The 875,000-nt window shown below is 43.9% G+C and overlaps 2 protein-coding genes across 2 annotated transcripts in view; one reads left to right on the top strand and one right to left on the bottom strand.

Moving 5' to 3' along the window:
* LOC141047209 (neuronal acetylcholine receptor subunit alpha-7-like) overlaps positions 1-147,736 on the top strand; it is a 373,011-nt gene extending 225,275 nt beyond the window's left edge. Inside the window, exons 8-10 of the mRNA XM_073542164.1 lie at positions 16,816-16,902; positions 121,957-122,066; positions 146,772-147,736. Of these exons, the coding sequence (XP_073398265.1) occupies positions 16,816-16,902; positions 121,957-122,066; positions 146,772-147,296 (722 nt within the window). The 3' untranslated portion in view covers positions 147,297-147,736. The remainder of the gene's footprint in view (positions 1-16,815; positions 16,903-121,956; positions 122,067-146,771) is intronic.
* Positions 147,737-207,688: 59,952 nt separating this feature from the next.
* Positions 207,689-777,958, bottom strand: DNAH6 (dynein axonemal heavy chain 6). Its single transcript, XM_073542156.1, has 77 exons — positions 777,902-777,958; positions 764,569-764,805; positions 762,696-762,872; positions 757,444-757,703; positions 748,502-748,769; positions 744,405-744,539; positions 744,193-744,316; positions 740,252-740,396; positions 738,786-738,954; positions 725,400-725,522; positions 721,812-722,012; positions 696,156-696,276; positions 672,023-672,174; positions 666,990-667,142; positions 664,883-665,134; positions 661,613-661,741; positions 653,919-654,032; positions 652,890-653,033; positions 651,182-651,394; positions 645,533-645,625; positions 642,082-642,201; positions 633,187-633,367; positions 624,161-624,257; positions 622,066-622,261; positions 620,473-620,637; positions 610,513-610,626; positions 606,852-606,977; positions 604,685-604,840; positions 603,733-603,894; positions 595,294-595,431; positions 594,127-594,294; positions 593,876-594,024; positions 593,687-593,794; positions 587,688-588,243; positions 579,791-579,913; positions 576,546-576,728; positions 544,493-544,636; positions 543,452-543,673; positions 541,122-541,269; positions 538,519-538,676; positions 521,481-521,612; positions 516,651-516,822; positions 514,873-515,019; positions 507,624-507,697; positions 498,764-498,918; positions 496,466-496,697; positions 494,570-494,722; positions 487,816-487,956; positions 473,158-473,400; positions 457,735-457,902; positions 448,897-449,132; positions 448,119-448,380; positions 437,758-437,881; positions 433,063-433,259; positions 417,757-417,960; positions 417,108-417,233; positions 409,964-410,128; positions 403,937-404,004; positions 403,097-403,277; positions 379,806-379,985; positions 376,235-376,468; positions 374,517-374,652; positions 366,361-366,503; positions 358,767-358,957; positions 358,063-358,223; positions 334,379-334,467; positions 317,408-317,554; positions 314,213-314,351; positions 312,202-312,321; positions 278,664-278,785; positions 271,967-272,096; positions 258,354-258,481; positions 234,488-234,673; positions 223,076-223,148; positions 211,852-212,003; positions 209,950-210,172; positions 207,689-209,138 (listed from the first exon to the last, which is right to left on the bottom strand). The coding sequence occupies exons 2-77, from the start codon at positions 764,797-764,799 to the stop codon at positions 209,035-209,037; spliced, it is 12,456 nt and encodes a 4,151-aa protein (XP_073398257.1). The 5' UTR covers positions 764,800-764,805; positions 777,902-777,958; the 3' UTR covers positions 207,689-209,034.
* Between the last annotated feature and the right edge of the window lie 97,042 nt (positions 777,959-875,000).

Here is an 875,000-nt window from a genome sequence, read left to right as displayed (position 1 = left end):
TACTGGGGTGGGAGGAGGAGGTTGGGAGGTAACGTGCTGGAGAGCACCGTGGCATGAATGCATTACATGCATCTGCTGGGTAGGAGAGAGCGTTTCCATGCGCTCCACAACAGACCTGAAAAAGGTGTGGTTTGGCGAAGATCTTGCTTCTGAATGCATGGTTTGCAGAAGTGTCTTCACCTCCAGAATGCTGGAGTTGATCTGCTGAAAGCCTGCGGAGATTTGCTCTGACAAGACTTTTAGACAGTTCTGGAAAGATGCATTCAGATGCAAGAACTCTGGCGCATAAGTCTTTTCCTGACCCCTCTGCCGCTGCCGCCCAGTACCCGCAGGTGTACTAGAGGTGGCAGGGGCAGAAGGGTGGGGTAAAGGGAAAGCGATCTCCTCACCAGCAGCTTCATGTAATGTAGGCGGCCATGATGCTCCTGTGCTGGTGGATGGGACAGATGGGTCGAATGTGTGGGAAGGCTGGGAAGGTGCAGATGTACCGGGGCGGTCGAAGTGTCCCTCGGTGCTGGTCTCCTCAGGGATCGCCTCAGAAGGGTCCAATCATGCAGGCTCCCGAGTGCTGCTCACCGTGCTGTGGAATAAAGAGAAAAATAAACAATTAAAATAGTGACATGGCATGGCCCTGGCTGAAAAAAAATTGTTACATCTAAACATTTTTTTTTCACATGTGGTGTGTAATATTTACCTTCTGGTGACCATTGTATCCCGGAGGAACGACAGGGCTTGTGCGTACTTGTACTTGCTCCTGTGTCCTCCAGATCCACTCGGGGCCCGCATCTCTTTATTGAACTCCTACTTGAAACGATCCCTCACAGACCACCACCGCTTCACAATTCTGTCCCCTGAAATGAGAAAGGACAAAGTGGTTAGTATACAACATCAGTGTTTCCCAAACTCCAGTCCTCATGGTCCCCAGGGGTCATGTTTTCAGGATTTCCATAGTAAATAGAAATCCTGAACACATGATCCGTGGGGACCACGAGGACTGGAGTTTGGGAAACACTGGTTTACATCAAGCAACCGGTACTGTATATACTTACGCTCTTTAATCTGGGCCCGAACATCGAGGTCCTCCCAGCGGTCCACAAGGAGCGAACAGATTTCCTCCCAGAGTCGTCGGGTAACGATCAGGTCAGCATGGCGGCGGTCAGCCATATTCCATAGCGGCTCCCTTTCTCTGACGAGATCGATGAGGTGGTCCACATCAATTCCTCCATCCTCACCGTCTGAGTCGGGAGCACGCTGTGATGGCTGTTAAAGTAAAAGAGAAAAATAGAAAAATTAGTCACCACACTTAAGACATGAAATAAAAAGTGTACCAAAATTTCACTTAAATATTATACTTACACGCTGGTGACCGCCGCGTTGCTGTCGCCGACGACCCTGGGAGGCACTGCGAGGACCTCTTGACCGAGCACCAGATTGGGAAGACTAGAGAAGAAAAGAAAAAAAATTATGTGTTTGGATGTAGGCATTTGTTTGCTGTGTGTGGTCTGCAGAACATTGTTTTCTATGTGTTGTGTGTAGTGTGATGTTGTGTTTCTGCGTTTGATGCAAAAAACTTACCAATTGTGAGCCCACTCCAGGTGTCTGTCCACCCCTTCCTTCTTCTTCTGGGAGCTCCTCTTCAGCTTGTGATTCCTGTTTTGAAATAAAAGGCAATGAATAGACATATATTACAGAGATGATGGATTTTGGAAATAAAAACTTACCGTCAAACGCTGACGATGCGAGGGAGGGCTCCCAGAAGAAGATGTGCTGTCTTCCTGCTGGCCAGACTCCATGCCTGTGGGTGGTGCTACTGCTGCTGCAAGTGCTGCCACTGCTGCTGCTGCTGCATCTCTTGGGCGGCTGTTGAATAAAGAGAAACAAAGGGCCAATGAATATCTTGATATTCCATGGCCCTAGTTTGGAGGAATGGGGGATTTGATAATTACCGTCTCTCATCTGCTGCTGGACTCCCCTCCCGTTGTTCAGCATGCTGCTCCATTTGGGGTGGTGGTGGTGCTGATGGTGCTGCTGCAGTGGTCTCCTGCCTTCTCCTGCACCTGGTTGCTGTCTTGGGTGGCATGTTAGGTGTGGCTGAGGGTCCCACTGTCATGCTTTTATATATGTGTCTTGTGGGCAGAGCTACTGAGCATGCTCAGACCCAAAAAACCGGATCCGGCCACCGGATCCGGCTGTCGCCGGATCCGGCGCATTGCGGCGCTCATAGGCTTTCATTGTGTGAAAAAGCCGGACACGCCGGATCCGGCGTGTCCGGCTTTTTCGCCGGAGACAAAAAACGTTACAGTAGCCGTTTTTTCCAGACGCCGGATTGCGACACATTGCCGGATCCGGCGAAAACCGGATGAAACGCATGGCCATCCGGCACGGTCCGGGGCTAATGCAAGTCAATGGGGGGGAAACCGGATCCGGCATTGCATTTCGCCAGATCCGGTTTTTGTCAAAAGTGCCGGATCGCGCCTGACGGCGAAAACCTGATGTGTGAAAGAGGCCTTAGGCTAGTTTCACACTTGCTTTTTTTTGCAGCGCGTTTTTCCCGCAAAAAAACGCATTAAAAAAACGCATACAAATGCATACAAACGCTGCGTTTTTTTCAAGCATTTTTATGCGCATGCAGGAAAAAACGCAGCGTTTTTGCGCGTTTGTATGCGTTTTTTGTGCGTTTGCGTTTTTTTACAGATTTTGGAAAAACCCCACAAAAATGAAAAAACAACCATTCAACAACACACAAGACCAATGGGACTTCATTGTGGGTGTGGTATGTTAATATATAGACCCTGTCTACAGTATTCTTCACATTTGCTTGATTCTTCTCGTGACCATGGATCTGCGCTGGAAGAGTTTTCACTTCAACTTGGATTTGGACATCGCGATGGCTCAGGCGTATGCAGTTGCTTGCCATGAACAAAGGAAGAGAGAGAGGCAGCGAAGACGGCGGCGTATGTGGATACATCCGATTGTTGAACTCCGGGAGAGCCGTGGGGCATACCACACCCTCTACAGCGAGCTACAGGCAAACCCGGAGAAATTTACAGATTATATCAGGATGTCCCACGAAAGTTTCATGGATTTGCTTGCTCGTGTCCAACAATCCATCCGGAGACAGGACACACAGCTCCGTCGTGCGATTCCTCCTGAGGAACGGCTACTGGTGACATTACGGTATGTTTTAAAAACGAAGGGGTGCGGTCTGATGTTTTTTTTTTAAATTTAGTATTCAAAACCTTGGGTAATTAGTTTTCGTGAATGTACTAATATTTTATTTTATAGTTTTTTAAAATAATATACATAAATATTAATTTTACTTCTTTGTCTGTTCACAGATTCCTGGCGACTGGAGAAACCCTATCTTCACTACACTTCCAGTACCGTATTGGAATCTCTACCTTGTCTGGAATTGTTGCGGACACCTGCCGGGCTCTCTGGAATGTTCTTTGCCCAGAATTTATGCCCCTGCCCACCGCTGAAAAGTGGATGGAAATTGCTGACAAATTCTGGACAGTATGCAATTTTCCCAACTGTTTGGGAGCTGTTGATGGTAAACACATACGGATCATCAAACCCCAAAGAACGGGATCTGAGTACTATAATTACAAAAAGTACTTTTCAATAGTACTCATTGCGATTGCGGATGCCGGATGTATGTTTGTAGCAGTGGACATTGGAGCATTTGGCCGTGGTAATGACTCACAGGCTTTTAAAAACTCAGACATGGGCCGGAGGTTGTATGGCAACCAATTTAATTTCCCTATGCCACGGCCTCTTCCTCACACCGAAGCTCCGCCACTGCCCTTTGTAATGGTTGGCGATGAGGCTTTTCAAATGTGCGGAAACTTACTGAAACCCTACTCCAGCCGGGACTTGGACCACACCAAAAAAATATTTAATTACAGGCTGACCAGGGCCAGAAGAACTGTCGAGTGTGCTTTTGGGATTCTTGTTTCCAGATGGCGAATTCTGGGCACGGCCATTAATCTTAAACTTGAAACAGTCGATGAGGTGGTGAAGGCCTGTGTGGTTCTACATAACTTTGTGATGGCTAAAGAGCACCCGACCTTTGAACTGGACGATGATGCTCCTAACCCATTGCCTGAATTCACTCAGCACACTCTCAGGTCATCCGTTGAAGTTGGCCAAATGAGGGACCAATTTGCGGCCTACTTTATTTCTGATGTAGGACGGGTGCACTGGCAAGATGAAATGGTGTAATGTTTTTGTTTGTTTATGGTAATAAAAAACCTTATTTGATACCATTACTGAGTGCACTATATTTTTTAAACTCCAATTAAATAAAAAACTTCCCATGTATAACTGAATTTTTTGATGTTCACACACCTGGGCAGGTAAATACACATATGAGTTAAAATGCAGCATTGCTAGTCTGCGTGAAATATATTGGAACGAGCAAAGCTGCAGGCCATGAATCAGGAAACCATTTTTTTTCAAGAGAAAATTGTGCAACTAGTTGAAAACAAAGTATGTGATTTTCTCAAAACACAACCCTCAAAACCCAACCCCAATGAAAGTCCATGGGGAATACAAGTCAGCATTGAGTGGATGAATGTAATCTGCTCCATTCCAACTTACAAGTTATTACACTAGGCCTTGAAATGACTATACTAGGCCGTGGTATTTCAAATATGAGTATAGTAGGCCTTGGGCCTACTAGTATAGTCATATGTGAAATACCACGGCCTAGTATAGTCATAACAAGGCCTACTCGATTTTTGCCAACTAGGATCTTGTTTCACGAAAAACAAACGGGTGAAACTTGACAAGTTTCAACAGTTTGTTTTTCATGAAACCAGATTCTAGTTGGTAAAAATAGAGTTATTACACTAGGCCTTGTAATGACTATACTAGGCCGTGGTATTTCAAATATGAGTATAGTAGGCCTTGGGGCTAGTAGTATAGTAATATGTGAAATACCACGGCCTAGTATAGTCATACCAAGGCCTACTCGAATTTTACCAACTAGGATCTTGTTTCACGAAAAACAAACTGGTGAAACTTGACAAGTTTCAACAGTTTTTTTTTTATCATGAAACCAGATTCTAGTTGGTGAAACTAGAGTTATTACACTAGGCCTTGTAATGACTGTACTAGGCCGTGGTATTTCAAATATGAGTATAGTAGGCCTTGGGGCTAGTAGTATAGTAATATGTGAAATACCACGGCCTAGTATAGTCATACCAAGGCCTACTCGAATTTTACCAACTAGGATCTTGTTTCACGAAAAACAAACTGGTGAAACTTGACAATTTTCAACAGTTTTTTTTTATCATGAAACCAGATTCTAGTTGGTGAAACTAGAGTTATTACACTAGGCCTTGTAATGACTATACTAGGCCGTGGTATTTCAAATATGAGTATAGTAGGCCTTGGGGCTAGTAGTATAGTAATATGTGAAATACCACGGCCTAGTATAGTCATACCAAGGCCTACTGTAATAACTCGATTTTTAACAACTAGCATCTTGTTTCACAAAAAACAAACTGGTGAAACTAGAAAGAAACTTATTTTTAAGACAAGTTTCAACAGTTTGTTTTTCATGAAACCAGATCCAAGTTGGTAAAACTCGAGTTATTACACTAGGCCTTGGTATGACTATACTAGTCCGTGTTATTTCACATATGACTATACTAGGCCTTGGGTTGGTTTTTAACATGTATTTACCCATCAGTGTGTGTGAGCGGCGCAAACAACATTAATGAAACTTAGTAATGGTGAACCACAAATGTAAATTTATTTTTTATCACAAAAATAAACCAAAAAATTATTTTTTCCGGCGTTTGGGGGCAGATGGTTTCAATTTGGGGGTGTGCAGGGAATATGCAACACTTGCAGTTGAAGACGGTGTTTGAGGGGAAGGGGCAACAAAACTTGTGGGGGAAGGTAGTCCAGTTAAGGGAATTAAACTAGGAACACTTGGAGGAGAGGAAATCTGTTCAGGTACATTAGTTGTAATGGCATGTCGCCGTAGGCTTGTGTGCCTGGACCGACTTTGGCCCAATGCCCGCCTTGATAGATTTCGCCTTGAACTAGGGGCAAATATTGAATGTAGGTCCCCCGTCTGCTGGTATGGCTGCTGCTGCTGCTGAGGTGGCGGCTGCTGCTGCTGAGGTGGCGGCTGCTGCTGAGGTGGCGGCTGCTGCTGAGGTGGCGGCTGCTGCTGAGGTGGTTGCTGCTGCTGAGGTGGTTGCTGCTGCTGCTGAGGTGGCTGCTGCTGCTGAGGTGGCTGCTGCTGCTGCTGAGGTGGCTGCTGCTGAGGTGGCTGCTGCTGCTGAGGTGGCTGCTGCTGCTGCTCTTCGTTGTCAGTGCTCGTCCTTGCAGGAGGACTGGTGGCGGCAGTGATGGTCCAGGTTTGCAGAGTGGTGGTGGCAGGGCTACTACATGTTGTTGTAGCGGCAGGGCTGTTCCATGTTTGCCTAGTGGTGGCTGAGCTCCACGCATGCATGGGAGTGGCGGTGGTGCTCCAGACAGGAGCAGCACTTGTCATGGTGGTGTCGGTGAAGTGACCAGCTGCACTCAGACTTGTGGTGGTGTAACGGTGGGTGTCCTGGCTTTGAATAGAGGTGTCCGTGCAGTGGTATGCAGCACAAGTCGGTAGTGAGGTGAAGCGAGTCAATGGTGGCACAGGTGGAAAGGACACCACTGACTGCTGACCGTACCGATTATGCTGCATAGCCTGCAAGAAAGCATTGTTGCAGGCCTGCAGCACATTCAGCTGTTGATCAGGACTAAGGTGTTCCGCCATGCCCTTTTCAATCTTACTAAAAAAATGGTGTGCTGGTCTGTTGAGGTCGGCCTCCAGACGGTCAAGGCGCTGTTCTACAGAATTGAAGCGGTGTTCAAAGTGGTTAAAACCACGTTCCATGAGTGCAAAACCGCTTTCAACTCTGTCGGACAGTGACTTGAGGCTGGAATTAAATGTCTCGCTCAAATGCATAAACTCGGGCAAGACATTCCTGTCCAAGGCCCTCTGCCGCTGGCGGGTAGTGCCCGCATAACCAGTGGCAGAGACCTGGGACAGGGGAACACCTGATGGCCCAGCTTCCTGGTCACCAGCTGTGTGTGTGGTTGACCTGCAAGGTGCTTCCTGGCTGTCGGATGGCTGGGACGGGTCAGAGGACGTCCGAGGAAGGACCGCTCCAGGGCCAGGTTGCAGGGTGCTGCTCCAGGTGCTGTGGAAGAAAGGAAAATCATTACTACCATGCCTTTACAAGAAGCATCAGCTGTGGATTAGAAAAACACAGATTAATAAAAATAAAAACCCAAAATTTATAATACTTACGATCTCGTGGCAAGGACCGGTCTTAGGAACTGCAACGCGTGATAGTGATGGTATCTAGTTCTGGTCCTTGACGCAGATCCACTGCGAACCTGGCCCTCAGCACGAACATCACTGTTGAAGCGGTCCTTGATCGAACGCCAACGTGTTCGGACTTTGTCCACTGTTGATATAAAAAAAAACAGTGCCGTCAAGGACAACAGTCACTGCGGCACAATGTAGCAATACAATACTCAAAGCAGTCACTGTAGACCCCGATGACACTGTTGGGTTTCCTGCTAGAATACACCTAGCACGAAACCCAACAGTGCCGTCAAGGACAACAGTCACTGCGGCACAATGTAGCAATACAATACTCAAAGCAGTCACTGTAGACCCCGATGACACTGTTGGGTTTCCTGCTAGAATACGCCTAGCACGAAACCCAACAGTGCCGTCAAGGACAACAGTCACTGCGGCACAATGTAGCAATACAATACTCAAAGCAGTCACTGTAGACCCCGATGACACTGTTGGGTTTCCTGCTAGAATACACCTAGCATGAAACCCAACAGTGCCGTCAAGGACAACAGTCACTGCGGCACAATGTAGCAATACAATACTCAAAGCAGTCACTGTAGACCCCGATGACACTGTTGGGTTTCCTGCTAGAATACGCCTAGCACGAAACCCAACAGTGCCGTCAAGGACAACAGTCACTGCGGCACAATGTAGCAATACAATACTCAAAGCAGTCACTGTAGACCCCGATGACACTGTTGGGTTTCCTGCTAGAATACACCTAGCACGAAACCCAACAGTGCCGTCAAGGACAACAGTCACTGCGGCACAATGTAGCAATACAATACTCAAAGCAGTCACTGTAGACCCCGATGACACTGTTGGGTTTCCTGCTAGAATACACCTAGCATGAAACCCAACAGTGCCGTCAAGGACAACAGTCACTGCGGCACAATGTAGCAATACAATACTCAAAGCAGTCACTGTAGACCCCGATGACACTGTTGGGTTTCCTGCTAGAATACGCCTAGCACGAAACCCAACAGTGCCGTCAAGGACAACAGTCACTGCGGCACAATGTAGCAATACAATACTCAAAGCAGTCACTGTAGACCCCGATGACACTGTTGGGTTTCCTGCTAGAATACACCTAGCACGAAACCCAACAGTGCCGTCAAGGACAACAGTCACTGCGGCACAATGTAGCAATACAATACTCAAAGCAGTCACTGTAGACCCCGATGACACTGTTGGGTTTCCTGCTAGAATATGCCTAGCACGAAACCCAACAGTGCCGTCAAGGACAACAGTCACTGCGGCACAATACAGAGCAGGGAAATACTCACTAAACGCCTTTTTGGAGGATGCTGTGGCGCTGTCCCAGCCATCCATCAACGCTGCGGCCACCTCATTCCATAGCCGCCGGGTCACCACAATGTCCTTGTGCAGCCGGTCACGGCTGTCCCACAACGGCGAACGCTCCTGGACCAGGCTGATGAGCTGCTCATTATCCAGGTAGACGTCTTCATCCCGTTGTGGAACCTAGACAAAACACATTCATTAGAATAATCAAATTTAAATTGAATAAAAAGTTACAAAAAAAGAAACATAAAAAAGAGTAAAAATAGAAGATAAAAAATAAAGAACATTACAAATCATTTGATACTTACATTCCGTATCACCACCGGGACTTGGCTTCGCTGCTCCTGCTCTTCGCCCTCACTAGTCCCGTCCGCAGAAGATGATGATGACGATGTCTTAAAAAAGTTGAAAAAAACGTAAGAGATTTGGAGAAGCAGCAGATATACTTACCAGATGCACGAAAATAATCACCTCACGGTCTGCTTGCGCCAATTCCTGCCGCGATGGGGAATACTCGGATTCTGAAGACATACTGCATGTAAAAATAATAAAAATCATTAGTACATACATAATTTAAAAGGACAGGCATATAATGTAATATACTCACATTCTTCGCTGATATAATGGGTTCTTGGTTGACTGTCTGCTCTTCAATCTGTCAGTGTAGTAGTGGCAGAGTTTTGGCAGGCACCTCCTTTATATAGAATTTTTTTTTTTTGACTTTAGAAGATTATAACTAGGACAACAAGTGGACACCACCAAAAAAACGCAGCGCTAAAAAAACGCTTACATGCGCATGCCAGTGCGCACGTATGCGCATCCATAGGCTATAATGGCCATTTTTAGCGCAAAACGTGCGCATACGTGCGCATGCGCTTTTTTCCAGGGCCAAAAAATGCAACATGCTGCGTCTGGAAAATACCAACGCACACCCCAAAAAAACGCAGCGCATGAAAATCGCATACATGCGCTTACCAACGCGCAGGTATGCGCACCCATGTTAAATATAGGGGAAAAAACGCATGCGCACGTATGCGTTTTTTTCCAGCGCTAAAAAACGCAAATGTGAAACCAGCCTTAGTTAGGTAAAAATAATAAAATGAAAAAAAAATGTATTTATTTCCATTTTTCCAGTAGGGTTAGAGTTGGGCTAAAGTTAGGGTTTTTCTAGGATAAGGGTTGAGGCTAGGGTTAGGGTTGGGCTAAAGTTAAGGTTGGGGCTAAAGTTAGGGTGGGGGCTAGGGTTAAGGTTGTGGTTATGGTTGGGATTATGGTTAGGGGTGTGTTAGAATTAGGTTTGTGGTTAGGGATATTGCTAGGGTTGGGATTAGGGTTAGGGGTGTGTTGGGGTTAGGGTTAGGGTTGGGATTAGGGCTAGGGGTGTGTTGGGGTTAGGGTTGGAGTTGGAGTTAGAACTGGGAGGTTCAACTGTTTAGGTACATCAGTGAGTCTCCAAACATGACATGGCGCCACCATTGATTCCAGCCAATTTTGCATTCTAAAAGTCAGTGTTCACTCCCTTCTGAGCCCTGCCATGCACCTGCCATATGAGGTATTGGCGTACTCAGGAGAAATTGCACAACAAATTTTGTGGTCCATTTTCTCCTGATACCCTTGTGAAAATAAAAAAATTGGTTCCAAAGTAATTTTTTTGTGAAAAAAGTAAAATGTTCGTTTTTTTCTTCCAGATCGCTTTAGTTCTCATAAAGCACCTAAAGGATTAATAAACTTTTTGGATGTGGTTTTGCGTTTTGGTGTCCTTTTTGGGTATTTTCTGTTATATTGAACCCCCCAAACTAACTTCAAATGTGAGGTGTTTCCTAAAAAAATGGTTTTATAAATTTTGTTGGAAAAATGAGAAAATCGCTGGTCAAATTTTAACCCTTATAACGTTCTAACAAAAAAAATGGTGTTTCTAAAATTGTGCTGGTGTAAAGTCTCTGATTTAGGCTGGTTTCACATTTGCGTTAAAACAACGCTGCTCCCTGTGTCGTTAAGCCCCGCCCCGAGCCGGCTCCCTGCCTGCCCCATCCGGGATCACCGCCTACTTTCGCATTTGCACGCATGCGATCGGCGCACCCTATCTTTAGCATAGGGTGCGCAGATCATGCGCTGCCAGTGTGAAAGTAGCGTGCTGCGCACTTTTGACGGGGCGCCGTGCGCGCCGAAATGCAACATGCTGCATTTCGGTGCGCACTGCGCACCGTCAAAGCCGGCTCGGGGCGGGGCTTAACGACGCAGGGCGCAGCGTTGTTTTAACGCAAATGTGAAACCAGCCTTAATGGTACAAAAATTAAAAGTTTGAAAATTGCAAGATTTTCGCCAAATTTCCGTTTTTTTTCACAAATAAACACAAGTTATATCAAAGAAATTTTACCACTAACATGAAGTACAATATGTCGCAAAAAAATCTCTGAATTAGTGGGATACGTTGAAGCGTTATACAGCTATAACCTCATAGAGTGACAGTGGTCAGAATTGTAAAAATTGGCTTGGTCATTAAGTACCAAATTGGCTCTGTTACTAAGGGATTAATGTGCACCTGAAACACACTGCTTTTTTGTGTAGCATCATGGGAAAGTTAGTAAGTAATAAAAATGCCTTAACTCATTCTCTCTCATTATTCTGGCATTTGGTAAATATTATTAATTATGGTAATCCTAATAGATCTAAAATGGGAAAAGTTTATTCTGATTTAATCTCAGATATTGAAAAAACATGGATATGTGTCTTTTTTATAGTGTATGTGAGCTTCTAGTTTCAACTGTATGTCCACCCCACCTAGTTATATTTTAGTACTACTCCTTCTACAAACAGCAATTATTTCAATAACTAGATTAAGGCCCGATTCTATCGCATCGGGAGGATAGTGATGTAGCGTTGACCATGTGTTGTGCGGCACTGTGAGTAGCACACCTTGAGAAGGAGATGTGGTGAACAGCCATCCCGCCCATCTCTTTAGCTGTTCACAAAAACCCGGCCCTGTTAAAAGAGGAAATAACATATCTCAGCAGCAAATATGATGCTGGACCTTGACATCCGGGTTTATATCACCAAATGAAAGAATTTTGATGATACACATCTCCCCTTTTATACTTAATGTGTGTTACAGTAATATTGAGAATTATGTGTAAATGTATCACACCTATGTTTTTATGTGGATAGGATATTTACATAGTGAGCCTCAAGAGGGCCAGTATTTCTGACGTATGTAAAGTGCTATTCAAATAATAGTACTCTATAAATAAAAAATTAATTATTATTACCTATGTAGGTATGTGTTAGCTATGTAGTTGAAATCTATGTATGTGTGCCTAAGTTTTTTTTGTTTTTTTATTTTTATTTATTTATTTTTTTAATCTATATATACCTATACCTATGTATGTTTTTATGGATTTAAATATGTCTATGACATATATGTGAAAGAGATAATTAGTGTATGATATATCTATCTGCTTAGAATATCTATATATATATAACATATATCAAGCTATGTATAGAAGTCTTAGAAGTCTATTATCTATATCTATTTAGAATGTAACTATCATTTATATATCTATATATCTATCCATTCCAGGACCAACTTAAATAGTTTAAAGTAAGACATTTTTGTAAACGACATTTCTAGTGAAGATTTTTGGGCTATTAGGTAGCAATTGTCCTTGATGTGGTGTATCCACCACTTTGACCCTAACGTTGCTGCGTTGCTTTACTCGGGAGAATGCAACATACAATTGTCCATGGGCAAATACAGGTTCGGGCAAAAAAATGCCAACTCGATTGAGGGTCTGTCCTTGGGATTTGTTAATGGTCGTAGCAAAAGCAGGTTTTAGAGGAAACTGTCGACGTTTTAATTTAAACGGTAACCCAGTTTCTGAAGGACACAAATCGATGCGTGGAATAAACACAATGTCTCCTTCAGCTGAGCCAGTAAACACTTTAGCCTGTATGATGTTGCGGAGTAAGGCAGTGACAATGAGGCGAGTGCCATTGCAGAGACCTTTCTTGGTGTTTAGGTTTCTTAATAGCATCGCAATGGTGCCAATTTTAAGTTTTAAGAGATGTGATGGCATTCCTGATGGTGTCAGAGAGTTTAAAAATTCAACTGGGTAGTTTTCACATTCCTCTGCCTCATCAGCATCGACAGAATCATCTCTTGTATATACAGTATAATCACCACTGATGCGATCCATTACTTTACAGTTCAGAAAATCTACGTCATCATTTTTTGGACATAGTATAGCATGTGATGCAGCAGTGTTGAGGCTTTGTTTCTCATTAACATCAATGCAAATATGGTCTCCAAAGATCTCGGTTACTATAGAGCCAGTGCAAAGCATGTCTGGAGGAATTTCAATGACATCCTCTCCAAGGTTATGTTCATTAGACAGCTCACCATTTCCAAGTTTAAGCAACCAAGTGCTGTATTCAGGATCAGTGGAGTGCATGTTGTTAATTAGCGGTAGTCTGGTAAAATGTTGCCAATGTTCTGAATATTTAATGCAGGAATCTACAATGTCTATTCTTGTTCCATGAGCGATGACGGGAAGACATTGTCTGAAGTCTCCTCCAAGAACAATAACTTTACCTCCAAACGGTGTTTTATTTTTTTCAGCAACATTTGTTGTCATGATGTCACGTAGAAGTCTATCTGTCACATTCAATGCATGTTTTTGGCCCATAGTGCACTCATCAATAATAAAAAGTTTTGTACTCTGTAAATGTTTTCCTGCATTTGTATCGTTTTTAATCCTGGAAACGGATGTTTCGTTGCATTGTCATTTTGAAACACGACTGCTACTTCACTGACAGTGGGATTATTGTAGCGTCGAGGGTCTTGAGTACGATCTTGTTTAATAGCCATAGTGATGTTTGGCATGACAGTTCCGTTTTGTAGAGATTTAATTTTTTCTTGTTCTTCCAAATCACATAACATTTGATAAGCTGCCACAAAAGGATTAATAGTTTGGATTTGAAGTGCAATAATGTTCATCAATGTAGGATGACATTTTTGATTTTCTTTACATCGCAAGTGTTTTTCGCTTGCGGTAGCGGTATCAAGAATGGAAAGTTGGGCAAATGCGCATTCTTGGTCATCTGAGGGATGTAGTGTTCCAGTTCTATGATAGATCTGCCCATGTATGCAGAAACAGTATGGGCCATATCCAGGAGGTGGTGAAAGATTTGCACCCATGGAGGCAAAAGCAAAGGAACTGTTAATACTTCGAATATTATCCATGAAATTTTTGCTAAATTCATTTTGCCCTTTCAGCAAACGTGTAAAGACATCAGGATATTGTAGTATGGGTACATGGACTTTACCCTTCTGACAGCAGAGCGTAAAGTTGTTATCAGAAGGTATCTCTGCAACAAAATGCAAAGCTTGGCAATGCTCACATACATGGGTCATGTCACCACAGCTGTGTTCAGTAATACTATTTTCATCATTAGTGAAAATGTGAGGTTGTAGTAGAAGTGCATGTCCAACCGGGGGGTGCGCCTAGTTTTGAGACCAATGTATATTTGTCTTGGTTGCACTTTCTGCGGGCTAACTGTTGCAGCTTGTATGTGAAGAAACTGTGCGTCGGTATTGACTAATGGTGGTATTGATAGGGCAGAAAGAGATTGCTGATTAGTTATGTCAGTGAACGGCATATAGGATGAAGTGTGGTAGTAACTTATTCCACATGCTGATGTGGAAGCATCCTGTTGTGAGTCTACTAATAATGATGAGGAAGAAGCCGTCTGTTGTCGGCGGTGATGGCGTGCAGAGGCTTCTTCAGCCAATCTAATGGATTTAGAGTTAGGGGATTCGTGTGTGAGGCGACGGCATTTATAAGCCTTAATCTTGTCAAGGCGATGCTGTTTTTCCTCAGGAGTCTCATTAGCACAGCGTTGTTTTTGACGTAGTGCTAAAGCGGCTTTCCTTTCACTGGCATTGCCATACTGTGCGTCGGTATTGACTAATGGTGGTATTGATAGGGCAGAAACAGATTGCTGATTAGTTATGTCAGTGAACGGCATATAGGATGAAGTGTGGTAGTAACTTGTTCCACATGCTGATGTGGAAGCATCCTGTTGTGAGTCTAATAATAATGATGAGGAAGAAGCCGTCTGTTGTTGGCGGTGATGGCGTGCAAAGGCTTCTTCAGCCAATCTAATGGATTTAGAGTTAGGGGATTCGTGTGTGAGGTGACAGCGTTTATAAGCCTTAATCTTGTCAAGGTGATGGTGTTTTTCCTCAGGAGTCTCATTAGCACGGCATTGTTTTTGTCGTAGTGCTAAAGCTGCTTTCCTTTCACTGGCATTGGCATACTTTTTGTTATGATTCATGTTGGCACAAGTAAAGGAGTCTATTTGGCAGTTATCTGGCAGTGAAGAAGGCGTCCTGGAGTATTTTAGTGTAAACAGATACTAATTGGCCCTGAAATTGCCCAGCAGTAGTTATGAAGTGGTAGCGGCAAATTGGCCCTGTAATTGCCCAGCAGTAGTTATGAAGTGGTAGCGGCAAATTGGCCCTGTAATTGCCCAGCAGTAGTTATGAAGTGGTAACGGCAAATTGGCCCTGTAATTGCCCAGCAGTAGTTATGAAGTGGTAGCAGCAAATTGTCCCTGTAATTGCCCAGCAGTAGGTATGAAGTGTAGCGGCAAATTGGCCCTGTAATTGCCCAGCAGTAGTTATGAAGTGGTAGCGGCAAATTTGCCCTGTAATTGCCCAGCAGTAGTTAAGAAGTGGTAGTGGCAAATTGGCCATGTAATTGCCCAGCAGTAGTTATGAAGTGGTAACGGCAAATTGGTCCTGTAATTGCCCAGCAGTAGTTATGAAGTGGTAGCGGCAAATTGGCCCTGTGATTGCCCAGCAGTAGTTATGAAGTGGTAGCGGCAAATTGGCCCTGTAATTGCCCAGCAGTAGTTATGAAGTGGTAGCGGCAAATTGGCCCTGTAATTGCCCAGCAGTAGTTATGAAGTGGTAACGGCAAATTGGCCCTGTAATTGCCCAGCAGTAGTTATGAAGTGGTAGCGGCAAATTGGCCCTGTAATTGCCCAGCAGTAGTTATGAAGTGGTAGCGGCAAATTGGCCCTGTAATTGCCCAGCAGTAGTTATGAAGTGGTAGCGGCAAATTGGCCCTGTAATTGCCCAGCAGTAGTTATGAAGTGGTAGTGGCAAATTGGCCCTGTAATTGCCCAGCAGTAGTTATGAAGTGGTAGTGGCAAATTGGCCATGTAATTGCCCAGCAGTAGTTATGAAGTGGTAGCGGCAAATTGGTCCTGTAATTGCCCAGCAGTAGTTATGAAGTGGTGGCGGCAAATTGGCCCTGTAATTGCCCAGCAGTAGTTATGAAGTGGTAACGGCAAATTGGCCCTGTAATTGCCCAGCAGTAGTTATGAAGTGTTAGCGGCAAATTGGCCCTGTAATTGCCCAGCAGTAGTTATGAAGTGGTAGCAGCAAATTGGCCCTGTAATTGCCCAGCAGTAGGTATGAAGTGGAAGCGGCAAATTGTCCCTATAATTGCCCAGCAGTAGTTATGAAGTGGTAACGGCAAATTGGCCCTGTAATTTTGTTTTTCTCATTGTTCTCATTACACTGCAAAAATAAAACCTAAAATCCTATCATTTGCTATAGACAACAAGACTGACATTACCCAGGGATCGGAGGAGTCTCTGCCGCTGCTCTCTGTGTGTGTTAATGGCTGTATGTCTTGTCGCTAGCTCTTCAGACAATCACTTACCTCAGCGGCGCTGCCAGAGTTGATGCAATAAGCCGCTCAGAGCCATTGAGCTCACTGAGCGGCTGTAGTATTGTCGACATGACTTCAGCGCTGCAACAGATATCAGTATAGACTGGACTTAGGGAGGGTGAGTAAAGCACAGTTTGTAGTTTTTAAACTACCGGTAAACAGTGGTTGTCTTGTTTATTTCTATCCTAACTATTCTAGACATTGCATACTAAGACTATTTTACTAATCTCCCCACCTTCTCACACAACCCCTACAGTTACTTTGCCATAAACTGAATTGATTGGATTTGATATAGGTTTCAAAACATGATTTTTTTTTCTATATTGTCATTGTTTTTATATTGCAACAGAAGATATCTAGAAAATATGTACTAACCAGCTCTAAACTTTCTATTTTCTACACACCCAGGAATTACCGTGCTCCTGTCACTTACAGTCTTCATGTTACTTGTGGCAGAGATCATGCCTGCGACATCAGATTCAGTCCCTCTGATAGGTAAGTCACGTGTAATGTATAAGGTATAAGGTGATCAGTCTGGAAACCTGTGCTGTCATCACTGTTCTTCACATAAAATAGTAATTGTCAAGGTTTATTTATTTTTGCACTACCATGTTAGTATTGGGAAACTTTATTTGTTTCATATGTTTGCATTTTCTTGTATAGCTATCTATGATATAGATATTTTAAAATGTGGTAATTCAATAATGGAGCTAAATAACACATTCTTTACTCTTGTTCAATAACTGTATATGCTTTGTATAGACCAACATTGTTTTTCTACTTTGTATCTGACATGGTTGATAAGACAAGGTGAATATTCTGAATAGTGTAAATTAGCTAAACATGAAATATTTCATCTTTTTGGAAAGTAGGAAGAATTTATGAATGTAGCGAAATAATAGATTTATGTACAGGTGCTACTCACAAAATTAGAATATCATCAAAAAGTTAATTTATTTAATTTCTTCAAATCCAAAAGTGAAATTCATATGTGATATAGAGTCATTACGAACAGACTGATCTATTTCAAGTGTTTATTTCTGTTAATGTTGATGATTACGGTTTACAGCCAATGAAAACTCAAAAGTCATTATCTCAGAAAATTAGAATAATTAACCAAAAACACCTGCAAAGGCTTTCTAAGCGTTTAAAAAGGTCCCTAAGTCTGTTTCAGTAAGCTCCACAATCATGGGGAAGACTGCTGACTTGACAGATGTCCAGAAGGCAGTCATTGACACAATCCACAAGGAGGGTAAGCCACAAAAGGTCATTGCTAAAGAAGCAGGCTGATCACAGAGTGCTATACCCGAGCATATTAATGTAAAATTGAGTGGAATGAAAAGTGTGGTAGAAAAAGATACTTAAGCAACCGGGATAACTGCAACCTTGAAAGGATTGTTAAGAAAACGCCAGTCAAAAATTTTTGGAAGAGATTCACAAGGAGTGGACTGCTGCTGGAGTCATTACTCCAAGAGCCACCACACACAGACGTATCCAGGATGTTAGCGTGGATGGTCTGGAGCCGGAAACTCCAGGAGTGGACCCTCTGGGCCGTGGCACCGAAGGGCCCCGGGCGAGCTGCCAGGTGGAACCGACCCCTATACAGGGACCGTTAGGAGCAGGCCCAGGGGAACGAGTACCACGGTAGCGAGAGAGGAACAATGGCCTGGGCAGAAACGGATTGTATAGACAGGAGCCGATTTTCTACCGACGACATACTGTATAGTTGAGAATCTGGGCCTGGGAGTCGCGTTGCTGCGCGAGTTCCTGCTGGAGACTGGCCAACTGGGTAGCATTCCCAGGCTCAGAGGACTGTAAGGCAGATAAACAGGACTCCATGGACTTGAGAAATAACATAATTCTTGTCTGGTTTTCCCGGAGGAACGCCAGCTCCTTTTGGATGGAAGCCGCAGTACCAGCGGGGTCCATGGCCTGATTATACTGTTAGCGTGGATGGTCTGGAGCCAGAAACTCCAGGAGTGGACCCTCTGGGCCGTGGCACCGAGGGGCCCTGGGCGAGCTGCCAGGTGGAACCGACTCCTATACAGGGACCGTTAGGAGCAGGCCCAGGGGTTCGAGTACCACGGTAGCCGGTGCCGAGAGGGATGGCTCACAGGAGACACGGGTGAGTATGTCTGAAGGGCGGTACTGGATACTAGGAATACCAGGTGTGTACACGGAAGTGCGCTAACTACAGGATAGTGCGAGACATGTACACGTGAGCACGTATGGCGTGTAGCGAGTAATACGTCCGGAGGTAAACAAAGCAGGATGCGTGCAAGGAGCACGACAGAGTACTGAATGGAGCAGCAGTTGTGCCAGGAGGTGTAATGGAGCGCAGGGACAGAGTGAGTGCCAGGAGGCATGACTGAGCAAGAGACAGAGGACAGGATACGAGAGTGTGCCAGGAGGCACAAGTGAGCATGAAGCAAGTGAGAGTTCAGAATGAGTGCTAAGAGCACAATAGAATACAAGACAGACCAGAGGACCTGAGAACAGCGCACAGCCAGGCAAGGACACAGCAGACCCAGCCAGGAAGCACAACAATAATCAGGCACCTCCCATAGAGGGAGGTCGCCTGATATACAGTTGTGGCCAAAAGTATTGACACCCCTGCAATTCTGTCAGATAATACTCAGTTTCTTCCTGAAAATGATTGCAAACACAAATTCTTTGGTATTATCTTCATTTAATTTGTCTTAAATGAAAAAACACAAAAAGAATTGTCCTAAAGCCAAATTGGATATAATTCCACACCAAACATAAAAAAGAGGGTGGACAGAAGTGTTGGCACTGTTCGAAAAATCATGTGATGCTTCTCTAATTCGTGTAATTAACAGCACCTGTAACTTACCTGTGGCACCTAACAGGTGTTGGCAATAACTAAATCACACTTGCAGCCAGTTGACATGGATTAAAGTTGACTCAACCTCTGTCCTGTGTCCTTGTGTGTACCACATTGAGCATGGAGAAAAGAAAGAAGACCAAAGAACTGCCTGAGGACTTGAGAAACCAAATTGTGAGGAAGCATGAGCAATCTCAAGGCTACAAGTCCATCTCCAAAGACCTGAATGTTCCTGTGTCTACCGTGCGCAGTGTCATCAAGAAGTTTAAAGCCCATGGCACTGTGGCTAACCTCCCTAGATGTGGACGGAAAAGAAAAATTGACAAGAGATTTCAACGCAAGATTGTGCGGATGTTGGATAAAGAACCTCGACTAACATCCAAACAAGTTCAAGCTGCCCTGCAGTCCGAGGGTACAACAGTGTCAACCCGTACTATCCATCGGCATCTGAATGAAAAGGGACTGTATGGTAGGAGACCCAGGAAGACCCCACTTCTTACCCCGAGACATAAAAAAGCCAGGCTGGAGTTTGCCAAAACTTACCTGAAAAAGCCTAAAATGTTTTGGAAGAATGTTCTCTGGTCAGATGAGACAAAAGTAGAGCTTTTTGGGCAAAGGCATCAACATAGAGTTTACAGGAGAAAAAAAGAGGCATTCAAAGAAAAGAACATGGTCCCTACAGTCAAACATGGCAGAGGTTCCCTGATGTTTTGGGGTTGCTTTGCTGCCTCTGGCACTGGACTGCTTGACCGTGTGCATGGCATTATGAAGTCTGAAGACTACCAACACATTTTGCAGCATAATGTAGGGCCCAGTGTGAGAAAGCTGGGTCTCCCTCAGAGGTCATGGGTCTTCCAGCAGGACAATGACCCAAAACACACTTCAAAAAGCACTAGAAAATGGTTTGAGAGAAAGCACTGGAGACTTCTAAGGTGGCCAGCAATGAATCCAGACCTGAATCCCATAGAACACCTGTGTAGAGATCTAAAAATGGCAGTTTGGAGAAGGCACCCTTCAAATATCAGGGACCTGGAGCAGTTTGCCCAAGAAGAATGGTCTAAAATTCCAGCAGAGCATTGTAAGAAACTCATTGATGGTTACCGGAAGCGGTTGGTCGCAGTTATTTTGGCTAAAGGTTGTGCAACCAAGTATTAGGCTGAGGGTGCCAATACTTTTGTCTGGCCCATTTTTGGAATTTTGTGTGAAAAGATCATTGTTTTGCTTTTTGCTTCATTCTCTTTTGTGTTTTTTCATTTAAGGCAAATTAAATGAAGATAATAATACCAAAGAATTTGTGTTTGCAATCATTTTCAGGAAGAAACTGAGTATTATATGACAGAATTGCAGGGGTGTCAATACTTTTGGCCACAACTGTAGATCACTCTGTTTGGCATTTTTTATCCTATTTCTATCAACAAGGAATAAAGTCAGAAAAAAAAGAGAAGGATAAGTCTTTTTTCTCTTTAGTTTTTCTCGCTTAAGAATCTAATTCTGGCTTTTGACAAACATATCAGAAAGTGCACCACGCTATGGAAATAAAATGGCAAAACAGCCCCCAATTTCTTTTAATTTTTACTAATTGCCAATTTTTTTTCAGCCCTTCAATATTAAAAAAACATACGCGTTTGATATGGCCGTAATTGTATCGACCTGGAAAATTGGTTTTATTTGGATGGTGCCTTTTAAAAGTACAACTCATCACAAAAAAACAAGACCTCATACTGATATGGGGATGGAAAAATAAAAAGTTACTGCTCTTGCAGCAAATGAGGAAAAAAATAAAAGCACAAAAATAAAAAATTACCCTGTCCTATGGGGTTAAATAAACTTCCATGCTTTCCAAATCAGATGAAATCTAAGTCCAAAAACAGTCCTGCCCTTTTCTTAAAGGTGTAGTCAGATAGCCATATTACTTGCGTAAGGATCATATCGCATTCCTCAGACTGGCCATTGGCTCTCTGGACCTGAGCGTGACAGCTCCATAGCAATACATCACGCTGTCATACTCTGTTCAGGAGAGCTGACGGCCAGCCCGAGGATTGCAATGTGATCCTCGTGTGAGTAATATGGCCATCTGACTTCACCCTTAGGCTGTGTGCAGAGCAAGATTTAAGGGGCAACGAAGAAGGCTATAATCCAATTTACTAATGTATTTAGGTATTGCTATATATTATACAGTGGGGAAAAAAGTGTTGAGGCAGTCACCAATTGTGCAAGTTCTCCCACTTAAAAAGATGAGAGAGACCTGTAATTGACATCATAGGTAGACCACAACTATGAGAGTCAAAATGAGAAAATAAATCCAAAAAAATCATCTTGTCTGATTTGGCAAGATTTATTTTTCAAATTATGGTTGAAAATAAGTACTTCATTCTGATGTTAAATACACCAGCAGTTTTGCAGAATTTAACCCAAAATCTTCCCAGCTTTGCCAATTTGGTCAAAGCTGCTTGAATCACCAAAAGTTACAAAAATTAGCGCAATTCTGCATTGCGTCAAAAAGTGGTGACTTTTGAAATGGACAGTGTTCTGGAAAAACACTTTGATTAATCATACCCTATTTGATTATGACTAAATTAATGCACACAGCTCTTTTCCTAGAGCACTTAATTATTCTTCTCCCTCTTGTGACTCAAGACTTGTCCTTTGAATATTCTTTGCGTACTTTTCCTACCCAGATGCCTTGTCTCACATGTTACATCAACCAATCATAATGTAGCAGGATTAACATTTATGTAGGATATTCAAATTCTGTATCTTCTGGCTTCTCCCACGTGGAGCTCCATTTGCCCAATATATAGGTAATCAATCTTCCTTGCAGCCTGATAGGAAACACTGTGACATGAGTAAAGAACTGTACTGGTTTAGTAGGGAAGCTGTCTCTTACATTTTCTTAAATTCTGCCAAAGATGCAGGTATAATTCCTATCCACCACAACTACCATCTCTATAAATGTTATGAGTCTTAGAACAAAAAACCCAAAAAATGGTCAAGTGACAAGTCATGAAGCCTAATGCTAGCTGATTAATAGAGAGGATATATGCCCCATGATTAGCCTGTTAAAATGCATCTTTCACATTGCACTATATAGTGGTCCTTGAAAGTTTGTGAGTTCTTAATAATTATCAGCATATATTTGATCTAAAACTACATTAAAGCTTGTGAAAGTTTGCGAATCCTTTAGAATTTTTCATATTTTTGCATAAATTTGACCTAGAACTACTTCAGGTAATCACACAAGTCCTAAAAGTAGATAAAGAGAACCAGATGAAATGAGGCAAAAATATTAGACTTTCTAATTTTTTTATTATTGAGGAAATTGATGCACAAGAAAGTCACACCAGATACTAAAAACAAAGGTTCGCATAATTTTGACAGTCACAGAAATGTGATATTTGATCATTTCCTCAATTAAAAAAATATTAAGTTTAACATTTTTGACTCATTTGTTTTATTTAGTTCTCTTTATCACTTGTGAAAATTTATTATAGCTTTAGGTCAATTTTTTGCAGAAATAAGAAAAATTCTAAAAGGTTCAGAAACTTTCAAGTACCTCTGTATAAGGCTTATTAGATGAAATATTTCATTGTTTCAAAGAGTTATGCGTTCTTTCTGGTTACTGACTTCATGATAACCTTTACGTTTTGCACCTTCTTTCCCTTTATTACTAAATAATTAGAGCATATGAAATAGTATATTTGATATACGGCGTTCTGGAAGTTGGCATTTAGGTCAGAACATACTTTGTTCATCTGTTCATTAGATTTTTTCTCTCCCATGTGAAACAAGAAGATAAAGCTTTTCATGCCCTAGAATTTAAAAGCCCTGGGGGCTAGCTGAAGCTATCTGTAAATGATTGCCTAAAACAATCCAAGCCATCTCTCTTAATTGTAGAAGGAAAATCTACGAACTGGGAATATATACGTAGTAAAGAGTTGTGACGAGAGTTGGGAATACCACAATGGTGACTTGTTACCTACAGACTCATTCATTTTTCCCACTTTCACTGTTAAATGTAAATGTGAAGAGGCCTTTTTACTACACCAGAGTGTTTCTGTAGATAATGCATTCCCAATAATAGTGTTGGGACCTGGTAAATGACATTGTATTGTATGGCAGGGCAATCAAAGAGCACTCCGATGCAATTAATTCTAAATTTACCAAGCTTCACTAAGCAGAAATGATGTACTTCACTAAGGAGCTACAGACAGGGAGAGCAGAGTATTAACTTTCATTAAGGTTCTTTAACTCTGAAGGGTTTTCTCTACATCCATACAGTCATGTTACAAATGCCGTAAAGTGGTAAAAGGATTTGTGTGCTTTGAAAAATCTTATCTCAAAGTAGGAGTCTTCTGAGACAGAAAATAATCAGCTGTTACATAGGTGAACTACTGTAAAAATTACTCATTTTTCCTGTAGCAGGAATGTTTTTATTTAGGGGTCTGTGGTCCATCAGAGCAAGGGGATGTGATAACTATAGATCTTGGTTTTAACCATTGGATTGACCTGATCTCCCTTCAACTAGACAGATCTTACCGGACTGGCACAATTCCCTCACCTTATGCCCTAATATATTATTGGAATGGGCCTTTGTAAATCAACTTAACCCCTTTACCCCCAAAGCCTGTTTACATCTTCATGACCAAGCCATATTTTCCAATTCTGACCATAGTCACTTTATGAGGTAATATCTCTGGAACCCTTTAACGGATCACACTGATTTTGAGAATTTTCTTTCGTGACATGCTGTATTTCATGATAGTGGTAAAAAATTGATATAACTTGTGTTTTATTTGTGAAAAAAAACAGAAATTTGGCGAAAGGTTGGAAAATGTTGCAATTTTTAAATCCACATTTTTTTATTTTCACAAGGGCAACATGAGAAAATGGGCCCACAAAAAATGTTGTGCAATTTCTCCTGAGCACGCTGATACCCCATATGTGGGGAAAAACTACTGTTTGGGCACACGGCAGGGCTCAGAAGGGAAGAAGCGCCATTTTACATCCATTTTTCTTTTGCAAAAGAAAGAATAGTCAGTGCCAAGTAAATTTATAGCTAGTGTATTAGGGAAACTTACGTCATAGTGTTGCAAAAGAAAAAAAAGAATCATTAGCACCAAGTAACTTTATAGGTAGAGCATTAGTGTGGTGAATGTCACCGTAATTTTTTTATACAAACGGTTTTTTTTTACATCTTCTAATTATCTTTTCATTTTTTTCTTCTAAGTGTTTCGTCTAATTTTTGGCTTTCTACTTTTTTCTCTACTTTTTCTCTCTACTTTATAATAATAGTACCCTTTACACAAGTCCCACACAATAAATGTGTAAAAACACCACTTAGGCCTGTTTCACACTTGCTTTTTTTTGCAGCGCGTTTTTCCCGCAAAAAAACGCATTGAAAAACGCATACAAAAGCATACAACTGCTGCGTTTTTTTCAAGCATTTTTATGAGCATGCATGAAAAAAACGCAGCATTTTTATGCGTTTGTATGCGTTTTTAGTGCGTTTTTACCGCGTTTGCGTTTTTTTCCAACATTAGGTGGCCCCTCACACTAACCCAAACCATGACTTTACTAACCCTAACCCTGACCCTAACCCTTAACCAAACCATACTTAACCCTAACCCTGACCCTAACCCTGACCCTAACCCTAACCCTAACCCTGACCCTAACCCTTAACCAAACCATACTTAACCCTAACCCTAACCCTGACCCTAACCCTAACCCTAACCCTAACCCTGACCCTAACCCTTAACCAAACTATACTTAACCCTAACCCTGACCCTAACCCTAACCCTAACCCTAACCCTGTCCCTAACCCTTAACCAAACCATACTTAACCCTAACCCTAACCCTGACCCTAACCCTAACCCTAACCCTGACCCTAACCCTTAACCAAACCATACTTAACCCTAACCCTAACCCTGACCCTAACCCTAACCCTAACCCTAACCCTGACCCTAACCCTTAACCAAACCATACTTAACCCTAACCCTAACCCTGACCCTAACCCTAACCCTAACCCTGACCCTAACCCTTAACCAAACCATACTTAACCCTAACCCTGACCCTAACCCTGACCCTAACCCTAACCCTAACCCTGACCCTAACCCTTAACCAAACCATACTTAACCCTAACCCTAACCCTGACCCTAACCCTAACCCTAAACCTTAACCAAACCATACTTAACCCTAACCCTGACCCTAACCCTAACCCTAACCCTAACCCTGACCCTAACCCTTAACCAAACCATACTTAACCATAACCCTAACCCTGACCCTAACCCTAACCCTAACCCTGACCCTAACCCTTAACCAAACCATACTTAACCCTAACCCTGACCCTAACCCTAACCCTAACCCTGACCCTAACCCTAACCCTAAACCCCCTTAACTAACCCTAACTCTAACCCAAACCCCTAAATTCCATGGTTAACAAAAAAAAACGCATGTGCAAAAAACGCATACATAAGCATGCCAATGCGCACATATGCGCACCCATAGACTTATATTGTGTGTCTTGCTGTAAAAAAACGCATTGCTCGTGCATGCGTTTTTTTGAGGCAAATCGGACGCACAAAAAATGCAACAAGTTGCATTTTGTGCGCCCGAGCGCATACCGCAAAAAAACGCATGCGCGGTAAAACGCGTACAAACGCATGTGTATGCGCACATAAGCGCATCCCATGCAAAGTATAGGAAAAAAAAACGCATGCGCTATTTAGCGCTAAATTACCGCGAAAAAAACGCAAATGTGAAACCAGCCTTACATCCACATCCACAGTATTCACCACAGGAGGCATACACTTTCCTTGCCTCCGAAACACATTCAGGCAGTGAGGAAGATCCCATATTCCTCTATTTCTCTTCCTCCGCCTCATCTAGGGAGCAGAGTCCCCGAGCAATATGCCTTAGGAACCAAACCACCCCTTAAGCAAGCGATCCCATATTAACTCCACCCCAAAAAAATTAACAGCCTTTTATTCTGGATTTCATTGGCAGCTCAGAAATCCTATTTGACACCAGCGTCCGCACTGAAATTGAGTTTTGCAAAACTCTTTTTCACTGAGGAAATAATAAATCTTATAGTGGCCCATACAAATTTGTATGCCCATTAATTTTTCACACAAATTCACATGTCATCATACGCCAGATGGACCCCTGTAATTGCAGCAGAAATTATGACATTTTGAAGCATTGTGCTGCATATGGACATAGTCAGAAAATAGAGCTTTGTCAATACTGGAGTACTAATATACGATACAACACACCAGTATTCCATATGGCCATGACAAAGACACGATTTGAAGCAATCCAAAAATGTTTGCAATATAGTGAAAATGCGCAGTGTCCTCCCCGAGACAATCCTAACTCTGATTGTCTATATAAAATTTGTCCAGTAGTTGAATACTTCAGCAAAAAAATTGCTAAGGTGTACAAACCCCAAAGGGACATCTGTATAGATGAATCTCTGGTTCATTTCAAAGGAAGGCTAAAATTTTGACAATACCTGCCCAGTAAGAGGTCCAGTTACAGAATTAAACTGTACAAGCTGTGTGAGAGTACCTCAGGGTACACCCACAGATTTATTGTCTGCAAAGGGAAGGACACCAAGATTGACCCCCACAAATCTCCCCCTGTCATGGGGGTGAGTGGTAAAATTGTGTGGGAATTGCTGCACTCACTGTTGGATAAGGGTTAACACCTCTACATAGGTAGCTTTTACACCAGCATCCCACCCTTCAAGAGCCTTTCTGTCAGAGGTACAGTGGCCTCTCTAAGCCACTAATTGGGCAACTGCGGAGACATGGTGACAGCAGAGACCAATGCAGCTACAACAAGCTGGTGGCCGAGTATAAGGACAAGTGGGATGTCCTTATCTTGACCAATATACACCATGACAACAGCTCCTTTATCACTGTCTGAGGTACCATAACACAAGTTTCAATGCCAGATTGCATATTTGCAGCCGGAGCGCGGTGTCATGGGTGACTTGTGGTCCCAGGAAGACCTGCTTTAGAGTGTCCAAGAACCGCGAGACACTCTGCCCAACATGATCACCACGCTCCCACGGCGGTGTGGCCCACTCCAGAGCCCTGCCCGACAAGAGGGAAATAATAAATCCCACTTTAGCCCACTCAGAGGGGAATCGTTCGGCCAGAAGCTCCAGCTGTATAGAGCACTGGCTTACGAAAACCCTACAAGAAGCACTATCACCCGAGAACTTCTCGGGCAGTGGGAGGCGGAACAAAGTTGGGGGAGGGATGGCTGTGGTCACACGGGAGAGACAGCCTCTGTGGTTGCCTGAACAGCGACCGCAGTAACATCCGCAGCTGAGGCTGAACGCTCGAGAGCCGCCAACCTGCCCTGTAGCTGCCGGATGTACTGCAGCAGTCGCTGTTCATCCGCCATTACTAGCCAGACCCTGGCACTAGGATAATGTTAGGGCTGGCGGAACGCACCAAATAATAAAGATGGTAATAAGTTGCGTTCGCAGCCTGGGGTCCACCGTGCAGGGGTGGTAACCTGCTGCTCAGTAATGGCGGACACTATATGGCGGTATACTATAAAAACACACGTGGGTTATCGTCACCTGGTGCGTACGGGGGCAGACTCTGTTGCTTCACAGAGCCGCACTACCGCTGAACATAAACGCTGGAGCCTGTTTGTGCTCACAGAGCTCGGCTAAAAGAGCGCACAGTGTATGGCCACAGAACGCTACCCCAAGGACACGGGGTTAGAGTCCCTCTAGGCCCACTGAGCGCGCGGCGTCGCTGCCACGAGCGCCGCTAAAGACGCTGGCAGTGGAGTGTGGAGCACGTGTACTGAGGCGTGCTGGATCACTGGTGAGGACCAATGTCTGACTCAAACCCTGAGCTACCTACACCTAAGCCTGGGCGCTAGCAGGCTAGGCTGCACAACACATGCGTACCAAGGGTAGGGGTTTCATAAAGAGTTAGTCACCAGATACATTCATACGTGCATACATCTCTCACACCTTATAGTCTGTAAATACTGTCTATCCTAGCACATGGGCGAGCGGCCATGCGAACCTTTTATAGCCACGGGCGTCCGGGACCTTCCTGGCTTCTCGGATGGGCCAATCCGAACACGAGCAGGACCTGAGTACGTGACCCTCGATCTCCAATGGGAGATCACTCCACGGGCATGCTCAGTGGCCCGACATGAGGACTTAGTCCCTGGAGAATCTCGCTGCTGAGCATCCTGCATTGTCATAGCTGTGTCAGAGGTGGCAGCAGCAAGCAAACCCACACAGCTGGCCTGGGCAGAGCACCGGGACCGACCGATCTGCTGAGCAGGTTCCACTGCGACCAAAGAAGAATGGGAGACCGCTGGGTGCAAGGCTCTGTATTCCTGCTGTGCAGTGGCAGGAACCCGACGCCTAACATCATCATTACTATTACTATGCATCTAGATAAATTCCTTATGGGGTCTTGTTTCTAAAATAGTAGGCAGTTTCCACTATTTAGTTACACCAGGGGTTCTCCAAACATGACATGGTGCACGGAGACCATTCCATCAAAGTCTGCGCTCCAAACTGTAACTCCTTTTCCACCACATATGGAGTATCACTGTACTCAGGGAAAAATTCCCAGCAACATAATGTTGCCTATTTTGTCCTGTTACCCTTGTGAAAATAAAAAATTGTGGCTAAAAAAAATCCTGTTGAAAAAAATGTGATTTTTTTTATTTTCTTCGTTCAACGTTACAAGTTTCTGTGAAGAACCCGGGCGTTCAAGATGCTCATCATATATCTATATAAATTGCTTTGGGGGTCTAGTTTCCAAAATAGGACCACATGTGGGGGGTTTTCCCATCAGGGGCTCTCCAAACGTGTCATGGTGCGGGCAGACCATTCCATCAAAGTCTGCACTCCTAACTGTCACTACTTTCCTTTCGAGCTCTGGCTTGCACCCAAACAGTAGTTTTCCACCACATATAGGATATTGGCGTAGTCAGGAAAAATTGCACAACATTTTTTTAGGTCCATTTTGTCCTGTTGCCCCTGAGAAAATAAAAAAATGGGGCTAAAAAAAACATTTTGGTGGAAAAAATTAGATTTTTTTTTCATGGCTCTATGTTATAAATGTATGTGACTCAAGTTCAAGGTGCTCACCATACATCTAGATAAATGAATTGGGGGGGGTCTAGTTTCCAAAATAGGATCACATGTTGAGGTTTCCTCTTTTTAGACACAACAGAGGCTCTCCAAATGCGACATGGCTTCCACTCTCAATTCCAGCCAATTTTACTCTCAAAAAGTAAAACGGTGCTCCTTCGCTTTCGAGTCGTGCCCAAAAAATGGTTTACCCCCACATATGGGGTATTGTTGTACTCACGAGAAATCGCACAACAATTATTGAGGTCCATTTTCTCGTGTTACCCTTCTTAAAAATTAAGGCTGAAAGATAATTTTTGTTGAAAAAATTTGATTTTTTTTTTATTTTCATGGCTCTATGCTATAAACTTTTGTGAAGCACCTGGGCATTCAAGGTCCTCACCACACATCTAGGAAAGTTCCTTGAGGGGTCTAGTTTCCAAAATGGAGTCACTTGTGGGGGGTTTCCACTGTTTAGGGACATCAGGGGCTTTCATAACATAAACATGTCCGCTCTCGGTTCAAGTCAATTTTTTGCATTCAAAAAGTCAAATGGTGCTCCTTCCCTTCCAAGCTTCTGTGCACCTGAACAGTAGTTTTCTCCCACATATGGGGTATCAACATACTAAAAAGTAATTGCACAATATATTTTGGGGGCCATTTTCTCATTTTATCCTTGTAAAATAAAGGGGGTCTAAATTAATTTTTCCTTTCACATTCAGTTCCTGTGTAGCATCTGAAGAGTTAATAAACTTCTCGAATGTGGCTTTGAGCACCTTGAGGGGTGCAGTTTTTAGAATGGTGTCACTTTTGGGTATTTTCTGCCATATAGTCCCCTCAAAGTAACTTCAAATGTGATGTGGTCCCTAAAAAAAATAGTTTTGATTGAAAGAGTAGAAATCACTGTTGATAGGGCATGCAACCGATGTCATGCTGATTGATAACCTGCTCCCTGCAGCATATCTGCAAGGAGTGAGCTGCCAATCAGCATGACATTGGCAGTCATGCCGCATTGAAAGAGCAGTCTGAAAGAGGAAGAGCTGCTCTATTGATGTGAAGCAGCAGAGTCACCAGGAGGAGCAGTTCATGGCTGCTCTGAGCCGGCGCCGGGCAAAACAGGACTAGTTAGCAACTACCTGCCATTCAGCTCAATAGGAAAGAAATAAAATAGTCCCAGAAAACTCATTTAACTATGACAGGACTAGTTACTGTGCAAGAAAATATCAATAACCATATGTGTCTTTTTTGGAGGGATAAAGATTATAGAGAAGACTTAAATGGGTTTCCAGGACTATTTTAATATTTTGTTATGCGGCTACGAACTGACAGACAGGTAATTGCTAAATACCTGGCTGTTATACATGGTGCCAGCTGAGAGCAATCACAGACCGCTCCTGTCGGTTATTCTGCTGCTTCACGTCAATAGAGCAGCTCTTCCTCTTCCAGGCTGCTCTGTCAATGGGGTGAGTTTGCCAAAGACACGGCCTAAGACCCTCATCTTTCTTTTTGACAAAAAAGAATCCCACAGCCACAGGGAACTTGGAGGGTCTTATATGACCTGCAGCAAGACTAGTCTGCAGGTATTCCTTTAAGACCTCCCTCTCGGGGATCGTCAGATTAAATAAACGACTCTTAGGGAGAGTAGCACCTGGGATGAACTCAATAGCGCTATCATAATCTCTATGCGGTGGTAGAGCTTGTGACTCAACTTCAGAAAATACTTTCCAGAACTCCGCAGCGATGTGTACATCATTTTGAGTGTCTAGTAATGCCTTTCAGCTTTACAAATGCTCTGGTGTTCTTTCAAAATTTCATCAATGACATTCTGAGGCCATTGATGAGTAGGAGTGTTATAGTTTATTTGGATGATATTTTGATCTACTCACCCGATCTGGAGTCGCATTGGCAGAGAGTCCGCGAGGTTCTGCAGATTCTGAGAGAAAACACACTCTTTGCTAAACTAGAGAAATGCGAGTTTGCGGTACAGAAAATTAGCTTTTTGGAGTACATTGTTTCCAGTGATGGGTTTGAGATGGACCCGGTGAAGGAATCAGGCAGTATTGGAGTGGCCTAGACCTGAATGCTTGAAGTCAATTCAGAGATTCTTGGGGTTTGCTAATTATTACAGAAAATTCATAAAGAATTTTTCTGTTATCGCCAAACCCCTTACTGATCTGACTAAGAAGGGTGTCAATACTGTCCAATGGTCTCCTGAGGCTGTTAAGGCCTTGGAGCATCTGAAGGAGAAGTTTAGCTCTGCTCCTGTTTTGATCCTGACAGACGAGACTAAGCCCTTTCTGGTAGAGGTGGATGCCTCATCAGTAGGAGTGGGGGCTGTTCTGTCTCAGGAGGGAGAGGATGGGGTATGTACGTTCTTTTCTAAGAAATTTTTGGAGGCGGAGCTCAAATACGATGTTGGGAACCGAGAATTGCTGGCTATTAAGCTTGCGTTTGAGCATTGGTGACATTTTTTGGAGGGCACTAGACAACCTATACAAGTCTTTACTGATCATAAGTGTCATGATCCAGGTTGGATCTGACAGATTAAATGCACAAAGTAACCTTTTTTTCCTTTGGCTGTGTGCCAAAGGTGGTTTTTGCCCCCCGATGGCCATTAGGGTCATTGCACTGTGGTGGTTTCACTTGTAGTTTTCCCCCCGGTGGCCATAAGGGTCATTGCACTCTGGTTACCTTAGTTTGTGCACGTGATTATGTAACAGGTGTTATTGCTCTATAAAAGAGTGATAGGTGTGTCAATCACTGTTGGTGATAGTTCCTCATTTGCAAGCAAGCCTGGGTGAAGGATGGAGCTGAAGGAGAGTCACGGGCAGCCCAGTCAGAGTGCTGGAGTAGCAGCTATGGTGTCTGCAAGGAGGGCTGGCATGGATTGGTGGTGTGTCAGCTATGGTGTCTGCAAGGAGGGCTGGCATTACTTGGTGGAGTGGCAGCTATGGTGTAGAGCTGCACTCAGGATGCTGGACCCGGTTGCTGAAAGCCGGACTAAAAATGTTGGACTCTTTGGCAGAAAAGCTGGACTCATTTGCTGGACTCTGTTTCTGGACAGCTGCACGCAGGTGTGGACTCTGTTTGCTCCAAGGCTGCACTTTGGTGCTGAGAAGAGTCCAGGACAACTCAGTCAGAGTCCTGGAGTGGCAGCTATGGTGTCAGCGAGGAGTTCGTGGAAAGCATGGTGGAGTGGCAGCTATGGTGTCAGTGAAGAATTCTTGCAAAGCTTGGTGGAGTGGCAGCTATGGTGTAGAGCTGCACTCAGTTGCTGGACTCTTTTGCTGAAGCTGCACTCAGGTGCTGGACCCCGTTGCTGGACAGCTGCACTCAGGTGCTGGACTCCGTTGCTGGACATTGCACCCAGATGTTGGACACGGTGGGAGGAAAAGATGCACACAGGTGGTGGGCTCTGTTGCTGGGAGCGTAAGCAACAGAGCAAAGCTAAGTGGTGTTCCCCTGTTTTGTCACTTTTCCTTATGTGTGTTTAGTGCAGTGGTGGGATTAGTTTCCGCACCGACCAATTCCCTAGTGAGGGCTTAGGTGCAGGGCGAGTCAGGGTTTTTAGGTTCCTGATCGGCGCCCGGTGCGGAACTGGCCTAGGGAACGCTAGGAGAATAGAGACACTGACTCAGGGGAGTGCAGGAGGTCTCCACGTCCCCGTTCCCTATCGCAGGGCCGCCTTTGTTATTGTTACCCAGGTTTTCCCTTTCCCCTGTGTCTGGTTGTATTAGTTACCAGCCTGAAGGCTGCGTCACACTGGACAATTATACGTGCCGCCTCCTGTTGTATCAGTTACCGGCCTGCTGGCCGTGTCACACAGGACGGGGCACGTGACAATAAGAATCTGATGTATCTGGATGCTGCTAAATGTTTGAATGCTTGTCAAGCTATGTGGGCATTGTTTTTTGCCCGGTTCCATTTCTCTGTGACATATATCCTTGGGACAAAGAATGTTAAAGCTGATGCTTTGTCTCAAAGTTTCTCCCCAGCGTTTAATACTGAAAAAGAGGAATCTATTCTGCAGAAAGGGGTGGTGGTGGCAGCTTTAGGTTCAGTGTTGGAAAATAGCATTCTTAAAGCCCAGGATGCGGCACCAACTAATACTCCGTATGGGAAATTATTTGTGCCTAAAGCCCTGAGGAGAGCTTTGTTTATGGAATGTCATGAGTCTTATTTGGCAGGTCATCCAGGGATTGCCGAAACTAGAAAGTTGATCAGTCGGAGCTTCTGGTGGCCGGGGTGGCTAAGAGAAATCATCAAGTGGGTGCATCAGTGTACCGTGTGTGCTAGGTCTAAGGCTTCTCATGCTCCAGCGGCAGGGTTGCTGTGACCGCTAGAGGTCCCTAGTTCCCCATGGATGCACTTTTCAATGGATTTTATCACCGACCTGCCGGTCTCTGAGGGTTTTTCTAAAGTATAGGAGTAACCCCGGCACACTAATAACATGAAAGTAAAGTCTTCTCAACGACAGTCTTTAATTGTTGTGATTTTATTGATTGTGAAAAAAAAAAAAAAAAAGGGTGGTCACTTCCGGCCTCCTCCACACCTGACTAGATTTAGGACACAAGGACGGGAGTCACGTGCTGACCCTACACATCGTGGTTACTATAGGTACCGTTCCAGCAGCTGGATTACAAAGGCAAACCTATACCACTTATACACACACCTCAAAACCAAGGATCTAGTCATATCCCTGATGAAAGCTCGAGATGTAGAGCTGAAATGTTGGATTGTAACACCACCCTTTTTTGGATTGTACCACCACCCTTTTTTTTTTTTCACAATCAATAAAATCACAACAATTAAAGACAGTCGTTGAGAAGACTTTACTTTCACGTTATTAGTGTGCCGGGGTTACTCCTATACTTTAGTCTTGTTTTTTCCCAGAGCACCTAAGTTGGGGTTTGAGCCTGTCATATCTACTTTATATGAGGGTTTTTCTGTCATGTGGGTTGTGGTGGACCGGTTTAGTAAGATATGTCATCTGGTCCCGTTCAATAAATTACCCTGCGCTTAGACTCTTGCCAGGGCATTTGTGAAAGAGATTGTCAGACTCCATGCTGTCCCCTCGGACATTGTCTCCAATAGGGAACCACAGTTTGTGGCTTGAGTTTGGTGTGCTTTTTGTGAAAGACTTAAGGTTCATTTGTCATTTTCGTCGGGTTATCATCCAGAATCCAATGGACAGACCAAGAGAAAGAACCAGTACGCTGAGCAGTTTTGAGATGTTTTGTAGCAGACAATCAGGAGATGTGGTTGGAATATCCACCATTAGTAAAGTTGAGCGAAACGGGTCGGTCAATTTCAAAAGTCGCCGACTTTCGTAAAAGTCGGGTTTCATGAAACGAAACCCGACCATAGCGTGAGGTCGGCCACGAGGTCGGCGACCAGAGCGCCAAAGTCGCGTTTCAAAAGATGCTTCCAGTGCCCTTTTTCAGCCAATGATGGAGGACGCACACTGTGGGCAACGCGATGACATAGGCAGCGGTCACCACCATCTTTGAGAAGGGCATGCAAGTGATTGTCTTGCTTTGTGTGGCGTCACTGGGGCTATAAAAGGGCGTGCACGCCGACCGCCATCTTACTTCTGCTGATCTCAGAATAGGGAGAGCTGCGGCTGCTGCTGATTCTGTAGGGAGAGCGTTAGGCAGGGAAGAAGAAGCAAAAAAACTGCTTCTGCTGCTAGCGATTTTGCCTGTACAACACACCAGTTAGTGTGCAGTGCAAGGAGAGGCTACAGTATATTTTGGTGCATCAGCTCTGTTGGTTATTAGGCTGCCTTATAAGGCTCCCTGATAGCTGCATTGCTGTTTTCACACTGCTGTGCAAACTGCTTTTTTAAAAGCAATAATACTTTTCATCCTCTTTTTTGCCCAGTTACCAAGCGTTCATTTTTCCACACTTTTGTGTGCAGCAGTCCTGCTTATTAGGCTGCCTGCTGCCATACTTGGGACTGAGAGCATCATTTTCAGCTTGCTAAAATCTCTAGGGAGATTCAAATTCTCCCCAGTCCTATATAGACATTTTATACACCATCCAATTTCAGCCTGTTATATTGAGGTGTAATCTACACTGGGCCTGAGATATTAGTTCAGTGTCCTCAAGTCTGTAGGGAGATTCAAATTCTCCTCAGTCCTATATAGACAGTTTATACACCATCCAATTTCAGCCTGTTATATTGAGGTGTAATCTACACTGGGCCTGAGATAATAGTTCAGTGCCCTCAAGTCTGAAGGGAGAGTCAAATTCTCCCCAGTCCTATATAGACATTTTATAGACCATCCAATTTCAGCCTGTTATATTGAGGTGTAATCTACACTGGGCCTGAGATATTAGTTCAGTGTCCTCAAGTCTGTAGGGAGATTCAAATTCTCCCCAATACTATATACACCTTGTACCTTGTTTTACAGTACCATATTGCTGATGGTATTTTGGGTACATTTTCCCAAAAATGAGGAAGTGTGTTGGAAGAGGCCGTTGAAGTGGGCGAGGGTTGCCAGCTGGTAATGTTGGTGTTGGTGGTGGATCTGCTGGTAGTGGCAAAAGCACAATAGCACCTAATGCAGGAGGTGTTGAGCCTGTGTCATCGTCTGGCTCCACAGAGCCTCGAAGGCTCCCTTTTCTGGGAGTAGGTAAACCGCTTTTAAAGCCAGAGCTTCAGGAACAAGTTTTGGCGTACATTGCTGACACAGCCTCCAGCTCTATCGCCTCCTCTTCTGAACTTTCAAAAAATAAAAGCACTGAGTCGTCATTGGAGGCTCATGGTCAGGAACCACACCTTTCCTTGTGTCCTTCACCCCTACCAAAAGTAAAGGATGCGGCAGGCCACAATACAGATTACTCCATGGAGCTCTTTTCACATACCATGCCTGGGTCATTAAGTCAAATCGTGAATTACCCAGTCCAAGAAGAATCTGACATGGAGTGCACTGATGCACAGCCACTGCTAGATTTATCTGCTGGTACATTCACTCAGAGCACTACTTTGTCCTCGCAGTGTACTGAGCCAGAATCTGACCCTGATGAAACTCAGGTGCCCCATCCCGCATACTACACCACCTTACATGGTGACACAGAGGAAGGTGCACATGACATTGAAGAGGAGGTGATGGATGACCCAGTTGTTGACCCAGATTGGCATCCATTGGGGGAAGAGGGTGCCGCTGCCAATAGCTCAGAAGAGGAGGAGGAGCATCCGCAGCAGGCATCGACATCGCAACTGCTGTTATTTGGCAGGCCAGGAGCAGTCCAAAAATGGGTTACAAAAACCTAAAAGAGTTGCGCGACAGCTAGGCCAGACGGTCAAATTAGCACAGCGTGCAAGGACTCAAAATGTCTTCCATAGTAGGAAGAGTGCAGTGTGGCACTTTTTTGAACAAAATCCTAATGATCAGGCAAAGGTTATCTGTAAGACGTGCGCAAAGACCTTTAGCCGAGGGAAAAATCGGAGAAATTTGAATACCAGTTGCATGCTTAGACATTTAACCACCATGCACTTGCAAGCGTGGATGGACTACCAAACCTCACGTACCACATGTGCAACTGCTCCCAATGAAGGTAGTCAGCAACGCTACATCGTTTCCCCCACTGTAAGCCCACCGGTTAGCACACCACCAGCAGCAAATGTTGAGGTGTCGTAGCAAGACCAAAGCAGTCAGGGAATCACAATGTTATTGCAACGAAAGACTGAATCTAGGCCATCAGAAAGAACACCAACCTTTAGCCGAGGGAAAAATCTGAGAAATTTGAATACCAGTTGCATGCTTAGACATTTAACCACCATGCACTTGCAAGCGTGGATGGACTACCAAACCTCACGTACCACATGTGCAACTGCTCCCAATGAAGGTAGTCAGCAACGCTACATCGTTTCCCCCACTGTAAGCCCACCGGATAGCACACCACCAGCGGCAAATGTTGAGGTGTCATTGCAAGGCCAAAGCAGTCAGGGAATCACAATGTTATTGCAATGAAAGACTGAATCTAGGCCATCAGAAAGAACACCAACTCCATCACGATCATCAACCCTCTCTCAGTCCGCCATGTCCATCGCTAGTTCCACCATATGCAGCTCTCAAGTCCTGCTCACCCTACCTTGAGACTAAGTAGGACAAGAAAGTACTCATCCTCTCATCCGTGTACACTGGGTTTGATTGCCCACATTGCCAAAGTAATCTCGTTAGAGATGATGCCCTACCGGTTGTTTGAAAGCGCAGCTTTCCGCGAACTCATGGCCTACGCAGTACCACGCTGTGACCTACCCAGTCGGCACTTCTTTTCTCGCAAAGCCATCCCAGCCCTCCACCTTCATGTGAAAGACCGCATTGTCCATGCATTCAAGCAATCAGTGAGTGGAAAGGTGCACCTCACAACAGATGCATGGTCCAGTAGGCATGGCCATGGCCGTTACGTGTCCATCACTGCGCACTGGGTTAATGTGGTGGATGCAGGGTCCACAGGGGACAGCGGTGGTGGGACAGTGCTGCCTAGCCCACGGTATAGGAAACAGTTGGGTGTAGGAGTTCAATCCGCCTCCTCCTCCTCCTCCAGAAGCGAAAGGTCATCCACAGAGCACAGTCGCACGAGCACTCCATCCGCAGCTGCCAGTGTTGCACACTCGGTGTCCCACTATCGAACAGCTAGAGGTAAGTGTCAGCAGGCTGTGTTGAAGGTGATGTGTTTGGGCGACAGACACACCGTGGATGGACTGGCCAACTACTTGCAGCGACAAACTGAGTCTTGGCTGGGCAGTCTACATCTTGAAGCAGGCAAGGTAGTTAGTGATAACGGCCGGAATTTTGTGGCAGCCATAGCCCTTTCAAAACTCAGACACATACCTTGCCTGGCTCACACCTTGAACCTGGTGGTGCAGTGCTTCCTCAATCATTATCCGGAGTTAGCAGGCCTGCTCCAGAAGGTCCGAAGACTGTGCTTGCACATCCGCCGGTCGCCCATACACTCCAGTCGTATGCAGAAGCTGCAGCGATTGCTCCAATTTCCCAAGCACTTCCTAATTATCGACGTTGCAACAAGGTGGAACTCCACCCTGCACATGATTCAGAGGCTGTGCGAACAGAGGCAGGCTGTAATGCATTTGTGGGAGGATACACGGCCAGGCACTTTGAGGGCAGACATGGAGTTGTCGGGTGTGCAGTGGTCGAAGCTGAAAGACCTCTGTAAAGTCTTTCAGTGTTTTGAGGAATGCACACGACTAGTAAGCGCAGACGACGCCATCATAAGCATGAGCATCCCACTTATGCGTCTGCTCATGCAAACTTTGACTCACATTAAGGTGCAGGCATCTGCAGCCGAGGAGGATGAGGAAGAGGAGGAGGGAAGCCTTGATGACAGTCAGCCATTGTCTGCTCCAGGACCTCTCCTGGACGAGGTGGTGGAAGAAGAGGAAGAGGAGGAGGAGGATGATGATGGGGATGATTATTTAGGGGAGGAGGATGCTTCTCGTGGGGCAAGAGAAAATGTTGGCGTGGCAAGGTCTGGTGCAGGGTTTGTGTGTGACTGGAGGGATGTGGATTTGCCAGAAAGTGCTGCCCCACCCAGCACTCGCAGTGCATCATTGACACCTGGAACATTGGCCCACATGTCAGATTATGCCTTGCAGATCCTAAAAAGGGACCCCTCGCATTGCCAAAATGATGAACGATGATGACTACTGGTTGGCCAGCATCCTGGATCCACGCTATAAAGGCAAATTCCAAAACATCATGGCACAGGATAACCTTGACCTAATATTGGCTAACAAACAAGCAACTCTGGTAAACCGTTTGTTTGAGGCATTCCCAGCACACAGCAGTGGTGATGGTTCTCCAACGAGCCGTAGGGGGCAACATGGAAGAGGTGTTCGTGGTGCACACATCAGAAGTGGTGTTGGAGACAGGGGTTTCATGACCATGTTGTGGGCTGATTTTTCAAGTCCCGCTCACACGACTGGTAATACTGCATCGATTGAAAGTGACAGGAGACAGCAGTTGTCAACTATGGTTACAAACTACTTCTCGTCCCATATTGATGTTCTCCCTCACAGGTCATTCCCCTTTGACTATTGGGCCTCTAAACTGGACGCCTGGCCTGAATTGGCCCAATATGCCTTACATGAGCTCGCTTGCCCTGCTGCTAGTGTGCTATCGGAAAGAGTCTTCAATGTTGCTGGCTCAATCCTGACACAAAAAAGGACCCGTCTGTCGACCCAAGATGTGGATCATCTAACCTTCATTAAAATGAACCATGCATGGGTTTCAAAGGATTTTGTCCCACCTTCCCCTGATCACACATAGGTTGCCAGAAAAATGGCTCGCTTTTGTCCTCCTCTTCCTCAGACTTCTCCAATTCCTCCATTTGCAGCTGCTGAATGTCCAACATCAACATATGCCATTTTTTAAACCTCCCTAACTGGGCTGTCTCCCCCCCCCATGGCTGGGGTCACCACCTAGCGCACGCAACCGTGCGAGTGCCATTGCCCTGGACAGGTGGGTGGGCCGACTCTGGGGCACCGGCACTGGCACAGGGTCCCTCATAGTGCAATCAAGTGTCTCTGATGGTGGGGGTGCACACCCGCCGTCAGACACACCGGCGTACTATGAGGGGCCCATTGCCAGTACCGACGCCCACGAGTGGGCCCCCTTGCTTGGGTAGGGCCCCAGCATTTGCAATATTTACCTCTCCCTGCTCCTCCGCTGTGTAGTCTGGGCTGTCAAATCCTTCCCTGGGACTGCCACTACAAATTTGGTGAACTGATAGATGATGGTTAAGACGTAGCTATGCCCTGTCCTGCTGGCCCGGCTCTAGCTTCTGATGATCAGTGGCTTCCATTTCTTATGGACGTCGACTCACAATGAGATGCAGTGGTGGTTTATCATCAGCTTTCACAGTTTTCCTACTCACAGACGTGTGACATTCCTGCCCACATTTTTAAATGTGCCCTCTCATGCCAATCCAATAGAATCGCCTACAGCCTGTGGCTTCTGTCTTTTGCACTCCAAAGTTACCTGACAGATCATGATAGGCAGTGAGGACCATGTCTACATCTCTCCCTGTGATCAAAATTTGATGGAGATGAGTAACGATGATGGGATCAACGGTACAGCGATACAGCAACCCTTTCTTCACAAAGAACTGTTTTCGCTGTCTCCTCACACAAAGTAATTGAGGGTCAGCATCGCCTCTGAGAATTCTCCCGGGAGTTTTTCCCCTGATTAGTAATTCCTAAATTTCTGCAATCACTCGACTTTATGTCTGTACTTTTATCCATCTCGTATCCTCTTGCGGAGAGTCTAGACTGTCTTACTGAGACAGAAATATATATGAAGATTTAAAAATACCCCAACAGTGTATACTGGTGTACACTTCAAAAACATTTCCTTTTTTCTACTTTTTAGATTGTTGTCTAATCCATACTGAGGCTGTGAGTGTCTTTGTCGGACTCAGGAAATAAACACGGAGATTTTAAATGTTTAAACTATGCTATATATACCGGTTATCCGGTGATACTGTACCCTTTCTCAACTTTCTGCTATCTTGTCGAATCCATATTGTGCCTGAGACCATCTGAGTCTTCCTCCTGATTACAGATGAGTGGTGTTTGAGTGGACTGTTGGCCAAGTTCAAATTCTAGCTGTTTTGGGCGGTGTTAGATCCGTTCGTCGAACTACAACACTTTGATTAAAATTCGGCTGCTCGAGTTTCCGTTCTAGAACGTTTCGTAAAACAAAAGCATATCGTTTTTTCACATTAATAATGGTTTTCAATGATAATAGACAGTTTTAGGGCATAGTAGTGGTGTCTGGTAGCCAGCGGTGTAGTACACCTGTGAAGGAGCTACACCGTGTGTGTCTCTGATAATTTTTTACCGCATATTGTCCTGAAAATCCTTTTGGGCCTAGTAATTGTGTCTGCTACTCAGAAGAGGAGCCCACCCGTGAACCGAGCTATGCCGCCTGTTTATGAAAGAACCAGTTTTTGACTGCATTTACACCACTTAATACTTTGGGCCTAGTAACTGTGTATGCTACTCAGCAGAGTTGGCCACCCGTGAACCAAGCTATGCCGCCTGTTTATGTAAGAACTGTGTGCTACTCAGCAGAGGAGCCCAGCTGTTAAGCAAGCTACAGCACCTGTGGTTTGACCACTAAATTTTTTCACATTCTTTCTGGAATGCCGTTTAGGCCTAATTCCGGAATTACGGTTGACCTGCACTTACTGGGAAATGCTTGTTCGCGGGGAAGAATTGTAATCCGCACCTGTAAGTGATACACGCTGGTCCTTTCATTGTAGCACGCGTGCAGCCCCGGACATGTAAGGTCATGACAGACCTGTTATTGGCCGATCTCGCATGCCAGAGCCTCGCGTGTCCCTCTGGTAAGCTGCAAAACACAAGCCACGGAGACACCATCACATGTTTCTCAACGCAAGCAATGACTAGCCAGGTCTTTCCCCGGGAAGGAACAACCACGTGAAGGGCAGTCTCCAATGAAGGAAACCACCTATGCAAAACATGGTATCCATCCACAGACAGCTGTTTCGGGGTATTGCCCCTCATCAGTGTGGAGTAGGAAACTGGCTAGTAGGAGCAATGCCTAGTAAAACACTGTGAAAAATGAGGATGAATGAACTCTTGGAGATCAACATCCAACACTGCGGAGACACCATCACATGTTTCTCAACGAAGTGATTCTAGAGCAATGCCCCCATCTCTTATGGGAAATATGCAAAAACATGCAAAACACAAGCCGCGGAGACACCATCACATGTTTCTCAACACAAGCAATGACTAGCCAGGTCTTTCCCCGGGAAGGAACAACCACGGGAAGGGCAGTCTCCAATGAAGGAAACCACCTTTGGTTGTCCTCTAGGAATCTGCATTTAAAGATCCCTTCTAAAAAGTTGGGGCCTAAGTTTGTAGGAAGTAACTCATGAAAAATAAAGCTACGTTAAACCAAGCACATCATTGTTTTTCTTGTGAAATTCTCAATAGGTTTGATGTGTCACATGGCCCTCTTCCCATTGGAAAAAATACAGTTGGATCCAAAATTTTCCGACTTCAAAATGGCCACCATGGTCACCACCCATCTTGAAAAGTTTCCCATCTCCCATATACTAATGTGCCACAAACAGGAAGCTGATAACACCAACCATTCCTATTTTATTTAGGTGTAGCCATATAAATGGCCCACCCTGTACTTTGGCAGCATAACCTGCACAGTCCAGTTTTCACAGTGGTCCAAACGCTGCCCGCAATTCTGCCGTAGAGCTCACGATTTTATGATCATGCTATCCAGTGTACAAAGCAAACATGACCCACGTGTCCAAGGTTGCTGCTCTCTGGCCTATGATTTATTCTATTAGTAGTGAAAAACAAAATGTCATGATCCTATGATAGGTTTGGGACTGATGCGCCTAGGTTTAATCATTGTGGCTGCTATCTCTGGATCTGGGAGGGCTTTTTTTTTGCCTCGGGTAGCTCAAATCCTTGTCAGTTATACTCCTGCCTTTGGCTGAGTTCTTGCCTGTTCTCATGTGTGATATCTTGGTTCTGACCCTGTCTGTTTCCCCGTTGTGTATTTGCCTTCTGATTCGGTACTGTCTGTTTGCTCGCCTGGTTTTCTGACTTCTGCGTGGCTATTGACTCTCCGTTCTGTCTGTCCCCTTGGTACCGTAATTGCCCCTCTCCGTTTCCTGAATCCTTTGACTTGGCCCTGAATACTCTCCTGCTTCTGGTGCTCTTACCCGGTGGCCGACTCACTTTACCATCCTGTGGTCTGGTCGCAGCCCGACGTGTCCCGCAAACTTCTCCGGGCATCCTGCTGTTGGCTCCACCCCGGTCCCTCCCCCTGCAGTCACGTGCCACAGGTCCTGCTCGCCGGCAGTTGTGTGCCGTCCCGTCTCTTCCCCCGGACATTGCGAGCCTCGTTTGTCTTCACTGCACAGTATGTATACGGACCGGTGGGTATCTGTTACGCAGTCCTTGACACAAAAACAAGACTGATAACACTATAAGACCATTTCAGTTAAGCACAGAATCATCTTTCAAGAAAAGATATGGCACAGTAGGTAAAAAAAGTACCTACTGTATAGGGGAGTTTATAATATTTAAAGGGAATCTGTCAACAGGGTTTTGCTACCCCAACTGAGAGATGCATGATGTAGGGGCTGACACCTTGATTCCAGCATTGTATCCCTTACTTTACTGGGTGCTGCAGTTTTGATATAACCTATGTTTTATCTTCTGCAGATCTTTCAGTTCTCTGAATGCTGAGATCTCTGTTACTCTGCCCACACCACTGATTAACAACTTCATGTGTACACTATGCATAGGCAGAAAGCTGCACATCAGTGATGAGACTGTGGTTGGACTACATGGCAGCAGAGTTACTAGTCCTTTATTGATAATCTCCTGCTGATAAAACAATGATTTTATCAAAACTACAGTAAGCAGCCCAGTAAGTGACACATTGCTAGAATCAGGTTCTCTGACTCTACATGATGCTGCTCTCAGAATAGGTGGTACATCCGGGTGTGATGTTCTCTAATTACATTGAGACTTTAACTGATATCCTTTTAGTGTTTCTGTAAAAATAATAATAATAATAATAATAATAAAAAAAAACTTTTTTATTTCTATACTGCCAATATATTCTGAAGCACTTTACAATTCAGAGAGTGAACTTGTACAAACAAAATTAGGCTTTACAGAATAACACATAACTCATCAGATACCAAGAGATGCGAGGTCTAGCTCGCAAGCTTACAATGATGAAATAGGGGAGACACGAGAGGTAAAAATAAAGGTCCGGCCTCCAATACAATAAATTTAGTAATTCAAATAACGCTGACTGAACCGGTCATCAGCCAATATGTGTACAAGTACAGATACAAATTGCTACTGAGTGCATGGAGAACAGGAAATAGCTAGTTAGATTAGTGAGTTAGCCAGTCTAAGGAAATGGGGTTTTAGGGAACGTTTAAAACTGGGAAAAAACAGGATTGTCTGCAGTAGTTAATGGCAGAAAATGGTGCTGGAGATGGGAGTGGGAGGTTTGGATCATAGGTCATGTGCAAGTGTGAATGAATGCTAATAGTTCTAAGCATTTAAAGGACACTTGTCATTTGGTTTTTCTAATTAAAATCACTCCCAAATGTTACACTCTTTTGCAATAGCTTTCTAAACCTGTCCCTATATAAATTGTCCATTTTTGCATTGTATGAAAATTGAAGGTATAATATTAAATTAAAGTAAATGAGTTAATTATCTCTTAAGTAGAGGCAGTGGTGGGTAGGTGAAGAGTCACACAGACCATCCGAGCATACATAATTCTACCATAGCCTTAATTGGGATCTGCTATTCATTTCTTTACATATCCAAAAAAATCATTTTATTTTGAGTTTATGAGCTCATTGGTGCTGCTTTCCTGAATTAAGAAGCAAAATGCATTCCTTTCATAAAACTTATTTTATTAGATATTATTCAATAAGGTGTGCATGTTCTGTAGAAAGTTTTAGCCTTCAGCACAATCACTCAGTCAATTTGGGAGAATTAACTGTTTATTTTGGACATACAGAAATTATTAGCACATCATCACAACATGAAGGGTTAAAGAAAAGATTAGAACTGATATAAACATGCCTGAGAGATGGTACAGTTTGCACTGCACCAACTGCTTTCTTCCCGGCATACAGTAGCTGCAGCTGTCGCTATAACTCCAGCACACCTTCCCAACTGCTTAGCTTCCATCATCTATATTAGCTGTAAGTGTCTTTTTCATGGGCTCACTTAGTGAAGTGGATTCTTTAAGCCAGAACTAAAGGTGAGCAACACAGATAGAAGACCTTGACGTACTGGACCAGGGCTTTCCAAATACACCTGGAGCAATGAAGACCAGTTTATGCAAGATGGCAGGTGGATCAGTTGAGATGGATGTACTAGATGCAATAGAACCAAATTTGTGAATTTTTGCGATTCTTCATCTACAAAAATGTTCCCTTTTCATGTCAGAAAAGGTGTTCTGGAGTTCAGATATTTCAGTTCTTGACACTGCGCCCTAAAACTGTTCTAACAGTCCTACTGACCCTGCTGTGTCATACTTTTCAATGAGTCTTTGTTTCAGTGTGAGAATTGCCATATCATATGAGATTTGGCAGGCATGGAGACACTTACCCACCCCTTCCTTACTCTAACACTATGTTTTCACATAGTTTTAGCCTCTAAAAAAATCCTAGTTTGAATTTTAAATTCATTGGACTGTTATAATGAGTTTATTAAGTAAGCTGCTTTTCTCTATTATTTGCTACTTTAGCTGTACTAAAGATATTTAAAACTTACAATATAGCATAACAAACAAAAGCCTTGACTATTCATCATAGAAAAAATTATTAAAAATGGCTATAAAGAAACATAGAGATTACAATGGCATATCACATAGCATTAAACTCCATTAAAATCATTATGATACAATTATTCAAAAATTGTGGTCTTAAAGGGAATCTATCACCAGTTTTTTTACCACCTAATCTGAAAGCAGCTTGATGTAGCGACAGAAACCTTGATTCAAGTAATGTTCCACTTACTTGGCTGCTTTACAGTTTTATCAGCAGGAATTTAACACTAGAGGACTAGTATACCTGCTGCCAGGTAGTCAAGCATATTCAGGAACTCCTTATAACCCCACCCCCATCGCTGATTGGCAGCTTTCTGTGTACTTTGTGCACCCACAGAAAGCTACCAATCAGTGGTGTTGGTCAAAATAACACCATGAACCTCAATTTAGGGAAATATCTCAGGACTCAATGTCTCAGTCCTTACATTATGTTGCCCTAAGATGGGGTAGCAGAAACCTGATGACAGATGCCCTTTAACTGACATGAAATAATAGAATCATAGAATGGTAGAGTTGGAAGGGACCTCTTGGGTCATCTAGTCCAATCGCCTGCTCAAAGCAGGATTCAATAAATCATTCCAGACAGATGTCTGTTCAGCCTTCCATTGTAGGAGAACTCACCACCTCTCGTGGCAGCCTGCTCCACTCATTGATCACCCTAACTGTCAAAAAGTTTTTTCTACTATGTAATCTGTATCTCCACCCATTTAGTTTCATCCTATTGCTTCTAGTCTTTCCTTGTGCAAATGAGAAGATGATTCTTCTACAATGTGACAGCCTTTGAGATATTTGTAGACAGCTATTAACTCTTCTCTCAGTCTTCTTTTTTGCAAGCTAAACATTCCCAAATCCTGTAACAGTTCCTCATAGGACATGGTTTGCAGACCGGTCACCATTCTGGTCGCTCTTCTCTGAACTTGCTCCAGTTTGTTGATGTATTTTTTAAAATGTGGTGCTCAAAACTGGACACAGTATTCCAGATGAGGTCTGACTAAAGAGGAGTAGAGGGCAATAATGACTTCACATGATCTAGACTGTATGCTTCTGTTAACACATCCTAGAATTGCATTTGCCTTTTTTGCTGCTGCATCACACTGTTGACTCATGTTCAGTTTATGATCTATTAGTATACCCAAGTCTTTTTCGTATGTGCTGTTGCTTAGCCCTATTCCTCCCATTTTGTATATGCTTTTTTCATTTTTATTGCCCAGATGTAGTACTTTGCATTTTTCCTGTTAAAAACCTTTCTGTTAGTTGCTGCCCACTGCTCCAGTTTATTTATTTATTTTTGAATCTTCTCTCTCTCTTCTCTAGTATTAGCTATCCCTCCAAGCTTTGTGTCATCAGCAAATTTAATCAGTTTACCCTCAATTCCTTCATCTAAATCAGGGGTCCTCAAACTTTTTAAACAGGGGGCCAGTTCACGGTCCCTCAGACCATTGGAGGGCCGGAATATAGTTTTTTAAAAAACTATGAACAAATTCCTAATAGGCAGCACAGGTCCCCCATAGGCAGGTAAATGTCCCCAATAGGTAGCACAGATCCCCAATAGGCAGGAAAATGTCCCCACTAGGCAGGAAAATATCCCCAATAGGTAGCACAGTTCCCCACTAGGCAGGAAAATGTCCCCACTAGGCAGAAAAATGTCCCCAATAGGTAGCACAGATCCCCACTAGGCAGAACAATGTCCCCATTAGGCAGAAAAATGTCCCCAATAGGTAGCACAGATCCCCACTAGGCAGAACAATGTCCCCAATAGGTAGCACAGGTCCCCACTAGGCAGGAAAATGTCCCCACTAGGCAGAAAAATGTCCCCAATAGGTAGCACAGATCCCCACTAGGCAGAACAATGTCCCCATTAGGCAGAAAAATGTCCCCAATAGGTAGCACAGATCCCCACTAGGCAGAACAATGTCCCCAATAGGTAGCACAGATCCCCACTAGGCAGGAAAATGTACCCATTAGGCAGGAAAATATCCCCAATAGGTAGCACAGATCCCCACTAGGCAGAACAATGTCCCCAATAGGTAGCACAGGTCCCCACTAGGCAGGAAAATGTCCCCACTAGGCAGAAAAATGTCCCCAATAGGTAGCACAGATCCCCACTAGGCAGAACAATGTCCCCATTAGGCAGAAAAATGTCCCCAATAGGTAGCACAGATCCCCACTAGGCAGAAAATTGTCCCCAATAGGTAGCACAGATCCCCACTAGGCAGGAAAATGTACCCATTAGGCAGGAAAATATCCCCAATAGGTAGCACAGATCCCCACTAGGCAGGAAAATGTCCCCACTAGGACCCGGCATTAAAAAAAAAAAAAAAAAAAAAAAGTACTCACCTATGTCCCCGCGCTGCTCTGAAGAGGCGCCCGCTCGTCTCCGTCTTCTTCCGGCACAGGCCCAGGCAGCGTGACATCATCAGACCGCGCAGGCGGCGTGATGGCAATCACGTCGTCTCTGTGCACTGTGCTGCGGGAAGGCTGCGCAACGCCTTTCCTCGGCGCCTTGTCCCGCCCGCAATTACACGGCCCGCCGGCACTGAACTGCAGTGCAGTTCATGAGCTCAAAGTCGGCCTGGCCAGGGGCCGGATAAAAGTCTTTGGAGGGCCGCATGCGGACCGTGGGCCGTAGTTTGAGGACCCCTGATCTAAATCGTTGATAAAGATGTTGAACAATACAGGGCCCAGGACAGAGCCCTGTGGTACCCCACTTGAGACATTCTTCCAACTGGATGTGCAGTCATTTACGACCACTCTTTGGATCCGATCACTAAGCCAGTTATGAATCCACCTAACAGTTGCCTTGTCCATTCCAAACTTAGTCATTTTTTCAATAATGACTCCAGTTTATTTATATCTTTTTGAATCCTCTCTCTCTTCTCTAGTAAATGGGCTTTTCATCTATTGTTTTCTATTCATCATAATTTTTTTTTCTAATGTAGGCTGGTTGTAAAATGCTTTTTTTAGTGCTTTCATGCTAATCAATCCTGCTATCTGTAGAGAGTGTTGATTTTTATAGCAGTCTGAAGGTGGATACCCCTTAACTTTGTCTAGGTTGCCATAAAGCACTGCTGACAGATTCCAAAGTAGTTGTCCTTGCTATTGTTAAAATCTTAGAACTGTCAGACAAGCCTTAAATAGAAGATTAATTTCTTTCTGAACAAGTGATATTTCTTTACAATTGGCAACATATCGGAAAAATGTCAACTGATGAGATGGGATTGCAAGTAGAATAGAGATAGAACAGAGATTTACAAAGGACATCATTTTCAGAGCAGGTGCATAGGATTGATGGATATACAGTATATATTAAATATTTTTTAGTACACTTAAAAATAATATCAATATCCTTATTAGCATAACAGTGTCATTAGAAAATTAGCTATTGTGTTATTCATGTTTTTTATGCTTAAATTTTTTTCTAAGAATTGTCTGTCTTTTTGACGTTCCATTATCTGTAATACTATGTTCATAGTTTATTTTTATCAATTAATAAAAATGCAAAGAAAATAAACAAATCAGATATTTAGATCAAATAAATATTTTTGTGACTAACCTTTGCCTTCAAAAGGGCATCAATTCTTCTAGATATACTTGCACAAAGTCACAAATTTTGTAGGATTATAGTTAGATGTCAATAAATATACCAAACAAGTAATAATCATAATTAGAATCTAAATTATAATAATAATTTCCATATTTGATAACCCAGTTATCAATTGAAACAGAAACTGTTTTGTAGAAGATTTAAAACTGTGTAAGGAATAGCCAAACTCTGGTACAAAGGTGAGGTTGTGAAAGGCAGGGCAAAAGATTTGATGTATACAGCTCACCAGTCCAAAGTATGTATGTTGTTTTCTCTGGTTCAAAGATGATCCACTTGTTCGTGCACAGATAAGCTTGTGAGGGATCAAGAAACTCCTGTCAAAGTTACAGTATAAAGCTTTTCTAATCCAGCACAGGAATTTAATTTTTAAATCCTGTGATGGATTTGAAAGCTTTTTTACGATGACGTTGTGAGACAGTTTGATATCACAGGTCATACACGAATGCAAGCCTGAGAACATCAACAAAGTCTCTCCAGGCAAAGATTTTAGATGAGACTAGGGTTTCAAGATGTGGTTTATAAACTCTTTTGAAGAAGCACCAAGAAATGGTCAACATTAAGGACAGTTGCCACAGTGATCGACCAAGAAAACTTAGTGCAACAGATAAAAGAAACTTCATGCTTACTTTCCTTGGAAATAGAATGATGACCAGCAGTGTCATCAACCAAGAATTAATGCAACAAGAAAGGAAAGAAAGACCACATAAAAATGCACGCCACCGATATATATAATAATAACAAGAAAAGCTTTATTGACAACAATATAAATTTAAAAACATGTAAAAACAAAAAGGGAATACAATCCCCCTGTTAGTCCTGAACAATACAATAATGAATTGAGTCTCATGCATATATCATCAGCATAAATAAAGGAACAAAAAAAGGAAAAACATCCACAATAAGGTGTATCCATATGATAGATGTAAATATATAATTACACCAAAGAGCACCTAATGGTGCACAATCCTGATCAAATCGCCCTAATGCTGGAGACTCAAACAATAAAATAGCCTTCAAGTGGAAAAATACCATGGATCACATGTCAATCACAGCTGAAGTGCCACATAGTCTGGTAGAATATATAGCATCCACAATACTTGAGATGAAGGTCCAGAAAAAATATATGTAGACCAGCGCACAACATGTGCAAAAAATGGTTCAATCCCATAAAGATGAATAAATAACTGCACTGAATGCTGAGCTGCGCTCATAAAACCACTTAAATGAGTGGTAATAAAATATCAAACATGCAGATATTATTCAAAAAGCCATGATAATACCAAGTGAAAACCACACTAATGTGGATCTGCATGAAAGACGCCACATAAATAAGTGGCAATAAGATATCAGGCAAAAAACGCTGTTGAAAAACAGCCAAGTATGCCCAGTGAATGGCAGCCCTCTCACGGTTAGAAGCAACAGCTCACATGTGAAACAGGTATAGTGAAATGCATGAAAGATCCATTCCAAGGCAACAGTACAGACAGTACAGTACAGATAAGTTTGGAACTATATTTCAGCAAATGGATTTGGGGATTTGGTCATGATTAATGGTGTCCTCAAAGCTGATAAATACAGGCAGAAATTATCCATTATGTGCCCAAGAAAATATACAGAAAATAAAAAGAAAAAATTAGTACATTAAAACTGATCTATTCATCAGTATCTAGTTTTAATTATTTAAAAAGCAATATAGGTGATATTTTCTCTGTTAAGGGGAGTAAAAATTATGTATACATTTGTGAAGGTAGTTAAAGAATACACATACGATCTCTGTGGAAACACTTTAGCTGGCAAAAACTAAAAGGGGAAATGTTTTCACTAGAGATGAGCGAACCATTTAAGGTTACGTCCCGATGTTGCCAAACAATTCACAGAACAATTTGCTGAACAAGTCCAAAACACATTGAATTCAAAGGGAGGCTAAACCCAACTCATAGACACCATCTTCATTGAGGCCAAAAAGCTGACAAAACAACTCAAATTAGGGACAGACACCAGGAAAAGTGGCATCAATTGACCCAGAGTACAAATAGTATAATTGGGACAGTGCTTGGTCCAGAATTTCTAGCTTAAACATTTATCAGTAACAGGTGGATGATTGACAGGTGTTGGCCTGGTGCTCTGAGAGCTCTGCCAAATTCAGGCAACACACATGAAGGAGATCTAAATTGGAAAAGTGGCATCAATTGACCCACAGTAGAAATTTGATAATGGCACAACAGCAGTCAGCCATGGGCCATGCATGAGGTATCAGGGTCTGGCCCAGCATTTACAGATTGGAAATGAAGTTTCAATGAGGACCTGCTGGTTAAGAGAGCAGTGTTAGCCTTCTTTGCTGGGAGCCTTGATAAATTATGCTATAGCTCTATTTTTATTTTGGCCATACTCAGGTGCACAAACATTAGTTTCACACTACTGGTACAAAAAATGTAAGGAAAGTAACACAGACAGTTGACTGCTCAATTGACCCATAGAAGAACCTTTCATAATTGCACAGAAGCAGTCAGCCATGGGCCATGCATGAGGTATCAGGGTCTGGGCCAGCATTTAGAGCTTTGAATTTAAATTAAGATGAGGTGGGTGAGGGACCAGTGAAAGCCTGCTGTGGTGGGAGCCTTGATACCTCATGCGACAACTCAAAATGCTTTTTTTGTTCAGCCACACTCAGGTGGCACAAATATCAGCTTCGTGGATTATTAGAAACTTTTAAGGTTAGTAAAATGGGTAGTTGTCTGAACGTAAGTGCAGGCCTGTCAGTCTGGAAGCCCTACTTCTAAAGGCAACACACATGAAGGAGACCCAACTTGGAGTCCAAACAATTATTGCCACACACCACTAAAGTGGCATCAATTTCCCCATAGTAGAAATTGTGTAATGGGGCTCTGACACCATTTCCACTACAGGCGACCCACCAGATGGAGACTCAGCTTGGAGTCTCCACATTTCAAAAAATTATTGCCACACAGCACTAAAGTGGCATCAATTTCCCTAGAGTAGAAATAGTATAATGGGTCTCTGACACCCTTTCCACTACAGTTGGAAACCCAGCTTGGAGTTTCCACATTTCAAAAAATAGTTTGTAACATCATCAGCAGAAGCAACAGCAGGCGCAGAAGTCATGACAAAGGTGTCACAGACTGCACTAACGCGAGATCGAAGCAGCACACTAAAAACTACACCATAGCCTAGTCTGGCCAGTCTGGGACTGGACTGTGGTGCAAAAGTCATTGGAGATCAGTGACTTGCTCATCTTGATGAAAGTTAGGTGGTCTACACTTTCAGGGGACAGCCAGATGCACTTATCAGTCAGGACTAGAGTTGAGCGACTTTTGGTTTTTTAGGGTCGAGTTTCGTTTCGTGAAACCCGACTTTTCCAAAAGCAAGATCGTCCGATTATAGGGAAAAGTCGGGGTCGTCCCGAAACACGAAACCCAATGTAAGTCAATGGGGAATAAAAGTCGGCAGTGAGAGGAGGACAGGAAACACACCTACAGTGCCCATTTGAATGCCAAAAGCATCAATTCTTCTTACTTAAGCTTGTCAACCTTAATTAACTTCATAATACAAGTTACGCACTGAAAAATGGGGGTTATTTGGCTAAAGTTGTGGGGGGGTAGGGCTGGCTACAGGTTTTCATGTGCCCTGGGCGAAAGAGCGCCCCTTTAACACATACCACAACTCATCATGCTCCGATACGGTAGAGAAATAGCGGTATAGTACAATGAAAAATACTTCACTTTTTACATCTCATGACGAGGCCCATCTATTTCTCCATACAGAATCATTGGTCCCATATAATGTTTGAAACAGTATATGATGAGCTCCACATAATGCTACAGTATATGTTGGTCCCCATGGATGAAGCTCCACTGTCTAATGGGCCCAAATAATGCTCCAAACATAATGGACCCCATTTCTAATGCTCTAGTGTATAATGGGCCCTGTAAATGCTGCTCCAGTGTCTGATGTCCACCTTTGGAATGTTCCAGTGTATGGTGGGCCCCATCTATCATTCTCCAGAGTATAGTGCTCCCCAAAAATTGCTGTCCCAACATTGAAAACAATCAAATAAGTCTCCTTGCTAGGGAATCCCTGTACTAGTCTGGACTCCTCGTCGTCCCCATCTTCCATCTCACTGCACAGTATTTCAACCTTGCAAGTGCTGTGATCCTGAGCAAGCAGGGGGGGCCCACTCGTTGGCGACGGCACTGGCACAGGGCCCCTGATAGTACGGTGGTGTGTCTGATGGCGGGTGGGCCGAACCTGCACTTTCATCTGCAGCTTCCTCTTTGTCACCGTGTAAGATGGAACTGTATATGGGAAGGGTAACCTGAGTTTCATCAGGGTCAGATTCAGGCCGTGTAGCGTGCGAGGGGAATGTAGTGGTCTGGGTCAATGTACCAGCAGATTCATCGAACAGTGGCTGGGCATCAGTGCACTTGTGTCGCCCCCAGGAGTACGGTCGCCACAGTGGCATTACCTTTCTCCTAGGGAGTGTGATGTCATGCTTGGGAGTAACGAAGGATCTCTCAAGCAGGTTAACTGATTGGGCGGCGTTATTCCCACGAGTCATGACCCTCCAAACAGCGTTCATGAAGGCAAAGTGTTTGTTTTACGTGGGCAGTATGGTTGCAAAGCTCAACCTTAAAGGAATGTCCAGAAGGGCACCACCAGGAGTGGAGCCTACGGTTTAATTCGACTCCACTTGGGAAACCTCAACCATGCCAGCTACAGAAAAGATGCACACATTGCAAGCTTAATTCCGTTAACGAACTAGACTCCGTCATGCCCCGCGGTCCGAGTCCGGCTTACTAGAGGGACACGTGAGGCTCTGGCACATGAGATTGGCCAATAACCTCCTCATTTGGCCTTTCGCAGCTTACTAATTCTCCAACGCATGAAGACGGAAACTCCCTCGACTTGGTCTTCTCTCGGCTTTGTGCAGTGGATGATTTTGCAAACTCCCCTCTCCCGCTCTCTGACCACAATCTTCTTTCATTCTCTATAAAGAACTGCCAGGCTACTCAGGTCACCCCCACTGTCCAGACTTATAGAAACACACAGGCCATTAACACCCAGAAACTTCTGAAGAACTTGCAGTCTTCATTGGCCCCTATCTCCTCCCTCTCATGTCCTGATTCTGCATTGAAGCATTACAATGAAACACTTCAAACTGCCCTGGATGAATTTGCACCCCCTATAAATAGAACACCACAACGCAGACGGCGACAACCCTGGCACACGGTGCAAACACGTTTCCTGCAGCGGTGCTCCAGGTGCGCCGAACGTCTGTGGAGAAAATCCAATCTACACGAAGATTTCATCCATTTTAAGTTTATGCTTAGAACATACAATACTGCCCTTCACCTCTCCAAACAAACCTATTTCAACACCCTCATCATCTCACTGTCCAATAACCCGAAACGTCTCTTTGACACTTTTCATTCTCTACTCAATCCAAGAGTACAGGCCCCAACCACTGAGCTCCTAGCTGACGATCTGGCCAATTACTTCAAAGAAAAAATTGACCAGATCCGACAGGAAATTATCTCCAAATCCCCTCATACCATGCACTGTCCTCCCTCCCCCACTGCATCTAACTCACTCTCTGATTTTGAACCAGTCACAGAAGAAGAAGTAAGCAGGCTCCTTGCATCTTCTCGCCCAACTACTTGCACCAGTGACCCATTTCCGTCACATCTCCTCCAGTCCCTTTCCCCTGCTGTCACCCCTCACCTAACTAAAATATTTAACCTCTCTCTCTCTTCTGGTATTTTTCCCTCCTCATTTAAGCATGCCATCATACATCCACTACTTAAAAAACCATCCCTCGACCAAAACTGTGCCGCTAACTATAGACCTGTCTCTAATCTTCCCTTCATCTCTAAACTCCTGGAACGCCTGGTCCACTCCCGTCTTATCCGCTATCTCTCAGAAAACTCTGTTCTCGACCCTCTCCAATCCGGTTTCCGCTCTTTACACTCCACTGAAACTGCCCTCACTAAAGTCTCTAATGATCTGCTAACAGCTAAATCAAATGGTCATTACTCCATGCTAATTCTCTTGGATCTCTCTGCAGCATTCGACACTGTGGATCATCAGCTCCTCGTCACTATGCTCCATTCCATTGGCCTCAAGGACACCGTTCTCTCCTGGTTCTCCTCCTATCTCTCCGACCGCTCCTTTACTGTTTCTTTTGCCGGTTCCTCCTCCTCTCACCTTCCCCTTACTGTTGGGGTTCCTCAAGGATCGGTTCTAGGCCCCCTCCTCTTCTCCTTGTACACTGCCCCTATTGGTCAAACAATCAGTAGATTTGGTTTCCAGTACCATCTCTATGCTGATGACACCCAATTATACGCTTCTTCTCCTGACATCACGCCAGCCTTTCTAGAAAACACTGGCGATTGTCTAAACGCTGTGTCTAATATCATGTCCTCACTATATCTGAAACTGAACCTGTCAAAGACTGAACTCCTTGTGTTTCCTCCCGCTACTAATGTACCTACACCCGACATTGCCATTTCCGTCTGTGGTTCCACTATTACTCCCCAGCAACATGCCCGCTGTCTTGGGGTCATACTTGATTCCGAGCTTTCCTTTGCCCCCCACATTCGATCACTGGCTCGCTCTTGTCATCTGCACCTCAAAAACATTTCTAGAATTCGACCTTTTCTCACTTTTGACTCTGCAAAAACTCTTACTGTTTCTCTTATTCATTCTCATCTCGACTATTGTAACTCTCTTCTAATCGGTCTCCCTCTTACAAAACTCTCCCCTCTCCAATCTGTCTTGAATGCTGCAGCCAGGATCATATTCCTCACCAATCGTTACACCGATGCCTCTACCTTGTGCCAGTCATTACACTGGCTACCCATCCACTCCAGAATTCAGTATAAACTTATTACCCTCACCCACAAAGCCCTCCATGGCTCAGCACCACCCTACATCTCCTCCCTTGTTTCAGTAAACCACCCTACCCGCGCCCTCCGTTCTGCTGATGACCTGAGGTTAGTATCCTCAATAGTCAGAACCTCCCACTCCCGTCTCCAAGACTTTACACGTGCCGCGCCAATTCTTTGGAATGCACTTCCCAGGTCAATACGATTAGTCCCCAATCCCCACAATTTTAAGCGTGTCCTGAAAACGCATTTATTCAGACTGGCCTATAGCCTCAACACATTAACCTAACCTATCCCTGTGTGGCAGAGCCAAAAATTTTACCATAACCAGGTTCCCAGCATCATGTTCCCACATGCTTTATGCATCCATTAGCCCTCTGTGTCTGTACTGTTACACACGTAACATTATGGCTGGTCCATACAATCAGGGCAACTGTTACCACCCACCTTTCGTGTCTACCTCTTTCCTCATAGACTGTAAGGTTGCGAGCAGGGCCCTCACTCCTCTTGGTATTTGTTATAATCTACTGTATGTGATTATTGTTATGCTGTAATGTCTATTGTCTGTACAAATCCCCTCTGAAATGTAAAGTGCTGCGGAATATGTCGGCGCTATAAAAATAAAATTTATTATTATTATTATTAATAACTGGTGTGTCATGCCCTTACATGTCCGTGACTGCATGTGCGCTACACTGAAAAGGCCAGCGTTTGTCGCTTACAGGTGCAGATAACCCGCTGAACAACGTTAGTGATGGGGATCTGTGATTACAATTATTACCCGCGAACGATGATTTCCCAGTAAGTGCAGGTCAACCGCAGTTCCGGAATTAGGCCTAACCGTCATTCCTGAAAAAATTAAAAACTTACGTGTGCAACCCACAGGTGCTGTAGCTTGCTTAACAGCTCGCCAGCCGTTCTCACGCCCAGTATGGATTACACGTGATTGCACAAAGGTGAGAAAGGGTACCGTATCCCCAGATAACATGTATGGATAGCATAGTGTACACATTCAAAATATATGTCTATACATCAGGAGGCAGGCTCAGACGGTGTTAGGCCCAGTATGGATTGCACGTGATTGCACAAAGGTTAGAAAGGGTACCGTATCCCCGGATAACATGTATGGATAGCGTACACATTCAAAATATATGTCTATACATCAGGAGGCAGGCTCAGACGGTGTTAGGCCCAGTATGGATTGCACGTGATTGCACAAAGGTTAGAAAGGGTACCGTATCCCCGGATAACATGTATGGATAGCGTACACATTCAAAATATATGTCTATACATCAGGAGGCAGGCTCAGACGGTGTTAGGCCCAGTATGGATTGCACGTGATTGCACAAAGGTTAGAAAGGGTACCGTATCCCCGGATAACATGTATGGATAGCGTACACATTCAAAATATATGTCTATACATCAGGTGGCAGGCTCAGACGGTGTCAGGCACAGTATGGATTTGACGGCCCAGATTACACAGCGGAGGAGCAGGGAGAGGTAAAGATTGCAAATGCTGGGGCCCTGCCCAAGCAAGGGGGCCCACTCGTGGGCGTCGGTACTGGCACTGGACCCCTCATAGTACAGCGGTGTGTATGACGGCGGGTGTGCACCACCACCATCAGAGACACTTGATTGCACTATGAGGGACCCTGTGCCAGTGCCCGCGCCCAAGAGTCGGCCTACCCACCTGTCCAGGGCAACGGCACTCGCACGGTGTCGTGCGCTAGGTGGTGACCCCGGCCATGGGGGGGGAGGCAGCACAGTTAGGGAGTTTTAGAAAGTGGCATATGTTGATGTTGGACATTCAGCTGATGCAAAAGGCGAAATAGGTGAAGTCCCAGGAAGAGGTGGACCAAAGCAAGCCATTTTTCTGTCACCCTATGTGTCATCAGGGGAAGGTGGGACAAAATCCTTGGAAACCCATGCATGGTTCATTTTAATGAAGGTTAGATCATCCACATTTTGGGTTGACAGACGGGTCCTTTTTTCTCTCAGGATTGATCCAGCTGCACTGAAGACTCTTTCCGATAGCACACTTGCAGCTGGGCAAGCGAGCTCCTGTAAGGCATATTGGGCCAATTCAGGCCAGGTGTCCAGTTTAGCGGCCCAATAGTCAAAGGGGAATGACCTGTGTGGGAGAACATCGATATGGGAAGAAAAGTAGTTTGTAACCATAGTTGACAACTGCTGTCTCCTGTCACTTTCCATCGATGCAGTATTACCAGTTGTGTGAGCGGTATTTGAAAAATCAGTCCACAACATTGTCATGAAACCCCTGTCTCCAACGCCACTTCTGCTGTGTGCACCACGAACACCTCTGCCAAGCTGCCCCCGGCCCGTACGGCTCGTGTGAGAACCATCACCGCTGCTCTGTGCTGGGAATGCCTCAAGCAACCGATTTACCAGAGTTGCTTGTTTATTAGCCAATATTAGGTCAAGGTTCTCCTGTGGCATGATGTTTTGTAATTTGCCTTTATAGCGTGGATCCAGGATGCTGGCCAACCAGTAGTCGTCATCGTTCATCATTTTGGCAATGCGGGGGTCCCTTTTTAGGATCTGCAAGGCATAATCTGACATGTGGGCCAATGTTCCCAGTGTCAATGATGCACTGCGAGTGCTGGTTGGAGGAGCACTTTCTGGCAAATCCACATCCCTCCAGTCACGCACAAACCCTGTACCAGACCTTGCCACGCCAACATTTTCACTTGCCCCACGAGATGCATCCTCCTCCCCTAAGTAATCATCCCCATCATCATCCTCCTCCTCCTCTTCTTCCTCCACCTCGTCCAGGAGAGGTCCCTGAGCAGACAATGGCTGAATGTCATCAAGGATTCCCTCCTCCTCTTCCTCCTCATCAACATTGGCTGCAGACGCCTGCTCCTTAAGGTGCGTCAAAGTTTGCATGAGCAGACGCATAAGTGGGATGCTCATGCTTAGGATGGCGTCGTCTGCGCTTACCAGCCGTGTGCATTCCTCAAAACACTGAAGGACTTTACAGAGGTCTTTCAGCTTCGACCACTGCACACCTGTCAACTCCATGTCTGCTCTCAAAGTGCCTCCCACAAATGCATTATGGCCTGCCTCTGCTCGCACAGCCGCTCCACCATGTGCAGGGTGGAGTTCCACCTTGTTGCAATGTCGATAATGAGGCGGTGGTTGGGAAGGTGGAGCAATCGCTGCAGCTTCTGCATACGAACGGAGTGTACAGGCAACCGGCGGATGTGCGCGCACAGTCTTCGCACCTTCTGGAGCAGGGCTGTTAACTCCGGATAATTTTTGAGGAAGCACTGCACCACCAGGTTCAAGGTGTGAGCCAAGCAAGGTATGTGGCTGAGTTTTGAAAGGGCTATGGCTGCCACAAAATTACGGCCGTTATCACTAACTACCTTGCCTGCCTCAAGATGTACACTGCCCAGCCATGACTCAGTTTGTCCCTTCAAGTACTCGGCCAGTACCTCGGCGGTGTGTCTGTCGCCCAAACACATCATCTGCAACACAGCCTGCTGACGCTTTCCACTAGCTGCTCGATAGGGGGACACATCGTGTGCAACAGTGGCAGCTGCAGATGGAGTGCTCGTACGACTGCGCTCTGTGGATGAGCTTTCGCTTCTGGAGGAGGAGGAGGAGGAGGGTCGAACGCCTACAGCCAACTGTTTCCTATACCGTGGGCTAGGCAGCACTGTCCCACCACCGCTGTCCCCTGTGGACCCTGCATCCACCACATTAACCCAGTGCGCAGTGATGGACACGTAACGGCCCTGGCCATGCCGACTGGACCATGCATCAGTTGTGAGGTGCACCTTTCCGCTCACTGACTGCTTGAGTGCATGGACAATGCGGTCTTTCACATGATGGTGGAGGGCTGGGATGGCTTTGCGAGAGAAGAAGTGGCGACTGGGTAGGTCATAGCGTGGTACTGCATAGGCCATGAGTTCGCGGAAAGCTGTGCTTTCCACCAACCGAAAGGGCATCATCTCAAACGAGATTAGTTTGGCAATGTGGGCGTTCAAACCCAGTGTACGCGGATGAGAGACTGAGTACTTTCTTGACCTACTCATAGTGTCTGGGAGGGTGAGCTGGACTTGAGAGCTGCATATGGTGGAAGTAGCGGTGGACAGGGCGGACTGAGAGAGGGTTGATGATGGTGATGGAGTTGTTGTTCTTTCTGATGGCCTAGAATCAGTCTTTCGTTGATATAACAGTGGGATTCCCTGACTGCTGTGGCATTGCAACGACACCTCAACATTTGCTGCTGTGCTAACCGGTGGGCTTACAGTGGGGGAAACAATGTAGCTTTGCTGACTACCTTCGTTGTGATCAGTTGCACATGTGGCACTTGAGGTTTGGTGTTGTGTCCACGCTTGCAAGTGCATGCTGGTTAAATGTCTAAGCATGCAACTGGTATTCAAATTTTTCAGATTTTTCCCTCGGCTAAAGGTCTTTGCGCACTTCTTACAGATAACCTTGGCCTGATCATGAGGATTTTGTTCAAAAAAGTGCCACACTGCACTCTTCCTACTTTGGCAGACATTTTGCGGCCTAGCACGCTGTGATCTTTTGACCCTCTGGACAAGCTGTCCAGCAACTCTTTTGATGTTTGGAACCTGTCTTTGGAGTGCTCCGGGCCTGCCAGATAACAGCTGTTGCGATGTCGATGTCTGCTGTGGATGCTCCTCATCTGAGCTATTGGAAGCAGCACCCTCTTCCCCCAATGGATGCCAATCTGGGTCAACAACTGGGTCATCCATCACCTCCTCTTCTATGTCATGTGCACCTTCCTCTGTGTCACCGTGTATGGTGGTATAGTGTGCGGGAAGGGGCACCTGAGTCTCATCAGGGTCAGAATCTGGCTCTGTACACTGCGAGGACAATGTAGTGCTCTGAGTGAATGTACCAGCAGAATCATCCATCAGCGGCTGTGCATCAGTGCACTCCATGTCAGATTCATCTTGGCCTGGGTAATTCACCATTTCACTTGATAATCCAGGCATGGTATGTGAAAACAGCTCCATGGAGTAATCAGTAGTATGGCCTGCGTCATCCTTCAATCTTGGTTGGGGTGAAGGACACAAGGAAAGGTGTGGTTCATGAACATGAGCCTCCAATGACGACTCAGTGCTTTTACTTTTTACAACTGAAGAAGAGGAGGCGATAGAGCTGGAGGCTGAGTCAGCAATGTAAGACAAAACTTTTTCCTGATGCTCTGGCTTTAAAAGCGGTTTGCCAACTCCTAGAAAACTAAGCGTTCGAGGCCTTATGTAGCCAGGCGATGACGCAGGCTCAACACCTCCTGCATTCGGTCCTATTTTGCTCTTGCCACTACCATCAGATCCACCACCAACACCATCATTACCAGCTGCCAACCCCCGCCCAATTCCACGGCCTCTTCCACCAGCCTTCCTCATTTTTGGTAGAAATGTAGACAAAATCCAACAAACTATATAGTAATGTAAAACAAGGTACAAGGTGTCTATAGGACAGGGGAGATTTTTAATTTCTGCACACACTTGTGGACACTGGTCACTTATGGATTGTGTGAGGCCCACTGAGTATCTGAGCGCTCTGTCACAGGCTCGATGGCAGAGCTGTGACCAAAGTGACTAGAGGATAAGGGAGATTTTTAATTTCTGCACACACTTGTGGACACTGGACACTTATGGATTGTGTGAGGCCCACTGAGTATCTGAGCGCTCTGTCACAGGCTCGATGGCAGAGCTGTGACCAAAGTGACTAGAGGATAAGGGAGATTTTTAATTTCTGCACACACTTGTGGACACTGGACACTTATGGATTGTATGAGGCCCACTGAGTATCTGAGCGCTCTGTCACAGGCTCGATGGCAGAGCTGTGACCAAAGTGACTAGAGGATAAGGGAGATTTTTAATTTCTGCACACACTTGTGGACACTGGACACTTATGGATTGTGTGAGGCCCACTGAGTATCTGAGCGCTCTGTCACAGGCTCGATGGCAGAGCTGTGACCAAAGTGACTAGAGGATAAGGGAGATTTTTAATTTCTGCACACACTTGTGGACACTGGACACTTATGGATTGTATGAGGCCCACTGAGTATCTGAGCGCTCTGTCACAGGCTCGATGGCAGAGCTGTGACCAAAGTGGCTAGAGGATAAGGGAGATTTTTAATTTCTGCACACACTTGTGGACACTGGACACTTATGGATTGTGTGAGGCCCACTGAGTATCTGAGCGCTCTGTCACAGGCTCGATGGCAGAGCTGTGACCAAAGTGACTAGAGGATAAGGGAGATTTTTAATTTCTGCACACACTTGTGGACACTGGACACTTATGGATTGTGTGAGGCCCACTGAGTATCTGAGCGCTCTGTCACAGGCTCGATGGCAGAGCTGTGACCAAAGTGACTAGAGAATAAGGGAGATTTTTAATTTCTGCACACACTTGTGGACACTGGACACTTATGGATTGTGTGAGGCCCACTGAGTATCTGAGCGCTCTGTCACAGGCTCGATGGCAGAGCTGTGACCAAAGTGACTAGAGGATAAGGGAGATTTTTAATTTCTGCACACACTTGTGGACACTGGACACTTATGGATTGTGTGAGGCCCACTGAATATCTGAGCGCTATGTCACAGGCAGAAATTGGCTAGTGTATCACAAACTACAAAGTGTATGTAGAATTGGGCAGAATTGGAATCTCCCTAGAGTGCAGGTCTGTAAGAACGTAACATGTCCTCGACTTATTCTCACAGAGTGACTCACTGATAGCTTCACTGTGGCTGTGATAACAGCCGTTACACGGTACTGTGTGAGGAGCGTACACCGCTGTATGGTGTGAAAAAATGCACGCTCAGTACCTCAGCAGGACAAAAAAAAAAAATTGTGATTGCTTTTAAAAAAGCAGTTTGCGGAGCAGTGGGTAAACAGCAATGCAGGAATGTCAGGAAGCCTTAGAAGGCAGCCCAACAACCAACACCACTGATACACCACTATATAGCCTCCCCTTGCACTGCACAGTGACTGGTGTGTTGTACAGGCAAAATCGCTAGCAGCAGAAGCAGTTTTTTTTTCTTCTTCTCAGCAGGACAAAAAAAAAAATTGGGATTGCTTTTAAAAAAGCAGTTTGCGGAGCAGTGGGTAAACAGCAATGCAGGAATGTCAGGAAGCCTTAGAAGGCAGCCCAACAACCAACACCACTGATACACCACTATATAGCCTCCCCTTGCACTGCACAGTGACTGGTGTGTTGTACAGGCAAAATCGCTAGCAGCAGAAGCAGTTTTTGGTGTCTTCTTCCCTACCTAACGCTCTCCCTACAAAATCAGCAGCAGCAGCAGCTCTCCCTATTCTGAGATCAGCATGAGTAACATGGCGGTCGGCGTGCACGCCCTTTTATACCCCCTGTGACGCCCACCAAAGCAAGCCAATCACTTGCATGCCCTTCTGAAAGATGGTGGTGACCTGTGCCTATGTCATCACGTTGCCCACAGTGTCCGTGGATCCTGATTGGCTGAAAAAGAGCGCAAAACAAACTTTTGAAACGCGACTTTGGCGCGTAAGTCGCCGACCTCGTGGCCGACCTCATCCTAGGGTCGGGTTTCGTTTCATGAAACCCGACTTTGCCAAAAGTCGGCGACTTTTGAATTTTTTCGACCCGTTTCGCTCAACTCTAGTCAGGACACCATCAGCTGTGCTGAAGACATATTCTGAGAGAAGGCTGACTGCTGGGCATGACAAAACCTCTAAGGTGTGATCGGCGAGCTCAGGCCACTCTTCCATTTTTGAAGCCCAAAATGCAAAATGGTCCAAATCCCCCAAATAACCCCTGACAACATTTATATTGAGCTTGAGAAACTCTTGCACCATCCTATCCAGTCATTCACAACATGTCAGACTTGTACAGCGTGACCCAGCAGCTGTGACAGAGGTAAAAAGTTCCCCCTGGTCACAGAGGCATCAACTGATGAGAGAGTACTACTCCCATCAACCTGCACCTGCTGCCACTAATAACAGCTAGAGCAGGCATGGCTGATGGGAGTATTCATCAGCTGCACCTTCGCTACAAATAAATAGGTAAATAAAAAAAAATGTGTGTTCCCCTGAATTTTTAATAACAAGCATGGCAAAAATGACAGCTGTGGGCTGCAATGCTCAGCTGTCAACTTTAGCATAGCTGGTTATCAAGAATAGAGGGGTCTCTACGCTGTTTTTTTTAAATGATTTAAATAAATAATTTAAAAAAAGACAGGGGTCCCCCCATTTTTGACAATAAGCCGAGCTAAAGCAGATAGCTGGGGGCTGGTATTCTCAGACTGGCAATGAGCTATGGATATTGGCCCACCCCTGCCTAAAAAGGGCAACCTGCAGCTGCACCTTAAAAAGCACATTAGATGCATCAATTCTGGTGCTTTGCCTGGCTTTTCCCACTGTCCCTGTGTTGGTGGCAAGAGGAGTAATATTTGTGGGGTTGATGTCACCTTTGTACTGTCAGACGACATCAAGCCCATTGACACCTATCCATTACTAATCCTATAGTCATATTATAAATAAACACACAGCAAGAATAAAGTCCTGTATTTGAAATTAAAAGACGCACAGTTTTACTTTTGTATTTAAAAATGCCAAACACAGTTATATTCAGCTTACGCCCTTTCCATTGAAATCAGAAAATAATAAACATCAATAATACTAACCTAATTCCCATTTGAAGCCCTGGTCTCCTGTAAAAAAAAAGAAAAAAACATATCCCTCACCTATCTGAAGTTCTGTCCCACTATGTAATCCATTTAGGTGATAAATGGTTTTCAACCAGGAAGGTGCCAGGATGCAACCATCCAGGCTGTAAATCACGGGAATGGGCATTAGGTGTGTATAACTGTGTTTGTTATTTTTAAATAACCTACGGGCTTGATGTCATGTGACAATACAAAGGTGTCATGAACCCCACAAATCTTACCCCACTTGCCACCTCCACAGAGAAAGTGGGAAGAGCCAGGCAAAGAGCCAGTATTGGCGCATCTTATAGGTGTGCCTTTTCTGGGGTGGCTCCGGGCTATTTTTAGGCTAGGGGGCACTTTACCAACCTGAGAATACCAACCCCCAGCTGTCTGCTTTAGCTTGGTTGGTTGTCAAAAATGGGAGGGACCCCATATTGTTTTTTTAATTATTTATTGAAATAATTAAAAAAAACATTGTGGAGACCCCTCTATTCTTGATAACAATCCATGATAAATCTGACAGCTGAGTATTGAAGCCCGCAGCTATTTACTTTTTCAACCTGCTGTACCTCTAATTTTTTAAGACAGATTGGTGGTCAAAATGAACAGTATATCCCTTGATTAATGACTTGAAGGTTTTCCAAAACTGGGTCAGTTGACAGGTACCGCAGGAGCTTTGGAAGCTGAAAACCATTACACCAAAATTTGCTCTCCAAAACTGCAGTGGTGCCCTTTCCTTTCTTGTCTTTGCATGGAAAATCATATATAGGATATTGCTGTACTCAGGAAAAAAAGTGCATAACAATTTGTGATCTCCATTTTTTCTTATTACCGTTTGCTTAAAAAAAATAATATTTTTAAATAATTTAATTTAGTATTTCATGGCTCACTGTGATAAAAAAATCTTTGAAACACATGTGGGATCAAAGTGCTCACTCTTCCTCTTAATTCATTTGTTGCACTGTATGTAATACTTACTGCTTTAGATCCGTGACTGGGGCCTTTCTACATCTTATCAGGTTGAAGGTGCTATAGCATATTGACACATCTTGGTCTAGTGCCTTTGATCATCTAACCATCCCCTGGTATACTGGCCCCAGCTGCCAAATTATACCCAACCAGCTCCCACAATCCCTCTCTCCTGACCCTGTAGTGTAGCCTATATATGTAGTAGTTGCTAAGGGGAAGCACGCAGTGTGGGGTACAGCACGCAAGCATCCCATAAGCAAAGCATCACAGAAGATAAGCATCCAGCAAAATGGCAGTTATAGATGGCAGTTAGTCAGGGCAGGAGTCAGGTAACCCACACTTTGCTCTCCCCTTTAACCATGTGCTTTATTTTTATCCTCCTGTGTTCCCTTGCCATCCACATTCACCACCCCATCCCCCCTCCATCACGACTCATACACATCAGCCCCTCTATACTTCCCTTTCCCATGTACAGCTCCCACGCACTCCTCACCTTCCTGAGAAACCTCAGCCCATCTTGCCCAAACACATCACAGAAAAAAACCACTTACAATTCCAACAACTATTTGCTCTTTATCTTCCTACTCCTACTGATTTCAGGGGACATCTCCCCTAACCCTGGTCCACCATCCCCCAACCTCAACCCCTACCCTACCTCATATCGAAACCATAATAATCTTATTAACATTACTTGCTCTCCCTCATCTACATCTTTTAATTGTGCCCTCTGGAATCCACGGTCTGCTTGTAACAAGCTTCCTTTCCTACACCACTATTTTCTGAACAACTCTCTTAATCTGTTGGCCCTCACTGAAACCTGGATTCAGGATTCTGACACTGTCTCTCCTGCTGCCATTTCCTACGGTGGCTTACAATTCTCTCACTCCCCTAGACCCACAAACAGACATGGTGGTGGAGTCGGCATACTCCTGTCCCCACAATGCACTTTCCAGGTCATCCCCCCAGTTCCATCACTCTTATTCCCTTCTTTTGAGGTCCACACCATCAGGCTCTTCCGTCCCCTCTCCCTCAGGGTAGCGGTCATATACCGGCCCCCAGGCTCACCCACCCACTTCCTTGACCACTTTTCAGCCTGGCTGCCGCACTTCATGTCCTCAGAACTACCAACCCTCATCCTGGGAGACTTCAACATCCCCATTAACAGCCCTACTTCCACATCTGCATCCCAGCTTCTATCACTAACCACCTCTCTAGGCCTCTCACAGCATTCAATCTCTGAGACACATAAGGACGGTAACACCCTTGATCTGGTCTTCTGCCGGCTCTGTTCAATCTCCCACCTAAATAACTCACCGCTTCCACTCTCTGACCACAACATTCTCTCCTTCACGCTCACAAATCCTCATCCACCCCAGCACACTCCTACCTATCACACATTCAGAAATCTACAAGCCATTAACCCTCAGACACTTTCAGATTTCCTACACTCATCACTGTCCCCAATCTCCTCTCTTTCCTGTCCTAATCTGGCTGTTCATCACTACAATGACACTCTTAAAAGCACCCTTGACCAAGTAGCTCCCCTCACCCTCAGAACCTCCAAACACAGAGTAAAACAGCCCTGGCTCACATCGCAAACTCAACTTCTCCAGCAATGCTCCAGGAGTGCTGAACGGCTATGGAGAAAAACCCGCACACCAGAAGACTTCATCCACTTCAAATTTATGTTAAGAACCTATAACGCTGCCCTTCACCTCGCCAAACAGACCTACTTCACCACCCTGATCTCCTCACTAGCCAACAACCCCAAGAAACTTTTTGACACTTTTCACTCCCTCCTCAGGCCTAAAGCACAAGCCCCTATCACAGACATTTGTGCTGATGACCTGGCCTCCCACTTTACAGAAAAAATAGATAATATCCCGCAAGAAATCTGCTCCCAACCACCAAGTGCTGTGACTCCCATCCCTTCCTGCATCTCCCCTGGCTCACTTTCCACATTTGATCCCATCATAGAAGAAGAAGTCTCCAGACTCCTCTCTTCTTCTCGTCCGACTACATGCACTACTGACCTCATGCCCTCACATCTCCTCCAGTCTCTCTCTCCAGTCGTCACAGCCCACCTAACTACAATCTTTAATCTCTCCCTCTCCTCGGGCATTTTCCCATCCTCCTTCAAACACACCATTGTTACTCCATTACTAAAGAAACCTGCTCTCGACCCATCCTGCACAAACAACTACAGACCAGTCTCCAATCTCCCCTTCATCTCTAAACTTTTGGAACGCCTAGTTTACTCCCGCCTTACCCGTTACCTCTCCTCTCACTCCCTTGTAGACCCTTCACAGTCTGGCTTCCGCCCCTTACATTCGACTGAAACTGCACTCATCAAAGTGACCAATGACCTTCTGACAGCAAAACGTAACGGTGACCACTCTCTGCTCATTCTTCTTGACCTATCTGCAGCTTTCGATACTGTTGACCACCATCTCCTACTCTCTAGGCTCCAATCACTAGGCATTAAGGACACTGCTCTCTCCTGGTTCTCTTCCTATCTCTCTGACCGCTCCTTCAGTGTTTTGTTCTCTGGCTCCATGTCATCTCCTCTTCCTCTTGCTGTTGGGGTACCTCAGGGCTCAGTCCTTGGTCCCCTTCTTTTCTCTCTCTACACAGCCCCAATTGGCCAGACCATCAGCAGATTTGGCTTTCAGTACCATCTTTATGCTGATGACACACAACTATACACATCTTCCCCCGACCTCACCCCCGCTGTACTACAGAACGCCAGTGACTGTCTGTCCGCAGTCTCCAACATCATGTCCACTCTCTATCTGAAACTCAACCTCTCTAAAACTGAACTTCTTCTGCTCCCGCCGTCTACTAACCTCCCTAAATCTGACATTTCCCTCTCCGTGGATGGTACTACAATAACACCCCGGCAGCAGGCACGCTGTCTGGGTGTTTTGTTTGACACCAATCTCTCCTTCACATCCCATATACAATCTCTTGCCCGCTCTTGCCGCTTACACCTAAAGAACATCTCTAGAATCCGCCCTTTTCTCACTATGGAAACAACAAAAACCCTCACTGTTGCATTGATCCACTCCCGCCTGGATTACTGCAATGCTCTATTAATTGGCCTCCCCGTCACTCGACTATCCCCCCTCCAGTCCATACTTAATGCAGCGGCCAGGATCGTCCATCTGGCTAATCGGTACTCGGACGCTTCCGCTCTTCGCCAGTCCTTACATTGGCTGCCCATTCATTATAGGATCCAATTCAAAGTACTTGTTCTCACCCACAAAGCTCTCCACAGTGCAGCACCCCCTTACATTTCTTCCCTCATTTCTGTCTATCGGCCTAGCCGATCGCTGCGCTCAGCGAACGACTTTCAACTAACCTCTGCACTAATCCGTACCTCCCACTCCCGACTCCAAGACTTCTCCCGTGCCGCTCCTATCCTCTGGAATGCTCTATCCCAAGAAATCAGGACTATCCACAATTTGCATAGTTTTAGGCGCTCCCTCAAAACACACTTGTTCAGAGCGGCCTATCGCGTTCACTGATCAAAGTAATTCTCTGTGTAAGTGTGCTTGTGTAGCACATTCACTATCTCCATCCATCCTTCACTCCCTCAAGATGGCTGGACCTTCATTGTAAATACAGAATTGTAAATACACACCTGTACTTTGTATCTCCCCCACCTCATTGTAGATTGTAAGCTCTCACGAGCAGGGTCATCTCATTTCGTCTTATTTTGCTTCAATTATTGTATTGTTAACGTTGTTACTTATGACTTGTGTTTTGAAACTGTTAAACTGTAAAGCGCTGCGGAATATGTTGGCGCTATATAAATAAAGATTATTGTGAACAACGACAAAGCAAAGTCCAGCAATAACGTGAGCAATCCAGGATGCTGTTAAAATTTATTTTCTTTTTATTCATAAATCCATTAAAATGCAATGGTCCAAGCAGTTCAAAACAGCAATAACGCAGGAAAGTCGTGCAGATAGGACTACGCGTTTCAGCGGTAGAATCCGCCTTCTTCACGGTCCAGAATCTAATCTGCTTTCCAAACATGGAACCTTATATACAGTGGGGAAAAAAAGTATTTAGTCAGTCAGCAATAGTGCAAGTTCCACCACTTAAAAAGATGAGAGGCGTCTGTAATTTACATCATAGGTAGACCTCAACTATGGGAGACAAACTGAGAAAAAAAAATCCAGAAAATCACATTGTCTGTTTTTTTTTCATTTTATTTGCATATTATGGTGGAAAATAAGTATTTGGTCAGAAACAAGCAATCAAGATTTCTGGCTCTCACAGACCTGTAACTTCTTCTTTAAGAGTCTCCTCTTTCCTCCACTCATTACCTGTAGTAATGGCACCTGTTTAAACTTGTTATCAGTATAAAAAGACACCTGTGCACACCCTCAAACAGTCTGACTCCAAACTCCACTATGGTGAAGACCAAAGAGCTGTCAAAGGACACCAGAAACAAAATTGTAGCCCTGCACCAGGCTGGGAAGACTGAATCTGCAATAGCCAACCAGCTTGGAGGGAAGAAATCAACTGTGGGAGCAATAATTAGAAAATGGAAGACATACAAGACCACTGATAATCTTCCTCGATCTGGTGCTCCACGCAAAATCCCACCCCGTGGGGTCAGAATGATCACAAGAACGGTGAGCAAAAATCCCAGAACCACGCGGGGGGACCTAGTGAATGAACTGCAGAGAGCTGGGACCAATGTAACAAGGCCTACCATAAGTAACACACTACGCCACCATGGACTCAGATCCTGCAGTGCCAGACGTGTCCCACTGCTTAAGCCTGTACATGTCCGGGCCCGTCTGAAGTTTGCTAGAGAGCATTTGGATGATCCAGAGGAGTTTTGGGAGAATGTCCTATGGTCTGATGAAACCAAACTGGAACTGTTTGGTAGAAACACAACTTGTCGTGTTTGGAGGAAAAAGAATACTGAGTTGCATCCATCAAACACCATACCTACTGTAAAGCATGGTGGTGGAAACATCATGCTTTGGGGCTGTTTCTCTGCAAAGGGGCCAGGACGACTGATCCGGGTACATGAAAGAATGAATGGGGCTATGTATCGTGAGATTTTGCGTGCAAACCTCCTTCCATCAGCAAGGGCATTGAAGATGAAACGTGGCTGGGTCTTTCAACATGACAATGATCCAAAGCACACCACCAGGGCAGCGAAGGAGTGGCTTCGTAAGAAGCATTTCAAGGTCCTGGAGTGGCCTAGCCAGTCTCCAGATCTCAACCCTATAGAAAACCTTTGGAGGGAGTTGAAAGTCCGTGTTGCCAAGCGAAAAGCCAAAAACATCACTGCTCTAGAGGAGATCTGCATGGAGGAATGGGCCAACATACCAACAACAGTGTGTGGCAACCTTGTGAAGACTTACAGAAAACGTTTGACCTCTGTCATTGCCAACAAAGGATATATCACAAAGTATTGAGATGAAATTTTGTTTCTGACCAAATACTTATTTTCCACCATAATATGCAAATAAAATGAAAAAAAAACAGACAATGTGATTTTCTGGATTTTTTTTTCTCAGTTTGTCTCCCATAGTTGAGGTCTACCTATGATGTAAATTACAGACGCCTCTCATCTTTTTAAGTGGTGGAACTTGCACTATTGCTGACTGACTAAATACTTTTTTTCCCCACTGTACATCCCACTCCCATCAGGGTAATTATAAACATATGTGAGAGACTTAAAAACATGTGCTATAAAAGCAGATCAAACATATAAACTATCCACATATTGATCAGTATACAACATGCATATAGATTATAAGGAAAGAATTCAACATATTGGAGAAAAGTACATTAGGAATGTCCAATAACCTGACCATAAGATTTAAGGCCCTGTGCACACAGTGCAGACTCCGTGCAGTTCCGCAGCAGATTTGGCCCTGCAGAACCGCAGCAGAAAAGCAACAGAACAGCACGTGATGCACAGTACCATTTAAGGCTATGTAAAACAAAAAAGGCTGTGCACATGCTGCAGATTTTTCTGCGCAGATCTGGTGCAGAATAAAAGAAGCAGCATATCGCTTCTCCTGTGCGGCTCTGCTGCAGCACTCCACCTGCTCCATTATAAAAATAAATAACCGCCTGGATATCATTATATCATTTAATAACCGCCTGGATATCATTATGCACTACTGATATATTTGTATTATATAATGCTGGTTAATATTATTATTCTATATTTTTGTACCACTGGGGCTATGTGCACACGGTGCCGATTCTGCTGTGGAATTTTCCGCGTAGGTTTTGCTAAATCTTTAGGTAAGATGATCTGCGTTTTGCCTGCAGATTTGTCGCAGATTTGGTGCAGTTTTTGTGCGGATTTCCCCTGCAGTTTCCGCCTGCAGATTTCTATAATGGAGCAGGTGGAGAGCTGCAGCAGAGACGCACAGGAGAAGCGATATGCTGCTTCTTTTATTCTGCACCAGATCTGCGCAGAAAAATCTGCAGCATGTGCACAGCCTTTTTTGTTTTACATAGCCTTAAATGGTACTGTGCATCACGTGCAGTTCTGTTGCTTTTCTGCTGCGGTTCTGCAGGGCCAAATCTGCTGCGGAACTGCACGGAGTCTGCACTGTGTGCACAGGGCCTTAAATCTTATGGTCAGGTTATTGGACATTCCTAATGTACTTTTCTCCAATATGTTGAATTCTTTCCTTATAATCTTTATGCATGTTGTATACTTATCAATATGTGGATAGTTTATATGTTTGATCTGCTTTTATAGCACATGTTTTTAAGTCTCTCACATATGTTTATAATTACCCTGATGGGAGTGGGATGTATATAAGGTTCCATGTTTGGAAAGCAGATTAGATTCTGGACCGTGAAGAAGGCGGGTTCTACCGCTGAAACGCGTAGTCCTATCTGCACGACTTTCCTGCGTTATTGCTGTTTTGAACTGCTTGGACCATTGCATTTTAATGGATTTATGAATAAAAAGAAAAAATTTTTTAACAGCATCCTGGATTGCTCACGTTATTGCTGGACTTTGCTTTGTCGTTGTTCACATTTGTATGGATGGACTCCTACATCCAGATCCGGGCACAACAGAGTTAACCAGGTCAGCTGAGGTTCCAGGTGGTTCACAGGAGTGAGCTGGTCTACATTGTTGGATAAATAAAGATTATTATTATTATTATTCAATGAATACCTTAAAGGATGTAGGTCACATTTTAGCGGTTTCTGCTGTTCTGGCACCACAGGTACTCTGAAAATGCGACATGGCACATACAAACTATTCCGGTAAAATTTGCATTATAAAATCCAAATGCTGCTCCTTCTCTTCTGAGCCTTGCCATGTACCCAAACAGTAGTGAAAGACCACGTAAATGATATTGCCATACTTTGGAGAAATTGTGTAACAATTACTGATGAGTGCTTGGTCTCTTATTACTGAAAAAAATAGCATATTTGTGAAAAAAGCTAAATGTTTTAATTCCACTTTTCAATAATTCCTGTGAAGCACCTAAAGGATTAAAAGCTAACACGTTGAATCCTTTAAGGGTTGTGCTTTTTAAAATAAGATGATCTGGAGGAGTAAGGGAGAGCAGGTTTCTCAAAGGAACATGATAACTGAATTGGCCACTAATAAATTAGGTTTCTGAAAGTAATTTTGTTAAAATGAACTAGACTTATGGTAAACATTAATTATTAACTACTTTCGGTGGCAGACATAAAAATTTTGAAAAAAAAAAGATCACAACTGGCCACTTTCCATTTTAGCTTTTCCCTCCCCTTTTTCCCAGAGCTATAACTTTGTTATTTTCTCTCCACATAGACATATGAGAGCTTGTTTTTTATGGGATAATTTGAACTTATGTATGACACCATTCATGCAGTCATGATCTACCGGGTACAGCTTCGACTCACCCCATGAGCCCACTCCATATACCCACTTCTGACTTGCATCATACATATACAGCAAACGACATGTGTAGAGTACAGAATCACTTGGACACGTAAGTGCAACACAAGGTTATTGTTACATAAAGTGACAGATCCCAGATACAAAAAAGTGTCCTAACTTCCCAAATAGGATCATTAGGAGTAAGGCCTCTTTCACACATCAGTTTTTTGCCGTCAGGCGCGATCCGGCTTTTTTTTGTAAAACCGGATCCGGCAAAATGCAATGCCGGATCCAGTTTTTCCCCATTGACTTGCATTAGCGCCGGATCGCGCCGGATGGCATTGCGTTTCATCCGTTTTTTGCCGGATCCGGCTACTTGTCTCATTCCGGCGTCTGGAAAAAACGGCTACTGTAACGTTTTTTGTCTCCGGCGAAAAAGCCGGAAGCGCCGGATCCGGCGCTTCCAGCTTTTTGCTACAGTGAAAGTCTATGGGCGCCGGAATGCGCCGGATCCAGAAAAAGACGGATCCAGCCACCGGATCCGTTTTTTTAAGTCTGCGCATGCTCAGATCCAATTGGCCAGCCCCCAGAAACAGATATAACCTGCTAGACGGATCCAGCAAAAAAACAGATCCGTTTCTAAAGTTCTCCAAAATTTATGCCGGATCCGTTTTTTCTAAAAATAGCCGGATCCTGCCTGACGGCAAAAAACTGATGTGTGAAAGTAGCCTAAAAAGTGCTGATAGGGCCCTTTGATGCCCATTAGCCCACCATGGAGGCTTTTGCTAGACCTATAAACATTGGGATTCAGCACAATGGAGGTGACAATAAGTTGAATATAGCTGAACTCAAAGCTTTAAAAAAATATACGATTTTAGATTTTGCTTGTTTTTTGTTGTTTTTTTTTCATGAAATGTTTGCACACCGGTCATGTCCTTGTGATGAAATAATAGGGTCATAATTTTAATGGCTCATTTACTTTACAAGAAATGCTCAAACCAGAACAAATGTAACTATAGAAAATAATGAATAACTATTAAGTACCATACATTCCAGGCGGCATCTGGTGGGCTAGCTCCTGCTGAAAAGAACATAATTGGAGATACAAAAATTAGAGACTTTTGTTATTGGAGGGTGAAAAGTTCAGCATCTGTTAGTTTTGTGTACAACACGCAAGAACATTTTCCTGTGTTTCAAACCAATTTACAAAATGTTGATGTTTTCTGCAAGTGTTAATTCGAAATTTACCTGTTATTAACATTCAGCATTTCCATTTAATTCAATTATTTTCTCCCAGTTTTAATCAAAAGAACTTTGAACTGCAAGACTATTGTAGCAATAATGAAAAGCAACATATGTCATAATTCACACTGCCCTTTATCCCCCCCCATGTCATGTCTAAGGGCTCAGACTCACATGCGAGAAACTCGGACGAGTCTCGCACGTCAATACCCAGCAGTGCCGCAGGCACGTGGATCGGAGCGCATAGCTGCATGTATTTCTATGCACCTGAACGCTCCAATCTGAGTGCCAGCGGCAGTGCCGGGTATTGACGTGCGAGACTCGTCCGAGTTTCTCGCATGTGAGTATAAGCCCTAACTATCATTTCATCAGGTAATAATTAACCTTTTTATTGTACAATTGCAATGGAAATTATTCCACTTCCATTGCAAATTATTTTTTTTTAAGCAAAATTTACAAACTTTCTGCTGTTTGCAATAAAACCAATAAAGCAAGACAAATTTTGCCTAGCTAAGCACAATTAATATTACAAGTGGTACCTCCAAATTCAGCACAAAATGAGACTTAGGGTACGTACCCAATTGCAAGAAAAACGGACGAGTGCAATCCGAGTAAAAATTGGATTGCATCCTGACCAATGTAATTCAATGAGTTATATCTCATCTGCGATTTTTTTTCTCAGCTGAAATCGGACTGAGAAAAAAATCGCAACATGCTGCAATTTGCAGCGTATCTCGGACAAGACTCACCAATGCAAGTCAATGGATGTGAGAAAAAAAATCACACAGCACTCGCACCATGCGAGTGGTGTCCGATTTTTAGGCACCAGTGTCCTTAGAAAAGCCGGCAATTCATGTGCGGTGTACAGTAAAATCACACTGATAAAAGAAACACAAACTGGAAATGGTGAGTGAAAACCTGGTGAGGTTCGTAAAGTGAAATAAAGGTGAAGAGAATAAAGTTATTTGTTAAAATGGTCTTTATTGAATATTTATTGGTACAACAACATAAGTTAAAATATAATAAAAATTAGAGCATGAGGCATGAAAACCGCAATAATACAATGAGCATATAAAATATAGAAAATCTGACTAATTACAACTCAATAAATAATCTCAGTACCACACAAGTAGCCGCAGGTGGGAAACTAATATTTTAGCAGCTAAAGGTTTTTTATATATATAAAGTGCAAAAAGTGCAAAAAATTGTGCAAAATGGTATCACAGGGAATGTATGAATTTGTGCAATATTGCAGAAGCACCGTGCAGGAAGTGGAGATGCAAAATTGTGTATAAAATATGCAAAAAAGTGCCAAAAAATGTATTATATAAAAATTATATGAGAATTAAAAATGAATATTATGCTCAAATTAGCAGAGAAAAAATAAAAATATATTTTTTTGTGAAACAATACAAAGTGCTGAAAAACTGCAGCAAAAGCAAAAGCATATATTCAGACCTGGCCACAATAATAAATTCAACCTTGGCCCAAATAAACAAATATAAACAAATTGTTTATATATAATTTTTTTATTTTGCATTTTTTTTATACATCAGCTTATCCATTGTGCTTTACTTCTTGTTATACACCATATGGATTATATTGGCATAGATTCATCCTATATGTACACATATTGTTTTTTCTATGCTTTAATTGTATGTATCTAGAGTTGAGCGAAACGGGTCGAAAAAATTCAAAAGTCGCCGACTTTTGGCAAAGTCGGGTTTCATGAAACGAAACCCGACCCTAGGATGAGGTCGGCCACGAGGTCGGCGACTTACGCGCCAAAGTCGCGTTTCAAAAGTTTGTTTTGCGCTCTTTTTCAGCCAATCAGGATCCACGGACACTGTGGGCAACGTGATGACATAGGCACGGGTCACCACCATCTTTCAGAAGGGCATGCAAGTGATTGGCTTGCTTTGGTGGGCGTCACAGGGGGTATAAAAGGGCGTGCACGCCGACCGCCATCTTACTTCTGCCGATCTTAGTATAGGGAGAGGTTGCTGCTGATTCTGTAGGGAGAGCGTTAGGCAGGGAAGAAGACAAAAAAACTGCTTCTGCTGCTAGCGATTTGGCCTGCACAACACACAAGTCACTGTGTGTGCAGTGCAAGGGGAGGCTATATTGTGGTGTATCAGTGGTGTTGGTTGTTGGGCTGCCTTCTAAGGCTTCCTGACACGCTGGCATTGCTGTTTACCCACTGCTCCGCAAACTGCTTTTTTAAAAGCAATCCAATCTCCCTTATCCTCTCGTCACTTTGGTCACAGGCAGCTGTGCCATCGAGCGTGTCACATAGCGCTCAGATATCAGTGGGCCGCACACAATCCACAAGTGTCCAGTGTCCAAAAGTGTACGCAGAGATTCAAAATCTCCATTATCCTCTCGTCACTTTGGTCACAGGCAGCTGTGCCATCGAGCGTGTCACATAGCGCTCAGATATCAGTGGGCCGCACACAATCCACAAGTGTCCAGTGTCCAAAAGTGTACGCAGAGATTCAAAATCTCCATTATCCTCTCGTCACTTTGGTCACAGGCAGCTGTGCCATCGAGCGTGTCACATAGCGCTCAGATATCAGTGGGCCGCACACAATCCACAAGTGTCCAGTGTCCAAAAGTGTACGCAGAGATTCGAAATCTCCATTATCCTCTCGTCACTTTGGTAACAGGCAGCTGTGCCATCGAGCGTGTCACATAGCGCTCAGATATCAGTGGGCCGCACACAATCCACAAGTGTCCACTGTCCACAAGTGTACGCAGAGATTCAAAATCTCCATTATCCTCTCGTCACTTTGGTCACAGGCAGCTGTGCCATCGAGCGTGTCACATAGCGCTCAGATATCAGTGGGCCGCACACAATCCACAAGTGTCCACTGTCCACAAGTGTACGCAGAGATTCAAAATCTCCATTATCCTCTCGTCACTTTGGTCACAGGCAGCTGTGCCATCGAGCGTGTCACATAGCGCTCAGATATCAGTGGGCCGCACACAATCCACAAGTGTCCACTGTCCACAAGTGTACGCAGAGATTCAAAATCTCCATTATCCTCTCGTCACTTTGGTCACAGGCAGCTGTGCCATCGAGCGTGTCACATAGCGCTCAGATATCAGTGGGCCGCACACAATCCACAAGTGTCCAGTGTCCAAAAGTGTACGCAGAGATTCAAAATCTCCATTATCCTCTCGTCACTTTGGTCACAGGCAGCTGTGCCATCGAGCGTGTCACATAGCGCTCAGATATCAGTGGGCCGCACACAATCCACAAGTGTCCACTGTCCACAAGTGTACGCAGAGATTCAAAATCTCCATTATCCTCTCGTCATTTTGGTCACAGGCAGCTGTGCCATCGAGCGTGTCACATAGCGCTCAGATATCAGTGGGCTGCACACAATACACAAGTGTCCACTGTCCACAAGTGTACGCAGAGATTCAAAATCTCCATTATCCTCTCGTCACTTTGGTCACAGGCAGCTGTGCCATCGAGCGTGTCACATAGCGCTCAGATATCAGTGGGCCGCACACAATCCACAAGTGTCCAGTGTCCAAAAGTGTACGCAGAGATTCAAAATCTCCATTATCCTCTCGTCACTTTGGTCACAGGCAGCTGTGCCATCGAGCGTGTCACATAGCGCTCAGATATCAGTGGGCTGCACACAATACACAAGTGTCCACTGTCCACAAGTGTACGCAGAGATTCAAAATCTCCATTATCCTCTCGTCACTTTGGTCACAGGCAGCTGTGCCATCGAGCGTGTCACATAGCGCTCAGATATCAGCGGGCCGCACACAATCCACAAGTGTCCAGTGTCCAAAAGTGTACGCAGAGATTCAAAATCTCCATTATCCTCTCGTCACTTTGGTCACAGGCAGCTGTGCCATCGAGCGTGTCACATAGCGCTCAGATATCAGTGGGCCACACACAATCCACAAGTGTCCACTGTCCACAAGTGTACGCAGAGATTCAAAATCTCCATTATCCTCTCGTCACTTTGGTCACAGGCAGCTGTGCCACCGAGCGTGTCACATAGCGCTCAGATATCAGTGGGCCACACACAATCCACAAGTGTCCACTGTCCACAAGTGTACGCAGAGATTCAAAATCTCCATTATCCTCTCGTCACTTTGGTCACAGGCAGCTGTGCCATCGAGCGTGTCACATAGCGCTCAGATATCAGTGGGCCGCACACAATCCACAAGTGTCCAGTGTCCAAAAGTGTACGCAGAGATTCAAAATCTCCATTATCCTCTCGTCACTTTGGTCACAGGCAGCTGTGCCATCGAGCGTGTCACATAGCGCTCAGATATCAGTGGGCCGCACACAATCCACAAGTGTCCACTGTCCACAAGTGTACGCAGAGATTCAAAATCTCCATTATCCTCTCGTCACTTTGGTCACAGGCAGCTGTGCCATCGAGCGTGTCACATAGCGCTCAGATATCAGTGGGCCGCGCACAATCCACAAGTGTCCAGTGTCCAAAAGTGTACGCAGAGATTCAAAATCTCCATTATCCTCTCGTCACTTTGGTCACAGGCAGCTGTGCCATCGAGCGTGTCACATAGCGCTCAGATATCAGTGGGCCGCACACAATCCACAAGTGTCCAGTGTCCAAAAGTGTACGCAGAGATTCAAAATCTCCATTATCCTCTCGTCACTTTGGTCACAGGCAGCTGTGCCATCGAGCGTGTCACATAGCGCTCAGATATCAGTGGGCCGCACACAATCCACAAGTGTCCAGTGTCCAAAAGTGTACGCAGAGATTCAAAATCTCCATTATCCTCTCGTCACTTTGGTCACAGGCAGCTGTGCCATCGAGCGTGTCACATAGCGCTCAGATATCAGTGGGCCGCACACAATCCACAAGTGTCCACTGTCCACAAGTGTACGCAGAGATTCAAAATCTCCATTATCCTCTCGTCACTTTGGTCACAGGCAGCTGTGCCATCGAGCGTGTCACATAGCGCTCAGATATCAGTGGGCCGCACACAATCCACAAGTGTCCAGTGTCCAAAAGTGTATGCAGAGATTCAAAATCTCCATTATCCTCTCGTCACTTTGGTCACAGGCAGCTGTGCCATCGAGCGTGTCACATAGCGCTCAGATATCAGTGGGCCGCACACAATCCACAAGTGTCCACTGTCCACAAGTGTACGCAGAGATTCAAAATCTCCATTATCCTCTCGTCACTTTGGTCACAGGCAGCTGTGCCATCGAGCGTGTCACATAGCGCTCAGATATCAGTGGGCCACACACAATCCACAAGTGTCCAGTGTCCAAAAGTGTACGCAGAGATTCAAAATCTCCATTATCCTCTCGTCACTTTGGTCACAGGCAGCTGTGCCATCGAGCGTGTCACATAGCGCTCAGATATCAGTGGGCCGCACACAATCCACAAGTGTCCAGTGTCCAAAAGTGTACGCAGAGATTCAAAATCTCCATTATCCTCTCGTCACTTTGGTCACAGGCAGCTGTGCCATCGAGCGTGTCACATAGCGCTCAGATATCAGTGGGCCGCACACAATCCACAAGTGTCCACTGTCCACAAGTGTGTGCAGAAATTCTAAAACTCCCCTGTCCTATAGACACCTTGTACCTTGTTTTACATTACTATATAGTTTGTTGGATTTTGTCTACATTTCTACCAAAAATGAGGAAGGCTGGTGGAAGAGGCCGTGGAATTGGGCGGGGGTTGGCAGCTGGTAATGATGGTGTTGGTGGTGGATCTGATGGTAGTGGCAAGAGCAAAATAGGACCAAATGCAGGAGGTGCTGACCCTGCGTCATCGTCTGTCTACATAAGGCCTCGAACGCTTAGTTTTCTAGGAGTTGGCAAACCGCTTTTAAAGGCAGAGCATCAGGAAAAAGTTTTGTCTTACATTGCTGACTCAGCCTCCAGCTCTATCTCCTCCTCTTCTTCAGTTGTAAAAAGTAAAAGCACTGAGTTGTCATTGGAGGCTCATGTTCATGAACCACACCTTTCCTTGTGTCCTTCACCCCAACCAAGATTGAAGGATGACGCAGGCCATACTACTGATTACTCCATGGAGCTGTTTTCACATACCATGCCTGGATTATCAAGTCAAATGGTGAATTACCCAGGCCAAGATGAATCTGACATGGAGTGCACTGATGCACAGCCGCTGATGGATGATTCTGCTGGTACATTCACTCAGAGCACTACATTGTCCTCGCAGTGTACAGAGCCAGATTTTGACCCTGATGAGACTCAGGTGCCCCTTCCCGCACACTATACCACCATACACGGTGACACAGAGAAAGGTGCACATGACATAGAAGAGGAGGTGATGGATGACCCAGTTGTTGACCCAGATTGGCATCCATTGGGGGAAGAGGGTGCTGCTTCCAATAGCTCAGATGAGGAGCATCCACAGCAGACATCGACATCGCAACAGCTGTTATCTGGCAGGCCCGGAGCACTCCAAAGACAGGTTCCAAACATCAAAAGAGTTGCTGGACAGCTTGTCCAGAGGGTCAAAAGATCACAGCGTGCTAGGCCGCAAAATGTCTGCCAAAGTAGCAAGAGTGCAGTGTGGCAGTTTTTTTAACAAAATCCTCATGATCAGGCCAAGGTTATCTGTAAGAAGTGCGCAAAGACCTTTAGCCGAGGGAAAAATCTGAAAAATTTGAATACCAGTTGCATGCTTAGACATTTAACCAGCATGCACTTGCAAGCGTGGACACAACACCAAACCTCAAGTGCCACATGTGCAACTGATCACAACGAAGGTAGTCAGCAACGCTACATTGTTTCCCCCACTGTAAGCACACCGGTTAGCACAGCAGCAAATGTTGAGGTGTCGTTGCAAGGCCACAGCAGTCAGGGAATCCCACTGTTATATCAACGAAAGACTGATTCTAGGCCATCAGAAAGAACACCAACTCCATCACCATCATCAACCCTCTCTCAGTCCACCCTGTCCACCGCTACTTCCACCATATGCAGCTCTCAAGTCCAGCTCACCCTCCCAGACACTATGAGTAGGTCAAGAAAGTACTCAGTCTCTCATCCGCGTACACTGGGTTTGAACGCCCACATTGCCAAACTAATCTCGTTTGAGATGATGCCCTTTCGGTTGGTGGAAAGCACAGCTTTCCGCGAACTCATGGCCTATGCAGTACCACGCTATGACCTACCCAGTCGCCACTTCTTCTCTCGCAAAGCCATCCTAGCCCTCCACCATCATGTGAAAGACCGCATTGTCCATGCACTCAAGCAGTCAGTGAGCGGAAAGGTGCACCTCACAACTGATGCATGGTCCAGTCGGCATGGCCAGGGCCGTTACGTGTCCATCACTGCGCACTGGGTTAATGTGGTGGATGCAGGGTCCACAGGGGACAGCGGTGGTGGGACAGTGCTGCCTAGCCCATGGTCTAGGAAACAGTTGGCTGTAGGCGTTCGACCCTCCTCCTCCTCCCCAGAAGCGACAGCTCGTCCACAGAGCGCAGTCGTACGAGCACTCCATCTGCAGCTGCCACTGTTGCACACGATGTGTCCCCTATCGAACAGCTAGTGGAAAGCGTCAGCAGGCTGTGTTGCAGATGATGTGTTTGGGCGACAGACACACCGCCGAGGTGCTGGCCGAGTACTTGAAGCGACAAACTGAGTCATGGCTGGGCAGTGTACATCTTGAGGCAGGCAAGGTAGTTAGTGATAACGGCCGTAATTTTGTGGCAGCCATAGCCCTTTCAAAACTCAGCCACATACCTTGCTTGGCTCACACCTTGAACCTGGTGGTGCAGTGCTTCCTCAAAAATTATCCGGAGTTAACAGCCCTGCTCCAGAAGGTGCGAAGACTGTGCGCGCACATCCGCCGGTCGCCTGTACACTCCGTTCGTATGCAGAAGCTGCAGCGATTGCGCCACCTTCCCAACCACCGCCTCATTATCGACATTGCAACAAGGTGGAACTCCACCCTGCACATGGTGGAGCGGCTGTGCGAGCAGAGGCAGGCCATAATGCATTTGTGGGAGGATACACGGCCAGGCACTTTGAGAGCAGACATGGAGTTGACAGGCGTGCAGTGGTCGAAGCTGAAAGACCTTTGTAAAGTCCTTCAGTGTTTTGAGGAATGCACACGGCTGGTAAGTGCAGACGACGCCATCCTAACCATGAGCATCCCACTTATGCGTCTGCTCATGCAAACTTTGACGCACCTTAAGGAGCAGGCGTCTGCAGCCAATGTTGATGAGGAGGAAGAGGAGGAGGGAATCCTTGATGACATTCAGCCATTGTCTGCTCAGGGACCTCTCCTGGACGAGGTGGAGGAAGAAGAGGAGGAGGAGGAGGAGGATGATGGGGATGATTACTTAGGGGAGGAGGATGCATCTCGTGGGGCAAGTGAAAATGTTGGCGTGGCAAGGTCTGGTACAGAGTTTGTGCGTGACTGGAGGGATGTGGATTTGCCAGAAAGTGCTCCTCCACCCAGCACTCGCAGTGCATCATTGACACCGGGAACATTGGCCCACATGTCAGATTATGCCTTGCGGATCCTAAAAAGGGACCCCCGCATTGCCAAAATGATGAACGATGACGACTACTGGTTGGCCAGCATCCTGGATCCACGTTATAAAGGCAAATTACAAAACATCATGCCACAGGAGAACCTTGACCTAATATTGGCTAATAAACAAGCAACTCTGGTAAATCGGTTGCTTGAGGCATTCCCAGCACACAGCAGCGGTGATGGTTCTCACACGAGCCGTACGGGCCGGGGGCAGCTTGGCAGAGGTGTTCGTGGTGCACACAGCAGAAGTGGCATTGGAGACAGGGGTTTCATGACAATGTTGTGGACTGATTTTTCAAATACCGCTCACACAACTGGTAATACTGCATCGATGGAAAGTGACAGGAGACAGCAGTTGTCAACTATGGTTACAAACTACTTTTCCTCCCATATCGATGTTCTCCCGCACAGGTCATTCCCCTTTGACTATTGGGCCGCTAAACTGGACACCTGGCCTGAATTGGCCCAATATGCCTTACAGGAGCTCGCTTGCCCAGCTGCAAGTGTGCTATCGGAAAGAGTCTTCAGTGCAGCTGGATCAATCCTGACAGAAAAAAGGACCCGTCTGTCAACCCAAAATGTGGATGATCTAACCTTCATTAAAATGAACCACGCATGGGTTTCCAAGGATTTTGTCCCACCTTCCCCTGATGACACATAGGGTGACAGAAAAATGGCTTGCTTTGGTCCACCTCTTCCTGGTACTTCACCTATTTCGCCTTTTGCATCAGTTGAATGTCCAACATCAACATATGCCACTTTCTAAAACTCCCTAACTGTGCTGCTTCCCCCCCCATGGCCGGGGTCACCACCTAGCGCACGACACCGTGCGAGTGCCGTTGCCCTGGACAGGTGGGTAGGCCGACTCTTGGGCGCGGGCACTGGCACAGGGTCCCTCATAGTGCAATCAAGTGTCTCTGACGGTGGTGGTGCACACCCGCCGTCAGACACACCGCTGTACTATGAGGGGCCCAGTGCCAGTACCGACGCCCACGAGTGGGCCCCCCTTGCTTGGCCAGGGCCCCAGCATTTGCAATCTTTACCTCTCCCTGCTCCTCCGCTGTGTAATCTGGGCCGTCAAATCCATACTGTGCCTGACACCGTCTGAGCCTGCCTCCTGATGTATAGACAAATATTTTGAATGTGTACGCTATCCATACATGTTATCCGGGGATACGTTACCCCTTCTAAACTTTGTGCAATGACGTGCAATCCATACTGGGCCTAACACCGTCTGAGCCTGCCTCATGCTGTATAGACATATATTTTGAATGTGTACGCTATCCATACATGTTATCCGGGGATACGGTACCCCTTCTAACCTTTGTGCAATGACGTGCAATCCATACTGGGCCTAACACCGTCTGAGCCTGCCTCATGCTGTATAGACATATATTTTGAATGTGTACGCTATCCATACATGTTATCCGGGGATACGGTACCCCTTCTAACCTTTGTGCAATGACGTGCAATCCATACTGGGCCTAACACCGTCTGAGCCTGCCTCATGCTGTATAGACATATATTTTGAATGTGTACGCTATCCATACATGTTATCCGGGGATACGGTACCCCTTATAACCTTTGTGCAATGACGTGCAATCCATACTGGGCCTAACACCGTCTGAGCCTGCCTCATGCTGTATAGACATATATTTTGAATGTGTACGCTATCCATACATGTTATCCAGGGATACGGTACCCTTGCTAACCTTTGTGCAATCACGTGCAATCCATACTGGGCGTGAGAACGGCTGGCGAGCTGGTAAGCAAGCTACAGCACCTGTCCAGACAAGTACAGGGATTCCCTAGCGAGGAGACTTATTTGATTGTTTTCTATGTTGGGACAGCAATTTTTGGGGAGCACTATACTCTGGAGAATGATAGATGGGGCCCACCATACACTGGAACATTCCAAAGGTGGACATCAGACACTGGAGCAGCATTTACAGGGCCCATTATACACTAGAGCATTAGAAATGGGGCCCATTATGTTTGGAGCATTATTTGGGCCCATAAGACAGTGGAGCTTCATCCATGGGGACCAACATATACTGTAGCATTATGTGGAGCTCATCATATAATGTTTCAAACATTATATGGGACCAATGATTTTGTATGGAGAAATAGATGGGCCTCGTCATGAGATGTAAAAAGTGAGGTATTTTTCATTGTACTATACCGCTATTTCTCTGCCGTATCGGAGCATGATGAGTTGTGGTATGTGTTAAAGGGGCGCTCTTTCGCCCAGGGCACATGAAAACCTGCAGCCAGCCCTCCCCCCCCACAAATTTAGCCAAATAACCCCCATTTTTCAGTGCGTAACTTGTATTATGAAGTTAATTAAGGTTGACAAGCTTAAGTAAGAAGAATTGATGCTTTTGGCATTCAAATGGGCACTGTAGGTGTGTTTCCTGTCCTCCTCTCACTGCCGACTTTTATTCCCCATTGACTTACATTGGGTTTCGTGTTTCGGGACGACCCCGACTTTTCCCTATAATCGGACGATCTTGCTCGACCCGACTTTTGGAAAAGTCGGGTTTCACGAAACGAAACGCGACCCTAAAAAAGCAAAAGTCGCTCAACTCTATATGTATCTAGTATATGTGCATTATATTGTTTTTTTTTGTCTACATATATATACTCTAACAAATTATATAGATATGGACACTCCTATTATATGCGCGTCATGTTGTTCCTTGCACTCATTTATATATTTCCATTACTGCTCCATTATTGTGATTTATTCTCTTTTTGTACACATATAGATTATATAGGCATTCATGCTTCCAACGGATTATACTGTTTTTTCTCTGTGCGCTTCATATACTTTTCTGCATGCATGATGCTATATCTCTATACATTTTCTATATTAGCTCATTTTCACTGGTGTTTGTATTCTGGGCAGTGGGTAGTGCACATAGCGGCCAGACGCGCTGGTTTGTTGCGTGGCAACAGCGTCTATCTGTGATGCAGCACGCCTCTTTGGTGAGGTTTGCTCACATGACGTCTTTTTGCCACGTCACTTCCGGTTTGCGCCGACCACGCATGCACTGCAACACTTCATACCGCGGCTTTCCCAGACTATAAATTACCTGCTCAGCTGAATTACTACCATCCCCCTGACGAAGGAGAATTCCGAAATGCGCGTCGGGGTGCGTTCTGCAGGCACACCGCTTCTCCCACCTCTTGGCACACACAGGTATCTAGCCACTTCTTCATTATCACAGTTGCTTATGTCTTCATTGGCTGATTCAGGCTTCTAATCAGAAGCGCATATGTTACATCTCTCATTGTGGCTAACTTGAATCTATTAATGTAGCTAGGTTTGAATATATGTTGTTGCTTTGCAAAAACCCTTGCAGCCTTTCTGCATTATATTATATTTTTTGCACTTTGTATTATTTGGGCCAAGGTTGCAGTTTTTTAGCACTTTGTATGTGTTGCACAAAAAAATATATTTTTATTTTTTCTCTGCTAATTTGAGCATAATATTCATTTTTAATTCTCATATAATTTTTATATAATACAATTTTTTTGGCACTTTTTTGCATATTTTATACACAATTTTGCATCTCCACTTCCTGCACGGTGCTTCTGCAATATTGCACAAATTCATACATTCCCTGTGATACCATTTTGCACAATTTTTTGCACTTTTTGCACTTTATATATATAAAAAACCTTTAGCTGCTAAAATATTAATTCCCCACATGCGGCTACTTGTGTGGTACTGAGATTATTTATTGAGTTGTCATTAGTCAGATTTTCTGTATTTTATATACTCATTGTATTATTGCGGTTTTCATGCCTCATGCACTAATTTTTATTATATTTTAACTTATGTTGTTGTACCAATAAATATTCAATAAAGACCATTTTAACAAATAACTTTATTCTCTTCACCTTTATTTCACTTCACGAACCTCACCAGGTTTTCACTCACCATTTCCAGTTTGTGTTTCTTTTATCTTACACCGGATTGTCTGCCATCCAATTGTCTGGGAGAGGGCACTTAATTTATATAGGTGTTCATTATATTAAACTATTTGAATCCTTTAATTCTATTTCAAGTGTTCCCTCCCTCTTTTAATTGAGTAAAATCACACTGATAGGTTAGAATGGAATAGAATAGATGTATACACATTGAATATATATATATATATATATCAGTGACACACATAAATATATATATATATATATATATGTCAGTGACACACACACATATATATATATATTTATATTGCATAGAGAGAGAGATAGAAGAAAAGCCGGTAATACATCTGCCGGGTTCTGTAAAATCACTGCAGGAACCGACAGAATAGAAGAAATGGTTTGCATGCAATAAAGACGAATGGAATAAGTAGATATATAGATGTCAGTGACAAATACAATTAGTACAGTGTGTGTGCAAATTACTGGACATGTATTTAATTAATAAAAGATTATTTTTCCGAAAAAAATGGCGTGGGCACACACGCAATTTTCGTAATCAGCAGAGGGTAAGCCGACGGCTGGGGGCAGATGTTTATAGCCTGGGAAGTGGGTAATACCCATGGAGCTTCCCAGGCTATTAAAATTAATATCAGCTCACAGCTGTTTATTTAGCTTTTACTGGCTATTAAAATAGGAGACCCCCCAAAAAAATTCCGTGAGGTCCCCCTATAATTAATTGCCAGCAATGGCTATGCAGACATCTGTGGGTTGATATTAATAGCCTAGGAAGGGGTCATGGATACTGCCCCCCCGGCTAAAAACATCAGCTCTCAGCCACCCCAGAAAAGACACATCTCTAAAATGTTCCAATTCTGGCACTCACCCTCCACTCTTTCCACTTGCCCTGAAGCGGTGGCAAGTGGGGTAATAGTTGTGGGGGTTGATGTCACCACTGTTGTCTTCCATGGATGTCCAGGTCTATTTGAGTTCCCAACCTCACCAGTACGCTCTTTTTTTTTTTAAAGAATATATCAAACTCTTGAGTAGGCCATGTGACGTGGTGCATGACAGAGCAGACAAGGAGAAGAGAGCAGACTGGTGAACACTTTGAAAAGACCTTTATTGGGATTGAGAGAATATTCCACCAAATCTAGATATGATTCCTTAGAGGCTGCAATGTGTCCGCAACAAAAGGAGCAAATCCGGGAGTGCCACCAGATAATCTGATGCCAAGGAAGATGCAACAGCAGTCCTTAGACTAGTTCCTAAAATCCAGCAGGGTCGAATTCCAGAGGCTGAGGTAGGAATAGCTGTTAGGTGATTCACATGGGTATCAGCAAGTGTTTGTTGTGAGTCAGCAAACCTTGGGGATTGAAGGACAAGGTACCATCAGTAGTGGGGGGCTGATAGCTTTTTCTCCATCCACAAGTAGCTTTTTACACTGAGGTTTGATGGTAAGAAGCCCGTCAGCTAAAGCAGCAGCTTGTTCTACTCTAACTGGTGGTCTCTCACGCACCCATTCCCTGATCTCAGCCGGGCATTTAGCAAAGAACTCTTTTTAGGATGACCTGGAGGATGGTCTCCTGAGTTAACCCCTTAGTGACCAGGCAAAATTTTTGAAATCTGATCACTGTCAATTTATGTGGTAATAACTCTGGAACACTTCAACATATCCCAGTGATTTTGAGAATGTTTTTTTTGTGACACATTATACTTTATGATAATGGTAACTTTATGTCGATATTTTCTGCATTTATTTATAAAAATATCAGAAATTCTACAAAAATGTCAAAAAATTAGCAATTTTCAAGCTTTAAATGGTTATCCCTTTAATCCAGATGGTCATAGCACAAAAAAAAAAAATAAATAACATTTCCCTCATGTCTGCCTTATATCGGCACAATTTGTAAAATGTTTTATTTTTTTTGCATTTTAGAAGGTTTAAAAATGTAGCAGTGATTTTTCATTTTTTCGAGGAAATTTCCAACTTATTTTTTTTTAGGGACATTAAGTTTTGAAGTGACTTTGGGGTCTTATATATTGGAAACTTCCAAAATTTATACCATTTTAAAAACTGCACCCCTCAATGTATTTAACATTGCTGTCAGGTAGTTTATTAAACATTCTGGTGCTTTTCAGGAATTAATGCAAAGTGGCTTAATGCATAACAGAAATGAAGAAATTTATTTTTACAAGCAAAATGTTGATAACTTTTAAAAATGTCACTATACCAGTCAGACTCTAAGGTCATTATTTGGCCATGAACTGCTATAGCAAACATCAGGACCACCCAATCAAGATCTCAGGGTGCTGATGGGGTTAAAGAGGAAGCCCGCCCACACTCTGTTAACCATCTAGATGCTGTAGTCATTTGCAAAAAGGGCGCATGCGCCGGCAAAACCATACCAAAGCACGGCCAGCGTACCCCATGCTAAATATAGGGTACGCTGGTCGCATGCAGCGTCATGCGCTCAGAGGAGGAGCTGACCGGAGGGGGCACGGCCGGGGCCGGCGCTTAGTGGCGGCCCTGCGCTGCGCTTGGTAACGCTAGTGTGAAACTAGCCTAAAGGGTGATAAAAGCATTGTATCTAGCCCAAAATGGTATCAATAAAAGCGGCATGCAAAAATAAGCCCTTACCCAGCCCCAGATCACTAAAAATGGAACCGCTACGTGTCTCGGAAAATGGCAATTTTTTTTTCCTTTTTTTACAAATTTTGGATTTTTTATTCACCACTTAAATAAAAAGAACCTATACAGGCTTGGAATCTACAAACTCATAATGACAGGTCAGTTTTAGTATTTAGTGAAAATGGTGAAAAACAAACAACCAAAAAAAATTGTGGAATTGCAGTTTTTGCAATTTCACTGAACTTGGAATTTTTAACCTGTTTACCAGCACATAATATGGTAAACCAATAGTGTCGTTCAAAAATGCAACTCATCCCGCAAAAAACAAGCCCTCACATGGCCATATCGACGGAAAAATAAAAAAAGTTATGGCCCTGGCAAGAAGGGGAGTGAAAAACGAAAACTCAAAAATTGAAAAACCCAAGGTGGTAGAGGGGTTAAAAAGCTTTTGAAATAATTGTCCGATTACTTTTGGTCCCTTGAATATGAGGCAGCTACTTACTAAAGAGCTGTAATTCCTAACCTTTACTCCAATTAGGATGTGAATAACCCTCAAATGGAAGCTGAGAGTCTGCATTTAAGGTCCATATCGATCATATCACCGTATCTTGAATATGTTTTGGTAAACAGCTAAAATACCAAAGCTTGTGTCACTGTCCAAATATTTCTGGACCTAATGATGACAATAGAAAGCTGTACTCAATGCAGGGAGTGTCCATCCCTTGAGAAAGGGGGACAATTCCACTGAAATGCGTCGGTATTGGCCCCTGCATATGTCCGTCATTTGTGGACCAGTGACGTCACCGCTTCACCACGCCCCCCGCTCACCACGCTACTACACGGCGGTGCCATCGGCCGAGGCTGACCGCCGTATATTGTAGCTTACTACACAGGGGGTTTTCACATGCAAATGGGAGGACACGCCCTGCATTGAGCACAGCTTTCTATTGTCATCATTATCCAACATTAACAGACAGATTACAGAGAGTGCACAGTCTACATATCAGTAAGTACCCTGTTATTTGGTTCTTTGACAGACTGCGCGTGTGTCCCTCAGCGTTCCACACTATCTAGTGTTACTAGCGCGGCAACTAATTATATACATTCATTAATTATAAATCTTGTCCACAAGAATTGCTCTCTTTAGGCTGCACAGCAGATTCTACTTGCAACTAGAGTTGAGCGATACCGTCCGATACTTCAAAGTATCGGATCGGAATGGATCGGCCGATCTTAAAAAAAAAAGTATCTGTATCGCCGATTCCGATACCGGAAGTCCCATTCAAGTCTATGGGACTTCCGGTATCGGAATAAGAAAAACCCTGTTTTTGCCTTGTACAGCCTCTCTGGGGTCTGTACGGGCCTTTCAGGGGGCTGTGCCGGCCTGCCAGGGGGTCTGTGCAGTCTCCGGTGGTCTGTGCCGGCCTGCCGGGGGGCTGTGCCGGCCTGCCGGGGGGGGCTGTGCAGGCTCCGGGGGGCTGTGCCGGCCTGCCGGTGGTCTGTGCAGGCTCGGGTGGGCTGTGCCGGCCTGCCGGTGGTCTGTGCAGGCTCCGGTGGGCTGTGCCGGCCTGCCGGGGGGCTGTGCCGGCCTGCCGGTGGTCTGTGCAGGCTCCGGTGGGCTGTGCCGGCCTGCCGGGGGGCTGTGCCGGCCTGCCGGGGGTCTGTGCAGGCTTCGGGGGTCTGTGCAGGCATCGTCCGATGGGACTACAAGTCCCATCGGGCGATGCCTGCTACCATGACAGTGATTGACACATTAGCCAATGATGGGACAGTAGTAGTCCCATCATCCGGCTAATGTGTTGAATGTAAAAAAAAAAAAAAAAAAATTACATGCTACATACATGCTACATTCATACTACATACTACATACATGCTACATTCATACTACATATATACTACATGCAACATACATACTACATATATACTACATGCATGCAACATGCATACTACATATATACTACATGCAACATACATACTACATATATACTACATGCATGCAACATGCATACTACATATATACTACATGCTACATACATACTACATATATGCTACATATATACTACATGCATGCTACATACATACTGCATGCTACATACATACTGCATGCTACATACTTACTACATGCTACATACATACTACATATATGCTACATACATACTACATATATACTACATGCATGCTACATACATACTGCATGCTACATACATACTACATGCTACATACATACCACATATATACTACATACATACTACATGCATGCTACATGCTACATACATACCACATACATACTACATACATACTACATACATACTACATGCATGCTACATACATACTACATGCTACATACATACTACATATATACTACATGCATGCTACATACATACTACATGCTACATACATACTACATATATACTACATGCATGCTACATACATACTACATGCATGCTACATACATACAACATGCTACATACATACCACATACATACTACATATATACTACATGCATGCTACATACATACTGCATGCTACATGCATGCTACATACATACTACATACATACTACATGCTACATACATACCACATATATACTACATACATACTACATACAATACATTCATACAATACATACATAGACATACAGTACATATAACATAGAGTAACATACTTACCAATACTTGTCACATTGTTCCCCGAAGCCATTGTCTTTTACGGAATAAATATTAACATAACAAACCACAAAAATACCCACGATCCGAAGCAGTCCACGAGTGTGTCCCACGACGATCTTGGGTAGAGAACGGCAGCATCAGCTGATGCTGCCGTTCTCTACGGGCTGCAGGAATCCAATGACGGAAGGTAGGTATCCTTCCACACTGTATTCCTCCGCCACTTAAAAAAAAAAAGTCCCTAGTCTCACTTTATGCCATTGCTGTGTGGGAATTTCCCACGCAGCAATGGCATAAAGTGAGACTAGGGACTTTTTTTTTTTTAAGTGGCGGAGGAATACAGTGCGGAAGGATACCTACCTTCCGTCATTGGATTCCTGCAGCCCGTAGAGAACGGCAGCATCAGCTGATGCTGCCGTTCTCTACCCAAGATCGTCGTGGGACACACTCGTGGACTGCTTCGGATCGTGGGTGAGTATTTTTGTGGTTTGTTATGTTAATATTTATTCCGTAAAAGACAATGGCTTCGGGGAACAATGTGACAAGTATTGGTAAGTATGTTACTCTATGTTATATGTACTGTATGTCTATGTATGTATTGTATGAATGTATTGTATGTAGTATATATGTGGTATGTATGTAGCATGTAGTATGTATGTAGTATGTATGTAGCATGCATGTAGCATGCAGTATGTATGTAGCATGCATATAGTATATATGTAGTATGTATGTAGCATGTAGCATGTAGTATGTATGTAGCATGCATGTAGTATGTATGTAGTATGTATGTAGTATGTATGTGATATGTATGTAGCATGTAGTATGTATGTAGCATGCATGTAGTATATATGTGTTATGTATGTAGCATGCATGTAGTATGTATGTAGTATGTATGTAGTATGTATGTAGCATGCATGTAGTATATATGTAGTATGTATGTAGCATGTAGTATGTATGTAGCATGCATGTAGTATATATGTAGTATGTATGTAGCATGTAGTATGTATGTAGCATGGAATGGACAAGGCAACTGTTAGGTGGATTCATAGCTGGCTTAGTGATCGGACCCAAAGAGTGGTCGTAAATGGCTGCACATCCAGTTGGAAGAATGTCTCAAGTGGGGTACCACAGGGCTCTGTCCTGGGCCCTGTATTGTTCAACATCTTTATCAACGATTTAGATGAAGGAATTGAGGGTAAACTAATTAAATTTGCTGATGACACAAAGCTAGGAGGGATAGCTAATACTAGAGAAGAGAGAGAGAGGATTCAAAAAGATTTAAATAAACTGGAGAAGTGGGCAGTAACTAACAGAATGGTTTTTAACAGGGAGAAATGCAAAGTACTACATCTGGGCAATAAAAATGAAAAAAGCATATATAGAATGGGAGGAATAGGGCTAAGTGACAGCACATGTGAAAAAGACTTGGGTATACTAATAGATCACAGACTGAATATGAGTCAACAGTGTGATGCAGCAGCAAAAAAGGCAAATGCAGTTCTAGGATGTATTAACAGAAGCATACAGTCTAGATCACGTGAAGTCATTATTTCCCTCTACTCCTCTTTGGTCAGACCTCATCTGGAATATTGTGTCCAGTTTTGGGCACCACATTTTAAAAAAGACATCAACAAACTGGAGCAAGTTCAGAAAAGAGCGACCAGAATGGTGACCGGTCTGCAAACCCTGTCTTATGAGGAAAGGTTGCAGGATTTGGGAATGTTTAGTTTGCAAAAGAGAAGACTGAGAGGAGACTTAATTGCTGTCTACAAATATCTAAAGGGCTGTCACATTGTAGAAGGATCAACTTTATTCTCATTTGCACAAGGAAAGACTAGAAGCAATGGGATGAAACTGAATGGGAGGAGACACAGATTAGATATTAGAAAAAACTTTTTGACAGTTAGAGTGATCAATGAGTGGAACAGGCTGCCACGAGAAGTGGTGAGTTCTCCTTCAATGGAAGTCTTCAAACAGAGGCTGGACAGACATCTGACTGGGATGATTTAGCAAATCCTGCTTTGAGCAGGGGGTTGGACCAGATGGCCCAGGAGGTCCCTTCCAACTCTACGATTCTATGATTCTATGATTCATGCATGTAGTATGTATGTAGTATGTATGTAGTATGTATGTGGTATGTATGTAGCATGTAGTATGTATGTAGCATGCATGTAGTATATATGTGTTATGTATGTAGCATGCATGTAGTATGTATGTAGTATGTATGTAGTATGTATGTAGCATGCATGTAGTATGTATGTAGTATATATGTGGTATGTATGTAGCATGCAGTATGTATGTAGCATGCATGTAGTATATATGTAGTATGTATGTAGCATGTAGTATGTATGTAGCATGCATTTAGTGTATATGTAGTATGTATGTAGCATGTAGTATGTATGTAGCATGCATGTAGTATGTATGTAGTATGTATGTAGTATTTTTTTTTTTTTTAACATTTAACACATTAGCCGGATGATGGGACTACTACTGTCCCATCATTGGCTAATGTGTCAATCACTGTCATGGTAGCAGGCATCGCCAGATGGGACTTATAGTCCCATCGGACGATGCTTGCACAGACCCCCGGACATCAGCACAGCCCCCCGGCAGGCCGGCAGGCCGGTACAGACCCCCACAGGGTGCACAGACCACCGGCAGGCCGGCACAGCCCCCCGGCAGGCCGGTACAAACCCCGGGCAGTCCACACAGCCCCCCGGCAGGCCGGCACAGCCCCCCGGCAGGCCGGTACAGACCCCGGGCAGTCCACACAGCCCCCCGGCAGGCCGGCAGAGACCCCCGGAAGGCCCGAAATGACGGCGCATCATGATGCGCACACACCGCGCATCATGATGACGTCAGGCTGTCAATCAACTTTGAACTTCCGATTCCGATGCCGACTTCCGATATTGAAAAAATATCGGAAGTCGGTATCGGAATTCCGATACAGCAAGTATCGGCCGATACCTGATACTTGCGGTATCGGAATGCTCAACACTACTTGCAACTTAAAAGCTCTCTCAGTTCAAGAAAGTACGCACAGTGACTCCCTGAGCTCTTGGGCAGAGTGCCTCTGACATGCTGCTCTGCAGTTTAAACTGTCCTGTTCTCTCCTATATCCTTCTTGCCCTCAAGTACTCTGCACAGTGTATACTCTAACAAATGTGGCAAATCTACAAATAATCATACAAAACAGGCGCACTGTTCAGATTAGCATTTTTCTCTCACAAAAGCCAGGATGATGTGGCTGCTAGGTACTCTTTAAGGCAAGGGTCATACCTGCGAGAAACTCGCACGAATCTTGCGTCTCAATACCGGGAACTGCCGCCGGCACTTGGACTGGAGCGCTCAGCTGTATAGAAAGACATGCAGCCGCACACTCCAGTCCCGAGTGCTTGCGGCAGTGCCGGGTATTGAGACGCGAGACTCATGAGAGTTTCTCACAAGTGTGGCCACGGCCTAAAAGTTAAAACAAATGTGAGCATTGTGAAGGCCTTATGACATCACAACGTCTAAAAACCTCTGTAACCTTCACTTTGTCTTTCCATGAGTGTCCTCCTTTTAATCTGACAGCACTATATGTATTAGGGCTCATACTCACTTGCGAGAGACTTGCACGATTCTCGTGCAAGTCTCTCGCATGAAAACCTGGCACTGCCGCCGGCACTCAGATCGGAGCGTGCGGCTGCATAGAAATACATGTAGCCGCACGTTCCGGTCCCAGTGCCGGCGGCAGTGCCAGGTCCTCATGCAAGAGACTCGCACGAGAATCGTGCGAGTCTCTCACAAGTGAGTATGAGCCCTTATAGTGTGTATATATGTATACAAGGACAACCCCTTCTCAATCTTATTGCTTGGCTCCGATAGAAAAAGCTTTACTCACCATCCTGTGCTGGCTCCGTTCCAGCAGTGTCTGCACTCGCGGTCCCGGGGCTTTCTTGCGCTTGCATGACACATGGCATGGACGTCATTGTCCCCGCCTTCTGTCAAATTGAACATGAATAGGAAGCCAGGGCTGCAGTTGATCTCTGACTTCCTCTTCATGTTCAATTCATACCAAGGTGAGGACAGTGATGCCAGCACTGATTGGGCTTTGGGCACCATGTGTGATGCAATCGCATGAGAACCCTGAGACCACGAGCACCGACACCGCTGGAATGGGACCAGAGCGGGAGGTGAATATAATCTTTTTTTATTTTATCGTGGCCAAACATTTAGACTGAGAAGATGTTGTCCTAGTATTGGCTAACCCCTTTAAGACCTTTTCTGCCCTAGTTTGAAGCATAAACCTGATTTGAATAGGGGAAAAGTGCCCAATCCCTAGCTGCCTGAAATTTGGTGCTTGTCAATTCCTTTCTAACTTCCTAATAAGATGACATCAATATCAAAGTCCTGGAAAACCCCTTTAAATAGTAAAATTCTATCTGCTTTCAATCAATAACTAGAAGGAACCTTGCCAGCCTTCTACATACAATTTTGAATTCAATTGAGTGAAGATATCTAATAAGGCTGCTTTTACATTGTTATCATTTCATCTATGCAGAGAAATTAGAACCCTGTATTTGATAAAGTTAGAAGTTGCTTGATGTTATCTTTTTTAAGATTTTTTTATTATCCATGCTGTTTGCCCACAGGAAACATTGATTAACTCCAGCAGGTATGGACAGCACATTTATATTACCGCATGATAAATCTTTCAACCTGAAGACATCAGCATTGGTTACACTTGTTGCACTTCATTGCTTTTAGCTAAACATAGCTCTAACTATGATTTAATTATTAAAACATGATAAAAAATGTTTTGTGACATAATCAATCCTTGTACTAAATGCATTTCTGAATGCATACTGATAATACAGTATTTCAAAGTGCAGTTATAAGAATTCTGGAAATGATATATTTACAAGATGAAAAACAACTATTAAGGAACTACACCATTTATCAGGCATGTCTTTTGGAACACTCATCATAGTTTATCCAGTGCAAGTATAAGTCACCAAACCCCAGGGCTGCCAATTGGAATTTCGAGGCCCCATACTGGCAAAACTTTTGGGGCCCCCTTGATACTCCACCCCTCAAACTGTCCACAGCCTCATCGCTCTCTCTTTGAAAAACTTCACTTCTCACCAATCACACATTAATAGTTTCCATCACCATATCACACATATAGCCAGCAGCTTTTGTTTTGGCCAAAAGATTTTTTAAGCTGCCAACACCACGACAAGGTAGATTCTTTTGGCCGAGCGCTACTCTACTCTATCCTATTAATCATTTGTTAAAATATCCAATACAATTTTAGTATTTTTTTTTATTTTTCAATTTTTAAAATGACTAATAATATCACATATAAGGGACAAATACCACCGCACCATGTCCAGATCACATGTTACTACCACATGGTGACCAATAATACCGCATGCAAGGAGCAAATACCACCACACCATTGCCAGACAACATATTACCACCTCATAGTGACCTATAATACCACATACAAGGGACAGATCTGCCATCCCATGTCCAGATCACATATTACCAATACAGTGACCTAATAATATCACATACAAGGAGAAAATACCACCACACCATGACCAGACCACAAATTACCACCACATAGTGACCAAATAACAGCACATACAAGGAACAAATACCGCCACACCATGGTGGGACAAAATATTACCACCACATACTGACAGAATAGTACAATACTGATCATTAATAAAAAAGCAATACTATCACCATAAGTGCCATTATACACAGGAGATCTGTACTTAGTATGCATTGTCTGTGTGCAGGTAATACTGTGATCACTAGTGACATTATACAGTATGAGTGTACAGGTAATACAGTGATCAACAGTGACATTATACACACAAGTGCTGTATATATTGTACAGGTTATACAATTATCAATGATATTGTACACAGGATCTCTGTATATAGTGTCAGTGTAAAGGTAATACAGTGATCACTGGTGAAATTGTACACAGGACCGCTGTATATAGTATACAGTGTATAGTTTCAGTGTACAGGTTACACACTGACTCACCAGTGATGTCTCTAGGTGAAGTCCTTCATCTTTGTTTTCCATCTTCATCCAGGACAGACTGCCATCACTTCTTCCAGCCAGGGCTCGTCTCTGCAGGAAATAACAGTTATCTAGAATACCGCTTGCAGAACACATTACTTAATTTTTTCCCAACTTCTACACTACACCAGATGAAGAAAAAAAAGTAACATAGTGTCGCTCTGACCATTAACAGGACTGCCCCCCATTTAAAACAGTATCCTCAAAAAATAAAATAAAAACATGACTGCAGTAATAATATCCCTTAATTAGCCTCTATAGTAATAATATAATATCATCCATCCTGGCCCCCATGTGGCTCATTCCTGGTTGGAGACATATGTTCTCCCATCCTGCTCTCTTGAGTATCCATTCTGCCACCATGTGATGTCCCATAATCCTGCCCCATCTGTCCCGTGATCCTGCCCCATCTGTCCCATCATCCTACCCCATCTGTCCCGTAATCCTGTCCCATCTGTCCAGTGATCCTGCCTCATCTGTCCCGTGATCCTGCCCCATTTGTCCTGTGATCCTGCCCCATCTGTCCCATGATCCTGCCCCATCTTGCCCGTGATCCTGCCCCATCTGCCCCGTTACCTGCCTCATCTGCCCAGTGATCCTGCTCTATCTGCCCTGTGATCCTGCCCCATCTGCCCCATGATCCTGCCCCATCTGTCTCCATTGTAATCATCCTGCACCATGTGTCTCCATCCTGCCCCATGTCTCCATCCCGCCCCGTGATCCTGCACCTTGTGTCTCCATACTGCCCCATGATTCTGCCCCATCTGTCTCCATCCTGCCCCCTATGTCTCCATCCTGCCCCAGTGTCTCCATTTTGGCTTCCTGTATATCCATTCTTGCCCCCTGTGTCTCCATTCTTCCTCCTGTGTCTCCATTCTTGCCCCCTGTGTCTCCATTCTTGCCCCCTGTGTCTCCCATCGTGCCCCCATGCCACTTTCAGTAAAAATTAAAAAAGGGCTATATTTTGCTAACACCTGCAGTGCATCAAGTCTGCCTAAAGCATATAGGAAAATGTGTTATGTTCTGCTAAGACCAAGGTTGAACTTTTTGGCCATAATTCCAAAAGGTATGTTGGATGCAAAGCCAGCACTGTGAGTCACCAAAAGAAAACCATACCCACAGAGAAACATGATAGGATTATGCTTTGGCAGTGGTAACTGGTGCTTTAGTCAAGGTGGAGGGAATTAGGAATAGTTTCGAATATCAGTCAGTTTTGCAACAAAACCTTCAGGCTGTTAAAAAAGCTGAAGATGGAGAGGAAATTCACCTCTCAGTACAACAATTACACTAAGCATATTACCAAATCATTAAAAAAATGGCTTTGCAAGATCAAAGTTATGGAATGGCCAAACCAAAGCCAACACCTGAATCCAAATGAAGATCTGTGGGTTGACCTAAATGATGCTTGATGCTAAACATAATATGTATATATAAACATATATAATGTATATAATAAAGAGAAAAAAGGGTGGCAATCACCATTTCTAAAATCCAATCTTTATTGTAGCAATTTAAAACATCTTCAGTAGGGGGCTAGAACAGGAAGAAAAAGTTGGCTGTTTCGTGCTCTCTTGCGTTTCTACAGATCCCTTTTTTTCTCTTTATTATATGGATCTAAGCAATTGTTCACATGGGTTGACACTCGTGAATCCGTAAGGGCGGTGTATTTGACAAGGTGATCACACGTAGTGGCTAGTTGGGCTCAGGTGTTGCAGCAGTGCGGGATTTTTTTCTCTGCAGTAATGATAATAAGGGATGTCACTGTGTAATAAATGACAGCAAATACACAATAAGGGAAGACACTAATAATGGATGGTGCAATTTATAATAAGGAAGGACTCTGTATGCAGAGTGTGAGATTTTTACTGGTAAAATACTGGAGGTGAGATATGTATCACTGAGGATGTTAGCTTCAGATATGAACATGGGAAAATGCTCTAGCACACCAACAGCTGAGAGGGGTTAATCAACCATGTTAAGGGCTGGGGTTGTTTTAGCGAACAGCTGAAGAGTGGGTAGGAGGCTGTTCACCATATCTCCACCCGAAAATGTCATCCAAAAGCTATATGTGAAGCCTTTGGGCTAATTCAGTGTTCTGAGTACTCTGGAGGAGATCTGAGATCCAGAGCTGGACTCTTGGTAAGCAGAGCTGAAACCTGATTCCTGTGGGGGCAGATTTCCGAAGTTATAAGGACTATGCTGAATGCTATTTTGTTTGTATATGACAAGAAGACGGTATATGTCTATTTTGTGTTGGACTGGTTTATGAAGCCTGCTTTAATAAACCAGTTGAAATTTAAGCGGAAAGCATTCCTGTGACTATCTTGTAAAGCAGCTGAATGAGCCGATCTACCACAAGAGGCATACCTTGGGATTAAGCACAGGTTTGGTGCAGCGAATAGGGGACACTAAATACACATGGGTGAAAAACTGGTCAATGACTGGAAGCAAAGAGGTACTGTAAATGGTACATTCTCTACATAGGATAAAGTCAGCAATGGAGTACCACAAGGATCTGTGTTAGGGTCATTTTTTTTTTAAATCTCTTTATTGATAACCTTGTAAATGGGATTAAAAGTAAAGTATTAGTATTTACTGATGATATAAAACTATGTAGGATAATAGAAACTGAGTGAGATTATTTTTTTTTTATTATGAGATTGCATAATGATCTAGATAAGATATCTGCTTTGGCAAACACATGGCAGATGAGGTTTAATGTTGATAAATGTAGAGTAATGCACCAACGCCAGAGTAATCCTATTGCAGCATTTACATTAAATGGAATCATAGTAGGGACTACAGAACAAGAGAAGGATTTGGGTATTCTGGTTACAAGTAAGCTAAGCAGCAGTACTCAATGTCAGGCAGCAGCTGCAAAAGCAAGCAAGATTTTATTGTGGAAAAAATGAGAAATAAAATCCAGTGACCCCAATGTATTACTCCTCCATAAATCACTTGTAAAGTCACATCTAGAGTATGGGGGCCAGTTTAGGGTTCCACATTCTAAAAAGAACATTCATAAGATAGATCTAGTTCAAAGATGGGTGTTAGGACACCACGGGCGCCCTTTCATGGACACCAGCGTGTGTACTTTCCCATTCGCACACTCTCAGCATCTATATGCTCCCATGATCTGCGCATGGCATGCAGGTCCTCTGAGAAAGGGCTTAGGGCACTCATGTGCACGCTCTTTGACTCTTCAAGGGCCAGCACGTGTGCAGCTAAAGTTGACCCCAGCCAATGGCAGGGACACGTCTTGCATATAAGACACTCTCCCCTATTGGGAGGCGTCTTAGCAACTTTAGGTAGTCTATGTGTCTTCTGCTAGTTAGCTGTTAGGTCCCCGTACTCCTGTCCCAGTCCACCCTGCTATACCCATACCTGTGTCCATCCTGCCTGTACCTAGTTCTGATCCTGATCCATCTGACCTCTACCTATGCCACTTACCTACCCAGTCTGAACCTGCACCTATGTATCTGCATCTGTGATCCTGTACTGTGGCCATCACATGTTCCTGTTTCAGTCCTGCTTGTGCCATACCATCCCACTAGCCAGTTACTGGTTGGTCCTGCTTCCATGTCCCACATGGGGGTCAGCTGCCATGGCTCTGAGCGTCTGTTTTAAAGTAGCACCTGGTGTTCATCTGGAGCCAAGTCTAATCCCACCATAAGGGCTTTAGCGAAGAGTCAGGTACTCTCTTAGTTACGGCCCGTCCAGGCTCTCCCTGAACCGTGACACAGTGGATCCATAACCACGTGTGTAACAGTGGGAAACTTTATTAATACATGGGATAGAAGGTCTCTGTTATGATGAGAGATTGGAAAAGTTGGGCCTATTTAGCTTAGAAAAAAAGATACCTTAAAGGAGATCTCATTTATATGTATCAATACATGTGTAGTAAATACAAAGGACAGGCACATGACTTATTCCTTCTAAAGACCTTACAAAGGACCAGGGGGCATTCATTGTGTGTAGTGGAAAGGTAATTCGGGCAGCTAAATAGGAAAGAGTTCTTTACAGTTAAAGCAGTCAGGTGGAAGAGGTAGTGATTGCAAATATTATAACAGCAAAAAAGGGCTGTTTGATTTTCTTACAACAAATAGCATTTTAAATAAGCTAAGTTTAGAGAATGTGTTTTTTTTAAACCTATATAACAATTTAACATCTAAGTAGACCTCCAATAAGACTTTTGTGCATACTGTGATATGCAGTTTGTAAAATGTGAAACTTCACATCCCAGTATAATCTTAAGGGCTCACTCGCACTAGTGTAAAATACAGCTGAGTGCTATGTGATGTTTTATCGGATAGCACTTGGACCAATGTTATACTATAGGGCAGTGTGAATCTGCTATTTTTTCTCATGTCGATTTGGCATGAGAAAAAAAAATCATAGAAAGCTGCGAGGGTATCCAATAATTGGACAATGTGCATCCATACAAGCCTGTGGGTACGTGTATTAGGCTATTTTCACACTTGCGTTTTTTTGCAGTGCGTTTTTTGCGCACACAAACGCATGAAAAAAACGCATCATGCGTTTGTGTGTGTTTTTTGCGGGTTTTGGTGCGCACCAATAGACTATAATGGGTGTTTTGCTGTAAAAAAACGCATTGCGCGCGCATGCGTTTTTTGGGGGCAAGTCGGACGCACAAAAAATGCAAGAGGATGCATTTTGTGCGCCCGAGCGCACACTACAAAAAAACGCATGCGCATACAAACGTGTACAAACGCATGTGTATGCGCACCCATGTAAAAGATAGGGGAAAAACGCATGCGTGTTTTTGCGCTAAAAAACAGCGCAAAAAAACGCAAGTGTGAAACCAGTCTTACATGTCAGTCGAGTGCAGTCCGATATCTGCTGACCCAGACAATGAAGAAGATGGAGAAATTAAATTCTCCATCTTCTCCTCTTCACCTGATCGCCGATTCTCGGATGTGAGAGAATCGAATCACACTAAGATGACACTCGGCTCAAACTCTGACATTAGCATGATGACATGACCTTTTACGTGTTTGTGTTACCCTTTTAGGCATCATCAGCGCTGGAAGTCCCAGCTTAGCATGATCACAAGTGATAGTGAGTAGTGCAGTGGTCAGAGAGATGAGGTCAGTCTAAGTATTTTTTTTACTTTTACATCTTACAATTGTTATGCTCAGGAGCTTTGAAAGATTTCCTGGTATAATAAGGGACATGAAATACGTGGAGAATAGCTTCTTTGCAAATCAAATTTGTTGGTTACAATGGTGCTAGTTTTAATTTTCCCTAATCCGCTCATCTCTAGCACTAAGTACTGCCTGTTCCGATCATCTCTTGTGCCAAATGACCATTTTAAAAATATTCTCACCCAGTCATCTTTTCATTTAAATATTGTGCTTGTTGCTCAAATTTTTAAGTTTACACTTTTAATACTCAAGAACTTCATGAACACATATATCCCTTGTTTACTTGCTTCCTAATATGTTTCACCGTTCACGGGTGCCATTATAATGAGATGTAATAATGCTACAGCTGTTCAGTGTATACCTACTGTGCATGGGAACTGTGTTCTTAAAATATTAAATCTTTCATTTTCTTTTAGATGTATTGAACCTACAGGTTTCAAAAATATACTTAAGGTACTGTCACACTTAGCAATGCACCAGCGATCCCGACAACGATACGACCCGGTCAGGATCGCTGGTGCATTGCTAAGTGGTCGCTAGTGAGCTGCCACACAGGCAGATCTCACCAGCGATGTAGCAGCAGTCGGCTATTGCTACTTACCTGTCAGACGCAGCGATGAAGACATCCTCCCGCCAGCATCCATGCATCGCTCGTTGGCGCCACAGGAAGCCCAGCAGGAAGCTGACGACGAGAAACGGCCCAGGCCGTTCTCGCGCGATCAGCAATAATCAGCGGAGGAACCGGTCGGAGGTAAGTATCACACATAGCGATATCGCTAGCGATATCGCTGCTGCGTCACAGAACCAGTGACGTTATAGCGATATTGCTAGCGATATCGCTTAGTGTGACGGGGCCTTTAGTTTCTACTTTTTTTGTTACATTTCTGAAATTGATTGTGTAAATAATTTTACTAATTTAATCCTGCAATGGGCATTGACTAAAAACTATTTTTCAACACCAGTCAGACAATATAAAGATAAAGAACAGCAGGACCAAATATTTTCTTACATAGAAAGACCGTAAGAGGTAATTGGCTTACAACTTCCTTAAGGTCTTAGGCTATATGGCTGACTTAAGCCAGCAAAACTTTAACATCATTGCACTGTAAGATTGGTAGCATTTCTATCCAGCTAAGAAAAATAATTTACCCTGCTCCCACAGTACTATCTTTTCTCAGGCCCCCCTTGGAGAGCATAGTCACCTATCATTTATAATGTCAGGGATTCTTAAAACATCCAGACATGGGAAAAATTGATGCAAGCTATTACTGTATACAGTTATACTTGTCATTGTGTTCATGTCGTGTCAAATAATCAACTAGGCTGAAAATACAGTTAATATACCATATTGGTATTCTGTACGTAACGCAAAATGAAAAAGAGACACAAGCATCCTTCATATATTCAGTCTATTATATTTTACATTTCGCAGTGCAGTGTTAAAGGGAATCTGTCACCTGGGTTTTGCTATGTAATCTGAGAGCAGCATGATGTAGAGGCATAGACTCCAATTCCAGTGATGTCACTTACTGGGAGGCTTAGTTTAGTTTTTATAAAATCACTGTTTTATCAGCAGGAGATTATCATTAGAGAACTAGTAAACTTACGTCCATGTAGTTCTCCATATTCAAGAGCTCTGTATAACCCCATCCTCACCACTGATTGGCAGCTTTCTGTGCAAAGGTAGACAGCTCAGCATTCTGAGAACGGCTATATCTGTAGTATATCAAACAGTAATTTTATCAAAATGACAGCAAGCAACATCGCTGGAATCAGGTAATCTGCCATTACATCAGGCTGCACTCAGATGAGGCAGCAAAACCCTGGTGACAGATTCCCTTTAAATGTTATATGCTTACAGCCTACTACTGTATGTGGTTAATTACATAAAGAATTTAGATAGTATACTATCAGACTTTGTTAAAATTTAGTTTGGGGACTTACCGTATTTGGGATCATCCTTTACAAATTCTGATGTAATAAAGCAGCGAACACAACATAAAAAAAAAATAATGCTCACTGATTTTGGCGGGATCGTGAGAAAAATCTGATGAACTAACAAATATTTGCCAGGCAGCTATTACATGTCTATAGCCAGCTTAACACCATAGGTTTAAAGAGGTGATAATTGGTTTGATGCAAATCGAATTTGTGTCAATTTTTTTTAGGACTTTGAATTCTAAAAATTTGCTATTTGCCTAATGCCAATAGCCTGAAATGAGCCCTGCCATTTTCCAAATTGAAGAAGATTTCATCATCCAGAGAAGGATCCCATGTCCTCATGCTCAAATGAGCAGGTTTCCCCATAATACCATGAAGCTCTCACATCACATACATCCAGAAAGCTCATTAGGGGAAAGGAAGCCAAGGAAGTTATGGATTATATCGCATCTCACAGTGACATCATCAGTTTGAGTCAGTGTTCTTCATATTCCTCCTCCACCACCATCCTAACAGATAATCCTTTGTTTCTGAACTTTCAGTTCCAACAGAGACATCTGTCTTCTCTGACCCCTAGTCCCCAATCACAGCTTAAGCTTCTAAGATATTTCACAATTTCACAACAACTTCATCCAGTTGATTTTTTGGATGAGATAGGTCAGCGTCTGAACTTCAAGGAGATGGGGCAGAGGAGGTGGATGAGATGACACAAGAGCTTAGCTGTGATTGTGTTGTTAGTTGTGGTAGGAGCACTGACAGTGGCAGCCAAGACAAAGTGTTAATGGCATTCTGACTCAAGGCAAATCTAGAGGTACAATTCAGGTATGAAGGACAGAAAGCTCAGAACATTTTGCATACTGAGACAATTGTCAGCTGAGTCATGGGTAATGATAATGATTGTGTGGTGGAAAAGACATGAGAGCCAGATATGGGTGATGAAAAGGTGATAACTTCAGAGGAAGAGAGTGATGGGTTGGTGATAAAGTGCATAGCTAACATCCAGCCAAAAGATTTTTCAAGGGTAGATCAGCTTCTGCAGAAAGCTCAGGGCCAGGTGATGCTGCCACTGCTGTTTGTGGAAGTCTACAAGCCAATGAAAGCTCTGACTGCGATCATGGGGGATGTGAGTCTCATTAACAGTCATCTTGGGTGTGGGAATTCTTTTCCACTTTGATAGCCAACCAATCTTTTGCAGGCTTTGTGTGGGCTCTGAAGGATTAAAAAAAACATGGATGTCCCAGCACAAATTTACAAGCAACTACAGGTCTCCAACAGCACATGAAGCAGCCTCAACTGCTCATATGTTAAACGTAAACTGCCAGCAATATGAGTAGGGTTCACATTCTCCTCCTCCTTTTTCTTTTGATTGTATTTCTAGTTGTTAATCTACATGATCAATCCACCTCTCATCCTAAACTTCATCCAAAAGCTCCTCAATGGACATTGCCCTAATCTCAAAAGCAACAGGGCTGTCTTGTCAGCTTAAATAAACTGGTACTCTATGTGACAGCAGACTTCTGAATCTTTACAGCATGCACACCACATTTATGACCGCATATGACTGCAGACTTCTAAATCTTTGCATCATGCACACACTGTTAGAATTCTCCAGTATTGTCGGTGAGAGCAAGTGGTCACGCATCTACAAGTATGTGAGTTGGGTACTTACAGGCACATTCTGACTATACTTACTGGGCCTCATTCGCAGACCACGGCAACATGCGAACCTCTAATGTCCTCACTAGGAACAGAGCGAGCAAAACTATCTTTCACTGGGGGCAGGAAGGATCTGAAAGGTATGGGAATGTCCGGGGAAACTCGGCAAAGACACAGTCTGTTGGTGAGTCAATCCGCAGGGGACCAAAGGATGAGGCGTTAGCAGTCAGAGCAGTCGGAGCAGTGGGGAGGCACGCAACCTTCTCCTTGTTCTCCTGTTGCCTTCCCACCAAATCTTCCCTGTCCCTGCGCTCAGCCCTTTTTATCTCCCCCACGCCTCCTGCTGTCCAGTACAAAGATCCTCCCCACTCAGAAGGATCGTCCCCTGGCAACAGTGGTGACAGTCCCAATAGTTCCGGCCCCAAAGTGTACAGGGAACAGCTGACTGTGTTCTGGCTCATCTTCTTACACATCAACAATATCATCCTTCTCATAATTATATTGGAAAAGACACAAGCATTCAAGAATGGTAGGAGAAAAAACAGCAAATTCTACATGTTCATCACAACCCTGCGGCTGTTGGGGACACTCGGGGACAATGTCACATGCAGCATGAAGTCTAGAAGGAGGAAAACAAATGGCAAATAGATATGGACATGAATATTTAGTTATCCTACGCACTGGAAGGAAACGTGACTGACTGTGAAAATGATGAATACGACAACACTGTATGTGGTCACCAATTGTCAGCGGGATTATGAAAATTGAATCAAATGGTACCTCAGTCTTGCAGGCAAGCATGACAAGCTACATGCTTGATTGCATGAAGAGATGACCGTTGGATGATCATGTTTTTAGTCTCTCACTATAAAAGCTATTTTTTTCTACAAGGCAATTCTACAGCTGAGCAGATGCTTGCAAACATCTGACCCGGACACCACTCTCTGCTCCCCACAGAGTCAACACTCCCTTGTTTGTGTCAATGCTATTGCTACAAGTAGCCAAACCAGTGTCAGTGATTAGAGTATATACAGTATGACATGATGGACCAGATATTTTTTCAGCTGCTGCACCAATTTGATGTACATCAGCAAACATTTATGGACCTACTGATCAACCAGGTTCAGTCGTACTTGTACTCTGTTTTTTCTCCAGAGGATAACCTGAGCCTTTATCCAATGGACTTTTTGGGTCAGCATATTGGATCAGTGGCAAAAAGTGTCCCATTGTACCATGAGCGCACTATTTTGTTCAGCTTGCAATTTACTTGTCAGCATATTAGACAAGTGGCAAGAACTACCACAGTGTTCCATAGGTGTCCTGTGTTGTACATTACGACAGATGATGTTGCCACGCCCAGGCAAACCAGATTATTCATTATAAGTGGAGAAAACCTTCCATTTGTCAAGTATGCTCAGTGAGGATTTTAATTCACATATAACTGATGTAAATTGTTAGATTGTCTTTAATATCTGCCTGTCTATTGTGTTCTTTACCGCTCTCCTGCCTCCAGTGCTGATGCCCCCTTATAGCTGGGCATATCCTGCTTGTACATCATGTTCTATATTGTGCTATTGATGCTGCTGCTGTCACTGCTAATAGACTGCCACATACCATGCCTGTCCATTGTTTTCTATATCTGTACTGAAAATGTTTCAATAGTTTGTTAAAAGCTACTACTTCTTCTCAGCCATATTGTCTTTGTGCATTGGGCAAGATATTTTATGATAGAAGTGTTATTGCTGCCTAAATAATGTTCAAATTTTTTTTTCATGGCTGAATTTAGTCATGGTTTCTTGATCCACTTAACCATACCTATAAGGGCATGTTTCCATGTGGCATATATGCAGCGCTTTGGATGCAGCTCCGCCCAAAGCGCTGCCCCCTTTTGTACGCGCGGTAATTCCACATGTGTTCATTGAACACATGCGGAATCACCGCCTCCTATACATAGACTGTGTTATTTATTTTGGGGAGACTGAGAGTCTCCGCAAGATAGACATACTGCGGTCTATAAAGACATGCCACATGTGCGTATACGCGGGTCTGCCACCTGCGCCTTTGAATGCATAGTGGAGATATGATTTCATAAAATCCCCTCCACTATGCTGTATCATCTGGACGCTGCAGAGTGGACACTGCGGCTGTACGCAGCGTCCAATCCGCAGCAAATACTCAACGTGGAAACATACCCTTAATGTTGAATTCACTTTGACTTTACTAAAGCGGTGCTTGCTTCAAATAGCTTGAACCGGGTTGTATGCTCTCTTAGAAGATCTCAGAGTGTAATACTTGTCATAAAGGTTTTTCAGTACTATCAATTTGAGACAAATCAATTTGCCATGAATAAAAGTTAACGAGAAAATTCAGCAAAGCTGAGAATTTGAATTTTACCATGCCCATTATCCCTAGAAAAAATCTAATCTTTCATTTAAAGAAGCTCTCCTATCAAAGTTCTTGTCTTCTTAATATATTGAAATCATCATATTATATAACACTGTGAACTTAAAATTGCTCATTTTTTCCTTATACCCAGTTAATTTTTGCCTTTTCCATTAAGTCTGTAACATCACATGATTAAAAACTGACTAGCTGAATCCTTCTAAGCTCCAGGGCTGCCACTAGGAATTTCGGGGCCCCAGACTGGCAAAATTTTCGGGCCCCCCTTGAGACTCCACAAAGGCTCCACCCATTGAACTGTACACAGTCCCACTGCTCTCTCTTGGAAAAACTTCACTTCTCACCAGTCATACATTAACAGTTCCCATCACGAGATCACACATATAGCCAGCAGCTCTTGTTTTGGCCAAAAGATTTTTTTAAGCCGCCACCATAACACGGTAGACACTTTTGGCTGAGCTCTACTCTACTGTAACCTATTAAATATTTGTTAAAATACGCAATACAGTTTAGATATATTTTTATTTATTTTTAAATTTTTAAAATGACCAATAATATCAGATACAAGGAACAAATACCACCACATCGTGTCCAGAACAAATATTACCATCACAGTGACCGAATAATATCACATACAAGGAACAAACACCACAACACCATGACCAGACCACATATTACCACCACCGTGACCGAATAATATAACATATAAGGAACAAATACCACCGCACCATGACCAGACCACATATTACCACCACAAAGTGACCAAATAATAGCACATACAAGGGACAAATACTGCAACACCATGTCCAGACCACATATTACCACCACATAGTGAATGCATGCTACAATACTGATCAGTAATAAAAAACACAATACTATCACCATAAGTGCCATTATACACAGGAGATCTATACTTAGTATGCCGTGTCTGTGTACAGGTAATACAGTGATCAATGACATTAAATACAGGAGCTCTTTATATAATGTATAAGTAATACAGTGGTCACTGGTGACATTATACACAGGACCTCTTTATATACTATACAGTGTATAGTGTCAGTGTATAGGTAACACACTGACTCACCAGTGAAGTCTCTAGTTGAAGTGCTTCATCTTTGCTTTTCATCTTTCATCCAGCACAGACCGCAATCACTACTTCCAGCCAGGACTTGTCTCTGCAAGAAATAACACAGTTACCTAGAGTTCCACTTGCAGAACACATTACTTATTTTTTCCCAACTTCTACATTACACCACATGAAGAAAAAAAGGTGACATAGTATCACTCTACACAGTAACAGAACCACCCCCATTTAAAACAGTATACTCAAAAAATAAAATAAATACATCACTGCAGTAATAATATCCCTTAATTAGCCCCTGTGGTAATAATATCCCCCATCCTGAACCCCGTGTGTCTCATTCCTTGCTTCAGCCATATGTTCTCTCATCCTGCCTTCATGAGTATCGATTCTGCCCCATATGATCTCCCCATCCTGCCCCATCTGTCTCCATCGCATCCATCCTGCCCCATGGTCCTGCATGATCTGTCTCCAATCCTGCCCCATCTGTGTCCAATCCTGCCCCATCTGTCTCCAATCCTGCCCCCAGTGTCTCCAGTGCTGCCCCCAGTGTCTCCAGTCCTGCCCCCATGTCTTTCATCCTGCCCACTGTGTCTCCAATCATGCCCCCAGTGTCTCCAATCATGCCTCATGTCTTTCATGCTGCCCCCTGTGTCTCCAATCATGCCCCGTATCTCCATTCTGTCCCGTATCTCCATTCTGCCCCCAGTGCCTCCAATCCTGCCCCCATGTCTTTCATCCTGCCCCCTGTGTCTCCAATCATGCCCCCAGTTTCTCCAATCATGCTCCCATGTCTTTCATCCTGCCCCCTGTGTCTCCAATCATGCCCCATATCTACATTCTGCCCTGTATCTCCAATCATGCCCCATATCTCCATTCTGCCCCCTATATCTCCAATCATGCCCCGTATCTCCATTCTGCGCCGTATCTCCAATCATGCCCTGTATCTCCACTCTTCCCCCTGTGTCTCCAATCATGCCCCCAGTTTTTCCAATCATGCCCCCATGTCTTTCATCCTGCTCCCTGTGTCTCCAATCATGCCCCGTATCTTCATTCTGCCCCCTGTGTCTCCAATCATGCCCTGTATCTTCATTCTGCCCCCTGTGTCTCCAATCATGCCCCGTATCTTCATTCTGCCCCGTGTCTCCAATCATGCCTTGTATCTCCATTCTGCCCCAAGTCTCCAATCATGCCCCGCATCTCCATTCTGTACCCTGTGTCTCCAATCATGCCCCCAGTGTCTGCAATCCTGCCCCCAGTGTCTCCAATCCTGCCCCCATATCTTTCATCCTGCCATGTGTCTCCAAACATGCCCTGTTGTGAATTCGCTTTCTGGCCTCCCTCTGGTTATTACTGAAGGTAGTGGAGCTGGTCAGATTGACAGAGGGGTTGCGAATTCTCTTTCTGGGATCCCTCTGGTGGTTACTGGAGGTAATGGAGCTGATCTGATTGACAGAGGCTTGCCGCCTGATAATGAGGATGACAATTGGAGATCTGGGGTTTCAGATTGGGATTCAAGACAGCTGACTCCCTCTATCCCTGCTGGTGATTTTCTTCCTGTGCTTCCTGAGGTCTGATGTCTACAGTTCTGTCCCTGCATGTTCAGCTGAGTGGTTCATTTGCTGTTCTGTTTGCATTTGATCTGGTTTGGTTTATCTCAGCTTTGTGCGGGTCAGTCAGCTCCAGCTGGGGATGTGCTGAATCACCGCCCATATGTTACTGCTTGTGCCAGTTTGTTTTGTCCCGTTAGATTGGCCTCTTTTTGCTCTGCTTTCAGAATATACCAGAGTGCTGATATAGTGGGGGCGAAGTCGTGCGACTTCAGTGTTTTTGTGCATCAGATGTGTTGGACTTTTTGCAGGGATTTTTGCGTGATTGCAGACAGTGTCTTTCCTTTCCCATCCTGTCTAGTCAGTGTGGGCCCCATCATTTGCTCAGTCTATTTTCCTGCGTTTGTGTTTTCATCTTGTCTTACCGACAATATATGTTTGGGGGATATCTATTCCTTTGGGGTCTGCTCTGGGGCAGTTTAGATTTCCCCTTTCCTGCTTTAGGCTTAGTTAGTGCTCTGAAAAGCGAAAAGAAGCCATGTCTAAAATATAACAATCTTTATTGAGATATGATTAAAAGAGTTACAGTAGATGTAAAAATATCAATGTGGTTATTAAAAGTGAGGACACTACAAAAAATCACCACATCAAGAGGTAAAACGAACAAAAATATCCAAAATGCATATATGCAGAGAATGCTTGAATAAATGCTAATAAACAAGTATTGGTGCATAGGACATGTTACTTATTTAAATAAATGCAGGTGCATTTCTCAGAAAAATAAGTTCGAAAAAAAGTGCAGATGTGCATAAATATACATGGAGAAAATTAAGGCATCATATAGTCGGCATGAACTAGTGTAAAGCAAACCAATAGCAAACCTCAATAAGCATTTTCCAAGAATACAGCAATGTAAATAAGCCAATTAGCATAAACAGGGATAGACAAATAGGGTGTCATATAGCCAGTATATGTCTGTGCAAAGTATGGCGGCAAAAGACCCTAAAAGATATTTCCAAGCAAAAGGTAGGTATAAGATAAGAAGGTATTACCTCAGGGTGCGGGCAGGAGGACCCCGACACGCGTTTCACGGCAGCTTTATCAAGGGGCGCATGGAGGAACTGTTTTATAGTCCTTTTATATGGTCTTTTGCCGTCATACTTTGCACAGACATATACTGGCTATATGACACCCTATTTGTCTACCCCTGTTTATGCTAATTGGCTTAACCTCTTAGTGACAGAGCCATTTTGCAGCTTAATGACCAGGCCAATTTTTACAATTCTGGCCACTGTTATTTTATGAGGTTATAACTCTGGAACGCTTTTACAGATCCCGCTGATTCTGAGACTATTTATGCTAATTGGTTTAACCTCTTAGTCACAGAGCCATTTTGCAGCTTAATGACCAGGCCAATTTTTACAATTCTGGCCACTGTTATTTTATGAGGTTATAACTCTGGAACGCTTTTACGGATCCTGCTGATTCTGAGACTATTTTTTCGTGACATATTTTACTTCAAGTTAGTGGTAAAATTTCTTCTATATGACTTGTGTTTATTTATGAATAAACAGAAATATGGCAAAAATTTTGAAAATGTTGCAATTTTCAAACTTTAAATTTTTATGCCCTTAAATCAGAGAGATATGTCACACAAATTTCTTAATAAATAACATTTCCCACATGTCTACTTTACATCAGCACAATTCCGGATGCAAAATTTTTTTTGTTAGGAAGTTATAAGGGTTAAAAGTTGACCAGCGATTTCTCATTTTTACAACAAAATTTACAAAACCATTTTAGGGACCGCATCATATTTAAAGTCATTTTGAGGGGTGTACATGACAGAAAATACCAAAAATGACACCATTCTAAAAACTGGACCCCTCTAGGTGCTCAAAACTACATTCAAGAAGTTTATTAACCCTTTATGTGCTTCACAGGAACTGAAGCAATGTGGAAGGAAAATATTAACATTATATATTAATATTAATTTTTATAATATTAATATTAACATTTAACTTTTTTTTGCAAAAAATTTACTTTGGAACCAATTTTTTTTATTTTCACAAGTGTTAAAAGAGAAAATGAACCACAAAATTTGTTGTGCAATTTCTCCTGAATACGCCGATACCCCATATGTGGGGGTATACCATGTTTTGGGCGCACGGCAGAGCTTGCAAGGGAAGGAGGGCCGTTTGACTTTTTCAATGCAGAATTGGCTCGAATTGAGATTGGACACCATGTTGCATTTGGAGAGCCCCTGATGTGCCTAAACAATGGAAACCCCCAACAAGTGACCCCATTTTGGAAACTAGACCCCTTAAGGAACTTATCTAGATGTGCGGTGAGCACTTTGAATCTCCAAGTGCTTCACAGAAGTTTATAACGTAGAGCCGTGAAAATAAAAAATCATTTTTTTCCACAAAAATTATCATTTGCCCTCAAATTTTTATTTTTACAAGGGTAACAGGAGAAATTATACCCCCAATGTTGTTGTGCAATTTGTCCTGAGTACGTTCATACCCCATATGTGGGGGTAAACCACTGTTTGGGCGTATGGCAGAGCTCAGAAGGGAAGGAGCACCTTTTGACTTTTTCAATGCAGAATTGGCTGGAATTGAGATTGGACACCATGTCGCGTTTGGAGAGCCCTTGATGTGCCTAAACAGTGAAACCCCCCCACAAGTGACACCATTTTGGAAACTAGACCACTTAAGGAACTTATCTAGATGTGTGATGAGCACTTTGAACCCCAAGTGCTTCACAGACGTTTATAATGCAGAGCCGTGAAAATAAAAACAATTTTTTTCCTCAAAAATGATTTTTTAGCCCACTATTTTTTATTTTCACAAGAGTAACAGGAGAAACTGGACCACAGAAGTTGTTGTGCAATTTGTCCTGAGTACGCTGATACCCTATATGTGGGGGGAACCATTGTTTGGGTGCATGGGAGAGCTCGGAAGGGAAGGAGCACTATTTTGGAATGCAGACTTTGATGGAATGTTCTGCGGGTGTCATGTAGCATTTGCAGAGCCCCTGATGTGCCTAAACAGTAGAAACCCCCTACAAGTGACCCCATTTTGGAAACTAGACCCCCCCAAGGAGCTTATCTATGTGTGGTGAGCACTTTGAACCCCCAAGTGCTTCACAGAAGTTTATAACACATTTTTTTGTTTTCCCAAGGATAACAGGAGAAATTAGACCCCCAAAGTTGGTGTGCAATTTGTCCTGAGTACGCTGATGCCCCATATGTTAGGGTAAACCAGTGATTGGGCACACGTCTGGGGTCTGAAAGGAGGGAGCATAATTTGGCTTTTTGAATGCAAAATTGGCTGGAATCAATGGTGGCGCCATGTCGCATTTGGAGACCCCCTGATGTACCTAAATAGTAGAAACCCCTCAAATCTAGCTCCAACCCTAACCCCAACATACCCCTAATCGCAACCCTAACCCTAATCCCAACCCTAACCCTAATCCCTAATCCTAATCCTAACCCTAATTCCAACCCTAACCCTAGTTACAACCCTAATTCTAACCCTAATTCTAACCCTAACCCTAATGGAAAAATGAAAATAAATATATTTTCTTTATTTCATTATATTTCCCTAAGGGGGTGATAAAGGGGGGGTTATTTTCAATTTTTTTTATTTTGATCACTGTGATAGGGTTTATCACAGTGATCAAAATGTACATTGAATGAATGAATGGAATCTGCCGGCCGGCAGATTCGGCGGGTGCACTTCGCATGCGCCCACCATTTTCTTCCTGGACCAAGATGGTGGTGCCCACCGGAGGAGGCAGGAGGGCCCGAGGTTACCGGAGGGGGGATCGGGGACCCTATTTCTCTCTCCTCTGATGTGCAATCACATCAAAGGAGAGAGATAGTGAAAGCAAAATCACGGCTTAATAACGGCGATCGCAAAAGGGGGGTCGGTAAAAACCGACCCAGTTCTTGTTCTCTGGGGTCTCGGCTACCCCCAGAGAAAATCTGACTCTGAGGGGCACTATACACTTTTTCAACAGCGCCGTTAATTAGGTACCCTTAACTACCACCGTTAAAAGGCGTATCGGCGGTCGTTAAGGGGTTAAACCATATGATGAAAATATAATATATATACAATGAATTGCATAACATGCAATGAATTTAGTTATAAGAAGTCCATGTAATAATGAGCTCAATCTATGCAAAAAATTCTGATAAATTCCTACTCACACCAATATACAGTTGTGTGAAAAAGTGTTTGCCTCTTCCTGATTTCCTATTCTTTTGCATGTTTATCACACTTAATGTTTCAGATCACCAATCAAATGTAAGTGTTAGACAAAGATAACACAAGTAAGCATAAAATGCAGTGACAAGGGAGCTGTGGTATGGTGATCAAAATAAGGACATTCCTCTTGTCCTTGTACTTGACCACCCACATATTGTCACTGCATTGGGCTCTGCTCTCGAACTTTCTCAATTAATGGCTTGAGGAGGCCTCTCTGATTTTTTTCGTACAGTGCCGCTTGCAACGGTACCTCTGGAAGAGAGGTTCTTAAAGAGTGGGATACTGGTGTAAAAGTTATCATTGTACAGTAGAAGTGATAATCCTTTTTCAGAAGTCATGGCATTAATTCCCGCGCAATTTCGAGAGGGAGGGCATTCAGGGGGATTTAACTGTTTGTCCCTCCCTTTGTAAACCCTAAACCTGTGGATGTACCCTGAGGTACTTTTGCACAGTTTGTATGGTTTAATTCCTTTCCTTGCCCTCTTACTGGTATTGTCGAAATTTTAGCCTCCCTTTGAAATGAACCAGAGATTCATCTATACAGATGTCATTTTGGGGTTGTACACCTCTGCAAATTTTCTGCTGAAGTTTTCAACTACTGGATAAATTTTATAAAGCCAATCAAAGTTGAGATCATCTGGGGTATGACACTACAAATTATTATTATAACGCAAAAAGTTTTGAATTGCTTCAAATTGTGTCCTTGTCATAGCAATACAGAATGCCAGTGTAAATAAGAGTATATCAGCACTCCAGTTTTGCCAAAGCTCTGTTTTTTTCACAATGCCCATATGCAGCATAATGCCCCAAAATGTCATAATTTCTGCTGCATTTACAGGGGGTCCATCTGGTGCACGATGACGTGGCATCTTGAGTGAAAAATTGATGGACATACAAATTTGTCTGGGCCACCATAAAATTTATTATTTCCTTGCTGAACAAGAGCTTGAAAAAGTAAATTTCAGTGAGGCCTGTAACGTCAAATTGGATTCCTGACAAGCCCGTGAAATCCAGAATAACAAACTGACAATTTCCAGGGAAGGGGGGGAGAGGAGGAGAAGTCCATATGGGATCTATTACTGAGGAAGTTACCTCAGTCCTTGGACACCTTGAAGAGTGTGGCATCTTCCTCACTGCCTGAATCTGTGTTGGAGGCAAGGAAAGTGTATGGGTCCTCTGCTGAATAATGTCTTCTTGACTAATGGGCCATTTTTACTTTATTCTTCTAACCAGTGGGGATGTTTGGGTAAGTTGTTCTTAATTTTACTATAAAAAGTTGAGAAAAAAAGTACGGCATATAAAAAAGTAGAGAAAAAAAGTAGAGCAAAGAAAGTAGACAAAAGGTAGAGAAAAAAATAAAGAAAAGAGGAAAAATTTAGAAGAAACACTTAGAAGAAAAAAATAAAAGGAGAACTCAATAGAAGTAAAAAAAAGTTTGCATTAAATTACAGTGACGTTCACTACACTAATACGTTACCTATAAAGCTACTCGGCGCTACCTTTTATTCTGCAAAGGAAAAACAGTGTCACGAACACTGCGACATCCACTCCCCTGATGCGCGAGCTATGAAGTTACTCGATGCTAACTATTCCTTTTTTTACTGCTAAAGAAAAATTTATGTCACTAACACTGGGACATACACTCCTCTAATGTGCTAGCTAAAAAGTTACTTGACGCTAACTATTATTTATTTATTTTAACCTGACATCAATAACACTGTGACTCCTGCTCCCTTAATGCACTAAGCTAATTGGCATTAACTATAACATTTTTTCTGCAAAAGAAATATTGACGTCTCTTACACCACGACGTCCGCTCCCCTAATGCACTACCTCCCTATTTATTTTTAAATCTGCTCTGTACTAACTACTATTTTTCTACAAGGAAATCGGACGTCTATAACACTATGACATATGCTACTCTACCTATAGCAAAAAAAAAAAAAGTCCCTTTGCGCAGACACTGATCAGCAGCAGTACTGAACAGAGCACTGCAGACCCACGGTGAGAGCACGTTAGTGTCGAAAAAAAAAAGTGTGCCAAAATTGAGCACAAAAACTCAAAATACAATTAGGGTGTGCACTCAGGTCATGTCGGTTTTCGTGAAAGGGTTAATATTAATACAAGCGTCAACCTGTGAGAGTGTCCTTAGTCTGTACTTGGCTAATTTTTGTGTGCAGATGTTCTATGTGACTGGCTAATCCATCATGGAACATTTATCTGCCATTTCCTATTACTCGTAATACGGACTGATCCTGAGAACATCACGTCTCCATATTGCCGATTAATGCTTATTTTAATAACCGTGTTGTAGCTATTTTTATGTTTGCCATAATCCTCACTGTCAGACTTCATTGCTCCCTGGCTTGATACTGTGCACAGAAATATCTTATGAAGTTTTGTTTCTGTATTCCAGATGACTGAAGTCATGATATTTTCTTGCATTGTTGTGACATAATAAATTGTCTGAGTGGAACAGGTTTGCTGTGCTGTATTTTCTCTATTTATGGGTGCACAATAAATTGCATACAGCAATTCACGCATCCAAAAGCCCAAACCTGCCCATCTGTCACTTCGTTGTAATAAAATATCATGTATTCAGTCAACTATCTGCCTCAATGAGAAATACGTTATTCTTATTTATTTTTGTAACTTATATACTGTCACCATATTTTGCAGCACTCTGCAGACATCATCATCCCTGTCCTCATTGGGGCTCAATATCTAAATTCCCTATCAGTATGTCTTTAAAGAGTGGGAAGAAATATTATACTATTATAATTATTACTATTAAATACTCAAATTATACTACATACGTCAGAGGTGGACACTTACAGATTGGGGCCCCTGTGCAAGAAATGTTTCTGGGACCCTCTCTCTTTTATGGCAATAAAAATAGAGAGAGACACATGTCACATAGATGCTAGGCATGGACTAGACACATACCACGAAGACACCACTCACCCACTAGGCACATGCCATATAGTTGCCAGTCATGTACTAAACATCTATCAAAAAGACACCAGTCACATTAGACTCTTGGCAGATACATGCTAGTCATGCAACAGACCCATACCACATTAGAGCAGTCACTAACCCACAGACAACATGCCACATAGATGCCAGTCATTTGCTAGATACATGTCACTTAGACACATATCACACACTAGACACATGCCACATAGATGCCAGCCACATACTAGGTATGACATATGTAATATATATGACAGTCTCAGTTAATCCTGTGAGATTTGTACTTCAGTCTTAGTGTTTCCTATGTCACTTAGGATGCATTGAGGCTGCTATATACCATATGTGATATGTGGCTATACATGTGGGAGTCTCCACAAATGTATGCAAGGAAGGTGCTGTGGCCAGATGAGAAATTGAACTTTTTGGCCACCAAGGTAAACACTAAGTCTGGCAGCAAATCAGCACAGCTCAAGTCATTTACCCCAAGAACATCATCCCCACAGTGAAAAATGGTGGTGGCAGCATCATGCTGTGGGAATGTTTTTCAGCAGTAGGGACAAGGAAAATGGTCTGAGTCAAGGGGAAAAAAGATGGTGCGAAATACAGGGACATTCTTGGGCAAAATCTGTTTTAGTCTGTGATTTGCGACTGGAACAGATGTTTACCTTCCAACAAGACAATGACACAAGGCATACTACTAAATCAACACTCCTTATTTAAGAGCAAGTGTGTAAATGTTTTGGAGTGGCCTGGTAAAAGCCCAGACCTTAATCCAATTGAGAATCGGTAGTCAAACTTGAAGATTGTTGTTCACCAGAGGAAACCATCTAACTTAAAGGAGCTGGAGTAGTTGTACCTTGAGGAATAGGCAAAAATCCCATTGGTAAGATGTGGAAAGCTCATAGAGACTTATCTAAAACCACAAAAGAAAGAGTCTGCAAAGTTCTGACTTTAGGGGGGAATAGTTAATCACACTAAAGATTTCAGCTATTTTGTCCTATTTTTTTGTTTGCTTCACAATAAACTGAAAACAACATGCTCACAGTTGTTGGCATGTTCTTTATATGAACTGATGCAAACCCTCAAAAGAAGTGAAATTCCAGGTTGTGAGGTAGAAAAACATGAAAAATGCCAAGGGCGTGAATACTTTCACAAATCACTGTATACAGCAATCTCGGTGCATCCAATATGACGTCTACAGTAGAGTTTGAATGTATCCTATGCGATGTATACAGCGGTCTCCGTGTATCTTATGTGATGTATACAGTAGATTCTCTGTGAATTCAATGTGATATAAAAAGCAGTCTGAGTGTATCCTTAGTGATGTATAAAGAATACACTGTATCCTATGTGATGTATGCAGCAGAGTCTCCGTGTATCCTATGTGATGTATGCAGCAGAGTCTCCGTGTATCCTATGTGATGTATACAGTAGAGTTTCAGTGTATCTTATACAAGGAATAAAGCAAAGTCTCCGTGTATCTTATATGATGTTTACAGCAGTCTCCGTCTATCCTATATGATGTGTACAGCAGAGCCTAAGTGAATTCTATGTGAAATAACAGATGTCTGAGTGCATTCTATGCTACCTAAAGAGCAGTCTCAATGCATCCTATGCAATGAATACAACAGAGTCTCAGTATATCCCATGTTATGCATGGACACACTGCAGAAATTTCAGGATTTCAGAAATGTCTGCTCTAACATCATCATTTCGTGGAACAATTAATCTAAAAAGAATGAGATTGGTGATAGGGGTGACTCGATGACTCGGCCAGGATGCCATAACGTCCTGACAACTCATATTAGCATTTTTCACATGAATAGGATAATTTTTGATTTAGAACTATGCCACAACAAGTAATAATACAGTTTAGCCACAATCCTCATTATTATTATTATCATTCAATTGCTCAAACAGGCATGGGTTTAGATTACTCTGCAATTTACTGTTGTCAGTTTCCCTGTAAGCAGTGTTTCGTATTTTCAGTAAATTGTCAATAACTGAACAGGTGTTTTTTTTTTCTTGCAGCTCAGTATTTTGCAAGTATTATGGTCATTGTTGGACTCTCTGTAGTAGTTACGGTGCTAGTACTACAGTTTCACCATCACGATCCTCATGCAGGAAAAATGCCTAAATGGGTAAGTGTTTCTTAAAGGGTTTTCCATGCTCCACTTTATACTCTGATGCAAAATCTGTTGTGAAATCCGTATTTAGAACAAATAAAAAAATAGACACAAAAAGCAATAACCAAGCAGACCCCATTCTAGTCAGTTTGTCCTTTCTGCCTCCGTTCACATTTATTTTGTAACAGAGCAAGCTAACAAAACTTAAAACACAGGTATAATTCGAGGCCAAACCTGTCAGGTATGAAGTTGGTTTTTTGATCATGGGCTAAAATTGTGTGATTCATTAAAAAGTAACCATCATTTTAATTTTTATTTCATAAATCAATAGTATATATTGATAGCATAAGAACATTTGTAAAATATCTTATCAGAGAAATCTGCGTCTTTCTCTGCCAGAATTGATCACTCCGCCCCTTCTATCTAAGATAGAATCCTATCGGTTTCAGCTGCCATCTCCCATCTCAGTAATGGGAAAGTTGTCTTCACTGAATACAGATTTTACTTCACAATTGAAAAATTTGAAAATCAAATGATTCATTTTGGCAAAAAAAAGATGCAGACTTCTCTGATAAGATATCTTACAAAGTTGCTTGTTTTCATATGTACTATTGATATATGAAATAGAAATTAAAACGAAGATTACACTTTAAGTAGAAGACTTTCCCTGGCCACCAGCCTCCACTGATGTATGTGTTGTCAAAGAGTACTTCAAATACTTGGGACAGCTCTAGTGCTGTGGAGCTCTTGTGCTTAGAAAAGATTTTTCCTGTGCAGAGGTGCATGTATGTGAACGTGGGCTGTTTCAGAAGCGAGAGCCGAGGTAAACTGAGCAGATACTTTACAAGTAGGAAGCCATACAGACCGCTCATTGCACAAACAGAGGGCGTGTACTCGGCAGAACTAGACTGACTTAGGCTATGTGCACACCATGCGTTTTTTAAACATTTTTGTGACATTTTTTTCCACGTGGAAATAGACCTAAAGCACAATGGAATCCTAATGCAAGCTAATTCTATAACAATCCTGAAATGTTGTGCACATGATCAGTAAATTTCTGTATTAGCAGTATGTTTTTCACTGCAGCATGTCAATTCTTTGCATTTCTGCACCCATTAACTTCAACTGAGTCAGTCAAATCCGCAGCAAAAACGTAGGCATAAAAATGTTTGCAGATTTGCGGAGTTTTTGTTTTGCATTCCTTTGGTGTTTCCCATGTGGTCATCTGTGTGACGGCCCAGGGAAACACCAGCACAGTGGTTCTTATTGGTGGCAACGCAACCACCAGTAACACCGTTGGTCAGAGCGATGTGGAATCATGCTGTCAGTTGTCAGCGTAACCCCGCAGCTGTGACTGTGACCTGTGGTAACGCTACCGCAGAATAACGGTCAGAGCACTGCGGGATCATGCTGTCAGATGTCAGCGTAACCCCGCAGCTGTGACTGTGACCTGCAGTAATGCTACCTCAAACCGTTGGTCAGAGCGCTGCGGGATCATGATGTCAGGTGTCAGCATGATCCCACAACTGTGACTGTGACCCCAGGTAACACTATCGCAGACTGTCGGTCAGAGCGCTGCGGGGTCATGCTGGCCTATGTTAGCCTGACTCTGCAGCTGTGACTGTGACCTGTGGCAATGTTGTCAGAGTTGTTCTGAAGCCACTTCTTTGTTATTTTAGCTGTGTGCTTAGGGTCATTGTATTGTTGGAAGGTGAACCTTTAGCCAAGTCTGAGGTTCAGGTGACTCTGGAAGAAATTTTCATTCAGGATATCTCTGTACTTGGCTGCATTCATGTTTCCTTCAATTGCAACCAGTCGTCCTGTCCCTGCAGCTGAAAAACACCTCATAGCATGATGTTGCAACCACCATGTTTTACTGTTAGAATTGTATTGGGCAGGTGATGAGCAGTGCCTGGTTTTCTCCACACATACAGCTTAGATTTATCACCAAAAAGTTCTATCTTCATGTCATCAGACCAGAGAATCTTATTTCTCATAGTCTGAGAGTCTTCCATGTGTTTTTTAGCAAACTGTATGCAGGCTTTCATATGTCTGGCACTGAGGAGAGGCTTGCATCGGGCCACTCTGCCATAAAGGCCTGACTAATGGAGGGCTGCAGTGATTGTTGACTTTGTGGAACTTTCTCCCATCTCCCTACTGCATCTGTGGAGCTCAGCCACAGTGATCTTGGGGTTCTTATTTACCTCTCTCACCAAGGCTTTTCTCCCACGATTGCTCAGTTTGGCTGGATGGCCAGGTCTAGGAAAACTTCTGGTGGTCCCAAACTTCTTCCATTTAAGGATTATAGAGGCCACTGTGCTCTTTGGAACCTTGAGTACTGCAGAAATTATTTTGTAACCTTGGCAAGATCTGTGCCTTGCCACAATTCTGTCTCTGAGCTCCTTGGCCAGTTCCTTTGACCTCATGACTCTCATTTGGTCTGACATGCACTGTGAGCTGTGAGGTCTTATATAGACAGGTGTGTGCCTTTACAAATCAAGTCCTATCCGTTTAATTAAACACAACTGTACTCCAATGAAGGAGTAGAACCATCTCATGGGAGGATCACAAGGAAATGGACAGCATGTGGCTTAAATATGAGTGTCTGAGCAAAGGGTCTGAATAGTTATGGCCATGTGATATTTACACCTGGCTCCTAGTAGGCCTCGGCCTGCACCATGATTGTCCCTGGGCTCCAACAACGCCAGTTGGTGCTCGGAAGTGCTGTCCACACAGAAAAAAAACACTCGTTCATGTGAAAGTGGGGTTCGGTAACGTCAGCTGATCCCCTGCTGTGTGGAGGGCAAACTGCTGCTGCCTCCAACTTGTAACTACTTCAGATTTAAACATTCTCTGATTTGGCCTCTGTCTCCACTCCGTCTCTAGTATTTCCCCTAACCTCCAACACCGCCAGTTCCTGCTCACAGTTGCCGTCCATGCATTCCACACTTGTTCCTGTGTTCCTGGTGTTCTGTAACGTGAGCTGATCCCCCAAAGTGTGTCCGGCACTGTCTCCTGCGCTGTCCACCTTCCCACTGCAAGTGGTGGGAATGTGGACAGAGCAGGAGACATTGGCAGACACACATCAGGGGATCTGCTGACATTACAGAACCCCAGGAACACGTGTGGATTGGGCAGACGGCTACTGTACGCATAAACTGGCGGTGTTGGTGGTCACGTGAAATCCTGGAAACAGAGTGGAGACAGATGCCTAATTGGAGTACGTTGACAGTCTAAAACTACCACCAAGTAGGCCTCGGCCTACACCATGATTGTCCCTGGGCTCCAACAACGCCAGTTGGTGCTAGACAGTGTCTTTGGCACGGGTACTCCCTGTTGCCCAGCCTGGTTCCAGCACGCCAGCTGTTTCCGGGTAGTGTCAAGGTCACTATGCCACCAATCCGTTGTCCTGTCGTCTTGCGGCCGGGTTAGCCGACTCTACGATGCCTGCAGTTTAAGTGACTCCTATGTGGGCTGCGGGAACTGGCACTGAAGGCTGGATCCGTAGTGCCAATCGGACATGGACCCCCTGTAGGACTGTGGGTTTCGGTAACTGCGGCCGGCTTGCGGCCTGGCTACTTTGCTTTGGATGGGTACCTTCTGCTACCCACCCGGGTTCCAGCACTGTCAGCTGGTTCTCGCCAGAGCCTTTGGCCTAGGTGCCTCCATCTCGGTATCCGAGGTCCAGCACCGTCAGCTGGTCCTTGGTAGTGCTTTTTAGCACAGGTACCTTCTGCTTAGTAATCGTGGTCCAGCACCGTCAGTTGGTCCTCGGTAGTGCCATTGGCTCTTGTTCCTTCTGCTACCCATCCGGGTTCCAGCACTGTCAGCTGGTTCTCGCCAGAACTGGCTCTGAAGGCTGGATCCGTAGTGCCAATCGGACATGGACCCCCTGTAGGACTGTGGGTTTCAGTAACTGCGGCCGGCTTGCGGCCTGGCTACTTTGCTTTGGATGGGTACCTTCTGCTACCCACCCGGGTTCCAGCACTGTCAGCTGGTTCCCGCCAGAGCCTTTGGCCTAGGTGCCTCCATCTCGGTATCTGAGGTCCAGCACCGTCAGCTGGTCCTTGGTAGTGCTTTTTAGCACAGGTACCTTCTGCTTAGTAACCGTGGTCCAGCACCGTCAGTTGGTCCTCGGTAGTGCCATTGGCTCTTGTTCCTTCTGCTACCCATCCGGGTTCCAGCACTGCCAGCTGGTTCTCGCCAGAGCCTTTGGCCTAGGTGCCTCCATCTCGGTATCCGAAGGTCCAGCACCGTCCGCTGGTCCTTGGTAGTGCTTTCTAGCACAGGTACCTCCTGCCTAGTAACCGTGGTCCAGCACCGTCAGCTGTTCCTCGGTAGTGCCATTGGCTCTTGTAGCTTTTGCTACCCATCTGGGTTCCAGCACCGTCAGCTGGTTCTCGGCAGTGTCTTTGGCACGGGTACACCCTGTTGCCCAGCCTGTTTTCAGCATGCCTGCTGTTTCCGGGTAGTGTCAAGGTCACTATGCCACCAAGCCATTGTCCTGTCGTCTTGCGGCCGGGTTAGCCGACTCTATGGTGCCTGCAGTTTAGGTGACTCCTATGTGGGCTGCGGGAACTGGCACTGAAGGCTGGATCCGAAGTGCCAATCGGACATGGACCCCCTGTAGGACTGTGGGTTTCGGTAACTGCGGCCGGCTTCCGGCCTGGCTACTTTGCTTTGGATGGGTACCTTCTGCTACCCACCCGGGTTCCAGCACTGTCAGCTGGTTCTCGCCAGAGCCTTTGGCCTAGGTGCCTCCATCTCGGTATCCGAAGGTCCAGCACCGTCCGCTGGTCCTTGGTAGTGCTTTCTAGCACAGGTACCTCCTGCCTAGTAACCGTGGTCCAGCACCGTCAGCTGTTCCTCGGTAGTGCCATTGGCTCTTGTAGCTTTTGCTACCCATCTGGGTTCCAGCACCGTCAGCTGGTTCTCGGCAGTGTCTTTGGCACGGGTACACCCTGTTGCCCAGCCTGTTTTCAGCATGCCTGCTGTTTCCGGGTAGTGTCAAGGTCACTATGCCACCAAGCCATTGTCCTGTCGTCTTGCGGCCGGGTTAGCCGACTCTATGGTGCCTGCAGTTTAGGTGACTCCTATGTGGGCTGCGGGAACTGGCACTGAAGGCTGGATCCGAAGTGCCAATCGGACATGGACCCCCTGTAGGACTGTGGGTTTCGGTAACTGCGGCCGGCTTGCGGCCTGGCTACTTTGCTTTGGATGGGTACCTTCTGCTACCCACCCGGGTTCCAGCACTGTCAGCTGGTTCTCGCCAGAGCCTTTGGCCTAGGTGCCTCCATCTCGGTATCCGATGGTCCAGCACTGTCAGCTGGTCTTTGGTAGTGCTTTCTAGCACAGGTACCTCCTGCCTAGCAACCGTGGTCCAGCACCGTCAGCTGTTCCTCGGTAGTGCCATTGGCTCTTGTAGCTTTTGCTACCCATCTGGGTTCCAGCACCGTCAGCTGGTTATCGGCAGTGTCTTTGGCACGGGAACTGGCACTGAAGGCTGGATCCGTAGTGCCAATCGGACATGGACCCCCTGTAGGACTGTGGGTTTCGGTAACTGCGGCCGGCTTGCGGCCTGGCTACTTTGCTTTGGATGGGTACCTTCTGCTACCAACCCGGGTTCCAGCACTGTCAGCTGGTTCTCGCCAGAGCCTTTGGCCTAGGTGCCTCCATCTCGGTATCCAAGGTCCAGCACCGTCAGCTGGTCCTTGGTAGTGCTTTTTAGCACAGGTACCTTCTGCTTAGTAACCGTGGTCCAGCACCGTCAGTTAGTCCTCGGTAGTGCCATTGGCTCTTGTTCCTTCTGCTACCCATCTGGGTTCCAGCACTGTCAGCTGGTTCTCGCCAGAGCCTTTGGCCTAGGTGCCTCCATCTCGGTATCCGAGGTCCAGCACCGTCAGCTGGTCCTTGGTAGTGCTTTTTAGCACAGGTACCTTCTGCTTAGTAACCGTGGTCCAGCACCATCAGTTGGTCCTCGGTAGTGCCATTGGCTCTTGTTCCTTCTGCTACCCATCTGGGTTCCAGCACTGTCAGCTGGTTCTCGCCAGAGCCTTTGGCCTAGGTGCCTCCATCTCGGTATCCGAGGTCCAGCACCGTCCGCTGGTCCTTGGTAGTGGTTTCTAGCACAGGTACCTCCTGCATTGTAACCGGGGTCCAGCACCGTCAGCTGTTCCTCAGTAGTGCCATTGGCAATTGTTCCTTCTGCTGCCACTAGGGGTTCCAGTACTGTCAGCTGGTTCTCGCCAGTTTCTCAGCCTTCTTGTACCTTCTGCTGCATTTCCAAGATCAAGCTTTTTGAAATTGTCTTTGGTAATCCTTATTGATCTCCATGACGACGACCCTCATGACGACGACCCTGAAGACCACACCAAAGAAGACCAGAAATATGACCCTAAATAATATGACCAAGAGGACAAAGAACATGAAGACAACCACCAAGATACAGAACAAAAGACAGAAGAACAAGAAGCAGAAGAACAGAAAGCAGAAGAACATTAAGCATAAGACTAAAAATCATCATAGAAGAAATCAAAATTATAAGCAGAAGAAGACTAAGCAGTAAATGGGGGTGTAATACTTAGGGGAACTCTACGTTAGAGACTGGACCCTCTGGGTCACGGATCCGGAGCCCCTGGGCCGAGCACGCCAGGTGAAGACCGACCCCTATACAGGGATCGTTAGGGGCAGGGCCACAGAGGACGGAGGCGCGACAGCCGGAACCAAGAGGGACGGCTCCACGGACAAAAGGACTGGGAAGGTGACGGTGCGAATAACGAGCAAGGACCAGTGGCACAGGGGAGGAATACTACGGGAGAAAGGCACGTGGAAGACCAAGGCGGACTGGAGACAGAGGACGGCACAGGGGATGGAAGGAAGACAGCGCCCAGGCAGACTGGGTGGAAGGGAGACACGAGACTGAGGACGACAGGGCGAAACAGGCAGAGAGAGTTTAACTACAGCAAAACTGTAGAGGCCAGAGGGTGCAGAGAATCTACACAATCATCAGGCGTCCTCCTGACAGCGAGGACGCCTGAAATACAGCACACCCCCGGAAGTGCGTCCCCTGGACCCGCCCCTCAGCGCCGCCCACCGCTGGAGAGAGGGCGTGGGAGGTGGCGTGCGCGAACCAGGAGGCGGGAGCCAGGAGCCGCCGTGAGGCCGAGTGGACGGCGGGCGCGTGACCGGACGGGAGCGCGCTGGAGAGGTAACGCTGCGGCGCGCGCCGCAGCAGCAGGGGCATCGGCGGGCATGCCCGCCGATGTGACAGTACCCCTCCCCTTACGTCCTCCCTTACTGAGATTGGCCAAAAACTTTTTCAGAATGAGAGGGGCGTTGATATTCTCCCGAGGCTCCCAGGACCTCTCCTCGGGGCCAAAACCCACCCAATCGATAAGAAAAAAGGTCTTACCCCGGACTCTTTTCATAGCCAAGATGTCCTTGACCTCGAAGACGTTGTCCGAGATCGCAGGTGAGGGAGGGACGATGGAAACTGGTTGGAACCGATTCAGGACTACGGGTTTCAAGAGCGAGACATGGAAGGCGTTGGGCACCCGGAGCGAAGCAGGCAACCTCAGTTTGTAAACCACTGCATTAATACGTCCAATCACTTCAAAAGGCCCAATGTACCGAGGACTCAGCTTGTAAGAGGGAACTCTCAGACGGATATGTCGAGTTGAAAGCCAGACCTTGTCACCCGGATGGTATGGGGGCACGTCCTTCCGTCTCTTGTCCGCATGTTTCTTGATTCGGACGTTGGCACTTTTGAGCGCGTCCCTGGTCTCTCTCCAAATCTGCGAGAATTCTTTAGCAAGAGAATCGGCTGCGGGTACTCCTGTAGAGGTGAAAAAAGGCAACGGAATACTTGGGTTCTGACCGGTTACCACAAAAAAAGGTGACTTAGTGGTAGATTCACTAGGATGATTATTGTGCGAGAATTCAGCCCAAGGTAAGAGCGCAACCCAGTCGTCCTGATGAGCGTTGGTGAAGTGACGTAGAAAGGTGGTTAACCCCTGATTAATTCGCTCCACTTGCCCGTTGGTCTGAGGATGATATGCGGAGGAGAAGTCAAGAGATGTACCCATAAGCCGGCAGAGTGCCCTCCAGAAGCGGGAGGTGAACTGGACCCCCCGATCCGACAGAATCCGCTGAGGAAGATCATGCAGCCTGAAGACCTGGTGGATGAAGATCTCAGCCAACTTCGGGGCGGACGGTAGTCCCGGTAAGGGAATAAAATGGGCCATTTTAGAAAAACGATCTGCCACGACTAAGATGGTGGTACATCCGGCTGAGCGGGGTAAGTCAGTCACGAAATCCATGGCAATCTGCTGCCAGGGAGCCTCAGGAACTGGCAACGGGTGAAGAAGACCGGCGGGCAAAGTCCTAGCCACCTTATTCTGGGCACAGATTGTGCAAGAGGCCACGTAGTCCATCACATCCTGGCGAAGCGTGGGCCACCAGTAATACCGGGACAGCAGTAAGAGAGTCTTCTTTGTCCCAACGTGTCCAGCAATTTTGGAGGAATGTCCCCAACCCAACACCTCTGTACGTCTGCTTGAAGGGACGAAGGTCTTACCGGGCGGAGGGATAGCAAAATTCACAGGAGCCACGGTGATCATCTTAGTCGGCTCGATAATATAGGATGGGACTTCATCCCTCTCTGAAGACTGCAACGACCTGGAAAGGGCATCGGCCTTGATGTTCCTATTACCCGGTCGGAAGCGAAGTTGGAAGTCAAAGCGGGAGAAATACAGGGCCCACCGGGCTTGCCGGGCATTGAGCCTTTGGGCAGACTGCAGATAAGCCAGGTTCTTGTGGTCCGTGAGGATGGTAAAGGGATGTACAGCCCCCTCGAGTAAATACCGCCATTCAGCCAAGGCCATCTTAATGGCCAGTAATTCTCGATCTCCAATGGAGTAGTTGCACTCCGCCGGTGAAAAGACTTTAGAAAAAAAACCGCAAGGGACCAGCCGTCCGGACGAAGCCTGCTGGGACAGGACCGCCCCCGCTCCAGTGGAGGAGGCATCCACTTCCAGGACAAAGGGTCTGCTGGTCACAGGCCGATGCAAAATGGGTGCTGACGAAAAGGAACGTTTCAGAGTTTGGAAGGCGTTTTCCGCTTCAGGGGACCAGGTATTGGGCTTCGTTCCCTTGCGGGTCAGGTCCGTGATGGGTTTGGTAACCGTAGAAAAGTGAGGCACAAACTGACGATAATAATTTGCGAACCCAAGAAACCGCTGGATGGCCTTAATCCCCACTGGACGGGGCCACTTGAGTACCGCACTGAGTTTTTCGGGATCCATCCTTAGACCGGAGTCGGTGACGACATATCCCAAGAAGGGTAGAGACGACTGTTCAAAAAGGCATTTCTCGATCTTGGTGTAGAGTTGGTTCTCTCGAAGGCGGTGCAAGACCAAGCGTACACTCTTGCGATGAGAGGGCAGATCGGGGGAGAAAACGAGAATGTCGTCCAGGTAGATGACTACACAGGAATAAAGTAGATCCCGGAATACCTCATTGATAAATTCTTGGAACACAGCGGGGGCATTGCAAAGGCCAAATGGCATGACTAGGTATTCATAATGCCCGTCACGGGTATTGAAGGCCGTCTTCCACTCGTCCCCAGCACGGATCCGGACCAAATTGTAAGCTCCCCGCAGGTCTAACTTCGTGAAGATCCGGGCTCCTCTCAGTCGGTCAAAAAGCTCCGGAATCAACGGAAGGGGGTAACGATTTTTGATGGTGATTTTGTTCAGACCCCGGTAATCAATGCAAGGCCGCAGTGATCCATCTTTCTTCTGGACGAAGAAAAAACCCGCGCCCGCGGGAGAGGAGGACTTTCGGATAAACCCTTTGGACAGATTTTCGTGGATATATTCCGTCATGGCAGAGGTCTCGGCTGGAGAGAGAGGGTATGTTCTACCTCTGGGAGGGACCGCTCCAGGAATCAGGTCGATGGGGCAGTCATAAGGCCGGTGAGGAGGCAGGGAATCTGCCTCTTTCTTGCAGAAAACATCAGCATAAGCGTGGTATGGCACAGGAAGACCAGGGAGGTCTGCAGATAAAACTGAGGATGGGAACGAACCAGGGTACGTAAACAGTTTACATGGCAGGCGTGCCCCCAGCGCAGGATCTCTCCGGAGCGCCAGTGGACAACTGGCTCATGCCGCCTAAGCCAAGGTAGTCCCAAGAGAATGGCGTGGGATAATTGAGGCAGGACATAAAAGGCAATCTTCTCAGAATGAAGAGCGCCAATTTGCAGGTTTACTTCAGTGGTTACCGTGGTGATGAGCCCAGGAAGAGGTTTGCCATCAACGGAGGTGATTGCTCGAGGGTTACTTAGGACGACCACGGGAATCTGGAGTCTGTCAACCTCCTCCTGGTGGATGAAGTTGCCTGCCGCGCCCGAGTCCACATACGCCTCCACGGAGCTACGCCCCCGACCTGAAATAAGCAGAGCTGAAACAGTAAGTGGAAGAGAGGGGGTAGAATCACCTAGGGGGCCCTCTCCTACCTGGCCTAGGCGGATGCGTTTCCCGGTCTCTCAGGGCAAGTGCGTATGAAGTGATTGGCCCCTCCACAATAGAGACAGAGTCCCTTGGTCATCCTCTCCTTCCGCCGTAGTTCAGACAGCTTGATGCGATCTACTTGCATAGGCTCAGGGGTGGGGTTGCTAGGGGGAGCAACGGAGCGCGGAATGGGAGCTTGGTATAATCTAAAGGACCTCTTCTCCCTGGCTGACTCTCTGGCGCGTTCCTGAAAACGCCGGTCAATACGGGTAGCCAGGGAGATGAGATCTTCCAGGGTGGTGGGAAGATCACGCCCGGCCAACTCGTCTTTGATTTTACTAGAAAGGCCTCTCCAAAACGCACCAACCAGTGCTTCATTATTCCACCCCAGCTCTGAGGACAAGGTCCGGAAACGGATGGCGTATTGCCCTACCGTAAGGGACCCCTGGCTGAGGTTAAAAAGGGCCTCTGTAGAGGAAGCATGACGTCCAGGTTCATCAAAAACCTTACGGAATGTCTCCAAAAAACACTGAATGTTGGTCACCACCGGGTCATCCCTCTCCCATAAGGGGTTCACCCAAGCCAACGCCTCCCCCTCTAGATGGGAGATGATAAAGGCCACCTTAGCACGATCCGTGGGGTACTGTTGGGGTAACAGATCGAAGTGCAATCTGCACTGATTTAAAAATCCCCTACACAATTTTGGGTCCCCACAGTACCTGGGCGGTTTACCGAGACGGGGGGGAGGACAAGGGACGGCGTCCCGGGCTTGGGAGGAAGCGGCCGCAGAGGACTGCAAAGAAAGCAGCCGATCATCCACGGACGCCATATACCCCAAAATGTGGGACTGAGCATCGCGCTGTTGTGCGAGCTCCTGCTGGAGACTGACTAAGAGGGGTGCGTGCGCTGGGTCTGCGGTTTGAAGAGCGGAGAGCCGGGAGTCCATGGACTTCATGAACGACATGATACGGGTCTGGTTCTCTCTAAGGAAAAGCAGTTCCTTTTGAGTGGCAGCCGCGGCACCGGCGGGGTCCATGGCCTGATGATACTGTAATACTTAGGGGAACTCTACGTTAGAGAGTGGACCCTCTGGGTCACGGATCCGGAGCCCCTGGGCCGAGCACGCCAGGTGAAGACCGACCCCTATACAGGGATCGTTAGGGGCAGGGCCACAGAGGACGGGAGGCGCGACAGCCGGAACCAAGAGGGACGGCTCCACGGACAAAAGGACTGGGAAGGTGACGGTGCGAATAACGAGCAAGGACCAGTGGCACAGGGGAGGAATACTACGGGAGAAAGGCACGTGGAAGACCAAGGCGGACTGGAGACAGAGGACGGCACAGGGGATGGAAGGAAGACAGCGCCCAGGCAGACTGGGTGGAAGGGAGACACGAGACTGAGGACGACAGGGCGAAACAGGCAGAGAGAGTTTAACTACAGCAAAACTGTAGAGGCCAGAGGGTGCAGAGAATCTACACAATCATCAGGCGTCCTCCTGACAGCGAGGACGCCTGAAATACAGCACACCCCCGGAAGTGCGTCCCCTGGACCCGCCCCTCAGCGCCGCCCACCGCTGGAGAGAGGGCGTGGGAGGTGGCGTGCGCGAACCAGGAGGCGGGAGCCAGGAGCCACCGTGAGGCCGAGTGGACGGCGGGCGCGTGACCGGACGGGAGCGCGCTGGAGAGGTAACGCTGCGGCGCGCGCCGCAGCAGCAGGGGCATCGGCGGGCATGCCCGCCGATGTGACAGTGGGTGAGTCCATTCCTCCTCGTGGTGCCCCTGGAAAATGCCTGCTGCTGCAGGCCAAACTGAACGCGGACAAATCCTGTTGTAAATCTTTTGTGACAGGCAGAACGTAAGGTGTAATCTTATAACTTTTATAGATAAGTACTACAGGAATGCCTGTCACCACCATAAGAAAATGAAGAAAAAGATGAAGAAATAGCATATGAAAATTAATAATAGCTGAATAAGAAGAATATGAAGAATGGAAAAAAAAATTAATGGGAAGAAGGTGAAGAAGAAGATGAATAAGGTGAAGAAAAAGTTGATGAAAAAAATGCTACTGCTGCGGATCATGAAGGAGAAAGTGTGGGAGAAGTACAAAAGAAGGTGAAGAGCATGGAAGTTGTGAAACATACATATTTGACAAAATATAAAAAAGTTAACATAGTCAATATCTTTTTAACTCCGAACATCTTGAAAAAAAAAATTGGAATTAATGCTATGCCATGTGATTTGAATAAACCACTATGCCTTTAATGTCTCCTCCACCTCCCACAGTACATTCTACATGATTCTTATTTGTTTTCAATTATGTAGAATTAGCCAACAAGGAAATAAAGGGCTTTTTTAAATTCCGATACCGGAAGTCCCATTGACTTGAATGGGACTTCCGGTATCGGAATCGGCGATACCCGATATTTTTTTCGTATCGGGCGATACCATCCGATACGATATTTTTGGGTATCGAACGGTATCGCTCAACACTAATTATAAACTTTTGTGAAGCACTTGGGGGTTCAAAGTGCTCACTATGCATCTAGATAAGTTCCTTAGGGGGTATAGTTTCCAAAATGGGGTCATTTGTGGGAGAGCTCCAATGTTTAGGTACACAGGGGCTCTCCAAACACGACATGGTGTCCGCTAACGATTAGAAGTAATTTTCATTTCAAAAAGTCAAATGTCGCTCCTTCCCTTCTGAGCCCTGCCGTGCGCCCAAACAGTGGCTCCCCCCACATATGGGGTACCAGCGTACTCAGGACAAACTGGACAACAAGTTTTGTGGTCCAATTTCTCCTGTTATCCTTGTGAAAATTAAAAATAGCGTGCTAAAAAATCATTTTTGAGGAAAAAATTTTTTTATTTTCACTGCTCTGTGTTATAAACTTTTGTGAAGCACTTGGGGATTGAAAGTGCTCACTATACATCTAGATAAGTTCCATAAGGGGTCTAGTTTCCAAAATGGGGTCACTTGTGGGGGAGCTCCAATGTTTAGGTGCACAGGGGCTCTCCAAATGCAACATGGTGTCCGATAACGATTGGAGCTAATTATTCATTCAAAAAGTCAAATGGTGCTCCTTCCCTTCCGGACCCTGCCGTACACCCAAACAGTGGTTTATGACCACATATGAGGTATCAGTGCACTCAGGAGAAGTTGCTCAACAAATTTTAGGATCCAATTTATCCTGTTGCCCATGTGAAAATGAAAAAACTGAGGCTAAAAGAAAATTTTTGTAAAAAAAAAAGTACTTTTTTTTTACAGGTCAATTTGTGAAGCACCTGGGGGTTCAAAATGATAATTATGCATCTAGATAAGTTCCTGGGGGGGTCTAGTTTCCAAAATGGGGTCACTTGTGGGGGAGTTCCAATGGTTAGGCACACAGGGGCTCTCCAAATGCGACATGGCAACCGCTAAATATTCCAGCATATTTTCCATTCAAAAAGTCAAATTAGCGCTCCTTCCCTTCTGAGCCCTGCCGTGCGCCCAAACAGTGGTTTATGACCTCATATGAGGTATCGGTGTACTCAGGAGAAATTGCCCAACAAATTTTAGGATCCATTTTATCCTGTTGCCTATGTGAAAATGAAAAAATTGTTGATAAAAGAAAATTTTTGTTGGAAAAATTAAAATGTCCATTTTTTCTTTCCACGTTGCTTTAGTACCTGTGAAACACCTGAAGGGTTAATAATCTTCTTGAATGTAGTTTTGAGTAGCTTGAGGGGTGCAGTTTTTAGAATTGTGTCACTTTTGGGTATTTTCTGCCATATGGACCCCTCAAAGTGACTTCAAATGTGAGGTGGTCCCTAAAAAAATGGTTTTGTAAATTTAGTAAAAATGAGAAATCGCTGGTCAACTTTTAACCCTTATAACTTCGTAACAAAAAAAATTTTGTTTCCAAAATTGTGCTGATGTAAAGTAGACATGTGGGAAATGTTATTTAGTAACTAAATTGTGTCACATAACTCTCTGGTTTAACAGAATAAAAATTAAAAATTTGAAAATTGTGAAATTTTCTAAATTTTCGCCAAATTTCTGATTTTTTCACAAATAAACGCAAAAATTATCAACCTAAATTTACGACTACCATGAAGCCCAATATGTCATGAAAAAACAGTCTCAGAATTGCTAGGATCCGTTGAAGCGTTCCTGAGTTATTACCTCATAAAGGGACACTGGTCAGAATTGCAAAAAATGGCCTGGTCATTAAGGTCAAAATAGGTTTGGTCATGAAGGGGTTAATGAGAAAAAAATGAACTTTTTTGAATTTACCAAATGGCTGCAATGAAACAAAGAATGAAAAATTTAAAGGGGTCTGAATACTTTCCGTACCCACTATACTTTCTCATCCATTGTACAGTACATTCATGGTAATTTGCTTCATTTTATTATAGGGGTTTCCCTTGTTGGCTCACCCACCAACATATCTTTGTGTATGTCTTGCTTGTCATATACAGTGCTCAGTATTAATGAATAAAATTTGTAAAATTTACCCTTTACCTTTTGTAAAATTTTAATCAATGTTTTGCTGAACCCAAGAACAATTTCCAAAATTTTAACAAGATTGAGTTTCATTTTTAACCCATAACATGAAAGTAAGCTTAGTTATATAATATTCATTACAAAATCTTTAGTTTTACTCAAATTAATAAATGCAAAAAATAGTAGACTCCTCATCAAGATTTATTGAATGATGGCAGCAGTGTCCTGGGGCTGCATGAGTACTTTGGGAGCTTCTTTTAATTGATGCTATTATGAATTCACAGATATATTGCTCTATATTGAAAAAGAAGGTGCTACCATCACTCCGTGCCATTGGTAGACATTCACTTTTCCAAAATAATAATGATTCAAAACACACATACATCTAAGGCCACTTTTGGATTTCTGAAGAAGAATTGGGTGAAAGTGATTCAGTGACCAAGTATGTCTCCTGATCCGAACCTAATCGAACATCTATGGGGAATACTGAAGTGGGGCATCATTCTCCATCCAGCATCCAGTCCTTAAAAGAGGTCATTACTGAAGAATGGAAAATGATGTTGAAATACAGTATGTCACCCAACTTGTTCATTCCAGGCTTCGAAGACTTGGTGCTGTCCTTAAAAATCATGGAGGTCATACAAAATACTAGATATAGTAGTCTTTGATGTGAGGTGTATTCATTTGTTCATCAACTAATTTGAGTAAAACTGAAGATTTTGTAATGAAAGTGATATTAACCTTGTTCATAACGAAATGGTTAAAAAAAATGTTCTATGAAACTCTGTCTTGTCAACAGTCTGATATTGATAGAAATTTTACTTTTCAAAGTGGGTGTACTTATTTTTGCTGAGCCTTTTAATTTACAATTAGTAAAACTGTTGTAATGCAAGACCAGCTCATTCAGAGAGGCTCTCTTTTCTTACTTATAGTGAAGGGCTCCAAGTTTGATGAAAAGCTTTTATATTTATATTCATGTGATCTGTTGAGAAATTTGGGATTTATACTTCTCACTGAAAACAAGGTAAAATATAGTATTTCCACAGTGTGGGTTTGCTTTATGCTGAGTAAAAAAGGCATTGCATTACCAAAAGAAAAAAAACATAAGAAGCTGTAACTGCAGGAGCATCATTATTCCTTAAATGCTTTACTAAGGACGAAAGTAAATACATTGGTTCTGGCAATGGATGGGCGGTAGATTGTGTTGAGCTCAGCATAAAGCAGGTAGGAAGCGACATATGCTCCATGCTTAACTATGACAGCACATCTCATAAGTTTCATGAGGCTTCAAGTGAAAGAAAATCTTGAAGAAATAGCTAATGAGCCTTGAATGATATATGGGGCTGCCTCTTGTGTGAAAAACAGAATTTGAAACATTTCTTCCTGTCACTCACTAGTTTTTATGATAAACACATTATACTGACTTTATATGCTTTATTTTAATAAGCAATGTCAAACTATGTAAATTCTGAAAATGAAAAAAAAAGTGAAAATGGGAATGTTCACATTAAGAATTTTTTCCTATGGATTTTGACATATATTTTGTGATGATGTTGTGCTATAATTGCCTACTTATAGACACCCATTAGGAAATTTGTATTGCATTGGGTTTTCTGCCTTTAATATAAAACAATTCTTCAGAAAGAGACATGAAACCTTAGTGGTTAGCCACACATGGATTAACCCCATTAAATGTTCATACAGACCTGATGCATTTGCTGCAGAAGCCTGAGGGTCACCAATGTAAATCAACTAAAATGAGTTTTCTGGTCGATTTTTTTTTTTAAATCTAACTTTTCTATTTATAATGAACAAAACAGTTATATTTTTCTACTTGAATGGATAGAGAAATATGTATATATATATATATATATATTTATATATATATATATATATTTATATATATATATATATATACACAGGGTGGTCCAAAAGTAGGTGGGCAGTATGTGTAATATGGCTATGAAGGGTGAGATTTATCAAACATGGTGTAAGGTAAAACTGAATCAGTTGCCCTTAGCAACCAATCATTCTTCACAGACTCTTTGGAAAATGAAAGTTAGAATCTGATTGATTGCTAAGGGCAACTGAGTTAAGGCCCCGTTACACATAACGATGTCCCAGCGATCCCACCAAAGATCCGACATGGATGGGATTGCTGGGACATCGTTAAGCTGATCGCTGGTGAGCTGTCACATAGACAGCCCCTCCAGCGATCAGGACCAGCGAGCAAGCTGGTTTCTAATGTAAACATTGGTTATCCAGGAGCCATGGCTCTTGGTTACCCACTGTTTACCTTGGAAACCGGGGTACATGCTGGTTTTTCAAGGTAAACATCGGGTAGCCAAGAGCCGCGGCTCCTGGATACCCATTGTTTACATTAGAAACCAGCGTCACTGATCGCTGGTCTCTCGCTGCCACGCGATGCGTGCTGGCCAGCGGGAGACCAGCGATCAAAAAATGGCCCAGGAAGATCGAGAACGATCAGCGATACTCAGCAGGTGGGCCGGTCACTGATCGAGACGCTTGCGAGATCGTGTGGCGTCACAAAATCAGCGATCTCGCTAGCGAGATCGCTGTGTGTGACGGGGCCTTTAGTTTCACAGATCCAGTTTTCAGAGATAAATCTCCCCCAAATCTGTTTTCTTTTCAGATAATTCTGATAACCCATAATGGCAAATAATTTAACCCCTTAACACCCAAGGGTGGTCTGCACGTTCATGACCGGGCCAATTTTGCAATTCTGACCACTGTCCCTTTATGAGGTAATAACTCTGAAATGCTTCCATGGATCCTGGTGATTCTGACATTGTTTTCTCGTGACATATTGTAATTAATGTTAGTGGTAAAATTTCATTGATATAACTTGCGTTTATTTGTGAAAAAAATGGAAATTTGTCAAAAATTTTGAAAATTTCGCAATTTTCCAACTTTGAATTTTTATGCCCTTAAATCACAGATATATGGCACACAAAAAACTCAACATATGTTTCACATATGTTTACTTTACATCAGCACAATTTTGGAACCAAAATTTTTTGTTGTTAGGAAGTTATAAGGGTTAAAAGTTGACCAGCGATTTCTCATTTTTGCAACACCATTTTATTTTTACGGACCACATCACATTTGAAGTCACTTTGAGGGGTCTATATGATAGAAAATACCAAAAAGTGACACCATTCTAAAAACTGCACCCCTTAAGGTGCTCTAAACCACATTCAAGAAGTTTATTAACCCTTCAGGTGCTTCACAGGAATTGTTTGAATGTTTGAAAAAAATGAACATTTAACTTTTTTTCACAAAAAAAGTACTTCAGGTCCAATTTTTTTATTTTACCAAGGGTAACAGGAGAAATTGGACTGCAAAAGTTATTGTGCAATTTCTCCTGAGTACGCTGATACCTGATATGAGGGGTGAACCACTGTTTCGGCGCATGGCAGAGCTCAGAAGGGAAGGAGCGCCGTTTGACTTTTTCAATGCAAAATTGGCTGGAATTCAGAACGGACGCCATGTCACGTTTGGAGAGCCCCTGATGTGCCTAAACAGTGGAAACCACCCACAAGTGACCCCATTTTGGAAACTAGATCCCCCAAGGAATTTATCTAGATAAGTGGTGAGAACTTTGAACCCACAAGGGCTTCACAGAAGTTTATAACGTACAGTCGTACAATTAAAAAAATCATATTTTTTCCACAAAAATGATCTTTTCACTCTAAATTTTCATTTTCCCAAGGGTAACAGGACCCTAAACGTTATTGTGCAATTCATCCTGAGTACTTTGATACCCCACATGTGGGGGTAAACCCCTATTTGGGCACATGGCAAAGCTCGGAAGGGAAGAAGCGCCATTTGACTTTTATGGCTGGAATTGAGATCGGACGCCATGTCGTGTTTGGAAACCCCTGATGTGCCAAAACAGTGGAAACCCCCCACAAATGACACCATTTTGGAAACTAGACCCCCCAAGGAACTTATCTAGATGTGTGGAGAGAACTTTGAACCTCCCAGGGCTTCACAGAAGTTTATAACGTACAGCCATAAAATTAAAAAATCAAATTTTTTCCAAAAAAATGATCTTTTCACCCCCAATTTTTATTTTCCCAAGGGTAACAGGACCCTAAAAGTTATTGTGCAATTCGTCCTGAATACGCTGATACCCCACATGTGGGGGTAAACCACTATTTGGGCGCATGGCAGAGCTCGGAAGGGAAGCAGCGCCATTTGACTTTTTTGGCTGGAATTGGGATCGGATGCCATGCCGCGTTTGGAAATCCCCTGATGTGCCTAAACAGTGGAAACCCCCCACAAATGACACCATTTTGGAAACTAGACCACCCAAGGAACTTAGCTAGATGTGTGGTAAGCACTTTGAACCCCTCAGTGCTTCACAGAAGTTTATAACGCCCGGGCGTGAAAATAAAAAAATCCTATTTTTTCCACAAATGTGATCGTTTAGTCCCCAATTTTTTTATTTTCCCAAGGGTAACAGGAGAAATTGGACCCCAAAAATTGTTGTCCAATTTGTCCTGAGTACACTGATACCTCATATGTGGGAGAAAACTACTGTATGGGCACACGTCGAGGCTCGGAAGGGAAGTAGTGACGTTTTGGAATGCAGACTTTGATGGAATGGTCTGCGAGTGTCATGTCGCGTTTGGAGAGCCTCTGACGTACCTAAACTGTTGAAACTCCCCACAAGTGACCCCATTTTGGAAACTAGACCCCCTAAGGAACTTAGGGCGTGAAAATAAAAAAATCATATTTTTTTCGACAAAAATGTCATTTTTGCCCCCAATTTTTTATTTTCCTAAAGGTAACAGGAGAAACTGGACCCCAAAAGTTGTTTTGCAATTTGTCCTGAGTAGGCTGATACCCCGTATGTGGGGGTAAAACACTGTTTGGGCACATGGCAGAGCTTGGAAGGGAAGGAGCACCATTTGACTTTTTCAACGCAGAATTGGCTGAAATTGAGATGAGACGAATCTTGCGTTTGGAGAGCACCTGAAGTACCCAAACAGTGGAAACCCCCCAATTCTAACTCCAACCCTAACTCCAACACACCCATAACCCTAATCTCAGCTCTAACCCTAGCCCTAACCCTAACCCTAGCACTAGCCCTAACCCTATCCCTAATGGGAAATGGAAATAAATACATTCTTTTTTTTAATGTTATTATTTTTCCCTAACTAAGGGGGTGATAAAGAGGGGTTTGATTTACTATTTATGGCGGGTTTTTATATTTGGCAGCTGTCACACGCTAAAAGACGCTTTTTATTGTAAAAGTAGTTTTTGCATCACCACATTTTGAGAGCTATAATTTTTCCAGATTTTGACCCACCAAGTCATATGTGGTCTTACTTTTTGCGGGACGATTTGACATTTTTATTGGTACAATTTTCGGGCAGGTAACTTTTTTGATAGCTTTTTATTCCGATTTTTGGGACGCAGGATGAACAAAAACCAGCATTTCAAGAATTTCTTTTGGGGGGTTACGGTTACACCATTTCACATATGGTAAAATTGATAAAGCGGTTTTATTCTTCGGGTCAGTATGATTACAGCAATACCTCATTTATGTCTTTTTTATGTTTTGGCGCTTTTATGCAATGAAAACAATTCTATATAAAAAATAATTATTTTTGCATTGCTTTATCTTGCGAGTTATAACTTTTTTAATTTTTTGCGGGACAAGATGACGTTTTCAGCGGTACCATGGTTATTTATATCCGTCTTTTTGATCGCGCGTTATTGCACTTTTTGTTCGGCAGTCTGATAATAAAGCATTATTTTTTGCTATGTTTTTTATTTTTATTTTTTAAGGGGTTCAATAAAGGGATTAACTAATGGGACAATTTTATAGGGTGGGTCGTTATGGATGCGGCGATACTAAATATGAATACTTTTATTGTTTTTTTTATTTCCAAAAAATGAATTTATTAGGGAATATTTTTTTTTTATTTAATTAGCGATTTTTTTAAAAATTATTATTACACTTTTTTTTTTTACTTTATTACATTGTCCCAGGGGGGATAACTGTCCATGTGTCAGATCGCTGATCTGACACATCACAGATCGCTGTGACAGATCAGCGATCTCTCACAGGCACTGCACAAGGCTTCCTCATGCCTGCGCTGTGCAGGCAGTGAGGAAGCCAGCTCACTGCAGGCCCCCAAAGGTCCCTGCCGCCATATTGGATCCGGGGACCTGCAGGGAAGGAGGCCCCCGCAGCAGCGCTGCACATCACGCTGCTGCGGGGGTCTCAGGGAAGCACGGAGGGAGCCCCCTCCCTGCCGATGCTTCCCTAAACCCCCGATACACTGCGATCGTGTTTGATCGCAGTGTGCCAGGGGTGGTCTGTGACCACCCCTGACACATAGTGCCCGGTGTCAGCTGTGATAATCAGCAGAAAAAAGAAGAGATACTTGTTGTGAGTTCATTTTCCCCTTCGTCACTGGATTCTAGTGAACTCCCTATTCTGGTGAAGGAAGGTAATGAGCCTGATTATCAGGCACCTGAGTCTAATGAGGATGACTGGCTGAGTGGAGTCACAGACTGGATATAAGGCTGCCGACGCCCTTCTGCCCTGCGGGTGATTTCTCTGTGGACTCCTAGGACACCAGTCTGATTCCTGCTCCTAAAGCTAAGTTTTCTGTTTTGGCTGTTAGCCTTTTTGTTTTGTTTTTTGTTTTCCTTGCTTTTCAGTATTCTGCCATCCCCTGCTGGGGTGAGCTGAATCTCCTTTTGCCTGTAGCTCTGTCTTCAGTATATTCCTGAGTGCTGACATAGCTTTTTGAAGCCTAGCGTCTTCAGGGCCTTTTTCACTGTCAGTTTGTTGGCTCTTGTTTTCATAGGGTTTTTCACGGATTGCAGACAGCAGCCTTCGTGTCCTTTCCTATGTAGTTAGCTTGGGCCCCTCTTTGCTCTGTCTATCTTTCTGTCTGTGTTAGTATTTTCATCTTGCTTCACCGTCATTATATGTTGGGGGCTGCCTATTGCTTTGGGGTCTGCTCTGGGGCAGTTTAGATTTCCCCTTTCTTTCTTTAGGCCTATTTAATTCTCCGGCTGTGATCGAGGGGTCTAGGACATCGTAGGAACCCCCCACGGCTACTGCTAGTTGTGTTGATAGGTTCAGGGGTCTGCAATCCGATAGCTGCCAACTTCTCTGGTTTTCTGGACTTAGCTAGCATTTCTGTTTTTGCCTCCTACGGTGACTCAATCATAACAGATACTCCAGCGATGAAACAATCCACTGATGTATTAAAAACAGTTTTTATTTGCTTCTTAAAAGCATGAAGAAACAATGTGGGTAACACAAGAGGCAGAAATATGACCAACGCGTTTCAGCAATTAAGCCTTGATCATGGTACATACATACACAAAGTCATCTAAGTTATATACTCTACCATAGAGTGCATCAGGTGGAAGGTCAATTTCAAATCACACATCAAGAAATTAACCCTTCCTGGTAAAGAAGGAACATAGATAGGAAAATTTATTTTATATAAAAATACGTTTAACAACCAGGAAAAATAATTAAAAACTAGACACTGAAAAAACATATATTAATATTGCAATTTCAGATCTTGTCTAGAATTCATACCCAATGGGACCCTAGTATTTAGTTTAAAGATCCAATAAGATTCTCTATTGAGGACTTTTCTTTTATGATCTCCTCCTCTCATGGGTCTGAACACCCTCTCTATACCTTTGAAATTAAGACACCTAGTATCTCCATTACGTATATGCTTAAAATGTTTGGAAACCGCAGAAATATTTAACGCAGTCGGACTATTAGTGTCTGATATATGTCTTCTAATACGCTTTTTTAATGGACCAGTGGTGCAACCCACATATTGTACGTTGCACTGAACACACTCGACCAAATAAATTCCACCAGTAGTATTGCAATTAATATAACTGCCAATCGAAAAACTTTTGTTAGTAACTGATGAAGAAAATATTTTTTTATTGTAGTCTGCATGTTCACAGACTTTGCAGGTTAGGCTATTTTCACACTAGCGTCGTGTGACGTACGTCGCAATGCGCCGTTTTGGAGAAAAAACGCATCCTGCAAAGTTGCCCGCAGGATGCGTTTTTTCTCCATAGAGTTGCATTAGCGACGCATTGCGACGTATGGCCACACGTCGCATCCATCGTCGACGCACAAAAAATTACATGTAACGTAATTACATGTAACATAATTACATGTTACATGTAACTTTTTTTGTGTGTCGTGTCCGCCATTTTCGACCGCGCATGCGTGGCCGAAACTCCGCCCCCTCCTCCCTGGACATTACAATGGGGCAGCGGATGCGTCGAAAAACTGCATCCACTGCCCCTGTTGTGCAAATCTTTCACAACGTGCGTCGGTACGTTGGCCCGACACATTGCGACGGGCCCGTACCGACGCAAGTGTGAAAGTAGCCTTAAATGTCCACATTTATAGAAACCTTTATGCAAAAGCCATGTGGGTTGTGTGGATGCACTCGGTTCAGGAAAAAAACTGGGCGAAGCAATGTTTCCCAGAGTTTGCGATTTTTTAGCCACAAAGCGAATATGGGATCGCTTCAGAACCTCAGACAATTTTTCATTTTCATTTAATATAAGTAAATATTTTTGTATAATTTGAATAATATTCCTATATTGAGGGCTATATTCAGTGGAAAAAGTAATAAAAGAATCATTGTCTGCGGCTTCAGATCGATCCAATAATAGATCATTTCTATTGATATTGTCCACAATCGATGTCGCTCTATTTAAATGTCGATTTGTATATCCCCTTTGTTGTAATCTACTAATAGTTTTAGTTTTTTCAGAAAAATAAATTTCATCAGAAGAACAATGTCTTTTTATCCAAATTAATTCTTCTACAGGAATATTACGTAAGATGTGTGGGGGATGGCATGATTTAGCATTCAAAATAGAGTTGCTATCCGCTGGTTTTTTTATATGGCATGAAAAAAAAATTTTTCTCCACATGATCACCTGTAATGGTAGCGTCCAAATAATTAACATGTGTCTGAGTAATTTGATGTGTGAACTTCAGATTAAATTTATTGTCATTAATTTACTTCATGAATGCTTTGGCCTCTACATCACTGCCTGTCCATATTATTATTATATCATCGAAAAAACCTTTTTTTTTTTTAAATATAGTAGGTACAAAATTCACATCCAGGAATTTCTCTTTCTCATACGTTCTGTTGCTTTTCTGTTATGTCACAATTATTTTTCATTTGCAGGGTTTTTTTTTCTGCAGACCAAAGGTGTCAGCATGGGAGGGAAATTCTCACTGTCCCCCGCCAATTTGGTTGTTGAAATTTGGAAGGAATTTTTTCCATTTTCTGAAAATAACATTTTTCATGCTGATATTTATTTTTATGGGCGTTATATTGTGAAAATTCTACCTATATCAATATTGTGGCAAAATGAGAAATTTAAATCGGGCTCCCTCACAAGTGCACAGGTGTACATGGTCTCTGTTAACGTCCATATGCCAAAAATTATAGCATACTGTAAAGTAAGAGAAAATACTTTGATCACATAAAGATAAAAACAAATATCCTATTGTCACATCAGGATTGGGAGTGTCCCATAATAATACGAAATTTAATACTAAACCTTATATATGGTCATACCAATTAATTTGTCCAGATTCTAGTGATTTGGTACCATAGACATAATAGTACTTTCATGATGATTGCTCATTAATGGTCCTTTTCTATTTCAGGTAAGGGTGATCTTACTCAACTGGTGCGCATGGTTTTTAAGAATGAGAAAACCTGGTGAAAATAGAAGACCGATCCCTTGTAAATATATATACCCAAACCACCATTCAAGTATGAGCAGTATCGAAATGAACATTGTATCTGGGCACCAATCTACAAATGGTAACATTCTCTACTGTGGCTACCACAACTTAGAGAGCCCGTGCTGTCCACCTACCAGTGACTCTGGGGTTATGTGTGGAAGAGTAACAAGCCCTTCTCTAGAAGACAGTGATCTCGTCCAGAAGAAGTGTTTAAGAGAGTGCATGCCAGAAATAGCCAAGATATTAGAGGAGGTGCAGTATATTGCCAGACGATTCCGAGATCACGATGAAGGAGAAGAGATCTGCAGTGAATGGAAGTTTGCTGCTGCCGTCATTGACCGTTTGTGTCTTGTAGCTTTCACTCTTTTTGCCATTATCTGTACAATTGCAATCTTGATGTCCGCACCAAACTTTGTAGAAGCTGTTTCCAAGGACTTTACATGATGGAAACTTAGCTAATTTTGCTGGCAGGGAAAAAAAAGTGTTTCAAAGTTATTGCTTGTTATGTCTTCAGATGTATAACAGTTGAGAAAAATAATTGTGTGTTGGTGAACAAATGCTATTGAAAATATACAGTAGAGTGCCAAGGAAATGCATGGTAGAAATTAAGTAGCAAGTTTTTGAAGGTCTTACCTCCTAATTTTGTTCCTTTTTGGTCATAGATATTTTATAATTTTCTTTTTTCAAGATTAGTTATCATTTACTGGTTCCTCAATGGCACATCATATTGCAGTTTTAAATGTGTGCAGTTTTTAACGTCATGCATATCCCACGTTATGTATGTTATGCCGTTTACCGATCAGATTAATTGATTTTATATTTTGATAGATCGGGTGTTTCTGAACGCGGCGATACCAAATGTGTGTTTGTATATATATATATATATATATATATAGCTGGTTTCACATTAGCGCTTTTTAAGCGCACGCACGGCCGGGGGTAGCTCCGCCCCCGAGCCGGCTCTCTGCCCGGCGTGCCCGCCCCTTGCTTGTAGCGCCGCCTGCTAGCGCACAGCGGCGCCTGCGATCGGTGCACCCCATCTTTAGCATAGGGTGCGCAGATCGTGCGCAGGCCGTGCGCTAGTTGCGCTTTGACCTGCGCTGCGCACTTTTGACGGTGCGCCGTGCGCGCCAAAATCAAACTTTTCGGATTTTGGCGCGCACGGCGCACCGTCAAAAGTGCGCAGCGCAGGTCAAAGCGCAACTAGCGCACGGCCTGCGCACGATCTGCGCACCCTATGCTAAAGATAGGGTGCGCCGATCGCAGGCGCCGCTGTGCGCTAGGAGGTGGCGCTACAAGCAAGGGGCGGGCACGCCGGGCAGAGAGCCGGCTCGGGGGCGGAGCTACCCCCGGCCGTGCGTGCGCTTAAAAAGCGCTAATGTGAAACCAGCCTATATTATATATACTTGAGCAAGTGGTAAATCTAAATTTAATGTCAACATATTTTACATGGTGAATCCTTATGCCAAAAGGAACAAATTTGAGGGGTAAGACTTACCAATTTGCAAAGTTCATTTTTCCTTGGCACCCTAATATACAGCCATTTAAAGAAATGGAAATCAAAAGGTGAAGATGAAAATTGTACATATGTTAGTATTAGCAATAGGTTAAGAACCGTTCGGTCATACATTATCCTATTATATATTAACTAGATGGAGGCCCGATGCTATCGCATAGGGAGGGTGGTAATGGGTGCAGGCTTTGCAGCATTGAGAATCTCTCCCCCATGTGCTTACCCATCTATCCACTCTCTCTTTCCCCATGTGCTGACGTCTCCCGTCTGTGCTCTCTTCTATGACCTGTCTACCCTATGTGCTATCCCCCTTGTCTGCTGTCTCCTTCCTGTGCTGTGTTCTCCCCTCATGTGCTGTCCCGTTTGAGCTGTCGTCCTCCTTTACTCTGTCTCTCTCACCCCTGTGTCTGACCATGTACAGAACTTACCACAGCTCCTGGGCAGGGGAGAAAGCAAAAGACAATATTGGCATTACAGCAGGAGATCGCAGAGCATACATTTTGTGAGGTAAAATATTGTTTAAAAACAGTCATTGAACTATTTAACCTCACAAAATGATTCCTGTGTGATTTCCTGCTGTAATGTCAGTATTGTCTTTTGCTTCCCTCTGCCCAGGAGATGTGGTATGTTCCGTACATGGTCAGACACAGACAATTTTTAAAATGAACTTTTGTTCATGGGAAAACCCCTTTAATGTGACCGGCTTCCTCTGCCTGTAGACAGGTCGCGCATCTGCCGCCGGGATCAGCTGAATGATTCACTGTGCCTGCACGGAATTTGCGCAGGTGCAGTGTGACGGTGTTCCGCTGGTGGTACCACACAAGAGGCTGCATGATTGTGTGAGTGTATGAGTGTGTGAGTCTGAATGTGTGAGTCTGAGTGTGTGAGTGTGAATGTGAGTGTGTGAGTGTGAATGTGATGGTGTGAGTGTGCGTGAGTTTATGAGTGTAACAATCAGAGTATGAGTCTGAGTGTGAGTGTGTGAGTGTATGAGTCTGAGTGAGTGTGAGTCTGAGTGTGAGTCTGAGTGTGTGATTGTGTGTGTGTGTGTGTGTGTGTATGAGTGTGAGTATATAAGTATTTGAGTGTAAGTGTCTGAGTGTGTGAGTCTGAGAGTGTGAATGTGAGTGTGTGAGTGAGTGAGAATGAGTGTGAGAGTGAGTGTGAGTAAGTGTGTGAGAGTGTGAGTGCGTGTGTACGGCGTATAGAGTGTGTGTGTGTGGTGCGATGGTGTTCTGCTGGTGGTACCGCGCAATAGGTTGGTATCAGCAGCAGTTTCCATATTGAGACACCCATCACTTGGCTGTCCCAATATGGCAGTTGGTGAACTTCCTCCGCTTGGAATTCTGGGATACGGTGACATCTGGACAGAACAAGAAATGAAAACATTACAAGGCAATTATATAGATTATACAAGACTATCAAAAAAAGCGAGACATAATAAAGTGATATGTGGCTCATCCTTGTTTTTATATCACAGTAAGTGTCACAATGTTTCACAATGTGCCATTACTGCAGCCAATGGAGCATATTAAATCCAAGAACCGACTGAGCCTCATTGTTACCAATATTGACATCAATAAAAATATTTTTTTTCTTGTCCTGCTCATTCTCATCAGAAACGTGAATGTCTGATCTCCCTTTCTTTGAAAACAGTGTAGGTATTTTCAGATGTGTACCTAAAAGGGATGGAGTGGTAGAAGTTGCACCCAGGTTCTGGTATCTAAGTAGGCAGAAAAATCTGATAAAGGATTTAAAATGTGATTCATTTATTAGAGAATAGGTTGCAAGATTTGGGAATGTTTAGTTTGCAGATGAGAAGACTGAGAGGAGACTTGATAGCTGTCTACAAATATCTCAAGGGCTGTCACATTGTAGAAGGATCATCTTTATTCTCGTTTGCACAAGGAAAGACTAGAAGCAACGGGATGAAACTGAATGGGAGGAGACACAGATAAGATATTAGAAAAAACTTTTTGACAGTTAAAGTGATCAATGAGTGGAACAAGCTGCCACGAGAGGTGGTGAGTTCTCCTTCAATGGAAGTCTTCAAACAGAGGCTGGACAGATATCTGTCTGGGATGATTTTGCGAATCCTTCTTTGAGCAGGGGGTTGGACCAGATGGCCCAGGAGGTCCCTTCCAACTCTACGATTCTATGATTCTATGATTAACTGGATGGAAAATATGTCCATCTATTTTACTTTGTGACTATTAGAAGATGTGATGGGTTTCAGTATTAGGCTGGGGTCACACTTAACGTATAAAAAAATCGGTGCGATGTTTGACGGCTGAGAATTGCACAGATGTCCCCCCTGAACAGTGATCTGTATGTAATCCGTTTGCAATGCGAGGATGCGATTTCCTTGCATCTAAGTATCCGTGTGACATCCGTATGGCATCTATATGACGAGATTTTATCGCAGCCTTGCAAAATGGACATATAACGGTTTCTTGGCCTGAAATTAGTTAAAAACAGAATCAGCAACTCTATTTATTGCCTCAACAACAGATGACAGCCTCCAATATTTGCATTAGAGTCTGTGCTTGTGTTATTTCTACTTTGTGTCAAACATTTCATATAGGCTTACTTTCAACACAACTAAGCGGGTTCTTTTCCATTGGATTTTGTCCCGACGTTTTGGGGAGCCTTACCCAGTGACTGTGGATCTGAGGAGGCAGAGATGAATGTGGGTACATCTGCTTTTGAGGCGACGGCTGACTACGGTCTGTATGCTTCTCTACGTAGCCATCCTGACTAGAGTTGAGCGACTTTGGTCAGATCGGGTTTCGTGAAGATGCACAAGTGTGTTTCTGCAGAGGAGCGCCTTTTACTTACATTATGGTATGTATTCATCCTCTATGTTGATGATGTATTCTCCATTTTTTTTAATGTAATGCACTCATCTGTTATGATTGGGTCACTGAGGAGGAGAGCAAGCCGCAGCCAAGCCACAGAAAACCAGAGAGGTTGGTAACTAAACGGATTGAAGACCCTTGATCCTATCCACACAACTAGCAGTAGCCGTGGAGCGTGCCTACGATGATCCTAGATGCCTCGGCACAGTCGGAGAGCTAACTAAGCCTAAAGCAAGAAAGGGGAAATCTAAACTGCCACAGAGCAGACCCCAAAGGAATAGATACCCCCCAAACATATTGTCGGTGAGACAAGATGAAAACACAAAAGCAGACAGGAAACTAGACTGAGCAAACAATGGGGCCCACACTCACTAGACAGGACAGGAAAGGAAAAACAATGTCTGCAATCACGCAAATTCTGAAAGCAGAGCAAAAATAAGCCAGTCTAATAAGGGACAAAAACAAACTGGCACAAGCAGTAACATATGGATAGCGATTCAGCACAGCCCCAGCCAGAGCTGGCTGACCCACAAAAACTGAAATAGACAAAACCAGATCAAATGTAAGCAGAATAGCAAATGAACACTTAGCTGAACATGCAGGGACTGAGCTGGAAACTAAGACCTCAGGAGGCAGAAAGAAAATCACCAGCAGGGATAGAGGGAGTCGGCTGTCTTAAATCCCAGTCTGAAGCCTCTGTTAATCAGATCAGCTCCATTACCTCCAGTAACAACCAGAGGGAGCCCAGAAACAGAACTCGCAACTAGAGATGAGCGACTTTGCCTTTCGCAAAAGTCGGGTCGAACGAAATCGTCTGATTATCGTGAAAAGTTGAAGGCCGACTGAAACACGAAACCCAATGCAAGTCAATGGGGAAGCAAAGTCGGCAGGGAGTGGAGGACAGTAAACACACCTACAGTGGCCATTTGAATGCCAAAAACATCAATTTTTATTACTGAAGCTTGTCAACCTTAATTTACTTCATAATAGCTACGCACTGAAAAATGGGGGTTATTTGGCTAAAGTTGTGGGGGGGTAGGGCTGGCTCCAGGTTTTCATGTGCCCTGGGCCAAAGAGCGCCCCTTTAACACATAGCACAACTCATGATGCTCCGATACGGCAGAGAAATAGCGGTATAGTACAATGAAAAATACTTCACTTTTAACATCTCATGACTGATATCGATTTTAAATTCTCCAATAGCTCCAAAAACGGACAGTATATTACTCCATACAGTATTATGGGCACCGCATAGTGCGCTATACAGAGTAATGAGGCCCATATATTTCTCCATACAGATTCATTGGTCCCATATAATGTTTGAAACAGTATATGATGAGCTCCACATAATGCTACAGTATATGTTGGTCCCCATGGATGAAGCTCCACTGTCTTATGGGCCCAAATAATGCTCCGTATATAATGGGCCCCATTTCTAATGCTCTAGTGTATAATGGGCCCTGTAAATGCTGCTCCAGTGTCTGATGTCCACCTTTGGAATGCTCCAGTGTATGGTGGGCCCCATATATCATTCTCCAGAGTATAGTGCTCCCAAAAAATTGGTGTCCCAACATTGAAAACAATTAAATAAGTCTCCTCGCTAGGGAATCCCTGTGCTGGTCTGGACTCCTCGTCGTCCCCATCTTCCATCTCACTGCACTTGGCTGTTTAGGCAGAGGGCGTACAGACGTGATGTCATTGCACTCCCTGATCAGAATATCACTGTCAGGACACGCGGAAGACGTCATGGCGGTGGAGCAGGGAGAGGTAAGTATTTCAACTTTGCAAGTGCTGTGATCCTGAGCAAGCAGGGGGGGCCCACTCGTTGGCAACGGCACTGGCACTGGGTACCTCATAGTACAGCGGGGTGTGGCGGTGTGTCTGACGGCGGGTGGGTGTCCACTGGCAGAGAAACTTTTGCATACTATGAGGGGCAGTATGCCAGTGCCGTTGCCCATGAGTATGCCCCTCACCTCCTCAAGGAACCTTCACTTTCATCTGCACCTTCCTCTTTGTCACCGTATAAGGTGGTATAGTATGCGGGAAGGGGAACCTGAGTTTCCTCAGGGTCAGATTCTGGCTGTGTAGAGTGTGAGGGGAATGTAGTGGTCTGGGTCAATGTACCAGCAGATTCTTCGAGCAGTGGCTGGGCATCAGTGCACTTGTGGCGTCCTCAGGAGTACGGTCGCCACAGTGGCATTACCTTCCTCCTAGAGAGTGTGATGTCATGCTTGGGAGCAACGAAGGATCTCTCTAGCAGTTAAACCAACACACAACACATTTCCCACTCCAGGCCAGCAGGGAGACCTCTGAACCTGACTGCTGAGGAGCTGCTCTCTGTGGTCGGGAGGAGGTAAGTTAGGGCGCTCTGCAGGGAAGGGGAAGTGTGTGGACGTGAGAAGGGGAGCTGGAGGATGAGCAGAGTTAAGGCTCACTCCTAGCTGGAGCACATGGTCCGGATTCCGGTCTCCGAGTTTGTAGGGACACTGACGTTCCTGCAGCAGAAACCGGAGGAAGTAGCAGCTGTAAATGCTCTGTACCCAACTAAGGCTCGGAGGCCCCAGCATCGACGTGTGGGAGCCAGAAGGAAAAGGCTACGGCTGCCTGCCATGCGAGAAAGTTCCAAAAGAGAGTCAACAGGGGGAACTTCATTGAACTCAGCACTGCGAGTACCTCAGATAAGCGCTAGAACGGAGGCCACACTACCTATCTGCAGAGAGGGAATTCGAAATTGGCTTCCAGGCTGACCAATTCCTTCTCCATCTGTACTCTGGGTCCTGGACGGCACTTATCAAGTACAGGTAAAGGAACTGCACGACTGTGTCTGTCATCTTTCTCCTGCGCCTGGCGCACGGCTCTGCTACATCCTGCACACCATCTACCAACTCTTTCATCTGCCCTGCGACTACAGCCCTACCTGTGCAGGGCTTCTACATCTTAGCTGCACCACAACATCTGTCCCAGAGAAGCGACACTGAAGCGCTGGTCAATCTAATCAGAAACCACAGGTTGCGTCACGTATCATTCACCTATAAACGTAATTCGCCCCTTTGTATGGACGCCCAGGGCCATGGAACGGGTCACCTCCACCGTGACACATCCCTGTGAGACAATGGCCTGGTACCAATTAACCCCATTGCCCTGGCTGGCCACCCACACTCCATGTCAGATTCATCTTGGACTTGGGAATTCACGATTTGACTTGATAACCCAGGCATGGTATGATAGAAAGAGCTACATGGACTAATGTGAAGTGTGGCCTGCTGCATCATTCACTTTTTGTGGGGGTGAAGGACACAAGGAAAGGGGTTCTTCCTGACCAGGAGCCAGCACTTGATGACTCAGTGCTTGCATTTTTTGAAACTTCAGAAGAGGAGGGCATATTTGCCGGAGTCTGTTTCGGCAATGTAAGCCAAAACCAGTTCCTCATGCTCCACCTTTAAAGGGAAGGTGCCATCCAAAAATTTTTTTTTCAGCAATTGAAAAAATGTAAAGAATTAATGTTTACATTTTCTTAAAAAATATCATTTGTTTTTAATTTTGCAAAATATGAAAAATAATTTTAAAAAGTTTGGCATTTCCACTTGTTAACACTAGGGGGAGCAGCTACTGAAATCTGGCACAAAAACCTATGACATCTAGGAACACAGTGAGCAGCCATTTTGATGGGGCCTGCAAAGTTACTGACTGTCTTTGAATGTAAAGTCTGGATCAGAACAGGCCATCAATCAGCAGAAATGTTTCCTGGATTTCTGTGGAGCAGACAAGCAGATGGTCCATCCATGTGTATAAAACACAGCACTCTATGTACAATCCCTGGCACTGAACAGGGCGCCCCCCACAGACCAGCACACTGCTCTCCTGAAATACTCTGTGCTGCTGTCACTCTGCTCCTTCCACCATATATCAGGCCCCTGTCGCCTCGCTTTCACACATCGCCAGGACAGGATCTGAGGAGAGGAATGGGGTCTTCGGTCACTGAGGATGGCAGGCAGCAAGGATTCTGGGAGCAGGGTGACAGCAGCACAGAGTATTTCAGGAGAGCAGTGTGCTGGTCTATTGGGGGCACAGAGGGAGATATATGGGGGAGGAGCAGGGAGACAGCAGCACAGAAATCCAGGAAACATTTCTGCTGATTGATGGCCTGTTCTGATCCAGACTTTGCATGCAAAGACCCCATTCCCCTCCTCAGATTCTGTCCTGGCGATGTGTGAAAGCGAGGCGACAGGCGCAGTCCGGAGTGACGCTGGGAAGCAGGCTGGGGGGGAATGGAGCCATACAGTAACGATAAAAATGAGACCCCTCTCTTCAGCTGCTTCACCAGCCCTCCCCTGACTGCACCTATTACCCCTGACCCGTGTGCAGGTGCAAAGCCAGAACCACCCTACAATGGGTCCCCTTTTAGCAGATCACAAATAATACCACCATATACTTCCATGTAGATCACACATAAAACCAGCAGGGTGACAGCAGCACAGAGTATTTCAGGAGAGCAGTATCACACGGGATAGGATTAGATACACGGCTCAGCAGACAGTATCACACAAGAAAGGATTAGATACACAGCTCTGCAGACAGTATCACACAAGAGAGGATTAGATACACAGCTCTGCAGTCAATATCACACAGGAGAGGATTAGATACACGGCTCAGCAGTCAGTATCACACAGGAGAGGATTAGATACACGGCTCAGCAGTCAGTATCACAGGAGAGGATTAGATACATGGCTCAGCAGTCAGTATCACACAGGAGAGGATTAGATACACGGCTCAGCAGTCAGTATCACACAGGGGAGGATTAGATACACGGCTCAGCAGGCAGTATCACACAGGGGAGGATTAGATACACGGCTCAGCAGACAGTATCACACAGGATAGGATTAGATACACGGCTCAGCAGACAGTATCACACAGGAGAGGATTAGATACACGGCTCAGCAGTCAGTATCACACAGGAGAGGATTAGATACACGGCTCAGCAGTCAGTATCACACAGGAGAGCATTAGATACACCGCTCAGCAGACTATCACACCAGACAGTATTACAGATATGCCCACACTGGTGAAACTTCCAGCCCCCCCAATTATACACTAGACTATGGGCTGTATATGTCACTGTCCTCAGACAGCCATAAAAGCTGTCATAAAAAGGAAGGTGTCAGATTACCGGAGATCACTGGGGCTGTGTGTGAGTGAGGAGGGCGGAGACAGAGCAGGAGGACAGTGGAGCAGGAAGCACAGTGCAGAAAGTCGAGCTCAGCAGAATGAGCAGATAGCACTGGGCTACAGTAAAATGGCGCCCAACCACACGTACAGCAGTGAATGGTGCAGCCCACAGGGGCGTGCCCAGTTCACTGCTAATGAGGCTGCAATGTGGGGTCGGGAACCGACCGCAGTCTCCTATGTCCAGGGATGGCCATATTTGCAGACTGTATGAGTCCTCCACAGATCTGCAAATCAATATGGCAGCGCCCAGTGGCTACATTAAAACATTATTACAAACAAGCCATAAATCCTAGTTAGTACAACATTTGCTGAAACAACATGTTTTGTTACTTACTCTTTTTTTGCAAATTATATAAAATTGCGGCACCTTCCCTTTAAAAGCGGTTAACCTACTTCCAGAAAAGGTAGCCTTCCAGGCGTTCCGGAGCCAGACCATGATGCAGGCTCAACACCTCCTGCCTTAGCTGCTATTGTGCTTTTGCCACTACCAGCAGATGCACCACCACCATCAGCACCAGCTGGCCCCCCCACGCCCACGACCGTGGCCTCTTCCACCAAACTTCAAAATTTTGCAGAAAATAGACCCAAAATAACATCAGATATATGGCACTGTTTCAGAAGCGTAAAGCTCTATTCAGTCAAAGGATAATTGTCAATCTCCCTATATATTCCATCAGTCACACAGAGACGCTCACAGGCTCAGTATGTATTAGACAAGAATATAAAAATTAGACAAAGTGTACAGTATCATCAGATAGCAGGTATATATAGTATAGTTTAAACATTCTAAATCTCCACAGATATTTGAGGAGGCACACACAGACACTCTCAGGCTCAGTATTGGATTACAACACAATCTAAAAAGCCGTAAAACGGTAATGGATCTCAAGAGTACAGCTGTATACAGTGTAGGTGTCATTGTTGTCAATCTCAGCATTTATTTCCACAGTCAGAAAATAACTCTCACTTGGTCAGTTTGGATTAGACCAGAATGTAACAAGCAGTAAATAGGAAATGTATCACAAGCATAGAGCTGTATACAGTGTTGGGATAATTTTTAAATGTACATCTAAATTGCAGGAGTAACCCATAGACACTCACATGCTCAGGATGGATCACACCACAATATAACATGAAGATCCGCAAGAAATAATCACACATGTGAGACAATGTTACAGGTGTCAATAATACACTTAGAGTGTTGGTTGGAGGAGGACTTCCTGGCAGAAAAGGTACAGTATCTCCAGATACCAGGTGTCACGGTCACGTGTGTCTGGACACAGCGAGTACCGCAAGGCGAACCCATATGACACACGTGACCCGGGATACACCGCCTTCAGTGGGGCGAATTTAAATAATAAACACGTGCAGCTGGATACACCATCTCCAACTGGCGAATTTAGACATTACACGTATATACAAGTCTGGAAACCCCGCCTCCAGTAAGGCGAATTTAAACAATAAGGGAAACCTGGAAACATTAACAATGGTGGGCCCTGCGATAGGGAATAGGGAAGTGGAGACCTCCTGAGCTCCCCTGAGCCAGTGTCCCTGCACTCCTAACGTTCCCTATGCCGATTCCGCACCGGGCACGCAACAGGAACCAAAAAACCCTAGCTCGCTCTGACCTAAACCCTCACAAGGGAATTGGTCGGTGCGGAAAGTAATCCCACCACTGCACTAAAACACACATGAGGAAAGATGACAAAACAGGGGAAACACCACTTAGCTTTGCTCTGTTGCGTACGCTCCTAGCAACAGAGCCCACCACCTGCGTACATCTTCTCCTCGACCCGGATCCATCACCATAATCGGATCCATCACCATAGTGCAGCCTTGGAGAAGAGTCCACCACCAATTGCAGCAGTCCAGTAACAGAGTCCCAATGATGAGTTCAGCTTCTGCCCAAAAAGTCAAGCATGCTTGAGTCCAGCTCTCAGCAACCAGGTCCAGCATGGTGAGTGCAACTCTCACCATCGTTGCCACTTCACCAATCCATGCAAACGCCTCCTGCTGACACCATAAACTGTGACTCCATCATGCCATGCCAGCCCTTCTTGCAGACCACATAGCTGCCACTCGTCCCCTCTGGCTGGGCTGCGCAGTACTCATGTTCAGCTCCTTCCTCACCCAGGCTTCCTTCCCAAATGACGAGCACACAATATCACCAACAGTGATTGAACCCACCTGTCTCCCTTTTATAGAGCCTAACACCTGATTTGTAATTGCGTGCACACTAACCCTAAAACTAAGGTGCGATACCACTCACCACCACCAGGCAACTTAGAATGAAACACCGCGTGTAATAATTCTAATGGCCACCGGGGGCAATCACATCACTTTGGCACCTAGCCAAAGGAAAAAAAGTTAACTTATCCACTTATCCACGCTGGATCATGACAGTACCCCCCTCCTTAATGAGGGGCCTCTGGACCCTCAAGACCACTCCTCATTAGGGAAACACCAACAGCGGAGATGCCCAGATCCTGAGTTCACCCCACCACTACCTGACACTTCAGGTTAATGACAAACGCACCGCTGGTATTGGCAATATATGTTCTGGAGGCACCACTCATCTCCACAGCAAAGACCTGGGGAACAAGTTTATGTATGAGTATGTTTGCTATGAGCTGATCAGACTCCACAACACACTTCCACAAGATGTTTTTTGGTGGCCACCCATACATGCTCGTTCACACACAGGTCCACACCTGAACGTTTATTGCACACATTTGTTAGTCATAAATTTGGTGAACTCATTCTGGACTCGACAACAGAGGCGTCCCCCATCTGTCACCACACTCACTCTCCCGCAATTCACCAAGGGACACCACCCTCCAACTCTTTCACCATGAGGTCTCCACCTCCCATGGTTGGTTAATGGCGAGGGGTAAGATTTGTCCCTACTCCCCCGCAGCACACCTGCTGCTCACACCTGGAGGAGAAGGGAACAGGAATATGGAGGAAATATACACTCGCTGGTCGCCTTCCTCCAAACGACCAGGAGGGGGCGGCCTCTTTGGTGGTATTGAAGATTTGGCGTGAGCCCCGCGGACTATCACCAGTCTGCTCACTACAGGGACATACCCCTTCACCTCGGGGAACCCCAGACAGCACCATGGGGATCACCAACTCCACCCACCTGTCTGGTTACGTCCGCCTGTATGAACAAGTCCCACTCCCCAGCAGCGACTCTAGGGGGCTTTTACCAAAGCCGCAGGGACATGGAGGAAAAATACACTCGCTGGTCGCCTTCCTCCACACGACCAGGAGGGGGCGGCTTCTTCGGTGGTATTAAAGATTTGGCGTGAGCCCCGCGGACTATCACCAGTCTGCTCACTACAGGGACGTACCCCTTCACCTCGGGGAACCCCAGACAGCACCATGGGGATCACCAACTCCACCCACCTGTCTGGTTACGTCCACCTGTATGAACAAGTCCCGCTCCCCAGCAGCGACTCTAGGGGGCTTTTGCCAGACCTGCAATTAGCCAAAGCCGCCATTTTCATTTCCTAGTTACCTGAGCAGAGGCCCCAGACCCTGATAACTGCTGCTGCAGTGGCTCTAAACACCTTGCCGCTCCCCACTCACCTCAGTGAGGCCCGGCAGCAATTACTCAGCGGTCTCCACATGGCCAAAGCTCAAAAGAGAAAAAAAATGTAGAGTTGGTGATAATGTCACGGTCACGTGTGTCTGGACGCAGCGAGTACCGCAAGGCGAACCCATGTGACGCACGTGACCCTGGATACACCGCCTCCAGTGGGGCGAATTTAAATAATAAACACGTGCAGCTGGATACACCGCCTCCAACTGGCGAATTTAGACATTACACGTATATACAAGTCTGGAAACCCCACCTCCAGTAAGGCGAATTTAAACAATAAGGGAAACCTGGAAACATTAACAATGGTGGACCCTGCGATAGGGAATAGGGAAATGGAGACCTCCTGAGCTCCCCTGAGCCAGTGTCCCTGCACTCCTAACGTTCCCTATGCCAGTTCCGCACCGGGCACGCAACAGGAACCTAAAAACCCTAGCTCGCCCTGACCTAAACCCTCACTAGGGAATTGGTCAGTGCGGAAACTAATCCCACCACTGCACTAAAACACACATGAGGAAAGATGACAAAACAGGGGAAACACCACTTAGCTTTGCTCTGTTGTGTACGCTCCTAGCAACAGAGCCCACCACCTGCATGCATCTTCTCCTCGACCCAGATCCATCACCATAATCGGATCCATCACCATAGTGCAGCCTTGGAGCAGAGTCCATTACCAATTGTAGCAGTCCGGTAACAGAGTCTCAATGATGAGTTCAGCTTCTGCCCAAAAAGTTAAGCATGCTTGAGTCTAGTTCTCAGCAACCAGGTCCAGCATGGTGAGTGCAACTCTCACCATCGTCGAGACTCCACCAAGCCATGCAAACACCTCCTGCCGACAACATAAACTGTGACTCCACCATGCCATGCCAGCCCTTCTTGCAGACCACATAGCTGCCACTCGTCCCCTCTGGCTGGGCTGCGCAGGACTCATGTTCAGCTCCTTCCTCACCCAGGCTTCCTTCCCAAATGACGAACACACAATATCACCAACAGCGATTGAACCCACCTGGCTCCCTTTTATAGAGCCTAACACCTGATTTGTAATTGCGTGCACATTAACCCTAAAACTAAGGTGGAATACCACTCACCACCACCGGGCAACTTAGAATGAAACACCACGTGTAATAATTCTAATGGCCACCGGGGGCAATCACATCACTTTGGCACCTAGCCAAAGGAAAAAAGTTCACTTATCGATTTAATCTGTCAGATCCACGCTGGATCATGACACCAGGTATATATAGCATAGTTTAAACATTAACAATGTACGTCTATATATCAGGAGTAGTGTTGAGCCACCCCGCCAGTGTTTTGGTTCGTCGCACAGGAGGCAAGTTCGTCGAATGTTCGTCGAACGTTCGACGAACACCGTCGAACCCCATTGAAAACAATGGCAGGCAAACACAATCACATACAGTACAAACACATAGAAAACAATTACAAAACACCTTAAAAGGTGTCCCAAAGCAGATAAAATGCTCAGAAGACAAAAATAACATATGGAAAAGGGCAACTACATTTAGAAAAGAGGCGGAGGAGTAAAAGGAGGAGGTGGAAGAGACACAGATATAGGCTTGTCATGCCCTTATGAAGTCAAGAAAGGCTGGAATAAAAATGTAAAATACAAACAAACAAAAAACAATTTCTGAAATCGAACACGATCATATACCGTCGGACTTCCCACCAATAAATTATGCCAACTGCCGATCGGGCGGCGTTATTCCCACGAACCTCCAAACAGCATCCATGAAGGCAAAGTGTTTGGTTTCCGGGGGCGGGTATGATTGCAAAGCTGAACCTTAAAGGAATGTCCAAAAGGGCACCACCAGGAGTGGAGCCTGTGGCTTCATTGGACTCCACCCGTGAAACCACAACCATGCCACCTAAATAAAAGATGCACACATTGAAAGCTTTGTCGATTCTGTGTGTGGTGTGGTATGTCCGTTTGTAGTTGTGCTAGCGATTTCTCAGCTTTATTCCGTTAACGAGCGAGACTCCGGCCTGCCCCCGCGGTACGCGTCAAGCTTACAAGAGGGATAAGCAAGGCTCTGGCACGCGAGATTGAGCAATAACAGGTCTATCATGCCCTTACATGCCCGGGGCTGCATGCGCGCTACACTGAAAGGACCAGCTTTTATCGCTTACAGGTGCAGATAACCCGCTGAACACCGTTAGTGATGGGAATCTGGGATTCCAATTATTCCCCGTGAACAATGATTTCCCAGTAAGTGCAGGTCAACCGCAATTCCAGAATTAGGCCTAACCGGCATTCCTGAAAAAATGAAAGAATTACGTGTCCAAACCACAGGTGCTGTAGCTTGCTTAACAGCTCGGCAGCCGTTCTCAGGCCCAGTATGGATTCGACAACATTGTAGAAAGTTGATAAAGGGTACAGTTTCACCGGATAACATGTATATATGTAGCATGGTTTACACATTAAAAACCTATGTCTATATATCAGAAGGCAGGCTTAGACGTTCTCAGGCCCAGTATGGATTAGACGTGACTGGACAAAGGTGAGAAAGGGTAACATATCACCAGATTACAGGTGTGTCTAGCATAGTTTGCACATTAAAAATATATGTCTATAGATCAGGAGGCAGACTCAGATGTTCTCAGGCCCAGTATGGATTTGACCAGCTTGTACAAAGTTGAGAAAGGGTACATTATCACTGGATAGCAGGTATATATAGCATAGTTTAAACATTTAAAATCTCTGTGTTCTCAGTATGGATTAGACAACAATCTAAAAAGTAGAAAAAAGGAAATGTATTTGAAGCGTACACCAGTATACACTTTTGGTGGTATTTTTAAAGCTTCATATATATTTCTGTCTCAGTAAGACAGTCCAGCCTCTCCGCAATAGGAAATGAGATGCATACAATTACTGACATAAAATCTAGTGATTGCAGAAATCTAGGAATTACTAGTCACGGGAAAAACTTCCGTCACAATTCTCAGAGGCGATGCTGACCCTCAATTAATTTGTGTGTGGAGACAGCGAAAACATTTCTTTGTGAAGAAAGTGTTGCTGTATCACAGTACCGTTGATCCCATCACCGTTACTCATCTCCATCAAATTTTGATCACAGGGAGATGAAAACATGGTGCTCACTGCCTATCATGATCTGTCACGTAACTTTGGAGTGCAAAAGACAGAAGCCACAGGCCGTAGGTGATTCAATGGGATTGGCAAGAAAGGGCACATTTAAAAATGTGCGCCGGAATGTCACACGTCTGTGAGTAGGAAAACTGTGAAAGCTGATGATAAACCACCACTGCATGTCATTGTGAGTCGACGTCCATAAGAAATCGAAGCCATTGATCATCTGAAGCTAGAGTCCGGCCAGCGGGACAGGGCAAAGCTACGTCTTAACCATCATCTATCAGTTCAACAAATTTGTAGTGGCAGTCCCAGTGAAGGATTTGACAGCCCAGACTACACAGCGGAGGAGCAGGGAGAGGTAAACATTGCAAATGCTGTGGCCCTGCCCAAGCATCAGCCTGTTACACCTCAAAGTAACTGGCTGATTCTGGATGGTGTAAAAAAGGTGTATAGAGGACTGGGGAGAAATGGAATCTCTCTACAGACTCAGTACACAGTTGGATTCTGTCAGGCCCTGTTTATTTTACACCTCAAAGTAACAGGCTGATTCTGGATGGTGTAAAAAAGGTGTATAGAGGACTGGGGAGAAACGGAATCTCTCTACAGACTTCAGGAAACAGTTGTATTCTGTCAGGCCCTGTGCATTTTACACCTCAAAGTAACAGGCTGATTCTGGATGGTGTAATAAAGGTGTATAGAGGACTGGGGAGAAATGGAATCTCTCTACAGACTTCAGGACACAGTTGGATTCTGTCAGGCCCTGGGTATTACACCTCAAATTAACAGGCTGATTCTGGATGGTGTAAAAGAGGTGTATAGAGCACTGGGGAGAAATGGAATCTCTCTACAGACTTTAGGACACAGTTGGATTCTGTCAGGCCCTGGGTATATTACACCTCAAATTAACAGGCTGATTCTGGATGGTGTAAAAGAGGTGTATAGAGGACTGGGGAGAAATGGAATCTCTCTACAGACTTCAGGACACAGTTGGATTCTGTCAGGCCCTGTGTATATTACACCTCAAAGTAACAGGTTGATTCTGGATGTTGTAAAAAAGGTGTATAGAGGACTGGGGAGAAATGGAATCTCTCTACAGACTTCAGGACACAGTTGGATTCTGTCAGGCCCTGTGTATTTTACACTTCAAAGTAACATGCTGATTCTGGATGGTGTAAAAAAGGTGTATAGAGGACTGGGGAGAAATGGAATCTCTCTACAGACTTCAGGACACAGTTGGATTCTGTCAGGCCCTGTGTATTTTACACCTCAAAGTAACAGGCTGATTCTGGATGGTGTTAAAAAGGTGTATGGAGGACTGGGGAGAAATGGAATCTCTCTACAGACATCAGAACACAGTTGTATTCTGTCAGGCCCTGTGTATTTTACACCTCAAAGTAACAGGCTGATTCTGGATGGTGTAAAAAAGGTGTATAGAGGACTGGGGAGAAATGGAATCTCTCTACAGACTTCAGGACACAGTTGGATTCTGTCAGGCCCTGGGTATATTACATCTCAAATTAACAGGCTGATTCTGGATGGTGTAAAAGAGGTGTATAGAGGACTGGGGAGAAATGGAATCTCTCTACAGACTTCAGGACACAGTTGCATTCTGTCAGGCCCTGTGTATTTTACACCTCAAAGTAACAGGCTGATTCTGGATGGTGCAAAAAAGGTGTAAAGAGGACTGGGGAGAAATGGAATCTCTCTACAGACTTCAGGACACAGTTGTATTCTGTCAGGCCCTGTGTATTTTACACCTCACAGTAACAGGCTGATTTTGGATGGTGTAAAAAATGTCTATAGAGGACTGGGGGGAAATGGAATCTCTCTACGGACTTCAGGACACAGTTGGATTCTGTCAGGCCCTGTGTATTTTACACCTCAAAGTGATAGGCTGATTCTGGATGGTGTAAAAAAGGTGTATAGAGGACTGGGGAGAAAAGGAATCTCTCTACAGACTTCAGGACACAGTTGGATTCTGTCAGGCCCTGGGTATTTTACAGCTCAAAGTAACAGGCTGATCCTGGATGGTGTAAAAAAGTGTATAGAGGACTGGGGAGAAATGGGATCTCTCTACAGACTTCAGGACACAGTTGTATTCTGTCAGGCCCTGGGTATAATACACCTCAAATTAACAGGCTGATTCTGGATGGTGTAAAAGAGGTGTATAGAAGACTGGGGAGAAATGGAATCTCTCTACAGAATTCAGGACACAGTTGGATTCTGTCAGGCCCTGGGTATATTACACCTCAAATTAACAGGCTGATTCTGGATGGTGTAAAAGAGGTGTATAGAGGACTGGGGAGAAATGGAATCTCTCTACAGACTTCAGGACACAGTTGGATTCTGTCAGGCCCTGTGCATTTTACACTTCAAAGTAACAGGCTTATTCTGGATGGTGTAAAAAAGGTGTACAGAGGACTGGGGAGAAATGGAATCTCTCTACAGACTTCAGGACACAGTTGGATTCTGTCAGGCCCTGTGTATTTTACACCTCAAAGTAACAGGCTGATTCTGGATGGTGTAAAAAAAGGTGTATAGAGGACTGGGGAGAAATGGAATCTCTCTACAGACTTCAGGACACAGTTGGATTCTGTCAGGCCCTGGGTATATTACACCTCAAATTAACAGGCTGATTCTGGATGGTGTAAAAGAGGTGTATAGAGGACTGGGGAGAAATGGAATCTCTCTACAGACTACAGGACACAGTTGGATTCTGTCAGGCCCTGTGTATTTTACACCTCAAAGTAACAGGCTGATTCTGGATGGTGTAAAAAAGGTGTATAGAGGACTGGGGAGAAATGGAATCTCTCTACAGACTTCAGGACACAGTTGTATTCTGTCAGGCCCTGTGTATTTTACACCTCAAAGTAACAGGCTGATTCTGGATGGTGTAAAAAAGGTGTATAGAGGACTGGGGAGAAATGGAATCTCTCTACAGACTTCAGGACACAGTTGGATTCTGTCAGGCCCTGGGTATATTACACCTCAAATTAACAGGCTGATTCTGGATGGTGTAAAAGAGGTGTATAGAGGACTGGGGAGAAATGGAATCTCTCTACAGACTACAGGACACAGTTGGATTCTGTCAGGCCCTGTGTATTTTACACCTCAAAGTAACAGGCTGATTCTGGATGGTGTAAAAAAGGTGTATAGAGGCCTGGGGAGAAATGGAATCTCTCTACAGACTTCAGGACACAGTTGTATTCTGTCAGGCCCTGTGTATTTTACACCTCAAAGTAACAGGCTGATTCTGGATGGTGTAAAAAAGGTGTATAGAGGACTGGGGAGAAATGGAATCTCTCTACAGACTTCAGGACACAGTTGGATTCTGTCAGGCCCTGGGTATATTACACCTCAAATTAACAGGCTGATTCTAGATGGTGTAAAAGAGGTGTATAGAGGACTGGGGAGAAATGGAATCTCTCGACAGACTTCAGGACACAGTTGGATTTTGTCAGACCCTGTGTATTTTACACCTCAAAGTAACAGGCTGATTCTGGATGGTGTAAAAAGGTGTACAGAGGACTGGAGAGAAATGGAATCTCTCTACAGACTTCAGGACACAGTTGTATTCTGTCAGGCCCTGTGTATTTTACACCTCAAAGTAACAGGCTGATTCTGGATGGTGCAAAAAAGGTGTAAAGAGGACTGGGGAGAAATGGAATCTCTCTACAGACTTCAGGACACAGTTGTATTCTGTCAGGCCCTGTGTATTTTACACCTCACAGTAACAGGCTGATTTTGGATGGTGTAAAAAATGTCTATAGAGGACTGGGGGGAAATGGAATCTCTCTACGGACTTCAGGACACAGTTGGATTCTGTCAGGCCCTGTGTATTTTACACCTCAAAGTGATAGGCTGATTCTGGATGGTGTAAAAAAGGTGTATAGAGGACTGGGGAGAAAAGGAATCTCTCTACAGACTTCAGGACACAGTTGGATTCTGTCAGGCCCTGGGTATTTTACAGCTCAAAGTAACAGGCTGATCCTGGATGGTGTAAAAAAGTGTATAGAGGACTGGGGAGAAATGGGATCTCTCTACAGACTTCAGGACACAGTTGTATTCTGTCAGGCCCTGGGTATAATACACCTCAAATTAACAGGCTGATTCTGGATGGTGTAAAAGAGGTGTATAGAAGACTGGGGAGAAATGGAATCTCTCTACAGAATTCAGGACACAGTTGGATTCTGTCAGGCCCTGGGTATATTACACCTCAAATTAACAGGCTGATTCTGGATGGTGTAAAAGAGGTGTATAGAGGACTGGGGAGAAATGGAATCTCTCTACAGACTTCAGGACACAGTTGGATTCTGTCAGGCCCTGTGCATTTTACACTTCAAAGTAACAGGCTTATTCTGGATGGTGTAAAAAAGGTGTATAGAGGACTGGGGAGAAATGGAATCTCTCTACAGACTTCAGGACACAGTTGGATTCTGTCAGGCCCTGTGTATTTTACACCTCAAAGTAACAGGCTGATTCTGGATGGTGTAAAAAAAGGTGTATAGAGGACTGGGGAGAAATGGAATCTCTCTACAGACTTCAGGACACAGTTGGATTCTGTCAGGCCCTGGGTATATTACACCTCAAATTAACAGGCTGATTCTGGATGGTGTAAAAGAGGTGTATAGAGGACTGGGGAGAAATGGAATCTCTCTACAGACTACAGGACACAGTTGTATTCTGTCAGGCCCTGTGTATTTTACACCTCAAAGTAACAGGCTGATTCTGGATGGTGTAAAAAAGGTGTATAGAGGACTGGGGAGAAATGGAATCTCTCTACAGACTTCAGGACACAGTTGTATTCTGTCAGGCCCTGTGTATTTTACACCTCAAAGTAACAGGCTGATTCTGGATGGTGTAAAAAAGGTGTATAGAGGACTGGGGAGAAATGGAATCTCTCTACAGACTTCAGGACACAGTTGGATTCTGTCAGGCCCTGGGTATATTACACCTCAAATTAACAGGCTGATTCTGGATGGTGTAAAAGAGGTGTATAGAGGACTGGGGAGAAATGGAATCTCTCTACAGACTACAGGACACAGTTGGATTCTGTCAGGCCCTGTGTATTTTACACCTCAAAGTAACAGGCTGATTCTGGATGGTGTAAAAAAAGGTGTATAGAGGACTGGGGAGAAATGGAATCTCTCTACAGACTTCAGGACACAGTTGTATTCTGTCAGGCCCTGTGTATTTTACACCTCAAAGTAACAGGCTGATTCTGGATGGTGTAAAAAAGGTGTATAGAGGACTGGGGAGAAATGGAATCTCTCTACAGACTTCAGGACACAGTTGGATTCTGTCAGGCCCTGGGTATATTACACCTCAAATTAACAGGCTGATTCTAGATGGTGTAAAAGAGGTGTATAGAGGACTGGGGAGAAATGGAATCTCTCTACAGACTTCAGGACACAGTTGGATTTTGTCAGACCCTGTGTATTTTACACCTCAAAGTAACAGGCTGATTCTGGATGGTGTAAAAAGGTGTACAGAGGACTGGAGAGAAATGGAATCTCTCTACAGACTTCAGGACACAGTTGTATTCTGTCAGGCCCTGTGTATTTTACACCTCAAAGTAACAGGCTGATTCTGGATGGTGTAAAAAAGGTGTATAGAGGACTGGAGAGAAATGGAATCTCTCTACAGACTTCAGGACACAGTTGGATTCTGTCAGGCCCTGGGTATATTACACCTCAAATTAACAGGCTGATTCTGGATGGTGTAAAAGAGGTATAGAGGACTGGGGAGAAATGGAATCTCTCTACAGACTTCAGGACACAGTTGGATTCTGTCTTCAGCCCTGAGTATATTACACCGCAATGTAACAAGGCAGAAATTGCCTAGTGTATGACAAACTACAAGGTGTATATAGAATTGGGTAGAATTGGAATGTCCCTAGAGTGTAGGTCTGTAGGAACGGACTAACTCCTCGGCTTTTTCTTACAGAGTCACACACAGATAGCTTCAATTTGGCCGTGATAACAGCCGGTACACGGTACTGTGTGAGGAGTGTACACCGCTGTACGGTGTGTGAAAAAATGAACGCTCAGCACCTCACCAGGACAAAAACAATAAAATTTGGATTGCTTTTAAAAAAGCAGTTTGAACACCAGTGTACACACAGCAATGCAGGGAGCCTTAAAAGGCAGCCTAATCACCACCAGCGCTGCTGCACAAAAGCAAAAATCTTCACCTTTCACTGCACACTAACTACAGTGAAAAGCGTTATCAGCAGAAGCATTTTTTTTTCTTTTTGCCTTCCTAACGCTCTCCCTACAGAATCAGCAGAAGCAGCAGCTCTCCCTATTGTGAGATCAGCATAAGTAACATGACGGTTGGCGTACACGCCCTTTTATAGCCCCTGTGACGCCACACAAAGCAAGACAATCGCTTGCATGCCCTTCTCAAAGATGGTGGTGACCGCTGCCTATGTCATCAAGTTGCCCACAATGTCCCTTCTTCCTGATTGGCTGAAAAGGGGCGCTAAAGCATCTTTTGAAACGCGACTTTGGCGCAATGGTCGCCGACCTCGTGGCCGACCTCACGCTAAGGTCGGGTTTCGTTTCATGAAACCAGACTTTGGCGAAAGTCGGCGACTTTTGAATTTTTTCGACCCGTTTTGCTCAACTCTACTTGCAACCCCTCTGTCAATTTGACCAACTCCACTACCTTCAGTAGTAACCAGAGTTAGGCCAGAAAGCGAATTCACAACAGTACCCCCCCCTTGAGGAGTCACCGAACCCTCATCCACACCACCAGGCCGATCAGGATGGGCCCAGTGAAAAGCATTAACCAATCTATCGGCATGAATGTCAGAAGCAGAGACCCATAAATTATCCTCCTGACCATAACCCTTCCATTTGACCAAGTACTGGAGTCTCCATCTAGCCAAACGAGAATCCAATATTTTCTCTACCTCATATTCCACATTGCCTTTAACCAATACAGGCGCCACCATAGGAACTACTGGCTCCACAAACCTCTTCAACAGAGATTTATGAAACACATTATGAATCTTAAACGTAACTGGAAGAGCCAATCGAAAAGAAACAGGATTAAGGATCTCCAAAATCTTATAAGGTCCAATGAATCTTGGCTTCAACTTTGGAGACGCAACCTTCAGAGGAATATTCTTTGACGACAACCAAACCATATCACCCACTTTAAACCGGGGACCAATGGTGCTATGCCGGTTGGACAACCGTTGGGCTTTTTCCTGAGAGAGGGATAACTTATCCACCACTTGGTCCTAAATCTGCTGCATTCTCTCTACCACAGTGTCCACACTTGGGCAGGTCGAAGATTCCACCTGCCCTGAAGAAAATTGAGGATGAAACCCAAAGTTACAGAAAAAGGGCGACATCAAAGTGGCAGAACTAGCTCTATTGTTTAGCGCGAATTCGGCCAAGGGCAATAATGAGACCCAGTCATCCTGTTCAGCAGATATAAAACATCTCAAATAGGACTCCAAAGTCTGGTTTGTTCTCTAAGTCTGCCCATTGGTCTGAGGATGAAATGCAGAGGAGAAAGATAACTGAATTCCCAGTTTGGAACAAAAAGCTTTCCAAAATCTGGAAACAAACTGGACTCCTCTGTCCAACACAATGTTCTCAGGAATCCCGTGCAGCCGAACCACCTGTTGTAAAAACAAGGGCACCAACTCAGAAGAAGATGGCAACTTTGGGAGTGGTACAAGATGGATCATCTTAGAAAATCTATCACAAATCACCCAGATAACAGTCATTCTCTGAGAGACAGGAAGATCGGAAATAAAATCCACTGAGATATGGGTCCATGGCCTCTTGGGCACCGGCAGGGGCATCAACAACCCACTAGAATGAGAACAGGGTTTGGACCAAGAACAAGTCCCACAGGACTGCACAAAATTCCTGACATCACGAGATAAGGCAGGCCACCAAAAAGACTGACTTACCAAATCTCTGGTACCAAAAATACCTGGATGACCAGCCAATGCGGAGCAATGAATTTCAGACATTACTCTTTTCCTCCACTAGTCAGGGACACACAATTTTCCCATAGGGCAATGTTCAGGTTTGTCCTCCTGAAATTCCTCCAGGGCATGTCTCAAATCGGGTGAGATGGCGGAAAGAACTACACCCTCATTTAGAATGGTAGTAGCTCGGTCACAATAAGAGAATCCGCAAAGAAACTCCTAGAAAGGGCGTACGCCTTAACATTCTTAGTGCCCGGAAGAAAAGAGACCATAAAATTAAAATGCGTGAAAAATAAGGCCCACCTAGCCTATCTAGGATTCAAACGTTTGGCTGATACAAGATAAATCAAATTCTTGTGGTCGGTGAGGACCACAACTTGATGTCTAGCTCCATCCAACCAATGTCTCCACTCTTCAAATGCCCATTTCATGGCCAACAATTCCCGATTCCCCACGTCATAGTTACGTTCAGATGGGGAGAATTTTCGAGAAAAGTCACAGGGATACATTTTAGAAGTCACCGGATCTTTTTGGGACAAAACGGCTCCTGCACCAATCTCAGAAGCATCTACCTCCACCTGAAATGGGAGTGAGACATAAGGTTGCCGTAGAACTGGAGCAGAAGTGAATCTCCGCTTAAGCTCCTGAAATGCCGAGACTGCCTCTGGAGACCAATTCACCACATCAGCGCCCTTTTTGGTCAGATTAGTCAGTGATTTGACAATACCAGAAAAATTACTTATACATTTACGGTAGAAATTAGCAAAACCCAAAGACTTCTGGAGAGCCTTCAAAGAAGTGGGCTGAACCCAATCATAAATGGCCTGTACCTTGGCCGGGTCCATTTTAATAGCCGACGGGGACAAAATGAATCCCAAAAATGAAATCCTCTGTACACCAAAGAGGCACTTCGATCCCTTAACATACAGGGAATTTTCTCTCAAAATCCGGAACACAGTCCGGACATGTTCCACATGAAAATCCCAATCACTGGAAAAGATCAAAATATCATCCAGATAAATGACCAAAAACTTATCCACAAAGTACCGGAAAATATCGTTCATAAAAGATTGGAAGACAGAAGGGGAATTAGTGAGCCCAAAAGGCATCACCAGGTACTCAAAATGTCCCTCCTGAGTATTAAACACCGTCTTCCATTCATCCCCGTGCTGAGGTCAAGCTTGGCAAACCAACAGGCACTTTTAACTCTGGAAAATAAATCAGAAATCAGGGGTAACGGGTACTGATATTTAACAATGATTTTGTTAAGGGAACGATAGTCAATACAAGGCCTTAATGAACAATCTTTCTTGGACACAAAAAAAACCCCCAGCACCTAAAGGTGAAGAGGATGGTCTAATATGACCCTTCTCCAATGACTCCTTGATATAAGATCGCATAGCATCATGTTCGGGTACCGATAATTTGAAAAGCCGACCCTTTGGAAATTTTTACCCGGGCATTAACTCAATTGCACAGTCATAACTCCTATGAGGAGGCAAAGACGCAGACTTACTCTCACTAAAAACATCAGAAAAATCAGCCAAATAATCAGGAATATCATGAGACTGGGGAGAGGTGGAGAAAACAGGAGTGTCACTAAGAACACACTGACAACTCCAACTCACCATAGACACAGATTTCCAAACCAAAACAGGATTATGAGTTTGCAACCAGGGAAAACCCAGAACAATAGTATCATGCAAATTGTGCAACACCAAAAATTTACAATTTTCTTGGTGGTCCGGGGCGACCCTTATTATCACCTGGGTCCAAAACTGGGGTTTATTCTCCACCAAAGGAGTAGCATCAATACCCCTCAAAGGGATAGGAGTCCGCAGGGGTATCATGGGAAAACCACAACATTTAGAAAAGTCAAAATCCATCAGATTCAAAGTTGCTCCTGAATCTACAAAAGCCTTAGCGGAAAATGTAGACAAGGAGCAGATCAGAGTAATTGCCAAAAGGAACTTAGGCTGTACACTGCCCACCACAAATGTGTGAGCAAAATGTTTTTCTCGTTTAGGGCAGACAGAAATAGTATGAGGCGTCTCCACAGAAAAAACACAGCTTATTACGCCTTCTAAACTCCTGACGTCGCGCCCTAGACAAAACCCTATCATATTGCATAGGTTCAGACGTTCGTTCAAAAGACGGCAACGCCTCTCGAGTAGTTTTACGTTCACGTAAACACCGATCAACTTGAATGGCCAATGACATAGAATCATCAAGACCAGAGGGGACAGGAAATCCCACCATAACATCTCTTACGGTTTCTGCCAAACCCGTCCGAAAGAGAGCTGCTAGGGCATCGTCATTCCATTTAGTAAGGACCGCCCACTTTCGGAATTTTTGACAATATACTGTAACTCTGCAGAATCCTGAACCTGGTTCAATGCCAATAAGGTTTTCTCAGCTTGATCAATAGCATTAGGGTCATCATACAACAACCCCAAGGCTTGAAGAAATGCGTCCACATTAGTCAGAATAGGATCTTCAGGTGTCAGAGAAAAAGCCAAATCCTGGGGATCGCCGCGCAGCAGGGAGATGACAATTTTAACCTGCTATACAGAGCTCCCCGATGAGTTAGGCTTCAAGGCAAGAAATAGTTTACAATTATTCTTAAAATTCAAAAATTTAGACCGATCCACAGAAAACACATCAGGAGTAGGAATTTTTGGTTCAACAGCAGATGATTGAGCGAGAAAGGCAGAAGTTCCCCGCACTTCAGCAGCGAGCTGCTCAACCCGATTGGACAATTGCTTAATCTCCATTAAAAAAAATCCTCCTACGGCCTCAGAGAAAAAGTGGAAAAAAATGTTTAAAAAATTCTGACTTTTTTTTTTTTTTTTTTTACAATTCTTTCCTTCTTTTGAGTACCCTAGAGTCTACGGTTAGGCTGGTGATTATGTTATGATTGGGTCACCGAGGAGTGGAGCAAGCCCAAGCCAAGCCACAGAAAACCAGAGAGGTTGGTAACTAAGCGGATTGCAGACCCCTGATCCTATCCACACAACTAGCAATAGCCGTGGAGTGTGCCTACAATGATCCTAGATGCCTCGGCACAGCCGGAGAGCTAATTAAGCCTAAAGCAAGAAATGGGAAATCTAAACTGCCACAGAGCAGACCCCAAAGGAATAGATAGCCCCCAAACATATATTGTCGATGAGACAAGCTGAAAACACAAACGCAGGCAGGAAAATAGACTGAGCAAATGATGGGGTCCACATTGACTAGACAGGACAGGAAAGGAAAGACACTGTCAGCAATCACGCAAAAAACCCTGCAAAAAAGTCCAACACATCTGATGCAAAAAATACTGAAGTCGCACGACTTCACCCACTATATCAGCACTCTGGTATATTCTGAAAGCAGAGCAAAAAGAGGCCAATCTAATAAGGGACAAAAACAAACTGGCACAAGCAGTAACATATGGATGGTGATTCAGAAACAGCCCCAGCCGGGGCTGGCTGACCCACAAAAACTGAAATAGACAAAACCAGATCAAATGTAAACAGAATAGCAAATGAACACTTAGCTGAACATGCAGGGACTGAGCTTGAAACTAAGACCTCAGGAGGCAGGAAGAAAATCACCAGCAGGGATAGAAGGAGTCGGCTGTCTTAAATCCCAGTCTGAAACCCCAGATCTCCAATCGTCGTCCTCATTATCAGGTGGCAAGCCTCTGTTAATCAGATCATCTCCATTACCTCCAGTAACAACCAGAGGGAGCCCAGAAGAGAACTCGCAACCCCTCTGTCAATTTGACCAGCTCCACTACATTCAGTAGTAACCAGAGTTAGGCCAGAAAGCGAATTCACAACACTCATCCCTTCCATTTTTTTGGTCCATGTTGCTTCATTATTTTTACTTCAACATTTGTCCTTTGACATTATATGCTGCTTTTAATGTGAGCAAAGGCATTGCATGTTGTATACTTTTTTCAAGGCAGGGCTTTTTAGCTATTGCCCATAAATTTTAGGAAGGACTACACTGGTTTATGGCGGCATGGATTTTAATTTTGTTAATGTTGTATCTTCCCTTATAGATTCCTTTCCACTGGCCTTTCCTATGTGGCACTGCATCTTGAATTCTTAATTGGCAAATCCACCATCTCAGGCATTGTCTGTTCTACGTGCTCGGAAATATGCTCCCGAGTCCCGACTACATCAATCGGTCATGCATGAGCCAAAAATGGAAGACTGGCTGTGTATAGCCATGGGTTTAAGGAAACGTGCCATTTTCCCAACTATATTGGCGCATTGGATGGAAATCACATCCGTGTGCGTAAGCCACCAAACTCAGGGTCCCAATATTTCAATTATAAACATTTTTTTTTGTGTAATGCTGTTGGCCCTGGTCAACAATGCCTACAGGTTTATAATTGTAGATATTGGGGACTATGGAAGAACTGGAGACTCCAGAGTCTTTAATTATTCCATTATGGGTTTGTGGCTGCGCAATCTATTGGACCTACCACCTCCACCTCAGCTTCCAGGTTCCAATATGGAATCTGTGCCTGTGGACATCCCACGCCCACGTCAGCTACCAGGGTACACTATGGAAGCGGTGCCTTATGTGATGGTTGCAGATGAGGCCTTTCAACTAACACACAATCTCATGAGGCCCAATTCACATACAGCCCTGGACCACCGCCGCAGGATATTTAGTTTCCGCTTATCCCACGTACTTAGACTGGTGGAGTGTGCCTTTGGTATTCTTTGTACCAAATGATGGGTCCTGCAGTCAGGCATCAAGCTAGCGAAGGAAATGTGAATGAGGTGATTAAAGCATATGTGATACTTCACAACTTCACCAGAATCCATGACTGTTCCTCATATGATGGTGATTAAGTTGCGTTGGCAAATATTGTCAGGCCTAATACACATGTAATTCTTCCATGTGGTCAGCACTCTGGACTTAAAATGTGGGATGTGTTTACAAATTCTTTCTTTTCACCAGAGGGATCTACTCCATGGCAAGACAATGCAGCTTCAATGTTGTGATTTTTGTTTTTTTGGCTGTTACTTTATTTTTAATGTTGATGTTTGCAGTGTGTGTTGTGTTTGCGTAATAATGTATGAAATAGGTAAAGCAACATATCACCTAGAACTTCATAACATTACCCAAGACTCATATTGAAGTAACTTTTTTAATTAAAAAAATATAATCTTTTTTCTGAAAAATACTATATTTTTGCCATATGGCATACTGGCCATATCAAAGTTTAATACAAAAAAGGGGGGTAAAAGGGTATGTATCAATTTAAGGGAACAAGAGTGCGCTGAATAAGTCAAAAACTGTCCTTATCCATATTTGTATCCACCTGGGGACCTCGTGCAGCAACCCCAACGCCCCCCCCAGAGGAAGCCCACGCGATCGGCGAAACCCGACTTTAGCTAAAGTCGGCTATTTTTTAATTTGACCCACCCGTTTCGCTCAACTCTACAATAAATGTATCCATCGCGCTGGTCACTTTATTTCACGCCGCTGCTATCGTTTCAGCTATCCTCTATTCTGTTTTTGAGCGCTTTCCAAATAAGTTATGGAAGCACTGTATGTTTCCGTATGCCTTTGTTTAGCATGCAATGCATGGATCTAAAACCTCTTAAATTATACGAACTTTGGACAATATTGTATATTTTACACTTTAAAGCAGGGGTGGGGAATCTTTCTTCTGCCAAGGGCCACTTGGATATTTATACCATCTTTCGGGGCTGTACAAACTCCGCCCACAAAGTACATCCTGACTTTGGCACTGGTGTCAGGACATAATCTTTCATTGCATGCCCTTCAGTGTTCAATAGTGAACACTGCATGTGTGTGCTCACAGAGCAAGAAGAAATTAATGAGCTGGTGGCAATCAAAATATAACTCCCTGTCAAAGTACTGTGGTCCCTGAGAATCTGCCCGGGGCCGGATTACAGGTCATCGAGGCCTGGGGCCTGAGGTTCCCCACCCCTGCTTTAAAGCATAGTATTACCTTACACTGCTGGCTGTTGTCCTTGCCCTCAACCAAAATGGAGTCCGGTACAGACACATGCGCGGTGAGCCCCATAGCCGTAAATGTCGCCGATGGCTCTCAGTGAAGACGTATGCGGGTCATTGACGTCACGGGGCATTTCCCCCACGTCCACTGCATTGCTCTAAGTACAGTTGTTCTAGGTTAGTAACACATTAATTAGCCTCTATATAAGGTGTACATCACACATAGATAACCACAGCCCCCCCCAAGCCCACATGAAACGCGAGTTAGGGCTGCCTTCTTTTGTACAATTTCACACAGGTTACCATGGGTATGATGACCTTGTTATGATGCATCTTTTCTTCTCCATCTTACTTGTGCACGTGGCCTTCCTTTTGCATAATCTTGCACAGGACTAAATGCTCAATGCCACTTGCATATTTTCAGTAATATTGGAGATCAATTGATGAACGTGTAGTTTATCCAGCACAGTGACCAGAAATTTATACGTTACAATTGTGAGATTTCTCTGTAAGGCCGAGGTCACACTTGCGAGCACAATGCGAGAAACTCGGCACTCGGGACCAGAGCATTCAACTGCATAGAAAGACATGCAGCCGCACACTCCGGTTCATGTGCTTCAGCAGTGCCGGGTATCGATGTGAGAGACTTGCGTGAGTTTTGTCGCATTGCACTCGCAAGTGTGATCCCGGTCTTATTTTTATGTAGATATCTGCACTGTGGACACAAGAGTTGAGCGAAACGGGTCGAAAAATTTCAAAAGTCGCCGACTTTTGGCAAAGTCGGGTTTCATGAAACGAAACCCGACCCTAGGATGAGGTCGGCCACGAGGTCGGCGACTTACGCGCCAAAGTCGCGTTTCAAAAGTTTGTTTTGCGCTCTTTTTCAGCCAATCAGGATCCACGGACACTGTGGGCAACGTGATGACATAGGCACGGGTCACCACCATCTTTCAGAACGGCATGCAAGTGATTGGCTTGCTTTGGTGGGCGTCACAGGGGGTATAAAAGGTCATGCACGCCAACCGCCATCTTACTTCTGCCGATCTTAGCATAGGGAGAGGTTGCTGCTGATTCTGTAGGGAGAGCGTTAGGCAGGGAAGAAGAAAAAAAAACTGCTTCTGCTGCTAGCGATTGTGCCTGTACAACACACCAGTCACTGTGTGTGCAGTGCAAGGGGAGGCTATATTGTGGTGTATCAGTGGTGTTGGTTGTTGGGCTGCCTTCTAAGGCTTCCTGACAGCTGCATTGCTGTTTATCCACTGCTCTGCAAACTGCTTTTTTAAAAGCAATCCCAATTTTTTTTTTTTTGTCCTGCTGAGGTACTGAGCGTGCATTTTTTCACACCATACAGCGGTGTACGCTCCTCACACAGTACCGTGTAACGGCTGTTATCACAGCCACAGTGAAGCTATCTGTGTCACTCTGTGAGAATAAGTCGAGGACATGTTCCGTTCTTACAGACCTGCACTCTAGGGAGATTCCTATTCTGCCCAATTCTACATACACCTTGTAGTTTGTGATACACTAGCCAATTTCTGCCTGTGACATAGCGCTCAGATATTCAGTGGGCCTCACACAATCCAAAAGTGTCCAGTGTCCACAAGTGTCTGCAGAAATTCAAAATCTCCCTTATCCTCTAGTCACTTTTGTCACAGCTGTGCCATCGACCCTGTGACATAGCGCTCAGATATTCAGTGGGCCTCACACAATCCAAAAGTGTCCAGTGTCCACAAGTGTCTGCAGAAATTCAAAATCTCACTTATCGTCTAGTCACTTTGGTCACAGCTGTGCCATCGAGCCTGTGACATAGCGCTCAGATATTCAGTGGGCCTCACACAATCCAAAAGTGTCCAGTGTCTGCAGAAATTCAAAATCTCACTTATCCTCTAGTCACTTTGGTCACAGCTGTGCCATCGAGCCTGTGACATAGCGCTCAGATATTCAGTGGGCCTCACACAATCCAAAAGTGTCCAGTGTCCACAAGTGTCTGCAGAAATTCAAAATCTCACTTATCCTCTAGTCACTTTGGTCACAGCTGTGCCATCGAGCCTGTGACATAGCGCTCAGATATTCAGTGGGCCTCACACAATCCAAAAGTGTCCAGTGTCTGCAGAAATTCAAAATCTCACTTATCCTCTAGTCACATTGGTCACAGCTGTGCCATCGAGCCTGTGACATAGCGCTCAGATATTCAGTGGGCCTCACACAATCCAAAAGTGTCCAGTGTCTGCAGAAATTCAAAATCTCACTTATCCTCTAGTCACTTTGGTCACAGCTGTGCCATCGAGCCTGTGACATAGCGCTCAGATATTCAGTGGGCCTCACACAATCCAAAAGTGTCCAGTGTCCACAAGTGTCTGCAGAAATTCAAAATCTCACTTATCCTCTAGTCACTTTGGTCACAGCTGTGCCATCGAGCCTGTGACATAGCGCTCAGATATTCAGTGGGCCTCACACAATCCAAAAGTGTCCAGTGTCTGCAGAAATTCAAAATCTCACTTATCCTCTAGTCACTTTGGTCACAGCTGTGCCATCGAGCCTGTGACATAGCGCTCAGATATACAGTGGGCCTCACACAATCCAAAAGTGTCCAGTGTCCACAAGTGTCTTCAGAAATTCAAAATCTCACTTATCCTCTAGTCACTTTGGTCACAGCTGTGCCATCGAGCCTGTGACATAGTGCTCAGATATTCAGTGGGCCTCACACAATCCAAAAGTGTCCAGTGTCTGCAGAAATTCAAAATCTCACTTATCCTCTAGTCACTTTGGTCACAGCTGTGCCATCGAGCCTGTGACATAGCGCTCAGATATTCAGTGGGCCTCACACAATCCAAAAGTGTCCAGTGTCTGCAGAAATTCAAAATCTCACTTATCCTCTAGTCACTCTGGTCACAGCTGTGCCATCGAGCCTGTGACATAGCGCTCAGATATTCAGTGGGCCTCACACAATCCAAAAGTGTCCAGTGTCCACAAGTGTCTGCAGAAATTCAAAATCTCACTTATCCTCTAGTCACTTTGGTCACAGCTGTGCCATCGAGCCTGTGACATAGCGCTCAGATATTCAGTGGGCCTCACACAATCCAAAAGTGTCCAGTGTCCACTAGTGTGAGCAGAAATTCAAAATCTCACTTATCCTCTAGTCACTTTGGTCACAGCTGTGCCATCGAGCCTGTCACATAGCGCTCAGATATTCAGTGGGCCTCACACAATCCAAAAGTGTCCAGTGTCCACTAGTGTCAGCAGAAATTCAAAATCTCCCCTGTCCTATAGACACCTTGTACCTTGTTTTACATTACTATATAGTTTGTTGGATTTTGTCTACATTTCTACCAAAAATGAGGAAGGCTGGTGGAAGAGGCTGTGGAATTGGGCGGGGGTTGGCAGCTGGTAATGATGGTGTTGGTGGTGGATCTGATGGTAGTGGCAAGAGCAAAATAGGACCGAATGCAGGAGGTGTTGAGCCTGCGTCATCGTCTGGCTCCATAAGGCTTCGAAGGCTTAGTTTTCTAGGAGTTGGCAAACAGCTTTTAAAGCCAGAGCATCAGGAAAAAGTTTTGTCTTACATTGCTGACTCAGCCTCCAGCTCTATCGCCTCCTCTTCTTCAGTTGTAAAAAGTAAAAGCACTGAGTCGTCATTGGAGGCTCATGTTCATGAACCACACCTTTCCTTGTGTCCTTCACCCCAACCAAGATTGAAGGATGACTCAGGCCATACTACTGATTACTCCATGGAGCTGTTTTCACATACCATGCCTGGATTATCAAGTCAAATGGTGAATTACCCAGGCCAAGATGAATCTGACATGGAGTGCACTGATGCACAGCCGCTGATGGACGATTCTGCTGGTACATTCACTCAGAGCACTACATTGTCCTCGCAGTGTACAGAGCCAGATTCTGACCCTGAGGAGACTCAGGTGCCCCTTCCCGCACACTATACCACCATACACGGTGACACAGAGGAAGGTGCACATGACATTGAAGAGGAGGTGATGGATGACCCAGTTGTTGACCCAGATTGGCATCCATTGGGGAAGAGGGTGCTGCTTCCAATAGCTCAGATGAGGAGCATCCACAGCAGACATCGACATCGCAACAGCTGTTATCTGGCAGGCCCGGGGCACTCCAAAGACAGGTTCCAAAAATCAAAAGAGTTGCTGGACAACTTGTCCAGAGGGTCAAAAGATCACAGCGTGCTAGGCCGCAAAATGTCTGCCAAAGTAGGAAGAGTGCAGTGTGGCACTTTTTTGAACAAAATCCTCATGATCAGGCCAAGGTTATCTGTAAGAAGTGCGCAAAGACCTTTAGCCGAGGGAAAAATCTGAAAAATTTGAATACCAGTTGCATGCTTAGACATTTAAGCAGCATGCACTTGCAAGCGTGGACACAACACCAAACCTCAAGTGCCACATGTGCAACTGATCACAACGAAGGTAGTCAGCAACGCTACATTGTTTCCCCCACTGTAAGCCCACCGGTTAGCGCAGCAGCAAATGTTGAGGTGTCGTTGCAAGGCCACAGCAGTCAGGGAATCCCACTGTTATATCAACGAAAGACTGATTCTAGGCCATCAGAAAGAACACCAACTCCATCACCATCATCAACCCTCTCTCAGTCCGCCCTGTCCACCGCTACTTCCACCATATGCAGCTCTCAAGTCCAGCTCACCCTCCCAGACGCTATGAGTAGGTCAAGAAAGTACTCAGTCTCTCATCCGCGTACACTGGGTTTGAACGCCCACATTGCCAAACTAATCTCGTTTGAGATGATGCCCTTTCGGTTGGTGGAAAGCGCAGCTTTCCGCAAACTCATGGCCTATGCAGTACCACGCTATGACCTACCCAGTCGCCACTTCTTCTCTCGCAAAGCCATCCCACCCCTCCACCATCATGTGAAAGACCGCATTGTCCATGCACTCAAGCAGTCAGTGAGCGGAAAGGTGCACCTCACAACTGATGCATGGTCCAGTCGGCATGGCCAGGGCCGTTACGTGTCCATCACTGCGCACTGGGTTAATGTGGTGGATGCAGGGTCCACAGGGGACAGCGGTGGTGGGACAGTGCTGCCTAGCCCACGGTATAGGAAACAGTTGGCTGTAGGCGTTCGACCCTCCTCCTCCTCCTCCTCCTCCAGAAGCGAAAGCTCGTCCACAGAGCGCAGTCGTACGAGCACTCCATCTGCAGCTGCCACTATTGCACACGAGGTGTCCGCCTATCGAGCAGCTAGTGGAAAGCGTCAGCAGGCTGTGTTGCAGATGATGTGTTTGGGCGACAGACACACCGCCGAGGTGCTGGCCGAGTACTTGAAGCGACAAACTGAGTCATGGCTGGGCAGTGTACATCTTGAGGCAGGCAAGGTAGTTAGTGATAACGGCCGTAATTTTGTGGCAGCCATAGCCCTTTCAAAACTCAGCCACATACCTTGCTTGGCTTACACCTTGAACCTGGTGGTGCAGTGCTTCCTCAAAAATTATCCGGAGTTAACAGCCCTGCTCCAGAAGGTGCGAAGACTGTGCGCGCACATCCGCTGGTCGCCTGTACACTCCGTTCGTATGCAGAAGCTGCAGCGATTGCTCCACCTTCCCAACCACCGCCTCATTATCGACATTGCAACAAGGTGGAACTCCACCCTGCACATGGTGGAGCGGCTGTGCGAGCAGAGGCAGGCCATAATGCATTTGTGGGAGGATACACGGCCAGGCACTTTGAGAGCAGACATGGAGTTGACAGGTGTGCAGTGGTCGAAGCTGAAAGACCTCTGTAAAGTCCTTCAGTGTTTTGAGGAATGCACATGGCTGGTAAGCGCAGACGACACCATCCTAAGCATGAGCATCCCACTTATGCGTCTGCTCATGCAAACTTTGACGCACCTTAAGGAGCAGGCTTCTGCAGCCAATGTTGATGAGGAGGAAGAGGAGGAGGGAATCCTTGATGACATTCAGCCATTGTCTGCTCAAGGACCTCTCCTCGACGAGGTGGAGGAAGAAGAGGAGGAGGAGGAGGAGGATGATGGGGATGATTACTTAGGGGAGGAGGATGCATCTCGTGGGGCAAGTGAAAATGTTGGCGTGGCAAGGTCTGGTACAGGGTTTGTGCGTGACTGGAGGGATGTGGATTTGCCAGAAAGTGCTCCTCCAACCAGCACTCGCAGTGCATCATTGACACCGGGAACATTGGCCCACATGTCAGATTATGCCTTGCAGATCCTAAAAAGGGACCCCCGCATTGCCAAAATGATGAACGATGACGACTACTGGTTGGCCAGCATCCTGGATCCACGCTATAAAGGCAAATTACAAAACATCATGCCACAGGAGAACCTTGACCTAATATTGGCTAATAAACAAGCAACTCTGGTAAATCGGTTGCTTGAGGCATTCCCAGCACACAGCAGCGGTGATGGTTCTCACACGAGCCGTACGGGCCGGGGTCAGCTTGGCAGAGGTGTTCGTGGTGCACACAGCAGAAGTGGCGTTGGAGACAGGGGTTTCATGACAATGTTGTGGACTGATTTTTCAAGTACCGCTCACACAACTGGTAATACTGCATCGATGGAAAGTGACAGGAGACAGCAGTTGTCAACTATGGTTACAAACTACTTTTCCTCCCATATCGATGTTCTCCCACACAGGTCATTCCCCTTTGACTATTGGGCCGCTAAACTGGACACCTGGCCTGAATTGGCACAATATGCCTTACAGGAGCTCGCTTGCCCAGCTGCAAGTGTGCTATCGGAAAGAGTCTTCAGTGCAGCTGGATCAATCCTGACAGAAAAAAGGACCCGTCTGTCAACCCAAAATGTGGATGATCTAACCTTCATTAAAATGAACCACACATGGGTTTCCAATGATTTTGTCCCACCTTCCCCTGATGACACATAGGGTGACAGAAAAATGGCTTGCTTTGGTCCACCTCTTCCTGGGACTTGACCTATTTCACCTTTTGCATCAGCTGAATGTCCAACATCAACATATGCCACTTTCTAAAACTCCCTAACTGTGCTGCCTCCCCCCCCATGGCCGGGGTCACCACCTAGCGCACGACACCGTGCGAGTGCCGTTGCCCTGGACAGGTGGGTAGGCCGACTCTTGGGCGCGGGCACTGGCACAGGGTCCCTCATAGTGCAATCAAGTGTCTCTGATGGTGGTGGTGCACACCCGCCGTCAGACACACCGCCGTACTATGAGGGGCCCAGTGCCAGTACCGACGCCCACGAGTGGGCCCCCCTTGCTTGGGCAGGGCCCCAGCATTTGCAATCTTTACCTCTCCCTTCTCCTCCGCTGTGTAGTCTGGGCCGTCAAATCCATACTGTGCCTGACACCGTTTGAGCCTGCCTCCTGATGTATAGACATATTTTTAATGTGTACGCTATCCATACATGTTATCTGGGGATACGGTACCCTTTCTCACCTTTGTGCAATCGCGTGAAATCCATACTGGGCCTAACACCGTCTGAGCCTGCCTCCTGATGTATAGACATATATTTTGAATGTGTACGCTATCCATACATGTTATCTGGGGATACGGTACCCTTTCTAACCTTTGTGCAATCACGTGCAATCCATACTGGGCCTAACACCGTCTGAGCCTGTCTCCTGATGTATAGACATATATTTTGAATGTGTACGCTATCCATACATGTTATCTGGGGATACGGTACCCTTTCTAACCTTTGTACAATCACGTGCAATCCATACTGGGCCTAACACCGTCTGAGCCTGCCTCGTGATGTATAGACATATATTTTGAATGTGTACGCTATCCATACATGTTATCTGGGGATACTGTACCCTTTCTAACCTTTGTGCAATCACGTGCAATCCATACTGGGCCTAACACCGTCTGAGCCTGCCTCCTGATGTATAGACATATATTTTGAATGTGTACGCTATCCATACATGTTATCTGGGGATACGGTACCCTTTCTAACCTTTGTACAATCACGTGCAATCCATACTGGGCCTAACACCATCTGAGCCTGCCTCCTGATGTATAGACATATATTTTGAATGTGTACGCTATCCATACATGTTATCTGGGGATACGGTACCCTTTCTAACCTTTGTGCAATCACGTGCAATCCATACTGGGCCTAACACCGTCTGAGCCTGCCTCCTGATGTATAGACATATATTTTGAATGTGTACGCTATCCATACATGTTATCTGGGGATACGGTACCCTTTCTCACCTTTGTGCAATCACGTGTAATCCATACTGGGCGTGAGAACGGCTGGCGAGCTGTTAAGCAAGCTACAGCACCTGTGGTTTGCACACGTAAGTTTTTCATTTTTTCAGGAATGACGGTTAGGCCTAATTCCGGAACTGCGGTTGACCTGCACTTACTGGGAAATCATTGTTCGCGGGTAATAATTGTAATCAGTGATCCCCATCACTAACGTTGTTCAGCGGGTTATCTGCACCTGTAAGCGACAAACGCTGGCCTTTTCAATGTAGCGCACATGCAGCCACGGACATGTAAGGGCATGACACACCAGTTATTGGCCAATCTCATGTGCCAGAGCCTCACGTGTCCCTCTAGTAAGCCGGACTCGGACCGCGGGGCATGACGGAGTCTCGTTCGTTAACGGAATTAAGCTTGCAATGTGTGCATCTGTTCTGTAGCTGGCATGGTTGAGGTTTCCCAGGTGGAGTCGAATTTAACCGTAGGCTCCACTCCTGGTGGTTCCCTTCTGGACATTCCTTTAAGGTTCAGCTTTGCAACCATACTGCCCACGTAAAACAAACACTTTGCCTTCATGAACGCTGTTTGGAGGGTCATGACTCATGGGAATGACGCCGCCCAATCAGTTAACCTGCTAGAGAGATCGTTCGTTGCTCCCAAGCATGACATCACACTCCCTAGGAAGAAGGTAATGCCACTGTGGCGACCGTACTCCTGGGGGCGACACAAGTGCACTGATGCCCAGCCACTGCTCGATGAATCTGCTGGTATATTGACCCAGACCACTACATTCTCCTCGCACGCTACACGGCCTGAATCTGACCCTGATGAAACTCAGGTTACCCTTCCCATATACAGTTCCATCTTACACGGTGACAAAGCGGAAGCTGCAGATGAAAGTGCAGGTTCGGCCCACCCGCCATCAGACACACCACCGTACTATCAGGGGCCCTGTGCCAGTGCCGTCGCCAACGAGTGGGCCCCCCCTGCTTGCTCAGGATCACAGCACTTGCAAAGTTGAAATACTGTGCAGTGAGATGGAAGATGGGGACGACGAGGAGTCCAGACAAGTACAGGGATTCCCTAGCGAGGAGACTTATTTGATTGTTTTCAATGTTGGGACAGCAATTTTTGGGGAGCACTATACTCTGGAGAATGATAGATGGGGCCCACCATACACTGGAACATTCCAAAGGTGGACATCAGACACTGGAGCAGCATTTACAGGGCCCATTATACTCTAGAGCATTAGAAATGGGGCCCATTATGTTTGGAGCATTATTTGGGCCCATAAGACAGTGGAGCTTCATCCATGGGGACCAACATATACTGTAGCATTATGTGGAGCTCATCATATACTGTTTCAAACATTATATGGGACCAATGATTCTGTATGGAGAAATAGATGGGCCTCGTCATGAGATGTAAAAAGTGAAGTATTTTTCATTGTACTATACCGCTATTTCTCTGCCGTATCAGAGCATGATGAGTTGTGGTATGTGTTACAGGGGCGCTCTTTCGCCCAGGGCACATGAAAACCTGGAGCCAGCCCTCCCCCCCCACAACTGTAGCCAAATAACCCCCATTTTTCAGTGCGTAACTTGTATTATGAAGTTAATTAAGGTTGACAAGCTTAAGTAAGAAGAATTGATGCTTTTGGCATTCAAATGAGCACTGTAGGTGTGTTTCCTGTCCTCCTCTCACTGCCGACTTTTATTCCCCATTGACTTACATTGGGTTTCGTGTTTCGGGACGACCCCGACTTTTCCCTATAATCGGACGATCTTGCTCGACCCGACTTTTGGAAAAGTCGGGTTTCACGAAACGAAACGCGACCCTAAAAAACCAAAAGTCGCTCAACTCTAGTGGACACTACAGTTTTTGTACATATTTTTAAATGCATATATAGTACTTACCTGTACCCTTTGCTCTATCGTGGAATTGCAGTATTGTGAAATCCTGTGCCATCACCATATACTGCTCTATTTTTATTATTCTTACCTTCGTTTGTTACTGCTTTTGTAACCTCCCTTTTTTCTGCAATATTTTTCTAAAAAATTCTCTGGACTTTGACTCCTAGTCTCTTATAGGTCACATATAGCAGGGCTGAAGCTCTCCTTTGTGCAGCACAGTCGATTGGATGATCACTGGTTCTAGTCTCCCATGGAGACTATTGAAGCCAGTGAAAAGTATAAAAAAAAAAATGTTTTTAAAAATATATATAAAAAATAAATAATATAAAAGTTCAAATCACTCCCCATTCAAAATAAAACAATAAAAATACACGCTGTAACATTGCAATAACAGGTGATCAAAACATCGTATCTACATCAAAATGGTATCAATATAAACTTCAGCTCGGCGGCAAGAAAAAGCCCTCACCCAGTTCCAGATCCTGAAAAATGGAAATGGTACAAGTTTCTGAAAATGGTGCCTTTTTTTGAAAATTTTGGATTTCTTTTTCAGCACTTATACAAAACAGAACCTATTCGTGTCTGATACCTGTGAGCTCGTAATGACCTGGAGAATCATAATGGCAGGTCAGTTTTAGCATTTAGTGAACATTGTAAAAAGCATAAAAAAAAACAATTGTGGAATTGCACTTTTTTTTTTGCAATTTTACCGCACTTTGAATTTTATTTCAGTACACAATATGGTAAAACCAATAATGTAGTTCAAAAGTACAACTCGTAAAAAAACAAAACAACTCACACTGCCATATTGGCAAAAAATAAAAAGGCAAAAGGCATCACCAGGTACTCAAAATGTCCCTCCTGAGTATTAAACACCGTCTTCCATTCATCCCCATGCTTGATGCGAATAAGATTATATGCCCCCCTGAGGTCAAGCTTGGTAAACCAACAGGCACTTTTAACTCTGGAAAATAAATCAGAAATCAGGGGTAACGGGTACTGATATTTAACAATGATTTTGTTAAGGGAACGATAGTCAATACAAGGCCTTAATGAACAATCTTTCTTGGACACAAAAAAAAACCCCAGCACCTAAAGGTGAAGAGGATGGTCTAATATGACCCTTCTCCAATGACTCCTTGATATAAGATCGCATAGCATCATGTTCGGGTACTGATAATTTGAAAAGCCGACCCTTTGGAAATTTTTACCTGGGCATTAACTCAATTGCACAGTCATAACTCCTATGAGGAGGCAAAGACGCAGACTTACTCTCACTAAATACATCAGAAAAATCAGCCAAATAATCAGGAATATCATGAGACTGGGGAGAGGTGGAGAAAACAGGAGTGTCACTAAGAACACACTGACAACTCCAACTCACCATAGACACAGATTTCCAAACCAAAACAGGATTATGAGTTTGCAACCAGGGAAAACCCAGAACAATAGTATCATGCAAATTGTGCAACACCAAAAATTTACAATTTTCTTGGTGGTCCGGGGCGACCCTTATTATCACCTGGGTCCAAAACTGGGGTTTATTCTCTGCCAAAGAAGTAGCATCAATACCCCTCAAAGGGATAGGAGTCCGCAGGGGTATCATGGGAAAACCACAACGTTTAGAAAAGTCAAAATCCATCAGATTCAAAGTTGCTCCTGAATCTACAAAAGCCTTAGCGGGAAATGTAGACAAGGAGCAGATCAGAGTAATTGCCAAAAGGAACTTAGGCTGTACACTGCCCACCGCAAATGTGTGAGCAAAATGTTTTTCTCGTTTAGGGCAGACAGAAATAGTATGAGGCGTCTCCACAGAAAAAACACAGCTTATTACGCTTTCTAAACTCCTGACGTCGCGCCCTAGACAAAACCCTATCATATTGCATAGGGTCAGACGTTCGTTCAAAAGACGGCAAAGCCTCTCGTGTAGTTTTACGTTCACGTAAACACCGATCAACTTGAATGGCCAATGACATAGAATCGTCAAGACCAGAGGGGACAGGAAATCCCACAATAACATCTCTTACGGTTTCTGCCAAACCCGTCCGAAAGAGAGCTGCTAGGGCATTGTCATTCCATTTAGTAAGGACCGCCCACTTTCGGAATTTTTGACAATATAACTCTGCATAATCCTGACCCTGGTTCAATGCCAATAAGGTTTTCTCAGCTTGATCAATAGCATTAGGGTCATCATACAACAACCCCAAGGCTTGAAGAAATGCGTCCACATTAGTCAGAATAGGATCTCCAGGTGTCAGAGAAAAAGCCAAATCCTGGGGATCGCCGCGCAGCAGGGAGATGACAATTTTAACCTGCTATACAGAGCTCCTCGATGTGTTAGGCTTCAAGGCAAGAAATAGTTTACAATTATTCTTAAAATTCAAAAATTTAGACCGATCCACAGAAAACACATCAGGAGTAGGAATTTTTGGTTCAACAGCAGATGATTGAGCGAGAAAGGCAGAAGTTCCCCGCACTTCAGCAGCGAGCTGCTCAACCCGATTGGACAATCGCTTAATCTCCATTAAAAAATCCTCCTACGGCCTCAGAGAAAAAGTGGAAAAAAATGTTTAAAAAATTCTGACTTTTTTTTTTTTTTTTTTTACAATTCTTTCCTTCTTTTGAGTACCCTAGAGTCTACGGTTAGGCTGGTGATTATGTTATGATTGGGTCACCGAGGAGGGGAGCAAGCCCAAGCCAAGCCACAGAAAACCAGAGAGGTTGGTAACTAAGCGGATTGCAGACCCCTGATCCTATCCACACAACTAGCAATAGCCGTGGAGTGTGCCTACAATGATCCTAGATGCCTCGGCACAGCCGGAGAGCTAAATAAGCCTAAAGCAAGAAATGGGAAATCTAAACTGCCCCAGAGCAGACCCCAAAGGAATAGATAGCCCCCAAACATATATTGTCGATGAGACAAGATGAAAACACAAACGCAGGCAGGAAAATAGACTGAGCAAATGATGGGGTCCACATTGACTAGACAGGACAGGAAAGGAAAGACACTCTCAGCAATCACGCAAAAAACCCTGCAAAAAAGTCCAACACATCTGATGCAAAAAATACTGAAGTCGCACGACTTCACCCACTATATCAGCACTCTGGTATATTCTGAAAGCAGAGCAAAAAGAGGCCAATCTAATAAGGGACAAAAACAAACTGGCACAAGCAGTAACATATGGATGGTGATTCAGAAACAGCCCCAGCCGGGGCTGGCTGACCCACAAAAACTGAAATAGACAAAACCAGATCAAATGTAAACAGAATAGCAAATGAACACTTAGCTGAACATGCAGGGACTGAGCTTGAAACTAAGACCTCAGGAGGCAGGAAGAAAATCACCAGCAGGGATAGAAGGAGTCGGCTGTCTTAAATCCCAGTCTGAAACCCCAGATCTCCAATCGTCGTCCTCATTATCAGGTGGCAAGCCTCTGTTAATCAGATCATCTCCATTACCTCCAGTAACAACCAGAGGGAGCCCAGAAGAGAACTCGCAACCCCTCTGTCAATTTGACCAGCTCCACTACATTCAGTAGTAACCAGAGGTAGGCCAGAAAGCGAATTCACAACACTCATCCCTTCCATTTTTTTGGTCCATGTTGCTTCATTATTTTTACTTCAACATTTGTCCTTTGACATTATATGCTGCTTTTAATGCGAGCAAAGGCATTGCATGTTGTATACTTTTTTCAAGGCAGGGCTTTTTAGCTATTGCCCATAAATTTTAGGAAGGACTACACTGGTTTATGGCGGCATGGATTTTAATTTTGTTAATGTTGTATCTTCCCTTATAGATTCCTTTCCACTGGCCTTTCCTATGTGGCACTGCATCTTGAATTCTTAATTGGCAAATCCACCATATCAGGCATTGTCTGTTCTACGTGCTCGGAAATATGCTCCCGAGTCCCGACTACATCAATCGGTCATGCATGAGCCAAAAATGGAAGACTGGCTGTGTATAGCCATGGGTTTAAGGAAACGTGCCATTTTCCCAACTATATTGGCGCATTGGATGGAAATCACATCCGTGTGCGTAAGCCACCAAACTCAGGGTCCCAATATTTCAATTATAAACGTTTTTTTTTGTGTAATGCTGTTGGCCCTGGTCAACAATGCCTACAGGTTTATAATTGTAGATATTGGGGACTATGGAAGAACTGGAGACTCCAGAGTCTTTAATTATTCCATTATGGGTTTGTGGCTGCGCAATCTATTGGACCTACCACCTCCACCTCAGCTTCCAGGTTCCAATATGGAATCTGTGCCTGTGGACATCCCACGCCCACGTCAGCTACCAGGGTACACTATGGAAGCGGTGCCTTATGTGATGGTTGCAGATGAGGCCTTTCAACTAACACACAATCTCATGAGGCCCAATTCACATACAGCCCTGGACCACCGCCGCAGGATATTTAATTTCCGCTTATCCCACGTACTTAGACTGGTGGAGTGTGCCTTTGGTATTCTTTGTACCAAATGATGGGTCCTGCAGTCAGGCATTCAAGCTAGCGAAGGAAATGTGAATGAGGTGATTAAAGCATATGTGATACTTCACAACTTCACCAGAATCCATGACTGTTCCTCATATGATGGTGATTAAGTTGCGTTGGCAAATATTGTCAGGCCTAATACACATGTAATTCTTCCATGTGGTCAGCACTCTGGACTTAAAATGTGGGATGTGTTTACAAATTCTTTCTTTTCACCAGAGGGATCTACTCCATGGCAAGACAATGCAGCTTCAATGTTGTGATTTTTGTTTTTTTGGCTGTTACTTTATTTTTAATGTTGATGTTTGCAGTGTGTGTTGTGTTTGCGTAATAATGTATGAAATAGGTAAAGCAACATATCACCTAGAACTTCATAACATTACCCAAGACTCATATTGAAGTAACTTTTTTAATTAAAAAAATATAATCTTTTTTCTGAAAAATACTATATTTTTGCCATATGGCATACTGGCCATATCAAAGTTTAATACAAAAAAGGGGGGTAAAAGGGTATGTATCAATTTAAGGGAACAAGAGTGCGCTGAATAAGTCAAAAACTGTCCTTATCCATATTTGTATCCACCTGGGGACCTCGTGCAGCAACCCCAACGCCCCCCCAGAGGAAGCCCACGCGAAACGCGTGTTGGGGCTGCTGCACGATACATACCCTTTTTTTACCGACCGGTCTTTATGACATCCTTGGTATAGATTGTTGGTACCCATCATAGGCTTTATTGCTTTGAATGAGCTACTTGCTATTTAATGTTATTTAATGATTTTAATGGACTATTAGGCCAGTTATTGATTTGGGTACTATTTCATGATTGATTGATATACTTTTGGGAACATCCCTATTTGGGTTGCACTTGCACTTTCTGTATTTGGCTATCATTTTCTGTTCCACCCTTCCCTAGTACTTTGGGACCTTGTGTGTTTTTACACCTGTTATTCATTAAACTGCTTTATCATTACTTATATTTATTATGTATCATGTTTCCATTATATATGTGTTTTGAATACATTTTGGATTTTATTTGTGGGACGTTTTGTACTCCCCCCCCCTTTTTTTTGTATTAAACTTGTTTTTGAGAGTGTCCCTGGCTACTTTAGCCTCCCCTATCATGATATTTAGGGTATGATGGTAGAGAATAAACATGGTTAATAAACAGCAGCAGCAGCACCTCTCCCTATTCTAAGATCGGCAGAAGTAAGATGGTGGTCGGCGGTCACGGCCTTTTATACCCACTGTGACGCCACACAAAGCCAGCCAATCATTTCAATGCCCTTCTCCAAGATGGTGGTGGCCGCTGCCCATGTCATCGCGTTGCCCACAGTGTGCGTCCTCCATCATTGGCTGAGAAAAGGCGCTGGAAGCTTTATTTGAAACGCGACTTTGGCGCTCTGCTCGGCGACCTCATGGCCGACCTCACGCTATGGTCGGGTTTCGATCGGCGAAACCCGACTTTAGCTAAAGTCGGCTATTTTTTAATTTGACCCACCCGTTTCGCTCAACTCTACAATAAATGTATCCATCGCGCTGGTCACTTTATTTCACGCCGCTGCTATCGTTTCAGCTATCCTCTATTCTGTTTTTGAGCGCTTTCCAAATAAGTTATGGAAGCACTGTATGTTTCCGTATGCCTTTGTTTAGCATGCAATGCATGGATCTAAAACCTCTTAAATTAAACGAACTTTGGACAATATTGTATATTTTACACTTTAAAGCAGGGGTGGGGAATCTTTCTTCTGCCAAGGGCCACTTGAATATTTATACCATCTTTCGGGGCTGTACAAACTCCGCCCACAAAGTACATCCTGACTTTGGCACTGGTGTCAGGACATAATCTTTCATTGCATGCCCTTCAGTGTTCAATAGTGAACACTGCATGTGTGTGCTCACAGAGCAAGAAGAAATTAATGAGCTGGTGGCAATCAAAATATAACTCCCTGTCAAAGTACTGTGGTCCCTGAGAATCTGCCCGGGGGCCGGATTACAGGTCATCGAGGCCTGGGGCCTGAGGTTCCCCACCCCTGCTTTAAAGCATAGTATTACCTTACACTGCTGCCCGTTGTCCTTACCCTCAACCAAAATGGAGTCCGGTACAGACACATGCGCGGTGAGCCCCATATCCGTAAATGTCGCCGATGGCTCTCAGTGAAGACGTATGCGGGTCATTGACGTCACGGGGCATTTCCCCCACATCCACTGCATCGCTCTAAGTACAGTTGTTCTAGGTTAGTAACACATTAATTAGCCTCTATATAAGGTGTACATCACACATAGATAACCACAGCCCCCCCCCAAGGAAGCCCACATGAAACGCGAGTTAGGGCTGCCTTCTTTTGTACAATTTCACACAGGTTACCATGGGTATGATGACCTTGTTATGATGCATCTTTTCTTCTCCATCTTACTTGTGCACGTGGCCTTCCTTTTGCATAATCTTGCACAGGACTAAATGCTCAATGCCACTTGCATATTTTCAGTAATATTGGAGATCAATTGATGAACGTGTAGTTTATCCAGCACAGTGACCAGAAATTTATACGTTACAATTGTGAGATTTCTCTGTAAGGCCGGGGTCACACTTGCGAGCACAATGCGAGAAACTCGGCACTCGGGACCAGAGCATTCAACTGCATAGAAAGACATGCAGCCGCACACTCCGGTTCATGTGCTTCAGCAGTGCCGGGTATCGATGTGAGAGACTTGCGTGAGTTTTGTCGCATTGCACTCGCAAGTGTGATCCCAGTCTTATTTTTATGTAGATATCTGCGCTGTGGACACTACAGTTTTTGTACATATTGTTCATGCATATATAGTACTTACCTGTACCCTTTGCTCTATCGTGGAATTGCAGTATTGTGAAATCCTGTGCCATCACCATATACTGCTCTATTTTTATTATTCTTACCTTCTTTTGTTACTGCTTTTGTAACCTCCCTTTTTTCTGCAATATTTTTCTAAAAAATTCTCTGGACTTTGACTCCTAGTCTCTTATAGGTCACATATAGCAGGGCTGAAGCTCTCCTTTGTGCAGCACAGTCGATTGGATGATCACCGGTTCTAGTCTCCCATGGAGACTATTGAAGCCAGTGAAAAGTATAAAAAAAAAAAAATGTTTTTGAAAATATATATAAAAAATAAATAATATAAAAGTTCAAATCACTCCCCATTCAAAATAAAACAATAAAAATACACATATTTGGTATCACCGCGTTCAGAAATGCTCCATCTACCAAACAATAAGGGTATGTGCACATGTAAACTTTTTTTTTTTTGCGTCTTTTCACGGTTTTACCAAATAAAACGCTTAAAAGAAGCATCCCATTCATTTTAATTAATTTCTGCACTCTTTATGCCTATTGATGCGTTTTTATCGCAGAAAAAAACGCAGCATGCTCATTAATTTCGCGGAAAATTCTGCATTTCTAGCTATTTTCTATGAGACTGGGACCGTTCTGGAAAAAAAACGCAAAAAAAAGTGCATTTTTTGTGCAGAAAACACGGGGAAAACGCGCGGAAAGAAACGCGCGTTTTCTGGGAAGGAGTCCGGTTTTCATGCAGAAATTTTCTGCATATGTGTGCACATAACTTTATTTAATGGAATTAATCTGATCAGTAACCAGCATAATAAAAAGCAAAAAAAAAGGTCAGAATTGCCTTTTTTTGGTCGCTGTAACATTGCAATAACAGGTGATCAAAACATCGTATCTACATCAAAATGGTATCAATATAAACATCAGCTCGGCGGCAAAAAAAGCCCTCACCCAGTTCCAGATCCTGAAAAATGGAAATGGTACAAGTTTCTGAAAATGGTGCCTTTTTTTGAAAATTTTGGATTTCTTTTTCAGCACTTATACAAAACAGAACCTATTCATGTCTGATACCTGTGAGCTCGTAATGACCTGGAGAATCATAATGGCAGGTCAATTTTAGCATTTAGTGAACATTGTAAAAAGCATAAAAAAAAACAATTGTGGAATTGCACTTTTTTTTTGCAATTTTACCGCAATTTGAATTTTATTTCAGTACACAATATGGTAAAACCAATAATGTAGTTCAAAAGTACAACTCGTAAAAAAAAAAACAACTCACACTGCCATATTGGCAAAAAATAAAAAAGTTATGGCTCTGGAAAGACAGGGAGCAAAAAACAGAAAAGCAAAAACGTAAATCACCGAGATCATGAAGGAGTTAAAAACTATCTTCAGTGAAAAGAAGAACAGGGAGTTCTGGAAGTGATGGCATGGCATACAGAGCCCGGATCTCAATATCATCGAGTCTGTCTGGGATTACATGAAGAGAGATGGATTTGCGCAAGCTTACATACATAGAAGATCTGTGGTTTGTTCTCCAAGATATTTGGAAAAACCTTTCGGTTCTTTAAAGAAAAACTGTGTGCATGTGTACCTAGGAAAATTGATGCTGTTTTGAAGGCAAAGTGCGGTCACACCAAATATTGATGTGATTTAGATTTCTCTTTTGTTCATTCACTTTACATTTTGTTAATTAATTAAAAATAAGTTATTAACACTGCTGTTTTTAAAAGCTTTCTTAAATGCAGAATATTTCCCCACTTGCCTAAAACTTTTCCATAATACTGTATAGTTAAAAAAAAATGCATGCTATATACTGAAATCATGCAATTTTCACTATGACCACTAAGCCTCATAAGAGACTGATTATCATCACAGGCAGTTACCATGAAATGTATACTGCATATTATATGTTACACACAAACAGCGTCAGTGGTGTAGAGAAGCGGCTGCTACCAAAGAATGCTAATGTGAACACTGACCTGAGATATGAATTCACAAAGAAAGTGACCCAGTATTGGTGTGACAAGAGGAACAAAGGTATGGATAAAGTAAGAGCTGAGCTGTGAGATTATCTGGTATCAAATACAGTATATATACTGCACAGATACTGTACATATATAGCAAACAAGCAGCAGAAAAATAAGTTAAAAGGCCATACAATGTGTGTAAGGCTGCTGCATTAGCATTAGACATATTCTTGATAGGCAATGCTGAAACCTCTTAATCCTTTTCCAAATCATAATCACTAGTAAAAAAAAGGGCATTTTTCCTACATAAATATTTAATTTTGGATGTCTAAATGAATTCAAAGTGCATGGTATTATAAAGCTTTTAAAACTCCATTCAATTCCCATGGCAGAGGAAGAATAAGGTCTGATATGTTACACATCCTAAAAGAGTTGTTTATCTTTAGGTATTAAAGGTACTCGCATACAAATTAGTTCTCCAAATATGCATTAAATGGTCTGTATGAAAAATAGAACATCCATCAAAAATGTCAAAAGTTTCTCACAATAGAGCAAAATATATGAACTTAATAACATTAACCCCTTACAGACATCGGGTGTAATAGTACGCCCATGTCGGTATCCCCTGCATTGAGGTGGGCTGCGGTGGTGAGCCCACATCTTTTCCGGGACATGTCAGCTGTTTTGAACAGCTGACATGTGCCCACCATAGCCGTGGCTGGAATCGCAATCCACCTGCGGCTATTAACTAGTTAAATGCCGCTGTCAAACGCTGACAGCGGCATTTAAATGGCGCTTCCTGCCATTGGGCCGGAAATATGCACACCATGACCCGCGTCATGTGATCGCGGGCCACTGGTGCGTCGCCATGACAACCCGAGGTCTCCTGGAGACCTCAATGGTTGTCTGTGCCAAATTGCTATGAGTGCCACCCAGTGGTCGGCGCTTATAGCAATCTGCTCATCGCCTCTATGTAGCTGACCTGATTGATTTGTGCCAGCTTCTAGTCTCCCATGGAGACAATTGAAGCATGGCAAAAATAAAAAAGTATTTAAAAATATTAAAAAATAAAAAAAATATAAAAGTTTAAATCACCCCCCCCTTTCGCCCCATTCAAAATAAAACAATAAAAAAAATTACACATACACATATTAGGTATCACCGCATTCAGAATAGCCTGATCTATTAATTAAAAAAAAAGGATTAACCCGATAGCTAAACAGCGTAGCGAGAAAAAAATTAAAAATGCCAGAATTGTTTTTTTTGGTCGCTGCAACATTGCATTAAAGTGCAATAACGGGCGATCAAAAGAACATATCTGCACCAAAATGGTATCACTAAAAATGTCAGCTCAGCGCATAAAAAAACACACCCTCAACCGACCTGAGATCACGAAAAATGGAGACGCTACGGATCTTGGAAAATGGCACAATTTTTTAGATAAAAAAGAAACTAGACATGTTTGGTGTCTATGAACTCATAATGACATGGAGACTCATAATGGCAGGTCAGTTTTAGCATTTAGTGAACCTACCAAAAAAAAACAGACAAAAAACAAGTGTGGGATTGCACTTTTTTTGCAATTTCACCACACTTAGAATTTTTTTCCAGTTTTCTAGTACACGACATGGTAAAACCAATGGTGTCATTCAAAACTACAACTCATCCCGCAAAAAACAAGCCCTCAAGTGGCCATATTGACGGGAAATTAAAAAGTTATGGCTCTGGGAAGAAGGGAAGCAAAAAAACAAAAACACAAAACTAAAAAAAGCTCCAGTCATGAAGGGGTTAAGACAGAAATCAAGATGGCAATAAATATATTTTATATCGTGATCAGTCTCCGAATTTCAGACAACTTATAAACTCCTTATTCTCTAAACCTATTAGGTTTTATATCTGCTGAATCTGATTTAAATCCATTTTTAGCCGGTGTGCCCATTTTTTAAAATCCATGTATCCAGGGCCAATTTTAGACAAAGTGGGGTTCTGGGCAAAGCTTTAAAGTGGGGCCCCAAATGCTAACATATTGCACCATCACACAAACATTTCAGTTGTATTTACATGCGCTGAGTTGAGGCCTTTAAATGAGCGTGATTGACAATATTGAAGTCGTTCGACACTTGTTTCCCAGCCTCCTTACAGGAAGAATGATGGGCACAGAATGATCACTAATAGCGCCCCATACATAACATGTTATCAGTAGCACATTTTCAGTTTACACTGAGCGATGTGCTGCTGAGAACAATGATTTTTGTTCCGGCAGAAACAATCCAATCAACAGATGAATAGGCAACATTTTGCTTGTTTAGCATAATGAACCCCATAGTCCTCCATATAGTGTAATGCACGCAACATAGTCCTCCACATAGTATAATACACTCCCCATAGTACTCTGTATAATATAATAGACTCCTCATAGTCCTCCATATAGTTTAATACACTCCCCATAGTCCTCCATATAGTATAATATACTCTCAAAGTCCTGTGTATAGTTTAATACACTCCTCATAGTCCTCAATATAGGATAATGCACTCCTCATAGTCCTCAACATAGCACAATGTGGCCCCATAGAGTGCACTGTTGCTCCATATAGTACAATGAGGCCCATAGAGTGTAATGCTGAATCATAGTATAATGCAGCCTCATAGAGTATAATGCAGCCCCATATAGTATAATGCAACCTCATACAGTATAATGCCATCCCCATAGAGTATAATGCAGCCCCCACAGAATACAATGCACCTCTATAAAGTATAATGCAGCCCCATATTGTATAATGCAGCACCACAGAGTTTCAATCAGCCTCATAGAGTATAATGCAGCCTCATAGAGGATAATGCAGCCCCATAGAGTATAATACAGTCCCATATATCCCTTATAGTATAATGCAGCTCCTTACAATATAATGCAGCCCCATACAGTATAATGCAGCCCCATACAGTATACTATGAAACAAAACTTAGCAGCAAAGCCACAAAAGAGGACTGAAAATACTCCAAAAATTCAAAAATACAGCTAAAAAAATGGCAGCACCGCTTACCTGCCCAGGTCTCTGAACAAATGCAGCAAACAGAATGCAGCCAACCCACGTTGCAAAGATGTCAGCAACACATGTGCAATAGAATAAATAGACAGCCACTCACAGCCTACCAATTATCGGAGGGGGTGACTGCTTAGCATATGTTTGCACAGGATAAACCTGTATAGGGTGCTGTTCACATGCAGGTAATGCATAGTGCCTGGTTCACAGCCTTTTATTCATGCCCATACTATTTAATTAGGCAGGCTAGCCAGCACTCTCTAAATGCATCCTATGTGAACACCCCTGTATGCAAGACCCAAATTGCTAGACTTGGCTGCACCCTGAAAAATAAAGTGCACAAAATACATATATTTTGGCCAAGATATGCAAGCTCACAACCCAACATCAAGGGTCCTCATGCTTGCGAGTCCTATCACTAAACTTAGCAGCAAAGCCATAAAAAAGGACTGAAAATCCTCCAAAAATTCAAAAATACAGCTGAAAAGGGGCAGTACCGCTTACGTGTCCAGGTCTTTGAACAAATGCACTACAGGATGCAGCCAACCCATGTAGTGCATTTGTTCCGAGACCTGGGCAGGTAAGCGGTGCTGCCCCTTTTCAGCTGTATTTTATAATATGAAATATCATCAAACCAGATATTATATTCAAAGACAAAGGTATATTGAGGACCCTGTGCCTAGTTGAGGGAACCTAATCACTAAATCTACATGGACACTGAAAGCATGGAGTATATAGTCAAAGATATCATTTCTTAAACAATGTTTTTATTAGAGTTTTCAAAAAAAAAACAGAAATATAAACCATACATTCAATACTGTGAATCATTTCCATATGGCATTTGAACATTGTATATCAAAGCTATACAATATAATACAATTTTCTTTCATGTATCAAAGACATGGACACTAGAGATGAATGTGAACAACAATAAACAAATCGAACCAATAGGCAAGTGTATAAGCATCGGCGGGCATCTGGAAATATGAAGTTTTGAGTATGATGTGAGTAAGGAAAAGGGAGAAGGGAGAAAAAGGGTTCAAGATATGAATACATTTTCTATTTTAGATTTACGTTCAATCCATTTATTCCATCTATCTCCAAATAATTTTATTGATAGATTATTAATCTAATGAATTTTTTCATATGTATAATGTTTATCGACCAACATAATCAATGTAACAACATCAGGTGATTTCTTGTTGTTCCAACCTTTCGCTATCAGATACACAGCAGACATGAGGATATGAGCGACCAAAAATTTTTCTTTTTTAAACCTGTAGATTCCAATGAGTAACAAGGCTAGAGCTGGGTGTGGGTGAACACGCCAATTACATATAATTGAGATTAATTGAAAAACCTTGAGCCAATATACCTTTAGAATAGGGCATCCCCAGAACACATGAAGCAAGTCAGCTTGTGATCCACATCCGCGCCAACATAGACCAGACCCCCCTCCTCCAAAGTGCCTGAGTCAATTTGGAGTGAGATAGTATCTATGGACCAGCTTATAATGAGTCTTAAGAATATTCATACATTTTGTGGCTTTTGCCGCTATTTTGAATGATGTTGTCCATTGGGGAATTTGTATTTGTTTCTGTAAAGTGGTTTCCCACTTCTCAAAGCATCCTTTATTGGAAAAGGTATATTTATTAGTTAGAGTAGTGTATAAGGGTTTTAAGGAACTCTTGTGGCTGGGAGGTGTGTTAATTAAAAAATTGTAAATAGTATGATTAATCATGACCACTCCACAGAAATTTTTCTTATACCTGTCATACTCCTCTTTGAGCAGGAGATATGTCATGTATTCAGTATTGGGGACTCCATACTTGGTTTTAACCAGTTCAAAAGGTATGACTCTATTGTTATCAAGTAAATCATCAACAAACATAATGGAGAATTTTGTCCAGCTGTCAAACAATGGTCTCAAAGAGATTCTGACAGGCGACAAAAAAGGAATTCTCAACTTTTTAGTCGAATGAGTGTAAGCATTAAATTTCCTCCTGCACATGTGTGACCAGCAAATCATAGAAGCTCTAAGTATTGGGTTCTCTATATTTGTAATCTCTTTCCTGTGCAGGAGAAAATAAGATATGTATAGTAGTGGCTCTTTGTTAGGCATCAGATTTCTCTCAATTTCTGGCCACCCCAACTCGGTCTGTCCTGTAAACCACATTTTTGATAGTTCAGCCATAGTAGCAAAATAGTATGCCTCTAGGTCTGGGAGGGCTATCCCACCATTTTCTTTGGATTTGAGCAGAGTATGTTTCCTCACCCTAGATTTTTGGTTGTTCCAAATATATTTGTTCATTTGAAAGGTGAGTTTCTGTATGGACTGCATTGAGAGAGGTAAAGGTACATTTCTATAAAAGAACAATACCTTTGGGAGGCAGAACATTTTATGCAGAACTATTCTACCCATCCATGTGGCTGGGGTCTTTGACAGTTCTCCCAACTTGAGCTCAAGAGATTGCAAAAGACATTCAGTGTTCACCTTGCCCATGTGTGTGAGATTACCTGTGAGCCATATTCCGAGATATGGTATCTTAGTACAGTCCCAATTAAAAGGGTATCTTTCTTTTAGTTGCTGTTTAATGGGTGCTGGAATGAAAAGTGACAAAACATTAGTTTTCTTTATGTTAAGCTTATAATATGAGACTGATCCGAACAGATCAATGATGTCCCAAGTCTGTTTCAGAGAGGCAACAGGGTCTGTCAATGAGAGGATGATGTCATCCGCGTAAAGATTTATTTTGTGCTCTGTATCTCCCAACTGGATACCCCTTATCTTACCCGAGTCCCTTATCATTTGAGCCAAAGGCTCCAGACTCAGAATGAAAATAATTGGGGACAGGGGGCAACCCTGTCTTGTCCCATTTGTTATAGAAAATTTTTCAGACATGGTACTATTGACCAGTACAGAGGCAGATGGCTGAGAGTAGAGAGCACGAATTCCCTTTATCATCTCCACCCCAAAGCCCATTTTCTCAAGTACTGCGAAGGCATAAGCCCAATTAACACGATCGAAAGCCTTCTCGGCATCAAGGGCTATAAATAAACTAGGAATTTTTTTCCTATTGCATAAATGTAAATGGTGCAAAACGCTTCTGGAACTATCAGAAGTTTGTCTATGTTTTACAAAACCCACCTGGTCGGGGTGTATTAGGCAAGGAATAACATTTTGCACCCTCTCCGCTAGTATTTTTGCATAAATTTTGATATCTGCGTTTAAAAGGGATATGGGTCTATAGTTTTCAATTTTTGTGGAGTCTTTTTCTGGCTTAGGAATTACCACTATTGTGGCTCTTAGCATATCTGTGTTGCATACACCTCTTGACTTTATGAAATGTGGGACAAGGTCTTTTTGAAATGTTTTGTAATATTCTATTGGGAAACTGTCAGGGCCTGGAGCTTTATTACTTTTCAAATTATTAATCACAAGAGAGACTTCACCCTCTGAGAAGGGTGTGTCAAGGAGTTCCCTCTGATCTGGAGTTAGGGATCCTAGTTTTACATTATCTAGAAAAAAATTTATCATCTCCTCTGTAGGAGGTGGACTAGCCCCATTTCCCCCTATGTTGTATAAATTAGAATAAAATTTCTCAAAGGCCATGGCTATTTCTTTTGGTTTTTCTATAGTTAGTGAATTCTGGGATATCTTTTTTATTAAATGCTTCTTATTTATAGGTTTAAATCTTTTAGCCATACTTTTTGAAGCTTTATTATAGTTTATATAAAACCCTGCTCTGTTGAACAGTCTTTTTCTCGTAGATATTTATAAGAAGGTTTCTCAATTCCAGCCTAAGAGAATATAACTCGTTGTATTTGGTAAAGTTTTTATCTGCTTTAGCTAGGCCCTCTAGTTTTGTGATTTGTTCTAATAATGTTTTTTGTTTACGCTCTTTCTTTCTTTTGTCTTGAGGCCATTTGGATCAAGTGCCCCCTGATGACACATTTATGTGCCAACCATAGAGTCTCAGGTGTGATCTCCTGGGATTTGTTCTCTTGAAAGTAATCCATCAGAGTATTTCTTATTAATGTGATATTGTCTGAGGAATCTACAACAAATTTGCTGTATCTCCAGTTGTAATGTCTTTGGTCTAGTGAGGAGATACGAAGTGTTAGCATAATAGGAGCATGGTCTGACCATGTGATGGGACCAGTTTGAAAATCTACGTATAGGTCTAGTAAAGAAAAACTAGTAAATATGTGATCTATTCTGGCATAAGATTTGTTGTGAGGGCAAAAACGAGTATATTCTTTAGAGGTGGGGTTTAATATTTTACAACTATCGTGTAAATTGGAGTCTTCCAGCAACTTCCTCAGGTTAACACTCCTGTAATATGGAGCAGAGGAAGAACAATCAGTGTCTGGGTTTACAATGCAATTGAAGTCTCCCCCCCATATAATTTGACCTTTGCTAAAGCTAGAGAGTTTTCTCTTAACTTTAAGAAAATTAATTTGTCTTACATTGGGGGTGTACACATTAACCACGGTATATTCTATACCTTCTAGAGTGAAGTTAATGGCCAGTTGTCTGCCTTTGTTGTCTTTGTGTAGATCTGAAATTACCACTGGCAGATCCTTATGAAAGGCAATGGCTACCCCAGCTTTTTTCCTTCCCTCATTATTGGAGAAAAAAATCTGAGGATATTCTGCATTTTTGAATCTTACATTATCGATCTCCAGTAGATGAGTCTCCTGTATCATTACAATATTTGCTTTTAGTCTAGTAATCTCTCTCCACAATGCAAATCTTTTAAAAGGACTGTTAAGCCCATTTACATTAAATGACAAGATTTTCAAATCCATAGTGTGTCTGAAAGTGTAAATGCAATAATTGTATCAATAGGACAGAATATTTAACCTGAGCATGAACCCAAGGGATATAGTATTTCTCCGGAAAATGTTTGCCAGTGCCTGCTTTGCCTGTGTGTAAAAACATATAACAAATTAAGAAAACAGAAATTTGTTACAAAATATAACAAGAAGGTTGAATTTCTCAAGAGAAATGATGCCTAGAGAGAAACTCTCAGCACGTGGGGGGTGTAAAAGTTCAGGCCAAGAGCCAGGGTTAGCACCTACCAAGGTCTTTATCTTTTCTTTTGTGTAGACCAGGTTGATGATAGACGTCTTGGATGCTGTGGAGAGTTGCTCCTCTCTTGATTGGAGGATGGAGTCTTCATTGGAGGAATACCTAAATCCTGGAAAAATCTGGCACAATTATCAATATTAGAGAGAGCAAAAGTAGTATTCTCCTTAATAACCAGCACTTTTGTGGGAAAGCCCCATCTGTACAGAACCCTGTGTTCCCTCAGATGAGTAGTAATAGGGTAGAAGTCTCTCCTCTTTTGCAATGTAGCTTTTGAAAAATATGCAAAGATTCTAATGTCCTCATACGGTCTTGGTAAAATAGATGACTGCTTACTTTTTTAAAATGTCCTCTTTTGTCAGGTAATAATGAAAGTAAGCAATGACATTCCGTGGGGCTCTTTCAGGGGCGTATTTGGATTTGGGGAGTCTATGAATTCGTTCCATTAGGAGGTCTCCTTTGGTGGCCCCAGGGAGCAATATATGAAGCATTTTTTGTACATAAGAATTGAGGTCTCTGTCTTTAATATTTTCAGGTATTCCTCTGAATTTGAGGTTATTTCTTCTACTTCTGTCCTCTTGTTCTATTAACTTTGATTTTAGAAAGGTAACCTCTTTTTCTAGGGCATAGTGTTCATCTATTAAGGTATTATGAGATTTAACCATTTCCTCCATTTTGGATTCTAAGTGATCCACTCTCTGGCCCAGACTATCTATGTTATTCTGGAGGTTTGTGTTATAACCGTCTATTTGTTTTTGGAATGTCTTTGCCAGAAGACAGATCATATTTTTTATGAATACTTCTGAGGCTGCATTGTTAGTAGCTTCAACTTCTGTCAGCACTTGCAGTATATTCTCAGATGCAGGATTATCTGAGGAGAATGAGTCCTCCAATTGTGGTTCTTGGTGCAGCTCAGCAGAGCTGCTGCTTAATCTGCGGCTGTTTTGTGATTCAGGGGATAGTTTCCTTGGTGACGGCGTTAAAGGGGTGTCTGATATGTTAGAAATATCAGGGCAGGAAGAGGCGCTTCTTATTGTATTCATATCATGTGCTGCAGCAGTGTGCGCTGTTTCTGCGCTGTATTTTGTATGATGCACGGGAACCTGGCGTAATATACGCAATTTGCGTACCTGTGGCGTAGTCTCGCCTGTTTCCCGGCTAGTCTCGCGATATTTTGCTTGCTTGAAATCAGTGCTGCTTTTAAGTGTAAATTTAGCGGTTCCCTTGCTAGCTGGGGTGGCGGTTTCAGCAAGGTTGGGGTCAGACTTACCCCCAGACTTGAACACGGCATGTTTCACCCTCTGTGGTGTACTCACCCACTTCACACTGCTCAGGCTGGAGCTGCAGGCAGCGGCTGCTGTGTGACGGGCGCCATCTTGACTCCTCAGCATGAGAGGAGAGCGCTCCAGTTGATTTATCTGCTCTTTTAGTGAGCGGATCCATGATCTGAGGGCACCGCTAGTGTCAGTGGAGCTTCCGCAGTCCCTCCACGCCAGTCCTGGCTTAAAAGTCGCTTTCTGTCACCTCTTGGTAGGCCGCCCTGGAGAGGAGCACAGAGCTCAGGCTTCCATACAGCTCAGATGCTGGCCACGCCCCAAAGATATAATTTCAATTAAAGTCAATTAGAACAGCGACTCAGGTAGAAAAGCATGTGCATCACATACATTATTAGGGCAGGGGGAGTGTGTAAATTCATTCATAATTGAATAAAGTTCAAATGCTTTGTGTAAACCTCATAAACAGGTGTCTGAAGAAATGCAGAGGGGTTACAGTACCACTAGATGTGTATTGTATACATAGTTAGTTTCAAAGTGTCCTGCAACCTAAATACAACACTGCATTCATAGACAAAAAGTGGGCACTCTTACCCATTGTTGCCTATATGTGGTACCACGCTGACAGCCCCAATGCACTTTGAGCGTCCATGCTAAACCTCAAATGATCCCCATCACAGGTGTGCGTGATTCCGATATTGCGTGTGGCGCATGTGTATTATTGTGTGCGCCGAAACCTACATAACTTCTGGCAGCCTTTCTGACGATGCAGGTCACGGATAACTCCTCGATGACGCCATTGACCTGCACATGTCATAAACAGGCGCCAATAGTGATGCTCAGGTGTGCCACATAAAAAAAACACATGCATAAGTTGAATCCTGTGTTCAATATCCTCCATGGAGGAACACATCCCCTAGAGGTCATATGCATAAATCAGATGCCATTTTGTGGGCATTAGGAAGGGCAAACAAACAATAATCACATCCAAATGAGTCCATTGTAGAACCAGGGCCTCATGAGGTGAAAAGGTGACATCATCCCAGAAATCTTTTTTTGATTAATACAATGACAAAAAGATGTAAATACTTACGTCCCCCCAAAAAAATTGATGAAAGTATTCAGGGAGTGATAACCAAAGACATTATATTCACAACCTTTCAAGGCTCACAAGGCCCCTTCATCAGGCTTGTACTGAGAAGAGATAGCAACATTTATATTGGAATTATACAAGGACATGAGAATGGATGATGCTTGCAAGCAGGGGGCTGTGAGGGGGGTCAAATCTGCAGCGTGCGTGCGTGTGTGTCAGAAAATGCTCTAGAAAGGTGTGATGATAAAGAAAACCATACATCATATTAATATTATCGTGACACTCATGGCCTTTATTTGATAAGGGCCTTTAACATCATGTTTGTGAGTATTTTGAATAAAAAATCCTTATTTGCCTGGAGTCTGTTGTATCTAGACTATTTTTGATTATTTAGGGACTAAATTCCAGGGATGGGATCAAAGGCTAAGGCTAAGTGCATAGCACTTGGACCAATGTTAATATATGGGGCAGCTCCCAGGATCCGTTTTTTTCTCGGCCGTATTATGCATGTGAGAAAATCACATCATCGGTTAAAGTGGCGGGAGTGGTGCGTGAATCAGCTGACACCCTGGGGGGATCGCTTGCACACCACCCTTGTGTATGGGTGATTGCGCAGACATAATAATCCATCCCTGGTCAAATAGGCTCAGGTCACATGGATGGATTATTACGTCTGATGTCAGAAAGAAGTTAAAGAAATACTTAGTCATGGACATTCGGCTTTTATACATTTATTTCTTTCCCCTATGGAACAAAAAGGGTGGTTAATGACATTCTTCCAGGAGCATTTTCATTTTCGACCTGAAAAAATTTGAACTGCAAATTGTGTTTTATTTTGCTATTTCTACTGCGATCTTTAAAGAGGACCTTATCCCCAAATGTTTCATGTTGATCTAGATACAGAATATAATAAGCACTGCAGAGCAGATTAAATTTTTTTTTTTATTTTGCCTCTCTGTTGTGGAGATATAAGCAATCAATTATTTGGTAACTACAAAGTTAATTTTCATGTTCAAGTGGGCACTACCAGAAAGATTTAACAGAGGGCGTGTACTTCTTCCTCTTTCTGACCTGACCAATGATAAGTAGGCATCAACAGACTGGGGAAAGAACACGCCCCCCCACAATTGCTTAGAACAGGCTCAGTGTGACACATGCAGAATATTAAAAAACAGTCTGCTCTCCTCACTGCAGAGTGATGACATGTGCTGGAGCATAGCAGATCTGAGTGTGGTTAATTGACAGCTTTCAGATCTAATCTCTGCAGTCAGTGTGGAGGGAGGATCAGTGCTACAGATTGAGACTCATTGAAAACATTTTCAGTACTGATCCCACATCTACCATAGTCCCTTTCTTGGCTTTAGATGAGCCTCATTTTATTGAAACAATGATTTAAAAAAAAAATAAACACTTTCAAAGAATTTTTTGTCTGGGATTAGATTAAAATCCCCTGTAAAACTCTTGTCTTTGGTCTATGAGATTTGCTGGTTCGATAGCATTCCTGTGAATGTGGATTTTCAGTAGACTCTGAACAACCTCTTAAGGCCCCCATACACATTAGAATAAAGTTGGTTGAAGCCACCAATATGAGTAGGAGCAGCTGACAGTCTATGATGATATCGTGGGAGAGAATTTCTGACATCCGATCCGCTAGTTCTCCAGGAGATAAGTTGATGCCAGAGGACTCTGGCAGCAGGTTTATCATAAAGAACACAGGAGCGAACAGTGGAGTCAAGTTCCTGTATCTGGATGACTAGGAAGTGATAGCTGTCGGCTGAACATTTATATGGTGGGGCTTTACTGTTCTACGCAACAGCTTTCAGTTAGCAATACCAAAATCTGTATTAGATTTTTGATTTTGTAAATTATAGGAATTTTAAAAGAGAAAAAAATTTAGAATAGGGATTTTAAGAGAAAAATTCAGCATTCAAGATCAAGTGCCTAAAATAATAAGGAAAAATCTTCAGAATACAGATATTTTGTTAACATACTTTATGAACATATACATCTTTATTTGGCACATTTCATTGAAAGGGCGTACATTTTTAATTTAGAAGTTATTCATTTAGCTGGCAGAGCAGCGCCGAGCCCTTTGATATCCAGTAATCGCTGTGTCTTTTTGAAGGTAGAAGCACTGTAACCACAAAATTGGTGGAGTGACCTGACAAAAGAAAATAGGAATAAGTAAGAATAAACACTTTCGCAACTGAATGAAAAAGACTTAGGGGTACTTTGCTAAAGTCACAACCTTTCCTAGCTCAACAATAACAATAAAATAAAATGAGTAGTTAAAGGGAATCTGTCAGCAGGATCACCACCCATAAGCCATCTATATGGGCATGGAGGTCAAAAGAAGCTGGATAAATTATACCTTGATAGCTGAGGTCTGATGTTTTATTCCAGAGATATCTACATTTTTCTTATATGTAAGTGAGCTGTTCCAGGTTATGGGCTGGATACTGATCTGCATAAGAATCTGCTTCCAGAGATTATTTGAAATAAAAGGAGGTGTTACCAGTGTGAGACATGTAACTAACAGAGAACAGTGGACTTACAAACACATTTTCCGCAGCTCTCACAGCTCTTCTGTATAGCAATAATACTGCAACACTGGCTTCCTGTGAGATGGCAGCTGAATCATTGAGAGGAGCCTGCAGTTGTGTCAGTTATAATCACACACAGCTCTGCAGTGAGATCAGGAGAGCAGCTATTACATATCACACTGATAAAGCCTCCTTTCCTGTAAAATAATCTCTGGAGGCAGATTCTCATGCAGATCACTGTTCGGCCCATAGATCTTAACAGCTCATTTACATATGAAAAAAACGAGGATTTCTCTGGAACGAGATATCAGATCACAACATTAACATGCTAACATAGCCATATAGACAGATTCCCTTTAAAGCTAGGCATTTACATGCAAAAATAAACTGAGCTAGGTATGGTAGGTTGCCATTTGAGATAGGCATTACCTGTGGTGGATAGTGTGCCAGCTCTGGCTCCAGTTTTATATAGAGGTGCTTGATATAATGTAGGACTGGGATAATAATTCTGCTGGGGCTCAAAGTGGATCACAGGCAGCATTGGGTTCATCTGCCTTGGCAATGCATCTTCTATTACCATATTTTCATCATCCCAGCGACTGGCATCCATGAACATCCCATGGACCAAAACACCATCTTCAGGAGTAGGTAACTGAAAAAGATATATGATTATAATTTGTTACTGATTGACATGTACTATAGCAACATGACTTATGGAGGTCTTAGCATAACTTGCTACAAAGATATATAATAATTTACGTTATTAGTGAACTACATTGAATTATATCAAATTATAAAACTGAAATGATGATGAAATTCCTAGGAGATTAGGGCTTTGAACTTGAGAAGCCTTTGTTTCTCTGAATTTCAAAGGGAATAGGAGATTAAAAATGAATATTCTGTGCAATATACTATAAAGTAATTTCCGTCCCTGAGTTTTTTGACCAGCATGTAGTGTTGTGAAAATGCAGTTAAAAATGCCAATGAAAAACTACATGTTTAATCCAATGCCACTTTTGGATCCAAGAAAAAAGTTAAATGTATGAAGGAAAAAGACACATGTGCCTCCACATTCAAAAGAAAGATATAAAGAATTTACTTAGTTATATTATCATTTATAAGCCATCTGTCAACAGGTTTTAATCTGTGAGCAGTATAACATGAGGCAATAAAGCCTGATTCCAGGGATGTATCACTTACTGGGTTGGATGGTGCAGTTTTGATAGAATCCCTGTTTTGTCTGATGTAGATAGAGCAAAACTAAGTCTTATGGGCTGTGTATAATCCTGCACACACTCCTGACTAGTAGCTTCCTTAGTATACTGTGAATTGTCAGCAGGCTGCCAATCAGTGGTGGTGTTGGGGTTAGGGCCCCGTTTCACATAGCGATCTCGCTAACGAGATCGCTGCTGAGTCACAAGTTTTGTGACACAACAGCGATCTCACCAGCGAGATCGCTGTGTGTGACAGCGATCAGCGACCGGCCCCCCTGCCGGTATCGCTGATCGCTGTAGGAAACCGCTGGACATTTCTTTTGTTGCTGGTCTCCCGCTGGCCAGCACGCATCACTGCATGTGACAGGCGGGAGACCAGTGATCTGCTGGTAACTAACGTACACATCGAGTATCCAAGGGACGTGCGTCGCTGTGCTGATCGCTGGTGAAGCTGTCTGTGTGAATCCAGCTTTACATTGATTAGCTGGCCTTCTTTGTCAGTGTGTGTCACTGTTTGTATTGAAATTACAGCACACAGCCTAATAAGTGACACATCCCTGGAATCAGGATCACTTGCCCTATATTATTCTACTCTCAGATCAAATACCTAAAATCAAACATATTCGCTTTAACAAATTACATACAGTTAGGAATAGGAATGGCATTTTTATTTCTGGGGATAAAAAGATTGAATTTATATAGACAATTTTTATTTAATTTTGAAAATTACAACTTTAAAAATATAGAATTCTAATTAATTCTGATAGTCTGTAACTCCTCAATGATGTATAAAAGATAAAGAGATTCTAAATAGAGCATCTTCTGTGTCAACAGCCGCATCTATGAATCTATTATAAAAGGTGAAATGTGGTGAATCATATTGAAAATGTAAGCAATTATTTAAACCAAAATAAAAAGAAAATCACTACTGGTCCTTGATGAGGAGCTTATAATTGTAGATAGGCTGCAATCTGTTCTATACCATGTCTGATAGAACATGCTTTTCAGAACAGACCATCTGTCATCTAATTTTCCATCCTCTCATATCATCAATTTACGTTTGGAGCGTTTTAACCGTTGTACAAAATTCTAAGAAATAGTAATAGACGTACTGTACCTCTTTATCCATGGGCAACTCCTCTCCGAACTTCACAGTTTTTATTGCTTCAATGACAGCAGCTTGGTCTCGATAACATGGGAGGACATTGTAATGGAAACTAAGTTCATCTATCGGCAAGTTATATTTCCTTGCATGATTTTGAAGGATCCCTAAAAGTTAGAAATAATGTTTAAACTCTCAAACTTGACATTAACAAGTTGAATATTTCACAAGGGCCATGTTGAATCAGTTTTTCAAGCTAAGGTAGAGTGCATGGTAAAGAGAAGGGAAGCATATAGTAAAGAGTCAACTTTTCTTGTTTTGGTTTCAAAAACTGCATCAGAACAACATGTAATAAAGTTAGAGATGATCAAATTGCTATGCTCGACCCCAGTCCATGGTCCAGGTCTTTAGTCTCTGGCCATGGGCAATTTACTTACCCTCTAGGATCCCAGGCTCAGCTCAGATTAGCTGGGCTGGCAGACATCATCTGAGTTGCGTGCAGCGCACTGGTGACGTTTCACAAGCCCACAATAATAAGTTGAGCCTGTCCTTGGCCAGAGATTACTGATCAGGACCGTGCGAAACAATCTGCTCATCTCTAGTGAAAGTTCATTTAAAAGTCTAATTTAAGTTAATCATAGTTATAGTTTGGAGAGCTAAAAAAGTAAATATTTCTCCCCAAGGATATACAGTATACAGGTGCTGGAGGTTTGTGACAATAACTTAATTCTATCTCCCATAGGAAAAAACATACATATTAAGCCAAGTCTGCGACTTTATGGGGGAATCCAGAGAGAATTGAGTGGGATACAAACATGGAAGTAATATTTCTATTTACAAATTGTCTACTCTAAGAAATGCCACTCTAAGGCAAGTCAGAAGGATGGAAAGGGTTAGTGTCTTGATGGGATATGACGAAGATGGTTACCAGGGAATGAATTTTTTATGTTAGATTTGGGGAATTGATATTAAATAAATGGGGGAAAAAAACAGTAGAGTAATAAAGTTATGATAGATATGATAGATAATGAAAAATTATACATTCTTATTAGAAGAGATTGTAAATAAATTGATGAGATTGACAAAATCATCAAACTCACACATGGAGAAATAAAGAAGGAGAGCATCAGATTCTAGCAGAGGCTAGAAGCTAGGAGATATTCAGAAATCTTAGCAGAGGTAAAACTTTAGCAGTTAGGCCGGGGTCACACTGGCGAGGAATACGGCTGAGTGAGAGGCGCTAAAAGCACGCATTAGACACGGACGAATGATTCTCTATGGGGTCACTCGCACCAGCGTATATTTCTCATCCGTATTCTACGGCCCGTGCCAATCGCTGCATGCTGCGATTGTTAGCGTACTACGGCCGCAATACGCCAATGCAAGTCTATGGGTGCGCAAAAATACGGATTACACACGGAACACACGTGTGACCTGCGAGCAATTACGCAGGTCTTTTGGCAAAGCCGGCAATTCAGTGCGCTATACAGTAAACTCACACTGACAGGTTTAATAAAGAAATGAAAGAATAGATATAGACACATAGAATACATAAATATATATATATATATATATATGCATTCTATGTGTCTATATCTATTCTTTCATTTCTTTATTAAAACTGTCATAGGGCTCCATTATATGTCCATTTTGCAAGCCTGCGAGAAAATCTCACCATACGAATGCCATACGGATTACATACGGATGCTGACATGCGCAAAATACGCGACCACACCTTGATTACGGATGACATACGGAGCACTGTTTAGGGGTCTGTCATCCGTATTACGCATGTAAAATACGGAGCGTATTTTGCGCAGGTTAGTGTGACTCCAGCCTTAAAGTTAAAATAGTTTGATCACAGCCAAATTATAAGAGAGACTGTAAAACAGTTCATGTATCAGTCATTGCAGAAGCAACCAACATCAGTAGATTAAAAGAGCTAAGATGTTTTTTTCTTTTTGTATTACAGCAATATATATGACCAATGAAGGAAATCTGCTGGTACAGGAGAACAGGGAAAACAGACTGGGATGAAAAAAAACAGGTCGGGAATAAGAATAGGATTAAGAGGGCAGGAGGTGACGTGAGACTAGAAATGAAGCTTTACAGGATGGATGTCAGAAGAGGGGTATAAATAGGCAGCCAGGGCTGTAGGTTAGTAATTTTTGATGAAACATCGGCAGCGGCTTGTTAAACTCCTGTAGTAAATTACACTGGAGAGCAATTCTTGAGAAGTATTACTGATATCTGAGAGCATACAGAAGACATAAGAAATAAAATACAATGCCCACAATACACCACAGCAGAGCATGGACACTGACCCGGCAAGATCAGAGATCCTATAGCTGGGCTGCTGACATGAAGCCTGCAAATTGTGGATGTATTTCATAACCTAATATAACTCAAGATCAATAGTTTTCAAATAAGGAAATCACATAATTACTTAATATTTTATCTGTAAGATGATGTTTAAAATTAAAGTTGAATGCATATTCAGTGACTTAATGGGTATACTGATTTGTTCTAAATGTACTTACTGTATATTACATAACACATGAGCAAAAGGATGATGATCATATAGAAAATAGAAAGTTATCTAAATAACAATAGAAAGGACAGAAGATGGTTGCCTCAGAAAAAATAAATAATAAAGTAGTTTTATACACATTTATAATGTAGGAGTCTCAGGCTAATAGGATAATTAGAAAATAGAGATGGACGAACCCAAACAGTAAAGTTTGGGGTCCGTACCAAACACCTACCATGTCAGCACAGACCCCGAACACGGACTTCACCAGGAAGTCCGTTTTACGGTTTGGGTTCGGATCCCTGAACACCGGGTGTTTCTCATGCTGTCATCTGCATGACAGCACAAGAAACACCGGTGGCTCTGATCGGAGGTAAGATTAATATTACCGGTCAGAGAGCTACGATTCTCATGCTGTCAGATGACAGCGTGAGCCTGCAGCCATGACCGGAGATAAAAAGTATACCTCCAGTCAATAGTGTTGGCTGATGGGACTACTACTCCAAACAGCCTATGCCTGCTGCCATTAATTACAGCGAGAGCAGGCGGCAGCTGATTCATCCACCGGCGCCTGCACTCTAAATAAATAATTTTTTTTAAAAAACTGCGTGGGTTCCCCTGCATTTTTGATAACCACCTAGGCAAAACTGACAGGCTGCAACCCTCAGCTTTAGCAAGGTTGGTTATCAAGAACAGAGGGGTCCCCATGCCGTTCTTTCTAATTATTTAAATAAATAATTTAAAAAAACAGCATGGGGCCCCCCCCATTTTTGACAACCAGGCAAGCTAAGGCAGACAGCTGGGGTATGGTATTCTCAGGCTGGTAAGGGGCCATAGAGCCACCCCCAGCCTAAAAAGAGCAGACAGCAGCCGCCAAAAAAAGGCGTATCTATTAGATACGACAATTCTGGCACTTTGCCTGGCTCTTCCCTCTTGCCCTGTGGCGATGGCAAATGGGGTTTTTATTTGTGGGGTTGATGTCATGATGTCACTTTTATATGGGGGTGATATCAAGACCATGGCTTAGTAATGGAGAGGCGTCTGTAATGCTAAAGTCGTACTGCAAATAAAAAAACAAAAATAAAAAACTATATCTCTCACCTGTCCATCGTTCTGTCCCACGTCATTATCCATGTCTGGGATAAACAGTTTTCAACCAGGATGGTGCCAAGATGTGACCGTTCAGGATGAAAAACACTGAAGAATGAGCTGCTGCGAGTTCAGCCTCAGTGACTAGCAGTGACTTAGATGAGGTTACTGCAGGTCACTGAGGAAGCGTTCCCAGCTGGGTCTCTGAATTGTGGTAACCTCTGTAAGATCACCACTAGTACAGTGAGAAAAAGTTTCACGGTGCAGCGATGAGTACTCACAATGAACTGCGGTGAACTCACCGCTGCACCATGAGACTTTTTCTGGGCAAATTGCCAGAATTCGCGCATCTATCAGATGCACCTTTTATGGGCGGCTGTGGACTCCTATTTTTAGGATGGAGGGAGCCAATATCCATGGCTCCTTACCAGCACACAGCTGTCTGCTTTAGCTTGGCTGGTTGTCAAAAATGGGGGAGACCCAACACCGTCTTTTTTTAAATTATTTATTTAAATATTTTTATCTTTTTTTAAAAAGGCGTGGTGACCACTCTATTCTTGATAACCAACCTTGCTAAAGCTGACAGCAGAGGGTTGCAGCCTACAGCTGTCAGTTTTGCCTGGCTGGTTATTAAAACTACAGGGGAACCCATGCTGTTTTATTTTTTTTTAATTATTTGTTTAGAGTGCAGGCCGCCTGCTCTCACTGTTATTAGCAGGCGTAGGCTGATGGGAGTAGTAGTCCCATCAGCTGATGCCAGTGACCAGAGGTAAGCTTTTTTACCTTCAGTCACAACTGTATGCTCACACTGTAATTTTACATACTTGGGAGTCACAGCTCTCTGACCTATACTAACGATTTTACTGCCCATCAGAGGCAATGTTTGCTGGGCTAACACTGGATGTTCTGGTCCCCCATTCAAGTGAATGGGGTCCGGGTTCAGGTACTGTTCCCAAAACAAACTTTTTCAACTATTCGGCCGAAGCCGCTGGACCCGAACATCCAGGGGTTTGCCCACCATTATTAGGGAATTTATACTCATTCCTTATATTTGTGAAAATGTATTTGCACTAATTTTCACAGATGCCTCCCATAATTACAAATAATATCTTTACTCTGTGCATGCTATACTATGAGTCCATGACTACCAGTCTACTGATAACAGGAACAGTGGTGTAACTAGAGCCCTATGGGCCCAGTGTAACATTTGGACCTGGCCCCCCATCCTGGTATCAACAATGGGGAAAATAAGTATTTGATACACTGCTGTTTTTTTTAAGTTTCCCCATCTACAAAAAATAGAGAGGTATGTAATTTTTATTGTAGGTACACTTTAACTGTGACAGACAGAATCTTTTAAAAACATCCATAAAATCAGATTGCATGATTTTTACATAATTAATTTTGCATTTTATTGCATGAAATAAGTATTTGATAGAATAGAAAAACAGAACTTAATATTTTGGTACAGAAACCTTTGTTTGCAATTACAGTTCTTGACCACAACACCGCAGATCCCTGCCGCTCTCTTGCCACAGCCCTTACTTTGGGACTCTGAAAAATTGTCCTCTTTCCATATACCTTGATACTCCTATTGAGAATGGTTTGAGAAAGACCTAGGTATAGGTCGAAACGTAACCGTGTAATACTCATGTTTGGAATCTGATCTCTGTTTGCGGTGTTTTTTCACTTTTCTTGATTTATTGGAAAAAAAATAAATAAAAATCATAATAATTCCTTTAATGACTCTGATGCAAGTGACATTCAATTTTGAGTGCGACTGTCTACCCGTTGACTTTTACCTGTGGTATATCCACGTTCAGTCAGCACCTCCTCCTACAGCACGAGTGCGCGTCTTTATTTTTTCTACTTGACCACATTTGCACATACTGCAGCTGGGATTTTGGCCACTGCTCCATACAGATCTTCTCCAGATCTTTCAGGTTTAGGGGCTGTTGCTGGGTAACATTGAGTTTCAGCTCCCCCTAAAGATTTTTTATTGGGTTCAGATCTGGAGACTGGCTAGGCCACTCCAGGACCTTGAAATACTTGTTAAGGAGCCACTGCTTAGTTTCCATGGCTGTAGGTTTCAGGTCATTGTTATGCTGGAAGACCCAGACATGACCCATCTTCAACACTCTTACTGAGGGAAGGAGGCTGTTGGCCAAAATTTTGCAATACATGACCCCATCCATCCTCTCTTCAATACGGAGCAGTTATACTGTCCCCTTTGCAGAAAAATAAGCACAATGTTTCCCCCTTATGCTTCATAGTTTGTACGGTGTCCTTGGGGTTGTACTCATCATTCTGCTTTCTCCGAACATTGCGAGTGGAGTTGATAACAAAATGTTCTATCTTAGTCTCACCGTCCACATGACCTTCTCCCATGCTTGCTGTGGATCATCCAGATGGTCATTAGTGAACACCAAATGGGCGTGGACATGTGCTGGCATGACCAGGGTGACCTTGCGTGCCCTGCAGGGTTTTAATCCATGACGGCATAGTGTGTTACTAACGGTAATATTTGAGACTGTGGTCCCAGCTCTCTTCAGATTATTGACCGGGTGCTCCCATGTAGGTCTGGGCAGATTCCTAAACTTTCTCAGAATCATCCTTACCCCATGAGGTGAGATCTTACATGGAGCCCCAGATCGAGGAAGATTGACAGTCATCTTGTGTTTCTTCCATTTTTTAATAATTGTGCCAACAGTTGTGTAAGGATTCCGGATGTTCCATGGAGCCTGTTTTGCCCTTGTCCAAGATTGAGTCTGGTATTTCATCCTGCCCTTGAACTTCCTGTCTGTCCTGTTATTTAAGTCCGGGTTGGGAAACACTCCTTGCCTGAGTATTTTGTGTGCTGCTGGCTTCTGACCTTCCTCCTGGCTTGCTTCTGTAGTTCCTACTGCTGCTCGTTACTCGGTGCTCTGCCTCATTACTTCCAGCTGCCTTCAGTCATTTGTGCTAATTCCTGATCCTGGCTGTGGTTACCTTTGTTTGGACGTCTAAGTGAGGAGACTGCTGTGTCCGTAAGAACCTTTGACATTATTATCAGTGTACTAATTCTTGAACTGTGTCTGTGCGGGCTGTGGTGCTGGACTTTGTGGGACTTTTTCAGCCCTAATGTAGTACACTGGAAATCCTCCTCATTGCTGAACAGCACCTGCATATTTCTGGACTGCCATGAAAGTTGCAGGACATTTTCATTATGTATAAGTGCCGGTCGCACTCTGCTTCATATAACATAGTTGCTGGACATTTTCGTTATGTATAAGTGCTAGTCGCACTCAGCTTCATTTAACGTAGTTGCTGGACATTTTCTTTTTGTGCTGTTTGCACTTCGCTATAAATTCAGGATAATCTCTGTTAGTTTATGTTGTACAACTTGCTTGTTAATACAGTTTATTTCATCACAACTTCAGTCTCAGATTCGTTCTTATCCTATGCAATCAGATTCCATAGTATCTTCATAATTGTTACAAGTTGTTGCCTTCTCACCAAGCTGCTTGACTATTGTTCTGTTGCCAATCCCAGCCTTAGGCAGGTCTACAATTTTGTCTCTGGTATCTTTAGATAGCTCTTTGGTCTTGGCCATGGTGGAGAGATTGGAATGTGATTGATTGAGTCTATGGACAGGTCTCTTTGATACAGGCAACCAGTTCAAACAGGTGCAAATAATACAAGTAATCAGTGCAAAGTAGGAGGGCTTCTTAAAGAAAAACTAAAAGGTCTGTGAGAGCCAGAATTCTTGCTGGTTGGTAGGTGAACAAATACTTATTTCATGCAATAAAATGAAATTTAATTATTTAAAAATTATAAAATGTGATTTTCTGTTTTTTACTTTTAGATTCTGTCTCTCAGTTGAAATGTACCAACGATAAAAATTACAGGCCTCGCCATTCTTTGAAGGTGGGAAAACTTGCAAAACCTGCAGTGTATCAAATATTTATTCCCCCCACTGTACATATATGTCCCTCATCCTGGCCCCCTCCTGGTATATATATGCCCTCCATCGTCATATACATGTCCCTCATCCTTGCCCCATTATGGTATACATATGTCCTCCATCCTGGTATATATGCCCCTTATCCTGGGCTCCATCCTGGTTTATATGTCCCTTATACTGGGCCCCATCCTGGTATATATATCCCACATTCTGACTGGTCTCTGCGCTGAATTTACACTTCAGCTAAATGTGAGTCCAAGGACGCATAACCACTTGATGTTTGTGCTATTGTCAGCAGACCCCTCACCATCATGTCGTGGTCATGACCTCTGCAACTGTGGTCGCTACATCCCTGGTAAGGGATGACTTTACTTTTTTGACACAACACAATGACATCTTTTTGGCAATTTTGTTTTGTTTAATGATTTTCATAATTGAGGTTTTTTTTTTAGAAATTCACTTTATACAAACACATGTATGTAATATATAAATGACTGTGGAAACTACACATTTCCCTATAAAACTACTTTCACCACCAGGTCATTAAATAAGCTACAAAGCTTTTCATAATGGAAGAATTTTATAATTTAAAAGGGTTGCTCATGAAATCAACATCTTTTCAAGAGGAAGCCAGCTTCTTACCCTAGCAATTAGCTAATATTATGTGAGGAAGACACAGTAAGCTGCATATTTCACCTTGGTGCACCAAGGGCACCAGGGAAAATGCAGCATTACATGCTGGTCTTTCAAATTATATAGATTTCTACCTATTGTATGCATGTTCTAAGTTCTATGATTTAATGGCTTTGCAGGAAATGGAAAATATAAGTTACTAAACATAACACTAAACATGATTTTAGTAGGTAGAGATTCAAAAATTACAATATTTTATAAGGATGAGAGGACCAGTGGATGTTCAGGTTCGTATGGTTAGGCCGAACTGTAATCCAAAGTTTGGTTTGGGCACCAGAACTTGATCAAAACTTGAGTCCAGACCTAAACTCCATAGAAGCCAATGGAGACCCAAATTTTGGTCCTGTAAAATGGTCGAGGCAAGGGCTAGGGGGCTGAAGAAGGAAGTTAAATGGCGGTAAGAGCAGGACAATTGTCTGCAAACAAATATGGATATGAAAATGACTTAAAATAACACAGAATAAAAAAATATTAAACTTGAACCTTGAGGCGCAAGAGGTGGATGCTGGCAGAGCGGTGTATGTGGAAGAGGCGAGGAAGGAGGTAGCCAACACTGTTTTTTTGGGTGGAGAAATTACGTAAAATGACACAGAACATAAAAAAAGTAAAAGATAACAATCGTGAACCAAGACATAGAGGTCCAAGTGGAGGAGGAGGTGGATGTGGCAGTGTAGGTGGAAGAGGCGGAGGAGGAGGTAGCCAACACTGTTTTTGTGCTTTTTGGGGGTGTTTTTTGTATTTTTTTAGGGAAATTAGTTAAATATCATATAATAAATAAAATCCAAAATAACAATCTTGAACCACGAGGACCTCCACTTGGAGGTCCAAGTGGAGAAGGTGGAAGTGAATGTTGCGGTGTAGGTAGAAAAGGCTAAGGTAGCCAACGTTTTTTTGTGGGGTTTTTTGTTTTCTTTTGGGGGTTAGGGTTGTATTTTTTAAGGAAATGACTTAAAATAACAAAGAAAAAAAAGTTAAAAACAACAATATTGAACTAGGAGGCGGAGGTCCAAGTGGAGGTGGAGGTTGAGGAGAAGGTGCAAGTTGACATGGTGATGTAGGTGGAAGTTGACATGGAGATATAGGTGGAAGAGGCACTGGAGGAAGTAATCAACACTGTTATAGTGAGATTTTTTTATTTTTTTAGGGAAATTATTTAAAATAACATGGAATAAATAAGAATCTTGAACCAGGAGGCGGAGGTCCAAATGGAGGAGAAGGTTGAAAAGGAGCTGGATGTGGTGTTGTAGGTGGAAGACACAGAGGTTTTTGTTTTTTGTTTTTTTTTTGGGGGGGGGACTGAGGGTTGTATTTTTTTTTACGGAAATTACTTAAAATAGCATAGAAATAAAAAAAAATTAAAATACCAATCTTGAACTAGGAGGTGGTAGTCCAAATGGAATAGGAGGTTGAGCAGAAAGTGGAGGTGGACGTGGCAGTGTAGATGGAAGATGCTGAGGAGATAGCCAACACTGTTTTTTATTTACTTTTAAATTTGGGAAGGCTTCAAAACATTGGCAATGGCAAATAGAACTAACAAATTGCAGTGTAGTATAACAATGGCTAGGTGTGGTTAGTATACTTCTCAAGTCAGCCAATTTAATGACTGTGAGCTTGTCCAAGATGACTTTGGACAGGTGTATGGGCCTGTCTGTGATCACAACCCCTGCCTTGCTAAACACTTATTCCGACAGTGGCCTTGCTGCAGGGCAGGCCAGCACTTATAAGGCATAAAGTGCAAGCTCAGGCCATGTGTGGGCAGACCCATCTCTCATTACATAGAGATATGTGGACATGTACACTTCCACCATGTTGTTGAATTGCTGCCTCCTGCTAATACTGGCTGTATCAGAAGGTGGTGCCGAATATTGTGGCATGCTGAGGACTTCCGCCTCCTCTCTGCCTTGTTCTTCCACTGAGCACCCCACTGTCAGGTGGGAATGCCGTCAGTAGAGAGTCTAACAGAGTGTGCTTTTATTCCCGCATTTTCTGATCTTGCTCCAATGACAAAAGTGAGGATGGTATGTTGTGCTTGTAGTGGGAATCCAACAGGGGGGGCCACCCAGTAATCAACAATGGTAACAATCCGGGCACCTCGGCGGTTGTTGCTAAGAGACAGCAGCATTTATTGGCTCATGTGCACCAGTTCACTCAATCTCTTCTACTTGTGGGGCAAAGCCAGGTGGATGGCCCAAGGAACCCCAGCCAGCGGAGTCATCAAAGAGCAGAAGAGACTGCTGCATGACTTGGGGCTCAGACTGCTTGGCTGATTTGCAAAGGAGTGAGGTGGAGGCCAGATGACCATGGTCCGCAGCTGCCAACTCTGCACTTTCAGCAGAGGACCATGTAGAAGATAATATGAACGAACTGGTGGCACACTTAGCCATCCAATCTAAAACCGCCTCTACATGTTCTGCACCAGGCTTGTATGGCACTCTGTACCAGGCTCATATGGCACTCAGCACCAGGCTGTTAGGGTACTTTACAACAGGTTGTTAGGGCAGTCTACACCAGGTTGTTAGAACACTCTGCACCAGGTTGTTAGGGCACTCTACACCAGACTGTTATGGCACTGTTCACCGGGCTGTTAAGGCACGCTGCACAAGAATGTTAGAGCACACTGCATCATGTTGTTAGGAGACGCTGCACCAGGCTGCTAGGGCACTCTGCACCAGACTGAGAATAAAAATGGTGGCACAACCCATGATCCAGCGTTTATACTTGGTATGGATGTGATGGCTCCAGAAGTGCCCACAGAAGAAAATCTTCTTGATTGGCTGCGCTGCAGCCTTTCAACAAACTTTATTCGGCACCAAAGCCAAACAGTAAGATGGAATTCATGTTCGGAATTCAGCACTGAACACCAGGTGTCTGGTACGAATCCCAAACTTTACAGTTCGGGTTCACTCAACTCTAATCTTTTACTCTGTTTTTCAGAAATGTACAAAAAGGTTTTACCTAAACTATGCCATATACAGATGTTTTACCTGTCAGGAAACCTTGAGGGAAGAAGAATCCTGAAATCCAGAATGACTTTGGCTGACCTTGGCGAATCCATGCCTATGACAAAAAAAAGTATGTCCTAAACAAATACAGCATAAATGTTCTTTAGCAGAAACTTTTTTGCCTATAAATTTTACATCACTGTATCATTTGCATTTATTTGTTTCCTCTGTAACAGGGAATAGTTAAATAACTTGAGTATTTTTATCAAAACTTTTGAAAGAGAAACGTATAAGACAGTAAGAGGGTAATTCTTAAGTTGTCTATTGAGCAGCTCATAGCTATGGTGCCTCCTTACTTCATGGTTTCCAGCAGGGCAGGCACTCCTCCTTGAGTGACAGTTCTGGTGAGAAGGGCTTTAGTATTAGTAGAACTATAAAGCACAAGTTCTGCTGTAACACATTCAGATATCAGTGGTTTGTATTGAGTCTACACTGGTATTACTGAATTTACATATAGAGATAAAAAGGCATTTGAACAAGCACACAGGAAAAGTTATAGCCCTCATTAGGAGACCTGCACTGAAACTGGTAAAAGTGGGAGCTGGTGATTTTGCAAGATTTATAACAGCAAGCAGGAACTGGAAGGTGAACATCTAACTGCTGTTTAGAAATCATTGGGCTGGAGAGAAGTCACTGGTATGTTAAGAGTTAACCTCTCTGCTAGAATGTAACTACTGCACACTCTTGGTTAGGGTTTGGGTAGGCACTAATGGCTGAGCACCTTTGAAACCAGATGTGCACCATTAAACATACAGTGAAGGAAATAATTATTTGATCCCTTGCAGATTTTGTAAGTTTGCCCACTGACAAAGACATGAACAGTCTATAATTTTAAGGGTCGGTTAATTTTAACATTGAGAGATAGAACATCAAAAATAAAATCCATAAAATCATATTGTATAAATTATATAAATTTACTTGCACTTTGCAGTGAGAAATAAGTATTTGATCCTCTATCAATCATTAAGCGTTCTGGCTCCTACAGACCAGTTAGATGCTCCTAATCAGCTCTTTACCTGCATTAAAGACAGCTGTCTTAAGCCCCCGTCACACATAACGATGTCCCAGCAATCCCACCAACGATCTGACATGGATGGGATCACTGGGACATCGTTAGACAGCCCCAGCGATCAGGACCAGCGACGCTGGACACTGGTTTCTAATGTAAACATCGGGTATCCAGGAGCCGCGGCTCCAGGATACCCGTTGTTTACCTTGGAAACCGATGTACACCCTGGTTTCCAAGGTAAACATCGGGTATCTAGGAGACGCGCGACTCATGGATACCCGCTGTTTACCTTGGAAATCAGCGTATACGCCAGTTTCCAAGGTAAACAGCGGGTATCCAGGAGCCGCGGCTCCTGGATACCCAACACTTACATTAGAAACCAGCGTCGCTGATTGCTGGTCTCTCGCTGCCACACGCAGTGATGCGTGCTGGGCAGCGGGAGACCAGCGATGGAAAAACAGCCCAGGCCGCTTGAGCATGATCAGCGATAACCGGCAGAGGGGCAGATCGCTTATCCCCGTCACACACAGCGATCTCGTCGGCGAGATCGCTGATGTGTCACAAAATCAGCGATCTCGCTAGCGAGATCGCTGTGTGTGACGGGATCCTTACATAGTCACCTTCATAAAAGACTCCTGTCCACAGACTCAATTAATCAGTCAGACTCTAACCTCTACAACAAGGGCAAGACCAAAGACCTTTCTAAGGATGTCAGGGACAAGATCATAGACCTGTTCAAAGCTGGAATGGGCTACAAAACCATACGCAAAGCGCTGAGTGAGAAGGAGACAACTGTAGGTGCTATAGTAAGAAAATGGAAGAAAAACAAAATGACTGTCAATCGACATTGATCTAGGGCATCATGCAAAATCTCACCTTGTGGGCTATCCTTGATCATGAGGAAGGTGAGAGATCAGCCTTAAACTTCACGGGGGAACTTGTTAATGATCTCAAGGAATCTGTGACCACAGTCACCAAGAAAACCATTGGTAACACATTACGCCATTAAGGTTTAAAATCCTGCAGTGCCCGCAAGGTCCCCCTGCTCAAGAAGGCACATATGCAGGCTCATCTGTAGCTTGACAATAAACACCTGGATGATTTTGTGAGTGATTGGGAGAAGGTGCTGTGGTCAGATTAGACAAAAATTGAGCTCTTTGGCATTAATTCAACTGGCCATGTTTGGAGGAAGAGAAATACTGTCTCTGACCCAAAGAACACTGTCCCCACTGTCAAGCATGGAAGTGGAAACATTATGTTTTGGGGGTATTTCTCTGCTAGGAGCACAGGACTACTTCACTGCATCAATGGGAGAATGGATGCAGCCATGTACCTTAAAATCCTTAGTGATAACCTCCTTCCCTCCACCAGGACATTAAAAATGGGTCGTGGCTGGGTCTTCCAGCAAGACAATGACCCAAAACATACAGCCAAGGCAATAAAGGAGTGGCTCAAAATGAAGCACATTAAGGTCATGGAGTGTCCTAGCCAGTCTACAGACCTTAATCCCATAGAAAACTTATGGAGGAAGTTGAAGCTCTGAGATGCCAAGCGACAGCCTCAAAATCTTAATGATTTAGAGATCATCTGCAAAGAGGAGTGGACCAAAATTCCTCCTGACATGTGCACAAACTTCATCATCAACTACAAAAAACGTTTGACTGCTGTGCTTGCCAACTAGGGTTTTGCCACCATGTATTAAGTCTTGTTTGCCAGAGGGATCAAACACTTATTTCTCACTGCAAAATGCAAATTAATTTATATAATTTATACAATGTGATTTTCTGTATTTTAGTTTTGATATTCTATCTTTCAATGTTAAAATTAACCTACCCTTAAAATTATAGACTGTTCAAATCTTTGTCAGTGGGCAAACTTACAAAGCCAACAAGGGATCAAATAATTATTTCCTTCACCGTAAAAGCTCTCATTGGAAGAAAATGACAACTAATAGAAAAAGCAAGGCACGTGCAAAATTGCTTTTTTTTCATACTGTCTGACAAAATAAATTTAATAATATGAGAATACATCTTTAATGAGTTTTTGATGTTGCAGATTATCTGCAGCAGTTCTGCCCCTGCAACTGAATCCAGAGTTTTCTGCAATGCATATCTGTCCTGCCCCCCTCACAGTGATTAGTGGGCTGCTGCTTTTGTAGATATAAAGCAGTCAGTTGTCAAGCAGTGAGAGTAGATGAGGGGGGAACTCGCCGATTATGAAATTCTTCCACCAGTTTTCTGGTATCAAAGACTTTCTAATGTCGCAACGTTTTTACACAGCTCAGAAGATGCCATGTGTTGTGAACTCAATTTCTGGTTTACCTCTGGCTTCTGGTGAGGGTGGTGGAGCTGGATGTGTTGACAGAGGAGCCGTGAGTTCTCCATCCGAGCTCCCTCTAGTGGTAACAGTAGGTAATGAAGCTGATCTAAAAGGCAGAGACCTGCCACCTGAGGAGGAGGACTGTGAGTGGACATCAAGAGTCTCTGACTGGATTTAAGACAGCCGACTCCCTAATTCTGTGCTGGTGATTTTCCTGCCCTGAGGTTCTGGTTTCCAGTTTTGTTCCTGCCTTCTCAAGCTAAGTGTGCTCTGCTATTTTTTCACATGAGATTTGGTCTAGTTTTCTCAGTTTTTGTTGTCAGCCAGCCCCTGATGGGGCTGTGCTGAATTTTCCATTCTTATGTCTCTGTTTATGCCAGTTTGCTTTTTGTCCCTGATCAGATTGGTCTCTTTTTGCTCTGTCTTCAGAATATACCAGAGTGCTGATATAGGGAATTGAAGTCTAGTGACTTCAGGGTTTTTGTTATCAGAAAGTGTTGGACATTTTTTGGTAGGGTTTTGTGCGTGATTGCAGACAGCATCTTTCCTTTCCTGTCCTTTCTAGTTAGTGTGGGCCCCATCGTTTGCTCAGCCTATTTTTCTATCTGTGTTTGTGTTTTCATCTTGTCTCACTGACAATACATGTTTGGGGGCTGTCTATTGCTTTGGGGTCTGCTCTGGGGCAGTTTTAGATTTCCCCTTTTCTTGTTTTAGGTTTATTTAGTTCTCCGGCTGTGACGAGGCATCTAGGATCATCATAGGTACGCTCCACGGCTACTGCTAGTTGTGTGGATAGGATCAGGGGTCTGCAATCCGCTTAGTTACCAACCCCTCTGGTTTTCTGTGGCTTAGCTTGTTTTTGTTTTTCCTCCTCGGTGACTCATTCATAACAGAATCACCAGCCATACCGCAGATTCTAGGGTACTCAAAAGCAGGAAAAAAAAAGTGTCAGAATTTTTTTTTTATGCATTTTTTCCTCTTTTTCTCTGGGGCCATAGTAGGATTTTTTCCTTAATGGAGATTAAGCAATTGTCTGATTGTGTGGAGCAGCTCGCTGCTGAAGTGCGGGGAATTTCTGCCTATCTCGCTCAATCACATGCGGTTGAACCCAAAATCCCTACTCCTGATGTGTTTTCTGGGGATCGGTCTAAATTTTTTAATTTTAAGAATAATTGTAAATTATTTCTTGCCTTGAAGCGGGGAGCTCTGCACAGCAGGTTAAAATTGCCATCTCCTTGCTGCGCGGCGATCCCCAGGATTGGGCGTTTTCTTTGACACCTGAAGATCCTATTCTGACAAATGTGGATACATTTTTTCAGGCCTTGGGGTTGTTGTATGATGAACCTAATGCTACTGATCAAGCTGAGAAAGCCCTATTGGCATTGAACCAGGGTCAGGATTCTGCAGAGTTATACTGTCAAAAATTCGGAAAGTGTGCGTTCCTTACTACATGGAATGATGGTGCCTTGGCAGCTCTCTTTCGCAAGGGTTTATCAGAAACTGTAAAAGATATTATGGTGGGATTTCCTGTTCCCTCTGGTCTTGACGATTCTATGTCATTAGTCATTGAAGTTGATCGGCGTTTACGTGAACGTAAAACTACACGAGAGGTGTTGCCACCTTTTGAACAAATGTCTGAACCTATGCAATGTGATAGAGCTTTGTCTAGGGTGCAACGTCAGGAGTATAGAAGGCGTAATAAGCTGTGTTTTTTCTGTGGAGATGCCTCTCATATTATTTCTGTCTGCCCTAAACGAGAGAAAGGTTTTGCACACACATTTGCTGTGTGTGGCGTACAACCTAAGTTTCTTTTGGCAATTACTCTGATCTGCTCCTTATCCACATTTTCCGCCAAGACTTTTGTGGATTCAGGAGCGGCTTTGAATCTGATGGATTTGGATTTTGCTAAATGTTGTGGTTTTCCCATGATACCTCTGCGGATGCCTATTCCTTTGAGGGGTATTGATGCTACTCCTTTGGCGGAGAATAAACCTCAGTTTTGGACCCAGGTGATAATGCAGGTCGCCCCAAACCACCAAGAAAATTGAAGATTTTTGGTACTGCATAATTTGCATGATACCATTGTTCTGGGTTTTCCCTGGTTGCAAATCCATAATCCAATTTTGGATTGGAAATCTGTGTCTGTGGTGAGTTGGGGCTGTCGGTGTGCTCTTGGTGACACTCCTGTTTTCTCCACCTCTCCCCAGTCTCATGATGTTCCTGACTATTTGGCTTATTTTTCTGATGTATTTAGTGAAAGTCTGCGTCCCTGACTCCTCATAGGAATTATGATTGTGCAATTGAGTTGAGGCCTGGGTGTAAATTTCCCAAGGGTCGGCTTTTCAACTTATCTGTACCTGAACACGAGGCTATGCGATCTTATATTAAGGAGTCATTGGAGAAGGGTCATATTAGACCATCCTCTTCACCCTTAGGTGCTGTTTTTTTTTCGTGGCTAAGAAAGATGGTTCATTAAGGCCTTGTATTGACTATCGTTCCCTTAACAAGATTACGGTTAAATATCAGTATCCGTTACCCCTGATTTCTGATTTATTCTCCAGAGTTATAGGTGCCTGCTGGTTTACTAAGCTTGACCTCAGGGGGGCGTATAATCTTATTCGCATCAAGCATGGGGATGAATGGAAGACGGCGTTTAATACTCCGGAGGGACATTTTGAGTACCTGGTGATGCCTTTTGTGCTCACTAATGCCCCTTTTGTCTTCCAATCCTTCATGAATGATATTTTCCGGGACTTTGTGGATAAGTTTTTGATCATCTGTTTGGATGATATTCTGATCTTTTCCAGTTTTCCAGGGATTGGATTCTCATGTGGAACATGTTCGAACTGTGTTTCGGATTTTGAAGGAGAATTCCCTGTATGATAAGGAATCGAAATGCCTTTTTGGTGTACAGAGGATTTCATTTTTGGGATTTATTTTGTCTCCATCAACTATTGAAATGGACCCGGCTAAGGTACAGGCCATTTATGATTGGGTTCAGCCCACTTCTTTGAAGGCTCTACAGAAGTTTTTGGGTTTTGCTAAATTTTATCGTAAATTTATAGCTAATTTTTCTGGTATTGCCAAACCTCTGACTGATCTGACCAAGAAGGGCGCTTATGTGCTGAATTGGTCTCCAGAGGCTGTTTTGGCATTTCAGGAGCTGAAGCGGAGGTTCACTTCTGCTCCGGTTTTACGGCAACCTGATGTCTCACTTCCATTTCAGGTAGAGGTAGATGCTTCGGAGATTGGTGCAGGAGCTGTTTTGTCCCAAAAAGATCCGGTGACTTCTAAAATGAATCCCTGTGCCTTCTTTTCCCGAAAGTTCTCCACATCTGAACACAACTATGATGTGGGGAATCGGGAATTGTTGGCCATGAAATGGGCATTCGAGGAGTGGAGACATTGGTTGGAGGGAGCTAGACATCAAGTTGTGGTCCTTACTGACCACAAGAATTTGATTTACATGGAGTCGGCCAAACGCTTGAATCCTAGACAGGCTAGGTGGGCCTTGTTTTTCACGCGTTTTGATTTTGTGGTCTCCTTTCTTCCGGGCACTAAGAATGTTAAGGCAGACGCCCTTTCTAGGAGTTTCTTTGCTGATTCACCTATTTTGACCAAACCTATTACCATCCTAGGTGAGGGGGTAGTTCTTTCTGCCATCTCGCCCGATTTTAGACGTGCCCTGGAAGAATTTCAGGAGGACAAACCTGAGCGTTGTCCTATGGGAAAATTGTATGTTCCTGACCAGTGGAGGAAGAGAGTGATGTCTGAAGTTCATTGCTCCGCATTGGCTGGTCATCCAGGTATTTTTGGTACCAGATATTTGGTGAGTCGGTCTTTTTGGTGGCCCGCCTTATCTCGTGATGTCAGGAATTTTGTGCAGTCTTGTGGGACTTTTTCCCGGTCTAAACCCTGTTCTCGTTCTAGTGGGTTGTTGATGCCCTTGCCAGTGCCCAAGAGGCCATGGACCCATATCTCAATGGATTTTATTTCTGATCTTCCTGTCTCTCAGAGAATGACTGTTATCTGGGTGATTTGTGATAGATTTTCTAAGATGGTCCATCTTGTACCACTCCCAAAGATGCCATCTTCCTCAGAGTTGGTGCCCTTGTTTTACAACAGGTGGTTCGGTTGCATGGGATTCCTGAGAACATTGTGTCGGACAGAGGAGTCCAGTTTGTCTCCAGATTTTGGAAAGCTTTTTGTTCCAAGCTGGGAATTCAGTTATCCTTCACCTCTGCGTTTCACCCACAGACCAATGGGCAGACTTAGAGAACAAACCAGACTTTGGAGTCTTATTTGAGATGTTTTATATCTGCTGATCAGGATGATTGGGTCTCATTTTTGCCCTTGGCCGAATTCGCCCTAAATAATAGAGCTAGTTCTGCCACATTGATCGCCCTTTTTCTGTAACTTTGGGTTTCATCCTCGATTTTCTTCAGGGCAAGTGGAATCTTCAGCCTGCCCAGGTGTTGACACTGTGGTAGAGAGAATGCAGCAGATTTGTGACCAAGTGGTGGATAAGTTGTCCCTCTCTCAAGAAAAGGCCCAGCGGTTTTCCAACCAGCATAAGACCATTGGTCCCTGGTTTAAAGTGGGTGATATGGTTTGGTTGTCGTCAAAAAATATCTCTATGAAGGTTGCGTCTCCTATGTTCAAGCCAAGATTTATTGGACCTTATAGGATTTTGGAGATTCTTAACCCGGTTTCTTTTCGATTGGCTCTTCCAGTTACATTTAAGATCCATAACGTGTTTCATAAGTCTCTGTTTAAGAGGTTTGTTGAGCCAGTGGTTCCATTGGCGGCACCTCCTGACCCTGTGTTGGTTGAGGGTAATGTGGAATATGAGGTGGAGAAAATACTGGATTCTCGTCTGGCTAGACGGATACTCCAGTATTTGGTCAAGTGGAAGGGTTATGGCCAGGAGGACAATTCTTGGGTCCCTGCCTCTGACATTCATGCCGACAGATTGGTTCGTGCTTTTCACAGGTCCCATCCTGATCGGCCCGGTGGCGTGAATGAGGGTTCAGTGACCCCTCCTCAAGGGGGGGTACTGTTGTGAACTCATTTTCTGGTTTACCTCTGGCTTCTGGTGAGGGTGGTGGAGATGGATGTGTTGACAGAGGAGTCATGAGTTCTCCATCCGGGCTCTCTCTAGTGGTAACAGTAGGTAATGAAGCTGATCTAAATGGCAGAGACCTGCCACCTGAGGAGGACTGTAAGTGGACATCAGGAGTCTCTGACTGGATTTAAGACAGCCGACTCCCTAATTCTGTGCTGGTGATTTTCCTGCCCTGAGGTTCTGGTTTCAAGTTCTGTTCCTGCTTTCTTAAGCTAAGTGTGCTCTACTATTTTTTCACATGAGATTTGGTCTGGTTTTCTCAGTTTTTGTTGTCAGCCAGCCCCTGCTGGGGCTGTGCTGAATTTTCCATTCTTATGTCTCTGTTTATGCCAGTTTGCTTTTTGTCCCTGATCAGATTGGTCTCTTTTTGCTCTGTCTCCAGAATATACCAGAGTGCTGATATAGGGAATTGAAGTCTAGTGACTTCAGGGTTTTTGTTATCAGAAAGTGTTGGACATTTTTTGGTAGGGTTTTGTGCGTGATTGCAGACAGCATCTTTCCTTTCCTGTCCTTTCTAGTTAGTGTAGGCCCCATCGTTTGCTCAGCCTATTTTTCTATTTGTGTTTGTGTTTTCATCTTGTCTCACCGACAATACATGTTTGGGGGCTGTCTATTGCTTTGGGGTCTGCTCTGGGGCAGTTTAGATTTCCCCTTTTCTTGCTTTAGGTTTATTTAGTTCTCCGGCTGTGACGAGGCATCTAGGATCATCGTAGCTACGCTCCACGGCTCCACGGGGCAGCTCGGTGGCTCAGTGGTTAGCACTGCAGCCTTGCAGCGCTGGAGTCCTGGGTTCGAATCCCACCAAGGACAACATCTGCAAGGAGTTTGTATGTTCTCCCCGTGTTTGCGTGTGTTTCCCTGGGTACTCCGGTTTCCTCCCACACTCCAAAGACATACTGATAGGGAATTTAGATTGTGAGCCCCATCGGGGACAGTGATGAAAATGTGTGCAAAACTGTAAAGCGCTGCGGAATATGTTAGCGCTATATAAAAATAAAGATTATTATTATTGCTGCTAGTTGTGTGGATAGGATCAGGGGTTTGCAATCCGCTTAGTTACCATCCCCTCTGGTTTTCTGTGGCTTAGCTTGTTTTTGTTTTTCCTCCTCGGTGACTCATTCATAACAGTAATGACTAAACTCACCCATATAATTCATCATAATTTACTCAATTTTAGAGGCAAACATTTTGCCACAAATGTAACATTTCTGGTAATGATGCCCACCAATTGTAAGGTACATCTAATTCTTTAAGTGGAATGAGTCAAAACGCAAGTCTTAAGGAGTTGAGCCCTATATGCAAGGGTTATTTTATGATTGCTCCTATTTGCCAAATGGCACATTTTTTAATGCACAACTTTGGCTAATAGGAGAGCAGATCTGAACCTCCCATTACCTAGGTTTGCCTGGTGGCAGGTCCTCTTTAAAATTACTGCATAATGCTGCATTTTGTTTAGAAATATTTAGAAACAAGAGCAATCTATGTAACCATATTGCAATTTGACAGAGAATATTACTCTAAGTGGCTTAAAACGGTGTTTGGGGGATTTCATAAAACTCAGTAAAATAACAATATTTGGGAGTCTATTAAAATAATGTTTCTGAGTGTTGACCTTGTCAACAATATCTGCAGGAAGGCAGCATGGGTTGAACATTTGTCTACATACATTCTGATGGTACAAGCTTGTTCATGGATAAAATATAAGGAGCATGTGTTTAAGAAACTTTAAAGGAGTATTACACCTTTTAAGTTAGTAGGGTTTTACTGTGGAGAGGGTTCAACAATGTTTTTATCATAGATTTTGAGTTGGGCAGTACACATGCTCGATCACTGCTCCATTCAAACTTCTCTTTGCTGCAGTCATCTAGTTTGAGGGAACAAGTGACCCAGGTCCTCCTCTAACAATAGGTAGGAGCCTGCAGCTGTGATCGGAGGTATAAAGTTTACCTCTGGTCACTGGCCTGGGCTGATGGGGATACTGTTCCCATCAGCCTATGCCTGTTACTGCTACGCTAATAACAACGATAGGATGCCGCAATCCATATCTGGGGATAGTTTTCAACCTGTACGGTGCCACGATGCGACCATCCAGGCTGAGAACCACTGATGAATGAGCTGCTGCGAGCGCAGCATCAGTGAGCAGCGGTGAACTCATCGAAGTTACCGCAGGTCACTGAGGCTGCATTCCCAGCCAGGCCAATGAACTGCGGTGACCTCCCTCCAGAGAGATCACCACTAGCACAGTGAGAAAGTCTGACGGTGCAGAGACGAGTTCATTGCAGTTCACCGGGAGAATGTCACTGCGATGAATTTGAACTACGGTGAACTCGCCTCTGCACCATGAGACTTTTTTGCCTGGCTTTGTTATCAAAAATACAGGGGAACCCACACCATTTTTTTTAACTATTTATTTAGAGTGCAGGTGCCGGCTGATGAATACTCCCATCAGCTGCAGCCTGCTCTCACTGTGATTATCAGCAGCAGTCGTCGGCTGATGGGAGCAGTAATCCCATCAGCTGATGTCAGTGACCGGAGGTAAACTTTATACCTCTGATCACATCTGCGGGCTCCCACTGTCATTTGACAGTGTGGGAATCGTGACTGTGTGACCGGTGGTAATGATTTTACCCCCGATCAGAAGCGGTGATGCCGCGCTGTCATGCACATGACAGTGTGACAAACATTGGATATTCAGCCCCCCATTCAAGTTAATGAAGTCCGAACTTTTTTTTTTTTAACTGTTGGGCCTAACCGCAGGACCCGAGCATCCAGGGGTCTGCCAGTCTCTAGTCCTAGTTAAAAAAACTGTCTGATTTCAGAAATGTGCAGAACATCCTAAACACAAGTTTTATTGTATTATTCATTTCTGGGTTCCTTTAGATCACTTAGGAAATAAACAGAGCGAGTTGAGAACAACTATGTAAAAATTTCTGGTACTCACATCAATAAATGATGTCCTCAGAAGCAGATCTTTGACCCACGATCCTAAGGGTTTCAGGGATGGATAAGCAGCATCAGCCCACAGTGTAGGAACCTGATTATTCAGAAAGCTTTTGTAAATTCTCTCCATTTCCTCAGACATAACCACAAACCCAGCAATAGCTTTATTAAGGGTCTCTAGAGAATTCTGCAGAATGAAATAAATAGGAATATTAACATGGATTCCTTGGTAAGTTAAAATCACATTACATTAATCATATATTTGAGATTCAAGCATGAGGGTCCTTTTAGACGTTTTAGTTGTTGGACGTGTATCAGATTCAGATACCTAACTCCTGATAATCACTCCTCCTCCCAAATTATGTCAGAAGGAAAAAAGGGTGATGTCAAGAGAAAGAAAGAATGTGCATGTTGAATTTTAACTCCATCAAAAACACATACACTCTCAGCTAAGCTAAATGTGCATGTATATATGAGTGGAGGGAGTCAGTAAAGATACAGTGGCTGTTAAAAATCTGTTGGCCAAGAAAGCTAACATTTTCCAGATAGACTATAAAAAACAGTGATATGTACTGTTTAGGTCCATTTTATAGACCAGAATAAAAACTAGCAGGCAGCTCCTGCACCCTGAGCTTTACATGTTGTGAGACAGTGAACGGCATTACTGTGAATGGCAGGTATGTATTGCAGAGGCTGAGGTCCTCTGTGCTGTAAGCCTGTAAGGGGTGTGTCTCATGGATTATAATGAGACTGTTGTTTGGTCACATGGTCTCTGTGTTGGAAGATCCTGGAAGAGTACAGGCTTCCTGGATAGCACATGGTGGAGACCATGTATCTGCCGAGTCTGTGATGGCTACTGCGTTGGGGAAGCTACCATCCTTCTGTGGGTCTGGAACTGGCAGGCTGCAGCAAGTCATAGTACGAGTCAGTGATCCCTCTAAGGCAGCTTCCCTGGAAGTCAGGACTGACAAGAAGTCAGCGTGTGGAAAGGAGCTCCTGGAAGGTAACCTCGGACAAGGGGGTTGTATGAAAGGCAGTTTTCGTTGCTGTAATGAAATAGACTGTACTTTATCCGGTTTATGCTGTATCTAAATAAATTGGAGAGACTGTTTAAGTGGAAAATTGCTTTTATGTGTCTTAATCACGCTGCCAAGTGAGTGTCCCCCAACACATTCAGTGAGCGCTAGCTCACAATGTCCACAAAATGATGAACCCAGTCTTATGGAGTAACTATTTTTTTTTCAGAATTATTCAACAACTTTTGTAAAGTTATGAATTTTTGTTATGTATTTCATTATCTATCACTAAAAATCACTTAAATCAGGTTGTTTTTCTTACATTTTCTCCTCTGCTACATTTGATATATCTTTACAAAATAAATCAGGAAGACCAAACATCTGGTTTTAAGTTGGAAAATTCTAATCTGGCATCCCTTTGGTTCTCAGAATGTTTTCTAATGACACACTGTACTTTACATAATAGTAAGTGTTTTCAAAGAGAAAAAAATTGCACTTTTCCTGTGTCTACCCTGAAAGCACAGTCATGCCACACAAAATTGTTAATCACTGACATTTCTCATATGTGTACTTTATATTGCTTTCATTTTGTATACTTTCATTTATGTTTTTGGGACATTAAATGCGTTGAAAGTTTAACTGCAATTTTTAATATCTTCAAAGAACTTATTTTCAGAGGCAGATTCAATTCTTAATTCAATTGCCCCATTGGTGGACAAAGATAGAACAGTGTATATTTAAACCCGACTTCCCCACAAGCTGCTTCCCCCTCCCCTCGCAGGGATGCTGATATGCCTACCACCACAGCCATTCGGCAGCTTCTCATTCCCCTGCCACACTTTTTGCTCCCAGCACCTTTGCATGTCATGTACAAGTCTCCTGGCAGCGCGCTTAAGGCGCGCATATGCTCTCTCCCACTTCGTAAAGGTGCATTGTGCGTACTCCAGGACATGTCCCCAGCCAATAGCTGGGAGACATTAGGTATATAAGGCACCCTACCCTGTAGGGAGGTGCCTGAGAAGGGTTAGTGTCTAGTTAATGTCTTGCACTTGCTACTTAGTTTTCAGATCCCCATTCCTGAGTCCATCCTGTCTGAACCTGCACCTGTACCCAGAGTCTGCCCTGTCTGAGTCCTTCCTGCCTGAACCTGCCAATCGGTTCGGCCAAAATTCTGAGCTTGTCCTATGGTTCTGAATCCGCTCCATCTGAACCAGCTAAAATATCCATTCTGGACGTGATCCTGTTCCTGCCCAACCAGCTACTCCGAGTGTATACCTTCATCCCTGTCCCTTTGGGGTCAGCTGCTGTGGTTCCGAAGTCTGTCCTAGAGTGGTACCTGGAGACCACCTGCGAGTCAAGTCTAACCACACCATCAGGGCTTCTAGAAAAGAACCACGTGGTTGCTTAGTTACACCCCTCCAGGTTTTCCCCAGTCCATGATGCACTGGGTCCACACCAACCAGTGTAACAATATACAGTCTTTTCAGTACAATAGCTCAACATAATACACAATTCCACCATCTTTGGAGGTATTAGTGGGCCCCCTTACTTTTTGGTCCCCTTTGTTACACCAATGTTAAGTCTCCGCCCCTGACCTACCCCGCAACCTCCTTGGACCCCACACACACAAATTATACTATGTAAAAAAAATGAACTTCATATAGTATTTAAATTAGTGTTACGCAAGTTGGCTAGTGCCTCTGGAGCTTCACATGATATAAAACAAAGTGGAATGAATATTTTTTAAAAACTGTTTCCATTAAAACTGTCATTTTAGCTTTATTTTTTCAAAAAAGTAAATGGAGAAAAAAAAAACCTACAATTTTGCTTGCAATTTCTTTTGATTATGGAAATATCTTTTATGTGGCTGTATACTATGGTTTGGGGACACGGCACAGCTTAAGAATGCTTTCCTATTACCATAATGCATTTGCAGAGCCCCCTGAGGTATTGGTATACAGGAAACTACCTAGAAGTGAAACAATTTTTAGAATCTATACCCCTTAACGTATTAAGTAGAATAGTGGCTATTTTGACCCCAAAAGTGTCTTCAAGAAATTAATGTGTAGCAGATGGTAAAAAGTGAAAATGTAAAATTATTTACCAATTAGGGTCTATTTTTTTCTATGTTGACGTGGTATAAGTGAGATATTAACTTTATTACATGGGTTACATTGATTAAGAAGGAATCTAAACTAATAACATTTTATTTATTTTCCTATATTTTGTGCATTTAAAATAGTTTGTAAAAAAATATATATATTTTTGGGTTTTGGGTCACCAGATTCCTTTCCAGTTGATGGATCTCTATGAGAGCTTATTTTTGCAGGCTGAGGTTTAGCTTTAATTTTTACACTTTAACCCCTTCACCCCCAAGGGTGGTTTGCACGTTCATGACCGGGCCAATTTTTACAATTCTGACCACTCTACCTTTATGAGGTCATAACTCTGGAACGCTTCCATGGATCCCGGTGATTCTGACATTGTTTTCTCGTGACATATTGTACTTCATGTTAGTGGTAAAATTTCATTCAAATAACTTGCGTTTATTTGTGAGAAAAATGGAAATTTGGCGAAAATTTTGAAAATTTCGCAATTTTCCAACTTTGAATTTTTATGCCCTTAAATCACAGAGATACGGCACACAAAAAACTTGATATCTAACATTTCCCACATGTTTACTTTACATCAGCACAATTTTGGAACCAAAATTTTTTTTTGTTAGGAAGTTATAAGGGTTAAAAGTTGACCAGCGATTTCTCATTTTTACAACACCATTTTATTTTTAGGACCACATCACATTTGAAGCCACTTTGAGGGGTCTATATGATAGAAAATACCCAAAAGTGACACCATTCTAAAAACTGCACCCCTTAAAGTGCTCAAAACCACATTCAAGAAGTTTATTAACCCTTTAGGTGCGTCACAGGAATTCTTTTGAATATTTAAAAAAAAAGGAACATCTAACTTTTTTTCATAAAAAAAATACTTCAGGTTCATTTTTTTTTATTTTACCAAGGGTAACAGGAGAAATTGGACTGCAAAAGTTATTGTGCAATTTGTCCTGAGTACGCAGATACCTGATATGTGGGGGGAACCACTGTTTCGGTGCATGGCAGAGCTCAGAATGGAAGGAGCGCCGTTTGACTTTTTCAATGCAAAATTGGCTGGAATTCAGATCGGACGCCATGTCACGTTTGGAGAGTCCCTGATGTACCTAAACAGTGGAAACCCCCTACAAGTGACCCCATTTTGGAAACTAGACCCCCCAAGGAACTTATCTAGATATGTGGTGAGAACTTTGAACCCACAAGGGCTTTACAGAAGTTTATAACGTACAGCGGTACAATTAAAAAATCATATTTTTTCCACAAAAATGATCTTTTCACCCCAATTTTTATTTTCCCAAGGGTAACAGGACCCTAAAAGTTATTGTGCAATTTGTCCTGAGTACGCTGATACCCCAACATGTGGGGGTAAACCACTATTTGGGCGCATGGCAGAGCTCGGAAGGGAAGCAGCGCCATTTGACGTTTTTGGCTGGAATTGAGATCGGACACCATGTCGCGTTTGGAAAACCCCTGATGTACCAAAACAGTGGAAACCCCCCACAAATGACACCATTTTGGAAACTAGACCCCCTAAGGAACTTATCTAGATGTGTGGTGAGAACTTTGAACCCCCATGGGCTTCACAGAAGTTTATAACATAAAGCCATACAATTAAAAAATCATATTTTTTCCACAAAAATGATCTTTTCACCCTCAATTCTTATTTTTCCAAGGGTAACAGGACTGTAAAAGTTATTGTGCAATTTGTTCTGAGTACGCTGATACCCCACATGTGGGGGTAAACCACTATTTGGGCGCATGGCAGAGCTCGGAAGGGAAGCAGCGCCATTTGACGTTTTTGGCTGGAATTGAGATCGGACACCATGTCGCGTTTGGAAAACTCCTGATGTACCAAAACAGTGGAAACCCCCCACCAATGACACCATTTTGGAAACTAGACCCCCTAAGGAACTTATCTAGATGTGTGGTGAGCACTTTGACCCCCCCAGTGCTTCACAGAAGTTTATAATGCCCGGGCGTGAAAATAAATAATTCGTATTTTTTCCACAAACATGATCTTTTAGTCACCATTTTTTTATTTTCCCAAGGGTACCAGGAGAAATTGGACCCCAAAAGTTGTTGTCCAATTTGTCCTGAGTATGCTGATACCCCATATGTGGGAGAAAACTACTGTATGGGCACACGTCGGGGCTCGGAAGGGAAGTAGTGACGTTTTGGAATGCAGACTTTGATGGAATGGTCTGCGGGTGTCATGTTGCCTTTGGAGAGCCCCTAATGTACCTAAACAGTGGAAACCCCCCATAAATGACACCTTTTTGTAAACTAGACCCCCCAAGGAACTTATCTAGATGTGTGGTGAGCACTTTGAATCCCCCAGTGCTTCACAGAAGTTTATAACGCCCGGGCGTGAAAATAAAAAATTCGTATTTTTTCCACAAACATGATCTTTTAGTCACCATTTTTTTATTTTCCCAAGGGTACCAGGAGAAATTGGACCCCAAAAGTTGTTGTCCAATTTGTCCTGAGTATGCTGATACCCCATATGTGGGAGAAAACTACTGTATGGGCACACGTCAGGGCTCGGAAGGGAAGTAGTGACATTTTGGAATGCAGACTTTGATGGAATGGTCTGCGGGTGTCATGTTGCCTTTGGAGAGCCCCTAATGTACCTAAACAGTGGAAACCCCCCACAAATGACCCCATTTTGAAAACTAGACCCACTAAGGAACTTATCTAGATGTGAGGTAAGCACTTTGAACCCCCAAGGGCTTCACTGAAGTTTATAATGCCAGGGCATGAAAATAAAAAAAATCGTATTTTTTCCAGAAACATGATCAATTAGTCCCCAATTTTTTCATTTTCCCAAGGGTAACAGGAGAAATTGGACCCCCAAAAGTTGTTGTCCAATTTGGCCTGAGTACGCTGACACCCCATATGTGGGAGAAAACTACTGTATGGACACACGTCGGGGCTCGGAAGGGAAGCAGTGACGTTTTGGAATGCAGACTTTGAAGGAATGGTCTGCGGGTGTCATGTGCGTTTGGAGAGGCCCTGATGTACCTAAACTATTGAAACTCCCCACAAGTGACCCCATTTTGGACACTAGCCCCCCACGGAACTTATCTAGATGTGTGGTGAGCACTTTGAACCCCCAAGTGCTTCACAGAAGTTTATAACACTCGGACGTGAAAATAATAAAATCATTTTTTCCACAAAAATGATATTTTTGCCCCCAATTTTTTATTTTCCTAAGGGTAGCAGGAGAAATTGGACCCCAAAAATTGTTTTGCAATTTGTCCTGAGTAGGCTGATACCCTACATGTGGGGGTAAAACACTGTTTGGGCGCATGGCATAGCTTGGAAGGGAAGGAGCACCATTTGACTTTTTCAACTCAGAATTGGCTGGAATTGAGATCAGACGCCATGTTGCATTTGGAGAGCCCCTGATGTGCCCAAACAGTGGAAACCCCCAATTATAACTCCAACCCTAACCCCAACACACCCCTAACCCTAATCTGAGCCCTAACCCTAGCCCTAGCCCTAACCCTAACCCTAACCCTAGCCCTAACCCTAACCCTAAGGCTGTGTGCACACGCTGCGGATTTTGCTGCGGTTCTGCAGCGGTTTTGGCTGCTGCGGACCCGCAGCAGTTTCTGCTGCGGTGTACAGTACCATGATTCCCTATGGGAATCAAAAACCGCAGTGCAGACGGTGCGGAATTTTCCGCGCGGATTATCTGCGGTTTTCAATCCGCAGAAAGAATTGACATGTCAATTCTTTCTGCGGATTCTCCTGCGGTTTGCCATCTCCTCTATTGAGGAGATGAAAAACCGCAGGACAAAACCGCAGAGCAATCCGCAGGTAAAACCGCAGGTCTCTTGACCTGCGGTTTCACCTGCGGATTTTAAAAAATCTGCGCGGATGAATCCGCACCTAATCCGCAGCGTGTGCTGTGTGCCTTACCCTAACGGAAAAATGGAGATAAATACTTTTTTTTAATTTTATTATTTTTCCCTACCTAAGGAGGTGATATCGGGGGGTTTGATTTACTATTTATGGCGGTTTTTATATTTGGCAGCTGTCATACGCTAAAAGACGCTTTTTATTGTAAAATAGTTTTTGCATCACCACATTTTGAGAGCTATAATTTTTCCGTATTTTGACCCACTGAGTCATGTGAGGTCTTATTTTTTGCGGGACGAGATGACGTTTTTATTGGTACCATTTTTGGGCACGTGACATTTTTTGATCGCTTTTTATTCCTATTTTTGGGACGCAGAATGAACAAAAACCAGCGTTTCATGAATTTCTTTTGGGGGGGTGCGTTTACACCGTTCCGCGTGCGGTAAAATTGATAAAGCGGTTTTATTCTTCGGGTCAGTACGGTTACAGCGATACCTCATTTAGGTCTTTTTTTCTGTTTTTGTCGGTTTTATGCAATGAAAACTATTTTATATAAAAAATAATTATTTTTGCATCGCTTTATTCTGCGAGCTATAACTTTTTTATTTTTTTGCTGATGATGCTGTGTGGTGGCTCGTTTTTTGCGGGACAAGATGACGTTTTCAGCGGTACCATGGATATTTATATGCGTCTTTTTGATCGCGCGTTATTACACTTTTTGTTTGGCGGTATGATAATAAATAATTGTTTTTTGCTTCGTTTTTTATTTTTATTTTTTAAGGGGTTCGCTAAAGGGGTTAACTAATGGGACAGTTTTATAGGGCGGTTCACTACGGACGCGGCGATGCCTAATATGTGTACTTTTATTGTTTTGTTTTTTTTATTATTTCCAAAAAATGGATTTATTGGGGGAATATTTTTTTTTTTTTTCTAATTTATTTGGCGATTTTTTTCTAAATTATTTTAACACTTTTTTTTATTTTTTTTTTTACTTTATTAAATAGTCCCAGGTGGGACATCACTGTCCTGTGACAGATCGCTGATCTGTCACATCACAGATCACTGTGACAGATCAGCGATCTGACACAGGCACTGCAAAAGGCTTCCTCATGCCTGCGCTTTGCAGGCACTGAGGAAGCCAGCTTCCTCAGACCCCCGAAGGTCCCTGTCGCCATCTTAGATTCGGGGGCCTGGAGGAAAGGAGCCCCCCGCAGCAGCGCTGCACATTGCGCTGCCGTGGGGGGCTCAGGGAAGCACGGAGGGAGCCCCCTCCCTGCCGATGCTTCCCTTTAACCCCCGGTACACCGTGATCATGTTTGATCACGGTGTGCAAGGGGTTAACGTGTCGGGGGCGGTCCGTGACCGCCCCTGACACATTGTGCCGGGTGTCAGCTGTGATAATCAGCTGACACCCGGCCGCGATCAGCGGCGCTCACCACGTGGGCGCCGCTGATCGCGGTAGACGTACTATCCCGTCCACGGTCATACGGGCCCGGGTACCGTGGACGGGATAGTACGTCGGATGTCAGGAAGGGGTTAAGGTAGATGAGTCTTTTGGTCACTTTCTACCCATCTTTTGTGAGGCATGGTGTCATAAAAATAGCGGTTCTGTTATTGTTTTTTTTAATGGTGCTCACTGGGCAGCATAAAAAGTGTCTTCATTTTACAGCTTGGGTTGGTACTGATAAGCTGATACCAAACATCCATTGTTTACTTATATTATATTACTTTTTTACAATAAAATTCATAAAAAAACATTGCTTATATGTGTTGTCATATTGTAGGAGCCATAACTTTTTATTTTTTTTGTGATCGGCTGTATGAGGGCTTATTTTTGTGTGATACATTGTAGTATTTATTGGTCTTCTTTTGGAGTTCATGAGACTTCATAGCATTTTATCCAAGTTCTTTAAATTAAATCAAAAAATTGTAAAACGGACGTTGTTTTTTTTAGTCTTTTTATCGTGTTTACAGGGTTGGAAAAATCGCATACTCAGTTTTTAGTTTAGAGTTCTGGGGCTGGTTCATGACGTCAACAGCAATTCTGGTCTTATTTTAAAGCCAGGAATCCAAGCTTTAAAAGGAGTCCTTAAAGGGGTTGTCCGGGCTTTTCACATAATCTCAGTGCATATCTGGGCTGCAAAATGTTGACAATAAGTAATTTACCTTCTGTGGCCAGTCTGCACGGTTTCCAAGATATGATCTCTTGCTTGTAAGAAAAACGTCCGGGGGGGTGTGTTCGGGCATTGAAATGAGAACTGGTCGTTTCCTCCTCAATAGTTTCACTTTCCATAGATCACTGTTCAGTGTGTGTCTGGGGGAGGAGCAGCTGCTCTCTGCACTGAGGCTGCTGGAGGGGGAGGATTTGTTACTGTGTAAGGAGGGCTAGGCTTGTTCATGTGGTCGGGGAGGGCCTGTTGCTATGGAGGGTGGGGTTGTTGCTATAGAGGGCATGTTTTTAGTAGAGTAGGAGTTAACAACCAGTTCTCATTTCAATGCCAGAACACACCCCTTGGACGTTTTTATTACAAGCAAGAGATCATATCTAGCAAACGCTGCAAACTGTCCACAGAAGGTAAATTACTTATTGTCAGCATTCTGCAGCTCAGATATGCACTGAGATTATGTGAAAAGCCCGGACAACCCCTTTAATCACATCTATATGTTCTTGGCTACTGAATTACCACCCTGCATAGATCTATAAAATAATGGAAAAATAGCAGTCCGATACTGAACTCTACTGCATATCACACCCTTACATAGGATTACACTCAATTATAAACAGTAGGTGTAATGATGCAATACTTGTTATAGTGTGCCTACAGTATGTGGAAGGACTGTACTCAAGTGACCAAATGAACAAAAGATAAAGTTGACCAACTGGGTCCCGTACAATTAGTTGATTTTCTTGGTAGCAGTGGTGCATGTTGAAATGATCATAGGTTTATGATTCAGGTCCACTTACACGTTCCACCAGGATCTACATAGTAGTCTATTCATATCCATTCCAGTTCTTCAACAATCCAACAGAGCTCTACATTATTGTAATTATTGGTTACTAAAATTCTCCAAGGCTTCTGTTTTTCAGCTGTCCATTTACCAGAATGCCTACACTGCTTAGGCCTCATTCAGAAGTCTGGATTTCATGTACGTGTTCGTTCTGTGATTTTCATGGATAGAACCTGTAATCATTATAATCTAATGCAGGGGTCTCAAATTCGGCAGGGTAAATGGGTAGCACATAAAAAAAAAATTAAGCTGGTGGGCCGCATTCCTTTCAAACTTAATACAGTCACAAACAGTCACAACTGATAGTGGTAGCTAAGGGGTTAAACGGCCGCGATTGGTGCTAATAACGATCGTGGCCATTCAAATATGTTGCCAGCTGCGATATACAGCTTACCTCAGCGGATGATAGTGTCGGCTCTGCATGTGAGCCGGCGCTATCATATCGCTGTACACGCACAGCCACAGTCACCTGCAAAATCCAGCAATGGGGGGAAAGTCACGCCTCCGCTCTCTGCACTCTGGCGTGATGTCATTACACAGCGCCAGAGAGATTTCATCACGCAGGGCCACAGCCACTACGGAGCGGCGCACTCCTCCTCTCTTCTAGTGTGAGCAGTGGCGTAACTACAAAGTTATGGGCCCTGGTGCGAACGTTCAAATGGACCCCCCCATGCCAAAATACACGCACATCTCCACTCAGCACACCTCATACACGCGCAGCTCCGCTCCGTACACTTCATACACACATGGCTCCGCTCCCTACACCTCGGTCCTCGTACACAGACGGCTAAGCTCTGTACACCTCGTCCACACGCGGCTCCGCTCCGTACACCTCGTCCACATGCGGCTCCGCTCCGTACACCTCGTCCACACGCGGCTCCACTCTGTACACCTCGTACACACGCGGCTCCGCTCCATACACCTCTTACATGGCTCCGCTCCATACATCTCGTACACACGGCTCCGCTCCATACACATCGGTCTTCATACACACACAGCTCCGCTCCGTACACCTTATAGCACACACTGCTCCTCTCCGTACGCCTCATACACACACGGCTCTGCTACATCTACCCTTTAAACCCCTCCTGACCCCACACATAAACTTACCCGTATTCAGCACCATGACAACCAGCACAGCAGAGTCCTGCATACACTGAGGCACCTGATCATGTGACCCCTGACTCCTCCCCCTCCTGTGACCTCATCCCAGGTCCTGTGCACACAGAGCAGCCATCGCACACTCATGAATGTGCGCTCTGCCTTCCCCCTTCTACCTGCCTCAAGGGGTGAGACATGTGGTGCACCGCAGGCCACAGATGACTGTCTCAGAGGCCGCATGGGGACTGTGTGTGTGTGCGCATATGTTGGAGTTTTTTTCGCGTTTTTACCGACAAAAACGCTTAACGCTTACAAGAAGCATTCCATTCATTTTAATGAATTCTGCACTTTTGTACATATTGATGCGTTTTTTTCCGCAAAAAAAACCGCATCGCGGTAAAAAATGCAGCATGCTCATTAATTTCGCAGAAAAATCCGCATTTCTAACTATTTTCTATGAGACTGGGGACGCTCTGGAAAAAAACGTGCGGAAAACGCGTGGAAAAAACGCGCATTTTCTGGGAAGGAGTCCGGTTTTCAGAATTTTCTGCATACGTGGGTACATAGCCTTAGACCTCTGATCTAATGGATCTGCTTTATTGCAGACTGTGCTCATGAAAAGATCATGGAGATGGATTTTTTTATGCATCAGAGTATCGGATGATATGTAGCAATACAAATCAGTAGGTTCATGAAAATAATGGGCAGCACATAGATGGAATCAGTGTGCATTTTGTGTGTTCTCCATGATTATCACTACAAAGGATAGGAGACGCTTTGTAATATATTGATTTATTTATCCATACATAAAACTCTGATGATAAAAACTAACACACTGACCAAACAGTGATGAAACTCAAATCCAAAAAACTTATGATGCTTGCACCATTTTTTTTCGATACATGAAAAACATCTGAAATGATGCCTTAGCAGATCTATATATATATAAAACTGAATGTATGTATGTATGTGTGTATCACCAACCAATCATGAAGCATCTTTCATTTCACCAGAGCTGTTCAAAAGAAGCTGAGCTGTGATTGGTTGCTATGAGCAACAGTTTTCCTTGCAACCAATCACTAAGCATCTCTCATTTCACAAGAGCTGGTTAAAAGAAGCCGAGCTGTGATTGGATGCTATGAGCAAGGTTTCCCACTTGACAACACCTCAGCAAACACTGACATGGTGGGAGAAATCTAGCATCCCTGGGAACATAAGCTCCCAGCCATTGTCTGCCCCCCAAAAAGGAGCAGAGAGCACATGACAAATGAATCCCCCCTCCCGTGCCCATATACACATCACACATCCTCCATCCTATAGGCACATCTTCCCTCTTAAAGGGATCATTGGTATGGAAGTCAGAGCAAATCCATCCAGTACTTTGGTTTTGACCCCAGACCTCTCTTAAAGGGATCCCTGGTATAGAAGTTAGGGCAAATCCACTCTGTGCTTTGGTACTGACCCCAGGCTCTCTTAAAGGTTTCTCCTGCATGGAAGTTAGAGCAAATCCCTCAGTGCTTTGATTCTGACCCCAGGGTTCTATTAAAGGGATCATTGGTATGCAAGTCAGGGCAAATCCACTCAGCACTCTGGTTCTGACCCAAGGCCCCTCTTAAAGGGATCATTGGTATGGAAGTGAGGGCAAATCCACTCTGCGCTTTGGTACTGACCCCAGGCCTCTCAAAGGGATCTCCGGTATGGAAGTTAGGTGTTATGAATGGGTCACCGAGGAGCATGGCAGGAACAGGCTAAGCCACTAGAACACCAGAGAGGTTGGTAACTAAGCGGATTGCAGACCCCTGATCCTATCCACACAACTAGCAGTAGCCGTGGAGTGTACCTACGATGCCCTAGACGCCTCAGCACAGCCGGAGAGCTAACTAAGCCTAAAGCAAGAAAGGTGAAGTTCTAACTGCCCCAGAGCAGACCCGAAAAGGAATAGATAGCCCCCAAACATATATTGTCAGTGAGACAAGATGAAACACAAACGCAGGCAGAAAAATAGACTGAGCAAATGATGGGGCCCAAACTGACTAGATAGGATAGGAAAGAAAAGACACTGTCTGCAATCACGCAAAAACCCTGAAAAATCCAACACGTCTGATGTACAAAAAAACACTGAAGTCACACGACTTCACCCCCACTATATCAGCACTCTGGTATAAACTGGAAGCAAAGCAAAAGAGACCAATATAACAGGGGACTGAACAAACTGACACAGGCTGTAACATATGGAGCGGTGGTTCAGCACAGCCCCCAGAGGAGCAAGGTGAACCCGCACAACAAGCAGAGAGAGACAAAACCAGATCAGATGCAAAGGATTAGCAAATGAACCACTTAGCTGAACAATGCAGGATCAGGGCAGGAGACATCAGACCTCAGAATGCACAGGAAAGCAATCACCAGCAGGGATTGAAGGAAGTCAGAAGACTTAAATACTCCAATCAGTAAACCCAGATCTCCAATCATCATTATCATCATCAGGTGGCAGACCTCTGTCAATCTGGCCAGCTCCACTACCTCCAGTAACCACCGGAGGGAGCAGGGGGAGCTTTGGCTCAGAAGTCTGAGCCAGGGAATTCACAACATTAGGGCAAATCCACTCTGCGCTTTGGTACTGACCCCAGGCCTCTCTTAAAGGGATCTCTGGTATGGAAGTTAGGGTAAATCCCTCAGTGCTCTGATTCTCACCCCAGGCTTCTATTAAAGGGATAATTGGTATGGAAGTCAGGGCAAATCCACTCAGCGCTCTGGTTCTGACGCCAGGCCTCTCTTAAAGGGATCCCTGGTATGGAAGTTAGGACTGTTCCACTCAGCGCTCTGGTTCTGACCCCAGGCTGATGATGGGATATTAGGGGTAGTAGTCCGGTGGCTCTGGCTGACGGGATGATGTGGAATATTAGGGGGAGTAGTCCAGTGGCTGTGGCTGATGGGATAATGTGGGATATTAGGGGTAGTTGTCCGGTGACTCTGGCTGGTGGGATATTAGGGATAGTAGTCTGATGGCTTTGACAGGATGATATGGGATATTAGGGGTAGTAGTCCAGTGGCTCTGGCTGATGGGAAGATGTAGGATATTAGGGGTAATAGTCTGGTAGCTCTGGCTGATGGGATGATTTAGGATATTAGGGGTAGTAGTCCAGTGGCTTTGACAGGATGATGTGGGATATTAGGGGTAGTAGTCCAGTGGCTCTGGCTGATGGGACGATGTGGGATATTAGGGGTAGTAGTCCGGTAGCTCTGGCTGATGGGATGATGTGGGATATTATAGTGAATGTGGCTATGCGGAGTGGGTGGGGCTCTACACTCAGCTTTATATATATATATATATACATATACATATATATATATATAGATAGATATAGATATAATCATTATAGGGAACTCCCATCAAAGTTTTCATCCTCTTAATATATAGCAATTATTATATTATACAGCACTGTGTACTTACGATTGCTCATGTTACCTTTCTACCCAGCTAATTCTTCTCTTTTCCAATAGGTCTAAGGGTCCTGTCACACTAAACAATGCACCAGCAATCCCGACAACGATACGACCTTGTCAGGGTCGCTGGTCCTCGCTACATGATCGCTGGTGAGATGTCAAACAGGCAGATTTCACCAGCGATCAGGACCAGCGAGGACACTGGTATCCAAGGTAAATATCGGGTAACTAAGCGAGTGCGTTGCTTAGTTACCCGCTGTGTAACTTGGATACCTGCGTGCTCGCGCTGGGAGCTGGTATCCAAGGTAAATATCGGGTAACTAAGCGCGCGCGTCACTTAGTTACTCGCTGTGTACCTTGGATACCAGCTCCCAGCGCGAGCACGCAGGTATCCAAAGGTACACAGCGGGTAACTAAGCAACGCGCCGCTTAGTTACCCGATATTTATCTTGGATACCAGCTCCCAGCATCTGCTTACAGCACTGGGAGCTCGCTGATCATTGCTCTCCCGCTGCCACATGCAGCGATGGCCCAGGACATTAGAGCACGATCAGCGATATTCAGCAGGGGGGCAGGTCGCTGATGCGTGCCACACACAGCGAGATAGCTGGCGAGATCGCTGTTGCATCACAAAATCAGCGATCTTGCTAGCGAACTCGCTGTGTGTGACGGGGCCTTCAGTGGTTACAAAGAGATTAGCTGAATCCTTCTAAGCTCTATGTAGAAACAGGAGGTCTCTTGTCCTTGCATGACTCATTCCCCTCTTCAACCCCTTAACGAGCTACTGTCTTCCCCCTGCCAGGGACTTAACAGTGATGACTTATGCACGGAAAGAGACTTCCTGTTTCTATATAGATCTTAGTAGGATTCAGCTAGTCTGCTTTAAATTACGTAATGTCATAAACCTAATGGAAAAGAGAAGAATTGGCTAGATGGAAGGGAAAAATGAGCAATTGTAACTACACAGTGCTATAGTGCCATATACCGTATTTTTCGGACCATAAGACGCACTTTTTTCCCAAAAAATTTTTGGGGAAAATGGGGGTGCATGTTATGGTCACAATATACTTACAAATCCTGTTGCGGCGGTCCTGTAGCGGCGGTCCCAATGCAGCCTCCCTGTGTTCTGTGGTGCGGTGGGGTCAGGGCTCTGTAGTGTGGTTGCAACGGGGCTCTGTGCTGCGTGGGGGGCTCCGCTGGCATTTCGTTAAAGCCCGAAAGCCCCCCGCAGCTCCGTTGCTGCAGAGCGGTGGCCTCCAGAAAGATGGCAGCCGGGAGCAGCGCATACTCAAATTCAAATCACGGCAACGAGATCTCGTCCCGAGATCTCCTCTCCCGAGATCTCGGGACAAGATCTTGTTGCGGAGATCTGAAACTGAGCAGCGGCCATCTTCCGGAGGCCCCTGGCTGCCATCTGTCCGGAGGCCACCGCGTCGCAGCAACAGAGCTGCGGGGGGCTTTCGGGCTTTAACGAAATGCAGGTGGAGCCCCCCACGCAGCACAGAGCCCCACTGCAGCCACACTACAGAGCTCCGGCACCACCGCACCACAGAGCACAGGGAGGCTGCACTGGGACCACCGCCACGGGTCCACCGTAAGAAGATTTGTAAGCATATTGTGACCAGAGCACAGCCACCCCACAGAGCACAGCCATCCCACGGACACAGCCACCCCCTAGCCACCCCACAGAGCACAGCCACCCCACAGAGCACAGCCACCCCACAGAACACAGCCACCCCACGGAATTCAGACTGTAAGACGGACCCCCATTTGACACATTATTTTTTTCCCCCTATTTTCCACCCCAAAATTTGGGGTGCGTCTTATAGTCCGAAAAATACGGTAATATGATGACTGTAAAATTTTTATGGGAGTGCTTCTTTAAAAATTACTCACAGACCCCTGATGAATCCTAGTGGTTAAAATGCATCAGAAAAAGAGCAGCCTTGACAAATGTAAAGTACAGTAAAGCCCTCCTCACCCACATAGGCCCACTATAGCCAGCATTGCATTATTATATCAGTATAATTCAGTGTGTTACTATTTATTGGCATGATATTCAGTATATTTCAGCAAAAGGCTGACAATTGTGGATTCTTTCTATAGATCTTTTTTCAGTAATTTGGCAGGATTACTTTTGGAACCATTGCAAATAATGTTGGGTAATATTAGTGAAGATTAATAAGCATTTATTTTAATAGGGGATTGTATGTGCAGGTCTTCAGGTATATACATTTTAATTACGAAAAGAAAAATACCATATATACTCATGTATAAGCCGAGATTTTCAGCCCATTTTTTTTGGCTGAAAGTCTCCCTCTCGGCTTACAAGCAAGTCATATACGAGGGTCGGCGGGGAAGGGGGAGTTGGGGGTGTCAGAGACCATACTCACCCCCTCCTGGCACGGTCTTTTCAGCCCCTGCGTCCCCCATGATCTCAGCGTCCCAGCTGTTCCTGCATTCAGCGGTCACATGGTACCGCTCATTAAACTCAAGAATATGCGCATATTTAATGAGCGGTACCACGTGACCACTGAATGCAGGAACAGCTGGGATGCCGAGATCATGCGGGAAGCAGGGACTGAAGAGACCATGCGCCAGGAAGGGGGTGAGTATGATGGGGGAGGATGGGGAGCAGAGCAATATTTACCTATTTACCAGTCCCCATTCCACCGCTGTCTCCCAGGTCCTCTGGCTGTGACATTCAGCAGAGGGCGCGATAATGTTGTCAGTGTCTCTGCTAACGTCACTGCACAGGACCCGGGAGACAGCAATGGAGTGGGGAACGGTAAATATAGCCAGTGTGGGGGCCTGAGCCAGCAGCTACACCGGCACCTGGCCCCCAGCGACGGAGAGGTGAGTATGTGCTTTTTATATATATATATATATATATATATATATATATATATCTGCAGCATATGGGGGCTATTTTATGTATGGAGCATCTACTTGGGCCACCATTAACCCTTGTGCAGCATATGGGGAGTATTTATGTATGGAGCATCTACATGGGCCACCATTAACCCTTGTGCAGCATATGGGGGGTATTTATGTATGGAGCATCTACTTGGGCCACCATTAAACCTTGTGCAGCAATATATGGGGGGTATTTATGTATGGAGCATCTACTTGGGCCACCATTAACCCTTGTGCAGCAATATATGGGTGGTATTTATGTATGGAGCATTTACTTGGGCCACCATTAACCCTTGTGCAGCAATATATGGGGGGGTATTTATGCATGGAGCATCTACTTGGAACACCATTAAACCTTGTGCAGCAATATATGCGGGGGTATTTATGTATGGAGCATCTACTTGGGACACCATTAACCCTTGTGCAGAAATATATGGGGGGTATTTATCCTTGGAGCATTTTGTTGAGCCACCATTAACCCTTGTGCAGCATTTTATGGGGGTATTTATCTATGGAGCATCTTTTTGGACCACCATTAAACCTTGTGCAGCACCACCCTCAGCTTATGCATGAGTCAATAAGTTTTCCCTTTTTTTGTGGCAAAATTAGGGGCATCGGCTTATACGCGGGTCAGCTTATACACGAGTATATACGGTAATATTTGGTGATCATACTTCATTATCGTAATTTGCCTCCTTCTCTTTCAAACACTATGCTTCAGTTCTGTTTCAATGTTTCAATTCAAGTTTCTTTCAAAACTACTAGGGGAGATGGGATTCAGTCCTAATTTTATTAAATAAATTAAGATACTACAGTTGTGTTCAAAAGTTTACATATCCTGGCAGAATTTTTGCTTTCTTGTTCTTTTTTCAGAGAATATATATGATAACACCGAAAACTTTTTCTCCACTCATGGTTAGTGATTGGGTGAAGCCATTTATTGTCAAACTACTGTGTTTTCTCTTTTTAAATAATAATGTCAACCCAAAACATCCAAATGACCCTGATCAAAAGTTTACATACCCTGGTAATTTTGGCCTGATAACATGCACAGAAGTTGACACAAATGGGTTTGAATGGCTACTAAAGGTAACATCCTCAACTGTGACCTGTGACAAATGCCAGGAAAATTGTTCAGGATGCAAAGAAAAACCCACAAATAATATCAGCTGAAATACTGGACTCTCTGAAAACTAGCGGTGTGGCTGTTTCAAGATGCACATTAATCATTAAGGAGGTACTTGAAGAAAAATGGGCTGCATGGTCGAGAAATTAATGCAAAGTGGCATAACAGGAAGGAAGAAATTGATTTTTACCACCTAGATGTTGCTGACTTTTGATCTCAGGGTGAAGAGGGAGACCCCATACTCTGTGAACCATCAAGATGCTGTAGTCATTATTGACAGCCGCATTTAAGGGGTTAAACAACTATAGTCACTACCATCACAAATCATGGCAGATGCAGCAAGTTGTCAGCTATATTGTACAGCTGACAGCTACGGGACTGTCACTTGTCGAGGGATGCTAGTCTTTTATAACGCAGGTCAGTAAAAAGACGTATTGGTGGCCACTAAGGGATTAAAATACTTGGGAGGGGCGGAGAATTTACTGGAGATACTGGAATCACACAAATTTGTAGGTAGTCCAAATATATACCCTACCCGGTCACTGGTCCATAAAATTTGGTGGACATGTAAAAGAGTGTTTGGGATGACAGACTACTCAAAGTATACTCCTATCTGGAATAACTTTAATCTGGAGGCGTTGCGGAAATTGGAGGTGCAATTGAAGACTGTTGTCCCCATTGCAGGGTAGAAAATGCAGATCTGATGCACATGTTTTGGACATGCCCGAGACTGGTGAGGCTTTGGGGGGCGGGTTGGTAGATTAATAGCAGAAGCTTTTAAAATTCAAACCACGTTTAGTGTGAAAACATGTGGATTAACGGGGAAGGTGGGAGGATCTACCCAGGTACAGTCAGCTATTGCGAAAATACTCTACCAGAATACAAAATCCATAGCCACACACTGGCTGGCAACCAGAACTCCCTGAGTAGAAGAAGTGGTCCAAGCACTCAACTCTACTATCTTAATAGAAAAAAGTGTTTTTATCAAGGGAGGGGCGGTTGGTAAATTTGGTTAAGTATGGGGAGACTGGATTAGGTTTGTGGACTGTGGTTTCGGAGGAGTTGGCTAGAGATGTCTTATTTAATTTACTGAACCTGTATATTATGACAACCAACTGTCTGGCTAGTAGGATAATGTATTTCACTGATTGTCTAAGAATAACACCTATATCAGTATGGGTATGATTTTCATCTGTCTCCTTGGCTGAGGATAAATCTACCACATCTGAAAATTATAGATCTCTATGGGATAGAAGGGATTTTTTCCGTTCCAACAGCGGAAGGAATAAGCAAAATCGAAAAATGACCATGTCTCCTCAAAAAGATAAAAAAGCAAAGACAAATTCTTTGGAGGTAATTAATTTATCATCACATGTAATTTCTGAGGCACAGAGGGAAGTATTGGGATTACGTCTTTCTTTTTCACCTTGTAATAATTTTGATTTATTTACAGCTGTAAAGGACCTTCACCTGTTCTCAAGAAAACTCGTGCTTAAGAAATTACATTCAAAATCTACCTCTGATTTAAGTTACATGAAACAGGAGGGAATTCGGACCCTGGAGGAACTTGAAATGGAATCCAATCCAGAGATTACAGGTATTTCTCCACCCTCCATTTCATCACCTTCAGCCACTTTCCCCCCCTTGTCCTTATGCCCACAGGTGGATATTTTCACCCGTTTGGTGGTAAATGACTTTAGAACTATTACCAACCAGGGAGGGACAATCTTACTCCGCCCCAACGGTTGGCGCTAAAAGAAATTAAGACCTGGAATGATGTAGTCATAAAACCGGCTGATAAGGGGGGGAATGTGGTTGTTTGGTCAGTAGAGAAATACGAACGGGAGGCTTTTAAACAATTGAGGGATAGGTAGACCTATACCCAATTGAATGAAAATCCATTACCTGGTTTTCAGAAAAAACTTTTTCCTGTGCTGGAGATTGCATTTGAAAGGGTATCATCTCCAAAAAATTACTGGATGAACTTATGGTTAAGTGGCCTATTATCCCGACCTTTTATCTTCTGCCCAAGGTCCGCAAGGATCCGGTTTGTCCTCCGGGATGTCCGATTGTCTCTGGCATAGGAGGGCTATGAGAACCTGTATGCAAATTTATTGATCACTACCTCAAAGCACAAGTTGAAATGCTGCCCTCCTATGTCAGGGATACTATGGACGTCCTAAGGAGGTTGGATGGCATTTCATTGGACTCTGATATGTTACTTGTGTTGGCTGATGTAGAATCGTTGTACACGAGCATCCACCACTAAGATGGTTTGGAGGCTGCCAGCTTCTTTTTGGAGGCTAGCAATTTGGATGCGGACATGAGGGAGCTGGTGTTGGACCTGTTGAGATTCATATTGACACATAATTTTTTACCTTCAGGGATGGATACTACATCCAGAGGCGTGGTACAGCTATGGGGGCGGTGTGTGAGCCCTCTTATGCTAATTTATTTCTTGGCTACTGGGAGAGAGAGAGCTTTCCTGAGGGTGCACATGCCTCCTCCCACATCCTGGGGTGGTATCGGGTCATTGATGACATTTTGTTTATTTGGCAGGGCACTGTCTGTGAACTTGATAAATTCATGTCGGTATTGAATCAAAACAGGTACAACATCAGACTCAGCTATGTATCTAGCAGGGAAGTTATTTCCTTTCTGGATATAGAAATTAAGATACTTACTAATGGTTACCTACAGACTAACGTGTTCCGCAAACAAACTGCAGTAAATGCGCTATTACATGCGTCTTCAGCTCATGAAAATTCCACCATCAAGGCCATCCCTAGAGGACAAATTTCTCCGGGTCAGACGTATTTGTACCTCGGATGACTTATTTGAAAAACAAGCTGTGGACCTTAGGCAGAGATTTAGAGATTGGGGATATAGTAGGAGAAATATAAAACAAGGATACCTACATGCAAAAAAAGCCGTGAGAAAGGACCTTTTGGTCTACCAGAAGAGACCTCAGAAGGATGTGGGGATTCGCTTTATCTCCATTTATAATAAGCAGTGGGATTTAATGAGAACTATAATGAGGAGACATTGGTCTGTGCTTCTGACTGATCCCATACTATCTAGACAATTGTCAAAGGGACCACTTATGACTGCACGCCGGAGCAGAAACTTGAGAGATATTCTCTGTAGTAGCCATTATGTGGGGAATACTACTAACTCCATTACAACAGGAAGTCAGAGATTTGGATTTTTTCCATGCGGTGACTGCCTGGCGTGCACCAATCATGTGAGGGCGCATAATTTTGTATCATCTGTTGGCCGGCGTGAATACGGGATTAGACATCACATCATGTGTAGAACTTCAGGCGTAATTTATTATGCCCGTTGTTCTTGTAATCTTATATATATTGGTCTGACATCTAGGGAGTTGAGGATCAGAACATGTGAACATGTTAGGGACATCTTGGCAGCACGTGAAATAGATGACATGAGCATTTTGAAGACACTCCCACGACACTTTAAGATTAGACATAATTGTAATCCTAAGGAATTAAAAATCTGGGGCATTGATCGCATTCATTTGGGGATTCGAGGTGGTGATGTCAAGCATGTTTTTGCACGCAAAGAATGCAAATGGATTATAACCCTGAATACTATGATGCCAGCAGGGCTCAATGAACAATTGAGCTTTGCTTCTTTTCTTTGAACACTTGACAGGTCCCTTGATTCTTTATGGTTTTATTTGTGTGTTTTTAGTTTTTGTGTCTTACTGTGTGTTTTTTTGTATTTTTTAGTACTTTCTCTTCTCTTTATCCTATCGAAGCCTTCTAACTGACCTATTCTGCATGGATGCAAAGATTCATCTGATGAAGCTCCAGAACTAGTTTACATTTGGTCACTGATAGTGTAGCACTATTATATAACTTTTTGATATCACAGTGATGTTTTTTAGTATATTTATTAATTACACTGTATTCTGATTGTAATCTTTATTGCACTGTATGTATGTCAAATCCAATAGTGATTTGATACCTTATGTATAGCTATACATGTTTGTCACATTATTGTCACTTTTTTCGTTGCACTTATATATATGTTTTTTTAACCACATATTTATTGTTCTGGTTCTATTATTTTTGGTGCCTCTAATAGCCCTCATACATGCAGTTTTTGTCAGGGTGTACCTTCCATACTGTGTTCCATTATTGTGAGTATACTATCCGATTATGTTAGGCAGTGTTATACATACTGTTACTTGTTCTGCAGCCTTTTTGGCTGCATGCTACGTTTTAGACACATTCTAAACACGGCCCCCCCGAGGAAGCCAACACGAAACGTGCATTGGGGCTGTGTGTTCCGGAACCCTGAGCGAGGGACTATGGGAAGAGTGGTACTGTTTACAGGGTTTAACATTGGTATATGTGCTATTATAAGGTACCCTTTTGGGAGTTCCTTAATGTGGTATGACTGACTAGTTGTTTACCTTGGTGTGTTTACATATATGCACATGCACTTTAAAACCGTATGCTATTATATAGCAGTATATGTTACTTATTAGTGTTACTTTAAACCACCTTCCCACCTCTTAATGCTGGTTCAGGGCCCGGTATATACACCCATTTGTCTGTCCCTTCCCCTATTTATGGACTTTCTCTTTCTATGTATTTGTACTTGTATATTGATATTGCAATAAAATATAAAATTTATTTTTATCTTTTGGATTTACACTCAGTTTTTTTGTTGATTATGTCTGAGCGAGTGTACCATTTGGGAATTTTCCCTGGTTCTCAGGTTATTGGATCCTATTGAGGATCACTTGTGAATTAATTACCATGCATTCTGTTCTAATTTGTAAATATACCATTCCTGTATATGTAATGTACGATGACATGTAAAATAATTATTCTGCTGTAAAATATGTTATTTGGTTTTCAATAAAAGTTTATTGATTAGAAAAAAAATGTTATTTAGTAATTACCCGTACATTGTATTTAAAGATTCTGTGAACAAGACATTTCCTATTTCTGTATAGGGGATAGGTATTTAGAGATACAGAGAGGGAAAGTCCTGTAAACTGTTTAAATATAATGTACAGATCTCATTGGGCAGCATTTCAAAGGAGCTTATAAAGAAGCTTGAATTAGTCATAGTGACATTGCATTATAGTGTTTGGAAGAGAAGGAAGTAAATAAAGTAATGAAGTATATTGCAAAAATGCATAACTATGAAAAGGCTCATTTGTTATATTAAAAAAAAAAAAACTTTAGATATTCTTTAATAATTTGATGAGAAATTTAACGTGGACTTTATCAAGTGACTCACCTTAAGAACTCTGAGAAGATTATTAAATCTGTCCACTTCTTGCCCAAGTACAGTAGTCAATGAACTTACTCGACCTTTAGAGTCTTTAGTAAACAGCATCTCAGATGCAACCTCCATGTCTAACTTGTCTGCAGAAAAATATTAGGTAAAGAGGCATAGATTAAGATGAGTAGATAGAGTTTAAAATATATATATATTATATACACAGTATTTTTTTCAGGGTGCAGTTGGGCCCAAATGGTTCTGTAAACTGTGGCCTCTGTTCACACAGGATGCATTATAGCTAGCTCTGGGCAGCCCGCCATAGGGCATCATTAATAGGCTGTGAACCAGATTCTCTGCATTCCCTGTGTGAACATTGCCACATACAGATTATATATTTTGTTGCACTGGTGTGCCACACGGCCAATCCCTGATTGAAGGCTGGCTGTTTCATTTGGTATTATTGCACCTGTGCAGTCACCATTTTACTTGGGTCCGCTGCACCTTGCTAGTGCATTTGTATTGAGGCCTAGTTATACAGTTTTTGTTTTTTCTTGAATATTGGAGGATTTTTTCCTCTTTTTGTGGCTTCCATGGCAGGATAATGCAGTGAAGTTACGCAGGTACATCAACACATTCGTCAGCCTGGTGGACTCATTGAGATCCTGAAATAGGCGAGTATACAATGTTTTTTATTTTACTTAAAACTTGTACTGTGGGGGCATCTTACAGTCATCAAACTGTAGGGGCCATAATACAGTATGGGGTCTAATTTGTGGGCCATCATATAGTGAGGGGACAGACTATTGTGGGGGCCTCATATAGTATGGGAGCTAATGTTTGGGCCCTTATACAGTTTGAGGGCTACTGTGAGGGTATTATACTGTGTTTTCGGTGAGCTTTGAGCATATTATAATTTGTATAAAGTAGCTGTGTGCCCATCATACTGTGTATAGAGGACCTGTGGACCTATCATCATACTGTGCATAGGGGAGCTGTTGGCCCATCATCTAATATATAAAGCTCAAAGTGTGTATGTATGTATGTATGTATGTATGTATGTGTGTGTGTGTGTGTGTATGTCCGGGATAGGCATCCGCACCGTCGCAGCTACAGCCACAAAATTTGGCACAGTCACACGTCTGGACCCCGAGAGCGTCCTAAGCTATGTTGTGAGGCGAAATTTTAACCCCGCACGTTCCAATTCACCAAACAATTTTGCCCCATCTACATACTGGGGAAAAAGTGTGTGCGTGTCAAGCCCCGCCCCTCATTATGATGTCATAATGATTGCCATGGCGACACTGATTCATCATAGGTTGCAAGCCCTGCCGCTCATTATGATGTCATAATGGTTGACTATGGGATGGAAGATGTGTGATGGGTATATGGGCACTGGACTATGGGATGGAGGATATGTATGACGGGTATATGGGCATGGGACTATGGCATGGCGGATATGTATGTTGGTTATATGGGCATGGGACTATGAGCTGAAGGATGTGTGATGGGTATATGGGCACTCAACTATGGGATGGCGAATATGTATGATGGTTTATGGGCATGGGACTATGGGATGGAGAATATGTATGATGGGTATATGGGCATGGGACTATGGGATGGAGGATGTGTGATGGGTATATGGGCACTCGACAATGGGATGGAGGATATGTATGAGGGACTATGGGATGGAGGATATGTATGATGGGTATATTGGCACGGGACTATGGGATAGCGGATATGTATGATGGGTATATGGGCATGGGACTATGAGATGAAGGATGTGTGATGGGTATATGGGCACTCTACTGCGGGATGGAGGATATGTATGATGGGTATATATGGGCACGGGACTATGGGATGGAGGATGTGTATGATGGGTATATGGGCACTCTACTATGGGATGGAGGATATGTATGATGGGTATATGGGCATGGGACTATGAGATGGAGGATGTGTGATGGGTATTTGGGCATGGGACTATGGGATGGATGATGTGTGATAGGTATATGGACACTCGACTATGGAATGGAGGATATGTATGATGGGTATATGGGCACGGGCCTATGGGATTGTGGATATGTATGATGGGTATATGGGCACGGGACTATGGGATGGAGGATATGTATGATGGGTATATGGGCATGGGACTATGAGATGAAGGATGTGTGATGGGTATATGGGCACTCGACTATGGGACGGCGAATATGTATGATGGGTATATGGGCACGGCACTATGAGATGAAGGATGTGTGATGGGTATATGGGCACTCGACTATGGGATGGCGAATATGTATGACGGGTATATGGGCACGGGCCTATGGGATCGTGGATATGTATGATGGGTATATGGGCACGGGACTATGGGATGGAGGATATGCATGATTGGTATATGGGCACGGCACTATGAGATGAAGGATGTGTGATGAGTATATGGGCACTCGACTATGGGATGGCGAATATGTATGATGGGTATATGGGCATGGGACTATGGGATGGAGAATATGTATGATGGGTATATGGGCACGGGACTAAGGGATGGCGGATAATTATAATTTGTTATAACTAACCACAGTTAGTTACTATGCCCGGGCAGCGCCGGGCTCTTCAGCTAGTACTGTATATAGGGGAGCTGTGGGCCAATCATACATGGTATAGGGGAGGTGTGGGCCCATTATACTGTGTACAGGGGAGTTGTGGGCCCATTATACTATGTACAGGGGAGCTGTGGGCCTATTATCTAATATATAAAGCTCAAAGTGTGTATGTATGTATGTATGTATGTATGTATGTATGTGTGTATGTGTGTATGTGTGTGTGTGTATACGTCCAGGATAGGCATCCACACCGTCGCAGCTACAGCCAGAAAATTTGGCACAGTCACACGTCTGGACCCCGAGAGCATCCTAAGCGATGCTGTGAGGCGAAATTTTAACCCCGCGTGTTCCAATTCACCAAACAATTTTGCCCCTGTCTACATAATGGGGAAAAAGTGTGTGCGCGTCAAGCCCCGCCCCTCATTATGATGTCATAATACCCCATCTACATAATGGGGAAACAGTGTGTGCGTATCAAGCCCCGCCCCTCATTATGATGTCACAATGGTTGCCATGGCGATGCTGATGTCATCAAGCCCCGCCACTCATTATGATGTCATAATGGTTGACTATGGGATGGAGGATGTGTGATGGGTATATGGGCACTGGACTGTGGGATGGAGGATATGTATGACGGGTATATGGGCACAGGCCTATGGGATGGTGGATATGTATGATGGGTATATGGGCACGGGACTATGGGATGGAGGATGTGTGATGGGTATATGGGCAATGGACTATGGGATGGAGGATATGTATGACGGGTATATGGGCACGGGACTATGGGATGGAGAATATGTATGATGGGTATATGGGCATGGGACTATGGGATGGAGGATGTGTGATGGGTATATGGGCACTGGACTATGGGATGGAGGATATGTATGATGGGTATATGGGCACGGGACTATGGGATGGCGGATATGTATGATGGGTATATGGGCACGGGACTATGGGATGGCGAATATGTATGATGGGTATATGGGCATGGGACTATGGGATGGAGAATATGTATGATGGGTATATGGGCATGGGACTATGGGATGGAGGATATGTATGATGGGTATATGGGCACGGGCCTATGGGATGGTGGATATGTATGATGGGTATATGGGCACGGGCCTATGGGATGGTGGATATGTATGATGGGTATATTTGGCACGGGACTATGGGATGGAGGATAATTATAATTTGTTATAACTAACCACAGTTAGTTACTATGCCCAGGCAGCGCCGGGCTCTTCAGCTAGTACTGTATATAGGGGAGCTGTGGGTTCATCATACAGGGTATAGTGGAGGCGTGAGTCCATCAAACTGTGTTTAGGGGAGCTGTGGGTCCATGATACTGTGTATAGGGGAGCTGTGGGCCCATTATACTGTGCATAGGGGAGTTTTAGTGTCCATTATACTGTGTACAAGTGAGCTGTTGGCCCATTATACTGTGTATAGGGGAGCTATGGGCCCATTATACTATGTATAGGAGACCTGTGGAGGATTATACTGTGTATAAGAGAGCATCATCTAATATATAAAGCTCAATGTGGGTGCGTATGTATGTATGTATGTATGTATGTATGTATGTATGTATGTGTGTGTGTGTGTGTGTGTGTGTCCGGGATTGGCATCCGCACCGTCGCATCTACAGCCACAAAATTTGGCACAGTCACACATCTGGACCCCGAGAGTGTCCTAGGCTATGTTGTGAGGTGAAATTTTAACCCCTCGTGTTCCAATTCACCAAACAATTTTGCCCCTATCTACATAATGGGGAAAAAGTGTGTGTGCATCAAGCCCCGCCCCTCATTATGATGTCACAATGGTTGTCATGGCGACGCTGATGTCATCATAGGTTGCAAGCCCCGCCGCTCACTATGATGTCATAATAGTTGACTATGGGATGGAGGATGTGTGATGGGTATATGGGCACTATGGGATGGAGGATATGTATGACGGGTATATGGGCACGGGACTATGGGATGGAGGATGTGTGATGGGTATATGGGCACTGGACTATGGGATGGAGGATATGAATGACGGGTCACATGTCTGGACCCCGAGAGCATCATAGGCTATGTTGTGAGGTGAAATTTTAACCCCCGCGTTCCAATTCACCAAACAATTTGGCCTATTATTCTTATCATTTCGATGGTGTTATCGTCCTTCTGTAAAGCTGGAAATAACACAATTGATTGCTGTGCCAACACAGACCACCCTCTGACACAGACTGCAAGGGGAGCCCAGTATCACACAGGATAGGATTAGATACACGGCTCAGCAGTCAGAATCACACAGGATAGGATTAGATACACAGCTCAGCAGTCAGTATCACACAAGAGAGGAGTAGACACATGGCTCAGCAGTCAGTATCACACAGGATAGGATTAGATACACAGCTCAACAGTCAGTATCACACAGGATAGGATTAGATACACAGCTCACCAGTCAGTATCACACAGGATAGGATTAGATACACAGCTCAGCACACAGTATCACACAGGATAGGATTAGATACACGGCTCAGCAGTCAGTGTCACACAAAGGATAGGATTAGATACACGGCAGAGCAGTCAGTAACACACAGGATAGGATTAGATACACGGCTGAGCAGTCAGTAACACACGATAGGATTAGATACACAGCTCAGCAGAAAGTATCACACAGGAGAGGATTAGGTACACAGCTCAGCAGACATTATCACACAGGATAAGGTTAGATACACAGCTCAGAAACAGGATGTGCCAAAGGAGAGGACATTTTCATTCCAAGAATTCCACTCATGCCATCTGATTTGTTTTTTTGATTTTAAACGCCTCCAGTTTCCAGTTCAACTGCTATTTGCAATGTTCATTAACAATGCTCAGGGACAGTTCTTGAAAGTAGTAGGGATCGATTTGCAATCTCCATGCTTTTCTCATGGTCAACTTTACGTGGTCTGTTCAAGACTTGGAACTGCCAAAAATCTGATCATCTTTGCACCGAAAGGAAAAAACAAAAATCTTGAATGAGTTGAAAATAAAATACTATCAATACTTGGGTAATCGTTTAGTTAATTTGTGCTGCAAATCTGTAGTGTTGAATATATGATGTGAAATGTTTTTATGTGCAATATAATCATTATAATTTGTTATAACTAACCACAGTTGGTTACTAAGCCCAGGCAACGCCGGGCTCTTCAGCTAGTGTGTATATATATATATGTATTCTATGTGTCTATGTTGTGATAAAACACTCCGGGATCGCCTTTGCTGGGGTCAAAGGTCACGTGCGTTCAGCATGAAACTCAGGCGCAGAGCTGGGATTCGGGTGTAACTGACCCTGGGTCAGGTGTATTAATGGTGAAAGCAATGCAAAAGGAAATAAAACATAAAACAAATCCTTGCCTGTCCGGCACTAACTAAACAATGGACAACCTAACTACCAACTGGCGGGCTTCTCCCGTCCAGCCAAACCACAGTTGCAGTGGGCACTGCTTTCACTCACGTGTGTGTCTCTCACACAGACAAGCTCTCTGTGTTCCCAGGCTGAGACACTCACACAACCACCTGGCATCCTTTTATATCCACCTCCCATTATTCATTAGCAAGCAGGTGCGATACTGACCAGACTAGGCCACATAGGAAAGGAATCTGGGCGAGATATACCAGCCCTCATCCACTATTCCCACATGATTCTCACATATCCCCCAACTCTGCTCAGACCTCTCCGGTCGAGCAATGACACCCACCAAACAGTGCACTCGGGACAGGGCATCTGCATTTCCCATCTGTACCCCTGGGCGGTGCTCCACCGTAAACGTGTAGGCCTGCAGGGCACGGAACCACCGGGTCACCCGGCTATTCCGCTCCTTGTTCAAGTGCATCCACTTGAGAGGGGCATGGTCCGTGATCAGCCTGAACTTTCGGCCCACCAGGTAATATTTGAGGACCTCTAGAGCCCACTTAATGGCGAGGCACTCTTTTTCTACGACTGCATACCTTTGCTCGTGTTTATTCAGCTTCCTGCTGAGATAGAGGACTGGGTGTTCCACTCCGTCCCTCACTTGTGAGAGCACTGCCCCGATACCGGTATCAGAGGCATCCGTTTGTACCACAAACTCGCTGCGGAAGTCCGGAGTCACCAGTACGGGCTGAGAGCAAAGTGCCCGTTTTAGGCTATGGAAGGCTTCTTCAGCCGCTAAACTCCATTTAATCATGACGGAGGCTTTCCCTTTTGTAAGATCTGTCAGGGGGGTAGCGATGGCTGCAAAATTGGGTATGAACCGGCGATAATAGCCGGCGATCCCCAGGAAGGCTTGCACCTGCTTCTTGTTGACAGGTTGTGGCCAGTCCTGAACCGCCTGAATCTTATCAACCTGGGGTTTAACAACACCCCTCCCAATTACATACCCCAAATACCGGGCTTCTTCTAGCCCGATGTGACATTTCTTGGGGTTCGCGGTTAGACCTGCCTCCCACAGGTCGTCAATCACAGCTTGTACTTTCTGGAGATGAGTCTCCCAGTCCAAGCTGTAAATGACAATGTCATCCAAATAGGCCGAAGCGTACTGCCTATGTGGCCTCAGGACTCGATCCATCAGTCTCTGGAAGGTCGCCGGTGCTCCGTGCAGTCCAAACGGCATATACACATACTGAAATAGACCTTCTGGAGTAGCAAATGCCATCTTTTCTCTGGCAGCCTCCGCCAGAGGGATCTGCCAATACCCCTTTGTTAGGTCTAGGGTCGTAATATACCGGGCTTTTCCTAACCGATCTATTAACTCGTCGACCCGGGGCATAGGGTAGGCATCAAATTTTGAGACCGCATTCAGTTTCCTGAAGTCATTGCAGAACCGGATGGTGCCGTCCGGTTTAGGAATTAGCACAATCGGGCTGGACCAAGCACTGTGCGATTCCTCAATGACACCTAACTCTAACATTGCCTTCACTTCTCGGGAAACGGCTTCACGGCGCGCTTCCGGGATTCGGTAGGGCTTTACGTGAACTGTGACACCAGGTTCTGTTACGATGTCATGTTTCCTTAGCGTAGTCTGCCCGGGTTTTTCTGAGAAAAACTTTTGGTTGTGAAGTAGAAACTGCCTGACCTCAGTCTTTTGCCGCTCCGAGAGAGTCTCTGCAACCCGTACCTCCGGTACGGTATGCGAGCAGACGGGACGGGCCAGCTCGGCTGACAAGGCAGACCGATCTTTCCAGGGTTTTATCAGATTTACATAATAAATCTGTTCAGGTTTCCGCTTACCTGCCTGGTATACTTTGTAGTTTACTTCACCAACTCTTTCCTTAATCTCAAAGGGGCCCTGCCACTTTGCCTGGAACTTACTGTCCACCGTGGGGACCAGGATCAACACCCTATCTCCGGGTGCAAACGTACGGATCTTGGCGCCCCTATCATAGATTCTTTTTTGGGCTCCTTGAGCCTGCATCATGTGTTCTTTGACTATAGGCATAACAGCCGCAATACTACGGTCCTGCATTTGTGTGACGTGATCTATCACCGTTTTAAACGGAGTGACCTGACCCTCCCAGGTTTCTTTTGCAACGTCTAACAGTCCGCGAGGACGTCGGGCGTACAATAACTGGAAAGGCGAGAATCCCGTGGAAGACTGGGGTACTTCCCTGATGGCAAAAAGCAAATACGGAAGTAAATAGTCCCAGTTCTTCCCATCCTTGTCTATCACCTTTCTCAGCATCTGCTTCAGAGTTTTATTGAACCGTTCGACCAACCCGTCTGTTTGAGGATGATACACGGATGTGCGTAACGGTTCGATTTGTAACAATCGGCAGAGCTCCTTCATTACCCTGGACATAAAGGGGGTCCCCTGGTCGGTGAGTATCTGTTTTGGTATACCGACCCGACTAAACACATGCACCAGTTCCTTGGCAATCGTCTTGGTGGCCGTGTTACGCAAAGGGATGGCCTCCGGGTAACGAGTGGCATAATCCAAGATGACCAGGATATGTTGGTGTCCACGTGCAGACCGTGGAAGGGGTCCAACTAAATCCATCCCAATCCTCTCAAACGGGACTTCAATAATAGGTAGGGGTACCAAAGGGCTACAGAACCGGGGCTTAGGTGCAGAGGCTTGGCAGTCAGGACAAGACTCACAATATACACGAATATCGTGATGCATGCCTGGCCAAACAAAACAGTGTAATATCCTTTCGGTGGTTTTCTGGACTCCCAGGTGACCTCCCATCACATGTCTGTGGGCCAGGTCCAGCACCTGCCGCCGGTAGGGTTTTGGCACGACTAATAGTTGCACCGTACCTTCCCCCTTTTTCTCTATCTGATAGAGTAAATCATTCTCCAGAACCATGTAAGGATATGCCAGCCTAGAGCCAGGTTCTATGGGTACCCCGTTTATCACTTTTACATTTGTCCTAGCCTGAGAAAGGGTAGGATCCTTTATTTGCTCGCTTTGGAAGTCATCTTTCTGAACTTCTAAATCCGGCAAACGGGGAGGTGGACGGCTGTCGGCCTCCTCCTCTTCCCCGGTCTCCTCCGTATCACCCGCCATGACTGAAAACGGGAACTGCAGGTCATTTCCTGCTGACTCTTCCCCCGAGTCTTCCGGGGAGACCTCTTCCAGGGGTTCGGGACCCCCACGCGCCCTGGGAGAAGAATCATGTACACGATTACCCAAGGGCATCAACTGATTCTCCGACAATTGCCAGAAGTGGGGAAAATCCCGGCCCAGGATAACATCATGCAATAACGCCGGGACGAGTCCCACTTTATGTTGCACAGACCCATAGGAAGTAGTAATGCATATGACCGTGGTGAGGTACGAACAGGTGTCTCCATGCACACACGTTACAGAAAATTTGTCTGATGGTCCAGTCGGGGCTGACACCAGACTGGCCTTCACCAGAGTCACCACACTTCCCGAGTCTAACAATGCTACCACATTTTTGCCATCAACAGTTAAATCACACAAGTGTTTTTCCGCATCCTTTTGACCGGCATTCACACTCACTACCCGTGCAACCATAGACATGCGGTTTTTAGAGTCTGTGACGTCGCACTGCATGGGTTCAGTAGTGACCGGACAGTTCGCAGCAATATGTCCCATCTCTTGGCAGCGGAAACACCTAACGGGCCCCTTGCTTAGACCATAGTTCGTTACTCTCGGCCTCGCAGTGCGGGCAGTCCCATTTTCCTCCCCCACTGTCTTAGGGATTTTTCCATCTCCCCTACTCCCTGGAACAGTCTTACCGGTTCCACGTGGAGATGATGAAGAACGAGGTGGGGTAACGTCGTCTCGGAGTCCTTCCGCCACGGAGTAACGTTCAACCAGATCCACCAGTAGGATTTCCATGGCTTACCCACTTCCTCAGGGCTGGCGGTAGAGCTCTCAGGTACTTGTCCATGACGACTCTCTGGATTATCTCTGGCGCTGTCAGCACCTCGGGTTGTAGCCACTTCTTCGTCACGTGGATCAGGTCGAACATCTGTGACCGCGGTGGTTTATCCAGCTGATAAGTCCATTGATGCACTCTCTGTGCACGGACAGCGGTCGTCACTCCCAGCCGGGCCAAGATCTCAGCTTTCAGTTTGTCACAGTCCTGCGCGGCTTCAGGCTCTAAGTCATAATAAGCCTTTTGGGCCTCACCGGAAAGAAACGGGGCAATCAGGCCGGCCCATCGTGCCTTCGGCCATTTTTCTCGCACCGCCGTCCGTTCAAACGTGGTCAGGTATGCCTCGACGTCATCTTCGGTCGTCATCTTCTGCCAGTACCGACTCACGTGAATCACTCTCGACTCGGCTTCCAGGTTAACCTCATGTAGGCTTGCCAGGCGCTGCGCCACCTGCTGGAGAAGCGAACGATCGGTAGCTGTCATGTCCACCAACTCCTTCAGCGGGGCCATCATCACCCGATTAGCTTCTTGCTGGACAGCGGTGGACTGTACCAGCGCTTTCACCACGTCCTCTATGCTCATGCTTGCAACGTGATGCCCGCATTCTCCACCACAATGTGATAAAACACTCCGGGATCGCCTTTGCTGGGGTCAAAGGTCACGTGCGTTCAGCATGAAACTCAGGCGCAGAGCTGGGATTCGGGTGTAACTGACCCTGGGTCAGGTTTATTATTTGTGAAAGCAATGCAAAAGGAAATAAAACATAAAACAAATCCTTGCCTGTCTGGCACTAACTAAACAATGGACAACCTAACTACCAACTGGCGGGCTTCTCCCGTCCAGCCAAACCACAGTTGCAGTGGGCACTGCTTTCACTCACGTGTGTGTCTCTCACACAGACAAGCTCTCTGTGTTCCCAGGCTGAGACACTCACACAACCACCTGGCATCCTTTTATATCCACCTCCCATTATTCATTAGCAAGCAGGTGCGATACTGACCAGACTAGGCCACATAGGAAAGGAATCTGGGCGAGATATAACTGCACTCATCCACTATTCCCACATGATTCTCACAATATCTATTCTTTCGTTTGCGTTTGAAAACCTGTCATAGGGCTCCATTATATGTCCATTTTGCAAGCCTGCGAGAAAATCTCGGCATATGGATGCCATATGGATTACATACGGATGCTTACATGCGCAAAATATGCGACCACACCTTGATTATGGATAACATATGGAGCACTATTTAGGGGACATTTCTCCGTATTATGCATGTAAACTACGGACCGTATTTTGCGTCGGTTAGTGTGACCCCGGCCTTATAGGTATATTTTTGAGTAAAATGTAAATTGCGCTTTTATTTTATAAACTACTGACAACATGTCTGCGAATTTCCAAGCACTAAATTTTGTATTTCTTTGCAGAAAATGAGCAATGGCCAAAAGAACAAAAAATGCAGTGCTTGCTGACCTCAAATAATGCTAAGAAAACAAGTTCATAATCATTTAGAAACAACAATACTAATGTTTTAAGTCATGAAGAGCTCAGAAATCAATATTTTGTGGAATAACCATGATTTTTAATCACAGCTTTCATGCATCTTGGCATGTTTTCCACCAGTCTTTCACACTGCTTTTGGGTGATCTTACACCACTCCTGATACAAATATTTAAGCAGTTCCTCTTTGTTTGATGGCTTGTGACTATCCATCTTCCTCTTGATTACATTCCAGAGGTTTTCAATGGAGTTCAGGTCTGGAGATTGGGCTGGTCATGACAGGGATTTGATGTGGTGGTTCTTCCACACATTGATTGACCTAGCTGTGTGGCATGGCACAGTATCTTGCTGGAAAAACCAGTCCTCAGAGTTGAGGAACATTGCCTGAGCAGAAGGAATCAACTCTTTTTCCAGGATAACCTTGTATGTGGCTTGATTTATACGTCCTTCTCAAAGATTAACCTGCCCAATTCCAGTCTCAGCATCCCCAGATCATCACCAAACCTCCACCAAATTTCACAGTGGGTGCAAGACACTGTGGCTTGTACACCTCTCCAGGTCTCCATCTAACCATTAGATGACTAGGTGTTGGGCAAAGCTGAAAATTAGACTCATCAGAGAAGATTACCTTACTTGAGTCCTCTATGGTCCAATTCTTATGGTCTTTGACAAACTTCAGCCTGGCTCTCCTTTGCTTCTCACTGAAGAAAGGCTTTTTTCTATCTTTACATGACTTGAGCCCTGCCTCTAGGAGCCTGTTATGAACTGTTCTTGCCATGCACTTCACCCCAGCTGCCATTTGCCATTCCTTTTGTAGGTCACTTGATGTCATCCTGCGGTTGCTGAGTGACATTTGAATAAGATAACAGTCATCCTGGTCAGTGGAGAGTCGTTTTCACCCTCTGCCGAACTGTAGCTTTGTTGTTCCCAATGTCTGCTGCTTGACCTCGTTGTAATGGACTCCCATCTTAGAAATTTTAAGGATGGAGACATCATGATCCTCACTATATCCCTCTGCTAGTAAAGCCAGAATTGAGCCCTTCTTTTCCTCACTCAAGACTTTTCTTTTCAACTCCTTTGGCATGGTTAAAAGTTATTTTTTCATTCCTATTACTTTGGGATATTACTAGCACTTGTTTTGCCATCCAGCTTGTCCTAATGCAAGAGGATTGTGAACATCACTGCAGGGTTTTTTTATACTTTCCTTCGGTAAATAAGATTTGGTTCAGGTGATCACCTAATCAGAAGCACATTAAGTAGAATGAGGTGCACTCTGGTTGGAATTCAACCGACACTGGAATGGAATGGCTGTCAGACAAGTAGAGAAGTTGACTTTTATAAAACTGTGCAGTGGTCTCTTAAATTTTGCCAGAGCTGTATATTTTTATCACGACAGCAGTTTTCAAAATAATAGAATTCATACCTATTTCGCAATTATTTCATTAAATTGGTTCTTCAAGAACATAGTAAAATATCTTCTTTCACGAATTTGAAAAGACAGCCCATCCTAGATATGTAAGGAGGGACCCGCAGTCTGAAGAAATTAAGAAACATAGCTCCTGAGATCTGTGACTCAACTGACAAAGGAATTGTATTGTAAATAGATATATTCTTCAGTCAGAGAAGAGCTATGACATAATAAGAAATAAATCTCACTGTCTGCGCAGGAGGCACGCAGGAGGACTAAGGTTTAGCAAAATAACATTTGTGCTCAGTCACTCGAGGAAAAGATTTTTTTGTCATGTGTGAGTTGAGACCCAGGTCTTGGGAATAGTATTTCTTTGACTGCAGTCTGTCCTGACAAGTGACTAAGTCAGGCAGTCATGTGAATTATATTACGGAGGTTATTATGACACAGTTTTTGGAGAAGACCTTTTGGAGTTTACAGTTGATAGAGTTTTGGAGAACACATATAGCATGTGTTGTACTGGATACAGTTTGAAAGACTAGCTAAATGGTAAGACAATACTTCCTAGATGCATATATCATCCATTGTACCATGATCCCAACAATTTTGAGCTTTCTTTCTTTAATTCATTCTACAACTGAGTTTTCTATATTTTTTATGATGATCCAATAATCCAGAATATAATCTGGTACCTATCAGGTCCCACTGATGTTGGTTTCAAATAATATCAGTATGAATTCATTGTGTTGAATATATCATCCAAATATTACCTGGTAACTTTGACAGGATTGAGGTAGCGAGTTCACTAACAATTTCATCATTACTTTTTCCTGCTCCTTGTGATGTAGATCTTGGTTGTACATCCAATATTGTATTAATTAAGGTGCTTGTTTCTTTGCGCTATAGAAAGATGGATATACAGGTTATCAAGAGGAGTTCTATTTTTTAACTAGAAAATATTGTCTCTCCTCATTCTAAATATTAAAATATAACACAGCTTTCCATGGCATCTGACTGTCTGTGTCAAGTGCCTATAATCTTTTTGGCATGCTTTAAATGTACACAGCTTTCCTTGGCATCTGACTGTCTGTGTGAAATGCCTATAATCTCTTTCTGGTATGCTTTAAATGTACACAGCTTTCCTTGGCATCTGACTGTCTGTGTGAAGTGCATATAATCTCTTTCTGGTATGCTTTTCTTACCTATCATTTCTTTTGCCATGATCTGTTTTATTCCTCTTGATTTTTTTATTCTAGCATATCTTTGAGTGGTCACTCCAACTTCTCCCTCTCTTTTATGACCTTTGTTTAACTCTCCACATCTAGTCTGACCATACCCACCCACCTCCTCATTCACACCTGATTGCCCTTAGCTGAAGATATATTCAGACACATGAGTCTGATCCAGCCTTTAGTCTGATCCATGCATCTTTCCAATTACACCTTTCAAAGTACATCTTTCTAAGTACAATACTTTGAATTGGACTGGAATTGACTGTAAGGTAATGGAATAGAAAACCACTACAATGGAAATGTGGCATCACTGAAACCTGGTTCACACCCTCTGACTCAGTCTTTCCAGCTGCACTTTCCTATGGCGGATTCAATCTCTCTCACACCCCTTGCCCCAGCAACAAACGTGGTGGAGGAGTTGGCTTGCTCCTGTCTGATATCTGCTCTTTACCCAAATTCCACTATCACCCTCTGCTAATCTTCCCTCGTTTGAGGTGCACTCTGTCTGCATCTACTTCCCCTCCAACCTCCAGCTGGATGTCATCTACCGCCCCGTAGAACTAGCCATCTCCACCTTCCTCAACCTTTTCACTACCTGGCTACTATATTTCTTTTCTGCTGACATCCCCACTATCCTCATGAGTGACTTCAACATCCCCATTGACACTTCCACCTCAGCTGCCTCTATAGTTTTATCACTGACTGCCTCCTTTGGCCTCACTCAATGGTCCTCTGCAGCCACTAACAAAGATGGTCACATGCTGGACCTTATCTTCTCCCGCCTCTGTTCCCTTACTAATCTCACTAACTTACCACTCCCCTTGTCTGACCACAACCTACTGACATTTTCTTCACTCTCCTATCCTAGTGTACAACCCCCACAAACTCACTCACCTTCACTGAACTCTCAAACACCTCAATTTACACTCACTCTCTGAGTCCCTTCTCCCTCTTAAAGACATAGCTTCCTTACATGACACAGATGCTGCTGCCACTTTACATAAAACCACAATAACAGCAACACTCAATTCGGCCACCCCCCTCATGCACAGCAAAACTCGTACAATTAACAGGCAACCCTGGCTGACCAGCCTGACCAAAGAACTGAGACGAGCTTCTAGGGTTGCTGAGCGGAGATGGAAGAGATCTCGTTCTGCTGAGCACTTTTTCACATACAAGCAGTCCCTCGCCAGCTTCAAGTCCACGCTCACTGCCGCAAAGCAAACTAACTTCTCATCTCCCATATCCTCCTTGTCAGAGAACCCTAAACAGCTTTTTAACACTTTCAATTCTCTACTCTGTCCCCCAGCACCTCTTCCCTCTCCTCACATTTCTCAGACTTTGCCTCTTTCTTTAAGCAGAAGATTGATAACATCAGAGAAAGCTTTGCCCCGCAGCCCCCAATGCACCTCCTCAGCCCTGTTCTTCCAAAACTAGCTTCTCCACTATGACAGAAGATCAACTCTCCACCCTTCTGTCAAGATGACATCTCACCACTTGCACGCTTGACCCACTCCCGTCCCACCTCATCCCTAACCTCACCACAGTCTTCATCCCAACCCTAACACATCTCTTCAACCTTTCACTTTCAAATGGTGTCCTCCCCTCATCCTTCAAACATGCCTCAATCACACCCATCCCCATAAAGCCCTCCCTTGACCCATCCTCTGTGTCTAGCTATGACCCAATATCGCTTCTCCCTTATGCTTCAAAACTACTGGAACAGCATGTCCATCTTGAACATTCCTCCCACTTCTCCTCTGCTCCCTCTTTGACCGGTTACAATCTGGCTTCCGACTGTATCACTCAACTGAAACTGCCCTAACTAAAGTCACCAATGACTTACTAACCGCCAAGAACAAGCAACACTACTCTGTCTTCCTTCTCCTGGACCTGTCTTCTGCCTTTGACACTTTGGACCATTCCCTCTTGTTACAGATTCTCTCATCTCTTGGCTTCACAGTTTTGGCCCCATCCTGGATCTTGTCATATCTAAAAGACCGGACATTCAGTGTCTCACTCTCCCACACCACCTCCGCACCTCGCCCCCTGTCTGTCCATGTTCCCCAAGGCTCAGTTATAGGACCCCTACTCTTCTCCATCTACACCTTCGGCCTGGGACAGCTCATAGAATCACATGGTTTGCAGTATCATCTCTACGCCAATGAAACACAGATCTACCTGTCTGGACCTGATATAACCTCCTTACTGACCAAAATCCAACGATATCTGTCTGCTATTTCATGTTTCTTTTCTGTTCGCTTTCTAAAACTGAACATGGACAAAACAGAATTCATCATCTTTCCCCCATCTCACTCTATCACTCCACCAGACCAATCCATCAGTGTCAATGTCTGCTCACTTTCCCAAGTTCTGCATGTTCGGTGCCTCGGGGTGATCCTCGACTCTGCCCTCTCTTTCAAGCCACATATCCAAGCCCCCAAGCACGTGCCTCCTCCTGCCGACTCCAACTCAAAAATATTTCCCAGATCCGTACATTCCTTGACCAAGAAACTGCAAAAATGCTCGTGCATGCCCTCATCATCACCTGCCTCGACTATTGCAACCTCCTACTCTCTGGCCTCCCCTCTTGCACCACTCCAATCTATCCTAAACTTTGCTGCACGACTAATCCACCTGTCTCCCCATTATTCCCCAGCCTCTCCTCTCTGCCAAGCCCTTCACTGGCTTCCTATTGTCCAGAGCCTCCAGTTCAAAACCCTAACTATGACATACAAAGCCATCCACAACCTGTCACCTCCATACATTTGTGATATGGTCTCCCGATACTTACCTACATGCAACCTTCAATCCTCTCAAGATCTCCTTATCTACTCCCCTCTTATCTCTTCTTCCCACAACCGCATACAAGACTTCTCCCGTGCTTCCCCCATACCCTGGAACTCTCTATCCCAACACATCAGGCTTTTGCCTACCACAGAAACCTTCAAAAGAAACCTGAGGACCCACCTCTTACGAAAAGCTTACAACCTGCAGTGATCCTCAGTCTTCTGAAAAGCCACACGACCAGCTTTACCCTCTTCTAGTAAATCCTCACCCATCTCCTATAGACTGTGAGCCCTCGCGGGCAGGGTCCTCTCTACTGTACTTGTGTGTGCCTTGTATTGTTCATGTTTATTGTACTTGTCTATGTATGCCTCTTTTTCACATGTAAAGCACCATGGAATAAATGGCACTATAAAAATGAATAATAATAATAGCACTGAGTATGCTGAAGGTTCAATCACTACAAATCTACAAATCAGTTTTTAAGAAACAATAACATAACTATCATTTTTTATCATTTTTTTTTTTATAAAAAATGAGGCCAAAGTGCAGTGAGTGTTTTATTATTGCTTCCATTGGAGAATGTAAGTAGTAGCCAGATGCTGCTAATAAAATGCCCTTGTTCATCAGCAAGAGTGACTATATAAAAGCAGAAGTTTTGGCAATCTGCTGGCCTGGAGTATTTGGACGCATATTAACACAATGCTAAGGTGGAAACCATTTGGGTGCAGGTGCAGCGTTTGTGTGAATGTGAACACGTTCTTAACAGAAAGCCTCTTCTTTCCATAAAGATTATGGCAGCCAGGCTAAACTTTGCCAAGTTATATCTGAACAAATCCCAAGTGTATGGACAGACAAGATCAAAGTGAAGTTGCTGGGCCATAACGCCACTTGCTCAGGGCTAGTTTTAGACAAAGTGTGGTCCTGGGCAAAATCTAAAAGTGAGGCTCTAAATGATAACATATTGCACCATTACACAAACATTTGGGGTGTATTTACACAAGCTGATTTCAGACTGTTAAATGAGTAGTAATTGAATATATTCAGTGTGTTATATACTGATGTGATCTGCTAACACATTGATCACTATATAATAATAATCTTTATTTTTATATAGCGCTAACATATTCCGCAGCGCTTTACAGTTTGCACACATCATCATCACTGTCCCCGATGGGGCTCACAATCTAAATTCCCTATCAGTATGTCTTTGGAGTGTGGGAGGAAACCGGAGTGCCCGGTGCACTGAGCCACCGTGCCGCCCCATATAATACACACACATCAGTATGTTAAATACACATCAGTATACAGTATATAGTTGGAACCAGCAGTTTACATAACACTATATAAAAAGACACATATGCATGTTTTTCTCATTATCTGAAATGAAATCAGAATAAACATTTCCTGTTTTAGGTCAGTTAGGATTACCATAATTATTAATATTTGCCAAATGCCAGAATAACGAGAGAGAATATTTTAAGTCCTTTTTATTACTTACTGCAAAGTCAAAAGTTTACATATACTAAGATTACTATGTCTTTAAACAATTCTGGACTGCCAATATGATGCTGTCATGTGTTTGAAAGCTTTTGATAGATTTTTTGGCAACATTTGAGTTAATTAGAGACGCATCTGTGGATTTATTTTAATGCACACCTGAAACATATTGTTTCTTTGTGTAGCATCATGAGAAAGTCTAAAGAAATCAGGCAAGATATCAGGAAGAGAATTGTGGACTTGCACAAGTCTGGCTCATCCTTGGGTACAATTTCAAGATACTTGAATGTGCCTCACTCATCTGTACAAACAATTATATGCAAGTGCAAACAAGATAGTAATGTCCAGCCATCATACCACTCAGGAAGGAGACGGGTTCTGTGTCCCAGAGATGAATGTGCTTTGGTCCGACATGTCCATTTCAACCCAAGGACAAAGGCAAAAGACCTTGTGAAGATGATGGCAGAAGCTGGTAAAATTGTGTCAATATCTACAGTGAAACGAAAACTGTATCAATGTGGGCTGAAAGGCCAATCTGCCAGGAAGAAGCCATTACTCCAAAAGTAAAATAAAAAAGCCAGAATAATGTTTGCAAATGCACACAGGACCTTAATTTTTGGAGATGTCCTGTGGTCTGATGAAACTAAAATTGAACATTTTGGGTATAATGACCATCGCTACATATGGAGCAAAAAGAGAAAAGGCTTAGAAGCCTAGGACCACGATCCCAACTGTGAAACACAGGGGTGGCACTGGCAGAATCATGTTGTCAGGTTGTTTTGCTGCAGGAGAGACTCATGCACTTCACAAAATAGATGGCATCATGAGAAAAGAAGTTTATGTGGCAATACTAAAGCAACATCTCAAGACATCAGCCAGAAAGCTGAAATTTGGTAAATGGTAAAGTGGCTTAAGGATAACAAAGTCTATGTTTTGGAGTGGCCATCACAAAGCTCTGATTTCAATCCAATTAAAAATTTATGGGCAAAGCTGAAAAGGCAGGTGTGAGCAAGGCGAACTACAAACCTGGATCAGTTACATCAGGAGGAAAGGGCCCAAATTCTGACCAACTATTGTGAGAAGCTTGTGGAAGGATATCCCAAATGTTTGACTCAAGTCATTCAGTTTAAGGGCAACCAAATACTAATGAAATGTATGTAAACTTTTGACTTTGCAGTAAGTAATAAAAATGCCTTAAAACATTCTCTTTCTCATTATTCTGGCACTTGGCAAATATTAATAACTATGGTAAAACTAAACTGATCTAAAATAGGAAAGGTTTATTCTGATTTGATGTAAGATATTGAGAAAAACATGCATATGTGTCTTTTTATACAGTGTATGTAAATTTCTGGTTTGAACTGTAACATACACACATCAGTATGTGCATTATAAGTCAACTACCATACCAGAAGGTATTAAAAACAAAGCAGCTTTGTTTAAGACATGACATACCAACAAGAGACAAAAAACGCAACGTCAAGAAACAAATGGTAAAATGATAAATGAATGCAAAATGCAAGTAACCTAATTTACTTAATAGGTGCAAAAATGGTAATGAAAATCTGCAACATCAAAAATACACCAAAACTCATTGTGGGAATGTAGCATAAGGGGTTTTGTTCAATTTTGGGGAGGACGTCATTAAGGAGTTTTTCAGTTTTTGGGGTCAATTTGGATAGTCTCCACCCAGTTTCTACTTCAAAAACTGTAAAAAAAAAAAAAAAAAAAATCCCTCAGTGTGAACATATCTTTAGAGCTGTCAGAGAAACAGTTGTGATTTCTATTGCAGTTTTTTATTACTGGCAGATTGACATACAATAGCAGCTACTGCCTATTATTTATGTTTAACAGAGTATTATGATCAAATCATAATTTTCCTTTGAGCGATAGTGGAATCCACGCTTCCCACAATTAAATTAGAGCAATTACCCATAAGCAGACAAACCTGGAAAGCTAAATTGGCATTTTCATGCATTCCAAAAATTTCCGGATCATCGGTTAAGGGCAGATTTTCTATGTAGTCCTTGTAATACTGCAGACTGTCAGCATCTGGGCTGAAATATATACCTAAAGAGAGTATAAAACACAGCTCATTAGTTTGTCAGCTCAATGTTTTAAGTATGAATAAAAATACTGGAGAGAAATCAAGGTCGTCGAATAGTGTTTATGTGCTTTGAAATTAAATATGCCAAAGCCTGAGAAAGAAAGATTTACTAGAATGCACATATCAATTAGATATAATATTAGATACCTTACAGACATTTCGAGAAGTATATGGCTTTTTTACATTACAAACATTTCAATTTCCTCCATATTTTATAGGACAGTGAAGCATAGTAATGGTATTATTCTGGTCATCCACCAATGCCTGCTTTGCATTACCAAATGTCATACAGTACCGCTCAGCTGTACCACTACAAATTTAATGTGGTTACTTGACCAATATGAATAATGCATTTAAGGAATCAGGCATTTCATTGTACTCAGGAAGGCATTTTAGTCACGTGCACCACAGAAGTCATTTGGAGTTTGTAACCCTTTCAGGTACTTAATAATTTAATGTATAATGCGTGTTACTACCACAAAAGCTAATTTTGCCTAAAGAACTTATTTAAAATTTAACAAGGTGAAAACTTCTCTTAAAAGATTGTTACAAAAAACTATTTATCCCCTATCCCCAAGACAGTGGATAATTTGCTGATTGCTGGGGTCTGATCACTAGGAACTACAGCGTTCTCAAAATTGAGGCTTTCAAACTTAAAGAATGGGACTCTACAGCCCCATCTTGAATGCACATGCCCAGCCTCCTCTCCATTCATGGTCATTGGAACTACTAAAAACAATGCTCAGCTATTTCCAGCAGTCCGGCAGTCAATGTATGCAGCAGAGGCCAAGCATGCACACATTCTCTCCATACAGGACCGCGCTACAGAAACCTGTTTTTGTGGTTCCAAAACTCCGGTCTTGGGATCACTGGATATTCCAGTGGTTCAACAAATTGTTTCCAAGCCACCAGAGTAGTAATTTAATTCTTTTGTTTATTCAAAATGCATCATCAAAGTAACGTTTTTGACAACGTCAAGCTAAATCAAAATGGCAGATAAAGGCTGAGTTCACACGTGGCGTTTTTTTTTGCGTTTTTGCGGCGGTTTTAAACACGCGATTTTGCCGCGGAAAATAAGCATCCCATGCAATCCTATGGGATTCCGCAATGCTGTGCTAATGCTGCGTTTTTTCCCGCGGCGGAATTGCTTCGCGGTAAAAAACGCAGCATGCTCATTAATTTAGCGGAATTGCAGCAATCCAGCACCCATAAGATTGCATTATTCCGCTTACTTCCCGCATGTGACTGTGCCCACCATGCGAAAAGTAAGCAGAACATTTGCGGATGGTACCCACGGCCCGGAGGAGAGGAGACTGTCCTCCGGGCTTTGGGTACCATATCCCTGTAAAAAATAGAATTAAAATAAAAAATATTGTTATTCTCATCTTCCGGCATCCCGCGCAGCCTTCCCGCCTCTCTCCATGCTTCCGGTCCCAGTAATCCATTGCGAGAATGACCGCGATGACGTCGAGATCTCGCGGGAGCGCGGCGTCTTGCGGTCATTCGCAATGACGTCGCGGGAACGCGACATCTCGCGGTCATTCATGCAAAGGATTACTGGGACCGGGAGCGTGGAGAGAGGCGGGAAGGCTGCGTGGGACACCGCAAGGTTAGAATAACAATATTTTTTTTATTATTTTTTACATTTTATCCTTTACTACTGATGCCGCATAGGCAGCATCAGTAGTAAAAAGTTGGTCACACTTGTCAAACACTGTGTTTGACGAGTGTGACCAACCTGTCAACTAGTTCTCCAAGCGATGCTCCAGATCGCTTGGAAAACGCTAGCATTCTGCAAGCTAATTACGCTTGCAAATCGCTAGCTTTTCCGTGGGAAAATCGCAGGAATTTAAAATGCGATTTTCCAGAGGAATGGAATCCATAATTCTCACGGTAACTTCCGCGAGAGTTCCGCTTCGTGTGAACGTAGCCTAAATGGTTTTGACCCCCAGCAATAAATAAGTTATACCCTATCCTATGGATAAGGGATAACTTGTTTAGGGGAATAAGCCTTTAAAACAATTATAATAGCCTAGTTTGGTAGCAATGTGGGATGAAGGTATGTCTATACAGTATTCCATTATAATCTGCTAATACAAGTTCTTACAGATCTGTCAAATTATTAAGGTGATCACAACTGTTGATAAATTGCTTGTGGAGCTGATAGCTCCCACATACACATGCATACTCAGTCTAGCCGATTATGTATGCGTTTTAATGGGTAGAGTACTGCGAGAACTCCATGCTCTAGCATCTGACATCGCCCATACAAACAGCGCTGCCTTCTTTATTTCTTCGTCCATAGTTTGCAGTCTGACACACAAGTGTATGTTTGATAAAGGTCTTTACTGACCGAAACATCATGCATGAAACAGAATATCTATAAGGACCACTGTAATAAAAGTCTCATTTTTTTCACTATACTCACCTCAGAGTGCCGGGTTCTTCTTAGAGCCTCTATATTACGGATTGGGATCCTCTCCTGGGCACCTAATCCTGACCGGAAGTGTCGAATTTCCTCTATGAGGGACTCAAACATAATATACAAGCACGCCCAATATACTCAAATAACACCCGAGCATGCTCAGATGACACGTTAATCGAGCACGTTCGCTCATGACTATTATTTACTACTCGTTGGAAGGGAATCTTGCTTATAAACACTATAGTCTGGCAGTAATTGCTCCTGATACTAGCCAGCTTCAGTTTCAATTTACTGATGCTGGGAAGGTAAGTGTGCCTTAACTGCACAATAAGAGCACAGTTCGGGCCTGCAATACGACGACGCTGGCTCGAACTGTCAGTCAATCAGGAGTGCCCTCTCCCAGCAATCAGGAAGTAGGAAGGTTGGGGAGCAATGTGCTCCTTAATACAGAAGATGGGATTAACCTAATTTTGTCTCAGAACAAACTATTAATTCAGCCTTCCTTATTATGATCATATGCTATATATAAATCAAACAATTGTGTTCATGTAAATGAAACAAGTTAAAACTTTTAATGAATAAGGAGCATCTGACAAGTGGCAAGTACCGCCATGTGCCACACCAGAAATCTTACTTCAGTCTCTTACCGGAATAAGAATGTAGAAAGATTTCTGCAGAAAAGTACTCCGCAGCTAGTCATGTATCAGATGTGTTGTGGCATCATGCCTCCGCAGTGCCAATGTTTTCACACCAGCTCCACACATTTTGACGAATCTGGGAGAAACTGGCAAGAACATGCCAACAGTCCCAAAATATGCAATTTGTCAAGCAATTTACACCACCATTCTGGTAAAATTGCTTTGATGAATTGGGTCTTAAGATTTTAAAGTATTAAATAAGATTGCGATAACTATTGGATCCCAGTAAATACCAGTAGTAGATACTAACCTACCATTTTTGCGTTCTCTATGTATTCTAGCTGGGTGATCTAATCTCTATGGCTACCACATGCCATGTCGCCTCCATTTTTTTACGTTTCCAATTACAGTTCCTAACATTATTCTCAAGATTTTTTTCAAACTATTACAACAATAACTGTTCAGAATAAGTAGTGAAATGGTCAACATTGCACAAAATACTATAATTAGTAATAATATGTTAAAAACTGATTGTAGTTCTGGCCACATATATATTTCCACCACATATGCTGTTTTATTACTTGGCAGCATATCTCCAATATTGGTGCTAGCAGATTTAGAAAATGTTGCAGTGTATAAAATTTTGAAAGGACCAATCAGAATAAGACTGAAAAACAATTGTTATAGGAAATTTGTCAGTAGGAGCAACCCTTCTAAGTCGTTTACATGGGCACGTAGGTGACAGAAAGCTGTATAAAATGATAACTTGATATTTGCGATCTTGTGTCTTATTCCAGATAAATCAACATTTTTCTTAATATATAAATGAGCTGTTAAGATCTATGGGCATGGGACTTTGCCTCCAGAGATCATCATAAATTAAGGGGACTTCACCATTGTGATGTGTAACGGCTGTTCCCTGCTCTACTAGTCTCACTACAGAGCTGTAAGTGACTGACAGCAGCATTTAAATAGAGCGATCACTGATGCGAGGGGGCACAGGCTCCCATTGTCTCCCCACAACGCAATCATGGGGGAATGATGGATTGTCATGTGAATCAATGGATCTTTTAGCTTTAAAGTTTGAGTATTATTGATAAGTCAGTATATGGTAAAAGTAAGGACAGCTAATGTTTTTGTCTATCGAAGATGTTGATCATGGCCTTACATAAAATAAGAATGCCTCTCATTTCTCCATAATTAATGCTGATACACTCCACTCAAAAAGGCTCAATTTAAAGAATTATTTGGCAAATTTGTACAAATGTCTGCTCTTTTTCTACATATATAGGTTGATAGCAGATTTACCTTTTGGTATCTATTGGATTTAATTTGTATATACGGTAGCTAAACTTGGAGTATTGTCCAGCCCATTCCCCTTTGGATAAAAGGAGTCCTGGTGGCCTTGTCTAACATACTATGCCATTATTAAGACCAGCAGTAAAGTGGAAACACATAGGATTGCAGGATTTTATTTTTTGCATTCTATGTGTGTTTGTCAAGGACCCGAGGCCGACTTGCCTGGATCCGTGCACGGGAAGGTTAGATCGCAGGGATGGACGGTATACCGGTGGGAGAAGAGAAGTGAACAACTGACCTCTCTCTAGCAGGACCTGTGACATGTGACCGCAGGGAGTGGAGCCCGGGCGGGACTGCAATACCAGGGATGGAGGACACAGCGCAATCTACCTAACAGGACCTGCGGCACATGACCGCAGGGGACGGAACCCAGGAGGAGTATCACCGGGACTCTCCGAGGCACCTAGCAGGGTGCCGGGGAAGGAAGGGCAGAGAGGGGACCGAGAGATAGACGACGACAAGGGCAATGACAGAAGCAAAGCTGGGTACAAAGTGAGGGTAAGAAAACCAGATGGACCTATACCAATATACAGGGACGAGACAAGAGAATAGCCAAAGGACGAGCCGAGGTCAATAAGCCAAGAGGGAGCAGACAGAACCGTATCACTAGACAGATGGGACGTGAGGGACAGACCGGGTCAGAAACGGGATATACACTCAGACTTAGGCACAAAGGCACAGAAACACAACGCACAGGGGTCACTTAACTCATCCAAGGGCAGGAGTATAAGTGACGAAATTGCCAGCCACCTAAGGCTATAAAAAGCCCTCCCCTAATCAGAGTGAGGCCACTAGAATTAACCCCTGACACCCAGGTCTACCATGGGATCATGACAGTGTTCATATCAATAGAGCAGACTTTTTTTTACTGATTTTGGAGTGCTGGAGTACCTCACCTTTGCACCAGATATTTGTTCCCGAATGAATGCATTCCTGAATCTATTACCAGTTGAATGAAACTGTGCTGAAATGGGTGAGATGATCGATCAATCGCTAATATTTAAAAATTCTTCAAAATGGCACACGCAGTTCATTAATCTCGTGCAAAGTCAAAAATGGTCTAAACTTATGTCTTTAACAATTTTTGCAACCTTTTGGAGTAAAAAGTCACAACTTTTTGAAAATGGCACAAAAAGTGCACCAAATTATTTGGCATACATAAAATCACTAAAGGGAGTACAAAAGTACTTTTGTGACAAATTTTGCAACATTTTGAAAAGTAAAAAATGATTCATCAGGAGTAAATATCTGGAAACCCTAAACTCTGCCCACAGTGGCGTACTGAAAAAAACACACCAAATGAACACATAAAAAAGTAACTTCAAAAAAGGTGCAAATGGAAAGAGCAAAAAATAAATAAAAGTGCAAAATGCAAAAAACAATTGGGCCCATAGTATTTGCAGATCTAATATATAAAGCTCAATGTGGGTGTGTATGCATGTGGGTGTGTGTGTGTGTGGGTGTGTGTATGTCCGGGATTGGCATCCGCACCGTCGCAGCTACAGCCACAAAATTTGGCACAGTCACACGTCTGGACCCCGAGAGCGTCATAGGCTATGTTGTGAGGCAAAATTTTAACCCCGCACGTTCCAATTCACCAAACAATTTTGCACCTATCTACATAATGGGGAAAAAAGTGTATGTATGTATTGGCATCTGCACCGTCGTAGCTACAGCCACAAAATTTTGCACAGTCACACGTCTGGACCCCAAGAGTGTCATAGGCTATGTTGTGAGGCAAAATTTTAACCCCGCACGTTCCAATTCAACAAACAATTTTGCGCCTATCTACATAATGGGGAAAAAGTGTATTTTATTATTATTATTATTATGCATTTATATAGCGTCATTTACATGTGAAAAGGGGTTAATATAGACAAGTATAGTAAACATGTGTAAGACAAGGGACACACAAGTACATAAGGAGAGGGGACCCTGCCCGCGAGGGCTCACAGTCTACAGGGATGGGTGAGGATACAGTAGGAGAGGGTAGAGCAGGTCATGCTGTGGTTCAGTAGACCGAGGATCATTGCAGGCTGTAGGCTTGTCGGAACAGGTGGGTCTTCAGGTTCTTCTTGAAGGTTTCCGTTGATGGTGAGAGTCTGATGTGTTGCGGCAGGGAGTTCCAGAGTATGGGGGAAGCATGGGAGAAGTCTTGTATGCGGTTGTGGGAAGAAGAGATAAGGGGGGAGTAGAGAAGGAGATCTTGAGATGATCGAAGGTTGCATGCAGGTAGGTACCTAGAGACCATGTCACAGATGTATGGAGAAGACAGGTTGTGGATGGCTTTGTATGTCATGGTTAGGGTTTTGAATTGGAGCCTCTGGGCGATAGGAAGCCAGTGAAGGGCCTGGCATAGGGGGGAGGCTGGGGAATAGCGGGGAGACAGGTGGATTAGTCGGGCAGCAGAGTGTAGGATGGACTGGAGCGGAGCCAGAGTGCTAGAGGGGAGGCCAGAGAGTAGGAGGTTGCAGTAGTCGAGGCGAGAGATAAGAGCATGCACTAGTGTTTTTGTGGTTTCATGGTTGAGGAATGAGTGGATCCGGGAAATATTTTTGAGTTTGAGGTGGCAGAAGGAGGCGAGGGCTTGGATATGTGGTTTGAAAGAGAGCACAGAGTCGAGGGTCACCCCAAGGCACCGAGCGTACGGGACTGGGGAAAGAGAATCAGCCGTTGACATTGATGGATAGGTCTGGTGGAGGGGTAGAGTGAGATGGGGAAAGATGATGAATTCTGTTTTGTCCATGTTCAGTTTGAGAAAGCGAGCAGAGAAGAAGGCTGAGATAGCAGACAGACATTGTGGGATTTCAGTCAGTAAGGAGGTGAGGTCGGGTCCAGATAGGTAGATCTGCGTGTCATCGGCATAGAGGTGATACTGCAAACCTTGGGATTCTATGAGCTGTCCCAAGCCGAAGGTATAGATGGAGAATAGTAGGGGTCGTAGGACAGAGCCTTGGGGAACACCGACAGACAGGGGGCGAGGTGAGGAGGTGGTGTGTGAGAGGGAGCCACTAAATGTTCGGTCTGTTAGGTATGATGAGATCCAGGATAGGGCCAGGTCTGTGATGCCAAGAGATGAGAGAGTCTGTAGCAGGAGGGAATGGTCTATGGTGTCGAAGGCAGAGGACAGGTCCAGGAGAAGGAGGACAGAGTAGTGTCGCTTGCTCTTGGCGGTTAGTAAGTCATTAGTGACTTTAGTTTCAGTTGAGTAATGCGGTCGGAAGCCAGATTGCAACCGGCCAAAGAGGGAACAGGAGGAGAGGTGGGAGGACAGTTCAAGATATACATGCTGTTCCAGTAGTTTTGAGGCGTAAGGGAGAAGAGATATTGGGTGATAGTTAGACACAGAGGATTGGTCAAGGGAGGGCTTTTTGAGGATGGGTGTGATTGAGGTATGTTTGAAGGATGAGGGAAAGACACCATTTGTAAGTGAAAGGTTAAAAAGGTGTGTTAGAGATGGGATGAGGACTGTGGCAAAGTTAGGGATGAGGTAAGACGGGAGTGGGTCGAGGGCACAAGTGGTGAGGAGTGATCTTGACAGAAGGGTGGAGAGCTGATTTTCTGTCATGGTGGAGAAGCTGGCTTTTGCAGAACAGGGCTGAGCGGCTAAGAGGGGCATTGAGGGCTGCGGGCCAAAGTTTTGTCTGATCGTGTCGATCTTCTGCTTAAAGAAGGAGGCAAAGTCTTTGGCAGAAATGAGAGGAGGGGAGGAGGTGCTGTGGGACGGAGTAGAGAATTGAAAGTGTTGAAGATCTGTGGACTTAAAGCTGGCAAGGGACTGCTTGTATGCGTTGAAGTGCTCAGTAGAATGGGTTCTCTTCCATCTCCGCTCAGCGGCCCTGGAAACCGTCTCAGTTCTTTGGTCAGGCTGGTGAGCCAGGGATGCCTGTTGATTGTTCGAGTTTTGCTCTGCTTGAGGGGGGCAGCCGAATCAAGCATTGCTGTTATTGTGGTGTTATAAAAGGTGGCAGCAGCATCTGTGTCATGAAGGGAAGCTATGTCTGTAAGAGGGAGAAAGGATTCAGAGAGTGATTGTAAATTGAGGTGTTTGAGATTCCTGCGAGGGTGAGCGAGTTTATGGAGCGAGGGTTGCGCAGTAGGGGAGGAGAGGGAGGAGAATGTCAGTAGGTGGTGGTCAGACAAGGGGAGGGGTGAGTTATTGAGATTAGTGAGGGAACAGAGTCGGGTGAAGAAAAGGGCCAGCGTGTGACCATCTTTGTGAGTGGCCGCAGAGGACCATTGAGTGAGGCCGAGGGAATCTGTGAGTCATAGAAGTTTAGAGGCAGCCGGGGTGGAAGTGTCAATGGGGATGTTGAAGTCGCCCATGATGATGGTGGGGAAGCAGAAAGGAAATGGAGTAGCCAGGTGGTGAAGTGGTCGAGAAAGGTGGAGATGGCTAGTTCTGGGGGGCGGTAGATGACAGCCAGTTGGAGGTTGGAGGGGGAATAGATGCGGACAGAGTGCACCTCGAATGAGGGAAGAGTAGCGAAGGGTGGCAAAGGAATTAGGGTAAAGGAGCAGGTATCAGACAGGAGCAAGCCAACTCCTCCACCACGTTTGTTGCTGGGGCGAGGGGTGTGAGAGAGATGGAATCTGCCATAGGAAAGCACAGCTGGAGAGGCTGTGCCAGAGGGTGTGAGTCAGGTTTCAGTGATGGCGAGGAAGGAGAGTTTTTTTTGTTGATAAAGAGGTCATGGATAAATGATAGCTTCTTGCAGACAGAGCGTGCGTTCCATAGGGCTCCAGTTAAGGGAGTGTGGGGGAGTGGGGGCTGGATGAATGGGTATGAGGTTATCATGGTTGCGAAGACGTGTAGAGGATCGTGGCAGGGTAGTAGAAGTGAGTGTAGGGAGGTGTTGATGAGCGCCGAGATTTGGGGATACATCGCCAGCAATAAGGAGTAGTAGACAGAGCATTAGAAGGTGGGAGCAGGATAGGACATGATGTGGCCGTGTGGGTCTGGAGAAAAAGGATTGTATGTGGAGAAACAGTTGTGACGAGGAGGTGAGATGGCTGGGAAGGATGGAGGGGGAAATGACAAGTTCCTTACTGGGTGGAGGGATTGCAGGAGTTAGGGAGAAATAGCGTAGTATGGGGGTGATAGTAAAAAGAAGGCAAAACATTGTTGTGGTGTTATAGTCCATTACCTTACAGTCAATTCCAGTCCAATTCAAGTCTAATTCAAAGTCCTTAGAAATTAGTACTTTGAAATTGATGGAGCCGACTACGTCTGGAGCAGACCCATGGTGGTGAATATATGTGCAGCTAAAGACAATCAGGTGTGAGTAAAGTGGGGTGTGACTGCCCAGGCCAAATGCACAGAGTTAAGCAGAGGTCATAAGAGGGGGAAGGGGTTATACAGACCACTTAGATGTGTGGCAAAGATAAAAAAATGGAGTACAATTATGGATACAAGAAGATGGGTATGCTATGCATACCATATAAAACATATAAAATACAATGCAGTTCACATAGGGCATTCAGGAGCATGAGAAAGTGGTGGAAATTCAGCAATGCATACTTTGAAATTGATGGAGCCGACTACGTCTGGAGCAGACCCATGGTGGTGAATATATGTATGTATGTATGTATTGGCATCTGCACCGTCGTAGCTACAGCCACAAAATTTTGCACAGTCACACGTCTGGACCCCGAGAGCGTCATAGGCTATGTTTTGAGGCGAAATTTTAACCCCGTGCGTTCGAATTCACAAAACAATTTTGCCCCTATCTTCATAATGGGGAAAAAGTGAAAGGAAAAGTGTTGGAGGCAAATTGACAGCTGCCAGATGTGAAGAAGGGGGACTTAAAGAATGAGAGCGATGGCGCCAAACAGTATATACCGTACAGTTGCTAAGGTGGGGCCCTGACATGGGATACTCACCACACACATATGAACACACACACAAAATGCGCCACACACTACCACGTGCTTCAACACACATACCACCCTCAGCACACATTTCACCACACATACACCAACCTCGCCACATAAAAGTCAAAGCACAAAAGTCGCCACGCAAAACTCGCCACGCTGTCCAGAGCTGTTTAAAAGATGAAAAATGAGCTGTGATTGGTTGCTATCAGCAACAGTTTTCTTTGTAGACAGTTGTGGTAACTGAGGCCTATTATTCTTATCATTTCTATGGTGTTATCGTCTATTAGATACACGGCTCAGCAGACAGTATCACACAGAATAGGATTAGATACACGGCTCAGCAGTCAGTATCACACAGGATAGGATTAGATACACGGCTCAGCAGTCAGTATCACACAGGATAGGATTAGATACACAGCTCAGCACTCAGTATCACACAGGATAGGATTAGATACACAGCTCAGCAGTCAGTATCACACAGGATAGGATTAGATACACTGCTCAGCAGTCAGTATCACACAGGATAGGATTAGATATACAGCTGAGCAGTCAGTAACACACGATAGGATTAGATACACAGCTCAGCAGAAAGTATCACACAGGATTAGATACACAGCTCGGCAGTCAGTATCACACAGGAGAGGATACTTGGGTAATCGTTTAGTTAATTTGTGTTGCAAATCTGTAGTGTTGAATATATGATGTGAAATGTTTTTATGTGCAATATAATCATTATAATTTGTTATAACTAACCACAGTTGGTTACTATGCCCAGGCAACGCCGGGCTCTTCAGCTAGTTATCCATAAAACTATACATGTAGATAGCAAAAAATTAACTGCAATATATAGAAAAAGGTTCAAGCCCTCTGGGAAAACCAAAAAGTAAAATAAAAAGAGGGTTTTAAAAAATCTAATCACCACCCTTTAATAATAATAAAAAATAAAAAAAAAAAAAGCATACTTGCTTTTGTCATATCCATGAAAGTCTGATCTATCAAAATATAAATGAACCCAAATGGTAAAAATCGTAAAAAGGAGAAATCTCAACACCAAAATTGAGTTTTTTTATGCTACACCTCTCTGAAAATTGTAATCAAAAGTAATTAAAAAATGTATCGATGATGATTTTTTTTTGCTATTTCAGCACACATTCATATTTTTCCCATTTTCAGTACGTTGGAAGGTAAATATCATGGAGTAATTTAAGCCTATAATTCATCCTGCAAAAAACAAGCCTGCAAATGGCTTTGTTGGTGGAAAGAAAAGTGTAAAAATAAAATATCTCCTGGGAGCGAATGTGTATAAAGTCTTTTCCATTGTATTTGTTGCAAAGTCTATTGCAAAAGAGGCTTTATCTACACTGTACATAACTGGAAATAGATTTAAAAAAAAAAAACCACAAAAAATAATTACTGATTGTTGACCTCAATGTTTATGACTATATCGGGAAAGCACTACATTTTAAAAGAAGAACTTTAGTAACATAGTTAGCAAGGCCGAAAAAGGACATCTATCCATCCAGTTCAGCTTATATTCCATCAGAATAAATCCCCAGATCTACGTCCTTTTAAAGAACCTAGTAACTGTAAGATACAATATTGTTATGCTCCAGGAAGACATCCAGGCCTCTCTTGAACCCCTCGACTGAGTTTGCCATTACCACGTCCTCAGGCAATGAATTCCAGATTCTCACTGCCCTAACAATAAAGAATCCTCTTCTATGTTGGTGGAAAAACCTTCTCTCCTCCAAACGCAGAGAATGTCCCCTTGTGACCGTCACCTTCCTTGGTATAAACAGATCCTTGGAGAGACATTTGTATTGTTTCCTTATATACTTATTCATGGTAATTAGATCGCTCATCAGTCATCTTTTTTCTAGACGAAATAATCCTAATTTTGATAATCTCTCTGGGTATTGTAGTTCCCACATCCCCTTTATTAATTTTGTTGCCCTCCTTTATACTCGCTCTAGTTCCAGTATATCCTTCCTAAGCACCAGTGCCCAAAACTGTACACCGTACTCCATGTGCAGTCTAACCAGGGATTTGTACAGAGGCAGTATAATGCTCTCATCATGTGTATCAGACCTCTTTTAACCCCTTCACCACCAAGGGTGGTTTGCACGTTCATGACCGGGCCAATTTTTACAATTCTGACCACTGTACCTTTATGAGGTCATAACTCTGGAACGCTTCTATGGATCCCGGTGATTCTGACATTGTTTTCTCGTGACATATTGTACTTCATGTTAGTGGTAAAATTTCATTCAAATAACTTGCGTTTATTTGTGAAAAAAATGGAAATTTGGCAAAAATTTTGAAAATTTCGCAATTTTCCAACTTTGAATTTTTATGCCCTTAAATCACAGAGATACGGCACACAAAAAACTTGATAACTAACATTTCCCACATGTTTACATCAGCACAATTTTGGAACCAAAATTTTTTTTTGTTAGGAAGTTATAAGGGTTAAAAGTTGACCAGCGATTTCTCATTTTTACAACACCATTTTAATTTTAGGACCACATCACATTTGAAGCCACTTTGAGGGGTCTATATGATAGAAAATACCCAAAAGTGACACCATTCTAAAAACTGCACCCCTTAAGGTGCTCAAAACCACATTCAAGAAGTTTATTAACCCTTTAGGTGCGTCACAGGAATTTTTTTGAATATTTAAAAAAAAATGAACATCTAACTTTTTTTCACAAAAAAAATACTTCAGGTTCAATTTTTTTTATTTTACCAAGGGTAACAGGAGAAATTGGACGGCAAAAGTTATTGTGCAATTTGTCCTGAGTACGCTGATACCTGATTTGTGGGGGGGAACGACTGTTTCGGCGCATGGCAGAGCTCAGAATGGAAGGAGCGCCGTTTGACTTTTTCAATGCAAAATTGGCTGGAATTCAGATCGGACGCCATGTCACGTTTGGAGAGTCCCTGATGTGCCTAAACAGTGGAAACCCCCCACAAATGACACCATTTTGTAAACTAGACCCCCCAAGGAACTTATCTAGATGTGTGGCGAGCACTTTGAACCCCCCAGTGCTTCACAGAAGTTTATAACGCCAGGGCGTGAAAATAAAAAATTTGTATTTTTTCCACCAACATGATCTTTTAGTCACCATTTTTTTTATTTTCCCAAGGGTAACAGGAGAAATTGGACCCAAAAGTTGTTGTCCAATTTGTCCTGAGTATGCTGACACCCCATATGTGGGAGAAAACTACTGTATGGGCACACGTCGGGGATCGGAAGGGAAGTAGTGACATTTTGGAATGCAGACATTGATGGAATGGTCTGCGGTTGTCATGTTGCCTTTGGAGAGCCCCTAATGTACCTAAACAGTGGAAACCCGCCACAAATGACCCCATTTTGAAAACTAGACCCCCTAAGGAACTTATCTAGATGTGAGGTGAGAACTTTGAACCCCCAAGGGCTTCACAGAAGTTTATAATGCCAGGGCATGAAAATAAAAAAATCGTATTTTTTCCACAAACATGATCAATTAGTCCCCAATTTTTTTATTTTCCCAAGGGTAACAGGAGAAATTGAACCCCAAAAGTTGTTGTCCAATTTGTCCTGAGTACGCTGGCACCCCATATGTGGGAGAAAACTACTGTATGGACACACGTCAGGGCTCGGAAGGGAAGTAGTGACGTTTTGGAATGCAGACTTTGATGGAATCGTCTGCGGGTGTCATGTTGCCTTTGGAGAGCCCCTAATGTACCTAAACAGTGGAAACACCCACAAATGACCCCATTTTGGAAACGAGAACCCCTAAGGAACCTATATAGATGTGTGGTGAGCACTTTGAACCCCCAAGGACTTCACAGAAGTTTATAATGCCCGGGCATGAAAATAAAAAAATCGTATTTTTTCCACAAACATGATCAATTAGTCCCCAATTTTTTCATTTTCCCAAGGGTAACAGGAGAAATTGGACCACAAACGTTGTTGTCCAATTTGTCATGAGTACGCTGACACCCCATATGTGGGAGAAAACTACTGAATGGACACACGTCGGGGCTCGGAAGGGAAGCAGTGCCATTTTGGAATGCAGACTTTGATGGAATGGTCTGCGGGTGTCATGTGCGTTTGGAGAGCCCCTGATGTACCTAAAGTATTGAAACTCCCAACAAGTGACCCCATTTTGGACACTAGACCCCCCCACGGACCTTATCTAGATGTGTGGTGAGCACTTTGAACCCCCAAGTGCTTCACAGAAGTTTATAACACTCGGATGTGAAAATAAAAAAATCATTTTTTTCCACAAAAATGATATTTTTGCCCCCAATTTTTTATTTTCCTAAGGGTAACAGGAGAAATTGGACCCCAAAAATTGTTTTGCAATTTGTCCTGAGTAGGCTGATACCCTACATGTGGGGGTAAAACACTGTTTGGGTGCATGGCAGAGCTTGGAAGGGAAGGAGCACCATATGACTTTTTCAACTCAGAATTGGCTGGAATTGAGATCAGACGCAATGTTGCATTTGGAGAGCCCCTGATGTGCCCAAACAGTGGAAACCCCCAATTCTAACTCCATCCCGAACCCCACCACACCCCTAACCCTAATCTGAGCCCTAACCCCTAGCCCTAACCCAAGCCCTAGCCCTAACCCTAACCCTAGCCCTTACCCTAACCCTAACCCTAATGGAAAAATGGAAATAAATACATTTTTTTAATTTTACTATTTTTCCCTAACTAAGGGGGTAATAACGGGGGGGTTTGATTTACTATTTATGGCGGTTTTTATGTTTGGCAGCTGTCGCACGCTAAAAGACGCTTTTTATTGTAAAAATAGTTTTTGCATCACCACATATTGAGAGCTATAATTTTTCCGTATTTTGACCCTCCGAGTCATGTGAGGTCTTATTTTTTGCGGGACGAGTTGACGTTTTTATTGGTACCATTTTCGGGCACGTGACATTTTTTGATCGCTTTTTATTCCGATTTTTGGGACGCAGAATGAACAAAAACCAGCGTTTCATGAATTTCTTTTGGGGGAGTGCGTTTAAACCGTTCCGCATGCGGTAAAATTGATAAAGCGGTTTTATTCTTCGGGTCAGTACGGTTACAGCGATACCTCATTTAGGTCGTTTTTTTATGTTTTGTCGGTTTTATGCAATGAAAACTATTTTATATAAAAAATAATTATTTTTGCATCCCTTTATTCTGCGAGCTATAACTTTTTTATTTTTTCGCTGATAATGCTGTGTGGTGGCTCGTTTTTTGCGGGACAAGATGACGTTTTCAGCGGTACCATGGATATTTATATGCGTCTTTTTGATCGCGCGTTATTACACTTTTTGTTTGGCGGTATGATAATAAATCATTATTTTTTGCTTCGTTTTTTATTTTTATTTTTTAAGGAGTTCGCTAAAGGGGTTAACTAATGGGACAGTTTTATAGGGCGGGTTGTTACGGACGCGGCGATACCTAATATGTGTACTTTTATTGTTTTGGGTTTTTTTTATTTTCAAAAAATGAATTTATTGGGGAATATTTTTTTTTTTTTTTTACTAATTTATTTGGCGATTTTTTTAAAATTATTTTTACACTTTTTTTATTTTTTTTTTACTTTATTACATAGTCCCAGGTGGGACATCGGTGATCTGTCACATCACATATCACTGTGACAGATCAGCAATCTGTCACAGGCATTGAAGAAGACTTCCTCTTGCCTGCGCTTGGCAGGCACTGAGGAAGCCAGCTTCCTCCAGGCCCCCGAAGGCCCCAGTCGCCATCTTGGATTCGGGGGCCTGGAGGAAAGGAGCCCCCCGCAGCAGCGCTGCACATTGCGCTGCCGTGGGGGGCTCAGGGAAGCACGGAGGGAGCCCCCTCCCTGCCGATGCTTCCCTTTAACTCCCGGTACACCGCGATCATGTTTGATCGCGGTGTGCAAGGGGTTAACGTGTCGGGGGCGGTCCGTGACGCCCCTGACACATAGTGCCGGGTGTCAGCTGTGATAATCAGCTGACACCCGGCCACGATCAGTGGCGCTCACCACGTGGGCGCCGCTGATCGCGGTAGACGTACTATCCCGTCCATGGGCATAGGGGCCCGGGTCCCATGGACGGGATAGTACGTCGGATGTCAGGAAGGGGTTAATGCACCCCCTGATCCTGTTTGCCTTGGCAGCCGCTGCCTGGCACTGGCTGCTCCAGGTAAGTTTATCATTAACTAGGATCCCCAAGTCCTTCTCCATGTCAAATTTACCCAGTGGTTTACCGTTCAGTGTGTAATGGTGACATTGATTCCTTCTTCCCATGTGTATAACCTTACATTTATCATTGTTAAACTGCATCTGCCACCTTTCGACCCAAGTTTCCAACTTATCCAGATCCATCTGTAGCAGAATACCATCTCTTCTTGTTTGACTGCTATATATAGTTTTGTATAATCTGCCAATATCAATATTTTACTGTGTAAATTTTCTACCAGATCGTTTATAAATATGTTGAAAAGTATAGGTCCCAGCACCAACCCCTTTGGTACCCCAATGGTCACAGCGACCCGGTTAGAGAATGTACCATTTATAACCACCCTCTGCTTTCTATCACTAAGCCAGTTACTTACCCATTTACACACATTTTCCCCCAGACCCAGCATTCTCATTTTGTGTACCAACCCCTTGTGTGGTACAGTATCAAACGCTTTGGAAAAAATCAAGATATACCATGTCCAATGACTCACCTTGGTCCAGTCTACAGCTTACCTCTTCATAAAAACTGATTAGATTGGTTTGACAGGAGCGATTCCTCATAAACCCATGCTGATATGAGTTAAACATTTCTCATATCGAGATAATCCAGACTAACATTCCTCAGAAACCCTTCAAATATTTTACCAACAATAGAGGTTAGACTTACTGGCCTATAGTTTACAGGTTCACTTTTAGAGCCCTTTTTGAATATTGGCACCACATTTGCTATGCGCCAGTACTGTGGAACAGACCCCGTCGCTGTAGAGTCTCTAAATATAAGAAATAATGGTTTGTCTATTACATTACTTAGTTCTCTTAGTACTCGTGGGTGTATGCCATCTGGACCTGGAGATTTATCTATTTTAATCAGCTGGTTTCGCACCTCTTCTTGGGTTAGATTGGTGACCCTTAATATAAGGTTTTCTTTGTCTCTTGGCATTTCACCTAGCATTTCATTTTCAACCATGAATATCATGGAGAAGAAGGTGTTTAATAAATTAGCTTTTTCCTCATCATCTACAACCATTCTTTCCTCACAATTTTTTAAGTGGCCTACACTTTCAGTTTGATTCTTTTACTATTTAATGTATATAGCTGGAGAACAGTTTGGGATTAGTTTTACTCTCCTTAGCAATGTGCTTCTCTGTTTCCTTTTTCGCAGCTTTAATTATTTTTTAGATAAAGTTTTTTTCTCCCTATAGTTTTTAGAGCTTCAATGGTGCCATCCTGCTGTAGTAGTTTAAATGCTTTCTTTTTACTGTTACTTGCTCCTCTTACGTTTTTGTTTAGCCACATTGGGTTTTTCCTATTTCTTGTCCTTTTATTCCCACAAGGTATAAACCGCTTACAGTGCCTATTTAGGATGCTCTTAAACATTTTCCATTTATTATCTCTATTTTTATTTCTGGAGACATTGTCCCAGTCAACCAGATTAAGGGCATCTTTAAGCTGGTCAAACTTTGCCTTCCTAAAATTCAGTGTTTTTGTGACTCCCTGACAAGTCCTCCTAGCGAAAGACAAGTGAAACTGTACAATATTCTGTCAGGTCTATTAGATAGTATTAGGTCTAAAAGTGCTGCTCCTCTGGTTGGATTCTGCACCAATTGTGAAAGATTATTTTTCTTGGTTATTAGTAGCAACCTGTTGCCTTTATTTGTTTCGAAGGTCTCTGTTTCGCAGTTAATATCCGGGAAGTTAAAGTCCCCCATAACAAGGACCTCATTATGGGTTCCAGCTTCATCTATCTGCCTTAGTAGTAAACTTTCCATGATTTCTGTTATATTTGGGGGTTTACAACAGACCCCAATGAGAATTTTGTTACTGTTTTTCCCTCCATGTATTTCGACCCATATGGACTCAACATCCTCATTCCCTTGCTAAACTTTGTGTTTGAAGAAGTTGGACAATTATCTCATAAGCTATGTAATGGTCTGTATGAGCTATTCCCACATTACTCCACAATCAATTAAGCAGGTAAAAGTTCTTGAGTTGATTCCAGGTGTGGCATTTGCATTTGGAAACTGTTGCTGTGAACTCACAACATGTGGTCACAGGAGCTCTCAATGTAAGAGAAACAGACCATTATTAGGCTGAAAAAAAGAAAAAATCCATCAGAGAGATAGTTGAAATGTTATGAGTGGCTAAATCAACAGTTTGATAAATTCTAGAAAAAAAAAAAAGAGTGCACTATTGAGCTTTGGAATTCAAAAAGGCATGGCAGTCCATGGAAGACAATAGTGGTGGATATACAAATATAGAGGGTTCACCACAAGGTGCAAAACATTAATCAGCCTTAAAGGGAAGGTGCCATCCCAAAAAAAATTTTCAGCAATTGAAAAAATGTAAAGAATTAATGTTTACATTTTCTTAAAAAATATTATCATTTGTTTTTAATTTTGTAAAATATGAAAAATAATTTTAAAAGGTTTGGCATTTCCACTTGTTAACACTAGGGGGAGCAGCTACTGAAATTTGGCACAAAAACCTAGTGTACAACTAGCTCACATTACTGTCCTGCAGTAATTATGGGTGTACAGTGTCCATGATGTTTGATTTTGATATATGATCATGCCCTAAAATGGACACTGTATGGGCGGAATCTGCTGACATGTGTGTGGTGTCACTCCTCTCCTCCCCTACTGGGTGCTTGCTAAGGGAAAAGAGAGGATGTCATTTAGGAACACAGTGAGCAGCCATTTTGATGGGGCCTGCAAAGTTACTGACTGTCTTTGCATGTAAAGTCTGGATCAGAACAGGCCATGAATCAGCAGAAATGTTTCCTGGATTTCTGTGGAGCAGACAAGAAGACGGTCCATCCATGTGTATAAAACACAGCGCTCTATGTACAATCCCTGGCACTGAACAGGGTGCCCCCCACAGACCAGCACACTGCTCTCCTGAAATACTCTGTGCTGCTGTCGCCCTGCTCCTTCCACCATATATCAGGCCCCTGTCACCTCGCTTTCACACATCGCCAGGACGGGATCTGAGGAGAGGAATGGGGTCTTCGGTCACCGAGGATGGCAGGCAGGAAGGATTCTGGGAGCAGGGTGACAGCTGCACAGAGTATTTCAGGAGAGCAGTGTGTTGGTCTATGGGGGGCACAGAAGGAGCTATATGGTGGAGGGAGCAGGGTGACAGCAGCACAGAGTATTTCAGGAGAGCAGTATGCTGGTCTATGGGGGGCACACAGAGAGATATATGGTAGAGGGAGCAGGGTGACAGCAGCACACAGTATTTCAGGAGAGCAGTGCGCTGGTCTATGGGGGGCACACAGAGAGATATATGGTAGAGGGAGCAGGGTGACAGCAGCACACAGTATTTCAGGAGAGCAGTGCGCTGGTCTATGGGGGGCACAGAGGGAGATATATGGGGGGGGAGCAGGGAGACAGCAGCACAGAAATCAAGGAAACATTTCTGCTGATTGATGGCCTGTTCTGATCCAGACTTTGCATGCAGAGACCCCATTCCCCTCCTCAGATCCTGTCCTGGCGATGTGTAAAAGCGAGGCGACAGGCGCAGTCCGGGGTGACGCTGGGAAGCAGGCTGGGGGGGAATGGAGCCATACAGTAACGATAAAAATGAGACCCCTCTCTTCAGCTGCTTCACCAGCCCTCCCCTGACTGCACCTATTACACCCCTGACCCGTGTGCAGGTGCTCAGCCAGAACCACCCTAGAATGGGTCCCCTTTTAGCAGATCACAAATAATACCGCCATATACTTCACACACATAATATCGCCATATAGATCATACATAATACCACCATGTAGATCACACATAAAACCAGCAGGGTGACAGCAGCATAGAGTATTTCAGGAGAGCAGTATCACACGGCAGAGAATTAGATACACGGCTCAGCAGACAGTATCACACAGGAGAGGATTAGATACACAGCTCAGCAGACGGTATCACACAGGAGAGGATTAGATACACTGTTCAGCAGTCAGTATCACACAGGAGAGGATTAGATACACGGCTCAGCAGTCAGTATCACACAGAATAGGATTAGATACATGGCTCAGCAGGCAGTATCACACAGGATAGGATTAGATACACAGCTCAGCAGACAGTATCACACAGGATAGGATTAGATACACGGTTCAGCAGTCAGTATCACACAGGAGAGGATTAGATACACGGTTCAGCAGTCAGTATCACACAGGATAGGATTAGATACACGGCTCAACAGACTGTATCACACAGGATAGGAATAGATACATGGCTCAGCAGACAGTATCACACATGAGAGGATTAGATACACGGTTCAGCAGTCAGTATCACACAGGAGAGGATTAGATACACGGCTCAGCAGTCTGTATCACACAGGAGAGGATTAGATACATGGTTCAGCAGTCAGTATCACACAGGATAGGATTAGATACACAGCTCAGCAGACAGTATCACACAGGATAGGATTAGATACACGGCTCAGCAGACAGTATCACACAGGAGAGGATTAGATACACGGTTCAGCAGACAGTATCACACAGGAGAGGATTAGATACATGGTTCAGCAGTCAGTATCACACAGGATAAGATTAGATACACAGCTCAGCAGACAGTATCACACAGGATAGGATTAGATACACGGCTCAGCAGACAATATCACACAGGATAGGATTAGATACACAGCTCAACAGACAGTATCATACAGGATAGGATTAGATACACGGCTCAGCAGTCAGTATCACACAGGAGAAGTTTAGATACACGGTTCAGCAGTCAGTATCACACAGGAGAGGATTAGATACACGGCTCAGCAGACAGTATCACACAGGAGAGGATTAGATACACAGCTCAGCAGTCAGTATCACACAGGATAGGATTAGATACACAGCTCAGCAGACAGTATCACACTGGATAGGATTAGATACACGGCTCAGCAGACAGTATCACACAGGATAGGATTAGATACACAGCTCAGCAGACAGTATCACACAGGATAGGATTAGATACATGGCTCAGCAGACAGTATCATACAGGATAGGATTAGATACACAGCTCAGCAGTCAGTATCACACAGGAGAGGATTAGATACACGGTTCAGCAGTCAGTATCACACAGGAGAGGATTAGATACACGGCTCAGCAGGCAGTATCACACAGGGGAGGATTAGATACACGGTTTAGCAGTCAGTATCACACAGGATAGGATTAGATACACAGCTCAGCAGACAGTATCACACAGGATAGGATTAGATACACGGCTCAGCAGACAATATCACACAGGATAGGATTAGATACAAAGCTCAGCAGACAGTATCATACAGGATAGGATTAGATACACGGCTCAGCAGTCAGTATCACACAGGAGAGGTTTAGATACACGGTTCAGCAGTCAGTATCACACAGGAGAGGATTAGATACACGGCTCAGCAGACAGTATCACACAGGATAGGATTAGATACACAGCTCAGCAGACAGTATCACACAGGATAGGATTAGATACATGGCTCAGCAGACAGTATCATACAGGATAGGATTAGATACACAGCTCAGCAGTCAGTATCACACAGGAGAGGATTAGATACACGGTTCAGCAGTCAGTATCACACAGGAGAGGATTAGATACACGGCTCAGCAGGCAGTATCACACAGGGGAGGATTAGATACACGGTTTAGCAGTCAGTATCACACAGGGGAGGATTAGCTACACGGCTCAGCAGTCAGTATCACACAGGAGAGGATTAGATACACAGCTCAGCAGTCAGTATCACACAAGACAGTATTACAGATATGCCCACACTGGTGAAACTTCCAGCCCCCCCACCCCAATTATACACTAGACTATGGGCTGTATATGTCACTGTCCTCCTCGGACAGCCATAAAAGCTGTCATAAAAGGGAAGGTGTCAGATTACCGGAGATCATTGGGGCTGTGTGTGAGTGAGGAGGCGGAGACAGAGCAGAAGGACAGTGGAGCAGGAAGCACAGTGCAGAAAGTGGAGCTCAGCAGATAGCACTGGGCTACAGTAAAATGGCGCCCAGCCACACCTACAGCAGTGAATGGTGCAGCCCACAGGGGCGTGCCCAGTTCTCTGCTAATGAGGCTGCATGGTGGGTCGGGAGCCGACCGCAATCTCCTATGTCCAGGGACGGCCATATTTGCAGACTGTGTGAGTCCTCCACAGATCTGCAAATCAAGATGTCAGCGCCCAGTGGCTACATTAAAACATTATTACAAACAAACCATAAATCCTGGTTAGTACAACATTTGCTGAAAAAACATGTTTTGTTACTTACTCTTTTTTTGCAAATTATATAAAATTGCAGCACCTTCCCTTTAAATATAAAAAAGCCAGATTAGACTTTGCCAAAAATCATCTAAAGAAGCCAGACCAGTTCTGGAAAAACATTCTTTGGACAGATTAAATTAAGATCAACCTTTACCAGAATGATAGGAAGAAGAAAGTTCTACAATTCTAAAACTGATATTTGGATTTTTTTACCATGTTTGCCAAATGGTAAAACTGACCTGCCATTATTATTCTCCAGGTCATTATGCATTCATAGACACCAAATATGTCTAGGTTCTTTTTTATCTAAGTGGTGAAAAAAAAATCCAAAGTTTGTTTAAAAAAGACCCGTAGCGTCTCCATTTTTCATGATCTTGGGTTGGGTGATGGCTTATTTTTTGTATGCTGAGATGACGTTTTTAATACCGTTTTGGTGCAGATACAATCTTATGATCACCCTTTATCGTTATTACATTTTAATGCAATGTCGCGGCAACCAAAAAAATGTAGTTCTGGCGTTTTGACTTTTTCTCGCTATGCTGTTTGTTGATCATGTTAATCCTTTTTTTATTGAGAGATAAAGCAATTCTGAACGCGGTGAAACCAAATATGTGTATGTTTGATTTTTTTAATTGTTTTATTTTGAATGGGGCGAAAGTTTATATTTTATATATATATTTTTAAAAAAAAAACTTTTTTTTTTTTACTTTTGACATACTTCAATAGCCTCCATGGGAGTCTAGAAGTTGCCATAACCCGATTGGCTCTGCTGCATACAGGCGATGTATGTAGCTGAATTACTCACTTGATATGAGCATCGACCACTGGGCATCGCTCATAGCAAACCAGCAGTGACAACAATAGAGGTCTCCAGGAGATCTCTGGTTGTCTTGCCAACCTATCGGTGACCCGCGATCACGTGACGGGGGTCACTGATGGGCGGATTTCTGGCCCAATGGCCTGAAGCGTACGTTAAATGCCGATGTCAGAGTAACGCTATCAGATTACAGGGCACATGTCAGCCAGCTGTTCAAAGCAGCTATAGCAGTTTGTGGTAACCTAAGACTTAACTTTTACTCTCTAATCAAATGAAACAACACATATGAAATATTTTTTAGTCCAGCTGGACTTAAAATGCAAAGACAGTACAAAAAAAGTATTCATATACCCATCAAGAAAATATGTGCCACATCCCTTACAGTGACTAACCTATAGGAAGATTATTCCTGGCAGTATAAAGTGGTAACGTATATTAACACTTGATGCAAGTCAATCAGTAAGAGAAGTACTCCTATTTGAGAGTGAGGGTGCATAATCCTACTCAATTAGATACAAATAAGAGATTGGATTACTCTCACCTGACATGAGGCTCAGGAGTCAAATAATCTAGTCCAACACAGCCCGTCACATAGTCCCATTTTCACCATGCTATGTTCAGAGTACTCAGTTCAACTCACTGACGTCAGCGCGAGTGTCGTTACAACTTTTCCCATGGCACTTGTGCTGATGTCAGTGAGTTGAACTGAGTTCATTGCCTGTGAACTTCCAGGACCTTTCTGACGGAACTGCGAGTATGAGAATTTTATTACACTCATGGTGACATTAGTCAGGACATAGGAGTTCACCGTGAGATACTGAGCAGCGGTAGCACATGCAGTGACATCAGCGCGAGCGCCATGGGAAAACTTGTAACGACACTCGCGCTAACGTCAGTGAGTTGGACTGCGTTCATTAGGCCTCTTTCACACTTCAGTTTTTTGCATCAGTTATAATCCGCCAAAAAGGCGGACAAGCGGATCCGTTCTCAACTGATGTGAACGGATGGCACAGGATCCGTTTTCAGACGGATCCTGAAAATGAAGAAATTTAAAGGAATCGCTGGCCGGGAAGGGGAGAGAGAGAGAGAGAGAGAGAGAGAGAGAGAAGAGAGAAGAGAAAAAAGAGAAGAGAAAAGAGAGAAGAGAGAGATTTTTTTTTTTTGTCCGGCACCCAGAAAGAAATTCGGGTTAAATCAGTGTTTGCAGGATCCGCCAGAGAAAAAAACGTTACAAGCTCCGTTTTGAAATTTTTGAGGATGGTGACGGACAGCAACTTTTGGCGGATCCTCACAAAAAACGGATGCAACGGACAGCAATCCGTCACAATCCGCCATTAATGCAAGTCAATGGGAAAAAAACGGATCCTCAAAAAAAATTTGAGGATCCGTTTTTTTTCAAAACCTGGCGGATTGTGACTGATTGTAAAAAACGGAAGTGTGAAAGAGGCCTTAGCTGTGAACTCCCAGGACCTTTCTGACAGCACCGCGAGCATAAGAACTTTCTTACGCTCGTGGTGACATCAATCAAGTCATAGGAGTTCACCACGAGATACTGAGCAGCGTTAGCACACGCTGCTCAGTGTCTCTGCTGGATGGCAGGCTGTATAGTCACATGATGCAGCAATGCAGCCTTCCATCTAGATGTAGCAGAGCTAAACCCATTGCGGGACATTGTGGTTTATTATTTTAATTATGTTTCAGGTGGTCATGGCTTCTGTGGACTGGCTGATGATGTGAGTATGGTTTAATTTAGATTATTTAAAGGAGTCTGTGTCATTCTTCATAGGATTAGTAATGGAGAGGCGATCTGTAGCTGCCTCTCCATTACTAAGCTGTGGGCTTGATGTCCCTAGACAATCATCCCCACAAATATGAACGCCACTTGCCACAGCCACAAGGCAAGTGGGAAGAGCCGGGCAAAGCGCCAGAATTGGCGCATCTAATAGATGCTTCTTTTCTGGGGCGGCTGCAGGCTGCTATTTTTAGGCTGGGGGGGCTATGTCCAATGGCCCCTTACCAGCCTGAGAATCTCAGCCCCCAATTGTCTGCTTTAGCTTGGCTGGTTTTCACAAATGGGGGAGTCCCAAAGCCTTTTTTTTAAATTATTTATGTAAATAATTAAAAATTATGCCATGGGGACCTCTCTATTCTTGATAACCAGCCTTGCAGAAGCTGACAACTGAGGGTTGCAGCCTGAAGCTAGCAGTTTTGTCTGGCTTGTTATCAAAACTACAGTGAACCTCATGGCATTTTTTTATAATTTATTTACAGCGCAGGTGGCTGCTGATGAATACTCAAATCAGTTGCCTCCTGCTGTCGCTGTTAACAGTTAAATACAACTTCTCAACAATGTCCCCTGCTGGTGCTGATATCAGCGCAAGGGCAGAGGACAGTGATGTGAGCTGTCTTCACTTCAGCACACAGGGCCAGGGAACAGTGCAAACAGTACTGCTGATTCCCAGGCTCCGGTATGTGTCACACTGATGATACGGGGATGTCATCTGTGTGTCATCAGAGTGCATGAGTGCGGGAGGTTTTGCGGCCTGTGCTGCTACCAAAAACACTGATGTCTGAAAGAGCCCTTGGTCATTTACCGAACTTTGACTTACTTTTGCCAATTTTTAGGAAAAAAGCTTGGGAATCCGAACACGAATCCAGAATGTGCAATGTTCGTGCTGAAATTGAAATTTCCAAATAAATTCGCTCCTCTCTTCAGGAGACGTTCTAGAAAATAGGGAACCTTGGCAAATGCTACCTGCTAAAACTGTGAGGGGAGCCAGGGCCGTAGTCGTGGCTGACAAAGACTGCTCAGACATGCCCTGGTCTCCCAACATATGCATACAATGTCCCCTTTTCAGCATACCTTCTGCTTCACCTTCTGCACCATCAGGGTCCCATCTGGGCTGCTGAAGTTCTGCTGCTGCTGGTGTTGTGACACATAAAGAGACAGAGTCCAATTCCAACTCAACAATAAAGAATGTACTTGTTCCAGTACACAGTATGTCCATTTCAGTTACAGTCACATCATAAGGTTCCACACAGTATGCATCCTTTGCTTTCCCTGGGTCTTTCCTCTTTCCTCCCAGGGTGTCCCCAGGATGTACTGACCCATTCAGTACTGCAGCATCTCTCTTGTGCAGCTTCACCAACTTTAGGAGTTCCCCTATCCGTTTCGCCCCAGACATAAGGGCATCTGCCCACGTAGTAAGCTGCCACATCTTGGTTCTGCCCTGCATTCCACTGTTGCTAAATTCTCCAGTACCCAAGTTATGGATGACTGGGCTCTATCTTAAACGTTGCGGGGTCACTGTGCTGTACTGGGCTCTAAAGCCCTACAGACCTGTCTGAGCTCCTTGGCCCTACTGAACACAATCAGGAAATGTTCCTGGCTTACCCCAAGGAGACTCCTCCTATGTTAACTATTTACCCCAAATCCCATCTAGTGGACTAACTAAGAACTGCACTTTCCCTGCACAGTTATACACACACGACAGCAATTTAGTATAAAACATTATTTACACAGTAAAACATGAGTCAACAATTTACCAGAAAGAGTGGGGGAATAATACCATCCTTGCAACCCCTTACAAAACCACCTGCAAGTCATGGGCAATAAAACAAAGTTATAGGAAAACTTTTTTTATTAGTGCGATTTTTTTAATCATTGCTAAGTGGTTGCTTTATTTGATGTTCTACATAAGAACTTTTAATAAACTTATCTAATTTGCTGTTCTCCTAGCATGAGGAAAAAAACAATTCAACCTTTAAAGCAAATATAATCATTCATGATTTTGTCAGTTAAGTTACAATATGGACATATAATGGTAGTTATGGATAAAAATTGATTAACCTGTCAAGCTTTGAAAGTCACAGAGAAGTTACTTGTATGTAGAAGGTTCGGTGTAGTGGAAGAAGTAAAGGACAAAGAAGGACATGTTGTTTACTTCTACAGATCAATTTCAAAGTGGAAGCAGTTGACTGTAATGGAGCGTAGGCTGAGAAGGGCTGACTTGGGGATGTTTGAAAAATAAACTGTGCAAACAATAATATTTTCCAAGCTATTTAAAAAAAGACATATACAACAATGGCAACATTGTAACTCGCTTATGTTATGCCTCAACAATATTGAAAAACAAAAGGTTAAATATTAACTAAACTTTCATTCTTTTTCAGTATTTTCTCAAGGTTGGAAAGTTCGGAAATCCTGCCAGTCACTTTGTTAGGAGTTTATTCTTCATTCCTGTGCAAAAATGTATGTAGTAGACTTCCAGACCCTTGCTTTTCCTCATTCAAATTGCCTGCCTTCAGCTGCATTGATATCAGAACATATTCATTTGGAGTACAGATAATGGCATTGAAAGAGTCTGTACTTGCCTCCTCCTCTGCGAGTTGTGTTTATTAAAACAATCTCCTGCAGGAGCTTTTCCCCAATATCAGTGAGATACAGTTTCTGAGCTGACTTTTTCACTGCTATCATCGGTACTTCAGTTGATATGGATACAACTAAAGGCTGGCAAATAGACTGGAATTCTTGGATTTGGAAGTCACCTACATATATTTTTTTACAAACTTCAGAACTTTCCACAGTAAAGAAAATTAATTATTAATAAAAAATAAAGTTTAATTTTGTATGTAAAATATTCTTCTTATCCAACCTAGGTCATGGAATGAGGCACCTGACTATCCCCTAGAGTTAAAGATCACCATTACCTAGAATCCTTAAAGGAGTATTGATGCTGTTTGATGTTTAAAATAAAAAATGAATTTCCCCACAGTATCTTTTGCTGTACATCAGTCTATTTTTTTGTCTGAGCTAACAATACATTAGGAGCCATCTGTTATATTTAACAGTCAGTCCTCTAAAAAGCAAAGGCAGAAGTAATGCCAGCAGATAAGTGAATTGTTGATAAGTTTAAGTCAAGAATGGGAACTTCTCATTTTGTAGTTAACAGATGGAAGGACATGTCAAATCCAGAACACTAGGGTGGAAACAAGAAGATTCATTAAGTGTCCCATTGTTTTTGGTCATGGTAAATAAGCCTGGATGACACACCAAGTCCTCTACACCCATGGACTGTCCATGATATATTACTCATAGAGGTGTGACTGATTACCGTATTTTGTGGACTATAAGATGCAATGGATCATAAGACGCACCCCATATTTTGGGGCAGAAAATAGAAAAAATATTTTTTTAAAATACAATGGTTGTGCGTCTTATAGTCTAATTTTAGGCTAGCTTACCGGGGAGGGCTTGGCAATGGTAGAGCGGGATCACAGGAGGCAGTGTTCCTGCTTTAGGAAGCCAGTGGCAGGAATGGGGAGATGCTGCAGGCCCCGGACTTAAAGGAGGGGATGTCCTGGCGGTGCAAGGCTGCAGGCCCTGGACTCTCGTAAGATGTTGGCGGTAAGCGGAATCCCCTTCTCGTTGATTTCCTGGCAATGGGCTTCAGGAAATTAGCTGCCCTAGGTGGCACATGTGGTGCAGACTGAGATTTCGAGAAACCCGGTGAGGGAGTGCGCTCTCACTGTGCACTGAGAATACAACCGATACATGCCCACTAGCACAGGGACTAGCCCAGTCTCTAAAACAGACGTCACTGATGATGCTTCATTTCAGGGTGGGGGCAGAGGTTGCAACAGCAAACGCAGCCTCTACTCCCTAATGACGATTTTTTTGAATATCCCAGCATGCACTGGGGAACAAAGTGTCACCAAACAGGAAGTAGGTACTAAAATAAATAAGGCAGTTAGATATTGTAGTGAGGGAACAATAAGGAATTTTTAATTAGAGTATATTAGAAAAGAGATTACATTGTGAAATTAAATATACATCTAGGATAAAAAAAAGTTAGATTCGGAACACCCCCTTAAACTTGCCACAAGGCAACTGACTTAGAGTAAAATATATTTAGAGCACACTATATAGAAATCTTTTGTCCTTGTCAACTTCCACTAGTTATGTAGTCAGCATGGTTAGAAAAGACCTACATCTGGGCTAGTCTAATTTTGCTGATCCCATAAAACCCATAAATAGTGCATGAGCCAGTTTGACCCAGAAAAGAAAAAATATTCTTATGACCCAACACTGCAAAGCGGCTTCACAGATACACTTGTAGCAAAGAAGACATTTTTTCTGGATATTAAAACTTTTTTTCCATACATCAAGAAAAGGTAAAGTATTGCCTTAAGAGGTGACCCTTAAACACCCATCAGCTGTTATATTCTATTTTTTGTACCAATCCGTAATTCCTGCCCTTTAGGTTGGCTACGGACATAACAATAACCAATCATAGCAATTTTATGGTTATAAATGACAACTGTTTCATGTATGATACTAAAAAAATATTGGATCCAAGCCAAGAAAATCTGCTCCAATTCTGAAATATAACGTTTGTGCTTGAAAGGCCATTACTAGTGAGTGCCACAATTGTGAAAGGTACACAGTACATTTTCCTTTGAAATGTTATTGGTATCGTGGAGAAGAATGCTTTTTGCATTTTTTTTTATAAATAATGAATCCAGCACTTTAGAATAGATAAAATCATGCAGCTTATTAACTCATTCTGGAGTAGGTGAATTTTCTCGTACACAATATGATCCAAATTTGATCAACTTTTTTGATCAGACAGTATGTCAGTTTTTACTATCAGAGTTTGGTTAGAGTTTTATCAGTTTTTCTCAAATGGGAAAGAAGTTTCTCCAGCTTTTTCTATCAGACAGTCAGCACACAAATGGTATCTGCATTTTTAGGGTAAGTGCACGCGATCAGGAATGGCAGCTTTTTGGACGCAGCACACTGGCGCTGCGTCCAAACTGCTGCCTTCTATGATACAAGCACAGTGGATGGGATTTATAGAAATCTCATGCCCACTATGCTTCTATTTGACATGGCGTAAACTCAACCACAGGGCGGGTTTACAAGCCACAGCATGTCAATTTCTGTTGAGGAGATGCCAGTCTCCGCAACAGAAATTTCCACAATAGAATTTATTGGATGCTGTAAATCCGCATTGTTCAGTGTACACAGGCGGACATACCTGCGTGATTAGAAAGCAGCGCTTTGAATGTAGCGAAAACACATTCTCCCCATAGAAGCTTTTAGAGAAAAAAAAAGCACCAAAATCGCACAAATCAGCATCATCTTTAAATGCACAGTGATCTGTAGTTTTCATTAAATTACATCCACTTTGTTTAGCCAGTCAAATGCAGCAGATTTTCTGCACGAAAAACATAGCATTAAAATTCAATATTCGCGTTACATGAGATCATGGCCTACCCCTGGCTGTCTTTGGGGGGCACCCAGCCAAGTGAAGCATAACCATGCTGCTTTACCAGTTCAGGACTTGGTCATTTTCCCCTGTTCCTGATCAGGCACATTTCTAGTTTTTTTTGTACCCGCAGTTTAAAGAGCTGTAAAAATTATTTCTCATTAGAGCTGCAAAAAATTAGCATTTTATTTACGTGATATGCTGGGTTTACAGTATTTTGCGGATTATAAGATGCACCCCAAATTTTGAGGAGAAAAATAGGAATAAAACTTTTTTTTAATAAAATGGTGGTGCTTTTTATAATCCATGCGTCTTATTGCTTACTGGGGGTGGTGGCTGCGGTGAAGCGGAGTCCCAGGGTCGCTGCTGGAGGAGGAAGGAGTGGAGCATTTCTGCAGGCCGCAGGCTGGAATGAGGTGGTGTTCGTATGTGCGGTGTGCCGCTGTGGGTGTCTGGTGCTGCTGCGGGTGTCTCCAGTGCTGAGGGTGTCTCTGGTGCTGTGGGGGCTCTGCCGACATTTTATGAAAGGCCAGAGCCCCGCAGTTCCATGGTTTCCTATGCGGTGAACTCCAGGAAAATGGCTGCTGGGGACGGCGCATGCGCAGATGGAGATCTCGGCACCAATATTTAGAGAGATGAGATTTCAGTGCTGAGATGTCATCTCCTGAGATCTTTGTGCCAAGATCTCCATCTGCACATGTGCCGCCCCTGGCAGCCATTTTCCTGGAGTCCACAGCATAGGAAACCATGGACCTGCGGGGCTCTGGCCTTTCACAAAATGTCAGCAGAGCCCCATCAGCAGCACCAGACACCCGCAGAAGCACTGGACACCTGCAGCAGCACTGGATACCCACAGCAGCAATGGACACCCGCAGCAGCAAACACCCGCAGCAGCACTGGACACCCACAGTGGCGCGTTGCACATCTGAACACCCCTTCATCCCAGCCTGCGGCCTGCAGAAATTCTCCACTCTTTCCTTCTCCAGCCGCGACACTGGGACCCCGCTCATTATAACACGCACCCCCTTTTTCCTCCCAAATTTGGGGGAAAAAGTGCATCTTATAATCCGAAAAATACGGTAATTTTTATGTTATTTTAATTCTATTTTTTTTCTTGCAGATATCAAAATTAAAGAAAATACGTGTCTGTTTTTCACATCTTTTATTTATTTTTTATAAATACATCTTAAAGTCTCTTCTTCTTTCTGTGACAGTTATTTTATATACTAGACACATTTTTTATGAGGGGTTAAGGACAAGGGCTAGTAGCAGTGGTTTGCAAAGGCAACAACTTTTCTTTATTTATTTACGGTTTTGGTGCTTTTTATTTATGTTTAATTTATTTCACACATCAACATTTAAATACTTTTTTATTATTTGATTTCCCTTGTAACTGTGGCTAGTATATTATTCCCAGTTACATGGGAAACTTAGCCTTCTGCCTGCATTGCAGTACTGATCAGGGTCTTTTAGGACCCAACAGCTCTTGCTCTCTCTACATAGAGTGACCACAAGATCAGAAGGTCTTGAAAGGGAAGTGTTAATTATACTGCTTATAAAGGGCTTATTCAGCACTATGAGTACAGCAATCAGGAAGGCAGAAACAGTAATAAACCTTCTCTGCTTTCCCAATGGTGAATCCAGATGTGTTTATCAGCGGTTCTCCAGTCCTGCGTCTAGAGGACTTCGTGCAGCTGATCTACTAAGCAGGGATATTTTAAAATCCGTGCAGACCGCCTAGACATTTAAAGTCTATCGGCGGTCCACAAGTAGTTAGCTTGATTCCTTGAAATGCACTGCCTGCATATCATTACTTATAAGTTACAATGTCTGTTTATGGTATCAGCTAAAGGTGGTCAAAAATATTAGCTTGAATTCTCCCATATACATAAAACAAAGGTGGACCGACGAATTATCGCTCACCAATAGGACGAATGGTTGTTTATCAGCAATAAAAAAAAAATCTCAGACCTTATTGGCCATGTTAAATTTTTGCCAAAGCTTTTTATTAATTGAAAAACTCCAACAAGTCCAATCAGTGTTTTGGACAGTAAAGGTCATTCATTGGTCTGGCATCGGTCCAAACAAACAACCACTAACTTCACCAAGTCAGCCGATGTTTAATCGCTACAATCAGTATCAGCCATTAGGTTGACTTTTATCTTTTGAGTATAGGGGTCTTAAGGGTCACCAGTAGGTGATGAGTCACTGTTACATTAAAGGATATAAGGATTAGAGATGCATTTGAAAAAAAATAATAAAATCTCTTACTCTAAATACTTTTCAAACATTAAAATAGCCTGATTTTATTTTTTTATCTGAATTTAAGAACTGCATCTTCTTCAGACAAGATATTTCTTGAGATACTAACTAGAAAAGCATTAATGTGTATACAGAAGAATTACTAGATTATGAAGTACAGTACATATTCACAATGCCTCTGGGAAGCTAGAAAATTTCTTTTGTCCCTTTACTACTATCAGGTTTTCAAAAAACACAAAGTATTGTTGGATAGACAGTATATGTATGAGAAATAGATATATTTTACTTACCAGAGTTAGAATAAACATAATTGTCTTCAAGAGTCTCAGGAGAAAAGAACCTTCTTAGAATTGTTCTCAAACATCTTTGGTCCCATGCATCAGTTACTCTTCCCCCATATGTTATTTCTCCTAGAAAATAAAGCATCATGCTTCAGTTAAATGCCATGTGTGAATTTCTTTGTTTAGTCTTTCAATAGTAATTTCTTGAAGCTCGACAGATGCACTATTCATATTTATGCCCAAAGGACCTGCTTGGTAACACGTACTGGCAGAGAGTGGCAAGTACACAGCATACATACATTTCAACTTTCATTCTACAGTTGTGGCCAAAAGTATTGCCACCCCTGCAATTTTGTCAGATAATACTCAGTTTCTTCCTGAAAATGATTGCAAACACAAATTCTTTGGTATTATTATCTTCATTTAATTTGTCATAAATTAAAAAACACAAAAGAGAATGAAGCAAAAAGCAAAACATTGATCATTTCACACAAAACTCCAAAAATGGGCCAGAAAAAAGTATTGGCACCCTCAGCCTAATACTTGGTTGCACAACCTTTAGCCAAAATAACTGCGACCAACCGCTTCCGGTAACCATCAATGAGTTTCTTACAATGCTCTGCTGGAATTTTAGACCATTCTTCTTTGGCAAACTCCAGGTCCCTGATATTAGAAGGGTGCCTTCTCCAAACTGCCATTTTTAGATCTCTCCACAGGTGTTCTATGGGATTCAGGTCTGGACTCAATGCTGGCCACCTTAGAAGTCTCCAGGGCTCTCTCTCAAACCATTTTCTAGTGCTTTTTGAAGTGTGTTTTGGGTCATTGTCCTGCTGGAAGACCCATGACCTCTGAGGGAGACCCAGCTTTCTCACACTGGGCCCTACATTATGCTGCAAAATTTGTTGGTAGTCTTCAGACTTCATAATGCCATGCACACGGTCAAGCAGTCCAGTGCCAGAGGCAGCAAAGCATCAGGGAACCTCCACCATGTTTGACTGTAGGGACCGTGTTTTTTTCTTTGAATGCCTCTTTTTTCTCATGTAAACTCTATGTTGATGCCTTTGCCCAAAAAGCTCTACTTTTGTCTAATCTGACCAGAGAACATTCTTCCAAAACGTTTTAGGCTTTTTCAAGTAAGTTTTGGCAAACTCCAGCCTGGCATTTTTATGTCTTGGGGTAAGAAGTGGGGTCTTCCTGGGTCTCCTACCATATAGCCGCTTTTCATTCAGACGCCGACGGATAGTATGGGTTGACACTGTTGTACCCTCGGACTGCAGGGCAGCTTGAACTTGTTTGGATGTTAGTCGAGGTTCTTTATCCAACATCCGCACAATCTTGCATTGAAATCTCTTGTCAATTTTTCTTTTCCGTCCACATCTAGGGAGGTTAGCCACAGTGCCATGGGCTTTAAACTTCTTGATGACACTGCGCACGGTAGACACAGGAACAATCAGGTCTTTGGAGATGGACTTGTAGCCTTGAGATTGCTCATGCTTCCTCACAATTTGGTTTCTCAAGTCCTCAGACAGTTCTTTGGTCTTCTTTCTTTTCTCCATGCTCAATGTGGTACACACAAGGACACAGGACAGAGGTTGAGTCAACTTTAATACATGTCAACTGGCTGCAAGAGTGATTTAGTTATTGCCAACACCTGTTAGGTGCCACAGGTAAGTTACAGGTGCTGTAAATTACACAAATTATAGAAGCATCACATGATTTTTCAAACAGTGCCAATACTTTTGTCCACCCTCTTTTTTATGTTTGGTGTGGAATTATATCCAATTTGGCTTTAGGACAATTCTTTTCGTGTTTTTTCATTTAAGACAAATTAAATGAAGATAATAATACCAAAGAATTTGTGTTTCCAATCATTTTCAGGAACAAACTGAGTATTATCTGACAAAATTGCAGGGGTGTCAATACTTTTGGCCACAACTGTATATGCAATTTTACGCTGAGTAAATATGAGAAAGTATAATTTTGCCAGAGCTGAGAAGTGGCAAGTCAAACCTACATTTACCTGTTATGTAGGTCAGGGCATCCCATGGTATTTTTCCTTCTTGACAGTATAGGTTTAGATTGAGTAAAGCGCACTCTCTGTCACTGTCAGTAAATTCATAGCAGATGTTCCATCCTAATGGTCCAAACTTCTTCCTCTCCTATGATTAAATTATAGGTACCTTTTTTAAGCATAGTAGTACAGCAGTATAGGTTTTCAGCTCAGTGTCATGGATATTTTATTTTTATTTTTGAATATTGTTCCAAGAGGTATCTATTTTGGCCTAAGACATAAACTATAATTGCAATAACTGATGTATCATATGCAACGAAAGACTAATTTTGTGCACGTTAAATAACCTTTAAAATATTCTCTCTTTTAATTTTTCCAAGCTACCATTTTACATGGCTTAAGTTTTGAATGTGCAACCATTTGTCTTTTTTTAGCTTCCTATATATGATAGATTATAGCACCTTAAAGGGACTCTGTCAGCACCGAATAACTGTTCAATGACTGGTGCTCGGTGCATCATGGTGAGGACACACATTTAAATACACCCTCCCACCTGCTTGCTTTCAAATATCTCTACCCTCTTTGATTGACAGCTCTGGCTTCATACAGCCAAAGAGAGAGGAGATAGATGGAAATGTGAGGGATGGCCAGGGCTGTAGTCGTTGGCCACCAACATCTGCAACAGTGTGCCCTGGCATCCCATCACATAAACACGCTGCCCATCATTCAGCATACCTGAAGAGCCTATCACAGCTCCATCAGGGTCCTCTGTACGTTTCTAGAGGACTTCAGTATCCACTTTAGAAATAACAGCAACAGTCGCGTTCAACCTTAAACAGAGCAACTTTACTGAGACTTGTACACAGCATATTCATACTCTTTCCAGCATCATCATCATGGTTCACAGCATACTTCTCTTCTGTCCCTTCCCTTCTCTCTCTGTCACTAAGCCCGCTTCCGGGCCGCACCATGCCGAACGGTCCCACAGCATCTTCAGTGCCCAGCATCACTCCAGTTGAGTGTTCCCTCAGCCGTTTTGCCCTGGCTCTGAGGGCATAAGCCCATTGAGATAAGCTGCCACATGTTAATAGATGTGCCCGTACTGCTTAGTCTTCACTAGCAACTGCAGAACCACTTATACGGTGCTGCCAGTACTGCTGCTGTAGGTCCCTCTGTAACAATGCTGGTCAAGGATATTATATGCTGGGCCTTTGGCTTGAGCTGTACGTTGCATGTTGCCCAGGGCTATCCAGCCCTCCTGAGCTAATGGGCATCCTCGCCCTGACTGACTCTTATCAGGAAGTCCTTCCTAACATCCCACCGTGCCCCTCCTATGTTTAGCTATCTACACACTGGTTTCCTTATGCCTACTATACTATGTACAGAACTATAGTCTCTGTGCCCCCATCTAGTAGTCAATCTGAGGTAATACTCCCCTTTAAAATTATACCCCCATCTAGTGGCTGACCCGGGGTAACTCACTTTCCCTACTTAACAGTGAATGTACAAAACAGCAGTAACACACACATATATAAGATATTATATAGTTATATACGCCATCATGAGAACAAGGCATGTTTGCACGATCCCAGCACATCTCTTACAGAAACCAAGCAGGTGGGAAGGTGTATATAAATGACCGGCCCTGCCATGATGCACCGAGCACCTGCCCTTGGTTTGAACAGTCATTCTGTGTTGACAGAGTCCATATATGGCCCTTTTCCTCTTGTCAGTTATGAACCAAATATCCAGTTGTCCATCAGCTGATTGCATGTTTTATATGGGCCTAAAAATCATTGCTCCTAGTAGGTCATCCCCCTGTGTAAATAAAAGGTGGGCTTCTGCTGTCAGCAATATTCAAACTGTATGGGGCCCAAACAATCATCCTTATACAGTTTGCATTGGCCCATGTGATAGGTGAGCCAATGCAACCAGTCAGGTCTTTGAGCTTTGTAACACTGCCATACAGGTGAGTGTTAACAGTTATACGATACCCAAGACACACCTGATGACATTCCATTTAGCATCATGGATAAAAGCATTTGCCCCCATAGCTGCTTAGGACCCCAGTAAACTTAGATCACAAGAAAAAACAAGCAAGGTCCATATATTGTAGACACAATTTGGATGCTAAAATGTTGCATTATGGCTATCAAAAGCCAGAGTTAAACTAATTAATTAACCAGAGAAGTATATACATAAATCACAAAGTCTGTCACACTGTATTTCTATGCAAAGAACATAATTACTAATGAATTGCACTTATCTGTAATTATAATAATGAGATCTAAAAGAAAAACGACAATACCACAACAAACAAAGTGATATAGAAAACTGTCATTAATTATTATTCAATGTTGGCATCACTGTTCCCATACATACATTATGTGTAATATAAACAAGTGTATGGTGGTTTTAAATAGTGTTTGACATTGCAATCGTAGATCCAAGGGCATAATAAAAGCAATTATTCTGCAGATTTTAGATACAGCTGTTGCAGCAGCCACTGTAGGAGTGCAAATAAAAAGAAAATATTTCCAAAAACTCTATTTGATCACAGTTATGCAATGCTCTACACATATTTACATGGTATTATAATATTAGTCTTAGGCTGGTTTCACATTAGCGCTTTTTAAGCGCACGCACGGCCGGGGGTAGCTCCGCCCCCGAGCCGGCTCTCTGCCCGGCGTGCCCGCCCCTTGCTTGTAGCGCCGCCTCCTAGCGCACAGCGGCGCCTGCGATCGGCGCACCCTATCTTTAGCATAGGGTGTGCAGATCGTGCGCAGGCCGTGCGCTAGTTGCGCTTTGACCTGCGCTGCGCACTTTTGACGGTGCGCCGTGCGCGCCAAAATCCGAAAAGTTTGATTTTGGCGCGCACGGCGCACCGTCAAAAGTGCGCAGCGCAGGTCAAAGCGCAACTAGCGCACGGCCTGCGCACGATCTGCGCACCCTATGCTAAAAATAGGGTGCGCCGATCGCAGGCGCCGCTGTGCGCTAGGAGGCGGCGCTACAAGCAAGGGGCGGGCACGCCGGGCAGAGAGCCGGCTCGGGGGCCATGCGTGCGCTTAAAAAGCGCTAATGTGAAACCAGCCTTACTCATATTGGAAAAAAATTATCATATACCACTATATTCATCTCAAGACCTTAACGTATCATCATCCAATGATTGCTCCGCTAGAGTAGTGAACAAAGCTGGAGACTCACCTGAATGATGGCATGGAAAAAGCAAATTCCAAAAATAACCTTCCTCCATTTCCTGACAAGTAGATGTTCTTCAAAGAACGTTGGAGTAATTTCTGTAAATGCGCGACGGATATTAGCACGGAGACCTTTCGGAGGCTCATTAGTAACCTGCAGCAAAAAGTCATTTTGTTGAAAATGTAATGACCTCTTTGTTGAACATTACATTTTAACATCTCATTGTCCTCTTGTCTGACTCAATTATCTGGAATCCATATTGCAGAATTCAGAGCCTTTCTGAGGCAATGGTGAGAAAATGTCTGATTGAAGTCAATCAAAGGTGGACCTTCTAATTTCAGCGCAACGGTGTGTTCTAAATTGCACCAGCAGCAAAAAAAATTACCCGTGGATATTGCTTAGTGCCGGTTTTTAATTCGTTTCATTTTTTTTCCACCAAAGTCTATTTGCATACTAACAGTTTCTCAGAACTAAACAATTAAAAAGCTGATATGTGTTTGACTCTAGTTACATTCTTGTTATTCTAAGTCTATCACGATTTCTGGAATTTTTTATTGTAAGTATTGCACAGGCTGTAGAACTATTCTTGCAACCAAAAATACTAAAATCCTGAAATTGTTCCAAGAAATGACGTATTTCTCCCAGGAAATTATTGCAATTGCACATGTCTTTGTTAAACACATATTTAATTATTTTGTGTGTATTGGAACAACACAAAATACTGAAAAAAGGCAAATTGGATATAATTGCAAACAAAACTCCAATTGTTCTGCTGGAAGACCCATGACCTAGGACGCAAACCCAGCTTTCTGACACTTGGCACTACATTTTGACTCAAAATCCTTTGGTAATATTCAGATTTCATGATGCCTTGCACACATTCAAGGCCCTCAGTGCCAGAGACAGAAAGACAACTCCAAAACATCTTTGAACCTCCACCATAATCGACTGTAGGCATGATGTTCTCTCATTATAGATTTCATTCTGTTTTCGGTACACAGTAGAATAATTATTATTATTCATTTATATAGCGCCATTTATTCCATGGCGCTTTACATGTGAAAAAGGGGTATACATAGACAAGTACAATAAACATGAGCAATACAAGGCACACACAAGTACAGAAGGAGAGAGGACCCTGCCCACGAGGGCTCACAGGCTACAGGGGATGGGTGAGGATACATTAGGAGAAGGTAGAGCTGGTCATGCAGTGGTTCAGTAGACTGAAGCTCACTGCAGGTTGTAGGCTTGTAGGAATAGGTGGGCCTTCAGGTTCCTTTTGAAGGTTTCTGTGGTAGGTGAAAATCTGATGTGTTGGGGTAGAGAGTTCCAGAGTGTGGGGGAAGCACGGTAGAAGTCTTGTATGCGTTGTGGGAAGAAGAGACAAGAGGGGAGTAGATAAGGAGATCTTGAGAGGTTTGAAGGTTGTGTGTAGGTAAGTACTGGGACACCATGTCACAGATGTATGGAGGAGACAGGTTGTGGATGGCTTTGTTTGTTATAGTTAGGGTTTTGAACTGGAGCCTCTGGACAATAGGAAGCCAGCGAAGGGCCTAGCAGAAAAAAGAGGCTGGGGAATAATGGGGAGACAGGTGGATTAGTCAGGCAGCAGAGTTTAGGATAGATTGGAGTGGTGCAAGAGCGCTAGAGGGGAGGCCAGAGAGTAGGAGGTTGCAGTAGTCAAGGCGGGAGATGAAGAAGGGCGTCCATGAGCATTTTTACAGTTCTTGGTCAAGGAATGTACGGATCCGTGAAATGCTTTTGAGTTGGAGTCGGCAGGAGGAGGCAAGGGCTTAGATATGTGGCTTGAAAGAGAGGGCAGAGTCGAGGATCACCCCGGGGCATCGAACATGCAGGACTGTGGAAAGTGAGCAGCCATTGACATTGATGGAAAGGTCTGGTGGAGGGATAGAGTGAGATGGGGGAAAGATGATGAATTCTTTTTTTTCCCTGTTCAGTTTTAGAAAGAGAGCATAAAAAGAAAGATGAAATAGTGGAGAGACATTGTGGGATTTTGGTCAGTAAGGAGGTGATGTCAATTCCATATAGGTAGATCTGTGTGTCATTGGCATAGAGATGATACTGCAAATCATGGGATTCTATGAGCTGCCCCAGGCCGAAGGTGTAGATGGAGAAGAGTAGGGGTCCTAGGACTGAGTCTTGGGGAACACCGACAGACAGGGGGCGAGGTGAGGAGGTGGTGTGGGAGAGGGAGACACTGAATGTCCAGTCTCTTAGATATGACGAGATCCAGGATAGGGCCAAGACTGTGATGCCAAGAGATGAGAAAATCTGTAACAGCAGGGAATGGTCTACAGTGTCAAAGGCAGAAGATAGGTCCAGGAGAAGGATGGAGTAGTGTCGCTTGCTCTTGGCGGTTAGTAGGTCTTTTTGTGACTTTAATTAGGGCAGTTTCAGTTGAGTGATGCAGTCGGAAGCCAGATTGTAAGCGGTCAAAGAGGGAGCAGGAGGAGAGGTGGGAGAACAGTTCAAGATGGACATGCTGAAAAGCCATTTAGGATTGTGAGACAGGGAGGATATGAGAGATGAGAAGTAAGTTTGTTTTGCGTCAGTGAGCATGGACTTGAAGCTGGCGAAGAACTGCTTGTATGTTACAAAGTGCTCAGCAGAACGGGATCTCTTCCACCTCTGTTCAGCAACCCTGGAAGCCCATCTCAGTTCTTTGGTCAGGCTGGTCATCCAGGGTTGCCTGTTGGTTGTACGAGTTTTGCTGTGTGTGATGGGGCAGCCAAATTGAGTGCTGCTGTTATTGTGGTGTTATATAAAGTGGCAGCAGCATCTGTGTCATGTAAGGAAGCTATGTCTGTAAGAGGGAGAGTCAGAGAATGAGTGTAAATTAAGGTGTTTGAGATTTCTGCGAGGATGAGTTTGTGGAGTGAGGATTGAGCACTAAGAGAGGAGAGGGAAGGATGTGCTTTACAAAAAGCTCTATTTAGGTCTTATCTGTCCACAAGATGCTCACCCAAAAGGATTTTACTTACTTACGTACATTTTGGCAAACTGCAGTCTAGCTTTTTATGTCTTTTGTCAGCACAGGGGTCTTCCTAGTTCTCATGACATAGTATTTGATTTAATTCTAATGTCAATGCATAGTTTGCACTGACACTGATGCACCTTGAGCCTGCAGGACAGCTTGACTTTCTTTGGAACTTGATTGGGGCTGCTTATTCACTATCTGGACTATACTGCGTTGCAACCTTTCATCAATTTTTCCCTTCCGTCCACATCCAGGGATTAGTTACAGTGCCATGGGTTATAAATTTCTTGATTATATGCTGCAAGAAGACACAAGTTACCGGCACAGCTGCGCTATTCCGGGATAATTAGACAGCTCCGATTACAGGGACTTACAGGTGCCGAGTCAGTGAAATGACCAAGGAAATGTCCAAATCCAATATACAAAGAGAGGCAAGGCACTCACCATCCCATCCAATGTCCTTTATTGTGGTTTACATTAAAACAATGCAGGGGAGCCCTCAGTGGAGCTGCACTGGACGACGGCCGTTTCGCGCAAAAAATGTGCTTCTACGGGTCCATAGAAGTGCTTTTTTGCGTGAAACGGCCTTCGTCCAGTGCTGTTCAATTGGGGGCTCCCCTGCTTTGTTTTAATGTAAACCACAATGAAGGACATTGGATGGGGCAGTAAGTGCCTTGCTTCTCTTTGTATATTGAACTTCTTGATTATATTGTGCACCGTCAACACAAACACACAATGCAAAGATTGAATCAACTTCTAACCTTTTTTTCTAGTTTTAGGTATAATTTTTATATTGCTCACACCTGTTACTTGTCACATGGTAGTTTGAAAGAGCATTGCATGCTTGAAACAAAGTTGTTACCCATATTTTTGGAAAGGTGCCAACAATTTTGTCCAGCCCATTTTTAGGGTTTTGTGTGAAATTATGTTCAATTTGCCTTATTTTCTACTTTTTTTGTTGTTGTTCCAATGCACACAAAGAAAATAAACATGTATATAACAAAACATGTGCAATTGCAATAATCTTCTGGGAGAAATACTTCATTTTTTTTTAACAATTTCAATGGTGCATGCACTTTCGGACATGCCTGTAGATTGAATGATTAAATGTAAAGCTAAAGAGCCAGATTCTTTCAGAAATATTAGAAGAGTTTGTTCATGCAGCTCAAAGGTAGATGATATGGAACCAACCTTAAATGATTCTCTGGACATATTGATGACCTATGCTTAAAGGGGTTGTCCACTACTCTGACAACACCTTATGAATCCCTATGTTCACTTCCAGGGCCGGCCCTGGTTCTCTTCGGATTCCCACGTGACAATCGTGCTTGTCTGAAGGAAGGGGAGAGAGAAACCAGGGCTGATTGGCCGCTGGGATCTTATGACATAAAAATGTCACACAATCCATGGGAGAGCCAGTGATAACACTGCTGGAACAGCGCCAGCACCAGAGAGGATTATAGGTGTTATTTTACTAGGGGGAAACAGGGATTCAGAAAGGGTTGTCCAAGTACTGGACAAGCCTTTTAAGATATCCAATCGGTGGCGGTCCGACACTTGTCACATTCATCAGTTATTAGCTTCAGTGGCATCCAGATGGAAACACTTAATGTGGCTGTTGTGTGCCTTTCCATTCAATATGTAGCTGCCCATGCCGATGATTGTTGGGGTGCAGGTGTCGGACTCCCACCAGTCTGATATTGATTACCTATCTCAAGGGTCAATATCACATTCCAGTAGAACCACTTTAACTAGGGTATCCCTTTTACTGCAGGTCTAATTGCAGTCTCAAGTGCTGTCTGTACAGTTCTTCCATCAGATCCTAATTTCTCGTGACTTGCGAGTCCAGAAGTGTCAGAATTTTTAGCTGCTGTATTTCTGCTACACATAATGGCATGCTGATTTGGTTCTGTGCTTGAAACCCATGGAAATTCATTTGTTATTTGCAAAGTTTTGAAAACACGTGTATCATTATTCTGTATACTGGCATGGGTTTATGCTGCAGAATCAACACTAAAATTGTAAGACAATTCCAGCGCTTCTAGACCCTGCTCAGTATGTAGGATGGATGAAATGTTTGCACTTTGCACTAGAAAAAAAAGTAAAAAAAAAAAAAGTTTTCAAAAAACTTTAGTTTTGAAAACCAGCGTTTTACTTTACATAAAAACACAAAAAATTAGTAAAATTTCACATCTTGGATATACGACAACCAATTAAATTTTATTGGCAAGTGATAAACAGAGGTGTAGTTCTAAAGGGTAGAGCATGTACCCTAGGTGCCAGTTTGTGTAGAGGGATAAACAATGGAGCAGTTACTTATATACTGGGTGTACTTACTTTATAAAGTAATTTCCCTTAGATTAGTTATAACTGACATAAAGCTGTAGCTGACCAGGATATTACATTTTTTAAAGGGAATGTATAAAGGTAAATTTGCAGATGGTGCTGGGCAATTGGATGGATATTAGTGAGGTTTGAATTTAGAGTCTCGATAGGTTTTTTAGAATGATAGCAATGGATTGGTTCTGGGGTACGATATCCATAAGTAAAATTCCTTCTACAGTAATAACGTCATTTCTATTTACGTTCCATTTTCAGCTGTATGACATAATGAACTCTACACTTACCCATTCTTTTTATTTTACATATACTTTGTGCGATAAATGGCAAACATCAAATCGTGAAGTCTTTATCGAATCATGAAATTACAAGTATTCAGGGAGGAAATTGTTACATGCACATTTTTGTGTGATCTAAGATGTAATCAGACAGAAAACACTATTCTGTAAAGACAAAGATGTAATCACATTCCAAAGCTGAAGCATTCAGGATTGAAAGGATTATTACGACTTTGCCTGCGCTGATGAAAGGGTCTTTAGCTGAGCTGCAGATAACATTTCGAGCCTCACTCGGCGGCATTATGCAGATGCATAAGCGATGGCAAACCTTTCAAAAATCACTCTTGCGAAAGCATTTCTCTGCTGAAACTAAATTGAGATCACAATGCTTTCCTACAAAAGGCGACTTAAAAGCTTTAGTATTATTAAGATGAGTGTCAGTGGCAAACAGGATCCAGCAATGATTTCAGATTGAATGTGCCTTAAAAGTCATGTTAGGTTTTCTTTGTATTTACTTAAATAAAAAATAAAGCCTTGAATGCATATAACAATATGAATTGATGACATGTGCACACTTACAGCAGGAAGCATTAACAACACCATAAAGGAATACTTCAGTCAATAATAGCTATGTAATGAATCGATCAGCTGGTGCTGTACCACGCCAAAGAATATAGTACTTTGGGTGATGTCCTCTTTCAAACTATTCTCCTACAAAGTGTCCCGAATGTTAGTAGAAAAAACTTTCTAATATATCATTATTAGAGCTGTGGTCCCTAATCAGCACTGACTGCTGATGTCTTCTCTACAGGTCATGGGGTAAAGTGCCTCCAAAAGCACAAAGATGGGACATCAGCACAGATGTTCCTGCTCTTGGGGGTTGTTGTCATCTCAGGTGTGTGCATGAACCATCCCATAACAGAGTTCATGGATTTACACATGCATGGCTGAAATCAGTGTGCAATCCCTGTTCTGTACTGTATGTGAGATGACATGGATATTGCTGAGCAGAGGTGCGCTAGGCCCTGTGGAAAGTTAGAACTCCAAATACATCCCCAGCAATGACTGCCCTGTGATGTAAACATACTTGACACGGAGAAGGGCAAAAATAGGACTTTGCTTCAGAAATGTATGCATTGCCTGATTTTGCAGTAGTATTGTAACCAGGGACTGTAGACAGTTTTGGATGGGAAATAGCAACCCCCTTAAAGGGAACCTGTCAGGTGATTCAAACTGCCAAAATCGTATGAATTGTAGCCTGGTTGCAAGATTGCAGCTAGGCATATTATTCTCTGAAATGATCCAGCGTTTCAGAGAAAATATACTTTCCAGGGCCACTGCAAATGATTGACTGGTCTCTTCCTATGTACACGTGGAAGAGAGCTGTCAATCATCTACAGCAACACTGGGAAGAGAAAACCAGGGATTTAAGATGTAGATGTAATTCATCTGACTCGGTTATGGAAATAGTAGGGCAGACTGGAACAGGAACAGACAGGGCCAATCTGATCAGGAGCACGGGGATCTTACAACTGAGTAGCAGTAAGTACTAGAACTAGCTAAGAACAAACATTGCTAAACCACCTCCCAGCAGGTGGCGGTGTCTTAAGGGACACTGTAGGAGAGTGTGCAACTCTTTAAGAAACAAGATGGATGCACATGCATGCCCTAAGCGCATTGCCAGGAGCTCTGCAAGACTTGCACAGATCCTGTAGACCGGGAGCAGAGCCACAGGTGAGCTGCCAGGGCAGTAAGTCGGCATCTTTGCCAGAGAAAAGAAGCAGAGGCATGTAAGAACACTGGTGCTACAATACTCCCCCCATTTATACCCCCTCTTCTTCAAACCTGCAAGGAATTTCTCCAGTAGAAGATGGGTATGAATATTCTCCTTGGATTACCATGATCTCACAATGTGACCGAAAACCTTAAAATCCACTTCTTCTTACCCTCTTAGTGGCCAAGATGCTATCTACCTTGACATCCTCCAGGCAAGCAGGTGTAGGAGTGGTACCCGGATCCTTTAAGAAGGAATTTAAGTCAAGTGGCTTATCTTCTGGCTGAATGGTTGGTGGATCCAGGCATCTCTTAACGGCATACCTTTTCATTTGTTCAGAGGGAAGTTGCCTTGAGGTCTTGTTATGGGCACAGGAGGGACAGGCTGACTCAAACTCCACACGAGATAGGTTGCAAAGTCTTTTTCTGCCCAGCATGACCAACCAATGTTAAAGAGTGACCCCTCAATAGGACTTGCCTTGTATCAGATTTCAGCACAAACAAGATTCCTGGCGGAATCTGAGTCAGGACCACCAGAGTCCACAGTTACCATCTTGAAAGGGTCGACAACAAATTGGGACTCATCACTTTGACCAGAAAAAGGGAAGGACCTAGAAAACGCATCCATCCTGACATTTCTGTCAGCTGGCAAGACTGGATGGGGAGGAATAAGACAGCCTTGATGGCAACAAAAACTGCCTCGAACAGGACACTTCTGTCGACAGAGGACACTAACAAGGGACTTTGGAGGTGTCGGATGAGAATCTGATACCAATCAACCGTGGCTTGCTGCTAGAAATTTCCCCCTCAAATGAAATCAAGACAGGCCGCCTCAGTGAAGTGGGTAGTTCCATGAGACACAGATGCGGACAGAGTCCAAGGTGGAGAGGAGTTTCTCCTGCCCAGAGCAGTCTCTCCTACAGACCCTAAGCTAGCGAGTTTTTCCAACTTTATAGGACACTAGCTGAAGAGCCCGGCACTGCCCGGGCATAGTAACTAACTACGGTTACGGTTAGTTAGTGTGCAAAGCTAAGTGTATAGCCCCACCCACGCCGCATAGCCACATTCACTATTATATCCCACATCATCCCGTCAGCCAGAGCAACCGGACTACTACCCCTAATATCCCATACCGTCCCGTCAGCCAGAGCCACCGGACTACTAATATCCCACATCATCCCATCAGCCATAGCCACCGGACTACTACCCCTAATATCCCACATCATCCTGTCACAGCCGCCAGACTACTACACCTAATATCCCACATCATCCCGTCAACCAGAGCCACTGGACAACTACCCCTAATATTCCACATCATCCCGTAACAGCCGCTGGTCTACTACCCCTAATATCCCACATCATCCCGTCAGCCATACCCACCGGACAACTACCCCTTATATACCACATCATCCCATCACAGCTGCTGGACTACTACCCCTAATATCCCACATCATCCCATCAGCCAAAGCCACCGAACTACTACCCTTAATATCCCACATCGTTATATATATAAAGCTGAGTGTAGAGCCCCATCCACTCCGCATAGCCACATTCACTATAATATCCCACATTATCCCATCAGCCAGAGCTAGCAGACTACTATCCCTAATATCCCACATCATCCCATCAAAGCCAGTAAAAGTAGAATAGTGAAATTGCACTGAAACATGGGTCACTAAGGTCAACTTGTAATTTGTCCCGCTGAGTTGCTCATGGATGTACTGCATCTGTATGCAGTATAGTATCATATTTAATTGGTTGTTATGGGAAAAGCATTACGTGTTATATGGGTATATTCAGGTGAATTATGGGGAAAGTAGCACTTTAAAAAAACTCAGCATCAGAGCACAGGAATACATCAATAATGCATAAAAATGTCTGTGAGAAAATATTAAATCCACATGACATTTAATATGTGCACTTTCCTACATTCATGTGTCACACTTAATGATACCACACGGGAGGGGGGATTCATTTCTGTCATGTACTCACTGCTCCTTTCTGGGGGGCAGACAATGGCTGGGAGCTTTTGTTCCTGTGGATGCTAGATTTCTCCCACCATGTCAGTGTCTGCTGAGGTGTTGTCAAGTGGGAAAACTTGCGCATAGCAACCAATCACAGCTCAGCTACTTTTAACCAGTTCCGGTGAAATGAGAGATGCTTAGTGATTGGTTGCAAGGAAAACTGTTGGTCATAGCAACCAATCACAGCTTAGCTTCTATTGAACAGCTCCAGTGAAATGAAAGATGCTTTGTGATTGGTTGGTGATACACACATTGAGTTTTATATATAGAGAAGTGCTGATTATATGTTCAAGGCTACCACAATAGTAGCACAATCCCTCAACAGAACGACCCATTTCTCAGCCAACTTAATGTAGTTGACCTGCATAGTTCTGCAAGGACAGTTGCCGCAGGTGGCTGAGGAAAGAGCGGCTCCTGAAAGGAAGGGACCAGACACATCAGATTCTTCTCTCACGCCACATCACTGGAGCGTTCCTGAAATCGAAGAATAATCCGTATGGCCAAGGGAAACGGGTATGTCACGACCAGCCAGTTCATCCCTAGTTTGTCTGGATAACCACTCCCAGAAGGTGGCTAGAAGGACCACGTTGCTACAGCCAAGATCAGAAGACAGGGTAAGGAACTGCATGGTGCTTTGGTCTAAGGTCAAACCTCCTTGCTGTGATCTAAGGAGAGCGGATGCAGCTGAAGTTACACAACATGGCTCATGAAAGACCTTACGGAATGCCTCCAAAACATGCAGATCTGAGATTACAGGATCCCCTCTTTCACACAAGGGGTTGAGCCACACTAAAGATGGGACACTAGAAATACCACTTTGGCCCAATCTGAAGAGAACTGGTGAGCCAGCACTTCATAGTGCAGCATGCACTTGTTAATAATTCCATGGCACTGCTTAGGATTTAAATTGAAGTGTGGCAGTGCACATGGACAAGGGCCAGCTCCCACCTCGTGAGTTGCAGACCGAGTAGTCACTGTCAGACGTTGCAGCTACTTGGATTGGAGAAAAAAAGCAACTGCCGTCAGGCCGTCTAGATGGATGTTCATCTCCTGAAAAAATTTCTCCAGGGATGGGGTGTGGGGATCTGTTGTGAATTCGCTTTCTGGCCTCCCTCTGGTTATTACTGAAGGTAGTGGAGCTGGTCAGATCGACAGAGGGGTTGCGAGTTCTCTTTCTGGGCTCCCTCTGGTGGTTACTGGACGTAATGGAGCTGATCTGATTGACAGAGGCTTCCCACCTGATAATGATGATGACGATTGGAGATCTGGGGTTTCAGATTGGGATTTAAGACAGCCGACTCCCTCTATCCCTGTTGGTGATTTGCTTCCTGTTCCTCCTGAGGTTTGATTTCTCCAGCTCTGTCCCTGCATGTTCAGCTAAGTGGTTTATTTGCTATTTTGTTTGCATTTGATCTGGTTTTGTCTATCTCTTCTTGGTGCGGGTCAGCCAGCTCCGGTTGGGGCTATGCTGAATCACCGCCCATATGTTACTGCTTGTGCCAGTTTGTTTTATCCCCTGTTAGATGGGTCTCTTTTTGCTCTGCTTTCAGAATATACCAGAGTGCTGATATAGTGGGGGGCAAAGTCGTGTGACTTCAGTGATTTTTGCATCAGTCGTGTTGGACTTTTTGCAGGGTTTTTTGCGTCACTCCAGACAGTGTCTTTCCTTTCCTGTCCTGTCTAGTCAGTGTGGGCCCCATCATTTGCTCAGTCTATTTTCCTGCCTGTGTTTGCATCTTGTCTCACCAACAATATATGTTTGGGGGCTATCTATTCCTTTGGGGTCTGCTCTGGGGCAGTTTAGATTTCCCTTTTCTTGCTTTAGGCTTAGTTAGCTCTCAGGCTGTGCCGAGGCGTCTAGGATCATCGTCGGTATGCTCCACGGCTACTGCTAGCTGTGTGGATAGGATCAGGGATCTGCAATCCGCTTAGGTACCAACCACTCTGGTTTTCTGTGGCTTAGCCTGGACCTGCTCTCCTCCTCGGTGACCCATTCATAACAGGGATCAGTGAAGTCCATCGCCTGAGTAAACTGTTATGCATGTGGTTGTGTAACCACTGTGCAACAGTCCGGGGAGAGCCTGGAGGGGCATAACTCAGCATGCACCTGACTCTTCGCTAGAGCCCCTGATGGTGGGGTTAGACTTGGCTCCAGGTGTACTCTAGGTGCTACTCCAGGATGAAGCTATGGACAGTGGCAGCTGAACCCCACAGGGACAGGGAAGACAGACTGGCCAGTAACTGGTTAGTGGGTTGGTAAGACACAAAATATACAGGGACACGGAATGGCCATAATAGTGGATGAAAGGTGCAGATTCAAACAGGGTAGATAAGGGGCACATGTACAGGACACATGAATCAGGATTGGGAATAGACACAGGAAGGGCGGACTTGGGCATGGAAATAGCAGGGCAGACTGGAACAGAAATGGATAGTGCAGATCGGATCATGAGCACGGGGACCTTACAACTGACTAGCAGGAAACACTAGAACTAACTAAACACAAACATTGCTCAGGCACCTCCCAGGAGGTGGAGGTGCCTTTACTAGTAACTGTCTCTCAACAATTGACTAAAAACACTTTAGGAGAATGTACTTGCATGTGCCCTAAATGCACTGCCAGGAGCTCAGTCAGACGTGCACACCCTGGGGAGTGGGAGAGACAGGAGACGTGGACAAGTGGCCAGGGTGGTGAGTAAGTTGGCATCCTTGCCTGGGAGGTGCAGCGGAGACACGTAAGGACACTGGCGCTACATTATACTTCAATGTATATTTTCTCTGAAACGCTGAAGCATTTCAGAGAACGATATATGTGGCTGGCATTGTGCAGTCAAACTGTGATGAATGGATATTACATTTATTTAGCTTCCATAACTGGGTGTCCATAGTCGGGTTGTGTTCCTGCTTGATCTTAATTCACATTGAGGTCGTTTTTGACACATGGAAAGGTTTTAATAATAGAGTTTACTAACTTCCCTATTTGGTACATCTTGGTGCTTGTGGAATGGCTTTTGAGCTTTTTTTTAATCAAAAACAGTGTTTACTAAGTATCCCATGTTATTTATATGCACTATTGCTTTTTTACTTACCTGCAGCAGGGTATATATTTATTTTGTTACTATCTTAGGATACGCTGCAATGCATGTTTTCTGCAGTTTAGGCAGCATGAGCTCCTTGGCAGGTTCCCGTTAGGTATTTTCTTTTAGCACAAACATACACTAAATGGCCACTCTATTAGAGACACATTTTTTTTCATGATTGCATGATTGCTAATAATGGAAATTAGACACATGAGACTAGAGTGCCGCATAAATGTGAGCAAATTTTTATGAATGAGTTTCAGTGTGAATCCACATGAAAATGAGAAAATGTAACAATGTGGGGGACTTTAAATGAAGCATGGTCATCGGCGCTAGACTAGGCGTAGTCAGTATTACAAAAAATTGCCAATCTTGTGGGAGTTTCTCTGTAAAAATGTCAAGAGTATACAGCGGATAGAATGATGAACAAAATACATCTAGTGAAAGGGAGTGCTGTGGACGCAAATAATTCATCTACATAAAGAGTCAGATTAGGATGTCAAGAATCATTCTGACAAACAGTTGGTGGACAGGCAAGCAAACTGCAACCGAATTCAACAATCATGCTTGAAATTATGTGTTTGATTGATGTGTCTGTTGTCGTTCTTTAGCATGGATGGGTTATGATAACAGTCATAGGTCCTTTGATACCTGTGGATGGACCATTGGACAGTAGGACTCACTTAAATATTGTGCCTGACCGAGTGCATTCCCTCATGGCAGCTGTTTACCCTGTACCAGGACACTTTCAGCAGGACAGTGGACCTTGCCACAAGGGTCATATAGTCATGGATTGATTCAAAGAACGAGTTTTCTGTGTTTTTCTGGCCTTTGCAGCCCTCAAATCTTAATCCTACACAGCATCTCAAGGATGAGGTATCTAAGAGAAGCTATCCTGTGCACAAGGGCCAATATTCCTACCCACTAGAATCTATGCCTCCATGAATTCCTGCAATTCTGAAGGCCAAAGAATGTCTAATTTATTACTGGATGGTCTCTATAATAAAGTGGCAGTGTACAATGCAATGTGGTAAAAGTAGCTATTGAATAACATGACTTTGTAACATATGCTGTCCTGCACCTTAACACAAAGAGTTTTTAACCTTAATAAGTGCACATCCTAATAACTGTGTGTCCCTGGGAGTGATACAAATAAAGGTATTCCATGGAGCAAGCTTTAACAGAGACTATTTTTGTAAGGTTCATTAACACAAATTCAATTTACATTTCTGGCTCCCAAGTCTGCAGCCATCCATTTTATTTTTCCACTGAGACCTGACAAAAACCTTTGAGACGAACTGTATAGTTATCAACCATAGAAAGTCTGTACATATGCTTTGTCTCTGCTATAAGATAAAATTTCGGCTAGGTGAAACATAAAACACAAAAGGTTCTGTAGACCAGGATTAATACTGCCTGGTGTGCCCCAACTGGTCAAGGTGGTATGAAGATCTTACTTATGTTATAAAGACCATTGTGACCACAGGACATAAAACTAATATTAAGCAATGTAATTGTTAACTATATTTTTCTCTGTATTACCCAAAACTTATTACAGTTGTAGGGGTTGTCAGCTTTTGACAATTCCTTTTTTATTAAATCAGAAAAATCAGCTAAATGCTAAAATTGACCTTCAGGAATTCAGCATTTATCTGTAGTCTGCAAGGAAACCTGGTAGCAAGAAACCCTCCCCTTGAAAAAAGCATGGCGTATTCACAAGCGAAACGTGCGTCGGGGTTGTTTAAAGGTCTGGTTGACTTGCTCTAAGAAATTGATAACATGTCCAATGGTTGTACTATTATGTATAATTATGATAGTTCTGTGTGAAAGTATTATGTGTGACTTTTCTAATGCCCAATCATGTGAACATGCCCTTATAACTTACCAATCTATATATACTAAAGACTGCTTTCACTGATGGTAGATGGGTGCTTATTACTCTATTTGAGGCATTGTGTCACAAATGGCTAAAAATTCACATGGTACGTTTTGCCAGTATAAACAATGATGAATTGTAATATGGCACTATAAATTTACATATTGCTGGGCATCACTACTCTGTGTCCTTATTTTGCATTTTTTATAAATGTTATGTCTTTTCTCTGTCCAATTGTGTTAATAAAGACTTTTTCTACTTTTATAAAACAAAAACACTCCTTTGTTTCTCCTTTTTTGAGCAAGGAAACCTGGCAGCAAGGAAACCTGGCAGCAAGTGTTCAATTTTCCAGCAAAACCACCACAGTGAAAATAAAGAGTAACCATATTGACCCTTAACATTATAAAGGGGTACTCCGGGGAGATAAAAAATCTTGAACTGTCCCTGCCCTCAAAATATAAAGATGAGATGCCAAGTACACTTCTATTATCTTTAGAACCCTTGCAATGCAGTGTGACAGGAACTGCTCCTCACTGCGCCCAATCCCGTCTGGGACAATACATCACACAGCAGTGTCCAGCTCCGCACTGTAATAGCAAGTTACATGTTGTGGTGGCGGCGTAGCCTGCTTCTGGCTTTTAAGAGCAGCAGCCAGCCCCCTGATGTTTCCTTCACTGCAGCACAAGTTGAGGGGGGCATGACAAAGCATGTCCTGCCCCCATGTTCTAGTAGCAGCTAGACCCCTGATAATGTCTCCTTCATGGCATGACTACTACAACAGCAGGCCATGCCCCTCACCTTGGACTGCAGACAAGTAGACATTATCAAGGGGCTTACTATGAGCCAGTTTCCTGATAATAGCTTTGTCTGCAGAGAACAGGTGATGTGGATACACCCTCTCTTCTCAGACTGGCTGTTACAGCGAGGAGCTGAACACTGGTGTGCGATATATTGTCCAAGATTGAGGGGGGCAGCATTTAGGAGCAGCTCCTTTCACACGGAATTACAAGTATTCTAAAAATAATAGAAGTGCACTGGGCATCTCATCTTTACAGTTTATGAGGACATGGACTGTACAAATTGTTTTTATCTCCATGGAGTACCCCTTTAAGGACCCGAACATATTTACTTTTTTTGCACAGTCATTTTTTATCCCCTTCTTCTAAGAGCCATAACATTTTAAGATAGTGGCTTTTTTTGTAGGATGAATTTTACTTTTGATTCACACCGTTCACTTTACAATGTAATGAACTCAAAAACTATTTATACGGTATACAGATTAAAATTACTAGGATTTCCATGCAAAGCACAAATGTGCCAGGTCCTTTTGTGTTGATGTATTTGATCTGATAGAAGGCAGGCTCAAATTCATTCATTTTGATTTTTTTTACTTAAAGGGGCTGCTATAGAGAAAACATTTATCCGATAACCACATGCTCACTGGGGTCTGGCTGCGGAGACCTCCACCGATCCTGAGAACAAGGGCCAAAGTCCCCTGTGTGAAAAAGCAGCAGTGCAACCACTCTTATTAGCAGTACGACCTATGCATGTACCTTGCCATAGGTGTGAATATTACACTTGCTCAACTACGTCTCTATTCACACAGGGACTGTGGGACCCTCATTCTCAAAATCAAAGGGGATTCCATTGGTCAGTCCTCCAGTGATCTACCATTTGTCATTTATCTTGTGGTTGTTTTTAAAGAATATTTAGAAAACAGAAAAGTGACATGAAATTAAAATGTTAGGTGTTGTGAACACGTTTGGCCTGGCTTCTGAGTTTGGGCTCCCTCTGGTGATTACTGCTGGTAATGGAGCTGGTTTAGCTGACAGAAGTCAATCACCTGAGCTGGATGATTGGAGGTCAGGTGTTACAGACTGGGGAGATTTAAGTGAACAACCTTCCCTCAGCTCTTGCTGGTGATTTGGTTTGCTTTCTGAGCATATTTTGAAGTCTGCTTGTCTCCTGCTTCATCCTGCATCTTTCAGATAAGCTATTTGTCTTCTTGAATCTTTTTTGCATTGGATCCATTTTTGCTTGTCTCTGATTTTTGCTTAGCTGGTGTGAATTCAGCCTGGTTCCCTGATGGGACCTGCGCTGGACTCTTTTCCATATGCCACAGCGCATGTTAGTCTTTTTAGTAACTAGTTCACACCAGAGTTATGATTTAGTGAGGGTGAGGTCGTGTGGCCTCAGTATTTTTGCATATCAGACGTGTTGGATTTTTCTTAGGGTTTTTGCATTTTTTTCCTGTCCTGTTCTATCTAGACAGTTTGGACCCTATCATTTGCTTACTCTATTCTCTACCTGTGTTTTGTGCTTCATCTTGTCTCACCGGCAATATATGTTCGGGGGCTATCTATTTCTTTGGGGTTCTACACAGGGGCAGTTGAGCTTTCCCATTTCTCTCTTTAGGCTTAGTTAATTCTGTGGCTGTGCCGAGGCATCTAGGGCATCGTAGGTACGTCCCACGGCTAATTCTAGTTGTGTTGTCAGTTTAGGGGTCTGCAATCCGCTAGCTACCAACCTCTCTGGTTCTCTGGTTGCCTAGTCTATTCCTCCGTTATCCTCCTTGGTTACCTAATCATAACAGTTAGGGATGACTCACCTTTACAGAATTCTGGAGAACTGTAACAGGGAAAGTTCTGCTCGGCATGGAGCTTAAAAACAATCTGAAGTTTTCATTTATGGAAACATCTGTAACAGATAGAAAGAGGAAATATAATTTTTATCGACTGAAGTTTATTATATTGTAGCATTATGGAAACAATGTAAAATCAGTCCTTTCTTGAAGTCTAAATAAAGATTTTCTAATATCTTTTCAAGCTTCTTTATTAAAAGCAAAACGACAGGGGATTGCCCTTAATGTTTATTTTGCAGTAGGGTTCAGCGTCAGTATCATTTTCCCCATGAAAAATGGAAGAACAAGGGCAGTTCCACTTGGCCTTTTCTAGGCAAAACAATATTAGATTGATTTCCGCAAGCCAAGCAGAACAAGGCAAGTGTCTCTTCAATATCTCCACATCTCAACTTCGTTAAGGTCATTGATCTTATTCAGAAGATGAAGGACAGCTAGAAAGCTAGTGAAATGGAAGTGAGAAAAGTCACAAGTCTAATTGTAAAATGATGAGGGAGCACTAAAATGCTTGAGTGCTCGGTACTCTAATGGAGCAAGTCAGGCACTTAATTCAGGCATTTCAGTGCAAAATGCGCTTCGGGTGTGATGAGTCCCCGAAACGACTGTTGAGGTAACTACATATGTGTTTTATGGTTATTTTGCTCTCCCTTAATTTGGCTTTATTAAATGGACATGTGCTCTCGGGATTTCTGGAGGAGCTGCATTCATAGCACTGGGGGTGTTTTTATATACTTTGGATATTTTCTGTAATTGTGGCAAGATTGTGTTATTTTAAAATATGACCTAGTGTTTGACTGTGGTTCTGCTAGATACCCCTATGTATATTTTTGGCAATGAAGACAGGGCTCTCTCTTTTGAATACATGACTTAGATATCTAATTATCCCCTATGTAAAATTGATTATTTTAGTGGGAGTTAACTGTTGTTAATATAATGCCTCTCTGTAGACAGAATATGAATTTGTTTGTCCCTATAAATTTGGATAATACTGAATGTCTGAATGTATATAATAATCTGAACAATTGATGTGCATACCAATTTCAGGTATGAGGAGAATATACCCATTTTAAAACTATATCCGGGTATACCCACCTAGTGTCTGTACCAGCGGTTTATACATTTCAATGATATTTTGGCCATGTGTAAAGTTTTGTTTTTTGGAGTGTTGATATATGCTTTGAGTGAGGGGCGCCGGGTGACCATATAAACATTTTGAGTGAGGGCTGCATGATGACCCCATAAGATTTTTGAGTGAGGGTCGCATGATGAACCTATAAAGATTTTGATTGTGGGACGCCTGTTGACCCTATAAAGATTTTGAGTGAGGGCTACCTGATGATCTTACTTTTCAATTGACTTTATGATCCGCTGCTGTCATCCTGTGGGGTTGAGAGCTTTGGGCTAATCCAGGCCTTGTTCATTTTTAGTGAGGGCAGCATGATGAGCCTATAACAATTTTGAGCTAGGGTCACCTGTTGACCCTATAAAGACTTTGATTGAGGGCTGCATGATGACTCTAAAAAGATTTAGAGTGAGGGCTGCCTGAATACTTTGCTGATATAGTGAAGCAGGAGGACAAGAAAAAGAAGAAACCATCCATGAACATTATACCATTTTCTGAGTGGGAGGGGTGCATGGGAAAACTAGGTACTCCTTCACCATCTTAAAAAAAGTTTTCCTCCTTGTCAGACTACCCCGTACATCTGGGCCTGGACACTGGGAGAGTCTAATGAAACTGTCCCAGACCTTTGATAGTGTTCCTCTGCCTCTATTGGACCTGGGGTGGGTCTCCCTCATCTCTCCTCCATGGTTGCCCATGGATCTATGATGTCTGTAGCAGGCATTGCCACATGGAAATTTTTTTTACTAATTGTTCAACTAGGGCCTTCTGGTATTGCATCATTTTACTAGCCCTCTCCGCTGCAGGAGGGAGAGCAGGAAAGTTCTCTTTGTAGCTTGTGTCGAGAAGGGTGATCAAAGGGTAATTAGTGTTGGCCAAAATGCATATAACGCGAGGGTCACAGGAAAGGCAGAGAGACATAAAGTCAGCCATGTGTGCCAGACTCCCAACAGGTAAGAGTTTCCTATCCCCACCAGGATGACGAGTCTCCATCTCCTCTTCCTCCTCATCCTCCACTTCAGCCCATCCACGCTGAACAGATAGGATAAAGCTGGTGTGGACAGTACCCTCAATAGTGCAGGCAACCATCTCCTGTTCCTCCTCCTCCTCAGCCCCCTCCTTCTCATTATCACCCACTCCACAATGAGAGGATGAGATGGGGCTGGGCTGGGTAGTATCATCCTGTCTACTTGCTTCCTCCATCTCCACTTGGTCCACATATAAAGCTTCCTCTTTAATTGCTCATAGACTGTAAGCTTGCGAGCAGAGCCCTCATTCCTCTTGGTATCTGGTATGATCTATGTGATTATTGTTATGCTGTAATGTCTATCATCTGTACAAGGCCCCTCTGAAATGTAAAGTGCTGCGGAATATGTCGGCGCTATAGAAATAAAATTATTATTATTATTATTAGTAATTGTGAGCAGTGAGTGTTTGAGTAGACACAGAAGCGGGATAGTTACGCTTATTATGGCATCATCGCCGCTCACCATCTTGATTGATTCCTGAAAGTGTTGGAGAACCTCACAGATCTAAAGCATCCATACCCACTTGTCGGTTGTTATGATTACCAATAAATTTAATTGGTACATATTTGCAAAACGTCCACCTAAACCATATTAAGGCCAAAATAATGGGGGGTGGATATTAATGCCACGCCAAACAACTAATATATAGCAATAAGACCAAAGTGAGTTTTATTTGGCAGAAGAAATATACACTTTATTTAGTAACTAGCTGAATAGCCCGGCACTTCCCGGGCATAGTAACTAACTACGGTTAGTTATAACAAATTATAATGAATATATATATATATATATATATATATATATATATATATATATATAAAGCTCAGTGTAGAGCCCCGCCCACTCTGCATAACCACATTCACTATAATATGCCACATCATCCCGTCACCCAGAGCTACCGGACAACAACCCCTAATATCCCACATTGTCCCATCAGCCAGAGCTACCGGACTACTACCCCTAATAACCCACATTATCCCGTCAGCCAGAGCCACCGGACTACTACCCCTAATATCCCACATCATCCCGTCAGCCAGAGCCACTGGACAATTACCACTAATATCCCACTATCCCACATCATCCCGTCAGACAGAGCCACCAGACTACTACCTCTAATATCCCACATCGTCCCATCAGCCAGAGCCACCGGACTACTACTCCTAATATTCCACATTGTCCCGTCAGCCAGAGCCACCGGACTACTACCCATAATATCCCACATCATCCCGTCAGCCAGAGCCACCTGACTACTACCTCTAATATCCCACATCATCCCGTCAGCCAGAGCCACCGGACAACTACCCCTAATATCCACATCAACCCGTCAGCCTGGTGTCAGAAACAGAGCGCTAAGTGGAACGGTCCTATCTTCCATACCGGGGATCCCTTTAAGAGAGGCTTGGTGTCAGAACCAGAGCGCTGAGTGGATTTGCCCTGACTTCCATACCAATGATCCCTTTAATAGAAGCCTGGGGTGAGAATCAGAGTGCTGAGGGATTTACCATAACTTCCATACCGGAGAGCCCTTTAAAGAGGCCTGGGGTCAGTACCAAAGCGCAGTGTGGATTTGCCCTCACTTCCATACCGGGGATCCCTTTAAGAGGGGCCTTGGGTAAGAACCAGAGCGCTGAGTGGATTTGCCCTATCTTCCATAACGGAGATCCCTTTAAGAGAGCCTGGGATCAGAACCAAAGCACTGAGTGGATTTGCCCTGACCTGACTTGCATACCAATGATCCTTTTAATAGAACCCTGAACTCTGGGGTCAGAATCAGAGTGCTGAGGGATTTGCCCTAACTTCCATATAGGAGATAACTTTAAGAGAGCCTGGGGTCAGTACCAGAGCATTTGAAGGCAATTGCCCTGACTTCCATATCGGAAATCCCTTTAAGAAAGGCCTGGGGTCAGTACCAAAGCGCAGAGTGGATTTGCCCTAAATTCCAAACCAATGATCCTTTTTGGAGAAACTGGGATCAGAACCAAAGAGCTGAGTGGAACGGTCTTAACTTCAATACCGGAGATCCCTTTAAGAGAGGCCTGGGGTCAAAACCAAAGCGCTGGATGGATTTGCTCTGACTTCCATACGAATGATCCCTTTAAGAGGGAAGATGTGCCTATATGATGGAGGATGTGTGATGTGTATATGGGCACAGAAGGGGGGATTCATTTCTGTCATGTGCTCTGTGCTCCTTTTTCGGAGGCAGACAATGGCTGGGAGCTTATGCTCCCAGGGATGCTAGATTTCTCCCACCATGTCAGTGTCTGCTGAGGTGTTGTCAAGTGGGAAAACTTGCTCATAGCAACCAATCACAGCTCAGCTTCTTTTATCCAGCTCTGGTGAAATCAGAGATGCTTAGTGATTGGTTGCAAGGAAAACTGTTGCTCATAGCAACCAATCATAGCTCAGCTTCTTTTGAGCAGTGCTGTTGAAATGAAAGATGCTTCGTGATTGGTTGGTGATACACACACACACACACACTTATTCAGTTTCATATATAGAGATAATAAAAAACACACACATATAAAACAAAAGCATGACAACCAGAAACCAATCCCTGAGTGACAAGTGTTTATAATGACAAAATGGAAAAAAGTGCAATAGGAATGTTATATGGATAAACATTGCGTCATGGACATGGCCTATAACATAGGTGTAAATATCACTATGGATATATAGTGATGCTAGCCACTTCTCACGTCCAAGCCGTGAGTCGGAGTGGTCAAGGAGTCCAAGGTCATAAGCCAGGAGGGTCCTGTCATGATCCAGACCGGGTTTTGAGTCCTGTCCTCCCCTTTTTCCGGTCTGGTCATGCCAGGGGTTAATTTTCTAAGCCTCAGTCTGGTCTCAGGTTTGCTATTTATCTCCGCTGCTTATGTAGCTGACCCCGTTTGCCCTGAATGTCCTGAATTTACTTACTGAACCCATGTCTGTTTATCCCCTCTTCCCTTCCCGACTCAGTGTTTCCCTTTTGTGTATTGACTCCCTGGTTTTGACTTGGCTTGGACCCTGACTTGTTTTGTCTCTTGTCTTTGTCATATCTGCTCCTGACTGGTACTGACCCATTTGTGACTGTGTTTGCTTATTCCTTTTGTACTGCGCTACAGTCTTATATCGACCCGGCTTGTTTGACTATTCTGCTGCCACCTGGTGGTGGCTTCGCCGCTGCATTGTGTGACGTTTTTAGGTACAAACTACGTCAGAGAGTGGACCCTCTGGATCGCGGATCCGGAGCCCCTGGGCCGAGCACACCAGGTGAAGACCGACCCCTATACAGGGATCGTTTGGGGCAGGACCACAGAGGACGGAGGCGCGACAGCCGGAACCAAGAGGGACGGCTCGACGGACAAAAGAGGACTAGGGAGACGGTGGGCTTAGATACGGCCTAGAACCGGAGGTCACAGAGGAAATGTAATACAGGGAGCGGCAGGGAGGCTGAGCCTGGACAGGCTGGAGACAGAGGGAAGGCAACACAGAAGACGGCAGGGAGGCTGAGCCTGGACAGGCTGGAGACAGAGGGAAAGCAACACAGAGGACGGCAGGGAGGCTGAGCCTGGACAGGCTGGGGACAGAGGGAAAGCAACACAGAGGACGGCAGGGAGGCTGAGCCTGGACAGGCTGGAGACAGGAGGAATGCAACACAAGGGACGGAAGGGACTACAGGAGTACTGTAGTGGCCAGAGGGTGCAGGAAGACTACACGATCATCAGGCGCCCTCCTCATAGCAAGGACGCCTGAAGTATCCTGGCACCCGGAAATGCGTTTCCTGGCCCTGCCCCTCAGCGACGCCCACCGCTGGGGGAAGAGAGCGGGAGGATGCGTGCGCGTGACCGAGGGCGGGTGCCTGGAGCCGCTGCGGAGAGGAACGCCGAGCGAGCGTGCGCGTGGACGGGAGCACACCGGTGAGAGGACGCTGCGGCGTGCGCCGCCGCTGAAGGGACATCGGCGGGTACCGCCGCCGATGTCACAGTACCCTCCCCCTTACGCCCTCCCCTTCTGAGATTGGCCAAAAAATTTTTCAGGATCAGGGGGGCATTGATGTTTTCTCAAGGCTCCCAGGACCTTTCCTCGGGGCCAAAACCCCTCCAATCAATAAGAAAAAGAGTTTTTCCCTTGACTCTTTTCATAGCTAAGATGTCTTTGACTTCAAAGACGTTGTCCGAGCCAACTGGTGAGGGAGAGGCAGTGGAAACTGGTTTGAACCGATTCAGAACTACAGGTTTCAAGAGCGAGACATGGAAGGCGTTGGGAACCCAGAGCGAAGCAGGCAACCTCAGCTTATAAGCCACTTCATTAATGCGTCCAATCACTTCAAAGGGCCCAATGTACCGAGGGCTCAATTTGTAAGAGGGGACTTTCAGACGAATATGTTTAGTTGAAAGCCAGACCTTGTCACCCGGATGGTACGTAGGCACGTCCTTCCGTCTCTTGTCCGCATGTTTCTTGATTCGGGTATTGGCACTCTTGAGCGCCTCCCTGGTCTCCCTCCAAATCTGCGAGAATTCCATGGCGAGCGAATCTGCTGCGGGCACTCCCGTAGATGTGGAAAAGGGTAGCGGAATACCTGGATTCTGACCAGTTACCACAAAAAATGGTGACTTGGCGGTAGATTCGCTGGGATGGTTATTGTACGAAAATTCAGCCCACGGTAGGAGAGCGACCCAATTGTCCTGATGGGCGTTGGAGAAGTGACGTAAGAAGGTAGTTAACGCCTGATTAATCCGCTCCACTTGCCCGTTGGTCTGAGGATGGTATGCAGAGGAAAAGTCGAGAGATGTACCCATAAGCCGGCAGAGAGCCCTCCAGAAGCGAGAGGTAAACTGGACCCCCCGATCCGACACGATCCGCTGCGGAAGACCATGCAGCCTGAAGACCTGGTGGATGAAGATCTCGGCCAATCTCGGGGCGGACGGCAGACCCGGTAAGGGAATGAAATGGGCCATCTTGGAAAAACGATCTGCTACGACTAAGATGGTGGTACATCCAGCTGAGCGGGGTAGATCAGTCACGAAGTCCATAGCAATTTGCTGCCAGGGAGCCTCTGGAACTGGTAATGGGTGAAGAAGTCCGGAGGGCAAAGCCCTAGCCACCTTGTTCTGGGCACAGGTGGTGCATGAGGCTACATAGTCCGTCACATCCTGGCGAAGAGCGGGCCACCAGTAGTACCGGGAAAGCAGCAAGAGGGTCTTCTTAGTCCCAATGTGCCCAGCAACCTTGGAGGAATGCCCCCAGCGTAGCACCTCCGAACGTCTGCTTTGAGGGATGAATGTTTTACCTGGCGGAGGAGTGGAAAAAGTCACAGGAGCCACTGGGATCACCTTAGCAGGCTCGATAATATAGGATGGATCTTCATCCTTCTCTGGTGACTGTAACGACCTGGAAAGTGCATCGGCTTTGATGTTCCTATTGCCAGGTCGGAAGTGAAGTTGAAAGTCAAAACGGGAGAAATACAGAGCCCATCTGGCTTGCCGGGCATTGAGTCTTTGGGCGGACTGCAGGTAGGCCAGATTCTTGTGGTCCGTGAGGATGGTGAAAGGGTGTACAGCCCCCTCTAGTAAGTATCGCCACTCTGCCAAGGCCATCTTAATGGCAAGTAATTCCCGGTCTCCAATGGAGTAATTGCACTCCGCAGGCGAAAAGGTTTTAGAGAAAAAAACGCAATGTACCAGACGTCCAGATGAGGCCTGCTGGGACAGGACCGCCCCAGCTGCGGTGGAGGAAGCGTCCACTTCAAGGACAAAGGGCCTGCTGGCAACCGGCCGATGTAAGATGGGTGCAGATGCAAAAGAACGTTTCAGAGCAAGGAAGGCGTCTTCAGCTTCGGGGGACCAGCTGTTGGACTTCGTTCCTTTACGGGTCAAGGCCGTGATGGGTTTGGTAAGTGCAGAAAAATGAGGCACGAATTGTCGGTAATAGTTTGCGAACCCAAGGAACCGCTGGATGGCCTTTACCCCCACTGGACGGGGCCACTTGAGTTTTTCAGGGTCCATCTTCAGACTGGAATCGGTGATGATATATCCCAAGAAGGGCAACGACGTCTGCTCAAAGAGGCATTTTTCAATCTTGGCATAGAGCCGATTCTCTCGAAGGCGACGCAAGACCAAGCGTACGCTCTTGCGATGGGAGGACAGATCGGGCGAAAAAACGAGAATGTCGTCTAAATACACCACCACACAGGAATAGAGTAGATCCCGAAACACCTCGTTAATGAATTCTTGAAATACAGCTGGCGCGTTGCAAAGACCAAACGGCATGACTAAGTATTCATAATGCCCGTCACGGGTATTGAAGGCCGTTTTCCACTCATCCCCTGCGCGGATCCGGATCAGATTGTAAGGTCCCCGCAGGTCTAACTTCGTGAAGATCTGGGCCCCTCTCAGCCGGTCAAAGAGTTCAGGAATCAACGGAAGAGGATGCCGGTTTTTAACGGTGATATTGTTTAGACCCCGGTAATCTATGCAAGGTCGCAGTGATCCGTCCTTCTTTTGGACGAAGAAAAAACCCGCACCCGCAGGAGAAGAGGACTTCCGGATAAACCCCTTGGTCAGGTTCTCTTGAATGTATTCCGTCATGGCCGTGGTCTCAGCTGGGGAAAGAGGATACGTTCTTCCTCTGGGCGGAACAGCTCCGGGAATCAGGTCGATAGGGCAGTCGTAGGCCCGATGCGGCGGCAGAGAATCCGCTTCCTTCTTGCAGAAGACATCGGCGTACGCGTGATATGGAACAGGAAGACCCGAGAGATTGTCTGACCTAGGCTAGAAATGAGGGCGAACAAGGGTCCGCAAACAGCGTGCATGACAAGCGTGCCCCCAACGCAAGATCTCCCCTGAGCGCCAGTCGACAACTGGCTCATGCCGCCTGAGCCAGGGTAACCCTAAGAGAACGGCGTGGGACAATTGAGGCAGGACATAAAAGGCAATCTTCTCGAGGTGAAGTGCACCAATTTGTAGATCAACTTCGGTGGTCACCGTGGTGATGAGTTCGGGCAGAGGTTTGCCATCGACGGAGGAGATTGCTCGCGGGTTCTTCAGGATGACCACCGGAATCTGGAGTTTGTCAACCTCTTCCTGGCAGATGAAGTTGCCCGCTGCGCCCGAGTCCACATACGCCTCCACAGATCCACGCCCCCGACCTGTAATAAGCAGAGCTGAAAGGGTAAGTGGGAGAGAGGAGGACTGATCACCTAGGAGGCCCTCTCTTACCTGGCCTAGGCGGATGCGTTTCCCGGTCTCTCAGGACAGGTGCGTACGAAGTGGTTGGCTCCACCGCAGTACAAACAGAGACCATTCGTCATCCTCTCCCTGCGCCGTTGTTCGGACAGCTTGACGTGATCTACCTGCATGGGCTCGGGAGCAGCATTAGTAGAGGGTGCAACAGAGCGCGGAATGGGGGCTTGATACAACCTAAAGGGCCTTCTCTCCCTAGCTGACTCCCTGGCACGTTCCAAAAAACGCAGATCAATACAAGTAGCCAGAGAGATGAGATCTTCCAGGGTGGTTGGAGTGTCACGCCCGGCAAGCTCGTCCTTGATTTTACTAGAAAGACCTCTCCAAAAGGCACCTACAAGGGCTTCATTATTCCACCCCAGCTCCGAGGACAGGGTCCGAAAGCGGATGGCGTATTGCCCTACCGTAAGGGATCCCTGGCGAAGGTTAAAAAGGGCCTCCGTAGAGGAAGCAAGGCGCCCGGGTTCATCAAACACCTTGCAAAATGTTTCCAAAAAACTCTGGATATTAGTAACCACCGGGTCATCCCTCTCCCACAACGGATTCACCCAAGCCAACGCCTCTCCCTCTAGATGGGACACTATAAAGGCCACCTTAGCACGGTCCGTGGGATATTGTTGGGGCAGAAGCTCAAAGTGCAGTCTGCACTGGTTTAAAAAACCCCTACACAACTTTGGGTCCCCACAATACCTGGGTGGCTTTCCAAGGCGGGGAGGTGGGGATGAGACAGCGTCCCGGGCTTGGGTAGAAGCGGCCGCAGAGGACTGCAGAGCAAGCAGCCGATCATCCACGGACGCCATATACCCCAAAATGTGAGATTGAGCATCGCGCTGCTGCGCGAGCTCCTGCTGGAGGCTGGCTAAGAGGAGCATGCCCTGGGTCAGTGGTTTGCAGGGCGGAGAGCCGGGTGTCCATGGATTTCATGAAGGACATAATTCGGGTCTGATTCTCCCTTAAGAAAAGCAGTTCTTTCTGAGTGGCAGCAGCGGCACCGGCGGGGTCCATGGCCTGATGATACTGTGACGTTTTTAGGTACAAACTACGTCAGAGAGTGAACCCTCTGGATCGCGGATCCGGAGCCCCTGGGTCGAGCACGCCAGGTGAAGACCGACCCCTATACAGGGATCGTTTGGGGCAGGACCACAGAGGACGGAGGCGCGACAGCCGGAACCAAGAGGGACGGCTCGACGGACAAAAGAGGACTAGGGAGACGGTGGGCTTAGATACGGCCTAGGACCGGATGACACAGAGGAAATGTAATACAGGGAGCGGCAGGGAGGCTGAGCCTGGACAGGCTGGAGACAGAGGGAAGGCAACACAGAAGACGGCAGGGAGGCTGAGCCTGGACAGGCTGGAGACAGAGGGAAAGCAACACAGAGGACGGCAGGGAGGCTGAGCATGGACAGGCTGGGGACAGAGGGAAAGCAACACAGAGGACGGCAGGGAGGCTGAGCCTGGACAGGCTGGAGACAGGAGGAATGCAACACGGGACGGAAGGGACTACAGGAGTACTGTAGCGGCCAGAGGGTGCAGGAGGACTACACGATCATCTGGCGCCCTCCTCATAGCGAGGACGCCTGAAGTATCCTGGCACCCAGAAATGCGTCTCCTGGCCCTGCCCCTCAGCGACGCCCACCGCTGGGGGAAGAGAGCGGGAGGATGCGTGCGCGTGACCGAGGGCGGGTGCCTGGAGCCGCTGCGGAGAGGAACGCCGAGCGGGCGCACGCGTGGACGGGAGCGCGCCGGTGAGAGGACGCTGCGGCGTGCGCCGCCGCTGAAGGGACATCGGCAGGTACTGCCGCCGATGTCAAACATTGCAGGTCTGGCCTTGCTGTGTGCAGTCCTCCCTCCACTCTATTGCCATCTAGTAGAGCTTGCATTTACCTGCATTGCAGAGGCGTGACATTATAACTAACCAAACAGTTTTTTTTCCCTGCTCTTCTTTCTATGGATCAGCTCCGTACCTTGGCGGATCAGATGTCTAGTTTGACGCAGATGATGCAGGATTTGTCTGTGGAACATAGGGCTCTGGCCACGTCTCATAACCAACTGCAGAGGGAGCTTTCTGAGATGGTTAAATCTTTTCAGGGATCTATTTCCCAATCTGTCTGTAAACACTTTGACACGGTTGATGGTTTCCTGCACTCTGAGTGCAGGCTCCCAGATACCTTCTCCGGAGAAAAGGAGAAGTTCCGTACGTTCAGGGAGAGTTGTAAGTTGCTGTTTTCTCTTAGACCCCGATCCTCTGGAAATGAGAATCAGCGGGTGGGGATAATTATTTCCTTACTTCGAGAGGGACATCAATCGTGGGCTTTCTCTTTACCTGCTACTACCCCTGAACGTATGTCTGTTGATAGGTTCTTTGAGGCCTTAGGACTTATTTTTGATGAACCTGACCGGGTCAGAGTGGCAGAGGACACTATCATGGGTCTCTTTCATGGTAAGCTCTCAGCCGAATGGTATTGCTCTAAGTTCCGTCGATGGTCCACTGAGGTGTCCTGGAACAACTATGCGCTAAGGTGTCAGTTCAAGAGGGGACTGTCGGATCACCTGAAGGATGCTCTGGCTCTACATCCACCACCCAGCTCCTTGGAGGAGACCATGACTCAGGCTAACTTTATGGACTGGAGGCTATGGGAGAGAGGTATAGTGCAGCGAGAGGTTCATTTGCTTCCTGCAACTCCTGCTGTTATGTCACCTTCTGAACCTATGGATGTGGGGCCATCAACCTCAGAGATGAGACGGCGACACAAAGAAAAATTGCGTTTCTACTGTGGAAATCCCAGACATTGGAAAAAGGACTGTCCCTCCTGCACTCCGACTAGCACGGTGTCGGGAAATGTCTAAGTCTGGGTGACTACCGAGGAGGTCACCCAGACTCTCAGGTACCTTTTCCTCATTTCATAAAATATTGTTGGAAGTGGAACTTTGTTGTTGTGGGAATTGCTTCATGCCCACTTCTGCTTTTGTGGACTGTGGGTCGTCCATGAACTTTATTGACTCTAACTTGGTGAACAAGTGCAAATTAGGCACAGTTAGGCTTGAGACTCCTATTCATATTGTGGCCATTGACAAAATACCATTAGCCAAGAACGTTATTAAATTTGTCTTGGAGGAGTTCCTCCTTAAGGTGGGTTCCTTGCACCAGGAACATATTTCATGTTTTGTTCTGGACAATCTTCCTACGGGATTGGTGTTGGGATTTACTTGGTTACAGTTACACAATCCTGTGATTGACTGGAAATCTCAGGACATTGTTAAATGGGGTCCTAATTGTGTTAAAGGTTGTCTTACCTCTGTACTGGTATAATCCGTAAATCTGGAGGGTATGCTGCAGTACCTGAAGGATTTTAAGGATGTTTTTTCTGAAAAGGAGGCCAAGGTCTTACCGCCACACCGCCCTTTTGACTGTGCTATCAATCTGATTCAGGGTGCTAATTTGCCCAAGGCCCATCTGTACAACCTTTCTGGCCCGGAGAGTACCACTATGAAAGAGTACATCTCTAAAAGTCTTCGTAAGGGTCACATCCGTCCCTCTGTCTCTCATTGGTGGCTGGATTCTTTTTTTGTAAAAAAAAAAAAAAGATGGTGGTTTGCGCCCGTGCCTCGATTTTTGGGAATTAAATAAGATCACTGTGGAAATACTTATTCCTTCCCGCTCATCCCTGATTTGTATTTGTATTACCAATCTGGGGCCAAGTGGTTTTCTAAATTGGTCCTCAGAGGAGCATATAACCTTATCCGTATGCTGGAAGGGGATAAGTGGAAAATGGCATTTCTCACCTCTGAGGGTTTGTTTGAGAATTTGGTTATGCCCTTTGGTCTCACAAATGCGCCAGTCGTCTTTCAGAATTTTATTAACCATGTATTTTCTGATTTCATTTTTTGCTTTATTGTGGCTTCCTTAGATGATATCCTGGTATTCTCATCTGACAAACTAGATCACATGAGTCATCTACATGCAATTCTCCGGAGGTTACGTGAGAACTCTTTTTTGCTAAACCTGAAAAATGTTCATTTTTCGTACAAGAGCTGTCTGTCATGTCGGACACTGTTCACACCAGGGTGTCCGGCAGACAGCGGTAATAACCTATTCCACTACAGTATGCTCAGGTACTTTGTTGGGTATTCTGTTCCAGTCGGGATAGGGTTAACCAGGTTGTCATGCTGGCTGAGGGCTTGGCCACGCCCTTGGTCTTTAAATAGTCCTTCCTGACTATGGGCGTCGCCGACTATAGCTTTTGCCTAGTGCTTGCAATACCGGTCAGCAGTGGTGGTTTTGGAGCGTCTGCTATCTGGTGCAGTATATTTCTCAGTTGTTCTTTCTCCTGTTATATATATATATATATATATATATATATTTGGTTGCCCTTGCACATTATTGTATTCCCTGGTGTATTAACGGTGTGGTGTTTCTTTTACCCCTGTCCATACTTATTTGTGGGGCCTGGTGTCTGGTCCCCTCACTGGGTGGAGGGTGGTGGGTTCAGCTTAGGGCTGGACAGGAGACAGGGACAGGGTGGAGGCCCAGGCAGGCACACCTTCAGTGTAAACCCTGGGTTGAGGGACAGACAGGGTTTTCCGTAGTCTGAGGGACACCGCAGGGGCTCCGGGGTTTTAGCCTAAAGTAACCTAGGCATACCATGACATTATAGTCGGCCCAAATACTAAAGTAAAAAGAAAAAAAAAAAAAAGAGAAAAAAAAAAAAAAAAATAGGGAATATAGGGGTCACTTACTATGGATCCTATACTTTCCCTAACCAAGCAGCTGGAGGCTCTATCCATACAGGTCACTGAACTTAGGGGGGCGGTCCAGCAACAAGGCCTGTCAGCTCCTGCAGTACCTGCTGAGGCTGCAGCCAGGGCAGCTGAACCCAAGTTTCCCCTTCCTGAACGATTTGCTGGTGATCGTGGTAAGTTCACGGTTTTTCGTGAATCATGCAAATTGTATTTCCGTATGCGTCCACATTCCTCAGGCAATGAGGCTCAACGCGTGGGCTTGGTGATTTCTTTGCTGAGTGGTGATCCACAGGCTTGGGCCTTTTCACTCCCTTCTGACTCACCGGCATTTGAGTCTGTAGATTTTTTTTTCTCTGCTCTGGGTTTGATCTATGACGATCCGGATAGATTAAACTTAGCAGAGTCTAAGATACGCTCACTACTACAGGGTGAGCGACCAGCTGAGGATTACTGCACGGAATTCCGGCGCTGGGCGGTGGACACGCAGTGGAATGACCCTGCGCTTAGAAGTCAATTTTTGCATGGGGTTTCTGGAAGGGTTAAACAGACTCTCCTAATGTACGAGACTCCCGCCTCTCTGGAGGCTGCGATGGCACTTGTAGTACGCATAGACCGCCGTCTCCGTCAGGGGGCGCTGGTTTCGTTACCTCCAGGAGGTGGGGGAGTTGCAGGTGAGGTTGCCTCGGGTGAATCCGTGGAACCCATGCAGATCGCTGGTATAGCACATTCACCGAGTAACAAGCCTAAACGTTCTTGGCACAGAAGGCAGGGGGTTTGTTTTTTTTGTGGCAAAGGAGGACATTTTATTAACGCTTGCCCCCTGGTACCTAAGAAGGGCGCGCCGGCGGAAAACTGATAGGCTCAGAGGGTTTGGAGGAGTCTAGTCTGAGCCTTTGTGTATCCTCCGTCATGGTTTCCCAGTGTATGCTCCCTGCTAGGGTAGCACTTGGGGGGCAAATGCTCTCTATTTCAGTGTTTGTTGATAGTGGCTCAGCTGCCAATCTCATTGATGAGAAGTTCTCACATACTGCGGGATTTCCGGTGGAGAAATTGCCGAACCCCATCCGGGTGGTTACCATCAATGCTTCCCCGTTCCCCAAAGTGGTGGACTCTAGGGTTGTGCGTCGCACTCTACAGTACCTGGTCCACTGGCGTGGCTATGGTCCTGAGGAGAGGACATGGGTGCCGGCCTCAGACATTCATGCTGATCGACTGGTTACTATGTTCCATCGTCGCCATCCGGACAAGCCAGGTCCTCGACATGGTGAGGTTCCGGAGGTCCCTCGTAGAAGGCGGGGTACTGTCATGTCGGACACTGTTCACACCAGGGTGTCCGGCAGACAGCGGTAATACCCTATTCCACTACAGTATGCTCAGGGACTTTGTTGGGTATTCTGTTCCAGTCGGGATAGGGTTAACCAGGTTGTCATGCTGGCTGAGGGCTTGGCCACGCCCTTGGTCTTTAAATAGTCCTTCCTGACTATGGGCGTCGCCGACTATAGCTTTTGCCTAGTGCTAGCAATACCGGTCAGCAGTGGTGGTTTTGGAGCGTCTGATATCTGGTGCAGTATATTTCTCAGTTGTTCTTTCTCCTATCTGTTATATATATATATTTGGTTGCCCTTGCACATTATTGTATTCCCTGGTGTATTAACGGTGTGGTGTTTCTTTTACCCCTGTCCATACTTATTTGTGGGGCCTGGTGTCTGGTCCCCTCACTGGGTGGAGGGTGGTGGGTTCAGCTTAGGGCTGGACAGGAGACAGGGACAGGGTGGAGGCCCAGGCAGGCACACCTTCAGTGTAAACCCTGGGTTGAGGGACAGACAGGGTTTTCCGTAGTCTGAGGGACACCGCAGGGGCCCTGGGGTTTTAGCCTAAAGTAACCTAGGCATACCATGACACTGTCCTTTTTGCGGTTCATCCTGTCTGCCAAGGGGTTTCATATGGACCATGGGAAGGTACCGGCCATTGTGGATTGGGTGCAACCCAGAGACCTGAAGGGTCTTCAGCGTTTTTCGTGGTTTGCCAATTACTACAGGAAATTCATTAAGGGGTTTTCACAGGTGACCAAACCCCTCACGGATCTGACTCGCAAGGGGGCTGATCTCAAAAAATGGTCAGCTCCAGCAGTGGCGGTGTTTTCTTCATAAAAGGAATGCTTTATGTCTGCTCCTGTCTTGATCCAGCCCGACCCGTCTGAACCATTTATTGTTTAGGTGGACACATCAGAGGTGGGGGTGGGGGCGGTGTTATCCCAGGGACCCGTCACTTTGACTAACCTGAGAACATGTGCCTTTTTCTCTAAGAAATCTCTCCTGCTGAGAGAAATTATGATGTTGGGAATCAGGAGTTATTAGCCATAAAGTTGGCTTTTGCAGAATGGAGGCACTCTTTGGAAGGGGCTGTTCATTGGATCACAGTGATCACGGACCACAAGAACCTGTCCTATATTGAGTCTGCCAAATGTTTAACTCCTACACAGGCGAGGTGGTCACGTTTTTTTCTTGCTTTCATTTTCTCATCACCTTTCGATCTGGTTCCAAAAATGTCAATGCCGATGCCTTGTCTCGTAGCTTGCATCCGATATCACCTCCCGAACCTCCTTCCTCCATTCTTCATCATGGCATGGTCGAGCCAGCATTGTCCTCAGAATTGGAGTGGGAGATTTGTGAGGCTCAGTCTCTTGCTCCTCAGTCATTGCCTGATAACAAGCTCTTCGTCCCTGTTCAGTACCATTTGAGGGTGATCCAGGAGTACCACGATTCAGCTCTTAGTGGACATCCGGGAATCTCAGCCACTAATAGAGCTATAGCTAGGTTGTTTTGGTGGTCCTCTATGGCCTCTGATGTCGCCGTGTTTGTGTCTGCTTGTGATACTTGTGCTCGTGCTAATAGTTCCCATAACCGGCCGGCCAGGGAATTGGTGCCATTGCCAATTCTGGATAGACCTTGGACTCATTTGTCCATGGACTTTATCACTGATTTCCCGCCTTCCAATGGCAAAACTGTAGTCTGGGTGGTGGTGGACAGATTCAGTAAACAGGTGCATTTTGTACCTTTGGCAAGCCTGCCTAATGCTGAAACACTATCAAGGTTGTTTGTTGAACACATGGTGCAGTTGCATGGTGTGCCTTTGAGTGTTGTTTCTAATAGAGGGGTACAATTTGTGTCCAAATTCTGGAGGGCTTTTTGTAAAAGGTTAGATATTAGTTTGGCCTTCTTCTCGGCCTATCATCCTGAAACCAACAGTAAGACGGAGAGGACCAATCAGACTCTTGAACAAATTTTGTGGTGTCTTGCCACGTCCCAGCAGGATGATTGGTGCTCTTCGTTGCCAGTGGCGGAGTTTGTATTTAATAATCAGATCAATCAGTCCACGGGCACCTCTCCGTTCTTTTGTAACTGCGGTTTTCACCCCCATTTTGATGAATTCTCTAGGCTGAATTCAGGGTGTCCTGGGGCTGATTCGGCTATTCAGCGGTTGTAGGTTTGGAGGGAGGTCCAGAGAAACATTGAGGAGGCTCAGGGCAAACAAACATTTTGCTGACAAGCGACAGTCTAAAGGGCCAGTATTTTTAGTAAGGGATAATGTATGGTTGTCTACTAAGAATATACGGTTAAGATGGATCCCAAGTTTATTGGCCCTTACGAGATCACAGAGGTTGTCAATCCAGTTGCGTTTCGCTTGCGTCTTCCTCTATCACTTCGGATCCCCAAAATGTTCCATAAGTCCCTCCTGAAGTCATTTGTGTCTCCCTCTGTTGGGTTTCCATCCCTTCCGCCACCTGTCTCTGTGACTGGTCAGACGGAGTATGAAATGGAGCGGATTGTTAAATCTCGCATAGTCCGCCGTTCACTTCAGTACTTGATTCATTGGAGGGTTTACGGTCCTGAGGAGCGATCGTGGGTCTCGGCGCGATCTGTCCATGCGGATCGATTGGTTCAGGCATTTCATTCACGTTATCCTGGTGGTCCGGTGGCCCTCCCTAGAGAAGAGGGTACTGTCATGATCCAGACCAGGTTTTGAGTCCTGTCCAGGGGTTAACTTTCTCAGCCTCAGTCTGATCTCAGGTTTGCTATTTATCTCCATTGCATCCTGCAGACCATGTCAGTTATAGTTTGTGTAGAATGTCCCTTGCCATCTGGGTTGATAGACGCTGGAGGGAGAGACATACACCAAATGTGCCCCCTGTAGTCCTTGTTAGGGAGGAGGACACATCGGTGCTGATGGACGAACGCATGCAGGTGGGAGGAGTTAGTTCCCAAACAGTGTCGCCTGTGGTTTATCGTGGTGTGGAGTAATGTTTTTACTGTGGGCAGACTGGTCATTTCTTCGGTGTCTGCTCAGCTCGCGCCACGAGGGAGGCGACCAGGGAGTGTATATTTCCTCCATTTATTCTCCTCAGTGTACCTTACCTGCTGAAGTGTTGGTTGGCGGGGTAACTGAGAGTATACCAGTGCTTGTGGACAATGGAGCAGGTGTCAATCTGGTGGATGCTCACTTTGTCCAGACCCATGGCCTGAGGTGTAGGATCCTAGCCACACCTCTAAGCGTACAGGCCATTGACTCTGTCCCACTTAGTCAGAGGAGGTTGACCCAAGTCGTGCATAATATATATCTGGTTATAGGGACTCATCATGAAGAGTCCCTGTCGTGCTACATCTTGGGGGGAATGTCATCACCTGTCGTTTTAGGCCTCCCTTGGTTGAAAAGACACAACCCGGTCATAGATAGGCGGTCGAGGGAAGTAGTCAGCTGGGATCAGTGAGGGCTGCTGCCCGAGGGCTACTGTCTCTGCTGTCTTTCTATAACTGTCCCCTTCTTCTCCAGTGGGGGCAGCAGAGGTGCTGCCAGGGAGTAGGGTCAAGTCTCAACCCTCACCACAAGTTAACCCTGAGTTTGAGTCCTTTTAGGAGGAGGGGTCAGAGAAGGGTGGTGGTTCCTTCTGAGAATTGTGGGGGTGTGAGTGTGACAACACAGGGAGATGCCTCTTGTCAGTTCTGTAAAGAGTTCACCATCTTGTGGCAAAAGTGTGCCTGGCAATAAATGTTCAGGTCCGGACCTGTGTGTGAATGAGTACGTATGGGTGTCCACCAAAAACATTTGGTGGAAGTGTGCTGCTGGGGCTTGGAGTTCTCGGGTGATCGGGCCATATCAGGTATCGGCCATTCTTGGCCCGAGGACTTACCAGCTGGAGCTACCCCCAGTAATTCCCGTACACAACTCATTCCCCAGGTCGGTACTCTGGAGATTTGTGGTGCTTCAGGAGGATACGTTGTCACTTCCATCAGTCCACGTTTGCCATAAACCTGAGTCAGGTGATGGCCAGGGTGAACTCTGGTGGAACTAGGCACCTCACCATAGGTTGCTTTCAGGTGAGGTCCAGTGTTGAGGGTCCAGAGGTCCCTCATTGAGGGTGAGGTACTGTCACGATCCATTTTTGGATCTGTGGCAGATCTGGATTCTCACATTAAAACTTTTTTCCTTTCAGGCCATCGAGGGTTAGTACCAGTTTTTCCCCCCCGGTGGCTGCTGGTGTACTGTAATTACTTGCTGCTGAATTTGCTGATGCAGGTGGTGACCACTCCTACCATCCTTTAAAAGGTCACCTAATGCATCAACTGACGGTCGGTGTAAGAGGTCATTCTACAGCGACCACACTGGGAGAAGGAGCTTACTGGGAGCGGTGGTGCCTCAGCTGTTCAAGGTGTATCTGGTGTCGTGATCCTGCTGTGCGGTGCTTTACAGCAGAAAGCTAAGTGTTGTTTGCCTTACCTTGTTTGTCATATCTACCCTTGGTGTCATATTAGTGCAGCGGTGGCACCAGTGTCCGCACTTGCCAATTCCCTACTTAGGGACAGGTGCAGGGCAAGCGAGGGCTAAGGTAACCTGCTCAGTAATGGTTTGAAACAAGCCATGTAGGGATGTCAGGAGAGACAGGACATTGCGTTAGGAGAGTGCAGGAGGTGTCTATTCCCCATTCCCTATTGCAGGGCCCACCGTTGTAATTGTCTCCCCGGTGTTCCCTTGTTTGTTTGCTGTTTGGTGACCGACCAATCATTAGGTCGTGTCGCACTGGTCAGTCACTCCATGACACACACCCATCCAAGACATGGGTCACAAGTGTCGCATTCCTTGTGTCAAGCCACTCATGACCAATAGACAATGCGAGAAGTGTCTTACCTGTGCCAAAAAGAAAGAGAACTGGACTGTTGCTCAGTGGTCAAAGGTGTTGTATTTCATTTGGAAATCAAGGTCCCAGAGTCTGGTGGAAGAGTGGAGAGGCACACAATCCAAGCTGCTTGAGGTCTAGTGTGAAGTTTCCACAGTGATGGTTTGGGGAGCAATGTCATCTGCTGGTGTAGGTCCACTGTGTTTTATCAAAACCAAAGTCAGCGCAGCCATCTACCAGGAAATTTTAGAGCACTTCTGTGACGACTCCTGGAGTGGACCCTCTGGGTCGTGACACCCACCCTCCCAGGGCGAGCTGACCTAGTGAAGACCACCCCCTATACAGGGAGTGTCAGGGGCAAGCCCCAGGGGGTGAGGCACCACGACTGCTGGCACCAGGCGGCCGGCTCACAGGAGACACGAGTGGGTGAGTGTGTCTGCAGGAACGTGTAAAGCGTGGACACGGGAACACGTGGTATACTGAGACTTCGTTCGTCCCGGTGTGAGTGAAGCAGGATGCGTGCAAGGAGCACGTCAGAGCACTGAGTCAGGCAGCAGGTGTGCCAGGAAGTGTAACAGAGTACAGGAGCAGGGTGTGTGCCAGAGAGCACAACTGAGCATAAGAGAGCGCAGGATTGGTACGTGTGCCAGGAGGCACAACAGAGTAAGAGACTGAGTACAGGATCAGAGCATGTGCCAGGAGGTACAACTGAGTATAAGACAGAGCACGGAATCAGAGTGTGTGCCAGGAGGCACAACTGAGTATAAGACAGAGCACGGAGTCAGAGTGTGTGCCAGGAGGCACAACCAAGTACAAAGCAGAGTGCAGATTCAGAGCGTGTGCCAAGAGGCACAACAGATTGCAAGGCAGGGGACCTGAATACAGCGCACAGCCAGGCAGGGACACGGCAGACCAAGCCAGGAAGCACAACAATAATCAGGCACCTCCCCTAGGGGGAGGTCATCTGATATAGCACATGACTACTACTGGTTCCGGGTCAGGACCTAGCCAGAAAGCACATGACAACTACAGGTTCCGGGTCAGGTCCTCCATTACCATAGAGAGGACCGAGCCCTATACAGCACTGACAGGAGTGCGCAAGCGCAAACGTGACATGTAGGAGGGGACCCGGGGACGAGAGCTGAGCGTGCGCACCCGACGGGACCCCCAGAGTGACCGCGGCTCCGGAAGAGATGACGTCGGGACCGAGGTCCCGCCCCCAGGTGAGCACAGCGTGACAACTTCATGCTTCCCTCTGCCAATAAGCTTCTTAGGAGATGGAAATTTCATTCTAAAGCAGGACTTGGCACCTGTCCAACACTACCAAAAGTAGTAATACCTGGTTTAAAAACAACAGTATCACTGTGCTTGATTGGCCAGCAAACTCGCCTGACCTTAACTCCATAGAGAATCTATGGAGTATTGTCAAGAGGAAGATGAGAGATACCAGACCCAATAATGCAGACAAGCTGAAGGCTGCTATCAAAGCAATCTGGGCTTCCATAACACCTCAGCAGTGCCACAGGTTGATCGCCTCCATGCCACGCCGGATTGATGCAGTAATTGATGCCAAAGGAGCCCCAAACAAGTATTGAGTGCATTTACTGAACATCCATTTCAGTAGGCCAACATTTTGGATTTTAAAATCATTTTTCAAGCTGGTGTTATAAAGTATTCTAATTTACTGAGATGACTTTTGGGTTTTTATTAGCTGTAAGCCATAATCATCAACATTAACAGAAATAAACAGTGGAAATAGATAACTCTGTTTGTAATGACTGTATATATAGTAAATGAGTTTCACTTTTTGCATTGAAGAACTGAAATACTGTATATACTCGTGTATAAGCCGAGATTTTCAGCCCATTTTTTAAGGCTGAAAATCCCCCTCTCGGCTTATACGCGAGTCATATACTGGGGGTCGGTGGGAGAGGGGGAGTGGGGGTGTCAGAGACCATACTCACCCCCTCCTGGCACGTCTCTGCAGCCCCTGCTTCTCTGTAGGTCTCCTGTGCCTGTGTTCAGGGTTGCATGGCACTGCTCAATAAAGTCATGAATATGCGCATATTCATGACTTTAATGACATTACCATGTGACCACTGAACACAGGAAGGAGACCAACAAGGGAGAAGCAGGGGCTGCAGGGAAGACGGTGCGCCAGGAGGGGGTGAGTATGATGGGGGGCAGAGCAATATTCACCTGTCCCCTTTCCACCGCCGTGCACTCTGCGCTCTGTCTCCGGGTCCTCTGGCTGTGACGTTCAGCAGAGGGCGTGATGACATAGTCAGTGCTTGCCCTCTGCTGAACGTCACTGCAGAGACACGGGAGACACAGCGGCGCTCAGCGATGGATCGGTAACCGGTAAATATCGCCAGTGCCGGGGGCCTGAGCAAGCGGCGACACCGGCACCTGGCCCCCAGCGACGAGTGGTGAGTATGTCATTTTTTCTAATTGCAGCAGCGGCAGCTGCAATATATGGGGGGTATTTATCTATGGAGCATCTTCTTGGACCACCATTAACCCTTGTGCAGCATCACCCTCGGCTTATACATGAGTCAATAAGTTTTCCCAGCTTTTGTGGCAAAATTAGAGGGGGTCAACTTATACGTGGGTCGGCTTATACACGAGTACAAACGGTGAATAAACTTATTGATGATATTCTAACTTTGTGAGAAGCACCTATATATGTTGCTTTACTGGACTGCTGTGACAGATGAATGACTGATAATGCCATCCATCAATCATCTAACAACCACAAGCTCTCATGTTAAACAAAAAAAATTTGAGAACTTACCATACAAATTTTTTTTACAGAATGACACTAGATTGTATTGAATCAGTAAACCATCACGTACAGATGACTTTTCAGCAACCATTATCATTATGGTCAGGATACCTCTATCAGTAGATCATGGAGGATGCACCATTCAAAATAGTTGTTGACCTACGCTATTCTACTCATCCTCCCTTCAAAATGATCTCTGACCAGATGTGAGCATGCCAAGAAAACTTTCCTGTAGAAGTCAGTGTGTCAAAGCCAGCCTAATGCTGCCTATGTCCTCATGGCTGCAGATAAGTGATACTGTATGTACAAAACAGGAAGCATTCTATGATTTCCATAATTTCACAACTTTTCTTTCTTGGTGTTCCAATTTCGGTGTTGAGGAGTGGAAATTGAAAAAGTGGTAAATTAAATATTGCATAAAATAAAAGTAAAAATGCCATCTCCTGATACACATCCCATATTGAAATGCCTCTGTTTCTGTGTAAAGAATAAAAATGTCTCCAAATATTGGAAATTTTAGTCAACCAGTCACATCTACCACTTCTTTAGTTGCAATGAAATTTGTGATGAGTTCAATACAACATACTTGGTTCTGTAAAGGTTTTTATAAGTTCTTCCATGGGCAACATCCATGACACAGCTAGGTGGCAATTTTGTAGAAACACCCAGTTTCCACTCTTCATAGCATCTTTTATCATTCGCTCTGCAATTGGCCCCTGTCCTTGTCCAAGAGAAATCGACTGCACCCTAGAAACAATTGAAAAACCACAAATCATTGGCACTTGTACTTTTTTGAGCAGTCTGTACAACCCATGTGAATAGCTCAGGACATTAACACTAGCTGTGTATTATACACCTAAATTATGGCCTGTTAATGTAAAATACAATTGTGTGAAAAAACCCAGGACTCTTCCTATTTCTAAAGAGTCACAAGCACTTTTAGGGAAAAGGTCACCTAGTGCATACCATAGAACTCGCTCATTCAAGGACTTGTCCAGGTTTATCGCGAAAGTCTGCAGTCACTCTATGTGACTCTGGAGCCGCCTCTTGGTGCAGACAGTCATGTGGCCGCAAGTATGCGATCTGCATACTCCCAGCCACAGTCCAACTAGACGTGCACAGCCTCACTCAATACAAGTAAACTGAATGAGACTGCACACTAGCGTTAGTGACTGCAGACTTTCGTGACAAACTTGGACAGCTCGGACAACAGGCTCCTTATAAATAATTTATAAGTGTTACTAGAATTTAGGACGCAGTCATTCAATTTTGGGATAATATGTGGTTTACCGTTCCAAGTATCCCTTTTCTTTTGCAAATCTTTGAAATGCTCCCATCGGATCAGATCCAGTGCTTAATATAAAGATTAATGGAGTAGATGGTGACATGTCTTGGTAAAGGGTAGCAAGATCCACAGGAGGATTCTCAATGAATTTCTTCCCCAGATTATTAATCACAAACTCTGTGATAGCAAAGACGACCTAAAATGTAGATATAATTACACAAAATTAAGGAAAAGCTTTAGCAATTTAATGGAGTTCTTAACAATGATACACAGTAAATCAATATTCTCAAGGCTGATATATGATATGGAGATCAGTAAATATATTGCCATAGAAAATGTTGTTAATTAAAGTTAAAAGGATTGTTCCAATTTAGCAAATTATTAGCTAGGAAAAGTGATAATCAGCTCATCGCTATGGGTTGTAAGATCAGGACTCTCAACAATTCCAAAACAGGACTCATGAAGGGAATCTGTCCCCAAGTTTATACTACACCATCTGACAGCATCATGATGTAGGGGCAGAGACCCTAATTCCAGCAATATATCACTTACTGTGAAGGATGTTGTAGTTTTATAAATTCACTTGTTTATCTACTGTAGATCTATCAGTTCTCTGAATGCTGAGCTCTGTATAACTCGCCTACATCACTGACAGATTTCTAGTTACACTGCATAAGCAGATAGCTGTCAATCAGTGGTGGGGACGGGGATATACAGAACTTATGAATTTGGAGGACTACATGGCAGCTGGTTTACTAGTCCTCTATTGATAATCTCCTGCAGATAAAACAGTGATTTCATCAAAATTACAGCAAGTAGCCCACTAAGTGACACATCACTGGAATCAGGGTCTCCATCTTCACATTATACTGTTCTCAGATTAGGTGGCAAAAACCTAGTGACAGATTCCCTCTAAGTAACTGGTTTCAACTGAGCAAAATTCACACAGGCACGCTATTCATTGTCTATGGCTCTACTGGAGCTAGCCAAGTGTCCTACGCCATTCAAAGAGGGCACTTCAGACACTCATTCACAGGACAGGTGTGGGTCACAACAGTTGGACCCCCAGTAACCAGCAAGTTATCAACTGTGGTGATAGTTTGGACACCCAGTTAAGAACTGTGAACACACTGGAGATTTATTTTCTGGAAACTGGAGACTTTGCACCATACGTGTTCTCTCTCCTGGAGCATCCGAGAGGCTACAAGAAAAAGATGCATAGGCAAATATCCTGAGCCCCTTGAAACCTGCCGAAAACTCAGAGCTTTTGAAAGATTTGAGTATAACACTGGATGCCTCTATTATTACACAGGACATCAAAATCCAACTGCACATTTCTGGGGGTAGGGAAAGAAGGGAGCAATGTTTTTCGTTAATTTTTTTAACGCCTAACTTTGCACACCATAACCATATTACTCCTTGAAGTCTGGATGTCAAAGTTTACACAAATGCTTTACATAAGGGAAAGTACAAAGTAATCTGCAGAGGACAAATGCTCCAATAGTATAATGGTAGCACAACTAAGGTGTCACAGTTGTGTCTATCAGTACAAAGTTGACTGATTCTAACAGAAGTTTGTATGCATCTCTGAATTGGAATGGCATTTAAGAGAGGTTATAGCTCAATATCTGTATAACCAGGGTGTAAGATAGCGCCTGTGCTGTTGAATGAAGGACAAGGGAAGATGAACATTTTCCCTTTTTTCCAATTGGGGAAATAAAGTTAGCTTGAACATAGCTATCCTTTTCCGAAGATTTTGAACCAAAAGTCCTAGGGGCTTTCACCAACTCTATTTGCTAAAACCCACCATACATATTACAGCAAAATCAGTTGAATGCACTGATTTTAGCAAAATCAACAATTACCTTATGTTTATTGTTACCTCCCCTCCCCTCTATCATTCTATCATTCGACAGGTGATAGTGGCATCAAGGAGGATCAGGCAGGTTGAAATTTAATGTTGAAGTGTCTAGCAGCAGTGATTTTTTTCAACTTTCCTTATTGAAAAAATATGCACACTTGGCCAAAGTGAGCAAGTTGGAGAAATAGCATTGGCCAAACAAGCTTTTAAAAGGTTATAGGTACCTTAAAAAATGATGTGTAGAGGAGCAGGTGATGTGTTGGGTCCTATCTATTTGGGATAAGGAACACGTATCTATTAATGTTAGGGGTCCAAGTATACTTTTTGCCATATCCTCCATGTATGTCCTCATATATAAGACACACACACAGTACAGACCAAAAGTTTGGACACACCTTCTCATTCAAAGAGTTTTCTTTATTTTCATGACTATGAAAATTGTAAATTCACTCTGAAGGCATCAAAACTATGAATTAACACATGTGGAATTATATAATTAACAAAAAAGTATGAAACAACTGAAAATACTGTATGTCTTATATTCTAGGTTCTTCAAAGTAGCCACCTTTTGCTTTGATTACTGCTTTGCACACTCTTGGCATTCTCTTGATGACCTTCAAGAGGTAGTCACCGGAAATGGTTTTCACTTCACTGGTGTGCCCTGTCAGGTTTAATAAGTGGGATTTCTTGCCTTATAAATGGGACTATCAGTTGTGTTGTGCAGAAGTCTGGTGGATACACAGCTGATAGTCCTACTGAATAGACTGCTAGAATTTGTATTATGGCAAGAAAAAAGCTAAGTAAAGAAAAACGAGTGGCCATCATTACTTTAAAAAATGAAGGTCAGTCAGTCCGAAAAATTGGGAAACCTTTGAAAGTGTCCTCAAGTGCAGTGGTAAAAACCATCAAGCGATACAAAGAAACTGGCTCACATGAGGACCGCCCCAGGAAAGGAAGACCAAGAGTCACCTCTGCTGCGGAGGATAAGTTCATCAGAGTCACCAGCCTCAGAAATCGCAGGTTAACAGCAGCTCAGACTAGAGACCAGATCAATGCCACACAGAGTTCTAGCAGTAGACACATCTCTACAACAACTGTTAAGAGGAGACTTTGTGCAGCAAGCCTTCATGGTAAAATAGCTGCTAGGAAACCACTGCTAAGGACAGGCAACAAGCAGAAGAGTCTTGTTTGGGCTAAAGAACACAAGGAATGGACATTAGACCAGTGGAAATCTGTGCTTTGGTCCGATGAGTCCAAATTTGCGATCTTTGGTTCCAACCACCGTGTCTTTGTGTGATGCAGAAAAGGTGAACGGATGGACTCTACATGCCTGGTTCCCACCGTGAAGCATGGAGTAGGAGGTGTGATGGTGTGGGGGTGCTTTGCTGGTGACACTGTTGGGGATTTATTCAAAACTGAAGGCATACTGAACCAGCATCTTTCAACCACAGCATCTTGCAGCGGCATGCTATTCATTCCGGTTTGCGTTTAGTTGGACCATCATTTATTTTTCAACAGGACAATGACCCCAAACACACCTCCAGGCTGTGTAAGGGCTATTTGACCAAGAAGGAGAGTGATGGGGTGCTACGCCAGATGACCTGGCCTCCACAGTCACCAGACCTGAACCCAATTGAGATGGTTTGGGGTGAGCTGGACCACAGAGTGACAGCAAAAGGGCCAACAAGTGCTAAGCATCTCTGGGAACTCCTTCAAGACTGTTGGAAGCCCATTCCGGTGACTACCTCTTGAAGCTCATCAAGAGAATGCCAAGAGTGTGCAAAGCAGTAATCAAAGCAAAAGGTGGCTACTTTGAAGAACCTAGAATATAAGACATATTTTCAGTTGTTTCACACTTTTTTGTTAATTATATAATTCCACATGTGTTAATTCATAGTTCTGATGCCTTCAGAGTGAATCTACAATTTTCATAGTCATGAAAATAAAGAAAACTCTGAATGAGGTGTGTCCAAACTTTTGGTCTGTACTGTATATATATATATATATATATATATATATGAGACAAGTATTTTCATTTTTACTCAGTATTAAATGGATGTGGAGACAGAACCTGTACTTAACATTTATCCAAGCTTACCCAATAATGCAGGATATTAAGAAAATTAAGCGAATCGATGTAAAATATTAAAAAAGGCAAGCCTTCAAATGCAAAAAAAATAATAATTCATTGCAATCATTAAAGCACCACTTTAGCGTTTTTTAGCTATTTTTCAGTGCTGGAATGGATGCTTCAAATCTAAGGTCACTACCCCTGCTCTCATACTTACCCGCCGCTGTCTTCACCTTCTATCACCGCCACTCCCGTCCATCTCCAGCAGTTTGTGTTCTGACTTGCTCTCGTTCTCATAGAATTGCATTGAGAGCTTGTGACTGTTACCTCTGACTTACGACCAGTCAGAAGCTGAAGTCACAAGGCGTTCAAAGGGTTTGAAGCAGCGCCCATAAAAAATGAAGACGCCAGTGGGTAAGTATGAGAGTAGGGGAAGGGATCTTAGATTTGAAACACAACTCCAGCACTGAAAGAAAGCAAAAATGCTGGAGTGGTGATTTAAAAGAAATATATGTTCTAAGGCTAGTTTCACACTTGCTTTTTTTTGCAGCGCGTTTTTCCCGCAAAAAAAGGCATTGAAAAAACGCATACAAAAGCATACAACTGCTGCGTTTTTTTCAAGCATTTTTATGAGCATGCATGAAAAAAACGCAGCGTTTTTATGCGTTTGTATGCGTTTTTAGTGCGTTTTTACCGCGTTTGCGTTTTTTTCCAACATTAGGTGGCCCCTCACACTAACCCAAACCATGACTTTACTAACCCTAACCCTGACCCTAACCCTAACCCTGACCCTAACCCTTAACCAAACCATACTTAACCCTAACCCTAACCCTGACCCTAACCCTTAACCAAACCATACTTAACCCTAACCCTGACCCTAACCCTGACCCTAACCCTTAACCAAACCATACTTAACCCTAACCCTGACCCTAACCCCAACCCTAACCCTGACCCTAACCCTTAACCAAACCATACTTAACCCTAACCCTGACCCTAACCCTGACCCTAACCCTTAACCAAACCATACTTAACCCTAACCCTGACCCTAACCCTGACCCTAACCCTAACCCTAACCCTGACCCTAACCCTTAACCAAACCATACTTAACCCTAACCCTAACCCTAACCCTGACCCTAACCCTTAACCAAACCATACTTAACCCTAACCCTGACCCTAACCCCAACCCTAACCCTGACCCTAACCCTTAACCAAACCATACTTAACCCTAACCCTGACCCTAACCCCAACCCTAACCCTGACCCTGACCCTAACCCTAACCCTAAACCCCTAAATTCCATGGTTAAAAAAAAAAAAACGCATGTGCAAAAAAACGCATACATGAGCATGCCAGTGCGCATGTATGCGCATCCATAGGCTATAATGGCCATTTTTAGCGCAAAACGTGCGCATATGTGCGCATGCGCTTTTTTGCAGGGCCAAAAAATGCAACATGCTGCGTCTGGAAAATCCAAACGCACACCCCAAAAAAACGCAGCGCATGAAAATCGCATACATGCGCTTACCAGCGCGCAGGTATGCACACCCATGTTAAATATAGGGGAAAAAACGCATGCGCAGGTATGCGTTTTTTTCCAGCGCTAAAAAACGCAAATGTGAAACCAGCCTCAGTTTAATAAATTACATATCTGAAAGAAAAGGTCACAATTCCACCCCTCAGTGTGTCTAGGATGCAGTTATTGATGGCACAGCCATCCAATCTGGTACAGGGGTGTGCTGAAACTGTCAGTACTTTAATTGACAGCTCAGTGTCCAGTTCGATGCAGAGGAGTGCTGAGCTGTCAGTGTTTTAATTGACAGCTTGGATGTCCAATCTGAGAATGGGAGGTGCTGGCTGTCTCCAGGTGTTTGCCAGCTACTTAGCTGTGCTGTTGCTCCCAGACCTCTGCCAGACATAGCTTAAGCTAAGTGTGGTTGGCTTTCTCTGTGCCTAGTGTTTTGCTTGATGATATTTCTTTGCCTGGCCTTGGACCTTGCTCTGACTATCCGTCTGTTTAATGCCTTTGTTATGATCTGCTATCTTCCTGATATTTTGACCTCGGACCACAACCTGACTACGCCTTTGACTCTTCCCTCTGTTTATGACATACCTTCTTGGCATTTGCCCTTGGACTTCTTAACTATCTTGACTCACAGCTTGTCAGTGAGTAGTGACTCGGAGTCAAACAATGTGTGTGAAGATAACAGATTATGGCCAAGAATCATGCCAATCTTGATGATATGTGTGTCGGAGTCAGAAGCCCTGATTTTTTATGAGGTACCTGCTAATCAATCAGAAGAGTTGGACAAGTAGTGTGCACCTCTTTATGCACCTTGTCACAATTCCTACTCTAGTCCCTGCTGGAGAAAGATTGTGGGGCAGTGAATGCCATCCCCATGTCCCACCTCAGCTCCATTTACGTTGTCAGAGTTGGGTGACAATGGCGTGAGAATGCCAATAAGTCGCAAAATTCTACAGCAGCCTTGCGCCAAAATTTTGCAACTTTTCAAAGCTTTTTATGTCAGAATACTGGCGTAAAAGCTTTGGTATATCAGGCCTTTTTTTTTTTACACAAACTTGTTAAAATATAAAGTTGTTGAAGGTGTTAGAATTTACTTCAGTTGGAATCCATATTTCTATCTGTACATAAAACTGATTGTATTTCCTTGTAGAAAAGCACAAAGGCAATTAAGAAAATGAAATAGTTCACTATTGTATAAATATTAAACACTGTTTGAAGAAGTTAAGCTTTCGAGTCTGGATATGAAATATGCTAAAATGTTCCTTCGTTTGTTTGCTTTTGTGAAAAAAAATGTTTCCAATTCTTTAATCCTGAGCCTGGCAATTAACTGGCAAATAAAGCAAGGCTTGTTATTACACAAACAAATGGCATGAAGTGCAGTAGTAGAATTTATTTCATTACAGCAGTGCAAACAACGTGCTTATTTCAGCTGAGAAAGCAGATTAGTTTCTTAACCAATAAAGTATAATGGATGACAGCAAATGTAGGGAAATACAGGGTCACAGCATAATCGTAATGAAGAACAATGCATCAACCTATGAAAGTCACATATCATGGTCATAGCTGTATTGCTGCTAAGCGCAGGCTCCAAAGCCATAATACACTGCCCAAATAGATCTACAGAGTTATAACATAGCACAGCAAAGCTCTCATTGCATGGTGGCATATAGAGTTTTTTCTGTTTATACAGAGTTTAAAAAAGTCACAATTCTGGCAATAATTGAGATCAGTCTGTGTGTTATAGGTTCACATACAGTATACTAGCAGTGTCGGACTGGGTTGCCAAGGGCCCACCAGTGACATTGACTTTTTGGGGGCCCACTTTTCACCTGCATACAAATATTCTCATTCACAAATTTACCTAAATCTCTATATAATAATAATAAACAGGTAGTTTGGTTAATGAATGTTAAAATGCTGATTTTTTTTTGGTACAGAGTGAGTCAAGTGAATTATGCCAAGTACGGCCCATATAGATCTGCACTGGGGCCCACCGGGGGATTCCCCTGTTACCCTATGGGCCAGTCTGAGCCTGTATACTAGTGACCATTAGTAGGCTTTCCCACTGACTGCCACAATGATTACAGAAAAACTTTTTCCTTTAGGTCTGACTTTCTCATTTTAGTCTACAATCAATACACACTCACCTTCTCTTCCATTACACTTTTAACAAGAATTAACTTCAGAAATAAATTGAGCTTCTCATCCCATATCCCTTGTGTTTCATTAGTAGATGCTTGTAATTTATAGCCATTCCAAGTGCTGGGGTTAATCTGAACTTCAAGTGTCCCTGTGAAATCAAGAACAAAAAATATATAAAAACGTTACTAATAGACAATAACATCAACAGAGCCAGAAAGAGAACAGTTAGACAAGCTGATAATCGGGAATGGGAATTTGTTAGAATGTTTGTTCAACAGTTATTGCTTTGTTTAAATACGCCACCATTCACCCCAAACAATGAGCAAAACATTATTTCCGCAGTTGATAGGATTGTTCATGTCGACAATAAAATCATTGTTATCGGCAGCCTGAGCCTGCAGGATAACTTGAATTTCTTTGGAACTTGATTGGGGCTGATTATCCAACTATACTGTGTTGAAATGTTTCATTAATTTTTCTTTGCCATACACATCCAAGGAGATTAGATACAGTGCCATAGGTTGTAAAATTCTTGATTATGTTGTGCATCGTGGACAAATTAATATCAAGATCTTTGGAGATGGACTGGTAACCTTGAGATTGCTGATATTTTTCAACAATTTTGGATCTCAAGTTCTCAAAGAGTTCTCTTCTCCCCTCTCTGTTCTCCATGCCTAGTTTGGCACATATAAATGTACAATGCAAAGATGGAATCAACTTCTACCCTTTTTATCTGTTTTCAGGTGTGATTTGCACATTGCCCACACCTGTTGCCTGCCACAGGTGTTGTGAGTTCATTTTTCCCCTCACCATTGAGGTCTGATGAACTCCCTCCTCTAGTGAAAGAAGGTAGTGAGACTGATTACCAAACACCTGGGCAGCTGGATGATGACTGGGTGGCTGGAATTGAGGACTGGATATAAGGCTGCCGACGCCCTTCTTCCTGGCTGGTGATTTTCCTGCTGGATTCCTGGAGACCAGTCTGATTCCTGCATCTCAAGGCTAGGTATTTCTGCTCTTCTTTGTACTCTTCAGTTTTGTTTTTGTATTGCCTTGTTTTTTGGGAGTTCTGCCATTCCCGGCCGGGGGTGAGCTGGATTCCATTTTTGTCTCAGATCTGTTGATATTTTGCTCTGTCTTCAGAATATACCTGAGTGCTGATATAGTCTTTTGAAGCCTAGCGACTTCAGGGCCTGTTTTTCCTATCAGTCGGTTGGCTCATTTTGATAGGGTTTTTGCGGATGGCAGACAGCAGCTTTCCTATCCTGTCCTATGTAGTTAGCTTGGGCCCCATCATTTGCTCAACCTATCTTTCTATCTGTGTTAGTGTTTTCATCTTGCTTCACCGTCATTATATGTTGGGGGCTGCCTATTGCTTTGGGGTCTGCTCTGGGGCAGTTTAGTTTTTCCCCTTTCTGTCTTTAGGCTATATAGTTCTCCGGCTGTGATCGAGGGGTCTAGGGCACCGTAGGAACCCCCCACGGCTACTGCTAGTTGTTGTGGATAGGTTCAGGGGTCTGCAATCCGATAGCTGCCAACCTCTTTGGTTTTTCTGGACTTAGCTGGTATTTTGTTTTTTCCTCCGTCGGTGACTCATCATAACACACAGGTGAGTTTGAACAAGCATCACATACTTGAAACAAAGTTGTTTACCCACATTTTTGGAAAGGTTTCAACAATTTTGCTCTGTCAGTTTTTGGGTTTTGTGTGAAATTATGTCCAATTTTCCTTGTTTTCTCTGTTTTTTTTCGTGTTGTTCCGGTATGCACAAAACAAATAAACATTTGCATAACAAAACATGTGTAATTGCAATAATTTTCTGGTTGGTAGAAATACTTCATTTTTTTAACAATTTCAAGGGTGCATACACTTTCGGCCATGACTGTATAAACAGGTCATGAAACGACTGCCAATCGGCTTGTATATAGCTGATTGATGATTGTTGAATGGCCGCAGTTGCCAAGAGTAAATTCAGCTAAATCCATGAAACCCATGACAGTAATATAAGCTTTGTTTTGCCTCACTTAAAACAAGTTAAATTAAAAACAGTATATAGGAGAAACACAAAGGCCATGATTCATCAAAGTATTTATGCAAGAAAACTGGAGTAAAACACTTTGAAAAGTTTCGAGCAGCTCTACCAAAATGGGCAAAACTTGGATGGGACAGGCACGACTACACCAACCTGTCAAATTCAAGAAAAGTGGCTGGGTTTCTTATGCCAGAAAGGTTACTCCAGTCCAGCCCAGAATAACATTTCTGGTGAGGCATACACCACTAGTAACCCCAGCAGAAGTCTGGCAGCAGAGTTAAATGAATTCTACTGCAGATTTGAGGCAAGCTCTACACACAGTGGCTATTCATCTCTAAGCTCCTCAGTCTGTTCATATAAAGATCATTCATTGTGCAACACCCAAGTAGTGATCTCCGAGGCAGAGGTGATACGCATCCTGAAGGGACTTAAGGTCAAAAAAGCACCTGGCCCTGATGGTGTATCTCCAATGTGTCTGAAAGTATGTGCTACCCAGCTTGCCCCTATACTGACAAATATATACAATGTGTCACTGAAAGAGTGCGTTGTACCTCAGTGTTGGAAAAATTCCACAATTATCCCTGTCCCCAAGAAAGTGGGATCCTGTGAGTTGAACGACTATAGACCAGTGGCACTCACATCTGTAGCTATGAAAGTCTTCGAAAGAATTATGATGTCCCACCTGATAAAATTCACGCAGAAGCTATGGGACCTGCTTCAGTTTGCCTATAAGGAGAATCGTTCGGCAAACGACACTGTCAATCTGGCACTGAAGTACATTTTGGATGATACAGATGAACTGCACTCATATGTCCGGATTCTTTTCATGGACTTTAGCTCAGCGTTCAATACCATTGATCCGAATTTACTTCATAAGAAAATGGTAGCTCTTGGAGTCCCTCTCAACTTATGCTTGTGGATTTATAACTTCCTGACAGCCAGGATACAGAGTGTAAAAGTTGGACCATTCACTTCGGACACCTTGGTCACAAACATCGGGGCACCTCAGGGGTGTGTTTTGTCCCCGTTACTGTTTTCTCTCTATACAAATGATTGCATCTCTTCAGCAGACTCAGTAAAAATCTTGAAATTTGCCGATGATATGACACTGATTGGTCTCATCAGGGGAAATGCTGAAGACTTGTATCGGAGTGAGGTGGAAAGAATATGTGACTGGTGTAAAGCCAATAATCTTGTACTCAACACTAAAAAAACTGCTGAGATGGTTGTGGATTTTAGGAAAGATCAACATGAGATACTTCCAATCTACATCCATGACGAAGTGGTTCTTAGGGTCACAGAGACCAAATTCCTTGGTGTTATCATCTCTCATGATCTTAAATGGGGGAAAAACATGGATGCTGTTATAAGAAAAGCACAACAGAGGATGTTCTTCCTGCGTCAGCTGAAAAGATATGGTTTGTCTAAGAATCTGCTGATCTTATTCTTTAATGCTGTCATCAGATCTGTGATTTGTTCCTCTCTGATAGTCTGGTATGGGGGAGCCACGGCACATGACAAACTCCGCTTACAAAGGACTTTCAGAACAGCAGAGAGAATTATAGGTTCCCCCCTGCCTAAAATCCAGGATCTTTATGATAAGAGTATTCGATCCCACGCATTGAAAATTTCATCTGAACCCTCTCACCCGGGACACTCCTCATTCCAACTACTCCCTTCAGGACGTCGCTTTAGAGTCCCCAAATGCAGCACCAACCGCCATATGAACAGCTTCTATCCACTCTCTGTTCAACAATTAAATCGTCATGTGTAGACTATATACTGTATCTGTCTTGTTAGATGTTACTTGTTGTATCTGTTGTTATATATTATGTTGCCTCTTTGCCACAAAGAATTCTTTGTATATATGTAATATGTACTTGGCGATAATAAATTTGATTGTTTGATTGATTGATTAAGATGCACCAAATTCATTTTATGGTGTGCGTTCCTTAATCAATTTAGCAAATCTTATTCCTGCATGCCCCTCATTTAGAATAATGTACAAAATCAGGACCCTTGCTGGTGCTCAAATAATGTTACTATTAAAAATAGGTTTCATAAGTCTTGCCTGGAAAATGTGATTTAGCCTCTGGAAGCTACAATAGGTCCCTGCCACCCATTTTCTAACTTTGGTTGTCACTATATATCTACAGTATGAAAACACTGGATCTGCCCACAAATCAGAGCAAATAAATATAAAATATGTTGAATTGTGTAGATGCTTCAAGTTGCTAGTTCAAGAAAAATAAATCGTGTAGCATGAATATTTGTAAAAAATCATTTCAATCATATTAGTAAATATTCAAAAACTACCTTGGCCATTCAAAAACTTGCTTAGAGTTAAACAGATATAAGGGGGAAGCAGTATTTTACTCAGTTTCAGTTAAACAAAAAAATGGCGAGACAGAGAGCAAGCACTCGGAACGAGAAAAATGTCCATTTACAGAAACTGACAGAGGGAAGGAAAAGACCCTAAATCTGCATATAACATTTATCAATTATGTGTACTACACATAAGTACACAGCTAAAGCTGCCAAAAGAAAGATTGTTTTGGGGATTTTTCTTGTTTTTTTTTTTTTTTTTACTGATAGCTATTTTTTTATGTTGCACTTTAGGCTTCCCATTAATTACCGAGGCTCATGTGCCTCATTTGTCTCAGTATATTTGTGAGGCATTTACTAGATAATCATCTTTTTTCTCACTAGTGGTTTAGTAATCTGTTCTCAATAATCATTCTCCCTCTTTGGTAATAAAAAGGTGTTCCCTGCGCACGGACTTCTTGGTGATCCTGTGATTGACTTGTGATTATACACAGCAGCCAATCAGAGGAAGCAGAATGAGAGCGAGGCAGTAGTCTAAACCAATGAAGAGACAGGAGGTGTGTCTCAGACTATACCAGACTCCCATTAGGCAGTGTAACTAAATTGTAGTCACAGGTAGCAGCTCTAATAGCTCTGCTATAGTGGGGCAGAGCTCAACGCAACCAAAAAAGCAGGAGAAATTGGACCCCAAAAGTTGTTTTGCAATTTGCCCTGAGTATGCTGATACCCTATATGTGGGGGTAAAACACTGTTTGGGCGCATGGCAGAGCTTGGAAGGGAAGGAGCACCATTTGACTTTTTCAACGCAGAATTGGCTGGAATTGAGATCAGACGCCATGTTGCATTTGGAGAGCCCCTGATGTGCCCAAACAGTGGAAACCCCCCAATTATAACTCCAACCCTAACCCCAACACACCCCTAACCCTAATCTCAGCCCTAGCCCTAACCCTAGCCCTAACCCTAATCCTAGCCCTAACCCTAGTCCTAACCCTAGCCCTAACCCTAATAGGAAAATGGAAATAAATACATTTTTTTTATTTAATTATTTTTCCCTAACTAAGGGGGTGATAACGGGGAGTTTGATTTACTATTTATGGCGGTTTTTATGTTTGGCAGCAGTCACAAGCTAAAAGACGCTTTTTTTTTGTAAAAAAAAGTTTTTGCATCACCACATATTGAGAGCTATAATTTTTCCGTATTATGACCCACTGAGTCATGTGACATCTTATTCTTTGTGGGACGAGTTGACGTTTTTATTGGTACCATTTTCGGGCACGTGACATTTTTTGATCGCTTTTTATTCTGATTTTTGGGACGCAGAATGAACAAAAACCAGCGTTTCAAGAATTTCTTTTGGGGGGTGCGTTTACACCGTTCCACGTGCGGTAAAATTGATAAAGCAGTTTTTTTTCTTCGGGTCAGTACGGTTACAGTGATACCTCATTTAGGTCATTTTTTTATGTTTTGGCGGTTTTATGCAATGAAAACTATTTTATATAAAAAATAATTATTTTTGCATCACTTTATTCTGCGAGCTATAACTTTTTTATTTTTTTGCGGATGACACTGTATGGTGGCTTGTTTTTTGCGAGACAAGCTGACGTTTTCAGCGGTACCATGGATATTTATATGCGTCTTTTTGATCGCGCGTTATTGCACTTTTTGTTCGGTGGTATGATAATAAATCATTATTTTTTGCTTCGTTTTTTATTTTTATTTTTTAAGGGGTTCGCTAAAGGGGTCAACTAATGGGACAGTTTTATAGGGCGGGTCGTTACGGACGCGGCGATACCAAATGTGTACTTTTATTGTTTTTTTTCAAAAAATGAATTTATTGGGGAATATTTTTTTTTTTTTACTAATTTATTTGGCGATTTTTTTAAAATTATTTTTACATTTTTTTTTTTTAACTTTATTACATTGTCCCAGTTGGGACATCACTGTCCTGTGACAGATCGGTCACATCACAGATCACTGTGACAGATCAGCGATCTGTCACAGGCATAGACGCAGACTTTCTCATGCCTGCACTTAGCAGGCACTGAGGAAGCCAGCTCCCTACAGGCCCCTGAAGGTCCCCGTCGCCATCTTGGATCCAGGGGCCTGTAGGGAAAGAGCCCCCTGCAGCAGCGCTGCACATTGCGCTGCTGTGGGAGGCTCAGGGAAGCACGGAGGGGGCCCCCTCCCTGACGATGCTTCCCTTTAACCCCCGGTACACCGCGATCATGTTTGATCGCGGTGTACAAGGGGTTAATGTGTCGGGGGCGGTCCGTGACCACCCCTGACACATTGTGCCGGGTGTTAGCTGTGATAATCAGCTGACACCCTGCCGCGATCAGCGGCGCTCACCACTTGGGCGCCGCTGATCGCCATGACGTACTATCCCGTCCCTGGGAATTAAGTCCCAGGGCACATGGACGGGATAGTAAGTCATATGGCAGAAAGGGGTTAATAGTCTGCCTCCTGTCATTTTGATAAAATCACTATTCTTTCTTTTGTAGATCTAGCATTTCTCTGAATGCCGAGCCCTGTATATAACCCCACCCATATCACTGATTGGCCGCTTTCTATGTACACTGTATATTGTCAAAAAGCTGCTAATCATTGGTGGGGTTGTACAGAGCAGGAGGACTACATGGCATGAGACAACTAGTCCTCTAATGATAATCTCCTGCTGATAAAACAGTGATTTTGTAATGTAGCGAGGGGTGGTAGCCTTGGGCAAGGTGCTTGCCTCTTCCAACCCCAACACATTACATGAAGGTCGGGGTCCTTGCAGGCCGCATGTTACCGATGACTTTGGTTGGCCAGGACCAGATGTTGACACTTCAATAAGAGAGACCTCCAGTCAAAAATAAACTTTTTAATGAACAATAACTTCGTGGGGATTATTTACAAAAGATTACTGGTATACAGCTTAATGAACATTTCCTTCACATTACGGAGCATTTTCGCACCCAGTTTCAGTTCCTTTCTCTTAACTCACTTGTTCTATGTCTTCACTGTTTCACCTACCTTCACCACAACCCAGCTCAGTACTACAGTCCAGTTACTGAGAGACCTATTATCACCCCACGGTTCTGCATCTTCTTTCCCCTCAAGGGAACTAGTTTGTCAATATGGCCGGTACTTAGCCTTGACCGGTGTTTAGCTTCTCTGCTACTAACGCCCTGGAATTCCTGTCCACAGCACTCTCCTTGCCTCATGCCCCCTGTCCCGCTACCTCTTCGAGTTATAAACTTGGGCCTCACAGCTAGGTGTCCTCTCCCAGAATTCGTCTCTTTTTGACCATACTGTACTTCTGTCAGTTTTCGATCCTCTTTACTCTGGTTCACTCTAACCACTGTCTTGGTTTCCTCTCATTTTGGGACACCCACATCATGTGGCACTGCTTACTGTCCAGACCTTAGGTCTGCTTCTGTCTCACACTGGACCCTATGTAATGTCCTGACTGGAAAATGTCTCTGTCCCTTCACCTTATTCCCTCCCACTCTGGACTAGTCCCAAACATTAACGCTAATTCTACCTGGCAAGTAGAACATAACATTATCACCAATAACGCATATCTAAATTCACACGATACACCACAACAATACTCATGTTTTTAAGGGGGAATGTTGGCAGAATGTCCATCTCCTTACAACTTTATCAAAAATACAACACTAGAAGCAGGGTCTCTGCCACTATATCATCCTGCTTTCAGACTAAAGCAAAAACCTGCAACTTAACTGTTTCCTGGTAGAATTTAGTTTTTTAAAAATGTATTATATAAAGATCTTATAATATCAGTATATTTACACTGACCTAAATGGATAAGAATAGGAGCTGATAAAATATCATCTTTTAATCCTTTGAAACATGGAAGCATCTCTTCTAGGTCACAACAACTATTCCAAAAAACGTCATGAAGCCAGGGAACATCTGGTTTAGTTGGGCGCTCCTAAAAAAAAAGAAAAAAGGTATCGTCATTTATAGTTACAAAAACATGAATTTATTAACCATAAAGAAACTGAAAACTTGGTAGACAGTGTACATTTTAGGACGCACATATAATGATGTCATCACTTTAAACCCAGACATTATTTTTTTTTCCAGCTAAAATTAATTTTCAATTTCCTAGAAAGAATATACTTCAAATCAAAACATCAAATATGGTAATTAGATCGATTTTAACTTGTTTAATAAAATTGTAACATTTTTTAAGCTCCATTATGGACATGTAAAACACATTACTTTTTGAAATGGTATACACAGCTATGAATGCAAAAAAAACACATGTAAAAAAATATAAAAATATTAGTAAAGACATTTTTCCTAGAGGCATTTATTTTGCTTCTACCTCGCTTGCTTTCTCAGTGAAGGATTAACACACTTTGTCTCTTAGAGCTTGTGCACACAACCAAATATATCGCACGAGTGCTATCCATAGCTTTCACAGGTAGCATTCATACACATATTATTGTATGGGACAGTGTACATGTCCGATTTTTTTTTCTCGGAAGTGGTCCAAGGAAAAAAATTGGTGACAAGTCCTGATTTTGATCCGAGTGTCGGATGAAAATCGGCAATGGAAGTCTATGGGTCAGTGGAAAATATCGGACCCCACTCAGATGACAACTAAGGGTGGTCCAATTTTCAAGGGCTGACATAATTGAGAAGGTGACAAAACTTTTTTTTTCTCTCCATGTCTGATCCCACTCTGATCAATGTCAGATCAACCTCTGATCCGAATCCGATCAGCGTAGCTGGACCGTTTTTATCAGATCTCAGACCTGCCCTAACTAAGAGGCAGCTCTGCTTAAGAAAAAATCTACCCCACCTGTCTGCAAAGGAGGTAAGGCAAAACCAAGTCGTCTCCAATTTGAGAAACCTATTTTGGCACCCCAGACTACCATTGGAAAGACCAAGAGAAGAAGAGTCTAATTCTTTGTTTATGGAGAATTTCTTCTTATTCCAATGGTTTCAGTGTCCTGATGAAACATACATTTGGCAAATAGCCATTCCTCCCAATCTTCCAAATACATGCACACTCGGCTTGACCAAGCATACATGTATTTTTTTGGCAGTGAATTATCTCCCACGGACACAAACACTCTTAGCATGCCTGACCTTCCTTCCCTCAATGTCTGCTGCTGGGGGAAAGTCAGAAGTCAGAACACCCAAATGCCCATTTAGTGCTCATCTGGTCTTTTATGGTTTTCCATAAAAAGTCAATTTAAAAAGAAAAAAAAAAAAAAAAAAAAAAAAAAATATATATATGTATATATATATATATATATATATATATATATATATATATATATATATTTTTTTTTTTTTTTTTTTGTGATCGCACACAGCCACAATATTTCAGAGCAAATTGTAAATGGTCTCATTATGGGTTAATGGCTTGATGTGCAAGATTAAGCTTATCCCGGGATTTACATGAACCCTTTTCAGCCTTGAGGCTATAGTTTTTGATTCCAGTTATTAAGATAAAAATACATCTATATTTATCTGCACTAAAAGCATTGAGATCCCACCTTATCTAAGCTTGCAGCCCCCCGGAGGAAGAAATTCCATTCTGATTCAGTGATTTCTTCTTTTTGTCGCATGATTTCTATACAGAGCATAAAACTGTAGATAAGTTTATGCTGTTCAAAGAGACCTCGTGAAACATTGGTGTAAGATGAGAAAAGAGTTTGGTCGAGCAAGGTTGCCAGGCGAATATCGAGATCGTTACTCTTCTCAGCAGTCTCAATTGTTGTGTTAAATAGCTGCAAAGAAAGTAAAACATGAAATACAAAACAGAACAACAAAAAAACATCAAATCTCTACTGACATCAGACAATTCCAAAGTGATTAAAAGCGATGGAGCTAATGCAGGTTAAAGTTCAGCTTTGGTTATTCAAGGAATCAGCTCTACTGCTTAAAGTTTTATTCTCCTGATATAAAAGTGAGCAGGAAGAAGCAGTAGTCCTATACAGTAACACTGTCTTCCAAAGCCGATGACAAAATCTGGGACACATTGGAGGCTCCCAACTAAAATCTGTTCCCTATCTAAAAGCTGTGATACTTTCAGGTAGCAATACAATGCTCAATGTAACTTCATATACTTGACATGTAAAAAAATTACAATCAGATTTTTACTCACTTGGATTGCATATAATATAATAACAAATATTCCCAATTTTTGACCATAAGTATTATATGTTAGATTTAAAAAAAAAAAAATGAAATAATGAATTTTATACCGCAAGACTTGTCATTAAATTCTGTCCTTCACAATTTAAACAGGTAGCCCAGGTTAATTTTTTTTCAACTATCAGTCTAAAAACCAAAAGGCTAGTAGTTGCTAACGACCACTCCTGTCAGCAATTCAGTTGCTCCACATTAACAGGGCAGCTCTTCTTCCAAGCTGCTCTGTTGATAGGGTGTGACTGCTGACATCAAACTGATTGACAGCCAGCAGTTAAACCGTGGGGAGCCGGCTGTGAATCAGCTTGACATCAGCAGTGAAGCCATGTGACATCAACAGAAGCCGCTGAATCACCGGCAAGAGCAGTCTGTCACTGATCTGTGCCGGTAGATATCAGAACCGGGCACAACAGGCAGATAATTAGTAACTACCTGCCTGTTAGTTCTTAGGCTAATTTCACACTTCCTTTTTTTTGCAGCGCGTTTTTCCCGCAAAAAAACGCATTGAAAAAACGCATACAAAAGCATACAACTGCTGCGTTTTTTTCAAGCATTTTTATGAGCATGCATGAAAAAAACGCAGCGTTTTTATGCGTTTGTATGCGTTTTTACCGCGTTTGCGTTTTTTCCAACATTAGGTGGCCCCTCACACTAACCCAAACCATGACTTTACTAACCCTAACCCTGACCCTAACCCTAACCCTGACCCTAACCCTTAACCAAACCATACTTAACCCTAATCCAAACCCTAAACCCTAACTAACCCTAACCCTGACCCTAACCCTGACCCTAACCCTAACCCTGACCCTAACCCTGACCCTAACCCTTAACCAAACCATACTTAACCCTAACCCAAACCCTAAACCCTAACTAACCCTAACCCTGACCATAAACCTAACCCTGACCCTAACCCTGACCCTAACCCTTAACCAAACCATAATTAACCCTAACCCAAACCCTAAACCCTAACTAACACTGACCCTGACCCCAACCCTAACCCTGACCCTGACCCTAACCCTAACCCTAAACCCCCTTAACTAACCCTAACTCTAACCCAAACCCCTAAATTCCATGGTTAACAAAAAAAAACGCATGTGCAAAAAAACGCATACATAAGCATGCCAATGCACCCATAGACTTATATTGGGTGTCTTGCTGTAAAAAAACGCATTGCGCGCGCATGCGTTTTTTTGAGGCAAGTCGGACGCCCAAAAAATGCAACAGGTTGCATTTTGTGCGCCCGAGCGCATACCGCAAAAAAACGCATGCGCGGAAAAACGCGTACAAACGCATGTGTATGCGCACATAAGCGCATCCCATGCAAAGTATAGGGAAAAAAACGCATGCGCTATTTAGCGCTAAAATACCGCGAAAAAAAACGCAAGTGTGAAACCAGCCTTAGCCCCATAGTAAAAAATTAAATAATTCTGGTAAACCGCTTAAAATTGCAAGGAAATTTGAGTAATTTTACAAATATTTTCCTTGACATTTTCTGTACTAATGTATTTATTCGTTAACTTGCACTGTACATTGTATTATGCTTTCTTCTCTTAATACAAAATATTATCAGTAGTCTGAAATATGTTTTACCCATGAATGTGAAGAATAGAGACTCAAAAGTGGTACAAGTGACCAAAAGCAAAGTATCTACAAATTGTAGATAGCATCTTTAAATAGGCTACTACAGGATCCCCATATCAGTGCAGGTACTCGACCACTGTCATTCAGTAGTGTCAGTGTAGCAGAACCTCACCCCTTCCCCAGTGCCGGCCAGGAATATTCTCAGGCTCACCTTTCCATGGGTTTGTTTTCTTGTTCTAGACTGTATATTCATATTACATTTGTTGCTTTTTAAATCAGGTGACAAAAAGTGCATATGTGATTTTTGTTGCTCTAATTCATATCTTCACACACTAATAAGATAACCGAAACAGGTCTTTAGATCTTATTCAGATGTCCATGAATAGTGTCACCGATGGGTGCATAGAATGACGCGCCCATATGCTAGAGTGCAGTTAATGTAGCGTCGTTGTCAGAGTTTAACAGCAGCATCTAACAGGTTAACAGTTGCGAGCGGAAATCAGCGGCTGTTCTAACAGCCTGCCAGGTATATGACATGCTAACTCTGTGAGCCCGCTACATACATACCCACTACCGACTTGCGCCGTACATGTACGGCGGATGTAGGTATGAAGCTAACAACGTAATGGATAGGACAATCTTTTCAGTTTATTTTTTTCATGAAAAATCAGTGATGAAACACTAATGGAAAAAACTGTTACACTGATGAAACTCAGATCCAAAGCATGGATGAACAACAGTCCGTGTTTTTTCATACGTGAACAATTTTGGATGTCTGAATGAGGCAAAAATGGACAACTCAGAAATTTTAATGGGAAATCTCTTTTTTAGGATAAAAGCGTGAAAAAGATTTAGAAGATATATTTTATTAAGAAATCCACACTGTAGTTCATTAATTTGCTCTACTTAGTTACTTTGGCTGGAAGAAAGCCAATTATACAAGCCAATTTTTAACAGTTTTAGAATTCACTTTCTTTAAAGCTCAGTAGTGACATAATTAGTTTAGACAGGATTATTTTAGAATATCATAATAATTTTGGGATTAGAAATTGTGATATGAAGCCAATTAGCTGCATCCTACCATGACCTGTAATGTCAACACAAGCATAGACATTTTCCCTCCAGTCCTAGAAGTAAAACTGAACCCTAATAAATGGAGCACTGTATGTATGAATATGACCACAGAGCACCCTTTCACCTATTTAGGAATCTGGAAAAACAGATAATCTGTGTATTCTGCTTTTGATCTGTTGACCGTATCATACTGTTACTGATAAAAGCCTGGCTCAATGAAGAATGCTATATGCAGAAAGCTAGAATGAATATTTAACATACTTGTTTGAAGTACTTCAATGAGAACTGATACATTGGATCTATTTCTGAGAGACTTGCAATGACAAAGTAAATGACGGATCCCTGAGTGGCAACCGTCCTGTACTTCTCCCGAGCTGTGTTTATCTTTTGTTCTGTGGCTTCGGCTTCTTCTAGTCTAGTTTTAATAGCACCTGAGGTTATCTGAAATCATATTGAGAAAAGTTACTTGAAAATAACTATTTGCAAATATGACAAAATCGCAATGTCTAATGCAACAAAATAACTGATAATTCTTGAAATAAAGAACTTTTATATTGCTGTTTATACAACCCCAAGTCTCCAATACCTGGAATGCTGTGTAACATAGAGAAAACAAGAACAAAATAATTTGGAAATCTCTGATAGCCTTATTTTAATTCAGAACAGAACATAGATCAGAAGATGAAAGTTAGATATTTTTCCACTTCATTGGAAAAAAATGAACTCATTTAGAAATTGGTAACATCACAACATTGCAAAAGTTGGGAACGAGGTAATAAAAGGCTGAAAAAGTAATTAGTACTAATGAAAAACAGCTAGAGGGTTAATTTTCAACTATACAGTTACTTTTCAGTAATACAGCTACATGACTGTATAAAAAGATACAGGAAGATATATATCTTTGTACCGTGTTAGTCAGTAGATAGAAAAATATTCAGAATTGAGAGTCCTCAGTGGTTGATACCTTTTAATGACTAACTGAAAAGATAGTAACAAATTGCAAGCTTTCGAGACTACTCAGGTCTCTTCATCAGGCAAAGCGTTTTAGTCTATGGTATTAGTCTATGTCTCATGAAGAGACCTGAGTAGTCTCGAAAGCTTGCAATTTGTTATCTTTCAATTAGCCATTAAAAGGTATCAACCACTGAGGACTCTCAATTCTGAATATTTTTGTATAAAATGAGCAAGTTAGAGAAGCAGAGTCTCCCAAACACAAGGACAGTCAAAGATAGGTTCATCAATCTGAACAGCTGCATTTAAAAGTTGTGGAATAATTTTTGAAAAATGCTGAACAGTCTGAACAGAGTTTGTATCCTGTGTTACCGAGTCAATTCAGCGGCTGCAATGGCAAAATTATTGTTTGTGGCCTCCAGATGACAAAAACATTATCAATGTATGTAAGCCATAATAGTATAATGTAATTGCTCATCATACCAATCTCATGAATAACTATCGTTTCCTCCCACCAGCCCAGGAGCAGATTAGCATATGAGGGGGCTCCTCATCACAGTGCCCCTGAGCTGGTGGATGTACTTTCCATCAAACAAATAGGTATTTTTAGTCAGGAGGAAGTCCAAACATTCCGGCACAAAATCATTATGTTTCTTGAATTGACAACCTCTACTTCTGAGATAACAGTTGATCACTTCAAGGCCCTTTCAAGGGGGAATGGATGAGTAAAATTCTTCAACATCAATACTCACAAGAATAGTATCTTGTTCTAGAATAAGTCCCTCAATTTTGTTCAAAAGGTCTGTTGCATCTTGGGTATGCGAACTCAGTGCTGTAACAAAGGGATTGAGATTTCTATCAAGGTAGACACTCAGCTTTTGAGTGAGGCCATTCACTCCAGACACAATGGGTCTGACCTTGAGTGGAGTAAAGGGCCTGTCACACTAAGAGATATCGCTAGCAATATCGCTATAACTAGTGACGTTATAGCGATATTGCTAGCGATATCGCTATGTCTGATACTTACCTACGACCAGCTCCCCCGCTGGTTATCGCTGATCACGCGAGAACAGGCTGGACTGTTTCTCGTCGTCAGCTTCCTGCGGCGCTTCCTGCTGTGACGACGAGCGACGCGTGGAGCCGGGCGGGAGGACGCATGATCTCCTAGTGTGACAGGTAAGTAGCGATCCCCGACCCCTGCGATGTCGCTGGTGAGATCTGCCTGTGTGGCAGCTCACTAGCGACCACTTAGCGATGCACCAGCGATCCTGACCGCGTCATATCGCTGGTCGGGATCGCTGGTACATCGCTAAGTGTGACAGTACCTTAAGGCCCTTAGCAGGTTGGTTCAGGTTCTTTGTGCCGCATTTTTTAAATTGCATATTGTAACACTGGACAGTTATAGACACATTGATGTCTGGTTTTGTTTTGTCTACTTTTTTCAATCACCATGATAACACCTTTTGCTTACACAATGACCAGGCTCCGGAAGTGACGGATGCAGTCCTTGGCTATCAGCGGTGTCTCGCAGTGCTCGTGCATCGGATGTAACGCATGGAGTACACAGCGCCTTGCCATCCATTGACATCACTAGCAGTGTTTCACAGCATTCTTGCACTGGATATGATGCATGCGGGTCAATGCATTTTGTGCTCCATTGACCAGTGATGCAGCAGATGTGGAAATGCTTGCATTGGACCCATAGGAGGTCTATTGATTAGGTGACCAAAAATAGAGGTATTGCCCGTGAGTGTTACTTCTATTTAAATTGATCTACTTTAGGGACATGTACCCAACAGAGGCTCTTTATACTGCCTCATACGGCTGAGACCTCCATCCTGGCTGCCATATCCCCTAGTGAGTCCCAGGAGGGATGAAATGCATTTGGAAGTGGTGATTTTTTATAATGACATCATTGTCCCAGTCTATGATATGGAAAGCTAAATGGCACCTGGAAGCTTGCAATCCCACATGAACACTGGAAGACAGATGCCAGAGGTACATTGTTTACCTACACTAGGTGAGATCATTCCAATGTTTTTCCATGGATATTGACCTACATTTGGTATATGACACTCTGCCAGGTTTCCTATGTTAGATGTCAGTGGTACTGACACAAGTAGTTATTTACAGCAAATTGGTGCTTCAGCTGGCCTATATGTGAGGAGCAAGCCTGTCTGGGTTCCTAATTAAGTGTCTTGTTATGTCTTTATATTTTAATGGTATATTAAATTTTAAGTTTTATTATCCCTTCCTTTGCTTATACTATTACATTGTTTTTGTTGGATCATTTCCCTTTGTTTTGATTTATTGGCTAAAATCAAATTGGCTACTTTCTGGAGTTAAGGCCCCGTCACACACAGCGATTTCGCAAGCGAGATCGCTGATTTTGTGACGCCACAGCGATCTCGCCAGCGAGATTGCTGTGTGTGACGGAGATCAGTGACCGACCACCCTGCCGGGTATCGCTGATCGTGCTCGATCGTCCTGGGCCATTTTTTGATCGCTGGTCTACCGCTCGCCAGCGCGCATCGCTGCGTGTGGCAGCGAGAGACCAGCGATCAGCGACGCTGGATGCTGATTTCCAATGTAAACATCGGGTATCCAGGAGCCGCGCAGCTCTTGGATACCCGCTGTTTACCTTGGAAACCAGCATGTACGCCGGTTTCCAAGGTAAACAGCGGGTATCCAAGAGCCGCACGGCTCTTAGATACCCAATGTTTACATTGGAAACCAGCTTGCTCGCTGGCCCTGATCGCTGGAGGGGCTGTCTATGTGACAGCTCACCAGCAATCAGCCTAACGATGTCCCAGCGATCCCATCCATGTCGGATCGTTGGTGGGATCGCTGGGACATCGTTATGTGTAACGGGGCCTTTAGACTTGAGCTGCAGGTAGCTGCCAAGTACTACTCTTAGGCAGTCCCTGATACTGCAGCTGCTGACTCCAGGGCTCAGGATCATAGACAGGAACTTGACATGGTAACTGGCAGCACAGGATACAAATTCTGTTCAGACTACACATGTTCTAGATTTTAGGCAGAATGGAGATTGACACGGAGTCACAGACAGGACTGAATTCGGATACAGGAACAGGCTTCAACAGTATGAACTCAGGAATACTAACCAGGACAGACACTGGTACAGGTTCAAGTACCGCTAGAACGGTTTCAGGTTCAGCTACCACTGGTGTGACACCAGTGTTTAGGTACCACCAGTGCGGTTTCAGAGTTACGTACCACAGGAGCAGTGTCAGGCTTCATGGACCACCAGGTGAGGTTTTGGGTTCAGGCCCTGACTGCACAAAGACCAGGGATTTAGGTTTAGGCCCTGGCAACACAAGGACCAGTGGTTCAGGTTCACGCACTAAATACACAAGATACCAGGATGGGGAACATGGCACCATACAGTTGCACACACAATGTAGGGAATTACAGGGGTTTTTCAAGGGTTTTTACAAGATGCCTCTCAGCTATTGGCTGAGGTCATTTTCAAAGTACAAGCGCTGCACCTGTAAAAATAGGGCAGCGCTCGCCACCAGGAAGCCTGTGCGGCGTGGACAGGAAGCAGAAGACGGGGAGGTCACCGTACAGTCAGAGAAGGGCCCCGCACGGTCAGGGCGGTCAATATGTTGGCATCACTGCATGAAGGAGGAAGAGGGATCATGCAGGGGCATCGGCATTAGTGCTACAGATGTGTTGCCATGAATTTCTAAATTATTCTTTTTTTTTCAAATTAAATAAGAAAATTTCTAACTTTTACCTTTGGATATGTGTTATATGTTCTGTTGTGAATAAAATATGGTTATAAAAGATTTTATAAATCATTGTAATTTTGATCTCTTTACACAGCATTCTAACTTTTTTAGAATTGGGATCATAGTTTATGTAAAATGGCCACTAATGTTTCAACAAACTTTGCACATATCAAAATTACAAGTAAATATATGAAGCTTTGTAGTATATTTATCAGAGAACACTACTTTTTCTCCACTTATGAGTCACTTCTTCCTGTCCCCTCCTGTCTCCTAATCTTAAAATTTACTTTGACAAACAGCTCAAATCCATATTCAAGACACGAGGGACTGTTAACACAGTGGTGTTTCAGGATACAACTAGCTATTAAAGCCAGTAGACATGGAACGGGGTGGAGTTGCGAGGAACAGAGAGAGAAAACAAGCAAAGGCAGAGACAAGCAGATAGAATTGCAATTGGTGAGTGATATATTTCTTCCCAGTGCTGGATTTACAGCTATTGTGCTCAGTACTGCTGTAAAATCTTCTAAATTTTGCTGCTGTTACTTTAAAAAGTGGCCTACAGAAAGAAGCATGAATATCTCTGTTTCTGTGTGCTGTGTCTAGGAGATACCATGGCAAGGAGTCTTCTTCCACTAGTTCAAACAGAACTGAAAATTAGAGATAAGGCCTGCAGTGGAGAGAACATTAGTGGAAAATATAGAATACAAGTCATATAATTTATAAAATCAAAATTGGAAAAACGTAAAATATATATGTGTATTGTAAGGTAGCGCTGCTATTCAAGTAGGGGATACTCGCTTAGCCGCCACAAAACCAGATCCGGCACGGGTTTTCCACAAAACAATCATAGTCCAGGCGGTTTATTCAGCATCATAGACCCACAGCAGTAAGATAAAGTTCACTTAATCAGCATAGCGTCCATGACAGAGTTCAGCTCTGTAATCCCTGTGGTCACACAGGATATGCATACACAGGCTCTTCAGCCTCAGTTATCTCATCCACGTCAGGGTTTCCTCATAGTTCCATGTTATGAGTTCATTTTCTCCTTCACCTCTGATGTCTGATGCACTCCCTCTGTTGGTGAAAGGAGGTAGTGAAAGTGATCTGGATGGGAAGAACCTGTCATCTGAACAGGTGGAGTGTGATTGGACATCCGGAATTTCTAAGTGGATATAAGGCAGCCGACGCCCTGCAGGGTGGCTGGTGATCCTTTCTGCACTGAGCTCTGGCATCCAGTTTAGTTCCTGTCTACTAAAAGCTAAGTTTTTGCTCTGCTATTTTTCCATGAGATTTTGTCTGTTTACTTAGTGTTTGTGTTCAGCCTGCCCTGGTTGGGACGGGCTGAACTCCATGTTTGTCTCTGATCAGTTGATCTCTTTGCTCTGTCTTCAGAATATACCTGAGTGCTGATATAGTGATTTTGAAGTCTAGTGACTTCAGGGCCTTTTCTATCAGACGTGTTGGACATTATTTTTGGCAGGGTTTTTTGCGTGATTGCAGCCAGCATCTTTTCTGTACTTTCCTATCTAGTTAGTTTGGCCCCATCATTTGCTCAGCCTGTCTGTCTGTGTTTGTGTTTTTCATCTGTTTTTCACCGACAATACATGTTGGGGGCTGTCTATTGCTTTGGGGTCTGCTCTGGGGCAGTTTAGATTTCCCCTTTCTTTCTTTAGGCTTATTTAGCTCTCCGGCTGTGACGAGGGGTCTAGGGCACCGTAGGAACCCCCCACGGCTACTGATAGTTGTGGTGAATAGGATCAGGGGTCTGCAATCTGCTAGCTACCAACCTCTCCGGTTTTCTGGACTTAGCTTGTGTTTTTGTTTTTTCCTCCTCCGGTGACTCATTCATAACAGAATCACCAGCCTTACCGCAGATTCTAGGGCACTCAATAGCAGGAAAGAATTGTAAAAATAAAGAAAAAAAAAAAAGTGTCAGAATTTTTTTTTTTTGTGTATATTTTTTCCTCTATTTCTCTGAGGCCGTAGGGGGAATTTTTTCTCAATGGAGATTAAGCAATTGTCTGATCGTATGGAGCAGCTCACTGCTGAAGTGCGGGGAATTTCCGCCTATCTTGCTAATTCACATGCTGCTGAACCAAAGATCCCTACTCCTGATATGTTTTTTGGGGATCGGTCTAAATTTTTGAATTTTAAGAATAATTGTAAACTATTTTTTGCCTTGAAGCCTAACTCATCGGGGAGCTCCGCGCAGCAGGTTAAAATTGTCATCTCTTTTCTGCGCCGCGATCCCCAGGATTGGGCATTTTCTTTAAAACCTAATGATCCTATTCTAACTCATGTGAACGCATTCTTTCAAGCCTTGGGGTTGTTGTATGATGAACCTAATGCTATTGATCAGGCTGAAAAGGCCCTGTTGGCATTGAGCCAGGGTCAGGATTCTGCAGAGTTGTACTGTAAAAAATTCCGAAGTGGAATGATGGTGCCTTGGCAGCTCTCTTTCGGAAGGGTTTGTCAGAAACCGTAAAAGATACTATGGTGGGATTTCCTGTTCCCTCTGGTCTTGACGATTTTATGTCATTAGCCATTCAGGTTGATCGGCGTTTGCGTGAACGCAAAACTGCACGAGAGGTGTTGCCACATGTTGAACAAATGTCTGAACCTATGCAATGTGATAGAGTTTTGTCTAGGGTGCAACGTCAGGAGTTCAGAAGGCGTAATAAGCTGTGTTTTTTTTGTGGCGATGCCTCTCATATTATTTCTGTCTGCCCTAAACGAGAGAAACGTTTTGCACACACATTTGCTGTGGGTGGTGTTCAACCTAAGTTTCTTCTGGCAATTACTCTGATCTGCTCCCTGTCCACATTTTCCGCTAAGGCTTTTGTGGATTCGGGAGCAGCTCTGAACCTGATGGACTTGGATTTTGCTAAACTTGTGGGTTTCCTATGACACCTCTGCGGATGCCTATCCCTTTGAGGGGTATTGATGCTTCTCCTTTGGCGATGAATAAACCTCAGTTTTGGACCCAGGTGGTAATGCAGGTCGCCCCAGACCATCAAGAAAATTGCAGATTTTTGGTGTTGCATAATTTGCATACCATTGTTCTGGGGTTAACTTGGTTGCAAATCCATAATCCAGTTTTGGATTGGAAATCTTTGTCTGTGGTGAGTTGGGGTTGTCGGTGTGCCCATAGTGACGCTCCTGTTTTCTCCACCTCTCCCAAGTCGCATGATGTTCCTGACTATTTGGCTGATTTTTATGATGTATTTAGTGAGAATGAGTCTGCGTCTTTGCCTCCTCATAGGCGTTATGACTGTGCAATTGAGCTGAGCCCTGGGTGTAAATTTCCCAAGGGTCGACTTTTCAATTTATCTGTACCTAAGCACGAGGCTATGCGATCCTATATTAAGGAGTCGTTGGAGAAGGGTCATATTAGACCATCCTCTTCACCCTTAGGTGCTGGGTTTTTTTCCGTGGGCAAGAAAGATGGTTCATTAAGGCCTTGTATTGACTATCGTGCCCTCAACAATATTACTGTTAAATATCAGTATCCGTTACCCCTGATTTCTGATCTATTCTCCAGAGTTAAAGGTGCTTGCTGGTTTACCAAGCTTGACCTCAGCGGGGCGTATAATCTTATTCGCATTAAGCATGGGGATGAATGGAAGACGGCGTTTAATACTCCGGAGGGACATTTTGAGTACCTGGTGATGCCTTTTGGGCTCACTAATGCCCCTTCTGTCTTCCAGTGCTTCATGAATGATATTTTCAGAGACTTTGTGGATACATTTTTGATCATCTATCTGGATGATATTTTGATCTTTTCCAGGGATTGGGACTCTCATGTGGAACATGTTCGGACTGTGTTCCGGATTTTGAGGGAGAATTCCCTGTATGTCAAGGGATCGAAATGCCTTTTCGGGGTACAGAGGATTTCATTTTTGGGATTTATTTTGTCTCCGTCAACTATTGAAATGGACCCGGCCAAGGTACAGGCCATTTATGATTGGGTTCAGCCCACTTCTTTGAAGGCCCTCCAGAAGTTTTTGGGTTTTGCTAATTTTTATCGTAAATTTATAGCTACTTTTTCTGGTATTGTCATACCATTGACTGATTTGACTAAGAAGGGTGCTGATGTGCTGAATTGGTCTCCGGAGGCTGTTTCTTCCTTTCAGGAGCTGAAGCGAAGGTTCACTTCTGCTCCGGTCTTGTGGTAACCTGATGTCTCACTCCCGTTTCAGGTAGAGGTGGATGCTTCTGAGATTGATGCAGGAGCTATTTTGTCCCAAAAAGATCCTGTAACATCTAAAATGTATCCCTGTGCTTTCTTTTCCCGAAAGTTCTCCCCATCCGAACGTAACTATGATGTGGGGAATCGGGAACTGTTAGCCATGAAATGGGAATTTGAGGAGTGGAGACATTGGTTGGAGGGAGCTAAACATCAAGTCGTGGTCCTTACTGACCACAAGAATTTGATTTACCTGGAGTCGGCCAAACGCTTGAATCCTAGACAGGCTAGGTGGGCCTTGTTTTTCACACGTTTTGATTTTGTGGTCTCTTTTCTTCCAGGCACTAGGAATGTCAAGGCAGACGCCCTCTCTAGGAGTTTCTTTGCTTATTCTCCTATTGTGACCAAGCCTGCTACCATCTTAGGTGAGGGGGTAGTTCTTTCTGCCATCTCGCCCGATTTGAGACGTGCTCTGGAAGAGTTTCAGGAGGACAAACCTGTGCGTTGTCCCGTTGGAAAATTGTATGTTCCTGACCAGTGGAGGAAGAGAGTAATGTCTGAAGTTCATAGCTCCGCATTGGCTGGTCATCCAGGTATTTTTGGTACTAGAGATTTGGTGGCCCGCCTTGTCTCGTGATGTCAGGAATTTTGTGCAGTCCTGTGGGACTTGCTCCCGGTCTAAACCTTGTTCTCTCTCTAGTGGGTTGTTGATGCCTTTGCCGGTGCCCAGGAGGCCATGGACCCATATTTCAATGGATTTTATCTCTGATATGCCTGTCTCTCAGAGAATGACTGTTATTTGGGTGATTTGTGATAGATTCTCTAAGATGGTCCATCTTGTACCACTCCCTAAGTTGCCATCTTCCTCAGAGTTGGTGCCCTTGTTTTTGCAACAGGTGGTTCGCTTGCACGGGATTTCTGAGAACATTGTATCTGACAGAGGAGTTCAGTTTCTTTCTAGATTTTGGAGGACTTTCTGTTCAAGCTGGGAATTCAGTTGTCCTTCTCCTCTGCGTTTCACCCTCAGACCAATGGGCAGACGGAGAGAACAACCCAGACTTTGGAGTCGTATTTGAGATGTTTTATTTCTGCTGATCAGGATGATTGGGTTTCATTTTTGCCCTTGGCCGAATTTGCTTTAAATAATAGAGCTAGTTCTGCCACTTTGATGTCACCTTTTTTTTGTAACTTTGGGTTTCATCCTCGATTCTCTTCAGGGCAGGTGCAGTCTTCTGCCTGCCCAGGTGTTGACACTAAGGTGGAGAGAATGCACCAGATCTGGGACCAAGTGGTGGATAAGTTGTCTCTCTCCCAGGGAAAGGCCCAGCGGTTTTCCAACCGGCATATGACCATTGGTCCCCGGTTTAAGGTGGGTGATATGGTTTAGTTGTCATCAAAGAATATCTCTATGAAGGTGGCTTCTCCAAAGTTTAAACCTAGATTTATTGGACCTTACAAGATTTTGGAGATTCTTAATCCAGTCTCGTTTCGATTGGCTCTTCCTGTTACATTCAAGATCCATAACGTGTTTCATAAGTCTCTGTTAAAGAGGTTTGTTGAGCCAGTAGTTCCTGTGGTGGCACCTACTGACCCTGTATTGGTTGAAGGTAATGTGGAATATGAGGTTGAGAAGATACTGGACTCTCGTCTGGCTAGACGGAGACTCCAGCATTTGGTTAAATGGAAGGGTTATGGCCAGGAGGATAATTCTTGGGTCTCTGCATCCGATATTCATGCCGAAAGATTGGTTTGTGCTTTTCATCTGGCCCATCCTGATCGCCCTGGTGGCGTGGATGAGGGTTCGGTGACCCATCCTCAAGGGGGAGGTACTGTTATGAGTTCATTTTCTCCTTCACCTCTGATGTCTGATGAACTCCCTCTGCTGGTGAAAGGAGGTAGTGAAAGTGATCTGGATGGGAAGAACCTGTCATCTGAACAGGTGGAGTGTGATTGGACATCCGGAATTTCTAAGTGGATATAAGGCAGCCGACGCCCTGCAGGGTGGCTGGTGATCCTTTCTGCACTGAGCTCTGGCATCCAGTTTAGTTCCTGTCTACTAAAAGCTAAGTTTTTGCTCTGCTATTTTTCCATGAGATTTTGTCTGTTTACTTAGTGTTTGTGTTCAGCCTGCCCTGGTTGGGACGGGCTGAACTCCATGTTTGTCTCTGATCAGTTGATCTCTTTGCTCTGTCTTCAGAATACTGTATACCTGAGTGCTGATATAGTGATTTTGAAGTCTAGTGACTTCAGGGCCTTTTCTATCAGACGTGTTGGACATTATTTTTGGCAGGGTTTTTTGCGTGATTGCAGCCAGCATCTTTTCTATCCTTTCCTATCTAGTTAGTTTGGCCCCATCATTTGCTCAGCCTGTCTTTCTGTCTGTGTTTGTGTTTTTCATCTGTTTTTCACCGACAATACATGTTGGGGGCTGTCTATTGCTTTGGGGTCTGCTCTGGGGCAGTTTAGATTTCCCCTTTCTTTCTTTAGGCTTATTTAGCTCTCCGGCTGTGACGAGGGGTCTAGGGCACCGTAGGAACCCCCCACGGCTACTGTTAGTTGTGGTGAATAGGATCAGGGGTCTGCAATCTGCTAGCTACCAACCTCTCCGGTTTTCTGGACTTAGCTTGTGTTTTTGTTTTTTCCTCCTCCGGTGACTCATTCATAACAGTTCCATCATCACGCTGCAGACATGCATTCCCTCCAGGGAATCATCAGGCACGTGCAGCCATTCAACACAGTGTTCCATGCTGTCAGGAAGACAGCCCCCCTCTCTCCCAGACGGGGCCTTCCAAAATGGACCAACCAGGTCCCTGCATTCACACCATGTAACATACCCTGGCCACCTTATATGGTCCGTAGCCACGCCCACCGAGTCACATGGCTATGACCTCATCATAGGTCCTTGAACCATTCTCACATACTTTACAATATCGTTCTCGACCACACCCCTGGGTGGATTTGTAGGTAACTAGTCCCGCCTGACTCACCAGCTACCTGGAGACTTCTCCCGGACACGTTGAAACAGCACCTCAGCATTATCTGTTATGATGAGTCACCGAAGGAGGAAAAAACAAAATACCAGCTAAGTCCAGAAAAACCAGAGAGGTTGGCAGCTATCGGATTGCAGACCCCTGAACCTATCCACAACAACTAGCAGTAGCCGTGGGGGGTTCCTACGGTGCCCTAGACCCCTCAATCACAGCCGGAGAACTATATAGCCTAAAGACAGAAAGAGGAAAAACTAAACTGCCCCAGAGAAGACCCCAAAGCAATAGGCAGCCCCCAACATATAATGACGGTGAAGCAAGATGAAAACACTAAAACAGATAGAAAGATAGGTTGAGCAAATGATGGGGCCCAAGCTAACTACATAGGACAGGACAGGAAAGCTGCTGTCTGCCATCCGCAAAAATCCTATCAAAATGAGCCAACCGACTGATAGGAAAAACAGGCCCTGAAGTCGCTAGGCTTCAAAAGACTATATCAGCACTCAGGTATATTCTGAAGACAGAGCAAAATATCAACAGATCAGAGACAAAAATGGAGTTCAGCTCACCCCCGGCCGGGGAAGGCAGAACTCCCTGAAAACAAGGCAAAACTAAAACAAAACTGAAGAGTACAAAAAACTTAGCTTTGAGATGCAGGAATCAGACTGGTCTGCAAGAATCCAGCAGGAAAATCACCAGCCAGGAAGAAGGGCGTTGGCAGCCTTATATCCAGTCCTCAATTCCAGCCACTCAGTCATCATCTAGCTGCCCATGTGTTTGGTAATCAGCCTCACTACCTTCCTTCACCAGAGGAGGGAGTTCATCAGACCTCAATGGTGAAGGGAAAAATGAACTCACAACAGTACCTCCCCCTTGAGGAGGGGTCACCGAACCCTCATCCATGCCACCAGGGCGATCCGGGTGAGCCCGATGAAAGGCACGCACCAATCTTTCGGCATGAATATCAGAGGCAGAGACCCAGGAATTATCCTCCTGACCATAACCCTTCCACTTAACCAAATACTGGAGTCTCCGTCTAGCCAGACGGGAATCCAATATCTTCTCTACCTCATATTCCATGTTACCTTCAACCAATATAGGGTCAGGAGGTGCCACCACAGGAACTACTGGTTCAACAAACCTCTTCAAAAAGGACTTATGAAACACATTATGAATTTTAAATGTGACAGGAAGAGCCAACCGAAAAGAGACCGGATTAATAATCTCCAAAATCTTGTGAGGTCCAATAGATCTAGGCTTAAACTTAGGAGAAGCCACCTTCATAGCGATATTTTTTGATGACAACCAAACCATATCACCCACCTTAAACTGGGGACCAACGGTACTACGCCGGTTGGAAAACCGCTGGGCCTTTTCCTGGGAGAGAGACAACTTATCCACTACTTGGTCCCAGATCTGGTGCATTCTCTCCACCACAGTGTCAACACCTGGGCAGGCAGAAGGCTCCACCTGCCCTGAAGAAAATCGAGGGTGAAAACCAAAGTTACAAAAAAAAGGTGACATCAAAGTGACAGAACTAGCTCTATTATTTAAAGCAAATTCGGCCAAGGGCAAAAATGAAACCCAATCATCCTGATCGGCAGAAATAAAACATCTCAAATACGACTCCAAAGTATGGTTTGTTCTCTCCGTCTGCCCATTGGTCTGAGGGTGAAACGCAGAGGAGAAGATCACTGAATTCCCAGCTTGGAACAGAAAGTCCTCCAAAATCTAGACACAAACTGAACTCCTCTGTCAGATACAATGTTCTCAGGAATCCCGTGCAAGCGAACCACCTGTTGCAAAAACAGGGGCACCAACTCAGAGGAAGATAGCAACTTAGGGAGTGGTACCAGATGGACCATCTTAGAGAATCTATCACAAATCACCCAAATAACAGTCATTCTCTGAGAGACAGGCATATCAGAGATAAAATCCATTGAAATATGGGTCCATGGCCTCCTGGGAACCGGCAAAGGCATCAACAACCCACTAGAGCGAGAACAAGGTTTAGACCGGGAGCAAGTCCCACAGGACTGCACAAAATTCCTGACATCATGAGACAAGGCGGGCCACCAAAAAGACCGACTCACCAGATCTCTAGTACCAAAAATACCTGGATGACCAGCCAATGCAGAGCAATGAACTTCAGACATCACTCTCTTCCTCCACTGGTCAGGAACATACAACTTTCCACTGGGACAACGCTCAGATTTGTCCTCCTGAAACTCTTCCAGAGCACGTCTCAAATCGGGCGAGATGGCAGAAAGAACTACCCCCTCGCCTAAGATGGTTGCAGGCTTAGTCACAACAGGAGAATCAGCAAGGAAACTCCTAGAGAGGGCGTCTGCCTTGACATTCTTAGTGCCCGGAAGAAAAGAGACCACAAAATCAAAACGTGTGAAAAACAAGGCCCACCTAGCCTGTCTAGGATTCAAGCGCTTGGCCGACTCCAGGTAAATCAAATTCTTGTGGTCAGTAAGGACCACGACTTGGTGTTTGGCTCCCTCCAACCAATGTCTCCACTCCTCAAATGCCCATTTCATGGCCAACAGTTCCCGATTCCCCACATCATAGTTACGTTCGGATGGGGAGAACTTTCGGGAAAAGAAAGCACAAGGATTCATTTTAGATGTCACAGGATCTTTTTGGGACAACACCGCTCCTGCACCAATCTCAGAAGCGTCCACCTCCACCTGAAACGGGAGTGAGACATCAGGTTGCCGCAAAACCGGAGCAGAAGTGAATCTTCGCTTCAGCTCCTGAAAGGAAGAAACAGCCTCTGGAGACCAATTCAGCACATCAGCACCCTTCCTAGTCAAATCCGTCAATGGCTTGGCAATACCAGAAAAATTAGCTATAAATTTCAGATAAAAATTAGCAAAACCCAAAAACTTCTGGAGGGCCTTCAAAGAAGTGGGCTGAACCCAATCATAAATGGCCTGTACCTTGGCCGGGTCCATTTCAATAGTTGACGGAGACAAAATAAATCCCAAAAATGAAATCCTCTGTACCCCAAAAAGGCATTTCGATCCCTTGACATACAGGGAATTCTCCCTCAAACTCCAGAACACAGTCCGAACATGTTCCACATGAGAGTCCCAATTCTTGGGGAAGATCAAAATATCATCCAGATAGATAATCAAAAATTTATCCACAAAGTCTCGGAATATATCGTTCATGAAGCACTGGAAGACAGAAGGGGCATTAGTGAGCCCAAAAGGCATCACCAGGTACTCAAAATGTCCCTCCGGAGTATTAAACGCCGTCTTCCATTCATCCCCATGGTTAATGCGAATAAGATTATACACCCCCCTGAGGTCAAGCTTGGTAAACCAGCAAGCACCTTTAACTCTGGAGAATAGATCAGAAATCAGGGGTAACGGATACTGATATTTAACAGTAATTTTGTTGAGGGCACGATAGTCAATACAAGGCCTTAATGAACCATCCTTTTTAGCCACAAAAAAAAAACCAGCACCTAAAGGTGAAGAGGATGGTCTAATATGACCCTTCTCCAATGCCTCCTTAATATAGGATCGCATAGCCTCGTGCTCGGGTACAGATAAATTGAAAAGCCGACCCTTGGGGAATTTACACCCCAGGTTCAGCTCAATTGCACAGTCATAACGCCTATGAGGAGGCAAAGACACAGACTCATTCTCACTAAATACACCATAAAAGTCAGCCAAATAGTCAGAAACATCATGCAACTGGGGAGAGGTGGAGAAAACAGGAGCATCACTAAGGGCACACCGACAACCCCAACTCACCACAGACAAAGATTTCCAATCCAGAACTGGATTATGAATTTGCAACCAGGGAAACCCCAGAACAATGGTATCATGCAAATTATGCAACACCAAAAATCTGCAATTTTCTTGATGGTCTGGGGCGACCTGCATTACCACCTGGGTCCAAAACTGAGGTTTATTCTTCGCCAAAGGAGTAGCATCAATACCCCTCAAAGGGATAGGCATCCGCAGAGGTGTCATAGGAAATCCACAACGTTTAGCAAAATCCAAGTCCATCAGGTTAAGAACTGCTCCTGAATCCACAAAAGCCTTGGCGGAAAATGTGGACAGGGAGCAGATCAGAGTAATTGCCAGAAGAAACTTGGGTTGAACATCACCCACAGAAAAGTGTGTGCACAACGTTTCTCTCGTTTAGGGCAGACAGAAATAATATGCGAGGCATCTCCACAAAAAAAACACAGCTTATTACGCCTTCTGAACTCCTGACGTTGCGCCCTAGACAAAACTCTATCACATTGCATAGGTTCAGACATTTGTTCAACAGGTGGCAACATCTCTCGTGTAGTTTTGCATTCATGTAACGCCGATCCACCTGAATGGCTAATGACATAGAATCGTCAAGACCAGAGGGAACAGGAAATCCCACCATAGTATCTTTTACAGTTTCTGACAAACCCTTCCGAAAGAGGGCTGCCAAGGCACCATCATTCCAGGTAGTAAGGACCGCCCACTTTCGGAACTTTTGACAGTACAACTCTGCCGAATCCCGACCCTGGCTTAATGCCAACAGGGTCTTTTCAGCCTGATCAATAGCATTAGGTTCATCATACAACAACCCCAAGGCTTGAAAAAATGTGTTCACATTATTCAGAATAGGATCATCAGGTTTCAAAGAAAACGCCCAATCCTGGGGATCGCCGCGCAGCAAAGAGATGACAATTTTAACCTGCTGCGCGGAGTTCCCCGACGAGTTAGGCTTCAAGGCAAAAAATAATTTACAATTACTCTTGAAATTCAAGAATTTAGACCGATCACCCAAAAATACATCAGGAGTAGGAATCTTTGGTTCAGCAGCATGTGAATGAGCAAGATAGGCGGAAATTCCCCGCACTTCAGCAGCGAGCTGCTCCACACGATCAGACAATTGCTTCATCTCCATTGAGAAAAATTCCCCCTACGGCCTCAGAGATATAGAGGAAAAAATATGCACACAAAAAAATAAATAAATAATTCTGACACTTTTTTTTTTTTTACAATTCTCTCCTGCTATTGAGTACCCTAGGATCTGCGGTATGGCTGGTGATTCTGTTATGATGAGTCACCGAAAAAACAAAATACCAGCTAAGTCCAGAAAAACCAGAGAGGTTGGCAGCTATCGGATTGCAGACCCCTGAACCTATCCACAACAACTAGCAGTAGCCGTGGGGGGTTCCTACGGTGCCCTAGACCCCTCGATCACAGCCGGAGAACTATATAGCCTAAAGACAGAAAGAGGAAAAACTAAACTGCCCCAGAGCAGACCCCAAAGCAATAGGCAGCCCCCAACATATAATGACGGTGAAGCAAGATGAAAACACTAACACAGATAGAAAGATAGGTTGAGCAAATGATGGGGCCCAAGCTAACTACATAGGACAGGACAGGAAAGCTGCTGTCTGCCATCCGCAAAAATCCTATCAAAATGAGCCAACCGACTGATTGGAAAAACAGGCCCTGAAGTCGCTAGGCTTCAAAAGACTATATCAGCACTCAGGTATATTCTGAAGACAGAGCAAAATATCAACAGATCAGAGACAAAAATGGAGTTCAGCTCACCCCCGGCCGGGGAAGGCAGAACTCCCTGAAAACAAGGCAAAACAAAAACAAAACTGAAGAGTACAAAGCAGAGCAGAAAAACTTAGCTTTGAGATGCAGGAATCAGACTGGTCTCCAAGAATCCAGCAGGAAAATCACCAGCCAGGAAGAAGGGCGTCGGCAGCCTTATATCCAGTCCTCAATTCCAGCCACCCAGTCATCATCTAGCTGCCCATGTGTTTGGTAATCAGCCTCACTACCTTCCTTCACCAGAGGAGGGAGTTCATCAGACCTCAATGGTGAAGGGAAAAATGAACTCACAACAATTATCACTGCTGATCAACACACACATTAGTCTCCATCTCAAGGTCACCCACCTTGAGATACACAACGGTCATTCAGTATTCTGCCATTCATCCTCTATCCTAAGACATCCACACAGCGCCCCCTAGCGGACACAGTGGTTACTACACCACATACCTCCCCCCTCTGTTCAAACTTGTGGGGTTGAACACACAACTTTACACCAGGATCTCGAGACCAGGCACTCATTACACCTTGCCCCATAGGTCGAGAGAACCATCTCCATCTGTTACACGGCCTCATTCCTACGTTAGGCCACCCCCGCCCCAGCAGTCAGAATATCGGCCCTGATCTTTGACCCGCCAGTCACGGTCTGTCTGCATCATCAGACACTGTTTAGTCACCACATTCCTCTCCCTGTCTGTTCCGTTCCCCAACCAGCTCCCCCGGTCAGTGCAGTCATAAATCTTAGTTAAGCCTGAGTCTGACTCCTCCAGCGTCTCACAGGAACTACGGTCTTTCAACTTCATCGTGCCAGTCGAACTACCACTTGCTGACATTCTTCGGCCACCTGCCATGTCACTTCTTGGAGGAACCCTTTGGGTCCTTACATCTTGGGTTGAAGGTGGCTGCCACCTGGTGTTCCGTACCTCTTTATTGATCCGTCGACGGTCCAGCCTTAGCTGCTCAATCTCTTGCAGGTACCCCACTCGATACTTCAATAGCATCCAAAAGTTTCTCAGGCTTACCACGGAGCCAACCACCATGATGGGAATCCTACCCTCTTCACTGGATATCTGGCCTTCATCATCAGGAGAGATCCTCACCCTCACCACACCGGAGATATTCACAAGGTCTTGCATTACCTTCCCGAATCTTCCAATGATTCTCCCAATCAGACCCTTGGGTACCGGAATCACATCTTTCCGCAAACCCAGCCTCTCTTTCTAACTCTAGGCGTCGAGCAGCTTTCATATTACTCTGCCTAACCAGCTGTTTGGCGTGAAGACATTGCAGATGCATTTCTTTCAGGACAGCTACCCGGTTTGATGTATCTTCTCTGTCTGAACTTATCACCAACTGCCGAGTCTCAGGCGCCCAGTGCACCTTACACGCCTTGACCGCCTCTTTGAAAGCCTCATGCACACCTGCCTCAGCACAGGCTTCTTGCATGTCTTCGGGTGCCTCGACTACAGATTTGAAGGTCGTCGTCTTTCTCTCTTCCTGGAAAGAACACTTTGGCTTTACCACGGACACTTCCCTCACTACCGTTGACTCGACCAGATGACTGTCTTCTTCAGTTCATTGCTCACCAACTTCACAAGATTTTATCTCTTCATGATCCTTTGCCACGATGGGTACTGGCAGTTCCGTCTTGTTGTCACTTGGGCCCGGCCGCTGTACCTCTTCATCCAAGCCCTTCTCCCGCAGAAGACCTCTTACAGTTTCTCTGAGCTCCACGACTTCTTTCTCGAGCTCCTCGACCCTGTGCTCGGTCGTTTGTCTCAGGACTCTTTCCCGTTTCATATGTTCTTCCATCTCTTCCCTAAGGGTCTTGTTCACGTCTTGCCACGTTGACAGGTGACCTCTGAGCTCAGAGACTTCCTTCTCTAGCCCTTCTATTCTGTGCTTCCTTTCTCTCTCAGAACCACAGTCACACCCAGAGTCTGCGTCACCCCGACCTGCCGAGCAATCCCTCCAGTTACCCATTAACCGTGCCAACACTCCAGCCATCTCATCAACCAGGTCCCTGCATTCACACCATGTGGCCTACCCTGGCCACCTTATATGGTCCGTAACCACGCCCACCGAGTCACATGGCTATGACCTCATCACAGGTCCTTGAACCATTCTCACACACTTTACAATATCGTTCTCAACCACACCCCTGAGTGGATTTGTAGGTAACTAGTTCCGCCCGACTCACCAGCTACCTGGAGACTTCTCCCAGAAACGTTGAAACAGCACCTCAGCATTTTCACTGCTGATCAACACACACAAGTCTCCATCTCAAGGCCACCCACCTTGAGATACACAACAGTCATTCAGTATTCTGCCATTCATCCTCTCTCCTAGGACATCCACACAGCGCCTCCTAGCGGACACAGTGGTTACTACACCACAGTAGGTATAAATATATACTAAAATTTATATAAATATTCTACCATAAATTATAAAATAAAATAAGAAATATAAAAAACAATACTAATTATGGTTACATATAGAAATAAAATTGTATGTCCAACCTAAAAAAGAGAACGAGTGGATGCCTCTCTAAATAGTAAACCTAAAAAACCGGAAGACGGTATCAGACCACAGAAAGAAATCGCGCATCGGGGAGTGCATCCGAACTTTGTCCGGGACTGCCACCTGTATTAGGTAACGCTCATGCTGTACATGTTTGTCTTATATTTTACCAGTGTTATCCTTAATTTATGCCTTAATAGGCTAATCACTTGGGTCAGCTGTCAGGATAGAGCTACAATAATTATTTGTATTTTGCACATTTTATTTTCACTTTTTTCTGGTATGCTAATGGTGTGTATTATTATTATTATTATTAATAATAATAATATTCTATGTGCACTTTTAATAATTAATTACTGACTCATCGGTATATATCTTTATAATATTTTAACAATTTTTTCAGCATGTAATTTAACTTAGGTTACCTATTCAAGATTAAATAATTTACTTATTCAAGGTTGAATAATTTAATTATGTGATATAATGTGATATGTTTATATTTTTTACCTTGGATTGAGTATTTATTCCCACATATATATTATATTTTATTACTCTATTGCTATTTTATTACAATTTTTTGTATTTATTTTTTGTTATTCAATTGTGTGGTGCACCTTTTTATGCACTTGTTTGTTGCCAATATCTTCAATAAAGGCATTATTTTATTAAGAAAATTCCCCCTGCCATGATATGTTTTATTTATAAATGGGTATATATATATATATATATATATATATATACACACACACACTGTATATATATAAGATTTTTTTCTGTGGTCTGATACCGTCTCCTGGTTTTTTATGTCATATAATTTGCAGATCAGGATTTATTCCTTGTACATGGCACCTTATACTGAAAAGTTCTTTGAAACAGCAGGCAATAAATAATAAATTATTATTGGCTATGTAGTCATTTTCACATACAGAACATTTTGTAAGGAGAAAGAGATTCATGAATCCACTAAAATGATATTTAAATTGTCAACACCAAATTCTGTGTTGGAAAGTTATGACATACCATATATACCGTAACAAAATAGGAATCTTTGCCAGAATTACCTATGTAAATAAAAATATTAGTGCTATTGTGCTTCACAGAATGATATTTGATGCTAAAGGGAATCTGTCAGTAAGTTGTTATGTAATCAGCAAGAGGTAGCGGTTAAAACAGAGTTCAACAATGTATCACTTATCAAGCTGTGTGCTGTTTACTGACATTGAAAGTTTTATCACTAGATTATCATTGCCAGTTCTAATGTGCACATGACTGTAAGTTCGACTTCGCCCTCTCCTTTAATAAGTAGCTCACTGTCTAATGACAATGTACATAGAGAGCCTTGTGTGGGCAGGGCTTGCTTTCTCAGCTCTGCTGCATGCTAAATCTAAAAACTCTGATTGTGTCAGGACTGTTGCACCCAGTAAACTAAGTCACACATTGTTTGATTCAGCATCTCTTTATATACTGAGCTGAGTGGCACACAATGACCAGCTTAAAAAAAAGTCTATATGAGGACACCCAGTGGTTTTGAATTGCAGCATGTCAAGGGTTTTAAAACAATCTTGTCATGACACATTGAGTTTGTATTGTAAGGAGGTGGAATCCTTACTAAAATTTACAGAAAGGTAAGTGTGGACACATCTGTATGTGCGTTTGTATATGTAGCATCCATAATCCCAGAATGATTTGATAGTTAGATGTGCTGTGTATTTAGAACCTTCACCTACAACCCAGAGACTGACTGTACCAAAAGTTATACTGGAAGCCAAATCTATCACTTCAGTAGTTCACAATAACATCATGCTTTTACTCTGACTGATGTTGCATTACTTCTGGGCACGACAGTTTACAAGCCTTGAAACGAAGATACAGTGGGGCAAAAAAGTATTTAGTCAGTCAGCAATAGTGCAAGTTCCACCACTTAAAAAGATGAGAGGCGTCTGTAATTTACATCATAGGTAGACCTCAACTATGGGAGACAAACTGAGAAAAAAAATCCAGAAAATCACATTGTCTGTTTTTTTTTTCATTTTATTTGCATATTATGGTGGAAAATAAGTATTTGGTCAGAAACAAAATTTCATCTCAATACTTTGTGATATATCCTTTGTTGGCAATGACAGAGGTCAAACGTTTTCTGTAAGTCTTCACAAGGTTGCCACACACTGTTGTTGGTATGTTGGCCCATTCCTCCATGCAGATCTCCTCTAGAGCAGTGATGTTTTTGGCTTTTCGCTTGGCAACACGGACTTTCAACTCCCTCCAAAGGTTTTCTATAGGGTTGAGATCTGGAGACTGGCTAGGCCACTCCAGGACCTTGAAATGCTTCTTACGAAGCCACTCCTTCGTTGCCCTGGCGGTGTGCTTTGGATCATTGTCATGTTGAAAGACCCAGCCACGTTTCATCATCAATGCCCTTGCTGATGGAAGGAGGTTTGCACTCAAAATCTCACGATACATGGCCCCATTCATTCTTTCATGTACCCGGATCAGTCGTCCTGGCCCCTTTGCAGAGAAACAGCCCCAAAGCATGATGTTTCCACCACCATGCTTTACAGTAGGTATGGTGTTTGATGGATGCAACTCAGTATTCTTTTTCCTCCAAACACGACAAGTTGTGTTTCTACCAAACAGTTCCAGTTTGGTTTCATCAGACCATAGGACATTCTCCCAAAACTCCTCTGGATCATCCAAATGCTCTCTAGCAAACTTCAGACGGGCCCGGACATGTACAGGCTTAAGCAGTGGGACACGTCTGGCACTGCAGGATCTGAGTCCATGGTGGCGTAGTGTGTTACTTATGGTAGGCCTTGTTACATTGGTCCCAGCTCTCTGCAGTTCATTCACTAGGTCCCCCCGCGTGGTTCTGGGATTTTTGCTCACCGTTCTTGTGATCATTCTGACCCCACGAGGTGGGATTTTGTGTGGAGCACCAGATCGAGGGAGATTATCAGTGGTCTTGTATGTCTTCCAATTTCTAATTATTGCTCCCACAGTTGATTTCTTCACTCCAAGCTGGTTGGCTATTGCAGATTCAGTCTTCCCAGCCTGGTGCAGGGCTACAATTTTGTTTCTGGTGTCCTTTGACAGCTCTTTGGTCTTCACCATAGTGGAGTTTGGAGTCAGACTGTTTGAGGGTGTGCACAGGTGTCTTTTTATACTGATAACAAGTTTAAACAGGTGCCATTACTACAGGTAATGAGTGGAGGAAAGAGGAGACTCTTAAAGAAGAAGTTACAGGTCTGTGAGAGCCAGAAATCTTGATTGCTTGTTTCTGACCAAATACTTATTTTCCACCATAATATGCAAATAAAATGAAAAAAAAACAGACAATGTGATTTTCTGGATTTTTTTTTCTCAGTTTGTCTCCCATAGTTGAGGTCTACCTATGATGTAAATTACAGACGCCTCTCATCTTTTTAAGTGGTGGAACTTGCACTATTGCTGACTGACTAAATACTTTTTTGCCCCACTGTACATTCTACACTTTCCATGCATTCTTCGAACTACACTAGAGGGGCAAAAGGCACAAAAGGAAAAATACTAAAAGGTAAAAGATGAATAAATTGGTGACCTTGGATTCCTGCAATGTATTGATAAGTTCTTCATTATCCAGGATATTTCCTTCAGATGTGAAGAGTAACTTGAGGATTCGCTCTTCTATTGCTTTCAGTTGATTTTTATCAGAATTGATTCGGATTATAAGCTGATTTCTTTGTTCCTCTAGATCTGGTCTCTCAATTCTTACTACATCACTGAAAAATACAAAACCGATTTATGGAAAGTGTTGGTGTAAGAAAGTGGGTAATGTCTTAAGGTATGCTATATCTCATGGGATCTCACGAAAACTACTCAGAACCAAGACTTACAAACTGAGCCAGGTGGACACAAGGAGTGTCTTTTACTTATTATGCAGACATGTATTCTGCTACTTGATAATATATAAGAAATGCCTATAGTAATGAAAATTATAAATTAAACACTCCTTTAAAGTTTGGACTTTTGGAAATCAAAAGCCTATTTATTTCTCTTTTCTCACTGGCTATTGACTGAATCTCAAAAACTTCCAAGTTGGATTTAGAGCTGCTCTTACTACAGGCAACAATAATTAATATACTGGCATTTTGTAAAAAAGTCACTTAAGTTTTCCATAAAGAGCAGTTGGCTAACTCTTGAGAAAACTAAACTACCGTACCCTGCAAATTAAAAAAATATATATATACATAACATTTATATTTAACCTCTGGACAGGGTTTTTAAAAACATTATTATTTAATATAATTTCCAGGGAATTTCCAATATCACTTTGTATACAGCTACACAGCATTTTGTCATTTTTAGCAAAAATCTTGGGTTTCTAAAGATAAACTGCCCTTGTTCTTTACATTTAAAGGATAAAAAAGACAAATCTAACCTGAGCAGTTGATCCTCGAGGCCAGATCTGGTCACAGTAAAATTAATTATCGTAACTTTGATGCACACCTAGACAACAAACACAGGTAAGAGAAAGCAACAGATATGGTACAGTAGTCAGAACCCAACCTTTTGTGCATTTAATTTCTTTTAAAGGGGATATTATCACAGGTATGAGATAGATGTCTGAATGATGAAGTTCTACTGCTGGGATCCCCACAAATCACTAGAATGGGGGTACTGAGCCCTCTCACTGCATGACCACATTGAGAAGTAGCACAGTCAATGAGACAGTAGAGTACAGTGCTAGGCTGCTTTGATCAGTTCCCATGTAACGAGGAGGAATGGACGTTTGGGCTTTAGTTGTAGTGATCATGGGGGTCCCAGCTTGTGCTGGTGTTAAGGGGGTGGTCTTTATCTTAAATTTATTTTTAATCCTATATGTCTGCCTATTTAATGCCATAATATAATTTCTTTTACATTAATTAAAAAGTTCCTACCATTCCCTCACTACACTATCAAACTGCTTTATTTTTATTTTTTACTTGGGATGATAATTTGTTTGAGAATCCCAGTGCATGCTTGGATACTCAAATAAGTCACCATCAGGAGGCAGATGCTGTGGTCGCTGCGCTAGTCTCTGCTCTGCTGAGCAAGTGTCAGTTGTCAATTCCGACAGATGTTCAGTAGGATGTGGTAACTGTGCACTACTATTCTTTGTGCAGAGTAACAGTGCACTCCCTCGCTGGTTCTGATGAGAAGTGACGAGGGCATTGTCAGTGTGCATTTTAAGGAGAGAACGAATGAGCAGAGAGTGTACTTAAAAGAATATTGCACAGCAATTAACAACCGACACGTGCTCAGTAGGGACTGATGATGCTTTGCTTCAGGGTGGGGGCAGAGGATGCAGCAGTGACCTCAGACTGTGCTCCCTGATGATGACTTGTTTGCGTATCACAGCATGCACTGAGATTCTCAAAGTGTCATCAAACAGGGAGTAGTAAAAAGAAAATAAAGGAGTTAGATAGCATAGTGTAGGAATGATAGGGAATATTTAATTAAAGTATATTTGAAAAGGGATTAGATTATGACATCAAATAGACATTTACAATTAAAATTAAATTTTAGCTTCGGACTACCTGTCATAATAATTGTAATGAAATCCTTTCTCTTATATATAATATTGCAAGACATTTAACCTCTTAAGAACAATATTCAGTTGAAGATTTGTGCAAACTAGATATGTGTGTTAACTTTTGTAGTTTTAAGCTAGTTTCCCTTATCAAGCTAAAAACCAAGATATTATTGTTAGCTTTTTCTTGTAATCGTAGATAACAGAATGCTTACGGTCAAGCTATATGACCATCATATGTGCTATTGTTGCAATTCTGTACTTTACACACCTTTATCTATTGCTATTTAAACTCGAACAAGTTGCATTGGGGCAGACAGGATATTGTGCTGACATCTTTGTTCTCTCCATGCTGGCATAATCAATAAATAACAAATTATCTTACAAATTCAAGTGTTGACAATTTTTAGTTGGAATAATTGGAATAAGACTAAAACCCCACTGACACCACCTGTTTAAATATCTATTGAGGACCAGCTCTTTAAAAAACATTTGAAAAGTTAAAACAAAAGCATTAAACAATACCACATATCTATCTTTAGAATTCCTAATCAGTTCTTCCCTACTTCTAATCTTGTCCCCCACCCCGTCATATCTCTGCTTTCCTGTCTGTACAGATGTATCAATAGGAACACCACATCAAGTCAGCAGACCAGTCAGTAGTGATTGGAGATGAGCAAACAACTGTTTGTAAAGTTATTTATTATTTTTCTTTTTTTTTTTTTTACAGGGGACAAGGGCTTCAATGAAATGGGGGTAAGGTGAGAATAACTGTCTTTGTATTTTTTTTCAAATAAAGGAGTCAGCGTCATCTTTCAAATAAAAGATTTTATTCTGGCTGTTTCTCTTTAACAATGTAACTATGGGGTTCGTAGTCTTTTAGACGCCTCTCCATTACTAAACTGTGGGCTTGATGTCAGTGGCCATAACACAGCTGACATTAATCCCACAAATATTACCCCCACTTGCCACCGCACCAGTGCAAGAGGGAAGAGCTGGGCAAAAAGCCAGAATTGGAGTTTAAAAAATTGGGGATGTAGCTCAGTGGTAGAGCGCATGCTTTGCATGTGTGAGGCCCTGGGTTCAATCACTGGCATCTCTATGGCCTGCATTTTTATGATTCTATAAACTTATAGACAGTTAGGGTGATCAATGAGTGGAACAGGCTGCCACGAGAGGTGGCGAGTTCTCCTTCCATGGAAGTCTTCAAATAGAGGCTGGACAGACATCTGTCTGGGATGATTTAGTGAATCCTGCTTTGAGCAGGGGGTTGGACTAGATGACCCAGAAGGTCCCTTCCAACTCTACCATTCAATGATTCTAGGCACATCTAAAGCTATTTTTAGTCTGGGAGGCAGCCAATATGCATGGCCCCTTTCCAGCCTGAGAATACAAGCCCGCAGCTGTCTGCTTTAGCTTGGCTGGTTGTCAAAAATGGAGGAGATCCCACGCCATTTTTTTTAATTATTTATTTAAATAATTTTTAAAAACGGAATGGGGACCCTTCTATTCTTGATAAGCCCGTAGTTGTCAGTTTTGCCTGCACTGGTTATCCAAATTAGAAGAGACCCCACACCATTTTTTTTTGTTTTATTGATTTATTTATAGCACAGGTGCTGGCTGATGAATACGCGCATCAACAGCGCCTGCTCTTGCTGTTTTCAGCCTGTGACCGGAGGTAACCTTTTTACTGCCAGTCACAGTTGCTGGGTCACACAGTCATCTGACAGCGTGGGAACCACAGCTCTCTGACTGGCTATAATAATCTTACCGCCAATCAGAGCCTGTGTTTGCCACGCTGTCATGTAGATGACAAACAACAGATGTTCAGGCCCCCCATTTATATGAATGGGGTACAGGTTTGGGTACCCGAACAAAACTTTTTTTAGATGTTCGGGTTTGCCCATCGCTGGTAGTGATGCTACCTTCATAGTGATGATCAACACCCCACTGCAGAGACTTATGGTTTGCATTGTCAGGATGAGTGCTATTGTGCTGAAAAGCTCGGAATAGCTAAAGTCATAATTACTTTACAATCTTTTGATGCATGACAATTTCATTAAATCTGAAGTAAATATAATAGTTAATTTCTTTTTATAAACTTTTTAGCTACATTGAACATTTGTCTACCAGCATGTAAAACACTATTGAAAAGGTCATCATATCTATTCAGAAAAGAATATTTGCTTACAAATATAACAATTTGACAGCTCAGTGGAGCAATGAATGCTTCGGGCAGCAGTAAATACCTAGAATCTTTCAAATCAATTATCTTTAATAACACAGTGACGGGATTACTATGTGCAGAAAGCAGCAATGACTTTACAGGCTTGGGACAAGAGTCATTTGCTTTTCCTTTCACTGTCTTTGTATGTTTATTTCCACAAATGCTATGCACGGCTTGTTAAAATTATTAGCATTAATATGACAGAAACATTTTGTTTGGGAAGATGATCTAAGAACATTTAATAATAGATGTTGGGGAGGGCTTGTCTAGAAATTAGAGTGGCGCCAACACTTCCTATTCAATATAACAGAGTAAATTCAAGCTAATGTTAAAACTTTTAAATTGCAATTACAATGGTCAGTTGTAGTTTATATATTAACAATGAAGTCTAAATGCACCTATTGCTTGTTCAATAAAGCACCCCATAATTGTCATGGCTTACTGAGGCTCCAGGTTAAGCGGTGCAGAGGTTAGTCTGGGAAGCCTCTCTATGGATCTGAGGAGGGTTCTTATAGCCTCATGGAGGAGCCGCCCCCTGTCGTTTATACTCCTAGCTGAGTGTGCCTGACCCTGTTCTGTCTGCGCTTCATGCCTGTCTTCGTAAGCTTGCTTGGTGTTTGATCCGGTCCTGTCACGGTTAACGCCTCTGGTATTCTGACTCTGTACCTCGCTGCCTGCTCTGTGTATGACCCCTGGCTACGTATTGACCTTTCTGTGATTATCCCTCCTGTAGCTCACTGCCCGCTCTGTGTATGACCTCCTGGCTTGCCTGACCTGAGTTCCCCTCTCCTCTACTTCAGTATTCCTGTAGCGATTATACTGCATCATCTGCAGTAGTAGGACGCTAAGCCCCGCCCCCTGCGGTCACATGATCGTAGGTTCTGTGCACACCTAGCTCTGCTTCGTTGCTCCACCTCTCGCAGGTCCTCAAGCTACTCTGCTCCTACCCATGTTAGACGCCAGGACTCCCGTGGCTGCGGGTAATAGTCCTCCACGTGCACTCTGTGTCCTTGTTACTTGAGGTGGCAGTGCTGCTGAAGCACCCCTGATAATAATGTGATAAATGTGGGGATATGCTGCAAAAGACCAAAGAGGGAATTCTGCAGAGAACAGCTGTGGATGTGAAAAGGCACTATGGCATATGGACAAGATGGTGATGTAAAGAAACCAACTACTCAATGAGAGAACATGTCACCTATAAGGTACCTGTATGTAAATGTTTACTTGTTGATACTGACTGCATCTCATCAGAACTGTGGCTCTTGTATGGAACACAGTCTGATAGCAACAACTCCAAGCATTTCCTAACTATTGTTAAGGACATACTATGAGTTATAGGTTCATGAGAAACAAATTGATATGGGCCTGACTTGACATTACTATTGATTGCTTACTAAGCTTGATGATGTATTCATATACTGATGGTGGTTCTGGCAACGTATTCATGTACTGTTGATGGAATTGGTGCTGTATTTATTACTTACAGTGGTTCTTGTAATGTATTCATATTATGATGGACATTCTGGTGATGCATTAATGTACTGATAGTGGCTCTGGTGATGCATTTATCTGCTGATTGTGGTCCTGGTGACAAATTCATGTACTGATTGGTTCTAGTGACCTATTAATTTACTGATGATGGTTCTGGTGCTGTTTTTATGTACTGTTGATGGCTCTGGTGATGTATTCATGTACTTATGATGATTTTGGTTTCATATTCATGTACTGATAATGGCTCTTGTGATGAATACAGCAACAGAACCATCATCACTACATGAATAAATCACAAGAGCCATCAACAGTACATGAATACGCCATCAGAACAACCATCACCTAATGAAGATATCACCACAACCACAATCAGTATAGAAAAATTTACTTATGATGGTTCTAGTGATGTATTCAGGTACTTATGATTTTAGCTTTATATTCATGTATTAATGATGGTTCTGGTGATGAATACAGCACCAAAACCATCATTTTGTGAATACATCACTGAAGCCATCAACAGTACATTCATATCTAACCAGAACCACTATCCATATGGAAATATGTCCTCAGAACTACCATCAGTTTTGTTGAAAACTGTATTTGTTGCATGATGGATATAAAAATCATTATATGTATCCCTTTATAATGGGGTCTGCTTAGCTTCCATTGGGGTATCTGCCACATGCTGCACACCTTAATTGAAACCAAATGACCCCCCCATTATGGTTAAGCAAAATTAGTTCCCATGACTGTTCTTGGTATTACAATTTAAAAAATAGGATGTCAGAGTTAAATATCGCTATTTTTCCCTGGCATCATGTAAATGGTCTGCAAACAATGACTGAATCCGTATCTATACCTATGAAAAAATGCTCCATGTTGAGCCTCACATCTATAGTGCACCATTTTGTTTTTACTTTGTATGGTATGGTTAGTAAGTATTCTTTGTATCGCTTCTATGGAAGAATATGGTGTCAAATAAGGCAACATTATAATTTTTACAATTTGGCCTTTTCCATCTATTTAATGCATATCTATTATAACTTTTCTCTATTATGACCTTTACTGTTACTTTAGTTATCAGAATGCAAGATTTAACCTGTAGGAAATATTGTTACAAATTAATTCACTCTTAATAGTCATCCACTGGATAAATGCATAATGGCTGTTTTACTTACCTCGGGAAGATAGTGTGGATTTGGCATTTTAGTTGTCATATAGAACTTAAAATTTTTGTCATAATCAATGTCAGAGTCTCCAAGGCGAATTAGTGTTCTTCCGCCTGACACAAACGTCTGCTTTAGAAGAATTGGCTCCAAAGCAGGATCCAAGGTTTCCTTCAACTTTAATTAAAATGTTACAATGTTAACCTCATATAACCAAACCTTTATCTTAGCCTATACATAATAACAAAATTAATTATATATATAATATATATATATATATATATATATATATATATATACTGTGTATACGTACTGTGACAAAGTCACCTATGAGTGCTGGAGGGGAGATATGTTTCACTGCGCTTAATGGCATTAGTGACATAAAACTCAGATTTTTCTCCATCACATTAAGTGCAGTGATGGAGTGCAACTAATTTTTATAATGGACTGAGTTTTATGTGGACGTCCATAGAGTGGGTGGGAGGATGTTCACCTTATATCCACCCTAGGGTGTGGTCTGGGGCTTAAGTAGCTGCCTCCAGAGGCAGTAGTTGTTCAGTGTCTGGAGAGGAAACACTCTAGAGAAGTAGTTGTGCTGGAACCAACCTTAACCGTGTGTGTCCTACTAGCGGTGAGCGAGAGGAACCCCACTCTCAGAAGAACTGTGCTTTGTGCTACCATTTTGTTTTACTTTCCAGTTTTGTCCAGAGGGCTGTATTTCTTTTACTACACCTTGGTTTATGCTACCTATAATAAGCCAAAGGAAGTTCTTAAAGAGACAGTGTTCCCGTGTCTACCTCCATGTACAGCCGAGTGAGTCAATCTACCAGAGATGGTGTTAGAAATGCATGCAGCGTTCCCAGGGAATATGTGTGATGGCTACAAGAGGTACTGCATGTCCAGGGTGAAGGAGACCACAAGCCAGCGTACAACATAAGGCAAGATTGAGGACCTGCGCAAACATCTGGCATAAGTGCAGCACCAACAGCATCATCAGCAATTAGCAGCAACAGATGGCAAAACAAGAGACCTGTACGCTGCTTACACAACAAATGCAACAGCAGCACCAGCAGCAGATTGACTTGCTCCCAGAGGCAGTTCATGGAAGTCCGGCAGGCCCTCCCCCAAAGTTCAGGTGACAACACATATGTTCGGAAGGCGGTAAGATGAGCGATGCAAAGAATTACCCCGGGTGATTACCGTATGTGGAAGCATTTTTAACTGTGTTTGAGCAGGTAGCAGAGCATGAGAAGCTACCGCCAGAGCTGTGGGTGGAGGTGCTGACTGCCTATCTAACTGGCGAGCCCCAAAAGTCTTATTATGATTTGGCATCAGAGGGTGCGCAGGGGAAAGCCAAATTAAAAGACGAGATCTCATCTCCCGGGACGACATCTCATCTGCCGAGATCTCACTATGCGCGGCCATTTTCAATTCAGCATTACAACAATGGAAGTGCGGGGGCTTTTTTCACAAAATGCCGGCGTAGCCCTTGCACTGCCAATCACCTGCAAAAGTGCTGCACTAGCCCTGGATGGATGTGCGGGGGCTCCAGGATTTCCACCAATGCCGCCGGAGCCCCCGCACCACCAATCATCTGCCAAATCGCCACCCATCAGCCTCGGATGGTGTCTCCTGGTAAGTGCATCTGGACCATAAGACGCACCCCAATTTTTCCCCAAAATTTTTGGGGAAAAAAGTGCGTCTTTTGGTCCAAAAAATACGGTATGTGGAAGCATTTTTAACTGTGTTTGAGCAGGTAGAGCATGAGAAGCTACCGCCAGAGCTGTGGGTGGAGGTGCTGACCGCCTATCTAACTGGCGAGCCCCAAAAGTCTTATTATGATTTGGCATCAGAGGGTGCGCAGGAGAAAGCCAAATTAAAAACTTAAATTTTGGCATGCACAGGAGTGACTATGTCGGTCAGAGCACAAAGAGTTCACCACTGGGCGCATTATGGGGACAAACCACCTTGACTTACTGCATCTTGTGCAAAAACTGTTGCAGCCAGAATCCTCCACTCCAGCTCAGATGGTCGAGCGGGTTGTCATGGACAGATTCATTCACTCCCTTCCTAGGCCAGTGCAGACCTGGGATGACCAGGAAGATCCCTGGAATTTTGATGAACTGGTGGGTCTAGTGGAATGGTACCAGGCGGTCGAGAGGAATCCTATACTGGGGTAGCCAGTTGGACCCTGAGTCCCAAAAGAGGGGTAGTAGTGTCACCACTGGGGGAATCCTAGGTCCCAAGGGGTCATTTAGGGGTTGTCAAGGGTTGTGGGTAAAGATTTGCTCTGTTGCAGATATCACGGTCCAGGACATATAGCCACCCAATGTCCTTTGTCCTCCAAAGAGATAGACTGCAACGTAGGGAGGCGCTGCTCATACTATGCCTATCCCACCTGCAGTATGGACCATCAACATGTAGAGTGGCCACAGGTATGTCCCGTGACAATAAATGGGGTGCTGCTGTCAGGACTCTTAGACGCACTCCCTCACCAGTTGATGCCAAGGAAACACGTGGGCGTCCGCTGTATCCACGAGGATGCCAAGGAATACCCTGCCAACAAAGTATTGATAAAAACAAGCCGGGGTACTGAGTCTCATGAGGTCGAGATAGTCAAAGTTTTGCTACATACTGTGATAATTGGAAGGGACTTCAGACTGTTCTGGGACTAGTGGGGAAAGGCGGGGATACCTAGTGACAAAGACATTAGCCAGCTCAACCCTGATAAATCCCCATCACAGTCAGAGGTAGATGAGTTCCCCTTCTGTGTCCTGGCTGGTGATGAGGATGAGACAGTGCCTAGTGAGGCTGAAATTCCTGAACTAGGGGTTTCTGGGGAAATTTTGGAACTGCTCAAAAGCGGAATCTTACCCTAAAAGGGGCATTTGAAAATGTGTCTGTGATAAATGGGTTGCCCAAGAGCCGGGAGCCGAAACCAGATTCCTGTATTGGCTCAGGAGTATAAGCCAAGACCTAGTCCATATTTTGTCCCGGACGGGCCTGCCAGGCAGATTCTGATTGACCAAGGAACACCATTCCTGTCCAAGGTAGTGAGAGAATTATGTAAAGCCCTTCAAATTATCCAGCTTAGGACATCTGTGTACCATCTGCAGATCTCTCCTTGCAACTGGACTAGTCTGCTATTTAATCTGCTATACGTGACTCTGTGTACCGTTTCATGGACCATATTTGTATATACTTTATTTTTTACTGTTTATTTCTATGATGTTGGCCATTATCTTACAGTGTCATTATTTTTGTAGTTACTGACGAAGGTCCAAAAGGGACCGAAACGTTTTGTTTACTACGCTGTGGAAACATTAAATTCTTCTCTGATCATATAAAGTTGAGTGCCGAGTTTTTGAGATAATGAACATTCAGTCCTATACCTGAGTAGGAAACTCTCTCCTTCTACGAAAAGAACTATGCCATTGTAGAAAAAGAGTGCTTGGTCATCAAGTGGGCAATCAACACCCTGAGATACTACCTGTTAGGCAGAAAGTTCAGGCTAGTCTCAGATCACGCGCCCCTGAGATGGATGAGAGAATGGAAGGGGAAGAATGTCCGTCTGACTAGATGGTTTTTAGAGATCCAGCAATTTAATTGTCATGTCAAGCACAGGCTGGGGAAGTTGCATGGGAACGTAGATGCCCTGTCCAGTCCTTGCTTAGCGAGTGAAGGTGCCAAAACCCCTGGCTTTGGGCAGAGGGGGAGGGATATATGACAAAGTCACTGACAGGGTGCTGGAGAGGAGATATGCTTCACTGCGCTTAATAGTATCAGTGATATAAACCCGAGAGATTGTCCTGCAGCACACTAAGTGCGGTGAAGGGTTAACAGCTAATTTGTATAAATAATGGGCTGAGTTTTATGTAGACATCCATAGATCAGGTGGGAGGATGTCCACCTTATCTCTGAGACTTAAATAGCTGGTCTCCAAAGGCAGAATTTGTTCAGTGTCTGGAGAGGAAACACTCCATAGAAGTGGTTGTGCTGGAACGAGCCTGAACCTTGTGTGTTCTGCTAGTAGTGAGCGGGAGGAATCCCGCTCTCAGAAGGATTATGCTTTGTGCTACCATTTTGTTTTGTTTTCCTGTTTTGCCCAAGAGGCTGTAATTGTCTTACTATATGGTGACTTATGCTGCATATAATAAATCAAAGGAAGTTCTTAAAGAGACAGTGTTCCCGGGTCTACCTCCATGTACAGCCGAGTGAGCCGATCTATACAAACTTCTTTTTTATTAATCCTATATTACCAGCAATTGAAGATGTGATGTGCTGAAAACTTTCATTTCCTGAATGTCCTGAGCAAAATTACACATTTTGGAATTGTACACACACAACTGTGAAACATGGACCATGTTTGGATCGCGATACTTGGCTTGCCCACATGTCTTCTGACTTAAGCTAAGTGCCTCATATATCCGAAAGGCAGTTAGCTTGGGTCAGGCAACGTAGTAGTTGGGCCAAAATGCCAAGCAAAGTCTGTCATGTTTCATGATATGGGGAAGCATGGACTTATGGTGATGTTTTTTTTTCCTTTTTTTTTTATTTTAGACTTTCAGCAGTTTTTTCCCTTATGAATGACAGGTGTGACTTATGTGGTACTAAACAGCACATTTTTTTATTTTATTTCTAGCTTTATAAAAATAACAGGATAAAAGAGAAATATGCAAATCATAAAAATAGTAACTGAAAGCAATGCATTTATTTGGGATCTGTATATGGGTACAAAACACACGAGTGCTTTTTTTTTGTAATAGGCATCAAAATTGACAAAGGTAGGGTTAGGGAGATAAAAACTACTGATTTTTAATGTTTGGTGAATTTGATTCAGCATATATTTTGTGAACTGGATGCATTATTTTACATATATAATGTGTTCATGCATTCCAACATATCTACATGCAGATCACACGTAGCAGTGATCTAATACCTACGGGTATACTGTGTTTACAGAAGATTGATAGGAGGACACAAATCGAGCAAGTCCCTTCAGCATGATCCTCTTCCCTCAATTAGAAATGAAGGCCATGATGTTATTATAATGTTCTATACTCATTTTGGGGAATCTTTTTTTTTTGACTGAAAGCCAATAATTTCAGCAGGTATATTATATTTTTACATATTAGCTGAGACAAAGACAGATTTATTCTCCTTTTCTTATCAAAATAAAATTTTTAGCAATTGATTTAAGTATATTTTCCCTATATCAAGGAATTTACTTTTTTAAAATTATGTTGTGGTTTTGTCATCCAAGGGGTTTACATACTTTCAAATGGAAGCTGGAGCAGCGATCAAATATAATTAAACAAATTTGCCTTGATTGTCATACAATTTTTAAATCACCCACTCTAGATTCCACAGTACCAAAGAAAGAAGTCTAAAATATCCATTAAAGGGGTTGTTCACGTGAAGCTGTAAAATACTTAAAATAACAAGCACAGCAGGTCCTCACCCTTCGCGGGTTCAGTGCCAGCTCCCATCCGCTGCCACAGTCTCAGTGTTTTGACTGTAGTGATGATGTCACGCCATCAGTCCACATCATTGTCCAATCATTGAGCTAAGCGGCTCGTGCGGTCTTCCTTGGCACAGCAAAGTTGTAGCTGTGATGCGTGCCGTTGTTATGACATCAAAGCATCCAAAACACCGAAAGTAGGGCAGTGATGGGAAGGGTGAGTACCTATTATGTTATTTATTTTTACAGTGTCAGGCGGTTGAATCTCCTGATAGGTGACAATACCTTCCAAACAATGAATCCTACAAGTATGGCAGTCTCTGTCTCAGAAACCTCATCTTGTAGGCTACAAACTTTATCCGAAAATCTACTTTAAGTTAAAGCACACAAAGAAACTAGAAATAACTTCAATGTAAAAACATTTACTACAGTAAATATCAAAAACACATGATTTATTTTGGTAAATCAATAATTCAAAATGAGGCAATTTATAAGAGTTAACAATACAATGTGAAGAATAAAGACTAATTAGCTAGAAAATAGGCAAAGGCAAGGCACAGCATACTAATTGAGATTAAGATGACCCTTGGGGATTGGCCCTTATTGCTAATTCTGTCCTGTAAGGTATGCTTATCAAGGGACTTTACTAGAATCAGGACAGTAACAAATACAGTACATTCAATTAAAAGCTCAGTGCTATTCATTTTAATTACACTGAATTGTTTTGGAAACAAGCTTTGGTTTATTGCGTTCAACTTCAGTGGTTTACAATGAGAAAAGAAGGAACCAGCATCATCACTGACATACACACCGGCATAATCTATCTGTATTTTTTAATTAGAGGCAAAACTGATGTATCTGCTAAACTTAAGGGTCGGCCACTTTACCTATATTTTCACAGACGTGTTGGAGACATGATTTGTGGCACTTATTCATATATACGTTGTACATGATCTCCCCTTGTAGTACAACCTTCCCTATATAACAGACAGGTCTCCTGTTTTCAGTTGGAGGAGGCTAATGGACAGGTCCATCAACTGACCCAAATGAATCGTTTGTAAAACTGATGCAAAAAGATGCAAGTTAAAACAAGCATATCTGTTGTTGCTTTTTTTTTGTTAACTTGGACATTGCTTTAATTAGAATTTTTTTAAAGGACACAAAAAAGAAGTTTTTTTCTAGAAAAAAGACGTAGAAAAAATAGATGCAAACATATAACAATATTTCCATAAACTGCAATGTTCTTAAAAAAATGTTTATCTGGTTTTTTTTTGTTTTTAAAAAGATGAAAAAGAGTAGCAGAATTTGAAAAAAGTAACTGAAATGAGTAAGTGAACAAACATACCGTATGTCAAAGATACCAGTTTGACATATCTTTTTCCCATTAGGTTGCATGTAATCACAAACAAATCTGTTTAATACACCTTTTTACTGAATAAACTGATTCAACCAAGTACACCACAACAAGTCTTACAAGTAATGTCATGTCGCCAACACATTAGTTAAAATAAAGAAAAATGTCAACTCCTTTAATAATATAAATTAGAAAGGTTTCTGCATATAGCACCAATATAGCCCTTAGACAGATAAACATTTTTTATTGTTTTTTTTGTTTGTTTTTGTAATTCTGGACAAACCCTTTAACAATGGACAACTATAAAGTCACATAAAAGAACATAAGATAAAAGTACTTACCTCTTCTAACAGCACAGGTAGACCAAGCCTAATAGCATTTTCCAATGTCCGAAGAAAACCAGCATCAGTCAGCTTAATTATCTTCAAGCCATTCTTGGTTTCTTTGTTTCTGATCCAACGGTTGGCCTAACATAAAGATTAGGCTTTGATTATGTTCTAGTTAAAAGTGTCCATGAGCTATTTGCTAAACCAAATGCCTGCTTTTCCCGTCTCAATGGAAATACAGCAGAAAGTGCAACATTTGATTTTTTACTATAAGAGAAAAGAATAAACCTTAGATCTAACTAATGACTTCCCTTATCAGCAATGTCAGGCTAGGGAGTAACTGACTGTGGTGTCATGGGGGAACCATCACAAACCCAAGAAAAATGTTGGCCACCATAATTACTCATAATTTCTTATATCTTACGTGTCGCTAGTTCTGAAAACCTATAGGTGTTGGAGCATACGAAATTATTTTCCCCATGAGTTCCCAAAATATCCTCAAAGTGCCTACAGGTACAGCCTGGACCCAATGATTTCTATGACTGCTGTATTCGGGATCCTAGTGACATGGGTCTCATATATAGCCATGTACAGGGACCTTAGAATAGATTGCTGCAAAACACTTTTTTTTCCCAAGGAGAGGTATGCAGTTTATATATAATACCTGATCTTGTGGATCGATCATTAGGGGCCAACGCCTTCCACGAGTAACGAGGATGCCATTTTCAGTTGAGACAAGATCTCGAGGTAAGCCATCTGTATTCCACTGTCGAATTTCATAGGCATCACCCAAAATATTTATCAGGCTGAAATTTGGACTTATAGGAATTTCAAGTTCTTGGCATTTTTTAATCCAGCACTCTATAAGCTTGATGAAAGAAGCGAATAAAATAAGGCATACTGTATATACAGTATCAGTAATAATGCTGTATTTGACATTATAAAATTCAACAATACTGTTATTAATTATAATATTATGCACGACTGTATAATTAAATTTATTTTCAGAATTGCAAGGTGGACGCATGAAGAAATCACCCAAATATTAACATTAAGGCTAAGTTCACACTAGGCGTTTTTCCTGCTTTTTTTTCTGCAGCAAAACCTGAGTGTTAGGCAGGAAAGAAGCTGCGGCAAAAACGCACCTTTTGTTGTGTTTTTTGTAGGTTTTGGTGCCTTTTTTCATCCGATTTTTTAAAATTCAATTCAGTGGGTGAAAAACGCTGAAAAAAATGGTGAAAGAAGTGATATGCTCTGTGCCTAAAAAATGCAGCAAAGCACAAAATACTGAGGACAAAAAAAACCAAGCTGTGTGCATGAGATTTCTGAAATCTCGTAGACATAGCTGGTACTGTCAAATGCAGCTGAAAATTAGCATTAAAAAGCATAACAAAAGAAACAAAAACGCCCAATGTGAACTTTATGTGATTATTATTTTTAATGAGGACCTGTCAACTGCTTAAAAAACAAGTCAAGTATCTTGTAAAAATCCCTGAGCTCCCCTAATTCTGATGCGCTTTTCCATTTTGTGCTGTGTCACTCCATAGCAGAGATATTCACATTTGTGGCTTTAGTAACACAATACTGTATGTGAAATCTCTGCTTGTAGTTCAACTGAGTGTTTCTCCAGAGTCTTCTCTGGGGACGTGCATGTTCACCAATTCTAGACACTGACAATCAGAGGGTCTAGAAGGGAGGGGTTAATAGCTGCATCTATGAGGGAGAAGTGAAAAAGCATGCACCCAGAGAAGACGCTGAAGCAATGCCCAGTTGAACTTCAAGCAGAGATTTCACATACTGCGATCTTAAAGAAACAAACATGAATATCTCTGCAATGGAGCGATGCAACACAAAATGCAAAAGAGTTCCAGAATCTGGGATTTTTACGATGTGCATTACTCATTTTTTTAACAAATGACATGTCCTCTTTAAAGCACAAAAAATTTAAAGGTGCTGTTCATTTCAAGAGGGTAAACATGTAATACAATATATAAAATACAATCATGTACAATAAACAAAGAGTGACAGACTAGTATAGAGGGGGAGAGGATCCTGACCTCACAGGCTCCTCCACTTGGACCTCCATCTCCTGCTTCAAGATTTTTTTTTTTTATCCTATGGTATTTCAAGTCATTTTCCTATCCATATTTGCTTGCAGGGCAATTGTCCTGCTTTTACTCCCAATTTGCTTCCTTTTGCAGCCCCCGAGCCCTTACTACAACCATTTTACAGCACCAAGTTCGGGTCCCCATTGACTTATATGGAGTTCAGGTCCGGGGTCAAGTGGGGGTACTCAAAACTAACTTTGAAATCAAGTTTGGCTGATCCTGACGAGCCTGAACTTCCATGAGTCTATTCATCCCTACGTATAATACCAATGCTGTTGAAACTTCCTGAGTGGAGAGAGCAGACTTATTTCTTGGCTGGGATTAAGGTTGCTGTCAAACCATCAACTTTATATCAGCATCAATTACTACAGCCATATCAATTTTGTATGTTTTACATTATTTGGATTATTTAAGATATAGGACTCCGCAAACTAGATTCAACCTGCATAAAAGAGTGTACATTATTAATAAAGTGTGATGCTATTTCTTTAGATATGACACCAGAAGAAAAGCATGATGGCCAAAGGGAAACCTAGAAAGGTAGTTATAAATTGTGTGAAGTCTGTTAGAGCCTTCAGGAATTGAGAAGAAAGCTGCAGACCTGAAGCACCGAATGAAAAACAATTAATGTCTGAAAACCTTAGTTCTGTGGACATCGCTATAACATCCCTTAAATAAGAACAAGTAAAGCATAGAACACGCGCTGTGGCTTAAATGGGTTGAATAGTTTTAAAAAATCTTCAAATATGCTTAAAATAATTTATTTAAAGTTATTAATATTCAAGCCCTATTGTCCTGAAGTTATTTTGATTCAAGCCCTATTGTCCTGATTCTAGAGCTGATCCCGCTGCAGTTTGTTCTGCCACAGAAGGGAAGCTTTCTCCTATTCACTGTGTCAGGACGTGACTGGTAATGAAGGAGGCTGGCTGACTGGCTCATGTCAATAGCTAAGCCAACTACATTCTCTGAGACAGCTAACACAGTGACAGAGAAGGGGTCTGCCTTAGCTACTGAACTGATAATAACAGCCAGTACCATTCAGGCACATGACAAGTCATGTGCCAATGCAGCAAGAGAGAAGGGGCTTGCTTTGAACCCAGAATTTTTTTTCGGAATTGGTAGTAGAGTGGGGCAGTGGGGCTGAAATTATAATAAAACCATATTAGATATATTTTCATTTTAAACACATTTTTTGGGCTGGATAACCCATTTAAAGCCATGCAAGTTTAGAAAAAAATGCCTAAGACTAAACGGTCATATTGTGTTTGGATTTTGAGTGCATACAGTACAAGAAACTTAGAGAGCCGCAAAGGTACAAGCAGCACAGACAGAAAGCCATACAAGTAGCACTGGTAGAAATCACTACAGTTCGCAGGTAGAAAGCAGTACAATACACATACAGTAGTACTGGTAGAAATCACTACAGTGCACAGGTAGAGAGCAGTACAATACACATAACACTGGTAGAAATCACTACAGTACTGTACACAGGTAGAGAGCAGTACAATACACGTAGCACAGGTAGAAATCACTACAGTTCACAGGTAGAAAGCAGTACAATACACATAGTACTGGTAGAAATCACTACAGTTCACAGGTAGAAAGCAGTACAATACACATAGTACTGGTAGAAATCACTACAGTGCACAGGTAGAAAGCAGTACAATACACGTAGCACAGGTAGAAATCACTACAGTTCACAGGTAGAAAGCAGTACAATACACATAGTACTGGTAGAAATCACTACAGTTCACAGGTAGAAAGCAGTACAATACACATAGTACTGGTAGAAATCACTACAGTTCACAGGTAGAAAGCAGTACAATACACATAGTACTGGTAGAAATCACTACAGTGCACAGGTAGAAAGCAGTACAATGCACATAACACTGGTAGAAATCACTACAGTGCACAGGTAGAAAGCAGTACAATACACATAACACTGGTAGAAATCACTACAGTGCACAGGTATGGAGCAGTAAAATACACATAACACTGGTAGAAATCAGTACAGTGCACAGGTAGAAAGCAGTACAATACACATAGTACTGGTAGAAATCACTACAGTGCACAGGTAGAAAGCAGTACAATACACATAACACTGGTAGAAATCACTACAGTGCACAGGTATGGAGGAGTAAAATACACAAAGCACTGGTAGAAATCAGTACAGTGCACAGGTAGAAAGCAGTACAATACACATAGTACTGGTAGAAATCACTACAGTGCACAGGTAGAAAGCAGTACAATACACATAACACTGGTAGAAATCAGTACAGTGCACATGTAGAGAGCAGTACAATACACATAGCACTGGTAGAAATCAGTACAGTGCACAGGTAGAGAGCAATACAATACACATAACACTGGTAGAAATCACTACAGTGCACAGGTATGGATCAGTAAAATACACATAGCACTGGTAGAAATCAGTACACTGCACAGGTAGCGAGCAGTACAATGCACATAACACTGGTAGAAATCACTACAGTGCACAGGTAGAGAGCAGTACAATACACGTAGCACAGGTAGAAATCAGTAAAATGCACAGCTAGAGAGCAGTAGGAGGAAAAATGAGACATGTCTGACTTGGAGAAACAATTTTACATTTTATAGTTAAGATTAAGAATTCTAGATATTTTCCATTTTTGTTTTAGGAATGAAAGTCTCTTTGATCTAACATAACATCAGCTTATTCTTGAATATTACGGTATGTTAAATGGCAAATGCACCTTTGATCAATAGCTTACCCTGGATCCCTCTTCTGGCACCTCCAGCAAACAGCTAGTTTTGTCAAGGAAAGCTACAGCCAGCCATGTAATTTTAAATAGAGAATGTAGTGCCTCAGGGTTGGTGCAGTGTGACCGACAGGCAGTGACCACAGGAAAGTTCAAAAACAAGGCTCTTTAATGTTCAGCTCACAAAATGGAAAACAAATTATATCCTCCAGATCGCAGCCAGGAAACAAGACAGTCTGAGACCTGTTGCCATGGGCTAAGGGATACCAGGCTTTTTGGCTCCGCTTGGCTCTGTGTTGATTCACACAGGCTGAAGCTTTGCAGAGCCACCTGCTCTGCAGTTTGCATACCAAGACTGACCCATCCAACCCTGTGGCCATAGGCCACTTGTAAGACCTGGCCGGGAGGAAGTGGACAGCCCCACTACCATCCTGTAGTCCGCTCCAAAAATAAAAGCCTATGGCAGGCTTTCTTAAATCTGTCTTGGGCAAATAGCTATTTGCCCATAACCAACATCTACATTTATTTTGCACTGCAATCACAGCTATGTCCATGACTTCAATGCACTCTCGCAGCCTCAATATGCTTCTATGTGCATCCTAGGGGACACATAGCAACCCTTGCATATAACACCGGTCACTGCCTCACAAGACAGAAGCCGCGGAGACACCATCACATGTTTCTCAACGCAAGCAATGACCAGCCAGGTCTTTCCCCGGGAAGGAACAACCACGGGAAGGGCAGTCTCCAATGAAGGAAACCACCTATGCCAAAACATGGTATCCATCCACAGACAGCTGTTTCGGGGTATTGCCCCTCATCAGTGTGGAGTAGGAAACTGGCTGGTAGGAGCAATGCCTAGTAAAAGACTGTGAAAATGAGGATGAATGAACTCATGGAGATCAACATCCAACACTGCGGAGACACCATCACGTGTTTCTCAACGCAGTGATTCTAGATTCTAAGGGATGGGGGCAGTGCTCTAGAAGTCCAACAAAGAATTTCAAATATTTATGTTTTTTTAGGCTTTATTAATGGTGTCACATAAATTTCAAATGCGCAGAAAGCTGACATAGTTGAAAGATTAATCTTCAAAATATCATTGAAGTAATAAGTCACAGTGTGGCTACTGTGGACATGATACATATTCTCACGTCCTGTAGTGATGTTTAACGCTTCATGAGCTCAGCCCAAGAGTAGAAGCCACATTGCAGAACATCAAACCTAGCCCAGGGAGATTCCAATCTGACTAGGATGGATCTCAGCCTCACTACATGCCTCACTAACCAAAAGGAGCAGAATCGCCATGTATAACTCATCCCAGTGTGGATGAAATACCAGGGAATATATTCAAGCATTTAATAAAAAATGATTGCATCTTATCGGATTAAATATGGAGATGGTGATTATTGCTGAAAGAGAGATTTCAGTAGAAACAACCCATTATACACTGGAAAATATAATTCCATGTATCACTACAACAAATTTGTGTGATGCAATATCCTTTTTACCCAAATAACTAAAAATGGAAATATAGCATACCTGTAGAGTAACAGTCTAAGGCTGGTTTCACAATAGCGTTTGATCGCGCAGCGCATCGTGCGCTATCGGGCGCACGCACAATGTTCCCCTATCTTTAACATGGTGATCGCAGGGTCTTGCGAATGTACGCATTCATCAGCGTCTAGCGTGCGCTGCGCATTTTACAGGTGTGCGCCCAGACGTGCCGAACGCTACATGTTGCATTTTTTGTTCCGCCTACATACAAATCGTGCGCGCTCGATGTGCGCCCAAAAATAGCATTACAGTCTATGTGATCGCTGACGAGCGCTTGGCACCGTGCACGTCAGCGCCTTGTGCACGCACGCGCTTTGAGTAAACAATGTCTAGACACTTGTCTAAAACTCCCCCTAAACAAGCAACATTGTTTGGGAGGAGTGTAGATAAAAGAAGGTGTCTTCAGGGTCAGACAATTACTCTACAGACAGCCTTGCAGAGAGCAGACAAAAGCCCAGAAGAGCCTTCCAAGTGTGGATTCAAGCTTCAGGAGCCAAAATGTGAGTATTCTTCAACATAATGTCTGTGTGTCCTGTACAATTTTATAATGTACTAATGTTTATTTTGTTTTCATTTCAGCATGTCTTCTTCTGGATCGGTCTATTCGCCATCTCGGCAAGAACTGTCCCAAGCTGATCATGAGGTGACAATTTTGCTGCCTTTGGGTAAGTATAGCTGCCTCTAGAAATGTGTTTTAATTTTTGATTTCTTTACAGATATCGGACACGGGCAGTGAAGATGGAGTGCGGAAGCTGTCTAAGCGGCAGCGGTCTGAGCGGGAGTAGTCTGGGTGGGAGGATTCAGAGCGGGAGCAGCGTAGTCAAGTCGTGGCGAGGAGATGCAATGTGAGTATATAATGTGCCTTTTTTTTCTGTCTTTATTTTCATCTTTTATCTTGCTTCTTCTCTGTTTCTTTTTCTATCTTTTTTTCATTCTCCAAAATTACAAACATTCTAATATATTTCTTTTTTTCTAGGTTCCACAACGGGATGACGAAGAAGTCTACATCGACAACGAGCACCTGATCCGCCTCGTTGAGGAGCGTATCCCATTGTGGGACAGCCGTGACCAGCAGTACAAAGACACAGTGGTGACCCGGCAGCTCTGGAATTAGGTGGCCGCAGCGATGATGGATGGCTGGGACAGTGCCTCTGCAGCTTCCAAAAGGGCGTTCAGTAAGTATAAAGATGCTCTGTGATACTGCATTGATTTTTTTGTCCTGATGGTGCTAGTGTTTTTTTGGCAAGATATATTCTTGCATTAAAAACACCAATGCCATGTGGCACACTGTGATTGATTTTGGTCTTCAACTGCTGCATTGATTTATGGTCCTGATGATGCTGGTGTTTTTTTGGCAAGATATATTCTTGCATTAAAAACACCAATGCCATGTGGCACACTGTGATTGATTTTGGTCTTCAACTTCTGCATTGATTTAAGGTCCTCATGGTGCTGGTGCTTTTATGGCAAGTTTTATTGTAGTGAAAAGTTCAATCTGTTGTGTGTGCTGATATTTAAGTTGCCTTAAGTGCATTTTATAATTTTATTTTGTTTTATTTTTTTCCCAACAGTGAACAAAATACGCACACGTTGGCGCTCGATGAAGGACCGCTTCAACACTGATGTTCGTGCTGAGGGACAGGTTCGGAGTGGTTCAGCGGCAAGGCACAGAAGAAAGTACCGCTACTATCGAGAGTTGGCTTTCCTAAGACCGGTCCTTGCCAGCAGAGCATAAGTTTCTTTTTTGTTTTGTTTTGTTATTACTATGTGCTTTTCAATTCAACAGGTGATGCTTCTTGTAAATACATGATACTAATGTTTTCCCTTTCTTTCCACAGCACTTGGAGCAGCACCCTGCAACCTGTCCCGGGAGCGGTTCTTCATCGATCGACCTCGGACCCGTCCCAGCCATCCGACAGCCAGGAAGCATCTTGCAGGTCAGCAACACAGACAGCTGGTGACCAGGAAGCTGGTCCATCAGGTGTTCCCCTGTCCCAGGTCTCTGTCACTGGTTATGCGGGCACTACCCACCAGCGGCAGAGGACCTCGGACAGGCCTGTCATGCCCGAGTTCATGCACTTGAGCGAGGCCTTTCAGGCCAGCCTCGAGGCGCTGTCCGCCAGAACGGAAAGCGGTTTTTCCCTGATGGAACGTGGTTTTAACCACATGGAACACCGCTTCCACTCTGTCGACCAGCGCCTTGACCGTCTGGAGGCCGACCTCAACAGACCGGTGCACCATTTTTTCAGTAAAATTGAACAGGGCATGACGGAACAACTTAGTCCTGAGCAACAGCTTAGTGTGTTACAGGCCTGCAACACTGCTTACTTGCAGGCTATGCAGCAGAATCGGTATGTTCAGCAGTCAGTGGTGTCATTTCCAACAAATCCACCGCTGACTCGCTTTACCACACTACCGACTTCTGCTGCATACCACTGCACGGCCACCTGCTTTCCGAGCGAAGCCGGACACCACTACACCATCCCAAGTCTGAGTGCTGCTGGACACTCCTCCGCCACCACCACTATGTCAAGCGCTGCTCCTGTATGGAGCACCACCACCGCCAAAGCACCACCAGCTTGGAGCCAAACCACCACAGAACCTGCTTGGGCCACTGACACCACCAGTCAACACCAAAGGAGCACCGCCAGCACTCATCAGGAAAAGAGCACCGCCAGCACTCCTCAGCAACAGAGCACCGCCAGCACTCCTCAGCAACAGAGCACCGCCAGCACTCCTCAGCAACAGAGCACCGCCAGCACTCCTCAGCAACAGAGCACCGCCAGCACTCCTCAGCAACAGAGCACCGCCAGCACTCCTCAGCAACAGAGCACTGCCAGCACTCCTCAGCAACAGTGCACCGCCAGCACTCATCAGCAAAAGAGCACCGCCAGCACTCATCAGCAAAAGAGCACCGCCAGCACTCCTCATCTAAGAAGCACTGGCAGCACTCCACATCAAAGGAGTACCACCACCACTCCTCATCAAAGGAGCACCATCACCACTCCTCATCGAAAGATAACCGCCACCAATTCTCCTCCTCAGAGTCCCCAAAGAACTTTGGCTGAGATCCCAGACAGGCAGCCTCCTGCTCGGAGCACCGACCCAACTTTCTCCCCTTCTAGGAGCACCGCCACTGCCACTTGCAGCGGCACCGACACCGCCACCACAGAGCAGCAAAGTGGGGATCCGCATTCCCCTTTTTACAGGGCAACGCCACGGTCCACCGTCACCAGGCGGTCAACAAAAGTAAGATGTTCACAGGCTGCCAGTCGGTCCGGGCAGGATATTACTGCGCCAAAGAAAAAGAAAAAAAAAAAAACTTTGTTCGTCCATTCAACCTCTCCTCCTAATGTCTCTCAACATGCCTCCTTGTCCATTCCGTAGCTCCCTTCCCCCAGTACTTTCGTCGCCCCTTCTCCTAGAACCCCTTCCTCAACTTCCAGTCATTCTTCGTCTCTCCACACACTCAAAGTATCCCAAACTTCCCCCAAACGTCATTCTTAATAAAATATTTTTTTCTTTTGTTACAAAATAAATGTTCACTTGTGCTTTCACAAAATCTGGATTGGTTACTGTGTCTATCACCAACTACACACACTGCGCCGTACACTTAGCGTTTTTGCCACCAGATATTTGTCCATTACTGACATGTTTCTTGTGTCAGTCTTGGAGATATGTGTTGTCAACGCAACAAATCTACATGACTTGTCTTTTCCACAGCAATCTCTACATTCTTGTAATATTGCATGGTTCCCCAACTCCAGTCCTCATGGGCCACCAACAGATCATGTTGTATGGAATCCTCTTTTTATTTCATTCCAACATGATCAAGGTGGACCTTGAGGACTGAAATTGGGGAACCTTGCTGTATCCAGTCTGTGCAATATTACACGAATGTAGAGAGTTACCTACTCAGGAGCATTAGTGAATTCATAATGCACAAAACACAGCATCATAAATTCACTGGTACACCTGGCTACTTGCTAATGGTATTGGGAGTGTAAAAACTGAGAATGCACACAGTACAGGTATCAAAACAGTTTTTTTTATTAACATACCAAGAACATGCAATAAAAATTTTTTACAAGATTTGCTCTTGCCATTCCACCCGTCCTACATCTGAGTTGAAGTAGGCCGCAAATTGGTCCTTCATTTGGCCAACTTCAACGGATAACCTGAGAGGGTGCTGTGTAAATTCTGGCAAAGGATTAGGAGCAACATCATCAAGATCAAAGTTCAGGTGCTCTCGAGAAATTACAAAATTATGTAGAACAACACAGGCCTTGACCACCTCATCCACTGTTTCCAGTTTAAGATTAATAGCTGTGCCAAGAATGCGCCATCTTGATACAAGTATACCAAAAGCACACTCTACTGTTCTCCTGGCCTGGTCAGCCTGTAATTAAAAATTCTTTTTTGTAGGTCCAAGTCCCGGCTGGAGTAGGGTTTGAGGAGGTTTTGGCACATCTGGAACGCTTCATCACCAACCATTACAAATGGCTGTGGCGGACCTTCAGTGTTGGGAAGAGGACGTGGCATGGGGAAATCGAAGTTGTTGCCATACAACCCCCTGCCCATGTCCGATGTCTTAAAAGCCTGGGAGTCATTCCCACGGCAAAATACACCATTGTCCACTGCAATAAACTTACAGTCTGCATCCGCAATGGCCATCAGTACAGTAGAAAAGTACTTTTTGTAGTTCCAGAACTCAGAGCCAGTTCTTTTGGGAGTGATAATCCGAATGTATTTCCCATCCACCGCTCCTAAACAGTTTGGGAAATTGCATACAGTCCAGAATCTTTCGGCGATTTCCAACCACTTTGCTGCAGTGGGCATGGGCATGAATTCGGGACAAAGAACGTTCCAGAGAGCCCGGCAGGTGTCCGCTACAATTCCAGTCAACGTGGAGATTCCAATCCGGTACTGGAATTGCAGTGACGAGAGGGTCTCTCCAGTAGCCAGGAATCTGGAACACAAAGAAAACAATAATTAATATTTGTGTATACGTAATTTTTTTACACACGTTTAATTAAAAAAACAAACAAAAAAAAAATTCTGCAGCCTTTGGTTTATGAAAACTACGTACCTTAATGTGACCAGGAGCCGTTCCTCTGGAGTAATCGCACGCTGGAGCTGCGTGTCCTGTCTCCGGATGACTTCTTTTACCCGACCAAGCAAATAGTGAAAGGTTTCTTTGGTCATCCGGGTATAATCCGTAAATTTCTCCGGGTTTGCCTGGAGCTCGCTGTAGAGGGTGTGATACGCGCCACGGCTCTCCCGGAGTTCAATAATGGGATGTATCCACATACGCCACTGCTGCCATCTTCGCTGCCTCTCTCTCTCTCCCTCTGTTCATGGCAAGCAACTGCATATGCCTGAGCCATCCTCATGTCCAGATCCAAATCAAAGTAAATGCTCTTCCAGCGCAGATCCATGTTTCTCAAGTCAAATGCAAGCAAATGTGAAGAATTCAGCTGTAAAAGGGGGCTATATAAAGAATTTCCATAAGACACGCCCACTGCTTTCCCATTGCTTGAGTGTGTTGCAAGAATTTCCCAAGGTTTTTTCTCTAGTTTATTGCGCATAAAAATTGCAAACGCATGAAAAATGCTTACAAACGCATAAAAACACTGCGATTTTTGGTCGTTATGCGCACAATAATGCTACAAAAAAACGCAGCGTTTACAAGCGTTTGTATGCGCTTTTCACGTGCGTTTCATGTGCGCTTCTAGCACAGCGCAAAAAAACACTATTGTGAAACTAGCCTTACTCCACTGTAATACATACTGTACATGTAAGCCATGTATGCCAACAGTCCTGCTTTTTGCAAAATTGTCTCAATAAAACGGTCTGCACAATCTTCGGTTTGGTGTTAAGTTACATTAAACAGATTTTTCTGGGCAATTTGGGGGTGGAACAGGGTAAAGACATAAAGAATTCAGCAATTTAGGAATTGAGATTCATATCTCAGCATCTATTGACTTGCTAATGGACTACAATTGTAGGTGCTTCCAGCACTAGGATCCAATTAACCATGAATAAAATGAAGTGTCTAATGAAATCTGTCTTTGTTGCCTAATAAAAGCAATCAGCAGTCCGCAGTGGGAGATCCCCCAGCAATTCTCTTTGATGTTCTTATGCCCCAAAAGGACATAGACAGGGGATATCTTATTGGCAAGAAATACAATCTGTTTAGTTTTGAATATAGCATAAAATATAAAAAGCTTGCAATGTTTGAAGAAGCGGACATTGTAAGTTACAGGGTTAATTTAAATGTGTGCTCTTATGCGCTATATTACTTTCAGTGGCGCACCACAAATAGCAGCAGACCATGTGACTGCTATATGGGGCCCCAAATGCATCAATGTCTACCCACACCTGATGTTGAAATTTCAATGATATCTGCAGTCTCGGGAAACAGATGCAGTGGAAAGCAATGGTCGTGCTGGAAACCATTTGTTCCCTCTACCTAGATTTAACCCCATAGCAAACTCTGATACACCTCTTAACTGCGTCAGTTAAGGGTACTTATTCCTCAGCATGCGGAGAAATAGGTGTATAGCGCCCCCCCAGCATCTGAAAATTTCTTCTGGGAAAAAAATGGTGGGTGCATGCGCAGTGCACTCTCCGAGATCTGCCAGCCGGCACCCGGCAACAATAGGACATTTCTCCTATTGGTTAATTTTGATCACTCGGATAGACCCTATCACAGTGATCAAAATAAAAAAAGAGTAAATCAAACCCCCTTTATCACCCCCTTAGTTAGGTAAAAATAATAAAGTTAAAAAAACTTATTTTTTTCCATTTTTCCACTAGGGTTAGGGTTAGGGTTACAATTGGGGTTATAGTTGGGGTTATAGCTAGAGTTAGGGTCGGGGCTAGGGTTAGGGTTATGGTTGGGGTTAGGTTTGGGCTGTGGTTAGGGTTGGGGTTAGGGTTGGGGCTAGGGTTAGGGTTGTGGTGTTGGGGTTAGAGTTATGGATAGGGTTTGGAATAGGGTTAGGGATGTGTTGTGGTTAGGGTTGTGTTAGGGTCGGAGTTATAATTGGGAGGGTTTCCACTGTTTAGGTACATCAGGGGGTCTCCAAATGCAATATGGCGCCCGCCATTGATTCCAGCCAATTTTGTGTTCAAATAGTCAAACGGTGACCTCCTCCCTTCAGAGCCCTGCCATGCCCCCAAACAGTGGCTTTCCCCCACATACGGGGTATCGTCGTACTCAGGAGAATTTGCACAATAAATTTTGTGGTTGATTTTCTCCTGATACCCTTATGAAAATAAAAAAATTAGGTTCCAAATTAATTTTTTTGAGAAAAAAGTAAAATGTTAATTTTTTCCTTTTTTCCTTCCATATTGCTTTAGTTCTCATGAAGCACCTGAAGGTTTAATAAACTTCTTGAATGTGGTTTTACACACCTTGAGGGATGCAGTTTTTAGAATGGTGTCATATTTGGGTATTTTTTGTTATATTGACCCCCCAAACTCACTTCAAATGTGAGGTGAGCGCTAAAAAAATGGTTTTGTAAATTTTGTTGGAAAAATTTTAATCATTATAATGTCCTAATAAAAAAAAAAATTACGTTTCCAAAATTGTGCTGATGTAAAGCTGACATGTGCAAAATGTTATTTATTAACTATTTTGTGTGACACCACTCTCTGATTTAAGGGCACAATAATTAAAAATTTGAAAATTGTAACATTTGGAAAATATTTGACAAATTTCCGTTTTTTTTGATAAATAAACACAAGCAAGTTATATCGAAGAAGAAATTTTACCACTAACATGAAGTACAATATGTCATGAATAAACAATCTCAAAATCAATGTGATACGTTCCAGGGCTATTATTTCATAAAGTGACAGTGGTCAGAATTGTAAAAATTGTTTTGGTCATTAAGTACAAAATTGGCTCTGTCATTAAGGGTTTAACTTGTGCGTCTGAGACACCACATAGCAGGCGCAATTCTTAGATAATGCCCGCTACATGAAACCTCATTCCACATTCTGCAGGAACTGGAGCACTGTATTGGTAGGATGGGGCCATGTGAGTATTTTAATTTTTCATTTCATTTGTCAGTACTAGCAGGGGGATGTGTCAGCATATCTTTGGGGGCATTATACTGTGTGTTGGGCACTTTAGGGGCATTATAATGTGTGGAGAAGCTGTGGGTGTCATTATACTGTGTTGTGGGCTGTGGGATCATCATACAGTGTGGGGAGGGAGGTTTGTGAGGGTCAACATACTGTGTGTGGGGATACGTGGGGGCCATCGTACTGTTTGGGTGGTTTTTAGGGCATCATATGCGTTGAGGATTGTCATACTGTGTGTGAACTATAGAGGACCGACATACTTTGTGTGGTGACTATAGGGACCATTACACCTTGTGAGAGGTCTAAGGGGGCCATCATACTGTGTGGGCAGCTGTGTAAAGGATCATACTGTCTTGGCCATCAAACTGTGTATGTAGTTTTTGGGGCCATCACATAATATGTGGTACTGTGGGGGCATCATACTGTGTGTGGGGCTGTGTTAAGTGAACTGCAAGGTAATCATAGTGTGATGGGGATTGTTAGGGCATAATAATGTAGGTGTGTAAGGGGATGTTGGGGCCATCTTACTGTGTAGGAGTGTTGAGGGGGCCAACATAGTGTGTGAGGCATGTGGGGTCTTCATACAGCATGTGGAGGGGGGAGGGCTGTGGGGGCATTATACTATGTGGGGAAACTGTAGGGATCATCACACTGTGGGTCATGTTGTGGCCATCATCAGACAGGATGAGTGTGTGTGGTGGGGATTATACTGTTTGTGGGAGTATTATGATACTGGTAGAGCATGGCTGGAATCCAATGGCCGGAGGAGCATGAACAGAGAAAGCATATGGTAGTAGATGTCCTTGGAAGTAACAAAATGAGTTGCAGGAACAATCCAGAAAGGAGTAGAAACAGTCTAGGTAAGTCAACTAAGTGGAACTAGACATGATACTCAAGTAATGTGAAAATTACATGTGGCCATATGTAGAGCCAAATAGGAAACAAGATGGCTTCCACAGGTTCAACACTGGCCATTGGAAATAAAATAGTTACCTCCTGTGCTAGAGAGTGTAACTGCCGCACAATTTATAAATGTGAATAATAGCAGCCACGTACGGTCAATCTGCAAAAAGACAACAGAATCCTGACCGAGGTTCAAGGGGTATTATAGTGTGTGTCGGGACTGTGGGAGCTAAAATACTGTGTGAGTGGATTCATGGGGCCATCATACTGTGTGTGGGCATAATACTGTGGGGAGATCATATTGTGTGAGGAGCATTTTGTGACCTTGCCTATCTACTGTGACCCTGCCTATTTGGCATTTTTTTTCTTTGAGGGGACCCAATTAGGACTTTTGCTATGGGGCCCCATGATTTCCATATATAACTCTAATTACTATACATACGAATATATTTGTGTTAAAATTTGCATTCTTACATCATTTAAATGGAAAACTGAAGGATATATAATAGTTTCATAAAGTAAAATAACTTTCTTGAGCCTATGGGTAATGAGGCAACAAAGTGTACTTACCAGTTGTCTATAGACAGCAGTAAAAGCACCAAAATAAGCAACACATGCAGCAGCAATGAAAACATTTCCAATAACATTTGAGATCTCTTCTTGAAAACTCTCAATGCTTTCTTTCCACCGAACCTGTTCATCACTTAGTGCTGCTGTCAGCTTTCCTGCTCGGTTAAGTCGTGCTTGTGTGAGGGCCATGGTTTTTGCTAAAACAAAGAATATAAGCCTTTAAATTAAAACAAATTATTTAGAAAATAGAAATACATAAATAATGAAAACATGAATTCTTATATATAATGAAAATAATTTCCTAATTTTACAAATAACTATTATCCTAAGAAAAATATTAAGATTTGAGAGTCCTCAGTGGTTGATACCTTTTAACGGCTAACTGAAAAGATGGTAACACATTGCAAGCTTTCGAGACTACTCAGGTATCGTCATCAGGCATCGACTAATACAAAATCTGAAGAATCACATATTTATACACAAGACAGCACAGAAATAACGGCAATAGATAAGACAAGTGACGTGAAGCAGAATGGTCATTATGGGAGAGGGATAAACATAAATATTGTAACAGTTCATAGATAAGGAGTGTGAAAGTTTTATTGTCCTCTGATTGGGGTCTGGTCCTGTGTTGTTAAAAACACACCACAGGTCAAAAAATGCAAGTAAAATATGCATTATGTGAAAAATGCTTTATACACCTCAGTCCTTTTGTTATTAATGTAAAATTGTGTTTTTTCCGCGCTGAAAAAAATGGATTAAGAATGCTAAGTGTGCACAAGCCCTAACTTTATTTTTGTCCCGTGATAAGACGTGAATCAAAACAATATAAGCGTTGTTCATTACATAATGTTTTCACTTAATGTCTGTAAAATACAAAGATATACAACTCACTCAGATGTATTAATATTAAATAATAAAAAGGCTATTGTCTCCAGATTTCAGCCTTGGCCTTAGGTCAATGCAGCTATATCTCCGGCTTGTGTTTAATACAAGAGAAAGCTTCTTGTGCCAGACATGTCACCAGTACTGAGTGTGAAGAACCTGCCTGACTGGCTCATTTTAATATCTAAAGCCAGACCCCTTCTCTATTTATGGATTATACCTAACACAGATAGGACCTGACTTAGATATTGAAATGAGCCAAAGTGCCAGCCCCTACCTCCATTCATGTAAATATGTAAACACAAATAATGAGGACATAATAGCTAGCCATGAAATAGCTATGATGGCTGTACCATATATATATTGAATGGCAGAAAAATGCTTAATTTACTGACAGAAATTGGTTAACAATCTCGTCCAAAAAACAACAATATATGTTATCCCCCTACACTACCTTTAAAAAGTTCTACACTATCATTATACAGTGGGGCAAAAAAGTATTTAGTCAGTCAGCAATAGTGCAAGTTCCACCACTTAAAAAGATGAGAGGCGTCTGTAATTTACATCATAGGTAGACCTCAACTATGGGAGACAAACTGAGAAAAAAAAATCCAGAAAATCACATTGTCTGTTTTTTTTCATTTTATTTGCATATTATGGTGGAAAATAAGTATTTGGTCTGAAACAAGCAATCAAGATTTCTGGCTCTCACAGACCTGTAACTTCTTCTTTAAGAGTCTCCTCTTTCCTCCACTCATTACCTGTAGTAATGGCACCTGTTTAAACTTGTTTTCAGTATAAAAAGACATCTGTGCACACCCTCAAACAGTCTGACTCCAAACTCCACTATGGTGAAGACCAAAGAGCTGTGAAAGGACACCAGAAACAAAATTGTAGCCCTGCACCAGGCTGGGAAGACTGAATCTGCAATAGCCAACCAGCTTGGAGTGAAGAAATCAACTGTGGGAGCAATAATTAGAAAATGGAAGACATACAAGACCACTGATAATCTCCCTCGATCTGGTGCTCCACGCAAAATCCCACCCCGTGGGGTCAGAATGATCACAAGAACGGTGAGCAAAAATCCCAGAACCACGCGGGGGGACCTAGTGAATGAACTGCAGAGAGCTGGGACCAATGTAACAAGGCCTACCATAAGTAACACACTACGCCACCATGGACTCAGATCCTGCAGTGCCAGACGTGTCCCACTGCTTAAGCCTGTACATGTCCGGGCCCGTCTGAAGTTTGCTAGAGAGCATTTGGATGATCCAGAGGAGTTTTGGGAGAATGTCCTATGGTCTGATGAAACCAAACTGGAACTGTTTGGTAGAAACACAACTTGTCGTGTTTGGAGGAAAAAGAATACTGAGTTGCATCCATCAAACACCATACCTACTGTAAAGCATGGTGGTGGAAACATCATGCTTTGGGGCTGTTTCTCTGCAAAGGGGCCAGGACGACTGATCCGGGTACATGAAAGAATGAATGGGGCCATGTATCGTGAGATTTTGAGTGCAAACCTCCTTCCATCAGCAAGGGCATTGATGATGAAACGTGGCTGGGTCTTTCAACATGACAATGATCCAAAGCACACCGCCAGGGCAACGAAGGAGTGGCTTCGAAAGAAGCATTTCAAGGTCCTGGAGTGGCCTAGCCAGTCTCCAGATCTCAACCCTATAGAAAACCTTTGGAGGGAGTTGAAAGTCCATGTTGCCAAGCGAAAAGCCAAAAACATCACTGCTCTAGAGGAGATCTGCATGGAGGAATGGGCCAACATACCAACAACAGTGTGTGGCAACCTTGTGAAGACTTACAGAAAACGTTTGACCTCTGTCATTGCCAACAAAGGATATATCACAAAGTATTGAGATGAAATTTTATTTCTGACCAAATACTTATTTTCCACCATAATATGCAAATAAAAGGAAAAAAAAACAGACAATGTGATTTTCTGGATTTTTTTTTCTCAGTTTGTCTCCCATAGTTGAGGTCTACCTATGATGTAAATTACAGACGCCTCTCATCTTTTTAAGTGGTGGAACTTGCACTATTGCTGACTGACTAAATACTTTTTTGCCCCACTGTATTATCATTAATGTGTGTAAAACAGAAAGATATACATTTCACTCCTGTGTCAGCCAAAGAATTAACTAAGCCTAAAGAGAGAAAAGGGAGAGCTAAACTGCCCCGGAGTAGAACCCCAAAGGAATAGATAGCCCCCGAACATATATTGCCGGTGAGACAAGATGAGGCACAAAACACAGGCAGAAAATAGAGTAAGCAAATGATGGGGCCCAAACTGTCTAGGTAGAACAGGACAGGAAAGGATACTGTCTGCAATCACGCCAAAAACCTTAAGAAAAAATCCAACACGTCTGATATGCAAAAATACTGAGGCCACACGACCTCTCCCCCACTAAATCAGAACTCTGGTGTAAACTGGACGTAAAACAAAAGATACTGATATAACAGGGGATTAGAAATACTGAAAAGACTGACATGAGCTGTGGCATATGGAACAGAGTCCAGCACAGGTCCCTGCCGGGAACAAGGCTGAACTCACACCAGCAAAGCAGGAATCAGAGGAAAGCAAAAAATGGATCAAATGCAAAAAGATTCAAGCAGACAAATAACTTATCTGAAAGATGCAGGACAAAGCAGGAGGCAAGCAGACTTCCAAAATGCTCAGGAAGATAACCAAATCACTGGCAACCACTGAGAGAAGGTTGCTCACTTAAATCTCTCCAGTCTGTAACACCTGACCTCCAATCATCCTCCTCAGGTGATTGACTCTGTCAGTCAGACCAGCTCCATTACCAGCAGCAACCATCAGAGGGAGCCCAAACTCAGAAGCCAGGTCAAAAGTGTTCACAACAAACAGGGCATATTTTGTATGGAGTATCTTATGGGGCTATCATGAACTGTATGGAGCATTATATGGGGCTCCTGATTCAATATGGATATTCAAAACATTTAACCTACTGATGTCTCAATTAATTTTACTTTTATTGGTATCTATTTTTATTTTTAAAATCTACCAGTAGCTGCTGCATTTTTCCACCCTAGGCTTATACACGAGTCAATAAGTTTTGCCAGTTTTTTGTGGCAAAATTAGGGGGGTCGGCTAATACTCGGGTCGGCTTATGCACGAGTATATAAGGTACTAATTATGTGACTTTTGGAGGCAATTGGTAACTCAGGATTTTATTTAGAGGTATCAAACTACAGGGGACCGAATACACATGAACATCACAATTTTCAGATTTCCATTTTTTATATATTTTGAAAACTTTGCACTTCACAAATACTTGCTACTTTGTGTTGGTGTATCCCATAAAATCCGTAAACACATTTACGGTAAGTTTTCAAGCACTGTATATACACAGGTAATTAACCATTACAGTGAAAGACAGAGCACGTGCAATTGATGTAGCATACTATTGTGATACACTAAGCACTGAATATCGTCATAAGGTAGTTATATAGTGATCTGTCTGTCAATGTTGCTACATCGGTAGCTGACACTAGGGTAACTTAAAATATTGGGGCATTTTAATTTCTGGAACAGTTCCATCCATTGAATGCAGATATCCAAGCACTTCCTGCAGAAACAACACAAATGAGCTACCGGTATGTGGATTGGATTTTGCAATGGTACGTGAACATGAACGTGGTTCTCCAGAATATCTGCACATTGGCATTTTCAAGAAAAATGTAAATGTACAATGTGTCAGTGTATTGTTGTTAATAGTGTTTCCTCGGTGGTGCAGTAATGCTCAAGAACAAAATGCAAATTTCATTGCTTACCAAGAGTTTCCTTTTCTCCAAGGCTTTTATCATATTGATCCTGCAGCTGCTTAATTTGCTCTTCTACGTCTTTCAATTTTCTTTGCTTTTCTCGAAGTGTGGCCATAGTAGCATCAAGCTCAGTCTAAATAAATGGAAAAACCATCTTATAAGAAATGGAAACTTACAATGTTGTACAAATGTGACTGTTCTTTAACACAAAAAAAAAACACGACACAGAAAATTAACCATTAAATGCAAATTGATATACATGAACATCATTTCAGAGGTTATTGTCTGTGGAGGAGGCTCAGTAGTTGAGTTTTTACCAAACACGACAGACACCAGCTATAAGACCCCCTTCACACATCCGATTTGTCCATATGCTGTCCATTTTTAAGGTCTGCAAATACCGGCATATGCACACCCCTTGTATGCAATGGTGGTGCGCACATGTCAGGTTTTTCACATGGATCAGGTGTCCTTGTGAAAAACCCAAGACATATCAGTTTATTATCAACAGCAGGGACATAATGCATGCTGCACACGGGCACACTGATGACACACAGATGACATCTGTGCATCATCAGCGTGACACGTACCAGCGCCAGGAAATAAGCTATACAGTTTGCGCAGGCGTCAGCTTCTGAAAGCTGCACTCATGATTGTCGCTTGGTTTCCCAGACATCAGCACAACCAGGCGACAATGATAGGAATGATATTCAGAGCCCGCTGTGCTCCCTATGACACCAACGCTCGTCACTGAAGCTGCGCTTGCAGCAGCTCATTGTGTTCTGGCTTTCAGCGTGAATGGTCACATAATTTTCATTTTGAAAATCAGATATCGCAGAGATGGATGACGACGTGAGACAGTATGGATTGTCTTCACTTTGGAAAGTTGAGGGACATGGTTGTTCATTAGTTTTGCTTTTTTACAGGGGATATGGGCTTCAATAGTTTAGGTGAAAAAGTGAGTATAACTTTCTTATTTTTAAATATTTTGTGTAAAACAGAATGTTTTGTTTTATTTCAAACTAGCTGAAGAGCCCGGCGTTGCCTGGGCATAGTAACCAACTGTGGTTAGTTATAACAAATTATAATGATTATATTGCACATAAAAACATTTCACATCATATATTCAACACAACAGATTTGCAACACAAATTAACTAAACGATTACCCAAGTATTGACAGTATTTTATTTTCAACTCATTCAAGATTTTTGGTTTTTCCTTTCAGTGCAAAGATGAACAGATTTTTGGCAGTTCCAACTCTTGAACACACCACGTAAAGTTGACCATGAGAAAAGCATGGAGATTGCAAATCGATCCCTACTACTTTCAAGGACTGTCCCTGAGCATTGTTAATGGACATTGCAAATAGCAGTTGAACTGGAAACTGGAGGTGTTTAAAATCAAAAAACAAATCAGATGGAATGAGTGGAATTCTTGGAATGAAAATGTCCTTTCCTTTGGCATATCCTGTTTCTGAGCTGTGTATATAACCCTATCCTGTGTGATAATGTCTGCTGAGCTGTGTACCTAATCCTCTCCTTTGTGATACTTTCTGCTGAGCTGTGTATCTAATCCTATTGTGTGTTACTGACTGCTCAGCTATGTATCTAATCCTATCCTGTGTGATACTGACTGCTGAGCAGTGTATCTAATCCTATCTTGTGTGATACCGTCTCCTGAACCGTGTATCTAACCCTATCCTGTGTGATACTGGCTGCTGAGCCATGTGCCTAATCCTATCATGTGAGTTACTGACTGCTCAGCCGTGTATCTAATCCTATCCTGTGTGATACTGACTGCTGAGCCATGTATCTAATCCTATCCTGTGTGATACTGACTGCTGAGCTGTGTATCTAATCCTATCCTGTGTCATACTGATTGCTGAGACATGTATCTAATCCAATCCTGTGTGATACTGGGCTCCCCCTGCAGTCTGTGTCAGAGGGTGGTCTGTGTTGGCACGGTAATAAATTGTGTTATTTCCAGCTTTACAGAAGGACGATAACACCATAGAAATGATAAGAATAATAGGCAAAATTGTTTGGTGAATTGGAACGCGTGGGGCTAAACTGACTGCTGAGCCATGTATCTAATCCTATCCTGTGTGATACTGACTGCTGAGCTGTGTATCTAATCCTATCCTGTGTCATACTGATTGCTGAGCCATGTATCTAATCCAATCCTGTGTGATACTGGGCTCCCCCTGCAGTCTGTGTCAGAGGGTGGTCTGTGTTGGCACGGTAATAAATTGTGTTATTTCCAGCTTTACAGAAGGACAATAACACCATAGAAATGATAAGAATAATAGGCAAAAATGTTTGGTGAATTGGAACGCGTGGGGCTAAATTTTTGCCTCACAACATAGACGCTGTCGGGGTCCAGCTGTGCGACTGTGCAAAATGTTGAGGCTGTAGCTGCGACGGTGCAGATGCCAATCCCGGACATACATACATACATACTCTTTTTCCCCATTATGTACCTAGGGGCAAAATTGTTTGGTGAATTGGAACATGCGGGGTTAAAATTTCACCTCAAAACAGAGCCTATGATGCTCTCGGGGTCCAGCTGTGTGACTGTGCAAAATTTTGAGGCTGTAGCTGCGACGCTGCAGATGCCAATTCCGGACATATATACATACACTTTTTCCCCATTATGTACCTAGGGGCAAAATTGTTTGGTGAATTGGAATGCGCAGGGTTAACACCTTCACTACCAAGGGTGGTTTGCACGTTAACTCCCGGGCCAATTTTTGCAATTCTGACCACTGTCCCTTTATGAGGTAATAACTCTGAAACGCTTCCATGGATCCTGGTGATTCTGACATTTTTTTCTCATGACATATTGTACTTCATGTTAGTGGTAAAATTTCATTCAAATAACTTGTGTTTATTTGTGAAAAAAACAGAAATTTGGCGAAAATTTTGAAAATTTCGCAATTTTACAAATTTGAATTTTTATGCTCTTAAACCACAGAGATATGGCACACAAAAAACTTAATAAATAACATTTCCCACATATTTACTTTACATCAGCACAATTTTGGAACCAAAATTTTTTTTTGCTAGGAAGTTATAAGGGTTAAAAGTTGACCAGCGATTTCTCATTTTTGCAACACCATTTTATTTTTACGGACCACATCACATTTGAAGCCACTTTGAGGGGTCTATATGATAGAAAATACCCAAAAGTGACTCCATTCTAAAACTGCACCCCTTAAGGTGGTGCTCAAAACCACATTCAAGAAGTTTATTAACCCTTCAGGTGCTTCACAGGAATTTTTTGAATATTTAAAAAAAAATGAACATTTAATTTTTTTTCACAAAAAAAATATTTCAGGTTCAATTTTTTTTATTTTACCAAGGGTAACAGGAGAAATTGGACTGCAAAAGTTATTGTGCAATTTTTTGCTGAGTACGCTGATACCTGATATGTGGGGGGAACCACTGTTTCGGTGCATGGCAGAGCTCAGAAGGGAAGGAGCGCCGTTTGACTTTTTCAGTGCAAAATTGGCTGGAATTCAGATCGGACGCCATGTCACATTTGGAGAGCCCCTGATGTACCTAAACAGTGGAAACCCCCTACAAGTGACCCCATTTTGGAAACTAGACCCCCCAAGGAAGTTATCTAGATGTGTGGTGAGAACTTTGAACCCCCAAGGGCTTCACAGAAGTTTATAACGTACAGCCGTACAATTAAAAAAATCATATTTTTTCCAGAAAAATGATCTTTTCACCCTCAATTCTTATTTTTCCAAGGATAACAGGACCCTAAAAGTTATTGTGCAATTTGTCCTGAGTACGCTGATACCCCATATGTGGGTGTAAACGACTATTTGGGTGCATAGCAGAGCTTGGAAGGGAAGCAGCGCCATTTGACGTTTTTGGCTGGAATTGAGATCAGACACCATGTCGCGTTTGGAAAGCCCCTGGATGTACCAAAACAGTGGCAACCCCCCACAAATGACAACATTTTGGAAACTAGACCCCCCCAAGGAACTTATCTAGATGTGTGGTGAGCACTTTGAACCCCCCAGTGCTTCACAGAAGTTTATAATGCCCGGGCGTGAAAATAAAAAAATCGTCTTTTTTCCACAAACATTATCATTTAGTCCCCAATTTTTTTATTTTCCCAAGGGTACCAGGAGAAATTGGACCCCAAAAGTTGTTGTCCAAATTGTCCTGAGTACACTGATACCTCATATGTGGGAGAAAACTACTGTATGGGCACACGTCGGGGCTCGGAAGGGAAGTAGTGACGTTTTGGAATGCAGACTTTGATGGAATGGTCTGCGGGTGTCATGTTGCCTTTGGAGAGCCCCTGATGTACCTAAACAGTGGAAACCCCTCACAAATGACACCATTTTGGAAACTAGACCCCCTCAAGGAACTTATCTAGATGTGTGGTGAGCACATTGAACCCCCAAGTGCTTCACAGAAGTTTATAACGCCCGGGCGTGAAAATAAAAAAAATCATATTTTTTTCACAAAAATGATATTTTTGCCCCCAATTTTTTATTTTCGTAAGGGCAACAGGAGAAATTGGACCCCAAAAGTTGTTTTGCAATTGGCCCTGAGTAGGCTGATACCCCATATATGGGGGTAAAACACTGTTTGGGCGCATGGTAGAGCTTGGAAGGGAAGGAGCACCATTTGACTTTTTCAGTGCAGAATTGGCTGGAATTAAGATCAGATGCCATGTTGCGTTTGGAGAGCACCTGATGTGCCCAAACAGTGGAAAACCCTCAATTCTAACTCCAACCCTAACCCCAACACACCCCTAACCCTAATCTCAGCCCTAACCTTAGCCCTAACCCTAGCCCTAACCCTAATCGGAAAATGGAAATAAATACATTTTTTTAATTTTGTTATTTTCCCTAACTAAGGGGGTGATAATGGGGGGTTTGATTTACTATTTATGGCGGTTTTTATATTTGGCAGCTGTCACACGCTAAAAGACGTTTTTTATTGTAAAAATAGTTTTTGCATCACCACATACTGAGAGCTATAATTTTTTCCATATTTTGACCCACCGAGTCATGTGAGGTCTTATTTTTTGCGGGACGAGTTGACGTTTTTATTGGTACCATTTTCGGGCATGTGACATCTTTTGATCGCTTTTTAATCCAATTTTTGGGACGCAGAATGAATAAAAACCAGCGTTTCATTAATTTCTTTTGGGGGGTGCGTTTACACCGTTTTGCGTGCAGTAAAATTGATAAAGCGGTTTTATTCTTTGGGTCAGTACGGTTACAGAGATACCTCATTTATGTCTTTTTTTATGTTTTAGCGCTTCTATGCAATGAAAACAATTTTATATAAAAAATACCGTAATTATTTTTGCATCGCTTTATTCTGCGAGCTATAACTTTTTAATTTTTTCGCTGATGATGCTGTGTGGCAGCTCGTTTTTTGCGGGATAAGATGACGTTTTCAGCTGTACCATGGATATTTATATGCGTCTTTTTGATCGTGCGTTGTTGCACTTTGTTCGGCAGTATGATAATAAATCATTATTTTTTGCTTCGTTTTTTATTTTTATTTTTTAAGGGATTTGCTAAAGGGGTTAACTAATGGGACAGTTTTATAGGGAAGGTCGTTACGGACACGGCGATACCAAATATGTGCACTTTTATTGTTTTTGTTATTATTTCCAAAAAATGAATTTATTAGGGAATATATATATATATTTTTTTTAATTTATTTAGCGATTTTTAAAAAATTATTTTTGCACTTTTTTTTTTTTTTTAACTTTATTAGGTTGTCCCAAGGGAGGACATCACTGTCCTGTGACAGATCACTGTGACAGATCAGCGATCTGTCACAGGCATAGACGCAAACTTCCTCATGCCTGCGCTTTGCAGGCACTGAGGAAGTCAGCTCCCTGCAGGCCCCCCGCAGCAGCGCTGCACATTGCGCTGCTGTGGGGGGCTCAGGGAAGTACGGAGGGAGCCCCCTCCCTGCCGATGCTTCCCTTTAACCCCCGGTACACCGCGATCGTGTTTGATCGCGTTGTGCAAGGGGTTAACGTGTCGGGGCGGTCCGTGACCGCCCCTGACACATTGTGCCGGGTGTCAGCTGTGATAATCAGCTGACACCAGGCCGCGATTAGCGGCGCTCACCACGTGAGCGCCGCTGATCGCACTAGACGTACTATTCCGTCCTTGGGACTTAGGTCCCAGGTCACATGGACGGAATAGTACGTCCATTGTAGGAAAGGGGTTAAAATTTCACCTCACAACATAGCCTATGATGCTCTCAGGGTCCAGACATATGACTGTGCAAAATTTTGTGGCTGTAGCTGCGACGGTGCAGATGCCAATCCTGGACATACACACATACATACAAACATGCACACACATTCAGCTTTATATATTAAATAAAGGATTTTATTCTGGCTGTGTTTTTTTTTTCAATACTTACTATGGGGTTAGTAATGGGGACATTTTCTAGCCCATTACTAACCCCTGGGCTTGATGTCACCTGGCAAAACAAAGGTCACATAAACTCCAATCCCTATTTGCCACTGCCATAGGGCAAGTGGGAAGAGCGAGACTGTGCCAGATTTGGCGTGTCTTATGAATGCGCCAATTCTGGGGAAGCTGAGGGGTGATAATACCCTGGGGGGGCGCAATGTCTCTGGCCCCTTCCCAGGCTATTAATATCAACCCACAGCTGTCTGTTTAGCCTTTGTTGGTTTGAATTTATAGGGAGACCTTACGTCATATTTTTTCTGGGGTCCCCTGTAAATTCATCAAGAAAGGCTAAGCAAACACCTGTGAACTGTGATTAAAAATAAAAAGAGAGAAAAAAACAGCTCACCTATATAGCAGCTTGTGGCATGTGAAAGCACGGAACCCATGTAGTCTCACGTGCAAACAATGGAAGAAAAGAAAAGCTCCAGCTTCCAAAGTGATCCAAAATTTATTATTTATAAAAAAGAGTCATGATGAAAGCAGTTCACATGAGTAATGGTAGCAGCAACGCCTTTTAAACACAAAGATGTGACCTATCTCACAGCTTTGAGAAAGGACACATCTTTGCTCATGTGAACTGCTTTTATCATGACTCTTTTTTATAAATAACTCAATAAATTTTGGATCACTTTGGAAGCTGGAGCATTTATTTTCTTCAACTGTGATTAAAAGCCTGGAAACCTTTTGGGATATTACCCCTTTTCCCAAATTATTAATGTCAGCCTCCCATCGTTGGCTTTCCCTCTAGTGGTTATGAAAATTGTGCGGGAGCTCGCACCGTTTTTTTTATTTAATTCTTTATTTTACACAGGAGGGACACAGCTGCTACTGAATATAACTTCCATCATTGTCACCTGGAGTCGCTGATCTCAGGGAAACCAAGCGACATTGATGTACCGTATATACTCGAATATAAGTCGAGTTTTTCAGCCCCCTTTTTGGGCTGAAAAAGACCCCCCTCGACTTATATTCGGGTCACGGTTCAAACTTACCTGGTCCCCGTCGTCTCCGCGGTCCCCAGTATGTGTCTGCGGTCCCCTGCAGCCTGTCAGTGTCCCGGCGGCGGCAGGTGATAGTGTTACAAGTCGCTGCGCGCCACTCTCTCCCGCCTTGCGTCTTCTGTCAGTGACGTACAGGGGGCGCGATGACGTGGATAGCACGTGCCCTCTGCCTGAGTCACTGAAGAGCCGGCAACGCTCAGGAGCAGCTGTCAGCAACGGAGGTGAGTACGTTATATAGTGTTTTTTTTTTTGTTTTTTTTTATTCCAGCAGGGGCAGCAGCAACATGATAGGATTACCGGTAATCCTATCACTTGGCCAATAAATTATCATGCATTGGGGCCACTATTACGATACTCACTGTGCAGCATTTATGGGGGGCATATGTTGTGCAGCATTACGGTACCGGTATTTGGGCCACCATTATTCACTGTGCAGCATTTATGGGGGCATATGTTGTGCAGCATTATGGTATTTGGGCCACCATTATTCACTGTGCAGCATTTATGGGGGCATATGTTGTGCAGCATTATGGTATTTGGGCCACCATTATTCACTGTGCAGCATTTATGGGGGCATATGTTGTGCAGTATTATGGTATTTGGGCCACCATTATTCACTGTGCAGCATTACTTTTATTAATATCTATTTTTATTTTTGAAATTTACCAGTATCTTCGGCAATTCCCACCCTAGGCTTATACTCGAGTCAATAAGTTTTCCCAGGTTTTTGAGGCAAGATTGGGGGGGGTTGGCTTATACTCGGATCGACTTATACTCGAGTATATACGGTAAGTTACCTTCAGCGGCCGGCACCAGGGATCAGCTCGACCCGTACTGCTTTTCCCAGGCATGTTGTACAGACACATGGTTTGCATACGGACGCCACACAGATGTGAAAGACACAGACACATGGATGTCACATGCGTATATACAGATGGTACACGGACCATGGATCTCACCAAAATTGTTTTTTACTGCACAAGAATCATCAGGACGTGTAAAAGGAGGCCTTATACAAAGCCAGCATCTGTGTTCAATAGCAGCAGTCATTGCTGAGCTCTGATTGCTGCTATTAACCATTGGAATGCTGCTTTCAATGTTTGACAGCAGCACTTAAATAGAAGACACTTATGCGAATGCCTTGGCTTCCATCGCCCCCGCACACTACATGACGTAATTGAAGGATGCTGATTGTTTACCATAGCAGCAAGCAGCTTAATAAAGGCCTCCCATAGCTGACATATTGGCACTCTTGTGAAACTCAGTGATTTTCACTATATACTGCAATACTGTGGTATATCATTATATAGTATAAGAGATCAGACTATCACAGGTTCCCCTAAGGGGACTAATAAGTAAGGTAAAAAATAAGTAAAAAAGATTATTTTCAAAATGAAAAAAATATATACAAACTTTCGAATCACCCCATTTTCCCCCATGTTATACAAATAAATTAGAGAATAAAAAATAAACGTTTTGCCACATCCAATAAAAGTCCGATCTATCAAAATATAAAATCAGTTAACCTGATCAGTAAACGCCATAGCAAGAAAAAAAGGAAAAATTCAAAACAGAAGAAATACGTTTATTTTGTTACCACTCCTCCCTAAATGTATGCAATACAAAATGATCCCCAAAACATAACTACCCAATATAGTTTTAAAAAAATGTAGAATTGCCACACAAAATACTAGCTGTCACACAGTTCAATTGATGTCCTAAAAATATTATGGGTCTCGAAAAAGGATGACAAACCAATTTTTCACTTTTTTTTTTTTTTTTTTACAAATTTTAGAATTTGTTTTCTTTGGCTAAATAAAAAAACAAATTATAAAAGGTTGATATCTCCATAATGGAACTTACCTGTAAAATAAAGTTTCAGCGTAATTTTTACCATACAATGAACACCTTAAAAGCAAAATCAGCCAAACTTCCTTATTTATTAACAATTTCACGGTACTTGGAATTATTTTCCTGCTTTCCAGTACAGTAAATGTTAAAATAAATGGTGCCATTAAAATCTACAACTCCTCATACCACCATGGTAATGAAAAAATAAAAAAAGTTATGACTCTTGGAAGGAGAAAGAAAAATTCAATAGTAAAAAGAATTAAAGTGGCTTCATCCTTACCAGTTTGAACATGTTAATCTGTTAATCTGGTCACATAACAGCATAGTGGCTGCAGATTTCAGTAAAACATCGTTTTAAATTCTCCTCTCCATTGCGAAGATATCAGATTGTAAATTTTAGGTTATGATTTATGTTAAGTCCTTAAGGGACGTTTAATAAGCAAGATCAGACTGTCTGTCTTTACATGTCTCACACAGGAAAAAACCTGCTCAAAGATATTGCTTCCTGATTATGATTGGTCAACCTCATGCAGGGGAAGACGTACACGCCCCCTGAGAAATCTCTGGTAACACCCAGTTAAACTATAGTTTTTTTATCTAAACTTTACATGTTAATGTCTTGACAATGAAGAAGACAAATTAAAAGATAAAACTACGTTTTACTCAGCTCTGTAGCCATTTTTCCATGATGTGGTCAGTTTAACAAGCTTAAACTGGCAAAAAGTCTTCTTTATTCACAAAGACATTGAATTTGTATTGTTAGGAGTCCAATTACACCCTCCCACGCAGGGGTATCTTTATGCATCATGATGTCTTTGTCATTGTAAGAATATATCTGTATGTATCTATCTTTGTGGGCAGAACCTGCATTCTAGTATGATTTTAAAACAACATATAAACATAGCTGCAAAATTATTTGTTAAGATAGGTTTGGGCAGTAGCAGAAATCATTATACAATATTTCAGAGAATCTTAATATAGTATATAAAGAAAATAACACATCAAATTTACATAGTACTATAGACCACGTATGACTAATATTACCTGGGCAGCTGCCAGTTTTTGTTTCTTCGGTTCAACTTCTTTTAGCACTCTGGAATACAGATCCATGGCTCTAACCCACATACACATGGATCGACACGCTTTAGACACTTTTTCCACCTTCTCCGGTATAAAATTAGGATTAGAAATATATCTCTGCAGTTTCAACAAAATTTGAGGCTTTATGTTTTCCTTATCATACTCCATAAGTCTTCTTAGGAAATTGGAGTCTCCCAGGAGTTGTTTTGCAGTCATCCAATCTGGCCTAAATGACGAGACATATACTTAGAAAAACAACATTTGACATATGACAATGGATTGATTAGAAAACTACAATTGTTCAAGTTTTAGTTGTGGTGACATATTTGAAATTCATGAAAACAGGTTACCATGATGTCCTAATGGGTCAGCCAATATCTGAAGGTCCCTGATCATAATGACTATGTAGGTATTAATGGGATATATAACATTGGTATATTATTCATACATTTAGTTATGGATCCCATTGCTTTATAACTAAATAAAAAATCTACTAAACGTAGAACTACTCAACTTTGAATTAAAAGGGGTATCCACTCTCAGTGACATAAATGGAGGCCTGTGTAATATAATGCATGGATATGCTAGATAGATGCTCTTCTAATTGTTGGAGGAACCACTACATAACTTGAAAATTCCCTAAAATTATATTTGAAAATTGGTTTTCTAATCATGTACAGTATTGTCGATACATTGAGTCCTCTCACATACTACATCCAAGACAACATTGCACAATACTTACTTTGAATTTAGTAGAATACATATGGCTTCCATAACAGTCATGACCATATCTGGTGGGCTAGTGAATACTCTAATTTCAGATATATCTGCTTTATCCAGGGAATCCAGTGCTTTATTTGCAGCTTCTAAAGCAGGCATTGCCTCATCAAGGTCCCTTTGGGCATCATCAGCGATTGCCTGAGTTTCCTCTGCTTTAACTTTTGCAATGGCTTCATCCTCTTTCACTATGCGCCGCACCTGCCACAAGAGAGTCCACATGGGTAAAATACCACAAAAATCTAATTATAACACATGGATCTAAAACAATTCATCTAATGAAATCCAGTTCAATGAAAAACAAAACATATTTACAGTTTTATTATTCCACTAGATCTCTACTCTCGGAAGTTTGTGATGCTAATGAGATTTGCTGTTTGCTCATCTCTCATATAAATACAATGCACAAAATATATATATATTTTGTTGAAAGAAGGAAAGGGCCACATGAAAGCTGTATGTGATATACATGCAGAATGCAAAGGGAATGAGTCTACCATAAAACACATGAATGACTTTATATAACTAAAGGCAGCGCGACATATGTCCTGAAAACAAATTGCATTTTCTTTTTAAAGATAATAAAATGTGAAAGCTTCCAAAGCAAAAATGATATTATACAAATACCAATATTGAGTGAGGTGAATGTGCAGTGCATTTAATGGAAATTTAAACTTTACATATGGTATTGACAGCCCCCATAACATGACTTGGGTGTCTGGTAGTTAGGCAGCTGCACAAATGAAAGCAACTGTTTCATGATTGTGGAATAATACAGTTGTGGCCAAAAGTATTGACACCCCTGCAATTCTGTCAGATAATACTCAGTTTCGTCTTGAAAATGATTGCAAACACAAATTCTTTGGTATTATTATCATTTAATTTGTCTTAAATGAAAAAACACAAAAGAGAATGAAGCAAGAAGCAAAACATTGATCATTTCACACAAAACTCCAAAAATGGGCCATACAAAAGTATTGGCACCCTCAGCCTAATACTTGGTTGCACAACCTTTAGCCAAAATAACTGCGACCAACCGCTTCCGGTAACCATCAATGAGTTTCTTACAATGCTCTGCTGGAATTTTAGACCATTCTTCTTTGGCAAACTGCTCCAGGTCCCTGATATTTGAAGGGTGCCTTCTCCAAACTGCCATTATTAGATCTCTCCACAGGTGTTCTATGGGATTCAGGTCTGGACTCATTGCTGGCCACCTCAGAAGTCTACAGTGCTTTCTCTCAAACCATTTTCTAGTGCTTTTTGAAGTGTGTTTTGGGTCATTGTCCTGCTGGAAGACCCATGACCTCTGAGGGAGACCCAGCTTTCTCACACTGGGCCCTACATTATGCTGTAAAATTTGTTGGTAGTCTTCAGACTTCATATGCCATGCACACGGTCAAGCAGTTCAGTGCCAGATGCAGCAAAGCAACCCCAAAACATCAGGGAACCTCCACCATGTTTGACTGTAGGGACCGTGTTCTTTTCTTTGAATGCCTATTTTATTCCCCTGTAAACTCTATGTTGATGCCTTTGCCCAAAAAGCTCTACTTTTGTCTCATATGACCAGAGAACATTCTTCCAAAACGTTTTAGGCTTTTTCAGGTAAGTTTTGGCAAACTCCAGCCTGGCTTTTTTATGTCTCGGGGTAAGAAGTGGGGTCTTCCTGGGTCTCCTACCATACAGTCCCTTTTCATTCAGACGCCGACGGATAGTACGGGTTTACACTGTTGTACCCTCGGACTGTAGGGCAGGTGGAACTTGTTTGGATGTTAGTCGAGGTTCTTTATCCAACATCCGCACAATCTTGCGTTGAAATCTCTTGTCAATTTTTCTTTTCCGTCCACATCTAGGGAGGTTAGCCACAGTGCCATGGGCACAGGAACATTCAGGTCTTTGGAGATGGACTTGTAGCCTTGAGATTGCTCCTGCTTCCTCACAATTTGGTTTCTCAAGTCCTCAGACAGTTCTTTGGTCTTCTTTCTTTTCTCCATGCTCAATGTGGTACACACAAGGACACAGGACAGAGGTTGAGTCAACTTTAATCCATGTCAACTGGCTGCAAGTGTGATTTAGTTATTGCCAACACCTGTTAGGTGCCACAGGTAAGTTACAGGTGCTGTTAATTACACAAATTAGAGAAGCATCACATGATTTTTCGAACAGTGCCAATACTTTTGTCCACCCTCTTTTTTATGTTTGGTGTGGAATTATATCCAATTTGGCCTTAGGACAATTCTTTTTGTGTTTTTTCATTTAAGACAAATTAAATGAAGATAATAATACCAAAGAATTTGTGTTTGCAATCATTTTCAGGAAGAAACTGAGTATTATCTGACAGAATTGCAGGGGTGTCAATACTTTTGGCCACAACTGTAAGGGTATATCCAGACAGCGTGGCCATGTGTTGTTAAAGGAAATCTGTTAGCAGGATTTCACCCCAAACTATTTATATTTGCATGGAGCTATTTCAAAAACAAGTCCAGCAATAACTTTACATGGCCAGTCCGATCCTCCATTACTGAAAAATAAGCATTTCAATTGATATGCAAATGAGGCTAAAGAGCTATTTAAAGATATGGAGCATTTGCCAGTCCAGCTCTACTGCCCGTTCAGTGTTGCCTCTTCCTATTTGACACAGCTACACAGGATAGATGCTATCAATCAAGCAAGGATGAGGTGGTGCTGGGTGGGGAATAGTGCATAGTTTGGCAGCCCGAACAAAGCTTGTTAAATGGCTGCAGCGCAGCCAATCAACAAGTTTTCATGTGTGGGCACATCCGGCTCAATCACAGCCATGTTAAGCATTGACATGGCTGTGATTGGCCGGCGCACACTTTGTAAAGAAAAAAAAATAAAGACATGGGGTGTACTTTATCTTGTCTGGCTATCAAAAACAGAGTGGTCCCCAAGCCGTTTTTTAAAAACTATTTAAATAAATAATTTTAAAAAATGGCGTAACCAGCCAAGCTAAAGCGGACAGATGGGGCTGGTATTCTCAGTCTGGGAAATGTCCATGGATACTGTTCCTCTCCAGCCTAAAAATAACAGCCTGCAACCACACCAGAAAGGCACCTCTATAAGTAATCGAGAGGCATCTATCAGACACGCCCATTACTAATCCTATAGTCAAATGTAATAATAACACAGACACAGGAAAAACTAATTTAATTAAAATAAACTCAGAGACTCCTTTATGTGAAATAAAAACTCCCTGACCCCCTTAAAAATCAAAGTTGTACTCACCTTTCTGTCCATAATCCATTAATGTCCATGTCCCACGATAATCAGTGATGCGACTGATCTACACGCCAGTACTGAGCCGAGCATGAGAAGCGCTGCTTGTGACCGGAAGAAACTCTCCATTACTAACCCGTGGACTTGATGTTAATGGCCATAACACAGCTGATATCAACCCCACAACTATTACACCACTTGCCACTGTGCCAGGGCAAATGGGAAGAGCCGGGCAAAGTGCCAGAATTGGCACACCAAAAAAGATGCACCTTTTCTGGGGCGGCTGCGGCCTGCTATTTGATGAGAGTAGTACTCTCATTAGCCAATGCCTGTGACCAGTGGTAACTAGTGTTGAGCATTCCGATACCGCAAGTATCGGGTATCGGCCGATACTTGCTGTATCGGAATTCCGATACCGACTTCCGATATTTTTTCAATATCGGAAGTCGGCATCGGAATTGGAAGTTCAAAGTTGATTGACAGCCTGACGTCATCATGATGCGCGGTGTGTGCGCATCATGATGCGCCGTCATTTCGGGCCTTCCGGGGGTCTCTGCCGGCCTGCCGGGGGGCTGTGTGGACTGCCCGGGGTCTGTACCGGCCTGCCGGGGGGCTGTGCCGGCCTGCCGGTGGTCTGTGCACCCTGTGGGGGTCTGTACCGGCCTGCCGGGGGGCTGTGCCGGCCTGCCGGTGGTCTGTGCACCCTGTGGGGGTCTGTACCGGCCTGCCGGGGGGCTGTGCTGGCCTGCCGGGGGGCTGTGCTGGTGTCCGGGGGTCTGTGCGTGGGAAATTCCCACACAGCAATGGCATAAAGTGAGACTAGGGACTTTTTTTTTTTTAAGTGGCGGAGGAATACAGTGCGGAAGGATACCTACCTTCCGTCATTGGATTCCTGCAGCCCGTAGAGAACGGCAGCATCAACTGATGCTGCAGTTCTCTACCAAAGATCGTCGTGGGACACACTCGTGGACTGCTTCGGATCGTGGGTGAGTATTTTTGTGGTTTGTTATGTTAATATTTATTCCGTAAAAGACAATGGCTTCGGGGAACAATGTGACAAGTATTGGTAAGTATGTTACTCTATGTTATATGTACTGTATGTCTATGTATGTATTGTATGAATGTATTGTATGTAGTATGTATGTAGTATATATGTGGTATGTATGTAGCATGTAGTATGTATGTAGTATGTATGTAGCATGTATGTAGCATGCATGTAGCATGCAGTATGTACAGTCATATGTAAAAGTTTGGGCACCCCTATTAATGTTAACCTTTTTTCTTTATAACAATTTTGGTTTTTGCAACAGGTATTTCAGTTTCATATATCTAATAACTGATGGACTCAGTTATATTTCTGGATTCAAATGAGTTTATTGTACTAACAGAAAATGTGCAATCTGCATTTAAACAAAATTTGACCGGTGCAAAAGTATGGGCACCCTTATCATTTTCTTGATTTGAACACTCCTAACTACTTTTTACTGACTTCCTGAAGCACTAAATTGGTTTTGTAACCTCATTGAGCTTTGAACTTCATAGCCAGGTGTATCAAATCATGAGAAAAGGTATTTAAAGTGGCCACTTGCAAGTAGTTCTCCTATTTGATTCTCCTATGAAGAGTGGCATCATGGGCTCCTCAAAACAACTCTCAAATGATCTGAAAACAAAGATTATTCAACATAGCTTTTCAGGGGAAGGATACAAAAAGTTGTCTCAGAGATTTAACCTGTCAGTTTCCACTGTGAGGAACATAGTAAGGAAATGGAAGAACACAGGTACAGTTCTTGTTAAGCCCAGAAGTGGCAGGCCAAGAAAAATATCAGAAAGGCAGAGAAGAAGAATGGTGAGAACAGTCAAGGACAATCCACAGACCACCTCCAAAGACCTGCAGCATCATCTTGCTGCAGATGGTGTCACTGTGCATCGGTCAACAATACAGCGCACTTTGCACAAGGAGAAGCTATATGGGAGAGTGATGCAAAAGAAGAGGTTTCTGCAAGCACGCCACAAACAGAGTCGCCTGAGGTATGCAAAAGCACATTTGGACAAGCCAGTTACATTTTGGAAGAAGGTCCTGTGGACTGATGAAACAAAGATTGAGTTGTTTGGTCATACAAAAAGGCGTTATGCATGCGCTGTATTGTTGACCGATGCACAGTGACACCATCTGCAGCAAGATGATGCTGCAGGTCTTTGGAGGTGGTCTGTGGATTGTCCTTGACTGTTCTCACCATTCTTCTTCTCTGCCTTTCTGATATTTTTCTTGGCCTGCCACTTCTGGGCTTAACAAGAACTGTACCTGTGTTCTTCCATTTCCTTACTATGTTCCTCACAGTGGAAACTGACAGGTTAAATCTCTGAGACAACTTTTTGTATCCTTCCCCTGAAAAGCTATGTTGAATAATCTTTGTTTTCAGATCATTTGAGAGTTGTTTTGAGGAGCCCATGATGCCACTCTTCATAGGAGAATCAAATAGGTGAACTACTTGCAAGTGGCCACCTTAAATACCTTTTCTCATGATTTGATACACCTGGCTATGAAGTTCAAAGCTCAATGAGGTTACAAAACCAATTTAGTGCTTCAGGAAGTCAGTAAAAAGTAGTTAGGAGTGTTCAAATCAAGAAAATGATAAGGGTGCCCATACTTTTGCACCGGTCAAATTTTGTTTAAATGCAGATTGCACATTTTCTGTTAGTACAATAAACCTCATTTGAATCCAGAAATATAACTGAGTCCATCAGTTATTAGATATATGAAACTGAAATACCTGTTGCAAAAACCAAAATTGTTATAAAGAAAAAAGGTTAACATTAATAGGGGTGCCCAAACTTTTACATATGACTGTATGTAGCATGCATTTAGTATATATGTAGTATGTATGTGGTATGTATGTAGCATGTAGTATGTATGTAGCATGCATGTAGTATGTATGTAGTATGTATGTGGTATGTATGTAGCATGTAGTATGTATGTAGCATGCATGTAGTATATATGTAGTATGTATGTAGCATGTAGTATGTATGTAGCATGCATGTAGTATGTATGTATGTAGTATGTATGTAGCATGCATTATGTATGTAGCATGTATGTAGTATGTATGTAGTATGTATGTAGTATGTATGTGGTATGTATGTAGCATGTAGTATGTATGTAGCATGCATGTAGTATATATGTAGTATGTATGTAGCATGCATTATGTATGTAGCATGCATGTAGCATGCATGTAGTATGTATGTAGTATGTATGTAGCATGTAGTATGTATGTAGCATGCATGTAGTATATATGTGTTATGTATGTAGCATGTAGCATGCATGTAGCATGCATGTAGTATGTATGTAGTATGTATGTAGTATGTATGTGGTATGTATGTAGCATGTAGCATGCATGTAGTATGTATGTAGCATGTAGTATGTATGTAGCATGCAGTATGTATGTAGCATGCATGTAGTATATATGTAGTATGTATGTAGCATATATGTAGTATGTATGTAGCATGTAGTATGTATGTAGCATGCAGTATGTATGTAGCATGCATGCAGTATGTATGTAGTATGTATGTAGCATGTATGTAGTATGTAGTATGAATGTAGTATATATGTAGTATGCATGTTGCATGCATGTAGTATATATGTAGTATGAATGTAGCATGTATGTAGTATGTAGTATGAATGTAGTATATATGTAGTATGCATGTTGTATGTATGTAGCATGTATGTAGCATGTAATTTTTTATTTTTTTTTTACATTCAACACATTAGCCGGATTATGGGACTACTACTGTCCCATCATTGGCTAATGTGTCAATCACTGTCATGGTAGCAGGCATCGCCCGATGGGACTTGTAGTCCCATCGGACGATGCCTGCACAGACCCCCGAAGCCTGCACAGACCACCGGCAGGCCGGCACAGCCCCCCGGCAGGCCGGCACAGCCCACCGGAGCCTGCACAGACCACCGGCAGGCCGGCACAGCCCCCCAGCAGGCCGGCACAGCCCCCCGGAGCCTGCACAGACCACCGGCAGGCCGGCACAGCCCCCCGGCAGGCCGGCACAGCCCACCGGAGCCTGCACAGACCACCGGCAGGCCGGCACAGCCCCCCGGCAGGCCGGCACAGCCCACCGGAGCCTGCACAGACCACCGGCAGGCCGGCACAGCCCCCCGGCAGACCGGCACAGACCACCGGAGCCTGCACAGACCCCCTGGCAGGCCGGCACAGCCCCCCGAAAGGCCCGTACAGACCCCAGAGAGGCTGTACAAGGCAAAAACAGGGTTTTTCTTATTCCGATACCGGAAGTCCCATAGACTTGAATGGGACTTCCGGTATCGGAATCGGCGATACCGATACTTTTTTTTTTTTAAGATCGGCCGATCCATTCCGATCCGATACTTTGAAGTATCGGACGGTATCGCTCAACTCTAGTGGTAACCTTTTTACCGCCAGTCACAGCTGCTGGCTCACATTCTGTCATCTACCTGGCAGTGTGGAACCGACCGCAGCACTCTGACTAATGGCAATAAACTTACTGCCGATCAGAGTCTGTGTTTCTTCCTCTGTCATACAGATGACAGTGTGGGAAATGCCGGAGGTTCGGGCCCTCCATTCATTTGATGAGGTCCAAATTCAACTTTTTTTTAATGTTTGACTGAACCCGATGGACCTGAACATCCATGGGTCCGCCCGTTACTACTTACTAATTTAAACACTAATTTCTCAGTAATGGAGGAACAGACTGGCCATATATAGGTATTGCTGGACTTGTATTTGAAAGAGCTATATACGCATAGAAATAGTTTGAGGGATGAAATCCTGCTGACAAATTCCCTTTAAAGTTGCCTCATCACCACGTCAGAAAAGCTGCATGTGTTTTTGCTGTGATTCCTGAATTTATGTATAATAGCTTGGCCCATGCAAAATTTTCGCACATTGGTCATCGGGGGCGCAGGCAATTTCAGAAAAAGCAAGCTGGTCAAATGTAAATGTATTTCATGAGCTGATGAACACAGACGGGTATTTATATATGTAGATTGGTAATACAATAAATTGTTTTGATAAGTAGAGGTCAAAAAATATTTTCCGGTTGAGATGCCACCTGCAGGTTATTGTGTCTTTCTGCAGGTTTATGAAAATGAATGTTTAAACTGTATTTAGTGATAATATAATTTCTATAACTTCTAAGCAGAATTTTCTTACGCCGTGCCCTCCTGATTCTGCATATATGTATTGGAGTATTCGGTTGTCCTTGACAACCCTTTATATGGCCTTAGGGCCTTAAATCACCGCTGTCTGATATTCTTTGTTCTGATATATTTTGCGCCTGAATAATTAACATATTACCAATGCAGTTCTTTATTTTTTTTGGCACATTCAGTAAAAAAATAAATAAAATAAAGCAAACTTATCGATCTAGTTTTAGGGAGAAAAACGTTTCACAGGTTACCTTTAAATGGCACAAAAAGCTAGAATTAAATAGTACACTATGTTCAAATACTAGGACCCAAGTCCACATATTCGTAGCCTTCACTTGGAAATAGGACATGGGAACCTTGTGATAAAGGGTCACCTACCTGATCTGCATTTTCCTGATCAACTGACAATTTCTCCATTAAGGCATCCACATCAATAGACTTCTGTTTCAGCACTGGCTCTAATGCAGATAGTTCAATCTTCATGTTATCAACCAGCTGATTAGTCTCCAGTAACTTGCTTAGTCCATTCTTTACACGGTCTCGAGCCTATTGTGCAGTAAAAAAAAGTACTAAGTAGCATAACGCATAAGCCATAGAATAAGATATCAGGTTGCTAAACATAGTAGTAAATAACTGAAGCAAAATGAATATTTATTGCCATAAGTGTGTAAAAGATATGGAGGGGAGGAGTGAGGAGCATTCGGCACAGTAGGAGACCAGGCAGTCACATGGAGATTGAGCTGCAACTTTCAGTAAATGTATTTCACTTCAGTGCAGGATTCACAGCCACAAAGCTCAGTACTGCTGTACAATGGCTTCACTGCTGCGCCTTATGATTGTGTGTTACATAAGGAAAGAAGAACATGAATAAATCTTTCCTTGTGCATGACAGACATCATAGCTGCTTATTTCCACCAACTAGAACAGAGACAACTGTAAATTAGATGCAAAGTCAGCAGAGGGATAAACTGGTGAAAACTGCAAGATACAATTCATATGGTGTCTACAAATAGTTTTATTGCTTACATGTATAACTATAGACTTTTTTTAGCTCTCATACTGAAAGTTCAAATACTAAAAGGCTACTGTAGGTATCACCTAATTTAAAAAATTACATATGATAGTGGTATTTTTAGTTAAAAAAGTTGCACTAAGTAGGTTTGCAATATGCACCGGGATTTATGCTGGATGTAAGTCCTGTGAATGCAGAAAGCTTCTTGTCCCATTGTGTACAGGACTGCTCCAACAATACTGCAGACACTGATGCGGCCTCTGAGGGACCACATCTCCCATCTAGAGGCACAGATAGTGCTTGTTACGGTTGTTGTAACGGGGGCGATGAAGACCAACCCGGACGTGGACCCTCTGGGTCATGGCTCCAGAGCCCCCGAGGGCGAGCGGACCAGGTGTGACCACCCCCTATACAGGAAGTGTTTGGGGCAGGCCCACAGAGGGTAGAACCGTGACAGCCGGAACCAAAGGGGCGACTGGGGAAAGCCTGGAGAGGATACTCAGAGAGTCAGGGCTGTAGCCGAGACGGGCCTGGGAATAACGGAGGATAGGTTGAGTAATGAACACAGCGGGTTGCACAGGCGGGAGGCTGCAATAGAGAGGGGAAACGGATAAGGACACAGACTGAGAGACAAGGCAAGAGACAGGCGATCAGAGACAAACACAGGAGACTGCGGTGGTAAGAGAAGGCAGAGAAACAGGGCGAGGGTGGACAGAGATGGCACAGCAGAGGCGCAGAGAAGAGGCACGGCCTGAGTCACAGTGAGCGCTGCAGGAGACAGCGTCACCGAAGTCGACAGTCAGGCACCTTACCTGGCCTGACGCCGATCCTAAATAGCCGGTGGACACCGCCATGTTGGGGATGGTGCCACTGCGTCATAACTCCCAGGAGTAGAGCGCCGGGATCCCCACAGCGCGCAGGCGCCCGACGCCGAGGAACACGAAAGCCAGGCGCGGGGACACGCCGGGCCACAGGAGCGCGCCGGGAGTAGCGTGCAGCCGGGACGTGACACTGCTAATATGCTTGAGTCTCTCACATCAATACCCGGCACTGCCGCCGGCACTCAGGACCGGAGTGTATGGATGCATGTATTTCTATGCAGCTGAGCGCTCTGATCTGAGTGCCGGTGGCAGTGCCGGGTACTGATGCGAGAGACTCGTGCAAATTTCTTGCAAGTGTGACCCCGGCCGTAGACTGCTTTCTGTGTGATTTTTTTTTTTCCCACTTTTCTTGCACACTTCCTGGGCACAATCCTATACTAATAAAAGTGTCCTGTTCCTCTCTGCAGCGTCTCAGCATAAGGCCCAGTTCACACTTGCGAGAAACTCGCACGAGTCTCATGTCTCAGTACCCAGCACTGCCGCCGGCACTCCGTCCGGAGCACTCAGCTGCATAGAAATACATGCAGCTACACACTCCAGTCCCGAGTGCCGGCGGCAGTGCTAGGTATTGAGACGTGAGACTCGTGCGAGTTTCTCGCAAGTGTGACCCTGGCCTATGGGAGGTTCTTCTGTGGATCTACAGCAGTGTCCATTAAGGTAGCAGTATGCACTAAAGGTGAACTATTTTCTGTATATATCCTCATTGGATTGTATTTTTTGCACTATATTAGATAAAAATATTTCTATTTGAAGAATAAATTTGTCTGGTGATTCAATTTATGAGATTTTAGAAAGTATGAGAACAGTCTTACACACCGAATTGGACATGCTGGGCTGGTTGCGGATTTTTTTTTTGTAAATGCACAGTCCCATACTACCCTTTACTCTCCCCTGCTCTATCTTCCAGAGACCATGTTCACACTTTTTGGATCTTATAAAGATTAGGTACGTTGTATGGAGAAGAACAAAAGGGATGGCACTCACCGTTCTGAAGTAGTGAATTTATTTTCAGGTAAAAAACATAGGCTCGGGAGAGATGTGTCAACTGTGGACAACGGCCGTTTCACGCCAACTGCGCTTCAACTCGTCCGTTGAAGCGCAGTTGGCGTGAAACGGCATGAAACGGCCATTGTCCACAGTTCACACATCTCTCCCGAGCCTATGTTTTTTACCTGAAAATAAATTCACTACTTCAGAACGGTGAGTGCCATCCCTTTCATTGTCAATTCTTTGTGCGGTTTCCGCTGTGGTTTCACACCTTATCATTATGAGGTGTGAAACCGCAGGCTAATCCGCAGATAAACCGCAGGACTTTTGTCCTGCGTATTTACCTGCGGATTTTCCAACAAAATCTGCACACCCTAAAAATTATGTGTGCACTTACCCTTATAGAAATCTGCAGGTGAAATCCGCACAAAAACTGCACTAAATCTGCCTTAAACTGCAGGTAAAACACAGGTCATTTTACCTGCAGATTTAGCAAAATCTGTGTGGAAAATTCCACAGCAGAATCCGTGCCGTCTGCAGGTGGCAGCTATAGGATGTGGTTTATATAAACAGCCAGCTCACTTCCGCCATGTTGTTGCTATAACTCCCATTTATTTCTATGAGAGTTACTGAAACTGCAGGATTCAGGCTCAGCTAAGTAAGCACAGTAGGAGCTCATTCACACGCAAGGTTCTGTGCACATTTTTTTTGCAGACCGCACACAAACGAAAAAACTGAGTCATGTCCTATTTTGATTCAATTTGCAGATCCAAGTGGCTCATTCAAGTGAATTTGTCCATTAGAAAAAATGGATTGCACTCAATTGCCATAATGCTGTCCATACTTTGCTCAGATTTGACATGTCTCTATGACCGACCTAAAGGCAGATTTTCGGTCAACTGTAATACCATTAACTTGGTCAAAATCAGGGGTCAGCAGCTTTCAGCTGTTGTGAAACTACAATTCCTATCATTACCAGTCACTCATGCAGCTATCAAGAGTTATTTGGAGCTGTAGTTTCACATTCCCTGTAAAGCCATGAATTGCAAATCCTTTGGCTAGGTGCAGACAACTGTGTATTATCTCTTCCAAGAAAATGGGGTCAATTAAATCACACTCTGATCAAACTCTGATCACAGTGTGATCCAATTCGCTAGGATGATGAGAAGATGGAGAAAAAAAATTCTTTTGTTCGATTGTTTCCCAGACTGATTGACTTGCATGGCCGAGTGCGATCCGAATATGGGCTCAAACTTGGTAATGCAGCGATTTGTTCCTTGGACCGGCTCGGTCCGAAAAAAAGATCTGACATGTGCACAGCCCTATAGAATATCATTGGTCCAGGTGCAATCCAATGTTTTGTCTGATCACACATGGGCTGAAAATTCACCCACGTGTAATAATCCAGAAGGTTTGATAATCTGGCGCCCGTCATAGGACAATTAATTAACACTTTTTTCATTTAGTACAAATTAACTCTATTATAAAGATGAATTATTCGCAAAATTGCCTGAATTCTTGGCCTAATTATTCAGATTTTTGCCCCTGTTTCAATTACAAACACACAGCTTGGGGAAGGGAAAACAGATGGGGCAGAATTACTCCTGGGTATAATTGGTAAGTCAGCTGTAAAAAAAGGCATTTTATACACTTCCTATAAATAAAAGATGCAAGCTGGACGCATAAATGAAAAGCTAAAAACGTGTCTAATGACTTTACTTGTCAAAGTGGAACTGATAGAAACAATAGAAATGGAAACATTTGTAGTGAAATGTATCTATACAGTTAGATGTATAACTATATATAGAGACGCTGCATTTAATGAGATAAATTAGGTAATGTTTGAAATACTGAACTGCGCTCGTGTAGTAATGTAAGAAGTATGGCCAATTAGGGATCCCTATGTGCAGAAAGAACATCTGCATATGTAATCTGCCAGTTTGCTTCAATATTAATTTGCATAAGTGGACCTAATGAAATAATTTATTTCTAAAGATAGTGAGAGTTCATCATACAGATATACTCAAACAATAACCAGACACTGATAATATTTTTTTGTCCAGTGATCGATCGCTTCCATTTCTCATATGTAAATAGACTTTTGAATTGCAGTTAATTAATTGATCATTTAAAGGGAATCTGTCACCAGATTTTTGCTACCCCATCTGAAAGCAGTATGGTATAGGGGCAGAGACCCTGATTCCAGTTATGAATCATTTACTGATTTGCTTGACTATAGTTTTGATAAAAATCACTGGTTTATCTGCTGCAGATCTACCATTCTCTGAATTCTGAGATCTGTATAATCCTGCCCACAACCACTGATTAGCAGCTTTCTGTGTACACTGTGTTTAGGCAGAAAGCTGCCAATCAGTAGAGGGGGCAAGGATATACAGAATTATGAATATGGAGGACTACGTGGCATCAGGTTTTTGCCACCTAATCTGAGCGCAGTTTCCTCATTACAGACATTTATGTTTAACTCAGAAATGTTGTACACAATTCATCAAAACTAGTGTTTCTTACACTGAACATGCGTTTAAGTGCTGCATGTATACCAACTTAAACCAAGCTCAATTTTTGTGTTTTTTCTTTGCATTTTTGCATTCTGTGCAAGCCGGGGTGTGGCCTCCCTTTCCTGAGCTGGAAATTACTTTTAAAAGCTTCCCTAGACTGGCGTCCACTGGTTGGGACCCGGTCCTTTTGTGGGCCCTTATTCACACACTGGGGTCAACTTTGACACAAGGTAAGGTTTTTAATATTAGACAGTGTGGGACCGTCCCGATCAGAGTCACCTTGTCGACGGTGGGATGGCTTTTATGCTATTTTTTTATCAAAAAGAGTATTACTAAGAACTCTGTGTTATTTAAATGCACTTTTGCTTTTTACTTATTTAGTTACAGCAGGGTTTTTGCTCATTTTGTTTTTTGTAGGTTTTGTATGTTTTATGGCCAATGGCTAATGTGAACATGCGTTTATGTGCTGCATGTATACCAACTTAAACCAAGCTTAATTTTTGTGTTTTTTCTTACATTAGTCTGGAAAATAATTTAAAAATTTTGGGGGGGTTAGATTTGCTAAAATTATATAGAAGTATACACTTCTTGAACTAGGACAGGATGAACATTTTGACAGCATGGCATCATAGCAGCATCTTTTTTTCATCCTGTCCATGCATCAGAAACTGACTTTTTCTCTATGTCTGCTATGAGCTGGAGCAGAATTATGCTATAATGACATAATATATATATAATCATAGTGAATCTCTCAAACATAGATCAGTAATCCACAACGACCTTTTAGAATAGAACCATGACCAGTGATAAAATACCAAAGTTGACAAAATTTTCAACTCTCGTACGCAAAAAAACCTGCTGGTGTCAACAGAATGTGAGTCCTCGGACGCAAATTCAGTTGAAATGTATTACCATGTCGCTGTCACAATAGACTGTTGACCTAGCAGAGGCAGACGGGTGACTTGTGTGCGCCTGTCACTGTCATGCATAGCCTGCTAGGTTGGTGACATGAGAGGATGTCGTGCAGTGCAGGGAGTGAAGGCAGGTAAGACGGATCCTTTTTTTCTCACTCTGATCCTGGGTCCAAGCTAAGGGACCTAGGGGGCACAGCTAGCGACAAGGGAGCAAGACCTCCTAGGTCCCTTGGCCGTGGCTAGGCCCCCTTGTTCTGGCTAGGCTCCCTGGACAGTACCCTTAACCTTAGCTAGGCTCATTGACCTGGCTTGGCCCCCCAGCTCTGGCTAGGCCCCAACTGCCCTGGCACTGGCTAGACCCCGAGACAGAACCCCTGGCCATGGCCATGCCCTTTAAGTCCCCTGGCTATGTCCTCTAGGTCCCTTGTCCCTGGCTGTGCCCCCTATCATAGGGCTAAATGATTTAGGGGGCACAGCCATGGCCAAGGGACAGAGGGCCAGGATGGGTTACATTATGATGTAAAGAGGGCCAAGATGAGGGACTTAAAGGGAGTCTGTCAGGTCCCCCATGCCCTCTAACTCATCTGCATTCACTAATTTAAGAGTAAACTTCCTTCCTAACCAGCCATGTATAATGTTTTTCTGTAAAAATGAGGTTCAAAAAAAGCATTTTCATTGTCGTCGTTTCCTATACCAATGAGGGCTTTGACTAGTCGAAGGGGCGTTAGTTGCCCCAGATTAGTCAGCTCGTTTTCCATGTTATCACGGCTTCAGTGGCGCACTGCACATGTCCGAAAGCAGAAGATTGCTTCTGGACACACGCAGCAGCGATGCTGCTGAAATGTGCAGTACATGTGTACGAGATTTGAAGTGGCTGGCGATGACGACAGCGCCTGCAAATTAGGTTATCGCACCCAAAGGGGTGTGATAACATGAAAAGAGGGCTGACTAGTCAGGTGCAACTAACGCCCATCGACTACTCAAAGCCCTCATTGGCATACGAAATGAGGGCAATATAAATTTTGTTAAAACCTCTTTTACAGAAAAATGTTATACAGGGCTGGTTAGGCTGAATGTTTACTCATAAATCAGTGAATGCTGCTGGGTTGGAGGCATGGGGGATGTGACAGGTTACCTTACTGTATGGGGGCCAGAATGAGCAACATACAGTACATTATTACTTTATGGTGGCAATTGGTAGACATTATTACTGCTGTAACATAATTGAATTTTTAGGAGACTGTTTTCCATGGGGGGGGAGAAAAGTGGGATCCCGTTAATATGGAGGGCGGCACTGTGCCACATTTTGTCTAGTGTATAGTGTACAAGTCATGGAAAAAGTGGGGAAAGTGCTCTGGAAGAGATCAGCTATAAATGACTGTTATTTCCTGCAGAGACAAGTCGCGTCAGGAAGAAGTGATGGCGGTCTGTGCTGATGAAGAAGAAAAGTGAAGATGAAGGACTTCACCTAGAGACATTACGGATCAGTCACTGTATCATCTGTAGATGCACACTATACACTGACACTATATACAGAGCTTCTGTGTATAAAGTCACCAGTGATCCTTGTATTACCTGTACATTGACACTATATACAGATCTCCAGTGTATAATGTCACTGGTGATCACTGTATTACCTGTACCCTATATACAGAGCTCCAGTGTATAATGTCACTGGTGTTCCTTGTATTACCTGTGCACTGGCACAATATACAGAGCTCCGGTGTATATCTGGTGATCCCTGTATTACCTGTACACTGACACTACAGTGGGGCAAAAAAGTATTTAGTCAGTCAGCAATAGTGCAAGTTCCACCACTTAAAAAGATGAGAGGCGTCTGTAATTTACATCATAGGTAGACCTCAACTATGGGAGACAAACTGAGAAAAAAAAATCCAGAAAATCACATTGTCTGTTTTGTTTTCATTTTATTTGCATATTATGGTGGAAAATAAGTATTTGGTCAGAAACAAAATTTCATCTCAATACTTTGTGATATATCCTTTGTTGGCAATGACAGAGGTCAAACGTTTTCTGTAAGTCTTCACAAGGTTGCCACACACTGTTGTTGGTATGTTGGCCCATTCCTCCATGCAGATCTCCTCTAGAGCAGTGATGTTTTTGGCTTTTCGCTTGGCAACACGGACTTTCAACTCCCTCCAAAGGTTTTCTATAGGGTTGAGATCTGGATACTGGCTAGGCCACTCCAGGACCTTGAAATGCTTCTTACGAAGCCACTCCTTCGTTGCCCTGGCGGTGTGATTTGGATCATTGTCATGTTGAAAGACCCAGCCACGTTTCATCATCAATGCCCTTGCTGATGGAAGGAGGTTTGCACTCAAAATCTCACAATACATGGCCCCATTCATTCTTTCATGTACCCGGATCAGTCATCCTGGCCCCTTTGCAGAGAAACAGCCCCAAAGCATGATGTTTCCACCACCATGCTTTACAGTAGGTATGGTGTTTGATGGATGCAACTCAGTATTCTTTTTCCTCCAAACATGACAAGTTGTGTTTCTACCAAACAGTTCCAGTTTGGTTTCATCAGACCATAGGACATTCTCCCAAAACTCCTCTGGATCATCCAAATGCTCTCTAGCAAACTTCAGACGGGCCCGGACATGTACAGGCTTAAGCAGTGGGACATGTCTGGCACTGCAGGATCTGAGTCCATGGTGGCGTAGTGTGTTACTTATGGTAGGCCTTGTTACATTGGTCCCAGCTCTCTGCAGTTCATTCACTAGGTCCCCCCGCGTGGTTCTGGGATTTTTGCTCACCGTTCTTGTGATCATTCTGACCCCACGGGGTGGGATTTTGCGTGGAGCACCAGATCGAGGGAGATTATCAGTGGTCTTGTATGTCTTCCATTTTCTAATTATTGCTCCCACAGTTGATTTCTTCACTCCAAGCTGGTTGGCTATTGCAGATTCAGTCTTCCCAGCCTGGTGCAGGGCTACAATTTTGTTTCTGGTGTCCTTTGACAGCTCTTTGGTCTTCACCATAGTGGAGTTTGGAGTCAGACTGTTTGAGGGTGTGCACAGGTGTCTTTTTATACTGATAACAAGTTTAAACAGGTGCCATTACTACAGGTAATGAGTGGAGGAAAGAGGAGACTCTTAAAGAAGAAGTTACAGGTCTGTGAGAGCCAGAAATCTAGATTGCTTGTTTCTGACCAAATACTTATTTTCCACCATAATATGCAAATAAAATGAAAAAAAAACAGACAATGTGATTTTCTGGATTTTTTTTTCTCAGTTTGTCTCCCATAGTTGAGGTCTACCTATGATGTAAATTACAGATGCCTCTCATCTTTTTAAGTGGTGGAACTTGCACTATTGCTGACTGACTAAATACTTTTTTGCCCCACTGTATATACAGTTCTCCTGTGTATAATATCACTGGTGATCCTTATATTACCTATACACTGGCACTATATACAGAGCTCCTATGAATAATGTCAACGGTGATTTCTGTATTACCTGTACACTATATACAGAGCTCCTGTGTATAATGACACTGGTTATCCCTGTATTACCTGTACCCTGACACTATATACTGTGCTCCTGTGTATACTGTCACTGATGAGTCCATGTATTACCTTTATTACCTTACACTATACACTACGTACAAAGCTCCTGTGTATAATGTCACCAGTGGTAATATTCGTGTTTTGGTTTTTATTCATGATTATTCTTTTAGTACTATTCTGTTACTATGCGGTCTGGTCATGGTGTGGTGGTATTTGTCCCTTGTATGTGGTATTATTCGATCAATATGTGGTTGTAATATGTGGTCTGGTCATGATGTGGTGGTATTTGTTCCTTGTATATGGTATTATTTGGTCACTATGGGCTGGTAATATGTGGTCTGGTCATGGTGAGGTGTTATTTGTCCCTTCTATGTGGTATTATTTGGTCACTATGTGGTGCTAATTTGAGGTCTGGTCATGGTGTGGCAGTATTTCTCTATTGTATGTGGTATTATTGGTCTTGGTTTAGGGGATTGCGTTGTGTATACAGGTCATTTGTTCTTTCTGACATTAATAATAAAAAAAAGAGTCTATTTCCAATAAAGATTAATTGCTTGGGTGATTAACTCCTCCCTGTCCTGTCTTTATTACACAGTATTTGGTCAGTATTATACAACAGTATTTGTTAATCTAAACCAGGAGTGGGTAAGTAATGCAGAAGTGGTGATGTGTTTCTATTATACTTTTCGTCTTGATTGTTCCACTCCTGATTTTAGCTTACAAATAAGTGATGCAAAATACTGAAAGTGCGAATGCAGACTAAGTTTACATGCACACCTTCAGTACTTGGTGATTTTTTTCCCCAGTTTTTTCTCAGTGATGTCAGCGGTAAACATGGAGGCTGCGCACAGTCCCCGCCTGACCAGAGGCGAACTCAGGAGAGTGGGAAAATGTTCAGAAACTTTCCCACGTTAATCAGTTCATCTCCGGTCAGCCAGGGCGCCTGCGCAGACAGGTTTTCCTTCATTCCTCCGTGGTTTACAGCAGGTCCAGTAGCATTAGCACCGCTCCTGGTTGTAAACTAATTAACCTCTTCAGATAGATTGCAGCGGGAGACATGACTGAACGGCGGCGAGGTATGGATATTGTTGCTTTTTCATTTTAATTTTTTTTTACAGGGGAATGATGGCTTCAGTTGGATTGGCTGTGTAATAAATTTGGTCAAAAACTGTGTCATTATTTCATTGACATATATTCCAATTAATGTCTGTGTGTATTTTTTAACCCTTTCATACTATTGAATTAATAATGGAGAGGTGTCTTATTGACACCTCTCCATTATTAACCCAGCTTAATGTCACCTTTCAATTGCAAGGTGACATAAACCCCTTATTAACCCATATGTCACCACTAAAGGCAGTGGGAATAGAGAGGCTAAGTGCCAGGAAACGCGCATCTTACAGCTGGTCCATACAATCAGGGCAACTGTTACCACCCACCTTTCTTGTCTACCTCTTTCCTCATAGACTGTAAGCTTGTGAGCAGGGCCCTCATTCCTCTTGGTATTTGTTATAATCTATGTGATTATTGTTATGCTGTAATGTCTATTGTCTGTACAAATCCCCTCTGAAATGTAAAGTGCTGCGGAATATGTCGGCGCTATAGAAATAAAAATTATTAAAGTATTTATTACTATCTTACAGATGCGCCTTTTCTGGGGTGGCTGGGGCAGATGTTTGTAGCCGGGGGGCAGTAACTATGGTCCCTTCCTAGGCTATTAATATCTGCCCTCAGTCACTGGCTTTCCCTCTCTTGCAGAGAAAATTGTGCGGGAGCCCACTCAATTTTTTTTTTCAAGGAATGTACCCGTTAATTTAAGACCTACATGTCCCAAATTTTACACACGCACTAATCTAATTATTAGTCAAAGACATATATAAATCTAAATGAAATGAAAAGTTTACTGTATGTAAACCATGTGTCATTTCATGTCGGGTCCTCTAATGATTTTACAGAAGCCGGCAAATTGAATTTTAACCAATTCCACCATATATCCAAAAATCTAAAAATATATATATATATATATATATATATATATATATATATATATTAGAGATCTACTATGAGTGGACAGGAATCTACTCGCTTGGCTGGTCTTTGAGGCATACGCTGGGACACTCAGGGTTAAACAGTTCATTCAGTTTATTAAACTACAGCATAAATCGCTCTTCATGAACTTAATAGCATGTAGTTTCCGGTACAATGTCCATTAAACCTTCAGCTTTTTAACATAAACACAGTCTCTTACTGACCCTGGTCAGTATCACTCACAGGTTATCAGGGAAGCGGCCGCACAGGGATCACCGTTGCAGACAGTGCCATGCTCACTAGGCCGACTAACAGTTCCAGACCCATAGCCGGGAAGTAGCTCCCCTACGCAGAGCCGTCACAGACTGTACCAGGTTCAGGGCCTTTCCATGTGCTCTTCAGGAAGTCCAGTCCCGGGCCCTTCCAACACATATGTGACGAGGTCAGCTTACTCTGAGTCGACTTCTTCTTTAAAGTGGACCCTCTGGGTTGTGGCACCCACCCACCTAGGGCGAGCTGACCTTGTGAGGAACCACCCCCTATACAGGGAGTGTCAGGGGCAAGACTAAGGGGGTGAGCCACCACGACTGCTGGAACCAGACGGCCGGCTTGAGTAGCCACTAGGTACGAGTGTCTGATGACAAAGGACGTGCAGGAAACAAAACAAGACAATACGTGAATTCAAGGTATCTTCATTAAGGCAAATGCAGTGATGGCAGGTTCTGGGAATCCAGCAGGCAAACCAGGGTACAGGCAAGGAGGCACGACAGATCCCCAGACATGGTGCGTGTTAGGGAACACGACGAGGTCCAAGGCAAGATTCCAGTCAGGGTGCGTGCTAGAGGTACACCAGGATCCAGGGCAAGGTGCAAGGCAAGGTGCGAGTGTAGGGGACGCGCCAGGTTCAACGTGCAAAGTACGGTGCATGTGTAAGGGACACGCCAGGATTCAAAGTTCAACATAACAGACAGGGTGCGTGTGTAGAGACACGCCAGAGCTCAAGGTCCAAGGCAAGGTCCTGCGCGTGCCGAGGAACACGCCAAGGTCAGGGTGCATGGCAGAGTACTGCGCATGCCAAGGGACACGGCAGGGTCAGGGTAAAAGGCAGAGTCCTGCGCGTGCCAAGGGACACGCTAGGGTCAGGTTCAAGGCAGAGTCCTGCGCGTGCAGAGGGGCACGCCAGGGTCAAGGTGCAAGGCACAGTCCTACGCGTGCAGAGGGGAACACCAGGGTCAGGGTTAAAAGCAGAGTCCTGCACATGCAAAGGGGCACGCCAGAGTGTAGGCTAGGACCTGTGCGTGCTAGAGGGCATGACAGGGTACATGGCAAGACCTGCGTGTACTTTTACAGAAACACGGGGAGGTATGCCACGGGGCAGGTGAGGGCCTGTGCATGCTAAGAGAGGAGCACGCAAACACAGTGCAGAAACAGTGTGGATGCAAGGAAGCACAGAGAGCAAGGCTGGGGCACTTGCTAGCTGGTCGGGCAGCAGCACAGACAGGCGGGTAAGACTCCAGCGAACCCAGCTGGGGCATAACAGGCGACACAGCTGTCACTGACCGACGAGCACGGCTGAGGCACAAGCAGGCGGGCACAGCTAGGGCGGGCATGGCTGAGGCACAAGCAGGAGGCTAGGAAGGCCAGGCGCATGCAAAGGGCACACGAAGAAGCAAGGCAAGGCAAAGCAAGAAACAAGGAAAGTTAGACAGGGTATGGAACAAGGAGCGGAACGTAGGCAGGAACACAGTCAGGTCAGAGCATGAACAGAGCTAGCAGCGGAGCGTAGGCCGAAGCCCAGAGCCGGGTCAAGGGAGAACCGTGAGACTAGCCATGAAATGTGCTAGAGAGCACAAAAGGTAAGAGAGGAGGAATGGTGCATGTGCCAGGAGGCACAACAGAGCACCATAGGTCAGAACAAGGAAGACCAAGCAGAAACAAGGAAGCAGAAGCAGTACATGGAAAGCATAGCATAGACAAAAAGTGGCAAAGCAGGCAAAGGCAGAGAACAAAGGAAGGACTACAAGTCCAAGCATGACAGAGACAAAACATGGCACAAAGGACAACACAAGACATGGCACAGGACAAGAGGCAGAGTACAAGCACAGAGCGTGTGCAGAGACGCACGACAGGGCAAAGTGCAGGGGCACAGAATACGGGGAGCGACCGAGCAGACCAAGCAGCCATGCAGGGAAGCAACACAATACTCAGGCCCTGACCATAGGAAGGGGCGGTCTGATATAGCACCATAGCACCTGCACTTCCGGGTCAGGACCAGGGAAGAACTTCCGGTTCAGTTCCTCCAGGGTCATAGAGAGCGTTGCTAGATCAGACTGGGCTGAACCATAGAGAAGGTCACATGATCAGGGGCTCCACAAACACTAAGAGGTTAGCTGGGTCAGACATTGCTGGAACATAGGAAAGGTCACATGATTAGGGGCTCCAGGAATACAGAGAGGATTGCAGAATCAGACAGTGCTGGAACATAGGAAAGGTCACATGATCAGGGGCTCCAGGAATACTGAGAGGATTGCAGAATCAGAGCAGGATGGTTACCTTGCAATGGCGTGCCGCCAAGAGGTAAGGCGCGCGTGCACACTGCTCCAGGCATCTTGCAGCACAACAGTCCGAGGTGCGTGTGCACACTGCTTCCAGGGATCTTGCAGCATGAGACATAACTGGCATGAGAATTTAGTGCACATGCACACTGCTCCAGGAGTCATGCGGCATACAAGACAGGCATAACGGACATGGCGGGCATGACAATATAGACCTTCCAGGCCCTTACTCACAGACCACTCTTAATTACTCTCTTACATAGGTCTAGCCACACCCAGGTACCAGCCATATGGCTAGTCAGGTGACGTGACATCACCACAGGTCCTCAAACATAAAATCATACACAGGTTTCATCTTGGGTGTTCAGAAACACATCCCCTTGGGTGGGTATGTAGGTGACTGGTCCCACCCATCTCACCTAGTCACCTGAAAGCCTCCCAATGTATAGCAAAACCCTCAGCAGTAGATCTGCTGAGCAAAACATGCAGACTTCCATCACAGGGCCACCCATCTCTGTGATACATACCGGCCATTTACAACCATGCCGTTAACTGTTTCCCTATCACAATCAAGGAGACACCTACATGCATATTGTTAGGAGCACATACAGTGCCCGCTAGCTGTAACAGGGTTACTGCATCGCAATATATATATGGGTCAATGACATATTACTGCTCAAAAAAATAAAGGGTACACATCCTAGATTTCACTGAATGACAAATTCCTGTTGAAAATCTTTATTCATTACACATGTAATGCATTGAGAGCAATACAAAATAAAACGATTATTGTAAATTAAAATTAATATCCCATGAAGTGTATGAGTATACATATATTCTATCTATTCTTTATTAACCTATCAGTGTAATTTTACAGTATAGCGCACTGAATTGCCGGCTTTTCTAAAGGACACCGATGCGTACTTCTCGGAAGTCACACTCGTGGTCTGTGTGTAATCCTTTTCTTTCCTCGCACCCATACACTTGCATTGGCGAGTCTCGGCTGAGAAACGCTGACAATTGCAGCATGCTGCGATTTCTCTCGCACGAGTAAAACGTGAGAGAAATAAACGGATTATGCGAGGTGCCCCATAGATTATCATTGGGACGAGTGCTATGTGATTTTTTTATCGCATAGCACTCGTCTGAATTTCTCGCTAGTGTAACTCCAGCCTAAGGGTCATCCTAATTCCCTAATATTGAGAAAACTTGCTGCTGCATCCTGATCACACGGATTCATTAATGGAACACTTTTAATTTCAAATACATAACAGAATTTACAACTTGTATTAAAAACTTTAATATATGATTAAAACTAAAAGAAATAATAGTGCAGTAATAAATAGAAAAAAAAGCATATTCTCAGCGTCACTTACTGAAACCAGCTGATTCCTTTTCTCACCAAGCATGGACAAGTAAAGGTTAATTAACTCTAGATATGAGGTTGGCGTTGTATAGTATCGCCTCCTTAGTTCTGCATAGTAGCGGTCGGCCATTTCCGTAATGCTCACGTGAATCTCCACACACATCTCTGAAAGTCTCTCCTTCATCTCATCCCGGCCAAGGTCAATGTTAGTGAAAAACGTTTGGGAAACTGAGAGCAGTGCTTCTCTAGGCCACTGCAAAGAAAATCAAGAGAACAGAAATCAGAAATTTCCTTTGTGATAATATTTGCTTAACTGGAGCAGAATCAATGATGTTCCTTCCCAATGAGAAACGTTTCCCATGGCCGTTTCAAATATCCATATAAAAGGAACCAAAATCAAACGCATTCCTTCAGGTCTCTTTTTTTCTTGCATTTGAAAAAATGAAACATGTATTATTTTCTGAACACAATGGATCTTGTTCTCTAGAGTATAGTAGATTTAAAGATTACTGACATTTAATTAAATTAATAGGGGTTAACACTTTATTAATTCCAATTGTGTGATTCCATTTTACAAGCAGTGAAAGCATTAGAATACAATTATTATTATAGTTGAGGTCACAGGGGGTATGTCCACAGCTGGGCTTGTAGAGGATGGTGCCCCAGCGGGGCTAGTGCTAGTTTCAACTGGATGTGTGTCCTGTGATGCACTTCCCTTTGGAAACTATTGAGGAGCAAAGAGGTATTTGCTTGTGCTGCACTGACTCTGAAAGCCACCTTCCTATGAAAGGCCTGCAGCTGTAGAGGATGACAGTAAATCGCATTCTTGGGGGTCACATGTCCACCCGCTCTTGCCACGATCACAGGAGAATCCTGACAGTGAGCAGTGCACGTTGTGAGGATTCAGAAGTCTGCAATCACAAAGAGTGACTGCAGGCATTCATCATAAACAGACAAGCCCTTCAATTATAAAACTAAACACGGCAGCATGCCAATCGTAATAGTGTGTAATATACTAACTGCCAGGATTTGGCTATGACTGCCAGTTCCAGTGATCAGTACATGACTACTCATATGTAGTTTTTACTTGCTGACTAGCTTCTCATCCTGCTTCTCTCAATGATGCAGGGTCTGTAGTACTTCACTGAACATTGAGAGAATTAAGAACAGTAGCTTGTGGGCACGTGACTTTAATTATGCTAATTATAAACAGTCACATGACAACTGCTCAAACCGCTTAAGCTATGTATAAGATTAGTAGCCAAACTGAATTTTTGCCAATGGGGGTCGTAAAATGTGAATCTGCCTCTACTATCTGTGTTTTATCAGCAGGAGATTATCACTACAGTACAACTGGCCTCTTGCATCCTCATCCAACCATATCCCCAGCACTGGTTAGCTGCTCTATGACACTATACAATGTGCACAAAAAGCTGTGATGGTGGCAGAGTTTTACACAGATCTGAGCTCTGCAGCAGAGAAAACTGCATCTCATCACTGCTGCATCCAGTAAATTAAGTGATTCCTTGATAGAATCAGGGTCTCTATTCCTACTTCATGCTCCTGTCAGATTACATAGTAAAACCTTCGGACAGATTCCCTCTAAATTTATTATGAGTTACTCACAACAAAAACAATGTTTAACAAAAGATATTTCAAGGAGACAATTTTTCCCATATTTTGAATGTGTAATTGTCTCCTTTGTTTTAATAGCAGTTCATTTTTAATGCCTCTTTTCAGACTTTTATTTTTCTTAGTAGTCTGTAATGAATCAGAAGATAGAACCTGAATTGCTGGTTTTTGTTTATTCTAGCACCTAAAAATCGAAATAGAAAGCAATCAAAAAATGTCTTGTGCCCGAAAATGGTACCAATAAAAAGTCAACTCATCCAGCAAAATACAAGCCCTAATGTGACTCTGTTGGCATAAATATGGAAAAATTATAGCTGTCTAAATATGGCGATGCAAAAACTAGTTTTTGCAATAAAAAACTTCTTATAGTGTGTGACAGCGACAGCTGCCAAATATAAAAACCCAATTTAAATCTGGTATCAATGTAATCGCAACAATAAAGTCGTCTAATCACTTACTGCACAAGGAATGGTGTAAAAAATAAATAGAACCAATTCTTCACCTGCTTTTGATTTGTTCATTCTACCTCCCAAAGATCACGGTAAGACTCGGTGCATATTTATCCAGCGCTATACGCTGAGCGCTTACACCGGGGTTTCCGTGTAACTCTCTAAAATAAGGGATTCAGTTGTAACCCCCTGCGGAAGATTCCCTATAGTAAGGCAAATGGAGGCACTGTGGATGCTGTGTGGCTGCCTGTGGTCCGGCGGTGTCCATCATTTTAGGCAAGCATAAAAGCGCGGTTGACGACAGCTTTGTGCACCTCTGAAAAGAAAGACAACTCTGGACAGAGACCAGACGGAATCCAGAGTAACTCTGTGGCCTCATTATAGTGAATGGATCCCTTTGGGGTTTCATTTGTCACGTCACTCAGAGATTTAAATGGAAACTCAAAAGTAACTGCTCAGCTTAGAGCGCTGGATAAATGTGATCCTAAATATTAAGCAAAGTGTTCCCAATTAAAGCTTCAACTCAATCCACAAAAAAAGCAAGTCCCCACTAAGGTCCGCCATCTGTCAGTGGAAATATACAGTAGGGGGCTTCCACATTACTGGAAGTACATAGGCTCTGGAAAAGCAAAATGGCACTCGTCCCACAAAAGAAATTCAGCAAATTCTGCACTCCTAAATCCAAATGCCCCCTCCCTTCTGAGCCCCAGTGTGTCTAAACCACATTTAGCGGCCACATGTTTTGGCATTTCTGTAGTGATGATGTCATGGTCACGTGTCTCAGGACGCAGATGATGCCGCAAGGCGAACCCATAACACACGTGACCCTGGATACACCGCCTCCAGTGGGGCGCATTTAAATAATAAAAACGTGCAGGTGGATACGCCGCCTCCACCTGGCGAATTTAGGTATTACACGTTATACATACAATATCTGGAAACACCGCCTCCAGTAAGGTGCATTTAAATAATAAAGGGGGGAACCTGGGTAACTTTAACAATGGTGGGCCCTGCAATAGGGAAAAGGGAATTGGAGACCTCCTGAGCTCCCCTGAGCCAGTGTCCCTGCACTCCTAACGTTCCCTATGCCGGTTTCGCACCGGGCGCCGCACGCGTACCTCAACGCCCTAGCTCGCCCTGACCCTAAACCCTCACTAGGGAACAGGTCGGTGCGGAAACTAATCCCACCACTGCACTAATAACACACATGAGGAAAGAGACAATACAGGGGAAACACCACTTAGCTTTGCTCTGTTGCGTGCGCTCCTAGCAACAGAGCCCTCCACCTGAGTGCATCTTCTCCTCCACCCGGATCCATCACCATAACAGGATCCTTCACCTTAGTGCAACCTTGGAGCAGAGTCCAACACCAGTTGCAGCTGCTTAGAACCAGAGTCCCAAGGATGAGTTCAGCTGCTGACACGAAGTCGAGCATGCTTGAGTCCAGCTCAGCGGCCAAGTCCCACATGGTGAGTGCCACTCTCCATAGTCGCCACTCCACCAGCCCATGCAGACACTTCCCGCTGACACCATCACTGCGACTCCACCACGCCATGCCAGCCCTTCGTCCAGACACCATAGCTGAAACACATCCCCCCTGGCTAAGCTGCGCAGGACTCCTCACCAGCTCCATCCTTCATCCAGGCTCTCCAAAAACAGAGTGAACACAAACTCACAATATCACAGGCAGTGATTGCACACCTCTAGCACACCTTTATAGGGTGTAACACCTGATACATGATTAAGTGCACAAAACCTAAAGTGCAATATCAAAACCACCACCGGGGACAGTCAAGACACCTTGGAACTTTCCAAAGTAAAAAAAGTTCACCCAGTGATTTAAAACTGTCAGATCACTTCAGATCATGACAGTACCCCCTCCTTAATGAGGGGCCTCTGGACCCTCAAGACCACCCCTCATTAGGGAAACACCTACAGCGGGGACGCCCAGATCCTGAGTTCACCCCACCATTACCTGACACTTCAGGTTCATGACAAACACCGCTGGTATTGGCAATACATGTTCATTTTGGAGGCACCACTCATCTCCACAGCGCCGACCTGGGGAACGAGATTATGTATGTGTATGTATGCTAAGAGCTGATCAGACTCCACAACACATTTCCAAGATGTTTTTTGGTGGCACCCATACATGCTCGTTCACACACAGGTCCGGACCTGAACGTTTATTACACACATTCATTTGTCATTTTTTGGTGAACTCACTCTGGACTTGACAACAGAGGCGTCCCCCTGTGTCACCACACTCACACCCCCACTATTCACCAAGGGACACACCCTCCAACCCTTTCACCATGAGGACTGCGCCTCCTAGGGTTGGTTAATGGCGAGGGTAGAGATTTGTCCCTACTCCCCCCGCAGCACACCTGCTGCACACACCAGGAGGAGAAGGGGACCGGGAAATGGAGGAAATATACTCTCGCTGGTAGCCTCCACACGACCAGGAGGGCGGCTTCTTCGATGGCATAGAAGATATGGCGTAAACCCCGCGGACTATCACACCAGTCAGTTCACCACAGGGGCGTACCCCTTCACCTCGGGGAATACCAGGCAGCTCCGTGGGGCACCATTCCTCCCACCTGCCTGGGTGCGCCCGCCTGCATGAACCAGTCCTGCTCCCCAGCAGCGACTCTAGGGGGTTTTAGCACCATAGCCGCAGGAATATGGAGGAAAATATATATACTCACTGGTCGCCTCCACACGACCAGGAGGGGCGGCATCGAAGATTTGGCATGAGCCCCGCGGACTACTCACCAATCTGCTCACTACAGGGACGTACCCGTTCACGTCTGGGAATACCAGGCAGCTCCGTGGGGGACCATACCTCCCACCTGCCTGGGTACCTCCCCGTGTGAGAGCAAGTCCTGCTCCCCAGCAGCGACTCTAGGGGCTTTTGCCAGACCGCCGCCGCCATTTTTTTTTCTCTGGTTATCTGAGCAGAGGCCCCAGACCCTGATAACTGCTGCTGCAGCGGCTCTAAACACCTTGCCGCTGCCCACTCACCTCAGTGAGGCCCGGCAGCAATTACTCAGCGGTCTCCACATGGCCAAAGCTCACCAGAAAAAAAAACTGTATGGCCTGTGATAATGTCATGGTTGCAGATGATGCCGCAAGGCGAACCCATAACACACGTGACCCTGGATACACCGCCTCCAGTGGGGCGCATTTAAATAATAAAAACGTGCAGGTGGATACGCCGCCTCCACCTGGCGAATTTAGGTATTACACGTTATACATACAATATCTGGAAACACCGCCTCCAGTAAGGCGCATTTAAATAATAAAGGGGGGAACCTGGGTAACTTTAACAATGGTGGGCCCTGCAATAGGGAAAAGGGAATTGGAGACCTCCTGAGCTCCCCTGAGCCAGTGTCCCTGCACTCCTAACGTTCCCTATGCCGGTTTCGCACCGGGCGCCGCACGCGTACCTCAACGCCCTAGCTCGCCCTGACCCTAAACCCTCACTAGGGAACAGGTCGGTGCGGAAACTAATCCCACAACTGCACACCTCTAGCACACCTTTATAGGGTGTAACACCTGATACATGATTAAGTGCACAAAACCTAAAGTGCAATATCAAAACCACCACCGGGGACAGTCAAGACACCTTGGAACTTTCCAAAGTAAAAAAAGTTCACCCAGTGATTTAAAACTGTCAGATCACTTCAGATCATGACAGATGAGAGGCCGTCTCTGTAGACGGGTTCGTGTCTACAGAAGCATAAGTTGGTCATAATGTACTGGTCACTAGTATGTACTGGGCACTGGTCACTACAATGGCAGTTTGCAATTTTCACTCAACAACATTCACTACTGCTTGTTTCTGGAAAACACCCATGGAGCCAAAATCGTCACTACACCTATAGAGAAATTCCCAAAGGGGTACAATTTCCAAAATGGGGTCACTTGAGGGGGGATTCTGCTTTCCTCTAACACTTAGGGGCTGTGTATATGGAGTCTGCAAACTATTCTAGGAAAATCTGACAGGATGCAAAGAGTGCTCCTTTCCTCGAGACTCAGCCTGTGGCTACACAGTACTGTACAGCCATATATACGGTATTTCTACATTCATCAGATATTGTGGGAAAAAATTTCCCAGCATGAAAATGTAAAGTTTGGGGCTAACACACAAATCTTTGTGGTAAAAATGTCAATTATTTTTTCTACACTGCCCAATGGTATAAAATTCTGTGACACACCTGTAGTGTCAATATGATCACTGCACCCCTAGATGAGTTCTTTGAGAGGTGTAGTTTGTAAAATGGGGTAACTTATGGGGGGGTCTGCTGTTCTGGCACCTCAGGGGCTCTGCCAATGTGATATGGCTCCGTCAAATCTGTGCAGCAACATCTGCAACGTGATAAGACGCGCCATCCCTTCTGTGCTTTGCACTGTGCCTCAAAAGTAGTTTTCAACCACATATGGAGTATCGGTAAACTCAGGAGAAATTGCACAACAAATGTGGAGTCTATTTTTTCCTGCTACCCTTGTGAAAATGAAAAATTTGGGGCTAAAAAACATTTTTGTGGGAAAATTTGTTATTTTCACTGCTCAATGTTATAAACTTCTGTGAGCGCGCCAAAATGCAACATGGTGCGTTCGGCGCACACCGGCGCACCTTCAAAAGTGCGCAGCGCTCGCCAAAATCCTACTAGCGCACGGCCAGCGCATGGTCTGCGCACCCTATGCTAAAGATAGGGTGTGCAGATCGCATGCAGCCGTGTGTGATAGTAGGAGGCGATGACCGGATGGGGCAGGCATGGAGCGGGCAAGGGGCGGGGCTCAGCGGCGCCGTGCGCTGCATGTAAAATGCGCGAGTGTGAAACCAGAGTTAGAATGGTGTAACTTTGGATGTTTTCTGTCATATAGGCCCCTAAAAGTCACTTCAAATGTGATGTGGTCCCTAACAAAAAAAATTATGTTTCAAAAATTTTGCTAATGTAAAGTGAGAAATGTTAGCTATTAACTATTTTATGTGACATGACTCTCTGATTTAAGGGAATAAAGATTAAAAGTTTGAAAACAGCAAAATATTCAATTTTGCCAAATTTCCAATTTTTTCACAAATAAACATAAGTCATAGCAAAGAAGTTTTACCACTATCATGAGGTACAATATGTCATGAAAAAACAGTCTCATAATCAGTGTGATCTATTGAATCGCTCCAGAGTTATGACCTCATAAACTGTCAGTGGTCAGAATTGAAAAAAATGGCCTGGCCAGGAAGGTGAAAACAGGTTTCGGGGTGAAGGGGTTAAAGGAATCTGTGTCATTCTTTCAATTAAAGGACTTTATTCAGGGTGTGAGTGTTTTTTTTGTACAATATTACTATGGGGTTAGTAATGGGGGGTGTCTTATTGATGCCTCTCCATTACTAACCTCTGGGCTTGATGTCACCTGAACATACAAAGGTGACATCAATTCCCCCAACTATCACCTCACCTTCCACTGCACCAAGGCAAGTGGGAAGCGCAAGCCCAAGTTCCAGATTTTCTGGGGTGGATGAGGACTGATGCTTTTAGTCTGGAATGGGGCCAATATCCATTGCCTCTTCCTAGCCTATTAACCCCTTTACCCCCAAGGGTGGCTTGCATGTTAATGACCGGGTCAATTTTTACAATTCTGACCACTGTCCCTTTATGAGGTATTAACTCTGGAATGCTTCCATTGATCCCAGTGATTCTGACATTGTTTTCTCGTGACATATTGTACTTCATGTTAGTGGTAAAATTTCATAGATATAACTTGCGTTTATTTGTGAAAAAAATGGAAATTTGGCAAAAATTTTGAAAATTTTGCAATTTTCCAACTTTGAATTTTTATGCCCTTAAATGACAGAGACATGGCACACAAAAAACTTAAGTAACATTTCCCATATGTTTATTTTACATCAGTACAATTTTGGAACCAACATTTTTTTTTGTTAGGAAGTTATAAGGGTTAAAAGTTGACCAGCGATTTCTCATTTTTCCAACACATTTTTTTTTTAGGAACCACATCACATTTGAAATCACTTTGAGGGGTCTATATGATAGAAAATACCTAAAAGTGACACCATTCTAAAAAGTGCACCCTTGACGGTACTCAAAACCACATTCAAGAAGTTTATTAACCCTTCAGATGCTTTACAGGAATTTTTTGAATGTTTAAAAAAAAATGAACATTTCACTTTTTTTCACACAAAAATTACTTCAGGTCCAATTTTTTTATTTTACCAAGGGTACCAGGAGAAATTGGACCACAAAAGTTATTGTGCAATTTGTCCTGAGTACGCTGATATCCCATATGTGGGGGTAAACCACTGTTTGGGTGCATGGCAGAGCTCGGAAGGGAAGGAGCGCCGTTTGACTTTTTCAGCGCAAAATTGGCTGGAAATGAGATCGGGCACAAGATGTGTTTGGAGAGCCCCTGATGTGCCTAAACAGTGGAAACCCCCCACAATTGACCCCATTTTGGAAACTAGACCCCCAAGGAACTTATCTAGATGTGTGGTGAGCAGTTTGAACCCCAAAGTGCTTCACAGAAGTTTATAACGCCCGGGCGTGAAAATAAAAAAAATCATATTTTTTCCACAAACATGATCTTTTAGTCCCCAATTTTTTATTTTCCCAAGGGTAACAGGAGAAATTGGACCCCAAAAGTTGTTGTCCAATTTGTCCTGAGCAGGCTGATACCCTGTTGTGAGTTCATTTTCCCCTCCGTCACTGAGGCCTGGTGAACTCCCTATTCTAGTGAAGGAAGGTAGTGAGCCTGATTATCAGGCACCTGGGACTAATGAAGACGATTGGCTGAGTGGAGTCTCTGACTGGATTTAAGGCAGCCTACGCCCTTTCTGCCCTGCGGGTGATTTCTCTGTGGACTCTTGGACACCAGTCTGATTCCTGCTCTCCTAAAGCTAAGTTTTCTGTTTTGCCTTTTTGCATTTAAGATTTGTTTTTGTTTTTCTTGCTTTTTGGATTCTGCCTTCCCTGCTGGAGTGTGCAGTGTTCCGTGAGCTCTGTCTTCTGAAAGTAATATCAGCTTGTTGGCTTTTGTCTCTGATAGGGTTTTGGCAGATTGCAGACAGCAGTCTTCCTATCCATTCCTATCTAGGTAGTTTTTGGGCCCCGTCTTTGCTCAGCCTGTCTTTCTGTCTGTGTAAGTGTTTTCATCTTGCTTCACCGTCATTATATGTGGGGGGCTGCCTATTGCTTTGGGGTCTGCTCTGGGGCAGTTAGATTTCCCCTTTCCTTCTTTAGGCCTATGTATCTCTCCGGCTGTGATCGAGGGGTCTAGGTCATCGTAGGAACCCCCCACGGCTACTGCTAGTTGTGTTGATAGGTTCAGGGGTCTGCAATCTGATAGATGCCAACTTCTCTGGTTTTCTGGACTTAGCTAGCATTTCTGTTTTTGCCTCCTACGGTGACTCAATCATAACAATACCCCATATGTGGGAGAAAACTACTGTATGGGCACACGTCAGGGCTCGGAAGGGAAGTAGTGATGTTTTGGAATGCAGACTTTGACGGAATGGTCTGCGGGTGTCATGTCGCGTTTGGAGAGCCCCTGATGTGCCTAAACAGTGGAAACATTATTACAAAAATTACAAACAATAAGATTAAAGTATACACTGCCTCACACCTTAGAGAAATGATCACCAAAGGGAGGTGCATCATACCAATGGGGGATTGCCCCTGGATTATCAAGCCGCATCTCCTATCTCGTTTACAAGCTAAGTACTCCATTTTTCTATCACACTCCTGATGAACCTCGGAAGAGGGGAAACGCGTCGAGTTTTGTAATCTTGGAGTTTCATTGGCTTTTATTATGGCTTTTCAATCCATTTGTTATTAGGGTATTTAACCCTTTTTGTGCTATAAGTTGCATGATTGGGTGCAACTCTATGTATATAGTTCTTTCTGGCTTGTAGTTTTGTGTGCACGTGAATGTTTTTGGTGCACTTAACCCTTGTCTAACATTCACAACTGTGCAACATGTGAGTTTGCTGTGTTTATTTATATATCTTTTGCTCTATTTAGGGCATTCTTTGGTATGGGCATATTGGTAATCACCTAGTTAGAGAGCAGACCTCTTGGCAGCTTTGTATATTATATACTATTATAACACACTTTTATACCATCTAATAAGCTCCTTCAATTTCTTTTGGTCCCAGGGGAGCTTTTCAAATATATACTTATCATAAAAAAAGAATTGGATTAGATAGCGAAAAGGAAGAAGAACACCTAATATAATAGTCTTCTCTATAGAAAGAACAGTTAATACAGCATATTGTAGGAAGAAGATTTATTGAAAGAAGCAACTAATTATTACCATCAAGCCAAGAAGATCTGTTTTACACATCCCTCCTCTTTCTCAACTACCTGCTTAACTCCTTATCACACCCCTGCCACCATAGGGCCCTATAGGGTGAGCAGGGAGAGCCGTCGTGGAGTGGGGGGGCCATCTGCGCAGGTCATAGGGCTCCAATCTCCGCTGTCAGGTAGGGATACACAGGCCAGCATAGGGATCCCTTTGGTGATCATTTCTTTAAGGTGTGATGCAGTGATAATTTAATTTTATTAATTGTTTGTAATTTTTGTAATAAAGTTTATAATTTTAGCAGCGCTACAAGAGACATTTGTGAGCCTCTTTGGTCTCTTGCCAAATATTTTTTAAAACTGTGATTAAACAGTGGAAACCCCCCACAAGTGACCCCATTTTAGAAACTAGACCCCCCCAAGGAACTTATCTAGATGTGTGGTGAGCACTTTGAATCCCCAAGTGCTTCACAGAAGTTTATAACGTAGAGCCATAAAAATAAAAAAATACTTTTTTTCCACAAAAATGATATTTTTCTCCCAATTTTTATTTTCCCAAGAGTAACAGGAGAAATTGGACCCCAAAAGTAGTTGTGTAATTTGTCCTGAGTAAGCTGATACCCCATATGTGGGGGTAAACCACTGTTTGGGCGCATGGCAGAGCTTGGAAGGGAAGGAGCACCGTTTGACTTTTTCAACGCAGAATTGGCTGGAATTAAGATCTGATGCCATGTCACGTTTGGAAAGCCCCTGATGTGCCTAAACAGTGGAAACCCTACAATTCTAACTCCAACCCTCACCCCAACACACCCCTAACCCTTATCTCAACCCTAACCCTAGCCCTTACCCTAACCCTAACGGGAAAATGGAAATAAATACATTTTTTTAATTTTATTATTTTTCCCTAACTAAGGGGGTGATAAAGGGGGGTTTGATTTACTATTTATAGCGGGTTTTTATGTTTGGCAGCTGTCACACGCTAAAAAACGCTTTTTATTGCAAAAAATAGTTTTTACATCACCACATATTGAGAGCTATAGTTTTTCCATATTTTGGCCCACAGAGTCATGTGAGGTCTTATTTTTTGCGGGACGAGTTGACGTTTTTATTGGTATCATTTTCGGGCAAGTGACATTTTTTGATCGCTTTTTATTCTGATTTTTGGGACGCAGAATGAACAAAAACCAGCATTTCATGAATTTCTTTTGGGGGAGGCATTTACACCATTCCACGTGTGGTAAAATTGATAAAGCGGTTTTATTCTTTGGGTCAGTATAATTACAGAGATACCTTATTTATTTTTTATGTTTTGGCGCTTTTATACAATAAAAACAATTTTATATAAAAAATAATTATTTTTGCATCGCTTTATGCTGAGAGCTATAACTTTTTTATTTTTTTGCTGATGATGCTGTATGGTGGCTTGTTTTTTGAGGGACAAGATGACGTTTTCAGCAGTGCCATGTTTATTTATATTCGTCTTTTTGATCGTGTGTTATTGCACTTTTTGATCGGCAGTATGATGATAAACCATTGTTTTTGCCTTTTTTAAAGGAGTTCACTAAAAGGGTTAACTAGTGGGACAGTTTTAAAGGGCGGGTCGTTACGGACGCGGCAATACTAAATATGTGTACTTTTATTGTTTTTTTTATTTACAAAAAAAATAATTTATTAGGGAATTTTTTTTATTTATTTAGGAATTTTTAAAAAATTATTTTTACACTTTTTTTTTACTTTATTACTTTGTCCCAGTGTGGGGCATTACTACATAGTGTCAGATCGCTGATCTCACACTTTGCAGAGCACTGTATCTGATTAGTGATCTGACAGGCAGTGCAGGCAGCTTCTCAGTGCCTGCTTCCAGGCACTGAGAAGCCACCTTCCTGCAGGACCCCGAAGGCCCCCATGGCCATCTTGGATCCGGGGGCCTGCAGGAAGGAGGCCGTCGAACAACTCAAGCACATCGCGTTGTTCCGAGGGGCTCAGGGAGGCACGCAGGGAGCCCCCTCCCTGCGCGATTCTTCCCTATGTCCCCAGTACACTGCGATCATGTTTGATAGCAGTGTACCGGGGGTTAATGTGCCAGGGGGCTCCCACATTTTAATAACAAGTAAAGGCTAAGTATACAGCAGTAAGCTGATATTAATAGCCTGGGAAGCTCCATGGGTATTACCTTCTTCCCAGGCAATAATAATCAGCCTCCAGACGTCGATTATCCCTCTGCTGGTTATGAAAATTATGCGGGAGCCCACAACATTTTTTTCTGAAAAATAATCATTTATTAATTAAATACATATACAGTAAATTGCACATGCACTGTACTAATTACATATATGACTGACATCTTTATATTTATTCTATGCGTATATATCTATTCTATTCTAATGCAGTAGATGAATTGCCGGCTTTCGTCGATGTATCTATTGGATAGATTGGAAGGGCGTGAGACTGTTAAAAGGGAGGCCACAAAGCAGGAGGTTGCAGTCGTCAAGGCGGGAGAAGATGAGTGCATGGAATGGGGTTTTTGCAGATTTATGATTAAGGAATGTATGGGAAATATTTTTGTGTTGTAGTCGGCAGGAAATGGAAAGGGCATGGATATGTGTTTTGAAACAGAGGTCAGAGTCCAGTGTTACACCAAAGCAGTGAGCTTAAGGGATGCCCTAATTTACGCCTTGTAGATGAGGGCTAGAAAAAGCATATGCTCCAGTGTTTCCCCGCTCATGTTGGATGTACCCTTCTCCTCTTTTAACCAGCTGTTTCACAACCCTAGAACCACACCTGTCAGTCACCTGTCAATATATTAACAATCTGCATTTATTTGTTGAGCTAGTGTGGCTGGACCACAGAATAAGCACAAAACATTTAGAAGCTGAAATCTGGACTCCTGGATGGACAACACATTTAGCACTCAGGATTTAGATGCTAAAATGTATACTGTTGGCTGGACCACACAATTTGCACAAATGATTTAGATTTTGAAATGTGGACTCCTGGCTGGACCACCCTATTAGCAGAAAGGATTTAGGCTTTGAAATGTGGCCTGGTGTCGGGACCACAATATTGGCAGAAAGGATTTAGATTCAGTAATGTGGCCTGTTGTCTGGAACACACGAGCAGCAGAAAGGATTTAGATTCTGAAATGTGGCCTGGTGTCTGGAACACATGAGTAGCACAAACTATTTAGATTCTGAAATGTGCACTCCTGGCTGCACGACACTATTAGCAAAAATGATTTAGATACTGGAAGGTTGATTTTACACAGGATCCTAGCTAGCTGAACTAACTGACAGCCAATTATCTGACTACTTGCAGCAGCAGGAACAGCCTCTCTGCACTGTTACACAGACAAGATGATGCAAAAACAACATGTCCGTTTTTTATATGGAGAGGGACATGTGGCTTTGGCAGCCAGTGACAGAAGCCCTTGTGTCTGGACGTTGTGGATGGTTTCTGCACCCTGACTGGCTGCTGGAATCTCCACACACTAAAGGGAACCTGTCACCAGGATTAACGCTGTTAAATTTCAGATATGGGGTTAATCTGCAGGTTAACTGCGTTATGATACTATCCAGCGCCTGCATGCAGCTGAATGCAGCGGGAAAAAAAATTATCTTTACTCTCCCCGCCAGCTTTCGGTATTCAGTTATAGGGGTGGGGGTGGTGCCGGTTCAGTCACTACTCTGAGTATATAGAGCGGCCCTGACTGTAACCATGCCCCTGGCACTGACTGACAACCAGCTGCAATGTAGTGCCAGTATCAGTTTAGGGACTGGGACATGGCTACAGCGGCCACTCTGCATTCTTATTACAATACCGAATGCTGGCGAGGAGAATAAAGATTCGGTTAACATAGTTATTCCTGGTGACAGGTTCCCTTTAAGTTAATAAACAAAAAAACAATAACAGTCTGTCGCTCCTCTGACCTTTCCCCACCCCATCCCCTCATCAAACATGTCCCCCTTGCTCATTATACAGCATTAGTGGAAAATGTTACTTTAATTAAGAATAAACATAAATTTTGCATGACACATGGTAATACGGGATTATCTAACATAAAGGAAGGTCAGCTATTCCAGAATCAGTTCCCACTACAGTTCTGTCCATTTACTTTATTGGGGCTAAGCTGCATTACAAAACGCAGTACATGTATAAAAGTAGCGCTGTTTTTAAGGAAAAAGAAAACAGTTTTTCTGATCTTACATAACATATTGATTGCAATGAAACAATATGATTCATAGTTATTACTACATTCTTCATGATACTAACCTGTACAAACCAGTCAATAGTGCAGCAATTGACAAGCGATGGAAACATACGACATCTTGCTCTAAAAGATTCTCCAACTGGACTCATACAGAGCACAATGTGCAGCTTTTGACGCACTCGATTTATAAAAAATTGAAATACCTAGATTGGAAAACCAGAGACAGAATCTGTATATCACAATGGAAAGTGCATATGTGTCCTATTCTGCAATATGTATGTAATAAGGAGTTGGAAAGTTGTTGTAAAGGAACATTTCAGAGTTTTATGGAGCTGAAAAAGTAGAGCTGCAGTGCTGAATGCATTAGAACAAGCTTGTAGATAATGAGAAAGTGATAAGTAATCCAGTCATAAACATATAACAGGAATACAACCAAATAAGACAGAGTTAGGAATTAACTTTTGGGAATCATGCTGCAAAACTAGTTTTTTTTTGTTTTTGTTTTTAATTTCTCATCTTCGTTGTGGATATATTAACTTGTAAAGATTAAGTTATAAGTTACGATAAATCTATGGGGGAATTAGCACAGATACCTCTCTGGGTGCATGTACTGTCCACTGCATGATCTAAGTCAACCATAAGCAGTCATGGAAAGGGGAAAAAACATCGCAGTCATCTCCTGTGAGACATCTAATGATAGACAGCATCCCTGCTCTTAGCTCTGATCTCTGCACTTACTGTGCAATATAGATCAGAGCTGCATTTCATTACTCATAATTCCACATTTCCTCTAAGAGCCGTCAGTATGGGAGTGGAGTACATAGCAGAGCTGAGTGTGATTACAAACATTTCCAGGTCTCCTCTCACTGCAGTCAGTGTTGGTGACAGGGAGTACAGCAGAGTTGAGTGTGATTACAAACACTTATAGATCTCCTCAAGAAAATCAGTAGGAGGAGGGGAAGAGCTGTTAGAGCTGTGAGAGGAGATCTGCAGTTGCAGACATTTCTGTAATCACACTCAGCTTTGCTGTATTCTCCCTCCCCTTGCACTGACTGCTTTGAAAGGAGATCTGGAAGTATTTGTAATTACATTCAGCTCTGCTTTACAGTTCTTCAGAGAAGAGGGCATGTTCTTTTTTTTCCATGCATGCACATGCCCCCAGAGAAGACTTTCTAATGTCCAGTTGGTCATATCATCAATCATAACCTTAACTTAACAAGCTAGTATCTCTGAAACCGAGATGATAAATTTAAGAAAAACTATATGTTTAATTTAGCTCTGCAGCTACTAATGTGGTCAGTTTAAAATGCTCAAACTGGCAAAGGTCCTCTTTAACATTATGGTCTCCTTCTCATTATGTTTATCTGTTAGCTACATTTTTTATTGGGGACGGATATTTAAAGGGAACCTGTCAGCAGGATTGTGCACAGTAACCTACAGACACTGTCAGGTCGGCGCCGTCATACTGATTAAAATGATTCCTTGGTTGATGAAATCTGTCTTGTGGTTGTTGTTTAATCTTTATTTTCAGTTTTGAGTTAATGATATGCTCGTACTCCGGGGCGGCCGGTGGTGGGGGCTTCATACAGTGCTCTGTTTAGGTATTCAACAGTATAGTCCCCGTCACACACAGAGAGATCGCTAGCGAGATCGCTGATTTTGTGACGCCACAGCGATCTCGACAGTGATATCTCTGTGTGTGACATGCATCAGCGACCGCACCCCCCCCCCGCCGTTTATTGCTGATCGTGCAGGAGTGTCCTGGGCCATTTTTTGATCTTTGGTCTCCTGCTGGCCAGCACGCATCGCTGCATGTGACAGCGAGAGACCAACGATCAGCGACGCTGGGAGCTGGTATCCAACGTAAACAGCGGGTATCTAAGAGCCGCGCAGCTCTTAGTTACCTGCTGTTTACCGTGGATACCAGCTTTCTCGCTGGTCCTGATCGCTGGTGAGTCTGTCTATGTGACAGCTCAGCAGCGATCAGCTATCTATGTCCCAGCAATCCCATCCACATCGGATTGTTGGTGGGATCGCTGGGACATTGAAGAATGTAACGGGCCCCTATGGCTTCTGACAGGTCACAGATCCCTCAGTGACCTGCCCCCAGTTTACATAATGAATATTATATACTGTATATCTTAAAAAAAAAAAAACTTCTGCAGGCAGGCACTGGTACCTGAGCTGCAGCATGATCACATGTGAATTATATACACATTTGTTTGATGTAATTCTGAAATTACTAAAACAATCCCTCTGCAGAAGATTTTTTTTTCTTTCCAAGATTTATATACTGTATAATATTCACTACGTAAACTAGGGGGCAGGTCACTGAGGGATCAGTGACCTGTCAGAAGCCATAATGGTGAATACCTAATCAGAGCACCACATGAAGACTCCCCCACCCCCCACAGGCCGCCCCGGAGCACGAGCATATCATTAACTGGAAACTGAAAATAAAGATTAAACAAAAACCACAAGATGGATTTCATCAACCCAGGTATCATTTTAATCAGTATAATGGCACAGACCTGACACTGTCTGTAAATTACTCAGCACAATCCTGCTGACAGGTTTACTTTAAATAGGATAAGTGATAGTAATGAGAGATGAGAGACCTGCAATTTGGCCACCGCACATCACGGACGTCACTTTTGTGATGCCTCATTTTTCCTGGAGCCTCCTGAGGAACCATATGACGGAGGGTAATAATAATAATAATACATTTTATTTCTATAGTGCCGACATATACCGCAGCACTTTACATTTCAGAGGGGACTTGTACAGACAATAGACATTACAGCATAGCAATAATCACATAGATCATAACAGATACCAAGAGGAATGAGGGACCTGCTTGCAGCTTACAATCTATGAGGAAAAAGGTAGACACGAAAGGTGGGTGGTAACAATTGCCCTGATTGTATGGACCAGCCATAATGTTAAGTGTGTAACAGTACAGACACAGAGGGCTAATGGATGCATAAAGCATGTGGGAACATGATGCGGGGAACCTGGTTATGGTAAAACTTTTGGCTGTGTGACACAGGGATAGATTAGGTTAATGTGTTGAGGTGGTAGGCTAGTCTGAATAAATGTGTTTTCAGGGCACGCTTAAAATTGTGGGGACTGGGGACTAATCGTATTGACCTGGGAAGTGCATTCCAAAGAATTGGCGCAGCACATGTATAGTCTTGGAGACGGGAGTGGGAGGTTCTGATTATTGAGGATGCTAACCTCAGGTCATCAGCAGAATGGAGGGCGTGGGTAGGGTGGTATACTGAAACAAGGGAGGAGATGTAGGGTGGTGCTGAGCCATGGAGAGCTTTGTGGGTGAGGCTAATAAGTTTGTACTGGATTCTGGAGTGGATGGGTAACCAGTGTAATGACTGGCACAAGGTAGAGGCATCGGTGTAACAATTGGAGAGGAATATGATCCTGGCTGCAGCATTCAAGACAGATTGAAGGGTAAATGCATTGAGGCTACATACTGTTCAGCGAGAAATGCAGATGAGTGAAATTGTTGTTTAGATTTCTCACTGTTTATGCCCTTGTCTAAATCATACTGTGTGAGCCCCACTTGATAGGCCCTTACTTATCTACTACTCTGGTTTGAGTTTTTAGGTTTCTAGATCATCTTGATTGATTAGTATTAAAGGGAATCTGTCACCCTATTTTTCGCCTATCAGATGCCGGCACCGACATCAGGGGCTTATCTACAGCATTCTACGGCACCTCCCATCTTCTAACGGTGATTTCTTCTTCTTTGCTGCCTGTCCTGGCTCCTGCGCACTGCAGAATTCTGCTCTGCCCTCAACAGGGCAGAGCAGTGCGCCTGTGCAGGAGCCACGACAGGCCGCAAAGAAGAAGACATCACCGTTAGAAGATGGGAGGCGACGGACCGCAACACCCATCGGACCAAGACCGGACCGCCCCCAGGTGAGTATAACCTAACTCTTTTTCTTATCTTTCATGTTATATTGGGGGCTTATCTACAGCATTACAGAATGCTGTAGATAAGCCCCTGATGTTGGTGCCGGCAGCTGATAGGCGAAAAATAGGGTGACAGATTCCCTTTAATTACGGCTAGTTAATTATTATATTGCATTTACGTAAGGGTGCCAACCTCTGCGGTTAGATAGAGCTTTACTCCAGGGCTATCTAGTGAAAGAAACAGTATATTACACATTAGCAGGGCAAGATTTTGTTTATTTACACTAGCTATGAACCCGTTCTACGCCCGGGTGGCGGGCATTTTTATTGGTATATGGTCTCCCATCCGGGTATGTGCTGCACCCCTCATCCCTATCCTGGTATGTATGGTACCCTCACCGCCCAATCCTGGTATGCATGGTATCCCCTTATTCATATACTGGTATTCATGGTTCCCTCACCCCCTAATCCTGGTATGCATGGCACCCCCCTCATCCCTATCATGGTATACATGGCACCTCCCTCATCCCTATCGTGGTATGCATGGTACCCCCTCATCCCTATCATGGTATGCATGGTGCCCTCACCCCCCAATCCTGGTATGTATGGTCCTCTCACCCCCCAATCCTGGTATGCATGGTCGCCTCACCCCCCTATCCTGGTATGCATGGTCCTTTCACCCCCCAATCCTGGTATGCATGGTCCTCTCATGCCCTAATCCTGGTATGCATGGTCCTCTCACCCCCCTATCCTGGTATGCATGGTGCCCTCACCCCCAATCTGGTATGCATGGTCCTATCACCCCCCAATCCTGGTATGCATGGTCCCCTCACCCCCCTATCCTGGTATGCATGGTCCTCTCACCCCCAATCCTGGTTTGCATGGTGCCCTCACCCACCTATCCTGGTATGCATGGTCCTCTCACCCCCCCAATCCTGGTATGCATGGTCCTCTCACCCCCCAATCCTGGTATGTATGGTCCTCTCACCCCCCTATCCTGGTATGCATGGTCCTCTCACCACCCATTCCTGGTATGCATGGTCCTCTCACCCCCCTATCTTGGTATGCATGGTCCTCTCACCCCCCTATCTTGGTATGCATGGTCCTCTCACCCCCCAATCCTGGTATGTATGGTCCTCTCACCCCCCTATCCTGGTATGCATGGTCCTCTCACCACCCATTCCTGGTATGCATGGTCCTCTCACCCCCCTATCTTGGTATGCATGGTCCTCTCACCCCCAAATCCTGGTAAGCATGGTCCTCTCATCCCCGTATCCTGGTATGAATGGCCCTCTCAACCCCCTATCCTGGTATGCATGGTCCCTTCACCCCCCTATCCTGGTATGCATTGTACCCTCACCGCCCTATCCTGGTATGCATGTTTCATCACCCCCCCCCAATCCTGGTATGCATGGTTTCCTCACCCCCACCAATCCTGGTATGCATGGTTTCCTCACCCCCCCAATCCTGGTATGCATGGTTTCCTCACCCCCCTAATCCTGGTATGCATGGTCCCCTCACCCCCCAATCCTGGTATGCATGGTCCTCTCACTCCCCTATCCTAATATGCATGGTCCCCTCACTCCCCTATCCTAATATGCATGGTCCCCTCACCCCCCCTATCCTGGTATACATGGTCTCCTCACCCCCAATCCTGGTATGCATGGTCCTCTCACCCCCCTTTCCTGGTATGCATGGTCCGCTCACCCCCCAATCCTGATATGAATGGTCCCCCTCACCCCTATTAAACTGCACACATTAAAAAAAACATTTATACTCACCTTTCTTCCCTGTGTCCAGCGCTGTCCTGTTCTGGGCGTGTTGTGGTGCCGGACAGGGCGCCTGTGCAGTCCTCGCTTTCCGCCGCCATGTTCTTGAAGACACACTGCAGTGTTTCTTCAAGAAAATGGCGGCAGTAAGCACGAACTGCGCAGGAGCCAATTCATGTCTGCAGTGGACGTGTTGTGGTGCCGGACTCGGCGCTTGCGCAGTCCTCACTTTCTGCAGTGTGTCTTCAAAAAAATGGCGGAGGTAAGCGTGGACTGCGCATGCGCCGATTCCGGCGCCACAACCCGCCCTCTCCTGTCACATCAAGGTGCAAGACCCCGCAGCAACAGCAACACCGGCTTGTTAAGGTGTTGCAGAGATCGCGGTATGCGTTCAGTGCTTACGTATACCGTGATCTCTTAGGGGGATGCGTCACTGTCTGGAGTAAGACTGCGCAGTGCGCTTGCGCAGTCCATAGAGGCTTCAGACAGAGTGACGCTATGTTATAGATATGAAAATAATTTTTCTGTGGCAATAGCTATTTATTATATTTATTTACAATATCGCAGTATCTAGTTATCTATAGCTTGGTATATAGATTTTCCTTTTTTGGTTTTTAAATCTATTAATAAAGGTTACATTTTAGAGGGTTCATTTTTATAAGCTGTCTATCACTACCACGTACTGTATATACACCTTTGTGAGCTCTCCTGAAAGGTTCTCTTTAACAATACTGTACTGTATTTATAAGTGTAAGTATGTTAATGTAATTAATCAGCGTGCCACTACATTTCTTCATTTATGTATTAGAGGTCTATTGGACCCTACTCCACCCCTATCACATACAGAGTCATACAGAGATTTGGAACAAATCATCCTGCAAGACAATAGTGGCATTCTACAGTAGATACAGTGTTGTTGACTTTTTCCGTCTAAAGTGATTGCTTTCACAGGAGAATATAATGGTATGATGCTGTATGTGGACACCATACAGTGGTACACGCAGCATGTGTGTAGAAAAGGTTGGAAAGAGATCTTCCGTATATCCAGAATGTTCCAATAAAATTACAATTGCTGGTGTGCTACTAAAAAAGCATATACATCCTATAGGTGTACCTCATCTCTGTTTCCTTCAGGTATACCAGCTTCTTTCGCTTTAGGTCTCGTTGCAGCCAATACAAACTCTAGCTCATCCTTCTCAAATAAATTAGGCACTTCACCAGAATTCAGCATGTTGTTGATGTCTTCCAGAAACTCCTCCACAACAATCTATAGAATTCAGAAATACTGGTGTACAGATAAATAACTAAAGTTGTGTTCACTACATAAGTAAGCAAATTGCTACTCGGGAATCTTGGGAAACTCAGAAACAAGCCATTTGGAGACTGTAATGGCGGCCATATGGCTGAGCAGTCACATGGGTATTTGGGCAAGGGAAGAATAGACCGGTGGGGAGCACCAAAGCAGGATACATGCATTTATCATGGAATTAGTGTCTTTAATTGTTTTATTCAATTTCCATCCCTTTGACCCAATTTTTGAAGAAATTAGAAGGCCCCATTTAAAGAAGGATTTTTTTCCTAATTCTACCTATATATGTAATGTAATATACTTACTGATTACTATTCCGTTTTCCCCTGCCACTCCAGACTTCTTCTAGGTCATATAATTTAAATTACAAATTTCCAGATGAACTGGAAGTCATCTTCACAGTTTAATTCTATGGAGCGTCAGAACAAGAATCTATAGGCTTACATTGCAGCACTGCCCCACAAATCAGTCCCCGTGCGAGTCAGAAAAGAAGATGATTGCTTACATGACCTAGAGGAGGACAAGAGCGGTACTGGAAACCAGGGAAGATGGCGATTGGTAAGTATATTATCACACCTACATTGATAGTCAGGATTATGTAAAAAAAAAAGGGAATGCTACTTTAAACAAAAACAATCACCGAGTCTGTTATTGACTGTGTTGGAATCTGTTACTCTTATTTACAATCTGATACTTCACTTCAGGTCCTCTTCATTTAAGGGCCTTTTACACATAGCGTCACCGATTTTGTGACGCAACAGCGATATCGGTAGCGATATCGCTACATGTGACACTTACCTCCGACCGGCCCCCCCACTGGCTATCGTTGAGCCGCGAGATCGTCCTGGTCCATTTCTCATCATCGGCTTCCTGCTGGCACCGACAAGCGACCCCATGGAAGCGGGAGGAAGTCGTCACCAGAGCTGCCGTCTGACAGGTAAGTAATGACCGTCGACCACCGCTACGTCGCTGGTGAGATCTGCCTGTTTGGCAGCTCACTAGCGACCATTTAGCGATGCACCAGCGATCCTGACTGGGTCGTATCATTGTCGGGATCGCTGGTGCATCGCTAAATGTAACGGGACCTTTAGATTACGAAACATTTGTCCTTTCTTATTCATGTGTATCTAGATGGCTGATACTTAGGGCCCTTTGAAACAGCATTTTCTCCTACATTCAGTGGATCCATCGGTACTAATGTCAAAACACCGCGAAAAATGGGATTTGGGTGTATTCGATGACAGGGCCATTGACCATAATGGTGCTGACGCAGTCACTGTGTATTCTGTCATGCATAATTTTCTACCGTATATGTCTAATGGAGGCAGACAGCAAGATGCAGTAGACCACGTCTTGCTGTCCGCATCCAATAGGTTTAGACGGTCAAAAGTGATGCACACCAGAGCGCACGTTGACTTCATCTCCACCATTATAGTCCATGGTCCTGTCGGCACATACACCCAAATCCCATTTTGCTGGGGGTTAGTAAGCAATAGCCAATGGGGCCACTGAAAATAGGTGAAAACACTTTCTGAAAGGGCCCTTAGCCTGGATGATGATGTGCTATAATGATCAGGGAGTTTGTGCTAGACAGCATTACATGTTACTGTCCTGGACCAAGTGTGCAGAGCATTGAAATCCTTTCAAGTCATGATTGGATGTAAAATACAGACATGTAGAATTTATTGAACTCTGTTTTACCTGTGTGTCAGTAAAAAGAAAAACCATGTCCTTGTCTTCAACTCCAGCCATTTTGTACAATTTCCTTAGGTCTTCATGGAAAGATTCATAATTGTAGCCCCGACTCAGCTCAATTTGGAAGCACTTATAGCCACATATATGGGCTGCAAGTCTAGTAAGAGACTGTTTGCCGGTTCCACCAACTCCCACCAATAGAGCATTTCCCCTTTCCTGGCGGATCATTCGAGCAATCCTATGAACAAATAGTAATATACTTTTTTTATCTATATTATATGAAGTGTTCATATATGAAATGTTGAAAAGAGATAGTTTTTGAATATAATATCAACCTATTTAGCAAGATACTGTTTTTCAGAACAATAATTAAGTTTAGGAAACTTTACTACTAAAAATGGGAATTTAAAAGGAAGTTATAAAGCTATATTCATGTTTCACCAATAAATTCACAATTTGTTTGCGTCTGTGCACAAAAATTTTTTTCCCATTCTGGTGGACATGAGAAACTGACCAGAACTGATATTGATATAGTAGGTATACAGTGGGGAAAAAAAGTATTTAGTCAGCCACCAATTGTGCAAGTTCCCTCACTTAAAAAGATGAAAGAGGCCTGTAATTGACATCATAGGTAGACCACAACTATGAAAGTCAAAAAGAGAAAACAAATCCAGATAATCACCTTGTCTGATTTGGCAATATTTATTTTTCAAATTATGGTGGAAAATAAGTATTTGGTCATTAACAAAAGTTCATCTCAATATTTTGTTATATATCCTTTGTTGGCAATGACAGAGGTCAAACGTCTTCTGTAAGTCTTCACAAGGTTGGCACACACTGTTGGTGGTATGTTGGCCCATTCCTCCATGCAGATCTCCTCTAAAGCAGTGATGTTTTGGGCCTGTCGTAGGTAACATGGACTTTCAAATCCCTCCAAAGGTTTCCTATGGGGTTGAGATCTGAAGACTGGTTAGGCCACTCCAGGACCTTCATATGCTTCTTACGAAGCCACTCCTTCGTTGCCCTGTGTTTGGGATCATTATCATGCTGAAAGAACCATCAACTTTTCATCTTCAATGCCCTTGCTGATGGAAGAAGGTTTGCACTCAAAATCTCACAATACATGGCCCCATTCATTCTTTCATCTACACGGATCAGTCATCCTAGTCCCTTTGCAGAGAAACAGCCCCAATGGATGATGTTGCCACCCCCATGTTTCATAGTAGGTATGGTGTTCTTTGGATGCAACTCAGCATTCTGTCTCCTCCAAACACGACAAGTTTTGTTTCTACCAAACAATTCTACTTTGCTTTCATCAGACCATATGACATTCTCCCAATACTATTCTGGATAATCCAAATGCTTTCTAGCAAACTTCAAATGGGCCCGGACATGTACTTGCTTAAGCAGGGGGACACATCTGGTACTGCAGGATCTGAGTCCCTGGCAGTGTAGTGTGTAACTGATGGTAGCCTTTGTTACGGTAGTCCCAGCTCTATGCAGGTTATTCACTAGATCCCCCCGTGTAGTTCTGGGATTTTTGCTCACCGTTCTTGTGAATATTTTGACGCCACGGGTTGAGATCTTGCATGGAGCCCCAGATCGAGGGAGATTATCAGTGGTCTTGAATGACTTCCATTTTCTTATTATTGCTCCCACAGTTGATTTCATCACAGCAAGCTGCTTGCCTATTGCAGATTCAATCTTCCCAGTCTGGTGCAGGGCTACAATTTTGTTTCTGGCGTCCTTCGACAGCTCTTTGGTCTTCACCATAGTGGAGTTTGGACTGTGACTGTTTGAGGTTGTGGACAGGTGTCTTTTATACTGATAACAAGTTTAAACAGGTGCCATTACTACAGGCAATGAGTGGAGGACAGAGGAGCCTCATAAAGAAGAAGTTACAGGTCTGTGAGAGCCAGAAATCTTGCATGTTTTTAGGTAACCAAATACTTATGTTGCACCATAATTTGACAAATAAATCTCACCAAATCAAACAAGGGTGATTATCTGGATTTGTTCTCTCATTTTGACTCTCATAGTTGTGGTCTACCTATGATGTCAATTAAAGGTCTCTCTCATCTTTTTAAGTGGGAGAACTTACACAATTGGGGGCAGACTAAATACTTTTTTCCCCCACTGTACAGTAAGTACAATATGCACTTTACAAATTAATATGTTCCACCGGTCAACATGAATGTACACATTTGCATAAAAAAATCTCAGTGTTGTTAATGCGTGTATTGTATTGTCTTTTCCTGATTTATCTACAAGGGATTTCCATACTGCACTATGTACAGCCTGTACCTGGAAACATGCTCTATTGCGTCCTGGAAAAATACCAGCTTTACATCTTTAGTGTTAGTCATGTTATAGTCATCAAGATAGTCCTGCAACACCGATCTAATCTTCTCCATATCCGTCAGATCCTCATAAACCCTGTCAGCCTTGTCTGCTCCAACCTAAAATCACAAATAGTATGACAATCTTTATAGTTGAAAACAGGGAAAATTTATCAGAGATAGCAAATAAAATATGTTCAATTGTTACAAATAAATTAATTTTCATAACACTAATAAATACAGGTATGCTTTTTCCATTGTTATTGTGCATTTAAAGGGAATCTGTCATCAGGTTTTTGCCACAATCTGACAGCACCACAATTTAAAGGCAGAGATCTTGACTCCAGTGACGCCTCACTTGCCAATCAGAGGTGTGGGTGGCGTTACACAGAGCTCAGCATTCAGAGAACTGCTAGATATGCAGCAGAGAAAACAGTGATCCCTTGAATTTGCATGCATTTTCCCACAACATACATTTGTCATCTATCCACTGGATAGTTTGCTGGAACCAACACCAATCACTGAAAGTGGTGTCCCAAGATTCCTGTTCCTTCTCACAGCATGACTACATTAAAGCGGTTGTCCGGTCACAGGCTACAAGTCTGCGGCTACTCTATGTGACTGTAGACATGCTGATATGCATTCTCCCGGCCACATGTTGACTATATAGGTGTGGCCTAGTCAATACAACTGTATTAAACGAAGCTGGAAAAAGTCTAGTGGTCACATGCACCGGTACCAGAGAATCCTCACAGCGTGCAGTGCACGCAATGTGTCAACAGAGAGGGGAGCAGTCTGTTAGGACCACAAATATGACCAGAAAGTCCATCAATATTATAAAAATATAAATCTTTATTTGACAAGTATGCAGAAACAGACGGTGACAGTGGGTGCAACCATTAGGAACCACAGTGCCATAAAAACACCAGGATGCCTGAACCCATATTATTGCAAAATGTCCCCATACATGTGGTCAATGACTAATAAGTAACCACCATGATATCCATTCACAGATATAGCACCCATATCCACTGGCCATAATGTCTCATCTGATGCGAACGCACTGACCCTCACGCCCCTGTATAGGACCCCTGCAAGTATGATTACTGGCCTCACTTTGGCCCATTAGGCACCATCATTCATAAGGTATTCCTTATGACAGCATCAGATGAGACATTATGGCCAGTGGATATGGGTTCTATATGTTAGGGATGGCGGAACGCACTAAATAATAAATAATAGAAAGTGCGTTCACCGCCCGGGGTCCACCGTGCAGAAAGTGTTACACTACTGCTAGGTAATGGCGGACACGCAATATGGAGGTATATCGCACGCGGGTTGAACGTCACCCAGTGTGCGCTGGGCGTACTCTGTTGATTCACAGAGGCGCCAAAGCAATAAAGTTAAACACCGAGCCTATTGGACTCACAGGTCTCAGCGGCATGCACGCACGGTAAATGGTCACAGGACTAGGGCCCAAGGCACAGGGTCAGTGTCCGTCTACACCTACCATGCGTGCGGCGTCGCTACCACAAACGCCGACAAGTGCTGCTGACTGCAGCATGGCGGCTGACACAGCCGCAATACGACAATGCCCAGGATGGGGCGCACTGTCGGACACTAGTTTTGTGGAGATATGTACTGTGGCCTGTAGCGTGCCACTGACTGGCGCTGACTCTATGACTAAGTCCCTATCCACACACGTAATATCACAGGGAGGGGGATCTTAATGAGTCATTCGCAGGTTCATGCATCCGTCATCATTCACACAGGTAGCAACTAGAGTCTATACTAGCGCATGGCCAAGCGGCCATGCGAACCTTTTATAGCCAAGACCTACTGGAAGCTTCCAGATCCCTGAAATTGACCAATCAGATCTGGAGAAGGACCTGTGCATGTGACTTCCGATCTCCAATGGGAGATCGTCTCGTGAGAATGCTCAGTGGAGCGACGGAAGGACATAGTCTCTGAAGTGACTTGCTGCTGATCAGCCTGTGCTGCTATTGCTGGCCCAGAGGTGGCAGCAACAGCCAGACCCACAGAGCTGGTCTGAACAGAGCGTCAGGAACGACGGGGCTGCTGAGCAAGTTCCTCTGCGGTCGATGGAGAATGGGAGACCGCAGGATGTGAGGCTCTGGATCCCTGCTGTGCAGTTGCAGGAACCCGACGCCTAACGTTACCCCCCCTCCTTGGGCCCCTTCCCCTCTGAGCCTCACTATGCTCAAATGCCGCGATAAGGAGTGGGGCGTGGATATTCTCCACTGGTTCCCAGGTCCGGGCCTCTGGACCATGACCCCTCCAATCCACCAAATAAATTTTTTTGCCACACACCATCCTGCGTCCCACAATAGCGTTGACCTCAAACTTGTCCGGACAAGTCTGATATCCCGGCAGATGACTCGGAAAACCGGGACATGTAAACAGGTTTGAGAAGGGACACATGGAAGACGTTCGAGATGGCCAAGTGTGGTGGAAGAGCCAGACAGAAGACCACTGAGCTGATCCGCTCAAGGATCTTGAAGGGACCAATGTATCGCGGCTAGTGTTGAGCTTTCCGATACCGCAAGTATCGGGTATCGGCCGATATTTGCCGTATCGGAATTCCGATACCGAGTACCGATACTTTTTTCGTATTGGATACCGGAATCGGAAGTCCAAAATGCAATGAGCCACTTTTGTGGCTCTGATTGGCTGCCGAAATGACATCATCATGATGCGCTGTCTGTGCGCATCATGATGCGCCGTCAGTTCGGGCCTTCGGGGGTCTGTGCCGACTGTCCGGGGGTCTGTACCGGCCTGCCGGGGGGCTGTGCCGACTGTCCGGGGGACTGTACCGGCCTGCCGGGGGGCTGTGCCGGCCTGCCGGTGGTCTGTGCCGACTGTCCGGGGGTCTGTGCAGGCTCCGGGGGTCTGTGCCGACTGCCCGGGGGTCTGTGCGGCCTGCCGGGGGTCTGTACCGGCCTGCCGGGGGGCTGTGCCGGCCTGCCGGTGGTCTGTGCAGGCTCCGGGGGTCTGTGCAGGCATCGTCCGATGGGACTACAAGTTCAATCGGGCGATGCCTGCTACCATGACAGTGATTGACACATTAGCCAATGATGGGACAGTAGTAGTCCCATCATCCGGCTAATGTGTTGAATGTAAAAAAAAAAAAAAATTACATGCTACATACATGCTACATATATACTACATGTAACATACATGCTACATACTACATACATGCTACATACATACTACATGCTACATACATGCAACATACATACTACATACATAATACATATATACTACATGCATGCAACATACATACAACATATATACTACATGCATACAACATGCATACTACATATATACTACATGTAACATACATACTACATATATACTACATGCAACATACATGCTACATACTACATACATGCTACATACATGCAACATACATACTACATACATAATACATATATACTACATGCATGCAACATACATACAACATATATACTACATGCATGCAACATGCATACTACATACTGTATATACTACATATATACTACATGTAACATACATACTACATATATACTACATGCTACATACATGCAACATACATACTACATACTTGCTACATACATACTACATACATACTACATACAACATATATACTGCATGCATGCTACATACATGCAACATACATACTACATACATGCTACATACTACATGCATACTACATACAATGGCAGTCAGCACAGACCCCCGGCAGGCCGGTACAGACCCCCGGCAGTCCGCACAGACCCCCGGGCAGTCGGCACAGACCCCCGGCAGGCCGGCACAGACCCCAGAGAGGCTGTACAAGGCAAAAATAGGGTTTTTCTTATTCCGATACCGGAAGTCCCATAGACTTGAATGGGACTTCCGGTATCGGAATCGGCGATACCCGATATTTTTTAGATCGGCCGATCCATTCCGATCCGATACTTTTAAGTATCGGATGGTGTCGCTCAACACTAATCCCGGCGCGAATTTAATGGACTCGGCCCGCAGCCTGATATTTCGGGCACAAAGCAACACAAAGTCACCAGGGGCAAAAGTTGGAGCAGGGCGCCGATGTGTGTCGGCGGACGCCCTCATTCTCTCTTTGGAGGCTCGAATAGCATCCTGGGTGCGATCCCAAATGTCGCAAGCCTCCACTACCCAGTCTGCCACCCTGGAATCAGTGGAAGACACTGGCATCGGGACGGGGACGCGCGGATGCTGGCCGTAATTAAGAAGGAACGGCGTCTGACCAGTGGAATCAGCCACTGCATTATTCAGGGCAAATTCAGCCCATGGTAGTAAGGATGCCCAGTCATCCTGCCTGGCAGAGACAAAATGTTGCAGGTACGTGACCAGAGTTTGATTGGCAATCTCAACCAACCCGGTCGTCTCGGGGTGATAGGCGGAGGACAAGTTTAGCTCGATACTGAGTAGACTGCAGAGCTCCCTCCAAAACCAAGACGCAAATTGGGGACCTCGGTCACTGACTATTTTGTCCGGCATACCGTGCAAACAAACTACATGCTTTATGAACAGTGCGGCGCAACCTCAAGTGGAAGGCAGCCGTGCAAGTGGCACCAGATGCACCATTTTAGAAAAATGATCAGTGACCACCTACAGTTGTGGCCAAAAGTATTGACACCCCTGCAATTTTGTCAGATAATACTCAGTTTCTTCCTGAAAATGATTGCAAACACAAACTCTTTGGTATTATTATCTTCATTTAATTTGTCTTAAATGAAAAAACACAAAAGAAAATGAAGCAAAAAGCAAAATATTGATCATTTCACACAAAACTCCAAAAATGGGCCAGACAAAAGTATTGGCACCCTCAGCCTAATACTTGGTTGCACAACCTTTAGCCAAAATAACTGCGACCAACCGCTTCCGGTAACCATCAATGAGTTTCTTACAATGCTCTGCTGGAATTTTAGACCATTCTTCTTTGGCAAACTGCTCCAGGTCCCTGATATTAGAAGGGTGCCTTCTCCAAACTGCCATTTTTAGATCTCTCCACAGGTGTTCTATGGGATTCAGGTCTGGACTCATTGCTGGCCACCTTAGAAGTCTCCAGTGCTTTCTCTCAAACCATTTTCTAGTGCTTTTTGAAGTGTGTTTTGGGTCATTGTCCTGCTGGAAGATCCATGACCTCTGAGGGAGACCCAGCTTTCTCACACTGGGCCCTACATTATGCTGCAAAATTTGTTGGTAGTCTTCAGACTTCATAATGCTATGCACACGGTCAAGCAGTCCAGTGCCAGAGGCAGCAAAGCAACCCCAAAACATCAGGGAACCTCCTCCATGTTTGACAGTAGGGACCGTGTTTTTTTTCTTTGAATGCCTCTTTTTTTCTCCTGTAAACTCTATGTTGATGCCTTTGCCCAAAAAGCTCTACTTTTGTCTCATCTGACCAGAGAACATTCTTCCAAAACATTTTAGGCTTTTTCAGGTAAGTTTTGGCAAACTGCTGCCTGGCTTTTTTATGTCTCGGGGTAAGAAGTGGGGTCTTCCTGGTTCTCCTACCATACAGACCCTTTTCATTCAGATGCCGACGGATAATACGGGTTGACACTGTTGTACCCTCGGAGTGCAGGGCAGCTTGAACTTGTTTGGATGTTAGTCGAGGTTCTTTATCCAAAATCCGCACAATCTTGCGTTGAAATCTCTTGTCAATTTTTCTTTTCTGTCCACATCTAGGGAGGTTAGCCACAGTGCCACGGGCTTTAAACTTCTTGTTGACACTGCGCACGGTAGACGCAGGAACATTCAGGTCTTTGGAGATGGACTTGTAGCCTTGAGATTGCTCATGCTTCCTCACAATTTGGTTTCTCAAGTCCTCAGACAGTTATTTGGCCTTCTTTCTTTTCTCCATGCTCAATGTGGTACACACAAGGACACAGGACAGAGCTTGAGTCAACTTTAATCCATGTCAACTGGCTGCAAGTGTGATTTAGTTATTGCCAACACCTGTTAGGTGCCACAGGTAAGTTACAGGTGCTGTTAATTACACAAATTAGAGAAGCATCACATGATTTTTTCGAACAGTGCCAATATTTTTGTCCACCCTCTTTTTTATGTTTGGTGTGGAATCATATCCAATTTGGCTTTAGGGCATTTCTTTTTGTTGTTTTTTCACTTAAGACAAATTAAATGAAGATAATAATACCAAATAATTTGTGTTTGCAATCATTTTCAGGAAGAAACTGAGTATTATCTGACAAAATTGCAGGGGTGTCAATACTTTTGGCCACAACTGTAGATGACCGTGCTGCCACCGGACTTGGGTAGGCCAACCACAAAGTCCATACCAACCATCTCCCAGGGACTGTCTGCCACCGGCAGGGGATACAGTAACCCCGCCAGCCTCTGACTAGAGGACCTGTTCCGAGCACACGAAACGCATGCCTGAATATATTCTTTCGTGTCTCGAGCCATGTGCGGCCACCAATAAGACCTTGCCAGGAGTTCTGTGGTTCGCTTATTGCCAAAGTGACCACCTACCCTGGACACGTGTGCACAAGCGAGAACCTCCGGCTGCAGGTGAGGAGGGACAAAGGTCTTGCCCGACGGCACTGACTCGTGAGCAACCGGGGCCACAGTCCTCAGACTCTTAGTGGGAACGATTAGCCGAGGCTCAGCCTCCTCCTCCTCCGCCGAGACCACCGAGCGAGAGAGAGCATCAGCACGGACATTCTTCTCATCGGACAGATAGTGCAAGGTGAAGCGGAAACAGGAGAAGAAGAGCGACCACCTAGCTTGATGAGAGTTCAAGCTCTGAGCCGTTTGTAAATAAACCAAGTTTTTATGGTCAGTGTACACCTGAAAGGGGAACCGAGCTCCCTCCAGGAGATGTCTCCACTTGGAAAAGGCCAATTTCATTGCCAGCAACTCCCTGTCCCCGATGGAGTAGTTTTTCTCCGCCGGTGAGAAGTTCTTAGAGAAGAAGAAGCAGGGGTGCTTCCGACCTTGAGCATTCTTCTGGAAAAGGACTGCTCCTGCACCGACGGATGAGGCATCCACCTCTAGGATAAAAGGTTTATCCACATCGGGACGACGTAGGATAGGAATGCCAGCAAAATGGGTTTTCAGATACGAGAAAGCCATGGAGACCTGTTCTGACCAAACCTTGTGATTAGCTCCCTTTTTGGTGAGGGCCACCAAAGGAGCTACCAGTGTGGAGAAGTGGGGAATGAACTGACGGTAGTAATTAACAAACCCTAAAAAGCGCTGCACCGCTTTAAGAGAATGGGGCTCCTGCCAGTCCATTACCGCCTGCAGTTTGGCAGGATCCACAGCCAACCCCTGGGCCGAGATGATATAGCCCAGGAACGGCAAGGACTCCTGCTCAAATTGGCACTTCTCCAACTTGGCGAAGAGAGAATTCGCCCGCAACCGGTCGAAGACCTTGCAGACGTCTCTCCGGTGAGTGGCAAAATATGAAGAAAAGATGAGGATGTCATCCAGATAAACCACCACCGAGGTGGAGAGCATATCGCGAAAGACGTCGTTTACGACGTCTTGGAAGACAGCAGGAGCATTACAGAGGCCGAAGGGCATGACCAGATACTCAAAGTGGCCATCTCTGGTATTAAAGGCTGTCTTCCACTCATCTCCTTCGCGTATGCGGATCAGGTTGTACGCCCCCCGTAGATCCAATTTCGTAGAGATCCGGGCCCCTCGCAACCTGTTAAACAACTCAGAGATCAAAGGAAGAGGGTATTTGTTTTTTACTGTAATGGCGTTGAGACCTCTGTAGTCAATGCAGGGGCACAACTCTCCACTCTTCTTCTGCACAAAGAAGAACCCTGCACCAGCTGGCGACACCGATTTTCTGATAAACCCTCTTGCCAGGTTCTCCCGGATATATTGTGACATGGCCTCCGTCTCCGGGAGAGATAGAGGATACCTATATTGTTTATGGGAAAAGTAATAAAACAAAAATGTAGCAAAAAAACATTTTAAAAAAATCTGTTTATTGCTATATATTTTTGGGAGAAAAGATTGAGTATAACCTGTGTTTTATACATTTAATCCTTTGCTCTTTCTGGGATTTCCAGTCCAGTGGGCGATCCTATCAGTGAGTGACTGACAGCGTTTTTTAAAAAAGTGTGCACACAGAGAAAGCTGTCAGTCACCGATAGGACCGCCCACTAGACCTGAAATCCCAGAAAGAACAGAGGATTAAGTGATTGAGCCCCCCCCCGTTTAAATGGTTAACTTAATTTTTTTTTTATGAAGCATACATATAAATTTACTCCGCTGCTCCTGCTCTATAACACGATATCTGCAGTTTAGAATGCATTTTTATGGAGAAAGGTTGTCTGATGATATATTACTTTTAACAGAACGAGTCATTTGACGATGGGTGCCAAATGTTTGCGTAGGCTGCACATATATTAGCATTTGGACACACATAAGATACAGTATATAACTATGTAGATTCATAGACAGATAGCTGCAGCACATATTTATGAATAACTTTTGCCTAGAAATTATTGAACGTGATGTACTCTGTTTGACAATACTTTAAGGGAATCAAAGAACGATAATTTTATGTTTTATTTGGCACACTTTACTGAGTGATGCAATTCCACTAGACATATGTGATTAATAGCTTGCCATAGCTGACATTTATGTGATTGTATGCAAGCAAGGCGACCAAAAGGTCTGTCATGCTGTCACTGCATGGGCTCTGTGTAAACATATATAGTGTGTCTACAGAATAGCCCCGGATGGATGTTTTCTTACTGTGCATTTCACTGCAAAGCGTACGTGATCACTGCCGGCATGAAGACAATCTGTTTTACCTTAATGAAATCACCAAAAATAATTGGCTTTGTGACAAAGTATTCTGGATCAATCTGAACTCCAAAATGTTTACCTGCAAAAAAATGAAACAATAGTAAGTTAACAATCCTTTGGTTCATGTTAGACTGTTTTCTCGCATTTTAAATACAAAGGCCCCAATAAATCAAGAGAGATGTTTTGTACCCGAGGATTGATGAAGATTGCGCTAGAGTAAGATGCGCCAGTTTTAGAGCTACGCATCTCTTAATCTCTTAGATGTTGTGCACTACAGCAAAAAATGTACCGTACTCCAATCACATTGCTGCTACCAACCGTCCAGAAATTCCCGGACAGTCTGTAAAAATAGGGCATTTTTTTGCCTTGTCAGTAAAAAAAAAATGTAAGGCAACATATCAGAATTATGGACTGTTGACATGTATCACCTATAATCATAATGATGGGTTATGGTTTTCCAATGTGTCTGTAAAAAATATTGTTTGTCTGTGACTTTTTTTTTGATAATCTGTCCAGAAAAGAAAAAAGTCAAGTTGGCTTCGCTCAATTTTCAAAAAGTCAAACAATTTTTCCTCAACTACAAGTTGCGCAGAAAACATGGGATAGTTCAGACAATTCTAGGCCAAACATCTGGCAAAAGACAAATGAATTGAAGCCTATGTCCCCGATTCGATAAGAATTGTATACGCCAGTTTTACTAAATAGGCTTTTTTGTGTCAGATTCTCTGAATTCATTAAGAGGCGTACCCCACTTAATGAATTTGGCATATCTTCTCAGTGGAATGTGCCTCTGTGTGCCTCGCCAAAAGCATAAGAAACACATCCGACATACATGAGTTTTATGGATGGGTGTAACCATGCCCTGTCCTGTCTCGTCTCCTCCCCAGTTCCGCCCATTTTGATGGAGCTACTTGAAACTGAAGTGAAAACATCAAAGGTCGCAAGCTTTTTGTGCAACCTTGCACACATTTAACTATTCAGAGAGTTTTACAATAATTTTCAGGTATAAGCACTTTCAGGTATTAGACATTGTGCATCTAACCAGGTTTTTGCGACTGTCCTATTCACCTATAATTATTATTATTATTATTATTTATTTTGATAGCACCATTAATTCCATGGTGCTGTACATGAGAAGGGGGATTACATACAAAGTTATAGATATCGTTAACAGTAAACAAATTTACAATGACAGACTGGTACAAAGGGGAGGGGACCCTGTCCTTGCGGACTTACATTCTACGGGATAGTGGAGAAGAGACAGAAGGTCGGGGGTGCAGCAGCTCTGGTGGTGATGAGGCGGCAGCTCAGGCAATGGTGAGGCGGCAAAATGGTCATTGCAGGCTGTAAGCTTTCCTGAAAAGATGGGTTTTCAGGTTCCGTTTGAAGGATCCGAGGGTGGTGGATAATCGGACGTGTTGAGGCATGGCATTCCAGAGGATAGGGGATATTCGGGAGAAATCTTGGAGGCGGTTGTGTGAGGAAGGAATAAGTGTGGAGGAGAGTAGGAGGTCTTGGGAGGATCTAAAATTACGTAAGGGAAGATATTGGGAGATTAGTTCAGAGATATAGGGAGGGGAAAGGTTGTGGATGGCTTTGTAGGTCAGTGTTAGTAGCTTGAACTGGATTCGTTGGGGAATTGGGAGCCAATGGAGGGATTTGCAGAGGGGGGAGACAGGGGAGTAGCGAGGAGAGAGGTGGATTAGTCGGGCAGCAGAATTGAGGACAGACTGGAGTGGTGCAAGAGAGTCAGCAGGGAGGCCACAGAGGAGAGTGTTGCAGTAGTCAAGGCGGGAGATGATGAGGGCATGTACAAGAGTTATAGTAGATTGAGGACTGAGGAAGGGATGGATTCTGGAAATATTTTTGAGTTGGAGGCGACAGGAGGTGGCAAGAGATTGGACGTGTGGTTTGAAGGACAGGGCAGAGTCGAGAGTTACTCCGAGGCAGCGTATTTCACGTGCTGGAGAGAGCGTGATGCCGTTTACCATAAAAGATAGATCGGGTAGGGAAGATAAAAGATGGAGGAAAGATAATGAGTTCAGTTTTGTCTACGTTGAGTTTTAGGAAGTGAGAGGTGAAAAAGGAGGATATAGCTGATAGACACTCCGGGATTCTGGAAAGCAGAGAGGTGACATCTGGGCCAGAGAGGTAGATCTGAGTGTCATCTGCATACAGGTGGTACTGGAAGCCATGGGACTTTATGAGTTGTCCTAGGCCAAAAGTATAGATGGAAAAAAGTAGGGGCCCCAGGATAGAGCCTTGGGGACTCCAACAGAGAGGGGGCGGGATGAGGAGGTAGTGTGGAAGTGGGAACTTGCAGAAATCCATGCACATGCTGCAGAAAAAGCCTATTGATTTTCAGCCATGTGATTATACACTTTTCAGTAAAAGATAAAGGCTTGGATAAGAAAAAAAGATGTTCCTCTAATACCCCTAAGTCTGATATACCTTCAAATATAAATAGCCGGTGAAATAAAACATTGGAGAAATGTTCAATACTTAAGTAAATATATTTCTAAAGGTGCTAATTGACATGAAATTTTCACAAGATGTTGGTAATCACACATCAAATCCACAAAAGCAAAGAAATCAAACCATAGATGCCCATAAATTAAGTTACAGTATGTGTGATAATGAGAAATGACACAGGGAAAAGGTATTGAACACATGAGGCGCTAAAAGCCATGGAAAGTCATGACACCAGCTGAAATCTACCAGTATTTGGAAAGCAATCCTGCCACTTAGTGAAAAATAATATCAGCTGGTTCAACTGATGGCCTATAAAAAGGTGTCCCTACTCTAACAAAAAACACCAAAGACTAGGTTAGATAAAAACACCAAAATGCAGACAGAGATGCTTACCTGCCAAGGCCACAGAACAAATGCACTAAACAAGGTGCAGTGGACCCATTGAGATGGCACAGGTGCAAAAATACCTGATGAGGCAGCCAGCCTCCAATCAGGACATGGCCGCTTGGTATCATAATGCACAAAAAAATAAAATCTGAATGTGGCAGTGTTCACACAGAAAATGCAAAGCGTCCGGCTGAACCTCTTAGTGACGCCCATACTATTTGATCAGGTGGGCCAGCCAGGGCTAAAAGATGCATACCATGTGAACAGAGGCCATAGTTTAAAGAGCCATCTGGGCCCAGCTGCACCCTGAAAAAAAATATATACAGTGGAAAAAACACATAGCGATATACTGTATGTGAGGTATTAGTTAATATTATGGCCACAATACTTAAGCTCGCAACCTCCGTCAAAGGTCCCCACTTTTGCGAGTCCCTACTCTAACCAAAAAAGACTATGTTAGATAAAAACACCAAAATGCAGGCAGAGATGCTTACCTGCCAAGGCCACAGAACAAATGCACTAAACAAGGCGCAGCGGACCCATTGAGATGGCACAGGTGCAAAAATACCTGATGAGACAGCCAGCCTCCAATCAGGACATGGCCGTTTGGTATGATAAGGCACAAAAAATAGAATCTGTATGTGGCAGTGTTCACACAGAAAATGCAAAGCGTCCGGCTGAACCTATTAGTGACGCCCATACTATTAATTAGATCAGGCGGGCCAGCCAGTGCTAAAAGATGCATACCATGTGAACAGAGGCCACAGTTTACAGAGCCATCTGGGCCCAGCTGCACCCTGAAAAAAAAATACAGTGCAAAAAACACATAGCGATATATGTGAGGTATTAGTTTATATTATGGCCACAATACTTAAGCTTGCAACCTCAGTCAAAGGTCCCCACTTTTGTGAATCCCTACTCTAACAAAAAACACCAAAAAAGACTAGGTTAGATTAAAACACCAAAATGCAGGCAGAGATGCTTACCTGCCAAGACCACAGAACAAATACACTAAACAAGGTGCAGCGGACCCATTGAGATGGCACAGGTGCAAAAATACCTATGCTTATAACTTTTTGTGCATTATCATACCAAGCGGCCATGTCCTGATTGGAGGCTGGCTGCCTCATTAGGTATTTTTGCACCTGTTCCATCTCAATGGGTCCGCTGCACCTTGTTTAGTGCATTTGTTCTGTGGCCTTGGCAGGTAAGCATCCCTGCCTGCATTTTGGTGTTTTTTTTCTATAAAAAGGTGTCTCATTACTAAGGTGTCACACAAGAAACATCTCATGATGGGTAAAACCAGTGAGCTATTGCAAGACCTTCGCCACCTTATTGTTGCAAAACATACTGATGGCATCAGTTACAGAAGAATTTCTAAACGACTGAAGGTTTTAGTGAGCACTCTTGGTCATAATCCGGAAGTGGAAAAAACATAATTTTACCATAAATCGGCCACAACCAGGTGCTCCCCGCAAGATTTCAGACAGAGAAATAAAAATAATTATCAGAGGACTTGACCAAGAACCAAGGAGCACCTGTGGAGAGCTACAGAAAGACCTGGAATAAGCAGATATAATTGTTTCAAGCAAAACACAAAGGGGGTTTTACACATAGCGATATCGCTAGCAATATCGCTAAAGCATCATCGATTTGGTGACGCAGCAGCGATATCGCTAGCGATATTGCTATGTGTGATACTTACCTCCGAACGGCTCCCCCGCTGTCTGTCGCTGATCGCGTGAGATCATGCAGCTCCATTTCTCGTCGGGCGCTTCCTGCTGGGCTTCCTGCTGGCACCGACGAGCGACGCGTGGACGCAGGCGGGAGGACGTCAGGATCGCCTCGTATGAAAGGTAAGTATTGCTGCTGCATCGCTGTGAGATCTGCCTGTTTGGCAGCTCACTAGCGACCATTTAGCGATGCACCAGCGATCCTGACCGGGTCGTATCGTTGTCGGGATCGCTGGTGCATCGCTAAATGTAAAGGGACCTTTAAGTAATGCACTCAACCTCCATGGCCTGTATGCACACTCAGCACGCAAGACTCGATTGCTGAACAAAAAGTATGTTCAAGCACATTTAAAGCTTGCTCAACAACATTTAGACAAGCTTGTGAAATCCTTGGAGAACATAGTCTTGTCAGATGAGACCAAAATAGAACTGTTTGGATGGATGCCATAATACACACCATGTTTGGATTTCAAAAGACAATGCATATCACCCCAACAACACCATACCAACAGTGAAGTCTGGAGTTGGGAACTTCATGGTGTGGGGCTCTTTTTCAGCCTTTTGGCACTGGCAACCTTCATGTAATTAAAGGAAGTATGAATGGACAAATGTACCGAGACATTCTTGATTAAAACCTGTTGCAGTCTACCAGGATGATGAAGATGAAAAGAGAGTGGACATTTCAGCAGGACAATGATCCCAAACACACAGCCAAGGAAACTCTATTGGTTTCAGAGAAAGAAAATAAAGCTGCTAGAATGGCCCAGCCAATCAAAGGACCTAAATCCAATCCAAAAGAAAATTTATGAAAGAAACTAAAGGAGGTCATAAAGGAGCCCAGAAACCAGGATTTGTTTATATGCAAAATTTGGCCAAAATCACACCTGAGCAATGCATGTGACTAGTTTCTCTATACAGGAGTAGTCTTGAAGATGTCATCACCAACAAAAAATTTGTACGAAGTATTAACTATATTTCAGTAAGCGTGTTCAATATTTTTTCCTGTGTCATATCTCTTTATTACAGATAACATAATTTATGGACATCAACGGTTTGAATGTTTTGATTACTTTGTGTGGATTCGATGGGATGCTACCATCATCTGGTGAGAATTTCATGGCAATCACACCATTAGAAATACATTTACTTAAGTATTTAACATGTCACCAATTTTTTATTTCATCTGCTGTATGTATATATATATATACATATTTTATATAATTTTTTTAATTAAAATATATTGCAAAGTTTCTTATCTTTCACTTCATGAATTAAAAAAAAAAATATATATATATCAAAACAACTTTCCATGAATGAAATGATCAAGCGAAAGATAAGAAACTTTGAAATATATCTTAATATAAAAACTTACCCCACCGCCTTCTTTCCATACATCAAACACCTCAACTTCTTGAACTGATCACTCAGGAGATTGGCTGCTCTGTTGCCTCCATACATTGCACACAGGGAAAAGATATCTTGCTCACATTTCTTTTATTTAAATTTTTAACAAATGAAAAGAGATTACAAGCAATTTAAAATTTGATCAGTTTGGGATTTTTATTATACAGGGTCTGTCATTTCTATGGATACACCTAAATAAAATGGGAATGGTTGGTGATATCAACTTCCTGTTTGTGGCATATTAGTATATGGGAGGGGGGCAACTTTTCAACATGGGTAGTGACCATGGTGGCCATTTTGGATCCAGCTTTATTTTTTCCAATATGAAGACACATCAAACGTATTGAGAATTTCACAAGAAAAACAATGGTGTGCTTGGTTTTAACATAACTTTATCCTTTCATGAGTTATTTACACGTTTATGACCACTTATAAAATGTGTTCAAAGTGCTGCCCATTGTGTTGGATTGTCAATGCAACCCTCTTCTTCCACTCTTGACACACTGATAGCAACACCGCAGAAGAAATGCTAGCATAGGCTTCCAGTATCTGTTGTTTCAGATGCTGCACATCTCATATTATTATCAGTCTTCTTGGTTTTGTTTTTCTTACATGACAAAACCTGGCATTTTAATAGGGTGTGTCAATTTCTGACTTGTATTCTGCATTTTTACCAGTTTTCCCATTCTGTGGGAAAGGCTATATCTGTACTTTAAAGTCCTCTATGAATTAGTGGGTGGAGATTAGCTGCTACGATATCTCCTACACAGAACACAGAAACAGAGGGATTCCTACATCCTTCCAAGTTTAGCACATTTAGAAATAGCAGCATGGAGGAAATATTGGAGCAAACCTGAGCTATGTTGCTGTGAATCCAGCTCTGGGATAAGTTAAATCACTCTTACTAACTGCGCACAATCTGCATGTCTTTTCATCCTCTGCTTGACTTCTCACTCTGTTCATCATTCTTCCTTTACCCTCACATCTCCACTGAGTAGAATAGGAGATGTATCTTTTCACCTCATTGTGCTGGCAGTCATTGTTTGACAAAGATGGATTTGAGCTGATGTTTTTAACAGTGGATGGTAATTTCAGGAAGAAAGAAGAGAAGATTGGGCTCATAAGTGGATAAGGAAGCAGATGTCTCTGACAAGATGTATTATAAAGTTTCTTATATTCACTTTTACTATTGATTTATGCTAAGTTTTCTTAAACAGTGATAATTTAATAAACTATGAAAGTGTGATGAAATACTCACTGGCCATCTCAGAGAGCATTGTATGGAAATAAAGTTTGTCTTCACTGTTGATTAGACGATCATGGAAGACTCTTTGACATTCATGACAAAACAATCTGAAAATCTGAGACTGATCACGTACTGACCCAGGATCACACTGAAGAATGCCTGTGAAATATGGGATTACATGAATCACTACAAAACAAGCACCAATTAAAACAAAAATAAGAAAATTATAAATAAATAGCAAAATAGTAATTCTATTGTACGTTTTTCATATGCTGCAGGTTATGGATACTTAGCTTACTTTCAATAATGTAGTCAGTACATATGTAAATCTCATGCAGCTGTATGCTTATAACTTTTCCATTAAGCTGTTGGAAGAGCTAAGGTTCATGGTATGGTAGATTATGCTTGGTGCTGTGGATCAACATTGCATATTAACTATTTCCTATTTATCAAAAATGCAAACATATGGCTCATTTTCATATTTCTCGTTATATAAACCGAATTCTATGAATTTTATTATTGCTTGAAATGGTTAGCTATACTGTACATATTAAAGAATTCTAAAATTCAACTAAGCAAATAGAAGACTATAATATTGTCCTGCTACAGACACTCATGTTCTATACATTACAGATGATAAAACAGTCTGTATATTACATATGCTACCTTAAACAAGCTAGTACAGTGGCTAGGAGAGCCATACTATGGGCAAGCTAGTACAGTGGCTAAGAGAGCCACACTATGGGCAAACTAGTACCCCACACCTTAAAAATCAGCAGATAGCAGCTCCATAGACCGCTAGATGTAAACTGTGTACAGAGTAGAACGCCACTATTTATTTGAAAAGTAACTGACCTACATGGAGAGACCACTAAATAGTGTGATTGAGCTTGTGTGATCTGCTCCAAACACAGTTTACATCTAATCACTGCAGGACCTGGTAACAACTGATGGGGGAAGAACCAGGGGTCAGACTCCCTTCCGTCAGATATTGAGGATTTGTCCTAATGTCAGGTTGCTAATATAAAAGTTCTGGAAAACTGCATTAGGCCTTATTCAGATGTCAGAGTTGCATGTACATATTGTATCTGTGGCACCCCAGGAGTTCGGTTGCCACAATGGCCTTGAATCCTTCCAGGGTAGAGTGATGTCATTCTGGAAGCAAAGAAGGAATCCCCCAGGTAGTTCCAGCATGCAACACAGTTTCTGCTCCAGGCCAGCAGAGGGAGCTCTAAACCCGACTTCTTACTAAAGTCTGAGTGTAGAGGTGGAAACACCTCTGTGACTTGGGTCTGTAGGCCAGAAACTGACCAAGTGATTTGTTTAATGGAAGCCTGACTAGGTCAGTAGAATATATGAACTGTTTTGGTTAAGGCCTACCTTTGTTTACAGGAGAAAGGCACTTGTTTAGTTTTCCTTTGGAAGACTTACGGACTTTAGCAAATCTTCCCATTTGATTAAGCCTATGCCTATCTCAACCACTACTTAGAGTGTGTGGATCCCTTCAGTATTTAAATACCGACATGTGACTGAGGTCTTAATGGTGAACAGAATTGACATAAAAGTGAAATGATGAAAAGAAATGTGGAGATTTGCTTTAAGGTTTTGTAGTTATGTTCACATAATAAAAATAGAAGCAAAAACACAATGCAGAACTTTTATACTAACTAATATATAGAGACCACTATCAGAAATTTCTATTTAATTAAAAGCTAAAACATACATTTCAGTTTTCTTAGCATCTTCAGTTAAAAAAAACAACTTTCAGTGTTAGCATCATTGTACAGTACCTTGAACACATTTTGACAAGTCACGTAAGTTAAATACATAATGGGATTTTGCAGGAGTTGGGAGAAGATCAATGCTCATTCTATGGTAAATTTCCACTGCTGCATCCACTATATTAGTTGCACTCTGCTTTACAGCTGGAGGAAAATCCATCAAAAAGCCACTTAAAATTGCCTGTTTAAAGCAGGAAAACACAAAGTGACTACTTCGTATAATCAAAACAGAAATTAGAAATGTGTTATTTTACAAGAAAGCATATAGAAGCTTCCGGTTTCCTTTGACAGAAGGCTTTTCCGCATGTCTTTATTGATATACACTATCATACATTGCTCGGTGTCTCATTTCAGAAAAAAGGTTTCTGCACAGTATAGAATTGCAGAAATACAAAATCATAAAAATCGACTACAGTTTGCTATACAGTAAAAAAAAAAAAAAAAATTATAATGTGACATACACCAGCCCAACACAGGCCAAAAGGAATGTTTTTTTCACCATTGAAAACAATGCAAATGTGCAAAAACACTGCGTATGAACATAGCCCAAGGTGTGGAGGAGCAATTTTTTCTCTTATTTATTTTGCCTTATATAGAAGTCATTATCCTGGAGAGAATGTTTTGTAATATTTTTTTCCAGTTAAATCCATTTTAACTGGGGTTTTGTATGTTTGATTGTCAGGCTGTAAAAAGGGTGCAACACAATATTGTTCCCAGCATCGACCTGGGATTAAGAGATGCTTCCAGGGGTCTTCCCCATTCTGTTCCCATGCCATTTCAGCTCTGCTTCCATCATTTTCAGCAATTTCTAGACCCCCTCCAGACCTCCGGGGAGGGGAGACACCGGAAAAATGCTTGAGTTTCCCTATGACTTCCATTATACTTGTTACTTGGGTCGAGCAAACGAGCATTACAATTTGCTTGACTCGAGTAACCAGTACCTGAGCATCTTAGTGGTCATTCATCACTACTGTGCGGTGATTGGTTGTATGGCTAACAAAGTCTGTTTTTTGACTTTGTTAAAAGAGGGCCATACAATAGATTTGACATAGAAAAATGTGTAGATGATAAATACCCCTAATACCCGATGAAGGTCTCTCTTTCTTTAAAAGCAACACTTCTATAGAAGAATCTAATCCAAAGAGGTTTTCACTGGGGTCAGGACCACGTACAGTTATCACCTGACTCCAGTGAAAATCTCTTTGGGTTACAGCTTTCTAGAAGCGTGGAGCTCTCAAAGAAAGAAGGGACATACATTGGGTATGAAAGTATAGACGTATACATATATACAAGTGCTTCTCACTAAACTAGAATATCATCAAAAAGTTAATTTATGTCAGTTCTTCAGTACAAAAAGTGAAACTCCTATTATATAGAGTCATTACACACAGAGTGATCTATTTCAAGTATTTATTATTGTTAATGTTGATGATTGGCTTGCAGCCAATGAGAACCCAAAACTCATTATCTCAGTAAATAAGAATACTTTATAACATCAGCTTAAAAAATTATTTTAAAATCCGAAATGTTGGCTTACTGAAATGCATGTTCAGTACATGCACTCAATACTTGGTCAGGGCTCCTTTTGCATCAATTACTGCATCAATGCGGCATGGCATGGAGGCGATCAGCCTGTGGCACTACTGAGGGGTTATGGAAGCCCAGGTTGCTTTGATAGCAGCCTTCAGCTCGTCTGCATACTGTTGTTTTTAAACCAGGTATTGGTACTTTTGGTAGTGTGGACAGGTGCAAGCAAGTTCCTGCTGGAGAATGAAATTTCCACCTCCAATAAGCTTGTTGGCAGAGGGAAGTATGAAGTGCTCTAAAATTTCCTGGTAGACGGCTGCGCTGACTTTGGTCTTGATAAAATACAGCCGACCTACACCAGCAGATGATATGGCTCCCCAAACCATCACTGATTGTGGAAACTTGACACTACACCTCAAGCAGCTTGGATTGTGTGCCTCTCCACTCTTCCTCCAGACTCTGGGACCTTGATTTCCAAATGAAATGCAAAATGTACTTTCATCTGAAAACAACACCATGGACCACTGAGCAACAGTCCAGTTCTTTTTCTCCTTGGCCCAGGTAAGACACTTCTGGCATTGTCTATTGGTCATGAGTGGCTTGACACAAGGAATGTGACACTTGTAGCCCATGTCCTGGATATGTCTGTGTGTGTGATGGCTCTTGAAGCAATGACTCCAGCAGCAGTCCACTCCTTGTGAATCTCCCTCAAATTTTTGAATGGCCTTTTCTTAACAATCCTTTCAAGGCTTCAGTTATCCCGGTTGATTGTGCACCTTTTTCTACCACACTTTTTCCTTCCACTCAACTTTCCTTTAATATGCTTGGATACAGCACTCTGTAAGCCATAATCATCAACATTAACAGAAATAAACACTATAAATCGATCATTGTTTGTAATGACTCTATATATTATGAGTTTCACTTTTTGTTTTGAAGAACTGAAATAAATTAGCTTTTTGATGATATTCTAATTTTGTGAGAAGCACCTGTACACAGGACACAAAAGGATATGGTCTAGCTCAACGTTGAATGTTTGAAGAGATTTTTTTTTTTTTTTTTTTTGCCTCTTCTAGATGTATGATGATATGGAGGACTGGATATGACATCTGCAGTCACAGATCGAGGAACAGGATGTTTGGGGCTCCATCTGTCAGGCTATTAATGGGAAAATATTTTAGTACAAACAATGAGCAACTCAAGACTGACCATCTGGTTTCAGGTAAACAAGAGTCGAAAGAGCCATCTGAACAAAGAAGACTTCCTTCAACTGTAAGCCAAATGAGTCATTAGTTCTGTATAGTTGATGATCCCCCTAATCCAATAAATACTCATTCCTTAATGAATTCTTATTATATGCACTTTATCATTTTGCCATTCATTTCAGTATCATTAGGAATTTGACACATTTTCCCTGATATAAAAAAACTAGAGGTAGTGGAATACAAAGCACAACGTAGAACTCTTTCCCTTATAATGTTGTCATAATCATTGGAAAGAGGTGATAAAGATTTGACATCAGACAATTTATTGATGTTTTCCACCCATAGTCTGAATATATTTTAATACCTTATTCCTATACTACTCTGGCATGCTTATTAGCACTGTCCAAAGTAATTTTTGGACCAAACTTTTCCTTTAACTGTTCTCTATCAATAACCTGCTTTCCCATTCATGTTTGACCTTGGCCTGCCTGACTCTGGCCATCCCTGAATGTGTTTTTGAATCCAATTATTTGTTAATTATTGTATGGCCCTGACCTACGCTTGTTTAGATTTACCTCCAACCTGCTCCACCAGTCAGCATCTATTATGCAGATGCTACATTTACGCCCCAATAAAAAAACAGATCTCTATATGAAGGTTAAAGGTTAAAAACCAGGGAGCCCCTGCTAAACTGAGTGAACGGAGCCAAGCCTGACCGTAGAAGCCTGCTTTGAGCTGATGGATTGTTATAGGGAGGTTTGGGAGGTTGAGTCTTATTTTAGATGGCCCATTAATTAGGTGGTCTATGTCCACTATTTTGTATGTTTTCATAAAGAAAACAATATTTCAATAGTGTGTGCAAATGTGAGTTAAAAAATAAAAAACAAAACAAATTGCAATTTTTGATTGTTCATGTTAGTTTATGAGGGATCCTATGAAATGTCATGACGAGTCCTAGCGCAAGAGTGTAGGAGAACGCTGAGTAAAGTGTATATATATGTAAATGATACAATATAAAGCTGGAATACTTTGTTACATGTGTTTATTATAGTTTGAAGGTGTTTTTTCCTTCCCCTTCCCAAGAGCTGGGTTTAGACCTACAGCCTTCCTATTGAGCTCATACATCACTCTGTTCATGCTCGTGGATAAATAAACTTTGTCTTACTGTTGTGACAAAGTCACTGGCAACGTGCTGGGGGGAGATATGTTTCATTAAGGCTATTAGCGTCAGTGATTTGAAACACAGAACTTTGCTCCAGCACACTATGTGTTGAGAAGGGTTAAACGGCCATTTCAAGGGCTGGGTTTTTGTGGACAACCATAGAATGAGTTGGAGGTTGTCTACCTTATCATCTACACCATAGGGCTAAGATAAGGTGGACAACCTCTTACTCACTCTATAGTTGTCCACAAAAACCCATCCCTTGAAATGGTCGTTTAACCCCTCTCAACATATAGTGTATTGGAGCAAAATTCTTGGTTTCAAATCACTGAAGATAATAGCTTCAATGAAACATATCTCCCCTCCAGCAATTTGCCAGTGATATTGTCACAACAGTAAGACAAAGTGTCCTTATTTATCCATGAGCACGAACAGAGTGATGTATGAGCTCAATAGGAAGGCGGTATGTCTAAACACTTTTCTGCTTAGTCCAAGAGACAGAAGCTTAGCGATTCTGTCCATTGGTTTGAGTGATCAGCGGGTCTCGTGACCCCAAACCGGGGTTACAACATACATTTACTGTTTAGCTATTCTTTAATATAAAAAATACTTGATTTAAACTATAGACATTTTCTGATGACATTGTCTTTAAAATTATTCATTACTGAGTGAAACATAAGGTGACAGGCTAAAAATACGTCTTAACTAGTAGAACTGCCCTAAACTGTGTGCAGTGAAATTACCCAATGTGCACTAGGCATCTCCATTTTGGCAATTCTCTGTGACCTTTTTTGACTTTCTCCCAATTATAGAGTTGTTAAATTTCAGCCTAGTATAAAATGTTTTCTCTTCTGGATTAAGAAAAATCCAATCTTACTGAAGCTTGTCAGCGCACATGAAATTGACATAACTACTTTTCCTGGTTATGTTGAAGGAGTCACTGACCTGAAAAATCTGTTTAAGGCTGTGCTCGGAGGGTGTTGGCAGGCACAACATGCTGAAGTGTCGTAAAAAGCGTGGAGTTACTGGATTCCGACCCCCACCTGGAGGAGCACAAGCAGCTGCAATAGTTACATCCTGAGGGAGAAGAAAATAACATCATGCACAATTTGAATCAAAAAGGACAGTGAGATACAGATGAAAGCAGCCAAAGCTAGGAAATGATACGCACATCAGAATAGAGCCACAAAATGGCAATACAATGAAGCTCTCTATTTTATTAGCAAAATGACCAGTCAGTGTAACATTACTTCCAGCTGTGAAATCTATGGACTAGAAAAGCAAAATAGGCATTTTTTGTTTTGAGAGCATAAAACATGAAATGAGTCTTTATGAATTATAAGAAGAAGGTAAGACTATAGGTACAACAAGTTATGTGTCGCAATGGTTGTACCAAAAGGAAGCTTTTACTTACTTCTTACCATAAACAGTGCCACGCTCCTCCATGGGCTGTGGCTGGTATTGCAACCCAGTTTAAAGAGTAACAGTTGTTTTAATTTTTATATCATAAATCAATAGTGCACAAGAAAAGAAGCAACTATGAAATATATCTTGTCAGAGAAATCTGCTTCTTATTCTGCCAAGACTGATCCTTAAAGGGGGTTTTACACATAGCGATATCGCTAACAATATCGCTAACAATATCGCTAAAGCATCACCGATTTGGTGACGCTGCAGCGATATCGCTAGCTATATCACTATGTGTGATACTTACCTCCGACCGGCTGCCCCGCTGTCCATCGCTGATCGCGCAGCTCCATTTCTCGTCGGGCGCTTCCTGCTGGGCTTCCTGCTGGCGCCGATGAGCGACGCGTGGACGTGGGCGGGATGACGTCAGGATCGCCGTGTCTGAAAGGGAAGTAACGACCGCTAGATCGCTACTTTGTCGCTGTGAGATCTGCCTGTGTGGCTGCTCACCAGCGACCATTTAGCGATGCACCAGCGATCCTGACAGGGTCGTATCGTTGTCGGGATCGCTGGTGCATCGCTAAATGTAAAGGGGCCTTTACTCTCAAAATTCTCAATTCTCTGATAAAATCTGTATTCCGTAAAGAGAGATTTTCCCATTACTCAGATAGGAGAAGGTGGTAGCTGTTGATAAGATTCTATGTAAATAAGAGATGTGAGGAGGAAGGAATTCTACCTCTAGCTATCCCCACCCCCATCCTTCTCCTCCCTGCAGTATACCATGAATCTTATTACTATTATTATTTATTTATATAGCACCATTGATTCCATGATGCTGTACATGAGAAGGGGTTACATACAAATTACAGATATCACTTACAGTAAACAAACATACTATGACTGACTGATACAGAGGGGAGAAGACCCTGCCCTTTCATGCTACAGGATGGTGGGGAAGGAGACAGTAGGTTGGTGGGTTGCAGCAGTTCCGGTGTTGGTTGAGGTGATATCTCCGGTAGTGGTGAGGAGGCAGCGGGGTCATTGCAGGCTGTAGGCTTTCTTGAAGAGGTGGGTTTTCAGGTTCCGTCTGTAGTTGATAGTCGGACATGTTGTGGCAAAGAATTCCAGAGGATGGGGACTATTTGGAAGAAGTCTTGGAGGCGGTTGGGTAAGGAGCGAATAAGTGTGGAGGAGAGGAGGTCTTGGGATGACCGGAGATTACGTGAGGGAAGGTTTCGGGAGATTAGTTCAGAGACATATGGGGGAGACAGGTTGTTTATGGCCTTGTAGGTCAGTATTAGTAATTTGAACTGGATACGCTGAGGGAATGGGAGCCAGTGAAGAGATTTGCAGAGGGGAGAAGCGGAGGAGTAGCGAGGAGAGAGATGAATTAGTCGGGCAGCAAAGTTAAGGATGGACTGGAGAGGTGATATGGTGTTCATAGAATCATAGAATCGTAGAGTTGGAAGGGACCTCCAGGGCCATCTTGTCCAACCCCCTGCTCAAAGCAGGATTCGCTAAATCATCCCAGTTAGATGTCTGACCAGCCTCTGTCTGAAGACTTCCATTGAAGGAGAACTCACCACTTCTCGTGGCAGCCTGTTCCACTCATTGATCACTCTAACTGTCAAAAAGTTTTTTCTAATATCTAATCTGTGTCTCCTCCCATTCAGTTTCATCCCATTGCTTCTAGTCTTTCCTTGTGCAAATGAGAATAAAGATGATCCTTCTACAATGTGACAGCCCTTGAGATATTTGTAGACAGCTATTAAGTCTCCTCTCAGTCTTCTCTTTTGCAAACTAAACATTCCCAAATCCTGCAACCTTTCCTCATAAGACAGGGTTTGCAGACCGGTCACCATTCTGGTCGCTCTTTTCTGAACTTCCTCCAGTTTGTTGATGTCCTTTTTAAAATGTGGTGCCCAAAACTGGACACAATATTCCAGATGAGGTCTGACCAAAGAGGAGTAGAGGGAAATAATGACTTCACGTAATCTAGACTGTATGCTTCTGTTAATACATCCTAGAATTGCATTTGCCTTTTTTGCTGCTGCATCACACTGTTGACTCATATTCAGTCTGTGATCTTTTAGTATACCCAAGTCTTTTTCACATGTCCTGTTCCTTAGCCCTATTCCTCCCATTCTGTATATGCTTTTTTCATTTTTATTGCCCAGATGTAGTACTTTGCATTTTCCCTGTTTAAAACCATTCTATTAGTTGCTGCCCACTGCTCCAGTTTATTTATATATTTTTGAATCCTCTCTCTCCTCTAGTATTAACTATCCCTCCTAGCTTTGTGTCATCAGCAAATTTAATCAGTTTACCCTCAATTCCTTCATCTAAATCATTGATAAAGATGTTGAACAATATAGGGCCCAGGACAGAGCCCTGTGGTACCCCACAAGACATTCTTCCAACTGGATGTGCAGCCATTTATGCCCACTCTTTGGGTCCGATCACTAAGCCAGTTATGAATCCACCTAACAGTTGCCTTGTCCATTCCATACTTAGTCATCTTTTCAATAAGGATTGTATGAGATACTTTGTCAAATGCTTTGCTGAAGTCAAGATATACTATATCTACAGCATTTCCTTGATCCACCCAATCAGTGATTCCATCATAGAAGGAAATTAAGTTAGTCTGACATGACTTATTAGTTACAAACCCATGCTGACTCTGTTTAATCACTTCATTCTTATCCAGGTACTGACATACATGTTGTTTAATAATTTGTTCAAAGATCTTTCCTGGTATAGAAGTCAGACTCACCAGCCTATAGTTGCCTGGGTCCACCTTCTTCCCCTTTTTGAAGATAGGAACAACATTTGCTCTTCTCCAGTCTTCTGGGACTTCTCCTGTTCTCCAAGAATTTTCAAAGATTATGGAGAGGGGATCAAAAATTTCTTCTGCTATCTTCAGTACTCCGGGGTGTAATTCATCTGGACCTGGAGACTTGAATTCATTTAGGTTAGCTAAGTGTTTCCTCACTATCTTTCTGTTTATAGATATCCTGGATTCTTCTATTCCCTTAATAGGACAGTGAAGAACAGTTGATGTTACATTTCCTTTCTGAGAGAAAACAGATGCAAAATAGGAATTTAAAAGTTCGGCCTTCTCAGCATCCTGTCTTACCATTTCATCATTTTCATCCTGTAAAAATCCTATAGCATCTTTGACTTTTCTTTTACTTTTGACATATCCCCAAAATCCTTTATTATTGCTTTTGACATCTCTTGCAAGCCTCAATTCATTGTCAGCTTAAGATAATCTGATTTGTGCCCTGCAGGTTCTGCAGACGGCATTATATTCTTCTTTAGATATGCCTCCCTCTTTCCATTTTATAAACATTTTTTTCTTCCTTTTCAGCATGTGCTTAAGTTCTGTGTTCATCCATCCAGGTTTCCTTAAATGCTTCCTATTCTTCCCTCTTTTCGGAATTGTTAACAATTGTGCTTTGAGAATTTCATTTTTCAAGATTTCCCATCCTTCCTGGACATTTTTGTCTTTAAGGATATCCAGCCATTGGATCCCTCCATTTCTGTTTCTGAGCAGGGAGACTATAGAAAAGAATGTTGCAGTAGACGAGGCGGGAGATGATGAAGGCATGCACAAACATTTTAGTAGATTGAGGGTTGAGGAAAGGATGGATTCTGGAAATATTTTTGATCTGGAGGCGATAGGAGGTAGAAAGAGCTTGTATGTGCGGTTTGAAGGACAGGGCAGAGTCAAGAGTTACTCCGAGGCAGTGGACTTCCAGTACTGGGGACAGTATCATCTGCCATCTCCTATCTTAGAAATGGGAAAATCTGTCTTCACTGAATACAGATCTTACCCATGAATTGAGAATTTTAAGAATGAGTCATTCTTAGCAGAGAAAGAAGCCTATTTTCATGTGTTTTCATTGATTTGTGAAATTAAAATATATTACTGCATCTCTGGTTTGTACTCTTGGTTATTCTTGAAGGAATAATTACCAATAGATCATCTAAAATATGCAAAATGTGAACTCCAATATGGCACTCTTTCCCTTCTGAGCTTTGTACTGTGCCTCAATAGTAGATTTCAACCACATCGGTATATATATTGGGTATCGCCGTACTCAGGAGAAATTGCTCAACAAATTTTGGGGTCCATTTTCTCCTGTTATAATTGTGAAAATAAAAAAATTGGGGCTAAAGTAACATTTTTGAGGAAAAAATGTGATTTTTTTTATTTTCACTGCTCTACATTATAAACTTTTGTGAAGGAGCTGGGGGGGGTTCAAGGTGCACACCACACATCTAGATACATTCCTTGAGGGGTCTGCCTTCGAAAATGGTGTCACTTGTGGAGGTTTTCCACTGTTTTGGCACATCATAAACGAGACATGACACCACATCATAAATGAGACATGACACCAACAGACCATTCCATCAAAGTCTGCATTCCAAAATGTCACTCCTTTTCTGAGCCTTGCCATGAGCCTAAACAGTATTTTACCCCCACATACGGGGTATCAGTGTACTCAGGAGAAATTGCACAACAAATTATATGTTGCAATTTCTCCTGGCACACAGGAGAACATGCAAAATTTGGGGCTAAAAAACTTTTTTGTTGGAAAATGTGATATTTTTATTTTCATGGCTCAATATTATAAACTTTTGTGAAGCACCTAGGGGTTCATGGTGCTCACTACACACCTAGATAAGTTCCTTGAGGGGTCTAGTTTCTAAAATGATGTCACTTTTGGGGGGGTATCCACTGTTTCCGGCACATCAGGGGCTCTCCAAACTCAACATAGCATCCGCTAATTATTCCAGCAATTTTAGCATTCAAAAAGTCAAATGGAGTTTCTTTCCTTCCACATTCAAATGTGATGGTGTCCTTAAAAAATGGTTTTGTAAATTTTGCTGGAAAATGAGAAATGGCTGGTCAACTTTTAACCCTTTTAACTTCCTAACAAACAAAAAAATTTTCAAAAAGTGTGCTGCTGTAAAGTAGACATGGGGGAAATTTTATTTATTAACTATTTTGTGTGATATAATTCTGATTTGAGGAAAGAAATTAAATGAAAAGTTTGAACATTTCAAAATTTTCAAAATTTGCCACATTTCAATTTTTTTCACAAATAAACACAAATCATATTGAAGAAATTTTACCACTATCTTAAAGTACAATATATAATGAAAAAAAAATCTCAGCATCAGTGGAATCTGTTGAAGCATTCCAGAGTTAGACACTGGTCAGAATTGTAAAATTTGGCCTGGTCATGAAGATGAAAACAGGCTCCGGGGTGAAGGGGTTAATAGCCATCAAAGGCGAGCTGATATTAATAGAAAAAAGCAGCCATGGATATTGGCCCCTTCCTAGACTAAAAACATCAGTTCTCAGCGGCACCAGAAAAGTAGCATCCATAAGATGCACCAATTCTGGCACTTGGCCTTGCTCTTCCCACTTGCCCTGGTGCGGTGGCAACTGGAGTGATAGTATTGGGGTTGATGTCACCTTTGTATTGTCAGGTGACATCAAGCCCAGAGGTTGGTAATGGAGAGGCTTCTATAAGATGCCCCCATTACTAACGCCACTGTCAAATTGTTAAAATATACACCCAGAATAAAGTCCTTGATTTGAAATAATGACACAGACTCCTTTAATGAATCTAAATTGACCAAAAAAGTATACTCAGCGCAACGCCCTACCCACTGAAGCCAATGTCTCCTGTAAAAGAATTAAAATAATAAATGACCATATTCCTCACCTGTCCACCGAGAATTAATTCAAATGTCCCACGACACATCTAGCTTTGCAACATCTAGATGGAAGGCAACATTGTTGCATGATGTGACTATACAGCCTGTCATCCAGCAGATACATTGAACTGCACGTGCTTGCTCAGCTCAGTGTCTTGTGGTGATGTGGTAAAGTTGAGCAGGGTTCACATTCAATAAACTCCTTTCACCTCACTGATGACACTGTTAGTGTTGAACGGAGTTCATTGGCTCTGAACTCCGATGACCTTTCTGACGGCATCGCGAGCTCAAGAACTTTCTCACGCTCGCGGTGACATCAGTGAGGTGAAAGGAGTTATAATTATATGGGGACCCTGCCTCAATTTTTTTGAAGGGTCCCCTATTTTAATAACCAGGAAAGGCTAAATATAAAGCTGTGAGCTGATATTAATAGCCTGCGAAGCTCCTTGGGTATTACTCCCTTTCCAGGCTATAAACATTTGCCCCTAGCTGTCCGCTTTCACTCTGCTGGTTAATACAATGTTGGGGTTCCGATGTCATCTTTTTCAAATATTTATTTATTAATTAATTAAATACATATATACAGTAAGCTACGCAAGCACTGTACTAATTATATATGTCACTAACATCTTCATATCTATCTATTCTATGTGTATTTATCTATTCTATGCATTCTTTTTTGACAGGTCATGTTGTCATTTTACTGCTCGCGGCTGCTGAAATGTCGGGTTTTCAAGGACATGGGTGTGTAAAAATCAGATGCCACTCGCATGGTCCAATTGCCGTGACTTTTTTTTATCACACCCATTGACTTGCATTGGCAAGTCTCGTCCGTGATATGAGGATAGTTGCAGCATGCTGCAATTTTTTTTCTCAGTCTGATTTCAGCTGAGCAAAAAACACACAGATGAGCAGGGATGCTTAGGCTACTTTCAGACTTCCGGCTTTGGAATCTGGCGGCCTGCGGTGAAAAGCTGTAGTACCGGATGCGGCTGAAAACGCAGACACCGGATGCTTCATTTGGCCGGATACGGTGGAGGAGAAATTTAAAGGAACAGATCAGCAAATCTGAGTGAATATGAGAGAGAGTGAGAAAGAGTAAGAGGGAGGGAGAGAGGGAGGGAGAGTGAGAGTGAGAGAGAGGGAGATTTTATTTTTTGCCGCCACTTGCAGGGTTAATTGACGTGGAGAGATCCGCTTGCAGGGTTAACGCGGAGAGATCCGCTTGCAGGGTTAATTGACGTGGAGAGATTTTATTTTTGCCGCCGCTTGCAGGGTTAATTGACGCCCGAGGAAATATGCCGGGCATGCGCAGTAGAGAAAACCAGTCCGGCAGAGGGAAAAAACGTTGCATGCAACGTTTTTTCACAACGCCACATCGTCACTTTTCGCCGGATCCGGGAAAAGCCGGACGTGCCGCGTGTTAATGCGGCGTCATCCGGCAACAATGTATCCCAATGGTATAAAAGCCGGATCCGGCACCACATATCGCCGGATCCGGTTTGGGAAATTTTTGCCGCAGGGTGCCGGAATCAAAAAGCCGGAAGAATGAAAGTAGCCTTAGATTAACATTGGTTTGAGTTTTTTATCGGATTGCAACCGTCCGTTTTCCTCGCAGATGAGTATGAGCCCTATCTGTTATAATTGGAAACATAAAATAATTGCCAGAATGTAGGACATATGTGGGATTATTTTCCCCTGGTTCTTCCTTGACCAAAGGAAAAGCTAAGAGTAAAAAATAAAGTAAGAGTAGAAAAGAAAAAATATAAATATTTTAATAATTGCTATTGGCCTCTGTTTCTCTTCCTCTGTGTAATAATAAAGAGGTTATCCCATAAAGACATTTAATTATCTATACACAGGATAGGGGATAAATACAGTATATGATCAAAGCCTTCTATGTGAATGTAGCATTAGTGAGCATGTGCTCTACAAAATGTTCATAAACTAAGGCTGAGTGCAGACGGAGTTTTGAGCCCTGCGGATTTTTCCGTGCAGAATGGAAGAAAACCGCAGGTCAAATGACCTGCATTTTTCCTGCGGATTTCTTCCATTTTTCACGCGGTTTTTGTGCGGTTTTCCATTGCGGTCTTCCCCCTGCGGATTTGGTAACAGGGGAGATAGAAAACCGCACAAAAGAAGTAACATGCTGCGGATTTTGTACCGCAGGAAAACCGCGCGGAAAAATCCGCAGCGTCTGCACAGCGGGTTTTTTTTTTTCATTCATTTTAAAGGTACTGTACATCACAATGCGGATATGCAACGTTTCTGCGCGGTAAAATCCGCTGCGGAAACGCTGCAAATCTGCATCGTGTGCACATGGCCTAAGGCTATTTTGCTGCATTTTTTTCTGCAAACATAATCTACTCTTTTGGCAGTAAAAACACCCGTTATTCATCATTTTAGCTATATTTTTGTTGCTTTTTCTTTGCAGTGTTTTTTTGGATGTGGATTACATGTGTGCTTTGTAGAAAAACACAATGGAGCAACCATCAGCTCATTGGGTTGAGAAATTCCTAAAATAGGGATGTGGTGCATGGAGACTTCAGGCTGATTTCCTGAGTAAATGAACCATAAAAAAATGGGAAAATCCAGCAATCGCAAAAGTCATAAAACATCACATTTATTATTTGATGAAAAGGAAAAATTTAAAAAACATGATAATTGTCAACGCATTTCGAGCTACGCTAGCTCTTAATCATGACAACTAACATGCAGGTGCTATGAAAATATATAGCATAGAAAATAGGTGTGGAATAGGCAAATCACAAATGTGATTTTTTCTTTCAAGCTACAGTATTATATATATATATAATATTAATTATGTAAGCTAGGGAGCAGGTCAGTGAGGAATCAGTGACCTATCAGAAGCCATACTGGTGAATACCTAATCAGAACAACACATGAAGACCATCCACACAGGCCGCCCCGGAGCACGGGCGTATCATTAACTCAAAATTGAAAATAAAGATTAAACAACCACAAGATGGATTTCATCAACCCAGGTATCATGATTATGTCTATAGGTTACAATGCACAATCCTGATGACAGGTTCCCTTTAAACATTAGTAAATATTAGTTGATGCAATAGATACAATAATAAGCATTATTCCAACACTTTGACATCCATCTTCTGCAGGATCAGAGGGGGCTCAGCAGATACATTTATCATGTATCCTGTGTAAACGTGATTTCTGTTTATGTAACAACCATTTTACCCATTGTGTTACATACATGTTCATAACACCAAACTGCAAGAAGGGAAGTAAAAAAAATGGCTCACAAAAATGAAAAATGAACTGGTCACGAAGGAGCTAATATACAAGGGTCTGATGATAAGTCTTTGGCTTTGTGATCTTTTTTTTGCTTCTATGGTAACGAATATTACATCACATGAAAGCCTTATGTGTCTAATATACAGTATGTTTTCAAAATTGTGTTTTTAGCTTATGGCAACAGTGTTCTACACATGCGGGAAAACAAAATGGTGGAGTCTAATGCAATATTCACAGCAAGTGAGAGCAGAGGAGTGACAAAATTCTTGGTTCTGCAAGGAAAGTCTGTGAAGGATATTCATGGTGATATATCGCAGACATTGGGGGATCAATGCCTTTCATATTCTAGAGTTAAGAACTGGGTTGCCAAATTTAAAACAGGCCACTTAAGCACCAACGATGAGGAACATCCTGGATGACTGAGATTGGTTGTTCCGGAGATCGTTGATGCTGTGCACAACCTCATACTGTAGAATCTGTGAATTTCAGCTAAAGCAATACCAGACATCATGGGGATTTCCTGTGAACGTGTTTGTGTAATTATCCATGAACATTTGGACATGAAGAAGCTATCTGCAAAGTGGGTCCCTAAATGTTTGACAATAGATCAGAAAAGTATGCGAGTGAAAACTTCCCGGTCCATTTGTCAGCATTTCCAGACTGATAAGAACTTCCTGGATTGACTGGTCACTATGGACAAGACCTGGCTTTATTTGTATGACCCTAAAATAAAGGAGCAGTCAAAAGTAGTTCTCCTCGTCCAAAGAAGTTCAGGGTGCAAAAATCAGCCACTAAGGTGATGGCGTCTGTGTTCTGGGATAAGTAGGGCGTGCTGCTAGTGGACTACCTTCAAAAGGGTTCCACCATCAATGCAAGGTATTACATTGAAATTTTGGACCAATTGAAGGCCAAAAGGTGCGGCAAGCTGTCCAAAGGAATCTTGCTCCTGCAAGACAACACCTCCGCTCACACTGCACAAGCGACCAAGACAAAACGGGCAGAGCTGGGCTTCCAGCTGGTTGACCACCCACTTTATTCACCAGATCTAGCTCCCTCCTACTATCATCTGTTTCAAAACCTGAAGAAACACCTCAAGAGTACCAAATTTCACACCATTTCTGATGCCATGGCTGTTACGGATGCCTGGTTTGAGGCACAACTGAAATCCTTCTTTTTGCAAGGCTTACAGAACTTGGAATACCGATATAAGAAGTGTGTTGACATCAGTGGAGAGTATGTAGATTAAATGTAAAGTTTCATCTTCATATCTCGTTTCTTTCTGAGTAAAGCCAAAGACTTATCAGAAGACCCCTCATAAGTGTGTATTTTATCACCTATATTAAATAGAATAAGATATACTAGATTGCTTGGTTAAGATTTAGGAACATACAGGTCCGAGAAATGCTCAAGTCATGATTAATAGTATTATCAATAAATTACCTTATTGAAGGGACTAACCAAAGCAATTTAAGGAACAAATTAGTTGGTATAATTGCTATTGTTAAAGTCGGGAATTATAAGGATGAGGTTTATATTAACTACCTTCAGCAATAATACCATACAGATCAGGTAAGGATTGGTTAAATTTTACATCAGAAATGGATAGCCCCGCACTCAGCAATCACTAGATACAGATTTCGGGCAGGTGAGACATTTCCATGATAATATATTATATCCTTATATAGAACAACCTGCCAAAAATTAGCTCTTTAAGCACTATACATTTTACTGAAGCATTAAGTCTGGACACATCAAAGAAGTTGTTATTCAAAAATAATATCAAAGCAGAGGTGAAAATTGATTTGGTCATAAGTCAGCTTAGAGGATACAGGAGGAAACCTTACGGCCAACAAACCATGCTGTCGGAACAAGCTCCTTAAATGATTCAAGGTTAATTCATCCTGCTATATATATATGATGCAGAGGCTGCAAAAGTCAAATGAGCCAAAATCTTTTAAGAACGTGTATTGCAAAAAGAAATACCTGCATATTGGTGAAATAAATGCCTCCAAAGGTGTCGAAAGTCTATAAATTTTAACTACAGTGACAAAAGAAGGAAAATCTAAAGCAAAACAGGTGAAGGAGCCAAGCAAAATTACACGCAAGGAAAATTATAATCCTTCGCATAGGTCATTTCTCACTGAAGGTTATTTAAAAGGGTCAACCCAATTTTCCAAATATAAAAAGTGTCTGATACACACCACATCCATGCCTCTTGTTCGTTTTAATAGAATCATTCAATTTCATATGACACCTGAGAATCACAAATCAATCTGTCAGCCATCATTGTAGCTTGTCAAGTCTCTTAATGATTCCCGTCTGACACCTAGACTCCCATCAATTCTTCAACTATACCACTGAACCAATGCAATTTCTGGTCCTTCTGGTCTTTAGGACCAACATTTTCTCTACACTTCTTAATACCCAGCTACTGTACAACCCTTGCTGCTTCTATTACTACAGCCAAACATCTATTGATATTTTTAATAGACTAGTAACAGTTTAAAATATAGACACCTTTTTAATGAGATTTTAGCTTCAAAACATCTAAAATCAAAAAGTGAAACAATACTACAAACAGCCTTTTGTAGGAGCTGCTGCTCTCTGGTTACAGACCACAAGCATACCCTTTGTGTAATGTATTCAAAATCCAATAGTCATGGGGCAAGAACACCCACTGAGCTCTGAAATTTTAGGTCCAAAAGCAGGCATGTTTGAGAAAGGAGGTCCTGAAAACAAAGGAAGAAATACAGCCATGTTTTTATTCTAAAAATGTAGCATAAATGTGTTAGCCAGATGTATGACTATCATGATGATTGAGCTCTTACACCATGACTACACTCTAAATGGATAGGAATTAAAAGGTAAGACCTATCTTAACAATAAAGAGGGGCATAACGATCGCAGTTGCAGAGGGTGCAACCAGTCCTGTGGAGGATGAGATGCCTGACGACATCAGCACCTTTTTCAGGTGAGGGTGCATCTTCAGATGCAATTCATTTGAAATGTATAGCAGCACAGAGAAACTTCAGCTCCCTGCACCAGGCCACCAGACTATCAGAGGTCGGAAGCTGACAATGGCGTTCCCACCGCCGGTAACACATGATGTCACTGTTATGCGCAGCCCTCCCGCCCCAGGTTATGAAGGAGGAAGAGGACACTGCTCGTCGTGAGACTGGGGAAAGGTAAGTAGTTATTTTTTCTTATTTTTTTCTAAATATGTTGGAGAATAGTGCCAGGATTTGGGCAATTAATTGGCCAGGAGGGGGTACATTAATAAAGTATGGAAGCTAGGATGGATTAAATTATTACGGAATGGAGGAAAGGATTGGGGATATTGTTAAAGGTTGAGGGCCACGATGGAGGACATTATTAAAGAAAATTGCCATGATGGAAAGCATTATTACAGGATGAGGCAAGGAAGGAGGACATTTTTACAGTATGGGGGACATTATTACAGGATGGGGGCAAGGTTGGGGGAAATTATTACACGATGAGGGCCAGTATAGGTAACATTATTACAGGATGAGGCGTGTTATTAAAGGATGAGTAAAATAAGTACTGTAGGAAGACCAGAGTGATGAATATACATTATTAGTTTAAGGTAGAAAGTGGAGGATATATTATTGAATAGACATTATTACTGTATGGGGCCAATTGGGGGACAATATTACTGTATGGGGGCCAGAATAGGGCATACTATTACTCCAGAAAGTGGGACAATAATAATATTCCCCATTATGGCCCATACATTATTACATTATGGAGCCACAATATGGCATGTTCCCACTGTATTGAGGCATAAAAGGTGGGCGCTATTACTGTTTGGGAGCAGAAATGGTTTACGTCACTACTGTATTGTTGCCACTGTGGAGAGAGCATTACTGTTGTATTTGAGCACAAAGACAGACATTACTACTGTATGGGGGGAGAAAAGGAATTTTACTATTGTAAGGGGACCACAAAAGGAAACATATGCACTAATATAGCATGTGAGACACAGAGGAGAACATTTCTAGAGTGAGGGGGTCACAAAGGGAGACATCACTACGGTTATATTTTATTTCTATGGGTACTATTAACATGGGCAGAAGAAAAGGGAGGTACTGTTACTGTGCAGGGCACCAGGGAAGCACTATTGTGCTTTTCTCTTCATCTGGCATGGTGTAGACATGGGGGAACAATTGTGGAGGGTGCTGTAGAAGTGATCAGTAATAGAAGTATGTGTGTTATTTTCTGCAGAGACTTGGCTGGAAGAAGTCATAGTGGTCTGTGCCAGTGAAGAAGAATAGCGAAAATTAATGACTTTATCTTCATCGGTAAGCGTCTTTGTTAGTCACTGGTTTTACCTGTGCTGTATACACTTACACGATGTACGATGGTCTGGTCATGGTCTGGCAGTATATGTAATATTATTGGTATATTGGTCATGGTATAGTGTATTTTGTTCAATAATAGGATGTTGGTTATACTCAGACACTATGTGATAATATTTGGTCATTGTGTGGCAGTATTTATCCCCTTTATGTTGTTTATTATGGTATATTAGTTTTGGTGTAGCATACTTGTTCAGTAAAAATATGGTGAAATTTGTTAACTGTATGACTGCTATTTATTGCTATATTTTCTGTGCAATTTATATTGTTTAGCTGTACTTTTTTTTGGTTGGGGGCGAACACAAATGTCTTTATAGTTATAGGACAGTGATGGCGAACCTTTTGGAGACTGAGTGCCTAAACTGCAACCTAAAACCCAATTATTTATGACGAAGTGCCAACACGTGCCAAATGCCCCATCATGATCCCCTTCATGTAGAAATATGCCCCATCATAATCCCCTTCATGTAGAAATATGCCCCATCATGATCCCCTTCATGTAGAAATATGCCCCATTATTGTCCCCTTCTTTTAGCAATGTGTCCCATCATCGTCCCCTTCATGTATAAATATGCCCCATCACGATCCAATTCATGTAGAAATATGCACCATCATGATCCCCTTCATGTAGAAATATAGAAATTGCCCCATTCCACCACCTCCATCATTTCCTCCTCCCCATCACCCCATCATGGCCTTCTCCCCATCACTCCCTTCATTGGCCCTCTCCCAATCATTGGCCCTCTCCAAATCATTGGCCCCCTCCCCATCATTGGCCCTCTCCCCATCACCCATCATTGGCCCTCTCCCCATCACTCCCATCATTGGCCCTCTCCCCATCACCGCCATCATTGGCCCTCTCCCCATCACCGCCATCATTGGCCCTCTCCCCATCACCGCCATCATTGGCCCTCTCCCCATCATTGGCCCTCTCCCCATCACTCCCTTCATTGGCCCTCTCCCTATCATTGACACACACACACCACAGCAGCTTCACTGGCACAGCGGCCACACTCACCTCTCTGTGCGCCGGCAGCTTCCTTCCTCTCACTGGCACAGCGGACACGGAGCTGAATGATGATGTCATCCAGCCACAGCCGCACCGCTCAATGTGTGATTCAGGAAGCTGCAGTTCTGGAACAAGGATGAGGCGATAACACGCGTGCCATAGGTTCGCCACCGCTGTTATAGGATCTATAGCGCTATAGGAGCCTGTACATATGAACATCATGGTGAAGGCACATGTCCAAATTTTACACCAGGGCTCATAGGACCCGAGTTACACCGCTGGCAATGACCATTCTGTGGTTACTTTATTTTAGTGAAATTAAAATGTATTACCAATTTTAAAAATATTTTATAGTTTACAAATAAAAAACCTACATTGGATCGGGGGCTAATCTACAGCATAATAGAATGATGTAGATAAGCCCTGAAAGGCGGTGGCCGTATCATAGATCGACCAAAACTGCTGACAGATTTGCTTTAATGAAAGCACCATACAATAACATAAAAAGCTTCAACAACTCTCTAATGGGAAATTTAAGGGGGCTGTCTGCAAAAAAAATACTAAAAGTAGTAAACAAGAATGCTAAGATAGTATATTGGCTATCATAATTCTATTAGTCTAGGCTGGCCAATCCTCTAGCACCCTCTTTGGTTATTGGTCCTGATACCTTCTCTTCTGGTCCTGCATAGGCTTTCTTTGAAAGGGCACCACCAAAGAACAAAAATTCAGTATAACATGCCAGTAAAAAATTTTGATTTTATTCAAATAATCAATATAACAAAATAATATGCAAGAAACACAATATCAAGGCTACTACCATATGTATCACTGGAGAGACTAGCGCCAGAAGCCTGACCTACTAAGTATGCAAAACAGTGCACCTAGAATTCACAGACATTGCCACCATCTGTGTTAACCATATAGTACTTAGCAATACACAGACTGCCATTAAATGAACTGATGCTGGTTGCTGTGAACAAGAGAAAAATCATTCAAAACACTTACATATAATTGTGGTCTGCTAATGCGGTCCTCCACAAGCGCCCCAACGTGCGTTTCGTCCCTTCGTCAGGAGAAGGTGGTTTGCCTCCTGACGAAGGGACGAAACGCATGTTGGGGCGCTTGTGGAGGACCGCATTAGCAGACCACAATCAGCATCAGTTCATTTAATGGCAGTCTGTGTATTGCTAAGTACTATATGGTTAACACAGATGGTGGCAGTGTCTGTGAATTCTAGGTGCACTGTTTTGCATACTTAGTAGGTCAGGCTTCTGGCGCTAGTCTCTCCAATGATACATATGGTAGTAGCCTTGATATTGTGTTTCTTGCATATTATTTTGTTATATTGATTATTTGAATAAAGTCAAACATTTTTTACTGGCATGGTATACTGAATTTTTGTTCTTTGGTGGTGTACTATCTAAACAAGTTTTGCCATTTCACCTTATGGGTTTTTGTGCTATATTTTCTATGAAAGGGGTTGGCTGACTACTCATTTCAATAACAGTGCTTATCAGATTTTCTTACAATAAATGCATGCACAAAGAAGAGGTCTGGCTTATACAGTATATTAGAGAAGTCCAATAGCTCCCTGTACGTATGTACATCAATGGGCTTGTGCTGTTATATGAAATACTGTTCAGAGTTGGGCAATGAACTGGAAATTAGGCTGATTCGATTTTCGACCAGTGACTGAATGACCACAGGATCAGGACATTAAACTAAATTAATAAGTTAGGTTAGTTACTACTTAAAGCTTATTTGTGACTAGGAAGCAGGCCGAGATTGCTGAGAAAGCGGTTACCTCCTAATCCTGGCCATATAACTAGAAAGCAGCAGAGGGCGGTCTCCAAAACAACAAGATGAAAACAAAAGAAGAGTAAAGTGCTAATATCTCAAGAACGACTGCAAATTTTAAGAAACAGTAAATTACAAAAGTGCTTGGTTTTACACGCAACGACAATGTTTACCTATGAAGATGGGAATAACCTTTGAAAACCTTCCGCAACTTTTTACGGAATCCAATGGTGATTGTGTAGATAGATTTTCATATACAGTCATTTCTAGTGAGTTGCCGATGTAAAGAAATAGTTAGTATAGCCAGGGATGAAAGATTTCGTTCCTCCTTCTTCTAAAATGTCACTTTTAAGAAGATGAGATTGTAAAGTATAAAATGGGATACCTGAATTTCTTTCCAAAACATTTTTTCTCGGTCATAAAATCCTTTGAAATCTTGGTACTGACGCAGTAATTCAATGGGGGGTTGAGATCCATATCGATCTAGCTTTGGCATATTTAAATCATCAACAAATATGATGACTCTCTTGTTCCCAGGAGCGCCTGTGTAAATATAGATCAAATAGTATTAATCAGATATTGACACTTGGTATTAACCCTCTAAAAATGTCTGCCCTCTAAATGCTATGGGGAAAAACATATAGGCAACAGACAAAAAGTCAAGTTTGCTAACTCAACCTGGACTATACTGTACACTTCGTAAGGTGCCTGCATAACATGAGGCTTCACTGATATTGGGGGTTTTCATTTACCATACATCTTTTTGCATTTTTCATTTGAATTTGAAATCAATAAATTGAAAAACTGAATCACATCTATAATAAGCAAAGAAATAATGTAATAACCAACCGTGCAAACATAGGAAGTGTGTGCATCTCTCAAAGCAAGTCTGTCTTGTAGCACCCTCCACTGGCAAGAAAGGTGTACAGTATATAAATGACCTTTATAATATAAGCCTAAGAAAAAAGCTGCAATACCAGACTTTATTTAATTTACTTTAACTTTGAGGCTTTATGGATTTTCATAAGCAAAAAAATAAACTTAAAAAAAGGGTGGACGAACCCTTTATTATCTAAAAAGCCTGAGTGTGCTTTAAAAAAAATGATACCAAGCACATATTCAGTTGTAGGGAACGTGACCTGACGGACGGACTTGTCGGTAGGGAGAAGGGACAGTTGGTGCACTGTAGACGGATGTTTGTAATAACAAAAGGGAAACAGCTGGGGAAAATGGAAAAGGAGTGCAGTACCTAAGTTTGACCACAAGATGGCAGGAGGGAATGTGAGAACAAGACTTGACAGCAGCTTAAGGCTACGAAAACGCTTAGTCATGGGGGGCGGGGAGACAGGAACCCAGGAGGGGATTTCCTAAGCAGGGAGATAATTAGGACAGCAAGGGGTTCCAGACGTTTCCAGTCCTGGGAGGAGGAGCTCAGGAGGAGAAGAGACAGTGAAGGAGAACGAACAGTAGAGGAGAGCTCGACCAGGGGACTGAGGAGAAAAGAAGTAAGGGGAGTGGCCCCGACACGAAGAACCACAAAACAGACGAGGCCCCGGGGGTATCAAATTGACGACGACCTCAGACTGGTGAAGCGCTGGCGGTAGATAGGCCTAGGGCAGCCCCAGTGAAAGAGCCACGAGGAATGTCACTATGACAGAAGGAAGGTGCAGGTACCCGGGCCTGAATAAGGAGAGCTGTAAAGGTGCTGCGGTGTATTGCTACGGTCGTCAGGAGGACGGCTAATAAACTCGGACCTGTTGTACCTGAAAATCTGCCTCTGTCTCGTCTCTGTGTTGTCTGTGGGTGGTAAGCAGTGGACCACCCCCCAATCTGGCCCTTACTACACTGTTACCAATACCCCGCTGCTTCTCTGTACAAAGGGGCAGCCACAGTCTTCCCAGGCCAACAACAGAGGAAACCAGTGAGTGACTCGACTCCGCTTGGAGTACAAATTCCTTCTTAGGCCAGGGTCACACTTGCGAGTGTGGTGCGAGAAACTCTTGCGAGTCTCTCGCATCCATACCCGGCGAAATACATGCGTCCGCACACTCCGGTCCCAAAAGCCAGCAGCAGCGCCGGGTATTGATGTGATTCTCGGATCACACTCGCAAATGTGACCCCAGCCTTAAAGTAAGGGGCAATTGTAAGAGCAACAAGCAGTTCGTCTGATGCAGTGGGTAACCGGAGACTGAGAAGGGTTAACAACTTTTACTAGACAGTTAATAACAGCAAAACTCCTTGCAGGAAGGCAAAGACAAGAACAAGCAAAATATGCAAAGTAGACAGTGCACTTATAGGCAGAAGTTCCAGCAAAGGGGAGGCTGGAATATCTCACGGCGTCATCGCAAACGGTGCACAAAGTCTCTGGCTCTATTCCGCACGAAAGAATAACACTGTCGCCTGACAGTGCCGAAGGATGAAGTCCTCTTTGTCTTGATCACGCTGGTCGATGGAAACAATCCAGATGAATGTCCCAAGGATGACGCCGGCACGGGTCTCAAGCACGTGCACTGGCCACAGCAGTTTGCGGTCTCTCGGAGTAGTCTCTGTACTGCAGCAACAATATCTCAGGTGAGGATGCAATATGCAGCAGTCCTTTCACGGACGGTAGCTCAGTAACGTCAGAAGTAACTTCCACGTCAGTGTGACTTTCATCCACTCAATGCCAACTTTTAATCCCCATTGACTTGCATTGGGGTCGGGTTTCGGACGAAACTCCGACTTTTTTTGCCCTAGTCGGACCAGTTTCATCTGAAACAAATTTTGTTTCATGAAACCCGATCCAACCAAAGTCACTCAACTCTACACGTGTCCTAAAATGTAGCAGAATTTGCTGAATGGCATTGCAATATGTGACAGGTGCCTGTTGTCAGGATATAGGCTGTATAGGTGTATATATAAGTAGATAATTTTTATATTATAATTCAGATTTTATATTTGTCAAGTATGAAAATTGTCCAGGCAGTAAAAGGGTTCAAGATTACATACCCAAAATGGTTTTCCGCTTCTTCTCCAATTTTGACTCTATTATTTCCTGTGTTCGTGCAGAAGATGTCTGGGCCGAGAAGTTTATATACACAGAAACATAACCAGCTTCTTCTTGTATACTGTTCAGCAATCCTCGAGCTACTACAGACTAAATAGACAGAAAAACTAAAACAGGTGTACAAATAATAAATCATTTTTATATCTAGGGAATCACTTAAAAATAATCTGTCACCAACTTTTTCCTACTTAGACCGGGGTCAGACTTGCGAGTGTGATACGAGAAACTTGCGTGAGTCTCTAGCATCAATATCCGGCACTGCCGCCGGCACTCGGGACCGGAGTGTGCAGCTGTATGTATTTCTATGCTTGCAGCCGCACACTCCGGTCCGAGTGCCGGCGTCAGTGCTGAGTATTGATGCTCTAAGAGATTCGCGTGAGTTTCTCGCATCACACTCGCAAGTCGGACCCTGGTCTTAATCTGATATCAGCATGATGTAGGGGCAGAGATTCTGATTTAAGTGATGTTTCACTTACCGGGCTGCTTTATCAGCAGGAGTTTATCTCTAGAAGACTAGTAAACTTGCTGCCAGGAAGTCCAACCTCATCCCCATCACTTATTAGCAGCTTTCTGTCTATGTGAATCATATACAAAAAATGTACAAGCAAACCAGTTAAATAAAGCAAATATCAAATTTTATTAATGGTTGTAATACCACAAATAGTAAAAAAAATGAAAAAAAAACAACTGGGAAACCACAAGGTGGCACCACATCCTCACATATATAGAACACTACAAACAAAAAAGCATAATTGTCACAAGTGTGTCATGTCCTTCTGGGAGATCTGGGGTTAGAAGATCACTATGTATTGTGATTTGCAGGTCTACCATTTAGACTGTGTGTTTGTGCCCCATATTAAATTAATTTGATTTCCGTTGGTGCTGAAGAGGTAATGACCCTTTCTATGCTTGTCAGAAACTTGCAGCTCCATTTTCAGCTGCTTCTGATCTGGTCATTACCTCTCCTTATAAAACCTGGCCAGACCTTCGCTGTCTTGCTAGAGAAAGCTTTGCTTCCTAGCTTCATGAAGACGCTGTGCTGAGGAGTTTGTTGTTGCTACTGGAGATTGTTGCATTCTGTATTTGGGTGTATACTTCCCTCATTGTACTATACCCATTTGGTTAGTACATTGCTATTCTTCCCTATATACCGCTTTAACTTTGGTGAGTGTTTGTATGTTTGTTGCTTTCTGTGATCCCTGTTTTGTCTTATGTCTTGTTTACCTTATATTCCTGTTGCAAGCCTCATGGGGTGGGGTAGGGGGCAGATCAGGGGTTAACACAAGCACAGTAAGGTCAGAGACTCGGGCCTCTCTACCTTCAGGAGTACTTCCAGGACTGGGACTGGGAAAAAGGCAGTACGCCGAAACGTACGTCAGATTCTTTTGGGATTGCCACCACAATACTGCATAGATATATCCTTTTCTGTTCATGTTTCTGTCTTGCATGAGTTGTCTTTCATCTGTTATATAATGTTTCATTGACTGTATGTGTGAATCTGTTGTCACGACTAGTGCCAATGCCTTTTGTTACATACAGTATGGATAAACCACGGTTGGTAGTACAATAATTATCAATATGACAATTCAGATGACATTATGCATTTTTGTTTGTAGTGTTCTATATATGTGGGAATGTGATGCCACGTTGTGGTTTGCCACTTTTTTTTTTACATGATTTTAACTTTTTTTGGATTATAACCATTAATAAACTTTGATATCTGGTTCATATAACTGGTTCTCTCGTACATTTATTTCTATATGATTCATGTTACTTTGCGCATTAAACCCGTTATCCTGTCCATGCGGAATACTCAATCCCACGCATCCATTTATGGCATTTATTTGACTTTTGTGATGTGACTGTAGATATTTTGCTAAGCTTTCTGCCTATGCACAGTGTACACAGAAGGATACCAATCAGTGGTATGGGCGGGGTTATACACAACTCAGCATTCAGAGAACTGTTAGATCTGCTGCAGAGAAAACTGTGATTTTATTCAAACTGAAGCAAGCAGCGCAATAAGTAATATATCCCTAAAATCAGGGTCTCGGCCCTTACATCAAGTTGCTCTCAGATGGGGTAGTAAAACATGGTAATATATTCCCTCTAACCTAAGATATAAAGGTAAAAAACGCTTTATCTCATGTCAGAGTTGTTTTAAGAAGTTTGCAGAGGACACATTGCAAAGAATATAAAACAGCTAAACGTCAAAATGTAATTGTACACCTCATAAAATGGATAAACCGTTGTAAACCATATCTCTACCCACCTTGCCAACCCCTGTGGTGCCGGTAAACAGCACAGAATGCTTTACAGCCAGTAGTTTTTCCATAAGATAGCCATAGCGCACTGTATCAGTCGTTGGAACCAGCATTTCAAAAAATGGCACATTGCTGTTATACTTGAAGGAAGGAATAATTCTCTCCCACGGATCCAGGCGTCTTGTGTCATAATCCATATAGACACTCCACAGGTCACCAGATGTTGGGAGCTAGAGGACAAGAATAAGGCCAGAATCACACAGCCGTATGTCACAGTCTGAGTGGGGACTGTGATGTACAGTCTAGCCATGGCTCTCTAGACCCGAACTTGACAGCCTCATACACTGCAGGCCTATGGGACTATTAAGTTCTGGTTGGGAGCAACCACGGCCGGACGGTGAATCATGGACCGTTACATAAAGATGTGTGAGTGAAGTGAAATAAAGTCAATCAAAAGATTAATAAGGTTCTGATACTCATCAATAATTGCACGTTCTAAACTGTTATGCAAGAAGGAAGGGGGAGGAGGTGAACTGTGACCACTTCCTATTGTGAATATATGGCAGAGTCTATTATTTATGATTTAAAATTAAAAACTATCATTTTTAATTATTGTGGCTTTTTCAATAGTAATGAATGTATCTTTGGAATATTCTAAATAATATGCAATATCATTTTCTTGTCATTGACTTAAAAAAATATAGATATGTGACTATAAAATATTTAAAATAATAGTAATGAGCTCACATTTTGGATATCTACAAGTGGTGTTTGAATGCAATTGAATGCAATTGTATTTTTCAGAAAATTCACAACTGAATAACTCAAACTACATAAAAATACCTAGAGAATATGAGTTCTGCACATTTCTATATAATTGGGAGTGCCATAGCTCGGAACTAGCAGATATATTCTGTAGGCTGTGAAACACTGACACCTAGTGCCAAGTTAAAATATATACCTGGATAAAAGGGGTAAACCCCAGTATGACTGAGCTGACTCTATTTGCTATGATTGTGGGGGTGTAAGGATAATCTTTTACTTCTTACCTTGGCTTCAGGGTTATCTTCAAACTGGTGTCTGACAAATGTATCAAAAGCATCCCAATAATTTTCTGTTAGATTTCCACCAATAGACCAGACATAACAGAAGACAAATGTCTGACAGATTACACTATTTAGTCTTGAGTGCTCCTAAAAATGACAACAATGAAAAAGCAAAAAAACTCTTATTCCAGATGACTCACCCTAAAGGTCACAGGAACATGTATATAACAAAATTGTCGTATTCGACGTCCTAATTAGCCCACTGCACATGTCAGAACAGAAGGCAGGTGTGCAATGTGATTTTGCACATGCACAGTGACAATTGAAGTCACCAGCTCCATCTTGGAAAAGATTATTGAGCGCTGTGCACACGTCCGCACTCATTCAATAGTATGAAAGGAATGTAAAATTACATTGCAGTGTGATATGCATTGCTGTACATTAGATATATTTTTGGGAGAGAAAAAACAGTTTAGTGTGTTAAGGGAGAGCAGTAGGCTATTTACCCTGTGACCTTGGTCTTCAGGGGATGAGTTACAGCGGGTGGGGATAATCATATCCCTACTGCGAGGGGCTTAGATCTGTTGTGATGAAACACGAGGGAGTCCACCTCGCATCCCCGCCTGACGTCAATATTGCGTCAGCGGGATTACGTGGTAAGGTCTCCCCACTTGTACCACGTGATGTTCCACACCCCCTAGGGACACATAAGATCAGCTTGGCACAGTTTTACACACCTCTTTGTCCAAAGGGGCCCAGGGAGGCACAGGGAGTGAGAGAAGGTGGCCCACGCAGACACTGACATGGCTCAACACTCGCCGACAACCCTGACAGGCTGAGAGGCCCCTATCACTAGCACCAGTAGGCTGCAACATGAGAGGCTTGTCGTCCTCTATATGTGGGACTTCTCCTCACACAATATGTCCTCGCAACCTCTCAGAGAAAAAGCAATAAGATATGCTGAACACAAGCATTTAACCCTCTGGGTCACTCCCTTCCTGCCCTCTGGGCTGAATCTAAATCCCCACCCCTGGAGGTTTGGAGATAAATCTCACAAAACCTATGAAAGATTACAACTCCTTTCTGGGCGGTCTTTAGGCAGTGGTTTTGGTGCCATCAGATCCGACTGGGCCCCTGCTACTCATAGAGACTAAACACAATTATTCTACCTAGCTGATAGGGGCTGTTCTATGTATCTCCCTTCCCGTGTGTGTTAGAATGACTTGAGACCCAGGCAGGCATTTGCCCTATACTGGGGATCTTGGAAATATACACAATGTACAGCTAGGATGTATAGTATTTCCATAACTCCTTTATTAAATCCTAGCTGGCTGAACAAAGGACTCAGGCCCCATGGCTTGGATCAACGGGGGGTCTTCCTGTAGAAGGTTGCATACCAGCTAGCTAGTGGGGGCTGTGAATCCCTTTGCTTGAAGCTTGCCAGGTGTCATGTTACTACAGCACATGTTGAAGGGGCTTTTCCAATTCAATACCAAATAGGATATAGATGATTGACACAGAATTATGTAGCCAATATTCTTCATCACTCCCTCCCTTAGAGGGCGCTAGGGGGAAGCACTTTAAGGTGTGAGGTTGCGGACCTCCTTTCGGGGGATAACCCGTTGGCATTACCATGGCCCTTCTTGTGGTGAATGGTGAAGTGGTACTACTGGAGCACAAGGCTCCAATGTGGCAACCTCCCATTTGTTCTGGATACGGTGTGTAACCAGCTGAGGGGTTTGTGGTCCATTTCCACAGTGAATTGGTGTCTGTAAAAGTATGGCTGCAGGGCCCACACAATTGCCAGGCATTCCTTCTCCATTGTGGAGTAGGCCACTCCCTCGGTAGGAGCTTCCGGCTTAGGTACAAAACGGCGTGTTTATAGCCCGTAGTGTTGACCTGGCTGAGCACAGCACCAAAGTCACTGGCGTTGGTCCGTACTACAATCGGCCATGTAAAGTCTGCTTCCTGTAGTACTGGGAAGCTGGAAAGGGTAGTCTTCAGTGCTCAGAAGGCCGTCTCACAGTCATTGGTCCAATTGAAGGCAAAGGGCAGCTTCTTCTTGGTGAGGCCTGTCAGGGGCTTCACCTGGCTAGTATAGAGAGGGACGAACCTCCTATAGTACCCGAAGGTGCTCAAGAAGGACTTCACATGTTTCTTAGTCCTGGGGGGTGGGCCAGGATGTGATAGCATCCACCTTCCCGGACTCCAGCTTTAGAGCCCCCCCACCTACCCAATGTGCCAGGTAGTGAACCTCACTCATGCCCAGCTTGCACTGTTCAGACTTGATGGTCAAGCCTGCACGATGGATCAACCCGAGCACCTGTGCAAGATTTTCTAGGTGATCCTCCCAGATGGAGATAGATAGATATAGAGACAGATAGATAGATAGATATAGAGATAGATAGCTATAGATATAGAGCTAGATAGATGTAGAGATAGATAGATAGAAGATACATAATGGATAAATAGATAGATATATGGGTAGATAGATGGATAGATAGAAGATAGATAATGGATAAATAGATAGATATAGAGATAGATAGCTATAGATAGAAAGATAGATAGAGATAGATAGAGATATAGAGATAGATAGATAGATATAGATAGATATAAAGATAGAAAGACATATAGATAGACAGATAATAGATAGATAGTCTATATCTATCTATTATCTGTCTATCGCTACATCTATCTATCTATCCTGATAGTATTTGTACTCGGACTGACTAGTGCTGAGCTGATCTTAAGACCCCAGCGACAAAAAGCTACTGCTGGTAGTCTTTAGCATTTGAAGTATGGGTCACACCCTGCTGCCACCACTTGTGCTGAAATGGGAAGGAGCCACATCTCGTCATCCCACCTGATGTCAATATTATGTCAGCGGGATCACGTGGTAAGGCCTCCCCACGTACCACGTGACATTCTGCACTCCCTAGGGACATGTAAGGTCAGCCTGGCACAGTTTTACACAGACACACCCCTGTCCACAAGGGTCCAGAGAAGTACAAGGAGTGAGAGAAGGTGGTCCACACAGTCACTGACGTGGCACCACACTCGCCCACAACCCTGACAAGCTTAGATGCCTCTTTCACTAGCACCAGTGAAATAGAAGCTTATCAGTGCGGTAGGACTGCAACAAGTTCCTCGTTCAATATATGGCTGGCCGTTAACAGGGATATAATTGGCCAGGAACTAGCCCCCAGTAACATAGAATCATAGAATCGTAGCGTTGGAAGGGACCTCCTGGGCCATCTGGTCCAACCCCCTGCTCAAAGCAGGATTCACTAAATCATCCCAGACAGATGTTTGTCCAGCCTCTGTTTGAAGACTTCCATTGAAGGAGAACTCGCCACTTCTCGTGGCAGCCTGTTCCACTCATTGATCACTCTAACTGTCAAAAAGTTTTTTCTAATATCTAATCTGTGTCTCCTCCCATTCAGTTTCATCCCATTGCTTCTAGTCTTTCCTTGTGCAAATGAGAATAAAGATGATCCTTCTACAATGTGACAGCCCTTGAGATATTTGTAGACAGCTATTAAGTCTCATCTCAGTCTTCTCTTTTGCAAGGTAAACATTCCCAAATCATGCAACCTTTCCTCATAAGACAGGGTTTGCAGACCAGTCACCATTCTGGTCGCTCTTTTCTGAACTTCCTCCAGTTTGTTGATGTCTTTTTTAAAATGTGGTGCCCAAAACTGGACACAGTATTCCAGATGAGGTCTGACCAAAGAGGAGTAGAGGGCAATAATGACTTCACTTTGATCTAGACTGTATGCTTCTGTTAATACATCCTAGAATTGCATTTGCCTTTTTTGCTGCTGCATTATACTGTTGACTCATATTCAGTCTGTGATCTATTAGTATACCCAAGTCTTTTTCACATGTGCTGTTGCTTAGCCCTATTCCTCCCATTCTGTATATGTTTTTTTCATTTTTATTGCCCAGATGTAGTACTTTGCATTTTTCCCTGTTAAAAACCATTCTGTTAGTTGCTGCCCACTGCTCCAGTTTATTAATATCTTTTTGAATCCTCTCTCTCTTCTCTAGTATTAGCTATCCCTCCTAGCTTTGTGTCATCAGCAAATTTAATCAGTTTACCCTCAATTCCTTCATCTAAATCGTTGATAAAGATGTTGAACAATACAGGGCCCAGGACAGAGCCCTGTGGTACCCCACTTGAGACATTCTTCCAACTGGATGTGCAGCGATTTACAACCACTCTTTGGGTCCGATCACTAAGCCAGTTATGAATCCACCTAACAGTTGCCTTGTCCTTTCCATACCTAGTCATTTTTTCAATAAGGATTGTGTGAGATACTTTGTCAAACGCTTTGCTGAAGTCAAGATATACTATATCTATAGCATTTCCCTGATCCACCCAATCAGTGAAGGAAATTAAGTTAGTCTGACATGACTTATTAGTTACAAACCCATGCTCACTCTGTTTAATCACTTCATTCTTATCCAGGTACTGACATACATGTTGTTTAATAATTTGTTCAAAGATCTTTCCTGGTATAGAAGTCAGACTCACCAGCCTATAGTTGCCTGGGTCCACCTTCTTCCCCTTTTTGAAGATAGGAACAACATTTGCTCTTCTCCAGTCTTCTGGGACTTCTCCTGTTCTCCAAGAATTTTCAAAGATTATGGAGAGGGGTTCAAAAATTTCTTCTGCTATCTCCTTCAGTACTCTGGGGTGTAATTCATTTGTTCCTGGAGACTTGAATTCATTTAGCTTAGCTAAGTGTTTCCTCACTATCTTTCTGTTTATAGATATCCTGGATTCTTCTATTCCCTTAATAGTACAGTGAAGAACAGTTGATGTTACATTTCCTTTCTGAGAGAAAACAGATGCAAAATAGGAATTTAAAAGTTCGGCCTTCTCAACATCCTGTCTTACCATTTCATCATTTTCATCCTGTAAAAATCCTATAGCATCTTTGACTTTTCTTTTACTTTTGACATATCCCCAAATTCCTTTATTATTGCTTTTGACATCCCTTGCAAGCCTCAATTCATTGTCAGCTTCAGTTAATCTGATTTGTGCCCTGCAGATTCTGCAGACAGCATTATATTCTTCTTTAGATATGCCTCCCTCTTTCCATTTTATAAACATTTCTTTCTTCCTTTTCAGCATGTGCTTAAGTTCTGTGTTCATCCAGCCTGGTTTCCTTAAATGCTTCCTATTCTTCCCTCTTTTCGGAATTGTTAACAATTGTGCTTTGAGAATTTCATTTTCAAAGATTTCCCAATTTCCCATCCTTCTTGGACATTTTTGTCTTTAAGGATATCCAGCCATTGGATTCCTCCAATTCTCTTTCTGAATCCCTTAAAATCTGCCTTTCTGAAATCTAACCTTGACGTCTGAGTCTTCACAGGTCTTCCTCCTCTAGTTATCCAAAATTATAAAATAGCATGGTCGCTACCTCTACCTTTTGGAAGATAAAGTTGTCAACAAGAGAGGATAAGAATTTCCTTGACCTGTTAGTTTTGCCTGAGAGAGATTCCCAACAAATGTCAGGATAGTTGAAATCTCCCATGACAACTATGTCATATTTTTTGGAGAACTTGGCCATTTGATGCAAAAAGAGTTCATCCATATCTTCAGCTTGCACAGGCGGCCTGTAGTAAATGCCTACAATGGTGTCCTTTCCATTGTTCTGTCCTGGTATTCTTACCCAAACAGTTTCCACAGAACTCCCAGTCTCTCTGAAGCTTCAATCTCTGTGCAGATATACGCGATTCTAACATACAATGCGACACCTCCTCGTTTATCAAGTTTGTTTCTTGCAAATAAGTTGTATCCTTCTAGCCTTGTATTCCAATCATATGTATCGTCCCACCAAGTTTCATGTGAGATGTGAGATTAGCTGAGAAACGGACGTGTGGATTCGTGAATCGAGATAAAAGAGCAGCCCAAGGTTAAGTTATATATTTAATCACCTTAAGGGCACACTAGACAACACACTATGTGTACACTATGGTTATACATATATAATGGTCAGATATGCAAATGCAATAGTGGTAGAACAAAAGGTATAAGCAGAATATATGGTAAGTTACCAGTTAGATGAAAGGCCTGGCTTGAGGGGGAGGGGCTGTCATATGGGAGGCTTGTGGTCCCCTTTGTGTGTGACTTCTGTTCACACAATGTGCCCTTGTGACCTCCCAGAAAAAAGCAATAGGATATGCTGCACACAAACATTTAACCCTCTGGGCCACTCTTCTCCTGCCCTGTGGGCTGAACCTTAACCTTATAAACTTGACCTTATAGGGGCTTACAATTCAATATGCATCAAGAAGGGTGATGAGTTGAAAATGGCATTTTTATCCCCTTTACCCCCAAGGGTGGTTTGCACATTAATGACCGGGCCAATTTTTACAATTCTGACCACTGTCCCATTATGAGGTAATAACTCTGGAACGCTTCCATGGATTCCGGTGATTCTGACATTGTTTTCTCGTGACATACTGTACTTCATGTTAGTGGTAAAATTTAATCCACATAACTTGCATTTATTTATTTGTGAAAAAAATGGAAATTAGGGAAAATTTTGAAAATTTCGCAATTTTCCAACTTTGAATTTTTATGCCCTTAAATCACAGAATATGGCACACAAAAAAAGAGAATTACACCTGCCGGTAATTCTTTTTCCAGTAGTCCCTCAAGACAGCATCACGGAGGAAGTCCTCCCTTGACCTATAGCGGGACAGGATCACAGAGAGGTTAAAAGGTCCTTCCCCCCTCCACTCTCCAGTGTTTTTTCAAAGTACCACCGAGGATGGAAGGAAATGGTCTAAACGCGCCCTTACAAACGCATATATAAGAGACCATATAACAGCTTCATCTTACTCTGGAGCCATGGCGACCTGAAGGACGAATGATCTGCCGGAAGATTGATCCCGTGCAAGCCTAAAGACAAACATAAGGGATGGAATTAAGGGTGCTGTCCTGAGGGACTACAGGAAACAGAATTACCAGTAGGTCTAGTTCCCTTTTTCCATTTCGTCCCTCCGGACAGCATCATGGAGAATACCAAAGGAAAGATCCCAGGGTGGGTACAGAAACTCAAGGACCTAAAGTCCCAGGCAAGAACCAGGCTAGATATAGAAATGTATATTAACCAGGAGAAACGGAGTACTTAGATCCAAAATTGTGTAAAAAAATATCAAATTTTATTAACACCAAGGTACAGAAAAAAACACATACAATAATCATAACATAATTGCATGTAAAATATGACACCAAGAGCCAGGAAAAGGGAAATGTGGAGGTAACCCATTGAGCACCATCACGCAAGGCCCACCCATTATCAATGAACCCTAAGAAAGGTACAAACAGAATGCCACTACCTACATACAAAGGCATATAGGGGTCATGACCATACTAAATATCAAAATGGTAGGGGCAAACTGAATATAACAAAGGGAAAAATTGAATGATGGTAGTCCAGAAAGACCAGCGGTTCCATAGTAAATAGCAATGGGAACGGTTAACTGAGGAGCTCAAATGCCCCAAGCTGTGAAAAAGTTTCCATGTGGAAGTCACATATAGGGCATTGTCGCACGAAGGCCACCTACAGTGGGTAAGCCCTACCGAAGTACAGGCCAACAACTGCTACCTATATGTAACAAAGTAAATGTCACATAGCCGAGGCATGTAGGATATAACAGAAAAAATGGTATAAACAGTAGCGATCCCAAAACCGCTAATAATGCGATGATAGCAAGAGATGCTACCACAGTCTGGGGGACTTGAGCACCATTAGGTAAGTGTCCCCACCACCAGATGACCTCTTGCTATCATCGCATTATTAGTGGTTTTGGGATCGCTACTGTTTATACCATTTTTTCTGTTATATCCTACATGCCTCGGCTATGTGACATTTACTTTGTTACATATAGGTAGCAGTTGTTGGCCTGTACTTCGGTAGGGCTTACCCACTGTAGGTGGCCTTCGTGCGACAATGCCCTATATGTGACTTCCACATGGAAACTTTTTCACAGCTTGGGGCATTTGAGCTCCTCAGTTAACCGTTCCCATTGCTATTTACTATGGAACCGCTGGTCTTTCTGGACTACCATCATTCAATTTTTCCCTTTGTTATACTCAGTTTGCCCCTACCATTTTGATATTTAGTATGGTCATGACCCCTATATGCCTTTGTATGTAGGTAGTGGCATTCTGTTTGTACCTTTCTTAGGGTTCATTGATAATGGGTGGGCCTTGCGTGATGGTGCTCAATGGGTTACCTCCACATTTCCCTTTTCCTGGCTCTTGGTGTCATATTTTACATGCAATTATGTTATGATTATTGTATGTGTTTTTTTCTGTACCTTGGTGTTAATAAAATTTGATATTTTTTTACACAATTTTGGATCTAAGTACTCCGTTTCTCCTGGTTAATATAGTTACTTATGGAGTAGAACCATTTATGATTATGGCAGGCCCTTATGTGAGGCCATTGCCATCTGTTTTGTATAAAGTATTGGGCTATTTTGTCGTACTAGATATAGAAATGATCTGAAAGATCAAAGAAATAAAGATGTCTAAAGAAAACCGCAAAGATAAACACCGTAGTGAGTGCCTGATCTATATCTATAATGGCCAATTTCAGTATGAATGTGGTAAACAAGGTATGCAGCAGAAACAGAGAGTGAAACACACCTGCCGTACCCCAATACCAATAACGAACAGCCGTGAATTATAGTTGCTGTGATAGATACTTATAAAACACCGCAGCCACAGAATAGGTTTAAAAACCTTATCGCCCAGCAAAGTATGGTGATAGCCGCAGCCACAACACCATGAGGACTGTACAGACCGGTAATCCGCTGCATGTGGTTAACGACAAAAGACTGTTCCTCCATTGGTCCTCCTGGGCTCAGGTTAAACCCTGGTTAGAGATCAGCTTACCAAACTACAAGGAAACCTGCAAGACAGAGACCCTGGACTGCGGGAAGATCAAACCAATAACAGATAGTACATGGATAATGGGCAGAGCATAGGGATGCACATACACTACTCATCCAGGAGATGACGTTATAGCGATATCGCTAGCGATATCGCTATGTGTGATACTTACCTCCGACCGGCTCCCCCGCTGTCCATCGCTGATCGCGCGAGAATGTCCGGCTCCATTTCTCGTCATCAGCTTCCTGCTGGGCTTCCTGCTGTGACGTCGAGCGACGTGTGGAGGCGGGCGGGAGGACGTCAGGATCGCTGTGTGTGAAAGGTGAGTATCGTGCGCTGCATCGCTGCTACACCGCTGTGAGGTCTGCCTGTGTGACAGCTCACTAGTGATCATTTAGCGATGCACCAGCTATCCTGACCGGGTCAGATCGCTGGTGCATCGCTAAATGTAAAGGGGCCTTAAGCGTCCAGGTTACAGATTCTTTATCTCAGGAGCCCTGACTGCTGTAAGGACAGTGTGTGTGGTATCATCTGCCACCTGACGCAGTGCTGCTGTTTCGCCACAAGGTAATGAAAAAACAGTGTTTAAGAGCTGTGTTGTTCGAAACGCATATGGTCTCATTACACACCACCCCCTGTCATTGCTGTGCCATCTGAGATGTCTGTTTTGTCATTTTGAATTTTTTTAAGGATCATCCAATAAAATTTTTTGGATTTTTAAATAAGCCTTGTGAGTGGGCTGGATCCACTTCTATTTTCCCTATTGCCTTGGACGATGTGCAGCAGTGAGGAAGCCGTGCTCCTTCTTGTGCTTGGAATTATATCTCAGGGGTGAGCTGAATGTTCTCTTTTGTTTTTACAAAGGCAATGATGCAGTCCCTGGTAAACAAAATACAACAGACTTATGTGACAAAAATCTGTCTACTGGATGTTGATCAAGGCAACTAGTCTGATTGCTGTATGTGGAGCTGGGAAAGATTCTTTCCTTCCACCTCATGGGATTTACTGCTCGCAGGACAGTAGTATGTCCTTTGTAGGATGGACCCAAAGATGTACATCTCCCTTTAAAGCTAATTATGAAAGAGACTTGCCCTTAGCACTCAAGGCAGTAGCTCCTTGAGAGTTCTGTTCCAGACGGAAGAAATGCTATTTTACTAGGCCAATTCAAGCACAGGTGTTTTTTTTTCTTTTAACCCCTTTCTGCCATGTGACGTACTATCCCGTCCATGTGCCCTGAGACTTAATTCCCAGGGACAGGATAGCACGTGGTGAGCACCGCTGATAGCGGTCGGGTGTCAGTTGATTATCACAGCTGACACCCGGCACAATGTGTCAGGGGCGGTCACGGACCGCCCCCGACATGTTAACCCCTTGCACACCGCGATCAAACACAATTGCGGTGTACCGGGGGTTAAAGGGAAGCATCGGCAGGGAGGGGGCTCCCTCCGTGCTTCCCTGAGCCCCCCACAGCAGCGCAATGTGGAGCGCTGCTGCGGGGGGCTCCATCCCTGCAGGTCCCCGAATCCAAGATGGCGACGGGGACCTTCGGGGGCCTGCAGGGAGCTGGCTTCCTCAGTGCCTGCAAAGCGCATGCACGAGGAAGCCAAGTGCAGTGCCTGTGACAGATCGCTGATATGTCACAGTGATCTGTGATGAGACAGATCAGCGATCTGTCACATGACAGTTATGTCCCCCCTGGGACAATGTAATAAAGTGGAAAAAAAAAAGTGGAAAAATAATTTTTTAAAAATCGCTAAATAAATTAAAAAAAAAAAAAATATTCCCTAATAAATTCATTTTTTGGAAATAAAAAAAAAACAATAAAAGTACACATATTTGGTATCGCCGCATCCGTAACGACCCGCCCAATAAAACTGTCCCATTTGTTAACCCCTTTAGCGAACCCCTTAAAAAATAAAAAACGAAGCAAAAAATAATGATTTATTATCATACCGCTGAACAAAAAGTGCAATAACGCGCGATCAAAAAGACGCATATAAATATCCGTGGTACCGCTGAAAACGTCATCTTGTCCCGCAAAAAACGAGCCACCATACAGCATCATCAGCAAAAAAATAAAAAGTTATAGCTCCCAGAATAAAGCGATGCAAAAATAATTATTTTTTATATAAAATTGTTTTCATTGCATAAAAGCACCAAAACATAAAAAAAGACCTAAATGAGGTATCGCTGTAACCGTAACGACCCGAAGAATAAAACCGTCTTATCAATTTCACCGCACGCGGAACGGTGTAAACGCGCCCCCCAAAAGAAATTCATGAAACGCTGGTTTTTGTTCATTCTGCGTCCCAAAAATCAGGATAAAAAGCGATCAAAAGATGTCACGTGCCCGAAAATGATACCAATAAAAACATCAACTTGTCCCACAAAAATAAGACCTCACATGACTCGGTGGGTCAAAATATGGAAAAATTATAGCTCTCAATATGTGGTGATGCAAAAACTATTTTTACAATATAAAGCGTCTTTTAGCGTGCGACAGCTGCCAAACATAAAAACCGCCATAAATAGTAAAGCAAACCTCCCGTTATCACCCCCTTAGTTAGGGAAAATTAATAAAATTAAAAGAAAATGTATTTATTTCCATTTTCCCATTAAGGCTAGGGTTAGGGCTAGGGCTAGGGTTAGGGCTAGCGTTAGGGCTAGGGCTAGAGTTAGGGCTGAGATTAGGGTTAGGGGTGTGTTGGGGTTAGGGTTGGAGTTATAATTGGGGGGGTTTCCACTGTTTGGGCACATCAGGTGCTCTCCAAATGCAACATGGTGTCTGATCTCAATTTCAGCCAATTCTACGTTGAAAAAGTCAAATGGTGCTCCTTCCCTTCCAAGCTCTGCCATGCGCCCAAACAGTGTTTTACCCCCACATATAGGGTATCAGCCTACTTAGGACAAATTGCAAAACAACTTTTGGGGTCCAATTTCTCCTGTTACCCTTAGGAAAATAAAAAATTGGTGGCAAAAATATCATTTTTGTGGAAAAAAATGATTTTTTTATTTTCATGCCCGGGCGTTATAAACTTCTGTGAAGCACTGGGGGAGTTCAAAGTGCTCACCACACTCCTAGATAAGTTCCTTAGGGGGTCTAGTTTCCAAAATGGTGTCATTTGTGGAAGGTTTCCACTGTTTAGGTACATCAGGGGCTCTCCAAAGGCAACATGACACCCGCAGACCATTCCATCAAAGTCTGCATTCCAAAACATCACTACTTCCCTTCCGAGCCCCGACGTGTGCCTATACAGTAGTTTTCTCCCACATATGAGGTATCAGCGTACTCAAGACAAATTGGACAACAACTTTTGGGGTCCAATTTCTCCTGGTACCCTTGGGAAAATAAAAAAATTGGTGACTAAAAGATCATGTTTGTTGAAAAAATACGATTTTTTTATTTTCACGCCCGGGCGTTATAAACTTCTGTGAAGCACTGGGTGGTTCAAAGTGCTCACCACACATCGAGATAAGTTCCTTGGGGGGTCTAGTTTCTAAAATGGCGTCATTTGTGGGGGGTTTTCACTGTTTTGGTACATCAGGGGCTTTCCAAACGCGACATGGTGTCCGATCTCAATTCCAGCCAAAAACGTCAAATGGCGCTGCTTCCCTTCTGAGCTCTGCCATGCGCCAAAATAGTGGTTTATCCCCACATGTGGGGTATCAGCATACTCAGGACAAATTGCACAATAACTTTTAGGGTCCTGTTACCCTTGGAAAAATAAGACTTGAGGGTGAAAAGATCATTTTTGTGGAAAAAATATGATATTTTAATTGTACAGCTGTAAGTTTTAAACTTCTGTGAAGCCCTTGGGGGTTCAAAGTGCTCACCACACATCTAGATAAGTTCCTTGGGGGGTCTAGTTTCCAAAATGGTGTCATTTGTGGGGGGTTTCCACTGGTTTTGTACATCAGGGCTTTTCCAATCGCGACATGGTGTCCGATCTCAATTCCAGCCAAAAACGTCAAATGGCGCTGCTTCCCTTCTAAGCTCTGCCATGCGCCCAAATAGTCGTTTACACCCACATATAGGGTATCAGCTTAGTCAGGACAAATTGCACAATAACTTTTAGGGTCCTGTTACCCTTGGGAAAATAAAAATTGGGGGTGAAAAGATCATTTTTGTGGAAAAAATATGATTTTTTAATTGTACCGCTGTACGTTATAAACTTCTGTGAAGCCCTTGTGGGTTCAAAGTTCTCACCACATATCTAGATAAGTTCCTTGGGGGGTCTAGTTTCCAAAATGGGGTCACTTGTGGGGGGTTTCCACTGTTTAGGTACATCAGGGGCTCTCCAAACGTGACATGGCGTCCGATCTGAATTCCAGCCAATTTTGCATTGAAAAAGTCAAACGTCGCTCCTTCCCTTCTGAGCCCTGCCATGCGCCGAAACAGTGGTTCCCCCCCCACATATCAGGTATCAGCTTACTCAGGACAAACTGCACAATAACTTTTGCATCCAATTTCTCCTGTTACCCTTGGTAAAATAAAAAAAATTGAACCTGAAGTATTTTTTTGTGAAAAAAAGTTAAATGTTCATTTTTTTTAAATATTCAAAAAATTCCTGTGACGCACCTAAAGGGTTAATAAACTTCTTGAATGTGGTTTTGAGCACTTTAAGGGGTTCCGTTTTTAGAATGGTGTCACTTTTGGGTATTTTCTATCATATAGACCCCTCAAAGTGGCTTCAAATGTGATGTGGTCCGTAAAAATAAAATGGTGTTGCAAAAATGAGAAATCGCTGGTCAACTTTTAACCCTTATAACTTCCTAACAAATAAAAATTTTGGTTCCAAAATTGTGCTGATGTAAAGTAAACATGTGGGAAATGTTACTTATTAAGTTTTTTGTGTGCCATATCTCTGTGATTTAAGGGCATAAAAATTCAAAGTTGGAAAATTGCAAAATTTTCAAAATTTTCGCCAAATTTCCATTTTTTTCACAAATAAACGCAAGTTATTTGAATGAAATTTTACCACTAACATGAAGTACAATATGTCACGAGAAAACAATGTCAGAATCACCGGGATCCATGGAAGAGTTTCAGAGTTATTACCTCATAAAGGGACAGTGGTCAGGACCACCCTTGGGGGTTAAGGGGTTAAGCTCTAATGCCAAGAATGAAGCAACAGAAGTTGCATCTGGGCCCAAACTGAAGGACTCTGGACCTGAATCAAAACATGAAGTGGTAGGCTAATAATACAGGGTGCGGCCACACAACAAGGCCCAAGTCACATGGTCTAAGCCAGAGGCCCACAGCCTATGGCACAAAGCCATAACGTCCAAAGTACTGTGAAGCACTGAGGCACCATGATGTACTATGAAGCACTATGAAACACTAGAGATACACCCTGAGGCACAGGGGCACCAAAGCACTATGATGCCATATGATGCACCGAAGCATTATGACACAATATGATGTATAGAGACGCTATGAAGCACTGCCATATGATGCACCGAAGCATTATGATGCAATATGATGTATAGAGACGCTATGAAGCACTATGATGCCATATGAAGCAAAAAGGCACTTATGAAGCGCTATGATGCAATATGATGCACGAAGGCACTCTGAAACACTGATGCAATATGATGCATAAAGGTACTATGATGCAATATGATGCAATATGAAGCAATATGAAGCGGGGCACTGTGAAGCAGTATGATGCAATATGCACAGAGGCCTATATAGCACTATGATGCAATATGATGCCTAAAGGTAATATGATGCACTATAATGCGATATGATGCAGTGTTGCTGTGAAACACTCTGATGCAATATGATGTCAAGTTACTGTGAAGCACTATGGTTCAATATGAAGAGGCACTATGAAGCACTATGCCATATGGTGCAACCTGATGCAATCAATATAATGCCTAGAGGCACTATGATGCAATATGACATGCATAGGTATTATGATGCACTATGATGCAATATGATGCACAAAGGCACTAAAACATAGAGGTACTATGATGCAATCTGGTGCAACGTGATGCACTCCATATAATGCATAGAGGCACTATGATGTAATATTATGTACAGAGGCATTATGATGCCATCTGATGCCCCGGGCACTATGGATGCAATATGATGCACTATGATGTACTACGATGCAGAGGCATCATGAAGCAATATGATCCATAGAGGCACTCAATATGAAGCATAGAAGCACTATAATGCAATATGAAGCATAGAGGCACTCAATGCATAGAAGCAACCTGATGCATAGATACTCAGTGCCATGCATAGAGGCACCATGATGCAATATGATGCACAGAGGCCCTCAATATTAAACATAGAAGCACTCTAATGCGATATGAAGCATAGAGGCACCCAATATAATGCATAGAAGCAATATGGTGCACAGAGACACTCAATGTAATGCGTAGAGGCAGTATGATGCAATATGATCTCCGGAGGCACTCAATATAAAGCATAGAAGCACTATAATGCAATATGAAGCATAGAGGCACTCAATATAGCGCATAGAGGCAATATGATGCATAGAGATACTCAATATGATGCTATTATGCACAAAGGCACTCCATATAAAGCATGAAAGCCCTATAATGCAATATGAAGCATAGAGGCACTCAATGCATAGAAGCAACATGATGCTAAGAGACACTCAGTGCCATGCATAGAGGCACTATGATGCAATACGCCGCACAGAGGCCCTCAATATAAAACATAGACGCACTCTAATGCGATATGAAGCATAGAGGCACCCAATATATTGCATAGAAGCTATATGATGCAGAGAAACACTCAATGTAATGCATAGAGGCAGTATGATGCAATATAATGCACAAAGGCCCACACTATAAAGCATAGAAGCGCTATAATGCAATCTGAAGCATAGAGGCTCAATATAATCCGTACACCCAGCCGTTGGTCTCAATCCTGTTGAGTGGTGTGATTTTCTTTCTTTTCCTTTCCCTCTCTCTACGGCTAGCGCCATGAGCGGCCACTCTGAACGGAACATTTCATTTGTCACACTGACCCCACCCAAAGGAGCTAATTACTGAGCTACAGCTGGAGGGCCTTCATGGAGACACTGTGCTGCTTTAACCCCCTGTGTCCTCCTATGGATGGAGTAGTTAAGTCGAACCATGAGATGTAACCTGGACATATGGCCTTATTATAGCCTAGAGGTCCAAGGCTTAGCTGCATATATGTGAACAAGTACCTCATCTCCTGAGCAGCTTTCGGCACAAAGGCATGAGACTAGCATCCATCCAGAGGCGTAGGCCATCAGCAGCATTCCACCGTGCACTTACCTGTGCTGGCTCCATACCTGCTAGAAAACAGGGAGAGCTGGTAATGCCGAGAGCCCACCATGGAGGGAAGCGGCGTCCCGTCAGGCATGCTGCATTACTGCCAATGATTTCCTCTCCTGTGCCCCACGAGATCCAGGAAACTCGCCTGTTGCCTGTCTCGTTCTGCACAACCGCATTCTACAGTGGAACGCACGCTGACCTGCTCTGGTATCACCGGAGGAGCGACGCCTTCTTCTCCACCCGATTTCTGTAAGTAGCAGTGGCTTGCAGGCCAGCGTCGGAGCCGAGAGCCTCCACTGTGGGAGGAAGCGGCTCTACCCAGAATCCTCGTCCGCACCCTGGTCTCTGTGGCTGAGGGACCCTCCCTAGGAGGGTTTCAGCCCCGGGCTGCTTGACAGGGGGAAGGTTTGGCCCAGCCGCCAGCCGCCCGATCCCCCTGGGCCCCGTCAAACATTCACCTTCTATCTTCACTCCTCCTGGAGCAACCTCTCCTACGACCACCCCCTTTGGGACAGGAAAAACACTGGAGGGTGGAGGGACCTTTTAACCTCTCTGTGATCCTGTCCCGCTATAGGTCAAGGGAGGACTTCCTCCATGGTGCTGTCAGGAGTGACACCATTCTAAAAACTGTACCCCTGATGATACTCAAAACCACATTCAAGAAGTTTATTAACCGTTCAGGTGCTTCACAGGAATTTTTTGAATGTTTAAAAAAAAATGAACATTTAACTTTTTTTCACATAAAATTACTTCAGGTCCAATTTTTTTAATTTTACCAAGGGTAATTTGGCCTAAGTACGCTGATACCTGATATGTGAGGGGGAACCACTGTTTCGGTGCATGGCAGAGTGCAGAAGGAAAGGAGCGCCGTTTGACTTTTTCAACGCAAAATTGGCTGCAATTGAGATCGGATGCCATGTCACATTTGGAGAGCCCCTGATGTGCCTAAACAGTGGAAACCCCCCACAAGTGACCCCATTTTGGAAACTAGACGTCAGAAAGAACTTATCTAGATTTGTGGTGAGAATGTTGAACCCCCAAGGGCTTTACCGAAGTTTATAATGTACAGCCGTACAATTAAAAAATCATATTTTTTCCAAAAAATGATCTTTTCACCCCCAATTTTTATTTTCCCAAGGTAAACAGGATCCCAAAATTTATTGTGCAATTTGTCCTGAGTACGCTGATACCCCATATGTGGGGGTAAACCACTGTTTGGGCACATGTCAGAGCTCAGAAGGGAATGAGCGCCGTTTGACGTTTTCAATGCAGAATTGGCTGGAATTGAGATTAGACGCCATGCTGCATTTGGAGAGCCCCTGATGTACCTAAACAGTGGAAACCCTCCACAAATGACACCATTTTGGAAACTAGACCCCCCAAGGAACTTATCTAGATGTGTGGTGAGAACTTTAAACTCCCAAGGGCTTCACAGAAGTTTATGACGTACAGCCGTAAAATTAAAAAAGCATATTTTTTCCACAAAAATGATCTTTTCACCCCCAATTTTTATTTTCCCAAGGGAAACAGGACCCCAAAAGTTATTTTGCAATTTGTCCTGAGTACGTTGATACCCCATATATGGGGGTAAACCACTGTTTGGGCGCATGGCAGAGCTTGGAAGGGAAGGAGCACCGTTTGACTTTTTCAACGCAGAATTGGCTGGAATTGAGATCAGATGCCATGTTGCGTTTGGAGAGCACCTGATGAGCCAAAACAGTGGAAACCCCCCAATTCCAACTCCAACCCTAACCCCAACACACCCCTAACCCTAATCTCAGCCCTAACCCTAGCCGTAACCCTAACCCTAGCCCTAACCCTAACGGGAAAATAGAAATAAATACATTTTTTTATTGTATTACTCTTCCCTAACTAAGGGGGTGATAAAGGGGGGTTTGATTTACTATCTGTGGCGGGTTTTTATGTTTGGCAGCAGTCACACAATAAAAGACGCTTTTTGTTGTAAAAATAGTTTTTGCATTACCACATTTTGAGAGCTATAATTTTTCCATATTTTGACCCACAGAGTCATGTGAGGTCTTATTTTTTGTGGGACGAGTTGATGTTTTTATTGGTACCATATTCAGGCACGTGTCATTTTTTGATCGCTTTTTATTCCAATTTTTGGGACACAGAATGAACAAAAAACAGCATTTCAAGAATTTCTTTTGGGGGGGCGTTTACACCGTTCCGCATGCGGTAAAATTGATAAAGCGGTTTTATTCTTCGGGTCAGTATGATTACAGCGATACCTCATTTATATCATTTTTTATGTTTTGGCGCATTTATACAATAAAAACAATATTATATAAAAAATAATTATTTTTGCATAACTTTATTCTGCAAGCTATAACTTTTCTATTTTTTCACTGATGATGCTGTATGGCAGCTCATTTTTTGTAGGACAAGATGACATTTTCAGCGGTACCATGGTTATTTATATCCGCCTTTTTGATCGCACGTTATTGAAATTTTTGTTCGGCGGTTTGATGATAAAGCATTGTTTTTTGCTTTGTTTTTTATTTTTTATTTGAAGGGGTTCACTAAAGGGATTAACTAGTGGGACAGTTTTATAGGGTGGGTCATTACAGATGCACTGATATTAAATATGTGTACTTTTATTCTTTTTTGTTTTTTAGTCCAGTCAAAATACGAAAAAAAAATCCTTTACCCTGAACAAATTCCAAGAAAGCGTTTTATTGTTATTTTTTGGTAGTATTACATGTAGGGAAAAACATACTAAAAGTTTACCAAGATAGGGTTACCACAAAGGGTCCAAATGTGGCATCAAAGAATATGGCAGTCAAAGCTGTAAAATGTTAAATGCGACTCGCCTTTCAGTGTCTATCATATTTCTTTTACAATTACTACTATTATTATATTTATTATTTAACAATTTATTCATCTTCTTTTACAGAGCTGAGAATGATGGAAAGTCAAGAAACTTGCCCCTTATGCAGCCATGAAGTAGAAGATAACGGGGAAAGAATGGTGATTGGTGCGAAAGGAGCTGAAGGGATCAATAATGCCAGTATTGAGAGGGGCGTTAACACTGTGGTAGCTGCTGGAGCAGTGGTGCACAAGAGATGTTGTGTGAACTACATAAACAAGAAGCAAATAGATGGTACGGTGTGGCGGGAAAGCAAAGGTGTACCTGGAAGTGGACCCTCTGGGTCACGGCTCCAGAGCCCCCAGAGGCGAGTGCCCAGGTGAGGACCACCCCCTATATAGGGAGTATTAAGGACAAACCTCCCGGGGATAGAGCCGCGACAGCCGGAACCAAAGGGACGACTGAGGTAAGAGAGCAGGAGGCAGCGTATAGGGTGAGGCAGTAACCCAGTGGGTGCGGAACCGGGGGCCCAGGTGCGCACAGGAACGGAGGCTGTAGATGTAAAGAAGCAAACAAATGAATACAGGCTGTACGGCAAATAACTGAGACGTGGAGAGGGAAGTAGGTAGCAGGACAGAGGAGGGAAAGCACCAGGGAGACAGGGAGGGCAGAGCACAGAAAAAGCAGACCGAGGTTAGGCAGGAGGAACCATGGTACAACACGCAGCAGAGACAGAGGACAAGAGGGGCCTGAGGACACAGAGGGCGAAGCTGCGGACAGCGTCACCGCATGAGATAATCAGGCGTCTTACCAGGGCTGACGCCGGCCATATGTAGCGGTGGGCGCTGCCATCTTGGGGGCGGGGCCTAGCGCGTCAGCTACCCAGGAGGCTGAGCGCCGTGGGCAGGAACCCGGCGCCGAGGGAGCCGGAGGCCGGGCGCGGGGACGCGCTGAGGGGCAGGAGCGCGCCGGACAGTGCGCATGGGAAGCGCTGTGACAGTACCCCCCCTCTTTACGCCCCCTCCTCCTAATGTTGGAGAGGAACCGTCTCATGATGTGGGGAGCATCAATATTCTCCGAGGGTTCCCATGATCTCTCCTCGGGGCCAAAACCCTTCCAATCAACCAGAAACAGAGTTCTCCCTCTAACAGTCTTCCTAGCCAAAATATCCCTCACCTCAAAGGTGTTATCCGAGCTACATGGTTGGGAGGTTAGAGCGGGTGCAGGATGAAAGTGGTTGAACATGGCTGGTTTAAGGAGAGACACATGGAAGGTGTTGGGAATCTTAAGTGAGGCGGGTAACCTCAACTTGTAAGCCACGTTGTTGATCCGACGTAAGACCTCAAAGGGACCAATGTAACGTGGGCCTAACTTGTAGGAGGGGATTTTTAACCTGATGTACCGGGAAGCTAACCAAACCTTATCCCCAGGGTGATATGGGGGAACGTCTAGTCGCCTCTTGTCGGCATAACGCTTCATTCTGAGGCTGGCATTCTCAAGGGCCCCTTTGGTCTCCCTCCAAATCTGAGAGAAGTCCACGGACAAGGAATCTGCCGCCGACACACCCGAGGTGGGGGACACAGGGAGAGGAATGCCTGGGTGTTGACCAAAAACCACAAAAAAGGGAGATTTGGAGGAGGCTTCACTAGGATGGTTGTTGTAGGCGAACTCCGCCCAAGGAAGGAGAGAGGCCCAGTCGTCTTGGTGAGCATTGGAAAAATGTCGGAGATAGGATGTTAAGGCTTGGTTGACTCGCTCGACCTGACCATTCGACTGGGGGTGATAGGCTGAGGAAAAATCTAACGTTATCTTCAGTAATCCACAGAGAGCTCGCCAAGAACGGGACGTAAGCTGAACTCCTCGATCCGAGACAATATGTTGAGGAAACCCATGAAGGCGAAAAATGTGAAGCACGAAGATCTTTGCCAACTCGGAAGTGGTAAGTAGGCCAGGTAGAGCGATGAAGTGGGCCATTTTGGAGAACTGCCGAGACTTTCGCAGGATCCATCTCCAGACCCGAGTCCGAAACGATAAAACCAAGAAAAGGCAAGGACCTTTGCTCAAAGAGACATTTCTCTAACTTGGCAAAGAGATGATTATCTCTGAGACGTAGAAGGACTTGACGGACGTCTCGGCGATGTGTGGCCAGATCAGAAGAGAAAACCAAGATGTCGTCTAGATAGACTACGACACAGGTGTAGAGAAGATCTCTGAAGACATCATTTACGAGTTCTTGGAACACCGCGGGTGCGTTGCAAAGTCCAAAGGGCATAACCAAATACTTGTAGTGCCGTCCCGCATGTTGAACGCCGTCTTCCACTCGTCCCCAGAGCGTATCCAAACCAGGTTGTAGGCCCCTCGAAGATCAAGCTTGGTAAATACTCGCGCCCCCTTCAAGCGATCAAAAATTTCATAGATGAGAGGTAGTGGATTCTTATTCTTCACTGTGATACGATTCAAGCCACGATAATCGATGCATGGCCGCAGGGATCCATCCTTCTTCTTTATGAAAAAGAAGCCTGCTCCAGCAGGGGATAAGGATTTCCGAATGAAACCCCTGGCCAAATTGTCCTGGATGTATTCAAAACATGGCCTGGGTCTCAGCTGGAGAGAGGGGATAAATTCTCCCACGAGGTGGAGTAGTACCAGAGACGAGCTCGATGAGGCAGTGTCTCCGCCTCCCTCTTGTCAAATACATCCAAAAAATCATGGTACACCGGAGGCAATCCTGGGGGAACAGGCAAAGGACGGGGGTCACCTACGGGACGCACTGGCAGCAGACACCGAGCCTGACAGGACTCCCCCCAGCACAAGACGTTACCATTATGCCAATCTAAGATGGGCTCGTGAAGCCGCAACCAAGGAAGACCAAGCAGGATAGGGTGAGAAATGCCTGCTAGGACGTAAAACGTGATCCTCTCCTTGTGCAGCACCCCTACTTGCAATACCACTTCATGAGTAATTAACGAAACTGTCTCTAGCAGGGGCTGACCATCTACGGAGGCGAGAATTTGTGTTTTTTACAAGGGCCTGACGGGAACTGACAGCTTATTAACCTCCTCTAGCCTGATGAAATTCCCGGCGGCACCCGAGTCCACGTAGGCTACCAGAGAAGCCCGCTGCCCACCAACATTCAAGAGGACGGACAAAGTGAGTGGAAGAGAGGTATCATGTGCACCTAGGGAGGCCTCTCTTACCTGGCCTAGGCGGAGAAGTTTTCCGGACGCTCGGGACAAGTTTGGATGAGGTGGGAACCGCTACCGCAGTAGAAGCACTGACCGTGGAGGCTCCTCTCCCTACGACGCTGATCGGACAGCTTCAGGCGATCCACCTGCATAGGTTCGGGTGTCGGAGGTGACGGGAGACTCCTAGGTCGAGGACTGGGTGGCCTGCGGATAGAAGAAAGTGGACAAGAAGCCCTTCTCTCCCTGGCACGCTCCTGAAAGCGGAGGTCAATTCGCATCGCTAGAGAGATCAAATCCTCGAGAGCTGTAGGGGTGTCACGACCCGCGAGCTCATCTTTTATCCGACTTGAGAGGCCTCGCCAAAAAGCGCCCACCAAGGCCTCATTATTCCAACCTAAGTTAGAAGAAAGAGTCCTAAACTGGATGGCATACTGGCCCACCGTTAAAGAACCTTGACATAGGTTAAATAAAGCCTCAGTGGTAGAGGCTAAACGGCCCGGTTCGTCAAAAACTCGACGAAATGTATCCAAAAACACGGAAAGCTGAGTAACTACAGGGTCATCGCGTTCCCAGAGCGGATTGACCCAAGCCAACGCGTCCCCCTCAAGATGGGAAATGATGAAGGCCACCTTGGCTCGGTCAGAGGGGTACTGCTGGGGCAGCAACTCAAAATGGAGACGGCACTGATTTAAAAAACCCCGGCATAGCTTGGCATCTCCGTTATATTGGGGAGGTTTTGCTAACCGCGGAGGAGGATGGGGACCCGTGGCTGGGGGAGCAGATGCGGCCGCCTGCAAGGCGAGCAACCAATCGTCCACCGAGGCCATATAGCTGAGGATATGCGACTGGGTGTCTCGCTGCTGCGCCAACTCCTGTTGTAGACCAGCCAACTGGGCGGCGTTACCAGGGTCAGAGGACTGGAAAGCGGACAGACGTGAGTCCATGGTTTTCATGAAGGACATCATGCGCGTCTGATTCTCCCGAAGAAAGACTAACTCCTTCTGAGCGGCTGTGGCTCCGGCGGGGTCCATGGCCTGATTATGCTGTTACGGTGTGGTGGGAAAGCAAAGGTGTACCTGGAAGTGGACCCTCTGGGTCACGGCTCTAGAGCCCCCAGAGGCGAGTGCCCAGGTGAGGACCACCCCCTATACAGGGAGTGTTAGGGACAGACCTCCCGGGGATAGAGCCGCAACAGCCGGAACCAAAGGGACGACTGAGGTAAGAGAGCAGGAGGCAGCGTATAGGGTGAGGCAGTAACCCAGTGGGTGCGGAACCGGGGGCCCAGGGGCGCACAGGAACGGAGGCTGTAGATGTAAAGAAGCAAACAAATTAATACAGGCTGTGCGACAAATAACTGAGACGTGGAGAGGGAAGTAGGTAGCAGGACAGAGGAGGGAAAGCACCAGGGAGACAGGGAGGGCAGAGCACAGAAAAAGCAGACCGAGGTTAGGCAGGAGGAACCACGGTAGAACACGCAGCAGAGACAGAGGACAAGAGGGGCCTGAGGACACAGAGGGCGAAGCTGCGGACAGCGTCGCCGCATGAGATAATCAGGCGTCTTATCAGGGCTGACGCCGGCCATATGTAGCGGTGAGCGCCGCCATCTTGGGGGCGGGGCCTAGTGCGTCAGCTACCCAGGAGGCTGAGCGCCGTGGGCAGGAACCCGGCGCCGAGGGAGCTGGGGGCCGGGCGCGGGGACGCGCCGAGGGGCAGGAGCGCGCTGGACAGCGTGCGTGGGAAGCGCTGTGACAATAGACTTGCATAAGAAAGCTACTTCCGTTCATCATTCACCAGCCAAGAGAGGTACACGGGTGTCTACTGGATCCTATGATAGCACGACGCAGTGTTTGTTCTGTGGACATGAAGTGGTGAAGACAAGATCTAGTAGTGATTTCAATGATTATAGCTTTGTTAAAACGGATGGATTTGTAAGGTCCATCTTGTCGCATTGCAAACAGCGTAATGATGACTGGGCAATCACCGTTCAAGGGAGAATCGCGTACTTTGGGAAGGACTTACATGCTGCAGACTGTCTGTATCATCGTTCATGTGACATTAACTTTCGGACAAATTACGGAATTCCTATGCGTGATGGTGGTGGATCTACTACAAAGAAACCGCGGAAGGTAGGGAGGCTGATGAACATGGACCAAGAGCAAGCGTTCTTGAGAATGTGTGCATTTCTCGAGGACAACGATGAAGAGCAACTGACTGTCACAGATCTTGCAAAGAAAATGACGGAGTATCTTGTAGGAGACAGTGCTGCCTATAGTAATAAATGGCTGAGGTATAGGCTGGAGGAGAGGTATGGCGATTCGCTATTCATAGCAGAGTGTGAAGGGTTGCCTAACATTGTAACGTTCCGTGAAAAGACCAGAATAATCCTGAGGGACTATTTCCGTAGTCAGGAAACGGATGAAGAAGCCCAGAAAAGAGCCATCATAGAGACTGCGGACAAACTAATCAAGAGCGATATCAAATCTAAGATCCCATCTTCAACCGATGAATATCCGAAGACTTCATCGCTTGAATGTCAGTCTGCCTTAGATTATCTCCCCCTGAGTTTGCTTTGCTTGCTTGAAACCCTCTTCGTTGGAAAGGACAGTCACAGGAAGGTCACAAGCATTGGACAATCAGTTGTTCAGGCTGTACGTCCCAGGGCTGTAGTAGCTCCATTGCAGCTTGGGTTAGCAGTCCAGCTCCATCATCATTTCAGGTCTCAATTTCTTGTAGACAGTCTCTCAGCCATGGGATATTTTTCATCATATTCGGAAGTCCAGCGATTCGAGGAAAACGCTGCCGCTTCTGTTGGCCAGGATGCACTCGGTGGTACCATAGAGAGACTGGATACGGCACTGCTGTTCGCTGCGGACGTCGATCAAAATATCATCACGTTAGATGGGAAGGGGACTTTCCATGGCATCCAGAAAGGAAGGTCAGTCGCACTGATCTCAGATGGAAGACTGCGGACTTGGAGATAGTTGAACAAAGCAGAGTTGATGCAAGGGAATACCGTTTCGCAAAACACACTAGCCGAAACATAAAATTCAAGCCCTTGCCATTTCTTGATGCCATTGACCATCGTGTTGATGTATTGTGGGAGATGTCTCTACACTTCAAACAGCCTACACCGAGCTGGAATGGAATGATGCACATGCTACATAAAGACTGTGATCATCCGGGGTCGTCTTCAGTAATCTTCCTGCCCATCATTGACATTTATTCCGGAGACAAGTCATGCATCTTCTCTACTCTTGAGTATCTGTGCAACTTTGCTGATAAACACCCATCCGCTGCAGTTGTTACATTTGATCAGCCACTCTACTGGAAAGCGTCAGAAATCAAACACGAGGTGCCTGAAGACAGCCCGGTTCGAGATGTTGTCCTGATGCTCGGGAGCTTCCACACATTGATGAATCTTATGGGTGCCATAGGAACGTTGATGGATGGGAGTGGAATCAAAGAGATCTTGGGAACAATTTACGGTGAAAATGCTGTGCAACACATCATGACTGGAAAGGCAGTTCAGCGTGCAGTTCGTGGCCATCTCCTCCTTGATCAGTGTCTTACTCAGCAAGTTGCAGACAAAGTACTTTGCGGCCATCCCGGTTTTGCAAACCTGTTGCAAGAACTTGAGCAGTTGTATGCTCGGACACTGACAGGGGAGAATGACTTGAATTCGGTCATCACTTCTACCTGCCTTAGTGAAATTGTCGACCTCTTGTCCACCAAAAGAAACGGATTATCCGCTCACTCTCGCACCAGTAAACTATGGCTGAATTACCAACAGATGGTTGGAATTCCAAGGGAGCTTATCGAGGCCGATCGTACAGGATCCTGGCTGATGCACCTTCATGCTGTAGCCGAATGTTTGCCGATTCTTGCAGCTGCTGGGCATGGGAACTATGTGAAGGCCGCCTACCTTTACCTCCAGTCTATGACCACTCTGGAAGATGATATGCCATCAGTCTTCCATATATTTATGAATGGCTTGCATGTTGTAAGGCGGACTGATCAGTACTGGGCAGGCGTGGGTTGCGACCTAGTCATCGAGCAAGCTCTGATGTGCTCCCTAAAAACTGTAGGAGGACTCACCAGAGGAAGTGGAACATCAGTGGGCCTTGTGGACTCTGTCTGTGCCAGTGTCCTCTTCCTACAGTGATTCAATGCAGGGTTTCACTCGCCAGAGCTTTGTCACCAGTGAACAACACAAGGAGGCAAGAACATCAAGGACGAGAAGAGATCGTGAAGACCTGGAGAAAATTGCAGATAAACTCGAGACCTTTTCACCTTTCTCTGATGAAGTGTCTCTTCACAACATTATCACCGGTGTCAATGCAAATAAGGATGTGAATGTCCATAACCTGTTCACCATTGGCAGAGAAATAGTGGCAACAATGGAAGGTCAATCACTGTTTTCAGTTAAGTACAAGCGGTCAATGAAAGCCAAGACCCTGGCATCCAGTGGGGCTATTGACATTGCTAAGGACAAAACAATAGACCCCACTCTTTTGTTCCAAAGGTTTCTTGTGGTGTCTCAAACTGCTGATCTTTCCCTTGATGAGGTGATGGCCTATGAACTTTCACCATACCCACCATCCCTCTTTGAGGCAAAACATCTCTTACGCAAACCAAACAAAGCACAACTGATGGCTGCTATAAAAGCACAGAGTTCAGATGACGAAGTACTCAAGGATGTACCAGAAGTGGAACATTATGTTCTTGATGGAGATTCTCTTCTCCATCGACTGAAGTGGTCAGAAGGAAAGACATAATGTTCAATCGCTGAAGACTATGCATCTTTCACACTAAAGCACTATGGTAAGGCTACGATAGTATTTGATGGTTACATTGGAGGACCAAACACTAAGGACATTACCCATCAGCGACAGCGCAAAAAACGAACAAGTAACAAAGTGAACATTGCTGAAGGAACGAAATTTGTCGGGAAAAAGGAGGACTTCCTTTCGAATGTGGAGTACAAACAGTCTCTTATCAATCTCGTTTCACAGCGCATGAATGACAGAGGTTGCCACGTAATACAATCAGAGGGGGATGCAGATGTGGAGATTGTTAAGGCAGCAGTGTCAATGTCATCCAACAAAAGTACTAGTCTCATTGGCGAAGATACAGATCTTTTGGTGTTGTTACTTCATCACGCGTCAACCAGTGATGGCAACAAGCTTTATTTCTACTCGTTCCTGGGAAACCATGTCTGCAGCAGTCTTCTGTTCCTTCATGCATTCACGGGTTGCGATACCACTTCCGGGGTTTTTGGAATCGGAAAAAAACTCGGTCTACACAAGGTTTTGAAGGGAGACTCGGTCTTAAATAGCTGTGCTAAAATCTTTTCCACACCTAACAAAAACAGAGCTGAGATTGAAGACTCTGGGTGTAAAGCGATGGTGGCATTGTTCGGGTGCAAACCTGGAGACAATCTGTCTGCAATAAGGTATTCTACTCTCTGCAAAAAAGTTGGTTCAGCCAAAATCTTTGTTATACCTGAACGACTGCCACCGACCTCCTCTGCAACGAAGTATCATGCCCTTCGGAGTTACCTCCAAGTGATGCTTTGGATGGACAATGGTGAGGCCATGGACACTACTGAATGGGGATGGTAATTGCAGAACAACAGTCTAGTTCCAGTGATGATGGATACTTCACCCGCGCCAGAAACACTTCTGAAAATAATTCACTGCAATTGTTCTCGTGCTTGTAGTACACTTCGGTGCACTTGCAAAAGACACGAACTTACCTGTTCACGGGTATGCGGACCATGTCAAGAATTGCATTGTGACAATATGAGTGAGGAAGCAGTGTCTGATGATGAAAATAGTGACTATTGACCTGACACGCTTATTCAGTGATGAAGTAGGTCTTAAAATGCACTGTGTATTAATTCTATAATTTCTAGAAATGTACATATATGTCATGACGTCATTGATGACATCATGACCTCGCCTGTCCATGTAGTTAGTATAAAACTTTGTATAAAAATTGTTATATGAAAATATATAGCATACAAAATGCAAACTCTTCTGTAACCTAAAGCTACAGCTTTGAAATAGGGAAATATTCGTTATTTTTAGTGCGATGGGTGTCATCGTCTTATGATGTCATAGTTAGGACCTTTGTGGTGATCAATTTTTGGAAAACTTTTAATATGTTATTCCCCACATTTAATAGTAATAAAAAAAATCATAAAACGCTTTCTTGGAATTTGTTCCGGGTCAAACCGTATTTTGACTGGACTATTTTATTTATAAAAAAAAAAAAATTATTAGGGAATATTTTTTTTTTATTTTTTATTTGGGAATTTTTTAATAATTATTTTTACACTTGTTTTTTTCTTTTTTACTTTATTTTTTACTTTATTATATTGTCCCAGTGTGGCACAATATAGTAAAGTGTCAGATCGCTGATCTGACACTTTGCAGTGCAGTGTCAGATCAGCGATCTGACAGGCACTGCTGCAGGCTTTCTCAGTGCCTGCTCTCAGGCTCTGCAGGGAGGAGGCCCTCGGAACAGCATGATAGCATCGCACTGTTCCGAGGGTCTCAAGGAAGCACGCAGGGAGCCCCCTTCCTCCGTGATTCTTTCCTGTGCCCCGGGTACTATGCGATCATGTTTGATCGCAGTGTGTCTGGGGATAATGTGCCGGGGGCGGTCCGTGACCGCCCTGGCACATAGTGCCGGGTGTCAGCTGTGATAATCAGCTGTGATAATCGCATTGCAAAAATGCACCAAAATGCAACGGAATTTTCCATACCCTTAGGGCTCCCTGGCTTTTCTGATTTTCCATATATTAAGACAATGCACAGTATTTTCTCAACCTAAAAAACAGTGTTCAAATAAAAATTATTTTCATGTTACTACTATCTAATACAGAGGATAGTAATCACATGAGTTCATTTGCACCCTAGTTGTCCAAGTGACTGTCAAAAACAGTCATGGCTGAAAATGTTGGCACCCTTAAAATTTTCCAATAAATGAAGTATTTCTCCCAGAAGATTATTGCAATTACACATGTTATATTTTCTTTGTGTGTATTGAAGCAAAACAAAGAAAAAAAGAGAAAGATAGGCAAATTGGACATAATTTCTGTCATGATCCAGCAAGGATCTGACAGATTAAATGGATAAGTGAACTTTTTTCCCCTTTGGCTAGGTGCCAAAGTGATGTGATTGCCCCCGGTGGCCATTAGAATTATTACACGTGGTGTCGTTCATTCTAAGTTGCCCCGGTGGTGGTGAGTGGTAGTGCACTTTAGTTTCTTTGGTTTAGTGCACGTAATTATAATTCAGGTGTGAGGCTCTATAAAAGAGAGCCAGGTGTGTTCAATCACTGTTGGTGATATTGTGTGTTCGTCATTTGAGAAGGAAGCCTGGGTGAAAGAAGGAGCTGAACATGAGTCCTGCGCAGCCAAGCCAGAGGGGACGAGTGGCAGCTATGTGGTCTGCAAGAAGGGCTGGCATGGATTGGTGGAGTTCAACATTGGGGTCTGGAAGAAGGGCTGGCATAGCGTGGTGGAGTCGCAGTTTATGGTGTGGGCAGGAAGTGCTTGCATGGCTTGGTGGAGTGGCGACTACGTGAGAGTTGCACTCAGCATGCTGGACTTGGTTGCTGAAGACTGGACTCAAGCATGCTGGACTTCTTGGCAGAGGAGTTGGACTCGAGCATGCTGGACTTCTTGGCAGAGGCTGGACTCATCTTTGGGACTCTGTTTACTGGGCAGCTACAACTGGTAGTGGACTCTGCTCCAAGGCTGCACTATGGTGATGGATCCGATTTTGGTGATGCATCCGGGTGGAGAACATGCACAAAGGTGGTGGGCTCTGTTGCTAGGAGCGTACGCAACAGAGCAAAGCTAAGTGGTGTTTCCCCTGTATTGTCATTTTCCCTCATGTGTGTTTAGTGCAGTGGTGGGATTAGTTTCCGCACTGACCAATTCCCTAGTGAGGGTTTAGGTTCAGGGCGAGCTAGGGTTTTTAGGTTCCTGTGCATCGCCCGGTGCGAACCGGCATAGGGAACGTTAGGAGTGCAGGAACACTGGCTCAGGGGAGTTCAGAAGGTCTCCACTTCCCTATTCCCTATTGCAGGGCCCACCACTGTTAATGTTACCCAGGTTCCCCCTTTATTATTTAAATTCGCCTTACTGGAGGCGGGGTTTCCAGACTACTGTATGTATAACGTGTAATACCTAAATTTGCCAGTTGGAGGCGGCGTATCCAGCTGCACGTTTTATTATTTAAACTCGCCCCACTGGAGGCGCTGCATCCAGGGTCACGGATGTCTTATGGGTTCGGCTTGCAGTACTCGCTGCGTCCAGACACACGTGACCGTGACAATTTCACACATTTTTTAAGCATGTGATGCTTGTTCAGACTCACTTGAGGCAAGTAACAGGTGTGGGTAATATGAAAATCATGCCAGAAACCAAATTAAAAAAGGAAGAACTTGACTAAATCTTTGCATTGTGTGTCTGTGTGTGCCTCACTAAGCATGGAAAAAAGAAAGAGGAGAAGAAAACTCTGAGGACTTGAGAGCGAAAATTGTTGAAAAATATCAACAATCTAAAGGTTCCAAGTCCATCTCCAGAGATCTTGATATTCCTTTGTCAACAATGCGCAACATAGTCAAAAAGTTTACAAACCATGGCACTGTAGCTAATCTCCCTGAACATGCACAGCAGATAAAAAATGATTGAAAGGTTGCAATGCAGGATATTCTGGAGAGTGGATAAGCAGCCCCAATTGAGTTCCAAAGAAATTCAACCTGTCCTGCAGGCTCCGGGTGCATTAGTGTCAGCACAAACTATCCATCAACATTTGAATGCAATTAACCGCTATAGCAGTAGACCTAGAAGGAAACTATTGCTGACACAGACATAAAAAAGCTAGACTGCAGTTTGCCAAGATGTACGCGAGTAAGCCAAAATCCTTTTTTTAATGCATCTTATGGACAGATGAGACCAAGATAGCGCTTTTTGGTAAAGCATATCATTCTACTATTTACCGAAAACAGAATGACGCCTGCAAAGAAAAGAACACAGTACCTACAATCAAATATGGTGGAAGTTCAAAGATATTTTGGGGTTGTTTTGCTGCCTTTGGCACTGGGTGCTGTGACTTTGTTCAAGGCATTATGAAATCTGAAGACTACCAAAGAATTTTAGGTCGCAATGTAGTGCCCAGTGTCAGAAAGATGGGTTTGCGTCCTAGGTCATGGGTCTTCCAGCAGGACAATGACCCAATACATACTTCAAGAAGCCCACAGAAATTGATGGAAACAAAGCGCTGGAGAGTTCTGAAGTAGCCAGCAATGAGTCACGATCTAAATCCCATTGAACACTTATGGAGAGATCTTAAAATTGCTGTTGGGAGAAGGCTCCTTTCAAATATGAGAGACCTGGAGCAGTTTGTAAAAGAAGAGTGCTACAATATTCCTGTTGAGTGGTGTTAGAACCTTGTTAATGGTTACAGGAAGCGATTGATTGCAGGTATTTATTCCAAAGGATGTGCAACCAAATATTAAATTGAGGGTGCTAACAATTTTGTCCATCCCATTTTTGGGGGTTTTGTGTGAAATATATGTCTAATTTGCCTTTTTTACCTCTGATTTTTTTGTGTTGTTCCAATACACACAAAGGAAATAAACATGTACAGTATATAACAAAACATATTTAACAGTAATTGCAATAATTTTCGGTGAGAAAAACTAAATTTTCTGGAACAACTTCAAGGGTGCCAACACTTTTGGCCACGACTGTACATATATGTAAACTGGACGCATTGTGTGTTATATCATGTAACAGTAATGATTAGCCATTAGCAGATGTACCATTTTTAGGTCCGGCCCCCCTTTTCCAAGTAGCAGGGATTCGAGAAGACAGCAGAGAGTAGTCACTTTACTGATATCCACATGTGAGATGGCTTGAGTGCATTTTCTGGTAACAAATTTGAGGCCATCTTCAACATAGCGTCCAAATAAATCCAAAAGAAGCTGCTTCATTTCATCGGTCAGCTGTAAATGACAAAATATGAAAAAAAACATGCGTACTTTCTCCATACACTGCGAAATATGAGCTTGTGACTATTATTATTGTGACTATTATTATAAAAAATAAAGAAAGGAAACAGAAAATTAGTGTATAAAATGACAATAATCTGTATGCTTTGGGATTACCTAAAATAATGAACTATTGTAATACAGCCCAGTAATAGGAAAAATACATTACTATCTTCCAAGGTTAGAACCATCTCTGCATGATTTTATAGTCAAGTATAGTCTATTTCAGAAGGAATTAAAATGTATCCAATGTTTCATTATATTTTGTGCATAAATAAACTATACAGAATTAATGCATAAAGCAGGAGCAATAGGTGAACTATAAAGCTAGGTATTTAGTGGGGATTTAACAAGCGGATAATCCGCACAAAGGATCCACAGTATTTTCAGCACAAGCAAAGTGGAAGAGTTTTAACTTTATCTCTTGCACATGCTGCTGGTGTGGAATCCACACGGACTATGGAGCCGGTTCATCAAGACCAACGTAGTGCACGGCTGTGCTGCGCAAGCATTGCTGGAATAAAAGGCGCCAAATTCATTAAGAGGTGTATGACTCTCAATGAATTTGGCACCTCCTCTGAGTTTCTGTGCAATAAGGCTATGTGCACACGTAGTTTTAGGTGCTGCGGATTTGGAAAAATCCGCAGGAAAATTCTCAGGTTAAAAGACCTGCGGTTGACCTGCGGATTAGCCTGCGGTTTAGCCCTGTGGTTTCATACCTCTACAATGGAGAAGGTGTGAAACCGCTGCGGATTCCGCACAAAGCATTGACATGCAGCGGATTTGAACCCGCAGCAAATCCGCGCGGAAAAATCCGCAGCATGTGCACAGCGTTTTTCAGTTTACCATTGAAAACAATGGTACTGTACAATGCAGCTAAATCTGCTGCGGACCCGCAGAGCCTGAAATGCTGTGGACCGCAGCAGGATCTGCAACGTGTGCACATGGCCTAAGCCAGAAAATGCAAGTCGATTCAGAGATTGGAGTAGCATTTCTGGCTTACAAAACTCAATCAATTTGATGGGCAGACTTGGTCACACTCCTGCCACAGTTCCTCCCCAACTTCACATAATTCACCTGAGCTGAGCAATACTGGTGTGAAAATGGCAAAGTTTAGCAAAATGTTCAAAGCTTTTTTGCATTACATTTTTTGTAAATCGCAATTTTTTGTGCAATGTAAAAGGGTGAAATCTGCATGGTTATTCTGTTGTAGAGGTCTGCTGGGGAAAAGCTGCAGAAACGCTGTAAAAATTCCATACCAAATACTCTGTGAATGCAGCCTGCTTGCTGCAACTGTAATATCCATCTAATAAGGTTTGATGCTGGTTTCTGATTCTCACATGATACACTGGACCAAGGTCTAATCAAATCGTAGATATACCCCAGGTAAATAACTTAACTGAAAGTCATAGAATCATAGAATGATGACCTCCTGAGTCATCTGGTCCAACCCCCTGCTCAAAGCAGGATTCACTAAATGATCCCAGACAGATGTCTGTCCAGCCTCTGTTTGAAGACTTCTATTGAAGAACTCACCACCTCTCGTGGCAGCCTGTTCCACTCATTGATCACCCTGTCAAAAAGTTTTTTCTAATATCTAATCTTTGTCTCCTCCCATTCAGTTTCATCCTATTGCTTCTAGTCTCTCCTTGTGCAAATGAGAATAAGGATGATCCTTCTACAATGTGACAGCCCTTGAGATATTTGTAGACAGCTATTAAGTCTCCTCTCAGTCTTCTTTTTTGTAAGCTAAACATTCCCAAATCCTGTAACTGTTCTTCATAGGACATGGTTTGCAGACCGGTCAGCATTCTGGTCGCTCTTCTCTGAACTTCCTCCAGTTTGTTGATTGTTTTTTTCTAAAAAGTGTCGTGCCCAAAACTGGACACAGTATTTCAGATGAAGTCTGACCAAAGAGGAGTAGAGGGAAATAATGACTTCACGTGATCTAGACTGTATACTTCTGATAATACATCCCAGAATTGCATTTGCCTTTTTTGCTGCTGCATCACACTGTTGACTCATATTCAGTCTGTGATCTATTTGTATACCCAAGTTTTTTTCACATGTGCTGGTGCTTATCTTTATTCCTCCCATTCTGTATATGCTTTTTTCATTTTTATTGCCCAGATGTGGTACTTTGCATTTTTTTCCCTGTTAAAAACCATTCTGTTAGTTGCTGACCACTGCTCCAGTTTATTTATATTTTTTTTAATCCTCTCTCTTCTCTAGTATTAGCTATCCCTCCTAGCTTTGTGTCATCAGCAAATTTAATCAGTTTACCCTCAATTCCTTCATCTAAATCATTGATAAAGATGTTGAACAATACAGGGCCCAGGACAGAGCCCTGTGGTACCCCACTTGAGACATTCTTCCAACTGGATGAGCAGCCATTTACGACCACTCTTTGGGTCCGATCACTAAGCCAGTTATGAATCCACCTAACAGTGTTGAGTTGTTGTTAACAGTGAAAGTGTTGAGATCTTGAATATCAGACACGGAGATCAAATCTTTGGAAATGTATTGGTGTAAAATCTTTACTTATATAATAGTGTGGGGAAAGTAAAAAAAATATTGGAGGCTTCTTTGGCTCTCCCTAAATCATTAGATCAATGGAAATTTTACTTCCAAATATTGCCAAACATTTAATCTCCATGTCTGCTATTCAGAACCTGGTAGTGGAAACTGGAAAGATCCAATGTATCTACAATGTGGATATTTAATTGGCTCTCTACACTTGTTTAGACATTTTTTCTTTTATTTAAGCCAGTATACAGGGGTTGTACAACTACACGTACTGCCATGAAGGCTCTGTGCGCATGGTTTTGCTTTTTTCACAAGCCTTATTTTTCATAAATTAGAAGTAAAATAACTAACTCATTGTTTGACTTGCTATCTGGTAGCTTTTTCAATTCTGGTAGAGAATTTAGCAATTTAGAAGATAGAAAAACCAGAGAATTGTTCCGACAAATAAACTTATTATGGTAATACAATATATTCAAGCAAATATCACATACTTTTGCTGGAAGCCCAGCTATCCAGGTTTGTACATAGGGCATCCATTTAAGCTCCTCAGGATCAATGTAAACCATTCCACACCGGCTGACGGTAGCCGGAGATGCAACTTTCAAATCCTGGACCTAAAACAAAAAGCTAATGCTTAACAAGATAAATTGATGGTTTATTACTTACTGAAAAGCACATAAGATCATTTATTGGCATGGCTAAACTATTTATTGTATTTTGAGATCATTAAACAGATGCTTGTTACAGTAGCTCGGATGCTGAGGGTTTACTCAATTATTGAGGTCTTTGGATTCAAGCTGCTCAGATACACATTCCAGTATATGGAAATAAAAATAGCTCTCACACAGATGTCATGTGTATACAGTGTAATTGCTGCGTTGCTTAGCTAGTAAACCCATCTCGGAGCATTTTTACTACTATTTTATTTGGAAACTTATTTTCCATGGAATTCAAATTTCTTTGAATTTTGATGAAGCAATTCAATGACAAGTGGCTTAGAACACCCATCCCTAAAATACGATTATAGAGTGCTGTAGATAAGACCTGAAAGGCAGTGGCCATATCTTTTATCGGCCAAAACTGCTGACAGGTTCCCTTTAATCATTATTGTTATAGCGGAACTCAGAGTATTGTGACCTTCAAAGGTGCACATGGGACATTAATACATTCTAAGGGCAAAATGTGGACACTGTTTTCTAGGGTACTTGCACAAGGCATTAAGATTTTCCAAGGGGCAATTTTGCCATCTAGGAGGGGCACAGTAGTGGGCAATAATAATTGGGGCACTAAGAGGAGCAGTTATTGTACCACACAACAGGTGCAGTTATCAGGACACATACGGAAATAGCAGTTCAGTATTGGGGTGACAGCGGGATTAGGAGTTTATGCAGGTTAGGGATAGATGGAGACGGTGCTGGAAATGAGAGAAGTCAAATGTGTATTTGTTGTAATCTCTGCAGACGAGTAGTGGCCGGAGAAGATGTCGTGTCGGTCTAGGCCAGATGGAAAATACAGGAAAAATGAAAGACTACATCATAAAGAACATCATTTATAAGTCACCATCTATAACTGTACTGTAATCTCTAATATGGTCCGCAACACTAGTAACTACATATCCATATGGTGATAATATCAGTATTGGCCTTTGTATAGTGCTGAGGTTCCCCTATGCTCACTATTAGCCTGGGCCACAGCAGTTGTAATCTGGGTTACATAGTTAGGGTTCTACACATGTTTTTCCTCCCCCTGACCTCAACCCTTATAGGTATCAGCATCATCTATGCTTCTCATACATTGCCACACTATTGTTGTGAGTTCATTTTCCCCTTCACCATTGAGGTCTGATGAACTCCCTCTTCTGGTGAAGGAAGGTAGTGAGGCTGATTACCAAGCACCTGAGCAGGATGATGATGACTGGGTGACTGGAATTGCTGACTGGATATAAGGCAGCCGACGCCCTTCTGCCTTGCTGGTGATTTCTCAGAGGGATTCTAGGAGACCAGTCTGATTCCTGCTCCTCAAAAGCTAAGTTTTCTGCTCTGCTTTTTGCATTTGTGTTTTGGTTTTGTTTTGCCTTGTTTTTCTGGATTTCTGCCATTCCCTTCTGGGGTGAGCTGAATTCCTTTTTCCTCTGTCTTCAGAAAATACCTGAGTACTGATATAGTCTTTTTGAAGCCTAGCGTCTTCAGGGCTTTTTTCCCTATCAATCTGTTGGCTCTTGTTTTGATAGGGTTTTGGCAGATTGCAGACAGCAGCTTTTCTATCCTGTCCTATTTAGTTAGCTTGGGCCCCATCATTTGCTCAGCCTATATTTCTATCCGTGTGAGTGTTTTTTCATCTTGCTTCACCGTCATTATATGTTGGGGCTGCCTATTGCTTTGGGGTCTGCTCTGGGGCAGTTTAGATTTCCCTTTCTGTCTTTAGGCTATTTAGTTCTCCGGCTGTGATCGAGAGGTCTAGGGCACCGTAGGAACCCCCCACGGCTACTGCTAGTTGTTGATAGGTTCAGGGGTCTGCAATCCGATAGCTGCCAACTTCTCTGGTTTTCTGGACTTAGCTAGTATTTCTGTTTTTGCCTCCTACGGTGACTCATTCATAACAGAATCACCAGCCATACTGCAGATCCTAGGGTACTCAATAGCAGGAAAGAATTGTAAAAAAAAGTGTGTATATTTTTTCCTCTATATCTCTGAGGCCATAGGGGGAATTTTTTTTTCTCTCAATGGAGATAAAGCAATTGTCTGATCATGTGGAGCAGCTCGCTGTGGAAGTGCGGGGAATTTCCGCCTACCTTGCTCATTCATATGCTGCTGAACCAAAGATCTCTTCTCCTGATGTGTTTTTTGGGGATCGGTCTAAATTTTTGAATTTCAAAAATAATTGTAAATTATTTTTTGCCTTGAAGCCTGACTCGTCAGGGAGCTCCGCGCAGCAGGTTAAAATTGTCATCTCTTTGCTGCGTGGCGATCCCCAGGATTGGGCGTTTTCTTTGAAATCAGATGATCCTATTCTGACTAATGTGAATGCATTTTTTCAAGCCTTGGGGTTGTTGTATGACGAACCTAATGCTATTGATGAGGCTGAAAAGACCCTGTTGGCATTGAGCCAGGGTCGAGATTCTGCAGAATCGTACTGTCAAAAATTCCGAAAGTGGACGGTCCTTACTACCTGGAATGATAATGCCTTGGCAGCTCTCTTTCGGAAGGGTTTGTCAGAAGCCGTAAAAGATACTATGGTGGGATTTCCTGTTCCCTCTGGTCTTGACGATTCTATGTCATTAGCCATTCAGGTTGATCGGCGTTTACGTGAACGCAGGACTGCACGAGAGGTGTTGCCACCTGTTGAACAAGTGTCTGAACCTATGCAATGTGATAGAGTTTTGTCCAGGGAGCAACGTCAGGAGTTCAGATGGCGTAATAAGCTGTGTTCTTTTTGTGGAGATGCCTCGCATATTAATTCTGTCTGTCCTAAACGAGAGAAACGTTTTGCACACACGTTTTCTGTGGGTGGTGTTCAACCTAAGTTTCTTCTGGCTATTACTCTGATCTGCTCCCTGTCCACATTTTCCGCCAAGGCTTTTGTGGATTCGGTCGCAGCCCTGAACCTAATGGACTTGGATTTTGCTAAACGTTGTGGATTTCCGATGACACCTCTGCGGACGCCTATCCTTTTGAGGGGGATTCATGCTACTCCTTTGGCGAAAAATAAACCTCAGTTTTGGACCCAGGTGGTAATGCGGGTCGCCCCAGACCATCAAGAAAATTGCAGATTTTTTTGTTGCATAATTTGCATGATACCATTGTTCTGGGGTTTCCCTGGTTGCAAATTCATAATCCAGTTTTGGATTGGAAATCTGTGTCTGTGGTGAGTTGGGGTTGTCGGTGTGCCCTTAGTGAGGCTCCGGTTTTTTCCACCTCTCCTCAGTCGCATGATGTTCCTGACTATTTGGCAGACTTTTATGATGTATTTAGTGAGAATGAGTCTGCGTCTTTGCCTCCTCATAGGAGTTATGACTGTGCAATTGAACTGAGCCCGGGGTGTAAATTTCCCAAGGGTCGGCTCTTCAAGTTATCTGTACCCGAGCACGAGGCTATGCGATCCTATATTAAGGAGGCGTTGGAGAAGGGTCATATTAGACCATCCTCTTCACCCTTGGGTGCCTTTTTTTTTCGTGGCCAAAAAGGATGGTTCATTAAGGCCTTGTATTGATTATCGTGCCCTCAACAAAATTACTATTAAATATCAGTATCCGTTACCCCTGATTTCGGATCTATTCTCCAGAGTTAAAGGTGCTTGCTGGTTTACCAAGCTTGACCTCAGGGGGGCATATAATCTTATCCGCATTAAGCATGGGGATGAATGGAAGACGGCGTTTAATACTCCGGAGGGACATTTTGAGTACCTGGTGATGCCTTTTGGGCTCACTAATGCCCCTTCTGTCTTCCAGTGCTTCATGAACAACATTTTCCGAGACTTTGTGGATAATTTTTTTATTATCTATCTGGATGATATTTTGATCTTCTCCAAGGATTGGGATTCTCATGTGGAACATGTTCGGACTGTGTTCCGGATCTTGAGGGAGAATTCCCTGTATGTCAAAGGATCGAAATGCCTTTTTGGGGTACAGAGGATTTAATTTTTGGGATTTATTTTGTCTCCGTCAACTATTGAAATGGACCCGGCCAAGGTACAGGCCATTTATGATTGGGTTCAGCCCACTTCTTTGAAGGCCCTCCAGAAGTTTTTGGGTTTTGCTAATTTTTATCGGAAATTTATAGCAAAATTTTCTAGTATTGCCAAGCCATTGACTGATCTGACTAAGAAGTGTGCTGATGTGTTGAATTGGTCTCCGGAGGCTGTTTCTTCCTTTCGGGAGCTGAAGCGAAGATTCACTTCTCCCCGGTTTTGCGGCAACCTGATGTCTCACTCCCGTTCCAGGTAGAGGTGGACGCTTCTGAGATTAGTGCAGAAGCTGTTTTGTCCCAAAAGGATCCTGCAACATCTAAAATGAATCCCTGTGCTTTCTTTTCCCGAAAGTTCTCTCCATCTGAACGTAACTATGATGTGGGGAATCGGGAACTGTTAGCCATGAAATGGGCATTTGAGGAGTGGAGACATTGGTTGGAGGGAGCTAAACATCAAGTTGTGGTCCACACTGACCACAAGAATTTGATTTACCTGGAGTCGGCCAAACACTTGAACCCTAGACAGGCTAGGTGGGCCTTGTTTTTTACACGTTTTGATTTTGTGGTCTCTTTTCTTCCTGGCACTAAGAATGTCAAGGCTGACTCTCTCTCTAGGAGCTTCTTTGCTGATTCTCCTGTGGTGACCAAGCCTGCTACCATCTTAGGCGAAGGGGTAGTTCTTTCTGCCATCTCGCCCGATTTGAGACGTGCTCTATAAGAGTTCCAGGAGGACAAACCTGAGCATTGTCCCAGTGGAAAGTTGTATGTTCCTGACCAGTGGAAGAAGAGAGTGATGTCTGAAGTTCATTGCTCTGCATTGGCTGGTCATCCAGGTATTTTTGGTACTAGAGATCTGGTGAGTCGGTCTTTTTGGTGGCCCGCCTTGTCTCGTGATGTCAGGAATTTTGTGCAGTCCTGTGGGACTTGCTCCTGGTCTAAACCTTGTTCTCGCTCTAGTGGGTTGTTGATGCCTTTGCAGGTCCCCAGGAGGCCATGGACCCATATTTCAATGGATTTCATCTCTGATATGCCTGTCTCTCAGAGAATGACTGTTATTTGGGTGATTTGTGATAGGTTTTCTAAGATGGTTCATCTTGTACCACTCCCTAAGTTGCCATCTTCCTCTGAGTTGGTGCCCCTGTTTTTGCAACAGGTGGTTCGCTTGCACGGGATTCCTGAGAACATTGTATCTGACAGAGGAGTTCAGTTTGTGTCTAGATTTTGGAGGACTTTCTGTTCCAAGCTGGGAATTCAGTTGTCCTTCTCCTCTGCCTTTCACCCTCAGACCAATGTGCAGACGGAGGGAACAAACCAGACCTTGGAGACGTATTTGAGATGTTTTATTTCCGCTGATCAGGATGATTGGGTTTCATTTTTTCCCTTGGCCGAGTTTGCTTTAAATAATAGAACTAGTTCTGCCACTTTGATGTCACCTTTTTTTTGTAACTTTGGGTTTCATCCTCGATTTTCTTCAAGGCAGGTGGAGCCTTCTGCCTGCCCAGGTGTTGACACTGTGGTGGAGAGAATGCACCAGATCTGGGACCAAGTGGTGGATAAGTTATCTCTCCCCCAGGAAAAGGCCCAGCGGTTTTCCAACCAACATAGGACCATTGGTCCCCAGTTTAAGGTTGGTGATATGGTTTGGTTATCATCAAAAAATATCGCTATGAAGGTGGCTTCTCCTAACTTTAAGCCTAGATCTATTGGACCTTACAAGATTTTGGAGATTATTAATCCGGTCTCCTTTCATTTGGCTCTTCCTGTCACATTTAAAATCCATAATATGTTTCATAAGTCCTTGTTGAAGAGGTTTGTTGAACCAGTTGTTCCTGGGGTGGCACCTCCGGACCCTGTATTGGTTGAAGGTAACATGGAATATGAGGTAGAGAAGATACTGGATTCCCGTCTGGCTAGACGGAGACTCCAGTATTTGGTTAAGTGGAAGGGTTATGGTCAGGAGGATAATTCTTGGGTCTCTGCCTCTGATATTCATGCCAAAAGATTGGTGCGTGCCTTTCATCGGGCTCACCCTGATCGCCCTGGTGGCGTGGATGAGGGTTCGGTGACCCCTCCTCAAGGGGAAGGTACTGTTGTGAGTTCATTTTCCCCTTCACCATTGAGGTCTGATGAACTCCCTCTTCTGGTGAAGGAAGGTAGTGAGGTTGATTACCAAGCACCTGAGCAGGATGATGATTACTGGGTGACTGGAATTGCTGACTGGATATAAGGCAGCCAACACCCTTCTGCCTTGCTGGTGATTTCTCAGAGGGATTCTAGGAGACCAGTCTGATTCCTGCTCCTCAAAAGCTAAGTTTTCTGCTCTGCTTTTTGCATTTGTGTTTTGGTTTTGTTTTGCCTTGTTTTTCTGGATTTCTGCCATTCCCTTCTGGGGTGAGCTGAATTCCTTTTTGCTCTGTCTTCAGAAAATACCTGAGTACTGATATAGTCTTTTTGAAGCCTAGCGTCTTCAGGGCTTTTTTCCCTATCAGTCTGTTGGCTCTTGTTTTGATAGGGTTTTGGCGGATTGCAGACAGCAGCTTTTCTATCCTGTCCTATTTAGTTAGCTTGGACCCCATCATTTGCTCAGCCTATCTTTCTATCTGTGTGAGTGTTTTTTCATCTTGCTTCACCGTCATTATATGTTGGGGGCTGCCTATTGCTTTGGGGTCTGCTCTGGGGCAGTTTAGATTTCCCTTTCTATCTTTAGGCTATTTAGTTCTACGGCTGTGATCGAGGGGTCTAGGGCACCGTAGGAACCCCCCACGGCTACTGCTAGTTGTTGTTGATAGGTTCAGGGGTCTGCAATCCGATAGCTGCCAACTTCTCTGGTTTTCTGGACTTAGCTAGTATTTCTGTTTTTGCCTCCTACGGTGACTCATTCATAACAGACTATATAGCCTGCTTTATCTGAATTTTTTATAACGATGTTTTTATTATTTTCTAATTTATGGATAGCCTTGAATTCGGAAGAAAGATTGTTACAATGCATCTGAGATGCGGCAATATCGATAAAGTTCTCAAATCTCTTTAATCCAGTGATGAAAAAAGATCTAGCACAGGGATACACGATTCCCTGGGATACTTAGAAGGACTGAAAATGTTAGTTTTAACTTGTGCGACATTGCTCAATTCTGCACTGGTGTTCTCACGAAAAAGGTCTTCCAGTACAGGCAATGAGTTTTGTTCATTGAACATACAGTTAGACAGAATGTTATCTCTTAATTATTGACTGGCTTGAACATTCTTATTAGATTTGGTGTTATGTACAGCAAAAAAAATGACTCTTAACAGTGAGTGTTCTTTCAAATTAGTTAATGTCCATAAGTGTTTCAAAGGAATCAAAATTTTGATTTGCTATGAAATTAATGTAAAGGGGTTGGTTTAATAATGTTCAATGCTTACTGGTAGTGCTACATGCTCTATGCACTACCTAATGTATGATATGGTACTGCTACCCCTTCTGGGTATTAACATTGCTGTGTTTTCATGTTCCTCCTTGTATATGGTGTGGTAATGTTCACTATGTTTCATGTATAGTATAGGGAAAGCGTAGTACTCTTGGGTGGACACTAGAGAAGGGCAATCTAGTGTACAGAACAGTTATTAGTAGTATTACATTTTCCATCTACTGCTTACCTGTATTAGGATTTCATTTGATTACAAATGGAAAACATAAAGTATAAGATAAAACCTACTAAATTACCTCAAACACCATATGAATCTGGGGAGTGAATTTGATCCTCTCACTATTTGCCAGGCAGAGCATCTTATTATCATCCAAAACAGTATTCATGTTTTCAATCCATAATGCATCAACAGGACCGTCACAGATGATCCATTTGTGGTCTTTTGAAGTGTCATTTACAGCTGCACGGACACTGAGAGCCATTAAACCATCCTTCCATTCCAAGGTTAAATTGTTCACTTCTCCATATAATTCTCCCATTGTGATCGATTTTGGATTTAGTACATATGTTTTAACAGGCTGGTAGAAATGATGTGTCTCACCAGCCTGATGCAAGGCTGTCAGTGCATCTGCCAGGACGTGATAGACAGTTGTTTTTCCTCCTCCGGTGGGTCCAACTAACATGACTCCATGTCTGACAATCATGGTCTCAAAGAACTGAATGACTTTGTGCACCATGCTGGACACAGGCTGCAGCCCACGAGCTAGCATTACTTTTATAATGGTGGATTGGAGAGTACCATAATCGTGTTCAGGGATGTCAACTCCAGGAAAAAGGTCAGATATAATCCCACTGAAAAAAAGTGAAAATAGATGATGATTATGGGACTACTGAAACATTTTCAAAAACATCTACTAATGCGAAATGAGTTGATCCCTGACGAAGGCAACTCCGAAACGCGCGTTGGGGTGGGCACATCCTGGGAACCCCTTTCATACTTACATGGGGTAACAGCACTTTGCTCTCCACCTTTGGAAGCCTAATTTAATCACTATGTATTATTTAGTCCTACACAATACCTCTATGATAACTTATTAGGTCTTTTGCTGTCTCTGAACAGTGTGTGACAAACTGTTGATGCACTGGCATTTCATTTAGGCACTTGCACCTTATTACTTACCAGTCTCTACCTCATTTATTGCACACATTCTATTTATGCACTCGCACTTAAATATGTATAACCTTTAACCTCATGTTTTGCACATAACTGTGCTTGTATGCAGTACTTCCTCTCTTTGATATGCTGATTTATTTGGCTATTACCAGTATACCTTAGAGTCCCCTGTGTTGTGCCCTTTCTTTGGTATTGGTTTCCCGCCCCCTCATTTCATTTTATTGTATAGTATTGTACATTCCCTAATAAATATTGTTAATTATTTGACATTTTTTAGGTTCCTTTTCTTCTTTTTTGTATGTTTAATGCAAAAAGAGTTGTATTATATTAAGGATAACAGATTAAAAAGAGGTCTTTGTTTTCCGGCGTTTCTGTGAGCTGTCCGCATTTATTGATATGAGTATGGATAGTTTGGTGCTAAAGGATTAGTAAAATGATACAAATGCATATAGCATGCAGACATCAACTTCAGATGTTTCGATCAGTACCCCATGATTCTATGGATGTCAGTCCCTGCTCTACTGGTTCTTATAGATTCCCTTGACACACACCACTTCGGTCAAAACGTCGGAAGTTGATATCTGTATATACGTTTGGGAGTTAATAAATATCACTTATGCATCATTTTACTAATTTTTCTGTGATGAAGTATCCTCAATGAATTTTGGGACTTTGTATTTCTTATGAACATGAACATATGCAATAGAGTGGACCTATTTTTCCGAGTATGGAGTGTCAGCCTTTTTTTATCACTCCTACGTCAAATCTTTGTCAGGAAGAAGATGATCTTGTCCACAGTAACCAAGATTGGCATTCATATTTTACAGCACACAGAAATGGTGACAATTGCACTAATGTTGTTTCCAAGAGGCAATCAGGTCATTTTTTATGAAATGGTTTTTTATATTACATTCAATTGTACAGTTGTACTGTAGGTGGCCACTTATGATAACACATCTATTTTCTTTGTGTTTTTTAAAATGCCTTATTTAGAGCACTTTTGCTTGTTAAGAATTAGAAATCACTTTTAGAACAAATTAATAATGTTTGTAATAGAAAACATGATCTCTTGCCAAAAATGACATTGACAGTCAATACTCTGCTAATTACAGAGTCATGGCTGCAATTAGAAGCCAGACAGAGGGCCTCTTTCCATACTGACTACTGTAAAAATCACCCGGAACAGAAAGAAAAAAGTGAGATTTACAAAGTCTGATATTTTACAATGTGCTGTAGTGTTCAGTAATATACACCACACCATAAGTGTTGTAAAGTCCTTGTTAAGCTCCCCATAAAGTGACAAGGACACATGCCAAGCAATGCCATCTCTGAAATAAGCTTGTGAAAAACATGAGGTACAGTACATGGAGTTTTAACAGGGACTCAAGAGTATACTATAGGTAGCTGCTCTAAAATACATACAGCCACTGGTGGACACACACACAATAGGTCCCTGTGCAGGAACAATATATGGGCCCTTTGCAGCCCAATAATTTATTTTATTCTTTAATAATACTTTATTCTTCTATAATAACAAATTATCAACATTGCTGCTTTCTGTCTAAAATAATGGCATTTTGTCACAAAAAAACAGCAACCATTTTACATAAATGTGAGATCTATAAGTCAAATGTTCTTGGCCTTAAATTATGAATGTTAAATACGACTTCACAACCATTTTTTTTCATTGCACAAATATTTATTTACTTATTGTACTCCCTTATATAGCACCATTAATTCCAGAGCATTTTACAAACCTCATCATCATTGTCCCCAATGGTGCTCATAATCTAAATTCCCTATCAGTATGTCTTTGGAGTGTGGTCGGAAAACAGAGAACCTGGAGGAAACCCACGAAGAACATACAAACTCCTTTCAGATGTTGTCTTTGGTGAGATTTCAGCCCAGCAGCAGTGCTACCCACTGAGCCACCATGCTATACAAAGAGTATTGCCTAAAAGTATACTATTAATGACATGGGCGGACATACCGCCAGTTCAACCGGTGTGGCTGCAACAGCGCTCAGAGGCTCCAGGGGCCCTGAATGGCAGCTAATAATGAGGGCAATCTGGCCTGTTTCTTCGGGCCTGAGGCTCTGGGGGGCCCCTTGCCAGATTGCCCTCATGTGCAGTGGGCAGGGAGCGATCCCAGCAGCTCCACTGCTTACAAGAGAAAATAGCAGGAGCGGAGTTGCAGGGATACGTTCTGCTTCCTGCCCGGCGCCCACGCTTCCTGTCTCTGACACAGACAGTAGCGCCGCTGGATAAAGTCGCTGGATGATGCCATCATTCAGTGGCCAGCTGTGTCAGAGAAAGGAAGCAGCCAGAAGCGGTGATGCTGCGGCTGCGGCAGAGCGTGCGGACAGGTGAGAGGTGATGGGTGTGTGTGTGTGTTTTTTGTATGTACATGTGTTGTGTGTGTGTAGAGATGAGTGGTGGTGTGCGTGTGTGTGTGCGTGCATGCATGCGTAACGCTGCAGGGAATGTGCAGAGAGGTGAATGGTGCTGTGTGTGTCTGTGTGTGTGTAGCTAGAGGAGAAGGCAATGATGGGGGTGATGGGGAGAAGGCAATAATGGGGTGATGGAGAAGGCGCTGATGGGGTGATGGGGAGAAGGCAGTGATGGGGTGAAGGCAATGATGGGGTGATGGAGACAACAATGATGGCATGATGGGGAGAAGGCAATGATGGGGGTGATGGGGAAGGCAATGATAGGGTGATGGGGAGAAGGCAATAATGGGGGTGATGGAGAAATCAATGATGGGGTGATGGAGAGAAGGCAATGATGGGGGTGATGGAGAAATCAATGATGGCGTGATGGAGAAGGCAATGATGGGGGTGATGGGGAGAAGGCAATGATGGGGTGATGGAGAAGGCAATGATGGGGTGATGGAGAAGACAATTATGGGGTGATGGGGAGAAGGCAATAATGGGGGTGATGGGGAGAAGGCAATAATGGGGGTGATGGAGAGAAGGCAATTATGGGAGTGATGGAGAAGGCAATGATGGGGTGATGGGGAGAAGGCAATAATGGGGGTGATGGGGAGAAGGCAATAATGGGGGTGATGGGGAGAAGGCAATGATGGGGTGATGGGGAGAAGGCAATGATGGGGGGTGATGGGGAGAAGGCAATGATGGAGATGGGGAGAAGGGAATGATGGTGGCAGGGGAAAAGACTGATGGGAGTGGTGGGAAAGGAGGCAATGATGGGGGTGGTGGAAAAGGCAATGATGGAGGTGGTGGAGAAGGCAATGATGGAGGTGGTGGAAAGGGCAATAATGGGGGTGGTGGGGGAAGAGGAAATGATGGAGGTGGTGGAATGGGCAATGATGGGAGTGGTGGGGGAAGAGACAATGATGATGGAGGTGGTGGGGGAGGAGGAAATGATGGAGGTGGTGGAATGGGCAATGATGGGGTGGCAGGGGAGAAAGCAATGAATGTGGTGGGGGAGAAGGTAATGATGGAGGTGGTGAAAAGGGCAATTATGGGGTGGGGGAGAGGACAATAATGGGATGCAGGGGAGGAGGACAATGAGGGGTGTGGGGGATTGGGAAGGGAGGAAGGGGAACATATAATGGATTTAGGAACAGGGGGAGGTGGAGGAAGACATTATCGCTTATTATGTCAAACACAGTCCCTTAGTATAGAGTGTACATACTTATTATGTATAACACAGTCCCTTACTATATAGTGTACTCATTAATTCTGTATAACACCATCCTTAGTTACATAGTTTCCTCTTTCATTATGTATAACACCTTCCCTTATTACGTAGCATCCTCTCTAGTGATATATGGTGCCGTCCCTTATTACACAGCCTCCTCTGCTGTTATGAACAGTGATGTCTCTTACATAGTGTATTCTTGTTAATATTCACAGCGCCCTCTTTTATTACATAGTCCGCTCTCTTTTTAGATATAAAATGACTGCTGATGGAGTAGCCGGTGACCAGACTGCCAGTCCATCAGCTCCTCCATTACAAAGAAAGCTTTCCCATGCTCCATCAGCTATCATTGCATTATACAGCTAACAAGACAGGATGGTATGTAATAAAAAACAGGGCTCTATATAATCCAATATGTAAGGGACGGTACTGTACATAACAAGAGAGGGCACTGTATAAGGAACAGCAATATACATAATAAAGGAGACTATGTAATATATATATATACACACATGTATGTGTGTGTGGCTATATATATACAGTATATGTATATATATATATATATATATATATATATATATATATATATGTAGCTTTGTCGCCATAAAAGGAAAGGTGCCCAGACACATTTCTTGCACAGGGGCCTCAAGCTGTCAGTGTCCGCCCCTGACAAATGATGAACAAGTATGCTCGTTACTCGAGTTTTTAATTTTTAGATCATTTTGTATTCTGAAGGGTTTGAATCCAGTAAAGTTCCTCCTCCGATCGCATGACTGTGCATGCAATCAGCGTACCCTATACTTAACGTTGGGTGCGCTGATCGTGCGCTGGTATGATTTTGCTGGCACTGCGCCCCTTTGGCGCTGCGCCCAGCGCACAAAAATGCAACACAGCGCATTTTTGTGTGCTGGGCGCAGCGCCAGCAAAATCAGACCAGCGCACCCAACGCTAAGTATAGGGTACGCTGATCGCATGCACAATCATGCGCTCAGAGAAGATGAAAGAAGGGGCTCAGCCGGGGGGCGGGGCTTAGCGGCGGCCGTGCGCTGCGCCCGGAAACGCAAGTCTGAAACTAGCCTAAGGAAAAAAAAATCACACCATGCATGATTTGCCTATGATTGGATGGCACTTGCCCATTCATGCCTATGGGTCAGTGGAAAAACATCAGACTGCACTCGGATAAATGACATTATAGAGGAGAAGAAACTTTTTTCTATTTTTATTCTCTCCACTTCTGAGAAAATCAAATCACAATCTGATCCACTTTCATTCAACTCTGACAAAAACTCTGATCAGAGTGTGATTGGCACAATCAGAACCTTTTTCTCAGATATGACTCTCTGAATGAACTATGCTATAGGAGTTTTTCCCACATTACAGCACATATATTGGCATCAGCCATATGTGAGTTCTTAGAAAAGGAAGGTTATGCAGCAGGCCATGTTATAGATTTACACACCTGAATAATTCAGCATCATCTGTTAAGAACTTTGGTAGATTTGAGTCCCTCAAAGCTCGAATTAGGACAACATCTTCATCTAAATCAGGATTCTCTCTCTTCAATGAGCTTAAAAAGATAGAAAGTTGCACATATTTTAGTACATCTTAGTACAGTAACAATCTACTATAATGCACAGACATTTCTTACCCAGCCATAACTAAAACTGATTTGACAGCTCTCATCCCAAAATCATAGTGATCTTGTTGGGATAACTGCTCACTGCAAAGTTTATACATTTGTGTCATCTTACGGGCCAGAACTTTACTGGATTCAAACCCTTCAGAATACAGAATGACCTAAAAATTAAAAACAAAATAAAATAAAAAAATATATATTTTTTACAACGGACAGATAATTTTATTACAATTATTATTGTTATTATTTAACTGTACTCTTACCTCAGCAATCAAAGCATAATTTGGCACCATCATAGAGAATGGTCTGAAAAGTGCCTTCAGGTTGTCTGGTAGCTCAGTCCTTCCTGCATAGCCTGGGTTCATTGTAATAAATGCTGCACATGTCATAACCAGCTTGATCTCTCGACCTTCAAACATAAATCTGGAGAGCTAAAGAGAAAGTTACATTTTTTTGCTAAACCATTTTTTATACACATACAGTATTTGTACATACCCTTAGTTAAATCAAAAGTTGCATAAAGTTTTAGAGTGCAATCATCATTCTTTCATTCATTTTCAGATTCCTTCATTTTTCAGTTTACAGTCTGCTCCTAGGTTCACATTTTTTCTCATGTGGAAGCGTCCCTACCAGTAATACATGTTGTATGGAAGGTATATCGGTGTAGGATTCTGCTTTTCCTAGCTCTTAATTATCAGCACACCATCATTCCAGGACTATTCTCTCCTTCTATTGTCCATGAGGGATCTACTCTCTAATTTGCTAAAAAGGCAATGATGCTGTAGAGCAGAGTCACTAAAATTTGGCTTGGGAACTACGTGTGGCTTGCGGGCCCATGATGTTTGGTTCTCTGCTGTCTGCCAGTTTTGTCTTGTAAACAGCTATGAGGAGCAGGTCTCTAGGTGGTGACTTTTAGACCTACACAAAAGAGCTGATCTGAATATCGATATACTTGCTATGGGGGTAAAAAAATAAACATAGTAAGCTGAAGACAGATACTGTAAGGGCTAGGGTCACACTTGAGTGTGTGATGCTAGAAACTCGTGCGAGTCTCTCGCATCAATACCCTGCACTGCTGCCGGCACTTGGGACCGCAGTGTGTGGCTGCATGTATTTCTATGTAGCCGCACACTCCGGTCCGAATGGCGGCGGGAGTGCTGGGTATTGAGGTGCGAGTTTCTCGCATTACACACACAAGTGTGACCCCGGCCTTACTCTCAGTGTGGTGCTTGATGCCAAGAAAAAAAGGCTGTGCATAAGCAGCACTTTAGATGGCCTCTGTTGTAGGTAACTCTTGACCTCCACTCTGAATAACAGATATTATGTATAGTTCTAGGAGCTACATATTACATTACAAATCAGAGCCTCATTGTGCATTGGAAACATTTATGATACATTAATTTGCACTTTGCAGAGGGACTAAGAATTACCTTTGCAGCTTTTGCATTCCTTATTGTGATGAGCTGCTGGGCAATTACGGACAGCACTTCAATATCAATTCGATTAAATTCATCAAAACAACACCAGGCTCCAGACTGGGCCAAACCACTAAAGAATCGACCCATCATCTGCAAAAAAAAGAGCAGAAACTGTAAAGAGCTAATAACTCTCAAATGAGCAGAGTTTATCATTCCTCATTATGTGCTGTGATATTGTGAGATTTGCAAGTACGCAGGATGCAGTGACGAGTCGCGACTTGCGAGACAATTTGGTGCTTTCTAAAATAATGTTTATAAGACTTGAGGGAACTTTCCTCAGTCACGGCCTGATCACAAAAAGGGGTAACACGTGTTGCCCTCGCAGGGGCTCTAGACAAGCAAACACAAATGAGTAGAACAAGACTACTTCCGGCAATAGCCGGTCACTATAGGGCCGCGGTTTGGCCGACTACGGGTCCTTATTTGAAAAGTCTACTTAGCTGCTGTCCAGACGTCCCTCGCCATTCGGGTTGGTGGTCTTTCGGCGTAGTAGTTGCTGGGCCCAGTTGCTGAGGCGTTGACGAAGTCTTCGCGCCCTTCGGCACGCTGGCGACACTGGAGCCCCACAGGCCCCGGCGGAGTCCTTGGACGGGTGGACCGCAGTCCCCGGACTAGGGCAAGCGGCAACGATGTGTGGTGGCGGATGAAAGACCACCTCTGCAGCTAACGGCTGCGATGGGGAGTCCACGGTTAGCAGAGGCCCGGCCCCTGCTGCGGACCGGAGCGGGACGGTGGTGGCCGCCGACGGCATGGCACTTGCCGCGGCCACGGGCGAGAGCGGAGCGGCTGCGGGTGGCGGGCAACAGGCCACAGCCACGGGCTGTGGGGAGGCGGCAGAGGACGCAGGTGACCGTGGGTAGGCCGCAACTGCGGGCTGAGAGGAGGCGGCAGCGGCCACGGGTTGAACTGGGGCCGCAGTGGCCGCGGGCTGAAGCTGGGCAGCAAATCTCGGACTATCACCTTGACACCGTCCCTCTGGAGTCCTCGGTGAGCGTCCTCTCTCATACTGGTGAGTCACTCTAGCTTCCCGTCGCTCCCACGCTCTCCTGCAGTCTATGTCCGGGTCTGCTGACTCATCGTCCGGGGAATTCCCCGCCTCCTTTATACTGGTCCCTCCCCCAGCCCATCTGTCTGTCAGAACGGTCCGTCCCCGAATTCTGTCCCCCGGGGACAGTTTCCCCCGGAACCCAGATGACGGCTCCCCTGGTTCCGGCCCAGACACTCGATGGGGGCATTCCTCCCACACTCCCCTGCCCTGTATGCTCGCCAGTCCTCGGGCGAGGGTTTTTGTAGACTTGGGTTAGTCTTTGGAGACGATAGTCCTTGTCGCCAAACGAACTGGTCCTGTTCGTAAAGTTCAGGGGGTTTGCCAGCTGTTGACCGCTCGGAGCGTCGAAGTTCGGGTGTAGTAGTCTTCTGGGGTGGTGGAGGGTGGTCGACTAGTTGGTTCTGGTGGGATTTCCGGGTCTATTGTAGTGCCACTACTGGGGTGCCCCGCAGATGTGACGGGGAAGTCCTCTTCATCATCCAGGTCCAAGGCTGTGGGCAGGGGGTCGGGGACCTGGGGGTCGGTTCGGGCCACGGGGGATCGGTAGACGTACATGGTCGCAACATGTTAAGGTGCACAACCCGAGTGAGAGGCGCGTTGCTTCCTTCAGATTGTATTTTGTACACAGGCCCGTCGGGGCTTATTCGGCGTAACACTCGGTATGGGTTCACCTCCCACCGGGGTTCTAACTTGTTTTGGGGAAGTTGATCAAGTACGAGTACCCGATCCCCAGCCTGAAAGTCAATGGGTGGGGGCAATGCTCCCCCTTGGTGTTCTAGATCCTGGAGTTTCGTATGGACGATACGGTGGAGGGTCTGAAGCCGATTCCGGTGGTTTCGGACCCACGAGGATACCACAGTCCAGGGTTGTGGTTCTTCCGGGTTCAATTTCACTTCTGTAATTCCTTTGCCTTCCCATCCGAACAGCAATGAATAGGGGGTGTAACCAGTCACTCGATGCACCCGATTGTTATATACCCACACCAGCTCGGGGACATATTCAGGCCAGCGGGCCTTGCAGTCGCTCTCCAGGGTGCGCTGCATTTGGATTAGCGTACAATTGAATCACTCGCAGGCTCCGTCTCCCTGCGGGTGGTATGGCGTAGTCCGCGATTTATCGATACTGTAAAGATGGTGTAGCTCTTCCATGACTTTTCCTAGGAAGCACGCTCCTTGGTCCGAATGTATTCATTGTGGACAGCCGTACACTTGAATAAAGTTCTTACAAATCGCATAGGCGGCCGACTCCGCTGTTTGGTCTTGGGTGGGGGTGACCACGGCGAACTTGGTGAAATGGTCCACCATAACGAGACAATGTTCATACCCCTGATAGGCAGGACCTATGGTCAGGTAATCCACCGTAAGTAGCTCCAGAGGGGCGGATGGTACAATCGTTTGCACCGGGGCTCGCTGCGCAGGGGGTTTAGCGAGCTTGCACGGGCGGCAGGTTCGAAAAACTTCTTCTACAGCAGCGTGCAAGTGTGGGTGATACACTATCTGCTGCAACCATTGTAAAGTCTTTTGAGCACCAAAGTGAGCCCCCTTTTTATGGGCTTCCCGGGCCAGTTGGGTGAGATGGGCCCCGGGCACGATCACCTGCCATATTGTAGCTGATGTGGTTCGTGACAAGGTCTTTCGATATAAAAGTCCCTTTTTGATGACTAGTTTCTCCCACTGGTGCAACATTAGCAACATATCTTGGGTCAAAGTCTGCCTCTGCGAGCCCATGGGCAATTTACCGGTGGCCACCCATCGGCGCAGGAGTCCAATTTCTGTATATTCCTGTGGCTGCTGGATCCAGTTGTAGCGGGGCTGTCCCAGCATCCCTCCTAGGAGTCCCGGAAGAGGCACTTCTTGCGTGTTGACTGTAAGCTCGGCGGTGGTGAGGGTGAACGGCGTCTCATCTGCTTCTAATTCGTTGTCTCGGTTTCTCCCTGGGGTGGTGTGTCGGATTCTGCAGAGCGCGTCGGCGTGCACGTTTTCAGCTCCCCGTTTGTAGATGATCTTATAATTAAATTTGGCCATCCGAGCCACCCACCGCTGCTCGAGGGCCCCTAGTTTGGCATTCTCCAAGTGGGCTAACGGGTTGTTATCGGTCCGCACTACTACTTCGGAGCCCGCCAGATACTCTGCGAATCGCTCCGTCATTGCCCACACTACCGCGAGGAGCTCAAGCTTAAAGCAGCTGTAATTGTCCGGGTTGCGTTCTGAGTCATGCAGCGACCGGCTTCCATAGGTGATTACTTTCTCCTGGCCATCCTGCACCTGTGACAACACAGCTCCTAGTCCTTGGAGGCTCCCGTCGGTATGCAGGATGAACAGTTGCGAAATATCTGCATATGCCAGTACCGGGGTGTCCGAGAGAGCAGCTTTGAGGTCTTGAAACGCATCCTCTTGCGGTTGCTGCCACTGGATCTTCCGTCCATTCACCACGGCGGGAGCCCCCTTCAGCAGGTCCTGCAGGGCTCGGGCTCGGCATGCAAAATTCTTCACGAACCGACGGTAGTAGCCGGCTAACCCCAAGAAGGCCCGTACGTCCATCACCGTCTCGGGGGTAGGCCACCCCTGGATGGCAGCAACCTTTTCCAGGGATGGTCGAACGCTCTCTGCCGAGATGGAATGCCCCAGGTACTCGATCTGGGTGCGGAACAGGTGGCATTTCTGGGGCTTCACCTTTAACCCGTACTTCTGCAGCCGGCCGAGCACCTGCCCCAACCTCTTCAGGTGGTCCTCGAACGTGGCGGAATAGATAATGATATCGTCCAGGTATATCAACATGGCTTCAAAGTTGAGATCTCCTAGACACCGCTCCATCAACCGCTGAAAAGTTCCGGGGGCATTGGCCAGCCTAAACGGCATCCGATTGAACTCGAACAGTCCCATGGGTAGGATGAATGCCATCTTGGCTCTGTCTTCCTCCGACATCGGCACCTGCCAGTACCTACTGGCCAGGTCAAGGGTTGAGAAGTATCCTGCATTCCCCAGAGTGGACAGAGACTCTTCTATGCGGGGCAGTGAATAAGAATCCTTGATGGTGCAGGCATTCAACTTCCTGTAATCCACGCAAAAACGTAGAGTGCCGTCTTTCTTCCGAACAAGGACAATAGGGGCCGCCCACGGGCTTTGGCTTTTGCGTATGACCCCCTTCCGGAGCATCTGAGCTAATAGAGTTTTCACTTCCTGATATAGCTGCGGTGGTATTTGCCGATACCGCTCCCAGATGGGGGCCGCTCCTGCCATGGGGATCGCATGCGTGATGGCCGTGGTACATCCAAAGTCTTCCTCGTGGCTGGTGAAGACACTGTAAAATTGTCCAAGGAGTGTCTCTACTTGGAGAAGCTGGGCTGGTGCTAGGCCGGAAAGTTCAGCCCGCATTCCCTCCAGAATTACTTTTTCTTTGGCTGCGGATGCGGCAGTCTGTTGGGTTCATACTGTTACTGCCCAGGGATCTTCGGGTTGCACCAGCAACTGGACTTCGGGGTCCGGCAGCAGCTCCTCCAACGGTCTTACAAGTTTGGCCATTTCGGCCCGGGGCTTCAGGGTGATATCCTGATCTTCCAAGTTGACACAACGTACCAAGATGGTCCCCTCCCGCACTGTGGCCAGGGAGCGGGCCACCAGGATGCCAGCGTGCAGGCGCTCTGAGTAACATGGTTCCACCTGCACCTCCACGCCCTCCAGTGGTATCGTGGCACGGATCGGCAGAGCCACCACCGTCTGCCCCGGAGGAAGCACAAGCGGGAGGCCCGCCGGCGCGATGACCTTTCCCAGCGCCTCACCCTCCTGACACTCCTGGAGCACTCGTGCCTCCCACACCAACCGCTGGAAGACCTGCCCCTGGGCCATGCGAGAACCCCACTGACTCAGGGTCTCCTGCATGGAATCGTTGAGGAGTAGATTGCCGAACTCCCGCAGTACATTCATGCCCAAGATGATCGGATGACGGTCGTTAGTCTATCCTTGAGTCAGGACCACTCCCTGGCGACCGAGGGATTTACCACACAATGTCATCTGAAGCCACGCCACCCCGGCGACAGGTACCGGCAGTTGGTTTGTGGCCACTAGTTGTATCATGGGCCCCCACTGAGGCCTTGCCGCTTCTGGGAAATGCTGCCAGAAGTACGTTGCTGGCATGGTCGTCACCTGCGACCCCGTATCCACTAGGCACCGCACAGCACGACCCTCAACTTCGGCCCATACTATTGGGCACTTTAAGACCAGTTCTTCGGGACTTCCACCACCCCTCGTTGTGGCTTCCGGCTCCGAGCGGTGTCCCCCATGCCCGGAGCCCTCTAGTTTAATGTCCGCCGGGGTGGGTATCTCCCACGCCACGGACACTCCCGTGCAAAGTGGCCCAGTTCTCCACACTCATAACACCGAGGTGGTGAGGCTCGGCCACACAGGGTATTGCGAGGCCCCAGGGCCCGGAATTATAGCCAGGTCGGCCGGGCGCGGGCTCCGTTCTTTTCTTCACTTCGGCCAGCTCGCCCCGGATACTCTTCAGTTCTTGTCTCATTTCCTCAATCCATTGAGGTTCTTCGACAACGCTTACGGAGGACTCCATGCTCCGGGCCTTCCCCACAGGACCCGTCACCCACTGCTCTTGCTTTCGCACCCGGGCCTGACTCCCCACTTCAGAAAAGGCTAGACGTGGGTTCACTCGGACCTGTTCCCGCAATGCCTGCTTGATTAGCGGGTCCCGGAGTCCAGTCACTAGCAGGTCACGCAGGGTAATGTCAATGGGCCCTACCCCTATTCCGTCCTTCCTTTCTATGGCGGTGTGTAGCTCCTGGAGGGCGTTCATATACTGGGTAATGGTCTCCCCCTCCCCCTGCATCCGACTGAACAACTGGGTTCTTAACTCCCCCACGTCTGTTGGATCCCCGTGAGTCTCTTCTAAGATCTGTAAGACTCTGGCGAAGGTGTTACGACGCCCCGGGGGTCTCAGCATTACTGACTTCCGGGCCTCCCCATCTAGCGCCATGAGGGCCACCTCAGCCTCTAAATCGGGGGTCATGGGGTGCATGCGGAAAAGGCCCCGCATACGTTCTGTTCAGCTCCACAACAGCGTGTCAGAGCCAGAAAACCGGGGCAGGTTACTCAGCATAGCCCCCAGGGAGATGCTGGAGCGGGGACCCCCATCATCAGCAGCGCGAGCAGCCCCACTCTGATCAGGCGCACCGCCATCTGGGCTCGGAGACTGCAGTGACAAGTCGAGAGACAATTTGGTGCTTTCTAAAATAATGTTTATAAGACTGGAGGGAACTTTCCTCAGTCACGGCCTGATCACAAAAAGGGGTAACACGTGTTGCCCTCGCAGGGGCTCTAGACAAGCAAACACAAATGAGTAGAACACGACTACTTCCGGCAATAGCCGGTCACTATAGGGCCGCGGTTTGGCTGACTACGGGTCCTTAATTGAAAAGTCAAGTTAGCTGCTGTCCAGACGTCCCTTGCCATTCGGGTTGGTGGTCTTTCAGCATAGTAGTTGCTGGGCCCAGTTGCTGAGGCGTTGACGAAGTCTTCGTGCCCTCCGGCGCGCTGGCGACACTGGAGCCCCACAGGCCCCGGCGGAGTCCTTGGACGGGTGGACCGCAGCCCCCGGACTAGGGCAAGTGGCAGCGATGTGTGGTGGCAGATGACAGGCCACCTGCGCAGCTAACAGCTGCAATGGGGAGTCCGCGGTTAGCAGAGGCCCGACCCCTGCTGCGGACCGGAGCGGGACGGTGGTGGCCGCCGACGGAACGGGACTTGCCGCGGCCACGGGCGAGAGCGGGGCGGCTGCGGGTGGCGGGGAACAGGCCGCAGCCACAGGCTGTGGGGAGACGGCAGAGGTCGCAGGTGACCGCGGGTAGGCCGCAGCCGCGGGCTGAGAGGAGGTGGCCGCGGCAGCGGCCGCGGGTTGAACTGGGGCCGCAGTGACCGTGGGCTGAAGCAGGGCAGCAAGTCTCGGACGATCGCCTTGGCACAGTCCCTCTGGAGTCCTCGGTGAGCGTCCTCTCTCGTACTGGTGAGTCACTCTAGCTTCCCGTCGCTCCCACGCTCTCCTGCAGTCTCTGTCCGGGTCTGCGGGCTCATCGTCCAGGGAATTCCCCGCCTCCTTTATACTGGTCCCTTCCCCAGCCCATCTGTCTGTCAGAACGGTCCGTCCCCGAATTCTGTCCCCCGGAGTCAGTTTCCCCCGGGAACCCAGATGACGGCTCCCCTGGTTCCGGCCTGGACACTCACCGGGGGGGGCATTCCTCCCACAATATCGGGATATGATACTGATTTTTGGTAGTTCTGCATGTAAAAAACACTGCATTATCTTAATTCAGAGAGCTATCACTATACAAAAAAAGAAATAGCTTGTTTTAAAAACTACACATGCGGTTGCTAACGGCTGCACAGTTCTATATGTGAGGGACGGCATTACTTTGAAAATTGGCCACTGTCTGCAGGTAAGGTTTTGGTCACATGTGGCAACCTCATTTTGAAAAGGAAGCTAAGGCTGGGGAACAAATCTCACTCACCTGCCAATGGCTTGTAAATTCCATATTAATGATTGCAGTACTGTAAAGACGTACACATTAGAAAGCTCTTGGCTGAGCGGCTTACTCAGAAGATGGCTATCTCTCCTGACTCCTCCATACACATAAGAGCTCGACTCCGTTGAGAGCTCATGTGTTTTTAACAGGGAGAAAAGAGAAAGCCACTACCAGACAATTTAGTCAGAGGCTTAGCTTCCCTGAAAATGAAAAAGGATTAGGCGCTGAATTTCCAAATGATCGCTCCTTCTCTCCCCTAACATTATCTGTTGGGAGAAGTTCTGGAGGTCCTATACATATCAGATGGTCAGCTGGTCCCACCAAAATTATCAGGTAAGGCTAACTTTGATCTAATGTGTATGGGGCAAGGGCATAGCAGCAGAACAAGTGGACGCTAAGGGGGCTTTTGGCCCTCTCTCTGACTGTCAATTTTAGGAGTACCCATTGCATAGAACGATGGATCAGGAAGCCAAAAGGCTCCATTATCTGCTATTCAGCCTGTGCCAATAAGTCTGAGACTGCATGCACAATGACGTCGCTACATAGCGCCTGCAGTGCGGAGCATCAATACTCACACTGCACTTACTGGAAAATCACAAATAAAACTTTTGCTGTTGGGCCTTTATGGATGGAATTGGTATGGAGACCTTAAGTCTTACTTCAAAAACTATAGGTGTAATCGTAGCTTCTTTCACAGACAACCAATATGGAAGTTTTGGGGGTGCTTGTAAAGGAAACACAATAATTTTCATGCATTTTTTTTTATAGTCTTTGTCAGAATTTATGAAATAGTTGCTAACTGAATCGCATATCCTACCTTGTAGTCCAGACCATCAGAACAGTTGAACACGACACACTGTATAGCCAGTGCTTTGGCGAGGTCTTTTGTGGTCTCAGTTTTCCCAGTACCTGCAGGTCCCGCAGGTGCTCCTCCAAGATCCAGTTGTAGAGCACCCATGAGACAAAGATAACATCGATCCTTGGAATAAGAAAGAAATAACGTTATTCCTTTATTTTGATCCCTCTCCACTGCAGAAACTGGAGTCTTCAGAGTTACATTTATGATTGATATTCACCATAATCTTCTTTTTGCTTATGTCATTTATGCATTCAATATATTGTACTGTGTGTCCAGCACAGGAACGCGCATCTGATGCTACTAATGGTTAGAACACAATATGAGTGTAAGATTTTTGATCCTTCTATTCCAATGAGTGCCCAATAATAATCAGGCCCTATTATACCAATTTCTGGCAGATGGACAGCTAACGGTACACCAAATTTACTAGAAGGTGTGTACCTTTTCATGTATTTGGTCCATTTTATGCCAGAGGAAATCAGTGTATAGGGTCACACAGCAGTATAAATAAATTAGTCTGATTTTCATCCCGAAAAGTGTTACAGATTTTTTTCTCACCTGTCCCTGTCATCCATGTGTAATCTGTATGCAATCAGTTTCTTTTACAGAATTGCAATTTGCCCATAAAACACGGATGCTATACTGCGTCTCTGTACGGCATCCGAATGTAAGAGGAAATTTGCGCATGTTGCAATTTTTTGTTCAGTGAAAAAAAATCACTCATCTGCACTGCCCCCTTGAATAACACTGATCCCGAGTGCGATCCGTTCTTTTAACGGATAGCACCCATATCGAAAATGCGATCGTGTGCACCAACCCTAAGCTGAATAACATTTCCTAGCAAATGTCCCCTAATATGGCCTACACCTTGGTAAATCACAACCCTACCCAAAATAGTAAATATTCTTACAGTTAGAGGAGTGATGACCAGTCGAGGACAAGCACCAAGATACTCATAAGCATATGTATACTGAGACAAAGCCATCCGAGCCACGCAGTTGTCAATATCTAGGTCCCAATAGTAGCGCAGTTGTCTCTGCCACTCAAAACTGTCAATACTGTTAACCTAAAATTATAAATATTTTAATTAAACATAGGGTTAAAGAGAGAATTCGATATAAAAACCTATAAGAAATGAAAACTGCTTTTCTGTTAGACAGCTTGAGAATTGCTTCAGTGGAAGCCCTTTGGCTTTGTACTATGTACCCAGAGGAACATTTGCTGCCTCTATATCGCATTGTATTAACCCATTTACCCCAGGGCGATATTCCATTTCTTTGTTTGCTTTTCCTCTCGTACTTCCCAGAGCTATACTTTTTTTATTTTTCCATCCCCATAGCCATATCACGGCTTGTTTATTGTGGGACGAGTTGTACTTTTGAATGAAACCATTAATTTTATCATATGATGCTCTAGAAAGTGGGAAAAAAATAAATTCCAAGGGCTTTGAAATTGCAAAAAAAAAGGTGCCGTTCCACAATTGTTTCTTGGATTTTTTATTTAACATCTTCACTATATGGTAAAACTGACCTGGCGATATGATTCTCCTGGTCAGTACGAGTACGCAGACACCAAACGTGTAGTTTTTTTTATTTAAGTGGTGAAAGAAAATTTGGGAAAAAATGTTGCTTTTGTTGCCATTTTCCAAGTTCCATAACGTTTTTATTTTTCGGGATATGGGGCCTTTTGATGGCTTATTTTTGGCACCCTGAGCATTTTGGGGTAGATACGATGTTTGATCGCCTCTTATTGCATTTTATTGGATTGTTTCAGTGGCCAAAAAACATAATTCTGGCGATACAATTTTTTTCGGAATGCCGTTTTTTTTTTTTAATACTGATCGGATTAATTTATTTTCTATTTTAATAGATTGGACTTTTACTAACGCAGCGATACCAAATATGTATATTTTTTATTGCTTATTTTTGTGTTTTTTTTATTTTTTTAAAAACTTTTTTTAACTATTTACTGTATCTGTTAGGGGTTTTAAAGCTACAATCTGATCACTTGTGCTATACATAGCAGTGCATTAGAACTGCTATGTACAAAGAAAACCGCGGTCTCCTATAAACGCCTCCAAAACTTTGGCTTTAACAGGATTGTCATGACAAGCATGAAGGTCTTCAACAGACCTCCGACTGCCATGGCAACCCATCAGCACCCTATGATCACATCACGGGAGTGCTATGGGCCCATGGAATGAGGCGATCCCTGGCGGCAAGGGATACGTGCCGCTGTCAGAGACTGTGTAGCTGCACTTAACAGGTTAACAGCTGCACTGTACCTACGGTTGTTAAAGGCACATGATAGCTGATTAAATGAGGCATCATCAGCCGTGAACAATGCCACTCGGTGTGTGTCAATGGCAGAGACACGACTTTTGACATACATGTATGTCAAAGTTCGTGAAGGGGTTAAAGGGAATCTGCCATCAGGCTTTTGCCACCTAATCTGAGAGCAGCATAATGTAGAGACAGAGACCCTGATTCCAGGGATGTCACTTACTGGGCTGCTTGATGTAGGTTTGATTAAATCACTGTTTTATCACCAGGAGATTATTATTAGAAGACTAGTAAAACTGTTGCCATGCAGTTCTCCATGTTCATGAGCGCTATATAACCTTGTCAGCTTTCTGCCTATGCACAGTGTTTACAGCTGTCAATCAGTGGTGGGGCAGGGTTATACAAAGCTCAACATTCAAAGAACTGGTAGAGCAGAAAACTGTAGAAAGTAGCCCAGTAAGTGATACATCGCTGGAATCAGGGCCTCTACCCCTACATTATGCTGCTCTCATATGGGATAGAAAAACCTGGTGACAGATACCCTTTAATGGTTTTGAAGCATTTGGGATGGGTTCAAGTATGCCACTGTTGAGAGTTAGAAAAACATAAAGGTACATTAGGGCCAAATAAACTTCTATGTGTGGTATAAAATGACTTATAGGAGCTGTATGTATGCGTACATGATACCTTCTTCAGTCTTTTTAACTTATTAAAGCTTCATTCATTCCACTCTGCATTTGGATTCATTTTTTTTTGTGGTTTAGACTTTCATTGACTTTACTAAATGCAAATTACCTGGTCTTTTACAAGGTCACTGACAATGTCCCTTGCATGAACATCAATTGTTATCAAAGCCGTAATAATGTTTCTATGCAGTGTAGGAAGCTGTCCTCGGACAAGCCCGGCTAAAGCATTCAGTCTCTGAATGAAAGAGGTATGCAGATGTTAGAAGAACAATAATACTTTAAGATGATGAAATGCCTCTACATATATATGTAATATATGGATTTTCCCTTGGCGAGAGAGAGAAGGTAGCACTTTCTAAGTGTAGTAAATTTAAAATCAAAGCGACCATTGAAAAATAAGCTTTTCACCTGACAAGGTTGTGCAGGTTCACCGAAAACAATGAGAAAATAAAAATGTATTCAAATCATAACGTGTACAGCCTTCCTCAGGTGTCTGCGGAGCAATTGATACAAAAATCTTCTATGCCCCACCTCCATAATGGATGGGCGGAGCTGTTATGATAAAATTAACATAAAATGAACCATGCATAAAAAGTTATTTTTTCTTACTGTACTGTATGTGTTTCATTTTATGTTATTTTAGTAATAACAGCTCTGCCCATCCATTACAGAAATGGACATATAAGCTTTTTGCATCAATTACTCCCCAGATACCTGAGAAAGGCTGGTTGCAGCCGAAACATGTCTTGATTATAATACATTTTAATTTATTTCATTGTTTTCGGTGAATCACTATTTGGATGAAATTACACCATTTTAAGAGTGCCTATCACCTAGATCATCTATTCCTACATACATATACAATTGTTTGGCAAAGAACTATGTTTCTTGACTCCCCCATACACAGGAATGCTAAGCTCAACTTTGCTCTTCTGGGTTTTCTATGAAAGAGCCACTGCCAGATACAGTGGGGAAAAAAGTACAGGGTGGGCCATTTATATGGATACACCTAAATAAAATGGGATTGGTTGGTGATATCAACTTAATGTTTGTGGCACAATAATATATGGGAGGGGGAAAACTTTTCAAGATGGGTAGTGACCATGGTGGCCATTTTGAAGTCTGCCATTTTGGATCCAACTTTATTTTTTTCAATGGAAAGAGGGTCATGTGAGAATTTCACAAGAAAAACAATGGTGTGCTTGGCTTGAATGTAACTTTATTCTTTTGTGAGTTATTTACAAGTTTATGACCACTTATAAAATGTGTTCAAAGTGCTGCCCATTGTGTTGGATTGTCAATGCAACACTCTTCTCCCACTCTTGAAACACTGATAGCAACACTGCAGAAGAAATGCTAGCACAGGCTTCCAGTATCCGTTGTTTCAGATGCTGCACATCTCGTATCTTCACAGCATAGACAATTGCCTTCAGATGACCCCAAAGATAAAAGTCTAAGGGGGTCAGATCGGGAGACCTTGGTGGCCATTCAACTGGCCCACAATGACCAATCCACTTTCCAGGAAACTGTTCATGTAGGAATGCTCGGACCTGACACCCATAATTAATGGTATGGTGTGGTATATGGGGTGCAAAGACAGTGGGGCCATTCTTCATCAATGGAAACCTCAATGCCACTGGATATCTGAAATTGCTACATGATGATGTGTTGCCCTCTTTATGCACTGAAGATGGCATGTTCCCTGAGTTTTTCCAGCAAGATGGTGCACCACCACATTGTGGGTGTCAGGTCCGAGCATTCCTACAAGGAATCTGACCCCCTTAGACTAGCATTTATTCTGCGGTTTTGCTATCAGTGTGTCAAGAGTGGGAGAAGAGGGTTGCCTTGACAATCCAACACAATGGGCAGCATTTTGAACACATTTTATAAATGGTAATACACTTGTAAATAACTCATGAAAGAATAAAGTTATGTTAAAACCAAGCACACTATTGTTTTTCTTGTGAAATTCTCAATAAGATTGATGTGTCACATGACCCTCTTCCCATTGGAAAAAATAAAGCTGGATCCAAAATGGCCAACTTCAAAATGGTGACCATGGTCACCACCCATCTTGACAAGTATACCCCCTCCGATATACTAATGTGCCACAAACAGGAAGTTGATATCACCAACCAGTCCCATTTTATTTAGGTGTATCCATATAAATGGTCAACCCTGTATTTCGTCGTCCACAAATTGTGCAAGTTCTCCCACTTAAAGAGATGAGAGAGGCCTGTAATTGACATCTTAGGTAGACCACAACTATGAAAATCAAAATGAGAAAACAAATCCAGAAAATCACCTTGTCTGATTTGGCAAGATTTATTTTGCAAATTATGGTGGAAAATAAGTATTTGGTCATTAACGAAAGTTCATCTTAATATTTTGTTATATATGCTATGTTGGCAATGACAGAAGTCAAACGTTTTCTGTAACTCTTCACAAGGTTGGCACACACTGGTGGTGGTATGTTGGCCCATTCCTCCATGCAGATCTCCTCTAAAGCAGTGATGTTTTGGGCCTGTCGCTGGGCAACACAGACTTTCAAATCCCTCCAAAGGTTTTCTATGGGGTTGAGATCTGGAGACTGGCTAGGCCACTCCAGGACCTTCATATGCTTCTTACAAAGCCAATCCTTCGCTGCCCTCATGGTGTGCTTGGGATCATTATCATGCTGAAAGACCCATCCACGTTTCATCTTCAATGCCCTTGAGGATGGAAGGAGTTTTGCACTCATAATCTCACAATACATGGCCCCATTCTTTCATATACACGGATCAGTCGTCCTTGTCCTTTTGCAGAGAAACAGCCCCAAAGCATGATGTTGTTACCCCCATGCTTCACAGTAGGTATGGTGTTCTTTGGATGCAACTAAGCATTCTGTCTCCTCCAAACACGACGACTTTTGTTTCTACCAAACAGTTCTACTTTGGTTTCATCAGACCATATGACATTCTCCCAATACTCTCCTGGATAATCCAAATGATCTCTAGCAAACTTCAGAAGGGCCTGGACATGTACTGGCTTAAGCAGGGGGACACGTCTGACACTGCAGGATCTGAGTCCCTGGTGGCGTAGTGTGTTATAGTGGTCCCAGCTCTATGCAGGTCATTCACTAGGTCCCCCTGTGTGAGAGCGAGAGCCAGAATTCTTGCATGTTTTTAGGTGATCAAATACTTATTTTCCACCATAAATTGCAAAATAAATCTTGCCAAATCAGACAAGGTGATTTGCTGTATTTGTTTTCTCATTTTGTGTCTCAAAGTTGTGGTCTACCTGTAATGTCAATTACAGGCCTCTCTCATCTTTTTAAGTGGGAGAACTTGCACAATTGGTGGCTGACTAAATACTTTTCTCCCCCACTGTATCTAAGGCAGAGCTTATCTCTCCACCAGGACCCCCATTCACACATCCTTATGTCATGCTCTGAGTATGAATCATAATTCACAGGCTGCCGGCGGTTCATCTCAACATGACAGCTTCCTAGACATATTTTTGGCTGTCAAGCTGGAGTCAGAAGACTTGTGGTTGATCAGTAATCAGGGTCCGTACTCAGACTGTGACACATGGATGGGGGAATATCAGCCAATCCTGTTGATGTCAGTGAGTCTGGCTGACTTTAGGGATAACGTACAGCCAAACTTCCATTATTTTGGAACTTTCAAAACTTCAATCACCCAAGGATACTACATTTTTGGAATTTGACTACATAAATAAGTTTTGGTCTAGGTGTAATGCTATGAGATACCCATGTACAACTAATATACCTCAAAATTAACATTTTCAAACTCTGCCACAGAATTCTTATTTTCTTCTGCTTCTCCTTCAAGACAATGAGTTAGGTCTCTGCACCACATGAGCTGAGAAATCGTCAACACTACCTAGAAGAAAAGTAATAGAAATCCACTTATCCATATCTTAGATATCATATTTCAGTGGTACATTTCTGGAAAAACCCTAAACACTAATTTTGATAATAGATAAAGCTGGATAATTATTTCTTGAACACCAGAATACATTTATTATCTGACTGAATGATACAGTAACAAACAGACTGTAATGGCTGACATCCTTGTAGTATTCGGTATGAAGAACTCCTCATATGTTAGAGATGATTGTAGGAAATTATAAGCTCCTGCTCGATTCAGTGGTTTACTATAAGAAACTTGAAGTGCTATTGGTATTTTTTTCTACAGTGCGACTACATAGAACATCAAAGTTCATAGAACATGCCTTAAAATGCATGGGCAACCATGGTGTCCATTGTCTCCATGAATGATCTATCAGTTCCTCCTCAAAGCATGCATTCAGGATGCTTGAAACTCTCTATGGGAATTACCGTAGATCTGTGTATTATGGGCTACAACATGTTTTTTACAATTTTGAAATAAATATTCATTAATAAGATAGTAAAATAAATAAATAGAAATTATATTAGGGTGTGTGCACACGTTGCGGATTTTGCTGCGGATCCGCAGCGTTTCTGGCCCTGCAGGTCCGCAGCAGAATCTGCTGCGTTGTACAGTACCATTTTACTCTATGTAAAATGGAAACCGCTGTGCACATGCTGCAGAATTTTCCACGCGGTTCTGCTGTGGTTTCAAATCCGTAGAAAGAAATGACATGTCACTTCTTTTCTGCGGATTCCGCTGCGGTTTACCATCTCCTCCATTGTAGAGGTGATAAACCACAGGGCAAAACTGCAGCCTAATCCGCAGGTAAACCGCAGGTCTTTTGACCTGAAATTTACCTGCGGATTTTACAAAATCCGCGGGAAGAAATCTGCAGCACCTAAAAACTACGTGTGCACATACCCTTAAAGGAAGAACTGGATCATTTTATGATTGTTTGTATCTTTACTTTACAAGCTAAAACGGAATCTGTGCACTTTATTATCATGACTGATCTTATCGGGAACAGTTTTCCAAGAAAACATGGTTAATGATTTTTTCATGTCCGTGTAACTAACCATAGTACACTTTATGTTAATCAACTAATGCTGTGTTCACACATTTTTTTGGGAGTGGAAATTGACCTCAAAGGCCATGTGCACACAGTGTTTTTCAGATGCTGGCGCAGCCGCAGATTTTTCCAAGGGAAAATTGGTGGTCATTTTCCCGAAGCAGCACCGCAGGCGGCTTTGCTGTTGTTCTTGCAGCATCTCTTTTTTTCTATACTGTGAAGTGTAGACAGCGGGCAGCTTTCCTTAGGAAGAATAAGCATGGCACTTATTTTAACCACTCCAAGGTTTCCAAACCCTGAAGTGGTTAAAAATGTGACATAAGATGGAACATGTGCACAGCAATGTTGTTTTGACATTATTCTGCACCATGTTCATTTTATGGTGCGCTATTGCAACGCTTTTTCAGGCATAGGAATCTGCTTAAAAAAGATGTCATGTCCACATACACAAAAACTGCTTCAAAACCTCTTTGTAAAATTTTCAGAATAATTTCTATAGGAAATTCACTTTGCTGTTCATGTAAGTTTTTTTATCTGTTTTTCTGAAGACGTTTTGAAAAGAAAAAAAAAAACACCTGAAGAAAGTACATCTCCCTTCTCTGAAGAGGATCCTAAAGGAAAATTCTCCAAAGTAAGCACTGTCCAATCAAAAGGCTGCAAAGTACACTCTGGGAAGAGTAAGTTTTTCAAAACTCTTCAAAGATATGTACACACAGCATCTTCTTCATGGTATGTGCACACAACATCTCTTTCAGATGAATTTAATCTCCAATCTCCCTGAAAAAAATGCCAAACTACCTATGTAATAAATTACCTAACATAATGCACAGCAATATAAAAGTGAGACTGCTGTGCACATGTTCAGTCTTTTGTTACTTCTTTTAACTGCTTCACTGTGGAAAAATCATGAAGTGCTTAAAAGATATTACATGTGCACTAGTGATGGGCTAACATGCTTGGATAAGGTGCTATCCGACCATGGTCGGGTGCTAACCAAATGACTTCGGCATGCTTGAATATATGTTCGAGTCCCCACAGCTGCATGTCTCGCAGCTGTTCAACAGACGCAACACATGCAGGGACTGCCTAACAAACAGGTAATCACTGCATGTGTTGTGGCTGTCGAACAACCATGAGACATGCAACCGGGGAGAATTAACATATTTTTCGAGCACGCCAAAGACACTCTGTTAGCACAGGAGCATGCTTTGATAACGCCTTATCCGACCATGTTTGCTCATCACTAATGTCCACTCTTCGCGCGGCTTTGTTTGGAAGCCTCCTAATCTCTATAATAGAAGTTGTAGGTAAAAGTCACCAATGACAGCACCTCCACAAACTGCCGCCGGAGAAGATTCTGTAAAAAAGACACTGGCTTCTTTGTTAATGAAAACTCAGGCTGATTAATGACATCATGTGCACATACCCTTTAAGTGATTACTCAGGTTGGGTTTTTTAGTGGGCCTACTAAAAAAAAAGCCACAAAAATTTCTTTGTGCACATACTCTAGGGCCAGAGTCACACTACTGTATAACACAATATCCTCTGTGCTTGATGTCACCTCACAACACAACACAACACAAATGTGACATCAATCCGTCCAACTATCACCCCACTTGCCACCAAACCAGGACAAATGGGAAGAGCGAGGTTAAATGCCATATTTGGCGCATCTTATGGATGCGCCATTTCTGGAGCGGCTGAGAGCTGTTGTTTTTAGTCTCCGAGGGGGCCAATAACCTTACCCCCTTCCTAGGCTACTAATATCAGCCTGCAGCTGTCTGCATAGTCTTTGCTGGTTATTAAATATAGGGGGACCCTACATCTATTTGGGGGGTACCCTATTTTAATTACCAGTAAAGGCTAAATATACAGCTGTGAGCCAATATTAATAGCCTAGGAAGCTCCACGGGTATTACCCACTTCCCAGGCTATAAACATCTGCCATCAGCTGTCTTATCCCTCCCTCCTGGTTATTAAAATTTTGCTGGAGCCCATTCTATTTTTTTTAGAAAATCATTTAATTAGTAATAAAATACACGTACAGTAAGCTACACAAGCACTGTACTAATTATACATATGAGAGAACAGCTCAACAAAAATGTCAGTATCATAGTTGAAAAAAGGAGATGTTGATAAAATACCAAGGTATTAATACTGAAATAATGGACAAATATGCGGACTGATCGCACAATATCAATAGAGCACAAGAGACCAAACAGATGATAATAAAGTCCATAATATATTCAAAAATTTCATAGAAAAAAGTTTTTTTATTATTCATCAATACATATACAGGTATACATATGACTGAATTCTTTATATCTATTCTATTCTGTCGGGTCTTGCTGTGATTTTACTGTACGCAGCAGATGAACTGCCGACATTTCAAAGGACAACGGTGTGTAAAAATCAGATGGCACTCGCATGGTCCGAGTGCTGTGCGATTTTGTTTTTCGCACCCATTGACTTTTATTGCCGAATGTGATTTGATTTCCAATTACAATCACATCATGCTACAAATTTTTCCAGTCTAATCGTGATGGTAAAAAAAAATCGCAGATGAACACACAATGATTTAATAACATTGCTCAGTATGTAATGTCTGTGTGAAGTGCATATAATCTCTTTCTGGTATGGTTTAAATCCACACAGCTTTCCCTGGCATCTGACTGTCTGTGTGAAGTACATATAATCTCTTTCTGGTATGCTTTTCTTACCTACCATTTCTTTTCCATGATCTGTTTCATTCCTCTTGATTATGTTATTCTGGCATATCCTTGACTTGCTCCCTCTCTTGTATGACCTGTGTTTAACTCTCAGCATCTGACCTGACCATACTCACTCACAACCTCATTCACATCTGATTGCCCTTAGCTGAAGATATATTCAGACGCATGAGTCTGATCAAGACTTTAGTCTGATCCATGCATCTTTCCAATTACACCTTTCAAAGTACAGCTTTCTAAGTACAATACTAGAATTAGACCAGAATTGGACTGGAATTGACTGTAAGGTAATGGAATAGAAAACCACTACAATGTTTCTGTTTCTTTTCACTTTCACCCCCCATACTACTTTATTTCTTACTATCTCCTGTAATTCCTCCACCTAGTAAGGAACTAGTTATATCTCCCTCCATCCTCCCCAGCTATCTCACCTCCTCGTCACAACTGTTTCTCCACATACACTCCTTTTTCTCCAGACACACACCGCCACATTATGTCCTATCCTGCTCCCACCTTGTTAAGCTCTGTCTGCTACTCTTCATTGCTGGCGACATATCCCCAAATCCTGGCCTTCCTTAACACATCCCCACACTCATTTCTAACACCCTGCCATGATCCTCTACATGTTTTCGCAACCATGATAACCTCATACCCATTCATCCAGCCCCCACTCCCCCGGTCCCCCTACCTGGAGCACTATGAAATGCACGCTCTGTCTGCTGTCGTATATATCCATGACCACTTTATCACTAACAAACTCTCCTTCCTTGGCATCACTGAAACCTGGCTCACCCCCTCTGACTCAGCCTCTCTAGCTGCACTTTCTTATGGTGGATTCAATCTCTCTCACACCCTTCACCCCAGCAACATAGTGGAGGAGTTGGCTTGCTCCTGTCCGATACCTGCTCCTTTACCCCAATTCCACTACCACCCTCTGCTACTCTTCCCTCATTTGAGGTGCACTCCATCCACATCTACTCCCCCTCCAACTGGCTGTAATCTACCACCCACCAGAACTAGCCATCCTCACCTTTCTCGACCGCTTCACCACCTGGCTACTTCATTTCCTTTCTGCTGACATCCCCACTATCATCATGGGTGACTTCAACATCGCCATTGACACTTCAACCTCAGCTGCTTCTAAACTTTTATCACTGACTGCCTCCTTTGACCTCACTCAATGGTCTTCTGCGGCCAATCACAAAGATGGCCACATGCTGGACCTTATCTTCACCCGCCTCTGTTCCCTTACTAATCTCACTAACTCAGCCCTCCCCATCTGACCACAACCTACTGATATTCTCTTCCCTCTCCTCTCCATGTGCGCATCCTCCACTCCGCAAACTCACCCTCGCAAAAATCTCAAACACCTCAATTTACACTCACTCTCTGCATCCCTTCTCCCTCTTATAGACATAGCTTCCTTACATGACACAGATGCTTCTGCCACTTTATATAACACTACAATAACAGCAACAGTCCATTTGGCCACCCAGCAACAGCAAAACTCATGCACAGCAAAACTTGTACAATCAGCAGGCAAAACTGGCTGACCAGCCTGATGGACTTCCAGGGTTGCTGAGATGGAAGAGATGCTGTTCTGCCGAGCACTTTATCGCATACAAGCAGTCCCTCGCCAGCTTCAAGTCCACGGTCACTGCTGCAAAACAAACTTACCTCTCATCTCTCATATCCTCCCTGTCTCACAACCCTAAAAAGCTTTTGAACACATTCAATTCTCTACTCCGTCCCCCAGCACCTCCTCCCTCTCCCCTCCTTTTGGCTGAAGACTTTGCCTCTTTTTTTAAGTAGAAGATCGATAACATCAGAGAAAGCTTTGGCCCACAGCTCCCAATGCCCCTCCTCTTAAATGCTCAGCCCTGTTCTTCCAAAACCAGTTTCTCCACCAAGAAATATCAGCTCTCCACCCTTCTGTCAAGATGACATCACACCACTTGCACACTTGACCCACTCCCTTCCCACCTCATCCCTAATCTCGCCACAGTCTTCTTCCCAACCCTAACACATCTCTTCAATCTTTCACTTGCAAATGGTGTCTTCCCCTCATCCTTCAAACATGCCTCAATCACACCCATCTTCAAAAAGCCCTCCCTCGACCCATCCTCTGTGTCTAGCTATCGCCCGATTTCACTTCTCCCTTATGCCTCAAAGCTACTAGAACAGCATGTCCATCTTTAACTGTCCTCCCACCTCTCCTCCTGCTCCCTCTTTGACCTGTTACAATCTGGCTTCCGACTGCATCACTCAACTGAAACTGCCCTAACTAAAGTCACCAATGACCTACTAACTGCCAAGAACAAGCAACACTACTCTACACTGTCCTCCTTCTCCTGAATGTCATGGTCGGTTGTGTTGGACCGTCTGGGGTTAATTTCTGAGGCCTCAATCTGATGGGGGAGGGCTTTTTATAGCCTCACTCAGGCATTCCCTGCTGTCAGTTATACTTTTGCCCTCGGCTTAGTTAAGTGACCTCTGTGAGTTGTGCTGCATGGCTGCTTTTCTGCCTGATTACCTGCTTTTGACCCAGTCTGTTGCCTATTATGTTCTTGCCTGCTGATTCGGTACTTTGTGTCTGTTCTCCTGGTTTCTGACTTTGGCTTCGTCTCTGGATATCCTCCTGTCTAGTCCCCTGGTACTTGTGCTGCCCATACAGGTGTGACCCTTGGACTGTCCCTGACTTTCCTCCTGTCTAGCGCTCATCAGCGCTTCTGTTTGTGCTATACCTGCTGGTAGGGTCTTTATTTCGGGCCGGCATCTCTCTCTGTTCCTGCTCTTTCTGGGAGACCTGCAGCCGGCTCCGCCCCTTGATAGTCACATGGTTCAGGTCCTGTTAGTGCACAATCGCTGGGACGTCCTCCTCTCCCTAGGGAATACGGTAAGCCCCTGTAGCACAACGGATTTCTCAGGGTCCAGAAACTGACTAATGTCAGTTCTGGATAGCCTGATACTGGATCTGTCTTCTGCCATTGACAGTGTGGACCATTTCCTCTTGTTACAGATTCTCTCATCTCTTGGCATCACAGCTTTGGCCCTATCCTGGATCTCATCATATCTAACAGACCGGACATTCAGTGTCTCCCTCTTCCACAACACCTCCTCACCTCGCCCCCTGTCTGTTGGTGTTCCCCAAGTCTCAGTTCTAGGACCTCTACTCTTCTCCATCTACACCTTCGACCTGGGACAGTCCATAGAATCCCATGGTTTGCAGTATCATCTCTACACCGATGACATGCATATCTACTATCTGGACCTGACATTACCTCCCTAGTGACCAAAATCCCACAATGCCTGTCCTCTATTTCATCTTTTTTTCTGCTCGCTTTTTAAAACTGAACATGGACAAAACAGAATTCATCATCTTTCTCCCATCTCACTCTACCCCTCCATCAATGTCAATGGCTGCTCACTTTCCAGAGTCCCGCATACTCGGTGCCTCGGGGGTGATCCTCAACTCTGCCCTCTATTTCAAGCCAAATATCCAAGTCCTTGCCTCCTCCTGCCGACTCCAGCTCAAAAATATTACCCGGATCCGTACATTCCTTGACCAAGAAACTGCAAAAACGCTCGTGCACACCCTCATCATCTCCCGCCTCGACTATTGCAAACTCCTACTCTCTGGCCTCCCCTATAGCACTCTTACACCACTCCAATCTATCCTAAACTCTGCTGCTCGACTAATCCTCCTGTCTCCCAGTTATTCCCCAGCCTCTCCTTTCTGCCAAGCTCTTCACTGGCTTCCTATTATCCAGAGGCTCCAATTCAAAACCCTAGCTATGACATACAAAGCCATCCACAAACTGTCTCCTCTATACATCTGTAGCATGGTCTCCCGGTACTTACCTACATGTAACCTTCGATCCTCTCAAGATCTTCTCCACTCCCCTCTTATCTCTTCCTCCCACAACCACATACAAGACTTCTCCCGTGCTTCCCCCATACTGTGGACTCTCTACCCCAACTCATCAGACTTTTACTTACCACGGAAACCTTCAAAAGGAACCTGAAAACCCACCTCTTCCGAAAAGCCTACAACCTAAAGTGATCCTCAGTCTACTGAACCGCCGCACGACCATCTCTACCTTCTCCTAGTGTATCCTCACTCATCCCCTGTAGTCTGTGAGCCTTCGTGGGCATGGTCCTCTCTCCTTTTGTGTGTGCCTTGTATTGCTCATGTTTATTGTACTTGTCTATGTATGCCCCTTTTTCACATGTAAAGCGCCATGGAATAAATGGCACTATAACAATGAATAATAATAATGTAATCCGATTTTTAAACAGATTGCATTTCTCCAATTTCATCGCAAGTGGGAATGAGCCCTAATACTGAAAGTTATTAAGGAACCTAGAGCAGCTTGTCAAATCTATGTTTGTCAAGACTACCCAGAGCTAAGAGGGTTTGTCCAGACCTTAGCTGTTCATACTAGAAACTTAAAATGTCAGACGAAGGTGTGCACGCGTTAGGGTACCGTTACACTTAGCGATGCACCAGCGATCCCGACAACGATATGGATCGCTGGTGCATCGCTAAGTGGTCGCTAGTGAGCTGCCACACAGGCAGATCTCACCAGCGACATAGCAGGGGTCGGGGGTCGCTACTTACCTGTCAGACGCGGCTATCCAGGCGTCCTCCCGCCCGCGTCCAGGGAGTTCTCGCGTGACCAACGATGAGCAGCGGGGGAGCCGGTCGGAGGTAAGTATCAGACATAGCGATATCACTAGCAATATCGCTGCTACGTCACAAAATCGGTGACTTTACAGCGATATTGCTAGCGATATCGCAGTGTGTAACGGGGGCTTAAAGTATTTGCTGCTGACATTTCTGCATTAAAAACGGGTATAAACAGAAAAGATTTCCAGCTCACAGATAGCAAACTCTTATGGCCCTTGGCAATTTCTTTATTAACATGAATATAGTACAGTTTGCACATTTTTTTTACATGTATATTTTAAAGACACGTATTAATTAATTAGTGAGCCAGTGAGCTAATCAGAATTTAGCAGTATTTAGCAAACAGCTTACCAATGTGAAAGCATCATGATTAAAGCTGCCTAGTCACTAGAAACGTGTGAATGCCATCATGGAAACCTTGAATTTTATTCCTCTGTACTATATTTATGTGAATAAAGAAATTACCAAGTGCCCGTGATCTGGATTTCCTTCATTTCCACTGATAAAAACACGTCTCTAGGTAGGAAAAATGCTGAATAAAAAACACTACATTTTTGCAGAGCATTTAACCCTTTTTTAAACCCTTTTTTTCATTTATCAGAGAAAAATGCTGAAAAGACTGACATGTTGAAAATTTGAATCTGCTTAAAATCTGAAAGGAAAAAATTAAAAATAAGTAACATGTGGATGAGACTTCATGAATCTCATTTACTTTGCTGGGACAATAAAATACTATGTCTTTCACGAGAAAAACAAGTGGAAAAATGCAAATATGCAATGTGTGAACATACTCTAATACTCACCTTACTGAAACCTTGCCTCCTGTACTTTCTCTTTCCGTGTTCCCGTGCTGTACACGTTTAGTCTGTTGTTACTTCTTTTACCACGTTCAGGGTTTGGAAACCATTCAGCAATTAAAAGAAGCATCATGACAGCAAAGCCGCCAGTAGAACAGCTTCAGGAAAAAGCCGCCAGCTAAAAAATGCCTTGTGTACAAACCCACTGAGTGGAAACTTAGCAGAAACTCTCTAAATCCTCATCCAAATTTCAAAACTGTTGAAAAACTTTAAGGTTTCATTCAGTTTCAGCTTTGAAAACTTAGGAAAAAGACTCTGTGGGCACAAAGCCTTAGAATGGAAAACCTTGTGAGTATTTTTTCTTCTCTTTTGTGCAATCTATTCTATTATTTCTAAACACTGTTTTTCGGTGATTCCTTTGTATCCCCGTTCATACATTTACATTTGACCAGCTTGCTTTTGCTGAAATTGCCTGTGCCCCCGACGACCAATGTGCAAAAATTTCGCACAGGCCAAGCTAGTATAAGACATATTATTAAAACTATTTACCTGGGAAGGATGTCCAGCAACTACCCATTCAACTCTGCTTTTACTTTGGTAATCAGCTATTGCAGCTTTGCTGAGACGTCTCAGAGAACTATACATTGCTTCTTCCACCTTGCCCAGCCAGTCCTCCACATTTCCTCTGGCTTTCAGGCCTTTTCCCAGGCTCACCTACAGAATAGCACAAGGGTGCATTTTAATCGTCAGCAACAAACAAACAAATATACACAAACAATGATGGCTACCAGAGAGGACACCAAGCGGTTCTCACAGAGCCCACTGCTGTGACCACTTTGTCGCAAATAACAGCAGGGGGAATCACTGAGATCCCACCGCTGTCACTAGTTTGTCAGGGAGACGCAACTCCGCTGCCTTCAATCACCAGGACAATTACACAATTAACTGACGAGTGATGGACGAGGCCGCGGCTGCTTCCAGTATTAGCTCAGTTATTGGGGAATTCACAGTGCGTGTATGGTATATACACCTCCGATTCCAGCGCATGGAATATTTTATACTCCAGTACGATCACTGCCAACTCCACAATAACAAAAAGAACTACTAGCTGCCACCACCAATCGTTATACAGGCCAATTGAACACCCATTACAGGTAATGTATGGCTTCAGTGGCGCGGTTTATAGAGCAAGAGGAACAGAGCTATTAAATTTTATATATTTAATCTGGAAAGGTAAGCAGTGCTTATAAAAAATACATAAATATGTTACAAAATGGGAACAAACAATACATGAGATAAAAAGGAATAATGAAACAAAATTACACGACCTGATGTTGCAGGAATGGCTCTTATCTTTATGGAAGAAAGCACTCAAATTAGGAAAATGGAACACGCTCACAGCGAACTATGTCTTCCAGAATGAACAAACACAGACACCCAAACTCTCAGTTTTATTAAATCAAGGTTACACCCACATACCTCCCCTTGGTGAGCTGATGTGGTAACTGGTTGTGGAATGTGCTAGGTCTTTTAAAAATGTATGAGACCCGAAATTACAGGATACCTTTGCCTCTGGAGGTCCCAGGCGGTAGATATTGTAGTTATGTTTCTTATTACAATTTTACCTGGCTATAGAGATGAAATATGGCATGGATAGCACCATCCATTGGACCAATATTAAGTTGGAGAGATTCTGCTGGCCTTACGGTGATGTGAGTGAATGCGTTATATTCGTCCCTTCGACGAAAACTTATCTCCCATAAATATTGGATCGATGCAAACCCCAATATTCATCACTAATTACTGGCTCCAAAACGTTTCAGAAAAATCCTTTGAACAGAGGAAGCTACCGTACTCTTGTGATTCTTTGAATAAATGAGTCCCAGCTTTGGTGTATAGCTCTCAGCGTAGATATCCTTTTTCAATTACCTGGTCACTGCAGGATGTAACTGCCTGTTGAATGTTAGCTCTCTCTCACTTCCCTAGTTATAATTAGTTCCTCTCTTCCCCAATTAATCCCATAAGTTCAATGTGAGGATGATATGCCCCCTCCCCAGATATGTCTTATGGATTTAAATTTTTCTCTATGACAATGGCACAAAATATAAGATGAATTGTCAGTAACAGAATCAATAACATTACCCGCTCTTCTTCAGGTGACAGCATGGCAAGAATATCATTAGTGAAAACCTTCTCCTGATCTCCATCAGAGGATATACTGGCAAACTCAAGTTTAGCAATCGAGTCAAAGCATTTCCGTAGATGAGGCTGCACTGCTTGAGGATTGCGTGTCTGAGCAAGTATTTCCAGCAATTCATCATTGGATAGAAAGTAAAATCTGTTCAGAATATTAACAAACGTGTTATAAAGAAAAGCGGTGCAATGATTAAAATGATGACTTGGTGTTAGTGTGCAGTGAGACGACTGTATAACTTGGACCAAGATCAGATTGCAATGTATGGCCTGCCCAGTTGGTCTCCTGAAACGAGTATGACAGCTGCATATAAATATATGAAGTTGTTAACCTCGGGTCCATGCATCTCGGTCTAATTTATAGGGCTGTCTGACTGCACCCTTAGACTGCAGTCAGACCCACACCTCTCAGGAAGTGATGGCATATCATAGCCATCTTCAGCAATCTTAACTATCTTTTGAACCACTTCCCGACATCCACCGCACAAGGTCTGGAGCGTATCTATGGGGCCTAACCCATACACGGTAAATAATGGCTGTGATATACAGCCAGGATCTACCTCTTACAGCCACAGGTAGCGCAGAGCTCCAACCACAACTACTAACCTGTTAAATGCCACTGTCAATATCTTACAGTGGCTTTAAAAGCCCATCATTCTTTGCACCCAGATGTCACAATATGATTGTGTGTTGCTATGAATGAATGATGCGGGTTTGTTGGTTGTGCTTATGGATGGGCTTCAAAGGAGACCATGATTTTTGCTATATGCAAAACTAATGTTGTATTGCTGTGTATAGGACAAGCAAACAGATGATTACAGTTTCAAGTCCCCTAAGAGGACTAACGAATACAGTAAATGGATGGTGTCAATCAAAATACTACTTGTCCAGAAAAAATGAAGTCCTCATAAATCTAAGTGGATGGAAAAATAAAAAAAAGTTATAGCTCTTGGAAGGGGAGGAAAAAACAAAAATGCAAAAATGGAAATTGGTCATGTTGAGAATGTGTTAATATAACAATTATTTCCTTCAAGAAAAAATATAAAAAATAACAAATGAAAAATATAAGAAGAAAGCATCCTCTGCATTGCATTTAGCTAGGGCACTAGTGACCCCCAGTTTTAGGAAAGTTTTTGTTATAGAGCGCACAATGTAGCACAGTATGTCACTGGAGACCTATAATGTTGTTGCTCAATGCACTTCTATATAGTGTGGTGTAGTAACCACTGTGTCTGCTAGGGGGCGCTGTGTGGATGTCCCAGGAGAAAGGATGAATGGCAGAATACGGAATGGCCATTATGTATCTCAAAGTGGGTGGCTTTGAGATGGAGACTTATGTGTTGATCAGCAGTGATACTGCTGAGGTGTTGCTTCAATGTGTCAGGGAGAAGTCTCCAGGTAACTAGAGAGATGGGCGGACCTGGTTACCTACAAACCCACCAAGGGGGTGTGTTTAAGAGTGTCATAATAAAGTATATGTGTATGAATGCTTGAAGGACCTGCAATGAGGTCATAGCCATGTGACCCGCTGGGCGTGGCTACGGACCATATAAGGTAACCAGAGTAGGTCACATGAGAGAGCACATGGATCTGATTGAGCCATGTGGAAGGTCCCGGCAGGCCTATGTGGAGGAAGTAGTGCTACCTTCCTGAAGACCACGTGCTGAGGCTGCTGACCCGGTGAGGCCTGTGGATATTGGCTGTATGTGAGGACGGATAAGCCTCCTGTGTTTTGCTGAGGCTCCAGGACTGAGCCTGAAATAATGGACATTTATGCTTGCTTTCACCTGACCTAAAGGCTATTCCTTGTGTTATGTGCTGCTTTATGGGTTATGAAGCAATAAACCCTATGAACTTTTAAAGGAACGTGCCTCCTGGTTGTCTCCCGTTGCTCCTGAGCGAGTTGAATCCCTACAATAGTAAAATCTACTTACTGTCTTTTATTATGTCCATCTTGTTTACTGTTGTAACTTAAAGACATAAAATCAATACATACCGGGAGAACAGTCTGCCTCACTGATAAAGTAGCTTATATGTTACTGACCTTGGAAACACAACGCGCTTGGATTCCAAGTAAGCCTCCAGGCATTTCTGAATTTGATCAAGGAGTGCATTGTTATTTTGAAATGTCTCCAGAAGACCTGAACATGATGAAATATTTCATTAATTAAAACATTTGTACTAACTCCATAGTCGCTAGAAAATAAATAATACAATAAATGCTATAACCACAATGGATGCATAGAGTTCAACAAAGAAAAAGAACTTCAAATCTCCTTACAAAGGGTTCATTAGGGCTCCTTCACATTCAGTCTTTACAAGCAGTCATTGAAAACACCATGAATTTCAAGCACTTTTTCATTGCATTTTTTTACATGTAATTTGACTTGCTGTTTTAAATTGGCAGTATACCTTTTTTGTTGCTGTTTTTTTAAGTCCCATAAAGAAACAAAGATGGCAGAACAGCTACAAATCCACAGCATACTGGGTTAAAAAAAAAAAAAAACAGCTTGTTTGACAGCGACAAAGTGTACTGAGCATTGTGAGATCTCAGCAGGAGAGGGACACTGTGGAGCTGACAATCAAGCTGGATTGACAGACGATGTTTGTACCCAGCTGCAATTTGTTAAAAAACAACTTCCCAGGTCCATTGTCGAGTCTCTGCCGCTGTTGCCAATCAGTGAGCTCAGTGGCTCTGCCAGTGTAGACAGATCTCCCCTTCGCAGTCACTGAGCTCACCGATTGCCTGTTACACTTACAACGTTATGTCAGTATTGCAGCCAATGCCAAACACCGAAAGCTGAGATTTGCCAGCGGACCCAGCACATTTTCTTGTTTTTTTTTAACAAACTGCAACCAGGGCCTGTATGTATGTTGTAGTGACCAATTCCTTTAAGTTAAAATTTCACAAATGATTATAAAGCCATTCCAACATTGATTCTAAAAGTAAATACAGGTGTAAGAGAACTATTTAGCAATGTATTTTGTATTCATGGACATAACGATCACAGTCACACCCTCGTGGTCCAGCCAACACCAGTGCATATTTCAGCTGGGTGTGTCCAAAGTCCGTGTACTGCAATACACGCTGCCAGCCAATCAAAGGCCGACAGCTGGTTTTGGCGTGCAAGTCACTGGTCACGTATGGCAGCGATGTCATGCACTGCCTGTTGATTGAACACTGAAGTCAGCTGCTGGCCTGTGTGCCGACTACAGAAGATGACACCAAGCAGCGTGGGAGCAAAGAGAAGGTGAGTATAGTTGTTTAATTTTTATGCATTAAAGAACAGCAACAAAACAGGGAACATATAAACCAGGATGGGCCCAGAAAGGTGGACATATATACCATGATGGGGGACATATATTCCAGCATGGTAGAATTGTCTACTAAAATGACGGACAAATATACCAGGATGGGGGCATATATACCAGGATGGGGGATATAAATTCCAGCATGGGAGACATATACCAGGATGGTGGACATACATACCAGGATGGGTGTATGTATATATGCCAGGATGGAGGACATATATACCAGGATGGGAGCATATAAACCAGGATGGAGGACATATATACCAGGATGGGAGCATATAAACCAGGATGGAGGACATATTTACCAGGATGGGAGCATATAAACCAGGATGGAGGACATATATACCAGGATGGATGTATGTATATATGCCAGGATGGAGGACATATATACAAGGATGGGAGCATATAAACCAGGATGGAGGACATATATACCAGGATGGATGCATATAAACTAGGATGGGGGAAATATATGCTAGGATTGGGGCATATATATATCAGGATGAGGCCAAGGATATGGGACATATTTACCAAGATGGGCCCAGGGTGGCTGATATATACAGTGGGTACAGAAAGTATTCAGACCCCTCTACATTTTTCACTCTTTCTTTGATTGCAGCCATTTGGTAAATTCAAAAAAGTTTATGTTTTTCTCATTAATGTACACTCTGCACCCTATCTTGACTGAAACAAAATGTAGATTTTTTTCAAATGTATTAAAAAAGAAAAAAATCGAAATATCACATTGTCATAGGTATTCAGGCCTTTAGCTCAGTATTGAGTAGAAGCAACCTTTTGAGCAAGTACAGCCATGAGTCTTCTTGGGAATGATGCAACAAGTTTTTCACACCTGGGTTTGGGGATCCTCTGCCATTCTTCCTTGCAGATCCTCTCTGGTTCAGTCAGGTTGGATGGTGAACATTGGTGGACAGCCATTTTCAGGTCTCTTCAGAGATGCTCAACTGGGTGTAGGTCAGGAAGCTGCCTGGGCCAGTCAAGAATGGTCACAGAGTTGTTCTAAAGCCACTCCTTTGTAATTTTAGCTGTGTACTTAGGGTCCATTGTCTTGTTGGAAGGTGAACCTTCGGCCAAGTCTGAGGTCCAGAGCACTGTGGAAGAGGTTTTCATCCATGATATCTCTGCACTTGGCCGCATTCATGTTTCCTTTTATATGTCTTGCACTGAAGAGAGGCTTCCGTCAGGCCACTCTGCCATAAAGACCCGATTGGTGGAGGGCTACAGTGATAGTTGACTTTGTGAAACTTTCTCCCATCTCCCTACTGCATCTGTGGAGCTCAGCCACAGTGATCTTGGGGTTCTTCTTTACCTCTTCTTCCACGATTGCTCAGTTTGGCTGGACGGCCAGGTCTAGGAAGACTTCTGGTGGTCCCAAACTTCTTCCATTTAAAGATTATGGAGGCCACTGTGCTCTTAGGAGCCTTGAGTACTGCAGAAATTCTTTTGTAACCTTGGCCAGATCTGTGCCTTGTCACAATTCTGTCTCTGAGCTCCTTGTTCAGTTCCTTTGACCTCATGACTCTCATTTGGTCTGACATGCACTGTGAGCTGTGAGGTCTTATATAGACAGGTGTGTGCCTTTACAAATCAAGTCCTATCAGTTTAATTAAACACAGTTGGACTCCAAAGAAGGAGTAGAACAATCTCAAGGAGGATCACAAGGAAATGGACAGCATGTGAATTAAATATGAGTGTCTGAGCAAAGGGTCTGAATACTTATGACCATGTGATATTTGTTTTTAATAAATTTGTAAAAATTTCTGCATTTCTGTTTTTTTTCAGTCAAGATGGGATGCAGAGTGTACATTAATGAGAAAAAAAAATGAACTTTTTGAATGTACCAAATGGCTGCAAAGAATCAGAGTGAAAAATTTAAAGGGGTCTGAATACTTTCTGTACCCACTGTATACCATAATGTTATAACTAAGAACCAGGGAGCTCAAAGGTATGAAATAAGTAATAACTCCAATGTCTTATGGACCTCTGTGATTGCTGGCTGATAGGAGGGCGAGCTGAATACTTTTTCTTCTTTTTTTATGTATTTATCAGTGTATACAGTATGTGTATATATTGTGTGTGTAAATTCTATGTGTGTGTCTATATACTGTACCTGTGTGTATACACTGTATGCGTGTGTACACTGTATGTGGGCATATCCTGTATGTATAAATATATATACAGTGTATATATATATATATATATATATAGAGTGCCCTGCGAAAGTATTCAGACCCCTAGGACTTTTCAACCTTTTCCCACATATCATGCTTCAAGCATAAAGCTACCAAATGTAAATTTTTGGTGATGAATCAACAACAAGTGGGCCACAATTGTGAAGTTGAACGAAATTTATTGGTTATTTTAAATTTTTGTGGAATTCAAAAACTGAAAAGTGGGGCGTGCAATATTATTCGGCCCCTTTACTTTCAGTGCAGCAAACTCACTCCAGAAGTTCATTTTGGATCTTTGAATGATCCAGTGTTGTCCTAAATGACTAATGGTGATAAATATAATCCACCTGTGTGTAATCAAGTCTCTGTATAAAAGCACCTGCTCTGTGATAGTCTCAGGGTTCTGTTTGATGCACAGAGAGCATCATGAAGACCAAGGAACACAACAGGCAGGTCCATGATACTGTTGTGGAGAAGTTTAAAGCCGGATTTGGATATAAAATGATTTCCAAAACTTTAAACATCCCAAGGAGCACTGTGCAAGCGATCATATTGAAATCGAAGGAATATCATACCACTGCAAATCTACCAAGACCCAGCCGTCCCTCTAAACTTTCATCTCAAACAAGGAGAAGACTGATCAGAGATGCAGCCAAGAGGCCCATGATCACTCTGGACGAACTGCAGAGATCTACAGCTGAGGTGGGACAGTCTGTCCATAGGACAACAATCAGTCATACACTGCACAAATCTGGCCTTTATAGAAGAGTGGCAAGAAGAAAGCCATTTCTCAAAGATATGAATAAAAAGTGTAGTTTAAAGTTTGCAAAAAGCCACCTGGGAGACACACCAAACATGTGAATGAAGGTGCTCTGGTCAGATGAAACCGAAATCGAACTTTTTGGCAACAATGCCAAACAAAATGTTTGGTGTAAAAGCAACACAGCTCATCACCCTGAACACACCATTCCCACTGTCAAACATGGTGGTGGCAGCATCATGGTTTGGGCCTGCTTTTCTTCAGCAGGGACAGGGAAGATGGTTAAAATTGATGGGAAGATGGATGGAGCCAAATACAGGACCATTCTTGAAGAAAACTTGTTGGAGTCTACAAAAGACAGGAGACTGGGACGGAGATTTGCCTTCCAGCAAGACAATGATCCCAAACATAAAGCAAAATCTGCAATGGAATGGTTCACAAATAAAGGTATCCAGGTGTTAGAATGACCAAGTCAAAGTCCAGACCTGAATCCAATCGAGAATCTGTGGAAAGAGCTGAAAACTGCTGTTCACAAATGATCTCCATCAAACCTCAATGAGCTCGAGCTGTTTGCCAAGGAAGAATGGGCAAGAATTTCAGTCTCTCGATGTAGAAAACTGATAGAGACATACCCCAAGCAACTTGCAGCTGAAATCGCAGCAAAAGGTGGCGCAACAAAGTATCAAGTTAAAGGGGCCGAATAATATCGCACGCCCCACTTTTTCAGTTTTGGAAATTCGACAAAAATTTAAAATAACCAATAAATTTAGTTTAACTTCACAATTGTGTCCCACTTGTTGCTGATTCTTCACCAAAAATTTATATTTGGCATCTTTATGTTTGAAGCATCGTATGTGGGAAAAGGTTGAAAAGTTCCAGGGGGGCCGAATACTTTTGCAAGGCACTGTGTGTGTGTGTGTGTGTGTGTGTATATATATATATACATATATATACACATGCATATAATGTGTGTTGTGTGTGTGTATATACAGTATTTATACATACAGAATATACAGTGTTCACACGCATACAGTATATACCATCCTGGCACATGTTCTTCTACTGTACGTGTATGTGCTTTTAAGTGTATCTATAATATAACCGGAGATGTGTCCTTCTGACTGAAGCCTCCGGCACATGCACAGTGTGGCGCCGGAGTCGGGGCGTGCGCACATCACACTGCAGCATCAATTTATTGAAGACTCTGTATGCGAATTCGCAGACATAGTGTTTTCAACAAAAAGGTGCTGGAGTGTATTGTAACACATGAACTTGCCGAGTCCATGTGCCACAATATACGCTGCTCTCCAATCAGAGGCCAGCGGCGTGCAAAATGATTGGCCGCATGGCAGTGACGTGATGCGCTCTCGTCGCTTGAAGTCAGCTTCAGAAGACAACGACATGCTGTAGGGAAACTGGGGAAAGGTGACTAGGAGTGTTTATTTTTTGTTGCTTTTTTTTAGATGTATTGAAAAACAGCAGCACAGACAGTAGAACATATACCAGGATGGGGGATATATACCAGAATGGAGACATATAAAAGGATGGGGGGTGTAACACTCGCACCCAGACTGGATTGGGTGAGCGTGGGATTGTGGCCCCACTGTGCCACAAACCAGACTACCCTGGAAGGGGCATGACTAAGCAGCTACCTTGGTGTTCACTGGAGCCTCTGATGATGAGGTCAGGCTTGTGCGGCAGGTAGCTGCCAGGTACCACTCCAGGGCAGTGTTTGGCTGTAGCAGCTGATCCCACTGAGGGACTGAACACTAATAGCAGGTGTGGGCAAGTACAGTCGGGCTCGGCTGACATTCTTGGCAGGCAGGCGGGCATGGCTGGCACTCTTGGCAGGCAGGCGGGCACAGCTGGCACTCTTGGCAGGTAGGCGGGCATGGCTGGCACTCTTGGCAGGTAGGCGGGCATGGCTGGCACTCTTGGCAGGCAGGCGGGCACAGCTGGCACTCTTGGCAGGTAGGCGGGCATGGCTGGCACTCTTGGCAGGCAGGCGGGCACAGCTGGCACTCTTGGCAGGTAGGCGGGCATGGCTGGCACTCTTGGCAGGCGGGCAAAGCTAGCGGGACTGGAACTGGTTCGGGTAGGACAGGAACATAGTCAGGTAGAAGTGGGATAAGGGAACAGGTAGGAACCAGTTCAGACTGGAGGGACAGGAACCGGTAGGAGCCAGTACAGACTAAAGGGACAGGAACCGCAGGGAGCGGAGCGGTAGCAGAACCGCAGGATGCGGAGCAAAGCAGAACCACAGGGTGTGGTGTGGAGCAGAGCAGAACCACAAGGTGTGCAGCAGAGCAGCACCGCAAGGTGCACAGCAGAGCAGAACCGCAGGTTGCGGAGCAAAGAGCATGACCGCAGATTGCGGAGCAAAGAGCAGGACCGCAGGATGCGAAGCAAAGAGCAGGACTGCAGGATGCCGAGCAAAGAGCAGGACCGCAGGATGTGGAGCAAAGAGCAGAACTGCAAGGTGCAGAGTGAGGAGCAGAACAGCACCATAAGGTGCAGAGCGAAGAGCGGAGCAGCACCACAAGGTGCAGAGCGCAGAGCAAAGATGCAGGAGTAAGTGTAACGGGGTGAGATTTGATGTCTTTCTTGCTCCCCTTCCCTCTGATTGTCTCCTGGTTGTTAATGTTTGTTAAATAATAATTATTGATTACTGATTTATATTCTTATTCTCAATTCTGTACCGAGCACATTGCTTTTAGCTGACAGGTTACATCTGTAAATTTAGCTCATGGTAAATGTCAACCCCATATAGAGAGAACATGTGCTCTGTGGGATGTATATAACACATGACCCACAGGAAGAAGGGGGGGTCTCTTCTCCAATCTCTTCGGCCACACTCCAGGGACACTTTACTCTGACACTACGTTGAATGGACAGCTGATATGTAAGTTAACCACGTGTTTCTTGAGGAACTTCTACCATGCTTTTAACAAAGAAAGATGCCATTTACTATTCAGGGTCCCAGGAAAGAAGTGTACAAACTTTGATATGAACAATGTAACTATTTTACCTAATTTTATACATTATTTTACTGCAATGTTCTTTTTTGGTGGACAATCCAATAAACCACTACATTTTTTTTTATAAGAAACATTGTGACATTTTCTTAAGAGTGACAAAAAACTTAAGGGCACTACAAAATATTAAGGGGGACCGCTGACCACACACATGGTTATGAGAACAAACAACAGGAGAAAGAAGTGTGTATAACGGACGCGATCAACTCCATAATCATGACCACAATATAACATAAGACAAAATAATAATACATTTTATTCACATACAAAAAAATCCACACAAAAAGTGACATTAGTGAGAATAAAAACAATTAAAAAAGCCAGAAACAAATTGGCCATATGTGACACTCCAAAAAAGGTCCCAAAATAAGAACCTGATACTCCACTCCTCCAACATGCTAGGCAAAAGGTATATGTAAAAATGTAATCATACATATAATAAATGCGTGAATGTTCACAAGACACAGAAATTCATATAGAGCATAGATCAAATATAACAATAATATTCCTCATGACAAGGCATTATGTGCAAATAAGCAATAAAGTGCAAATCACTGAGAATGAACCAAAATTGCTAATGAAAGCTGCCAATAGAACAAATGTATGATTACATTTTTACATATACCTTTTGCCTAGCATATTGGAGGAGTGGAGCATCAGATTCTTATTTTGGACCTTTTTTGGAGTGTCACATATGGCCAATTTGTTTCTGGCTTTTTTAATTGTTTTTATTCTCACTAATGTCACTTTTTGTGTGGATTTTTTTTGTATGTGAATAAAATTTATTATTATTTTGTCTTATGCTATATTGTGGTCATGATTATGGGGTTGATCGCGACCGTTATACACACTTCTTTCTCGTGTTGTTTATTTTCTTTAGAGTATCACATCGGGTAACAAGTCCTGAATTAAATATACAAAATAAGTACTTTTAACATTGTTTACAAATGTGTCTATGATAAATGCCTGCGGTACTGCTACATATAAATTATGTATTATTGCTCATCTTTAATGGTATTGCCACATGTATGTGTTACCATTTTGTAGAAAGCTGTAATATATTGTCTTGTATTCTTGTATCATATTATTGCATAATATAATGTGTCTATTGTGCATGTACAGTTAGGGAAAGTTAGTGCATCCTTTTGGGGACATTAGAGGAGGGCACTTATAGTATATAGTTTCTATAGACTCGGGTAAGTGTAGTTCTGTTGAGGGCCACTAGATGGGGGCATAATAGTGGGGCCTGATAGGTGTAGCTGATAGGAGGGTTAATTGTTGGAGGGGCTGCCGGGTAGTAAGAGGATAATTGGTTAGGAAGTTAAGTCAGATGGGGCCAGGGTGCCCTAGTGTCCACATGGGCTATAGGCCCTGACAGCTTCACAGCCACACAACGTTCAAGCGCTGCAGCCCATGTTACCCACGGCCACTGTGTGTCATAGCAGTGGGCCAGTACAGAAATGGAAGGATGTGGCGACTTGTCGCCTGGGCTGACACTTTTAGGGCAGGAGTCGGCTAGACAGCTGAAGTGAAGGGAGCTGGAGCTTCGACGAGTTTGGTACAGATGGGCCGGATGCTTTACCAGAGGCAACCAAACCTGGTTGCTGATGATTTTGCGTCTGGGGTGAAACAGGCAGAAGGAATTGTCATCATGGTGAGGTTAGGCCAGGTCACTATATAAGTTATTACTTATATAGTGAATTGGTAGCAACTTGCTATGGTGAGACTAACCATTTTAAGTATACACATACAGAGGAAAAATGAAAAGTATCCATACCAGGTTGAGTGGCTGCTCTTAGTGCGTTGGGTAGACGGTTTGTTTTTCTCATAATCTCTTTCCAGGATTTGTCTACTTGCAAAAACATCTTAGCTTCGGCTGGCAACTGCCTTGAAATATCAGGAGCACTAAAAATACTTTCCAAGTACAGCCAGTTTCTTTGACAAGTTAGCCACTCATCCTACAACCAAATGATGAGAGAAGACAACAAAGATCAATGAAAACGCTCTTCATTAGTCTGAAAATCAGAATTGTTTCATAATTCCATATAAAAAATATACTCATCTAAAAATGTGACTTTAGTTTCCAGACTTATACTGCTTGTGTACAAAGACATTAAGTAGAGTTGAGCGAATTTGTTCGGGTCCCCGCTTATTCAGCAAGCCACAGTGCTTACCAAATAAGCTACATCAGGAACCCGGATACATGGAGCACACCAACTGATCAGCTGATATTTCTAATGATACCCGTGGCCTGCTGGGGTAAGTGACAGATTCAGTGAATCTGTGCTCCGTCACAATTTTTAACAGTATGGGTGTCTTGAGAATACCGATTCTGTTAACAACTTAGCAACCAATTGGCCCACAACCAGACAGGCCCTTCTGGCATTTGCCAGAATTGCCAGATGTCCAGTCCGGCCCTGCATGTCACATTGGGAGTGCCCCTAAGGTGTCAGAACAACAAAAGCCCCCATAATAGCCTAATTTTACAAACTACACCTCTCAATGAATTCATCTAGGGGTGCAGTAATCATATTGACCCCACAGGTGAGTCACATCCTCCTTCCCTTAGTAAGAGCATTGAAGATGGGTCGCATCTGGGTCTTCCAGCATGACAATGACCCAAAACACACAGCCAGGGCAACTATAGCAAGAGCGTTAGTAAGACCAAACGGCATAACAAGGTTTTCAAAAAGCCTTTCAGATGTGAGCAATGCAGTCTTCCATTTGTCCCCCTCCCGAACCCTTATCAGATTATAGGGTCCATGAAGATCTAGTTTGGAGAACTATTTGGCTCCTGACAACTGGTTACATAAATCTGGAATAAGGGGAAGAGGGTACGTGTTTCTCACAATAATTTTGTTAAGTTCCCGAAAGTCAAGGCAAGGACGTAAACCGCCATCTTTTTTCTTTACAAAGAAAAACCCCACCACCACAGGAGAGACAGAGGGACGTATCTACCCCTTGTGGAGACTTCCGCAATATACTCATTCATGGTTAAACGTTCAGGGCCGGACAAATTAAACTGACGGGCTTTAGGCAATTTAGCCCCAAGAATCAATTCAATGACGCAATCAAAGGGTCTATGTTGTGGTAAGACCTCAGCCTCGCTTTCGGAGAGCACGTCTTCAAAGTCTTTTAGGTACTCCAGAATACCCTCCAGACGACACAGAAACAGATTTAACAGGTTGAGACAATAATGCAAATTGGCAACATAGATTGACACAGTTAGGCCCCCATTGAACAATTTCCCCAGATTCTCAATCGATGACTGGGTTGTGGCGTGGTAACCATAGCATCCCCAACACCAACCCAGCAGGTAGGTTTTCCAAAACAAAACAACTTATTCTCTCAGCATGAGCTGGGCCTACCTTGAGTAAAAAGATCTCAGAGACATAGAGAATCCATTCTTTGGTGAGGGGAAAGGAGTCAATGGCAATCACTTTAACTGGAGTCTCAAGCCTAACTGTCCCTATCTTGCATTGACATATCAAACGAGTCAAACAAATTGATGGATGAACCACAATCAACAAAAGCCATAGAAAGCGAAGGACAACTGTCCACCAGCAATTCCACCGCCGGCAGAATTTTCGAGAGTGAGGAAAAAAGTACCTGAGGGTATGGGTAGCCTCCTCGACAACTACCCAGACCTAGTCATTTCCCGACGTCTTGGCTGATGAAGGACAGGAGGGACAGTCCTTCTTCTAGTGTTCTGATTCTCTGCAATAAAAGCTCAGCTGTTTCTCACGGCGGCATCTCCTCTCCTTCTCCTTATACGAGATAGCACCCACTTCCATGTACTCAGCTGTGGACAGTGTTTCAATCTTGCTGGAGTATAATGGGGTTTCCAGCTGCATCACCCCTCTAGCACGCAGCCTACGGTCCATATAGACAGCCTGAGTCATGCCGTTTTCCAGGGAATCAGGTGGGAGATTTAATGCCAGGGCATTCTTCAAGCGTTCAGACAGACCTCTGCGGAACAAGCCCCGGAGGGCAGCATCATCCTAAGAAACTTCAACAGCCCAGCATCTGAACTCGGAACAAAACCACAGCCAGACACACACGATCAGGTTCATCATAGATATTCCTGAGGGCCTCAAAAAATAATGCATCCACCGACATTCTCTCAGGAGCCGTGGAAGGAAGAGAAAAAGTCCAAGCCTGAGGGGCTTCCCTTAACAGAGAAATAATGACCCACACCCTCTGACCTTCATCACCTGAAGAGCGGGGTCTTAACGAGAAGAAAAGTTTACACCCTTCTCTGAAGACTTTGAATTTCTTTTCATCCCCAGAAAAGGTGTCTGGCAACTTAACAGGAGGTTCAGGAGAAATAAGGGTAACATCACTGGCACCAGCCCCCCAACTTCCTGAGGACAAAGCCCCTTGCACATCAGTCACTTGCTGCTGAGACTGAGCAAGGGCTCTCTGTTCAACATTCAGTTTTTGTATCATCTGAGTCAGACTATTCACCTGCTCAAAGAGGGTGCGCATGGGATCCATAATACCTGTTACGATGACCCGTCCTGTGTGACGCGACCCACAGGCCGGTAACTACAACAACAAGACAAGGGGAAGGGAAAACAGTTACAATGGTGGGCCGTGCTATAGGGAAAGGGGACGTGGAGACCTCCTGCACGCCCCTGAGTCAGTGTCCCTAACGCTCCTAACGTTCCCTAGGTCGGTTCTGCACTGGGCGCCGCTCAGGATACTGTCGTCCTAGCACACCCTACACCTATCCCTTGCTAGGGAGCTGGGTGGCGCAGGCACTGGCCCCACCACTGTACTAATACACACTAGGGAAAAACACAAACAGGGAAACACCACTTAGCTTTACTCTGTTGCACTTGCTCCTGGCAACAGAGTCCACCATCAGAATGCAGCTCTCCTCCTGAAACGCTGCCACCAAGCTCTGTCAGAGCTACAAGGAAATCCCCTATCACTCCTTCCAAACCAGGGCTAAGACAGTGCTGCAAGGAACGTTCTCCAGCTCCTTCCTCCACCAAGGATGGTTGAAATGAACGCTATCACCAACCCTGATTGCAACACGTGTGACTCTTTTATAGCAGAGCCAGCAATCACACCTGCATTATAAACATGTGCACTTAACTAAAGAAACTAGAGTGCAATAACGCTCACCACCACTGGGGGCAAACTTAGAACAAACGACACCACAGTGCAATAATCCTAATGGCCACCGGGGCAAAAACCACACTTAAGCACAGCTTAAAGAAAAAAAAAAAGGTTACCTGTGCTTTTTATCAGTCATGATCCAGCATGGATCATGACAGTACCCTCCCCTTAATGAGGGGCCTCTGGACCCTCAAGACCGCTCCCCATCAGGGAACCACCTACAGCGGGGATGCCCGGACCCAGAGTTCACCCCAGCAACTACCTGCATGTCAGGTTGATGAGAAACGAGCCCACTGGTATTGGCAACGTATGTTCTGGAGGCAACACACATCTCCAAAACACTGACCTGGGGAACGGGTTGTGTATGTGTATGTTTGGTATGAGCTGGTAACATTCCACATCACACTTCCGCTGGATGTTTTTTGGTGGCCACCCATACACGCTCGTTCACACACAGGTCCGGACGAACGTTTATTGCCACTCATTCGTTTGTCACAATTTGGAGAACTCTTTCTGGGACTGACAACAGAGGCGTCCCCCTGTGTCACCACACTCACACCCCTGCACTTCACCAAGGGGTACCCCACCCTCCAAACCCTTCCACCACGAGGTCTGCGCCTCCCAGGGTTGGCCAATGGCGAGGGTTGAGACTTGCCCCTACTCTCCTGCAGCACATCTGCTGCCCCCACCAGAGAAGAAGGGGTCCGTTGAAGAGAGACGGCAGAGACAGTAGTACCTAGGCAGCAGTCCTCACACGACTGCCCCCAGCTGACTACTTCCCTCGCCCGCCAATCTATTACCGGGTTGTGTCTTTTCAGCCAAGGGAGGCCTAAAACAAAAGGTACTGGCATTCCCTCAAAAGCGTAGCATGACAAGGACTCCTCATGATGTCCTATACGCAGATGGATATTCTCTACGACTTTGGTCAAGCTCCCCTGGCTCAGGGGAACAGAGTTTATGGCCTGGATGCTTATAGGTTGAGCTAGCTTCCTACACCTCAGACCAAGAGTCTGGACAAAGCGAGCATTCACCAGACTTACACCTGCTCCGCTGTCCACAAGCACCGGTATCACCTCCGGTACCCCGCCAGCCAAGACCTCTGCTGACATGGTACCTTGGGAGGGCAAAATTAAGGAAATGTATACTCCCTGGTCGCCTCCCTCCAAGCAACCAGGGGAATGCAGCTTCTCAGATGTCAGAGATAATTTGGCGTGCAATGGGCAAGCCTTCAGGACATGACCAGTCTGCCCACAGTACAAACATGCCGACACCACTCCCCGAACCGTAGGCAGCTCCAAATGCAAACTAGCTCCTCCTACTTGCATGGGTTCGTCAGGAGACTTGGCATGAACTGGGCAGGCTCTCATAAAATGGCCAGGCTTCCCACAGGAAAAGCATACCCCCCACCACGATGAGCCGCAGAAACCCCTTTTTTTGTATCAACAACACCGGGCTGTCTGAGTTCCTCCGTCCGCACTGGTGGGTCCTCCTCCCTAGCGAGGACATCAGGGAGCACTTTTTGTATATGTCTTTCCCTAAGGCATCCATCCACACGGATGGCAAGAGAGATGGTGGCCTCCAGCGACCTGGGGGCGGCGTACTGCACCAGAGTATCCTGCAACTTAGGAGTCAATTTGTGCGTGCAGGGTTTGTCTCCAAAGTGCAGGGTCATTCCACTGAGTGTTAGTGGCCCACCTCCTAAACTCTGAGCAGTACTCCTCAGCAACCCGGGCTCCCTGTTTACACCTACGGAGTCGAGATTCCGCCAGGGTGACGCCATCAGGATCCCCATACACAAGCGCCAAAGCCGAAAAAAACTTGTCCACGGACTCTAAAGATGGAGAATCGTCAGTTAGGGAGAAGGCCCAGGATTGGGGATCCCCTTTAAGAAGGGACATAATGATTCCCACCCGTTGCTTTTCACTCCCTGATGAACGAGGGCACAGCCTGAAATACAATTTACAGGCTTGCTGAAACAACAAGAACTGATCTCTCCCTCCAGAAAATCTGTCAGGGAGGGATATCTTGGGTTCTGACTGAGCCTGTCTCTGAACCAAGCCCCCAACGCCCACCAACTGCTGCAGTTGCTGCACCAACTCACCACGCAGCCCCCTAATCTCATCAGTAAGGATCTGCAGCATTTGGACAAAGGTCTGAACTGGGTCCATGGCTCAGCAGAGAAAAAAAGTTATGGGTTGGTGATAAAGTCACGATGACCCGTCCTCTGTGACGCGACCCGCAGGCCGGTAACTAAAACAACAAGACGCGGCACGTGATACTGTCCTGTGTGAAACGGCCTGCAAGCCGGTAACTAAAACAACAAGGGGAAGGGAAAACAGTTACAACGGTGGGCCCTGCGATAGGGAAAGGGGACGTGGAGACCTCCTGCACTCCCCTGAGTCAGTGTCCCTAACGCTCCTAACGTTCCCTAGGCCGATTCCGCACTGGGCTCCTCTCAGGATACCTGTCGCCCTAGCACACCCTACACCTATCCCTTGCTAGGGAGCTGGGTGGTGCAGGCACTGGCCCCACCACTGTACTAATACACACTAAGGAAAAACACAACCAGGGAAACACCACTTAGCTTTACTCTGTTGCACTTGCTCCTGGCAACAGAGTCCACCATCAGAATGCAGCTCTCCTCCTGAAACGCTGCCACCAAGCTCTGTCAGAGCTACAAGGAAATCCCCTATCACTCCTTCCAAACCAGGGCTAAGACAGTGCTGCAAGGAACGTTCTCCAGCTCCTTCCTCCACCAAGGATGGTTGAAATGAACGCTATCACCAACCCTGATTGCAACACGTGTGACTCTTTTATAGCAGAGCCAGCAATCACACCTGCATTATAAACATGTGCACTTAACTAAAGAAACTAGAGTGCAATAACGCTCACCACCACTGGGGGCAAACTTAGAACAAACGACACCACAGTGCAGTAATCCTAATGGCCACCGGGGACAAAAACCACACTTAAGCACAGCTTAAGGTAAAAAAAAAAGGTTACTGGTGCTTTTTATCAGTCATGATCCAGCATGGATCATGACAATATCCCTGGTGAAATAAAGAAAAAAAAAACACTCACAGGAGGAACTTAAGGGTCAGTGATAATGTCAGGAACATCGTACTGCACTTGCTCACTGAGCCAATGTGCGTGTCCTGAGTTGAATAAACTATGCTCAAAGATACCTGTGGAGCGTGGTGGCAGCGGTGGAGATGCGTGCTTCAGGTAAACAGGACCTGAAGCACGTGACTGCTGGGGGAGTGTTTGGGGGCGGAGACAAGCCCCGGCACTCCGGAGACCGGCGCTTGGGCTAGAGATGCCCTGAGAGTAGGCAGGTCTAAGCCAGGAGATGGCAGGGTACAGGAGGGGCAAGACACGGACGTGGTCAGTCACAAAGCAGAGTCTGGAAACCTGAGATAGCAGCACGCTACAGGCAGGAGCAATGGAACGGGAGGTCAGGGACAGGCAAAGGTCATAACAGAGCGGCAAAACAAGTACAGAGGCAGGCAGCAATATCAGAAACAGGAACGAATCAGGTCATACACGAGCAAACATTTACAGGCAGACAGTATCTACAGATACACAGGGGTCAGGAACTAAGCTGAGGTCAAAAGTATCACTTACAACGGACAGAGCGCAAATGAGGCTATTTAAAGCCCTCCGAGAACCAGAGAGAGGCCAAAGGTATTAACCCCTGCAGCACTAAACCAGAATTCACATACAGACCATGACACTTCCATTTTCTTCCATGCCTCTCTGGTTTAGCTTTCCATTTTATAACATTGGAGATCACTTTAGCTGAACAGCCTATGATTGTCTGTACTTCCTATAAGTTTTACCCTCTCCCATCAACTTTTTAATCAAAGTACGCTGTTCTTCTGATAAATGTCTCGAACGACCCACATTTCTCAGACTTTCAAGGAGAAATGCATGTACAACATGTCGTGGCTTCACCCTTATATAAGGGCCACCTGATTCACACCTCTCTTTTCACAGAATGAATGACCTCAGTAACTGAATTCCACACTGCTATTATTTTAAACACCCCCCCCCTTCAATTAATTACCATATTTTTCGGACCATAAGACGCACTTTTTTCCCCAAAAATTTTTGGGGAAAGTGGGGGATGCGTCTTATGGTCGCAATGCACGGTACCTGGTGCGCTGGAGGATCTGCGGTGCGGTGGTGGCAGCGGGCGGCGTTCCCCGAGATCTCGGCACGAGATCTGAAGCTGCGCATGCGCCGTCCCCGGACCGGCGGCCATCTTGCCGGCGTCCATGCTCCCGGAGGCTACCGCAACATGGCGGCGCCCAGCAAGGGGTGTGCGGGGGCCTCCCGGCTGCGAAGAAACGCCGGCGGAGCCGCCGCCCCTGCACCGGAGCACAGCCCGCTGCCACCACCACACCGCAGAGCGCTGCCCGCTGCCACCACCGCAGAGCCCACCTGTCCCTGCCACAGCTGCCCCTGCCTCAGCTGCCCCTGCCACAGCTGCCCCTGCCCCAGCACAGCTGCCCCTGCCCACCTGCCCGTGCCACAGCTGCCCCAGCACAGCTGCCCCTGCCCACCTGCCCCTGCCACAGCTGCCCCTGCCCCAGCACAGCTGCCCCTGCCCACCTGCCCCTGCCACAGCTGCCCCTGCCACAGCTGCCCCTGCCACAGCTGCCCCTGCCCCAGCACAGCTGCCCCTGCCCACCTGCCCCAGCACAGCTGCCCCTGCCACACCTGCCCCTGCCACAGCTGCCCCTGCCCCAGCACAGCAGCCCCTGCCACAGCTGCCCCTGCCACAGCTGCCCCTGCCCCAGCACAGCTGCACCTGCACAGCCCACCCGCCCCAGCCCCAGTGCAGCTGCCCCAGCACAGAGCCGCCGCCACCGCACGAGCCTGGACCACTGAATGACCCCTGTGACTACTTCTCCACCTGTGCCGGATCCCTTCCCAGGTAAGCTGAATTCGGACTGTAAGACGGACCCCCATTTGACACATTATTATTTTTTTCCCTATTTTCCTTCTGAAAATAGGGGTGCGTCTTATGGTCCGGTGCGTCTTATAGTCCGAAAAATACGGTATTCTAATTCACAGACTCAAAAACATGCAGATCATGAATGCTGAGTCTGTTGGTTTTCTTAGAGTCTACTGCACCAACTGGTAAATTGTTTGACATGTGGTAATGTAATTTATACCAAAAACAGTGATTAATCAGTTTAGTCATATTGGACTGCTATTATTTTGAACACTACTGTATTTTCCACACTGCGTACTGATTTACATTTTATTTTTGCTCTCACAGCTAATTATTTGCTTTAGATTCATTCCCTAATGCTAATATAACTACAGTTAAGTGGCACTAAGCACTTTACCTATATGAATTTACATCTCTTGAGTGTTAGGGCATTTGCAGCCATCATTACCTGATCCTAGTCTGATATTTGATGTGTCATTCATTTAATTGTAAATATTGTTTGTTAATAAACTTATACCTTTTTATATATTTGGACCCAGTACTCCTATTTTTTTTATGGTAAAATTAAGAGAAAACATCACTCACAAGAGTTTGATTAAACAAGGCTAGATTCTTCTGCCATTCATCAACACGTGGCTTGATGGGTCCAACATAGCGAGAAGAGGCAATGGTTGATATATTTATAGTGCTGTCATCAAGAAGAACCTGCAAAGAAACGTCTTATCAGTAATGTTACAAGGCATTTTTCAGACTGAATTGAAAGTCTTAGATCTTTAATTTGTCTCATATTAACAAATTAGTACAATTATCTCATATAATTTTCTAAAAGAATTATTTATTTTCGACAATGAATGCTAGCTTTGTCAGAGTAAATAGTAACAGAGATTTATCAATCAACAGAACAATTCAGAATAATTTTACGTCTGATAAATTGAAATTCGACTGTTCTGCATACCAATATATGACAGTAAGGGATAGTGTATACAACCGATTTTCTCATCCCAGTGGTATCCGTGGTTTACACGGATAGCACTCCAACCACTGATATTCTAAGCGGCTTTGCAAATGTCCGATTTTTTTTCTTGGACTGAGTGGCCCATGAAAAAATTACAGACATGTCCGATTTTGATCAAAATAGGCAATGCAAGTCTGTGGGTCTGTGTACAACATCTGACTGTACTCGGATGACATCCGGATATCTGGAAAACCCTAAACCATGCACACATTGACAAAATGTTTCAAGTGGGGTACCACAGTGCTCTGTTGTCCTGGGCCCTGTGTTGTTCAACATCTTTATCAATGATTTAGATGATGGAATTCAGGGTATACTGATTAAATTTTCTGATGACACAAAGATAGGAGGGATAACTAATACTTTAGAAGAGAGAGACGATTCAAAAAAAATAAATAAACTGGAGCAGTGGGCAGCAACTAACAGAATGGTTTTTAACATGGAGAAATGCAAAGGTCTACATCCGGGCAAGAAAAATGAAAAAAGCCTTTACAGAATAGGAGGAGTAGGGCTAGGCAACAGCACATGTGAAAAACACTTGGGTATACTATAAGATCACAGACTGCACATGAGTCAACAGTGTGATGCAGCAGCAAAAAAAGGCAAACACAATTCTGGGTTGCATTAACAGAATCATAGAGTCTAGATCATGTGAAGTCATTATTGCCCTCTACTCCTCTTTGGTCAGACCTCATCTGTAATACTGTGTCCAGTTCTGGACACCATATTTTACAAAAAGACATGAACAAACTGGAGCAAGTTCAGAGAGAAGTGACCAGAATGGTGACCGGTCTGCAAACCATGTCATATGAGGAACGGTTAGAGGATTTGAAAATGTTTAGCTTGCAAAAAAGAAGACTGAGCACAGACTTAATAGCTGTCTACAAATATCTCAAGGGCTGTGACACTGAAGAGGGATCAGTTTATTCTCATTTGCACGTGGAAACACGAGAAGCAATGGGATGAGACTGAATGAGAGATTATACAGATTAGATATTAGAAAAAAACTCCTTGTTGAGTTCTCCTTCAATGGAAGTTTTCACAGAGGCTGGACTGACTTTTGTCTGGGATGATTTAGTGAATACTGCATTGAGCAGGGGATTGGACCAGAAGACCAAGAAGGTCCCTTCCAACTCTACCATTCTATGTTGCTATTATTCAATAATATAAACAAGACTTCAAAAAAGATGCAAATTGAAAGTTTTAGTACAAACCAATAAAAGGCTGCAATGCATCAAAAACTCAAAGAAACAGGCACAAATACAATAATAAATGGTGCCTTAAAAGGAATCTATCAGTAGGATTGTCCCTCCTAAACCGTCTAAATGGGCATGCAGGTCATAGAAATTTGAATAAAATGATGAATGGTTCTCTTATAAGTAAATGAGCTTTCCAGTTTATGGGCTGGACACTGATCTGCATGAGAATCTGCCTCTAGAGAATATTTTTCATGAAGGGCTCATTACCAGTATGATGTGCAATAGCCACTCTCTGCTCTTCTGATCTCAACTGCAGAGCTGTGTGTGATTATAACTGACATATCTGCAGGTTTCTCTCAGCTTCAGCTTCCATCTCACAGGCAGACAAGGTGGCACTATTGTTACACTGCAGCAGAGTTGTGAGAGCTGCAGCAAATTTGTTTGCAAGAAGACAAAGTTAAGCTTTCCAGTCCTGTGTTAGTTACTTTTCTCACACTGGTAACTCACCCTTTTATATGTAATAATCTCTGGAGGCAGATTCTCATGCAGATCAGTGTCCGCCCCATAGTCTGGAAAGCTCATTTACATTTAAGAAAAACATGATTTTCTCTGGAATAAGATCAGATTGCATATATCAAGGTATCACTTTATTCAGCTTCCTATGACCTACATGAACATATAGACAGCTTAGGGGGGTTGATCCTACTGACAGATTACCTTTAAACTTAAAAAAAGTGTTAACAATGTTTACTTCTAGATAACTGTATGTGTCGTCCCATATAATTCTTAATCTGTTTTATTAATTTATATTATTAAAATGCCAAAAGAGTTTTATTACATAGTTATAAAAAAATCCCCAAACAATCCAAAGTACTTAACATACTTGGGCTTTCTTCTAATTCCGGAGTCTCAAACACGCAGCCTAGTGGATGCAAACTGGAGCTCCCAAGATATCCTTTGTACTTTATTAGGCTGGGGTCACACTGCGTTTGGATATAACGCAGTATATAACGCAGTATAACGCAGTCCGTTAACGCTGCCATTGATCCCCATTATGTGGCGCATCGTATGCCGTAAAGCGGCACGCGTTCGCGATGTGCCGTCATTCACTGACGGAGCCTCAGATGCGGGCTGCAGCGTCTGAGGCTCCATCACCGCTAGCGCTGATGAATCATCAGCGCTAGCGGTATAGCATAACGTATATCGCGTTATGCTATGGCGTTAACGCAGCCCGTCAACACTATGCATTGAACGGGCTGTGTTAACGCTATGTGAACCTGGCCTTACTTGTATTTTGTACAAACAAGGGCATGGCTCCCTCTTTTTGAGCTAGGTATTTCATCTATATAGCTTGCCATGGACAGGTGTCTCAACATTTGGCTCCGGGTCCTGCTCTGCCCCCATTTAATTTTGAGGTCTGCCGACACGTTAAGAAGCTTAATACTAGACAGAGGACCGTCCCAATTGGGAACATCTTGTGGCGATGGTACGGCTTTTATGCTTTTTTTATCCAAAACCTTGTTATCTAAATACCCTATGTTATTTACATGTACTATTACTACTTACTTACTACAGGGTATATGCTCCTCTTGTTTTTATCTTACGTTTTGTCTGTTTAAGTCTTGCTGACTGATCTACACATTTCCTCTTAAGAGGTTGTCTATGACTTACTGATATCATATCCTTTCGAAATGTCATCAACATCAGATCGGCAACATACCGACACCTGGCTACCTGCAGTTTTAGTTAATTACATAACTATGTACTTATTATTCTGACTCTGAACACGTAGATGGAGTTATGTAAGTAGTAGTGTCAACCTCACCTGGATATCATCTGTTCCACCAAGAATGAACACGTCTTTAGAATCTCGGTGTGGGACAGCAGTAAATTCGGTAGTTTTCCAGGAATCCTCAACCTTGAAAAAAAATATTGTCATTAAGTTAATAAACAAATAAAAAAAAGTCAAATCAAAAACCTGCACTTTGGAAAATCATTATTCGTATACTAGGCAAGAGTTGAAATCCACATAACAAATGATAAGTACAAATCTAATTTTGCATATGTTATAACCTGTCTCTAAGACATACAGTATAAGAAAATATTGGTAAATCTGGCACGTAGGAGCTAATTATCAGAATTCTAACGTCCATACTGGTCTTTTTAGCTGTAAATCCTTGAGCTTCAATAACTTTAAATATAAAAGCTTGAATTCTTTTATATCACATGTGGAAAATCTCAGCAAAAGTAATGCTCTGAATGAAAGTTTTCTATCCCAATAGTTACTTCCCAGGTATTTTTAAGAGACTACGGGTGTCATATCTGGGGTTTGTGTTCAGTGAATAAAGACATTGTTATTTTTTCATAAGCCCTTTTGGGCGTAAATGAACAGGTGATTTTTCATTTTAGTCTTTCTGTATTTCTGCAGCCATAACAGGCTGTCCTCTTTAATGACGCCAAGGTTATGAAATGATGGTGATCAAAGGATTCAAAGGGGTATCCTCATCTCCAAGAGTAGCAGGTGTAATATTAATATTAGCAAATACCTCCAATTAGAAATGTAGTATAGTTCTTCTGATTCACTATGTTTCTTTCCTCATGTGCTGGCATTGCAGGACCTTAGATATCCATGGTTATGACCACTAGCAACTAGCTAACTGTCACTATGTCAGTGGTCATAAACATGGATATCTAAGGTCCTGCAAAGCCTACACATGAGGAAAGAGACATAGCAAATCAGAAGAACTATACTACATTTCTAATTGGAAATATTTGCTAATATTATTATTACTACATATTCAGATAGGATTTTGAAGATGGGAATACTCCTTTCAGCTATTTTTCTTGACTCTACTGTAGACATACATGCTCAGCTTAGTTAATAATGAGTAGGAAATTTGTCACTGGCTGCTTAATATTGATATTATAGACAGAGAAAGCAAATTGTACGGTAGACAAATTCTGCCAATAAAAAAACAATAATGGAAATGTATTCATACTGTGTGTGTTCTTCAGTATTTAGGAAAAGTGTATCTCTCTTTCGAAAAGCAATGTTAAAGGTACTTTAAATAAGTTGTCCTACAAATAACTTATATCATAAATAGGTCATAAATGTATGATTGTTCACGCCTAACCAAAGAGACCCCGTTTGATCACAAAAAAAGGTGTTTTAAAGTCTTCTGCGTGAATGACGCATTTGAAAGAATGTGCAACCAACACTTCATTAATAAGGTTGTCCCCTTTGGAAAACCTTTTTTCCCCCCACAGGTGCAGGTGCCTTTCAAAAAACAAACAGAGTTTCACATATCTTCCCTGGGCCCGGCGCTATTGTCCCCGTCGCTGCTTCAGTCTCTGTTGTTTGGCTGCAGCTGTAACGTTCCGCCAACAAACAAGTAGCCAATCATTGAGCTCAGCAGATTGTGCCATCTGCACTGACAGAGCTACTGAGCTCAATGGTTGGCGGGAGCAATGTCGACGTGATGTGTGTGCTGACATCTACCTGGATGCAGAGAGGTGCTGCTGGGGACCGGCTGTGAGGTAAGTATGGAAAACTTTTTTTTTTTTCTTTGAATTCAGTGGGCTGTACATGATGAAGGGGGTGAATGGGGCTGTACATGATGGAGAGGGTTGAATGGAACTGTACATGATGGAGGGGGGTGCGGGGGCTGCACATGATGAAGGGCGGTGAATGGGGCTGTACATGATGAAGGGAGGTGAATGGGGCTGTACATGATGAAGGGGGGTGAATGAGGCTGTACATGATGGAGGGGGGTGAATGGGGCTGTACATGATGAAGGGAGGTGAATGGGGCTGTATATGATGGAAGGGAGTGCACGGGCTGTACATGATGGAGGGGAGTGCGTGGGCTGTACATGATGGAGGGTGGTGAATGGGGCTGTACATGATGAAGGGAGGGTGAATGGGGCTGTACATGATGAAGAGGGTGAATGGGGCTGTACATGATGAAGGAGGGTGAGTGGGGCTGTACATGATGGAGGGGAGTGCGCGGGCTGTACATGATGGAGTGGGGGGAGTGGGACTGCACATGATGGAAGAGGTGAATGGGGCTGTACATGATGAAGGGGGGTGAATGGGGCTGTACACGATAGAGAGGGGGTGAATAGGGCTGTGTACATGATGAAGGGGGGGTGAATGGGGCTGTACATGATGAAGGGGGGTGAGTGAGGCTGTACATGATGGAGGGGGTGAGTGAGGCTGTACATGATGGAGGGGGGTGAGTAAGCTGTACATGATGGAGTGGGGGGAGTGGGGCTGCACATGATGAAGGGGGGAGTGGGGCTGTATATGATGGCATGGGGGGAGTGGGGCTGCACATGAAGGGGGGTGAGTGGGGCTGTACATGATGGAGTGGGGGTGAGTGGGGCTGCACATGATGAAGGGGGAGTGGGGCTGTACATGAAGATGGGAGTGGGGCTGTACATGATGGAGTGGGGCTACACATGATGAAGTGGGGTGAGTGGGGCTGTACATGATGGAGTGGGGCTGCACATGATGACTGGGGGGTAAGGGGGATTGCACATGATGAAGTGGGGGGAGTGGGGCTGCACATGATGAAGTGGGTAAGTGGGACTGCACATGATGAATTGGGAGGTAAGGGGAACTGCACATAATGAATTGGGGGGTAAGGGGGACTGCACATGAAGTGGGGTTAAGGGGGACTGCACATGATGATGTGGGGATGAGAGCGACTGCACATGATGCGGGAGTGGGACTGCACATGAAGTGGGGGGTAAGGGGGACTGCACATGATGAAGTGGAGTGTGGGGGATGCACATGTTGAAGTGGGGGGAGTGGGGCTGCACATGATGGAGTGGGGCTGCACATGATGAAGTGGGGTAAGTGGGACTGCACATGATGAATTGGGGGGTAAGGGGAACTGCACATGATGAATTGGGGGTAAGGGGGACTGTACATGAAGTGGGGTTAAGGGGGACTGCACATGATGATGTGGGGATGAGAGCGACTGCACATGATGCGGGAGTGGGACTGCACATGAAGTGGGGGGTAAGGGGGACTGCACATGATGAAGTGGGGGGTAAGGGGGACTGCACATGATGAAGTGGGGGGATGGGGACTGCACATGATGAAGTTTGTCTGAGGGAGGACTGCACATGATTAAATGGAAGGGGGATAGGGGGCTGCAAATGATGAAGGGGCACTGCAGATGAAGTGAGGGGTAATAGGGGACTGCAGTGGATGAAGTAAGGGGACTTCAAATTAAAGTGGGGGGACTGCAAATGATGAATTCAGTGTGAGTGACGAGGCACAGCAATTTAACTGAAGGTGGGGGGGTGAGGAGAGCAAATGATCTATCTGGAGAACAAATAAAGAATTTTGAGTGTGGGGGAGTAAGTGATGTATTGAATGTGGTGAAGAGCAGTTGAAAATGAATAGAGGGTGGGAGAGAAAGACATGATAATGAATTGAGGTGGGAGGGGCATGTAAATATAATGAATCGGGGTTAGGGTTAGAGCGGGAGGTACATAGTGGGGGGCGTTCAGGATGAAGTGCCTGGTAATGAATTGGGGGAAAGTGTACAGATGCTTATTAATTTATATATTAAATGGGGAAAGTCGCATTTATAGTTAGTGGGTGCACAGTGGTGGATTATAATTTATATTTGGAACAGAGGGATGCATAATAACCAATTATATATTGATTGTGTGTGCACCTCTGTATTCAGATGTGTAGTGTGGAAGAAAGGGAAAAAGTGAGGAATGTGCTCTGGAAGCCATGCTCTAGGTAACTGTGTTATTTTATGCAGAGACGAGTCCTGGCTGGAAGAAGTGATGGCAGTCTGTGCTGGATGAAAAAGAAAAGCAAAGATGAAGGACTTCAGCTAGAGATGTCACTGGTGAATCAGTGTGTTACCTGTACACTGACACTATACACTGTATACTATATACAGAGCTCCTGTGTATAATGTCACTGGCAGTGGTGATCACTTTATTACCTGTACACTGACACTATATTCAGAGCTCCTGTGTACATTATCATCGGTGATCACTGTATTACCTGTACATTGACAGTATACATGGTATACTATATACAGCAGTCCTGTGCATAATGTCACTGGTGATTGCTGTATTACCTGTACAATGACACTATAAACAGAGCTCCTGTGTGTAATGTCAGTGGTGATCATTGTATTACCTGCACACTGACACTATATACAGAGCTCCTGTGTATAATGTCACTGGTGTTCCCTGTATTACCTGCACACTGACACTATATACAGAGCTCCTGTGTATAATGTCACTGGTGATCCCTGTATTACCTGTTCACTGACACTATATACAAAGCTTCTGTGAATAATGTCACTGGTGATCCCTGTATTACCTGTACACTAACAGTAAATACAGAGTTCCTGTATACAATGGCACTTAGTATTGTGTTTTTTTAATTAATGATCAGTATTGTAGTATTCAGTCACTATGTGGTGGTAATATGTGGTCTGGTCATGGTGTGGCACTATTTGTTCCTTGTATGTGGTATTAATCAGTCACTATGTGGTGGTAATATGAGGTCTGGTCATGGTGTGACAATATTTGTCCCTTGTATGTGGTATTAATGGTTGTTTAAAAAAAATGTAAATGTATGTGACTCATTCACTTGTTCTGCTCCCATATCATTGTAGTAAGCTCAGTTCTGCTCCCATATTTCTGTAGTAAGCTCGGTTCTGCTCCCATATCTCTGGAGTAAGCTCGGTTCTGCTCCCATATCTTTGTAGTAAGCTTGGTTCTGCTTCCATATCTCTGGAGTAAGCTCGGTACTGCTCCCATATCTCTAGAGTAAGCTCGGTACTGTTCCCATATCTCTGGAGTAAGCTCCGTTCTGCTCCCAAATCTCTGGAGTAAGCACTGTTCTGCTCCTATATCTCTGGAGTAAGCTCTGTTCTGCTCCCACATTTCTGTAGTAAGCTCAGATCTGCTCCCTTTTCTCTGGAGTAAGCTCTGTTCTGCTCCCATAGCTCTGGAGAAAGCTCAGTTCTGCTCCTATATCTCTGGAGAAAGCTCTGTTCTGCTCTCATATCTCTGGAGTAAGCTCTGTTCTGCTCCCATATTTCTGGAGTAAGTTCAGGTCTGCTCCCTTATCTCTGGAGAAAGCTCTCTTCTGCTCCCATATCTATGCAGCAAGCTCCTTACTGTTCCCATATCTACGTACCAGCCTATTTTTAAAGCCTGTTATCTCTGCTGCTTTAATGCAATGGCCAGAGATAAGCAGGGAAAAAGAGGGCCACCGCAACTCGAGGGCCACTGCCTTGTGATTGCCCCCCAGGCTGAAAAGTGCCAGCCAGCCCCTGTTTGGGACCCCCCTACTTTTCTCACTATACTAGATAAAGTATATATAACAGCCCCTTTATGTCAAAGTATTTTAGATAATAATAGGTCATTAAAATAATGCATAAGAAATAAGTACAATTTGAGATAGCAAGTGAGGTTTTAAACAGTACCTTTTTGAGTATTGTCTCTAATGAAGCTTCTCCTGATGCCTGTCCTGATATATCCTGGATTTTCTGCGCATATTCAAATACATGAATCTCTATCAGCTTCTCTAGAGAGAGTGGGTGCTCTGGGTCTAACAACGCTGCATTAATCGTTTCTTCCAGGATCCCCCAGTGCCTTGGTTTCAAAAATGGATTTCTTAAATCTGTTATAACAGGAACCTATAAAAATGTGTTATAAACATATAGTAATTATTATATAAAATTGAAGACAGGTATAATGTGTGTACAACACAGATCGGTCTTCAACATGGACACTAGAACGTCTATTTCTTTTATTGGGTGAACTGTGGAAGTAACACTCTACATTTTCATACCTTTGATGTGGAAGCTATGAGAAAACAGGACACTTTGACCTGTTTAGGACTTAAAAATGTGTCTTTGCCTTTCTTCAATCTTTCATGTTGTCCCAAGTTGTATAACAGTTCCTATTATTAATCCTCATTAGTGTACTGTAACAATAACGGAATGTGCTCAGTCTGGCTCTTACACAGATGTTTCCCTTTAAATAATGCATGCACAAGAATAAAAAACAGGATTCCGTATAGTCCTTGCAATCTGTCTATAGTATTGGAAATGGAGATAATTCTATATAATAATATAAATTAGGTCTATATAAAACACAACAATACAACACTCTCCATTCTGGGTAAAAATGAGTAAAGGGGAAATTCTCACTTCTTACATTATATGAGAGTTTATATAAATCAGTGTTCTAAACCAAACAACCTTTCAAAATCCGAACTGAAAACTGGACAACAGTGAAAAAAAATTACCATCATGTAAGTGGCTTAGGCTAGTGTGAAATAAAGAATTTCATTCTTCACTTTATCCCTCCCACGTTCTAACCCTAAATAACTCCTTCTCTTTTTCTTCTTCCTTCAGGACTTTTAATTCATTTTATTGGTCAAAGCTTCCTACTGCTTCTTTATCATTTCAAAGATTTTGTCTTAATATTGTTCCTACTGTTATTGTATTTTTCACTTTGTACATTTTGTTTCAAGGAAATGTGTCTTTAGACAATGCCCTATTCTTTAAATATCATTTTATATTAAACATATTTTTTAAAGAATTTTAGTGCTTTTTCATTGTATATTTTCAAAAATCCTGAAATCTTGCTGTTTTCACTCGCAACTGAGCCTCATACTAGGCTGACACTTCCCGTTCTTTAGAAATCACTTTTCAGCAGTTATCCCATTATCATCATAGGCAGGAATACAATGAAAGATACCAATTAAGGGAAAACTCTCACACAGAAGTCAGTAAACATCTCCAGACTACTGATTCCTTTGAGCCATGCGACTGCTGTAAAGCATATTTGTAAATGCTGTTGATAGCCATTCAGGCCAGATGGTCGACCCCCAAAATCATGTACACAAAATATAATTTTAAAAAATATCTAAAATCAGAAAACAAAAACAAATCAGAAAAAAAAAACATATTTATCTTTCTAGTTCTACCTGGAAAAACATTATAAATGAAGCTTTAAGTTTGTGCTTTACCCACCATGTTATACCTCTCTGCTAAAAAATGTAATAAAAGTTGATCAAAAACCCAAGCATCCCACCAAAACTGACACATAAGGAAACAATATCGACCATCAATATTTTGTCAGTAAAATATTAATTTTGGATATATGGTTTGCTACATAAATTACCTTTTCTCTCATTTTTTCCACCTTTGCCTTGAGACATGGCACTACATTATTTGGCGGTAGACCTTTTTCCAGTTGGTTTACAAACTTGGCATATTTAAGAACTAGGGAATTCAGCTGTTCTGGATCCAATGTTTCAAATTTTGACTGTAAAATACATAAAGCCATAAAGCATTATTCCGGTCTACTGCCACTTGTATTCATTTTCAAAAGTGTAGTGTAGATTAAAGAGGTTGTCCACTACTTTAGTGATGATGACATTCAATGTCTGATCAGTCAGGGTTTGACACCCGGCACCCCTGCCGTTCAGCTAATCAGTGTCGTCGGTGGTGGCCGCCGGCCAGAAATGCTTACTTGCTAAGCTGTTCCTCCCCTCACGGAGGCACCCTGGATTGTTTCAGCGGCCTCTACAGCCCCTTGCAGATACTGCTCCATATAGCGCTGCCACTCTCTCCCCAAGGCCTGCTTCATCCAGTCACATTGTATACAGCCCCTTTGATAGACTCGAGTTCCAGCTATTACAAAACAACCAGCATTATAAGATTTCATTCCTGCCTAAGGATATCTTTTATCCTACTGTTTCTCTTACAGTCTACTCTAAAGAAACAAAAAAACCTTTCTGATGAAGGTCCGTTGTTGGACCGAAAACGTTCATATGATACGAGTCTATTTTTGTCTGGATGCACAATAAAGAAAAAATTGCTTCCCCAATTTTGAGTGCCAAGTATTTTTGTATATGTCTATGGGTTGGAAAACTTACTTGAGCACCAATTCTCCTCTGTTTTTCTCTGGAGTGCCGTGTTTTTTTGTATATTGTTTGCTAAGCTCTTCCAATAGTGGCCGCAGCTGGGCACTATACATCCACCTCCTATTGATTTGAATAGGAGTCCACTATCAGAAGACTGCCAGCTCCGCAAGTGAGTATTTCTGGTCGGCGGCTGCCACCGATACCGAGAACGGCAGAACCCAGGTGCTGGATGTCGGACCCCGACAAATCAGATAAAGCAGTGGACAACTTTTCTAATATCTTACCTGCATCCATTCAGTTTGCAGCACATCCCATTCTGCCATTGAGTCCCATAAAAGATGCTTTAGCTTCAGTTCTGCACTTACTTCTTCCAGCTCATCAAACTTTGTCACTTCAACCTGTAAAAATTTAGGACATATCCGTTTATTTCTTCCACGATGCTCCAAGTTTAGAGAAACCATAAATACATCAGATCATTTTCTTCTATACTATTGTTAACAAAATTCTTATAATAAACTTGCTCGGAAATTTTATGAGAAGTCCATAGGAAAAATGTTAATCTCAGATGTTAGTTCACATGTCTGCATAGTAAAAGCCAGTATATAACCATAATACAGGAAAGGAAACTAAGTCCCAGAAAAAAAGTGAATACAGAAATCCAAATAAAATATATTTTTGTATTAACTTCACCTTAAATATGTAAAATATTAATACAAAGGTGCCTCATAGAACACTATATACACAGCTAATGAGAAATTGAGCTTCCTGTATTGATTAACAGGTACCATTTCCATGTCTTGCTTGTATTGTTTTTTTGGCTGTATTAAATCTACCTCTAGGCACCGCGATCCCTGTTCTACAAGGCACCTTTGTTTTAATATTCTACATATTTGTCTTTTATATTTAATATGAACTAAATATAAAATATATTATTTGCCATTTGGTGCATTATGAAATTAAATATCCAGAAAAGTCCAAAGACTGCTGAGCAGTTACAATCCTACATTCAACAAGAACAGGACAGAACTGTTCTCCCAAAACTCCAGCAATTGGTCTCCTCATTTCCCAAATGTTTACAGACAATGGTAGATGTGGCTCAGTCCCAACTATTTATTTTAAAGAATGTTTTTTTTTGTTAACATTTTTCAGATTACAAAAACACATGACGTACCGTATATAAACAAAGGAAAAAGAGCAATAAATGGTTTATTTGACTAAACAGAAAACGTTCTATATGTAACCTTTATGATATACGCCAATTAAGTCATATAAATTACTGTGCAGGTTAATGAACAACAAAGTAAACGTTAACAGCGGCAATAAGCGACAATAACAACAATTGCCCATGGTTTCTCCTCTCTCCTATCTAAGCAAATTATATTGATTGTATAGGAAATAGTAGTAGAGAATATAGTAATAGAGGAACTCATCGTTATGATGTTAGGGCTGGCGGAACGCACCAAATTATAAAATAATAGTAGGTGCATTCGCCGCCCGGGGTCCACCGTGCAGAGGTGTTACGCTGCTGCTAAGCAATGGCGGATGCACAATATGGCGGTATAACACACGCGGGTTGAATGTCACCTGGTGTGCGCTGGGCGGTCTCTGTTATATCACAGAGTTGCCAAAGCACTAAACACAAATACTGAGCCTGTTCAAGCTCACAGAACTCAGCGAGATGCACGCCCGGTATACGGTCACAGGACTCTGGCCTAAGATGCAGGGTCAGCGTCCCTCTAGACCTACCATACGTGAGGCGTCGCAGCCGTGAACGCAAATAACTGCTGCAGACTGCAGCGAGGTTACAGACACTGCTGTGGTACGATAATGCCCTGTAATGGGCCACACTATCGGACGCTAGTACAGTGGAATGATGTGCACCGTGGCCTGTAGCTTGCCACTGACTGGCGCTGACTCTATCTCAAGTTCCCTGTCCACACACGTAATATCAGAGGGAGGGGAATCTTAATGAGTCATTCGCAGTTCAAGCGAACCTTTTATAGCTGAGACTTTCCGGATCTTCCAGATCCCTGTGATGGACCAATCAGATCTGAAGAAGGACCTGTGCATGTGACTCCCGATCTCCAATGGGAGATCGTCCCGTGAGCATGCTCAGTGGAGCGATGGAAGGACTTAGCCTCAGGAGTGGCTTGCTGCTGAGCAGCCTGCGTTGCTATTGCTGGCACAGAGGTGGCAGCAACAGCCAGACCCACAGAGCTGGTCTGAGCAGAGCATCGGGAACAACGAGACTGCTGAGCAGGCTCCTCTGCGGTCGAAGAAGAATGGGAGACCACTGAATTCAAGGCTCTGGATTCCGGCTGTGCAGTGGCAGGCACCCGACGCCTAACATTGCCCCCTCCCCTCTGAGCCTCGCTACGCTCAAATGCTGCGATAAGGAGCGGAGCGTGGATGTTCTCCACTGGTTCCCAGGTCCGAGCCTCTGGACCATGACCCTTCTAGTCCACCAAATAAACCAACTCGTTCGTCTCGGGATGATAGGCGGAGGACAAGTTTAGCTCGATACTGAGTAGACTGCAGAGCTCCCTCCAAAACCGAGATGCAAATTGGGGACCTTGATCACTAACCATCTTGTCCGGCATACCGTGCAAACGAAATATGTGCTTTATGAACAGTGCGGCGAGACCACGGGCAGAAGGCAGCCGCGCGAGTGGCATCAGATGCACCATTTTAGAAAAATGATCAGTGACCACCCAGATGACCGTGCTGCCACCAGATTTGGGCAGGTCGACCACAAAATCCATGCCAACCATCTCCCAGGGTCTGTCTGCCACCAGCAAGGGGTACAGTAACCCAGCCGGCCTCTGCCTAGAGGACCTGTTCCGAGCACAAGAGACACAGGCCTGAATGTATTCTCTCATGTCCCGAGCCATGTGTGGCCACCAATAAGTCCTTGCCAGGAGTTCCGTGGTCCGCTTATTGCCAAAGTGACAACCCACCCTGGACGCGTGTGCCCACGCGAGAACCTCTGGCCGCAGGCGGGGAGGGACAAAGGTCTTGCCCGGCAGCACTGACTCGAGAGCGACCGGAGTCAAGGTACTCAGGCTCTCAATGGGGACGATTAGCCGAGGCTCAGCCTCCTCCTCCTCCGCTGAGAACACTGAGCGAGAGAGAGCATCAGCCCAGACGTTCTTCTCACCGGACAGGTAGTGCAAGGTGAAGCGGGAGAAGAAGAGCGATCACCTAGCTTGACAAGAGTTCAAGCGCTGGGCCATTTGTAAATAGCCCAGGTTTTTATGGTTGGTGTACACCTGAAAGGTAAACCGGGCTCCCTCCAGGAGGTGTCTCCATTCGGAAAAGGCCAACTTCATTGCCAGCAACTCCCTGTCCCCGATGGAGTAGTTTTTCTCCGCCGGTGAGAAGGTCTTAGAGAAGAAGAAGCAGGGATGCTTCCGACCTTGAGCATCCTTCTGGAAAAGGACTGCTCCTGCACCGACAGATGAGGCATCCACCTCTAGGATAAAAGGTTTATCCACATTGGGACGATGGAGGATAGGAGCACCAGCAAAATGAGCCTTAAGAGACGAGAAGGCCGCGGAGACCTGTTCCGACCAAACCTTTGGATTGGCTCCCTTTTTGGTGAGGGCAACCAAAGGAGCCACCAGTGTGGAGAAGTAGGGAATAAACTGGCGGTAATAATTAACGAAGCCCAGAAAACGCTGCACCGCTTTAAGAGAGTGGGGCTCTTGCCAGTCCATTACCACCTGCAATTTGGCAGGATCCATAGCCAACCCCTGGGCCGAGATGATATGGCGCAAGAACGGCAAGGACTCCTGCTCAAATTGACACTTCTCCAGCTTGGTGAAGAGAGAATACGCCCGCAAACGGTCGAAGACTTTGCAGACATCTCTACGGTTAGAGGTCAAATCTGGAGAGAAGATGAGGATGTCATCTAGATAGACCACCACTGAGGTGGAGAGCATATAACAAAAGACGTCATTTACAAAGTCCTGGAAGACAGCTGGTGCGTTACAGAGGCCGAAGGGCATGACCAGATACTCATAGTGGCCATCCCTGGTATTAAAGGCTGTCTTCCACTCGTCCCCTTCCCATATGCGGATCAGGTTGTAAGCCCCCCCGTAGATCTAACTTAGTGAAGATCCGGGCCCCTCGCAACCTGTCAAACAACTCAGAGATCAAGGGAAGGGGGTACTTGTTTTTCACGGTTATAGCATTGAGACCTCTGTAATCAATGCAGGGACGTAGCTCTCCACTCTTCTTCTGTACAAAGAAGAACCCTGCCCCTGCTGGTGACACCGACTTCCTAATAAAACCTCTTGCCAGGTTCTCACGGATATATTTTCACATGGCCTCCGTCTTCGGGAGGGATAGAGGGTACACGCGGCCTCTAGGAGGTTCCGCGCCTGGCAAAAGGTCTATCGGACAGTCGTAGGGGGCGATGCGGCGGAAGCATCTGACGATTTTTTAGAGAAGACGTCCGTGTACTGCTGGTAGTGTTTGGGAAGCGCGGAGAGATCCGCGGGCACTTCCGTAGAGGCTACTTGGACACTGCCCCCATGCACCTTCCTTCACAGTCCTTGCTCCAAACTAGAATTCTCCCGGAGGACCACTCTATGTGAGGGGAATGGCAATGGAGCCAGGGAATTCCGAGGAGCACCTGGTCGATGCCCTCTGGCATAATGAGCAGGAACAACGTCTCGCGGTGAGATGGTGGGAATGAGAGCCCAAGGGGTGCTGTCTGGTGGGTAATCTGGGATGGTAAGGTTGAACCGTTGACCACTCTGATGGTCACGGGGTGAGAAAGTGGCACCAACGGAATTGCGTGCTGTTGGGCGAATGCCGAGGACATAAAGTTCCCTTCTGCCCAGGAGTCCACGCAGACTTCTACCTCCCAGGTGGAAGCACCGCTCTCTAATGTCCCTCAGAAGGCTGGCTTGGAGGAGAAGGTTCCCATATCAAGTAGGCCCCCTCCAGCTACCACTGGAAGTGATTGTTTTCTCGACCGATGAGGACACCTGCTAGCCGAGTGACCGGACTGTCGACACTGGTAACAGCGTGCGGAGGTCTGCACCGGGCGCGACCTGTAACCGGTGCGAGACCCCTCCACAGGTTCTGGAGATAAAACTCCCAGAGCAGGGGAGTTCAAGAGGTTTAGAGAAGGTGGGAGCCAACCTAACCCTCTGTCTGGATTGAGCATGATCCAGCCCGCGCTCTGTAAAATGGAGATCAATGCGGGTGGAAATAGAAATCAGCTCCTCCAGGCTGACGGGAACCTCCCTGGTAGCTAGAGCATCTTTGACATGCTCCGCCAAACCTCTTCAGAAGACAGGGATGAGTGTTTTATTAGGCCATTCCAGCTCGGAAGCCAGTGTCCGGAAGCAGACGGCATAATGGCTGACCGAGAGGGATCCCTGTGTTAGAGCTAATAACTGGAGAGAGGTGTCGTGAGTGACCCGTGGCCCCAAAAAGACCTACTTTAGGGATATTAGAAACTGAGCAGAGCTCAAAACCACGGGGTCACCGCGCTCCCACAGTGGCGTGGCCCATTCTAACGCCCTGCCGACAAGAGGGAGACGATAAACCCCACCTTATCCCGCTCTGTAGGGAATCGCGCGGCCAGTAACTCAAGCTGGATAGAGCACTGACTCACAAACCCCTACAGGTGGCGCTGTCACCCGAAAACTTGTCGCGCAACAGGAGACAGGATAATGTCGTGCAGGAGTGGACGAGGGCACACGAGAGACAGCCTCTGCGACTGCCTGAACAGCAGTAACATTCGCAGCTGAGGTTGGACTCTCAAGAGCTGCCAACCTGCCCTCCAGCTGCCGAATGTGCTGCAGTAGCTGCTGCTTATCCACCATTACTAGCCAGACCCTGGCGCTAGTATAATGTTAGGGCTGGCGGAACGCACCAAAATATAAAATAATAGGTGCGTTCGCCGCCCGGGGTCCACCGTGCAGAGGTGTTACGCTGCTGCTAGGCAATGGCGGACACACAATATGGCGGTATAACACACACGGGTTGAACGTCACCCGGTGTGCGCTGGGCGGGCTCTGTTACATCACAGAGTCGCCGAAGCACTAAACACAAATACTGAGCCTGTTCAAGCTCACAGAGCTCAGTGAGATGCACGCCCGGTATACGGTCACAGGACTCTGGCCCAAGACACAGGGTCAGTGTCCCTCTAGACCTACCGTGCGTGCGGCGTTGCAGCCGCGAACGCCAATAACTTCTGCAGACTGCAGCAAGGCGACAGACGCGGTACGATAATGCCCTGTAATGGGCCACACTATCGGACGCTAATACAGTGGAATGATATGCACCATGGCCTGTAGCTTGCCATTGACTGGTGCTGACTCTATCTCTAGTTCCCTGTCAACACACATAATATCAGAGGGAGGGGACTCTTAATTAGTCATTCGCAGTTCCATGCATTCGTCATCATTCACACATGTAGCAACTAGAATCTATACTAGCGCATGGCCGAGCGGTCATGCAAACCTTTTATAGCCGAGCCCTTCTGAAAGCTTCCAGATCCCTGTGATGGACCAATCAGATCTGGAGAAGGACCTGTGCATGTGACTCTCGATCTCCAATGGGAGATCGTGCCGTGAGCATGCTCAGTGGAGTGACGGAAGAACTTAGCCTCAGGAGTGGCTTGCTGCTGAGCCGCCTGCGTTGCTATTGCTGGCTCAGAGGTGGCAGCAGCAGCCGGACCCACGGAGCTGGTCTGAGCTGGTCTGAGCAGAGCATCGGGAACAACGAGACTGCTGAGCCGGCTCCTCTGCTGTCGAAGAAGAATGGGAGACCGCTGAATGCAAGGCTCTGGATTCCTGTTGTGCAGTGGCAGGAACCCAACGCCTAACATATGATGTATCTCCATGTCCCAAACATAACCTGTAGTGGAATACTAAAGTAACAATATCGGAGGATCTCCCATCAGCAAACTTTGTTGAAACCATGTGGTTGGTCCAAAACGATCTTGCAAGGATTTATAAATATGGTAAGGTAAAAGTTCTATAATATTCTCCAAAATGTCTAAGAAATCTTGTCTTGAACTCTATGTTCCTTTTCAATAGATGCCTCCTCACAGTCCATCTGCATCAAAAAGGCACGTTGTTCCAAAAACAATTTGTATGGAGGAGGCTGCGGACTAAGCCATGTGTGAAGAATTGATTTAGATCCTGCTGCTGTTACCATGTGTAAAAGTTTCCTTACACCCGGATTGCATTGAAATTTTTCAGCATCCAGATATCCAAAAATGGCCCATATAGGATCAAAGGGGGCAAAATTGGTCCGGTGATTAGATACAGAAGCATGGATCTTTATCCAAAAAGACTGTATTTCTAAGCAAGACCACATAAATTAGTACAGGTCAGTCTCGGGGGCATTACACTTGAAACTATTTGATGTAGGGAAAATAGGTATCCTATGTCCTCGAATGAGGGTAATATAGGCCCGATGTCAGAGAGTATTTCTATATTTCAGCCCCAACTTTTTTGTGATGTGTTGCTGCCATCAATTTCAAAATGAGCTAAATTTTTCAAATTACCGTAAATGGAATAACATCTAACGCTAACCTTCTGATCTGTGCTCTATGTTCTGTTGTGAATAAAATATGGTTAAAAGAGATTTATAAATCATTGCATTCTTGTTTTCATTCTTACACACCATCCCATTTTTTGAGGAATTGGAAATGTGGAATGAAGACATTCAAAGTGATATTCTCTTCTAAATCAAATGAGGGTGGACTTACTCAGTAAATAGCGTGACAGTGAAAGAAAAATGGTAGTTAACTGGACAGGTCCATGGGTTTAATATAATAATACTGTGGACAAAATAATTGGTAGTCAGCCTTTATTTCTTAAACAATTATTTGGTCCCAATAATAGCAAAATGGCACCTAAAGTAATGTTTTGCAATTCTGATAACATTTCCAGCATAATCACAGGATACAAAGCACCAAATGAATAGAAGACAGTCATTTCTATTGCTTTACCTTGAAATTCTTCTGATATGTTTTGTACTGGAACGCACGTTTTTGTAACTCATCTATGATGATCTGCAAGTCAGCCAGGATTTGTCTAACTTTAGTTTGATCAGCACCGATATCCAAAATTTGTGGATCCTGCAAAAATTCAAACCTGTGTTACAAATTCACTCTCCACTAATGCATGTACATTATCCAATGTTGTAAATAAAAAAATCTGTAATCACCATTGTCATTGATCAGATAAATGGTTCTTTATTATCTTTACTATAATCTAAGTCAGCAAAGAAATATCGTTGTATCATCATTCCTTAATGACAGACATATGTGCTCAAGACACACATACGGACAGATGGACTAGACTCAAGTGAGCCTCTGTGGTAAACACACAAATATATCATAAACTGCCTTAAATAGTCATTTTACTTGAGCCTATGAGTTTTAAACAATGAAAAGAGTTTTATTCCCTTTACCCCTTGGAGAATTTTTTGAGTGATGTTTTAGTATTTCTTTCTTGCAGGATGTTTCAATTTCCCACTCACCGCCTTGATTAGATTCAGGGTTTGATCTGACCATTTAAAGGAACCTGTCACTAGTTTCATGCTGCTCAAAACACATCCAACATGAATGAGAGCCTGGCTGCATGACTGTAGCGATGTATGCTTTTCTTGGAAACTTACAGAATTTCAGAGAAAACAGTTTAAAGAGACACCGAGGACTATCAGGAGAGACAAGACTAGTCCAGCCCCACCCCCTGGCACTACTCTAGTTGATTGTCAGGTCTCTCACAATAAACAAACAAAACATACCTTGCTGCAATTGTGCAGTCAGTCTCTGGCTCGTGCTGCCCTAACCATGGATGACAGATTACCTTTAAGCCTTTCACGACCTTTGATGTATAGGCACGTCAAAGGTCGTGTCCCAGCCTCTGATGTGGGCTCGGATGCTGAGCCTGCATCTTTCCCTGCAGAGAACAGCTAATCTGATCCACTGTCATGTGCCTCTAACAGCCGCTGGTGGATCCGAGATCCAGCCAGGGTGGTTAACCAGTTAAATGCCGCTGTCAATCACTGAAAGCGGCATTTAACATGCACCAGGCGGAAGCACGTCACAAGTCCCTGTCATGTGATCGGGAGGCTCAGATGGGTTGTCATGACAGCCGGGGGTCTGCAGAATAGCCACATGCCTTTCATTGTGAATTTCCTGTGAACGCCGACTTGAATTTTGCTACACGTAGCAGAGCTGAAACCCAGCACAGGCGATCGAATGATCACAACTTCAAGTCTCCTAAGGGGACTATTAAAGCTAGTAAAAAGTAAAAAAAAAAGTTATAAAAAAAAATAAATTAAACACAAAATTTCAAATCACCCCCCTTTTGCCCCATTGAAAATGAAACAATTAAAAATACACATTTTGTGTTACTGTGCTCAGAAATGTCTGATCTATCAAAATCCAATCGGTAGACGATGTAACGAGAATAAAAATCTAAACGTAATAATTATGTTTTTTGGCTGCTGCAATATTGCAAGAAAATGCAATAATGGGTGATAACAACATCATATCTACCCCAAAATTGTACCAATAAAAAAATATTAGCTTGGGGCACAAAAAATAAGCCACCACCCAGCCCCAGATCACGAAATATGGAGACGCTACAGGTCTCGAAAAAAAATGGTGATATAAGCAAAAAAATTTTCTTACAAATTTTTTATTTTTTTAACACGTAAATATAAAAGAACCTATGCATATTTAGTATCTGCATACGCATACTGATCTTGGTAAATTATATTGCCAGGTCAGCTTTAGCATTCAGTGAACATGGTGAATAAAAAACTCAAAATACAATTTTGCACTTTTTTTGCAATTTCACTACACTTTGATTTTTTGTCCCCTATTTTTAAGTATACTATATAGGAAAATTAATGGTGTCAATAAAAAGTACATCTCGACACACAAAAAACAAACCCTCGGTTATATTGACAGAAAAATAAAAAAGTTACGGCTCTGGGAAGAAGTGGAGCAAAAAAAGGAACTGCAAAAATGGAACATTGCAAGGTCATGAATGGGTTAAAACCTTTTTTTTTCATTAATTGGTACATTCATTGTTATATAGTATGGTCACTTTAGGTTTGCTTAAGTAGGTGCAGTAAAGCATCCCCACTCAATAACATTTCCCCAATTCATACTTTGCAACTTTACAGCTGGTATCAGAATATTTTGAGGAAATGCTGCTTTTGTTTTTAATTAAATTTCTTTTGGTTAAAGTGGTCATATGTCCTTGTTTGCCTAAGTTCATAGGCAAACTTTAGTACTAAGTTTCGACAGTGGAATCAGTATTGGTAAGAGTTAAGGGCCTGTCACACTAAGCGATATTGCTAGCAATATCGCTGTAACGTCACTGGTTTTGTGACATAGCAGCGATATTGCTAGTGATATTGCTGTGTGTGATACTTACCTCCGACAGCTCCCCCGCTGGTTATCGCTGATCACGCGAGAACGTCCTGGGCCGTTTCTCGTCGTCAGCTTCCTGCTGGGCTTCCTGTGGCGCTGACGAGCGACGCGTGGACATGGGCGGGAAGACGTCAGGATCGCCTCGTCTGACAGGTAAGTAGCGACCCCCGACCGCTGGTGAGATCTGCCTGTGTGGCAGCTCACTAGCGACCACTTAGCGATGCACCAGCGATCCTGACCGCGTCATATCGCTGGCCGGGATCGCTGGTGCATCGCTAAGTGTGATAGTACCTTTAACGGTAGGGGTTGTGATGAAATTCACAGTTCTCAGAGATTTCTTTTAGCATTTAGCCTCTCTCTCCGAGGCTGGACCTTGGAATCTGGGCAAGCGTCTTGGTTATTTAGAATCATCTCCACTTGTAGATGATCTTCTGGATAACATACAGTTTAACCACAAATAGGTGCAGTTCTGAAATGCTTGGTTTTGGCCAGCAGAATCTCGCATAAAAAGCATCTTACACATTTGCAGACATCAAATGCAGCCAAACCTTAGATACCACATGTAGCCTGACGTTAAATGTTTTTCCAGAGAAGGAAAGCTAATTTGTATAAATTTTTCTCATTACTTGGTAACATAAAATAGCTGCAAAACAAGTACTGGGATTACGAAACCACCGAACACAGCAACAGTGTTTCACATTTTTATAAAATAAACCTCGAAACAAAAAAAAGATTTTAACATATCCAAATGAATCAGAGTTGGATTCAGTTGCCCTTTAAAAATGATAAAAAAAGATTTGCATAATATGCTCAGTCTGTAAACTATACCTGAGATTGCTGTTTGACACTCTTCACTTCCGTGTTCAGCTCTGCAATGTCTTTGTCCAAGGATCGACAGAATTTCTCTATGCTGCTGTCTCTCTCACCTACAGACTTGTCAATGGCATTTCGAACAGCCAATATTGAAGGCTTCAGAGTAGCAAATACTGCAAAATCCTCAGGAGGCGTAGGAACGGTATAGCTGTCAATTAGTTGATACATCTGTGCAACCACATTAGACTCTTCTTCAAGAACGTCAATCTAACAGTAAAAAGTAAATCAGTTGTGGAATTTTAAATCTACAAGAAATATTGAGTGTTTATTTTAAATAAATACTGAAGAACTGGATCAATAGTTTATATTATAATTTATAATTCTAATATAGTTTATAATTTTGCCAATTGTAGTGCTTTATTTGTTTGTTTTATGCCAGTACCCTACATCTGATGGCATTCTGAGTGTCATCAAGATTATCAGCAAATTCTCAGGAATAGTATAGTACCATGAACTTATCATTAATCCAAGTGGACAGCTCCGTAATGAAAGAGCCTAACAAGTTGACTCAGTAGTGGCAGTGCAAGTCAAAGATTAATATGAGACATGTGTGGAAGCCATGAAGTTTCTAAAGGCAACGTGGACAGAACCTAACAAAGACTAACAACGCAACCATATGCCGAACAGGTGGAGATCAAGTGCAAAAAATTATAAGATCACGTTTCTAGGTGATATATCATACATGGTGTATGCTATCCATCTTTTCAGAGAAAACCATCCATCAGAGGAAACACCAACACGTTTCAGGCGCGTATGAGTAAAGGTTTCGTATGCACTAGAAACCCTTTGATGTCTCCACTGAAAGATATTTTAATTATGCAATAATGTTTTTATAACTTTCCAAATAAAGTTGAAGATTTTATATCCATTGAGCTGGATATTTTCTTTGAAAATTATGGCTACTTTTGTGCTCGTCAGTGAAAGAAATGGCCGGTTACGGTGAGCTGGCTTTTACTTCACATGTTCACTTAGTACACATCTACACCATTGAAGCCTGATTATTACAAGCCAGAAAATGTTTAATACAATATTGCTCATCCTTAAAAAATAAAACTGCTACTTTTCAGCTTCAAAAAAATAATTACAATGTGTGTACACAGTCTAAATGGAAAGTGAATAGGATCTTCACATTACATAATGTTTTTTTTTAGGTATCCCATGATTTATATCTAAGGCTGGTTTCACACTTGCGTTTTTTGCAGCTGTGTTTTTACGCAAAAAAAGCATGCATTTTTTTTCCTATACTTAACATGGGTGCGCATAGACATGCGTTTGTACGCGTTTGTATGCGCATGCGTTTTTTTGTAGTGTGCGCCCGGGCGCACAAAATGCATCCTGTTGCATTTTTTGTGCGTCCGACCTGTCTTAAAAAATGCATGCGCACGCAATGCGCACAAAATTCACCCAAAAACACATTATAGTCTATGGGAGCGCTGACGTGGGCATGGCAATGCGCACGTCAGCGCAAAAAAAGCATGCTTTTTTTAAAAAAAAACATGCGCAAAAACACAAAAAAAGCATACAAATGCATGATGCGTTTTTGATGTGCGTTTGCACTGCGCACGCAGCGCAAAAAAACGCAAGTGTGAAAGTAGCCTAAATTAGCATTTATTGAAAGGTCAAAATGCATAGTAATAGGAATACAGTTTCTTTACAATCAATCAACTCTGAATGAAGTAGAATTTCCATTGGTTCCTATTAGTAAGCTCTTTATTTTTTATCTTCAATGCAATAATGATGAATCAACTCAACTATATAGAAATAGAGATATGTGGCCAATGAGCTCTTTTAGACCCGAGTGAATATACGCAATATATTGCCTTGTATTGCATTTTTAACTAACCAACAGCAATGCAGGAATTCTAAAATATCCAATATTTACATGCCCAATAAACATTAGACTAGATATAACGACCCTGTTTCCAACGGCTGCATACACCTTTGAATGAAGTTTTAAGCATAGATGTATGTGCATTTATTTCTTTTTACCAATTGCTAAAGTTTATACTGTTCATTATGTACATCAAGGTTTCCTTTTTACAAAATGATGCTCACAACTTACCCGTTCTTGAATCTCATCCAGGAATATTAAAGTATTTACATAGTCCAAAGTTGTGGTGGGATAAAATTCAAGCTTAAACTGAGCATCTTGAGCCTCAGCTATGATAGCATCCATCTTTTTCTTAGCAAGAATTGGTAGAATTTCATTTATTGCCTAGAAAGGAGAGTATAATATATCATAAGATTCCATGTGTTTCAAAAATTAGGAAAAAAGGTATAGGATAACTATAAGAGATGACTCTGAGTAAACTGATTTGAAGCAAATCAAAATTGCCTTGAATCTCACAACAACAAAAATCACATTGATCAGTATTCGAATGTTTCGCAATATAATTCTCGACAATCCAGCATCATGGCAGCTGACTGAACTACAGAGGGATGATAAGTGGTTTAAAAAAATATCTCAGGTACTCATCTTTTCTCGGTCCTCTCTGTACCTGTCCTGATGTTGCATGTCCAGTTAACTCTTCTATCTTCCCTCCAGTTGGATCTTCCATCCACTAGGCCCCACGCTGTCACACAGGGTGCATTGTCTGTCGATGATGTATATTTGCACTCAATTTGACTATAAGCGGTGCGACACACATCAATGACATGCAATATGGCCCATGTGACAATGTGGGGCCTAATAAATGGATAACCTGGCTAAGAGGAAGACATAAAACAGAAGACAACAGATAGAAGAGCCGATCAGAGGATTGGTGGGATAGGAACAGGAACATCAGAAGAGAAGTTGGTCGATTCAATTTGCATTGCAACTCTAATCATTATATCCTAACAGGCTAAATGCACTATTCGAGCATGACATAAATTTCTGTGCCTGTCCAATTGGTCTAAAGGGATATTCTCATGTCATTCAATTGCTTACGTTAATTAGACAGCACTGAAATAAGCAAGTTTGCAATTGACTTGTTTTCTTCTATTCATTTCCATGCTACTGCTGTGAGAGCTTTCATCTTACACAATGTACAGCTAGTTTTGAAGGAGCTTGGCCATCACATTCTGGCTGAGTGTACATAATTGTTACATTCCAGGAGAGTTAATTCCTAAGATCTCAGTTAGGCTTCTCAAGTCCTATGATTTCTGTACAGCAGTTAGCTGCTCAACTTCACACTTCTCTTGCTCAGCTCCTGACTAAGGTGCTCTTATCAGTCTTGTAGAATCACAGTCACCAATGCTCCCATAATTAGCAGATTTCAAATGTACAGTTATCTCTATGTGTAAGTATAGTGATAACAGTGTAGACTTCAGAATAAACAATGACAGATCATTAATGTGTTGAAGCAAGATGGAGCTCCTGACTAAAACTCTCTCTCTCAAGGAACAGTAAATACCCCTCTGCCAAGGAAGTAATGAAACTGTATAGCTCTGAGCTGCTCAAGAGACAACTTGAGAATACCCCTTTAAATGAGATTTGACTAAATTGATGTTCCTGATAAAAAAACAAACCCATTCTGATGTAAGGAACAGTTTTTCAGTTGCTGGAAACCTCTGCAACAAGTCTATGGTGTATGGTGTAATAATGCTACTTACTTGGGAGACAAATAAGGTATCACAGGAACAGTTTCTATTTAAACCCTTAGTAACTAAGCAAATTTTGACGTTAATGACCAAGCCAAATTTTATAATTCTGATCACTGTCATTTTATGTGGTAATAACTCTAGAACACTTAAACAAATGCCACTGATTCTGAGAAAGTTTTTTCATGACATATTGTACTTCATGGTAGTGCTAAACTTTCTTCTATATGACTTGCTTTTTTGTTTATGAAAAAATGGGAATATGGTAAAAATGTATGCCCTTAAATCAGAGTTAAGTCACACAAATGATTCATAAGTAACATTTCTCACATGTCTACTTTACATCAGCACAATTTTGGAAATATATTTTTTTTGTTAGGAAGTTGGAAGGGTTAAAAGTTGACCAGTGATTTCTCATTTGTCCAACTCAATTTACAAAACCATTTTTTAGTGACCACATCATATTTGAAGTGATTTTGAGGGGCCTATATAACAGAAAGTACCTAAAAATGACACTATTCTAAAAACTGCACCTCTCAAAGTGCTCAAAATCACATTCTTAACCCTTCAGTTGCTTCACAGGAACTGAAGCAATGTGGAAGGAAAAGATGAATATTTCATTTTTTTCACCAACAATTTACTTTAGACCAAACTTTTTTATGTTCACAAGGGTAACAGGAGAAAATTTACTCTAAAATTCGCTGTTCAATTTCTCCTGAGTACGCTAATATCCTATTTGTGGGGGGGAAATCTACTGCTTGAGAGTATATCAGGGCTCAGAAGGAAAGGAGGATTTTCTGAACACAAAATTGTCTGGAATCAAGAGAGAACGCCATGTCGTGTTTGGAGAGCCCCTGATGTGCCTAAAGAGTGGAAACCCCTCACAAGCGATAACCATTTTGGAAACCAAAACCCTGAAGGATTTTATCCAGGGGTATAGTGAGCATTTTGAACCCATAGGTACGACTCAGAATTTGATAACATTAGGTTGTCATATTGAATACGTCGTCATTAGTGTGGAGCGCAAGTGCTCGCTACTCCAGTTTGCATCAGGTGCTCAGGTATTCAGCGAATATAGCTGGTGCTCGAGTGACATGCTCGAGTCTCACCCTGCATGTTTCGCAGCTGTTAAGACACCCAAAAAAGTGTGGTGATCCGTGATACTCGGTGCATACCCGAGCACCCGATGCAAACTCGGGTAGCGAGCACTCAACACTAGTCGTCATATCGTCATTTTTTTACTTTTGAAAAAACCCAAATTCTAACTCCAACCTTATTCCTAGCACCAACCTTAACACAACCCTAACCCAAACCCTAACACAACCCTTACACCAACTCTAACACAACGGTAACCCTAAGCCTACCTCAACTGAAAAGAATGGAATTTTTTTTTTATTTTATAATTTTACCTAAGGGAATGACAAGGGGGGATTTTATTTACTATTTTTTTCCTTTTGATCCCTGTGATAGAGTCTATCACACTGAACAATAGGAACCAATAGGAAAAAATCCTTATTGTTGACGGGTACCGACAGGCAGATTTCAGCTGGCACACTGCGCATGCGCTTGCCATTTTTTTCCAGGAAGATGATGCCGAGCTGGGGAACAGAGCAGGAGGGACCAGGGGCTGGCTTAGAAACCGGCGGGAAACAGGGGACATCATTTCTCTCTCCTCTGACATATATATCATGTCAGAAGAAAGAGAAATTATTTTTTTGTGATCGTTGTTATTCTCTGAACAACACTGATCAAGTGATCGAGGACTGGAAAATCCAGCCTTAATCATGTTCTCCAGGGTCTAAGCTGCTCCCGGTAGCTGAGATCCTGAAGATTTTCCGACTCTGGGGGACACTATACCCTTATTGCCGATTTTCGTTTTAAAATGGCAGTGAGGGAATAAGACCCCTTAGCAGCCACCGTTTTAATGTGTAGCAGCTTTCATTAAGGGATTAAAAGTTCAGTGGTTTATTTCAGTCCTCAAAAACAACATCACAGGAAAACTCAATTATGTCCGTCACAAATGAAAAAGTCCAAACAATAGTGCTGCTTTGCCTGCTGGAGTTAGAGTACAGCTTCCTAGTCCTTTAGCAGAAGCACTCAATCCAGGTGATCTACACACTTCCATATACACAGATATGTTAACAAAATGAACCTCACCCAGGGTTGCACATATGGTGAGCAGCCATCTCTTTCAACTCTTCAGCTGGTCATAATCAACCTGTCATGGCCGATTAACCCCTTTTAGTAATATATGTACTATAGCATCATTCCAGGTTTATCTCCCATCCACTATGTGTCCAACAGCCACCTTACATACCTCCCCCCTCTGCCTAAAGCTGTGGGATTGGCATCTTCACCACTAGTCACTGGATTCTCGAGAGGGCATCAGTATTACCATGTAACTCCAGCTTTATGTTCCACATGGAAGCAGAAATCCTGCAGGGCTAGAAACCAGTGGCTAATACAAGCATTTTTCCCCTTTTCCTCCCTCATCCATCTGAGTGTGGCATGGTCTGACAATAATTTAAATTTTCATACTAAAAAATGGTATCACAATGTGTCCACAGCCCACTTTATGGCCAAGCATTGCTTTTCTATAATGGAATAATTTTTCTCACATGCCGACAGTTTCCTACTTAGGTAGAGGACATGATGCTCCTCTTCGTGTATCTCCTGAGAAAGGACTACTCCTAATCTGACTTCTGAGGTATCCATTTGGAGTACAAATTCCTTCTTAAAGTCGGGGGCAATCAGGACCAGCTGCTTACACAGAGCTACTTTCATTTCTTGAAAGACAGTCTCAGCCTCCGACATCCATTTGGCCATGAGTCTGACCATTCACCTAACTAACTGTCACTATACGAGTGGTTGTTACCATGGATACCTAAGCTACTGTAATGCCCTGCACATGGGTAAGCGACATAGGAAATCAGAAAAACTATGCTACATGTCTAATCAGAGGTAATTTGAGGTATATTAGTATTATTACATTTACTACACATTGGGATTCGATCTTGGAGATGGAAATACCCCTTTAACAATTTGAAACTAAACCCTATATACCTTAAATTAATGTTGGCCGGACCCACCAATATCAATGGATTTGGTCAACAGTCTAATGTGTATGGGGGCCATTGACAGATGTTTTTTGGGGGAGTTAAGAATCCGGCAAGTCCGATGTCAGACTGTTGATCCTTGAGATAGGCCACCAACAGAGAAGGGAGAGTCAGGCAAAATAGCTGCTGGACGAACTATCGGTCAAATAATGGTTATCTGATGTTTATTGGGGTGTAAGACAAACATAGAGGCAGATTTTCTAATCCTGATATTTAGACAGTGTATATATAGACCAGACAGTCTAAATATGCATCAAATCATGATAAATATGGTGCATATTTATAAATATATCAGACACATTTTTTCTAGCATTATACCATATATTGATTGGCTTACTATGCGCTAATATTTTGCATATATTTCCCCAAGCATTCCTCAGCTTAATATGTTACTTACCTCTAAGCATCTTTTTGGTGAAGGTATTAATTTCTGTTTTAACATTCTGGAATCTATTATCAATAAGCCTAGATTTTTGTTCTCTATGATTGACATAGCATCCTTGTGTTCCTTGTGGTATTTTTGTAACTGTTCAGCAAAGAAATCAACCCCTACATGGGAATAAGATCAATATTTGTCAAGAAAAAAAACAACAATATTGTGACAGTATAGATTTCATAATAATTAATTTAATAAACAGTTAATCAAATACTAAAGATAGAAGATTATGGACACCTTTGACACGGTAAAAATCATTTTAGATATGTTAGAAGTCACCATTTGCTAATAAAACTATACGTTTCAGTCTGTGTTCTTCATTAATTTCAGACCCCTGATATGCAGTTTGCAGCCAAATACAAGTTGGATTTTTCTCTAGTAGGAGTTTGTCTCCAGATGTCACAGTCCACTAAGGAGCCAGATGGAGGTGGATGGGAAAGAGAGCACTGCAACTAGGGAAATATTAAAGGGGCACCCCTGAATCTTGCTCACTGAGCTCCCTGTTGTCCCTATATGGGTTCTTCCACCCTGTGTGGCAATCACGTTCCTGATCTGTCTTGCCCTAAGAATGGCCCTGGGGGTGTATGCAGGTAAATATGTCCTCAAGTTTGTCATCTAATGAACATTATATCTTCTGTTTCTCTGCTCCAATTCATTGCTCTTGAAATTTGACATAAATTATATTAATATTCTTTATTCTGGGCAATCAATTGGGTGGTAGATTCCTAGTGTTCAATATCCTGTGTGGAATGCACTGTCACTTTTTAGCACATGCAATTAATGTCATTGTAAATATGTACATGCAGTGACCTATTTATAACCCTTATGCCATATGCACTTTATAGATTGTATTATTTGGTGTGCACTGTCACTTTATATAATTTGCTTATTTTATTCATGTTTTGACTTTTTTATGAGTACTCAATAGGCCAAGGTATATTAATTCCTGGATGTTTATTATTTAATTGGTATTACTGTTTCTTTTTCCTTTCCACATGGGCATATGAGATGTGTTTAACTATTTATATAAATGTTTGAATTGATTTTTTTATTATTCTGGGACTAATGAAGGATTATTGATATATTTACCATATGAGCCTTTTTCTGAATGACCTCTTTTTTTTACTTGTTTTTATAGCTGTTAATTGTCTCAATAAAAATATTGTTTTGTAATGAAGTATTGTTTGTGGGAGTATTTTTCGTAGGTTTTATTAGTAGTTCATACTCCTATTTCACATAGATCACCTTGTGCGTGGGGCAGCAGGAACATTAGTCCTGCTCTATAATACAGATACTAAGAGAGACAGACAAGGTAAAGAAAAAAGCAATCACTCTCAGTGCACCCAGACTAAGGAAAGGTATATAACAGGAGAGAAAGAGTGAGGCAAACCAAAAAGAGAGATAAGGAGAATGAAAACACCAGATATGCTTCAAAACAGCAGTCTCCAGAGACAACTCCTAAGCAGATTTTCTTTCCACGGTTCACAGCTCCCAAATCAACTCCAAGGTGTAGCAAGCTATCACTGGCAACTAAGCCAGCTAAGAGATGAGTATTTATACCAGAGGGGAGAGGAGAAAATGGGAATAGCTGAGAACTCAGCACAGAGAGCTCTAGGAGACAAACAGAACAGTTTAATCCTTGCAACAACAAAGCAAGGGAAATCTGCACAGCTAACTGGAAGGCAAATCAGATTAAACCAGTGCAGCTGCACGTGTAGACAGATGCCGTGATCTTCTGACTTCTTGCTGTCGTGGTATCCCCTTGATTCCAGGATGGATGTTAGATAACTATGTACCCAGAGTGCTCTTGTCTTCATTGTGAGTACATATATCATCATTGCTTTTTTATTACACTTATTTTCTCTTTGTGTGTTTTCCTATTTATCCACAGCCTGTTTTCTCTGCCCTCCCGGAGACTGTATATGCTTTTTTTATCTGTCTCTTCCTTCCCCCACCTCCAGATTGCTATTTCTATCAGAAACAAGAAGGCAGAGATCCATCACAACCTAGAGATTTTGCTAATTATTTAGATTGATATAGGAATAAAAAAAATTTTGCAACAATACTAAAACATTTTTAATGAACATTTTTTAGACATTTGCTTAAACTTGCATTTAGGAAGCAAATGAATAACAAGAAAAATGATGTGTAAAGTTATATATAACCTTCTGGTTACTTCACACAGGTTGAGTATACAGTGGATGTTTCGTCCAAAAATCCAATGCGTAATACAGTACCAGAGATGTGCAATGAAAATGCACTGAAGATTTTAATATTTTCAGAACAAAGCCAGCAATATTCTCATACTTAACATACGTCCACACTTGTTGGCTTATTTTATTGGCTAAAAAAGCATTTTTTTTCCAGTATTTTTGGTGAAAAAATTGAATCTCAAACAGCATCATATTTCTGACACACATTGGCATTAATTTAACAGGTATTAGTTTTAAAAAACAAATTGTATTTACTCACCCTCCCCAAGTTAAGCATTTAGTCTCTGTGTCATCAGTTAGGCATCAGGTTTCTGCGTCTGCTCTGCGGAAATCCAGACCCTTACATTCTGCGGTCTCTTGCTGTTTATCTACCGCAGAGGAGATTGCCTTGCAGCAAATTACTCCAGGGGCTAAGTCCCTCTTTCCTCCTACTGAGCATGCTCATGAGACAATTTCCCATTGGAGATCGGGAGTCATGTGCTCAGGTCCTGCTCCAGATCTCATTGGTCCATCTCGGAGATCTGGAAGCTTCCGGAAGGTCCCAGCTGCTATAAAAAGCGCGCATGGCCGTTCCGCCATGCGTTAGTATAATCTCTAGTTGCTACTGTGTGAATGGTGATGGATGTATGATTCTGGTGAATGACTCATTTGAAACCCCTTCCCTCTGATATTACGCATGTGGACAGAGACTAAGCTTAGAGTCAGCGCCAGCGCGCAACTACTACATCATCCACAGTTGCTAGCGTCCGACATTGCACTTGCGTACTAGCTTTGTCGTCTAGTGGCAGTGTCCTACGCCACGCTGCAGTTGCAGCCCTCCTTGGCGTCCGCAGTTGCGATGTCGCACGCACGGTAGATCTAGACGGACGCAGTTCCGTTGTCTTTGGCTCTGCTCCTGTGACCAGATACCGTGCGTGCATTTACTCAGAGTACTGTGACTCCAACAGGCTCAGCCTTATTGCATTTGTCTTTGTTGGCACCTCTGTGACTCAACAGAGATTGCTCTGCGCACCTGGGTGACGTTTAACCCACGTGCGCATTTCCGCCTATTGCTTGCCTGCCACCACTTAGCAGCAGTCATATCTACTGCACGGTGGACCCCGAGCCGCGAACGCACTTTATTATTATTTTTATTTAGTGCGTTCCGCCATTCCTAACATTATACTAGGGTCTGGCTAGTGATGGCAGAACAGCAGCAACTCTTACAGTATATTCGGCAGCTGGAGGGCCGGTTGACTACTCTTGAGAGTGCTATCTCAGCTGCAAAATCCACTGAAGCTGCTGTACAGGCAATCGCAGACACGGTTTCACATATGTCCACATCCTCCCACACGCCGACAGTTACCTGTCTCCCGTTGCCCGATAAATTTTCTGGCGATGGCGCCTCCTGTAGGGGTTTCGTCAGCCAGTGCTCTATCCAGCTGGAGTTACTGGCTGCACGATTCCCTACGGAACGGGCCAAGGTCGGGTTTATTGTTTCCCTTCTATCGGGCAAGGCGTTGGAGCGTGGTGACCCAGAGGTTCGGACTGCTGCTCAGTTTTTAACCGTTATTAAGCAGGTCTTCCTGGGACCACGGGTCATGCACGACACCTCTCTTCAGCTACTTGCTTTGACTCTGGGATCCCTCTCGGTTAGTCAGTATGCCGTTCGCTTTCGGACAATGACTTCCGAGCTGGAGTGGTCTGACAAAGCCCTCATCCCTGTGTTTTAGAGAGGTTTGGCGGAGCATGTTAAGGATGCTCTCTCTACCAGAGAGGTTCCTGCAAGTTTGGAAGAGCTGATTGCCATTTCCACCCGCATTGATCTCCGTTTTTCGGAGTGCGGCCTGGAGCATGCTCAACCCAAACGGAAGGTTACCTCGGCTCCCAACTTTTTTGAGCCTCTGGAACCACCTGAAGTCAAACACCACTCTAATTTGGTCAGGTTTGCGAGGATGGTGGACACCAAAGGATGGAAGACACCAGCATTCTTCACCTTCTTTTAGGGGGGGTGCAGGTTCCGTGTGACCTCTATCGAGGATATTCTGCATGTCGACAAAATGTTTCTCCATGTCTGGCCTTCTCTTTAAGGTGCGTTTTAGGGATGAACACCTTGCTGTTGCAACGAAAAGGTAGAGGTGCTACCCAGCTATTTGAATCGTCTTGGGTGAAGTCCATTTCCATAATCTTTATAAATTCTTTGTCCTCCCTTGCAGGTGCTAGCTGGTTGTCTTCTCTTGTAGAGTTGAACACTGTTGACCCAAGGTCATCATTACGGGACAGGAATATCTTCGTGTTGTCAGAGGTTTCTTTCTTCCACTTGTTGTCGCTTATCTTCTCTTTCACCCAGTAATGATGTGGGCATGGTTGAAAGTAAGTGCTGCGACCATTTGGTAGGACGCGAGTCTTAAATGAGGAAATCCTTGTGGGTCTCTTCATCTTTTCTATACAGACATTGCCTATGATAACCCAGCCTAGGACAAGGCGTTGAGCAAATGGAGCGTCGTGTGGCCCGTTGATTTGCTGACGTACCTTGTGAAGTTGCAGAATGTCTCTGCCTAGCAGGATCAGGATGTTTGCGCTGTTGTTGAGCTGGTATCTTGCCTGCCAAAGTCTTTAGATGAGGGTGATGGAGTGCAGCCTCTGGAGTTGGAATTTCCTCTGTTGGATGGTATCTGGTTGCATTCGACCAGAGTGGGTAAGGGTATCTCCACATTGTTCTCAAGAGAAGACACCTTGAGTCCTTTGGCTCTTCTCCCAGAGACCTCCGTAACACTGCTGCAGGTGCCTTGGGTGTAGGGGTGAGAGTTTCCCTTTAAGTCAAACATATCAAAGAGTTCAGACCTTGCAAGTGACCGGTTGCTCTGATCGTCTAGGATAACATACACCCTTGCGGCTTTCTCTGGTCGACCCTTGGGATACACATTCACCAGGCATATCTTCGCACATGACTTGTCCCAGAGGCCTTCTCCGCAGACTTCTGTGCATGAAGAAGAAATTGAGATAGAACTTACTGTTTGAACAGCGTCCTCCCCGCCTTGCCTCGTGGTGGGAAAAGGCGTAAGCTGTGAATTGTTAGATTGTGATGGATGGAGCGCTTGCACATGCTCTTCATTGTCACACTCCAAACACTTAATAGATATTTTACAGTCCTTAGCAAAGTGTTCAGTAGAAGCGCAGCACCTGTAACATATCCCAAAGTTCTTCAAAAGCTCTTTGCGTTCCTGGATTGGTTTCTTTGTGAAGCCGATGCACTTCTTTAAAGGATGAGGTTTCTTGTGAATGGGACACATACGATTAGGATTCTCAACCTTCTCACCTTTGTCACTCTTATCTTGTGATACTGAAGGTGTGAGAAGAACATCCGTCTTGTTGACGGATATTGGTGCTCGGCGGTTCCTGTAGTTAAGACGCGGACTGTGGTGTTTAGGAGATGAAACAGGGTCGCTGTCTTCTCCATAGGAAAAACTTGGATCGGTCTTACACTCTGCAATATTTTTGATGAACTCGCAGAAGTAGGAAAATGGAGGGAAGGAGACTTGGTTTTCCCTTTTGTATTTTGATCCAAGCATGGCCCACTTATTTTGGATATTGGACGGCAGCTTGGAAACTATTGGGTTTACCCCATGAGCTGTGTCCAGGTAACTGAGGCCAGACAGGTACGGGTCTGCTTTGGCCAGCTGAAGGTCTAACAGGAGGTCGCTGAGCTCTTGGAACCTTGTACTGTCCTTATTAGATACCTTTGGAAAATCCTCTAGTCGCTTGAACAGGGCTTTTTCTATGGCCTCAGGACTGCTATAGCTTCTTTCTAGCCTCTTCCATGCAGAGGTGAGACCCGCAATGGGATTACTGATGTGGACGGATTTAAGTCTCTTGATCCGATCCGTGGATTGTGGCCCAAGCCACCTGATTAGCAGATCTAGCTCTTCACCGGCGGTGATGTCGAGGTCACTGATGGTGGTTTTAAAGGTGCACTTTCAACCCCTGTAGTTCTCAGGTTTATCGTCAAACTTTGTAAGCCCAGTCTTAGTTAGATCACGCCGAATCATGTACCTTGCAAGGCCAGTCATATCAGCATTCTCCGATTTTGGAAGAACCGTTGCTGGCTGGATAGCATTGTTCCTACAGTCTGTGCTTTGACCTGGGAATGCAGGTACATATGGGGTAGCGTAGGCGTTCAGTCCATTAACTGGCTTAATGAGCTTAGTTTCTGCCACACATGGGACTGGAATTGTGTGACTGACCGGAGTGTGGTGACTTGCCTGCATATTGGCCTGCACCTATGTTTCTGTGTATAAGATTTGGTGAGTTGCAGGTTTCCGGTACATTTCGGTGCACAGAAGAGGATCAGGATGCAAGGTTGGCAGCGTATTGTACTGGCCTTGGGTGCAGGATGCGGGTAAACACTCTGTGTCCTGTTGTCTCAGGGGAGCATCTGTGCGGTCAGGAAGGATTGCAGGAGCAGGGTTAGCACTGTATTGGCTTTGTACATAGTCTCTAGTACGCTTAAGAGGGTCTTCAGTATCAAAATCACTTAAACTGATACTGTCTCTTTGGCTCCCACTGATGGCTTGTTCCAGGACCTTTAGCCTTGCCATGGCTATGGTGTGTTTGCGTTCCTTCTCTAGGGCCTCTATTTTCATCTCAGTTTCCTTTTGAGCGAAGGCAGCTTGTATTTTCGTGGCCTCAGCTTCTGCACTTGCTTTTACGAGCTGTTCGCTGAGGGTTGAGGATTTTGAAGAGCGTGACTTAGATGATCATTTTGACTGTCTGGCCGAGCCAGAAATACAAGATGACATCTCGGCTATTAGCGTGATTCTTGCCTCTGTCTTGGCTTTTATATCACGCACCATACTTTCTCTCTCAGAGTAAAGTTTCTGGAAAGCTTGCAGCTCTTTGCAGGTAACTAATGGATTAAGTCTCTTTAACACTTAGATATACTGGTCTGCTATTTTTGCATAACGTTGATAATCTGAACACAGTTGTGCAAGGGTTCCCTCTGGTGGTCGTTGGAGAGAAGCAGGCTGAGACAGGCTGTCTATGTTACTCAGCAGTTTTTGCCATAGCTCTGCTGTAGCACGGAGAAGATCATGTTTACTGGATTCTAGATTCTCCCTTATTTTCCATGTTGGCTTTGTGGGATGTCTAGCCTTCTCACTAAATGATGGATCAAGTTCTATGCACTCTTCCTCTAACAATGGGTCTGGCAGAGACCGTGTAGTCATTCCTTCAGCCATCCTGATTCACAGGGAGAAGGGGAGCTGTATAGTCTCTTATATGCCGAGAGAGGATGCTCTGCAGGAAGGTCTGTAGCTTTACAGAAGCTGTGGGTGGCTTTACAGATGAATCTGGTAAGTCTTTTTTACTATTCTGTCCCTGGGGCCTGTGGCTGCAAATATGGCTCTGTGAGATGCTGGATCTCTTCACCTTACTTACAATTGGCGATGGTCACAGATAGCTCAACTCAGCTGCCGGCACACATGTTATGAAGAATCCAGAAGAGACTTTGATTTCTTTAAGAATTCTTGTTGAATGCATACAAACAGCAGCAGGTAAAAAAGACTTTCTTCAGACAGGCTGAAAGCATATGTGCTTCTATTGAAGCCAAGATGGAGAATGAGACACAGGAGGAAGAAGGAAGTGACATCACACCCAGAAGAGGGAGACAGGGAGACAGAAGGGACAAACTTGATGGAAAGGGAGGATTTTTGCTATGCAAAACACAGGAACACATAGCAACAGTAAAACAATATGAGAGACTGCAATACAGCATGTAAAATGCACAGGACAGTCTGTAAAATGTCTCATTCATGGGACATAAGAGTAAGTTCATTGCTTCTAAGTGACAACAACTCAGAGGAGCTGTGCTCACTTGCTGGCTGCAGCGTTCAAGGTGACATCAGCGCTGCAGACGATAACAAACAGCAGGGACTCAGGGCTGGACCCACGAGGGTGAGGAAAGCCCAATTATTTTTTTTTTCCATTTAGCAATAATTGACGATCTATTCTTTCTATGGTGGAGGAGGGAAAATGAGGCTAATCTAATATATAAAGCTCAAGTGTGTGTATGTATGTATGTGTGTATGTATGTATGTGTGTATGTCCGGGATTGGCATCCGCACCGTCGCAGCTACAGCCACAAAATTTGGCACAGTCACACGTCTGGACCCTGAGAGTGTCCTAGGCTAAGTTGTGAGGCGAAATTTTAACCCCGCGCATTCCAATTCACCAAACAATTTTGGCCCTATGAACATAATGGGGAAAAAGTGTGTGTGTATCAAGCCCCGCCCCTCATTATGATGTCATAATGGTTGCCATGGCGACGCTGATGTCATCATAGGTTGCAAGCCCCGCTGCTCACTATGATGTCATAATGGTTGACTATGGGATGGAGGATGTGTGATGGGTATATGGGCACTGGACTATGGGATGGAGGATATGTATGATGGGTATATTGGCACGGGACTATGGGATGGTGGATATGTATGATGGGTATATGGGCACGGGACTATGGGATGGAGGATATATATGATGGGTATATGGGCATGGGACTAGGAGATGAAGGATGTGTGATGGGTATATGGGCACTCGACTATGTGATGGCGAATATGTATGATGGGTATATGGGCATGGGACTATGGTATGGAGGATGTGTGATGGGTATATGGGCATGGGACTATGGGATGGAGGATGTGTGATGGGTATATGGGCACTCGACTATGGGATGGAGGATATGTATGATGGTTATATGGGCACGGGCCTATGGGATCGTGGATATGTATGATGGGTATATGGGCACAGGACTATGGGATGGAGGATAATTATAATTTGCTATAACTAACCACAGTTAGTTACTATGCCTGGGCAGCGCCGGGCTCTTCAGCTAGTAAGTTGATAAACAACCACTTTACATATGAACTCTAAGAGAAGTCCATTGTATTTTTGGATCTGGAGATTTCAAGAGAACGAAAACTATGTACTAGCACACACTTTAAGTGTTGATGTGAACTGTTATTTGCACTTCACCAGCACAAATTACAATTCTTGGTTGAACAACATCTTTTTGGCAGTTCAAGGGGGTAAGGAAAAAACTGATTAGACACTGTTAGCACCATGCCAGATCCCTGCTCTGACAGACAGGGTCTTCGGCGTGTCATTTCTCTCACCCGCGCTGTGGTCGGTTCCTCTCTTTCTCATGCTCTGCATGCTCCCAGCAGCACTTCAGGCCGGGCTTCTAGCCTTGTCCTTAAGGCGCGCGTGCACTCCCGCCCTCTTAAAGGACCAGCGTGTGGAAATATTGCTATTTCCTCCCCAACCAATGGTTGAGAAGCATTATGTATATATATGGCACACACACACTCCTGCCCTCTTAAAGGGCCAGAGTGTGCACTTGCTATTTCCTCCCCAACCAATGGTTGAGAAGCATTATGTATATATTGCTTCCTCTCCTCTGTAGAGGAGTCTGAGCAACCTACCTGTTTTGCAGTCTTAGTTGTGTAAGGTTGCATACCATTCCCTACTGCACTCTGGTGCAAATCCTGAATGCTGCACTCTGGTGCAAATCCTGCCTGCTGCACTCTGGTGCAAATCCTGCCTGCTGCACTATGATACAAACACTGCTGCTGCACTCTGATGAGAACTCTGTCTACTCCCTCCAGTCTCTCCTCTGGGTCCAGCTGCTGCACGCCCGTTGGTCTGTCACTGAATGGCACCTGGTGTTCATTGGGAGCCAAGTATAACCTCACCATCAGAGGCTCTAGTGAACAGTCAGGTGTTTGCTTAGTCATGCCCCTCCAGGCTCTCCACGGTTCGTGGCACAGTGGTTCCACAAACCATGTCCGTGACAGTTTGCTCAGGCCATGGATCCCGATGGACCCCAGATCCTGCCCACTTGGACCATGTACCAGGAGCTTTGGCGACAGAAAGATGCACAGGAAGAGCTGTCCATAGAATTGCGGTCCTTAACCCCTTAGTTAGAGGTCTTAAACATCCCTCCAGAGTTCCAGCATGTTCAAGAAGTCTTGTCTTTTCCAGAGACTTCCCAGACAGTTTGCTTAGTTCAAGACCCAGTTCCCTGGCTCGCAGCTCCACCACGTCTTGACGTCAATCCGAAGCTCTGCCGCGGGTTCATCAATCAGTGCCAGCTACACTTTGAACTCCTTCCTCATTACTTCCCGTCAGACCGAACAAATGTGGCATTTCTTATGTCACATCTTAGAGGTGAGGCCCTGGCATGAGTGAATCCATTATGGGAAAGAGAGGACCCTATCATCTCCTATTTGTCCATATTCTTGAAGACTTTCGCAGAGTAGTTGACGAACCCAGGTGAACCACCTCTGCAGCTTCCACTCTTATTCGTTTACGCCAGTTCTACTCCCCTTTTGGACAATATGGGGTACACTTCCATACTCTGGTGTCAGTGCTCGGTTGGAATAATGAAGCGTTGGTGGCAACATTCTGGGAGGGCCTCTCTGGAAACATAAAGGATGAGCTAGCTGGTCGAGATTTACCAACTACCTTCGATGACCTGATCTCCCTCGCCATCCGTATAGACCTACGTTTCGGTGAGCGTGTCTGTGAGGTGGCGCTTGAAAGAGGACCGTGGCGCCTGGCTCCATCTTTTCAATGGCCACTTGTTCCTTCGCCCTTCCTTGTCGAGGACTCATCTGAACCCATGAAGATCGACTACCTGTCATGTCGGACGCTGTTCACACCACAGCATCCGGCAGGCAGAGGTAGTTCCACCTCCAGCCACTATAGCCTCAGTGGCGCCGGCCTGATCTTCAGGCTCTCGGGGGTTAATCCTGCTGGAGACCAGGTTGGATGGTTAGTCACGCCCACGGTCTTTAAATAGTCATGCTGGCCTATGGGCGTCGCCGATTATAGCTTGTGTTTCATACCAAGTGGTTCCGGTCTGGAGTGGAGGTGTTCAAGAGAGAGAGATTCATATCTGGTGTCGTATGATCCGTCGTTATCCTTTCTCCTTCCCATATTTGTGTTTAGTTGTGCCCTGTTCACATTACTGTTTATTCCCGTGTGTGTGCGGCGCAGTGCAGTTTAAGTTCTCCCTGTCTGTCATTATTTGTGTGGGAGCTTTGGTGGTGACTTCTCACTGGGTGGAGGGTTAAGTGCAGGGCTGAGCAGGAGATAAGGAAAGGTCGGAGGCTCAGGCATTTGCACCTTCAGCAAAAACCCTGGGTTGAGGGTCAGACAGGGTTTCCCCTAGTAAAGGGACACCACAGGGGCCCCGGGTATTTCAGCCTTAGTTGAACTAAGCCCCCGTGACATTATAATCGGCCCACATTTTTTCAGGAGTCCATGGATCCATTAGATTCCATAACCCGCCAGTTGGCGGCGCTGTCCATACAGGTCTCCGAGTTGAATGGGGCAGTTCAGCAGCAGGGCCTGGTAGTAGCAAAGGTGCAAACGGCATCTGCAGGTATCGGTGCAGAGCCGAAGTTTCCGCTGCCAGAACGATTTTCAGGCGATCGCAGCAAATTTGTCGTATTTCGGGAGGCCTGCAAATTATACTTCCGCATGCGGCCAATATCCTCAGGTAATGAGGCCCAGCGAGTAGGGCTGGTGTTGTCATTACTGAGTGGTGACCCCCAAGCATGGGCATTTTCCTTACCACCTGACTCTGCTACATTTCATTCGGTCGATAATGTTTTTTCTGCCCTCGGGCTCATTTACGATGACCCTGACCGACTGGCTCTAGCGGAATCTAAAATCCGCGCCCTCCGCCAGGGGGAGCGCTTGGCAGAAGACTATTGTTCGGAATTTCGCCGCTGGGCTGTAGACACACAGTGGAATGACCCAGCACTGCGGAGCCAGTTTATTCATGGGGTATCAGGGAGGGTGAAACAAGCCCTCCTGATGTATGAGACTCCGGCATCATTGGAGTCTGCCATGAGTTTGGTGATACGTATTGATCGCCGTTTTCGTCAGGGGGCACAGGAGACGCTACCTCTGGGGGAAAACAGAGGTGCAGGTGTGGTTGAAGTAGATGAGTCCCCTGAACCTATGCAGATTGCTGGCGTGGCACAGGTTCAGCCTCGCGCTCCGGGAGTCCGGAAGTCCGGAGCATGTTTCTACTGTGGTAAAGGAGGTCATTATGTTAACGTTTGCCCGGTACTACCTAAGAGGGTCACACCGGCGGAAAACTGTTAAGCTCAGAGGGTATGGAGGAGACCCAACTGAGCGTATGCATATCCTCCATGATGGTATCTCAATGTATGCTCCCTGCCAAGGTTATTGTCGCCGGCAGAGAGCTACCTATATCAGTGTTTGTGGATAGCGGTTCCGCCACCAATCTCATAGATGAGGAGTTTGCACACACCGCCGGGTTTAAGATTGAAAAACTTCCTCACCCCATACAGGTGGTGACCATTAATGCTGTTCCCCTCCCTCAAGGGGAGATTACTGAGTTTGTGGCAGAGGTGAAACTCCACATTGGGGTCCTACATTCTGAGTCGGTTACATGTAGGGTCCTCCGTAATCTCCCAGCACAAATGGTCCTGGGTTTTCCATGGCTGTCCAGGCACAACCCGGTAATTGATTGGAAAACTCAGGACATAGTACAATGGAGTGGTTTCTGCCAAGACAATTGCTTGGCCACATGTGTGTCCGCCGTGACGCCCAGCCTGCCGGAGGCTTTGCAGGATTTCGCGGATGTTTTCTCTGAGAAGGGTTGCTCAGAACTGCCTCCACATAGAGCCTATGACTGTGCTATTAGGTTAAAACCCGGGGCCAAATTACCTAAGGCCAGGATGTTTAATATTTCTGGTCCTGAGAGACAAGCTCTGAAAGACTACATCGCGGAGAGTCTGAGCAAAGGTCACATCCGGCCTTCGTCCTCGCCTGTAGCCGCGGGGTTTTTCTTCATTAAGAAGAAAGATGGGGGGTTACGCCCGTGTCTGGATTTCCGAGAGTTAAACCAGATTACTATCCGTGATCCCTACCCAATGCCGTTGATCCCGGATTTGTTCAACCAGGTAGCGGGGGCAAAATGGTTTTCCAAGCTGGACCTCAGGGGGGCGTATAACCTCATAAGGGTCCGTCAGGGGGATGAGTGGAAGACGGCGTTTAACACTCCTGAGGGTCATTTTGAGAGTCTGGTTATGCCGTTTGGGTTGACCACCGCGCCTGCCGTTTTCCAACATTTTATTAATGATGTCTTTGCTCATGTCCTGGGGAGATTTGTGATTGTATACCTGGATGATATCCTCATTTATTCTAGCGATCGGGACACTCATTTGCAGCATGTTAGGCAGGTGTTACAGTTGCTCCGTGAGAATAAGCTCTATGCTAAGCTGGAAAAATGTTTATTTTTTGTCCAGGAGTTGCCCTTTTTGGGATATATTGTGTCCGCAGCTGGTTTTAAAATGGACACCGCTAAGGTGCAAGCGGTGTTGCAATGGGAGAGGCCGGAGAGTCTGAAAGCACTCCAGCGGTTCCTTGGGTTTGCGAATTATTATAGGAAATTTATAAAACACTTTTCGACTGTCGCCAAACCGCTCACGGACATGACAAAAAAGGGTGCCGATCTGGCGAACTGGCCTGAGGTGGCTATACGTGCATTTGAGCGTCTGAAGAATAGTTTTGCTTCAGCCCCCATTCTGGTGCAACCAGACGTGTCTAAACCTTTTGTGGTAGAGGTTGATGCGTCGGAGGTGGGAGTGGGGGCAGTACTGTCTCAAGGCTCGTCCTTGAGCGAGATGCATCCATGCGCCTACTTCTCCAAGAAGTTGTCGCCGGCCGAACGGAATTATGATATCGGCAACAGGGAGTTGTTGGCCATCAAACTGGCTTTTGAGGAATGGCGACACTTCTTGGAGGGGGCGGCTCACCAGGTCACAGTTATCACCGACCATAAGAATCTGCTCTACCTGGAGTCGGCCAAGCGTCTGTCTCCTAGGCAGGCTCGCTGGGCATTGTTTTTTACTCGTTTCAATTTTCTTGTGACGTACCGTCCCGGGGCTAAAAACACCAAGGCGGATGCTTTGTCTAGGTGTTTTCCGGGGGGAGAACCTCGGGAAGAGCCGGTACCCATCCTCCAGAAAGGGGTAGTCGTCTCGGCTCTCACGACTGAGGTAGAGGCGGAGATTGCCGAGGCCCAAGAGGAGGTACCACCAGGACTTCCCGCCAACAAATCATTTGTACCCCTGCATCTTCGGCCTAAGGTGTTGAAGGAACACCACGATTCGGTACTGGCTGGTCACCCAGGGGTGAAGGGCACCTTAGAGCTGGTATCGCGTCGTTTCTGGTGGCCCAAAATCCGGCAGGACGTGGTCTCGTACGTGGCAGCTTGCATCACGTGCGCTAGGGCTAAGTCACCCCGAACCCGTCCTGCTGGCACGCTACAGCCTCTGGGGGTACCCAATAGGCCATGGACAGAAATCTCCATGGATTTTATCACTGACTTGCCAGCCTCGGCAGGGAACACGGTCATCCTGGTGGTGGTTGACCGTTTTTCAAAGATGGCGCATTTTGTGGCGTTGTCCTCTTTGCCCAATGCTAAGACGTTGGCTCAGGTATTTGTGAAGGAGGTGGTCAGACTCCACGGAGTACCGTCTGACATAGTATCTGATAGGGGTACGCAATTTGTGGCGAGGTTTTGGAAAGCTTTTTGCTCAAGGTTGGGGATCAAGTTGTCACATTCATCGGCGTTTCATCCACAGTCTAATGGACAAACTGAGCGCATGAACCAAAATCTAGAACAGTATTTACGATGCTTTGTGTCCGACAACCAGGAGGAGTGGTCTACTTTCCTTCCTCTGGCCGAATTCGCATTAAATAATCACCGCCAAGAGTCATCAGGAGAGTCTCCATTCTTTTGTGTGTACGGTCAACATCCTCAGTTTTGTACCTTACGTCAGGGTGACTCCGGGGGTGTCCCGGAGGAGGATCAGCTAGGAGCCCAATTGTCATCAGTCTGGAGGCGGGTGAAACAGCGTTTGTTGAGCATGAGTGCCAGGTACAAACGGGTGGCTGACAGTAGACGCGTGCCAGGTCCGGACCTGTGTGTGGGTGAATGGGTGTGGTTAGCTACGAAGAACATAAAACTCAAAATCCCTTCTTTAAAACTGGGTCCAAGGTTTATTGGGCCTTTTAGGATTTCTGCCATCATTAACCCAGTAGCTTATCGGTTGGAACTTCCCGCGGTGTACAAGATACACAACGTGTTTCACAGGGCTTTATTGAAAAAGGTGGTAGGCTTGGTGGACACGACGCCGATGCCACCTCCAGTCATGGTGGATGGCGAGTTAGAGTTCGAGGTCGCCAAGGTAGTGGACTCTCGAGTAGTACGCCGTACTCTTCAGTATTTGGTGCACTGGCGGGGGTATGGTCCAGAGGAGAGGTCTTGGGTTCCAGCCTCAGACATACATGCGGATCGGCTGGTCAGTTCTTTTCACCGTCGTCATCCAGACAAGCCGGGTCCTATGAGTCTTGAGGGCCCTGGGGTCCCTTGTAGAAGACGGGGTACTGTCATGTCGGACGCTGTTCACACCACAGCATCCGGCAGGCAGAGGTAGTTCCACCTCCAGCCACTATAGCCTCAGTGGCGCCGGCCTGATCTTCAGGCTCTCGGGGGTTAATCCTGCTGGAGACCAGGTTGGATGGTTAGTCACGCCCACGGTCTTTAAATAGTCATGCTGGCCTATGGGCGTCGCCGATTATAGCTTGTGTTTCATACCAAGTGGTTCCGGTCTGGAGTGGAGGTGTTCAAGAGAGAGAGATTCATATCTGGTGTCGTATGATCCGTCGTTATCCTTTCTCCTTCCCATATTTGTGTTTAGTTGTGCCCTGTTCACATTACTGTTTATTCCCGTGTGTGTGCGGCGCAGTGCAGTTTAAGTTCTCCCTGTCTGTCATTATTTGTGTGGGAGCTTTGGTGGTGACTTCTCACTGGGTGGAGGGTTAAGTGCAGGGCTGAGCAGGAGATAAGGAAAGGTCGGAGGCTCAGGCATTTGCACCTTCAGCAAAAACCCTGGGTTGAGGGTCAGACAGGGTTTCCCCTAGTAAAGGGACACCACAGGGGCCCCGGGTATTTCAGCCTTAGTTGAACTAAGCCCCCGTGACACTACCTTGCCCTTGCTAAACAGCGACTGAGGGATCGACGTGCTAAAGGCCAGTGCCTATATTGTGGAGACATGGGTCACTCCATTCAAGTCTGTCTGGTAAAGCCAGAGAAGCTCCGGCATCTAGGGTCAGTAGGAAAGGCCTCCCTAGATGGAAAAAACATCTCTCTACCCCTGACCCTTACTGTGGCCATGACAACCAGTGAATCCCAGTTTGTTGAGTCGGCGTATTTGGATTCCGGCACAGCCGGAAATTTTATCCTCCAGGCTGTAGTGGATCGGTTCCAAATCCCAGTTCATCCACTCAAGAATCCCCTGGCAATAACATCTGTCGATGGGAGAACTCTTCGAGAGATGGTTCGTCTGGCTACTGAGCCACTTGAGGTCCGTATTGGGATGCTTCTTACTGAGAGGATTGTCTTCTATGTTCTGTCCCACATGTCTCATGCCTTTCTCTTAGGCCTACCATGGCTACGACAGCATGAACCTGTGCTGGACTAGAGAACTGGAGAGGTGCTCCGCTGGGGACATTCCTGTCATGAGAAGCGTCTGGCTCCAGTACATCCGGCTAGGGCCCTGTCTTGTCCGGCATTTCTTTCTCTCTCTCTCTCTCTGTTCTTTCTCTCTGTTCTTTCTTTCTCTCTGTGTTTTTTCTCTCTCTGTCCTTTCTTCTTTCTTTCTCTGTTATTTATTTCTCTCTCTGTTCTTTCTTTCTCCTTTTTTTTCCTCTGTTCTTTCTTTCCCCTCTTTCTTTCTTTCTTTCTTTCTCTCTGTTCTTTTTTCTGTCCTCTCTTTCTTTCTCTCTCTGTTCTTTCATTCTTTCCCCTTTTTTTCTTTTTCTCTGATCTTTCTTTCCCTTCTTTCTTTCTCTCTCTGTTCTTCCTTTATTTCTCTCTCTGTTATTCTTTTCTCTCTCTCTGTTCTTTCTTTCTCTCTATTCTTTCTCTGTTCTTTCTCTCTCTCTCTCTCTGTTCTTTCTTTCCCTTAGTACCGGCCACTGTGCCCATAATGCCAGCCACTTTGCCCTCAGTACCAGTCAGTGTGATCAGCAGTGCTAAATGAGTGCTGTTGAGGCGTGGATATGGATGTGGTTAGTTGTGAAATGGGTGTGGTTGGGAGTGTGGCCTAAAATTTGCTGCACGCCCGACCATGGCTTGCCCCCTCTAGTTTTGATCTTTGGTACGCCCATGTGTACAACCTGTAAGAAGAAGCATTAGCTAAGAGGTTTAAAGAAAAAAATGATTACGCTAGCTTCATTCAAGGGGCCTGTAAAAAAGTCTCAATATTCTAACAGTCAGATTGTTTGAAGCCTCCAACAAAGCTGAACATGCCCAACAATGTGAATCTCAGCTTTCTAACCACTAACAATATAGACCACACTAATATAACAAACATTTTTTTCAAAACACAGGCACATCTTACTGAATGATGAATACCTGAAACACCTTCTTCCAAAAGAATACCCGCTAAGACTCCAAATCCTGTGATGTATCATTTACTTTACTGGGTGCAACAGTTGTGATACAATCTGAGATTTTAGGTGTAGCATGTGGCAGAATTCAGTAAGCTTCCCCCACCCACACCACAGCTTTCTGTGTACATTGTCTACTGACAGTGAGTTGCTAATCAGTGCTGGGGGTGGGGTCATGGAGGTACACAAACTGGTAGTACAGCAGTGAATCTCCTGGTGATAAAATACTGATAGTATGGAAATAACAGCATACAACCTGCTAACAAATTCCCTTTAATGAGTATTTAGTTATCAAAGTAACTAGTCCAGAACTAGGTTCTACAATTTCCATGAGGTCAGGGGTCAATGCACTTGGCACACTTCCCGTCATCTTAGGGTAAATATTGCAACTAATGACTAGGTTTTTCTTTGACTCATGAAGATACAGTCTGGGGTTAACCCCTTCACTACCAAGGGTGGTTTGCACGTTAACTACCGGGCCAATTTTTACAATTCTGACCACTGTCCCTTTATGAGGTCATAACTCTGAAACGCTTCCGTGGATCCCGGTGATTCTGACATTGTTTTCTCGTGACATATTGTACTTCATGTTAGTGGTAAAATTTCATTCATATAACTTGCGTTTATTTATGAGAAAAACGGAAATTTGGCGAAAATTTTGAAAATTCCGCAATTTTCCAACTTTGAATTTTTATGCCCTTAAATCACAGAGATATGGCACACAAAAAAGTTAATAAGTAACATTTGCCACATGTTTACTTTACATCAGCACAATTTTGGAACCAAAATTTTTATTTGTTAGCAAGATATAAGGGTTAAAAGTTGACCAGCGATCTCTCATTTTTGCAACACCATTTTATTTTTACGGACCACATCACATTTGAAGCCACTTTGAGGGGTCTATATGATAGAAAATACCCAAAAGTGACACCATTCTAAAAACTGCACCCCTTAAGGTGCTTAAAACCACATTCAAGGAGTTTATTAACCCTTCAGGTGCGTCACAGGAATTTTTTGAATATTTAAAAAAAATTAACATTTAACTTTTTTTCACAAAAAAAATTACTTCAGGTTCAATTTTTTTTATTTTACCAAGTGTAACAGGAGAAATTGGACTGCAAAAATTATTGTGCAATTTGTCCTGAGCACGCTGATACCTGATATGTGGGGGGGAACCACTGTTTCGGCGCATGGCAGAGCTCAGAAGGGAAGGAGCGCCGTTTGACTTTTTCAATGCAAAATTGGCTGGAATTCTGATCGGACGCCATGTCGCATTTGGAGAGCCCCTGATGTACCTAAACAGTGGAAACCCCCCACAAGTGACCCCATTTTTGAAACTAGACCCCCTAAGGAACTTATCTAGATATGTGGTGAGAACTTTGAACCCACAAGGGCTTCACAGAAGTTTATAATGCACAGCGGTACAATTAAAAAATCATATTTTTTCCACAAAATGATCTTTTCACCCCCAATTTTTATTTTCCCAAGGGTAACAGGACCCTAAAAGTTATTGTGCAATTTGTCCTGAGTACACTGATACCCCATATGTGGGTGTCAATGACTATTTGGGCACATGGCAGAGCTCGGAAGGCAAGCAGCGCCATTTGACTTTTTTGGCTGGAATTGAGATCAGACACCATGTCGCGTTTGGAAAGCCCCTGATGTACCAAAACAGTGGAAACCCCCCACAAATGACCCCATTTTGGAAACTAGACCCCCCAAGGAACTTATCTAGATGTGTGGTGAGAACTTTGAACCCCCAAGTGCTTCACAGAAGTTTATAACGCCCAGGCGTGAAAATAACTAAAAAAATTTTTTCCACAAAAATGATATTTTTGCCCCAAAATTTTTATTTTCCTAAGGGCAACAGGAGAAATAGGACCCCAAAAGTTGTTTTGCAAATTGTCCTGATTAGGCTGATACCCCATATGAGGGGGTAAAACACTGTTTGGGTGCATGGCAGGGCTTGGAAGGGAAGGAGCACCATTTGACTTTTTCAACGCAGAATTGGCTGGAATTGAGATCAGATGCCATGTTGCGTTTGGAGAGCACCTGATGTGCGCAAATAGTGGAAACCCCCAATTCTAGCCCTAGCCCTAACCCTAACCCTAACCTTAACCCTAACCCTAACCCTAACCCTAGCCCTAGCCCTAGCCCTAACCCTAGCCCTAACCCTAACCCTAGCCCTAACCCTAATGGGAAAATGGAAATAAATCCATTTTTTTAATTTTATTATTTTTCCCTAACTAAGGGGGTGATAACGGGGGGTTTGATTTACTATTTATGGCGGTTTTTATGTTTGACAGCTGTCGCACGCTAAAAGACGCTTTTTATTGTAAAAATAGTTTTTGCATCACCACATATTGAGAGCTATAATTTTTCCATATTTTGACCCACCGAGTCATGTGAGGTCTTATTTTTTGCGGGACGAGTTGACGCTTTTATTGGTATCATGTTCGGGCATGTGACATTTTTTGATCGCTTTTTATTTCGTTTTTTGGGACGCAGAATTTACAAAAACCAGCGTTTCATGAATTTCTTTTGGGTGGTGCGTTTACGCCGTTCCGGGTGCGATAAAATTTATAAGGTGGTTTTATTCTTCAGGTCAGTACGGTTACAGCGATACCTCATTTAGGTCGTTTTTTTATGTTTTGGCGCTTTTATGCAATGAAAACAATTTTATATAAAAAATAATTATTTTTGCATCACTTTATTCTGCGAGCTATAACTTTTTTATTTTTTCGCTGATGATGCTGTGTGGTGGCTCATTTTTTGCGGGACAAGATGTCGTTTTCAGCGGTACCATGGATATTTATATGCGTCTTTTTGATCGCGCGTTATTGCACTTTTTGTTCGGCGGTATGATAATAAATCATTATTTTTTGCTTCGTTTTTTATTTTTATTTTTTAAGGGGTTCGCTTAAGGGGTTAACTATTGGGACAGTTTTATAGGGCGGGTTGTTACGGACGCGGCGATACCAAATATGTGTACTTTTATTGTTTTTTTTTTTTTTATTTCCAAAAAATGAATTTATTGGGGAATATTTTTTTTTTTCTTTTTAATTTATTTGGCGATTTTTTTTTAATTATTTTTACACTTTTTTTTATTTTTTTTTTACTTTATTACAATGTCCCATGGGGGACATCACTGTCCTGTGACAGATCGCTGATCTGTCACATCACAGATCACTGTGACAGATCAGCGATCTGTCACAGGCACTGCACAGGCTTCCTCATGCCTGCGCTTTGCAGGCACTGAGGAAGCCAGCTTCCTGCAGGCCCCCGGAGGTCCCCGTCGCCATATTGGATCCGGGGACCTGCAGGAAAGGAGTCCCACGCAGCAGCGCTGCACATTGCGCTGCCGTGGGGGGCTCAGGGAAGCACGGAGGGAGCCCCCTCCCTGCCGATGCTTCCCTTTAACCCCCGGTACACCGCGATCGTGTTTGATCGCGGTGTGCAAGGGGTTAATGTGTCGGGGGCGGTCCGTGACCGCCCCTGACACATTGTGCCGGGTGTCAGCTATGATAATTAGCTGACACTCGGCCGCGATCAGCGGCGCTCACCACGTGGGCGCCGCTGATCGCGATGACGTAATATTCCGTCCATGGTAATTAGGTCCATGGTCACATGGACGGAATATTACGTCAATTGTAGGTAAGGGGTTAAAATGCATTACATGGGCTTGATACCTCTAATTTTATGCCTGTTTCTTGATTTTTATACTTCTAAGTAAAATTTTATTAATAACATACTAATTGAATTCACAGCATACTATTTTCCATTTTTGTATTCCATCTGGGTTTTCCCCAATTAGTGGCGCCCCAGGCTCAATTTTTTTCTTTGGACTCTATGTTAAAGCGGTTGTCCGGCCTTCGTGTACAAGTCTGAAGTCACACTACGCACACTGTGAGGATTCTCCGGTGTCAGGAGCAAGATCATGTGATGGCAAGTATACAATTTGCATACTTACGGCCACATTCCGAATAGACATTTCCAGCATTGCTCAATACATAGGCATTCCACAATGTTTTGGCATTACACAAGCCCCCCGACGAAGCCCAGCGTGAAACGTGCGTTGGGGCTTTGGGATTTGACATACAGCAGACATGTCCCACATGGGTAAGCATGGTTTATTTGGGTACCCTCCCCCCATATAACTTTAATTGCACTATAGCACTTCAGCACTTTACTTTGGGTTGATGCATAATTGCCTATGGGTTGTATGAGGGACCCTTTTCTCCCTTAGCCCTTGTGACAGCATATTACTGTGACGCAATCCTTTGCGGTTGTCAGATTATTATAGGGTTTTTTGGTTATATATTTTGGTATAAGACCATTGCACTTCATACATGCTGTTGTCCTTTCCTGTATTGTGTCTTATCTGATACCTGATTATATTGTTGTATTATATACATGAACTAAAAACTTTTTAATCATTTTTGTATTAATAAAGCTTACACTTTTTTCATTATAGTTTTGTTCTTTTGGAATTTATTACTTTGGATGCTACACTCCAGTTTTTCTATATAGGTATATAATGTTTTGGCATTTGCTGGCTTTGCCTCAGAGATGGCATTTTAATGTCACACCAGAAGTGTTTTATCGGATCAAGGTCAGGGGACCTCAACTTTGTTGGACTGGAACCAAGATTTTGCTCATTTACTGGTGTATTTAAGGTCATTGTGTAACGGAGTCAGCTTCTGCTGAGTCGATTTTTAGAGTGGACCCTCTGGGTCGTGGCACCCACCTAGGGCCAGCTGACCTTGTGAGGAACCACCCCCTATACAGGGAGTGTCAGGGGCAAGACCAAGGGGGTGAGCCACCATGACAGCTGGAACCAGACGGCCGGGTCAAGGAGGACACAAGTGTGAGTGTCAGACAACAGGGAATGTGCAGGATACAGAACAAGACAAAGCGTGATCTCAGGGTATCTTCACTAAAGCGTGGTCTCAGGGTAACATCAGGTGCAAAACATAATTACGAGGACAAAGTGATACACAGCAAGGTGCGTGCGTGGGCACGCCAAGGTCCAAGGCATGATACATGCTAGGTGGCACGCCAGGGTTCCGGCAAGGGCTAGATGGCATCAGCTCCGGACATCAGGCCGTAGTCATCAGGCTCTGGACCTCTGGCAGCGATCGGCAGGCTCCGGGCATCCGGCAGGCAAGCCAGGGTTCAGGCAAGGTGGCACGCCAGAGTTCAAGACATGGTGAGTGTTAGGAGACACTCTAAGGTCCAAGGCAGGGTTCCAGGCAGGATGCATGTTAGGGGGCAGACCAGGGTCCAAGGCAGAGTGCAAGGCAGGGTGTGTGCTAGGGGAAACACCAGGGTCCAAGGCAGGGTATGTGCTAGGGGGCACACCAGGGTCCAAGTCAGGGTGCGTGCTAAGGGGCATACCAGGGTCCAAGTGAGGGTGCATGCTAAGGGACACACCATGGTTCAGGTTAGGGCAAGAGCCCGCGCACTAGGAGGCACGCTGGGGTTCAGGCTAGGGCCTGTGCATGCTAGAGGGCACGCCAGGGTTCAGGCTAGGGCCTGTGTGTGCTAGGAGGCATGTCAAGGTTCATGGCAGGACCTGCGCGTGCTTTAGAGAAGCACGGGGAGGTATGCCAAGGAGCAGACTAGGGCCTGCCCGTGCCAAGAGGGCATGCAATGCGCAGTGCAGAGACATCGTGAGTTCAAGGAAGCACAGAGCACTGCTGGGGCACTGGCTAGCTGGTCAGGCTGACGCTCAGACAGGCAAGACTGAGGCGAGCACGGCTAAGGCACAACAGTTAGACACAGCTAAGTCACTGGCCGACAAGCATGGCTGAGGCACAAGCAGATGGGCACGGCTAAGGCGGGCATGGCTGAGGCACAAACAGGCGGGGGAGGGAAGGCCAGGCGCATGCAAAGGGCATGCAAAGAAACAAGGAAAGGCAAGGCTAGGCAAAGTACAAAGCAAGGAGCAGAACGTAGGCAGAAGCACAGAGCCGGTTACAAGAAAGCGGAGCGCATGCTAGAGCCCAGAGCCGGGTCAGAGACATAGAGCAGAGTACAGACAGGTAGCGGAACATATGCTGAGGCACAGGGCCAGGTACAAGGGAAAAGCGGAGCGTATGCCAGAGCACAGAGCCGGTTATATGGCAAAGCACAGAGTACAAAACAGGTCTTGTGCTAAAGGAGCACGGGAAGGCAGAATACAAAGGTAAGGCTTAAAGCAGAGCACATGGCCAAAGCGCATACAGACCGCACGGCAAGGCACAGTACGGAAACAGGCTTGTGCAAGAGAGCACGATAGGGCAGAGCAAGGCATGGAAGCAGAGCTACACTCATCTCCAAATTAAGTTCATAACAAATACATATCCTACCATGGTCTTCTTCTTTTAAAGCTTCTAAATCCAGACTCTCATTTTCTTTGAAAAACAAGCGAAACTTCTCAAATGTCCCGGCATATACATTGGCTGTATTAAATGCAGACTCGATGGCTTCCTAAAATAGAAAGAACAGTTGGCAGGAATTCTAAGAGCAAAAAATATTATATCTTCAGGTATACACTTAATTTCCAAACTAAAACTGTAATGACACAGGGCTAGTGTCACAGGGGATTACACCTGGGGGCTCTGCAGTGTTTACGGGAATGCAGAGCGGAAAGCAGTGCACGTACGCCGCTACCAGCGGGGAGAGAGGAAGCCTGAAACAGGCTGGGTGCATGAAGCACGGAGAGCCGAGGGAGGCGGAGCTAACAACCCGCCGAGAGGACAGAAGCGCAGGATCCGAAGCACGAGACGATAGCGTAGTCAGAGGTGAGCCGAGGGTCAGAAGCCAGACCAGAGCATTGGAACAAGAGGGCTAGACGGGAGAGTAATGAGAAGCAAACCGAGGGGTCAAGGAACCAGGAAAGATGGAACAGTACTGAAGCGGAAGACAGAAGTAATAGTCAGGGAACAAACCGGGTCATACACAGCAGAGCTCAGTCAAACAGAGGCACAACAATTACAGATGAGTAACCTGGGTCAGCTCCTCTAGCTGAGTAAACGGAAGTATCATTGACACCGGACCCAGGAAACACTAGAATTAAATAGCCATCCCAGACCCAAAGAGAGCCGAACTAAATTAAGCCTGACCTGACCAGGACGGAGACAGAACCACCCCATCCTGAGTCATGACAAATACTATACAGATGTCACCTGCTATAACATTTAGGTATTGGTCATGGAAAATATAATTTATGTAATATGTGTCATATTTCAGTATTAAATGTGCTTACAGAGGACCTGTCATTTGCCATGAATTTGTAATTTTATAACCTGGTGTAATGCAGCTGTTCTCCGGAATCTAGCATTTATAGAATCATAGAATGTTGCAGTTGGAAGGGACCTGCAGGGTCATCATGTCCAACCCCTGCTCAAAGCAGGATTCACTACATCATCCCAGACAGATGTCTGTCCAGCCTCTGTTTGGAGACTTCCATTGAGGGAGAACTCACCACCTCTCGTGGCAGCCTGTTCCACTTATTGATCACCCTCACTGTCAAAAAGTTTTTTCTAATATCTATTGTGTATCTTCTCCCTTTTAGTTTCATTCCATTGCTTCTCATGTTTTCATGTGCAAATGAGAATGAGGATGATCCCTCTACACTTTGACATCCCTTCAGATATTTGTAGACAGCTATTAAGTCTACTCTTAGCCTTCTTTTTTGCTAGCTAAACATTAACATATCTTTTAAACAGTCCTCGTATGTCACACCTTGCACTCGGCGAACCATCCTGGTCGCTCTTCTCTGAACTTGCTTCAGTTTTTCAATGTCTTTTTTAAAATGTGGTGCACAGAACTGAACACAGTATTCCAGATGAGGTGTGGCCAAGGAAGAGTAGAGGGCAATAATGACTTCATGTGATCTAGACTGTATACTTCTATTAATACATCCTAGAACTGTGTTTGCTATTTTTGCTGCTGCATCCCAACTGTTGACTCATGTGCATTCTGTGATCTATTAGTATACCCAAGTCTTTTTCACACGTGATGTGATGTTCTGTAGATGTAATTTTCATTTGTCTTGCCCAGATGTAAAATTGTGCATTTCTCCCTGTTAAATACCATTCTATTAGCAGCTGCCCATTGTTCAAGCTTATCTAGATCCTTTTGAATCCTTTTACTGTCTTGTCTAGTGTTAAGCCCCCGTTACACATAGCGATATCGCTAGCAATATCGCTGTAACATCACCGATTTTGTGACGTTATAGCGATATTGCTAGCGATATCGCTATGTCTGATACTTACCTCCGACCGGCTCGCCTGCTGCTCATCATTGGTCTTATGAGAACGTCCTGGACCATTTCTTGTCGGTCGCTTCCTGCTAGGCTTCCTGTGGCGCCGACGAGCGACGCGTGGACGCGGGCGGGAGGACGTCAAGATCGCCGCGTCTGACAGGTAAGTAGCGACCCCCGACCCCTGCTATGTCGCTGGTGAGATCTGCCTGTGTGGCGGCTCCCTAGCGACCACTTAGCGATGCACCAGCGATCCATATCGTTGTCGGGATCGCTGGTGCATCGCTAAGTGTAACGGTACCCTTAGATATCCCTCCTAGCTTTGCATAATCTGCAAATTTGATGTTATGATAATAATAAGTTTAATTAGTGTAGCAGTCTACTACGGCTGTGTGTCCATCTCCACTAGGCGTACACGTCTTAAAGGGAACCTGTCACCAGGTTTGGCCGATATAAGATACGGCCAGTGCCTTTCAGGGTTTATCCACAGCATTCTATGATGCTGTAGATAAGCCCCTGGTCCAACCTGCAAGATAAGAAAAATAAGTTTTATTATACTCACCTGCAGGGCGGTCCGGTCCGATGGGTGTCGTAGGTCCAGGTCCGGCGCCTCCCATCTTCTTGCAATGCAGCCTCGTGCTTTCTTCACAGGCTCCCCGGCATCACGCTCCTGTGCAGGCGTACTTATCTGCCCTGTTGAGGGCAGAGCAAAGTACTGCAGTGCGCAGGCGCTGGGCCTCTGACCTTTCCCGGTGCCTGTGCACTGCAGTACTTTGGTCTGCCCTCAACAGATATTTTTCTTATCTTGCAGGATCGGGGGCTTATCTACAGCATTATAGAATTCTGTATATAAGCCCTGAAAGGCAGTGGCAGACAGGTTCCCTTTAAAATTATGCATGACACAGAGCATACATTCACTCTGTCAGCACCATTATAGTTTAAGGCCTTGTCAGCACATATGACATAATCACATTTTTGAAGGGTTCGGACGTAAGTCCCAACGTGACCAACGAACGGGTGCCAAAACGTAGTGTGAAAGCACCCCTTAGAGGAGAAATCAGGCAAGTTCCTGTAACCCGAATTAGGGTCTCTGCTACTGGAGATGATTTACAATTGACAAGCACTTTAGCCAGAAGGGAGACACCTAGTGGCCAGCATACAGCAATGATTTTTTGAGATGAAAACATTATTTCGGGTAAATAAATTTCTTTGCTGTTTAGTTGGCTATTGCCATAGCCAGCAGATGATCTCAAAAAGCTTTTGCATTGCAACAGTGATTTTTTTTTTAAGGCAGGCTACTCCAGAGGTCTGTGTCGGCTCCTGGAGATATATCTGCACTGTTTGGAAGAAACAGCAACGCTGCTGTAACTGGCTGCAGCGTTCAATTCACTATAAGAGCGGATCATTAGAGAAACATCCCATGACACGCTTTTCTAGACACCTGATGGCTGTCGCAGTGCTGTGATTTCTGAATGAGGCAAACGTTACCGGTGCCGGCACAGCCCAGTAATGTTGTAAATGTAGCTTTGGGCTGTAATGCTGACTATAGCTCATCATCCGCGCTCAGAGAAACATCAGAAGATGCGCTCTTATAGTCACATGACTGGCACAGCTAATCAAGGCTCCAGAGGTCATGTGACTTCCAAATGAGGGAAAGACACCGCTTCCGGAGACGATGCATGAGTGGTCGTTAACGTTATGGTCCTATAAACGCAGGAATAAGCTCTTAAACCTGAAAAATCAGATTATACGGTTTCATACTAGTAACATCCGCATTACTGCCTGGTCTGTCAAACTTTCAGAAAAGCTACAGTGGGAAATCTGTATTTTGTCTAATTCTCATATTATTCACTCCGAGACAACATTTCATCTTGTGTCAATGTATCAACTATTCATTCAGACTTTTGGAAAAATGTAACATTTTGAATAAAGATGTAATCTTCATAAAAAGGTAAGATTCTTTGTACTGAGCTACATCCATTATTATAGTCTAGAGCTACATGTACAACTTTATTGGTTTGCTGGAAACAAGCTTGCTGTCAGATACGTCGAAAAATACTAATATCAAAGGGGTTGTCTGTTCCAAAACTTTAAGTCTTATTTCACGCGACATGAGCTAGTTCCATACACCCGCTTCCAACTTATACTGTACATGTACAGCAGATGTCGTGAAGGTGTTAAGGACATTTTGGGAGTTGCAGGTTCACGTGATACAAGTGTATATTGGGCTGACCTGAAACTGCAATTCATCATTGTACTTAGCTTGGTGATGTATTCCTGTACTGACTGTGCTTATGGTGATATATTTGTAATAATGATGGACTGATCTGCTGCGTTCCAGCCCCTGAAGACATTAATCACGCTATGTGTACAGTTTTATGCGGTTTTACATGTAATGTGAATGTGTGTGTTGGTAATATATAGCATTAAGTATTGCATAGTGTTAATGTATAATATTAGTAGTACATGGCGCAGGGTAAGGCCTGTTTCACACTTGCTTTTTTTTGCAGCGCGTTTTTCCCGCAAAAAAACGCATTGAAAAACGCATACAAAAGCATACAACTGCTGCGTTTTTTTCAAGCATTTTTATGAGCATGCATGAAAAAAACGCAGCGTTTTTATGCGTTTGTATGCGTTTTTAGTGCGTTTTTACCGCGTTTGCGTTTTTTTCCAACATTAGGTGGCCCCTCACACTAACCCAAACCATGACTTTACTAACCCTAACCCTAACCCTAACCCTAACCATAACCCTTAACCAAACCATACTTAACCCTAACCCTGACCCTAACCCTTAACCAAACCATACTTAACCCTAACCCAAACCCTAACTAACCTTAACCCTAACCCTAACCCTGACCCTAACCCTAACCCTAACCCTAACCCTGACCCTAACCCTTAACCAAACCATACTTAACCCTAACCCTGACCCTAACCCTGACCCTAACCCTAACCCTGACCCTAACCCTTAACCAAACCATACTTAACCCTAACCCTAACCCTGAACCTAACCCTAACCCTAACCCTGACCCTAACCCTTAACCAAACCATACTTAACCCTAACCCTGACCCTAACCCTTAACCAAACCATACTTAACCCTAACCCAAACCCTAACTAACCTTAACCCTAACCCTAACCCTGACCCTAACCCTAACCCTGACCCTAACCCTAACCCTAACCCTTAACCAAACCATACTTAACCCTAACCCTGACCCTAACCCTTAACCAAACCATACTTAACACTAACCCAAACCCTAACTAACCTTAACCCTAACCCTAACCCTGACCCTAACCCTAACCCTAACACTAACCCTAACCCTGACCCTAACCCTTAACCAAACCATACTTAACCCTAACCCTGACCCTAACCCTTAACCAAACCATACTTAACACTAACCCAAACCCTAACTAACCTTAACCCTAACCCTGACCCTAACCCTAACCCTAACCCTGACCCTAACCCTTAACCAAACCATACTTAACCCTAACCCTGACCCTGACCCTAACCCTAACCCTAATCCTGACCCTAACCCTTAATCAAACCATACTTAACCCTAACCCTAACCCTGACCCTAACCCTAACCCTAACCCTGACCCTAACCCTTAACCAAACCATACTTAACCCTAACCCTGACCCTAACCCTGACCCTAACCCTAACCCTAAACCCCCTTAACTAACCCTAACTCTAACCCAAACCCCTAAATTCCATGGTTAACAAAAAAAAACGCATGTGCAAAAAAACGCATACATAAGCATGCCAATGCGCACATATGCGCACCCATAGACTTATATTGGGTGTCTTGCTGTAAAAAAACGCATTGCGCGCGCATGCGTTTTTTTGAGGCAAATCGGACGCACAAAAAATGCAACAAGTTGCATTTTGTGCGCCCGAGCGCATACCGCAAAAAAACGCATGCGCGGTAAAACGCGTACAAACGCATGTGTATGCGCACATAAGCGCATCCCATGCAAAGTATAGGAAAAAAAAACGCATGCGCTATTTAGCGCTAAATTACCGCGAAAAAAAAACGCAAATGTGAAACCAGCCTAAGAACAGGATTAAATTAGGGAAAATATAAGTACTGTTCATATAGTTAAATGGCTTAGCAACGACATAGGAAATAAGATAAGGACAATAGGTATAGTCTATAGGATACATTATAGTTAATGATGGAATGAGATCAGTGGGAAGGGACTAGTGTTAATAATAGGTTGGCACTTCCTTATAGGTAGGAGAGTGCAGTGACAACATCAAGTTCAGGTGCAGTGGACTGTACCAGTCATTCAAGGCAGCAGGAATTCCTACTTGATTCCCAAGAGGCGCCCCTATCACATCCGAAGCCCAACGTCTGGCAAAGGGGCTACTGAACACATTGCGCCCTCTTGCGTATAGTGGAAGATGGACAGGCACCCGTGTAGACAGAAGATGGAGGATCCTGGGTGCATTGCTGAGGTGGACAGGAATCCCTGAGGTGGACGGAGTCAGTGAACTTAGGGATAGTCGAGGTCAAAAGGGTGGTATAGCTGAAGAGGTTTTCTACCAAGAAAGGAGGTAACATGAAATGTTGTGCCCTATAACATAGTAACATAGTAACATAGTTTTGAAGGCTGAAGGAAGACCTTATGTCCATCTAGTTCAGCCTATTTTTAGTGCAGCTGTTCTGCATTGTTGATTCTGGGGAAGGCAAAAAACCCACAGAGTAGAAGCCAATTTTCTCCATAGGGAAAGAAATTCCTTCCCCTAAGCTGGGTCAACCATCTACCTATAAAATTCTGTTATTCGTAACCTTCTATACTGTTACTCACATGTCACAATCTGTTGAACTTGAACTGACCAGTAATCGTTTGCCTGTTATAAAGAACTTGGTGTCCCATGAATTGTGTACGGCGACTACGGAGGATGGAAGCCTGGAGACAGCAGAGGCCTGTGGCCTACAAGTGAGTATGATGCACCCCACACCTGACAGCACAGTGGGACTGGGACACTGTTTTCCTGTAAAGTGCCAGAACGTAATCAGCGTGTCAGCAGTTCAGTCATGACTACCGAGCTTGGCCACTTTACATATTTATGTACTAACAGTGGTTCTAGTGATATGTTAATATACTCATGGTAGTTCTGGTGCTGTATTCATGAACTGATGGTGGTTTTGGCACTGCAATCATGTGCTGACTGTGGTTCTGGTGATGTATTCATGTGCTGATGGTGGTTCTAACGCTATATTCATGAGCTGATGGTGGCTCTCGTGAAGTATTGACACCAGTTCTGGTGATACATTCATTCCACTCCATTCAATGTCAGCAAGCAGTTAATCCTGAATGCTATATATGTGTTTTCAACTATGCAAGCTTATACAGTATCTGGTAACCAGCTCTTACAATCTCTGCTCTGAATCAACTCCTGTGTGTCTCCACTCCATTCAATGTCAGCAAGCAGTTAATCCTGAATGCTATATATGTGTTTTCAACTATGCAAGCTTATATCTGGTAACCAGCTTGTAACGGGGTCTACCAAGCTGGGGTACCTCTTTCAGTACTACCCCGTGTTTTCGGAGGTCCGCTTTGCGTTGGCTGGAGTCTGAATGAATGACGCTGGCTGGAATACCTTGGTTACATGGGCGCATATAAAAGATCACTGCTTCTCCATATATTTCCAGTCTGACAACACTTTACTCACAGGAGACAGAATATATCACACAGATACAGAGGGTCGGCCAATAGAAAAGCGGCAGGCCAGACATACATTACAAAAGTCGCAGGTGGCCGGAGCCTGCCGATGTTTACTGTGGGAATTACAAAGGTGGGGGGAGGGCGGACAAAAGGAGAATATCGTGTCCCCTCTGCCCAGGGGCGCAGCCTGTGAACTGATGCATTAGGGACATGCATCTCACATGGAACCTATTATACATACATATAACTGCACAACATATTCTGGGTGCTGAGTGGTTCTGTAACACGGCTCCCCTTTTCAGCGACGCGATCGGCATACACAATCTGATCCTCAACGGATCGGTTTGGGGATGACCGAAGTTTATGGGGTTGGTACAAGTTCAGTTTGTCGACTTAGTCCATCGGCGTTACCGTTTTGTTTGCCGGGTCTGTGGTGGATGGTGAAGTCCAGAGGTTGTAGGGCTAAACTCCACCGCAGCAATCTGGCGTTGTCTACGGAGACCCGATTAAGCCAGACTAGGGGATTATGGTCCGTTAGGAGGGAAAACTGCCGTCCATACAAATATGGTTGCAACTTCTTGAGTGCCCATACTACCGCCAGGCACTCCTTCTCGATGGCCGCATAGCTTACTTCACGAGGCAGTAGTTTCCGACTCAGGTAAGCTACCGGGTGTTCTTGGCCGTCCAGCCCGACTTGGCTCAGTACTGCCCCCAATCCAAATATAGAAGCGTCTGTGTGAACAAGGAAACGTTTAGTTGGATCGGGTGCGGCCAATACAGGGGTATTGGTGAGGGCATCCTTTAGTTGGCGGAAGGCTTCCTCACACTCTGAGGTCCAGGTTATCTGGCGGGGATGGTTCTTACGGGTCAGATCAGTGAGGGGCTTGGCTATGCTGCTGTAATTGGGAACGAATTTCCTGTAATACCCCGCTGTCCCTAGAAACGCCATGACCTGGGTTTTAGTGCGTGGGATGGGCCACTTGGCTATGACCTCAATCTTGGCTGGTTCTGGTCGCTGCTTCCCACTTCCCACCCAATGCCCTAAATACTGAACCTCTGCTTTGCCCACGTGACACTTGTTTGGGTTCAGGGTGATTCCGGCCTGGTGGATCCTGTCCAATACTGTCTCTAGGTGATTTAGATGCTCTTCCCATGTCGCACTGTAGATGGTGATGTCGTCCAGGTAGGCACAAGCATAGTCCTGGAGACCATCCAGAAGCCGGTCAGCAGGCCTTTGGAAGGTCGCCGGGGCATTATTCATCCCGAATGGCATAACTCGAAACTGGAATAAGCCGAACGGGGTGACAAATGCCGACTTGGGAATAGCGTCAGGACTAAGGGGAATCTGCCAGTAGCCTTTGCATAGATCGATGGTGGTCAAATACTTTGCCTCCGCCAGCCGGTCTAACAACTCATCCACACGCGGCATGGGGTATGCATCCGTCACTGTTTTCTCACTGAGCCTACGATAGTCTACACAAAACCGTGTAGTCCCATCCTTCTTGGGCACTAACACTACGGGGGATGCCCAGGGACTATCTGACTCTTCAATGACCCCTAAACGCAGCATCTCTTGTATCTCTTGTCGCATCACCTCTCGTACAGACTCAGGGACGCGGATTGGGTTTTGTCGCAGGGGGGTCTGATCCTGGGTCTCAACCTTGTGTTGTGCCAGGCGAGTGTACCCTGGTCTCCCCGAAAACATCCTCTGTCGCTGCCTCAACAACTCCTCCGCCTGCTGTCTCTCCCGGGGGCCTAGGTCTTCACCCAAGTGTACCTGGTCCCATGTTTTAGACTGAGTCCTTTCCCCTAAGACATCCGGCAAGGGAAGTCCGGCCAAATCCTCTGCTTCAGGTGCACAGGTGGCCACTACCTCTTCAGGGTGCTCCCGGTATGGGCTTCAGCATATTCACGTGGAACATGCGGATAACCCTGGGGTCGTCACAATCAGCGACATTATAGGTTGTGTCGGCTATTTTCCCCACTACCTGGTAGGGCCCCTGCCATGCAGCTTGAAACTTATTCTGCTTAGTGGGCTCTAACACCAGGACCGTCTGTCCTATTTCCAAAGTGCGCTCTCTGGCCCTCCGATCGTACCATATGCGCTGGCGCCGCTGGGTCACCTGCATGTTCTCACGTACAGCCTGAGTCAGCTCCTGTAGGCGGTCCCGGAATTCCAGCACATAGGGTACAATAGGTACCCCTTCTATGAGGCCCTCCCCAGCACTAAGTCTAGGGGTCCCCTTACCCGTCTCCAGTATACCAGCTCGAACGGGGAGAACCCCGTGGATTCTTGGGGCACCTCTCGATAGGCAAACAGGAGGTGTGGCAAGAATTTCTCCCAGTCCCTGTACGTCCTGGTAAAAGTCCCAATGAGCTGTTTTAATGTCCCGTTAAAGCGTTCACACAACCCATTGGTTTGCGGGTGGTACGGGGCGCTTCTAATGGACTTTACGCCGCACAACTTCCACAGTTGGTTGGTCACCTCTGCTGTAAACTGGGTACCCTGGTCCGAGATAATCTCCCGGGGAAATCCAACCCGTGAGAACACCTGGAGCAGGGTGGCCGCCACCGTCTCTGCCAGTATGTTAGGAAACGCAACCGCCTCTGGATACCGTGTGGCATAATCTACTACTGTCAATATATACTTTTTCCCTGACGGACTGGGTTTGGCTAATGGCCCTATCAGATCGACCGCTACTCAGCTAAATGGTTCCTCCACAATGGGGAGGGGGCATAATTTGGCCTTGCATCGATCCCCCCTCTTGCCAATGCGCTGGCAACTGTCACAGGTCTGGCAGTACTGACGAACATCATAGGTTACCCCCGGCCAAAAGAAGTTTTGTGTCAGACGATGCCTGGTGCTACTGACGCCGAAGTGCCCGGCTAAAGGTATGTCATGAGAGATTCGCAGTAGCTCCTGCCTATGCTTCTTGGGAACTACCAGCTGTCGTTTTATAGTGGGGCTTGTCCCTGTGTGTTGCTGCTCTGTAATCCGGTAGAGGAGTCCCTACTTCCATACAAACTGTTCCCCTTCCAGTACCCCTCTCCCCTCCTGTGCCTTCCCACAATATCCCTCTAATGAAGGATCCTCAAGTAACTCTCTCTTAAATTCATCTGGGGTGGCCCAAGAAATGTGTCTGGCTATGGGAATACATGTAGGGCTGGGATGTCTTACCTGGGCCTCCTCTGAGTGTGATTCCGCCTCCGCAGCTCGAGTTTGTCTCCGCGTGGTTACAGGATATGTCTCAGCCAGAGGGGCCACCGAGAATGCAGACAACATGGGCCCCAAGTCATTTCCCAGCAAGACGTCTGCAGGCAAATCCTCCATCAAGCCGACCTCAACAAGGCCATCCCCGACTCCCCAGTTCAGGTGAACCCTGGCAGTGGGCAGTCGATGTATGGCTCCCCCTGCTACACGGACTGCCACTGTCCGGTCTGTCTTCTCTTGGTCCCGGACGAGATGAGGCTTCACAAGGGTCAAAGTTACTCCGGAATCTCTTAGTCCCTGCATACGTTTCCCATTAACCCACACGACCTGTCGATGCTGTTGTCGATTATCTGCCCGGGCTGCCTGCACGGGGTCTACTTCATGCATCACTTCCTCCATCTCTTCCACCCCTTGGTTAGTCGTAGCCCCCAATGCCGGGTCAGCTTCACCTTGGTAGAAGTGTACAGCAGCCCGGCTGAAGGTAGCTGTTCCTGACTTTGGCCACTGGGTTTGCTGAGTCCAGTTGGGACATAGTCTTTGCAGGTGGCCCAGCTGACGGCAGGTGTGGCATCGCGCCCCAGGGGGACTGTTGTAGGCCAGGTTTCTAGCTGGTCCCCCTACAATCTTCGGTGGTTTGGGGCCCTCCAGGTCCATGGGCGGGCCCCTAGTGACCATCATTGATCCGGACAACTGCGGCCTCATGGCATCATGATGTTCATCGGCCAGACGAGCGGCTTCCTCAAGAGTCATTGGCCTCATGTCCTGAAGCCATTCCTGTGTCTCGGGGGTTAGTCTATTAAAGAATCGTTCTAACAAGAAGAGCTGGAGGACGTCCTCCTTTGTGGTTGCTTGGCTCCCTTGTACCCACTGTAGCAGTGACCGCCGTAATTTACAGGCCCTTTCAGCGTGGGTATCGGTTACGTGTTTTATAAGTCCGCGGAACTTTTGGCGGTATGCCTCTGGTGTCAGCGCATACCGGGCCAAGATCACTTCTTTAATCCGCTCATAGTCCATACAGTCCTCATCAGGTACCATGCAATAGACATCCGCTGCCCAGCCTGTCAGCTTGCTGGCCAGAATCTGAACCCGTTCCTCCGGCTTCACTTGATGATGGGCACACTGCCGCTCAAAGTCCTGCAGAAAGCCATCAATGTCTTCCTGTGCCTCCCCCAACTGTCGGAAGGCATTATACTGGATCTTTCTGTGGCTTACTGCTGAAGGTACCTGGTCGAAGGCCAGAGCTCCCCCTGCTCGCTGACTGTCTGCCATCTCCATCTTGGTTAGCTCTATCCTGGTCCGCTCGGCCATCTTTTCCTTCAGATCAGTACGCACATCAGCCATCACCTCTCGCATGATCTCTACCGCAGGGTTTGGGCCATAGAACGCCAGTCTGTTCGTTACCTCCCTCTGGATTTAAGCTCCAGTCTCTTCAGAGGCGTAGGTTCAAATCCCACTACTGCCACCAGTGTAACGGGGTCTACCAAGCTGGGGTACCTCTTTCAGTACCACCTCGTGTTTTCAGAGGTCCGCTCTGCGTTGGCTGGAGTCTGAATGAATGACGCTGGCTGGAATTCCTTGGTTACATGGGCGCATATAAAAGATCACTGCTTCTCCATGTATTTCCAGTCTGACAACACTTTACTCACAGGACACAGAATATATCACACAGATACAGAGGGCCGGCGAATAGAAAAGCGGCAGGCCAGACATACCTTACAAAAGCCGCAGGTGGCCGGAGCCTGCCGATGTTTACTGTGGGAATTACAAAGGTGGGGGGAGGGCGGACAAAAGGAGAATATCGTGTCCTCTCTGCCCAGGGGCGCAGCCTGTGAACTGATGCATTAGGGACATGCATCTCACATGGAACCTTGTTGTGAGTTCATTTTCCCCTTCACCATTGAGGTCTGATGAACTCCCTCTTCTGGTGAAGGAAGGTAGTGAGGCTGATTACCAAGCACCAGGGCAGGATGATGATGACTGGGTGACGGGAATTACTGACTGGATATAAGGCAGCCGACGCCCTTCTGCCTTGCTGGTGATCTCTCTGAGGGATTCTAGGAGACCAGTCTGTTTCCTGCTCCTCAAAAGCTAAGTTTTCTGCTCTACTTTTTGCATTTGTGTTTTGGTTTTGTTTTGCATTGTTTTCCTTGATTTCTGCCATTCCCTGCTGGGGTGAGCTGAATTCCATTTTGCTCTGTCTTCAGAAAATACCTGAGTACTGATATAGTCTTTTTGAAGCCTAGCGTCTTCAGGGCTTTTTTCCCTATCAGCTGTTGGCTCTTGTTTTGATAGGGTTTTGGCGGATTACAGACAGCAGCTTTTCTATCCTGTCCTATCTAGTTAGCTTGATCCTAGGGTACTCAATAGCAGGAAAGAATTGTTAAAAAAAAAAAATGGTGTGTATATTTTTTCCTCTATATCTCTGAGGCCGTAGGGGGAATTTTTTTTTTTTTTCTCTCAATGGAGATAAAGCAATTGTCTGATCATGTGGAGCAGCTCGCTGCGGAAGTGCGGGGAATTTCCGCCTACCTTGCTCATTCACATGCTGCTGAACCAAAGATCCCTACTCCTGATGTGTTTTTTGGGGATCGGTCTAAATTTTTGAATTTCAAAAATAATAGTAAATTATTTTTTGCCTTGAAGCCTAACTCGTCAGGGAGCTCCGCGCAGCAGGTTAAAATTGTCATCTCTTTGCTGCGTGGCGATCCCCAGGATTGGGTGTTTTCTTTGAAACCAGATGATCCTATTCTGACTAATGTGAATGCATTTTTTCAAGCCTTGGAGTTGTTGTATGACAAACCTAATGCTATTGATCAGGCTGAAAAGACCCTGTTGGCATTGAGCCAGGGTCGAGATTCTGCAGAACCTTACTGTCAAAAATTCCGAAAGTGGGCGGTCCTTACTACCTGGAATGATAATGCCTTGGCAGCTCTCTTTCGGAAGGGTTTGTCAGAAGCCGTAAAAGATACTATGGTGGGATTTCTTGTTCCCTCTGGTCTTGACGATTCTATGTCATTAGCCATTCAGGTGGATCGGCGTTTACGTGAACGCAGGACTGCACGAGAGGTGTTGCCACCTGTTGAACAAATGTCTGAACCTATGCAATGTGACAGAGTTTTGTCCAGGGAGCAACGTCAGGAGTTCAGAAGGCGTAATAAGCTGTGTTTTTTTTGTGGAGATGCCTCGCATATTATTTCTGTCTGTCCTAAACGAGAGAAACGTTTTGCACACACGTTTTCTGTGGGTGGTGTTCAACCTAAGTTTCTTCTGGCAATTACTCTGACCTGCTCCCTGTCCAAATTTTCTGCCAAGGCTTTTGTGGATTCGGGAGCAGCCCTGAACCTAATGGACTTGGATTTTGCTAAACGTTGTGGATTTCCTATGACACCTCTGCGGATGCCTATCCCTTTGAGGGGGATTGATGCTACTCCTTTGGCGAAAAATAAACCTCAGTTTTGGACCCAGGTGGTAATGCGGGTCGCCCCAGACCATCAAGAAAATTGCAGATTTTTGGTGTTGCATAATTTGCATGATACCATTGTTCTGGGGTTTCCCTGGTTGCAAATTCATAATCCAGTTTTGGATTGGAAATTTGTGTCTGTGGTGAGTTGGGGTTGTCGGTGTGCCCTTAGTGAGGCTCCGGTTTTTTCCACCTCTCCTCAGTCGCATGATGTTCCTGACTATTTGGTGGATTTTTATGATGTATTTAGTGAGAATGAGTCTGCGTCTTTGCCTCCTCATAGGAGTTATGACTGTGCAATTGAACTGAGCCCGGGGTGTAAATTTCCCAAAGGTCGGCTCTTCAATTTATCTGTACCCGAGCACGAGGCTATGCGATCCTATATTAAGGAGGCGTTGGAGAAGGGTCATATTAGACCATCCTCTTCACCCTTAGGTGCTGGGTTTTTTTTTCGTGGCCAAAAAGGATGGTTCATTAAGGCCTTGATTGATTATCGTGCCCTCAACAAAATTACTATTAAATATCAGTATCCGTTACCCCTGATTTCGGATCTATTCTCCAGAGTTAAAGGTGCTTGCTGGTTTACCAAGCTTGACCTCAGGGGGGCATATAATCTTATCCGCATTAAGCATGGGGATGAATGGAAGACGGCGTTTAATACTCCGGAGGGACATTTTGAGTACCTGGTGATGCCTTTTGGGCTCACTAATGCCCCTTCTGTCTTCCAGTGCTTCATGAACGACATTTTCCGAGACTTTGTGGATAAATTTTTGATTATCTATCTGGATGATATTTTGATCTTCTCCAAGGATTGGGATTCTCATGTGGAACATGTTCGGACTGTGTTCCGGATCTTGAGGGAGAATTCCCTGTATGTCAAAGGATCGAAATGCCTTTTTGGGGTACAGAGGATTTCTTTTTTGGGATTGATTTTGTCTCGGTCAACTATTGAAATGGACCCAGCCAAGGTACAGGCCATTTATGATTGGGTTCAGCCCACTTCTTTGAAGGCCCTCCAGAAGTTTTTGGGTTTTGCTAATTTTTATCAGAAATTTATAGCAAAATTTTCTAGTATTGCCAAGCCATTGACTGATCTGACTAAGAAGGGTGCTAATGTGTTGAATTGGTCTCCGGAGGCTGTTTCTTCCTTTCAGGAGCTGAAGCGAAGATTCACTTCTGCCCCGGTTTCGCGGCAACCTGATGTCTCACTCCCGTTCCAGGTAGAGGTGGACGCTTCTGAGATTGGTGCAGGAGCTGTTTTGTCCCAAAAGGATCCTGTAACATCTAAAATGAATCCCTGTGCTTTCTTTTCCCGAAAGTTCTCTCCATCTGAACGTAACTATGATGTGGGGAATCGGGAACTGTTAGCCATGAAATGGGCATCTGAGGAGTGAAGACATTGGTTGGAGGGAGCTAAACCTCAAGTCATGGTCCTCACTGACCACAAGAATTTGATTTACCTGGAGTCGGCCAAACGCTTGAACCCTAGACAGGCTAGGTGGGCCTTGTTTTTCACACGTTTTGATTTTGTGGTCTCTTTTCTTCCTGGCATTAAGAATGTCAAGGCTGACGCTCTCTCTAGGAGCTTCGTTGCTGATTCTCCTGTGGTGACCAAGCCTGCTACCATCTTAGGCGAAGGGGTAGTTCTTTCTGCCATCTCGCCCGATTTGAGACGTGCTCTGGAAGAATTCCAGGAGGACAATCCTGAGCGTTGTCCCAGTGGAAAGTTGTATGTTCCTGACCAGAGGAAGAAGAGAGTGATGTCTGAAGTTCATTGCTCTGCATTGGCTGGTCATCCAGGTATTTTTGGTACTAGAGATCTGGTGAGTCGGTCTTTTTGGTGGCCCGCCTTGTCTCGTGATGTCAGGAATTTTGTGCAGTCCTGTGGGACTTGCTCCCGGTCTAAACCTTGTTCTCGCTCTAGTGGGTTGTTGATGCCTTTGCCGGTTCCCAGGAGGCCATGGACCCATATTTCAATGGATTTCATCTCTGATATGCCTGTCTCTCAGAGAATGACTGTTATTTGGGTGATTTGTCATAGGTTCTCTAAGATGGCTCATCTTGTACCACTCCCTAAGTTGCCATCTTCCTCTGAGTTGGTGCCCCTGTTTTTGCAACAGGTGGTTCGCTTGCACGGGATTCCTGAGAACATTGTATCTGACAGAGGAGTTCAGTTTGTGTCTAGATTTTGGAGGACTTTCTGTTCCAAGCTGGGAATTCAGTTGTCCTTCTCCTCTGCTTTTCACCCTCAGACCAATGGGCAGACGGAGAGAACAAACCAGACCTTGGAGTCATATTTGAGATGTTTTATTTCCGCCGATCAGGATGATTGGGTTTCATTTTTGCCCTTGGCCGAATTTGCTTTAAATAATAGAGCTAGTTCTGCCACTTTGATGTCACCTTTTTTTTGTAACTTTGGGTTTCATCCTCGATTTTCTTCAGGGCAGGTGGAGCCTTCTGCCTGCCCAGGTGTTGACACTGTGGTGGAGAGAATGCACCAGATCTGGGACCAAGTGGTGGATAAGTTAGCTCTCTCCCAGGAAAAGGCCCAGCGGTTTTCCAACCGACATAGGACCATTGGTCCCCAGTTTAAGGTTGGTGATATGGTTTGGTTATCATCAAAAAATATCGCTATGAAGGTGGCTTCTCCTAAGTTTAAGCCTAGATTTATTGGACCTTACAAGATTTTGGAGACTATTAATCCGGTCTCTTTTCGTTTGGCTCTTCCTGTTTCATTTAAAATCCATAATGTGTTTCATAAGTCCTTGTTGAAGAGGTTTGTTGAACCAGTAGTTCCTGGGGTGGCACCTCCGGACCCTGTATTGGTTGAAGGTAACATGGAATATGAGGTAGAGAAGATACTGGATTCTCGTCTGGCTAGACGGAGACTCCAGTATTTGGTTAAGTGGAAGGGTTATGGTCAGGAGGATAATTCCTGGGTCTCTGCCTCTGATATTCATGCCAAAAGATTGGTGCGTGCCTTTCATCGGGCTCACCCTGATCACCCTGGTGGCGTGGATGAGGGTTCGGTGACCCCTCCTCAAGGGGGAGGTACTGTTGTGAGTTCATTTTCCCCTTCACCATTGAGGTCTGATGAACTCCCTCTTCTGGTGAAGGAAGGTAGTGAGGCTGATTACCAAACACCTGAGCTGGTAGAGGATGACTGGGTGACGGGAATTGCTGACTGGATATAAGGCAGCCGACGCCCTTCTGCCTCGCTGGTGATTTCTCTGAGGGATTCTAGGAGACCAGTCTGATTCCTGCTCCTCAAAAGCTAAGTTTTCTGCCTTGCTTTTTGCATTTGTGTTTTGGTTTTATTTTGCCTTGCTTTTCTGGATTCTGCCATTCCCTGCTGGGGTGAGCTGAATTCCTTTGTGTCTTTTTGCTCTGTCTTCAGAAAATACCTGAGTACTGACATAGTCTTTTTGAAGCCTAGCGTCTTCAGGGCCTTTTTCCCTGTCAGTCTGTTGGCTCTTGTTTTGATAGGGTTTTTGGCGGATTGCAGACAGCAGCTTTTCTATCCTGTCCTATCTAGTTAGCTTGGGCCCCATCATTTGCTCAGCCTATCTTTCTATCTGTGTGAGTGTTTTTTCATATTGCTTCACTGTCATTATATGTTGGGGGCTGCCTATTGCTTTGGGGTCTGCTCTGGGGCAGTTTAGATTTCCCTTTCTGTCTTTAGGCTATGTAGTTCTCCGGCTGTGATCAAGGGGTCTAGGGCACCGTAGGAACCCCCCCACGGCTACTGCTAGTTGTGGTTGATAGGTTCAGGGGTCTGCAATCCGATAGCTGCCAACTTCTCTGGTTTTCTGGACTTAGCTAGTATTTCTGTTTTTGCCTCCTACGGTGACTCATTCATAACAGAACCTATTATACATACATATAACTGCACAACATATTCTGGGTGCTGAGTGATTCTGTAACACGTAACACAGCTCTTTCAAAATCTGCTCTGAATCAACTCCTGTGTCTCCACTCCATTCAATGTCAGCAAGCAGTTAATCCTGAATGCTATATATGGGTTTTCAACTATGCAAGCTTATATCTGGTAACTAGCTCTTTCAATCTCTGCTCTGAATCAACTCCTGTGTGTCTCCACTCCATTCAATGTCAGCAAGCAGTTAATCCTGAATGCTATATATGTGTTTTCAACTATGCAAGCTTATATCTGGTAAATAGTTATTTTTACTTACTCTGCTTGTCCCCTTATGTTGTGAGGTCAAGAAACTTTTCAAAGTGCTTTATGATCCATGTAGTGCTGGACATTTGTTTATCTGACCACAACATTTATTGGGTCCTGCTGTCTCAATTTAGTTTCATTGATTAACGAGAAGAGAGAGAGCAAAAAAAAAGGAGATATAAGCCTTAGCCTCCTATATATTCAGACATAGCTTGGGGAAGGCATTTATGCAGGGGGCATTTATGCACATTTAATCGAAGTACATTTAATCAAAGTATGAGGCAGTTATAACATGGCAGTTAGACAGGGCAGGAGACAGGTAAGACATTTATATACATCTACTCCCTGTACATTTGGATTACAACAAATATATACCATATGCATTTGTGTAATTTATATCCTGGCCGCTATATTCACACACATCCACCGCCCTGGCATTTACTCTCTACACTCCATCCATATTGGTCCCTCACTCCTTTCCTCTCCTATGTATAGCACTCACACTTTTTTCACATTGCTAAATTGCACAGATCCATTCAGTCCTACCATTCAACATGAGAGACGCTCTCACAAATCACTTAACCATCTGCTCACTCTTTCTATCCTACTTCTCCTAGTCGCAGGAGACATTGCTCCCAACCCTGGTCCCCCATGTTATAGAAAGTCAAACCCCCCCAACTGCTACATTCAGAAACCCCTCTAATCTTATTAATATTCCCTGCATGCCATCTGTCTCTCTTAATTGTGCCCTTTGGAATTCTCGCTCAGTGTGTAGCAAACTCTCCTTCATTCATGACTTTTTCTGTTCTAATTGTCTTAACCTTCTGGCTCTTACTGAAACCTGGATCCAGCAGTCAGACACTACCGCTGCTGCTGCTCTTTCATATGGTGGACTACACTTCTCTCATACCCCAAGATCAGACAATAGAGCAGGTGGAGGTGATGGTCTGCTCCTATCACCAAAATGTACTTTTCAGGTTATCCCTCAACTACCCTCACTTGTCTTCCCTTCTTTTGAGGTCCATGCCATCAGACTCTACACCCCCTTCTCCATGCGAGTGGCAGTGGTGTATCGTCCTCCCAGCCACTCCCATCAGTTCCTGGATCATTTTGCCACTTGCCTTCCACCTTTTCTCTCCTGTGACATCCCTACCTGTTATGAACGAGTCACCGTAGGAGGCAAAAACATAAATGCCTGCTAAGTCCAGAAAACCAGAGAAGTTGGCAGCTATCGGATTGCAGACCCCTGAACCTATCAACAACAACTAGCAGTAGCCGTGGGGGGTTCCTACGATGCCCTAGACCCCTCGATCACAGCCGGAGAACTACATAGCCTAAAGACAGAAAAGGAAATCTAAACTGCCCCAGAGCAGACCCGAAAGCAATAGGCAGCCCCCAACATATAATGACGGTGAAGCAAGAAGAAAAAACACTAACACAGATAGAAAGATAGACAAAGCAAATGATGGGGCCCAAGCTAACTAGATAGGACAGGATAGAAAAGCTGCTGTCTGCAATCTGCCAAAAACCCTATCAACACAAGAGCCAACAGACTGACAGGGAAAAAGGCCCTGAAGACGCTAGGCTTCAAAAAGACTATGTCAGTACTCAGGTATTTTCTGAAGACAGAGCAAAAAGACACAAAGGAATTCGGCTCACCCCAGCAGGGAATGGCAGAATCCAGAAAAGCAAGGCAAAATAAAACCAAAACACAAATGCAAAAAGCAAGGCAGAAAACTTAGCTTTTGAGGAGCAGGAATCAGACTGGTCTCCTAGAATCCCTCAGAGAAATCACCAGCGAGGCAGAAGGGCGTCGGCTGCCTTATATCCAGTCAGCAATTCCCGTCACCCAGTCATCCTCTACCAGCTCAGGTGTTTGGTAATCATCCTCACTACCTTCCTTCACCAGAAGAGGGAGTTCATCAGACCTCAATGGTGAAGGGGAAAATGAACTCATAACACCTACCCTCATCATGGGCGATCTCAACATCCCCATTGCTCTTCCCCTCTCCCCATCTGCTACTCACCTTTTATCTCTAACCTCCTCGTTTGGCCTTTCGCAGCTTACTAATTCTCCAATGCATGAAGACTGAAACTTCTTCGACTGGGTCTTCTCTCGGCTTTGTGGATGATTTTGCAAACTCCCCTCTCCCGTTCTCTGACCACAACCTTCTTTCATTCTCTATCATGAACTGCCAGGCCACTCAGATCACCCCCACTGTCCATATTTATAGAAACATACAGGCCACTAACACCCAGAAACTTATGAAGAACTTGCAGTCTTCATTGGCCCCTATCTCCTCCCTCTCATGTCCTGATTCTGCATTGAAGCATTACAATGAAACACTTCAAAGTGCCCTTGATGAATTTGCACCTCCTATAAATAGAACACCACAACACAGACGGCGACAACCCTGGCCCACCCTGAAAACACGTTTCCTGCAGCGGTGCTTCAGGTGCGCCGAACATCTGTGGAGAAAATCCAATCTACACAAAGATTTCATCCATTATAAGTTTATGATTAGAACATACAACACTGCCCTTCACCTCTCAAAACAAACCTATTTCAACACCCTCATCAGCTCACTGTCCAATAACCCTAAAAGTCTCTTTGAAACTTTTCATTCTCTACTCAACCCAAGAGTACAGGCCCCAACCACGGAGCTTCGAGCTGACAATCTGGCCAATTACTTCAAAGAAAAATTGACCAAATCCGACAGGAAATTATCTCCCAATCACCTCATACCATGTACTGTCCTCCATCCCCCACTGCATCTAGCTCACTCTCTGATTTTGAACCAGTCACAGAAGAAGAAGTAAGCAGGCTCCTTGCATCTTCTCGCCCAACCACTTGCACCAGTGACCCATTTCCGTCACATCTCCTCCAATCCCTTTCCCCTGCTGTCACCCCACACCTAACTAAAATATTTAACCTCTCTCTCTCTTCTGGTATCTTTCCCTCCTCATTTAAGTATGCCATCATACATACACTACTTAAAAAACCATCCCTCGACCAAAACTGTGCCGCTAACTATAGACCTGTCTCTAATCTTCCCTTCATCTCTAAACTCCTGGAACGCCTGGCCACTCCCGTCTTATCCACTATCTCTTTGATAACTCTCTTCTTGACCCTCTCCAATCTGGTTTCCGCTCTTTACACTCTACTGAAACTGCCCTCACTAAAGTCTCTAATGATCTACTAACAGCTAAATCAAATGGTCATTACTCCATACTAATTCTCTTGGATCTCTCTGCAGCATTCAACACTGTGGATCATCAGCTCCTCCTCACTATGCTCTGTTCCATTGGCCTCAAGGACACCATTCTCTCCTGGTTCTCCTCCTATCTTTCTGACCTCTCCTTTACTGTATCTTTTGCTGGTTCCTCCTCCTCTCATCTTCCCCTTACTGTTGGGGTTTATCAAGGATCAGTCCTAGGCCCCCTCCTTTTCTCTTTGTACACTGCCCCTATTGGTCAAACAATCAGTAGATTTGGTTTCCAGTACCATCTCTATACTGATGACACCCAGTTATACACTTCTTCTCCTGACATCACGCCAGCCTTTCTAGAAAACACCAGCTATTGTCTAAACACTGTGTCTAACATCATGTCCTCACTATATCTGAAACTGAACCTGTCAAAGACTGAACTCCTTGTGTTTCCTCCCGCTACTAATGTACCTATACCCGACATTGCCATTTCCGTGTGTGGTTCCACTATTACTCCCTAGCAACATGCCCGCTGTCTTGGGGTCATACTTGACTCCAAGCTTTCCTTTGCCCCCCACATCTGATCACTGGCTCGCTCTTGTTATCTGCACCACAAAAACATTTCTAGAATTCGACCTTTTCTTAGTTATGACTCCGCAAAAGTCTTACTGTTTCTCTTATTCATTCTCGTCTCGACTATTGTAACTCTCCTCTAATCGGTCTCCCTCTGTTAGGCGTCGGATTTCTGCGTTTACTCTGAAGGGATCCAGACCCTCACATTCTGCAGTCTCCTGCTGTTTATCTACTGCAAAGGAGATTGCAGAGGAGATTGCCTTGTAGCAAATCTCTCCTGAGGCTAAGTCCTTCTGTCCTCCTACTGAGCATGCTCATGGGGAGTCATGTGCTCAGGTCCCGCTCCAGATCTCATTGGTCCATCTCAGAGATCTGGAAGCTTGCGGAAGGTCCCGGCTGCTATAAAAGGCGCGCATGGCTGTTCCGCCATGCGCTAGAATAGACTTAATTGCTGCTGTGTGTATGAAGACGGATGTATGATTCTGGTGAATGACTCATTATAAAACCCCTTCCCTCTGATATTACGAATGTGGTTAGGGACGGAGTTAGAATCAGCGCCAGCACTCCTCTGCTGCAACATCCACAGCTGCTAGCGTCCGACATTGCGCTTGTGTCATAGCTTTATCGTTTAGCGGCAGTGTTCTCGCAGCGCTGCAGTAGCAGCTCTCCTTAGCGTCCGCAGCTGCGACGCTGCACACACGGTAGGTCTAGACAGATGTAGTGCCGTCATCGTGGGCTACTCCTGTGACCTGATACCGTGTGTGTATTTAAACTGAGTACTGTGACCTCAACAGGTTCAGTCTTTGTATTTGTGTTTATTTGGCACCTCTGTGACTTAACAGAGATTGGTCTGCGCACCTGGGTGATGTTTAACCCTGTGCGCATTACAGCCATATTGCTCCTGCCACCACTTAGCAGCGGTTATATCACCTACTGCACGGTGGACCCTGAGCGGCGAACGCACTTTATTATTATTTTTATTTAGTGTGTTCCGCCGTTCCTAACACCCTCTTACCAAACTCTCCCCTCTCCAATCTGTCTTGAATGCTGCAGCCAGGATCATATTCCTCACAAATCGTTACACGGATGCCTCTACCTTGTGCCAGTCATTACACTGACTACCCATCCACTCCAGAATTCAGTATAAACTTATTGCCCTCACCCACAAAGCCCTCCATGGCTCAGCACCACCCTACATCTCCTCCCTTGTTTCAGTATACCACCCTACCCGCGCCCTCCGTTCTGCTGATGACCTGAGGTTAGCATCCTCAATAATTAGAACCTCCCACTCCCGTCTCCAAGACTTTACACATGCTGCGCCAATTATTTGGAATGCACTTCCCAGGTCAATACGATTAGTCCCCAATCCCCACAATTTTAAGCTTGCCCTGAAAATGCATTTATTCAGACTGGTCTACCGCCTCAACACATTAACCTAATCTATCCCTGTGTGGCACAGCCAAAAGTTTTACCATAACCAGGTTCCCCGCATCATGTTCCCACATGCTTTATGCATCCATTTGCCCTCTGTGTCTGTACTGTTACACACTTAACATTATGGCTGGTCCGCCGTACAATCAGGGCAATTGTTACCACCCACCTTTCATGTCTCCCCTTTTTCCTCATAGATTGTAAGCTGGCGAGCAGGGCCCTCATTCCTCTTGGTACTTGTTATGATCTATGTGATTACTGTTATGCTGTAATGTCTATCGTCTGTACATGTCCCCTCTGAAATGTAAAGTGCTGCGGAATATGTCGGCGCTATAGAAATAAAATATTATTATTATTATTATACATTCATGTACTGACAGTGGTTCTGGTAATGTATTCATGTACTGATGGGGATTCTGACACTGCATTCATTTACTGATGGTGGTTCTGGTGATGGTGACTCTGTGACTATATTCACGTACTTGCGGTGGGTCTGGTGATATATTCATGTACTGATAGTGGTTCTGGTGATGTATTCATGTACTGATGGTGGTTCTGATGATGTATTCATGTACTGATAGTGTTTATGGGGCTGCATTTATGTACTGACGGTGGTTCTGGTGATGTATTCATGTACTGACAGTGGTTTTGGCGCTGTATTCATGTAATGGAGGTGTTTCTGGTGATGTGTTCATGTACTGATGGTAGTTCTGGTGATATATTAATGTAGTGATGGTGGTTCTGGCTCTGCATTCATGTACCGACAGTGGTTCTGGCTCTGCATTCATGCAATGACATTGTATTCATGCATTGATGGTGGTTCTTGTGATGTATTTATGTACTGACAGTGGTTCTGGTGATTTATGTAGTGATGGTGGTTTTGGTGATGTATTCATGTACTGATGGTGGTTCTGGTGCTGCATTAGTGTATTGACAGTGGTTCTGGAGATGTATTCATGTACTGATGGTGATTCTGGTGATGTATTTATGTACTGATGGTGGTTCTGGCACTGAATTTGTGTACTGACAGTGGTTCTGGTGGTGTATTCATGCACTGATCGTGATCCTAGTGATATATTCATGTACTGATGGTGGTTCTGCATTCCTGTACTGACAGTGACTCTGGTGATGTATTCATGTATTAACAGTGGTTGTGGTTCTGGTATTTATGTACTGATATTGGTAATGGTGAGGTATTTATATACTGATGGTTTTTTGGCACTGCATTCGTGTACTGACAGTGGTTCTGGTGATGTATTCATGTACTGATGTGGTTCTGGTTCTGCATTCATGTACTATCAGTGGTTCTGGTAATGTATTCATGCACTGATGATGGTTCTGATGATGTATTCATGTTATGATGGTGGTTCTGGCACTGTATTCATGTACTGGCAGTGGGTCTGGTGATGTATTCATGTAATGATGGTAGTTCTTGCACTATATTAATGCAGTGATGATGGTTCTGGCACTTCATTCATGTACTGACAGTGGTAATGGCACTGTATTTATGTACTAATGGTGGTTCTGGTGCTGCATTCATGTACTGATGGTGTTCTGATGATGTTCATATACTGGCAGTTTTCCTGGTGATATATTCATGTACTCATGGTGGTTCTGGTGCTGGATTCATGTACTAACAGTGGTTCTGGTGATATATTCATGTATTGACAGTGGTTCTGGTGGTGTATTCATGTACTGATCATGTTTCTGGTGATGTATTCATGTAAGTACTCCTTTAAATTTGTTTGTGGCCCTTCGGATTGGATGTGGTCCTGGGATCAAAAAATGTTGTACACCCTTGTAAAAGAAGGACGTGGCAACAACAATATCCTTTGCATTTTAGCAGCCTGTATTATGTGCATAGATTCATCACACTTCGCATACCGGTTGCAGTGTGATTTACCCACAACATAGAATAAGCATCTGAATTGTTCCTGCTGTAAAATCAGAAAATGCTCACCAGTGTCACTATAAAGAGCAGATTTGCATACCTGAGTAATCTGCAGATGGATTTAATTCATAACTCACTTTTATTTGAGAAACTAGACACTGTAAATGCTTGTCATCTTCAAACATTGTGCTTAAACTTGGTCCGTCTCCACAAGTCTTCTCCTCCAGCTTATTGTTAATAGTAGGCTGAGTAAAGGCATCAAAATAGGTGTCTGGGACAAGGTTGGGCAATGACAAAACAGTTTCTTGGAATTGATTGACCACTTCAGCAATGCTGTCCTGCAAAAATTAAAATGTGTTAAAAATAAGTTGAATATTATATCAAGCCCAACTATATGCAACAGTATGCAGAAATATGCAACTGTAAGTGCTAAACCTTTCTGGACAGGTACCCAATTTGTTCCCTAAAATATAATAAAATAGAAGGAGGCAGCGCTCAAATTGATTGTGTAAAAAAGTGGGCTTTTATTAGCCCATATGGCGAAGTTTCGGTCCTTTCACCAAATCGTCCGCCTACTACTTTATCTATCTATTTATCCATCTAGCTATCTACAGTATCTATCCATCTATCTTTCTATCTATTGGCCTCTCTTTGAATTCAGCAGCTCTATACAGCTATATACACACCAATTGTAGGTGATTTACTGGTCTGTTTAGGCAAACCAACTGGAATATCATTGTTCTCATCAGCACTTGTCCTGGTTACACAAGATGATGTACTGTAGATAATAATTATTTTTAAGCTTGGTGTTTGCTGGCCTAATCAGACAAGCCAATAATCAGGAATGAGCATTCCTACAAATGATCATTTTTTAATTGTGGACCCATCTAAATGGGCCCTAACTGTTCCACTAAAACCATTTCTCTCTTTCTGAGTACGGTATACTCAAGAGGGAGACCTGTCAATCACCTCTAGCAGTGCTGGGAGAAGCCGGTCAGTGGTGGCGTCGGACTAGTCATGTCTCTCACTATGGTCCCCGGCCTGATCTTTAAAGTATTTTTTTCTGTAAAATGCTCCAGCGTGCAGCCAGGTTCTGATTCACGCTGCCTGCAGTTTGCACAGTATGAATCAGGTGACAGGTTTCCAAGAAAAGCCATAACACAACTTAACTAATACTACAAATAAAGCTCATTCCTGTATTTCCCTTTCCTACAGCTTTCTTCACCTTCTCCTTGCCTTAGACTATTCTTATCAGAGAATAACTCACTAAATTGCAGGACCATCAATCTGATTTTACACCTCGGTATAAGAAATGATTTAAAGGGAACTTGTCACCACTTTTTTGAGCTACCAGGTAAAAATATCAATTAATTTAGTGTCACCTATGCATTACACAAGTACTTTTGATACCCCTTGACTCCCCACGTATGTTCCATAAATACGGTTTTTATTCCTCTCACGCTGTATGTAAATATGCTTGGTCTGGTCCGATGGGAGTTGCTTATTGTCTGTCTCTCCTCCCCTCCTGGCTTGCTCTACGCATTCCTTTCATGGAATTTCTGCGTTCGCGTAGAGTTTTGGCGTGTTCGAAGTCAAATGGCCTCTCGCGCGTGCGCAGTATGCTTTGCCCAACTGTGGGAAAAGCAGTATTGCGCATGCGCCGGCATACGCAATTGCTTTCTATGTACCGGAAGTATACTTCTGGACGACAGAAAGCAATTGCGTATGCCGGCGCAAGCACAATACTGCTTTTCTGCTTTGCCCACAGTTGGGCAAAGCATACTGCGCACGCGTGAGAGGCCATTTTAATGCGCATGCGCCAAAACTCTACGCAAACACAGAAATTCCCTGAAAGGAATGCGTTGAGCAAGCCAGGAGGGGGGAAGAGACGGACTATAAGCATCGTCCATCGGACCGGACGGAGCATATTTACATACAGCGCGGGAGGAATAAAAACGGTATTTATGGAACATACTTGGGAAGTCAAGGGGTATCAAAAGTACTTGTGTAATGTATAGGTGACACTAAATTGAATGATATTTTTACCTGGTAGCCCAAAAAAGTGGTGACTAGAGTTGAGCGACTTTGGTCAGATCAGGTTTCATGAAACAAAATTTGTTTCAGATGAAACTGGTCCGACTAGGGCAAAAAAAGTTGGAGTTTCATCCAAAACCCGACCCCAATGCAAGTCAATGGGGAATAAAAGTCGGTATTAAGTGGATGAATGTCATCCGCTCAATGCCGACTTTTATTTCCCATTGACTTGCATTGGGGTCAGGTTTCGGACGAAACTCAGACTTTTTTTGCCCTAGTTGGACCAGTTTCATCTGAAACAAATTTTGTTTCATGAAACTCGATCCGACCAAAGTCGCTCAACTCTAGTGGTGACAGATTCCCTTTAATCTGGTTTGCTGATATCAGCAGGTTTGCTAGTGCAACAAATACCTTTTTTCCTATTGTATCATGATCATTGCTTGTAGATTATAATGTAACGTTCATATATGTTGTTATGTGGTTTTTGGTGCAGATTCTACATTAATAAACAAAACAAACCTGCCAATTCATTTAAATGAGAAATTGCTCCTGTACTGCACATTACTTTTTTATCCACACTTCTTTTAAATGCTCCAAAAATATCATGTCAATCTTTGGTGCACTTTCCATGTAAAAATCAAGTGTTTTTTTGTCTGGGTTCGGATACCTTTTTAACAAAATTGTTGCAGCAAAAATGCATTAAAACAACCATTTTGATACATCCCATATTATAATTGAAAATGCATATGAAAACACACTAACAAAAAAGCAAAAATGCATCAAAACATTTCCAAAAAAGCACGTTTTTTCAAAACAGTGCCAAGAAACTCTTTGATTAAAGAGTTTTTTAGATGTGGATTTTTCTACCAGAAAAATCCATGTCCAAACATTCCTTTTGTAACTAATAAATTAAATCTGCATTTGTAACGCTATAGAATGCAAACAAGGAACATATGAAATTGGAATTACAATGCTGAGCTAGAAAAAAAGCCAAAATGAAGGTTCTTAGCTCATAAATTGACCAGTTCATGTATGCTCAACAACCATCGACAAGGAGACCTTCTTTGCTGAGAACCTAACCTAATATGAAACCTTATAGTCTGCAATTATATGGGTAGGTATGATCTAGCTGTGATTAAAACCACCTTCATATGTTAGTTACATATGGAAGGGGCTCTCTTAGCTTGACCCTGTTCACTTTTGTCTTTCTGTTTGGTTATTCTTTTGATATTTTCAAGCACTTTTTGTGAACATACCCTTTAGCCTCATTTAGACGTCTGCTTTTTACTTACAAGTGCTATTCATTTTTTCACGGATAGCACTCACACCTATAAAAGTCAAAGGAGTTATTCACATGCGCATGATTTTTCAAATGTGCACATATTAAAATTTGCGTGAGGTGCGGTCGATGCTAAATCGCACAGACATGTTCGATTTTTGCAAGTGTATGGGTCGGTGAAAAAAAATAAAAATCAGACAGCACTTGGGTGGCAATCGAGTGCGGACCCATTTTCGTGGACTGTTAGATAGGAGACGGTATAAAAAAACTTTTTTCCATGGAGGAGAAAAAACGACAATTGGACCAAACTTTGATGAACTCTGAGGAAAATCACTGATGAAACTGACGTGTGACTGAGACATTAGTCTGCGAACAGTGCCTATCTTTTTTCCACTTGTTAACTGAAACTAACCTGAAAATCATCCATAGAAGGCTCAAACCATAATGACTGAGTATCAAGAATTATCTCTGAGAGGAACATTGGCACTATTTCTTCTTCAGCAGGAGCACTGGACATTGGAGCAGCTACTGCGGGCTACAGAAACATATAAAATGGTCAGTAAATTTTAAAATGAGAACAATTGCAGTAAAAATGAACAACAATGATCATACTTATTAACTCATTCAGACATGTCACATACTACAATCTTGTTCAGCTGCACCATATCTGTGGGGGAGGGGAGCCCAACAAGGCTGACATGTGTCTGTCCACACTTAGGATGAATAATGCAATCATAATAGGTACATCCCTGTGTTTGAATTATCATCTCTCTTTATAGATTGGAAAAAGGGGCCCTCGTAGCATGCAACTGACTTCATCTCCCTATGTAGACAGGATTCTTCCGTGAATTTGCTCACATGATGATTCTATATATTTAATTTTCTTGTATCAGGTCTTACCAAGGATTCAAACTCATGGCTCTCTACCTTGGAAAGCAGAATTATTAACTGTGAGCCACAGCTGCACTGTTGTTTGTGTGATTTTGTTTTCTTTTTTAAAGGTATAAATGTTATTCCTCTTCTTCTTTACAGGCACTATGCACTGCTACATACAGATCATTATCTATATAATAGTACAGCTCTATAAATTTGTATAGCTCTATATAACTGTATGTTATGGAGAAAAAAAGAGATGAAAAGTAAAAGTTTTTTTCTCATAAAATTACCGTACTAAAACATAATGGTACAAAAACAAATTTGATAATTGCATTACTACTTTTTTACACTTTTTAAAAAAAATAAACATCACAATCCACTAAATAATATAGATATATTTGATATTCCTGTAATTGCAATGATGTGTATCATAGAGTCAATATTATTTATTGCATTTGGTAAATGACATAAAAATTCCTCATTTAACTCAACTAACTTAATATAAATGTGATAATTACATTTGTGTATGGTAAAATGGCACCTAAAGAAATCTATTTCTTGTGTGTTTAAAAATAAGACCTCATATAGTGATTCTATGCAGGAAAATAAAAAAACTATGGTTATTGTGGTAATGTATGTGTAAAGGTAAAAACTAATTTTTTCTTTTGGAACAAAATCCATTAAAGAAATTAAATTACAAACATTGATGACATTGATAACCTATGATTTTTTTTGTTTGTATATTCAGTATGTGTAAAGTATACCTTTGTGCAAAGTATGTGCTGTACATATGTGTACACTATGTACTGTATATGTTGTGTGTCATGTGTACATGCATACCTATTTTGTATGTGTCAGTAGCGTAGCTACTGGGGGGGCAGAGGGGGTCATCGCCCCAGACCCCGTCACATGAAGGGGCCCACCGGGAGCTGGAGCCACTGCTGTGATGAGGCAGAACACTGCAAAGTAGGGAAGTGGTGCCTGCTCAATGTTGTGATTTTGTTTCTAACACTCTTGTGAGTTCTCAGGTCCCAGTGCTGGTATCCCTGTACGCTGCACCTGCCAGAGCTTATCTCTACATCAGCCGTTCTCACTGCATCTGCTAGGGCTCATCTCCACGTCAGCCAGTCCCGTTGCACCTGCCAGTGCTCATCTCCACATCAGCTGGTCCCATTGCAACTGCCAGAGCAACTGCCAGAGCTCATCTCTTCGTCAGCCAGTCCCGCTGTAACCGCTAGGGCTCATCTCTACGTCTGCCGGTCCGGCTGCACCTGCCATTCACTCATGTCTATGTCACCTGATCCAGTTGTACTTGCTAGTGCTCATCTCTCCGTCAGCCTGTCCCATCTGCATCTGTGGTACCTGTCATCTTACTCCGCCTGCCTGCATCTATTGGAAATTCCCTCGGGCTGCTCCAGTTACTCGTTCCTAGGAAGTCAGCTGCCATATACCCAAAGTCAGTCCTAGAGTAACACCTGGACCACCTCCCTTATCTCTCCTCAGATTTTGATATCGTATGCTGGTGCGTATCCGTGGTCAGATAGGTGAGGCTCCAAGTCACGCCCCTCCAAGTCTCCCTTGGGCTCCGGAACAGTGGTTCCACCACCCAGCCTGTTACAAATACCAACATGTTTACACCTACGAACACTTGTCTCCAGTGCTGGTATTTTTAAATATGGATGCTACACACACTATGTGTAACACACACACTCCATTCTACGCACGCATTCGCTGCATGTTACACACTTACACACACACTGCATGTTACACACACACATTGCATGTTAAACAATTCATGAGGCATTCATGTACTGCAGTTTACATACACACATAGAGAGCATTTTACACATAGCATGTTTGTGACGACTCCTGGAGTGGACCCTCTGGTTGTGACACCAACCCTCCCAGGGCGAGCTGACCTAGTGAAGACCACCTCCTATACAGGGAGTGTCAGGGGCAAGCCCCAGGGGGTGAGGCACCACGACGGCTGGCACCAGGCGGCCGGCTCACAGGAGACACGAGTGGGTGAGTGTGTCTGCAGGAACGTGTAAAGCGTGGACACGGGAACGCGTGGTGTACAGAGACTTCGTTCGTCCGGGTGTGAGTGAAGCAGGATGCGTGCAAGGAGCACCTCAGAGCACTGAGTCAGGCAGCAGGTGTGCCAAGAGGTGTAACAGAGTACAGGAGCAGGGTGTGTGCCAGAGGGCACAACTGAGCATAAGACAGAGCGCAGGATTGGTACGTGTGCCAGGAGGCACAACAGAGTAAGAGACTGAGTACAGGATCAGCGCATGTGCCAGGAGGCACAACAGAGTATGAGACAAAGCACAGGGTCTGAGTGTGTGCCAGGAGGCACAACTGAGTATAAGACAGAGCACAGAATCAGAGTGTGTGCCAGGAGGCACAACTGAGTATAAGACAGAGCACGGAATCAGAGTGTGTGCCAGGAGGCACAACTGAGGATGAGACAGAGTACTGGGTAAGAGTGTGTGCCAGGAGGCACAACCGAGTATGAGACAGAGTACAGGGTCAGAGCATGTGCCAGGAGGCACAACCGAGTACGAGACAGAACACAGGGTCAGAGCGTGTGCCAGGAGGCACAACCGAGTACAAAGCAGAGTTCAGATTCAGAGCGTGTGCCAAGAGGCACAACAGAGTGCAAGGCAGGGGACCTGAATACAGCGCACAGCCAGGCAGGGACACGGCAGACCAAGCCAGGAAGCACAACAATAATCAGGCACCTCCCCTAGGGGGAGGTCGTCTGATATAGCACATGACTACTACTGGTTCCGGGTCAGGACCTAGCCAGAAAGCACATGACCAGTACAGGTTCCGGGTCAGGTCCTCCATTACCATAGAGAGGACCGAGCCCTATACAGCACTGACAGGAGTGCGCAAGCGCAAACGTGACATGTAGGAGGAGACCCGGGGACGAGAGCTGCGCGTGCGCACCCGACCGGACCCCCGGAGTGACCGCGGCTCCGGAAGAGATGACGTCGGGACCGAGGTCCCGCCCCCAGGTGAGCACGGCGTGACAGTGTTACACACACACACACACGTGCTCACACTGCATATTTACTCACACACATCATGTTACACACACACAGTGTAGAGGACATGCCAAGCACTCTCCTCCTCTTCAGTTCCACAAGACTTCCACATCAATCAATCAATCAATCAAATTTATTATCGCCAAGTACATATTACATATATACAAGGAATTCTTTGTGGCAAAGAGGCAACATAATATATAACAACAGATACAACAAGTAACATCTAACAAGACAGATACAGTATATAGTCTACACATGTCGATTTAATTGTTGAACAGAGAGTGGATAGAAGCTGTTCATATGGCGGTTGGTGCTGCATTTGGGGACTCTGAAGCGACGTCCTGAAGGGAGTAGTTGGAATGAGGAGTGTCCCGGGTGAGAGGGATCGGATGAAATTTCCAATGCGTGGGATCGAATACTCTTATCATAAAGATCCTGGATTTTAGGCAGGGGGGAACCTATAATTCTCTCTGCTGTTCTTAAAGTCCTTTGTAAGCGGAGTTTGTCATGCGCAGTGGCTCCCCCATACCAGACTATCAGAGAGGAACAAATCACAGATCTGATGACAGCATTAAAGAATAAGATCAGCAGATTCTTAGACAAACCATATCTTTTCAGCTGACGCAGGAAGAACATCCTCTGTTGTGCTTTTCTTATAACAGCATCCACGTTTTTCCCCCATTTAAGATCATGAGAGATGATAACACCAAGGAATTTGGTCTCCGTGACCCTAAGAACCACATCGTCATGGATGTAGATTGGAAGTATCTCATGTTGATCTTTCCTAAAATCCACAACCATCTCAGCAGTTTTTTAGTGTTGAGTACAAGATTATTGGCTTTACACCAGTCACATATTCTTTTCACCTCACTCCGATACAAGTCTTCAGTATTTCCCCGATGAGACCAATCAGTGTCATATCATCGGCAAATTTCAAGATTTTTACTGAGTCTGCTGAAGAGATGCAACAATTCGTATAGAGAGAAAACAGTAACGGGGACAAAACACACCCCTGAGGTGCCCCGATGTTTGTGACCAAGGTGTCCAAAGTGAATGGTCCAACTTTTACACTCTGTATCCTGGCTGTCAGGAAGTTATAAATCCACAAGCATAAGTTGAGAGGGACTCCAAGAGCTACCATTTTCTTATGAAGTAAATTCGGATCAATGGTATTGAACGCTGAGCTAAAGTCCATGAAAAGAATCCGGACATATGAGTGCAGTTCATCTGTATGATCCAAAATGTACTTCAGTGCCAGATTGACAGTGTCGTTTGCCGAACGATTCTCCTTATAGGCAAACTGAATCGGGTCCCATAGCTTCTGCGTGAATTTTATCAGGTGGAACATCATAATTCTTTCGAAGACTTTCATAGCTACAGAAGTGAGTGCTACTGGTCTATAGTCGTTCAACTCAGAGGATCCCACTTTCTTGGGGACAGGGATAATTGTGGAACTTTTCCAACACTGAGGTACAACGCACTCTTTCAGTGACACATTGTATATATTTGTCAGTATAGGGGCAAGCTGGGTAGCACATACTTTCAGACACATTGGAGATACACCATCAGGGCCAGGTGCCTTTTTGACCTTAAGTCCCTTCAGGATGCGTATCACCTCTGCCTCGGAGATCACTACTTGGGTGTTGCACAATGAATGATCTTTATATGAACAGACTGAGGAGCTTAGAGATGAATAGCCACTGTGTGTAGAGCTTGCCTCAAATCTGCAGTAGAATTCATTTAACTCTGCTGCCAGACTTCTGCTAGGGTTCACTATAGTGGGGTGGCTTTTATAATTGGTGACCTCTCTTAATCCTCTCCATTTAGATCTAGTATCTTTTGATGAGAACCTTTCCTCCAGAATCTTTGCATACTCGTGTTTGGCTAACTTGATCTCTTTAGAAAGCGAGTTCCTAAGTTTCTTGAATTCAGTAATATCGCCTGCTTTATAAGCCTCCTCTTTTCTCTTACGGATCAACCTGACTTTATTTGTAAACCACGGCTTGTTGTTTCCCCGAAAGTGGACAGATTTGGATGGAATAAACGTGTCTTCACAAAAACGGATATATGAGGACACTGCATCAACCCATTCATCCAGACCCGAGCATGTTTCCTGGAATACCTCCCAGTCCGTGCATTAAAGCATGCTTGTAGTTGCAATTTTGCCTCCTCAGACCATGTCTTCTTTGTATAAACTGTAGGTTTGGATGTTTTCAACCTTTGCCTGTAGGCTGGAATTAAATGAATTAGACAATGATCTGAAAAGCCCACTGCTGCTCTCCTCACTGCCCTGTAGGCCCCTTTTATGACTGTATAGCAGTGATCAAGCGTATTGTTCTCTCTCGTGAAGCAGTTTATATGTTGAGTAAATTTGGGGAGATCCAGGTTGAGTTTTCCTTTGTTAAAGTCCCTCATTACGATCACAAATGCTTCTGGAGATCCTTTCTCCCATTCTGATATTTTGCAAGCTAATTCACCAATAGCAGCTTTAACAGATGCTTGAGGGGGAATATATACTGCAACCAGAACCATAGATGAAAACTCTCTTAGAGAGTAAAATGGTCTACAATTGAGTGCAAGGTACTCTAGATCTGGAGAGCAACCTTTTCCCAGTATGTTAACATCACAGCACTAGCTAGTGTTGATGTGAAGTGATGGTGAAGTGATGTGACCATGATGTAACCAAGATCTTTCTACACTTTTAGGTCACATTCACTTTGTTCAGTATTTGGTCAGTATTTGACATCAGTATTTGTAAGTCAAAACCAGGAGTGGAACAATCATAGGAAAAGCGTTAGGCTGTGTATACACGTTGCATTATTTTTTGCGTTTTTACCAAATAAAATGCTTAAAAAAAGCTTAAAAGAAGCTTCCCATTCATTTTAATGAATTCTGCACTTTCTGTGCATATTGATGCGCTTTTTTTCGCGAAGAAACACATCGCGGAAAAAAACGCAGCATGCTCATTAATTTCGCAGAAAATTCCGCATTTCTAGCTATTTTCTATGTGACTAGGACTGTTCCGGAAAAAAACGCATTAAAAACGTGCATTTTTTGCGCAAAAACCGCACAGAAGAGGAAAACTTGCAGAAAAAAACACGCGTTTTCTGGGAAGGAGTCACGTTTTCATGCAGAAATTTTCTGCATACGTGTGCACATAGCCTAATAGAAACACGTCACCACTTCTGTATTTATCACCCACTCCTGGTTTTGGCTTATAAATACTGATGTAAAATAATGACCAGATACTGATAATCTGAATGTGGCTTAAAGCTCAGAAACTGCACTGATTATGCAGGTCTGGCATTATTAGTACAGGTTTGGCTTGGACACGTTAGGAGCCCTGGGCAACTGCTATGATTTTATACCCCCAACGACCTGACTACATACAGTGGGGAAAAAAGTATTTAGTCAGTCAACAACTGTTCAAGTTCTCCCACGTAAAAAGATGAGAGACCTGTAATTGACATCATAGGTAAACCACAGCTATGAAAAAGACCAAACGAGAAAACAAATCCAGAAAATCAGCTTGTCTGATTTGGCAAGATTTATTTTGCAAATTATGGTGGAAAATAAGTATTTGGTCACCTAAAAACATGCAAGATTTCTGACTCTCACAGACCTGTAACTTCTTCTTTAGGAGGCTCCTCTGTCCTCCACTCATTACCTGTAGTAATGACACCTGTTTGAACTTGTTATCAGTATAAAAGACGCCTGTCCACAAACAGTCACACTCCAAACTCCACTATGGTGAATACCAAAGAGCTGTCGAAGCACACCAGAACTAAAATTGTAGCCCTTCACCAGGCTGGGAAGACTGAATCTGCAAGCAGTTTGGTGTGATGAAATCAACTATGGGAGCAATAATAAAAAAATGGAAGACATACAAGACCACTGATAATCTCCCTCAATCTGGGGCTCCATGCAAGATCTCACCCCATGGGGTCAAAATGATCACAAGAATGGTGAGCAAAAGTCCCAGAACCACACGGGGGGACCTAGTGAATGACCTGCATTGAGCTGGGACCACTGTAACAAAGGCTACCATCAATAACACACTACGCTGCCAGGAACTCAGATCCTGCAGTGCCAGACATATCCCCTGCTTAAGCCAGTACATGTCCAGGCCTATTTGAAGTTTCCTAGAGAGCATTCGGATTATCCAGAAGAGTACTGGGAGAATGTCATGTGGTTTGATGAAACCAAAGTAGAACTGTTTGGAAGAAACAAAACTTGTCGTGTTTGACGGAAACAGAATGCTGAGTTGCATCCAAAGAACACCATACCTACTGTGAAGCATGGGGGTGGCAACATCATGCTTTGGGGCCGTTTCTCTGCAAAGGGACCGGGATGAATGATCCGTGTACATGAAAGAATGAATGGGGCCATGTATCGTGACATTTTGAGTGCAAAGCTCCTTCCATCATCAAGATGGAAACGTGGATGGGTCTTTCAGCATGATAATGATCCCAAGCACACCACCAGGGCAATGAAGGAGTGGCTTCGTAAGAAGCATATCAAGGTCCTGGAGTGGCCTAGCCAGTCTCCAGATCTCAACCGATAGAAAACCTTTGGAGGGAGTTGAAAGTCTGTGCTGCCCAGCAACAGGCCCAACACATCACTGCTCTAGAAGAGATCTGCATGGAGGAATGGGCCAACATACCAACAACAGTGTGTGCCAACCTTGTGAAGACTTACAGAAAACATTTGACCTCTGTCATTGCCAACAAAGGATATATAACAAAATATTGAGATGAACTTTTGTTAATGACCAAATACTTATTTTCCACCATAATTGGCAAAATAAATCTTACCAAATCAGACAAGGTGAATATCTGGATTTGTTTTCTCATTTTGACTCTCATAGTTGTGGTCTATCTATGATGTCAATTACAGGCCTCTCTTATCTTTTTAAGTGGGAGAACTTGCACAATTGGCAGCTGACTAAATACTTTTTTTCCCGCTGTATATGCAAAGGAAAATAAATAAAGCTGAATCTTTTATGTCGCTTTCATAACAATGCAATAGAGATTCTATTTCAAACTGAAGATACATGAATTTTATAGATAGATGTTCGAATAGCATTTTATCCTCGCTTTGAAAATGATATGTAGTCAGGAGATATCATCGGATAATGATACATTGTAATTGGCAGGCAAAGACACAGAAACTGTAAATTGACAAAAAGTCATATTTTTACGCACATTCTAAAATTTATATATCTAAAACATAAATCATTTGAATTTAGTTTTTACTTTTCAATATAAGAACTGCTGATACATGTCTTGGAAGAAGCACATTAAATTACGAGGCAATGAAACGTTTCACCGTGCACAATAAAGCCTTTAACCTTGTCAATCATATCACAGCAATCTTAATTTGGCAAGATACAAGATCTTAGCATTTAATACAGTAATACAGCTAGGGGTTTTCTCTTTAATGGAAATAAATTCTCTCTTCAAGATACTTATTAATTTTTCAGTGGTGACTGGTGCCATAACTGCTAGGTTTCAACCTCCTTCCAGATATAATAAAATGAAAACATATTTAATGACTATAAAATTGTAAAATTAAAGGTAGCTAGCCTTAGGTACTAAGGCACATGCATTGATAAATGAAATAGCTCATTATATAGCATTTCTATAAAATAATGAGACAGTGATATAGTAGCTACATTGGTCTACGTACAGACATTTTATTGTACAATGAGAAACAATGCAACTGAAATTGGAACACCAAGAGAAGAAAGGTATGGAATCCTAAAAATCACAAGATCGAATAGACATGTTAAAGGAAGCCTGTCATCAGTTTCCCAATATACACTAAAAATCATCACCATAATTAACTGCTCTATTACTGCAGTCCATCGACCCGCATCTAAGCCCCCAACTCCCCCTCCTTATGCCAATAGTTTACATATTTATGGTATATGGGCATCTTTTTTTTTCCCTGCACCTCCTCAATTCCTGCAGCTGCCGTCCTTCTGGCTTGACAAGTCCTACGTCAGCCAAAGATCACTAGACATCTTCTACCTGTGTGCAGGCACTTTATGCTTTGCACTACTAAGGGCAGAGCAGAGTCCTATAATGCACCACTGCAGGTACCTTTTAACCTGGAAGTGAAAAAGATGCCGGTGCATGCGCAATGCAGGATTTTGATCTGCCCTCTGTGGATGACATAAGACGCGTCATCTATATCAATCAACGCAGGAGGATGGCAGCTGCAGGGATTCAGGTGGCGCCAAGAAAACAAAAAAGATGCCCATCGGACCGAACCGCGCCTTATGCCAGAAGTTTGAGGCCATGTGCACACATTGAGTACGGTATTTGGTGAGCTTTTTACCTCAGTATCTGTAAGCCAAAAACCATGAGTGGGACAGTCAGAGGAAAAGTATAATAGAAACACATGGACCACTCCTGCATTTTTTGACCACTCCTAATCTTGGCTTACAAATACTGAGGTAAAAAAATCACCAAATACTCAACATGTGCACATGGCCTAAAAGATATTTTTTGGCATGTGCAGGGGTAGTTTGGGACTTAAGGGCCTGTCACACTAAGAGATATCGCTAGCAATATCGCTATAACTAGTGACGTTATAGCGATATTGCTAGTGATATCGCTGTGTGTGATACTTACCTACGACCCGCTCCCCCGCTGGTTATCGCTGATCGCGCGAGAACTTCCTGGACTGTTTCTCGTCGTCAGCTTCCTGCGGCGCTTCCTGCTGTGGAGACGAGCGACGCGTGGAGCCGGGCGGGAGGACGCAGGATCGCCTGGTGTGACATCGTCCCCTGCGATGTCGCTAGTGAGATCTGCCTATGTGGCAGCTCACTAGCGACTACTTAGCGATGTACCAGCGATCCTGACCGCGTCATATCGCTGGTCGGGATCGCTGGTACATCGCTAAGTGTGACAGTACCTTTAGATATAAGCTGAAGGACTGCTGGAATAGAGCAGATAAAGGTGGTGGCTTTTGTTTACATTGGGAAATCTGGTGACAGGTTCCCTTTAATGATATGTAAATGATAGATAAAGATGTTTTTAAAAATTTGGTTCTATCTAGTTGCAACTATGAGTGCAACATGCAGAAATACACACACTTACACGCTTTGATATGCTATCAGTAAGGTTATTAATGGCTGTCTGAGGAATGTTATGCCACACAAATCATCAAGATCTACAGCTGGCAGCTACCTTTGCAATTGCTGACCAATGATTTACTAAGTGCCCTTGATGGGAGAAAAGTCTGGAAACGCAACAGGCCATTGTACTACATTTAGGCCACGCAAACTATTTACAGTTGCACAAGCAACATGTGGCCTGTTTGTGTGTTAAATAGCTCCACGGACACTTTGGAGAAATGTCTAGATCACTCGCTCCATGATCGATTCATTTTGTACTGCACAAGGTCACATATTGCTCATGCTATGGTGAGCAGCGTACGTGGCCTAAACATGCTACCATGGGTTGCACCAAGTTGGTCCACTCTCCCTTTCTACGGTTTTGCTGGTGGACTTGCCAGGAACCGGGGTTAGGTAACTAACATGATGTTTATTTTTCATTTTAATGGTCATTCTAGGGGGACTGAGGGGGCATCATACTGTGTTGAGGCTATATAGTGTGGGGGACATTATGCAGATTTATAGGGGAGCTAAGGTAGCATAATTCTGCGGATTAACGTGATAGACATCATATTGTGTATAAGAAGCTGTGAGGGGCATCATTCAGTCTGGGTGAGATTATACTGTATAAGGGGGTTTTGGGGGAATTATCATACTGTGTGCAGGGTAGCTATGCGGACATCAGACTATGCATAGGGGAGCTCTGGGTCGATCATACTGTGCATATGGGAGCAGTGGCGGCATTATTTTCTACAGATAGGAGCTGCAGGGAAATCATACTGTGTATAAGGGAGCTGGGGGTAAAGTGTGGGCACTGTTTTAGGGCATGTACAGAGGGCACTAAGAGAAGCATTGTTTTTGTCCCACCCATTAGATCCAGTAACAGGGACAAATACGGTATAAGAAGGATCAGCATTGGAGTGACAGTAATATGAGGAATTTGGTCAGGTTGGGAATAGATGGAAACAGTGCCGAAAACTTGAGAAGTGGTCTGATTTTTTGTAAACTCTGCACAAGAGTCATAACTGGAAGACGTTCTCATTGCAGTCTGAGCCAGATGGAAAAGACAGGGATATTGAATGCTCCATCAGAAAGAACATCATCTTTAAGTCATTATCTATAACTGTACTGTGATTGTAAACATGGACGCTGTAGTTGTAGACAGGGTTACTTAGGTTTTGGCCATCTCAGGTGTAATTTTCCTCCCCTGTGCTGAATCGCTATCTACGCCTTTGACACAGTAATATTTTTGTGATGAACTTGTTCTGATACATAGATGATTTTCTTTTTTTGTTCTATCATTCACTTTTTAATGATCTGAGCTGTAGCTTTTTAAGCACTATTTTGATAAACACATGCATTACCTTACCAACCACTGTAATTAATCTGTTTATTGTATTCTACGGGGTTGTTAATATTACAAGGATACCAAATAATATATCTGTGTTATTTATTGGTTTGTAATGAGTTTTTTTAAGTGTATTAAAAAATCTATTTTTTTTTATCATTGTTTTTCAGTTATTTTTTAGTAATTGTTTAGGAAAAAAACATGTTCATTTTATCCTTACATACAGTTATGTAGAGATTTAGAAATGTTAAAGGGGATATCGGAGACTTTTTGAAAAACAAAAAATGTTCCTAAGCACTAACAGACAGTAGTTGCTACCTGCCTGCCTGTTGTGCACGGTGCCATTCTTCCCCAGCACAGAGCGGTCACTGACAATTCCTGCCGGTGATTCCACTGACTCTGCTGACTTCACATCGACAGAGCAGCAGCTTCTTTTCTGCCCTGCTCTGTCGACGGGGCATGGCTTCTGACATCATTCTGATTGACAGTCGGCTCCATCAGTTAGGCAGAGGGAATCTGTCTGTCAATCAGAATGACGGTGAGGTCACACCCCATCAACCACGGTTATCTCCTTTAATAAATAAAATGCTATATATTTATTTATTTATATTTGCTTTACTGAAACTTGTATACTGTATATCATTCCGATCAGCTCCTCCTGCTCTGTATCATCCTGCCTGCATATCAGATACCATTTTCCATGTGACAAGTTCTATCTACAAGATGATTCAGAGTTATCTCTGCCTCGAGATACAATTGTTCTTTCCTACTTTAGCTCACAGTTTACATAGCTGACAGACTACTACTTCTCTAATCTTGCCTTAAACAATTACAAGGCTAAATTTTTTAATCCAATGCAATTTAATATAGGTGCCGGCAGACATAAAGATCTTTTTTATCATCACATTTAGAACATGAAATCTAACCATTTCACACTTAGAAACAAGACAATAAGCAAGAAAATAATCATTTCTTATTCAAAACATGCATTATTTATCTAAGAAAGTGTAAACTGAGTGTGAATGGAAGATACCATAATCCTCATACACATTAACTATAGGGAGAAGTATACATGGAAAGAATAGAATCATATCACTAACCAATGTAACGACATTTGCTATCAGCTTTAGTACTTAAATTGCATTTATGATAAAGAAATGTATCACCTATCCATTCTATAGGGGACATCTTTCTGATAACTGGAGGTTCTATTACTGAGAACCCCAAACAATCTGACAACAGGGCTCTAGAGTGCCCTTTGGAATAGTCAGATGGTCCTGCATATGATGGATGTATTTGGAGGTAGACCCCTTTAATTTGATCTTTTCAGTGCATACAGTAGTTGCTCATTACTATTTTATTCCTATCACTTTAGTCTTTTTAATGAAATGGCTTTACCTTTGTGCCTGCGGCTTCCTTCGAAACTTCAGTGTTCCAGGTCTGTATCACCTCATGAGATGGTGTACCTTTCAATTTTTCTAGCAGGTACTTCAGCAAGTAGGAGACTGAATTTACAGCCAAGACATGCATAGTGTTCACTATCAAGTAATCAGCCAGTCGAATAAAGCTTTGTAAGAAAAAAAGCTAGTCATTGTTTTGTAAATGAATTAGAAATTCTGATTGCAAAATTACAACGTTATGTAAAAAGCTAAATAATTTTATGTATAACCAGAAACCCAGGGACAAAAAACACACCATCAGCTTAAATGTCACCCAACATGGATCAGAATCCTAATCTCATACTTATTGTCTATACCAGGGTTCCCCAACTCCAGTCCTCAAGAGCCACCAACAGGTCATGCTTTCAGGATTTCATTAGTATTGCCCAGGTGATGGAATTATTGCCTGTGTAGGTGAAGCAATTATCACCTGGGCCATACTAAGGAAATCCTGAAATCAGGAACCCTTGGTGGCTCTTGAGGACTGGAGTTGGGGAACACTGGTCTATACCTTTTTTTCTCATTATCATCTATGCAAATTACCCAGAAAACAGCATTATCAAAGTGTTCCTTTGCTTCTATTTCTGGTGTTCATCAGCTGTCTAATGGCCAAACATCTAGAGATTCTTTTCACTAACCGTGACCCAATATACTGTATATTATACCTACACTTCAGCATGTATGTACAACAGAGGAAAATGTTGGCTGATGCTGACAAATCAAGCCTTATGATACACTCAGTAACGGTGCATATAGATATGTTGATTTCAGCCATCTTTATGAGCTTTTCAATTACATTACAAAGTTTTTTGGTGCTCGTTTACAGGCCCAATGAAAAATTAACGGGACCGAACAATCACTAATACAATCACTGTGTCCCATACAGCAACATTTTTTTGGCAGCACATCTCCTATTTACACTGTGACTGTCCTTTTTTAGCAAGCATAAATGATCTGTTTAGCCAACAAATAAGGGTTTTGCTCATTTGTGGGGAAGAGTGTTCTTACGAACACTCGTTAGCTGACTATCTACTCATTCCAAATCAAAAGGGGTTATTGGCTTAAATTGTTTGCTGTTATAGAATTTGAGCAATTAGGGGCTTCTTCGGCCATGGAAATAGAAAAAAAAGACAAATAAAACCCAACTTAGAATATTACAAAACCTCATGGTCAGCTGATCAATCCCCAGCTGTTCACGTCTTATGCTTCTCAGGACTCTGGCGCAGGTTTATGAAGGTGTTTTTGCCAGAGTACTGGCGTAAAATATATATATTTGTTTGTATGTAAACCCTTTTCACATGTACAGCACCATGTAATCAATAAATAATAATATCCATCTGCCAAGTTATCTTAATCACATGAGGACAAGTGTAAAGTTTGTGAACAAAAACAATGCTTTTAGTCGTTAATAAAGCATATACTAACCATGTCAGTCGTCTGCATTGTGTTCTCTTATTGGCTTGCTCTGTGTAACTCATTTTATCAGAAGATTCTCCGAAAAGGTCTCCATCAAAATGAGAGAGAGTTAAAATATCTGTAGCTTCAGGTCCAGGTATTTTATTTATCATGCCTTCAGGACAGGAAAACAGTGATATATGATAACTTGCGGAAAGAGTGGGGCTCCACATTCATTATATGTGATTAGGAAGTCTATTGTGTAACTTTCTTTTGATATTTCAGTTACAGAACAACTAGTAAAAACATGTATCGCATGTAAAAACAGAAAGATAGTAAAAACAGAAAGATAGTGAGGAAGCACTTAGCTAACCTAAATGAATTCAAGTCTCCAGGTCCAGATGAATTACACCCCAGAGTACTGAAGGAGATAGCAGAAGAAATTTTTGAACCCCTCTCCATAATCTTTGAAAATTCTTGGAGAACAGGAGAAGTCCCAGAAGACTGGAGAAGAGCAAATGTTGCTCCTATCTTCAAAAAGGGGAAAAAGGTGGACCCAGGCAACTATAGGCCGGTGAGTCTGACTTCTATACCAGGAAAGATCGTTGAACAAATTATTAAACAACATGTATGTCAGTACCTGGATAAGAATGAAGTGATTAAACAGAGTCAGCATGGGTTTGTAACTAATAAGTCATGTCAGACTAACTTAATTTCCTTCTATGACGGAATCACTGATTGGGTGGATCAAGGAAATGCTGTAGATATAGTATATCTTGACTTCAGCAAAGCATTTGACAAAGTATCTCATGCAATCCTTATTGAAAAAATGACTAAGTATGGAATGGACAAGGCAACTGTTAGGTGGATTCATAACTGGCTTAGTGATCGGACCCAAAGAGTGGTCGTAAATGGCTGCACATCCAGTTGGAAGAATGTCTCAGGTGGGGCACCACAAGGCTCTATCCTGGGCCCTGTATTGTTCAACATCTTTATCAATGATTTAGATGAAGGAATTGAGGGTAAACTGATTAAGTTTGCTGATGACACAAAGCTAGGAGGGATAGCTAATACTAGAGAAGAGAGAGAGGATTAAAAAAGATATAAATAAACTGGAGCAGTGGGCAGCAACTAGCAGAATGGTTTTTAACAGGGAAAAATGCAAAGTACTACATCTGGGCAATAAAAATGAAAAAAGCATATACAGAATGGGAGGAATAGGGCTAAGCAACAGCACATGCGAAAAAGACTTGAGTATACTAATAGATCACAGACTGAATATGAGTCAACAGTGTGATGCAGCAGCAAAAAAGACAAATACAATTCTAGGATGTATTAACAGAAGCATACAGTCTAGATCACGTGAAGTCATTATTTCCCTCTACTCCTCTTTGGTCAGCCCTCATCTGGAATATTGTGTCCAGTTTTGGGCACCACATTTTAAAAAAGACATCAACAAACTGGAGCAAGTTCAGAAAAGAGCGACCAGAGTGGTGACCGGTCTGCAAACCCTGTCTTATGAGGAAAGATTGCAGGATTTGGGAATGTTTAGTTTGCAAAAGAGAAGACCGAGAGGAGACTTAATAGCTGTCTACAAATATCTAAAGGGCTGTCACATTGTAGAAGGATCAACTTTATTCTCATTTGCACAAGGAAAGACTAGAAGCAATGGGATGAAACTGAATGGGAGGAGACACAGATTAGATATTAGAAAAAACTTTTTGACAGTTAGAGTGATCAATGAGTGGAACAGGCTGCCACGAGAAGTGGTGAGTTCTGCTTCAATGGAAGTCTTCAAACAGAGGCTGGACAGACATCTAACTGGGATGATTTAGCAAATCCTGCTTTGAGCAGGGGGTTGGACCAGATGGCCCAGGAGGTCCCTTCCAACTCTATGATTCTATGATTCTACCTTGTGAGAAATAGGAGAGTTGTCTAATTATTCTTGTTTACAGCTTGTACAATGTTTTTGGAACTGGGAAAAGCAAAATTGTATCATAATCTACCGTAAGTTATTTTCTATTCTGTCTTGTCTCTTGTGTTATGAGACTTTATAACAATTTCTTAAAAAGGTATGGGGCCGCTATGGACACTTTGCTTTGTATTGCTAAACTTTGAGTTCTTTTTTTAATTATTTTGCCAAGCTTGTAAAGTTATGAAACTTTGCAAATCACTTAGGGAATTTGTCTTCATTCCTGTAAAAAAATGCTAAATTTTCCCAATAGTGCACTGTAGAGGAACTGAACTCATACTCATTTGGAGTACAGATGATGGCATAACATTCAAAGTAGGAAACAGGCACTGACAATTTCACTGTCGCCATCAATACTCCTAAGGCTATGTGCACACGGTGCGGATTCTGCTGCGGATCCGCAGCGTTTCAGACTCTGCAGGTCCGCAGCAGATTTAGCTGCGTTGTACAGTACCATTGTTTTCAATGGCAAACTGAAAAACACTGTGCACATGCTGTGGATTTTTCCATGCGGATTTGCTGCGGGTTCAAATCCACAGCATGTCAATTCTTTGTGCGGATTCCGCTGCGGTTTCACACCTTCTCCATTGTAGAGGTGTGAAACCACTGGGCTAAACCGCAGGCTAATCCGCAGGTAAACCGCAGGTCTTTTGACCTGAGAATTTACCTGCGGATTTTTCCAAATCCGCGGGGCCCGAAATCTACGTGTGCACATAGCCTTAGGATATGTTTCCATGGGGCGTATTCCTTCAGTATTTGCTGCTGATTGGACTCTGCGTACAGCCGCAGCGTCCAATCTGCAGCGTCCAAATGTTACAGCATAGTGGAGGGGATTTTATGAAATCCCATCTCCACTATGCGTACAAACACGCAGGTGGCAGACCTGCATATCTGGATATGTGGCGCGTCTTTATAGACCGCAGCATGTCTATTTACCTTGCAGAGACGCTCATTCTCCGCAAGGTAAATAACACAGTCTATGTATAGGATGTGGTGATTCCGCATGTGTTCATTGATTGTAGGATTTTGGAAGCCCCTTATATGCAATTTTTCAAAAAAGAATGAAGACAAATTCAGTAATAAAGTAATTTTCAAAGTTTCATAACATTCAATACGTAAATTACTAAAAACGGACAGTTTAGTTAATATTTAAGGGGTCTCTTCAAAATAAACTGATCAACTAATTACAGGGTGTGAACTAGGTGGGAATGTAGTGCACACCTATTATTTTTGAGGAATCCCGTCAACAGAAGTTCAATTCTTATTACATGTAAATTTATGTCCATGCAATGCATAGATGTGTTTGGTCCTCTAGAGCAAAGGATACTTTTGTAGCCATATTCTGCTTTGGCTAATTGATGAAGCTTCAAGGAAAAGGACACTTCTATTCAGAGTTGCCAATCATCCAGAAAATACTACATAGTTTGTAAAAAAAATAGCACTTTTTCCTTGTCCGTAAAAAAAATTTGATATGTCTGTGATATTTTTGAGGTTGGAGAAATTTGTGCAGATTATTATGACTGTAATTATCATCAATTTATAGTTCACAGTGAATTATAGGTTATAGACAAACTTCACTTAAATCTTTTAATGGTTTATTATAGTTTTACAAAATGTTAGCTGTCCGTGATCTTTTCTTAAGTTGTGCAAAAAAAAAAAAAATCAATGTGACTAATAGTTTATATAAAAACATGTTTTCTAAACCAGATGACACCTTTACGATATTCACACCAGTACAATACTGATTAAACCCTCACAAATTCACTCTATGGGATTGAGGGTTGACATCTCATTTCACTATAGGATTTTTTCACAATAAATAAGGCATAGAAGTAGCTCAAAAGATCCATCACCATCCACAACTATATAAAGGAGATAAAGCATACTCTCCATTGCGGATATAGAAACGGCCTAGTGAGTACACCAAGGATCTGGAATGTTTTCATATCTCCTATTTAGGAATCTAGAACAGTATTTTACACAGGTAATGTCAAGTCACCTGAGTTGTCAGAATCATTCATGTAGTCATCCGGTGTAAAGCCAGCTTCCAATAAAGCAGTTCTACTAGCGCTCCTGACAACTTCTTTGGCTAGGTCGCGAAACTCAGACAGATGGTTGGCCACCTAAGAATTACACAATTACAACAGCTTAGTTCCAAGCTGGAACTTAAAAGTCATATTTTCCATTGATTCTGAAGAAATGAAGACATACCTCTTCTAGTTGTTTAAATTGAATGTCTGTGAACTCTTTTAAAGCATATGTGTACCCCTTCTCAACGCGACACAGACCCATGTCACTGATTCGGTAACACATTTCTTGAATATTGAGGAGAGCAGGGCGCAAATACTGCAGGAAGAAAAAGGTAACAATTAAGCTAAGCCTTTTTACGTTATACATATAAAAAATATTAATTATACTGTATAGCAATCTAATATATAAAGCTCAAAGTGTGTATGTATGTGTGTATGTATGTATGTGTGTGTGTATGTGTGTATGTCCGGGATAGGCATCCGCACCGTCGCAGCTACAGCCACAAAATTTGGCACAGTCACACGTCTGGACCACGAGAGCGTCCTAAGCTAAGTTTTGAGGCGAAATTTTAACCCCGCACGTTCCAATTCACCAAACAATTTTGCCCCTATCTACATACTGGGGGAAAAAGTGTGTGCGCGTCAAGCCCCGCCCCTCATTGTGATGTCACAATGCTCCTATTTGCATACTGGGGAAGCAGTGTGTGCGCGTCAAGCCCCGCCCCTTATTATGATGTCCCAATGGTTGCCATGGCGACGCTGATGTCATCAAAGGTTGCAAGCCCTGCCGCCGCTCATTATGATGTCATAATGGTTGACCATGGGATGGAGGATGTGTGATGGGTATATGGGCACTGGACTATGGGTTGGAGGATATGTATGACGGGTATATGGGAACGGGACTATGGGATGGAGGATGTGTGATGGGTATATGGGCACTGGACTATGGGATGGAGGATATGTATGACGGGTATATGGGCACGGGACTATGGGATGGCGGATATGTATATGGGCACGGGACTATGGGATGGAGGATGGAGGATGGAAAGGACACCATTGTAGGCATTTACTACAGGCCGCCTGTGCAAGCTGAACATATGGATGAACTCTTTATGCATCAAATGGCCAAGTTCTCCAAAAAATATGACATAGTTGTCATGGGAGATTTCAACTATCCAGACATTTGTTGGGAATCTCTCTCAGGCAAAACTAACAGGTCAAGGAAATTCTTATCCTCTCTTGCTGACAACTTTATCTTCCAAAAGGTAAAGGAGAAAACAAGGGGAACTGCTACTTGGATCTAATCCTTATAAACAGGGAGGAAATGGTTGAGGAGGTAAAAGTGGCTGGGACCCTAGGAGGTAGCGACCATGCTATTTTAGAATTTTGGATAACTAGAGGCGGAAGACCTGTGAAGACTCAGACGTCAAGGTTAGATTTCAGAAAGGCAGATTTTAAGGGATTCAGAAAGAGAATTGGAGGGATCCAATGGCTGGATATCCTTAAAGACAAAAATGTCCAGGAAGGATGGGAAATCTTGAAAAATGAAATTCTCAAAGCACAGTTGTTAACAATTCCGAAAAGAGGGAAGAATAGGAAGCATTTAAGGAAACCAGGATGGATGAACACAGAACTTAAGCACATGCTAAAAAGGAAGCAAAAAATGTTTATAAAATGGAAAGAAGGAGGCATATCTAAAGAAGAATATAATGCTGTCTGCAGAACCTGCAAGGCACAAATCAGATTATCTAAAGCTGAAAATGAATTGAGGCTTGCAAGAGATGTCAAAAGCAATAATAAAGGATTTTGGGGATATGTCAAAAGTAAAAGAAAAGTCAAAGATGCTATAGGATTTTTACAGGATGAAAATGATGAAATGGTAAGACAGGATGTTGAGAAGGCTGAACTTTTAAATTCCTATTTTGCATCTGTTTTCTCTCAGAAAGGAAATGTAACATCAACTGTTATTCACTGTCTTATTAAGGGAATAGAAGAATCCAGGATATCTATAAACAGAAAGATAGTGAGGAAACACTTAGCTAACCTAAATGTATTCAAGTCTCCAGGTCCAGATGAATTACACCCCAGAGTACTGAAGGAGATAGCAGAAGAAATTTTTGAACCCCTCTCCATAATCTTTGAAAATTCTTGGAGAACAGGAGAAGTGCCAGAAGACTGGAGAAGAGCAAATGTTGTTCCTATCTTCAAAAAGGGGAAGAAGGTGGACCCAGGCAACTATAGGCCGGTGAGTCTGACTTCTATACCAGGAAAGATCTTTGAACAAATTATTAAACAACATGTATGTCAATACCTGGATAAGAATGAAGTGATTAAACAGAGTCAGCATGGGTTTGTAACTAATAAGTCATGTCAGACTAATTTAATTTCCTTCTATGATGGTATTACTGATTGGGTGGATCAAGGAAATGCTGTAGATATAGTATATCTTGACTTCAGCAAAGCATTTGACAAAGTCTCTCATACAATCCTTATTGAAAAAATGACTAAGTATGGAATGGACAAGGCAACTGTTAGGTGGATTCATAACTGGCTTAGTGATCGGACCCAAAGAGTGGTCGTAAATGGCTGCACATCCAGTTGGAAGAATGTCTCAAGTGGGGTACCACAGGGCTCTGTCCTGGGCCCTGTATTGTTCAACATCTTTATCAACGATTTAGATGAAGGAATTGAGGGTAAACTGATTAAATTTGCTGATGACACAAAGCTAGGAGGGATAGCTAATACTAGAGAAGAGAGAGAGAGGATTCAAAAAGATTTAAATAAACTGGAGAAGTGGGCAGCAACTAACAGAATGGTTTTTAACAGGGAGAAATGCAAAGTACTACATCTGGGCAATAAAAATGAAAAAAGCATATATAGAATGGGAGGAATAGGGCTAAGTGACAGCACATGTGAAAAAGACTTGGGTATACTAATAGATCACAGACTGAATATGAGTCAACAGTGTGATGCAGCAGCAAAAAAGGCAAATGCAATTCTAGGATGTATTAACAGAAGCATACAGTCTAGATCACGTGAAGTAATTATTTCCCTCTACTCCTCTTTGGTCAGACCTCATCTGGAATATTGTGTCCAATTTTGGGCACCACATTTTAAAAAAGACATCAACAAACTGGAGCAAGTTCAGAAAAGAGCGACCAGAATGGTGACCGGTCTGCAAACCCTGTCTTATGAGGAAAGGTTGCAGGATTTGGGAATGTTTAGTTTGCAAAAGAGAAGACTGAGAGGAGACTTAATAGCTGTCTACAAATATCTAAAGGGCTGTCACATTGTAGAAGGATCAACTTTATTCTCATTTGCACAAGGAAAGACTAGAAGCAATGGGATGAAGCTGAATGGGAGGAGACACAGATTAGATATTAGAAAAAACTTTTTGACAGTTAGAGTGATCAATGAGTGGAACAGGCTGCCACGAGAAGTGGTGAGTTCTCCTTCAATGGAAGTCTTCAAACAGAGGCTGGACAGACATCTAACTGGGATGATTTAGCGAATCCTGCTTTGAGCAGGGGGTTGGACCAGATGGCCCAGGAGGTCCCTTCCAACTCTACGATTCTATGATTCTATGTGTGATGGGTATATGGGCACTGGACTACAGGATGGAGGATATGTATGACGGGTATATGGGCACGGGACTATGAGATGGCGGATATGTATGATGGGTATATTGGCACGGGACTATGGGATGGAGGATATGTATGATGGGTATATGGGCATGGGACTATGAGATGAAGGATGTGTGATGGGTATATGGGCACTCGACTATGGGATGGCGAATATGTATGATGGGTATATGGGCATGGGACTATGGGATGGAGGATATGTATGATGGGTATATGGGCATGGGACTATGAGATGAAGGATGTGTGATGGGTATATGGGCACTCGACTATGGGATGGCGAATATGTATGATGGGTATATGGGCATGGGACTATGGGATGGAGAATATGTATGATGGGTATATGGGCATGGGACAATGGGATGGAGGATGTGTGATGGGTATATGGGCACTCGACTATGGGATGGAGGATATGTATGATGGGTATATGGGCACGGGCCTATGGGATCGTGGATATGTATGATGGGTATATGGGCACGGGACTATGGGATGGAGGATAATTATAATTTTCTATAACTAACCACAGTTAGTTACTATGCCCGGGCAGCGCCGGGCTCTTCAGCTAGTTTTATAATAAAGGGAATCTGTCAGAGTGCACATATATGCTAGACTTAATAATTAGCTGGCTTGAGATACATACTGAATTAACAATGAACAGATTCTCCTGCAGGGCTTTGCGACATTTACTAATTTTCTTGACACGAACATTTTTTCTCCATACAGTAAAAGCTTTCCATTTTCTGAACAGGGCAAATGTAGGAATCTGTTTCATTGACTTATGGTAAAGATATTCCTGTTTCCAGCGCTCCAGCTCCAAGAATAATACCTCTCCATCACACATGTGGGTGACTCCCCTGTCACTTATGGTGTAGTAGTCATGTTTGTTGATGTTTTCATGGCTAACGATTCTATGTAAAGGCGAGGAAAAATAAAGTTACACTTGTATAAAAAAACAACATTGTTATCATTACCTTTCTTTATTTTGTACTATTAAAAGACAACTTGATATTGTAGGAGAAAGCTAGTTTCATTATTGTATTGATCACATTTTTCAATTGATTTTTCATTGGCCTGATGCATTCAGATCTTTTTTTTTTTTAAATCTGGTAATTTTTTATTAATTGAAAACATTTTACAATATACGACAGGATATCCAAGTTGAAACATATCAACTCCAACACACCCCTCCCTCCCGCCAGACTACAGACTACCTACCCACCCACTCTGTTAGAGTGTTAGCGACTCCTGGAGTGGACCCTCTGGGTCGCGGCACCAACCCTCCCAGGGCGAGCTAGCCTAGTGAGGACCACCCCCTATACAGGGAGTGTCAGGAGCAAGCCCCAGGGGATACGATACCACGACTGCTGGCACCAGGCGGCCGGCTCACAGGAGATACGAGACTGTGTGACTGGAGGGTGCAGGATACTAGGGAACACAGGAGAGTACACGGGAGTGCGCTGAGTACAGGGTAGTGCTAGACGGGTACACGTGGGCACATAAGGCGTGTAGCAAGTAACAGAACACAGTGAATGCCAGGAGGCACGGCGGAGCAAGAAACAAGGGACAGGATACGAGAGGATGTGCCAGGAGGCACAACTGAGCATGAAGCAACAAGGGTTCAGAGCAAGTGCTAGGAGCACCACAGAATAGCAGACAGAGCAGAGGACCTGAGAACAGCGCACAGCCAGGCTGGGACACAGCTGACCCAGCCAGGAAGCACAACAATAATCAGGCACCTCCCCTAGGGGGAGGTCGTCTGATATAGCACATGACTACTACTGGTTCCGGGTCAGGACCTGGCCCGAAAGCACATGACCACTAGTGGTTCCGGGTCAGGTCCTCCAATACCATAGAGAGGACCGAGCCCTATACAGCACTGACAGGAACGCGCAAGCGCAAACGTGACATGGAGGAGGAGACCCGGGGACGAGAGCTGCGCGTGCACACCCGACGGGGACCCCTGAGGGACCGCCGTACCGGAGGGAGTGACGTCAGGGCCGAAGCCCCGCCTCCTGGTGAGCGCGGCATAACAGTACCCCCTCCTTTAAGCCCCCTCTCTCTAGAACTGGAAAATAGCACCTTGACACTAGGAGCGGGATCCAGACACTTCCTAACTGCATTTGGACCAATGAGATCCAGAGTCTCAATACGAGAAAATTCGGTCTCCTGCCATACCCTGGAGAACTCCACGGACAGAGAGTCGGAGGCAGGTATCCCCGAGACAGGTCGGACCGGCAGAGGCACACTGACATGCTTGGAGGCCGAAGCGGTGGTGCAGTCATTGGAAGTCAATTCATCCTTAGGAGGCGAGCTGTCGGAGGATGGTTGCTTGGGAAGTCCCTTCTTGGCACACGACGGGCAAGCAGCCACGAAGTCTTTGACGTCCTGAGCAATAGATGGCCACCAGTAATCGTGGGATAAACGGGAGAGTGTCCTCTTGGCACCAACATGACCGGCAGCCGGAGAAGAATGTCCCCAGGATAACACACCTTTACGGTTACCTTTAGCCACAAAGATCTCACCTGGACGCTGGGGCGTCAACTTGACAGAAGCCACGGTAATTACCTTGGGACGGTCACTTGACGGAGGTGGAGACTGACTCTCAGCCTCCTTTTTGACAAAGTCACAAGTCACAGACCAGTTGCTTGAAGGATGTGGAGACTGACTCTCAGCCTCCTTCTTGACAAAGTCACTAGTCACAGACGGGATGGCGGACGGCGGACCTGTAACCATCGAAGACGAGCAAGCAGGGTTCTTTGGATGAACGAACAGCAGGCAACTCTTTTGACAGGACGGTCCCCAACGGAGTATATCACCAGATTGCCAGTCCAGGGTCGGCCCATGAATACGTAACCAAGGAAGGCCAAGAAGAAGGGTATGAGGCGAAGTCGGCAATACGTAGAAGGAGATCCGCTCCCGATGACATGTGCCAATCTGCAACTCAACTTCCTCAGTGACCTGGTTAACGGTGTCCTGCAAGAGCTTATCTTCGACCGGAACTACTGACCTAGGAGACTCCAGGGATCTGACAGGGATGCGAAACTTCTTAACTGCCTCGAGACTAATAAAGTTACCCACTGCGCCAGAGTCCACAATAGCTTTCACAGCAAAAGTCTCGAAACCAAAATTCAGGGAGACAGGCACGGTCAGGGGCAGAGAGGAATCACATACACTTGAGGAGACCTCACTTAACAGTCCCAGGCGGAGAGACTTCCCCGGTCTCTTGGGACATGAGCGTAGAAAGTGGGAGGCATCCCCACAATAGAAACAGAGCCCTTGTGCCTGCCTTTTCACACGACGCCGTTGAGCTATCTGGAGGCGATCCACCTGCATAGGCTCAGGTACCGGATCTGCCACAGATAACTCGGGTAACGGATGAGAAAAACTGCGAGTGGACGAAGAGAGGCGATAGGACCCTCTCTCTCTGGCTGACTCGCGGGTGCGCTCCTGGAAGCGCAAATCAATGCGTGTCGCGAGAGAGATAAGATCCTCCAAATTGTTAGGGGTATCTCGGCCCGCCAGTTCGTCTTTGATCTGACCGGACAGACCACGCCAAAAGGCCCCTACGAGGGCATCATTATTCCAACCAAGCTCAGAGGACAAAGTGCGAAAACATATCGCGTATTGTCCAACCGATAGAGAACCTTGACGAAGATTAAAGAGGGACTCGGTGGTGGAAGCAAGGCGACCCGGCTCGTCGAACACCTTATGGAAAGTGTCCAAAAAGATGGAAAGCTGAGCGACGAGCGGGTCATCACGCTCCCAAAGGGGATTCACCCACGCAAGCGCCTTACCCTCTAAGTGAGAAACAATAAATGCTATTTTAGCACGATCGGTGGGGTAATGCTGCGGCAAAAACTCAAAATGCAAACGACACTGGTTCAGGAATCCGCGACACAACACAGGGTCACCACTATACCGGGGTGGCTTACATAGGCGCGGAAGCGAGTGTGGAAGCATGGCCTGGGCAGATTGTATGGAAACGAGCCGATTATCTACCGACGCTATATAGTTGAGAATCTGAGCCTGGGAGTCGCGTTGCTGCGCAAGTTCCTGCTGGAGACTAGCCAACTGGGCAGCATTCCCAGGCTCAGAGGACTGAGAGGCAGATAAACCGGACTCCATGGACTTGAGAAATGCCATAATCCTAATCTGGTTTTCCCGGAGGAACGTCAGCTCCTTTTGGACGGAAGCCGCAGTACCAGCGGGGTCCATGGCCTGATTATACTGTTAGAGTGTTAGAGTGTTAGCGACTCCTGGAGTGGACCCTCTGGGTCGCGGCACCAACCCTCCCAGGGCGAGCTAGCCTAGTGAGGACCACCCCCTATACAGGGAGTGTCAGGAGCAAGCCCCAGGGGATACGATACCACGACTGCTGGCACCAGGTGGCCGGCTCACAGGAGATACGAGACTGTGTGACTGGAGGGTGCAGGATACTAGGGAACACAGGAGAGTACACGGGAGTGCGCTGAGTACAGGGTAGTGCTAGACGGGTACACGTGGGCACATAAGGCGTGTAGCAAGTAACAGAACACAGGAATAGAGTGAATGCCAGGAGGCACGGCGGAGCAAGAAACAAGGGACAGGATACGAGAGGATGTGCCAGGAGGCACAACTGAGCATGAAGCAACAAGGGTTCAGAGCAAGTGCTAGGAGCACCACAGAATAGCAGACAGAGCAGAGGACCTGAGAACAGCGCACAGCCAGGCTGGGACACAGCTGACCCAGCCAGGAAGCACAACAATAATCAGGCACCTCCCCTAGGGGGAGGTCGTCTGATATAGCACATGACTACTACTGGTTCCGGGTCAGGACCTGGCCCGAAAGCACATGACCACTAGTGGTTCCGGGTCAGGTCCTCCAATACCATAGAGAGGACCGAGCCCTATACAGCACTGACAGGAACACGCAAGCGCAAACGTGACATGGAGGAGGAGACCCGGGGACGAGAGCTGCGCGTGCGCACCCGGCGGGGACCCCTGAGGGACCGCCGTACCGGAGGGAGTGACGTCAGGGCCGAAGCCCCGCCTCCTGGTGAGCGCGGCATAACACCCTCTTTTTCGAAAGCCAGACTTAATTGACCTGACCCATACTACAGTACAAACAGTATGTAAATATAAAGTCCAAAGCATAAACATGTCTTATCACACATTGTCCGGACCGGCTGCCAGTGCACAGTCCATATATATAGAATATCTATTAAGGCTCTTAGGAACAGTCATTAAGGAAAAATGATTAAGAGATGCAAACCATCCAAGGAGACCAAAGTTTGTTGAAATATGCATTCCTATTCCTTTTGGAATAGACCCTTTTTTCAACCAGAATAGGAGATTCCACATGTTTGATATATTCCCTGCAGGATGGAGGTTTTTCTGAGATCCAATTTTTAGCAATTAGTTCCCTATCAGCAAACAGCTTGCATGCAATAGCAATTTTCCCCACCCTATCCACTCTCAACTCGTCAACATATTCCAGAGTACATATCAGGGTTTTTTTCTGCAATCTACATTCATATGAGGTTAAGGACCACAATCCAAAATGTATATAATTGATATTAAGACCAGGTAGTGTCCCAAAATTTTTAAGGATATCCATAACATTGAATAGTGAACAGTCACAGTCCCCAAGTAAAACATCATCTGCATATAGTGTGATTTTTTTCTTCTGTCTGCCCATGTCTGAAACCCACCACTTTTGGAGAGTACCTCATCACCACTGCCAAAGGCTCAATGGCGATGGCAAATAATAGTGGCAACAGAAGGCACCCTTGCCTTGTGCCTTTAAACAATTTAAAGCTCTGGGATAATGCACCATTTGCCTTAATTTTAGCTGTAGGAGAAAAATACAACAACTGTACCCAACATATAAAAAACAGGTTCAAACCCCATTTTTTGTAATGTCGCCCATAGAAACCTCCATTCCACACTGTCAAATGGTTTGGCAGCGTCCAAAAATAGCACTGTCCTTTGCCCCACATTGTCAGCTGGTAGTTGCATATTTAGGAATAAGCAATGGAGGTTAATTGAAGTAGATTTATCAGCCATGAAGCCTATTTGGTTAGGGTAAATTATTTTAGATATCACTCCGGAGAGTCTATTGGATAGAACTTTAGCTAGTATTTTGATGTCCACTGTTAACAATGAAATGGGCCTATAGGACTCAGAAAATTGAGCGTTTTTGCCCTTTTTGGGAAGTATAGAAATTATCGCCTCTTGCATAAAGGGTGACAAGGAACCCTCTGATAAGGAATGATTGAATACCTTTAGTAAGTTAGAGAGCAATATATCACTATAACGTTTATAGACTTCAGCTGGAATCCCATCCACCGCAGGAGCCTTGTCCTCGACATAGCTGACAAGGTTCTCTCCAATTCCTCCAAGTGTAAAGGTATATCTAGTGAACAACTATCATCTTCAATCAATGCGGGCAGTTTGGCCATATAAAGGAATTTCTGGATATATTCTTCTGTGGAATGAATTTGGGAGGAATATAAGACTCATAGAATGACAATAGAACTAAAGGGATCCCTTTTGCAGATTTGACAAGTGATAATAAATGACCAACTCTCTCCCTTTCTTCAAAAAAGGTCACTTTTTGAAAGGCCTTTTTCCGTTCCGTTTTTTATAAGAGAGATATAGTTAGCAAGTGTTTGGGGTTCTTTTAACTGATTCTGAGCAGAGGGTGAAGGATTTTCTACCAAATGAATTTCAGCAATTCTAAGTTCCTGAAAAACCTCCTGATCTGCTGTTTTGGTTTTCATTTTACTCCCAGTTATCTCCCTATAAACAGACCTCTCAAATAGGCTTTCATGGTCTCCCATACCACCAAAGCAGACGCTATCCAGTCATTATATTGGAAAAATTCTTACAAACTAGAGGACCTTATCTATATTTATGATTTGCAGCCACAAAGCATTTACTCTCCAGATTTTTAGGGGAGGTTCTGCCCATTAAAAGCAATATACGAAGCAGACTATGGACTGAGACTACTCTTGGCAAGTATTGAATATGCCGAACCAGCCCATCCAACAAGGAATTACCCAAAGCTAGGTCAATGCGTGAACGAGAGTTCTTAGTTGTAGAAGGAATATTGGTAGACTTTAGGAAACCTGTTTCTCCACAAATCTGTCAGTGGCAGTTCTTTAATACATGACCCAAATGAAGTTGGATTGCCCCCACTTTATTAATATCATGCCTTCCCTTGTCCCAGTCACCATCCAAAATATTGTTAACATCACCTACGATCAGCAGGGGTACTCCCTGATGCCGTGCAGATCAGGCAATAATTTTTTACAGTACCCTACCACTATATGGAGAAGTGATGTATACCGAAGCAACAGAAATCAGGATATCGAATATCTTACAGGTCATAAATAGAAACTGTCCATCAAAGTCTATATTCACATATATTAATAAAAATGTAACTGTCAAATGAATCAGATGAATAAGATGAAAATAGAGAATGATAGCTAGCCGCCATCCATCTCTTATTCACCACGGATGTTCCCTTTTTGATAAGGTGTGTTTCCTGAAGACATATCATAGAAATGTGAAAGGATGGAATATACTGAAAAACTGCAGCCTTTTAACCCCATTCTAGGAGGTCTCTGACATTCCAACTTATATTTCAATTGTTCTTGACATTTTGGTTGACATCAAAAGATTTACTCAGGATCCAACTATCCGTTAATCTGTTTTTTCACCTGTACTGAGTTTGGACTGTGCAATATACTGTATTGTACTGAAATATGACAACACAGAAAGGAATAAAAAAAAGGCAAAAAAAAACTCCCTCTTATGCCCCCCCAACCCCACCCTTGAATGAAAGGACTCCCATCGTATATCAAAGGTGTGTACAAATGTATCCCATTTTGGTATTCCCCCTCTGCTACTTTTCTTATCAAATAGTTTTACATTACATTTTAAACAAATGAACAATATGGTTCAACAGAATGATTAATCATCCTAATACATTAAATATTGAAGAATTGGACAATTAAACTCAGAGTCCAGCTTTATTCAAAAGTGAAGAAGGATTTTCCCCCGTCCTCTCTCTCACTCAAGGGGAGTATGAAGAACAAGAAAAAGCCCACCCACAGGGCCATTATATATTCTTTTAGCAGTCCGGATCTTCAAAAATTATGTGGCTGTCATTCGTGGTTGTCTTTCATTCTGGTCTAGCCACATCACGACTTCCTCTGCTGCAGTAAAGAAGTGCGAATCCTACAGAGCAACAGCTCTAAAGCATGCCGGCTACAACATAGAATAAGGCAACGATTCCTCAGACATTTTTTCACTTCCGTGAGCTTCATCCTTAGCTTTTGAACTTCCATGGAGAATTCTGGAAAATGTATATTTTGCTCCTATTTACAAACAGGTCCTGAATGTCTCTCGCACATCTTAAAACGGTATCACAGGCTCTGTAGTGCAGAATCCTGATTAACATTGGATGAGTAGGATGCCCAGGGGGTAAGGGTCATGAATGAACCCGATGCGCTTGTTCAATAGCAAATAAAGGTGTAAGAATATCAATCTCGACCTTAATTTTAAGCCAGTTTTCCATGAATTCAGAAGGAATATTCCCTTTTTCCGTGATTCCTACTATTACTAAGTTATTTCTTCTCCTGTGGTTTTGCAGTCGTTTGTCTTAGCAAAAAGTTCAGAAATACATTGGCCTGACCTAGTTTGGACCCAATGCACATTCAAGATATCGTCCTTTTTAGTGCCCACTCTCTCCTCCACAGCACCAGCTCTCTCAATAATCCCTTTAATCTCAGACTTAATATTAAACATGTCCTTTTTTAAACTACCCATCTGCTGGATTGATGTAGTTAATGTAGACTAACAAAAAGACACTACGTAGAACACATCCTTGATTGTTGGCTTGGGTGAGTCCTCACCCTCAGCAGTCTGCTGATTAGAGTTTCCTCCCAAAAAGTCATGTACCACAGGTTTTTCTGGTATCAGTTGTTCTTCCACTTTATCTCTTGAAAAATTATGAATAGCAGGGATTGGCATCATATCGATAAAATGAGTGCTTGCAGTCTCTATTTCCATGCAGGCAAACCGCTCTAATTTCACAGATTCTTCCCGCCTCCTTGCCAGGGGTGCCTTAGCTTGCTCTGATTCTGCTATGGCGCCGGCGCCATCTTGACCATGTGTACTTACCGTGGTCCCAAGATCTTTCTGCCTCTCGCTGGTCATTCTGCCAGGTGTTCAGCAAGTCAGATAGAGTGGGTATCAGGGTAAAATCAGAAATATGGAGGGGAGCCCGCAGTGCTGCTGCTGCACTAGGCCATGCCACCCGAATCATTCAGATCTTTACGAAAGACAGATCTCCAATCTCCAAATCATTATTAGAGTGATAGAATTGCCCACATTACATGTTGCCTGAGCTAGACATTTTACGGTAGAGCATTAGTAGAACAAAGATAGTTCAATAGAAACTAACCCAAAATTAGCCTTCTAATGCAAAATTTTGGAGCACAATGTAAAAAAAAAGGTATTTCGAATGCAATAAATCATTTATACAATTGCACAATAAAAACCACTTAGTGTATTTTTAAATCTTTCTTTTATGTACCTCAAGTTGTAGGGGTCATATTCAACTGAAGATCTGGAAACAGCAGGAGTCATATACAGAAAGCCCAAATTCTTATTTTCCAGTAGTATGCTGATAATATGGAGGGGATCACTAATGTCTGCATTTATGATATCTTCGGCACTCTCAAACAAACTAGTTGGAGGTGAGGGAACTCTTTTGAAAGAGCTAGATCTTGAAAAAGAAGTCCTTGGCTGCTTTGGTGGAGTTGGAGATATGGTTCTACTGACATCCATCTGTATCTAAAGGATAAAAAGTATATTAGTGATGAAGACAAAAAATATTACAACCCCTGGCAAAAATTATGGAATCACCGGCCTTGGAGGATGTTCACTCAGTTTTTTAATTTTGTAGAAAAAAAGCAGCTCACAGACATGGCACAAAACTAAAGTCATTTCAAATGGCAACTTTCTGGCTTTAAGAAACACTAAAAGAAATCAAGATCAAAAAATGTGGTAGTCAGCAGGGCCGCCATCAGGGCATTACTGCCCTGACTGGCGTATGGGGACCGGTGGGCAGAGGGGGCCCGCATCGGGCCCGGTCTCCTCTGCTCACCGGGACCCTACCGGCATGTAAACTGAGCCCTCAGCACTGCGCTGCGGCAGCTAAACACTATTGACATGCGGGCCCGCTGGCCCGCACGTCAATAGTTAACAGCCGCCAGCCAATTAGAAGGCTGGCAGCTGACGTCAGCCGCAGCGCTCACATCACCGGCGTCTGACATCACAAACAGGCAGATCTCACAGCTATGTAGCGACGCAGCAGCGGTCGTTACTTACCTTTCAGATGAGGTGATCCTGACGTCATCCACGCGACGCTGGCGGGGCCAGCAGGAAGCGCCCGACCAGAAATGGAGCTGCGCGATCAGCGACAGACAGCGGGGGAGCCGGTCGGAGGTAAGTATCACACATAGAGATATCGCTAGCAATATCACTGCTGCGTCACAAAATCATAAAGGCCCCTTTATTGTGTTACCTATACACAGACACTATACACTGTATACTATATACAGAGGTCCTGTGTATAATGTCACCAGTGATCACTGTGTTACCTGTACATTATATACAGAGCTCCTGTGTATAATGTCATTGATCACTATATTACCTGTACACAGACACTGCATACTAAGTACAGATCTCCTGTGTATAATGCCACTTATGGTGATAATATTATGTTTTTTTATTAATGATCAGTATTGTAGTATTCAGTCACCATGTGGTGGTAATATGTGGTCTGGGTATGGTGCAGTGATATTTGTCCCTTGTATGTGCTATTATTTGGTCACTTTGTGGTGGTAATATGTGGTCTGGTCATGGTGCAGTGGTATTTGTTCCTTGTATGTGATATTATTCGGTTACTATGGTAGTAATATGTGGTCTGGTCATGGTGTGGCGGTATTTGTTCCTTGTATGTGGTATTATAGGTCACTATGTGGTGGTAATATGTGGTCTGGACATGGTGTAGCGGTATTTGTTCCTTGTATGTGATATTATTGGTCATTTTAAAAATTGAAAATTAAATAAAAATATACCTAAATTGTATTGCATATTTTAACAAATATTTAATAGGTTACAGTAGAGTAGAGCCTGGCCATCAGTCAATCATGCCTCTGTGCGTCAGTGCCTCCTCCTGTTTTGAATTCCGGCGCCTGCGCTGTGACAAGAGTTCTCGGGCATGCGCAGTGCACGCTGCCCGAGAACTGACATCAGTCTACTGCGCCTGCGTGCTGCGGAGGCCCCAGCCCCGCAGTGTGAATACATCATAACAGACTGCAGGGCGGGATCTGGGGCCTCCACAACATGCAGGCGCAATAGCCTGTGTCGGTTCTCGGGCAGCGCGCACTGTGCATGCCCGAGAACTCTTGTCACAACACAGGCGCCGGAATTCAAAACAGGAGGAGGCAGCGACGCACAGGGTCATGATTGACGGATGGTGGGCGGCGCCGAGACACTGGACAGAGCCATGATGGATGGATGGTAGGCGGCTGATTCAGGGGGACACAACATACCTATGGGACACATTACAGGTATTAGTAGCTAGTTATAAAAGTTGATATTTCAGCGTTACTAGGGGTCAGAAAAAGAAGAGCCACCTTCACAGAGTGCAGCCTTAGTGCTGCTGAAGGTGGCTCTTTAACTGAAAAATGCCCTAGGGGGGTGACAGGTTCCCTTTAAATAAGAGTGTCTGAGCTAAGTGTCTGAATACTTATGACCATGTGATATTTCGGTTTTTCTTTTTTAGTAAAATTGCAAACATTTCTACATTTCTGTTTTTTTCAGTCAAGATGGGGTGCAGAGTGTATATTAATGAGAAAAAAAATGAACTTTTTTGAATTTACCAAATGACTGCAATGAAACAAAGAGTGAAAAATTTAAAGGCGTCTGAGTACTTTCCGTACCCACTGTATCTATTCTGTCTATTCTACAGGGTGTGCCATTTATATGAATACACCTAAATAAAAGGGGATTGGTTGGTGATATCAACTTCCTGTTTGTGGCACATTAGTATATGGGAGGAAGGAAACTTTTCAAGGTGGGTGGTGACCATAGCAGCCATTTTGAAGAGCCATTTTGGATCCAACTTTATTTTTTCCAATGAGAAGAGGGTCATGTGACACATCAAACTTATTGAGAATTCCACAAGAAAAACAATGGTGTGCTTGGTTTCAACATAACTTTATTCTTTTATGAGTTATTTACAAGTTTATGACCACTTATAAAATGTGTTCAAAGTGCTGCCCATTTTGTTGGATTGTCAATGCAACCCTCTTCTCCCACTCTTGACACACTGATAGCAACACCGCAGAAGAAATGCTAGTCTAAGGGGGCCAGATTCCTCGTAGGAATGCTCGGACCTGACACCCATAATGTGGTGGTACACATCTTGCTGGAAAAACTCAGGGAACGTGCCATCTTCAGTGCATTAAGAGGGCAACACATCATCATATAGCAATTTCAGATATCCAGTGGCATTGAGGTTTCCATTGATGAAGAATGGCCCCACTATCTTTGCACCCCATATACTACACCATACCATCTGGGTGTCAGGTCCAAGCATTCCTACATAAACAGTTTCCTGGAAAGTGGATTGGTTGTTGTGGGCCAGTTGAATGGCCACCAAGGTCTCCCGATCTGACCCCCTTAGACTTTTATCTTTGGGGTCATCTGAAGGCAATTGTCTATGCGGTGAAGATACGAGATGTGCAGCATCTGAAACAATGGATACTGGAAGCCTGTGCTAGCATTTCTTCTGCGGTGTTGCTATCAGTGTGTCAAGAGTGGGAGAATAGGGTTGCATTGACAATCCAACACAATGGGCAGCACTTTGAACACATTTAATAAGTGGTCATAAACTTGTAAATAACTCATGAAAGAATAAAGTTACGTTAAAAACAAGCACACCATTATTTTTCTTGTGAAATTCTCAATAAGTTTTATGTGTTACATGACCCTCTTCCCATTGAAAAAAATAAAGATGGATCCAAAATGGCTGACTTCAAAATGGCCACCATTGTCACCACCCATCTTGAAAAGTTTCCCCCCTCCCATATACTAATGTGCCACAAACAGGAAGTTAATATCACCAACCATTCCCATTTTATTTAGGTGTATCCATATAAATGGCCCACCCTGTTCTTACTTTTTCTCGCACCCATGTGCTTGCATTGGCGAGTCTCGGTGACAACCACAGCATGCTGCGATTTTACATGCACGCTGAATATGCCCGAGAAAGTAAATGGTGATGGGAGCTGCCCCATAGATTAACACAGGGCCAAGTGCTATGTGATGTTTTCTTGCATAGCACTCGGCCGTATTCTACGGTAGTGTGACACCGGCCTAACCAGTACAGTATATCTGTAAAGAAGAAGAATATCATTTAGCTCTTTAGACAGAAAGAAAATGTCTCCAATTCTTAAGCCCCCGTTACACATAGCAATATCGCTAGCAATATCGCTGTAACGTCACCGATTTTGTGACGTAGCAGCGATATTGCTAGCGATATTGCTATGTCTGATACTTACTTCCGACCGGCTCCCCCGCTGCTCATCGCTGATCGCGCAAGAACGTCCTGGACCATTTCTCGTCAGGCGCTTCCAGCTGGGCTTCCTGTGGCGCCGATGAGCGACGCAAGGACGCGGGCGGGAGGACGTCAGGATCGCCACGTCTGACAGGTAAGTAGCGACCCCTGACCCCTGCGATGTCGCTGGTGAGATCTGCCTGTGTGGCAGCTCACTAGCGACCACTTAGCGATGCACCAGCGATCCATATCGTTGTCGGGATCGCTGGTGCATCGCTAAGTGTAACGGTACCCTTAGGGCAGCTTGTATCTCAAAGCTAAAGCTTATGTCTGCCATGCAATCAGTTGGGAGTTTGACAAGTAATTCCTTAATTAAATAAACAGTAGATAAAGACATAGAGAGCAAAAGGTGTGCCCTTCTCCCTATGTTCTCAGTTGGAGGAGAATCTGCATATGGAGAAAATGGAATGATCACAGCAGTGTATGAGCCCCCTACCCCATGGACCCCCGAGCTTCTGAGTCAGATGCACATTTGGTATGTCCACCCCTGGTCTAACCTCAGTTAGCACCACTTATTATTTGGCTTACTTTGTGCCAAATACGTGCACCTAATTTTTTGCTCACAGTGCAATACCTCAAGCCACACAAGCATACCAATACTACACTAAGCACACTATATAGCTACCTTACAAAAGACAGACACATAACAAGTGTTAATTGGATTGGTTAAGGCTAGGTTCACAGTGCCATTTTTTCTCTCATCCAAGAGAATCGGGACGATAATGCTAATCACACACTGTACAGACTCTGATCAGAGCATGATCATAATGTGTTCTGATTTTCTCGTATGAAAAAAAGTCTCCATCTTCTCCATTATGTCAGGAAGAGAAAATTGAACTGCACTCAGATTTCATCCAAGTGCAGTGCAATTTTTTGCACCGACTCATTGATTTGCATGGCTGAGTGCATTCCAAATATCGGCTAAAATTAGGCATGCTGCAATTTTTTTCGTAGGAAAGAAAATCAACATGTGCACGGCCCCATAGAATAACATTAGTACGAATGCTATCTGACGTTTTGTCAGATTGCACTTGGACGGAAAATATAGTCGTTTGCACGAGCCCTAATGCTTAACATTAACTTGGATATGACCTGAACAGATGAACTATTTAGTAGCCACAGACCACAGTGCAAAATTGTATATTTCTGTATCTTACCTGTTTTTCTTTTAAATCATCTGGAAGATCAGGAAGCCCCATAGTAGATGAGACGGATCTCAGTTTCTTTTCCACAGACGTTGCACGCAAAAGTATACCTTGATTTACCAGATCTTCTTTATTCTTTTGGTATATATATTCAGGTTGATTTTGATCCTGATATGTTTTTAATACAGGCTTTAATGCATGTGAAGAAAATAATATGTTAATAGACACGTGCAACATGGTTTTCCTTTCACCTAATAAAAAGCACACAACTGCAATGCATTTATGAAGATATGTACATACATATGTTCCATTCCATTAATCCTTTATAGGTTGTTCATGGTCTCAAGACAATAAAGATTGAGATGAAACACAGTTGGTCAGATTAACGACCACAAACAGTTATAGAGAGCCTACAAGATACGTAAAAAATGTCAGATATATAGCGAGATATATACACCAGCTGGAAAAAAAAAATACATAATTTTCCCTTTAAGGCCACATTCACATTTAAAGTATTTGGGCAGTATTTTATCTCAGTATTTGTCATCCAAAACGAGGAGTGTGTGATAAATACAGAAGTGGTGACGGGTTTCTATGATTACTTTTCCTCTGATTGTCCCACTCCTGGTTTTACATATACTGAAGTAAAAAAAATGATCAAATATTGAAAATGTGCACGTGGCCCTGGGCCGCCATCAGGGCTTTACTGTCATTACTGGTGTATGGGGCCCGGTAAGCTGTATCAAAGGGAGGGTCTGGACTGGGTGAGACACGCTGAGCCACCTGTGCAGAGGAAGAACAGCCGATTTACTGCATAAACAGCTTGGTTGGCTGCGTGGCATGCTAGGGCCCATGCTAATTACTTAGCTTTTATTAAGCCCCAGAGCGCCAGTCAGTCACAGCTACTTACATTGTATGGCCGCAGCAGAGGGGGCCGGCTGCATCGGCCATCAGTGATGTCAGATGATACCGGTCTACCCTCTCTTCCTAAGTTGCCGGCGCACCCTGGGCCCTTGCGACACATTATATGCTGGAGTTGAGGGTCCAAAAGTGATGAGGTGCGCAGCGCGCCCGCCCACTCACCCATCTGACCTCCCATTTGCCGAGCCCTATTCTTCATGTGACCCCCACCCTGCTCGAGCAGTGTGAAATTGGAGGCTGCCTCTGTATACTGCCTGCCTGCAAATTACTAAGTACTAGTAGGTTCAATCCTACTGACTGCTGTCTGCAATAAGGTACAGTTTCCTGTCTCAAAGCTGATATTCTAGTAACCTAATACTTATCCCCTATACGCAACATATAGGATAATTATTAGGGCCAGTTCATATGGCGGATATTCAACCAGAAGTTTGGCACGGACAGCCATGCTGACATTCTGCTGAATATCCACGGCAGCCACTTCCTTCATAAGGTGGAGGCAGAGCTAGGGTGGAGTCCCAATGGGGCCCAAAAATGTGGCCAGTATGGGGACCTGAAGTTCCTGGTAGCAGCCCTGACTAGGACTAAGGGTAGGGTCACACAACCGATGTCTTCACACTTGAGAAAACACTTTGATCAGAGTGGCATCAGTTTTTTTCAGATGTGGAGAAAAAAAAGTTTCTTCACCTTATCTATTCTATTTGGCCAGGGTCACACTTGCAACTGCAATGCAAGAAACTCGCTTGAGTCTCAAAAACCACGCAGAAAACACGCAGAAAAAACGCGCGGTTTCTGGGAAGGGAGTCAGGTTTTCCAGCAGAAATTTTCTGCTACGTGTGCACTTAGCCTTAAAGTGAATGATTTTTTTTGTATAAAACGGCACAGCTTGTCCCTGTCATATAAAGTATTTCACAGCTGTTCTTTAATAAGAGCCTGTAACTGAAAATAATAAAGCATGTTATCTTACCAGGGGCTCCAGTTTAACAGTCTGCTGTCTTTTTCTTGTTTTAGCTCTTGCCTTTGTGTCATGGGTAAATAGTAGCGCTTCTGGATTTAATACTATCTGCTTTGGCGCTATGGAGATTATTCTATCTTTTAACCTGTTGAAATCCAGTCTCTGAATCCTCTCTATTGGTTCCATGCTTAGAGCACCACTTCTGTTTGGTGGTGAAGCTCCTTGAGTATTGTTGGCTGACATTGCTATCTGTAATATAAAAATATTGGAAAATATCACAGTATTTAACCAAAAAACGATGGAAAATATAAGCAATTACCTAACCTGAATAGAGAAGAAAAAGTTAAAAACTGTAAAAGTAGTCAATGGCTAAAATACTTCATAAACATTAAAGGGGTTGTTCGGTCTTAAGCCCCCTTTACACATTGCGATATCGCTAGCAATATCGCTGTAAAGTCACCGATATTGTGACGTTGCAGCGATATTGCTAGCGATATCGCTGCATGTGATACTTACCTCCGACCGGCTCCCCCCGCTGCTCATCATTGGTCGCGCGAGAAGCTCCTGGACCATTTCTCGTCGGGCGCTTCCTGTGGCGCCGACGAGCGATGCGTGGAGCCGGGCGGGAGGACGCAGGATCGCCACGTCTGACAGGTAAGTAGCGACCCCCGTCCCCAGCGATGTCGCTGGTGAGATCTGCCTGTGTGGCAGCTCGCTAGCGACCACTTAGCGATGCACCAGCGATCCATATCGTTGTCGGGATCGCTGGTGCATCGCTACGTGTAACGGTACCCTTAAGCTACAAGTCTGCAGTCAGTCTGTGAGACCGCAAACTTGTGAAGCCTCACATTGTGTGCACTGCACACTGTGAGGAATATCCAGTGCCATTTTGTGAAAGGCCAGAACCCACACAGTTTATTTATTTATTTTTACTCATTTATATTGTAATAACGTGCAGGAGAAATATATGTCACCACGGAGCAGGCAGACCAACAGTAGGGGAGGTTTATTTACAGGGAATAATACTGGTAAAAGAAATAGTATGAAAGAGAATATGATGTGAACAGGTTATATCAACAGCAGAGAGGCATATACGGCATTCAAACAGTATAAATTGTATTTTCCAATTAGACAAACTTATCAGTCCTCAGGGGTCTTGATTGAAGGGATCACTCTTGTCCAACATTGGCACCGAGGCACCAGCGGTGCTTGCTGTCTCCGAGGCCTTTAATGTAGTCCAGCTGGGGTATGAGGGGTTAACGCGGGAGCCAAAGGGGTATGAGGCTGGCGGTATTCCCCTTTGCTCTAAGTCCTGTTCTCTGATTCGGCAGTGGTGTTCTCCCACCGAGGTCAGGGGCTCTGCCTTAACACACCAGCCACCGCAACCATGCACGTAACACAGTGTCTCTGTACAGGTCACTGTCCCGTTACTGAACGCCCCATGGTCACAGGGGAGCGTCTCAGCACATAACCCAGTCTCTCTGCGGGGAAGCGTCTGGTCGCAGTACACAGTCTCTCCGTGAGGCAACGTCTTATCACAAAGGGGAGTCAGCAACCTTCCTGACAGTGCAGTCCCAGGCTTCACGTACTCACTGCCCACCGCCTGTGTCCGCGGTCTCTCTGACTCCAGTGGCCATACCCGTGTACTCTCTCCTTCTGCGTCAGCATCCTCTCCCCTCCGGTTTCTGCGCTGCTCTGAGGAAAGCGCGCACAGCTTTCCCGCTCCCAGTCCTCCCCTCTTTCTGTTCCTGACTCCGGTCCAGTCTCCTAAAGTGTCCCCCGAGGAACCTAACGCCCTGCTCGATGGTTCCGGGCCTCGGCTCCTTCGGTGCTTCACCCCCTTACATTCCCCCTCTCTGTGAGCTCACCATTCCATGGGCGAGAGTTTCTGGAGTTACTGCTGACAATCGTCCAGACCTCGTACAATTTGCTGCCAGATGAATTCGTCCTGGTTGTAGCGTCTGCGGGGCACACCTGCCGTTGATCGTTCAGAACGTCTCAGATCAGTGGAGGTTGTGGAATCAGCCACCTGGAATGTGGAAGTTGGAGTTTCCTCAGTTACTTCCATAGCTTCAGGCACCAGCCCTGTTTCTGGGTTTCCCTGAAGGGGTAGAGAGTCTCCCTCTTCTTCGTTTTCAGCAACGATCACTGGTTCAGCCACTGGGGGCACCAGGGCAGATGGCACCACTGGAGGATCTCGAGAAAAACAGGGACGCAGCATATTCGATGTAGTGTACGAGTGGGGAGTTCTTCACCCGTTTCAGGTTGAACTTCATAGATGGATCCCCGTCCACCAAGCCGTTGCTTCACCCTATATGGCCTCTTCTCCCACCAACAATCCAATTTGTTGTTAGGTCGCTTCTCCCTTACTAAGACTCGATCCCCTGGTTGTAGGGCTGTCCCCTTCTGGGGAGTGACCTGAGAGTGTTCCAATACACGGAGTCGGTTCTGCACCAGCCGTTAAATGGTCCTTAGCCGGCGACGATGTTCTCGAACCCAGGAGTACACCCCGTCGGCGGGTAGTCCTCCTCAGGCTCTAGCACCAATTCAGTCAGTCCCTTCCCAGGTTGGCCGAAGAACAGTAAATAGGGCGTGAATCCTGTGGTACTGTGTTTACGGTTATTGTATGCCCACACTAATTCAGAGACGGACTCAGTCTAGCGCGCTTTCTGATCTTCTTCAAGTGTCCTCAGCATCTGGATCAGGGCGTGGTTGAATCTATCACAAGCTCCGTTCCACTGTGGATGGTAAGGGGTGGTCCGAGACTTATCGATTTTGTACAACTGATGTAACTCTTCCATCACCTTCTCCAGGAAGCAGGCTCCTTGGTCAGAATGGATTCGCTTGGGACACCCATACACTTGAATGAAATGTTTACAGATAGCATAGGCCGCAGACTCGGCAGTCTGGTTCCGGGTGGGCGTGACCACAGCAAATTTGGAATAGTGGTCGATTATCACAAGGCAATGCTCATAGCCCTGATGCGCTGGACCAATCGTCAAGTAGTCTATGGCCAGTAGCTCCATGGGGGCAGAGGACCTAACTGTTTCTGTGGTGGCTCGCTGTTCCGGTGGCTTGACTATTTCACAATACCGGCACTGCTGACATACTCTCTCCACTACGGTCCTCATGTGGGGATGATAGAACAACCATTGCAGCCACTGGAATGTTTTTTCCGTCCCTTCTCATGCGCTTCCTTAGCCACCTGTTCTACCAGGGACAAGGGGATGATCGTTTGCCAAACGAAACTCAGTTCAGATTGTAGGTACACTTTCTTGTACAAGATACCATCCCGTAACTGCAGCGGCTCCCACTGGCGCAACATTTGTAACATCGCAGGGGACATGGCTGTCCTCTCACTCTGGCCAGGCACTTGTTCAGCTATGAGCCACCGTCTTAGCTGAGCTAGCTCTCGATCTTCCTGTTGTATTTGGACCCACTCATCACGGGGTTGTTCCAACAAATTCCCGGGTGTACTTTCTTGAACTGTTTCCCGCGTTGCTGCCACCGTCCTGGCAGTCCCTCCAAACTCTGGAACCTCTATAGCCTCCAACTCTTCATCCCGACCGGGCTCTGGCAGGCAGTAATCTACTCGAGAAAGGGCGTCGGCATGAGTATTCTCCACTCCTCTCCTGTAGGAGATCCTGTACCGAAATTTTGCCATTCGTGCTACCCAGCACTGTTCTAAGGCCCCCAGCTTTGCTGTTTCGAGGTGAGCCAACATATTGTTATCCGTACGCACGTGGACTTCCGAGCCGGCCAAATAATCTGCAAACTTCTCACTCATTGCCCTCACCAGCGCCAACAACACCAGCTTGAATGAGCTGTAATTATCCGGATTTCTTTCTTAGTCATGTAAGGAGCAACTGGCGTATGCGATGACATGCTCCTTCCCATCCTGCATCTGTGAGAGTACTGCCCCGAGTCCTTGTAGACTTCTGTCAGTTGCAAGATAAACGGCTGCGTGAAGTCGGCATAGGCCAACAAAGGGGCCTCAGTCAGGGCCTTCTTCAGAGCCTGGAATGCTTTCTCCTGTTGCTCTCCCCAGTGTATGTTCCTGTTCTTCTCACATGAGGGCACTCCTTTCAACAATTCCAGGAGGGGGTTTGCGATGCGGGTAAAATCCTTCACAAAGCGACGGAAGTATCCCGTGAGTCCCAGGAATGCTCGCACATCCTTCACGGTTTTTGGGGTTGGCCACTCCTGCACCGCAGCGATTTTCTCCTGCGAGGGCTTCACTCCCTCGGCAGAGACAACATGCCCCAGATAATTGAATTGTGTTAGGAAGAGGTGGCACTTCTGGGGTTTCACCTTCAACCCGTACTTTTGTAGGCGACTCAGAACTTGCTGCAGTCTCCGGAGATGTTCTTCAACGGTAGGAGCAAAGATGATGATATCGTCTAGGTAAATCAGAGTGACTTCGAAGTTCAAGTCTCCCAGACACCGCTCCATGAAATGTTCCCGGGGCGTTGGCTAGCCCGAAGGGCATGCAGTCAAACTCAAATAGTCCCATCGGAACAATGGAGGCTGTTTTGGCTCGATCTTGTTCAGACATGGGTACTTGCCAGTACCCGCTGGCCAGGTCCAGTGTAGAAAAATACTGGGCATTTCCCAATGCCGACAGGGACTCCTCTATCCGTGGTAGTGGATATGAATCTCACATCGCGCAAGCATTGAGCCAGCGGTGATCCACACAGAAGCGTAAAGTCCCATCCTTTTTTCGCACCGAAACTATGGGGGCAGCCCACGGGCTCTGGCTCTCACGGATCACTCCCTTCTTGAGCATCTGTGACAGCATTCCCTTTACCTCCTGATACATTTGTGGGGGTATCTGGCGATATCTCTCCCGTATCGGTGCCGCGTCCCCAGAGGGTATCTCATGGGTGATGGCCGTCGTGCGCCCAAAATCATCTTCATCCTTTGCGAACACCTCCTGGTATTTTCGTAGCAGAGCCTCCACCTGGGGAACCTGATGAGAGGGCAGTTCTGAGAGTCCTGCACGCATTTGCTCTAGAATCCGTTGGCCTTCTTGTAACACTCTGGGATCTGGGGTGGCCTCCGCCTTTACAGTCACCAACCATGGGTTTTCTGGCTTTGCAGTCAGCTGTACTGTTTTGGAGGGCACCAGCTCGTCTGGTACACCTAGGATGTGGGCTAATTTGGCTTTGATTGCCAGGGTCACATCAGTCTCTCCCAAGTTCACACAGCGCACGAGTACGGTGCCATTCCGCACAGTGGCCAAGGTCCATGCGACTAGTATCCCTGACGGCAATTGATCAGCTGGGCTAGGCTCCACCTGTACCTCCGCTCCTTCTAGTGGGACTCCTGCTCACACAGGTAGGGGAAGCACGGTCTGTTCAGGGGGTAATACTCGATTCAAAGAAGCAGGGACGATGATTTTGCCTAGTTCTTTTCCGCTGCTGCATATTTCCCAGACCCGAGCTGCCCGAATCAGTTGTTGAAAGACCCTCTTCTGTGGGGTCTGATCACTCCACTTCCGAGGTCTTTAAGCACGTTCATGCCCAGGGTTACGGTATGATCCCTGGCGGCTTCTCCATCTACCAACACCACTCCTTTTCTCCTCACATCTTTTCCACAGACTTCTATGTTCAGCCACACCACTCCTGCGACCAGGATAGGCAGGTGATTGGCCACCGTAAGCCTAATGACTGGGCCCCATTCAGGCCGCAGCGCCTCCGTGAAGCGTCTACAAAAAATTTTTTCGGGCATGGTGGTCACTTATGAACCGGTGTCTGTCAGGCACCGCACAGCTCTCCTGTTGATTTTGGCCCAGACCAGGGGGCACACAGAAACAAGGTAGGTGGGACTCATTTCACTCCTCTGCTCTTCACGCTCTGGGTGGTGTCCCTCGTGCTCGGAGCCACCTAGTTTAACGGAGGCTGTGGGAATGGTCGGCTCCGCTGGGGACACCACCGTGCAATGCGACCGGGCTCTCCACAAGTATAGCAGGTGAGGGGACGCCTCCTCTGTGTGGCTGCCACTTCTCTTCGGGGAAAAGCTCCTCTATCTCACCCCAGTGAACTGGGCCTCACAGCCTGACTCCTCCTTGAAGCCGCCATCTTTTCGCAGAACTGATTGATCTCCATTCTCAGGTCTTCTTCCCATCGGGGGACTTTGTCTGCAGTGGTGGTTAGAATCATAGAATTGTAGAGTTGGAAGGGACCTCCTGGGCCATCTGGTCCAACCCCCTGCTCAAAGCAGGATTCGCTAAATCATCCCAGTCAGATGTCTGTCCAGCCTCTGTTTGAAGACTTCCATTGAAGGAGAACTCACCACTTCTCGTGGCAGCTTGTTCCACTCATTGATCACTCTAACTGTCAAAAAGTTTTTTCTAATATCTAATCTGTGTCTCCTCCCATTAAGTTTCATCCCATTGCTTCTAGTCTTTCCTTGTGCAAATGAGAATAAAATTGATCCTTCTACAATGTGACAGCCCTTTAGATATTTGTAGACAGCTATTAAGTCTCCTCTCAGTCTTCTCTTTTGCAAACTAAACAATCCCAAATCCTGCAACCTTTCCTCATAAGACAGGGTTTGCAGACCGGGTTGCCTCCCCGCTCCGCACCTTTCCCACTGACCCTGTCACGTCCTGTTCTTGCTCGCGCGTGCGCGCCTCACTACCAACTACAGAGATGGTCATGTCTGGCTTTACCTGCAGATGCTCTTGCATAGCCTGCTTCATCATTCCGTCATGCAACCCCGTCACCATCTGATCCCTGAGCACCACGTCCACTGACCCTACTCCTACCCCTTCCTTCTGTTTAATAGCAGTGTGGAGCTCTTGTAAGGCATTCATAAACTGTGTCATGGTCTCCCCCTCTCTTTGAAGCTGATGGAACAGTCCCATATGGAGTTCCGCTAGGTCAGTGGGGTCCCCATGTGTCTCCTCTAGAATACGCAGCACCTTGTCCAGGGTATTTCTTTCCCGGGAGGGTCTATGCATGACGGAGTCCCGTGCCTCCCCCTCTAGGGCCATCAATGCTATCTCTGCCTCTAGTGCTGGTGACAAGGGGTGCATCCGCAGTAACCCCTGAATTCTCTCAGTCCAGTTCCACAACATCACATTGTTCCCCGTAAACTTCGGAAGATTATTCAACATGGCTCCCAGGGAAATGCTAGTCTTGGGGCCTTCCCTGACTGCTTGGTCCGCTCCATCCGCGCCTTCTTGTGACATCCTGCCGACTACGCCAAATGTAAAAAGCGGCAGGAATAGGTATGTCACCACGGAGCAGACGGACCAACAGTTAAAGGGGAGGTTTATTTACATGGAATTATACTGGTGAAGTTAACAGTATAAAATACGAATATAATGTGAAGGGGTTTAGCAAACAGCAGAGAAAAGCATAAACAGCAGAGAAAAGCATAAACAATATTTAATAGCTGTCTACAAATATCTAAAGGGCTGTCACATTGTAGAAGGATCATCTTTATTCTCATTTGCACAAGGAAAGACTAGAAGCAATGGGATGAAACTGAATGGGAGGAGACACAGATTAGATATTAGAAAAAACTTTTTGACAGTTAGAGTGATCAATGAGTGGAACAGGCTGCCACGAGAAGTGGTGAGTTCTCCTTCAATGGAAGTCTTCAAACAGAGGCTGGACAGACATCTGACTGGGATGATTTAGCGAATCCTGCTTTGAGCAGGGGGGTGGACCAGATGGCCCAGGAGGTCCCTTACAACTCTACGATTCTATGATTCTACTTATGAGGCAATAAGAGTTATTTTCCTATGTTGAAAACTTATCAGTCTGCAGGGATCTTGATTGAAGGGGTCACCAGCGGTGCTTGTAGTCCGTAGTACTCTGTGTCCTGGGTCTTTAACGTTGTCCAACCGGGGTACGAGGGGTTAACGCTGGAGCCAGAGGGGTACGAGACTGACGATATCCTCTTTGCTCCAAGTCCTTCTCTTTTACTCTGCAGCGGTGCTCTCTCACCGGAATCAGGGGCTCTGCATTAACACATAAGTCACCGCAACCTTGTACGTGGCTCAGTCTCTCTATACAAGTCACAGTTCCATTACTGAATGCAGCCTCTCTGCTGGGCAGCGTCTTGCCACATAACACAGTCTCTCTGCAGGGGGCCGTCCTGTCATAGAACACAGTCTCTCTGCGGGGCAGCGTCCTGTCACAGGGGGAGTGCGCAACCTTCCTGACACTGCAGTCCCAGACTTCTCGTACTCACAGTCTGCAGTGTTTGTCTGCGATCTCTCTGACTCTGGCGGCTGTACCAGAGTTCAGAGTTCTCCCCCCGCCTGCGTCAGCGTTCTCCCCTGTCTGATGTCTGTGCTCCTATGAGCCAAGCGCACGCTATTTTCCCGCCCTCAGCTCTCCTCTCTTCCTGTTCCTGGCTGCTGAACAGGCTGCTAAAATGTCCCCCAGGGAACCTGCTGCCTTGCTCAATGGTTCCGGGCACGGAGCAGAGGAGACAACCCTCCCTCGGCTCCTTCTGTGCTTCACCCCCTTACAGATACATCCCCTGCGGCTCCAGCACCGATACTCTGAGGGTCTCCGTCAGTCTTAGGCTAGTTTCACACTTGCTTTTTTTTGCAGCGCGTTTTTCCCGCAAAAAAACGCATTGAAAAAACGCATACATAAGCATACAACTGCTGCGTTTTTTTCAAGCATTTTTATGAGCATGCATGAAAAAAACGCAGCGTTTTTATGCGTTTGTATGCGTTTTTAGCGCGTTTTTACCGCGTTTGCGTTTTTTTCCAACATTTTAAGGTGGCCCCTACACTACCCAAACCATGACTTTACTAACCCTAACCCTGACCCTAACCCTAACCCTGACCCTAACCCTAACCCTAACCCTGACCCTAACCCTTAACCAAATCATACTTAACCCTAACCCAAACCCTAAACCCTAACTAACCCTAACCCTAACCCTAACCCTGACCCTAACCCTAACCCTGACCCTAACCCTGACCCTAACCCTAACCCTAACCCTAACCCTGACCCTAACCCTAACCCTAACCCTGACCCTAACCCTTAACAAAACCATACTTAACCCTAACCCTGACCCTGACCCTAACCCTAACCCTAACCCTAACCCTAACCCTAACCCTAACCCTGACCCTAACCCTTAACAAAACCATACTTAACCCTAATCCTGACCCTAACCCTGACCCTAATCCTTAACAAAACCATACTTAACCCTAACCCTGACCCTAACCCTAACCCTGACCCTAACCCTAACCCTAACCCTGACCCTAACCCTAACCCTAACCCTAACCCTGACCCTAAACCTTAACAAAACCATACTTAACCCTAATCCTGACCCTAACCCTGACCCTAATCCTTAACAAAACCATACTTAACCCTAACCCTGACCCTAACCCTAACCCTGACCCTAACCCTAACCCTAACCCTGACCCTAACCCTAACCCTAACCCTAACCCTGACCCTAACCCTTAACAAAACCATACTTAACCCTAATCCTGACCCTAACCCTGACCCTAACCCTTAACCAAACCATACTAAACCCTAACCCTGACCCAAAACCCAACCCTAACCCTGACCCTGACCCTAACCCTAACCCTAAACCCCCTTAACTAACCCTAACTCTAACTCAAACCCCTAAATTCCATGGTTAAAAAAAAAAAACGCATATGCAAAAAAACGCTTACATGAGCATGACAGTGCGCACATATGCGCATCCATAGGCTATAATGGCCCTTTTTAGCGCAAAACGTGCGCATATGTGCGCATGCGCTTTTTTTCAGGGCCAAAAAATGCAACATGATGCGTCTGGAAAATCCAATCGCACACCCCAAAAAAACGCAGCGCATGAAAATCGCATACATGCGCTTACAAGCGCGCAAGTATGCGCACCCATGTTAAAGATAGGGGAAAAAACGCATGCGCAGGTTAGCGTTTTTTTCCAGCGCTAAAAAACGCAAATGTGAAACCAGCCTTAGCACTGGGCTGCAGGGGTCTTGTGGCTCCAGGGGTCTCTGCCAGCCTTAGCACTGAGATGCAGTGGTCTTATGGCTCTGGGGGTCTCCGCCAGTCTTAGCATTGGGCTGCAGTCATCTTGTGGCTCCGAGGGTCTCTGCCAGTCTTAGCACTGGGCTGCAGTGATCTTGTGGCTCTGAGGGGCTCTGCCAGTCTCAGCAATGGGCTGCAGTCATCTTGTGGCTCCGAGGGTCTCTGCCAGTCTTAGCACTGGGCTGCAGTGATCTTGTGGCTCTGAGGGGCTCTGCCAGTCTCAGCAATGGGCTGCAGTCATCTTGTGGCTCCGGGGGTCTCTGCCATTCTTAGCACTGGGCTGCAGTGGTCTTATGGCTCCGGGGGTCTCCGCCAGTCTAAGCACTGGGCTCCAGGGTTGTTATAGCTCCAGGGGTCTCCGCCAGTCTCAGCACTGGGCTGCAGGGGTGTTATGGTTCCGGGGTTTTCCGCCAGTCTTAGCACTGGGCTGCAGGGGTGTTATGGCTCCGGGGGTCTCCGCCAGTCTTAGCACTGGGCTGCAGTGGTCTTATGGCTCCAGTGGTCTCCGCCAGTCTTAGCACTGGGCTGCAGTCATCTTGTGTCTCCGAGGGTCTCTGCCAGTCTTAGCACTGGGCTGCAGTGGTCTTATGGCTTCAGGGGTCTCCGCCCGTCTTAGCACTGGGCTGCAGTCATCCTGTGGCTGCACCTTATATTATAGGTGCAAAGTGACTTATAACTATCATGGACCCCGAACCATCGGCCACGGAGCCAAAGGGGATTTAGCAGAGTAGTTTGGAGGACATGTAGGACTTTTTTTTATCATCTTTTATTCTGCTGTTTGTGAGGTAGGATGCAGAAAAAGACGGCAATTCTGCTAATGTTTTCTATTATGTGACTGTACAGCCTCCTTCACACGACCTATCATGTTTTTCACAGATGCCACGTGTCCCCTATTTGACCTACGATGCTGCACTCATGTCCGTGTTTTCCCAGCAGCACAGATGACAAGGGCCAATACAGGTCTATGGGTCCGTGTAACATGTCGTCCGTGTGCTGTACATGTGCCATCCATGTGCCATCCGTGTATAACATGGAAAGTGTATGAGAAGCTTTGTAATTTAATTTCCATTATCCATACTGGAAAAACACGGTTGGCACATGGACGACACACTGATTGAAAACACTGGTGACACTGATATCGGTGTAACATGTATGTGTTTTATATGGACATGGGGGCCCCACTTTGAATTTTGCCTAGGGCCCCAATTTGTCTAAATCCTGCCCTGGACTTACATTATAAGGGCTTGTGCAGATGACCGTATTTTCGGTCTGAGTGTGATCCGACAAAAACACTGGATCTCACCAGGACCAATGTTAAGTCTATGGGGGCTGTGCACATGTCCAATTTTTTCCTTGGACAGAACCGGTCGGAGAAAAAAAACAAGTGTGCTCGAGTTGGATACGATTATCGGATCGCACACAGCCATGCAAGTCAATGAGTGTGTGGAAAACAGACTGACTGAATGGAGAAGATGGAAAATTTATTTTTACATCTTTTCTTTATCCAAGAAAATCGGATCACACTCTGATCATATCTGATCAGAGTGTGATTAGCAAAATCGTCTTGATTCTCTCAGATGAGAGAAATAACTCTGGTGAGACCCTAAACTAAAAGCGACAGCCCTGTGTGATCCAGTGTGCTGGAATTGCAATCACACGAGTGAGAACAGGACCAAGCGATGCTTGAAACCGGGATTACCACACTTAGACCACTCTACATATACATTTGCCCAGGCATAGGGGATATAACCTGATGATGGGAGTGCTTCTTTCATGGCATCATCCCACAGACTATATTTAATGTATACATTGTATAAATCCTTTAGAGTAAACTATAGTTATTGCCAACAGTGACAAAATAAAAGTAGGTAATAGGAAGATTCCATAATTAACTCCTATATGTTTATAATAAATATATTTATGTATAGTAAAATGGGCTGTAAATAATGTACACGGCACCCACACAAGAGGGGGCTTATATGGCATCCTCGTGGGGAGCAGTGACCCTGTACATGGTCCTGCGTCACATGGCAGGGGTATGCTGGTAAGTTTCTATGGGAGGATGACAATTTTTTTTATGGAATCCAACAGAAAATAAATTCTATATGTCTTCATATAAGGACCAAGCCATATGGAGGTACAACAGAGGGCTTATGTACCCCAGACATTTAGCTTAAAGGGGCTGTCCACGCACACCATATTGATTACTATTGGGCTAGTGGAGGACCGAAACCTAAGGGCAAATACACGTAACAAAGCTGCAAAGCGCAGCACCATTCAATGTGTCACGGCTGCTGCAGGAAACGGGAGAACAACTCTTATTCAATGGGCTGCAGTACCCGGCACTGAACAATATACAGTGACTGGACCTGTGCTTTATAGCTCAAATTCAAGGGTCTGGTTCAATAACATCGGTGATGTTTGAGCCGGTCTTAATGAGGAAATGTGCTGGAATTCGATGCCATTGATTCATGAAGAGGCATGCGCCTCATCATGAACCAAGAGCGCTGGACGAGTGGCGCGCCCCACTGTGTGAACTTGGCCCAAATCCTACTCCAGTCCCTGCTGGAGTAAGATCTGTGGTGTAGCGAATGACGCCGCTCGTCATGAATTTATTGAGCAGCGATCAGCACGCCCCTGTCCTGCCTCAGCTTCTCCCACCTTATAGGAGCTGGTCAAAAATGGCATAAGAACTCCAAAAGTTGTAAAACTGCAGTGAAGCCTTGAGTTGCACCAAAAATAATACTGGCGTAAAAGCTTTGATGAGTCTGATTCTACATGTTTACATCTCCCAGTCTCAATAATTATCAGGTAATTGGTGTGATTATCGGAAACCTACCAATCAGGCATTGATGCCCTATCCTATAGAAAGGTCATCAGTATGGTGTAACCAGACAATAGGCATCTGTCTGCCAAGTGGAAAACTTAGGAAAAACATATAAATGCGTCATCTAAAGATTCAATATATTGTGTCACATCCCCCATAACAAAGCATAAAGGTAATAGTGTAAGAAGAAGACCACTAGTTCCCTATACAACAGCACTGAGCAGCAGTGATTGCCTGACAGCTCACAGTGCTGCCACCTGATGACTGGCAGGCACCAATAATGCCCGGTGCTGGTTCCTACACTAGGCATTAGTGAGGGGCAGCAGCTGGAATCACGATGTATGGACAAGTCACCCCTGATCACTTCTATATTCATGTATTATATGACTGCAGCAGCTCCTGATCGGTGCACAGTATATGGCGGCACTATGTATAACCCCACTCTGCAGCTGACTACATGGATATAGGTAGTATATATATATAGCATATACATTACTTAATAACTTACCACCCGCCCGCAGGAAAGTTACCGCACACTTCTCCAGCGTCCCGGCGTGTTTACTGTCGCCTAGCAACCACCGGCCTGCCTGCCGCCGCCGTACTGAGGAGGAAGCGGGCGGGCACTGCCGGCAACCACACGGCCTGCGTGTCCTGTGCTGTGGGAGCTCCGTGCAGACTAATCACACTGGAGTACTGCATTATTATATGAGAGTAGGGAGCAGTTTGAAAACAATTACAGAAGACCCCTTAAGAAAGTGGATAAGGGGATCATCAACCCCTTAATGGGGTATACTCAAGTGTGGTACACATCCCCTAGTAATAGGATAGCGGATAACATTGCTGGGGGTCTGACCGATGGGACACCATCAATCCCAAAAACTGAGAGCCCTGTGTGACAGGAGAGGTGGTGGATCATGGGCGGTGCAGCACCATTCATTCATTCATTGCGGAATGCTGCCCACAGGAATGAATGGAGCCGCAGTGCCCACAATCGACCACTGCTCCATTTAGAACCCTGGTTCTTGGCCCCAGTAGTCAGGACCCCCAGTGATCGAAATATGATGGGGATAACTTCCACACTTAAGGGGGCTTTACACATAGGGCTATCGCTAGCAATATCGCTAAAGCATCACCGATTTGGTGACGCAGCAGCGATATCGCTATGTGTGATACTTACCTCAATTTCTCGTCGGGCGCTTCCTGCTGGCGCCGACGAGCGACGCATGGACGCGGGCGGGAGGACGTCAGGATTGCCGCGTCTGAAAGGTAAGTAATGACCGCTGTATCGCTGCTGCATCGCTGTGAGATCTGCCTGTGTGGCAGCTCACTAACGATCATTTAGTGATGCACTAGCGATCCTGACCGGGTCGTATCATTGTCGGGATCGCTGGTGCATCGCTAAATGTGAAGGGGCCTTTAATAATACCCTATTAACCCTGTCACCTAAAATGCAGCACCGAAGCCCCAACACTGAAGGGCTGTATGTGTGTCACCTCAGCAATGAAGGGGTGGCTGTGTGATCTTTTATGTGTCCCTGAACTAAGGGGGTGTGTTTTGTATCTGTGGCGCCCCTGAAGCTCAGTCGCCACAGAGGTACTGCACCTCCTAAGGTGTAGTGCCCCACCAACTAGGTAGGTTGGGAACTCCTTTCCACACTCCAACACCTACATCCCACACACAGGATAGTTCAGTAGGTCCGCCTAGCAGCTTCAGGCTGGGGGTAGCAGAGCACCCTTCGTGGAACCCCGCTTCGTAACACGAGATGTGCTGGGAGGTGGGTGGAGTTAGTATAAAAGAGGGGGAAAGTGAAGATTGGTAGGTCAGTCTGACAGAAGGTCAGTCTGGGGTGAGTCCCAGAGAGGTTCAGTTCTGAAGTTCAGTTTTGAGTTCAGTTTGAGTTCAGTTTAGAAAGAGAATGCTGCAGCTGCCTCAGTGATCTGAGCCAGCTGGCACGGGAAAGAGAAGAGAAAGAGAAGGACGTAGACCTGCAACCTCAGCTTCCATAAGAGAGAGAGGGAACAGCGCGGAACGAAGGAGTCGGAGAACAGAGAGGAGTTGTGGGTTGAGAGAGTACCCTGCCTATAGGTTCTCAGCGCAAGGCCGGGGCCCGGTCCCTGAGGTTGTATGGACACTTATGGTTCTGCAGCAGACACTGGTGGAGTAGTTGGCTGTAAATGCACTACTCCCATCAAAGACTTGGGACACAACAGCAACTGGATAGAGAGCCAGGACTTCTGAGAGGGAGTCCCCGATAGAGGCTACAGCTGTCTGTCATACAAGTAAGGTTCTAGGAACATCTGACAGGAGGAATTCCAGAGAACTACGGTACTGGAGTTCTTCACACTAAAAGGCGCAATAGAGGAGTCGTTCAGGAAAGGCACACGTTGGCGAAGTGTTGGAGAGGAGAACCCTGACTTGCCCGGGAGGTTGATTGAGTCTCTACCCCAGAGGACACGGCACAGAGGCAGGCACCAGTGGGTACCACGAACTGTGAGTAAAGCTTTGAAACTGCAAGCCCTGGTGTCCTCCATTTATTCGGCGTTAACATCTTCAGCACCGCTACATCTGGGTACTAGCATCTACACCATTCTGCGCCTCTCCTTATCCATTGCACCTACACTGCCCTGGGACTACAGCTCCACCTGTGGGGAGCTATACCATCTTGACTGCACCACACCATCAGTCCCAGCGGATCTGCATGCAGCGTTGGCTTACCATCTACATTGAAAACCACAAAAAGAGGAAAAAATCCTCCAAAAAATTCAGTTACAAACCAGACAGGCCCAAATGCATCTGCACTAATCCAGGGTGCAGCGGACCCAAGTAAAATGGCAGCTGCACAGGTGCATAAATACCAAATGAAACAGCCAGCCTACAATCAGCGATTGGCCGTGTGGTACATAAGTGCAGAAAAAATAATCCGCATGTGGCAGTGTTCACACAGGGAATGCAGGACTTCTGGTTTACAACCTCTTAGTAACACCATATAGGGGGGCTGCCCAGTGCCAACTAGAATGCATCCCGTGTGAACAGAGGCCACAAGTTTGCAGAACTATTTGGGCCCAACTGCACCCTGGAAAAAATATAAAAAGTGCACAACAAACATATCAATATATGTAAGGTATTGGTTGATATTAAGGCCTTAATACGGAAGCTGACAAACTGTGTCAAAGTACCTTACACTTGTCAGTCCCTACTCTAACATGAAAACCACAAAAAGATGAAAAAATCCTCCAAAAAATTCAGTTACAAACCAGACAGGCCCAAATGCATCTGCACTGGATTAGTGCAGATGCATTTGGGCCTGTCTGGTTTGTAACTTACCATCTACCTTGCCAAACACCACGGACTATTCAACTAAAAACTATAACACTATTAACATCACCGTCATTGATATTGGGCGCCCAGGGCCACGGACCGGGTCACTGCTGCTGTGACACATCCCCCTGACACCGGCCCGGTACCGGGTACCCCGCTGCCCTGGGTGTGAGGGCGACCCAATTTTGGCGTCACGAACAGGATGACGAGACCCGATGCCATCGGGTTCTGTGCGCCTGAAATTTGTGAGACTTTGTGCTTTTGAAAATGTGCAGAAGACCTGATTTAATAGACTGTAAAATGGACATTAGAAATGGCCGCTGGCGCTGAGAAGAAGGGCGTGAAGAGATGGGAGGTCCTAAGAAATGACCGCGAAGAGTATTGGGCCTTCCCTGCCTGAATTACTATGTGACAGATACATGGCCCACCCCCCAAGGGGTACGCATCCTGGCTTGGTATGGAAGCGCTGGAAGAAGACGCCGCCCCCGGAAGGAGGGGCAGAAGAAGCCAGTGGTGGGAAAGGGGCCGAGGCAGGAAGAAGAACGCCAGAACGCCATGTTGGAAGGAGCGTGGGGGCAAGAAGGAAATTACGGGGGGAAGCCACCTTCCCCCAGGCAGCGCTCGCGGAGCGTACCGCCATTTTGATACCCTTTACAGCGCCCGCCGCTGCCGCCAGGCCAGTGCTGTCATTGGATGCGGCCTACCAGGAGAAGATACATGAGAGTCCCGGAGATTGGGGGACGGGAGCGGAGTCCCAGTCCGAAGCCGGGGTGGCTGCGCAGGCTCCTGCCGGCCTGTCTTGGTCCTGAACCGGAACGGATACAGATACCGGCCGTACAACAGACGACCCCGGGGGTTGCGGCTGCCGTCATTCGCCATCCAGTGCCCCCGCAGGAGCCGGAGCAGCACCGGGAGGTAGCAGGTATGATGACTTCCCCTACCATGATCCTAGTATTAGGAGCCGCACCCACAGACAGAAACGGTCCAGTGATCGCGTCGACATCAGGGGGTGGCCACCAAATTGCTTTATACCCGCAACAGCCGGCCATAGTATCCTTCTCTGTGATACCCCCTGCAGTCGCGGAACAACATCTATCGGTACCCGCTGCCGCTTTGGCCGAATCGCTGACGGCAGAAATACCGGCTGCAACCCCTGCAGAACCCCAAGTAACAGACTCATCTGCCACCACAGTATCCACACAGGCAGCTGTCAATCTTATCCCTGAAGAGAATAAAGATGAAGATACTGAATCTGGTGGTGGTACCCAAGATTCCACAACCCCAGGAGGGGAACACAAGTAAAAATTTTCAAAATTTCTCGTTACCCAGGAGGGTTTTGTTTGCACCAGTTGTGCCTTGTTTTGCTATCATGCTTTTCCGGTAGCACTTTTGTTGCCCTGCTTTTGATTGGCAGCGTTTTTCTACATTTGGAACTAGCGGTCATGAACTTGGAGTGATCCAAAAACTTTTATTGTAAATAGTTTGCACCTCTTTAGTGCCATTTCTTGGTATTACATACAGAGACACTTTGCGAAGATAATGTTTCTGCATGGACACTTTTCGAAGATGATGTCTACCTCCAAAGGACACTGCAAGAGATCCGGGCTGGGAGCAGTGTCCAGCACCTTACAAGAATAATTGTTGAATGTTTCACTGTGAAGTATTTGATAATGTGTTTTATTAGTAAGAATTAGGAATGTCTGATATATGTGAATAAAGAATTGAAAGTAGACAGGTGACAGACCAGGTATTTGCAGTCAGTGTCTTGCGTCTAGAAGAAACAGTAAAATGAGAGAAAATGTGTTACAGAGAATAGCACTTTGAATTGAGAATTGCACAGAATTAAAAATTTTAGATAGGATTTAAGATAGAATTGTTTGTAACGTTCAAGATGAGTACCTCCTATACTAGGAAGATTAGTATAAGAAAAGTTATTATGCATTACAAAACTTTGTATGTTTCTTTGCTGTCTACTTTGTTATCTTGCAGCCCGCGGACGTGCTGTGTTTAATGGGGGGGTATGTGGCGCACCTGAGGCTCAGTCGCCACAGAGGTACTGCACCTTCTCCTAAGGTGTAGTGCCCCACCAACTAGGTAGGTTGGGAACTCCTTTCCACACTCCAACACCTACATCCCATACACAGGATTGTTGTGAGTTCATTTTTCCCTTCACCGTTGAGGTCTGATGAACTCCCTCCTCTGGTGAAGGAAGGTAGTGAGGCTGATTACCAAACACCTGGGCAGCTAGATGATGACTGGGTGGCTGGAATTGAGGACTGGATATAAGGCTTCTGCCTTGCTGGTGATCCTGCTGGATTCTTGGAGACCAGTCTGATTCCTGCGTCTCAAAGCTAAGTTTTTCTGCTTTGCTTTGTACACTTCAGTTTTGTTTTTGTTTGGCCTTGTTTTTTGGGAGTTCTGCCATCCCCGGCCGGGGGTGAGCTGAATTCCATTTTTGTCTCTGAGCTGTTGATCTTTTGCTCTGTCTTCAGAATATACCTGAGTGCTGATATAGTCTTTTGAAGCCTAGCGACTTCAGGGCCTGTTTTTCCTATCAGTCGGTTGGCACATTTTGGATAGGGTTTTTGTGGATGGCAGACAGCAGCTTTCCTATCCTGTCCTATTTTAGTTAGCTTGGGCCCCATCATTTGCTCAACCTATCTTTCTATCTGTGTTAGTGTTTTCATCTTGCTTCACCATCATTATATGTTGGGGGCTGCCTATTGCTTTGGGGTCTGCTCTGGGGCAGTTTAGTTTTTCCCCTTTCTGTCTTTAGGCTATGTAGTTCTCCGGCTGTGATCGAGGGGTCTAGGGCACCGTAGGAACCCCCCACGGCTACTGTTAGTTGTTGTGGATAGGTTCAGGGGTCTGCAATCCGATAGCTGCCAACCTCTCTGGTTTTTCTGGACTTAGCTAGTATTTTGTTTTTTCCTCCTTCGGTAACTCATCATAACACAGGATAGTTCAGTAGGTCCGCCTAGCAGCTTCAGGCTGGGGGTAGCAGAGCACCCTTCGTGGAACCCTGCTTCTTAACACGAGATGTGCTGGGAGGTGGGTGGAGTTAGTATAAAAGAGGGAGAAAGTGAAGATTGGTAGGTCAGTCTGACAGAAGGTCAGTCTGGGGTGAGTCCCAGAGAAGTTCAGTTCTGAAGTTCAGTTTTGAGCTCAGTTTGAGTTCAGTTTAGAAAGAGAATGCTGCAACTGCCTCAGTGATCTGAGCCAGCTGGCACGGGAAAGAGAAGAGAAAGAGAAGGACGTAGACCTGCAACCTCAGCTTCCATAAGAGAGAGAGGGAACAGCGCGGAACGAAGGAGTCGGAGAACAGAGAGGAGTTGTGGGTTGAGAGAGTACCCTGCCTATAGGTTCTCAGCGCAAGGCCGGGGCCCGGTCCCCGAGGTTGTATGGACACTTATGGTTCTGCACCAGACACTGGTGGAGTAGTTGGCTGTAAATGCACTACTCCCATCAAAGACTTGGGACACAACAGCAACTAGATAGAGAGCCAGGACTTCTGAGAGGGAGTCCCCGATAGAGGCTACAGCTGTCTGTCATACAAGTAAGGTTCTAGGAACATCTGACAGGAGGAATTCCAGAGAACTACGGTACTGGAGTTCTTCACACTAAAAGGCGCAATAGAGGAAGTCGTTCAGGAAAGGCACACGTTGGTGGAGTGCACCTCTCCTTATCCATTGCACCTTCACTGCCCTGGAACTACAGCTCCACCTGTGGGGAGCTATACCATCTTGGCTGCACCACACCATCAGTCCCAGCGGATCTGCATGCAGCGTTGGCTTACCATCTACCTTGCCAAACACCACGGGTGGCGTCATGAACTATTCAACTAAAAACTATAACACTGTTAACATCACCGCCATTGATATTGGGCGCCCAAGGCCACGGACCGGGTCACTGCTGCTGTGACACATCCCCCTGACACCGGCCCGGTACCGGGTACCCCGCTGCCCTGGGTGTGAGGGCGACCCATATCCAGCACTTATATTTAACCCCCGGCCATTTTCCTTTTCTTGCATTTCCGTTTTTTGGTCCCCTTCTTCCCAGAGCCATAACTTTTTTTTATTTTTCTGTCAATATGGCTATGTGAGGGCTTGTTTTTTGCAGGACAAGATGTACTTCTGAACAACACCATTGGTTTTAATATATCATCTACTGGAAAACGGGAAACAAATTCCAAGTGCGGTGAAATTGCAAAAAAAAGGGAAATTCCACAATTGCTTTTTGTTTTTTACCATGTCTACTAAATGCTAAAACTGACCTCCCATTATGATTATCCAGGTCATTATGCATTCATAGACACCAAACATGTCTAGGTTCTCTTTTATTTAAGTGGTGAAAAAAAAATCCCAAATTTGTTAAAAAAAGATACAATTTTAGTGTAGATACAATGTTTTGATGTTTAATAGGAAAAAGTGTACACTGGCGCTACCTATCTAGAAACTACAACTCAGATGCAGCTGGTGAGAGGACAGGACTGTGTTGGGATTCCTGTTATAAACCTAAATAGACCGTGTAACTATGTAATTCACTGCGCTATACTGAGCAGATATACAAAAAAAAGTAGGACCTTTTTTCTTTTTTTGTATATCTGCTCAGTATAGCGCGGTGAATTACATAGTTACACGGTCTATTTATGTTTTGATGTTATTGCATTTTATTGCATTGTAGCAGTGACCAAAAAAGCATAATTTTTACATTTTAAAGCGATCGTGTTAATTTTTTTTCTATTAATAGAAGGGGCAATTTTGAACACAGGGATGCCAAATACCGTATATACTCGAGTATAAGCCGACCCGACTATAAGCCGACCCCCCTAATTTTGCCACAAAAAACTGGGAAAACTTATTGACTCGAGTATAAGCCTAGGGTGGAAAATGCAGCAGCTACTGGTAAATTTAAAAAATAAAAATAGATACCAATAAAAGTAAAATTAATTGAGACATCAGTAGGTTGAATGTTTTTGAATATCCATAATGAATCAGGAGCCCCACATAATGCTCTATACAGTTCATGATGGGCCCCATAAGATGCTCCATACAAAATACACCCCATATAATGCTGCACAAAGATTAATAATGGCCCCATAAGATGCTCCATAGAATAATATGCCCCATATAATGCTCAATAAAGGTTATGGCCCCATAAGATGTTCCATAGATTATGACCCATATGCTGCCCAATAAAATGTTCCATAAAATAGGCCCCATAAGATGTTCCATAGAATAGGCCCCATATGCTGCCCCCATAAGATGCTCCATAGATTATGCCCCCATATGCTGCCCCCATAAGATGCTCCACAGATTATGCCCCATATGCTGCCCCATAGATTATGCCCCCATATGCTGCCCCCATAAGATGCTCCATAGATTATGCCCCCTGTTATGATTGGGTCACCGAGGAGGAAAGCAAGACCAAGCTAAGCCAGAGAAAACCAAAGAGGTTGGTAACTAAGTGGATTGCAGACCCCTGATCCTATCCACACAACTAGCAGTAGCCATGGAGCGTACCTACGATGATTCTAGATGCCTCAACACAGCCGGAGAACTAAATAAGCCTAAAGCAAGAAAGGGGAAATCTAAACTGCCCCAGAGCAGATCCCAACGGAATAGGCAGCCCCCAAACATATACTGTCAGTGAGACAAGATGAAAACACAAAAGCAGGTAGGAAAATAGGCTGAGCAAACGATGGGGCCCACACTAACTAGACAGGACAGGAAAGGAAAGACACTGTCTGCAATCACGCAAAAAACCCTGCAAAAACTGTCCAACACGTCTGATAGAAAAATCCTGAAGTCACTAGACTTCGCCCACTATATCAGCACTCTGGCATATTCTGAGTGCAGAGCAAAAAAGAGACCAATCTAGTAAGGGACAAAAACAAACTGGCACAAGCAGTAACATAAGGAAGGAAATTCAGCACAGCCCCAGCCGAGACTGGCTGACCACACAAAACTGAATAGACAAAACCAAATCAAATGTGAACAATAGCAAAAGAACACTTAGCTTGAGCATGCAGGGACTGAGCTGGAACTAAGACCTCAGGAGAAAGGACATTTCACCAGCAGGGATAGAGGGAGTCGGCTGTCTTAAATCCAGTCAAAAACTCCAGCTGTCCAATCGTCCTCCTCATTATCAGGTGGCAGGCCTCTGTTAATTAGATCAGCTCCACTACCTCCTATAACCACCAGAGGGAGCCCGGAAAGAGAACTCGCGACCCCTCTGTCAATATAACCAGCTTCACTACCTTCACTAGTAACCAGAGGTAGGCCATAAAGTGAATTCACAACAGCCCCCATATACTGCCCCCATATGATGCTCCATAGATTATGCCCCCATATGCTGCCCCCATAAGATGCTCCATAGATTATGCCCCAATATGCTGCCCCTATAAGATGCTCCATAGATTATGCCCCAATATGCTGCCCCCATAAGATGCTCCATAGATTATGCCCCCATATGCTGCCCCCATAAGATGCTCCATAGATTATGCCCCCATATGCTGCCCCATAAGATGCTCCATAGATTATACCCCCATATGCTGCCCCCATAACATGCTCCATAGATTATGCCCCCATATGCTGCCCCCATAAGATGCTCCATAGATTATGCCCCTATATGCTGCCCCCATAAGATGATCCATAGATTATGCCCCCATATGCTGCCACCATAAGATGTTCCATAGATTATGCCCCCATGTGCTGCTGCTGCTGCATTTAGAAATAAAAAAAATGACATACTCACCTCTCCGTCGCTGGGGCCAGGTGCCGGTGTCACTGCTGGCACCTGGGATATTCACCTGTCCCCCGGTCCATCGCTGCTTGCTGCTGTCTGGCACGTCATCTGTCAGTGACGTTCAGACTGCAGGGGGCGCAGCGTGCTCTAACCCACATCACCGTGCCCTCTGCTGTCTGAACGTCACTAACAGATGACATGCCAGACAGCAGCAAGCAGCGATGGACCCCGGACAGGTGAGTATCGCTATAGTTACCCGTCCTGGCACGGTCTCTGCAGCCCCCAGCTTCTCCGCAATCTCCCTTCCTGCCTTCAGCAGTCACGTGGAACCATTCATTAAGCTCATGAATATGCACATATTCATGAGTTTAATGAACGGTACCATGTGACCGCTGAAGGAAGAGAGATCGCGGAGAAGCTGGGGGCTGCAGAGACCGTGCCAGGACGGATAAGTATGACCTGACACCCCTGCCCCCCCTCCCCTCCGACCCCCTGGTGTATATGACTCGAATATAAGCCGAGAGGGGGACTTTCAGCCCCAAAAAATGGGCTGAAAATCTCGGCTTATATTCGAGTATATACGGAATGTGTATATTTGATTTTTTTCATAGTTTTTTTTTAATGGGGCGAAAGGGGGTGATTTGATATTTTATTTTTTTATATTTTTAATATTTTTAAAAACATTATTCTTTACTTTTTGCATGCTTCAATAGTCTCCATGGGAAACCAGAAGCTGCAGTATTTTGATCGCCTTTTCTACACACAGGGGATGATCAGATTGACTGTGTGTAGCAGAAATGCTCACTTGCAATCTGGCGATGACAACCACAGTGGTCTGCTGCAGACCTCTGGTTGTCTTCTCGACCCATCGGTAATCTGCGATCATGTGACAGGGTCACCGATGGGCGGAATTAGCGATGCGCTATCTGTAAGCGCAAGTTAAATGGCGCTGTCAGAGATTGACAGCGGCATTAAACTACTTAACAGCTATGAGTGGATCACGATTCAACCCGCGGCTGTTGCGGGAGCATATCAGCTATATAGATCAGCTGTCATGTGCCTGGAAAGGTGCAGGCTCAGCTCCAGAGACTGCACCAAACAGGGAGTCCGACATGTGCGTACTTTTATGGCACATGTCGGAAAGGGGTTAAGTGTGTGTGTTGAGGTGAGTGTGCATGTATGCATGTTTGTGTGTATATGTGTGTGAGTGTTCATGTACTGTAAGTATTAAAGGTAACTTGTCACTTTATTTCAGGCCCTTTATCCCCCACCATTGTGGAATACCACTGTGTAATGAGTTTATAAAGATGCACCTGCCAAGCCCATATTTGCACTGGAGATCTGGTGCCTAAGGCGGCAGATTGCAGAGGGCAGCACCTGGGTCGAGATTTAAAAAATATATATATTTTTTAAATATTTAAGACGCAAATTCAAATGATACTTTGTGCGCACTGGGACTTCCGGGGTCAGTGGAGCTCCAGTTAGCTACCTGACCCGACATGTGGCGGTGGCATGCACTCGCTGCTAATGTCACGGCAGCACCATGAAAAGACCTCATCACGCGGGAGTGGTGGGGTTCGTGGTACATTTCAGTATGGAGAATATGAGGGGGAGCACAGTATGGAGAACGTGGGGGGAAGCATGTTATGGAGAACCTGGGTGGGTTATGGGATGGAGAACATGGGAGTGGGGGAGGTATGGTATTGAGAACATGAGGGGAGTAGCACAGTATGGAAAACATGAGGGGGGAAACACAGTATTGAGAACATGAGAGGGAAAATCATGGTAAGGAGAACATGGGAGTGGAGGCGGTACGGTATGGAGAACATGGGGTGGAAAGCATGGTGTGGAGAGCATGGGGGGAATATGGGATGGAGAACATGAGGGAGGAACCACAGTATGGAGAACATGGGGTAGCGGAAGCATGGTATGGAGAACATGAGTAGGGGAAGCACAGTATGAAGAACATGAGGGGGGAGCATGGTATGGAGAACATGAGAGGAAGCATGGTATGGACAAAATGAGGGAGGGAAGCACGGTGTGGAGAACATGACTCTAGAGGAGCACGGTACTGCTCTGAGTGTCAGTGTGAATGCGCACACAATCAGACTGCAGGTGGGTCCTGATGCCTGGTTGCTGCTTTTGGCTGCGGACTCAGCGAGGAGGAAGGGTATTGAAGTGAGCAGACAGCACATCACAACACCTTGTCCCTCTCCTCACTGAAGCCGCTCGCTCACTCTTTCCAGGTGCACCGAGTGGCAGCCGCAGACAGACAGGATCCAGGCGTAAGAACTCACCCACAGCCACGTTGTGTGCACGCCTGCATTGACACTTGGAGTGTGCTGCTGTGCTCCTCCAGTGTGGGGTGCGCAATCCCAGATAGGTGAACTGATGTTAGACTGTGCTTGCTCTTACCAATGCATCAATATCAAGACAAAGGACTGGCTTTAAAACGAACCTGTCACCAAGCTTTCCCCGTTTACAGTGCAGCCAGCATCTATAAACTCTCTGTTACAGCATTCTGGTATGCTGTCTGTATGTCCACAATCCCCCATGCAAGGCACAAAAAATAGCTTTTATTATATCCACAGATGGCGCAGTCCGGTCAAATGCTTGTCTCTAGTCTTGATCCAACACCTCCTCTCGCTGTCCTCCTTTTCTGCAGCATGTTGATTACACATCATATAGAATAGAAAATACAGTTAATGACAACCCTTTCTTGTTCTAAATGGCCACGATAAAATAAAAAGCCTATAGTTAGGACTGCAGCTAATCTGTGACTTCCTCTTGTTCAATTCGTACGAAGGTGGGGGCTGTGACGCCAGCGCTGATTGGGTGCCGGACTCAAGTACTTCTCACTGAATTAGAATATCATAAAAAAGTTAATCTATTTCAGTTTTTCAATTCAAAAAGTTAAACTCATATATTATAACGGGTCATTACAAACAGAGTGATCTATTTCAAGTGTTTATTTCTGTTAATGTTGATGATTATGGCTTACAGCCAATGAAAACCCAAAAGTCATTATCTTAATAAATTAGAATAACTAACAAAAATCACTTTCAAAGGCTTCCTTAGCTTTTAAAAAGGTCCCTTAGTCTGTTTCTGTTTCCATTACACACAAGAGTATCCAGGACATGGTCTACAAGTGTCACATTCCTTGTGTCAAGCAACTCATGGTCAATAAACAACACCAGAAGCGGCTTACCTGGGGCCAAGGAGAAAAAGAACTGTACTGTTGCTCAGTGGTCCAAGGTGTTGTTTTCAGATGAAAGTAAATTTTGCATTTAATTTTGAAATCAAGGTCCCAGAGTCTGGAGGAAGAGTGGAGAGGCACACAATCCAAACTGCTTGAAGTCTAGTGTGAAGTTTCCACAATCAGTGATGGTTTGGGGAGCCATGTCGTCTGCTGGTGTAGGTGTAAGGGGTATGGGGCCAGTTCAATGCCCTGCACTCCTTGCACACGTTCCTGTCATGTAAATTTGTCCTGACAGAAATAGTGTATTTTGTGTGTTGTGTAATGTATATACGTATATATACAGTCATATGTAAAAGTTTGGGCACCCCTATTAATGTTAACCTTTTTTCTTTATAACAATTTTGGTTTTTGCAACAGGTATTTCAGTTTCATATATCTAATAACTGATGGACTCAGTTATATTTCTGGATTCAAATGAGGTTTATTGTACTAACAGAAAATGTGCAATCTGCATTTAAACAAAATTTGACCGGTGCAAAAGTATGGGCACCCTTATCATTTTCTTGATTTGAACACTCCTAACTACTTTTTACTGACTTTCTGAAGCACTAAATTGGTTTTGTAACCTCATTGAGCGTTGAACTTCATAGCCAGGTGTATCAAATCATGAGAAAAGGTATTTAAAGTGGCCACTTGCAAGTAGTTCTCCTATTTGATTCTCCTATGAAGAGTGGCATCATGGGCTCCTCAAAACAACTCTCAAATGATCTGAAAACCAAGATTATTCAACATTAGTGTTGAGCATTCCGATACCGCAAGTATCGGGTATCGGCCGATACTTGCTGTATCGGAATTCCGATACCGACTTCCGATATTTTTTCAATATCGGAAGTCGGCATCGGAATCGGAAGTTCAAAGTTGATTGACAGCCGAAATGACGTCATCATGATGCGCGGTGTGTGCGCATCATGATGCGCCGTCATTTCGGGCCCAACCAGGGGTCTCTGCCGGCCTGCCGGGGGGCTGTGCCGGCCTGCCGGGGGGCTGTGTGGACTGCCCGGGGTCTGTACCGGCCTGCCGGGGGGCTGTGCCGGCCTGCCGGTGGTCTGTGCACCCTGTGGGGGTCTGTACCGGCCTGCCGGGGGGCTGTGCCGGCCTGCCGGGGGGCTGTGCTGATGTCCGGGGGTCTGTGCAAGCATCGTCCGATGGGACTACAAGTCCCATCGGGCGATGCCTGCTACCATGACAGTGATTGACACATTAGCCAATGATGGGACAGTAGTAGTCCCATCATCCGGCTAATATGTTAAATGTTAAAAAAAAAAATAATAATACTACATACATACTACATACATACTACATGCATGCTACATACATACTACATGCTACATACATACCACATATATACTACATGCATGCTACATACATACTACATGCTACATACATACTACATATATACTACATGCATGCTACATACATACTACATGCTACATACATACTACATATATACTACATGCATGCTACATACATACTGCATGCTACATACATACTACATGCTACATACATACCACATATATACTACATACATACTACATGCATGCTACATGCTACATACATACCACATACATACTACATACATACTACATACATACTACATGCATGCTACATGCTACATACATACTACATACATACTACATGCATGCTACATACATACTACATGCTACATACATGCTACATATATACTACATGCTACATACATACCACATACATACTACATACATACTACATGCATGCTACATACATACTACATACATACTACATGCTACATACATACCACATATATACTACATACATACTACATGCATGCTACATGCTACATACATACCACATACATACTACATACATACTACATACATACTACATGCATGCTACATGCTACATACATAACACATATATACTACATGCATGCTACATACATACTACATGCTACATACATACCACATACATACTACATACATACTACATACATACTACATGCATGCTACATACATACTACATGCTACATACATACTACATATATACTACATCCATGCTACATACATACTACATGCTACATACATACCACATACATACTACATACATACTACATGCATGCTACATACATACTACATGCTACATACATACTACATATATACTACATGCATGCTACATACATACTGCATGCTACATACATACCACATACATACTACATACATACTACATACATACTACATGCATGCTACATACATACTACATGCTACATACATACTACATATATACTACATGCATGCTACATACATACTGCATGCTACATACATACTACATACATACTACATACATACTACATGCATGCTACATACATACTACATACATACTACATGCTACATACATACCACATATATACTACATACATACTACATGCATGCTACATACATACTACATGCTACATACATGCCACATATATACTACATACATACTACATGCATGCTACATACATACTACATGCATGCTACATACATACTACATGCTACATAAATACCACATACATACTACATACATACTACATACATACTACATGTATGCTACATACATACTACATGCTGCATACATACTACATATATACTACATGCATGCTACATACATACTACATGCTACATACATACCACATACATACTACATACATACTACATGCATGCTACATACATACTACATGCTACATACATACTACATATATACTACATGCATGCTACATACATACTGCATGCTACATACATACTACATACATACTACATGCATACTACATACATACTACATACATACTACATGCTACATACATACCACATATATACTACATACATACTACATGCATGCTACATACATACTACATGCTACATACATACCACATATATACTACATACATACTACATGCATGCTACATACAATACATACATAGACATACAGTACATATAACATAGAGTAACATACTTACCAATACTTGTCACATTGTTCCCCGAAGCCATTGTCTTTTACGGAATAAATATTAACATAACAAACCACAAAAATACTCACCCACGATTCGAAGCAGTCCACGAGTGTGTCCCACGACGATCTTGGGTAGAGAACAGCAGCATCAGCTGATGCTGCCGTTCTCTACGGGCTGCAGGAATCCAATGACGGAAGGTAGGTATCCTTCCGCACTGTATTCCTCCGCCACTTAAAAAAAAAAAGTCCCTAGTCTCACTTTATGCCATTGCTGCGTGGGAAATTCCCACACGTAGTATGTATGTAGCATGTAGTATATATGTAGTATGCATGTAGTATATATGTAGTATGTATGTTGCATGTAGTATATATGTAGTATGAATGTAGCATGTATGTAGTATGTAGTATGAATGTAGCATGTATGTAGTATGCATGTTGCATGTAGTATATATGTAGCTGCAGATGGTGTCACTGTGCATCAGTCAACAATACAGCGCACTTTGCACAAGGAGAAGCTGTATGGGAGAGTGATGCGAAAGAAGCCATTTCTGCAAGCACGCCACAAACAGAGTCGCCTGAGGTATGCAAAAGCACATTTGGACAAGCCAGTTACATTTTGGAAGAAGGTCCTGTGGACTGATGAAACAAAGATTGAGTTGTTTGGTCATACAAAAAGGCGTTATGCATGCGCTGTATTGTTGACCGATGCACAGTGACACCATCTGCAGCAAGATGATGCTGCAGGTCTTTGGAGGTGGTCTGTGGATTGTCCTTGACTGTTCTCACCATTCTTCTTCTCTGCCTTTCTGATATTTTTCTTGGCCTGCCACTTCTGGGCTTAACAAGAACTGTACCTGTGTTCTTCCATTTCCTTACTATGTTCCTCACAGTGGAAACTGACTGGTTAAATCTCTGAGACAACTTTTTGTATCCTTCCCCTGAAAAGCTTTGTTGAATAATCTTTGTTTTCAGATCATTTGAGAGTTGTTTTGAGGAGCCCATGATGCCACTCTTCATAAGAGAATCAAATAGGAGAACTACTTGCAAGTGGCCACTTTAAATACCTTTTCTCATGATTTGATACACCTGGCTATGAAGTTCAAAGCTCAATGAGGTTACAAAACCAATTTAGTGCTTCAGGAAGTCAGTAAAAAGTAGTTAGGAGTGTTCAAATCAAGAAAATGATAAGGGTGCCCATACTTTTGCACCGGTCAATTTTTGTTTAAATGCAGATTGCACATTTTCTGTTAGTACAATAAACCTCATTTGAATCCAGAAATATAACTGAGTCCATCAGTTATTAGACATATGAAACTGAAATACCTGTTGCAAAAACCAAAATTGTTATAAAGAAAAAAGGTTAACATTAATAGGGGTGCCCAAACTTTTACATATGACTGTATATATGTAAATTGTGTGCTTATTGTTACCTCCTTCCTGTATACCACCACTGGGCCCGGGTCTGCCGCCGCCGGCGCCGCTGATCCCACGCTGTCCCGGCCTCCTCTGTGCCCTGCATGTCCTTCCTGCTCGGACGTCCCGGCGCGCTCCCCCTCAGCTGTCAGCCGCACGCTCCAGGTACCCGCGCATGCGCTCGCCGGTCTTATGCCACTGATTGAGTTGACCCGGCAGCATTGCCTGCCCAATGGGGGACAGGCGCCGGGTATTTCAGGCCACCCTCCCTTAGTGGAGGCACCTGATTATTGTGTTCTTTGTGCCACATTTTTAGGCCACTTTGCTGCCACTGCGCAGCTCTGCACATCTAGGAATTTAACCCTTGCTCTCCTTCCTCTCTTCCAGGATCCGCACCTGTCCCATGCTCCCTCAGGTGCCGGCCTCCCATCTTCTCCTCTAGTCCAGCTACCATCTCATCACCGCTCATCTCCGCCCAGCTACAATTTCCACCACCGCCTTCCCCTGTCAGCTACCGGTTTCTCCTTCTCTCCTCTCTGCCCTATTACCTCTCCATCTGGTTTCCCTCCATCTCCATACCTCTATTCTACCCTCCGGCCCTGGCCCTCTCCGCTCCTACCCTTCTAGTCTTCTTCCTGTGTTTCACGTTTTTGTTCCCTGAGCCGACCCCTGGTCCTGGCATCCGTGGTTCTTGAGGTCCCTGAGCTTGTCCCTAACGATCCCTGTATAGGGGTTGGTCAAACCTGGTGCGCTCGCTCGGGGGGAGGTTCGGAATCACGGTCCAGAGGGTCCACTCTTGGTACTCGCCGTCACCGGCGTAACACTTATGTTCATATATTGCAAATGTATTGATGTTTTTGTACTGTAAAGAGTTAGGGATAGTATAGGATTTAGCCCACTAGGGGGGTGCACAATAGAGTAAGATAGGAGTAGGATAGACTAGTAGGATTTAGTTAGTTAGGAGGGGCCAACTTAGGATAGTTTGGGGAGCTTCCTGGGTTCAGGCAGAAGGAGCTGGGAGCCCGGACAGGACAGTTGAGTCCTGTAACGTTTAAGGAGAAGATCCCATTTGTCCAGGGCCTATGGGCTGACAGTCACGCGGTGGTGGAGGAATACAGGGCAGCATCAATATGGTAGCAGCTAACTTCATGGGAGCAACCCTAAACGTCCGAGGCGAAGCAGACAGGGAACTCCTTAAGCGGCTTAGTTTGACCAGTCAGGAAGCTGCAGTACTGGAGGAGACGGTATGACCCTGCGATATTCCTGGAGGAGTGAGGAACAGTACAGGGAATGGAATGATGTTATTTTGTGAAGAAACTTGCTTTGTTAAAACTGGATTTGGACTCTGCCTGTCATTACGTGGTGCTTAAAGGAAAGAAGCTCCAGCAGACCGAGGTGGACCCTGATGTACAAGTAAGTGGACCACCAAGTGCACCACCGAAGGAAAAATGTATGTATGTGACGGAGGGCCAGGGTGTGCCAATACTGCCACCCTCAGCCACGACTACCTCCTTGACCTCTATTTCATAGGTCCACTGTGTTTTATCAAGGCCAAAGTCAGCGCAGCCGTCTACCAGGAAATTTTAGAGCGCTTCCCTCTGCCGACAAGCTTTTGGAGATGCATTTACTGAACATATATTTCAGTAGGCCAACATTTTAAAATCATTTTTCAAGCTGGTGTTATAAAGCATTCTAATTTACTGAGAAAATGACTTTTGGGTTTTCATTGGCTGTAAGCCATAATCATCAACATTAAGGCTATGTTCTCATCTAGTGGATTTGCTTGTGGAAATTTCTGCCTCTCTTGGCAGAAAACGCAGTTGAAATTCTGATGCGTTTTTGATGCGGATTTTCATGCATTTTTTCATGCGGATTTGTATGAGTTTTTGTAAGCCAAATAAAGAAACATTATTTAAAATAAAAGAATTGTGATGTAATTTCCTTGTTCAACCTCTTCTTTTTCATTCTCCATTGAAGACCAAAATATCATTACATACCATGTTCAAATATAATGTTTACACACACAAAACAAATATATATATACTGTATACAGCTCTGGCAAAAATTAAGCGACCACCACATCAAAACCCTGTCATGGGCAGCCCATTCTCCAGATCTGAACCCCATTGAAAACCTCTGGAATGTAATCAAGAGGATGATGAATAGTGACAAGTCATCAAACAAAGAAGAACTGCTTAAATTTTTGCACCAGAAGCAATGTCAAAGACTGGCGGCAAGCAAGCCAAGACACACGAAAGCTGATTAAAAATCATGGTTATTCCACAAAATATTGATTTCAGAACTCTTCCTGAGTTAAAACATTACCATTGTTGTATCTAAATGATTATGAACTTGTTTTCTTTGTATTATTTGAGGTCTGAAAGCACTTTTTTTTAATTTTGCCAATTTTTCTTTGTCAGAAAAAAAATACAAAATTTATTGCTTGGAAATTTGGAGACATGTTGTCAGAAGTTTATAGAGTAAATAAAAGACACACACACAGACACAATATCTGTTTATTTAAAAAAAATTTAAATTGCGTGGGCTCCAACTTAATTTTCATAACCAGCAGAGGGAAAGCCGATGGCTGAGGGCTGATTTTAATATTCTGGGAAGGAGTCAATAGCCATAACGGTTCCCAGGCTATTAATATCAGCTCACAAATGTTTGCTTAGACTTCACTGGCTAGTTTACAGGGGAAACCTCAGAAAAAAATTTACATGGGGTCCCCCTATAAAATCGAACCAGCAAAGGCTAGGCAGACAGCTGTGGGCTAATATTAATAGCCAGGCTAAAAACATCAGCTCAGCCGCCCCATAAGTGGTGCATCTTATAGATGCACAAATTCAGGCACTTAGCCTCCCTCTTCCCACTTGCCCTGCAGCGGTGCCAACTGGGGTAATTGTTATGATGAGTCACCGAAGGAAGAAAAAACAAAATACTAGCTAAGTCCAGAAAAACCAGAGAGGTGGGCAGCTATCGGATTGCAGACCCCTGAACCTATCCAAAACAACTAGCAGTAGCCATGGGGGGTTCCTACGGTGCCCTAGACCCCTCGATCACAGCCGGAGAACTTCATAGCCTAAAGACAGAAAGGGGAAAAACTAAACTGCCCCAGAGCAGACCCCAAAGCAATAGGCAGCCCCCAACATATAATGACGGTGAAGCAAGATGAAAACACTAACACAGATAGAAAGATAGGTTGAGCAAATGATGGGGCCCAAGCTAACTAAATAGGACAGGATAGGAAAGCCGCTGTCTGCCATCCGCAAAAACCCTATCCAAAATGTGCCAACCGACTGATAGGAAAAACAGGCCCTGAAGTCGCTAGGCTTCAAAAGACTATATCAGCACTCAGGTATATTTTGAAGACAGAGCAAAAGATCAACAGATCAGAGACAAAAATGGAATTCAGCTCACTCCCGGCCGGGGATGGCAGAACTCCCAAAAAACAAGGCCAAACAAAAACAAAACTGAAGTGTACAAAGCAGAGCAGAAAAACTTAGCTTTGAGACGCAGGAATCAGACTGGTCTCCAAGAATCCAGCAGGATCACCAGCAAGGCAGAAGGGCGTCGGCTGCCTTATATCCAGTCCTCAATTCCAGCCACCCAGTCATCATCTAGCTGCCCAGGTGTTTGGTAATCAGCCTCACTACCTTCCTTCACCAGAGGAGGGAGTTCATCAGACCTCAACGGTGAAGGGAAAAATGAACTCACAACAGGTAATATTTGTGGGGTTGATGTCATCTTTGTATTGTCCGGTGATATCAAGCCCACATTTTAGTAATGGAGAGGCGTCGATAAGACACCTATCCATTACTAATTCTATAGTCACTGTATATGGTAAATAAGCACACAGCCAGAATAAAGTCCTTTAATTGAAATACTCACACAGACTCCTTTGTTGAATCTTAATTTACAATACTTACTGGAAGCCTAATCTCCGACTCCCTCGTCTCCTGCAGCAAAAATAAAATAATAAACCAACATATAATACTCACTGTCCAACGTAGTCCATTTACCAAGTGTCTCACGACAATCTAACGTGTAGAACAGTCACATCGGGAGATGTGATTGCTCTACCCGGCCTCCAGTAATACACTGACAGGAGAGTTCACAAGAGTTCATCAGCTTTGGTGCTCTCACTTATTGCACTACCGCTGTGTGAGAATTTGTCCTGATAAAGAAGTCCTGTGTGACCTTGAAACGCGTTGACTTTTAAACCTGTCTAAATAAATGTTTTAATTTTACTGATATTTGGATATCAGCAGCGCGTGAGTGATACCTCTGTCTTCCTCTCTGTATCTTTGGCCGTCCCCTTGACCGGTATCTGTGCAGCAGCTGTTTTATATGCTTGTTATGTGTTGCCATTCAGCAACCTAGCAAGGACAATGTATCTCCCCTTTCCCTGACACCCCATTGTCATCGAACAATACCCTATTGAGCTTTTTCTTTCCCAGTTTATTTTGCCTGTATTTTGAGGACTGTGAGACGCACATAAAATGGTGGTGTGTCTTTTTGTCCCATTTTACAGTAGCTTATCGGGGGGGTCGTCATCGGTGGACTGGGGTTAGAGGAGGCAGAGTCGCTGCTTCAGGTGGCTGGTGCCACTGGCAGGAGTGGGATGATGCTGTGGGCCCTGGGCTCTGCCAAGATGTTGTTGCTGACCATAGCCCTCCTTCCAATTGATTCCCCTGCAGTGGACTTCAGAAAAATGTCCCCCGGAGGCAGCGTATGTACAGATTGAGATCTCCCGAGATCCCTTTTCCAAAGTCCAACGCAGGGTAATCAATGGAAAGGAGGACCCCTCCTCCCTGCCTGGGACCCACAGCAGCAAACACCGAGTGTCATGGTAACCTGTCAGAGCCCCGCAATCATGTTAGTGGTGTGCTGATGGGTGCATGGAATTATGTGACCTCTGCTTGTGCATTGTTAATGCCGCTGTCAGAGATTAACAGTGCCATCTAACAGGTTAACAGCTGTGGGCAGAGTTCTACTCCACCTACAGCTGTTAGAGGCAGAAGATGGCTGAATAACACAGCCTTCACCTGGCGGGAAAGATGCAGGCTCGGCTTGTGTAGTGCGAATATAAAAATGGCTATTTTGTGTCCATATTGAAATATACAAAACATTCAGACCATGACAGAGCTGCATTTCTAGTCAAACAGTTACAAACCGAGACAATGCTCATCTTGAGAACTATTGTTTATTACCTGAAACCATTTCACTTCACAAACAGTTCTATGCTTATCTATGTTTGTTTTTTTGTCATTGTAAAACATTAAGGTTTATTTAACCTCTGTCTGTGTTGGTTGTATCTAAATCCATGTGGCTTTTATATTGTAAGGGTTTATGACCCATTATCTGATGATGCCATGTTATCAGTTTCATCCAATCTTGAAAGCCGGCCACTTGAAGGGTTGAGATGAAGCTAAAGTTACACATAAGTGTAAGTTAGTATATATGGCCAGAGAAACATGACTAAGACAGAAGCACAACTTGGATACCTGTACACATTGTAAGGTAGCGCTGTCATTCAGGTAGGGGATACTCGCTTGGCAGCCAAATAATCACGCCCAGCACGGGTTTTCCATAAAACAATAACAGTCCATGCGGTTTATTCAGGCATCATAAACCATGACCAGCAACATAAAGTTCATATAAACAGCATAGCGTCCATGACAGAGCTTCACTCTGTTTATACTGTAGACATACAGGTTGTGCAATGTCCAGCACACAGGCTCTTGAGCCTCACAGTTATATCCCCTGTCAGGGTTACCTTCTCATAGCTGCTTCATACTCCATACTTCTGACGTCCATTCCCTCCAGGGAACGGTCAGACGCTTGCAGCCATTACTCACAACCTTCACGTGCTGTCAGGCAGGAAGCCCCATCTCCCAGCGGGACTTTCCACAACGGACCAACCGGGTCCAAGCATTCACTCATGTGACCTACCCTGGCCACCTTATAAGGTCCGTAGCCACGCCCACCGGGTCACATGGCTATAACCTCATCACAGGTCCTACAAGCATTCATACATTTTTTACTATGGTGTTCTAGCCACACCCCTGGGTGGATTTGTAGGTAGCTCTCCCTAACCCATTGGCACCAAACCTCAGCAGTATCACTGCTGATCAACACATACACAAGTCTTCATCTCAAGGCCACCCACCTTGAGATACATTACGATCTTTCAGCATCCTACACCTATCAGGACACTGGAAATGCTTATACGCCTGTCCTGGGACACCCACACAGCGCCCCCTAGCGGACACAGTGGACACTACACCACATACCTCCCCCCTCTGTTCAAACTTGTGGGGTTGAACACACAACATTACCCCAGGATCTCGCGACCAGGCACTCATTACACCTTGCCCCACAGGTCGAGAGAACTGTCTCCGTCCGTCATATGGCCTCATCTCTACGTTAGGCCTCCCCCGCCCCCAGCAGTCAGAATATCGGCCCTGATCTTTGGCCCTCCAGTCACAGTCTGTCTGCGTCATCAGACACTGTTTAGTCACCACACTCCTTTCTCTCACTGACCGGCTCTCCCGGTTGGTGCGGTCATAAGTCTTAATCAAGCCTACTGTCTGGCCTGAGTCTGACCCATTCAGCGTCTCACAGGAACTAAGGTCTTTCAGCCTCGTATGGCCCGTTGAACTGCCACTCGCTGAAATTCTTCGGCCATCTGCCATGTCACTACTTGGAGGAACCCTTCGGGTCCTTACATCTTGGGTTGCAGGTGGCTGCCACCTGGTGTTCCATACTTCTTTATTGATCCGCAGACGGTCCAGCCTCAACTGCTTAATCTCTTGCAGGTACCCCACTCGATACTCCAAGAGCATCCGAAAGCTTCTCAGGCTTTCCACAGAGCCAACCACCATGATGGGGATCCTACCCTCTTCACTGGATACCTGGTCTTCATCATCAGGAGGGATCCTCACCCTCACCACACCGGAGACATTTACAAGGTCTTGCATTACCTTCCCGAGTCTTCCAATGAATCTCCCAATCAGACTTTTGGGTACTGGAACTACATCTTTCCGCAAACCCAGCTGATCTATAGCCTCCCTTGCTAACTATAGGCATCGAGCAGCTTTCATATTACTCCACCTGACCAACTGTTTGACGTGGAGACATTGCAAATGCATCTCTTTCAGGACAGATACCCAATTTGCTGTATCTTCTCTGGCTGATATTATCACCAACTGCCGAGTCTCAGGTGCCCAGTGCACCTTACACGTCTTGACCGCCTCTTTAAAAGCCTCATGCACACCTTCCTCAGCACAGGTTTCTTGCATGTCCTCGGGCACGTCAATCACAGACTTGAAGGTCGTGGCCTTGCTCTCTTCCTGGCCAGGAGGCTCTGGCTTTACCATGGACACTTCCCTCACTACAGTTGACCAGACCGGGTGACTGTCTTCTTCAGTTCTTAGCTCCCCAACTTCATGAGATCTCATCTCTTCATGACCCTCTGCCAAGACAGGCACCGGCAGCTCCATCCCACCACCAGTCAGACCCGGCCGCTGTACATCTCCATCCAAGCTCTTCTCCCGCAGAAGACCTTTTACTACTCCTCTGTGTTCTTCCATCTCTTCCCTAAGGGTCTTGTTCATGTTTTGCCACGCTGACAGGTGACCTTTGAGCTCAGAGACTTCTTTCTCTAGCTCTTCTATTCTGTGCTCCCTTTCTCTCTCAGAGCCACAGTCACCCCCAGAGTCTGAGTCACCCCGGCCTGTCGAGTAATCCTTCCAGTTACCCACTAACCGTGTGAATACTTCAACCGTCTTATCAATTCGGTCAACGTCAGTCCTGTCACGAGACGTCAGGTCCGTAAGTTGGCCAGAAGTACCCCTTCTTTCGGTCACACCTACCTCTGACCTGTCTACGTCAGGAGCCATCACCGTCTCAATATTTGTTAGCCCAACAGTAGAAACGTCTCCAACCTCCTGCCATACATCATCAAACACAACAAAGTCCCGGCCCCTCTCCAAGGCATACACTAAGTCAGGTGGTATCACGCCACCTTGGCACTCACCACTTGTGGACCCCTCAAACATTACTCTGCCTACCGCATAGTTCACTGTGACCCCATGTTTACAGCGAACCTGGACCATTTTCTCGGCAAGACAGAAAGTGAGAGGAGTTCCTGTCAGAGTCACCTGACTCTTTGAGTCCAGCCGACCCGAGACTCCTTCTCGGTAGAGTTGAGCGACTTTGGTCGGATCGGGTTTCGTGAAACCCGAATGAAACAAAATTTGATTCGGATGACACTGGTCCGACTAGGGCAAAAAAAGTCGGAGTTTCGTCCGAAACCTGACCCCAATGCAAGTCAATGGGGAATAAAAGTCAGCATTGAGTGGATGAATGTCATCCGCTCAATGCCAACTTTTATTTCCCATTGACTTGCATTGGGGTCAGGTTTCGGACGAAACTCTGACTTTTTTTTTGCCCTAGTCAGACCAGTTTCATCCGAATCAAATTTTGTTTCATTCGGGTTTCACGAAACCCGATCCGACCAAAGTCGCTCAACTCTACTTCTTGGTGCAGCATTACGGTACACACCTGTGGCCCGTCGTTATCTGGAAAATACATACCGCACTCCGAAAAAGTCACACACACACTGCGGTTCCCCAGACATGTCCACTAAGGTACCCAGTGCTGCCCCTTTTTAAAACTCAGCCCCTTTCTGGACCGCCGTCCCAATTTGGACCACCGCCCCCCTCTGGGACTCCACCCCTTTTTGGGTTACCACCCCAATTTGGGTCACTGCCTCCCTCTGGGATTCCACCCCTTTTTGGGTTACCACCCTGATTTGGGTCACCGCCCCCTTTCGGGATTTCCCCATGTCCGTTTCACAGGTCTCCTTAGACCACAGTTCACACCAAAACAGTTTATGTCTTTAACGATACCACACAAGTCCTTGCTGGCACGCCCACAGCTCCTGCTGACACCAATCACTGACACCTCCGGCTGCTGTTCACATACAGCTGCTGGTGTCACCTTTGTAACCTCGTCGAGTTACAGGAAGCCGCTTTTCCCCTTCGTAACCCCGCCGAGTTACAGCAAGCCGCTTGTCCCCTTCGTAACCCTGCCGAGATACAGCAAGCCGCTTGTCACCTTCTTGACTCTCCTGAGCCACCGCAAGCTGACTTTAGAGAGAAAAGAAAAAAAACACACATGCAACACCAAACTCACGTGTCCTGTCTGTGTGCTATTCAGGGCGTTCCGTCTCCACCTGAGACCGTCCAACACACAGGGCGCACCAGGTGCTATTCAGGGAGCCGACCCTCCTCCCAGAGTCTCCCAACACACCGGCCTCACCAGGTCCAGGGGCTCAGCGGGTGCTCTTCAGGACATCCGTCTCCGCCTGAGACTGTCCAACACTTACGCCTCACCAGGTCCAAGGTCATACCACCAGGGATCCAATTCTTCTCCCACAACCTCCCAACACTGACCCTCCAGGACCTTGCTCACTGAACCCTCCAGGTGCACAGTCTTTCTCACTGACCCAGGTCAGTACAACACGAACACCTGTCCATTACCTGTGTCGGCCATACAGGCTCTCAGGTACTCCTTATCCACAGAGGCACCCTATAGCAATCCACAGTCTCTTTCTCTGAATTTTGCAGTCCTCGTCCGTTGCCCCTAGCAACAAGGCTACAACACTGCCCATAGCATTCTCCACCAATTGTAAGGTAGCACTGTCATTCAGGTAGGGGATACTCGCTTGGCAGCCAAATAATCACGTTCAGCATGGGTTCTCCATAAAACAATAACAGTTCATGTGGTTTATTCAGGCATCATAAACCATGACCAGCAACATAAAGTTCATATAAACAGCATAGCATACATGACAGAGCTTCACTCTGTTTATACTGTAGTCATACAGGTTGTGCAATGTCCAGCACACAGGCTCTCGAGCCTCACAGTTATATCCCCTGTTAGGGTTACCTTCTCATAGATGCTTCATACTCCATACTTCAGACGTCCATTCCCTCCAGGGAACGGTCAGACGCTTGCAGCCATTACTCATAGCATTCATGTGCTGTCAGGCCAGAAGCCCCATCTCCCAGCGGGACCTTCCACAACGGACCAACCGGGTCCAAGCATTCACTCATGTGACCTACCCTGACCACCTTATAAGGTCCGTAGCCACGCCCGCCGGGTCACATGGCTATGACCTCATCACAGGTCCTACAAGCATTCATACATTCTTTACTATAGCGTTCTAGCCACACCCCTGGGTGGATTTGTAGGTAGCTCTCCCTAACCCATTGGCACCAAACCTCAGCAGTATCACTGCTGATCAACACATACACAAGTCTTCATCTCAAGGCCACCCACCTTGAGATACATTACAATCATTCAGCATCCTACACCTATCAGGACACTGGAAATGCTTATACGCCTGTCCTGGGACACCCACACAGCGCCCCCTAGCGGACACAGTGGTCACTGCACCACAACATGTACAGTGTTAATACCTGAATAACTGGGGACGCCCATGCAGTGTTGTGAATCTTCCAGGGGTTCTCTTTCTTGATGTTGCTTCTCTGATATTCCAGATGGATGATGTTTAAAAGCCTCTTGGTGATTGATGATGTGAGTATACAGTATATAGTTAATCTTCATATATACTTAATCATTATATGTATTTAATCTTTATCTGTACTTAACCTTTGTATCTTAAAATATACCAAAGTGTACGCAATCATACTATCCAATCATACTATTCCTTTAATTTTGTACACTGAAATAAAATTGCATTATATCGCAAGCAGTAGCCTTCTTTAAAGCCATATCTGAACCTTAGTGTTAAAAACATGGCAATACATAATTGGCGTAGTTGGCAGGATACACAGAATGCTCAGAAGTTTTTTATTAATATTAACAGGACTCTGTGATAGTGTGATATTGCGTAAAACATGCCTGTCTTTAAGAAAAAGGTGTCTGTTTGTGAATCTATTGAGATTCCAGGCTGGGAACAGGCTCCCTATGATATTTTGGCAACCAAGTGGTCGCACAGTGCTGGTTTGGGTGAAGCATGCGACAGATGTCTGAAGGACGCTGAACCTGGTGATGTGGTTGCATGCTTAGAGAAAGTCAAAGTTGAGAAAGGTAAAGAGTTGAGCGCTGTTGGTAGGAGCGGATGGATATTGTTGTCTGCATATACAAAACAGCATAAGGAAAGAATACGTATGTTAACAAAAGTACAGGAATTGGAAAAACAGTTGTGTGAGGCCCAGAATGCATTGGTTATAGCACAATGTCAGAATAAGTTATTAATGGATAAATGTGATGGTTATCAAAATGTTGCAGAAAAGGCTGCCGTACGTGTAGCAGAGTATAAGCACAGAAGGAGGAAAGGCAAGGTGAATAAAAAGAAAGTAGCGCTGGCCATAGCTAAAGCAGGGAACCCTGATCAGTGGGATGATGGTGTTTGGAAGAAGGGAGTTCATCAGACCTCAATGGTGAAGGGAAAAATGAACTCACAACAGTTGTCCCGCCGGGGCAAACACGCTGAGGTGCACATGGTGGATTACCGACAGGTTATGCCTCCATAGCACACTCAAAAAGGGGGAGGTGTAAGGATAAGTAAGATATGACTGTAAGGTATGACTTAAGGTTCCCTGATTCTTACACTACAGATGAGAAACAGCCTGTCACATAGCTGCGACCCCTCTTCTTTTCACCCACAGCTTACACTAACACCGCAGCTATGTGCCTGCTTGTAACCCTACACCAGATGCTTCCTGTGCAAACATTCTCCGCACCACAGCTAAGGAATGTTAATTAAGCAAAGGGGGAAGAATGTCTTTGTTTGAAGCACCATGCGGCTGGATATAAGTATGGGTAATATCAAAGAGACTGGTCGCAAAAACGATACGCGACAGAGATATAAAAATCACATATCTGCGTAGAACACGAAACCAGCATTCTGGCCCATAATTTTCACGGTTCCAGCACCCACAGAAACTGAGAACTGGATTTCTCCTAAATGGTGTGACATAATTACTGCATGTTTGATCTTTAACTATTGTCTTCGACAGACTAAAGAAAATGATACCAAGTGCATGTTTATACGAGGTACCCTCTGCGAGATATAGTCATTATAAGTTTTGTAGTCAGAATTGTAACTCCTAGAGCAGGGGTAGGAACATACCAGAAGGCCCCTTTTGTGATGTGACAAACCTAAAGCTATAAGGCATTCCCTCCCTAAAACTGGTCATTCGAGGGCGATGTGTGGCCCCACCTCCCCACATGGTTAGCCTAAAGACCATTAAGCAACTGTAAGTGTTGATCTCTATGTTAATCCCATTTATTTTATATTTGTACTAATTGTACCTAATGTCTCAACTTTGTAACATCTTTCATCTGTGCAATCAATGCCCCCCTTTTGGGGAATAAATTATAACTTTATTAGTCTGTCTTCATGCTCTAAAAACGAACATGTGCCTTTACGAAAATTGCTACTGAATTGGGTTGGCTTCGAACCCCTCTATTAAGTTTATAACTTAATCAGAGAAACTCTGGAGCTGGTGGCAGCAAAGTGTGATCTGGGCCCTGGGTACTGCTGAGAGTGACGGAAAGGATTTTATAAGCTAATTGGGTGGCTGCAGCCAGAGCATTTTATAATTCCCTCACTGCAGCGTGCCGGGTGGCCAGACCTCATTGAAGCAGCCGGCCAGTGACCAATTATCCCAGGTGTAGTTCCTTGACTGACCTGAGGGTAAGGGGGGCACCGGAGAGCTGCGAGTTCCAAAGTGGAACTGAAAAGTTTCGTGAAGTATTGTGGTGGGACATCCAAAATAACCCCCCTGCGATAAATTGTTAGGGCAAGGCTAGCTTGCTGTTTTTTTTATCACATGGTGCCAGCGGTGGGATAACTAAGACAAGCCCCCCTGTGCCTGTGATAGCTGTGTGTCGGCAATGCGTCGCATCCCTCCGTCCGTGACATACCGGTGTCAGCGGCCAGTCTGTGACAGTTATCATTGAGCAACATTAAATTGAAGGTTCCTTCTTGGAAACTGTGACACAGGTTCATCAGCCCCTACAAGATAATTGCAGTTGTCAATCCAGTAACGTTTGGCTTGGCTTTGCCACCACCTTTCAAGAGCCATAATGTTAGATATTGTGCAACACTACCGCGCTTGCAAATACAACTGTATAGAAGGCCAATATACTGTAAGCAATACCACATATTCAAACAGAAATCAAGTGTTGACTCTAATAAGAAATCCTTAGAAAGGAGTCTAGTAATTGCTAGATGAACAATGTGCACAAGATAACGTAAGGTGCAAATTATTTAATAGTTAATGGGTTGTATCTACAAAACATAGTGGTCTCAATGCTGAGCTACTGTATATGTGAGTATCCTTCAAGACAAGTTACTTTGTGCAGTCAAGTACTATGGGTATGAAAAGTACAGCAGGACAATGACCTGAAGCATACGTCGAGATTGGCAAAAAAAAGTTCCATGACAATGAAGTAAAGGTGCTATATTAGCCCCCAAAGTCCCCAGACCTCAACCCCATAGAGCACTTGTGTGAAGATTTGAAGAAAAAGCTGTATACACACTTAAATGAGTCAACCAGTAAGCACCAAACATGTGAATGTGTAGAAGAGACCTGGGATAAAATTTCAGTTGAGACATGCTTGAATCTGATTGGGAGCATGCCCATAAGGATTCAGGCAGTTTTTAAAGCCAAAAGTGGATTTACAAAATACTGACAAAAAAATGAAAATTTATATTTTTAGGAGTAAAACAGTAACAATGCAGTGACATGACAAGAATTTGCATAACTAATCAAATGCAAAATAGTTGCTAGTCAAATTTATGTATGAGATAGCGAAGATGATTGTCTATAAAATGACGGTATTTTCTAGTTGCAGTAATGCAATTCAAATTTTGGATATTAGACCCCACTAAAGGTTATGGTTAAATCATGTTTTGCCAGTAAAACTGATTTAATTAGTCCAGCCTCAAACCCTGATGAAGTCAGTTTTACTGGCAAAACATTTTTAACTCTATAGAATGAAAAATATATAGGATATTGGAGATAGATCCAGAGGATTAGACAGTATATGTATTAATATTCTAATAGTGGATACCCACTAGCTTAGCAGATTTTATCATATTTCTTTAATAGTTGAATTAAAAGTTATGTTTTACCTTAACCTTTAGTTGGGGTCTAGTTGCCTATGGCAAATTGTGATTTTGGTACTCTTAGTAAGCACTTATACACACCTGATTTGTGTTTGAAGTGACGGTCAGTTTTTTTATATTTCTATACATAGGCTCTAAGACTGAGCACTCCACCCCTAAGCCATTGGAGGTTTTAATTACAGCAGGAACCCACTTTCCCATATAAATGTATGCTATCAGCTCATGAAAGGATTCACACAGGATATGTCCAAGCAACAAGAATTGCCTTATCGCAGCTGTCAGGTACAGATGAATTGGCCAATTTATGTGCTAAGTATTCTCAATTTTTTCATAATTTCTAGTGCAGTAATGTAATTCAAATTTCATATATTTCATGTTTGATACTATAGTGCTAAAGAGTGCTACTTTATTTTGCTGATTATAAAATGACGGTAGTCTGACATTCAAAACTGTAGTGGATGGTGAGATATGGAGCCTGAAAGTTAAAAGTAAAGTTCAAAGCATTGTTACCCTTTTGCCTTTCAGTGTGTGTATATATATATATATATATATATATATATTGTCATGTCCCACGACTTGGGAAATCATTTAATATTTGCATTGCTTGTGTTGTATCCTTGTTGCTAGGCAGAAGTTTGCCTTTCCCTGTATTTTGTCCCAACTCTCTCCCTGTAGTCCTGTGATGTATGTTTGTTCCCTCCCTTATTTTCCATTTTGTGATCGTCCCTCCTTCTGTATGCATCTTCTTACATGTCCTCTGAAGAATATTCCTTTTTACCTGCTGCTTTCATCATAATACAAGAATTTCAGTTAAAGCATCCCTCTTTTCCTGGAGTCTTCTTACATGAGATCGTGGCTGAGTAAAGCTGTCTGATTAATCGGTATGAACGTGAGTACAGGTCGATACGGAAAGGGCCCAGAAAGAGAGGTCTATCCAGGCACCATACGTTCTACATATCCATGAGTCAGAATAGTAAAAAGGAATAACCTGCCTTCAGAGACAGTAACTCAAGGTCTGTGCTGAATCTCAGTGGAAAAGGACTTTTCCAGATAGACTGTAACCCAGTTCCAGCCAGACCCCAGCGTGCATAGAAGCCACACTGCAGCTGAACAGAGAGGAATATAACTCCCATCATTACACAAGACCCTGCAGCTGCTCCATCATTAGATACAAAGTATCAACTCTGTGAAGAGTCTCTGTGTATTTCCTGTTGCTGAACAGTGGGAAGTATAACCCCCATCATCAACTCTTCCTGCCTGCAATCTAATCATGTCTGAAGCAAGGAATACAATGTCCCTACCAGACTTACAAGCACAGGAAAGAGACCCAGACCCCCATCCACCATCTAGCGAAAGGGGAAAACGTACAGTCAAACCCACATGGAAAGTCATGGAGAATTTAGAGACTGCAAAATGTGAATTATATAGTGATGTGTCTTCAGTATGGAAGAAAGTGCTGAGTCATATAGATACTGCATCAAGGCCTGCTTCTCATGAGTTACCACCAGAGGGAGCCCTAGAACAATTATGCACAGCATACCAAATGTATATGGAGAAGAGTGACCAATACATTATTCTCCTGAAGAAACTGAATCTCCCAGAGACTTTAAACGAATTGCAAGGTTTCCAGCAGCTTAATTCTGAAAGAGACTGCACTGTACATGACATTAAAGCCAAGATAGAGGCTAGAATCGCACGGACACCAGATGCATCAACTCGCTCATCCAAATCGTGTAAGCACTCAAAACGTTCATCTAGGTCAAGTTCATCAAAATATTCTACTCTTACTGAGCAGCTTATAAGAGCACGTGCTAAGGCTGAAACTACTAAGGTACAAGCTGCCTTTGCACAAAAGAGAGCAGAAATGGATGCAGCTGCTGCAGAAATGGATGCAGAAGTGGCACGCATGAAAGCGGAAAAGGAAGCTCTAGAGAAGGAATGTGAGCATGCAACAGCCATGGCAGAATTAAAGGTACTCGAGCAGGCTATCAGTGGGAGTCAAAGAGACAGCGTCAGTTTGTGTGAAATGGAGGCAGAAGACCCTATTGAACGCACAAGAGACTACGTGCTAAGCCAAGATGGCGAACCGCAGATCATCACTAACACACCTGATGGTGTTGACGCTTCTCCAGAGCACCAGGATGCCGATCCACTTACAGAATCCTGCATTCAAGGTCAGTACAATGCTCCCAAACTTGAACTTCCTTCATATTCCAGTATGCGCCAAAACCCTGCATCTCACCAAACTCCACAGGCTAATACCTACATGCAACCCAATATGCCGGCAGGTCATTATACCCTCGACAACCACACAGTGCCACCTCCGCAGGTAGCAGAAACTATACCCACCAAACCAGTTGCTGGACTAAATGCATATGCCACTCCATACATCCCCATGTTTCAAGGCCAAGACGTCTCCACCCCTATGTACAACACCGCTCAGCCTACAATTGTGCATCCTAAGTCAGAAAGAACAGACATGTCCGACTTCGCAAGGTACATGATTCGCCGTGAACTTACTAAAACCGGTCTCACAAGGTTCGACGACCAACCTGAAAATTACAGAGGTTGGAAAAGTGCCTTTAGAACCGTAACTAGTGACCTCGGCATCACTGCTGCGGAAGAGCTGGACCTGCTGATCAGATGGTTAGGACCACAATCCACAGAGCGTGTCAAGAGACTCAGGTCTGTACATATCAGTAATCCAATGGCTGGTCTCATGGCTGCATGGGAAAGACTAGAGAGAAACTTTGGCAGTCCAGAAGCCATAGAGGATGCACTGTTCAAGCGACTACAGAGTTTTCCAAAGATATCAAGCAAGGACAGTTCAAAGTTCCTAGAGCTCAGTGACCTGCTGTTAGAGCTCCAGCTGGCCAAAGCAGACACCCACCTACCTGGCCTCAGCTACCTGGACACTGCTCGTGGAGTAAACCCCATTATCTCCAAGCTACCATACAATGTACAAGAGAAGTGGACTGCAATAGGGTCAAAATACAAGAAAGACCATCAAGTGTAATTTCCTCCGTTCTCCTACTTCTGTGAGTTTATAAAAGACATTGCAGAGCGTAAGAACGACCCAAGCTTTTCCTACAGAGAATCCAGTGGCCCAGCTTCACCTCCCTCTAAATACGTGAGCACACGCTCGAATGACAGAAACCGCAGGAGTCCAGTTTCAGTGAAGAAGACGGATATTCTTCCCTTACCAACATCAGCCCCAGGCAAGAGCAACAAGGGTGAAAAGATAGAGAACCCAAATCGTGAGTGTCCCATCCACAAGAAGCCACATCCCTTAAAAAAGTGCATCGGCTTCAGGAAGAAACCGCTCCAAGAACGCAAGGAACTTCTAAAGAAGTTCGGGGTATGCTACAGATGTTGTGCTTCTTCTGAACACCTTACTAAAGACTGTAAAACTACAATTAAGTGTATGGAGTGTGACAGTGAGGATCACATACAAGCACTCCACCCATACCGTCCTGACTCTACACGTACTCCTTCCCCCACCACGAGCCATGGCGGGGAGGATGCAGCTCAAACTGCAAGTCATACCACAATATCTTCTTCATGCACAGAAGTCTGCGGAGAAGGTCTCTGGGACAAGTCCTGTGCGAAGATTTGCCTGGTGAACGTATATCCCAACGGTCACCCAGAGAAAGCCGCGAAGGTGTACGTCCTCTTGGATGATCAGAGCAACCGATCACTTGCAAGGTCAGAACTCTTTGATATGTTTAACTTAAAGGGAAATGCTTACCCTTACACCTTAGGTACCTGCAGCGGTGTTACAGAGGTCTCTGGGAGAAGGGCCAGTGGTCTTATAGCGACATCTCTCGACAACACCGTTGAGATACCCTTACCCACACTTGTCGAGTGCAACCAGATTCCATCCAATCGAGAAGAGATCCCAACGCCAGAGGCTGCTCTTCATCACCCACATCTCAAAGGGATAGCAAACAAGATACCAGCCCTCAACAACAGCGCAGATATCCTGATTCTGCTTGGCAGAGACATTCTCCGGCTGCACAAGGTACGTCAGCAAATTAACGGACCACACGACGCACCATTTGCCCAACGCTTTGATCTAGGCTGGGTAATTATAGGCGATGTTTGCATACACAAGATGAAGAGACCTAATAACATCTCCTCTTACAAAACACACATCTTGCCAAATGGTCGCAGCACTCATTTTCAGCCATGCCCACATCATTACTGGGTGAAAGAGAAAGTGAGCAACACCAAGAGGCAACAGGAATCCTTCAATAACATGAACATGCTCCAGCCCTGGGACGAAAACCTCGGGTCAACAGTGTTCGATTCCACAAGTGAAGACAACAAGTTAGCACCCACAAGGGAAGATAAAGAATTCATAAAGGTTATGGACAAAGAATTTGTTCAAGATGACTCCAACAGTTGGGTAGCTCCTTTACCCTTTCGTTTCCCTAGAGCGAGGTTGCCAAACAACCTGCAGCAAGCAACTGTAAGGTTCTCATCCTTAAAACGTACCCTAAAGAGGAAACCAGAGATGGAGAAGCATTTCATTGACTTTATGCAGAACATCTTTGACAAAGATCATGCTGAACCTGCGCCACCACTGAAGGAAGGAGAAGAATGTTGGTACCTTCCATCCTTTGGTGTCTATCATCCTCGCAAGCCTAACCAGATCAGAGTGGTGTTTGACTCCAGTGCTCAGTATGAAGGCCTCTCTCTCAACAACCTGCTACTAACTGGACCCAACCTGAACAACAGCCTCCTTGGAGTATTGATCCGCTTCAGACAAGAACCTGTTGCTATAATGGCCGACATCCAGCAGATGTTTCATTGCTTCATCATGAAGGAAGACAGCAGAAACTATCTTAGGTTCCTATGGCACAAAGACAACAATGTCAACAATCAAGTCATAGACTACCGGATGAAGGTCCATGTCTTCGGCAACAGTCCTTCACCTGCTGTGGCGATCTACGGACTGAGACGGACAGCCCAGGAAGGTGAGAGAGAGTACAGATCCGATGCTCGTCAATTCGTAGAGAAGAACCTCTACGTAGACGACGGGCTCAAGTCCTTGCCCACAAGTGAAAAGGCAATTGACCTACTCTCCAGGACACAGGAAATGCTATCCACATCAAACCTCAGACTCCACAAGATCATCTCTAACAGTCAAGAGGTAATGAGCGCGTTTCCATCTGAGGACCATGCCACGAACCTAAAGGACCTCAACCTAGGTTCTGATGTTCCTTCCACACAGCGCAGCCTTGGTCTACTGTGGGATATCAAACAGGACACCTTCACCTTCCAAGTGTCGCCCTGTGACAAACCCTTTACCAAACGAGGAGTCCTATCTGTCACAAACAGCATCTACGATCCTCTCGGGTTTGTAGCATCCATCACTATTCAAGGCAAGATACTGTTAAGACAGCTCACTGCCGAGAACATTGATTGGGACACCCCGCTTCCGACTCAGAAACAGCAAAGGTGGGAGACATGGAAGAAGTCCTTGAAGTTCTTAGAGCAACTCCAAGTCCCACGTTGTTATTCTCCAATGATTCTTACCCCAGCTACACTTCTTACACAGAAGATTGGAGCTGCTACAGTTCCTCCCGGGAATTTCGAAAACAAGGACATTTACAAACGTCAGTGGAAGCAAGTACAACACATAGCTAACGTGTTTTGGCACCGTTGGAAGACCGAATACTTGCACCTGCTTCAAAACCGTCACAAATGGCAGACACCCAGTCCCAATCTCCAAGGAGACCTTGTCCTTTTAAAAGACAAAGAGGCACATCGTAACGACTGGCCAATGGGTCTTATCACCAAGGTCATGCCCAGCGAGGACGGAAAGACTCGTAAGACAGAAGTTAAGGTGACAAAAGGGGGCTCTACCCGAACCTTCTTCCGTCCGGTCACTGATCTCGTGCTGCTTCTACCAAAGGAGGACGTCACATGAACTGAACATTGCTCCTGGACGTTGCTCACGGCGGGGAGCATACCTCCTCATCCCCCAGTTTTATTGAACATTGACATTTTCCATTGGATTGAACTTTGAACATTGCCATTGGATTGCTGGGTTGGTGGAAGAGTTGGCATGTTTCCGGCTTCCCCAATCCGAAGATGGGTTTAATAGACTTGGACTTATCTTCCGGTGTGATCTACGGGTCAACAACAACGAGTTGGACTTTAAAAATGTTTGATGTTTATTATTGCATGCATGTTTTTCTTTTCTCTTGTTTTTCAGGTTCGAACGACTTCGAAGAATTAAGGACATCGTGAAATCCAAGGATTTCAGACGGGGAGTGTCATGTCCCACGACTTGGGAAATCATTTAATATTTGCATTGCTTGTGTTGTATCCTTGTTGCTAGGCAGAAGTTTGCCTTTCCCTGTATTTTGTCCCAACTCTCTCCCTGTAGTCCTGTGATGTATGTTTGTTCCCTCCCTTATTTTCCATTTTGTGATCGTCCCTCCTTCTGTATGCATCTTCTTACATGTCCTCTGAAGAATATTCCTTTTTACCTGCTGCTTTCATCATAATACAAGAATTTCAGTTAAAGCATCCCTCTTTTCCTGGAGTCTTCTTACATGAGATCGTGGCTGAGTAAAGCTGTCTGATTAATCGGTATGAACGTGAGTACAGGTCGATACGGAAAGGGCCCAGAAAGAGAGGTCTATCCAGGCACCATACGTTCTACATAGCCATGAGTCAGAATATATATATATATATTATCCTGCCTGGATACATGGATTCCTTGGATTTCAAGAATATATACCACTGTGTCTACTGTTACTCAGATGTACTATTTGATACAAAGGCTTGACATTTATTGTCTATATATTGCCTATATATTGAGGATTGAGTGAGGTGCAGCGGTATTATTGTCATTATTCCTTGTTGTAAATCCCCTTCTGTTTTCCACATGTATTTTGGCAGACATGAGCATAAATAATGTTGCATGATTAATGTTTGATACCTTCCTCCATGATACACGGGTCATGGAACTGACGTGGCGGCGGCCCTGCACGCGTGTGCACCATGTCCCGGCATGTGTGGTGGTCTCGGCGTCTCTATGTGTGTGGGGGAGTGCCTAGTGCTCCACCGGGTCCCTCCCACTGCATGATGCTGAGCCCATCCTGCGTCCCGTGTTGTCATGACTGCACACGCGTCACTTCCGGTCAGCGTCACGGGCACTTTCGGTCCGGCGATATTTAAACCCACGGTTTTAATACAATTCATGCCCCCTGATGAAGGGGGCTTTCTTATATGCTATTTCTTGGGGTGGGCATTTTGCCCTTTCACATGTGATGCCTTATTACTAAGCTTTATTTTTGAAGCCATGTTGAGGTCTACTAATTGGCCACATTTGCATTTAATTGTAAACCGGCATCTACATGTATTAACAGCATGTTGCTCTTTAAATCCCCTACTGCACCGGAGAGTTTATCAGGATGTGTATATTTCTAGTAAATGATGGCATTTTAATCTTGAATATCAATACATTGCAATATATTTTTGGCCAGGGTTAGGTCACGTGTCCTCTAGCACTGCTGCACCTTGCTTGTCTTTTTGCACATGTTCCCCATTTTTCTCGTCTCTGTTTATATTTCCTAATAAAAGAATTATTTTTTGTCATTTTTGGATCTATTGGTCGTATTTATGTGGTTTCCACACCCCCGCTTTATAACTTAATATCCTTCTATGACGGAATCACTGATTGGGTGGATCAAGGAAATGCTGTAGATATAGTATATCTTGACTTCAGCAAAGCATTTGACAAAGTCTCTCATACAATCCTTATTGAAAAAATGACTAAGTATGGAATGGACAAGGCAACTGTTAGGTGGATTCATAACTGGCTTAGTGATCGGACCCAAAGAGTGGTCGTAAATGGCTGCACATCAAGTTGGAAGAATGTCTCAAGTGGGGTACCACAGGGCTCTGTCCTGGGCCCTGTAATGTTCAACATCTTTATCAACGATTTAGATGAAGGAATTGAGGGTAAACTGATTAAATTTGCTGATGACACAAAGCTAGGAGGGATAGCTAATACTAGAGAAGAGAGAGAGAGGATTCAAAAAGATATAAATAAACTGGAGAGGTGGACAGCAACTAACAGAATGGTTTTTAACAGGGAGAAATGCAAAGTACTACATCTGGGCAATAAAAATGAAAAAAGCATATACAGAATGGGAGGAATAGGGCTAAGTGACAGCACATGTGAAAAAGACTTGGGTATACTAATAGATCACAGACTGAATATGAGTCAACAGTGTGATGCAGCAGCAAAAAAGGCAAATGCAATTATAGGATGTATTAACAGAAGCATACAGTCTAGATCACGTGAAGTCATTATTTCCCTCTACTCCTCTTTGGTCAGACCTCATCTGGAATATTGTGTCCAGTTTTGGGCACCACATTTTAAAAAAGTGGAGAATAAAAAATATATATATATATAGTTACCTGTAGGATCAAGGCAATAAACTCATAAGCATTAGATGTTAGAGGGTACTGAGTATTGGTGGATCAAACTACAAAAAGACAAAACAAAGCATAAGTTTTAAATCTGAAAATGCAAAGTCATAAAAAAAAAAAAAAAAAGTGTGAAGTGTCCGGGTTAGACTCTAGTGACTAAGAGCATGATCGGTATTGCGTTCTAATAGTTAATTAAAAACACCTATCATATAACTATACAGACATAAATAAACACAGAAACAAACACACTGGGGGAACCATAAAGTGCTATATATGTACCTTGCACATACCCCCACTGTGACTATTACCTCTGAATAGGAGTGCAGTGGGAAATAGCACGGATTCCTTCCTCAGGGATGGCTCATCATGCACTCAGTGGGGTTAACCCTGAGGAAGGAATCCGTGCTATTCCGAAACTAGTTGGAATTTTGGCTCAAGCAGCACTCTTGTTATCAGACATCACGTGATTGCGCGCCTCTCGTGATCTGGATTATCATCGCAGGTCCTGCCAGATTCACACCACGCTGACCGCGGGTGTCTACAATCTATAATGCGGCTGGTATGCTGATCGCCGTTGGACTGTGTCTACTTTGGTGAGCGATCATTTGTGCTCTTTTCCCTGCTGTCACGTCATTCACGCGGGATCTATCACCATCGGAGAATTATCGGACGTTTGCCAGCACCTGGAGCCTGTTACCGGCCGGAACAGAGCTCGGTGTTTTATTTGTTTTTATTCTACTGATTGAGAGACTTCCTAAACGATTAGCAAGTATATGCCGCTGGCTTCTACCGCTCTATAGCAAAAGTCCGTTCACAGCGGTGAATCTACTGTTTAAAAGTCTGTTCACATTAGTGAACCAACGGGCGTTTCCCACTGCACTCCTATTCAGAGGTAATAGTCACAGTGGGGGTATGTGCAAGGTACATTTATAGCACTTTATGGTTCCCCCAGTGTGTTTGTTTCTGTTTTTATTTATGTCTGCATAGTTAGTTTTTATCTACAAATTGAGAGACTTCCTAAATGATTAGCAAGTACATGCCACTGGCTTCTATTGCTTAAAAGTCAGCTCACAGCGGTGAATCTACTGCTTAAAAGTTTGTTCACATTAGTGAACCACCGGGCGTTTCCCACTGCACTCCTATTCAGAGGTAATATTCACAGTGGGGGTATGTGCAAGGTACATATATAGCACTTTATGGTTCCCCCAGTGTGTTTGTTTCTGTGTTTATTTATGTCTGTATAGTTATATGATAGGTGTTTTTAATTAACTATTAGAACGCAATACCGACCATGCTCTTAGGCCTCTTTCACACATCAGGTTTTCGCCGTCAGGCGCGATCCGGCACTTTTGACAAAAACCGGATCCGGCGAAATGCAATGCCGGATCCGGTTTCCCCCCATTGACTTGCATTAGCACCGGATCGGGCCGGATGGCCATGCGTTTCATCCGGTTTTCGCCGGATCCGGCAATGTGTCGCAATCCGGCATCAGGAAAAAACGGCTACTGTAACGTTTTTTGTCTCCGGCGAAAAAGCCGGACACGCCGGATCCGGCGTGTCCGGCTTTTTCACACAATGAAAGCCTATGAGCGCCGCAATGTGCCGGATCTGGTTTTTTGGGTCTGAGCATCCTCAGTAGCTCTGCCCACAAGACACATATATAAAAGCATGACAGTGGGACCCTCAGCCACACCCAACATGCCACCCAAGACAGCAACCAGGCGCAGGAGAAGGCAGGAGACCACTGCAGCACCATCAGCACCACCACCACCACCCCAAATGGAGCAGCATGCTGAACAACGGGAGGGGAGTCCAGCAGCAGATGAGAGAAGGTAATTATCAAATCCCCCATTCCTCAAAACTAGGGCCATGGAATATCAAGATATTCATTGGCCCTTTATTTCTCTTTATTCAACAGCCGCCCAAGAGATGCAGCAGCAGCAGTGGCAGCACTGGCAGCAGCAACAGCACCACCCACAGCCATGGAGTCTGGCCAGCAAGAGGACAGCACATCTTCTTCTGGGAGCCCTCCCTCGCATCGTCAGCGTTTGACGGTAAGTTTTTATTTCCAAAATCCATCATCTCTGTAATATATGTCTATTCATTGCCTTTTATTTCAAAACAGGAATCACAAGCTGAAGAGGAGCTCCCAGAAGAAGAAGGAAGGGGTGGACAGACACCTGGAGTGAGCTCACAATTGGTAAGTTTTTTGCATCAAATGCAGAAACACAACATCACACTACACACAACACATAGAAAACAATGTTCTGCAGTCCACACACAGCAAACAAATGCCAACATCCAAACACATCAATTTTTTTCTTTTCTTCTCTAGTCTTCCCAATCTGGTACTCGGCCAAGAGGTCCTCGCAGTGCCTCCCAGGGTCGTCGGCGACAGCAACGCGGCGGTCACCAGCGTGTAAGTATAATATTTAAGTGAAATTTTGGTACACTTTTTATTTCATGTCTAAGTGTGGTGACTAATTTTGCTATTTTTCTCTTTTACTTTAACAGCCTTCACAGCGTGCGCCCGACTCAGACGGTGAGGATGGAGGAATAGATGTGGACCACCTCATCGATCTCGTCAGAGAAAGGGAGCCGCTATGGAATATGGCTGACCGCCGCCATGCTGACCTGATCGTTACCCGACGACTCTGGGAGGAAATCTGTTCGCTCCTTGTGGCCCGCTGGGAGGACCTCGATGCTCGGGCCCAGATTAAAGAGTGTAAGTATATACAGTACCGGTTGCTTGATGTAAACCAGTGTTTCCCGAACTCCAGTCCTCGTGGTCCCCACGGATCATGTGTTCAGGATTTCTATTTACTATGGAAATCCTGAAAACATGACCCCTGGGGACCATGAGGACTGGAGTTTGGGAAACACTGATGTTGTATACTAACCACTTTGTCCTTTCTCGTTTCAGGGGACAGAATTGTGAAGCAGTGACAGTCTGTGAGGGATCGTTTCAAGAAGGAGTTCAATAAAGAGATGCGGGCCCCGAGTGGATCTGGAGGACGCAGGAGCAAGTACAAGTATGCACGAGCCCTGTCGTTCCTCCGGGATACAATGGTCACCAGAAGGTAAATATTACACACCACATGTGAAAAAAAAATGTTTAGATGTAACAATTTTTTTTCAGCCAGGGCCATGCCATGTCACTATTTTAATTGTTTTTTTTTCTCTTTATTCCACAGCACGGTGAGCAGCACTCAGGAGCCTGCACGATTGGACCCTTCTGAGGCGATCCCTGAGGAGACCGGCACCGAGGGACACTTCGACCGCCCCGGTACATCTGCACCTTCCCAGCCTTCCCACACATTCGACCCATCTGTCCCATCCACCAGCACAGGAGCATCGTGACCGCCTACATTACATGAAGCTGCTGGTGAGGAGATCGCTTTCCCTTTACCCCACCCTTCTGCCCCTGCCACCTCTAGTACACCTGCGGGTACTGAGCGGCAGCGGCAGAGGGGTCAGGAAAAGACTTATGCGCCAGAGTTCTTGCATCTGAATCCATCTTTCCAGAACTGTCTAAAAGTCTTGTCAGAGCAAATCTCCGCAGGCTTTCAGCATATCAACTCCAGCATTCTGGAGGTGAAGACACTTCTGCAAACCATGCATTCAGAAGCAAGATCTTCGCCAAACCACACCTTTTTCAGGTCTGTTGTGGAGCACATGGCAACGCTCTCTCCTACCCAGCAGATGCATGTAATGCATTCATGCCACGGTGCTCTCCAGCACGTTACCTCCCAACCTCCTCCTCCCACCCCAGTAGTTCCTCCACCTGCACCCCCTCCAGCCACTTTCCATCCTCCCCGTCCTATTACATACCAGCCACCTCCCCAGTACCAGCAACCTCCCCAGTACCAGCAACCTCCCCAGTACCAGCAACCTCCCCAGTACCAGACATCTCCCCACTTCCAGCAACCTGCCCCGTACCAAACTTCTTCCCCGTACCAAACTCCTTCCCCATACAACTTTCCATCAACATCATCTGCTCCTATAGTCCCTGCCCAACCCTTCACTCCACCGCCCACCACCTCTTCTGCCTCCCACATGTCCACCCATTCTGTAGCTTTTTCCACACCTTCACCTCTAACTGTTCCTACCCCACCACGATCCCAGTCCTCTCTCCACACTCCCAGTGTCGAAGTGTCCCGCAGCCCCTCCAGCAGTATTTCCACCTCACACTACACAGATTTGTTATGTGTGTTTTTTAATAAAAAATGCCCATTGGGTTTAAAACCTTTATTAAAAAAGTTTTTTGCACTTTAAAAACATTTTACAAAAAAAAAAATATTTTAAATAAAAGTTAAATTATCATTTCACAATGGTTGTCTGTCATTTCTTTCTGCGGCGAAATATTTAAAAAAAAAAGGTTAAATACAGGGTATTTCAAAGGTAAAAAGGTATTCAAAACCAGGTACATAACTGTGGGTAAATTTTAGCTTTTTGCCACAGTTGTGTTCCTGGTTGTGTTTGAAGCAAAGTATTTCACCTAAAAAAGTTGTGTTTATTGTTGGTGATTTCCTAACAATGTACACAACTTTTGGTAAAAGGTGAAATACTTTGCATAAAACACAACCAGGTACACACCTGTGGCCTAAAGGCAAAAATAGTAAGACCATGACAAGATAGCCAACTTTGGTTGGCAAAGGTATATACTGTTGGTACAGAAGGTACACAAGTTTGGTTAAGGGCACAAATCTTTCACACTCTGTCATCCTGCCAGTGTACTCTGCCTTGAGGTGACATAAAGTACAGTGCAAAATTGTCCCTCATTACTGAAACCGTCACAGAACTTCTAGTGGTAATGTCATGGTAATCTTGCAAGGTGGTTTCTTCAGAGGTGTCCTCAATGGAAATGGGTTCCTTGCAGATAACAAAATTGTGGAGTACCACGCAAGCTTTGATCACCTCGTCCACAGTTTCTGTCTTGAGGTAGATCGCAGTCAATAGGACCCGCCATTTGGCTGTCAGAATACCAAAGGTACATTCAACCATTCTTCTTGCTCTTGTGAGGCAGTAATTAAAAATGCGTTTTTCTCTTGCCAATCCTCTGCTACCGTATGGTTTCAAAAGGTGTTCTGACAGCTGGAAGGCTTCATGCCCTACACAGACAAATGGCATAGGTGGACCAGATGTTTGCGGCAGCGGTCTAGGGGGTGGGAACTGGAAGGTGTTTCCATACAGTTTACGCCCCATGGCAGACAGTTTGAAAACTTGAGAGTCATTGGAGCGGCCATAGGCCCCAATATCAACAGCAATAAATTTGTATTCCGCATCAGCGATGGCCATGAGGACAATTGAAAAATATTTCTTGTAATTGAAATATTCCGATCCCGATCCGGCTGGCTTTACAATGCGGATATGTTTCCCGTCCACAGCGCCCAAGCAGTTCGGAAACTGACATATCTGTTGAAACTTTTCTGAAATTTCAATCCACCTCTGTGTTGTGGGCTCTGGTAAAAACTCTTCAGCTAAGGAGTCCCACAGTGCATGGCATGTGTACTTCACTATTCCAGATATGGTGGAAATCCCGAGTCTGTACTGGAAATGCAGTGACGAAAGGGATTCTCCAGTTGCAAGAAATCTGTGGGGAATTAAAAAAACAATCAATTAGTTTAAAATCACAGCATTACATACCAAAAGTCAGCTATAACACATGGAGCTGCAAACTACCACCAACAAGATTGCAGTGAAAGTGTGCTCTGATGCGAGCATATCCAATAAATGTGGCTTACCTTAAAGTCACCATCAGACGCTCTGCGGGTGAAACAGAGAAGCGGCAATAGGTGTCCGATTTTCTTATGAGGTGTGCAATGCACTCCACCAAGTAATCAAAATTCTCCATTTTCCTCCGAACATATCCAAAAAATTTATCCGGGTTTCGTCTAAGGTCCATGCAGAGTGTAGAACAGACCCCACGCGTCATTCTCTTGGCTGTGATGGGGTGGATCCACAAACGTCGTCTACGATGCCTGATGCGCTGCTGCTGTCTCGCTCTCTCCTTCTCCAGAACAATCACCCTCAAACGATTCGCCTCCGATGTAAAATCTGCCAAATTCTTCAAAATATTTCCAATCACAACATCCATCTTCGCCAGTAACTTGCTCTTCTCTCCAACCTGCACTTTCTCCTTTACAACCTGTCAAAGAAGGGCTGTAGGAACACGCTATATATAGTTTTTCAGTAGCCAATCCCTTTTGGAAGGCCACAAGGGGCGATTTTAAAAACCGGATCCGGCGTAATCCGTCGAAAAACGGATCGAAAACCGGATGAACCGGATGAGACGGATCCGGTTTTGGCTGTCAAGCGCAAGACGGATCCGGCAGAAAACCGGATCCGTCACGTCCGGTTTTACTAAACATTTGCCGTATCCGGCGCTCCGGCACGACGCCGGAACGCGCCTGACGCCGAAAACCTGATGTGTGAAAGTAGCCTAAGTCACTAGACTTTGCATTTTCAGATTTAAAACTTATGCTTTGTTTTGTCTTTTTGTAGTTTGATCCACCAATACTCAGTACCCTCTAACATCTAATGCTTATGAGTTTATTGCCTTGATCCTACAGGTAACTATATATGTATATATATATATATATATATATATATATATATACATATACACTCACTGGCCACTTTATTAGGTACACCATGCTAGTAAGGGGTTGGACCCCCTTTTGCCTTCAGAACTGCCTCAATTCTTCGTGGCAGAGATTCAACAAGGTGCTGGAAGCATTCCTCAGAGATTTTGGACCATATTGACATGATGGCATCACACAGTTGGCGCAGATTTGTCGGCTGCACATCCCTGATGCGAATCTCCCGTTCCACCACATCCCAAAGATGCTCTATTGGATTGAGATCTGGTGACTGAGGAGGCCATTTGAGTACAGTAAACTCATTGTCATGTTCAAGAAACCAATCTGAGATGATTCGAGCTTTATGACATGGCGCATTATCCTGCTGAAAGTAGCCATCAGATGTTGGGTACATTGTGGTCATAAAGGGATGGACATGGTCAGCAACAATACTCAGGTAGGCTGTGGCGTTGCAACGATGCTCAATTGGTACCAAGGGGCCCAAAGAGTGCCCAGAAAAAATTCCCCACACCATGACACCACCACCACCAGCCTGAACCGTTGATACAAGGCAGGATGGATCCATGCTTTCATGTTGTTTACGCCAAATTCTGACCCTACCATCCGAATGTCGCAGCAGAAATCGAGACTCATCAGACCAGGCAACGTTTTTCCAATCTTCTACTGTCCAATTTCGATGAGCTTGTGCAAATTGTAGCCTCAGTTTCCTGTTCTTAGCTGAGAGGAGTGGTACCCAGTGTGGTCTTCTGCTGCTGTAGCCCATCTGCCTCAAAGTTCGACGCACTGTGCGTTCAGAGATGCTCTTCTGCCTACCTTGGTTGTAACGGGTGGCAATTTGAGTCACTGTTGCCTTTCTATCAGCTCGAACCAGTCTGCCCATTCTCCTCTGACCTCTGGCATCAACATGGCATTTCCGGCCACAGAACTGCCGCTCACTGGATTTTTTTTCTTTTTCGGACCATTCTCTGTAAACCCTAGAGATGGTTGTGCGTGAAAATCCCAGTAGATCAGCAGTTTCTGAAATTCTCAGACCAGCCCTTCTGGCACCAACAATCATGCCACGTTCAAAGGCACTCAAATCACCTTTCTTCCCCATACTGATGCTCGGTTTGAACTGCAGGAGATTGTCTTGACCATGTCTACATGCCTAAATGCACTGAGTTGCCGCCATGTGATTGGCTGATTAGAAATTAAGTCTTAACACACAGTTGGACAGGTGTACCTAATAAAGTGGCCAGTGAGTGTATATATATATTTTATTCTCCATTGATTCATAGCGCGAGTATCATTTTGTTTAAATTATTTCTTTTCACTCCTGGTGGTGTGGGGGTTCCTTACTCGCTGCTGAATCAACCCTGCACACTAGCGCCATTGGTATATTGTATATACATTTTAAAAAAGACATCAACAAACTGGAGCAAGTTCAGAAAAGAGCGACCAGAATGGTCGCAGGATTTGGGAATGTTTAGTTTGCAAAAGAGAAGACTGAGAGGAGACTTAATAGCTGTCTACAAATATCTAAAGGGCTGTCACATTGTAGAAGGATCAACTTTATTCTCATTTGCACAAGGAAAGACTAGAAGCAATGGGATGAAACTGAATGGGAGGAGACACAGATTAGATATTAGAAAAAACTTTTTGACAGTTAGAGTGATCAATGAGTGGAACAGGCTGCCACGAGAAGTGGTGAGTTCTCCTTCAATGGAAGTCTTCAAACAGAGGCTGGACAGACATCTGACTGGGATGATTTAGCGAATCCTGCTTTGAGCAGGGGGTTGGACCAGATGGCCCAGGAGGTCCCTTCCAACTCTACGATTCTATGATTCTATGATTCTATATACATACATATGGTGAGCACACACATGTATACAGATAGCACATACACAAATGTTTGTCTACAGTGAGTACATACATACAGATACATTCATATGCAGAGCACTTACGTACAGACACATTCATGTGCGGAGCATCTACATACACAGGGCCGGCATCAGCACCAGCGCACCTGGGCAAGTGCCGGGGTCCTGAGCAGGTGGGGGGGCCACGCGCCATCAGGGATACTGGCTCGCTATGGCATTCCAGTGCCTGTGCCAGTGCCGCCACCAGCGAGTGGGCCCCCAGCTTGCTCCGGGCCCCAATACTTGCAATACTCACCTCTCCCTGTTCCTGCACTGCAGCAACTTCCACGTCTGCTAACTGTGATGTTCAGGTCAGAGGGTGCGATGATGTTACTAGTGTGTGCCCTCTGCCTGAACAGTCACAGCGCCGGATGATGCTAAAGAGTCCGGAGCAGAGCAGCAGTCAGTGAGGTGAGGTGAGCATCTTATGGGGCCAATTCTATATGGAGCATGCTATGGGGCCAATTCTGTATGGAGCATCTTATGGGGCGAATTCTATATGGAGCAACTTATGGGGCCAATTACATATGGAGCATCTTATGGGGCCAATTACATATGGAACATCTTATGGTGCCAATTCTATATGAAGCATCTTATAGGGCCATCTCTATATGGAGCATCTTATGGGGGCCAATTCTATATGGAGCAGCTTATAGAGCCAATTACATATGGAGCATCGTATGGGGTCAATTATATATGGAACATTATATGGGGCCCATTATAAATGGAGCATCTTATGGGGCCAATTATATACAGAGCATTATATGGGGCACATTGTTTGGAGCAATATATGGGGCTCACCATATTCTGGAGCATTATATGGTGCCCACCATATACTGTATGGAGCATAAAATGGGGCCTATTCTGTATAGAGCATTATATGGGGCCCATGCTGTATGGAGCATTATATGAGGCTCATTATACTGAATGGAGCATTGTATGGGGCTCATTATACTGTATGGAGCATTATATGGGGTTCATTATTCTGTATGGAGCACTATGTGGTGCTCATAATACTGTTTGTAGGACTATCCTGTCTGGTTTCTGACCTATTGTAGAATTTACAATAGATAACACTCAAGTAATGTAAGAAGTGAAATGTTTGGCGCTGTATTATATCTATATTTCTCTACATCTGTGCATCATGAATTGTGATATGTGTTAAAGGGGCCCACTGAGACTCTTTCACCCTGGGCCCACAAAAACCTGTAGCCGCCCCTGTACATACAGACACATGCATACATGGAACACCTACATTCAGACACATGCATGTGCAGCTCACCTACATACAGACACATGTGCATACGCAGAGCACCTACATACAGACACATGCATGGGTGAAACACCTACATAGAAACACATGCATACGTGGAGCAGCTACATACAGAAACATGTACGGTCGAAGCATCTACATACAAACACATACATACGTGGAGCACCTACTGTACATACAGACACATGCATATGTGGAGTACCTACATAAAGACACATGCATGCACGGAGCACCTACATACAGATACATGCATACACAGAGCACCTACAAACAGACACATACATAAGCGGAGCACCGACATTCAGACACATGCAGACGCGGAGCACCTACATATACTGTAGACACATGCAGACGTGGAGCACCTACATACTGACACATACCTACATGAGGCACCCACATACAGACACATGCGTGGGTGAAGCATCTTCACACAACACATGCATACGTGGAGCACCTACAGACATATGCACGAGTGGAACACCTACATAGAAACACATTCATACGTGGAGCACCTACATACATACACATGCATATGTGGAGCACCTACATACAGACACATGCATGCACGGAGCACCTACATACAGATACATGCATACGTGGAGCACCTACATACAGACACATGCATATGTGGTGCACCTACATACAGACACATGCATACCCAGAGCACATACAGTATGTACAGACACATGCATATGTGGAGCACCTACATAAAGACACATGCATGCACAGAGCACCTACATACAGACACATTCATACGCAGAACACATCTATACAGACACATGCATATGTGGAGCAGCTACATACAAACACATGCATACGTGGAGACACATGCATATGTGGAGCACCTATCTACAGATACATGCATACACAGAGCAACAACATACAGACACATGCATATGTGAAGCACCTACATAAAGGCACATGCATGCACGGACCACCTACATACAGAGCACCTACATATACTGTAGATACATGCAAATGCGGAGCTCCCACATAACAGACATACAGTGCCTTGTGAAAGTATTCGGCCCCCTGGAACTTTTCATCCTTTTCCCACATATCATGCTTCAAAGATAAAGATACCAAATGAAAATTTTTGGTGAAGAATCAACAACAAGTGGGACACAATTGTAAAGTTGAGCGAAATGTATTGGTTATTTGAAATTTTTGTGGAAATTCAAAAACTGAAAAGTGGGGCGTGCAATATTATTCGGCCCCTTTAACTTAATACTTTGTTGCGCCACCTTTTCCTGTGATTACAGCTGTAAGTCACTTGTGGTATGTCTGTGTCAGTTTTGTACATCGAGAGACTGAAATTGTTGCCCATTCTTCCTTGGCAAACAGCTCGAGCTCAGTTAGGTTTGATGAAGATCGTTTGTGAACAGCAGTTTTCAGCTCTTTCCACAGATTCTCGATTGGATTCAGGTCTGGACTTTGACTTGGCCATTCTAAGATCTGGATACCTTTATTTGTGAACCATTCCATTGTAGATTTTGCTTTACGTTTCGGATCATTGTCTTGTTGGAAGACAAATCTCCATCCCAGTCTCCGGTCTTTTTCAGACTCCAACAGGTCCTGTATTTGGCTCCATCCATCTTCCCATCAATTTTAACCATCTTCCCTGTCCCTGATGAAGAAAAGCAGGCCCAAACCATGATGCTGCCACCACCATGTTTGACAGTGGGGATGGTGTGTTCAGGGTGATGAGCTGTGTTGCCTTTACGCCAAACATTTTGTTTGGCATTGTTGCCAAAAAGTTTGATTTTGGTTTCATCGGACCAGAGCACCTTCTTCCACATGTTTGGTGTGTCTCCCAGGTGGCTTGTTGCAAACTTTAAATGACAATTTTTATGGATATCTTTGATAAATGGCTTTCTCCCACTGCCCCGCACGGACCTCCAACAGCCCCACACGGACCATCGCACAGGCCCCGCCAGACCCCGGGACAGCCCGATGAGCCCCGCAGACCCCCACACACACACATAGCATGCACACACATACATGCCCAGTCACCGTCCACACACGCACATACTCACCGCTTACACTCCGCCCCCACTCTTCCCCCCTCCCGATCTGCAGCGCTTCATCCACAGCAAAGCCGAAGATCTTTTTGAGAACTGCGGTTTTGCTGCGGATCAATGCAAGTCAATGGGTGCAGAAACGCTGCAGAACCGCCCAAAGAATTGACATGCTGCGGAAATGAACCTGCAGCTAATCTGCACGGATTTTTCCGCAGCATGTGCACAGCGGTTTTCAAATCCCATTGACTTTAATGCTACTGTACAGCGCAGCAGAATCTGCTGCGGACCTGCAGGGCCAAAAACGCTGCGGATCCGCGGGAGAAGAAACCGCAACGTGTGCACATAGCCTTATAGCAGGTTTTTATAGCGGGTTTTTATGTTTGGCAGCTGTCACACGCTAAAAAACGCATTTTATTGCAAAAAATAGTTTTTGCCTCACCATATATAGCTATAATTTTTCTATATTTTGGCCCACAGAGTCATGTGAGGTCTTGTTTTTTGCAGGACGAGTTGACGTTTTTATTGGTACAATTTTCAGGCACATGACATTTTTTGATCGCTTTTTATTATGATTTTTGGGAGGCAGAATGAACAAAAACCGTCAATTCATGAATTTCTTTTTTTTTGGGGGGGGGCGTTTATACCATTCCGCGTGTGGTAAAATTCATAAAGCAGTCTTATTCTTTAGGTTAGTACGATTACAATGATACCTCATTTATTTTTTTTTATGTTTTGGCGCTTTTATAAAATAAAAACTATTTTATATAAAAAATAATTGTTTTTGCATAGCTTTATTCTGAGAGCTGTATCTTTTTTATTTTTTTTGATTGATGATGCTGTACGGTGGCTCGTTTTTTGCGGGACAAGATGATGTTTTCAGAGGTACCATGTTTATTTATATCCGTCTTATTGCACTTTTTGTTTTTTGATGATAAAGCATTGTTTTTTTCCTTGTTTTTTTATTTATTTTTTTACGGTGTTCACTGAAGGGGATAACTAGTGGGACAGCTTTATAGGGCGGGTCGTTACGAACGCGGTGATACTAAATATGTGTACTTTTATTATTTGTTTTTTATTTACATAAAAAATGTATTTATTGGAGGGGTTTTATTTATTTAGGAATTTTTTAAAATATTTTTACACAGTATAATGTTTTTTTTTACTTTTTTACATTGTCCCAGGGTAGGACATTACTATCGCATTGTTCTGAGGGTCTCAGGGAAGCACGCAGGGAGCCCCCTCCCTGCATGATGCTTCCCTATGCCAGCGGAACGCTGACTGTTCCTGGCACTTAGTGCCGGGTGTCAGCTGTGAGAATCAGCTGACACCTTGGCGTGATCAGCCGCCCTCCCCCCATGAGCGCGGCCCATCACTATCATGTACTATCCCATCCAGGGACAGAATGTCACGGATTTCATGGATGGGATAGTACGTCTAAGGTCATAAAGGGGTTAAAAAGTCTTCCTACTCTCATTCCTACTTCCTGCACTCATTACCTGTATTATTTGCACTTGTTTGAACTTGTTACCTGTATAAAAGACACCTGTCCACACACTCAATCAAATGCCAACTTCTCCACCACGGACAAGACCACAGAGCAGGTAGAAAATTGTTGACCTGCACAATGCTGCGATGTGCTACAAGACAATAGGTAAGCAGCTTGGTGAGAAGTCAACAACTGTTGGCTCAATTATTAGAAAATGGAAGAAACACAAGATGACTGTCAATCTTCCTAGGTCTGGGGCTCCATGCAAGACCTCACTTCGTGGAGTAAAACTGATTTTGAGAAAGGTCAGGAATCAGCCCAGAACAACATGAGAGGACTTGTTCAATGGCCTGAAGAGAACTGGTACCACAGTCTCAAACACTACCATTAATAACCCACTGTACCGTCATGGATTAAAATCCCACAGGGCATGCAAGGTCCCTCTGCTCACGCCAACACATGTACAAGTCCATTTGAAATTCGGCGATAACCATCTGGATAATTCAGATGAGGCATGCGAGAAGGTCATGTGGTCAGATGAGACCAAAATTGGACTTTTTGGTATCAACTCCACTCACCATGTTTGGAGGAAGAAGAAGGGTGTGCTTTTCTGCAAAGGCGACAAGATGACTGCACCTCCTTGAAGGGAAGATGGATGGGCTCATGTATCGCAATATTTTGGCCAACAATCTCTTTCCCTCAGTAAGAGCATTGAAGATGGGTCGTAGCTGGGTCTTCCAGCATGACAATGACCCTAAACACACAGCCAGGGCAACTAAAGAATGGCTCCGTACAAAGCATTTCAATGTCCTGGCGTGGCCTAGCCAGTCTCCAGACCTAAACCCAATAGAAAATCTTTGGAGGGAGCTGAAGCTCATTGTTGCCCAGCAACAACCCTGAAACCTGAGCGATCTGGAGAAGATGTGTATGGAGGAGTTAGCCAAAATCTCTGCAGCAATGTGTGTCTGTGTGAGAAAACTTGGTCAAGAACAACAGGAAACAGCTGATCTCTGTAATTGCAAACAAAGGTTTCTGTACCAAATACTAAGATCTGTTTTTCTATTATATCAAACACTTGCATGCAATAAAATGCAAATTTATTATGTAAAAACTAACTGTACTATGTGATTTTCTGGATTTTTTTTAAAGATTATGTCTCTCACAAGTAAAGTGTACCTACAATAAAATTATTGACTGCTCCATTCTTTGCAGATAGGAAAACTTGTCCAAATATTGATAGTTACAATTGTCTTTGTTCCCCTGACTGGTTTGCTCTTCACCAGTTGTTTTCCATCTTTCTGTTTTGTAGTGCCCTATCACATTATCGGTTGGATTTTATATGTTCACATTTCATTGCACTTCCTTGTTGGCTATACCTTTAAGTGGACTTGGCCGTTTCATACCTTTCCTCTAAGGGGTTTACCTTTCATGGTAAACACTAGTTGATTTTCTGCAGTGAGTCTGATTGTTTTTCTTACCAGTTCAACTTACTTTCATCTCTTTAGGTTTCTGGGGGCTTATACTTCTTTAATTTGCTTTTTGCTCTCCTTAAATTTCCTTCTCTACCTTCTGTACCCTAAATGAATGTGTTTTCTTATCTTCCTACACAGTTTCTTCTCCTCTTGGCAGTGTGTTGGCCTACTCTCTGGTTCCCAGGAAGTACAAGAAACCCCTTAATGGCCTTTTGGTCTTACAAGTATGTTATCTTAACTACTGTAGCTTCACCATTTTAATGCCCCTTGTAATATCATCATTTTATTTAACTACTAGCTGAAGAGCCTGGCATTGCCTGGGCATAGCAACCAACTGTGGTTAGTTATAACAAATTATAATGATTATATTGCACACCGTGCATCTAATCCTATCCTGTGTGATACTGACTGCTGAGCCATGTATCTAATCCTATTCTGTGTGATACTGTCTGCTGAGCCGTGTATCTAATACTATTCTGTGTGATACTGTGTGCTGAGCTGCGTATCTAATCCTATCCTGTGTGATACTGTTTGCTGAGTCGTGTATCTATTCCTATCCTGTTTGATACTGACTGCTGAGCTGTGTATCTAATCCTATCCTGTGTGATACTGACTGCTGAGCCATGTATCTAATCCTATCCTGTGTGATACTGTCTGCTGAGCCGTGTATCTAATACTATTCTGTGTGATACTGTGTGCTGAGCTGCGTATCTAATCCTATCCTGTGTGATACTGTTTGCTGAGTCGTGTATCTATTCCTATCCTGTTTGATACTGACTGCTGAGCTGTGTATCTAATTCTATCCTGTGTGATACTGACTGCTGAGCTGTGTATCTAATCCTATCCTGTGTGATACTGGGCTCCCCCTGCAGTCTGTGTCAGAGGGTGGTCTGTGTTGGCACGGCAATAAATTGTGTTATTTCCAGCTTTACAGAAGGACGATAACACCATAGTAATGATAAGAATAATAGGCCTCAGTTACCACAACTGTCTACAAAGAAAACTGTTGCTGATAGCAACCAATCACAGCTCATCTTTCATCTTTTAAACAGCTCTGGAACAGCGTGGTGAGTTTTGAGTGGCGACTTTTGTGTTTCGACTTTTATGTGGCAAGGTTGGTGTATTTGTGGTGAAATGTGTGCTGAGGGTGGTATATGTGTTGAAGCACGTGGTAGTGTGTGGCACATTTTGTGTGTCTGTTCATATCCCTGTGTGTGGTGAGTATCCCATGTCAGGACCCCACCTTAGCAACTGTATGGTATATACTCTTTGGTGCCATCGCTCTCGTTCTTTAAGTCCCCCTTGTTCATATCTGGCAGCTGTCAATTTGCCTCCAACACTTTTCCTTTCACTTTTTCCCCATTATGTAGATAGGGGCAAAATTGTTTGGTGAATTAGAATGCGTGGGGTTAAAATTTCACCTCACAACATAGCCTATGGCACTCTTGGGGTCCAGTTGTGTGACTGTGCAAAATTTTGTGGCTGTAGCTATGACAGTGCAGATGCCAATACATAAATACACTTTTTCCCCATTATGTAGATAGGGGCAAAATTGTTTGGTGAATTGGAATGCGCAGGGTTAAAATTTCGCCTCACAACATAGCCTATGACGCTCGCGGGGTCCAGTTGTGTGACTGTGCAAAATTTTGTGGCTGTAGCTACGACGGTGCAGATGCCAATACATACATACACTTTTTCCCCATTATGTACCTAGGGTCAAATTTGTTTGGTGAATTGGAACGCGTGGGGTTAAAATTTCGCCTCACAACATAGCCTACGATGCTCTCGGGGTCCAAACGTGTGACTGTGCAAAATTCTATGGCTGTAGCTCCGACGGTGCCAATGCCAATACATACACTTTTTCCCCATTATGTAGATAGAGGCAAAATTGTTTGGTGAATTGGAACGTGTGGGGTTAAAATTTCACCTCACAACATAGCCTATGACGCTCTCGGGGTCCAGACGTGTGACTGTGCCAAATTTTGTGGCTGTAGCTGCGACGGTGCGGATGTCAATCCCGGACATACATACATACACACATACATACACACATACACACATACACACATACATACACACACATTGAGCTTTATATATTAGATATTGTTGAACTTGGCAACTTCATCACATTTCCAGTCATCATATTTTCAAAGGAATCCAATTTGACTTAGGAACCTAGTTTTGGATATCCTGCCAAGCTTATTACAATAGTATTAAACATAGTATGTAAATACAGACAAGGTCTTCTTTGTAGCCACAGCTTACAAAACATAGAAAAGAGACTAGTGTTGTAACCTTGCAGATAATCTAACAGATATTTCTTTCTTCTGTAGAATTTGAGAGTATGAGATGAATGCACATCTTTGATGACCACATGTGCTTCTTGTAATGACATGACTATAGAAGATGAAGACTAAGTTAAAACACATTAAAGCTATTTTTCAATTACATTTCCTGTGGTTGCTACAAATTAAGATGTATATCATTCATATCAAAAATCTCTGAAGTCATATACAATAAAATATACAGAATTCAAGAAAATATGTTATATCAATAAGAGTACAATATATTATGATATACATAATTGTGAAGAACACATCTAGTAACCTACTGTGTATAGTAAATAAAAAATTACTGACCAGTTTATAACTATGTTCACTAATCTCCTTCCTGATATCTGCTGAATATGTAGGTTGGAAGTTGGAAAAAGTGGTATTTAGAAGGCTTTGAAGCTGAGCTTGCTTCATACTGACATGGTGCCCTTGGCAGCTGTAATTGGAGGCAGTTTAACCCTTCAAATGACACAGTCAATAGAAACCACATCAAATAATTTATCAGTTCAATCCTGTGATACAGCAAAGAATCACATTTCCCTTCCTTACTATTCTCCGTCTTGTAGGCTGCAGTGTCAGTGCGGCTGCATCATACAGTGCTAAGGGGCAGTGGGAGCATTGCAATGCATTTGGGGCACCGTATGAACATCATACTGCTTGAGTTGCACTGTTGCATCATACAGTGTTGGCACTATGGGGGCATCATACTGGGGGCACTGTGAAGTCAACATACTGTGTATGTGGGGGACATTATGCAGTGTGTGGAGAGTATTTTTGGGACCATCATACTCTATTAGGGCAAGGAAAGTGGTATCGTAGTGGGTGAGGAGACTAAGGGGCTTTAATAAAACCAAATTTACTGTGTAAGTGACACAATACATGTCATTTTCCATGTCTTGAAAAGTTGGGGGTATGTGTTGTGAATTCCCTTGCGCATACTTCTGAGCTGGAGCTCCCTCTGGTGGTTACTGTTAGTAGTGGAGCTGGCCAGTCTGATGGAAGTTTGCCACCTGATGATGATGATTGGGAATCTGGGATTGCTAGCTGGGAGCATATAAGTGAGCAGGCTTCCCTTGGTGGGAATCACCAGCCAAAACTGTAGACTCTAGGGTACTCAAAAGAAGGAAAGAATTGTAAAAAAAAAAAAGGCACAACCAGATTAGATGCAAAGGATTAGCAAAATAATCACTTAACCGAACCATGCAGATCAGGCAGGAGACTGAAGAACTCAAAATGCACAAGGAGGAAATCACCAGCAACCACCAAGGGAAGCCTGCTCACTTACAGTCATGGCCAAAAGTATTGACACCCCTGCAATTCTGTCAGATAATATTCAGTTTCTTCCTGAAAATGATTGCAAACACAAATTCTTTGGTATTATTATCTTCAATTAATTTGTCTTAAATGAAAAAACACAAAAGAGAATGAAGCAAAAAGCAAAACATTGATCATTTCACACAAAACTCCAAAAATGGGCCGGACAAAAGTATTGGCACCCTCAGCCTAATACTTGGTTGCACTACCTTTAGCCAAAATAACTGCGACCAACCGCTTCCGGTAACCATCAATGAGTTTCTTACAATGCTCTGCTGGAATTTTAGACCATTCTTCTTTGGCAAACTACTCCAGGTCCCTGATATTTGAAGGGTGCCTTCTCCAAACTGCCATTTTTAGATCTCTCCACAGGTGTTCTATGGGATTCAGGTCTGGACTCATTGCTGGCCACCTTAGAAGTCTCCAGTGCTTTCTCTCAAACCATTTTCTAGTGCTTTTTGAAGGGTGTTTTGGGTTATTGTCCTGCTGGAAGACCCATGACCTCTGAGGTAGAACCAGCTTTCTCACACTGGGCCCTAAATTATGCTGCAAAATTTGTTGGTTGTCTTCTGACTTCATAATGCCATGCACACGGTCAAGCAGTCCAGTGCCAGAGGCACCAAAACAACCCCAAAACATCAGGGAACCTCCGCCATGTTTGACTGTAGGGACCGTGTACTTTTCTTTGAATGCCTCTTTTTTCTCCTGTAAACTCTATGTTGATGCTTTTGCCCTAAAAGCTCTACTTTTGTCTCATCTGACCAAAGAACATTCTTCCAAAACGTTTTAGGCTTTTTCAGGTAAGTTTTGGCAAACTCCAGCCTGGCTTTTTTATGTCTCGGGGTAAGAAGTGAAGTCTTCCTGGGTCTCCTACCATACAGTCCCTTTTCATTCAGATGCCGACGGATAGTACGGGTTGACACCGTTGTACTCTCGGACTGCAGGGCAGCTTGAACTTGTTTGGATGTTAGTGGAGGTTCTTTATCCAACATCCGCACAATCTTGCGTTGAAATCTCTTGTCAATTTTTCTTTTCTGTCCACATCTAGGGAGGTTAGCCACAGTGCCATGGGCTTTAAACTTCTTGATGACACTGCGCACGGTAGACACAGGAACATTCTGGTCTTTGGAGATGGACTTGTAGCCTTGAGATTGCTCATGCTTCCTCACAATTTGGTTTCTCAAGTCCTCAGACAGTTCTTTGGTTTTCTTTCTTTTCTCCATGCTCAATGTGGTACGCACAAGGACACAGGACAGAGGTTGAGTCAACTTTAATCCATGTCAACTGGCTGCAAGTGTGATTTAGTTATTGCCAACACCTGTTAGGTGCCACAGATAAGTTATAGGTGCTGTTAATTACACAAATTAGAGAAGCATCACATGATTTTTCAAACAGTGCCAATACTTTTGTCCACCCTCTTTGTTATGTTTGGTGTGGAATTATATCCAAATTGGCTTTAGGACAATTCTTTTTGTGTTTTTTCATTTAAGACAAATTAAATGAAGATTATAATACCAAAGAATTTGTGTTTGCAATCATTTTCAGGAAGAAACTGAGTATTATCTGACAGAATTGCAGGGGTGTCAATACATTTGGCCATGACTGTATATGCTCCCAGCCAGCAATCCCAGATTCCCAATCATCGTCGTCAGGTGGCAAACTTCCATCAGACTAGCCAGCTCCACTACTCCCAGTAAGCACCAGAGGGAGCTTCAGCTCAGAAGTCTGAGCAAGGGAATTCACAACAGGTATACCCTTTAATTACCTTACCTACTCTTACATATAGTTTTTTATTTTAAAAAATATTTTTAAAAGTCCTATGATATGTACACTACTCCTTAGGGGCACTAGTTCCGTAGGGAACAACCTTATTTGTTTTTAATATGGACATTATTCGTTTTGATTTGGGCACGAGTGCTGAAATAAAAAAAGTGGGCGATTGGGGAATTATTACTTTTTAATGCAGCATGTTGGACATTATTACTTTTTTGCAGGCACTAGGCGCATTATTATTTTTTAAGGGGGCACTAGAGGCATGACTACTTTTTAGGGGGAATTGTTACTTTAAGGGCACATTCAAGGATCAATAATACTTGAAGGGAGCACTTGCGGCATTATTTTCCAGAGAGTACAGTGGGGCCATTATTACTGTTTATAGGATTCTATTATTTTTAGAGGCACTCTCTATCTGGAACACTTTCTCCGCAGCTTTTTGGGGTCAAAGGATGTAATTATAGTAATGACACACTTGATTCCGCAGGTTCAGACAGGATGGGGAGTATGTGTAGATTGTGAATAGGTGGGAACAATGCTGGAAATTTTTAAGCTCAAATGTGTAAACTCTGTAGTGATATGGTGCTATTATTTATTCAGCATGTCGTGGTAATAGCAGTGGTCATCATGTCACAGTATTTTTTGGCCTTGTAAAGTTGTAATTTTGATAATATTGGTCTTTGTATTGTGTGTAGGTATTACTTATTTCAGGTATAGTGGCAACTGGCAACAATGATATATGAAAATTATATCTGTATAGATATTCTGTTAAAGGGAATTTGTCACCAGGTTTTTGCCACCTAATCTGAGAGCCAGAGACATAGACTCTAATTCCAGCGACCCAGGATTCCACTTACTGGGTTCCTTACTATAGTTTTGATTAGGGGAGGACACTTCCAACTTGGGGCCCTGTGCAAGAAAATGTGTCTGGGCCCCGCTCTTTTTATGATGACAAAGCTACATAGATAGATAGATAGATAGATAGATAGATAGATAGATAGAGTTAAGGTCAGACAAGTTTGCTGGCCAATCAAGCACAGTGAAACTGTTTTTAAACCAGGTATTCGTACTTTTGGCAGTGTGGACAGGTGGCAAGTCCTGCTAGAGAATGAAATTTCCAACTTCAAAAAGCTTGTCGGCAGAGGAAAGCATGAAGTGCTGTAAAATTTCCTGGTAGATGGCTACGCTGACTTTGGTCTTGATAAAACAAAGTGTACCTATACCATCAGATGACATGGCTACCGAAACTATCACTGATTGAGGAAGCTTCATAATAGACCTCAAGCAGCTTGGAATGTCTGTCTCTCCACTCTTCCTCCAGACTCTGGGACTTTGATTTCCAAGCAACCTGGACCTTGATTTCAAAGCAACCTGGGCTTCCATAACATCTCAGCAGTGCCACAGACTGATCGCCTCCATGCCACGCTGCATTGATGCAGTAATTGATTAAAATGGAGCCCCAACCAAGTGTTGAGTGCATTTACTGAACATACATTTCAGTAGGCCAACATTTCGGATTTTAAAATCATTTTTTCAAGCTGGTGTTATAAAGTATTCTAATTTATTGAGATAATGACTTTTGGGTTTTCATTGGCTGTAAGCCATAATTATCAACATGACATAGAATCGTCAAGACCAGAGGGAAAAGGAAATCCCACCATAATATCTTTTACGGTTTCTGATAAACCCTTGCGAAAGACAGCTGCCAAGGCACCATCATTCCATGTAGTAAGGTCCCCCCACTTTCAGAATTTTTGCCAGTATAACTCTGCAGAATCCTGACCCTGGTTCAATGCCAATAGGGCTTTCTCAGCTTGATCATTAGCATTAGGTTCATCATACAACAACCCCAAGGCTTGAAAAAATGCATCCACATTAGTCAGAATAGGATTTTCAGGTGTCAAAGAAAACGCCCAATCCTGGGGATCGCCGCGCAGCAAGGAGATGACAATTTTAACCTGCTGCGCAGAGCTCCCTGATGAGTTAGGCTTCAAGGCAAGAAATAATTTGCAATTATTCTTAAAATTCAAAAAATTAGACCGATCCCCAGAAAACACATCAGGAGTAGAGATTTTTGGTTCAACAGCATGTGATTGAGCGAGATAGGCGGAAATTCTCCGCACTTCAGCAGCGAGCTGCTCCACACGATCAAACAATTGCTTAATCTCCATTAAGGAAAAAATCCTCCTACAGCCCCAGAGAAAAAGAGGAAAAAATACATATATAAAAAAAAAATTCTGACCCTTTTTTTTTTCCTGCTTTTGAGTACCCTAGAATCTGCGGTATGGCTGGTGATTCTGTTATGAATGAGTCACCGAGGAGGAAAAACAAAAACAAGCTAAGCCACAGAAAACCAGAGAGGTTGGTAACTAAGCGGATTGCAGACCCCTGATCCTATCCACACAACTAGCAGTCGCCGTGGAGCGTACCTACGATGATCCTAGATGCCTCGTCACAGCCGGAGAACTAAATAAGCCTAAAGCAAGAAAAGGGGAAATCTAATCTGCCTCAGAGCAGACCCTAAAGCAATAGACAGCCCCCAAACATGTATTGTCAGTGAGACAAGATGAAAACAAAAACACAGATAGAAAAATAGGCTGAGCAAACGATGGGGCCCACACTAACTAGAAAGGACAGGAAAGGAAAGATGCGGTCTGCAATCACGCACAAAACCCTGCCAAAAAATGTCCAACACTTTCTGATAACAAAAACTCTGAAGTCGCTAGACTTGAATTCCCTATATCTGCACTCTGGTATATTCTGAAGACAGAGCAAAAAGAGACCAATCTGATCAGGGACAAAAAGCAAACTGGCATAAACAGAGACATAAGAATGGAAATTCAGCACAGCCACAGCAGGGGCTGGCTGACCACAAAAACTGAGTAAACAAGACCAAATCTCATGTGAAAAAATAGCAGAGCACACTTAGCTTGAGAAGGCAGGAACAGAACTGGAAACCAGAACCTCAGGGCAGGAAAAAATCACCAGCACAAAATTAGGGAGTCGGCTGTCTTAAATCCAGTCAGAGACTCCTGATGTCCACTCACAGTCCTCCTCCTCATGTGGCAGGTCTCTGACATTTAGATCAGCTTCATTACCTACTGTCACCACTAGAGGGAGCCTGGATGGAGAACTCATGACTCCTCTGTCAACACAGCCAGCTCCACCACCCTCACCAAAAGCCAGAGGTAAGCCAGAAAATGAGTTCACAACAGGAAGCCTTGATGACAGTCAGCAATTGTCTGCTCCGGGACCTCTCCTGGACGAGGTGGAGGAAGAAGAGGATGCGGAGGAGGAGGTTGATGATGGGGATGATTATTTAGGGGAGGAGGATGCTTCTCGTGGGGCAAGAGAAAATGTTGGCGTGTCAAGGTCTGGTACAGGGTTTGTGCGTGACTGGAGGGATGTGGATTTGCCAGAAAGTGCTCCTCCACCCAGCACTCGAAGTGCATCATTGACACCTGGAACATTGGCCCACATGTCAGATTATGCCTTGCAGATCCTAAAAAGGGACCCCCGCATTGCCAAAATGATGAACGATGACGACTACTGGTTTGTTTGAGGCATTCCCAGCACACAGCAGCGGTGATGGTTCTCCAACGAGCCGTAGGGGGCAACATGGAAGAGGTGTTCATGGTGCACACATCAGAAGTGGAGTTGGAGACAGGGGTTTCATGACCATGTTGTGGACTGATTTTTCAAGTCCCGCTCACACGACTGGTAATACTGCATCGATTGAAAGTGACAGGAGACAGCAGTTGTCAACTATGGTTACAAACTACTTCTCGTCCCATATCGATGTTCTCCCTAACAGGTCATTCCTCTTTGTCTATTGGGCCTCTAAACTGGACGCCTGGCCTGAATTGGCACAATATGCCTTACAGGAGCTCGCTTGCCCTGCTGCTAGTGTGCTATCGAAAAGAGTCTTCAGTGCTGCTGGCTCAATCCTGACAGAAAAAAGGACCCGTCTATTGACTTCATTAAAATGAACCATGCATGGGTTTTAAAGGATTTTGTCCCATCTTCCCCTGATGACACATAGGTTGCCAGAAAAATGGCTCGCTTTTGTCCTCCTCTTCCTCGGACTTCTCCAATTCCTCCATTTGCAGCTGCTGAATGTCCAATATCAACATATGCCATTTTTTAAACCTCCCTAACTGGGCTGCCTCCCCCCCTCATGGCTGGGGTCACCACCTAGCGCACGCAACCGTGCGAGTGGCATTGCCCTGGACAGGTGGGTGGGCCGACTCTTGGGCGCCGGCACTGGCACAGGGTCCCTCATAGTGCAATCAAGTGTCTCTGATGTGGGGGTGCACACCCGCCGTCAGACACACCGGCGTACTGTGAGGGGCCCAGTGCCAGTACCAACGCCCACGAGTGGGCCCCCCTTGCTTGGGCAGGGCCCCAGCATTTGCAATATTTACCTCTCCCTGCTCTTCCACTGTGTAGTCTGGGCTGTCAAATCCGTCCCTTGGACTGCCACTACAAATTTGGTGAACTGATAGATGATGGTTAAGACATAGCTATGCCCTGTCCTGCTGGCCGGGCTCTAGCTTCAGATGATCAATGACTTCCATTTCTTATAGACGTCGACTCACAATGAGATGCAGTGGTGGTTTATCATCAGCTTTCACAGTTTTCCTACTCACAGACGTGTGACATTCCTGCCCTCATTTTTAAATGTGCCCTCTCATGCCAATCCAATAGAATCGCCTACAGCCTGTGGCTTCTGTCTTTTGCACTCCAAAGTTACCTGACAGGTCATAATAGGCAGTGAGGACCATGTCTACATCTCTCCCTGTGATCAAAATTTGATGGAGATGAGTAACGGTGATGGGATCAACGGTACTGCGATACAGCAACCCTTTCTTCACAAAGAACTGTTTTCGCTGTCTCCATACACAAAGTAATTGAGGGTCAGCTTCGCCTCTGAGAATTCTCCAGGGAGTTTTTCCCGTGATTAGTAATTCCTAAATTTCTGCAATCACTCGACTTTATGTCTGTACTTTTATCCATCTCGTTTCCTCCTGCGGAGAGTTCGGACTGTCTTACTGAGACAGAAATATATATGAAGATTTAAAAATACCCCAACAGTGTATACTGGTGTACGCTTCAAAAACATTTCCTTTTTTCTACTTTTTAGATTGTTGTCTAATCCATACTGAGGCTGTGAGTGTCTTTGTCGGACTCAGGAAATAAACACGGAGATTTTAAATGTTTAAACTATGCTATATATACCTGTTATCCGGTGATACTGTACCCTTTCCCAACTTTCTGCAATCTTGTCGAATTCATACTGTGCCTGAGACCGTCTGAGTCTGCCTCCTGATTACAGATGAGTGGTGTTTGAGTGGAACTGTTGGCCAAGTTCAAATTCTAGCTGTTTTGGGCAGTGTTTTATCCGTTCGTCGAACTACAACACTTTGATTAAAATTCGGCTGTTCGAGTTTCCGTTCGAGAGCGTTTCGTTAAACAAAAGCGTATCTTTTTTTCACATTAATAATGGTTTTCAATGATAATAGACAGTTTTAGGGCATAGTAGCGGTGTCTGGTAGACAGCGGTGTAGTACACCTGTGAAGGAGCAACACCGTGTGTGTTTCTAATAATTTTTTACCGCACATTGTCCTGAAAATCCTTTTGGGCCTAGTATTGTGTCTGCTACTCAGAAGAGGAGCCCAACTGTGAACCGAGCTATGCCGCCTGTTTATGAAAGAACCAGTTTTTGACTGCATTTATACCACTTAATACTTTGGGCCTAGAAACTGTGTATGTTACTCAGCAGAGTTGGCCACCCGTGAACCAAGCTATGCCGCCTGTTCATGTAAGAACTGTGTGCTACTCAGCAGAGGAGCCCAGCTGTTAAGCAAGCTACAGCACCTGTGGTTTGGACACTTAATTTTTTCACATTCTTTCTGGAATGCCGTTTAGGCCTAATTCCAGAATTACAGTTGACCTGCACTTACTGGGAAATGCTTGTTTGCGGGGAAGAATTGTAATCACAAATCCCCATCACTAACGGGGTTCAGCGTGTTATCCGCACCTGTAAGCGATACACGCTGGTCCTTTCATTGTAGTACGCGTGCAGCCCCGGACATGTAAGGGCATGACAGACCTGTTATTGGTCGATCACGCGTGCCAGAGCCTCACGTGTCCCTCTAGTAAGCTGGACGCGGACCGCGGGGGCATGCCTGAGTCTCGTTCGTTAACGGAATTAAGCTTGCAATCTGTGCAGCTTTTTTGTGGATGGCATGGTTGAGGTTGCCCGTGTTGAGTCCAATTAAGCCGCAGGCTCCACTCCTGGTGGTGCCCTTCTGGACATTCCTTTAAGGTTCAGCTTTGCAACCAAACACTTTTCCTGACAGTGACATTCTGGTCAAAGAGGGCGATGACATCACGTCTGTACGCCCTCTGCCTACACAGTCCAAGTGCAGAGAGATGGAAGATGGGGACAATGAGGAGTCCAGAGTACAGGGATTCCCTAGTGAGGAGACTTATTTAATTGTTTTAAAGGTTGTGAGCAATTTTTGGGGAGCACGATACTCAGGAGAATGATATCTGGGGCCCACCATACACTGGAGCATTCCAAAGGTGGACATCAGTCACTGGAGCAGCATTTACAGGGCCCATTATACACTGGAGCATTAGAAATGGGGCCCATTATATATGGAGCATTATTTGGGCCCATAAGACACTGGAGCTTCATCCATGGTGAACAACATATACTGTAGCATTATGTGGAGCTCATCATATACTGCATGGAACATTATATGGGACCAATGATTCTGTATGGAAAAATATATGGGCCTCATTACTCTGTATGGCGCACTATGCGGTGGCCATAATACTGTATGGAGGAATATACTGTCTGTTTTTGGAGCTATTGGAGAATTTGAAATGGATATCAGTCATGTGATGTAAGAAGAGAAGTATTTTTCATTGTACTATACCGCTATTTCTCTGCCATATCAGAGGATCATGAATTGTGGCATGTGTTAAAGGAGCCCAGTGACACTCTTTGGCCCTGGGCCCACGAAAATCTGGAGCCAGCACTACCCCCCCCACAACTTTAGCCAAATAACCCCCAGTTTTCAATGCCTAACTATTATTATAAAGTTAATTAAAGTTGACAAGCTTAAGGAATAAGAATTAATGTTTTTGGCATTAAAATGGGCACTCTAGGTGAGTTTCCTGTCCTCCACTCACTGCCGACTTTTCTTCCCCATTGACTTACATTGGGTTTCGTGTTTCAGTTGGACTTCGACTTTTCACAATAGTCGGCCGATTTTGTTCGACCCGACTTTTGTGAAAGTCGGGTTTCGTGAAACCCGACTCGACACGAAAAAAGGCAAAGTCGCTCATCTCTAATTACTACTGTTCAGAAAATCGACAAACAATTGAAAATCTACTGTCCCATCCCAGACTACGAAGATGTCATCCACATAACGTATGAATAATTTTATATGTTTTAAAAAAGGATTGTGGATGGAATACACATATTTCTCTTCAAAGGCTGCGAGGAACAGATTTGCAAATGTACATGCGACTGGTGTCCCCATCGCTGTTCCCGCTATTTGTTTAAACCAAGAATTACCAAATTTAAATGCGTTATGGGTCAGAATAAACATTAACCCTTCGCAGATGAAATTTATGGTACCAATATCTTTTCCCGTACTGCTAACAATCTGTTTGACTGATTCAACCCCCATGGCATGCGGGATCCTAGTATAAAGACTCTCAACATCTATTGAGGCCATGTGGAAATTATCCTGCCAATCAAAAGTTTTTATTATATTTATAAAGTCTTTAGAATCTTTAACATAAGAGGGGATTTCTCGAAGTAGGGGACGTAGTAACCAATCGATATACTGAGACAGGGGCTCTGTGAGCGACCCTATCCCAGAAACGATGGGATGACCAGACGGATGAGATAAAGATTTATGCTATTTCAGAATGTGGTACCAGTGGGGCTTCCTGGGAAAGTCAGGTAACAATTTCTCTGCTTTTTGTTTAGACAAGATATTACTCTCAAAGTCTTTACGTAAAAGAGACCTCAAATTTTCTTTAAACTTATTAGTGGGGTCAATTTTCAATGTGACATACGTTTGGGTGTCTGATAACTGCTTTTTTGCTTCAGTCCAATAAAAATCTCTAGTAAGAAGGTCCACGTTGCCCCCCTTATCTGCTGGACGGACAATGACATCTGTCCATCCTTGAATTTCTTTTATTGCTTTTCTTTCTTTTGAGGACAAATTGGGGGGAGAATGCTGATAAATTAATGCTTCCATATCTTTGATAACCTGTGATTCAAAGACATCCACGAGATTGCCAGGGGAAATGGGTGGCATATATGTAGATTTACATCCTCCCATAAAGGGTTGAACTGTAACTACCTCATCATTATTAAATTCCTCCTGATGCACATTAAGTTCTAATAATTGTAAAGCATCCTCCCTGATATCAGCTAAAGTCTACGTACCCACCATGAAACCCAGGGGACCAATGACACAGGGAATTTCAACTGGAAAGGAAGGGGTGTTAGTAGAATTTGCCGACATGTAAGCTTTGTGAAGATGCACTTTTCGCAGAGCTTTAAATAAATCATTTTTAAAGTCCACCATACTAAAATCTGTGGGTGCACAAAAATTTAGACCCTTTATCAAAATAGAAAGATGTGATTCATTTAATTCATGACTAGTTAAATTAATAACCGAATTTTCTGGCGACTGCAAAGGTGCTATGGTCTCCACGAGACCTGTTTCCTCTTTTTCTGATTGCTGCCGCTGGAACTTTCTCCTTCTCCCCCCTCTGCGCATCCTGCGCCTAAAGGGGTCCCCGACATAGAAATACACTGTGAAATATCTCTGTTGTCAGGAGGAGTAGTGGAATCCTCATTAGCACTGGAGTCGGAGTCTGTAGTCAGATAGTCCTTCTTACTATTATACCGAGACTTAGATTTTCCTTTAAAAACACGTTTCTTGAAAAAACGATTGTTGTTTTGTGGCAACTTGTTTTTATTCCACGAGAATACTTGACCAGTCTCAAAGTCATTTTTGTCTCGGATAAACTTATCCTGTTTTCATTGTTTTATTTCTGTCTGCAAAATAATCAATTTGGTATCCAATTTTTTATGTAAAACAGACCATTGATTCTCCAATAGTCTGGTTTTTAGTTCCTCTTTCGTCTTGCTTAATCCTACTTTAACTTTTTCATAATTCTCTTTATTTTATCGCAAGACCAAATTCAGAAGATCTTGAAAACATTTTATTAAGATTTTATTCCATTCCTCTGAAAACTGGGTATTGTCTTCAAATTGTGACTTGGGTTTCAACACCCTAAGGCCCCGAGGGACCCTTCCACAATCTATGTAAGACTGCAGAGAATTATTTGTCCAGAATAGATTAATTTCTCTTTCAGCTCTGTCTTGTAATTTGAATTCCAGTGTCTTGGTGCTAAAAGATTCGACATTGCCCATAGTTTCACACTCTAAAAAATAAGAGTTAACATCCTCCCGGCCTGCTAGTAATCCATTTGATAAAGGTAGGGCGTCTGGTTCCATTGTGCGTAAAATAAACCAGTAACTGCAGTCTCTGTGGTGTGGAATTGAGTGGACACAAAACAACAGCATGCTCAAGAATCCAGAAATGCAGAAATCAAATGTCCAATAAAGAGAAAAAATTGGCACCGTTGCAGCCACTTCTCAATAGCACTATAGTGCAATACAATCTCTCACACCTGGGCTGCTCGCCAACTACCCACCGAACGGGTGCTCAATCCAACAGAGGAATACATGGCTGAAACATCTTGAAAGAAAAAAGGGGATAGCACTCATCACTCTGAAAAAGTGAATTTTATTTTCGGATAAAAAGCTTAGGCTCGGGAGAGATGTGAGAACTGTGGACAAGGACCGTTTCACGCACCTGCGCTTCAACGGGTCCTGGAGTCAGGTAACAGGAAGGTTGAACTTAATACACCCGCAGGTGTGCACACTCCCACTTAATAGAGTGAACAGAAAAACACAATGAATGAACAATACAATTAAAACCAATAACATGCATATATAGACACCAAAGACACTGTAAATGCATGTATTCTTTTTACAAAAAAATACACAGAAAATGCAAAAATATATTTTTTACAAAAAAACAGACATACCAATTTTTTCATTTAACCCTAGGGGTCTTGTGGCATTAGTCTGCAGAATCCATTTGGCTTCTCTTTGTAAGAGAAGTCTGCGATGATTCCCTCCTTGTTGCGGTAAAAAAACTCTTTCTATACCTGCAAACCGCATGGATTCTGCGTTGCCACCATGTACTGTTCTTATATGATCAATTAAACGAGGAACACCTTTTCCAGTGGATATGAAGTGAAAATGCTCTCTGATTCAGACATACAATGGGCGAATAGTTTTTCCTATATAAAAAAAGCCACAAGGGCAAAAAATAATGTATACAACAAATGAGGTTTTGCAAGAAACAAAATTTTGAATATCATGGTCAATGGTTCCAATTTTAAGGGATTTTCCTATTAAGTTGAAAGGACAAAATGGACAATTTTTACACTTGTAATTGCCTACCGGGCTATTAGAGCGCAGCCAATTATCGCTACCAACCGATTGCGAACCAATAAGTCCTTCTTATTGCTTCTTTAAGGTAGTAAATGCTTCAACCACCAAGGATGACCAGACTTTGACATCAGCCCCCTTGCGAGTGAGATCGGTGAGTGGCTTGACCATTTGAGAAAATCCCTTGATAAATTTTCGATAATAAATGGTGAAACCCAGAAAAGGCTGCTGACCATTGAGGTCTCTGGGTTGCATCCAGTCAATAATAGCCTGTACCTTTCCGGGATCCATCTGAAACCCATTGGCAGAAAGGATGATCCCCAGAAAGGAAAGCTCCTGGACACAAATCAAACATTTCTCGGGTTCAGCGAACAGAGAATTTCCCCGTAACCTGTGAAGAACAGCACGTAAATGACCAATGTGGGATTCTTTGTCAGGCAATGAAACAAAGATATCATCCAGGTATACAACCATAAAGCGCCCGATAAAATCAGAAAAAGCATCATTCATGAAGTTCTGAAACACCGCGGGTGCGTTCGTGAGACCGAAAGGAATAACCAAATTTTCAAACAGACCCTCAGAGGTGAGAAATGCCGTTTTCCCCTCAACCTCTTCCCGAATGCGGATAAGGTTATATGCTCCCCTGAGATCAAGTTTGGAATACCACTTAGCCCCAGACAATTGGTTATAGAGATCAGGAATGAGTGGGAGAGGTTAGGTATTTCTCACCGTAATTTTATTTAGCTCCCGGAAATCTAGGCATGGCCGTAAACTACCATCTTTTTTCTGGACAAAAAAGAATCCAGTGGCCACAGGTGAGACAGATGAACAGATGTGACCTTTGGATAGACTATCAGAAATATAGTTTTTCATAGTGGTACGTTCCGGGCTAGAAAGACTGTACAAACGGGCTTTGGGCAATTTAGAACCCGGAAAAAGATTAATGGTACAATCTTAAGGACGATATGGTTGAAAGACCTCAACCTCTTTTTCAGAGAACATGTCCCCAAAGTCCTTGTCACGCCGCTCTCGCCCGAGGCCGGGACTCAGCGCCCGACATCACCACTTCCGGTGTCGCGGCCGCTTTGGGGGGTCCCGTCGGGTGTGCACGCGCACCTCTCATACTTGATCCTATGGCTGCACAGCTTTGTCAAGGGCACATGCGCTCACCTCTCTGTCCTGACTGCAGCCACGCCATCTCTATGGTCCTGGAGGACCTGACCCGGAAGTCCAAGTGCTCATACCATATATCAGGCTGCCTCTTCCTATGGGAGGGGCCTGATTATTATTGTGCTTCCTTGCTAAGCCTGCTTGATCCCTGCTTGGCCGCTCTCAGTATTCGGGTCCCCTGCCTTGTGCTCTGCCGTGCTTCTTAGAACACTCTCTGCGCCTGCCTTGTGCTCTGCCATGCTTCTTAGCACACGCTCTGCTTCTGCCTTGGGGTCCGCTGTGCTTCTTAGCACACGCTCTGCTCCTGCCTTGTGCTCTGTCGTGCTTCTTAGCACATGCTCTGCTCCTGCCTTGTGCACTGTCGTGCTTCATAGCACACGCTCTGCTCCTGCCTTGTGCTCTGTCGTGCTTCTTAGCACACACCCTGCTACTGCCTTGTGCTCTGTTGTACTTATTAGCACACGCTCTGCTTTACCCTGTACTCAGGCATGCTTCCCAGCACTCGCTCTACCTTGCCTCATACCCGGGCGTGCTTCTCAGTGCACGCTATATGCACTCCTGTACCCAGCGTGCCCCCATGTACTCACCCTGCACTATCCAGTACCCTTCGTGCTCCCGTATACACGCCCTGTACTGTCCTGAACCCTGCGTGCCTCCGCGTACTCGCCCTGCTCGATCCTATACCGGCACATCCCTCTGGCCACGCTTTGCACACTCTTGTATCCTGCGTGTTCTCCCCTGCACCTTGCTAGACACACACTCTCTCGCGTCTTCTGTGAGCCGGCCACCTGGTTCCAGCAGTCATGGTACTTGACCCACCGGGGCTTGCCCCTGACACTCCCTGTATAGGGGGTGGTAATCACTAGGTCAGCTTGCCTTGGGTGGGTTGGTATCACGACCCAGAGGGTCCACTCCAGGAGTCGTCACAGTATAATCAGGCCATGGACTCCGCTGGTACCATGGCCTCCTCCCAAAAGGAATTGGTGTTTCTACAGGAGAATCAGACTAGGATTATGTCCTTTTTGAAATCCATGGAGTCCCACTTGTCAGCCTTACAGTCCTCTGATCCTGGGAAAGCCTCCCAGCTGGCCAGTCTCCAACAAGAGCTCACTCAGCAACACGACACCCAGGCCCATATTCTCAACTATATGGCGTCAGTAGTTAACCGACTCCTTTCCACTCTGTTGCCTCCGTTTCTGCCCAAGCCTCGGTCCCGCACCCGCTGCCCCATTTATGCAAACCACCCTGGTATAGTGGTGACCCCAAATTGTGTTGGGGGTTTCTGAACCAATGTCGCTTACATTTTGAACTCCTGCCACAGCAATATCCCACTGATCGCACTAAAGTGGCCTTTATAGTTTGCCACTTAGAGGGGAAGGCGTTAGCATGGGTAAATCCCCTCTGGGAGTGTGATGATCCACTCGTCTCTCAGCTCTCCACCTTTTTGGACACCTTCCGCAAGGTGTTCGACGAACCAGGGGAAGAGTTCTGAGATCATTTGCATATTCCCAGTGCCTTCTGGGATAAGGGAAGAGTCCCCGCGAGCTCAATGATCATTGGATTTTGGCCGTTGCAGCTGAAAAGAGGAAATCGGTGAACCGCGCACCGAATTTTGGCTCATTTTTCATCGTTTTGAAATCTCTCTAACAATAACAATATGGAAGAAGCCAGGAGCCATTTGGTGAGCTGCATTTCTTGCTACATGTTCACAGACTTACCAGTCGAAAAGCCAGACTTCACATGCCACAAATGCAAGCTTGTGTCCCTGTTGGAGGAAAAGTTGCAAAATCTCGAAGAGAGGTTAGCTACATTGAAGATCATTAAGGAAGTTCTTAGACAGAGCAGAATTATCTCTTTATGTTACAGAAAGAGAAGAAATTCGAAGTGCACCTGCTAAGGAACGAGTACCAGGCTCTTACGCAGGAGAACAATGAAGAAATACATGAATATAAGACTTTGCCCACAAATAGCAACCTTGTACACCTTCAGAATCCTCCTGGATGGAGAAAGAAAAATGTTGTGAAGAAGAAGCGGAGAGTGGTGGTCATGGGGGATTCCCTGTTGAGAGGAACAGAGGACGCTATCTGCAGACCGGATATAACTTCAAGAGAAATGTGCTGTCTTCCAAGTGCAAAAATTAAAAATGTGTCTGAGAGGATATCAGGACTCTTCAGACCTACAGATGACTACCCATTCCTGCTAATACATGTGGGAACAAATGACACAGCAAGAAACGACCTGGAAACTATCTGCAGTGACTTTGAAAACTTAGGTAAAAAAGTGAAAGAACTGGGAGCGCAGGTGGTATTCTCTTCCATCCTCCCAGTGGATGGCCATGGAACAAGGAGGTGGGATAAGATTCTGCAGGTGAACAACTGGCTACGTCGATGGTGCCGTCAGCAACGATTTGGATTTCTGGATCACGGAGTGAATTACCTATACGATGGACTACTTGCTAGAGATGGGGTGCACCTTACGAAGACTGGAAAACATGTATTTGGAAGTCGCCTTGCTACACTCATCAGGAGTGCTTTAACCCCTTTCTGACATCTGATGTACTATCCCATCCATGGGACCCGGGCCCCTATGCCCATGGACGGGATAGTACGTCATAGCGATCAGCGGCGCTCACGTGGTAACACTATGTGTCACGTGGTGACACTATGTGTCAGGGGCGGTCACGGACCGCCCCCGACACGTTAACCCCTGGCACACTGCGATCAAACACGATCCGGGGGTTTAGGGATGCATCGGCAGGGAGGGGGATCCCTCCGTGCTTCCCTGCAGGTCCCTGCGCTGCTGTGGGGGCCTCCTTCCCTGCAGGTCCCCAGATCCAAAATGGCGGCGGCGACCTTCGGGGGCCTGCAGGGAGGCGGCTTCCTCATGCCTGCAAAGCGCCAGCATGAGGAAGCCTGCAGCACTGCCTGTGACAGATCGCTGATCTGTCACAGCGGTCTGTGATGTGACAGATCAGCGATCTGTCACATGACAGTTATGTCCCCCCTGGGACATTGTAATAAAGTTAAAATAATAAAAAAAGTGTAAAAATAATTTATAAAAAATCGCTAAATAAATTAAAAAAAAATATTCCCTAATAAATTCATTTTTTGGAAATAAAAAAAAACAAAACAATAAAAGTACACATATTTAGTATCGCCGCATCGGTAACGACCCGCCCTATAAAACTATCCCAATAGTTAACCCCTTTAGCGAACCCCTTAAAAAATAAAAATAAAAAACAAAAGCAAAAAATAATGCTTTATTATCATACCGCCGAACAAAAAGTGCAATAACGTGCGATCAAAAAGACAGCTATAAATAACCATGGTACCACTGAAAACGTCATCTTGTCCCACAAAAAAATGAGCCTCCATACAGCATCATTAGTGAAAAAATAAAAAAGTTACAGCTCGCAGAATAAAGCGATGCAAAAATAATTTTTTATATAAAATTGTTTTTATTGCATAAAAGCGACAAAACATAAAAAAACATAAATGAGGTATCGCTGTAACCATAGTGACTCGAAGAATAAAACCGATTTATCAATTTTACCGCACGCGGAATGGTGTAAACACCCCCCAAAAGAAATTCTTGAAATGCTGGTTTTTGTTCATTCTGCATCACAAAAATCGGAATAAAAAAGCGATCAAAAAATGTCACATGCCCGAAAATGGTACCAATAAAAACGTCAACTCATCCCGCCAAAAATAAGACCCCATGTGACTCGGTGTGTCAAAATATGGAAAAATTATAGCTCTCAAAATGTGGTGATACAAAAACTATTTTTACAGTAAAAAGCGTCTTTTAGCGTATGACAGCTGCCAAACATAAAAACCCGCCATAAATAGTAAATCAAACCCCCCTTTATCACCTCCTTAGTTAGGGAAAAATTATAAAATTAAAAAAATGTATTTATTTCCATTTTCCCATTAGGGTTAGGGCTAGGGCAAGGGTTAGGGCTGTGAACTCTCTTAATCCGACTTTTGAGGCAAGGCTCCCTCTGGTGGATACTGCTGGTAGTGGAGCTGGTCAACATGATGTTAACCCCACAGCTGCAGAAGATAATTGGAGGAGTGGGGGTAGTGACTGGGACTACATAAGCGAGCAGACTTCTCTCAGTGGCTGCCGGTGATACTCCTTTCTTTGCTTATTGAGGATTTCTGTCTCCTGCCTGATCCTGCATTTTTCAGCTGTGTCATTTGCTAAACCCTTTGCATCTGATTTTGCCTTGCTGTCAGGGGTCAGCTTGTTACCCCAGGGGCTGCTGGCTCCTGCCCTGTATTTTAGTATGTTGTGTTTGTTTGCTCAGTCCCCTACTGTATTAGCCTGTTGCTAGCCGCCAGTTCACACCTGAGTGCTGATATAGTGGGGGCAAGGTTTGTGCAAACCTCAGTATTTTTGTACATCAGTCGTGTTGGAATTGTTAGGGTTTTTGAGTGATTGCAGACAGTGCCTTTTCTGTCCTGTCCTATCTAGTCAGTGTGGGCCCCATCATTTGCTCAGTCTATTTTCTTGTCTCACCGACAATATATGTTTGGGGGCTGTCTATTCCTTTGGGGATCTGCTCCGGGGCAGTTTAGATTTCACCTTTCTGTCTTTAGGCTTATTTAGTCCTCCGGCTGTGACGAAGCATCTAGGGCAACGTAGGAACGGTCCATGGCTACTGCTAGTTGTGTTGTTAAGATCAGGGGTCTGCAATCCGCTGAGCGACCAACCTCTCTGGTGTTCTGGTGGCATAACCTATTGCGCTCTCCTCCTCAGTGACCCATTCATAACAGATTAGGGCAAGGGTTAGGGCTAGGCTTAGGGTTAGGGTAGGGTTAGGGCTGAGATTAGGGTTAGGGGTGTGTTGGGGTTAGGGTTGGAGTTAGAATTGGGGGGTTTCCACTGTTGGGCACATCAGGTGCTCTCCAAACGCAACATGGCGTCTGATCTCAATTCCAGCCAATTCTGTGTTGAAAAAGTCAAACGGTGCTCCTTCCCTTCCAAGCTCTGCTATGCACCCAAACAGTGTTTTACCCCACATATGGGGTATTAGCCTACTCAGAACAAATTGCAAAACAACTTTTGGGATCTAATTTCTCCTGTTACCCTTAGGAAAATAAAAAATTGGGGGCAAAAACATCATTTTTGTGGAAAAAATTGATTGAAAATGATTTGTTTATTTTCACGCCTGGGCGTTATAAACTTCTGTGAAGCACTTGGGGGTTCAAAGTGCTCACCACACATCTAGATAAGTTCAGTGAGGGGTCTAGTTTCCAAAATGGGGTCACTTGTGACTTGGGGAGTTTCAACAGTTTAGGCACATCAGAGGCTCTCCAAATGCGACATGAAACCCGCAGACCATTCCATCAAAGTCTGCATTCCAAAACGTCACTACTTCCCTTCCGAGCCCCAACGTGTGCCAATACAGTAGTTTTATCCCACATATGGGGTATCAGCGTACTCAGGACAAATTGGACAACAACTTTTGGGGTCCAGTTTCTCCTGTTACCCATGGGAAAATAAAAAAATTTGGGATTAAAAGATCATGTTTGTGGAAAAAATATGATTTTTTTATTTTCACGCCCGGGCGTTATAAACTTCTGTGAAGCCCTTGGGGGTTCAAAGTGCTCACCACACATCTAGATAAGTTACTTGGGGGTCTAGTTTCCAAAATGGTGTCATTTGTGGGGGGTTTCCACTGTTTAGGCACATCAGGGGCTTTCCAAACGCGGCATGGCGTCCAATCCCAATTCCAGTCAAAAAAGTCAAATGGTGCTGCTTCCCTTCCGAGCTCTGCCATGCGCCCAAATAGTGGTTTACCCCCACATGTGGGGTATCAGCGTACTCAGGACAAATTGCACAATAACTTTTAGGGTCCTGTTGCTCTTGGGAAAATAAAAATTGTGGGTGAAAAGATCATTTTTTTGGAAAAAATGTGATTTTTTAATTTTACGACTGTACCTTATAAACTTCTGTGAAGCCCTGGGAGGTTCAGAGTTCTCACCACAAATCTAGATAAGTTCCTTGGGGGGTCTAGTTTCCAAATTGGTGTCATTTGTGGGGGTTTCCACTGTTTTGGCACATCAGGGGCTTTCCAAACGCGACATGGCGTCCGATCTCAATTCCAGCCATAAAAGTCAAATGGCGCTGCTTCCTTTCCGAGCTCTGCCATGCGCCCAAATAGTGGTTTACCCCACATATGAGGTATCAGTGTACTCAGGACAAATTGCACAATAACTTTTAGGGTCCTGTTACCCTCGGGAAAATAAAAATTGAGGGTGAAAAGATCATTTTTGTGGAAAAAATATGATTTTTTAATTGTACGGCTGTACGTTATAAACTTCTGTGAAGCCCTTGTGGGTTCAAAGTTCTCACCACATATCTAGATAAGTTCCTTGGGGGGTCTAGTTTCCAAAATGGGGTCAATTGTGGGGATTTCCACTGTTTAGGCACATCAGAGGCTCTCCAAACACGACCTGGCGTCCGATCTCAATTCCAGCCAATTTTGCATTGAAAAAGTCAAACGGTGCTCCTTCCCTTCTTAGCTCTGCCATGTGTCGAAACAGTGGTTCCCCCCACATATCAGGTATCAGCGTACTCAGGAGAAATTGCACAATAACTTTTTCAGTCCAATTTCTCCTGTTACCCTTGGTAAAATAAAAAAAATTGGACCTGAAGTAATTTTTTTTGTGAAAAAAAGTTAAATGTTCATTTTTTTAAACATTCAAAAAATTCCTGTGAAGCACCTGAAGGCTTAATAAACTTCTTGAATGTAGTTTTGAGCACCTTGAGGGGTGCAGTTTTTAGAATGGTGTCACTTTTGGGTATTTTCTATCATATAGACCCATCAAAGTGACTTCAAATGTGATGTGGTCCGTAAAAATAAAATGGTGTAAAAATGAGAAATCGCTGGTCAAATTTTAACCCTTATAACTTCCTAATAAAAAAATTTTGCTTCCAAAATTGTGCTGATGTCAAGTAAACATTACGTTTTTTGTGTGCCATATCTCTGTGATTTAAGGACATAAAAATTCAAAGTTGGAAAATTGCGAAATTTTAAAATTTTTTGCCAAATTTCCATTTTTTTCACAAAGAAACGCAAGTTATTTGAATGAAATTTTACCACTAACAGGAAGTACAATATGTCATGAGAAAACAATGTGAGAATCACCAGGATGCATGGAAGCGTTTCAGAGTTATTACCTCATAAAGGGACAGTGGTCAGTATTGTAAAAATTGGCCCGGTCATGAACGTGCAAACCACCCTTGGGGGTAAAAGGGTTAAACTAGAACAATGTGGGAAGGGAAGCAAAAGGCCAGAAAAAGCCATACACCTGACAAATGCTATTGAGAACTCTGCCATTAGAAGTGGGAGGAAAGAACAAAGACAAAAATCTAAATATTAAAAATATTGGAGAAAGAGAAACCAATCACAAACTAAAATGTTTCTATACTAATGCACAAAGCATGGGCAACAAACAAGGAGAATTGGAACTACTAACGCAGGAAAAGAAATATGATGTCATTGGAATCACTGAAATTTGGTGGGACAATACACATGATTGGAATACAAGACTAGAAGGATACAACTTATTTGCAAGAAACAGACTTGATAAATAAGGAGGAGGTGTCGCATTGTATGTTAGAAATGCGTATATCTGCACAGAGATTGAAGCTTCAGAGACTGGGAGTTCTGTAGAGACTGGGAGTTCTGTGGAAACTGTTTGGGTAAGAATACAAGGACAGAACAATGGAAAGGACACCATTGTAGGCATTTACTACAGACCGCCTGTGCAAGTAGAAGATATGGATGAACTCTATGCATCAAATGGCCAAGTTCTCCAAAAAATATGACATAGTTGTCATGGGAGAGTTCAACTATTCAGACATTTGTTAGGAATCTCTCTCAGGCAAAACTGTCAAGAAAATTCTTATCCTCTCTTGCTGACAACTTTATCTTCCAAAAGGTAGGGGAGAAAACAAGGGGAACTGCTACCTTGGATCTAATCCTTATAAACAGGGAGGAAATGGTTGAGGAGGTAAGAGTGGCTGGGACCCTAGGAGGTAGTGACCATGCTATTTTAGAATTTTGGATAAATAGAGGAGGAAGACCTGTGAAGACTCAGATGTCAAGGTTAGATTTCAGAAAGGCAGATTTTAAGGGATTCAGAAAGAGAATTGGAGGAATCCAATGGCTGGGTATCCTTAAAGACAAAAATGTCCCGGAAGGATGGGAAATCTTTGAAAATGAAATTCTCAAAGCACAATTGTTAAAAATTCCAAAAAGCGGGAAGAATGGGAAGCATTTAAGGAAACCAGGATGGATGAACACAGAACTTAAGCACAAGCTAAAAAGGAAGAAACAAATGTTTATAAAATGGAAAGAGGGAGGCATATCTAAAGAAGAATATAATGCTGTCTGCAGAACCTGCAGGGCACAAATCAGATTACTAAAGCTGACAATGAATTGAGGCTTGCAAGAGATGTCAAAAGCAATAATAAAGGATTTGGTGGATATGTCAAAAGTAAAAGAAAAGTCAAAGATGCTATAGGATTTTTACAGGATGAAAATGATGAAATAGTAAGACAGGATATTGAGAAGGCCAAACCTTTAAATTCCTATTTTGCATCTGTTTTCTCTCAGAAAGGAAATGCAACATCAACTGTTATTCACTGTCCTATTAAGGGAATAGAAGAATCCAGGATATCTATAAACAGAAATATAGTGCAGAAACACTTAGCTAACCTAAATGAATTCAAGTCTCCAGGTCCAGATGAATTACACCCCAGAGTACTGAAGGAGATAGCAGAAGAAATTTTTGAACCCCTCTCCATAATCTTTGAAAATTATTGAAGAACAGGAGAAGTCCCAGAAGACTGGAGAAGAGCAAATGTTGTTCCTATCTTCAAAAGGGGGAAGAAGGTGGACCCATGCAACTATAGGCCGGTGAGTCTGACTTCAATACCAGGAAAGATCTTTGAACAAATTATTAAACAACATGTATGAAAGTACCTGGATAAGAATGAAGTGATTAAACAGAGTCAGCATGGGTTTCTAACTAATAAGTCATGTCAGACTAACTTAATTTCCTTCTATGACAGAATCACTTAGTCATAGGTGCCTTTGACTAAGGGTGCCTTTGTGCACCAGAAACGCGTCAGGTGTTTTTTGCATTTTAATATGGCATATTAGCCTAATAAAGTTTTTTTCATTTATGCCGGTGTGCTGAACGAACTTTCTTCTTCTTGTGGACATCTGCTGTGCTCACCAGCGTATTCGTGCACCCACCTGTGGATTAATGAACTCAGCCCAAAGTGGTTTTCATTTGGATGCGATGCAAGCTCCCAGTCCTCCCTCTCCTATATCTTGACTTCAGCAAAGCATTTGACAAAGTATCTCACACAATCCTTATTGAAAAAAAGTATGGAATGGACAAGGCAACTGTTAGGTGGATTCAAAACTGCCTTAGTGATAGGACCCAAAGAGTGGTCGTAAATGGCTGCCCAACCAGTTGGAAGAATGTCTCAAGTGGGGTACCACTGGGCTCTGTCCTGGGACCTGTATTGTTCAACATCTTTATCAATGATTTAGATGAAGGAATTGAGGGTAAACTGATTAAATTTTCTGATGACACAAAGCTAGGAGGGATAGCTAATTCTAGAGGAGAGAGAGGATTCAAAAAGATATAAATAAACTGGAGCAGTGAGCAGCAACTAACAGAATGGTTTTTAACAGGGAAAAATGCAAAGTACTACATCTGGGCAATAAAAATGAAAAAAAGCATATACAGAATGGGAGGAAAAGGGCTAAGCAACAGCACACGTGAAAAAGACTTGGGTATACTAATAGACCACAGACTGAATATGAGTCAACAGTGTGATGCAGCAGCAAAAAAGGCAAATGCAATTCTAGGATGTATTAACAGAAGCATACAGTCTAGATCACGTGAAGTCATTATTGCCCTCGACTCCTCTTTGGTCAGACCTCATCTGGAATACTGTGTCCAGTTCTGAGCGCCACATTTTCAAAAAGACATCTACAGACTGGAGCAAGTTCAGAAAAGAGCAACCAGAATGGTGACCGGTTTGCAAACCCTGTCTTATGAGGAAAGGTTGCAGGATTTGGGAATGTTTAGCATGCAAAAAAGAAGACTGAGAGGAGACTTAATAGCTGTCTACAAATATCTCAAGGGCTGTCACATTGTAGAAGGATCATCTTTATTCTCATTTGCACAAGGAAATACTAGAAGCAATGGGATGAGACACAGGAGGAGATACAGATTAGATATTAGAAAAAACTTTTTGACAGTTAGAGTGATCAATGAGTGGAACAGGCTGCCACAAGAGGTGGTGAGTTCTCCTTCAATAGAAGTCTTCAAACAGAGGCTGGACAGACATCTGTCTGGGATAATTTAGCGAATCCTGCTTTGAGCAGGGGGTTGGACCAGATGGCCCAGGAGGTCCCTTCCAACTCTACGATTCTATGATTCTATAAATCAGGATATACCAGAGTCAAATACACACACCGAAGGGAGAACTATAGCTGACACCACCTGCAGGATGCACCAGAATTAAATAGCAAACCTGAGACCAGACTGAGGCTGAGAAATGTTAACCCCTGAATTGACCAGACCGGGACCCTGGAGAGATAGGACTCAAAACCCGGTCTGGTTCATGACACCAAATATGTGTTTTTAGTTTTTTTTTAATGTGGCAAAAGGGAGCATTTTGCTCTTTTGTGTTTTTTCTTATTTTTTAAAACATTTTTTTTACTTTTCACTGTATCTAATAGTGCCCTTAGAGGACTTGAAGTTATGATCATCCAACCGCTTGTTTTCTATCACTGACTGTTATATTTTCAAATATATATCTGGACACTTACCTGCCTTCAACCTATTTTTTTTAATAAAGAATCTAGACGTTTTATTGAAACTTGCAGTCCTGTGTGCTGGATCATCCTCTTCCTTTGCTATACATAGCAATGCATTGGCACTTTTAGGTATAGCAGAAATCACGATCTATGAACGCCGGTGTTCACAGGAGGATCGTAATGATAGGCGTGGGGATCATCAGCAGACCCTCGGCTGTTATGACAACTCATTGGCATCTTGTGATCATGTCAGTGCTGATGGCAGCATGTTAAATGCTACTGTCAGAGATTGATAGCGGCAATTAACAAGTTAACAGCCATGGGCTGAGCTCTGCTCCTCCCACGGCTGTTAAAGGCTCATCATGATGATGTCATGAGCCATGCTGGATCAGGACTGATAAAAAGCACAGGTAACCTTTTTTTTTTCTTAAGCTGTGCTTAAGTTTGGTTTTTGCCCCCGGTGGCCATTAGGATTATTGCACTGTGGTGTCTTTTGTTCTAAGTTTGCCCCTGGTGGTGGTGAGCGTCATTGCACTTTGGTTTCTTTAGTTAAGTGCACATGATTATAATGCAGGTGGGATTGCTCTGGCTCTGCTATGAAAGAGTCACAGGTGTTGCAATCAGGGTTGGTGATAGTGTTCATTTCAACCATCCTTGGTGGAGGAAGGAGCTGGAGAACGTTCCTTGCAGCACTGTCTTAGCCCTGGTGGGGAAGGAGTCATAGGGGATTTCCTTGTAGCTCTGGTGGCAGTGATTCAGGAGGAGAGCTGCATTCTGGTGGTGGACTCTGTTGCCAGGAGCAAGTGCAACAGAGTAAAGCTAAGTGGTGTTTCCCTGTTTGTGTTTTTCCTTAGTGTGTATTAGTACAGCTGTGGGGCCAGTGCCTGCGCCACCCAGCTTCCTAGCAAGGGATAGGTGTAGGGTGTGCTAGGGCGAAAGGTCCCGATCAGCGCTCGGTGCGGAACTGGCATAGGGAACGTTAGGGACACTGATTCAGGGGAGTGCAGGAGGTCTCCACGTCCCCTTTCCCTATCGCAGGGCCCACCCTTGTAACTGTTTCCCCTTTCCCCGTGTCTTGTTGTTTTAGTTACCGGCCTGCGGGCCGTGTCACACAGGACAGTATCACGTGCCGCGTCTTGTTGTTTTAGTTACCGGCCGTGTCACACAGGACGGGTCATCGTGACAGATGAGTGATTAAATCAGTCATCATCAGCTGGGAATGATGCGAGTTTGGCATGTGAGCCCGAATCAAATTCAGAGACATGACACATGATGTAAATTTACGTCAAGAAGGGGTTTAAGGAGGTACCTAGTTTAAATTAAATATACCATGAAAAGTCCTCTTCTTTAAATGAAGAGGTCATTTGTAGATTGCCTATTCAGCAAATTATGTAATAATTAGATCAAGTTGTCTGAAAATACCTGACAGATTTCCTGTATGTAGCAATATTATCTGAGCAGAATAGACAGTTACTTTCGCTGCTCTGTCATTCATAAATTGTGAACAATGAAAGCTTGCCTTCAGGGCAAAGTCTTGATGCAAATTTGACATGCAGCATTAAGGCCCTCATAAACATTGCATAGCTATCTGCTGAACCATCAATCATCTGACAGCTATCTCTCCTGACTTCCTCAGCTCGGTTGAGATGTCCTGTTTTCTGTATGATCCACTTCCAGACAAGAGCAAAATTCTTTCCTCCAAAATCATCTGTATGGGTAAAATCAGGAGGTCCCTTTACATATTAGACTGCTGGTCCCATTCCAAGGATATCAGTGAGTATGGCCGACTTTAGTTTATTGTGTATGTGGTCCTTAAATCTTGTAGTTAAAGGGATTGTCAGGAATCAAATTATATCCAAATGTTAAATATGTTGGAAATTATAATCATATCTAATCTAGAGATGAGTGGACCCCTGGATGTTTGGGTCTGGCAGAACAGTTAAAAACGTTCAAGTTCAGGTACCAGAACAGTACCTGTACCCGAACCCAGACACCATTCACTTGAATGGAGGGCCTAAACATCCAGTGTGGGTGGGACTCCACACCAGTTTTTAAAATTTATTTAAATAACTTAAAAAAGCAGCGTGTGGACCCCTCTATTCTTGATAACCATCCTTGCTAACGCTGATAGCTGAGGAATGCTGCCCCCAGCTGTCAGTTTTGCCCGGCTGGTTATCAAAAATATAGGGGAACCCATGCAATTTTTTTTATTTATATATTTAGAGCGCCGGCTGATGAATACTCCCATCAGCTGCCGCATGCTCTCACTGTTATTAGCGGCAGCAGGCATAGGCTGTGGGGAACAGTAGTCCCATCAGCTGATGCCAGTGACTGGAGGTAAACTTTTTACCTCCGATCCCAGCTGCAAGCTCACGCTGTCATTTGATGATTTTACCGCTGATCAGAAGTGATGTTTGCTGTGCTATCATGCAGATGACAGCGGGAGAAACACCCATTGATCGGAGGGCCAAATCCGAACAGTAACACAGATCTGCTAGTGATGTCTGTGTTATGTGTCCGTGGCCGAACAGTAGTTGCTCAGTACAGACGCTGAACTTTACTGTTCGGGTTCACCCATCTATAATTGTATCCTTACAGATTATGGCTACAGGTTAAGTGATTCTTGGACCCTCTTCTTGCTACGCAGCTTATAAGATACTGTACATCATGATTTTTCTCTGCTTGGCCCAGACACAATCTTTTGGCTGTGCAGATCTCTGTGCATCTCCTGGGGTGTTCTGTCACTACAGGCCTCCTTCTCCTCCTTTACTCTACAAATAACAATTTCACTCTCCTTAAGAATCCCCCAGTACTTGGGACAAAATGAATCAGGAGGCTTACCTAGGGGCACATAAAGAGAGACAGGACTATACTATGGTACTGTCCTTGTCAGGATGGGAGACCACACACGGGGTTGTTTTTTGCTTTTGTGCCAGCAAGGGTTAATGTCAGTTTTTCTTTCTGGAAGCTACTTTGTTGCTAAGTCAGCTGATATGAGTGGTGACCACTGCCACAATCCTTTAAATAGTCACATGACACATCAGCTGACTGTTGGTAATAGAGTTATTCTATGTAGACCAGCCTAGAAGTTTGGAGCTCTTTGGTGCCAGCAGTTTTTCTGCTACTTCTGTGGAGTACGGTTTCCTAATTTTGTGTCCTCTGCTGTGTTGAGTTAGGCAGTGGTGGCTGGAGTTAAGTTTCTTGTTCTCCTTCCTTTTCTGTGTCATGCTTGTCACTACCCCCTGTGTTTAAACCATCTGCAGTGGTGAAGCTAGTGTCCTTGCTGGCCAGTGCACTAGCCAGGGTTTAGTGAGGTGACAGCTAGAGACTAGGCACGTGATGGCAGTGGGGGGAAGTACCCGCATAAGGCATAAGGGGAGCTTAGGGATAGGCACAGGCTGTGTTACGAGGTGCCCCATCCCTTGTTCCCTATTGTTAGAGCCGTCCTCTCCCTTTTTCCATTCCATTGATGGTGTTTGTTTTGTCGTCCACTGGACCGACCCTTGTTGGTCAGTTTATCATTACTTATCCCCTTCACAACATATGACGCATGTATAAGTCATATGTCGCGTTTCCCCCTTTGATGCGGGCTCCGGCGTAGAGCTCCCATGTTTTCCAGCATATAACAGTTGAAAAAAATAAAAAATATGCAAAAGTTCAAATCACCCTCCTTTTGCTCCATTCAAAATCAAACAATAAAAAAATAAAAAATACAAATAATTGGTATCATCGTGTTAAGAAATGTCCAATTTATCAAAATATAAAAATAATTAATCCAATCAGTAATCGACTTAATGAGAAAAAATTTTGAAACGCCAGAATTATGTTTTTTTTGGTTGCCACAAAATTGCAATAAGGTACAATAACAGGTGACCAAAAGATCGTAACTATCACAAAATGGTATAGATAAAAATGTCAGCTTGGCGCTTAAAAAATAAGCCCTTACCCAGCCCCAGATCCCGAGAAATGGAGACGCTAAACGTCTCGGAAAATAGCCCCATTTCTTTTTTTTTTTTTACAAACTTTTGATTTTTATAACACTTAAATAAATAAGAACCTACACATGTTTGGTATCTGTGAGCTGGTAAATGACCTGGAAAATCATAATGGCAGGTCAGTTTTAGAATTTAGTGAACATTGTAAAAAAAAAATGTGGAATCGCACTTTTTTTGCAATTTCACTGCACTTGATTTTTTTCCCACTTTCCAGTACATTATATGGTAAATCAATGGTGTTGTTCAAAAATACAACTCGTCCTGCAAAAAACAAGTCCTCATACAGCCATATTGACGGAAACATAAAAAAAGTTATGCCTCTGGAAGAAGGGGAGTGAAAAACGAAAAATGGCCCAGGGGTAAAAGGATTATCTCTTTTTCATCAAGACAGCACTTCTTTGACCATATAGGTGAAAACGAACAAATTTTGTACTTGCACAGGTGATGTTGGGCTTATTTTTATATTGCTTGATGTGCCTTTTCACTCTATTAAACATGTGTTTTTAGGCAATTGTTCCATTTTAAACATTAGGGCTAAAACTTAACTTTTATTAGTATTCTATATCAGGGTCGGACTGGCCTGGCAGGGTGCCAGGGAAATCCCCAGTGGGCCCTTGGAGAAGAGCAGGAGAGGGGAGGAAAAAAAATACAGGCCGTGGGCCCTTTAAATGTGCGCGCATGCACGTGGCTGGACAGCCGCGACGCACAGAACAGTGGAGAGCTGGGCCAGGGAGCAGGAGAGCAGCAGGGGTTGCACGACCAGCAGAGTCACAGCTAGCAGACACGGCCGCAGTCACATCTGCTAAAAGTGACATCACCTCCACGCTCCCTGCACTGCTGCTTCCGGGTATAGAAGTGCAGTGCTTCAATAAAGCCTGTGCCGGATTAAAGACAAGGCAAGGTAGGGTACTAACAGCCTTATTGTTTGTGTATGGTTATATATGAATTGTATGTACTGTATATGCCTGTATGTATGCATGGTTTATGAGTGTATGTATATATATTGTAACACAGCGCTCACTGTATGTGTTGGGGAACACTCGCTTGGCAAAGGGATTAAGGCACACAGGAACAGTTTCTTCACTTAAACAAGTCCATACAGTTTATTTTGCACTACATAAACCACTGGAGGCCATGTTATAAATCACAGACCTAACATATTGTCCATAGCTCTTCATAATACATGGCTTTAACTCACACGACATTAGGATGCAGTCTCTAAACACGCTGGACCTTACTCTGTCCAGTTACCGTGGGTGACCGCACAGTTCGCTAACTGACCCTCATCAGTGCACACAGTCCCTCATACTCTGGGTTACCTTCCAGGAGCTCCGCTCCACAAGCTGACTCCTTGTCAGTCCTAGGTTCCTGGAAAGCTGCCTAACTGGGATCACTGTCCCGGACGATTACTTGTACCACAGGCCAACCCGACAGTCCAGACCCTCAGAAGGATGGTAGCTTCCCCACCACAGTTAGCCATCACAGGCTCTGCAGGTCCATGGTCTCACCCTGTGCTCTTCAGGAATTCAGTCCTCTGCAGGATCTTCTAGCACAGAGACCTGTCCTGTTTCATAACCTTACAACACAGATCATGTGATGAAACCACAGTCACACTATATAGCTGTAACCACCCCCATAGGTGGGAGGTGTGTGTGGTTAGCCAGTCCCACCCAGCTCTCCGGCTAACCATGTAAGCCTCCCTTATAAACAAAAACAAGGCTTGTAGAACTACAGGTCCCAGAGCAATATTATTGGCTTACAGCGCAGAGGAACCCCCTTGTCAGGAACACCGCACTGAGCTTGCTCACTGAGCAAGTGCGCGTGTCCTGAGTAAAGCAAACTGTGTTCAAAGATACCTGTGGAGCGGGCAGCAGCCGAATAGGTGCGTACTTCAAAACAGCAGGACCTGAAACAGTGACTGCTGGGGGCGTGGCCTAAGCTCCAGAGAGCTAGGAGCTGCAAGAGAACTCCTAGCAGGGTAACTGCGAGACAAAGTTACCAAGGGGCATAGACAGGGAGGATAGTCAGGACGTAGCCAATGAGTCATACACAGAGATAGCTGCAAGGTACAAGAGGGGCGAGCAGAGAGTAGTCAGATAACAGGCAACGAGTCATACACAGAGAGGGTAGCGCAGTACAGAATCAACAGGCAAACTCACAACGGGGAATATAACCGGGTCAGAGCCATATAAACAAGCTATAACAACGAACAGGCACAGGCACACGGAGGTCACCACACTCGGCCAAAGGCAAAAGTATAATTGACAGGGATTGGAGCTTCCCAGGGGTTTAAGAAGCTCTCCCAGAACCAAAAAGAGGCCACAATCATTAACCCGAGGTGTGCAGGTCAAAACCTGCACTGAACTCCAGACATTTACCCCTGACGTGCAGCTCAAAAATCTGCACTGGGATCATGACAGTACCCCCCTCTCAACGGGGGCCTCTGGACCCCCAGGCTTCCCCGGGTACTTGGCATGGAAAGCCCGAACCAGGCAATCTGCATTTACAGAGCGAGCAGGGACCCATGAGCGCTCTTCTGGTCCATATCCCTTCCAGTGGACCAGGTACTGCAAAGAGCGGCGCACCCGCCGAGAGTCCACAATATGTCCAACCTCATACTCCAATTGACCCTCCACCAGCACTGGAGGAACAACAGGCTCGGAGTCCTCTTTGACAGAACCTACGGATTTCAACAGAGATTTATGGAACACATTGGATATTTTTAAGGAGGCGGGTAGACGCAACCTATATGCCACTGGGTTGACTATCTCCATAATCTCGTACGGACCAATGAACTTTGGTCCCAACTTAGCTGATGGTACCTTTGAGTTGATGTTACGTGTGGAAAGCCAAACTTTCTCTCCCACCTGTCTCCTGAGGTTCTCTTTTTGTCAGCAAAATATTTCTACCTCCCCTGGGCCCGAGAGATATTATGCTGGACTTCAGCCCAGAGGTTTTTTAACCATTGAACCGACCCCTCTACCCCTGGACAACCGGAATCCACCTGTGAAAACTCCCCAAAATGCGGATTAAACCCATAGTTAATCAGTAATGGGGACATGTTGATGGACTGACTCACCCGGTTGTTAAAAGCGAATTCCGCCAACGGTAACGCATCACACCAATCCTCCTGTCTGGCGGAGGTCAGACACCTGAGAATTTGTTCCAGGGATTGATTGGTGCGTTCTCTCTGACCATTACTATCTGGGTGATATGCCAACGAGAAGGAGAGTGAGATGCTCAATTTCACAAAGAAGTCCCTCCAAAATTTGGCCACAAACTGCACACCTCTGTCAGACACCACATTCAGGGGTACCCCATGCAATCGGACTACATGCTGCACAAACAACCTTGACAATGTTTCTGCTGAGGGTAATGCTGCCAAGGGAATGAAATGGGCCTGTTTAGAAAACCTATCCACCACCACCCAGATCACAGTATTGCCCCTGGAAGGTGGAAGGCCTGTAATAAAATCCATGGAAAGATGAGTTCATGGCCTATCAGGAATCGGTAAAGGTATGAGTTCCCCAGCCAGCCGGTTCTGCGAGCTTTTGGAACGGGCACACACACCACAAGCAGAAACAAATTTCTTGACATCGGACCTTAGTGAAGGCCACCGAAAACCCCTGGCTACTGCCTCTCTAGTGGCCGTGATACCTGGATGAGCACTCAGCCTAGACTCATGAAACTCCTGCAGAAGTCTAGGCCACAATAAATCTGGAACAAACAATTTATCCCCTGGCCTGGTTGCCGGAGCTAGGACCTGAGCATTTAGAATTTCTTGTTCCAACTCAGATAAGACCCCCTCCACTACCACCCCTGGAGAAAAAAGGAGGATGGCTGCTGGGGGGGAGACACTGGGTCAAAACTTCTGGACAGGGCATCCGCTTTAATATTTTTGGACCCTGGTCGAAAAGTAATGGAGAACTGAAATCGTGAAAAAAAAGTGACCAACGGGCTTGTCTAGGAGTAAGCCTCTTAGCAGATTCAAGGTATGCCAAATTTTTGTGATCCGTGACAACCGTGATAGGGTGAGCCGCCCCTTAGAAAAGTGCCTCCATTCCTCAAACGCCAGCTTGACCGCAAGAAGTTCTCTATTGCCTACATCATAGTTTCTCTCGGCTGAAGAGAACTTCTTGGAGAAGAAGGCACAGGGTCTGAGATTGGTAAAGGTGGCCGGACCCTGGGACAGCACTGCCCCCATCCCTACTTCAGAAGCATCCACCTCCACAATGAATGGTTTGGACGGGTCTGGTTGGAACCACACCGGGGCGGACATGAAACACTTCTTAATAGCTGAGAAGGACTCCTTAGCGAGTACAGACCAATTTTTTACATCAGCGCCCTTCCAGGTAAGATCCGTGAGTGGTTTAACCACTTGTGAGAAAGCTTTAATGAATCTCCTATAATAGTTCGCAAATCCTAAGAAGCGCTGGAGCCCCTTGAGATCTCGAGGCTGAACCCAGTCAACGATCGCCAGCACCTTCTTAGGATCCATACAAAACCCCTCACAGGACACAATCAACCCCAAAAAAGACACTTCCGGTACAAAAAATGAACATTTTTCCAATTTAGCAAACAATTGGTTCTCCCTGAGTCTCTGGAGAACTGTCTGTAGATGTTGCAAGTGAGATTGGCTGTCCGGGGAATACACCAAAATGTCATCCAAATAAATAATAACAAAACGGCCTATCAGGTCAGAGAACACCACATTGATGAAATTCTGGAAAATAGCGGGCGCATTAGTTAACCCAAACGGCATTACCAGGTTTTCCTTCTGATGTGAGGAACGCAGTTTTCCACTCGTCCCTTTCCCGAACCCTTATCAAGTTGTAGGCCCCCCAGAGATCTAACTTGGAGAACCATTGGGCCCCAGCTAACTGGTTACATAAGTCTGGGATGAGGGGAAGCGGGTAAGTGTTCCTAACCGTTATCTTGTTCAGTTCCCAAAAGTCGAGGCACGGCCGCAAACCACCATGTTTCTTCTTCACAAAGAAGAATCCTGCTGCCACAGGTGACACAGAAGGCCTGATATGCCCTTTGCGGAGACTCTCAGCTATGTACTCCTTCATGACTTGGCGCTCAGGCCCAGACAAATTGAACAATCGAGCCTTAGGTAACTTGGCTCCGGGTGCTAAATCAATGGCACAATCGTAGGGTCTATGTGGTGGCAGCGCCTCAGCCTCACTTTCGGAAAAAACGTCTTTGAAATCCTTCAGGTACTCCAGAATACCTTCCAGACCGACAGACGACACAGATACGGATTTAACAGTGTTAACAAGGTGTCCCAGGTTACCACATTTATCCTTGCATCCCCATTGAGTGATCTCCCCTGTAACCAAATCAATGGTAGGATTATGGCGTTGAAGCTAAGGCATCCCCAGTACCAGTCCTGCAGGCAAGTTATCTAGCACAAGACAGCTTAGTTTTTCAACATGAGTGGAACCCACTTTTAGAGAAAAAAGTTCAGACCTGCAACAGATACCGTCCTGGGTAAGAGGGGTTGAGTCAATTGCCACAAGTTTAACAGGATCGTGAAGCCTGACTGTCCCTATCTTATTAAGAGTCATAATTTTGGTATCAATCAGGTTCACAGCAGAACCACAGTCAACAAAAGCAGTAGTCTGAACCAGACCATTACCAAGTTCCAGTTCCACCTACAGCACCATTTTTGCACGTGAGGAAAATTGTACCTGAAGGTCTGGGTAGCCTCCTCGACTACTATCCATCTTGGAGGATGACGGACAGGAGGGGCAGTCCTTCTTCCAGTGTCCAGATTCCCCACAATAGAAGCACAACTGCTTCTCCCGGCGGAGTCTTCTTTCCTTTTCCTCACAGGTGACAACGCTCACCTCCATAGCCACAGGAAGAGTCCGGGTCTCATCTCCACTGAAGAATAATGGCGTTTCCCGTTGCATAACTCCTCTAGCCCGTAGTCTGCGATCCATGCGAACCGCTTGGGTCATGGCATCCTCCAGGGAGTCAGGTGGAGGATGGAGTGCCAAGGCATCCTTCAGACGTTCACACAGGCCTTTACGAAACAACCCCCGAAGGGTGGCATCACTCCAAGAAATCTCGGCTGCCCAACATCTGAATTCCATACAGAACCATTCGGCCGAGTGCTCCCCCTGACAGACACTCATTACCTTGTCCTCAGCCAAACGCACTCTATCAGGCTCATCATAAATAAGCCCTAAGGCTTCAAAAAACGCATCCACAGACATTCTCTCCGGGGCAGAAGAGGAAAGCGAAAATGCCCAGGCTTGTGGGGATCCCCTAAGCAGGGACATAACCACCCCCACCCCTCTGTCTCTCATCCCCAGAGGAGCGGGGTCTCAAAGAGAAAAAGAGCTTACAGCCCTCCTTAAATGCTCTAAATTCATCTTTGTTACCAGCAAACGTATCTGGCAATTTAACCGGGGATTCAGGTGGGACTAAAATGACATCTCTACTCCCCACCTGCTGAGAGCCTGCGGAAAGCACCCCCTGAACTGAGTCCTCAACCCGCCGTTGGGACTGAGCCAGAGCTTGGTGTTCCAAACTAAGCTTCTGCAGCGACTGAGTCAAGCATTTCACCTACTCAGATAAAGCACACATTGGGTCCATGCTGCAGAAGTGAGAATAGAAAAAAAAATTAAAGGTCAGTTATAATGTCAAGAACACCGCACTGAGCTTGCTCACTGAGCCAGTGCACGTGTCCTGAGTAAAGCGAACTGTGTTCAAAGATACCTGTGGAGCGGGCAGCAGCCGAATAGGTGCGTACTTCAGAACAGCAGGACCTGAAGCACGTGACTGCTGTGGGCGTAGCCTAAACTCCAGAGAGCTAGGAGCTGCAAGAGAACTCCTAGCAGGGTAACTGCGAGACAAAGTTACCAAGTGGTATAGACAGGGAGGATAGTCAGGACGTAGCCAATGAGTCATACACAGAGATAGCTGCAAGGTAGAAGAGGGGCGAGCAGAGAGTAGTCAGATAACAGGCAACAAATCATACACAGAGAGGGTAGCGCAGTACAGAATCAACAGGCAAGCTCACAACGGGGAACAGAACCGGGTCAGAACCATATAAACAGTGGCATACGCAGCTGCTATGGGGCCCAGAAAGGTGAGGGGGCCCGGATGGGTGAGGGGGCCTGCGACGGCCGCTGCGGGTTGGCAGCTGTGCTGTGCTGACACAGTACTATCTACTTTAATTAAATGTAAGCGACGGCCGCCGTATATCCCCGGGCCCCTTGAAGCACCCCTTTCTTTGTTTCCTGGTCAGCAGTTGGCTGAAGACTCTGGCTGGATTTGCATAAGAACGCCACGCCTCCTAGGAGCCAGAGAGGTAGCAGCACACGTGCATTGCAGGAAGCAGAAGGGTCTCTGGTGCTGATGGGCTACATGTACAAGGTGATGTGTTGTAATGAAGGGTCCTGTCTGCACGTGTAGGCTGTCTGTCAGTGGTGGGCTGTGCTTGGTCAGGATGTAGCGCTGTGTGTTCCCTCTGCAGAACATGAGCTCACAAGAAGGAGTTAAGATGTTGCTCCTTGGGAGGAGGGAGGAGACCCAGCCGTCTGTCAGGAGGTGGATGAGGCGTGTGAAGGACTTTGGCTTCCTCCCTGTGAATTGTGCTATAACATTGCTTCTTCGGTAGTGATGTGTCCATCGTGAACGATCCTATTCAAAGAGCCAGCTCCCTGCAGTGAACGAAATGAGCGGCTCTGCAGGGAGAACAGTCAAGTTTTTTTTTTTCTGGCGCCTGGCAGCTTCAGCTTAGTGAAGCCTGACTGTGACTCATCTGGGGGGAGGAGCGGTCAGGAGAGGAGGAGATGTGGAGCTGTGGACTGTAAATAAATGCACATGAGTTAACCCTTCAGTCCCAAATATATCCTGCCAGTTCCTCCATGGCATATATGGTATGTGACTATTTGTAGTAGGAGGAGGGACTCAGCACATTGTTTGTCATCATCATCATCTGCAATGACCTGTGCGTTACCTTTAGTCCCAAATAAAGATATACTTCACTGTCCCCTCATCCATGGCATATACATACAGTATATGGTATGTGCAGGAGGAGAGGCTCAGCACATTGTTTGGTATATTATCTTCTCATAGTGTTAGGCCAGGTTCACATTGCGTTATTGGCCCTGCATTCAACGGGATCGTTACATAGCGGCACTAACGCACCCATTGGCCGCAATGATACTAACGCATCCAAACGCATGATGCGTTACTTCATGGCGCACCCCCAAATGCTGCAGACCGCGTTCCAGGGTGCGTCATGAAGTAACACATCATGCCGTTTTTGGATGCGTTAGTATCACTGTGGCCAAAGGGTGCGTTAGTGCTGATCCCGTTGAACGCAGGGCCAGGAGGATTCAGGACAACACTACAGGGAGGAGGATAGACGACGTCAGTTGTTGCTGCTAAGGGCTCATACTCACTTGCGAGAGAGTCGCGTGTTTCTCGTCTGAGTCTCTCGCATGGAAACCTGCTACTGCCGCCAGCACTGGGACTGAAGCGTGTGGTTACATGTACTTCTATGCAGCCGCCCCCTCCGGTCCGAGTGCCGGCGGCAGTGCCAGGTTTCCATGCGAGAGACTCGCACGAGAATCACGCGACTCTCTCGCAAGTGAGTATGAGCCCTTAGGGTTGGGTAAGTAATGTAAAGTGATTTTAGGTAAAACCTGTGGAGAGATCTAGATCCAGCTCCAGTCCAGAGATCAACTGGTTTCACACGTGCATATTTTGGCTGCACACGGATCCGTTTTCGTCACCACTGACTTTCAGTGGTGACGGATGGGACTTGCATGTGCATCCAGTTGTCACCATTTTCCCACAGATCCGTGTGTCTGCATATTTTTTCAGATGCACAAAAACACAACTTGTTGCAGTTTTGCGTCATCTGAAAAACACACAGGCACAGGGTGACGCACAGATCCGTGGCTACACGTCTGGAATTAACATTGGGCTCTATGGAGCACGGATACAGGAGAACACGGATCCACGTGCAGTGATCCGTTTTGCGGCACTGAGCATGCTCAGAAGCGAGGGATGTGCTGTATAGGAAAGTGATGAAACTGTATGGGAACAGTATGCAGACATAATGTAGACTACGTCTGTATGCTGCTCTGTCATACAGTGATTTTTCCTGCCTCACTAGAAGAGCTTGTGCCCTATGTTACAGTGTGGTAATGATAATAAAATGTATTGGGAGCATGTATATAACACGGGGGCACCTGGTTAGGGGCTGTACAAGTGGGGCTGTGTTCACACTAGTGTTTTGGTACGGTGGGTTGTGATCCGTAGCAATCCTGATGCATCCTGATCCAGATTACATACTAACATAGATAAAGAAGGCAATTAAGCATTAAATGCTACAGTACGTCCAGCTGTACAAGAAATGGGACCAAATGTGAAAAAATAAACATCAGGAAGGGAAAAAAATGTGAAAATGAGCTGATTTTCCTGAGCAATGAGCGAAGAGCTGTAATCAGCAGAACGCAACGGTGATTAAACACTAATTGGATGGAGGACGAGCGATGCTGCCGGAGAGGAGATGGCACTGTGCTGCTGTATATTTCCATAACACTGCGCTATGACTCTGGGGCAGGATTACAGATGTTTGCAAGAAACTAAGGCATATAGAGGATTAATGTGTGGGCAAGAATACTTTAACCCCTTCTCGCTGACAAAACGTATACTTGCATCCTAGATATGATGATCATGCCTTTTGTCTGTATAGAACACCCCTGGGAGGTGATGGGAAGACACAATGTGTAGTTCATGCCATTTAAAATTCCTTTATGTATCACTCATCATAGTGACCTATTGTCATTCAATCTGATTCTGGGGGGGAAAAAAACTTAAAGGGAGTCTGAACACAAAATGACTGAAAGTACAGGTGCTCAGTGCACCCTTGGTGAGGCCAGTCTAGGGCACCTTCTGTCTGCTTTCTATCTAGCTCTGCCAAGGGTGCACTGAGGACATATTTGGTATGAGCAGTCATTTTGCGCCGACAGATTCCATAATCGCTGGTCTTATTGTAGACAGCTTAATGAGGTTGTGCTGCTTAATCTGAGCCGTGTATATAATACAATTCTGTGTGATACTGTGTGCTGAGCTGCGTATCTAATCCTATCCTGTGTGATACTGTCTGTTGAGCCATGTATCTATTCCTATCCTGTGTGATACTGACTGCTGAGCTATGTATCTAATGCTATCCTGTGTGATACTGACTGCTGAGCTGTGTATCTAATCCTATCCTGTGCGATACTGCCTGCTGAGCCATGTGTCTAATCCTCTCCTGTGTGATACTGACTGCTGAGCTGTGTATCTAATCCTATCCTGTGTGATACTGCTGAGCCATGTATCTAATCCTATCCTGTGTGATACTGACTGCTGAGCTATGTATCTAATCCTATCCTGTGTGATACTGACTGCTGAGCCGTGTATCTAATCCTGTCCTGTGTGATACTGGGCTCCCCCTGCAGTCTGTGTAAGAGGGTGGTCTGTGTTGGTACGGTAATAAATTGTGTTATTTCCAGCT

Source organism: Dendrobates tinctorius, unplaced genomic scaffold, assembly GCF_039654945.1.
Source record: "Dendrobates tinctorius isolate UK_male_01 unplaced genomic scaffold, ASM3965494v1 ptg000011l, whole genome shotgun sequence".
Classification (NCBI taxonomy): Eukaryota; Metazoa; Chordata; class Amphibia; order Anura; family Dendrobatidae; genus Dendrobates; species Dendrobates tinctorius.
Note: the sequence above shows the minus strand (reverse complement) of the source record. Positions and strands in the feature narration are given on the sequence as shown.

Excerpts from the sequence above, each read along its gene's own strand:
- DNAH6 (XM_073542156.1), bottom strand. The coding sequence starts at position 764,799 with ATGTCAGCCAACAATACTCAAGGAGCTTCACCACCAAACAGAAGTGGT. Across the intron at positions 661,742-664,882 it reads GTGTCAAACAGCAATCTCAG|GATCCACAAATTTTGGATAT; the intron begins GTATAGTTTACA and ends GAATTTTTGCAG. Across the intron at positions 234,674-258,353 it reads ATCTTCTCAGAGTTCTTAAG|AATTCTCTAGAGACCCTTAA; the intron begins GTGAGTCACTTG and ends TTCATTCTGCAG.